Source organism: Lampetra planeri, chromosome 28 (genome assembly GCF_965212315.1).
Source record: "Lampetra planeri chromosome 28, kcLamPlan1.2.h2, whole genome shotgun sequence".
Taxonomy (NCBI): Eukaryota; Metazoa; Chordata; class Hyperoartia; order Petromyzontiformes; family Petromyzontidae; genus Lampetra; species Lampetra planeri.
The window spans coordinates 3,434,718-4,338,197 of record NC_136134.1 but is presented as its reverse complement, the minus strand read 5'-3'; the positions used below and the strand labels follow the sequence as shown (position 1 = coordinate 4,338,197).

General features: G+C 45.5%; 6 protein-coding genes and 1 long non-coding RNA gene across 14 annotated transcripts; 4 read left to right on the top strand and 3 right to left on the bottom strand.

Annotated features, from left to right (window-relative positions):
- Nucleotides 1–57,972: 57,972 nt before the first annotated feature.
- On the bottom strand, nucleotides 57,973–85,085 carry LOC144728332 (alpha-enolase). Its single transcript, XM_078607692.1, has 12 exons — nucleotides 84,964–85,085; nucleotides 78,317–78,408; nucleotides 74,893–74,988; nucleotides 71,878–71,936; nucleotides 71,441–71,510; nucleotides 70,342–70,475; nucleotides 69,615–69,837; nucleotides 62,395–62,592; nucleotides 61,470–61,671; nucleotides 59,793–59,901; nucleotides 58,938–58,996; nucleotides 57,973–58,399 (listed from the first exon to the last, which is right to left on the bottom strand). The coding sequence occupies exons 2-12, from the start codon at nucleotides 78,399–78,401 to the stop codon at nucleotides 58,330–58,332; spliced, it is 1,305 nt and encodes a 434-aa protein (XP_078463818.1). The 5' UTR covers nucleotides 78,402–78,408; nucleotides 84,964–85,085; the 3' UTR covers nucleotides 57,973–58,329.
- Nucleotides 85,086–113,764: 28,679 nt separating this feature from the next.
- LOC144728331 (NLR family CARD domain-containing protein 4-like) lies at nucleotides 113,765–148,486 on the bottom strand. Of its 2 annotated transcripts, none has more exons than XM_078607691.1 (7): nucleotides 148,072–148,486; nucleotides 126,777–126,877; nucleotides 125,366–126,093; nucleotides 120,310–122,832; nucleotides 117,554–117,601; nucleotides 115,462–115,527; nucleotides 113,765–114,499 (listed from the first exon to the last, which is right to left on the bottom strand). In XM_078607691.1, exons 4-7 carry the CDS (start codon nucleotides 122,753–122,755, stop codon nucleotides 114,447–114,449), a joined length of 2,613 nt encoding a protein of 870 aa, XP_078463817.1. In that variant the 5' UTR covers nucleotides 122,756–122,832; nucleotides 125,366–126,093; nucleotides 126,777–126,877; nucleotides 148,072–148,486; the 3' UTR covers nucleotides 113,765–114,446. The 2 variants fall into 2 exon arrangements, with proteins under 2 accessions (XP_078463817.1, XP_078463816.1); XM_078607690.1 differs by having other exon boundaries at nucleotides 125,758–126,093.
- A 3,679-nt stretch (nucleotides 148,487–152,165) lies between these two features.
- PEX10 (peroxisomal biogenesis factor 10) lies at nucleotides 152,166–161,841 on the bottom strand. 2 transcript variants are annotated; one of them, XM_078607688.1, is made up of 8 exons: nucleotides 161,700–161,841; nucleotides 160,103–160,364; nucleotides 158,891–158,971; nucleotides 158,210–158,379; nucleotides 157,380–157,748; nucleotides 156,059–156,252; nucleotides 154,531–154,657; nucleotides 152,166–152,477 (listed from the first exon to the last, which is right to left on the bottom strand). In XM_078607688.1, exons 2-8 carry the CDS (start codon nucleotides 160,212–160,214, stop codon nucleotides 152,409–152,411), a joined length of 1,122 nt encoding a protein of 373 aa, XP_078463814.1. In that variant the 5' UTR covers nucleotides 160,215–160,364; nucleotides 161,700–161,841; the 3' UTR covers nucleotides 152,166–152,408. The 2 variants fall into 2 exon arrangements, with proteins under 2 accessions (XP_078463814.1, XP_078463815.1); XM_078607689.1 differs by having other exon boundaries at nucleotides 161,696–161,838.
- A 2,339-nt stretch (nucleotides 161,842–164,180) lies between these two features.
- MRPL51 (mitochondrial ribosomal protein L51) lies at nucleotides 164,181–172,825 on the top strand. The gene is made up of 4 exons (XM_078607687.1): nucleotides 164,181–167,950; nucleotides 168,345–168,455; nucleotides 168,589–168,696; nucleotides 170,844–172,825. Exons 2-4 carry the CDS (start codon nucleotides 168,365–168,367, stop codon nucleotides 171,038–171,040), a joined length of 396 nt encoding a protein of 131 aa, XP_078463813.1. The 5' UTR covers nucleotides 164,181–167,950; nucleotides 168,345–168,364; the 3' UTR covers nucleotides 171,041–172,825.
- A 10,180-nt stretch (nucleotides 172,826–183,005) lies between these two features.
- On the top strand, nucleotides 183,006–813,433 carry LOC144728326 (calmodulin-binding transcription activator 1-like). 6 transcript variants are annotated; one of them, XM_078607681.1, is made up of 24 exons: nucleotides 183,006–183,074; nucleotides 280,815–280,921; nucleotides 401,896–401,963; nucleotides 491,366–491,501; nucleotides 551,739–551,810; nucleotides 647,639–647,792; nucleotides 650,476–650,607; nucleotides 654,371–656,178; nucleotides 659,828–660,029; nucleotides 663,705–664,057; nucleotides 665,900–666,026; nucleotides 672,674–672,808; nucleotides 744,232–744,359; nucleotides 755,394–755,587; nucleotides 758,571–758,649; nucleotides 762,474–762,655; nucleotides 767,239–767,372; nucleotides 768,572–769,110; nucleotides 770,033–770,220; nucleotides 771,942–772,188; nucleotides 777,198–777,269; nucleotides 792,462–792,655; nucleotides 808,847–808,921; nucleotides 812,641–813,433. In XM_078607681.1, the coding sequence occupies exons 1-24, from the start codon at nucleotides 183,050–183,052 to the stop codon at nucleotides 812,702–812,704; spliced, it is 5,415 nt and encodes a 1,804-aa protein (XP_078463807.1). In that variant the 5' UTR covers nucleotides 183,006–183,049; the 3' UTR covers nucleotides 812,705–813,433. The 6 variants fall into 6 exon arrangements, with proteins under 6 accessions (XP_078463807.1, XP_078463808.1, XP_078463806.1 ...); XM_078607682.1 differs by having other exon boundaries at nucleotides 654,362–656,178; nucleotides 777,213–777,269; XM_078607680.1 differs by having other exon boundaries at nucleotides 654,362–656,178.
- Nucleotides 183,723–204,527, top strand: LOC144728328 (uncharacterized). Its single transcript, XR_013587509.1, has 2 exons — nucleotides 183,723–192,481; nucleotides 194,488–204,527. It is a non-coding gene; the product is annotated as an uncharacterized LOC144728328 (long non-coding RNA).
- Nucleotides 813,434–889,590: 76,157 nt separating the features above from the next.
- Nucleotides 889,591–896,941, top strand: LOC144728259 (uncharacterized). Its single transcript, XM_078607567.1, has 2 exons — nucleotides 889,591–896,386; nucleotides 896,872–896,941. The coding sequence occupies exons 1-2, from the start codon at nucleotides 891,045–891,047 to the stop codon at nucleotides 896,939–896,941; spliced, it is 5,412 nt and encodes a 1,803-aa protein (XP_078463693.1). The 5' UTR covers nucleotides 889,591–891,044.
- Nucleotides 896,942–903,480: the final 6,539 nt, after the last annotated feature.

Genomic DNA, 903,480 nt, shown 5'->3' with positions numbered 1-903,480 from the left:
CAAGTAAGCAGTACTGTTGTATCACGTGTATTGCATTCAATCAGTGGCACCAATGTAAATGACACCGCTTGCAAATAATCCACTTTATCAATCATTACTAGATATGCACAGTCTAAGCATGTTAAGGATAGACGTCATTTGCTTTAATTTTCTTACTATAGATAATTAAAGGTTATATTTTCTAATTTCTCGATAACCGAAAGTTTTTCATTTTGAGATATCAAATCACGTGACACACTTGACGTGGAATGGGAAGGCTATTTGTCTGAAACTATACAGTGATGTAAGTACATCATAGTTTGCACGCAAACAGTGGTGTATCACACTATTCAGCAATGGCTAAACGAAACTAAAACAAAACTAAGCTTTTTTATTTTAGCAGGTAAAGCCCACTGAGCTCTATAGCTTTTTTTCAGAAGCGACCTGGCCACAAATGATGGCCCAACGAAGTGGCTTATCGCGTGGAAATGTATAGCTGCCAAATACTCTAAACGCGCGTTGATTTTAAATGTGGAGGGAACTACTGGAAGACCCGGAGAAAAGTCAACGTGACCACGGGTGGAGAGACATTCAAACTTCAAATATACATTTCAGAATAGATTTGACCTTTTCTGGCAATCAAACAGGTGTTAAGATATTCTTGGTTCTTTCAGTAAAGGCGCGTAGAAGGGAAATAATAAAATAATACAAATGAAACAATAAAATTATCACGACGTTTCGATTGCAACACAAGCAAGCATCATCAGGTGTGAAAACCACAGCAAGAAAAAAAAATGCTGTAATTTTTTTTATTTTGCTGTGGTTTAATTTTTATTATTTTATTATTTCCCTTCTACGTGACTTTACCGAAAGAACCAAGAATATGAATCCCTGCAGTCACGAAAGCTTTAAACAGTTGTGTTAAAATGTTAAAATACCAAACTGAAACCTTTTGCAAGGAATCATGTCTGCATTAACCACATATACTTGTGGTGGACATGCAAAGCAAAACAGCATGCTCTGGTCGTAGATGCATTGTCTTTTAAACTGATTGGTCCACACCAGAGACTGCTTTCTTAGATAAATACCTGATTCCTTGCAAAAGGTTTTAACATTTTAACACAACTGTGTTATTGCCAGAAAGGGTAAAACCTATTCTTATATTGTGATAATGGCAAGGGAGGTCCCACGATGTTTTTCCAAATATACAGCAGCAGACATCAGGGTCGAGTTTGAACCCACGGCCTCCTGTATACCAGGCAAGGTAGTTAACATCTCGCCACTGCAGCATCCCCAGAAATCGTCCAGCAATGGAAATTTGTTACGTATGTTTTCCCATGCCCATTTGAGGGCAACTTCATCTCCCTAACATTGATCATACTATTATCCTGGCAATATGCTTAAAGGGAGAAAAATACTGCCCTGTACGGGCAGTCCTCTACTTACATATTATGTTCCTGAGACCAGTTCGTAAGTCGATTTGTTTATATCTCGGAACTCAATATTGAATTGTACTTTATAGTACATACGGTCTGTGTTATAAAATGTGCTATCGTTCAGAAAAACAGGGAAGCATTGTTAAACTCTTTGGTTCTTTCGGTAAAGTTACGAAGATAGAAAAATAATAAAATAAAACTAAATAAACTTTCTTTTTTCTACCTACGTGACTTTACCGAACGAACCAAGGAGTATGGATTCCTGCAGTCACGAAAGCTTCAAATCAAGATTGTTAAACTCATAAATAAGAAACAAAATATTTTACACTTGCATGTAATACTGTAATAAATACTGTATAGTAAATAAAGCATTAAAGAAAATAACATGAAAATAAATCAAACAAATCTAGGTTATTTTCACTTACCTTGAGTATTGATGCTGGTTTGCTTGTCAGAAGCAGGCGTGCATCACGCGAGATTCTGGGACTCATTACATCTCGCTCCTCCGAACAAAATAGTTCCGCGGTTCCGTTCGTAAGCACGTCGGATGGTCAAAAATAATAGCGTCCTACGGCGGCGCTTCGTTCGTAAGTGCGGGTGTTCGTAAGTCGGACGTTCGTATCTCGGGGACTGAATTAATCCAAAACGGCTTGCTATTCGTAGCGAGGGTTTGATGGCCAGTGGCCAGTTGACGGCGGTCGGTGTGCTGCCCCACTGTGCATTGCTCAGAGCAAGAGAACACTTAACAGCAGCACCGCGTGAAGGTTGCCATCTCGCTCGCACCAACACTCCCACAGGAGGCAATTGAATGGGTTAAATACCTCGCTATGCGCAGTACACGCGCACATATAATGTTGCAAATATCACCTCGCCAATCCGACAGCAGTCGTTAAGCATAATTGTAGATTATTATGACCACGACTTTAAATCGCACGACGGTAATAGCTGATGTGGCCAGAAATATGCATTTGTTTTAGAACCGCAATCAAAACAATGCGCAAAGTGTTACTTTTTGAAAAGCCAGTTGGGCAAAAGTACACGTACTGCACCAACGGCTCCAACTCGTGCAGCAGACAGACGACAGGACACTGCTTGCAGCCACTCTCAATGAAAGCTGCCTTTGTGTAGGGAGACCAATAAAGCCCCACGAAGCCTTGTGCACACCCAAGGACAGACATGCACGCAGGCTTACACACACACACGCGCACGTGCGAGCTTCTAGATCAACAAAGACAAAGATCCCCCGTATAGCCTGAACAGATTTTGGGGGCAAGCGCTGTTGGTGAGCACCTATGAAGGCTGGAATGGTACACGAGGGGGGGGGGGGTTGGGTGGCCAGCGCAGTGCTGCCTTTGTCTCCCACGTGGCGATGTTTACACATCGCCCCAGGTACTCATTTGAAGCTGAGTCGACCTAGAGGAGCCCCAGGACCGGTTCAGATAATTGTCACCGGTGTTGGTGGCCGTGAGCGGGAATCAAACTCGGGTCGCCGGGTTCGTAGTGCAGCGTGCTAAGCACTGCGCCACCGCTCCAGATCAAGACACAGACGCAATTTTGCACAACAACTAAAAACACACATTAACACACACACACGCAACCTTCTCGCAACCCAAACAGGCAAACTTGATGTGAGAGGATGACAAAAAATAGAGAGTAATTAAATAATTAAATTGCAAAGTGAAGGGGGGGGGGAAGAACCTGGGTGGAGGGTTTGGAGAGTGAAAGGAAACATGGAGGCCTTTGTGGAAGGTCACTTTTGTTGGATTTGTCACGGCTTTTCATTGGCACAAGGATGGTGGATTAGGCCAGCCGTGCCCTATACAGGAGCACTTCGATGCTCCCCGCCTCCTTCCCACACCTCCCTCCCCTCCTCCATCCATCCTCTCCACTCTCCAAATCGTCCTCGTCCCCCCCCCCCTGCAGGTCCCCCCCCCACCACCATGTGCATTATTCACCAGCCATAATCCACTGGCCGAGCCGGGCAGAGTGGCAGGGTTACGGTCGGTGGGCAGTGCTGGAGTTATTTGAGAGCAATCCACACTGGATGGCCCAGACCCAGGAAAATTCCCATTATTATTCTGTTTGTCCGATTGGTTCGTTTAGGAGGGGGGGCGAGCTGGCACCTAGACAATTAAAGGCCTGGAACAGGGTGGCAAAATGCGGTTATTATTTGTTTTGTTTCTTTTTTCTTCCCATGAGTGCACAGACAGCGTGGGCCGTGGGAGGCTGTTTGCCGTCCAAAAGTCAACCGTCTTCCTCGCTTCTTCACCCCCACAGTCATCGTTACACTCCCGTATGGTAGCGTTGGAGCCAGAGCTCGCACATAGCACACTTATCACCGTGGACAAAGGGAGACTTTACAGACAAGAAACTGGCCACACTTTTCCTAGATGCGGACACCCGTCTGCCAGTTGGCACTCTGGAGTTTGTGCACTGCAGAGGCAGCGGTGAGAAAGTTGACGATGAGATTAATCAGTTGGAACCAATTAAAACCTACTACTTTAGCTGTGTGTATTAACTGGTAATGCAACGTTAACGATTATGAAGAGTAGTGCAAGAGGTTCTGCAATGGTGCAATTGTTAGCAAATTATAGTTGCAATCCAGAGGTTAGCAGTTTGATCGCTCAGTACAGTAACAGCAAATTACACAATGGGAAAGTGTCTTCAATTCCTCTGCCTGTCTACCCAGTTGTATTTTTATTTTATCTTACCAGGTAAGGTCCACGGAGCTAAATAGCTCTTTTTCAGAAGCGACCTGGCCACAAACGATTGTCCAACGAAATGGCTTATCTTGTGGACATAGCATCCATATACTCCAAGCGCATGTTTCTAAATGTCGAGGGAAACACAAAAATACCCGGACAAAAACCCACGCCACCACGGGGAGAGAAACATGCAATCTCCAAATATACAGCAGGTGTCAGGGTCGGGATCGAACCTACAACCTCCTGTATACCAGGCGATGCAGTTAAAATCTCACCATCGTGGTGCCACCATTTATAGTACATAGTATAAATGTCTATGGCACAGTGGATCAACAGGTCGCGTGTGGTGGAGTAAAGTGTGAGTACTCCAACCCTTTCCCGAACATTTGGAACAAATATCCTCGAGAGGGGACTCAAGAGAGAGAGAGCTTCCTGGAGTGGAGGCCCTTCCACCAGCAGTGGCGTAAGCAAGCGATAGGCAGGGCTGCGTCTTGACCTTTTACATAAGTTCGAGGCTTAAAATGAAGCGAAGCGTTTGGCCGGTGTAACATTTCGATGGAAGGAAATGACGAAATGTGCAGTGGACACCGACGGGCTATCTGCCCCTGGAATCGTGGTGATGATGATGATGGTGATAATTACGTTTTTAAGGGCTTATTCTCAAATCTTTTTTTTGCGACCACTTGTACAATTCGCCGGGTAGAATCAGCAATTAGGAACGGGGGGGGGGGGGGGGGAGAAAAAGCGCCAAGATTTTTAAATCGCCAATTATCAAACTCCAACCGACATTTAACTTTGCGTTGCATTGTGAGTGCTCTCTGCAACAAGTGTCCGTCATCACCTGATGAAATGTCCAGTGGACACTGACGGACGCAGCTTGTGTTGCGCCCGAAACGTCGTGATTTATTTTATTGTATACCTACGTGACTTTACCGAAAGAACCAAAAAGTATGCGACCCGTATTCGTTTTGGCTAATGCCGCACACATCACGGGTTTTGGTGCCCATACGCAATGACGATGTGGATGAGCAACGAAAGCGACGAGTTGCATGCGCTCAGACTGCTCTGTGCCATCGCACGAGGCCATTATAAGGCAGGAGCCTCGATTACAAAAGTCGTGCGTCCATGGCCAGACGTCGCGTCTGCATGCGATGGTTTACGCGTTCAGGGTATTGTTGGGCACTGGTGGGCATGGTACCGGCACAAGTTGATCGCGTGCCAAAATGCGGCATCGCAAGTGGCATGGTTAAGCAACTAAATACGCCGAGTGCAATTGCGTGCGCTTGCGTGGAATATTAAGCGCGGGGCTCAGTGCAAATGATGGCTTGCGATGTTGCTTTGAGAGCAAAAATTGTATCCGTCAAAATGTAAAGTGAAAATGCAATAATGCTGAATAAAGTACTGCACTCTAAATTATATATGCAGGCAGTGAGAGTTTATGTACACGCAGTGCGCTAACCACAGTGGCAACGCTCTACCCTAGGATGAGTCTATTCTATAGGAAATAATTACTGTAGTTATAATTCGAAGTAGTTTTTTTTCATCGTATCATGTTCCAAAAAGAAAAGACTAATACCGCAAGGGTGTGAGCAGTGTGTCATATTTACCAATATATAATTAATGTCTCTTCAACGTTTATGTATGCCCAAACAAGCATCGAGTACTGCTCACCTATTGATGGAAATTCCACATTCCTATGGTCAAGGCTAGTGTCAGTATGACCTCCACAGTTGGCACACGGGCTAATGAGTGTAAGCTGAAGATTGTGTCAAAACTACGCAGACAACGACACTTAACTGAAAAAAAGATCACGATAATTTGTACTTGAGATTTATTTTAGACGTAAACTTAATCACCATAATCCTGATTTGAAGCTTTCGTGACTGCAGGAATCCACACTCGTTGGTTCTTTCGGTAAAGTCACGTATGAGAAAGCTTTCCCATCTGAAAGCTTTCCCACCTGATGACGGACGCTTGTGTTGCGCCCGAAACGTCGTGATTTTATTTTATTTTATACCTACTACCGTCTAAGGGTATCAATCACCATAAGCTAAATACAAAAACCTTCAAAAATTCAGAATAGTATGATGTGAGTACATCCACTATGGATGAGGAGCGCGGTGAGGTCGTGTGGTGGTGTTAGATGGATTGTTACATCGCAGAATCATGAGAAAAGGCTGCTAAACTGTGACTACAATCTACATTTATTTTACCAGGCAGGGCTCACTGAGCTTTATGGCTCTTATTAGTATCGACCTGGCCACAAATGATAGCTCAACGAAGTTGCTTATCACGTGGAAATTTCTAGAAGCCAAACACTCGGCCCGCATGTTTCTAAATGTGGCGGGAAACACCGGAGGACCCTGAAAAGAATCCACGTGACCACGGGGAGAACATGCAACTTCAAATATACAGGAGTCATGGTCGGGATTGAACCCACGTCGTCCTGTATACAAGGCGAGGTACTCAACATCTCGCGACCGTGACGAAAGTCCATCCAGCAGGGATTGACCACGGCTGATGATGGTGATGATGTTGGCCAGTGTAACAACCAAAGGACACAGACATCAACTCCCACGTAAACGCAGACTCCTACCCTAAATGACCCCTGCCGTTGTTCAACAGCAAAAACATTATTTGTGCCCGGGTTATGCATTAACCCGCAGCCTTGCACCGCACTTGACTTGAGCGTATAAGGGTGGCAAAGTTAATGATCCGTCATGAAATATAAACGTCGGCAGGATGCGGTGCTTCCTTCTCAACCCAGAAAAAGTCGCGCTACCTTTGACCCCCATTGCGGAATAAGAAACTTAGACCTACGTTGGAATTCCAACAAGACTTAATTATCATTGCTTTGCTCTATGTGCAGACAACAACAAAAAACAACCAACTCGAATGATCATTCAGTTTTCAATGGAGTCGATGATCTCAGTTTGTTATCTATGGCGTGCAAAATTGTTACATTGCATCGTGTAACAATTATTATTACATGTATGTAGCGCTTTCCATCAAGCATCTGTACAGGACACAGCAGCAGCAGCAAACACCTCAGCATGAAAACAGTATTCACCGAGTTAATTTGTTCCATGCCCTTGGCTTAGTTGACAAACGCATATTTTTGTGCGTAGCTTTTGAACAGCAAACACCGCTGTTCCGTATCTACCGTTTCACACGATTGACCTTGGAGATATAATTTCCTTTGTTGCCTAATTAAGAGGAGGAGCAACGAAAGGGGGGGGGGGTAGATCTCTGTTTTGTTCTCTACAAGTGAAACGTCGTGTTTGTCTTTGTGCAGCATCACTGCGCGATGGGGTTACGTTAAGGTTGTGAACTAATGTAAGGCCACTGTCTAGGAATGTGGAATTTCCAGCAACTGATTTTGCAGCCCACTAACAAGAGAGAGGAGCATCCGTTGACTCGTCTCAGCAAAGAGACAGTTGACGTGGTTTATATTTTTGGGGGGGGGAGGGGGTTTTAGTTTTCATACACGGAGCTATTTAATCGAATAATCAATTGGTGATTTCTGCCCTCTGGAAAATGTAGCGCGCACATGTTCAATAGAGGTGACAGTCAAACGAACGGCAAAGCCTGTTTGGTTCAGCGTTAGAGACGCAACAGCGTGTCTCGTGGACGAAGCAAAGTGTCCTCTAAGATGACGCACATTAGGAGCATCCTCTTCTTGGTTCTTTCGGTAAAGTCACGTAGAAGGGAAGTAATAAAATAATAAAATAATAAAAATAAAATATAATAAAATAATTCTCACGACGTTTCGGCCACAACGCAAGCAGCCCTTCTCAGGTGAAGACCAGGTCCGTCGGGGAGACAGCATCTGAATGACGCATCTGAATGACGCTGTCTCCCCGACAGACCTGGTCTTCACATGAGGACGGCTGCTTGCGTTGTGGCCAAAACGTCGTGAGAATTATTTTATTATGTTTTATTTTTATTATTTTATTACTTCACTTCTACGTGACTTCACCGAAAGAACCAAGAAGATGAATCCCTGCAGTCACAAAAGCTTTAAATCGAAATTAGGAGCATCATTTCACGGTGCATCTCACTCACTACGATGTGACGTGTGATCACAAACAAATGGTCACTTTCTCATTTTTTTGCACTTTCTGCAATATTTTGCTGTCTTTTCTTGGATTTTCTATTTGCACGTAGTCACTTTAAGATGTTTTCTTGTTCATGTTTTTGTTTTTTGTTTGTTGCGGTTGCACCCGATTCAAGAGCCGAATGGCTCACAGGGCTATACCTAATAAATGAACTTAAACTTGTCATTACAATACTTCACATCCTGAGAATTAGGAACCAGGACGTACGCAAACAAATGTGAGCGTTAGCATACGGCTGTATCTAACATCCCCAGGCATGGAAGAGTATGCCAATGGCCCACTGAGAGTGTCTCTCTTGGGATAACGCTCGTGGAGGAGGCCCTTTCACCGGCGGTGTAGTGAGCGAGTAAGTTTAGGGCTGCACCTTTTTATGTTTACGTTTAACAGCCCCGAGCAAAAACACAGCAGTCGTGAAAAAAAAATCGCTCAGTCTTCCACCTTATGCAATGCCGAGCAAAGATCAAACACCTGTCTGTTGGCGTCAATCGAATTTCCCGTTCAAGGGCCTCTTGACGCCAGGACTGTCCTAAATGCCACTGCACAAGACCCAGCTTGCCTCCTCGTGCATACTGACAAAGCCACACGGTGCGCCTGTTCAACCACAGGGGGAATACTCGCAAGAATGTCACCGCAAACAATACAACGTGTCAAGGTGCACTGACGTGTTCGTGTCGGTACACTTCCAGATTTTGTCCGACTTGTCCAGACAATCGAGGATTGTTGGTCGCATCAGATTCATACCAAGTGCTGCCCCCCCATCTTGTCCCGTACATTTTTTGTTATCGCTTGTGTATCATTAAATATGTTAACCGCATTATTTTGGAACGGCAGCAATAAAAGGCAGGTAAATGCCATGCGCACGTCAAAAAGTGTGGCAGTAAAACTAAAATAAACAAATAAATACATTATAATTTCAGCAGGTAAGGCCAGGTGAGTTATGAAGGTCTTTTTCAGAAGCGACCAGGCCACAAATCATAGCTCAAAGAAGGGGTTCATCACGTGGAAATATATAGCAGCCAAATACTTTTAACGCTTGATGTTGATTGTAAATGTGGAGGGAAAAAACCGGAGGACCCAGAGGAAAATCCACGCGACCACGGGGAGAGAACCACGCAAACTCAAAATGTACAGCAGGCGTCAGGGTTGGTATCTGATCCGTGACCTCCTGCATACCAGGTGAGAGAGATAACATCGCACCACCGCCACCGCCACCACAGTATTTGGCGACTATGACCGCGGCAGCCCACGGCCAGAACGCAAACTCGAGCACCGCCACAGAGGAGATGGACCAATGAAATCAGCCCGTGTGCGGTAACCAGGTGGATTATTATACTGCAGGATCACAATAGCGGTGGCATGGGGAGACCTTCAATGCAGCGGTGGTTGACCATGGCTGATGATAATCATTGTAATAAACAGGACCCTGCGGGGTGGGCTGGTAGGAATAATACTTAGTACCGGTACAGGGATATCGACCGGGTATAGAGGAGTTAAAGAAAAAATTACTGTATTCTAGTGTAACGTTAATTAAAAGTGTTTGTTTTGACAAGAAACGCTGTGAGATTTAAAGACTCGTAGTCTTTCATTTCCAAACGATCACATCTGAGATTAATTGACCTTAGATGGGGAAACTCGAATGCATTTACTAGTATAAAGGTGAAATAAAATAGAGGGAATAAACGGCACCTTGGTGCATTTTATGTCGTCTACATAGAGTTGAATAAACGGGCGTTTGGCATATTCATATAACAGTACTACATTGAGCAGTGTTTGTTTGGCACTTCGAGTTTTTATTCGCGCGCACGACATGGATACCGAAAACAACCACGACTTTGAAGACCCCAATGGTTGTCTGGACGCCCACGTTGAAAAGATGCTTGCTGAAACAAAGACCGCATTTGCTGCTGGAACCCTTTACAAACTCGCAGTGAAAAGCGTCGTTTCCATGGACCCAGAACCAACCGCAGTTGGTGCTGCTATAACGGTAGCATCGCCACCAAACATGCAGCCAGCAGCTAAATAATCAAAGATTGCAGCACAAGTAGGAATACTTGCGTGTGAATACGATGTAGTGAACACGACAGAGATGTGGTGAACACGGCAGAGATGTGGTGAACACGGCAGAGATGTGGTGAACACGGCAGAGATGTGGTGAACACGGCAGAGATGTAGTGAACACGACAGAGATGTAGAGATGATAGTGAACACGACAGAGATATAGTGAACACGACAGAGATATAGTGAACACGACAGAGATGTAGTGAACACGACAGAGATGTAGAGATGATAGTGAACACGACAGAGATGTAGAGATGATAGTGAACACGGCAGAGATGTAGTGAACACAGCAGATGTAGTGAACACGACAGAGATGTAGTGAACACGGTAGAACTATAAGCGAGTGAATAGCAGCAGCGACGAGGCCTCTCGCTGCCTCTGCTCTGCCGCTGCCGGGCTGCAGATTCAGCCGAGTCAGGCACCACTGCCAATATGCACAACAACAACAATAAACGTGCTGCGTTTCATCTCTGTGTTAATAAGCCTCCCGCACTAGGCCCCGCGAAGCCTGCCGCACTAGGCCTCGCGCCGTGCTTTTCGTGCACAAATAAGGCGATTAAATGTATCTCGTCTCTGTGTTAATAAATGTTTCTTGTCTCTGTGTTAAAAAACGTGCTGCGTTTCAGTAAAGTAATTTTTTTTTAAATAAACGTGCTGCGTTTCATCTCTGTGTTAATAAGCCTGCCGCACTAGGCCTCGCGAAGCCTGCCGCACTAGGCCTCGCGCCGTGCTTTTCGTGCACAAATAAGGCGATTAAATGTATCTCGTCTCTGTGTTAATAAATGTTTCTTGTCTCTGTGTTAAAAAAAAAACGTGCTGCGTTTCAGTAAAGTATTTTTTTAAATAAACGTGCTGCGTTTCAGTAAAGTAATTTTGAAGCGAAGTTTTAAGTTTTGCCGTGATGCGCCGGAAGCGACGGCCATCTTGTTTAATTCACATCGCAGGGGGAGAGGGCGGCCATCTTGTCGGACAGGGTCATGCCAAGTGTTTGCAGTAGGGGGCGATGTTGATACACGGACGGACGGACAAACGCGGACGGACGGACAAATGCGGATGGACGGACAAACGCGGACGGACGGACGGACGGACAAACGCGGACGGACGGACGGACGATATAATCTATTGGTGGTCTGGTCCACTTCGTTCCTACCAGTATAATCCATCTCACGATGACAATGAACGAGAAACGGCCCACGTTATTTTCAAGACAACACTGTGTACTTCAGAGTTGTGTTTTTTGTTTGCATTATGACTGCAGGTATTGTGGTCTATGCAAACATGACTCTTTGTAAAAAAAGGTGTCAGTTTTGTTGCCAGATTAAAGGGTAAAAAAGAACAATTATCACTGTGTACTTTGTTTAATGGATGAAAATTACGATTATCAAAAAAGTAAGAAGGCAGTGTTGGTGAACCGTTTTGCACACAATCATTGTTCAAGCAATGCAAGTTAAACATTAAGAGCCCTTTCAAACATCACTGCTTCCATTTCCTTTCTGGGACCCCCGTGGATGACACTCGATGTATGTGTTGTCTCCACATTAACGACCCAAGCGCGATTAAAGTTTCAAAATGATCAGCTTGCGCTCTCTTCCGAGTGCATTACACTGCGTGAAACCAACCTCTGCATCCAGCTGATTATGCATTTTTCACAAGCATTGTATTTGCACGTATCTCCTTGCTTGTTGACTGCTTATTCTTTGGTGGCCAGTTTGCATGTTAACATAGCGCAAAACGGCACAAAATGATGAATACTTGTAACGAAAAAAAAGTCTTTACGGAAGTGGCTGAACATACCAACGCAGGACAAATACTAATACTAATAGGGTTTTTCTCCTTTTTTCTGGCAACAAAACTGACACCTTTTGCAAGGAATCATGGTTACATTAACCACAATACTTGCAGTCAAATGCAAACAAAAAACAATACTCTGGTAAGACAACGCAGGACAACTTCTGAAATAGTGTCCTCAGAGACGGAGCGAGGCTTTCCCGAATAATTGGCATTTTCACTGTGATCACAAGTACACAAGCTTCTTCCGGTTGTGAGAATTTTAACTTTTGGGTTTAATTGCTTTGCAATAAACACTCTTTGCAGGAAATATACAGTAAACGTGTGCACCACATTAATTGCCTAAGAGGCAATTGCAGGGAATTCAGTAGTTGCTAAGTTCTACCATATTTCCTGAGGGAAGGCTCCAGACACGGTTTCATACAATCACCACTGATGTTAGCCGTGAACGGGAATCATCTCGAGCCGTCGGCTTCGTGTCGCAGTGCGCTAACTCGCGAAACTACGACGCACCCCTGCCCAACGAACAAAATATTACGATCGGTCTCAGTAAATTGGCTGGAGCACATTGTGTTGGTGAGCAGCTAATAAAGTGTGGAAGGCACAAAGGAGCGTAGTCAAGTCAACAAGCCGCGTGACGTCTTCGTCTCTCCCGGCGCTCGTGTTGACACACTGCAGCACTGAAGGTATTCATGCCGGGATGTGTTGATGGGTTGACTCAGTGGAGGCTCGCTGAAGACACTTGCATGGAATGTCACTCAAAGTATGGCACGTGAGAGGACAAACACACAAGTGGGGCAATGATCGGCGCGAAGTCGGACAACAGGCCCGTATGCCGTTCGTTGTCCTTCCCCCCCGCACCTCCGATTAGCGCGGTTGGCTTACGGTACGGCGCGAAAGAAGTTCCACAAGCACACGCAAATGTCAATACCGAATTGGACGTTTTAAATCCATAAAACGTGAAGGGAGCGAAAGCTACTCGTCCTCGTCGTACCGGATATCGAGCGCAACCGGTGGATCTGTTTGGATTGCAATAAAAGGACCGGGCAGACAGAATAGGAACGAGGTTATGTATTTATACTGCAGCAATCCGATGAGCTATAAAGCTCGTTCTCACAGATGCCGAGTTTGGGGGCAGGCCACAACGTACCAACAACAAACAATACGAAAACTTTTTAGTGCAAAGTATAGCAAAGGTAAACAGAGCGATTAAAACATATGCTGATAAACATAAACTATGTTAATCTTACCAGGTGAAGCCCACTGAGCTATGAGTTTCTTCATCAGAATCGACGTGGCCACAAACGATAGCTCATCGAAGTGGCTTATTCTGTGGACATTTACAGCAGGAAAATAATCTAAATAATCTAAACGCGTGTTTGTAAATGTGGAGGGAAAAACCGGAGAGAACATGCAAACTCCAAATATACAGCAGGCGTCCGGGTCGGGATCGAACCCCCGACCTCCTGCATACCAGGCGAGGTAGTTAACATCTCACCACGGAGATAGAAAGGAACACACGCAAACTCCAAATATGCAGCAGGCGTCCGGGTTGGGATCGAACCCCCGACCTCCTGCATACCAGGCGAGGTAGTTAACGTCTCACCACGGAGATAGAAAGGAACACACGCAAACTCCAAATATGCAGCAGGCGTCTGGGATCGGGATCGAAGCCCCGACCTCCTGCATACCAGGCGAGGTAGTTAACGTCTTGCCACGTAGCCCTACGTGCCAGGAATAGAGAAGGCAGAGAGCACGTGGAAACAATTGGCGAGCACACACAGAGAGACTCGCACAGTACAGAGGCAGATTGCATTGGACCAGGAGCTGAAGCGACGGCCGTGGAGGAAGACGAACGCTGGGGCTGGTGGGAGCGCTCCTCCGATTAGCACAGGTGGCTCCATGCGGAGCGAAAAAGTTCAACAAACATACAGCGCTAGGCAGGGCATAACAGTTCCTGAGTGGTTCAGGGGCGACCAGGGGCAGAGGTGGCGTGGTGGAGTGGCAGTGCGGCGGTTAGCGCGCTGCGCTACGAGCCCGGCCTCCCCTAGGTCGGCTCAGCCTCAAATGAGTACCTGGTGTGGTGTGTAAACATCACTGCTGGGGAGACAAAGGCGGCAGGGCCTCGTGTTGTTGGCCATCCCACCCCGACGTGTACCGTGCCGGCCCTTCACAGGTGCCCGCTTAACAGCACTTGCTCCTACAGTCTGCTAAGGCTATACGGGGGATCTCTGTCTTTGTGGTGGAGTGCAGGGAGTTTGAGATGTTAGCCGGGGTGGCCAACATGCAACATACCGAGAGCCAAAAGCTACCCGTGAGTTCTGCAAAAGAGGCAAGTGCATATAAAAACAAAAAGTGTGTATGCATATTGACAGTTATCGGCACAGCAGGGGAGACGTGCATTACACTGGTCAACACACTTTTTCTGGCATAGGGTATTCCAACGGTTTGAAGGTAATTTTGGGGTGCTGATTCCAAATCTGGCATCAGTTTTTGTCCATCACATCAGGTTTTTGAGATATCAAATATTGCATTTTCAATAAAAACTGCAAGAAGGAAAATATTAAATAAATGTGGATATCTACATAAAATGATATTATAAACACACCATCCTAAAGATACAGCACCATATTTTAACACTAAAGCAGTCACTGACTCGCAACAACTTTCAATCATAAGTGACAGAGTTAATTTCGGGTAAAATCAATGAAAATAGGGTATGCCGATAGCATAAAAATGAGATGTGATAGAGCAAATCTGAGATCAGATTTGGAATCAGCACCCTGAAATTAGTCTAAAACAGCTGCAAAAGTCCAGGCCAGAAAAAAATGATTTTTTTTGTTGACCAGTGTTATTCTTTGCTACTGTGATGGCACGTGTACTATGCTATGCCCCTTCCATCGAGCCGCATGCGGTGGATTTGACGCCGCTTGACCACCTCTGAAATTGGGGGAAAACGGGAAAGTCGCCCGGACATCTGTGAAAGAGAAATTCATAGCTCCTCTGGTTCCTCCAGTGTAAGTAAATCGTCTGATTTAGAACTCGGATTATGCACACACACGGGATTGAGATTTGTTCACAACTTTTTTTTGTTAGTTTACGGGTTTGTTCGTTTCCTCGTTTGTTGTTGTTCGGACTCACTTGAAGTTGTTCATCGGTAACAATGAACACGTTGCTCTGTAAAGAGCATCTTTTTGTTTGCATGTTCATCACAAGGACGTGTGGTTAATGCAGACGTGATTCCTTGCAAAAGGTTTCTGTTTGGTGTTTCAACATCTTAACACAACTGTTTTATTGCCAGAACAGTTGAGGTATCTTACGTTGCAATTGGTAATTGGTTTGGCCTTATTTTGTCAGAAATCCACACGCAGAGACAGGGAATTATGCCGTCACATGTAATGATTGACGGAATATCTTTAAACTATTTTTCTTTACCGGGTAATGCCCCACTGAGCTAAATAGCTAATTTTCGGAAGTCATCTGGACACGAATGACAGCTCAACGAAGCGGCTTATCGTGTGGAAATGTAAAGCAGCCAAATACTCTAAACGCGTGATGTTGATTCTACAGGGAAAACCCGGAAGACCCAGAGAAAGAAATCCACGCGACCACGGGGAGAGAGAGACATGCAAACCCCAAATATACAGCAGGCGTCAGAGTCGGGATCGAGCCCACGACCTCCTGTGTACCAGGCGAGGTAGTTAACATCTCACCACGGAGAGAGAGAGACACGCAAACCCCAAATATACAGCAGGCGTCAGAGTCGGGATCGAGCCCACGACCTCCTGTGTACCAGGCGAGGTAGTTAACATCTCACCACGGAGAGAGAGAGACACGCAAACCCCAAATATACAGCAGGCGTCAGGGTCGGGATCGAGTCCACGACCTCCTGTGTACCAGGCGAGGTAGTTAACATCTCACCACGGAGAGAAAGAGACACGCAAACCCCAAATATACAGCAGGCGTCAGGGTCGGGATCGAGCCCACGACCTCCTGTCTACCAGGCGAGGTAGTTAACATCTCACTACGGAGAAAGAGAGACACGCAAACCCCAAATATACAGCAGCAGGCGTCAGGGTCGGCGTCGAGCCCACGACCTCCTGTCTACCAGGCGAGGTAGTTAACATCTCACCACGGAGAAAGAGAGACACGCAAACCCCAAATATACAGCAGCAGGCGTCAGGGTCGGCGTCGAGCCCACGACCTCCTGTGTACCAGGCGAGGTAGTTAACATCTCGCAAACGGTGGGGGGAGGAGAGGTTTGGAAGCTAACGATTATGATTGAGACGAACTTGCAAATAGGTGAAGAAAACCACGATGGAGACTGTCATTACACTGAAGACCAACTCTGACATGCAAAACTTTGCTCCCGCAAATTAATGAAATGCACGCGGTGAGTTTTATTACATTTGTGCGGCGATGCGTACAGATGACAGAGAAAATAATGTCAAAAGTTTGGATTTACTGTTGTACAGTATCTGATAATAATCCTACACAGTACCGTACAGACAGTGCTGGACATTTGTGAAAAGAGCCCCGGAGTTCATCGGATCCCTTCAATCTCAATGACATTCTCATTTTGATACATTGCAGTTCCACACGGCTCGGTGTTGTTTGACACTGCCACTCAATTGTGCTGAGGGACGCGTCTCAAACGTGGGGTATTCATGACTCTACCGGGGGCTTCTTCTGTTGCCACGAAGCAAGAGGTCACCGGTTCCATCTCGGTGCCGACGTTGACACTGGGCAGGTCTCTTAAATTCCGCCCCTCAATTGGAAAGCAACTTTCTTTAGAACTGCGTTTTGTGTTCAGTTTGTTGTCCAACACCCCCCCCTCCCGTAACCTTCCGACTAGCACGGTTGGCTACGTACGGTGCGAAAGAATATTCTTGGTTATTTCGGTAAAGTCACGTAGAAGGGAAATAATAAAATAATAAAAATAAAACATACTTTTTAATACTTTTTATTATTTCCCTTCTACGTGACTTTACCGAAAGAACCAAGAAGATGAATCCCTGCAGTCACGAAAGCTTTAGGTGCGAAAGAAGTTCAACATACGTACGTGCATCCAGCAACGTTATCATGAGCGGTGGAAACCTACAGTCGGTTGGCAGGCCACGTATGTATGTTGAACGTATTTCGCACCGTGTGTGTGTGTGCGGTGGGGTAAAGCGTGAGTAATCCCACCTCGTCCAAGACGTATAGCCAGGGTCGACGAGTAGGCGAGATGCCCTCTCTAGAGGATCTCTCTGTCCCACTCTTGAGGGAGCTTGATGGAGCTCTCAGAAGCTCCCTCTAGAAGCGGGAAGAGCCACTTTTGTCAGCAGTGGCTTGAGCGAGTAAATCACCCCACCCACCCCCCACCCCCTCTTTATTTTTGTTTTAAACACGATCGTAAAAAAATATGAAATAAAAATTCATAAAAAATAAAATAAAAATCACGACGTTTCGGAGGCAACACAAGTCTCCGTCATCAGGTGGGACCGTCACAGCCAGATTTGCTGCATCACTTGATTTTTATTTCATATTTTTTTTACCTACGTGACTTTACCGAAAGAACTAAGAGTATGAATCCTTGCAGTCACGAAAGCTTCAAATCTAGAATTAAACACGATCGTTCTTAACCTACAACATTCATACTGCGATTCGCGGCGGGCGAGGGATTGTGTGCACGATGCCGCGTGGGCTCCTATTAAATTATGGCGAGCCGGGTTTGGCAGGTTTGGACAGATCCATCCGCACAGCGGCGCAGAGAGCCCCCCCCCCCCTGCAAACAGCAAAGCAAAAAAACAACCGCGCCGGCCAGCCGATGTGCGTGCTGGTGACGGCGTGGTATGTGCGTTACAGACTCCTAAACAAGCCACGCCGTGGGTGTTTGCTGGGGTGGGGTGGTCTGGGTGGGTGACTTTGTTGGGGGGGGGGGGTTTCGGCTTCAGCGCTTCGGGCATTCGTTGAACTGGCCTGCTTCTTTGGCTGTAGACACGGCCGCTTTGTGACCGTGGCAGACAAACCCCGCAATAGCACCGCAAGCGGCGGTGAAAATGCACGCGCGGCGCTAAGTCTGTGACTTAAAGCTTTCGTGACTGCAGGAATTCATATTTCTTTGGGTCTTTCGGTAAAGTCACGTAGATAGGTTCAAAGAAAATAACAAAACAACTCGGGTAGTTTTTTTGTTATTTTCTATGAACCTATCTACGTGAAAATAACAAAAAGCTACAGTCGTTTTTGGTTTATTTTCTATGAACCTATCTACGTGAAAATAACAAAACAACTACGGTATAGTTTTTTGTTATTTTCTATGAACCTATCTACGTGAAAATAACAAAAAGCTACAGTCGTTTTTGGTTTATTTTCTTTGAACCTATCTACGTGAAAATAACAAAACAACTACGGTAAAGTTTTTTGTTATTTTTTATGAACCTATCTACGTGAAAATAACAAAAAAAACTACGGTAGTTTTTTGTTATTTTCTATGAACCTATCTACGATGGGGTGGGTGGCCAGCACCACGCCCGGCCGCCTTTGTCTCCCCGGTGGCGATGTTCGCACACAGCACCAGGTGCTCATGTTGAGGCCGAGTCGACCTATAGGGGACGCCCCGGACCGGTTCAGATAATCGTCACCGGGCGTTGGCCGTGATCGGGAATCAAACTCGAGTGACCGGGTTCGTGGTGCAGCGTAGCGCTAACCACTACACCGCCGCTCCCCCACCGCACCTGCCACTCAGGCACAGGGCACGCGGTTTCTGTCGAGGGGCTGCGCACGGAATGGATGCTGGACATTTGTGAGAAAGAGCTTCATGGCCCATCGGATTCCTGCTCCAGTCTCAATAAAGAGTCCGATTCAGGATGTCCGGCGTCGAGTGTCAGATGGTGATGGTTCAGGGAGACGACGACGATGTTGATGACAATGGAGGTGATCATCTACATCATCAGACCTCCTTTGCCAGCACCAATCAGTTTCAAGGACAATGCATATATTATCATAGTGTGTTTTTTTGTTCGCATTTTGACTGCAAGTATTGTGGTTAATGCAGACATGAATCCTTGTAAAAAGGTTTCCGTTTTGTTGCCAGAAAAAAGGGGAAAACCCCTATTATTATAATGGAGGTGATGTTGAGGAAGATGATGACAATGCAGGTGATGTTGATGAAGATGATGACAATGTTAGTGATGACAATGCAGGTGATGTTGATGAAGATGATGACAATGATGGTGATGACAATGCAGATGATGTTGATGAAGATGATGACAATGATGGTGATGACAATGCAGATGATGTTGATGAAGATGATGACAATGGTGGTGATGACAATGCAGGTGATGTTGATGAAGATGATGACAATGGTAGTGATGACAATGCAGGTGATGTTGATGAAGATAATGACAATGGTGGTGATGACAATGCAGATGATGTTGATGAAGATGATGACAATGGTGGTGATGACAATGCAGGTGATGTTGATGAAGATGATGACAATGGTGGTGATGACAATGCAGGTGATGTTGAGGAAGATGATAACAATGGTTGTGATGACAATGCAGGTGATGTTGATGAAGATGATGACAATGGTTGTGATGACAATGCAGGTGATGTTGATGAAGATGATGACAATGGTGGTGATGACAATGCAGGTGATGTTGATGAAGATGATGACAATGGTGGTGATGACAATGCAGGTGATGTTGATGAAGATGATGACAATGGTGGTGATGACAATGCAGGTAATGTTGAGGAAGATGATGACAATGGTCGTGATGACAATGCAGGTGATGGTGATGAAGATGATGACAATGGTGGTGATGACAATGCAGGTGATGTTGATGAAGATGATGACAATGGTTGTGATGACAATGCAGGTGATGTTGATGAAGATGATGACAATGGTCGTAATGACAATGCAGGTGATGTTGATGAAGATGATGACAATGGTCGTGATGACAATGCAGGTGATGTTGATGAAGATGATGACAATGGTTGTGATGACAATGCAGACGATGACAATGTTATCCATAATAGAGGTTTTTTTGGGGGGGGTTGGATCGCGTAAATATATAAATGTGTCGTTAAACCCGCCACCACCCGACACAGCCAACTAGTAAGGTTGGTCACGTAAACAGAGCGTGCCAATTCGTCACTAGTACAGCACACCGGTGTGTTGGAGAGCCAAGCCACAACATTTACAATCTGAGTACGACGTTTCGCCAGTAATTACAACTAGCTTCATCAAGCCAGATTTGTGGAGAAGTCCACCTGTTCCGTTCCTTATATAGAGGCGTCGATGTGGTGACCATACACCAGTAGATGATGTTGAGGAAGAGGATGGTGGCGATGTTGATGGCTGCATATGATGACGACGACGACGTTGATTTCGATGCAGATAGTGATGGTAAGGAAGACGGCGATGACGCGCGTGAGGTATGAGAAACAAAGGCCCCTATAGTGAAAAAGGATCTCATTCTTTCGTACGGCTGCTGATGTAGATGGCAGAGCAGCAACTGCAATTTCACATTCAGGTGGTCAAGCTACAGATAACCGCGTGAGGAGCAGCGGAGTGTATCACTATCATGATGTCTCATTCGTACAGTATGTTTGTGGATCGGGCCTTGCGTCGCTATATGTTGTCTGTTCTGGACGACCCACAGTCGCACACCGGAGCGTTCGTGATTTTCCATTTGTGCATCATCAGGTATCCGCATCTGCTGCCATGGTTTGTGCAGCGGATGCGGTTTAGGGTGGGCCGTTGAGCTCCGTGGAAGATGAAATCTTCTGCGCTTGGGTCTTTCACGAGGTGTTTGTGAGTTACGTTGGACTCCGTTCAGCGGAGGTAAGTTGTTGAGTTGCACATACGGATTTCGTGTGGACCCCCGGATTAGTAAGAAAGAGTATTTTTAGTGAAGTTACGTTTGCTCGTACACAGTATTCGCTCGTCGTTCGCGAACTTGCTATTCGCGATGTTGGCATGTCCGCGAATCGTATCTGGAACTCTACACGACTACTGCACCGAGTGAGAGAGAGAGAGAGAGAAGTCCTGGGATAAAGTGATGAGAGAGAATGCGATGCGAAAGAGTGAAGCGAGAAAGTGATGAGATGGAGTGATGAGAGAGAACCCCGTATTTGCGTATTCATTTCATTAAATATCATTAGCCGCGAAATTTGCTACGCTCGAGCATCTGCGAAACGTATCCCTCGCGGATAACGAGGAATACCGCATTGTATGCAACGTGCTCAGGTGACGTCTACGTCTATATGAACCCTTTTGGCCAGTACAGTGGCCACAGCGTTTAAAACAAAATTTTACCAAAAGCGCAACCCCTGAATTGTGACGTTCGACTCGTCAGATGGGGGCGAATTATTGCAGTGCTGGGTTTTCAATGGCACGGCTATCCTGAGAGAGAGAGAAACAAATTAAGTAATGTGGTCAATTATTAATTACACTGGTCAACACAAAAAAAACATTTTTTTCTGGCCTGGACTTGTGCAGCTGTTTTAGACTAATTTCAGGGTGCTGATTCCAAATCTGATCTCAGATTTGCTCGTTTTTATGCTATCGGCATACCCCATTTTCATTGATTTTACCCGAAATTAACTCTGTCACTTATGATTGCAAGTTGTTGCGAGTCAGTGACTGCTTTAGTATTAAAATATGGTGCTGTATTTTTAAGATAGTGTGTTTATAATATCATTTTATGTAGATATCCACATCTATTTAATATTTTTCTTCCACAGCTTTTATTGAAAATGCAATATTTGATATCTCTAAAACCTGATGTGATAGACAAAAACTGATGCCAGATTTGGAATCAGCACCCCAAAATTACATTAGAACCGTTGGAATACCTTGTGCCAGAAAAAGTGTGTTGACCAGTGTTATCTATGTTGGGACATGTGCACTTGTGGTTGGAGTCTAACATAGGCCTCGGCAAGGTGAGGTAATTGTACCCTTTTTACCGGGTAAAAGGGTAAAAAGGTAAAGGGTAAAGGTGTCGACATGCCAAGGGGTAAGGGTAAAGGGAAGGGTAAAAGGTAGGCTCGTTGCTTTTTACCTTTTACCTTACCTGCTAAAGGGTAAAAGGTATGGTAGAGTGATTGTATTGTGGTAAGGTAAAAGGTAGGGTAAAGGTAGGCTCGTTGTTTTTACACTTTTACCTTACCTTGCCGAGGCCTAGTCTAAAAGGAAGTCAACCCGGCACAGCGGATTCCACTTCCATCCAGGACGGCGCGGTGCCCTCAGTGCGCAAAGTTCTGCGGATCCAGAATTTGACTCCTCAGCCACCTCAAGTGCCACCACTAAACCTGACGGACGTCATCCTCGAAGCTCGAGGAACTGACGCCGAATCGGTTTCACGCACAGCAGTTTTTTTTTATTGGCGGGACATGTTTGTTTTGGAAACTCGTACAAAAGCCACCGCCTGCTGCTAACAATCGGCTTAGTTGTGTTTGGCAGCCTGAGAGTATGATTCGATGTTTCTTCTTTAAAGATAAATTGTGTTTACATATTTCTGTAACGGTTATTTCCCCCCCCCTCCCCACCAAATACTTTGCGAGGGATGGTACAGAAGGAAGCAAAAATTGACGCCGGTAAAAATGCGAGCAAGGCGAAACTTTGTCTGAAAAACACTGATAAGGATTGCTACAGTGACTTAATCTTAACCTTTTGCCGGGTAACGTGATCTTCAAACAATGGATACTCGAAGTTTGTTTAACATCAGCTCCTTTCATGCGGCTGGGGGTCCCAAGGGAATAAATACTTTGACGAGGCACAGAGCTGGCATCACTGAGATCCTGAGGTTGAATGCGGCCAGTCACCATTGAATAAACCGGATTCTCAATGGTAGGACGTTCACGGTCCCAGCCTTATCATCAATGACGGCATAAAACAGGCCTAACATTGAAATTGGTTTGCACTTAAGTCAGCTTATCCAAGATCTGAGGGATAGATTTTTATAAAATTGGACAAAACTGGTGACGGAATGGCAGCCGTCATCTTAATAACCCAGACGACAACCGCCATGGAGATGGAGCGATGGGTTCAGTTCGTGTGCAGGGAGGGGTGAGGTGGATTGTGGCACCACGTGAGACGGTGACGTCTTGGGGAAGCCTTCATTCAGCAGTGGATAGAGCATGTCCTGACAATGATCACAAGTGCTGTTAGTGAGCACCTATCAAGGCCGGTACAACACACGAGGGAGTGGGTGGCGAACACCACGCCCGACCGCCTTTGTCTCCCCAGTGGTGATGTTTACACACCACACCAGATACACGCACGCGCGTATGGAGAGCGGTAGTGTAGTGGTTAGCGCGCTGCGCTACAAACCCGGTGACCCGAGTACCTGGTGCGATGTGTAAACATCGCCACTAGGGAGACAAAGGCGGCCGGGCGTGGTGTTGGCCACCCACCGCCTTGTGTACCATGCCTGCCTTCATAGGTGCTCGCTAACAGCACCTGCTCCAACAGTCTGTTAAGGCTTTACATGAGATATTTGTCTTTGTGTGTGTATATCTATATATATGTGTGTGTATATATACACACACACACTTGCGCTATTTAGTTTTGACAAATAGGCAAGTGCAACACAAAGCCATATCCTCCGCATGGACTCAGCAGCACGTCAACTGTTGTCATGAATGTCTGCTTCTCAAAACTGCGGGCCTCACATTTCACCCAGCATCGGAACGTCATCGATAGCGGAGCACTTCTCATGCGTGTTGTTATGGTCACCTATTCTTGGGTTTTTTCGGTAAAGTCACGTAGGTAAAAAATTAAAATTAATAAAAGTAAAATAAAAAATAAAATAAAAATCACGACGTTTCGGAGGCAACACAAGCTTCCGTCTTCAGGTGGAACCGTCACAGCACGATTGCTGTATCAAGTAAAAAATTAAAATAAATAAAAATAAAATACAAATCACGACGTTTCGGAGGCAACACAAGCTTCCGTCTTCAGGTGGAACCGTCACAGCACGATAGCTGTATCAAGTAAAAAATTAAAATAAATAAAAATAAAATAAAAATCACGACGTTTCGGAGGCAACACAAGCTTCCGTCTTCAGGTGGAACCGTCACAGCACGATAGCTGTATCAAGTAAAAAATTAAAATAAATAAAAATAAAATAAAAATCACGACGTTTCGGAGGCAACACAAGCTTCCGTCTTCAGGTGGAACCGTCACAGCACGATAGCTGTATCAAGTAAACAATTAAAATAAATAAAAATAAAATAAAAATCACGACGTTTCGGAGGCAACACAAGCTTCCGTCTTCAGGTGGAACCGTCACAGCACGATAGCTGTATCAAGTAAACAATTAACATAAATAAAAATAAAATAAAAATCACGACGTTTCGGAGGCAACACAAGCTTCCGTCTTCAGGTGGAACCGTCACAGCACGATTGCTGTATCAAGTGAGAGAAATTCCAAGAAAACAGTGTTGCCTCCGAAACGTCGTGATTTTTATTTTTATATTATTTTACTTTTATTAATTTAAATTTTTTACCTACGTGACTTTACCGAAAAAACCCAAGAATATGAATCCTTGCAGTCACGAAAGCTTCAAATCTAGAATTATGGTCACCTCACAGCGACTTCAGCTCTGCGCCTGGATGTTGAGCAGGTCCGGCAATGCTCTCTATCGACAACCAAATAGAGTTCAAACTCAAAATCTGTATTTATACTCGAGGAGTCCGATGAGCTATGAAGTTCTTTTTCACAGACGTCCAAGTATGTAATCACAACAATGTCAACTTGTAACGCGTGCAGTTTCCCTCGCTCTCACAGACCGGCGGGAAAAGCAGCATCAAATGTCACCCTAAAGCTCTGCAGTCCTCTATATATGAAGGTGTTATTGGGCAATTAATGAAGGTTAAATAGTCTATGTTAACGAATTGGAATTCATCACACAGCTGCATAATTGGTTGTGTCTGTCGCAAAGCCCACATACGCAATGCTGTATGCAATGCACCTTCAACTATATGTCACTAAATAGTAACCGATGCACGTCTACAAGCACAAGAGGTCTCAGTATGCAGAAGAGACAATTTATGATAAGATCGATATACTGTGGAAAAGTAAAACTTTCTTCTTGTGCAATGTGGCAACAATACTGTAGCCAACTCTTACCCTATTCTTGTCACATACAAGTGTAAGTTCCCGTCATGTATTATACCATATTGATTCTCCCATTGCTTTGTATTTTAATTGGTGGCTTATTCTTGGCCAATAAAACTTGTTTCACACAATGGCCCTTCTTCATGGATGTACGTACGTACGTTGAACTTCTTTCGCACCGTGCGTAGCCAGCGGTGCTAATCGGAGATCAGAGATAGAGTTGATTAGGAGTTTGGGACTGCACCATACACCATGTAGATCTTGGGCCAGAACGTAATTTTGTACCACCTGAGATAGCAAAACGTATTTATTATAATAGGTTTTCCCCTTTTTTCTGGCAACAAAACAGGTGTTAAGATGTTAAAACACCAAACTGAAACTTTTTACAAGGAATCATGTCTGCATTAACCACAATACTTGTGGTCAGAATGCAAACAAACACGTACTCTGATAATATATGCATTGTCTTTGAAACTGAATGTATTTGCATCCTGACCACAAGTATTGTGGTTAATGCAGAAACGATTCCTTGTAAAAGGTTTCAGTTTGGTGTTTTAACATCTTAACACAGCTGTTTTGTTGCCAGAAAAAAGGGGAAAACCTACTCTCATATTTTGGTACTGGCAAAGGAGGCCCCATGATAATGACAATTAGTTATGTTGATAAACCGCCAACTCATATCAAGTGGACATCACATAATGCGCTGCTGTCATTGGTCTCATTTATCATTTGTAACCTCTAAAGCCACGCCACCTTAGGGTTGGTATACCGACGAGTGAAAAACATGTGCCGGGCTCGTGGACTAACGGCGCCTGATAAGAATTGGACTTAGAAGGAGTCAAAGGGTCAGTAAAGCGATGGGTACGGAAGTGGGAGGAGAAGTCACAGCCGTGACTTTGAAATCAATCGCATGGAGTTATCGTGAACTGCTTTTTGTGCGTGTTTAGTTTGTTGCCCTTCCAACGCACCTCACGGCTGGTTACGTGCGGCGCGAAAGAAGTTCTCGACATAGCACGTGCATAACATGCAGAGCAGGTGCGAACATCGCGTTCTCAATGTGTGCACTGTGTGTTGAACGTCTTTCGCGCCGTACGTAGACAACCATGCTGATCGGAGGGGCGGGGTGTGCCGGTGTGAGGTGGATTGTGACATCACGAGACCACGTGAGATGGTGACACCAATGGAGAAGCCTTCATTCAGCAGTGGATAGGCCATGGCTGACGATGATCGTTACGGTACCCAAAACAACACGAGGTACAGGCGTGTTGGTTGTTTGGATTTACATTACCCCGTTAACTTATATGTTGAACTTCGTTTGCACTATACATAGCCAACCGCACTAATCGGAGGTACGGGGGGGGGGGAATGACAACGAACTAAACACGCAAAGCAGTTCTGAAGAAATACGTTTTCAATCGAGATGATTTAAAATTGCAAAGCTCCAGTGGCTTTCCAGTATTGGCAGGAAGAGCGTTCCAGACGGCCGCAGAAGCGCATCTGGAAGCGCGTGATGCGGCGACCACCGCCTTTGTTCGGTGGTTCGCCAAAAGCCGCTGCGAGGGTGACCGGAGTTCGCGTCATGATGGTATAGGGGCCGTCCATAAATGGCGTCACACACCTAAGGGGGGGAGGGTCAGACATTTGTCTGACCCCCCCCCTCCCCTTGAGATGTGACGTCACATTTGTCAATGTGACGTCACATCAAAATGCGCAACTTTAAATAAATATAGACAGCCACATTAAATATGCACTACAATGACAATAGTTTAAAGCGATTTGACGCATGTTTTATTTTTGGGGGGCGGAGGCAAAGCTTTGTGACGTCATATTTGAGGGGGGGTCTGACTTTTTGTGACGCCGTGTGACGAGGGGGGGGGGTAAAAAATCGTCCAAAATCGCGTGACGTCATTTATGGACGGCCCCCTTATGCTCCTTGGCGAGATCAGCAAGGTATTGTGGCTCATTCGTGGCAAGCACGTTGTGTGCAATGAGTGCGACCTGTGTATAAACATACACGTAAGACTTGCAATCCAGAGGAACGCCAGTTCCATTCAATCTCCCGCCGTGGTACAGTGGAGCAAATCTCTTAAAATCGCACTGGCGTGAAAAGGCCTGATTGCCAGATTGGACCCAGGGCAAAGTACCCATGACAATAAATGAAGCAGCTGCCACCCACTTTTATAATCCCTCAGTTATGACCGAGCCTTTCTATTACCAACACACGTTTGAACAGAGATTTAGAACACGTGGTACAACGTGTTGTGTGTGTCAAGGCTTACACAACTGCCACACAGTGGCGCGTTTGGGGAATTGCACTGCTCACAGTTGAAAACATCCTCGCAGCAGCCGCTGTGGGCAAACCAATGCGACGAAAGGACGGCTCTCAGATGCCCCTCCTGGGGCCGTCTGGAACGTTTTTCCTTCCGATGCCGGGAAGCCACTGGGAGCAATGGTGCACGTTTATTCGTTTGTTTAGAACTGCTACTCGCAATGAGTAGGGTGCGAAAGAAGTTCAATGTACAGTGTCATTTCACTTATTTTCAGAGGGGGTTTAGGGCACTGTATTGCCAATAAGACGTCAGTGTGTGAGGGCTGTGGCCCACGCATTTGAATCCATTGGGGGAGTTTTCACCATTTGAACCTTATGACGTGCGGTGAGGTCAATGGTTGGGGAGGCACTGGCTAGTATCAGAGCCAGACTTACACACATATGAACCCGATAGAAGTAGCTTAAATTCACCATTCAATTGGAAGGTTGCACAATGACTATTGGTTCGGCGGCCGTATGTTTCATATTTCATATCAGCATTCTTTACAACACACGCACACAGGGAAGTCACGTATTTGATTCACGTTTTATAGGCGAATGCAGTTCCACTATTCGTACTCATTCAACACAAATGCAAATATATATTACTTGTAAATGAAGTCCATTCGCCTATCGTTCTGGACAAATATGTCAATGACTTTGTTGTAGAAGTCATCTTTATTCTCTTTTAGATTTAAAAGTCTCTCCATCTCAATAGAGACGATTGCCAGGGATGAAAGTCGTCCTTGGTCGGTCCGATTCCGAATGTATGTTTTGAGTCGTTTCAAAGCAGAGAGCGACCTTTCAACGGACACTTATAGCTGGTATAGTGAGCACCACCAGCTGGAGTAACTTTGTCGCCTCGCAAACCGTCTGCATCAAATCATTCTGGGCCAAAAAAACTGAGGAGCTGATTTGCATGCGTTCCTCACCATTTGTGAACTATACAATCCGATAAGGTCAGCCTTTAGTCTAACAAAGTCAAAGTACCTTGCATATCTTGATTTGAAGCTTTCGTGACTGCAGGAATCCATACTGTTGGTTCTTTCGGTTAAAGTTACGTAGGTAGAAAAATAATAGATCGCGACGTTTCGATAGCAACACAAGCAATCGTCATCAGGTGGGACAACCACAGCAGGAAAAAACTGCTGAAGTAAGCTTACTTCAGCAGTTTTTTCTTTTATTATTTTTCTACCTACGTGACTTGCATATGTTGATAGGCTCTGCAGTTTGGTGTCATCGAAATGTTGTTAGCTCACCGAAATGATCAAACCTAGCTTTCATTTGAACACTGATATTGTCCAGAATGTTATAAAACATTATTTTCCTCTCATCCCTGATCGGCTGTTTACTTCAGGCATTGTCTGTCAGGCCAAGTGTGACGCATTTCTGCTCGAATCGATCATAGAAACTGTCAAACTCTTGTCTCTGGCGTTCCGCAGCAGAATCCAATGTCCGTTACTTTATTCTGCAGCACACGAAAGAGTGCACCGGTTTCATTGAACATTCCCTCATATGCCATTATGAAGAAGCAGGTTGATGCTTTTGACAGCCAGAGATCATATCCGGCGGCCATCACCAGGGTGTCAGTGTCCCAACCATCGGGATTTTCGCTCATAATCCGGAACACAGCACGCAGATCAGATTGGTATATGCTGATCGTCTGAACTAGTCTAGAATTTGAGCTCCATCTCGTGGGCGCTGCTCTTGGTAAATGTCGCTTCACAACATTGTCCAGTAGGTGGGTGTGCTTGGTCGACTTATTGAAAAACGTCGCAAGTCCCTCAACTTCTTGGTTCTTTCGGTAAAGTCACGTAGAAGGAAAATAATAAAATAATAAAAATAAAACATAATAAAATAATTCTCACGACGTTTCGGCCACAACGCAAGCAGCCGTCTTCAGGTGGAGAACAGGTCTGTCGAGAAGGCATTCAAACTCTGCCTTCTCGACAGACCTGCTCTCCACCTGAGGACGGCTGCTTGCGTTGTGCCCGAAACGTCGTGAGAATTATTTCATTATGTTTTATTTTTATTATTTTAATATTTTCCTTCTACGTGACTTTACCGAAAGAACCAAGAAGATGAATCCCTGCAGTCACGAAAGCTTTAAAAAAAAAAGTCCCTCAACTGTTTAAAAAAAACGCTTCACACTCAGGCATACATTTTGCTGAATGCGAGAGCACCAGGTTAAATGTGCGTGCATAACAATGAGAAAAACGTGGCTTTAGGTACCTTTTCTTTAATCTTGGCCTGCACCCCACTAAGATCTGATGCCATCACAGAGGCTCCGTCATAAGTATGAGCTACCAGCTTTTCAACGCAATTGCCCAACACTCCCAAAATATAATCAGCAATGACCGGTGCTTGTCTGTCATCACTGACAATCATCTAATCCCAAGAACGCCTCCCTCACCTCACAAGTCACCTCACTTTTAGCCACATAACGCAAAATTACAGAGACCTGGGCTTTGTTTGTGACATCTTTTGTCTCGTCGACTTCGACTGCAACAAATGGGGCTGCATTAATCTCCTCTTTGATATCATTTCTAGTAACATCACCGACTGATTCGATTAAATCGTTCTGTATTCTGTTTGATAAGCCAGAAAACACAGTGGATGTCTCCAAATGTCTAGCTAACTTTTAATCTTTCTCAGCAAAAGCGTGTAATAGCTCCACATAGTTGCCACGATTAGCAGAGATTGCACTCTCGTCGTCACCACGAAATGCTAATTCCTGTTTGGCTAGAAAAGCAGGTCGCATTAATAAGGTCTTTTAAAACCTCACGGTTTTCCTTTACCTTAGCATTGTGAATGCTGATATTTAATCTCCGCTGTTCATTCAAAGCCAGATCTATCATTGAAGCTCCAAAAGTTTTAAAAGTAATTTGGCTTTGAATGTGAGTTGTCGATTTTTCATGTTTGTTGAGGCTCCTTGGTAGATTTTTTTCAAGTCACAAAATCCCGCGTTAGTCCAAACGTTGTCGGTAGTGGAGAACAGAAGGCAGGGGAAGCAGTAGAGGCGGTTTACTTCGTAGCACAGCCCACACAGCCAGTGCTTTCGTTGGTACCACTGCATTTTCAACGACCGTGTTATTTTCTGTCCCTTCGTTTAAAGTAGGTCCTTAAGCTCAGGCATTGGTCTTCCATTGTTTATCACTCCCTGTTTAAATTGAAAGTCCAATTTTGAGAAATGTTTAAGGTTAGATATAACGTTTTCGATTTTTGCAGCCGCTGGAATGTTTTTGCTAGAGCTGGCTAACGTGGAGGAAGAGCGAGCGTCAATTACGTGGGCTCAAGAGGCAGATGTGATAGCTGCCTCACTGAGGTGGGCGTGTCCTCACTGAGGGGAGCGTGTCTTCACTGAGGGGGCGTGTCCTCACTGAGGGGGGCGTGTCTTCACTGAGGGGGCGTGTCCTCACTGAGGGGGCGTCTTCACTAAGGGGGCGTGTCCTCACTGAGGGGACGTGTCTTCACTGAGGGAGGCGTGTCTAACACGCCCTCCTCGGTGAGGCAAATGTGATAGCTGCCTCCCCTGGTACTTTTTCATTACAGTTTTATGACGACACCAGCGAGCCTAAATATCTTTATAGTTTATACACATACGTGAAATAAGTTACCTGGCCTATGGAAGGCGAGGACATGAAATGATGGGGTCTACAAACATTACATTGGTGACATACTGAGATAGTAACAGGCACACGCTTATTGCCCGCGCTCCATCAAGTTTCTGAGGGGTTGCGCAATCAGAGGGGAGGCTGAGCACGTCGCTGCCTCACCTCTCGTCTCTTCCTGTATCTGCAACGAAGCTCCGCAAATTTGTCGATTTTGACTAGAAAAAAATGATTGGAATCGTACAGACATGACATTTATAACACAGATAAGTGGAAAAATCTTAATATTTATTTTATTTGATTATTCTTTTTTTTTACTTTTCGTGACCGCACGTCCCTGGGGGTACCATAGTACCCCGGTTCTCGCACAATGTCCGTGATGCAGTCACTGTTAGTCTGTTGATGGTCGGCGATGCGGCAATCGAATCATCTCGACGAGCTGTACACGATGCACCACTACGGTGCGTACCGCGAGCGTTCAGGGTTTCAGCGCAATCGTCCTCGCTGCGTTTCGACATCGCGGAGTTGGCACTGATTTCGTTAAGTAGACCCCTGGAAAAAATCGTGTCCCAGAAATAAAATATTTAATTGCCTCGGCCCATTTTGTGTTATTTGGTACTCCGGGGTACCGCCATAAGGATCACTTGTGTATTGTCGCGGGCCTTGCAATAAAGAACAAAGATCCCCCCTATATCGCGAACAGACTGTAGGGGCAAATGCTGTTAGCGAGTAGCACCTATGAAGGCCGGCACGACACACGAGGGGGGGGAGGGTGGCCAACACACCACGCCCGGCCGCCTTTGTCTCCCCAGTGGCGATGTTCACACACCGCACCAATGACTCATTCGAGGCTGAGTCGACCTAGGGGAGGAGGTTACCGGTTCAGATAATCGTCACCGGTGTTGTTGGCCGTGAGCAGGAATCGAACTCAGGACCTCGGGGTTCGTAGCGCTCCGCTACTGCTCCCCTGACACACACACAGACCGACAGTGACGGGCAACGCCAAATTTCGTGAAATGCAGTGCCCGATCCGCCACTGGGTGGCAATGTGTTACCGTCTGACTATTTTACACGCCCAGTGGACTCTTAGAACTCACTAGCTTTAACTACCCGGCTTCGCCCGGGACTTGGATTCACCACGCCCGGCCGCCTTTGTCTCCCCAGTGGCGATGTTCACACACCGCACCAGTTACTCGTTTGAGGCTGAGTCGACCTAGGGGAGGCCCAGGGCCGGTTCAAATAATCGTCACCGGTGGTGGCTAAGCTCTACACTACAATGCGTTGCGCTTCCACGTGCGCGGGTCACGTGACAGATGTGACGTCACAGCTCACTTGCCGTGCAAAAATATGCATTATTTGAGCCCCTCCGCCATAAAAATACTAAACTCTATTTTTATAATTTTTGCATGGTGTACAGTCTGGAAAGTACCCACATGGCAAATTTCAAGTTTGTTGCATGTCGGGAAGTATGCTAAACATTTTGAGCAGACACACTTAATCACAACTTTGCCTTTTATATATATGAAGATTGCTCCATCTGCATTTGTTTCCATGATCCGCGCTTTCCTCCCCATCGGTAAACTGCAATTTCCCCGGCACGCAACCTCCTCAACGCTTCCATATACACCATCCAGTCTTGCTGCATTGTCCATGCCTCTCTGATCCGTGTCGTGGCTGACAAGGACGCATTCATTAAATGAGGTCTTACTGAGCGAGGCACGTTCGATACGTCGCTTTAAAAGTCATTGTACCGGAATCACCAATCCTGCCTCCTCCAATCGTCTTCATCCAGATCCACGTTTGATACAATATCTACCCTACCGCCAGTATATTCTGCTTTGTTTTCATGCCGTGTCCTTCCAACAATGTTTTGTTTTGTTATCAAACTTGCCGAGCCGTAACTTTTGGTTTGCTCTTCAATTTTTCTGGAGTTCAGGTCTGCAGGTCATAGCAACGTTTAAATGCGTCTCCTTTACAGAAATTGTTGTCATAACACCAACATTCCCATTTTAAAGCGCATCATTACGTACGCGCAAACAGATACCAATTTCACCGTACGTTACGTGGTCTTTTAGTTATTAAATGCCGCGCGACACCTTTCGTGCCAAGCTCTTGCATGCTGTGTCGTTGTACGGTGCTCCAAAGGTTGTCTTCATCATCCAAAAAAACACGAGTGCACGCGATCCCGTACGTACCCACGTTGCGTAATCCGCGGACGTCAAATCCCTCAGTCGACCTCATAGAGCCACTTGTACCACATGCTGAGCAGCAGGTAGATGCTCACCTGCTATTCCGTGTATTGTCCCTATCCTTAGTTGGAGCTATGACATCCTGGCGCGGTAATGTGAGTCCACGAACTAGCATCGCATTGTACACCAGAACCGGTTCACATAGCGCACGCTATTGATGTCAGCTCTGGTTGAGAATTCAAACGCAGGTATCCCATAGCTGGAAGTATGCTGGTGGAATACTTTGTGCTTAGATAATGGTCTACAAATTCCACTTCGACAGCATATTTTAGAATCAGAATCTTCATTTATTACTGGAAAAATCCGATGAGCGATGACGCTCTTCTTCACAGATGTCCAGTACAGTGCCTCACTACAATGTGGTTAACATGCAGATCTTATCCCATCCCATTCGTACCACGTATCCACACGAACGTCTCCAATATTCAACAAATAAAACCATACATTAACGTACAATTTTACGCACGTAAAATGAAGGGCCTTTTGGTAGAACAATTTTCTGCCCCCATAAGTGCACCACAAAGCCACAAATGCAGACATTACGTTGTGCTCAAGCCATTAAACCTCACTAGCTGTGAAGACAGAATGGCAATTATTAAATCTGTAACCGTTTGTGAATTAAATCACGCACCCCGTGGCCTTGTTCAATAAACCCTGAATACGGGAGAACCACATCAAATATACGCATTGCTCCCTCGGTGGGAAATGCCACCCCCTCCAATCTGTCCACTTGTGGTGCTTGTTGTGTTTTTTATCACAGTCCAGTAATATATGGAAGTACTCCAAGAAAACAATCTACTGTGCATTGCATAGACAAGCGTGGAAATCCAGCAGTGCCGTCATTAATGCTGAATTAAGCGAGACAATGTGCGCCTTTTCCTTTCATTTGTATACTTTAAAAGTGCTTGGGATTTTATAAAAACCGAAGCTATAACTTTTGATTGAAATAAACAATACAGATTGCTTGTCTATTGTCTGTCCTGAGCAAGAGATGGAAATTCCACGTTCCCATGACAAGAGTCAGTCTCCCTATTGGAGAACCGCCGTTGACTTCCACACAAAGTTGTGGTCGTTGCATCGACTGGGGTCGAACGGTAGCAACGTCGTGACCCTCCGCCCGAATTTGAACTTCAATCGTCTGATTGAGTCAAACGCTCTAACGGGGTAGCGGCGTTACGCGGCCAGACTGATGTATCGACCGGTAAACACGTAAACAGGGGTCATGGCGTGTGAATGGGCGGTTATCACAATGCTCCTGCTTCGCCCTTGTCAGAGTAATTATTCAGTGGCGCGTTTATTTTTTACACAATAGTCAATTGCAGTCTTCTTCCTGCTCCGAGCCAAACACCAGGAACATGCCTGGATGCAATTGAGGACATGTCAAGGCCATACCCATGGATGTAATTTTATGTGTATTCTTTTACCACCTATAACATGATTCAAGATTATTTTCTTTTTGAATTGCCTCGTGAATGTATAATGTCGTTTTATTTACTTATAACCCGAAATAAGCTGATTATGAATCACACATGGATGTGTTGAGTATACCAATCAGTGGCCGTGTCATCTACAGCAGCGTTTCTGCAAACTCCAGTCCCCATGACTTTCCTCCACCTCCGCCTTTTCACCATTGCCAATCCAAATATGCACTTGCAAATCAAGCAAGGGCACACTACGTGCACCCCGATGATTGATAAACACAGCAAGCTGATCCGTGGCTCGTGGCGAGGACTGCAGTTGAGAAACTCTGATCTGCAGCAAACACTCTCCCTGATATTAGGATATTAGGAATTCACTGGAGCTGTGCACTTTTAAATCATCTAGATTTAAAAATAATTTCTTTAAAACTGCTTTTTTGCGTTTAGTTGGTTGTCCTTCCCCCGCACCTCCGATTGTCACGGTTGGCTACGTACGGTGCAAAAGAAGTGCAACATGTGTAATGACAATAGAGCCTGCATATGGTGTGAGGGGACTAGTGGCCACGGGAGGTAATGACAGGGGGTGTCAGCTGTGAGTGCGAAGGGACTGGTGGCTCAGGGAATGTTCGAGAAGGGAGCGTGGTCAGGCGACGGAAGAGGACGGTGGAGTCTGCCGGTGGAGCGAGCATCCAGAGTCAGCGAGAATGATCGAGAAGGGGGGCGTGGCCTCGTGTCGGTATATAAGGGGGAGATGCGCGGGAGACTCGGGGCTGTTGCAGTGGGGATCTCCGCCTGATGTTAAGTGTCAACGTGTCTTCAATAAAGTGCATCTCAAGAGATGTGTCAAGTCGTCATTACACGTGTATACGTAACGGGCCTGGACCAGTTCCAGTGTGTCCCCATCGTCATTACCCAATGTTTGGTGGCAAGTTGTTGCGCACAACACTGGGAACAGAGACCCACGCCGAGCGGTGAAAACTTCTTAATGGGGCCACTGGCAATGATGGCATCGCCAACAGGGAGCCCTTCACCCGTGACTGCACCCACTCAGTTTTGTTCAATCCTGATTTTTCGCGCCGAGCGGACCACAACACTGTTCGTGAAAGGCTCGCGCTTATGACATTGGCTAACCTCAGCGGTGTTTGTCTAACAGGCCTGCGACTGCCGATTGGACTGAGAGTGGAGACCGGTTCAGAGTTTGTCCACTTAAAAAAGAAGTGCTCCTGTAAAAAAAAATTGTTAAAAAGGCCACGGTTGGCCCGTTGAGCAAATTAGTTTTTAGCTTCTTGTTATGTTTAGCTGCATCGTCTGTTTATGACCCATAATCCACACCAACGGCACATAATGAGCATTTTTTTTGCTTCAACAAATTAATAAATAACAGGTAATTAATTGTATAATGAGCATCACATTATCATAATTATTACGTTATTCGGAAAGCAAAAGCAATGTGAGAAAACGACGCCAATAGTTGAGCGATAGTTGTTCGTCATTAACTCAGCCTTTTAACGGGAACCCCTGGAGTAGACTGACATTTCTAGAAGCTGCCCTTCCACTAACGTAGTTGGGTGGTGGTACTACTTTACACTGCGGGGCCCTGCAAAGCTAAGGCATATAAAGAAAGTTGACGAAAGGCGTTCATTTGACATTAGGACAGTAGTTGATTTTGAGTACCATCGAGTATTTAACTTTAAAAAAACTCTTAGTAAGTCAAATATGCACTGTATATGTGTAATTGATTCATATAAACATGTGATACAAAACTGTTTGTCTTTAAAATGCAATCTTCTCAGGGTCCCAGGGTGTAAAGTGCGATCTCCAACTATAAGTCAATCCCCGTGCCATTTCTCTCTGTCTCTGATCTGAAGAAGAGCCATTGCCTGACACGTCAGCCCACTTTATATGTGCTTACGATTAACCTGATGAGCGCAAAGGCGGGTTCTTCATGAATAAACAGCGGAGAGCGAATGACTTTGCAATAAAGCTAGTCAGCTCTTCAACCCTTGTAATGATAGCCCTTTTCAATGGGTGTATAGTCACTGCATGGCTGAACGACTAATCCACTGCTTGATGAAACGACCATTTCTGCAATTGTGAGCGGACATTGCTTCATTGTGACCGCACGGTGCTGGGTTCAAGCTGCTCAGCCACTCGGCAAGGCAGCAGACAGATGAAGGAACCCTCCCTCTATTTTTGTTGCCGAGATATGTCCACGCAGCACATTCAAAAGGTCACTGCCCAGAATAAAGAAGGCTGGCATTCCAACGTGTCCGACATTAGCCCAGCCGGACAGAAGAACACGGTATCTTCCTCGCATATTAACTTTCACATTTAAATCTAAGGCCACCGTTACAGCTAAATGATCATCCTAATACGCACAGATGGAACCCAGTGCGAACGCTGCTAATGTGACTTGTGGCTAATGTCACATTCCACCCATCACCGCATTCGAGAAAGCAGCATTGTTGATTCAACTCGTTTGATTAAGGCCAAATGACGGCGTGCATGCACGCGCCTGCGCCGAGCGCTGTCAAGCTTAGAGGGGTGGAGTGCTTAATCGATTTGCAGAGCAGGCTGGGTCTTAGGAATGCGCCATGCTGGCCGGGTAGGTGTATTTTCAGCAGGTGTTTTACGATGCTTGAAAAGGTGCATTTGCGGGGTGGATGCGCGCACGGGACTACGATGGCACTTTTCCAGTCTCTTCCAGATGAGATATCTTACTAGTGTGTAAATCATAACGCCACCCAGGGTCACTGCCAGAGGAATGCACGCAAAAGAAAAGTGGTTGCGGCCAGACTTTAATAAAAGCAAGTGTACGATATAGCTCGATTATCAGAACAAAGCCCCCTTTGTATTTAATATCTTGCAGGCCTGCATCAATACTTATGAATCCATCCTTGCAACAGCCACTTTAAACACATTCCTGCGGAGGGAGCTGGTAGGAACGTTGGATTGCTCGGTCAATGGCCAGGGTCAACGGCGGCGTGGTGTATTCCGCAAATATGCCCGACTGTGAGGGCGGGCACAAGCCGGCGTGAGTAGGTTAAACGTTGAGTTTTATAAGGGCACCACGGGTGACCAGCCCCTCCCCACCCAGCCCCACACCTCCCACCCCCCACCCAGCCCCACCCACCCACCCTCCCCACCCAGCCCCTCCCCACCCTCCCCTCTCCACCCAGCCCCACTCCTCCCATTTTTGGATACACGACGGACGGACGGACACAATAATCCCCTGTGGGCTGGTGGAACCAGGTGGTTCCTACCAGTATAAACGCAAGTTCTATGCGCATCTACTGGTCAGCACACATCGCGGCGCGGTGTTTTCCATTGTCCTGTATTTATTCGAAAGGACTGCAGATTATTGGAAGACACAAAACGTTGTTCAGGATGTTTGGATACTTTTCTCTGCATTCGTGTTCGGACACACAAAAGGAAACCGGTCTACCCAGAGAGACGCCACATACACACGAGAAGACATCTCAACGTCCGCTTGACTGCCCCCTACAAATATCTTGCTGCATCCCACTGTAACGGAGAGTTCATTGTAAAATATAACAATACAACTAAACTAAACTAAAACCAATTTTTTTTTATTTTAACAGGTAAGGCTCAATGAGTTCTATATAACTATTCTTTGGGTCTTTCGGTAAAGTCACGTAAATAGGTTCAAAGAAAAGAACAAAAAAACTACGACGTTTCGATCGCAACACAAGCGTTCGTCATCAGGAAGAAAAATTAACCCGTAAAAACAAAGTTTTTCACTCTAAATCCTTTATATGCGTGGCGGCTAGAGTCCTCTCGTCCGCTGGCTTGAGATGGCTGCCACCTATGGGTCAGATGATTGTCTGCCAGCATTAAGGTAATTAAATATTTTTAAAAAAATTCCCTAAACAGTGTACAATTTTGGAAAAAAATTTTCACGAAAATTAATTGTCACGCACAACGAGTCTGTGTGGAAAATGTCAGCTCGATTGGATCACGGGAAGTGTGTTAAAAAACGACTGAAAGATTTGCACGGTCGTAAGCAAGCAAGCAAGCACGCAAGCACACAAGCAAGCGAACTTAATATAAAGGATTTAAAAAAGAGGGGGAAAGCTGCTGAGGCCACAATCTTCATGTCTGTAATGCACATATGCTAGGATGTTTTTTTTTATTGCCAGTCATGTGAGGAGGGACTTGACACAATGCGCGGGTTTCCATAATACCTCCACCTCTCTGCACCCACAAGTAAGAAAGGAATGAACCACATCTTCTTGGTTCTTTCGGTGAAGTCACGTAGAAATAATAATAATAAAATAATAATAAAAAAAACATAATAAAATAATTCTGACGACGTTTCGGCCACAACGCAAGCAGCCGTCCTCAGGTGAAGAACATGTCTGTCGGGAAGACAGCGCGTCGTGAGAATTATTTTTTTATTTTTATTATTTCCCTTCTACGGGACTTTATCTAAAGAACAAAGAAGATGAATCCCTGCAGTCACGAAAGCTTTAAATCAAAAAGAATGAACCACAGTCGATCGGCAGGCTGTGTGTGTGGTGCGGCAAAGTGTGGGTTCTTCCACCTCTCCCATGATGTCTGGCAGGCATGGAAGAGTAGGCCAAACACCCTCCAGAGGGGCTCTCTGGAGTTCCCTCAAGAGCAGTGGTGGTTCCCGGTACCACCGGTGGGTCCGCGACGCTCCTCCAGGTGGTCAGCTGTGGCTGTGATGCAAACGCAGCTTGATCCAGACGTTTATTATACACTAGCGGGAAGTACCCGGCGTTGCCCGGGTGGGAAATTTTTTTTCAAAACTTTTATTAAAAACATAACATATACATACACAAATACTAAGCTATTGTGAAATCCCGGCGTGGCCTTTGACTGTCCATTTGTCCGTCAACAAAAGTATAAGAGACTTTCAGAAGTCCAAAAAGTTATGGAAAGTGGGGGGTAAATAGTTGATCTAAAAGGTTTCGGAAAATTGTCGACCCACCCCCCCTCAAAGAATCTTTTTACCCGTGCGTAGGCATATATACCTACACACCCTACATACAATAGCGTGAATAGTATCTAGTGACTCTATAGTAGAGTAATGGCCTCGAGGGTGTCACTATGGTGTAGCGACAGCACCGAATGAGGAGTGGTAGTCAGGGCGGAGCGCGGGTGTCACTGAGCGAGAGGTCGCGTGAGAACGTGACAGCCAGGTGAACTCGAGAGGACACGTGATCGGACGAGAGGGGCAGGGGGACCCCCAGTTGGGGGTGAGAGGATCACGTGACGGGGACCCAGAGTCCCCACGATGGTTCTGGAAGGGGGCGTGGCAAAGGGCGGGGCCCGGCCACACCGGAGCAGTTCTCAGCAGGGTCCCGAGAGGGATCTCGGGGGGTTCAACTCTGGGAATGAAGTCGCCATCCTCAATCCTCTATCCTCGGTCTCCGATCTTCACGCGTGGACCAGGCAGCCTGTTAGCTGTCCTGGTCCGACTGCAGTAAAACCTTGGATTGCGAGTAACTTCATCTGCGAGTGTTTTGCAAGACGAGCAATTTTTTAAAATAAATATTATATTTGATAAACGAGCGAGGTCTTGCAATACGAGTAGTACGTGTAGACGCTTTGTCTGCCGAGCGTCACGTGATCACAACTGATATACGAATGCTTTGATATACGAGTGCTTTGGATGAAAAACACGTTTCCGGAATGAATTATGCTCGCAATCCAAGGTTTTACTGTATATAGTTATCCCTCCGAGTGTTAGTTAAGATAGCCGTGGTGGTCACCACCCTATGTTGTTATCCTGTTAGAGTTACCTGTTGTGTTAAATAAACCTGTTGCATCCAAGTTCAAGAGTGCGCCTTAAATTAAACACACTACACTTACACAGTCAATAGATACGTCTATAGATTCAGTAGATACTACTATAGTCATTAGATACTACTGTCAAATGAGTATTTACTATTATAGAGTTGGTTGCTACTACTATAGAGTCGGCAGATACTAATATTGAGTCAGTAGATATTACTGCAGTCAGTAGATACCACCACGGTCAGTAAATACTGCTAGTCAGTAGATACTACTATACAGTCAGTAGATACTGACTATAGTAGTAACTAACTCTATAGTATTAACTTGTGACTTTAAGGTAGTAACTTCTGACTCTATAGTAGTATCTGCTGACTCTATAGTAGTATCAACCAACTCTATAACAGTGAATACTGACTTTAAAGTAGTATCTAATGACTTTAGTAGTATCTACTGATTCTATAGTCGTATCCATTGACTCTAAAGTAGTATCAACTGACTATTGTAGTAACCATTAACTTTATAGTAGTATCTGCTGACTATAGCAGTATCTGCTGACTCTATAGCAGTATCTACTGACTATAATCGTAACTACTGACTCTACATTAGTATCTACTGAATCTATAGTAGTATTTACTGAATCTATAGTCATATTTATTGACTCTATAGTAGTATCTCCCGACTTTACAGTAGTATATACCGACTCTATAGTCGTATAATAGTATCTATCGACTCTATAATAGGATCTAGTAACTATACAAATTGCCGTGGTGAGGCCTAGTCCTGTGGAGAGCTCCCGGCCTTGCCTAGATTTCCCAGCCAGCCGAGATGGCACCCTAGCAGGCTGGGGCTGGGCTGCTATACCCCCCTCCCCCCCAACGCCCGCTCTACAGTAGCAGTAACTACTAACTCTACAGTAGTATCTACATACTCTGCAGTCGTATTAACCGACTCTATAATAGTATATATCGACTCTATAATACTAACTTCACAGAGTGTAGTGGTGAGGCCTAGTCCCGTGCAGAGTCCCCGGCCTCACCTAGATTGCCCAGCCAGCCAAGGTGGCACCTTTGCAGGCTGGGGCTGGGCTGCTACTCCCCCCCCACCACCCCCCCCCCCCCGGCCGCTCTACAATAATATTATATAAGGATGATAATAGTTGTATCTACCGACCCTATAGTAGTAAGTGCACACATTGGGGGAGAAGAGGACACCACACTGTGAAGAATTTATCTCAGCGTTCTGTATTTTTTTTGACGTTTTTAACGCGAATGATAATTCCCACCCACCGATTGCGTGTGTGCGTTGCTATGGCGACCACCACCACGGAGCCGGCTTTCTTGTGCATGCACAGATACGAGCTCTGGCACCACCCTGTGCTTATGAAAGTGAAAAGTTGTTAATTTAACTACTTGAAAGTTGACAGATGTCAAATACGAATAGCGTTTTTTCGTCCTGGGGCATACGGCGTGGTATCCGTGTACTTTTTTGATATGTAAACCCCACAGTTTGTCAGTTAAAAACCTCTCAAGGTACCCGCACAGACAGACATGCAGACACACGGAAGGACAGACAAAAATGACTTAATTCATTGGTTCTTTCGGTAAAGTCATGTATGTAGAAACATTTTTTATAAAAAATAAAGTGAATAAAAATACCACGACGTTTCGATCACAACACAAGCAGTCGTCATCAGGAAAAGGGGTTAGCCTCTATAGGCAAACTGTTTATAAAGGTTTGGAGATGGGCGTAGCTCAAGTGTATCAGCAGCACCAGCAGCATGTGTGGGGCAGCAATGGCAATGCAGCAGCAATGCCAATGCAGCAGCAATGCCAATGCAGCAGCAATGCCAATGCAGCAGCAATGCCAATGCAGCAGCAATGCCAATGCAGCAGCAATGCCAATGCAGCAGCAATGCCAATGCAGCAAAGGGCCACCAGGAAATCACTGCACCCCGCTCCATACACCACACTGCTGACGGTGGAGGTTGATTGACAAGAAAACACAAGTCAAGTCATGACCCAAAGTGGTTGATAACATCTTTACAATGATTGCTGAGTCGATAACCATCCGCTTGGTTAAAATTGTGTCTGTGTCTGTATATATGGATGGCTTCGTGAACGAATCGTTGTTGATAGCCAGTAGGCTTGTAAAGTACCATCGGCAGAAGTATTGGACCTACCGTGTTTCAAATCTGCCTTGTGCTCACGAACACGGCCAGAGACATGTCGCTTAGTTTCCCCAATGTAACTGCTGCGCAGATACAGCTTAGTTAGTAGATGCCGGGATATTGCATCTACTAACTAAGCTGGGATATTGCAGATCACTAATTTTATACTGTGTTAAATCTGACCTGGATCTTGTGTTTGTTCATGATTTTGGAAATCTTTTTGGTCACCCCTGCTATGTATGGCAGGGTGATGGTTTTGACTGGACCCTCAGATGGCTCCTTCCTCACGGTTGGGGTGATGGCTTTGCGGATTGTGTAGTCAGAATATCCATTCGCCTTGAGAGCTTGGTGTACGTAATTCCTGCAGTCACAAAAGTTTTAAGTAAAAAAAATACTTTTATAGGTAAGATTTAGTATTCGACATGAATTCATCTTTTACGTATGATACTTAATGAAAACAAATTTCAGGGTAAACTACCCTGATTAAACTACCCTAAACTCTAAGATCTAAATCCCCCCCCCCCCCCCCCCCCACAAAAAAAAGCATGACAGTTGCGTAAAAATACATGTTTTGGTAATATTAATGATTTTGTATGAGTGGTATGTAGAGAGAGAGAAGCGATTGCAATTTGTCACCAAGTCTGGGCGTGGGGGGGGCTGGCTGAGTGGTGTCTGCGGAAATGTTTACATCGGCTGAGCGGTCCGCAAGTTTGAGAACCACCGCTCTCGTGGAGGCCCTTCCACCAGCAGTGGTGTTAGCAAGCAATTGCAGTGCTGCACCTTCACCTGAGTATGGACTTGAATATATATTTACTTGTTTCTTCTTGGTGGACAGAATCTAACATTCCGATGCTTGCTGGAAACACTGACTGGATTATTGCGTAATGCTACAAGCAACCTGTTTTATTTCTTTTCAGTTCTATATCATGCACTTTCATCTGTTTTTTTTTACATCAATTACAATAGAGACTTCAGTGAGTACAAATTGGTGCCGGGTGCACAACATTGATTTTGGGCAATGTTATTCAAGCCGCGAGTTTGCTTGGATTGGGAAGCGTCAAGTAGCTTTCCCGCATGTATGTATGTTGAAACTTCTTTCGCACCGTACGTAGCCAACCGGGGGAGGTCAACAAACTAAACACAAAAAGCAGTTATGATTAAATTCGTTTTCAATAAAGTTTTCAAAGTGCATAGCTCCTCACTTGTCACCCCCCCCCCTCTCCCTTACTTAAATGCGCCACCCGCTGTTGTGCCCTGCCTTGTATGGGACAGCGGGCCTGCTCCCAATCATTCTACTCCCCTGCTTTCCATAAACCGGTTTAGCTTAATATTAACGGTTCGTGCACGCGATACAACGTGATGTAACAGGGGTCCCGCGTATGGCCTCAATAAAAACACACATTTTTGCATGGCTCCCAGTGGCTTGCCAATGTGCAAGGCCAGTGCAAGAGTGACGCTGGGGTGAATCCTGCACCATCACGTGTGCCTTTGGCCCCCCCATCCATGTTCAATTCTCCTTAGCGGTGATTTATAGTGAACCCCCCACACGCAATTCTGTCATGCCTCTCTGTGGCTTGGTCCAGTTGAGGCACGTGGAACTACTTTACTTTGACATTGGAGATAATGGAGATGATCTGTCATCGTTGCGTGTCTGGAGTGTCTCGGTGGCAGTGTTCCATCCATCCTGGGCACTGCAAAGCTGTGCTGGTTACCTTCCTGTCAATCCAAGCACAATCCAGCTCATGGCAGTGCAAGTGTTACATAAGAAAACAACCAAAATAAAATACGCTCTCAGTGGCTGCACATATTCGTAATAGCAAAGTTGTATTACAAAGAGTTTTTTAACGTCTGGCCACCAAAGCTAACATATATTCTTGAGCGCAATTAACAACTGAAGCTAAACGCATTCGTCAGTAACACTGTGGCTTTAAATGGAAAACTTCTATGATGAGCGCCGATTCATGCAATGCTCTTTCATCATAACAAAAATATTTGAAATCCTTGAGAGGTTTAACCATGAAGATGTGGAATCTCCAGCACTGTGCTGCGCTACCCATTGAGAAGGATGCTGCCCGATAGGCTCTCTGTGCCGAGACAACACTTTGATTTCACTTGAAATTTGAGATTATCCATCACCGGCGGAAATGAAGAAACGGGCAAATTTTGGGGCTCTGACTATCCATGCCAACAGGCTCTTTTAAATCCTATTTGAAATTGAAAATATTGTAATTGTTGTCTCATGTGTTACTGTCACGAATCATAAGTAAATCCTCATCTGTGGTTTCCCTTCAAACACACGGAACAATATTGTTTTTGTTATAGAATTCAAATTTACGATGCTGCATTGCATAACATGTTTATGGAACATGTGAAGTATTGGAAAATGACGGCAGGAAACTCCTTGACGGGAACACACTTCTTTTATTAAATCTTGACTTGTAACGATACAACGCGTGGCCTCTCTTCTTCACAATGCGGTCACCATACAACGGTACAACTCGTGACCTCTTCTCTCCGCCCTACGCTTCTCTTGACTCTCTTAGATTCTGTGCTGCTGGCTCTCTGTGCCTCGTGTAGACTCCGCGCCTCAGCTACACTCTTCTCTCGTCTCGTGTAGACTCTGCGCCTCTGCTACACTCTCCACTCGCCTCGTGTAGACTTTGCATCTCTCTCTGGCTACACCGTATGCATACTCGGCTCGTGTAGACCTTTCTCTCTCTCTGGCTACACCGTATGCATACTCGGCTCGTGTAGACCTTCCTCTCTCTCTGGCTACACACTATACATCACTCAGCTCGTGTAGACCGTTCTCTCTCTCTGGCTACACACTATACATTACTCAGCTCGTGTAGACCGTTCTCTCTCTCTGGCTACACACTATACATTACTCAGCTCGTGTAGACCGTTCTCTCTCTCTGGCTACACACTATACATTACTCAGCCCGTGTAGACCGTTCTCTCTCTCTGGCTACACACTATACATTACTCAGCTCGTGTAGACCGTTCTCTCTCTCTGGCTACACACTATACATTACTCAGCTCGTGTAGACCGTTCTCTCTCTCTGGCTACACACTATACATTACTCAGCCCGTGTAGACCGTTCTCTCTCTCTGGCTACACACCTATACCTTACTCTCCTCTACTCTCCATTACTCTCCTCTCCGGGCTCTATCTCTGCACCTTCGTCTTCATTCTTAGATGGTTCCACTTCTGCCCCCCTACTCCTCTGTGCATCACCTTATATATCTCTTCTTCCCGGGAGACGGAGCGGATGCGGACCTCAACGTCGGCACCGCTCCTCAGTTACCCAATCACCACGCGCTATCTCTACGATCCGGTTCCGCCCAGCGCGTGTTTCCACTCCCCGACCAATCACACCGCGCTGCCACCCGATCACTCCCTCTCAGCGCGTCACCGGCACACAGCCAATCAGCAGCACTACCCCCACCCGCGCACTGACGCCTGCTCCTCCCCGTCAGCGCGCGTCACCACACACACACCCGTACATACGCGCTGGCACACGACGTATACACCCAGCGCGTATCACCACTACATCACCCCCTCCCACATAGCTCGCAGCCGGCCCGGCTGCTAACAACAACCAACCGCGACGATAAGACGACAACCAACAAAAAAAACCCGTAACCCCCCGAGTGTGCCCCGTAACATAACAACAACAACAACAAGAATAACTATGTACAGATTGACAATGAACACGAAAAGTCAACAATAACACGATACAAGCAAATTCCAAAAAACGAACGCGCCCCACGTCCCTGCGACTACACGCAGTGACGAGGCGCTCCAACTGCCCCGACTCCTCACGAGGCAGGTCATGCAAAGTAGCACGACCTGGCGCGAGTCCGTCTGGCTGGTCCGTCGTATGGGGCGGGACACTGACGACCGTCCGGCGGTTCCGGCTGCTCCAGACGGCGCGGAACGGGCCTGAAAGGGCCGGCCCCGCCGCGGAGATCCGGCCGCCGGTGATCGGCAGCCGTCAGTTCCGAGACACCTGGGAGCAGATCAGGCGAAAATACGTGTGGATCAGGCAGAGACATTTCCCCCTCTGGGTCGCCGGTCACGTCACACGCCCGGCCATCACGACACAAGGGGAGGCCATATGGAGGCGAGAACGGTTTCAGTCGGGAGGGGTGAACGTACCAACGGCGCTTTCCCCACTTTATCTGAACGCACTGGGGCCGTGCAACGCGCACGACCTCCACGGGTCCCCTCCACGGTCTCAACAATTTAGGCGACGTAGCCAAGGGTGCCTGAGGGCAATGCAGCCAGGCCCTGTCACCTGGTTTCCATTCGTGCATGGACACCTTCCGTGCCCGCAACCGTTCATTAGCAATTTGGCGAGCCCGCGAATTAAGCCGTGCGGCCTCCCTCGCCTCTGTCAGCTTGTGAATATTAAACTTAATATGTTCTGCCAAATTAGAATTAGTTCGTGGAGCGGACAGGCCAAGTTGCGTTTCCATTGGCGGGTCAGCTTCCCGACCGTACATCAAATAGAATGGGGAAAACCCCGTAGCCGCATGGGGGGCCATTCTATACGCGGCAAGGACTCCCGGGACCTGCAGGTCCCAATCTACATGTGCCTCGCACACCTGCTGGCACAGCATGGAAGTCAAAGTTTTGTGGAGTCTCTCCACCATCCCGTCTGTCTGGGGGTGGTACGGGGAGGTACGCACCTTCTTGGTACCCAAGAGATCGCACACCTCTTGCAACAATTTACTCAAAAATTTTTTACCTTGGTCGGTCAGCAGGCGTTCGGGAGCCCCCTTGTCCAGGACATAGCCCTAGACGAAGGCATCCGTCACAGCCGCTGCCGACTGGTTAGCGAGAGGCCACGCCATAGGCCATCGGGTAAAGTATTCGACCCCCACTAACAAATATTTATTCCCTCTCGGCGTGACTGGGAAGGGCCCCAAAATATCGAGTGCAACGAGCTCGTTGGTACGCGAGACCTGAATAGATTGCAGCGGTGGATTAGCTGCCACGGGCGGTGGTTTACGCCTGGCGCACTCAACGCACCCCTTCAGAATATGTACCACATCACTTCCCATTCCCGGCCAGTAATAGTCACGCTGAAGCAGGGCAAGCGTTTTGTTAACTCCCAAGTGCAAGAGGCGTTCGTGTGCCGCCAAGACAACCCTCCCCCTCACAGCGGAAGGCACCACGAGTGCGTTCCGCCGGGACAAACTGTCCCATCTCAATAACATGCCCTGCTCAAGTACATAGGAGCCGGTACGCTCCTGGTCCCCCTCGGGACCCCCAACCTTGCGGCGCAATGCTAGCAGCGAGCTGTCCGCCATCTGGAGGCGGCCCCATTCGCTGAGCGACAGCGAGAGCAGCGAGTCCCGACCCTGAGAGGCAGTGGAATCATCCACGATCGGTGCGCCCGCTGTCGCAGCCAGTGCCCCCATCTCCCCCGCAAGCGTCGGTTTACAGCGCGCCGATCCCGACAAACACGCGCATTCATCACAAGGCAACAACCGCGACAAGCAATCGGCATTTGTGTGTCGCAACCCCTTACGGTACGTAGTCGTAAACTGATAGTCCTGGAGGACTTCCAACCAACGCGACAACTGGCCCGAGGGCTGGGCGACCCTCAATGAATACTGTAGCGCCGCGTGGTCCGTTCGGACTGTAAAGTGACGACCATAGAGATATGGCCTAAACTGCTGCACAAAAAAGACAATGGCAAGCAGCTCGCGACGGGTGACGCAGTAGCGCTGCTCCGCCGGAGACAACACCCTACTACCGTAGGCGACAACTCTTTCGACACCCCCAACGACTTGGGATAGCACCCCCCCAATGCCCGTGTTGCTAGCATCCGTGTCCAGCAAAAAGGGACTGGCAAAATCGGGATAACACAAGGGTGGGGCACCCACCAAGGCGTCCCGGAGGGAGCGAAACGCGGCCTCCTCCTCCGGTCCCCATTTGAACTTCACTCCCTTCGCCGTTAGAGCGTGCAAGGGTTTTGCAATAGTGGCGAAGTGCTCAACGAACCGCCGATAATAAGAAGCAAACCCGATGAAACTACGCACGTCGGAAACGGACGTAGGTGTCGGCCACGAACCGACACAATCCGTCTTCGCGGGATCAGTGGAGATCCCCGAAGAATCGACAATGTGACCCAAGTATCTAACCGACCTACGAAGGAGGTGACATTTGGCCGGTTTAAATTTCAACTTAGCCGATCGCATTCGCAAGAACACCCCTCTCAATCGCTGGAGGTGTTCTTCAAACGTTTTACTGAAAACAATGACATCGTCCATATAAATCAAGCATGTATCCCACTGCAAGCCCGACAAAACCAGCTCCATAAGTCGCTGAAACGTCGCTGGAGAGGAGTGAAGTCCCATGGGTAACCGGTTAAACTGGAACAGCCCCCCTGGAGTCCGAAATGCTGTCTTAGGTTTCGACTCTTCGTCGAGCGGCAACTGCCAAAACCCCGATAACAAATCAAGAGTCGAAAAATATCGCGCACCAGACAATGCATCGAGGGACTCATCCATCCTGGGGAGCGGATACGCGTCAGCCACAGAGATCTTATTCAGGCGACGGAAATCAACGCAGAATCGCAGGGACCCGTCCTGCTTCTTAACCAGCACAATAGGCGCTCCCCACGGGCTAGAGGAGGGCAAAATAATATCGGCTTCTAGCATATCGTTAACAGCCGACTGAACATGTTCCTTCTCCACGGGACTCAGTCGGAAGGGATTTAGCCTGACCGGCGCCGCATCGCCCGTTTCAATGTGATGGTGCAACAAATCCGTGCACCCAATGTCATACTTATGTTTACTGAATACATCAGAGAATTCAATGAGCAACTCGCGCAGCGCACCCAACTGCGCCGCCGACAAATCGTCCGAGGCGGCACATAGCGAATGGACCCACTCAAGGTCTTCCCTTGGCTCAACGTTCCGCGCGGGGCTCGAGCCCACCTGCGCAACCAACCCATCATCCACAGGGACCTGCGCCGCGTGAGCCAGCACGGTGCCCTGCGGAATGACAGCTGGTCGCGACCCCGCGTTCAAAACCATCACAAACGGATCCCTGTCAGCCCGCACCAAAGTGTGAGCTACCGATAAATCAAGACCCCCGACAGCCTTGTTAGAAGGACCCAAAAGCATACTTTGTCCCGAAGCCTCCCTCACCCATGGTTTCCGCAACCGGAGGGGAATCAACATCTGTGAACCCGGGGGCACTTGCACTGTCTGCGTCGCCACCGCTTGTATCGTAGCGCACGCCGTCCGAATGTCAGTAGGGCCCGTCAAAAATGAAATCCGGCGACCCGATGGCAGTTCAATGCATCGTTGATCGATAAGAATTTTAATAGGCATTTTAGCCAAAAAATCAGTGCCCAAAAGACACGGAACTGCCAAAGAAGACGAAACGAAAACGGGTCCCGACAATTTGATATCTCCAATGCAAATGGACGCCCTAACCTGACCGATAATGCCCAACGATCCCCCATTAGCGGCGTAAAATGGCACATCCACTGGAAGCAGCGGACGACATTGGACTGGAAGAATATTATAAATGAGGTCCGATATAATAGTTGCCGATGCCCCCGTGTCCACTAACACCCTAATCTCAACCCCATCAATAGATCCCGTAACAACGGACGAACCCGCCGAAGCAGCCACAATTCTATGCCCCAATTCCGCCCATTCAATGTCTCCCTGGTCCCGGCCGAACCCCCCTCGCCGAACCGAATCCCCGAACCTTAACCGGCCCTCCTCCGCCGCAACGCGGCGTCCCATGTGTGCCGAATAAACAGGCCGAGCGTGTGAGGTGCCGCGACTTGCCGGGGATTGTAGAGATGACTTGGGCTCTCGGTCGTCGTCCAGCCGAGCTCCCATGGCGCGCTGCCGCGGAGCGCGGCACCCGGACGCCACGTGGCCCCGGAGGCCGCAGTTATAGCACGTGACGAGGGTCGGAGTAGATCTTGGTTGCTCCGACTTTCGGCCCGATCGCAGAGGCGACCGGGCCCCCGGCCTCCAGTCCCCTGGTCGTCCCGTGGCGACCGCCTCCTCTCGTGGGCTGACGACTTGGGGTTCGGCGACCACCAAACCCGGGGCTGCGACGACAGCAGCGTTGCAACCAACGCCTTGCTTCCGTTGTAGGGCCTCGTGCGCTTGAATACTCGTGGCGACTCTCAAAGAAGAAATATCAATCTCGTCAGCTGTGTTGATAGGGACCCCCAGGTCCTGCGCCAACTTAAGCAGCTGCTCCAAAACCATCGCGTCTTGGCCCTCCTCGTCCATCCGAGGGAACGCAGCATCAGCAAGAGCCAGCAACGCCGTGCGATAGGCCAGCGCGGTCTCCGTGGCCGCTTTCCGTCTTGCGTAGAAATGATGGCGGCACGCCGAGGGAGGTCCGTAGACCCTGGCCAACAAACCCAGCGCATCCTTCAGCGTGGAGCGGTCCGACTTCCGTGCAGCCCTGAAGGCCGCGAGCGCATCGTCGTCCAGCATGGCGGGCAACGCCCGCAGCGCCGTAGCATCGGACCACGCTGACATCTCTTGATGCGCCAAAAACCTTCGCTGAAATTGGCCCCAGTCTCCGCCTTCCGCCTTGAAGGCTGACAACGTGGGCAGGCACTGCTGAAAAATGAAGTCATCCGCCTCGTGGTTCCTCTCCGCCTCTCCGTCGGTGTGTAAGATGGCGGCTCCAGCAGCAGACGTAAAATGGCGGACCCCCTCGCGCGCTGATGACGTCGATGCGCGCGCTTGGGAACCCACCACCACGTGGCGCTCGCCGTTCCCGCCAAAAGTAGGCCCAGGCGCAATGGCGGGAATCCCCCATTCGTTTTGGCGGGAATCTGCGGGGCGACCTTGTAAAATGTCCCCCACCGTCCCCGCTCCTCCCGACGAGCTGATCTCCGCCAAGATGGACGCGGCGGCGAGCAGCAGCTCCGCCAGTCGGGAGTGCGCCTCACGAAGCCCGGCGTCGGTCCCCGGTCGCTCGGCCGGCGCCGTCGACGGATCCTGTAGCGTGGGCAAGTCCTCCTCCTCACCCCCCGCCACCAGCGGCCCCGAGTCGTCCAGGTTTTCCTCGCGGTCAATCCCGTGGGTCCTACGGGTCTTCCTTGTCTCCATGCTTGGAAGCCCGTTTCACTTCTGATGCCAGATGAAGTATTGGAAAATGACGGCAGGAAACTCCTTGACGGGAACACACTTCTTTTATTAAATCTTGACTTGTAACGATACAACGCGTGGCCTCTCTTCTTCACAATGCGGTCACCATACAACGGTACAACTCGTGACCTCTTCTCTCCGCCCTACGCTTCTCTTGACTCTCTTAGATTCTGTGCTGCTGGCTCTCTGTGCCTCGTGTAGACTCCGCGCCTCAGCTACACTCTTCTCTCGTCTCGTGTAGACTCTGCGCCTCTGCTACACTCTCCACTCGCCTCGTGTAGACTTTGCATCTCTCTCTGGCTACACCGTATGCATACTCGGCTCGTGTAGACCTTTCTCTCTCTCTGGCTACACCGTATGCATACTCGGCTCGTGTAGACCTTCCTCTCTCTCTGGCTACACACTATACATCACTCAGCTCGTGTAGACCGTTCTCTCTCTCTGGCTACACACTATACATTACTCAGCTCGTGTAGACCGTTCTTTCTCTCTGGCTACACACTATACATTACTCAGCTCGTGTAGACCGTTCTCTCTCTCTGGCTACACACTATACATTACTCAGCCCGTGTAGACCATTCTCTCTCTCTGGCTACACACTATACATTACTCAGCTCGTGTAGACCGTTCTCTCTCTCTGGCTACACACTATACATTACTCAGCTCGTGTAGACCGTTCTCTCTCTCTGGCTACACACTATACATTACTCAGCCCGTGTAGACCGTTCTCTCTCTCTGGCTACACACCTATACCTTACTCTCCTCTACTCTCCATTACTCTCCTCTCCGGGCTCTATCTCTGCACCTTCGTCTTCATTCTTAGATGGTTCCACTTCTGCCCCCCTACTCCTCTGTGCATCACCTTATATATCTCTTCTTCCCGGGAGACGGAGCGGATGCGGACCTCAACGTCGGCACCGCTCCTCAGTTACCCAATCACCACGCGCTATCTCTACGATCCGGTTCCGCCCAGCGCGTGTTTCCACTCCCCGACCAATCACACCGCGCTGCCACCCGATCACTCCCTCTCAGCGCGTCACCGGCACACAGCCAATCAGCAGCACTACCCCCACCCGCGCACTGACGCCTGCTCCTCCCCGTCAGCGCGCGTCACCACACACACACCCGTACATACGCGCTGGCACACGACGTATACACCCAGCGCGTATCACCACTACACATGTATTCATCGTGCAAAATTGTTACCAACGTTAACGCACAATTTAAGCGAAAACGCTATTATGTATCGCACCCGTATAATATTTTTTCACAAACTGCATCATGACCACGTTCATACCAGATATTTCTCCGCACACGACTTTACTTTGACGAGAAGGCGTACAACATTGTAACTTGCAGGCGACAGAGACAGAGGAAGCCAGAGTGGAAGAGATACGTGAAAGAGTTCAGAACACAACGAGAAAGAGAGAGTTCAGACCGAGGAAAGGAAGCGATGGAGGACGTTGGAGAGACATCTGCCCATCAGTGGGAAGTTAGTGTCTGACAACAACTGCAGTGGTACACTTGCATTTATCCCTTACGTAGCCAATTGAACAAACAAAATAAACACAAAAAGTAGTTCTAAAGAAATACATTTTAATTCTAGATTTCAAAGTGCATAGCTCCAGTGGCTTCCTAAGATGACTGACTGAGATGCACCCCCACCGTGCCGACTTTCTGCGTTTTATCCGCCCGGCGCTGTGCTCGTACACCACGGGAACGGAGGAAGGAGATGGAGTGAGGGCATCGTCACCCAAGCCAGCGAGTGGCTGAGCGGCCAGGCCAGTGCCGGATTATCCTCGCAGCAAAAGTAGCTACTACAGATGCAGTAGCGACGGGCACCGCACTTTCAAGGGCCCCGCGCCAAATGCTTTCAAGCTATCAATTCCGGTTCAGTGATGATGCACTTGCTCTATTACTATAGTACTATACCGCCTTTAACTTTTATGAACGACTGGGCATTTAAGGTGAGCGATTTGTCGTATTATCTGGCTGTATAGCAAATGAAAAAATGCATTTACTTTACTATGCAAGTAAAACATTTGTGGTTTGATATGTATGTTTTTTTATATTTAGGGCCCCTTCATAACATATGCTACAGGCCCCGCACTAGCTTAATCCGGCACTGGCTGTGATGTGCATTCAGTCGGCACGTGCTTGCACACTGTGTGTGTCAACGTGTGAGTGTGCGTGTGTGTACGATGTGGAATGTGGGGAGCGGTCGTAGCCGTTAACGCGCCGCTCTATGAACCCGACCACCCGAGTTCGATTCCCATCACTGACGATTATCTACATCGGCCCTGGGCCTCCACTCGGTGGGAGGTGCCATCGCACCTCCCACTGAGTGGAGGGAGCTGGTAGGAACGTTGGGTTGCTCGGTCAATGGCCAGGGTCAACGGCGGCGTGGTGTATTCCGCAAATATGCCCGACTGTGAGGGCGGGCACAAGCCGGCGTGAATAGGTTAAACGTTGAGTTTTATAAGGGCACCACGGGGTGACCAGGAGCTCCCCACCCAGCCCCACCCCTCCCACCCCCTACTCAGCCCCACCCTCCCCACCCAGCCCCTCCCCACCCAGGCCCACCCTCCCCCCCTCCCCACCCAGCTCCTCCCTCCCCACCCAGCCCCTCCCTGCACGACGGACGGACACAATAATCCCCTGTGGGCTGGTGTAACCAGGAAATTCCTACCAATATAATCTAGACTGTAGCCTGCTTCTCAACTTACCTGTACGCACTGCTGCTCTTTAATTTACACTTATTTCTTCAATGCATTTCTATTGTTTCGATTGCTCACGTCACGCTATTTACTCATACGTAGTACTGCGATACTGATAGCTGTGCCATCATCGGGGATTGCTGTGCACGTCGATGTGTGTGTGTGAGCCGATGTGTGTGTGTTTGAGTCCATATGTGTGTGCGTGTAGGTCCATGCGTGTGTTTAAGTCCATGTGTTTCTGTCTTTTTCGAACGACAACGCCCGATGTGTGTGTGTACGTCGAAGTGTGCGTGTCAGTCCATTTGTGTGCGTATCAGTCGCTGTGTGTGTTAGTCCATGTGTGTGTGTTAGTCTATGTGTGTGTGTTAGTCCATGGTGTGTGCATGGCTCCATCTGAGTGTGTAAGTCAATGTGCGTTTGTGTGTCTATGCGTGTCAGTCGATATGTGTGTGTACGTCGATGTGTATATGTGTGTCAGTCTATATGTGTGTGTTAGTCCACATGTGTGTGTAAATCCATACATGTGTGTGTTACTCGATGTGTGTGTAAGTCAATGCGTGTGTGTGAGTCGATATGTGTGTGTTAATCCATGTGTGTGTATCTAAAGTAGATGTCTGTGTGTGACAGTCCATATGTGTATGTGTGTGTAGGACAATGTGTGTCAGTCTATGTATGTGTGTGTAAGTCCATGTGTGTGTGTCTTAGTCGATGTGTGTATAAGTGCATATGTGTGTTTACATCAATGTGTGTGAGTCCACGTATGTCTGTGTGTGGATCGATGTGTGTGTGTCGCTGTATGTGTGTATGTCGATATATGTGTGTGTAACTCCATGTGTGTGTATCTAAAGTGGATGTCTATGCGTGTGTGAGTCCATATGTGTGTGTGTGTAAGTCCATGTGTTTGTGTGTGCGAGTCGATATGTCTGTGTGTGTCAGTCCATGGGCGTGTGTGTTAGTGACTTTGTGTGTGTGGCTCCATGTGAGTCAGTGTAAGTCCATTTCTTTGCGTGTCTGTTGGTCCATGTGTGCCTGTGAGTGAATGTGTGTGCTTTATTGACCTGGTCAAGGCCTAGGATACCATCAGTAGGCCTGGCCTCTGGGTTGTTCTTGATGCTTTCGGAGTCCCTCACCCTTTGCTCACGATCCTTGAGGACCTTCATGATGGTGAGCGGCCCCGCGTCAAACTACGTGGCCATCAGTCAGAGCCATTCCCTCTACACCTTGGGGTGTGACAGGGATGTCCTCTGGCTCCCACATTGTTTAACATATATTTTGACCACGTAGTTCGTGAAGCCTTCAATGGCTGTACCAGAGGAATTACCATAGGGTACAGATACAATGTGAGGCTGATCGATGCCCGGGTGCGGTCAAGGGATGACTCCCTGCTCAACCATGTTATGTATCCCGATGCTCTGGTGATTGCTGCTGGTGATTGCTGCTGAACCTGGAGCTTGCCACCAAGAGGTGGGGCCTTACCATCAGCCCCACCAAAACTGCCTGCGTATTTTGTACCATTGGGCAATCCACCCCCACTACTCACAATTGGTGATGCGCCAATTGTGCAGAGATTGGAGAGATTTCCATACCTCGCCAGTGTGCTCATGACCAGCTCCGGTTTAACAGCAGAAGTCTCACTCCAAATCAGTCATTGGCTGCGTTACGCTGTGTGGAAGCTACCTGGTCTCTCGCTCCGTATGAAGCTCCAGGTCTTCTCGGCCACGGTAATTCCCTCCCTTCTCTACGCTTGCTAGAAGTGCACCCCCCTAATGGAACATCTTCGCCGGTTAGAAACATTTAGGCTGGCCTGCTAACGATCCATCCTGGGTTTAACCATACGTGTGTGTGTGTGTGTGCGTGTAAGTCGATGTGTTTCTATGTGTGTGGGTCAATGTCTGTGTATAAGTCGATGTGTGTCTGTCTTTTTCGCCCAGGCAACGCCGGGTACTTCCCGCTAGTTACTTAATAATACGCTTCCAGGCTGCGCTGAGTCTATAGCTATCACAGCAATAGACCCAGAGAAAAATCCACGAGACCACGGGGAGAACATGCAAACTCCAAATTTACAGGCGTCAGGGTTGGGATCTAACCCACGACCTCCTGCATACCAGGCGAGGGATATAACATCCCGCCACCGCGGAGCTTCACGATCAACCAACTGTTGCTGTGTAATCCATTTATATTTCTGGGTGGACAGAACCGTGGGGGGGGGGGGGGGGAATTAAAGAAACTTTCCCCATTGTTTCAACTGTCGAGCTCAAAAATATGACTTGCATTGTTGTGGTTGGCTACGTGCTGTATTCGCACGGGTGGCTACAATCGGTGCGAAAGAAGTTCAATATAAACACGTACAGGTTTTTGAGCGTCTGGGTTTGTGTATATCTGCCGTTGTCTGAGCATCAATGGGTTTATGTGCCTGTCTGTGCGTCTCTGAACACCTGTGGCTTGTGTGTGTCTGTGGGTCTGAGCGTCTGCCTTTCTGTGCATGCCCGTGGGTCTGAGCGTCTGGGTTTGTGCACGAATCTCTTGATCGTCCATGGGCCTCCGCTTGCTTGTGGGTCTATAAGCGTGTGGGTTTCTCAGCATCTGCAGGTTTCTATGCGTATCTGTGAGTCTCCCCATTAGTCTCGTGGTCTATCAGTCAAATAAATAACAAAAAAATATTCATTCTAGACTCCTTCCGGATTGCATTCGGTGTAAAAACTTTCACTCCCACTACAACATTTTGGCCCATTCCCATCACTCAACTTAAATCGGAGTTCTTGGTCTCAACCTATACAATGGGGAATACTATACCCATAAGATTGGAAATTTGCTGTGAATATATTGCAACCATGTAAAAAAATGTCAGTGGCTATTGTGTATTCATATTCCATGGTCTATCCACCGATAGATGAAGGCCTTCCCACACCATTGTCATCTTTCTATGGTATTGTCAGAATCCATCTCAATGCTGCACAAGCCGATGTCCATTGCTCCATCTCCATGGCGATTTGACTCTGGGACATTTACCTTGCTTCGGCTAACATTGTGACCAGTTTCGTCCATTGGCCATCATTTGCATGTATTATTGTGAACAGAAATGGAGGTACCACCTTGCACATAAACAAGAATTTTCTGACAAATGGACAAAATTCCAGCCCTGAAAAATAAATGATATGTTGGTTCGATGGCCGAGCAACATACATCTCTGTAAGCTGGGAGTGTGGAAGAGTGCAGCTCCCCAGGTGAGAAGGGGCATCTCAGAATTTAGCGATGTGACCAGGTGGAGATGCGGAAGTGTACTCCGAGCGTTCCGAACGCGACAGCTCATCTCACAACACGATGGTGGAGAGCGCATTTGACAAAGCACAATAAGAAAGAATCTCACGAAAAAAATGTCATTTCAATGATTTTATTTTGCACAGCTGAATATGCAGCTACAAATCAGCTGGTGCGGTTGCAGACTTAGCGCACGCAGTAACAGCACACGGACAGGAACGGCAAAGGAGACCGCAACTAAAAGTACTTTCTCTGGAGCAAGTACACACTTTAGATAAATCACGATGACAATGACAACATAAACCATCACAACACCGACCGCACTGTTACTGAAGCAACCGTAGTGTGTCACGGCTTGTTTATAGGGTTTTTTCTTTTTGTATTTCTGCTAGCGTAGCTGCCATATTCAGCCTTAGGTTTCTTGAAGCAAACTGGCCGCCCGATCAAGCCTTGGTTACGATGGCCTTGCTTTCTTTACTTGATCTGGGGGTTGCGGAAGCTGCGGCCAGCAAACTTGGCCTTGTCCCCAAGCTCCTCCTCAATCCTGCGGAGTAAAAAAAAAAGGCAGCGTTAAAAATGTGCAGCCCTGTAAGTGCTTGCTCCACGCCACTGCTGGCGGAAGGGCCTCCCACTCGAGGCAGCTCTAAAGAGCCCCTCACGAGGGAATTTTTGCTCTACTCTTCCACGCTTGCAGATTTGGAGGTGGCAGTACCCACGCTTTACCCCGCCGCCGATCGACTGTGGTGAACCCATTTACACTGCTGGGTGGACAGAGGCAGGGGAGGGATTACTTTAGAATATTTTTTTAGACTGGAGGAATCCGATGAGCTATGAAGCGCTTTTTCACAGCTGGACCATTGTTTCAACTGGCAAGATCGGAGGAGATCGAACCAGCGACCTCTATTGCAAATCCATTGTTTTTGCTATTTACATTACAACATCCCACAGATGTAACAATGGTGAAAAAGCGCATGAATGCATGTACATCCAACAATGTCGGAGTGAACGTCACAGAGTTATTCATTATGAGACGGAGAATCTTTGCGAATGGACACCTGCTGTGCAACTTTGTTTGGGCTTACCTCATGATCTGGTTGTACTTGGACAGACGCTCGGATCTGCAGGGGGCACCAGTCTTGATCTGAAAAAAGAAAGACAAAATATTGATTCACCTTAAACCTTCTGCTTACCTTTACATTATATTGTCCAATAAAGATGCAACACGGCTACTTGCCAGTTCTACATAATACAATGGAATCATCAACTATTGACTTTGAACATAAAACAACTAATAATAATGCTAAAGTACAAATTTTACACCAATGATATTGTTCACGATATCAAAATCTAATAAATCAAGTAAAAACGCTAAACCAAAAATACAATGCAGTGACACTTGTTACACCCAAAGCTGAACACATGGCAAGCCGAGGTTTAACACCAAAGTCCACAATATACACATCCCCAGAAGAGCCAATCAAAGGGCAGGGTTTACAAAATTAATTTGCCTCCTAGTCCATTGACGCTCGTGCATTCACACACGCACGAGTCCCTCTTTACTATTGGCCACAAGCCTACCATTACCGTGCCAGCAATGGTACGCCAGTGGTCCCAACACTCATAGTAACCAATGCCAGTACTACTAATGATAACCCAACACTAACCACAAACCCCACCATTTCTATATATATAAATATGCATCTGCAGCACTTTGTCAATCCAATGGTGAATGAGGGCCATGCCATGTTGGTCGTGGAAGCTGTTTGACCACACTTCACTACGCTGGTCAGTGCGGGTTAACGAAGGCAGGGGAGCAGAGAGCAACAGTTGGACCCATGGAGTTTGCGGCATTGCCTTCCACGTAGCCTTGCGAACGCACGTGCGCTTGAGTTTTAACCGCGACAAGGTGACGATGCGCCGCTGCTCGGACAACGCACCTGGCCGGTGCACAGCCCAACGACGAGGTCAGCGATGAAGGTGTCCTCGGTCTCACCGGAGCGGTGGCTCACCATGACGCCCCAGCCGTTGTTCTGGGCCAGCTTGCAGCTGTTGGTCACGTGGAGAACACAATCCACGCAGGAGACGACAATAGGCGCCGTGTTAAAAAGGTGCGGCGGCCGGGAGAGGAGGGTGCAACGATGCATCGATTGCCATCCATTATTTCAGCTCATGATGATACACGCATTTAATAGTTAAGAAAAAAAATATGTTATCAAATTTAAATATGCGGTATTTAATGGAGTTCACATCATGCCATCTAATCATCGAATGCCCGAATCATTCTACCCTACCGTGTACTTTGCGTATATGGGGGCTACATTTGTGCGACTGCCTTCGTGTCTTTAAGGCCACTGCAACGGTGAGCTGCTGCACAAATCATATACTCCTGTCCGTGCTCATTGGACGGTTATGCTCAGATTCCTCTGCAGCTCCCCATCCTGAAATCCCCTCCTGCTTACAGCAAACACTTAGGACTACATTATTTTAACCCTATATGCCGCCACCTCTAGTTAGGACGCACTGCATGTATATAGAAATGCAATGCATATAGTCCTTGCCAGCGAGTGATTGATATTACTAATCTCACCATCATTACACAATATACCAGAGATAACATTCGGCAAAATGCAAAAAAATGGCGCCTTCCTTGAGGAAAATCTACTTTTTGGGGGGTTATTGCCATGTAAAGTGACCATTAAAAAGCCAAATGTTCCTTAAACAAAAAGGTTAAAAAAATTGTTTGTGCAATACTCTTTATTTGCACGCCCCCATCATAACGTGTTTAAAAGCAATGTTAATTTACTTCTGTGTCTTCAGATACGAGTGTTTCGGCACTGTTTATCCAACCCAACCCAAACAGCACTGCAAAAAACAGCTGGCTGAGTGTCAGCTGGCTTGTCGCCAACAGTCACACCACGAGCCTTCCCATGGGAGAAACCGATACGAGGGTGTTGCACAGACTCCAAATTTAGCAAGGTGACTCCACAAGCATTGAGCTCGATCATCGATATCCCCAGTCTGGTCCGCAGGAGGTCATGGCCTAATTTTACAGCACGGACAAAAGTGTCCTCCTGTAAAGTGCATTTCTAAATTATGCCCTGAAGTACAGCCCCTTTTAAAAAGTTATAACCATTCACTCAATAACACGGTGGCCTTTGTGAATCAATCAAAACAGGGACAACACTATGAACAGCTAAAGAGTGTACTACGGTGCGCATATTGTGGCAAGAGATAGGCCCTTTAAAATGATCAAGCAGAGATCACCAGTCAACCCAGAGTCATTCACAGACCACCTACATAACTCTGCAGTCTTAATTATTCTCCTAAACAATGTAACACAACACTGTGCTACGATGCAGATTGCACAAGTAGAAAAATATGGAAGTAAAGGGGCAGCCTTGTAATTACTAGCCCACGCCACTGCTGGCAGAAGAATCTCCACTACAGCGAGCTCTGTTGAGTTCTTTAAGAGAGAATATTGTCAACCATCCCATGCTGGCAAGATGGACAATAACTACGGCGATTTATGATTATTTTTGTCAATGATTAATGACAACGGACAATGATGTACACAAGAGGGCGCAGGAGGACAACGGAGAAGGAGGGACACTCACGCCTTGATGGACTCGGTGACAGAGCCGATCTGGTTCACTTTGAGCAGCAGGCAGTTGCAGGCCTTGACATCCACAGCCTTCTGGATGCGCTTGGGGTTGGTGACGGTCAAGTCGTCGCCAACGATCTGGATTTTGGTGTTGGCCGTGATCTTGGTCCAGGCTTCCCAGTCATCCTGGTCAAAGGGATCCTCAATGGACACCACTGCACACATACGGGAGACAAGAGTTATTTCTTTAGTCTCAGCAAGGCTCGGTTTAGCAAACACCCATTAGACTCGGCATGGTGAATGAATGGGTGGTGGGGGCAGTGGTACGCCTAACCACCTTTGATAATGAGAGAGACCACACCAACCCTCTGTATTAATTTGTATTACTTTTATTATGAAGGCAGGACTAATTTTGACAATGGTCAGGGTGGTTTCTGCCATCATATGTAACAGGATGGAGTGGTCACAAAGAGAAAACAAAGGCAGGAATACAGAATATATCCAAACACACGCTGGTAAACGACAAGTGCCACAAGTGGGAATCTAATAAAAATGGCAGGACAACACACTAGAGGGTGGTGTTGGACAGCCAGCAAGCACAAAGCCCAGCCATGACGTTACAACATCCCCCCAGGTACTCGTTTAAAAAACGGAATCAATTTTGCGTTGGGGCCCAGGACGAGTTCAGAGGTTTCTTGCCAACGATGTTCTGCACGGTCAGCCATCGATCCTAGGCGTCCAGGTATCTTGGTGCAGCGCGATATTCACACGGATAAGTACCTGCATCACTCCTCCACATTGCGTGCGTGCGCGCACGAGTACACACACACGCGTGTGGCACAGCGTGTATTACGGCCTTTATAGGTGCTCACTAACAGCACTTGCCCCTACAGTCTGTTAAGGCTATACGGGGAATCTTTATCTTTGTCTTTGCCTACCTGGGTAGTCCTTGGTGAAGCCATGGTACAGTTCGGCCAGCTTGTCAGGGGTGATGTAGCGCTTGGGGTCGTCGGGTGACTTGAAGTCCAGGTCGTACATGCCCTTGCGGTAGAACTCGGAGGCTGCCACGTCCATGCCGATGACGATCTTGTCTGAGTAGCCCGCCTTGTTGATGGCGGTCTTGAGCAGCTCCAAGGCTGGTTATGAAACGGGGAGGTGGGGGAACAAAAGAGGAAACGTGACGGTTACAACAGCCATGCTTAAGACTCCCCCATTAGAATGTACATCAGGTCTATCAATGGATGTATGCAGAACTTCTTTCATATCAATGTAGGTAACTGTGCTAACCAGAGGTGGGGGAAAGTCAACAAACTAAAAACACAAATGCGAGCTCAGACAGTGATAAATGATGGTTATTATAGTAGTAATGTGGAAATAACCACCTCGTGTATTTTTGATGACAGTAGGAATAATATAATAATCTATCCATTTGGACAGCCTCGAGTGTTAATTCACATATCCACACATTTATGTGAATTGCAAAGGATAGCAAAGTGGAGTATCAATCAGTGGCTCGGAAAAACCAATGGAGAATAACATTGCCCAGGATCCATTTGAGCTTGGATACAGCAAACGCAGACAATATACTGCCAATGTTATCTGTAGTATTGTCGGATTTTTTTTCCCCTCAAAAAGAATATTATTGTAGAAAGTCTGAGCAACTACTCTTCAGGATGTACAGCGTCTATTGGGAGTGTCACCACAATGGCCATCACCAGATACGTATTTACAATGTACTGTACTCTAGTATTTATTTATTTTAAATGGACAAAGTCGCCGGTTTTGTTCCAAGCACACAAACACAGCTATTTAATTATAAAGCAGCTTAAAAAGTGAAAAGGTTTAATGGAACACAATCTAGCAACGTGAACGCGACGTGACCTCGCACCTGTTAATTAACGCCGGATCACATTCTCGCGTTTCGAAAGGAGGGGCTTGGGAAGATTAGGCTGGGCCCAAGACATGTGCTCGACAACCCTCCTCCGTTGCTACCAATTTGACCGCAAACCTCCACTGCGCTACAAAAGCTCGAGGGCGTGTAGACAGACGTGCACAGACACGACCGTTTTCAGTTACCTTGACGCACCGGGGAAATCTTAGACCGAAGTGCAAAGTGCAGTATCGTACCTCTCTTGTCTATTTTTAAAAAAAGCCGAACTAATTTGGAAAAATTAGTGAAAGTGGCAAATCATAAAATTGGTTTAATGGCAGCAATGCACATCTGGACCAAAACATAAATGGTTACAGTCACTGGAAAAGGAGCTTGCAGTCTCCAACGATAACTCCACTTTTATGTACAAACCTTCATTTTCTACTTACAAAACCAGAATTGCAATCTAACTGAAATTGCTTGGATGCGTTTATAAAGCTGCATCCAATTTCATAATGCAACACTTGGCAAAAGCAACTTTGAATACAAATTCTCACGTTGCCTGCAGAATTTGGCAGTATGGCCAACATCGTAATGGCCACCACTGCATGTCATCATGATTACGGGACAATTGATGACTGATGTGATCATTATTACATTCATTACTGGGACCAGAGGACATTTTCCCCCATTGTGGTTCTGTTACGGTCAATGGAGGACCATGCACTCTGGGATGTGGAGCAAAATGGATGTGCAGTGCATTGTGGAGTATGGGCATGCCCTGCCAATGACTTGCACATTGTTTGGCCAAGACAGACACAAAAAAGGGACTTAAGTTCAGATAATTGCTTAAAAAGTTACTTATGAAAATGGTATTTAAGCCAATGGCAATTGCAGAAGAAAGTGTTATTCAAGTACAACTCAATAGTCTCCCAATGAGATTTTCTTCTCAGAAGGGAAAAACGGGTTTTTATAATTGATCCTCTCAATCTCTTGCAATGACTTAATCTTATCTGCCCTTAAGAGCCGTTTTTTTCTGGAAAGGCAAGCTTGGGCTTCTTTAAACCGACGCAAAGATTTTCTCGTACGCTCCAATTGATTCTCGTCCAAACCACAGTAATCACCAATGGAAACATCGGGTAATTTATGTATTTAACGTAGCTGTCAATGAAGACTGAGAACATAAAATCACTTAACTTGATAAACATATTTCTATTCTAATTTACAACCATGGCTTGACCACTTAAGATTCTGGCTCTACACACAAGATACATGCATTCACACTCAAGCCAACTGGCCAGTGAACTAAGCCACCCAGCCTATGCGCAAATTCCATTGGGTGCGCCGCTGCACCCAACAATTATTTCGGAATGTCGAGCCATCATAGGCTAGGTGAACTGAACGAATGCCGGTGCTTGTTTTGCCACTTCTGCCAGTGTCCATGCCATTTTATATGGTGCAGCACGCACGGTTGGAGGGCGGGTAAACAATTTGACATAAGCAGAGCAGCACTTTTTGCTCGGTGGAGAATTATTCATTATACAAACACAAGAGGAATTCCTCTAAAGCGAAAGAGAGCAGGTGGTCGCAAAATGCCCCTTGGCTGCCACCCAAACAAGAGAAGAAGCTTCGGGTGTTGCAGCCTGGCAAGGCTTTGCATATGGGTGAATGCCAAGCACAAAGGCAATGTTCTACAAGAAGGCAGACACGCCGCCGCATACACGCCCTATAAACTAAAGTGCTATGGGTAAATGAACACGCAACATCTAAAAGCAACATAATCTGTATCGTGCATTTACCGCCTGAATGGCCTACTAGAACACCTCCATGTGTACTATATAACCAATGTTGCATGAACCAAAATAATGTTAGTTCAGCATAGTATGCAGACTACATCTTAAGTCACGGTATCCCTGCAAAAGCAAAGAGACACGGCGACATTAAATTTATACTGCTCCCAGACAATCCATGAAGGGATTTTCCACATTATTGTGATGTGGCCAGTCTTTCAATGTTGAAACTTACTTTTAATGGCCGCTTGCAGTATATGTTCCATTTAAAGCGTCAACCCACTGTGTAGTGTGGTCTAACAACTCCAATGACTGACATGGGAATAGCTTCATCCATCATTTGATTGATAACAAATAAAATAATAACGTACAGCGCCTTTGTCAAAGTGTTTTAAACATAGGAGTGAAGATTTTTTATTTACTGGATGTTACATAAATTCAGTGAACAGTCATGCCATTATAAGCATTCGAAACAAGTAGCTTTGAAGATGAAGCTTCAGAGAAAAATTATATATTTGCCCTTGGAGGCACTAAAGACAATGTCTTATGTCACAAGCTCATGTCTGTTTAACAGCTGCAAGAGAAAAAAAACGCTTAATGTTTCCGGTTTACAAGGGTTCTAGTAACACCTTTCTATGTTATAAAACGTCTCTCTCTCCAGCTGTTCTAATACCTGACAATGAATATTTAAGTAACATTCTGAGCATCAATGCATTCATACGTAGCATGATAATTGTTTCTTTCATTACGCTACTGGCTAATACGATTGGCACAAATATGAAGATATTTCAAATGTGAATGGTGTGTCTGTATATTATACAGCAGTAGGCTTGGACATCTGTTCAAGCAGTGTAGATGAGCAACACTGCAGTGAAATATGCTTGCTAAGACATTTAACGTACAGCCATTTGTCAATCCACTGCTGAATGAAGGTCTCCCCCCAGGCAGTGTCAGTTGTGGGGGATGTTTGACCATACTTCACCACGTTACTCCGTACAGGTTAGTGAAGGGTAGGGGAGGGGCAAAAGAGTTTTAGATATAACTTGCCAAACCTGGGGAGGCCTTCATCCAGCAGTGGACCGACCATGGCTGGTGATGAAAAACTGGACTATACTGATGAATAATGCATTTAAATGTGCACTATTGGACACAAAAATGGCATCCACTCCCAAGGTGCCTTTGCTACACTTTTGCCCAAAAGCTAATCATTTCAATTGCACGCAACGGATCGTTACGAAAACAAGTGCTGCTGTGTAAATACAGCAAAAACACCAACCCCAATAATAAAATAGAGGGCCCGTTGGCGTTCGTCTAAGACCAGCTACTGCGATTTCAAATAACTTTTTCTGGTTATTTATTCTAGCATGTATTAGTGCGCCCATTCGAGTTCTGGGGCGGAGGCAGGCATGGGAATGATAATTAATACATTCATGATCAGCAATCGCCTGTTCGGCTCCACTCTGGCATCACTATATCAATGTCACCTGCTGTCTAGCCACAGGCTAGCACACATTAACATTTTTTTACGCAAATATATTTTACGGGTGGAATTTGTAAGAACGGAAGCCTCATTAGGCCAAAGATTGCTCATTTGCCACAAGACTGAGGCGTTTGATTCGGAGGGTTAGACGAAATGTTCATTGCAAAACGGACAAATTGGCCACAAACCGGCAGCCAAGGGCTCACCTCTTTTGTATGGAGCAAAACGAGGATTTGATAAAAAAAACCAGTTGCGTGCCGATTTCGATAGGTGAAATAATAATAAAAACATCTAATGAAAGTCTTAAGCCACAGCTTTCCACGGGATAAATAGAGCTCTCGCCCTAGGCTACTGGGCTACTTAGAAAATGTGCTCCCTAACATTTTATGAGCATTCATTGGCTTCCAGAGTGCGTTCCTGCTCACAAGGCTTGAGTGTGGGTGCAGGAACTGTAAACTGTGGAGACTGAAAATAGGCAATTAGTAATAAAACGGGCAATACCACGCTGGGTTGAAGGTTCTTTTTCAACCAACTCAGAAATGATTAACTTTCAATAATAAACAATTGAAAAATGTGAAAAAGTTTACCATGTCATAAAAAATTGTTAAAGTACAGCAATTATTTGACAACTTACAACTCCTAATAAGTGACTGCCCAACCTTTAATATGTTATACACACCAAAGTGTTGCAAAATTGTAATTGTCTATGCAAACTCATAAGTTGATATGCACGCATTAGAGAAAGTACTGGCGATACCAGAAGAATGGTAAGGGAATTAGAATAACACACATGTTATTTATTCCTATAGGAACCCATGACAAACTCTCCAGGTCTCCCTGCCATAACTAAAATTACTTAAGCAACTACACAGTCACCGATTTTTACAATATAAATCACTTACACTCACATGGGACAGAATGCTTAAATGCAAATACAGTACTAAATGTGTGCGAACTACACTGAACAAATGAACGTAACTGGCAGCAGAGGGTTTTGCATTCTAATTATGTGTGGTGTGCATGTAGTTAACGGGTCTGAGAACATTAACTCAAAAAAGGTGTGCACTTTGATCGACGATGTAAATCCTATTAAAATGTTAAACATTGAGAAGTGGCGAGACAGCCTGAGCAGATGGAAACAGCTATCCACTCAGGAGTAGTGCCAACTTAAATTTGTGTAAATTGGAATTAATGCATTATTTTTATGAAAACTGTGCAAATATGTCCGTCCTGCACTGTTATTTTTCCATTTTTAAATGTTCGTTTGCATAACACAAATCGCTTGTGTTCTGATTAGAGAAGCAGGCTCATTATTCGTATACTTTGCTTTAAATATTTTTTCACGTGCCATCCAACCATGTGGAGCTGCTGGTTGCCTCAATATTTAAAAACGAACTAGGGACAGCTGATAATTAATATATAGAAACAAAGTGTGACTTTGCCACAGAGGGAATCTTACAAAGTGCAGACATGGAAAAAATATATATTTACTTGCACAACTCTTGCAACTGGCAAAACTGGTCCTTTATCGACCACCTGTCTGCTTTAAGCTACCTTAGCATGTGGGTACTATTTCGTTCTTTTTGTAATGTTATTATTATGAAACAAAAAGCCGCTGGAATTTCTGGCAATGCCATTCACCCAGATGCCTTAATAATTATCATACTGTGGCAAGTGGACTTGTGGGCACAGTATCTGCAGTGTGGCACCACACCATGTGTTTTAAAGCAACAGAGAATAAACAAATGTATTTATTTTGTGCCAATATATTTTTTAGAGATATCTGTGGTTGGCCATCGCAGAACAAAAAAGGGCTGTCATTTTTTTTTTAAAGAAACATCTGTAGAACAGAAGGTAGTTGATCGGATGTCAGCAGAAATAAAACACTTAAGGTTCCCCCCCCCCCCCCCCCGAAAACAAGTGCAGAGCTAACGCCTTGTAAATTTTATTATAAAAAGGGTGTGCTGCTTAGGATAATTACCAAAAGCAGTTGCATAACTTGTCTGGCCGGAAGCAAAATATACTTGTGTAGTGACATAGAATCGGTCACTTAGCACCATAGCGCTTGTTGCTGGCAGGGAATGGGATCTGCAGTTACAGCAGCCCTGACTGACAGCAGGTTAGAGAAGGGGCATGTGGTGGGAAGCCCGGGAACCCGCTAGTAGGTTCTAGAGAGGGGGCGTGACCGGGGCGGAGCGAGGCCACGCTGGGAATATAAAAGGAGGCCCTGAGTGAGAGCTCGGGGCTGTCGTTTGGAGCGGGATCCCGTCGCGCTGCTGGAGTCTTTGTCGCCGTCTCCACCATCTCGGCGTCGTCAGTCAGGCAGTCTGCCAGCTGTCCTGACTGGGAGCCGTAGTTACTAAGTGTGAACTATTAAGGCTGTTAATAAACAGAGTGCCTCCTACTCTTAGTGTCTCCGAGTCAGTCACTCCACTTGCATATATCTACAACCTTCATTAGATATATCTGCGATGATGATAGTAATCATGGACTTAGAGTTCCGTAAACCTTTATTTTAATTACGCATTATGTGGAAACACAAGCGTAACAACTGATTTGAGGCAGAATATGAGACAGGGTTGTTAGGTTCATATAAAAAAAAACACATCTGGGAACTTGCTTAAAGTAAAAAATAATATTTGTGTACTGGGCAAAGTGGCACATGCCTTTTATCCACATTTTGTAAAATTATCATTGAGAATTCCAACCTGCAAGGCTGTACAGCAAGTGGGTTACTCAATGTTATTAACAGGTACTCCTGTTTCCCTCGACATGCAAAACACTCGTTTAGGAATTGGCCAAACATCCCGACGCAGAATTATCTTGCAATGGAATCCTGAGAACTTTCGAAAGCTCTCCTGCATAAATATAGCGAGCAGACACGTGGATTTATAATTGTGAAATCTGAAGATTCCAGCCCAGAATCTCAGCAGTGCCGTCTCGGTGCTCCGAGACAAACATATGCTCCCTCCTCCAAGTAACCACACCCAGCCACCGGCTCACCGACTGACCACTCACCTTCCTTGTTTTCCAGGATGTTGGGGGCAAAGCCACCCTCATCACCCACGTTGGTGGCATCCTTGCCGTACTTCTCCTTGATGACTCCCTTGAGGTTGTGGTAGACCTCGGCGCCAATGCGCAACGCCTCGTGGAAGCTGGAGGCCCCGACCGGCAGGATCATGAACTCCTGCATGGCCAGCTTGTTCCCGGCGTGGGAGCCGCCATTGATGACGTTGAAGGCCTGGGTGTTACCAGCACAGTGCATCAGGGAGGAATGTGGTAAGGGGTTGTGTATCCATACATCGGCGTTACTACATGGACACACAAAAATAGCTGAATAGTAGAACTGAAAGTAATCTTAACACCAGGCATGTGTAGACCTCAGCTAAGCGTATGCAGACCCAAAGTCTCCCACTGAGAAACCAAGACAGAGCACCAGCAGACACTACTGAACACAATCAATCAAACCTCCGAAGACAGAGATGATGAAAAACAGAGCCAGGCTCAATGCAGACCCAGATACACACCGCAAAAAATATCCAAACCTATGCAGACCCCAGCCAACCTAACACAAATGCACACAAACTGCCGAGCACAAAACAACATATGCAGATCAGCGTGTAGTCTGCCCCCCAAAGTGAGATCACAGCAAGACTTATCCAATGCATACCTCAGCCAAACCAGGGCCAGCTAGAGAAGACCACCCAATGGCCTAGCCAGAGGCACAGAGAGCTAGAGCTCTTACCGGCACGGGCAGGATGACTTCCTTGTGTCCAGCGAGGTCGGCGATGTGGCGGTAGAGGGGCACGCCCTTCTCAGCTGCCGCGGCCTTGCACACGGCCAGGGACACACCGAGGATGGCGTTGGCTCCAAACTTGGCTGCACACACCACAGATGCGCAGAGACAGATACCTCAATAGTAGTCGCATTCCTCCTGTTAGCCGGGCCCAAGCACACGGCTTCAATTAACATCAATCGGCTGGAGACGTTATAGGAATTTAATTTCGTGAGATTCCCCCCCCCCCCACCAACAGGTGAGGTGCCAGGGGGCAAGGCGCAAATCCAAGATTTTCTTAGAATTTGGCGAGACACTACATCGAGAAGTGGTTTACCAAGTGCAGCCACATGCATAATGAGACTTTGAGACGGTCTTGACAATTACTAAGTGGTAACAGTTCAACTGATATCAGTATGCGGGAAGGAAATTTTGGTGCCATCATTTATAATACACTGCGAAAAACAATGTCTTTACAAATTTTGGCCGTAAAAAAAATCCAACATTAAAACCAGCATGGCACAAGCAGGCCACTGAGGTGGTGACAAATAATTGGCAATCTCCTTCATCTCCCCAGTGTTGATGTTCACACCAGCAGCACTTTACTTGGCTGTGGCAATCATTTAAGGCCAAGTCAGAGACGAGTGACCCAATTGAAGTTCAGATACCAAGCATTTCAAAAACATGCCAACAATGATGATGAACCCTCTCAAGTGCAGTTTGTTATTGAAGTGTTTGTCTATCATTTCTTAATTTCGATAGCTCCGTTTCCTTCATTATGCTAAACGCAACATTAACATAACAATTTCATCAACACGTAAACACATGCACAATTCGACAGATTTATTACCAGCATGAGAATCCATTTTTAATCAATTAATGCATTTTTACATGCCTATCAGACACCACTTTTCAACCAATGTTATCTGGCAAACAATGAACTCCGATCACTGGGTTTGTATTGCAATGTGCTCCTCTATACATTCCAACCACACGCACACGTGCAGAGGCATAGTCCCAGAGCATGGTCAGAAAGCACAGCAGACACGTGCGACTTTGCAGTACGTACACTTGTTCTCAGTTCCGTCCAGTTCCAGCATGAAGTTGTCAATCTTCTCCTGATCGACCACACTGAAGTTCTGCACAAAGGTAAAAAATAAAAATCACTCTAAAAATCCCTTTTAATCACAGCACTGGGATCATGCATACAAAATACATTATGTAATGAATACACAAACACGGTAGTTTGAAACAAGAGTTATTATCAGCCACTTTGAGTGTCTAAATAAGCTGCCGACTACCACTGGCAGTTCGGTATATTTTATATTTATACTAGTCCATTTAAAAAGCAGTTTCCACCACACAGTAAGATGGCTAGTCTTGGAAAAAAGTAAGTTGAAGTAGAATTATCACTATTCATTACACCGACATTCACTTGTCTTAAGGCAAGTTCAGATGCTCAATTGTGCAAGAAGTGTGAAAATCCAGTTGTGATAAAGTGCCTACCTTAGCAATGAGGGCTGGGGCAATCTCCTTGTTGATGTGGTTCACGGCCTTGAGCACACCTAAGACAAGAGTACAGGAAATACAATAAATGTGTTTACTTCCAAATTTCCTGGAATAATATATCCAAGTCAACTTTCTCCATTCCCAAAAACAAACTTTTGCGGTAGAACCAATCCTCCTCCGATGGCCTCCAAATCAGCGATGAAAATTCCACATCCCTTTGACTGGGACCATTAATCGACCCAGTAGAGCCAATGGACAAAGTGAAATCCCCAATCAGGATCTGAAACTGCAGCCTTCCAATTGTGAGTCAAGCACTAGCAGAGTGTTTCCCAGCTGGATCATTGGCAAATGAAAAACACATTAATATTTCAGTCTGTACTCCCTGTGTGATGAGAGCAAATGTTAAAACCTGAAACTTTTTCCACCAATAGATAATGGACTAATAAACATTAAATATTTACTCAAGCTGCCAAGCTACGCAAGCATAGGCTACACACACGAGCTGTTTTATAATTCATTACAAATAGCAAAACCTAATTCCATCCAGCACTTTAAGGCGGCCACATTTTTACTTCACCAGAACCACAAACTGTGCGGCTAAAAAAAACACTGGCAACCTCAAATAGCGCTTTTGAAATTTTCAATTTACCATTCTTACTTATAAAACTAATTTTTTGTCTGTCCGTGTGTAGACGAACCTTGCGACGCTTTTACCTCGAAAAACTGTGGGGTTTACGTTTTTAAAAAGTACCCAGATATCACACGATAAGCCCGGGGGCGAGCCAGCGCTATTTAGATTTCCCATCCGTAAACTTTTGAGTAGTTAAATTAACCATTTATTACTATTATTATATTACTCCGCTGAGCACGCACCAAAGCACGCATCTGCGCATGCGAAACGCTGACCCGTGGTTGCCCTAGCAACGCACACACGTGATCGGTGGGGACGGAAAAATTAACATTCGCGTTAAAAACGCAACAAAAATACACAACACCGAGGTAAATTCTTCACAGTGTGATGTCTTCTTCTCCCCCTCCCCCCAAAATGTGCAGTTACTAATAATAGAGTCTGTAGATACTACTGTAGAGCGGGCGGGGGGGATGGTGGGGGGGGTAGCAGTCCAGTCCCAGCCTGCCAAGGTGCCACCTCGGCCGGCTGGGCAATCTAGGCGAGGCTAGGGTCTCTGCACGGGACTAGGCCTCACCATGGCACTCTGTTAAGTTAGTAGTTGCTATCGAGTCAGCATATACTACTATTGAGATAGTAGTTACGACTATAGTCAGTAGATACTCCTGTATAGTAAATAGATACTGCTCAAGAGTCAGTAATTACTACTATAGTCAGTATATACTGCTGCAGAGTCGGTAGATACTATTGTAGGGTCACTAGATACTACTATAGTCAGTCGTTACGACTGGGCTCAGTAGATACTACTATACAGTCAGTAACTACAACTACAGTCAGCAGATACTACGATAGTCAGTAGATACTACTATAGAATCAGTAGATACTTCTGTAGTCACTAGATATTACTCACTCTATTGTATGTAAGATGTGTAGGTATATATGCCTATACGGAGGTAAAAATGTTTTTTGAGGGGGGGGGGGTGGGTCGACAATTTTCGGAAACCTTTTAGATCAACTATTTACCCCCCACTTTCTATAACATTTTGGACTTCTTAAAGCCTCTTATAGTTGTTGACGGACAAATGGACAGACAAACGGAACGCCGGGCTTTCACAATAGCTTAGTACTTGTGTATGTTTATGTAATGTTTTAAAGAGAAGTTTTGAAATATATATTTTTCCCCTGGGCAATGCCGGGTACTTCCCGCTAGTAAAGAATAAAATAGCGTTTTCTGGAGATAAGAAGCACATTTTCCCCAGGATTTAAAGAGCAGGGGTGCAATTTATTAATCTACGAGGTGTGTGTTTCTAGATTTGTATATCTTTGACACTGGCCATGAGTTAAGCGCCATTTTACTTTCCAGAGTTTATGCTAACAATTCGTTTTTCATTAATAGCGATATTAGGCAATACAATTTAGCTCATTTAGGCCAGATACATAAAACTAAAATGACGCAAATAAAAATACCGTAGTAGTATATGCATAAAAAAATATATGTATGTTGTAATTTTTCCAGTGCTACTAATTATAATAATTTACTTTCAACACCAGTTTTTATTACAGTTGATGAACCTCAATATCTTTTTACCGAAAAGCTGAGCAACACAACCAGTGCTCTTTAAGCAAAGTTTTATAATCCACTAAAAAACGTTAAGCAAAAGAGAATTAAAAAATACCAGTTTTTTATTGCAGCTCATAATTGGTTTTCCAAAGTCACATGACCAAGACTGCATTGCTATTGGCAGGATTTCTGCAGGGTTTTTACTTATCGTATCAAGTTAGTCAATGAGGCTTATGTCCTTATTAAAGAATCCAGTAGCCATGTGCTACTTCATAAAAGATGCCCGTGCAGCTCTCAGAAGCACTGCCAATGTAAGCCAGTACATCTGGCAAGAGACCGCGTGTGGGGGGTAAGAGGACTGAACTATTTTCAGAGGTATGCATGCCGTTGATAAAAGGTAATATTCAATATTAAAAGAAGCATATAACAAACCGTTTAAATTGTGTGGCTGTTGTGTTATTGAGCCTGGGTCACTCTGATGACAACAACTGTATAACTCGCTACAATCACGCACACTCAAAGATCACCCCATATAGCCTTGAACAGACTGCTGGAGCAAATGCTGTTAGAGAGCACCCATTATGGCTGGCAGGCCAAGTCAAACTAGGGGAGGCCCAGCAACAATTTTGATATCACTCGCCACCATTACCCGAGGCCGGGAATTGAAGTTGGGTCGGCAGGTTCGTAGCACCGATTAGCACAGCTGTCTACGTGTGGTGTGAAAGAAGTTCAACATACATACATAGTAGAGCACACTAACCACCATTTCCCTCTTCATACTCACTCACACTCCATTGCAAGCACACACACACAAAGGACGCACCCTTTCCCAGGTAACGGGACTTGTCCCCATCGCGCAGCTCCAGGGCCTCATAGATGCCAGTGGAGGCACCGCTGGGCACGGCAGCACGGAAACGACCTGCAGGACAAGAGGAAAGCGTGGCAAGGTCACTCACCTCGCCTAGTCTCACAACCAGGGGCGCAGCCCACTGTGGGTGTCAGAACACCACCCAATATTATTACAGCCAGACATCGTGGTATTGTGTCATTTAAAAAAAAGTGGACTCAAAATCGTGGTATTTTTGAGTCCATGTTTTTCTCCCCTCGACAAAGTGCACCAATTCTGATTATGCTCCAACTATTCCTATAATTGTTCTTTTATATGAATTCTACTCAGTAACACCTAGTATAAGTGTTATTATTTGCATGATCATATAACTCTTATTTATAAACTACAAACGTTAAGCATTATTTGATTGGATTCATGCTAACAAAAAAATTACAATACACCATGCTCGATGTTAAGCGCACTTTCAAATAAGGATCCATCTCCCGAGCCGAGCTTTAGCCTCCCGTCTATCCTAGGCAAAGCCCAGTGACCCAGATACTGCAATTGGATTGGCAGCACTGCCGCTAATATTCATTCGCTTGGTGTTCACTCTGAAGCTCAAGACCACAGCATGCATTATTACATCACAAGGCTCAGGCTTTGCTTTTGCGTGGCGTAGCCCAGAAGCCATGTGCTTTCAATGGCATATATGAAATGTAAGCTGCATAAAGACAAACATAGCAAGCACAATAAACTTGCATCCATTCTTCAAAGCTGGGCTGCACGTGTTACAAATAAGCTTCCTTGGCAAACGCAAGAGACGTCTGCAAGTCATATGAAATTGGCCACCATCACTGCATTACATATTAATATGGAAACCACAGACAGATTTATGGAGGACTGTTTTGGTGATAGGAGGTCGAATGTAATACTGTTTTTGTAGGTGGGTATTCAAGATCCAGGTATGGGTGCACAAAGCTTTATGGAGAAAATTACACACTTTTTTAATAACAATTTTGTTTTTCTCATTTGAATTCCAATCTGATGCCAGAGGCAGTAATGCAGCGCAAGTGGATGGTACTAACACAGCTGAAATCTCTATTGAAAGTTATGCATTTGTTTTCCGTTTTACTATTTGATGGGTTTCATATCATGACAAGAATGATTAAAGGTAAAGGTTTTGACATTCTGAATCTCCAAGGCAGGGTCTCTCAACCCCAGTTCTTGCGACTCATCATCGTACAGCTTTCCATGACAAGGGGTTGGGGGGTTAGCTGCTTGCAGTGGCTTAAATTGTATAAGAATAGATAAGATTGGTAATCACCAAAAGGGTAATTTGCGGGGAGTTGCCAACCCTTCAGTTGCGAAAGACTCGTCGTCTGGAAGAAAGGTTATTTGATAGGAAAAGGAAGCCCCTGCTTGGCAATTTTAAGAATGGAGAAGGGAAGATGCAAGATCAGATAGCAGGGACTTAAACTCGAGCCAATAACTCTCTTTGGCAGATACAAAGAGAGCATAAAAAGTAGTTTTTAGACATTTTTGAAATTTTCTTTAAACCGGGTAAATGAATATACCAAATTAGACTAGGAACAATAGCAATATGTAATTTAATAAGTGTATGTCGTCCATGCTACATTTATAGTTGAAAGAGTGACACAGCCTACCAAGGATTATTCAATTTTATTTTTTCATAAATAACTCTTTGCTGAAATACATGAGGAATCTACTGGGTTTTCCACAGCACAGATGGAGGGGTGATTAATATGGTTTAACCGCAATGGCTGTTTTTCCTACGTGAAACATAAAATCCACTGACAAAGAGTGAGATGCCCCTTCCTTAAAGTTCCTAGGCATGACTCGCTGCGATTTAGATTACTGAATAGTTTAGGATTGAACCTTTCGTAACTGCTGAAATTATACTCATTGGTTTTTTCGGTAGAGTCACGTATGTAGAAATAAAATAAAATTCAAATAAATAAAATGAAATTAAAATAAACAGTTATAAAGATGAGAAAGTACACTCATAGTATGTTCTATAAAACACGTGTTTTTAAAACGCTAATTTGATATAACGCGATTAATATAATCGGGGAAAAACGTTTTCTATAACGTGGATGCGTGAAGAAAACTGCGTCACGCGCGTAAGAATAAGCGGTTGTACAACCGCCTCGGCATCGCATCGCACCGCACAAGGCTGGATACTGCTGGATGCTTCCCACATGCCTCAGTCTATTCAGCCTGTATAAGCATCACGTGTTTTGTCGCGGACTGTGCTTTACCCGATATATTACTTATTAGAACGCGATTTTTCCATAACGCGGTGTTCCTCAGGAACGCAACGACCGCGTTATATAGAACAAGACTGCAATTACAATAGAACTTTTCTTATCAGAGTCCTCTATTACACATGGGCCCCAAGCTGGTCTGCAAATATTTCTATTGTCTGCAGATTGATAATTTAAATAATCTACATTGGGCCAATGTGGAAGAGTTATTTTTCTGAATAACAGGATCTGTGAAAAGTGCCTCCCCGTGTCAATGCATACAAACATGTGTTCCAACGAAGAAACATACATTACAGTGCTGCAAATTAATGTATTATGTACAGTATGTGCACACTGGAAATGTCTTGTGTGCACGGACACTGTATACTGCATTACAGGGTTTATTCAAAAGTATAGGAGTCTTATTTATTTGTAATATTAACCATGGTATTAAAATCATAATTTTACACGCGTAAGATAACACACTCTTACTGTACATATGGTGCAGCATATAAATACAGGTAGACCATGTGCATTTTTTTTCCCCCTTTCAAATTTGGTCACGTCCGCATACAGTAACGCAGCGTAACTGCGGTCATGGATACCGTTAACATTACTGTGGTAACAAAACCGCAGCACGCACACATGCACACGATAGGTTGCCAGGACAGACAGATTGACGACAGAGGATAAAGGGGGGTGGGAGAGGGCGGAGCAGGAGACAAGAACTCCAAAGACAAAGATCTCCCGTATAGCCTTTAGAGAATGTTGTGGCAAGTGCTGTTTGCTAAGTAGCACCCATGAAGGCCGGCACAACACGAGGGGGTGGGTGGCCAGCATCACGCTCAGCCGCCTTTGTCTCCCCAGTAGCAATGTTCACACATCGCCCCAGCTACTAATTTGAAGCAGTCGACCAAGGCAAGGGCCAGAACCGATTCGGATAAAATCGTCACTGCTGTTGGGTGGTCCTGAGTGGGAATCTGAACTCGAGGCGCCGGGTTCGTAGCACAGCATGCTCACCCTTGTGCATTACCACTCCCGAATAGAACCCCACCCACAGGCTGACCCACCCCCACCTGCTTCTACCCCTTCTCCTCCCCACCCACCCACCCCAAGCTACGTCTGCGAGGGAGGCGCAGCAACATGGCGCTTACCCTTGCCGGTGTAGAGGTCAACTTCGACCGTGGGGTTCCCACGGGAGTCCAGGATTTCCCGAGCGTGGATCTTGCTGATCGACATGGTGGCTCTGCGAAGGACAAGATTTAACATCGTTAAAATCGGCAAGCGGTATTACCCTGCCGTAGAGTGCTCTCTAATGCACGGTGGTGCATTTGAAAGAAGCAGCAGCTGCAATGCCGACTACATGCCCTGCCAGGTTTATCCATTAAGGAGACTTTCAAAGGATAATTCAGGGACACAGTCCTTAACCGAAACCGTAGGTTATCCCCAACGTTGCAGCATTGTGGAATGACTTCCTCGTAGCTACAGAATTATTTAATGGACGAGTGCTATAGATTGGACCATCAAAGAAAATAATATCCGCTTTGTTCACCACCCCCCACATCACCTCTGATGCGGTGTAAAAAGTAATTTCGCTTTTATATGCCAGCTTGACCCAACAAAAACGTCTGTAAGCGTGATAAATGCTCCAGGGCAAATTACTATTAAACCTTGCTAAGAAACATTACTGCAATGTAGTTAATACGTAATGAATGCAAATACACGTACGTGTGAATTAACGGAATCAGTGTGCTCACGTGACAAAATAAGTTATAAAAGAACAGGTTGCTTTTCATGGCCGGTTCTCCTCTTACAGGGTGTGCCATCAAAGAATGCACGGGCTTTATTTCATTATTTGTTGCCAAAACTCCCCGTCTTCAACAAAACCTCAAAATCCCAGGTAATGGCCAACAACGAGAACATGAAATTGGCGCTTTGGAATGCACTTAAACATATGCACAATTGCTTTGCAGATCGATTGCTCAAAATGTACTCTGGGCACAGGTAAGGCAATAAGCCAGACAGAAAGGGACCGATCTGCTTCATCGCAGCAGAGGATTGGTTTTACAAGGTCACGGGACTTGACCAAGAACGAGTCTGCATTCGCATACATTCTTTGCAAGAGCGGAATATGGCTTTATTTGTTGTTCATTAGCAGAGGCACATAACTCTGAGGCCACTGTGCCAAATGAAACGTGAAACACTTTGCATGTAAAAAATTACCGTCACGTTTGTAACCTTGGAATCGACCCAGCATCCCCGGCAACCCCCACCTACCAGCCACCCCTTTTGCTGGATGCCCAACTAAAAATACACGGACCACCCCCCCCACCCCCTAACTTCAGACACATTCTACTGGGGTCAATCCAGGATCGAATTGCGTCTCCTTGCAATGGGACCACGAGCCAAATTTACCGACCAAAAAAGGTCATCGGAAGAGTGTGCCAACTGGCGTACAGTTTCTGTCTGAGAGAGTCAGTCGAACTTTTTTTTTTACACCAGGTAGCGTTCAGGCGACAGTAAATCCCAAGTGAAAAGGCCAAGTAAAAAATGCAACTTTGCACCCATTCCAAAAAGGGTATTTGCATGTCCAACTGTACACATTTGCATTTACACTGCAACTAACGACAATTTAACTAAATGCACAACACACAGAGAAGTTAATGAAATTTGCAATAAGGACGTAGATTGTTGAATTAAGTGACATTCAATACTAATACGTCTGACAAGTAGATTTTTTTTGTTTTAATACAAGATAAATATGTTAAGATTCATCACAAATTGTTGTTGGACACACATCGGCATTCATAGCTTCACCAGCCTGCAATGACGAGCACAGGGATTTATGGGGGGTGGCCCTCATTCAGCAGTAGATTGACCAAGGACTGTGTACATGTTCACAGGCATTTGTAAACTTAGAACCTTTGAATGTCAAAAGAACGTCATTATGTCTCACCCACGGACCATTACACAAGACCAATTAAATTAACCATCAACAAAACCTTCGAAACCTTTTAATTGCTGAAGCGCTGATGCTGTTTTGCCATAACCATAAAAATCAATGTGACCCAAATTCCAGGGTTATTTGAACCCATCTACAGATGTTTACACAAACAGGTCATTGTGTAGGGTGAAAACAACTGTGCAACGCTCATCGACAGAAGCCTTACACAACAGAGAAACAGCAAAACACATGTTCCACAGTTGATCGCTATGAAAACAATGCAGTTGAAATCATCGACTAGGAACGGGACATGAGAACTGAAATTGAGAGCTGAAATTGAGAGCTGAAATCTGATCGACAAACAAGCAAAGGGTTGTCCTTTGCAAGTGCATGGAGGACGAGCTTGTAAGGTAAGGTTAAATATATATTTTTATATGTAAAATAATCCTTGAGAATTGTAGTAATAAAATGGTTCCAAATGGTGTCCATGGTGCAATAAAAATCTAAAAACACTTTTTTTTGCTTCCAGTCTACACATTGTCATGCGGCGGTTTGAATGATACGACATTGCAAAAAAAGTATTATTCACACAAAACGTCCGTAGAAATCGATGTTGCTCAACCAGTTTCCAGCTCAGGGAGTATACCCTACCGGACACAAAGGACACATTTTTTTTCCAAATGCGGTTCTTTATTACAGTACATAAAAACGTCAGCGCGTGCACAGGTTTGGTGGAGTTTTGCATCGCAGGATCGTGAGGTGGTAGCAGAGGGTTGGGCAGGACTTCATCCAGCAGTAGCGTGACCATGGCTGATGATTACATCAAACTGCACGTAGACTGGTGCCAAAGAAATAAGATTTTTGGCTTTAAAAGTATACGACCTCAAAACGCCAATTTAAGGTACTCTTTTCTCAAACCATTCAAAATATGTGCTGCATATACAGTAGAAGCACCCAGCAAATATTATAAGTAGCAATTCATCTCTGGGATAATTATTAAATCCTTGAGCAGCGTATCAATACAAATAAAACTGTGCTCACTTTAAAGCAAACAGTAAAATTATATGGACATAACAGACCCTGTGATTATTACTCGCAAGAGTGGCCAATGTTATTTTGAATAGAAACTCAAACGATCACGGTTCATATAAATGTGTTATCATGTACTTGCATTTGAAACACTTAGCAGCACGAAAGGTGTGAATGATTGTGGGATTAGACTAATGCAACACAAGAATGGAAATGCCATACTATACAGTATGTAGTACTCTATTCCCATATATTCTCTACATCGTGTGGTTTGTGAGATTCTTCATTTGCTGAAAACCAAAGCCATTAGTCCAGGCAAATGGTTTATTCTGGTCAAGTGTAGCCTATATTTAAATCAGGCACTGCAGAAGCCACTGTACTGCAATTCACTGCCCATAAATTATTGCATCGTTGTCAGGTTCATATTTAGGGGAAGGATTTTTTTTTTATAATTCGCAATTTTTGTTATCTGCCGGTCACCATATGCATTAGCATTTCTAAACGAAGGGTAGATCTTGTTTTTTGGTCAAATGAGCCATTGCTTACTCATCTAGGCCCCCCCGTGAATGTTTAAATTAATCAATAAACCCACTCTATATTCCCTGCAGCTAGGCGACACAGCTCAGCGGGTTGACGTGGAAATTGCTCGCAAGGCATAATCAAGCAATTTCACAGTGCAGTAGTTAATAAGAGACCATGATTACAATGAGGTCACCTCAGGCAAGGCCGCAGAGGGACGACCGAGCCAGCCCTGGCCTTTTATAAAGGACCACATTACGGCTGTAAGTGTCGTGACAGGTCCACTCAAGTGACAGTCTCTCAAAGTTCATGCCCACCCACAAAATTCTGAGGCTAAGGGGCACTGAGGGGGCGGGGAGCACAAGGGAGCTGTCTTTAGCAGCAACAGCAGCCACCAAAAAAACCCAACCCCCTCGTGCTCAAAATCTCCACTGGGGAGCATGACTCACGCTGCCCACGTCACGAGTACGTGCCTTCCGGCTCGCACGTCCTCATGCACGGCTCGCAACACTCACCGCACGATGGCTCTTTCCAATGTGCCCCACACCCCCCCACAGTTTTAAAATAGAACGGCGAAACCTAATGCCACGTGATGAACGATATACAGTGTGAACGTGAACTGGGATGAATTGGGAACCACTTCATTTGTGAACTTGGAATACAGGTGATGACCTGTTTGAGCGAGCAGCAAGCTTCATGCAGTGGATAACATGTTGCACATTTGTATGCAGCACACAAAAACTGCAGTGCGCCATTAAACTTCCTATTTCTCGGCACTGCACGCCCATTTCCTAAAGAAAATTATTACAGTGCTGTAACACAGTATATTTATAGTGGTCAAATTATAAAAGCACACTTTTACAGGAGTACCTACTGTGGTCCAAATGCTTTTATTGGTACACAGACTCTGGTATTAATTACACGGGAACATTTTTTGTATCGTGTATGCCACGAAAAAGGTGTGAGTTATTAAAATTATGCCCTTTAGTCCGGAAAAGGTTACATGGGAGGTAACACTCCTCTCCAGGAGTCTAATTAGGATGCTGGAAAGAAAATCCCGGTTGTGTTTTTTTGCATTTGGGGTAAAACCCATAAACACGCTATCCTGTTTACCACGAAAATATTAAGAAACCGCATTGCAATTTTTGCATGGGGCTAAGCCATACATTACCCAAACGCAAACGGACACGTGTGTGTGTGCGTGAGCTCAGAGGATGAATGACAATGCAGTATTGAATTACACACCACCAGCCAGCCGTCCTTCCCTCGACTGTGTGTAATGGGCTCGGCTCGCCATGCGTTGTACCCACAAGGTCACTCCAATGACACCATTCACTGCACTGAAGGGACACTTCTCGTGCACTGTACACCATTATTACTACGTGCAGACCGGCACACACCACACAATCTTGGTAGGAAGCCAAAGGCAATGTTGTGCTTGTGAGTGCGGCAGTGCAGGCTTTTTCTTTTAGCCGTGAGTGTGCTCGGGTGAAGGTTTACTACGAGAGAGATAATATAATCGTATTGCTGTGCATGGTCTGTGGGTGTGTTTAGCATTCCAATCAGCCACCCGTTGCTACAAACTAGCTCACACAGTTCAAAGTTCAGTCTACATCCTGGACAGTGCAAAGTCTTGCTTGGTCTGTCATCATTGCTCTTTCATTAGTTATTATTAACTGACACAGTTAATAACGTGTTGGTTTTGCACTTGTTGGAATCAAGGTGTGTCACCCATTCATTTATTATTTCTTAACGGAAAAAAATTCTTGCTGCGTGCCATTGCGAGCTCCATATATACACAGCGGTGCAATTGACAAGAGCATCAACGTATCGATGTTGCGTCTTACTTTTTAAAAACACCAATACGTTCTGCAGCTTTCAAGCACATTACTCGTGCCTTAAAAGCCGTGCTCAAGTTAACATTGCCGCTGCTACTGCCAACAGCGTTGAAGATTAACACAAACTGGGTGGACATTTGCCTCAAACGCACCATTTGGAATTACGGGAAACACTTAACGCCCACACGAGTTGCTTCTTGCAGAGAAATTAGAACATTCTCGAAGCATGCACCACCGTGTCAAGTTACTTACGGACTTGATTTACTACCTCTGCAACCGAGTTGCTGGGGGCAGGTGCATCACGAGTTGGTATCAAACATTCCCTACCTCATTTTATATCCCCCCCCCCCAACAACAACTAATGAACCAAACTGAAGCAATGTTACGTCCCGTCTCCCCCTCCTCACCATTTATTTCACAGCGAATTATATATAAAGAGTAGATGAACCTACCATTGGAACCTCATTTGCCAGTAGAAAAATATGATAAGTTTTTTTACCCTTCTATCTGGCAACAAAACTGATTTTTTTTTTTACAAGGAGCCATGTTTGCATAGACCACAATACCTGTCAGAATGCAAAAAAAAACACAACTCTGAAAATGATATGCATTGTCCTTGAAGTTGATTGGTCCACACCTGAGACAGCTTTCCTTAGAGCCTAGTCTCACATGGTGTTGGACCAGATGACACCAAAAGGCGCACAACTCAGAGACAATGCACCATCAGAGTATGAGAGCTCGGGGTAAGCATTTACACCATTGGAATCTCCTTTGCCAGTAGCAAAATATGATAATTGTTTTACCCTTTAATCTGGCAACAAAACTGATACCTTTTTTAACAAGGAGTCATGGATGAACCTTAGTCAACGATGAGTTTTGCATTTTTACACACGACTCAGAGCTGTCAAGTGCCGAGTCCAAAGTGACGACACTCTCGTATAAATATGCATTTTCTTTTTTTAAGTGCACATGCATATATGTATGCATACATATGTACATGTATGCACACAAGCATGCATACATACATACATATCTGCATGTAACCATGTTAACATGTATGCATGTATACATACATGTATATAGACATATTTACATGTGTGTATGTGTGTATGCAAACATACATACATAAATGCAAAAAAATACACCTTTGATTCGCACGGTTGGCTACGTACGGTGCAAAAGAAGTTCACCATCTATTACACAACTTAAAAGTCGTAACAACGTCGATCTTTACAGGTGTAGCGACGCCGCTGATGCACCCATCTCCTGTGACTCTCCTTCCAACATCTCCCGCGGTATAACCCGTGCAATGGCAGTGTGCGTACGTGCATAGCGCGCACGTACATCGATTCAAACGCAGCGAGCGAACATGACATGCCACGTCTCCGTTGCAACCTGCGGTTATTATCACGGTAATATTATTATTCTAAGAGTCTCTATTTCTACAGACGGCGTATCATCATCCTCTCACCTGAGGCGTTGAGGGAGAGGCTTGTGAAGTTGCTGCGGCTGCTACTGCTGCGCTGTGGAAGAGCGAGGGGGCTGGCGGGACACTCAGAACGCTCCGCTTCCTTTTAAAGGCAAATTGGCGGGAAACGCCCCTCCCCACTAGCCCCGCCCACCTACCCCCCCCCCCCCCACAAACTTCCCCCCCCCCCCCCCTGGTCACAAGCCCCCCCCGCCGCCCACAAGCCCCACCCCACAACTCCCACCCCCCACTCACAAATTCCCCCCCATAGGCCCCCCCCGGCCACAAGCCCCCCCCCTCGCCCCACACAAGCCTTGCCCACGCCGCGCTGCGATTGGCCCGAGGTCGAGTGACGTCTCTCCGCGGGCCGCGTGCAACGATTGTTCAGCATGCCCCCCCCCCGTAAGGAGTGGAGGGGGGGATTATGTATGCGGTGTGTGTGTGTAAGTGCGTGCATGTGTGTGTGTGTAGGGTTGGGTTCAGGGGCTTTTTTCAATAAATGCATTGAGTTTTTGGTTGTATAACAGCGATGGTGATGATGCAAGCGACGGCTTCAGCTGGAGATGCAATGGATTTGACCTGGATAGCTGGCGCAATGAAGGAGACCCCTTAATATGTTGATGAAACTCAACGTGGTATTTGCACCAATAAGGCCTTGCTTTGTGAGACCACGGAAGGCTGATATAATTTTCCACTGACTCAAGCGTCCTTTCATATTCAACAAAAGCTTAGGCATAGTGGTGCGTAATACCAGCAGAAAGCACATGAACAAAGATATATTAAGTCAACTACACGTTTTGCTCTTCAAGTAGATGCCCATCGTTACGTCTCTCAAAGTATATCGTATCTACTCTCAGACATTTTTATAAAGCTCTACATAATTTATTTTAATCCGCAACCCTCTTACTCACAGCTGCTATTTTCCATGAGAGCTATAGGGTCCGCAAAACCTATTGTCCACACCCCTACTCCTATTAGCCACGATTATCCGCAAGTTTTTCCATCCTGCTTTGTATATTTTTCACAAATCAATGGAGCCGCATGGCAAATGTATCCGATTATCCACAATTATAACCCCGAAGACCAGTGGAGGAAATCGCGAATCGGCGATTTTGGCTCGCCGTCACCACGGATAAGAGGAGGTCGATATGTGTAATTTCAGTCATACGTTTCAAAATGTGTTTTTGGTAACACATTTTTGGCTCATATTAAACATAGCTCATCGCAAGGTTTATAGCTTGCTTGCCAATCACTTCAAAAAAATGAAGCATTTTAGACCCCCTGTAATTCCAATATCGTTGCTATATTACTTTCTGTGAAGAAAGCACACACATGCAAAAAAATGGTAATCGTCCGTAAGTTTTACATGTAGTGCACTTAATTGATGGCAGGTGACATGAAACCATGCACATGAGGGCAGTCCAAGCTATGGTCTTCAGAGCTATGAATCAGCTCCGTGTGCATGAACAAGATGGAGCGTTGCATCATGAAACTGTGACAGATAGTGACCGATTTGGGAGGCCTATATCTAGCAGCGGAGAGATCATGGCTTGTTGACGATTCCTACCATGTCACTGCCACAGAATGGCCCACCATTGCAACAAATTTGAGCCATGGCATGCACAGTGGATCAACACTGACTCAGCTATTCCATATCTACAATCCCTTCACAACATTGCTAAATTTGGATGTTAAATTCCCTGCAACACAGTTTTCAACAGTGTGCTACCGTGTAGTCTTGCAACAGCCAAAATCAAAACTTCAATGTATTTCAAAATAAATAGCAATATCTAGCCATGATGTAATCTTACTATGGTTCACTAACACCTTGGTACCCTGGACTAATGTATCCCAGCACTCCATTTGAAGGACAGCTTTGATGGCCACCAAGTTTATGGACAACTCGAATTTGGCAAAAGAGTCACATTGGCATACTTAAAATTAATTGAGCGCACGCATTTACATGATGAAATACGTGAATAGAATTTGCGTAACGAAAATGCGGTTTTAAAAACTAAATTTTATTGAGAGAAATTAAGTTGGTGGTTATCAGAATATTTGGAAAATATTAGAGTGAAGGTACATTTTTCATACGTTCTGGAACTGCAACTGCCAGTGTGAATGTAAACAATTTTAAATAACAAAAAATTGTGAAAGTTAGCCAAAATTTAAACAACCAAAAAATTTTATGTGAACTGAAACAACTACTTTTTGAAGATTCAAACTTCTATTGAAATTATATCCGATGAAATATAATTTGACATATAAAAAATACAGTACAGTAATGTATGAATGTGCTACAAATGGGAAAGATATCTCAACTCATTGCATGCATCACAAAAATAAGTGAATAACACTTCTGGGTGAAAATCCAAACTGTTTAAACTTCTCGCATTAGGTTCAAGTTAGATACTCGTAATAACTTTACACACGTAATTTGGGGGAAATACAATCTTGCAACGCATTGCGATTGCATGGGGCCGTCCATAAATGACGTCACAAAGCTCTGCCTCCCCCCCCAAAAAAAAAACATGCTTCAAATCGCTTTAAACTATTATCATTGTAGTGCGTATTTAATGTGGCGCTGCACTGATGTTATAGGAGAAAACATTTATTAAAAAGTCTATATAAATAAGTAGAACGTGTTTTCTATATTTATTTAAAGTTGCGCATTTTGATGTGACGTCACATTTCTCAAACCCCCCCTCGTCAAACATAGTCACAAATGTCTGACCCCCCCCTCCCTCCCCAGGTGCGTGACGTAATTTATGGACGGCCCCCATATTAAAATAATTATACAATTACATTCTTGTTAGTATCAATGGCATATTAATTGTTGTATACAGTACTGCTGTGACTTGAACTTAGAGGGATTTGAACTAGGTCACCCAACTGAGAGGCAGCCACTTCAGTTGGTATCGCCAGTGCTTGCTCCTGGACGTCTACGAGGAGTGGACTTCTCTCTCACTCGCTGACCCTTTGACTCCTCTGACTCTGTAGCTGACCTCATATGTTGTGCCGACGCGAGACTCCTCAGTGGCGAGTATAATAAACAAATAACAGCCCTGTGGAGGTTACTCCGCAGGGTTGCCGGGCTCACTCTCCGTGACCGGAGCTCAGTAATCCGGGAGAGCCTCAAAGTCGAATCGCTGCTCCTCCGGATCGACAGGAGCCAGTTTGAGGTGGTTCGGGCACCTGGTAAGGATGCCCCCCGGTAGACTCCCCCGAGAACTCAAGGACACGCTGGTGGGACTATGTCACTCGCCTGCGAATTCCCCATGAAGAGCTAGAGTCTTTCGCCAGGGAAAGGGAGGTCTGGACCGCCCTACTTAACATGCTGCCACCGCGACCCTCACCAGGAGAAGCGGATTGAGAAACAAACGAATGAACGAACTTAAACGTGCAAGTGCCTCTCTTATCAAGGAATCATGAAGCAGGAGCTGTCGCAGCAGCCCTGAGCAAATGGTGAAAAGTGCACAATTCTATGGTGGAAGACAGAAACTCCGCAGGACAACCGTTGACCTATCAGATTACTTTACATAAAATGAGAAGAACTTGCACAAGGGGTCTTAATCAATGTTTGAATATGGAGGTAACCAGCTGGCTCACAAAGGCCGATATCTGTCAAAACACAACCTGGGAATGCATTTGGGTAGCTGCTCATAATTTTGTAATAAGTGGCTCCGACACGGTAAGTAACTTCAAGGTATTATTTATTAAATCTTCAGACAGCCACGTCTCTTCCCGCGGATGTCGCCCCGCTCTCGTGGCCGCGCTGCCCCGTGCCACGTGCCGCTCACCCCGCTCGCTAACGCACCGCTGGCTGGTGGCACTAGGGAGCGGCTGAGCGGCTGGAGGTCGAGCCGCCACGTGGCAGATGAAGATGGCGGGGCAGCGACAGAGAGCTCCTCTTCGATCTTCAAACACTGACCCCTAACGTTCCTGTGCCCCCTGCTTATATTCGCTCACCGGAGTCTAAACCCTGCCTCTGGCCGCGCCCCTCCTGGAACCTTCGAGATCGTTCCAGAGACTTCTCAGCTGGATCCGCCCCTTCACCTTCCCCCCAGATAGAATCCCGACTATCGATAATACGTGGACTGTATGATATGTAACTTTAACCCCCACAATAATGCAGGAGATGGCGCTCTCTTATGACAATTTTATCAGATGTTAAGTTGCAGCTTATTGTCCAAAACTTGGTGATAATAAAAAAATAGTTCTAGATAAAAAAATTTGTTTAAAGACTTGTCGGCCGATGCGATGATGTCACACAACATGTGAGTGCCTCCCGATGACATCTGTACCTGTGACGTCACATCTAGCAACATCAAGTCGTGTGGCAAGTGACAACTTTTGCGGTTTGGACAATAAGGTTATATTCATCATCATCAACATCATCCGTGATCAATCAACTGCTGGATGAGGACCTCTGCAAGCTGCCACCATCCTCCACAGTACCGCAATATGACAATCCAACATTTTATTGCCGCGTTCCACTGTGGACGTTCTCTTGGATACATTCCCTCCCTTGACAGCCACTCCATCATTAGTCTTGACCACCGGCCATCATTCAATCCATAGCGACGTGTTCTGCCGAAGCCCGCTTACTTTTCTTAAAAGTCCATATGTTGTCTCTATCCTGCAAATGTTCACGAACCCATGTGTTCTTCTTTCTGTCTCTTCGTGTGATGCCAAGCATGCGCCTCCACATGCTTATTTTTGTGCAATTTTCCGTTTTTAATTCCATTTTATTAGATGAAGTCCACGTTTCTGATCTATGTCAGCAGGTAGTACGCATTGAAAAAATAAATATATATTCCTGAGAACAAACGAATGTTGGGAAGTGTCATATAACTCGTGCAAATGCATTGTCTTTATTCCTTGTGTAAACCTTACCTCCTGTAGACAACCGTGAAAAATCTCATTACGCTGCTGTCGCTTGTAGCAAAGCAGTAGACATGCCCTTTACACAAACGGCTTTTACTCATATTGAGCCAAGCGAGCACTTGCAATTCTATTGCACGGCCTTTTAATGAATTTGATTATTCAATGTCTTGCCTGCAGTTGATTTACCTTAACTGGCACCTTAGCCAACTTTACAGTTGCCAGAACACCTCATTTCTGTAATGGGCATCTGAGGTTATGCATTGGGTACAGGCAGCTGCTATCTAAAATTTCAGACATCTGTCGGGGTTTTTTTATAAATAGTCTGTCTGTGTCATCACTTGAGCCAGGCAATATGCCAAGCCATGGCAACGAAGGCTATTGAGAGTATGAATTGCAATTCACCTTTCAAAATCCGCGTGTGCAAGCAGTGTCTGGGAGGCATGTTTTAAGGCAAGCTAGGTAGAATTACACGACTCGACTTTAGTGTGAAGGAATGGCAGACACACCCTAGGCATACATGTGCAGTCTAGCGTGATGTTCTTTTTCTAAAAAGACCAGTGGCTTTTTTATTTAATCACTGCAACGCCCATGTGGAATAAGAAACAGACGCGTGAGTGCCACCTTGTGTGCAAGAGGCTTCGTACACAACAAGAAAGTAGTATTCTGTTTCTGTGTTGATACGTAACGCTATTGATAAAACAAACCAAGGCCGTAGCCATGGAGTCAGCATTGGGGGGGACCAAATCTTCCAGAGGGTCTGGGGGTGTCCCCCCCCCAGAAAAAAATATATCTGAATTTGAAAACAAATTTCCTGCCATTTCTTGCCTAAAATATTAAAAAATTCACGAACACATAAGATTGACTTTTTATTTATTTTTAACAATAATGTCTAATAGTGTATTGTATTCCTTTGATCTGTTTTTTTATTACCTTTGCTTGTTTCATTGTATGTATTGGCAGAGATTATGGATTTATAAAGTACAACCATAACCACAATCATATAAACAGAAATCTATTTTATAGCAATATATTGGGGGGGACATTTTGAGCATATTTGGATATTGGGGGGGATGTGTGGGGATGTGCCCCCCCCCAATATATATTATAATTACGGCCTTGAAACAAACACTAGGTAGGTTATAGAGCGTAGAATAACACACTTTTACAATGAGACTCCACATTCTGTTATCGCCTGGCAGATGATTGTCTCTCAAAGCCACGGGCCACGTTTCACAATTAAGAGCTAAAACAATCTACCAAACCATTTACGTTCGATTACATCACGACTTAGGTGATCGTGCATTCATGTATGTTTTATTCATTCGTTATGCGTGTGTTTTAGAACGGTTATGTTTCATAATAATACGATCTTAAACGTACAGTGAACAGCCATTGCCAATGCTAATGGATCATATTCACTACTGATCTGCATTCAGCATAAAATACTATCATTTGACAATTGATATATTAACATACACACCACACAATATTCAGCTTATTTCGCAGTTATCACATTAGGTCACAGTTTGTGACATCCGTAGGTTTGCATTTGTTACGGCAGCAAAACAAGTGTGCTCATTTTGTCGACGTCCATGATTTCAAAAGGGTTAGACTCAGACAGGTTTGTGCAATCTGTGCTCATAGCACTGCGACAGTGGAATGCATAACTGGAAGTGTGACAAGTGCACTGTTTAAAGGTCTCATTGTGCGTGCCACACGCTTGTCGTGTTAGCACAAAAACATGCATCTGAAAGAATGCATTGTTGGGTTAGGCCATTATTAAGCATTTAATGCACACCATCAGATTAATCCGATCGGACAAACATTTATCCAACAAAAGTTCGGATGAACACATAATTAACTGGACACAAATGCTCCCACAAATTTGGTGGCCACATTCTTTCAAAGCATCCAACATTATTTCGTTTCAGCCACCCCGGCAGATAATGGACAATACCAGAAGGACGTGCTGCGCTATTTTTGGAGGTATATTAAAAAATAGTTTTGCCCACATTATCAGCCTCTTGATATTCAATGTTGAAAAATGTCTTTGCCACGCCACTTGTTCTACTCCGATGCGTGGCTAGTACTATATACACTACCACGAGGTGGCGAGTCAACTAGCTAGGACGGATTGGGATATTTCTTCCGCTACCCTTGGGAAGCATCTTTCGCTTTAGTTTTGGCGCAGTGGAGCCACTGGCATTAACACTGAACGTTAATGATGCTAAACATGCTCTGGTGTGACTTACGCAACTTTTAGTCACCGACAGTTCATTAATTCACTCGTTATGCAGGTTCTGTACTTCGTTACTGGGCTTTATGGAAATGAATTCATATTGTTACGATCGTGAGTAGGCGAGTTAAACGAGGTAGAACAAACCTAACACCATTCAAATGGGTTTCTGTTCGATCTGTCACTCGTCACACTTACAGTTGTGCATGCTACTGATTGGGAGGCTGTGATGTGTGATGTTAGCTGTTCGTGTGAGTTTGGTAATGAGGAGGTTGTGATTGTTGGCTGTTAGTGTGAGTTTAGTGGTGTTGAAGATGTGATATGTGATGTTGGCTCTGTGAGTTTGGTGATGGGGGAGGTCGTGCTGAGTGATGTTGGCTCTGTGATGTTGGTGATGGGGGAGGTTGTGATGAGTGATGTTGGCTCTGTGAGTTTGGTGATGGGGGAGGTTGTGATGAGTGATGTTGGCTCTGTGAGTTTGGTGATGGGGGAGGTTGTGATGAGTGATGTTGGCTCTGTGATGTTGGTGATGGGGGAGGTTGTGATGAGTGATGTTGGCTCTGTGAGTTTGGTGATGGGGGAGGTTGTGATGAGTGATGTTGGCTCTGTGAGTTTGGTGATGGGGGAGGTTGTGATGAGTGATGTTGGCTCTGTGATGTTGGTGATGGAGACGCTGTGATGAGTGATGTTGGCTCTGTGAGTTTGGTGATGGGGGAGGTTGTGATGAGTGATGTTGGCTCTGTGAGTTTGGTGATGGGGGAGGTTGTGATGAGTGATGTTGGCTCTGTGAGTTTGGTGATGGGGGAGGTTGTGATGAGTGATGTTGGCTCTGTGATGTTGGTGATGGAGACGCTGTGATGAGTGATGTTGGCTCTGTGAGTTTGGTGATGAAGGAGGTTGTGATGAGTGATGTTGGCTCTGTGAGTTTGGTGATGGGGGAGGTTGTGATGAGTGATGTTGGCTCTGTGATGTTGGTGATGGAGACGCTGTGATGAGTGATGTTGGCTCTGTGAGTTTGGTGATGGGGGAGGTTGTGATGAGTGATGTTGGCTCTGTGAGTTTGGTGATGGGGGAGGTTGTGATGAGGGATGTTGGCTCTGTGAGTTTGGTGATGGGGGAGGTTGTGATGAGTGATGTTGGCTCTGTGAGTTTGGTGATGGGGGAGGTTGTGATGAGTGATGTTGGCTCTGTGAGTTTAGTGATGGGGGAGGTTGTGATGAGTGATGTTGGCTCTGTGAGTTTGGTGATGGGGGAGGTTGTGATGAGTGATGTTGGCTCTGTGAGTTTGGTGATGGGGGAGGTTGTGATGAGTGATGTTGGCTCTGTGAGTTTGGTGATGGGGGAGGTTGTGATGAGTGATGTTGGCTCTGTGAGTTTGGTGATGGGGGAAGTTGTGATGAGTGATGTTGGCTCTGTGAGTTTGGTGATGGGGGAGGTTGTGATGAGTGATGTTGGCTCTGTGAGTTTGGTGATGGGGGAAGTTGTGATGAGTGATGTTGGCTCTGTGAGTTTGGTGATGGGGGAGGTTGTGATGAGTGATGTTGGCTCTGTGAGTTTGGTGATGGGGGAGGTTGTGATGAGTGATGTTGGCTCTGTGAGTTTGGTGATGGAGACGCTGTGATAAGTGATGTTGGCTCTGTGAGTTTGGTGATAGGGGAGGTTGTGATGAGTGATGTTGGCTCTGTGAGTTTGGTGATGGGGGAGGTTGTGATGAGTGATGTTGGCTCTGTGAGTTTGGTGATGGGGGAGGTTGTGATGAGTGATGTTGGCTCTGTGAGTTTGGTGATGGGGGAGGTTGTGATGAGTGATGTTGGCTCTGTGAGTTTGGTGATGGGGGAGGTTGTGATGAGTGATGTTGGCTCTGTGAGTTTGGTGATGGGGGAAGTTGTGATGAGTGATGTTGGCTCTGTGAGTTTGGTGATGGGGGAGGTTGTGATGAGTGATGTTGGGTCTGTGAGTTTGGTGATGCGGGAGGTTGTGATGAGTGATGTTGGCTCTGTGAGTTTGGTGATGGGGGAGGTTGTGATGAGTGATGTTGGCTCTGTGATGTTGGTGATGGAGACGCTGTGATGAGTGATGTTGGCTCTGTGAGTTTGGTGATGGGGGAGGTTGTGATGAGTGATGTTGGCTCTGTGAGTTTGGTGATGGGGGAGGTCGTGCTGAGTGATGTTGGCTCTGTGATGTTGGTGATGGGGGAGGTTGTGATGAGTAATGTTGGCTCTGTGAGTTTGGTGATGGGGGAGGTTGTGATGAGTGATGTTGGCTCTGTGAGTTTGGTGATGGGGGAGGTTGTGATGAGTGATGTTGGCTCTGTGAGTTTGGTGATGGGGGAGGTTGTGATGAGTGATGTTGGCTCTGTGAGTTTGGTGATGGGGAGGTTGTGATGAGTGATGTTGGCTCTGTGATGTTGGTGATGGAGACGCTGTGATGAGTGATGTTGGCTCTGTGAGTTTGGTGATGGGGGAGGTTGTGATGAGTGATGTTGGCTCTGTGAGTTTAGTGATGGGGGAGGTTGTGATGAGTGATGTTGGCTCTGTGAGTTTGGTGATGGGGGAGGTTGTGATGAGTGATGTTGGCTCTGTGAGTTTGGTGATGGGGGAGGTTGTGATGAGTGATGTTGGCTCTGTGAGTTTGGTGATGGGGGAGGTTGTGATGAGTGATGTTGGCTCTGTGATGTTGGTGATGGAGACGCTGTGATGAGTGATGTTGGCTCTGTGAGTTTGGTGATGGGGGAGGTTGTGATGAGTGATGTTGGCTCTGTGAGTTTGGTGATGGGGGAGGTCGTGCTGAGTGATGTTGGCTCTGTGATGTTGGTGATGGGGGAGGTTGTGATGAGTAATATTGGCTCTGTGAGTTTGGTGATGGGGGAGGTTGTGATGAGTGATGTTGGCTCTGTGAGTTTGGTGATGGGGGAGGTTGTGATGAGTGATGTTGGCTCTGTGAGTTTGGTGATGGGGGAGGTTGTGATGAGTGATGTTGGCTCTGTAAGTTTGGTGATGGGGGAGGTTGTGATGAGTGATGTTGGCTCTGTGATGTTGGTGATGGAGACGCTGTGATGAGTGATGTTGGCTCTGTGAGTTTGGTGATGGGGGAGGTTGTGATGAGTGATGTTGGCTCTGTGAGTTTAGTGATGGGGGAGGTTGTGATGAGTGATGTTGGCTCTGTGAGTTTGGTGATAAGGGAGGTTGTGATGAGTGATGTTGGCTCTGTGAGTTTGGTGATGGGGGAGGTTGTGATGAGTGATGTTGGCTCTGTGAGTTTGGTGATGGGGAGGTTGTGATGAGTGATGTTGGCTCTGTGAGTTTGGTGATGGGGGAGGTCGTGATGAGTGATGTTGGCTCTGTGATGTTGGTGATGGGGGAGGTTGTGATGAGTGATGTTGGCTCTGTGAGTTTGGTGATGGGGGAGGTTGTGATGAGTGATGTTGGCTCTGTGAGTTTGGTGATGGGGGAGGTTGTGATGAGTGATGTTGGTTCTGTGAGTTTGGTGATGGGGGAGGTTGTGATGAGTGATGTTGGCTCTGTGAGTTTGGTGATGGGGGAGGTTGTGATGAGTGATGTTGGCTCTGTGAGTTTGGTGATGGGGGAGGCTTTTATGAGTGATGTTGGCTCTGTGAGTTTGGTGATGGGGGAGGCTGTGATGAGTGATGTTGGCTCTGTGAGTTTGGTGATGGGGGAAGTTGTGATGAGTGATGTTGGCTCTGTGAGTTTGGTGATGGGGGAGGTTGTGATGAGTGATGTTGGCTCAGTGAGTTTGGTGATGGGGGAGGTTGTGATGAATGATGTTGGCTCTGTGAGTTTGGTGATGGGGGAGGCTTTGATGAGTGATGTTGGCTCTGTGAGTCCGGTGATGGGGGAAGTTGTGATGAGTGATGTTGGCTCTGTGAGTTTGGTGATGGGGGAGGTTGTGATGAGTGATGTTGGCTCAGTGAGTTTGGTGATGGGGGAGGTTGTGATGAGTGATGTTGGCTCTGTGAGTTTGGTGATGGGGGAGGTTGTGATGAGTGATGTTGGCTCTGTGAGTTTGGTGATGGGGGAGGTTGTGATGAATGATGTTGGCTCAGTGAGTTTGGTGATGGGGGAGGCTGTGATGAGTGATGTTGGCTCTGTGAGTTTGGTGATGGGGGAGGTTGTGATGAGTGATGTTGGCTCTGTGAGTTTGGTGATGGGGGAGGTTGTGATGAGTGATGTTGGCTCAGTGAGTTTGGTGATGGGGGAGGTTGTGATGAGTAATGTTGGCTCTGTGAGTTTGGTGTTGGGGGAGGTTGTGATGAGTGATGTTGGCTCTGTGAGTTTGGTGATGGGGGAAGTTGTGATGAGTGATGTTGGCTCTGTGAGTTTGGTGATGGGGGAGGTTGTGATGAGTGATGTTGGCTCTGTGAGTTTGGTGATGGGGGAGGTTGTGATGAGTGATGTTGGCTCTGTGAGTTTGGTGATGGGGGAGGTTGTGATGAGTGATGTTGGCTCTGTGATGTTGGTGATGGAGACGCTGTGATGAGCGATGTTGGCTCTGTGAGTTTGGTGATGGGGGAGGTTGTGATGAGTGATGTTGGCTCTGTGAGTTTGGTAATGGGGGAGGTTGTGATGAGTGATGTTGGCTCTGTGAGTTTAGTGATGGGGGAGGTTGTGATGAGTGATGTTGGCTCTGTGAGTTTGGTGATGGGGGAGGTTGTGATGAGTGATGTTGGCTCTGTGAGTTTGGTGATGGGGGAGGTTGTGATGAGTGATGTTGGCTCTGTGATGTTGGTGATGGAGACGCTGTGATGAGTGATGTTGGCTCTGTGAGTTTGGTGATGGGGGAGGTTGTGATGAGTGATGTTGGCTCTGTGAGTTTGGTGATGGGGGAGGTTGTGATGAGTGATGTTGGCTCTGTGAGTTTAGTGATGGGGGAGGTTGTGATGAGTGATGTTGGCTCTGTGAGTTTGGTGATGGGGGAGGTTGTGATGAGTGATGTTGGCTCTGTGAGTTTGGTGATGGGGGAGGTTGTGATGAGTGATGTTGGCTCTGTGATGTTGGTGATGGAGACGCTGTGATGAGTGATGTTGGCTCTGTGAGTTTGGTGATGGGGGAGGTTGTGATGAGTGATGTTGGCTCTGTGATGTTGGTGATGGAGACGCTGTGATGAGTGATGTTGGCTCTGTGAGTTTGGTGATGGGGGAGGTTGTGATGAGTGATGCTGGCTCTGTGAGTTTGGTGATGGGGGAGGTTGTGATGAGTGATGTTGGCTCTGTGAGTTTGGTGATGGGGGAGGTTGTGATGAGTGATGTTGGCTCTGTGATGTTGGTGATGGAGACGCTGTGATGAGTGATGTTGGCTCTGTGAGTTTGGTGATGGGGGAGGTTGTGATGAGTGATGTTGGCTCTGTGATGTTGGTGATGGAGACGCTGTGATGAGTGATGTTGGCTCTGTGAGTTTGGTGATGGGGGAGGTTGTGATGAGTGATGTTGTCTCTGTGAGTTTGGTGATGGGGGAGGTTGTGATGAGTGATGTTGGCTCTGTGAGTTTGGTGACGGGGGAGGTTGTGATGAGTGATGTTCGCTCTGTGATGTTGGTGATGGAGACGCTGTGATGAGTGATGTTGGCTCTGTGAGTTTGGTGATGGGGGAGGTTGTGATGAGTGATGTTGGCTCTGTGAGTTTGGTGATGGGGGAGGTTGTGATGAGTGATGTTGGCTCTGTGATGTTGGTGATGGAGACGCTGTGATGAGCGATGTTGGCTCTGTGAGTTTGGTGATGGGGGAGGTTGTGATGAGTGATGTTGGCTCTGTGAGTTTGGTAATGGGGGAGGTTGTGATGAGTGATGTTGGCTCTGTGAGTTTAGTGATGGGGGAGGTTGTGATGAGTGATGTTGGCTCTGTGAGTTTGGTGATGGGGGAGGTTGTGATGAGTGATGTTGGCTCTGTGAGTTTGGTGATGCGGGAGGTTGTGATGAGTGATGTTGGCTCTGTGATGTTGGTGATGGAGACGCTGTGATGAGTGATGTTGGCTCTGTGAGTTTGGTGATGGGGGAGGTTGTGATGAGTGATGTTGGCTCTGTGAGTTTGGTGATGGGGGAGGTTGTGATGAGTGATGTTGGCTCTGTGAGTTTGGTGATGGGGGAGGTTGTGATGAGTGATGTTGGCTCTGTGATGTTGGTGATGGAGACGCTGTGATGAGTGATGTTGGCTCTGTGAGTTTGGTGATGGGGGAGGTTGTGATGAGTGATGTTGGCTCTGTGAGTTTGGTGATGGGGGAGGTTGTGATGAGTGATGTTGGCTCTGTGATGTTGGTGATGGAGACGCTGTGATGAGCGATGTTGGCTCTGTGAGTTTGGTGATGGGGGAGGTTGTGATGAGTGATGTTGGCTCTGTGAGTTTGGTAATGGGGGAGGTTGTGATGAGTGATGTTGGCTCTGTGAGTTTAGTGATGGGGGAGGTTGTGATGAGTGATGTTGGCTCTGTGAGTTTGGTGATGGGGGAGGTTGTGATGAGTGATGTTGGCTCTGTGAGTTTGGTGATGGGGGAGGTTGTGATGAGTGATGTTGGCTCTGTGATGTTGGTGATGGAGACGCTGTGATGAGTGATGTTGGCTCTGTGAGTTTGGTGATGGGGGAGGTTGTGAAGAGTGATGTTGGCTCTGTGAGTTTGGTGATGGGGGAGGTTGTGATGAGTGATGTTGGCTCTGTGAGTTTAGTGATGGGGGAGGTTGTGATGAGTGATGTTGGCTCTGTGAGTTTGGTGATGGGGGAGGTTGTGATGAGTGATGTTGGCTCTGTGAGTTTGGTGATGGGGGAGGTTGTGATGAGTGATGTTGGCTCTGTGAGTTTGGTGATGGGGGAGGTTGTGATGAGTGATGTTGGCTCTGTGATGTTGGTGATGGAGACGCTGTGATGAGTGATGTTGGCTCTGTGAGTTTGGTGATGGGGGAGGTTGTGATGAGTGATGTTGGCTCTGTGAGTTTGGTGATGGGGGAGGTTGTGATGAGTGATGTTGGCTCTGTGAGTTTGGTGATGGGGGAGGTTGTGATGAGTGATGTTGGGTCTGTGAGTTTGGTGATGGGGGAGGTTGTGATGAGTGATGTTGGCTCTGTGAGTTTGGTGATGGGGGAGGTTGTGATGAGTGATGTTGGGTCTGTGAGTTTGGTGATGGGGGAGGTTGTGATGAGTGATGTTGGCTCTGTGAGTTTGGTGATGGGGGAGGTTGTGATGAGTGATGTTGGCTCTGTGAGTTTGGTGATGGGGGAGGTTGTGATGAGTGATGTTGGCTCTGTGATGTTGGTGATGGAGACGCTGTGATGAGTGATGTTGGCTCTGTGAGTTTGGTGATGGGGGAGGTTGTGATGAGTGATGTTGGCTCTGTGAGTTTGGTGATGGGGGAGGTTGCGATGAGTGATGTTGGCTCTGTGAGTTTGGTGATGGGGGAGGTTGTGATGAGTGATGTTGGCTCTGTGATGTTGGTGATGGAGACGCTGTGATGAGTGATGTTGGCTCTGTGAGTTTGGTGATGGGGGAGGTTGTGATGAGTGATGTTGGCTCTGTGATGTTGGTGATGGAGACGCTGTGATGAGTGATGTTGGCTCTGTGAGTTTGGTGATGGGGGAGGTTGTGATGAGTGATGTTGGCTCTGTGAGTTTGGTGATGGGGGAGGTTGTGATGAGTGATGTTGGCTCTGTAAGTTTGGTGATGGGGGAGGTTGTGATGAGTGATGTTGGCTCTGTGAGTTTGGTGATGGGGGAGGTTGTGATGAGTGATGTTGGCTCTGTGATGTTGGTGATGGAGACGCTGTGATGAGTAATGTTGGCTCTGTGAGTTTGGTGATGGGGGAGGTTGTGATGAGTGATGTTGGCTCTGTGAGTTTGGTGATGGGGGAGGTTGTGATGAGTGATGTTGGCTCTGTGAGTTTGGTGATGGAGACGCTGTGATGAGTGATGTTGGCTCTGTGAGTTTAGTGATGGGGGAGGTTGTGATGAGTGATGTTGGCTCTGTGAGTTTGGTGAAGGGGGAGGTTGTGATGAGTGATGTTGGCTCTGTGAGTTTGGTGATGGGGGAGGTTGTGATGAGTGATGTTGGCTCTGTGATGTTGGTGATGGGGGGAGGTTGTGATGAGTGATGTTGGCTCTGTGAGTTTGGTGATGGGGGAGGTTGTGATGAGTGATGTTGGCTCTGTGAGTTTGGTGACGGGGGAGGTTGTGATGAGTGATGTTGGCTCTGTGATGTTGGTGATGGGGGAGGTCGTGATGAGTGATGTTAGCTCTGTGAGTTTAGTGATGGGGGAGGTTGTGATGAGTGATGTTGGCTCTGTGAGTTTGGTGATGGGGGAGGTTGTGATGAGTGATGTTGGCTCTGTGAGTTTGGTGATGGGGGAGGTTGTGATGAGTGATGTTGGCTCTGTGATGTTGGTGATGGAGACGCTGTGATGAGTGATGTTGGCTCTGTGAGTTTGGTGATGGGGGAGGTTGTGAAGAGTGATGTTGGCTCTGTGAGTTTGGTGATGGGGGAGGTTGTGATGAGTGATGTTGGCTCTGTGAGTTTAGTGATGGGGGAGGTTGTGATGAGTGATGTTGGCTCTGTGAGTTTGGTGATGGGGGAGGTTGTGATGAGTGATGTTGGCTCTGTGAGTTTGGTGATGGGGGAGGTTGTGATGAGTGATGTTGGCTCTGTGAGTTTGGTGATGGGGGAGGTTGTGATGAGTGATGTTGGCTCTGTGATGTTGGTGATGGAGACGCTGTGATGAGTGATGTTGGCTCTGTGAGTTTGGTGATGGGGGAGGTTGTGATGAGTGATGTTGGCTCTGTGAGTTTGGTGATGGGGGAGGTTGTGATGAGTGATGTTGGCTCTGTGAGTTTGGTGATGGGGGAGGTTGTGATGAGTGATGTTGGGTCTGTGAGTTTGGTGATGGGGGAGGTTGTGATGAGTGATGTTGGCTCTGTGAGTTTGGTGATGGGGGAGGTTGTGATGAGTGATGTTGGGTCTGTGAGTTTGGTGATGGGGGAGGTTGTGATGAGTGATGTTGGCTCTGTGAGTTTGGTGATGGGGGAGGTTGTGATGAGTGATGTTGGCTCTGTGAGTTTGGTGATGGGGGAGGTTGTGATGAGTGATGTTGGCTCTGTGATGTTGGTGATGGAGACGCTGTGATGAGTGATGTTGGCTCTGTGAGTTTGGTGATGGGGGAGGTTGTGATGAGTGATGTTGGCTCTGTGAGTTTGGTGATGGGGGAGGTTGCGATGAGTGATGTTGGCTCTGTGAGTTTGGTGATGGGGGAGGTTGTGATGAGTGATGTTGGCTCTGTGATGTTGGTGATGGAGACGCTGTGATGAGTGATGTTGGCTCTGTGAGTTTGGTGATGGGGGAGGTTGTGATGAGTGATGTTGGCTCTGTGATGTTGGTGATGGAGACGCTGTGATGAGTGATGTTGGCTCTGTGAGTTTGGTGATGGGGGAGGTTGTGATGAGTGATGTTGGCTCTGTGAGTTTGGTGATGGGGGAGGTTGTGATGAGTGATGTTGGCTCTGTGAGTTTGGTGATGGGGGAGGTTGTGATGAGTGATGTTGGGTCTGTGAGTTTGGTGATGGGGGAGGTTGTGATGAGTGATGTTGGCTCTGTGAGTTTGGTGATGGGGGAGGTTGTGATGAGTGATGTTGGGTCTGTGAGTTTGGTGATGGGGGAGGTTGTGATGAGTGATGTTGGCTCTGTGAGTTTGGTGATGGGGGAGGTTGTGATGAGTGATGTTGGCTCTGTGAGTTTGGTGATGGAGACGCTGTGATGAGTGATGTTGGCTCTGTGAGTTTAGTGATGGGGGAGGTTGTGATGAGTGATGTTGGCTCTGTGAGTTTGGTGAAGGGGGAGGTTGTGATGAGTGATGTTGGCTCTGTGAGTTTGGTGATGGGGGAGGTTGTGATGAGTGATGTTGGCTCTGTGATGTTGGTGATGGGGGGAGGTTGTGATGAGTGATGTTGGCTCTGTGAGTTTGGTGATGGGGGAGGTTGTGATGAGTGATGTTGGCTCTGTGAGTTTGGTGACGGGGGAGGTTGTGATGAGTGATGTTGGCTCTGTGATGTTGGTGATGGGGGAGGTCGTGATGAGTGATGTTGGCTCTGTGATGTTGTTGATGGGGGAGGTTGTGATGAGTGATGTTGGCTCTGTGAGTTTGGTGATGGGGGAGGTTGTGATGAGTGATGTTGGCTCTGTGAGTTTGGTGATGGGGGAGGTTGTGATGAGTGATGTTGGCTCTGTGAGTTTGGTGATGGGGGAGGCTTTGATGAGTGATGTTGGCTCTGTGAGTTTAGTGATGGGGGAGGCTTTGATGAGTGATGTTGGCTCTGTGAGTTTGGTGATGGGGGAAGTTGTGATGAGTGATGTTGGCTCTGTGAGTTTGGTGATGGGGGAGGTTGTGATGAGTGATGTTGGCTCTGTGAGTTTGGTGATGGGGGAAGTTGTGATGAGTGATGTTGGCTCTTTGAGTTTGGTGATGGTGGAGGTTGTGATGAGTGATGTTGGCTCTGTGATGTTGGTGATGGGGGAGGTTGTGATGAGTGACGTTGGCTCTGTGAGTTTGGTGATGGGGGAGGTTGTGATATGTGATGTTGGCTCTGTGAGTTTGGTGATGGGGGAGGTTGTGATGAGTGATGTTGGCTCTGTGAGTTTGGTGATGGGGGAGGTCGTGATGAGTGATGTTGGCTCTGTGAGTTTGGTGATGGGGGAGGTTGTGATGAGTGATGTTGGCTCTGTGATGTTGGTGATGGGGGAGGTTGTGATGAGTGATGTTGGCTCTGTTATGCTGGTGATGGGGGAGGTTGTGATGAGTGATGTTGTCTCTGTGAGTTTGGTGATGGGGGAGGTTGTGATGAGTGATGTTGGCTCTGTGAGTTTGGTGATGGGGGAGGTCGTGATGAGTGATGTTGGCTCTGTGAGTTTGGTGATGGGGGAGGTTGTGATGAGTGATGTTGGCTCTGTGAGTTTGGTGATGGGGGAGGTTGTGATGAGTGATGTTGGCTCTGTGAGTTTGGTGATGGAGACGCTGTGATGAGTGATGTTGGCTCTGTGAGTTTAGTGATGGGGGAGGTTGTGATGAGTGATGTTGGCTCTGTGAGTTTGGTGATGGGGGAGGTTGTGATGAGTGATGTTGGCTCTGTGAGTTTGGTGATGGGGGAGGTCGTGATGAGTGATGTTGGCTCTGTGATGTTGGTGATGGGGGGAGGTTGTGATGAGTGATGTTGGCTCTGTGAGTTTGGTGATGGGGGAGGTTGTGATGAGTGATGTTGGCTCTGTGAGTTTGGTGACGGGGGAGGTTGTGATGAGTGATGTTGGCTCTGTGATGTTGGTGATGGGGGAGGTCGTGATGAGTGATGTTGGCTTTGTGATGTTGTTGATGGGGGAGGTTGTGATGAGTGATGTTGGCTCTGTGAGTTTGGTGATGGGGGAGGTTGTGATGAGTGATGTTGGCTCTGTGAGTTTGGTGATGGGGGAGGTTGTGATGAGTGATGTTGGCTCTGTGAGTTTGGTGATGGGGGAGGCTTTGATGAGTGATGTTGGCTCTGTGAGTTTGGTGATGGGGGAGGCTTTGATGAGTGATGTTGGCTCTGTGAGTTTGGTGATGGGGGAAGTTGTGATGAGTGATGTTGGCTCTGTGAGTTTGGTGATGGGGGAGGTTGTGATGAGTGATGTTGGCTCAGTGAGTTTGGTGATGGGGGAGGTTGTGATGAGTGATGTTGGCTCTGTGAGTTTGGTGATCGGGTAGGTTGTGATGAGTGATGTTGGCTCAGTGAGTTTGGTGATGGGGGAGGCTGTGATTAGTGATGTTGGCTCTCTGAGTTTGGTGTTGGGGGAGGTTGTGATGAGTGATGTTGGCTCTGTGAGTTTGGTGATGGGGGAAGTTGTGATGAGTGATGTTGGCTCTGTGAGTTTGGTGATGGGGGAAGTTGTGATGAGTGATGTTGGCTCTGTGAGTTTGGTTATGGGGGAGGTTGTGATGAGTGATGTTGGCTCTGTGAGTTTGGTGATGGGGGAGGTTGTGATGAGTGATGTTGGCTCTGAGATGTTGGTGATGGGGGAGGTTGTGATGAGTGATGTTGGCTCTGTGAGTTTGGTGATGTGGGAGGTTGTGATGAGTGATGTTGGCTCTGTGAGTTTGGTGATGGGGGAAGTTGTGATGAGTGATGTTGGCTCTGTGATGTTGGTGATGGGGGAGGTTGTGATGAGTGACGTTGGCTCTGTGAGTTTGGTGATGGGGGAGGTTGTGATATGTGATGTAGGCTCTTTGAGTTTGGTGATGGGGGAGGTTGTGATGAGTGATGTTGGCTCTGTGAGTTTGGTGATGGGGGAGGTTGTGATGAGTGATGTTGGCTCTGTGATGTTGGTGATGGGGGAGGTTGTGATGAGTGATGTTGGCTCTGTTATGTTGGTGATGGGGGAGGTTGTGATGAGTGATGTTGGCTCTGTTATGTTGGTGATGGGGGAGGTTGTGATGAGTGATGTTGGCTCTGTCAGTTTGGTGATGGGGGAGGTCGTGATGAGTGATGTTGGCTCTGTGATGTTGGTGATGGGGGAGGTTGTGATGAGTGATGTTGGCTCTGTGAGTTTGGTGATGGGGGAGGTTGTGATGAGTGATGTTGGCTCTGTGAGTTTGGTGATGGGGGAGGTTGTGATGAGTGATGTTGGCTCTGTGAGTTTGGTGATGGGGGAGGCTTTGATGAGTGATGTTGGCTCTGTGAGTTTGGTGATGTGGGAGGCTTTGATGAGTGATGGTGGCTCTGTGAGTTTGGTGATGGGGGAGGTTGTGATGAGTGATGGTGGCTCTGTGAGGTTGGTGATGGGGGAGGTTTTGATGAGTGATGTTGGCTCTGTGAGTTTGGTGATGGGGGAAGTTGTGATGAGTGATGTTGGCTCTGTGAGTTTGGTGATGGGGGAGGTTGTGATGAGTGATGTTGGCTCAGTGAGTTTGGTGATGGGGGAGGTTGTGATGAGTGATGTTGGCTCTGTGAGTTTGGTGATGGGGGAAGTTGTGATGAGTGATGTTGGCTCTTTGAGTTTGGTGATGGTGGAGGTTGTGATGAGTGATGTTGGCTCTGTGATGTTGGTGATGGGGGAGGTTGTGATGAGTGACGTTGGCTCTGTGAGTTTGGTGATGGGGGAGGTTGTGATATGTGATGTTGGCTCTGTGAGTTTGGTGATGGGGGAGGTTGTGATGAGTGATGTTGGCTCTGTGAGTTTGGTGATGGGGGAGGTTGTGATGAGTGATGTTGGCTCTGTGATGTTGGTGATGGGGGAGGTTGTGATGAGTGATGTTGGCTCTGTTATGTTGGTGATGGGGGAGGTTGTGATGAGTGATGTTGTCTCTGTGAGTTTGGTGATGGGGGAGGTTGTGATGAGTGATGTTGGCTCTGTGAGTTTGGTGATGGGGGAGGTCGTGATGAGTGATGTTGGCTCTGTGATGTTGGTGATGGGGGAGGTTGTGATGAGTGATGTTGGCTCTGTGAGTTTGGTGATGGGGGAGGTTTTGATGAGTGATGTTGGCTCTGTGAGTTTGGTGATGGGGGAGGTTGTGATGAGTGATGTTGGCTCTGTGAGTTTGGTGATGGTGGAGGCTTTGATGAGTGATGCTGGCTCTGTGAGTTTGGTGATGGGGGAGGCTTTGATGAGTGATGGTGGCTCTGTGAGTTTGGTGATGGGGGAGGTTGTGATGAGTGATGGTGGCTCTGTGAGGTTGGTGATGGGGGAGGTTTTGATGAGTGATGTTGGCTCTGTGAGTTTGGTGATGGGGGAAGTTGTGATGAGTGATGTTGGCTCTGTGAGTTTGGTGATGGGGGAGGTTGTGATGAGTGATGTTGGCTCAGTGAGTTTGGTGATGGGGGAGGTTGTGATGAGTGATGTTGGCTCTGTGAGTTTGGTGATCGGGTAGGTTGTGATGAGTGATGTTGGCTCAGTGAGTTTGGTGATGGGGGAGGCTGTGATTAGTGATGTTGGCTCTCTGAGTTTGGTGATGGGGGAAGTTGTGATGAGTGATGTTGGCTCTGTGAGTTTGGTGATGGGGGAAGTTGTGATGAGTGATGTTGGCTCTGTGAGTTTGGTGATGTGGGAGGTTGTGATGAGTGATGTTGGCTCTGTGAGTTTGGTGATGGGGGAAGTTGTGATGAGTGATGTTGGCTCTTTGAGTTTGGTGATGGGGGGAGGATGTGATGAGTGATGTTGGCTCTGTGATGTTGGTGATGGGGGAGGTTGTGATGAGTGATGTTGGCTCTGTGATGTTGGTGATGGAGACGCTGTGATGAGTGATGTTGGCTCTGTGAGTTTGGTGATGGGGGAGGTTGTGATGAGTGATGTTGGCTCTGTGATGTTGGTGATGGGGGAGGCTGTGATGTGTGATGTTGGCTCTGTTATGTTGGTGATGGGGGAGGTTGTGATGAGTGATGTTGGCTCTGTGAGTTTGGTGATGGGGGAGGTTGTGATGAGTGATGTTGGCTCTGTGAGTTTGGTGATGGGGGAGGTTGTGATGAGTGATGTTGGCTCTGTGAGTTTGGTGATGGGGGAGGCTTTGATGAGTGATGTTGGCTCTGTGAGTTTGGTGATGGGGGAGGCTTTGATGAGTGATGGTGGCTCTGTGAGTTTGGTGATGGGGGAGGTTGTGATGAGTGATGGTGGCTCTGTGAGGTTGGTGATGGGGGAGGTTGTGATGAGTGATGGTGGCTCTGTGAGTTTGGTGATGGGGGAGGTTTTGATGAGTGATGTTGGCTCTGTGAGTTTGGTGATGGGGGAAGTTGTGATGAGTGATGTTGGCTCTGTGAGTTTGGTGATGGGGGAGGTTGTGATGAGTGATGTTGGCTCAGTGAGTTTGGTGATGGGGGAGGTTGTGATGAGTGATGTTGGCTCTGTGAGTTTGGTGATCGGGTAGGTTGTGATGAGTGATGTTGGCTCAGTGAGTTTGGTGATGGGGGAGGCTGTGATTAGTGATGTTGGCTCTCTGAGTTTGGTGATGGGGGAAGTTGTGATGAGTGATGTTGGCTCTGTGCGTTTGGTGATGGGGGAAGTTGTGATGAGTGATGTTGGCTCTGTGAGTTTGGTGATGTGGGAGGTTGTGATGAGTGATGTTGGCTCTGTGAGTTTGGTGATGGGGGAAGTTGTGATGAGTGATGTTGGCTCTTTGAGTTTGGTGATGGGGGGAGGATGTGATGAGTGATGTTGGCTCTGTGATGTTGGTGATGGGGGAGGTTGTGATGAGTGATGTTGGCTCTGTGAGTTTGGTGATGGGGGAGGTCGTGATGAGTGATGTTGGCTCTGTGAGTTTGGTGATGGGGGAGGTTGTGATGAGTGATGTTGGCTCTTTGAGTTTGGTGATGGTGGAGGTTGTGATGAGTGATGTTGTCTCTGTGATGATGGTGATGGGGGAGGCTGTGATGAGTGATGTTGGCTCTGTGAGTTTGGTGATGGGGGAGGTTGTGATGAGTGACGTTGGCTCTGTGAGTTTGGTGATGGGGGAGGTTGTGATGAGTGATGTTGGCTCTGTGAGTTTGGTGATGGGGGAGGTTGTGATGAGTGATGTTGGCTCTGTGAGTTTGGTGATGGGGGAGGTTGTGATGAGTGATGTTGGCTCTGTGATGTTGGTGATGGGGGAGGCTGTGATGTGTGATGTTGGCTCTGTTATGTTGGTGATGGGGGAGGTTGTGATGAGTGATGTTGTCTCTGTGATGATGGTGATGGGGGAGGCTGTGATGAGTGATGTTGGCTCTGTGAGTTTGGTGATGGGGGAGGTTGTGATGAGTGATGTTGGCTCTGTGATGATGGTGATGGGGGACGATGTGATGTGTGCCTGTGTCCACGTGGGGGCAGTGTGGTTCCCAGAAGAAGACATCTACTTTGGGTCCTCTTCATCCATCAACTCTTTGGCAAATCTGTGCTCTACTTAGCTAAGACATTATCCACACTGTCAAAACCAAGAAACCCAAGACGTTCATCTAATTGTATTTTAATTATCGCAAGAATTGGAATCGGTGACAAAGCCTTTGCCGTTGGAGCACCAACGTGTTGGAACCACTTTTGTTTCTCTCCCTTTAACATCCAAAATCTTCCTTCAGAAAATATTCTGAAGCAGGAGATTAGCGCTGGATAAAACCACATTTGCCAATGTGATTTGTAACTTTGATTCTTACCCATGCGTCCATAGCTACATTTTAATCTGCAATTTTATTTAGGGACTGTCTGCTGTCTTAGTGTAGTTTGTTTTGCGGCCTTGCCCCAGATAGCATTTGGTGTTGAAAACTCATCATAAATGTATGTACTTATACAATCTCTACTTATATACTTTCTTTATTTTCATTTATTGACTTGATCTTTCCGATACTTTTCACTCCTATCGGTTTTTGTATTGTTTGTAATTGTGACTCTCTGACCCATCCCTAATGGACATCTGTGAATAAGAGCTTCATAGCTCGTCAGATTCTTCCAGTCTAAATAAATATTCGGATTTTGATATCCCAGGACAGCTCATGTCCCTCAAAAAGATGATTCTGGGAAAAACCAGGAGAGGTGGCAACCCTACATGATACATCTGTTATCCTGTTTACTTCACAGTTATACTTTATCCCACAATAGAGTCCAGCTTGTTAGTGCTACTAAGGCCCCCAACATTGTCAAATCTAAATTGATTAATTTAAATTTCGATTTAAAGCCTTCGTGACTGCAGGGATTCATATTATTGGTTCTTTCGGTAAAGTCAGGTAGAAGGGAAATAATCAAATAATAAAATTAAAACATAATACAAATTCTCACGACGTTTCGATTGCAACACAAGCAATCATCATCAGGTGTGAAACTACAGCAAAAAAAATGTATTGCTGTAGTTTTCACACCTGACGATGATTGCTTGTGTTGCAATCGAAACGTCGTGAGAATTGTTATTATGTTTTAATTTTATTATTTGATTAATTTAGTTTAAATACTGGAACACATTGCTTAAAGTGACCGTGCTCATACCAAATGAGACAGAAATCGAAAGCTTTCACAATCACAGGCAATGACAGTGTCTTTATTGTTACTTTGTACACTGAACTTAAAAAGCAAACATTTAAGAACAACAACACGATTAACAGCAAAAAATAGTGCATCAATTTTACAACAAAATTTCAGATAATTTATCAAACTTTATCTCTTTATAGGTGCCTTTCTTAAAACGAAAGACACCTGTAGTTATTATCTTCTACTAAAACTTTTTTTAAAACATGCAATTGATAGAGTAACTAGGTTATTCCACAACCTCACCTTCTAGAACATTTTCATAGTTTCCATCCATAAATGCCGGGCTAAAAAGGTACATTCGATGGAAAGCCGTTCAGCAAAACAAAATGGGGAAACCCCACGTGATCAAATAAAAAATATGGCCGCGCGTAATAGGCAGTCTTTGCAGAATCTCACAGCGCACGCAGATAATAGGAGTCGCGGATAATAGGGTTGCAGATCAGAAGGGTTTATACTGAATGTGACATTTTGCTTGCTCATTTAGCACGCCCTGCGATTAAGAGCGCTGTATATGAATTCCAACATAAATCATGACTTGTGCTTTCATAGTGGACCGTCAATATGGGGGGTTCAACATCAGATTGCTGTTAAGTTGTACGAGGGAAACTTCTACTCACGTGGTCTGGGTATTAACCTTTGACAATTTTAGTGTTAAATGTAAACAGGTAAAATGCGTAATACTTACATAACGATAATTAATCGTATTTGGCAGTTAAAATGCAAACATTACTGATATATTCTTGTTTTGTACATTTTCTAAAGAATATATATTTTGAAACTCGGTGTGCAAAGTACAAACATGTATGGTATTTTGTTAAGGTTCATCTTTTGTGAGGGTGAAGAATAAGGCTTTACTCTCTTTAAGAACATCCAATCGCAGGAGTTGCTTTTGACACCAAGCTGCTAGTAAAGAGGCATGGCCACGTATCAGAATCAGAAAATTTATACTGAGAAATCCGATGACCTATAAAGTTATTTTTCACAGATGTACAATAGAGGCAGTTCAGAACGTTACAACAAATACAAAGAACACGATCGGAGTGCACGGTATAGGAAAAGTAAATAAATCACTTTAAAAATTATTCAAATAAATCTAAACTATTTTGATAATTGTTTTTTTTACCCTTTTATCTGGCAACAAAACTGACACCTTTTTTTACAAGGAGTCATGTTTGCAAACCAATGGTGTAAATGCTTACCCCGAGCTCTTATACTCTGAAGGTGCATTGTTTTTGAGTTGTGCGCCTTTTGGCGTCATCTGGTTCAACACCATGTGAGACTAGGCTCTAAGAAAAGCTGTCTCGAGTGTGGACCAATCAATTTCAAGGACAGTGCATACATTATCAGAGTTGTGTTTTTTTTTGCATTCTGACCGCAGGTATTATGGTCAATGCAAACATGACTCCTTGTAAAAAAGGTGTCGGTTTTATTGCCAGATAAAAGGGTAAAAAAAACTATTATCATATAAAATGTTAACACACATAAGTCTCACACTCATAAATACACAACATACTCTTTGACCTCTGCCATTGGAGGCTATGTTTGATTGAGCCATATTAATGGCTGCATTAACGACTCAATTAGGACCACCAAAGATGCTGATATTTAGTACAAATTACACGATAATTTGTGCTTAACTAAAAATATACATCTCCATGAAAATGAAGTTATTTTTACGTGTTTTTTTTTATCCAAGACAATGGGGACGTAATAATGTACAGCCCTTTGTCAATACACTACTCTGGTGGGTGAAGGCCTCCCACATCATTGAATTACGGGGAGTAGTTTCACCATACTTCACCATGCTGGTCAGCAAGCTCTGGTGCACAGAAAAGGAGCATTGTACAGTCCAGGACAACTTCCACATTGAACCACTGCGCCACCACTTCACCTTTGGGAACCGTATCTTCATCAGCCACGATATATTCACTGGTGAATTAGTCTTCCCAAGTCATTGCCATCTAACAATCCACGATCCATCGAGCTCCTGCAAAAATCTGATCCAATCCCGTCAGTGGAGATCGCCCCTTTGCCATTCCATCCCCATCACCCCTTCGATCGATGTATTTTGCCCGAGTCCACTAACTTTTCTCGAGTCAATGTGTCTAATTGGTGTCCTCCCAGTGTACTTCAGAGCATGCACCTCTCTAGAATTCTTACTTTTGAGATTTAGCATCATTTTTTGTATCATCCATATATTTCACATTTATCTTGAGCCCAACTTTGAGGCCTTCTTCAGTTGGTTCTTTTCACGTGTTCTCTAGTTCATGCTTTTGTTTCTCTTATCGAGATTTAACAAATGTCTTCGAACGTCACTGTGAATATACTTGATGAGGAGGTTCCAAATGTCACACGTCAAAATGTTAACACTGCCATTCGAATTATTAAAGAGAGAGGAGCACCTGGATCACATGGAATGATTGCGGGCATCATACAAGAAGTGGGACGAGCAGACCCATTCGCTAAATGTTAACATAGAAATGAAATACAGACGTGTCTCACTTAACGAGCGAGATACGTTCCGTGAAAATTGCTCGGTAAGCGAAAACTTATTCAACCATCGTATTCCCACACAAATGAAAAACCACAGTGCAAACCACAGCCTTCATAGACTGTTTGGGGGAAGTGCTGTTAGTGACCACCTATAAAGGCCGGTATGGCATGCGAGGGGGTGAGTGGCCATCACAACGCCCGGCCGCCTTCGTCTCACGAGCGGCGATGTTTACACACCAGACTAGACACTCATTTGAGGCTGAGTCGACCTAGTAGAGGCCCTGGACCGGTTCAGATGTAATCGTCACCTGGTGTTGGCCGTGAGCGGGAATCGAACTCGAGTGGCCGGGTTTGTAGCACCGCGCGCTCACCACTACCCAGTGCCGGGTTATTCTCGCAGCAAGAGTAGCTACATATGCTGCTTTCAAGCAATCAATTCCGGTTCAGTGATTCTGCACTTGCTCTATTACTATAGTACTATACCGCCTTCAACTTTTATGAACGACAGGGTGTTTAAGGTCAGCGATTTGTCGTATTATCTGGCTGTATAGCAAATGAAAAAATACAATTACTTTACTATGCAAGTAAAAAAATTGCGTTTTAATGTTTTTTTCAGTATTTAGGGCCCCTTGATAACATCATATGCTACAGGCCCCGCACTCGCTTAATCCGGCACTGCCGCTACACCGCCGCTACACACCCACCCATCACAGTGCCACCAGGAGGCCATCTCTCGCCACCCACTCGAAACACGCGGTGCACGCAACACCGCGCAGCTGGTAAACACACAGCAGGTAAACAAACAGCTGGTAAACAAACAGCTGGTAAACAAGCAACTGGGGGCCGCGGTGCGCGCGCGCCCCCTACCACCACGTGTCTCGTGTTTTATCCATCGTTCTCCGCTTGATCAACGAATCTTTTGCTCGTTTTTCCAACGAAATGGGTCTAAATTCGAATTGCTCGTTGTAGCGAATTATCGTAGAAAGAACGCTCGTAAGTTACGCGAGACACACCTGAGCCCTAGTTGACACGCGATCTGTTTTTTGTATTTAAAAAGGAGATTTTTGTCTTGAAGAGTTCGACCCATTAGTCTCCAATCACACGTGTATATTTTGTCAACAGAGATTACAGTGAACCTAATAAAGAACAATTTAGAATCCAACCAATGTCAAAAAGCTAGTTTTAGAAAATGGGTCTCTTCCTATGACATATGCATACTGTCAATTAGATTCTACGGAAATACATTCATCTCAATACGATGGATCTTCAAACTATGACGCTCTCTCTGAGGCTTGAGTAAAAATAGAAACGATCAACAACAATAATTATCGGTGAAAGGGAGTCCACACGCATCTTCTTCGTAAGGGAACTGTGCTGTCATTATTCCAGTAAGGCATACACACACACACTCTCTCGTAGGAAGCCTCCCTGGAAACCCCGAGCTCCCGACACACAGCCCCAGGGCCGGATTTAAATTGTGTAGGCCCCTAGGCGACAGGTACTGTGAGGCCCCCCAGTAATAATTTCAAAAGGAAAACAAAGTGAAAGAAAAAAATTACAACGAATACAATTCAGCATTCACAAATGAAATCACTTTTCACTTCATCTCTGGAGGCCATCCAGCTGGTGGAAGCCCCTGGGCTCCAGCCCCTGGGCTCCAGCCCCTAAAGCCCCCGTGCCTTAATCCGGCCCTGCACACCCCTTACATGATCACCTCCCTCACCACTTTCTGGAACCTTCCACAAGTTCCTCTAAGCCCCTCCCCGATCTCTTTGGTGTCCCGCCAAACCTCTCCTTTGGGTTTCCCTCCTGTCACCTTAACTCGCCCTTCGCTCCACAGCTACCACCATATCTGCATTTCCCATAAATATGCTAAATTCCTCTTGATATGCAAATGATTTTGTCAAGGCGCTCTTCCCCCTCCAACCCAGCTAAAATATACGCTCCAAGCCTGGTGGTGTTTCATTCAGACGCTGTCTTTCCGACAGACCTGTTCTTCACCTGAGGACGGCTGCTTGCGTTGTGGCCGAAACGTCGTGATAATTATTTTATGTTATATTTTTATTTTATTATTTCCCTTCTACGTGACTTTACCGAAAGAACCAAGAAGATTAGCTACCACCGTCTTGAATTATTTCCGCGTGACCCTTGCATCGCCTTGGGTGTGGTCCCGTGTCCCCCCCCCCCCCCACATCTAACCCCACGTGACCCCCCGCACAATGGGTCAAAGCAGCTAGGCCGACGTTGCATTAGAAACGCAACAAAATAAAAACCAGACGATGAGCCAGGGGCAGAGTGAACAACAACACGTGGACAAGCAGAAAAGAAATGTGAAATGATTCTCGTGGATGCAGTAAATACAGGAACGGGATCCATGTATCACCAGGAGTGATCACTCAGCACAGTGTGATAAATGGGGCCCCATTCTCATCCTTGGAGCAGCTTTTCGCTGTCCATCGAACAATGACCAGTCACCACAAACCCGCACCTTCAGAGGCGCCTTCGCGGCCGTCTGGAACGCTCTCCCTTCCGATATTAGGGAGCCACTGGAGCTGTGCACTTTTAAATAATCCAGATTAACAAACTAATTTCTTTTAGAACTGCTTTTTGTGTTTAGTTTGTTGTCCTTCCCCCTGCATCTGCGATGAGCACGGTCGGCTACCGTGCTAATCGTTGCGAAATAACTTCAACGTACCGTACATTGGAAAAGGTTCACCAACGGGAAATGCTTAACAGTTGTTGCTCTTCCTGTTGCGTCCGACGCCAACCCCCCCCCCTACTCCCCCATGTGCCCTCTGTGTATCTTCAGAGCTGAGTGGACATTTTCAATTTGTGAAGGACTGTTTTTGGTTTGCATCGCGTACTGACTGCAAAAGTTGCCCCTTTAAACTATTTTTGGAGCAGTGGCAACGATTCACCTTCTTCATCTTCATGCCTTTGCTCTGAAATATGCACATGAATGGCATTGGCAATGCAAAGAATACAACATTTCCCGTGACTTGGCATATGCAAATTCAATTTTTTGTTATCAAATCATTGTTGTGAATGACTCTGCACGGCTGGCTACGTACATGTGGTAATTAAGTTCAACATACATACATAGAAAGTATTTAGTCATTTCATTGTTAGTCCTTTTGCGATCCTGGGTGTGACCCGAACACCAAAATCCGTTCAGGACAGGTAATCGTGCAGTGCACGACTATGCTGTACTGTAACTCAACGTTATATGTTGCATGGATGGGGAGCAAAGCCATGGTTGCCAAAGTGTATGTGTGGTGCCACACTCTGAGGCTAGCACGCCAGACCTTCTCCCCACCTATCCTCTCCCTTGAGGATAAGGGGCCATCCATAAATGACGTCATGCGATTTTGGACGATTTTTGACCCCCCCCCCCCTCGTCACACGGCTTCACTAAAAGTCAGACCCCCCCTCAAATATGACGTCACAAAGCTCTGCCCCCCCCCCCCCCCACCAAAAAAAAACATGCTTCAAATCGCTTTAAACCATTGCCATTGTAGTGCGTATTTAATGTGGCGCTGCACTCTGATGTAGGAGAAACATTTATTAAAAAGTCTATTTAATTAACAAGAACGTGTTGTCAATATTTATTTCAAGTTGCGCATTTTGATGTGACGTCACATTTCTCACTCCCCCCCTCGTCACACATCGTCTGACCCCCCCCCCCCTCCAGGTGCGTGACGTCATTTATGGACGGCCCCTAACCCTCTACCCTCGAGCTAGCTGCTCGACCCACTAATTTTATGAATCCGGGTCACAGCCAATGCCCTCTGCTGGGGTGGATTTGAATCGATCCCAAGGTTCAATTGTGGATAGACCATGCGTCATTTAAATTATTTGGCCATAGATGTGCAATGTGCGTGAAGCTAAAACTAGGAAAACTTACCTCTCTGATAGGGAAATACCAAATACGTGATAAGTTTCCATAAATGAATCCATTGTCTCCAGGAGCCTAATGAAATAAACGAAGATGAAAACGAATTCACAATGTATTCAAGATACAGTTTAACACGTAGGCTTTCGTGACCAATGTTATTCATAATCAACGATTTTTGGGTTTAGATCGCGTTATTTATAAATGTGTCGTAACCCTCCACCACCCGACACGGCCAATCAGTAAAAACGTGTCACGTTGACAAAAGACAAATAGTTCACTGCTTCAACATACCGGTGGGCTAAAGCAGTGAACTATTTGTCTTTTGTCAACGTGACACATTTTTACTGATTGGCCGTGTCGGGTGGTGGAGGGTTACGACACATTTATAAATAACGCGATCAAAACCCAAAAATCGTTGATTATGAATATTCAAGATACGCTAAAGGCAAACGAAACTAGAAATTGCCAAATGACATTAGTGCTACAGGTGAGAGGTCTCTGAACAAATAAATATAAAAAGTAGAATAACATTATTTTTTTACATACCTCCTGTGTGTTTACCAGTTTCAACTTATAACGACAGCACTGCACATGCAGTACCAATATAACCGTGAAAATTTACGAAACGTGCTCTCAACAAGTGAGTATCTGATCATTATAGTGGCACCGTCCAGGTTTTGAACAGTGTTCGTGTCCCGGGGAATTAAGGAGTTGTCTGTGAAGTGCAATCGACCACTCACGTCACTTTATGTATTGCGTGGGTTTCTATGGGTCTACGAGTTGCTACGTGAGTCTACGAGTCGATTGAGAATCTCCTCTGCAAGTGGAGAATTTGTTGAGCCACCTCATAGGGACTGCGGGGAAGCGCAATCCATCCCTCACACTGTTGATTATTGCCCAAAGCATGCTGGGAGGTACACGGGAAACCGTCTGGTGACCCCAGACGCCATGGGATGGTATAAGAATAGGTTTAAACCTTTCTGGCAATAAAACAGGCGTTAAGATGTTAACACACCAAACAGAAACCTTTTTTTGCAAGGAATCATGTCTGCATTAACCACACGTACTTGTGGTGAACATGCAAAAAAAAGCATGCTCTGGTAGTATATGATGCATTGTCTTTGAAACTGATTGGTCCACACCAGAAACAGCTTTCGTAGAGCCTAGTCTCAGTGTTAGACCAGAGGACGCCAAAAGGCGAACAGCACAAAGACAATGCCACCATCAGGACATGGAGAGCTCGGGGTGAGCAGCTTTATTGCCAGAAAGGGTAAAATGTATTCTTATATTTTGATACTGGAGATGGAGGTCTCATGATGTAGCTGCTCACCATCGAATGGCTTTCCAAACTCAACACACGCCGATGAACTCGTGAATTGCTCTCAAGCCCCACGTGCCTTCGCATATATTACAAAAGTGAGGCATTTATCGCCAGTTCGCAAGTCCCCGCCATTCGTACCAAATTGCAAATTTGAGAAGTTTTGTCCCCTTGGAACTGTAGGAGTTTGTTTTTTTGGCAGACCACAGTGGCACCGCGGACTTTAGGGATTCACAGACTTTAGACGCGGCTCTGTGACTAAATGGGCTGACATCCACTCGCGTAACATTGACTACATATGTATTTAATTAATGAATATGTTTTCGTTGCGTATATAGTGCTCTAAACTGTGTGACAGTCACATGTAAAAGCATTAGCAAAAAAAAGCAGACTTTAGAGAAGTGCTGATTTTTAGATGCATGCAGGTCAGTCCACAGTTAAGATTGCGTAAATATAAATGTGTGGTTAAACCCGCCACCACCCGACACAGCCAATTAGTAAGGTTTGTCATGTTAACAAAACGTGCCAACTCGTTACTAGTACAGCAACATCGGTGTGTTGGAGAGTAAAACCCACAATATTTACAATTCTCTCCAACACATCGGTGTGCTGTACTAGTCAATAATTGGCATGTTATGTTTACGTGACAGACTTTACTGACCGGCCGTGTCGGGTGGTGTTGAGTTTAACGATACACATTTACCGCGATCTAACCCAACATTCACTATTATGGTTAATATTGGTTGTGAATGCCTACGTGTTAAACTCAGTCCACAGTCTTACCTGATCTTGTTTCGTCTGCCTCTGGTTCCAAAAAAGGACCTGTATCACCTTCAAAGCATAACATAGCATATTCTGATGAGTTTTGAGACGTTTTAACATGAATGCAATTTAATTTGTTTATGGCCAATGTCATGTTTAATTGGGCCAAAAGCGTAACATTAAACCGACTGCATATGTGGTCAATTCCACAGTGGTGGAATGACAATGTGGATCAGAGAATGTGGTAACATATGACATCAACATTATTTTGTCTTTATAGTCTACAATCGCCCAAGTACTTTTATATCAATGTAATGTATATGCAATATTATATAATATAATGATGTTCTTTTTTAATATTATATAATTCACTGCTGGATGAGGGCCTTCCCCACTGTCTCAGCCATGAGGGGTTGTTTGACCATACTTCACCTCGCTGGTCAGTGACGGGTTGGAGGAGGTAGGGAGTGTGGGCTGAGGCCTGGTTCAGATCTAACTCGTCAATCATGTCAGCCATGGCCAGGACTCAGGTTGCCGACTCCGTTTCCCAGTATGCTAACCACTGCGCCACCACTCAATAATTTCTCCAGAATGAGGCCAATTATTATTTTGTGTCCTGTATACACACTGCAGTATTGTACGTATATGCACATTATATACAGTTCATTTTCTTTTACCATTTTTGGTGACCCGGTTCACTCTTGCAAATGAGACTATCCCTGTCTCTTTGAGTTCTCACTTGGTTAAAATTAAATCAACTCGCTAAAGTAAAGAGAGTGTAACGATGCATCTATACATTCATTCATCGATTAATATTAATTCTTAAGCTCACCGTGCATGCATAGAATTGTGTGTAAGAATATATTTTTGATGTGTACGTTGCAGGTGCATGCGATCCCTACATCACTGTGACCACTGCGTTGGCTACATAGATGACAAAAATTAATCGTACAGTGTTTATGACAATGCACGTGTAATGACAGTAGAGTCTACACGTGGTGTAAGTCGACTAGTGGCCACGGGAGGTAATGACAAGGGAGTCAGCCTACAGTGCAAATGCACTAGTGGCCACGGGAGGTAATGACAGGAGAGTCAGCCTGCAGTGCGAATGCACTAGTGGCCACGGGAGGTAATGACAGGGGAGTCAGCCTACAGTGCAAATGCACTAGTGGCCACGGGAGGTAATGACAGGGGAGTCAGCCTGCAGTGCGAATGCACTAGTGGCCACGGGAGGTAATGACAGGGGAGTCAGTTGTGAGTGTGAAGGGACTGGTGGCTATGGGAATGATCGAGAAGGGAGCGTGGTCAGGTGACGGAAGAGGACGGTGGAGTCTGCTGGTGGAGCGAGCGTCCAGAGTCAGCGAGAAGGTTCGGGAAGGGGGGCGTGGCCTCGGTCGGTATAAAAGGGGGAGATGCGCGGGAGACTCGGGGCTGTTGCAGTGGGGGTCTCCGCCTGATGTCAAGTGAACGTGTCTTCAATGAAGTGCCATCTCAAGGGAAGTGTGTCAAGTCGTCATGTTGAACTTCTTTCGCACCGTATGTAGCCAACCGTGCTAATCGGAGGTGAAATTCATTGCATTTCCAGGTTGGGAGGGGGTAAGGTTTTCACCTTAACTGCAAAGTACAGCAGAACTCAGACAACCCACAATAATATGCGGGAATCTACTTGCGGATCCTATCATCTGTGCTGTACCGCAAAGGTTAATCCTGAAATATGCCATGAAAATGTCATACCAGGACATCGTCACTAATATTCACCGTGGCCCGGAACTAAACTCAGGTTGCCGGTGCAGTGTGCAGAGCAGGAATCGGCCATACGACTCCATTCATTCCCTCTGAAATCACGGACATCGGGGTTTAGTGCAAAACGTGACTTTTGCGAATTTATTAATCAGCCAAAATATATTAATTTTGCATCGTTTCCTGAGATTCAAATGTATAAATTTGCCATATGGGTCTATGTGAAATACAATTTTGCATTGTTGGGAGTTGATATGGGAGTCAAAAGGATGGAAACATATATTACGACTCAACAGATCATGTCAGTACAGTCTGACATTTAGCAAAATAAAATGTAAATGTGATTTCAAGTGTACCACGATTCGTCTCTATGCAGCTTCGCTTGTCCCTATAACAGCTCTGTTGGTTTTTTAGCAGCTACGTCTCTCTCAAAACACAGAGTCCGTGTTGCGTTTACAGAAAAAGCCTTGCAATGCTAAGAGAGATGAGTCTGAAAATCTCGTTCTCTGTCTCTGTGCATGGCTCTATGAAGAGAGTGATTTTCTTTTGATATTAAAGCCCCAGGGCCGGCTCGTGTGAAGCTTTGAAAGAGTCACCGCTGCACAAGGCGAAGAAGTGTACAGCGCTTCACAAAATGAAAATCCGCGGCGCATATTTATGGGAGGGATTAGCCACTCCCGAATGGTATCCAAAAAATATATACGTGGTAAAATTGCAGATTTCAGGATCTCTGCCCCCACGGATTACGGAAGTCGCTGCTAACCGATGCGGCGTCAAGTCGTTGGAGTGCGGAATATTGGTGTTCTACTGTCAATGTATACTGGGGTGGATTGGTAGCACTGTGGTTTGTGCACTGCCATATGGACCCAGGTACATGGCTTCACCACTGCCCAGCATGGTGTCGTATAGTTAAGCAGTCTTTAAGACTGCACAGAGTGGAGAGGCTTTCATCCTGCAGTGGATTGACAAGGGCTGTATACTACTATTGTTGTCAATATAAATTATTGTACGTGTATTACTGCATTCGTATACTCTACCTTTGTTTTTAAACTCCGTGTGAAAAATGTTCCCCATTTCGCTTCCTCTCTCTTCACGTGACGGAATAATAGTTATGCTTTTGCATTCGGCCAGACATCCAGTCACGGCTTGTGACAGCGCGGTGATGTCCTGATTATCCACGAGAACGACTCCTACATTGAGGTCCACTGTTACCTTCTGCAGGCACTCCATGCATTCTGGAACGTGATTCAGTACATAGTGTAGATCTTTCAAGATCGCATGATCAGTTAAGTGGCCACAGGTAAGCATTAGATTTTGTTGACGAAAAATGTCCTTGCATGTATTCTTCAGTTTGTCTTTTGACCGAGACTCATGGATGATCTTGCAGCAGAAGAGAATAATTTCGGACTTTTTCGGAACCTGTTTTTCCCCTTTTAAAGTAACGAGAAGGTACTTCAGGATGACATTTGAAACAGTGACTGAGGAGGAACTGGCAAAAAGTAGTAGCTTTTCATTTTGCTTCGAATTTCCCTGTGGGATAAGGGACTTAAGTTTTCTCCTTGCCCATCTTTTCCTAAAAAATCCTCCAGATGTCAGGACATGTTTAAGATACCCACCCATGAGACGTTCTGGATTGGTAGTCAAGTATATTTCAGTTCCACTACCTTGCTGGCTTTCATCTATTACATTCAGTTCTATTGCATGCTCAATTTTGACGTTTTTCAAGTCATCTTTCCAGAATGGGCCCGTGGTGCCATGTTCTATATAACGTTTCAATGTGAATTTTCCAACGTTATTGCAAAGTGTTTCGTATTCCTTCATGTTGAGAAGCAGGTTATTTGTCATAAAGCATTCCTGCCCCTTGCGAATCGTTGTTGAATCATAGTCTATCACCGTACCATTTTCAATAAACTTCTCGTGAAGAATGTTGAATTTTGTTTCCCCATCTTCAGTGACTCTGAGGATAGTTATGTGTTTGCAGTCGGACAGTTTCTCCGTTACTTCTTTAGATATTTTCACAATTTTCTGGTTGTCAGCAAGAGGGGCATCTTCGGTGAGGTCTAACGTTACTTCGTGCAGGCACCTCACACATTCTGGAATGTGGGTCAGCGTATACCAAATTGCCCGAATCAATTCGCTATTGAGGTGCCCATAAGTAAGCTGTAGCTTTTGCTTATTGAAAATTTTCTGGCACAGTGCCTTCATTTTCCCCTTTGACTGGGACTCGTAGATAACTTGGCAGCAGAAGAGCAGAATGTCGGTCTTCTTTGTCTCCTCGTGCTCATGTTTTAATACGCGAAGGAGCTTCTCCAAAATTACTTTCAAAGCTTTATCAGAGGCACTGGCGAAGAGCAGTAGTTTTTTATTTTCTGTCACATTTTCCTGAGAAATAAGAGATTGGATTTTCCTTTCTGTTGATTTAGCAACATTTTGGTCAGAAGACAAAACATGTTCAAGGTACCTGCCTGCAAGATACTCGGAGCTAATAATGGAGTATTTTTGCTCCTGTTTATTAAATGGATTCCCTTCTTCTCGTATTAGATCGAGTTTCAGTGAATGATCAATATTCACATCCTTAAAATCATCTCTGTTGAATTTTTGCCTTTTTTCCAACATACCTTCGAATGCAATTTTCCCAATATCATTGCAAAGCTCTCGTTGCTCCTTATTCGAAAGAGAGAGGTTATACTTTTGAATGTACTGTTGAATCTTGTGACTTATCATTAAGTCATAGGCATTGGTCTGTGGTTTCCTCTCTGAATGATCATGATCTTCATCTTTAAGGATTAGACCTAACAATGTTGCATTGAAAGGCCTTTTGATTAGCTCATCTAAGAGGTCTTGACACAGATAGTGGTTGATCTGTTTCTTGGCAGTGTCAATATCAAGAGAAGATGATGACATCACTTTTACAATCAGCAGCTGTGAATCGTCACGACTCAAACTATCCACGTGAATCTTCTTCTCTGCAAACAATTCAACGTCACGGACTCTCCATGGCCTCGAGTTGAGGATAATGCGGCTTTTAGGAAGGTATTTTTGCCTGATGAGATTAGAAATGTTGCCTTCTGCTGATTGCTTCTCCATGTGTGGGTACTCATCATACCCATCCAAAATAAACAGTGTCTCCTCTTCAACCGATTCTATAGCTTGAATGATCTCATCTTCCGTTAGCTCTTGTTTTATTGGAAGGAGCTGTTTCCTAATCGTGCAACCAAGAGTCTCGCCTTTAGAAATTTCACGGAGATTGAGGTGTATAACCAATTTATACTCTTCCAACTTTCCCTCTGCCCACGTGGCGGCAATTTGTTTGCAATTTGTAGTCTTGCCTGCGCCAGCTTCCCCGAGAATGATGGTCAGTCTACTCGTATTGTCACGTACAAACTCTTTCACGTTCGAGTAATTCGTCCCGTTGCATGAACCATCATGTGTTTTTTCACACAAAGTCAAATCCATATAGACGGTCTGTGTGTCCATTATCATCTCACTGTGGCATTCTCTTCGATAGTAGGTCTTATTGTACGCGCATTCCAAATTATGTTTTAGCCTTTGAGCATTCTCTGCAAATACAGCATTCATCATTTGAACATTATGAGCATCACGTCACAAGCACTTCGCAAATATAACATGCTAGGTTGAGTTATTTAAAATTTAAAGCGCTACATTCTCATTTCATTTTCTTAACCAGTCATTCGCGCTACTTGAAACATTCTCAGGACTCTCTTAACAGTGGGCGGGGCTACTCGAGTAATGGGCGTGGTTACCAGAGTCGGGGGGGGGGGGTTAGCCAGATAGTGGGCGGGGCTATCTGGTTAGTAGGCGGGGCTACCCAAGTAGTGGGCGGGGATATCTGGCTAGTAGGCGGGGCTACCCAAGTAGTGGGCGGGGCTACCCAAGTAGTGGGCAGGGCTACCAAAGTATTAGGCGGGGCTATCTGGTTAGTAGGCGGGGCTATCTGGTTAGTAGGCGGGGCTACCTGAGTAGTGGGCGGTGTTACCTGAGTAGCGGGTAGTTACTTGGGTAAGTCTTGACTTAAAGCTTTCGTGACTGCAGGAATTCATATTATTTTGGGTCTTTCGGTAAAGTCACGTTTTATTTTTATTATTTTATTTTTTCCATTCTACGTGACTTTACCGAAAGAACCAAGAAGATGAATCCCTGCAGTCACGAAAGCTTTAAATCTAAAAATTCACGTAGATAGGTTCAAAGAAAATAACAAAAAAACTACGATGTTTCGATCTTTCGGCTCTCCAATTTTACACTAACAGGTTTTATTTCTCACACTTACACAGCCACCTTCGTGCGCCGACCTAGAGGTTGCGGCTCTGCGATCTTCCATTAACATGCTAATCTTTCACATTAACATGCTAATCTCTCACATTAACATAGCCACCTCAGCGCGCTCGCCGTGGAGGCCGCTCACCGATCTTACATTAACATGCAAATTTTTACCTGGCAGTCCTTCAATTCTAGATTTGAAGCTTTCGTGACTGCAAGGATTCATATTCTTAGGTTTTTTTGGTAAATTCACGTAGGTAAAAATAAATAATAAAATAAACATAATAGAAATTAAAATAGAAATACAATTATTATTATTAGAATTTTATTTCTATTATTTTTATTTTATTTTTTATTTTTACCTACGTGACTTTACCGAAAAAACATAAGAGCATGAGCCCTTCAATTGGTGTAAAACCCACCACCAACGCGGTCGCTACCCACCACCTACATTAACATTAGCTGCCCCGCCCATGCTGCCGACACTTGGGCTACGCCCATTTTAAACCGATAAAAACAGTTTGCCCTTAGAAGCTAACCCCCTTTTCCTGATGACGACCGCTTGTGTTGCGATCGAAACGTCGTAGTTTTTTGTTATTTTCTTTGAACCTACCTACGTGACTTTACCGAAAGACCCAATAGAATATGAGTTGCCTGAGCAGTTTAACACGTAGTTATCGTCGTAGTAGAGCTTTCGCGACCAATATTATCCATAATAGAGGTGTTTTGGGTTAGATCGCGTAAATATAAAAGTGTCGTTAAGGCGCAAAGCCTGATGATGCTGGTTGTAATTACTCGCGAAAAGTCGTACTCGAATAGTTAATGTTGTGGGTTTACTCTCCAACACACCGGGTGTGCTGAACTAGTAACGAATTCATCTTCTTGGTTCTTTCGGTAAAGTCACGTAGAAGGGAAATAATAAAATAATGATAATAAAAACATAATACAAAAGATATATAGTCAATGCCAGTGAGTGGACTGCGGTCTGAAAGTCACCGTAAACGTGAGGTTAGTGTAAATGCGATTGGTATTACCTTAGAGTCGCGGCATCTCTTCAGAAAGGTGAGAGACTCGATTACATTAACCTCACGTTTACGGTGACTTTCAGACCGCAGTCCACTCACTGGCATTGACTAAATATCTTTTCATCTTTTTGGTTCTTTCGGTAAAGTCACGTAGAATGGAAACAATAAAAATAATAAAATAAAACATAATAAAATAATTCTCACGACGTTTCGGCCACAACGCAAGCAGCCGTCATCAGGTGAAGACCAGGTCTGTCGGGGAGACAGCGTTGTGGCCGAAACGTCGTGAGAATTATTTAATTTTATTATGTTTTATTTTATTATTTTTATTGTTTGCAATCTATGTGACTTTACCGAAATAACCAAGAAGATGAATCCCTGCAGTCACGAAAGCTTTAAATCGAAAAATAATAACGAATTGGCATTTTTTTTTGTTAACGTGACAAATCTTACGAATTGGCTGTGTCAGGTGGTGACGGGTTTAACGACGCATTTATATGTTGACAGTTCATCTTCTTGGTTCTTTCGGTAAAGTCACGTAGAAGGGAAGTAATAAAATAATAAAAATAAAACATAATACAATAAATTACGTAGAAGGGAAGTAATAAAATAATACAAATAAAACATAATAAAATAAAAAATAAACATTTTATTTTTATTTTTTTATTTTATTTTATTATGTTTTATTTTTATTATTTTATTACTTCACTTCTACGTGACTTTACGGAAAGAACCAAGAAGATGAATCCCTGCAGTCACGAAAGCTTTAAATCGAAATGTTGACAGTTACCTGGGTAGTGGGTGGGGCCCTATGACCAGTGGCCGGGGACCGATGCTCAGTGGGTGGGGCAAGAGGCATAGTAGGCGTGGCTCTTGAAAAGTAGGCGGGGCTTATGGAGGGGGGTCGGCCGTCAGCTTGCCACGTGTCCCAGTTTAGCTTCCCGGAAATTTGGTAGATTTGAATTTCAGTGGCAATTGGAACTAACCCTATATTGCAGGAATCATGACAAGTGATTTTTGTTCTCCCTTGATATCACCACAAGAGTCCGTTTCGTTGTACGCACCACTTTCGTTCGAAGTGGGTCATGAGTAACGAGTTAATAAACACATTGTTTGGACATTTGTAAAATTAAATATATGGCAGGTTTTCAAACTGTTGTTACGTCGTCGATGGTGACATACCGTAGGTGTGTCCAAGAACGATTTCGCCTTGTCTATACCGAGGAATTGCATGCTGAGGAAATCTCCTTTGTAAATTATTCAAAGCAACATTGACAAATTGCTTAATCTGATCGTTTGCTTTTCCGCTGATTTTGTCAATAAGTTGATTGATGCGCTGGCTCGGCTTCGTCACACTCTTCAGGTCTCTGTATTCGCGCTTTGTTATTATATTCAATGACTCTACTTCATTTAAAACCTCGTCTGGTATCTTCATGAGTTCTTCAATGAGATTACATTTATTTCTTTGCAAAAACTCATTTTCGTTATTTTCCACTGTGTCTGTGATTTTGTGGATTTCTTAAAGGACAAAACAAATGTTAAAACATTTCAGAGAGCTACGTTAACAGTGTGTGTCAATGTGATTGTAAACATGTCACACGACTTCTTTGCATACTCAAAAGTGTCGGAGTGCAACAATTAAAACATGCAGTGGGTGATGTATACAATGCTTTAATATACAATTTAAATGCATGGGCTGAGTTTGGTCGGAGAGGGGGGCAATGCCCCCCCCCCGAACTGGACACCTTTATAAATGTATTTTCAGTAGTTTACAATGAAGATGCAAAACATTAATTATTTAATTACTTGCACCCACGATTCCTCATCTGAGGGACAAAGTGAACCCCTGCTTCCCCCAGTAGAGGAGTCAAACTCCGCCTATGATTAAACGTATTATTTCAAAGGTCCAAGTGAGTTACTGCTGAAATGAGCATTAAGACAGTGCTCATGTCCTGTTAACAGCACTGAGCCAGTGGTGGAAACTCCACATTCCTATTGCTTGAGCAAATGTATCCAAAGGATAGCCACTATTGACTTCCCCACAAAGCGGTACCTACTTTATCGACCCCATGAGAATGATGGGCCGAGTCAATCCCCAACCAGGATTTTGAACTCGCAACCTTTTAAATGGTTCCAGGCAGCGAAGCGTGGCACCCACGTGGTCATGTCACCGCAGGTGAAAGTGCACACTGCGGCCTTACCTGGGAGGCTGGGTGTCGAGCTTGCTAGAGATCCGTAATCTCTTCGACCGGAATGCAGCTTTAAGGATGGCGCCTTTTTCAAGTGACAAGCCATCTTGGTTCTAAGTGGTTTTGAAAACATTCAATCAGATTCATGACACCCTCATTGTTCGTTCTGATTGACGAGCTCAGAGCACAGGAAAAACACGAGGAGACCTCCCAATACCGTATACTGTACATGCACTTGCTGACCCGCACACACTGGACATCTTCGAAAAAGAGCTTCATAGCTAATCGGATTCCTCCAGTCTAAATAAAGATGGTGATTGTGATTATGGATGATTGTGAATAATTCTTGTTCGTTTTAAACAAATCCCAAAGTGTAGCATTTAAAATTCTTCAGCCACGAACATATTCTTATCATGTAATGTGTATTCTGTCATACAAACCTCGTCTTGTCCTTTATAAATGTATACACATTTTAGACCCCCATTGTTTAGCGCATAATATTGTTGTTGTTTGATACTGCTAATCCTGCATAATGCATGGGCATAATGACTTTAAACCCCTCGCCAAACCTCCTACGCATTTCACAAATAATACTAATCGCATATCTGCATTTCCCATAAATGCTAAATTCCTCTTGATAAGCAAATTATTTTGTCAAAGCGCTTTTCGCCCCTCCATCTCAGCATAGTCGCTCCAAGCCTGGGGCGTGCCATTCAGACTGTCTATTTGACAGACCTGTTCTCCACCTGAGGACGGCTGCTTGCGTTGTGGCCGAAACGTCGTGAGAATTATTTTATAATGTTTTATTTTTATTATTCTATTATTTCCATTCTACGTGACTTTACCGAAAGAACCAAGAAGATACTCCAAGCTATTGACACAACATACTATCGGGTGGTGACCACCCAACTAACCACGCTACAGCGGAACTAGACATGGTTCCACTATCCCGGTCCGGACCACAAGCTGGGTCCCGGACCGCGTGGCTGGAGGCTTCTTCAAGCTTGACGTGGATCTCCGGCCTCTCCAACAGTAAGAACCCCGATCCCCTCTCAGGGCCCCCCCCCCCCCCCCTTATATCGGACCGGGCTGGGGCTGGCTCCGCCTCTCGCCCCGCCCACCTCGATCTCTCTCGCCCCCATGCCCGAAGGCTCTCGAGAGTTCTTCCCGGACCATGTGACCACCCATTGGCCCCCTCCACCGGTGGCCCCCTCCAGTATCATCCGGTCACATGTCCCCAGGTCAGCCAGAGTATCATGCACCCAACGTAACCCCAGGTGGCTGACACCCCCTCGCTCTCTCAACGGGAGCTGTGCGTGGTGCCACCGCGCTTAACCAACGCTCACCCAAGCCCCCACTAGGGCTGGTACTACACCCCGTGTCTGTGGTGTACACACAACGGTAGACATCCCGCCGTGGCCTCGCAAGCCCGGCACCACACAGTGACATTCCCAGTCAATACAGATATAAGAACAAATTTTATGTTGTACTGCCATCTCCTGGTCATGTGGCATCTCAGGAGGCTTTTCAGTTTCACAAAGCTGCGCATGATCCTTGATTACATGCTGCACACGGCCAATGTGCGTCATTGGCGTATGAATCATGCACTGGATGGACTTTTAAAGACTTTACATATATTAAGAAGTGCGTACCGATGAATGTCGTATACGCACGTTATCACCGGCAAATGTACGGAAAATAGATGCGTGGGGTGATAATTGAAAACATAAATACATCACGTTACTCTATTTAAGACTGGAAACATGAAGACTTCTTCACAAATCTGGCAAATCACCTGATGCAAGCTGGTTGTAATCACCAGTGAAACGTCCTACTCAATTGTAAATGTTATGTAATTACTCTCCAACACACCGGTGTGCTGAAGCAGCAACGAGTTTGCACGTTTTGTTTACGTGACAAACCTTATTAATTGGCTGTGTCAACTGGCGAAGCCAGTGGGGGGGGGGGGGGCAATGATCCGATCGAAATCCATAATTTCGATCGGATCATCGAGGTTTATTAGTAATAAACCGGCATTTTGCGACCCCCACTGCCACTGTGTAGCATATTATTACGTGCCAGGGACTCTAAGAGATGAGAGGACAATAGTCTGATTCCATAATTGGCAATAAGTAACGGCAAAGCAGTTGTACGTGACTCAGAATTGTGCGTAGTTGCGTTTACAATTCCAAAGAAAGACAAAAAATAAAAACAAGAGGAACGGAGACACACAGAGCAGAACCTAAATTTTCACACTTAAATTCTAACTTAGCAATCTTTGAAATACGTAATCGACCAGGCTATGCGTTAATTGTGTGTTGACCGACTCTCTGTGTCGTTTTACATAACATTTCGATACTTTGCTAGGTTATTTAATTTAGTGTGTTCTTTCTCCCTCTAAGCCTTCGTACTCAGTGACATGTACATTTTTTCTCTAACCCCCTCCCTCTCTCTGCCTCCGCCCCCCTCTGTCTATTTAAGGCCACCCCACAGAGACGATCACCCCTCTCTGTTACCTGTGTTGCTCCTGCTATGTATCTTGGTGATATCTGTCTGCTTATATGTCTGTCTATAGTTTTCTGGTTAGATTTTATGTCGCTATTTCACTATACCTGATGATGATTGCTTGTGTTGCAATCGAAACGTCGTATGCTATTATTTAATTTATTATTTTATCTTTATACGTGACTTTACCGAAAAAACCAAAGAATAATTCCTGCAGTCACGAAAGCTCCAAAATTAAGCCAAAATACTCTAAACGCACGCTTCTAAATGTGGAGGGGAAAACGAAAGACCCGGAGAAAAATCGACAACCACAAGGAGAAGTCGCAAACTTCAACGATACAGCAGCAGGCGTCAGGGTCGGGATCGAACTCACAAGCCTCCTGCACAGCAGGCGAGGTAGTTAGCATCTCGCCACATAAACATATGTTGCACACTCGAAATGAAGGACGTGGGCAGGTGCTCCAAATCGAGGGCAAGCACATTTATTTATTGTAGTTAATATTAATCTTGTGAAGAACCGCACCAACACTCTGTAAAATGCAACAGCGCGAGTTACACGCAGCAATTCTTCCGAGACGCCATTAACCATGTGGCTGGTTTACACGTGCGGTTATTCATTAACCCTGCCTCTTAAACCCAATTCTACTACTGATAAACCATCCTTGTCTTTGGCAATCACATTTGCACATCACTATTCGACTATTACTTTAATCCTAAGCTGTATGTCTATCTATACCATCCACTTATATCGGTATATTACAGTAATCCCTCGCCACTTCGCAGTTCAAGTTTCGCGGCCTCAGTGCATCGCGGATTTTTCGAACTGATTTAAAGGCCTCATTATACCTGTGCAGTAACACCATCATCATCATCATTCATCATCACATTCATCGAACTGCACAGGTCTGTCATCGTCGTCATTGTCATCGTCATTGTCATCGTCGTCGTCATTACTGGAGTCAAGTCTCAAGATACTACTGTCATTGGTGAGTGTAGAACACCATAATACGTATCATATGAGAGAGAGAGTGAATGTATAATATTAAGGTTTTATAATTAAATAGATTTAAGTAAAATATATATATATAAAGTATAAATATACATATTTTAAACATTCTGGTACCCACACACACATATACGGAAATTCCTAAGGGGCCAATCCTACTTCGCGGATTTTCACCTATCACGAGGGGTTCCGGTCCCCATTAACCGCGATAAACGAGGGATCACTGTACACCCATTATATGTACTGTATGTGTACAGTATACGTACTCTATCTCACCATTGTACAGCTTGCTACTTTACATGTGTTCTATTCTCAATAGCATTGCAAGTAGTCATACTCTGGGTACATGGGCATGGTTATAGACTAAACAGTATTAGAGTCAGAGAATTACAATGACAGTAACTAATTACAGTGTGTCATCCCTTTACAATGCACAGTGCTAAAACGCCTCCAATTGCATATATCACAAACGAACAATTCAAAGCCAAGCTTAAAGTCTAGAACAAGTCTAGAACAAGTCTAGAACATTTATATAACGATCAAAAACAACCTTTGGGTCCTTTACCTGTAAAATGCAACAACACGTGTGTTACAAACAGCCTTGCTCCCGAGCCGCCATTAACCATGTGACTGGTATATGCGCGTGGTCATTCAATAACCCTGCCAGCCACCTACAGGCCCGACTCAGTCATCACATGCTGCTGTACACACAAGCATTGATGCACTGCACAGCACATCAGGACTTTCACAGAACCACACTTTACTCCCTTGCTGCACAATGATATAATTAAAAGAGTGATCCATTCCTAATGTGCCACACTCATTCCTGCTGCGGAGGGAGCTGGTAGGAACGTTGGGTTGCTCGGTCAATGGCCAGGGTCAACGGCGGCGTGGTGTGTTCCGCAAATATGCCCGACTGTGAGGGCGGGCACAAGCCGGCGTGAGTAGGTTAAACGTTGAGTTTTATAAGGGCACCTGGGGGTGACCAGCCCCTCCCCACCCAGCCCCACCCCTCCCAGCCCCACCCCTCCCAGCCCCACCCCTCCCACCCCCCACCAAGCCCCTCCCCACCCAGCCCCTCCCTGCGCGACGGACACAATAATCCCCTGTGGGCTGGTGTAACCAGGAGGTTCCTACCAGTATAAACCCTGATACATTTATTTGGATGGATGCACATGAGTTTTCCTCTGGAGCATATACACAGTGCATATGCATCTTGGTTGTGTGTTTTTGACAGATTGTTTTCTTTCCTGTATGCCAATGCAGCATAAGCAATGCTTTGTTCCCTTTTTCTCACATCCGAAATGCTGTCAGACCGACCCGGTGCCTTGCCCTGTCATGCCCTTTGTTACATCCAGGGTCGACGACTGCACTGCAAAGCTTGTGGGGCTTTCAATGAACCTCGTATGTCGGGTCCCACCAGTTCAGATTGCTGCTCTTCCGTGCCATCATCACAATTGTCAGCCATGATCAATCCACTGCTGTATGTAGACCCCACCGAAGCCATCAATCACCGCCACGGTTCTGCGATGCAACCATCTATCTAGCACCTGTACCCGAGGCGACTTTTCCTCGCTCCATCTCTTTGGCAGGTGATATTCCCGACACGTTTACATTTATTCTTTATCGCGACATTTACTATTTTATTATTACACGCTTTTTATTAACTCACTCTGTTGTTGTTGTCGTTGTTGTATCCTCAAATCTTGTAACTCAATTTTAACCCACTTCCCTATGTGGTATCGACTGCAAACTTGGTATACTTACGTCATACTGATGACAATACTATATTCTATCATAAAAAATTAAACATTCTTTTTTATATGTTATGTTTTGGCTTTGGTCTAATTGTCCACGGTCAACTGACGTTGGCTGTAATTGGCCACGGTCCCTTACGTTACGGCAAGCTTCGGGGCCACTTCCTAGAGTCCTGCCATTACTAGTACATTTAATAAAAGCGTGTTTAAAAAAAGTTAAATATTACTTACTTATTTTATTTTACCAGGTAAGGCCCACTGAGCTGTATAGCTCATTTTCAGAAGGGACCTGACTAATACAAATTATATCTCAACTAAGTGGCTTATCGTGTGGCAATTTATAACAGTCAAATACGATAAACGCATGTTTCTGCTCAAACCCATTAAATTTTCTGAACAGTTTCAATTACGCCATTAACCTGCGTATGTTTGCTAATTCGTGCACTCATCTTGTGCAGTGTAATTCCAAGCACGCTCGATGCTTCTTTGCACACTTTTCATCTTGTTCCAATTTTGACGTCACGTATTATTGATGACAGTACTTATTGTTCCATATACATACAGTACTGCTGCGGTAGTAAACTCCGGTCACTATGGTGGCTCGCTGAAATATAGAGTCGATTGAAGGTTTTTTTCACTCTTTTATGTATCAATTTGCTTGGAACGTTGTTGTTTTGCATGCTTTCTACGCCAAGTGATAGTCACTCCTGGAAAAAGCCCACTACTGCTGTTCACTATTCCTCGACTGGTCAAAAGCATTCGATACGGTTGACCCCGATATTCTACTCACAAGACTTGGTCAACTAAAAATTTACACAGTACAATAAAAGTGTTCAAGAGCTACCTCTCAGACCGTTATCAACAAGTACATAGTGATCACATCTCGTCCATAAATATTGAAATAACAAAAGTTGTTCCACAGGGTTCCGTGCTGGGTCCAATTCTGTTCTCATTTAAACAATCTTGGACTAAACTTAAATCACTCAGAATGAAATCTCTTTGCTGATTACACTGTCATGCTAGTATTAGGTAAATCTCCTAACGAAGTCAAACAGAATCTCCAACACGATTTTGATGTAATTCAACATCAATTATCCGCTCCAAAATCCAAAAAAACGAAGGTCATGGTATGTTCCTCAAAGAAAAATCCAGTTTCATTCTCTTCACCTATGACTGATATCAGAAACAATATCATTGAACAAACGGAGTGCTTCAAACACTTGGGTTTACTAATTGATTCAAAACTTACATTCCGACCCCATGTTGATCACAGCTCGAAGAAAATCAAATCAAAAATAAGATTTTTTTTATATAGAAATAAACATTGTTTTTTCATTCGATTACGCCTCCGAATTGTTGAAGCTATCATTCTACCTCTGTCTATGGTGATGCTGCTTACAGATCCGCTCCTAACGAATCACTACACAGATTAAACCCAAACTTGATTTGAAGCTTTCATGACTGCAGGAATTACTCTTTGGTTCTTTTGGTAAAGTCACGTAGAAAGAAAATTAATTAAATAATCGAATACGACGTTTCGATTGCAACACAAGCAGTCGTCATCAGGTAGAACTAAATTTGAGAGAGAGACAAAATACAGACACCGAGACACATAGACAGACACACAAGCAGAGAGAAAGACTACACAGACACAGAGAGGGACACACAACATAGACACACAGACAGACACACAAGCAGAGAGAGACAACACAGAGACACATGTTGTGTGTATCTCTCTGTGTGTCTCTGTGTTGTCTCTCTCTGCTTGTGTGTCTGTCTGTGTGTCTCTCTCTCTGTGTCTCTCTCTGTGTGTCTGTGTGTTGTCTCTCTCTGCTTGTGTGTCTGTCTGTGTGTCTCCGTGTCTGTGTTTTGTCTTTCTCAAATTTAGTTCTACCTGATGACGACTGCTTGTGTTGCAATCGAAACGTCGTATTCTATTATTTAACTTATTTTCTTTCTACGTGACTTTACCGAAAGAACCAAAGAGATTAAACCCACTTTATCATTCTGCTGTTCTATTTGCACTGGATGTACCATACAGGACACATCATTACGGCCTCTAATTAAAATCCAATCTCTCATCACTTGATGCAAGAAGAAATTTGCATTGGGCCCTGTTCATCCATAACATTCTTATTGGAAAATCTGTGCAATACTTAGTTAATTCATTAACCCCATTGCAAAGTCCAAGAAACCTTAGGTGTCCCTCAAATTGCCTTTTAACTATACCAAGAACAAGAATTGTGATAGGTGACAAAGCCTTTGCCATTGCAGCACCAACGTTTACGAACAACCTTGTTTCCTCAATTAACATCATACATCTTCCTTCAAAACATGTTCTGAAGCAGAAGAATAGTATTGGATACAGCCACATTTTGCCAATGTGATTTGTAAATGTAATCCTTAACAATATATTGAGATTATTGGTTCTTTCGGTAAAGTCACGTTGAAGGGAAAATAATGAAATAATAAATATCTAAAACAATATACAATATAAGACAATATTTTTATTATTTTATAATGTTGCCTTCTACGTGACTTTACCGAAAGAACCAAGAATATGAATCCCTGCAGTCACGAAAGCTTTAAATAAAAAAATGTATTGAGAGTTCAATTTTAATGTACAATTATTAAGAGACTGTGTGTCTGGGACTGTTGCTGCTGTTGTTGTTTTACTGCCTTTCAAAAGCTTTGGAATCGATGATGCAAATTTAACCTAGATACGTTATTTATTTATTTAAGGTATTCCACGATGGGGAGATGTTATCGTCCTCGCCTGGTATGCAGGAGGCCGGGGGTTCGAGCCCGAACCTGACGTCTCTATATTTAGAGTTTGCATGTTCTTCCCGTGGTCGCATGGATTTTTTTTCTCCAGGTCCTCCGGTTTTTCCCTCCACATTCTGAAACATGCGTTTAGACTATTTAGATGATTTTGCCGCAATTAAAGTCCATCATTTGTGGCCAGGTCACTTTTGAAAAATATTGTATTACTTCAGTGGGCTTTGTCTGGTAGGATGGGAATGGTTTCGTTTCATTTGTATATGTTTGGGTGATTTGTTTACCTTTCTTGTACTCCTATCATCTTATTTAATATTTATAAAGCGCATTTATCCATTACAAAGGTTGTGAGTGGTACAATTAGGGTAGCTAAAGGTGGTGTGCTGAATAGGGATGGGGTATGGGGAGGGAGGTGAGTGGGATAGAGGAAAGGATGGGGCCAGGGAGAAGAGGTGAAGGTATTGAGGGAGGAAGGGACTGATGCTCCTGCTGTTGAGAAGTGACTCATGCAGTCAGCTATGGCTGCAGAGTTTGGTGGTACATGTTGTTTATGTCGTTTATTGTGAAAATTCGGTCACAGTTCCTATGATCACTGTTACATTGCTTACGGCTTTATTTTGTTGATTTCGAAACGTGTTTTGGTTTGGCCATGTTTGTTTGTTGTAGTACGGAGTTAGACTGATGGCCTTAATCTAAGTTGTCTTGGGGTTGTTGTTTGACTTGCATCCCACTGGATTTGTGCACACAGCGTTGGTGTACGGTGCTTTTTCTGCAATATTTTGTTGTCTTTTCTTGGATTTCCTGTTTGCACATAGTCACATAGTCACTTTAAGATGTTTTCTTGTTCATGTTTTTTGTTTGTTGCGGTTGCACCCGATTGAAGAGCCGAATGGCTCACAGGGCTATATCCATCGGACAATTCACCCCCACAACTCACAATTGCTGATGCGGCAGTTGTGGAGAGATTGGAGAGATTCCCATATCTGGCCAGTGTGCTCATAACCGGCTCCGGTTTAACAGCAGAGGTTTCACTCCAAATCAGTCGAGCGCCATATCTTTTCATCGGCTGCGTTACGCTGTGTGGAAGCTACCTGGTCTCTCGCTCCGCATGAAGCTGCAGGTCTTTTCGGCCACGGTAATTCCCTCCCTTCTTTAATTCTAGATTTGAAGCTTTCGTGACTGCAAGGATTCATACTCTTAGTTCTTTCGGTAAAGTCACGTAGGTAAAAAATGAAATTAAAATTAATAAAAATAAAACAATAAACGTCGTGATTTTTATTGTTTTATTTTTATTAATTTTAATTTCATTTTTTACCTACGTGACTTTACCGAAAGAACTAAGAGTGTCCCTCCCTTCTCTACGCTTGCAAAACATGCACCCCCCTAATGGAACATCTTAATTGGTTAGAAACATTTAGGCTGGCCTGCTAACGATCCATCCTGGGTTTCACCATATGTCTGTGTGTGCGTCTAAGTCGTTGTGTTTCTACGTGTGGGTCAATGTCTGTGTGTAAGTCCATGTGTGTGTCTGTATTTTTCGCCCGAGCAACGCCGGGTGCTTACCGCTAGTACCTAATAAATGAAACTGAAACGAGACAGGGACGGTGCTCGTTTCATGTGGATGGAGAAGTTTGTTCCAGAAGGGAAAAGGAGCGCAAACGGTGGATTGTGCACAAGGAGAGGGGTGGAACGGTTAGGAGGAGGAGTCGGAGAGATTGAGAAAGGAGAGGGCGGGGTAGTGGACATACGAGACGATAAAAGCGAGGTTACGGTGGGGCAAGGCAGTGAAAAGATGTATCGACTCGCGTAAGGAGCTTGTTTTTGTGTTGTTTGTTGTTGTAACGGTCTTACCCGCCCCGACTGGACATCTGTGAGAAAGAGCATCATAGCTCATCGGATTCATCCAGTATAAATATTATGATTCCGATTCTGCTAGTTTTACACAAAGCAACCTATTGCTCATTCAGCCCAAGGCGTATCACGACTGTGCAGTTTACTGTAAAACAATTCAGCACAACACCGGCACCACCAAATCAGTCCCTGCCACCCGAACTCAGAAACTGATCATTATTACTACCGGAGTATACCGTTCACACCCGGTCGAATTTGTACAGGTGGCCTGCCCTGCTCAATACGACATACGCCAGACCACGATTTCCTTGGGTTAATGGTTAATGCTGAGGTCAAAGGATTCTGTTTGTCTCGTCTCGTGGACTTCAGACATAAGCCACTAAGTCGTATGAGTCTGCATCTTCGCTGGTTTATTATTGCTACTCAACGACGCCTCTGTGTAACGGCACATCTTTTGAACTGTGCGTGTTGCGGTTTTGTTTTTTAAATCCTTTATATTAAGTTCACTTGCTTGCTTGCTCACGACCGTGCAAATCTTTCGGTCGTTTTTTAACCCACTTCCCGTGATCCAATCGCAATCGAGCTGACATTTTCCACACAGACTCGTTGTGCGTGACAATTAATGTTCGTGAAATTTTTTTTCCAAATTTTACACTTTTTAGGACAAACATTATATTTAATTAAAAATTGCTTAATGGTGCAATGCAATCATCTGACCCATAGGTGGCAGCCATCTCAAGCCAGAGGACGAGAGGACTCTAGCCGCCACGCATATGAAGGATTTATAGTGAAAAACTTTGTTTTTACGGGTTATACTTGTTTAAACATTCAAGCATGGATTCGCTCATCGGTGCAAGTCCACATCGTCGACTTCGCGGAGAGGGGGGGGGCACCATCTTCCCCCTCTTCCCTCTCCTCCACCTCGTCACCTCGCACGCTGCGAGGTGCACCGCCTCAAACAGACTCGGACTGCTCGAGATGAAACCAATTGCCGGATTATCCCAGTAGCAATATCAGCTACAAATGCTACGGGCCCCGCATTTTAAATGGCCCCGCGCTAAATGCTTTAAAGCTATCAATTCCGGTTCAGTGATTCTGCACTTGCTCTATTACTATAGGACTATACTGCCTTCAACTTTTACGAACGACTGGGTGTTTTAAGGTTAGCCATTTGTCGTATTATCTGGCTGTATAGCTAATGAAAATACACAATTACTTTACTATACAAGTAAAACATTTGTGTGTTTTAATATTTATGTTTCTTTTATTTATGGCCCCTTTATAACATATGCTCCAGGCTCCGCACTAGCCACTCGTGTACCCGCAGCAGCCGTGCCACCACCACCACCACGGGCTATCACAGCGCGCTCACCGCTGTGCCCTCCCCCCGCCCACACTCCTGACACGCAGCACGCCAAACACTGCACCAGCCACAGTGTGACGACTCCCGTCTTTCTAACAACAGGTTTTAATCTAGCAGTGCTCTCGAAGCATGCGGTGCGATGGTTGGCTGGGGCAGCCCGGGAGCGTGCAAGCTGGGGAAGAGCCCTTCCTGCCACTCTCTATTCACTCACTCGGCCCGACGTACTCACTCGTTCTCCGTACCGGACGTTCATGGCCAGCGGACAGACAGACAGATGGATGGACGGACAGATGGATGGATGGATGAACGGACAGATGGATGGATGGACGGACAGATGGATGGATGGACGGACAGACAGATGGATGGACGGACAGACAGACAGACGGACGGACAGACGGACAGACAAATGGATGGACGGACGGACGAATGTACAGATGTACAGATGGACATACGCATGGACGGATGGGCGTTACAGTCGACCACAACATCCTGCTTAGTAAACTAAGTTGCCTCGGTTTCTCCAAACATGCAGTAGAATGGTTAAAAAATTACCTCTTTTCTCGCACCCAAACTGTATTCACAGATGGTTGGAGGTCAAACTGTTTCATAACAAAAGGGGTTCCACAGGGTTCCATCCTCGGCCCCCTCTTGTTCTCTCTTTATGTAAATGACTTGGGCACTGACATGGTTCATTCCAGGGTAAATCTTTTTGCAGATGTCACTTAACTGATTACTGCTGGCCGCTCTCCGGATGACGTGATTGCTAAGCTCCAGTGTGATTTCAACAAACTACAACATCAGCTAGTTGCTCTTAAACTAGTCCTGAATACATCCAAAACCAAGGTGCTATGCTTCTCACTAGGACTAAAGCAGGAAGTTATTGTTCCCAAATTACATTCCTTAAATAATTATCAAATAGAGCAAGTCAAGATCTATAAGTATCTTGGGGTCATCCTGGATTCGAAACTGAATTTTGAAGATCACATTGATTATATTGGTAAAAAGACAAAAAAATGTTTTTCTGTATCGACACAAGCACGGCTTCCCCCCTATGTTACGTTTGGAATTAATAAAAGCTACCATACTACCTCTACTTGATTACTGTGACATCTAACCTATATAATACATTTTTTGTCTGTCTGTCTGTCTGTCCGTCCGTCTGCATACGCTCCCTACCGGGGGATTTAGCTCTCGGACCGTGGGGTTCGGCGAGATAAAATTGTGCAGGTGGGCACGCCCCCGGCCCCGCGGTAAACTTAGGCATTTCCGATTTTTCGTCTCTAAACTTTAAATCGGACCGATTATCGATTTAGTGCGATTTCTCTTTATTTATTTATTTAACGCTTTATTTATTTATTTACTATTGCCGACCGGCGCGGACCACGGCGGTTGCCCCTGGCAACGGGTAGCAACGCCTTCGCTGCGGGGTGGGCGCCATTTTTAATTCCCGTTAAAAATATGCACACGCATTAACACGCGACTCTGAGGTAAATTCATCAAAGTTTCACGTCCTCTTCAATTCCCCCCCGACCCCAATGTGCGCAATTACTATTATAGGGTCGGTAGATAATACAATTATAGCGATTAGACAGTATTATTGTAGCGCGGGGGGGGGGGTAACGGCCCCAGTACCCAGCCTCAGCCGGGTGGGCAATCTAGGCGAGGCCGGAGGCTCTGCACGGTACTAGGCCTCGACACCCCACACGTGTCAAGCGACGACTTTGTGGTATAAACTCGATATACCCAGCGTTGCCCGGGGGGAAAATACATTTAAAATCTTCTGAAAACTTTAAAACATTACATACCAATGAAAATACAACTGTGTAATTACTTTTAAACCCGACGCGCCAAGAATCGATTCTCTGAATCGCGAAAAGGAATCGAAGGTTGTAGATTCCTTTAGAATCGGACGATTCCCGTTTACTATAAGTTGGTTATAGTCGATATAAACTGCTACGAACGGGAAATATCCGGCGTTGACCGGGGCAAAAATGTAATTAAAAACTCCTGAAAACATTAAAACATAACATACCAATGAAAATAAAACTCTGTCATTCAAAATGTAAACCCCCAACATGCCAGGAATCGATTCTTTGAATCGCACAAAGGACTAATCGAAGGTTGTAGATTACTTTAGGATCGCGCTGTTCCCGTTTAATATAAGTTGGTTATAGAGTTGATATAAACTGCTACGAATGGGAAATATCCGGCGTTGACTGGGGCAAAAATATAATGGTGAGGGTGTGATTGGTGAGGATGAGTAGTGAGGGTGAGTGGTGAGCGGTGAGGGTGAGCAGTGAGGGTGAGTGGTAATTGGTGAGGGTGTGATTGGTGAGGATGAGTGGTGAGTGGTCAGGGTGAGTGTTGAGGGTGAGTGGTGAGTGGTGATTGGTGAGGGTGTGATTGGTGAGGATGAGTGGTGAGGGAGAGTGGTGAGGGAGAGTGGTGACGGTGAATGGTGAGGGTGAGTGGTGAGTGGTGAGGGTGAGTGGCAAGTGGTGAGTGGTGAGTGGTGATTGGTGAGGGTGTGATTGGTGAGGATGAGTGGTGAGTAGTGAGGGTGAGTGGGGAGGGTGAGTGGCGGTTGTGAGTGGTGATTAGTGAGGGGTGAGGTTGAGTGGTGAGGGTGAGTGGTGAGCGGTGAGGGTGAGCAGTGAGGGTGAGTGGTAATTGGTGAGGGTGTGATTGGTGAGGATGAGTGGTGAGTGGTGAGGTGAGTAGTGAGTGGTGAGCGGTGAGGGTGAGTGGTTGTTGTGAGGGTGAGTGGTGAGAGTGAGTGGTGAGGGTGAGTGGTGAGCGTGAGTGGTGAGGGTGAGTGGTGATTGTTGAGGGTGTGATTGGTGAGGATGAGTGGTGAGTAGTGAGGGTGAGTGGTGAGGGTGAGTGGTGAGGGTGAGTGTTGAGTGGTGAGGTTGAGTGGCGGTTATGAGTGGTGATTAGTGAGGGGTTAGTGGTGAGGGTGAGCGTGAGTGGTGAGTGGTGAGGGTGAGCAGTGCGGGTGAGTGGTGATTGGTGAGGGTGTGATTGGTGAGGATGAGTGGTGAGTGGTCAGGGTGAGTGGTGAGCGGTGAGGGTGAGTGGTTGTTGTGAGGGTGAGTGGTGAGGGTGAGTGGTGAGGGTGAGTGGCGGTTGTGAGTGGTGATGGGTGAGTGGTGAGGGGTGAGTGGTGAGCGTGAGTGGTGAGGGTGAGTGGTGAGGGTGAGTGCTGAGTGGTGAGGGTGAGTGGTGAGAGAGTGGTTAGTTTTGAGGGTGAGTGGTGAGATTGAGTGGTGAGGGTTAGTGGAGAGTGGTGAGTGGTGATTGGTCAGTGGTGATTGGTGAGGATGAATGGTGAATAGTGAGGGTGAGGTTGTGTGGTGAGGGTGAGTGGTGGTTGTGACGGTGAGTGGTGAGGGTGAGTGGTGAGGCTGAATGGTGAGGGTGAATGGTGAGAGTGAGTGGTGAGTGGTGAGGGAGAGTGGTGAGGGAGAGTGGTGAGGGTTAGTGGTGAGGGTTAGTGGTGAGGGTGAGTGGTGAGGGAGATTGGTGAGGGAGATTGGTGAGTGGTGAGTTGTGAGGGTGAATGGTGAATAGTGAGTGGGAGTGGTGAGTGGTGAGGATGAGTGGTAAGGGTGAGTTGTGAGTGGTGAATGGTGAGGGTGAATGATGAGTACAGTCAATATGCACTGCTGTAATCATAGCAGGTACCACCACAGTATGTACTGCTGTCGTCATAGCAGATACCACCACAGCAGTATGCACTGCTGTAATCATAGCAGGTTCCACCACAATATGCACTGCTATAATCATAGCAGGTACCAACACAGCAGTATGCACTGCTGTAGTGATAGCAGGTACGACCTCAGTCGGTATACACTGCTGTAGCGATAGTAGATACTGCTATCGAGTTGGTAGATACCGCTATAGTAAATACTAAAACAGTCAGTATATACCGCTACAGTCAGTCAATACTGCTACAGTCAGTATATACTACTATACAGTCAGTACATACTACCACGGTGAGTAGCTACTAGAGTCAGTAGATACTATTATAGAGTGAGTAGATACTGCTATAGATTTTGTAGTTACTACTATAGTCAGTGGATACAACTATAGAGTCAGCAGATACTATACAGTTAGTCGTTACGAGTATATAGTCGGTAGATACTACTGTAGGCCCAGTAAATACCAGAGGTGGGACAAAGTCATTGTTATGCAAGTCCAAGTCGAGTCGCAAGTCGTCAAATTCATGACTCGAGTCTGACTCGAGTCCAAGTCACATGACTCGAGTCCACATCTCATAGGTGGGACAAAGTCATTGTTATGCAAGTCCAAGTCGAGTCGCAAGTCATCAAATTCATGACTCGAGTCTGACTCGAGTCCAAGTCACATGACTCGAGTCCACACCTCTGGTAAATACTACTATGGTCAGTAGTTATTACAGTCACTAAATACTACTACACAGTCAGTAGCTACTACTGGCTCAGTAGATACTACGGTACAGTCAGTAGACACTACTACAGAGTCAATAGATACCACTTCCTCTGTTGTATGTGTAATAAACGACTGGACCACGATGTCTGGCTCAGTGTCCTTTATTCGGTTCGTGCTGTACACCCACACGGCTGTCTTTACTCTGTAGCTTCTCCACGGTGCTGACTCCAATGTCGGCCCGATCCACAACAGCAGCTCCGCTGCTGTTTCTCTCACACAGCCCCCCTTGGCTGTACTCGCTGCAACTCCTCTCCCTCCGCAGCTCTGACAGCCTCTTGCTGTCTCTCTCTCTCTCCGCAGCTCCTCCTGGCAGCCACACCGCTGCCTCTAACACGCAGCCCTCTCTCTCTCTCTCTCCGCAGCTCCTCCTGGCAGCCACACCGCTGCCTCTAACACGCAGCCCTTCTGGCTGTCTCCTCTGCAGCTGCACACCACTCCGCAGCTTCCTCTTATCTTCGGGGTTGGCTCCCGATGGCCGTCGGCGCCCCCCCCTCTCCACACTCGCCCGCGTGGCCTCACTCTTTTCCGCTCACACCCCGACTGCCTTCCCCTTCCGGTTTACCCGCTTAAGGACCCGAACCTTCCCCCCACGTCACATGACTCCACCCCCCATGACGTCACATCCGGAAGGTCGCTTACGCCCGCATTACACCACCCTCCCCCGTAGAAAAATCCCAGCCGACCTCGGCTGACCAATAGCAAATCGTAATGCGGCGAACCGAGCTTCCCCCCCTAAAGGACACTAAGCATACAATGTAACAGCAAGAACAACAACAACAACGCAATTAACATCAACGAACGTACAAAAAGCATGCAATAAATACAACTGTAAGAAAAAAAAATAACAAGACAACAACAATCAACGAAACGTAAGCGATTTGGAACGTGTGCGGGTCGCCGGCCCGTCCCGGACGGTCGGCGGCCCACTCGCAGAACGGGAACGCGATGAAAGTCGAGGAATGACAGGGGGTAATCCCCCTGTCGCAGCTGGAAGTCCACCGCCGTCCCGTGTCTCTAAAGAGTTAGTCTTGGGCTTGTCCTGTGACCGTGCCCGCAGCTGGGTCGGAAGGGCTGCAGGGCTCGAAGGTCCCGCAGACCTGGCAGGCGTCCTCCGAGCAGGGCCCCTCGTCCCCCGCAATGTCACGGCCGGCCTGTCTGGAACAGGCACGACAGGCGCTCTGGCAAGATCAATGGACGCAGGCAGGGGAGAGTCAGCAGCAACAGACCCCGGTACAGTGGACGAGCCCGTAGCGGCCGCGACGACTCTCCGTGCCAACTTGCGCCATTGCGTGACCGAGCGACAAGGCCCCGTCGAAGGGCATGCTTTAACCACAACGTTAGGATGGCGCAACGACGGTGATGGGTGAGGTGTAAAGCCTTGCCGAGTGTCTGGTGCGTGCCGACATGCCTGTTTCGGAGGATCTTTAGCCGACTTGACCGGTGCCGAGGCCTCCTGCTGCGGCGGAGCCGGGAAGCGGGCCCAGCAGTCTCTGGCGTAGTGGCCCCTACGCCCGCAGCGGAAACATTCGGCCTCGTTGCGCCGAAGCGCAGGCCTCGCCTCCTGACGGCCCCGTTCTGGTAGCGCCGCGCGCGGTCTCGGCCCGCCGCGTCCCGTCCATGGAGCGGAGGCGGCCGTCAGTTGTTGAGGGCCCCGGTCATCCGGAACATAGACAGCCTGCGCAGGGTTCCACCCCAGCGCATCCCCTTCTTTGACGGGCCCCCCCGTCCACGCCGTCACTTGTTTCCAGCGACGGAGGTTGAATTGCGCATCGAGACACTTAGCAGCCGTCCGGGAAGTTAGCTTCTCATGCCCACACACAGGCATGGGGATCCCTAGATCCCGAGACAGCTCCAACATTTTCCCTAATATGAGAGGCTCGAGCAGGTCCTGTGGCGTCTCAGGATAAGCTGCCATGGCCAGCTCCAGCACCGCACCCCTGAACGCCACGGGCGACTCCTCTGGTGCTCGTTGTCGTTGAGCGAATCGCCGATGCGCATCATCTGGTGGCTCATAAGCATCGGCCATTTCTTGAAAAACACCACATAAAGTTGCCTTCTTATCGGTCGTTATGGAACGGAAGAATCGGACAGATTCGTCGTCCAGGAGAGTCGGCAACACCTCCAAAGCCTCCGCATCGGTCCATCTTGCTGTGCGTACCGCCGCCAAGAAGCGGCAGGCGAACGCGCTCCAGTCCCCACCGACGGAAAATTCTTTAACCGTTGTAAGGTGGCGACTCCGACTCCTCTTCCCGCCGTCTTCCAATGGTGGTGGTTGTGATGGCAAATTCAAAATGGCGTCGGCCCGCGGCGTGGCCAAGATGGCGGTTTGGCGCCACGGAGCGCGCAAAATGGCGGCCTCTTGCCGCGTGGGCAATGGCGGCGGCAGGACAGGCAACGTGGCGGCCCGCGGAGCACCACTTGCATCATCCATCGTCCCTGGCGCGACGAGATGGCATAGATGCGCCAGGACGTCCTTAAGTGCCTCCAGTTGTACCGCCATCGCTTGCCATCGTTGATCCGCGTCTGATGATGTCGACGGACCCGCCACCGCGCCAACATCCTCCACTCCCGTTCCCGTGGTCGCCTCAGCCGGGCTCTCCTCCACCACCCCAACAGGATCCGTGGTTGGAGGGAGTTCGTCGTCGTCGGACGAAGAAGCCGATGCAGGCGCCGGATTAACTTTCTTCCTCACTTGTTTCGACATGCCGTTGCACTTCCGACACCAGTGTAATAAACGACTGGACCACGATGTCTGGCTCAGTGTCCTTTATTCGGTTCGTGCTGTACACCCACACGGCTGTCTTTACTCTGTAGCTTCTCCACGGTGCTGACTCCAATGTCGGCCCGATCCACAACAGCAGCTCCGCTGCTGTTTCTCTCACACAGCCCCCCTTGGCTGTACTCGCTGCAACTCCTCTCCCTCCGCAGCTCTGACAGCCTCTTGCTGTCTCTCTCTCTCTCCGCAGCTCCTCCTGGCAGCCACACCGCTGCCTCTAACATGCAGCCCTCTCTCTCTCTCTCTCCGCAGCTCCTCCTGGCAGCCACACCGCTGCCTCTAACACGCAGCCCTTCTGGCTGTCTCCTCTGCAGCTGCACACCACTCCGCAGCTTCCTCTTATCTTCGGGGTTGGCTCCCGATGGCCGTCGGCGCCCCCCCCTCTCCACACTCGCCCGCGTGGCCTCACTCTTTTCCGCTCACACCCCGACTGCCTTCCCCTTCCGGTTTACCCGCTTAAGGACCCGAACCTTCCCCCCACGTCACATGACTCCACCCCCCGTGACGTCACATCCGGAAGGTCGCTTACGCCCGCATTACATATGTAAGGTGTTGTTAGTATATATACCTACGAGGGGTAAATATATTTTTTGAGGGGGGGGAGACCACAATTTTCGGAAACCTTTTGACATCAACTATTTACCCCACACTTTCTACAACTTTTTGGACTTGTGAAAGCCTCTTATATATTTGTTGGTGGAGAAATGTACAAACAGCCCACCGGGCTTTGACAATACCTTAGTATCTGTGTATATATATGTAAGGTTTTTAAGAAATATATTTTTCACCCGGGCAAAGCCGGGTACTTCCGCTAGTAGTATATAAATCAGCCCCAAGTACTGTACTGAAGAAGCTTGACTCAATTTATCACTTGGCCTTAAGATTTGCATTGAACTGCCCATATAGGACTCACCACTGTGATCTCTACATTGGGTCAAACTTAAAATCTCTTAATGTTCGACGGCTTGTGCACCAGATCTTATTTATTCACGATGTACTTACAAAAAACTCCGCAGACTACCTGCTGGATCTCCTCTCTGTTTCGAAGAACAAATGTGACCTAAAGTCTTTGCTCATTTACCAGCTTAACATTCCTTATTGCCGTACAAATACTGGAGGAAGGGCCTTTGCTATTGATGTCCCCAGGGTCTGGAATGATATTGCCAATAAACTGCAACTTGAATCACTACCTATGAGATCTTCACTCAAAACTGCTCTAGAGGAGTTGTACACCCCCAGCTGCCACTGCTATTCAGGGGCCTACAATCAAATGTTTCGCTCCGGATGACTGCTGCAAAGTATGATCTTGTGTTTTGATTTAGTGTGCTGATCTTAAAGATGCATTGAAAAATGTTGATGCTCCTACTGTTGTGGAGTGACTCATGCAGTCAGCTATGGCTGCAGAGTTTGGTGGTACATGTTGTTTATGTCGTTTATTGTGAAAACTCGGTCAAAGTTCCTATGATCACTGTTACATTGCTTAGGGCTTTATTTTGGTGATTTCGAAACGTTTTTTAGTTTGGCCATCTTTCGTTTGTTGTAGTGCGGAGTTAGACTGATGGCTTTAATCTAAGTTGTCTTGTAGTTGTTGTTGTTGTTTGACTTGCATCCCACTGGGATTTTTGCACACAGCGTTGGTGTACGGTGCTTTTTCTGGAAGACTTTTTTCCTGGATGTTTCTGTTTGCGCATACTCACTTTAAGATGTTTTCTTGTTCATGTTTTTGTTTTGTTGCGGCAAGAGCCGAATGGCTCACAGGGCTATACCTAATACATTGAAACTGAAGTCGCGCAGTGGAATGGATGCTTAGCATGGTTGGTTACGGACGGTGTGAAAGAAGTTCAACATACACACGCACGCTCGCTCGCGCGAATTGTATTCCCACTGCGGAGGTTATGAAGCCCCCCCCCCTTCGTTGGGTCAACGGGAGTATTCATGAAGGCACAAGTTTAAGTTGAAATCCAAAAGCCGAGCTCGCACAAAGAGCCCGCGTACACCTCACGAAGCGCACGGACAGAGCAGCTACCTGCCGAGTAGCAACAACAACAACCGCCATTCGCCACTAAGTGGCGGTGACGTCCCCACGGTGCTTGTGCCAGGCTACGTGCACGTTGAGTAGCGCACTCGGTTACACACACAGTGCACAACTACATCATGTTGTCTGTCCCACGTCCGACCGCATAGTTGCATGTACATTGTGGTCCAAATGTCTTGTGACCCCCCCCCCTCCATCAATTAACCCGTAAACTATTTTCCCTTCGCATATTCATTTCTGTTTTAAATAAACCTTACGGGTTTTTTACTTTTTTTGAGAATGGGAGTCACAAGAAATCTGGACCACCTTGTAGAGTGAATTCAAACCGCGTGTAAGTGCATTTACGGTCCAAATAGGTGAGCCACATATACGCGGAATCGCACAAACTGAACCCGCATAAAGCGAGGGCAACCTGGTTGAATGACAACATTTAGTGACACTAAATCGATTCTTTTGATCTTACAGCAGGCCAAAAATAAGCATTTGATACATATTGCGAACCAATCCATGACCTAATCAATTACACATTCACATTGCACCACCCATACAGCAAACTCTTAAGGTATCATACTCATCCTTCTTTACGCATGTGTATGATAGAGCTTATCGTAGAGCACTGAAATGTAAAAGCACCGCAGCTGTATTGAGGCTGTTATTGCGCTTAGAAGATTCTCAATTACAGCCGCAATGAAACACTTGACACAGAGAGCCGTAGGGTTCAAAAAGAGAGCCCAGAAATACGAAGGTATCAAGCGCCACTTACCCGGTGTAAGATATCACACGGACGACATGAATTTGACTTGTCTTTAACTTGGCTACACGAAGAAAAAAAATACGTTCTCGTCACAATGTCAGCAGATTGAAGTGAAAAAAGTGGAAGTTGGGGTAAGCGAGATTTCATAAACGCCCACCTACAACTCTTGACGTTGGCGTGACCACAAATGAGCAACTTCTACACTGTAAAAAAATCCCAGCTTCAAGTGGAATCAGGGCAGTTGTTATCGTGCATTGATTCACCCCCGTCAACGAGTTGATGAATCATCGCCATTCTGTTCGAAGTACATTAGTGTGGTTGAGCTAGATTAAAACGTCACACTCGTTGCATGCAAAGTGCTAGCTACACGTGAACCGCAATCCCTCACTGACCTCGTCAAGGAAGGTAAAACCACCACCATCACGCCCAGAGCCGGCCCAGCCACTAAGCGACCCTTGCAATTGCAAAGGGCCCCGTGGCCAGCAGAGGGCCCCCTAGAGTCACTGCTAGCTAGTGGGTGAAAAAAAATCATACATCAAAGGGGCCTCCAACCAAATTTTGCTTAGGGCCCCCAAAGGTCTAGGGCCGGTTCTGGTCACGCCAACTCCGCTCATCCTCGCTGCAGCAGCGGCGGATTGTAGCTGCTAGCCGTTGAACAAAGTGCCGGATCAAGCTAGTGCGGGGCCTGTAGCATATGTTATAAAGAGGCCCTAAATAAAAAAAAAAACATAAATATTAAAACACAAATGTTTAACTTGCTGTTGCACACTCGAAATTAAGGACGTGGGAAGGTGCTCCAAATCGAGGGCAAACGCATTTATTGTGCATAATAAACGTTTTTGGGTTAGATCGCGTTATTTATAAATGTGTCGTAACCCTCCACCACCCGACACGGCCAATCAGTAAAAAAGTGTCACGTTGACAAAAGACAAATAGTTCACTACTTTAGCCCACCGGTGTGTTGAAGAGTGAATCCACAACATTTACAAAAAAAAAATGCGTACGTTTCGCTGGTAATTACATCCAGCATCATCGGGCAATTTGCCAGAATGTCGTACTAAAAAAATATGTAAATGTTGTGGATTCACTCTTCAACACACCGGTGGGCTAAAGTAGTGAAATATTTGTCTTTTGTCAACGTGACACTTTTTTACTGATTGGCCGTGTCGGGTGGTGGAGGGTTACGACACATAACGCGATCTAACCCAAAAACGTTTATCATGAATAATATTGGTCGCGAAAGCCTACGTGTTAAACTGACATTTATTGTGGTTAATCTGTAAGATGCAACCGCACGTGTGTCACACACAGCAATCTTTCCGAGCCGCCATTAACCATGTGACTGGTGTCCAAGTGCGGTTATTCAATAACCCTGCCAGCCACCTACAGGCCGAACTCAGTCATCACATGCTGCTGTACACATGCATTGATGCACTGCACAGCACATCAGGACTTTCACAGAACCACACTTTACTCCCTGGCTGCACAAGGAAATAATTAAAATCGAAACGTTGTAGTTTTTATTTATTTTATTTACTTTTATATTTTTTCTATCTACGTGACTTTACCGAAAGATCCAAAGAATATGAATTCGTGCAGTTACAAAAGTTTTCAGTCAAAATTTTAAGGACAATAATAGTTAAAGAAAACCTTTACAATCCGTGTACACGTGTTTGTCGTGACTGATGAAGATAAGGGGGTATAAGGGTTAACAGAAACAGGGAGGAGATTGCCTGGCAGTGAAATCCCTTCCAATGAGATTGGGATTTCAGTGAGGATTGTGCCTTGTTCTCACAAGAACAAATCTTCCCACAATGCAGTGTGCCAGCAACATTGTATAATGTTAATGAGTGTATTTAGTAATGTTTAACATTGAAGAGTTTGCAGAGTACACAATAACTACTGTTAGGCGACTATTCATGTCCCTTTTAAAAAAAGACTGGGCATCAGACATACTGTATCTATTTTAAATTCTCATCAGGCCCATTTGTGTTAAGTGCAAAGTCCAAACTTTGTCAACTCTCTGTGGCCTGTTTATCGCCTATGAAGGGCACGTCTTGTTGAATTACGAGTCAAGGCCTGAAGCTAACACTGCAATTGCGAGGGATGTGGGTGGTGGCGGGTTTAACCACAAATATATTTACACGATCTAACCCAAAACATAAACTGTTCCATGGTTGCTATTGTTGGCGAAAGCCTCCGTGTTAATAGTCGTTATGGACAGTTCCACATAAGCCACTTCGTTGAGCTATGTCGCTTCAGAAAAATAACTAAGGGGCCGTCCATAAATGACGTCACGCACCTGGGGGGGGAGGGGGGTCAGACATTTGTGACGAGGTGTGACGAGGGGGGGGGGGGTTGAGAAATGTAACGTCACATCAAAATGCGCAACTTTAAATAAATATTGACACGTTCTACTTAATTAAATAGACTTTTTAATAAATGTTTTCTCATACATCAGAGTGCAGCGCCACATTCAATACGCACTACAATGACAATAGTTTTAAGCGATTTGAAGCATGTTGAAAAATTATTTGGGGGGAGGGGGCAGAGCTTTGTGACGTCATATTTGAGGGGGGTCTGACTTTTTGTGACGCCGTGTTACGAGGGGGGGGGTCAAAAATCGTCCAAAATCGCGTGACGTCATTTATGGACGGCCCCTAATAGCTGTGGGCATTACCAAGTAAAATTAAAAGTTGATTTTTTTTACTAATTTCCTTACCTTTCCTATACTTTGCACTGCCATCATTATTGTGTGTTGTAACTTTCTGACCCGCCCCGACTGGACATGTGTGAAAAAGAGCTTCACAGCTTATCGGATTTCTCAAGGATAAATAAAGATTCTGATGAGGGTTCTGATTCTGCCTACATATTGTATTCGTTTGAACCGTAGATTACTGACAATTGCCCAAGTCACACTGGACCATGTTTATGACTCTTACAATTGAGTGCAAATGCCAAAGGCACCAACACCACAACTAAAGTGACTTACGATAAATTTCGATTTAAAGCTTTCGTGACTGCAGGGATTCATCTTCTTGGTTCTTTCGGTAAAGTCACGTAGAAGGGAAATAATAAAATAATAAACATTTTACATAATAAAATAATTATCACGTTTCGGCCACAACGCAAGCAGCCGTCCTCAGGTGAAGACCAGGTCTGTCGGGGAGACAGCGTCTTTACCTGAGGACGGCTGCTTGCGTTGTGGCCGAAAAGTCGTGAGAATAATTGTATTATGTTTTATTATTTTATTATTTATCTTCTACGTGACTTTACCGAAAGAACCAAGAAGATGACTTACGATAAGTTCCCGAGGGTCACATTAGAAACATCCAAAGCAGTCAAACTTGGCTGCCGTGTTATACAGGGTGACCATAGAGAACACATCGGTTAATTAATATATTTTAACACTGGCATTATTTTTGTTTACTATTATTCTTTTAAGTTATTTTTATTAAATCTGTGATCATTATTACTTTACAATTTTCTTTTTCATGTGGGGGTCACCTCAAACCCAACATTTTTACAAAACTCAACCAAGAACTCGGAATGAATTGAGACAAAACAATGAATGTTCAAAGATTGCAACTCTAATCCTTAAATAAAACGTCCTACATTCATGTCAAGAGAATTCATGCGTGAATTGATGGAAGTCAGTTTTGAACATTTGTTAGAATAAATTCACTAACCCTGTCATTTGTTCAAATAAATCTAATTACCCCTTGTGACCTGACTACAGAACCACCCTGTATCACATGGCATAGCAAACACAAGGCTGTGTGCTATTTAATACAATGAAAAACACCCAGCATTAATTCCATCATCAACCACAAATGAAACGCTACATACATACGAACATAAATGACAACTGAAAGCTGTTTGTCACAGAATAAAATCAACTTTATAATGCTGAACAATTTAGCCGCAACTGATATTCGCACAGAACAACGAATTGGTGCTCGCATTATTTTCAGTGGCAAAAATTGCTGAAATTGCACTGTAATAGGCATCGTGACATGATGGCAAATTTTACATTTTAACTGCACACTTGTTCCGAGTCCATACCAATAAGCTGGTTCCAAGAGACAACACACACATACGAGCGCATAAGCCGGAACATTTAATTAAATAATTACACAAATGTACATGCCAAACATATGAATTACATGCTTGTCAACGAATTAATAATCATTAACAAACTCCAATAGAATTGACACAATTTACAGTTCCATCCTCACATTTGAAGTACTGGCGACCAGGAACAAAGTCAGTGGCCGTTCATCATTCGGAAAGAACAATTTGACACGAGGAGTAGTGAGGGTGCGGGGCTTCTAAATGAGCAACTTTCATCTGTAGTTCCGCAAGTAAATGAGACGGTGGGGCTGAAACTTTTCTCGGCACAGTGGACACTCCGCCTGAAAAACAAAAAATACAGATGGCAAGGATTCATCGTCTTGGTTCTTTCGGTAAAGTCACGTAGAAGGGAAATAATAAAATAATAAAAATAAAACATAATAAAATACAATTCTCACGACGTTTCGGCCACAACGCAAGCAGCCGTCCTCAGGTGAAGACCAGGTCTGACGGGGAGACAGCGTATGTCTCCCCGACAGACCTGGTCTTTACCGAAAGAACCAAGATGAATCCCTGCAGTCACGAAAGCTTTAAATCGAAAGATGGCAAGGAGTTACGGTTTTTCATCGCACCAGTCTTACGAGCCCGAACCCAGGCGGGCGACTTGGCCAACTGTTTTGGCGAACATTACTTAGCGATAACACATTCCTGCGGAGGGAGCTGGTAGGAACGTTGGGTTGATTCTAGATTTGAAGCTTTCGTGACTGCAAGGATTCATATTCTTAGGTTTTATCGGTAAAGTCACGTAGGTAAAAAAACATTAAAAAGTAAAATAAAATAAAAATCACGACGTTTCGGAGGCAACACAAGCTTCCGTCTTCAGGTGGTACCGTCACAGCCACAACAGCTGTATCAAGTAAAAAAAAAAAACCTAACGTTGGGTTGCTCGGTCAATGGCCAGGGTCAACAGCGGCGTGGTGTATTCCGCAAATATGCCCGACTGTGAGGGCGGGCACAAGCCGGCGTGAGTAGGTTAAACGTTGAGTTTTATAAGGGCTCTGGTAGTAGATGCATTGTCCTTGAAACTGACTGGTCCACACCAGAGACAGCTTTTTTAACGATGTGCTACGAAGAAGGGCGATTCCCTGAAACGTTTCTCCGATTGTGTATATTTTTTATACTCTTAAGTTTTTTTTCGGTAAAGTCACGTAGGTAAAAAAATTAATAATAAAATAATAGAAATATAATAATTCACGACGTTTTGGAGGCAACACAAGTCTCTGTCATCAGGTGGGACCGTCACAGCTAAATTTACTGTATCAAGTGAGGCAAAATTCCAAGAGACAAGCTCTTAAATACAAGTTAAGGGGGAGGGAAGGGGGAGGGGCTTATCTGAATGTGGTAGCCAATGAATGGAACGTGTTGGGGGGGTGGGCGGAGCTAAAAGAGAACAATCAGTGCACCTCGACTTCGGGGCGGTTTGCAACCGGTGTTGGCTGACAATCCAAATACAAAAAAGGCAGTACTGTTAAACGCTGGGGATGTCAACACTCGGTAAAGTAGAATAGTACCTGTCAAATAAGATGGTACAAATATGTGTAGTTAAATCTTTTTTACATGGTTAATAACATCTTTCCAATGATTACTCAGTTTGTACCCATCATCACGGTTGAAGTTATGTCTGTGTTTGTATATCTGGATGGCTTCGTGTACAAACCTTTGATGGTAGCCAGAAGGTTTGTTTTTCCCTGTCACAGCCACAGTGTTATTGACGAAGGCATTGAGTGTTTGTGTTGTTTACAATGGTGTACAAAGGTCAGAGCTTACTCATAATGGGAGTGTGTAAAACACGCGGAGGGGAAAGTAGCGTCGGTCCTAATGCTACACCATACTCTGAATAAATCTCCAAATTCAACACAAGGCTTAATTTCACATGGCACACATGAAATGATTGGTCAACAATGTATGTATGTCGGACTTCTTTCGCACCGTATGTAGCCAACCGTGCTAACCGAAGGTGCTGGGGAAGGACAAAATCTAAACACAATAAACAGCTCTAAAGAAATGAGTTTTCAATCCAGATTTAAAAGTGCATAGCTCCCATTGGCTTCCTAATATCGAAGGAAGAGCGTTCCAGACGGCCGCAGAAGCACGTCTAAAAGCATGCGATGCAGTGACCGTCTTTGTTCAATGGTGAGCCAAATGCCGCTGCGAAAACATTGAAACCTAGACTGTGGTAGGTCTTCAGAACAGGATTTGACAAGCTGTGCTACGGTATTTAAATTCATCGTAAAAAAAAAAAACACATGAAAGTGAGTTCAAACATTTGCTTAATATATATAAAAAAAATAAGAAAGGAGGATATTTGTCATTGGCGGTGCCAAGAAGCCCTGCCTTGGTGCCGGCCCACTCGGTGATGCAGGCCCAGCAGAAGAGGTGTCCGCACGGCGTGGCGGTGGCGTGCCGGCGCGGCTCCAGGCACAGCGAGCACCTGCTGCTGCTGTTCCCCCACGCTCCCTCGCTGCCCAAGACACAAACGAGAGGACGCTCAAGCCGTGAGCCACCAGGCGGCGCCAGCGGCCAGCCAACGCGCGGGGAACGCGCAGCTTGTGGCACACGCTGGCATCGCTTGCATTGTCATCAGAGGTCACAAACGGGTTTTGATTCCTTACCCGTACCCGGCCGCACCAGGGTCGCAAACGGGTACCCGTACCCGGCCGTACCCGTACCCTACCCGTACCCGGCCGGGTACGGGTAGGGTACGGGTATCGGGTACCTGATTGCGACCTCTGGGATGAAGCCATGTTGCAGGCGCGGGTGGGTTGATTCTAGGAACTTGAATTGTGAGAAGAGACAAGACGTTGGGAAATGAGTGACAAATAGTTACTCACCAATGACTCACGGTCTACCCGTACCTTGCCGCACCAGGGTCGCAAACGGGTACCCGTACCCGGCCGCGTACGGGTAGCCGGGTATCGGGTAGGGTACGGGTATCGGGTACCCGGTTGCGACCTCTGATCGTCATCGTCATGAGCAAAGGAACAAAGAGATCAAGATCGAGATGTCATCGTGGCCAAAGCCACTGATGCTACCACACCTCTCGCCAATGGTTTCTGCCACCCGGCAGCTCCTGGATCTAGGAGTAACGCACAAGCCTGTGCCAGCAATTCTTTTTAATCATTTTTCATACTTGAAGGCGTTGTAAGGCTTTGCCCTCTACCGCCCAGTCACTTTTAATCGCATTCACCAAGGAATTCAAGCTAGTTGGCACCAGCTCGTCATTTAGAAGAAGTGATTATTTCCCCGCAACTACAATTCTTAAATAAATAGATCCTCAATAAAAGTGCTTTTATGTTTGCATGCAGAACTTCTTTCACACCGTACGTAGCCAACCATGCTAATCGGAGATGCGGGAAAAGGATAACAAACTAAATACAAAAGGCAGTTGTAAAGAATTCGTTTTCAATCTAGATTTAAAAACCAAAAATATGTTTTATTTTACCAGGTAAGGCCCACTGCAATACAGCCCTTTTTTCAGAAGTGGCCTGGCTACAAATGAGAGCTCAACGAAGTGGCTTATCATGTGGAAAAGTATAGCAGCCAAATACTCTAAACGTATGTTTCTAAAGACGGAGGGAAAAACCTGAGGACCCCGAGAAAAATCCACGCGACCACATGCAGAACATGCAAACTCCACATATACAGGTGTCAGGGTCAAGATCAAATCCACGACCTCCTGCATACCAGGCAAGGTAGTCAACATCTCGCCACCGTGGTGCCCCAAAAGTGTAACCTTAACCCTCACGGGGCTTCGTCCTCCACCAAATCGCTCGGCTCGTAGGGGCTCCACTGTTGAGCGAGCGTCCCCCATTGGGAACGCGCGCGCAGGAGGGGAGAGAGAGCTCAGTGCTCGGCGTCTCACCCGCGAGCGCCGCCGTATGGGGAGGACGGCGCCACACGCTGGATCTCCCCGTCGCGGCGCGGTCGGGCCCTCGTGACGGCGCGACGGGCGCACAGCGCCAGCGTGCAGGCGAGCTGCACGAGCGACAGGGCGCCCAGCACACGGTAGGCGGTGCGCATGCTCGCATCTTCCTGCGGGAAGCCTCTCACCAGCACCTGCCGTTCACATCGGGACAAAAAAATATATTTCGCTTGTTCATCCGAGCCATGCCACGGCTGGCTCCTCATGTGGGTGGTTTTCACCTGGCTATTGAACTTTTTTTTTATTATTAGCTAAGGCCCACTGAGCTATATCGCTCTTTTTCGGAAGTTTCCTGGCCACAAATGATAGCTCAACGAAGTGGCTTATCACGTGGACATTTATAACGGCCAAATACTCTTGAACGCACGTTTCTAAATGTGGGGGGAACATCCGGAGGACCCGGGTAAAAAAAATCCACGCGACCATGGGGGGAACATGCAAACTCCAAATATACAACCGTCAGGGTCGGGATCGAACCCACAAACTCTTACATACCAGGCGAGGCAGATAACATCTCGCCACCACGGCGCCCGTAAACCGCCACCCTTTTTCCACTTGTTCATTTGAGCCATGCCAGGACTGTGTCTACTCGTGATATGGGTTGTTTTCACCTGGCTATTTAACTGAGCTGAGCTAGGACCAAACCGTGAAACTGTGGCCTCAAGAAGACACCCCACGAGTTGGTTTCATCATTTACATCGTAACGCGCGACTCGACTCGTTCACTCTGGCAGGATCCAGGCCGCGTGGCGGTGACGCCCATTGGGTTCTGCAGTGGAAAGACAAACGTGGCCGTCTCCAGCGCTACGCCGGGCTGGGTCGGCACAGCCGCGGCGCAGGCATGCTCGGTCGTACAGTGGAAAAAGAGGGTGCAAGATGCAAGAGGGTGTGTTCTACACAGGCAATTGAAGGCAAGATCCTGTGAGATGCAGTTTGCATTTACCAATACGGGTGAGTGAGGTGGCCTACGAGCTCAGAGGTCAGAGCACAGAGGTCAGAGCACGCTCCGAGATCCTGGTCTGAATCCGACAGCCACCTTGGAACTTGAACTGATCAATGTTCCCAATGATCTAATATTGGTTTTGGATTAGAGAGCGTAAATCCCTTTGTTATCGATAATACTGGGAGTGAAAAAACCTACGTGTTAAACATCCCTCCTCTTTAAGAGGAGTCCTGATACTCGAGGAAGCTTGACCGTCACGAAGCACTCACATTTCGTAACGCAACTGTATCTCAAGCGACCGCACACCAGCAGCACTCACATATTGTATGCCCGCGACCCTCTTTGCCAGGTGGTAGAAGACACCGCGGATGTAGAACAGGGACATGTGCAGGCGGTGCAGGAACGCGAGTGCCTGTCTCGTCGTCTGGACGACATGCAGCAGCCTCTGTTTGTCCTGCACTTCCGCCAGCCTGCTCTGCATCCACAATGCAATTTCTCCCAGCGGTGCCTGCAGGCGATGCCCGGCGTTTCCCAGCGTGCGCCACAGCCAAAGCAGCGTGCGCCTGTGCGCTCCCGACGACGATTCGTTGTTGCCGGCAGCGAGGAGGTGGCTCTCGTCGTCGAGGGAGTAGGTTGAGGATCCATGAGAGAGTGGACGCTCGCCCCTCTGCTGTAGCTGTGCATTGTTCTGCAAAGGCAATAAGAGATGACATGTACTTGTCCGCCACTTATTATTCGTATGAATTACAAACGATGTTATTTATGCAGCTGTTTGTCAATGTGCTGCTAGATGAAGGCTTCCCCCCCCCCCCCATGTGATGTAGGTCGTGGAGGATATTTGACCATACTTCACCATGCTGGTCAATGCAGTCTGGTGAATGGGGGCAGGGCAAGAGAGGGGCACAGAATTGATTCGGATTTCATTAGTCACTCATGTAAGCCATGGCCAGGAATCGAACTTGGGTCTCTAGTCAAGTCAATGTATTTTTGACTTGCGGTGCCTTTCTGGTACAAATCTGCCAACCAAAGCGCCGTCACAATAATTACACACGTGAAGACAAAATAAACAATCTCGATGTAGAGCGCCCCAATCCCAATTTCGTTCCCCTCCTCTAGGCAAGGGGGTTACCGCGGTGCGGCCGCCTGTACCTCGGCTTGCTGGATGGCGTGCTCCAGCCGCACCAGCCCCCGCTCCAGCAGGTACGGCAGCGCGGTGTGCAGGAGCGCGTAAAGCACACGCCTCGACGTCGAGGGGACACGCCGGCCGCTCGAGTCCACCTGCACCGCGTTCACGTACTCCTCGCCCAGCGTCTGGAAGCCTGGGTGGGTTTTGCGTCGGTGGGGGGCGGAATGGGTGGGTAGAGGATGGCAGCAGAACCGGTTTCAGGCACCCTTCATCGCCCAGCCGAGGGCATTGCGGTCATTTGCCGCCTGCTCAATTTGTGATTCGGCGAGTTAAGTCGTGATTTGCGGTGGGGATTAAATTCAATGGACGTCGAATATCGGACACTGGACAGGATGGAAGCTACCTCGGTTGAAAGATGCAGCGACACACGAGAGGAAAGTGGAAATACTGCAGGGTAATATCGGTGACGCAAACAGCCGCGGCACAACAGCTGAGAAGGCCGACGGACTTGAAGGAAATTTCAATTCAAGAATGGTTATTTTTAACAGTGGTGAATATAGTGCCTCTCCAGGTTGCAGCTGTCACGTGAATTACAACATATGACTCACCAGCAACAATCAATTGTTTCATATAAATGGTCTGACGCAATGTTCTGATATGTAAATTTTTTACGTTCATCAGAAAGAGCATCTTGTCACTGGCACCTGAAAGCGTTGTCAGACTGAGGTATGTGACGTCAGCCAAAAGCTCCAGCTCTCGCCTCCACTGTAGCCATTTGCGTGCTCCTGTAATGCATCAAACAAACAGTATTTTCATACGGCCCGATGTACACTCAGAATTTCTAAACAGATTTATAGAATTACACTATTTCTTCTGTCGATGTCACTTACTGACCTGTCCCTATTAGACATCTGTGAAAAAGAGCTTCATAGCTCATCAGATTCCTCCACATTCTGTAATATGTATATATATAATTCACAAATATTAGAGGACCAAATAATGGACAATGTAGAAACCAACCAACCACATTGGTGACATGTGGTGAGGCCCTCACCTCACAGTGGCCATATCATGAAAACGACGATGATAAAGCTACTTGAATTTCGATTTATAGCTTTCGTGACTGCAGGGATTCATCTTCTTGGTTCTTTCGGTAAAGTCACGTAGAAGGGAAATAATAAAATAATAAAAATGAAACATAATAAAATACAATTCTCACGATGTTTCGGCCACAACGCAAGCAGCCGTCCTCAGGTGAAGAACAGGTCTGTCGGAAAGACAGCGTCTGAACTTTACCGAAAGAACCAAGAAGATGAAAGCTACTTGATTCACGAACATACATTAAAGCATGTGTTTTGGAATCTGCGAGCGTGCCAACCATACAACCCTGTAAGGTGACTCAACTATATGACCCTGTCAAAAGGGTTGCATACAAAAACTTAGCGGGTGCATGACACATTCAGTGTTAAGCAAACTTGACACAAATGTTAATAGACAACGATACAAATTTCGATGTAAAGCTTTCGTGACTGCAGGGATTCATATTCTTGGTTCTTTCGGTAAAGTCACGTAGAAGAGAAATAATAAAATAATATTATTTCCCTTCTACGTGACTTTACCGAAAGAACCAAGAATATAGATAACGATATGATCTGCTTTTGCCCATCATCAATTATCTTAACTTCAAAGAGAAGCCACTGGTGTTAAATAATGTGCCAAAATATTTTAACTTCATAAGTCGTCAGAAGACTGGCTGAGTCTTCACTAGGGGGTATGAGGGAGGGGGGGGGGGGGCTTAGGCCCCCATTCCCAGCTACCCCAACTCTGTAGGGCTGTAGCCATTATTCAAATTCTACAACTTCTGGCTGAACTTCTGGCTGGCGATGGAGGCAGCGAGTGAGTTTGCCAGGTCATACCCACGAGCAGCTGAAAGACATCCGCCAAGCCACCCTTGATCACGTTGCTGTAAAACTCGTCCTTTTGTGCCGCACGGATGATCTCGGGCTGCCGAGCCGGGTACACAGACATCTTGAGCAAGGGGCTCAGAGCCAGAGGTTCAAGAGAGGCTTGATGCTGCTGCTGCTGCAGAGGACTTGGTTCTCATGGCTCGGGGCTCATTCTCTGCTGGCAGGGAGATCTTGTCGCACCAAGGTTTCACTGTGTGCGTTGAGAGACAACCTAACACCAACGCAAGTGACAAACATTAATTATATTATTTGCTATTATTTTACCATTTTTATTTTTAACCAGGTAAGTCCCACTGAGCTATATGGCTATTTTTTCAGAAGAGACCCGGCCATGAATTATAACCCAACAATGTGGCTTCATGATGCGGAAATTTATAGCAGCCAAATACTCGAAAGGAATGTTTCTAAATGTGGTGGGAAAAACCGGAGGTCCAGGAAAAAAATACACGCGACCATGGGGAGAGAGAACATGCAAACTCCAAATATACAGCTGGCATCTGGGTCGGGATCAAACCCACGACCTCCTGTATACAAGGCGAGATAGTTAACATCTCGCCACCGTGGCACCCCTGTATGGACTGTGACAACACATTTCCTTTGCATATACTGTACACTTGTATGTGAGAGACTGTGTCATTTGAATCGTTAAGTTGATGCACACGACATAAACTATGTATTTCCAGAGCCGGCACGTTACACCGCATGTTTAAACTACAAGGTGTGCATTGCTAGGAGGCATGGCAATTACAAGAACCGCTGTAGATATGTCAGTGCCCCCAAACACATATACGTATTAGTTATCACGAAATTATTGAACACTGAATTAATAATTAAAGGGATTTAAATTGGCATTTAGAAAATGTTGTCTACTGGAAGCAACAACTTGGAAAAACGCAAGACACTTTGCAGGAAATTGTAGTAACCAAAGCAAACTGGAACAATTACCAATACAATCCGGCGCAATTACTTCAACAGTACCAACATGCAAACAGGAACACACGACACAGCAAAGCGAATGATCGCGTCCAAATATTCATTTAAATGTTTAACGTTGCTACACGTATACGTGCAAAAGCCAAGGCATATTTAGGCTCAAACTGCAGTGCAAGTCGTGAATACGGTGCCCATAACCGCTTTAAATGACTCTAGAGTTAAATCAGCGACTTTTTTGCATGAACACTGTGAATATCGCTTCGTAAACATCGAAGCGATATTCCATGGGCAGATAGCTCGTATGTCTCCACTGCACATTCCGTCGTTTGTTTCCACTTTCCTCCTCTGTCTTGTGCCACATCTTTTCTTGCACCAAAGCGAGTAGCACCTATGAAGGCCGGCACTGTGGCACACGAGAGGCTGGGTGGCCAGCACCACGCCCGGCCGCCTTTGTCTCCCTAGTAGCGATGTTTCCACGTCGCTCCAGGTACTAATTTGAGGCTGAGTCGACCTAGGGGAGGAGGCCCAGGACCGGTTCCCATAATCTCGGAACCCCGGGTTCGCCATGTTTCGTAGCGCGACGCGCGAACCGCAACGCCACCGGCTCACCCACGTGTAAGGGCGGCAACCCCCAACACCCGCCGTTCGCCTGTGTGCCAGGCTAGGTGCACTTTGATAACCACACTCGTACAGCGGCAGCAGCAGCTGATGATGATATAACACGTGCGTCGCTCTCGCGGTCACTTCCGGACACGTGTGTGGCGCGTGGAGGCGGTGACGCCGCGGTGTCGTAATCGGAGTTCTAGCAAGCGAGAGAGCGAGCGAACCCCGCCGAAGATTCAACGTTCACATTATTTTTGTCCAACTACATCATTGGGACCTCCTTTGCCAGTACCAAAACATGAGAATAGGTTTTCCCCTTTTTTATGGCAACAACACATTGGTAGGAACGTTGGGTTGCTCGGTCAATGGCCAGGGTCAACGGCGGCGTGGTGTATTCCGCAAATATGCCCGACTGTGAGGGCGGGCACAAGCCGGCGTGAGTAGGTTAAACGTTGAGTTTTATAAGGGCACCACGGGGTGACCAGCCCCTCCCCACCCAGCCCCACCCCTCCCACCCCCCACCCAGCCCCACCCAGCCCCACCCTCCCCACCCAGCCCTTCCCCACCCTCCCCTCCCCACCCAGCCCCTCCCTCCCCACCCAGCCCCTCCCTGCACGACGGACGGACACAATAATCCCCTGTGGGCTGATGTAACCAGGAGGTTCCTACCAGTAAAACAGGCGTTAAGATGTTAAAACACCAAACTGAAACTTCTTACAAGGAATCACGTCTGCATTAGGCACAATACTTTTGGTCAGAATGCAAACAAAAAGCGTTCTCTGATAATATATGCATTGTCTTTGAAACTGATTTTCTTTGCATTCTGACCACAAGTATGTGGTTAATGCAGACATGATTCCTTGTAAAAAGTTTCAGTTTGGTGTTTTAACATCTCAACACAGCTGTTTTGTTGCCAGAAAAAAGGGGAAATTAACCTACTCTCATATTTTGTTACTGGCAAAGGTCCCATGATGTAGTTGCTCACCCCGAGCCCTCATTACTCTGATTGTGGCATTGTCTTTGTGCTGTACGCCTTTTTGCGTCCTCTGGTCTAACACCGTTTGAGACGAGGCTCAAAAGAAAGCTGTCTCTGGTGTGGACCAATCAGTTTCAAAGACAATGCATATATTATCAGAGCATGTTATTTGTTTGCATTCTGACCACAAGTATTGTGGTTAATGCAGACACGATTCCTTGTAAAAAGTTTCAGTTTGGTGTTTTAACATCTCAACACCTCTTTTGTTGCCAGAAAAAAGGGGAAAACCTCTTCTCATTATTTTGTCCGCTGACCATATGGGTAAAAAAGGGGGGCATCTCTTTATCTCGAGATATGTTGGGGTTTTATTGGTTTTTTTTGGTGGCGCTGATGGCACAATTAAAGATCATCACTTTTTTTGTTATTGTGAATTTTTACCCAGGAAAGCCTCGCTGAGGATGAGGGTCACCCGGTTGTCCCAACGTCGATATTAGGACGCCACTGGGGAGCTATTCACTTTTAAACTTGAATTGCAAACTCATTTCTTAAGAACTGCTTTTTGTGTTTAGTTTGTTGCCCTTCCCCCGCACCTCCAATGAGCAAGGTTGGCTACGTACGGTGCGAAAGAAGTTCAACATCGCACGCACATTCAGTTTCTCATCAGGAGTAAAGCTAGATTAAACCAGCGATTGTGAACTGCCAGATAATTACATGCAAGGGCTGGTTTCAACATTCAATGTCTCATCAGTATTCAGGCTAGCTTCTACCATTGCTTGTGAACTGTCAGATGGATGCTGTGGTGACTAGGAGATGTTAACTCCTTTGCCTGGTATGCAGGAGATCGTGGGATCGATCAAGACCCTGATGTCTGCTGTAGATTTGGAGTTTGCGTGTCTCTCTCTCCCCGTGGTGGCGTGGATTTTTTTTCTTCGGTTTTCCCTCCACATTCAGAAGCAACATCACGCTTTTCGAGCATTTGCCCACTATACATTTCCACATGGACAGGTCGCTTCTTAAAATAAGAGCTATACAGCTCAGTGGGCCTTACCTGGTAAAAAAAAACAAAGTTGTATTTATAGTATAGATAAGTGCCACTTCGATCTTGATTTGAAGCTTTCGTGACTGCAGGAATCCCATACTCGTTGGTTCTATCGGTAGAGTCACGTTGGTAGAAAATACAAAAAATAAATCACGACGTTTCGGGCTCTACACAAGCCATCGTCTTCTTGGTTCTTTCGGTAAAGTAACGTAGAAGGGAAATAAAAACATAAAAAAAGATAAATTCTTACTATTTATCTTTATTTTATTATTTGCCTTCTACGTGACTTTACCGAAAGAACCAAGAATACGAATCCCGGCTGCAGTCACGAAAGCTTGAAATCGAAAAAACCAAGCCATCGTCTTCAGCGCTCAGCTCTTGCTTGAAGTTCCGATTACGACCCGCCCACCTGTGACGTCACCGGGGTCACCAGGGTCAACAGTGCGCGTGCGGCTCTTGAGAGGTACAGACACGGGCGGTGTTGTCTTACATCTCTTCGCCTCTTCTTCGCATTGTAAACTCGTCAATGGTGCTCTGCCGCCGCCGCTTGCTTGCTTTAGAGAGTTCCCTGGCAACGGAGAGAGCGTGTCCGTCTGAAAATATCGAGTGGTGTTGCGTGTGTGTGTTGTGTGTGTTCTAGGCGAGGCGGTTGCTTAGGCCCAAAGCAGCGTGCGGTTGCAAATGATTCAAGGTCGAATGTGTCCGCGCTGTTGTTTTTAAATGAGTGTTCTGATTAGATTTACACAAACAGAGTAACGAGGAAGCACCGCGGTAGACCACGTCCCCGTGTACTCGTCCGGCCAGGGAGTCCTTCGTAAAGCAGTGGAGTGAGCAAGGCCAACGATGATGCCGAACATTGTTTCATATTCTTGACGTTATTCCGCATTAACCCCGTGCTTGATAGAGTTTGTGCCATGTACATGTTTTGGTGGCGGTGTGTTGTTTTGGTCGTAGAGTAGTCATTTGACCATACCTCACCGCGGTGTGAGGAGGGCACGGGTGGGGAACGTCCGGCCCGCGGGCCGTGTGAGGCCCCGCGGAATCATTTGGTGTCTGGCCCTGCCAAAGCAACCGCAGGCGGGACTCGAAATTCAATAATTCTAGGAGCAAACCTGGAAAAGCAGTTGCGAGTAGCAACATCATCAATACCAGCTAACATTACACGCCTCACCCAAAGAGAAGCAGTTCCAGCCATCGCATTAAGGGCTAGTTGATTAAATGTTTGACCAAATTTAACGGGCTAATTTTTTGGTTGATGATTTTGTATGGCACGCGAATGCTGTTGTAAATATCCAAATGGGTCTGAGAGGTAGTGTAGAGTTTGTGGCTACTACTATACATGAGTGGAAAAGCAGTTGCGAGTAGCAACATCAATACCAGCTAACATCACACGCCTCGCCCAAAGAGAAGCAGTTCCAGCCACCGCATTAGGGGCGAGTTAATTAAATATTTGACCAAATTTAACTGGCTAATTTTTTGGTTGATCATTTTGTATGGCCCGCGAATGATGTTGTAAATATCCAAATGGCCCTTGGCAGGAAACAAGGCTCGGGGTATTCCGCAGGACCGGGTTCAGCCATCACTCGCCGCCGATGTTAGCCGTAGCCAGGAATCAAACTCGGGTTACCTGGTTCATAGTGCAGTCGGCTAATCCACTGCGCCACCGATCCACCTCGGAATGAGTCCATTACTCTTTATGCTTTAAACGTGAAAGAAAAACTGCATGTTCAGTGGTTTCAGGAGAAATCAATATGAATTCTAACCGAATAGTATTTAGCTTTGATACAAAAACAGGCAATAAAACAGGTGTTAAGATTTTGATTTAAAGCTTTCGTGACTGCAGGGATTCATATTCTTGGTTCTTTCGGTAAAGTCACGTAGAAGGGAAATAATAAAATAATATAAATATAAAACAATAAAAATTATCACAAATGAGAATATAGGTGTTAAGATGTTCAAACACCAAATAGATTATACCTATTGCAAGGAATCAAGTCTGCGTTAACCACACGTCCTTGTGAACATGCAAAACAAATATGCTCTGGTAATATATACATTGTTTTTTTAAACTGATTAGCAAACACCAGAGACAGCTTTGTTCTTTATGGCCTCGTCTCACCAGTGTCAGACCAGAGAACGACAAAAGACGAACAGTACAAAGACAATGCCACGCGTATCATAGTACAGATAGTCCCCGAGTTACGATGGTCCGACTTACGATATTTCGATCTTACGATGGCGATAGCGATACGACAAAATTGTAAAAATAATTAACATTTCGCGCGGCAGGCAAACAGTACAATATGATACGTTACGATACGTTTAATGCATGTATGATACGTAGCTTTAGCGATTTCATTTTAGGGTTACCACGATACGATACGTTCAATGCATGTTAAAAGTTTTTATAGCAGATAGGATTGTTTCCTGAAAATGTTTTCTATTAAATTGCAGTTCATATAGGTAGGCTAAGAATGTACCTTGTTTTTTTTACTTTACATTTTACTGTGCAATACAGTATTGTAATTAATAAATACATAGAGTATATAGTTTATACAGTACGGCACTGTAAATTGCTCTGTTTTACTAAATTATCACAATTCTTTAAGACTCCTGGGTAGGCTAGGCCATCTTCGACTTACGATATTTTTGACTTACGATGGGGTCGTCGTAACGCATCTCCATCGTAAGTAGAGGACTACCTGTATTTACAGCTCTGTGGTGAGCAGCTATATCATGGAATATATCATGCCAGAACGTTTCAAACCTATTCTTATTTTTCATACTTTGATACTGGTAAAAAAATATCCCATAGTATTTAGCCGATTGCCAACGTGTCTTTATCATGATATTTGGGGCTTAAATTCAGGCATGTCTGTAACACGTCGATGAGCTGGCAAATATTTCCCCCACCTGGCACACCACATGAAGTATACATATCGCTATATCTGTATGTACTAGACATGGGCAACCTATATTCTTGGTTCTTTCGGTAAAGTCACGTAGATAAAAATAAAAATAACATAATAAAATTAAATAAAAAATATAATAAAAGCAAAAAGCCCACGACGTTTCGATCCCAACACAGTGTGCAACCTCCTCCAGTCTTACGAGTGATCTGGGAAATACTGGTTGAGAATATAAGCCCTGATCATAATGATTTATAATATCAGCAGATGGGGGCCCATTGAGGAAAGGTCTTTTTTTGCAAAGGAGAAATTGGGATTGTAAGCCAAGATTGGTGAAACATCGCAATCGTGCAAATACAAACCATAAAAATCTAAAATATGTATCTATAAAATAAATATTATTTATACAAGAAGAAAGTTTAAAAAATTCTAAAGTTGACAGCTACTCAAGTAAACCAAGTTTCAGTGCACAAACACCAATCCTCCAAGAGAACTCACGACCAACAGCTGCCCATCTGAACACCCATTAAGAGTCCCAATTGCAAGAAGGCGCTGTTGTGGCTGTTAAATTCTATGTTAAATGATTAATATTTTAGCAATTTCCTTGAAGGTGATTTTACCTTTTTTCGTTTTGGCCATACCAGGCGTTGGCAACCTGCGGCTCCGAAGCCACATGTGGCTCTGTGAGGACTGCTTCGTGGCGTTTTGTTCGAGACAATCTCGTATTCACCGAATTTAAAAAAAATGCCTCCTGTTATTTTTCTTGCCGATCCCTGGGCTTTCCTATAAAATATAATGGCTTGCTTTTTTTGCAATGTGTATAATGTGGTGACACGTTTATTGACATTATAGGTGGATGAGAGGCCATTCCAGCATTAGATGTACAGTGGTTCAACGGAGAGTGATGACCCCTGGACTAGCAATCAATGCATGTGATTATTAGATTATATTATAATACCGCATATAATTTGCATAGTGTCTCACTGCTCAAATCAGTATGGGGGCAGTACACACCTCCATTGGTGGCCCAGAGTCATGTGAGAAATTCCACTTTCTTTTGGTTGTCAGAGTCTCCATACGACTGCATACTTGTACATGCACACTGTATTGGAGGTTGCATACCTGATACCTGGTTTTGTATATCATTCTGCTGACTCGCCCATACTGTGGACATCTGTGAAAAAGAGCTTCATAGCTCATCGGATTCCTTCTGCAGTCTAAATAAAGATTCTGATTATAAATTGACCGTATGCCAAACATGCTTTGTAGCACTTTGGCAAGAATTGTCCCTCTCTCTTTCAGAACCAAAACATTCAAGAAAAAGCAATCTCATTCTGGTACATTACACATGAAATAAAAATATAAGAGGCATATACAATTAATTATTCTTGAACACAAAGCCTCGGGGATGTTTTACGTTCACACAAATTACCTTAAGGGGCACACACATGATAGTGCATTGCTGGAGAAGTGGACATAGGTGGATTTGAACTGGAAATATTTCACCCAAAAGAAAGATCGCTAACCGGTCGGCCACTGCGCTGTGAGTTCACGAAATAATTCCTATAGGCTTTGAGTTTTTGCATTTTATGATGGCCTTGAGGTGCATTCAAGCCTCAGTGCATTGTGTAAAATGAGCACTGCACGGCTGACAGCTTGACATACAAAAAAATCAATACATGTCACTGTAACACACTGACATTTTTAATAATGGATGTTCCTTTCTTGCAGCCAAAGCCGGGTGCTGAAGAATGGCTTTGGTCAAGCAAACGTTTGGTAGACTCCTGCTTGGGATATGGAGACCATCTGCCTTCACTCAGCGCCTTAGGGACTTTTCTCTCGGTATTTTTCACTTTCCTTTGACGTTCATTAGGACATTAACTGATGGCTCGCTTTAGAGTGTGCCTTTGAAAGCGTTGAAGACCTATTTGATTTTGTCGCATAGTAAAGTCTGCTTGCGTGCTGTCTCCCGCAGGACCAACAAGCTTGGTTAAGTCGCATTCTTCACCGGTGCCACAGAAGGTCGATCGGTGGACTGAGAAGCGGGCGTTGTTCGGCATCTATGACAACGTTGGCATCCTCGGCAAGTGTGCTCATGAAGAGCCATGGCAAGCAGTTTTAGAAATTGGATGGCGGATGCCACTTGTGCAGAGCCAGATTTCATTTGGAACCAAAGTGTTGGTGTACGTAGCTCCTGGCAAACGGGCATATCCCTAGCGACACGGTCCGTTGCCAAAGTCAAAGTCGTGCTAAAACAAGCTTGGAGTGGAGCTCAGACCTATTGGCAGCTCTTGAGGCCGAGATAGAAATGCTGCATTCGAATTGTGGAGGACCAGCCTCTCGGGGGAAAAACAACAACGGTCAAATTCCGAGAAAATGGTAAGAGTTTGAATGACCCTACTGAGGTGATTTGCTGAGTCGAACGTGATTGGCGTTTGAAATCGTGATTTTGTTGCGTGTCGAGTATCCATCACGGGACCACTCCGCCAGATATCCATACCCTTGCGGTTATAACGTTATCTCTCAGGTAAAAAAAAACTCTTGCAAGAACAAACATCAATGAGCGATGTTTATTTTGTATCCAGCATCTTATAGCAATGGTGCTGGATGCATTTAGTGTGTACACTGATGTTCACCTATTTTATGTGGTGGTGTAATCGGTTGTTTGCACCAGTCACTTGTTACCCAAATACGGGCTGTGCGCTGTTACGCAGGTGACTCGGACGATGAGCCAACCAACCTTATATTGAGGCTAGAGGACAGAAACTAACTGCTCGCAGTGGCCATTACCGCAGGGCTTTTATCTGTCGTGTCATTATTGCTGATTTATAGCAGTGTTGTGCAGTATAGCCTTCGCTTGCAGGGTCGCTTCTAAAGAAAGAAATGTGTATAGGCTAGTGAGACAGGACTTTCGTGCCGTCATAGTGATTGTACTGATGCTGTGTATAGAAACATGAAACCTTGTCTTTTTTTAAATCCTTTATATTAAGTTCACTTGCTTGCTTGCTTGCGCGCTTACGACCGTGCAAATCTTTCGGTCGTTTTTTAACCCACTTCCTGTGATCCAATCAAGCTGACATTTTCCACACAGACTCGTTGTGCGTGACAATTTATTTTCGTGAAATTTTTTTTCCATAACTTTACACTTTTTAGGGGAAAAAAATATATTTAATTACCAATTGCTTAATGCTGCCATGCAATAATCTGACCCATAGGTGGCAGCCATCTCAAGCCAGAGGACGAGAGGACTCTAGCCGCCACGCATATAAAGGATTTATAGTGAAAAACTTTGTTTTTATGGGTTATACTTGTTTTAAACCTTACTGCCTGTGGCTGGTAGGCTTAAGTTCAGGGGATAATGCTTGTGAAGGAACATTAAGCCAGCAGCTGTGTTGGAGTCCTGGGTGCCCAGTGGATAGCAGGCAGGTCTCTCTGGTTTACCAGCCTGATGATGTGGGGCTCCTCACTGACAACTGCATTACAACACTCAATTAACTCCAGCTCAACTCTTGAAGGCTTAATTGGGTATAAACATACCCAGCCTTCCATCTGCAGAGGAGTAAAACATTGTTGTTGTTCCTTGTAAGATAGACACGTAGAATAGATACAGTATATGGTGAAGGGAAATTAAATTGTCTTGACGTATTACTCAACATGACGTGTGGCTCTGCTGAATTGGTGAATGCATCTCTATGCTGCACATTAATAAGTAATCGCGTAATTAGAGTGTGTAGTGGGAGAAGTGGCACGGTGTTTAGCGGACTGCACTCAGAACTGAGTTTGGCCAATTTAGGCAAATACAATTGCACCGGTGATATCTGATCCAGTCATGGGCCGCCACCCCCAACCTTCACCACCCACACTGACCAGCGTGGTGAAGTAAGGTCAAACCCCCCCCCACCCCCATGACCGAGACATCAAGGTGGAAGCCTTCGTCCAGCAGTGGATTGACAAAGGGTTTGTCGGGTATAGTTGTGTATAATTACCAAAAAAAAAAGACGCCCTTCAGCTTCTTCCTCATAGCCTGCTACCCTTTCGTCGTGCTCTCCTTTACTACCACGGACTTCCCACTCCTGGCGTTGGCCTTGCCCAACGCGATGCGTTTGACCTCACCGATATCCCTCGCTCGTGCCGTTCGAGGCTGGTGGCGCCACTCAAGCGCGCCCCGATCTGACGTCGCGGGGATTAACGCGGTGTGCGTGCGTGCCTGCACCGCGTGTTCGCACGCAGGAGACTTCAAGATGCACCCGAAGGAGCTGATCAGCGGACCCGCGTGGCTGCGCGGCTGGAAGGGCAACGAGCTGCAGCGCTGCATCCGCCGGATGAGATGGGTCGGCAGCCGCATGTTCGAGGAGGATAAGCACAACCTGAAGAAGCGCATTCGCTTCCTGTACAAGCGCTTCAACCGCTACGGCAAGCACCGCTGAGGACGACGCTGCTGGGTGTTGTGCTGTCGTCTGTTGGTTTGCCGCCTCGTTCGACAGTCACCTGACAGTGGGAGTGTGCGTTTTTGTGAGCGGCGATCTGAAGGGATTATTCAGCTACAGCGCGTTGGGATATTTTTTCTGTCTCTGTACATAGGTGCGTTAACGCGCCCTGCGTTGACATTATAACCAAGCTTTGTGAAATGAAACAATTTGCCTTACTGTCCTGCTCGCGTGGTTATACTGGACGCTTGGAGATGATTCATTTGTGGGTTTGATTTTAGATTATTTAATGCAAGGATTATACATTCGCAACTTTTCATGCCTTGATTGGCTTGAGTTGCGTTCGTTGTCCGTGGTAGGAATTGTACAGTGATCGAGTATCAGCATCGTATGTGCCATTCCCACTGAGTCAGGCACGATGTAAATGTTGAATGCAGTCCAATTCAATTTGGTATATATAATGAACATTCAAAACAGATGGTCACTTGAATTAAAATCTCAAATGAAAATGGCTCTTGTGGCTGCATACCTAGGCTTTGTGTGACAATGTCCAAAGCAAGTTTTGAAGTGTAATTAATTACATTTATTTTCTTGTTCTTGTCAGGAACACGTTGTTGATGTTGCTTCTGGACGTTCTTAGTACAATGTTGCTTCAGCGATATCTCTTGATTGCTCCTGATGTAACTTTGTTAATGGAGCTTTAAACTCATTGAACACAGCCTAGGTAATTGTTTGCAAAATGTAGCGCTTCTTACATTTGACGTTGCATTCATCTTTACTGCCCTCGCATTTGAATGTGGCATACGTGCAGTAATAAGGTTATGTTGGTCAAAGGCATGATTTAACCTCCCTCCCTGAGTGTTGGTAAAGTAACTGATGTCAAGGGTTAACATTGAATGCGAATTTCGAAAAAAAGGAGTTTATAAAGGAAACAATAAAATGATAAATCCCTCGACATTTAGTTGCCCGTGAAATACCGACGCAGCTCTTGTCAAGCAGGCCGTTATGTGGTAATGGACTCGCCCTGTTCCAACATGTCTTTGTCACCGTCTGATTATTTTCATACGAACAGAATACGTGTATATTTGCATTCTTTAACTTGCAACTTTCACTTTTTTTAAAGGTGAACTTGGGGTTTAAATTTGTCAGCCTGATTGTAAGCAAGACGTATAAACAACGATTATTTATTTTTGGCAGGGTTCATATTTGGGCGAAACTTCCTTTAGTACTCCCTCGTAATGCAACGTAGCCGAAAATGTTAATGCTCTCTGTTATAAACACTGTATGCAGTCCACGTACATTATGATATGACTGTAATGCATATATTTCATGCACATGAAAAATAAACTGACGATTGACATTTTTTTGACAGCACGGTTTAAACTGCATTTCCGTTAACATCAGCCCACATGCTTAACATTCCCGTAAAAAATAATTATCTCAAGAGTTGTTGGAACTTTAAACACGAATGCATTTTTTTTCATGGCATATGTGTAAATACTTGATAATGTGCAACACTGCCATTTCTTTATTATTAATTGGCTTATTTCGGGAATGTTTTGGGAAAAGGACTGCATCTGGCCACTGTTTGCCATCCGTGGCATGCAACAATTTCCAATCAACAGTTTATTTTTAGCGAGTGAGTTGGCCGCTTTTTCATGTTACCGGAATGTGAATCAGTCGTGGCATGACAACATGTGAGTAAACATCTTGTTTTGTTAAACAGTGTGACTCTTGAAGCACGTGCATCGTTCCAAATTTTGAATTAAAAAACAATGTATTATTGTTCCTTGCACGGTCCATATGTGCTCCTGCGCTGCAGCATTGATAACGCCCCAAATGTCTTTCGCACGCTCTCATTTACATTCCTCGCCAGCTTGCAGCCTCGCATCCGGCAAGATGGATCGCTGTCCTAAATGCAGCCGTATAATCGAGTGGTCAGCAATACTGACCACTCAGCCAGAGACCGCTCGGCCAGTTTACTTGAGTTTTACGGTTCAAACGGTGCCCCTGCTCGGACATGCATGGTTGTGTTAACAAAATCGCGCTGTCTGCTGCCACGTGAACGCCCACGTTCTTAACTGCAAGACTATAACGTTGTCTCCTGCTGTCTTGACAAATCCTAAAGTAAAATAACAACTACGAGTTCTGTAAATTAAAGAACAAATCAGTTTTCTGTGTGTATGCTCAAATCTCCCATTGAACTGAACACAACACGTATAACTGAGAGCTCTTGCTAAATCAACTGACGATTTCTCAGACTCGCAATTGCTTTTAAGTTGCCGATTGCTTTTTTTGGTTTTGGGTTCCCAAATTCTGACGACACATTTTGTGTCAACGGAAATAAATGAGTCCAACCCCACAGAAAGAAGTGTTAAGGGGAATGTAATGAAGCTGCTCCTAAACTGCTGTTGCTAGCACTCCCCGAGATGTATTTCCACCAGGGGTGTTAAGATTGATCTGGTTAAGGCCTGGTGACACATAAAGCATTTTGGCACAACGCGATGTCGGTAACGTACACCCAGCAACATGCTGTACATGGTTAGAGGGCCTTTTTATGGAGGCATTGAGAACCAGTCCAAAGTTTTCAAATTCCCTGTGTCGGATATGCATAGTACAGGTGATAAGCGAGTGCACGGCTTGTGTGTGATTTTATTAATTTTTTTAGACGTGGAAAATTTACACTCCAAAAACCAGGTCATTTTGCCCCTTCTAATCCACCCCACTCGTAATGCCTCGGGATTTCTCTACTCTGGGTATATTTTAGTCGGTGATCTAAAAAAAGGAATGTCCAATTTGCTCAGATAATTGGAATAGTACTGAAACAAGTTGAGTGTCAGTCCATTTCAACATGTCTAGCTTCTATGATCCAACTCAAGGTGGATGAGACCTTGCAAAAGTTTTCTCGTTCAACGTTGCTTTTGTCCCCACACAGCGGAGAGGTTGGAACTCGATAGCTGTTAACTCGATAGGTGAGTCGCTTATCGTTGGACGGGGTTATTCTAGGTGTGCCCCATTGCTTGCAGCCCAATTTAGCTCGCATAGCAAACGAAGCGTAAGACATCTTGTGAAAAGAGAAGGGCATTTGCCTGCAATAGCGTGAGAACTGCGTACAGGACGTTCATCTTTCTCGATTAACTTGTACTTTGGCAAAATTAGATGCATTACCAAAGCTCTGTACATCTCATGTTGGAATAAACTGTTCCATGGCATAAGAGGCTAATGGTTGATTTTTCCACGTTTGATTTACAATATTTAGTCTTGGGGTGGGTGAATTATAGATTTTTTTCCTTGTTTTTAATGTGCATATTAAAATGTCAATTTAGATGCTCTGCTCTACAGATGGCATTACACAAAGCTGTACATTATTAAGAAGTAGATGTGTTCATAAGCAACCAAGAAGATGTTTTATTTCCCCTCATTATATACAAGATGCCTTTATGCGTGCCACGATATACAACTGAAGTTTAAATCCATTGCGAAAACAAAGAGTTTCCGATAATTTAAAGATTGTTTCGGTTGGCCGTGTTTCAATTGTGAAAAAGTACCAGTCATGCTTGTGGGATGTGTGTGTTTTTTTTTAAATGAGTTGTCAATAACTGAAAGCTTCCCTGCTGAAAAAGAGCAAATCCAGTTTGACAGGAAAGCAACTCTGGCATCCAACATCACCACTTCACGAATGACTTTGTCCTTCCATAGCAGCTAGAGATGAGTCGTCATCATCAACAGCCATTGTCAATCCGCTGCTGGATGAAGACCTCCGCCAAATCGCGACCACCTCTCTCACACAAGTTTTGCCATGAAATAATCCACCCAGCACCCGCGCTTGACCTGTCTTCGTTACTCCATCTCCTCAACGGACGTGTCTCGAGGCTTGGCGACGACTCCGTTGTATCTGCTTGGTTCTTTCGGTAAAGTCACGTAGAAGGGAAGTAATAAAATAATAAAAATAAAACAATAATTCTCACGACGTTTCGGCCACAACACAAGCAGCCGTCAGGTGAAGACCAGGTCTGTCGAGGCGACATTATTTTATTATGTTTTATTTTATTATTTTATTACTTCCCTTCTACGTGACTTTACCGAAAGAACCAAGAAGATGAATCCCTGCAGTCACGAAAGCTTTAAATCGAAATTGTGTTAAGATGTTAAAACACCAAACTGAAACCTTTTACAAGGAATCATGTCTGCATTAACCACAATACTTGTGGTCAGAATGCAAACAAAAAACATACTCTGATAATATATTGGCATTGTCTATGAAACAGATTGGTCCACACCAATCCGTTGTAGTTCTTGTCGATCGGTGATCTTCCCTTCCAGCCATGATGTGTCCTGCTGAAGTCCAGTTTTGCTCACAGTTTGACGTTATTAACCTGCGTGCTCCATAGTATTTCAATGGTGCATCTGTCCATGCTTTGTGCACTTCCATTTGCGTTTCATATGTTTCTTTACTGACCTTGTTTCATAAAGCATATATAACAGGTAGTGTGCAAAGATTGAATCAGAGATAGATGCTTTGTCATATTTCCTTGCAAGTAATCATAGGCCAAGCAAGTCATGAAGTTGCTGCTTCAGTGAACATACACGTAAACTACCAGGTAAATCAAGAACACCCTTTTTAAATTCTAATTGTGTAGTGACATGGTGCGATCTGTTGACAATGAAGGATAACTCTGGGTATGGGTGCGCTCTATAACAGCCAACCATAAGGGGGGCGTAACTGGGCCAAGGGTCAGAGGCAGGGATCAGTCGAGAAGCTCCTGGAACCTGCATGAGAGTTCTAGAAGGGGGGCGTGGCTAGAGGCGGGGCTTGGCCACGCTGAGGAGGATATAAAAGGGAGGTAACCGGAGGTTCGGGGCTGTCGTGGCGGTTCGGGTCCTGGCTGCCGTCGCTGTCTTCGCCGTCATCTCTTCATCATCGTCCCCATCGTCGTCGTCGCTGTATTAGCCAGCTATATAGTTAGACGCCGGCGATGTGGCTGTATGAGCGGGTCAGCTATACGTAGCCCAGTGTAAATGTTGCTCAGTGACTCTGCCTGTAAAGTGTGAGAAATAAACAAGGAGCCCTCTACAAGTCGTGTCTCGGAAGTCACTCGCTACAATTGGATATTACCTTGCTATGACATTGATCAGAAACATTGACCAACAAAAATTTAGCAAAAGCTGAAAAGTGCACAAAGCACGGAGGAATGCATGCTCTGGATAACATTGAGAAACGGAAAGATGAACACATGGCTTACAGAAAGTATGCATGTTGAAGGCAATTCAAACTTTTCAAAGATAAGTGGGCTCCGGTAAGAGGCGTCGCTTGTAGGGCTGACGGCTGATGGTCAAGACTGATGGAGTGGCAGCCAAGGAATGGGATGCATCTGGGAGTACTATCCATCGAGCACATTGAGTAATTAAATGTGCCATGTTGGCGAGATGTTGACTACCTTGCCTGGTATGGAGGAGGTCGTGGGTTCGATCCTGACCCTTACGCCTGTATATTTGGAGTTTGCATGTCTCTCTTCCTGTGGCCGCGTGGATTTTTCTCCGGGTCCTCTGGTTTTTCCCTCCACATTTTTAATCAACATGCGTTTAGAGTATTTGGCTGTTATAAATTTCTGCACAATGAGCCACTTCGTTGAGCTATCATTTGTGACCAGGTCACTTCTGAAAAAGCTATATATACCTCAGTGGGCCTTACCTGGTAAAATTAAATATATTTTTTCATAGTTTTAATACATCTCGTTTTTCAAGTGCTATGTTGCTTATTACATCACAGGGGAGGCCGCCATAAAGCAGTGGATTGATCATGGTTGATGATGATGACAGGTTGGCCTTGAGCTCAGGACAAATCGGGTTCTTATATGTGTTTTAACAAATCGCATAGGGTTCAGTTCATTTATTTTAAAATATGTTCAAACGGTGTTCCATTGACATTGATACATGTGTAGTGAGCGACTTCCAATACACGTCGAGTAGAAGGCTTCTTATTTATTAAGAGCACACTGGGCGATACATTGTGTAACGCAGCTACACATAGGCAATCTCCGGCTTCGCTATGTAAGCTGTTCGATCTGCACAGCGACGGCTACGAAGAGAGTCTTCCAGAAGATCAGCCACGTGGTCGGAGATGAAGAGGTGATGACGAGCAGCGATGCAGCCAGAACCCAGGACCCGCAACTGTACCGAACCTCTGGTTCGATCCTCCTTATATCTGCCCCGACGTGGCCAAGCTCCACCTCTGGCCACGCCTTCTTTCCAGAACCTTCCAGCTGGTTCCGGGAGCTACTCGACTGACTCCGCCCTTCACCTTTACCCCAGATATGCCCCCCTTATAATAAGGCATTATGTAACGCAGCCATGACCATAATTACCACCCTCGGCCGACAGATGTCACCCTATCATTACACATGCATGAATGATTTTTTAAATGAATATATAACTTTTTTTATTGCAGGTCTAATCTTTGAACAATCATCAATCATTCAGGATTCTTGGTCGAGTTTTGTAAATTATGGGTTTCAGTTGCCGACACTGGAAGAAGAAATTATACATGTTAATAATGATAATAGATTGAATATTATACCTCCTATAATCACCCAGGAATGTCTGTCCTTAACGCTCGTCACGTCACTCCACATCGACCAGCCCCCCTCAATAATATTCATGAACAGGTGACGTCCTTCAAATGGACACCCCCCCTCCCATTATGATTAGCTACTATAATGAGCCAAGGATGTCTGTGTGCAACGCTCGTGACGTCACTCCACGTCGACGAGCCCCCCTCATTAATAATCATGAACATGTTACGTCCTCCACATAGACCCCCCCCCCTCATTAATAATCATGAGCGGGTGACGTCACTCCACATCGAACAGCCTCCCTCATTAATAATCGTTAACAGGTGACGTCCGCCAAATGGACACCGCCCCCCACACATTCATAATAATAAGCGGCTGACGTCACTCCACACGGGGTGGGGGTGGGGGCGAGGCGCCTCCTCCCCCCTCCCCGGCGTCAACTCACAACCCTCACTACAAAGGCAGAACCCTCACGTCACGCGATCTCCGTAACGCTGTTGAGACATCAAAGTAAAAAGGACGTCGTGATGAAATAGGTCTGTGTCACCGCGCCCCTACAAATTGCACACGCATTAATGCAATGAATATCACGTCCCGGTCTGCTTTTCGCTTGCAAGTTTCAGATTTACTGCAATACACCCGTCCTTGGACGGGCAAAAGGCTCGTCTTGAAGGCTAAACAATAACCATTTTTTATTCGAGTGTTAAATTAATTGAAATAACTCCATGTCCTGACTTTTGGGCCATCCTGCGGGCTGCTTACTGATAAGCAACCGGCTGTGAACCTTAGTATTTCCGAACGAACGCCGTTTGGTTAAACATGATTTTCCTCTCAGTGACAGTATATGTATTTAAAAAAACTGTTCATATGTTGAATGGGGCCGTCCATAAATGACGTCACGCACCTAGGGGGGGGGGGGGGGGGTCAGACATTTGTGACGATGTGTGACGAGGAGGGGGGGTTTGAGAAATGTGACGTCACATTAAGATGCGCAACTTTAAATAAATATAAACAACACGTTCTACTTAATTAAATAGACTTTTTAATAAATGTTTTCTCCTACAACATCAGAGTGCAGCGCCACATTAAATACGCACTACAATGACAATAGTTTAAAGCGATTTGAAGCATGTTTTTTTTTTGGGGGGGAGGCAGAGCTTTGTGACGTCATATTTGAGGAGGGGTCTGACTTTTGTGACGCCGCGTGACGAAGGGGGGGGGGTCAAAAATCGTTCAAAATCGCGTGACGTCATTTATGGACGGCCCCAATAACCTGTCACTTTATAAACCAATCCAGTTCATGAGTGGGGTAAACATTTCGTGCAATTTTTGATGATGACGTTGAAGAACGTCAAACTCACTGTTCAACATAATTCTTTTTTTCTCACCAGATGTCAAAGATTAAGTAATCGCCACGTGACGCTGAAATCACTGGTTCATGAAAAAAATATAACGGAAATGAATTTAACGAATCATTTAATCCAGTTTGAAAAATTTACAAATTTATAACCTGGAATGAAATTATAACTTTTTTTAAAACTTTAACTTAGTAATCACTGAAAGTGAGCTGAAATGAGTTATCGGAAATTGAAACTGAATATATAATTTACAAATTAGTACCCTGCCACGAGTATTTATAACCTTAACCACCTTGCCAACAGTAATTGGAGTTTTACTAATTGGGATATGATGTTGTGAATGTATTCGAGATTTTCAGTCATAAATGCTGAATTTGAACCTTATGGCGGGACCCCGGGGTACGTAATGAGTGAATTTATACTGGTAGGAACCTCCTGATTACACCAGCCCACAGGGGATTATTGTGTCCGTCCGTCGTGCAGGGAGGGGCTGGGTGGGGAGGGAGGGGCTGGGTGGGGAGGGGAGGGTGGGGAGGGGCTGGGTGGATGTGGGGAGGGGCTTGGTCGGAAGGAGGGTGGGGAGGGGCTGGGGGGCTGAGTGGGGGGTGGGGAATATTTGCGGAATACACCACGCCGCCGTTGACCCTGGCCATTGACCGAGCAACCCAACGTTCCTACCAGCTCCCTCCGCAGGAATGTATATTTGGTGACTCCGTCCCACCGCGCACATTAACGCGGCGACCCACCTGGCGTGGATCATTCTGTTGTCACGTCGTGTCCAAGCGCAGCAGCGAGGACGAATGCGCAGAAGAAAAACACAATTTTGAAACTTTAATGATCGCATTGCGAATTGCGAGAGGAATAGATTGCCGTGTCGTTCGCCTCCAACAGACATAAAATGACGTCGCAACGCAGTTTTTGCGAGAGCCGGAGGCTTTTGGGATCCCGGGGTCCCGCCATAAGGTTCGTTTATATAATGACATTAAAAACTACTGAAACGCCACTAGGTGTCTCCCTTGTAAGGGAATTGAACGTTCCGTAATTTTGTGTCATAGGCAAAACGAAAGAAGACAAACTGTGTAATACTTTATGAGTGATTCCAAAAGGTTCCACACCATTGTTCATCAGTTTTATTATGGAGAAACCATGAAGCAGTATCAGATTCATAGCGTGCGGATTGAATGTCATTTAGACATGAGTATGTCACAAAAGTAGCACACTTTAAAAAAAAATACATTAACCCTGCACAATAGATTTGCCACCTCTGAGATACAAAAAAACTGGACTATTCATCACATATCACAAAAAACAGAAAGAAGGGAGAAGCGTTGTCTTGAGTGGTATATTATTATTATGCAACTGACAAAGAAAATGAGCTTTTAATGTTTAATGTTCCAGGAAAGCTTAAAGAGATTTCCGAGAACAAATGCCCACAAAAAAGAGAACGGTCCTGAGGAAAACCAGGACAGGTGACAAGCCTACCTGGACATAAATTTGCAATGGCCACTTGAAGTGGCCTCATTATTTCACTCCGTCTTGATGGATTTCACTTGTCCTGTAATCGTTTGGTGGCTGATCGACGAACATCTTGATGTGTTGGACGAACTGATGAATCGTCTTTAATTATGTTTATTGGCCAGCCCACTTGGTAAGCCATGTCATTCTGTAAATGGAAAGAATATATTAGCGTGGTGTATGTTGGCTGTATAGTCAATCATATTGAAGAGTACATGGTCATTGCGGTGGTCAAGCATATACTTAGCACAAACCCATACGTTCAAACATATTTTACGAGTTTCTGCCTTACAGGCTTATCTCGAGACCATGTTTTTATTCATTTTTTCATTGCAAAACCTTGCCCTTGTATGGATATCCACACCTGATTCGTGAGACTGACCCAAGTCTATGGCCACTTTAATGAAATACAGTTCAACATTTCAATAAAATCCTCATTACATTATGGAGATAACGTTGTCTTTGAAATTGACACCTACAGTTAACTGCAATACTGTAATAACGACAATTACTATACAACAGTCAAATAAATAGCATTATTATTTTACAGTCAAATGTAACTTGTCCGAACAATATTTTAAATTACAGCACTCAATATGTTATATAGTCTGACAAACGCTTTTGCTATTGTAGCTGATATTCTTTAAGTAGGGGAAATATCACATGGCCAATTGATTTCCATATAATTTTTAAGCAAGGTGTGGCCACATAAATTAGTGCCAAATAACACCTCGGTTTCGTTAACCTGCCACGTCAAGCCGTATTGGATAAACGACCACGTTCACTTCACGGTGACCACGCCCACCGTGACTCTATTCCCTTACTCATACTCTTTGGTTCTTTCGGTAAAGTCACGTAGGTAGAAAAAAATAATAATATATCATGACGTTTCCCTTACCTCATTTGCATGGAAGAGTCCACCTATTTCCAAGTTTAATACATTATTTTGTAATATATGCAAGAGGCGACGTTTTAGGAAATGGCCTTCTTCATAACAAACTCGCAAGTTCGATTATCACGGAAGCCACGTGGCCAATAGTGGAAGTGACTCTGGGAATTTGTCCAATGTTATCATTATATTACCGTTATGCATTTATGGAAAGCGATTAATCGATTAAATATGCATCGATTTGTGCCTGTAATTTTTTTTTCTTCAGAATTTTCATCCATGTGCTGTTTCATGCGATTGTCTCCTTGAGACGTGTCGATTGCCTCCGTAATTTGTTTGCAGTAATTCTCACCATTCTACGCTGGCCTTGCGCACGGCGGCAATATGTTCAGGAGCTAAATGGCCAAATGTCGAGGGGTCTGCTGGTCCCGACGAGAGGGCTTCAGGAGAGGGAGGGAGAGTTCGTGCTGTTTTGCTCTTCCTCCTCCTCCGTTGAAGGAGTGCAGACAATAGTGGTTTACTATTCGGTCCATAGATTAGGTTGCATGTCCCACAATCGATTCTCACGATATGCCAATTGGCGTGGTTAGACGTGTGGAACATTGGGATAACTTTTGTCGAATAGTTCCAACCAGTTGCTAACGTTCGCCCAACGTTACATGATTACAGTACCGGGGTATACAATTAACTTAAGACGAGTCCATAATCTGGCAATAGTCAACCCTCTTAGGTTTTTTCGGTAAAGTCACGTAGGTAAAAAATACAATTAAAATTAATAAAAATAAAGTAATTTTAATTTTATTTTTTACCTACGTGACTTTACCGAAAAAACCTAAGAGTATGAATCCTTGCAGTCACGAAAGCTTCAAATCTGGCAATAGTCAACCCCTTGCTGCAGGCATCATCGTGTACCAGGATAGACACCTGGAGTTGTGTTTCACCTGAGCAGCGCAGAATCTGGGGTCAACATCCCACGCTTCTTGATAACAGTGGCAGGTTGAAGAATTCTGGGTGAAATTGTGCACGACGATTGCGATGTATACTTATTGCACATTAAGCACCGATGTTTTAAAAATGTAACTTATATATAAGAAAAATTAATGATGTTGTTGAAGCAACATATGGCTTTAAACTGAACATTTTAGAATGGACACTGCTTCTGTCAATTGCCAATTTATGTGGTATGAAGGAGGGGTCATTGCCTGCAACGTCGCTTTTTGTTACATTTTGCTTCTAAGGCAATGAATGTGTTTTGACGAATGTGACGAGTGGCTGCCCAGGGCCTCTTCGTGGGGGGTCGTAGGGGGGTGGGCGTGGTTAAACAAGAGCTGGGCGGGGCTTGTATCAGCCAGAGGGCGGGGCTTAGTTCCCATAGACGCGGGCGGGCTGTAGGCGAGGCTTTGATTTAAGTGGGCGTGGTCAGCCTAAGGAGGCGGGTTGGATTGGGGTGGGCGGGGCGAGTAGGAGGGGCGAGGGGCGAGTGGGCGTGGCTCGTGTCGGGGGACCCCCTCTGGACATTGTGTAGGGGCGTGGCCTGCCTGGGCAAGAGGCGTGGCCTCTAGTCGAGTGGGCGAGGCGATGGGCGAGTGGGCGGGGCGAGGGGCGAGGTGGTGGCACGAGGGGGCGGGGCTCCGTGTCACACGCGCGCGCCTCTCGACGGAACTCGGAAGTGAAAATGGCGGCTGTGAAGAAGCCGGAAGGTGAGGCCCTACCGCCGCGTCTCCCCCTCCTCGCCTCCCTCCTAGCCCTGGACCCCTGGGCTCACGCGGGCTTCCTCTCCCTTCCTCGGCGCCGCATCTCGCTTGCCTATCACCCTGATCCCGCCGGCACAGGGGTAGTCTAGGAGGTTGGTAGGGGGGGGGGTGTCGTGGCTGGGTTGTGCTGCCGGGTTGAGTGGCTCCTATCCGGGCATGGGAGGTCGGGCTCGATAGCCCACCTCGTATCCCCCTTCTACTCTCGTCGGTCTCCCATTCTTCGTCTCTTATTTCTCGTCTCCCTTCTGCCGTGTCTCGTCTCCTCTCCTCGCGGGTTAGCCAGCCTTCAGCGGGGCGAAGAGAGGCGAGGAGGCTGTGATAGAGACGCGTGCTACGCGCACGTGTTAGCCGCCGGCGTGCGGGGCATTTAAATGGACTTTAAACGTCGTGGCGGTGTGCGCTTGTTGCCCACTGATGTAGCAGTAGCAACTCTTATGAGTACGAGTGTTGACCTTAACAGCTGTATTGCTGTGCTGATTGCGCGTGCTGTTAATGCTATTGGTTTGTATGTTGTATGTGTGTATGCTGTTTGACAGCTTGTAATAACAGTGCTTTTAAATGGACTTAAAACACGGGGGGGGGGGGGGGGGGCTCCGTTGCGTGTGCCGATTGATGTAGCGGCAGCGCTGCTCTAGATTATTAGTATCAGTGTTGACCTTAATTGTCGCATACTCTTGAAACTATTGGTCTGTGTGTATAGTGTTCTGACAGCTCGTATAAACAGTGTTTTTTTTTATATTGTTAATAATATAGCGGAGCTGGGCACTCGCAGGAAGACGGAGCCGTCATTTCCATGCCTGTGTCAATGCAGCATCATTTCAGTCCTGTCCCCAAGAACTCTATTGCTATTTTTGTCAACCATCTGTGTTGTTGAGATGGCGTTTAAGAGGCTAGTTCCAGTGTAGCTCGTTGTGATGTTAGTGTGAGACTCTTGTCATTGAAATTGAAGAACAGGCTGGCATCACTACATCGTCAATGCTGTGTCAGTATTGATACAGTATTGTGGCAGGTTCGTCACTGAGACATGTAATTATTATTATAAATACTATTGTTGAGAGAGTCTGTCAGAGGCTAGTTTAATTTCAGAGAGTGGACTGCTCGTGTAAGCATTGTGTGTCGTAGCAAGTGAGGAGCGCATTGGTTTCCCTACAGTACTGTCAGAATTGTCCCGAATACCTGCCTTATCGTATAATTATTGATAGAATTGTTATTGATACATCTTTTTATGGGCTTTTCCCTTATTGCCAAGCGTGTAACGTTAGGGATACGAGCCTTGATTAATTGTGAAAATTACATTGGCGTCAATGAATTATTTGCATTGTCTCTATTATTGGTACATTCATATAACCTCTCCATTCGAGAGGTTCAATTAATGTAATATTGTCGTTAATTGCTCCCTTATTCTTCTTAGTACTCACCATAATGTTGTTGCTGTTAATCCTGCGCGTTACTGCCCTTAAGAGTGTTGTGTTATTAATGTTATTGTTGTAAACACTGGAGTTTAAGAGGACTCATGTATTCCTTGCTCGACATGTATTTATTAGTCGTGCATTTAATTGCTGTATTTCTCCGAGTGTTAATTCTCCGCTTGGGTTACTATTCTACTGATCCATTCCGTTGTTGTTAATACCAATCATGCGTTTTGTTGACGCAGTGTTTATTGAGGTCATCTTCCTCACATTGCACAAATTGTCATCCCACGTGTGTCAGCATTGCCCTTAATAGCCGCAATGGTTCGTTTTAAATGCTACCAAACCAACACGCGGCATGACTGTTGTTGACACAGCGTTTTAAGAGAGGCCCTGGCTATGCCCGTGTTGTGTCCCTGCTTGACAGCTGTCAGACGTGGCTTGTACATCTGCCCAGCCGTGCATACAGACAAAAAGCCCCCGTTTAGCCTTAACAGACTGTTGGGGCAAGTGTGGTTAGCGAGCCAGCTATGAAGGCAGGCACGTCACACGATGGGGTGGGTGGCCAGCACCACGCCCGGCCTCCTTTGTCTCCCCGGTGGCGATGTTTACATTTAAGGCTGAGTCGACCTGAGTGAGGCCCGGGAACGGTTCAGATCATCGTCACCAGTGTTGGCCGTGACCGGGAATCGAACCTGGGTCTCCAAGTTCGTAGCACAGCGTGCTAACCGCTCCGCCACATACATAACATGCATGCAGAAAGACAAAGATCCCCCGTATAGCCTCAACAGACTGTTGGGGCCAGTGCTGTTGGCGAGCACACACATGCAGCACACACAGCAGCGTCTTCAGAGCTTCGCAGTTGTTACTCAGTGTCGTCCGCTCTTCTGGGCTGCGTGCTCCTACGTGCAAGAGCATCCGTCGCTTCTTCTCTCGCCTGCACGTCTCTTTTTGTGGTTGCTGGAAATCCCGTGCGGGCGAAAACCGGGAGGGCTTTCCCCCCCTTTGGCACGATTAAATAAATAAATATACCCCACACCCCCAAAAGCTATGCCATAACTGAACATACATACATGCCTATGGATATAGGTTTACGCAAAAGACATTATGTGTGTGTACACGCGAATGCCGTTTACCATAATGATGTATACGCGTGCACGTGTCCATACCGTGTCAACCCATACGGTTTACCCCGTATTCTTGAACAGGAAAATTTAGTTTTCAGGTCCATACGGCGTACAGCCGTTTCAATACGGGGGGAAAAATCCTATTTTTGTCCATTTGTTAGTGTTTCTCGCTTGTGCTGGGATTTTGCGGGATGAACGTTGCGATTTATAAGGGCACGGGGTGACCAATAAGGTCTGAATTGGTCTGTAATAAGGTCGGGCAGTCTCTTAGACAATCCACTGCTGGATGAGGGGCCTTCCGACGCTATTCGGGGCATGGAGGGGGGGGTTGTTTGACCCGTTTGGTCACAGCGCAGATAGGTGAAGGTGGCCAGCCATAGACGCAGGAGCAGAGGAGTACCGTATAACAATGGCCCTTTAAAAGCAATGCCCCTCTGCTGTCCACCACACAACCCCACGATCTGTAGCCAATGTTGGTCCCGCAAGCCAAACGCTGTTCAGGCTCAAAACATCCTGCCGAGCTTCCGAAACCTTCCGATATCTGGTGGCTTTTGGTCATAATCTTTAAGCACATATAAATGACACCGATTATAACCTGCTCCACAGACTATTTTATATTTGCACTATAATGCAATACTTCGGTATACGTAGTTGTACAGCGTGTATTATTAATTCTACATGCAATCGGTGATTAAATTATCAACGTATTTTTCCTGGCTTGGAAGCTCCACGTTTCGTGTGTGTGTACATATCAATGAGTGTGCGCTGTGTTTGTAGTGTGTGTGGTCTAAACGATATTGCACACACCGTGTGTAGTGTTAACACACTCACACGTGCGGTACGGTAGCTATTTGTTTTTCATATACCTACCGCCACTGTAGTATGTTTCAAACATGTTTTAGTGCCGTGCCTTGTGTGTTGCCTGATTTACAACTGTAGGCTGCAACAAGCACACCGTTTGGCTGTAAATGTCGGCCTTTGAAAGCTGATTTCCTTGCTGGACAGAGTTTTCGGGGCATAATTTATAGGAGGCTGAGACACGTGCCTTTTTTTGGGGCTGTTGTGCACGCCGAGGGCATGCATAGAAATTATGTTCGTTAAGTGTGTTTATCAACGTTGACGTCTGTCCCTGTATTAGCGGCACTGTTTGGCATTATTGTGTTTATGTAACGCAGTCCTATTTAATTAGCAGCTTTCAAAATGCCGACGTACAATAAACTGTGATATGCCGTGATTGCAGTTGCATGAGAATGTATTTTAATGTTCAAATCGAGTGCATTTAAAAAAAATGTTGCGGTATACGATGAAATGTGTTAGTAGTAGTGGTAGTTGATTTTGAATCACCCTGTGAGTCAAGAAGTTTTAAATCGGGTTTTCATCAATTAAAAAAAACCATCACCACCGCTTCTCTGACATATATGCGCAAGTCACAATAAAGAAATAAACAATAACAAATAAGCGAAAAAAAATAGATAGCAAATCATAATCGCAATATAAAAATGGTCCTCTTTAAAAAAAGAAATAATACAGTAATTGCATCTTTGCAGATTCATTGACTGACTGAAACACAACACAGCTTGATGCAGTCTTCATTAGTTTAAATCATTGTCGTAATGGAGACATTGTCACTTCTGTAACATACATTACAATAAAAATAACTATAAAATAAACATGTACAATAACAAACGTGTAGCAGTGTAATATTGCTTGTCTGCCATTGTTTGACAGCTGCCCCCACAAGTCATTTTCATGCATAATGTAATTGCATTTGCGTTAACTATTTTCCAGGTAACCATATTGTTTTCTGTAATTACTTGCATTTAAATTGAGCGACAGTGGCACATTGCTAAGCCGATCAGAAACGCGGCAGAAGTCGTTTTGTGAGGTTTTTGTTGATGTTTTTTTTACACCAAAACCGATGAGGCAGGCGAGTCTGGTTTGGCAATACCATTTTAGCGGGCGTGCTTCTTTCGCGCCCCCCCTTTTGCCTGAATAAGAATCGCCTCCTTCCAGGGGGGCACCACCAGCCTGGCCTCAAACACTGCCTCCGGAGACCCCCCCCCCGCTCGCCGCTTGCGCTGCTTGCTGCTTCGTGCCCACGTGCGCAGTTCGCGCTGCCCGTGGCCCTTCTAGCGGCGGATTTGTTGCTGTTTTGCAAATGGTCACGCACTCGTAAGTTACGCTGGGGGTGTCCGATCAGCCTTAGCTGCCCACGCGCCTTGTGCGCGTGTGCGGAGCGCGCGTGTGCGGAGCTCCGCTCGCGAACGGAAGAGAATCCCTGCACCCCCTTCTCTCTCTCTCTCTCATATGTGGTGGTGTCCTCCTGCTGTTTAAGGTCACCGCATTTCTGCAGCTGGCAATAATTTTTATCTTAAAGCCTTCATCCAACGGTGTTTCGTACCCCACCCACCCACCCACCACCACCAACATTCCGCTTAATTGAGAGTAGTTGGCTAATTATATTCGCTCGGACAATTATGTTGCAATAATGCTGAAGGATCTGCATTGGATTTCTGCCCGCCGAGGTTACCCATGCGCGCATATCAATTAAGGTTTCTCGGTGCTGCGATTTTCGCTCGGTGTTTTGTTGACGCCGCTGTCGTTGTTGTTGCTGCTGCTACTGCATACCAATCGGCGGCGTTTGAGTGAGCCTTCGACTGGCAGGTAACGTCCAACCCGTATGTTAATTCGCCGCTGTCGAGAGGACTTGAAACTTCAGCTTTAAAATGCTGTTACTTTTCCCTGTTGACACTGAATTATTGATTTCGAGCACAAAAAGGAGCTGACCTCTTTATCCCTTTAACCTCTAGCTACTAGGCATATTGTCTCTTGTCTGCACGAATGCCCTTTCTCCTTAAGGACACTGTTGTACCTCGTGGGGGGATGTCTTTCTCACGTTTGAAAAAAAAGCCAATTCCCATATTTAATTTATAGATTACTAACGGAATATTACCGCCACCTTTGAAATGGCCTTCAGTATGTGGGCCACGGTTGTGCTCTGCATAATGACCATTTTTAAAATGAAATATTAGGCTTTGCTTTATTTACCTCATTAAAACAATGAAAAGTACTGCTTTTGGCCTAATTGGGTGATTAAAAATGTCTCAGGTGTTCACTGCAGCATGAAAAGAACGTCTGGTATTTGGTCCTAAGCCACGCGCAGGTGATAACACACTGCTCAACGCACGGGTTAATATTTCTGCAATTACAATACAGCTCAGCTGTATATAATTGAAGGTTGTGAATTCATAATGTGCACCTTTACTCATACTAACTGTACAAATATGTTAACGCCAATCATGAGAGTATGGTCGTCATTGTTCTCTTGATGAAGCCAATGGAGATCGCAGCCAAATTGATTTCTTTTGCACCTCGCAGATGGCGAGCAGCCGTTTCAATTGCGCACTTCTTGAGGCGTCCAAATCGGCCTGGAAAATAAACAGCGGCTCGCTTTCTTTTACCGATGCGCACCTCCCCAAATTCCTCAGCACCACCAATATATGAATGGTTCTTTACTTCTGTCATCATCATCAGCCATGGGCAATCCTCTGCTTTATGACAGCCTCCCCAAGATCTGCCCAGCGCCTGCACACGAGCTAATTTAATTGCTCCATCTCTTGGGTGGACGTCCTATAAGGCAAATTCCATTTTTTCCTACCGTGTACGATGTAAAATCTCGCAGCTGCAAGCCCTGTTGTTCCGTTTTTTTACGTAACGTACCTTACACAAGCTGATAAAAAAAAAGGTAATTCCTTTTTCTTTGCTTGACTCTACCATATTTTTGCTTTGTGAAGCGTGATCGTGGTGACATTTTTATTGCACTCTTGGTCTGTTGTATAAGAGCATTTCTGCACAAGCCTGTCTCATTTTCGGACAATGATTCTATTAAATGTGAACGTACACATTTTTACAAGTGAGCATTGCTTCCAGTTGTAGAATATTAAATATCACTATGCCTACTGGGCACAATCTGTAAGAATGAAAAGACGCGAGTGCGCACCTGTGGTTTTTATATAGCTAACCTATGAACAATATTCCTCGCACATATCCACGTTTCTGCTCAAAACGTCAACACTGTTTGTACAAACCGACGATTTTAATCACGTGTTCAAATATATACACGCTTTACGTTCCTCCAGTTTTATTACGATTGTGTTCTTGGCGTCACGTTATTGGATAAAACTCCGATCTGATCTCTCGCAGAGCACTGCAACCCTTGGTGTTTGAAAACGATCTGCCAAAGGAAATGTCACACAACTACAGTGCCATGAGATGTCTGCAAGTGCCCTCCAGTCCATGCAATAGGGGGCAGCACTTTTCCACTTGCTCTGCCACTCAGAGTAATCTTCATCACTTGGCCAGTGAAACCCATCTTGTTAAAATTCTCAGACCTGGAATTTGGGCAATTTAAATGCAAGAATTGTATTTCACGTCGTATCTTTTGTGTGTGTGTGCATAGATTCGTGACGATGCCGAGACTGTCAACACTGTAGATGAGAGAGCCAGGTTTTAATTGCAAGTTGCTTGCTTGGAATCGAACCCAGGATCTTCAGTGTGCCAGCTCAGCACTGTGACCTTTTGAGACACCCGACGACCCTAACTCAATTTTAGTCAATAAAAATCGTAGACATTAATGTGTTTTTTTTCATATTAAAATTATAGTACCAAAACTAAATAGTATAAAATAATATCACAGTGCGATTTTATCCACGATACAGCAGCAGTCTGTTAAAATTAACGTCCCAACAAATAAACTGAAGCATAGCACCATGTTGTAACGATGTAAACTTATTGGCATGTGATATTTACTGTGAAGAAACCGGTAATAAAAGGGAAGCACATGAAGCAGACGTTGCAATAACAACTGCGTTTCAATAGCCTAGGTTTTATTGGACCATTTCTTACGATGGAAATCCCCAAAAAGTTTGAAAAGCAGTAAAAAATTGGATGACGTGGTCCCATATTTGGCCACATTTGTTTTAAAAGTCAATAAATGGCACGTTGCTGAATTATATTTCTGCGGAAATGTGTCCGAGATTATCTGCAAAAGCTGAAAATACCAAATTCCTAGCATACAGTACCCTACGATGCAATTCGTCTTGGTTTTTCTGTAGCTTAAGAATGCTAAGGTATCTCAAGACGCCGCACAATCGTGACAGGGCAATACATCACAAGGGTGCGGTGAGGATAAAGCAGATATTAACACAAAAATATTCGGCTTTGATGCGCTCTGTGTATGGGTCATAGCAAGGCACAGTACTTATATAAAGCATCCAGAGAGAACACAGTTTAAAATCAATGTACAGAGGGCAAGTCAGATCCAAGGACGGAAAAGTAAACGGCTGTGCAAGACTGTAGGAACAGCAGAGGAGAATGAGTGACCTCCTTTTATGCAGATGCACTTGATTTGACGAAAATGAGTCTCCCCATCGCTAGCATTACGAAGCAGTGTTAACCTTTTAAACAGTCTTTATGGTGCATAAAACATTACAATTACCATTGTAATGACAAATGATCACAAAAATTGCATACTAAAAACAATATCTTTATTCAGCACAGTGCAGTAAATTTGAGGGTTGAAGCAGTGGTGCATTGGATAGCCCGCAGCGCTCCGAGCTCGACTCCCCGAGTTTGATTCCAGGCTACGGCACTGTGGCGAGATGTTAACTCCTTCGCCTGGCATGCAGGAGGTTATGAGTTCGTACCCAACCCTGACGTTTGGATAGTTGGAGTTTGCACATCTATCTCCCTGTGGTGGTGTGGAATTTTCTCCGGGTCGTCCGGTTTTTCCCCCCACATTAGAATGAACATGTGTTTAAGAGTATTTGGCTGTTATAAATTTCCACGTGATAAGCCACTTTGTTGAGTGATAATTTGTGGCCGGGTCACTTCTGAAAAAGACCCATATAGCTCAGTGGGCCTTACCTGGTAAAATATAACGTTTAGTTTCGTTGACCAACCCACACGAACCAGCCTAGTGTGGTGACGTACTCTACAGTTAAACAGCTCGCGTGGCTCACATGGCATGGGAAGGCCTTCATCCAGCAGTGGATCGACAAAGAGGTGAAATGTATTATTCCTGTATAATGAATCGGTCAACACAGTATCGAGTAGTTTGTATTCTTTTAATGTGTATTTAAATTCCCGCTATCTAGACGATACTTTAAAAATGCAATTAAGAGTGTTGTAATACAATTTGAAAGTGTTCAGTCAAATCGTACTTATGCTGCAGAGAACAATTCTAAAATTTTAAAATACTCCGAATGAAAACTGCGCGGTGGTGCTTACAGGTGCAGTGGGTTAGTTAACTGCTCCTGTGAACTCGGCATCCTGAATTCTATTGCCACTCACGGTTAACATCGGTGGCGAGTGATACCTGAACCGTTCCTGGACACCCCACACTTCTGCACCCCCCCACCCCCAAACCTTCCCCCCGCTTAACCAGCCTCCACCGACCAAAGTGGTGAAGTATTATCACACAAACAGACTCTGTAACCCACACGGGGTAGGGATACTTTAATACAGCAGTGCTTTGACTACAGCGGTCACACAATCCCATTTAAATACAACATACTCTAGACTGAATGGAAACGCCTAATACAGATTCTTACGCGTGCTTTTCGATCCAAGTATCATGAACTTAAGCATCGATATTAACCGATGAATTGATGCCATTGAATGCCAATCTGAATTTCCCCTGTTCACAGACGCTCATTTGGTGAACGAGGTTTACAGCCGAAGGACACGTTGCCATGCAGTGCAATAACTCAAGCTCTGCATTGTTACGGAGGGTCATCTTCATGGACAAATGATTACGGTGTGCCGGGCTGTCTCGGAGGGCTAATGCCTGTGTCTGGGTACCGAGCCAGCTCATGAAGCTGTTGCCCCAGTAGGGTGATGCACGTGCAAGTTTTTTTTTATTCCCCGTCAGCTTGTCTCGGTTCAGTTACTGACGATTGCACAAGGAACAAAAAATAAAATCCACGTCTTCAGTCAAAGCCCACATCTCTCAATTGAGCATCCGGAGAGACCCTCCAATGTTGGCGGGGGTCACATGTCAGTGGTGGAAATTCCACATTTCCATGCTGGGGGCAGTCTTCCCTCGTAGCATGACCATGAACTTTATTGAGCTGTAAACAGATTATTGCCCGAGATGGAGTGATGTGTTTTGTAGAGCTGAGAGTTGTGTGATACTAAAAAAAAAAATGACATGAGAATAAAAGGTGATACATTGCCATGACATCTCTATTAAAAAAACTCGACTAAGTTGAGCCAAAGCTGTACTGTTAATGTCAGGCTACACTATAACCATACCGTATTTCCAATTGTGAATCAATGCCCATGTTAACGAATTTGGAATTGATGTTCACGTAAAAATATTGAGCATCAAAGGCCGGATCTTTTTCGTGCTTTTTCATGTGACGATAGATATGTACGGTAATGTACTTTCATATCACAGTGCCTTCTGCAGGGCATGCAAGTCACTTTAATTTGGATGGGACACTGGGAGAAGTTGCGCATAAGCCTAGTGCAGAGCTCTCCTCTGCCTCGTCAGGCGTCAGTGATGACATCATGTAACATGATTTTTATTCTTGGTTCTCTTGGTAAAGTCACGTAGAATGGAAATAATAAAATAAGAAAAATAAAACATAAAATAATTCTCACGACGTTTCGGCCATAACGCAAGCAGCCGTCCTCAGGTGAAGAACAGGTCTGTCGAGAAGACAGTCTGAATGACACACCCCATGCTTGGAGCGTTTATTTATTTAAGCTGGGATGGAGGGGGGGGAAGAGCGCCTTGACAAAATAATTTGCAAATCAAGAGGAATTTATTCTTGGTTCTCTTGGTAAAGTCACGTAGAAGGGAAATAATAAAATAACAATATTACTTTATTATTTCCCTTCTACGTGACTTTACCGAAAGAACCAAGAATATGAATCCCTGCAGTCACGAAAGCTTTAAATCGAAACGTGATTTTGATTCCTGGGTAGTAAGTGTTATTTCTAATTGCTTATGCCTCAAAAGTATAGAAAATTACTATTATTCCCCACAAACTTTGCTTTTGTGACCAGGACTTTACGTGAAGGAATGACACAAATGAACACGTTTTCTCATTGAAAATAGCAATTAGAAATAACATTTTCTATCCAGGAACAAACATTTGTTTTGTTACACAGTGTATAATAATGCCATTTATTCATTGAAGCCTCACTGAGTCTTAATACTCCTTTTCAAGATGGTCCTGTTTTGAGATATTTCGTCAATTTTAGGAACCGGAGTACACAGAATATTTGCGTACATGGGGCAATGACACCGCTCCGCACGTATAGATTTAAGAATCCATTGCCCTTCTGCCATCTTCTGGACACCTCATAGCTCAAGCCCACACCACTTGGTATTCTTAGACAGCATCCTGCACAAATACTAACCAGGCTCAGACCTGCTTAGCTTCTGAGATCGAGTGAGATCAGGCACATTCAGGGTAAATTGTCTGCAGAGTGGTACGTGCGAAGAAGTGTGTCGTTTAAAAAAAAAAGTGCCGCGTTTGCAATAACACACTGGCAACGAAATTGACTCGATATAATGTAAAGAAAACAATATCCAGAAGAGGAAAAGTGAAAGTAAATAATTGCTCCATTCAAATAAGTATTTTGTGTTGTTACAGTGAGCTGCCACTTGAATTAGACGGTACATCAAGAGCGTTGCCACCCCAGATTAACAAGCCTTTTGGGCGATTGCGTTTTGGTGCTGACGCAAGCGTGTGTTTTCGGGGGACAGAGTCGTCATTATGATTTGTTGTTGTTGTTTTTGTTATGTTCCAGTTCGGCTCGTCATCCGCGAGGCATCCCACACGGCTGTGATTTTTTTCGTGCCGTCTGCGCCGGCGATGTTTTTAAGGATCGGAGCTTAGCTCCTCGCGGCGTCCACGGCCGCAGCTCTCTGGTCCCCTGAAAAGGGGGCTCTACCACGTGACGTCAGCCGCACGTGCGTCTTGCCCGCTACACTTTTAAGATGGACGATTTGAAGTTTTTGCGTGTTTGCATTTCCCGCGAGGCCCTTCCGTGTGTCTCGTCGTACATGTGGTGCCTACGTACGTGCAGGCGAGAGTGGGTACTGTGCGTTACTACTGTGAATTTCCCCCCCCTCCCACCGATTGCACTTTGTAGGTCTCCATTGTGTGTTTTCGGTTCGGACCGCGTGTTTGTCGGGCGATGATGTCGGATCTTTCGCTCCACGTGCTGGGAGCTTCGTCAGCTTTCTTCAGTTCCTGAAGCAGCATATGGAGCGAAACGCCGGGCATCATGCCGAACAACATCGTACAACGTAAAAACAGATCGCGGCTGTACCCATATCTTGTTTGCATATGCAAATTAAAATAAAACGAGCACGAGGGCAGTGATCTCATCTTGTTTTTTCCAATCCAGCTGCAGAAATTGCATAGGCGTACAACTCTTGAAGTCATACAAAGTAGTACTTGTTTTACTCACCCTCCTGAGAAATGAGGGTTTGAGTTGTTTACCGGTCGGGCATTGAACTCGCAAACGTCATATCATCATCCAAGTGCTCCAAGCAGAGTGCCGCCGATCTTAAATACATTTTTCTAATAAAAATTATTACGGTACATTTTTTGCAAAGTACGAACTATTTTATCGTGTGTGATCAAATCACTCGGAATGGGCCCGATCTGGTAAGCCAGGCAGTGTTGAGCCACCATGCATAAAAGACGTGTGTGCAGGTTTGTGTGCAGGTGGAGAGCGCAGAGGGCAGTGCAGCGAAACTCCACGTTTGTACTGTGCATCTACGTGCCTGACCAAATTGGTAAATTACGGTCGAATAATTCCCACAATCCCCATGCAGCATGGGGAGGCCCTCATCCAGCAGTGGTTTAAGAAAAGGGGCTGTAAAATGTTACGACAGTATTAGACTAACGTGTCGTTTGTCATCCCTTACCCCCTGCCATTTCTGCCCTGTATTCAAAGTTTGGCGTCAATACATTTGTTCTATGTCGAATATAAGACAAGTTGACACAATGCCACAGTGTCATTATGGCAAGGCGAGTACTGACACAATTTCCAATGATTTTATTTCTTCCAATTTTAAGGGGATATTGATTCATGTACACAATGCTTCATTTAAATTGTACAATTACGCTTTACTTATATTGTGATGTTTTTCCCCCTTGACCGGATTATTGGAAGGCGCTGTATGTTTTAACATTCACAAGAACGGCATTCACACTTTATATTCTTGGTTCTTTCGGTAAAGTCACGTAGAAGGGAAATAATGAAATAAAGAATATGAATCCCTGCAGTCACGAAAGCTTTAAATCGGTATTCACACTCATTATTTCCAAGTTTGTACAATGTAATATTGTACGATGTTTTATATACAGCATAGAATATGTATGATGAATGCTGTATGGAATGGTATTTTCATTTAGCTTGCACACATGTGGCTTTGGACCAAAAGGAGGCTGTCAGTAGCAATGACATACTCCTCCAGTCTTAACACAGAGCGGTTGAGGACTGGCTTGGCCATTAATCTGGCCAATATGAAATCTGGACCACGAGCAGCATGCATGCAGCATTGGAAGCGAAGGGCAGTGTGCGAGCCCATGGCACTCAAGGCATCTGGCAGAGCTGCGACTGTGCTGGCAGATTTGTGGTTGAGCCATGGAATATAGAGGTCAATTATTATTATCAATGTAAATGGGAGAGAAAATAAAATCATCTCCCTTGCTGGAGATATTTTTGGGCGAGTTTTTTGTAAAGTCTTGTTGTTGTTGTTGGTGGTAGTGGTTTGTTTTTAATACGTATATTTTATGTTAGTTTTTGTTAACGTGCGGTGTAGTTTATGCTGCAACGTGTGATTAAAAAACAGAAGTATTGACGAAATAAACGTATTTGAGATTCATCACGCTGGCTTCAACAGACGCGGGACTGGCTGTGCATATAAAAGCTTGGGTGGGGGGGGGCGAGTCTGTCCTTAGAACATTGGCAAATTCGATGGCGAATAACTCAATAATGTCTCAAGATAAAATTTCACAAAAAGTCCGTAATTAGTTAGGTCTGTAAGCTGTCCAGGCTGGTTAAATGACACAACAATTCCAAATTGGTCTTTTTTATCATCTCACTTGGCCCAAATTTTGTCCCATGATTTTTTATTCTTTAGATGTTATTAATTAAAACTCCTGTCGTTCCTATGTTCTCATGGGCATTTATCTTAAAAAAATTTTAATTTGTTAAGTTATAATCAACTGCTGCTTGGTACATTTACAATAAACGAATGTTGTGGTTCCATAATGTTTTGGTTGCATTTTTTTCTCTATTTGCATGATATGAGTGCATAAATAAAATGAGTCTCAGCATTCAGAGAGGATTATTTTGGGTAAACAAACACAATTATTACAGATAATACATTGTGCATATGTAAACAGTATAATGACTATGCACTCGACATGTTATTAATCCAGGATGATTCATGTTCTTTTTATATACACATTTACAAAATGTCATCACCAAAATCATTATTGCCTATGACCAAATGACCATACATTTACCTGACCTTATCGAACCTTAGAAGTGAAGCTGCTTTGAGTCTGGTAAAGTAGCGTAGTGGTTGGCACACTGCGCTGCCAACCTGGTGACCCAAGTTCGATTTTCCCACGCACGGGCAGCACCAGTGACGATTATCTGAACAAGTCCTGGACCGATAATTGTTTTTTTACCCTTCTATCTGGCAACAAAACTGACACCTTTTTTTACAAGGAGTCATGTTTACATAGACCACAATACCTGCAGTCATAATGCAAACAAAAAACATAACTCTGATAATGTACACTGTCCTTGAAGTTTATTGGTCCACACCCGAGACAGCTTTCCTTAGCGCCTAGTCTCACATGGGTTGGACCAGATGACGCCAAAAGGCGCAGGTTCCAATGGTGTATAAGTCCTGGACCCTACTACCCTCACTCAATTCAGTCTCTAATGAATACCTGGTGCGGTGTGCAAACATCGCCACCTGGGGACAAAGGCGGCCGGGCGTGGTGCTGGCCACCCACCCCCTCGTGTGCCGTGCCAGCCCTCATAGGTGCTCGTTAACAGCACTTTGCCCAAAAAGTATGTTCGGGCTATAACGGGGGACTTTTGTCTGTGGATGGGTGACCGCCAGGGCGTGTGGTTGTGAGGTGGCCAGGAAATGTTATTTTACCTGTCATACTTCCAGTGGTAAAGTACGTTTAAAGTACTCAATGTTGCATATGGCATAATACCGCATTATGTAATTGCGTAATGCACACACGTTATGCGATTTTGTTTGTCACATCACGATGAGCACAGCTGGATGCTTAGACTGAGATGATTTTTCACTTTCAGCACTTTGGATTGAGGTCATTTGTACTCTGATCATTTTGTTTAAATACCCACTTTATATATATATAGTTTTGTTTCAATTGCATCCGCCCTTGCGTATGTGTACGGTACCTATGGCATATGGTTGTATAATGGCAACATGTGCTTCATCGGCACACATCCCCGGATTTTATTTATGTTTTCTAGCTTCCTGCAGTGTCACTCCAAAAAGCAGATGGCTTTTCTTTGTACTTTTCATGACCATAAATAACGTACGGATTGCCATAAAAACATCACCGTCCTTAACGTAATGGATGAATAGAAATGTTAAATGAAAGAAATAAAATTGCCTCGCTGCCTGTTTGCACTTTGCAGTTAAATTATGTCATTGTCAGACTTTGAAAGGGAAAAACTAAATAAAATGTGACATTGGAAGTGCGTTATGATCCTTGACGTTCGATGCTGTGGCTAAAGTTCACTTATCCATACTAGCTCTACCAAATACTTGGCAATGTTGTCATACCCCCTAACATCAATGGATACGTGCTCTATTTTTTTTCTATACAGATGCCGCTTTGAAAGAAGCCCTATTTTACTGTAACTTTCTGTCATCTCATACCCAGAACTTGTAGATTCTGTCCTATTTTATCCTGCTGTCCATATAAATTTTGTACGTACAGTACATCCCAATTTTTTGTGGTGAGATGTTCATGATCTCGCCTGGTGTACAGGAGGTCATGGTGGGTTCGATCCTGACCCTGACGCCTGCTGCTGTATATTTGGAGTTTGTGTGTTCTCCCCATAGTGGCACGGATTGTTCTCCGGGTCCACCGGTCATTTCTGACAAAGAGCTGTATAGCTCAGTGGGCCTTACCTGGTTAAACAAGCGTAGTTTATCGTTTAGAAAAGTAAAGGTTCAGCCCCTCCAATTGCTCCTCTCACGGCGCTTACTGTCGGAAGGGGACCTTCGCTGGAGGGAGCTCAGCAGAGATCCTCCACGTAGGGAAAGGTGGAGAGGGTATTTGACCTGCTCTTCCACGTTGGCCAAACATCTTGGAACGTGCGGGGCATTACCCACACTTTACCCCACCGCGTGTGACCTGCCGATTCACTAACCGCATTGCACCCATGTACACTACAGGGTGGACAAAGGAAGTGGCAATTCAAGGGGACAATGCGCCATTGTTTTAGCTGCCGTGCCGGGAGATTTAATCGAACTGGCGACCTCTGGATTTCAAGTCCGGTGTGCTCGCCATCACACCACGGTAGCATGCCGTGCACACATATACTGTACAAGTAAAAATTATGTTTTATTTTTATTATTTTATTACTTCCCTTCTACGTGACTTTACCGAAAGAACCAAGAAGATGAATCCCTGCAGTCACGAAAGCTTTAAATCGAAAAGTAAAAAAACCATCATGTAGCTGATTCCCATCTCCATCTTTGATCATGAGCCTTTGGATGAAAATGCTCTGTTCTTACGGTAGGGACCAGTCTCTCCGTAGGACAGCTAATACAGCATCGACTTCCCATTGAGTGATCCAGGCTCATCAGATATTGCCCATGATGATAATGATAATCGTGATGATGATGATATGAATGAACCAAGAATGTTAACATTGGGAGCATGCTTGTAATCGCCTGATCTATATCCAAAACATGCGTACCATGTAACATATCTAAATTAGTATTCTGGAAGAAAAAAACGCCGTTACATTACCCACCACTATAGTACTTGTTAATGAACTCTGCGTGTTAATGAAATATATAGAGCAAATGCAATTGACCCATTTGTAACATTGGCTTTTGCATGTTTAAAGTTTTGTAATTGTCTTCATGTACTGTAAATATTTCTGGGTGACTGTATTGCATTTACATTACTGCAGTTGAACGATCATTGTTACGTTAAGATGTTCATTCCGGATTTATATAAATCTATATTTGAATTTTCCATAGCCTACTTGTACCGACGCGTTCCAAATAGAACGGTGTACAAAAATATATCCCGTGCGTGCGGCGCACAGATTTGTGTTTCGGGGCAGATTTATGCACGCATGCTTGGCTGCCAAGGCATTGTCCAAGTGGCCTGATGCTGATACATTTCCATGGGCTGACTGCAAGGGGTGAATTAAAGATAAGCTTCTCTGAGTAAGGAGGTGAGGTTTGATAAAGGACATACGATAACAAGGGCAAGATAAGGTCTTGATGCAGTTTGCTGAAAGCCAGGCACTAATACATTTTTAATTTGTATGCATTAATCATTTGCCCGTGCAGCGCTGGGCACGTCCGTTTGCAACCGATTCCGAGTGTGCGAGAGGTTCCACTGTACGCGGGCCACGGTGGTAATGAGCGAAGCGCCAACCGAAGCATCGCATGGAACCGTTTATGCGGATCGCGTTGGAAGTCTGCGCTAATTGAAATTTAGGTTCATTGCAAAACGGCGCCCCGAATAAAAAGAAAAATGACCACGTGGCCATTTCGCATACCGCCGCCATTCGCATTTCCTGTCAATTATTTCATGCAACAAACTCTCACGTGCACTCATTCAGTTGGGATGCATGTTTAGCACATGTTTAATGTGTGTGTGTGCCTTATTATGTATGCACGTTCCCCTAATCAACGGCGGTGCAATTAAAACCAATTACGCTGCTGTGATCGTGCATCACGTGGCTGCAATTTTTGCTTCTTATCGATGCACGAAATACAGCGGGCATGGGGAGACGCTGCCGTGATGCAACGGTTAACACACGTCACTTGTAAACGAAAAACTAAACAAAGCCTATGTGTTAAACTAAATTATTTAGTTTGAAACTATAAACTCAACTTTTGAAGGCCCACTGAGCTGTGTAGGCACTTTTCCTGAAGCAACCTTGTCACAAGTGATAGCCAGACGCAGTGGTTTATCACATGGAAAATTATCACAGCCAAATACTACTCTGAAGGCATGTTGATTCTAAATGCGGAGGGAAAAATCAGAGGTACCCGGAAAAAAAAAATCCACGCGACCACGGGGAGAGAGAACAAGTAAACTCCAAATATACAATCTTGATTTGAAGCTTTCGTGACTGCAGGAATCCATAATCTTTGGTTCTTTCGGTAAAGTCACGTAGGTATAAAATAAAATAAATCACGACGTTTTGGGCGCAACAAATATACAGCAGGAGGTCGGTTCACATCTCGTCACCGACGTGCCCTCAATCCAGAGGTCACCAGTTTGATCTCCTGGCAAGGCAGTTGAAGCAATGGAGGCAAGTTTTCTTCAATTTCCTGTCCATGCCCTCATCCCCCCACTGCCTCTTTCCAGCCAGCAGTCTTCACGGGCAATCCACAGTGAGTCGATCGCCAGGCCGCCTGTGGTGGGGAAAAAGTCCGGCTACTCCAAACTCCGTTTGGTCAGCATGGAAGAGTAGGCCCAAAATACTCTCTTAGAAAGGGGCTTTGAGAGTGGATGCCCTTCCGCCAGCAGTGGCGTGAGCAAGTCATTTTGCCGGGCAGTACCTCCCGCGACTTACAGTGGACGAATGTTGCATGTGTCCTTGTTCAAAATCGCGTTCGGGTCCGTATTGCTGGGCCACGTGCAGGCTGGTTCAGGGGCGAGCGTACGGACCATGGTTATGCCCGGCGTGTTCACCCACGTGCCCACGCCACACACTGTACGTGTACAAATGAATATTTTATGTTTGAGACGCCTGATGAAACGTGGAACTCGCAACGTTGGATGGAGGTTTCCTGCTTTTATGTCTGTGTCCATGAGTGCTTTGCGTGCGGAGAATTAGTCAGAAGCATCCCACGGGGGAATTGACTGATGCCGAGCCAAAGCATTGCCAGTCTAAAAATAAAGCCGAAATGTAAAATTCAAAAACCTGCAATTGGATTTTTTTCTTCTTCCTCCAAACGCAGCGCTGTTTAAAACATACTAGATGAAAATTGTATTTTTTATTCTCTGTTATTTATTTCAACATTATGCGCTGCCCATGGGATTATCTTTGCAAACCGGTATCATTTGTCTTATTTCTGTGTGTTTAATATATTTATATAAGCCTAGTGGATTGCGTCCTCTACATTGAAGTGGAACATTGGCTGCTCCTGGTGGCTCAAATCCCACCTCTACTGAACAGCATTGCAATGCTGCCAGTATTTTATCAGTAACCGGCCAGGTAGCATAATGGCGGAGCAAGCGGCTTGCAATCAGAAGGTCGCGAGTTCAAATCCTCGATGTGTTCTATTCTGCCCATCATCCCTGAAGGGTCGATAAAATACATATACCCCCCCCCCCCGCCATAGGATAGGGGAATTTTAACCATTGGCTCTCATTTGAGCAGGCAGTTGCATTGGCTTTTTTTCTTACTATTATTTTATTAGTGTGCCGTCTGCAGCGTAGACATTGAAGGCTGGTGTTTTTTTCACAAGTGTAGATCATCGTCAATTTCCATGTGTGATCCATGTCTTGGCGGGTAATATGCACTGATTAATAACTTTCTTCTTCAGGCACGTTGATAACGTTACTGGAACACAAGCTGAATGGGGAAAATCGCTGAAAAGTGTTCAAAAAAGCGTGGAGACATGCATGCTGGAATTACATTTTATTGAGAGGCAGAAAAATATAGCAAATGGATTAGGGAAAATCTAAAAGTTTTAGACGTCACGTTGGTTGCTAAGCAACGTGTCGGAAGGACGCGTTTGCGGGAAGGAGTGATGGCCGGTGGTCAAGGCTAATGTGAGAGTAGCAGCCAAGGGAGGGGACATGCCTGTCAGGAGATTGAGCGATGGCATCGGCTCGCGTACAGGAACGAGATTGATTGCATCGTTGCATTGCAGAACCTTGAGAGATGGCCTGGGAAGGCCTTCGTCCAGCAGTGGACTGATCATGGCTGATGATGATGAGGAACGTTGTCTACTGACCCGGTGGCACTGGTTAGAGTGCGTGACTCGCAATTGTCCAGTGGAGGGAAGAGTCGTATATAACAATGTTGAATTTACAACATTGGTTTAGCTTCCACCAATGGATTTGAGCAATGGCCCAACATTGTCTTGACTTGATCAAAATAATGACTGGATGAGGACACCTCTGCTGAGCTGGGAGGGTTCCCTGTCGAGCACAATGAGCTTTGAGATGAGGCTGTTAATTGTATCCAGTGCCATCTCATTCTTGTCCTCCCATCCAGATGAGAGCCCATTGAGACTACACGTTTATTTGGCAAGAGATACCCTGGATAACAAAAACAAAATTCAAGATACATTGGTGAAGGTGGGAAATATTTTCCAAAAGAAGATGTACAGTATGTTTATGTGTATACTAATGAAAATCATCTTTCACTTTGGACGTACGCATGTCTTATATTCTCGCTCGATATTTTCCAGAACGCCGACAGGCTGGCTCGGAGTTGGGATTATTGATGTAAGGCGCTGGAGTATAACATATGACTATCCTAAATAGACCTATATGCCAGTATTGTATCTGATAACATTATACCCTCTTCATTTAAGCCTACAATACTGCGGTATCATGAGGACTAAATGAGGTCCGATGGACGTGGTCTGACAAACAAAAAATCCCGGATATGCGTGCCACACTGTTCCGGCTGGATCGAAGCACTGCAACGTTCGTCACGAGCAAAGAACCTCCAACAGAGCCACCGTACGCGTAGCTCAACTTCAACGCTCGCCTAGCTTTTTTTGCCAAGAGCAACGTTCGATCAGTCGTGGCCGCCGAGAGTGACCGCGGTCAAAATCCACAGAGGGCTCCGCATGGAAACCTTGTGGCGTGGGTACGAAGATTGGCGCTCCGTCGCGGTGAACGATTCAAATTTGGAATTTGGCCGCCGCGTCTTCGGCGGGCGCGGTGATTTCAACGAAGCTCGTTAGCGCTGCATGCATGAAAGCAGACACCTCTGGCCCTCGTGGGTGGAGCAGCGTAAGTTCCAGTGACGCCTGTAAATGTGCATGTGGACCTCCAGGACCCCCGCGGGAGCACCTCGGGTGTTTTGTTGATTTGTTTTTCATTCGTACTAATTATATCCCGGTTGTGCGCGTTGGCCACCGAGGCGCAGAGAAATGCATTTTCCATTTCCTGTGTTACTTTTGGGGGGAACTACCCTGGGATGGTTATGAACAGCCTTCGTCTGATGTGTTCCGAAGGGCCGGCTTACCGACTGGTACAAAGCTGAGTCATTTCGGTTGTGCAAATGATGGTCGAAAGCCTTGCCATGGTGTTGTTTCAAGTGGTCTGAGCCCTGAGATGTTTGTTAAGTTGTGGGCACATTGGAAACTTAAGTCTGTTATAATTCTAAACGCTCAACGCTAGAATGTCCCCGCTCGCTTGAGCAATGGAGTGACAGTCATAGCTGTTGAGAACCGGCGGTGGAAATTTATCTTTTTTTTTATCATCTTCTGACTTGCGTCCCGATAGTGCTGTTGTTGTCATGCCATTAAACAACAACTCCATTCTGAACTCTCACAGCAGTGCATCACTCCGTCTTCGGGAGAGTTTGCAGAAAGAGATATCAAAGAACTAATTCTAAAATTCAAGTGACCTCTTAGCCACACTAAGGGGCAAAACTTTTCCCACCTGCCCCACACAGAGAGAAGTGTCCGTCACATGACGGGCCAACTGATGTTTATTTCCATTCTCGGAACTGGAATTTAACAAAATAAAGAGCAAAACCAAAATGTAATATCATTGTATTTTGTGCAGTGATGTGCGACCAGGCGGACACCATCAACTCCACTATCCCTGAGAACTCACTTTCATCAGGGGCAAGCTGCCTGCATTCAAACCCAGGATCTCATTGGTGCCAGCTCAGCACTTTGACCTCTGAAGCCACCCCTGCCACCACGTAATATCACATCTGTATGGCCAAGCCAGTATATCCACAACGCGACCGTTGTTAAACTTACCGAAAGAAGTGCAATCGTAAATTTGTCACGGCTTTTTTTTTTTACATCCAGTCATCAATGACTTGATTGAAAGTGAGACCGCAAAATGTGCTACGCATGAGAACCAGATTTGACCACCAGTGGCCACCAAAAAAAACGCCCACATCTACCATCGTAGTTGTGCTGCCACAACTGCTTTTGCATTGACATCCGTTCCTTCGAGCCACCTGGTCCGAGGGAGACTGGGAGATAACCCTGAAAATCCTTCAGCGCCGAAAGATCAAGTGTCCAGACCGCAGAACCGCAAAAGGTCAACACCATTAACAGTCAAAAGTGACCTCTGTGGTGTGAATGCAGGCCCTTAAGCAAGGGGCTAAATCTGTCTCAGCTTTTATTCCAAGCAACTTCAAAGTCATTTACATCTGTGCAGGAGATGTATAACTGAAGCTTCTGCGAGCTACTGCATTTTGTGCCACACCATGACGGGCCAATAGTTACACTTTAAGCCGTCGATTGAATGGCATTTTCCAGCAGATATCTGGACCCGTTTCCTGTGAGTAATAACTGCACAGTTGTTGACAGTGGAGATTAAAGGACCTTAAGACTTTGGCTAAGCTCAAACTGACAAGTTATCGTTTGTTTTGTAATTCAAAGAAACTGTCTGATCGGTTGCTTATCGCGTTTAAAACTTGTTATGCACTGTGTTAACATTGTGACAGCCACCTAACCGTGATAAAAACGCAGTGCAACGTTACACACACGTGTGTTTCTTGATTATTTCCCAAGAGTGAATGTTAACGTGTCAGAAAGCCAATTTGTGTCGTATTTATGTGATTTAAATTATTTTTGAATCAGATCTTGTTAAAATTCTCATCATTGCCATTGTTCGTCGTTGGTAATTCTGCGTTGAATCTGTTGCCGATGTTGGTTTCAGCAGTTCATCATGGACAAATAGCAGGGACCTAAATGCGACGTGCAATGTTATTTTGAGTACACTTGGGAGAGAAATGTCACGGTGTATTGGTTAGCGCAATGGACTTGAAATCCAAAGGCCGAGGTTAGATTTCCCTGCACGGCAGTTGAAACAATGGTGCCAGTTTCTTGAATGCCCCCCCCCCCCCGCCTTTGACCACCCAACAATGTAAATTGGTACACCATGGTAGGTCGATCGAAAGGTTGCATGTCATGCGGTGAAGTGTGGGGACTCCCACCTCTTCCAAGACGTCCGTCCAACGTAAAAAAAAATGGACTAAAACCCCCCTTTTTGAGGGCCACGTTGGTGAGATGTTAACTACCACGCCTGGCATACAGGAGCTAATATCGATCCTGACGCCTGCTGTATATTTGGTCACGTGGACTTTTCTCCGGGCCCTCCGGCTTTTCCCTCCACATTTAGAAACATGCGTTTTAGAGTATTTGGCTACGACAAATGTTCACGTGATAAGCCACTTGGCTGAGCTATCATTTGTGGCCAGGTCGCTTCTGAAAAAGAGCGATATAGCTCGGTAGGCCTTACCGGTAAAATAAAAAATAGTTTTTAGCCTGTCCAGAACGCCCTTTCGTTGATGCCATCCCACCAGCAGTGGTGTGAAAAAGCCATTGCATGGCTGCACCTTTACCTTAAGGAGAGAAATGACGTGAAAACAGCTACGTTGGGTCAGCGGGTGAGCTTGGATCGCTAAACAGAGGGGTATTTTCACGAGGGCACGTTACGTCCGGAAAACCAGAAGTGAGTCTAAACTACAGCGGGCAAACAGTGACCGAATGTCACCTGTTGTATGGGAGGCGAGTGAATGGATTTCAGACTGACCTTGAGCAGCAATCCTCAAGAAATAAATGGCAGAAGTTGGCACAGGATTTTGCTGAAAGGCCGGTGAAGGGCCTAACGAGCGAAATTAAGTGATAAAGGTTGCAAATTGTTTCGCTGGCTCCGCGCTTTTATGTGGTTACACAATTTTGCTTCTAACACAGACGTAGGCACGCACGCACGCACACAGAAAAATTCCATGATACAATGCAGCTGCCAAGTGTCAGGAGAAAGGGGTAAATCTCCCTCACATTGCTTGTCTTACAGCACGGTCGAGCCAAAAAAATAATAATACTACAGTCCGGATGTCATTAATTAGAGTGTCACAGAGACATGGCATCTTTTAATTCACGAGTCATTATATTAATTAATTAAATTATCACGAGCGTCAGCATTATTTAACTTGCAGCTCAAATGAATCTTCCTTCTTACTTAGGCAGCCACCGTTCTCATTGGAGCACGTGTTGTATTAGGCCACCGTGCAGCCTAACGAGTTGCCATTATCGCAAATTGAAGGTCCTTTTTATTATACAGTAATGTGCATCCGAAGCTCTCAATACCGTAAACAGTTTGCTGTACTCTCTACAAGATAATCATCTTCCAGAGCACGTTTAGTTTTTATTTCCTCATCTGGCTTGTTATTCATGTTAACGTTTCTTTGTAAAACATAATTTTGGCAAGAGATGTTTTGTGTTGTTGCTTCATAGCGGCCATTGCATTAAATTACTTTGTACGTTCGGCGACACATGCTTTTTCCAAAGGGTGCAGCATTTAAACACCAAAAAATAGAAATGTCACGGGAAAAAAATTCGTTTGTTTTGGTGAGTATCCGTGTGCCGTTTTTCAGCAATGGGTGAGAATCCTTGCTGGAGGTTCAGGGAGTATGAATTACAGTTTTTGAAGTCCCACTGGAGACGCATATTATGGCATGCTGCTCTTTTAAAGGGCATTTGTAACACGATCACATCCTTGGCTCCGTGGAAACCGGCGTGGCCAAATAGTGTGCAATACGCGCTCTCTCTCTCGCTCCGGCGATGTGAAATCACCGAAATGATTTAAGTTAATTCTGTACACTGTCCACAGTCACGGCCGGCTCGCTTTCAGTAATGAATTGTGACATTTTAGCATTTCGCTGCATTCAGTTTTGGCCTTTTCCGCTCAGATTATGTTTTTTTGTAAACCATATATTTGCATCATCAAATAAACGCAATATTAATGTATTTGAAAACGAAAGGCTGTCTGGTGTATGTAGAGTCGTGCGCAATGAATTAAGTGAATACTACTCTTTTTGGAAGGTGACGGTGGCTGGTTTAATCAATAATCTGGCCCCAGCCATGGGAATGTGGAATTTCCACCACTTTCTCTGGGCTCCTAATGGAGTGGAGTGCTGTCCCGTTGCTCTTATGCACAGAGACATGCTTGAATCTAGCAATATAGGTGTCACAAAACTCAGAGCCAAGATTAAATGTATCATTCTTACCGTCTCCGTTGTGTTGTTTTCATGTTTACTTGAAACGGAGATAAGCACCATCTAAGAGTGATTTAATTTAAACAAGGCTAGACTGATTTTATATACATGAGCTTGTGTATTGCTTTTATACAGGGTTGCCAAAAAGTCAGGGTGCATAGGATTATTATAATTATTTCAACAAACGGACTTCCTTTAACATTAATGCAGGCATGATTTTTCTTTAGAAATTAAGATAGGACTTTTCTTTTTTAAGATTACAGCTGACTTCTTTAGCATACATAAAAAGCAATTGAACTCATTCGTCGATCGTCAATTTTCGTTCCATTTTTAAATGCCATCTGAACAGGAAGAAGAAAAATAGATACCAATAATGATGTTTTAAATGCAAGCGTTAAAATAAAATAAATCACCTTATGTGTCCTGACTTTTGGGCCACCCTATATAGGGGTAGTTGCAGGGCGGGTGTCCCGTTCACCGTTGAATCTCGAAACATGCAAGCGGCTCGGCGTTAATTTTATTTAGCGAGGCGTAGTAGCGCCTATTCTTAGGTTTTTTCGGTAAAGTCACGTAGGTAAAAAATTTAAATTAATTAAAGTAAAATAAAAATAAAATAAAAATCACTACGTTTCGGAGGCAACACAAGCTTCCGTCTCCCACCTGAAGACGGAAGCTTGTGTTGGCTCCGAAACGTCGTGATTTTTAATTTCATTTTTATTTTACTTTAATTAATTTAAATTTTTTACCTACATGACTTTACCGAAAAAACCTAAGAATATGAATCCTTGCAGTCACGAAAGCTTCAAATCTCGTAGTAGCGCCGTTGTTTTTAAAGACGATGTCCTCACCGCAGAGAACCGTAGCGACACGACCGCCAAACTGTGGCACACGCCCTCCCGCGTGGCCTTGTGGGAGCCTCGGTTCGCCTTCCAACCTGAAGATCTTACCGGGAAAAGGTGTTTTAATTTTTCTTCCGATTCCGTTCTGAATGGGAAACGCTTAATTCGCTGCGCTTTGAATCTAGCGTCTTACATCAGTAGCCGGTGATCTCTGAACTCGTCCTGGGGCCCGCACCTCCAGCGAAGCCACACTGACCATCTACTTTGAAACAAACTCCATAGTGAACATCGTCGGGAATGTCCTTCATTCAGCAGTGAATTGACAAAAGCTGATTATTATCCTGTTTCAACTATGAATTACATTTTTAAATAATATTTTACCCAGGTAAGGCCCCACTGAGCTATTTTTCAGAAGCGACCTGGCCACAAATGATAGCGCAACGAGAAGCAGCAGAGGATGCTTTCCCCGAAAGGTGCGACGACGAATATCGAAAGGACTTAATAAAGCAAAGCAACTTCTTGGTTCTTTCGGTAAAGTCACGTAGAAGGGAAGTAATAAAATAATAAAAATAAAACATAATAAAATAATATAATATATTTTTATTATTTTATTACTTCCCTTCTACGTGACTTTACCGAAAGAACCAAGAAAATGAATCCCTGCAGTCACGAAAGCTTTAAATCGAAAAGCAAAGCAATTTTTTTTTCTCAATCACCAAAATACCGTACGTAAATAATATAGTGTACTCGACGGTCCGGTCTGTATTTCTGTACGCGCGGCGCAAAGTAGTTTGCGTACAGGGTAGGCGGAGACGTAGGCTGAGAGGCGACGGATGCGAGGAAGGACGGATGATGCTTTCGGTGACGTGTAAGTGTGGGCTTGAGGCAACGCAAATCAGGTGGCGGTGTTAATAAAGGGAGTACGTATTGGCGAAATGACGTAAATCGGGGTATTACCGTATTATAATACTGTCTGTATCTGGTGTCCATTAAACCGAGTACCCTCGGATTAGGATTTGCATTTATTTGGGACCTAAGTTTCACTGCCTCTCATGTCGCTGTATAAAATGTAGTCCTGCAATGTATTCGCGTTTTACTGAATATCTGCTGGCAAATTCATGAGAAACATTAAAATGGCCACATCGTTTTTTACTGCTTTAATTTTCCAGAATGTTGAACTTCATTGACATGTCTTGAGCACTTTAATAGAGCATGTAATGCATTTTTAAATCAGCATTTCTTAGATGTGTTTAAATGTATTCTCTCTTAATAGTTTCCATATACAGTATGTGTTTATTGAAAAAAATATATATAATGCTAACATTAGCACAACTTAAAATTCAAGGTTTTGCTAGATTTATTTTGTACGAACAGTATACAACAGAAGTTGATTGCTAGAGACGAGTACAACTGTCTCCACTCTCGATCAACGTTGCTGTGGTACCTGCATTGTATTGGCACCCCCCGAGGCCTGTGATGGAAATTCCACATTCCCATGCTGGAAAAGGTAGATTCCAAGAACAACTTTAATCGACTTCCAACAAAATGGTACATATTTTATCAACCCCAGATAGATGATGGGGATGTGAATGGTATAATAATTATGATTATCTACTTATTTATCCAGGAAAGACACACTGAGTCATAAGACTAATTTTCAGGAGGATCCTGCATTGTTTTTTTATTTTAAGATATTTTGTGATGATTATTGATCAGTGTCTATACATGTGGGAGAAAACCGGAGCGCCCGAAGAAAAACCTGCGCGTGCGAGGGGGCAACACTCTATCCCCGTACAGATAGAAACACATGGAGATTAGCCTTCTCGCTGTACTGCCTCCTCCTGGCGAGTCAGTTTATGGCACCTCGACGCCCACAGAAATGACGTTTCATTTGCGTGATGCATCAACCATCGCCTACACAGTGCTGGATTACAGGCCACGTGACTAGCCACCACCACAACAGAGTTGTGGCCGCCCGATACGTTTTTGGGTTGTGCCGTCTGTTGTAAGGCGTGATATCTGACGTTTCACCTTTCTTGTACGCTGTACTCCTATTGTGTTTTTGTATTGTTTGTTGTAACATTCTTACCCGCCCCTACTGGACATCTGTGAAAAAGAGCTTTATAGCTCATCAGATTCCTCCAGCATAAATATATATCCTGATTCATTGAAATATCCTGATTCACTCCCATGCGCTGGGAGCTTTTTCAGCAGATGGAATTTACAGCATTTTGGCTGCAGTAAATGTCCACGTGACGACAAGCCACTTGGTTGAGCTATCATTTGCAGCCAGGTTGCTTCTGAATAAGAGCTACGTAGCTCAGTGGGCCTTACCTGATAAAATAAAATAAACATTTAGTTTAGTAATAGTTGAATTCAGTTTCTGGGGAAGAAATCCCCAAAACAAATTTGAGAGCTATACATCACAAATGCAGCAACAACAAAAACGCTGCTTTTGTTTTGGTAAGCATTCATTTTGTTATGAGTTTAAGGCTTTAAGCAGTTGTTGAAAGTCTTGGCTAAATGCTGGCAGCATCAACTAAAAATGTCACTCAAAGAGAATGAAAAGAGGCGCTGTGGTTGTCAGTCCACACACGACTCCCACGTTGAATATCTCTCCCACCCCGCTCGCTCGGTGCGAGTAGTTTATTTTTGTGCAGGTGTCCGGGCGTAGTCACCCACCAGTCGTGATAAATAAGGCGCAAGAGCACAAACGACGCAGTTGAGTCCTTTGTAATCAGGCACACACGAAGAAGATTCCACGCACCGCTTAATGACCCTGCCCAGCACAGACGTACAGTGTTCGAAAAAAAAATTGTATGTAAATAAATAAAGAACCATCTATTTCAGTCCTTCCAATTAGAATTAATGAGGCTGTTCTTTGAGTTCATTTTTTTTCCTAAATGGGAAAGCACATTAGGAATAAAATTTGGAATGAGATGTAAGCAATTATTTTTTTTGGAAGACACACGTTTATTTATTACTACTTTAATTGGTGCCAAGTCTATTTAGGCTTTTTTTACGTAAAGGAAGAACGATGGTGCTCACTTTTATTTTGCTAAGCCTCCGACACAGCTTGGCTCCTGATATTTATTTATAGATACCGCCAATGCCAGCACCACCGTGCGTGTAGGTACAGAGCGAGTAGGTCATGGAACGCGCTGCAATGAAAATATTTGATTCAGTAAATTGGCAGTTTTTTTCATTACGTTACATGAGTGTACATCCAAAAATGTTGGGCCAATTTTGGAAAATGCCTCCGAGGTTCTGTCTGGGTATGTATCTCGTGACAGCATGATTGATGCAATATAAATTGTCGTGTATTTTCAATCATTCATTTGTAACAACAACAACAACGCAATATATTCGGAGGGCTGGGACGTTTGATCGTCGTGTGATTTGATACATTGTCATGATTCAAGGTTGCAATTTGATTGAGGAATCTATTATTGTTTTTTTTCACTTTTACATTGTGGCGAATGGTAACGCCTCTAGTGGCAGAAGGGGTGATGTGAACCCATTACGACACGCGAAATGAAAGCCATAAATTCTGACACACGCGATGTGACGCACGTGTCGTGATCGCAGCAACTGCCATTCATTGCTTAATCGATGGTGATGTATCCATACATCCATAATATATGTGCCATCAAGCAGAGAAAATTACACGTACATATTTGCAAAGATGTATATTCTCCTACAGAGAAGTCTAAATCAATGCATTACTTTACTGGCACTGCTCTGTGTCAAACCAACAGTGGTCATCCTGTGGGGTAGACTGGCCACCACCATAATAATGTGGAATTCCACTGGACATCAGGGGCGGTTTCTTCATTAGGGCGATTGGGCGACGCACCACCAATGTCATTCAACCACAGAGTCACGCTAGCCGTCACTGTCAGCCTCTGGATATAGTCCAATCAGCGTCATGTCACGTTCTGTGGAGTACCGCCTCTTTTTGGGCGATTTCACTCTGGCTGAGAATCGCCCCGAGTGGCCCCATAGACTTACATTCAAAGATGTTTTTTTTCGAACGGGGGCGCTGCAATGCATTCTCTATGGCTTTCGGGAGGGCATGCACTAACGTGCTTACGTCATTATACGTGCTAACGTCATCATACGTAAGCACGTTTCATCCAACAATATAATTTATCGCCACCTAGTGGAATCTTTAATAAAATAAACTTGAGTGGTTTGTTTTAATAGTGAGTATATAAACAAACAAGATGTATTGTAAGAGTCACTTTATTTTTCATTAATATTAAAGAAGTGAAGTTGCCTTTACATGCTTAAGCTGTTAATTTATCCATTGCATGGGTGGACCTTATCCTTATCAATCATCCAGACATTTGCCCCCCCTGAGAGATTTTGCAGGAGCCGCCACTGCTGGCCACCACCATAATAATGTGGAATTCCATTGGACATCATCCTCTCTAGTGACATGTGCTGCCCTAGCCCGATTTTCTTATTATTCGATTATTAACGATAGATCAATGTCCACTGGCTTAGCTTAAATAGGGAAATACCATATCGTTGGAAAGTAGCTGTTAAGTTTTGGAGGGAGGTATCCACCCTGTGTGCCAATTATTTCCTGGAGGCAGTTTTGGCGAAGAGCCAACCATCATGGGTTAACTTAAAATCGGTAGCAGCCGCTGTGGGCGTTATTCGAAAGTCTTGGAATGACATTGCAGCACCGTACCTACATACAACAACGACACTAGCCGCACACAGGACTACAAGTGTTGGGATGTCCCTCCAATAAACTCCATACGCACATGGCTCAATCTTTGATCGAGTGCACAATGTAGTGTAGTGACACACCATTAGCCTGCAGGAGGCTACTGAGCAACTTTATTTAGTAATTTTCCTAGGTGTTGAAACGTACTGTGCCTCTTCCATCAAACCTGTCAGCGCTGGGAGTGGAACACGCTCGCGACTTCTGTAATAGAGTGCCATGGGCATGGATTTTGTTGGTATTTAATAGAACCCTTTTTGCTTTCGCTTGTTCCCGTTTTGTTTCAATATATCCGAGAGGCAAAATTCTGCCAAATCCCGGGGACCTGGCACCGCGGCAGATTGCGTCAAAGTGTCACCGTGCGGATACATTTAAATCTCACAGTTTTGGTACGTACACGTGTATACGTGCACGTGTGTACGTACACACGTGTACATACTGCCCCGATTTACATCTATCCCCTTTTACGTCATTTCGCAAAATACGTCGTCACTTAATTATTGAAACCGCTACCCGATTTTGCTGTCGCCTCAACCGCACACACTTACGTCGATGACAGCAATTGTCCACCTTTTCTCGTTATTCGTTGCCTCTCAGCCTTCGCCTCCACCTACCTAACCCCGTAAATCGCTCCGATTGATGTCGTTTCGACCAATGATAGCTCAACAAAGTGGCTTATCGTATGGACATTTATAGCAGCCATGTGCTCTAAACATACGTTGATCATAAATGTGGAGTGAAAAACCAGAGGACCCGGAGAAAATTCAACGGGGAGGACATGCAAACTCCAAATATACAGCAGGCGTCAGGGTCGGGATCTAATCCATGACTTCCTGTATACCAGGCGAGGTAGTTAACATCTCACCACCGTGCCCGCCCCTCCCACTTCAGTTCAATGGTAAAGACAAAAACAATGTAGTGGTTGGCTAGAGGGCTGATGCAAGCACATTATGTACAACCAATCAAAAATACCACAGCCAGGGCCATTCTTACACACTTGATTCAATGCATTTACCGTCAATCTTATCAATGCTATTCCGTACAAATTATTTGCCTGTAACCAATGTTTTACATTCCGTTTTATCGGTTTGTCGTTATCACGCGAAGCCTTTATGCGCTATTGCATCGCATTCAGTTGAGGCTATCGCGGCGTTTTATTCCTTTTTCCTTAACTTAAACGCCATTAGGGAGAGCCGCGTCTTTTAGGGCCGTCTAAAATGAGCCAAAATGGGCGCAGCATCGACGGGGTCTTTGACGCTCGCCAATTACCGGCGGTTAGTGACCGGTGGCCGCGGGCGGCTCGTGGAACGGCGGCGACACGGTGGGTTTGGGGAAACGCCGAGAGTGGATGACGGTGGCTGTCGAAGCAAATGAGGGATGGAGATGGGGGGACGTTGTTCAAGGTAGCCTAAAGCCTCTGGAATGTTAACAGTTTAGACATTAGCCCTTAGTACCCCCCCCACCACCCCACTTCCCATCAGGCTTGATGGCTATTGATTCAGGAAAGGTGGTAAGTGTCTGTTGTGCATTACTGAATGCGCTTTTGGGCAAATGTAGTGCAGATGCCGTGCAAAGTTATGTGCACGCCATTGCTGTACACTCGTAAAAGGGGGTGTAAGATGTTGGTGAATCGTAGCGCCTCTAGTGGCAGCAGTGGTGATGTGTACGCATTCCATGTAACACACGTGAATCTAAACTCATCGATATTATTATACACGTGAGATTCAGTGGATCTGTCACAAGGTTAGGGACGTTATGAGTTGATCCACCCCTACTGCTATGTGTGTTGAACTTCTTTCGCACCGTACTGTGCTTGTTGGAGGTGCGGCAGAAGGACAACAAACTTTATATACTGGTGAGACTAGACCCTAAAGAAGGCAGTCTCTGGTGTAGGCCAATCACTTTCAAAGACAATGCATATATAATTATCAGAGCATATTTGTTTGCATGTTCACCAGTGACGTGCGGTGAGGTCAATGGCTGGGGAGGCACTGGCTCGTGTCAGAGCCAGATTCACACACTGAGGGGGGCGTGTCCTCACGGAGGGGGCGTGTCCTCACGGAGGGGGCGTGTCCTCACCGAGGGGGCGTGTCCTCACCGAGGGGGCGTGTCCTCACTGAGGGGGCGTGCCCTCACTGAGGGGGGCGTGTTAGACACGTCCCCCTCAGTGAGGCAGATGTGATAGCTGCCTCCCCTGGTGCTTTTTCATTGTAGTTTCATGATAAAACCAGCGAGCCTAAATATCTTTATACACATACGTGAAATAAGTTACCTGGAGTATGGAAGGCGAGGACATGAAATGAAGGGGTCTACAAACATTACATTGGTGACATACTGAGATAGTAACAGGCACACGCTTATTGCCCGCGCTCCATCCAATTGCTGAGGGGTTGCGCAATCAGAGGGGAGGCTGAGCGCGTCGCTGCCTCACCTCTCGTCTCTTCCTGTATTTGCTGCGGAGCTCCGCAAATTTGGCGATTTTGACAATGCGAACTTGATTCCTTGCAAAAGGTTTCCATTTGGTGTTTGATCATAGTAACACCTGTTTTATTACCGGAAAGGATAAAATCTATTCTTATTTTTTCAAACTTTAAACCACTTGCATGTCCGAATTATTTATGAAATATATATGTAACTAGGATGACTTGAAACATTAACGGGATGTACAGCGCTTTCATACGCGGTAAATCATCATGTTTCGTGACTTAGACAAAACACTTTGAGAACAACCCCATGCTAAGGCCTTCCTTGAATTACTTTTTGTTTAGCGAGGCATTGTAAATAGTTTCCGCCGTTATATTTTGCGTTCAATTTATTTGCAGTGGCTGTTGCCGTTTTCATTTGCTTCCCTGGTGCGGAACCATGGTGTACACGTACGTCCGTACGTGTGCTGAACGTCTTTAGCACCGTACATAGCCAATGGTGCTAATCGGAGGTGCAGTGTATGTACGTATGTTAAACTTCTTTTGCACCGTACGCAGCCATTTGCGCTAACCGGAGGTGCGGTGTATGTACTATGTTGAACGTCTTTCGCACCGTACATAGCCAATGGTGCTAATCGGAGGTGCAGTGTATGTGCGTATGGTGAACTTCTTTTGCACCGTACGTAGACAACCGCGCTAATCGGAGGTGCGAGGGCATTGGCTGCTTGCGCCATGTGCACGCGCGCGCGCACGTTGTGTTAATGCCTCCCGTTGAAATTGTGCTTTGCTGTCACTATTCTTCCCTCGTCCCAGAAGCTTTGGCTCGAGTGTTTTTAATTTTCCAGCTCCTCCACGGCACCGTATACAAGATCACTCGGTGGTAAAGTGATATCCGGAGCAAATTTTTGTGACACTGAACATAAGACCCCGAGGATTTCTTCTTTTGTTGGAAAGTTTTGGATGCTAGTGGAATACGAGTAAGTTATGAAGCCTTCGTACTTTTTGCGAGTTCCTAACTAAGATAGAGAACTCTTCGTTTTATAGAATGCAGTAAACGGAGAAATACAATGCACAGCCGGGTATAAATAAAACAACCTGATTGTAGTGACTGCCAGATATTTAACAACATGAAAACCATGCCGACAACAAACATCGTGCCTTCCTTCACGGGCAGTACATAAAACATTTCAAACATATAAAATGACACCATTATCCAGTGTACAAATGAAAAGCGAATATCATAACTCACCATATCTTAAACACAACAAACAACAATAAAGGCTTAAATGAAGATGCAAAAAAGATTAACTGCAATTACTTTGGTCACCAACGTCCCATTTACAACAGAGATGGGTCTCAAATAAAACTCTCACCTGGTTTGAGTCAGGACCCTGCCCTAAATATAGCCTCCTGCAAATGTCCCACATTAGCAGAGACAATTTATCTTGAAAACGAATAATGAAATAAGTAATATTTAAAAAGACTTTTTTTTTTTAAACACGCTTGAATGAAATGTACCGTACTCGTAATGGAAAAACTCCACGACTCTAGGAAGTGGCCCTGAAGCTTGCCATAACGTAAGGGACGTTGTGATATACAGCCAACGTCAGTTGAGTGTGGACAATTAGACCTAAGGCGAAATATGACATATAAGAAAGATGGTTTAAAAATTTTAGTTTTGTTTTAATTATAGAATATAGTATTGTCATCAGTATGACATAAGTATACCAAGTTTGCAGTCGATACCACATTGGGAAGTGGGTTAAAATAGAGTTACAAGATTTGAGGATACGACAACAACAGACAGTGAGTTAATAGAAAGAGTGTAAAAAAGAATGTTTAAAATATATATATTTATATGTTTTATGATAGAATATGGTATTGTCATCAGTAAGACATAACTATACGAAGTTTGCAGTCGATACCACATCGGGAAGTGGGTTAAAATAGAGTTACAAGATTTGAGGATACGACAACAACAACAACGACAACAGACAGAGTGAGTTAAATAAAAGCGTGTAAAAAAACATCCGTTGGCAATGTACGCAGGCTTTTGGCGTGGCTTTAAGCGGGAGCTGTGTCCTGCGTTTGTTGAACGCCTCGCGCCTCGACGCTGCGCGAAAGCGAGATCGCGCCGACCGCAAGTGGAGCCTGATGTGCAGTGACGCGCCGCGTGGCGATGATGATGCCCTCGTCGTCGATTATTCGCCGCGAGAAGATCACGCGAGCCGAGAGGGCTCTCCCTGCCGGATTTTCCCGACGCCTTAAACCGCTATCGGCAACCGGGTCACGAAACGTTCACCCAACGTTCCGAAGTTCGACCTGGCGAAATATAGCGCGGCACGCAGACGTCACATTCCCCCCATGACGTCACTCGAGTGAGGCCAAAGTGGGGATCAAAAACTAAACTAAACTATCGTTTTATTTTACCAGGTAAGGCCCACAGCTCTTTTTCAGAAGCGACCTGGCCACAAACGATCACCCAACGAAGCGGCTTATCACGTGGAAATTTATAGCAGCCAAATACTCTAAACGCACGTTTCTAAATGTGGAGGGAGAAAAATCCACGCGACCACAGGAAGAGAGACACGCAAACTCCAAATATACAGCAGGCGTCAGGGTCAGGATCGAACCCACGACCTCCTGTATACCTGGCGAGGTAGTTAGCATCTCGCCACGGTGGGGTCACTTACATTAAGTGACCAAGTATGCAAAACGATTTCAGTCAGTGTTCTAGCGTCATTTACTCGGTATGCAAAATACGTGACTGTACGGACAACATTAAAGCAGCATGCGAGTACAAACCCTCGTACAAGATTAGCTCATTAAGCTCTGTTACAAACACAAGTGACAACGTGATCTTTGGGGAGACCCACCTCGTTGCCCTGTGTCGTAGGTGTCGGAAGGTAAAATTTATTTTGGTACGACTGCTATTCGGTGGGAGTGCATGCAACCGCGCCGAAGGGTACACCGGGAATGAGACGGAGTACATCATAAAAGGGGTGTAACTTTGTTATGGAGTAGTAGGTGGTTTGTGTAGGTGGGGAATGGTTGTGGAATTTTTCTTCTTCATTTCCGAGTACAGTGCCATAAATACAATTTCGGTGCATTTCCTCGCACGGGAACTGTCGACGCCGTCACGAAAAGTAGCGAGGATGTATTATTTACAACGCTAAACTTCAGTTGTTTTTTTTTGTTATTTTCCGTCCGTTGTCGGCGTCCGCGCAAGTTGCGCGATTGCGAAGCACATTTTTTTTTATCGTCTTCATTTGCAGCCTCCACGAGAATGCGACACGATTTATGCAAAGGTGCGGGGTGGGGGGGTGAAACAAATAAAAACTGGAAACGATCATGGGCGAGTGAGTGACTGCCGCTTCAAATCGTGGCCAGCCAAGTCAGCAAAGTCACGCGACCTCGCCGCTCGTAACGAGCGTTTTGGCGTGGCTCCCGTCTCTGCCAGCAGCCACTGGGGCCAGTGGTGGAAATTCCACATTCTTATGGCAACGGCCCGTTTCTCGAATTGGATCAACGCCGTTGACCTTTCGGCACCGAGAGGAACGACTCCGGACAAGGATTCGAATCGGAATCTTTATTTATCCTGGAGAAACTCGATGAGCTATGAAGCTTTTTTTCCACAGATATCCAGGAGGGGCGGGTCCGGACATTACAACAACAAACAATACAACATCACGATGGGAGTAAACAAATCACTAAAAAAATATAATATACAAATGAAACTAAACTTTTTTTTTGTGTCTTACCAGGTAAAGCCCACTGAGCTATTAACTTCTTTTTCAGAAGCGACCTGGCCACTAGTGATAGCTCACCAAAGTGGCTTGTCATGTGGACATTTACAGCAGCTAAATATAATCAAACAATATTGGAGTGATAAGGAGACGACTGACCACCGCCGGTGAGCGTGCGACTCGCTGGGGGGGTGGTGATTCAGTGAGTGGCTGCTGTTCCCATGAACTTGCATTGTAGAGCTCACCTTCGGCAGGCACGTGCACAAAGGGGCCTTTTCTTCTCCGATGTTCATCCGGCAACGCTCATCATCGCGGCTGCTGGGACGACCGCAAGTTGTTCCGACGGCCCCCGCACAGATTCGGCAGCTGGTTGAAAACACTGCCTCCAAACCCCCCACCCACCAACCGTGCTCGACTCCGCGTCGAACCGTGCTCTGGCACGGGAAGTGGACTCGTCGCACTATCCTGTGCACGCGTGCCCTCGTGTGCGTGCCCTCGTGCGTGCGGTGGCGTGGCGGTTAGCGCGCTGCGCTACGAATCCGGTGACCCGAGTTCAATTCCCACTCACGGCCACACCACTGACAATGATCTGAATGGGTCAATGAGCCTCCCCTAGGTCGACTCAGCCTCAAGTGAGTGCCTGGTGCGATTGTGTAAACATCGCCACTTAGGGAGACAAAGGCGGCCGGGCGTGGTGTTGGCCACCCCCACCCCTAGTGTACCGTGGCGGCCTTCAGAGGTGCTTGCTAACAGCATTTGTCTCAACAGTTTGTTAAGGCTATACGGGGTGGGATCTTTGTCTTTGTAATGTCCCGGTGCCTTGTGATGCAGAACGTACAGCCGTGGCGGACGCGCCTGATTAGGAGGCTCTCAACGCATCCTCAGCTGCTCAGCCTGCGTTTGGAATATCAAGGGGGGGGGGGGGGGAGTTGCTTCCCGCAGCCGTCGTGCTTTTGTCGTGACCGTCACGGAAGGGCCCATCACAGAAACTTCAGTTGCTTTTAACACCCCACCAACTCACCCCACCAACTCCACTCACTCACCCCACCCCATCCCACCCCACCCACCCCACCTACTCACCCCACCCACTCACCCCACCCACCCCAACTCACCCCACCCACCCACACCAACTCACCCCACCCCACCTACTCACCCCACCCACTCACCCCACCCACCCCAACTCACCCCACCCACCCACACCAACTCACCCCACCCACTCACTCCACCCACCACACCTACTCACCCCATCCACTCACTCACCCCACCCATCCTACCTACTCACCCACCCACCCCACCCACTCACCCCACCCACCCCAACTCACCCCACCCACCCACACCAACTCACCCCACCCACTCACTCCACCCACCACACCTACTCACCCCACCCACTCACTCACCCCACCCATCCTACCTACTCACCCACCCCACCCACTCACCCCACCCACCCCAACTCACCCCACCCACCCACACCAACTCACCCCACCCACTCACTCCACCCACCACACCTACTCACCCCACCCACTCACTCACCCCACCCATCCTACCTACTCACCCACCCCACCCACTCACCCCACCCACTCACCCCACCCACTCACCCCACCCACTCACCCCACCCACCCCACCAACTCACCCCACCAACTCACCCACTCAACCTTCTGAGTCGCTCACAAGTAGTGTGGCAGCGGTTCTTTCAAAGTACAGGTTTTATTTTTGGGTAAGATCACGTAAATATATAAATGTGTCGTTAACCCCGCCACCACCCGACACAGCCAACTAGTAAGGTTTGTCACGTAAACAGAACGTGGCCAATTTGTCACTAGTACAGCACACCGGTGTGTTGGAGAGCCAAGCCACAACATTTACAATCTGAGTACGAAGTTTCACCAGTAATGACAACCGGCGTTTAAAAGAATGGCCTTCGCCCTGTACGTTTTCGTGTTTCTGTTCAAACACGTTAATTATGTACACTCCCTTTTCAATTTAACATAATACACGCAGTGCATATATTTTCTAGAGCTTATTGTCGCATGTGGTACAACGTGATCTCATTATGCAACATTTCGGTTTCATTGTAGTATTTATTGCTTTGTGTCCAGCCATTATCTTCAGTTCATGTTTAGTTTTATGTTTGCATTAAAGTAAATAATCGTTTTAATATATCAGTAACAGTGCAGTAATGTGTTTGCGACTACGTAGGTATATTATGTAATAAAATTAATAGCTTGAAATATAAACAAAGCCGTGTTTCTTGGTGAACCCCGGATTGTCACGGAGCTGACTTCTTTGAGCAAATGTCATTTCGTGCAAGGAAAAAACTTGGTAACGACCAAAACAAATAAATAGTGTAAAATAGTCATCCCTCTTTGTCTGTGCATCTCCATTATTAATTGCATCTCCCTTTGTCTTTGCCTCCCCATTGTCTTTTCATCTCCCATTGTCTTTGCCTCTCCCATTGTCTTTTCCTCTCCCATTGTCTTTGCCTCTCCCATTGTCTTTTCATCTCCCTTTGTCTTTGCCCCCCCCCCCCCCCATTGTCTTTTCATCTCCCTTTGTCTTTGCCTCTCCCTTTGTCTTTGCCTCTCCCATTGTCTTTTCCTCCCCCTTTGTCTTTGCCTCTCCCATTGTCTTTGCCTCTCCCTTTGCCTTTGCCTCTCCCATTGTGTTTGCATCTCGCTTCGTAATTGCATCTCCCCGTGTCTCTGAATCTTCGTTATTAATTTATTCTTTTGTCTTTAATCTCCCTTCGTAATTGCGTCTCCCGGTGTCTCTGCGTCTCCATTATTGATGGCCTCTCCCTTGTCATTGCATCCCCAACTCACCGTTTCTCGCCGCTGATCAACCTCGATCCGAACACGCGGGCTCCCTCCCGTGCAGCAACACACATTGGCTTATTTGCTTTAACAATGGCAACATTAGCGAAACAAAGATCTCTCCCGTGTCGCCGACATTGCATCCTGCAGTGCGAGCTGGGCAGGAGGCCTTCGCAAATTTACAGCAAATAGGCAAAAACCGGTTTAAACCAGTTTGCACCAACAATTACAGCACATTGAAAACCCACGTTGAACCGATTTGAAGCGTAACCGGTTCGAACGGTTTCCTGTGCGCCTGATCCGCATCCGAAAACGCAATCGGTTCGACTCCCTTTGCCCCGTTGCACACAACCAAAGTAGTTGGAACTGCACGAAATTGCCCACACACGCACAAAGACAAAGATCCCCCGTGTAGCCTTCACAGACTGTTGGGGCAAGTGCTGTTAGCGAACACCTATGAAGGCCGGCATGGCACACGAGGGGGTGGGTGGCCAGCACCACGCCCGACCGCCTTTGTCTCCCCTAGTGGCGATGTTTTTACATGCCGCACCAGGTACTCATTTGAGGCTGAGTCGACCTAGGGGAGGCCCAGGACCGCAGACAGAGGTCCCCCGTATAGGCTTAACAGACTGTTGGGGCAACGAAACCTCACACCTGCACTAGAACCTGTGGTTTATTTTCGCTTCTTCAGAATTTAATCTTGTTGAATGGATGTAAGCGTGCGTCATTAAGTTACTTTGCAAGCCAGATATGTTTCACTTTTAAACACTTATTTATAAAGAAATATAGCTTATTATTGTGCATACAGCGTAAGCATACATTACATTAATGCAATCGTGTTTGTGGTGAATACATGTTTTAATGAAGCACTGGCCTGATAAACGTTCTCATGTAAGAAGTCTACAGGCTTTCATATTTAATTATCAAACAATTTGAATGGCGTCTCGTGCCGTGTATATGTTTTGGTCCATGTTCAGTTACGTCACATCGGTAGCTTGTTGTTTGTTTTCTCAAGCAGACGTTTTCTGCGCAGCCCTTACACCACAGGTGTAAGGGCTGCGCAGAAAACGGCCCGCGGGCCGTATGAGGCCCGCGAAATCATTTGGTGTCTGGCCCTGCCAAGGCAACCGCAGGCGGGACTCGAAATTCAATAAATCTAGGAGCAAACCTGGAAAAGCAGTTGCGAGTAGCAGCAACATCATCAATACCTGCTAACATCACACGCCTCACCAAAGAGAAGCAGTTCCAGCCATCACATTAGGGGTGAGTTAATTAAATGTTTGACCAAATATAACAGGATCATTTTTAAGTTTGTACGGCCCGCGAATTATGTTATAAATATCCAAATGGCCCTTGGCAGGAAAAAAGGTTCTCCACCCCTGCCTCACATAGTACATACATGGGACAGAGGCCGTACCTGGTCAGAAACGCAAAGAGTTGCATCGTAATTAACAACGACTCATGAAGGTTTGATCGTCGGTTATCATCCGGCTGCTTTCAGTTTTTTCGACGATGTCGGACCGATCCGGCGAAACCGCTTCAAATGCTGTAAGCAAAAGTAGCTATTTAAGCATGCAGGCTTTCGCGAACAATATCATCCATAATACAGGTTTTTTTGGGGGGGTTAGAAGCTAGTTGTAATTACTGGCGAAACGTCGTACTCAGATTGTAAATGTTGTGGCTTTGCTCTCCAACACACCGGTGTGCTTTACTAGTAACGAATTGGCACGTTCTGTTTACGTGACAACCCTTACTCATTGGCTGTGGCGGGTTTTAACGACACATTTATTTACGGGATCTAACCCCCAAAAAAAACCTGTATTGTAAAAGTAGCTATGCTTGATTTCACTGTCAAATAGTGCATGCGGTACATTATATAAGACACACGTGCAACTTAAACAATGTAAACATTGCACGCATATAACATTTCTCATGACTGATATCTGCAGGAATAAAAAAAAGTTGAGTTGTGTTAGTAAGGGCTGCAGCAGTCCGGTGATGGTGAAACACAATCGTGTTGTTGAAACAAGAGCGTAACTAGTACGTACTACATCAACCCCATACCACAGTCTTTTCGAGATTGGAGTGGTAAGGATGGAACAGTAAATAGGGGAACTTTTTTACAGTCGGTTATTGATTTTTGTCTCATTGTACGTTTGCTTACACCATTGTCGCACGGTAAGCAAATTTCAAACGCCCAATAAATATACACGCAACACCTTAAAACATGTTAAGCAACAGCGTGTGCAAAAATAAGCTATTTTAAATAATGATGCAGTGATTATCCGGCGTTTTTGAAAATCCGGTGCCCTCTACCCCCCCTGTAGCAGCCGGATAATAATCGATGATCGACTATAATTGACATCGTTTTGTAAGTTCACTCCTAGAAGATGAGCTCCCCTGCACCATGATGGTTTACGAGACGTGTTTGACTATACTTCACCACGCTGGTCAGTGCGTATTGATGAAGGCGGGGGTTGGGAGGGGCGCAGTGCCTGTGATCAGTTCAGATCTCACTCACCGCTGGTGTTCGCCTTGGCTGGGGATCAGACGCAGGTCTCCAGATTCCAAGCACAGTGCACTTGCCACTGCATTACTGCTATCAGTTAGCAATTTCAGGGAACTGAATGTAATTTTAGAGTGCTAACATTGGTCGTCATACCAGGACTCTACCCCCACTATCCATAGTATGGCGAGATGTTAACTACCTCGCCTGTTATACAGGAGGTCGTGGGTTCGATCCCGAGCCTGACGCCTGCTGTAACTGTGGAGTTTGCATGCCTCGCTCCCTGTGGTTGCGTGGATTTTACTCCGGGTCCTCCGGTTTTTCTCTCCACATTTAGAATCAACATCGTGCATTTCGAGTAATTGGTTGCTGTATATGTCCTCGTGATGATAAGCCCACTTCGTTAAACTATCGTTTGTCAACAGGTCACTTCTAAAAAAGAGCAATAGAGCTGAGTGGGCCTTACCTGGTATAATAAAAAAATGTTTTAGTTTAGTTTAGTAGGGATGTGGAATTTCGAACAGAGATTAGCACTGCCCTTGCTTCAGCTCGCCCAATGTTCTTGATACAGTCATTCTCAATCTTCTCAATTGTGATGTCACTCGTCAACGGTGTGAGCCTTAGCTGGGACTCTGACTCGGCTCGCTGGCTTCATAGCACGGTGCGCTTCAACTGTGAACCACCACCGACGCCGCTTACCACTCCGACACTGACCGTGTACGTTGGACATGTCTCAGCGCGTCGCCGTCACTTGCGCATCTGAGAGCCGACAGAGTTGCACTTTGGAAGCGAAGTGCAACTCAAAGGCCTGCTCGTTAAGAGTGTGCTGCTGGCACGTGATTTAATGAAGCTTACAGGGGAGCTGACGCAAACGCAGGAACAAAGCGCCGCCCGCGAGCTGGCCAGGTGGCGGCTCTTCATCGCTTAGAGCAGTGAGCCGGCACCCTTGGTGACCTAGGTTCGAATCTGGGTTGCATCCGCACATAATTAAAACCGTAACTCTAATTTAATCATTTCCGCGTCATTTTGGGGAGTATATTCGGCAAACATGTCAAGCAGGCAAGCCCGACTTTGCTGATCGGACACTATAAGTTGAAACCGGTCCAGAGTTTGCTTTATCTTGTTTTCAATCAATGCTGCTGGAATTATTCACTCCCAGAAGGCGATGGGGCACGATGGATTGTGTAAAGTATGCTTTTATTGTTTCATACAGGAAAGACGGCTATAAAAAAAAACTAGATGGATTGTCTGCTTATCTATGATTAAACCGGGTTTCTCAAGTGTAGTGAATTGGCCATCTCAGCTTGGTCACCAATGACTGCGCATGAAAGAAACATAATTTAGAATTTGGTATTCTGCTTGATTTGGCAAGGAGCTTGCTCTTGAGATAATACAAATGTCAGTTCATATGTCATGCTATGTACGCTACTCTCAGTGGCGGAGTGGATCGGAAAGTGCCACATCCTGTAGTGTAGACCAGAGGTCGTTTGAGGGATCTCAGAAGTAGCTCTGTGACATCCGCTTCTGCAAGCCATTATCTAACGAGAAGGGGTGCACTGCCCTGTTGGATATCCAAATGGATTCTACATCTCGTGACATAGTGGCAGTGACAAAGTTGGAATATATTGGAGAATATGCTGAGAAAACATTGCGAGTGAAAAATGCATGTAAATGTATACATCTGTGCATATATGATATGTACACAGTTTGCAGTGTTACTCCCTCTTATGTGTAGAGGTGCTCCAGGACTAGTTTGTGATGTACGCGTGTTGAACTTCCTTCACACCGTACGTAGCCAACCTTGCTCATCGGAGTTTCTTAAACTCCAACACGCAAAAAAATCCGAGTGCCTAGCCAGGGGTTTGACGAAGCATCACATTCCATGGACCTGCTGAACTCATCATGGAAATCACTCAGCTTTTCTGCGTATATCGGATTACAGTACATACCACATTGCTCTATTCACACTCCGGTGTTCATCAAGGCACTCTCCCTCCATGCTGTGCCAATACCACTGAAGGCATAGGGCCACTTCCGAAGGTAATTCATCATAACTTCCCTTGCTCGCCAGACGGGTCTGTAAGCTGCGAGGCGATAACACGTAACCGGACTCCAGCTGATGAACTATCGGACTGTGGAAAGAATCTCTCAGAGTGTCTTCCAAATTTACCGCGAATTGGACCTAGTACCTCTACCAGGATCACGAGACTGGAATTCTAACCTCTGCGGCTTAGCAGCCTATTCATTCATTGATTAAGCAAAATCCGCTGGGGTTTCTATATATATTTTGTACCTGTATTTAAGATCGGCACCTATGCTCAAGGAATAATACGTCAGTATGTTGCCACTTAGAAAGATATCCTGGATAAGAAAGCCCAACAAATGTACAAAATCCCCCCAGAGAATAAGCAATCCTTTTTTCTCAGCGTTTTTGAATCTACCTAAGGACATGCAGTTCTCAGTGGCTCATTGGGATGCGGTGGCTCTAACCGCGAGAAGCTTTTTCAAGGTCTGATGCAGTGGAAGCTCACACATATGGAGCTCTTAGCTGTTATTGAAATAGGTCTACACTGCCAGGGGATTATCATGAGACCAGCACGTCTGGCTCCTGATGCACAGTGTAGCCAGCTTGGTTCTCTGAAAGGCCTTTTCTCATTACGTAACATTCCATATGCATTTTTTTTATATTTGCTGCCATGTTATGGTCAAACCTTTAGGCAGCTGACAAACGGATGTGGCTCGTATGCTGAGGTATGGAATAATGCTCAATATGCCTGACTTGTTTCACAGGTATTGCCCAGAATCTGGAATGAAAGTCGCATGCACGTTTGCATTTGTGCAGCACAGATACAAACTGCATTAATAGTTTTTGTTTTTATTCATGCCACTTTGTTTTATTAATGCCACATTTTAAGCACTTCATCTGTAATATTAAAACAGCATCCTGTTGTCCTTGAGTCTCCTGCTAATGCTTGCAAAACATCATCAATATAATTGTTATAGAACCCGTGCACAAGGATGCACGGGAACTCCAATACTGATTTTACACCGCACGTCGCATGGGGCTCTCCCATAAGTCATTTGTGCCCTCGGCAAAAATATCTGCAGGGTACCATCTGTATACAGAGCTGATCTATCATCCGACCCCCAAACAACAATCCGAGCGGCTTGCAGAAGCAGAGCTTCTTTGATATATGCGTACGTGAAGTGCCCGTATAATAGAGTGTACAAAGATATATGCTGCACACGAACGCATGCGCGCATTTATTGTGCATGCATACACTTTGCAGTATGCAATGTGAGTCTCCGAACAAATCACCTGGAATGCACCCAATCCTGTCGGTCCTCGGAAGCTAAGCAAATTTTGAGCCTGGATAGCGCTTGGATGGGGGTGGCCTCATGCACGCACACGTTGCCATGAGGCTTGCGGGTAGCTACATGGTGGGCACCACAGGGCAGTGCGACAAAAACATCTATTGTTGGACTGCACTTCTATGCCCCCCCACCCACCCGTCTGTGCTCCCTGCTTTCCCCAACACACACTGGCCAGCATGGTGAAGTATGTTCACACGACTCCCATGACCTGCACGCCATGGGGAAGGTCTTTATTCAGCAGCAGATGTATTTAGGGCTGTACGTGTATGTTTAATACTGTACATTGTAAACAAAATGTGCTTCAAAGCTCATGGAATGCGTTCACCAACTGATACACAAATCTCATGTTGCGGAGTCAAGTCAAAGTGCTGTCTTGCTCAAGTGAGCATTGGGCTTCACTCATCTTGTTGATGGCCTTGAGCCGGCGGTGGAAAGTCCACATTGCTATGTCAGGGTCAAGATGGGTTCAAAGCTGGTTATAAATCTTACTTTTTTAATATCGATAAAAAAGCATTAAATTAGTCAGTCGACTGGCGGATGAAGGCCTCTCCCCGCGCTGTCAGTTGTGGCCGTTGTTTGACCGTACTTCACCGCGCTAATCAGTGCAGGGGTTGGCGAAAGCGGTGGATGCGTGTGGGAGGGGTGCAGGTTTGGCTCGGATATTGCGCTCGCCCATGACCGATGTGAGCCAAGGGCGGGAATGGAACTCGGGTCTCCGGGCACGTAGCCCCGAGTACGAACCGCCGCACGCTTGCGTCTCGTTCGCCTTGACGACACGAGCATTGCGTCTCCTCCGGCGGTTGTGCCGCTGTCAATCTGCGCGTCTGCACTTGATGACCACGTGTAATCGCGTACATGTAAAGACGTAATGGCTTCTACTGTACTCCGTGTAATTTGCACAGTCGCGCATAATAGTCGCGTGAGCACGCTCTGGCGATTTTTCTCATCATCTCGCCCCCATTCTCTCTCGTACCATTTCCCTCCGGCCCCCCCCCCTCCCCATTTAAGGCCAGGTACCTTACTCCCCGGGTGGTGTTAATTAAAGTATTTATTGCAATGGCGCCCCCGGTCGAATTTATGCCGCCTTGCCTCGGTTTGGTACGTTCGCCAGTCGCGGCCACCATATTTGGCTCGGCTCAGTAAATGGGTACCGCGGGGAAAAAAAGCGGTCGCCGTGTAATGCCACCGAGACGAAACGCTGGCCTGCGCAGATTCTTCATATTGGGCGTGAGCTCTACATATCCCCGTGACGTGTAGTGGGTAGGGTACAGAACAGGGTCATCGTTGTGCATAGTCCATGTCGGGGTGGGGGACCTTTTGGGTGTGGTGTCCACTCCCCCTACTTTCAGTACACAGGGTAATAATGCATCTTGAGATACCCCAAGTAAAAGAATAGGAAGAAGTTCAGGAATTATTATAGTTTGTCATTGAGGGCTGTTTGGCCATGGCATCCTTTGCTGGCATCATACTCCATTTAGTTATTATTATTTTTGTTTACTTTTTTTAATCTAATCTTTTGCCACCGAATTTACGATACGATTTTGTAAATGGTTTTCCTCTTCGGCGGGCCCGCACCCTGATTTTCCCAGCCGCTTACATGTCGTGTAGATGTTGCACATACAGTTGCGTGTGTGAATCGTGTTGGGTGAAAATTGTATTTCTTGGAAACGAATCAACACCACGTACATTGCTGATCTCGTCAAGGAGCATCAACCATCGCACGAGCTCCGGTCATCCCCGCAGCAGCTTTTGGCCAGCCATCAAACAACGAGGGTCACCGCATCACCCGCTTTCAGATGCGCTTCTGCGGCCGTCTGGAACGCTCTTCCTTTCGATGTTAGGAAGCCACTGGAGCTGTGCACTTTTAAATCGTCTCGATTGAAAACTCATCTCTTTAGAACTGCTTTTCGTGTTTAGTTTTATGAGCACGGTTGGCTACGTACGGCACGAAATAAGTTCAACATACCTACGTACAAATTGTAGCTCAACGAAGTGGCGTATCATTATATGGGAAATTTACAGCAGCCAAATATTATGAAGTGCATGTTGGTTCTAAACGTGGAGGGAAACACCGGAGGATCCGGAGACAGATCTACGGGACCACGGAGAGAGCACGCAGACTCCAAACATACAACAGGCATCAGGGCCGGGATTGAACCCACGACCTCCCGTATACTAGGCGAGGGAGTTAACATCTCACAACCCTTGGCACCCACCGCGTGCCTCGAGCGCGTCCAGGCGATGCGTATCTCTGCTGTGGAAATGCCTTGCTCGTCAGCACCCATGCCTGGGGATCGGTGGCGCCGTGGTTATCTCGTGCGCGCTGCACTACGAACCCGACAAGCCGAGCTCGATTCCCTATCGCGGCCACCAACACTGGTGGACGAGTATCTGAGTGGGGTCCCGGGTCGACCCGAGGTCGACTCGCCCTCCTAAATGAGTACCTGGTTGAGGTGTGTTGGCACGAGGGAGGCAAAGGCGTGGTGCTGGTCACCCCCCCCCACCCCCCCTTGTGTGCCATCCCGGCAGAGGTCGCAAACGGGTTTTGGTTCCTTACCCGTACCCGTACCCTACCCGTACCCGGCCGGGTACGGGTAGGGTACGGGTATCGGGTACCTGATTGCGACCTCTGGGATGAAGCCATGTTGCAGGCGCGGGTGGGTTGATTCTAGGAACTTGAATTGTGAGAAGAGACAAGACGTTGGGAAATGAGTGACAAACAGTTACTCACCAGTGACTCACGGTCTACCCGTACCCGTACCCGGCCGCACCAGGGTCGCAAACGGGTACCCGTACCCGTACCCGGCCGGGTACGGGTAGCCAGGTATCGGGTAGGGTACGGGTATCGGGTACCCGGTTGCGACCTCTGCATCCCGGCCTTATAGATGAGAGCACTTGCCCAAAAAGTCTGGTAAGGGTATATGGGGGATCTTTGTCTTTGTCTTCTGCTCGTCATGGCTAAGGATGCTTTCTTGCTCCAGGATTATGGAATTAGATTTTGAAAAAAAAAATGTAACTGCATAATGCTCCGTTATAAAATAAGTCAATCCAAATAGCCATTTAAAAATAATATTTTTTACATGCTGAAGTGCGGTACTTTCCATGTATTATTAATTGGAAGATACATTAAATAAAAGAGATTAAAGTCGCATTCATGAAGCAAATCACTCTTCTTCTTTAATACATGTAAATTACTCAACGCAAACAAAAGAGATATTCGTGGTACTTCAAAGGATGGTTAAATTAAAGTGGAGCAATTAGAATCCTTCCAGCGCACATCGACGGTGTCCGCCTTCGCTATTGGAACTCTGGGTGGTGCATTCAGTCTTTTGAATGGGCAAGCCCCGTGGCTGCGCTGCGTGCTGTGGTCTGCGGAGGTCTTCCCCCAGATATCAATGCCTCGCTTCATCGACTCCCTTTCGACTAATCCCCCTTTGCCATCAAATGCTCGGAAGTGATTAAGTATACCTCGGAGGTCTGGAACCAAGCCTATTAGCCACCCACCTCGGTGCTTCTCATTGTTTCTCTGCCTCGGGAGAGGTCAACTTACATGATTGCCCACATGTATGTGTACGTGCCTTGTGTGTGTGTGTCTGTCTGTGGGTGTGCGTGCGTGCGTGGGGAGCGGTGGTGTAGCAGATTGCACGCTGCGCTACGAACCTGGCGACCCGAGTTCGATTCCCGCTTACAGCCGACACCAGTGACGATTATTTGAGCTGGTCCCGGGCCTCCCCTACGTCGACTGGGGGAGACAAAGGCGGTCGGGCGTGGGGCTGGCCACCCACCCCCTCGTGTGCCGTGCCGGCCTTCATAGGTGCTCGCTAACAGCACTTGCCCCTACAGTGTGTTAAGGCTATATGGGAGATCTTTGTCTTTGTGTGTGTGCGTGTGTGTTTGTGGGCGGTAGCAGGGAGCAGTGGTGTATCGGTTAGTGTAGCTCGCTATGAACCCAGCGACCCAAGTTTGATTCCCGCGAGCGGCCAACACCAAGTGACGATTATCTGAACCATTTCTGGGACTCTCCTAGGTTGACTCGGCCTTAAACGAGTAGCCTGGTGTGGTGTGTAAATACCAGGCCGGGTGTGGTGGGTGCTGGCCACCCACCCCCTTCTTTGACGTTTTGACCTTCAATTGGTGCTCACTAACAGCATTTACCCCAACAATCTGTTCAGGCTACACGGGTGATCTTTTTATTTGTGGGCAGCGATGGTGTGGTGGTTAGAGCACGACGCTACGATCCCGGCCACATTGTTCAATTCCCAGCCATGCACAATGGTGACAAGCACTTTCTAGACCGGTTTAGGGTGTCCCGTAGGTTAGCTAAATCTGAAAAGAGTACCTGGTGTGATGTAAACATCAGCATTGGGGAGACAAAGGCGGCCGGGAGTGGTGCTAGCCACGCCTCACCCCCTTGCGCGCTGTGTTGGCCTTAATAGGGGTGCTCCAGCAGCACTTTTCCCAAAAGCCTGTGCAGGCTATATGGGGGATCTTTATTTTTGTTGAGATTGTTGTGGGCAGCAATAGCCAAGTGGCACTGGGCTGCAATCCTCTGCATTGGTCTGTGCTTCACTTACGTCAACTCGGGCTTAAATGAGTCACTGGCAATGTTGTGTGCACGTGATCAACAATTGTGCGATAGGTTTAGCAGGTGCTTGCTAAGGGCACTTACCAGTACAGACTGTAAGGTTTAATGGGGGGGGGTTTGTTTTCAAGCCTCTGCATCATCAAAATCCTCCCGACCTCGGCTTTAGCATTAGCTCCTGAGCACATTGCTATCGCATGCAAGAAGATCATCGACGCGCATCCTCTAACCCTTCCCATTTTGCAACTGTTTCATCATCGTTGGCGGCTGAAACACATCAAAGGATGTTTCATTCAGTGGATTAAATATTGTTCCCTTTTCCCCGATTAAACAAATCGCTTTATTTACATGAATCTATTTCTTTACAGACATCATCTATAAATCACAGCGAGTGCAACCATTGGAACTAACCAAGTTGTGCACATGCCAGTTATCCCAATGTGTTAACCCATAGCGTCCAGGTCTTGACTTGCCAGAAAGTATCACATTTTATCAGCCTCAGAAGGATGATAGGTTAAGGGAACTGAACTGAACGCCTCCTAACCCTCTGTTTCGTGAGTCAAGGAATTCCAAGACGTTCCAATTGATTTCTTCTATTTAAAAAAAATAATTTGATTCCAGTCATGCGATTTGGCTTTATTCCTCGAGATGAATTGGATCTCTTTACCCCGTGTGCTATAGAATGTCCTGTGGAAGCAGATTTCACAGAACTACAGTACAGTACTTATGAGACCCTTTAAAAGTGACCTCTTTTATACACACTAGGGGCCGCCTACCTTCCCATGCTCCCTCTCACAGAGAAACGTGAGACGGATATTTTTAGAAGCAGATTTTTTGCCGAATTAAGTGAAAAAGCCACGTTTTAATTAGTTTTTTTTGGTTTCTGCAGTCATCAGTATCCTTGCTGAGACAATTAATGCACTCCACTTGCGAGCTCGTTTTAGTTTCAAGTTTATTTCTGTTTAACTAGGTGAGAACTCAAGAGAGACCGGGCACTTTCGTTCGTGACCGCCACCTAGGGCATTCGTCGGCAGGGGGGCCGATGATTCCTCCCGCATAAGTTGAGTCATTCGTGGGCAACATTCGAATTTGGAAAAATGTGGATGGGCCCTGACGCTGACACACAATGGCCCTCTCTTGCGAACTACGTCAGGGGATCTTTAACGTGCACTTTGAAGCAGCCGGCGCGTGATGGCGTAGCGCGGTTACCACGCACGCAGAAATAATCGGAGCAGCTGCCGGTTTTTAACCATGAACCTCTGCACCAAGTGGCATTTGCTGCGCTAGGGCTTGTCAACAGTTTAATCATGGGTGCCTCTACAGTTTAAAACCCATGAAATCAGCTGTGCCAGCTCAATTGTTCTGACCCCTGGGTCAGCCGACTACCTGACTCTCAGGACGTTTAAATACCATTGCGATAAGCCCTTCACACGGTACATATGTAAATCGTTGGAATGTGACTGTATGCGTGAAATAATTGTAGCCAGGAGAGTTAAAGCTTCCAGTGTGAATGATAATATGCTGCCTTGTGGGAACATACACTGTGCTATTGATTCAAAACCAATGCAGAGCATGCAGATATAACCTTCGAGTCTCTGGAGTCTATATGGATCGTTCTCAAATTCAGGGTCTTTGAGCAAGACGTCTTTTCTCAATGACGATAAACCCGCTATTTATGTTAAACAAGTCACTGCACATTGAGTTCATCAGCATCAGCAGCACCCATGAGCAACCCACTGCTGGATGAAGGCCTCCACCAACCCTCACCGTCCCCCATGGTTCAAGCGATTCGCCAAGCCACCCAGCACCTGGTACTAATCATTACGTATTTATCTATGAGAGCCACACTGAGCGTGAAGACTCCTGCCCAGGGGGTCCTGCATGGGGATGTTTAGCCAACACCCAATGAGAATGTGCAAACTCCACACAGAAGAGGCACCCAGGTCAATAATAATGATTGACCCGGGTGCCTCTTCTGTGTGAAGGTGGCGTAGTGGTAACAACAGTGCTCCACAGTAAGAAGCGCCTGCGTTCGATTATAATCGGACGCCATTTTTGGAAATTCCAGTTGGATTATCGAGGCCATTTTTGGAAATTCCATATTCCCATCGAACGCAGGCGATCCCTACTGTGGGGCACAGGTGTCACCACTGCGCCACCTTCACCCTAAATTACAGTGGGGTTTATTTATTTATTCAGTTATCAGTAAACACGGGATTGACAGCTAGCGAGCAACTGCTAATCTTTGCTCTTCAGCTGTGGAGACGAGTAATATCTTCTCACTCTTCCTACCTGCCAATGTAAGTCCCAACCGTGGCTGAGCCGAACCACGAACTCTAAGTGCCATTGCCAAGTCTTTCCTTATTGCTCTGTGCAATTATTAATGTCTGGGATGAGACCGCAAACACCGCCACAATAGGATAATGTTTTTTTTACCTCCGATGTTCAAGCTGAGTAACCCATTGTTGCCGGCCCAATGACCAAATCCATTGCGCAATTGACAGTGGCGTGCAATATCTGTGCTGGACAGCTGATGTATTCTTTTTCTTTCAAAGCATAAATTCCAAAATTTTCGTTTCACCGTCCTTGACTTGATTTTTTCTGCAGCGGCGATTCACATCAATTGCAAATTGCGCTCGCACTTGCCTAAGAACCCATTCATCGGAAATGTGCACTACTTCATCAGATCTTGGAAACTGAGCAGGGCTAAGCCAAGATCGTGCTTGTATGGGTGACCACAAAACAGGTTGTTCTCGGGTTTGCTGGGCTATATGGTGGGCAGCAGAGGGCAGTGCAGCAACATCCATTGTTGTACTGCACTTACAAGATCCCGCAATCTATGCTCATGTTCTCCGCCAACCCGCACTCCCAGCGTGGTGAAGTATGGCCAAATAACCCCCATCACCCGCACGGTGTCGGGAGACCCTTGCCTGAGCAGTGTTAGGTCCATTGCTCTTCTCAGTTTGTTGATCGGAGCCATTTTTTTAAATTCCATATTTCCATGGAGGAGCCGAGTCTCTCCATCACACGACTCTGGAGATGATGGGCTGAGATGACTCCGGCTCAGATTTGGACTTGCAGCCTTCAGATTGTGAGCACAGATCAAACCCGTATGCGCGTGATATGTGCCGCATTTGCTCCTCTTTGTGCTCACAGAATGGAATATCTGAATCACAGATGTTGTCGCGGGAGTGTGCGTGCACACGCTATGATTATGTCCTTGTCATTAACTGTATACCTGCCACTCGCCCATGTTACAGGCTGTCTGAAATACGGAATTAATGCACGCAAAAATGTGATTCACGACGTTACATTACCTGCCTTCACGACGTAGATTAGCACATCACTCTTTGTGGTGTCATCGTGGCGACTGAAGGCCTCTTTTGAACCCACCGCCGCCGCGACTGCCGTATTTTGCACACAATGCAGCGCGTTCGCGTACCAAATCGGCATCGCTGGCCTTTGTGCTCGCGCCGCGGAGTGAAGGGCTGAAACCGTCGCCTCTGCTCCCGCGCAGATGTGATCCGTCTTTTTCGCACGCGTGCCCTGCGTGTGTAAGGGTAAAGCAGAGGGAGGCGATCTTCCCCCTAGCGCCAGGTTCCCCCCCCCCCCCCCACTTTTAACTTGGGGCAGCGGGGGGAGGGGGGCCCCTTTCCCCCCCCCTCCCTTCTTTTCTCCACCTTTCGCGTTTATTTTTTCTGTTGCGCCGGAAATGGACGATGACCGCGGGATTTTTGTTGTGCCCTGTTGCCGGAAACTTTTCGGCCGTGATATGTCGGTGCTCGCGTTCATGTTGTAAAAACAACAACGGCAACAACAACAACAACAGAAGAAAGAGTCGAAGGTGAAACCCTCTGCCGATGGTGAAAGGGCCTCCATTAGACACCGTAATGTTCAGCACGTAGACTTTCGTGACCAATAATATCAATAATTGAGGGGTTTTTTGGGGGTTACATCGCGTAACAGGAGGATTTCTACACAATTCTGGATGTCGCCTGATGAGTCTGGTTGTATTTACCGGCGAAACGTCACGGGTACTCGAATTGTAAATGTCACGGGTTTACTCTCCCAACGCACACCGGTGCGCTGAACTAGTAACTAATTGGCACATTTTGTTTAGGTGACAAACCTTACTAATCGGCTGCGTCGGGTGGTGGCGGGTTTAACGACATATTTATATTTTCCCAATCTAACCCAAAAAAAAACCTCTTTTATGGAGAAACTGTAATGTTTGCGTTCAGAAGCAGAGTTTAATTTCTGGCCGCGGCTAACGTCGGTGACCACGCGCGCATCCAAAAGCGTTTCCAGTGCTGCGCACGCACAGCTGAAATAAATAAATAAATATTGCCAACAGAAACACACTCGCCACTTTCATCATTAACACTGCCTTAATACAGAAGAAATGTAGTTCGCGGCTGACGTTTCGTGCAACGCTCCTTCCTCACTGCTTCTTGGGGGGCAAGGGAAGTGGCGTTGATAATGACGGACGCGGTGAGTTGTGTTCGAGTTGTCACGCGTGCGTGTGTGCACAGTGCATTCGGCGCGTGTGAAACACGCACACACACAAGTGCACAGCGCGTATTCAATACCGATAAAACAAACCCACGTAATTTGTTTCGCACCATTTGTCAGAAAATCTAAGGGAATTCAGAATTACTCGTTTTACATTAGTAACATTAACATTTAATGGAAGGTCATGAGCCTTTGGCGAATGTCATGTGCAAATGCGTAAAATATTGTGTATACCTGCAAGCTTTAAATCACTTTTTTATAATCACACAAAGCTGGGGGGGGGGTTTCTTTTTCTTCCAACCTCAGAAAATTAGATGCCTTATAAATTAGACAGAATTTCTGCTGATGCATTTACCACACACGGTCCTGTAATTTATCCCAAAATCTTACACCGAAGACACTTTTGTTCATGCAGTAAGCGATTGTGCATCTCTAATTGGATCTGTTCTTTAAACCTGTGATTCTCAAACGCCGCTCTCTCAAATGCAAAGCAAAGACCATGTCTATGCTCCATTTCAAAGAGCTGCACACAAAAGAAATATATAAAGGGCCATTATTTACTTATTTCTGTCAATGCTTGTTCATATACTTTTTTCATTTATTTTAAGATCTTTATACTCAGCCACTCCACGGAGCCCACGCCGAGATTACTTTTATGCAGCACCCATTCCAACGCTGTCGCACCGTGCGATTTGGATATTTTTTTTAGGGCGCACTTTTGTCAGCAGATTTTGCCCTTCACGTGAGCGTGCGGCGGCCTATTTTTTTGTTATTGTGCCGTGTGGCGTTGCAAGATTCTTGTTTTTTTTTGCGTTTTGAGCAAGCGGGCAGATTAGGTTGCCCCCCCCCCCATCCTTTTTGACAAACCCTGACGTGGCAGCGGCGGTGGTAATGGTGGCAGTTGGTGTCAGTGGCATTGGTGGCAGCGGTGGTGGTGGCAGTTGGAGGCAGCGGTGGTGGTGGCAGTTGGAGGCAGCGGTGGTGGTGGCAGCGGCGGTGGTATCAGTTGGTGGTGGCGGCAGTTGGTGGTAGCGGCAGTGGTGGCAGCGGCGGTGGTGGTAGTTGGTGGCAGTGGCAGTGGTGGTGGCAGTTGGTGGCAGCGGCATTGGTGACAACGGCGGTGGTGGCAGCGGCGGTAGTGGCAGTTGGTGGCAGCGACGGTGGTGGTGGCAGTTGGTGGCAGCGGCGGTGGTGGCAGTTGGTGGCAGCGACAGTTGTGGCAGCCGCGGTGGTGGCAATTGCACACGGCAGGCCGGGGCACTTGGCGCATCCGGCTAAAGATGAAACATTTTCTGAGAGAGGGCATAAACGTTTTGGGGGAAAACGAAGATTTGTAGCATAGAAATTTAAGTTTTCGTTGTAGTATATTGAATGTGTATAACGGTTACTTATTTACCTACGATTTAGTTGACGTGCAATGCCCGCCTGAGTAAAAACATCGTAAATCTTCCTTTAAAAAATATCCAGAAGCAGAAGCTTAGTGCTGGGTACAGCCACATTTGCCAATGTCATTTGCTACTTTGATCCTTATCTGTGTATCAATTGTAAAATGTTAGTGTGCAATTTTATTGAGGGACTGTGTGTTGTCTAGGAGTGGTCTGGAATTGTTGTTCTGTTGATGTTCTGTTGATGTTGTTTTGTTGCCTTGTCCAAGATAGCATTTTTGTTGTTGTTTGTTGGTGTAACCTGCTGACTCGCTCCGGCTCTCGCATAAACTGCTGAAAGCGAACGATACGGCAATCTATTCATCTCGATGAGCTCTCCACGATGCGCTAATTAACGTTTCAAAGTTTTGTTTATGACGATGACAATTTTGGCAACGACGGGTGCTTGGTGAAGAACGAGAGGATTGATTTCTGGTGCGTCGCGGCGTTTATGTGCGCGGTGAGACGGAAAAATAAATTAATTTATTACGATTTTTACTTCCGTTTATTCGGAAGTCATAAGGTTCATTTGTGAAAAATTGCTCCATAGCAAATCTGATTCTTCCAGTCGAAATAAAGTTTCTGATCCTAGATATGACTTTACTATTTTTAGTTTACCAGGCAAGGCCCGCTGAGCTCTCTAGATATTTTTTTCACGTGGAATTTTTTTTCGCAGCCAATTACTATGGACGCACATTTCTCAATGTGGAGGAAAAAACCGGAGGAACCCGAGAAAAAAATCCACGTGGCCAAATGTCCAGGCGTCGAGGTCGGGATTGAACCCACAACCTCCTGCATACCAGGCGAGATAGTTAACATCTCGCCACCGTGGCGCCTGATTTGTGGAGGGAGCAACTCCCCTTATTGGCTGCCACCATCGGGTGCACACTTTGGCAGAGACTACTGAACACATGCAGGGAAGGCGGCAGTGAGCCGAGAAGCAGGACCCTGCTGAAAGAGTCTTGAGACTTGGTGAGGATTTCCCTTGTAAAGCGGCGTAAATTAGATGACGATAATAAATGTATGCAGGCGATATACCGCGGTGAGATGAGTAATATTTAACCAGGGTGCGACCATGGAGACTGCCAAGGAAAACCTGGGAATATCGCCAAGGGTAGAAAAAAATTTAGGAAACGGGAACACACTTTGCAGTGGAAAAACCAAGGGACTGTCCATGGCCGAGGCTCCATTCCAAGCAGTTGTTCAAGGCAGCAACATCGTTAATGTGGCCAGTGTTTAGAATGGGGTGTCTACGGTCTGCTGTAGAGCGTCATTTGCGTGTTTAGTTGTGTCTGTGATCACATGACCAAAGCCTCCACATCTTCACCCAACATAGTGGCATGTGTCTGCGTATTCGCAGGAACGGGGGGGCTCTCTTGTGCTTACGTTTATATTAAAGTGTCAGGCAACTTTTTTACGTGAGGATGTGAAAAATCACCGTGAATTTTTTTTATCTGAGAGAGATATGTTTCCAAAACAAAAGAGACACTTAAACAGTGACTGACTGTCGTGACTTGCCCCTTTTTTTCGCGTGTGTGGCCAAGATTATAGTAAAACAAGTTCTACTTGATCATTATGAGGGTGCTTTACTCAGCTATATGTTGCTTTGGGATCAGTGTGTGGCTATTTGAGGTGCAAAAAAGTATCTACTATAAAATATGCACTGCACACTTTTTACCCAGAAATATCTGTCCGTCCCGCGGATGACGTCACTCAACGAGGCCTACCACCCCCTCATTAATATTCATGAGTGTGTGCATTTTTACACTAACGCAGAGGAAGGTCTTGCCGAATTAAATAATGTATTACGCAAAGTCGCTTCAAATGACGTCTCTTTACAGAAAGTGACGGTAAAAAATTAATCTACGCACCACAGTACTACATCCGTGCGTGACGTCACCACAAAAGAGCTCCCCCCCCCCCTTCATTAATATTCATGCCCGCGTGTAAATTTACACTCACGCACAAGGTCACGTACTCCACATGCCGCACCCCTCCCCTCATTAATAATCATGAGCGGGTGACGTCACTCCACATACCGCACCCCTACCCAATAACCATTCGCGGGTGACATCACTCCACAGGCTGAACCCCTCCCCAATAATCATTCGCGGGTGACGTCACTCTACATGGGGCAACCCCCCCCCCCCCCTCATTAATAATCATGAGCTGAACAATGTTTTTTATTGAATATTTCAGATTTACTGCAATATACACCCGTTCTTGAATGGGCAAACAAGCTAGTGTTGAAATGTTTACGGAACTTATCTTATCTGGAGTGAGGTGGGGGGACTAATTGTACAGGTCCCATTACCCGCCGGGTTATCTGCGATATTACTCCACTTATCCAAAGTAAAAACATATTATAGATACTATAAAGAATAGGGCTGTGGATAATAAGAGTATTCATAGCCCGTACAGCTTATGTGGGTAATAGAACTCGTTGGGAAATAGGGTTGCGGATAAGAGAAATTCTGCTGAATTATAATAAGTGAACAATATTTCGAAATTCAATTTGTACGAATTGTATATATAAATTATTTATATCTCTCAATTATTTGCATATACAACAATTCACGTAAATGTGGAACTGACCACTGCCAGAATTGTGTTTTATTTTACGGGCAAACATTGTTTTAGACACGTCTTAACAGCGCGTTTGCGCACGGTCGTGTTGATAAAAACACAATTCTGATGCGCGTCTCTCTCTCTCTTGTTTTTTAATGGGAAAAAAGCTGGGCAAAATGACCTTCGTCAGCGGCTCGCTCTGGGGAGTTTTTATACTGTACACATCACAAAGTCATGACACATCCCCACCCGCCCCCCACGCTCAAATCCGTGTTTAGCAAGTGGTCATCTTTGTTGGCAGCAGTCTCAAGCTCTGCTTTAGAAATTGTGCATTCCTACAGTGGGAACCAGTCATTCAGACCCTTTAGGCCAGAAATAGCTGATTTCTGGCTTCAGAAAGTGTTTTTTTTAAAGCTTTGTCATTTACGTTGGTGACCCCAGGGGCAGAGTTCCCGGGGCTGGGATTTGAACTCGTGATTTTTTTTTGCAATTTGGAACGTGGCTTCTTCACCAACCTTGGCATACCATTGGAACCTCCTTTGCCAGTAGCAAAATATGATAATTGGTTTTTTTAATCCTTTTATCTGGCAACAAAACTGACACCTTTTTTACAAGGAGTCATGTTTGCATTGACCACAATACCTGCTGTCGGAATGCAAACAAAAAACACAACTCTGATAATGTATGCGCTGTCCTTGAAATGGATTGGTCCACACCCGAGACAGCTTTTCTTAGAGCCTAGTCTCACATGGTGTTGGACCAGATGACGCGAAAAGGCGCACTCTGACAAGTGCAGCATACTTTGTATCACAAATTCTTGACGTCACGAACGCGACGCAGCATTACAGCACGCCCAACGGAAACGCCCTTCAACCTATCCCTGAATTGTTTCCAGATAAATGGACTCGATTTGCAAATTCATCCAATTATCCGAGATAATCGCGGCGTTTCCACTCAATCACATACAAATATGATTTTGAGAACGTATCGATATAATGGTTTAAACAATACCCAATTCTGTAGTTGGTTGGTGAGCCTTTAAATCCTCTTGAGAGTGGTACAATTAGTAGCTAACCTTGCTATAGCTTTGCGTTAAGCCAATGTGTGCGCGTGCATATAATTTGAAGACTCCTGCATATGTTCCCTTGCCAGTGCGCAGCAGAGCAACGTGTCGCCGCTAAATTATATGCAATCTGTTGGCATCCGAGTCTTCTGACGTGTTTTTATTATTTGGAATTAACAACCCCTCGCTGTTTATTCGACTTTACCACCCACGCAAAGCGAAAATGTGCACCAGTCTGTATTGAACCATGTTGTGCAAATAGCAAATGTCTCGCTCTTTAGCTTTATTAGGACTTCTTTAATTCGTGATGGCGTAGGCATTTCGAGAACATTCTGAAAAGACGAAAAAACACACAGGAAAATCACAGCTGGAGGTTTTGAAAGTTTCATTATCTCAAGAGTGCATTAAAAGAAGTAGACATTTTTTAAATGAATAACTTGTATTTACGGAGTTTCCAAATTTATTTATTTACTTTCCAAATAAGACCGGCGGTGCGGTAAAGCGACACCCGAAGAAAGTTCCTTCGAAAAAGTGAAGTGAGAATGTATGTCGGCGCGGCCGCAGATGGCGGATTTGTCCTTGGCTGTGGCACACAACAATGGCTTGCTTCTGTGCGAACAGGGCCAGGGGGGATCTCGAACGTTCGCAAGCAGACGGGACGGGCGGCTTTTTATCGCCCGTTTGAAAGAGACGGTGCTCTCTTTGTGATGTCGCCGTCCCCATGGCCCCGCTTTCCACGTCGCCTTGATCTGCGAGCTTGCCAAAGAGCACTTGTCACCTTGCCCACCTTGCCACGAGCCCAAAAGCCCCGTCGCAGAGTCTAACTTTTGACACCACGACAATGCCACGCGTGGTTTCTTTACTCTCAAACGTATCTATATCTGTTCCAGTACAGCCGTGGCATTGTATAATACATTGATGCGTAATTGCATATATACGTGGCCACAGTTGGTGCATCTGCCGGTCATCTCAGTCAGTCAACCCATGGCACCTGGGTCTCTTCTGTGACCTGCCAGCAGGCCTTCGACACTTCACGTGGCCTCAAAGTGCACGTAGCGTGGCACAGGCGGCGCGGTACTGTCGCCGCCACTGAGTGGTGAACGGCAGTTGTGTCATTTGCTATGTTATGTAACGTTCGTAGCCGGTGATGGAGATGCATTGTGACCTGGTGGACGCAGAGAGCCGTCGGTGAATATAGCCGACCGGGCACAGAACTCCGGAGTGAGATGGGAATGGATCACCTTAAGTACGGTACAGAGTGTCTGCCGCCGAAAAGTTACGTATTTATTTAAAACACATTTTGTGCTGGATACGTCAACTGCGGTGACACACATCTTTTATGCAAGCGTGTGAAAGGAGACCCCCACCCCAACCCCCGACAAGGGTGGGCGATTTATTCTTCGAATTAGCCTGTGCGTTTTCAGCAGATGGCCAGGTGTTATTCGTGACGCCGGAGTGTTAGCAGCCTCGCTCCGAAATGCATTTTGGCAGCGGTTGAATCTAACCACAGTTTGACATTTATTCTCGCACAACAGTAACCTCGCGAACAACACAGTGGCCCGCACGTGTACAGCTTTGTTGGGGACACGGCTTCACCTGTAGCACGTAGGGGAGACTGCCCTCTACTGAGCATACAAATACACGCCGAGCAGCATTGGGGCGCACACCACGCATGCTCGTTGCGCTTGCAGAAACGTCCGCGATTTTGCATGCAGCAGCATCATCTGTAAAGTCTGGGTGCTTGGTATTGAATGTGGGCTGAGCAGATGTAGGTTGGATTTCAGGTGAGAATATCAACAATCCCATGTTTACAGGGCTACCTGCCGTCCTATGTTTGTGCAAGGTTTGTTTGGGGACAACAGTGGTTATCTGCTCTGTGCGTTTAGTCAACAGCCATGAGTCCAGGTGAAGACAGACACATTATGGAGTGTACAAAGATCCCCCGTGTAGCCTTCACAGACTGTTGGGGCAAGTGCTGTTAGCGAGCACCTATGAAGGCCGGCACATCACACGAGGGGGTGGGTGGCCAGCACCACGCCCGGACGCCTTTGTCTCCCTAGTGGCGATGTTTACACACCGCACCAGGTACTCATTTGAGGCTGAGTCGACCCAGGGGAGGCCCAGGACCGGGTCAGATAATTCATTACTGGTGGTGGCGGCCATGAGCAGGAATCGAATTCAGCTGACCAGGTTCGTCATGCAGCGCGCTACCGATCCAAAGACTGAGATCCCTCGTATAGCCTGTAACAGACTGTTGAGCACCTATAAAGGCCAGCAAGGCACACGAGGGGGTTGGTGGCCAGCACCACCACTCCCCACACACACACACGCCTATGCAACTGTACTTCATGCATCCATAAACCGTCATAAATAGGGCTTCATATTTTGTATATGTGCATTCCGTCTGTCACATCATATAACCCTGGTAAGGGGCCATCCATTTAGTACGTACGCATGGAGGGGGGAGGGGTTAATCCAAATGCACTTGCGTATGGGGGGTCTACTGACAATGTACGTACGCATAGGAAACGGGGGGGGGGGGGGGGGGTAAAGCCTCGATAATAATTTGTCTACATTGGCCTTCAAATGAGTTACATAGTCCGGCGGTGGACTGTTTGCTTCAACATGTGAATATTATTAATCCTTGATCGTCTCTGCGAGGATTAAATATCGGCCGTTCTGTTGGATTCGGGTTGGGGGGTGCGTCAAGTGAACGCACACAGGTTGGGGGGGGGGGGTAAAAAGTCCGCGTGCGTACAGGGAGGGGGGGGGGTCAAGTTTTGACAGATTTTTGCGTACCTACTAAATGGATGGCCCCTAATGGCACATTCACTTAACTTATTTAATTTAGGACATGATAAAAAATATATACATTGTTGCTAGTTTTGAATGAATTGTCAATGTTTCTTGTCGGGTTTCCTTGCCCAGCTATTAAATGTGACATTTTTTTTTACTTTACTTTGTCTATATAATACAACATATGTTACATTAATTACATGATTTAAAAAAATGAAGGCTTATATTTAACACAATTAATACATATGAACAAGTTATTGTTAGAGCTGTGGTGTATTTATGTACAATACGGTGGGGGTTTCCCCCCCCCCCCAACGTGTCAGCATTGCTTGATAAAATGCCAGCAAGCAAAGCGAGATAATCTGAACTTTTAAAATTGAATTGTGTTCGGCCTGGATGTTGTGACTAAAGCCCATGTGCCAGTACTGAGCCAGCACATTTCAGATCCTCGGCTCAAGTCTAGGGTTGCAACTCAGGCTGAACAAAATGACTCGTGGCTCTGCAGGTTTGTTGGTCACAGCCCAGCGCACAACAATCGTAAAAGATCACTTATAACCTAAAACAAGCGATTGTGTTAAATCGTGAATGGCGCGAGTGGAAATTCACCCACGTTTGCTGCTTGTTTTTCTCCCTCATGAGTATCACGTTTTCTGAGGACACGCCCAAAGGCCCAAATCGGGCCCAATGGCTCGAAATACGAAGCGGCCATCAGCAAACGGCGCCAACAACGCATAGAGATGTCGCGATTGATCACCACCTCTCATCTCCGGCAACTACGTGAATTGTCGCGATTCTGAGTCATGATTCGTATTCAAGAATCTATTCCTGTATGTATGTTGAATCTTTTTGCACCGTATGTAGCCAAACCGCGCTAATCGGAGGTGCGGGGGGAGCAACAAACAAAACAAAAAAAGCAGTTCAAAAGAAAAGTTTTCAGTTTATATTTGAAAGTCCAAAGCTGCGGTGGCTTCCTAATATCGGAAGGAAGAGCGTTCCAGACGGCCACAGAAGCGCATCGGAAAACGCACGATGCAGTGACCGTCTTTGTTTGATGGTTAGCCGAGCGCCGGTGCGAGGATGACTGGAGTTTGCGTGATGGTTTATTCTCCTTGACGTTGTGTAAATGTCGCTGGCACGAGGTGGCTGAATCGATGTTGCTGAACACTCTTTTGATTCGATGCGGGCCAGTGATCAATATTGATCGATCAATCAATGCATCGTTACACGCGCACCCCCTCCGCACTGTTAAAAGGTGCCCGTCGCTTGGTAAAATTGGCCAATAGTGAACGGTTATAGAGAGATGCCTGGCACCATCTTTTTCAGAGGCTCTTTTCTTTATCGAAGATGTTTTTACCGATTTTCTCGGGGGAATTCCACGTGGAGAAAAAACTTTTATGGTCTCGGCCCAGTCTAAACTAAATCTCAGGCCCACTGAGCTACATAGCTCTTTTTCAGAAGATACCTGGCCATAAATGATAGGTCAATGAAGTGGCTTACCATGTGGAAATATATCGCAGCCAAATACTTTAAGCGCACGTTGATTCTAAATGTACGGTGAAAAACCAGAGGACCTGGAGACAAATCCACGCGAGCACGGGGAAAACATGCAAACTCCAAATATAGAGCAGGTGTGAGCGTCGGGTTTGAACCCATGATCTCCTGTATACCAGGTGAGGTAGTTAACATCTCGCCACCGTGGTGCCCATGGTCGGACAAATACTGGCCGACATGAACACAATGTAGCATAAAAAGACGAGTGGAATTCTTCCTTAATTTGGCTGTGGGTGGCCACCCCGAGTCAATGCGGGTATGTCAAGCACTCTTTTGAGTTTTGGCTTGCGCCCCAGCACTGTCAATGTGGATGTGTTAACGCCATTGACAGGTGTTGGAGGTGCTAGTGTGCATTGAGAAGGGAAATGCCAGAGGATTTCTGTGCCATTTTCTCGCAAGTCTCCTTTTGTTGAACTACACTTCATCGCCTCTTGGAGCACCTCATCCTTTCCGTTGCCAGGCACGCAATTTAAACTCATAATAAGAGCGGAAGCTGAATGTATGCACACCCCCTTGAGAGCAAATTCATGTGTGTGCTTATAAGCAAAGTGGTGTGCTTACATTACCCAGGAAAGCCTCGCCGAGTCACAATACTCGTGTAGGAGGATCCTGCTCAGAATGTTTCTGCTTCTCTTGAGGAAAGGAACAAAAGTGCCACGCACGCGAGGGAGAAACACTCTGAAGTATCCACGCAGGGAGGTCAGCAACCTACTTGCTTTACTGCCCACCTAACAGCTGCGTCGTCACAAAGCGATTGTCTCTCACATGTAATCACAATAATAATAATACGGTAATTTCACTGTACTTAGTTTTTAAAGCCTCGTTGGGTCTCAACGCTTTCGGGAGGGCCCTGCTTTGGGACGTTCGGCCATTTTCCTTCAAAGAGCGTCTGGCTTGTCGGATGAAATTGGAGCACGCGGAGAAGGTGCACACATCGGAGGCGGTGTAACCATGAAAGAATGCGCACAGATGGATTCAGGAATAACAACAAAAGGTGTGGCCAGGTTGCTCAGAAGGTCAGACGGCCCTGAACCGGCACCGTTGACGTCCTGGGTTCGATTCTGGGCAATCAACCTCGACTGAGCCAGGTTATCAATTGCAGTGAGTTGATGGGATTAGATTCGTCAAACATGCCATGTTAAAACTCAGTTTTTTCAATCGACTTTGCAAAGTTCCCTGATCTGAGAATTAAAATATTAGTTTGATCGTCACGTGATATTCTCTTGGTGGAGTGTGTATTACAGTGACCCCCCATCCTCCATGCCCCCTACTGTGTAAAGGATAAAAATGGCACATTCGGGGGGGGGGGGGGGTTGGGGGGGCGCAGCACTTCGCCGTGAGATTTCGGATTCTTCATCCCGAGATACCGCGGCTGATGGCGCGATTGCCATACATTTGGGAGAACAAACGAATCATGACGACGACGACAACGACAACCAGATCTGCGTGACAAAATTCTGACATTTTCCTATCCATCAGCCGTGCCGGCGAAGCACTGGATTACAAAGCGTGCAGGGCGACGCTGCTGAGGCATTTCAGATTGTGACCTGAGCCGGGGGGGGGTTAAAGAAATAAAAAACAATCCCCGACCCTCGCCGCACCGGAATTATTTCCCACCTTCTGTAAATCTGATTTGAATGTGGAGAGTCGGAGGCTCTGTCTCGTGGGGGGTCGAGGACGCTGGGGTAAGCCCTGGCAGCCGCGGCAGCTGCGGCAGCCGTGACATTGGGCAACGTGACGGGAATTGAGTCGAGTCTGTGTGTGTGTGGAGTGAGTCGAGTCTGTCTGTGTGTGGCGTGTGGAGTGAGTCGAGTTTGTCTGCGTGTGGTGTGTGGAGTGAGTCGAGTCTGTCTGCGTGTGGAGTGAGTCGAGTCTGTCTGTGTGTGGCGTGTGGATTGAGTCGAGTCTGTCTGTGTGTGGCGTGTGGAGTGAGTCGAGTCTGTCTGTGTGTGGCGTGTGGAGTGCGTCGAGTCTGTCTGTGTGTGGCGTGTGGAGTGAGTCGAGTCTGTGTGTGTGTGGCGTGTGGAGTGCGTCGAGTCTGTCTGTGTGTGGCGTGTGGATTGAGTCGAGTCTGTCTGTGTGTGGCGTGTGGAGTGAGTCGAGTCTGTGTGTGTGTGGCGTGTGGAGTGAGTCGAGTCTGTCTGTGTGTGGCATGTGGAGTGAGTCGAGTCTGTCTGTGTGTGGCGTGTGGAGTGAGTCGAGTCTGTCTGTGTGTGGCATGTGGAGTGAGTCGAGTCTGTCTGTGTGTGGCGTGTGGAGTGAGTCGAGTCTGTCTGTGTGTGGCGTGTGGAGTGAGTCGAGTCTGTCTGTGTGTGGCATGTGGAGTGAGTCGAGTCTGTCTGTGTGTGGCGTGTGGAGTGAGTCGAGTCTGTCTGTGTGTGGCGTGTGGAGTGAGTCGAGTCTGTCTGTGTGTGGCGTGTGGATTGAGTCGAGTCTGTCTGTGTGTGGCGTGTGGAGTGAGTCGAGTCTGTCTGTGTGTGGCATGTGGATTGAGTCGAGTCTGTCTACGTGTGGCGTGAGTCGAGTCTGTCTGTGTGTGGCGTGTGGAGTGAGTCGAGTTTGTCCGCGTCGTGTGCGCTGGTGAAAGGCAAACCCAAGGGGGGCCCTCAGGATGGTTCTGTGAATTAGTTCCAGGTTCCCTTTTTATTCATGCACTTTGCGTGCGCCTTGCTCGCAAACCGCGTTTTCTTCATATCCCCCCTCCCAACCTCCCCCCTGTAGCTTTAATTGCAATAATGATAATAATCTTCATTTTATAAAGTGCCTTTCGTATCGAAATATCACCGTAACATGAGGAGAAAAATCTACCCCCTACAAGTACAGTTAAAATCCAATTGAAATACAGTAAAAGCTGATAATAATAATCCCGGTAAGGACAACTACACTCACAGATAAAATGAAGCACAAATTACCGCAAAGGCGAATAATAACAATAATCATTACACTCAACAGTGTCGGTAACATCGATTGATGTTTCCTCTGTGGAAGACTTGGAGGTGACTGGACTGAGAGGAGTGAAAAGAATCTCGAGTAGAGTGGTAGAGATGTCATTTGCTGGTGTCTTTTTTTTTACACTTCATACCACCGTTTCACATAGTTCGTGGCAAACACACACCTTCCATTTTTATTGGAAGTCGAATTGCCAAACTGCCGGATAAATGCCTCCCCGACTCATGTCGATCGTACTGCCGTACTCCACTCCGCTGGTTGGTGAAGGGAGGTGAGGCGGGTGAGCGGTGTGGACCACTGATGTTAGCCGTGCATGGGAATGTAACTTAGGTTGCTGGCTTCAGAGCGCAGTGTGTATGCATGTATGTTGAACTTCTTTTGCGCTGTACGTAGCCACCCGTGCTCATCGGAGGTGCGGGTGGAAGGATAACGCAAAAAAAGCAGATCTAAAGAAATGAATGTAAACACATTCCTGCGGAGGGAGCTGGTAGGAACGTTGGGTTGCTCGGTCAATGGCCAGGGTCAACGGCGGTGTGGTGTATTCCGCAAATATGCCCGACTGTGAGGGCGGGCACAAGCCGGCGTGAGTAGGTTAAACGTTGAGTTTTATAAGGGCACCACGGGGTGACCAGCCCCTCCCCACCCAGCCCCACCCCTCCCACCCCCCACCCAGCCTCACCCCCCACCAAGCCCCAGCCTCCCCACCCAGCCCCTCCCCACCCTTCCCACCCAGCCCCTCCCCTCCCCACCACCCCACCCAGCCCCTCCCCTCCCCACCCAGCCCCACCCTCCCCACCCAGCCCCTCCCCACCCAGCCCCTCCCTCCCCACCCAGCCCCTCCCTGCACGACGGACACAATAATCCCCTGTGGGCTGGTGTAACCAGGAGGTATAACCAGTATAACGTCATCGAGACACAAAGAGATGGAAGTGAAGAAGGAGGGTAGGCGAGAACGAACTCGATGTCACGTGATGTCGGTGTCTATTTCATGGCAATAAGCAGTGCTGCTGACAGTAAGCACCGGCAAAAAGCAAAAGGATTTAAATGTCTACGTTCACACTTTCCGTGACAAAATCTGAAGGTTATTTTTTTTAAAAGTGCGAATCAGTGCCCCCGGTGTGAAAATAGACTTCACCAAAATATAGGTCGAGTGAAAGGTATATTCTTGTCTTCTTTACGTTCGAAGAACAGACAAAAGGCATCTGCAAAAAGATAAAGCTGTGTTTGGCGGACAATTAAATAGCTATTTAAACATTGTTAGCATGTGAAATGGTGTACACTGAAGCTATCCCACGCTGCTGGGAAAAATGATTAAATCTGGGGTTGCTATTTTTTGCATTTACTTGTTAATGTAACAAACGTCTGTCTTGCAAGGGTATTCAACATTTATATAAAATATGCAGAAACAAATACTTCGCGTTACTCCATTGTCTGTTTGATCTGCCCACACTGGCTCGCTTCAGAGGCGAGCGGGCCCTGCACAGGCCTTGCATAACAGCTCCCGCCGGCATTAAGGGCCCTTGTGATGAGGGTCTTTACCAACTTGGCGTGATTGACGTACTGAATTCGTTATATCGGCACAGTTAATGGCCAACGAGCAGTACGTGTGTTTCCCATCGTGCAATTTCTCACAATATATATTGAACAAAAAGCTGCTTTTGCTTGAAAAGATCTACGTGTTGAGACATGCGAACTCCAAATGATGTAGGCGTTAGGGCCGCGATCGGACCCACTACCTCCTGTATACCAGGCGAGGGAGTTAACATCTAGCCACCGTGCTGCCACCTTCTTAGAGTCGTGTGGCCAGTGTGGTCGAGTAGGCTAAGGGATATCCTCAGTAGGGGGCCTCCAGAGCTCACTCTCGCGGAGGCCCATCCGCCAGAAGTGGCATAAGCTAGAAATTGCAGGGCTGTGCCTTTACCTTTGGACGTTGACATTGTCGTGGATTTTGACGGAAACCTGTGACGGGAGGTGGCTGGTTGTTGGCTCAGGGGATCGGAACACTCTAGAGTTGGCACCGCTGAGAGGCAGCTACCTGCAATCAAATAATCTTCTCAAGGGTCATGAGTTGATGGTCCCAGTCCGTGATGTGGTGACGATAACTCGGTTCGAATGTTTGGACATCTGTGGACATCTGTGAAACTACTGGACTTCTAGATTTGAAGCTTTCGTGACTGCAAGGATGCATACTCTTAGGTTTTTTCGGTAAAGTCACGTAGGTAAAAAATTGAATTAAAATTAATAAAAGTAATAATAGAAATTATTTTATTTTATTTCTATCATTACTTTTATTAATTTTAATTTAATTTTTTACCTACGTGACTTTATCGAAAAAACCTAAGAGTATGAAACTACTGGACATCTGTGAAAAAGAGCTTTCCAGCTCATCAGATTCCTCCAGTATAAATATTTTGATTCTGATTTAATTTGGGGTAAAAAGAGAAAATCCAGTTGCGTAAAAAAATTACATTGATTAACCAGCATCTTCGTATCTCATTCGGAGCAATACTGTCCATTATAAAACTTGCCTGTAATTTCCAGCTCATGAAATTAATCAATTCTCGTATTGGTGACATATGTGTTTGCTTACCAATTGACTGCCTCATATCGGTCTAACTGCCATCGGACATTCATGGCGTTCGGATGATTGGATGCCAGCAAGGGATTTGTGGTGATGTTGGAGATGAGGTTGGAGATGTAGTGGCGTAAAAAACATGGTCAATTGAGATCTTTTTTTTTCTTTTTCCCATCACTAGTTTGTGAATGTAATAGAACCCGCGGCGGTTTTTATTTTTTGCAAGACAAGGCCATTACCGGGCGCTGGGTGTCAGTTTGTTATGGCTACATGTTATCTTTACAAAAAACAACGTGTTCATTTACAGAGGTCGTTGGGTCCTCCTTGAGAGTTAACTTTGGTCCTATAAATCATTGAGAGTTGGAAGGGCTGGTGCACAACGCTATGTGTGGGCCACATTACGTTATGTGTGGACACATCATTACGTGTGGACACAACGTTACGTGTGGGCCACATCGTGAGTGATATCGGGTGACGTTTTCTCGGCACAGGGGCGACACGCAATTGTCATTAAGCATTTATTTTTGATGGTGGGGTTTGTGTCTCGCACAAAGATTCACTACGTTCATTATTTTTCGCCAATCAGTTGAGTCATGGAAACAATAATCACCCGAGTAATTGATTACTTAAATAAGCGGATATCCCAGTTCTGCACGAAATAATAACAACAGCTGCCATTCGCCACTAAGTGGCGGTGACGTTACCACGGCCCTTGTGCCAGGCTAGGTGCACTTTGAGGCCACGCGAAGTGTCGAAAGCTCGTTGGCGGGAGGTCACCGGACAGACCCATTCGCCATGGGTTGCCTGACTGCGGTGACTAGCTGATGCATCACCTGTGCCCCCTACTGTGCCAACTAGCTACATTTTAGCCACCCAGCGCTCCGCTCGTTGTTGTGAGCGTCGCTCCTCTGCCCTCCGCTGTTGTTGCTGACTCGACCATACTTGACATCTGTGAAAAAAAGCTTCATAGCTCATCGGATTTCTCCAGTCTAAATAAACATTCTGATTCTGTTGGAGGGCGACTGCCTCCAACTGCCCAGTAGCGTCCTTCGTGAGGTTCCTCCACAGAGGCCGATCTTGACACCGCTAGTACCAGCCATCTGCAAGTCCACTCAGCTCCACATCCTCCTGTACCACATCAGTCCATCTCTTCTCCAGCCTGTGCCACGCCCATTTAGCCCCCCATGCGGTGGCTCGGCATGGGACCTGTGTCCAGATATTTCAAAGTCTTATGAGCTCCTCACACAATGTGGAGCTCTCGTAGGTGTAATGTCAGTTTTTTAAGGATAACCCTCCACCACCCGACCAGAGACAGTCCCACATCGCGTCGCCGAGCGGGAAAATTATCCCAATCGGGATTCAGCTTATAAAGCAAACGGGGGGGAATGTTGAAAAAGCGAGCGACATTTTGACAATTTTACGCGTGACGATATTCGCTGGAGGTTACTGCAGGCATCATCGGGCACGTTGACAACAGCTCGGCAGCTCTTTGCTCGACCAGCGTGGTGAAGCGTGGTCAGGTAACCGCCACGACCAGCAAGCGGGTTGACAAAGGTCCGCCCGTCGTCTTTGTACGCGCGAATTTACCGGTAAATTAAACGTGGGCTACTGGCCTCGGTGAGACCGGACCGCCGGGTAGCGGAATAACTTCCACTACGAGACCCCCCCCCCCCCACTTCATTTTCATTCCGACGGAGTGACGTGGGCTCGAAGCGAGTCATCTCAGAGAGAGACGGAGAGAGCGAGAGGTGGGGGGGGGGCGGCAAGGATAAGATGAAGTTGCGTCACCCCGACGGCCGCCGTCTGAGCTACTCCAGAAGGCCCTTCCCCCCCACCCCGTCCTTGCTCCCGTATTTTGTCCTTCTCCCCTCCCTTTACGAACGCGCTGTGGTTTATTGGCCTAACATTTGCTCGCTTACCAGTTTGCATGTTAATGAAGAAGACGGATGATGCGCGCACGTGGGGCCCGGAACTGCACGAACCCCCCCCCCAGCAAGGCCATTTCTCATGGGCCCCAATGGCTTTTTAAACGAGCTTGCACTACTCCCTTTAAAAATATAAATAATCGGGCCCTCTCCTGATGGGCGTGCTGTACAAATGTCTTTCCCCGTGACCACCCGCAACACAAAGTACATTCCCTCCACCACCCTTCCACTCCTCCAGCTTGCCTGGAGATTGAATGCAAATTTACGCGTGGAAATCCCTCCGAGTCGTGGTGGTTTTTCTTTGTTGAGATGCAATGGCCTGACTCATAGCTGTGAAAACAAACAAACAAACAAAACGTGGGCAAAGTTTTAAGCCGTAAGAGTGAACAACAACAAATTACGCTGTGCGTCTGTGTTCTTGAGGCCTGTTTTAATATTCGTAATGTGTGTTGCAAATTGTAAATGCTCGCTTTTTTTTGTAACAGTTTAGAAAAGTCGTTAATTTTTTGGCAAGGAAAAAACATCTATGCATGTGTGCGCCTCGGATTGTAACGTGTATATACAAGCACGCGTTTTTGCGAATTACGGTGTTTTTCATGCACTGTAATACATCCTTAAAATCTGCGTCCGTGTAGCACTGTGTGCATAAACGTAGTGCATTATCGTAACGGAAAGTGGCCTGTGTCTTGTGCGTGGACTTTGCATGTTTTAACACAACGCCACGTTGTATTCCATTAATAAGGCACTTGTATGCTGATGGGTTTGCAGCTCACCTTTGCAGCAAGTAAACAAGCATCAATCTGTTCAACTCAGCACGGCGTCTGATGAGGCCGCACGTACGTGTATGTGCGCGCGACAAAACCTCTTGTCGAATAATGTAACTGCGGTCGTAAATGTTCACCGACAAGCAGTTGTCTATCTCTCCCTCCCCCCATCCCCCCTCATACTGTCACCATCCCTCACAATGCTGGACGTCTGTCAAAAAAAGAGCTTTATGGCTCATCGGATTTCTCTTGCAGTTTAAATCAAGATTCTGATTACGATTCTGTTGGAGGGTGACTGCCTCCAACTGCCCAGTAGCGTCCTTCACGAGCCTGCTCCATAGGGGCCGACCTTAACACCGCTAAGTAAAGATTCTGATTGTGATGTCGTCCTCCTGGGAACGGTTCCCTCCTCTGGCTGCCATTCCTTCACCAGTCTCGTCCGTTGGCCTCTAATTCCTTCCAGCAATGTGTCCCGCCCCTATCTCACGCGGGTCCATTAACAGTCAGTGCTGCCAATCTAATTCGCGTAGATTAACTTAACACGGAGGCAACAAATGTAACTGTTTGCGTATATTTCCCTCTGTCTCGGTGCAGTTCTCAGAATGCATCTCTCTTTGGGTGTCTTCACACAATTTTCAGATCGTTTTTGCCAGTATCCACGTTTGTGAGCCACATGCTGTATGAAAATATCTCAACACCTTTGCAATGTGATAGAACGGTTCAGTTGAGATATAAGTAACTTCGATATCTGATGGCAATCTCGCTGAGTTCAAGGTACTTTATAACACAGTATTCAAATCCACACCGCATTGTATGCTGATGGGTTATATTGCATGCATCTAGGCTTGCCTTGTCACAGCAATTCCCAGTGGTGTGAGCCTCATTTGATTTGGTCGCTTATGACCGTGCCGAAAACAGAACATCACATTAGGAAACATGGCCAACCTTTGCAATTTGACGAATAGAGTAATAGTACGTTGCACTATATTGCATTCCTTTCCCGAACGTATTCAAGGAGCCATCGCGAATAGCATAACGAATTCGAGGTACAATCACAAATGAGAATTGCACGCCGCTCTGTGTCTGATATATTTCATTGATCACGTGCGTTTTCTATCAGTTTGCCTGGGCAGACAATGCGATGCATTAATTTTCGCTCGTCTTCACCGGGCGATGTCTCTTCATTTTCACAGCAACAAAAAAAAATGCCTTCTCTGATTTGAATCAATTTCTACGTGCGCTTACGCACTCGCATTACCTGCCACCGATTTTCTTCTGCGCAGAATGCATTTGTCATAGAGCGGCGTGCATCCACACGTAGTTCACGGTTCCAAACGTTTCACCTTGCTCTTATGAGCATTGAGACGGTGGTGGAAATTCCACATTTCTATAACAGGGGTGAGTCTTTTTCATTGACTAGTCACTCTCGGCTCTATCTGTTGACCTCAGTGGGGTGATGGGGTTGTCGCGGCGCTTCCGATTAGCACGGTTGGCTACGTACGGTGTGAAAGAAGTTCAATATACATTCGTTACCCCAAAAACTAGGATTTGAACGTACAACCTTGTGAGTGTGAGCTGCTCGCTCTTCCACAGTGCGGCCCGTTCTGTGTAAATATGTTCCGTATGTACAAGTCGGTAAGGGGTGAATCTTTAAACCACAATCCTTAATTAAAATGTATTGGATCAGTGGTCTTGTTAGGCTGAGCCCTCCACCACCCAGCCACTTTTGACCTCTTCAGGTTTACGCAATTATTGAAAGCGACATTGTGTACGAGTGGCCTCGGCTTTGTACCCCGTCAACCGATCCCCACTTTCTTCCGATGGTGCCGGTGGTTTTACCCTCACAGCACAATTAATTATTTGGTAAGGTTGTCAACACTGTGCGGTAAGGGATTCATCCAGCAGTGGATTGACACAAGCCTGTACATCATTACTGTTTTCATTAGTTTTTTTTACCCCGAAGTCAGAGATCACGAGTTGTGCATTGGATCCCTGATTCCCCCCAGTTGTAAGTAGCTCGTATTTCACTTCGTTCGATGAAAACTACTGAACTAAGTGGCTCTGACTGGTAGAGAAATGTAGTTTCTTGTTTTTTAAATTAAATTTCCACTTAAGTATAATTCAGTTGTACTTTATTTGTTTTGTACGCTTGTGTAATAGAGATTTTAAATTTCATGCCACTTATATTTCGAATCTGCTTTGTGATGTCAGGTTCAAATCACAAAACTTTAGAACCTGATTAAGTTATAAGTAGCTGCCCCGATTTGAACCCAGGTTGTCAACGGTGCCAGCTCAATATTAGCCACCTGGTCACGTGGCCTCCTGCCTTGTTTGATTTAAATTTCTATATTTTTTTACCAGGTGATAAAATGGCACAATGGGCAGCACGATTCATACTTTGATTCATCGATGAACATTTATTCGCATGAGCACCATGCATTCATCTTATTGTGTTGGAAATTTTTTATTAAGATTTGCACAAATTATACGCCTTGGGGTGAAAACAAGTCTTAGAAGAGAGACACACAGCACATGAAACACTGCAAACGATATACAAGTCGTCAATATTCGACAAAAAAGGAATTGTGATCATAATCGTGGCAATCCATCAAATTATTGGTGGGAATCCTTGCCTAGTTAGATCATTCACCTCTGATCCAAGGATCTCAAGTTCAAATACAGCCTCAATCTCCCCCAATAATGCAGTACATAGCGTACATTAGCATGTAATGTTTATTAATGTATACGGGCATAAAACACATCTCTTGACATTGTTCGCAAGGTTGGCCTTTGTGTATCGGTTAATATATCCAAATTGGATGATTATACCCTAATACCGTACTCTATTACCACATTTACACTTAGTTTTTCCCCCACGTATGCTGGGGATGACTGCTCCGCCATCCAGCAGCCAAAGGGAGTGTATTAGAGTTGATAGTTTAATGCAATAAATTCGACTTTTTATTTATTAATGGGGATGGTGTTGGTATGGTCTGGGGGGCTGCTTTGCCAGATTCCCAGATCTAGTAAAAGGAAGCCAAAGGGGGAGGCAACGGGGAGAGAGCCGTCCCGTGACGAGTTCTCTCGTGAACGAGTTCATCTGGCAAATGTGGAAGGTGACGTAACAAAAAAATCGGGCGCTTTGTTTCGTCTGCTGCTGCCTGTGACCGCAATCACGCCGGTGAAAATCCTACGTCGGTTGCGTGCAAGTGTACGGTCTCGCCAAAATTAATAGCGAACCGCTTTTGGCGCACGCGGGGCAAAAGCTTTGGGGCCTCTGGCTGCCGTTTTAACTTTGTTTAACTGTCGTGTTCAATATTTGATTCCGCTTTATTGAGCCATTGCTGCCAACTTGCAAATGCCCCCAAATGTTCAGTAAGCTACTTTTTAAAAAGCACGCCCCCCCCCCCCACGCTTATTGGTTGTGTGATGTGTGGCGCCAGGTGTAGGGTTTACAGAAAATTCACTTCCCAAAGACTTTAACTCGCACATACTCTTTGGTTCTTTCGGTAAAGTCACGTAGATGAAAAATGAATATAATAAAATTTCACTACAGTAATTTTGCTGTGGCTGTTCCACCTGATGACAGAAGCTTGTGTTGCCTCCGAAAAGTCGTGATTTAATTTAGTTATTTTCATTTTGAATTTTTTTTTTTTACTTTTTTCATCTACATGACTTTACCGAAAGAACCAAAGAGTATGGATCCTTGCAGTCACGAAAACTTCAAATCTAGACGTGTTTCCCATCGCGTGCTACGACGCTAACTTTCTACTTTGCCAAGATAGGTTCTCGGAAATTGGTGGATGTCATTTCGTGGTGATGTGATGTATTTTTTGATACTTTACACCACCGCTTCACATCGTTCGTGGAGAAACACACCTTCCATTTTTATTGGAGGGGAAGTTGAATTGCCAAACTAAAACCGGTCACTCCACTGCCGGATGAATGCCTCCCCAAGTCATGTCGATCGTACTGCCGTACTCCACTCCGCTGGTCAGTGCCGGTTGGTGAAGGGGGGTGGGGCGGCTGAGCGGTGTGGACCACTGATGTTAGCCGTGCATGGGAATTTAACTTAGGTTGCTGGCTTCGGAGCGTAGTGTGTATGCATGTATGTTGAACTTCGTTCGCACCGTACGTAGCCATCCGTGCTCATCAGAGGTGTGGGGGAAGGACAACAAACTAAACAAACTAAACAAATAAAGCAATTATAAAGAAATGAGATTTCAATACAGATTTTAAAGTGGCTTCCTAATATCGGAACGAAGAGCGTTCCAGACGGCCGCGGAAGCTCATCTGAAAGTGCGCGATGCGGTGACCGTCTTTGTTCGTTGGCTAGCCAAAAGCCGCTGCTGCGAGGATGACCAGAGTTCGGGTGATGATGGTTTAAGTGTTTGTGTGCCCACCACTCAATATACCACCGCTGATTGCTTTAATTAGTTTTAATATGTTAATTAATTTAATTATGTGGCTGAAAGGTGAGTGTTTGGCACGCTTCCCGCAGAGAAAGCAGATTGCATTGTTTTGGCAAGTCAAACTACATCTTCGTGCATAAATCTTCGCGGCGTTATCAAAGTGCGCCGTCTACGTTTCTGTGGAGCGGACGTTTGACGTCCAGCACAAGCACGTGCGCTCACGTGCGCTCACGTTGTCTATACGTCAGTGCCGCCGTCCACGGGGGATACCTCTTGATGACGCTCGGCGTTAGCGATTCCTGGCGGGGGCCACGAACGTTGACGTGGCCACATCCTGGGACGGAAAAATATGCAACTGTCCATGGACGCGTGGCCACGTGCCGAAACGAACACCGCTGGTTAAACACTCGGAGAGACATACGATTGCTTCCCTCGTGATTCCAGGAGTGGATTTGCTCAAACAATTTCTCGTAAAACACACAAAAGGATATGAGAAGAGGTTTTCCCATTTTTTCTGTCAACAAAACAGGTGTTAAGATGTTAATACACCAAACTGAAACTTTTTACAAGGAATCATGTCTGCATTAACCACAATACTTGTGGTCAAGTATTACTTGTGGTTAAGTATTGTGGTTAATGCATCTTAACACCTGTTTTGTTGCCAGAAAAAAGGGGAAAACCTATTTTCATATTTTGGCACTGGCAAAGGAGGTCCCATGACACAAAAGGATGTTCTGCATCTCTTTGAGCAGTGAGGGACACCGCAACAGTTTAAATATGACATGCCGTCGCTGTCAATGTTACGAAAACCTAAAGGGCCAATTAGATTTTCCCAAGAATGTGTGAAACCAAACACCCCTCTTAAAGCATCCACCGTTGTCATGTTTATAGCCTGCAACCACCTAATGCAAGTCTTGAGACTCCCGTTCCATTTGGGCTAATGAGTCCGAGACGCTGAAGAGGCAAACACCGGTTGACAGTCTTTTCCTCTCCAGCGCAATGTCCTTCGCTAATTTTCAGAGGGGGGGGAGGGCCCACTTTTGCCGATAAGACATCATCGGTGTGAGGGGCCGCCACACATTTGAAGCCGTTGGAGGTTTGACAGCAGCACGATGACGATGGGAGGTGTTGTCACCATTTGTGTGTTCATCTTCTTGGTTCTTTCGGTAAAGTCACGTAGAATGGAAATAATACAATAATAAAAATAAAACACAATAAAATAATTATATAAAGTAATAAAAGAATTATATAAAATAATAAAAATACAACTTAATCAAATAATTATATTATCTCATTATTATTTTATTTTATTATTTCCATTCTACGTGACTTTACCGAAAGAACCAAGAAGATGAATCCCTGCAGTCACGAAAGCTTTAAATCGAAACATTTGTGTGTTATCGGGGGCCACACGTCAGGGGCCGCACTAAAGGCCACCAGGGACGGACCAGTGGCCCGCGGGCCTTGCGATGAAGGCCACTGCTCTGGCAGGCGTGCAACAATTCACTCTTCCACCTATTCAGTTAGCGATCACATTCCTTCATTCTCGTTTTTACCACCTCTTTGGCATTGTTTGCAGCGTTCTCCGTCCTGTTTGTGGGTTTGTTCGCACCGTTAACCTCAGAGTAATGTGATCGTATAATCTCCGCGCAACTTGCATAGATCGCGATGGAGTGATTCTCGCGCGCGTCATGCGTGTCACGTTAGGTTTTAATCGATGAACGGGTGCATCGTTAGGTCCTCGTTTTACGGTAGATCCAGCATTTGAGAACCCTTCTTCTCAGTGTAACAGTGTACAGCTCGCCGGCATGCTGGTGGAAGCCAATAAAAGCAGAGCCTGGGTTGTCTTACTTCGACAAAGGATTCTTTTTAGCCATGTAACAAGTCATTGATTCATCACTTAATAATACAACATTTGATATGCTTATATCATACTCGCTGCGGTTTTGGCTGGCCATCGAACAAAGATGGTCACTGCATCGCACGCTTACAGATGCACTTCTGTGGCCGTCTGGAACTATCTTCCTTCCGATATTAGGAAGCCACTGGAGCTCTTAACGTTTCAATTTAGATTGAAAACTCATTAATTTAGAACTGCTTTTTGTGTGTCGTTTGTTGTCCTTCCCCCGCACCTCCGATTAGCACGGTTGGCTACGTACGGAGGTGAAAGAAGTTCAACGTACATGCATAAAAATATAAATGTATGTATGGATGATTATGAGCGATGTATGCAAACTATGCTGTCCGTATGCCAAAATTTAAATAAGGCAGTGCAAGACAAGTCCACGATAGACATGAAATACTCAGGAGGCGGTACAAGCAAGGCAAAAAAAAGGAGTTGAATCGAACGTGGCAATTAATATGACTTAATGGAACCACCGGGGGCGTGAATCGTTACATGGTTAGTTATTTCACGCAGACGATCAAGTACACGAGGTTTTTGTAAATGACCTGCTAGTGGCATGGGCATTATCATCTACATCGACAGTGTTCCCTCGTTATTCACGAGAGATAGGTTCCCGGAGAAGCAGTGGCCTTTTTTTATGAATTACCTTGAATAAATAAGTCATTAAATACATAAATTATCTCATCACTTTATCTCATCACTTTTTTTCTCTCTCTCTCCATGCGGTCGTGTAGAATTTACGGATGCGATTCGCAGATAGCCAAAATCGCGGAGAGCCGAAAGTTGGCGAACAGCGAGCCAAACGCCGCACTGTCCTTTCCCCTCTCCATTGCCGAATGGTGAGGGGCATTCCCACACACCAAGTGGTGCCTTTAGGGGCTTTGCTTGCACGACGTTGGTACGTGGCCACACTGCCCAGTGTCGGGCTGTACCACACACACGTGGGGGTGGTGGCGGGGGGTTCTTGCAGTCCGGGGCTACTGCTACAATGGAATTTCTCCACTGCCCCGTGCTGCCCACAACATAGCCCCCCCCCCCCACACCTGCTGGGGGCGTTCTAAGACGAACGCTCCCAGTGAGAGACAGGCCCGCATAAATGTATACATGGGGGCGAAAATTGGTCGAGGCTTGCTTAGAGGCACGCCAATTCACTTTGTAAGTGATGGCCGTTTCACGCGAAAACCTTAAAGGAGGCATTTCGCGGCTGAAGGCTACGCGCGCTGTGTTTCTGCGGGAGTGATTCTGTTTACAAGCCTTCGTAACCTTGCATGACTTTAGGCCGATCAATTGGCGCCCAAGCAGGAGGGCGTAGACCGCTGATGGACTTAACACGCGCGTCGCACTTTGTCGTCGCTGAGAGAGGCGAGCTAGGCTGCAGCTATTACACCCGGCTGCTGGATTTAAGGAGGGGCGTTTGGGCCGTTATCTGTGCATTTGCCTCTCTGGTCAACTCCACCGAAAATCTTGCCGGCTGCGTGTCTTGTGAGTCGACGCCGGAACACCGGGGAAGACGGTGGCACCTGCGCTGCCGCCAAACTATCTGCACGAGTGCCCTCTGCAAACAGCTCGCGTGTTAACACCTCGTGCGGTGGTCGCACAGGGGATTTCTGTGTCCTGTGGGTGTGCATAGAGAGTAGGCTTTATTAGATACAGCGAGCAGCAACTCTTCTCGTACAGGTTATGTGAAAAAAATGGTTATGAGGGGGGGAAGTGGTGGCACACACCAGTTAGTGGACTGCACTCTGAACTTACACAGTCTAAATTTGTATTCTCGTGCCAAGGCTTAACATCAGTGGAGAGTGATTTGTCGTTGTATGTATGTGTGTTGAACTTCTTTCACACAGTACGTCGCCAACCGTGGTTCCGGGGAAGGATAACAAACGAATTATTTCTGATTCGATCCTGCCCCACATCACTAACCCGCGTTGACCAGCGTGGTGAAGTCTGGTAAAGTAACCCCAACGACCGCCACGGCATGGGAAGGCCTTCATACAGCAGTGGATTGACAAAGGGCTGTATCATTATTTCATTAATTGTAGAATGAACGGTTGCATAGTGGTTCGCAGCAGCAACATCCAGCCTTCACCCGCAGTCCACTTAATCAATTTACTTTTGTTAATCCACGTTCTCCACCACACCAACTTTAATTGGCGCTCAGTAAGAGCGCAAATCCCAAATATCAGTCGGGACTAAACGTACAATAGATCTCACGTATTAAACCGTTTTGGTTTGGCCGCAGTATACCTGTGCAAGGTCTGTGAAGCCTGGTATGTCAAGTCAAGCGCGAGTCCATTCTCGGGGGGTGCGCGTGCTCACACGCGTGCTCACACGCGTGTGGGTATGTGTGCATCTGGGCGGCGTGTGCGCTCGCCCGCCCGCCCTCTCGTGACTCCGTGTGCCTTACACGCGACGTTGCCAATTAAAATCGGACTTTGAGAAATGGTCCGACGCACGCGGGGACCGCTCACGCCATCGGTAGGCGCAGCCTAATTGCTGCCTAATAGAGGAGCAGAGGTTCCCAGCTCTAGCTGGTGACAAACTGGAGGGGCGCCACGGTGGCGAGACGTGTTAACTACCTCGCCTGGTGTGCAGGAGGTCGTGGGTTCGATCCTGGCCCTGACGCCTGCTGCTGCTGTATATTTGGAGTTTGCGTGTCTCTTCTCGTGGTCGCGTGGATTTTTCTCCGGCTCCTCCCGTTTTTTTGCCCACCCCCTCCACGTTTCGAATCAACAACACGCGTTCAGAGTATTTGGCCGCTATAAATTTCCACACGATGATAAGCCCAATTCTTCGTTGAGCTATCATTGTTGATAGCCAGGTCGCTTCTGAAAAAAAGCTACATTAGCCCAAGTGGGCCTTACCTAGTCAAATAAAATAAAAAATGTTTATAGTTTAGCTGAAACCAGCGCCACAGCGCCACCTCCTCCAGCCTGGCCTGCCGGGTGTAACAGGACACGCCAATTACGAAGCTACCGCTGTGGAGCGTGAAACATTATTCTGCTGTTGTTCATCAAGGAGAGCGTCACTGAGTCTAAAGATTATTTTCCAGGAGGGGTGGTGGGGGGGGATCCTGTCGAGTTTTCACAAATTAGGAGGGTGATGATGTTGTTAATTGTAATCCCGGTTGTGTAATTTAGCAATTCAATTTTCAGCACTGGGATGTTTGGTCAATACCAGTTTCATGGCTCGTTTTTGCTGTGCTCCCTACGGGAGGTGACCGGAGATCTTGGAGGAAACCTGCGCAGAACTTGGCGGAAGAACGTATAAACTCCAGCACAGACGGGAATCAAACACGGACGCTTCCTCTTGTGAGGCACAAGTGTTACCACTGGGCCACCCGACCGCCCAGTAATCGTTATGCAGTGATGATCTCAGAGCACGCCTAACAAGGAGATGGAATGACCAGTTGAGCTCGTTGGGCAGATGCTTGGTGGACTACTACATGGCGGGATTGTGGGAGATGGCGATGGCTTGGGGAGGCCTTCCACCAGCAGTGGATTGATTTTGGCTGCTGATGCTGGTCGAGGTTCACCAATCCTGCGTAGCCTCGCCATGTTTTGAAACGATTCTGCTCGTCAGCTAATTTAGGTGGTCAATTATGAAAGCCGATAACTTACACATTTCCAAGTGGAATTCTTGCACTTTAACAGCCACTACTGTAGCAGCCTAATTATAACTGTATTTGGGATGCAATCTATCACACGTAGTTTTTCGAGACTTCAAACATATTCACTGGATCTTTATTGCATCAATTCTATCAAATATGGGTGGGTTCTAAATTGTTATTTAGTCTCCCAGTAGGAAAAAAAAATGATTAGCATATACATTTGTATCCTGTCCCATCGACTTGGCACAGAACTTTAATTCATACAAGCTGCACTTATTGGAATGGCAAATCTGATTCAGAAACCCCTTGATACGTGCGGGAATGTGCACGGTTGGTGTGCACACTCGCGCTGTGGGGATCCGTACGCACATTCATGGTTATGCAATTGTTGGACGCGTTACCGGTGCTCATATTTCCTACCGGGAGCCCCCCCCCCGGTTTCTCTCGTAAAGATGCCACGTTCGTGCGTGCGAATTACGCTCGCTGGCTCTGCATTTTACCGATAATCAGACACGCGCGTAAATATAACGGCAAACAAAAATGCCGGTGCCGTGAACGGTACCGGCCTAAAGACTGCTGCTGCTTCTTCTTCAAAAGAGGTCTTTGCGTCACATCTGTGTATTGTGGGGGGTGTGTGGTTGGGGGGGGGGGCAGTGATTTCAAGGGTCCTAGAAAAAGGACATATTTTTTCTTTTAAGACAAGATGGAGTGGAGCAAACGGCTAAAGTAATTATGTGGAAAGACCCTGCTTGCTTGAGATAATTAGGAATTTGGGTTCGGGTTGATACATGGACTTAATTATAAGTTGCGTAAACAAATTAAGATTCAAAGTGCGTTGTTGGCTTTGTGAATTAAATCTGGAGTTGTAATTCAACCCGAGCCAAGCGTGTTTTTTTGGGGTTTCTCTCCCCTTTCTCTGTAAACTGCGTGACTTAAAAAAATAAAGTGAGAAAATAACAAGAATAAGATTCAAATACAGGGTTTTTAAATAAAATATGCATCTCGCACGTTTATCACGCGTTAAATACCGCTCGGTTAAAACGTTTCCATCAATGTATGTGAAGTTAACCAAATCTGATGACAAACATTTCTCCAAAATTAAATGTGGGCCTGAAATCATCAGTCACTATCCAAGTGCTCTGTGTGGTGCACTACTTTTATCAAACAACCTCCCCCCATTGATTCGGTTTAATTGACCACTTGGTAAAGCCTTAATGTGATTAACATCAAGGCACATCACGGTTTGCAACATGCTAGTTCCCTTTTGGCCAAGAGCTTCAGCGATTGGGATGAAAATAATCCTCGGTTGAAATGCGAGCTTTTTTAGGTGGGCACGGTTGAACTCATTTTGAAGGTTCACCGTCGCCTCTTAACCTGTGATTCACTGGCTTTTCCAGCCTGCCCTTTTTAATCTGCTTTTGCAATTTTTTTAAAATGTCATTGAGAGCTATTTCCCAAAAAGTTCGACTGCCTTTCGTTATGGAGGTCACATTACACTATGTAACACAATTTTTTGTTCCTGGGTAATAAGTGTTATTTCGTAATTGCTTATGCCTAAAAAGTATAGAAAATGGCTATTATTTTGCACAAACTTTGCTTTTGTGACCAGGACAGTGATGTTTGGAAATGTACCTATTTTCAATGAAAAACGGGCGAATTTATGTCTTTTCGTTCACAAAGTCAGAAAAAACCAACATATGAATCAAAATTAACATGTATTTATACTAAAGTAATCCAAAAATGACTACAAAAGATTTAGAAGTGAGTAGTTTTTCGAGATTTACGATTATACTGTAAATCACTTTCACGAATCCGCCCCCAAATGTAGTCTCCCATCATGTTCACATTATACTGTCTTTGGTAGCGGTGTTCAAAGTCCAGTATATCCTGGTGGAAGCGCTCGCCTTTTGCTCCTCCGAGTACGCTCCCATGTTCTCCTTGAATTGATCAAGATGAGCATCAAGGATATGGACATTGACGGACATCCTAAAGCCCATTGTGCCGTAGTTCTTCACCAGAGTCTCAATCGGCTCCACATGCTTTTCGACCTTGTGATTGCCCAGGAAGCTACGAACCACTGCAACAAAGCTATCCCAGGCTGCTTTCTCCTTACTAGTGAGCTTCTTGGGGAATTCATTGCACTCCAGGATCTTCTTTATCTGTGGTCCGACGAAGACACCGGCTTTGACCTTTGCCTCAGACAGCTTAGGGAAGAAGTCTTGAAGGTACTTGATTGAAGGCTGCCGACTCCTTATCTACAGCTCTGACAAATTGTTTCATAAGGCCCAATTTGATGTGCAGTGGTGGCATCAGCACCTTTCGGGGGTCCACCAGTGGCTCCCACTTGACGTTGTTTCTCCCCACAGAGAACTCGGTCCGCTGTGGCCAGTCCCGCCTGTGGTAGTGCGCCTTGGTGTCCCTGCTGTCCCAAAGGCAAAGATAGCAGGGAAACTTGGTAAAACCGCCTTGGAAACCCATTAGGAATGCCAATCATTTTGAAGTCTCAGATGACCTCCCAGCCGTACTCATCATACTTCAAGGCGTCCAGCAAGGTCTTGATGCTGTAGTAATCCTTTTTGAGGTGCACCGAGTGAGCCAGGGGAAGATAACGGGTACTTGTTACCAGAGGTGTGGACTCGAGTCATGTGACTTGGACTCGAGTCAGACTCGAGTCATGAATTTGATGACTTGCGACTCGACTTGGACTTGCATAACAATGACTTTGTCCCACCTATGAGATGTGGACTCGAGTCATGTGACTTGGACTCGAGTCAGACTCGAGTCATGAATTTGATGACTTGCGACTCGACTTGGACTTGCATAACAATGACTTTGTCCCACCTATGCTTGTTACCATTATGGAGCAGCACGGCTTTGAGGCTCCTGGATGAGCTGTCATTGAAGAGGCGCCACTCATTCTGGTTACAGGCGAATCCGATTGCCTCGAATAGACTGGTCACATTGTAAGAGAAGCAGAGCCCATCTTGACGGGTGAAGAAGCTGCAAAAAGTTGGTGACGCTTACTCAGATCTGCGACTTGCACACTTTTATCCAACAAGTTCCACTGCTTGAGCCTAGACGTTAAAAGCTCGGAATTGGACTTGGTGAGACCAAGATCTCTGATCAAGTCGTTGAGGTCTTTTTGGTTGGGATAGTATGGGTTTCTCTCCTCAGCTCCACCTCTGAAATTGTCATCTGGGTCTTCAACGTCTTCCTTGCTCTTTGACTTGCTGCTCTCTTCGAAAGACGGCTGCTCTCTCTCCGGAGGAGTGGGTATGGGGAGCTCATGGCATTGTGGCACCGGGGCGATGGATGAAGGAAGGTCCGGATACGTGATAGCAGGTGCATTTTTGCCAGTCCGACGTTTGGAAGGGTCCACCATGCAGAAGTAGCAGTTGCTTGAGTGGTCAGTGGGTCCCCGCCAAATTCTTTGGATAGCGAACTTTATGGCTCTCTCTTCCTCTCCGTACCATCCTACAAAAATACATTTATTTCACCCATGACTAATGTGTAAGAGATTCTCGCAACATTTTTCATATATGATATATATATTTTCCAATAGCATTGAAAATTGTAAAACATTTTAAAATATAAAACTTTTACAATTTCTTTTTTACAAATTTTATAACATAAAATCCAAGCAACAATTGTCCATCTTACCTTTCACAGTTTTTTGGCATTGCTCGCAAGCGAAATAAAGTTCCCAGGGTTTGTCTTAATCCCCGACAGGCATGCCGAAATATTCCTTGTAGGCCTCACACATCTTAGCAGATGCTTCCACAGAGTACTTTTTCGCTCTTGTCTTGATAAATTGGCCGCAGACATAGCAAAATGCGGCTGCCGGATGCTTGCAGCCTCTTGATGCCATCTCAGAAAAATGCAGATTTGTGTTCACTTAGGCAACTGGAACTGGACTGAACTGGTGGGCTTAAGGCCCCTGTATTTATACTACTATTTATATTACTGCAAAGTCTTAGAATGTTCTAGAAGTTATTCCAAGTTTACTCAGCACTGAATCTATCTGGAATGTTCTGGAAAATAAGTACATTTTAAAATACCACTGTCCTGGTCACAAAAGCAAAGTTTGTGTGGAATATTAGCAATTTCTGTACTTTTGAGGCATAAGCAATTCGGAAATAACACTTACTACCCAGGAACAAAAATAAAAATGTGTTACACAGTGTTATCCACCTCTTGGAACCAGCAATCCATCATCGGGTGTTGTTTTCAGGTTGTACTACGGCGTGCTGTTCCAGCCTTACGTCCAATGTTACGCGCCATGTGCTGGGGGCTTCTTCAGGAACTGAAACTTGGGACATCGTGTCGAACACCGTAGCCAACCGTGCTAATTGGTGGTGCGGGGAAAGGACAACAAACATAAACACAAGCAGTTCTAAGGAGATTTGTTTTTAATCGATATTTAAAAGTGCATGGCTCCAGTGGCTTCCTAATATTTGAAGGATGGCCGCAGAAGCGCCTCTGAAAGCGTTCAACGGTTATCCAAAATCCGCTGCTGCGAGGACGCCAGGTTGATTTTCCTTGACGAGACCAGCAAGGCATTGTGGTTCGTTAGCGGAAAGCACTTTCGTGTGTAACGAGTTCAACCTCATGACGTATTCGTTCGGCAACCGGGAAGTCAGCGCAGCTGGGCGAGCACTGGGGACAGACGCCGTCGGACCTTGCAGTTACCCGTCACGACAACGTGTCGAGTGAACGTCGCCTCGCAGTCGAGCCGCAGGACACGAGAGAGGCCCTGGAACGAGACACGCGTAGCGATTTGTTTGGGTGCAGGGGGGAGAGAACTATTTCTTCAGAAGCAGAATTAGAATATTTATTCATACTGGAGGAATCCGATGAGCTACAAAGCTCTTTTTCCGCAGGTGGCCAGTCGGGGTGGGTAAGAACGTTACAGCAGCAAACAGTACAAACACGTGATAGGAGTGCCAAGTACAAGGAATGTAAACAAATCTTGCTGTGCCCGCTGGGCCAGGCTGGCCACCTTCAGGTGCCGAGATGTGCCTTTGTTTCACTTCTTTGCTTCTTGGCACCAGTTTTAGTTTTTGTTACCCTCACATCTCAAGCCAAAATTGAGTGTCTTCCTACTTGAATAGGCACTCGGGGGGGGGGGGAGGGGGGTTCCTGGAAGTAAAGCAAGTGTTCGTACAAGCGTAGATAGGAGACCTGTGCTGGAATACCAAGTGTTATAGGCTTGAGCTGCAAGGCGCCACAGGAGATGGTACTACAGCAGTCGGTTCTTTTGAGTGCCGTACCACCGGGTTTATTCTCCCGAAGTCAATTTACACGTCACGCCATTGTTCAGTCTTAGATACGCGGGGATGAAGGCCGTTATTGTTGTTGCTTTCATTGGGGTCTTTACCCTCTGCTTTACAAGAGTTGGGTGGTGGTTCAGTGGTTAGTGCGCCGCTTTATGAACCTATCCACTTGAGTTGTATTCCCAGCCGAGGTCAACATCGGTGGCGCGTGATATCCGGGGGTCATTCCCGAGTCCACTTCTCACCAACCCGCACACTGAATCAACTCGTTGGTCAAGCAACCCCCATTATCAGCACGGTGTGGGGAGGCCGTGATCCAGGAGGGGGTAGTAAAATTACGTCAATTCATAATACTCTAGTAATAATAATGTTTACAAACATGTGTATATTTTATGGAGCCCATTTGGATGATTTGCTGAGTTGGACCCCTGATGGGGAATTACAACCTATCGACAGCGAGTCACACGCTGCCTGACCACGGCGCGACCCGATTAGCACGGTTGGCTACGTACGGTGCGAAAGAAGTTCAACTTTGTTGTACGTACGCTCACCCGGCTGAACAATCCCCACGTTCTATGCGCCTTTTGACGTCATCTGGTCCAACACCACGTGAGACTAGGCTCTAAGAAAAGCTGTCTCGGGTGTGGACCAATCAACTTCAAGGACAGTGCATACATTATCAGAGTTGTGTTGTTTGTTTGCATTCCGACCGCAGGTATTGTGGTCAATGCAAACATGACTCCTTGTATAAAAAGGTGTCAGTTTTGTTGCCAGATAAAAGGGTAAAAAAACTATTATCGCATTTTGCTACTGGCAAATGAGGTTCCAATGGTGAACCCCCACGTTCATTCACTACCCGAGTCGAACGCAAATACTGCTTTGTGGGACGAGAGCTTTCGGGCAACGAGCATCTACCGGGCTCAGCCCATCATCAAACCCACCGCTCGTTGGAATTTTTTTTTCGAACTCTGCCACACACGCATCCCGGAGCTTGAAATCGTGGCCTCGGGTGTTTTGGCTTCAGCACTCTCGACAAGTGAGAGCCGCTATCGTTGAGCGCCGTGTGGCGCGCTCGCGGCCATCGGAAGGTGTGCGCCCCGTCTCCTTGAGACGCCGGCGTTAAGCACGGCGTCCTGTCCGCACACGCTTGTGGGTAAGAAAGATTCCCATTACTTTTCACGAGAGATGGCCATCATGCGTGTGCCGGTGTCATGGACAATTTACCTTTCCACTCCTCCATCACTCAGCAACAAGGGGGAGGCTTATGGCAGAGTCCCGGCCCACTCGTGGGTTAGGTCTGAAGAGGATCCAGCCCACGATCGCTGGCCTCGTGGCAGGGCAGTTGCCTCTCAGCTGGACAAATGTGTTTTTTTTGTGTTTGATTTGCAAATTATATTCCATCTTTCGTAACTGCAGGAATTCATAATGTTTGGGTTTTTCGGTAAAGTCACGTAGATAAAAAAAAAATCGCGACTACAGCAGGAGAACTGAGGATTGCTTGTGTTGCGATCGAAATGTCGTGATTTTTAAAATTATTTTTGTATCTACGTGACTTTACCGAAAGACCCAAAGAGTAATTATACTCCAATTATGCGATGTGATCGGATGAAGATGTTTCCATTCAGGACTCTCAACAGTGTGTCAGCGAATGGCTCTCAGAAGATGAAATCGCAGCAGTACTTATGAAACAACTTAATTGGGTTTATCTCGCCCCAATATTAAGGCAGCTTACCGTCATGCCCTGTGAAGTATGTGTTAGCTACATGGTAAATAATAATGTCAGTGCTGTAATCAGCCAAATGAAGGGAAAATTTACGTTAAATCGTCATCAAGTTTTTTGGGTTTCATCGCGTAAATATGAATGTGTCATTAACCCACCACCACTCGACACAGCCAATTAGTAAGGTTTGTCACACAAACAAAACGTGCCAATTAGTTACTGCTTCGACACACCGGTGTGTTGGATAGCAATTGTCTGTGTCGAGTGGCGGTGGGTTAACGACACGTTTATATTTACGCGATCTAACCCCCCCCCCCCCCCGCAAAAATCTTTCTTATGAATTAATATCGGTCGTGAAAGCCTACGTGTTAAACCAGTGTTGAATCGCATGCTCGTTTGTGTGTGCTCATCGGTAACTGGGTTAAGAGAAATAATCCACGCTATTACTACCGGTGACTGCCCAGATTTGAACCCAGAATCTCAGTGGTGGCAACTCCACGTCTCCTGCACAGGACGTGGTTACACCCCAGGTCTGCAGGGCCACCGTTGAGATAGACATTGTAGCCGGATCATTTGATTCCAGGACGAAAGATATGCCTCGCAAATCAGAGTTTTGTTGGCCGGCTTTTCCATTGGTAGCTGAATCGCGTTATGATATACTCCGAATGTGTCTATAAAGGAATAAAACTTGAGTAGTTTTGGCATATTAAAATTATTAGAATTGTGCCATTGCAAATTAAATGTGCTTATAAAACGTTATAGGTGGAATTTTACTGTGATGTTTAATAATCACGTAATGTTTTTTAATGATTTGCATGTTCCATTGTATTTATTGCACGTGTATATCAGTTTTTACAGCAATGGGCATTCACCTGCTTTATCAGAGGACAATTATTTATTTCCATAGAATCTCCTTTAGCAACGAGGCTCCGCTAGCAAGAGTCAGAGGAGTTGGTCTGAAAACCCAGGGCATGCTTGGAGCTCTGATAGGCACCCAGTTATCATTTCATAATTTGCCTGCACTGCACTAAATATGAATAACTCGTAAAGTTAGGGTAATAACTCGGTCACTTCAATGAGCCATAAAACAAAATGATTAGGTTTCCAGGCTCTTCGTTATTTTTGTTCATTCCGAATTATATTGTGCAGAATAGATCTAGAATGTTTCTTCCCGGCGAATGCATTGCGACATTTACCTATTCGCATATTTATTTCCAATCATTTCAATTGAATTCAAACGTGTGGCTCTGTGCATGTGTGTGTGTGCGTTTGTGCGCGCGTAATCAAGGTGCCACTAAAATTTCGCGTTTTGTTATTTCCAAGGTTAGCGTATCCCGGTTTTATTAGTTTGCTTGTTTTTAAACAGAAGCCACATCGAGTTTTGGACCGATCCCTCGATATTTACCGGTCTCAACGGGGTTGAAAAATCGCTGTTGCACTCAAAACATAGAGCCATAGATGCAGAGAACAGTATGAGGAGAAAGAGGGGATCGTGAGTGAGTAGGTGAGTGAGTCGGTGAATTATTGGGGTCGGTGAGTAGATGAGGGAGTAGGTGAATTATTTGGTAGGCGAGTAAGTGAGTGAGTAGGTTTATCATTGGGTAGGTGAGTTGGTCAGTGAGTAGATGAATGAGTAGGTTCATTATTTGGGTAGGTAAGTATGTAGTGAGTAGCTAAGTGAGTAGGTGAGTATGTGAATTATTGGGTAGGTGAGTTGGTAAGCGAGTAGGTGAGTATGTGTATTATTGGGTAGGTGAGTTGGCAAGTGAGTAGGTGAGTGAGTAGGTGAATTATTGGGTAGGTAAGTGAGTAGGTGAATTATTGGGTAGGTAAGTGAGTAGGTGAATTATTGGGTAGGTGAGTGAGTAGATGAATTATTAGGTAGGCGAGTTGGTAAGTGAGTATGTGAGTAAGTAGGTGAATTATTGGCTAGGTATGTGAGTCGGTGAGTGTGTAGGTTAATCATTTGGTATATGAGTTGGTAAGTGAGTATGTGAATAATTGGGTAGGTGAGTTGGTAAGCGAGTAGGTGAGTATGTGAATTATTGGGTAGGTAAGTGAGTAGGTGAATTATTGGGTAGGTAAGTGAGTAGGTGAATTATTGGGTAGGTGAGTGAGTAGATTAATTATTGGGTAGGCGTGTTGGTAAGTGAGTCGGTGAGTGAGTAGGTTAAGTATTGGGTAGGTAAGTGAGTAGGTGAATTATTGGGTAGGTGAGTGAGTAGATTAATTATTGGGTAGGTGAGTGAGTAGGTGAATTATTTGGTAGGTGAGTGAGATGAATTATTGGGTAGGTGAGTGAGTAAATGAATTATTGGGTAGGTGAGTGAGTAGATGAATTATTGGGTAGGCGAGTGAGTAGATGAATTATTGGGTAGGTGAGTGAGTAGGCGAATTATTTGGTAGGTGAGTGAGTATATGAATTATTGGGTAGGTGAGTGAGTAGATGAATTATTAGGTAGGTGAGTGTGTAGGTGAATTATTGGGTAGGTGAGTGAGTAGATTAATTATTGGGTAGGTGAGTGAGTAGATGAATTATTGGGTAGGTGAGTATGTTAGCAGCATGGAGTCATGGTGCAGAGGCATAGATACAGACAATCAGAGGGGGGAAGGGGATCCTGAGTGAGTAGGTGAATGACAAGGTGAATGATCGTGTATGTGAGTCGGAAAGTGTTGAGTGAGTTGGTGAGAAATAGGGTGCCACTCAACACACGTAGAGTAATAGTATAGAGACATGGACGCAGATAATAAGAGGATGTTTATAGGATCATGAGCAACGTGCAACTACGAACAGAGGAGAAGGGCATTCTCAGCGATTGACATTTGACCAAAAGTAACACATTGAGAGGAAGGGGTGACCCAAGAAACTGAACTTCACTTTTCCACATGCGTATCGAGTGGCAGGCACCCCTGTGTGTGTGTATATCTTATCCGGCAATTCGTAACGAGCATCGGAGCGCAATACTTGAAACACCCCCAAACTTTAAATGTAGTTTTTTTGTTGTTGACATTTCAGAGACTAGTACAGTCGTGATAAAATTTAACCTCGTGAATTTCAAGTTGTGAACGTTACCTTTTAATTAGCAAACGATGCCCCGGCTCAAGTCTATTTATACAACAGCAGCAAACGATAAATTTTCCGTGAGAGCCAAAAAAAAAACAATCTTCCAAGGTTACGAGCTAAGTTTTGAATTAATTTTAATTGTACGAAGTTTGGAGTTTTTTTCTTTTTTCCCTGTGCACGGGCGTGTTTGTGTGTGCACGCTGCACCACATTTATCGTGTCACCGGGTTCCCCGAGTTGTAAATGGCCACGTAATCCGCGCCGTGCATTTGGCTTTGATAGTGAACGACGAGCAATAGACTGCAATCTATAAAAATTACTTTTCTTTTATTGATGTTGTGATTTATGTCAGCGACAAAACCTCGGGTGATTGAGTTTATACAAAAGGGGGGGGGGGCTGCTCTCTGTGTAAATCATCCACATCTCTACATCACCCGCAGGATAAGAAAAATAACCGATTCGTGCATTGAATTTGAACCCTCCAAAAATCAGGACGGTTCATGAAATCTTGAAGGGCCTGAATATTAAGCACAATATTTATAACATTCTTAAAGTGTTTGTTCAGTGATGTGACGATGATTATGTTTATTTATTTTTTTATACCCAGGAGAGCCTTATGTCCTCTTATTTCGGAGGATCCTGTATTGGGATATATGGCCAATTTCATGAATGGGTGTTTGATGTATGGGAAGAATACCATAAGAAATAATAGGGTTTTTCCCCTTTTTTCTAGCAACAAAACTGAAACCTTTTAACAAGGATTCATGTCTGCATTAACCACAATACTTGCAGTCAAAATGCAAACAAAAAACATACTCTGATTATATACGCATTGTCCTTGAAACTGTTTGGTCCACACCAAGGGATGGCTTTCTTTTGAGCCTCGACCCAATTGGTGCTCGACCAGAGGATGCCAAAAGGTGTACAGCACAAAGACAATGCACTATCAAAGTACTGGCAACCAGAAAAAAGGGGAAAACCCCTATTATTATATTTTGGTACTGGCAAAGGAGGTCTAATGATACTCTAAGAAATGTCGTGCATTATAGGGAGTATCGCTGAGATGAGAAACCCCACACAGATGCTTTCAAGAATCCGTTGCTGTACTGACCACTGCACAGCTGAAATCTCTAGCACCTGCTATTCCCATGAAGTCAAATCCTAACCAAGCTGAAATCTGCTTAGCTTCAGATATCTGATGCATTCAGGTGCATTCAGAGTGATTTGGCTGCGGGCAATTACGATGATTGTAAAATCTCGCTCATTGTTTTAAAGGGTTTTTATTTTAATATGCCTTTGTTTTTCTCCGTTAAATCAAGACACTTGCATGCAACCGTCCACACGTTGCATTCTTATCAAATGCGGCGTGGTGGCGAGACATTATCTGCCTCGCCTGGTATGCAGGAGGTCATAGGTTCGATCCCAAATCTGACGCCTGCCGTATATTTGGAGTTTGCATGTTTTCCCCGTGGTCGCGTGGATATTTTTCTCTTATGTCCTCGGGTTTTCCCCTCCACATTTAGAACACACGCGTTTAGAGTATTTGGCTGCTATAAATTTCCACGTGATAAGCCACTTCTTTGCGCTATCATTTGTGGCCAGGTCGCTTCTGAAAAATAGCAATATAGCTCAGTGGGCCTTACCTGGTAAACTACCATTTTTTTATAGTTTTAAATTGTTTAAAGAGATGACTCATGGCAATGCTATTGGGTTTCAAAATAATTCATAGATGAAAATGAATACTCAGGTGAGTCATGTGACTCGGGGGGGTGGGGGCAGATGATCCATTTTTATTGTGGTTAAATCACAATTCAAGATTTATCCCACAGACAAATTTCGCTCTGCTGCAAGAGATTAGGTCTATTGACTTAACACGGATAATCACACACTAATAATGTCATTTATTTGTTCTGGGGGATGCCTCACTGAGTGTTGAGACTCGTTTCATCCCCCCCCCCCCCCCTCGAAAATTAATTGTTTGGTCAATTTTTCTAAAGGGGTCATTTGTCTGCGGGAGCGAGGAAACGCGAGGAGGCCGCCGGGAAAATCCACTCAACGCAACGGGACGCAGCGGCAGTGAAATCCACACGGACGGGTTCGCAAACACGCCCTGCTGTGTTTCGCGCTCCTTTAACCGCCTTGAGCCTCGCAAGCTTTTGGCGCTTCCACAAATCTGCACGGTCCCGCCAACCTTTGCGCGCAAAGCGCCGCATTACCGAAGGCTCGCTGCCGGAGTAGCGGATTTTTTTTACCACTGCAACGATGTTCCTCTTGGCCATGCACCTGCTATCCGGACCTCCCAATTGTCCGTATCCCCAAATTGATCCGTGCAATATCCTGTTATCAGATAAATTCTCCTTAAAGTATAAGCCAGCTGGATTACAGCTGCGAGGAGCTGGATTACTGGCTGTGTGCGCCACTGCACCCAGCGAGGGATAAGAAGAGTGAATAGTGGCGAAATCTTCGTGTTGTCTGTGTGTAGCCGCCCTTTTTTTGGTCTTGTCTGTACGGCTTTGTATGCGGACTCATAAGCCCATGTCATGGTCTTGTATGTATGTATGTTGGACTTCTTTCACACCGCACGTAGCCAACTATGGTAAGCGGAGCCAAAGGGCACCTTTTACTCGCACAGATAAACACGATGAACATAAACTAAACCTACTACCGCCACACATCAAATCCAATGTGAGCACTCATTAATCGGCCTTTCTATGTTGAGAAACACAGAGCTTTGGCAATTGTTTGGCGTCGGCTCGCCACGTGCATGCCTTACTCGCTTGTCTCTGTGGTTCATCACGCCTCTGAGTCGCTCTCTCTCTTAAAGAGCGAGTCTATATTGTGCGTTTTACAAGTTGTCATCATTATTATTAAACAGTTTTGCTTTGTCCAAACTCAACTCAACTGAACATATCCACCGGCATCGTTTCATAGATATCTGTGCAGAATGTAACTGTTTTTATCACGTGGGGCGGGTAGACGAGACTCGCTTACTTGACTGGATTGTCAAAGTTGCGTTTGTTACCATATCCAGGCTGGGCTGGGAAAGAAAAAAAAATCTATCGTTTTTTTGCACGTGGAAAATTGCTTATGTTTTGTGCAGTTGTGAACACGAGCGTTTGATAAGCGATGCAATAACGATGTATAATTGAATCAGACGTAATTATAATGATTTTTTTCCCTCCATGGCTGCTGCTTCTGCTTGCTGCTGCAAAAAAGCATTGGTGGGGCTGCTGATGTACTTAAGAATGGAAGAGGCTCATTTTAATTGCCTAATAAGCAGCAGATGAAAAGCTGAGGGTGGTCACCACAACTTTTGGTCTCATTTCGCACGTAACAACATTATAAAAACATTGCAGAGCGACGTAATGAGATTACACAAATTAGATGTACCTAAGTTATCGTGTAATAATTAGCATTCATCAGATTGGGAATGTTACCGACTTTAGAAGATGCTCACAGTTTACGTGTTGTTATTGGTATTTAACAGTTTTCCCGGGGTATAACCGTTCCGTGGCAGCAAGCGTTGGGTGGCCGTCACGTGACCTGCATATTGCGTCCCATGAATTGGAAAACCAACTCGTAGACTTCGTCGTGAAGGAATACGGTGGCATGTTTAGAGGAATTAAAAAAAAACAATATAGGAGCCTGCGGGATCTGTAAAACTTGTTGGGTCATCACCGCTCACAGCCCCTGTGAACGCACATAGGCTTCACAAACCATTCCATCGCGCGTGTCACCGGCCGTATCTTGCTCGTAACGTGTCGCACAAAGTTGCCGCAGGTGGCGTGTACGGCACGTCGCCGGAGCGAAGAGAGAAGGGACCGTTACGCGATGTGTGTGTGCGCAGCGCGCGCTGTCGAACTCCATGGCAATTTGCTTGAGCCACTTCAGATCGAGCAAACTCTGGTCCTCCAGTTTGCTTGCGTTGAACCAATGCTGCTGAAATTGCGCACGCCCAGAAGGCGTTGTGGTTGACAGGAAGTGTAAAAAAAAGACCTTAATTTTTTATATCAGCCAAGAATGTGTGTGTGTGTCCCGCGCGTGACGTCACTCCGCGTGAGGCCCACCCCCCGTGACGTCACTCCACATGAGGCCCCCCCCGTGACGTCACTCCACATGAGGCCCACCCCCCACGTGACGTCACTCCACATGAGGCCTACCCCTCCCCTCATTAATAATCATGAGTGGGTGACGTCACTCCACATGCCGCACCCCTCCACAATAACCATTAGCGGGTGACGTCACTCCACATGGGGCAACCCCCCACCCCTCATTAATAATCATGAGCTGAACAATTTTTCTATTGAATATTTCAGATTTACTGCAATATACACTCATCCTTTGGACGAGCAAACAAGCTAGTATAAAATATTGTCTACTTCATGAGACCTCCCTTGCCAGTATCAAAATATGAGAATAGGTTTTACCCCTTTCTGGCAATAAAACAGTTGTGTTAAGATGTGTGTTCATCACAAGTATGTGTGGTTAATGCGAACGCGATTTTCTTTGCAAAAGGTTTCGGTTTGGTGTTTGAACATCTTGACACAACTGTTTTATTGCCAGAAAGGGTAAAAACCTGTTCTTACATTGTCTACTTATTTATTTTGTTCGTTCTATTCTCCGCGACGACGCGAATGGTTATTTTGTGCCTGTCAGCGATTGCAGACAAGAAACGGTCGTTTGAAATTCCTCGTATCATCAATCATAGAAAAAAGTAGTTCATTCAGTTCCCCTGTCAATTAATCAACTTTATTGACTAACAGCGCCAAGCGCGAATTGAACTGGTGGTGTGTTATGTGAGTGGCACGTTGACTGTTCCTTGGAATCTGAGAGTGCGTGGGATAATGACAGAATGAATTCAATCAAATCTCTGGTTTACATTTCATGTCTAAACTCATTCAATAATGGAACTACGTTTGTCATTTAGCACAATAGCCCTCAAATATATTGATGGTTTGCTAAATGTGGTTGGTTCAATTGATCGCGAAAGTGGCTTTTGGGATAGATGCTCACTTTTTAGCCAGGGAGACCGGGGCACAGTGCTTCTCTCATCTAGTTAAGTCAAAGCGTCTCCTTGCTCAAGCTATCTTGGGACGCTGCTCATCTCTATGCGCAGCCTTGAGCCGGTCGTGACAATTCCGTAGTTTTCTTTTGGCAGCCTTTCTGTACGACGTGAACCGCTGTCGTCTTCCGACAAAGTGGTACTCGTTTTTATCGGTCCTTAGAGCGATGATGGAAGACATTGACCCCCCCCCCCCCCCCATGGCAGGATTTAGACTCACAATCTTCTGACTACGAGTCAGGCATGCCGAGGCACTCGGTTCGAAATGTGGAAAGATTTTCTAAAAATGTAATTTAAAAGAAAACCACCTCCCCATAAATTCTCCAATTATAAATCACGCCCCGTTTAAAATGCATGCATTATTCACAACGAAGTCAACCAATAAAACAGCCGAAATTCAATTTAAATAACACTGACACTCAGCGCGCTCTCTCTCTCTTTTTTCTGCCCGTGTTTTGTAGACAACAACAATAACCATGTGACCGTCTTTCTGCCAAAGAAGCTGTTGGAGTGTTTGCCCAAGTGTTCGACCTTGCCCAAGGAGAGGCACCGGTGGAATACTAACGAGGTGAGCGCGCCCGCACGCACACGCACGCTCGCCTGCCCCGCTCACCCGCTCGCTCGCCCGCTCGCTCTTGTGTGTACGCGCAACACGGCGTGACCACCACGCTGCAGGGTGGATCATTGCCATTGGAAAAGCACTGACCTGCCTCCTGTCCCTGCGTTTTTTTTATTTTTTATTTTTTATTTTTTATTTTTTATTTTTTATTTTTTATTTTCTCTATGTTATTTTTCCCTCCTCTCCCTTCTTGTGGATTGGAACTCTCTAATACATACAGATGATTGCCATTTCGCTGAGTGAGTGAGTGGGTGAATGATGTCAATTGTAATGATGATCTAAAAGGCCCAGACCGGTGAAATTTGGCTAGGGGCTTTGCCGAGTCTGTGCTTTTTAATCATCGGTGTCGGCCTAAGAATTGGCACAAAAGCGTTGATGCTTATTGGCACAAAAGAGTCGCGTTTGTGCTTATGACTCGAAAAACAAACAGAAAAATACTTTCTTAGAAATTTGGGCCATTACCAAAAATTATGGTCCAGAGGTTGATTAGTTTCACGGACAATGCAGAGGTGAGCCTACAGTTGTAAAACGCTTAACGTGTTGTGCTAAACCTTTACAAGAATGTCACATCCCCATCAGTGAACCAAGTAATTTGCCCTTCATAAAGTGTGACACTAAAGCCAATAATGAGCAAAGCCTACTGCGGTTACTGGTGCAATAATATGTATTGGAAATCATTATCACGCTTACAAATTATGGCAATAGTACGTATCAGCAGCAAAGAGGGATTCTGGCTTCAGGTAAGAGATGATAATTGCTGCGCGACTCATTTTCGCCTTCGACGTGCGCGTTGTGGTGCGTCTATACCTCCTCTCTACCACGCAACGATCCCTCCCTCCCTCCCTCTCTCACTCCCTCCCTCCCTCCCTCCTTCCTTCAACTCCCTCACACCCTCAACTCTCTCCCTCCCTCAACTCCCTCACTTTCTCCCTCACTTTCTCCCTCCCTCACTTCCTCCCTCCCTCCCTCACTTCCTCCCTCCCTCAACTCCCCTTCCCCACCCCCATCAATACCAAGGCCTTTACAGAGGCGAGCGTCTTGGGGGGGGGGTCTTGTGTCAGGCCCGGGGCCATGCGATGAGAAGCCACAGAAAAGACAGGGGAAGGGAGCGATGGGGGAAGGCACCGCCACCACCTCCTCGTTCATTAATCCCACTCGCTTTTGGCGGGCAATAAGAAAAACGGCTCACATCATGCGAACTTTCGTTTTTTTCCTTTTCTCTCCTGCCGCTGCGTTAATGTTTTGTCCAATTCACAACTGCGGGCATCGTCATCGTCCGTGCGGCGTGCAGCGAGCCAGGTTTTACGTTATTGACTGGCGCCCGTGACACACGTTCGCGCGCACGCGCACGCACGCACAAGCACACGCACGCACAAGCACACGCATACGCACGTCCAAATGCCTTGGCAGTGACGCTGCTCGACGCTGCACGGTATCTTTCGGCGTTCTCTCTTACACAGCCCACGAGGCCGCGTTCGTTTGGCTTGTGCGGATGAGTGACAATTCGATTTTTCTCGGTGCCAAATTGAACATCAATTTCTCCGAGAGAGGGGGGCTTGATTCAATTCACGGAAGGGGTACATGCCGCGCATGGCTTTTCACGGTTGTGCTGTGCGTCTCTCCAATGTGTTTTCGGGGTTGTACCGCGCATTGCTCGGTACGGTGAAGAAGCTCCCAAACGTCGGAGAGCCTTGGCAAAATGCTTTTTCTGGAGGGAAATTTAAGCACACATCGGTGCATTTGCTACGCTCACCACTTAAATTGTCAAACTCACTACGCATGTGAGAACCTGTGTAGTGCGGAGCGGTCGTGTTGTGGTCAGCGTGCTGGGCTACGAACCCGGCAATATGGGTTCTATTCCCGCTCGCAGCCACCAACACCAGTGACGATTATTTGAACCGGTCCTGGGCCTCCCCAAGGTCGACTCAGCCTCAAATTAGTACCTGGTGCGGTTTGTTAAAACATCGCCACTAGGGAGACAAAGGCGGCCGGGCGTGGTGCTGGCCACCCAGCCTCTCGTGTGCCACCGTGCCGGCCTTTATAGGTGCTTGGTAACAGCACTTGCCCCAACAGTCTGTTCAGGCTATACGGGGGATCTTTGTCTTTGTGCGGTGGTGAGGCGGTAGTTGTAGCGGTTAGCGCTACGCTGCGCTCGGAATCCGGCCACCCGAGTTCGATTCCCGCTCATGGCCAAAGCCGGTGACGGTTATCTGAACCGACCCGGGGTGTCCGCTAGGTCGACTCAGCCTCAAAATGACTACATGGTGCGGTGTGTAAACATCGCCACCGGGGAGACAAAGGCGGTCGGGTGTGGTGCTGCCACTCACCCCCTCGTGTGCCATGCCGGCCTTCATAGGTGCTACCTGCAAACGGCGCTTGCCCCAACAGTCTGTTAAGGCTATACGGGGGATCTTTGTATTTTGTCTTTAATCTTAGGATGTCCAATTTTCAGGGGCTCGTGTTCTGGCCCAGTGGGGCGTGCCGTTAACCCACTGGGGTCTCACCACAGCCACGTCCAACAGGAGACTTGAATGCTGGTCATGCTCGTGTGCAAATAATAATTTGTCACCAGACGCTGCTGACGACTTGGCCCATTAAGCACGGTGGGTGAATTGTGAACAGATATTTTTGGAGTCTTGTATTTGCCGTTAAAAATAACTCGAATCGCTGAGGTCAATTCTGCCCCAAGCAGGTGACCGCAGTCATTCAGCAGTAATAATTATTTGTGGGCAAACAAGTTGTTAACATACAGAAAACCTGATCTCACAGTGGATAGAAGATTGCTGATTAATATTTATAGTTCTCATCGACTATTTGGACTTTGTCACAACGGGGCACTTGGGAAGATCTCATTGCTCGCACAAAAATACAAACATCCCACGTATAGCTGTTGGGCAAGTGCTGTTAGGGAGCACCTATTAAGGCTGGCACGGCACATGAGCGGGTGGGTGGCCAGCACCACGCCCGGCCGCCTTTGTCTCCCCAGTGGCGATAATTTTACGCAACGCACCATCTACTCATTTGAGGCTGAGTCGACCTCAGGGAGGCCCAGGACCGGTTGATATAATCGTTACTGGTGATAGCCGTGAGCGGGAATCGAACTCGGGTCATCGGGTTCGTATCGCAAAGCGTGAACCGCTGCATTAGCGCTCCCCATCGCTCGCACGCACACACATGTAAGTTGATATGAACACGCAAATAAATGACACACGCGCACGGCTCTAGATCAATGTTGGAAGTGCTTGGCAGGGCTAAGTACAAGGCTACCGAACATGTCGTGATGGAGTCACCTCACCACCTTTGTCCATTACAACTTAAACGCATGCTTAAACCACATGGCCCTATGCATACAGTGGAGCGTGTAGTATATTGAGAAATTGTCGTTGTGCAAGTGTGTCATGTGTGGATGCAGTACACGCGCTCATCCAGAAGGAGGTTATCAGATATGTGACGAGCAATGGATTTATCGATGAGAGTGGCAGGGCGGCACAGTGGCGGAATTTGTTCATGTTCGCTCGTAATGCAATTATTTGATGGATGGTTCATTATTATACTCTCAGGTTTTTTTTTTTTCGGTAAAGTCACGTAGGTAAAAAATTCAATTACTAAAAGTAATAATAGAAATAAAATAAAATATTGCAATTTTATTTCTGTTATTACTTTTAGTAAAAAATTTTTTACGTGACTTTACCGAAAAAAAAAAAACCTAAGAGTATGAATCCTTGCAGTCATGAAAGCTTCAAATCTAGGTTAATTATTAATCCACTTCGATACGAGTAACCCGAGTTGGATTCCAGGCCATGCGCACTCTTGCCTACTCGCATCGAACCGTCTATTGGAGAGCTTCTCTGGGCCGAAGCGCCGTGATGTTGTTACTAGGCCTGTCCTGTGGACATCAGCATGATTCTAGCCACACCAGCCCACGGTAGGCCAGGACTGATCGTCCTCGGCGCTCGCTGGCGGCACAATTCTCTATCATTTGTAAGTCTAAAAATGAGATGGGTTTTTTTTTCTTGGTTCTTTCAGTAAAGTCACGTAGAAGGGAAATAATAAAATAATAAAAATAAACCGTTATATCTTTTATTATTTCCCTTCTACGTGACTTTACCAAAAGAACCAAGAACATGAATCCCTGCAGTCACGAAAGAAGCTTTAAATCGAAATGTATGTTTTTTTTGTTTGTTTATGCCTTGTACAAGACAATGACAACGATCCTCCCATAGAGTCTTTAACAGACTGTAGGGGCAAGTGCTGTTAGCGAGCACCTATAAAGGCCGGGGCAGCACACGAGGGGGTGGGTGGCCAACACCACCGCCCGGCCGCCTTTGTCTCCCAAGTGGCGATGTTTACACGCCGCACCTGATAGGTACATTTGACTGGTTCAGATTATCGTCACTGGTGTTGGCCATGAGCAGGAATCGAACTCGGGTGGCTGGGTTCGTAACGCAGCGCTATGACCATTGCGCCACGTACACACGCACACATGTCATGGAGTGCTGTTATAATGAAAAGTACACGTTCACAGTGCAACATGCATTATTGGAGTATATATCTTTGGCACGTATTTAAAATTCAGTGCAGTGTTTGAACACAGAATAATTCCACCCAACACGGGCAATGCGAGCTATTTTAGGAGATAATTATTGCGGCACAGCAGGGATATGTCGTGCACAGTGCCGGATTGCCCAGGCCACACTCCCGGGGCAGATTCTCTCTCCAACCGACAAGAGCAATGTTCTAGGAGGAACGGATCTATCTTACGACAAACAACAACGTAGACCTGTGGATCTGGGCATCCGTGCGCTCCCGCTATCCCCCGTTGGCCCCTCGTTTCCTTCCAAGTCGTAATGTTTAATACGCTGATCTGACATGAATCACGCGTGTGTTTGTGAGAAGTCAAAAGTCCGAGGTGAGCTTCTTAAGTTGTCCAAGATGTGTACGTAGAGCAATCGAAATTTCTCTGCGTTGAGTGAATCGCCGCCCATCCCCGTGGAGTGTTGATGATTTGTCGAGATTCAGGGTCACGGTTCAATCCACGAAGTCACGATGTTTTTTTTCCAAACAATACGCTGCATTGTCGTGTCTCCAGTAGCTGCAAGGGGTGACCTGAACCCAAAAAAGAATCGAACAATATTAATTATTATTACGCATATGTATCGTGATCTTCGGATTGCAACGTTCAAATCGACGAATATCTGCTTCGATTTAACATAAAAAAAAATTCTAACTTTGCCAAACCCTCCGCGTCCGATATCCACACCGCGCACGTTGTCAGCACGTCACAGCCGCATGCTGTATCCAACCGTGAGTGTATGTGTGTTGAACTTCTTTTGCACCGTACGTAGCCAACCGTGAGTGTGTGTGTGTTGAACTTCTTTCGCACCGTACGTAGCCAACCGTGAGTGGGTGAGTGCATGTATGTTGAACTTCTTTCACACCGTACGTAGCCAACCCTGAGTGGGTGAGTGTGTGTGTGTTGAACTTATTTCGCACCATACGTAGCCAACCGTGAGTGTGTGTGTGTTGAACTTCTTTCGCACCGCACGTAGCCAACCGTGCCAATTGCGGGTGAGGCATTGCACTCCCCCGCTCACCCAATTCTCATCTCCGCATTGCGTTCTCGTCCTCGCGTTGTCCCGCACCGACTGCCGCACTCAACGGCCTGCCACGCCGTGCGCTGGGTCCGCTCGCAAGCCGCCCGCCTGCGGGGTTACCCCGCAGCATCAAAAGGTTGCCTTGCTCATAGGGAACACGCGACGACTCCGTTCAAGCCTCAGCTTCCTGCAGAGGAGTCGTGCGCGGGCACTGCAGAGTAAATGTACGCCTTTGTAATGGATAGGGGCGTTTTTATTTTACATTTTTTCGAGCTCATCTCAAAGCTGAGCAAGACGCGTGCGGCGTTCACGATGCGCACCCTCGAGCGTGGGACGAGGGGAAGTGTGGAAGTGGAGTTTGAAGGTTTGTGGCAGTGTTTCTCCTCTATTGTCTTCTCTGCTCCAGCCTGCAAGACCACGTGCGAGAATCATTGCAGAAGGTGGGAGGAAATTTGCCTCGTGTGGAAGGGCTTTAAAAAAAAAAACCCATCATCTCTGTTGATCACTAAATCCCATCTTGGCTCCCACCAAAGAATGTCAGCTCTAACTCCTCTTTCAGGCCCATCAATGCAGCTTTTCCAATCTGCTTTGTCCACCATCCATTTCGCCTCTGACTCATTATATTTAAGGACCGATGTTAGATCATTCCAATATGTGGATTTTCTTACAGCTCACTTCAAAACTTTGGCATTCTTCAACTTTAAGTCGAAATGCATTTTGGCATTTGGCATGCCTTTTCGTTTTCTGTCTCGCACCGTTAAATACACGGCGCAATAAAATAGCAAAAGAGAAAAAAATAATTTGCAGCCCCTCGTCAAATCGACTGTCGAAGGAAAGCCTTCCCTCGCCATGTCGTTTGTGGCCGTTGTTTGACCATATTTCACCACGCCGGCCAGTCAAGGGCTGCCCTGGGGCGAGTTTCAATGACACTCCATCACTCGCCGCTGATGCTAGCCGTGACCAGGAATCGAACTCGGCTTGCCCATGTTCGTGGCGCGGTACGCTGACCACTGCGCCACCGCTCTCCCAGTACATGTTGTGCATTCACAATACATAAATGTTATATTGTATAATGCGCAGTGTACTTATTATTTTCTTGGTTCTTTCGGTAAAGTCACGTATTATTTCCCTTCTACGTGACTTTACCGAAAGAACCAAGAAGATGAATCCCTGCAGTCACGAAAGCTTTAAATCGATACTTATTATTTGTTATGCAAATCGTAATCTTCACTTCAAAATATTTAATTCAGTAATGCAGCATTCGTGCAGTGATGCAGCATTCAAATCGGAAGGTTTATCAGCAGGTTTTGCAAATAATTCCTTGCTTCCTGGCCTTGCTCATATTTACCTCTGTAATCGCACCTAACCCCTAATCTGTCTTGCTCTCCCTGCCTCGGCAAACACTGCCTCCCCTCTTAACCTCCCATCAGTCTGCGTATGATGGGAAGCCACCGCTTCTATTATGGATGTTCCCTTTTTTTGGACATTCAGAGTATAGGTTTTTTTCGTTTGGGTTAGATGGCGTACATATAAATGTGTCGTTCACCCACCACCACCCGATGCAGCCAATTAGTAAAGTTTGTCACGTAAACGAAACGTGCCAATTAGTTACTAAGCACACCGGTATGTTGGAGAGTAAACCCACAACATTTAAAAATGTTGGACATTTGTTTGCCTTTTGGACATACTGAGCCCCACCATCACAACGTGGAATTTCCATCACTGCCCCAGAGGCTGCCGTTGGAGATGAGCCATGCCCAATTCACGGGAGTAAAAACCCCAGTAAGGCATCTGTTGCTGTTCTTGTTATGTTGATCTTGTTCATTAATTCCCTTGCTGCACGGTTACAATGTTTTGACAATACGAGTCAAAACAAGCCCTTGCCAAACGAAATGCTCGGCCGACTCTACGGCTCGGCTTTGGTTGACTAAATAGTTCCACGCACACCTTAATGAGAATATCTCCATTGAAACGAGCAGCGGTGAGCGTGGGGTCATGCTTGCCTTTAAAAGACAAGCCACTACCAGCCCATCCTACGGGCACGATGTGTTTCTCTTCTCTAAGCTCGCCGGGCGGTGGTGGCTACGCACATGGCCTGTAACCCAGCTCTGTGGAGGCAGCGAGGGTTGGTGGATCACCGCGCAGATATTGTGAATCTCCCTTCCCGTGGGCGTCGAGGAGATGCGGTACCCTGGTTCGCCAAGAAAAGGCGGTACAGCAAGTGGACTTGCCGCCATCTGTATTCATCTGTTGGGAGGATAGATTGGTGCCCCCTCATGCATGTGTGCGATTTCTCCGGGCGCTCCGGTTTCCTCCATTTACATGAAAGCTCACCATAAATCAGCTGAAAACTTATTCTTTGGTTCTTTCGGTTAAGTCACGTCTAAAGATAAAATAATAAATTAAAATAATAGCGACGTTTCGATTGCAACACAAGCAATCATCATCAGGCATAAGAGAAATTGCAACAAAAATCTAACTAGAAAACTATAGACAGACATACAAGCAGACAGACATCACAAGGACACACAGAGAGAGGACACATATCGGCACAGAGAGAGGGGTCGTTTCTGTGACGGTCCCTTAAATATAGGGAGGGGGGGCGGGGACGGAGAGAGGGAGGGGGCAGAGAAAATTAGCATATCAATGAGTGGTCGGCAACGTGTTGCTGCTGCGCAAGTAAGATGACGACGTGGCACTGCACGCAAGCTTGAAAATTAGGAGAAAGACACACTAAAATTAAATAACATCGCAAAATATCGAAATGTGATGTAATGCAACACAGAGAGTCGGTCAACACACAATTAACGCATAGCCTGGTTGATTACGTATTTCAAAGATTGCTAAGTTAGAATTTAAGTGTGAAAATTCCAAAGAGAGGACACAGGCAGAGAGAACAAATAGCCAGAGAGAGAAAAAAGATAAGCTTAAAACTTCCCCGTAGAAGTGGTTGAATCTTAATTTTTGGAGCTTTCGTGACTGCAGGAATTATTCTTTGGTTCTTTCGGTTAAGTCACGTCTAAAGATAAAATAATAAATTAAAATAATAGCGACGTTTCGATTGCAACACAAGCAATTTCTCTTATGCCTGATGATGATTGCTTGTGTTGCAATCGAAACGTCGCTATTATTTTAATTTATTATTTTATCTTTAGACGTGACTTAACCGAAAGAACCAAAGAATAATTCCTGCAGTCACGAAAGCTCCAAAAATTAAGCTGAAAACTTCTTTAAAAAAAAACCCCGATGCAGCGGCAGGACCCTCCTGAAAAAGAGTGCCCTACGACTCAGCGTGGCTGACAAACAAGTGCACGATACATTATCATCATATTGAAAGCCTCACGAGATTCACCATCATTGTCTCCCACCCGTGATCTATCCGCTGCCGAATGATGACCTCGCCGAGCCCGTCGCCATCACGGTCTTGCGACGCAGCAATCCTGCACGCGATGCGATTTCCTCGCTCCACCTCTGCGGTGAGCGCTCCGTTCCCAGGGGCTTGTTCTCCCCTTTTTGGCTCCCCACTTTTTCCATTCGTCTCGACCGCGGGCCGCCATCCCTTCTGACAACGGGTCCTGCCCAAAATTCACTTCAACTAAACTTTGTTTTTTAACCAGGTAAGGCCCCACTGAGTATATGTGGCTCTTTTTCAGAAGCGACCGGGCTATCGCAATTGATAGCTCAACGAAGTGGCTTATCGTCACGTGGAAATTTGGAGCAGCAGCCAAATGCTCTGAACGAGTGATTCTACATGTGGAGAGAAAAACCGGAGGACCCGGAGAATAATCCACGTGACCACGGGGAGAATATTCAAACGCCAAATATACAGCAGGGGGTCAGGGTCGGGATACAGCCCATCACCTCCTGTATACCAGGCGAGGTAGTTAACATTTCGCCACCGTGGCGCCCCCGTTATCAACATTGTTTGTATTTTTCGATTTAAAGCTTTCGTGATTGCAGGGATTCATCTTCTTGGTTCTTTCGGTAAAGTCACGTAGAAGGGAAATAATAAAATAATAAAAATAAAACATAATAAAATACAATTCTCACGACATTTCGGCCACAACGCAAGCAGCCGTCCTCAGGTGAAGAACAGGTCTGTCGGAAAGACAGCGTCTGAATGAACTCATTCAGAACAGGTCGTTTTCTGCTGAAGGTCATACTAATTGTCAACACCGTTGGGTTTCCGGTTCGTTGTGGTCATCGTGGCCGGCTATGACAGAAAATTGCTGTGACTGGGAGCCGGACTGACAGGAGGGCAAATAAAGTACCCCTCTACTGTTTATATATCTCAATATATAAAAACCTGCAGAACTTTGTGACTGCGCATTGTGGCACAGAGACGTGTTGACAACCTTGTCGGTGTTATGCCAACAAGTGTTGACAGCCTTTGCTGGCTATCACGCAGCCAGCGGAGGAGTTCCAGCGCCACTCTTGAGTGGCCCAGAGTTCACCCGGCAGCCACGACCTTTTGTGGATGCGCGCAAACGATGTAAACAAGGCGGGATTCCTGCGGACGCTTTCAGCAATACAATTTTCCCTTCCAGCATATGCTCGTTTTGACTTGATTACGCTTGGCAATGGAGAGCCATTTGCACATTTCAATAAACCGTTTAAATGCCTCAAATGCTGTATTTAATAGTCTAGTTTTAATACATTTGTTTGTAGTGAGTTTAAATGTGTTTGAAAGGCGCGTAACACAATGTGGTTTTGTTCAAATTGCCTAAAGCTTTTCATTTCACCATCGCCTATTTATACGAATTACCATATTTTACATCTTTTTGCGTGAACGGATTTTAAATCAATTCCCACCATTTCAATTGATCTCAACCAATTCCCCTTAAATATAATTGATGATTGTGCTCTGAGATATCTATATATTTCACCCCCACCACCCATGCGTTCACCGTTCACCAGGTTAAATTGTGTTTTTTTTTTACCCCTCCCCATACCAGTAAGACAGCCGTGGGAATTGTTTGGGATTAATTGGAACACGCAGCGAGGCATCGGCATTCGGTGGTGATTCCGATTCCACCCCCCCCCCCCGTCGTCGCCCCCCCCCTCCCCCCGGAAAAAGTGGCGTGCGTTAAAAGTTAGGCGCCAACCGATATATCTATTCCACCCCCCCCCCCCCCCTAATCCATCGCCTCTCACGAGCGCAATCATCACAGCTGGGCTTCAGGCAAGTCTTTCCGCAACGCCGCAAAAAGGTGCCCTTATCCCAGCTGGGTACAGCGGCGTACGCGAAACCGGTCTCGAAACGCGTGCGGGGTAATCGTTGTATTTTGATGTTGTGTCGCTCGCTCGTTCTCTCTCTCTCGAATGCGGTATTTGTCGATGCCCCCCTCCTCGTTTTCTGCTGAAGTGATGGGAAGGCAATAGTCACGTGGATGATTCGATGAAGCGGTGACGATGCCCCCCTTCTCATACACAACGTAGCGGATTATAGCAAATTCGAGCAGAACTATCTGTGGGACACCTTTTGCCAATATCAAGATTATGAGGGGTCGGGGGGGGGGGGGTGCTTTAGCGTTTGCATCGTTCTTGTAATGGTCGCCTTTTGGCGGCCATTGCTCTATAGCAGTGGTGAGACAAGGCCGTGAAAGAGGATGCCTCTGGTGTAGGCCGCTCAGAGTCAAGGGCAATGCATACACTTTCAAAGCGTATTTGTTTGCATTTTTTTACCACAAGTATATGTGGTTAATGCAGACTTGATGCCTTGCAATACGTGTATATTTGTTGTTTGAACATTTTAACACCTGTATTTATGTCAGAAGGGGTGAAGCCTTTTATATATACATAGAAAAGAATAACTGCTTTCTATGCCTCCGAATATAATTTGTTACTTAAACACATGTTTAGTCCCTCAGCCTGTCGGATTTCCAGACCAATGTTAGCGAGCAGAATTTGTTTAAACAAGCAAACTCTGAATCGGTTTTGGACCTTCTGGCACTCATCAGCAAAGTTAGGCCTCACACCAGATGTCGTTGGCAGGAGCCAATGATTTGGGGCCCTGTTGAGTGCATGAAGTACGTGTTGCAGATGAGCTTTTGGTCGATGGTTATGGTCAGAAGTTTATTTAAACGGTGTTAGTTTGCACACAAAAAGAAAGTTGGGCAAAAAATAGTTGAGCGAAAGAAACCTCTCAGTAAAAATGTATTTCTTCCCAAGTGACAGAATCAATGCCTCCATTCATGCAGAACACAACTTTAAATTATTTGTCCGTAATCGTGTTAACAAATTACAGTTGTGTGACAATGCAAATTAGTTTTTGAAATGGAAAACACTCGGTGGAAAAGGAGGTGGAGTTGGGGGAAGGGAACCAACTCTGGCATTGCGGAACAAAGTTTTCTCAACGTAATCAGGTGATCTGCATTGATGCGTCCTAACCTAGAAATATTCTGTTGAGTAATTAATTTGGGTTTGAGGGGAGTCAGCGATGCTTGCAATCCTGTGGAGTAGCACCGTACATAGCCAGCCATGCTCATCGGAGATGCGTGGAGATGGAGGTGTATATATGTTGAACTTCTTCTGCACCGTACCATGCTAACTATAGCCTTAACAGACTGTTGGGGCGAGTGCTCTTAGCGAGTAGCACCTATGAAGGCTGGCACGGTACACGAAGTGGGTGGGTGGCCAGCACCACGCCCGGCCGCCTTTGTCTCCCCGATTGGCGATGTTTACCACACACCGCAGTGCCGGGTACTCATTTGAGGCCGAGTCAGTTCACCGCGCAATTAAGTGACGCGGGCCAGTTCCACGCATGCCCTGGCCACCTTTGTCTCCATCGATGCCTGGTGTTGATTCTCAGCCACCACCACCACCACGTACACACGTTTTGTTATGCCGAGTTAACCTTGGGGAAGACGTGCACGGCGTGCAGATGCCCCCCGCTCGCGCGCGGAATGCTTTTTGCCGAAGAGGCCGAATTGGGATTTCTGGGCAAGGAGACCACACAGTTGCAGGAGCTGTCTTGGAATGAGCGCACGGAGCACAACGCTCGTGCACACGCGCTGGATTCTCGCGGCCGGTTTTGGTCCGTGACGATTCGCCGATCTATCGAGTGAAGAACCGCGGCGAACGCCACGCGTCCTTGCGACGTGCAGAAGTGAGACAAATTCCACGGTGAATGGGGAACGCATGAGTCACTCTTGAGAGCTTATTACAAAAGCTGTTACCTTCATTGTGTCTCTTAATTCGCCACGTTGACCTTCGGTAGGTCTTTTTAAATCAAAGGATGCGCTTTGCAAAGCAAGGCTAATTCACCGGGTTACCTTTTTGGCTACCTGCACGTCTCATACACTCGACTGAGGAGAGAAGGAATCGGTTTTCGATTCGTTTTTTTTCTCTCGCCTCTTTGACAACTGGGGCGTTTAAGCAAAGCCATTTGGTCGTTTTTCTCATGCGCAGCCGGAGCATCGGATGGGCAGGAGACAAATCTCCCCATCGCATCACCGCTTGCGTCGTTCCGCAGAGCCGAATGTATGATTATCGAACTCGGAAAGGTGATGGTCCAAGTTGATGTCAAACTTGGTTTGAATTTGCGATCGTAAGTTGGGTGCTTCTACCCATATTATTAAGGCATTATTTACATATTTATATTTAGTGACTTGCTTATCATGTTCTTTCTTTTGCACTCCTGTTGTTTTTTGTCGTATTGTTTGCTGTTGTAACTTGCTGACCCGCCCATACTGGACATCTTTCGCAAAGAGCTTCGCAGATCATCAGATTCCTCCTCCCAGCCTCAATAAAGATTCCCGATTCTGACGGCTCAGCTGAATGTCCCGCATGACGAGTGCGCGCAGTAAATCACCATGGTAAGGAGTTGGCGTAGGGAATATATTTCTCTCAATAAAACTGCCATGACCATGAGCCCATTTGACAAACCACAACATTTAAATATCCAGTGTGTATATCTAAATACATGTGCATAGGAATGGCGGGGTAAAGTGTGAGTGCTCTCGCCTTCTCCGAGATGTGCAGCTAGTGTCGAGGATTAAACAAAATGAATTCTCATCAGCAACACATTTTCAAGCTGCACCTTTACCTGTTTTTATGGAAAGCGAAAAAAATGCGAATAAAAAAATTTAGACGTGCGGAATTGAAATAAATTTCACGTGCCCTTGGTACTCTGCACTTATGTTTCATAAAACTCCATCATCCACAATGTTCCAAAACAAATCGAGCAAAAAAAGTTATTTTCCCTTTCTCTATCTCGTCCCGATCGGAAATGTTCCGGCTGCTCCCGGCACAGAAGGTGACTTATGTCGTCACGTTTCGTGGAAAATGCAAAGTGCAGCGCCGGGCAGACTACTAAAAACAAAGAACCACTGTGCTTTATAATATTTTGCGCGTGAAATGGCGGAGGTGAACGACTGAGCATTAAACATTAAATGCATCCCGCGTCTCCGTGAGTCGCGGCAGACGCCACCGAAGTAATGGTTCGTGCGTCACCTTGATTAGAAGCGGGCAAAATAAAGTAACTTTATTGCAAAAATGTGATTGTAAGAGCGGGCTGAAACAGACAGATAGATCATGTTTGCGAGGCTACTGTATTTACTGCCGGACCGTGTATTTTTTTTTTCCCCTGCTTAAAAATTTAACGATTCAAGGTTTTGCGAACGACGATGTCTTGAGTTGATGCTCTTATGTATTAATTGATGCGCTGGTGGAGATCTTGTTTGTTTTCAAGGAGCATTGATTTTCCTTGCATCAAACTATTTCTTTGTTTTATTATTTAACGCGATGGCCTTTATGCTCGTTTTAATTTTTTTGCTTCAGACGGTGGTATTTATCGCTTACATATATATCACGGTGCTTCATTGGCTGCTGCGTTTTAAAATGTAATATTCGTTTCGTGCGGATCTCCTGGTGCGATGGTTTGGCTTTGTGTCCTTTGGCTTAGTGTACGCGTGTGTGTGCGTGGCCAACGAGTTGATTTTTCGACCGCCCAGGTTCCCACTGCTGGATCGCAGACAAAGCTCCTCTCTTTTAATCTGCAAAAGAATGGCCATTTTTTTTGGCTGTTCCTAAGCCTGTATAAGAATCCCTAATTAAAGCCTTCCCTGTAGATGTGCGGTGGCCGTGTGACTCAGAGGTCGGGGTGCTGAGCCAGCACTGCCGAGATTTTGGATTGGAATCCAAGCAGCGGGCCTCTGATTAAACTGGATTTCCAAGTGCGTTGATTGGTTTCGGCTCAATCACCAATGACTGCACACAAACACATGAACAAAAACCCATCACTTTCAATTGGCACTGCAAAATGACAGCTCTCATAAAAAAAAACATCAGTAAAACTGTCACGTGATGAACTTTACTTTTTGCGGCAGGGTGGGTGAGAAAAGTGCTGCTCCCTTAATGAGGTCACTTGAAGAGATCTCGGAGGCAGCTCTGTGGGTTCCGCTTCTGTGGGCCGTTCTCTGATATTGAGGGGTGTGGCACTGCTCTGAGATATCTGAATGGATTTTCCGCCTCATGGCACGACGCCGATATTACAGTTGGGATAACAGTGGGGGATATGACACGCAAAAAACCCCATTAATTAGTAATTATTATGAACTCTACCGGATTAACATTGAGAGTCAATTCAACGGATGGACAGATATAACTCGTGAATACGTAACAGCGACACACCACGTTACGTACGTGCGCAAACACGTTGCCAATGAGGAGCCCTTCCATCTGCAACGTTTCGGGACGACCGTTATCGTCGTGCGGATGCATAAAAGAACATCGTGCACATGGTGGGTGCCTCTAAGTTAATCCAAACCACCCCCCCACCCCTCCCCGCTCATAATGTGGAGTCTCTGCCACCATTCAGTGGCTGCTTGCCCACAAACGTCGCTGTTCGCTCTGCCGGAGCTGAGACCGCCTCCAGCCCATCGAGCCGTGCCCAACTTCTAAAATTGGTCAAACAAGCCAAAAACACGCGTCAAACCCCTCCATAATTCACATGCTCACAGCTTACACCTTCCGTGATTATGGATTTTCCATGTGTGTATGCTCATTATGGATCGCACGGGCGGGCATCTTTTTTCGGCAAAAGCCGCGGGCTAGGCGAATGTGAAACCCGATCGCGCGTCGCAAAGGCACCGCTCTCGCCCCTCCGGGACCGGTTGGCGTTTCCATCATCCCCTCCCACTGGCTGTCCTGATGCCTCGGCGGTGTGGGGAGTGTGAAGGACCATGCCAACCTTGAATGCGCAATCGGAATGAGAATATTTATTTAGAAATGGAGGAATCCGTTGAGCTATAAAGCTCTTTTTTTACAAATATCCAGTTGGGGCGGGTAAGAACGTTACAACAACAAACAGTACACAAACACGGTAGGAGTGCAAAGTACGAGCAAGGTAATCAAATCGCCCAAACGCCTACAAATACAACACTCAAACCATCCCCATCCTACCAGACAAAGCCCACTGCGATATTTACTTTTCAAAACAGACCTGGCCACAAATGACAGCTCAACAATGTGGCCCATCATTTTTGCATTTTTAGCAGCAAAATAATCTAAATAGCCACAGTTCATGTTTCTAAATATGGAGGGAAAAACCGAACAACCTTGAAAAAAAAAACATGCAAACTCTAAATATCGAGGCCTCAAGGTCGGGATCGAACCCATGACCTGTATACAAGGCGAAGGAGTTAACATCTTACCATGGCAGTGCCCAAATATACTGTGGGATGAAGGCGTTGCGTTGTTTGACCGTAGTTCACCTTTCTGGTCAATGCGGGTTGGTGGAGGCGGAGAGACCAGCAGGAGCAGTTCATATCTCACTTGCTGACGTTAACCGTGGCTGGGAATCAGAATCACGGTTCTGTATTCAAACTGGAGGAATCTCATGAGTTCCGAAGCTCTTTTTCACAGGTGTCCAGTAGGAAATTGATCTCGGGTCACCCGGGTTCATAGCACAATGCGCGGAGAGCACTTTAGGGGACCGGTCTACACTGGGGCTGTGCCGAGGCTGTTTTGACGACGATGGTGGCTTACGGCGGCGGCGGCTGGCCTTTGCAACTCGTCAGAGAGTGACCGCCCCCACTCGGGAGCATTGCTGCGACTTGAAGTGTGCGTCGGGCTGGATGGCTATCCGGCAAAACTTGGATCGCAGCGTCTTTGCAGGGACTCTAGTTTTGTGAAGCCGTGGGTTTAAGTTAGTGTTTTTTCACTATGGGAACCTCATTTGCCAGTAAAAATATGATGATAGTTTTTTTACCCTTCTATCTGACAACAAAACTGACACCTTTCTACAAGGAGTCATGTTTGCATAGACCGCAATACCTGCAGTCATAATACAAACAAATGACATAACTCTGATAATGTGCACGGTCCTTGAAGTTGATTGGTCCACACCCGAGACAGCTTTCCTTAGAGCCTAGTCTCACATGGGTTGGACCAAATGACGCCAAAAGGCGCACAACTCAAAGACAGCGCACTATCAGAGTATGAGAGCTCGGGGCAAGCATCTACACTATGGGAACCTCATTTGCCAGTAAAAATATGATAATAGTTTTTTTACCCTTCTATCTGACAACAAAACTGACACCTTTCTACAAGGAGTCATGTTTGCATAGACCGCAATACCTGCAGTCATAATACAAACAAAAGACATAACTCTGATAATGTGCACTGTCCTTGAAGTTGATTGGTCCACACCCGAGACAGCTTTCCTTAGAGCCTAGTCTCACATGGGTTGGACCAAATGACGCCAAAAGGCGCACAACTCAAAGACAGCGCACTATCAGAGTATGAGAGCTCGGGGCAAGCATCTACACTATGGGAACCTCATTTGCCAGTAAAAATATGATAATAGTTTTTTTACCCTTCTATCTGACAACAAAACTGACACCTTTCTACAAGGAGTCATGTTTGCATAGACCGCAATACCTGCAGTCATAATACAAACAAAAGACATAACTCTGATAATGTGCACTGTCCTTGAAGTTGATTGGTCCACACCCGAGACAGCTTTCCTTAGAGCCTAGTCTCACATGGGTTGGACCAAATGACGCCAAAAGGCGCACAACTCAAAGACAGCGCACTATCAACTTCAAGGACAGTGCACATTATCAGAGTTATGTCTTTTGTTTGTATTATGACTGCAGGTATTGCGGTCTATGCAAACATGACTCCTTGTAGAAAGGTGTCAGTTTTGTTGTCAGATAGAAGGGTAAAAAAACTATTATCATATTTTTACTGGCAAATGAGGTTCCCATAGTGTAGATGCTTGCCCCGAGCTCTCATACTCTGATAGTGCGCTGTCTTTGAGTTGTGCGCCTTTTGGCGTCATTTGGTCCAACCCATGTGAGACTAGGCTCTAAGGAAAGCTGTCTCGGGTGTGGACCAATCAACTTCAAGGACAGTGCACATTATCAGAGTTATGTCTTTTGTTTGTAATATGACTGCAGGTATTGCGGTCTATGTAAACATGACTCCTTGTAGAAAGGTGTCAGTTTTGTTGTCAGATAGAAGGGTAAAAAAAACTATCATATTTTTACTGGCAAATGAGGTTCCCATAGTGTAGATGCTTGCCCCGAGCTCTCATACTCTGATAGTGCGCTGTCTTTGAGTTGTGCGCCTTTTGGCGTAATTTGGTCCAACCCATGTGAGACTAGGCTCTAAGGAAAGCTGTCTCGGGTGTGGACCAATCAACTTCAAGGACAGTGCACATTATCAGAGTTATGTCTTTTGTTTGTATTATGACTGCAGGTATTGCGGTCTATGCAAACATGACTCCTTGTAGAAAGGTGTCAGTTTTTTTAGTGTTTTTTGTTGTTGTATGTGTAGTGGGTTCAGCTGAGACGTACTCTTCAACTCGGAGGCAGCGTATTTTATTCTTGAACACAACAGGACAACTTAACACAATGACCTAGGGTGGTGACCACCCTGACTAACTAGGTAACAACTGCTAACGTGGGCCGGGGCTAACAGCATACTGCCCTGACCACGTGCTTGAAGACTCGCGGACCGTAGAACGTAGACGAAGGGTTTCTTCCCTGGGATGGACAGCCAAGAGCCCTCTCGGGGTTCGGCTTATATTCTCTCCGGCGTGGCCGGCTCCACCACTGGCCACACCTCCCTTCCAGAACCTTCCCGAAGAACCTCGGTTCCATCACGTGACTCTCACAGCCCCCTCCTCGAGGGCCCCTCAGTTGCCTTAACTGGTCACGTGTCCACCTGGGTCAACTCGATTGTCATGGCCTTACCCGACCCGCTAGGGCGGTACTGTCCTTTAATTCTGGTGACATCCCTTGATGTCATTACCCGCACGCCGTGCCCCCTACAAGGGCCGGTACTGCATATGTATTTAAATATAAGCGGGACAATGAAATCATTCTAAAGTAGTTATTTTATTGTTACTATTTAATACCAGAGATTGTATTTATTTTATATGCTGGGCTCTTGCCGACCCAGCAGGTTTTGTTAACGAGCCTAACTTTGCTGATGAGAACGAGAAGGTCAAAACCAGTCTGGAGCTTGCTTGAGTAAAGAGATTATGTTAGATAATATTGGTATGGAGAGCTAATCTAAACTAAGCTAAATTACTCAACTATTTTATTATACCTTACCAGGTAAGGCCTTACTGAGCTGTATAGATATTTTTCAGACGCGACTTGGCCACAAGTGATTGCTCATCGAAGTGACTTATCATGTGCAAATTTACAGTAGCCAAATATTTTTAACGCACGATGGGGGAAAAACGGGAGGACCCGGATAAAAATCCACATGACCACGGGGGAACATGCAAACTTGAAATAAACAGATGTCATGGTTGGGGTTGAATCCACGACCTCCTGTATACCAGGCGAAGTAGTTAATATCTTGCCACCGTGATGCCCAATCAGCCGATGATGAAGCAATATTTTATTTGTACGTGGAGACAGAAAATGGAGGTCCATTACCTTTATTTTTGCACAGGAAACGGGGTTCAGAATTGTATAGATCGACAGTGGTTTTATATACTCTGTACAGCATATAAGATTACTGTAGAATATTATTTGACCTGTTCTGTAGAAATCATAATCATGTAAAACTGTTGACGTGACGTTCATAAATAAAGATAATGGTTGTAATTTTCTACTTTTTTTCTTTCCAAGATGTGGGCAATTGTTAAGGTATTCATAGAGTTACTATCCAAGCATTTATCATTTAATATTTTACCACTCATGGGAGCATTTTTACCATTAAAAAGCGTTAATATAAGTGTGAAAATTATTTTGTTTAAAAGGATCCATTAATATTCTCTCTAAATAAATGAAAAACACATATATAATTTATCGTAGATTTTTGTAATTCCTCATTTAAGTAAAAGCCAATAAATGATGTTGGCTCTATAATAAGCTATTAATATATGATTGCATTCTTATTAATGTATGAGCACATTAATGCTTTGTTAATATATGTAATCAGAGCACAACCCTTAATTAACTTGCTTTCAAGAATACATTCCCACTTAAAATTATTTGTATCCATTCTTAAGCAAAAAAAAGTGTAATGCATTGATTTTCGAGTTATGCATTTTGACACACTCATTAATGGATAAAACAATTGCAACCAAATAAAGGGTCGATTATGAAAACTGTAGTGTGCAAAGTGAGGGTAACACATCTGAAACGAGTAGGGTGTTACAAACGTTGACGCTTGTATAATAACGGTGCCTTTTAATTATCCAGCAAAGTTTCGATTTAAAGCTTTCGTGACTGCAGGGATTCATCTTCTTGGTTCTTTCGGTAATGTCACGTAGAAGGGAAATAATAAAATAATACAAATAAAACATAATAAAATAATTCTCACGACGTTTCGGCCACAACGCAAGCAGCCGTCCTCAGGCGAAGAACAGGTCTGTTGGAAAGACAGCGTCTGGTGGTGTTTCATTCAGACGCTGTCTTTCCGACAGACCTGTTCTTCACCTGAGGATGGCTGCTTGTGTTGTGGCCGAAACGTCATGAGAATTATTTTATTATGTTTTATTTTATTATTTTATTATGTTTTATTGTTATGATTTTATTATGTTTTATTTTATTATATCCAGCAAAGCTTCACTGAGTCTCAATATCACTTTTCAGGAGGATCCTGCATTTCTTATTTTCAAATATCCATAGAAAACCCACATTATGAGAGGGGAAAAAGACGTTTAGTTCCACACAGATGGATGCAAGATTCTACTTTACGTACCGTCATCTGCTTGTCACCGTGCAGTCCCAGCGGGTTTACAAGTTTCACAAATCTCTGTTATCATTACATTTTCTATAGTCTCCAAACAAATAAATAGTATTTTACAGGGTTATCATCTTTTTTTACATGGAGCAAGTGTCATAGAGTCATCTCGTTTAAAGATGTGAGGTCTTCGAGCAATTGATCACATGTTTCTCCATCTTCTTTGATGCTGTGGATATTTTCATATAATTCTATTCACCTTGAAAAGTTGGACATAATAATATAACTTTGAGACAAGTTCTTGCAAAAGATGAACGAGGTTTAACATTCTCTTGAGAGTTTTTAACGAATGACAACTCAATGTCACTAACACGTGAATGCATACACCAGCAACAACCATGCTAAACAAAGCATTCATATAGCCCATTTCAGGGCCTAGAACTCACAAATAAGTAGTTACATATACAAGTGGTGATGGGTAGGAGATGGTCGAAAAGTAATGTGGTTTAACCTTATCAGATATCTATTTGAGAAAGATACGAATCCTCGGTAAATGTCTTTAGTGGCAGAGAGAGAGAGAGAGGAGATTACAAAATACAAATTGATACAAGATTTAGCGGAGCCAGTAAGTTCACATTGTGTTGCGTGTGATTTGTGGTTCGGAAGTGGAGCCGGTGTTTCCTGCAGTCGCTTTCATCATCGCAGGAATAGCAGGATAGACGAGATGCCCTGTCTTTTTTAAGACCATTTACTTGATACAGCGAGCGTGCTGTGACGGTTCCACCTGAAGACGGAGGCTTGTGTTGCCTCCGAAACGTCGTGATTTTTTATTTATTTTACTTTTATTAATTTTAATTTTTTACCTACGTGACTTTACCGAAAAAAACCAAGAATATGGATCATTGCAGTCACGAAAGCTTCAAATCTAGGACCATGAAGAGTTTTCGTGATTCTTGGTTCTTTCGGTAAAGTCACGTAGAAGGGGAAACAATAAAATAATAAAAATATAAAACAATATATTTTATTGTTTACCTTCTACGTGACTTTACCGAAAGAACCAAGAATATGAATCCCTGCAGTCACGAAAGCTTTAAATCAGAGTTTTCGGGAGTTAACGAATTGTAATTTCACATCTGTGAGAAGTAATATGTCAATCGTATCGTATTTGTGCGCGTGCGTGATTATGTGCAGTGCGCACGTGTTTAAAATGACACCCATCGCAAATGCTTCACTCGAGTACAAATTGTGCACGCCAACTCTTGGCAAAGCACGTACGAAGTAGTAACGCTGGCCAGGTTGATTGCCCTATTCCCTGGCGAACGATTTACTTATTGTGAACCTTTAACACTCTGTAAGCAATGAAATCCATATTTTCAATTGCTTTTTTGCTGCGCGAACCATTCGGTGCTCCTCACTTCAACGTCCTGAATTTGCCTTTTCGATCACCCACGCAGGTCCAACTAAGGATGTATTTTTCCTGCCTGGTAACTAAAAATAAAGGGCGCACCATCTGTTTGCACGCGGACATAAAAGATCCCGTGACACTCGGCGTTACCGGGAAGACCGTTGCTTTTGCCGGTATCATTGCTACATTAAGCGCACGCGAAGGGAAGTGGAACGTTTCACTCTGAAACAAAACGACTTTTATATTCATAGGTTTTTTTTCGGTAAAGTCACGTAGGTAAAAAATTAAAATTTATTAAAATTAAAATAAAATAAAAATCACGACGTTTCGGAGGCAACACAAGCTTCCGTCTTCAGGTGGAACCGTCACAGCACGATAGCTGTATCAAGTGACTTTACCGAAAAAACCTGAGAATATGAATCCTTGCAGTCACGAAAGCTTCAAATCTAGAACGACTTTTAGCGTTGTCAAGGGCCATGCTGCCCGCATATTTTGAGTTTGCGTGCTCTCCCCGTGGTGGAGTGGATTTCTCTCCGGGTCCTCCGCTTTTTCCCTCCGCGTTTGGAAACGTGCTTTTAAGAGTACTTTAACTGCTGTAAATTTGCACGTGACGATAAGCCACTTCGTTGAGCTATCATTTGTGGCCAGGTCGCCTCTGAATAGAGCGATATAGCTCAGTGGGCCTTACCTGGTAAAGTAAAAAAAAATGTTTAGTTTTTAGTTGACATGGAGCCATCGTTGCAGGCCTGCAAGTCACTTTGCTTGGACCACTGCTGGCACAACAAACTAAGGGCCTCCCCCGCACCTCAGATTAGCAAGGTTTACTACGTACGGTGCGAAAGAAGTTCAACTCACGTTCATAAATACACCGGAGGGAGCTCTACGGAGCCCCCCCTCGAAGCAATTTGTCCCCTTGCTCCCATGCTTGCCAGATGAAGAGTTGGGAGTTAGGGGCCGTCCATAAATGACGTCACGCACCTCGGGGGGGTGGGAGGGGGTCAGACATTTGTGACGATGTGTGACAAGGTGGGGGGGGGGGGGTTGAGAAATGTGACGTCACATTAAAATGCGCAACTTTAACTAAATATAGACAACACGTTCTACTTAATTAAATAGACTTTTTGATAAATGTTTGCTCCTACAATATCAGAGTGCAGCGCCACATTAAATACGCACTACAATGACAATAGTTTAAAGCGATTTGAAGCATGTTTAATTTCTTTTGGGGGGGGGAGGCAGAGCTTTGTGACGTCATATTTGAGGGGGGGTCTGACTTTTTGTGACGCCGTGTGACGAAGGGGTGGGGGGTCAAAAATCGCGTGACGTCATTTATGGACGGCCCCTTACCCACGCTTTACCCCACCACACGACGTCTGCTGTTCGGGGGATGAGGGAGGGGTGCGGGTGAGGAGAGGGGGGCGGCTTAAACTCGCAGCGCTGTTTGAACTGCCACGCCGGGAGATAGAACCGGCGACCTCTCTGGGTTCCAAGTCCAGTTGGCTACCCATTAGAGCACGGCAGCCATCCCTGCTGTCCTGCACCTAAGCATCAGAGCGGTAAAGTAGTTGCCGTGTCTTGTCACAGAATTGTCTCCGTCAAGTTGTGGTTTGAGAATGCCCCGAGTTGAATGTTTTTCCAGTTTGCATGCAAATCGCATTATCTCTGATCAGAAGAAAGCACCGTGAGAACACACATTCAAATTGAATCCTACACTGTGGAATGTGACGTTCAAGTACATCCCTTCCTGCATATCCGTGCCTTAATTTGTGCGCTTACCTCTGAGGAATGTCTGTGCGTGCTTGCGTGACGAGTACAAATTATTTTTTTTTGCGCGTTTGCTTTTCTGAACATGCATTTTTTTTTCTCAAGCTACGCATCTGTGCTTGTGTGCGTGTATGTGTTAGTGCAACGGTGAGCACGCTGCGCTACGAACTCAGCCACCCGCTCACGGCCGACACCAGTGATGATTATCTGAACCGGTCCTGGGCCTCCCCGCGATCGACTCAGCCTCAAATGGGTACCTGGTGTGATGTGTAAACATCGCCACTGGGGAGGCAAAGGCGGCCGGGCGTGGTGCTGGCCAACCACCCCCTCGTGTGCCATGCCGGCCTGAATAGGTGTTTGCTAACAGCACTTGCCCCAACAGTCTGTTAAGGCTATGCGGGCGACCTTTGTCTTTGTGTGTGCACGTGTTTGCTTTTACCTGCCTGTCAAGTTTTAAGTTTATTTTGTTTAACTATGTGAGAGTGACCTGGGTTCACCAACACGACAAAAGTAAAACAAATAAAATGTAGTACAGCCCTTGAAGCAATTATACATTGTAACAAAAACGACTGCATCACATTGGAAATCGAAGATGTTTGACTTGAGCGATGTCCAAGACAAGAATCCAAGTCTCGGGCGAAGCCGGGTAGCAAAACTAGTCTTAGTATATGCCACCACCGCCACCGTCGTTGCCATCATGCCCGTATTAAACTTTAAAGAATCGGTTTAGTGCAGGTGAACGGTTAAGTGGCTTCCGGCTGCTGTGTGAAGGTGGCGGGCATGCTGATGTGACGGGCGGAAGCGGGGGGGGGTCTTCTGATGGAACTGTTTCACGTATAACGCTGTCACGTGGTTAAGCTCTACCCAGAGGCCATCTCCACATTGGGCAAGTAGTCGGGCAGGTGGGCGCAGGGTAGAGGTTGGCAGGCAGGCGGGCAGGCAGGGTAGGCAGAGCAGGTAGACAGGTAAAGCGGGTAATGGAAAGTACATTGCCTTTACAGCGTGTGCCAGTGTAGGTAAACACGCTCCTATAACTCGCCTTTTCATTTTTCCCGTGAGCAGTACGGAGTGGGTCCGCTTTCTGATTTAGGGTCCGAATAAAACCGCCACGTGTTTTGGTTGTTATTTTATGGAGTGTGTCTTTCATCTATTCACTGCTTTATAAAAACAAAATTTTGCCCGTTCCACGCGGCGCCGTGACTCCTGCCAGTTGGAGGGAGTTGACGGCCGGGAATGATGGGCCCACTCTCCCCCTCCCCACCCTGCACTTGAGACCAATCGAGGGCTGTCAGCGTGGAATGGGCCTCTGATTGCGCCGCTGTCATGGCTGGAACAAATAGAAGGGACGCTCCTTAAGGGTCCAGGGCTCATCCGAGCACAGGCGTGCTTGTGCCGCGCGTCGAGGGCACACGTCTGTCCGTCCATCCATCCATCCATCCGTGGGGTCGTCACAACATCCCAAAAGAACGAGTTGTGTCTGCATTCTTGATGTCGAGCTATTTTGAGGCACTGCCCCCTTATAAAATATGAATTTGAATGCACGCCATTGCTTGCTATGTAGCCATGCGGTAGTCTCGGAGAGGGTTTCTCTTTTTTTTCATCGCCATCCTTCATTGTGTCAATGTGAGGAGGAGGAGTGCAGTCAAAGCATCTCGTCTCATCGTCTTTGGCAGCTCTGAGCTTGTGGGTAAAAAAAAAATTCACGGTGATGGCCCATCTCCATAATATTGCTGACTTCTCGCTCAGCGGTACTTATTTTAGCGCCCAGAGGTACGATATGCCAAGATCACCCTTGGCTGGAATATTAACTCGCGGCCATTGGGATTGAGGGACGAACGTTCTCGCTAGCCATGGAGCCACACAGCCTGGACTCACAGCGTCCACAACGTACGATGGCTTTTACCAAGTAAAATGCACCGTATTTCTTACGCTGTGGAAACGCGGTGGGATAAGTTGTGCGTGCTGCATGCACAAGTGAGAGCATAAAGAACCCACAGGCGGGGAAATGGTGTTGCTCCTTGTCATGATGGCAGCATTGTGCGTACGCACGTTGAACTTCTTTCTCACCCTACGTAGCCAACCGAGCTAATCGGGTAGGAGCCTCGTGGGGTAAGCATGGATCTTTCATGGTCTTCCGTGGAGTTCAGCGCAGATGGGGAGGGAATCTTTGTTTTCAGTGGAGCTTTCAAAAAGTCCCGTGTTTGATCCCCCGCTCCAGCCGTGCACGTTAGCCCTATCCAATGTAGCGTACGTGTGTGTGTACGTCATCGGAAACGGAAGAAAAAAAATCTAATAACTTTATCGGTACTGAGACGCTCCCCACAAGGCCGTGCGGGAGGACGCGTAGCACAGTTTGCCGCCAGCGGTTGTCGAGTTGCGGTCGTGTCGCTACGGTCCTCTGTGATGAGTACAATGTCTTTAAAGCTGAGCCGCTTGCACGGTCCACGATTCAGCGGTGAACGGGACACCCGCCCTGCAACTCGTAGACGTCTCGGAACGGGGAAGCGTTAATCTGCTGGCCAAAAATCTTTATTGGTTACTTTCGTCTGCGGTAGTTTTCCCCAACCTCACTCTGTAACTAAACGCAGAGCAGAGGAACCGGTACGAATGTGGGTCTCTGGTCTCTTCAGTGATGACCACGCCTTTGTGAGCTTACAACAAACCTTGGCAACCACCGTGGTGCTCATGCGGAAAATTTAAAGTGCGGTGCTTTGTAACTGCTGGAAGCATAATTATCAACATCGTCGTGTGTTGGCTTCGGCACTTGCAATTCTCTACCGCTGTAATCCATTGTGTTTCCGCATTTATCCCAGTTTTGTTGCTCCGGTTTCCATCGGCTTGTCCAGTTTCACGCGTGCCTCCTTAATCTCAGCTGCCGATGTGTTGCTTGCTTTGTGTTTACTTTTGTTTTCTTTTGTATGTTTTTGCTGGAGCGTTTTGTTGCATTGGCTGTGGCCCAAGTCCACTTGCTGCGGTGTATAAGTCAAATTGCTGTTGAGGGCGCTGCGGTGGCGAAATGTTAACTACCTCGCCTGGTATGCAGGAGGTCGTGGGTTCGATCCCGACCCTGACGCCTGCTGTATATTTGTAGTTTGCACGTTCTCCCCGTGATTGCGTGGATTTTTTTGCGGGTCCTCTAGTTTTTTCCTCCACATTTAGAATCAACATAACGTTTGGAGTATTTGGCTGCTAAAAAATTCCATGTGATGAGCTACTTCGTTGAGCTATAATTTGTGGCCAGGTCGCTTCAGAGAAATAGCTACATCGTTCAGTGGGCCTTACCGAGTAAAAGAAAAAATAGGAGTCAACCTTCACATTTTTTTTTTTACTTTACAACAGTCACAACGAAGGGTCACATCGCAACTATAGCATTGTGCCAAAATATATTCGTAAATTTTTCTATTTATTGTCGTCTATATACTTCACCCCACCAAGGCCAACCATTGTCCAAATGTATTTCTGCTGTGAAATGTCTTGCTCACACCACGGCCGGCGAGTGAGCCCACACTGACGTACATCTTGGAAAGGGGTGGGAGTTTGTTAGTTAGTTAATCTTCTTCATCCCTTTGGGTCTTTCGCTAAAGTCACGTAGAAAATAACAAAATAACAAAAACTACGACGTTTCGATCGCAACACAAGCGATAGAAACGTCGTAGTTTTTAGTTTTTTTCTTTGACCCTATCTACTTGACATCACGGAAAGACCCAAAGAATATTAATTCCTGCAGTCACGAAAGCTTTAAGTCAAGGTCTTCTTCATTCCCTTTGGGACACGAGGCCGCAATGAGTTCTCTCCACTTCTTCTTCTTCTTCCTGTCCTTGGCAACATGTTGAGCCTCGCCCCGAGAGAGGTTGATCGCTGCCGCCAGCTTGTCCTTCACGGCCCTCCGCCAGGTGCTCTTGGCTCTCCCAGGTTTCCTTTTGCCCGGTGGTGTCCATCTTATTTCCCCCGACTTTACCCCACCACATAAAACCTGCCGGATTCGGTAAGCGTGGGGTGCGCCCATCTGTTTCTACATCAATTCTCGCCATTCCGCGTGACTCTCCATATGTGCGCCCGCTGCCCCAAACCAAGTGGGGACCCCGCGTAGGGTGGCGGAGTGAAACGCCTTCCCAACTTTAAGATTCCAAATTCCCGGCACGGATCACGAGCAGAGAATTGTTTGCTTCGAGGGTGTCCCTGAGAAACGGCTCCCGCCAGCTGCCCTCTACCCCCTTGCCCTCTGCCCACGATCGCTCGCTTTCATTTGTACACCGAGGACGGGTGCAGCTTTGGCTTAGCCTCCTTAATCAAAAATGATACAGCAGAGTCAATTCGACCAAGAGGGAAAGGTAAACACGGGAGGAGGGCCACGCAAACCATATGTTCTTTTCCTCTTCTCTTGCTCTGCCTTCTATACTGTAGCTTTTCCTTCGGTTGGAGGATGTTGGAGGGGGAGGACAATGAAGAGAACTTGCTTGGGCAACACAGTGGTGAGATGTTAACTACCTCGCCTGGAATGCAGGAGGTCGTGGGTTAGATCCCGACCCGGACGTCTGTATGTTTGGAGTTTGCGTGTCTCTCTCTCTCCCCGTGGTCGCGTGGATTTTTCTCCGGGTCCTCCGTTTTTTTCCTCCGCATTTCGAATCAACGTCACGCGTTTCGAGTATTTGGCTGCTATACATTTCCACGTAACGATAAGCCGCTTCGTTGAGCGATCATTTGTGACCAGGTCACTTCTGTAAAAGAGCTGTATAGCTCAGTGGGCCTCACCTGGTAAAATCAAAATTGTTTCTAGTTCAAATAGTCTTCATTTTATAGTTTAAATTGTCACGCCGGGAGATCAAATTGAGCCGGCGACCTCTGGAGCACAGTTCAGTGCGTCGAACAACTCCGCACACAGCAGCGTCTCTGCTGTCACGAGGCAGTGGTCATCGAATTAAAACCGCGCTTTCGGAGCGGAGGAACTTTTTGCAAAGATTAAAACTGGGCATAATGGTACACACCGGTGCATCGCGTCGCCGCAGCACATGCGAGCGCAACTGCTTTTATTTGACAAGAAGGTGGAGTTCATTACGAAGCGTGCACTGCGTTTATCTCCTCAAACGGGGGAACGGTTTGCCATTTTGGCTCGAATGCCGTTCCCTAAGCGAGGCTTTAGTATGTGAGACCGGCACCCACGCCGTACAATAAAATAAACATCAAGGCGACTTGGGCATGGAGGCGTCGATTGTTCTTGACGACCAACTTCGTATTTATGAGATGCTCGTTTCATTTTATTTGTTTTTTTTTATTTTATGCAACGCTAGCTGCCTTGCGCCCCACAGCTACGATCCCCAACGCAATGTTGACCTGACTCCGAGTCTGGCTTAATTCCCACTGGACGTGTCCATAAAACTGCCCCTTCGTTCCTCAATATTCAAGCAGTGAGCGGAGAGTGAGGTCCGGCTGGCCGTTTGTACGTATGCATGTATATTTAACTTGTTTTGTGCTGTACGTAGCCAACCGTGCATTCATATTCACTTGGTAAGTACACAAAGTACTGTGGTGAAAAGTTCTTGCTGAATTTGTAAGGCAGGGCCGACGTGGAATTGCATTGTTTCCCCGATGATCTTCTTGGTTCTTTCGGTAAAGTCACGTAGAAGTAAAATAATAAAATAATAAAAATACAACATAGTACTTATTATATTATTTTACTATGTTTTATTTTTTTTATTTTATTATTTTCCTTCTACGTGACTTTACCGCAAGAACCAAGAAGATGAATCCCTGCAGTCACGAAAGCTTTAAATCGAAAAATTCCCCGATGATCTTTACAATCTTGTGGTGTGCTTCGATGCTGGTCATATTGAATTAACTTGGCGATGGTTTCCGGATTTAAAAGCATGCCTGCGTTAGTCCACAAATTGAACTCCTTTTATTGGTGGGCACCTGGAAATGAAAGTCATTTTCTCTGGATTATCTGGTCTCTATCATAGGAATGTGGAATTGGCACCTCTTGCGTTCGGACCACCAGTGGAGTTGATGCCTGCCCAATGCTTGTTTTGAGTATGGATATCCTTTGCCTGTTAGTCTTCTTGAAGCCCTTCTTTAACCCGCACTGACCATCTTCGTCAAGTCCAGCCAAACAACTGCCCACGACTGACACGGTGTGGACCGACAATGGACATACATTCCACATTATTAACACATTCTTGTGGAGGGAGCTGGTAGGAACGTTGGGTTGCTCGGTCAATGGCCAGGGTCAACGGCGGCGTGGTGTATTCCGCAAATATGGCCGACTGTGAGGGCGGGCATAAGCCGGCGTGAGTAAGTTAAACGTTGAGTTTTATAAGGGCACCACGGAGTGACCAGCCCCTCCCCACCCAGCCCCACTTCTCCCACCCCCTACCCAGCCCCACTCTCCCCACCCAGCCCCTTCCCACACTCCCCACCCAGCCCCTCCCCACCCTACCCTCTCCACCCAGCCCCACCCCTCCCATTTTTGGATGCTCGACGGACGGACGCAATAATCCCGTGGGCTGGTGTAACCTGGAGGTTCCTACCAGTATTACAAACCTACTTCAGGCTGCACAATGGGTAGTGTTCATTCAGCATCTTGGAGATGGGGTTGGTTGATCACGTGGTGATCGAGTCACTGCGTGTGAGACATCCAGCTGCCGGTAGAGTAGGATGTCTGCAGGAGACAGTACAGCAAGTTGGATTGTAGCTGGTCTATTTGTACGAGTACAAAAATAAACAAGTAGTTAATATGCCTCGTGTATTTCTTCCCATATCAGTCTCGCCATGTAAAATATATTTTAAAAATTTACATCACAACAGCAACACAGCCATCTTTGAATTATAATAATAATTTTTTCAGCAGCGACAAGAAAATCTGGATCAGTTTAAACATTCACTGTAACATTCAGAATCAGGTTCGCTTTCACCAGTGCTGGTGAACTGCCCGATGTTTAGAGGCAAGGACTGGTTGCAACATTCAAGGACTGGTTGCAACATTCAAGGACTGGTTGCAACATTCAGTGTTCATCAGCAGCGGAGTCAGGCTTTCGTAAACCAACGCCGTTGAACTGACATGTGTTTTTCGGCAAGGATCATTTTTGTTAGGTATGGGTCCTCATCCAAGGCAACACAATTTAATACATAACACAAAGCATAGTTAGATATGGGAAGGGAGATGCTATTGTCTGCTTATTTATTGTATTCGTTATATTCTCTACACGGACGCCCATGATTATTCTGTATTTGTATGATGTTTGTGCGTTTTTCCCTAATAACATGATCGTTGGTTTCCTCTGGCCACTTTGGTTTTCTCACCAATCTTAATCAGTGAAAAAGGAATTGGCCAAACATCCCAAAGCTGGGCCTTCCTGAAAAAGCATTGAAACTCAGTGAGACTGCCCTCTGCATATAACAAACTATTACAGACATTACTCTTCAGGCAAAATGAGTTTTGAGACGTACAAATATGGCCAGACCACAATTTTTAAATGAATCATTCCATCGTTTAAAAATGGAACATTTGAAAAAAATTAATATTCAGTTTCGTTGTCTTCATTTGTCTTAATTTGTATTTACCGCTCAATATACTCGGTCACCGTGTGACCTTGTGACCTTGTGCTTGTAATATTGCTGCCCATTGTTTCGGGGCCGTCCATAAATGACGTCACGCACCTAGAGGGGTTTGGGGGGGGGGGGGTCAGACATTTGTGACGATGTGTGACGAGGGGGGGGGGGGTTGAGAAACGTGACGTCACATCAAAATGCGCAACTTTAAATAAATATAGACAACACGTTCTACTTAATTGAATAGACTTTTTAATAAATGTTTTCTCCTACAACATCAGAGTGCAGCGCCACCTTAAATACGCACTACAATGACAATAGTTTAAAGCGATTTGAAGCATGTTTTATATTTTTTTTGGGGTGGGGGGGTCAGAGCTTTGTGACGTCATATTTGAGGGGGGGTCTGACTTTTTGTGACGCCGTGTGACGTGGGGGGGGGGTCAAAAGTCGTACAAAATCACGTGACGTCATTTATGGACGGTCTCTTAGAACTGTTTGTCAGAGCGCACGCTTTACCCACCCAACATGGCATGGACGATACAATCAATGTCTTCTGTACACAACCAATCAATCAGTCAATCAATCAATTAATGTTATTGCAGGCCAAGTGTACGCCCAGTGGCGTCCAGTATAACACTTTTTTTGATCCATCCAAAGGAACTTTACATGGAGTACGGTGATTAAAGAAAACGTGAAAAAATCCCCCTTTCCCTCATCTCCCCTAAAAAAAAAACACGTTCCCGAACGTAGCCCCGACTACATGAGTAGGGGGGGGGGGCATTGAGCCCAATCGCTCTTCCTTTCCCTTACCCCCTTGACACCGGCCCTTTGGCGTGTTGTCCATGGAAAGCCCCTCTCCCACTCTCTCCCCGTCGCTCGTGCTTTGTACAGGGGCTCTTGTTTAATACAAATATAAACAATAATAATAAAATAAAGCACATGCTATTTTATTTTTGTAGTTTATCATTAATTGTCAAAGTGGTGACCGGGGGAGGGGAGGGCCAGGTGGATTCATAGCAATTTTCTTAAATTATTTATCTTAATGCCATTACATGAAGGGACTCTTCCCGAATGTAAGAAATGCCCACGGATTGCGTTTGAAATTCCCAAGCCCGTTACAGTCAATTTAACTTGAGAGATATATTTTTTTTGTCTCTCTCCTTTATTTTTTTTCGTCGTGCAAAATGCATTAAAAATGAAAATGTCATTGTGTTTATTTTGCAACTGCTCTGTGGCTCAATTGATTTTGTTCAACTCAGGTGACGGGTAGTCGTGTTGTTTGCGCCGGGGCCAACTTTAAAGTTGATTTGTTGTAAATTTAATAAAATTACTTCTTGATGTGCATTGCCTCCTTAATGGGATTGAGGCACTTTAATCCGTTCGAAATAACGGAAACAGTTACGAGCATAAACACGCGCCCAGACTCATGCGCGCGCACACGTACACACGCACGAATGCAAATAAACATATGAAAATAACATTGCTTTGAACAAACAAGTGCCTTTTTCGACCTGTTTAACATAAGGGCGTCTCAAATATATTAAGAACACGTAAAGATGTCTCCCTACTGAAATGAGCCATTGGATATGACTTTTCATCACCTCCAATCCAGCAATGGCAAAGCCCACATTCCCACTCCAAGGGCCAGTATCTCAAGTTGACAGCCAGCTGGATACTGTTCACGCCGTTTTCTGCAACTCTGGATGGTTATATCCTCTAAAGAAATTTATCAGTAGGCATGGGCAGGACACATGCCCGGGAAGGGTTCTGGTCATCAGTTGGGAATCGAGATGTAGTGGCAGCCAAAAAATCCAAAGCGTCCAAAAGAACGTCAGCCACGGAGATTGACCAATGAAGTCAGCCTCGTGGGCAGGTGCTGGACTGTGTGGATTATCACAGGATCACAAGATCCTCATCCAGCAGCGGATTGACCATGGCTCTCGCTACTGATTGATGATGATGATGGTGTTGATGAATTCCTGTCCCCGATGGTGACGTGCTTGCTTCGTGCAAACGTTAAAAAAATCACAACATCCAGTGCCCTTTGCAAGCTATAGGCTGTTGGACAGCTGCTGGCGTGTCAGATAATTTTTGCATGGCCAGCAACTGTGCGTAAGAGGGGGGGGGGGGAGAGTGTAACGACTTGAAGGGGAAAGAGAAGGTGGCGCAGTGGGGCACTTAAGTGACAATTTATGACCGCACGGCAGCGTCGCGAGCTTTCTTCCTCGGCGTGTGAAGGAGGAACGGATTTGCATTTAGCTATTCATATTTCATGGGGAATTTCTACTTCTTCAAATTTGCAGGCATTACGTGTAGACACAGCGCGAGCATACCCAGGGCCAGTCTTTGACCCCTGTGGGTATGCATCGCTTGTATAATTGATGTGGATGTGTTCAGAACGCGGGCAAATTTTGACAATAAGCCGTGGCAACAAAACTTGTAGTGTGTTAGCTAATGATGTTTTCTTTCCCTTTGAATATGAGGCAGAGACTTCAATGCATTCTCAGAACCCACACGGTTACAATTAGGATACTCAGTAGTGTGCATCTCGCTTGAACGTTCCAGCTTACGCTTGGCCACAAAGGGAGCTTTGAAACACGGGCTATTCACGATCCAATGTAACTCGACTGCCAGAGAGATCTCGAAAGGTCTGAATCAATCTGCTTCTACTGCATTGGCATTGGGATAACACAGCAGCAAAACGGGGGTTGTTTCAAACATTTCTTTGCAATCATTTATTGAATGCACAGCTCATGGCTTTTTATAATACGGCGGATTTCCGCTTGCCGCTTTTGGGTTTTAGCGAGCGGTGATAATTCTAACCACGCGCGCAGGGCTCTTCAATATTTACCGTGTAACGCGAATTATGTAACGGGTCTGTTGGTGATGCTGCCGCCTCTCTTTTGGCAGTGGGGTGCACAAGGACAATTGGCAATAAAAACAAGAACGACCCAACCCACGCGTCAACAACGCCGCCTTTAAAGAACAGACGCATGTCAGCGATTACCTGCAAAGCAACATATTTATTTGAAGGCAGCGGTTTTGACGAGTGTGTTTTGGGTTTTTATATTATATAACATATTTGACGTATATATACACGTATTTTTGTGTTAGCGACTCGCTGCACATACTCGAACCTCTTATTATTATCTTGTGGGAGCGGTGACGCGCTGGTTAGCGCACTGCGCTTTGAACCAGGTCGACCCGAGTTAGATTCTCAGCTGCGGTGAAACATGGGTGGCGGGCGGTATCCAAACTCGGGCCTTGGAGCCTGCCGCTTGTCTTCGCCAACTTCCCATGACCAGCGTGGCGAAGTATGGTCGAACAAACCCCCACGACAGACGTCACGTGGGGGGAGGTCTCCATCCAGCAGGAGATTGACAAGCGAGCAATGGGGGGGTGGATTGGTGCTGATCTCCACAGCCAACTGCGTACATTCCACATTGCCATGGTAGGGGCTATTCTCTGCTGATGACAACCGTTGTTGACATGTGGACATCATACATTGGTCCTCACAAAACAGTCTACAAATCTACATTTGAATCACATGTGCGTATCCATCTTTAATTAACCCTGTCGCCAAGTTTGACGCGATTCTAAGGTGTATTTGTTCAACTGAGACTTGCTAAAAAAAAGGTCTATATTTCGATTTAAAGCTTTCGTGACTGCAGGGATTCATATTCTTGGTTCTTTCGGTAAAGTCATGTAGAAGGGAAATAATAAAATAATACAAATAAAACATAATAACAATGATCACGACGTTTCGGCCACAACGCAAGCAGCCGTCCTCAGGTGAAGAACAGGTCTGTTGGAAAGACAGCGTCTGAATGTCTTCATTCAAGAACCAAGACTAAGGTCTATATTTACCGTTGATTTGGGTCCCATTGAATCGAGGAACGGTCCTGACCAAGTCGAGAGCACGAGGAGTCAAATCTTGCCTTTGGAACACGGAGCCAGCCAATCGTCATGATGCTGGGTGCTGCTATATGGCAACAGACTGTGAAGCTTCGTATTCGGCCACTCGCGTAAACATTCGTCATCCGACTGCTTCGACATCGTGAGAACTGATTTTGACCGGGGTTGCAAATCGTGGGAAAATAATTAATGATTGCAACAAAAAAATAGCCGCCAATACGTTCATATAGGAATTGGTATTCATTTTATTTCACCTGGAGGGATGATCGGTCGAGTTAGACACAGCAAACATTATTAATGCTTTCATTCACTTTCTATTATTTACTGCACGTGTCACCTCCTTGAATCCAAGTCTCCTTTACAAAAGGACGCATTGAATCGGAAACCTTATCCCATCGGCCTAAAGGACATTGACTGTGATATTCTTGATTGTTTCCTTCGCTTGTCCTCTCAACATCGCAGACCGGAGTGGTGACATAAAATATGTTAGCCCTTGACACGGAGCGTACATTACACATACGCGAATGAATTAATGCTATGCTGATAATGGTAGATATGAGCGCGTGAACATCTTTCCGGGGATTGGGCGTGTGAAACGGGCTTTCTGGAGTAGCTATGACGTGTGAGTCCTGCTAAAGCATTCATTTGTGCACACAATCTTGCTCCAGCCATGAAGATATATAATGCAGTATCTTTTCTTTACATATTGCCCAATAGAGCTGAGTTTGTGCAATCCATTGAACCGTGTGTTTTTGGATTTGACAGTATTTTTAAATTGTATATTTATCAGTGGCGGGGGAATGTTGCATGCCTTTTTATTTCTGTTAGGGGGAAGTATGCAGCTTAATCTCAGCAGATATAAATCCGATGGTGTTTGGCGAGATGCATGCATAATGAGAGCGGCATTGAATGCTTTAACGCTGAGATGTTGGTTTTATTTTCTTAGCACATCATGAAATATGTAAATAATTTTCCTTGGTGTCTCATCCCGCACTCTTTCTGGCTTGCTAAATATTCATTGATTTACATGCGCGCGACACGAATTGCACATTGTTGTTGTGGTCCGTGCATTTCATTTTGAAGCGCATATTTTACGACACGTGGATGCGCCGACTCAAAAATATTCCACTTCCCTAGATTATGAATTTTATTTGTGTTTAATGATTTTTTTTCCAGGCTTGTGTAAAATATGCCCAGCCATGTGAAGCAGAGAATAAAGATGTTTAAATCCGTACGCTTTTCTTGCATAGAAATAGAAATGCATGCATAGCCCCCTTTGTTCATAATAAAGGTTCTTGGGTTAGATCGCGTAAGTATAAATGTGTCGAAACTCTCCACCACCCGACACAGCCAATTAGTAAAGGGATTTGTCACTTAAACAAAACGCCAATTAGTTACTACTTCAGCCCACTGGTGTGTTGGAGAGTAAATCCACAACATTTGCAATTTGAGTAGTACGACGTTTCGCTGGTAATTACATCCGTTTACGTGACAAATCCCTTTGGGGTCGTCCATAAATTACGTCACGCACCTGGGGGGGGGAGGGGTCCGACATTTGTGACGATGTGTGACGAGGTGGGGGGGGGGTTTGAGAAATGTGACGTCACATCAAAATGCGCAACTTTAAATAAATATAGACAACACGTTCTACTTAATTAAAGACTTTTTAATAAATGTTTTCTCCTACAACATCAGAGTGCAGCGCCACATTAAATATGCACTACAATGACAATAGTTGAAAGCGATTTGAAGCATGTTATATATATTTTTTGGGGGGTGGCAGAGCTTTGTGACATCATATTTGAGGGGGGGGGTCTGTATTTTTGTGACGAAGGGGGGGGGCGTCAAAAATCGTTCAAAATCGCGTGACGTCATTCATGGACTGCCCCTTTCTAATTGGCTGTGTCGGGTGGTGGAGGGTTTCGACATATGTATACTTACGCGATCTAACCCAACAACCTTTATTATGAATAATATTGGTCGCGAAAGCCTTTGTGTTAGCCCCCTTTGGCAATCCACTGGAATGTAGTTTGACCAAACTTTACCACGCTAGCCAGTGCAGGTTGGTCAATGGAGAGACCAGGAATGCTTCAGATGTCACATTTTATAGATTTATTAGTAAAATTGTACATTCTTAAACACGTGTAATAATTTGTTGTTCGTGATAACTAAATAAATATCTATAGTCTGTGCTCTTCCAAAAAACCTTGAGTGAACTGCGTGGGCTATGTTCTTGCCCAATGCTGGTCGTCTGGCTCAAAAACTCAACAAGATCATTTGGCCATGGCTGGGAATAATAACGCAGGCCGCCGGGCTCATAGCACAATCCCAAAACCACTCCACCCCTCACTCTCGTGCTACGCGAGGGTGAGGAACACACACACATGCATTTCACTTTGCAACTTTTCGCACGGCAATACTGGACCGGGTTGCTTGGAACGTAGGTTTAAAAACTGGACTTTGGAGCATAAAGGGCTACCCCGTGGGTCTTTAACATCAGTCTAATGGCACGGACATGCTGTGTATTATCAAAGTTTTCCCTGTGCTTTGAGGTCTAAGTATATGCAGTCTGCAGAGCCGAGATAGAATTCCATTTTTGTTTTTACCAGTAGTGTGCGTTTTTCATTGCCTCTTTTTTCTTATCACACTGCACATGGCATACGACAAACATAAACAAGCGGCTACAATGTGTGTCACACATCGAGACGGCGCGCGTGCCCGGGTGTCGTGTTTGTTTTGAGTAGGCGTGCATCCAATGACGTTTGAGAATGTGGTGATCACATGGGCCTTTCGAAAGCAAACCGCGTGCATTGTGAACACAACCACTGGCAGCAGATGTTACGGCGCTGTCCGTTACAGCGTGCTTGATTCGTTTAGAAGACTCCAGTGACTCATCTTATCTGCCTGCATTTGGCTGGAGTCCTGGCCCGTGCTGCCCTGTGGTACTCATCTTCAGGGCATTAACTACAAATGCAATCGGCCCGTATGTACTTAACTTGTATGCTCCGAGAGATATGTTCTTCACAGATTCGAATTAACATTGGCAAAGGGATTTTCCTGCGTAAATCTCCACTCGCCACCCCGTCTCTCGAGCGACAGGGAGGTTTAGGTTCCTGGCCTGGTAAATATCGATGGCGCGTTGCATTTCTTAGGAATGCAATGATTTCGAGTTCCGTTCCGTGTCAAAAATGGAAGAATTCCCCATGACAGTTCAAGTAAAAGTGACGACTTACAGATCCATGCTATCTCAAAAAAATGTCCATAGGTGTTTAAAAGTGTCAGGATCAATATAAGAGCCTGCAATTATAATCGCAGGCTCTCATATGACAGTGCTTGTGACTGATAATTATCAGTTACAAACACTGTCATACAAATACATTCAGAGCCTTAAGTCACGATTTGCTTGTCGTCATTAGCCTTGATCAATCCACTGCTGGAGGAAGAAGTCCTTTCTACCACAATCTAGCAAAGTAACAATCCACAACCCAGCACATGTGCATGCACTGATTCCATCGCTCCATCTCCACAGCGGACGTAACTTTTTTTTACAATATTTTTAATGATGGTGGCTTCATGGGTTAACAATCCGGACATTGAATAAGTCAATAACTTCAAAAAATATTTCAGGAGGGGGGGGGGTGGATTGGGTAGAATCTATTTTATTCCAATTATCCTTTTGGAATCAAGTCAGGAGATGACGTTTCCATTCAGACCCAGCTCTGCTACCTCCAGCCTTGCCGCTTCTTTTGAAGTGGACCTATAAGTGGATGGGTTTTTTTTTTTGCAGAGCTCACTTTAAAAGTAATATTTCGCATCGACGTGTTGAGGTTAATTGTTTTTGTTTATTTTGGCAAATATAAAACCTCGTTATTTTGGTATTTGAAAATTCGTAATTGGGGATAATTCGGCACGGCTGTGCGTTCAGCATATTGACGGTGTGTTATTACCATGAGCCGAATTGCCGTACCGAATGGTTCAATTTCGGCATACACGTGGAGCGACGCCGCGCGCCACGACCAGAACAACGACTTGGTCTGGTGGCGGCACGCGTGGTGAGCGTGGTGAGCGTGGTGAGAGTGGCGGGAGTGGTGAGCGTGGTGAGAGTGGTGAGCGTGGTGAGAGTGGTGGGAGTGGTGACAGTGGTGAGCGTGACGAGAGTGGTGAGAGTGGTGACAGTGGGGAGCGTGGTGAGCGTGGTGAGCGTGGTGACAGTGGCGGGAGTGGTGACAGTGGTGAGCGTGACGAGAGTGGCGGGAGTGGTGACAGTGGTGAGCGTGGTGAGCGTGGTGAGCGTGGTGACAGTGGCGGGAGTGGTGACAGTGGTGAGCGTGACGAAAGTGGCGGGAGTGGTGACAGTGGTGAGCGTGGTGAGCGTGGTGAGCGTGGTGACAGTGGCGGGAGTGGTGACAGTGGTGAGCGTGACGAGAGTGGTGAGAGTGGTGACAGTGGTGAGCGTGACGAGAGTGGTGAGAGTGGTGAGCGTGGTGAGCGTGACGAGAGTGGTGAGAGTGGTGACAGTGGCGGGAGTGGTGACAGTGGTGAGCGTGACGAGAGTGGTGAGAGTGGTGACAGTGGTGAGCGTGACGAGAGTGGTGAGAGTGGTGACAGTGGCGGGAGTGGTGACAGTGGTGAGCGTGACGAGAGTGGTGAAAGTGGTGACAGTGGTGAGCGTGGTGAGCGTGGTGAGCGTGACGAGAGTGGTGAGAGTGGTGACAGTGGTGAGCGTGACGAGAGTGGTGAGAGTGGTGACAGTGGTGAGCGTGACGAGAGTGGTGAGAGTGGTGACAGTGGTGAGCGTGGTGAGCGTGGTGAGCGTGGTGAGAGTGGCGGGAGTGGTGACAGTGGTGAGCGTGACGAGAGTGGTGAGAGTGGTGACAGTGGTGAGCGTGGCGAGAGTGGTGAGAGTGGTGAGCGTGGTGAGCGTTAGTGCAGACCTGTTGCTTTGGACTTTACCTTGTTTGTGCTCTCTGTGCAAACCAACCCTCTCAGAAATGTCGTCTACACCTACATCAAGAATAGAAAGGGATTGAAGTATAAATCCCTGAGTCTGCGAGACAAATCCAAAGTTTTGGATAGAATCCATGCAGGGGCAGGAGGCACTGGGCATTACCATGGTACATAATTCGGAATATTGGATAATTCGTCAAGGCCAGAGCCCCATATGTGTCGAATTAACAAGGGTTTACTGTACACATGTAAGAATGAAAATGTCAGACTCGTAACTCCCGCACCAAAGGTATCAAAACTCTTATTGCCGAATTAGCAGCCTCTATTAAAATCCCATCGCAGAAGTGCTTTGAAAGTCTCTTCAGTTGGCCCATAATCCCGAACGATGGCACAGGCGCGAATATTACCAACGACGGGTAATTCATTATTTTTGTTTCACGTTGTCAGCCTTTCCACCGCCCGGCCCACCGGAGTACGCGCGTGGTTGCATTGGGCAGTTATCGGTGATGGTTTGCATCTCGGTGCATCCGCAGCTTGGTGAGGTCCTTGATCGTTTCCTATATGGAAGACGTATCCACACCTACCACGTGTTGTTGTTGGGACGTGGTCGGCAGCGGTCCCCCGCTGTCTTCGGGGAAGAGAGAAACCAGAGCTGCCCCTTCACTAAGACTCTTGCTTGGGACATCACTGGTTTCCCCACGTCTCGCTCAGTCAAGCTGAAATTAAACATCTCAATTGTTAATGACGGATATCTGCGTGCATGCATGTGTGTGGTCATCGGCAATGGTGTAGCGGTTAGCGGGCGCTGCCTACGGACCCAGACGATCCGAGTTCGATTCCCGCTCAGGGCCACCAACACCAGTGCCGAATATCTGAACCGACTCGGCCTCAATGAAGCGAGTGCCAGGTGCGCCGTGTAGACGATCGCCGCGAGGGATACAAAGGCAGCCAGGGGCGTTGTGCTCGCCACACATCCTCTTCATCGGCGTACCCAAGCAGCACCTTCCCCAACAGACTGTGAAGGGTATACGAGGGATCTTTGCCTTTGGTCAATCGGCGAATAGGCTGAAGCTGTCCACCGTCCGCACACAGCGGGAGACTCGGTTTAATCGCCACGAGCGGTCCAGATCCGGGACTCAAGCCCTGGTTGTCGACGGTGCGGGCTCGGCATCCGCTGCTCGTGTAACGTCCCCTCTGAGGCAACCGACCACCGCTTGGATGGAAGAGAAAAAAATCCCCAATTTAACGCACACGTGAACACGACGCCTCCACGCAGGCTCAAACACGCGGTCAGCATGTTGCGAATAACCCCACTTCGTGTTGCATATGCGGCCATCTCTTCTCACCTGCCGGTGTTTTGCATGCCGAGAGACAACAAGCTCGCACGGAGTCTCGTAAATAACGGGTGTCGCACGACGAGAGCAAATGGCTTCGCTCTGAAATCAATTTCAGGTTTTGTTGTGCTCTCATTCCCCCCTCCCCTACCGCTCTCCCACCCCTCTGGGTCCCCCCCCGCCCCCAAACGAAATGGCCACATGCCACAGTGTGCACAGTACTGGTGGAGGGCAGTTACGTTGTGGCATTCATGAGGCGAATTGTGGTGTCGGGACCAGCTTTTAGGTTTCTCTTTAGCCATGGATATTTGAGGAACGTATTTCTCATGGCGCTCTCGTCACGAGACCCAGAGCTCGACGCACAGAGCCGGGAGATCTGCAAGAGAAGGTCAGGAGCAATAAATACAAATTGTCAAGCCAGCAAACTAACTTTGCACGCAAAAGAGAAAGAAGCCGTGCTAAAACAGGTCACGGTAAACAAAGGCAGAGATCACATTCTGCTTGCAATTACTGACATAACGCGTTCAAAATAACCCGGTGAAACAGGGCGATGACACAGGCAAAATATATTTTTAGCGGTTTGCTTGTGCGCCCGCTGCCAATGCAGTCACTCACGTATTGTTTCACGATAATAGTTCTCTTCATTGTGCACTTTCCTACTATTGGCTTGTTTGTGAGAGGCAGGATCAAAAATTCAAATAATAATAATACTATGATAACATTGCACGTATTAAAATTTCATTTTAAAAGGCAGTGCATTGACTGCTTATTTTGTCTTTTGAAAAAATGGCTTTAGATTTTTGCGTATAGAACTTCAGATATCTGCGACAATATTGTTTTATATTTTTATTATTTTATTGTTTCCCTTCTACGTGACTTGACAGAAAGAACCAATAATAAAATGTGTGGAAGGTGAACTACGTGGATCCTCTTATCCGCAATATTACTCTGAGAAATAAATTACAGATAAATGTCATGCATTTTCTCACTTCACCTATCAGCAATAAAGTCCAGATATTAGGGGAATGCTTTCTGCAATGAACAACCGGTAAAATCATGGATATTGGGAAACGCAGGGATGCAGATTCTTTTTGGCTGTGCAGAAAATAAGAGTTGTGGGTTATATGGCTGTAGAAAAGTGAACATCTGTAGTTAAGCGAAAGTTGAAATGGATTACATTTTTGGTGAAAGTTTTTTTTTAAGATGCCCGTAGCAGTGCGAACACATCCACTTATTTCGACACATTTTTTGGGGAGAAGCCTTTTCTGCAAAAATAATCCGAACGCAGACATCATCGTTCAGCTTTTTGCACCCCCCGCCCGCCCCCTCCGCATAGAGAGAAAGCGGCTTCCGATCATATTGGACTGGCGCAGTCGGGCAAATGTGGGGGGTGCCGCCCTTCTCCAATGCCAGTGCCGCTGGGGCCTCAACCGCGCACAGCCTCGACCGTGCAGAGATTTCCAACCTTGAGTGCATTTTCCTTCCCCCACCCCCCCTAATATAATAAGAGTAATAAAAACATATAGCACTGAAAGCTGCACTAATTTTCCGATGTACAGTACTGTATAATAGATCTTGCGTGTGCTTCGTGTGTGCGTGTGCAAGAGGTTGTTTCCACGACCGAGATGAACAAAGCCCCCCCCCCCCCCATTTGAAGGTGCAGCCGTGGGAGTAAACAGAAATCCCCAGGAGCAATTCTCCTCCTCGTCTTATCGGCTTTCCTCTGGACGCTTTTGCTGCGTTCCTCTTGCTGGTTATTCGTAGAGGAAATCTTTTTTTTTATCATCAAATTTTCTCCCGTGAAGCACAAGCTCCGGCAGAGTTGTCTTCTTCCCACGTGGCCCAACTGCCCGTATTTCATCACTCCCACGTGCCGTATTACATTCATCCATGCATACTGCCAAACTGCTCTCGCGCTCCGTCTCCACTCTGCTCGTGCCTTGTGACAATAGCCCTCTCTGGGCTCCCACTCCGTCCTGATTTTGCCCCGCTAAGTTTGTAGTGGCCGTTGTCCCGCGTAGGGTTGGTAGTTCACCCCCTCCCCTCCCATATGTAAACCTGTGGTACAACAAGTAGGTTGCAGACCTGTCGTACTAGGATTTTGGAGCACACGTGGGTGTTATCTGGCTTTGCTCTGAGCTTGCCACTTGCAGTTATACTCAACTAGGTATTCGTCGAATTGGGCCTGTTTGAAAATAAACTACTGTTAGGCATGTGACTGACGATCGATCGATCGACTGATTAAATGTGATTCTTCAGCTCGCGACGCATGCACGGGACTGTGCACGTGAGAATGCGTTGTGTGCAAATTGAACGCAAATCATGCGAAAATGCAACGCTAGTGTGAGACTTAAGACTATCGGAAAGAAGAAAACTGCACGACCGGACGTGAGAACAATGTGTGAGTAAAAACAAACATTAGTGAGTGGAAACGAGGAAAACAGGAATTTATTCTTGAGTAAAATTGCGAAAGCTCATCACACGCATAAGGGGCCGTCCATAAATGACGTCACGCACCTAGGTGGGTGGGGGGTCAGACATTTGTGACGATGTGTGACGAGGGGAGGGGGGTATTTGAGAAATGTGACGTCACATCAAAATGCGCAATTTTAAATAAATATAGACAACACGTTCTACTTAATTAAATAAACTTTTTAATAAATGTTTCCTCCTACAACATCAGAGTGCAGCGCCACATTAAATACGCGCTACAATGACAATAGTTTAAAGCGATTTGAAGCATGTTTTATATTTCTTTTGGTGGGGGGGGGGGGGGCAGAGCTTTGTGACGTCATATTTGAGGGGGGGGGGGTCTGAATTTTTGTGACGTCGTGTGACGTCGTGGGACGAAGGGGGGGGGGGAGTCAAAAATCGTCCAAAATCGCGTGACGTCATTTATGGACGGCCCCTAAGCGATGCAAGTAGCGGCCGCTCTCCCCCGCCTGGAGTTCTTGCAATCCTGCTGGGGCACGCTTTTTTTTCTAAATATTTTTTAAATTCGATTTTGTTGTTGTTGTTGTTTGCTGTACACAAAGAACAAAGGCCCGCCGCTGCAGAACGTTGGGCGACAACACAACAACAACAACAACCGCACGTGGCGAATATCCGCCACGTCCTGGTTGTTGAGAGGGTGAGAGTCGGGGGTGGGGGGCAGATAACCCGGAGAAATTTGGGGGGGGGGCGGGTGCGAGATAATCTATTGCCTCTCATTCACATGGAAAAATCGCACCGGCAGAATATTAGGTTTTTGTTCCTGTAACATCGGGGAAGGGGGGGGGCTGTATATGAGTAAGTAAAAGGGGGGGGGGGTGTTTCAAATACGGATGGGGGGTCCCCGGCTTGTACGAGGAGGGGGGGAAGTGGAGGGTAAGCCGGGTGGCGTGCACGCTTTTTTAAACTGCTGTGTGAAATGTCGGGGGGGGGGGGGGTTGTTTTCTTACTATCCGTCGTGCAGATTCTGCCACTTCTTGAGTTGTTTCGGGCTCGTTTCTTCGCGCGTGGTTTTTTTCCTCCCCCCCCCCCCCCCCGAGATTTGCACCGCTCAGAGACGCGGAGCATTTCGTTGTTCAAACCGTAGCTGGCAAGCGAGCATTGATCAAACAAAACCCTCCCTCTCGATCGGAGACATTGACATTTGGCTACTCTGGACAGAACTCAATTATAATTTTTTTGGTATTTTAAAGCGCTCTGCGCTGCTTGAGTTTTGACTTTTGTTTCATCAGTCTGGCCATATTCCGTCTTGAGCAGCTGTGCCACACGCACGGACTGTAACGCCGCATCTTGTCGAGGTTTTCACGTTGACTTTGTCCTTACACAACAGTCGCGGCCAGCTTCGTATGTGCGGTGTGGCGGTGGTGCAGCGGTTGGAGCACGCCGCTCTACGAACCCGGCGACCCGAATTCACCATTCCCCCTCTCACGGCCAACACCGGTGACGATTCTCTGAACCGGTCCTGGGGCTCCCCTAGGTCGACTCAGCCTCAAATGAGTACCTGGTGCGATGGTGTGGTTTTTAACAGGCAGCTTGGGCGTTGTGCTGTCCACCCACCCCCTCGTGTGCCGTGCCGACCTTCATAGGTCTGTTGAGGCTGTACGGGAGGGAGTCTTTGTTTTGTTTGCTGCTCGTAGGAATGTATTCACCTGTAATTACAAGCAAATGCAGCCTTTTCGTGGTTTTAATTTGACTCATCTGCGCTGAGTGATGTACTCCTCGCAGCTGAGAAATTATCATTTTTCATACCCGTGCAAGGGAATCCCTGGGAAACCGTATTGATCGCATATCGCATCATTTGATATTTGCTCGCAGCCCGCTATTGCACACGCCTATGTAATGATTTTAAGGCAATTGACGGTGGTATTTTATCAAATTTTGAAAATTCAATGAAGATGCTCTCCGCTCGAGCATAAATATACTGTAGTTCTGCACACGGGCCAAGAGAAGCAGCCACGAAAACACAGATTCAAAACACACAGATTCAACACACAGATTCAAAACACACAGATTCAACACACAGATTCAAAACACAGATTCAAAACACAGATTAAAAACAGATTCAAAACACACAGATTAAAAAAACAGATTCAAACCACAGATTCAAAACACAGATTCCCCGCTGGTCGCGTTTACACACCGCACCGGGTACTCGTTTTAGTCTTGGTCGACTTAGAGGTGGCCCAGAATTGGTTATTACTCACCACTGATGGCAGTGGCCGGGAATAGAACTCAAATCGCCTGGTTCATAGTGCGCTAACCACTGCGCCTCCACTCCAATAAACAAAGGACAAAGATCCCCCGTTATAGCCTTAACAGACTGTAGGGGCAAGTGCTGTTAGCGAGCACCTATGAAGGCCGGCACGGCACACGAGAGGGTGGGTGGCCAGCACCACACCCGTCCGCCTTTGTCTCCCCCAGTGGCGATGTTCTTACGCACCGCACCAGGTACTCATTTCAGGCCGAGTCGACCTCGAGGAGGCCCAGGACCGGTTGCAGATAATCGTCACCGGTGGTGTTGTGGCCCTGAGCGGGAATCTAACTCGGGGTCCAGCCGGGTTCTTCGGGCGGCGCGCTAACCGCTCCACCACCGCTCCCCGCAATGTCACCGCACGCAACCTGCACGGTTAGACGAACTTCGCGACTGCCCGCGCCTTTCTCCTCCGCAGCGGGCCGAGCTGGAGTGTGAGTGAGTGTGTGAGTGAGTGAGTGTGTGGGGGGGTGAGTGAGTGGAGGACGAGAGAGCACGTCCTCAACGCGCTGTTTGCCAGCAGTAACTTTACGTAATCACCGACGCCGGGCACATCGTGGCCTACTTTATCGCCGTGCGTTCTTGCGAGCGCACGTGTGTGTGCGTGCGCGCGTGCACGTGTGTGTGCGTGCGCGCGTGCACGTGTGTGTGTACGCGTGCACGTGTGTGTGTACGCGTGCACGTGTGTGTGTACGCGTGCACGTGTGTGTGTACGCGTGCACGTGTGTGTACGCGTGCACGTGTGTGTGCACGTACACGCACGTGCACGCGTGCGCTCTAATTGCAAATCCGAGAGCTGCGGTGTTGCACATTGTCAGCACCGAGGCTCACCGGAGTTCAATACAACAGATGGATGGAATGAGGTGGGGGAGAGAGAGGGGGGGAGGGATATCCCCTCCCTTAAAACTCTCCGCGTGGGCGGAGAAGGGAACGGCCGCCGCTCAGCATCGCAATCGCGGCGGAGCCTCGTGAAGAGGGAGAGGAAGGAGGAGGAGGGAGGAGGGGATGGAGAGACGCAGCCACGGGCTCGCGAGTGAACGGCCTAAGACGACGACGCCTCTTGTCACCTGCGTGGCCACGCCCCGTAACGTGGCCACGCCTCCCCCAACCGATGATCAGGAGACGCCGGTGGTTTGACTGCAGGCAGCATTCCCATCATCTTCTTGGTTCTTTCGGTAAAGTCACGTAGAAGGGAAGTAATAAAATAATAAAATGAAAAATCTTATTTTTTATTATATTATTTTATTACTTCGGTAAAGTCACGTAGAAGGGAAGTAATAAAATAATAAAACAAATTTTATTATTTTTTTATTATTTTATTACTTCCCTTCTACGTGACTTTACCGAAATAACCAAGAAGATGAATCCCTGCAGTCACGAAAGCTTTAAATCGAAATTTAACATTCCCATCGTTAGGTGCAAGGAATTCGTTTGAAAGATTCATAATACGGCCACCCGACACAGCCAAAATGAGTGAGGTTTGTCACGTGAACAGAACGTGCCAATTCGTCACTAGTACAGTGCACCGGTTGTGTGTTGGGAGAGCAAAGCCACAGCGTTTACAATCTGAGTACGAAGATTCGCCGGTTATTACATCAGGCAACAGCCAGATTTGCGGAGAAATCCTCCTGTTTCTTCCCTTAAACAGAGGGATAGATGTTGTTGACTTCACCTGTGAGCCCTTCACGTGCGAAGGGGAAGGGTAGTTAATGAATGCGTATAAATTGGTCGCGAAAGCCTACGCGTTCAACGATTTCAAAGATACTGCGCTGCCCCTTTTGTCAATCCGCTGCTGGATGAAGGCCTTCCGCCCACGCGAACACGTCAGTCGTGAAGCCGTGCTGGGTCTGTCCCGTGGATGGTTGTGAAGCGTGGTGGAGTCCAGGCACCGGTTCCAAATCTCTTGTTATCGCTCGACTGCTGACGATAGCCACGGCTGGGAATCGAACTCGGGTGGTGGTTACGTTGAAAAGCAAGCACACATTTGAGCAAGTTGTTCGCACGTACACAGCGGGCATTGTCAGACCTCACGTGGATATGCAGAGATCACTCCACTTTCTGATCCAGGTCTTTACAGGAACAATTGGCTAGTTAACAGTTTGATACTGGTAGAAACCTCCTGGTTACACCAGCCCACAGGGGATTATTGTGTCCGTCCGTCGTGCAGGAAGGGGCTGGGTGGGGAGGGGCTGGGTGGGGAGGGGAGGGTGGGGCTGGGTGGTGAGGGTGGGGGGTGAGAGGGGTGGGGCTGGGTGGGGAGGGGCTGGTCACCCCGTGGTGCCCTTATAAAACTCAACGTTTAACCTACTCACACCGGCTTGTGCCCGCCCTCACAGTCGGGCATATTTGCGGAATACACCACGCCGCCGTTGGCCCTGGCCATTGACCGAGCAACCCAACGTTCCTACCAGCTCCCTCCACAGGAATGTGTTTTTGTTTGGCTTCGTCGGCTGATGGAGGCTGATCACATGAGTAGAATTTACACTCTACACGATCTTAACCTCAAATTTGTTTTCATAATTGTAGGAAATACTCTACGTAAAAAGTGCCTTTTGGCGTCCTCTGGTCTGATACTGGTGAGACTAGGCCATAAAGACGGCTGTCTCTGGTGTAGACCAATCAGTTTCAAAGACAATGCCATATATTTTATCAGAGGATGTTTTTTTGCATGTTCACCACAGGTAGTGTGTGGTTAATGCGAACTTGATTCCTTGCCAAAGGTTTCTATTTGATGTTTGAACATCCTAACACCAGTTTTATTGCCAGAAAGGGTAAAACCAATTCTTACTTTGTCATAAATACGCTTCTGTTTTTTAATATATACTTTTATTCTTGCTTAGTTACCTTGATGACTCTAACTATTTTGATGATCACGGTGATTTAAATTTGCTCGTGCACGATGGCATTACATTGCTTGCATCCCGTGTACATTGCTGTATAACGCGTCAGGATACGCCATCGCAAAGTGAATCTGCTCAAGCAAGCTATTTGTGGCACTTCCACATTATCATGGTGGGTGGCAAGTCTGTCCACAGGATGATCACAGTGGATCAGTCCCACGAAGTGGCACTTTCACGATCCCGATGGTCCCTGCGTCGACTCCCAAACCAGGTCACGAACACAGAAAACCTTCCCCATCGTGAGTCGAGCAACCGTTCGTCATGGCACCACCTGACTCGATTGGCAACAAAGGAAAAAGATTAATTAAAATGAGCAGCAAACGCTCCTGGGATACGTTCGTTAATTTGATTTCATGCTCGTATTGAAGGAATTGTAGGTCACGTTTGTGAAGTCTTTTTTCTTTTTTCTTTCATTTTCCTATCCGTGGGATCGTGCCGTTGTCGACTGGCGTCCGATACGCAAGCCCAGTTCATTGGGGCTCGCGCGATGGATCAATGTTCACCGAGGTTAATCAATGAAGGTTAAGGCATTTGTAATGTACTCTATTAATGGTGCTCCTAAAATATTGTTTTTACCTCGTAAACAAAAATACCCCCGGCCTGCAGCAAAAGGAATTTGCACTGTACGACCATTAAAGATTTTGAAATTTAATTGGTTTCAGCTCAAATTTATTGGTGTCATAAGTCATTGTTTTACGTCACGCACGTATGTATGTTTGTACGAATGCCGAACCCCTTGTTCGCATCGTATGCAGCCAACCGTGCTCGTCGGCGGTGCAAAGGAATTGTAACACCAAAGTTAAGTCACTGAATCTCAAGGCCTCTTTTTTTTTGGTGTTTTAAGGAGGTTCACGTTTTCCCGTACGAGGTCCATTGGTTTTTTAGTTGTTGCGAGCGGCAGGGAAAACTTTAGTGACCAGAGAAAACCACGTGCTTGTCGCGGGCAGCGGCGGCGATGGAGATTGCTACTTACTCTGCGTATTTAAGTGATCTATGCATATTCATGAGCTATACTCAACGCTGTTAAGTAACGGTTACCAGATTGGGATTAATAAAACGCAGTTTGCACGTCAGTGAACTGTGCAATTACGCGGCACGCATTTAAATGAAGTCGCCTCCCCCCCCGATATATTATTTGTGGCCAGGATATGAAGGCAGCTGCACTTAAATCAACTGCACATTCTCACGACGTTAAATTACAAGTGTACCCAAAGCAGACCCGTGTCTCATACAAGCTTTCAGTTGATGAGGTCTTCTCTCATACACCACGATCCTCTCTGTTTGAGGCTCTTCCCCAAGCTTTGCCTTCCACGCGGCAAGCAGTCAGCCATAAGTGTCTCCTTTTTTGCCTGACATTTGCAGCTGTGATCAAGCTGCGAGTGCCTCTCTCCTTGAATTACTGCACTAATAAGAAGCGTCTGCTCTGACTTATTGCAAGGCCCTAACCTTTTGTCGTGTGTTGCGCACCCGTGACTTGAGGAATCAGGTGGAGATGTTTGTAAAGTGCGTAATTTACGTCCCATCTTCATCGCGACCGGCGCAGGTTTATGCTCCGTATCACAAACCGGTGACATAAGGTCACGAATTAAAGATTCTTCAGGTGGGTTTGGAAAACCGCTGGTAAAAGGTACGCATGTGTATGTACGTTGAACTTCTTTTGCACCGTACGTAGCCAACGCCGGATAACTATCGGAGGGACAACAAACTAAATGCAAAAAAAGCAGTTTAATGTAGAAATTAGTTTTCAATCTAGATAAAAAAAAATCGAGGCATTGGGCGTGAAGCAGTGCGTGTTTTCCAGTTGTCATTTTCGCTCCGTCTGTTCGGCAAATAAACAATATCTGTGGGCTCAACTGCAGATTGTAGTCTTGCTCCTAACATCCCCATTACCCCTTGCGCTGAAGGCGACGCTGCACACGGCTCGACGTCATTGAATTAACCGCTCATGAATATTATAATTTGATCACAGTTATAAATTTAGTTTAAATGGAATAATGACATAACTACGGCAACAATCTTGTCATACGTCGTGTGACGTCCGGAGTGCCATTCACAGACAATACAAGCCACAGATATTAGTAAAGAGTTGATCAACAAACTCACAGTTGCATTGCCAACACTATGAAGGTGTTTGACACCCATCACGTAGATGTTAAATTACCACCACAGGCTCATTACTAATGAGCAATGCCTCGTTATTTACTGGAATGAGAAGTCACTGATGCTACTTTGGTGACGACGTTAGTTATTCATGACACGTTGGGTTATTCGGTAATATTGTAACGAGATTAAAACATTATCTACATAAACTGCAGGTATTTGTGTTCGGAGACAGAACTTACATTTTAGCTGGGTCTTTCTGAGTCAGCGAAACAGAAAACATACAAACAAATTAAATACATTCATTCAATTATTCCGTGCGAAAGCACGTTTACCGTTCCGTTGTGAACATTTTCTTCATGCGCTTAACGTTGGTACAGTGTCCTGTTTTCATTTTTGTGCATACAAAGTGTTCCATGAATGCAATCATATACATTAATAATTTTTGGTCTTTGAATTTGATGCCTATGCAGGGTGGTGCAGGGTCTTAACGACACAAATTTGGTGCAATCATTACGTGGCCTAACCCACGAATCAATTGTTAATCGTGACATTTGGCTGCGAAGACCTGCGTGTTCGGAAAATATTTCCCGGATGCAGCTCACCACATCCAGTGTACCTCTCGCTAATGGATTGGGCTCTAAAACTATAATCACGTGGCTTCTCCAGCAGACCAGCCACCTGGAAAATATTCAGAGGGGAAAGTAATCCCTGGTCAGAGGTCACACATGAGGCTGGCAATGTTCTGTGAAAATAACAAATGCACCACAGTGCGTTTTGCTAATTCTCACATTGTACTTTGTTAATCTGGGATAATCTGGATTACGCCCAATCCCAGATAATGGCTCGCATTTACTCTCGCTTTCACCTGTTCCTTTTTTATATGGAGTGTGTTTTCACAAAATGTTTGTTTTGTATTGAATACAAAGGAGAACAAGATTTTCCCAAAACATTAATTTGCATTTTTTTTCATATATAATTTTCACAATTTACAAATCTTCTGTTCAGGCGACTGTATATTGCGTAGATGACTTAACAAACCAATTGTTTGTTAAACATTTTATTTCAACATTGAGTAGATTTAGCAGACTGGTCGAAAACTTTACCACCTACCACAATCCAGTGTGAATGATGTGTGTGGAGCAAGAGGAAAGATCGGTAAAAGAGGCCAAGATAAGACTTTAGAACCGAAGCACAGGCTTGGGCCTACTTATATTTCGAATTACCATAGAATATTAACATTACATTACTGTATATGCAAAGTGCGTCATGCTGATTTTTTTTTTGCGATGCGTTTGTTCAAATGTATCTCACGTCAATGCAAAGCAAGGGAACGTTTTGATCCCCGTAGTTTTATATGGCAAGGCTTTAGGGTATGTTAAAATATTGGGATTGCCTCTGCAGCCCACATAATTTTACGTTATCTTCCCCATATTTGGTGAAGTGATCTTTTCTTTTGCAGTGTAGTTATGTAATAAATAATGTAATTGCATTGTTATGCTGTTATTTAAGTCACAGGTACATTTTCAATAATAATCGTTGAGCTATTTCACTGGCACGGAATATTCTGCACAAAAAGTAGTTTAGTGCAGAAGTTTCAATTATGTTCGAGTAAGGAAATAATAAATGAGAAAATAAATGAGAAAATAAGGAGAGATCACGCACGGGGGGATGGAGGCCTTCATCCAGCAGTGAATAGATAATGGCTGATGATGATGATGATGATTTACTCTACACACAATGGTGGTGGGTTTTTTTGTTGAATGTGAAAATGATATGAAGTCTTTAAAAAAAATGCTCCCCTCTTTCTCCCTTGCGAAAGGGAAATGCCATTTCAAACGGCTTTTTACCCGGTCATTTTTTGTTCGAATGTATTATTCAAATAATGGTGACATAAAAAAAATAGAATTACAATTGAAAGGGAAACGTTAACGGGTAGCGTACGATTGCATGACCGATCACCTGGTTATAAAGACCCTGGGACGTTTCGTTCATTCAATCATTCCGTGCAAAAGCACATTCACCGTTCCGCTGTGAACATTTTCTTCATGCGCTTAACGTTGTTGGTACTGTGTCCTGTTGTTTGCATTTTTGTGCATACAAAGTGTGTTCCACTAGTGTTCCATGAATGCGATCATATATATTAATACTTTTGCGTCTTTGAATTTGATTTTACACGAACAGCGACGGCTAGTATTTTAAATTACAACTGCATTTATGCATATATTTTTTAAATATGAAACACGGATGCGTTTATTTGGAATGAAATTTCCTGGTATGGACGTAGTCGTGGATTGCGCTACATTTTATAGCGCCGTCCAAAAATTGAGATAAATTGTAACGACCTTTATTCAGAATTACAATGACACCAATTTAACAACACAAAATTATGATAGGGGTTTTAAAGCCTTAGCATTAATGTTTTTAAATGTCTGGAAATATGTCAGTCACACTAAAGAGGCAATAAATAATCTCCCAACACTGGCCTTTGCAAGCAACTATCTCCCAGCGGGGCACTCTGCAGAAAATTATAAAAATGTAGCCTCGTTTCACTCTAACTTCCTGCTGCTTTATTAAAGACCTTCCAATGTACACACTTGTTTTTGCTCCCCCCCCAAGTGTACTATTTGTGGGTTGTTAGGGAGGGAAGCACTTTAACTTTAATTCTTAACGGCGGGTCACGTGTTATAATTCAAGGAAGACAAATGCCCCTTGTCAGATAAAAGAGGTCGTGGTTTTTCGTTTTAAGTTCGTTTGTTCGTTTCTCAGTCCACTTGTCCCGGCGATGGTCGCGGCGGCAGCGTGTTGAGTAGTGGCGGTCCACGCCTCCCTTTCAAAAAGCATGTATAGCAATACAGTACCACTGTTATTCTCAGCCAAAATTTACTCCATTTATCCACAAGAATAATTGCAGATAATAGGAAGGATAGGGGTGCGGATAATAGGATTGATCGCGGACCAATTTTGGGTTCTGCAGATAATAGGAGGCGCAGGTTATAGGTCTGCGAGTAACGGGAGTTCTTCTGCAATTGTAATCAGTAGGTATGTAACAGTGCGTCCAGGTGTGCAACAAATCGTGGTTGTACGAAGCGACGATGAGAACGATATGGGTTTGATATGAGTGCTACGTTGATGCTAACAGTGTGAACAGAACTGTGCACGTTTTGTATACAAGGTAGAAGCATTACAAGCAAGAAGTCAAACATTCATGGTAGAATTGTTACATGGGTAGCAATAGGTTTTAATGCAATATTGGCCATGTCATAGATTTTCTGTTATCCTGAATATTTGTTCGGCCACGCACACGAGAACAAAGTTTGTACGTCTGTTATTCCCTATAGAAGCCCCGAGTCTTGCACTTGTGAAGTATAATTGAAGGTCCGTTTTTTGTTTTCCTTTTGTGCCACGAAGCAAATTGGGAGGCAAACAGTTCCTGCTTGTTTGCTTAATGCCTTTCATCCCAATCCCTCGACCTCCTGAACCCTTCGAGCAGCGTTCGATGGATACAAGCGCGAGAAAAGTCTACCCACGACACCACCTCAACCTCAATTTGCTCCCCCCCCCCCCCCCACGGGCAAAATCGTTAGAGGGCAAAGGACAATGTCACCACGGCCACAAGTGCTACCAAATGATATTAACAGCTGGGGCAGGCTTTAACACTCTTGCCTCTGGGTTAGTGGCTCGTGTATTTTTTTGTTGTTGTGGGAATGGCAATATCATAGCGCCCCTGCAAATGTTCTTCAGGGACGGTTGTGGAGATGACTGTGTGCTTCGCTGGATTTGTTTTGGGGAAAAAAACACGTCGGAGCAACTGTTCACGAGCTATATTGTCCGATGGTGTGTGCTTTTGTCAACAGCAGATGTGTAGGCGATTGCGTATCTCCATTGTTAAATTAACAAGTTGTAAGGTTTTCATTCTGCGTGTGTCCAGAATGAAATTTCTTTGGACTTCAGTCAATCAATGCTTAGCATGAAGATGATTATCGAAGTGTATTATTATTTTACAGTGCTGTCTTTAGCAGAGGTTATACACCGCACTTGTGGAATCACGCCTCAGTCTTTCTCATATTAAAAAGAGAAATACAACACTAACGTTCAGAATTTTTAATTCTTTGCGAAGGTTATAGGGAACCGAATCATATGCTGTTTCTTGCCAGACAAGCACGTGGGCAAGATGGATTTAGAAAATATATTAAATATATATACCATTGACCTCGTAAAATCAAACAGATCCTGTAAAAGACAAATTATTATAAAATACCATAATGTCTGGTTTGAAGGCTCCATTTTATTCCCTAGAAACTGATGCAGTCGTACAAGCTCTCACAAACCAAGGCCTTAAAATATGCATTGAGAGTGCACACGAAATTTCCAGATTATAAGGGGTATTTTATACAGCAACATGACAAGATAGAAGAAGATGTTCTCAGAACATTGGATTGAGACAATTGATGCAAAGACGCACACAAAGAAAGCACCACCCATCTCAGACGTTTCAGCGAGCAGGCTCGGGCAGGACACATCACTGGAGAGGGCGACGGCTGATGGACAAGACCTGGTGGTAGAATGGCAGCCAGGGTAGCGAATGTGTCGCAGGTGGCACGGCCATTGCGGAGACGGAACCATAAGATCAGCTCGTGTGCACGGCCGTGACGGATTGCATCCCGAGATCGCAAGGGAATGGCGATGGTTGTGGGATGATCGCCTTCACTCAGCATAGACCATGGCAGATGACGTCAACGATGATGATGATGATATTATTCTTGTTAAGGTGAATTGGAAAAGTTGATGTAAATGTAGGTTTGTGTTTTTAATGGAGGGTGTTAGCGATGGTTGTGATGGAAAAAAGGTTACTTTAAGGTAGAGCTAATTAAACTACAAAATAAAACACACACTTTGTCTTTGCCAAAATTACTTGAATGTAGAGTATTAGTATTGTTATTTGAATATCCATGGAGTAAAATATATTGTTTTAATCTTAGAAAATAATGAAAATTCTTTTAAGCGCTGTTCATGTTTTCAACATAACATTTGCATATTGGCGACAAGCACACGTTATGAGAAAAGATTAAGGAAATGTAAAATCCACCACATTGATTAAACGGAGTTTGTGATTAGATTTTCAATGTCTCACAAAGCCACTCGCGCCTTGTATTTGCGAACGAATATTGACACGTTAACGTTCGTAACGCAATTATGATGTCAAGCTAACGTGCTCAATAACCAATTGTGAATGCTGCAGATGAGCAATTGAAGCAAACATCTGAAGTCTTATTTATTCTAAGCAGCATGTACTCGCGGTCATATTTCCAACATCACATCTCTTTATTTTAGCAGGTCAGTCACAACATTTTGACAACGGCTTAATCGTCGTTAATACAAGACTGTCGTTTTACATATGCGGCACACCATGTGCGTCGATAACAGTAAGCGGGACTTCGTCCCCAATGATTACACTGGTCAACAAAAAATAAAAATTTCTGGCCTGGACTTTTGCAGCTGTTTTAGACTAATTTCAGGGTGCTGATTCCAAATCTTATCTCAGATTGGTTCTATCACATCATTTTTATGCTATCGGCATACCCCATTTTCATTGATTTTACCCGAAATTAACTCTGTCACTTATGATTCCAAGTTGTTGCGAGTCAGTGACTGCTTTAGTGTTAAAATATGGTGCTGTATTTTTAGGATAGTGTGTTTATAATATCATTGTATGTAGATATCCACATTTATTTAATATTTTTCTTCTGCAGTTTTTATTGAAAATGCAATATTTGATATCTCAAAAACCTGATGTGATAGACAAAAATGCCAGATTTGGAATCAGCACCCCAAAATTACCTTAAAACCGTTGAAATACCTTATGCCAGAAAAAGTGTGTTGACCAGTGTTATTGTCTTGCGGTCACTTGTGTTGGGAAGTCCTGATTCAGAAGCGGAAATTCCACATCCCCTATGGCAGGGGCAACTTCTGTGTCGATGCAGACACTCCACATTTACATCTGGATACATGGTGCAAGTGGCAATAACAGGTTGAGAGTGGGGTTGTCGACCCCTCATACTTTAAAATTGACAACCCATCATATAAAATGAGTACCACCTTGTGGGAAGATGCACTTGGGCCCCCATCCTCGGGAATGTTGACTTAACCTCCGCTGGGGCTCAGAGCCACCAAATGAAAGGAGCAGAGCACAACGCTGAATCGAACGGGAAGATGGTCTGACATTGCTGCACACATTTACAGCTTTGCCTAGCTTTACGTGGGTTCGGTTTTGTGCGATTTAGCGTTTACCTATTTCTACCTAAAATTTGCTCCACTCAAATGCGGTTGGGGCAACATTGTGTACCGTGTGCGCTACTCCGCAGGCAGTTGTCTGCTCATGCGGTTCCGCTTTGCGTGCCATTTTTTTGGAACGCATCTACTACTACTACTACGACTGCATAAAGTGATGGAAGCCTGTACACAGTATGCCTTGTCATTTTCAGGGCATATCCACAAACAGTATGTTTATCGCTATAATTTTAAATGCAAACAAGAACAAAATGCACTTCCCGTGTGTGTTAGACATTGTTGCCTTGGTGTAACGGCCAGCGCACCGGACTTCCAATGTCACAGGTCGCTGCTTCGATCTCCTGGCACGGCCGTTGAAACGGTGGTGCAAGTTGACGCATCACACCCTGCAGGAACACCGCAGGTGCGACAGGGCAATATGTGGGCACTCCCCCACCTTTTCCAAGACGTCTGAGGAGCGTGGAAGAGTGGACGAAGGGAGCTCTCTCGCAGAGGAGAGGCACCTTCCGCCGGCAGTGGCGTGAGCGAGCAATCGCGGGGCTGCACCCTTTAGAACGTTGACGGCCTCCGCGCTGCTTTGCGCCCGTCTCCGTGGGGCGGGCCTTCGCGCGTAACCCGACCCGCGGCGCGGCTGAACCCGCGGGGTCGCCAACTACGCTCGGGCGCCCGCAGCTGCAGGGCGGCGCGCCGGCTGTCTGCCGCCGTTAGCGCCGGGCGGAATGCGCTCGTGCAACTTTAACCACGCTCTAAAATATTGACGGCACCGGCGTCTCTCTGAGAGTCACGGGCACGCGTTCCAGGTTCGTCGTCGATCTGATCTTCAGCGGTTATTGAGTTCCGCGCGCCGACCGGAGCGCGGACGGCGCATGCGCATGGGGAGGCTGGACACGATCCCACGGGGGGCGGCTATCCTTGTTCTATGTGAATGCCGTCGCGCCCACGCGGCGTTGTGCATTGGGGCAGCCCCTACCTAATTGTTGTTTTGACGCACGATCGTTCGATCGTGCGCCCAGCCAAAACAGTCTCCAAGTGCAATCAGGTGGCAGCGTTCGTTTCACGTACATTTTTTCAATCGGATTCATTCATCGTGTTTGTTCTCATCTAAATATCCACGGTAACGTTCTGCTCTATATCATTCTCCTCAACCGCTGGCTTAGTTATGAAGTCCTCCCCAGCAGTCTGTGCTGTTGACTCCTGAACAAGTCCAGCCTCAAAATTTTGCTTTTTTCCCCACTGCCTATGACTCACTGACCGACTGCCTTGAGAGTAATTGGCTGCTAGAAATGTCCACGCGATAAGCCACTTCGTTGAGCTATCACTTGTGGCCAGGTCACTTCTGAAAAAGAGCGATACAGCCCAGTGGGCCTTACCTGGTGGGAAAAAAAAATCGCAAAAGAAATTAAACAAATACTTCCGCCGAGTCTGTACAGAATCTTAAGTCGTTGTGGTATTCGGACCCTTCACAAATCCCAACTGTCCAGCAATGTATTCATGGCCGCACCTACCCACTTGCGTGGCCATTGCACATGGTCAATATTCCGATAGTCGGTTGTTCAAAATACGTTCTGGTTAACGTGGCAAACGACTCGTGTGTTTGTGTGAATGTGAGCCTCGTCATTGCTTACAAGCGGCAAATGGTGCTGCAGATGTGAGCGCCACCTGGGTTAAATTTAATCCACGCAAGGCCAAGTGTCTGTCAATTTTAAATTGACTTCTATAAGGGACCTCCCCTGGGTCAACTATGATGAAAATAAGTGCCCTGGTGATATACTTGAGGGTGAAGCGAAAGGTATCAGCTCGGTGTGTAGTTTGACACTCACCAAGCCGTGCGCCAGATTAAAAAAACAACAACTTGCCGATATAGGATATCAATGCTTTACTCAGTTTCAATATTTGCTTCATTCTTTAGAATATGTTTCTAAAATATATATGAAGGAAAAAAAACGGTCGATAGTGGTCGTCCTACGAAGATGCCGCAGGCATAGGCGGACTTACGATTGTGGGTTATTGGAGATGTGCATGATCCAGTTATCTTTTTGGCCATGAGAGCACAATGGATTTTTGACACGTGTTTACTCTACGCGTATACTTGTGCGCACGTACACATACTCGGGCTAAGGGGTGGTGGCGCAGTGCTTTGCATGCAATGAACCCGGGTGACCTGAGTTCAATTCCCTACTGGACACCTGTGAAAAAGAGCTCCACAGCTCATGAGATTCCTCCAGTTCAAATACAGAACTCTGATTCTGATTCCCAGCCACGGTTAACGTCAGCGAGTGAGATATGAACTGCTCCTGCGGGTCTCTCCGCATTCGCTAATCCACATTGACCAGAAAGGTGAAGTATGGTCAAACAACCCAATGCCTTCATTCCACAGTAGAGTTGGGTGCCGTGATGGTGAGATGTTATCTCCTTCGCCAGGTATACAGAAGGTCATGGGTTTGATGTTGACCCTGACCCCTGTATATAGTTTGCATGTCTCTTTCCCCATGGTCGCGTTGATTTTTATCCGGATCCTCTGGTTTTTCCCTCCAAATTTAGAATAAACATGCGTTTAGAGTATTTGGCGGCTATAAATTACCACATGGTAAGCCACTCTGTTGAGCTATCATTTGTGATAGCCAGGCCGCTTCTGAAAAAGAGATATATAGCTCAGTGGACCTTACCTGGTAAAATAAAAAAAAATGTATATTGATGAAGGGCTGTAAATTAGTTGAACGTTACAGCGCAAAAAAGTATCTGCTGGCACTTCAGGAAATAAAGAAAGGGTCCATTTCATCAAATAGAGCCCATTGTGCTTGTTATATATATTTACTTTTTGTGAACATTTAGTTTGAACATGTATATGTAGTATGTTTATAAGTTTAAGTTGGCCGTGGCATCTTTATCAGGGTTGAGTGATTGCTCTCACCATTTGCCTCGATGGCATGAATCCCAGGATGGACAATTAGCCCCAAAAAATGTTTATGAAAAATTAATAACATTTGGGGGGCGGAGGTACGTGATTACGCATCAATTAATCTCACATGATGCATTCTTTCGCGCATCGGTGAGAATATGTAATGTTTTATTGCATATGTTGCGTGTAATTGGTTAGCATCATCCCTGCGACCACTAGAGGCCACTACGTTGTCGACGCGTGTGTTTTTTTTATTTTTACGAATTAAGACGAATCTCGACATTTCATTGACTCGTTTGGGAGGGGGTGAATTATTCAGAATCAGAATATTTACTGATACGCTGTAGAAATCCGATGAGCTATGAAGCCCTTTTTCACAGATGTCCAGTGTGCGTGGGTCAGAATGTTACAACACTAAACGGTACAAGAAAGCACAGGAAAGGTAAGCAAATCACTGAACAAAATATTTAAGTAATCGAATTTTTTATCTTACCAGATAAAATAAGTATCATCGTCAACCATGGTCAATCCACTGCTGGATGAATGACTCAGCAATCCGCTTCCATATCTCGTGGTCCTGCGATGTGAAACTTCACCTTCACCAACCTGCGCACCAGCTGATGCCATTTGCTCCGTCTCCCCGGGCGTCATGTTCTTCGACGCGTTCCATTCCTTGGCTGAAAATCCGTGATTATTCTTATTCTTAACCGTTATTATGCTTGACCTTAGCAGTGTGGATGATGTCATTAATCCACGTCATGTGAATCATTACAGTCCTTATTACAATACCTCCCTTTTTGCATAGTTACGCACGTTTCTCTTCCGTATGAGGATGATATTCAATCTCGTTTGGCTATAACAGGGCTCTTAATGCCATAATTTATTGATTGATGGAGTTGAATATGTGATAATGAATTATTTCATTATTATATTTTCAAACACCAAATTGACTATAGCCCTGCCTGAATTCAAATATGTAGCTGGCTATTTAAAGGGTTTTTATTCCTACGTTCTCTGTCGAAGCCCTCCCGTGGCTCGCAGACCTTGACATTGGTATTTAGCTCCTGAACATATTGCCATTCGCAAAAAATAGAATTCCTATACTCTCTGCCAACTGAATTAGCCACCCGGTATAAGTTGTATATCAATAATTGAAGTGTATTTTGTGCGCTGGAGAAACTTGGGGAAAATACATTGTGACTCTCTGTGCGATATAACTGTCACAACTAATGCTAAATATATGCACTCGCATAAACATTTGTTGATATTTTTTGGTGTAAGCTTTGTTGGGGTATTAGTTGGAGAATGAATACACACGCACACACATACCCAACGAAAAGACACCGGTTAGAGCACATGACGTAAAATCATCATCATAACGGCAGTTGGTGTCCACTGCGCATGTGGCCATTCGTTTCCACTTTCCGCTGCCTTGTGCCAATATTGCTCAGTTAGTACGCACATCTTTGAAGTACAATCAGAGGGTTGCAATTTCTAATCGCAGTCGGTGGCTAACCGAGCATATAATCCTTCCAGGGTTTATAAAACGACACCAGTTTTTTCGAGTGAATAGTGGAATTCCTGTGGAAAGACTGGCCCTCCCCACCATAGGGATATGGAATTTCCACTGGCAACACAGCATCACCCATAGAGATAAGTAGTGAGACAATACGTTCACGTGGTACATATGTTTTTGGGCATTGCCTATATAAATATTTGAAATTGAGCATGGGGCAGGTACGTGTCTGTGTGTTTATGTGCAGCGCGGCCATAATTACCATATTGCTTACCACCGACGTCGCAGTAATGCCAGGGCTTTTCAGTGAACTAAAAATCATCATCATCATTATTATCGCATAATAACTATGGTAAGCCTCATTTAACCTTGTCTGAGAATACTTCTTGGTAATGCAGTGCGCCTCATCCATGCCCGTGTGCGTTGTTAGTCGCAGATTTACGACCGTCTCTTAGGTTTTCGCGATTGCGCTCTGAAACTCACCGGTCTGCACTGCACAGGTTGCTTGGCCGTTTTTTACGGCACGATCAGCCCGACGTTTTGCACAATGTGCTCGGAGCGTCTTCCTGAACCCCATTTCATTTCTTCACAAAGTTCATCTCGTTCCTGAAGGACTGAGCTCGGTCCCTGGTCGTTGTGCGGGCCGGTGAAGAGGGTTCGGGGCCTGCCAGACAGGTTCACATATCGCTCGCCAATGATCGAACTCATAGCACCCGCCGCTCCCTCCTTGGCAAATATAATGCGTCAGTAGCACCGTGGTGGGCGGTCAACAATGGTTGTCGCATGGGGAGACTGCCCCCCCACCCACCATAGGGGGTGCCACGGTGGCGAGATGTTAACTACCTCGACTGGTATGGAGGAGGTCGTGGGGTTCGATCCTTACCCTGATGCTTCCTGTATATTTGGAGTTTGCGAGTTCTCCCCGTGGTCGCGTGGATGTTTCTCTGAGTCCTCCGTTTTTGTTCCCTCCACATGATGATAAGCCACTTCGTTGAGCTGTCATTTGTGATAGGTATGTCACTTCTGAAAAAGAGCTATAGAGCCCAGTGGACCTTACCTGGTAAAATAAAAAATAGTTTTGTTTCAACATTTTATTGTTTAGTTTATATGAATGTGGAATTTATGCCACTGACTCATGGTTGCTAAAGGAGAGGGTAACATTGCTCAAGTTGAGCATGGAGAAACATTCAACTTTGAATTGGGCAGTACCTACTGCATATATAACTCGTATATATATTGCTTACTCTAGTCAATGGAAGGATGGAGGATCTACACATGACCTCCAGAAACACCATCAATCCGCTTAATATAATGGACCTAAATATTAAAATTGCTTTTTGACTGTTACATCTAGCCATATGCGTGCAAACTACGATCTGTAGTTTCGACAGGTATCGTGGCACAGTCTCTTAGGGTGTGGGTAAGCGCTGTCATCTTTGAGGAGACCCGTTAACAATGGAGGTCGAGTGTGTTGTGTGGTCACAGCGGATGTCGTGACACTCCGAGGAAAAAGAGTGGGGGGACGTTGACCCCTGCATCCGAGCTTAAATCTCGCTTAAAGGTCAATACGATCTCTGGTCTCGCCACAGTCCCTGCGCATGCAGGCTAATTCACAAAAATCCATTCTTCGTCCGCGGGGACTGCAACATTCCCTGTAAATTAGACGAATGTCCAGCGTGAATGCGATTCAAATGAAGTAAGTAATCAAAACCTGTGACTTTGCAGAGACGGGTTCTCATTGAGCCACTCGGACATTGCAACAGCGCATCGTTGCAGGGAATTACCTTGTGGAAAGTGGCATTGGCCGGCAGGTTTGCAAACCACAATCTGCCCGTGCCCTGCTCTATGGGCTTCAGATTACCATAAAAAAAGATGCCAGTGTTCAACAAAGGCCTCTTATTCATATTCTTGATTATTTGGGTAAAGTCACGTAGATAGAAAATTAAAATAATAACATTTTATTACAAATAAAATATAAATAAAAGCAAAAAACCCACCGGTCTTTACATGAAAGGGACTGGGTGTAAGTACGTATGTTGAACTTCTTTGGCACCGTAAGCAGCCGACCGTGCTCGTCGGAGGAGTGGGAAATGAGACCAGCGCAAATGTTTTTATGCCAGGAAATAAAACAAAAATACACTTTGAATTAATAGGGCCCACTTGTTCTTCTGGAATGGTGTCCTCTTTGCTAATCGACAGTAAGCCACAGGACTGCTAGCTCCGCAAACAGTTGACATCGCATGCAAATAGTTAAAGTCAAGGTCACCAATCCATAATCTTGCGCCGAAACGCGGGCATTAATGTTTGGTCACCTTTTAAACTCGCCCGTGCTCGGCTTGTTTGCTTTAGCGCCAGAAGCACTTGCGCAGGTGACATTACAATCGTCTTGTAAACAGAGGGGGGCCCGATTGTTGCACAGGGGAGGGGCGGCGGAGCAGGCGATGAATGTATTAAGGGCTGCGCTCTGCTCTCTTGTTGATGAAATGTGCGTTTACCTGGTGGGTGGTATGATTTTTAAATAATGACTGCCACCTGGTAAGCGGAAAAAGTTCTCAAATTTCATATTCATGTCGCGTGAATTAATTATGCATTGCCTTGTCATCTGCATGAAAATGGTTTTGCCTTGCGGTAGTCTGGCAAATAAGCAGTTACTTCACTCGGTCGATATCCTTAGCCCTGAACAGAATGCAAGAGAAGGGGGGCTATTAATTGTACCATGTCTGTTGCTTTTGTAATTCTCAGTCTCGGATGAGATGAAAGTCACGTGGAAGATATTGCTCATTGCCACGTGTTTACAAAACATCAGCTAGTTTTGACCTCGCGCAATTTGTTTTTTTAATCAACGCCAGAGAAACTGTGATGTGTGTTGATCCGCGATGTTGAAATTTGAACTTACAATCATTTTATTCGGAGCACAGAACCTTTAATAAGGATCTACTTCATCATCGTAAGCCATGGTCAATCCGCTGCTGGATGAAGGCCAAGCCACCGCCACCCTTAATGATCCTGTGAGAGAATCGATTATGTTTGGCTTAAAGTAGTTTCAAGGACGATACATCCTTTTGTTCATAATAAACTAAACAGAGAGACGGATACATAAACAAGTACTACATATTATTGGGGATTGAAAACGTGAATATTTAAATTTAGCGTCTGGATATATATTCACAGCATACAACACCTCATTGTATTTTAGTTCATGCATGGATTTGTTTGTTTAACACGTAGGTTTTCGCGACCAATATTATTCATAATATAGGGGCTTTTTTTGGGTCAGATCGCGTTATTTATGAATGTGTCGTAACCCTCCACCACCCGATACGGCCAAACAGTAAAATGTGTCACGTTTTTTTTTAAATGATGTTGATTCTCTCTTCAACACACCGGTGGGCTAAAGAAGTGAATTATTTTGTCCTTTGAAAAACGTGACACTTTTTTTACTGTTTGGCCGTGTCGGGTGGTGGAGGGTTACGACACATTTATAAATAACGCGATCTGAACCAAAACAAAAACCTATTATGAATGGATTTGTTTGTTTATCGTTGGAACAACAGTGTTCGAATCTCATTTGTTTAATCCGTACATTTCTCTTTGAATTTTTTTTTTATTTTTTTATCGCACAGCCCTTTTGTGTATTGCAGTGGTAAAAGTGACTACAAACCGGACAAACCAATACGGCAAATGAGCCTCGGTTTACATTGTTAGTTGGACTTATAATTCTCGCTTCCCTCTCGCGATTATTGAAAACTGAGGGAGATTGTGTTGACATTAATGAGCTGGAGATGTACGCCATTTATCTTCAATGATAATAAAATGCCATGCTTTATTGACACTTGTAAAAATTCTACATGTACCATCCGTCGGTTGATATGAGTTAACTAAATACAAAATGACGTGAAATAATAAATGTAGCATTAAGCAACGGATGTTTTTCGCGATATAATTAGACTGTCTCTGTCAGTATAACGTATCACGAAAAAACGTCAACTTACATGACATTTAACGGTTTGTCATTTTGTTATGAAAAATTATGGGTTTGTAATGCCAATGGAATTCCTTGATGTTTGTCGTCTGCATACATATATATAACAATATCATGCATCACAATTGGCTTGTTTGTTTATATCAGCATCTTCCCAATTCAATGTGAAAAGATGATTGCGTCAGTGTCTGAGAGTGAATACAAGTTTAATCTCAAGTTTGTAGATATATTTATACAAACGTGCACATAACAACGATTTCGCATAAAGCCTCAAAAGACTTTTGGGGCAAGTGCTGTTAGCGAGCACCTATGAAGGTCGGCACTGCACACAAGGAGGTGGGTGGCCAGCACCACGCCCGGCCACCTTTGTCTCCCAAGTGGCGATGTTTACTCATTTGAGGCGGAGTCGATGTAGGGGAGGCCCTGGACTGGTTCAGATGATCGTAGCGCAGCGCGCTAACCGCTACGCTCCCGCTCCACACATTGACGCATGCACAGACACACACAATGCACATGGTCACATGCACTCACGCACTCACGCACTCATGCACACATGCACGGGGCAAGATTTCATAACAGTGGTCTCCCACGGAGTTTCACTTGAACACTACAAGGGAAAAAAATGAGGCTGGGAAAGAGTAAGAAATATGTTTATCAAATTTTTTGGCAAAGTTTTGCTGTATTTTTTGTTATATCCCAGTAGAATAGTAACCACTGGTGCTTCGGTAATTGTTATGAAATGCTGATGCAGCAATTAAAAGTAACTGCAGTCGTGTTCATTGACATGCAAGGGCAGCTTATGTGCTTCACAGATTTAATGTGGTTTGGCAAAGGCTGATTATTGATGAGATACACATTCATTGCAGTGGAATAGCTCAGTGTTTGGGACTGTCATTGGGAGCGTGTGTGTGGGTGTATGCGATCTGATACACGTGGCCTCCAAGTGCACCTGGCCTGGCACAGGCAACATGGTGACGCCACCGTCAATTAGTGGCGAATGGCGGCTGTTGTTGTTGTTGATCTCATACATCCACGCATACGACTCAAGTTTAATTACCGCTCACTGCTGCCAACGCCAGTGATGATTATTTGTACTTGTCCTGGGCCTCCTCTAGGTCAACTCGGCCTCAAATGAGTACCTGCCGTTACGTGTAAACATCGCCACTAGGAAGACAAATGCGGCTGGGCGTGGTGCTGGCCAACCCACCCCCTCTTTGTGCCGCCGCCCGCTTTCCTAGGTGCTCGCCAACAGCACTTGCCCCAACATTCTGCTGAGGCCACACCAAGGATCTCTCTGTCTTTGACCTCAAAGGTGACCCCGACGCGATGCCGGCGTCATCACCGTCACCTCTCATGGACTCCAGCCTCCTCGGGGTGCTCGCTTACGGCACTCGCCACCACCGGCGGTGTAGACAATACAGGGGGATCTTTTTAACACGTAGGCTTTCGCGACCAATATTATTCATAATCAACGTTTTTGGGTTTAGATCGCGTTATTTATAAATGTGTCGTAACCACAACATTTACAAAAAATTGTAAATGTTGTGGTTTGACGCTTCAACACGCCGGTTGGCTAAAGCAGTGAACTATTTGTCTTTTGTCAATGTGACACTTTTTTACTGATTGGCTGTGTTGGGTGGTGGAGGGTTACGACACATTTATAAATAACGCGATCTAACCCAAAAACGTTGATTATGAATAGGGGGATCTTTGTCGTCGCCCGATCTCTGTAGCCTGGGTTCAATCCCTGGCTATACCCAAACAGTGGCATGTCATTCACCTAATACCTGCACCTATCCTTGCTCCCCCCCCCCTTCCCCCTAGGTTGGTTCAGCCTTAAACGAGTTGCCTGCCCGGAGCGGTGTGTAAACGTTGGCATTGCGGTTTGGAAACGGCTCAGCGTGGTGTCAACCGTACCACTTTATTTAGCGCGGTGCCGGTCTAAATAGGTGTTTTGGGAAAAATGCAAATAACACTGTCGGCTGCTGCCATCTGAGCCTGTTATGGTCCTCTCCGTTAGTCGATTGGTCAACATTCAGCAACTTGCATTGAGTGGAGAGACAAAGACATCCGGGAGGGTGATTCCACGATCCATCATGTGCTTTGATGACCTGCATAATAGGTGTTTGATAACATTACCGCTGCAGAAAAAAGGACACACACGATATATGCACTTTGCATGAGGCGAAAACAGTCCTTAAAACAGTTACTCTTTGAGATAATGTAACACGTAAAATAACACTGTCACTCAAAGCACGTTGGCAAACAGCTTACAACGACTTTTAAGTGGCAATGTATCCCAATGGGCTTATCATACGACTGAATATGAAGGAAACAGCTGATGGTGATTTATGACTGAAACAGTTTGTGCTAAGGTTGCACTGTGCGCCATATTCGACACCAAATATATATGACTGTTGTGAGTGTAACGCGTCTTCAGTGAGGGTTTCTCAACAGGCCGGGACAACTGGCCCCCGCTCCGTGCATGGGGAGAGGGTAAAGCAGTCTTGTTAACGACGGTCCCTACCCTAAACACGCTACCACTAAAACTATCAACTCAGATCCTACGAATTTTTTTAAATTAAAGAAGTGGCATCCCTTCACATTGCATCGAATGAAGGAAGCAAGAATGGGGAGGGACGGACTAAGGAAGTTTGTTGTCCTTCACCCGGCACCGCCGATTGGCACGGTTGGCTACGTACGGTGTGAAAGAAGTCTAACGTGCATACATACACACGAATGGCTGTGAGAGAATGGAAATGTGGTTTTGTGATTGGATACACAGACACCGGGGATGGTAGGGCCAGAGACCCCGCTTTCTTTCCCCGTATCTACGTGAAGAGAACTCCCCCCACCACCATTCCACTTGATACGCCCTGAAAAGGATTTCACTTAAATTTCCACTCCATTCCTCGCAAGCGAGACGCACGTTTAATCGATGTATACTGCACGATGTATCGTGCACGTGCAGTACTTGAGCTGTGAAAGCGTTTACGTATGTGGGACGTGAATGATTCCAGGGAAATGTTGGAACGAGGTCTCATTTTTGAAAGTTCTTTACAAGAAAGCAGATCGAAATGCGTTCAAATGCCCTGCTTTTCACGTGGAGTTCGGCATGTTGTCCGACGTTTCACCGCACAATCCACTTTTGGAGAGCACCACATGCATTTCGTAGTGATCATTTCGCAGGCATGAGTTGAAGCGAATTTTGAATTTATCTTCTTGGTTCCCTGCAGTCACGAAAGCTTTCAATCGGAATTTTGAATTATTTGCTTGGAATTCATATTCACAGGAATAGCCCGAGTTCAAATTTCCTCATGCTCGTGCACAGTTTTAGAATTTATTTACACAGCAAAGCGGAATAGCGAGTGCAGAACGTGGTCCTGGGAGGCTCGATAAGTCCCCATGTGGCTCTCGATGTCCCAGTAATCGGTACATATTGCAGCTCGGAGGCTTGGGCATAAATGGATTTACATAAAAAAAACTACCCAAAAACCCTTGCAGGCAGATTCTGCTTCATTGTCTTTTCTCTGTCATATATATTTGGTTTTTGTAGCAAGTCTGCCGTCATGCAGTCATCTTTATATATGTCCGCGTTGGCAGGTGGCATGCTCGAATTTCACTTTTGGAACATCTCAAAAACCCTGGAAGACAGCGTTATTTTATTTACAAAGTACAGTGCGGTCTACGCTCGATAACATGTTGCTTTCGTCACCCTGAGTGGTGTGGGGGTGTTTGGCGCTCAAACAGATATACACAAGAGTAACGCTGAGTGGATGTGCGAGTGTGAAAGTGATGTGCGGTCACGTGTGCGTGCCTTGAGGTGGAGGGTTGTTGTGTGTGTGCGTGCGCTCATATCTGGCCGTATCACATTGCCTGCACTGCACGCAAAATGCAGCAGTGTATATTGGTAAAGACATTTGCCGAATGTGTTTAGTTGCTGCTTGATCTAAACAACAGTTGGATCCTGGCTGTCGATTTTGAATGTAAGTAGTCTTCGGGTCCATGCGTCAATATTTCCGCGTGGTTAGTATTATATGGACAGTTTTTTGGGGGGGTAATTGTTTTTACACGTGTGTATGTGGCTCTTTGAAAGCTGTATCAATCATTAGTTCAATCACTCAAGCAACCAATCGGATGACACTTTAAATAGCGGGGGGGGGGGGTAAGTCTGACCCCTCTTCCCGTGTGTGCCGCTGGACGGGAGGTGAAAGGGCGGGGCCTGGTGACATCACTGGCTTCATAAAATGTAGATTTTTTTAAAAGTACCAGGCAAATTATCTCAACTGAGATGGATACGTAGCAAACGTTGACCCCTTGTGGGAACCCTGCAGAACCCTGCAAAAAAAAATAATGATGAGACTCAGTGAGAGTTTTTCTGTGCACAAGCGAGCAAAATTAAGCCACGCCCAGCAGCCACGTAGGGGCGTGGCTTGCAGGGGGGGGTTCCTGCCTTCCCAGTAATCGACCACAAAAAAGGTAGATTACAGGTCATAATTAAATAAAATATATATATATTTTTTTATAAAGTTCCGTTTATAACGAAATATCTCGAAGCGCTGTACGTAACAAAAAAATCCTAACTACACTCACAAGTGCAGATAAAATCCAATCGCGGTACAGTAAAGGCCAATACTAACAATAATAACAACACTCCCGTTGTAGATTGAAGTTGTCCATTGAAATCATCGATTCGATCGACCAATTGCCCAGCTCGAATGGAGACGTGCGCCTCCTAATGCTCATTCAAGTTGGGAACACTTTCATCTCTTTGAGCGTTCATTCAACGCACATACGGAGATTGTTGGCGTTCTTGCTTTGTGGCAGTAAAACCCTGCAGGGAAGAGCCTGCAGGGCATTACCTCCGTATCACCAAGAAGGTCATTCGGTCCCTTCGAAGAAAATATTCAGCATCTGCAGGTGACCCTTCTCTGGGCCTTCAATATAACGTCGGTAAAATAGTGGCCTTTACCCTGCACTACAGCATGGTATATTCATGGAATACTTAATGTTTGCCACAGATGCGTGCACTTTTAATAATGCCCCCTTTAGTGTGTGTTACAATGGGTCTGACATTGTAATGAATATGCAAATCCCAATTCATTACAACGCTATCAAAACAAAACCCCGTAAAGTGCCCACAGAGTGTATACTCTGCAGACGTCTATGTGACGAGCAGTCAGGATGTTTTGCAAGCAAGATATTAAATGCAAATGTATTCTCTAATTATGCCTTTATTATTCACTCTGGTAATGACTAACACTAACAATTCCATTTTGTCATTGGAATGTAATATAGGCCTTACAATAATAATCATCATCATCACCAGCCCTTATCTATCCACTGCTGGATGAAGGCCTCTCCATATTGTTGTCATGGTCCCACACACAAGCCGATCCCTCCGCTCCTTATCCACCCTTTGTATGGATGTTGAACTTCTTTTGCACTCTACGTAGCCATCTGTGCTCATCGGAGGTGCGGGGGAATGACAATAAACTAAACACAAAAAGCAGTTCTAAAGAAATACGTTTTCAATGTCGATGATTTAAAAGTGCATAGCTCCAGCGGCTTCCTATTATCGGAAGGAAGAGCGTTCCAGACGGCCACGGAAGCGCATCTGAAAGCACGCGATGAGGTGACTGTCTTTGTTCGACGGCTCGCCAAAAGCCACTGCGAGCATGACCGGAGTTCGCCTGATGGTTTACCATCCTTGACGAGATCCGCAAGGTATTGTGGTTCATTTGTGGCAAACACTTTGTGTGTAACGAGTGCGACCTCGTGATGTATTCGTTCGGCAACCGAAAGCCAATGCAGCTCAGCGAGCACTGGACGGACACGGTCGGATCTTGAAGTACCCGTCACGGCACGTGCCAAAGAATGTTGTACACGCTCCAGCTTGGCGATGTTGGCTGCCAATCCATCACCATTCTTATCCGTCGGCCTTAATCCGAAAAAATACATGGACAGGTACGACTTAGTATTATCAGCACCATCTCGATTGCCACTTGCGCACTTAAAAGCAATGGGGAAATTCCACAATCCCCAAAGCGTGCCGCTATCATTACTAATGAGTTCTATACAAGCGCATTCTCAGAAATGGCTCTGGTAAATGAATGCGTGTGAATTCATTCACTGGTGGGAAATGTATGCGTGCGTGTGTACGTGCACGCGCGTGTGTCCGTTTATATTAAGGTGCTCGCTAACAGCACTTGCCACAACAGTCTGCTAAAGGTTATACGGGGGATCTTTGTCTTTGTTGATATGAAACACAAGATGTAAAGTAGAGTCTCAAGGTGATGACTCTTCACATGTAATCCAGGCATCGGCAAACTTTTTAATTGATGTTAAATCGTTCGACCGTGTAATTATGCAGTGGGTTTTTCTGCATTGTGATTGATCTAAATGAGAAATGGGCTGATCGGCGTGCGAGGGGGGCGCAGGGTTGCATCACGCTTCGACATCTCCTCGCCTCCACAAATCCAACTTTATCAAGGGATCCAGGTGTCTTGCACTGCTGACGTGTGCCTCCCCTGGCTCGACTCTTGAGCAAGAGGCGTGGAAAGCAAAGGGCATGTCTAGTGCACAGTTTGTGGGAGGCGGTGGTGGGGAGGGTGCTCATTAAAATTTAGTGTAATTAAGATAAAACGCTGAATAATTAACGAAGCGGGCCCTTCACGGAGATAAAACTCGGAACACGCATTACTCTAATCACGTATCTCAAATAACCTCTCCTTGATTGTCTCTTCAGACGGGCGAGGCTTTACCCGGGTATCTTCTTACAAAGCCGCGTTACGATGCTTAATGCTGAAAAGCTGCATCATAAGGCGGTTGGATCACATCATCGATTACCGTTCGCACAGCCCGATCACTCTTGTAACGGGTCGATGGGTTGATTCTCGTCGGAGGAGACCGGTGACGCTTATAACCGGTGTTTGTGTTTTAATTTTTAAAGTTACCAAAGTCTGCTGAAAATGAAAAGCCCACGTGAATAAAAAAAAAAAGCCAATGCGATAACGCTCAAAAGAATGTTTTAAATGCTTGCGATTAGAGACAATGTAATTCGTGATAATAGCGTGTTTTGGTTGCGCAGACTTTTGGTCACGAACATTCAATTTTACAAAATGAGTGCCTCATTATACTTTGAAGGCTTTTAAACAATTAGGAATTGCATTTAACCAAATTGCAAACAGTGGGTATGGATTCTTAATGGATAACTTTTTATTTAAAATAAATTTATCAGAATAGATTATGCACACACATTAAGAACAAATTGGCCCTGTGTACTCATATATATGAACAAGCCCCACATATTCCATTGATGTCTAAAGTGCTGGTAGTGTGCTGCAGGTGTGTGTGTGTGTGTGAAAACGTCTTTTTGGTTTTCAATTTCATTGTCTAGAGCTCGGTCGTTTACTCCACGAGTCCCATGTACGTTGTCGATGATGACCAAAATCCAGTTTGTACCAGGGTACAGAAACCTCCTGTTACACACTCTGCAAATATGCATGCACTTATACAAGGCAATGCACGAAAATATCCCTATTGAGGGAAAAAAAAGTGACCTTATGTAAGGCATGGAGACAAACTACAGTTAAAGTACGTGGCAATTTGCAAAAAAACTGTGTTCCTATTCCAATTTCTTATTACTGATCACATTAAGCTTTCAGAAGCCTTGATTTAAAACAGCCTTCTCACGCTCCATATATCACATTTTTAAAGCATTATCGGGCAGCCAAAAATTTTGACGGCCCAAGTATTTCACTCTTACAGGATTCCATTGATAAAATTAGATTTACGATTACCCTGGTAGTAATCTTAAATGTGGAAAGCCTTGGCCGATGCTGGACAAGAAATGCCAAGGTGTTTTCTGCAAAATTTACTACTTTGACATCGCGTGAAATACCAGCTGAGCTAGAAAAGGATAGACACACGCAAGCACACCATTGCATGCCATCTGGTCTTAGCGTATTTATATAGCAGACAGACGGTAAATCACTCGGCATTAAAATTATAAATGCATACGCATAATACAGGTATTTATTTGTTGACTTATTTATTTGGCGTGTTCAAAATGCGCTTCGTAATCCTAAATGTTTGGAATATACAATCTCGGGGAAAATTGCTTACGCATTGCTTAACCGCGATGTTTCTAAGCTGCGCACTTTTTAAAATAAACCATTAATGTCATTTGGGTGAGGCCTTTATTATTTAGATTTTATTGCGAATTTGCCATTTCACTCACTGCCATTAGTTTGTGAGCGCTTTCTTGTGCCCGAGCAGCGTGCCATATCATATTTATGAATGGACAACTGAATGTGGGGTTTTTAATTCCAGTCTCGCAGAACATTCTCCTACAAAAACAGCAATGAATGTACTCTGCCCAGCTGAATACCCGCCCGGTGGTTCGTGGGTAGGGTGAATTGCTCACAATCGGAAGCTTGCAAGTTCTTCACACACTGATTGTGTGGGTTTACTAGGCCGATCCATCCTTCCTGGGTAGATAAAATTGGTAACCACTTTGTAGGGGGGGTGTCAAGAGTGGTTGTCCTGTAGATATACTCGCCCCACGAGAGGAATATGGAATTTCCGCCACTGGCTCAGGGCTGTAAGCAGGTGATGAGCACCAGTGCCTCGATGCCCAATTTGTGCAGCAAATTACTTGAACTTGCCCTGAGCTTGTCAGGCTCATTTCAGATTTTCGAACAGTTATTTTGCTGGGGGTATTTTCCTCCAAAGCTCCACATCCACCGACACTCCTAAGGGGCCGTCCATAAATGATGTCACGCACCTAGGGGGGTGGGGGGTCAGACATTTGTGACGATGTGTGACGAGGGGGGGGGGGTGTTTGAGAGATGTGACGTCACATCAAAATGCGCAACTTTAAATAAATATAGAATTGTCATAACAACACTAATTGTTATAACAACACTCCTACAACATCAGAGTGCAGCGCCACATTAAATACGCACTACAATGACAATAGTTTAAAGCAATTTGAAGCATGTTTTATTTTCAAAATGGAAATATGGTTTTGGGGGGGGGGGGGGCAGAGCTTTGTGACGTCATATTTGAGGGGGGGGGGGTCTGACTTTTTGTGACGCCGTGTGACGAGGAGTGGGGGGGGGGGTCAAAAATCGTCCAAAATCGCGTGACGTCATTTATGGACGGCCCCTAAGCCTAGGTGACAGGATTATTTGATCTGTCCATAAGTTACCGACAGCACTAATGAGGTGTTTGACAATGCCAGGGATTCTGCCTCGTGACTTATGGGGCCCACTTTCTGTCCAATAATTTAGCCTAAGGCTCATAGTGGACCCAGCTTTAATTCACTGCCACGCGTTATATAACGGCTTATTGGAGAAGCCGTAATATTAACTTGCATGTTGTACATATTATATAGGGTCACATACCGAGGTGTATTTCTCTATCGTTCTGTGTAAATTGTCCGTGCCAACGTTAACTAATAGCAATCCCTATCACTGAGCAGCTGCGCTCTCTATACGCTATATATATGACTATACACACACACATTTTCATGTAATTATAATAATAATACTAGTAAGGCCCTTTAAAAAAATTATCCCGGAGAGCCACATTCAGTCTTGAGACTATTTTTCAGAAGAGGCCTGCATTGGGGTGTTTGGTCAATAGCACTAATGACGGTTTGGCATGTGGGGATGTATCCTGGAGTGCATGGAGCAAACTCACGCACGCAGATTTGATCACACGTGGAGATCTACACAGGTGGATTCAGAACATTTGCCCTCTTACCATCTCCTGGCCAACTTGCTTCTTGGCGTTTTTTGTGGTCTGGATCACAGGCGTATGTCAGGATACTCTGCTCATCTTCACATGCCTCTACACGTAAACACATGTAGAGGGACTCCTCTATTTACGAATGAGTTAGGTTCCAGAGGTCTGTTCGTAAGTCGATTTGTTCAACATTACTCCGATTCCAAACATGTTGTACGGCATGTGCACTAAGCACGGGGAATGGCTTTTGTATAATCTCCTGTAGCTGAAGACGCCACTGGTTCTTCGTATTCTGCAGATGTAGATGCCACCACCGCCATCTATTACGCGGCGGTTGAACTTACGACTCTCGGTCCGAACAGGCAACCGGACATACGGACAGGTTTGTTAGTGTCTCTGAAAGTTTCGTGATTTGAATGTTCATAAGTCGATGAGTATTTTTAATGGTTGTTAAAAAGAGCTGGAGGAAGATCCTGTTGTATTGAATCCTCTGGGGTTTCAGGATTAGTTGGTTGTAAGCCAAAGCATCCGTAAGACAATTGTGCTTCAAGTAATGCTTTTGTAATGTTTAATAGGCACACTTATATAAGACACATTAGCATTCCCACACCAATCGTGTTACATGGACATTTAATACTAATGCGAGTTTTACTTACCCAGGAAAGCTCCAGCAGAGTCTCAGGACTATTTTCATAAGGGTCCTGTTTGGAATGTGCTCGTATTAAAATGAAAAAAATGTAATAAAGAGGTTTTATATTATTATTGAGCATTCTTGCATTTGGAACGGAACATGACTACCCACAGAAAACCCACAAATCCAGGGTGATGAGACTCAAAATTTGCACATGCTGGTCACCGTCCTACTTTCTGCACTCACTTCCATCAGATTGGGTGATCCACCAGCTCTGCCTCACTCGGGGTTGGCGGTCGGTTGCCTGTACACTGATGTCTCAAGCGATGTCTTTGTTTGCAATGTAAATCAGTGTGAACTGAGGGGAAAATGCCCCTGAAGTAATGTTATGCAGCCGGCTATGGGATCACAGGCTTTGTAGTGACATTTTTCATGAGCGCAGGTCACACCGCGCACTGGTCTATTGGCAGATTTATGTAATCGCCTTGAGTGACTAATTTACAGTGCCTTCATGAATAATTGCAGCGCTGAGTTGAGATGCAGGACTCCTCCAGGCCAAACTGCTGCAAGGAAACATTTGGCATATTGCGTAGTGATTTTTAACGCATTGACTTTCCCATTAAGAAGCCCATCTGAAATGCCAGTGGGGCATTAAAACATGGCATTAAAAAAGTTCACCCAGTCTCTCCCCATCCAATGTTCTACATCAGTGCTAACTACATATGAGGCGATGAGAATCTGCAAGGATTCCTTTCATTAAGGTGTTCGCGTTGAGCCTACGTGATTTGCATGCAAGGCGTTTAAATCCTAGGCGCGCAGACACAGTTCATCACGGGAGTTTGATTTATTGCTGAACATAATTCGCAATGGCATATCTAGACTTGGCGCAGACAAATGTAGGGGTTGGAAAGCAGTAGGGTCCCCTTTAAAAAGGTAAACTGATGTGTAAATAACAAAAATACGCAAATCAATTGTAATCACCTAGAAAATAGATGAGTCTAAAATAGTTAAGCAGGAGAAGTGGGAGATCCTTTTTTGTTCTTGGTTCTTTCGGTAAAGTCACGTAGAATGGAAATAATAAAATAATAAAAATAAAACATAATAAAATAATTATCACGACGTTTCGGCCACAACGCAAGCAGCCGTCCTCAGGTGAAGACCAGGTCTGTCGGGGAGACAGCGTCTGAATCGAAATTTAGATCCTTTTTTGTTCACGTTTATTTTGTTTTAAGTGTCGGGCCAAAAAGTGGCATTCTTCAGTGGCATTCTTAGCTTAAGGTTGGAGTGTTCCTTTATTTAATCTTCCGGACGAATGAACTTCAGCAAAAGCTGTACGACTCTTTCCAGAGCTTGCATTAGTCAAACGGAATGAACGCTAAGGCTATAATAAATAGGCGTGCAAATAAATAAATTGTGAAGTACTGGACCATGACTAATTTACAACAATTTTAGGCGAGTCTAAAAAAAAATGAATCAAACAGTGGGAGCTCTACACATGCAACGATATCTGCACTGCCTCCCTTTGGGTATTGAACATATTTTTAAGCACAGTAAATTTAGCGTGCAATTTATCACGAAGCTCTTCAGCGTAAATACAACAAAGTAACTTGACATTTGCTCTAGAATTGCTGTTCTTTGTACTGTAATTGTACTGAGACGATGGCGCGGATTTTTTGTTGTTAAAATGTGAAAATAATTGAGTGCTATTTTCCCCATTTATTCGCAGGTTTTCTCTTAATGTGCTCAATTGCATAACATTTTAGGCTGAGAAATGTGATGTTCTTCTGCATTGACGAATTTATTATTTATTCACGTTCACATTGCATATGCTGCCAGCATGCTAAGCATCTCGTGTTGTTCTTCTAATCATTACAAGTCACTGCGCTCAGTAGATGTGGAAGGGAAGGTCCATCTCGATTGAAAACGTATTTATTTAGACTGCTTTTTCTGTTTAGTTTGTTGTCTTCCCCCTCCCGCACCTCCGATCAGGATGGTCGGCAATGTACGGTGTGGAATAAGTTCAACATACATCTGATGTGGAGTACAGGCAGCTTAATCTCATCTATCATCAGCATCATCTTAGAGACAAGCCACATGAATACGACTGTGGCCATGCAACTCAAACTCTGGGCCCAATCGTAAACCACTATAGTCTGCGCTCCTTCAACGGAGGAGGAACAGAAAAAAACTACGCAGAGTCTCTCTCCTAAAGCCCTCTCGTGGCTAGCAGACTGTGACATTGGCAATTAGCTCCTGAACATATTACCATTCGCAAGAATGGAATAGAATCACCATCATCATTATCATCATAAATTCTTGACCAATTTCTGGAATTCCAGTTTCCTCCCACACCCGTACGTACACTCAAAACATTATTTTGCAAACATCCTATACAGGACCCTTTTAGCTGAACGCATCTTGAGATTCATTGAGACTTTGTTGTGATTAAAACTATAAAACCCTAATAAGCTGCAATACTACCTGTTCGACATGATAAGTGAACAATAATTGTAATATTTTAGACAGGCCTCCATGATAGGAATGCAGAACTTTCACCACCCGATCAGAACGGACGCCAGTGACGAACATGGCCTAAAGCATGTCTGAGTTTGGAGGAACATCAACATTATAACTTGTATTTAACGAATACGTGTCTGTTTTCAAAATCAATAATAGCCAGGGACAATGCTGTTCAAGTCAATCTAATAACTCAAAGACATTAAACCGGTAATGTACTTTTGTCCAGAGTAGAATTCGCCGTATACCCTGGGTTTGCAGTAATTCATCAGCATATGCAGTTTTTAAAACTGCACAAGTCCCTCTGCAACCTCCTCCTCCCAAGCATATCTACACAATGGCTAATGACACCTCTCTGGGGCATGTGTGCCTGGACTTCCACTGTCTCCATTAGATTTTCTGCTCGTGCAGGAAAAAAAAGGCTAAACCTCCAGACATGCATAAGAAATTAAATTATTGTTTTCTTTGGGGGCACAGATATTTAGTGGGGGGGGTGGGGGAACATTTGCATATGTTCTTTACGCAGCCACGTATCGCATTGTAAATTAAGCGGCAAGAATTATCGATATGATTGGCGCTGCGGCGTCGTACGCTCCTGCATAGTAATCTCCCGCTGGCTGCAAAATTTGTGCGTGGATGTCAGAGTTAAATAATCAATCGTTGTAAGTGCAGAGAAAATATGTGGTATTTTAGTGTTGGTTTGCACTTCTTAATTTTTTGTGGGAAAATTACGCAAAAAATAAAATTCCCCTAACGATGTGGAAAATAAACACGCACTGTGCTGAGGGTAAGAAAAAAAATGTATGCACTATTAAATATGGCACTTTCACCAACGTGCCATTGATCACCTTTGTGAAGTATGGTCAACATCTCTTCCATGGCCGACAAGGCGTGGGGAGGCCTTCATCCAGCAGCAGATTGACAGAGGGCTGCACATTCATTCGTGTTATGCTGTGATATAAATACAACACGGGATTTGTGTATGGCCAATGGAATATGCTGTGATAAATCTAGGTTTGTTTTTTTAGCAGCGCGTGCACACAAAATGTGAAAGTAAATAAGTCAATAAATTGTGAGCATGAACGTTCTCCCCAGATTGTTAGATAGGCTCCCATAGACTAAAGTTTATTTAACCCATGTGTGGTCATTAAGTTCTTATAGAATTTAACCTGGCTTTTATTATGGGGCCGTTCATAAATGACGTCACGCGATTTTGGACGATTTTTGACCCCCCCCCCCCTCGTCACACGGCATCACAAAAAGAAAGACCCCCCCCTCAAATATGACGTCACAAAGCTCTGCCCCCCCCCCAAAATATATAAGACATGCTTCAAATCGCTTTAAACTATTGTCATTGTAGTGCGTATTTAATGTGGCACTGCACTCTGATGTTGTAGGAGAAAACATTTATTAAAAAGTCTATTTAATTAAGTAGAACGTGTTGTCTATATTTATTTAAAGTAGCGCATTTTGAGGTGACGTCACATTTCTCAAACCTCCCCCCCCTCGTCACACATCGTCACAAATGTCTGACCCCCCCCCCCCCAGGTGCGTGACGTCATTTATGACCTTTTTTTTACCTTTTAGTCAATATTGAATAGGAATGCATAATCAGGGTAGAACCCCCTCATGGGCAATGCTTACAAATGGCCTCTTGATATTTTAACAGGTCATGAATGTAAAGTTTGGGATCTTGGAACATTAATAGATAAAGGATACTGGAATAAGAATGGACAGTTCGTGCTTGTTCACTGTGGTGTCATGTCAAAGAATGGTTATCTAATTCCAGATATTTCCTTTATATGCAGCGGTCACTTGAAATATATTAGACTTGACTTTCAGAATTGTAAAAAGAATAGGCTTTTAAGGACCATTATTGATTTAAGTTGGGATTTTTAGATCTAAATTACTTTTGTAATAATTCAAGGTATCGCCGTGCTAACAACCGTGACCTAAATTGATGCCATGTGGCACCAGGGAGGGCGTGATGTCATACAAGTGATGTCACTTGCTGTGATGTCATTTTCTTTTTGCTGGGGAGAGAGCGGTAAATTGTTGATGGATATTGGGTCGCCAGGTTGATGCCAGTCGTGATTTCTCACCAAACAGAGTCGGACCGCGTGAAGGCTGTGCAGTCTCCAATGCAGAAGGAAACTTTTTGGGGGGGAAATTACCCAAAGGTTTGAATCTCGGTGTGCTATTTTGGATTTTTCATATTGATCTGGGAACACGTCCCTTAAAAAAGATAACATATAAATATATACATGTAAAGTATAGACATTCATATGTCATTTTGACACAAACTCACTCTTCTACAAATGTGGTTTTCAAGCATAACTGTCTGCACACATTCGGTACGGAAGTTAAAATCCGACGATCGTGCCCCGTAACAGGCCTACCGAGTACTGGAACATGAACACCACCTGCCCTGTGACGTAATGCGCACGTGGGCCAATGTGTCCTGGCTTTATGGGCCAATTAAAAAACATTACCTGCAATGACTAATTTGGTTATTAAAGCTTGTCCCCCTCTGGGCTTTTCGAAAGTCGTGAAACGAGATGTATTATCTCGGCAGATCTATCCGTCATAAATAATTTTCCAAAAGGAAGTGTGTGAATGTAGCTCTCCTTTTCTTAATTCGCAATTATGCAATGAGTGCTTTCATACGCCCGCAGCATTGCGGTTTGATTTTGAAAATTGTGATGATAATGATAACCACGGTGACCTCCCCGACTTTAGTCTAAGAGTTCCCTACATATATAATGATAATCTAATGACTGATTGGTGTTAAGCTCCTCCGCATGGAAACTGGGTAACCCAACAGATGTGGTACCATAAGCAATTAAGAAATGTAAACAGTATGCAAATACACTGTCGGGCTTGGCTCATTCATCTCTTGCCGCTAGTTCTACCGTTGTTCTCGTCATCACGTATTTTTTTTCATGGGCTGGTGATGTTTGCTGTTTTTCCGATGATAGCAGAATCTTGATTTATCCTGGAGAAATCCGATGAGCTATTAAGCTCTTTTTTCACATGTCCAGGATACGATAAGCCTGAGCCAACTCTGGACCAGTACTTAAACTTGGGAACTTCCAATTCTGGAGGAGCGATATTCTCTCTCGTCAGCATTTATTGACCCAAGAAAGCCTCATTGACTCCCAATACATGGTCTTCAAAAGGGTCCTGCTACCTTTGGGATGTTTGTCCAATTCCTTCTTTTTCTTCTTCATCATCGTCATCATCATTTTCATCTTGCGGCAATTCCTTTTTTAAAAAATCACATGAAACGCTTTATCCCGAGACTCTCATCCTCCCTTTTATTTGCGTCGCATTTTCCCGCTTGTGGGGGTGTCGTGCGCTTCTTCACGCCGTGTTCAGCACACGCCGGCGGTCATTTCCGCCGCGCGTTTGAGCTGCGATACGCGTACAACCGGGCGAATGCCTCCACTTGCTCAGGCATTAGGAACTAATGCTGATTAATGCCCTAAATGCACGGCAGGTTTTTTTTTTAGCAAAGGGAATCGGCTTGCGCCAACAATTTTTTTGGGGTTTTTTTTACATTCAGATGAATGCATTGGAACGGATTCATGCTGCAGAAGTGAAATGAAGGATAACTCAAAAATGTAGCATAGACATATCTGACAGAGCTGGCTTTTATTTCCTTCATTTTGTGTAAGTGTGCATTAGAAATGTTATGCTTCGCATCAGTTATGCTGGGCTTGGTATCTATGATTTATAAACATACAAAAGAAAAACCTCGAATATAAATATACGTATTATGTCAAATATAAAGTACCGTGCGATCAGTGGAATAGCCTAGCAGTGAAAAAAAAACTTACCACTGGGTATGTTTGTAGATCAAAGTGTGGCAATGTCTTTGGTTGAACCCTAAACAGAATGTCACCCACAAATCTGAAAAACACACCGTCTCTCTACATAAACATGGACATTGGCGACTCTGTTCCCCTCGAGGTGATTTATCCAGATGGTCCCTCACCTCGTGCGATGAAGGGCATCACAATCATCACTCATTCGCATCACGATCGGTCTTTTCGCACGAATAGACCATCGTGTTCTGGCGTCGCGGCTCATGTTCGATCATTGTGGAAAATTCTACCCAAATAAATGACGAGAGCATGAAGCTCTTGGCACCTGCGTGCATTGCAATAACAAAAATAATTTGGGTACAATTTTGTAAGAGGGGCGATCATTTTGGCCATTAACTGGTGGTAATGCGTTAAGTTGCATCTGATGTCACGTGCCGAGTTTGTAGATTTATTTGTGAGCGTAACAGCGCAACATAACGGCTTGTCCTCTACCATAGGAATATGGAATTTCCACCACTTTCGTGGCCATCATTTTGTGATGAGCATAGCCACATGCTTGTTTATAAGAATATATTTATTTACGTATTTGTTTGTTACGATAGCAGCATAGAGTTTGTTCTGTTTATCAAGAATGTAGAGTTATTCGCACTGCGTAGATTATTTAAATATGCATTAGTTTTGAACTGCAGTACTGGATTACCATTTCTCATATATGTCTTTGCTTGTTTTAATAATGAGGTAGTTTCAATTTTTTTTGTGATTATTGTTTTGCGTTGCCTTTGTGCTGAATTTCAGCAATTTATACTTCATCATGTATTCACCGCAGCTCTCATTGGAAATAAAGACAGAACGAGAGAGATACAGAAAGAGGAACACGTGCATTAGAGAACATACGTGTTTGGTTTGTTGTGTTTAGTTTGTTGTGTTGAGTTTGCTGTGTTTAGTTTGTTGTCCGATTAGCGCGGTTGGCTACGTACGGTGCGAAAGAAGTTCAACATACATACAAACACACATACATACACAGGTCAGAGACACAATTATAAAGTAAGCTTGGGGACAGCTCACGAGAAGGGATGGTGGCCATTGGCAGCCGAGGAATGGAAACACCTCAGAGGGGACGTCGACTGAGAAGATGGAGCAGTTGAATCGGCTGGTATTCAGGTGCGAGATGGATCGTTGAAATTGCAGAACCACGGCTTGGGGTGGCCTTTATCCAGCAGGGGGTCGATCATGGCTGATGAGCATGATGACAATAGAGGAAAGCCTGCTAGACTCAAAAAACGAAAAGGCCGCCTGATTCCCGGTTATGGCCGTTTGTAACGCCGATCACTTTATTTTCCATCGGACATTGCCAATGTCCACCTAGTGGGGGAATACGCGCACTGCAGTAAATGGAATGCTTTTCTTTGATGGAAGAAAGACTGTTTTCAAGTTTCAAGTTTCATTTATTAGGTATAGCCCTGTGAGCCATTCGGCTCTTGAATCGGGTGCAACCGCAACAAACAAACAAACAAAAACATGAACACGGAAACATCTTAAAGTGACTATGTGCAAACAGAAATCCAAGAAAAGACAGCAAATTATTGCAGAAAAAGCACCGTACACCAACGATTGAGTTTAGTTCCAGAAGGGTGACCCAAAGATTCCTCTCCGAAGAGAGAGGCACTTGCCCTCATACCGCATTGGTGTCAGCACAAATGTGCTGGTTTACGTGGGCAATGTGAGAGGGTCACACTCATTCTACACGAAGTGCTTTCCACAAGTGTGCTGGTTTACGTGGGCAATGTGAAAGGGTCGCACTCATTCTACACGAAGTGCTTTCCACAAATGAACCGCGATACCTTGCTGATCTCGTCAAGGAGGATGAAACATCACGAGTAGCACAGTTGGCAATGCACAGGTGTGAAATAAGTTCAACGTACTAATAGATATTCACAGAAAACAAGAGTCAAACAAAGTCAACTTGTCTCCAAATTCAAATGGGGATGGGGCAATTCTCAAGAAGTTCAACATACATTCATACAAATGATGGATGTGGAGCGTAGCGATCGGCTTGTGCATGGGAGCATGGCAACACCATCCAGCAGTGGATATATGACTATTGTAAAGCCTACATTGCATACTGCTGACATAATCGAATTGTTATGGTGTTAGGCATCATTACCAAAACAAGAATCGAACAAAGTTCAAATGGAGCTTGGGCAGTGCTCAACTCTCCTTTTTTAGACCCTGAGCCGCTGTTGGGAATTTCATTTTCCCGTACAGGAGTCAGTCTCCCCCCGCTCGTTGTTAACGTCCCACAAAGGTGGCACTGCCAATGTCTCACCGACGCCGTAAGACGATGGAATGAGCTGACCGATGACTGGGAATTCAACTTTCAGTCGTCGTTAATCTGTGAGACATCTTTCGTTGTTTTTGTTGTGCGCAGCAGACGGTGAATTTTTTAGTTCCCAAAACAAAAGTGGCTTAAGTCAATATGATTATGGAAAACTCGGTAATGCCAAGGATATTCTTGGTTCTTTCGGTAAAGTCACGTAGAAGGGAAATAAAAAATGTATTAAAAAATACAAATATATTATTTCCCTTCTACGTGACTTTACCGAAAGAACCAAGAATATGAATCCCTGCAATCACCGAAGCTTTAAATAAAAAAATTCCAAGGATGTTGAGTTCTGTGAGATTCGCTGTCTTCTATTCATAATGATAAAATTGTTTTTCCACTGTAAAAATTATGAAAAGCTGTAATAATTGTTTTTGTTTGTCTTCAGTGCCCGTGCATGCTTAGCACTTTTAATTAATGAATTGCGTGCCATATTTGAGGCTTTTAATGTTTAATCAGATCATTAAAAATTAAATTTCGGGCTTCCTGTATTGGCACAACTTAAGAACTTATCTCTTTCTTTAAGCGCGCGTGTGTGTTCAACGTGTTCGCGTTTAGTTTGTTTTATAATATTTGCCAGGAAGCCTACTCTCTACATTTACTGAGACTTTTACTTGCGGCGCTGGTGAAATCGTGTTCGTGGTGTAGCTACCAAAGTGTGCAGACGGGGGAAACTGTACCCATTGCCCGTGGGCCGGAAGAGGCCTTGCACCAGGGCCCATGCCAATTCACGCCATGCCACTCTGTTCATGAGATATCCACCTCCAGGACAGAAAGGGGTGGGTGGGTGGGGGGCATAGCAAGAGTTGCCGCGAGCAGCTTCCCGCTGGGCCCTATCTGTGCACCCTCGTGTCCTTCTTGAAACCAATATATAGTGGCCCAATTGTTGGACAAACATTCTAATAATAAAACCGCTGCTACAGATGACTTTTTTACACGGAGAGCCACCTTATCGGGGTAAACAAACGAGTTAAGGAACAAACAGGGGGGTGTGAGCGGTAGCTTGATAGCTCGGCAGGGAGTGCACGAGCTGCTGAGAGATTGGGTTGATGGGTCTATTTCCATGGCCACAGTGACACGGCGGGGCATTAACATGGAGAAAGATCCGCTGTAAAGTGGTCACGCGAAGGCTCGGCAGCGCAGCTTGTAAAAGTAGGCCACATTCCGCTGGTGTCATTTGCCCTAATCGCACAGTGTGTAGCAATGGGAGTATTTCAAAACGAAATTGCAATGAATATTTCTTCTTCAGTTGTCCACGGCTCTTTTTTTGTAAGTGGGGTTATATCTCAGTTGGGCTTCCATTTGGTTTTAAACGGAATGGAATTCAAATTGAAAATATCATGCGACGAATGGATCTGCATTTCCTGAGTATCTGGATCTCCTTGGGATATGCAAGTTAAAAGTCATTTGCATGACTAGTTTATTGGCATGCTGATATACCCAAAGCAATGGCAGGACTGCAGGAGTTGCATGTAATGAGCTGCACTGGACCTATCACCAAACTGATTTATTTTTCTTTAACTTAATAACATTTTCATTACCATGCAGATTAGGGGAGACAGTTGTACTAGGATGACAATGGAGATACAGGGAAGAAGCGGAGCGAGAATCTGGGAGCACTCGTGGGTGTGTAGGCCGGGGGAATGTGGATATTAATTTGGAGGGCACCTCTACTCGGGGAAGAATTGAGGAGCTTAATCAGTATTAAATAAATAATGTGACTCTTTAACGTAGGATCAAGGTCCCGGTGTAATTATATTGTAAAGAGATGCGGAGGACAAAGCGAAGTTCTGCATGTTGTTATTAGCATACTGCCAAATTGACAAGGTTTTGGGGTTAAAGGTAATGAATGGATTAATGATTGATTAATCATTCAAGTTCTCATTGATCCATATTGGTTAACCCTTCACTGCCTAATGCTGATGCTGCCACTTGTGTCCGTGTGCCCGATAGGCCATGTGGGGTCATTGGCGGCTTGCTTTCCTGTGAGATCCACACGCGCGCGTGCGCTCGTGCGTGTACATGGGGAGCGGTGGTGCAACGGTTAGCGCTACGCTGCACTACGCACCCGGCCACCCAAGTTCGATTCCCGCCCATGGCCAACACCAGTGACGATTATCTGTCCCAGTCCTGGGCCTCCCCTAGGTCGACTCAGCTTTAAATGAGTACCTGGCACGATGTGAAAACATCGCCACTGGGGAAACAAAGGCGGCCGGGCGTGGTGCTGGCCACTCACCCACCCCCTCGTGTGCCGTGCCGGCCTTTCATAAGTGCTCACTAACAGCACTTGCCCCAACAGTCTCTTAAGGCTACACGGGGGATCTTTGTCTTTGTTTGTGTTTATTCGTTACACTTAAACAGTTCTGTGATTACTGTAATTCAGCCACACGTACAGCAATAGCGGCAGCTCCTCGCTCGCATCATAATTGCAATGAGGGATATCGCTAATAACATTTTGACCCGATTACATGAAAATTTAATTGAAATCTAACTGTGTAACTATAATCCATTACAAAAATACGTCCTGTAGGATTTAAATAATGCCATGGGGACCCTGATGGGAAACGATCCTGGAGGATTGCTTCCATTCTGCTGTGATCTCTTTCAATTTGTGTTACATTGCTATGGGGTATTTTGTTTTTAATAATATTTTCCTTAGAGAATATATCTCCCAGCTTTCATTAAGATTGTGGTATTGAATGTATTACTTTTAAGTGATCGTTATTATTCTCCTTGTTTCGTTACTTGCTCTGTGGTAAGCAAAGGAAGGAAACACACTCTACTCTGAGGATGTGGGTTACGTGCCATCCCATGATAACATCTATTCGATGTTCTATATTACTTTATTCTGGTTGGTGGAATGGTGAAACGTTGGTTAGCGCACGACACTATGTGAACCCGGCAAACAAAAGTTCGACCTCCAGCCATGACTACCATCAGTGTCGAGTGATATCTAAACTTGCCCCAGGGAGCCCCTCATCATCGATCTGCAGTGACCTGCATGGTGAAGTATGGTCAAACAACCGCCTCGGTGCAGCGAGGCCTTCATCAGTGGATTGACAAAAGGGCCGTAAATTATCATTCCATTTACGATGGCAACTGGTCTAAATACAGTTACAGGGTATGCACCAATGACATCCCTTACCAGGTTATATTTGTCGATTTACCGAACCCTGAGGAATAACGACGATGAGATTCGTACGTCCAACCTCGGCTGTGATATCGAGCTCGTAAGTTTATCATCATGAGCGATATACGGGTTGTCCAAATATCCTGGGGTGGAGGCTCTGCCCGTCAGCAGTGATCTGAACAAGTAATTGATAAGCACTTAAATAAATCCATGTAGTTGGGCACATTCGATGTTAATATCAGACCTCTCTTTTCCCCCCATCCCCTGTATGAGGAATAGGCAGGTAGTTATTTTTCACTTTCTGACAGATAACGATTCTGACTATGATGCGCAGGTCACATCCTCCGCATGAAGAGAGGGAGCGTGATTCAGCATTCGCCAAAGGAGCGGAGAGCAAGAAGTGATGTCTTCTCCAGAGGACAGAGCGTAACCACCGCAGTGTCCAATGTTTGACAACTGAGGGTGAATCCCAGACAGAGCCGTGGGCAAGCCGCCTGTGCGCCTTCCTAGCGCCTCCTACGTTATGAATCATCACGATCCTTTGTCTACGACCTAAACAAGAACACATTTTTTTCCCATTATTAATTAGGGCCGCAGCTACCGTGGTGCAGTATGTACATGTGTTGAACTCGTTTCTCACCGTACGTAGCCAACTGTGCTCATCGGAGGACAACAAACTAAAGACAAAAAGCAGTTCTACAGATAAATTCGTTTTCAACATGAAAAAATTTAATTTCAATTTACATTTTCCTAAATAAATTCGTTTTCAATTTGGTGGCCGACACGCCCGGACTCACTTGTCCAGAGGTCGCCGGGTCGAGTCGATCTCTCGGCGTGGTGGTTGACACAGTGGTGGGCAAGTCGCCTACACCGAGCCACGCCTGCGTTTTGTCCACCCGGCAGTGCGAATGGGTTCGCCCGCAGCGAAGTCGATCATCGGTCGCGTCTTGGCGGGGTGAACTGTGGGAGGGAAAAAAACACCACGCAGAAGTGTTGGCACAGTGAGGAGGCAGCCACAGGCAGTTGGTGAACCCATGGCGCCTGGGTCTGTCCTGTGACCGCCTGCCAGCAGCGGGCCTACGACACTTTGCGCGGGCCTCAGAGTGCACCTAGCATGGCACAGGCGCCTTAGGACGTCACCGCCACTTAGTGGTGAACGGCGGTTGTTGCTTTTTTGGATACTTCCCATCTCTCGCAAGATGTCTGGCCATCATGGGAGAGGATGCCAAATACATTCTCGAGGCACTCTGGTGTAGAGGCCCTTCCGCCAGCAGCGGTGTGAGCAAGCAATTGCAGGGCTGCACCTTTCCCCATATGCCCTATACCAGGGGTTGGCAACCAAGATAAAAAAGAGAGGAGTTTTATTTCTTTCGAATTCGGTCAAAACAAAACCCCTCAATATTTGAAGAGCCGCGATGCGTGTGAACAACATCAGGAAGCAGTCCTTGAAGAGCCGCGTGGAGCTGCAGGTTGCCGGCCTCTGCTCTATATGGGCATATGAACGCATGCATTGAGACTCCAGAGACTGGTGTTTGATTGATACTTACCAGAGAAAGTACATTGACATTTTTTACTTGAAGTTTTCGTGACTGCAGGAATCCATACTCTTTGGTTCTTTCGGTAAAGTCAAGTAGGTAGAAAAATAAATAATAAATCGCATGTGATGTCAATACAAAGGGTATTGACATTTTTGTTTCATTAATTTAGGGCCCTATTTAAAATGCTTGCAATTTGGCGATGCCCCCCACCTCCACCTACGCCCCTCCCCCCTGGATTGCCGATGAGCCTGATGAGCTTGATGCACGTATTGTACTATGGACATTGAAACAAATTCACATTCACGATAGAGGTTTAATCGCTGTGATAATCTCATTCGTATGCATTCAATGCACAGACATTTTTTTTCTTCCCAACATTGTACTGATGTCCGAGCACAAATATATAAAATGCGTAAACATGCACGTGCGTGCGTGCGTGCACATTGGGAAAGATCCCTCCTCCGTTCAAGCCTCACAGGGGCAGCACCAGGGCGAGTGCTGTTAGTGAGCACTGGTTAAAGTCATCAAAAGCACACGCATTGCTTGAGTAGCCAACACCACACCCGGTCAGTTTGCCTTGACTCGTGTGGACGCGCCAAATCGGATACTCTATTTAGGCTAGCTTGACCGGGGGGGAGGCACGGACGAGGTTCAAATTACAATTGCCGCTGGAGGTGTGCGTGGTGAGGAAGTGACCGTGGATCGTTGGGGTCGTAGCGCAATGCGATAAGCGCCACAGGCCTGATTACTCCATCTAAATAAGCAAAACGTGTGCTTAGATTATTGAGATTATTTGGCTGCTGCAAATTTTCACGTGATAAGGCACTTCGTTGGGCTATCATTTGTGGACAGTTTGCTACTGAAAAATAAGATAATAGCTCGGTGGGATTTTCCTGGTAAAATAAAATAGTTGTATTTGTATATTTAGTGATTTGTTTACGTTTTCCTATTCTTTGCACGTCTGTCGTGTATTTTTGATTGGTTGTTGTTGTAACTTTCTGACCCGCTGCGACTGAAAATCTGTGAAAAATAACTTCATAGCTCATTGGATTCCTCCTGCAGTTGAAACAAATGTTCTGATTCTGATCATTCCTACGAGTTTCCTCCACCCATGTGATTCCGTTAGAATAGTTTTCCGTTTCCACCGGCGAGGCTCCATTGGAACACAATCTCACCTGTTGCACCGTGGCACGGCGATGAGATTTCGGCTCAGAATCTCGAGCCCAAACAAGCGCACATGCTGCCTGTCGAGCAATCAGTCATTCAGACTCTCTAGATGTCGTGCAAGCAGCCGTACTTTATATTCATTGTGACATTTTCCCTCTCGCGGCGAAGAGTATACAGTGAAGCGTAAAGAATAATAATTTGTCAATCCGGCAGCTTATCTCAGTGTGAAAGGGGAAGTTGCATCTGTCCAGTTTCTTGCTCGTGCCAACGCCAGCACAAGGGATTCCACTCGAGGGAGCTCTGGAGAGGCCCTCTAGATGGTATTTTGGCCTTCTCTGCTACGCTGAAAAGGCCGTCTTGAATGACCACACGCGACTTGTGGATCGACTGATGGTTGGTTGACCCCTTTACCCTCACCCCACTCGACCATGGCAGATGTCTCTGTGTAGCACAACTTGAATGCAAGTTGGCATAAGTCTGCTGGAAGGGGTTTATTTTGTTGTGTGATTTTAGCAAAATCAGTCATTTGCGAGCAAATATGTAAATGTTTGCACATTTCCATCAAAAGTGACGTTTTGACAGGTTAGTATCTAAGGCTAAACAATGCTGCCATGAGGCTAGGCCATATCACCAACCCACTGTCACGTATTCACTGCAGTTTTAGCAAGAACAATAATGATAATTTCAAGATATGTGGTGACTTTCGTGAGATATTTTTTCTCACATTTTTTCAGTAGAAGAATCGATATTTCTTGGCTTACTAGAGTCAAGGGCAGGTCAAAAACGTCAGGACATTCGCAATTTTATGTTCGTTTAAAGTTTAAAATATTTGTTTGAATGAAATTGGTCCACCGAAATAATTTACATAGTTTGACATGGATTAGAATTTAGGTAAAGTTTGGAGCTTCATGGCAATCATTTCAAAATAAGAAATTTTTCTTAAATTGAATTAATAAGTCGCACCTTCATGAACGTGTTGGCTAACGGGCATGAACAAAACAACTTTGTGAGAAACATTTTAATTTAATATTTAATGAGAGCACAGCAAGTTCATAACACTACACCTTGGTAAGTGTAAAATTTAATATAATTCTATAAATATCTGTTTCCTTAGGCTTGCCAGCCATATTGCCATTTCTTTCTCATGCACATGCAATGAATGAGTAAACATTTCAGACGCTCACCCGGGAACGTTCGTTAAGACCAGCACTGCTCAGAAATCATGAGAACATGTGGCACGTTGATTTTTTTTTTTATTACAGACCATATCACACTTGTATGTTTGCATGTATGTTGAACTTCTTTCCCACCGTACATAGCCAACCCAGATTTAAAAGTGCACAGCTCCAGTGGCTTCCTAATATCGGAAGGGAGAGCGTTCCAGACGGCCGCAGAAGCGCATCTGAAGGCGTGCGATGCAGTGTCCGTCTTTGTTCGATGGCCAGTCAAAAGCCGCTGCGAGGATGACCAGAGTTCGCGTGATAGTTTATACTCCTTGACGAGATCAGCACGGTGTTGTGGTTCACTTTTTGGAAAGCAAAAATGAGAAGCGCAGCATTGACAAGGTGTGGGAGTTGCCCGGCAGTTAACCGCCAGCAGACGCGACCTGCCAACCGACTGCCGGTCGTGAACCCATCCACACTGCGAGTTAATATCTCGATGTGAAAGGAACTTCTTATTTTTGTGTGCATCCTCCCCCCCACCCCCCCCCCCCCCCATGATGTGGAATTCACTTCCACTGGACATTCACTCCGGTTGACTCCCTTTATTCAAATCGCACCTAGAGATACACTTTTTTTAATAGTTTTGTTTTAATTGAACAAGAGTCCATTATAAAGCATGAGCGATGGGGAGAGAGGGCGGGGGGGTTAGAGGTATTCTATGGACGACAAGCCTAAGGCCAGGTGCCCAAGGGGCAGGTGAAAGGGAATGTGATTGGGATCACTGCCCTACTCACGTAGTAGGGGCAACGATGGGAACGTTGTATTTTCCGTGGAGGGGAAGAAAGGGAAACGGGAGGAGGCACACTTATTTTTTAATGGATTTTTTTTCTCTGTTTCTTTACTTTGTTTTGTGGTTGGAATTGATTGATGTAAGCCTGCACGTTTGCTTTTTGCCGGTACAGCACCTTGTGACTTCCATGTGAAAAGTGCTTTAGAAGTTCTAGATTTGAAGCTTTCGTGACTGCAAGGATTCATACTCTTAGGTTTTTTCGGTAAAGTCACGTAGGTAAAAATAAAAATAAATAATAAAAATAAGAGAAATAATAATAGCAATAAAATAATAAATCACGACGTTTCGGAGGCAACACAAGTCTCCGTCATCAGGTGGGACCGTCACAGCTACATTTACTGTATCAAGTGAGGAAAAATCCAAGAGACAAGCTCTTAAATACAAGTTAAGGGGGAGGGGGGGAGGGGCTTATCTGAATAAGCCCCTCCTTCTTAACTTGTATTTAAGTGCTTTAGAAGTGTAAATTATTATTATTATTGCCAGGTCGAAAATATTCCCTCTAGTATCTGGTTAGTGCAGCTAGTATGCTTGCAGTGATGGATTCAAATCGTTTACAACCTGCTGGCTATAACTTCTTTACCCCTGAGCTAACGGGAAGCTTTTCAGACTTAGATATACAAATATGTACGCGAAGACATGGACTTTATGCACACAGAGACATAAAAATAACCTTTGCTAAGTCATAGACTCAGGTATAACCTTTATAGACATTTAGACTTAGAGATGACCTTTAAATATCTCTATAAACTTAGGCTTAACCTTCATAGACGCAAGGACATAGAAATTAAATTTGTAGACCTATAGGCTTTGAGATCACCTACATTAATAACCAAGAAGACTTAATAGATGTAATTTAAAAAAATAAGGACACAAGGACTTATGACATTTCAAAATTTATAATTTGCTATTTTTTTTAATGATCATTCTCCAAAAGCAAACCGTACTAATGAAAGTGAAGCACTGTAATTCTTTTAGACAGTCAACTAAATATAGATGATTTCACATCTGTTTTTTTATATTCACAATACCAGCCTCACCACGGCAACCAAAATTTGCGAGCAGACAGCTTGTGGGGGCTGTTGGGGGCTGGTGGGGGCTGGTGTGGGGGGCTGGTGGGGGGGGAGCTTAGTTTCTTATAAACTTGCTGACCCGCCCAATACTGGACGCCTGGGAGAGAAGAGCTTCATAGCTCATCGGATTTCTCTCTCGACTCGATCAAGATGCTGATTCTGCTTAAACGAGACGACCCAGCTAGAATGGCTCTTCTCGGCATCGTCATTTGTAGATGCGGTTTCATCCTTTGCCCCCCCCCCCCCTTTATTTCCCTTTGTTCCAAACGTCCAGCAGCGCGGCAGTGATTTCCTATCTTTTGGTTCGCGAATGAATGCGAAGTGGAACGTCGAACGACGACTCGCCCCGTCAAACGGCAGGGCCCGCCGATGTGCGGCCGCCGCTGCCAGTCTGCTCAGCCCCTCGTGGAAGCGCCACTCTGCCACTCTCTCTCGCACGGCAAACCTCCCCGGGAGTTCGTGTCAAATGATAACACCGCAATATCTCGGCCCCGTGTTGTTTTTCGACGATGCTGCGTTGACATTGGGGCACGGTTTAACAATGGGGCACGGTTTAACAATGGGACACGGAGGAGAGGGGGCCATTGCCTGGAACGTCGCCGATTTTATATGTATATTTTTTCACGTAAAGGCGAGTGTGTTGAGTTTTTTGTTGTTGATCGCAAGTCACTTTTTTTACCCCCCCCCCTCCTACTATGTAGTACGAGTTAATATTTTTTTTGCCCAGTTAAACTTTTTAAGTCACTGTGATGTTCCTGTTCAAATGAGCGTTGAGCCCGTGTTCATCGCTTACATCACCCGAGCCAGCTCCATACGTGCGAGGGCGAGTCTGTCCATTAGGGACAGCCGCTGCTGTGTTGGAGTTGCCCACAGACTCGGTACTCATTTGATCGATGCCAGAAGGGTGATGTTGCTGAAACACTCCCTCCCTCTCCCCAAACCGGGATTGAACTTGCAGCTTTGCGATTGCGTTACAACGCGCTCTCTAGACCGCTCGGCCTACCTGAAATAAAGATATCGAATCCCTCAAGGAGTTGTGGGATTCTAGTCCCCTCATGCTTGAGTGTCTATTCTAGCCTGGTTTGAGTTGGGCAACGGGTTGATGACAGTGGGGGGTGGGGGGGGGGGGAACTGAAGATGCAAGGAGATTCAATCGCTTTGCCTCAACTAAAAAAAAGAAGACAACGGGTGCTTGTTCATTCTTTCATCACCTTGGTAATGATTAAATAATAATAACCTCCAGCCCATTTGTCACTTGACATTTAAATTGTCGGCAGTTAGGCCCTATTTATTTGATTGTGTCATCAGTGCAGGCGAGTGCCACCGTGTTTGTGGAAAGGTCATTTACAAGGGGTTATACTGCTTGTTTTATTGGCCAGCTTTACACAGGGTATGCTGATAATATACAGGCCCTATATTGTTCTGCAATAGAGTTCACACAGTGTCAAATACTCGACTCCATTAGAGTGGCTGCTGTTGCCTTGAACTTTACTTATTGATTCCTCCACCCGTGTTGAGGGAACCACACTGGCCGTTTCATCTCGCCGACGCTGTTTCAACCATTGCAGGCCCAAAGCCTTCTTCTTAAAAAACGTCTTGAACTGTGCCCGACTTCTTTGGAACTTTGGAATTCATTTCCCGTTGTCTATCTTCCCAAACCCTTACAATAATAACCTTGGGGTCGATTCAAACGACGTGTTTGCGATCGTATCTTTTACACAACTTTTTGATCGTGCTCTTTGCTGCTGGCCACTCGACATTGTGAGCCTTTCAGAGGCCTGTGCTCAGCGACTGTGCAAAAAAGAGAAAGGGTCCTTGGAAGCAGGCAGGCAACGTCAGCAGCGATGGTCGTAATAGCTTACGAGAGCAATAGCAAAGCTTTGAAATGAAAATCACTCAACAGACCAGTAACGCCCTTCATTAAGCAAACAGCATTCATGTTTGAGCTAAAACGAATTAAGAGCACACTGGCGTTCAGCATGAAGTGTCTTGGAAAAAAATAAATGAATAGCAAAAAAAAGGCCGTTTCTCATTGACAACCAAACAAAAACGGACACTCATTTCCCAGCAGCTGGAATAACGGAGAGAGAAGAACGGGAACGGAATAATCGTCACCGCAGCCTCGTCCACGAGCCGCGGCGCTAACGGTGTCTACCATCGTCTAACACCGTGTCCGTGGACCCAACAACAACAACCACGGCTGCAGTGCGTGCTAATGTTGTGCCATTGACCCTGGCCGCTTTGCTCTGCGAGCCTGAGGCCGACGGCCGCTAATGCCGGCCTCTCCGAGCACGGAATTGGCTCGATAAGTCTTACAGAATTACCGCGAGGGGAGAGAAGACGGGGGGGGGGGGGCTGAAGTGACACTGGGCACCGTTAATTATTTATCCAGCCGTGGCAGGTTGCAGAGGTGCGGGGGAGGTGGGCCAGGGAAGAAGAGAACGCGGCGGTGGTGGTGGTGGTTGTGGTGGTGGCGGCGGTTGTGGTGGCGGTTGTTGTGTTGGTGGCGGCGGTTGTGGTGGTGGTGGTTGTAGTGGCGGTGGTTGTGGTGGTGGCGGCGGTTGTGGTGGCGGTTGTTGTGTTGGTGGCGGCAGTTGTGGTGGCGGCGGTTGTGGTGGTAGCGGCGGTTGTGGTGGTGGCGGTGGTGGCGGCGGTTGTAGTGGCGGCGGTGGTTGTGGTGGTGGTTGCATTGGCGGCGGTGGTTGTGGCGGTGGTGGTTGTGGTGGCGGCGGTATAGGGGGCGGTGGTGTTAATGAAACGCTGTAAATTTTCGCCGCCTGTGAAAGCGCGGCGCAGGAGCCAAAACAACCGAGCGAGTTAAGGAATTTATTGTGATGAGTTTTTGGTGCATTGCTTCTGATTCAGGTCAAAATTATTGCGATAGTAATTAGCGCCATACTTCATTTGCCGCATTAAGTATGTTGCGCAAGCGGTTAAATAGCAGTGATGGTCCGTGTTCCCACTTTCTGGTGGAGATAATTTAACAGTGGATTTTAAAATGATTTGAAACAATGGGGCCAGATGCTTTCTCCTATTAACAATCAGAAGGCCTAATGAATTGAGCAAATGAAACAATCAGTGCAGGTTTATAGTCGAGAACTAATTTAATTTCAATTACGTGTAATTAAAAATCCCGACCGAGCACGCGCTGCGCTTTTTACGCACCGGTAAACGTAACATTAATCTGTTGTGTTTTTTCCTGGTGTTAAGTTGTACATTTAATTTTGAAATCCTTAATTCCTTTTTTATGCTAAATTAATTACGGGGCCGTCCGTTGAATACGAGGCTTGTTTGCTAATGCGGCCCCGCCACCCTCACCTTCATAATCGCAATAGAGCAGTAGCATTAACGTTGTTGCCTGCCACTGATCAACATGCCACTCGAGGTCTGCAAGTAGATTGCTTGGACGTGATCCAGGTGGAGTATTTGTAACCCCAACAATGCGGGCTAACCATCGTCCCCCCGTGTGGAGGTACTGAGAGGCCGGTCCGTTCAAAAGGACGGGAGAACGATGACTCCGCCGCGCAGCGATCGTAAGGCAAAGCAGAGGAACATTTTCTTTTACCCTGGGGCGGAGATGGGGATGAAGATGGCCCGAGCCGTCCGATCTCCGGACAAGGGATGCGTTTGGCACCTGCGTGTAGTTATACACACGAGAGGAGGCCGCTGGTGGTTGTGGTGGTGCACTCTGAAGCCCCATGGGTCTGTGACTTCGATTCCACGGCTAACGTCAGTGACGGGCGATGTCGATCACTCGTCGTCGATGTCTCCTGGGTTGCGCCCCTCTCCCACCCCTTTCGAGCCATCGAAGAAAGTCGGTCGCCCTGTCGCGCGCTTTCAGATGCGCTTCTGCGGCCGTCTGGAACGCTCTTCATTCCGATGTTAGAAAGCCACCGGAGCTGTGCACTTTTAAATACAGATTGAAAACTCATTTATTTATAGCGACTTTTTGCATTTAGTTTGTTGTCCTTCCCCCACACCTCCGGTTATCATGGTTGCCCTACGTACGGTGCGAAATAAGTTCGACATACATACGACCCTCACTGACCAGCATGGTGAAGTACGGCCAAACAACCCCCATGGTTGACAATGCGTGCGGCGGGAGGCCTTTATCCGGAAGTGAATTAAACAGAGGGCTGTAGATGAATTGGCATACAGTACCGTGATGCCTGAGAAGTCATGCACGCTCTAAATACTGATTGTAACAAATGTGAACAAGTTACTGTCGATTACATGAGTGGTTTTGATTCGGATAGACTAGTCTCCTTCATGGGAATGTGGAAATTCCAGCACTTGTTCAAGGCCATCAACAGAGAGGAGAACTGTCCAACGTGCCGGTGGCCACGGTGGCATCGTGACTGTGTGACTTTGCGGTAATACGACATTCTCCCATTTCTTCACAACAAGACGATGCCCCTATTTATACATTTTATTTCTGAGGTCAGAATGTCGCAGAGGTGGGACAAAGTCATTGTTATGCAAGTCACAAGTAAGTCTCAAGTCTTTGCTCTCGAGTCCCGAGTCAAGTCGAGTCAAAGATGAGGCAAGTCCAAGTCGAGTCTGAAGTCATCAAAATCATGACTCGAGTCTGACTCGAGTCCAAGTCGCATGACTCGAGTCCACACCTCTGAGGTGGGACAAAGTCATTGTTGTGCAAGTCACAAGTAAGTCTCAAGTCTTTGCTCTCGAGTCCCGAGTCAAGTCGAGTCAAAGATGAGGCAAGTCCAAGTCGAGTCTGAAGTCATCAAAATCATGACTCGAGTCTGACTCGAGTCCAAGTCGCATGACTCGAGTCCACACCTCTGGAATGTCGTGAAGTTAATTTCCATGCCTAAAACACATTCCTGCGGAGGGAGCTGGTAGGAACGTTGGGTTGCTCGGTCAATGGCCAGGGTCAACGGCGGCGTGGTGTATTCCGCAAATATGGCCGACTGTGAGGGTGGGCACAAGCCGGCTTGAATAGGTTAAACGTTGAGTTTTATAAGGGCACCACGGGGTGACCAGCCCCTCCCCACTTAGCCCCACCCTCTCCACCCAGCCCCTCCCCACCCTCCCCTCCCCACCCAGCCCCTCCCTCCCCACCCAGCCCCTCCCTGCACGACGGACGGACACAATAATCCCCTGTGGGCTGGTGTAACCAGGAGGTTCCTACCAGTATTAAGCAAACCGTTTTAGAGGGGGGAGCTCTGCGTTTGCAGGTGCAGTATTTAGACAAACATTGAAACCTGTCAACCCATATGGTTTACCCATATTCTTGTACAGGGAAATTAAGTTTTCAGGTCCAATTATTGTGATGGGAATTTGTAGGATTAACGTTGAGATTTATAAAGGCACGGGGTGACCAATAAGGTCTGAATTGGTCTGTAATAAGGTCGGCACTAATCAGGGGTTGACAGGTATGAACATTCAAATTTTTTCTTTTTTTAGTTTGCGTGCCTTCGTTTTAGTACGCACGCATTTATTATTCTACTTTGTTATTACTATTGTTAATATTATTGTTATTATTATCATCATTGTTGCAGTGATGACTGCATTTCCGAGCATGGGAGTCGCGGTAATGAAATAATAGAGTGTGTGTGAAATGAATGGTCACTGTGGTGGTAATCGCACCTCTGATTTTCACCCGGTGCGAAAACAAAAGAAATAACTCACGGAAAACATGCAATTATTTTTTTGAGAAATCAAATGAGAGCTTTAACCGTCGGTTATTCACACAATTTTAAGCAAGCAAATCTGTGCCGGCGTTCACAATATTTCCCCAGTGATATGCAACTTCTCAGAACCCAATAAAGATGGACTGGAAACAATTGCACGTGGAGTTTAGCTAAACACGGTCATGATTGAGGGCCACATGCACATAGGGTTGCAAGCTGATTCAGTAGCATTGCACTGGCACAGCAAATGGCACGTCACACACTGCATAGCACAGCTGCAAAATAGCAAACGGTTCTGTGCTGCATGCAAACTGCAGCTATAAGTGACCGTATTTACATCAGGTTTTCGGATATTGATGTTGGCAGCATCCGTGTGTGTGTGTTTTGGGCCCACGTGCCACATGCAATGCACTTGCATAACCCTTTGGTGTGTGCAGAATTTACGTCCGAATTTCAAGCTTCATATGCACAAGTGCCTATGTGTGGGTAGCCTCCAATGTGTAGGTCGACTCAGCCTCAAACGAGTACCTGGTGTGGTATGTAAACATCGCCACGGGGGAGACAATGGCGGCCGGGCATGGTGCTGGCAACCCACCCCCTCGTGTGTCGTGCCGGCCTTCATAGGTGCTCGCTAACAGGGCTTGCCACAGCAGTCTGTTAAAGGCTTTACGCGGGATCTTTGTGCGGGCAGCGGTGGCACAGCGGATAGCGCATTGCGTAACGAACCCAGCGACCCGAGTTCGATTCCGGCTCGTGACCAATAAACTGTGACAAATATCTGAAATAGTTCTGAGCCTCCCCTACGTCGACTCAGCCTTAAATAAGTACCCAGTGTTGACGTGTAGACATCATCACTGGGGAGAAAAATGTGGCCGGGAAAGGTGCTGCCCACGCCACTCCCTTGAATGCCATGCCGGCCTTCATCGATGCTCGTGGACGCCCTTGCCCCATAGTCGTTTAAAGGCTATACAGGGGATATTTGTCTTTGTGCGAGTCGTAATGTGTTTTCCACGAGTGCTTGCGTGCACCTGTGTGCGTGCGTGTGTGATTTTCTGCGTGTGTGTGTTTGCTCCACAACTACTGATTTAGGGGCGTTTTAACCTCCAAAGTGCTGTGTCTAACTGCCGCTTTTGCTGTCTTTTGCCTGACCGGCAAATAAATATTTCAGCGCATCGAGCCCATAATTAATCGGTGCTGCAACTGAACAACTCATGAGTATCATCATTATAACGCTGATGATTTATTTAGAGTGCAATTTGAGGCACGTAATCTTTACCGGCTGTAATTTAGTGCCACTTTAGTCAATCAAGGCAAACTTGTTTGAATCAGGCCTGCAAAATCCATTTGGCTACAGCTTGGAGCATCGCTGTGAAAACAAAACGGCCTCTTTCAGTGTTTTTAAATCTAATTTGTGGTTTCCACAACATCTACTGAACTGAACGATATAGTCAGACCTCCGTTTCACGTCTCAACATAGAAATAAAATGTGTTTTAACGCGTAATATTGGCCTACCAATATTACCCGGAAGTGCTTGTTTGAGCAATACATTTTTCAACTGGTTTTCACCTTGGTTTCATCAGCAGAGTGAAGCTTTTGAAGTACATGCTTCTTGGCTCTCCAGATGTTATTGGCAAGATCACTCCATCCGAAATGACAAGGCTATGCAATGCTCAGGTTTCAGTTTCATGATGACCCGGAGGTCGAAATTCAACATGCCTATGGCAGATACAAGTCTGTCCATAGAACCAGGCACACTTGTGATTTCTCACAAAAACGGTGCTTGTTCTATTGATCGAGGGAGGACGGCGGCTGAGCCAGCCCCTGGCTAGCATTTAAACTATCTACCTACCATACCAACTGTGAGTGAGGCAATCACCACTGGGCCACCCAGCTGGTGGCACAAATGTATTCAATCCCCCCCCCCCTGCCTGGCTCTGTCCACCCAGCAGTCTTAAAAGGGTTACACAACCACAGCGGGTCGATCGGCAGGTCGCTTGTGGTGAAGTATAAGTGCGCGTCGTCCCATCTCTTCCAAGACACCCCTACGCAGCGTCGGAGAGTAGGCCAGAATATCTTTAAAACACATTGTCCTGCGGAGGGAGCTGGTAGGAACGTTGGGTTGCTCGGTCAATGGCCAGGGTCAACGGCGGCGTGGTGTATTCCGCAAATATGGCCGACTGTGAGGGCGGGCACAAGCCAGCGTGAGTAGGTTAAACGTTGAGTTTTGTAAGGGCACCACGGGGTGACCAGCCCCTCCCCACCCAGCCCCACCCCTTCCCACCCCCCACTAAGCCCCACCCACCCACCCTCCCCACCCAGCCCCACCCACCCACCCTCCCCACCCAGCCCCACCCTCCCTACCCAGCCCCACCCTCCCCACCCAGCCCCTCCCCACCCAGCCCCACCCTCCCCACCCAGCCCCTCCCCACCCAGCCCCACCCTCCCCACCCAGCCCCTCCCCACCCAGCCCCACCCTCCCCACCCAGCCCCTCCCCAACCTCCCCTGCCCAACCAGGCCCTCCCTCCCCACCCAGCCCCTCCCTGCACGACGGACACAATAATCCCCTGTGAGCTGGTGTAACCAGGAGGTTCCTACCGGTATAAGCAAGGGGCTCTAGAGCTGAGGCTCTTCCGACAGCAGTGACTTGCGCGAGCATTGGGTGGGGGTTGCACCTTTTTTACGGTGGCATCGCGGTTTATATATTTCGAGCCTCGCTGTTTATATATTTCGAGCCTATGTGACTCGCATCGTAAGGAGACGCTCTCAATTCTCTCTTCCGAAGGAGACTTGTCTCAATGGGGCCCTTCCTTGGCGTAAGAAAGGCAGGGCCCGTCGTTGACTGATGTTCCACAGAAGGGGTCTGACAAGAGCCTGCTTTGTCAAGAGCCCCACTTTCAGAGTACCCTACCTATTTCGATTTAAAGCCTTCGTGACTGCAGGGATTCATCTTCTTGGTTCTTTCGGTAAAGTCACGTAGAATGGAAATAATAAAATAAAACATAATAAAATAATTCTCACGACGTTTCGGCCACAACGCAAGCAGCCGTCCTCAGGTGAAGAACAGGTCTGTCGAGAAGACAGAGTCTGAATGACACACCCCTGGCTGAATGACACACCCCATTCAGACTCTGTCTTCTCGACAGACCTGTTCTTCACCTGAGGACGGCTGCTTGCGTTGTGGCCGAAACGTCGTGAGAATTATTTTATTATGTTTTATTTTATTATTTCCATTCTACGTGACTTTACCGAAAGAACCAAGAAGATACCCTACCTATTATTATGGGTTTGTAAAGTAAAACTCAAGATGTGAAGCAATGTTCAACGTTGAAATTAAATTTCCTTCCGTGCAATAGATGTGAAGAAAAACACCTCATAGCATTTTTTTAGTCTGTTATTAAATATGAAATCAAAAGATTTTCATTACCGTACATCACATCTGTTATGGAATATATTTTATTACCTTTGGCTCCTATTCCATCCCCTCCTCAGTACAATATATGAAATGCACGATGGATTTATTTAACGTTATTATAGACATTTTTATTGCCCAAGCTTATATACTTTAATTAGTTTTCTAATGTGGGAAACTTTATTAATGTTTACACAGTGTACAGTTCAGCAAGATATTAATCGACATCTGCACCTGCCAAAGTTAAATCATTAATGCAGTTTTAGTGAAGATAGATAATGGTTTCATTTTTGTAACCATAGAACGTGGAACGAAATGTTTAATTGCCAGACAATGTTAACAGGCAAAAGTGGAATTATGTCTCGGTTTGCCGCTTTAAGATTGAGTATTTGCACCTTTCGTAATGTGAGCCGTGTTATTTTCCCAGGTCTTTGGTGCAAACTAGATTTATTCAGTGGGTTCCAATTAGGAATGGAAGCCATTACTTTACGTAGGTATGCCAGGTGGCAAGATGTTAATTACCTCACGGAGAATACAGGAGGTCGTGGGTTCGATCTCAACTCTGATGCCTGTTGTATATTTGGAGTTTGCATGTTCTCCCCGTGGTCGCGTGGATGTTTCTCTGGGTCCTCTGGTTTTTTCCTCCACATTTAGAATCAACACGTTTAGAGTATTTCGCTGCTATGAATTCCCACATGATAAGCCACTTTTTTTGAGCTATCATTTGTGGCCAGGTCGCTTCTGAAAACGAGCTATTTTAACCCAGTGGGCCTCACCTGGTAAAATAAAAAAAAGAGTTTAGTTTTAGTTTATATGTAAATAAAACATCATATGATGACTGAATTTTAAATAGATTAATTTGAGAAAAAAACAAAAAACAACGTTGTGAAAATATGTTCTGGTCTTGAGTGGGGACACGGGTTCCATTGGAGATATAATTTGTATCCATCCGATTGATTTTGCATAATGGATTCACTCATGAACACGACTTATTCTTCTTGCAAAAAATCTAAATGCGATTAAAAACCCCGACGATTGCCTACGCGATGCTGTAGTCCCTCATTCTCACTGACCTCAGTGCTCCACCCTTGCGATCTTTCGTCCTCTCCGCACGTTCCCTCCTTTGGCCGCCGTTCCACCACCACCACCACCACCCGTTTCGACCGTTGGCCTTTATCCCCGCGGCGAGACGGATAAATCCTCGGGAAACAATGGGAGACCTTGAAGACGTCAAAAAAGGATGTTGATGATTGGTAAAATCGCAAATCGTAGTATGTTGATGTATATGTACAGTACAGGACAATTTTATTGAAGTACATTTTTATTTTATTTTTGAGAGCGTGCCGTAAATTCAATTCAGACGTTCCGTTTCCTTGCTACACTTTCAGCCGAAGTCGTTGTGTATAATGCTTTGTTCCAGGTAAGACCTTCTGTTGTGTTCAAACTTTCTACAGTCGTAAGTTTATGTTTTACGTACAATGACAGCCACAAGCGGCGTGTGTCACTGCGTTTCATCTGCCAGTTAAAACAACCCTGGGTTTTTATTAAACTGCCAACCTGCTCTCCATGCTCGGAATTGATGTACATGCGGTGTGCGCTATATTAAATTACGGCAAAATGGGTTCAATATAATTTCAGTAGGAATAGATTCAATGCGAAAAATGACACTCAAGTTAAATACTTAATTCCACCCCCCTCCCCTTTCAATACCTGCCGCATTAGTTCGTGCGAATGTGCACGCGTATGCATTTCATGTTTTATGGATCGGGGCATGATCGGAGAGACATGATGTGAAGTAATACGGAGCAATCATGTCTCATCAGTCTTATCGGCGGCAAGATTTCGTTTAGTGCAAGTGTAGTGCCGCTCAATATTAACACGGAGGGAGATATAATGCATTCTGGTTGTAAGAGTACCGTATTTGTAAACTTGTATGCAAATGACAATTCCGATATTGAATTACAGAGCGTACAAACATAATTGTGTCTAAAAAAAATGCTGTACCAAATAGCACGGATATTCATCACAGGGGAAAAGGAGGCACAGATACTGCATACTTTATCCATTATTTAAAATAATATACATATTGTTAGTTATCAGATGTGACATACAGAGCTAGAAAACGTTAATAAAATGATAACCCAGTTACTATCACGTCACATTATGAAGATCACTGCATAAACACACTCCCAAAACACAAACAGGGGAGGCAAATTCAACGGAGAAGAAGCAATGTCCGCATTCGACGGCGTTTAGCATCCCGCAGACACAGTGACAACCTGTCCCATCGCCCGGGGAAATAGCGTGTTCAAGCAGGGATCGACACACAACTCCTGTCCAGGGACCAGTCCCAACATCACGGACAAGGGGCACATAAACCATTCGATTATATTAATCTGAGGGCGGTGGGTGGGGGGTAATTGGTATCGAGAGAAGTGCATCTGTAAATGCTCATTTTAGAAGCCACACACACGTTCAACTTTGGTCTGCTGTGTGCCTTTCATTTCGGGCGTGTACGAGTACGCTTTAGTTTGTATACAGTGTATTTTTGTTTCAGAAGAGACGGTCATGGGCAAAAGGAGATGTTGGGTCTGGAGTTGAACGGGGGCATTGGACATGGATTACCAAGGGAAGGGATTTCTAGACGATTGAGACGGCAAAGAAAGAGGAGTCAGAATCAGAATATTTGTTTTTATCATGGAGGAATCCGATGAGCTGCAAAGCTCTTCTTCACAGATGTCCAGTAGGAGTGACCTCTCTCGACTCTGGGTTTTGACTGAAGGCTGAAATGGGAGAGGGTGGTCAAAGGGAGCCTAGAGAGAGAGTGATGAGGGAAGAGAGGTAGGCAGAGGGGAGTCTGAGGAGCATCTTGATGAAGGTGATCTTAAAATTGATCCTTGACAGATTCGGCAGCCAGTTGAGAGATCTGTAAGCCGGGGTGACATGGTCCCATTTATGGGTGCGAGTGAGAAGGGCTGGTCGCACGGTGCGTACGGAGTAAATCTCATCAAGTCAACGTTAAATCTACTTTTCTTCCTCCCCGAGTGCTCATGGGCTTGGCAGCCCTGTGTCGATTTTTGTAAATTCCACATTTTCACGACAGCCCCAGAGTCTCCCGAGGATGACGACCACTGTCTACGGTCCGCAAAGAGCTACTCGTTTTATCGACCGCGGAGAGAGATGATGGGCTCACTTGACGAGATTTTAACTTTTGAACGCTTCCGATTGTAAGTCAGAAGCGTTCTCAGTCGCCCCCCCACCCCCCTCTCCCGGGTAATTGAGCAGTGTTATATACTGGGTACTGTTATGTAAGCCATAATGCCAGTGTATGCTCGTGTATGCTTATAAAACTTTGATAGCAGACCTTAATTAGGCCATAATGATATGCTAATGCTAAGCTTCACATTTCCAGGCGAAATTGATTACATGCCTGAGCCAAATTGATGTAACTATCACATATGTGCGTAAATATTGTGCAGGTGATATAATGTTAAGGAACCCAATTATAAACATCAATGAGAGTGATATTAAAGTGCTTTCTCTAAATCAATGGCTACACAGTACACTCTTCACTGCCACTATAGCAGTGATTCTTTATATATATAACAGAGCTTTATTTGCATGATGTAACTGGGAATAATTCAATTAATGACTTTTACGTATTAGTTACATACTATTGTTGTCGGATATTTATATTTTATTCCAGTTGTGGTAATGCTGATCAGTACAAGAGTGAGATAGATTGTGGCATCGCATACCCTCTGAGTGATGGAGACGCTCTAGGAAGGCCTTCATCAAGCAGTAGATAGAGAATGGCTGACGATGCCGATGACGGATGCCGCTGTTATTTTTCGCATGGCTTCTGTGTGCCCCCCCTCCCACTCTGAATCACTCCCCTTTGCCCGCCCACTGTGAAAACAGACGCCGCTCCGTACAGCGGCGCCAGGCCCGTTACGTAGCGTCTTCCTCCTCCTCATCTTTCTTGAACCTCTGCTCCCGTTTCCCCTTTCTTTCTCGTCTCTCCTCCCTTTCGCATTCCTTTTTATTCTGCTATCCATCCCTCTCCTCGACTCTACTCTCCTACCCAACCGTGGTGTGTACCATTCGTTCAAACGTTGCCAGTTAGCTTTAAATTTGTATGCTGCTGCTGCTGCTGTTTTTTTTATTTATACAGCAGGCATCAGGGTCGGGTTCGAACCCATGACCTCGGTCTGGCCAGCATGGAAGAGTAGGTCCAACACCTTCCGATATGGGCTCTCTAGCGCGCTCCCACTTAGTGGAGGCCCTTCTGGACAGCAGCGACGCGAGCATGTCATCAGAAAGTCTGCTCCTGTACCATAATTTGTTTCTGCTTCGTGGGAACAGCTCACCGTTGGTCGAGATCAGAGTCGGAGTTTGTAATTTCGGTCTCCAGTCCCTCCGGTTTTTCGCTCCACATTTACAAACATGCATTGAGATTACTTAGATCATGTTGCTGCTGTAAATGTCCAAATGATTAGCCACTTTGTTGAGCTATCGTTCTGAAAAATAAGTTAATACCTCGGTGGACTTTTCCTGGTTGGATGGGGATGATTTAGTTGTATTCGTGTTTGTGTGATTTGTTTACCTTTCTTGTACTTTGCACGACTATTGTGTTTTTGTACTGTTTGTTGTAATGTTCTTATCTGCCCCTACTGGGCATCTGTGAAGGAGAGCTTTATAGCTCACTGGATTCCTCCTCCAGTTTAAATTCATATTCTAATTCTGACGAATTGGACTTGCCACCAGAAGTGCACCCCCACACACACCTTGCTTTGGAGAACGGTGGATGTCGAATGGTCCACTTGTCCGCCTTAGCCTTCCGTGTGGCATCGCAGTACGAGCTGTTCTGAGAGAAAATTACGTATCTGGTTTACATAAAAAAAATTGGTAACGGGCACATATCTCGCAACTCTGAAATTTGAGTAACTTTTTTGTTTTCTTGGTTCTTTCGGTAAAGTCACGAATCCCTGCAGTCACGAAAGCTTTAAATCGAAATTTAACTTTTTTGTTGCTAACTGTAGTCGTCATCGTCGTCATCGTCGTAATCATCATTATCATCTTTTTGAGGCCACGAAGCCTTTCGTAAGGCTTTTGCAACATCAGACTTTACCTTTGAATGTTTGTATTTTTAGACCTCGAAACTAAATCTGATTAATGAATTTCATCACAGCTTTTAAACTCGTTCAATATCGTTTTAGTATTTTTTGAAAACAATTAAATGGAAAATTAAGTGTGCTATAGGTAGTACATACATGGTCGTCGCATTCAACGTCTGCGGTACTCATTGACAACACTGCATTGTTACATTTCAATTCATTACTTATTTGTGTTTCAATTCGCTTAATCAACGCGGCATCAATTTGCGCACACATCCTCAACACATCCTTGTTCAATAAATACCCCCCCCCAATACATACGCCACAGTGTTGCTTGCCACCTCGGAGAACACTTTCCACCCCAGGCCAGACTAAAGGAACTCATTAATGTTTGCAGTGCACTAATTCATATATCAAAGCTGGGATATTGACCAAACACGTGGTATTGATATTTTTATTTATTAATCTCACACCTTGTTCTTTTCCCCAAATGTGTCGCCCCATACGAGTGGTTCCACACGCGGTGCCCGGGATAATTGATGACGCGAGCATAACCACAGTGGGGTTCGTGTGATGGCATTTGCGTTGTTCCCCATCGAGGCTGCGATGTTGCGTTGGCCTTGTGGCAGGCGTAATAGCGTGACAGAGCAAACAACGCTCGGCGACTGCAAGTCGCTTATTATTCGCGCATGTCCAGGACATTTGAGATCAATTGTTAAGTTCTTTTGTAACTTTGCTTGAAAAAGAGGGAGAATGATTCTCCGTGGAACCTAACCCGATTAAACAAGAAGACAAGACATTGAATTATAAAGTGCTTGGGCCTGCGTGTTTTCAATATGCTATTCAATTTCATTTGCAGCACAGGATTTGGAGCAGGTGGGAGTCCACTGAGATGTAATAATGAATCTTTTTTCTTTCACGGGGAGGCCATGAGGGTACCCATTATTACATTTTCATAATCTATATATAGGCGCAAGTTTTTTCCTTTATTGGGATTTTGGTGAGCCATTTGTTTCTGTGTTCAGGGATGCTATTTCTAGAGTGAAGGCGTCATGTAGCACGCATGCTTACTTGTGGATGGCATTGGTGATTTTTGTGTTTTGGAGGTCAAGATATGCATGGGGGGAATTGGAGTCGGGTGTTATAAATAGGGACAGGTATGGGTAATACAATGATCCAGTATGGTCGGGCTGGATTCAATGCGGTCAGGTTTGAGATGTGATGAGACATGAGTAATAGTAGCAGGCCAGCAAGGACGTTGAGTTTAAGGGAGACTTAACCCAAGAACATTCCGCACACTTTGGTGGTGATGTTAATTCGTTAAGCCCCCACATGATAAGCCACTTCGTTGAGTTCTCATTTGTGATGGCTTCTGAGAAATAGCTGTATAGCTCAGTGGGCCTCACCTGGTAAAATAAAATATAAGTTTCGGAGTTTTATGATATTTGTTCACGAAGTTTTTCTTGTTTCATTTTCTTTAATGTTGTTTGTGGAATAACTGGAGATAGGGGACCTTAATACTACTCTCTCTCTCTGATACCAAGTCGTGTTCTTTGTGAATGATGTGAATCGCAATGTGGCTTTATTACATTATAAAACGTGGGTGCAACTTTTAATAGTCAGCTAGTAACAAGGGTGAATGTACGACTTAATATTTTTGAAATGTTTACGCATTGCAGTGTAGAATGTGGTGACGGGTAACTCATTGCAGTGCTTTTAAAGTTTTGTCACCATTATTTTGTAACGCGGTCTTATTGTGCGCGTCTTCTGAGTTCGCGATCAAAATACAAAAATGTGTCCCTTTCGCGAAATCTGTGCGCGTGAATAAAAATGTCATGTCGCGTTTTAAGTCGGTGTTCATTAATTACCTTTAATGAACACCGAAAAAAAGTATACAGTAGGCAGATAGGGTCACTGCGGAATTAAATCACGGATTCATTGTCACACATCAAAGGAGTGTCTCCTTATTAAAACTGAGCGTCTCGCTGTTCTCATCTCCTGTCCATTGTGGGCGGTCCTGTGGTGTTGTTGGAAATGTAAACACATTACTGTGGCATGGCCCAGTAATAATATTACTGGACAACCGCTGTTGAGTGCGTTGTTACCATTGAATATGAGTATAGGTGCGTGTGGTGTATTTGTCCATCTCTGCATTGATAATTATCACCATGTGTCTATGAATTAATGGCATATTTCGACAGTATAATCCGGTTAATATAAGCACAGGCTATTTGTAGACATGTGATGGTTTGTGGTATTATCTGCAGAGCTCACATTTCAAGAGTGTTGCCGTGAGAATTGTACGTAGTTCATTCGCCTGCCCACACGACACATTGTTTGTTCACCTTTTAAAACAAAGGGGCACACAATATGTAATATCTGTGGACAGGTAAAGCGGCAGGCTTAACGTGCTCGTGAGAAGGATGACGCTCGGTTATTCAAGTGCCAAGCCCTTGAATGAATCCAGAATAAATGGTCCTCGGTCCCACAAACTGAATTCTCTGCCACTCAGTCCATGCTGACAAAGCAAATGAAACGGCATGCGTCTGGCTAATGTGCACCGTGCCATCAGAATGACTGCTCACGTTGTTTTTTTTGTAAGTGTGCACTTCACACCATGTCTTCCATGTCGTCTCCTCTCGTGGTAATAGCATGCCTTCTGTCATTCTACGAGTGCATTGTTGTACGCAGTAATAGAACTATACGGTGCCATTTTACCTTTATTTTCGGCGTTTAACCCAGAGATCACTCGCCACGTAGTATCGCGGTCTGGCGCTATCGGAAAGCATTCACATTCAGTATTTACACTTTAAACAGTCGCGCTCCTCTGAATTGGGTAATATTCCAGGGAACGGGCTCAAAGCACAAAGCTTTGCTGGCCCGTGTGGCACTTCAGTGACTAATCATCCGAGTTCTGTAGCATCTCCAGATGGGTGGCGGGAGTGAGATGGGAAGGGATTTCAAGCCCAATGCCACCCATACACAAGGTATGTTTGAAACTTTTACAGCGTGCCAATAAATGTGATGGGTCTTCCGAATATAAACACAATGACCAGCCAACTCTACTGCCACAACAGACAAAGATCTCACGCATAGCCTTAACAAACGTCTGGGGAAAGTGCTGTTAGCAAACACTTATGAAGGCCGGCACGGCACACGCGGGGGTGGGTGGCCAGCACCATGCCTGGCCACCTTTGTCTCCCCAGTGGCTATGTTTACACACCACACCAGGTACTAATTTGAGGCTGAGTCGACCCAGGGGAGGCCCGGGACCGATTCAAATAATCAATCATCACTTGTGTTGTCGGCCGTGAGCGGGAATCGACCTGGGGTTGCTGGGTTCGGATGTGCCATGCGCTAACTACTGCGCCACCGTTCCCCACCACCACCGCATGCAGGACAACAACTGCTTTGGCTGCTGCCGGTCACTGGTATTGCCGAGTGTGGCCCTGACGTTTGAGCGCCTGGCCGTGTGCGCATCTGTCTTCCCCTGGAGGTCACATTAAACCGGTGACTCCATCACGTCTCTATGAGGACACGTGAGCCAGGCTGTGGAGTGCACGGCTGCTGAGATGCGGCAGGGATTATGAGCACGAGGGTTGTCATGGGGCCTTGGCCTGTCTAAGTGGGCCTCGGTGAGTGCGAGTTTGGGGCTCAATCTTGCAAACGTCGCGCGGGACAGGGGACATTTATGGTCACCAGATTGCATTGATTGCTCTCATCAGCCATGATCATTCAACTACTGGATGAATGCCTCCCGTAAAAAAGCCACAGTGCCACGATGTAACGATCTAATTTTTGCACGGAATCTGAATTCATCGCTCCATCTCCACAGTCGCCTCAATAGCCATGCTGTTCCCTCCTTTGGCTGCCAGTCTTTAGTTCTTTTGGACCCTTTTTTATCATCACTCTGTAGTTCGTTTCAACCACCAGCCATCGTCTAATCCAGTGACGTCTCCTCCCCAAAACCCACCTTGCTCTTCTTCTTCTTGGCAGTCAATACGGTGGCTGTCACTTGCGTCTGTCGACCTCCAACTCCCTGGCTTTGCAACAACTGAAATGCCACTTGGCCGGTGGCATTAGCAAGGACCCAAAAAAAATTGGCGTGCACATTTTCGTCTCTCTTTTTAATTGGTGTGCTGCTGCCCCTAGCTGTTGGCACAATCAATTGGCGGCCGTTCTCAGTATTATCAGTGCGCGTGCACCTTACTCCCCAGGAATGGGGTAATTTGCAACAAATTCACGATAACTGTTCCACATTTGTTGTAGAACAGGCTGTACCAGGTATGACACCGGCGGGTGAAAGGCCACAAAAGCCCCTCCGTCGTTCTGTGTCTGTGCAATTATCGGTGTTCATTTGCCTTCAGTAAACCGTGAGAGGGGAGGGTATGGATGGCATGGGGAGGAAATCAGAGACGAGACATGGTATGGTTTGCATTTTTATACACATGTATATCAACGAGAAAAGGGGATAAATTGCACTTGTATGAATCTTAAGCTGCTTCCAAACGCATAGCCATTCACCAACGATATGGACAAGGTACTGCATTGTGAAAATTGAACGGTGTTCCCCAGGATTAATGAAAACTTGAACGGATGGCTCGGTACACACTGGCTCAGTGGAGAACACACTGGCCACCAGGCAATTTGACAATCGACATCCAATTCAATGGTGGGCATGTGAGAATTTCAAAGAAATGATTGATATTGTCACCATAACCATCGGGCCTAAATCCAACCCAATCGTGTTGGCATGTACGATGAAATGTAGATACATCTATTGTTATTCCAAAAGCTGCCAAAAATATTCATTTTTTTACGTGGATAATTTCTGAATGATGTTTAGTATATATGCAAAGGGATAAAAATAGTATATACAGGTAGTCCCCGAGTTACGATGGTCCGACTTACGATATTTCGATCTTACGATGGCGATAGCGATACGACAAAATTGCCATCAACAACCCAACATCGTTCAAGTATGCAGACGACGGACAGAATCTTGGCGAGTACAGTACAATATGATACGTTACGATACGTTCAATGCATGTAATGATACGTAGCTTTAGCGATTTCATTTTAGGGTTACCACGATACGATACGTTCAATGCATGTTAAACGTTTTTATAGCAGATAGGATTGTTTCCTGAAAAAACTTTCGATTAAATTGCAGTTCACATAGGTAGGCTAAGAATTTACCTTGGTTTTTTTTACTTTACATTTTACTGTGCAATACAGTATTGTAATTAATAAATACATCCAGTATATAGTTTATACAGTATGCTGCTGTAAATTGCTCTGTTTTGCTAAATTATCACTATTCTTTAAGACTCCTGGGTAGGCTAGGCCATCTTCGACTTATGATATTTTCGACTTACGATGGGGTCGTCGTAACGCATCTCCATCGTAAGTGGAGGACTGCCTGTATACCATATATATGTAGGTCAGGGTTATTTTGTGTTTTTGACCAGACTTCACAATGCTCGTCGGTGTGGGTGGGTTGGTGAAGGGGGGATCCCAACACCGGCTCCTACGTTACACGTCACTGATGTGAGCTACGGACGGGAAATCGGACACGGTGTCATTGGGTTCACTAGGCGATACGCTAACCGTTGTGCCACCGCTCCTCCTGTTCGTGGACATTTTGGAAGTGAATGTTCCTCTGTGATTCTAGATTTGAAGCTTTCGTGACTGCAAGGATTCATACTCTTAGGTTTTTTCGGTAAAGTCACGTAGGTAAAAAAATAAATAATACAAATAATATAAATAATAATAGAAATAAAATAATATTATGTATTTTTTATTTTACATTTTTTTTTATTTTTTACCTACGTGGCTTACCGAAAAAAATATAAGAGTACGTTCCTCTGATTTAATGAACACTTTTTTCATCCCTCATTTATTGAGGATTTCCTCTTTGATGATCTGCTCAAACACATTTCTATTTATTTTGTATGTCATTTTTGTTCGCTTGCGATGCGCGGCTAACATTTGGCGCAAGCAGAAATACGGTAGTGGGCACTTGCACATAGCTGGGGTGTGATCGTGGGCTATCAGTGTGTAAATGATTTTTAAATTGTCTGTCATAAAATGTCATAAAGCATCCTCGTCATGGCAGGAGCTAAGAAAAGAAAGTGCAATAGTTGGTTTTGTCCGTTTCAATCTACATCCAAGTTTTTTTTACTCAACACTGCATCCACGGTGCCTTGGCCATAATTTTCACTTTTTTTTGCCAAGGAAGGGACATTGAGCTCTTTCTTTCACTTTGATGGCATTCTTTTTTTGTTGTTTGCATCGTGAACATTTTGGAAGTGATTTTATACCTACGTAACTTTACCAAAAAAACCAAAGAGTATGGATCTGTGCAGTCACGAAAACTTCAAATCTAGATTGTTTGCATCCTATTTAGAGAGTTTCGCCGATCTCGGCCCAATCATTTTGCCAAAAAACAAAGTCGACTCAACCTTTTTGTGATAATGATTTGAGCACAAGGGCAACATTTTGCGAGCTTTTCTGCAAAGGTGTTTTAATTCGGGGGACCCGATTCAGTTTTTGTGAAGCGTGGCGCGAAATTCCCTCGCGCGGAATCCGATGACTTTCGGACCCTTAGCTGGGCTCAGTTGGGCTGTGGTCACCTGAGCTGCAGGGAGTGCGTTCCCTACCTAGTTGCTGCTGCTGCTGCTTTCTCTGCACGCAGCCGTGCGCACGTACCTGAAGCTCTTCTCCTCCGAGGGAGCCAAGTGGTCAGTAATCTAATGTTGGGATAATTAAACAAATGTTTACCTCGGGTATGGCACAAACTTTACATGCAAAAAGCAATCACGGAGGATGTAACATTTCAGGGTACACCCTGATTTTATTATTTGTTACGTGGCCACATTTTGTGAAAATTAACGAGCAGTTGGAGGCAATTGTATTATTGTTCATAGCTCTGAAACAGTGGTGGGGATTCCACATTGCTATGGCAGTGGCAGGTCATTCTACAGGACAACATCTGTTGATTTCCAACGAGGGACTTTGTCTCTATCACCATTTAAAGTAAATAAACACCCCTGCTTTCCCCAGGATGCCCATGTCCCGGCTGTTTCCGTACGTACGTATGTTAAACTTCTTTCGCCCCTTACGTAGCCAACCATGCCAATCGGAGGTGCAGGGGAAGGACAACAAACTAAACACAGAAAATCAGTTCTAAAGAAATTTTCTAAAGAAGTGTTCCCAAGAGCTGATTTTTGAACTGTTCTAAAGAAATGTTCTAAAGAACTGTTCTAAAGAAAGGTTTGTTGTGTTTAGTTGTCCTTCCCCCATGCGGGGGTCTTGATAGGGCCGTATTTAATCACTCTATAAATATAAATTGTATTTGATGTAATGTATTCCCTCTCGGTAGCGATGGTGGGCTCAATCGACCCCCGGCTGGGATTTGAACTGACAACCTTTCAATTATCGAGTCAAGCGCCCCCCTCCCCCCAACCACAGCACACACGTGGCGAGATATTCTCGACCAATTTTTAAAATAAAATTTTACCCTGCTGATATCATCGCCTCTTGCTCCAACGAAAAAGACAATGGGGGGGGGGCGATATAGTTGAGCTTTGGCCAATTAGGACTTTACGAGGACTCTGTCAAAACACTCCCCCATCTGTGTGCATACATTCAAATGGATAATTTGGCTCACTGTGGCCAGGACAGAGATCACCTGGTGGATCAGTAGGGCTCCCAATTGTGAAGGTTGAGCCCTCACCTGCCAGCCTGGATCAACACGGCTCCATCATCCCGTTGGGACAGGTAAAATGAGCACCATCTGCTGAGCACCACAATCCTGTCAAGGCAGGGGCAATTCTGCCCGGGAAGGACCGGTCTCCGACACATGATCGCGACATTTCCACATCTAACTCGAGACTGCCAGTGGAAAATGAGGGCCGTCCAACGATAATTGGAGACTACGGATGCATCACACAGCCTGGCATCTTAGCCAGGCTGTGCGATGCAAAGTCTGCATTGACAACCATCAGCTGCTTATACTGCCCTTGTGTGGCAGATGTGGTGTCAATAAAAAAATGAATGTTTAGAATTCACCATTAGCTGGCAAGAGCGCCTTTTGGGCTTTCCCTGAAACATACTCGCATTGCATGCGATGTTCTTCCTTGTGATACAAAGAGCATTCTCCATATTCTCTTATTAGGGACGATGTCTGCTCTGGTGAATTGTCTTGCCAGCTGCTCTCGGCAGGGTTGATGGATCACGCTGAGATCATGTGCCCGAGCCACTTGCTAGTAAGGTTCCAAAAATGATTTGTATTCCTATCCAAATATGCCGCTAAAAATTATCATTCCTGAAAGAAAAAAAGAACATAAGTATGGGTATACTACAGCTTCGTGCCTATGTGTGTGCGTAATACATCAGTTAAATTCTATTACAGCAACATGATTATGTCACGAGATACGTGGAGTTTTCATAATGGTTTGATTAAAATACACTATCTCGTGTCTCGTTATATATATATACATTCCCCCTTTTGTAAACCACACAGACTTGTGAAATTTGCATAATGGTATATTTATTGGAGAGCAAAATCGTAATTATTTACGAAATAAATTGCCGTTTAATTCTGAAGCCATCAACAACAATGGACAAAATGTATCCGTTCCATCATCACAAAGGACAGCTAATGCTCCCTTTGTCCGTAAGCACTTGAGCTCTTGTGTTTGTGCGCGCGCGCGTACAGCATTTAGTTGCTAGCAGAGGTTGGCTGGTTGGCCCGGTTGATTATTTTTGTTGTGCCAATTGAAATAGAGGTGAGGCATTATGATTATGATTAGGGTTTGGACGACTTGATGAGTGTGTATGAGAACCTGCGCTAAACCACATTGCGACACCGTTTTAACAGGACTAATTAATCTGAAGTGGAAGAGCGGTGGTGCAATGGTTTAGGCATGTCGTGCTATGAAACTGACGACTCGAGTTCGATTCCAGACCAAACATAACAAAAGTGGAAAGTAATATTACTTACTCCCTCTCCTAGTCAAAAAACACCCCATTACCGACATGGCATGGGGATGCCTTCATCCATTGGGCGATTGAGAATGGCTGGAATTTATTGTATTGTTTGTATTACTCTGTTGATTCCATGATTCTCATCCGGTGTGCCTCTCCCTGTGTTTGCTTGCGGGGAGTGGTGGTGCAGTGGTTCGCACACAATGCACTGTAAGTCCGGTAACTTGCGAACAGTATTTGGCACCTTACAGCCTGAAATACAACTGGGCCCTTTTGTCTTGGTGATATGTGTGTGTGGTGCTACGTGTGTGCTCTAAGGCTTTCTGGCCGTTATCATATTGATGGCTGGATTAAACAGACCTGTGGTCCGTGGAGGTGTTCGCTGTGTTTTGAGATGCCCCGGTTAAACGTTCGTCTGACATGCCTCCTAATGCTTTTGTTGGCGACAGTGGGAGGAAGAAAGATGTATTGTGCACTTCTAAGCGCCGTGCCAGCTGTGACACTGGTGGCCGTAGATGCATTGCGGTTGTACAACCTTGTCAAGATGTGCTCCAGAATAATAATAACAACATCAACAACAAATCCGACTCCCACGCTAAAGTAAAAAAACAAGCGCTGCACTGTGTTGATAAATACGCGGTGCTGACTTTGTGTGGTAGGCACCCATCTCAGATCTAAAGGCCGTTGCAGAAATATAATTGCATGTGTCTAGTGATCATTTCTATTTTTTAAAGCGCTAATGAATAGCATCGCGATGCCAGAGCCGCTGTTTGATTGATGATTGATTTTTTTCGTCAGATCGCGCGAGTAAAAATGTGTGTCGTACACCCTCATCCAGCCGGCACAGCCAATGAATAAAGTTGTCACGTGCTCAACGAATATTACGTTCGTGTGGATCGCTCTCCTCAACACAGGCGGCGGTGGCTGCTGAAGCGGCAACAGATTGGCCACGACCTTTCGCGTCACAACTTTATCGATTGTCCATTTTTTGGGGGGCAGAAGAGGGTGTACGACAAGCGTTGTTACTTACGTGACCTGACCCTCCCCACACAAAAAAAATATATATTAATGTTGGTTGCGAGAGCCTGCGTGTTAACAGAAGGACCGTGCTTTTTTTAATTTAGTTTATTTTTGTGGCTAACTTCCGAGATCAGGTGGTGTGTGTAGCGTCGTCAGCGACGCCCCCAGTGTTGCTTTATAGCGCGGTGGGCGGCGTCCGTGTGACTCTGACGGCGGGCGTGTGCGACTGTGGTGGGCCGCACTTTGTCTCGGTTTTCTCGGTCCCGTTCATCTCATCAATACCAATGTAGAGCCCAGCCACGTGCGACCCAAACGCAATCCCGCGTGTTTGTACTACAGAGCCCTGTGAGCACACGCAACACACTGACAAACAATGCTGCCGCAGCAGCACCATCCGTCAACCTGTACGGGCACATTACCGCGGGAAAAGTGGTGCTCAAACCCCTTCTCCTAACTCTTCCGCACAGCCCACCTGGATAGCAATTTATTTATTTTGCCAGTAAATGGATGTTTTCATTGAGCGTGCATCGGGGAAGGACTCGATTTGAACCATGGGAATGTGGAATATCCACCGACAATCTGAGGGTCGCCATGGCAGATGAGCACTACCCCAATGTGAGTTTGACCTTGGGAGACACTTGAGACTTTGTGAATAAAAATCACTTGTTTCATTCAAAATGCATGGCACCAAAAACAAAAAAGAAACCCACGTAGAACTGTAAACATGTCTGAAAAGTTTCAGCAATTCATTTCTCAACCTTGAGCATAAAGACCATGTGAAGAGAGAGATATAGCCACTGTTTAAATCCAAGTAAAGGCCTTGATTTTGTCCATATATTACAATTAGTTGACTATATGCAAGCCAAAATGTTTGAATAGCACTTTATCGTTACGTGATATGTTTTCATTTTGTCCACAAACGAAAATGTCACATTTATCCTTGGGTTTAGAATATTTTAAGTCTCAATTCTAGTCTCCTGCTAATCGTATTAAACCAAACTGTTTCTTTGAAACACAATTCACACGTGTACGCTCTATGCAGTTACTACAGGTTAATGATATCCTCCAGTTATCAATTTGCCTGTAATAGTATTTTTCTATTTTTTCCATGTATGGCCACGATGCTGACACAACAATGGCCGTCTCTTACACACGTGTGCTCGCAAGGTTCTGACAACGCCGTTACTGTCCACGGTGCGGTCGATTTCACGCGTAGATAACTGTCCACGATATCACCAAGTGCGATCGGGATCCAATCTGCCAAACCATTGCCATCTCCTGCCGCACTGGAAAGTACTTACCCTTCGGCTGTCCGGAGCGTGTGTGCGTGTGTACGTGGCCTAGGTGGCATCTGTGCCCTTGTCAGTAGAGGAGGCCTGGCTGCAGCCTCTGCTATTGTAGTAGCTTAGTGGTTTTTAACGGAATTGTTTTTTTCTAACTCGGGTGCTTTGTCACGCCACTGTGCAATCCCATTAGCCTCCCGAGTGCCCAACGTGCATCCGTTCCCTGCCCTGCCGTTCGCGATGCCATTTCTCCCCTGGGGCCAAATGCACTCCAGGATTTCTGTTTCACGGGGCGTTCTGTTTTCACGAGAACTGTGACAACGACGGCCACTTTGCGTGCTTCTGGTGAACTATTCACTCCCAGCTGTCCACACCCTTCAAGCAGTTTCCTTCAGAGCATTGCCGCCCGGTGACCATTGCTCCCAGTATATGGGAAAGCAAGAACGCATTTTGCACTTTACTCTTTTATCGCGATGTCGTCAAATACCTGCATGTCCCTGTTAGTGATTTTCTTCTTCGAATGTTACATTACATTTTATATTACCTTATTTTTTATACATGTGCATCTGCGTATACTCTGCAGCACTTCACTCTCGCATTGCTCTGCCTTGGCTGTATACAAAAGCGCAATTTTGTTACGCGATATAAAACTGAAGTGTGTTCTATTAAATGTAAACAGTGTCGCTGTGTTACACTGCCTTTCTTGCATTGCGGTGGTGTTTAATGCCTGCTCCTCAAATGTAAGGGTCACCGGATTGTTTTTGGGATGGAAGTGCTGTGCCTGAGTGTCTCACTTTTACGACCTAAGCCATTTGCCAATAAGTGATGAAACGTCGTTGCCACTTTGATAATTACCTGGGAATGTGCATTGGCTGTGTGCTGACAACACTTTAGCAAGCCACCAGGGCATCCATAGAAGCCCCGTCCTTGTTGAAGAGTTAAAACGAGAGAAGCCACTGCAGAGAATATTACAGGCAGACACTGTTTTCTTGCGATGAATCTGTGAGGATGTATTAATTCTTATAAAAAACATTCCTGTATTAGGAGATTGAACACCTGTGATAAAGATAAGGTTACATTTTGTAGGGTTAATATTGGCCTTATAAAACTGATATGAAAAATTATCTCATTTGCCGTACACACTTTTTTTCCCCCCCCTGGCATTCAAACTCATTGCAAATTCAAGCGGCATTTCATTCCAAAATAATTTTACGCGGGACTCGATGAGATAGAATGGTGCTGCGTAAACTTAAAACCCCCGTCTGTGCAAGTTTCGCTGCGTTGACGTGTCCTTTACGAATTGCGCCGTTGTCTCTCTGTCCCGTTGGTTTGCAGGAAATAGCAGCATATTTGATTACGTTTGAAAAACATGAGGAATGGCTCACCACTTCCCCCAAGACCCGGTGAGTGATCTGTCTCTCCTGGATCTTCATTCCTCATTGCTCTCTGGGTGTGGAATAATCTACGTTTTCAGAATCGTGTAACGGTTTGAATTTCTCAGGCATGTCTCAATAGAATTTCTCTGGACGGTGGGTGGATGAAGGGAGCCGGGGGGGGGGGGGCGGCGGGCATAACCGAGCTTCCAATTTGCACATTAGTTTCCCTTTCCTCAGCAAAGGAGTCTGGAAATGTTCTTAACCCTTTCCCATTCCGATGATGTACGTGACATACGTGTACGTCATCAGTTTTACTTTCGATTCTGTTCCGATGACGCCGGCTATCGTAGAGGGCGGTCGTGTCACTCCAGTTCTCTGCGGGGTGAGTACAATGCCTTTATAAAGCGCTTTTGTCAAAGTACTTTACGAAGAATAAACAATGGTACAGTATATTCTTGGTTCTTTCGGTAAAGTCATGTAGAAGGGAAACAATAAAATAATAAAAATATAAAACAATAAAATTATCACGACGTTTCGATTGCAAGCAATCGTCATCAGGTGTGAAAACCACGGCAAGAAAATTTGAAAAAAGTGGCGTTTTTTTCTTAACGTCAGCACCACGAACAGCGACTTGGCAGTTGTTCAGATGGACGAGTCCATCTATGTTCGGAAAAGAGGAGGTGGGAGAGGAAGAGAAGGGAAAGCGGTCTGAAAGTCACAGTAAGCGTGAACACAATCAATTAAGACCCGAAATGGTTTATCAAATGCTTCCAATGATTGCTAAGCCAATAAACAAAATGGTAAATTAATTATTTGCTGATGGGGAAAAGGGATAGGATTTGAGTGTTGGTAAGGGGAAGGGATACAAAGGAAGGGTGATGATAGGGAAAGGGAGGGGCGAGGTTAGGAGAGGGAACGGGGAGGATGGTTAAGGGTTTAAGGATGAGGACAGCAAGTAGTAGAGGAAAACGCTCTTGAAAAAAGACAAGTCTTCAGGGAGGAACGAAAAATGGTGAATGAAGTTGCGATGCCTCCATAAATAAAATTCAGGCTCAACAGCTTTGTGCGTTCCAAGATTGAGCAGCGTAACGGGACACCCACCCTGCCACTTGCAGACATCTCGGAACGGAAAAGGGTTAAAGTTGCCAACATTAATGGTCCTTCTTCCGACACCTCCACACCCACCTCTCTCTCCCTGTGAAATGATGTGAAAAAAGTGTTTATTTTTTGGTGTATGTGCGTGAAAGATACATCACATGCTCTTCTTCCCCATCTCGATGGAAACATTTGTTGCTTGAAGGTTTTTTATTTGATTTACTTTGATCTGAGAACGGAACGATAGAATTGGACACGGCTTGGATGTATTGGCGGTACACCGGTGCAGCATAACACACTGTCACATCCTCATAAAACAGTCTAAAATCAAACTTTGCACTGACATATGTCTTCTGACTGCTTCGATATTGCGACAACTGATTTTTTTTTACTTACCGCGCACCACCGGTGCACCACCATTACATCCGTTTAACGTTTCCCCAAATTTCCAGGCAATATTTATTTCGGGTCTTCGTCGAGGTAAGTTCATGAAAGTTAGTAAAAGTTCCATAATGCCAGACCACCGACCCATGCAGCCCATGGGTTGCGGTTCAACATTGGCCTCACAGCCAATGAGAGGTCAAATTGACGAGCCAATATCGCTGGGAACAAATTCAACGCGTAAGAGCAAAACAACCAGTTGTGTAAAAAACAATAACAAAAAGACAAGCCCAAGTATTAAATATAAATTGTGGATGCTAACGTTATGAAAGTTAATCAACGTTCCAGCAATGTTGCCTTTAATACCAGGCTCGTTGGAAGACTGGTCGTGCCTTTGCCATGAAGTTGGGTCATTGCCCAAAACGTCACCTATTGCACATATGATTCAGTGTTGATTGCTTGTATTGGAATGGGCCCATTGAATTTCGTCAGTGGGTGCCCTCATCGTGTGCCTGCAAAATGATTATTGCTCCATTGCAGAAGCTTCTGTGCATTAGTGGAATGGCCGTGTCTACAATACAAAGCCCGTGTTGTGGGTCAAGCGAATGGAACCCTGAACATTACATCGCCTGATTGACCTATTGACTCCGCCGCAACTTAATTGACTACAATTGTTCGGGACCCCTATATGGTTCTATGAATCGATCTGATTGCCCCATTGCTCAAGCCTTATACGGCACATTGCAATTTACACTGAAATGAGAATAAACGGTGGCTGCGTAGTCCTTGCTCTTCTTTGCGCGGCCCTCCGACGAGCCGAACGTCACAGAAGTTGCAGCGAGCGCAGAGGCGCGTTTGGGATTTCTGTTCTGCGAACGGGAACGACGGTGCGGCGGGTAACGGCTTGCGCTGTGAACCCGTCGACCCGAGTTCGATTCCCGCTCACGGCCACCAACACCGGTGACGATTATCTGAATTGATCTTGGGCATCCACTAGGTCGACTCAGCCTGAAAATGAGGACCTGGTGTGGTGTGTTGTAAACATCGCGGTGAGACAAAGGCGGTCGGGCGTTGTCTTGGCAACCCAACCCCTCATGTGCCGTGCCGGCCTTCATAGGTACTACTCTCTAACAGCACTTACCCCGGCAGTCTATTAAAGGCCATATGGGTGATCCTAATCTTTGTACGAAGCTGTAGTATTTGTGTGTACAACTGTATAAGATTGGCTCACAAATACATCGTGTGCGCATTCAAATTTAAATAAAAATAGCACTTATTTCCGTAGTAACGGGACAATGGCATGCACTTGGTGTGGAAATTCCAATTCTGCAGAAATGCAATATAATTTTGGATTGCTGCCAACTCGTTCCTGACTAACATCAATTAGCAGACGAAGCACGTTTGCATAACAATGACCCCTCCAGACACCTACACTGCGAGGTGGAATTGTTTTGTTTGCAGCATCGCTTGCAAAGAAGCTTGTAAACATTCATCACGAAACAATGCACGTGGCAGTGCAACAATTTCTGGGAACACTCTCTCCGTGGATGTTCATTTACCCGCCTGCGGTAATCTTGCAAAGCATATATAAAGTGCGTAATTATAATTTGCTTTTCGCCACCGCTTTCCGGTCCAAACGATTGCACCACTAGCAGAGGTCGCAATCGGGTATCCGATACCCGTACGCTACCCGATACCCGGCTACCCGTACCCTACCCGATACCCGGCTACCCGTACCCGGCTGGGTACGGGTATCCATTTGCTACCCTGGTGCGGCCGGGTACGGGTAAGGAATCAAAACCCGTTTGCGACCTCTGACCACTAGTGACCAATTGCGTGTTTTTTTTTATTGCTGATTCTTGCAAAATTCGGTAATGCTGTATTATTTTTGTTTCATCATAGCTTAGATGTATGTAAATGTATCCTTAGGTAAATGCATAAATTCTGTTTGCAGTCTGCACTTTCATGTGAACTATCACCTTTTGGACTTCAATTGGCTGGAGTGGCAAGGGTTGGCTTGTGGCATATTGAATGAGTTTACCTTCGCGTGCCACTCCTAGCCAGGAGTACCATGACTGAAATATCGGGTGGCTTTATTCACATGAAACCTCTCGATTTGTATTGTTAATACGATGCCAATGCATCATTTTCCGGTGTGAAAAAAAACCCGAAGGTCCCGTTGCGGCCGAGGATATGACGCTGCCATTGTCGTCACGCAAGGTGTGTGCTTATTAAAGGTTCAAGATGGAAAATCCCACAATGGGAAATGGGGTCTGTGCTCGTTTGGATTCGTCGACTCGATCACACGTGTGCTTTGAATATTGAGCTGCACTTTCAACTTCGTCTTGATCGCAGCGCCTCGCTGCCTTTGTGTGGCCGGACCCTAGCGTCACGCCGATGAAGCCAACCCACGGGCTCTTGCCGTGTGCCCCACCCCCACCCCCCCCAGGACCTCCATGCCATAGATTATAATCTTCAAGCAAGGGCAATGGAATATGCTCCTTGCCTTAATCAATGACACTTGCATATGAGTGGCACATAATACTGGATTGCTACTCATGTACCCAGCAAAAGTTCTTGCATATCTGCATTGTGTGAAGCTAACTGGAAGTGCTTGTGCTTTTCTTTAGTCAACAAATCCAATCCACAATTGGAGACCCCCCCCCCCCCTTTCACAAGTCTCGTTATCTATTTGATATGACAGCCCGATTGGAAATTGTGCTAGTTTGCTTATCATTACATTCCACTCGATCCCAATGAAGGGAAGACATTGACTTTGTTTATTTTTGTCGTCCCTTATCTCCAGCTCCATTGCAGTTGTGCCATGCATGCGGGTGGTCGCCATTAAAAAAAAAACTCACTGGGGATCTCTCGCGTGGAATTGCGAACATTGCCTTTCGGTTTATTTGTGTTGTGTTTGCTTTTGTCATTTTTTGGTGAGCCAGGTCTCTGTTGCAGATGAGGCTCTCCTTGGTCTCTTGTTGAGTTCACATCACCCGGTTATGGGAAGATACCTGAACTATTAGAGATTAGAGAAATAACACGGAACTTATGTTCAGATCCAGATTCCTTCCCGTAACTTCTTAGACACATCAATCGGGGGGGTGGGGGTTCAGGGGTGTGGATAATTTTCCCCACACGGTTACAGAGAATAAAGTTCGCTCACGAAATACGTTGAATTCTCAAAGCTGGAATATATACAAATTGATTGAATTTGCAAATTTGATATGATGGGTTTATTCGTTGTTGCTCTCATCTTGGTGGTCTCGGTGAGACCATCATTGCCTCGATTAAAACCCAGGCCTCAGCCGTGACAGCGCAGCGCTCTGAATTCCGAGCAGCCCAATCATCTAAATTGTGTTCATTTTAAATAAATCATTCCGTCAGTGTCATTTCCGTACGCAATTAATGGTCGGAGCGTCCCGGTTGGTAGAGCAGCGGGCGTCTTCAGCACAAGGTCGTGAGTTTCAAATTGTAAATATCAGTTCAAACACAGTCCATCGCTATTTAAATGGCCCATTTAAATCTGTACTTCCTGGTGAAAGTCGACTCGTCTCTGTTGTCGGAATGTAGAATTCCGACCACTGAATTTGGACTTCAAACAGCGATAAGTTTGGGTTTGACCCTTTCTGGCAATAAAACAGGAGGTGTTAAGATGTTCAAACACCAAATAGACGAACCTTTTTCAAGGCATCAAATCTGCATCCAACCACACACGGCACTTGTGGCAAAAAGTGCAAGCAGACGTTCTCTGGCAATATACGCGTCGTCTTAGAAACGTATTGGCCTATACCAGAGACAGCCTTGGTTTTTATATCCTAGTCTCACCGGTGTTAGACCAGAGAACGGCAAAAGTGCGAACGGTACAAAGATTATGCACGTATCAGAACACTTATAGCAGTCATATCTAGGTCCCATGTAAGTACGTGTATAATATACGCTGGGTTTCCTTTAAGTCTCAAGGAGAAATGCATGGTGTGAAGACTGCTGACTCATCATCGTCAGCCATGGTCATTCCACTGCTGGATATGTTACTCATTGTTATCAATGTATTTGTTTTCTTCTCATTGCAATGCTCTTTAGTTGAACCAGCCACAGCCAGTGGTGCCTCTCTTATTCAGAATCTTTCAGTCCAGCTGGGGTACCCTCCTGCAATGAATGAAAAACAACAAAACGTTTACCCTTAAGCATGAGTGGAACTTTCTGTCTGGCTTTATCTGAATTATTGTCCTGTGGAGCTAATGCGATTTAAATCTGATGGACCAGATGGCAAGATTCTAAACATCAAGATGCATACTCTGATGCATTGTCGTTTTCCTGTCATTTCCCACGGCTAGAACTGGAAGGCACGCTTGTAGCAAAGGCACTTTGCTCAAGCTGAAACATGTGTTCAGCTGATGAGACTGCCGAATTGCGTAGAGTTGTCTGGCGACGGTTGTGAAAGTGAAACGCTGAGCGTTCGTTAACACGCTCTATGGTAGTTGTCAGATAGGCAGGCAGGCAGGCACGCAGGGTTGTCTGAGCTTGGAGTTTGGAAAGTCGACTGTCGCATGACATCGATGCAGTTCCTCCCACAAGGGGAAGCTCCTCTTTGATGTTTCCTCTCACCCCTGTACCACCCAACCACCTAGACATCCTATCTTCTTTGTTTTTGATAACTTTGTTTTTGTTGTTTGTGCTTTTTGTGTTGGTTCCATTTCTTAAACGTTGTATTAATTTTAGATTTTGCTTGGTAGTAGGGTTTTCATTTGCTTGGTATGCGTGTGTGTTGGGCTTCTTTCACGCCGTACGTAGCCAACCACGTATATGGGATTCCATCTTGATGTATCATTAATGTACAGCGTTGTGGGATGCTTTTGACATGAATGATGCTATATGAAATGAAAGTATTATTATTTATTATGGATCTTCTTTCGTATGGCTGATGTAGATGCAGAACAACAACTTAAATTTCACATTCAGGTGGTGAAGCCAGATAATCGCGTCGGAGTGTATCGCTGTGATGTCCCCTTCGTTATTTGTGAATCGGGCATTGCATCGTTGCATGCTGCGTGGTATGTTCTGGATGACCACATTGGGGAGTTGAATGAATTCACGATGGTTTGGGTAATAATAATGCAATTTATAACGCTGCCAAATTTGCGGACGTAATGGCCGCAACTCAGAGGCGCGGAGCCAAGCTCAGAGTCGCTCAAAAGCGTGGTTGTAGAGGTGAGTTTTTAAGTCTCTCTTGAAGGAGGCGATTGAGGTGATGCTGCGAATGTTCAGAGGGATGACGGCGTTCCAGACTGTTGGGGCTGCCACCGAGAAGCGGCGCATAGACATGACCATCCTGGATCTTGGTATCAAGAGGAGGTCGTGAGTCACGCAGTGTGGGTGCTGGGCAGATGGATACATTTTCAACAATGTAGTCGATTCCTTGTTCATTGCCTCACTGTTCCATTCTAATTCCTCATGTCTGTTTAAGGTCTATTAATACGATAATGAGTTTATGGTATTCGGGCCCCATTTTTCAAATGTTATTGCCATGAACTAATTCTGTCCTTATTTCATACCTCCAAACTTTTTCACATCATAATTATGCGGTGATGGGGAAAAAAGTCAACGTTAATAATAGCTACACTTCCACTGTCCGCTCATAGCAGGCGACGTTGCGTTCCCACAGAGCTGTCCTCGATCTTGCAGTTTTTAACCACCATGGAAACATATGGACCACAGTCTCTGAAATTATTGTGACGCTGCTGAAAGTGAGACTCACCACTAACTATTGCCCGGCGTCACTAAAGTTGTTGGTCACAAAGATGAAAATCCCCCATAACAGATTGTTGTAGGCTGGCATGGCACTCCGGAGGGGGGGGTGAGGGGGGGTCAGCACCACACCGAACCAACCTTTGTCTCCCCAGTGACGCACCAGGTACTCATTTGAAGCTGAGTCGACCTAGGGGAGGCCCACGACCGGTTCAGATAATCGTCACTGTTGTTGACGTGAGCAGGAATCGAACCCGGGTCGCCAGGTTCGTAGCGCAGCGTGCTAACCTCTACACTACCGCTCCAAAGACAAAGATATTGATCCCCCGAATAGCCTTAACAGACTGGAGGGGCAAGTGCTGTTAGCGAGCATCTATGAAGGCTGGAACGGTAGACGAGTGGGTTGGTGGCCGGCACCACACCACACAGCCTTTGTCTCCCCAGTGACAGTGTTTACACACAGGTACTCATTTGAGGCTGAGTCGACCTAGGGGAGACCCACGACTGGCTCAAATAATCGTCACTTGTGTTGGCCGTGGGCAGGAATCGAACCCGGGTTGCCAGGTTCGTAGCGCAGCTCGCTAAACGCTACACCACCACTCCCCACACACACACGCCTACAAAATGCACTCTCAAATGTGTATTTAAAATACAGGCGAGGAGGGGGGGGAGTGCTTCTTACATCCTCTGGAAGGCGGTCCGTGACTTTGTCACACAATTACTTTACTTGAGCGGTGGCAAACTCCCATCTCGGCATAGAATTTCTCCCGCTGACTGGCATACAAGGATTTCATGATTTAAAACAAGACACGATCAACTCTTGCAAGGAGCCTCAAGGTCTTAAACATTCACAGGAGAAGATGCTTTCCTAATGCCTCACGGAATTACTTGGCAAGGGCAGGTTTGGAATTAGAGACTCAGGCAAATGAGTGCTATTGCAAGTGTGCCAACAATATAACCCTCCATCTGGATATATATATTTTTTATGGACACACAAGTAGATCTTGAATACAAATATATGCGCCGTATTCAGTTGCATACAGACTGCGAAGATGATGGTGGGTATCAATGGCTTGCCAGGACACGTCGGTCAATGTTGTAATGTACCTTGCCCAGTCGCGTTTGGAGAAGCTCGCGAGCGAAGTTGTCCTGAAAGGGAATACCATTGTCCGATTCAATCTCGCAGGGCCAAGCACTCGCGCCACGTGGGTGTTTCATTCGCGCGGGCGTAACTACGCCTCCCCATGTTTGCTGGCACGGGCGTAGCGTTGGCCCTCTCTCGCCCTGTGGCATCGTGGCACTGAGAACAACCGCTGGCATTATCATATCAACTTTCAAATTGGCATGGGTATTGCCTCCATTATTCACAGGGTCCTCACGAGTAAGTTTACAGCGCGGTGGTGAATGTCCCACAAAAATACGGCATATGTTATAATAAAAAAAACTCAACGCAATCGTCAGTAGCACCGTGGCCGTAGAAAGCGTGTGTTCTCTGAAGGAGGGCCATTGCCCAAAACGTCGGCTGTTAGATTATTGCTTTCCTTTTAAGGCTGCAGTCTTGTTGATGGCTGTGTTGAGTTATTGTTCTCGTGTTAATTGCACTTGTGCACCGTTGCCAAAGCAGCAGTATCACCAAACAATGCAGCAATTTGTTAACATTGTTGAACTTTTCACATTTCTTTACACTCGGCGATGTGTCTTTGGTGTCTGTTAGACAATCACCAGCCAAACACACACTTGCATGTAAAAAAAAAACAGAACTTCCCTACTGCTTAGTCGCATTTGAATTTGAATCATATACACAGTAAATAACAAAATGCTAACTTATTATTTTACCAGGAAAGGCCCACTGATCTATGTATCTCTTTGTCAGAAACGACCTGGCCACAAATGATAGCTCAACGAAGTGGCTTATCATATGGACATTTACAGCAGCCAAAGACTCTATAAACGCATTATTCTAAATGTGGAGGGAAAATCCGGAGGACCCGTGGAACTATCCACGCGACTACAGGGAGAGAGACATGCCAACTCCAAATATACAGCAGGCGTCGGGGTCGGGATCGAACCCATGACCTCCTGCATAGCAGGCGAGGTAGTTCACATCTTGCCAATGTGGCACCCCTTGTACAAAGCATACAACGAAATATTTAAAAAACCTGAATCTCTTTTGGTAAAGCAGCCTTATAGACAGACCATTGTCGCTCAAGAAAGCATCACATATGCATACCATCAGCAGGTTTCTGTTGGGGGCTTTGCCAATTTGGGTCGCAGTAGAGAGGAGGGTTTTATTGCGGATGCTGAACCAGGCGTTTTGGGAAGCACGCAAGCATCGTTAAAAAAGAAAGTTCAGGCCCTGCTTTGTTTGTGATCAAACTTTACCGCCGTCCTTGATGGGGCTTAATGATAGTCAAGATGCAGAAGCAGCAGTGCTTTGATCATGTTGTGTGAATGGCTTATATAATTGCTCATGGTAGTTTCCAGGCCACATATATTTTAAATAATTACACAACACATATTGGTCTTGTACCAACAAAGTATTTTTCTATTTACTTGATTTAACAGGTAAAGCCCACTGAGCTATGAGCTCTTTTTCAGAGGAAAGCTGGTCACAAATGATCGCTGTTTGAAAGTGGTTTATATCATCACTTGGGAATTTATAGTAGCAGCGAAATAATATAAATGCATGTTTCTAAATATGGAGGGCAAAACCGGAGGATACGGAGAATATTTTTCATGTGACCACGGGGAGAGAGAGAGAGACACACGCCAACTCCAAATATTCAGCTGGCATTGTCAGGGTCCGGGATCGAACCTACGACTTCCTGCGTACCACGCGAGGGAATTTTGGGGGGGGGGGCAGGTGTAAGTCAAGGTTTGTGCACTGGATAGATTGCGTAACTGCTCTATGAATCCGTTGACCCGAGTTAAAGTCCCAGCCACATTCACCATCAGTGGCAAGCGCTGTCCCAACGGGTTCTGGACTCCCACCACGCCAACCTGCCCCGACCAGCCCGGGTGAACTATGGTCAAAGGGGTCCCCCATGATGACGGGAGAGCTTCGTCGAGCCGTGTCGCTTTCTCGACAGGAAAGTCTCCACTTGACCTGTTTGACCACGGGCAATCGTACCGTGGGGGTTGGTCACTTGCCTGTTCATTCGCGGTTCAGATATTGCTCGCCGCTTATGTTAGCAGAGGCCGGTGCAGAGAACCTCGGTCGCCCGGTTCATAATGCAGTGCACTAACCACCACTATGCCGTCACCTCCACAGAAAGCACATACGCCGCACGGTATATTAGAGTTGACGTCTAGTTATCCGCTCACTTTGGGCACAATGCATGCACTCTCTCTCCCTCTTATACCTTCCTGATATCTTGTTTCTTTGCTGCTTTAGTGTGGCATCTCTATCTTACAATCGTTGTGTCCTCAATAGAGTGCAGGGCATTTTGCCAACAATGGAATGCTCCACAGTGCTGAGAGAGGCCGGTCATTTATTAATGGTAAACTTGAAGCATCTTGCCTCGGCTTTCTGTTCGCAGAATCGGTGCGTTCACACGATGGTCACTGCAATATTTATACACCCTTCTGTGTTTTGTCTTCATCATCGCATCCGCGCCAACCATGCGAGATGCGGATGCTTGATGCACAATGGAAAATTTAAAAACTCTCTCCCGCTTGCGACCTGCGGTCACTCAGAACAGACGGTGGAGCGTATAGCGACTCACCGCCGGCATCGTCACAGCGATACAAATCGGCTAACCCTCACGCAACCATCTGGCTCGGCCACCTCGGTGTTTACCCTGCATCAATATCGGCCACGCGAACAAGAAGATCACCATCAGTGATGATCATTCCACTGCTGGATGAAGGCCTCCCCCAAGCTGTCATCATCTGTCATGATCCTTCTTCTTCTTTAGTGCTGCCTAACGGCGTGTGCGACTTCACGATGATATTGGTCCCGGTCTAGCACGGCGTGTAGAGTTTGTGCTGCTGTTGTTAATTGTAGCCATGTTTTGATGTTACTGAGCCATGTCGTTTTTGGCCGTTCTGGTCGTTTTTTCCCTTCGATTTTTCCTTCCAGGATTAGCTTTAATAGCTGGTATTTGTGGTCGTTTCGGGCAATGTGGCCTAGGTAGTAACACTTCCTGCTAATGGTGGTCTTCAGCAGTTGCCTGTCAGTGCCCGTATCTTGCAGAACTTGTGTATTGGTGGTTTTGGCTGTCCATGGGATTTTCAGCATTCTTCGATACAGCCACATTTCGAAAGCTTCGAGCCTTTTTGTTGCTGTTGTTGTCAGTGTCCACGTCTCTACTCCGTACAGCAAAATTGACCAGATGTAGCATTTCAGTGTGCGCAATTTCAGTGATGTACTCAAGTTGCGGTCTGCAAGGAGTGTTTTCCATTTAATAAATGCTTGCCTTGCTTGTTCAATTCTGCTCTTGATTTCGACTTCATGGTTCAACTGATCGTCAATGATTACACCAAGGTATTTAAATCGGTGTACTTGTTCCAATTTTTCGCTGCCCAGCTTGATTGTTATTTCGCTTGTAGTTCGGCTGACCTTCATAACCTTTGTTTTCTTTTTGTTAATTCGTAAGCCCCATATTTGACTCTCTGCGGCAACCTCGTCCAAGATTTGTTGTAGGTCTTGTTCCGAATCGGCCAGCAGTGCAGTGTCGTCGGCATACCTGATGTTGTTGATGTATTGTCCATTGACTTTAATACCAATGTTTTTATCTGCTAGTGTTCGATCAAAAATCTGCTCCGAGTAGATGTTGAAAAGACTCGGTGACAGTGGGCAGCCTTGTCGTACACCTTTTTGTATTGGTGTTAGGTCTGTCAATTCGTTGTCATATCGGAGTTGCGCTGTTTGCTTCCAATAAAGAGCAATGATGAAGTTGATGTCGTTTTTATTTAGTCCCAGTTGTTTTAATAGAGCTGCTAGTCGGTCGTGGTCTACTGAGTCAAAGGCTTTCTCGTAATCTATGAAGCAGATGTAAACTTCTTTATGATGTTCGTAGCATCGCTGTAGTAGTATCTGTAGACAGAAGATTGCTTCTCTTGTGCCTAATCCTTTGCAGAAGCCAAACTGTGTGTTCTTCAATGCATTTTCGCATGTGGAGCGTATGTCATTATCCTGAGAAGTGATTATCCACCTAGCGACTGGACACGAGCTGATTTAACGGCTCCATCTCCAATTTTGGCGTCCTCTCGGACACGTTTTATTCCTTGGCTGCCAATAAATAATTATTCTTGACCCAACGGCCATTGTCCCTTCGAGTGATGTTTTTTTACCCTGGCCTTCTTGCTTTGCTTAACAGTTGGAATGACATCATTAACCTACTTGTGTTCTCGAGTGTCAATTTTCTCACCTTATTCTTGTATTTGTTATGTAGGAAGACTTGATAGTAGGCCATTCATTCGTGCGCTTAAGTACTGTTCACATGTGCTCTTAAAAACGTGTACTGTGGTCTTCAATTAAAGTCACATTTGGGGAGCGTAACTTTCACAAGTGAGCAAATTCGTCTTGAGATTCGATGTGCTGCCCAAACAACACCTCGTATTTTTTAAAAAATGCTTCTTGACAGTTGTTCAACTTTGTGACTGCCAAAGCTTTCCGAGGTTCTGAATGAATGCCGTGAGTGAGCATCCGTCAGTCGCTAACCACATCACTCTATTTATTTATGAATGTGATACCCCAATAAGCATCGTCTGTTATTAAAATTAAAAAAATATATAGATTGCTGCACACGCTCCCCTGTGCTGGTCAAGTATTCAAATTTGAACCTTATGGCGGGACCCCGGGGTTCCATAAGCCCCCGGCTCTCGCAAAAACTGCGTTGCGACGTCATTTGATGTCTGTTAAAGGCGAACGACACGGCAATCTATTCCTCGCGACGAGCTCTACACGATGCGATAATCAAAGTTTCAAAGTTTTGTTAATGACTACGACATTCGTCTTCGCTGCTGCGCTTGGACGACACGACAACAGAATGGTCCGTGCCAGGTGGGACCAGGTGGGTCGCGGCGTTTATGTGCGCGGTGGGACGGAGTCAAAAATGTTTTATTTATTTATTATTTGCGCTTTTGACTTCCGTTTATCCGGGACCCAGGGTCCCGCCATAAGGTTCATTTGTAAAATCCTGCTTTGACGCCGCGCAGTGTTGCACACAGCTTGAGATTGCTGCCAAAACATTTTAAAGACTCTGTAAATTACAAAGCTATTTGAAGTCAAAGTTTCACTTCCTCTTATGGATTGCGGCTGTACCAGGGCAGTAAGTGTTGGCAAGGGAGGTCCTTCATTCACCGTTCATTTGTAAATAGTTGATGAAATACTGCGTTGTTATTTGCAGGCTGCATATGCGCTCATGGGCTGGCAGTCTTGATGGTCATGAGTTAGCACATTGTTTCGGGGATGTTTAAGCCGTATCTTCGGTTATGCAAACAGAACCACCAATCCTCAAGTGGTAATTGAATTTGAATGAGATAACAGTCGAGGTCGGTGTTTGTCATATTTGGGTCAAAAGTTTCAAAATGTTGAGAAGGACATGAAATTACTATTTTATAAGTTAAGTCTGCTCCGTGTGTGTGTGTGGATATGACATCCCCGTAATTGAGATTTATGTCACTGAATCTATCCAGCGGAATTTAGTTTCAAATGATTGTCAGATTAGGTATGCAGAGTCTACTCCTGGAGAGTTTGAGTCTTTTAAATGTTTTATTGCTGATTAGTTACATTTAAAGTGGCATGTGTCTTACCGACTGCTGTTCGGTCGATGCCTTTTTATTATCTTTTAATTTAGTGCAAATTGCAAAGTGATGAATAATACATGTCTAATCGAGGCTGTAAAAAAAATAGTTATCTTACCCAACTACATTATTTTGAAATTGCACTCATCATGAAGTGACACTTAATCCTCGACAAGTAATGTGAACATTCAGCACATGTGCTGTAGACCTTGACTCATTGTTCCCATCGATTTGTGGGGTTATTCTCCAGGTGCGTCCATAGTTTTCGCCCTCGTGCTAAAACACTCGTTAAAAATCGAAATTGAACACACCTCTAAAAAATGCGGGATATTTATTATAAAGTCCTGAGTGAGATCCAGTGAGGCTTTCGTCGATTAATAACGGACTTTTATTTCAGTCGCATTTTTCGTTTGGCAAATAACCCAAGGCTTTTACGTCATTACCTACGGTGTTGGTTATGATAATGATATGCAAATTCTTTTGTCAAGGTGCTTTTCCCCCTCCAACCCAGCTTAAATATACGCTCCAAGCCTGGGGTGTTTCATTCAGACGCTGTCTTCCCGACAGACCTGTTTTTCACCTGAGGACAGCTGCTTGCGTTGTGGCCGAAACGTCGTGAGAATTATTTTATTATGTTTTATTTTTATTATTTTATTATTTCCCTTCTACGTGACTTTACCGAAAGAACCAAGAAGATATGATAATGTTGTCAAATAAGTTGGACAGTTTTAAAGGCACTCGCATATTCAGATGTGGCAACGAGCAAACGTTACCTCCGGTGGCTGTCCCCGAAATGAGATCCTTTATAGCACTCGTTGAGAAAGTTCAAGCTTTTGTTGGAAATGCATATCTTCGCAGCATTTTTCCCACGATGTGAATCAAAAGGCGCACACTATGAAGAAGTCGGGTTCGTGTTTCAAAAGGACAAGGGCAATACTTTTTTTTGTCTAGATATCATCTTTTGGACAGAAGGACAATCAGTGAAGAGTTGGATAATTTGGCTTTAATTGCTAACCATCTCAGATGTGCCTAAGCTGAAAAAAGTGCCTACGCAGCACTGGTACATCCGGTTATTATTTAAAACTTTTCAGTTTAGCCTGCATTGCACATTTTTTTGAATTATGGACATTGAAAAAAATATTATTCACTGATTGGCAAAAAAAATATTGTCATTAATTTTGACAAAAGCTCTGGGCAGGCTGTCATTAAGAGAACAATCCATTTTCGGATTCGGTGCGATTTTCGTGCAATCATTGACGACCGGGTCAAAAACTTAAAACCATCAACTTGGCGACTGCTCTGACCCACCTTTAATCTCGCATGCCTGCCCAGCTTTCAATCCAGCATCTCTGCACTCGACTCGTACCTCTGGCTTGGCAGTACAGAAAATGTTGCCTACCACCTCTTCCATCTGTATGGGGATAGAGTGGCTGCGCCCTGGCATGCGTAGATTGTCTCTGGGTGCTCCGGTTTCCTCCCATAATTGAACAATCATACATTACCTGATCGCACCTTTATACGTAGAGGACCGCAGAGCTTTGGGGGACCGATTTTGGCGTCGGCTCACTGCGTGGCCACCTATATCCCACTTTGTCTGCGGTTCGTCCTCGCACATCCAAGTCGTTGTTTCTCGTCGAGAGCGAGCGAATACGGTGCGGCGCTTTACGCAGTGGACATAATTATTAAATATTTAGACTATTTATTTGCTTGTCATTATTGTTCTTTATATTGGGTTATTGTATTTTTTTCGTCGGCCCAATGCGCTTTAAAGGTTCACTTCTCGGTTGCTTGTTACCATCGTAGTAAAAAGCACAGAACAACGATATATTCAGAAAAAAACTATTCTTGAAGGACACCTTGGTAGCAATAGAATTGACTCAGCAATGCCCGCTGTTGCATCTCTGCTGCATTGGTAGCCGGTAGTATTGGCATTTTTCTCTTAAGAGATGTCAAACTCTGTACGGTTGACCGTGCGTGCCATACATGCGAACCTCCTGGTTCCCACTGAACTCCTCTCTCTGTCGGACGTGCCCAAACACAGCGCAAAAACAACGCAGTCACTTTTTTTTTTTACGATTAGTTTACGCAACTTTTTTTTGATCCAGATTAAAATTGCACGCTTTTTCTCAATCCACGCAATATGAAGAAGCATTCAAAATAATCATAATGAGTTCGTTATGTTTGCATTTGAACGTGCCCTGGTTTAAGATGTTTCTAGTCGGTATCAACATTAATATTCCAGCGGTGCCCTCTGAGAGGCCTTGACTTCATTTAACCTTCAGTTTCAGGGGTGTGTGTGTGGCATGAGATGGCATAATTAATATTTTAATAAGATATGTACGTTAAGCCCACTGAGAGGCTTTAGCCTTTGACACTCAAAATCCAGATTGCCACTTACTCTTGTTAATGTGTGCCTGTATTTGCTGTCCGTGGTAAGATAAACGCATTGACATGTGTTTTGGCTTATTCCCAACTTTTTTTCACGCTCTGGCCTGAACATACGGTGTGTGTATTTATCCACGTATCAAACTCTTGACGGCTCAAACGTTCATCTCTTTATTCCCCCAAAAGTGTGTGTTTTTAAAAAATATATATACACCAACTTAACACATTAAGGTTTTGCATACACACCGCTGTACTATAATATCCCCATATCTGTTTGTACCGGCACTTGTCCTGTAGAAATATTGGCCTTCACCATGATAATAACGACGTGGATTTTACACAACCTGCCCATGACCACCGACAGGGATGAACATCGCAAACATTTGTCTGGGCTCGGAAACACTTTGAACGCTGCGGTGCTCCAGACATCATTCGGGCCCCCACCCATCATAGGTCAGTGGAGGTGCACAGGAGTCAAAGTAAGTGCTTGGAGTTTCCCTGAAAGACGAGGAGCCGTCTGTGTTGGTGGGATCTTCTCAACCAGCACCCCACTCGTAACAAAGCTCTGAGAGCATTTTGGCCGTACAGGAACGACACTCTAGATCGTGGTGGGGATGCCCGCTGTACGTTTTGAACGCGCAAATAGGGGGGGGGGGGTTCGTGGTCTGAAAAACAACCGTTGGCAAGGCCTGCACGACAGAGTGGTGGTCTATTTTGGTACTATATAAATTTCAACATGATAAGCCACTTCTTTGAGCTATCGTTTGTGACCAGGTCACTTATGAAAAAGAAGCTAATAGCTCAGTGGGCTTAACGTGGTAAAATACAAAAATAGTTGAGTTTTATTTGTTAAATTATTTGAGCCATTCGCTTACCTTTCCTATACTTTACACTCCTGCTGTGTTTTTTTGGATTGTTGTTGTGACGTTCTGTGACCCACCTCTACTGGACATCTGTGAAAATAAAGCTTTATAGTTCCATCGGATTACTCCAGTAGAAATACATTTTCTGATTCTGGGATTCTGCGAGTAAATGGAATCGCTGTCCTATTCGTTCAATAGGGTCTACGCCACATCGAGTGCTCACTGCCTCGGTGTTGTTTTCTCGTCTGATAGGTTTCCTCTCTCTCTCCCTCTCTGTCCTCACCGAATACTATTGATTATTTGCTGTGGTGCCAAAGCAATGCTAGATTTGCTGGATATGGTCCAATCCTACATTTCAACTGCTTGGGGGGTTTAAAACCATTAACAGCATCAGTGGCACTTCAGCAAAAAGAAAAGGTTCTCGCCCTTCTGGATTTCGGAGAAATAATTTGCGCGGTCCGTCCTGGCTCCACTTTCCCAGCGTACGCCATCCCCACGTGCACGCGCGTCTACGGGCGCGCGCGTGCGTTCGTGCGTGCGTACGCCATCTCTCCATCAATCAATCAATCTGTCGGTGCCCTCCTGTTTGTCAGCTACATTTGTGTTTGAGTTCGTTCATCTATTTATAGGTCTCCCTTTCCTCCTCCCCACCTTCGCCCGCCTCTCCACGCAAGCTCTGGGCCCGTCCGCGCGCGCGTCTCTGTCGTTTTGTATTTATACGACATCACATTCACAATCGGGATATTTATTTAGACTGGAGGAGGAATCCGATGAGCTGTGAAGCTCTTCCTCATAGATGTCCAGTAATGGGCGGGTCAGCAAGATACACACATTGACACGTGTGTGTATCTCCCTTTCACGCAAACTCCGGTCATGCTTGCAGCGGATTTTGACTATCCATCGAACAAAGACGGTCATCACATCGCACGCTTTCAGATGCGCTTCCACGGCCGTCTCGAACACTCTTCCTTCCCATATTAGGAAGCCACTGGAGCTATGCACTTCTAAATCTTCTAGATTGCAAACTCATTTCTTTAGAATTGCTTTTTATGTTTAGTTTGTTGTCCTTCCCCTGCACCTCCTATTAGCATGGTTTGCTACGTACGGTGCAAAAGAAATTCAACATACGTACACGTCTGTACGTCCATCTCTCTCCCATTCTTGCTGCCCGTAATATATTTGCTGGGGTCACGGATGACATGCAGCATCTTCATCAAGAGTGCTGGTCATGGCAGAACAGGGCCACACGCACACACCTGTGATTTATGAATCCCCCAATAAACTTAATTTTTTTTCTACCACCCATGACCAGTGAGAAAGAAGCGCCATGCATAAACGACGCTCGCGTTGTTGTCGCTCGTTCCCGTCTTTGCGACTCGTGCCTGACATGAGTTTGGGCTGCGCTCGCTGTCACGTTCGCCACTGTTCGCGTTGGGTTTCGCGAGCCCGGTGAGGGATGCTCACTGATGCAGCTCTGCTACGATTCTCTACGGCTCCGGTTTGCCTCTCTGAACACCACGTGCCCCCCCTCACCCCATTCCGCTGGCTTTAAAATTCCGAAATGAAGCGACGGCAGTAAAATAAGAGCAGCGGTAATCATCCGGGCAAGCGGACTCTCATATTTATCATGATTTTCGCGGGCCTTTCGCTTGGAAGGCGTGTGCCATTGTGTGTTCGTTTCAATAAATCGTGATGAAATGATGCCATTAGACGTTTAATTACAACAATAATAATTATATATTTTTATGGCTGGACAAGGGGCAGGCTAATGTGTCCCGTATGCATTTGTAAATTAAAAATAAATGATTGCTGGACCTAGTCATCTTTTTTTCTTTACTCCCCCTGCTTCTCCAACCCTCAAAGAAGAACACGCTTATGAGTACTCAGAGTGTTGCATAGGTGGAATTAAAACTTTGAGGAGCAATGTAGCCACATGATAATACCACTTTGGCACAAATGAGCTCAAGCTAAAGCCATCCACTTTGCTTCCAGACATATGCTTAGCATCACTCTTGGGTTCGTCTTTATTTGCGGAGCAATGATTGGCGTTCATTATGCACATGCTCACATCTATGACTTAAAGCTTTCATGACTGCAGGGATTCATATTCTTGGTTCTTTCCGTAAAGTCACGTAGAAGGAAAATGATAAAATAAAAAAAGTAAAAACCTGATGATGATTGCTTGCAATCGAAACGTCGTGAGAATTTTCTTGTTTTATTTTTATTATTTCCCTTCTACGTGACTTTACCGAAAGAACCAAGAATATGCTCATATTTGTTTTATTTTGAAGGGTAGAGCACTCGGAGTCTCTGTGGATTGTCTACGTCTCATCATCGGGAGAGGTAGCAGCAGCTTGGCGGTGGCCTTCATACAGAAGTGGATCGACCATGACAGATGATGATGAAGCATTTCTGATTTGTGAAATGGGCGTTGTCTTGGCTTCCTGGATTCATGAATATTGCTTTGAGGGCCTTTATGAAATCATTGCGAAGCCATCATGCGGAAGAGAGTACACAGTGTATTTGAGAAATGCCTTCTGTGACAAAGTGTCTTAAGCCTGCTGCCTGAGTCTTGGGGACTCATCATTATGCTAGATTATAATTTGCTGGCATTTTGACTTTATTATTATTATTATAAAAAAAGTGTTTTCAGTCTCGCATGAGAGTTTTAAAATGCAGTTACGTCATTGTTTGTCCCCCTCCCCCCAGGTCTGCCTATTGTGTAGCCTATGGCGTTGTTAATGTTCACAATATGAAGGTAGGCAAAACAAAACGAACAGCTTTCCACTTTTACATGCGTCCTTCTGGCCCTCTGGTGAGAAAGGACTTGTTTTCATCATCGAATGCACAAGTCGTGTGCTTTGCAAAATTGGAACATGATGCCATAATAGAAAGAAAGTAAAAATGCTTTAAAAAATCTCAGCAGGGGAGAACCCCAGTGTTCCTTCAGCGGAGCACGGATTCCACGGTGCCGCTCTCAAGCTCAGCTTATACGGCCGTTGGGGTTTTTTTTTAGGCATTGCGCTGGCCTGTTACATCGCGTTGTGACGCACGAACGTACGCACCGTCATCGCAAACTAAACCGGTCATAAAAAGCAGGGGATAGAAAGTTGCTAAATGAACCCTCTGCCTCCAAACGGCCGTCGTTTTAGATTTTTTTTCCCTGCAAACCAACGAAACAATCGGCCATCATTTCTCTGGGTTTTTTTTTTTCCTGCGCAAAATGGCCCGGTCCGCGCACTGCGCATGGCGCACTCTCAAATAATCACGCCCGTTCTCCTCTCATCCCTGCAGTTGTTTTGCGCGAGAAACTGTGAACACGTCGGTAAAGTGAGCACGCTGGCAAAGCCTGCGCTGTTTTAATGCCAACTTATGCTGAATGTCAAACTTTTTTTTTTTGCACTTACAAAAACATCTCGGTATTAAAGTCGACAGTTTATTCGGTATAATATAAAACAAATTCCCCAGACTTTGGGATTTTACAAAAATGATGAAACATTGAAATGGATAATTGTATGTTTGTTTTCCCTGTAAAACTCACACTGATTTTCAAGACATTTTATTTGCCTAGAAGGTCCTTCCTGGAATGTCTGACCAATTCCTTGATTGCTATTTTTCTGTGTGGGAGATAACCATAACACGAGGGCAAAAAGTTTAACATTAGGAGTGAAAATATTCACGCCATGGTGGTTTGTAAAATTTCCATAATTCAAGGCCACAGTGTGATTAATTATTTCATCTGTATTTTGTTTTAATTCGTGCCCTGTTTTTCTAGTACAATGCATAAAACAATGTCATCATTAGATCCCTAACCCTACACTGGTTTGTAAGGGCCACCTTATAGCTCCCTATAAGGGCATCCAATACATACGGTATCTGCACAGTCGACTGATCTTGTTTTCAAAGCACATTCTAATGGGCACCTGCCACAAATGTGTGGAAATTCAAAAATGATGATGCTACGTTTGTGTATAATGCGTGTCAGCTGCACAGTTATTGGCATGGCATATGAGTTTAAAGGTGGTGTACAAAAGTTTTTTTTACTAAATAGTCCAATCATTTTGTAGCATGGCTGCCACAACAAAGGCTTCACTGGTCTACATTCATTGGTTGTGTACGAATGTACAGGACAACGTTCAGTGTGATCGTGTTGCCAAATAACACGTTTTTAAAAAAGGACTGACCGGCTGGGATAAAACGGACGCCATTCCACGTGCAGGTTTCACGTCATTTGTAGACGCAACATACGCATACTCTTTGGTTCTTTCGGTAAAGTCACGTAGGTATAAAATGAAATAAATCACGACGTTTCGGGCGCAACACAAGCGTCCGTCATCAGGTGGGAAAGCATGGCCTGCTGCTTATGACCATTGGGCTACACCCATTTCAAACCTTGTAAAACAGTCTGCCTCAGCAGCAGACCAATGCTTTCCCACCTGATGACGGACGCTTGTGTTGCGCCCGAAACGTCGTGATTTATTTCATTTTATACCTACGTGACTTTACCGAAAGAACCAAAGAGTATGGATTCCTGCAGTCACGAAAGCTTCAAATCAAGACACAGCGTATGTACGTGAACTTCTTTCGCGCCTTTCCTCGTCAACCGTGGTGCAGGACACAAACACCGGTTCTTCCAAAGCTCTATCGGATGCACCCCGATTCATTATTATGACCCACTCTCGCCCTCCCATCAACACATTTGCCAGGTTTGATGCTTGCTGGCATTTGGAGTGCATTGCATTATTTTTTAGTTCAAAGCTTTGCCTTGTTGTTCGTTTTAATTTGTATTTGTCCTTTTATCTAATAAATTAAACTATCCGGTAAATATGCAAACTGTCAACATTTAACATCACAAATCTGCTACCAAATGAATGTCAATGTTAAATAGCAAACAATCGATGAACGTTAGCAATACTTAAAGGACAACAACACGTTTGCAAGTGGACAAGAATAAAGTCGTATTTGTGTGCAGATGCACCATTGCATCGTTGCATCGCAGGATAGTGAGAGATGGTGGTGACTTGGGAGAGGCATCATCCAGCAGCGGATTGACCACGGCTGCTCATTACGACGATGGTGATGAAACAATAATGCATTGTACAATTTTAAAACTAAAAAACATATTAGCTTTAGGATATGGTAAAGCACCAGTTGCACCTGCAGGTGACTTGTGGCCTGAAAATCCACTTTGTTTGAACAGCTGCATTATCACGATAGATTGTTTGCCGGGGATAATATCTGCAGTCGTGACTTGTCCATCCACCACAACGATGCCAACATCTGGGTGCTTGTCTAATAATTGTATTGAATCAGGCAGGCTCCCATTTAAACATTTGCAACCAGGCGGATTAAATTATTACTCATTCCAACCTCTCCTGCCCCAAGCAAAGCCTTGTAGTATTGTTACACAGTCATTTGTAATCTTCTTGGCGGCTGCAAATTGTAAGTATGGGGTACACACGTACATACGTACTGTGAGTGTTAGGAAAAATCCTTGATTATTGAGGCCCCGAAGATAGACGTGATGAAGTCTTCTTCTCCTTCCACGCGTTTGTCCCACTCATGGTGGAGTCCGCTGTCCATGCTGCCCTGCCCTGCGCCATCTCTCTTTCCGCTCCTCGGGCCACCATGCCCGATCGCACCACATCGCTCCCCCCCCCCACCTCTACCTCTGCCTTCCTCTTGATTTCTTGCCTTCCACTTGCATCACTTGCACCTTCTGACCTACACAATAGACATGATAAAGTATGGACATTTAAACTAAACCATAAACTAGTTTTTATTTTAGCAGGTAAGGCCCACTGAGCTTAATAGCTCTTTTTCAGAAGCGACCTGACACACACAAACGAGAGCTCAACGAAGTGGCTTATCATGTGAAAATGTACAGCAAGCCAAATATTCTAAATACGTGTTGATTCTCAGTGTGGAGGAAAAAACCGGAGGACCCGAATACAAATCCACGCAACCACGGAGAGATAACATGAGACTCCAAGTTTACAGGCATTTGGGGTCATGATTAAACCCACAACCTCCTGCATACCAGGTGACGTAGTTAACATCTCCCAGCCACCGCGAACATTGAAAGTGAACACAACCTGAGGAATGTTAAACCAGTAACCTCGCGTAGCTCTGTGTGTGCGCGTATTATACATCATCTTCTTGGTTCTTTCGGTGAAGTCACGTAGAAGGGAAATAATAAAATAATAAAAATGAAACATAATAAAATACAATTCTCACGACGTTTCGGCCACAACGGCTGCTTGCGTTGTGGCCGAAACGTCGTGAGAATTGTATTTTATAATGTTTTATATTCATTACCGAAAGAACCAAGAAGATGAATCCCTGCAGTCACGAAAGCTTTAAATCGAAATTTGTACATCATCGTTAAACACTCCACCCTCCAAGTGATGCACCAAAAAAATACCCCTCCCCCCCCCCATAAATAAGTGCGTTATACTTGTGACGTATTCATTTCTGGGGAAAATCCATGCGTTATCGAGTTAAAGCTTCTCGCACGGAGTGTGCTCAGACCTTGTGTGTGTGCCGTAGCGGCTTGTAGGTATGTGTATGGGCTTTATTAGTTCCTGGGTTTTCTTTCTTTTCGTTTGCTTTGTAGCGGCGGCGTGGCCGGTGCCACCTCCCCAGCACCCTTTAACGACGGGCGTGGGGGCGATTCTGTCTCGCGATATTCCATACACATCACAGTAATCTCGCTTGATGTGTTTCTCCGAAAATTGATTCTGCCACCTATAACCTGTGTGCCCTCCGTGTAATACCCTCAAAAGTGATCCTCTCTTGACAGCTGCCTATTATTCATCTCACGTATCGGCCGGGGCCCGTTGAACCCTTTCAAAACCGGCGGTGCTGTTTATTTATTTATTACTTCCCAGCATTGGTCCGCACTTTATTTCCTCTGGGCAATTCTGAGCAGGTAATTACCGTAACTTGGTGTTTACAGCCACCACCTGCTCGTATGAAAAATGAAGGCGACTGTTGCGGTGTTTCACACACGTCTCTGCTGTTTACCGTAATACGATCGTAAAACCTCGCCTGCCGACGCTTGCGGGGGAGATCGTAAGTTCGAGCCCCGGTTCACGGTCAGGTTAGTCCAGGGGTCGGCAAACCTGCAGCCCTGAAGCCGCATGTGGCTCTTTAAGGACTGCTGCTTCGTGACGTTATTTGTTAAGGACCACTGTATCGTATTCACGTGCATCTGCAGCTCTTGAAATATTTTTGCTGTTAGCGAATTCGAGAAAAAAAATGTCTCTTCTTGTCATTTTGGTTGCCGACCCTTGGCTTAGCCCATTATCTCTCGCAGCCAGACAAAAATTTGCATCACTTTGTGGGGGGTGGGATGGGGGGGGGTCTCGTGGCTTAGCTCTCGTAGTGCTCAGGCGGTGCAACTGCACCGGGGCCCAAGGGCCTGGAGGAGCCCTCGCACCGGCCTACAGGGAGCCCCTCATCTCATTTCGTGCACCAAGGCCCAATGCCAACCATGCTCCACCACTGGTGGGGAGGCACGACAGCAGATATCCTATGGAGAGACTGACCCAAGGCATCGATGTGTCGATTTGCATTACTTGCTCATGGCTGCCATTGGAGATGGTTAGAGTCACATGCTCATTAGAGCATATATATATTTTTAGGCTTTTTTATATCAGAATTATCATCTTTATTAGGAATCCGATGAGCTGTGAAGCTCTTTGTCTTTTTTTACAGATGTCCAGTATGGGTGGGTCAGTAAGGTACTGTATGCACAATTCAATTAATTTTATTGCATTAGCCACATTCAGCCCTTCCTGATGTACGATGTATTTTAATGCGAAACCTGCGTGAATATATATTTTTGCAGGAAGTAAAAAAATGTTAAACTTATTTTATATTCACAGTTTTCTTAAGATGCATATTTAGTTTATTGCACTTTGACGCAATGCTAATCATAATAATAAGAATCAGAATTTACCCAGAAAGCCTCACTCAATGTTACTGCTCTCTTTCAGGAGGGTCATGCATTGGGATATTTGGCCAATGCAATTGTCGAGAGTTTGGAATAAGGGAGGGAAGCTGGAGTACCCAGAGAAAAAACACGTATACGGGGAGGTGACACTCAAAATTCTCCACAGATAGATTCAATCCAGAGGACCAATCTAGTCAGCGGACCAAATATATCTTTGGACTGCACCCATTGCTGTACCGCCATCTACTGGCACCTCACAGACCTCACTGTGATGCCCCTACAACTCTTGGTACGGCACTGCTGCTCACTCTTTCAGGCACTAACAAGCCTCGACCCTGTTAAGCTTCTGAGATGCAATGAGATCGGCCACATTCATGGGTGAATCCGCCATCGTTCAATGATAACTGCAATACAGATCGCCTCCTGGGGTTTATTCTGAACGTAGCGGTAAAGCCAACTGGCGACGACGTGCAAATTGGCCAAACGGCGAGCGCGGCAAACATCGGGTTACATGGCAGCCTGTCGCAGGTTGTGAAGACGACGTACGTGGCCCTGAGAGAAATGCCACGGGGTGCATCTCTTGCGAACACGCGAGGCCACTTGTGAGATGCGTGGACAGACAGAGGCAGAAATAAAATAAAAACAGTTTAATAAATCATTTTGTGGCAGAAGAGTTTGTCTGGAGGTCGATTGAACTCACCTTCAAATCCCCAGCTTCTCCAGTCTGTGACCTGGCCATAACCCTGCCCCCTCCCCCCCTCCCCGCCAGTCTCCCCTCTCCCATTGCACTTTCTGTGTATGATGTTTAATTTCTCAGCTTCTCTCTCCCGGTGGTATTGGGGAACTCGCGTCAACCATTGCATCGCCCTATTGTGCCGGTTTTTATGCTGGTTGCTCTGAAATTTAGTTTTTCCTGTACATTGTTGAAAATATAAATACAATTGCAACACTATAAATTTTTTTAAAAACTAAAAATGTTTTTCGATATATTTGTATATCTTTTTTTATTTACCAGTTATACAGGTCTTTTTCAGAAGTGACCTGCCCACAAATGATAGCTCATCAAAGTGGCTTACCATGTGGATATTTATAGCAGCCGAATAGTCTAAACGCATGCTTCTAAATGTGGAGGACCCGGAGATAATTCACACGACCACAGGGAGAGAGAACATGCAAATTCCAAGTAAACAGGCTTCAGGATCAGGATCGAACCCACAACCTCCTGTATACCAGGCAAAGTAGTTAACATCTTGCCACCAGAGCACCCCTACGGGTTACCACCTAGATTAAAACCCAGGATCTTAGCTCTGCTGGATCTTGTGCTTAGATGCAATATCTATTTGGCTAAGCCACCCAGCCACCTCAAAAGACTAGGCTGGCACAGTATCACGGGAACAAACACACCACTTTCTGTAATTTGGCGGGGATGTTTTGTCTACCGGCCCTTTACCGTGAAAGATTCCAAAGCCTTATTTTGCAAGCGCAGACAATTGTGTGCTGGTGCCAATGGTCGCATTTGTCTGAACAATTATCGTCAACAACTAATCGTCCACAGGGAGAGCACGGGACTCTCGCACAAATGAGAGGCACGAGCAAGTAACGATAAATGAATTTCACTCAGCGAGTAAATCGCCAGGCAGCGAACTTGCTCGGCAGCGATAAAAATAACGAGCCGTGATGGATATTTGTAATGAGTACGCAGTGTGAGGCTGCCAAGATCACTAACAAAACCAATGCCAACAAGAGAAACTGTGGAAGGCCACTTTTCTGCAATTCAATTTGCACCACATTTAGGGATTTGTGTGTCAACCCTCTTAATATGCCAGCTCCATTCTCTTTAGCAAATGTTCCATTGCCATACATCAAAGTTGCTCCAATCAATGAAGTGTTCAAAAGCCACTGCAGCCAGCACTGTTTAGTTACTTTTTCGGTAATTAACAAGTGGCTTTGAAAAGGCCTGCTACAGTGTAGGTCAGGTCTTAATTAAAAGAGCATTACTGGCGAAAACCGTTATTTTTGTTAAGCGTTCGCAGTACGTGTGCAATTATCAATGTTTGCACAATTTCTCTATACGGCTGACCCTGTTGAGGTTTCATGGCCTTTCCCAAGCTACGCGGCTCAACTTGGATATTGCGCTTTTGCCTAAAGTGTATTGAGTGTGTCCGTTTGCTTCCACGTGCCACAAATACTCCCACCTCACTAGTACAGTACTGGAAGCCAATTTCGTTCAGTCAATTGTGTCCACACTCACCAGCGCACAGGCGCTTTTGTGGGTCCCAATTTCGAGTCACAAATTAATTGATCAATCAACTAATCAATCAGTTGTTTTGCCCTTTTTTGTCTTTACTTACTTACTGATGTAATGTAGAACAATTAAGTCCCAAAAATATATTTTCATCACCATCAGACGTGATCAATCCACTGTTGGAAGAAGGCCTTCCCAAGCTATCACCATCTCCATGGTTCTGCAATGTAACAATCCACCCAGCACCTACACACCAGCTGATTTCACTGCTCCATCTCCTCAGCGGTTTCCATCTTCCGCTAAGCACGAGGTCTCACTCATTACACACAAAATCCTCGCCACAAATGAACCACAGTACCTTGCCGACCTCGTCAAAGAGCATGCACCATCACGCGAACTCCGGTCATCCTCGCAGCGGCTTTTGGCTGGCCATCGAACAAAGACGGTCACCTCATCGCGCGCTTTCAGATGGGCTTACGCGGCCGTCTGGAACGATCTTCCTTCCGATATTAGGAAGCCACTGGAGCTTTGCACATTTAAATCATCTAGATTGAAAACTCATTTCTTGAGAACTACTTTTGCGTTTAGTTTATTGTCCTTCCCCCCCCCACCTCCGATTAGTGTGGTTGGCTACGTACAGTGCGCAAGAAGTCCAACATACATATATACGTACAACCATTACACCACTGCAGCATCCCCATGGATAATTTACCATGCTTAAAAAATGCAATAGAAATATTATTATTATAACGAATCTGTTATTTATATTTTATTTTTTGAAGATAGGGCCCATTGTATGTATGGATGTTGAGCTTCTTTCGTACCCAAGATTATCGGAGGTGCTATGTAGCTCTTTTTCATAAGCGACCTGGCCACAAATGATAGCTCAACATGCAAACTCCAAGTATACAGCAGGCGTCAGGGTCAGGATCGAACCCACGATCTCCTGCATGCTAGCCACTCTGTTGCTCCATGGTGGTGTTTGAAAATGAAATACATTTACATATTCCTGTTTGTGCGCTTATTTTTTTAAAATAATGAATTCCCTGCGTAAGAAATAATTTTTATTCATGAATCAAAACATGAAGCTTGCTCTATCCAAAGCTTTGATGTTGCATGTGCATTAAGCCTTAGCCCAATACTCAAAGTAATTGTCTGTTATTAAAGAACTGCGCAACATAGTCACGTAATTAAGACATTAACGAGAGCATACTATTACCATTACACATTTTGAAACTGCACGTGACTTTTTAAACATTTCTTCACTTTGAAATATTGAAAAACCAACATCAAATATTTTTGGGGAGACAGTTTTAGCAATAAAGTGTAAAATTGGTCTTGTTCGATGTGGTGGTTGTTTCCTGCGGTATGCAGTGCCGTGAGACACATTATCTGACATTGGAAATAATCATGTGTCCATTCACGGTTACCGTTATTTTTTGCCAAAATAATTTGCAATTCCCTGTGCCTCTAAAACAGATACCTCTCCAGGCAAGGCGTGTGCTATAAAGTGTGTCCAGATAGAGGTTATTTTTAATTTAGAGTGAAATCTCATCGTATTAACTTTTGGTTGAAAGAATTAAATTAAAACAAGACTGACTGAACATTTGTTTGGCAATGTCCTTCAGTACTTTTGAGGCTTCACGATCGCTGTCACCCATATAACCGCGTAAAAATAATGCGGATACAGTAGCACTGATAACGGCAATATGGAAAACTGAAGATTGTTCCACTTTTTAAATAACTTACAAGTAAAGGTGACATCTGTTTGTCTGCGTGCGGATTTGAGCGATAAGCATTGCTTACCGCTGATAATGATCCAGTGACAGTGGTGGAAAGTTTGCCTAACTATGCTGTGGACCAGTCTGTCTGCACGACATACAATCTCAGAATAAAAGTTCACTTCACTACTACAATTTTAAACATTTTCTTCTTGGTTCTTTCGGTAAAGTCACGTAGAAGGGAAGTAATAAAATAATAAAAATAAAACATAATAAAACAATTCTCACGACGTTTCGGCCACAACGCAAGCAGCCGTCCTCAGGTGAAGGAGATGAATCCCTGCAGTCACGAAAGCTTTAAATCGAAATTTTAAACATTGTCGGTGGCGACTGCATATATTATTGATATATGCATGTTTCTTAAAGTTGGCATTTTTAAAAATCATACTGTACTGCAGTATTATTGTGGAATACTGTGCTATCGTTGCAGTTCATGAGGTTGTGATGATCTAAACTTGTCGAATTTTTTTTTGCAGTAGTTGGCACAGTAGGTGGTACAGCTGGTGCATCTACCAGTCATCTCAGTCAGCCAACCCATGGCACCTGGATCTGTCCTGAGACCTCCTGTCAGCGAGCCTTTGACACTTCACGTGACCTCAAAGTGCACCTGGCCTGGCACAGGTGCCGTGGTGATGTCACCATCACTTGGTGACATCACCACGGCAAATGGCGGATATTGGTATTGATGATTTAAAGCTATCAATGTAAATATATAATTTCACCCCATACTATGGGATCGGAATGTATAATCTACATTAGTTTTCACGCTGACTCTCATTCTCTTTATTTTGCAATCTATGCAAAGACTGGAATTCTTTCATCCAAGAATTTATCTTCCAAAAGGGATTCTAGTCTAGGGTAATAATGAACACATTAATACATAAAATTTCCCCGATGTCAATGAGTGATGTGGTGATGGCATGTTGAGAGAGGCGTTTAGGATGCTTCTAAAGAGACGTGTATTGAACCCAAAGTTTAGCAATTATGAAACTAATTATGCTTTAATTAATGTAAGCTGTTGCCCATTACTCAATTGATATATTCAGTGTAAACAATAAAGGACAACTGATTAATTACTTTTATTAGGGGAAAAGTAATTAAATGCTTTGCTAAAAAATGTGTCTAGAAAGTATTTTGTTTTTAGATAGCAGATGAAAAATGTATTGCTGATATGCAATTACATATAATGCTGAAATCATTTTCATTGATCACATACACACTCACACAAAGAGTGGCATTTTATCCGGACTTGGAATTCAACCGGTGCGCTCACCACATTGCCATCTGGACAAATAAAAAAAGAATAATCAGGCCTTCTTTGGTCAATTTTTTTATGACGTTTTATAAATATGTCGCATTTAGGAATAAACATGTCGGCACGATGGTAAGCGTTTATATTGTACCTGCATTGTACCTGCATTGTACCTGCATTGTACCTGCATTGTACCTGCATTGTACCTGCATAGTAAGAGAGTATTCATGTTGTGGAGCGGGCAGCACAGTGGATGGCACGATTTGCCATGGGCATAGCAACCCAAGTTCGATTCCCAGCCGCCGCTGCCACCAATAACGAACGAGAACGGGCAGTTCCCTGTAGCCCCAACTCAACAATGCACAGTGTGACCAAAGTGGTTAAGTATAGCATAAAAAACCCCACCCATCACCGGGGTTCCTTCCTTGATATACACACCAAGCCCAGACATGTTTCTCAGTGAGCCTGGGTCCATCAAAACTGTGCAGTTTACCGTATTGAAGTTGAACACCGGTACCAGATCTCGGAAAATAACTAATATCCTGCCAACCGAACACAGATACTAATTCCCAGATCGTCAAGGTCCATCTTGTCAATTCTGACCCATTGTCAATACTTTTAAGTGTCTCTGTTGCCGACTTATATTTGCACTATAGGCCTCTACTTATGCAATATAGGCCTCTGCTTTGCGACTTTGATTGCCAAAAAATTGAGGCTTCTGTGAAGTGCTTAGCCCAGCTTCTGACCAAAATATAACTGCAGTCAAATGAAATATACTACATTGGTTTTTGACAAATTATTCACTGTATTTGTTCCGGGATATAATACAGAATTTCCTGCGTGAGATCAGCATCGACACATGTCGAGTGGTCTGTAGAGTGTAGCGTGTTTGGATGCAAAGGAAATAGGAGAGTGAATGGAGGGGACCGTACAATTATATCACATTTCCAGGTGTTGGACATGGGGTGAAGATTTAAAAAGTGTAAAATCTCGAGTGCTAATTGCCCGCCCATGAGAACAAGAGCCTTCAGTTGGTGCTCACCCCCACTGGAAATGTGCTTTTTACAGATATTTATTTTCTTTAATTGCGTTTGTGTTTTGGGGCCATCCATAAATTACGTCACACACCTGGGGGGGGGGGGTCATGCATTTGTGACGATGTGTGACGAGGGGGGGGTAAAAAATCGTCCAAAATCGCGTGACGTCATTTATGGACGTCCCCTTTCCCCTTTTATTGTGGCAGCAAAAGTCCCGCGTTATCTTTCTCTCTCTTTGCAATGTACACATCGCAGCTTCATGCAAATGTCAGAGTGACATTGACTGAAGCTGTGAAAGGCATTTGGGGTTGACTGCATGGCTGAGAAAATGTGTGTTTTTGCATAATCAGGCGCAGTACCAAAGGCCATTCAGAGTGTTGCTCATAATCCGTATGAGCCCTTGGCAGGGTAATGTCCCGTGTCTCTTCTGACCATTACCACCGTTGAGTCTGCTTGTTGGCGTCGAAATACACCCTCCGATGAAAAGGTGCGCACGCGTGTGGCTTTAGCAGTAATCCAGAGTCAATTCATCAGCCCCCTGCACTCGCCGTAGATTGCTTCTACTGTAAATCATCTCGCTCATGTAGTGTTAGTCCGGCCGGTGACCTGGTCATATTTGTCAACCTGCTAATTTAATTGTTTTCACTGCAACGTTGAACTCCCCCCACCCCCCAACCTTGGTCCGTTTTATGACTTGATATAATGCGATAATGAGATAAAAATGAACATTCTGTCGAATGGATAAGTCAGATATTTGAGGAGGAAAAGGCTACGTTGACAAATTGCGGGTCGCGACGGTCAAGGTCTCGTAAATGTGCGCCGTGTTGCTGACAATGCCCTGAATAATGAATTTGTCAGGCGGTACAAATGGTATTTTTTTTCTCTCCCATTGTACGGAGCTAAAAGGCCTTACGCTCTATTAGAAGACTGAAGATGCGGCGAGCATAGGAACAGCATGCGCGTGACATCAATCAGAATGTTCTGCATGTTTGTGGTTACCAACAAAACGTGTGTGTGTGTATATACACATACACGTATAATCCCCTGGTGCACGTGCCACATTTTATGGAAATCTTGGCACGTATCGACGACTTTTAATTAAGGCTTACCTGGACAAAAATACGACCACCTATATCTAAGTTTGTAACAGCTCGTTGTAGATCATCTTGAAATAATTAAGGCTGCGAGCGTTAAATTACATCTTGCATTGTGCGATTTGCTGTGTTGCCTAACAGAGGCTGCGCAGCGTGACCTGGTTGACCTGCGTTGCCTTTGTTCGGCCTGTTTAAAACGCACAACACGTTTGTACGGAGATATCGATGATTTCAAAGTACAGCAATGTTTATTTTTTTGTTGCCAATTGTTACGTAATTTGCCCGAGGATGACTGATGGACACGCGTGAGAAAGATGGAAAAAGACATTACGTTGAAATAATATCTCGCTGCTATCTCACTCATAGTTCACAATAGCCCAGTCGTGAGTTGCATAAAAAATGCATGTCCTAGTGTACTTTCAAAGCTATGTACAGAGTACAGTATATTCATTGAGTCGTCCCATGTTTTAAGAGTTGGATATTGAATGTCCGCCCCAACCTAATGATGGGGTTGTTTGGCAGCTTGCATTTATGAACGAATCACTTGTATATTATGGAAACATTGTATGTTGCAGTATAGAGGACTGATGTGATAGTGTAATTAAAAATAACTACCCTACCATCCTCCGAATACATTGCACGCGTATACACATCTAAATTACAGTGTAAGGACGCCATCTGTGAGTTATTTATGTTTTCATTCACAGCACTTTCTCGAGTAATCCTCATTGCGCACAGTTGAACAAAATATATATTTTTGGGACGTTTAACCATGTGCACATGCAACGCCGTATTATTAACGATTGTAGTTTACAAAATAATGCACCCCATCCATAGCCTGGGCTGGCACTGCCGGTGTTACACGTGACAGATTATCCCCAATTTTTGCAATTCAGAATTAGCAAAGTGCTGTTCATCACCACACGACACGTTGTAATTGCCCATTCGCTGCTGGATGAAGGCCTCCCCTCGTAGTCGCAACCCCTCACGGTCCCGTGCTGCTGCTGCTGCTGCAGAGGTCGCAACCGGGTACCCGATACCCGTACCCTACCCGATAGCCGGCTACCCGTACCTGGCCGGGTACGGGTACGGGTAGCCGTTTGCGACCCTGGTGCGGCCGGGTACGGGTACGGGTAGGCCGTGAGTCACTGGTGAGTAGCCGTTTGTCACTCATTTCGGGTAGGGTGCGGGTACGGGTAGGGAACGGCTACCCGTACCCGGCTGGGTACGGGTACAAGTACCCATTTGCGACCTTGGTGCGGCCGGGTATGGGTACGGGTAAGGAATCAAAACCCGTTTGCGACCTCTGTGCTGCTGCCACCATCCATATCATCGCTCCATCTCTGCGTCAGTCACCCTCCCGGACGCAATTTTCTCCTTTGGTTCGCGCACCAGTGGCTGGGGGTCACCTTGGTGCACGAGGGTGCAGTGTCGACAAACGCTGCTCTCAGCCGTATTTGTTTATCCGCGGGTCAGTAGGGTGCTCGGCCTGGACAGAAAATGAACATAGGTGGCTGTGGTCGAAGCACAGTGTGCTCACCTCTATGCCACCACTCCCCATTGAATTACTACATCGTCAGGTACACACGTGGTATTTGCATACATGTTTATACTGTACGCATGTACGTAAGTAATGTTTGAGCAGGATGTGCAATTTTGAACGCCCTTTGCTTATGCTGAGCAGATGCATGGGAATAGTTCTTATCAAAGTGCCACCTCTAACTCTGGCCATTGTGCTTGCATAACAGGTCCACTGCATCCATTATATTAACTTCTCAGCCTCCTACCCTCGCTTGTGTCAGGACATCGCAGCTGAACTAAAATTATACTGTGAAGGGGCCCCGATTGCCATTCTTTTCATTCGCCAACCCGGCTGTGATCAATAAACCTCGTCACCCACTGCTGAGGGGACCCAATTCAATGCCAGCTTTTCAAGTATTCATAATAATTAAGGCTAAGGCCAGCAAATGGGCAGATGGTGGTTCCCACTGTGGATTTCCAGCCGTCCGCAATCGCCTCGCATCTCAAGTATGGCATTGGGGGAAGTGGGGGGGGGGAGGTGGGGGATGTGCTATACAAAAAAAAGTAATTGGGACTAGAGAAGCAATACATTCGGCCTGATCGTTAAAATTGCCCGGTGGCCTGGCAGTATTGCCGTTACTATTTTTTTTTTACAGTGCCAGCCTGGTGATTCACTGGTGCTCGATGGCCACGGGGCTGCGCATCTCTCTCTAGCGGTCTATTTTTTTTCGCTTTGCCCTTGTTCTTTCATTTTGAGCGCGGGGGTTGTGTTGCCTGTAGATAGGCCAGTGACCGACTCATCCGGAACGAGCCCCATCTACGGTGGCGGATCTCACTAAAGCCAAGCAAGGGTTGAGTCCTGGAGATTGCTCAGATGGGCGACCGCAATACCTAACAGGTGTTGTAGGCCTTTGTTTTGGGAAGCAGCGGATAGAGTAGCAATATCTGTCGTTGTACTGTACATCTGTGCTCCCACGTCTACGCTCCATAGCGTAAACAACTGGCACTGGCCAGCGTGAGGAAGGGTGCTCCCTTTACCGCCCCCCCCCTCCAATACTCACGCAGCACGAGGAGTCCCTCTGACAGCAGGGGATTAACAAAGAATAGGTTTCATACACAAGTCCGTCATATGAATAATAATAATGCGCTTAAATGCGAGCAGGCCAGGTGACCGCTGGTTCGAGCATGCGCCCTGCTAATACGGAAGGTTGCGAGTTCAATTCCCATTTGGTGTTGTCTCGGCTTTCCATCCTTCTGGTTTGGTACAATTAGAACTGCTTATACTTTGTGGTCATCCGAGGAAGAGACCAGCCCCGACCGGTATAATGTGTACATTTATATATCTGTGTGTGGTGGGGGGGAGTGTTGATGCTGTGAGTTAGTGCGCTGTCCTATACATGTATGTATGTTGAACTTCATTTGCACCGTACGTAGCCAGCCGTGCTAATCGGAGGTGTGGGGTAAGGACAAAAAAAACTAACGCACAAAAAGCAGTTTTCAAGATTTAAAAGTACAAAGCACCAGTGGAAGGAACGGCGTTCCAAGAGGCCACAGAAGCACATCTGAAAGCGCGCGATGCGGTGACTGTCTCTGTTCGATGACCAGCCAAAAGCCGCTGCTGCGAGGATGACCGGAGTTCACGTGATGGTTTCTGTTCTTTGACGAGATGGGCAACAAGGTATTGTGGTTCATTTGTAGCCAGCATTTTGTGTGTAATGAGCGCGACCAGAGTTCGATTCCAGGCCACGGCTAACCTCATCCAGCAGTGGATTGACGCAAGGCTGAACAACATTAATGTCGTATTCTCTAAACGGCTCGATTGGGGCCACGTCCGAAGAGCAACCCTGGGCCTGTTGGTCACGTGACCTGGCCACTTTGACTTTGAACGTGTGGCTGCCAGTATTGTGGCCACTGTATATGGGGGTGCCGTGATGGCGAGATGTTAACTCCCTCGACTGGTATGGAGGAGGTCGTGGGTTCGATCCCGACCCTGGTCCCTGATATTTGGAGTTGGCATGTTCTCCCCGTGGTCGCGTGGATTTTTATCCAGGTCCTCCGTTTTTTTCCACGTGATAAGGCACTTCATTGAGTTTATCATTTGCGGCCAGGTCGCTTGTGAAAAAGAGCTACATCGCTCGGTGGGCCTTAACCAGGTAAAATAAAAAAAAATGTTGAGTTTAGTTTTATGACTTTGTTCCTGTTCATTGAAGCCATCCTCCTCCTCTTGAAATGGCAAGAACACGCTGTGAAGTGCTTCTCTTAAATTGTGGCCATTAAGGACGGAAGACCAGTTGTTTTCAGGCTGCTATTGTATAGGCGGTACAGGAGGAGTGAAGATGGATCGTTCCCTTCACAAGGTGCCTGTATTGATGATAAGAACTTGGCTTTGGAGGTAAGCCCATCTGTTAACAGCAAGTCCGTCGGACAAGGTGAAGCCACCAGGCACAGTCGGGCGTGGGCACGCCATCGGCGGTGGTAAATCTTCGCTTATCTGCACCTCCTCTCTGCCACCGCCGTCTGCTAAACAAAGCCATATCCAGCAAGCATCGTGCGTTTTGACATTTGTAATTGCCTCACCTGCAAGCGTACAGACAGTGCCTACCGGCGCTGTCCTCTTAGAGGACAAGCTGAGCGCATCTCTCGTCCTGGCTCGAGGCAGTGAAGGAATGTTCAGAGACGAGGATTTCAATTAATACAGTTGCAGAGCCGAGCGGCTCGCAATCGGAAGGGTGCAAGTTTTAATCCTGCTTGCGTCACTCAGCCCATCATGTCTCTGGGTTTCGTAAAATTAGTGCCACTTAACCCTTTCCCGTTCCGAGACGTCTGCAAGTTGCAGGGCGGGTGTCCCTGTTCACCGCCAAGCGGTTCGGCGGTAATTTTATTTAGAGAGGCGCAGCGCCGTTGTTTTTAAAGGCATTGTACTCACCGCAGAGAACCGTAGCGACACGACCGCAACTCTACGATCGCTGGCACCAAACTGTGCCACACGCCCTCCCGCACGGCCTTGTGGGGAGCCTCGGTACCGATAAAGTTATTTTATTTTAGTTTTTCTTCCGGTTCCGTTCTCATGATGTACACATACGTACACAAATGTCATCAGAACAAGAAATGGTTCATGAGTGCCACTTTGTAGGCAAATCCGACGTCTTTGGTTCTCTGGATGGACTTACCCCCTCCCCCCACTTTAGGAATGTGGAATTTCCACCACCGGCTCTGGGCTATAAACAAGTGATGAGCACTGCCGAATGGTTATTTGAGCAGGAAATCACTTTGACTTTTTTTTATTTGACAGCTGTCAAATAGTGTGACACGGACTGGCTCGGCAGATGTGAAGGTGCAATGCTTGAGCATTTCATTGTAGTAATTCTAAGAATAATGTATTAGTTTATTGATGTATTGATTGATTGCATCCGTGCGTTGTGTCTGATACTGGGTATCAAAAGCGATCGTCTTCTTACGCAAACCGGCTTCGAGGAAGCACCCATCTCCATCCGTGGTCCTGAGCTGGTGGCGAAAATTCCACATTCATTTGGTGCGGGGGGGGGGAGCAGTCGCTCAATAGGATGGCCCCACAGTCGCTCTCTGCACCACTTGCGTCCGTGTTATCATCGGTCTCAGAATGCTGATAGGCTGAGTTAATTAAACGGGGATTATAACTCGTAACCTTCACCACAACAAAAATGGCCTTCTGAAAACTAAAAATTGGTTCTCCAGTGCCAGGGAGTATCCTTATGCTGTCGAGTATACGCTTGTATTCATGCCTGAATGGCACATAGCCATCCCTGGTTTTGGGCCAGGAATTATACATTTTGAGCACTTTTTTTTAAATACCTCCTATTTATACTGTATAACCCATCCAAGATTAACCCGTTAACACATAGCATTAACATTGCAAAAGGATACTCACCAATGACAGGATGCCAAAATCATATTAAATTTTGTTCTGTGCTTAATCCGGCGACACGCATCACCCTCGGACGCAGAGCAGGTGGTAAAGTGCTTCTTCTCCACCCTGTGGACCAGAGGATTTCAGAGGCAGCTCTGTAATCTCCGCTTCTGTGGGCCATTCTCTTTACGCGAATGATTGCACCGCTCGGTGAGAGATCCGAATGGCTACTTCATCTCGTGAGGCCATGGCAACGCCGCAACCGCGATAACGTTGGGGGCGGCCGCACAAAAAGGCAACGCGTGCATTGTTGCTTTGAAGCGAGATTCAGTTCGGTATTCGTGGGATCTTCAAGGCAAGTTCATTAAGTGGCTCTGCCACCATCTGGATTTTTCGCGTGGGAGGGCAGCTTTCGTCTTGCGAACTCTGCGCAAAACCCTTGGCTGAGCTGCCTCCTTATTGTGCGGCATTTGCACACTGAATTTGCCGCTCAGCATTCAGCAAAAGCGTTTCGTAACTTCGTAGCATGTCCCTGGGACACCTGTTGGGAGCAATCTGGACACTTTGAAACAAGGTGTGCCGCAAATGAGATATGCAGCCTTAATTGAGTGACTTATATTAATTGTGAATGACTTCAGAGCTTGAAAAAGGTGCCGTCCACTATGGGCTCCGAATAGCACAGCAGTGTTTCTGAAAATGTGTTTTTTTCGCCCCTCGTGGTTAATCTAGTTTGTCAGAACATGCAGCACACGTGATGACATGGTGTTAGCGAGCTTGGGGCAGCTTCTCCCAGTTCTTGCTTTGATTCATCATCAACCATGCTCTATCTAGGGATGCCACGGTGGCGAGATGTTAACTCCCTGGCCTGGTATGCAGGAAGGGTTCGATCCTGACCCTGACGTGACGCCTGTATATTTGGAGCTTGCATGACACTCTCCCTGTGGTCGCGTGCATTTTTTTTTTCACTGGGTCCTCCTGTTTTTCTCTGCACATTTGGAAACCTTTTGGCTGCTATCATTTGTGTGCCAGGTTGCTTCTGAAAACCAGCTACATAGCTCAGTGGGCCTTACCTGGTAAATACAAATTGTTTGTAATTTTATCCACTGCTGGATGATGACCTCCTCGAGCTATCGTGATCTCTCACCGTTGGTCTTGCGATGCAACAAAACAAATGAATGATTACACATCTCGCACCTGTTATTTGTCATCAACCATGGCCAATCCGCTGTTGGATGAAGGCCTCCCCAAGTCACCGCCATCACCCATGCCTGCGATTGACAGCAATTTGATTCCATTTTTAACGAGTATACGTTTTCAATTGTCAGGTTTTCTTAACGTGCATGCAAACCCTGATAATTTTTAGGTTATGTTTGGTTTCATTATACTGTAAACGCATTTTTCTATTTGTGTTTTGCACATTTGCGCTTTTCATTTTTCTTTCAATCTTTTCCCTCAGCTCCTTCGAGAGTGAGCTAAGTGACATCTTAATAAAGTATGAAATGCAGTGCACTACAGATTTAGGCTGCACCTAAATGCCGCTGCGTCTCGAGACACTTTTTTCCAAAAGAAATGTGTACTTGAAATGGGTCTTTCTTTATTGCCTAAATACAAACTCATATTGACCTTTAAATAAAAGTAAGTGGGCTTTGGGCAGGGCAAGTCTCCAGGAGGCACGATGGCCATGGTGTGAGAAGTAACGATGGAGGGAAAACAACCCAAGAGAAAGATGAGCTCTAGTCATGAGGTCAAGCTCGCTTGCAATAGCCACTGTGTATTAAAATTATTACGTCACGTGGCCATGATGGATGGTGAACGGCTCGAGGAGGCCTTCATCCAGCAGTGGATAGATGATGGCTAATGGTGTCGATAAATCAACTGCAAGTGGTTTACTGCTCGTACAAGTCATGGGCGGCACACATTTTTGCAATAGTCCTGAATCATTGTTATAAATAGCAGGATCAGAATTTATCCTGGAGCAGGGGCGGTTTCTTCATTAGGGCGATTGGGCGACGCACCACCAATGTCATTCAACCACAGAGTCACGCTAGCCGTCACTGTGCCTCTGGATATAGTCCAATCAGCGTCATGCTACGTTCTGTGGAGTACCGCCTCTTTTTGGGCGATTTCCCTCCAGCTGAGAATCGCCCCGAGTGGTCCCATAGACTTACATTCAAAGATGTTTTTTTTCGAACGGGGGCGCTGCAATGCATTCTCTATGGCTTCCGGGAGGGCTCGCCCTAACGTGCTTACGTCATCATACGTGCTTACGTCATCATACGTAAGCACGTTTCATCCAACAATATAATTTGTCGCGACCTAGTGGAATCTTTAATAAAATAAACTTGAGTGGTTTGTTTTAATAGTGAGTATAGAAACAAACAAGATGTATTGTAAGAGTCACTTTATTTTTCATTAATATTAAAGAAGTGAAGTTGCCTTTACATGCTTAAGCTGTTAATTTATCCATTGCATGGGTGGACCTTATCCTTATCAATCATCCAGACATTTGCCCCCCCTGAGAGATTTTGCAGGAGCCGCCACTGTCCTGGAGGAATCCGATGAGCTATGAAGCTCTTTTTTTTCCACAGATGTCCGGTAGGGACGGGTCAGCACGTGACAACAATGTGGCAACAACAAACAATGCAAACAACCGATAAGAGTGCAAAGTATAGCAGGTGTTTGTCCGACCATGAGACAACCACTATAAATACCCACAATAGGGAGATGCAGTGCTTCATCTAACCGCGGCCTGGGTTTAAATTTTTGCATCCTTTTGCTTGCGAGCTAAGGGCTCTTACCGACTGTGCCACTTGGCAACACGCATGCAATCTTTAGTCAATGGTACTCTACCACCTTATTAACATCTGAGAGGTGACTTCAAGAAGCACAGAGATGGTTGCTTCGGGAACCTCTTTCGCACCGTTTGTTGCCGAATGTGCTAATCGGAGGTGCGGTGGGAAGGACAACGAACTAACACGCAAAAAAAATAGCAGTTCTAAAGAAATTCGTTTTCAACCTTTAAGCCCCTTTGGGTGGAAAACAACGGGAGCCTGTTGCGACCAGGATGGCTTGAAAGCAGCGGGGCGTTTGCTTTGCGACGCCTTGGGTCCCGGCGGAGGGGCACCAGACGCTCCGCTCTCCTGCGGAATGCGGCCGCCGAGCGTCAATGACGACTCGCACTCCCAGCCTTGTCGAACGCTGCCGCGGCGGGCAACCAAGGCGGGCAACCAAGGCGGGCAACCAAGGCGGGCAGCCAAGGCCGCGGGTGGGATTTTGTTAGGCCCTCTCAGACGCATCCGCCTTTTAACAATTGGCATTTTTTTTTGCGGTGTTATTATTATTTAGAAAGTTACCCGATTTCCGTATTTTTTAAGCACATATATCAGTTAATGCTTCGGGGATGCGGGGAGCTCTCTTAAAATGGGATTTTTTTTTTATGCGGTTGTTTTATCGCGGTGTCACGGACCTCCCGTGAGTTGATGTAGATCAAAAGGGAAGGTCGCGGCCTTTGAGAGAGGTGTGCGAGCTGTTGCCCGCGTCCTTGCCGTCCTGCAGATGTACCCTGCGTGGCGCTTCGGAGGCAGCAAGTTGGTTAAACAGTTACTCCGGGAGGTCCGTTTCATCAGGCAAACAACACGCGTTGCACCGGGGTGTGTTTTTTGGCATGATGTCCCGACATTCTCTTGGAACGTGGAGGGCTAACCCTTCAGGCACGTGGAGCGAAACGTCAGACATCGTGGCAGATATCGTGGCAAACCGCACACGGAACAACCCGGAAACCCAACCGGAGAGCTGGGTCTGGCGCTGGTGGTTTTAAGAAAAGAAAACTGGCGCAAATGATTCTCAAGGTCTTCATGAACATTATTATTATTGGGGTTTGCAGTGATTCAGTGGGGGATATCCTGGATGATCATTGCACGGCCACGTGTGATATCGCACGAGTGGAGGCCGGTGGCGTGATTCTGTACGAAATGATCTGCCGCATGTGGGGAAAAAGTCTTTGGTGGGGGGCAGGTGCCCTAAGATGGGCATTAAAAGTCTGGTGTATGCTGTGAAATTGCATAAATTAGAGGTGATAATGGAATGGATAAGAGAAATGTCACCGGCAAAATGGGTGAAGTGTGTGAATCACAAAAAAAATTTAGATTTTATTTTACCAGGTTAAAGCCCACTGAGCTACATAGATTTTTTTTCCAGAAGTGTCCTGGCCACAAATGATAGCTCAACGAAGTGCCTTATCATGTGGAAATGTATAGCAGCCAAATACTCTAAACGCATGTTTCTAAATGTGGAGGGAAAACCCGGAGGACCTGGAACGAAAATCCAAATGACCATAGGGAGAGAGAGAGAGAGAACACATAAACTACAAATATACAGCAGACATTGTCAAGGTCGGGATCGAACCAACGATCTCCTGCATACCAGGCGAGGGAGATAACATCTCGCAAAGCGAGATGTACACTGTAACGTACGTAAATTCATCGATCGATTTTGTTGGAAATGTTTTGCTACAAATTCAGCAAATTTGTTTTTGTTGTTGTGGAAAACAAATTATCCGAGCTTATTTGGTTCTCCGAGCTCACAATTTACATACTTTTATAATGGCGTCAGTAAACTCTGTACACTGTTTAATCAATGTTTAATCAGACTCTTTGCGACTTACAAAATAATGGCATTGTGGGATAATTAGTGTTCAGTAGCTTAATTATAATATGTAATTTTCAAAACATAATTTTTTTATGAGCATTTTAATCTACAATTTCAATGGATGGATGATGCCGTTAATGCATTAACTTAAAATTATATCAGTGAAGAAGTCAACAGTCGGTGTGTTCCCACTCACGTGAGTAAGCAGCGACACTTATTTCAATTAATGGTCCTCAGCCAGTGGTGGAAATTCCACATTCCCATGACATGGGGCAGTTAATCTTGCATTTAGCGTCGAAAAATCGGACGTACATATTTAAAAAAAAATGTATTCATATTTAGTGAGTTCCTTACCTTTTTCTCTATTTCACACTCATCTCGTTTGTTGTAACTTGCTGACCCACCCCTACTGGACATCTGTGAAAAAGAGCTTCATAGCTCATCGGATTCCTCCGGAATAAATAGAGATTTTGATTCGGATGCAATGTAGAGGATCACCAGTGTGGACATCCGACAATGTGGTCACCTTTATTATGCATCGATTCATTGATTCGTACTGATCGTTGTTTGCACATGTTGTGTGAAATTATGCTCGCAACCTTTCAAATGTGTTGAACAGTGATCTACCAATTCGAGTGCCATTCTATTAGACAATCAACAAGCCGCATTTTGAAATGACAGACTATCTGTAAACATTACAATGGTTTCAACTGCACGGTTGAATCTTCAAAATGATTGGGAGATTTACACACACACGCCCAACAAAAACTGTAATGCTTGAGTGATTATCAACTGCGCACGGCGGAAACGTTCGAGCCATGAGCCGACGATGTTGGCAAGACACACCGGGACACTCCAACTTCAATGTGACGAGTTTTCTCAATTGCCGTGGCAGTCCGTGTGCACGTTTATATGGAAGAGGGGAGAAAAATCGTACAATAAAACTGTCATGCCACCAAGTACGCATGCGTGTAGTTCTCCTGCCTCAGCTTAAACTGCCGCGTAATTATAATGCCACGGTAATGGATGACACCTTTATGGACACCCTCTTCTTAATAGCCTCATGGCTTAGAACAGATTCGGACGTTATGAGACGTTGCGTGAATTACCGACGCATCGGCACGCTCTGGTGTGAACTCTGAGATGACATGAGCTTATTATACACTCCCTTTGGTGTGTGTGTGTGTGCGCATTAATGGACAAGAGGGCATCCCACTTGTGGCAGTCAGACACTCACAACACATCGCAGAAGTGCCACGATGGCTCTGGAGAGCTGTGATCCCAGTTGGTGAAGCCCTCCTGCCATGCCACGGGCCTTCTGTCTCTGCAAAGAAACAATAGGAATGGCTCCATGTGGTTGGGCATCTCCATTCATCCAGTGATTTGGGAGGCCGTGGGGGGTGTAGGGTGGCTTTGGTGGGTCATGCAGAGATGGAGCCTGCAGGGCAATGAGGTTTCTATGGGAGGAGCTATCCCTCCTCCTATGGGAACCTCATTGTCCCGCAGGCAAGAGGGCATCCCATTGGTATACGAGATAGGACAGCACAGAAATTTACGACACCATCTGTGTAGCATTTGGGCTGTCTCTCCTCCTTGTTGTATGGGTTATCTCATGAGCTATCTTTGGGCCCTCTGGTTTCTTCCCAAATGCGTAACCATTCGGCTATGGTTAAGTGTGCCTGTCGGGACACACTTGCAAATTAGTCTTGACTTGGTAAAACTTCTCTGGTTGCGCCCGTGATCATTACCGTGTTATTATTGCCTAATTTAGGACTGTGTTTGCAGTTGATTTCAACGTCAGGATTGTGTTCTTAGCACTGACACATGCTGGCTTCAGCATATGGATTTACAATCCAAAGCGCAGGTTGACTCAACGCATCATCTCTCTGGAGGCTTCAGAATAAGTACCACTTCGTGGGAAGTCAGAAGTGAAAGACGCGTCGTATGAATATTGAATTTACAACTCTGGCTGTAGACCAGCAGCGGAGATGACCATTGTCCCACGGCACATCTGACGCTCTAACTGTTGACTTTAATCAAAGCCCATAATGGAGTGGTTGATGTGCTTTGGTGATGCACTGAAACGTGATTGGATTGGGTGGTGTCAGGCTTAACAGCAGCCTTGCAAATGCCCTTAATGGGGTGCGTATCCAACTGTTTTGCTTTGTCTTCACGAGTTTCTTAATTTTTTGTTGTTGTCGTGAACCCAGAAGGGCTCCCTGAGTGCCTTGTTTTATTTGTGACAGCATGTGTGCTTGCCTTCAGAGACCGTCCGCCTTCGCCTTGGACACAGGGAAGGCAGATTGCCGAGCCGTCAGTATTTTCATTTCGAAAACTTGAAAAAAGGTCACGGAAACTATTTTCTTTGGCTGACGCACCATCGGGGAGATGTCTGGACAACTTTTTCTCCGCTGTTTGGTTCCGGAGCAGCGAGCTTTACAAACGCAATGAATTTCATTGGTAATGAATGCTCACGCGCATAAACACACACACACGCACGTATGCGTCGTGCTGAATTCGTGTAAGCATCGTGACAAACTATGGCTTTTCCACCTGCTGTACGAAAACACTTCAAAGTTTCACTGCTCCAAGCTGTGCTCCAATGTTGATGACTAAACGACCATTTATTTTATGACTTGTGTTTGTATATTCTTGGTTCAAACACGTGCACACAAACAACGTCTCTAGTCCATACTCCTAGGGTCGCATTGAGGTAAAGTCAACATTGTTTTATAATCATTCCTTACTCATTCCTTACTTGGATATTTTCTCTGGAGCCCATTCAGTGACACACATTGACACGAGCACAAAGACCCCCCGTGTCGCCTTAACAGACTGTTGTGGCAAGTGCTGTTAAGCGAGCACCGATGAAGGCCGCCATCACACACAAGGAGGTTGGTGGCCAGAATCGTGCCCAGCCGCTTTTGTCTCCCGAGTGGCGACGATTTCACTCCGCACCAGGCTGAGTCCACCTAGGGGAAGCCCAGGGACCTGTTCAGATAATCATCGCTGGTGTTGGCCGTGAGTGGGAATCGAATTCGGCCCGCCGAATTTGTTGCTAGCCACTGTGCCTCCACTCCCCATATTGACATGCGTGCCCACACACACACACAGATCCACTGATTTAGTGTTGCAGGCGGGTGCGTGTGTGTGCAGCTAGCGTCGCAGCTCCGCGTGTGTGTGTGTAGCTAATGCCGAGAAGCAGCGGCGTGGCCAGAGCCACACATGACAGTCTTTGTCCAACTAGTGTCGATTGTTGACACAGCACGAAAGGTACTCATTGCATGCCAAATTAACCTAGAGGAGTGGGCCCAAGTGGTGTTGCTGTTTAAGGCACAACGCCGCTGCTCACTTTTGTAAAGATACGAGTTCACATCCTGAAGAGGGGTTGACCCAGCCCTTTATCGCTCCGTAGTTGACGAATTGAGTGCCAGTTTCTGGCTGATCTCACCGCAATCCTCTGTGAGATCGGTAACTTTTCCCCCCACATTCGGCACGAGAGCTGTGATTTGACACCACACCAGTGGGGAAGGTCCAGGCCACACCGATTACAAACTGGCATTGTTGCTCGTGTCTGGGAACGGTAGCGCGCGTTTGTCAGGGTCATAGCCCACCCTCCGCTCGACATCGGCACGCGTGCGCGTGGCAAACGTCGCACGCGCGGGACAGAGTAAGTGCGCATTGGTTCGTGCGTGGCTCGGCCCCACCGCCGTTCCCCCACCGCACTTAGTGCTGCTGCTGCTTCTTCGCTAGGGTTGAACAGATGGGCAATGTGTTGGGCGGAGGGCAGGCCCCCCCCCCCCGCTGCCCCCTACCCATGAGCGAGGAGAGAAAGATGCTCGTGAAGCGTGGAATGGGACCAGGGGGACGCGAGAAGGGCGCAGGCACGCGCGGTGCGCACGCTCACGCACGCCCAGCCTGTTCCCGACTCTCCACGCCGACATAAACAAGCTGCACAAGATTGCCAATTCATTTGTGTGCGTGGGTTGTTTTATTTTTTCCTCCTCCTCCTCCCACCACCACCACCACCCTCCCACCCGTTCGAAAGAGCCACTTTTAAAATTTAAAGTTGTTGGTAAAGCTATGGGCGCATGCATTGCGTGCTTTTTTTGTTAAGTGACAGGTGTTGTGTTTTTGTTTTCGTTAAAGCAATGGTAAATTTGCAAAAATATATATATGTGTAATGTTTAATGAGCGAACCGTTTGTTCACATGGGATGTTTTTGTCCTCTTCGGAGAGCGGTCCCACGCCATGACAACGTTGTGCAATTTACACGGCTGAATGCTGCCCCGTTACTCATTGGAGCGGACAGACACCGACCTTTTTGACTTTTGTAATTATGCAATTTAATAATTGATTTCAGCAGCGGCTTGATGCAACTGGCATCTCAAACAGTGAGCCACGTTCATTTTCATCATGGGGAACAAGGGGACAGATGTACATACATACATGCATGTACGTATGTATGTACTATATATATGTATATGCAGGTGGTATCCGGTTTACGAGGATTCAATTTACCCACGAACCACATTTACGACGTTTATGTAACGCGAGCGTGAATCGATTTACGACGCAGAAACTTGATTTACGACGCATCTTTTGAGACACGACTCTGTTCTAACGCGCTTGAACGCGTTCGAACAGAGTCAGTCTGGTTGACGATGTGACTTGGCGTAGAGCGTGTGGATTGTTTACCTACTAAAAACCCTGTTAGAAAAAAATATATGGCTTGTGAAAAGAAGAAAAGAAACACATCGGCAAATGATGTTTCCGCCGTTTCTTTCGTCCGTCGGAAAATAGGGTCCGATTTTGCGACGATCATATTTACGACGACGGGGTTTCCAGGAACGCGTTGTGACGTCGCGAAAGCGGAGCCCGCCTGTGAATGTCGATGAAGAAATGAGACCGTAATGTGCAAGAGAGAAATGAGCAAAGGGCCACGAACCTCGGGTGTGAACAGGGTCAGTTTAGTCGACAGCACAGATGGCCGGAGAGGGAAAGTTACAAACGGCACTGGGGTCTGCTGCAGAGGAGAAGGAGCGACCTCCCGCTGAGCAAAGAGATTGACTGAAAGCATCGACAGAAGGCCTCAGTTGCTGGGGCGGAGAGAGCGCACGTGAGGACGAGCAAAGTTGAGAGACGAGAGGCAGCGGTGAAGTCCGCGGAGGGTTTCGAGGCAGTGAGGGGAATCTTGTAGTTAATCTTTGGCTTAATTGGGAGCCAGTGAAGAGAATAAAGTCGGGAACATTGACAACACTCTTTGCCAGGGTAATGTCAGCGTACAGCAGGTGCGTGTTCAGACTGGAGCCTTGACTGAGTGCGGAGTTAATGCCGGCGAGAAGTTTAATTTTACTTATTTATCCAGGAAAGCCACACTGCCTTGTAAGACTCAGAAGAGTTCTGCTGCAAGGGTTTTTTCTTTTCTTTTTAAAGATTTTTTTCCACAAATGAATCATGAGTGTTTATTCTACAAGTGGGAGGAAACGATATCACCCGTAGATCACCCAGAGAATACCCACGTGTGCGAGAGGGCGCAACACTATATCCCCGTACAGATGGAATACACAGATGGCGATTAGTCCACTTGCTGTACTGCCTTCTAGTCACGAGGCAGGGTATGGTACCTCCAGAATGCCCACGGGAAGGGAGCTTGGCAATATTTGTGCGGTGATCCACCAACTGTCTCTGCCCCCACAGTGCCGGATGACGGGCCACTCGCAGCAGCATAGCGGTGATGCTGCCGCTTTTGCCAACAGTAATCTGGTGAAAGTGTGAAGCCATCCGAGATGACACCGCGTCAGTGTAGAATGTGACAGTGGACGGAGAGGTTGGAGTTGTGGGGGTTAGTGGCCTTTGCCGGACTAAAATTGTTCTCGTGTCACAGAGACTGTGGAGAGGTGATTAGAGAGGTGACAGAAGATGGCTCTTTATTGGACCTTTCCAAGGAAAGTGTGTGCGAGTTAGGATGAACGTTTGCACCGATGTTGTTGGTTCAGTATAGGTTGTTTTGTTTCGGGATGAGAGTGACAGCAGCCTTTTATTCTGATGGCGATGCCAAGACAACCTGCGCTGCCAAGACAACCTGCGCTTACATAATCACGTGCTTCAGGGGAATTCACCCCTGCGTACAACGTCGTGCATTTGCGTTTACGCACGTGGGGAGCGGTAGTCCAGCGGTTAGCGCACTCCGCTGCGAAGCTGATGACCCCAGTTTGATTCCCGCTTGCGGCCAATATCGCTGACAAATATCTGAACCGGTCCTCTGCCTCTCCTGAGGTGAACTCGGATTTAAATGAGTACACGGTGCGGCGTGTAATACATTGGCACTGCAGAGACAAAGGCGGCCCTGCTGAGCCGTGCCGGCCTTCGTAGGCACTTGCTAACGCACTCGCCCCAACAGCCTGTTAAAGGCTATACAGGGCATCTTTATCTTCGTATGTATAAAAACCCACCATCCCCCCCCCCCCGAAAAAAATGGGTCCTTTTTGGAGCATAATAAAAGCAATAGTGTGTAAACATACTCAATAATAACAACAAAATACTTTATTGCAACACTCAACCCCGCCGCAGTGGCAGTGATGTATATGGTGACATAATATTGACAGATTTCATGGCCAGGCTTCACGGTCGACTGACGTTTTTCTGCCGCGCGCACTCGTGTGCGCGCACTCACGCGCACGCACGGCGCGTGAGGGCAATGCAGAAGAGGCGGCGGAACGGACGGACGGACGGACCGACCGACGTACGTCTTCCGTTGTCCGCTCGGCTGCGAGTGCTGCAAATATCACAGAGATTAACCCCGGGAGCAGGTAAACCAATTCTTAATTGGGGGAGGGAAATAATAAATAAATAACGCCAGCAAAATATCACGGTAATTAACCCGGAGTGGGTAAAGCGGACCTAATTGGGAAACGATGGGCAGGCATCAGGAGTTATATTCCCGCAGGAATTGTGATGCACTTTTGAGTGTTTTTTTTTATCCGGAATGCGGTAATAGCTGCTAATATTTATTTTCGGTGCCTCTTTAGCTTGATGGCAATGATGGTGCTTCGCCGACCTGAGGAAAGCCTCAGCTCAGTTTCAATACTGTCTTAGACATGCTCCGCCCTTGATGCCTGGTATCTTGTTGAATGGGGAAACTTACTATTTGGGGAAAACTTACTATTTGGGAGAAATCCCACGCTTGATAGACTGACACTGAAATGGCTGCAGGAGCACAGGGGAGCTGGCCGCTTGCTGTACTCTAATTCGTGTCGGCCAACATTATTGCAACCCCGCAAACGGTTTGTGGTCACGTACTTTAAATCTGGAGTGTTTTTTTTGGGCCACTGCAGGTAATTAAGGAATTGGTGACTTTTGGATAAACAAGCAGTGTGTATTGGCATTCTTGAGCTTAGTTGTGAAAATTCCATATCTCTATGGTGGGGGTACCACTTTGTCCAAAGGAAAAAGTCGAGCCGCCGATGACTTTTTACAAAGTGGTACTTATTTTATCGAGCACGGGGCGATTCGTTTGCCGAGTTGTACTTTCTGATTGCGCTAATCGCTCTTAACGACTCGGCGACACAGCACCTACCGGCAGTATTTGGTTAATAGGCCAAATATATCAAGCGCTTAATATAGCAAGCGTTTAGGCCCAAAATGTGTGCGTGTACAGCGGCATGTCGGATCGAGACCGTCAGATGCTGGCCAAACGTTGCCGCACTTACTCTCTAATGAGCCGCGGGGACGTTTAAGCGAAGACAAAATGATTCACTTCTGATTGGCTTCTACGGCGCCACAACTGTTCCCCGCTGTGGTTCCGTGCCAGCGCCAGGAATCCGGTGTCCTCGAGCTTACGCTTTTAAAGGCACCGTTTAATTGCCCTCGTTTTAATTTGTAAACCTGTGTCATGCTAAATTAAACTTGGCGTTCAAGGGCTGCTTAATTTGCTGAACACAACTAAACATACCGGCCAACAACTGCTTCCCCTCTACGGGTGGGACAAAGCCACGGGGTCGCAGGTTGTTGTAGTACGTGGACAGATTCACTCACTTGGCCATCCTTGCGTCGAACGTTTCGGCTCACGCGATGCTGGCAAGGTGTCATCCAACTCGAGACACACACGATTTATTGTCCTGGTTCTTGTTTTTTTACCGGATAACATTATCCCGAATGTTCCGAATCTTGGATGTTGGACGGCTTAATGCGAGTCCCGGGTGTGATGTGGTCGGCTCGGGCTGCAAGATGGCCCGAGAGATGACAACTCAGTAAACGTGGAACAGTTGGGCCAATGTTGGTGCAACAGTTCCAACGACATGCCAACGTTGACTAAACGTTAGAATGTTTACTGTGAGTACAGAGATGGATCCTAAAATGTGTCTTTGATGACCTTTGATTGTTACTCTCCTCTTATGCTGCACTGGTACTGGTAGGAACCTCCTGGTTACACCAGCCCACATGGGATTATTGCGTCCGTCCGTCGTGCATCCAAAAATGGGAGGGGTGGAGAGGGGAGGGTGGGGAGGGGCTGGGTGGGGAGGGTGGGGAGGAGCTGGGTGGGGTGGGGAGGGACTGGGTGGGGAGGGGTTGGGTGGGGCTGGGTGGGGGGTGGGAGGGGTTGGGCTGAGTGGGGGGTGGGAGGGGTGGGGTTGGGTGGGGAGGGGCTGGTCACCCCGTGGTGCCCTTATAAACTCAACGTTTAACCTACTCACGCCGGCTTGTGCCCGCCCTCACAGTCGGGCATATTTGCGCAATACACCACGCCGCCGTTGACCCTGGCCATTGACCGAGCAACCCAACGTTCCTACCAGCTCCCTCCGCAGGAATGTGTTTTTCTCTGGATTTTCAAGCTTCATTCCACGTGATGCAGCTGATTCATCGAATTGGCCAAACGTGCAAATGATGATGCTCCTGACAAAAAGGTTTCAAGACTCACTGAGTCCTTTCTGCATGAAGGACGATGATTACTCCTACTATGAAGACTAAGTTAAATGCGTGAAGAGAACAGTAGCTATGTATATAGTATGCTGAGACTTGTAACATGCTGAAATATTGAATGGTTATTATTATGGTACAATTGTTCTACATTGTAGGAGACGGAAAAGCATTTCTTGTTCTTAGTTATCTTTAACATTAATTCATTACATGAAAAAACATGTACTATTAAAGTATTTCCACACAATCATTCATGATTAAATACCTGCATTGGGAAGGAATGCATTTTCTTTAAAGCCCTTTCGCAAAATAATCTGCCCTCATTGATATCAGTGGTCTTAATGGCATTTTAATTATCTTTGCAGTGGATATGATTCGTTTTTGGAGACACTGTTTGTTCATTACCTCTTCGAATTAGGGTGATACGTGTGCGCACATGTCTGTTCCCATTTACAAGCAGGCACGTCTGCGCAATTGCCTGCCCTCACTTTGAATGCCTTCAGTCCCGTGCAGTCATTTATAATCAATCCTTAAGCCTGCCAAGTGTAATTGTGTCAATAAAGCAAGGCACCGTACAGTGGCAGAGATTTGGCTGCGTAGTACCGTGATGTAATTCAATTATATTTTTTTGATTCCACTATGTCATATTTCAATGTTTAAATCTTGAACTCTCTGAACTCTTTCCTTTCACAGCTGTAGCTAATAATAATAATGATGAATGTCAGCCTTTTGTCAACTGTTTTATCCGATAGAAGCCTACCCCACGTCCTGTCGCTCCAGAGTTTTGTTTGTCCATCCTTCACCACGCTGGTCAGTGCCGGTTGAGGGAAAAATAAAAAGGGATTTTATCCACAAAATGGAAATTCGGACATCGTACATACTACAATACGATCATCTTTTCGACCAATAATGTACAGTCATGATGAGGTTAAAAGGTCGTGGTGTAAAATATTGGCTTCGGCTTGGAGCATCCTGGTCGTGCGTGAGGGTGTCTACGTGACAGAAGAGCAAGCGATTTAAAAAGCATAATACAAACTGGACGAAGCGTCCAAGTTAAACACGTTCGGCTCGCAAATGAGAACTAATTTCCCGTCCGTTCTTCATGCTCTGCTAGCAGTCCCACTGTGGTCCCGCGGTACATGCAATATTGAATTCTAATGTAATTGCAATCCACTTCATTGTAGAACAATTCGTTAATGTAAAATAAATATTAGAATTTCATAAATGCGATCGGGAACCGATTTGCGGTGCGGGGGGAGGCGCCTTTCAGTTTAATTTCCTTCCATTTCTCTTCCCTCCTCCCCCCACGACCGTGATTAAACGTTTGAAGACTGAACAATTTGCATTCACCGATTACGGCTCATTAACATAGGGCTCATTATGCCTGTTTGTCAGCATGATACCTCAAACCAATTATTGCAGTGCCCGCAACTCTGGATTACAATCGTGGACGGGGCTTTACCCGGTCATTCAGACGCGGGCGAGTTCCAATGCATTCGCCGGGAGGGCAATTGAAGATGTGGAGTTACAAGGAGCAGGCCACAAACTTTACAGAGATTGGTGCCTAAAAAAATGAATCTTGTCAGACCAGTGGTTTGGCTTCGGCGTGAAGAACACCTTGATTTCTACTCGCCCATAATGGGATAAGAAGGTTGATGAGAAGTACCTTGACGTCGCAGTGTTGCTGTGATTGCAAGACAATGGAGCGAGCGCGTGTGTGTGTTTTCGTGATTTTTAATAACCCATTATTAGAACTTTGATTACCCCCCTTAAGTATCTCGCACTTTGTGCCACGCGATGAGACCACCGGTGATTGTACTGTGTGTACCGTGTGATCGTCTCTTTGCTGCGTTTGCATATCGACATTTTCTCAATCCATGCCACTCGACCGCTTGATCGGCCACTTCATCCAGTTTAAACCGGGCCACCTCGCTCCACCTTTTGTCCTTGGGGTGGGGGTGGACAGTCGTCGACAACGCGGGCAGCTGTTTGCTGGGCACCTGCGCGGTCACACGGGGTAGGGGTGGCGCACACACCGAGACGGCACCACAGCAGCTTCCCCAAGACGCCCATTGGCACACCACCAGTCTTTTGAGCCTGATCCAAGGCATATACACGTGCGTGTGTGTGTCCATGTACACACACGCGTGTGTACACACGTGTATGCACGCGTGTGTACACACGCGTATGTCCATGTACACCTGCGACTGATTGGTAGCAGAGGTGTAGGTCAACTGTCTGTGTGTGTGTATGATGCATGCCTCAATGTGACTACTTCCTGCTGTGTGGGAAAAAAAAATTTGGCAAATGACTCCTTCATATACAATATCTGTTTTTTCGACGTAATAAATGACAATTATACTGTACTAGCTTTACTACCCGGCTTCGCCTGGGACTTAATTCACCACGCCTGGCCGCCTTTGTCTCCCCAGTGGCGATGTTCACACACCACACCAGTTAATTGTTTGAGGCTGAGTCGACTTAGGGGAGGCCCAAGACCGGTTCAAATAATCGTCACCGGTGGTGGCCGTGAGCGGGAATCGAACTCGGGTCGCGGGTTCGTAGCGCAAGGCGCTAACCGCTACACTACAATGCGTGACGCTTCCACGTGCGCGGGTCACATGACAGATGTGACGTCACAGCTCACTTGCCGTGCAAAAAATGTATGCATTATTGAGCTCCCTCCCCCCCCAAAAAAGTGTATTTTTATAATGTTTGCATGGTGTACAGTCTGGAAAGTACCCACAAATTTCCAGTTTGTTGCATGTCGGGAAGTACGCTAAACATTTTTAACAGACACACATATTCACAACTTTGCCTTTATATATATGGAGATATAACCCATCGACCCCACTGCCTTTTGGGAGTGAATAATTTCAGCAGTGTTTACTCGGTATGAGACAACTCTACACCGGTGTTGAGATCAGCCGAGTCAGGCTTGCTTGAGTCAGTGCTAGTATATTGGCAAATAAATGAAACTAAACTATCTAACTTTTTTTTATTTTACCAGATAAGGCCCACTGAGCTACGTAGCTCTTTTTCAGAAGTGGCCTGGCCACAAATGATAGCTCAATAAAGTGGCTTATCACGTGGACAGTTATAGCAGCCAAATACTCTAAACGCGCGTTTCTAAACCTGGAGGGGAAAACCGGAGGACGCAGAGAAAAATCCACTTCACGGGGAGAGCATGCAAACTCCAATTATACAGGTACCAGCGTCTGGATCGAACCCATGACCTCCTGTATATCAGGCAGGCGAGGTAGTCAACATCTTAACATCGTGGCACCCAGATGTTTATGGATCCAAGATTGACGCAAAATTATATAAATACATGTGAAAATTTGTATCACAGCTAGTGGTGGATCGAGTCAGCTCATGAATGTCCATGTTTAATTGGAACATGTTGCAACGGTTGTTAAAACTTTATATGGCAGTTTTGTGTAAAAAAACACAGTCCTCTTGACTGATGTGTATCGCGTAGCATTAGATTGTATAATCTCAACGAGCTCCTCAAAGTCAATCTCGTAAGTAGCTCAAATTATTTATAAATCCGAAATGTGTAGATTTAATATGTGTAGGCAGCGGTGCATCATAATAAATAGCATTCATTGGTAACTAATATATTGTCATCAGAAGGATCATGGGCCGAATCAACTCATATGTATAGAATGCCGTGTGTAGCTATCACGCGTTGAATTTTGTGCGTGAAATATTGGGTCAAATGAAACAGCGTGGATTATTAAAAATTATTATGGAAAAGTTGCACCACTTAACTTCATCACTAGACTTGTGCTTTCACCTAAAAGATTGAAATTATTGCAATCCAACCAACGCATTTCACCAACATTAAATCCTCTTAGTTCTTTTAGTTTGTACTCAATGCAATTTTACCCAGATGTGGCCCAATAATCCTCACAACATTAATCCAGGGTCTACAAGAGGCATCTGGTGGGTGGCTAGGCATACAATTCATACAATTTTATGGGGCACACACTCCCCCCCCCCCGTGTGAAAATGTCATTAGCGGTGATCCCTTCCTGGCTGCGTGGTGCAATTGTAGAGCTTCTTCCCTAATGGAAGGGTCGGTCTCAGGCCCGACAGGGCTCACACAATGAATGGTTTTGTCATCACCGGTGGTCGCGCGAGCAACGCGAGGCTTGCGTTTGGCAAATTGGTTGCAATTGGGGAGGAGTGTAATTTATGTAAAGGCCCTTTAAGCCACAGTCGGGCAGGCCACGCCAGAAATTAAAGTCGTGAATCCGCGTTGCGCTACTGAGCGCTATTCGAGACCTTGAAAGGGTGTAATTTATTTATTTGCCATAAAAATATGTATAAGCAGATAAACAAATATGGCAAGGGTCCTTATTTGGCTCATTTCATTTTAAAGTCTGCCAGACCCTAAGTCCCCACATATTTAGTTTATTACCACTTTGTTTTACTGCGTTGCTTAGCACTAACCTAACCAAATACACATTCTTGACATTGCAAACCCCCTCTGGTCAGTGATCGTAAATCAATTGGTATAAATCAATGAACGCCACGAACTATTTTTGGGGTCTCCAGCTATATATGTGTTAAATTGTCATGTCACATTGTTTTAAGCCTGTTATGCTGTCGCTAGCACATGGGCTGGCCGGTACGAGTGCTGGCTTGCTGGCTCCGCAGAAAAGGGGTGACTGGCAAGCATTGCACAGGCTAAGCTTGCCGAATAGTTGGTTCAATTACTCATGCCACGACAGCAGTGTGCCGCCTACGGGTGATGGCAGAAGCCAGAGCAGGAAGGTTTGAATCCATTCGATGATAATTATCTTGAAAATCACCGTAGACGATCATGCTTAGCACTTTCCCTACCCCAAGAGTTCATGAAACAAACTCGTGGACATGCAACAGCGCCGGTTTTGCATGTAAGCATGGATTGCACGGTGATGCATTGTGTGATTACATGGGTTGTTAATACGCTTCGTTAGCCTGGTAAAAAAATAAAAAATTGTTGGGAGTTTTTTATGTCTACAATTTATAATTCCTATTTATTGCGTGCGCCTATAAAATCCAGTTTTCTTTTAACTTCTCGCCCCCTTTGTTGTGCTCCAATCGGCTTGCTTCGTTGTGTGTGTGTGCCCAATAAATATGTCCACATTTCTTTTGAATTACGCCATTATAACATTGTACAAACATTCACAATGTGCCGTCGTAGAGCGCTGTCAGCGTTAGCTTGAATAAACTGATCCCCATTCTGCATTTACACAAACAGTTGTTGTTTTTATTGCTCTGTTGGACTATTGGCCCTTGTGCAGTTTCGTTCACCAGGACCATTTGTGAAAGCAAACTAATTCTGGACCAGTTTTAGCCTTTTGGGTCTTATCCATGGAGTTAGATTAGCCGTTTATACCGTTTACAGCTGGTTTACCAAATGCGATTGGTAAGAGCAAGCCCTCTAAATGTCGAAGCCCTCTAGCCACAAACGAAAAACCCTCATCTCACATCCAAAATCTATTGTAGTTCACGGAGAGTGCAAGAAAATACCTTGGTTCAGTAACACTCATTCAAGCACACCTCCACGATTGCTTGCTGATACCAATTGTTCCGGTGTTGTTCGAGTGTGAGCATGTAACGTAAGTTCGCAGGACAATACTTCAATACTGTCTACATATTTGTTCAATAGTGAAACGATGATCGTCCCCTTGATCTAGAATGCCTTAAAAGCACAGGCCTATGTTGGTAACACACTCGACCCACGCAAACCGATGATATTAGCACCCTCCTGTTTGACGTAATCCGCCCTCGAGCAAAATGGCAACGCACTCGATGGGGCATTTGGACGAGTGACGCATTAAAACATCAGTGAGAGTGAACGTGTACGCGAGACGGTGAGCGATTGCGGGAGCTTGGCACGCATTCCGTGAATATCAGCAGCAGGTTAGTGTTGCCCATAAGAGGTTGGCATTATGTACGGTCACGCCCGACTACTGCAGACGTATTTTGCAGCTTTGCGTTACAATGGTATCACGGTGGTTGTACATTGGCTCGATCTTTCATTGGCCCCCTTTTTCCGCAGCTGTTACACGTTTCTATACGGCCTGGTGTCAGACCGCTGCCATATGAGGGGGGGGGGGGAGGGTCTTTTTTGCCTTGTCAGTCATAGGGGTGTTCTTTGACCATATTTCACCATGCTGGTTAGTGGAGATTGGTGAAGGTGGTGGTTGGGTGGTGGGAGGGCAAGGACCGGTTTGTATATCACTTGCCACTGATGTTAAACTATTTTAAACTGAACACATTTTTTTAAATTTACCAGGTAAGGCCCACTGAGCTATGTGGCTCTCTTTTCATAAGCAACCTTGCCACAAATGATAGCTCAACGAAGTGGGTTATCATGTGTATATTTATAGCAGCCAAATGTGGAGGGAAAAAACATTGGACCTGGAGGAAAATCCATTTGACCACGGAGAAAGAGAACATACAAACTCCAAATATACAGGCGTCAGGGTCGGGATCGAACCCATGACCTTTATATTTGGCGTCGTAGTTAACATCTTGCCACCGTGGTTCGACATATTTGCCATGGCTGGGAATCCAACTCTGGTCACAGGGCTCACAGTGCCGTGTGCTAAGCACAGTACCTCACTTCCGCTTCCTCCGTTACATATTTGCCAGTGCCACCATTCAGCCTTGTGTTTCTTTTTTTAAAGACATATCTCAAATGGCACAGCAGCAGCGGCAGCAACAATGACATTGAGGTCATGCAATATTAATGCTGCAATGGTAGGAAAGGCGGGAGCCACGGTGCCATGTTTATTCTACAGTAATGACGCTGACAGCAATAAACAATGCAGTGGTGCAGCAACTATTTAATCCATGAAGGCGGTTAGGAGTGTGCTGTTTTGTTAGCTTAATGCCCCCTGAGGAACCGTGATTTGACTCGGAAGTCACAGGGTGGAGGTTTGTAATCTCCCGGGGCGTCAGTGGACCAGTGAATACGATGCTTGCACAATGGGCCACATTCTTCAGCTCACTCCTATGTAAATTGCCAATGTAAATGGTCATTTATGCAAAGTGCTATGCACAGTGGCGCCTGCTAATTATTCACTCCTGCCAAAATGTTCTTCAGACAATGCTGGCACTACGGTGGTATTAGATGCGTTTGGGTTGGTCACGTCCTTTTATGGAATGCACGGAATCCTTCTCTATCCAGTCAATATCGTAGGGTGACTTTAAAAATATATATATAAATGGAGGGGGATGGGGTATCCGACGGTAACTGCTTGCTTTTTGAAAATAAAAATCCATACGAACTTTTTGCACGCGCCCCGAAATGTCTTTTGCGATCAAGTTATGCTTTGCATGTCAATAACTTCAATCGCAAAAGGATTTCAAATATATTCGTGGCCACTGGCGCACCCTGCAATTCATTTGTTGTTTGCAAACAGGCTTCACGTGCGTGGCCCCGCGTTGTTAGCCTAGGTCTACCAATTGGTTGCGATGGACGTTGGGTGAACGTGGAGAGTGTATGTACATGTCTTCACGTTAATGTATTAATGTACTGATCCTTAAAATACAAAACATTATTTCCATAGAATTGTGGGCTTCCATTTTGAATTCACCATTTGTTTCTTCCTGGTTTTATACAGTTGGCACTGGCTATTCAGTGTTGCATAATTATTTTGTCCAGATTACGAGACTCACTTTTCTGGATATAAAACAACAAAATGTCCAGCTTTTACTTGAAACATGATTTGTTTACTTAAAAATTTGTGTTAGTTTTTTTTTTACATTTTTCTAAATGTTTTATGAAATAAAGGCCAAACACAGAGATACCATATGCATCCGCAGTTGAGGCACCTCAAAGGTACTGTGGATAATTGGCCTAAACTAATTTGCAAGTTGTTCTGCATTTTAATAAATGGCGGCAATAAAGCATCCTGGCTGCACAACTATTTCAAGTGAGATTTATCTGCCTTTCTGCCAATTGTTTAAGCCAAACACATTTTACAAGGTCACCCTGAAAAAGCCAGACCGCTGAGCTGGTAACAGGGACATTCATTAGAAATTGTTTACTTTGTGGAAACATGGCCAATTATGTTAAACTGATGAACCGAACACGCAGGAAATTAGCTTAACCTTGCACATTTGCGAATACATGTGGCATCACGGTCACACCTAACTAAACCCACAGTCCCCGTTCACTGAAATCACTTTTGTTCACGTTGTTAATACTGGCGTAGGACGCTTGCCATGTGGGGGTCGTGCAGTTGTTCAAGCACTGTTGCTACGAGCCCGGGCCATCTGAGTTAAATTCCCAGCCTAGGCTAACATCAGTAGGCGAGTGATTTATGATTTGGTCCTGCTCACCCCCTCCCCTTCACCTACCCACACCGATGAGCGTGGTGAAATGTTCAAACAACCCCCCATGTCTCCATCCAGCAGTGCATTGACAAATGGCTGTAATTTAGCATTGTACACAGTGCAAGAAAACGCAAAGTATTTTCAGAAGAAACGATGCACCGGCGATTCATCCATTTTGTGGCGATTCTCATGCTCACGGTGCATTCCTGTAATCGTTTGTGTCTTAAGAATCGATGTGTTTTCTATTCGTGTGTTGTGTGCCATGGGTGTACATCACCTCTGTGGTAGAACATTTCACCGTTCCATCTCCTCTTTGTATAGCGCTCCATCGTTCAGATACTGCGACGACGAAATCCGTTTGTGTGCTGGCGATGTTGCCCAAATCTGACTGTTAAATCTGCTAATTGTGGAATGCTTTTATGTTGCCCGCCAACTGATTCGCCCTGGATAAAGAGCTTCTTAGCTCTACGGGCTTTACTCGGGGGAATACACTTGTGGTTCTGAAACGTATGATCGCAGGATGGATCTCGAGAGCTGGCAGCAGCTTCGGGAGGCCTTTGTCCAGCAGCGGATTGACCATGGCTGTTGATGATAATGCTGGCAGAAAAAGAATCGATTCTCAAATAGAATTGTGGTACATCACGCGAACTCCTGTCATCCTGCTCTTCGGACGTGGCCCCGAGCGAGCCGTGTAGAGAATACGACAGTAATATTGTTCAGCCTTGCGTCAATCCACTGCTGGATGAGGTTAGCCGTGGCCTGGAATCGAACTCGAGTTCCACTCATTACACACAGAGTGCTGGCTACAATCTTGATTTGAAGCTTTCGTGACTGCAGGAATCCATACTCTTTGGTTCTTTCGGTAAAGTCGCGTAGGTATAAAATAAAATAAATCACGATGTTTCGGGCGCAACACAAGCGTCCATCATCAGGTGGGAAAGAACCAAAGAGTATGCTTGCTACAAATGAACCACAATACCTTGTTGCCCATCTCGTCAAAGAACAGAAATCATCACGTGAACTCCGGTCAGCCTCGCAGCAGCGGCTTTTGGCTGGCCATCGAACAGAGACGGTCACTGCATTGCGCGTTTTCAGATGCGCTTCGATATTAGGAAGCCTCTGTAGCTATGCACTTTTAAATCGGGAGTGAAAACGAATTTCTTTAGAACTGATTTTTTGTGTTTAGTTTATTGTCATTCCCCCGCACCTCCAATTAGCACGGTTGGCTACGTACGGTGCTAAAGAAGTTCAACGTGCGTACATTTCATCAAATCTCCAACGAGGAGAGGACCAAAGGATGGAATGGGGGGGGTGGGGGGGGGAGGTGGGTGTGAAATATTCCACCAATAATTTAACTTCACACTTTTTATTGCCATACCATATCGTAGCGCATTTTAAGTCACATCCTAATTTAATGCGTTTTTTTTGCCTTCTAAAGAAATTCGATTCGGACCCCTTTTTGTGGAGGCGGCGGTAGGGAGAGTCTTTAACTTCGAGTTGTTTTGCCTTTCCCAAGTTAGTTTGCATTCACCTCTTGATTCACGGGAAGCTGTTAATGGCAGCAATACCGGGGAACAGCTGCGCCCACTGCAGAAAAGAAAGTTTGTTCTTTGGCAGTGACGGCATTTTATTTTTATAGATAGGCTTGCTAATTACATAAAGGAGCCTTCAGGTGCATAGCAAGCGGCAGTGAGCATGCGGAGATACTAACTTATAGGCGCGTTTTATCGAGAACGCATTATCCCGGGGGGACATTTTATCGTTTTATTTACGTAACGGCTCGTAGTGACACAGTCGAACACTCGCTGAGTTTCGTGCCTTTTGTCGAGAGCCAATCTCATAGGGGCCTTTCTGTTGACGCGCTATTTCAGAGCACACGATGGTGCACAGGAATGTGAAGGTTAACGATGAAAAATTTAAAGATTGGGGATTCATTATAAATCCTGTGCTTATCGGAAACATATGGAAATGTTTGTTGATTTTGGTGAAGTTTGTATGAACTGAAAACAACATCGACTTGCGCGGAAATCCAAATTGCCAACTAGATTTTTAGTGACTCTTTTTTAGGCTGTATATGACGATACAAAAAAAATTCACCATTCGATCAGTTATAAATGTATATATATAATCAATCACCTACGCAACATATGGTAGCAGAATATTTAAATAAACGCTTGAGTATCCCAATACAAACACCTTCTTCTGGGAATCGTTAAAGATGCCTGTTGTAGTATCACGCTTGACCTTAGGCTTAAGTGGGAAAGTGAGGTCAAATTAGAAGGAAATCAAAAACATGCTTTCCAATTCGTGGATTTAAAAGAATGTTAGTGATGTGACCCTAATTGTGAACCGAATTTGTTTCTTCATCATACGGTCATTTTCACAGAAGCAGGCCATACAACCGTAGCTGAGGGGAAATTTTAGTTTTAGTGAAAGGGTGAAATGGATTTTTATGGTGGCACCTTCATAACGTAGCTTTTATTTTTTTTATGGTATCCTGAAAAGAACACGATCATGAAAGTTTTAAACGGCAACAAAAAAAGCCCCCCCCCAAAGAAAACTGTCAAGTTAGAATGTCCACAAAATTGCAGTCATAAAATAACTATTTACTGTCATTCTGGCAGCCTTCCTGAAATCTCTTTCAAAATGGTGTTTGGTCTCCTGCCCTTAACACGCCTCTCTTTTTACACAATTTCTATTGCTTTCAGCCTGAATCTTAACGTGTCTGATGCGGGTTTTTTTTGGCAGGGGACATCGGAGAAATGCTTCCGTACCAATACCGGCATTAGTGCGGTGATTTAAAGATAAAGTTCCCTTTGCAGTGTAACTTTCTTTGCCGCGGTATTCCCTTTGCTCACACGCACACCCCGCGTGGTACCAATGCTGGTAGTGCCAACGTGTTTTTGCCGACGTGTAATACCCACAAGCTCACTCTGAGCCACACGTTACAAAAGTCAAAGTGAGCGCTGGATGGTGCTCATCTCTATTTACGGTTCGGCAATGAGCCGGTGATTGAAACTCCACGTTTCTATGGCAGAGACCAGTAACCCCGTAGGGGGAAAAAAAAGCCCGTCACTGTTTGTGAATAGAATGGCGACACAAAAGCAGGGTGCCTTCGGAAAGCTAAAATCTGATCATGAAACACAGAACACGCAGAAAGCATTTTGCTTGGTGTATAACATCTGCTGTGACACGCGAATGGGAAAACATGGACGCTAGAAAACAACATTAAACAAAGGCTGAAAAAGTTTGCTCAGAAACATGGAGAGACGCGCGCTCGGAATGACATTTCGGAGACAGGAGGAGGAAGGAGCGCAGGCATGATAGGTGTTTCACCCTTCCTTCGTACACCCAGCCATATGGGTAAAGGTACAGCCTGGGCCTGCTCGCTCGAAGAGTACCCTACAACCCCGTCTTGCCAAACCTCTTGTGGAATTTATTGTGGGCACAATCGGCTGAAATGTCATGAGAACGTCGGCAAGACTGCCTTCCGTTTTCATTCGCAGATATGTGTCTGTGTAACGTTTAACTTGTAGCTTTTTACTCCGTGATTTTTATTGTTAAAACACCGACTGATTTTTTTTTGTTTACGTGCAGTATGTTTACATGAGTCTTCATAAATATAAATCCCTTTGAAAAGTTTGATTGGCCTTTGAAATCCTGTACACATTAGCTACTTACTGAATTGTGGAAGCATGCAACAGATAAGTGCATGTTCAGTCAGTTATCCATAGACTCGACGCACATTGCTTGCACTGGATACATATTTTTTTCGATTGGCAGCTTTTGGCTGTCACACGACATAAATAAACAAGTGTAATGCGTATAAAAAAGAGAAAGTAATTTCATGCAACCATATTTGCTTTGTAATTCCCAGTGTCTATTGAAGAATAGAGCTACAAAGCCAATCATAAATTTGGCAATTCATCTGATTGAACTTTCAATTCTAGCTCAGACCCACAGAGAACGAAAACATGTGCGATTTAAATTAATCTTTCATTATGCAATGCAAATTTAACATCACTTTTTTATTTAAAAAAAACCCCAATCTACTTCTGCTGTACAATGGGCAGGCTACCATCTCTTTATATTTCAAGAGTAATGAATTGTGCGTGTTTGTACCACACTTCTTTCTTAGTGGGTTTAACAAAAATCATTTGCCTTAAATTTAGTGTATGAATGCAATGTTCATATCAAGACTGTTTCAAATATTTTGCTTAAATGAATAAATGTTTACTTTTTCAGTATTATACGGTGGAAATTCAAGTTAATTTGTTTGGTTTTGCAGGCAATCAACGTATTTATTTTTTACGATTAATCTTTGAGCAATGCAAACTAGTATTTGCATTTGAAAGTCCACGTACATAATTCAATTTTTTTAATGTTAAAACAAGTTTCTGCAAATGTTACACATTAATTGCTTTCACTGTTGAAGGATTTCTAAAAATATATTTTGCGGAAAGCATAGTTTCGTTTGTATTATTTACACGTTGGTTGTTGTCTTAATATTGAATTGATCTGCTTTGCAAATGGAGCAAGTCCATGATTGAAAGTTCCCTGACCGGATGGATCGTTCGTTCAGCTGCTGGATTGAAATTCCAGGAACTGTGAAGCATCATCGCATTTCTGCCAGCTGCCTTTGCTTTGTTTGAGGCACTCCGGAAATAACTTCGGGATAAAAAGTAGAACCACAGGTTGCCTCTTGGAACACAACAATTTAACGTGTGAAAGATTTTTTTTGTACGTTCTCATTCCTAGCATCAGTAATTGCACGCACAAAAGAGAGATGCATTAAACTGCGCTTCATTTTGGCTTGTGCCCAGCTGTGAGCGTACAAAGTGTCGATGAAATGTGCTCGACTTGAAAGCCAAAGGGGGTTCTGACATTCCTCACGATGACATGAAACCCTGTTGTCATATATGGACACCCGTTGCGTAATTGCGAAAAAAATATGTTGTTTTAACATTTTTTGTAAAAATGGTAAATGAGGCTGGCAGTTTTTACCCTGTGGTGGAAATCAAAACATTTGGAATGCTACTTCTATGCGAGCAAATATGCTCTTATTAGCCCGAATGTATTCTGATCATAGCATATGCAAGTCCCACAGTACCACGGATTGGTAGACTCATTATTGCTCTCATTATCTCAACCATTGCCGATGCTGATGCTAGTGCTAGTATCAGGGTATATATATTTGATGCTGATGTTCAGCTCTGGGAGGCCCTCACTGAGCGAGTGCAAGTCTTTCCATCGGTGTACATGGCCTTAAATCGAACCCAGGTTTCCAGGACCACAGTATAGTGTGGTAACCACTATGCCATCCCTATTCCTATACCCACATACTATCCCTGCTGTGTTATCATCATTATCATAATCATCATCCATGGTCAGTCCACTGCTGGATGAAGGCCTCAAGCTGCTGCTGCCTCTTTCACAATCCTGCGATGTAATGAACCAGATAGTGCTTGCATGTGAACCGATTCCATTCTTCTTGGCGAACGACCTCTCCGATGCATTCCTTATGACCTCTAGCTAAGTCACGTACAAGCGTACGTAAGTCTTTGTTGTCTTCGTAACGCATGTGCTCACCGTTAATGTGCCACAATTCAAGTGCAATGTTGTGCGTTCCGAGGCACAACAACAAAAGATACAAGCGAGGCAAGGTCGACGGAGCATGTGCCAAACACGATTAGGTCACAGGCATTTGTGAAAACACCATCGCGTCCACATTTTCTCTGCCCTGCAATTCCCCACAGGTTCTTCTAGGACATTGACTACGGGGACCCCCCACCCCCACGTCCTCAGATTTCCTGCAGGGTCCGCCCCCCGCAGGATGTCTGGATGCGAGAAATTAAATGCAATTGTCTCGGCATTGGCAGATGGTTCAATTGAGGTTAAGTCATTGGAGTGCAGGAGCAGAAGCGCGGCGGTGCATTAGCACACTGTGGCGTAGCGGTGATGCGCCAAGGAGTGGTGTTTTTGGTAGGATTTGGCTTATTTTATGAAATAATAATGGTCAGCCCCCCCCTACTACACAGGCAACTTTCCTCTATCGAGGACCGTCACCCTGCGGCAAGGTGTGGCCTGGGCAGTGCCGTTTGCGTCAATGCTACACGAAAAAATGTCGTCCCAAAAACTGAATTTACACATTTCCAGCCCCCATTGTGTTATCGGTTGGTAGACAGGCAAATGGTGGGTAAAGTAACTTGTGCCCGAGGGTGACTCGACTTGGGTGGCATTGATATTGACCCTGTGGCGTGAAACAATTCTTTAGACGAATGTAGAGTGGCCAGCTGCACCCATCCATTGTGTCGCAATGCAGCTCGCTCTGCATTGAACCTGATCGACGGCCTGACAAGCTGGCTAGCTTGTAAGAGGTTAACACTTCCACAAAGTTCGTCACTGTAAATCTCATCTCAGTCTGCTTAATGCTGTTGGCCACTGTCTACACTTCATCTCTGAAAAATTGTGGGGTGACACTGCTCCCAATGGGAGACCCCAATCATATGCTCATGTCTTGGCCAAAGTTAGCTAAATTTGAAAATGACCTCAGGATATTCTTGGGTCAAATTTCTCGAACTTTGAAGATCATGCTGATTCTTATAACTTAAAAGTTGTGGAACAGTATGGTGGACAATTGCATATGCGGAATGAGGCAAGAAATTGTAAATTGCCAAAGATGGTGCATGCCATACCCTGAGTGTGTGTGTGTCTCCGTGTCTCCGTGTCTCTCTGAGTATATGTTGTCACGTGATCATAGCAAGTGCTGCCTGTACACCTGCTTTGATCATGTTTATTTGATTAAAACCACAGGTATTAGGAGTAATTTGCTGCATGACTCCGATTATCTGCATGAAACTTGCGAGTATCAGGAAGCCACTTAACGATGCATTATGGGTAAAATTGCTGCTATCCATGGATAATAGGAGTTTTCGCAGAGCCTACAGTTTCCGAAAGTAATAGGCGTCACGGATAATAGGGTCGCGAGGATGAGTTCACTTGTACAGCACTTGCTATGGCCATGTGTTTCCATTGGGCTTTAGTTTGGCTGTGTTGACGTTTCACGTTGACGAGTCTGAAAGATCACACCCAGTGGAGTGCACGGAAGAACGGTGTGCTTAGTAGGTCTTGAACGCTGTGCACGTTTTACGCGTCTGTGTCCTTCTTGTGGATATTTAGGTCACGATCTGTTGATTCTCGTGACAAAATCACGCGTGAGCCAAATTGTTCTCATTTAATCAATGTGCCTGCAAAGTACTTAAAAATGCATATAACACTATTGAGCTGGGCTAATTCAGTTGACCAATATCACGCTGCCAATCGTTGGTTCATATAAGCGGATCCATATTACATTTGAAGACCAGCTTATACGTCCTTATAATGAAGGGTACCGTGAACATTTGTCCTGCTTTATTATTATGGTTATTGTTCAAGATTATTATTTTTTTACATTCCCTCAGGTGAACTGTCATTGAAAATGCACGCTTGCGATGTGTAAACGAGTGTGCGCTGGGGGCAAATTGTGAGTTGTATCTTCGTGAGTGGACACGCACAGTCCCCTTTTTGTCAATTCACTACGAGGTGACTTCCTCCCCACGCCTTGTTGTGGGGGGGGGGTATTTGACCATACTTCACCGTACTGGCCAATGCGGGTTGGTGAAGGTGGGGGTATGTAGAACAACAAATTTCCTACATAGTACATGAGACATCTCTGCTGCTGGCGAGGCCGGTGATTAGCATATTTTTTTTTTATCCTGTGAGGAAATACAGAAAACAATTGCTAATTTTGCTTTTATTTTAACTTAAGGCCGTGGTGGTCCCTTGTGGTGATGTGTGGCCCGTATGATTGTTCGTGGTTTTTGGTGAGTCATGCAGGACTTAAGGGAGCATTTCTGACTGGTGTACAAAAATATCAGATTGCCACGGTAATTGTGTCAGGGGTAAAGTGATTACGTTCCATCGATCTTACGTCCAAAAGGTAGTTTGTTCGGAGGGTACCGTTACGTTTCGGATTTGTATTGGCTTCATGTAGCACGTTCTCTTTTATATGTTTAAGTCTTACAACAGCGGGATGTTGTAACCAGCCTCCAGACTGCTTTTACAGATAAGTAATACGTGACCCTTTCGCTTTGAAATCAAACGTTTATCATAATTCAATTTTATCTGATGGCTGAGGGACACGGGGCCCAGTGGCAATAGGATGTCTTGGCGGGATGTAGCATATTATCAGTTAATGAAACCTCGTCGCCCTGTCAATGAACTGTGTTCTTTGTAATGGAATGGCAGTGAATAAAGGTATTCGATAAAGCAAGGCAAGGAAGGGATTTGTAAACACACTGCATGTAGCCCCACAGTCGTACTCAAATTTATTTTCGCAACGCTGCGCTAACTTTGAAACAGGTTTAATTAAAGCTGACGTGCTCATCGGTATCCAATGTGCATTTTCTTACAACTTAATTGGGATTTATTTTTGCGTTGTGTTCCGTGGATTTTTTTTAAAATTATCATTAGGCGGCAGGTACGACGATTGCCAAGCAATGCGTGCATGCGGCGTGAAGGTGGGCCAGTTAAATTTCCCGACTCTGCTCAAAGCACATGGAATGTGCCCCCCGATATCGTCAGATATTAGAAGGTCAAGCAGAAAACAATCTTGACTTAAAGCTTTCGTGACTGCAGGAATTAATATTTTTTTGGTCTTTGGGTAAAGTCACGTAGATACGTTCAAGAACATATCGACGTGACTTTACCGAAAGACCCAAAGAATATGAATAAGGTCAAGCTTGGTTTGAGCCAAGCGCTTGGGATGGACGCCCCCATCGGCTGCGAGACTTCACGGTGAGCGGTAACGGGGCGGCCCCGTTCCTCGATGCCTGCGCGCTTAACTTCCTCTTCCTTCACCGAGCCAACAATTCTGGCCAGCGTGGGCGAAGCGCGGTCAGATAGCCGCGAACGACCCTCGTGACGTGGAAAAGTCGTCCCGTCCAGCAGTAGATTGACAGGTGGGGGGGGGGGGGGGCTGCACGCCTGCACTTAAATCCATCGTTGCGAACGCAATACTTGGACGCGTGTTAACGTTGTCATTTAGCTACGCATCACATGAATCGCCAGTTGTAATCGTTGAGCTGTCACATTTGTCATGGCCTCTTTTCATTAACGATCGCCTTTGTGTTTTCCCATGAATCACTGCCATTTGGAAGTGATCTCACATCAACATTCTCATCCACAAACTAGAGCTCATCTCGAGCCACCTCAACTTTACATTTAAGGTCAGCCTAGCGTGCCACACCACAGGTGAAAAATCATTTCAATTGCCTTAACGGATGACCTTAATCAATTCATCAACTTGCGCCGCATTTGCCTGTCCTGGCAAAGGGAGAGGGCCAAGGCTCCCAGCTTGCGGTTTTGACTGCGTTGCCGACTTTTGCTTTGCACACGTTTGAGAGCTGTTGGGGAATTTTGAATAAGAGGGTTTTTTTATTTCTTTCCGCGAATGAGTACATAATCAGGTGGCGTCATGCGGAATGGGAAATTTAGGTTGTGAAATGCTATTACGGAAACAAGCGAACAGCGGTCCGAGTATTTAAAATAGTAATTTTCTCCAAGCCGATGCAAAAAAATTAAGCTCGGTGGTTGGTCTGTAATGGATTTAGTCTCCGGCCCAGCTGCAGGTGTGGGAATATGAAAATTGATTTAATTTCCATTTAGCTTCCATGCAATGAGGAATACAGAGTGCACTTCAGCTGCAATTAAGAACCCATAAATGAATGCTAATTTTCGCTCCATTTGCATTCAGTGTAATGCTACATTTCACAGGTCAACAATTACGAGCAGAAAGCGTGGCAACAAAAGCATCGTATAAATTATCAGGAGGCAGGTGCCATAATTTCTCATTTAAAAATATTTTGAAATTCCAAGAGCAAAGCTCAAAGGCCAGGTGTGGACTTAACAAGGATCATGGGATGTGGCAAAAGCGATTCGCAAAGCCACATTAACCTTGTTGTTGACCTCTTGACCTTGCCTTTGAATTTCTAGAATAGCTCTCACTCGACGTTCTGGTTCTCTGATGAGCGTGTCTGGAATCCAGTTGAAGTGCTCATACTACGCCATGCGGAAGTCGTTCTTTTTCTAGGCACACCCAGCTCGGTATTGTTGATCTTGACTGCTGGAAGTAAGTCCCAGGAAAGGGAACTCACTTCATATCACCACAAGGGACCTTCAGCAATTCTTTACCGAAGCATCTCCTTGACAGCCAACTTGGAAATGTAGCGAGAGTATTTCGTAGCACCACACAGAACTGAACAAGTTGTTAAATGAGCGGTTAAAAGCTTCCGAGACTTCCAAACACCGTTGTGTATGTCTGAGTTTCTTTTTACGGCACGAGTTTAAGCCACCATAACTTTACATGTACAAAGGAGACCACACAAACACTATGGGCCCAGAACTGTGTTACTGTAAAGTACGTGTATTTTAAAAAAAAAGTGTCTTCTGTTCAACACGTAGGCTTTCGCGACCAATATTATCCATGATAGAGGTTTTATGAGGTTAGATGGCATGAATATAAACGTGTCGTTAAACCCGCCACCACCCGACACAGCCAATTAGTAAGGTTTGTCATGTAAACAAAACATGCCAATTCGTTACTAATTCAGCACACCTGTGTGTTGGAAAGTAAACCTACAACATTTACAATTTTGGCATTTCCAAAAAAAATCTCTTGATTTTCCACTTCTGCCAGTCTTAAACATTTCTTCAGCATCTGGGATGATTAATATGTGTATTGGTAGATTGCCATGTTGGTGCATCGTAATTATCCTAGTGGCTTGATGGGACTCTTCATTGCCTCTGTTACGTGCTCTGTTTTTAATGATAATTAATTACTGAGGGCAAATGGTGAATGTAGAAACTTGATCATGGCTTTAACCCAGTGGCCATGATCACGAAAATAGTGATTAATGCCGAAAACAAAAATGCATCCATCCCTCCCAAGTCATTGCCATAATCTTCTTAAACACCCCTGCTGAGAAAAATGTTCACTTGTTAAACACTTTGTTTCTTACAGCTGGTATATGCATGGGTGCATAGATTTAGCATTGCCATTGGCTATTGTGATATATGTATTATATTCTACAGATGATAAGATGTACTCATTATCCCCCTCTTTTAAAACAAGTACTGGGGGTGCATCTGTGTCTGTGTGTATATCCAGATTTGTATAACTTTATTGACATAGGCCACATGATTGGAGCGAGTCTTATTTTCCCGGAGGGTCTTATAATCCAGAGAATACTTTTCATTTTTTCATCATCCCTGCCAGCGTCCACGGTCTGTTCCGTACATTCGCTGGCAACGACTTCCACAAAAACCCAAGGTACAAAGCCTCCTTTACATCGTGGTAGTTGTTGAACACAGCCTCAATAGCCCACACTGTGAAGTGAACAATGCAATCTGTACTGTATGACGTCTGTTCCGTCGGGAGGCACACCCGTGAAAATAATAGTCTGGCAGCTCATTGGGCCCTTCCTGCTGAAATAAATAAATCGGTATAATATAACGAACCAAATGAAACAGCTTTTTTCAACTCAACGCGAGCCCGGTACAGAGCACCGATCACAGAACAAAAAAAATCTCGAGATCAAGAGGAGTCGATTGGGCTCACTGCCCTAACCAGATGGAGGGATTCCCTTGCAGAGAAGTGAAAGTGGATATGTGGGTGGGAAAGGTAAGGGAGAAGATAACGAACAGAAAAGGGGAGAACAAAAACTGGGATTAACCGGTAAACTATTCAAGTGTGGCCTGCCTAGCGCGCTCACTCTCTAGCAACCTCGGCCAAGATATCCACACACAAGGGCACAACAGCCTCTCCCGCAGTGCGTCTATAGCACGCACGGGAGGTGGCAGTTGGCGGTGGTGCTTCTCCTGCCTGGGTTTGGTGGGGCGGGCGGGGGGTTAGAGCAGGGAACGCTGACTCTCCAGCAACCCCACACTTGCAGGCACGGGCAGCACCCCTTCACAATGACTGTAGGGGGGGGGGTGTAGCGGTTAGTGCCCTGCGCTCCAAACCCAGCGACCCGAGTTAAACTCCCGCTCACGGCCAACACCACCAGTGACGATTATCTGAAACGGTCCTGGGCCTCCCCTAGGTAGACTCGGCCTCAAATGAGTACCTGGTGCGGTGTGTAGTAAGCATCGCCACTAGGGAGACCAAGGCGGCCAGGCGTGGTGTTGGCGACCCTCCTCCCCAAACCTCTTCGTGTGCCTTGCCGGCCTTTAATATAGGCGCTCGCTAACAGCACTTGCTCCAATAGTCTGTTAAGTCTTTACGGGGGATCTTTGTGTTTGTATCAGCCATGCAAGGCCGCGCCGTCTGCTTGACAGCGGGGGTTAAAGACCCCCCTGGTGGGGGATCTTCCAACGAGTCGGCCCGCATGACGAAATATTACCTGCGTGCGACTAAGTCGGAATGTAAACGTGGCTACATCTCTCCCTGCTGGCAGACCACAGCATACTCGTCTGTGTCATTCGCCTCCTTTGCGCGATAAGCACAGCGCTAATACTAAATGTACTTAATCATCATGTATTTAATTAGCATTAAGTGACCTTCATGCCTCTGCCTATGGCTGTCTGCCTTGCTTTTTGTGTTTAGTTTGTTGTCTTACCCCCGCACCATCGATTTAGTAAGGTTGGCTACGTACGGTTGAGAATGAAGTTCAACATACGTACATACATGCCTCTACCTATAACAAAAATATATGTTACCACTGTTTCTGTACAGTGAGATGCGGTTGCATTTAGATGCTGTACAAGTGGAAAAGTGCGGTGAAGTATGGTTAAATATTTATTGTGAGTGAAAGGCATGGGGAGGCCTTCAGGCAGCAGTGGGTTGATATCGTTATTGGCCTTCACCATACCTATACAGTTCATCCAAATTTCATTGTAGATTGTATTGGGTTACGTGACCATTGACATCTCGTATGGATGCAGGAAATATGTTGCAGCATACGATATGGGATACGATTGAATATTGTATGTACATTTACCTTGAGTTTGTGAACATTGTGTAAATTCTCCAGACAGTTAACGGACAAACTACGTTGAACATATTAAGTAGATTTTAGTTTTCTTTCCTCTATACAGTAAAGGCACAGGCTTCTGTCAAACTTGCACATGTACACCCGCGTTCAATTGTAAATTGTTCATCGCCAACAGTGCCTGTTAATGTGGCATTGAAGATGCACGTTGTTTGGGTTTTGAGCGAACCAGGTGTTGTTTGAGTTAATTAATGTGTTTTAGATTGCGTGTCATCTCATTCTGATTAAGTTAATATACGTGGCTTTCCTCGCCTTAAATTGCCTCTATTCAACTTTGCAATACATATTAATCAACATTCGTATGCAAAGTGACGCGCTGTAGCAGCGTTGGCCTGGAGAGATATTTTCCAGGTCAGGTGAAGGGGCAGTTTAAACTCTTCCAGACTATGGTACAAATGGGAAATCCATTCAATGCAAATAATTCTCCAAATTTGGCCATGGCACCGGATGCACAATGGCCCACCCTTGCCTTGCTCTGAGACCTTTAGCATCCACAATCTTATACAATAATACGATTGTATTCCCTCGACACCTTTAAGGCAGAGAGAGGTTGGGTTCAAACAATTGTAATCCAAACAGCATTCATTATGATGCTGACCAGCAGTCATATCAGCCAAAATAGTCTGGAGCACTTTTCAGATAATTATTTTAGCACTCACATTATTTCGTCCTCCTGATCTAATTTTTAATATAGTACCTGTTAATAGGAGTATAGGAATAGAGGGCACATAACTATAGTATTGCAGATAGACGTATCATGTACTCTAGTACTGTAGCGGTGGTGCCTTATAACAGTAATCCCTACTCTAAGCCAGCTCAGCAGCATTCTGGAAAATATCGAGTGAGATATTAAGCTCCAATGATGATGATGTTTTTTATTTCTGAAAAATCAACAAAAGCCTCGGTTATAATGGTGAAACTTTTTTTTTTACATTGCCTGTTCTCACTTGGCCTCCGAGCTTGTCATTTTGATTCGCTTCCATTAAAAAGTGGGCAGATATTCTGGAATACATCAGCTAAAATTTATCAAAATTCAGACACCTGCAAGCAATGCGCAGATGCACAAATACTGCTATCTAAATGGGACACAGTCCACTAAACCTGAGGGCTTCTATAATCCACGTATAGTTAAAGACAAACAAATGAATTATTCTGGCTTACTCAACTGCATTTTAAAAAGTAAGACACCGCTCTATACTCTGTGTTCATTCGGCGTATACTTTTTTCACGTCGGTAAAGCAAAGATAGGTCTACCTAACAAGTGGTGCTGCCCTCTGTACAATCGCAGCCAGTGCCTGCTGATCTGATCTGATCTCTCCGCTAACAAAGAACACCACTTACCTTGAGCAAGGTCACATTGTTAAGATAACCGATGCACACGCTCACTCAGGACCTCAACGGTAGCGCCTGCACATTTATTGTTCTGTCATTGAAAAGCAAATGTACCCCGTGCGTCCCTTCGGACCTGCGGGTACTCTCAGTGCATGTGTTATCCCCGTTGTTCCGTCCCCTTTGCGCCTCGGGTGCAGTTTGACGCATTCACGAACTGTACCATGCTACGTACGTCAAGCCATAGGGGCCTCGCAGCCGTAGGGCCTCACAGCCGTAGGGCCTGACAGCAGTAGGGCCTCACAGCCATAGGGCCTCACAGCAGTAGGGCCTCGGCAGCGGTAGGGCCTCACAGCAGTAGGGCCTCACAGCAGTAGGGCCTCACAGCCATCGGGCCTCACAGCAGTAGGGCCTCGGCAGCAGTAGGGCCTCACAGCAGTAGGGCCTCACAGCAGTAGGGCCTCACAGCCATAGGGCCTGACAGCAGTAGGGCCTCACAGCGGTAGGGCCTCACAGCGGTAGGGCCTCACAGCAGTAGGGCCTCGCAGCCGTACGGCCTGACAGCAGTAGGGCCTCACAGCGGTAGGGCCTCACAGCAGTAGGCCCTCGGCAGAGGTAGGGCCTCACAGCAGTAGGGCCTCACAGCCATAGGGCCTCACAGCAGTAGGGCCTCACAGCCATAGGGCCTCACAGCAGTAGGGCCTCACAGCAGTAGGGCCTCGGCAGCGGTAGGGCCTCGCAGCAGTAGGGCCTCACAGCAGTAGGGCCTCACAGCAGTAGGGCCTCACAGCAGTAGGGCCTCACAGCAGTAGGGCCTCGGCAGCGGTAGGGCCTCGGCAGCAGTAGGGCCTCACAGCAGTAGGGCCTCACAGCGGTAGGGCCTCACAGCGGTAGGGCCTCACAGCGGTAGGGCCTCACAGCGGTAGGGCCTCACAGCCGTAGGGCCTCACAGCCGTAGGGCCTCACAGCAGTAGGGCCTCGGCAGCGGTAGGGCCTCGCAGCAGTAGGGCCTCACAGCAGTAGGGCCTCACAGATGTAGGGCCTCACAGCCGTAGGGCCTCACAGCAGTAGGGCCTCTCAGATGTAGGGCCTCACAGATGTAGGGCCTCACAGCAGTAGGGCCTCACAGCCGTAGGGCCTCTCAGATGTAGGGCCTCACAGCCATAGGGCCTCACAGCAAGGGCCTGGGTTTCTGATTCCCGACTAAAGCACCTTCTAAATGGGGTCCTCTCTGAGTTATCGGGCTTCCTACTACAGCTAAACTCCCCATACAAGGAAACCGGTATTGGCCAAACATCCCAATTGCCTAAAAATGTACCTGCAAATTGCTCAATTGAGATTGCACACAGCAGCAACATGGCCCTCTGCTACGAAAGCTTGGCAGGGACCCTCTTGAAACAAAAAGTCTTGAGGCTCAGTAAGGCTTTCCTGGCTAACAAGTGTACATTTTACAAAGAGATGCTCTGTGATTGAGCTCTGGGTCATTTTTGTATTATGTAAGTTGAACTTCTTTCGCAACATTTCACGTAACACGCAGTAAAGCTATTCTTGGTGAGGTTTCTTATCGACACACGTAGTAGGAAATGAACTGTCTGCTCGATCCACGCTGGCTCATCGGTAAGTGCGGTCACCACTTTGTTGCCCGGCCGCCTTGTTCAACCCTTGCCCCGTCATAGCAAATCTCCTTGGTCGCTCTCATTAAACGGATATTTAATGTTTGTTATCTGCATACTGGTCACACTTAGCCCAGGGCCAGTGATGTTTACTGTAAACCCGTTGCGTTCACCATTGGGCAATAGGTCACTTGGGTGCATGTGGGAGCCAAGAGGCACGTAAGTGCATTTCCATCCCTGATTAGGATTAATTCAATTCCAGCGGATATCAGAGTCATTGTGTATATATGTGGGGGGCGGCGGGGGAAGATCAGATATTCTCCGTGTTTTCTTTACTGATTTGAACGAACTTGATTTAGACGAGGCTTGTATTTAATTCGCACCACTCGCGTATATTGGTCAAGCTCGTTGCTCTTAGCTGGTGGCAAGTTGTCCTCTCTCGCAGTGCCACGGCATGAAGGTTAGTTTAAATGGAGCATAACAAGCTGAAATTGCTTGCCGTTGTAAAACAGCGCGTAAGAAACGTCCTACAAATTTCGCTCGCATCTAATCGGACATTAACAATCTTAATGTCTCGCGATGGAGGAAGTTCGTTTTTGGAGCCAACAGAACTCAATTTGCAAGCCGTCTCTGCCTTGAACACATGAATATGTATACGAGTTCATGCAGCTCATTCCCATTTTTTTAATATCCCAGTTAAACTCTTGGCCGGTGTTGTTAATTTGTAAACCGATTATATCTGGCGCAGCAAATGCGTGAGTGGCACCAAGAGATATCCTTGTCTTCCCATTGCTCATGTCAATGGGCTACATCGAGAACTCATGTTAGGTCCAGTAGGCATGCAAGAGGTGACCGACCGGGTGACTCAGAAGTTAGACACTGAGCCGGCACCACTGGAATTCTTGGCTCACATGTGGATTTCAGATGCCCGAGATTAAACTGGGCTTGCATGGATACTTCGTCGCTTGACGCTGAAACGCTCTTCCTTCCAATATTAGGAAGCGCCACTGGAGCTATGGCTATGTACGGGGCGAGAGAAGTTCAACATACATACAAAGTATGTAAATTTAACAAAACGATATATAGATGGCTTCTACGTAGTGCACATTTACACTTTTGTATGCGGACGGGGAACCTTTTGCTTTGGTATCCTAGCAAAGTCCACATGCGCTTACAGAAAGATGCTAAAATGCTAACATAATTGAACATTAGTCTTGTCTTCAAACCTCGCCGTAATGCACGACAATAATAATGTGCTGGTGTATGGGGTCAGACTCTGTCCTGCTTTTTTCCAGTTAACCCTCTTCTTCCTGAAATTTATTTAAAAATAAAAAAAAATTCTAATAAATACATAAATAGTGATGAATTTCACTTCATTCTCATCCTTATTCGTGTGGGGGTTTGGTCATACTCAAGCACGCGTCGATAATCTTGAAGGACCCCCTTAGGCCTAGCACATCCACATCCGATATGAAGGCTCTCGGCATACGGCCGGGCAGCGTTTGATGCACGAAGCACACGATGGGCAGAAAGCCGTGACAGAAAGCCGTGTTAGACCAGCGGTGGCAACCTTAGGAGCGTGTGCTGGCCGGTTTAAGGCCACGCCATGCAGATTTGCGATGCATTGGAACCTGCAATGTGTATGAGCAGTGTGTGGATCGACAAGCGTGGTTGAAACCTGAACTCTAATTGCACGGGATGTACTTTACGCAATGTTGTTATACATTTTTGGTTGTTTATTGTCCCTTGCTGTCCTTGTTATGCATCACAATGTATTTATACTGCTGGTATCTGTGCTTGTGTAATATAATGTAAGCATGGACATGCTTTTGAATGCAGAACACTACCCTATCCTATCTCTGAATGTAATAGCATGTGACCTCCACTGACCAGGACCTTGCTATGAGAAGCATCGCACTTAATCTAAACTATGCGTTGAAGCGAATGATTCCTTCCAAATATTTCCCCAGGAAATCTAAATCGGTGTGTCTGTCCATTATTGTGCATTCACGTCGTGTGTGTGTGTCTGTGGGCCTGTACATGTACTGTGGGCCTGTGGGGAGCGGTGGTGCAGCGGTTAGCACACTGCGCTACAAACATGGCTACCCGGCTTCGTTTCCCGCTCACGGTCATCACCAGTGACGATTATCTGAACCGGTCCTGGGTCTCCCTTAGGTTGTCTCAGCCTAAAATGAGTTCCTACTGTGTTGTTTAAACATTGCCACGATGGATACAAAGGTGACTGGGCATGGTGCTGGCCACCAACAATCCTTGTGTGCCTTGCCGGCCTTCACATAGGTGCTCGCACACAACCCTTGCCCCAACAGCCTGTTAAGGGCTCTAGGGGGGATCTTTGTTGTACATGTACATCGAAATAAAACCACAGTAAATGTGCAAATGCACACACTAACGATAGGAACATTAAACCATAATATTTAAATGTTTACTTTGGCAAATGTGTATTTTTTTATTGTTTAAACAATCTTTTGGAACAATGATGTATCAGCTAGTCAGAGAATGTATATCAGATCCTTTTGTGGACCGAGGTTTTTGTTATAGAACCGGCATCAAACTTTAAAATCTACTTTTACTATAAACCAACATCGTGAAAAAAAGGAAAGATAATACTGAATTGACATACAGTAAATCGATTTGTTGATATTGCTCAAGAGGGCGGGTTTGTTTTTTATAGCTTGAAAGCTAATAATAAATTGTCATGGTTTAAAATTTTAGAATACTTCAGTTCACTTGAGTTTTGAAATCATCTTTGTTTTCTGTGGATGTATACATATGCTGTATGAATCATCATCATAATGATAATCAGCCATTGTCTCTCCACTGCTGGATGAAGGCCTCCCCTTGCCACTGCCCTCTCCCACGATCTGGTGAAGCGACAATGATGAGGCGTTCTCATCGCTCCATCTCTAATAGAGAGTTTCTATTTCAGACACCCTCCTTCAGCTTCCACTCCATCTCCACACACATCCGACCACCATTGAGTCGTGATAAAGGCAACACGGTGGTGTGTAGCGTAGTATCGACAAGGCTCGATTGTTGCAACTCATTACTCTACGGGACGTCTGGCAAAAACATTTTCCGAGGTGCAGCGTCGACAAAACTCTTTGGCGCGTGCCGTGACGGGGTACTGCAAGATCCGACCGTGTCTGTCCCGTGCTCACCCAGCTGCATTCGCTTCCGGTTGCCAAATGAATACATTTTAAGGTCGCATTTATTACACAAAAAGTGCTCATCGCAAATGAACCACAATACTTTGCTGATCTCGTCAAGAAGCATAAACCATTACGCGAACTCCGGTCATCCTCGCAGCGGATTGTATTGAGCCATCGAACAAAGACGGTCACTGCATCGAGTGCTTTCAGATGCGCTTCTGCGGCCGTCTGGAACGTTCTTCCTTCCGATATTAGGAAGACACTGGAGCTATGCACTTTTAAATCTACCTGCTCTATTTACAACTGCTTTGTGTGTTTAGTTTCTTGTTCTTTACCCGTACCTCCGATTAGCACGGCTGGTTTTCTTATGGTGTGAAAGAAGCTCAACATACATACTTACACATACATTTTCAGCCATCGGTCACCTTAAAGCGACGCACCCTGCCTAGACCAACTTAACTGATTTCAACAGTCAACGTGATGTGTCTGATATGCCTATGTTCCCCTGAATCACGTGTTCCCATTTTTTCCGTCAGTGTAATTCCTAGCAAAAATGGAAAATTTGACCAGAATCAGAATTTGTATTTAGACTCGAGGAATCCAATGAGCTACAATGCTCTTTTTGACAGATGTCCAGTTTCGCGCCCATACTAGAGCATCCGAACGCAGACAACGGTACAGATGTCGACGCCTCGTCAAGCGGCGGGAGGACGATCGCGATGTTGCGTGACGCTTGAAACACCGTGGCTGTATGGCGCTGCGACTCTCATTGTCATTGCCGTTCAAAAAGTTAACGTTGCCTTCCCAACGCAGCAACATTTCACCTGGGTGACTCTCGTCGCAAGCGATGGGGTGGGGGGTTGTGACCAAATTGGGTCAGTGACATGAGGATGATGTGATAGGACGAGTGTTTACTCTGGAAGCAGGAGGAGGTCCCCGGTTCATATCCCTCCGGGTTGTGCGTACATCTCGCTTGCAAAATGGAATGTAATCTCGGTGGCCTTTTGGTACGCTTATACATGAATGTTAAGATGGATGGGTGGGGGGGGGTAGCGGCGGAGGGGGGGGAATAAATGTGGTCTATCCAGCAGTGACAAAGGGTTTGCTGCGCTCGGGCAGTCTATTGGTAGATCACTAGCGGTGGAAGAAAAAGTGGCCGGTGTGGTCGTACGAGCCGTATTCCAGAGGCGCGGCCCCTGAGCCGTTTGGGTGCCTTGTGTCGTAAATTCCAAGGCCGGCTTTTGCCTCTGTGCATTTACGTACGATTTCGGTGGCCGCCGCGAGTAACGATTGATCTTTTTCCGAGCGATGCGAGGCCGACCCGTCGCGGGCGAAGGGCACGGCCGAAAATAATGGCTGGAAATTAGCAATGGGAGAATCGACCGCGGGTCGAGCTTGTTTCTGCGCGTTCGCGACTTGGAACGCGTCCGGGGGGCGCCTTCGGTTCAGCGCCATACAAATATCCCGACTCAAAAATCCCCTCTCTCTGGGCCCTTTTCCATTCTGCTGCGTGATTGTCACTTTATGCCGCTTTGTCTTGGGCACTCCGCGTGCCCATGGAGGGGGCCCCAAGACAAATGGCGGCTTTCTCCGGCATGTCAGCAGCTTTATTAGCTGCAAAGACATCAGTCTCCTCGCCATTGTTTCTGCGCGGCATTCGGTCGCCAAAAATGCGGACGATTGACGCCCGCTGCTTTATTCAGTTGCCTCTTGGTTGCTCCACCGGCTTACGTTAGTGGCTTTTAAGGCCTGGGGATTGAGACTGCTTTCATGGAGGTGGAATTTAATGTGAAACCGATTCCAGTGGACCGAGAGACGAGGATTCGAGGCCAGTGTTACGCGAACAATCAATTCCCTTTTCTTACTTTTCGTGATGTCAATCCGCGAAGGAGAGATATTCAACCAGGTGATGTGACGAGACTTAATTATGCATCGCTCTCATCAGCCAAATGACATCAAAAGGGTTTCCAGTGTGATCCAGAGTATGGAAACTGGCAGGGATGTTTTTTTTATATTTACATATATTATAAAGTAGGTTAAGTAATAGCACATAATGAGGCATTTTATGTGTTTATGTCCAAGCAGATAAGTTGAGTGAAACGTGACAAAAGATCAAGGCTCGAGATATCCATCACAAAGGAATTGTCTGTATAAATTCCAGACACTGTTAAGTTAAAATGTTACGATCCGATGTGATGGTGCCACCAACCTCGCCCAGTGCGACTACGCCATGGCCTGAAACCCCACTCCCTTCAATGTTTCGAACCGGAGTTGTTTGAATTTGTATGATTTTTTTCTCAATCCTGATCAGTAGCAGTGTCACGCTATCAGTACGGCTGCTACGGCAATGTGATTTCCCAGTGACAAGATTAGAACAGTCTTGTGGACTGTGGTATTAGTTGCTACTGCTTTGAGCTTTAAGAAAGCATAATACTGGTAGGAATCTCCTGATTACATCAGCCCACATGGGGATTATTGTGTCCGTCCGTCGTGCATCCAAAAATGGGAGGGGTGGGGCTGGGTGGAGAGGGGAGGGTGGGGAGGGGCTGGGTGGGGAAGGTAGGGAGGGGCTGGGTGGGGAGGGTGGGGAGGAGCTGGGTGGGGCTGGGTGGGGGGTGGGAGGGGTGGGGCTGGGTGGGGAGGGGCTGGTCACCCCGTGGTGCCCTTATAAAACTCAACGTTTCACCTACTCACGCCGGCTTGTGCCCGCCCTCACAGTCGGCTATATTTGCGGAATACACCACGCCGCCGTTGACCCTGGCCATTGACCGAGCAACCCAACGTTCCTACCAGCTCCCTCCGCAGGAATGTGTTGTGTAAACTGTATCAGTGGCAGACGTAGGCCATTGGGTGGTGTAACAAGGCGAGTACAGATATCCCCATTGCTGCTTGGCATTCGTCCACCCTTTGTCGACTTTGCTCGTGTGTCGCACAAGTTTCCAGCCCGGAGGTGTGAATGCGCATCTCTGTTGCCATTTCCGTGCGGTGTGGGTACTTTTTGGCTCTTTGAAACACTGGAGAGTGATTAAAAGTCAAGTCAGCGTGTCGGCACGCTCAAATGAGCATTGGTGCTTATCTCTGTAGTCAGCCCAAAACTAAGTCCTGTTGCACGGCTATTTTATTACCATCCATTAGTGGCATTTAAACCTCAAACCCTAATAAAACCCATTGTGACGGGAGAATTGGGGATGGAGTTACTGGCGGAGCGGCAAATAAAAACTCCGGTCAAACTTCCACCTTTGCAACTTAAACCTTTTTACTCGAGTGTAGAACCCCTGCTAAGTGGACCATAGTGTGCGCACTACTTACAGCGGTGGAAAGGTTACGGCGAAATGCCCTTTATTGAAAGCGAGTGACGGACGAAGTGTTTGTGCAAAACCTTTGCAAGTAACTGTTCAGGCAGAAGTTTCCGCGAGACCGACCCATAATGCGTCCGCGAGACCGACCCATAATGCGTCGTCACCCCCCCCCCCTCCTCCGTGTTATTTCTCCCGCTCCCTCCCGCTCCATTCTAGACAGTCTGCCAAGCCGAAAAAGCCAAAATCCCCGGTCCAAGCGCACCGCGTGAACGAATGTCGACTCGGAGGGCGCGCGACGCCTTGCTTGCGAATTCCGGCAGCTCGTTCGCTCGCAGTCCTAATGATCCCGTGTTGGTGCGCGTTGCTTTTTTTTTGTCTTGTTTAAAAGGCCCACCGTGTGCCAGTCTCTTGGCCTAATCAGACAGCCGCCAACCACTATCGTCACTTTGTCTACAGATGGGGATTCTGGTTGTGATGCGAGATGATGGGCGACCCCGAATCGTCATCTGTGTGTCAAGTGAACAAAGGGGCGTGTCTCGTAGCGCCCGACACGTCGTTCGCGGCCGCTGTGGCGATTAGGCTGCTCTCGGCGCGCATCTCGTCGTAATTGTTGGGGGGGGGAAATATCCACGTATATATTGGGCTCTACATAGTTCCATCAGAAAATATGCCTGCTGTAGACGCCAGCGGATTGACTGGTTGCTGTGGTGCATGCCGGCAATCGGTGAACACTGAAGCAAGGTCGGTGGATTTCACGTACAAGGGAGCCTGAGAGCACGATGAACACCTTCTTTAGCATGATTACTTTGCTACTTTGTGGGGGTCAGTACAATTAATATGTATTTTTGGTGACGTTTCAGTGCACATCCTGGTCATCAGCATCAACATCATCAGCCAAACTAGCGATGAATAAAGGCCTCTCCATGCTTTGTAAATTGAAATGTGTTGTGAAACCCGGGACCACCTGCCACAGCCAATTGTAAATGTCAATGTTGTGGGTTTTACTCTTCAACACACCGATGTGCTGAATTAGTAACAAATTGGCATGTTCTGTTTACGTGACAAACCTTACTAATTGGCTGTGTCGGGTGGTGGCGGGTTTAACGACAAATTTGATATATTTACGCGATCTAAACCCAAAAAAACCTGTACTATGGGCACATTTATATATTTACGTAATCTAACCCAAAACATTTCTGTGATGGATAATATTGGTTGGGAAAGCCTCAGAGTACTACTGCGTGGTGTTAAAGTGGCACCATCCTACGCGGCCTCTGCGGTGTTGCCGCTTCTCACTCTTGCACACGAGCTGATCTCATCGCTCGGTATGCACAGAGTTGTCATCTTCCTTGGGCACAAGCCCTCCTCTGGCTGCCACTCTGCTCTTTAGTCTCGACCACCGGCCATGAACCTCCCATCATCGACGTGCCCCGGCCCAACCTCCCTTTTCTATTCATTAACAATCACTGTGATTCCCCTTAACTGGGTATGTCTCGCCTGCTACTCTCCATATCGCTTGCCACACTTTTCAGCTTTTTTTGTTAAAATTTTTTATCGAAGAAAAATGTATTCATAAAAACACGAACTTACAGCCGTTCGTTCACAATACACCAGTGAATGAAGGCCTCCCCACGGCATGTTGGTCACGATTTTTTTTATCCAACCATACTTCACCACATTGGTCAATGCGGGTTGGTGAAAGAATGGGGAGGGGTGGGCAGGACAAGTTCAGACTTCATTCACCACTGATGTTAGCCGTGGCCAGGAGTCGAACTCGAGCAGCCAGGTTGATAGAGCAGCACCCTAACCACTGTACCACCGCTCCTTCTAAACTGCTTACTGTATGAACATATTGCCAAGCATTTCATTACAGAATAAGTGAAGACCAAGTAGAATTGATTGACAAATTCGTCCAAAGAAGACTGATGCAAGGGATTCTCATTGCTTTTGTTAAAAAATAAATGTGCTTTTCATGCCTATGTCCATGATTGAATGGGAACGTGTACAGTGCTGCATTGGCAATCTGGCCATTTAAATTACAATAACGCATGCAAGACTCTACTTGCGTTTTTCTCATGTATTAGTTCGTACTGGCCTTTATAATATTTTATTTGTACTTAAGTGATTCGGCACCGCATTTGCGCAATGCTGTAATTAAGTGGCAGAACACATTCACGCGACAAAGGCTCGCAGTGTGTATGTCAATTTGGCTACATTTTAAAATCCATTTCCTTTGGACCATTGTAAAAATCACCGAGACTTTAATAAGTTGTGGTCTTCAACAGTGTCATCATGTGCTCATTGAGGATGTCTGTTTAAAGTACATCATTACGTTCAGCCGCATACTTTCATCGTACACATCCAGGCCAATAATTTACGTTGCAAAATGTGACGGAGAAGAGTTATCAGCCCCTATTTATCCCTTCCCATGACAATCCAAAACGTAACTTGCTGAATGCCCTATCATGACTTTGGACTTTTAAAATATATAATAAAAGATTTTAAATGAATATTTATAGTTGTTTAGGACATGTCACGGTGGGCAAATCAGTTAACAGGTGTGCAGATGTAGCTTGTGAGCGCGAGAGAAATAAAGCCTGTGTATAAAACTACTGTTATTGCGCTGGGCATTTGTGGAGGAAATTTTGGATTTGGCTCGGTGAGCTCCTGGCCAAGCTACGATAGCGTGGTCACCTCATTTAAGATTCTATTTTTAAGCCTCACAGCAACTGGATGGAAAATACACACTATCTTCCACCATTGAGGAAAACAAACATTCATGAACTTCAAAGTGTCAGATCACTAATGTTCCGTCGTCATGATCAGCGATGATTAGTCCATGATCAGCGATGATTAGTCCACTAGTGCTCTCTTTTAGCCCCCCCCTCCCGATACGTTCCATTCATTGGCTACCACATTCTGATAACCCCTCCCCCCCTCCCCCCTTAACTGCTACTTAAGAGCTTACACCTTGAATCCCTCCCTCACTTGATGCAGCAAATCTGGCTGTGACGGTCCCACCTGATGACGGAGACTTGTGTTGCCTCCGAAACGTCGTGATTTTTTATTATTTTATTTTTTATTAATTTTAATTTCATTTTTTACCTATGTGACTTTACCGAAAAAACTAAGAGTATGAATCCTTGCAGTCACGAAAGCTTCAAATCTAGGATTAGTCCACTGCTGGATAAAGGCCTTCCCAAGCCGTTCCAATCTCTCATGGTCTCACGATGCATCATTCCATATAGCACCTGCGCACGAGCTGGCCTCATCGCTCCATCGACGCAGTGGGCGCCCCTCTCTGGAGTTTTTCCCTCCTTTTCCTGCCACTCCAACGTCGGTCTCCACCACCGTTCGTCTACCCTGCTAAGGGGCGCATCCTGCCCACGCCCAACGTCCTTTTCTTAACAGTCTAGGTGTGATGTTTCGAAATTGCTGATGTTCTCAAACTGATACGTTGCCTATCTTATCCCTTTCTCAATCCGAGATGTCTGCAAGTTGCAGGGTGGGGGTCCCGTTCACCGCCAAATCTAGGAACGTGCAAGCGGTTAGCGTTAATTATATTTAGAGAGGCATAGCGCCGCTGTTTTTTAAAGACACTGCACTCACCGCAGAGAACCGTAGCGACACAACCGCACTCGACGATAGCTGGCGCCAAGCTGAGCCGCATGCCCTCCCTCATGGCCTTTTACTTCCGATTCCGTTCTGATGGCATATACATCAGACATGTGTACGATGACGTACGTCATTAGAATGGGGAAGGGTTTTGACCGTACCTCGCCACGCTGGGTTGCAGGTGCGAAACATGTAGTTGTGAGGGAGAGGAGAGTAACCCCTATGCTGTACTATCCATTGCATCAGACATGTATGTAGGTGCTCTTAATTGTATATGTTGCACTATCACAGAAGGTGAAGTTCGCATTCCTCGTAGCGTCTTCCCAGCCCCTCCCCTCTTGTTGAAGGCTGAGACCCCACCACCCCCGTCTGAATTCTCATTCAATTCAGATAATGTTGGTACGATGTTTAGTATTCGTCTTGACCTTTCCTCATTTACACATGGGGGTGAGAGCGAGAGCAGAATGCATATGGCAGACAAGAGCAGATCGCATCATTAGTCATTCTGTTTAGTGCTTAACATTTGCTTAACGTTTGCTCAACATCGACTGTGCTGTGGCCCCTCGGAGTTTTTTGTACAAACAAGGTCAAGCTCTACAGAGCTGGGAAGGTTGTGAATTCAGATTTCTGCTCCTGGGGTCGTCTTGACTCTTTGAACAACAACAACTCTGTAGAACCTCAACAGCAGTCGACTCTTCGCGCATGTGACTTGGTTCTGCCTCAGGAATGTGGAATTTCAATTCTGTCCCGGCACCTTAAACGGCGATAGGCACGTCCTCCTTTCTTGTGTGGACCAGAAGAAACTCTCTTGTTTGACTGCGTGTGTGTGCACGACGTAACCGTGTGCGGCTTTAAAATTCCGCGTAGAGCGCCGCTGTTGAATTGCGTTTTTGTTTTAAGGGCTAGCCGTAAGTTCAGAGCAAATAGGAGCGCGTGACGGATGTTGCATTTCTGACAAATTTCCAGAGATCAGAAAACCCAAGATGAATATAAATTCTCAAATTCCACTGGCTCAATGTGAGGCCAACTCCCGAAGCAGTTTATGTAGTTGTAGTTTTATTTATTTATGCACCTGAAAACTTCGTAATTTCTTTATATAGATGAGCGATTTCAACAGTCCATTTTTTTTAAGGGGATGAGGAAAAAGGTTCATCACAAACGGCTGGGTGGCGACATGCGTTGCGCGTTGAACTGTGGCAGTAAATGTGCTCAATTCTCACCGAGTCTGGTGGCTTCTCCATTCAATTCAGCCCATGGAGGATTGATTTGGACTCTCTCTCTCTCCGCACTTCACTCACTGACTGAAGAACCACACGTCCGAAGAAAATTCCACCAGGCCATTTGCCCGTAGCCTAACTGGTGAATTCGCGCTGCTTGTCGTCAACCCCAACATTTGCCCGGTGAAAAGTCTGAAGGAAGCCACAGACTCTACGGACACGCGAGTCGGCACCCTTGCCGAAGAAGCGTTCTGTGAGTGGTAGAGTCCTAGAGACAAGGGTAAAGGACATTGGACGCGTGTGGGTGACAATGACATTACTTGCAACCTGTGCTTTGGGAGTTGTACATCGGATTTAGCTTGGCATCTGTGGAAGCTGTCCCAAAGATCTACGAGCTGTTATATTCTGAGAAAACACCACTGGTTCGATGGGAAAGGTGCCCTCCCAACAGAGCAGTACCTCTTGCTTCAGCTCCATAATATGCTTCCTCCCATCACCCTCCATCCATGCGACCCTCTCTCTCTCTCTCTGCCATCCAGGCTCTGATGGGTGCAGTTATTTTGTTTTAAAGCCACCACGGTTTGATGACAGCCGTGTACAGAATGAACACGCCAATTTGGAAAAAGTCACGGAACATTCGTATCATCATCATCATCAGCCGTGATCTATCCACTGCTGTAGAAAAGCTTCTCTAAGCCACCGCCACCTATCACGATTTTGCTACGCAATGATCCACCCAAGCAGCTGCATATGAACTGTGAAATCGTCGCTCCGTTTCCATCAGTAAATATTTATATGGCAATCAGTTTATGTACATGATGCAATGTATTATTTATGTACACAGGTAAGGCTGTGGGATATCGAATACGTGATGTGAAGGCGATTGTTATTCATAATGTTGCTGAGGCATTGCTTATTTGTTTTAATAATTTTACCACATTTTGCAACCCGAGTGTTGGGCCCCCCAACTTGTTCGTGAATGGACTTTTGGCCCTAAACAGCAGGCTACCCAGCGGCATTGCTTTAACGGACCACATTCTGCTCATCAGACTTGGTTAAGCCAACGTTTCCCTAGTTATAACAGAATTTTCGCCAAACGTTATCAGGTTTAAATATGGAATCTTGTTATACTAAACAATATGTGTGTGATATTTTTTCCCCCGGTGTGTTTGTGCTTCTTATTTGCCACCCCCGTTAAAATTAATAACATTCTGGAGTTTTTTTTAATGACCTAACAGAAACTATTTTACCTCGTCTCAGAAGCTCCCTTTTTTGAACATTAGTTTCAAAGACATTGTGGCCTTTACGGACAGCATCAACAACTTCATGTAGCTAGCTTAGCGAGCTGTATTCAGGTGGGTTAGCTGTGTGGACACAGAGTCCCAGGCCATCATTGTAACATTGGAAAATTAAAATCTGAGGCCGGAAAAGGCGTTACACTTTCTCTATGAAAAAAAGTAGTCTGGGAATTGTCAACAAAATCATAATCTCTTGAGAGAAGGTCATCCAAATGCCGTACACCCTCGTACACTGAACATAGATGTTGTCATGTGGAGATAACTGGCCCTAAACCATAGCAGTTTGGAATTTCTAATAATGTTTCAGCAATGAAAATAGTAAGGGTACTGGTAATTTGAACCTTATCTTGTTTGCCTTTGTCCACGTGCAATCACTAAATATATATAAATTAAAGATGGGGGCGGTGGACTCATTTGCGTATTTGAACACGGAGGCATTGGTTTGAGTTGGATTTAAATGAGTGAAATCTGTTTGGGCCAAACCGCACGGCGTATATTGCCGTGTAACTCGGCGGGTTGTAGAAACTGTTGCAAATTGCAAAGAGCGTAAATTGCGTTTGTATTCTATTGTTATTGTTGTCGAAACTGATCTGAAGCGTAGATCATATATTTATGAAGCACGACTTGTGGTGGCAATTTGTCAACATTCCCACCAGCGGTGCAGATGAATTATTTTTTACGACAACAAAAAAAAGTGCTTTGCATAGCTTTCATTGAAGGGGCTTTGTCGACTGAATAATGAAACTCCCTTTTTGTTCCGCTTGCACGCCGCCCGTTTTATGGAAAAGAAAATTTAACGAATGAAAATGCGAGTGGATGTTTTAAAATGTTCACGTTGGTTTCGTTTTCTCCCTCTCCCCCTTTCCTTGTCTCCGTTTTGTTCTTCTTCTTTCTGCTAGGCCCCAAAATGGCTCCATGCTTTTGTACAACAGAAAGAAGGTGAAGTATCGGAAAGACGGCTACTGCTGGAAAAAACGGAAAGACGGCAAGACGACGCGGGAAGACCACATGAAGCTCAAGGTGCAGGGCATCGAGGTATGAGCCCTTCCGTTACCGATAGCGACTCCGTGGCAGCCAGCCACCCGTTGGCGGCACGTTGGCAGATCGGCAATGACGCTGCACGTTCGTTGCGTGTTTAATTGACGTGTGTGTGTGTGCTGTGTGATAGTACATCACGTAGGTTGTCTGCCGGTCGTCTCAAACGTTTGACACGGCACATGCGGTCTATGTCGTGGCCTCCTGCCAGCGAGCCTTCGACACTGATTTTAGTTTTTCTTACTGTACTTTGTTTTTATTAATTTTTGTCATTCTGGTGACCCAGGCCACTCTTAAAAATGAGACAATCTTTTTCTCTTAAGTTCTCACCTGGTTGAACAAAATTAATGAAGCTAAGCTTCACGTGACCTCACAGTTGTTCTAAGCCAAGCACTTCTAACGGTGGTGTGACAGGGGTATGAATTATTATTATTATTATTAAATATAGAGTTAATCGCGTTAAAGAGCCAAGTTATGATGTAAATATGTCTGGCCAGTGTGGAAGAAGGAAAGACCATCAGCCTTGCAGTTGTATGGCTCCTGCATGTTTTACTCATCGTTTTTTTTATGCACAAATGAAATTAGAGCAAGTCCCTTTGTGCACGCAGTGTTATTGCACGCGTACGGGAATGCACGCTTGTGGAATTGCGAGCACATTTAAACGTGCGCGCTCTCAGCGCTTGTGTAATCTAACAGCAAAAAGGAACAGTGTACACATTGTCCAGAGAAAATATATATATTTGAGACAATGCATTTTTAAAACAACCACGTAACTATTTATGGTCAAAGGCATATTGCTGGCCCTGCAAACTTTCTGATGCCTTTTTTTGGGTTATTCCTTTCATCTTTCCAGATCAGTCTTCTGCACACTACTGACAAAACTATTGAACTGTTTTGTCATGCGGCAGAGAACATTGACATTCCCCCCCCCCCTGCTCTTGCTCTTATATCCCGTACGATAATTTTCTATTGTAGGCAGGCGAGGGGGTAGAAAAATATAACTTTTATTTTTAAGAGCAAATCGAATACGATTGCCCTCGCTGGCTTGTTGGAATAAACATTCAGACAAAATCGTCTGTATAATGATGACTGTTGTTAAGGGCTAGAGTGGGCTTAGGGATGTAATTTTTTGGGGTATCTACAAAAGACAAAAATGGGGGGGGGGGGGGGGGATCCCCTGCCATTCCGTGTTAACGTACGGAAAGAGATATGAAGGCATCACACATTCCGTTTCATGTCGGCAGTGTGCACAGCAGCCCGTCTGCGGGGGAGGACGTTGAAGCTCTGCTTTGCGCTTCTGCAATTGTGCTCGGCGCCTCCCACAGGCATCGGTGTCCTTCTCTCGCCACGATCCCTGCAGGCTTCATCGTGCGAACAATTTCCCAGGCCCCCTCGTTTCCACGTGTGGACTTTTTGACTGCAACGCAATGCAATTGGGGATCGTAGGGGCCCCTCTGTCTGGGCCCGGAGTTTACGCCGCGGCGGCGGTGGTGGCAGCGGTTCGAGTTTGCAAGTGAGTCGCGGAGAGAGCAACAGCTCCTACGCGCAATCCAATTCTCTGGAGCTGCAAACTTGGGACCACTGGAAAAAAAGTTGTCTTTTTGTTGTTAATTACAGCAAGTCGTGTTTCGTTAGTTAGTTCGTTAATCCTCCTCATCCCCTTTGGTACACGAGGCCGAAATGAGTCCCCTTCGCTTCTTCCCGTCCTTGGCAAACATGTTGAGCCCCGCCCTGAGAGATGTTGATCGTTGCTGCCAGCTCATCCTTCACGGTCTTGCGCCAGGTGGTCTCAAGTCTCCCAGGGTACCTTTTGCCCGTTGGTGTCCATTTTAGAGAAATTTTTGGATATACGGTCCTGGTCCATTCTGAGTACATGTCCAAGCCATCCGAGCCGCCGCGTCTCGATGCCTTGCGTGTGATATTAGAACAACCGGTCTTCTTGAACGGTTTGGTGTTGTGGATTTTGTTTGGCCAGTAGATGCAGCAAAATCATGTTTTGTAATTGTTTATAATTGTTTTCATGTGTTTATCATCAGGGTGCGCGTGACCATTAATTGAACCCAGGTTTCAAGGATTGTAGTATAGTGTGCCAACCATTCCGCCATCCCTTTTCATATACCCACACACAATTATGGCATTATTATCATCATAATCCCTTGAAACTTTATCGTGCTAATTGGAGGAAAGACCACAAAATAAACTGCTTTTTGTATTAAATTTGTTGACTTTCCCCCGCACCTCCGATTAGCATGGTTGGCTACGTACGGTGCAAAATAAATTCAACATACATAGATATATCATCAGCTGTTGTCAATCCACTGCTGGATGAAGGACTCTGCAATCGGCCATGACCTCCCATGATCCTGTAATGTAACAATCCATCTAGGGCCTCCATACGAACTGATTTCATCCCTCCATATTGGTTTTAGTTAACGTCTATCTTTCTCCACCATTATCAGTTCCTGCACAACCATCCAACAATTGAAACAGATCTTCTCACTTGTAAGAAATTGGCGTCACGTTTCGTGAAAACACAGACACTTCCTCGACAAACCCTTCTAAACCATTAACATCTTGACAATGCGTCATCTTCGAGTAAAAATTGTTGCGCCGCTTTCAAGTTTCATTAACGTCGGCATTAATTTTCTATCAAGCCTGGTTGCCTTCGGTTCAGCACAATGTTATTGACCACCTCTCCGGTAGAGGGTCCATGTCACGTTGCTAGATTCATATTGGGGCACCGCGGTGGCAAGATGTTATCTCACTCGCCTGGCATGCAGGAGGTTGTGGGTTCGATTCCAACCCTGATGGTGGCTGCTGTATGTTCGGAGTTTGCATGTTTTCAACGAAAATAGCTTTATAGAGCTTCTCAAAAGAGCTATATAGCTCAGTGGGCCTTACCTATTTAATAAAAATAGTCTAATAGTTTAGTTTACTTATTAGCCCAGCATGTGGCTAGCCTGCATTGAGCACCAACCTGGTTTGAAGTAGTTGGTGTATAAATGTGCAGAGTCTTATTATGGATTCATGAGGTTGATGTCCTGGATTTCGGTATAATGGAGGCCCATGTGCACTTTCATTCTTCACCCAAGAAGGCCTCATTGAGCACAATGACATTTGTTTTAGGAGAGTCTTGCTTGTGACAATGGGCCAATGTACTTTGTCGGCACGCTTCGAGCGTGGGAGGAAATTACAGTTCCTATACAAAGACAAAGAAGCCCCACTTACGTATGGTGCGTACGTACAGTGTGAAAGAAGTTCAACACATGCTTAACAGATTATCAGGGCAAGGGCTATAAGCAGGCATCTATGAAGGCTGGTATCGCACACGAAGGGGGTGGGTGGCCAGCATCACGCCTTGCCGCCTTTGTCTCCCTAGTTGGGATGTTCATACATCGCACCAGGTACTCATTTGAGGCTGAGTCAACCTAGTGGAGGCCCAGGACCGGTTCTTATAATCGTCACTGGTGTTGCCCGAGAGCTGGAATCGAACTCGGGTCGGCGGGTTCGTAGTGCAGCGTGCTAACCGAAACACTACTGCTCTGCGCAGTGCTGAGAGAATAAACACACACACGTGCAGGGAAACAATATGCTTTATATGCTGTTCTTTTCATGCATCTACCATTCAAAAGTCATTTCCCATTGCAAAACAAAAAAAGCCAGATGTTTGTTTTAACTATAGGTTGATGCTCTTGTTACCAAATTATCGTGCAATCTCGACAGATCTCTGAAGCCAAGCAGTGTTGAGCCTAGATAGTGCTCGTGTGTGTGACAGTCGTGCATAGCAGACAGGCGAAGTAGGCACTGTGGGCAGTAGAGGGCGGTGCAGCAAAATCCACTGCTGTTCTGAGCACACCGCTCCAACTTCGCCAGCGTGCATTGACGACCCTGGTGAAATGTGGTCAAATATTCCCTGTGAGCCACACACGGCCTGTGGAATGGCTCCTAATCCAGCAGTAGATTGAGGTCGAAAAACAGACTGCACATGTAAAGGTTAATGCTCCAATAACTGGTCTAGCAAAGCATTCTCGACACATAATCTTCATGTGTTTTGTTTTGGATAAAATACAAATCAAAGTACCTTGGATGTTAAGGGTCTGGTGTGAGGTTGTCTTATGTCCACGAGAAATAATATAGTAATTTGGCCAAAATTTGGCGTCGAGTTCGCCAGATGCATGGTTCCCAATGCCCCTTTCACGCGCGCTGTAGGTGTGCTTACTGTCATCATAAAAAAAACAAAGTCATTCACTCGTAGTGTGTGTCTGCCCTTGAGTTTGCGATGGAAATTATGCAAGAAAACCATGAGAGAGAAAAGCAATCTACGTATTATCTTAAAGTTCCTTTCGCAATTCACGAATACGTCGGAAGTTGTCGCGATGCATTTTCATTGTTTCATACATTTTGGAATATTAATATTGGGAGGAAGTGAGAAATGTACGTGCTTTATCCAGATTGTATGCCAGATATGCAAAGTGAAGCTTGGCTCTAGATTAACTAACGGCGCACACGAATATGACCTTGAGTTATTTTTTTTTACTCGCAATTAAAATTAATTATATGCCAAAAATTGTCTTTGATTGACACGGGATCAATTTACGGAAAGGATATGCAGTTTTGTAAATGTCAGTGGTTTTTATGGTACATTATTAAGAAGAGGGAAAAAAAAGTACACTTTTGAGATATTGTGTTACTTTTGACAGTAATGCTCACTCATCAGTTAACGTGAGGACACGCGTATATAGGCTGGCATTCATTTGAGTGGCCGCTGAGGAAGAGAGCAGATTTCAGTGCGGAGAAATCCATTGTTGTCCTGCACTGCTATGCTGACACATCTGTGCTCCCCGCGTTCGTCAACTCGCAATGGGCAGCGTGGTGAAGTGTTGCCAAAGAACCCCCGCAGCCCGCACAGTGTGCGGAGGTCACGATGCAGCAGTGGACAAACAAAAATGTCCACACTGCAGCTGGATGGACTGCAGTTAAAGCGATTAACTCACAATCATCAGGCAGTGAATATAAATCCCAGATGGGACATCGCCAGGCATCCCAAGGGGGTTATTAAATGATTGCCACTTTAGTGTGAAGTCACCATCATCATCATCGCCTCCGATTAGCACGGCTGGCTTCGTACGGTGCGAAAAAAGTATCAGTGTACATCTTGGCTTAATATTCACACTGTGTCTGCCATTGTGGTACAACCTCCAGTTGCCCTCCAGCGGGGGACCTCCGAGAGGCAGCTGTCTCTGTGAGGCACAGGTCAGCAAGCGGGCACGAGCCCACTTACTGTGTGGATCCCCAATTAAGTAATTTGCAAATAATTAATCCGACTTAGCAAAAAATTTGACCATGACGGTGGCACGCATGGCCTACTCTTTTTTTTTTACACGTATAATATCACAGGATCTCTTAACGTCTACCGTGAAGAAGACGGCACATATTTTTGCGGTTAACACGCCCACAGAGTTTTCCGGGGCGTCCCCCGGGTTTGAGCCCCCGGAAAATGTCACCACCCAATGGCGGTGTTTGTCCATCATAAACAATGTCGCTTGTCGTGGAAACGTGCAATTTTCACCGCTGTCTCAGAACCACTGGGGATGGGAAGGGGGGACGAGGAGGGAGGCAGATGTGGTGTGGACGCGTCAGGGGAGGAGGGGGGGCCCCGTGTTAGGGGAGGGGGGACAACGCTATCCGTGGTTCTAGATTTGAAGCTTTCGTGACTGCAATGATTCATATTCTTAGGTTCTTTCGGTAAAGTCATGTAGGTATAAAACAATAAAAAGTAAAATAAAATAAAAATCACGACGTTTCGGAGGCAACACAAGCTTCCGTCTTCAGGTGGTACCGTCACAGCCACGACAGCTGTATCAAGTAAATGAGAGATTGCAGGAGCTACCACTCCGTTTATATAATGGTTGTATATTAGCTATCCGTGGTGCGTTGTTCCTATCCAGGCACCCACAGATGCCCCCTTTCAGGAGATTATGGACATGTGTGTCGTAGTTGAGCAGTGCTCGGCAGGTGTTTTTGATCTACTTGGCTAAAGAGATTTCGTTTCGTACTTTCTTGGCCCAGATAACTTATTGCTCAGGGCAACTTGCGGGGGATGAGCGATTGTTTTTTATTTGTGAGTACCCCAAAAAAATGCCTTCAATTTGTTTTACAATCCAATGACACACGTGTCAACTTTACACGAGAGAAGTTTTTTTTACGTTACTGCCCATTGCTTTATCAAATTATGATCATAATAACAAAATTAAGAAAGACTCAAGAAGAGTGTAATGGGAAAAAAACATCGGTTGTTCTCAAGTGCTATCATGGTTTGCACTGGAAACCTAAAGGAGTAACAATTTGCATGATTTAAATTGGAGATATTTATACCGATCGGTTATGTTTTTTGATTACAGAATGTCTCTGGTATGAGGCTCAGGATTGTGATATTTATTTTGAACTTCCCAGCATGTGCCTGGAACTCACTAACATAAGAGGCTTTTATTCTGCAATTTTTTGGTGTGCGTGTGATTAAATACCTCATGCTTTCAAGTTTATTTTTTTTATTTCGTGTTCTGTTTTTAACTCTATATGGCTTTTTGGCAGTCTGCATTCCTTTCCATGACAGAGTAACCATATGATTCCTGCTGGTAATGTTCACCGATGCTTTTTTTACATGAACATTTTACACCACTTTCCGAACACTGGCCCTGTCTTTTGTAAAATACAAGACCACTTCATCAGAAGCTGCAGTTGCAGAGGGATACATTAAACATGTTTAAAACATACAATAGATCCACATTCCTTTAGCCTTAAAGGACCTTGTGACATAATTGTTCAACAGTCAGCCATTGTATGGTTTATTATCATCATCAGCCATTTTCAATCCACTGCTGGATGAAGGTTTCCCCAAAGCTGCCGCTACCTCTTGCGAAAAACACTAAATGCAATGTCCTCGTGTGGTTTTACTGATATCCGTTACAATAAAGGTCAGGGGTTAGGCAGTGGAATCTCTTACGCTGTAGAGGGATCTGACCAAGTGCAAAGAAAGGAAATGGGATTGAAATACAATGGCCCAGGACAAAAGCGCAATTGTCCCCAGATAATGTTTTTCTATCAGTCTCTCAGTAATGGAATTATATTTAAAGAGGCTCTGGGTAGCTAAGGTGGTCTAGAGGTCTCGTGCGCTCGGTGGCAAGTGTCAATTGGAACGTTCCTCTCGGACCCCCTGGTACTATATTGTGGGGGAACTTTATCAGATGAGCTCACTGACCTTTGGATAAGATGTCCCGTTTGCTAAATGGTGTGAGTGGAAAAAAAAACTATTGAATCCTTAATACCGCCGCATGCTGCCGCGAGCCGAGGGCCCTTGCCCCGAAATGTCAAAGTTAACAGCAATTACGGAAAGTTTCATAAGTAGATCTTTGGCAAAAATGTGCTCCGTGCAGCACAGTTAAATCAGCTCTGAATTAATGGATTGGTGGCATGTGGATATAAGAAAGCATAAAAAAAACGAATGTCCAGTAAATGTAATTAAACTTTGCCTTATGTTCTTTTTTGGGAGCTATGAGAATTTTGCAGGCTTTATTTTGTTTCCCCTTCAAGTACCAGATGGTATGCAATAACCAAGCAGTATTATTAATGTGACATTCCATTTCCAAAGAGTGCATGCCGATGAAAAGTGCTCAGACAAATACATTTTTCTTTTATGGCTCTTGTCATTGCATGTCTGTACAATGCTCTCGAACAGAAAGCCATCAAACTCATTTCATATTCCCACTCCCAAAAACATCACAATCAGCTTCTGCCACCTGTGAGCAGGTTCATTTCTTTGTAGACATACATTTCTTGTGAGCTTTTTTTCTAGATCCAGTAAACATGTTGTGACATTGAGCGATCACTATAATGGTCTGGTTTTCGGTGTCTGTGTATGCAGGAGAACTCCTCTTAGCCGTGGCCCAGTTACGTGCAAAATCCTATTATCTGGGGCAGCCATGGCATCTGGAAGTTAGCCATTATGCAGAGTGAGTCTGCTCTCTAATACCCGCGATTTTTTTTGCCTATAAGAGGAGTTATGCTGTATTTATGTGCTGTATAATACAGCGTGGTGCAGTTAATTACACACTGCACGAATGAAAACATCGACCTGGGTTTGAACGCCGACAAAGGCCAACATCAGTGGCGAGTGATGTCTGAACTCAGAAGTGGGCACTCTCTTCACGAACCCAACACAGAGCAGCGTGGTGGAGTTTGGTCAAACAATCCCCACAATGCACACAACATGGAGAGGCCTTCATCCAACAGTGGATTGACAAAGGGTTGTAAATTAATAATTATTATTTTACTTGATTTAGCAAGGACGTTTTCATGATGCTGTTATTGTTGTTCAATGGATGCTGTGTGCAGGAACTAAAGCACAGTGCCCTATTTAGTGTTGGATAAATGCTAAGTATCCGAGTCACATGACCTGGTGCGCTACTTTCTATAAGGGTCCATACGACAGCTCCTTCATCTCTGGACGTGCCATGAATAGCACAAATACATTGCTCTATAAATAAGGACTCTTTGTTCATTAATTGCATATATGTAATATATATATACGTTAATTAGGGCTACCAAAAGGTTTTTGGAGGCCCGGGGCAAAATGCCAACTAATGTCCCCACTGAGGGCCCCTCTAAGGCTCCCTTGGACCTTCCTGAAGCCTGGGGCAAATTCCTACACCTGCCCTGGCCTCTCTACGGCCCTGAAGGTAATGGATAAATCATTGCAAATAAATAAATAAATAGCTACTTTATAAGTAAAGCAATTAAAAAATATCAATGCTTTGCTACTTAATGTGCATATACACAATAAATACATTTAATGTCTTGAAAAATGTTTATCTATAAATAATATATAGGCTAGATATATACAAATATTATTTTGAGCCTGGGGTTGATGTTGTCTTATTATTGTATTCTATATCTATATAAAACACCGTAATAGCCTGAAGAAACTGAAGTCCCGTAATAAGTTGTTATAAGTTGAATTTGTAAGTGGGATGGATGGGACATATCGCTAGAACGAATGACGGCCGATGGTCGATAATAATAATAACACACGTAGGCCTTCATCCATCAGTGGATTAACCATGGCTGATGATTACTCTAAGGTTATGCTGTTCTATGGAGAGACCGGCTCCTTCCACAGGCATGTTGGTTCATTGGGCAACCCCACACCTCAATCTAGATCTGAAGTTTTCGTGACTGCAACGATCCATACTCTTTGGTTCTTTCGGTAAAGTCAAATTGAGCAATCATTGGAAGGATGTTATTAACCAGGTAAAATATTAATGGCTTTTTTATTTTACTTTCATATCCGCATCTCCATTTTCTTCAGCCTTCTACCCACCAGGCCCGCTCATAGCCCAGCTCCGGCATTGTGTCGCTCTAGCAGCGTCAATTGCTCAGTCGGCAGATCGCCCCTCCCCCCACCCTCTCCATCTCTCCTCCCTGGCTCCTCCCCCCCTCTTACCTTATATAATCTCTTGTCACAAGCAGCTCTTTTGCCCACTACAGCAATTTGTTTCTTGTTGTGGCTTTCCCACCTGATGACGGACGCTTGTGTTGCTTCCGAAACGTCGTGATTTTTTTTTATATATACCTACGTGACTTTACCGAAAGAACCAAAGAGTAACCCCACATCTCTTTGAGCCAGGGAGACCGTGACTTTTTTTCAAAATACGTTGGGCATTCGTATTTGGACAACCTTGGAAGCCAATTCTCTAATCCAGGAGCTTAATTGTGATCAAAATTAACAGCACTATGCCAAACGATTTGCTGGCAAAATGTTGGGCTTTGGTACTGGTCCAATTCCCTACATGCCACAGGGCCAATAACAGTCGACTCCTGTGGCATTTATACCCCAGTGGTGCCCGTTGTTTTGATGAAAAAGAAATGACAATCGAAGGTGGCACGGAGAGTGCCTAAAGAGAGGTTCCCTTGGCCTATGGTAGTTAAATGTAGCATGGAGGAAATGAGCCTTGTTGTGTGGGTGTGAGGATTTAATTGTACAAAAGCTTTTCTTTCCAGTAATATCCTTCGAAGGGATTTAAGCGGGTATGCATTCAAAATCTGGCACTGCATTGCCCCATACGTGGTTGAATTATCTTGCTTTAGATGCGTACACTAAGCAATAGATAAACATGGCTTTTTCCTCAATGTAGCCCACAGCCCAATCAATATTTCTTCTCGTACTCTTTTTTTTGTATTGCTCTCCTATTCACATTTAGGAACTAGACATTTTCAGTGTCTTCAAAAAGAAAGCCTCACTGGCGAGTTACAGGAGGGTCTTGCATTGGAATATTTCGCCAGTTCCTCACCTGGAAATTATCATATATTAATGTACAAGGTATCATGTGTAAAAAAACCTTTACATTTAGGTATTGCCGTCGATAGGCCACCGTGTAGCCCTGGTTATGGGCGTTTCACACACACGCACGGTGATGGCTACACGATTCACCAATCCCACGTGAAAAGGTGTCGGATTGCGAGCGCCACCTCGAATAGCAGCAGTAACACGCCGTTGCATCATCACGTCAAGTTGAAAAGTTGAACGTCGCCCGTTTCGCTGCGCGCACAACCTCGTGTTTTGGCGGCGGTCATCTTGAGTCACCAACCGTTAAGCCATTGTTGAAAACGTCCACACATCCCGTGAAGATGGAGGGCAGCAGCCTATCCACAGGATATCCACCTGTGGATAACACCTGTTTTATTGACAGAGAGGGTCAATATTATTTGGGTCTTTCAGTAAAGTCACGTAGATAGGTTCAAAGAAAATAACAAAAAACTACGAAGTTTCGATCGCCACACAAGCGGCCTCTAAAGGCAAACTGTTTATAAAGAAAGGGTAAAACCTATTGTTATTTTTTCTTACTTTGATACTGGTGAAAAGGTCCCATTTTGTAGCTGCTCACCCCGAGCTATAATTGCTTCTCATAGTGCATTGTCCTTGTGCTGTTCGCCTTTTGGCGTTCTCTCGTCTGCCACTGGTCAGACGAGAGAACGTGCAGGCGAATCAGTTTCAAAGACAATGCTTATATTATCAGAGCATCCATAATATCAGAGCATCCAAAAATTATCAGAGCATGTTTGTTTTGCATGTTCACCACAAGTACGTGTGGTTAATGCAGACTTGATTCCTTGAACAAGCTTTATATTTGGTGTGTGAACATCTTAACACCTCCTGTTTTATTGCCAGGAAGGGTCAAACCTATTCTTATTGTTATTCATACCAGGATAGTCACCGTTGCCAACTCCTAAAATGATGCCTATTTCATCGAATCCCGCTCAGGATGGTTGGCTGAGTGGACCCCCAAATGAGATTTGAACTCTCATACTTCCTGTCGTGAGTTGAGCACTCTGAAATAACAGCACAGTACAGCACAACCTGGCCCGCCGCATTTCCTCAATCCCTGAGCGTAGCTTGCTACTGCTGCCGCACACTGGGGTGCCATTCTGCGCGATCCCAGCATTTATGTGTGCATGCTGAATTTATTTCACATGGTACATCGCCAACCGTGCTAATAATTTCTTTTAAACTGCTTTTTGTGTTCAGTTTGTTGTCCTTCCCCCGCAGCTCTGATTAGCACAGTTGGCTACGTACGGTGTGAAAGAAGTTCAACATACTTACATACAATCGGAGGTGCGGGGGAGAAGGACAAACAAATTAAACACAGAAAGCAGCTCTAAAGAAATTAGTTTTCGATCTAAATTATTTAAAAGTGCGTAGCTGCTAGTGGCTTCCTAACATCGGAAGGAAGAGCGTTCCAGACTGCCGCAGAAGCATCATACAAACCCATCACAGTTCCAACCGCGGCATCAACAGCAGACTTCACATCTGGTTCAGGGGGGTCATCGGTGCGTCGCTCTGCCGAAAGGTCACCCGAAATGAGACGCTGGGCGAGTGAAAGGCCCTGGCCGTGCAGAAAAAAACAACTGGCACGGGCACAGCGGGACAATAATGAGAGCCGCCCACTGCCACTTTTGTCAGGACCATCCTGGGCTGCGTTCGCCCCGAGTGGGGGGAGGGGTGGCCGGACGGCTTCATGCCTCGCGCTCACTCCGGTGACCTCGCACAGTCTGACTTCCAACTGTTCCCCATTCCAGAGATTGCCTTTGTAGATGTCCATTCTCCCGGACGCAATTAGGATGAACAAGCAGAGTCACGATCGTGGCATGAGTGTGTGAGCCCTTTCGTTTGACTCAAAGTGACTTATAGAGCTGGTTCGTGGGGTCAGTGAATTAACTAAATAAAAGCATACGTGCAAAGGGATTCACAATGTAGACATCTGTATTCAACTTATATAGTCCTCAATACAGACATACAGTATTTTGTCCCGTGATTGTCTGTTTTAAAATGGAGCCACAATTTTCTAATCTACCTGCAATGTACCCCAGTCTTTCATTATTTGTCTCAAAATATATATATTATAGAAAGTAAAATCTGAATACAACTTTTCGGTATCTTAATTCCTTCAAAAATATATATTATTGGTAGGAATTGCTCATCGGGGAAGATCAGATCAGTTGAAGAATGGCACATTAAAATATTCCCAACCTTGCACTGGTATCACTTACTACATTAACATGTAAACCCATTATAGTGATGTACACATGTAATCGCTGTTTGTGAAGAGGACCTCAACATGAAGCTGCAGTTGAAGTGTTACATGAGGTCAGACTAAACTCTTTTATAAATATTAGTTCAGTAATTTGTGTATGCAATGTGTGCACTGTGTACATATGCGTGTGTGTATGTGTAAAGACGAGTGAGTGATAGTGAAGCAGTTAACGCGCTGCGCTACGAACCTGGTAACCCGAGTTCAATTCCCGCTCACGGCCAACACCGGTGACGATTATCTGAATCGGTCCCAGGCCTCCCCTAGGTCGACTCAGCCTCAAATGAGTACCTGGTGCAGTGTGAAACTTCGCTGCTTTGAGACAAAGGCGGCCAGGCGTGGTGCTGGCCACCCACGCCTTTGTGTGCCGTTCCGGCCTTTGTAGATGCTCGCTAGCAGCGCTGGTCCCAACCGTCTGTTATGGCTATATGGGGGATCTTTTTCTTTGTGTATATGGAATGGTACCACCAGTGTGTCAGGCGGCTCTCATAGCTGGCTTTGTTGTGCCATCTTAAATCGCCCATCTGTTATGGTGCTAACTTGTTGTTTAGCGAACAAAAGACATTGATAAAGATCCCCAGCAGAGCCTTAACAGGCTGTTGGGGCAAATGCTGTGAGCGAGTAGCACCTATAACGGCCGCCACCGCACACGAGGAGGTGGTTTGGCCGAAACCACACCCAGCCGCACTTTGCCTCCCAGGTGGCGATGTTTACTACACACCTCACCAGGTACTCAATTGAGGTTGAGTCGTCGGAGGGTAGGCACAGGACCGGTTCAGATATTCTCTTGAACGGGAATCGAACTCGGATTGCCGGGTTCCTAATACAGTGCAGACACACACACACATACGCATGCACATTGACACACGTACACACACCACGCCATCAACAGAGGTGTCATCCCAGCAGAGCTCATTTAAAATCAGGAAGGAGACAGAAATGAATAGCACCGTGTTCACGTTTGGTTATTGCCTTCGCATGCTTCATGCATATTTCACGTGGATCGGCCGCTAAATACTTAACATTGCCTGCGAGTGAATTTCCAATCGGTCTCATGTGGAGCTGGGCGATGTCCAACTGAGTTTTCACACAGAGACTCCCAGCAGGGCCTCGCGATTTATGGATTGTGCGTCACAGGGACATCGCAAAGGCATTTTGTGCGTTACGTGCGTGCGTGTGTGTGTGTGCGGAGGGTGGTCGTGCTGCAAACCAAGCTGCCCGAGTTCAATTCCCGCTCACGGCCAACACCAGTGACGATTATCTGAACCGGTCCTATGCCTACCCTAGGTCGACTCAGCCTCAAATGAGCACTTGGTGGGTTGCCACGAGGGAGACAAAGGGTGTGGAGCTGAACACCTATGAAGGCCTGCCATGCATAGGTGTTAGCTAACAACACTTGCCCCAAAAGTCTGTTAGGGCCATACGGGTGATATTTGTCTTGCGGAGGGCGTAGAGGAAAACTAGCTGGCCTTGCATTGGGCTTTGTTTAAAGCCTTGGAGTTTAACTGAGCCTATCATAGGCACGGATCCTGAACATACCTGGTAATCATCGTCTTCTCCATTTGCCTTTGATATCATGTTTCTGTCCTGCTATATATCTCAGCGTGTTAATGCCTGTATACATGAAGTATTATCTGATCAGGGTGGCGCTGTGAGTTAAAATGGCAGTTGAGGTTTCCGCTTGACCTATTACTCCTGTGGGGTTGATAAATAATGGATTTGGGAAGGCAATATTGGTTATCGAATCAACTGACCCCATCACTGGAATGTGGAATTTCAACCATTGGCTTGGGGCAGCCACTGTTAAGGAGCACTGCTCTATCGTTCATATGAGCAAGGAGACACCTGGACTTGGAAAGCTTATTTTATTTTAACACTAAGCAATATGAGGTCGACTTAGCAAAGTTTACCTATAAACTGTGAATGAAATGAATTGATCTAACCAAATTCAAGGCATAGGGGTTAATGTGTGGTAAAAAAAATAATAATTTACATTAGAGATATTTATCTATTGAAAGTTAGTCTATTCACCATTAACCTATTCCGATACCCACAACCAAGTTTAAGGAATTGCTCAATTGAGATTATATAAAGCAATTGTCACCCCCTACTGTTTAAACTTCGCAGGACCCTCCTGAAGAAGTCTTGAGCCTCAGTGAGGTCTACCTGGGTAAGCAGCACCAATAATAGATTAACACCTCATACTCTTAGTTTTTTTTCGGTAATGTCACGTAGGGGTAAAAATAAATAAATAAATAGAAATACATTTAACTAAACTTCATTTATTATTATTTTATCATTATTTTTTACCTACGTGACTTTACCGAAAAAAACCTAAGAGTATGAATTCTTGCAGTCACGAAAGCTTCAAATCTAGAATTAGATTAACACTTTCCAAAGTCAAATATTTCAATGTCATCTAATTCAAACAACGTGTTTAGAAGCATTATTACACGCGCTAACATCACAAGCTACGATTAAGAGCACAAGCGGTACGGAGATGTTAGACTTTTCTGTTTGGCATCAATTTTCTGAGCAATATGTTTTCAAAAAGGGAATTACCTTCGTGCGAGCCTCGTTATGATAACGATAGGATTGCTGTACTTGTTGCCATTGACATTCAGCAAGAATTAACCTCAAATTAATCTCGTACCAAATGGGAATAATAATATTCCTACGGCGTGCCCTTGACGTAAAAGGCAAAGAAAACATGCCAGAGATATTATTTTGGTCTTTTTTATTTTACTATGTGCATAATGCATATTAAAGGCATGTAGTGTTCATAAAATTCCACCCGCTTTTGATTTATGGTGGCATAAAACAAATAAGACGTTTTATGTTGCCCAAAAGGGTATTTCAAATGGTTCGATGTGTGTAGTTGTAGGAAATAATTCCTCATGAATACTCAAAGGAATTAATCCCTTTAATAATGTGTGTTGAATGGTTTGTAAACACTGTCAAACCCTTTTTTCTGAACTATGGACATAAATAAATAATGGTGTCATCATTCTCATTAGTATCCCTTTTAAACGTATTGTAAATCGCAAAAAAATTACACATCATAAAAGGTTTCCATTGTTTGGTAACAATTTTTGTTGTTCTTTGGTTCTTTTCGGTTAAGTCACGTGTTGCAATCGAAACGTCGTAATATGTTATTTTAATTTATTATTTTATTTTTAGACGTGACTTAACCGAAAAGAACCAAAGAATAATTCCTGCAGTCACGAAAGCTCCTAAATTAAAATTTTTGTTGTTTTAGATTCAAATTCAAGATAATAATTTAATTTCGCCAGAATATTGTGCACCTTTAAGTAAGAGCCAACCTCTGTGTCGAGTGCAAAGGTAAAGGAGCAGGCCTCTATTTGCCCGCTCCCACCACTGCTGGTAGAAGGGCCTCCGACAGAGGTCACAACCGGGTACCCGATACCCGTACCCTACCCGATACCCGGCTACCCGTACCCGCCGGGTACGGGTACGGGTACCCGTTTGCGACCCTGGTGCGGCCGGGTACGGGTAGACCGTGAGTCACTGGTGAGTAACTGTTTGTCACTCATTTCCCAACGTCTTGTCTCTTCTCACAATTCAAGTTCCTAGAATCAACCCACGCCTGCAACATGGCTTCATCCCAGAGGTCGCAATCAGGTACCCGATACCCGTACCCGTACCCGGCTGGGTACAGGTAGGGTACGGGTACGGCCGGGTACGGGTACCCGTTTGTGACCCTGGTGCGGCCGGGTACGGGTAAGGAATCAAAACCCGTTTGCGACCTCTGGCCTCCGATAGAGCGAGCTCTGGAGAAGTCTTCTCAATTTCAAGGCCCATGGGCCACTGGGAGGCCCTGGTGGCCTTTAGTGCGGCCCCGGACGGTACACAAACAGTAACAACACCCCTCGCAGGCAGTATGGCGGCCCTCACACTGATGATGTCCTATCGGCAAAAGTGCCCCCCTCCACCCACCTCTGAAAATTAGCGAAGAACACTGCTCTAGACAACCCCGCTGTAAGGTGTTTGGCCCACTCTTGCACACTGGCCAGACATTGGAAGAGCTGGCCACTTACTCGCGCTTTACCCCTGCCACGTTCGACCAACTCTGGGTGCATCCGTTGGTCTGTCCATTTATACTGCTGGGTGGATGGGGGTGCGGGGTGGGGGGTGGTTTAAGAAACTTGACCATCGTTTCCAGTCTCGTGCTGGGAGATTGATTGAACTGGCAACCTCTGGATTGCAAGTCCAGTGTTGCTAGACATTGCCTCCGATTAGCACGGTTGGCTACGTACGGTGCGAAAGAAGTTCAACATGCATACATGCATTACACTGTGGCAGCTTCCCCAAGCTCAAACTGCTCTAAAGCGGTAGATATTCAAGAAGCGAAGGGGCTTTTAAAAGAGCCGCCTTAAGTGAAGTGTTAACAGGGTTTTTTTTGTTTCTTAATGGGAAGAAATCCACATCCGACAAATCATTTGTCACGTCCCTCCCTGTAGCGTGCGGCTCTGTATGGCTTGTTGCAGAGTGCACAAGCTAAAGGTCACCTTCCGCAGCTCTGACACTGTGCCTGTCACATCCTGTATACAAGCTCAACGGCAGAAAGAGTTATCATCCTCTGCCATGTGTGCATATCTCCGCCCGTGGAGTAATTGAATAAAAACATGTGCCAGCGAAGTGACTCGCTACGATATAATTATGATGGGCGATCACATTTTTTTTTGTTTCCCATCAACTTTTGGGCATTTGTAGAGCACGGTTGGTCGAGGGTTTGCACATGCACACCATTTCATCGAGTTATATTTTTGCACTGCATTGCAGGAGTCTCATTTTCAAGGAACAGTGTTTCTGTAATATGATTTTTTCTTTTCTTCGAGCTATAATTTTCCAGTCGTAAACAGACGAAGGGTTTGGCGATGAAATTGCTGCATGTCCATTTTTTCAAATCGTTTTTTTTATGAACACTATCTTGTTTACAAAGTGACAAAGGAAAATTTCATATGCGCGCCGTCGCGTACGTAAAAGTTTATTAAATTCACGACATCTCCATGAGCTGCGCGCACAGCACCTTCCTGCGATGGGGCTCTTGAATACTAAACTCAAATTGATCCATGACAGGCGGATGGTGGCCAGTTATGAGATCCTTTGTCTGTATAGAAGAGGATGGGACATTGTGGTGCATCGGTAATCTGGAATATGTCGTTAGTGAGGTCAGTGTGGCTGCTTGACCTCGGAAAACCTTGAGCACCGAAGTCATTGTCCTGCCTAGAAACCACACAGGCAGCATGGCTTTTGGCCTTGCTTTATGCCAGAAACGTCACAGAAATTGCAAGTAGCGATCATTCCTGATATATTAAATCCTGCATTAGGGGTTAAGGATTCGTTTTGGGTGGAGTAAGAATTCTACAGAGTGCATTTTTTTCTGCTTTTGAGTAATATGAATTCTGTATTTTTAAAAAATGAAGGTCAGTTTTCAAGGGTCAAATGTTATGGCTTAGAGGTTCAGTTAATTTCTAAGGGTGTTGCAGCATTGATTGCTAGTCCCAGCGGATGGACCATTAATCCTGCCTTGTCCCGAGTTCCTGGAAACATATAGGGTCCCATGTTCGTATTCACGTTGTGTGGTAGTTCTGTTGCAACAATTTTGGATTAAACTTGGCTGCACACGCTAAAATGTGCATGGACCCATTGCAAAGGTGTATTATTTATTATTCAGAAACTCAATTTAGTTTCGCGCTGCGATTAAAGCGCTCAATTTGGAGAGTTGCGCTTTAAAATCCCAGTCGGAGGTTGACTCAGCCCATCAACCTTCCACATTCGATAAAATACGAAGCATGTTGTATAACAGAAGTCGAGATGGTGCCACGGTGCCACGGTTATCACACTGGAACTGGAATCCAGAGGTCGCCAGTTCTATTCATTGTCCCCTGGCGCGGCAGCCAAAACAATGGAAAAGTTCCTTAAATCCCACCGCCTCTGTCCACCCAGCAGTACAAAATGGGTACACCACGCTTAGTCGATCCGCTAAAGAAACTACAAAAAAAAAACACATTTTATTTTACCAGTTAAGGCCCACTGAGCTACACAGCTCTTTTTCAGAAGTGACCTGGCCACAAATGATAGCTCAACAATGTGGCCTTTTTGCCATTGGTGCAATTGTGAACAATAGCCATATCAGACATTTGTACATCTAACACTGCAGCTCAAAGACTCAGTCCTACAAGGTGTGCGGTGCTTTGTTTCTCGTAGCAATTGAGGGTAGGGTTCAAGGGTTGCTGGCCCTTAACCCCAGGCACACTTGAGCAGTGTGGTGGAGGTTTACGCTAGACATGACCTGATCTGAGAGCATCCGAAGACTCATAACAGATCCTGCTCAGACAAGAGCCACTCGGTCAAGGGTGGGGTGACCAGCGTTTTTGTTATGCTCCCGCTACCCCCTTATTACTTGGAAATGTATAGCAACCAAATACTATAAACGCATGTTTTTTGAAATGTGTAGGGAAAATCGGAGGACCCATAGAAAAATCTACGCGACCACATGCAAACTCCAAATATACAGGTGTCAAGGTCGGGATCGAACCCACAGCCTCCTGCATACCAGGTGAGGAGGGAGTTAACATCTCACCACTGCGACCAGACGCATGGTGGCGAGGTTAATGTGTGACTACTCCCCACCTTTTCCACAACGTCTGGCCTGTGTGGAAGAGTAGGCCACGTGCCGTCTAGAGACAGATCTCTTGAGCTTCCTGCATTGGAGGACCTTTGACAGCAGTGGCTTGGGCAGGCGATTTTATGGCTGCACTTTTGCCTTTGGCTCTGTAGTTTACACCAGAGGTGGGACAAAGTCATTGTTATGCAAGTCCAAGTCGAGTCGCAAGTCATCAAATTCATGACTCGAGTCTGACTCGAGTCCAAGTCACATGACTCGAGTCCACATCTCATAGGTGGGACAAAGTCATTGTTATGCAAGTCCAAGTCGAGTCGCAAGTCATCAAATTCATGACTCGAGTCTGACTCGAGTCCAAGTCACATGACTCGAGTCCACACCTCTGGTTTACACCAACCGGTAGTGTTAATTTGTAAATATTTGGCTACGACATTGGGCGTACGGATTACTATTTTTTAACTCGGGGCCTTCGATGGAGATTTGCATTGCCGCCAGTGCTCGTTGGAGCACGGTGATACTGTGTAATTCGCAGCTGAATTGGATTCATGGTTAAATAAAAAAAATATGCGCTGCATTCAAATAAATAGGTAAATAAATAAGAATGCACAGATGAGTAGAAATGTTGGAAATATAATCACCAATTATCATTAGTTAGACTTGTATTTGTAATTGCAATTAATATTTAACTGTAAGCATTATTTTATATATATTGTTTCACAGTACAGCATGCACAGTGTGCTGAAAAGGAAGGCACGCAATTTGTGACTGGCTTGAGACTTAGCAAATGCATTGCTTTGTTGTTGTTTAATAATCAGATTGTAGGTGCAGATTTTTCTGCAGAGCAGTAGCGCGTTTGCAATAATTGACATTTTTAACATTGGAACAATGTGGCGCCTGCCTTATAACACCCCAGGGACGAACAGATGTGCTTGGTTATTCAGCTCAGTGGATTGAGTGTTTGCATTACAGAAAGCAAAAAGGTCACGAGCTCTTTGGAACTGTGCATCATGAAAGCGTTGCTGGAGTTAAGAGTCCGTTAATGCTGCAAACGATGATTGGCCAAATGAACGGCGAGTTTCCCAACTGCATTCCGTTGAATTTTGTTCTTGATGGCATTAATATGCACATCCATGGCGCTTGAGTTGTATCGTGCATTTGAATCTGATGTTGATATATATAAGCAAAAGTCACATTAGTCTCGTCTCGAAAATAAAGTTTGATTCCTCCTCATTTGGTAAAAAAAAAATTGAAGAAACAAATGTCTTCAATCAGTCCTCGATAATGTGCAATTAAAATCATAGTGGTGAGATGTATTTGAGAGAAAAAAAAGACGCTAAACGACTTCAGTTGTGTAAACATTTTAAGGGAGGTTTTTTTTTTAATAGGCTACTTTAGTGGTGATAATTGTCTTAATACAGTAATTATAATCAGCATTTTCAGCACTGCCAATCATTGTTGTGCTTATCATGTGAATTACCATAATTGTGCTTCCACTTCAATCAGTCGCTACCAATAGTCATATAAAGAGCCCCGTGTTTGCGATGTCATCATCGGCCATTGTCCATCCACTGCTGGACGAAGGCATCCGTGAGCTTCCACTTATCACGATCCCGTGATGCAATAATACATCTATCACCAGCACGTGGATTGATTCCAATGCGCAATGAACGCTTCTGTTTTCACAAGGGTGTCCGGGTAACTGGTCCACAGAGGGCTTTGTCCCCTTAAGAATTTCGGGAACAGCTGACTTGTCAAGCAAGGGTCATGCATCTTAGACATGACTGTTATTCCCTCTCGGATTTTCATATCATGAGACCATTTATATACAAATGCACGTGTAAAACTAAATTTCGTAATCGTTCAGCCCACGACGATTCGATTCAACAAAATACATGTATTCTTCCTAACGTAGCGGTGAATGCTGCAGCCTCGAGTGGCTACAGAGGTGGCATGATCTGATTTACATGCTACAGATATGAATTGAAAAACGTGTCATTCAACGCACGAATGGAGAGCTTAATAATTGGCATCAAACGATGAATTGATGCATTGTCAGCAGACCTTCACGAGGCAGCTTGACTCCAATGCATAATATTGTACCTGGATATGCCTGGCATCTCACAGGCATTATAACTGTGGGTCAGCCCTTGAATTTAACACAGAGCCATTGCTTGAATTGCTTTTTTTTTACTTAAAAAAAAATTGCTGACAGATTCACCCCGGCCTCACGTGGAGAATTGCAAGAGCAACAACTAAAAGAAAAATCGTACGTAGTTTTAGATACCTTCGTAAAAATCATTCCTTAATCATGGCAAAGTTTTACACATTTCTAAACAACAGGAAAGCATTAAATGGTGGCTCGGCATGCGGTTAATGAGAACTCACGGTAATGCTATTTGCGAGCAGTTATTGCTGTTGCTGCTCTCACTTGTGTGAAGCTTCACAGCAGGAACTTATTGAATTCAAGGTAATAGCAACAACATAGCTGTGTACAGCTGCAACGGTACAATAATCACTATCTTTGCCAAAAAATCCCCTTTGTCTCCAAAGATTCACACTCTTAGTTGTTTTGTTTTGTTTAAATCGTACAACTGCGCGTTATTATGTAAATCGGATGGCTCTTGCCAGCGGCTCGAGTACTCGACTTGCGAACAGAATGTTGCACAGTTCAAATCCTGGGAAGTCATCGTTGGCTGTGCCTTGGAGCGACTGGTCCACATTTAAGGAGTGTGGAATTTCTTTCACGTTGAATTTCGATTTAAAGCTTTCGTGACTGCAGGGATTCATATGCCTGGTTCTTTTGATAAAGTCACATAGAATGGAAATAATAAAATAATAAAAATAACACATAATATAATACAATTTTCACGACGTTTCGGCCACAACGCAAGCAGCCGTCCTCAGGTGAAGAAACAGAGCTGTCGGAAAGATAGCGTCTTAAGACAGCGTCTTACGGCTGCTTGCGTTGTGGCCGAAATGTCGTGAGAATTTTATTATATCATGTTTTATTTTTATTATTTTATTATTTCCCTTCTACGTGACTTTACCGAAAGAACCAAGAATATATTCTTTCACGTTATTGGAAATTAGCGCTGACCCACGTTAGTTTAAGTGGTGAAACGTTGTGACTCACTCTTGTTATTATCGAATTTTATAAGAATATTATTATGCATCACTGGTATTGTCTTTTTTTTTAATCAGCACTTTTTAAAAGTTCTGATAAAACATTTTTTTTGTCATTGCTGAATTATATTTGATTAATATAGTATACCTATCTGCATACACTTTAAACACATCGAGGGGTCTGTTTATCAACATCAATGGCCGATTCCTTGTGAATAACCAATAAGCCATCCCCTCTGTCCTGCAAGGTCCCGAGCTGGAATCTGTAATGTGTGATGGCGCAGCTAATAACCAGACATAGTTTTTTTTTAAAGTGAAGTTTGGGGTTTATTAATCTCACGCCACGAAGTTTGCTAATTCAGATTACCGTAACTTAAACAAACTCTACTTTTTTTGTAACAAAACATACATTGTTTGTTGCTGCTGCTGTGCCTGCTGCTATATTTGTGACAGCCACATCGAATTAGATATTCATTTATTCACTGTGAACCCTCTGCTGCGAGAGAGTATTAATGGTTCTGCTAGAGCATCCTTAAGCAGATGGGAATGCAAAACATCGCCTGCTGGAGGTAGTGAATTTGACGCGTGCTGAAGCCTGGACTTATTAGTGCCATGGGATCGCGTTTGCGAACGTCCACAAAGCAGATGGGATGGCAAAGATTTACCTCTCCTCCACGCTGTGGCCACACAGCATCCTCACCCAGAGTGGATTGTGCCTAGTGTTGAGTGGATTTTTTTTATATATATAAATAGTTGAGAACGGTACACGTAATACACTGGATTATTGAAGGGAAATCCTCATTGACGATAATGTAACAACTGTGCAATTAAACCAGCACAAATATCAAAACGAGGCAACGCATTGATGGGCCTTGGGGGTTGTCTGCCCATACGTGAGCATGTTAGCCAAGTATGCTCTACTTCAGCAACGTAGACTTTTATTCACAAGTTCATCTCATGGCTTTGGATTGAACGCAAGCAAATGGCTAAGCGTTTTAAGTAAATGAGTACAAAAATGGGAATATTGCAAATTCAGGTGCATTGAAAAATAAAAATATTCAAAGGAGGACAAAAATATATCGCCTCGCTTTTTTAACGTTTCAAAGAATGCACGTGGCATACTAAACGCTTATAAATATTTTGCATTTAGAATGCTTTGCCACACTGTCTCTTCACGTTGATGTCTTAATAAAAATACATATGCTGGCATGCACGCAGGGGATTCTATTAGGGCAGGCAAGAGGGTACGCTTATGTTGAAGACCTTTACGCCACTCCCAATGTCCCAACGAGACATCCCTGTGTACTGCACCCATCTGAAGTAAAGCGCAGATATGCCGCGCGGTTTCGAGAGTCGCTCTCATCCACGTCTGGTTTCACGCGGCAAATAAGCGCCAAGAGCACCGACAGGATTGAATGAAAGATGTCCGCCAATGAACAAGACTTGAACGTTACTTATCCTGCCAGATTCACGGCGAGCATTGCAATTGATTCTGTTCGTCTTAATTTCGTGGTTGGTGTCGATGCTGAAACCTATTTTCGAATGCCCCACATCCAGCAGGCACTGTGGTGACGGTGTTTGCATCGGGGTTGGTTGGTAACATCTACGTGCCAAGTTTATCTAAAGGTCTACTTTGTCAGTTGGAAAGATTCACTTTGACCTTACATATATGTTGTATTCCACAGCATTTAATAATTCTGGATACATAACATGGTGCAATTTCATTAATTATTGTGTAGTTAATGGGGAATGATGTTATACTAATGTACAATATCTTCTTGGTTCTTTCGGTAAAGTCACGTAGAATGGAAATAATAAAATAATACAAATAAAACATAATAAAATAATTCTCACGACGTTTCGGCCACAACGCAAGCAGCCGTCCTTGCGTTGTGGCCGAAACGTCGTGAGAATTACTTTATTATGGTTTATTTTTATTATTTTATTATTTCCATTCTACATGACTTTACCGAAAGAACCAAGAAGATGAATCCCTGCAGTCACGAAAGCTTTAAATCGAAATTTAATGTACAATATGTTTAAAAATTATTAATACTCGATGAGGTGTGTCATGTGACCAGTCATGGTGGCACTCTTCCAGCAGCTGCTATTAGAAGATCAGCAAGTGTTTCTATTTTTTCTCTCCCTCTAACGATGTAACAACAAGCGACATACATTGAAACGTAAAAATGAAGCTGCAATATGGCGTTATCCGTGAATTATTAAATTTGCAAATTACTTGAATGGCCGCATGGAGACAAAATGCGTTGCTTTCTTGTAAGAATCTCACTGAGATGGCCGCACAACTTAAAGTCCAGTTTATTTCATGGTCTTACATTGTTGGCACCCAATGGGCACACATTTTTGAGCATTTCAACTTGTGACAGATTATCGAATGAACACTAACTTTGTTGGTTGCCGTTAGTGCATCAGCTGGCTTACTGCTTGTGTTATCGTAAACATTCGCATTCCCCGATTGCACCCGATCCACCCATGTGTAAATGTTTCCTTGATAGTTTTGCAAAATGTTTTTTAAGTTTCCACGTTTTAAAATCTGATTCCTATATTTTTCACCGCAACCAATTCATAAGCTCACTTCCTTTACTACTTTCATGCAGTTGTGCAAGGGCACTCGCTATCTTTTGTCGAATGATAGGTCTGCCATCTAGTGGCAGAATCGGGAAGGGAAAAAAAACCTTGTACATTCGTATCAGCGTGATGCCCCCATCCAGGGATAAATCTTAACTTTATATATATGTACTGTATGCATATTATTTTAATTACTTTATTGGAATACACGGAACAGTCATCTTCCCCTACGGAAGAACAACTTGGCAGGACCCTCCTCAAGAGAGTCATTAGATGGCTTTCCTCGGTAAACAAGCTGAATAAATAATTATTAAACAATACATCTGTATCCTGTAATCGTCATGTTTACATTGTTTACAAATGGTTGGCAATGTTTATTTTATGTAGTTTCCACTATATATACTCCGCAAAGTCAAATAACTATAAAAACTATTTTAAAATGATAAACTATTTGTATTTTACCAGGTAAGGCCCACTGAGCTATATAGCTCTTTTTCAGAAGCGCCCTGGCCACAAATGCTAGCTCATCGAAGTGGCTTATCATGTGGACATTTACAGCAGCCAAATACTCGAAATGCGTGGTGATGTTGATTCTAATTGTGGAGGGAAAAAACGGAGAACCCGGAGAAAAATCCACGTGTTCACGGGGAAAGAGAGAGACATGCAAACTCTAAATATACGGCAGGCGTCAGTCGGGACCGAACCCGCGACCTCCTGTATACCAGGCGAGGTAGTTAACATCTTGCCACCTGCTCAACAAGCGTGGCTTCAACACGGTCGTTTCTTGCAGACGATGGCGGTTTAGAATCCTAGCAGCCGCCCCGATTATCACCGCAGGTGAAATAGCCACGATAATACTCCCCGCCATCTGCTTCACTGTGCACATTAAACATCCCGTGACATCATTCACTGCGAGTGCGCCATTGGGTGGTGGCGTCAGGGTCCACTTTTGCCAAATTCGAAAAATCGCGTTCAAAACAATTACTCAGTTGTGATTACTATCACATGGCAGCAATCATCGCCCCCTACCGGCCAGACTATTGCCCCAGGTCACTCGTGCGAATTACACTGCCCTGGTCTCTTGAGTTTCTCACCTTGTTCAACAAAATAAATGTACTTGCCTATATATAGGTCTCCTTCCTCGATCTGCAGGCTCCCGTTGGAACATTTCATCACACTTTTCAACTGAAGCTTAACACCTCATTTGCAGCATAGGCGTAAGTGACATTTCATTACGCAGCAGTGTGTCAACGATGCACCGCAGTGAATAACACATCGAGGCTCGAAATAAATGCCGTCACAGACGCGGCGAACGTCTGACATGTATCGAGGTATCAAGGTCTCCGGGTCACCTTGGATCAAGTTGCATTCCTGTAAATAGAGCAAATTATTTGGTGATACGGGAGTCGACAGTGAGGTGCACAAGCACAAGGAATAAAAGGACCCCAACATGTTCGTCCAACAATGCTGTGGCCTTAACAGGAACGAATATATAATAATAGGCGACGTTTCAGGCGATGGCCCATCTTCATAGCACAGCAGCAGCATTATTTTAGGTCACTGTCACAGCTTTGCAGTCATGTTCACTCGTCAAGGACATTATTTTGACTCTTAGTACTTAGCCCCAAAACAGATTCATGGATGTATATTGTTAAGTAACGCGCGACGTTTGGAACTGTTGTTTATTTCCCTCGATGAACGCACAACTGTCCCCACGTCCAGGAGAACTTTGCCCAACCGCAAATGTGAACAAGTTGATCGACGTAGCTCTTGTTTTAATAAAATAAAAAGTACCGCATGAGCAAATACAACAACTGCACAATTAGATAATATAGTTGGTCTTGCATTCGCGTTTAAAGACTGGCATTTGAAGTCCACTGCCAGACGGAGGCCTCGCCTTGCCGTGTTAGTCATGGGCAGGGGTTCGGGCAAACCTGCGCCTCCGGTTGCCAACCCTTGCATGCGGCTCTTTAAAAGGAATGCTGCTTCTTGACGTTATTTATTAAGGACCAACGTCTCGTGTTCGCATGCATTGTGCGGCTCTTGAAATATTTAGGGGTTTTTTTTTACCGAATGCGAAAAACATGGCTCTTCCTATTCTTTGGTTTTTTCGGTAAAGTCATGTAGATAGAAATAATAAGTCAATAAAAATAAAATAAAAACCACGACGTTTCGATCACAACACAAGCGATCGTCTTCAGGAGGAAAAGAGAGAGAAATGGCTCTTCCTGTCATTTTGGTTACTGACCCCTGGGTAATGGCGGGTTGTTTGGACCATACTTCACCACGCCAGTTGAACTCGGGTCACCCAATCCGTGTCACGGCGGCAGCGCTCTCCACGATGCTTATGCAGCGAATACTTCCCGGATTCGTCGAAAATATTTGGCAAGGACATTTACGGGTTCTGTGTCAATCATCTCAAAAGTTTCCAGGACACAGGGGTAACAGAAGCAGGGTTGTATAGTAAAGTGAGTAATGGAATCTATCTGTCTGCAAACTATGTAGGACCTTTGTCTTACCATCTCGTCTTTGGAATGAAATACTGTAATAGCGCTAGGCTAGGGAATTGGATGAGTCCTGGTTAACAGATGAAAGTTTATTATTTTTAGCAGAGAGGATCATTTCTCAAAGCAGCGCCACTTATTTATTTTTGGAAGCCCTTCACTGCGTAGCTTCTAAGGTCTATGGCTGGAGTACTTGTACTGTAGTGTGCTCATCGAGTTTGCAACATTTTGCAAGAATCCACGAATGCAACTTATTTCAATTGACACCACAGCGCATTTCCCATGTTCTGAGGCTTAAGTAAACTATGGATCACCTGCATAGCAAAAAAATACCCCATCAGTGTGGAAATCCTGCTGTGCAAGCGTATAACACATGCATTGATCTGTGTGTCACAAGATGGTTTAGCCTATGGGGAATTCTACAGGCCTGTGATTTTGCTTCTTGCCTTGGCAATTAAGGCATCTCCCTCCATTTTTTTTTGTTTGCGATGTGATTAACAGGGGATGGACCATAGTATTGGCCTTGCCTTTGATAACATTTCCATAAGATACCATTGGCGACCACTGCAAAGCTAATGCAACGCTTCGATAATGACCTGCAGTGTTATTGAGCTTTGCTGTGATTTGACCAGAGGAACATTTGCAATCTGCCACCTCCATGGAAAGTCTGAAAATTCTCGCAGGGGTTATGTACATACATACTAACACATATACAGAATATAGTACTCTGTGCAGGATATCGTGGTATAAAGGTTAACACACCGGACTTGCTATCCAAAGGTCACCGGTTCGATCTCCCACCACTGCAGTTGAAGCGATGGTGCAGGTTTCATAAATCCCCCCGCCTCTGTCCACCCAAGCAGTATGCGTGAGCACACTACCACAAGTTAGTCGATTGGCGACTCGCCTGTGGTGGGGCAAAGCGTGGGTCCTCCCGCTTCTTCCAAGGCATTTGCCTCGGCAAGGAAGATTAGGCCAAAATACCCTCTTTAGAGGTGGTTCTCAACAGCTCACTCTGGTGGAGGCCCTTACCACCTGTGGTAACGTAAGCAAGCAATTGCAGAGCTCTGCCTGTACCACCTATATATAGTATACGTGTGCGCATGTGTCCGTGCGCGCGTGCATGCGTGTATGTTTTTTCCCCCCATGCTTACAATGAGAACATTTGTCATTCAGCAATTACCTGATACCGGAGGCGGATGACCTGTCACCGTTTGAAATCTCGTGACCAATTGGAGGTGGCAGATTAAAACCTTGGTTATTCTATTACACACACACACACACGCGTCCGCATTCGGGGGTGGGGGGCCCTAGGCAGGGCATGTACCCATTTACCTCGTATCTACTATTGGCAGCCCGGCTCCGGATGAGCCAGCTTTAAAAAAAAATAACCCACAGCGACGCTGTTGTGAATAAATGAGGTGGCCTCGTTCGGGGGGCGGGGGGGGGGGGGTTACGCATCACGTGATTAAATGCCCCCCCGGTGCGGCTGCACCTTGTTCTGGCTTTCGCAGCGCCTCTCAAACGTGCTGAAGGGATGTCGCGTCGCGTTCACCGCTTGCCGCTCTGTGACTGCAGAGCTATCAGGTCAGAGGCCGCTTCTGTTCGCTCGTGCCGAAGGACGTTATTGTGACGTGCCCGTCTCCCTGTGAAGATGGCACACCGTGCCGTGCGAGGGAGCCTCTTGACGCGTTTTTGGGTTTTTTTTTGTGACCGCGCCAGTGTTTTGCGTTCGGCGACGATTGTCCCGACGCGTCGCTCCACGTGCTCGGAAGCTTCTTCAGAGACCGAGCCGATTCGTCGGACGTCGTGCCGAACAACGCGTGGTACAAATATAACGACGACACATCGGTTGGCTGCACGGCGCAAACCACGAACACCTACGCAGGAGTAACCACGCCGAGTGATCAGCTTCAGCAGTTGGCTTATATTTGATAATGTCAGGGCTTAAATTCCAACAACAACAAAAACACCCCTGAAAGTTCAGATTCAGAATCTTTATCGGAATCTTTATTTCGACTGGAGTAGGAATCCAACGAGCTATGAAGATCTTTTTCACACATGCCCAGTATGGGCGGGTCAGCAAGTTGCATTGTGGAACGGCCTGCTGAAGTTACCTCATGGCAGCCACAGCCACGGTTCCCCTCCTGCTACCATGAGCCCCGTCCCGTGCCTCGTGCCTCAGAACCCTGGTCGGACCACGGCAAAGACGACGCCTCTTGGATCGTGGGCTCTCGTCAGCATCGAGTTTGAACTGTGTCCAAGGGAACCTTAACTGTGATTGTATTGAAGAGCGTGCCTTGAAATAATACGGCGTGCGTTCAACTGGCTTGAGCATGCTTGGCAATGTAAATGTCCCCGTGACTATACTACGCTTAAGATGACATTTCGGGCAAATCGTCACGCTTTGGAGCAAAGAGAGGTGGAGCACATGTTGATTGTGTTGTCTTCTTCTTGGCATGTGGCGATTCAACAGCAATGGTTGATCGCATTTCCAGGGCGAGGTGAGATAGTCGATGGCTTTTATGGTAGCAAGGTGGATCGCTGCTGTTGATTCCCTGGGATGTGGCTCAGATGTTGGGCACTCATTCCGACGCTGCGGCTCGCCACATTAGCAGCTCAGCGAGTCTTTGAGGAGGTCGTGTGTTCGATCCCGACCCTGACGCCTGCTGTATATTTGGAGTTTGCATGTTCTCCCCCTGGTCGCATGGATCTTTCTGCAGGTCGTCCGGTTTTTTCCTCCACATTTAGAAACGTACTTTTAGAGTATTTGGCTGCTATAAATTTCCATGAGATGAGCCACTACTTGAGCGATAATTTGTGGCCAGGTTGCTGCTGGCCTCTGATTACCATAGTTGGCTATGTATGGTGTGAAAGAAGTTCAACATATATACATACAGCCATATAGCTCAGTGGGCCTTACCTGGTAAAATAAAAATAAAAATTTTAGTTTTGGTTTTCCACTGGAGATGGAATCCATGAAGTTATTTGGTGAGATCAGGATTTCTGCTTTCGGTTATATACAAATACCGCAAGTCACAATCGCTCAACCTTCCACTCTTTGGTCTGTGAAAGGTCCATTACTCTATGAGCATTGCAATGCAGTGTTAGCGACGATTATGGAGTATTGTATAGCCCTTCCTTATGGAGCCCTTCCTGAAGGGATGATAAAATGGGTGGTAATCACTTTACTTTTGCGACCGTTGTGATTGACGTTTGAGTAAATGACTTCTAATGTGCCGCCCATGTAGCGGGTTATATCATCGTGTGTAAATGTTTAAATCGGGCATTTAAATTGGAGAACTCGTTTGACGCGATACATTTTATACATTTATTCATACCGCCGTTTGCTCGGGTACATGCGGAACGTATGTAACCGCCACCACCCTTTGGCCGTGTGTGCTCTTCTGCCGGAACGGTCCACGACGTTCATTGCGCCTGTGGTGCCGTAAATAAGTGTAAATTCGCTGATGAATTGCACAACAGGAACGAGAAAAAAAGTCACCGTTGTACGCCGTCGCTGCCGCTTTGATTATTTGTGCAACGGTTTTCACGAATTTCACATACCGCACGTCGTCCGCGTGACGGTGCAGAGTGGCGAGCAGTTGTTGAAATCTCGGTGGAGGGCATGGCGCCACGTGAAGTTTCTCTTGGACGTGTTTTCGGGGGTAGTGCCTCGTGTTGTCCGCCATGGTGTCCGACGCTCCAAAAGAAGCTGCCAGCGTGCCAAGTAAAACGTCGGACGTTGCGCAGAGCGGCGAGCGGAACGGCCTAAAAACACACAAATCGGAGGGCTGGGGCACGCGAACGCAGAAGAAAATGTACCGCAGCAGTGGTATCGTCGTCATGTTGAGCAGATAACAAGCCTGGAAGAGACGACAAAAACGGTATGCAGTGCACATTCAGACAGTGCCTCTTGCTAAGAGCGAAAGTTGGCACTCCCCACAGCTGTATAAAGTGGTTTAACTGATTCAATCAGATGCCTTGGAATTACCTAATTGTGTTCAGGTCATTGAGAGCCACTAATCTGGTTGAGTTGTGTAAATTGACTCACCTGACTACAATGATATAAGGCTACGTACATTCTAGAGGGGTATATGGGTTATTTTGTCATGCTGGATAGACATTTACTCGTGAAATATTCCGTTATTTGGACAATATACAGAATTTTTTTTTTATTCCTTGCAGTTATTTCGTTTGTATTGCAAACTTTGCAGAAAATACATCTTTGGAGGGATGCGCGCCTGATATTTTGTCAAATGCTTTTTTTAATTTGCTCTTAAGTCATTCCATTTTTAAATAGGTTGGGCATATCTACAGTAAACAAAACCTGAGTGGTTAGTTGTTGTGCTGGCTGAACTTATCAGAACAAGGTCTTCCTTGCCTGCAGCGTGGGGGTCCTGGCTGCGATAAATCAATAGGCCTCAGCTCTCGTTCAAAATATTTTCATCAATCAAACCCATCTTGGAGGTCATTAGAAAGTTACGCAGGTATGGGTTCGAGCGAAGGTTACACGACTCACTTTCGCAACACCGTTAGCTGGACGCAGCCGACAGCCTGACGCGACTGCTTCTTGACACGCGGATGTAGCTATTGCGGTGAAACTCATTTGCCAGCTGCCCCATGGGTGGCAATGCCCCAACTCCATGCCCCCAGGGCTTCACCGGTGCAAACCGTAATCCCAACGTTTGCTGGCACATACTTGGCAGGTAATCACGGTGTGTTGCGCTGCCCTTCATAGGAACAGTAAGCTGGCTGCGCTGTTTGCTTTAAAAAAACACACACACACACAGCAGGGCTTTTTTTTATAAACCGTAGAGGAATTGTGCCATCGCCTTGAATTTAAGGTCCATTGGTTTGTAATATATTCCATGGCCCTGCCACTGTGAGAGGCACGGACACAGAGAGGTGTGCGGAGCTTACCATCGTGTCAGCCCGCCAGAGCTGACATCCCACAGCACTCTCCGTGACCTTAGAGTCGCGTGTACCAATGTCACAGCTGAAATTAACACCGGCTGCCAGTCAACCTTCGCACGCTTGTTGAGAGAGAGAGAGAGAGAAAAAAATATAAAATTGCGAGCAAGTGTGAGCCCGTCGAAGCGGTACCTTTTTTGTACGTACACTGGTATTTCTAGCCACTCAACGCCCATGCTTGAAACAGACTCATCTCTTTCGAGCGAAATTTAGACTCAAAACTCTCGTGACTGCAGGAATTCATATACTTGGTTCTTTCGGTAAAGTCACGTCGATAGAAAACAAAAATAAAAATTAAAAGCAAAAAACCCCCACGACGTTTTGATCGCAGCACAAGCGGTCTTCTTGACGTTTCGATCGCAACACAAGCGATCGAAATGTCGTGGGTTTTTTGCTTTTAATTTAGATTTTTGTTTTCTATCGACGTGACTTTAACGAAAGAACCAAGAATATGTTTTGAGCGAATCTTCAGAACAAAAGAATGCGTGGGGGGCAAGAGTTTAATTTGAATCGAAGTTTTGTTTAAGTAGGTGCGCTTCATTCAACGCGTCACTAAATGCTGCAATGGCTGACCGTACGTAGATATTTCACCAGCGAAGATAGCAGAGCGTTAGCTTAATGGTCGTGTTCATTTCGTTGAACGTATTGTTGTTGCTACGTTACAAACGTTTATGTGTTTTTAAAGCACCAATATAATACACTAATCCCGTGAAACAATTTTCAAGAACGAATCGCCCCCCACACCCCCCCCTGCTTAATCGGCGCTGAGAGCGTGGCACCGTTGTAAGTAGCAGCGAACGAATGCACACCCAAACATACAAATGTAGCAATCGCATACGGCACGTTCTCCATTCACTTCTAGATGAAGGCATCATTCAGCCCTGGGTGGGGGGGTGGGGGGTCGTTTGACCATACTTCACCATGCTGGTCATTGTGGGTTGGTGAAGAGGGGGGCAGGAAGCCCAGCGCTCGATTTAACTTTTGAGTACTTGAGCGCAACAGAAGTGAACATTTTAAGTGTCGCCATTGAACAAAAGTGAGTTTAGTCCCCGCTTGGTCGAGTGAGGTATTGGGGTCAAGTGCGTTTTAGTTCAGATTCCGTGTCACCGCCTAGCATTGTGCGGCCAAAGGGCTTGTGTCAGCGGTCCAAGCACGTAACTGTCTTCCCCTGAAAAAACGATACGCGTCCCCCCCCTCTCTCTGTCCATTGGCAGCGGCGTGTTAACACACGTCTCGTCCTTGATGGCCGGTGTTGAGTAAATATTGCGCTTTTCGAAAATCAGTTCGCGTAAGTATGAATGTGTCATATTCTTGGTTCTCTCGGCAAAGTCACGTAGAAGGGAAATAATAAAATAATAAAAGTAAAACAATTAAATTATCACGACGTTTTGATTGCAACACAAGCAATCATCATGAGGTGTGAAAACCACAGCAAGAAAATTTTTAAAAAGTGGCGTTTTTTTCTTAACGTTAGCACCACTTCTACGTAACTTTACCGAAAGAACCAAGAAAATGAATCCCTGCAGTCACGAAAGCTTTAAATTGAAATATAAATGTGTCGTTAACCCGCCGCCACCCGACACAGCCAATTGGTAAGATTTGTCACGTGAACAAAACGCCAATTAGTTACTACTTCAGCCCCCATCGGTGTGTTGGAGAGTAAATCCACAACATTTACAATTTGAGCGCCGTGACGTCTCGCTGGTAATTACATCCAGCATCATTCCCGTTGGTCATCGTACACCGGGTCGTTTCAAAGAGAGTGGATATCGCGAGACGCAAATGGGTCGGCCTCGTATCTGTGTCACGCTCGCCCACGGCCCCTCTCCATCCATACATCTTAAGCTCGGGCTGCACGCTTGCAATTTAGATCATATCATCCCTGAATATTTAATGCAGAACTCGAGAAGAATCAACCGAGCGTGGCTTGTTAAGCTGCAAGGGTGCCGCCGTCTATCAAAGGCGCTCGGAGAGATTGAGACATGCAGAATTACTAAACAAAAAACGGCCCTTCAGCTCATCAAGTATCTTCTTCCGTTGTGGATTAAATCATTCGATTCAATTGGCTTATCTCGCGAGCTATCGCAATCCCTTTACAATAAATTCATAAGCGGTCCAGTTATGGACGTTATTAGTAGCATATATAAATATATTTTTGAACCCTTTACTCTGCCACGTGAATGAATTATTTTAAGAATGTTGCATTGCTATCAAAGCACAAACATGTGCAGCATTCACATTAGAGTACCTGGCCAGCGAGATAAATGTCCTTTATTTGCCATTGGCGGTGTAGCTAGATAAAATTTGGCAATTTTTTGTAATTTATTTCACATTCTCATGGCTGAGGCGAGAAGGTAATTATATCTTGGTGCCACGGTGGCGAGATGTTCACTTCCTCACCTGTTATGTAGGCGGTTGTGGGTTAATTACTAACCATAACGCCTGTAAATTTGGAGTTTGCATTCTCTCTCCCCGTGGTCGTGTGGATTTTTCTCCGGGTTCTCCGGTTTTTCGTTCCACATTTAGAAAACGTGCGTTTAGAGTATTTGGCTGCAGTACATTTCCACATGATGAGCCTCTTCGTTGGGCTATCATTTGTGGCCAGGTTGCTTCTGAAAAGAGCGATATAGCTCAGTGGGCCTTACCTGCTAAAATAAAAAAATAGTTTACTTTAATAGTTTAGTTTGTTTTACTTGATCCAAAAGCAAACACACAAACGTCTCGGCGGCCCAGCCATCACAAATGCCAAACACGGAGAGAAAATAATTCAATTAAAATTCAAGGAACAGCAAAGAAGCGTATAAATACTGCAGCTGACAGTTGGAAATTAAACTTCACATTGCTTTTGATGCAAATATGTGACAATCTCACATTTCATTCCTTTAGGCTGTATATGGTAGCTATTAAAAAGAAAGCCCCCACAACAAACTTAAATGTGTCATTCAATATTCAATCTTATCATTTCAAAATTTCTCCACTGAGGATTTTCCCCTGATTCTGCAAATCGAAGTCTGCAGCATCATCATTTTGAGTGCCTCTCCAGTGTAAAAGGTTGCGTCTTCAAAGCAGCTTGCAATTCAAGCTTTTACTCGCTTTTGCATATGCGTGCATGTTGCTCTGCATGCTTTCCTGCAAGTGTGCGTGCGTGTGTATGCGCGTCGTGCGTGTGTGTGCGTGCGCGTGTCTTTGTGCGTGTGTGCGTGGGGAGCGGTAGGAAAGTAGTTAGCATGTTGTGCTAAGAACCTGGTGACTTGAGTTCGATTCCCGCTCACGGCCAACACCAGTGACGATTATCTGAACCGGTCCTGTGCCTCCCCTAGATCGACTCAGCCTCAAATGAGTACCAAGAGCGGGGTGTAGTAAGCATCACCACTAGGGAGGCAAAGGCGGTCATGTATGCTGCTGTGCCGGCCTTCATAGGTGCTCACTAACAGCACTTGCCCTGATAGTATATTAAGGCTATACGGGGGGGGGGGATCTTTTTTCTTGTGCTGTCCACAAGCCCCGCTAGTGTTCCATGCCGGCCTTCGTCGGTTCTGCTCGCTCACAGCACTTTCTCCAGGATACATGGGGGAATCCGTCCTTGTGAGCGCGTGTGTTTTTACATGTCGTGCGGGGGGCGGTGGCACGGTGGCTCAGTGTGCTGCTGTACGAATCCGGCAATCGAGTTCGACTTCCGCTCACGATCAATAACAGTGACGAATATTTGAGCTGGCCCTGGGCCTCCCCTAGGTTGACGCAGCCTTAAGTGAGTGCCTGGCGTGGTGTGTAAACACCAGCACTGGGGAGACAAAGGTTGCCAGGCGTGGTGTTGGACACCCAGCCCACTCGTGTGCCGTGTCGGCCTTCATTAGGTGCTCGCCAACAGGACTTGTCCGCAACAACAGTCTGCGAGAGGTTAAACGGACATCTCTTATCTTGTATGTTACAAGGAGGGTGGTGGCACGGTGGTTAACGTATTGCTGCAAATCTGGTGGACCTGTGTTTTATTTTATTTTCCCGGTCATTGTTAACATCAGTGTGGTATTTAGACCGACTCGTACCCTCGTTGTCCTTCCCCCGCACCTCCGATTAGCACGGTTGGTTACGTACGGTGCGAAATAAGTTCAACATTGACTTAAAGCAGTATCATCATGCGTACGTACGAGACCCGGCACGGTGTTCACACTTGAGCACACCGCGACCCCGCGTGCCGTTCACGCCGTGAGTATGCACCGGTCGCGAACGCCACTTGCCCCAGCAATTTGTGCAGAGGCCGTGCGGGAAATATTTTGTTAAACATTTAGCTTTGCTATAATACAATCTCATTTACCTCATTGAACATCAATTTAGCCGGGGGTTTTTTTCGTAACGAGTAATTAAAAACCAGTGACCGAAGGCGAAATGGGCATTATCGGTCACGGATCCTCTTATTTGATCCGAGTGGAAATGACCACCACGTGTTTTGCTTTGCTACAATTTCACCGGTCAATGTTACTTTTAATTAAATATTTGCATAATGCATTTCGGCTGGCCCCCTGTAGCACTTTGAATTATTAACATGAAGGATTTCCTTACAATAGCCACATGAAAATTAAACACGAACTGGTAATGTCGGTTTATTTTTAATTTTTTTGTACGCTGTATGTAATTGCTTCATGTTACCCATGTAGCCACCAGAGGCGCTTCCATTAACTGCAATATAGATCATAATCCTCGAATAGAATTACGACAATTGCTTTAATCACTGGTTGGGAGTGGGTGAGGGAGTCACTCATGGATAATCAATTTTAGTACATCCCTGTTACAACACTTCCCACCCTGTCTTCCTTACGTACAGCTGTGGTACAGGACAACCCTATAACACACCTGTCAACCCCTTATCAGTGCCCTACCTTATTACAGACAAATTCAGACCTTATTGGTCACCCCGTGCCTCTTATAAATAGCAACGTTCATCTTACAAAGTCCCATCACAAGGGAGACACACAAACAAATAGACACTTTTTTTTCTGCCCGCAGTGAAACGGCTGTGCGCCGTATGGACCTGAAAACTCAATTTCCCTGTACAACGGGTTTACAGGTGTATGCTATAAAGTAAAGAAGGCATTATTGAGTCTCGCTGAATGAGCTGGCAAGTGCTTCATCAGATGAAGCCGCTCCATAGTTGCGTGCACTCTCATTGAGGTGAGGAGAATGTAACCGAGCAAAAGATACGTGATTATGCTGTTCATTTAGCCAATGTGAAACCAATTGTTCCTTTTTCTCACGTACAATTCCTGGCAGAGTACAAACAAGAAAGAAAGAAAGTGCAGCGTTCAACAACATCCTTTAATGAGGTGCGGGGGTGGCACTCATCGCCTAAGTACAGCCCCGGGGCGAGCGTTGGGATCTCTTCCCGTGTTCTCTCGGCAGAGAAGAGAGTTACTTCCACACACACATAAAGGAGAAGCAACAACCACCACTGTTAACTGCCTACAAAGTTGTTCCTGACTTTATTGACCCTTGGGGGGTGGTGAAGCCTCGCCCCCACCCCTCCCCTTGTGTCCAGGGGATTTGAGTGCGCAACCTCGCAACTTGCGAGCAGCCAACTCCTCTAACTGCCGCGCCGCATTATCCATCCGGCGAGTGTGCGACAGACGGCGGCGGGAGGTGATGCTAAGTGGATGCAGCGGCGGGTGCGGACGGAGTGAGCCGGCTCGTGCGGCGGGGGCCCAGGGAAAAGGATCGGGGAGCAGTTTGGGTTACGCAGCAATAGTGGCGGCGTGTGTGAAAGAAAGTGGAAAAAAGCCGATGCTCATAATGCAACTGTTGCGACTAAATCAGCAAGGTCTCAGGATAATTGTATCCAAGTCAGTGCTGGGGGGGGGAGGGGGCGGTGGGGGGGAATGAGACGAATAAAAAATTGATCATGTAATTCTTTATTTATTTGGGCGCTTATTTATTTACTTACTTACTTACTTGTGAATTCGCTTACTGACTTATTAATGTGAGCAGCGGTGGGTGGGATGATTCCGGGACCCCGAGACTGCATTTGCCATTCCGGGAGTGACACCTGGTCCAGCCCATGTAATCACAAACCGCTGCCCTTGCCCATGGCCTGCATTAAAATGTACAGCTTTACCGAGATTGAGTTTTATACACTGAATAACAAAAAAAAACAGAATGTTACACGGATTCATGAATATATGCATGTTTCATCTTGCTGCCTTGTATATGTCAATTATTCAATTGTGGTCAAGGAAGACGCTTGCGAGCTCAGCATGGTGACTTGCCACACTTACGGGCATGCACCGTGTGAGGCCAATATACATCCGGTAACTATTTTGTTGTTTTTGTTGTTGTTGTGTTAATACTACATAGGGGGGAGGAGCAATGGTGCGGTGGTTAGCGCACTGGACTGTGACCATTCCCATCATATGTACGTATGTATGTTGAACTTCTTTCACCGTACGTAGCCAAACGTGGTAATTGGAGTTGCGGAGGAAGGACAACAAACTAAACAAAAAAAGCAGTTCTAAAGAAATGACTTCTTAATCTAGATGATTTAAAAGTGCATAGCTCCAGTGGCTTCCTCATATCGGAAGGAAGAGCGTTCCAGACGGCCGCAGAAGCACATCTGAAAGCGCGCGATGCGGTGGCCGTCTTTGTTCGATGGCTCGCCAAAAGCCGCTGCAAAGATGACCAGAGTTAGCGTGATGGTTTGTGCTCTTTGACGAGATCAGCAAGGTATTGTGGTTCATCTGTGGAAATCACTTTGTGTGTTTCAGTTTCCAGTTTCATTTATTAGGTATAACCCTGTGAGCCATGCGGCTCTTGACTCGGGTGCAACCGCGACAAGCAATGAGTGCGACCTTATACCGACTATAATCACCCAGGAATGTCTGTCCTTAACGCTCGTGACGTCACTCCACATCGACCAGCCCCCCTCATTAATATTCATGAGCAAGTGACGTCCTCCAAATGGACCCCCCCCCCTCATTAATAATCATCAGTATGTGACGTCATTCCACATGAAGCACCCTCCCCCCTCATTAATAATCATGAGCATGTGACGTCACTACACATGGACCCCCCCTCTCATTAATAATCATGAACAGGTGACGTCCTCCACATGGACACCCCCCCCCCCATTCATAATAATTTGCGGCTGACGTCACTCCACACGGGGGAGGGGGGCCGAAGCGCCTCCCCCCTCATCGGCGTCAACTCACAACCCTCACTACAAAGGCAGAACCCTCACGTCACGCGATCTCCACAACGCTGTTGAGACATCAAAGTAAAAAGGACGTCGTGATGAACAAGGGATTATAACTTTTAAATAAAATAGGTCTGCGTCACCGCGCCCTTACAAATTGCACACGCATTAATGCAATGAATATCACGTCCCGGTCTGCTTTTTGCTTGCAAGTTTCAGATTTACTGCAATACACCCGTCCTTGGACGGGCAAAATGCTCGTGATAATGTATTCATTCGGCAACCGGAAGCCAATACAGCTTGGCGAGCACTGGATGGACACGGTCGTCGCGATGGCTAACTTCAGCGGCGGGTGATATCTGAACCAGTTGTGGCAAGCCAGGGCGAATTCGGGGTAAATTGACTCCCATGATCGACGCAGCATAGGGAGGCCTTCGTTCAGCAGTGGATTGACAAAAGGCCTGTAAATTATTATTATTAATCATTTGAGGAGTCGTCTAATCTACCCAGTGGTAAATCAGGGCATTGCCGCTGGCGGTTGCTGGCCCGCTTTGGTAGATGATGCATGTGTTGTTTAATGTCCACTTTAAAGCCGGTGACGTGCTTTGATAATAACTCACAGCATTACCCGATGGGGCTTGTCTTTGAATTGCAAAACACGTGATGTCTGCCTTCTCAGTGGCACGTGCTGTCCACACTCGAGAAATCCGCAACGCCATTGAGAGTGTTTAAAAAGGCATAAGCAGATATACAATACAGCCACGGTTAGGTTTTCTTTTTAGTCATATGAGGATGGAGTGGTATCCCTATCTTCCTTAGTGCAGCCGTGGAAATTCCACATTGCCATGGCAGGTCATAATATATATATAAACAACAGGACTTTTTGACTTTGGACTTCAAGGAAATTGGTATGCATTGTGTTGACCGCGAAGGGATGGTGGGCAATAGGATACTTCATATTGGGTGGCTCAGGGCAGGCTTGTAATGCCCCTGTTAGAGCATGGAGGTGACATCCCTGAGATACTGTCCATTGTAGCTGTGCAGCCGCCTATGGTTAATGATAATAATAATAAAAAGGGCAACTTCTATAGCCCAATAACATGGCAAGCCATTACAGGGGTGCTAAACCTGGTGCACAACTGTAGTGAATTGATGGTATCACGGCAAAAAAATTAACTCCCAAAGCCTACTGATGCCCACTGTGGAGGCCTCATGTTAAGTTATCAGCTAAGCACGCTTTGTTGAGCTCGGAAAATGTCCCCTTGAGAAGAGAGACTTTGACGCCGGTTTCGCATTCGGGTTTTTATCTGAGAACGAGGTGGAGGTGTGTGGGTTTGCCGTTCATCATGTCTGCTTGTCGGGAGTGGAAAGCATGCGGCCGGCATACTTATTGATGGCTCTGTGCTAAAAGTTTGCTTTTGACATATCCTCAGCGGAACGTACTTCACAATGGGTTCTAATTCGCAGTAGCAGCTAGCAGCAGTACTGACGACTGAAGAAGTCTCACAGGAGCCTTGCACATTTTAACCGTCTCCGTTGCTTCGCATTCCCATGATAATCTCTGTTGCCTTGTACTTCCCTTCCAAATGTGCACTTGTGTGTGTGTGTGTTCATATCCAGTGTTAGTGTAGCGGTTGGCGCGCTGCGCTCAGAACCCGGTGACCCGAATTCGATTCCCACTCACGGGCAATACCAGTAAAGATTATCTTAATCGGTCCTGGTCCTCTTCTTTTTCGAATCAGCCTGAAATGAGTACCTGGTGAGGTGTGTAAACATCACCACTGGGGAGACAAAGGCGGCCGGGCGTGGTGTTGGCCACCCACCCCCTCGTGTGCTGTGCCGGCCATCATAGGTGCTCGTTAACAGAACTTGCCCCAATTGTCTCCTACAGGCTATACGAGGGATTTTTGTCTTTATCGTTGTTCATGTACATGTGATCTTTTATTACTTCAAACAATATAACTCGCTATGCATATCTGTGCCCCGTGAATATTACCATCAATGCTTAGCTACTCTTGGGGGGGAAAAAATAAGCTATCTGCCATTACTTTTTGTTAATATTGCTAAGTATTTTGGTGACGATGCAATGGCAGTGGTGCCATGCAGATGAGCCATTGCCCTAAGCGTCACCTATTTCTATATATTTTACTTCCAAGGCCAAGGTGTTACAAACGAATGTGTTGAGTTTTGTTTTTGTTTATGAAGTTCCAACATCAGGGTGCTGTCCATAGCCATTGACCAGTGCCACAGATGCCACCCACATCTCTCCTACTACAACTCGCTTGTGCTCCATCACAAATTCTCAATTCAACACCCGACCTCCCAGATAATAAACGTAACTTGAAAATATTGTTCTGTCGGCTTTCACATCTCAAAATCTGCTCGTTTTTTCCCCCGGTAACATAATTCGTGAGTGGGGACGTGGAGCTTTTATTAAATTAAACATTCTTTTTGACTGTCTTCGCAGCCTGACTATTTAAGCAAGTGGATGTGATTGATTGGCTCCTCTCTGATTTATAACCTGCACATTGTTTTCTCTGCCGTGGGATAAAAGGATTGTCCGATAAATTAGATGTTTTAATTTGCTCTTAGCCGGCCAATGGTGAAGAAAAAGAAAAACGGGATGATTTTTATTTGAATCGCCCTCACCGAGTGACATATCGTTAGAATAATTTTCCGAGATTCAGCCTTTCTTTAGTGAGGATGTATGTGACAAAATGTGGTATTTCCCAGAGGTGTGTTGTAAACTTTAATGGAGCATGATGTGCAGGCAGTGATGGGCCACATGGGAGCCACTGCTGAATTCACCGCCATCCATCACCGTATCTGTTTGACAGCTCCGGCAACACTTTCCTCCTGATCCCACTGACATATGTGCGGGCGAAATAAACTACGCTCCAGCATATTGCAAGAGACCCACCCTACTCATCCTTTAACGGGGCATTCGCTGCACCGTAACCCAATGCAAACCTCGCAAGCCCATCCACGCTATTGGCCTCAACGTATTTCCGACCTGTGACACTTTTAATCTGCGTGAACGTAGATTCAGCAGCAGATGGTGCAGATGCTGCTGCTATCATTTTGGATTGTGAGAGATGGCAAGTGGCTTGGGGAAGCCTGTATCCAGCAGTGGATTTACCGTGGCTGATGGTGGTGATGGTTTTACGTCAGGATTTGTTTTATCGTTCTCTGCACGCTTTGTTGAAGTCTCGTTGCTTTTTGTAACCTCAGATTTCAGTCGAGACATCGCGGCTCAGCTTGCCAAATTAAGTTCCAATTACACACCGGAATGCGTTGGCCGCTTTGCCGTGTGTTTCGTTTAAACCCCGGGGCGCCCTTGATAAAGAGACACGTGGACTCGACGGGCCCTTCACCTAGTTAAAAACAAAGGTCGTCTGTATATCCACGTCAGCCAGTAGAAATCTTGGGGCCGTGGGATGGGCTGGTCCTCTCCATGGTGCAGTTGCTGTGTGTGAGGTGGAGTCCAGTGGCATGGCGGCGATTTGCAATTGCAGCCAAATGTGGATTGAGTATTTTTTGGGGCGCACCTGTAATCCAGAGTTGGTGGATCATGCACAATTCCTTCAATGCAGGCAGTAAAACTCTGAAACCCACTGAGCTGTGAGGTGACCTCAAGAGATGGTTGTATGGCAAGTGAGACTTTTCTGTGCCGAGTTATTTCCTGTTATCCATAGCAAACTTGTTCTTGGGTTAGATCGCATAAATATAAATGTGTCGTTGTTATTAAAATATTTACGTGATCTAAACCAAAAAAAGCCTTTATTATGAATAACTAGCCTTTTGTCCGTCCAAGTATGGGTGTATTGCAGTAAATCTGAAACTTGCAAGCGAAAAGCAGACCGCGACGTGATATTCATCGCATTAATGCGTGTGCAATTTGTAAGGGCGCGGTGACACAGACTTATTTCATTTTAAGGTTATAATCCCTTGTTCATCATGACGTCCTTTTTACTTCGATGTCTCAATAGCGTTATGTAGATCGCGTGACGTGAGGGTTCTGCCTTTGTAGTGAGGGTTGTAAGTTGACGCCGAGGAGGGGGGAGGAGGTGCCTTGCCCCCCCATGTGGAGTGACGTCAGCTGCTAATTATTATGAATGGGGGGGTGTCTATTTGGAGGACATCACCTGTTCAATATTATTAATGAGGGGGGCTGGTCGACGTGGAGTGACGTCACGCGCGTTGCACACAGACATTCTTGGCTCATTATAGTAGCTAATAATAATGGGGGGGGGGGGGGTGTCCATTTGGAGGACGTCACCTGCTCATGAATATTAATGAGGGGGGCTGGTCGATGTGGAGTGACGTCACGAGCGTTAAGGACATATATTCCTGGGTGATTATAGTAGGTATATTGGTTCTGAAAGCCTGCTTTCCTCTGGGGTTTTTCCAGTTCATCCCTCTAATAGCCAAATCGTGCATTTAAAGGTGTCTTAAGTGATTAAATAATTATAATTAAACAGCAGTTTTGGGCTCTGTCAATAAAGATACACACTCATTTGACAGCATGACGAGTTCATCCCTGTAAACCTTCACATACCTGCCATGGCATTAGCAACAAAGACAAAAGCCAAAGATCCCCGTATAGTCTGAACAGACTGTTGGGGCAAGTGCTGTTAGTGAGCACCTATCAAGGCCAGCACAGCACACAAGGGGGTGGGTGGCCAACACCACGCCCAGCCGCCTTAATCTCCCCAGTGGCAATGTTTACGCATCGCACCAGGTACTCATTTGAGACTGAGTCGACCTAGGGGAGGCCCAGGACTGGTTCAGATAATCGTCACTGGAATTTACCGTGAGCGGGAATCGAATTCGGGTCACCAGATTCATAGCGGAGCGTGCTAACCGCTGCACTACCGCTGCACTACCGCTCCCGACAACACACACACACTTGTAATCCAGCACAGTGGAGGCAGTGAGCGTTGGTGGATCACACAAGTGTTGTGAAACTTCCTTCCCATTGGCGTCAAGGTAAAATACCTCGGCTTGCAAGCAGAAGGCCATACAGCAAATGTGGACTCCCCATCTGTTCCATCTCTGTGGGATACAGCATTGCTCCCTCGTACGTACGTGTGTTTTTTCCCCCGGGTGCTTCGTCTTCTTCCCACCTGCATAAACACTCAATTATTCACGGATGACACCTTAATATATAGACGACCGCAGAGCTTGGGCAATTGCTGGTGCCGCGTGGCTGCTGCCTTCCCGCTTGTTGTCCGTGGTTCCTCGCGCCTCTGAATCGTTGCCTCTTCGAGAGTGAGCGAATGCTGCGCGTGTAACATTTACATTTGCAGCAACAATTGAGAGGGCTCCCATTTGTTGACCAAAATCTCGGCTCTGATTGTGTTTGCGTTCTGTTGGAGATCACTCGAGTTTTTTATATATATATACACAGGGTGCTTCAAAATAATGTTAACACTTCTGAGAATGTGCAACAACACCACAAGAAAAGTGCCTCCGGGCTCTGGAGACCACCTGGAGTAGATTCCAGGCACGCGTTGACAATGATGGCGAACAAGTGGAGATTCTTTGACTTTTTGAAGCTATTAACATACATTTGTCATCATATAACAATTTATTAACCGTTATTTTTTTATTAAGAACGATAGTCCCATGTAAGTGTTAAAACAATGTTGAAGCACCCTGTACATATATAAACATAAATTATAACACACACTTTTAGTGTTTAGATGCTGCCAACATTTCGGTAATGCAATTCAGACTGCCGTATAATTGTATGATTCTATAATAATGGATGATACATTTATGGACACTGTTTTTATGATCGGAGGCACTAACCTTGCACTTGTTGCTTGTAAAACAAATCACTGTTGAACATTGGTGGTGAAAGTGTCTGGCATAATGTGGATGTGGGACACTAGCAGTTGCAATCTTGCGGATGTATTAGATTATAATGACACAGCTTCCTATCGCTGCATCCTCATTAATGACTCCCAGTAGTGATGTTTGTGTCACGCTCCACTAGGTCGAATCTTCAAAGTTATTTCTCGGTAAAACTACGAGCGCTGAAACAACCGCCGTCCTATATTTAGAGCAGGTATAGCCGCTACACTTTGGGGTGTCATCATTCTGAAACCTTCTTTGCAATGGTTTAGATCACGTGGCGATTCAATGTGTTGCCTTCTACCGGCCATTGGCTGGATACTAACGCGTCGCATGCTGCAGTTCCATGGCCATTAGAAATCGCACCCGGGCCGTGCTGGGCCTTTCTAACAAACCAAATCAATTGTCCATGACACGAAAATTTGGTTTGATTGGCTCTTGTCGGGTGGTTGGAGGTGTGTAGTTAAAAAAAACGATATTATACCTTCACAACCTCAAACAAAATAAACGAATTATGAATCATAATATCAGTTGTGAAAGCCTACATGTACAATTAATTAATTTATATCAAATTTCCCAGGTGTTTTAGACTGTGTTCTATTTGTCGTGAGTTTAGCCATGGTGTTGAGCTTCCACCCTACGTGTATAATCAAGAGTACCGCAAGAACATTTCTTCATAAATATGTTATGGGTGGCCAGAACCTTAGTACGACACAATGTTCTTTAGTGTCTGCAGTACAACAATTAATAAATTAAAATGTGGAAGCTCCAACTGCACGACAGCACGACGCATGCCCTCAAATGTTGAGGCATTGCCTGAGTTATCATTCAGCAAGAAACATGCCCTTTATTTGGCTGCTGATAAACACTTTTAAAATCATGGCTTTGGCTTGAGTTTGAATACCAATTAACCTGCACATTCGAATTGGGGTCCACCGTGGCTTTGCAGGAATCCACCCATGGCTTCTTCTTCCTTTACACCATCTATCAGTTATGTAATATTGATATCGAACTTGTTTCATATCTTTGAATTTGTAGACCCTAACAACAAATGGCAAAGGATCTTTGTTTGAAGATGTGAAATTTACAAGCCTGCCCGTGTCGTTTTCTCTGCCACATTGATCATTGTGATTCATAATTGGACTCTCTCTTCAGTGCTTTAATTAGCCTGTAATGGTGTGGGCATAAAGCCAGCAACATATAATAATATGTAGGTCACAAGTACAATTACATTATTTTGTAAATAGTTACGCTGTGAGTGTCTGGTTTGCATCCAATTAGGAATTTGCCGCACTATTGTGCACATAAAATGTACACTCGTGGCTTGTACATACACAGTGGCAGTAACGTAAGCATGTCGTACATAACAGTGATACACAATCCGATAGTAGTCATGCAGTACAGTACTGTATACGCATGCAAGGGCAAGCGGTGGTGAACGGAAACAAAATCGTTCAGGCTCTAAACTTTTGAACAGAACTGTTCGTGACAAAAAGCAGCTTTCAGTGTTACCGAGGGGAGCGGCTGTTTACGCAGTTGAACAAAGCGGCGCGTCGATTCCACGGGCACTCGTTTGGGCCTATGGACTCGGTTGTGACAGTCGCCATACGGACACGTGGGGTCGTTGTTGGAATGTGGCCATCCGCGAACCACATTTGTTCTCACACTCGTCGCCCTAAAACATGCGCCGCTACCACAGAGAAACTGTCACCAGATATCATTGCAGGGAAGGTCCGATGATCAGCTGGCCTTGCTTGAGTACCAGGGCCAAATTCGCAAGGATTTAAATTGGCGTAAGCTTTAAATGAAATTACCGGGACATTTCATCGATAAGTTTTGTCTTTTGGGTTTTTTACCATCTTAATTTCTTTCCTTCTGTGTGTTTTTTTTTGCCATCACCATCAACAGGAACATGCTTAAACGTGGCTTTGATTAAAAAGTAAAAAACATTCTAGTAAAAAATATATGTTGTGACAGAGACCTTAGCAGAAAATGTATTCACTCCGTGCGCATTTGAGTAGCATGTACGGACGCTAATGTGTGAGAAACACCTTTTTCAGGGTGTGTAGATGACTCAATGTTTGGGTCTTGTCTAGTCAACACTTGGGCTATTCTCGGTATAAAAATCCACGGTGGAGAGAGAATAAAAAAACTCCCTCGTTATCCCACAAACACTTTGTAAGTGGGTGTAGCAATCTCTTAATGATTCGTGTCCAGCCATAAAGTCAGTGTGTGATAATATAGAAATATTTATATCACATTAACAATTTGCACATACATGTACTGGCATTTGCACTCATCACCAGCTAGTCTCTTGGCAAAATGCAGTTCCTTGTATTGACTTTAAAGGTGCTTATAGCTCCGTGTACGTACATTTTGTCCTTTTACAAAGCTCTTCACTGGCTTAAGTATCAAGTCTTAAACAGATGTATTTATTTCAGTGACCTCTACTCCCACTTAGATGTGTGTACCGCTCCTGCAAGGGCAGCACATGGTTCTTTATTCACAAGAGCCCAATTGTGAGTATAATTTCCATGTGGGGGGTCGACTCAGCCTATCGTGCCTTTGCGTTCGATACAAGGAACCCCACTATCCGGGACATCAAAAGGAATTGCCATACGCAGCGACTAACCCCTGTCAGGGAAATTTGGAATTTCCATCACTGGCATGATGGCGAATACAAATGTTCATCCTATCACACATTCATTTGAGCGTGGAAACACGTGTAATGTTGTTGTTATACACCACTCTCGGAGCGTGCGATAATAATTAACGGGGGTTGTGGCAAAAAGCAAGCATTGCGACGGCATGCATGCGCATTTGTGTTCAGTGTCCACCCCCATAGCTTTACCTTTCCAGTACCATTGTGCAGTAGCCATGTCGGTGTGTTTGTATTTGCTGCGGTCACAGCTGTCGCTCTCTGAAGACACACACGTCCGCATAAATTGAACATACTCTCATCCAAAAATTAACACCCACCGTGAAGCCCTGCATAATTGGTGGCAGTAGTTAAGGTGCAGCCCTGCAATTGCTCGCTCACTCCACTGCTGGTTGAAGGGACTCCACTGGAGCGAACTCTGGAGAACTCTTCTCGAGGGTCCTGTATCCCGTTCTTCCATGCTGGCCACGCGTCTCTTGGGAGGAGGTGGCAGTTGCCATACTTTACCCCGCCATCTGCGACGTGCAGATCGACTTGCTGCGGTGCACCCATCCATACATTCATTCTGCCGGGAGGACAGCGGTTTGGGGTATGCACCATTGTGCCTCAATTACCACACCGGGAGAGAGCGTGCGCTCTGGATTGCAAGTCCAGTGCGCTAACCGGTACACAGCGTCTGTGTCCCTCGGGGCAGTTGGGGTAATCGTTCGAGTGAAAAAACAAAAGCAAGCTTACCAAAATACCCTTGGGTCGAAACAGGTTTGTTTTTTATTATTATTTTATTAAATGAGTTTATTCTTTTTTGGCCTCGACCGCTTCCGTTTCTACCAAGAAAACATTTGCTTCAAGGGTGTGTGGATGTGATGGCCGAGATACTGAATTATAAATCTGTCCCAGGTAGTGGCAGTACCCGGTAGATTGTGGTCTGTGCATTCCATTGACAAGGAGTAGGGGCGGAAAAGAGAGGGGCCTTCTCGCTGTGTCTTGACAATTGATTATTTTTGCGACCAGACTGGCTTGTAGGTCAATTGATGTTTGCAAAAAAATCCATGAAAAAAAATGAGAGCATTTATTTTCGTTTGCCTCGGGTAGTGAGTGTGTTGTGGGTAAAATATATTTGAATAGCCGTGGTTATTTCTTTTATTAATCACACAAATTCTGGGTCATTTGATTTATTTAATTGCTCTGTTTGGAATACTGACCGCCCGATAATTAAATATTGCATCTTAGTTGCGTCAGATAAGCATATCTATCATATATCCGTTTATATTTGTGAATATTTTTTTGTTCTCCCCCTTTTAAGGTCGTGTTATTGAGGAATCCGTGGCGGATTTTGCTCTCCGTGCTCATGCACCCACTGCCATCGCACTGTCGTAAAGCAACAACAACCATGTTGTCCTTCTTCTTGGTTTTTTCGGTAAAGTCACGTAGAAGGGAAATAATAAAATAATAAAAATAAAACATAATATAATAAAATTCTCACGACGTTTCGGCCACAACGCAAGCAGCCGTCCTCAGGTGAAGAACAGGTCTGTCGGAAAGACAGTGTCTGAATGATCTCATTCAGACGCTGTCTCATTCAGACGCTGTCTCATTCAGACGCTGTCTTTCCGACAGACCTGTTCTTCACCTGAGGACGGCTGCTTGCGTTGTGGCCGAAACGTCGTGAGAATTATTTTCTTATGTTTTATTTTTATTATTTTATTACTTCCCTTCTACGTGACTTTACCGAAAGAACCAAGAAGATGAATCCCTGCAGTCAGGAAAGCTTTAAATCGAAACCATTTTGTCCGTCAAACAAAGCGAGAGACCTTTGAGGACAACAACAAAAAGCAAACTTTCATTTGAATTATTAAGCTTAAATGGCAAAACGAACTACAACACTGAATACGGGTCGCACTTCGTTACATTTAATAGGGAAGAACGAAGGAATGCATCATACAAATTGGTCAGGCTAGAGCGGTGTTTCTCGAAATTTTTAGCCCCGTGAACCACTCGGCCGATGTCAACATTTCTGCGGACGGCCCAGCCCCCCACTCGTGGTGGCAAAACGCAATCGCTCATCTCTTTAAATACCACTCGTACAAAATCATTAATATTATCGGAGCATAAAATATTTCTTATTTTAAATGTAACTATTAGGTTTTTTTATTTTTTAGGGGAGGCATTTAGATTTTAGGTTTACGGGTCGTTTAATCAGGGTAGTTTACCTAACTTCATTTTTTATTTAAATATCAAAAGTAAAGTATTAATTAACGTCTGATAGAAAAGGTCGTTATTGTCCGGATCAACCTGTGTTCTGAATCACAGCCACCGCTGACCAGCTGAGGGAGCAATGGATACCCATAGTCATCCATATAGAGGTTTTGGGTTAGATCGCGTAAATATATAAATGTGTTGTTAACCCCGCCACCACCCGACAGCCCATTAGTAAGGTTTGTCACGTAAACAGAACATGCAAATTCGTCACTAGTACAGCACACCGGAGTGTTGGAGAGCCAAGCCACAACATTTACAATCTGAGTACGACGTTTCGCCAGTAATTACAACTAGCTTCAACATAAGCACCATAGAGAAAAGGCTACGAAGTCTAAATGGTGAGAGACACACCATCCCATGTGTCTAATGCACATCCATTGTGTCTAGTGCCCATCCCATTTGTCTATGCCTATCCCATGTGTCTAATACCTATCCCATATTTCTAATGCCTACCTTAATTAGGTGCTTTCTAAACTGAGATCTTCTTGCTTATTAGTAAACTCTTATGAATTTATTGCTGGGGCGTTTTGTCGTTAACATTTTTGTGGAGAACCAACAAGTAAGAATAGTAGGAGTGGTACACTGCACATTGGCATAAACGTCTGTTCTTCACATCGCGTTCACCAACATGCTCCGCATGAACAATTTACCTCTCCTGGAGTGTGTCGGTGACCGCCAATGAAAACCCCAGGATGTAACGTAAGAACTAAAATTGAGTTTTTAAGCTCTTGTGAACGCGATGGCTCCGCATCTTGGAGAGAAGAGGGTGTTCCAAAACAAGATCGAATGTCTCTTGAGATTGGTTGGGAGACTTTTGAGAGATAAACTAAATTTAGTGTTGCATCTCCTACACGTAAATTCTCCCAATTATTTGAATAGGATATCTGTAAATGGGTCACCGTGTATTTATATTGCATGGCACATAATAGTGAGCGTATACACTGCATACTAAGTTGTGTTTATAAGTAATGCACGGGGATAACAAATTCACAACTCATTTGTAAAGATGTGAGAAAATGTTTTAAATGCAAGTTACAATTATTTTGTACAAGTTGTGTTATTTCAATTTCACTTAATGAGCTACCATTCCTGGCAAGCTTACTGAGCTCAAACTTATGCATAAAATTAAATGTTCATAAAGGTCACACGTTAATTAAATAAGAAAAAGCTATAATTTACATACACTTTGCCAATATTTTAAAATGAATTTAAGCCACTCAAAAACTATATAATTATGTAATGATATTATGACACATTTTATGCACGTTAGGAATGGACATTTAGGGAAGGTGTCTGCATGGAATCACGTTATTTTTGGGCACAGACGTTTATCTTATGTTGCTTACAATAATAATCATACCTCGAAACATAAATGTTAAGCAAGGTTTTAAAGGTTATGCTGGTGTGGTGGATTACTTAACAGCAGCATAGCTGTGCAATACTTTAATACATTTCAAATGAAGATGCAGTAGCAGCAGCAACATTGCAAGCCGTTCAACTTTCATACGGGTTTCCGACGGTGATAATGAATGTGCACTCGCAAATACCGTCGACGCGTGGACAAGCGGACGCACATGGACGCACACACACGGTTCGACATGCTTGGGTCTGCTAGACACGCTCTTCTGCCTACTTCCACGCGTTGCAATGAGAGATCAAAGATCCCCCATATAGCCTTTAACACATCGTTGGGGCAAGTGCTGTTAGCGAGCGCCTATGAAGGCCAGCACGGCACACGAGGGGATGGGTGGCCAACACCACGCCCGGCCGCCTTCATCTCCCCAGTAGTGATGTTTGCACGCAATGCACCAGGTACTCATGTCAGGCTGAGTCGACCTAGGGGAGGCCCAGGAACGGTTCAGACAATTGGCACTGGTGTCATGGCAGGTTCTAATACTCACCATTATTCTTGGCCGTGAGTGGGAATTGAACTCGGGTTTCCAGGTTCATCGTGAAATGTGTTTGTGGGGTTGTACCGCGTGATGTCCCCGAGGTTTCTCTCCACGTACTGGAAGTTTCTTCAGAATGCAGTTCTTTAAAAGTCAAAAATATTAAAAACTCAAGTATACGAATCAACTTTCATCATCATAAATCACCAACGATATGTAGTTCTCCTGCATCGTATATATGTAGGGTTTTCATCATTTTAAGAAAACTTGAGGCATCAGTTACCTGCTTTTGTATGTATTGAGCACTGTGAATTTCAATTCGATATTTTAAATGCTGAAAATCAATGCGTGTTTGTCTCTGGTCAAATACATTTTCATAGCTTGGTATTAAAAACATTAAATGTTGCAGTTCATTAAATTTATGGCAATGCCATCACTGTAAGCCACTTAGACTGTTAAAGTTACGATCACAGCAGTAATTATTTTATTAATGCCAGTGCTCTGATATACTTAATAGACAGGGTTTAGTGTTCAGTAGATATATGCCAAATTAGTAATGTAGAACATTTCAAGGGCAAATACATTATCCCCCAAGTGGCTAAGTCTTAATATCAAAGCTTTCATCGCGCTCAAAACGGTGCTCAGCCTATCGTGCCTTGGAATTGGAGTGCTGCCACAGATGTCACGGCTACCAAAAACGTGCATTTCGCAACTTGCAGCCCACTCTGTTGTCAGCATATTAATAATCTCCGTGTAAAAGCTTACTTTAGGTCGCCCCGCTTAGTTAAATAAAAAGAGCGTGAATGTGCCCGTGCCCGCCGTCTGCGTTGCGCTGCTGTTTCTCAGTGTCCCGCTCTTGTCATTCAAATGCAGCGCTTGGGTTCCGTGAACGATGGGAAGAACCCCTCCGCCACAGCAGGGGATTGCGCGCGGGGCTGGTTTACGGTAGATTGGACAAACACGCAAAGATGTGCGGCGCGCAAAACGGCAAAGGGTGTGCCCTAGATAAGGCTGAGAGGTATTGTGCGTGCAATGTACGTGTGTACGTGCGTTGCGCTTCTTTCGCACCGTACGGAGGTGCGACCGTGGTGATCACGTGACACGCGAAGCCGAGCATGATGGGATCCGTGCCCCGTGAACGTCTGCGCGTTTTCGAGTTCCCGTGTCGCGGCGGCTCAAGCTTAGCTGCTACAGAGTTCGCTGTGGGAAGTGCTTCGTCGGCTGACGCCGGTGATTCCATTACGCGATGAAGGCCTCTATCGTCGTCCATCTCACCGCTGCACCGGAAGCGGTCTCATCGCTCCGTTTCCACGGTGGGCACCCTCTTGGACGCGTTTCCTCCTTCGGCTGCTGTTCCATCGCCAGTCTCGTCCATCGGCCATCATCCCTTGCGATTTCCCCTTGATATGCTCGATCACCGCACAGTTATTATCGGTCCAGGTGTCGCAGTCGTCTCAACGCGGTGGCGAGATGTTAACTCCCTCGCCTGGTATGCAGGAAGTTGCGGGTTCGATCCCGACCCGGACGTCTGTATATTTGGGGTGCGCACGTCTCTCTCCCCATGGTCGCTTGGATTTTTTTCCGGATTCCCCCTGTTTTTCCCTTCACATTTAGAAACAACATTCGTATTTGGCTGTCTTAAATTTTCACACCGCTTGGTTGAGTGACCATTTGTGGCCAGGTCGCTTCTGGAAAAGGGCTCTATAGCTCAGCTGGGCCTTCCCCGGCAAAACAAAAAAAGTAAAAGACAGTTCAATAATGAATGTTCATATGCAAGTACTGTAATGGGGGACCTCGTAGGCGAAATTTATTCCATTTTTTAATTGTGTTCACATCTGTGACCTTGTATCTTGCCATTGTGTTTATATTTAACAAATATATAGACTGTGTGGTTTTTTTTATTGCGAATTTGCATCGGGAGGAGGAGGAAAAACTTAGTTTGAGGTGGCTTTTAATTACGAATATTATTTTGTCTTCTAAAAGTTCGTTGAAAACCACCGTCTCAGCAACGGCATCACATTTCACATTCGGCGAATTAATTTGCCAACTGGCGTGATATTCCACTGTGGCATCAGCAATACGAGAAAGTCAAACGCGCTGTGAAACAACTCGGCCAAAATAAATAATAAACTGCCCTGATACGTTGTGATGTAACGCCAAGCACCGGTCACAGCAAAATATCCGTGACAATTTTTCAACGTGGTGGAGAATATAAAATAACAACCCCGTTCGGCACAAGAATAGGGAGGGAGAGATTGATTTGTCGATGAATGAATGGATTTTTTTTCCGTGATGGATGAATGATGAGCAATTCATTCCTTTGAGTGATTGATTTTATGGAAAGAATAGATGAATTGATGCACACGTGCGCGCGCGTACGTGCGTACACGAGAAGCGGCTCATGCAGTTCACATTAATATGTGCATCGGTCATTGTGTCGACAAGAGGAAGTGTGGCGTAGAAATGGATTAATTTGTATTTGTGGGATTCCTGTAGTCAAATCTATTGGTAAACGACGACTCCCCCCGCCACCCCCCCTCCCTCCCTCCCTCATCCCATGTCAATCGTGGTTGATTGTTTGCCGGTCAGTGCTAGTTTGGTTTCAGGGAAGACAAGGGTCAGATAATATAATCGCCCTCCACTGATCTTTGCCGTTGCCAGGAATAACACCCAGGTCGCCGGGTTTGTCACGCAAAATTCTCACGAACCACTGTTCCCATCGCGTCCCTTCACCGGCGTTACGCGCAGGCTTCAATACTGCAGTGCAGGGGACTTTTGCTGCGTTAACGTGGAGACGGTTGGAGATGAAAACATTCCGTTGACTTAAACCCGGAGGGTACCGGAGGTGAGCGTAACCCAGGAGCAATACAGGCACAGATACAGCAACAAAAACAATTCAATTTCCAACATTTTCATGGCCATTGATATAATGAAATGCAGGTGCAGTGTCACGTATCCGGTTCGCGTGGGAACAGAGGCATAGGCGGATACGTGTGAAGGTCAGATATGTGAACGTTTATAGAGAATGACGGCACGAAAGTGCAGCACAAACGCACTAACTGCTGCACTTGCGGTCCGCGTCTGTAGAACAGTCACACACCATGCACATACATACACACGCCCAGCAATGGGGACGGACAGATTAATTAGTCAGGGCAGACATGTGATGGCTGGATATGCGATATGCTGCAATATTTATTCTCGTAATATAAAATGCTGCCACGGTAGTATTTTGCTCTAAGAAACGTTTTCGGTGCCAGTGAAAAGAAACATTACCCTGATACACTTCAACTGCTGCACGGGAGTGACAGGTTCACTTTCCATTTCTGCTAAACAGCTTTTGACAGCACTTAACCCTTCCAAACATAAACCCCTGGCGATAGAGGGGGTTGTCTCCCCAGTGTTGTGAGTTAAATTTGCAGGTTTTTGCTCACTTCCAGAAGTGCGTGCTTTTGCAGACCAGTTGCAAAAGAATAACAAATAACCGCAGGGAAGCGGCAACGCAGCGTTGGAATGAAGAAGGCCGGCCCCATCCACCACCCAGCATGGAGCCAAGTACACCCTCAAATGCGATAGTAACATTAACAGGAAAACCACATTGTGAGCTCTCGATAAAGACCATACAAGAGACTAGTTTTGCACTTGTTTTTTTATACACAATAGACTTTGCTTTAATTATTCTTGTAGTTGTTGGCATTGTTTGTTATTATCGGATGCTGGATAATCCCGTGAAAAGTGCGCAAAGAAGCGTGGGGAGTCACGTGCTTTGAATGACAACGAATCCCCCGCCCGCCCGTCCCACGCCGCGCCTTGTCAGCGCAGCGGTGTCACGTGTGTGGTGGGGTTAAGTGTGGGTACTCCGAAGACGTCTGGCCAGTGTGGAAGGGTAGGCCAAAAAATACCATCTTGAAGGGGGCTTCCTGGAGGAGGCCCTTGTGCTGCAGTGGTCTTGAGCAGGAGACTTCAGGGCTGCGCCTCTATAACCGTTACCACGCACAGCAATGCATGTCGGGATGATTACAGCGACGTACCAATTGTTAACTTCATTGCTCAGTTGATCGGCGCAGTTGCACCCCAGCTTTTGTCAATTGGTATTCAGGTGCAGATTGCCAGCCCACTGTTTGTGCTCAAGGCTGTTACGTGAAAGTTTTTATCCTGATATATCTATATTTTTTAAACGTAACCTTCGGCAAAGTTGCGCCAAGCATTACAAAGAGGTGCAGCGCGGGTGCATATTTGAATATGTCTTCGTGACAGCCTCGGCAAGGGGAAGCTTCAACTGTTAGCGCGCTGAAAGGCTTGTTTTGTACGAATAGGCTTGTCAACACAATAGCCGTCGTGCGTACATCTCTTCTCTCTGACATGTTGGCTAATCGATATAATTCAGCTCTTCGCATCATCATCATCGACAGCTCTCTCTGCACAGCAGCAATCATAGCCCTCAAACTGCAAATGATGCGTGATGCAGTCCCCGATTACCCCCACCCCAGCTATTCGGGAGCCACAGTGGCGGCGAGATGTTAACTCCCTCGCCTGGTATACAGGAGGTCGTGGGTCGATTCCGACCCTGACGCCTGCTGTATATTGGGAGTTTGCCTGTCTCTCTGCCTGTGGTCGCATGGATTTTTCTTTGGGTCCTTCAGTTTTCCCCTCCAAATTTAGAATCAACATCATGCGTTTAGAGTATTTGGCTGCTATACATTTCCACTTGATAAGCCACTTGGTTGAGCTATCATTTGTGGCCAGGTCGCTTCTGAAAAAGAGCTACACAGCTTAGTGGGCCTTACCTGGTAAAATAAAAATTGCTTAGTTTATAGTTTTAGTTTCTACTCGAATGCGGATTGTTCCGCGTGCCGCTCGGCATTGTGGCCCGACTCTTCGCCGCTCGTGGGGGGGGGAACCGATAATCCTCACCGGCAGGGCGTGGAAACGAAACGTCGGACAGCGTGCCGATCGACGTGGCGGCGTGACCCGCGGAGCGCAACCGCGAGAACCAACGTGGACGGCGGGTCCTCTCCTTGTCCACTTGCCTGCCTCACGTGTTACCGCGTTGCGTTTCGCCGAACTCGTTCTGTTCACACGGTGGTTCCGAACCTTTACTGCAGCCTTGCGCCCCTTTGGTTCTCAATCGTTCAATGTTTTTTTCATAATGTTCATACATACATAGAGGGTTTGATGACACAAAGCAGTTGTACTCACGTGCCCGTGCTTAGTTTGTGTTTCGATGGTTTACCTTCTAAAATAATCTGGCCACGCCTCGCACCTACAGAAAGGGCATCTCGCACCCTCAAGGGGTGTGTGAACCCCAGCTTAAGGACCACGGTGTTAACCTCACGGTGCCACTGGCCGATTGTTTGCACGTATCATCAAAAGCTGATCCTTAGGGGCACACTTCGATGCATATGTACCGAGGGCATGAGGATTGACCCTAATCAAATCTGTCTGCTGTGCAGAAGGATCATTGCCCCAAAACGTCACCTATTATGTTCCCCCCCCACACGTCCTTTCATCGCAGTGTTATTGATGAATGTGTTGAGTTGTTTGTTAGTTGTGCTTGTGCACCACTGCCAACGCCGTATCGCCAAGTAAATTTGAATCGATTTACACAAACGCAGTTCGATTCAAGGTGAACCCAGAGACCTTCGATACCTCGCAATACATCAAATGTTCTCCGTGCCCGTGACCGGATTTATTTTGAGCCTCGATGTGTTATTCACTGTGGAGCCTCATTGATATACAGCTCTGTATTACGGGGGGGGGGGGGGTGGTTTGGCTGCGATGTGTACACGACCTTGCAGGACACTAATACCCCGGTATACGTTGGGATTCGTTCTTGAAAGGTGCGCCGACGAATATCGAAACGACGTCAATCAAAGCCATTCACAGGACAGTGGGTGGTGGAGGCGAAGGCTGAGAGGTGACGGATACGAGAGAGGATGGACGACGACGCTGTCAGCGACGTGAGCGCGTGTGTGGGGGTTGAGGCGATGCAAATCGGGAAGCGGTGTCGATAAAGTGACGACGTGTTTGTGAAACGATGTAAATTGGGGGGGGGGGGGGGAGTATCGCTGCACACGTGGTGTACCGAGGATGCGAGGTGTTTTCCGTCTCGCTTATTCGTGCCTCTGTGCTGCGGCGCGAGATTCGGTGCCGTCTTTCAAGAGATTTATCGGGCGTCTTTCAAAAATGGGGTGTTCGTTTTTGTGGGATTATTTAAAGTCGAATGGCACGGCCATGCATCATATGATGGGACCGTATAATGGATCAGGGAGGATACCACTTAGTGTAATAATTCAGTTGGGGGTGACTTCCCGAGGGCTCGTGTGTAGTGTCTCAATAAAACCGCACAGGGCAATCCCCAAGGTTACATAAGTCTCGGCCTGAAAGACTACGTGAAAAATAAGTTCACCGTGAAAAGCTACACAATAGATGTGGAGGTGGGGGGGGGTGGACTTCCAAAATAATATTCCGCTTTCTCTTGCAGTGACCTCCAACAATAATAATATGCAGCTGATTAAAACTCTGCATTGGTATGAGGTGTTGAATAGGCACTAATGCGACGATGATGATGATGGTTATCGTAGTGTTGCACATGTCAGCAAATGTGTCAAACAGTGCTGAATCATCTAAAAAAAATCATCTTGTAAAAAATTAGATGCTGTGTTTGTACCGCTCGCAATTTTAAATGTCTTGTCACGTCAAGTTATGTACGACAGTTTGAATCAGTTGATGCTCGTAACCTCTACCCGACCTCAAGGGTCCCCTTCCCATTATGTGCTCCCCCCCCGCCCCCCGTTTGACATGTGCAAACGTGGTTTCTAAAAGATTACGGTTATAATTTCAGATATAATTTAAGATTAGAACAAAAAGTGGATGAAACCTTCAGGAAAAGTTTAACTCGTCCGTCGCTGCCTTTGATGTGCCATTGTAAAGCTTTTTTTTGTTTGTGGGGGGAAAAGTGTGAGTAGCCCAATCTTTCCAACTGCTCCAGTCGATGTGATAAATATGACTGCAGGTGCCCACGTGAGAGAATCGAGACCTTTGGCCAGCTGTGTTGTGCTCATGCGGTGTACGGAACACCTGTTCTACCGTTGCCTTTATATAACCGCATGCCACGGTCAGTTGCAATTTAACGTTTAATGTCAAACCGAGCCCTTTGCGGCGGTGTTTCTCAGACTTTTTTTGGCCCGTGAACCGCTCAGCCGATGCAAACATTTCCACGGACTCCACACAGCTCCCCCCCACCACCCCGCTCCACCCCTGGTGACAAAACGCATTCACTTATCTCTATAAATATCAGTCATACAAAATTATTCATATTACCGGAACATCAATTCTTTTTTTTTGCAGCCATAAGTTTATTTTGAGGGTGGATCTTATAGTTAGGGTCGTTTAAATAGGGTAGTTTACCTAACTTTTAAAATTAAATATCGTAAGTAAAATGTTAATCTAATGTCCAAAACAAATTGCCATTATTTCTGGATCAACCTGCGTTTGAATCACAGCCCGGACCACCAGTGGTACCGGGCACCGCATTCCACTGAGAACCACTGCTCTAGAGGGGTTAAACGCTCTGATAATGCAGACAGAGACCGCTGCGTCATCAAGCACCTGTGTGCCTCGCAATTCTGGCATTCTTTTATCCAGACCCTGATCAAAACAAATTTCCAAGTCACAAAAAAATACAACGTTCAAAGGCATCGTTGTAAATGCATCTGGAAATGCAATCTTGCTGTCGAGATAATTTATTAAAGAAGCGCAATTTGCCACTTGTACGTGAAGTTTATTTATGTGTATGCGCGTGATGTTTTTTTTTCCCTTCGTCGTTTGCGATGTTCTGACTCAATGGGCTCATTTGTCTTTTTTTTGTCGCCCCACCCTCCCCCTGTGGATTCCTTCTCTCCTTCGCAGTGTCTCTACGGCTGCTACGTGCATTCTTCAATCATTCCGACGTTCCACAGAAGGTGCTACTGGTTATTACAGGTCAGTGCGGATTTAAACGAAGTCTCGATTTTTTTAACCCTGGAAAACTACATCTGCAACGACGATCCAGGACATAGGCCGTAGCCGGTCGCACAAACACGCACAAGGACAAGCATCTGCCACTAACATATGGCAGGTCAGGGTGTGAACACAACCACGTGAGGTTTTCCGCTTCCGTGCCGCGTAGCTCCCTGCGTCGTAAGCGCGTGTTGTTCGGCACCATTTCCGACGTTTCGCTCCACGTGCCGGGAACTGGATAGTCCCTTGAAGGAGATGAAAGGCTTCGGTTCAAAGAAGGAGCTCCCGCCACGCGGAGCGAAACGTCGAACGTCGAGCCGAACAACACGCGGTACAACCCGGAAACACAGAGGGAGAGATACAAACATGAAGATCCGGAGTTTAGACTCGAAGACCGCTCGGGGTGAGTGCAGTTAGCGAACACCCATGAAGGCGGCTCGCACGACTCGCAATCTTGTTTCTCGACTACACCGTTCCCGCTTGCCTTTGTCTCCCCAGCGCTGCCGTTGTTGTCTGCACTGAATGAGATGATTATTTTAGGAGACGCCCAAGACAACTTTCAACATTAATGGCCACTAATGATGTGTGTGTGTGGCCAGTAATTAATAGCGGCGCTGTGCGGTAACCCCGACGCCAGAAATTCTCGCACACACACTCACGGACATGTGCACGCATGCTCGAAATGTGTTTGGTGCGGATGATAAGTTATGGGCATGCATATTTCAACATTCTGTATTTCAGCTGCATTAGTGGCATGAAAATGGTTAGAAAATTGTTTGCGTATCTTAAAGGAATAGAGCTGTTGTATGTATGTTGAACTTCTTTCACACCAGTTTAACACATAGGCTTTCGCGACCAATATCATCCATAATAGAGTTTTTTTTGGGTTAGATCGCGTAAATATATAAATGTGTCGTTAAAACCCGTCACCACCCGACACAGCCAACTAGTAAGGGTTGTCACGTAAACAGAACATGCGAATTCGTCACTAATACAGCACACCGGTGTGTTGGAGAGCCAAGCCACAACATTTACAAACCGAGTACGATGGGAGTAATTACAACCAGCTTCATCAGGCGACAGCCAGATTTGTGGAGAAGTTTTACTGTTTCGTTCCTTATATACAGGCGTAGATGTGGTGACCATGCTTCTGCGCTCTTGCGCAAAGTAGGGGGGGGGGATTGCTGAGTCAACGTACATTATGCATGTGCATTATGCGAGCCCATACATAGCAAACCGTGATAATTGGAAGTGCGAGGGATGGACAGCAAACGAAACACAAAAGGCAGTTCTCAAGAAATGAGATTTCAATCTAGATTTAAAAGTGCATAGCTCCAGTGGCTTCCTAATATCGAAAGGGAGAGCGTTCCAGGCGACAGCAGAAGCGCATCTGAAAGTGCGCAATGCAGTGACCATCTTTGTTCGATGGCAAGCCATAGGCCTCTGTGAGGGTGGCCCTTAAAATACTACTCTCCCGCTTGTAATACTTAGTGCTTTTGATTTTCCAAATAGCATTCAATTCATATTTTTTTCTAAATAATGTATTTCTCTGTGCATTCAATGTCATGGGAATTCACATGACATCAAAGAAGATGAACAAATGTGTTCCCCTATTTTCCTCTGCCAAAACTTGTTGTAAAACGTTTTCGTCGCATAACATATATGTATATATGGAGTTGTATCTTCCCCATGTACATACTGCATACAAATGGAGACTGATGAATTCCGAGAAGCAAATTAATCTTTCGCTTTGACGTCGCAGCTCAATATTGTCCTTAAAGGGGATTTTTGTTGTTGTTGTTGATCACAGTGTCTGAGCACAGGGCCTATAAGGCCCCAACCCTGCCACCAAGTAGCCAGCAACAAACGGCACCGTCGAAATCGTAACATACGCGCGGTAATTCGTCTTTCTTGAATCCCGACAAGGTTCCAACAATGTGGGGAGAGAGAGAGACGATGGGCAGGGGAATTCATGAAGTCGAGCGGTGCGAGGCAAGTAGCGTGAAGAGAAGTTTACATCTAATGAGAGAAAGAGTAATGGGAAATGTGTGCTGCGAGGGTACAAGCATACACAAAAGGACGAATCTCGATCCAAAATAACAACAACAAAAACACCACAACATGATACATCCCAAGCGATACATCTAAACCCACGGGGCACGGAGGACATGGCCTGATGGAGGAGGGCAGGCTTCTGTTTTGGCTGGCCCAGGTGTGCCTAAAAGATTCATAACCGAACCGTTTGCGAATCTATAAATCATTCGCATAACTAAAGCGGTCGCATGCACCGTGAGTATGACATGCACTTTGTATAACCTGCTTCAACACATTCTGCTAATGGAGGTGAAGGAGGTTAATAAATGGAGTGGACATCAATGGATTAACTGGGTTGCTTGGCTGCACTGATGCATGTTTTCATTCTGCATGAGCACTTTTAAAATTATGATTGATCAACCAGCAAACATGCATTTTCAGTGCACGCCATGAATACATATTCTGGGGGGAGCCTGCGCGTGAAGGAGACTCTGCCAGGACCCGTGCCACCCTCTACGGAAGTTCTGTTTTGAAATCTGATTCATTCAAATCTGGATCATTCAAACACGAATTCGTCATGCGGCAGCCAGCCACAAGTTCTGTTCGTTATTACTTACCCCCCCTCCCCCCATTGCCATCGTGTTGATTCAAACTCCGTGATCAACGAGCCTCTGTCATGGTACACACCAGAGGTGTGGACTCGAGTCATGTGACTTGGACTCGAGTCAGACTCGAGTCATGAATTTGATGACTTGCGACTCGACTTGGACTTGCATAACAATGACTTTGTCCCACCTATGAGATGTGGACTCGAGTCATGTGACTTGGACTCGAGTCAGACTCGAGTCATGAATTTGATGACTTGCGACTCGACTTGGACTTGCATAACAATGACTTTGTCCCACCTCTGGTACACACTAGCAGCAGCTAGTGTGTACCATGCCAGGTAGGTGGTAGAGTTATCCCCGTACACCTACCCATGCACTGGCAGCCGTGCTAGTGTTGCCTACGGACGTAGAAAAGGATGTGTGTTGAACTTCTTTCGCACCATACGTGGCCGACCGTGCTAATCGGAGGTGCGTGGGAAGGACAACAAACTGAACACAAAAGCAGTTCTAAAGACATGAGATAACACGCACAGTAAAGAGAACTCCTCCAGTGGCGAGTGTTAGGGTAAGTCCTGCCGAAACGCTCTTGATTAAGCTTGGCGAGGTGCATGAGGCGGTTGTGCGGCAAGCACCATGCCAGGCTGACATTATCTCACGAGCTCCGATGTTTCCACATCACAGTTTAGGCCGAGTCATCCGAGGAGAAGCCAGGGATGACAGTTGAAGGGCCGTCGTAACAGATTTAAGCATAGTGCACCAGCTGCTATTAATGCTAAATAATTATTCATAATTTGCAGCCATTCGGCCATCCACTGCTGGATGAAGGCTTCCTCCATGCCGTGTTGGTCCGGGAGGTTGTTTGACCGTACTTCACCACACTGCTGAGTGTGGGTTGGTGATGGTGATGACCCAGAACTTGTTCACAAATCGCTTGCCACCAGTGTTAACCTTGACCGGGAATGGAACTCGGGTGACTTGAGGATACATAGCGTTGTGCACGCAACACTCTCAACACTGCTGGCCGCATCCGTACATGCAAACTACACCGCGCTGTTAACATAACTGTCAGAATCGCAATGAAATGTTACACGTTCGTTTGTATTGTGATTCTGCAAGAAATCTTTGCGGATAATTGTATATAATTGCGTTTGACATGCTCTAACCCATGGGGAACAGATGTGCCCAAGTAAAAATACACAGGGTTCATAAAAGGACACATTTCTGAGTGCCCGCTGTAACCTGTGAACATCCCTGACCAACACTTCTTGACGTCTCCAAATTGTTAACAACTGTGGAACATTGTGTGCCACAAGACAACATTTTACAGCACTCAATTTGGTAGCTTTTGGAGAGCACTGCATCCACACTCTGTTTACGCGCATACGTCTGCTTATTGTATATGGCTTTGTATTAGCAGCTCCCATTCCAGGTCTGATAACTACAGGGACAACCTTGGGGAGAGGCGGATAGACGTTTTCGGTGGCTCCGCTGACATTAACTGAGGTTCACCATAGCTCATAATGTGGACCACGGTCTGGTCAGGATGTCCGAAGTCGCATGCCACCGCATCTGAGATGGGTAGCACAGATTTAGATTCGGTTCGGTGTGGGCCATATGTCTATCCAATACTATCGTGGTGGCACCGCTCACTCAAACAATCTAGTCGAGTTGATATTCACGCGGTCGGAGCGTCTGGCGTAGCTCAATGCACTGTGCCGTGCCATAGAGTTCTCGACAATGTCGTCTTCGTGTGCTCAGAGCACGCGAGCATTTTAAAACACAGCAGACTTTAGGGAGATTATCACGAAACTCAAACTAATTTTTCAATACCAATATGGCCTAAAAATGTAAAAATATTGCTATAGTAGGTGGCTTTACAGGCAATGTCTCTTCTGCATAGCACATACAATGAAGAAGGCCCATTGCCCACCAGATCATTTGTTTAGATTAAGGATATGGTTGTCGCCACCACGATTATTGGTGATGGTTGCCTTTTGACTCCCTTAATAGGATACCTGGACCATGTCCAAGTAATGCGCACTGCCTGGCCAGTGGTGGCCAGCATGTGGCCTTAAAGAGTTTACTGTAGAGCTATGGGTAATGTTGATCCTCGGGGCCAGTTGTACTGGTGAATTATCCACCGGTTGTACTGGGTGAGCCTCTAAATTGCAAATGCCAGAGGCTTTGAGAGTCCATGTGAATGCTCGTAATGGGACAATGTGATAATTAAAAAGGATGCAGGAATGAGATGTTTTTTTTCTTTTACCCGCAGTGCAAATGGAAAGTGGCCATTGAGAAGAGTAAACCTGACAATACATTGGGCAATTACGTCTCATTTTAATACTTGGAGAGCAAGCAATTTGCTTAAAAATTGTCTGAAAAGAAAGTTACATTGGTTCAGGCTGCAATGAGAGGTTTTTGTTTTATAATAATATAGTTACTCAAACTAAAATTACTACAATATTCATTACAATTAACATCAGCAATAATGTGCTCTCTTCTTGGGATAATGATGCTGCATAAAATCTCCACACAATTATTAGTTCACACGTACTGCTTCTGTAATGTTTACGTTTTTACCAGTATTATGATTATTATTGTCCTTCCGAGTGATCAAACCCCCACCACCCCCCCCCCCCCCACGTGTTCGTAAACTGAAACGTCTTGCTGGCAAGAGTGTGCTGCACTCATTGTTCATCACAGTGGGACGCGCGTGGTTCAGTGTTGGAATTCATACGTCGCCTAAGCCACGATCGCCCCTCGCGCCACGCGCATCTCACGCCGCCAGTTTTTATTTACGTTTCACACAAAGTGTCTCCTGTGTGGCGGCACACTCGAGTGGGGGGGGGGGCGTAAGAGCTGCTGCGTTGGACAGATCTTGAAATTTGTTTTTACAAATGAGTTGTGTTTTGTTTATCATTAGTTTCAGATGATGTTTTTTTTCTTAATCCATCACCGAATGAGTAGTGGGCGTATAAAACCATTAATCACTCGCATCATATGCTTGAGCTGGAGGGAAGTATATTAATGGTCGCCGCTCTGATTACACGTACGCTGTGTGCATGTGCGTATAATTTGGAAAAGCTGAATGTGGCGAGCGGTGTTGCGTTTTCGTGTAGTGCAGTAATTTGCAGCAGATTCATTCATTTGAAATGTCTGTTTATGACCTGTAAACAATTTTTTTTATTTTATTTTACCAGGTATTGTCCACTAAGCTATTTAACTCTTTTTTCAGAAGCGACTTGACAACAAATTATAGCTCAACGAAGTGGCTTATCACGTGGAAATGTATCACAGCCAAATACTAGAATCGCATGTCAATTTATGTGGAGGGACAAACTGAAGGACCCGGAGAAAAAACCACGTGACCACGGGGAGAACATGCAAACTCCAAATATACAATCGTCAGGGTCGGAATCGAACCCACGACCTCCTGCATACCAGGCAAGGGAGATAACATCTCCCGTTGCATGCAAAACATTGCCTAATATGCTACTGTAATGGAACATTGAATATTAATTTCACGTGGGATTTGTGCGTGTAATGTTTTACAAACTAGCTAAAGTCAAATTGAATACTGGGGGAATGCACGTAGTGTATACCATTATGCTAAATAATAATATATTTGGCAATCAACGTATGTTTTAAATGCAAGGTTACCATGTGGCTTGTTAAAGAAAAGGGGCCGCATCATTTCCTCAATTGAGACGAGTGAAGAACCCTATTATTATAATTATTGCAATATTCATTGCATTGCCCGTACAAAGATGTTAATCTCAATGTGCCTTTATATGGTTGAAATAAACAAAATCTAATGAATTATGCAACAGTCCAGCTAAAGGGTTTCTCGCATTCCCACGTGTCGGAGTGTTTGTTCGCATTAACTCGTGCCTGCGTTGAAAATAGCCCAAGGGTATCCAATTAAAAGTGAGTCTAAGCTGGTCTGCTTTTCAGGCCATTGAGTAGAGAGTTTGTTGAGCTCCGGGTCCTCCTTATCCAGATCCATTTCCCCCTCTGTGTATCCTGCAGAGGCCCCCTGTGGCAGGTGTACTCAGACTAGAGGCAGTGATACAAATGAGGACCTCCTGAACTGTCGTCGCTGAGATGAGCTCATGGAGACGTGGCGTGACTCCCCGGTGTAGCTTCAAGTGCTGCCCCTGTGCTGTGTGAGCAGCAACAAAGGGGGAGCACTCGGCAGCGGCCAATTGCGCTATGCCTTCGCACGGTAACCCCGTGACCAAATGGGCCCTAACAACAACTCCAGAGTTGTCCCCACCATTTTTAGTCTGCTTGTTGTAAATCAAGTTGCCAATTTTTCACACCTATGTGTCATTTTTTTCTCCAAGGCCATGCATGCCAGTCTGTGAAATCTCTGCAAGGAGAGATTTTATGCTGAAGCATTTGTAGTATGAATTGTTCTTCATGCATTACAGCATGATGTTACGTGTCACGTGTAATTAATGTGTACAGTATTTGTTGTGTTGGGGTTGTTTGAGCATTGAACTATGAATCCCAGAATCACAAACACGGTTAATTTCAGTACTAAGTGATATCAGAACCAGACATTCCCCCCCACCGCCACCCCCACCTTCACCAACTGACACTAACTAGTGTGGTGAAGTATGGGCAAACAACCCCCATGGCCAACATGGTGTGGGAAAGCCTTGTATGTATGTAGGTTGCACTTCTTCCGCACCGTACATAGCTAAGTGTGCTAATCGATTGGCCTATGTAGCCTTCATCCAGCAGTGGATTGACAAAAGGCTGTAAGTGCATATTTATGATCTGTTTCATACCCGTGCCTCTTGTTTGGTCGTTATTACACGTAGGGCTTCAGAGAGTGCATGCGATTGGCCCCTCACTGTTTGTGAGCATGCACCCTCTGAGGCAGGTGCACCTGTGCAGTGTTGTTTCGTTTGCGACACCCATTGCTTTTGCTTTGTTGCAGTCCGTTTGAATTGTCATGCGTGCGACAGCAAATGCTCACAATTTGACGACCTGAAAAATTCCCATTGCAAACCGCCGGACAGATTTGGATTTCGAACCTCTTGTGTTGTACGACAATTAAGTTGATTTTGCAGAGTTGCAGATTCTCTTGTATTCCCATGAAGCCAATTATGGTTCGGGAGACGTCACTGTGCATGTTCCGTTATAACAAGGCTCATTGGTAGTTTTCGCTCAGTTGTGTTCAGTGTAGCCTGAAGGATCTGCCTGTGGAAATGGAAAATAACTCTTAAATGCATGAGTGTGCAGTTCCTCAAAATGTCAAGCAAATTCAGACGCATTTAAAAGATGCATTTTGGAGAAAATGAATGAATGCCTCAAAAAATGAATATAGCATACATTTACCGTGAGGCACAACACAGACTTTAAATAGTCCCATTTTGACGTTGCTTATCTTGAGCCAATGCTGCTGAAATTATGCACTCCCAGAAGACCGTGTGCCTGATGGGTTGTTTAAGAAATACTGGGGGGTTTTTATGCGGAGAGGCGTATATTTCCTTAACCTGGCCACGCACTTTCAGCGCGGAAAAAAAAGTATTTTCCGAAAATAAATAAAACTGTAAATCTGTATTTAGCACGGAAATAACGTATTATTATATTGGTTAAAATACATTTTGACTTAAAGCTTTCATGACTGCAGGAATTCATATTCTTGGGTCTTTCAGTCGTCTTCAGGAAAACGACCGCTTGTGTTGCGATCGAAACGTCGTAATTTTCTGTTATTTTTTATTATTTTCTTTGAACCCATCTACGTGACTTTACCGAAAGACCCAAGAATATAAAAACAATGAAATGCCTCATTCGTGTAATAATATCCCCCCCGAGTTATTTTAATGCAATTGAAAACCAAGTGTGAAGAATCCAATCACATTTATATTCATAATTTTTCAGACTTTTAAACGTATGTCCAAATTGTTAGTAGCAAATGCTTTTACCATATATAGTTTTTCATGGAATATTTCAAATATCCATGACAAAATGTTGCCGGGGATTGTCTGCTTTATTATTGTTATTTAGTGTAATTAGCATTCTATGCAGTTGCCTTACAACTTCACATTTTAAGCCATAATAATAGAATAATACTTTAATATCTCTGCAGGGGTGGTGTTAATTATATATATTTATATATATATATCGTAACGGCTACTTAAAAGGTCCTGCCTGTAGGCGTGACATTTTAAGGATGCAAAGGCTTTATCTTTAATTATGCTGATTATACCCGGGCGTTAATCGTGCACGATACAAAGTCACCTTGGTCAGGTACTGCCACAATTGGCAGGTTGTCTTCACTTGTGCCAGAGTTGCTGAGCGGTGGCTTCAGCCTGTATTGCCATTCATCCATGCCGGTGGGTGCTGTAGTTTCTACCAGAAGATAATGAAGCCCTTGCTTCTACCTGGACTGTGCTGTGTGGATAATCGCGAGAGTATTCACGTGTTTGCATGGCGGCAGTGGTACTGAAGGTGAATGGGCTTGCTATTTGAAAGTCTCGGAGTTAAATGTAATGGTGGTAAGGGTGCAGCCCAGCCATTGCTGATGTGTGTTCCACCAGCATTTATTGAAGCAGGCAAACTGCCCGTTCGTGCTCAGCACTGAGCCAATCTGCAGGGAGCCAACAACGATTCAATCCCCATAGAAGCTTAGCCAATGAAGCATGCCTTAATGTGCGTGCCTTAAGTTATAACAAGGTAAAGATGCAGCTCTGCGATTGCTTGTTCACGCCACTGCTATCAGAAGGGCTTCCGCTCAAGGGAACCTTCGAAAAACCCCTTCCGAGTGTATTTTCCCTACTCCTCCATGCCGGGCCGACAAACCTGGGAAGAGCAGATAAAGTAGAACCCCTCTTAACGACCACCCCTGTTAACGATGGATCGCTTAACGATGGGCCTCCATAGAGCCCAATGTGTAGTGTATAGATGTGTCGTGTATAGTAGTGTATTGTACAGTGCCTCCATAGAGTCAAATGTGTTTGCTTACTGACCATTCCCCAGTTAACAATGGGCTGTTGTAGATACAGTAAATATTAATTAATGCATTGATTAACCGTGGTTCTTTTAATACTTTGTGTTTATAATGTTGTTCGTATATTTATGTATTAATATCCATTGTTTATATATTATATAGTACGTTTTTTGGGTGTAAAGGGGTAACATTTGATGCTATCGGAACGAATTAAGCCGTTAACGTGTACATCCTATACTCGCTTAACGACCAAAACACTTAACGACCGGTTTCGTGGAACCAGTTACCGTCGTTAAGAGGAGGGGCTTCTACTGAATTGAATGTCGGTGTCGCCACCCACTGGTCTCCTCCGGTATTACCACTTCCAACAGCGTTTCCCGCACCGTCCGGTAGCGCGGGCACATCTTGGAAGTCTCGATGCAACGGTGACACAAAGGTGCTGCTCTCAAACCGCGGTAAACAACTCGCGCGAGCTCCCACATTGCGGCAGACGATCGCTCTTGGGCCTTTTCCAAACCACCCTCTCAAGAGCTGTCATTCGTGGCAGCGATCGTTGTTTAGACCCACGACTCAAAAGAGAGTTGGAAGAGGCAGGGAGTAAACCCACACTTTGCCCCACCACACAACACCTGCCGTTTGACTAACCGCGGCGCTGCAGGGAACACGGTCGGGCGGATTGTAAAGAAACTCGCGCCATCGTTTCGACCGTCGCGGAGGGAGATCGAACTGGTGACCTCTGGATTTGCAGTCCAGTGTGATAACGATTACATCATGCCAGCATCCCCTTTGAAAGTATCTTATATGTTTATATATACAGTGAGGGAAAAAAGTATTTGATCCCCTGCTGATTTTGTACGTTTGCCCTCTGATAAAGAAATGATCGGTCCATAATTTTAATGGTAGGTTTATTTGAACAGTGAGAGACAGAATAACAACAACAAAAAATCCAGAAAAACGCATATCAAAAATGTTATGAATTGATTTGCATTTTAATGAGGGAAATAAGTATTTGACCCCTCTGCAAAACATGACTTAGTACTTGGTGGCAAAACCCTTGTTGGCAATCACAGAGGTCAGACGTTTCTTGTAGTTGGCCACCAGGTTTGCACACATCTCAGGAGGGATTTTGTCCCACTCCTCTTTGCAGATCTTCTCCAAGTCATTAAGGTTTCGAGGCTGACGTTTGCCAATTCGAACCTTCAGCTCCCTCCACAGATTTTCTATGGGATTTAGGTCTGGAGACTGGATAGGCCACTCCAGGGCCTTAATGTGCTTCTTCTTGAGCCACTCCTTTGTTGCCTTGGCCGTGTGTTTTGGATCATTGTCATGCTGGAATACCCATCCACGACCCATTTTCAATGCCCTGGCTGAGAGAAGGAGGTTCTCACCCAAGATTTGACGGTACATAGCCCCGTCCATCGTCCCTTTGATGCGGTGAAGTTGTCCTGTCCCCTTAGCAGAAAAACACCCCCAAAGCATGTTTCCACCTCCATGTTTGACGGTGGGGATGGTGTTCTTGGGGTCATAGGCAGCATTCCTCCTCCTCCAAACACAGCGACTTGAGTTGATGCCAAAGAGTTCCATTTTGGTCTCATCTGACCACAACACTTTCACCCAGTTGTCCTCTGAATCATTCAGATGTTCATTGGCAAACTTCAGACGGGCATGTATATGTGCTTTCTTGAGCAGGGGGACCTTGCGGGCGCTGCAGGATTTCAGTCCTTCACGGCGTAGTGTGTTACCAACTGTTTTCTTAGTGACTATGGTCCCAGCTGCCTTGAGATCATTGACAAGATCCTCCCGTGTAGTTCTGGGTTGCTTGCTCACCGTTCTCATGATCATTGCAACTCCACGAGGTGAGATCTTGCATGGAGCCCCAGGCCGAGGGAGATTGACAGTTCTTTTGTGTTTCTTCCATTTGCGAATAATCGCACCAACTGTTGTCACCTTCTCACCAAGCTGCTTGGCGATGGTCTTGTAGCCCATTCCAGCCTTGTGTAGGTCTACAATCTTGTCCCTGACATCCTTGGAGAGCTCTTTGGTCTTGGCCATGGTGGAGAGTTTGGAATCTGATTGATTGATTGCTTCTGTGAACAGTTGTATTTTATACAGGTAACAATCTGAGATTAGGAGCGCTCCCTTTAAGAATGTGCTCCTAATCTCAGCTCGTTACCTGTATAAAAGACCCCTGGGAGCCAGAAATCTTTCTGATTGAGAGGGGGTCAAATACTTATTTCCCTCATTAAAATGCAAATCAATTTATGTGTTTTTCTGGATTTTTTTGTTATTATTCTGTCTCTCACTGTTCACATAAACCTGCCATTAAAATTATAGCACGATCATTTCTTTGTCAGTGGGCAAAGTACAAAATCAGCAGGGGGATCAAATACTTTTTTCCCTCACTGTACTTTACCAGGTTTCAGCGTATATATGTACACATACATATGTCGTGCCTTTGACCTGATTAGGTTCAAGACCAGACCCTCCTGTATGGTGCATGCTACCGTGATCAGAGAGCTCATTTTCAGCTTGGAGCACTAAGATAGATTTCGGAGAAATTTTTCTACGCATGTCGCAACCAATGAATGCTTCCATTTTCATGAATACGTTTTTCGTTTTAACCTACAATTGCCATTCGGTTGTAATTGCATACTAAATTCCACTCTGTTCCCACCACTCCTGTATCACTGTTTGCAATTAAAGAATAGCACTTTTACTGGTAAGCACAGGGATTAATCCGATGCTTTTATTTTATACATTTAGTATATTTTACTAACATTAAGGTTTGGGGGGTATTATATAGATCATATTGTTGAACTGTTGTTGTCATTGTTGTTATTAATATTAAATTCCAAATCTAATTAAAATAGTTTCATGCTGAGAGCCTAAAAAAAATAACAATTAACTAGAGATGTAATTTACTTTCAGTGAGCCCCACTGTTTTCAATGTTGAATTAGCAACATGATGTCTTTTAAGGTTGCACTGCTTAGCAGGGGTTTATAAATATCGATAAGAGTTGAAAGAGCACTTCAAAGTTATCTTACTTTGTGAAAATTAGTGTAAACAAAATGAATACTCCACCCTCCCTCTCCAAAAAAAAACAAGCTGGTAAACAAGTCCAATAACCGAGGCCCCTCTCTGAAAAATACCTTTGGCACCCATGCCTGCATATATGTGACTTCAGTTATATATAAGACAAAGATCCTCCATATAGCCTTAACAGACTGTTAGGGCAAGTGCTGTTAGTGAGCACCTATGAAGGCTGGAACGGTACACGAGCGGGTGAGTGGCCAACACCACACCTGACTGCCTTTGTCTCCCCAGTGGCGATGTTTACACACCAGGTACTCATTTGAGGCTGAGTCGACCTAGGGGAGGCCCAGGACGTGTTCAAATAATCGTCACTGGTGTTGGACGTGAGCGGGAATCGAACTCAGGTCGCCGGGTTCATAGCGCAGCATGCTAAGCACTACACTACCGCCCCCAAATGTATATGTGTAGAGGAGTGAAATACTCCGTGTGCACAGGGCACTTGAGGCCAACAGGTGCGCGTGTGCAACATGAGGTTTGTACGGATAAACCGCCAGTTGTTAAGGGGTGAAGCAGGTGCAAACGGGGTCGACGGTTGTGGACGTTGAGACCGGAGGTGTTGCCAAGGAGATGGGAGATAAGGGTTGATTGATGGGCCAACAGGCGCCGCCCTGGCGAGAGCTTAAAGAGATGCACTCGAGTGGACAATTAGCGTGCAGACATCTCGCCGTTGCCACTCCAACCGTCACCGGGACCTCAACCCTCACGCCGACGCCGGGAGGGTGTTGGCTGATCCCCCCGCCCGGGACAGACGGGTGAGCGGGTCTGAGGGAGCGTAGGTGAGGGCAGCGGTGGAGATGTGAAGTTACTGTGTGCGGAATCGCTGAGTGTGAAGACGCTGTGTGCGGAGTGGCTGAGTGCGAAGACGCTGTGTGTGGAGACGCTGTGTGCGGAGTCGCTTTGTGCGAAGTCGCTGTGTGCGGAGTCGCTGAGAGCAGAGCTGCTGAGAGCAGAGCTGCTGAGTGCAGGATAAGTGAGGTGCAGAATAGATAAGAGCGGGGAGAAGTTGAGTATATGTGACCGTACAGATAGTTTTCGGTGTGCCTATACTTGGCGTAAAGACAGGTGACTAAAGTGTAAGCAGGTGACTTGTTACAACGTGTCGGTGTGAGTAATTTTTTAAGATACTACATATGTACACACACACGTATGTATATAATAAATCAATAACACATCCAGTAACTGTAAAGAATGTGCAGTACATAATGTTTTGTATTGATCATTTTATCTGAAGTTTTTTTAATGGGTGAATGTCGCACCATACATGAGAGATTAATTCGAAAAAGACCATTGAAAGATCCCTGAGGATATTTTCTTTGATTTTGAATTCGTACCAGGTGCAGTAAAAACCCTTAGAGAGAACCCCTAAGTGGTTTCCCCCCACGAGAAGTGAGTGAAACATCTCAATACCGTATAGGGCCACAGAGCTTGGACAATTGTTGGTGCCGATTCTGGCTGCCTCCCGTGCTCGTACGTGAGTTGCCTGCACCCTCTGAATCGGGGCAAATCTGCACGCATTACAAATCCGTAAGTCTAGCTTTCAAAAAATGTACTATTTACGATATCGTTGTATGATTTAAATCATGCATATCACTTGTGACGCAATGCTGACATACTGACATAGGCCAATTCTCCAGATAATCTTTTACATATGCTAAATTGGCTGTAATATTGGGGAGCAATCTTAATTTTGGAGCTTTCGTGACTGCAGGAATTATTATTTGGTTCTTTCGGTAAAGTCACGTATAAAGATAAATTCTAACTTAGCAATCTTTGAAATACGTAATCAACCAGGCTATGCGTTAATTGTGTGTTGACCGACTCTCTGTGTTGCATTACATTACATTTCGATATTTTGCTAGGTTATTTAATTTTAGTGTGTCTTTCTCCTAATTTTCAAGCTTGCGTACCGTACCACGTCGTCGTCCACTCATTGACATGCTAATCTTTTCTCTGCCCCCTCCCTCTCTCCGCCCCCGCCCCCTCTCTATATTTAAGGCCTCGTTACAGACGATCCCTCTCTCTTTGTGCCGATACGTGTTCTCTCTCTGTGTATCTTTGTGATATGTCTGCTTATATGTCTGTCTATAGTTTTCTGATTAGATTTGTGTTGCTATTTATTTTATACCTGATGATGATTGCTTGTGTTGCAATCGAAACGTCGTAGTATGCTATTATTTAATTTATGATTTTATTTTTATACGTGACTTTACCGAAAGAACCAAAGAATAATTGGGGAGCAAATGTTGCAAATGAAACTTAGTTATAAAAATACGTTTTTTTTATTTTATTTCTATTTTGAAAAGCAAAATCGCTGAGTCTTTGGATTGCTAAATCTGAATTATTGTAAAGCGCTGTCTTGGCAACAAGCAGTGCTTAATTACTCATGGATATAATTATATTCTGTGGTAATTGTAATCGTGCACTGCAAGTGCCCACAGCGATCCACAGTGGCGCCGTGTCATTACAAAGTGCATGTGAAGATAGAGCTCATACCCAACATTGTACACCAGCCTTGGGACTGGGATAGCAATTACTGTGTAATATACCAGTTGGACGCATCATGCGGGACCTCGCCTCAGTGTAACGGTCTGCACCCTGGACTTGCAATCCCCAAGCGGCTGCCAGGTTCAATCTCCCGGCGTGGCAGTTGAAGCAGCGGTGCGAGTTTCTTAACGTCCGTCGCGCTTCTCCGGCCAGCAGGTCGTGCGTGGTGGGGTAAAAGTGGGCACAGTACTCTCGGCTCTTCTTCCAAAGCGTATTGTTAAGGCCCTTCTGCCAGCAATGGCGTGAGGAAGCAATTTCAGGTGTGTACCTTTATATATTTTTTTTAAATAAGGAAAGTCATACAAATTATAAAATGCACTTCGATCAGTATTTTAAATATGTACAAAAGTGGAGTTTTCATTGTCCACGTCTAGAGATACACTCGCAGCAGGGTGACGTGGTAAGGTGGTGACGACACCAAGGCAAATTCCTGTTTGGTGCGCCGATTGGCCTGAATACGAGCCGCTTGAAATGGAGTTTCAAGCCACTGATCCTCAAAAAAACAAGTGGCTTTGTATTCTATCCACCCTGCAGATGAGATGGACATTGTATATTCAGGGCATGTTGCAGTGATTTTGATGAAAGAATAAGAACTATGTAATGCAGTAAATAATTTAGAGAAGGGACAACAAATGTTCATGCAGGTCATTGTTTAATGTCGATCAGCTTTAAGCCAATTTCGCGAGTAACATTTAGAACTGACATTTTCTTATACAATGCTTTAAAGACCGTGATTGAAACTAGTATTTCATGGGTTCATAGTGCAGAAAAGTGGTATTTTCAAATTGCAGTTCAAGCAGATATACCGATTACTATATAGAAAAATGTTAGCCCTTCGGATGTAACTGTGATATTGCTTTTACAATTTATTATACTGTAGTTGAAAATACTGTATCTTTTAACATCTCTTCCATACTTATTACAAACCATTTTTTGTTCACGTAAAAACGTAATTATTTAGTTTTCTCCTGGGCACTCTCAAAATGATTTAAAACATTTGACTTCCCAATAATACAACTCTCTCGTGATTGGCATTCGATCTTGATGTAAAGAAGTGTTCCTGCAGTGTTTGGCTTGTGAACACTTTCATTGCGCTGGGGATCAAGCCTGCATTCGCTGTAGAACTGTTACAACAAAAAGTTAACCTGGCAATGGTGGATTCAGCTCGTCATCAGAAAAGTGGTGGCTTCAGATAAGAAACAGTTTGATTTTTTGAAGATTTTTTTTTACGTTGTCATACTTTCAGGTGAGTGATTTGATGCCTAAAAACAACTCGATTATCTTTTAAAAGAAATATAACACGAATACGTGCCCATAATGTAACGAAACATCTCAGTGCGCCTGTGCAATTGTTCAGAAATAAAATAGATTCGAGTTTTCTTTAACTTTTTATGTTGTTGTACAAATTATTAAAACAAAAATTATCCAGCCTCATTTAATGGCTGTATTCAGCACTGCTGTTTTTTTCTTGCATTTCTTTCTGCAAAGTGGTATCATGGAAATACTAAAAAATTACTCTTTTTATCTCTGTCTCAAAATCGTTACTTGATCTTGTTTCCAGATGGTCTTTAATGTTTCCTGTCAAAGCTTTTATGTACCAGACTGCCAGTAAGTGGCTTTTGTTTCCAACAGCCTGCTACGATTGTGCTGTCCAGTGCTCAAAATCACCCCCTTTAAAATATTGCGATATGAGACGGAGAGTCATTTCCACGTGTAATTAAACGAGGAGAATGATCACGAAGCTTAAATTTCCCTTTCGGGCCACTGTCATTTCTCTATATGGGCGCCACGGTGGCGAGATCTTAACTACCTCGCCTGGTACTCAGGAGGTTGTGGGTTCGATCCCGACACTGACACCTGCTGTGTATTTGGAGTTTGCATTTTGTCCCTGTGGTCGCGTGGATTTTTTTCCAGTTTCTTCGGTTTTCCTCTCCACATTTAGAATCAACATGTGTTGAAGAGTATTTGGCTGCTATACATGACCACATGATAAGCCACTTTGTTGAGCGATTATTTGTGACCAGGTCGCTTCTGAAAAAGAGCTATATAGCTCGGTAAAATACAGGGTGTTTAAAACAGATGAACCTAATTTCAAAGCCGTATTTTTCATGATGGCAACATGTTACAATTACAAGAAAAGTTACAAACGGTTTAATGAGTTATCACGTTTTACTAACCATTTTATAAATGCTCTTTGTGCCCTCCACCTGCTGTGCGGACAACATCGAGACGATAGTTGAATTCGTCCCAAACGCCTCTCAAAGTGTCTTCTTCCACTGAAGTCACCGTTGCCGTGATTCTGTTTTTGAGGTCATCCAGATTAGTCGCTAATGGTGGCACAAAAACACGGTCTTTTACGTATCCCCACAAGAAAAAGTCACAGGGTGTGATGTCTGGGGATCTTGGGGGCCAAGAGTGTAGCGCCAAGTCTTGGGGTCCCGTGCGACCTATCCAACGTTGAGGCAGCGCGTCTTGCGAATGACTGAGGCTAGGGGCTGTTTGTGCGCTGGGAGAGGCATCGAGCGGTAATCATTTGAAACTCTATGCCCCGCCCTCTTTATGCCCCGCCCTCTCTATGCCCCGCCCTCTCCATGCCCCGCCCTTTCAAGTGGTAAGAGTTTCATCCATGGGCGGTTCGTGGTTGCAGAGATAAGGCGATTTAAAATCGGGTCCATGCTTTTGAAACACCCTGTATTTGTTTTTATAGTTTAGTTTAAAATACTCTGTTGGGCTTTCTGCCAATGCCGGTGTAGAAAAGCTAAACTCACTATCATAAAGTCACAAGTTAAGGTCACGAGTTATGGTTACAAGTTCAATCTCGCTGGGTGGGGGCAGGGGGTCTACTCAGCACATCATCCATCCAGGATGAATTCAAAATGACTAGCCTATTATGAAAAGTAATGAGTTGGTAGCTTTATGAACAGACTGTCTGCAGCTGTGTAAATATAACATTCTGAACAATGGATTTTGCACTCACAGTCATTTGCTACTTTTTGCAAGGAGACATTATCTCAATTAGATAACACGCTTTCTGTTGAGATGGCAGATTGCATGTGTTCAATTGGTCAAATGCCACCCCCATCCAGTTTTAGTGTTGTCCATCTGCTGCAATTGTGATGTTGAAAACACAGCAATCTCATTCACACCAATATGCCATAGTCGTGCTGGTGCATTGGTCCAAATGCCTAACATTTACCAAATTATGAATTATTAATAATTACACCGCTGTCTTCCGCCTCGGTTCCTGCCAGGGTAAAAAAAAGACCCTGTGCTGATTTTAAGAGCGTCCTCCCATTGTGGCGAAACTTCTGCAAGGAATAAATTGGCACACAGATGATAAATGAGTGAGAGTTAAATATTAAATCAGCAAGCAGTCTGCCGCTTTCTATGTCAAATGACAATATCAGTTGGCAGGGCGTCGAGCCCGCCATGACTTCGGGCAGCACTTCTCATGAACGCCGTTCTTGGCTCGCAAGAGGAGTCCCTGGCATACAGGGGACATTGAGCCCTGTTGCGGCATCGCTCCCACAATACAGCGATGCCCCCCCAACCCCAAGCATCTCAATGTAGATTCTTACTCCTCAACGAGCCCCCTATATGTAACCAGAAGTTATTCTTGGATCACGAGGACTTCTTCGTGTGAATGCTTGCCAAGGCAACCCATGAAACATTGTCTGCTCGCATTTGAAAAGAAGCTTTGTTAATGACAGTTTGTCTTTGTCGCAAGTATACGTGTCCATCCATATTTCTGTAGCAAACAGGGAACATTATTGCAAATGAGAATAAAAAAACTATCATCATCCTTACTCTTTGGTTCTTTCGGTAAAGTCACGTAGGTAGAAATATAATCAAATAAAACAAATCACGACGTTTCGATCGCAACACGAAAGCTCCAAATTAAGATATCATCATCCTTATCAACCATGATCGATCTTATTGCTGGACGAAGGCCTTCCCAAGTCATTTCCACCCCTCGTGGTCTCGTGACGCAACAGTCTATGCATTCCATGACCCTTGACCTTGTTTCATTGCTCCGTCTCCATAGACTAAAGACTAAACTATAAAAAAATTAATACCAGATAAGGCCCACTGAGCTACACAGCTCTCTTTCAGAAACGACCTGGCGACAAATGATAGCTCAAGGAAGTGGCTTATGACCTGGAGATTTATAGCAGCCAAATACTCTAAAGGCATGTTTCTAAATGTGGAGGGAAAAACCGGAGGACCTGGAGAAAAATCCACACGACCACGGGGAGAACACGCAAACTCCAAATATACAGGCGTCAGGGTTGGGATCGAACCCACAACCTCCTGTATACCAGGCGAGGGAGTTAACATCTCGCCACCACGGAACCACTCGTCCTCTCTGCTGTGTTCCCTCCCCTATGGTTGCCGTCGGCCATCTGCCATCATCCTTACTAATGATAATAATTACGGCTCATAACATAGCACCTTTCATAAAATCTCAAGGCGTTTTACATCAATGACAATGGGGGGCGAGCAGACCGAGATTGGGTAATGTGTGTACGTATGTTCAACTTCTTTCGCATTATATGTAGCCCAACCATGTTAATTGTAGGTGCGGGGGGAGGACAGCAAACTAAACACAAAAATCAGTTCTGAAGAATTGAGTTTTCAGTCTAGATTTCAAAGTGCATATCTCCTGTGCTTTCGTAATATTGGAAGGAAGAGCGATGCAGACGGCCGCAGAAGCGCATGTGAAAGCACGTGATGCAGTGACTGTCTTTGTTCGATTGATAAAAGTGGATCTGAGTTAAAATATTGCCTTCCGAATGATAAATATTTTAGGTGGTTCTTGAAGGTCCCAACGGAACCAGACTCCCTTACACCACCTTGAGCAGAAAGTCCCCGATTCTAGGTGTCACAGAATGGCCAAGGTCCCGAGATCACTGCCTATGGAATTGAGGTTCGTTCAGGGGATGCGGAGATCTAACGCATCGTGCCTAAGCGCACTTTCTTTGCTGAATAGTTCATACTATGTTTCCAATGGGCGTGTTTGTTCCCCAATCCAGTAACTTTATGACCCTGTCCCTACTGGACATCTGTGAAAAAGAGCTTCATAGCTCATCGGATTTTTCTTTTTTGGATGTGTTCCCTGTTCTTTCAGTGTATTTACAAGCAGGCTACGAAGTGCACTTTTCACTTCTTTTCCTTCGAAAGTATGTCCATGTTTCTGATCCAGCGTGTCGCTTTGCGATCGTGATTTGGCATTCAGTGCTCTGTTAATTTGAGCATTATTGTAGCAACACTGCTGAAAGTAATCAGATTATTAAAGCAATTAAAATACCATATATCTCAAGAGTAACTGACAAATTAGCCCGTGTTTTGCAAAAGCAAAACATTAAAGTAAGATTTGGTACAATACACAAAATTCAAAAACTAGTGTCTTGTACTAAAGACGAATTACCTAAATTATCAACAGAAGGTGTATATCGGATTAATTGCTTATGTGGCAGATGCTATATTGGACAGACGGGACGTAACATCAGCGTAAGACTAAAAGAACACCAAATAAATATTAAATGATCTCAAACACAACTGTCGGCAGTGGCGGAACATGCTTGCCAACAAGGCCACTCAATTTATTTTTATAACGTTGAAGTGTTGTGTAAAACAAATTATTACTGGCCAAGACTAATTAGAGAATCCATTGAAATTGAGAGAAATACAAATAACTTTAATCGCTCTGACAGCTACAGGCCTAGTGCGGCCTAGAAGCGTGTTATTAAATTATACATATTTTCCTTATGGAGGATACACATACTAATTCACTGATTACTAACTAGTATATAATTACAATAACCGCCCCCCCTCTCCGCCTCTGATCTCTGCACCTGATTGGGTTAAATGATGACGTCACCCTGCTGCTCTGTTTAAGACCGGGAGCAGGTGGAGGGCTTCACTATTCTGGCATATTGCCCGATTATGCTGGATGTAATTACCAGCGAAACGTCGTACTCAAAAATTGTAAATGTTGTGGATTCACTCTTCAACACACCGGTGGGCTAAAGTAGTGAACTATTTGTCTTTTGTCAACGTGACACATTTTTTACTGATTGGCTGTGTCGAGTGGAGGCGGGTTTAACGACACATCTATATTTACGCGATCTAACCCAGAAACCTCTTTTGTGGATAATATTGGTCGCGAGAGCCTATGTGTTTAAATACCTTGCTTGTTTCACGGTACGTATTATCAACTACGAAACGCTGATGTTGTGCCGGTACATGGTGACACGCACCTTGCTAGGAGTATTTATCAAGGCCCTTTGTGTCCTCTTTGCAGCGTTGTGTTTTGTTCATGCCCTGCAGCATTGCAGGGGCAGGCATTTAAACTCTTACAGGCCGAACTCCACCAATGCCGCAGACACGTTTTGCGCCAAGCCCTGAAGTTGGTGTTTATTATGCGCCTGCAATCACACCGTATTCTTTTCGTGGATTTAGGGCACCATCGATTTGGAATGTGCAGTGCAGAGTTCTCACAATTGCTGTGACGTGCGAGATTAACATTTGTTTTCATGATAAGTCGTGATTCGTAAAAGGTGAACCGATACTTCTGTTTTAATCTAAAATTAGTTCCCTTCGACTCAGTTCCAGTCGCCATTAGTTACCCATTAATTAGAGCATAGCTTGACGAGGCGTTTTGGAAATATATTTCAGTGACACCCAAACTACTTTATGTCATGTTCGCTTAAGGCTCTTGGTGGAAGAAGATATAATTGGCCATAGAGCAAAAATAGAAGCGTGCTAATTTGCAATATGACAAGGGTGGTTTGAACTATTCTACTTCCCATGACAGTAGATTAAACCACCGTTCCTGCTGATTTTAATGCAATGCATGGCTTGTAATTCCATGCGACTTCAAATACTTTCTCAATATCGACTCTCTGAAGTCACGTAGAAGGGAAATGTTTCCCTTCTATGTGACTTTACCCAAAGAACCAAAGAAAATTATTGGTTCTTTCACGTAGAAGGGAAATAATAAAATAATATAAATCAAACATAATAAGATAAAATTCTCACGACGTTTCGGCCACAACGCAAGCAGCCGTCCTCAGGTGAAGAACAGGGCTGTCGGAAAGACAGCGTCCTAATGAACACTGGTAAGCTTGGCAGCGTATTTTTAAGCTGGTTCGGAGGGGGAGAGAGTCTTGACAAAGGAGTTTACATATCAACCAAGAATATGAATCCCTGCAGTCACGAACGCTTTAAATCAAAACATCAAACAAGTCTTCAAATGCACACACACGTACACATGTAAGTTATGGAGTGCAATGTACAATGGAATGTCAATAAGTAAAAATATTGGAAATATTTATGTCACCTGTGTTAGTAAAACTTCAGTATACAAACATGTGGTGAGTTGGGCATGAGCCTTGTGCTCGCATGCAATGTTGCTGCTCTAATATTGTAGATGTATCATGTGTGCAGAGATCTTGGCACCCTCGTACCAAGTGCAAATTAGGAGCGCAGAAATCTATTATTCAACTGTACTGCGTAGATCACGCATGGATTGGCTGCCAGTATTGCACTCGATGTTAACGTGCACAGCATAAACACGTTCAGTGTCTGAAGCATTTTGACCACGTGTGAACAGCTCAACAGTACATATATAGCCCTTCTCTCATACATCACAACGGTGGAGTTTCTTCCCATTGTGAAAACTGTGGCCATTGGGACTGTGAAGTCATCCTTCATTAAGCCACGTGTGGGTCCATTGAAAACTAACGCATTACACATTTGAGCTCGCCGCTGAAAGCTAAACCTATGGACGTGGGCAGCCTTTTGACTAATTACCAAAACTCTGCTGGCTGTGAGGGTTTAAGCGCCCATTCTGGTGCACACAAGCAGACGGATCAAAAGCTCCCGCAGCGCAGCGTGCGCAGCCGCAGCGTGAGCGCGTGCTCGCGACCGCGCGCTCGCAACCGCCCGGGCTGCCAATGTAGAGCGGGATCTTGCGCTGATTTGTTTCCTTCATTATCTCCGCAGAGTGGCGGTTTTGTGTGAGACCTAAGCCTAGAAATTCACTGGGATTTGGCCTTGTTGCAGTCACCTGTCCTAGTGCGTCACGCGCGCGTGGAAGCGAGCAAACGAGCGCGTGTGGAATGAATCGTGGATGTGGAGACTCCCTCGCGCTCGTGTGGCATGCCGCTCGAAGTTTGCGCTTGGAGTGTGGTAGCTCTTTCTACACCGAGAACTTCTGTTTAACAAAAATAACTGGCGGAATTTGAACGTCATCGTGTGCACAGTGCCGCTCATGCAGATGTTGCTATTCTAACAACAACAAACTGATTTTTATTTTACCAAGTAAGGCCCACTGAGCTGTACAGTTCTTTTTCAGAAGCGATGAAGTGGCTTATCACGTAGAAATGTACAGCAGCAAAATACTCTAAACGCGTGTTTATAAATGTGGAGGGAAAGACCGGACGACCCGGAGAAAAATCCACGCGACCACGGGGAGAACACGCAAACTCCAAATATACAGCAGGCATCAGGGTCTGGATCGAACCCACGACCTCCTGCATACCAGGGGAGATGGTTAACATCTCTCCACCTCGACGCCACTCATTGCTTCATTGCCTGTCGTGGATGAGGCCAGGTGAGCCGACTTACTGCATGCATCTAAGTCATTGGTTTTAATTTATGAATCTTCCGTTTCAATTTTTGCCCATAGAAAGATGATTATTACGACTGAAAATCCAAGGAGATGACGGCCGGTGCCTTTCAATGTTTGGGTGTAGAGCGACGAAATTATAGCCTTGGCAGGAATGAAGCCTGATTGAAGAGCAGTGATTTCTTTGTGGAATGACACTTATCACAATTACCACCCAGTGGATCCAGTGATCATTCACCCCTAATCGTCGCCAAAAGCGTCTTGGCGAGACTAAAGATGCACTGGGCGACAGCAGAGTGATGAGAGACAACTTCTTCTGATATAATGGCCTGCAGTGTAACTTGCTGATGGAATGAGCATGTGCAATGTGGTGGCCCATTAACCTCGAAATGACATGTTAATTATTGCTGATTGGCCCTTTGACAAGGCCATGGCAAGGCACAGTTTCATTCGGCCATAATCATCCGAAAGAGTTATGCTTAAAGCTACAAAGAGTGACAACACAGTAGGACCGGAGCGACGGCCTTTTGCTAAACTTGTCCAGCTGTTGTTCTGTAGAAATCGCTATTAGTGGAGTGCGATTGTAGAGAATACTGTAAGCTTACACACGAGTGCTTAGATTTTAGAGGCGGGAGGGGGGGGAATGGGGCATGTAGAAAATTTGGAATTAATATTCCATGCGGATGTATTTAATGGTGCATTTGTGCGCAGTAATAATTCACATTTGCTCAGGAAAGCCTCTGGTGAAAAGTAAAGATCCTGCTTGTTGAGTGGTGGTGGTGGTGGTTGAGTACCGTCGGGAGCCGTAGTGCAGCGGTTAGCACGCTGCGCTACGAACCCGGCGACCCGGGTTCGATTTCCGCTCACGGCCAACACCAGCAACGATTATCTGAACCGGTCCTGGGCCTCCCCTAGGTCGACTCAGCCTCAAAGGAGTACTTGGTTGCAGTGCGTCAAAACATCGCCACTGGGAAGACAAAGGCGGCCGAGTGTGGTGCTGGACACCCACCCCCTCGTGTGCCGTTTTGGCCTTCTAACAGCACTTGCCCCAGCAGTCTGATAAGGCTACATGAGGGACCTTTGTCTTTGTTGTTTGAGCAGCCCTGCGATTACTGCATCTCTCATAGAGGGAGCTCTAGAGAACCTCTTCGGAGGGTATTTGCCCTCCTCTTTCACGCTTGCCAGGCATCTTTAAAGAGGTGTGAGTACCCACACTTTTAACCCACCACACACGATCGACCTGCTGCGGTGCAGGCGTTTATGCCCCTGGGTGCACAGAGGCGGTGGGCAGCGAATCGAGAAGGAACTCGCCCTCATTGTCTCAACCGTCGTGCCGGAGATGGAGTCGAACCAGTGGCCTCTGCATTGCAAATCCAGGGCGCTAAAACCGCCACGCTCACGGCAGCATTCCCTCCTGCTTGGGACGTCTTGGCAAAGTTTTTTTTTCTCGTTACTTTGAGTGGTTACAAACATCGATGATAAAACGTTTTTTTTTTAAACATGTTATCCTGAAGCGATTTGTTTGAAAGGTTTAGCATTATGGGGACTAGTGGTGAGTGGGTAGGAGATGAAGAATACATCTTTTTACTTTCTGGATAACTTGCTCTTCGCCACAATTTTTTTAAACAGATTGCATTTTTTGAGCCAACACTACTCCAACTATTTGCATGAGAAGTGAAGATATTTCTTGCCATATATCAGGGAAAACTGACATGAACGTGTATCCTCATGGCATTTCTCTCCGATTAACTTTATTTGCAGCACAATTGCTCCATTTTAAAATAGCTTTCTTTTAAAAGGGTACAGTTGCCCACGCGCTGCTTGACACGGCTGGATCAAGAGTCACTCGCTGCGTTGAGGTCTTTTCCACTTTAAAAACTCTTTATTGCAATACACAGAGCACACATTTCATTAAGTCGCTTGGAAGTTTGTCGCACATCGAAACCCATTGCAGCAAAAACAGAGAAGAAAAGGTTTAAAGAGCACATGTCACCGAAAAGAGAGGATGCAATTTTAGAACTTCCACATGCGCGCCTTCTGATTGCTGAACCTCTGACCCCTTCGGATATTATTTGTGCTCAGTAACACAATCTGACCGCATCGCACAGCGACAATTTAATATTTCATGGGATTAATATGAGAAACAAAAAACACATGCCCCAGTGGCAATATCAACATTTCATCTTTTAAAAAATAATCTCTTGCCCCTGCCCCCCCATCCATCGCCCCTTCTGCATTTAACTTCTCCTTATACGTGGACCAATTTGAATTTCCGAATCGGAAACCATTAATCTCTCTGCTGTGAGACACAAACTTGTGGGCACTCTTCGAAGGTCACAGCCGTGTTTCCTAAGCGGGGGCATTTGTCGTACGTGGGTTCATCTGCCGCAGTCAAGTTCGGCAACCTTCCGCCTGTGATCCAGCCAAACTTGTCAATGCCATGCTGACGAATGCTGCTGAATGATGAGGTGGGGTGGTGCAGTGGTAATACTGATAACTCGTAGCAACAAGGGCCTGGGTTCGATTCCCGACTCGGGCGCCTTTCATAGTGGAGTTTGTGTGTTCTCCTCTTGTTCTGGGGGGCGGAGCCAGGCCACGCTGACAGTATAAAAGAGGCCCCGGTAGGGGACCTCGTGGCTGTCGTTTGGAGTGGGATCTCCGTTGTGCTGCTGCTGGAGTCTTCACCATCTCGGCGTCGCCAGTCAGGCAGTCTACCAGCTGCCCTGACTGGGAACCGTAGTTACTAAAGTGTTAACTGTTAGGCCGTGGTCATAAACAGAGGGCCTCCTACTCTTAGTGTCTCTGAGTCAGTCACTACACATATAATGGATTCACTTATTTACTATGTTAACGTTTACTGTTCCAATGTCGACCAATATGAAGTGCCAAAAACGGTTAAACACATGTGGTAGGCTGAGCATGGCTGCAGAGATTCAACAATGCAAAGTATCAGGGTTTTGTATATGTGTAGTGGTTCATACGAGGAAGGCAAAGACTTCTTTGAAGGCAACACGTTTATTTCACAATAAGCCCTAAAACACGAAGGGGTATAACTACCCCTTCACCAGCTACCCGAGGGAGGCATTTCCTCCGGGCTCGCTAACCCTAGCTCACACGGGGTGGCTATCCCGGACCGGACCCTCGCTCGGGTCCGGGTCCTGTAGTCGGGCAGGTCTTCTCCGGGTGACGGCTTCTGTCTTGCAACAGCCCCTCGACCCGTTGAGGGGTCCGGCTTATATTGCCAGTCCTGGGGCTTCCTTTTCCCCTTGCCACGCCTCCCTTCTCGAGCCTTCTAGAGGGACCTGGTCCTGGTCCCCCCAGCCCCCTCCTTGGGGCCTCTTGTCCGGTACCTCCGGTCACCAAGCCTCCGGGTTCACCTAGAGTGCCATGGCCTTCGGTGAACTCCTGCGCCGTCCCTGGCGCTCTCGGCCCCCTAACCGCCAGAGGCTGGCACTGCATGCGGCTGGTGTGAGCGGCGCGCATCGTGCCTCACACAGGCCGGCTTATGCCTCATGCAATGGCCTCATGCAGTGGCCTCCACCGATGCCACTACATATGTATAGTGGAATGTCGTGTAGGCCACTGCAGCTTTTGTGCCACCACTGTAAAAGCAATGTGAAACATTGTCTCAACATTTATCTCGTGCATAAACCAGTATTGGTGATGACCGTTCGTTTCAAACATTTTAGCATTTTGTAAGTATTTGCTTAGAAATATTTTATTGCATTGCCTGTGTGCTTTGTGCCTTAATCTGCAAATGGCTATGTGCCGTATTCAGAGTTTCTGTCTGTGTTTATATCGTGGCTTAAACACAAAAAAAAGTGGAACAAAAACTACGGATTGTCAGGTTTTGTCATTCAAATAGCAATGTCCTTTATGAAACATAACTGCTGCCACGTATGGTTAGATTGCAAATGCATCAATAATGTATGAGGGATGTTTTTAAACAAATTTCTCTTACGCTTTGTTTACATTTTTCCTGTCGGCTAATTCCATTGCCTCTGCCTGCACCGACGCATGCTATACGTGTGAAAATGTCAACGCACTCATACGAATGTGACTTTTAGAACTACCCGATTTGTTTTTGCCCAGATATTTTAATCTTTTACTCTGAGCCGAAGAGAAAATGCACACGATACAATGTGAGCACTTACCCAAAGTATTGGATAACACCGACCCACTGGAGATGCACAGTACACTTGCGGTATTATTTGCATCCATCAATCACTCGGTGTGCAATGCACTCTCCGTTGCATGTCCACGTGTAAGTGCCTCGGTGGCCGAGTTTTATCGCGTGATAATATTTTATGTTTTTGAAACTCTACAGGTTATTAGGGGTGGATTGGTTATATTGTCATGGTTCAGTCAAGTAATGAAATAAATTTCAGACGATTTTTTTATATGTTTTATGTTGTAATGCCTCCAATGGCTGATGGATCATATAGAACATTTAAATGTATTGATTATTTACATGAAATATAATGTATGTGTTATGTAAAAAAAATGCTTGTTTAACAGACTAATCAATGCTTTGTAATACCTCCAATTTTTTGTTACATGATTTCAATGACATCTTTATTTGGTATTCACAACCAAAACAATGTCATAAGCTGCATTGTTGTTGCCTAAACAATTATCAATTAAAATATTATTAGAGTCTATCCACATGAACGATGAAACCTAAGTATTATTTCCTAAATATTGACATTAATCATACAAATTACCACTCAACTGTTCTGCAGAGCAGTTGTCCTCTATTCAGTATTCCTTTCGAGTAAACAGTATCCAAAGATATAGTAATAGGTTTTTACCCTTTTATCTGGCACCAAAACTGACACCTTTATACAAGGGATCATGTTTTCAATAACCACAACACAAGCAGTCAAAATGCAAACAAAAATAGACAACTCTGATAATGATATGCACTGTCCTTGAAATTGATTGGTCCACACCCGAGACGGCTTTTCTTAGAGCCTAGTCTCACATGGTGTTGGACCAGATGACGCCAAAAGGCGTACAACTCAAAAACAGCGCACTATCAGAGTATTGAGAGCTCGGGGTAAGGAGGTCTCATAAAGTATCTAAAGAACAGACGATGTAATTTTGTTGAAGATAGATACACTAACAGTACATTACTTTTTTTGCTGAAAGAATGTTATATTTTTGGTTTAACGGGTAATGAGCGAAAGCGCACAGAATAGCACATGCTTAGTGAGATCACAAGTACGTCCCCATGTACACATAAGAGCTTTTCGTTCGTTTCTCTTATCCTGGTCAGGGTCACGGCTACATCAGAGTAATAATAGTGAAATGCCATTGCGCTAAATGTTTAAAAGTTTTAATTGTTCTGTTGCGTATCCAGCTTGCTGGTGGCTGAGGTATAGAGGGACATGTGAACAGATCGGATTCGTGAACCATTTGTAGAACATTCGTTTATATGCTCCATTGGGTGACACTTGGACATGTTACGCTAGGACATACCTGATTACATTTTAACGTTTTTGCAAGCGTGCACATAAATTCGTGCGCGCAACGATCACCGATTTTTTTCAATTGCCCAGGTGTCCTTAAAAATGTGTTTTCATCCTCATGAATTCCCACCTGACTTCGAATTAAACGTTTTATTGATTGATAAATCCTCTTGCACGCTTCCTTACGTACGTAATGGCAAACGCCACTTTGAAACCCATTGCGTGTTTTTCTGTTGCTCTCTATAGCTGAAGAATGCCGTTTATGTTTTGTCACTCAGCATGTGTAATCTTGCACCACTCAGAAGGCTGCTTCTTTGGTTATTTGACTCACTCCATTTACCAGGAAGTACTGCTATAATGAATCTGGTGATGCTTGCCCGCCCACAAAGGCTTAACCGCCTCTTTTTTTCTCTCCCAACTCTTTGGAGCGGGGTCCAAGTGATCTACAGAGGAATTGGAAAGGATGTCTGCTCATTAGAGGACAGGCGATACATTTTAGAGCCCCAGTCTCTGATAATAATAATCTGGGGCGAGCGGCCAGACGTGGCTCGCATCTGAGAAGTACCGTTCATAACGTGTCTCCGCCTACCGCATCGACGGTTGCTTCTTCATTTGCATTTAACTTAAAACGGTCGTTTGCTTTTCAGCCTCTTCGTCCATGTTGAACAGAGATCGTTTTTACAGATTAATCGGGGGAAGGATGTACACGCAAATGAGCATATTGATTAGGCAAATGGGGTTAAAGGCTTTTGTATTTTAATATATTTGCTGTCTTATGTCGTGATGCTTCTGTGGCGTCATGGTTTGCACCAGAGGTCACCGGTTCAAACTCCCGGCAGTTGAACCAACTGGAAAATCTCTTAAATCCACCTCCCGCCCTCCCGCCGCTGTCGACCCGGGCAGTATGAGTACATCACAGTCGATTGGCAGGTCGTGCGTGGTGGGGGAAATTGTGGATACTTTCACTTGTTTCCTAACAAAAAATCTGTCCGGCGTAGATAATGAGGCCAAATTTCCTCTTTGGAGGGGGGTTGGGGGGGGGGCATTTTAGAGATCCCTGTAGTGCAAACTTTTCTGCCAACAGTGGAGTGGACAAAGCAACTCCAGGGCTGCACATTTACCGTGTTTTGTCCATTGTATGGTGATATGTTATTTTAAAGTATTTTTTTTAATTCTTGTTACAAAGCGATCACGTTTCTTTTCAACCATCTTTCTGACAGGACAGCTTATCTGCTACATATAGTGTGCCGTAATTTTAAATATTTCATAGAACACACGTACTGTATTTAAATTCACCGGTCGCTGCTTAATTATTAATGCTCAGTGGAGACAAAGTAAATCAATTCATACTGGACACGCCGTAAAGATTAAGCTAAATAACGTTTTTTTGTTCCTTTGGGACTGACCTCTCCATCCTGATAAGAAATTCTCAGCGGAAAGGAATTATAGTTTTTTTTTTACGTGTTTGAAGAAAAACATTGCATAGTAATTTGTATCATCTTCATTATTCAGCATGTAGCCTGCATTTCCCAGGCAAAAAAAAATCTAATTTAGTGAATATATTACATGCAGTTTGCCATGATTATTCGTCTGCTACTATAAATTCCCACATATGATGGCATAAGCCGCTGCGAGGAGCTATCGTGTGGGGCCAGGTTTCCTCTAAACAAAAACAGCTCAGTGGGCTTTAGCTGGTGAATGAAATCGTTTTATTTTATGACGAAGAATTCATATTTTTGTGCCAATGTGCTTGCAAGGTGTATGCTCCCAAGGAAATTAAGCGACAAGGTCAGAATACTGAGGGGCAGTTGACGTATTCAAGCTTCCTGATAAAGACTCTTATCTCTGCTTTGTGTTTCGTGAATCAAGTTACAAAGACTTATCCCAAATGGACCGGGCTGCCCAGTTTGTTGGGAACGTACCAGGCCTTCAAGCATTAACTCCTTTCCCCCATAACTCCGATTATCACGGTTGGCTACGTACGGTGCGAAAGAAGTTCAGCATACATACAATGGCGATGCTCATTGCGGTGGCGCGGTTGTTTCCAGACACCAACATGCCACCAAAAACGCCATCGTCTTTCCATTGGAAGCTCTAGAGGAAAGGAAGATACATTAGTGTAATTGTTATCATCAATTACATGGGCAAACGCCTATAGCGTAGGAAATAATTCGCCATGATATCCCGTTGTCTTGGTTTCGCTGGACATCTTGAATGGTGCGACCAAGCAAAGGCTCTGCTTCACCTGTGCATGCATCTTGGTCAATGTTAATGGACTTATGAATGCATCTTTAAAATGTATTTTGCAATTAACTAATTAGGTTCATGTAAATTGCATCACCCCGTCGTTTGCGTGTGCACAATCAGCCTGTACATGTATTGCTGACGCATTGATGGAATAACCTAGACATAGTTTCCGTTGCGGATGAATGTGATCTATTTATGTTTTTTTAACGTCATACCCCAATGGGTATAAACTAAACTAATACTGAACTACTTTTATTTTCACAAGGTAAGGCCCCACTGAGCTATATAGCTCTTTTTCAGAAACGACCTGGCCACAAATGATAGCTCAACGAAGTGACTTGCCATCACATGGAAATATATAGCAGCCAAATACTCTAAAGGCATGTTCCTAAATGTGTAGGGAAAAACCAGAGGACTCGGAGAAAAATCCACACGACCGCGGGGAGAACATGCAAAATCCAAATATACAGCAGGCGTCAGGGTCGGACTTGAACTCACGGCCTCCTGTATACCAGGCGAGGTAGTTAACATCTCCTAGCCACCGCGGTGTACACATCGGTACACCACAGTTAGTTGATCGGGTATGGGCACATGCGGTGGGGTAAAGAGTGGGTACCCCCTCATTCTTCCACGACAACTGGCCAGCGTGGAGGAGTAGACCAAATATCCTCGAGGAGGGCTCCCTAGAGCTCCCTCTACCAGAGTCCCCTTCCGGCAGCGGTGGCGTGAGCCAGCAATTGCAGAGCTGCGACTTTACAAATTTTAAAATACCGTGCAGGTGTCCATGGGCATGCATGTAATAACCCTTTATAGATTTGAGGATAATGCCTACATTAGTGTCTGCTTTTGAAGATGATCTTTAAAGTTATAAACATACCGAGTCTTCTGGGTTACGTCCCTCTATTACCCCGAAGGCTTAGAAGGAAGCATTCCCAAGCGCCCATGTGATGTTGTCGCTGTAAAATCACATTTCAAGGGGAAGGTTACATTTCATTATGCTGCGTGTGACTGTGCTAATGCCTGTGCCGAGTTGCCAAGACACCACCTCTGTGATCACAGGCTCCGAAGCCCCGTGGGGTGATGGCAAGTGAAAAATGAGCATTGTCTCCTTAGTCAAGGGTTGTTCTCTTGTGCAGCGAGTTTTGACGGTCACAGACCCGGTCACTCACTGGCTGGTGGGTTGTGCAGAGAATGGATGGCGGAAATAAAAAAAAGTACAATTTCGAAATAAAAAATCGGTGTATTTTGGTTGCAATTTCACTTGTGCTCTCTGCACTGAGCATGCAAAGTCGTAAGAGTAACAGGTTGCGTCGAGCAGGCTTTTTTGCAAGAAGTCGTGCAGGGAGGAAACCGGAGTTGCCTGGAGAAAAAGGCACGTGTTGTACGTATGGACGTATTTATGTAGAACTTTTTTTCGCACCGTACGTAGCCAACCGTGCTAATCAGAGGCGTCGAGGGAGAACGCTCGGCACCGCCATCTCTTGGTCATCGCACAGCCCCACGAATACAATGCGGGACAGCAACGCCTGTGGTGGTCACAAGGACCGCTGTTGTGGTCACAAGGACCGCTGTTGTGGTCACAAGGACCGCTGTTGTGGTCACAAGGACCATTGTTGCGGTCACAAGGATCCCCATGGCAATCACAAGGGCCCTCGTTGTGGTCACAAGGCCCTCTGTTGTGGTCACCCATCCAAGTACTGCACTAACCAGGCCTCAACCACGTTCATCTCGCGGGATCTGACAAGATCGGTCCGCTACAGTGTTCTCGTGCTGAATACACTATAATTAATGCTCCAGGTTACGTGTTGCACGTGCCCATTTATAAACTTACGAAGGTGGTGCGTTGTTTGCTGTGAGCGCCGGTTGGTTGTGGCGGTCGGATGCTGCTGGAGCAGGAATTTGAGTGTAGCAAAAGTGGATTCTAATTTGTACATGGCTGATGTTTTAGGTTCGATTTGAAGAACCTAATAACGATGTTTTGCAAATTATTTCCTTTCGTCATGAAGTGATTTGAGATGGTTCTGACTTTACGTATTTATCTTTACTCTTTATTTCTCTTGTCCAATGTTGCTGAGAATAATTTCGGCGAGATATATACACACACCTACACACTTAAAATATTAAAACTAGCTCGGTAAACTGGTTATCAAAACTGACCAACTAAAAAATTACATGGGGAGTTTCACAAAAATAGTCAACAAATATGAAATACTCTGTAAGAGTAACATGAGCTGCTGGATAAACACATTCCATTTTTTTGCGACCACACATTGCAGTCTTTTGCTATTGCAATCCCAACTCGATGCGTTTATAATGCACGAGATCGATCTATTTGGTGTGTTGTGTGATGTTTTTGGAGGTGTTGTTTGTTGAACGGAAAAAAGACGCGTGCAGAAACTCCAAGGTATGTCTTCTATGCTCAAGCAGGCGAGGCCACGCATTTGATGAATGCGGTGAAAGTCAATGCTCTTGGCTGTCTCTGTGCTTGGCAATAGGCTTCACCACCTTGCGATGGGCTTCAGCGAGGAGCGAGTAAATATCTTTCTAACAACTGGCTTCAAAGGAGCATGCGCATTGGACTTAAACTAGGGTGCCGAGGTGGCGAGATGTTAACTACCTCACCAGGTATATTGGAGGGCGTGGGTTCGATCCCGACCCTGACACCTGTATATTTGGAGTTTGCGTATTCTCCCCGTGGTCGCGTGGATTTTTCTCTTGGTCCTCTGGCTTTTCCCTCCACGTTTAGAATCAACAAGCGTTTAAGGGGCCGTCCATAAATTACGTCACGCGATTTTGACGATTTTTGACCCCCCCCCCCCCCCCTAAAAAAAAGTGCTTCAAATCGCTTTAAACTATTGTCATTGTAGTGCGTATTTAATGTGGCGCTGCACTCTGATGTTGCAGGAGAAAACATTTATATAAAAGTCAATTTAATTAAGTAGAACGTGTTGTCTATATTTATTTAAAGTTGCGCATTTTGATGCGACGTCACATTTCTCAAACCTCCCCCCCCTTGTTACACATCGTCACAAATGTCTGACACCCCCCCCCCCAGGTGCGTGACGTAATTTATGGACGGCCCTAAGAGTATTTCGCTACTATACATTTCGTGACAAGCCACTTCATTAAGCTTTCATTAGTGGCCAGGTCGCTTCTGAAAAAAAGCTTCGTAGCTCAGTGGGCCTTTCCTGGTAAAATAAATAATAAATAAAAAGGAAACGGCGAAACTACAGTACTCCCTCCACAAACGCACCATTGTAGGCTTGTTAAGCGGGCACTCTTTAAAAAAATGGAGTTACTAATTATCTTTAATATCACCCAATAAAGCCCCGAATAGTGAACGTGCAGCAGGTAAAGGCAGAATGTATAGACATACAACCATCATTGCAGTAATTAATAAAAATGAATACGTTCCGAGTCCATTAACCCTTGCTTCAGGCCAGCCGGCCCAGCCATTAGGTTTGATTTATCTGTGCTCCCCCGACATCGTACTGCTGCGTGTGCTGCAGCAATTCCGGTGCGAGTTGAAATTGAGATGCCACAAATGATTCAGTTACCTGATTGCATTGTGTAAATGAGACCTGGCTTTGGCATCCACAATGACCCTGTTATTTTAAGATGTATCTTTTAATTTAATCTTTTGCTTTATTGCTTTGACCTGTACCCCCCCCCCACCACCCGCTCCTTGAGTTGTTTTGCAATGTTTAGCAAATTTGGCTTTTTTTTATTATAACAAGAAGTTTCCGGGGGGAAATAAAATAAAGCGCTCATATTTTGTTTTAACACGTAACCCAAAAACCTCTATTATGGAGATTCTGTTTTGTTGGGACCTCAAGCCGCATTGAATTAAATTACTGTTTTTTTTCATTCAATACTTGTATAAAACGTTGAGAAACTCTGGATTAGCATCAGAGATTTGTGGCAATTCTACTCACGGTTAACAATAAGGATTGATAGCGATGCCATTTCTGATTATTTGAATGGTGAATAAAAAATATATATTTTAAACATTAAAGGACATGCACTATAGAGATGATGATGATGGCATGTTGAAATTGCCTTATTGAAGTAATAGAACGAAAGACAATCAAACAACTTTAAACATTCAGAAAGGATCTCCCTTCGCTGTAAAATAATTCACGTACAATATATATACACACACGGCATTACTGTTTAATTATGGATGAAACCATTATGCAGTCGTTAAGCTTTGATATATATTTAAATATTACATTTTCATATTGGTATTAAAATATGGCTTGTTTGGCCAATGGGCAGGGAATATATATATAAATCTGTTGAAACCAAGAACCCCTGAATGTGTATATCACACAATGAGTACGGCATTCAGAGCTTCGTGAACAGTTGGAGTCTGTGGCAAGCTGAGCAGCTTCATCGCTTGCGCTGGACTATTTTATATCGTTATGAAGGCATTGATTTTTTTGTTATATATAATAATGGCAAAGTGGATTTATGCGCTTCCCTCCCATGGTCCGTCATGCACTGCTGGTTATTTACCATAATTATTGCTGGCTTTGCACGTCCACAGGTGAAGGCCGAACGCCCATAAAACTGCAATTAATGGCGCGTGTTATGGTTTGAATGTTAGCACAGCTCTCTATTAGAATGCCATCTGCTGATTTTTATCGGCAAGTGCCGGCAATTCCTTTTAAATATGAGGATATAACAATGTTTTTCATGTGCTATTTGCACGCTATGCACTGTGTATGAACAGATTATGGAAATATCTTCTTTAATAAAGCATATGGCGGTGCTAATAGAATTTGTGAGGCTGTGTGGCTTTTTTGTTGAGGCTATATGTTACTGTCTTGTACTGTCTTCCAGTTGCAAAGAAGCCAAATTCTGTAATGTCTATATAAAATCAATGAAATAATAAAGGCGCATTCATTCATGTTACGCACAGGCTGCACACCAAACAAATCAAGAGGATATGACGTATTTTTTTTTTATTAATGAATTGCAACAATCATATTTGTTATGAACAGTGTTACGTGGTAGAAGCAATGTTTTGCCTTCCAGATTCATACAGGCACATTCTATTTTTCCCACATTCTATGGCGGTATGCATCCTAGATACATTGAACAACACTGAATTAATACCCAGAAGAGTCTGTGCAAATCACAAGTGACAGTTTAAAAAAAAACAACAACACCAGCAATGAGAACAACAGCACAGCTGGCAATCGGAGTTTATATACTCAGATCTGAGTACTCAGATTGTAAATTGGCATGTTCTGTTTACGTGACAACCCTTACTACTTAAATATTTCGGGTGGTGGCGGGTTTAACGACACATTTATATATTTACGTGATCGAACCCAAACCCCCCTCCCCCCCTCTATTATGGAGTTTCAAGTTTGAAAGTGAATTCACTCCTCGTCCCCGTGTCGCTGATTGCCTTGTCGATGTTATGGCCAACGGGGATCCCTTCCATCGCAGCATGGTCACTTATTATCCCGACAAGCATTTGAGGATATGTTTTTCTATTCAGTATAATTGTAGCATTTGTAGCTAAATTCCACATTCAGGTCATTATTGTGCACAGTAGCCAAATACCACCGACATTGCAGGGGTTATTTGTTTACAACAGAGAGGAAAGTGGTGAATTTGTTTTTAAATACAACTTGGAAAATAGGAAATGAATGCAGCCTGTTATACATAGACTGTATATATGAAATTCGATGTATTTAGAGAGGAATGGAAAGGTGGCAGAGTGGCTCGCGCATTGCACTACGAACCCGGCCCCCCGAGTTCGATTCCTGGCGATGGCTAACGTCGGTAGCGAGTGATATCTCAGCCAGTCCTGACCAGCATAGTGAAGTATGGTCAAACGGCCCCCATGATTGACAGTGTGTGGGGAGGCCTCAATGTATCGGTGGATTGACAAACATCTTCGCATTATTACTGTTGTTATTATTGTCATCAAATTTAAGGAACACTAATGTGTTTAAAAGCAAAAAGAAATCGACAGAGAAGAGTCAAGTTCAAGGTTAGCTCGAGGATTCAGACCATCGCTCCCCATTTCTCTCCATTCATTTGGTTGATGGTGGGGGTGCTTAGTGCGTATGTATTTTTTATGCCCTGCTGAGATTCTGCTTACATCGGCAGAATGGATGCTGCCCATCCGCAGCCTATGAATAAAAACATTACGGGCTATTTCAGGTGTGAGGTACCAGCAGGCCTGAGCTTTGACTTGCATGCAAAGGGCGTGCATTCACACGCTTAAGATGGAGTTCCTGTTTAATGAAGCTAAACACAGAGCTAGAGACATCTGGTAGCATTTGCTTACGTGTTAGTGGCTGATGAACTAAACGTGTCTGTGTGTGCGTGTATAAACGTCAGCATCGGGGAGGCATGTTCCTGGCTACCCACCCTTCACTCTTCGGTGTGACATGCCAGCCTTTATGGGTGCTTGCTCACAGCACTTTCCCCATCCATAATACAGGTCTTTTTTTAATAATACGCGACACATTTATATTTACGCGATCTAACCCAAAAAACCTGTATTATGGATGATATAGGTCGCGAAAGCCTACGTGTTAAACTCACTTGCCCCAATAGTCTAAAGGCTATGTGGGGGGTCTTTGCCTTTGTATAACACATTTCTGCGGAGGGAGCTGGTAGGAACGTTGGGTTGCTCGGTCAATGGCCAGGGTCAACGGCGGCGTGGTGTATTCCGCAAATATGCCCGACTGTGAGGGCGGGCACAAGCCGGCGTGAGTAGGTTAAACGTTGAGTTTTATAAGGGCACCACGGGGTGACCAGCCAACCCCCCCCAGCCCCACCCCTCCCACCCTTCACCCAGTCCCACCCTCCCCACCCAGCCCCTCCCCACCCAGCCCCTCCCCACCCTCCCCTCTCCACCCAGCCCCACCCCTCCCATTTTTGGATGCACGACGGACGGACACAATAATCCCCTGTGGGCTGGTGTAACCAGGAGGTTCCTACCAGTATAAAGTGTAGACTGTATGATGCCAAAGAGTATGTCTGTAAGGATTCCCCCATCACAGTTCAATGCATTTTCACAATACTGAGTCACGATATAATTTAAGAGTTCATTCAATGTTTTTATATTGCGGTACCCCTAGTGACTGTAGGGGTCATTGGAAATAATGACTTACATCATACAAAAATTGAAATTCATCCTTCCTCGCATATGCCCAACAAGCACTGCGTGCATCGTGAGTGTAATCGTTGATTTTAAATAATGAATCGATGCACTATCACACCCTTACCAAGGAGTGCATGCTGTATGTGCAGGCATCGATGCATCTCTCTTGAAGAGATAGATGGGAGACATGTGGTCGGGTTAAAGACATAATTCGAACTGTTAACAAAAGTGGGATTGAGCAAGGACACGTGGCTAGGAGGGATGATGACCGATGGTCAGGAATAATGACAGTGATTCAGCCAAGGAATGGAACGTATCCGAGAGGATATCCACGAGGAGATGGAGCGATGAATCAGTTTAAGTACAGAGTGCTTGTCAGATTGTTGCATCGCAGGATCGGCGGGCGCCACGCTGGCGAGATGTTAGCTACCTTGCCTGGTATACAGGAGCTTGTGGGTTCGATCCCGACCCTGATTGATGCCTGCTGTATATTTGGAGTTTGCATGTTCTCCTCGAAGTTTCTCCGGGTCCTCCGGTTTTTCCCTCCACATTTAGAATCAGCGTGCGTTTAAGAGTATTTTGCTGCTATACATGACCACATGATAAGCCACTTTGTTGAGCTATCATGTGTCCAGGTCGCTTTTGAAAAAAAGCCACATAGCTCAATGGGCCTTATCTGACAAAATAAATATGAGTAGTTTGGGATGGTGAAGGCTTGGGAGAGACCCTTATCCTGAAGTGGATTGTTTACAGCCAATTAGGATGTTGATGGTGAATGTTAATCGCCTGAAAATTATTGGGTGTTGGTGGCCTTCACGGATAATGGGATTTCCAGGAAAGTTGTACTTTTTAGCACTTATGAGTGTAACGAAATGCCCATCAGCGTGTCAGCCATATATCATCGGGTCAGAATTGATTCCCAAATCTATCACCACCAACTATCAGCTAATGCAGTTTTTTTAGGAATGTGCGACACGGAATATTTACATTTGTTTATCTGCTGATATTAAAAAAAAGAAAGTCTATTATTCCAGAGGAGCATATTTATTTCGTTCATTGTGAAATATTAATCGTGTCAGCACAAGAGTCAAAGAGAGCAGTGAGAGAACAACGGCTTAATCATTAACGCACCCGGATATTAATGGCTTTTTAAATTAATTGTTGCTAACTACTCGAGTACTAATTGACATGTTAGATTTTCGGATGATTTTTGTCGATGTTTTTCTTTAAATGCTTGGCGCATTAAATGATTTACTGATTTCGATTTAAAGCTTTCGTGACTGCAGGGATTCATCTTCTTGGTTCTTTCGGTAAAGTCACGTAGAAGGGAAGTAATAAAATAATAAAAATAAAACATAATAAAATAAAATAATATTTTATTTTATAAAACATAATAAAATAAAATAATATTTTATTTTATTATGTTTTATTTTTATTATTTTATTACTTTCCTTCTACGTGACTTTACCGAAAGAACCAAGAAGATGATTTACTGATAATATAATTGACAGAACCTGAAAATGGAACGGTGTGCAAATTGGCGTCGCAGTGCTCTGCACTAGATTGCTATTTTAGTTGCGCCGTATAAATTAATCGGTGCATAAATAGCAGTGGGTGTCGGGCGGTGCGCGCAGGATGTTTTGAAAAATGCCCCAAGGATTTCGTCGACTGTCACGACGTTCTTCAGGGGGTATAGCACAGTTGAGTTTTATTTTTATTATTATTTTGCCACGGATTTTTTTTATTAGCGTCGAACCAGTCACGTTATTATAATAAGACTCCTCCGAGGGGGGGTGAACGGCCATGGAAAATCAACCTCAGGAAGGTTGTTTCAAAGTTGTCTCGGGAGCAGAGGGAGCAGTGCGGTTGTTATTATGTGCTGCGCGATGAACCTGGAAAACCTGAATTTAATTCCCGGCCATTGCTAACATAAGCTGTCAGTGATATCAATAGTCACAGTGTTGAGTAGGAAGTGATCGCTATAGGATCTCTTACATCAGCAGTCAGTGATATCTGAACTGCTTCCGAGTCTCCGCTTAATCAACCCGCACTAAACCAGCATGGTGAAGTAAGGTGAAAAAACCTTCACCATTGACATATCCTTTAACCAGCAGTGGATTGATAAAGGTCTGTTAATTATGTGTATATACAGAATGCTTCAACATTTTTTTTACCACTTATATGGGAATTGTTTTTAATGGAAAAAAAACGGAAAATACACTGTATCATGATAACAAATGTATGTTAATAGCTTAAAAATTTTCGATTTAAAGCTTTCGTGACTGCAGGGATTCATCTTCTTGGTTCTTTCGGTAAAGTCACGTAAAAGGGAAATAATAAAATAATAAAAATAAAACATAATAAAGAGTCTCCACTTGTTCGCCATCATTGTCAACGCGTGCCTGGAATCTTCTCCAGGTGGTCTCCAGAGCCCGGAGGCACATTTCTCGTGGTATTGTTGCAAATTTTCCGAAGTGTTAACATTGTTTTGCAGTACCCTGTGTGTGTGTGTGCGTATATACACACACATACACAGGCTCACCAGGAGAAGGCGATACAGCGAATGTTGATTCCACCTGCTCTGTCGGTACGGGATAGAGCATTGCCTCCCCGGCATGCCTGGCTTTTCTCCAAGTGCCGTGGTATTCTCCCACATGTAAACACGTGTCAATTGATAATTGTTTTTTTACCCTTTTATCTGGCAACAAAACTGACACCTTTTTGACAATGAGTCATGTTTGCATTGACCACAATATCTGCGGTCGGAATGCAAAAAAAAAACACAATTTCAATGACAGTGCATACATTATCAGAGTTGTGTTTTTTGTTTGCATTGCATTGACCACAATACCTGCGGTCGGAATGCAAACAAAAAACACAAATCTTATAATGTATGCAATGTCCTTGAAATTGTGTTTTTTTTTGCATTCTGACCGCAGGTATTGTGGTCAATGCAAACATGACTCCTTGTAAAAAAGGTGTCAGTTTTGTTGCCAGATAAAAGGGTAAAAAAACAATTATCATATTTTTCTACTGGCAAGGGAGGTTCCACGTGTCAATTGTCTGATAAAACCTTGATATGTAGAGGACCACGGAGCTTGGGGGGGGGGAACTAGGTACCAGCCTACCACCTAGCATTGCCTTCCCACTTACCTGTGGTTCCTCGCGCCTCTGAGTCAACCTCCCTTTTCAAGAGTGAGTGAATGCTGTGTGGCGCGTTACACGTTTTAATTATCCAGTCGTCCCTCGTTGTTCGCGAGAGATACGTTTCCAGAGACGCTCGTGAATCGCACGAGGTATTGGCCTACGAAAACCGATTTATTTTTTCATGAATTGCCTTAAATAAATACGTAGATATATAAGCTATTAAATACATGAACATTTTATTCACACAAAAAAATTGGTTATGATCAAATGTAATATTGAAGTATTAAATAATAGTTTATTGATGAGCTTACCTTCATCTCATCACCTTCTTGCATCACATTTTCTCTCATCACTTGATTTATTTTTCGATTTAAAGCTTTCGTGACTGCAGGGATTCATCTTCTTGGTTCTTTCGGTAAAGTCACGTAGAAGGGAAATAATAAAATAATAAAAAATAAAACATTATAAAATACAATTCTCACGACGTTTCGGCCACAACGCAAGCAGCCGTCCTCAGGTGAAGAACAGGTCTGTCGGAAAGACAGCGTCTGAATGAACAATTTATTTATCTCTCTCTCTCTTCGATTTAGTCGCGTAGAGTTCCAGATGCAATTCATGGATAGCCAAAATTCCTAATTAGCAAGTTCGTGAACAACGAGGAAATAATGTCATTTAAATGAAACCATTTAGTATGAGCATTACTAGTACTAATTGCTTGGTTATTTTGCATATGTCAAGGTTGTATGTGTAATTGTATATGTATGTGGGGAGCGGTAGTGTAGCGGTTAGCACGGTGCGCGACGAACCCGGCGAACCGGGTTCGACTCCCGCTCACGGCCAACACCAGTGACGATTATCTGAACTGGTTCTGGGCCTCCCCTAGGTCGACTCAGCCTCAAATGAGCAGCTAGTGTGGTGTGTAAACACCAGCAAGGCGGGCGGGTGTGGTGCTGGCCACCCACCCCCTCGTGTGCCTTGCCGGCCTTCATAGGTGCTCACTATCAGCACTTGCTCCTACAGTCTGTTCATGCTATCTTTGTATGTGAACTGGTAGCAATTGTTGGAATTATTATGTTCCGGGGGTGAGAATAAACGAGTGGATAACGAGTATCCGCCATCTCTATTTCACTGTATATTTGGCAGCCCCTAAAGTATAACGATAGGCCAGTTCACGGATGACCGTGTGTCATTCAGAACTATAGATTTTCCCTCCATCATGCAACATGACCAATGCCACTGAGTTACAGGGTTGTGATCAAGGCTGTGCTCAGTCGTAGACTGCAGCCAGTAGAGTCTAGCATGGCACCTTGCATATATACATTTTTGCTTCCCATACTCTGCCAACCAAATATTCATCATAAAAAACAACACATTTGATGAAACCTTCACGAATATCTCCCCACTCATGCTGCCAGTATATGTACCTGTACCAGATGGTGTGTGTTTAATTTTGGATCTGCTACCAATAGCCAGGCTGCAAGTCATTGGAAGGCCACATAGCGGTGATATCCACCTATTCCAGACATCCTTCTGGGGTCTGCCCTTCCACTCGGACTAGCCTTGGGCTTTGATTTGGAATGGTTTGCTTGGCCCGCGTCGACTGAATAATCCCGCAGATGTCTACAATGGCAACTGTTCAGTTCAAAATACACCATTAATGCTGCTGATATATGGTAACCGGTACATTTGATTCAACATTCGTTTCTATAGTGAATCCACGTCGGTTATATTTTTGTCAAAGCATAATCTCTTCTAAGTGGTGTGAGGGATAGCGATGAGGGAAGGATCCGTTTCCAAGTGGAGAGCCAAACGAGTGCACGTGGTGATAATAATTTAAAAAATAGTATTACTTTATGTATAGTGTCCTCGACGTTCATACAAATTGCATCTCACAGTCGCTGAGGAACCGCAGTAAAAGCTAGAAGGCGATGAGCTATCAATTAAAAAACTCTGCAGTCCTCTGTATATTAAGATGTTTTGAGCAAATTAATGATTGTTTATACATTAAAGGTGCCAATGAGTGCATTTAATACCTAAAATACTTTCAACCTATTATATCATCTATTACCCCTAGAATGCTTCATCACATTATCCAGTTATGCTGGTAATAGAATAAACAACGGAAATGCATTATCTAATAAACTATACTGCTTTCGATTAATATCACTTTGATGTTACTTTCAATTAACATCACTTTGGTGTCACAGACTGATGCTCCTTTATTTCACTTTAGTTGTCGTGCCGGATTAAAACGAAAAATAATCTGGCAGCTTTAACTTTTTACCAAATACGGTACTTTATTGCCAATTCGCGATCACAACTGTATCGACTGGCCAGTTACAGATGATCCATAATATAGATTTTTTTTGGATTAGATCGCGTAAATATAAATGTGTCGTTAAACCCACTACCACCCGACGTAGCCAATTAGTAAGGTTTGTCACGTTAAAAAGAACGTGCCAATTCGTTACTAGTACAGCACACCGGTTGTGTGTTTGAGAGCACATCCACAACATTTAAAATCTGAGTACGACGTTTCGCCCAGTAACTACAACCGGCATCATCAGGCGGACAGCCAGATTTGTGACAAATTAGACGGCGGCAGAGACACGATGGGGGAAAAGTAGTCTATTTTCAGTTAATGGATGACAATGGAGGGCAGTTAATGGATGACAAGAATATTTTTATGTTGCCCAAAACAGTTCTGAAACAAGAAAGTTGGACATCTTTGATTTACGTCGGCACGGACACAATCTGCCCAGCACGAAGTCAGGCCCAAGATTTGTGTACATATTCAAGTTTTGGTTGCAAAGTTTAAAACCGGCCGAGAAATTGTGCCCGGAATTTGTATGGCGCAACGCCTTGTCTTACGAAACTACCCGTACAGTCCAACGTAGCGAAAGGGATGTCAATATACGTGTAATGAGGTTTGTAGATTGGGAAATGCCCCGTTCAAGAAGCGTGAGATAGAAACGGGGATTATCACCGTGAAAAAAAAGTTGCTGGCTGGTAGCGTAAAGTGTGGGCACTCCCCTAAAGCTCGCTCTAAGCTGGCAGGGTAAAGTGTGGGTGCTGCCCTAAAGCTCGCACTAAGCTGGCAGGGTAAAGTGTGGGTGCTGCCCTAAAGCTCGCACTAAGCTGGCAGGGTAAAGTGTGGGTGCTGCCCTAAAGCTCGCACTAAGCTGGCAGGGTAAAGTGTGGGTGCTGCCCTAAAGCTCGCACTAAGCTGGCAGGGTAAAGTGTGGGTGCTGCCCTAAAGCTCGCACTAAGCTGGCAGGGTAAAGTGTGGGTGCTCCCCTAAAGCTCGCACTAAGCTGGCAGGGTAAAGTGTGGGTGCTGCCCTAAAGCTCGCACTAAGCTGGCAGGGTAAAGTGTGGGTGCTGCCCTAAAGCTCGCACTAAGCTGGCAGGGTAAAGTGTGGGTGCTCCCCTAAAGCTCGCACTAAGCTGGCAGGGTAAAGTGTGGGTGCTGCCCTAAAGCTCGCACTAAGCTGGCAGGGTAAAGTGTGGGTGCTGCCCTAGAGCTCCCTTCTTTTTACCTCCGCGGATTGTTTTTGTCTTGACCCCCGACACGGGGAAGCTGCCCGCACTGAAAGCAACAACGGCGGCCGCCCCCACCACCGTTGTCAACGCAACGGCAACGCTCGCTCGAAGCGTTGCCGTTGACAACTGTGGCCCCGTCTGGCCCCGTCACAGCGCGACGCCATCGCTCATCCACCACCATCACCACCACTGCCACCACCACCGCTCATCCACCACCATCACCACCACTGCCACCACCACTGCCACCACCATCACCACCACCACCACAATCACCACCATCGCCACCTCCATCACCACCACCATCACCACCACTGCCACCACCACTCATCCACCACCATCACCACCACTGCCACCACCACCATCACCACCACGACCACCGCTCATCCACCACCATCACCACCACCCATCCACCACCATCACCACCACCATCACCACCACTGCCACCACCACTGCCACCACCATCACCACCACTATCACCACCACTATCACCACCACTATCACCACCACCATCACCACCACCATTACCACCACCATTGCCACCACCACCATCACCACCACTGCCACCACCGCTCATCCACCACCATCACCACCACTGCCACCACCGCTCATCCACCACCATCACCACCACTGCCACCACCGCTCATCCACCACCATCACCACCACTGCCACCACCGCTCATCCACCACCATCACCACCACTGCCACCACCGCTCATCCACCACCATCACCACCACTGCCCACCACCGCTCATCCACCACCATCACCACTACTGCCACCACCACCCCCTCGCCCCCCTCTCCCCGTTGTTCTGGAGCTGTGACCGCACGTCCGCGTATCCTCTTTTTTTGGGGGGGCGGTGGTGGGGGGGGCCGAGATTATTTACGACGTCGTCGGCGGCATCGTTGGCACTGCCGTGCCCCCCTTTTGCTTTGCTTCCCCTTCACAGGACGGCTCTGGCGTGAGCGGCTCTTGGCGTCGCGTCGCGGTCGACCGTTGTTTGTCCGTTCGGTGCCATTAATTCGAAGGAGACCGGCAGGCTCTGACATAATCATCGGCGGCGCTTACGGTGGCGTGTTTTGTTGTTGTGTTTGTTTGTTGTGTGCGGTGTGGTGTGTGTCGGTCATCGTCCTTGTCGCGCTGAGGGGTTTGCGCGGTAATCCATCCCAAAGCCTGCTCACGGGGGTGGCACTCACCGGTTGACCGGGACGCTGCCGCGGAACGCAGAGGGTCGCCCGGGCTCGATTCGTCCTCCCGGCGTGGCGATTAAAATCATTTAGGGGGGGGGGGGTGAGGTTTCTTGAATCCAACCTCACCTCACCCCACCCCCCCACGCAGCCTCTGTCCACCCAGCAGTGTAGATGGGTTCAAGGTAAGTAAGAGCCCGATGATGGGCAGGTCTCGCATGTGCGGTGAGATCAAAGTGTGGGTATTCACACCTCTGAGAGGTAAATCCACAAAGAGATGCAAGGATGAAGCAGTTCAAGTGCCGATTGCTGGGTGGACTGTTGCGTTGCAAGATCGGTGGGCACCATTGTGGCGAGATGTTAACTACCTCGCCTGGTGTACAGGAAGTCGTGTGTTCGATCCCGACACTGGCACCTGCTGTATATTGGAGTTTGCGTGTTTGCTCCATGGTTGCATAGATGTTCCTCTGGGTCCCTCCGGATTTTTCCTCCACGTCTAGAATCAACGTGCATTTAGATAATTTGGCTGCTATACATATCCACATGACAAAGCCATTTTGTTGAGCTATCATTTGTGGACAGGTCACTTCTGAAAAAGAGTTCAATAGCTCAGTGGGCTTTACCTGGTAAAATAAAAAAAAAATGGTTGTATACTAACCAAGAAGATGTATACTAATAGTTTAATTTAGTTCTTCCAAAACGTCTGACCAGTGTGGAAGAGTAGGCCAAAAATACTCTTGCGGTGCCGTCTTGAGCTTCCACTCGTGGAGGCCCTTCAAAACAACAGTGGCATTGAGAGAGCAACTGCAGGGCTGCACCTTTATCCTTTTAACCCCTCAGAATGATTGTAATTCCCCCCCCCCTCCTATTCCCCTCTGTGATGGCTGATAATAATAGCAACCCCTTATTTTGCATCTTTAGACGCTTATACAGGGCATTATTCATGAAACCTGTGCCAGTGGAATGTCATAACCTTACATTGTTAATATTAAGGGTTTCTATGCTATGAACAGGGCAGAGATCCCTGGAACCAATAATTTAGTCTGGATGGATGAATACAGATTCATAATTTGTTTCTCAATATTCGCATTGGTATAATTTAGAAGTACCGTACGGACTTTTGACACGTTGACTCATAAAGCCCTGGAAGGGCCATTAATAGGTTTGCACAATTACGGTAAAGGGAAAATAAACAAGGGGATATGTCTGTATCCGTGTGCGTGCCGTGTTAGCGTTCGCTGGTTTTCGTTTTACCGACCGTGCAGTTTATTGTTGCTGAGAACGTTCCGGTCACCGGCATTGCCGTAAAGTACTCAGCATTTAAGGTTGAATGCGGATAGGACAGATCGCTAATGCATTGCGACGGGATATTACCCAGAGTACAGTGCACTCAAATGTCTGCATCAAAAGCAAAGTCAAATTTAGATTAAAACTCAGTTTTGCTCCAGTAGCTTAATAAAAACCGGTTGAAGTTCATTATATCCGGGTTAACTTCACACTACAGTACTTGATTGCCTTACTAATCACGGACACGGTGAGAGATTAAAATGTCAGGGAGGTGGGGGGTGACACGGATTTCATTGCAGCGCCCAGTGGCTTTTGAAGGATTGCATCGGTGTCACGCTACGGGGCTTATTGAAAGTTGCGTCTCGCGACCGTATAGCTCCGAGCTACACATTGGATAAGTGGGTCTCACTGTTTGCTTGTCTCCTATTGATTGGCAGCAGTTGGAAAGAAAAAAAAACCCAAAGGAGGAAAAACGGTGGCTTTAATAAAGGCTTGCTTGAAGCCAGGTGGCTTGAACATGTCCAGGGTTGAGATGGGAAGCCTCCCGTAACTCAATTCCAGAATGTTGCACCGGCACGTGCGATTTAAGGTGCTGATTGGCCGATTAGGTACCTGCGTTTAAAAACTTGAAGGTCGATGCAAAATCAAGCGAGGATTATCCAGAGCCCAGTCACCAACAGCTGCGCAAAATACCCAGTTTACCAGAAATTATGTTTTGCGCCTCGTTTGCCCGAACCTAGCCCTGGGAACGCAACGTTACTGCTGCTCGTGTAGGTGTTGGAATCCATTTGCATCGGCCTTCGCCGCTTGAAGATCCGTTGCTCCTGCAGGCATTTGAGGGTGAGATACGTTGACTCACCGAGATACTGAGGAGCCCCCGTGGTGTCTCATTAAACAACCGTCCTTCCGCGGCACGCTCCTCTGTTGTCAGCCGGTGTTTCCGACGCTCGGGAAATGCGCACAATTCAGCGTTGCCTCGTTACCAGGGCGGCGTAGCGCGATGGGTGAGAATAACATCAGGCAAATAAAAACAAACCACCGTTTCAAAACGCGCTTCCAGCGCACGTGAACGTTCGGCATAATATTTGCCGCGCGTTGCCTCCTTTATGCGGCTTTGATTGATGCCCATTGTGCGTTGTATCGCAATTGTAGTTGTGATTATCTTCTCAAGGATTGCGCAATTAGTGTCAACTGTGCGCTGATGAAAAGCGGCGACGGTTGGAGCTGCGGCTAATCAGCTCGCTGCAAAGGTCGGACTGGGTTAATGCCTCCCGCTGAAATTGAGATAATTTTAGTCGACATAAATAATAATTAAAAAAGGATGAGATGTATAGACGGACGGAGAGGTATAATTTTACACAAAGGCAGGCAAACGGGGAATTGTCAAATCCCGTTGCCATAAGTCACTTGCTAGGTTCATGCGAATAGACTATTTAAATGATTTTGCTGTTATAAATGTGTTGAGCTATGATTTGTGGCCAGGTCGCTTTTGAAAAATAAGTGAATACCTCAGTGGGCTTTGTCTGGTAGGATGGGGATGGTTTCGTTGTATTTGTATGCGTTTGGGTGATTTGGTTACCTTTCTTGTACTTTGCACTCCTATCGTGTTTTTGTATTGTTTGTTGTTGAAGCATTCTTACCCGCCCCGACTGGACATGTGTGAAAAAGAGCTGTGTAGTTCATCGGATTCCTCCAGTAGAAATACATATTCTGTTTCTAAGAGGTATATGAACGTTGTTGATGAACAACCACCACGCTGTTGTTAGTTACAATGTGAGGTTAGTAGAGATGTGGACTCGAGTCATGTGACTTGGACTCGAGTCATGAATTTGATGACTTGCGACTCGACTTGGACTTGCATAACAATGACTTTGTCCCACCTCTGGAGGTTAGTAACACTTAGTCTGTGGTGTTCTCCTGTTGCCTGGGTGAAACGTGGGCTAGGTTTTGCCCAATCCTGGCCCAGCTGGCTCATAGACATACTAAATTAAATTCAAATGAATATATGCTTGGTGATTTTGCATTAGTCAAAAAAAAACTCAACACATTTGTCAACGAGAATGTGACATTTAAAAGCAAGAGTATATGTTATGGGCAAGAGCCCTTCCTCACAGCACACACAGAGGCCAGAGGTGGAATGAAGCACACTCTCCGTTATCTCTACACACACGCAAATTCATATTTGGTTACAAATGTGGAATTCTTCCTCTTGATGGAAAATGCACAATTCCAACTCGGTGAAGACCCCGGGGCCGGCCCAGGACACGCTGGCGGGACTATGTCGCTCGGCTGTCCTGGGAACGCCTGGAAATTTCCCAGGATGAGCTAGAGTCTGTGTATAGCAGTGCAGTGTATAGCAGTGCAGTGTATAGTAGTGCAGTAGTGCTGGAGTCTGTCGCCAGGGAAATAGAGGTCTGGACTGCCCTCCTCAACATGCTGCAGCCACGACCCCTCACCAGGACAAGCGGATTGAGAAACTAACGAGTGAACGAACGAACAATTCCAACTGCAAAACCAATGTATGCATATTTCAAAATATTTTGTACACCAAATAATATATTTTTCATTCCAACTCTGTGCATGTATATATACACTCATTTCAATACTCTCATTTATGGAAGACTTGGAATTATCAAAAATAAAGAACATTGGGGTTTATTTTTACCTCATTGGATTTTGTTGTGGGTGTTGTCCTTACTAACTCTACACCCAGACAGTCGTTACCTCCAACTTATTAGCCGCAAGTAAATCTGATGGTCGGTCTGTACTGTGCTTTTGAATGTGTTGTGGCACAGACGTATAGACTGGATATCAATGCACCTTCTAAGACTGGCTGCACATTGTTTTAATGACTGATGAGTGCATTCGAGACGATCAGTGCTCGCTTGTTAAGTAGTTTGGGCAAGTAAATCTTAGGTTTTCATTTCATTGAAAGTAAATTGGTTTCATTCAAGGCACTGGCACGTGTGACCTCTCCAATTGCATCTCAGTTTTTGGCATGAATGAGCCCTGTGGAGAACACAGGACTTCTGTACTTTGAAACCATTTAATCAGATGTCTTGTTTTTCTCATTGTGTCGCTTGTCGTTTGGCACGACGTGCCGACGTTTTGCTCCCGCGTGTCTGGAAAGACGCTGCCAGTACGCGGAGTGAAATGAGTTTGGGTTGTGCCATGGACAACGAATTGGCAAAACCCGAAAACATGTTGGAGAGTTATACCGCACAACTGCAAAAACCTACGAAGTGGATGTCAGGATTATTTGTCAATTCGCATCTGGCATGAACTCTTAATATATACAGGTATTAGATATGCACGGTTATAACGTGATCCGTGACATGCAATACCCCGGCGTCTACAAACTAAGTTGTCTCTGCGGCAGTGGTTACATTGGGGAAACTAAGCGACATGTCTCGGACCGTGTTCGTGAACACAAGGCACATCTGAAAGATGGTAGGACCAATTCCTCAGCCATGGCTGATCATTGTTTTAATGTGGTGGGCTCAGACGATATTGATTTCTCTAAGACGAAGGTACTTTGCAAACCCACTGGCTATCAACAAAGATTCGTTCATGAAGCCATCCATATATACAGATACAGACACAATTGCAACCGAGAAGATGGGTACAAACTTAGCAATCATTGGAAGGACGTCAAACGGTTTAAGTCATAACTGGCTGTGATGTACAATCCTGCCAACTTCCGATGTTAGTTCTTATTTTCGACTCTCCGATTTTACATTAAGAGGTAAAATTTCTCACATTAACATAGCCACCTCAGCGCGCTCGCCGTGGAGGCCGCTCACCGATCTTACATTAACATGCTAATTTTTACCTGGCATCCCTTCAATTGGTGTAAAACCCACCACCATCGCGGTCGCTGCCCACCACCTACATTAATATTAGCTGCCCCGCCCATGCTGCTGACACTTGGGCTACGCCCATTTTAAACCGATAAAAACAGTTTGCCCTTAGAAGCTAACCCCCTTTTCCTGATGACGACCGCTTGTGTTGCTATCGAAACGTCGTAGTTTTTTGTTATTTTCTTTGAACCTATCTACGTGACTTTACCGAAAGACCCAAAGAATAATAATACTTGTGATGTGATACACCAGTAGTCGTTCACTGCCATAGGGAGAGAACAACTTGAGAGGCGCGAGGAGGAAGGACAGAACATTAGGAAAGCAGCCAGGCTGCCGCCAACAAGTGCCCAAGCTCTGCGGTCCTCTGCATATAATAGAGGTGTTATCGGACAATGAGTGTTTACATGTGGGAGGAAACCAAAGCGCCCTGGGATAACGCACGCGTGTGAGTGGGAAACGTTCTATCACATACATTCGTGACTCGTGAAGTCCATCTTATTGCTGTGCTGTCTTCTCCTGGCAAGCTAGGGTATAACACCTCGACGCCCATGGGAAAGAAGTTTCACAACGTTTGGGTGGTGATCCACCCACCCTTGCTGCCTCCACAGTGCGAGATTACAGACCATGTGCGTAGCCAAAACCACCACCTGACTGGATAGTTGTTGCCTTAATAATAATTAATCGGTGAATATCGAGACTTTTTTCAGAAGGGTCCTTGGTTTGCGACATTTTGGAAAATATGGTATTCGAGTAAATTTTGCATGGAGGAAGATGTAAGAGTGCCTGGAGAATTGCCCACTCATATGAGGAGAAAATACTGGACACAGTAGGTCATCTGCCAACTTGCTGTACTGCTGTATAGTGGCACTGAGTGTCTTACACATATTGTATCGTCTGCACAATTCTATTACAACTAAAAAATGTAAACTATTTTTTGTATTTGACCAGGTGAGCCCTGCGGAGCTATATAGCTCATTTTCAGGAGTGACCTGGCCACAAATGATGGTTCAACGAAGTGGCTTATGTGGAAATCTATAGCAACCAAATACTCTAAACGCATGTTTCCAAATGTGGAGGAAAAAACCAGAGGACCCGGAGAAAAATCCACACTACCACGGGGAGAGAGACATGTAAACTCTAAATATACAACAGGCGTCAGGGTCGGGTATTGAACCCGCAACCTCCTGTATACCAGGCGAGCCTGTTAACATCTTGCCACTGTGGTGTAGCGAGACGTTAATTCAGTAGGCTTGTCCCCAGAGTTCTGTATTAAGCACGTGGCAGCACGGATTAATCCAAAACAAAAACAATTTTTTACGACCAATTCGTCAGGCTGCAGAATTATTTTTGTTTTCCGCTGACGCTATTTCTTTTACTTTTATTCATTTTCTTACAGATTAACACAGTGATTGCCTGACCATCTGTGCGTGAATACCTCTCAATTTGTGATCATAGCATTACTTCATTATGGAAAAGCTGTTGTGTGGGGGGGGATCTATATTTTGTCTCTTGCTTGGAAAATATGGGTCTCTGAGCACTGGTGCTCCCAGAACAATTTTAAAGCTACCGGAATGCCGGTAGGGCCCTTTGTGGTGGTGCTGTGTCTTCTCCTAGAAGGGTTTGAACCAATGGGGGAGATGGTGGGAGGGGGTGGGGTGGGAGAGGGAGGTGGGGTGAGAAGGAGGCTGGGAGAGGGAGGGAGATCTGTGTTGCCATTCCGTCAGTATGAGATGAGGCAATTTATGTTTAATGTCGTAACGGATCGTGTTGAATTAAAAATAACATGCAAAAAGCACAACCACTGCACTATATTTGTGGACCCATTTCAATGCCGATCTTTCATTGCAACAATGAAGCTTGGAGAGCTGAATGGAGTTCAAAATAACTCACAAACACCTTGTGAAAGACCCAATGCAGAATATATCTGGGTTTGATCTTCCACGAAGCTCATGGTCCACCCTAAACAGCATCCACTGCACAACCCATGGCAGATACGGATACCTGATGCACAAAAGGAAAATGTAAAACTCTGCAGTAGTGTGCGACTGTGGTCATTCACAAAAGACCATACACACAATGCCCCGATCCAGAAATACAAAGGAGACATCACCACAGCGATGATGCACTCTGCTCCTCCTGACTCAGTTACCTGGCTTGAACACCTGAATGTTAAATTGTGGTTGTTACTCTGCATCTAAATCAGCCATACAAATGAAGAAGAATGCCAACGCTTTCATATTTGGATAAGGAAAGAAAAATTATCGCTGTAAAATGCAACTACGACTACTGCATCAGTTTGGACTGGGTAGCATTCCGATCTGTTTCCGGGTTTGTACCACGTGTTCATTGGCATGATGTCCGACGTTTCGTTCCATCCTGCTGGGAGACAAACTTTGGACATGCTGAACAATACTAGCCACGACCAGAGAACGCATCGACCGTTCATCCTTGTGATCTCACAAGCCTGGCCTGAAGCCACCGCTCTTGAACCCACCACGTTGGAGAAATATAAAAACAAGTGTGCGTCGTGTTTCCCTGGGTCTTCGTATTTCGAGACCTCCAGCTGGGCACAAGTTTAGACAAGATGTGACATCGTGATGCTCGATTTTGGCGAAGTGTTGGAAAGGGCAATGAATGTTTTAAGTCAAGCAGACACCGGCCTTTTGCATCACATAGCATGTCTCAGTGTGTTACATTTTAAGGCATAATGCATACATATTTATTTTGCTGGCTCATTATGCATGTCAATGTTGACCTCGTCCTGCTGGGCGAGATGTACAGCTTTCAAATGTAGTGCCTTGAACATGTATACCTGCTAATGGGGCACTGCTAATTCTGTCTAACCATCCTAAGGCTTAACAGATGAGCCTTCCAGTGGCTCAATGACGCAGCTATGAAGTTTGCCGCACAACTTAAGGGTACATCCACCCTACCGTGTTTTAATGACAATAGAAATCCAATAATCTGCGGTGATATGGCAGGGCCACATTGTGCTTCCTGTGGTGCGCGGTCCACTGCGATGAACCTCAGAAAATCCACGATGAGAACTCGCGGTGCAACATGCATTATGGGAGCTATTAGCCACGTGAATCCATTGATCCGTGATTTTTGGGGGATTTTCGGAAGATATTGAAGTGTTGATTTTAGAAGTTCTGTAGATTTTAGAACATTCCATCGACAGTGGCCGCATGGCCTGAAATAGGCTACGAGTAATCTCAGCCCATCATCCTTCGATAAAATTGAGTACCTATTTATACATAAATCAACAGTGGTTGTTCTCTGGATAGACTCGCCCTGCCATGGGAATGTGGAATTTCCACCACTGGTACAGGGCTGTAAACCAGAGATCGGCACCGCCTCAATGATAATTTCTGCAAGAAATGTCTTCGACCTTTGATTTAATCGCACTTACGCAACATGGAGTCTGCTTAAACCACTGCATGGAGTGGATTTATGTAACTGTTATGTGGCCAAGAGCAATGGGAAGTGAAGGGATTCGCCCCAAGGTTTCAGTCACCTTGAATATAGAGTGAGCCTGGTATAGCAGGACTATGAGTGCAGTGTCTGGCCATACACACAGTGCTGTATTGCCACGAAGCGAAGATACGCGACGCGAAACCATCTTCGCGTTCTCATAAACCAGAGCCAAATCAACTGCTTCGCAACGTAAGTGATCTTCTCTTGTCATGTAGTTCTTGGCCAATCTAGACGCTGTATGTTAATGTGGGCTCCATCCAGTTGTGGCACGCAAATACAAACAGGGTGACGGGAACGGGGTTTTAGTGCACGGTTTCGCTCGAATAAATTAAATGGAGAAAAAAAAATAAACCTCAATGATCCAGAAAACCGCATTTCGCTCTGGCTTATGGAATTGCCAGCAAGCCATTATAGCATGCATGTTACAGTCTGAGAGGTTTTATGTTTGTACTTGAAGCATGCAGATCATCAATGTTAGGACATTTAAAAAGAGAAAACTGAACCCTTAAAGGTACCCTATCGATTGCTGGTGAGCGGGGTGCTCACTGCTGGTTTGACCGAGATGAGAAATTGATTTCTGGGTGAAGTGCCTTCTATATTGGACTTAAAAAGGGAGATATTTGGGCAGATGTCGAGGCTTTTGAGAGGCTGTTTTGAAGATTCGAACAAAGATTTTTGTAGTTTCCTTTCTCTTAAAAGCACAACATTGCGCGTGCTTTGATATGAAAATTAATTGCCCTTGATAATACTTTGATCACCGCCAACTTTTATAACCAACAATGCCACCCGGGTCGTTATTATCGTACTTAACGGTTTATGATTATCATCAAAGGAACACCTTGAAAATATTGAGGGTGGATTCCCCCCCCCCGACCACCACCTCCCCTTCATGAAGCTTTTGAGTTTGTTTATTATAGCGCATGAATTAATTAATCTCAAGGATACCATGTCCATAGGTTAAGCACACTTGTCATCTGATAACACACCGTTGTTTTTTTGATATGACGTCATTGTAGGCTTATCTTGGAAAACCTGGGGTCCTAACGTTCAACATATATTGCTGTGTGTTGTGTCATTTCAATTCGGTCTTCCAAACTGATCGGACTGATTTATATTTTGTTTAAATTCTCTGTACACTCTATACATTTTCACACGGCAGTACACCAATGCTACATGAATCCAAATCTATATTTTCTTGTTTTCCCATATTATACTTGGGTTATGGTTTTTCCTTGAGTCACAGGTTATGAATCTGTTTGGGGTTTATCTTACGTAAACAGTGTTGTGCAACCCGCAGCATCTGTACACATTAAGACAAAGCAGTGTCGGTGTTTTTTTTTTGCTGGAGATTTCTGTGTTTGATTTATAAAACACGAGTGGACCCTCTACCCGCACGTAATCACAGGGGCGGCTGTCACTCACTCGGGCGACTTTTATTGTTGACAGTTTAATGTGCTCGCAGTCAGATCCTTTTTATCAACTGGGGCCACACAGCCTTCAAGCACAGAATACGAGCAGCTTGGATTCACTCTCATAGGTCCATTCACTCTTTCTCTCCCCTGGCCGCTTCGGGGTGGATTTCCACACGACTCTCTCTAAAAAAATTCCAGGCGTGCCGGGTCTTTCTCTCCCGCTGCCGCCGCATGGTCGATTTCCACACAGCTCTCTCATTGACATGCTAATTTTTCTGCTCCAGCAGACCCACCTCTCTCTCTGCCCCCCCTCTCTCTCTATTTAAGGCCACCACACAGAGGCATTGGGTCTCTGTGTGTCTATGTTGTGTGTCTCTCTCTGTGTGTCTGTCTGTCTCCATGTCTGTGTTTTGTTTCTCTCTCAAATTTAGTTCTACCTGGTGACGACTGCTTGTGTTGCAATCGAAACGTCGCATTCTATTTAATTTATTTTCTTTCTACGTGACTTTACCGAAAGAACCAAAGCGTTACAGCCAATTGTTAATCCACTGCTTGATGAAGGCCCTCCCACACCGTATTGGTCATGGGGGTCGTTTGGCCATACTTCACCTTGCTGGTCAGCGTGGGTAGGTGAAGACGGGGATCAGGACCCGTCCAGGCATCACTCGGGAATCGAACTCGTGTTGTCTAGTTCATAGCACAGTGAGCTAAACACAGTGCCACCTCTCCCCATCAGCTTTGCTGGAGAGCTTCTCATCAGTCCGAGAGCAGGAACGCAATATTGCTGACAGCAGTGTTTAGTTGAACACGTAGGCTTTCGGGACCAATATTATTCATAATATAGGTTTTTTGGGTCAGATCGCGTTATTTATAAATGTGTCGTAACCCTCCACCACCCGACACGGCCAAACAGTAAAAATGTGTCACGTTTTTCAAACGACAAAATAATTTACTTCTTTAGCCCACCGGTCTGTTGAAGAGAGAATCAACATAATTTAAAATTTGAGTACGACGTTTCGCTGGTAATTACATCGCGTGCATTTGCAGCCATATAGTAATTCCTGAATGAGCAATACGGACCCGTAAGCTTCAAAATTAACGTTGAAGAGTGTGTCACGTTACAATATGTGCAACAATATTGGGCCACTGTGTGCCAATGCCATCATTAACCCAACTTTTTAATTGTTTGCATTGATTTTTAAATACCAAACCCTTGGGAACTGACATGCCTTGCTAATAAGGGGCACTATCTTCGTGGATGTACTGGGCGTATATAAGAATGAACTTGACTATTTTTAGAAGTGTCCCCTTATGTGAGTGAGTTTTAATTACGTAATCAACATGAAACATTGAAAACCAATTGTATCCAATTACAACAGCAAGTGTGAATGAGGTGTGGGGCACATGAACATACGTGTGTTGGCGCATGCAACATTTAATTACGGTTCTTACAAACGATACTCCAGTGTGAGGCCACACTGTTGTTAATCAAATGATGTAATAATTAAGACCTATACGTTGAACAAAGTGCAACGAGTATGCCGGCACTGTGCAATCGGCATGCTAGATACAGTTGGATGTTTCCTAACAGTTTCAATAAAATGACAATCCTTTTTTTGGGCAATATAAAAATATATAATAGTCTTGTTGTGGAAGTATGACAGTCATGCTTTGACAATAAGTGTGCATTTGATGGAAAGTCATTAAACACATATTGTAATTAAATACCATTAGTTTCCCTCAGCGAACACCTCTATATGTCATTGGCATCTCACTGTAATTGGTTTTCCAATACATTGATAAATATGTCCTCATGAATCAATAGCAGTTCATGAAAAAGGCAACGGCTAAATGCAATTATACCAAATTCTACAGCTTAAGCTAATGAAATAGTTTCGAGTTTTGTTTAAACACGACACATGTAATTTTAGCGACATACTGGGCCCGGTTCTCAAATTATTGTCAGCTTCTTTTAGCCCTGATTTTTGGTTAAAACGCCATCTTCCCAACGCGACCAGCGCAGACAATCTCTGAGGCATAAGTGTCTCAATTGTCTTTGTCAACGTGCGAATCCGGCCCACACTACTACTTACATTTCCAGCGATTGTTTAATAGATTTGTTTCATTCATCGTTTTAATATCCTCACTGGCAGCATATATTTTCACCTCAAAGCATTGCCATGTAAGAATTATAACATTTAATTGATTAGATTCATGATGCGAACCACTGTGCCGATATGCCAACAAGCCTTATGAGAGTAAATCTAGTTTCGCCTTTATATTAACACTATAACTGTACTTATTGATGATTGCATCATTTTCACTGAAGTATGTGTAAACTAAGCTAATCGTGCTTGCTAATTTCAAGTCAAGTACATTTTATAATGTTTACATATGTGTGGCGTCTTTACGGCACGAAATTATGTCACTCCAAAGCACCATCGCGTGAACACATTTTTGCTCGTTCATTTCCCCGTGGCTTTGAAGTTTTTTTTTACATTAAAATCTCAGTTCATTAAAGTGATTGGATAAAGCTTCGTGCTGATGGACACTGCAGTTAATCCACACAACAGAGGCGACCGTGGTGGCTCAGAGGTCACGGCACTGAGCTGGCACCACTGAGATCCTTGTGGGGTTCAAATCCAAGTGTAGCGAGTTGATCGCCTCAGCCAAGTCACTAGCGAATGCTCCCAAAAAAAACCACGACATTTAAATCTGGTTCTGCACTCGATTTGGCTAAATTGCAGCTCTGAGAATTAAAATATCCGTTTGGCAGCGTCTATGAGACCTTTTTTGCCAGTATCAAAAAATGTCATACCGACGAGCATTGCTCTCGAGTGGCATAGCGCCTTGGAAAGTGCTGCCCCCTATCTTCTGCAGAGCAGAGGGAGGGATCTCGGCGATAGCTGTGATATAAAACTACCAGGTGAGGCCCACTGAGCTACATAGCTTTTTTTCAGAAGCGACCTGGCCACAAATGATGGCTCAACAAAGTGGCTTATCATGTGGAAATTTATAGCAGCCAAATACTCTAAACGCATGCTTCTTAAATGTAGAGGGAAAAACCGGAGGACCCGGGGAGAAAATCCACGCGACCACGGGGAGAGACATGCAAACTCCAAATATATAGTAGGCGTCATTGTCGGAATCGAACCCACGACCTCCTGTATACCAGGCGAAAAAGATAACATCTCGCCCAAGTGGTGCTTTGTACCATGAGCGATGCCAACAGCACAATTTGGAGAAAATAGAAGAAAAAAAACACCCCCCCCCCCTCTGTAAACATGCAAAACGAACCATAGCGGATTGGACGAGGGGTTGTGTGTGGGGGGGGGATCACACATGGTGTGCTGGGGGTCATCTAGGGATGGTTTCAACTCTTTGGTGGTGTCCCCGGACCAACAGCTAAATGAATTACACACCTCCTAAGTGCAATTGATTGTGTGTGCGATTATGCCGGCGGTGCACGTTAATGGAGAGCCCGGGCAGTGTTTGTGCTCGGCTTATCTCGTTTCTTTCCCCACTGCTTCTGATGTATTCTTCTCCCTACTTTCGGCTGCTCAGGAATTCGAAGGCGGACACCTGTGGCGACTGGCTATGTACCAACGGCACGTGCGAGCGCTCGCAGAGAGGGATTACAGCTGCTAGGGAGGCTTCTTCCTGCATTAATAATGTAATGGCAGTTCGAGGTCGAGCATTAATATTTAAGCGGTCACTTGTTGATGTATTAATGCGGGGCAGTGAGTCAGTGACTCGGTGATTCAGGTGTTTAAAGCCTTTTCAACCAGCTCAGCACTGCGCCCCGGTGTCAGTGCCCACGGTGTTTCCTCGACTCCACATAAACTTCTGTGCCTGCTTTCCGACACTCTTCTTAATTCCCATCGCATGACAGATCTGGACGTTCTTTCCGTTGCCCCAGAGATCCGGGGCAGTTTTTCTTCGCTCGTCCGATTCTCTCTCCCTGATTTATTTGTCCCCCACTGAATCTTCGCATTTCTATCTCTTTGACTAAAATATACATATATCAACACACTCGTCATTAACACTGGACTTACTCACATCCATGTATGTGCTATGAAGAAGGACCATTGCCCAAAATGTCACCTCTTATACATTTCTCCTGAAGAGCCACAGCGTCGCTGCTGACGAATGTGTTGAGTTCATTGTTAATTGCATTTGTGCACTGCTGCCAACGCAGCAGCATTGCCAAGTAATTTGCTTTTTTATATCTTTGAATCGGTTGATCTTACTTTACAGTAGTTTTGCTTTGCTTCTGTCTATAACCTTCCCCTGTCACGTTTCATTATTGCCCCGTTTTATTCAATTGCTTTGTTGGTTTTCAAGTTTAAAGCATTTTTGGGGATGTTTGGGAGGAGTGTAAGTGCACTGCTTAAGTGTGTCACTGACCTGCTTTTCACTTGTATTTTCAGACATTTCCATGAGTCATTTCAGCAACCGGAGTGAAATGGTGCTTTGTTACCACGTAAAATTTTGCTGTGCTGCGTCGTAATTTATATCGTTTTTGCATGCGCTCCATATGTCATCCCTATACGTTTTATTGCCGTATAGGAGTATATGGGACAGAGGCCAGGCAAGGTTCCAGGAGGCAGTGTTGGGACCAGGCCAGCAACAAAGGTAGAAAAAATAAATATTGTAATAAAATAAAAATTATATAAAAAAAAAAGATAATGGAGGATATCATTCTACTCCACTTTTGTTCCACATATAACTACGGATAGCCACCGCTCCATCAAGGTCAAGTTTCTATACGTAAAAAAATTGCCACCGATCGAAACAAAAATGTGAAGCCAATTCTGGGTTGAGCAGTGAGGGCAGGCCCTGGGTGCGAGCTTCTCCAAGTGAGCTACGGGCACAACGCCCATCCCATCCCTTTCCTTTGTTGGGTCTCTCCGTGTTATCGCTTCTCTTTTTGTCTCGCAGCTGAAGGCTGCCCCGGCAATAATTTCTGCCCCCGTGTGCTGGATTGCCCGTCGAGCTCTCGACAGTTTGCCTTTCCTCGCATGAGCACTTAGCGGTGGCTAACAAGTCCTCGACCTAATCTCCCCGTTTCAGACCGTATCCTGCCATCTGACTCCGCAATTTATCCTCCACCGTCACCACAGTGTGGCCTCCAGCTTTAGCGTTAGTATCCAATCATCTAATACAGATTTGCCGTTATTGCTGCCTTTCCTCTTGGATGTGTCCGATGTAGGACCAGGACAGGATTGAGTGCTTTTGGAAAGATGAATTTGGCCATGGAAATAAAAATAAAATATTGTGTCTTACAATGAATTGACCAGTTCACATACAATAATTGGATACCATTTGTTTTGTAGTTAACATGAAATTGGCTTAAGTAGACTACTCCACATGACAGGACAAAAACTACTTTCATAACTTGGCTTGTAATTTTGTTTTAATTATTAATTATTTTGCTGCCTTTGGCAATTCACTCATGGATGAAGGCCTCCCCTTGTTGTCATTGTGGTTTGCCATATTTCACCACACTACTCAGTCCGGTTTGATGAAGGGGGACCCATAACCAGGTTCTGATTATCACTTTTCACTGATGGCAGCCATGGCCGGGAATTAAACTTGTGTTTCTGGGTTCATAGCGCAGTACACCAACTACTGCGCCACCACTCCATCCTGTCGTGCGCACTTGCTGAGTAGCTTATGTGTGGTTGCAGTGATTGGTCAAGACTGCATTAAGGAACACAGTGTAACTACACTTATTGACAAGATCTGTATACTTTTATATATTCACCTGCATTACGCTTACTTAGGTATTCTAACAACGCGTACTGTACCATGTTTTAGTTTGCTTTTGGTAAGATATAAAATTGGGCATAGCATAAATAGGTATCTCTATCTCTTGCACAGTAACTGTAAATAACATATCCTATACAATGCGGAAAGTTTCTTACCCAGTGGGTTGTGTTATGCCAGTCCTGTTCATGTGAGCATTTGAAAAATTGACAAAGTTGATAAAAAAAATGCAAATGGGAAAAGTTTTACATGTTCTGATTTAGGTACATCAGATAGCGCGCGTTATCTCAATTGTCAACTGCGAAGCAGACTTTTTGCATTGTTTTAAGTTGTATTGCCTGCGACTGAAGTATTTTTTTTATTACTTTCCTTCAGAAGTTTATTTTGGTGGTAATGGTTAAACTCTAGTGGTCATTTCCGCCTCAAAAGTCACAATATTATTGTAATTCAACATTGTTTTCATTCATTTGCTTAACCAAAGTTGCTGTAATAGTGTCCCTTTAATCTTCGTGTCTACTGCACATGGCCCCCTTGCGAGGCGGACAATTATTCCAAGTCACCCCCATTGTATTTATACTGCAAATTGGTTTGCAGGAGAGCGGAGGGCTGTGATGAATGCATTATCGGCCTGGGGTCCCTGGATTTTATGGAAGGCGCGTTAACTGTCAGGCAGGGAGATGATTCCATTACAGACAGTGTGATGTGCTGCACGGGGTCTCCTAGAAACCAAAAGCCCTATAGTGTCTCCTAGATGTGTCGAATGTGTCCAATGTTTCCAATGTGTCCAGTGTGTTTAATGTGTCTCCTAGAAACCAAAGGCCCTAATGTGCCCATACCTCCGCTTGTAAGGCAGAGGCTACCGCATCGCGCTACGCTTTCAGATGTGCTTTTGAGGCCGTCTGGAACGCTCTCCCTTCCAATCCTAGAAAGCCACTGGAGCTATACACTTTTAAATATTTAATTTTATAAAACTAATTTCTCTAGATCTGCTAATTGTGTTTAGTTTGTTGTCCTTCCCCGCGCTGCACCTCCGATTAGCACGGTTGGCTACGTACGGTGCAAAAGAAGTTCAACATACAGAGGCGTTGTAGTAAACAACTTCTCAGCTCGCTCCTCTGTACCTAGGCCTAATGCTGTTGCTCGTCTCTACAATAGCTGCTCAACGGTAGAGCGAGCAGCTCACAATCAGAAGGTTGCGAGTCCTATTTCTGGTTGGGGGTTGACTCAGCCCAGTCATCCCTCCAAGGTCAATGCACTTTTCAAATTTTTGTAACCCAAGTGCAATCCGTAGACTGGTTGCTGAGACTTTGTTCTATTGCATTGCACTTTAGATGACTGTACCGTTACATTCAAACATTTTACGTAATGGATGGAACACATGAGCACGCGATTATGGGCGACGATTGGTGTGAATTACTGGTCATGTCAACCAAATCAGACGAAGCGGGTCACGTTGCTTCGGGAATTGCAGTTTTTGTTGGGTTGGCGCTGAGGTCTCGTCAAGAACGCATTTACACACCGAATTTGAATTTGGTTTTCATGAAGCTGACCGATGAAATTCATGAATGTGATGTAAATAATTTTTAATTGAAAACCAATTTTTTTTTTAGATTTTCCTTCAAATCAAAAACATTCATTCGAATTCTTTGTCTCTGGAAGCTTCTTTTAAGCAAAAGCCCCCCCAAAAAACACATTTTTGGCATACCTCATTTGCAAGTACTTAATGTCACTGAAATATTGTGAGCATCTCATCGTCTATCTGAGAGCAACTCGACTTGCTGTGGGGAATAGTTGGAGTAGAAAAATAATCTCACCTGGAGGTTTCTGCAACCCGTGGTGTGCACTGGTAGTGAGACCCATCCAAGCTCTAACTAGGCTCGACCTACCTTAACTTCTGACGTTGCACGATATCAGGCACATCCAGGGTTATTTTGTCATGGGCACAACAATAATAAATCTGATTGCTATGAAGGCAATGATTGCGTTTTTTGCAGACGTTTTCATCATTCTGCTGATGCTTTCTTGTTGCACAGTTAAACATAAAAATAAAAAAAATCCGTAGTAAATCTGGAGGAGCACTCAAAACCTCATGGCTTTATTTTAATCACTCTGCGAATTTCATTTTATGCCCTGTACACACTAAGCTGAATTAACAGCAATGTTTATCTTTGTCTGTGGTCATTAAAAGACGGCCGTAAGTAGTGGAACAGTATAATACGGAGGAGGGTATGAATATGCACTGCATCAATCTAGCAGTTTTATGTGCATGCGATATCGATGAATATTAACTGATGGCAAGTTGGGTTAAAAATCTGTCATTGTTGCTTTTACACTGAAGATGATAATTACATCCAGCAATCTGACATTTACTTTATGTTTCTGCGTGCCTCCATGCATTTTGCAACTGTTATTTTGGATCCCCGATGACGTTTAATGCCACAGTAGAGGAGTCCAGATAATTCACGAAAGAATAACAGTCTTAAAAAGGTTTAAGTTTGTTAAATATCTAGGGACAAAGGTGTACCTTCCACGTGAAGTCGATATTTAAAATAAATATCATATTTTTCACAATAGAGGTTTTTGGGTTATAATATTTCATAAATGTTTACGATAGTAAATTCTGCGTTGTAAAAGAGTTCTATTTTGGTAAACTGAAAGGTCCAAGTTGAATTGTTTTATCTCAATAAAATAAAGGTGGTTAAGTGCTGTCATTCTTTAAACCTTTCTCATACAGTCATCAGCCTCCTTGGTCCCTCTGCTGCTGCATGAATAAAGGCCTCCCCACGCCAATGCCACTTCTCAGAGTCTTGCGATGCCGCGATCCCTCTTGCACCCATGCACGAGCGGATCCCATTGCTCCATCTCCGTGGTGATCGTGACTCTGGGGCACGCTCCCTCCTTTGCCTGCCATTCCCACACCGTGTGGTTAATGCAGACTTGATGCCTTGCAAAAGGTTTCTATTTGGTGCTTGAACATCTTAGCACCTGTTTTATTTCCAGAAAGGGTCAAACATATTCTTTTTTTTCTCCATACTTTGATACTGGCAAAAAAGGACCCACGAAATAAAATGTATCTCATGTGCGGCGATACTCAGTGTGTGTTGGCATGCAACCGCTTGCCGTGGTGGAATGCTTATCGCACTGGACTTGCAATCCAGAAATTGCCAGTTCAATCTCCCGGCGTGGCACTTTAAACAATGGGGAAAGATTCTTAAATCCCCACACCTCTGTCCATCCCACAGGGTACACCACAGTCAATTAATCGGCCGGTCATGTGTGATGTGGGGCAAAGTGTTGGTACTTCGCAACTCTTCCAGGGAATCTGGCCAGCGTGGAGCCAAATAAATAACAAATACTCTGCAGAGGTTCTCCGGAGCTCCCTCGAGTGGAGGCCATTCCACCAGCAGTGGCTTGAGCCAGTAATTACAGAGCTGCACCCTTACCTGTTTTTGTCTGTGTGTATTAACTTATGGTTTTTTTTCCTAACACGCTTTTTCTTAAAATAATTAAAATCAAAAGTTTTCAACTCTTTAAATCGGAATTTTGTTTTCTAACAGCTGATCCTTGGATCCCCAACTATCGACTTTTCACATCCTCGGGGTAATTAATAACTCGCATGAATAGATATATTTTTTATTGTCATTACCTGAAGCATTAACTGTGTCCTCTCCGCTATTGTTGTGACTGGGGATTCATTGTTGCTGCGGTGGATTTGCATCTTAATGGTATGTTGTTTTGCCACCAGAGAGTTGATATGGTAAAAGTAGCTTAAAAACAATGTATTGTCACTCTCTCACCGTTTATAAACGATATTAAAATAAAATAAAATTGCATGCCATAAGATAAATAGCTCTCTTGTTAGTCTCGTTCTACTGTGTACGAAAATTATTTTCCCATCATTCCCCAGTAATATTTGTATTAGTACCTGTAATTTGAAAGCCTTGCGCCTGCTAAATTCTTGCACTTAAAGTAACGATGATAATCACATTACTCGCAATGTCAATAATTAATTTGCAGCCATTTGTCAATCCATGCCCTGTATATTTGTGCTGTCGCGTTCGACATTTAAATTAACTAAACGGCACCATTGCTGCAAAGGGAGCGGTTGTCGTCGGCTCATGGATGATATCCTGAATGCAAAAAACAAAAACATCTTCAGGGCTCTCTCATTAGCGGTTACAATGTCACCGAGTGTTTCCCATTCGGCACATGGGCATCTTAGCCCCAGCAAAACAGTCAGGAAGGGTGACATTCTGTTAATTTCCTTGCTGAAAAATGCAGGAGTTGATGCGGTGGATAATCGCACGCAAATATGGAATTCACCAGCTAAAGTTTTTTTTATCTCTCACTTTTGACCTTTAAAATAACGGGGAATTAATATATGGTATATTAATCAATCCAACCATTCACATTTTACCCTGGACCATATGTATAATTTAAAACACAAATATTGATTTAATCAACATGTAAATAATTGCATGATTTGGAAACCGTCTGAGAGGACCTGTACTGATGAGATGCAGCGATGAAATCAGCTCACGTGCAGGTACTCGATGGATTGTTACATCACTGAACCTTGAGATATGGTGACGGTTTGAGGGAGGGGTGTGGGCTTCATCCAGCAGTGGATAGATCATGGCTAATGATCGTGATGGCAATTTTTTTAAGCATTTACAGTGAAGGCGTTTTTTTCCCCCTCTCAAAGGGGCAAATACTTTGAAATTGTTGCGAAACATCAACTTCTGCCAGCTGCAGATGGGGTAGACTTTAATCATTTTGAAACCAGCGGCGTTCAGACCTGATGAAAAGTGTCATCTCGTCACACAGCACAGCGGAGGGGCTGGCGTTGCTGACAATTCTGGCATCTTGGATGAAACAATTTCTTGCTCGGCCGTTGACGTCGAAAGCCGACGTGCCAAAAATAAACCACGGCACACCTTCAAAATACATCAACGTATGAGTTGGGGGGGCGGGGCGTTTGCTTTTCTTCTTTGCATGAATTACGGTGTGGGGTATTTTATTTATGCTTGTGCGATCACACTTCTTGCGGTTGGCGACAAGTCAGTTCTATGGTTAAGTAATTACGTGACTTAAAAAAAAGCAGGCAATGCGGTGTCTTTCATATGTCTGCCCCGCCACATAAAAGATAAAAGTAGATTTTAGACGACCCCCTCAACCACGAGGATGATTTGTGTGGTGATGTGTTGTATTTTATTATTATTTGTGTGGTATTGTGTTGTATTGTATTATTATCTGGGTGGTATTGTGTTGTTATTGTATTATTAGCCGGAGTTGTATTGTTCCATGCAAGTTAAACAAACCACAGAGAAGCAGATCATCTTCCTCTCAGCTCTCTTTATGTGCTGTGAGGAAGGGCCATTACCTGAAACGTCACACATATATATATTTTAAGGCCATGCCGTTACTGACGAATATGTTGATTTTTTGTTTTGTTTGTGAACCGCTGTCAATGCACTATCACTAAATAATTTGTTCAAGTTTTTTTCTTTAAATAGGCAGTTTATGTAGTTGTCTTCCTTCCACTCATTAGCAATTCACAGCGTGTGATGTTAAGGCCTTGCCAGTCACTGAAGTGGCAGGGACAGGGGCGGAGGAAGACATATCCTATGATATAATCAATGCTCCCCCGAGATAATGGGCTGCATAGACTTAGAAACTGGAATTAGCTAAGCACCAATTTAATCATGCATGACTCCTAACAATGTTGTCACCCACTATCTACACACAGTCTGAAGTAATAATGATAATGATAAATAATAACGTGTCTTGAATTTAAATCCCTTAGGCACTTGCGTAAACGACCAAAGTAATGTTTGTTGTGCAAGGGAGAGAACGTGGCTTGACATTTACACGCAATATCCACACGCGCACAGTGTGTGCAATCACACTCCGGATGAACAACTCACATGAGTACTGTGATGTTTGGGGTGGAGCGGTGGCACAGTGGTAGCATGCTGCACTATACACCCGGTGACCTGAGTCGAATTCCCTGCCACGGCTCGCATCAGTGGCAATGTGCATGAACCAATGCTGCCCACTGACCAGTGTAGTGAAGTATGGTCAAACAACCCACGTGACTGATGATACGATGATGATTGGACGCGACGTGCAGAGGCCTTCATTCAGCAGTGGATTGACAAAGGGCTGTAAATAAATGAAAATAATGCTTACACATTCGTCGTGAATCAAATACGGTGGACGATTTCACTCACAATAACAGGCAGATACCACACTTATGGTGGCTGTTAGTTGGAGACCAAAGCCAGATGTTTAGGGAAGAGTTTTTAAATCAGTGACAGTGAGCTTCGTGATGATGCTCTGACAATTCCACTAACAACTCGAGGATAGTCTTCAGAATATTGGACAGTCTTGCAGAGGCAATATACATTACTGATGTCACCAGTACCACAGAGAGAAGGCGCTGATATCGGTTGTCTCATCCCGAGGACTTTTGGGATAGCATTCTTTAAATGTATGAAGTAATACATTTTAACCGCTTGCAATGATCCATTTCCAATTGCCTTGTTGTAGCCTGGCGTGGGCATCTTGAGTTTCATATTTGCCCTTTTACACAGGCCAAGTTTGTTGCATCGATTCCGATGCAGGTCGAGGTTCTATGCAGGCTACATCCGTGGAGCATGAATGTCCTTCCTCCCACGTTCTCGTTTGTGTGTGTAAAATGCCTGTCCTTTTCATCGTGCAGAGGGGCATGCCCTCGATCAACAGTGCCACGTCCGTTGCTCCCACTAAAATGAAACACGACAGTTGTGCCCTTTAGCCGTGTGGACGGCAGAGGTGACATAATGGGCCGGCTTATCGCAACGGTTCTTGATGGATGCAATGTGATAAGGTCCCATCACCTCCGTTGGAGGAGCAAAAAGTAGATCGGCTACAGGAGATTTCGATGTTATACTTTGGGCTTGAGATGGTCAGATCCGTAGTGGCGCAGTAGGAAGTTAAGCACCTGTTACTTAAAAGTGGGTTCAGGCTCAATGAGAGTCTGTTCTTTCAGATACACTTTGGATAAATACAAGCGGGTAAGTGTTGGGAATTAAAGGGTATTATGCGTGTACAAGAATGTAAAATGATAGACGTGGAAAATGTGAATGTATAACGAGGAAAAGCGCCGGCATTCTCTGTTCCCATGAGTTGGAGGCAACCATGAACGGTGTACGGTCTGCGGACCTTCTGCTGTTGTTATCTAGCAAGCGAATGTCGATGCTGGTGCACAGGGACATGACCATGTCCCTGATTTCATGAGGTGCTTACTTGTGTCTCCTCCGTCTCAACTGTGGCATGTTTCATTATGGGATAGAAGTAATTTTCTACCCATTGACCTGTGACAAGTCCACTATCCACTAGACCGTCCAATCATCATATATTGTGTATGCGTATATGTTGAACTTGTGTTTAATGAAAATATAACAAGGTATGTGTTTATATTAATAGTTCATGAAGCCTGTCGTCAGACACTAACTACTCAAAAAATTGTTTACGACTTGATTCAGCTTGTTATATTTAAAGACATACCCATCGGAAACCGCTTAATTTAAAGATTCCGTTATATTTTTTATTCGAAATAACAACAATGAATGAACGTAATACTTTGAGGGGCAGCTCCTATATTATACCATTTTGGAATTATTCAGATTTTAACATCATAAAATGTGTATTTTTTTCGTTAAAAACTGGTTGAATCCGAAATATTTCAAAAACAATAAAAGATAGAACAATGGTTCTCGCTTTAATTTTACTTGCTGTTTAACGCTCTATAAAACCCCACAATCTTATATTTTGAACGGTTTCTGAATGACATGCACAAACATGTTTAGGGGGAACTTAAAATCGAGATTTGGGGGCCTTAAAATGAAGAATCTCTGATTTTTTGCCGTTTGATTCCTAAAAGCCACCGATCTACTCAATTTGAGCTTTCTACCTTCTCGGGAAGTACCCTAGAGCAGGGGTCGGCAACCTGCGGCTCCGGAGCCGCATGCGGCTCTTTTGAACCTTGACCGCGGCTCCGGGGCGGATGCTAGCGAGGGGAGGAGGCGCACTGTGACACCTGCTCTGGCGTTGCCGCTGCTGACAGGTCGCCGCTCCGCTCCACACTGCCCGCCCGGTGACAGGCAATAACGTTGCCGTTGCTTTGTCACATGTTTGGAAGAAGTAAAAACCTTCCTGGGCAGCAAAGAGCTCACCTTTGCTGAGCTGGAACAGCCAGAGTGGCTGGAAAAATTACATTTTATGGTAGACATGACAGCACATCTAAACACGCTAAATACAACCCTTCAGGGGAAAGGAGGCACAGCCCTGCACATGCTGGAGGAGGTTTTGGCATTCGAGCGCAAGTTGACAGTGTTTGTCAAAGATTTACAGAGAGGTACACTGTCTCACTTTCCCTCTTTGAGAGAGTTCAAACAAAGTCATGATACGATAAATTTGGAATATTTCAAGTCTGCAATCACCACAATGCAAAGTTCGTTTGGGAAACGATTCTGTGAGTTCAGAGAGGAAAAAACGACATTATCCTTCCCTGTCACTCCCCTGGCGATCGATCCATCCCTATTGAATATGACTGCATTTGCAGGTGTAAGTCAACCTGATCTTGAGATGGAACTGGCCGATATAGCCGACAAAGATATATGGGTGTCCAAGTTCAAATGCTTGACCGCTACTCTTGAGGATGTTGCCCGTCAGAAGGCCATTCTGGCTCAGAATCATAAATGGAGTGATATTGAAAACCTTCCCAAACAGGACAAACTTGTATTCGAAACATGGAATGCCATCCCCAACACTTATATAAACATTAAAAAGTATGCATTTGGAGTCCTGTCGATCTTCGGCTCCACATATGTATGTGAGCAGGTCTTCTCCAACATGAACTATATTAAAAACAAACATCGATCACGCCTCACAGATGACAGCTTGCAAGCCTGTGTGAAAATGAAGGTGACGTCTTACAGCCCTGATGTGCAGACACTGTGCACTGAGGTTCAGGAGCAAAAATCCCATTAACCAGGTAATTTAGCTATTAATTTGCAAAAATATATTTTACATTGTTAAGTGAAAAAGTCCTTTTTTTATTCAGATTGACAGCTGACTGCACGATCCTGTATATAGCAATAAGGTAAGAACCAATATATGCAGTGTTATATTTGTTTTAAATGTTGCAATGGTTTTGCGGCTCCCAGTTTATTTTTTCCTTCGGAAACGGGTCCAAGTGGCTCTTTATGTCTTAAAGGTTGCAGACCCCTGCCCTAGAGGGTTTTGAGACATACAGATTAAGGTCTTTATTTATATATATATAGATTAATTTTTTAGTTGCTTTTCACTTTATAACTATACTTTTCTTTAAGCGCTCGGAGCAAGCTGACGTGTTGCCAATTCTCTCATTGATAAGATAAAGCTCTTGTTAAATTAAATTAATTATCAATGGTTATGCAATAGCTTCTCTCGGAGTTATGCAAGAAGCCATCCGTATGTTCTTATCCGTTTTTTTTTATTCGCCCAAATGTCAAGTACTTTTTTCATTCGAAGGGTTTTGTAAATTGAATGTTATTGTCACCTTTGGGATGTAAGCAATTGCCTGTCAAATTGGAACGGGTCACAGGAGGTTGTCACAAATGTTGGGCGTACATCGGCAAACGATACTCGTTTCAAGAGCCCCACTGGATTCAGAACCATTGGCTTGGCAACGTGACCATCAGACTGCCTTTACATAGGTGGTTTATACACCGTGATTTATTACTCAGTAGCGAGTAAAAAGGGAATACTTTAAAGTGTCCTCCAACATTTCAGTGCATAATTATTTTATAAAAACGCGTGTATATATCGTTCATAAATCGATGTTTCCATTTGAGTACAATGATGTGCGATAAAAGGTATTCCGTTCATTTTAAAAGGTCGTTAGTTTGTTCACGATGTCATCGTTTTCCACTCTCCCTTTTTTTCTTTCTTCATCTTGCTCCTTTGAGTGGTTTCCCTGTTTGCGTTTAAACTTCCAAGAAAAAAAGACAGTAAACTGTTATTTGGGGGATCAGAGGAGGGGACGTTGTGGATTCCTGGTATAAAGGCATGGGCCAGATACACGGTCAGCTCAGTTAACAGGATGGCGAGATGTTAACTACCTCGCCTGGTATATAGGAGGTCGTGGGTTCGATCCCGACCCTGATGCCTGTTATATTCGGAGTTTGCATGTTTCTTCCTGTGGTCACGTGGATTTTTCCCCAGGTCCTCTGGTTTTTCCCTCCACATTTAGAATCAACATGCTTTTCGAGTATTTTGCTGCTATACATTTACACATAAGCCACTTCGTTGAGTTATCACTCATGGCCAGGTTTCTGCTGGTAAAAAATACATAAATAAAATGACAAAAACGCGAGATCAGCCGAGAACGGACACAGCAGCGTTGCAAAGAGACATTCCTCGATCGACAAGAATCAAGCTTGCTGGACATCTGTGAACAAGAGCTTCGCTTCATAGCTTGTCGAATTCCTCCCCATCTAAATGAAGATTATTTCTGATTCTGAAGTGAAGTTGATTTAGTTTAACCAGTTGAGAACCCAAGAGGCCACGATGAGCCTCGTTTGCGAGAGTGAACTGAGGCACCAAAATCACAAAAGCAGGACAGAAACAACGTGCTGTAATAAAGCAAATCAACGATACTCTTGAGTGATAGAAGCCCATCAAGTCCAGGACATTGCAATTAAAGTAACCCCAAGAGACAGCACAATAGTAATGGTAATAGTTGTTACTTCGTCTTCACCGCCGCATTTTCATGTATGGCGTAACTATTTTTTTTTTACTTTTATAGGAACATTCAGACAGAGGCTGAGATGAATAGATTGTACTGTAAAGGTAACCAGAAGGACAGTGCAGTTGTTATAGCCAAGGCCAACATCAGTAAAAGTGGAGTCACTTTATAATCGAGGTCACTGATGCCCAATACTTGAATGAGAAGAACGACACATTTAGTTTATGACACCACAAGACAGCTATAGCTGGCCGGTGGTGGCGGTGTGGTGGCTATGCACGTGGCCTGTAATCCAGCATAATTGAAGGCGAGGATTAGCCGATTTCAACAAAATGTTCCTGCGAATGTCGAGGAGGAGCTATAATCCTGGCTCGCCAGGACATGATAGTACAAGCAAAAAATGTGGACACCTTGATTTGAAGCTTTCGTGACTGCAAGGATTCATACTCTTAGGTTTTTTTTCAGTAAAGTCACGTAGGTAATTTTGCTGTGACGGTGTCACCTGAAGACGGAAGCTTGTGTTGCCTCCGAAACGTCGTGATTAAATGTATTTATTTTAACCTACGTGACTTTACCGAAAAAACCAAAGAGAATGTGGACACCATCTGTTTCGTCTGTATCGGGGGTAGAGCATTTCCGCTCCCTCGCAAGTGTGGGGGTATTCTCCAATCGCTTTGGTTTCTTCCCGCATGTACAACACTTATTAGTTGGCTGACAACACCTTAACATATTGAGGACCGCAGAGCTTGGGGCAATTGTTAGCAACCAGCTCATTGTGCGGTTGCCCTTACCGCTTGTCCGTGGTTCCTTGCTCCTCTGAGTCATTCTCTCTCTCTCTCTTCGAGAGTGAATACCGTGCGGCACGTTACAAGTTGAAATGACATTGCTACTAACATGCAATCAAGAACATGATCAACTTTTAAGTTAACCTCAAAAGCTCACGTATTGAGCTGACTCAACAAGAAATTCTGGAGTATAATTTTTTATGTATATATAAAAAAATAGTTATCTATCTCATGCGCTAAAATGCTGTTTACTATATTCTCTTCGCATGATATTAACCTGACCTTCCTGCATGCTGACTCGGAATCAGTTGCTCGTATTAATTGTTTTTTGCCGTCGCACTGAATTTCATCCCGTTTCATCTCGCGCTTGTGTTTTATCCTAGCTCCCTGTAGAAAAAAAAGACTCGGATTGTCTCATGGGGGCTATTCTCTCCCAAGAAATTAAGTTCATTAATCGACTGTTCCCGTAACTTTGATATGAAGGCAGCTTGCCAAAGTAGTGTTCTTTGTTGGATGTTTGTCCATTGATAAGCGTGTAAGTTAGCTATCCTATTGTCCTTAGTTTCACTTACAGAAAAGACTTTGCCTTCTTTTGCCAAAGCTCCAAATCAATAAAAATGGGGTTGGCTTCCATGCTGCTTTCCCAATGAAAGCCACACACATTACTGTATTAGTTTTTTTGCTTGCCAAAGCACTCACTGCATGGGTCTATCGCCAAAGCAATTAAACTTTTATGGACTTATATGGGATACATGCCAGAGGAAAGCTTGCCTTTCAAAACCACAAAAAATTAAATAATTTCAGCTGTGCGGTCACTTTATTTTACAGTGTTTTCTTCCGTATAATGTTTGTATTGGATTCTTCCCCGCGCTAACATTTCATAATAAAATGTTTGGCGTATGGTTACTTCATTTGGAAGAGCAGCGAGCGTGAAGATAATTAGGGACGGTGGCGGCTTGGGATGAGGTAGGCAGGTGTCAGTGGGCAGAAGTTGTTGAGCCTGGGAAGAAAGATAATTTGGCACAAGTTCACAACAGAAAATTGCACCCATTCCCCCCCTCCCCCCACTTGAACAGTTTAAGCGATTGCTATTAGCGAGTAAACATTTTATTTATTATAGTTAACGAGCAGATGATGGGCCCAGAACTAAATTCAGTTGTCTTTATCCCCCCCCCCCAAAGCATACAAACATTACATAAATGTTTGAAAACAAAAAATAGAATGTGCAGATTTTGTGAATTAACATCAACGTTGGTCAATCCACTGCCATCATTTCTCACGATTCCTGCCAAGTAACGATCCACATGCACACGAGATAATTTAAAAGCTCCATCTTCTCAGTAAACGTCCTCCCAGACATGTTCCGCTCATTGGCAGATTAATTACATAAACATGAAGTCAAATATTGCGTGAATATTTTTACAAAAAATATACAAAAATGATATAGAGTAACACATATGGTATCACCAATTGTCTTTTTACTATTGTATTGTAATGCATTCATCATCGTATTGTGTTTACATGAGGTAGAATTCACACTTTGCAGGCACAGGCTCCACACATGACCAAAGACAAAGAGCCCCCGTACAGCCTTAACTGACTTGTGGGGCAAGTGCTGTTAGCGAGTAGCACCTATGAAGGCCGGCATGGCACACGAGGGAGTGGGCTAGTCTGGCATGTTCACTACACACCGCACCAGTTACCAAGGGGAGGCCGAAGACTGGTTCAGACTACATAGATAATCGTCACTGATGTTGACCGTGAGCGGGAATCGAACTTGGGTCACCGGGTTCGTCACGCAGTGTGCGAACCACTGTGCCACCGCTCCCCACACGTGACCACAACACACACTCGCACATGTGTGGCCACGTATCCGGAAAATTTTAATTATTTCCACAGCTGGTGACCTTTTTATTGCGAATCAAATATAATTAGAATGAATAAGTTGGATTTAACGCAAACAACGAAAGTCAGTCGAGTGTGAGAGGTGTAGAATGCGGCAGTTGTATTCAAATGCAGTGAAAATGTAAGCTTTGTTTAACTCGATATTCACCTCAGTGTATAAAATAAAATAGCACTCGCCTTTATTTTATCAGGTGACAGCCTGTTGAGACGTTAATTTTGCAAAGGAGATGCGATATGGATATATAAATATTCCTTAAAATAAATATGCATTTATGCATGAAAGCATCACTGAGTCTCGAGGCTTTTTCAGGCAAGTCTCTGCATTGGGGGTATTTGGACAATTTCTCAATCGGCGTTTTGCATGCCAGAACAAATCGGAGAACCTCGAGAAAACGCACAGTGAGGAAGGCGTGACGATTCAAATTCTCACCGATATGTGTGGAATCCATTTTGTGTACTGCCATGACCACCAAACTAAACTTTGTTTTGGTTAATTTTTAACATCTCATTTATATTAACACGTAGGAGGCTTTCGCGACCACTATGATCCATCTTCTTGGTTCTTTCGGTAAAGTCTCAACTGACCTGGTTTTCACCTGAGGACGGCTGCTTGCGTTGTGGCCGAGGTGTCGTGAGAATAATTTTGTTGTGTTTTGTTTTTATTATTTTATTACTTCCCTTCTACGTGAGAAGATGAATCCCTGCAGTCCCGAAAGCTTAAAATCGAAATATGATCCATAATAGAGTTTTTTTGGGTTAGATCGCGTAAATATATAAATGGGTCGTTAAAACCCGCCACGGCCAACTAAGTAAGGGTTGTCACGTAAACAGAACGTGGCCAATTCGTCAGTAGTACAGCACTAACCGGTGTGTTGGAGAGCCAAGCCACAACATTTACAATCTGAGTACTCAGTAAATTGAGTACTCAGATTGTAAATTGGCACGTTCTGTTTATGTGACAACCCGTACTAATTGGCTGTGTCGGGTGGTGGCGGGTTTTAACGACACATTTATATATTTACGCGATCTAACCCAAAAAACCTGTACTATGGCTCATTTGTATTGTTGCACATTTGTTTCTGCCATCTCGTACAGGGGTCGTGAGCTCCATTGGCCTACATTTAATAATAGCGTATCATATACATTTCGATTTAAAGCTTTCGTGACTGCAGGGATTCATCTTCTTGGTTCTTTCGGTAAAGTCACGTAGAAGGGAAATAATAAAAATAAAACATAATAAAATAATTATCAAGACGTTTCGGCCACAACGCATGCAGCCGTCCTGTTCTTCACCTGAGGACGGCTGCTTGCGTTGTGGCCGAAACGTCGTGAGAATTATTTTATTATGTTTTATTTTTATTATTTCCCTTCTACGTGACTTTACCGAAAGAACCAATAAGAAGGAGCGTATCATATACTTATAAAATAAAATTCCAGCCATTCTTAAACCCAACACCAATGCCTCATATGTGTGTATATGTATGTATGTTGGACTTATTTCATTTTATTATGTTTTATTTTTATTATTTTATTACTTCCCTTCTACCTGACTTTACCGAAAGAACCAAGAAGATATGTTGGACTTCTTTTGCACCGTATGTAGCCAACAGTGCCAATCGGAGGTGCGGTGCGGGGAAGGACAACAAACTAAACACAATTAGCAGTCATCGGGGTACTTTGAGAGCACGTCACCAAGCTGGGCAGTGTGGCTTGGTTGAGGGGGGGGGGGCTCAGGGCCAGTTCCAATATCACTCGCCACCGATATTAGCCGTGACTGGGAATCGAACTCGTGTGAGACGAGTTCATGGCATAACGCCCTCAACCGCCTTACCATCATCGTCCACCTCCCCATATTATTTAACTTGTAATTTGTGTAAATTGTAAGTGCTCGATCCTTGCACGCATGGGTCACTGCACGTACCGTCTGTTCTCCTATCACGCCGAGCGTTTTCACAACGCGAATTTGGATATAACGCTATGAATGTATTAGGAAACGCATTTTTTTATAACGCGGATGCGAATTGTATATAACGCGATTGAGTGCACGGAACTCCGTCTCAGCGCGAACCGAATGGCTCACAGGGTAAATCCTAATAAATGAAACTGAAATGAAATGAAACTGAGTAGGAATAAGCGGTCGAACGGCTCTCTTGGCGTAGCATCACACAAGGCATTGGGATGCTGCTGGATGCTTCTAGATGCTACCCACGCATCTCAGTCTTTGTTCAGCCTGCGTGTGCGTCTCACGTGTGCTTTGGCCCTGTATTATATATTATTTATTATGACGCGATTTTTCCAGAACGCGGTGTTCTTCGGGAACGCGACCCGCGTTATCGGAGAGCACACTGTAATGTCTGTTGCATTGCCCTCTGCTGGGGAGTGTATTAAACAATTAGCGTAAAGTGCTTGGGCTAAAATGTATTTTTAGCCACAGTTGTTATGTAACTTCAGCTTTCCTCTAATCTATATCACTGAGTGTATCCAAAGTAAATCCTTGTTCTACTTATGATATCAGGTGTAGGCAATAGATTGTGTTTAAAAAAAACTTAGAACGCTGAAACCCAATTATGTATGATAATATAAATTTATCAGTCACATCGCCAGGATGTCTTGCATATTATAACCTGGAAATAGTAAACAGCACGTAATATCTGACACGATCGTAGTAAGTTGTCAATGCTTTCAGAATTTCAAATAAAGCACACGAGAGATACAACTATAATGTACATGTACTATATAAATAATAGAATAATGCTCCCCTACCTATTAGGAAATGTGCTTAAATAATATGCAAAGCGTACGTTTTACATTAGACAGGAATTTGATTCAGTGTAGAAGTCTATTACCGGTGGGATATAGTTTTTTTTTACATTTCAATTCCTTCCCAATTTTTTTCTGACAGAAGCGTGTTTGTAAGGTCACTTGGAAATGAACGCAAGTCCTGCAAGTTATGCAATTAGGGTAAACAGAAATTAAATTCGTTCACCGACAAAAAGCAAACAGAGCTGAGCTGCTGTGCGCGACGATCCAAATTAAAAACCCGTCAAAGAAACCTGCCCTGCTTCCAAAAACCTGCTAAATTAAGTCACTCTTTCCGAGGATTTCTATTAAGTCCGGTTAATGGGCGTTTGTTGAAGGGCTGTTGATAAGCTGGCCATGTAAAAGCAATTTAGTTAAATGGCTGCACCCCGCCACAATAGGTGAAGGACGCGACTTTGTGCTACAGTCAGATGGGCTCCTTTTGTTAAGGCCTGCAGGCAAATCCCTCCAGAGGACGAGCAATCACGGCCAACAATGGCCTGGTCCACGTGGTCATCATGAGCGCAATGGAGGAGGCAATAAACCAAATGGCATGACCTTGGGTCACGGGGAGACACCCCTGGCAACAAAGAGGAGGGGACCCCTAAGAGTGCAGGAGAGTATTGAGAAACCGAGCTAAAAAAATATCAGTGCCTGCTCTGTTTATGTTACCAGCAGCCACGTGAAGGTTGTGCGATGATTCTTACCATATTTGGAAACTCTTTCCCCCCCCACATACACAGACGTCCTGCGTCAGGGTCTGTGTGTGTGTGTTGAGCGTGTGAGCATCTGATTACAAACTAGAGCCATAACATTTTTAAATGAATCTGCACAAAATAAGTCAAAATGTCACAGAGGCTTAATTATTATGCAATTAAACTCCGGAATTGTTTATTCGGCTGTGGTGAATCGTGATTAAAATCTGAAGGAAAGGTTGTCTCTAAGCTGCTGTATATATGACTCTGTCTGTGTTGTAGTGGGATATCTATGGTAAGGTCGCTAATTTGTAATTTAAAGTGTTTTGTTTCATGTTTTTTCGTAATTCTCTATCACAAACACCAGTTTCTTAACCCATTTGAAACTGAAATCAATCCTCTTCAGGCACATTGAAATGTTCCTTATCATCATTCGTTAATATTTTTTTTGCTAAATAATTCTATCTTTCTTTCATACAGCTTTTGAATTTTGATCATGCTCATTCTGATCCACTTGCAATTATTGCCCGAGGCATACATATTCTGGCAAGGCTATTTCTGGAGTTGCTTTTTTTAAGAGAGTTATTTCGACGATCCTCCAACACAATTTTTGCTCATTTTTCTTCTCGGCTATATTATAACGGTTGTGTTTCCTGTAGAGATGTGTACAGAAGTAATTCGTTAGTTTGATCATTCTGTCTCAATCATGCATTATCGTTCCATTGTGCCTTCTTAAGGGGGTTGCCATTTATGATTTACTAATCAGAAATACAAAAAAATCCAGAGTAGCTCTTGCTAATACCTGATGATGTTCGGTGAAACCTCATAAGACGTTGTCAAATGTTTACTTGCCTTTTAAACGTAATCGGCATTGCTGAAAAACGGAATAATTTGGCACATTCCCGAATCCCCCCCCCGCAATGACTTGATTTATTTCAGGCGTGTTGGGTTGTGTTGAGTGCACAGCTGAAATTGGCATCACCGTGTACACCTACACGGCGATCCAATCCAAAATAAAACAATTTACGATCAATCGTGGCATTGATCAGAAACATCTTCATGTGGAATTAAAGGAAATGCCTTATTTTCTTGCAGTATCATTTAGATATTTTAAACACATCTCTTTTATCAACTGCATTTTCAATGGGAATAAAATCATTGGCTTTGTGCTGTGTATGCATGAGTGCATGAATGCCTATTTATATACGCGTCACACTTTAATAGCTCTCAAATTGATAATAAAATCATTGGCTTTGTGCTGTGTATGTTTGTGGTATAAACTTATGTAATATAATCTTCGCATTTTCCATCGCAATTGTTCTGTATGTGTAATGTACAGACTGAGTGAGTAGTCCTTATGCACCTTTACTTGCATGCGTATCATAATATATTTTATAACAGGGTTAATGGAACTTCTGTCCCATACTCTAGATACCACATAAGCCTTCCGAAATTCATCGCTTGTTCTACTGCAGTGGTAATGCCCTCATACATTCTAATGCAGCTTGAATTTTATAGAGTGTGTAAATACATGTATACCTCGAGGTGCGTGACTTCAGCCAAAATGCAGCGTATACGCAGGATATGCCCATATATATACACACACAGGCCTGATAAATCAAGCATATGGCCCATTGGTGAAAATGGGATAAACCGCGCGTATTAGACTCCCAACCCACATTACAACAGTGTGATGATGCCAGGCACTCGAAAGCACCCAATTCAGCCGAAAGGACATCAATCATCGAGTTCCATCCACTTGCCAGATGTGGGAGTATTCCATCACCCCCCTTTTTTTTACAAAGAACAGGCTGTTCTGCCCAGGGTCTTAGCCAAATTAGCCATAACTTCCGTGAGATGGGTGCAACCCGCTTTTTGCCACCGCCATAACATTCAAGCCGTACACGAGAAATAGAGATCCAGACGTCTTACCTTGAATACACACACCATGTAAACTCTTGCCCCATGCCCTGCATTTACAGTTGACAGCGGCGCTCAATCTCAGGAAAGAAGGAAACGTACACAGTCACGTGTTTTTATATGTTTGCCGTAAGGTGAGCATTCGCTTCATGTTAACGCAGTAATAAATGTCAATGGTCGTTGAGACTTTCGTGGCATCGTTTTTTTGGAAGAAAGGAAGGATAGAGCTGTTGTGAAACATAAAAAAAAATAACTTGAGCATATCCTCGGTCATAGGCATGCATGGAAACCCACCATATCTATTTTTTTTGTTTAAACATAAAGCCAAACACCTAATATCTCCGGATTGTGGGCTGAGCTATGGAAACCATAACTTAAATTGATGTTGTGGCCAAGACTTGTTATCAATCCCCAGTGGTGAAAGAGATGCCACCGCTTTGTGAACACTTTCTGTCATAAAGGCAGCAAAATTGTTTTGTACTTTGTGGATGTCGAGGGGCCACGACAAAGCATTGACACAGAGCCATAAACTGTTTCGTTAGTTCATCCGTTATATGAACAAGGCTGAAAAATCACTACTCTTTTTTTTATAACTGACTGCACAGATATTACTGGCAAGTTTGCTCAAAAGTCACCGCTCTGGAGTTTCTTGTTTTAGTGCAGGCCTTGACGCTTCAAACTATATCTGTGCTTGTTTTTGGACCAGATGATGTCAGGACTCGGATACGTTTACTTTTGAAGGCATATTTTTTTTGGTGCTCCAAGACCCAATGCGAATCATGGTGGGCTTTTTATGTAAAGGGTTTTGCAGCTCTTTAGCGGTGTGTGGCTGATTTCCAACAACAAAATAAAGTATTTCTCAGACAAAACAACAATCGCGAGCCATGGTCTAACCACTGCTGAATGAAAGCCTTAGCAAGCTGTCGCTGTCTCTCACGGTTCTGCGATGTTAAATCCACTTTTCTCCTGCGCGTGGGCTGATTTCATCGCTCTAATAAATAATACATTAACAGTTTGAGCCCCTTGCCAAGAGATTGCCGGATGAAGGGGTTTGTTTTAAAAGGATGCTTTGCCACACTAGTCAATGAGAGTTAGCAAAGATGGGGCTCAGATGTGGCTCAGATCTGGCTCAGATGTGGCTCAGATGTGGCTCAGATCTGGCTCAGATCTGGCTCAGATCTGGCTCAGATTTCGTATGCTCTTGAGTTTAGCCACATCTGGAAATCTAACTCAGGAAGTTGGATTCATGGAGCGGTGAACAAAGCACTGTGCCACTGGAGTGAATCACCCTCACATGTCTCGATATTCTGATTAAAGCAACTGTTACAATGCAGACACTGATGGGCAATGCTACGCAAGAAAACAATGAAATAAAAAAATGCTGAATTAAATACATTGCAAATACCAATTACGAGCGAATTTTACCATATTTGGTCATTATTTAAATTCAATGTCAATTAAATGTCAATGTTACGTATCTTTTACATTCTACATAGTTACGTTTCGAATGAATGTTAACACATTGAATGCATTTTTTTAAATGTGTATATCATAGGTTTAATTTACTTGCAAGATATTGTTCCTGGAAGGAAGCAAACTAATGCGGTGATTTAATCAATGCTATTACAGTCGTGCACTTTGAAGACACCTACCCTAGGCATGCATGGCTTGACGCTTTCAAACTCCAGTGCACTTCCTTCAAAGGTCTACCCAATTTTCAAATAGCTGTTCGCCGTGTGTGTGCGATCGTGTGCAAATTCGCGATTGTATACACGTGAGCAATGTTTGTGCCTCATCTAGCTTGCGAAGTTTTAAATGATTGTGAGGCATTTTCTTCAACCCCCTGCTGCTATTACACCTGCTCTGGACTGTATTAGATGAATTGCTGTGCCTCAAGAGTGAAAAAAAAATGGGTTCCGCTTGCATTATGTATGTTTTTCCATGCCTCTGGTTCCTATTAGAGTCACATTGAAAGCTGTAGCACCGTGCCAGACACTAGTGTAACGTCTAAATCCTTAATGCAACAAGGCAGCAGTGCTGTTGGATGCCGGTACAGGTGGATAATATTCGTTTTTGTTTGCTGTATGTGTATTTCTCTCATGTGACAGACGTAAATATCGGTTTGGAAACATTAGTATATTCACGTTTTCTGTGTTTTGACAGTTCGCATATGTTTGTAATTAAAGTATCGTTCAGTGTGCACGGAGGAGAGATGGCACAGTGGTTAGCGCGATTTTCTATGATCCCGGCCATCTGAGTTTAATTTCTGGCCACGGCTAAAATCAGTGATGAGTGATAAATGAACTGGTCTTGGCGCCTCCCCTTCACCAACTTGTGCTGACCAGGTTGGTGAAGTATGGTCCAGCATTTAAATTACGTGAGTTTTGCATGCATTTTTTCTTCCGAAATGTTTTCATATTTGCTTTTTAATTGTACCTATAAATGGCTAAAATATTTTAAATTGATTTTAACAGTAATTTACAAGAGTTCGGCCACATATCTTGGTTTGAAGAACGATGTAACTCCCTAGATTTTAATATAGAAAATGCGGCCTATTAGACTGCATACTTTGTGAATGCTAACGAATAGCCAGGCGGTGGTGGCTATGCACATTGGCTGTAAATCGAGCACTGTGAAGGCAGCGAGGGTTGGTGGTTCACCACAGAGACATTGTGAAACTCCCTTCCCGTGGGTGTCGAGGAGGTGCAATACCCTGTTGGCCAGGAGAAGGCAATGCAGCGAGTGGACTAATCTCCACATGTATCCATCTGTACGGAAATAGAGAGTTGCCCCCCCACGCGTGTGTGGGTTTTCTCCGGGTGCTCCGGTTTCCTTCCACGCGTATAAACACAGGTACACTGGCTGAAAACATCTTATAATAAAAATACACACCAATGCAGGACCCTCCTGACAAATAGTCGTGTGTCTCGGTGTCGGTTTTCTGGACAAACAAGTAAATTCTTATAAATTACAGTCGCATTATTACATTGCACAATTTATTAGACATCTTTGAAATTCACTTAAAATATAAATTCCTCCATCACCGTATTCTCTTTCTAAACCAGCAAACACATTCCTGCGGAGGGAGCTGGTAGGAACGTTGGGTTGCTCGGTCAATGGCCAGGGTCAACGGCGGCGTGGTGTATTCCGCAAATATGGCCGACTGTGAGGGCGGGCACAAGCCAGCGTGAGTAGGTTAAACGTTGAGTTTTATAAGGGCACCACGGGGTGACCAGCCCCTCCCCACCCAGCCCCACCCCTCCCACCCCCCACCCAGCCCCACCCCTCCCCACCCAGCCCCTCCCCACCCTCTCCACCCAGCCCCTCCCCACCCTCTCCTCTCAACCCAGCCCCACCCCTCCCATTTTTGGATGCACGATGGACGGACGGACACAAGAATCCCCTATGGGCTGGTGGAACCAGGTAGTTCCTACCAGTATAATATTGACTGCAATATATGTTGTGTGTGCCTCTGTCAAAGAGGACCCTTTATCATACAATAAAGAATAGCATAGTTTTATTTTTTAAAAACTACATATATACCCATCCATAACCAGAGAGTACTTATGTAAATAAACGTGTCATTCTTCTTTATTACCATGTGAATGTATTCTTTATCTGTTATGCATTCACATAATGACATTGTACTGCCGATGACATTCATTGTCCTCTTCAATCACTGCACACGCTGGCAAATTGGGTATACTGTAATTATTGTACGCTATACAGGGTGGCCCAAATGTCAGGACACGTAAGGTTATTTTATTTATTTCAACACTGGCATTGAAACTTTCAATTGCGTGTTCGTAAGCTAATATTCCATCGATTGTCATTGTTAATATCTATTTTTCTTCTTCTTATTCCTGTGGGCTCACTTTAAATCTGTCGTTTTTACAAACTCGACCAAGAACCCTCAATGAATTGAGACTAAACATAATTGATGGATGTGCAAAGATTACACATGTAATCTTAAAACAAAAGTCCTCAATTTATTTCAAAAGAGAATTCGTGCATCATGTGTTAATGTTGAAGGAAGTCTATTTGAACGTTAGTTAAAATGAATGCAATAACCCTATGTGATCTGTTAAAGTAAATATAATAACCCTTTGTGTCCTGACTTTTGGGCCACGCTGTATAAAGCATGTAAGGGAACGGTACAGTGGGTTAATGTTAACAGATATTCATGGGTCAGACACACACATAGCTCTATGCAAAATTACGTGGTCTGACCATTAAACGCAGAAGGCTTTTTATTCGATTTTTTTTCCAACATTTCATTTGCATCTGTATTTCCCATTGCTCGTACACAGACAGAAACGTGCATTACTGTGTGTGTGTGTGTCTGTGTGTGTGTCTGTGTGTGTGTATGTGTGGGGAGCGGTAGTGTAGCGGTTAGCGCGCTGCGCTATGAACCTGGCGACCCGGGTTCGATTTCCGCCCACGGCCAATACCAGTGACGATTATCTGAACCGGTCCTGTGCCTCCCCTAGGTCGACTCAGCACCAAATGAGTGCCTGGTGCAGTGTGTAAACATTGCCACTCAGAGACAAAGGCGGCCGAGTGTGGTGGTCGCCACTCACCCCCTCGTGTGCCTTTTTGGCCTTTCTAGGTGCTCACTAGCAGCGCTTTCCCTAAAAGTCTGTTGAGGCCATGCGGGAGATCTTTGTATTTGTTTGATATACAGCGTATGTGTGAATGCACACCTATACTGTGCATTTACTGTGTTTAATATACTACAGACAGAATGTCTTAAAACACATTTTATGGTAAAGTCAAAGTCAGGAAAATATTATAAGATGAATTTTCTACGTACAGGTACTGCGGTACATTAATTTCACCCAAACATTATACCCCAGAGTGGGGGGGAGGGGGACTTACAGCAGTAAACAAAGTGTGAGTTACGATTCTGTCTTTTGTAAAAAAAAACAACACTCATTGATTTAGCTCCTCATTTATGTGTGGTCCATTATTCTGAATAGGGTTGCGAACTTATTTTGAAATGTTTTCCCAAAGTCCAGCACTGCTTGGGAAAAATTCGAGTTGAGGGCAGAAAAAAAAGAGGAGGAAGACATGCCTTGAATTTGTTTTCATTGATAATCAATACGTTTTTAACAGGTCTGTAAATATGTCATGTGGGTAATATAAAGGCGATGATCGATACATTTCATGCAACGTGGACTGAATTTAATTTATCGTGAAATGTTTACTTATTTTTCCAAAAAAAAAGCTTTTCTTGAAAATACGTTTAACACTGCCGTATATTTTGAGTTGCTTGAACCAGTTGTGTGGAAAACAGTCGTCTGGCATATTGGTTCCAATGCACTACCATCAGTTGCAAGATTGTGAGTTGACTAATGAACAATGTTCTTGGTCCGAAAGACAGCGTCCTAATGAGTCTTTGGGACAGCTCTGTTTCTTCACCTGAGGACGGCTGCTTGCATTGTGGTTGAAACGTCGTGAGAATTGTATTATTTTATTATGTTTTCTTTTGATTATTTGATTATTCCCTTCTACGTGACTTTATCGAAATAACCAATAATATGAATCCCTGCAGTCACGAAAGCTTTAAATCGAAATTTAATCAACAATGGTTATCTTTTAAGCTAGCATTTCTCCTGCCATAGGAATGTGGAATATCTACCATTGTCTCAGAGCAGTAAAAAGGCACGGGAACTGCCTTTTTCAGCAGTGCAGTTGGCTCATTCACATTTTGTTGGAATAATTGCCGTTTAACTTGAACAAAGATATTGGGTGAAATCGGTAAAATGGTTACAAATTAATGTCCTTCTAAAAAACATATTTTTTAAAAAGGACAAAAAGTATATTGTATACATCCATTTCGGTGAATGTGGGTAAATCTCAAGTTTAAATACACCTCATGCAATACATTCCTTGCAATTACTGACAATTATAAATGTGAGGCGACTGTAAACGCAGCGTCTAAATCACAGAACATGACGTTAATAGTGGCTGCTAAGTAGAAACAATTCCACTTTGAAAACATGCTTAGTAGCTCAACTTATTCAAATAAAAACAGGGAAATATTGACTCTGTCAAGTTGAACTACTCCGAGTCGTTAATAATAGAAACCCAATTTCACTAAGTTGTGCTCTGTTTATACACATGTTGCAATTATAAATGAAGAATTTATTGTATAATACGAATGTTGGGCTTATTCGTCCGGAATTGTATATGGAATGGCTTCTACATATCTACGCCGTTACCCATGGCATGCCCCCTGCTGCTGCAGCTGAAATATATCGTTGTCCCTCCATGTCTACTTGAGACGTGACTTTCCACTCGATGACATTAAATCACCAGTGTTTGTGCACTGGTCGTTATTCGTTACAGAAACATTGTATGACAACATTCTCTTTTTCGGGAGTGGATTGTGATATTTGGGATGTTGGTATTATATAATGCTGATCCAGCAGATATTATATATGCCCAGATTCACATATAAGAGAAATAGCCAAGATGCTTTGATTTCAAATTGTTATTCACATCATGGTCTGTATCACAATTTGACACTCGGTCCACATTATTTCGCCAGCCCAAAGAAAACCGTTCAGCGGTGATTTTCAACAACGCACAAATGACGTGTGAAATGCAGTTACATGCATTCAAATTTAAGTTTACAGAAGTGCAAATACTGTAACAGCCAGCCTACAATTCAATTTATATGTGCATATACAATATTCTGTATACATATTATGTTTACATTGCGTGTGGTATATATATGTGTGGCTGTGAACAAATGGAGCGATGCATATCTGTCTGGTTTCCATGTGGATGGAGACGATTTAAATATCTGAGAGAGAAAAAATGGGGCGTTTTAGTGGTTATATAGTATGTCTATAACAATTTTTTCAGAGCTGATTAAAGCCCCAAATCGGTGGCTGAGTGTGAGGGCATGCCAGTCCAATGTTGTTGGATCTGCAGTCTCGGAAAAGGCCCTGTGCTTGCCATTAAACAAGTTTCCAGACTCTCACGTTCTCTCCGCTGTGCCTCCACTCCTCCCCGCTTCCGGCCAGTCGTCCACCCCTAAACCAGACCCAGTCTTTGCACTTCCCCCGGGGTAATGACAGGAAGAATGGCTTTGTGCTGATTTTAGCATTGCTGAGAAATAGAGCTAACAGTGGCTCATGGCGGCATTAAAGATGTATGGTGATGTATTCGTAGCACGGGCCTCTTCCTGGTTTTGGAGTTGGAAGCAAACGGAGCAGGGTTAGCCCCACCGTACTTTATGACAAAGCGATGATTTAAAAGGAGAGGGGGGGGAAGCGGAACGTTAGTCGTTGCTGTTTTAGTTAATGAAACGCTGTTAAATAAGTTGTATTAGTCGTAATTTTCACTTGCAGCTTCGTTTAATGAGAGGACACAGGCTTTCGGTATGCTACGGGACGTGAATATGTTTGTTTTCTTTCTAAATAGATACAGGAACTTTGGGTGGAGCGGCGGCGCGATAGTTAGCACCGCTACACAATGAAACCAACAACCCGAGTTCGATTCCCAACCGCGTCTAACATCGGTGGCGAGTGTGAATTCTGAACCGCACCTGGGTCCCCCTCCCCCTCCCCCCTTCAACAAGTGTGACTTCTGGCTTCACTTAAATTTCCCATTTGTACCAATAATTTTTAAATATAAAAAAAATCACATTAAGTTGGTGCTCGAATGCTACACGTGTATAATCGCGTTTATGAGCAAAGTTAAGTTCAATAAAAGCACGTGGACCGTTCGCCGCTCATCAGGGCGCGTTATCGGTCGGGTAAAATGAGGGTACTCCCCCACCTCTTCCAAGACGTCTGGCCAGGCGTGGAAGAGTAGGCCAAATGCCCTCTTTGTGGGGCTTGTATGGACGAGCTCCATCTGGTGGAGGCTTTTGTTTCAGCAGTGGTGTGTGCAAGACTTTTCATGGCAGCGCCTCTTTCCAACAATTGCTGAAAAATCAAGAACATAGTGGGGTTTTTTGTTGTTGTTGTTCATGTATTCGTTCATGAACTACTCTGTAGCTCACTCAGTACAAATATGAACTTTGAGCTTTGATAGTCTAATGTTGTAAGGCGGCCTCATCTTGTTGCCCAGAAAACATGTCCTGCTGACGAATAACCTAGAGGGAGATTAATCTGGAACTTAATCTTTACAAATCAGAATTCTGCAAAACAGCTCACAGAAATGTGCACCCCTCTTAGCTGTAAGATATTTTCAAACAGTTAATTGCTAATTGGATATATTAGGCTCAGTAAATCCCAAATTAATTTATTACACGTGCATTTACAATTTCAGATGTACACGTGCTTATCGAATAATAGTTTTAATTGAGTGTATTAATAATGTATTTTATAAATTAAAAACATCGCTTCTGTGTAATCAGCCATTAGTGCTGTTTCAGCACACTGTTGTAGTGTGATCATTTGTTAAGACTACCACGCTGGATGTGAGCGCATCTCTCTCGAGTGCCGTAAGCACCATTGTGTTCGCTGATTTTTAATAATTGTGTCGAGGGTACGTACGTATCGTATTGGCATTCCCAGTAGGGCTCCCCTACAAAGAGTAATGTGCGCTCCATTGTAATAAATAAATGCGTAATGTTAGATTTATATGTTGTTTTATATTAATTGTGCTCACGCACGATTGCTTTCCACTCATCTTCTTATATTCACGTTTTTATTCTTATTTCTTCATCTTTGTGTTTTAGCCCGTCTCCCTTTCAGTATAAAACTACAGTCTCTATGGACTTGCATCTGCATCTGGGTATAGATTAAGTACTTTATTGCAGTTGTTTAGGTTATTGTGGACAAATAAGTGGCGATGTATCAATTGGTAAGTCAGCCACGCGTCCCCAACTGCTAACATATCTCCTGAAACTACTGGTGCTGTAGTGCTCTTAGGCAAAATAATGTGCCTATTTGTTTATTAAAATTACATAAATGCACGTCAATGTACCCTACATTTTAGCATGTAATGCATTGGGCATGTGATATTTTAACTCTATTTGGCTGGTTGTTTCATTTATTTATTTTAAATGAGAGATTTCAAAATTAATATTACACACACGTTAAGCTTACACAGAACATTACACACACGTAGAGTGTGATAGCAATGCGTTTTGTATCACAATAAGACTGAGCATGATGGCCAACAACGGCGTAGGGAGGCCTTCATCCAGCAGTGGAATTGACAACATTGCATTTGGAATGATAATATTGTGACCGAGGTAATCATGACCATTATTGTTGTTGCAATCTCATTTGTAAAAATTGGGAGTTTTGTAAAAAAATAATCAACCTCTTTTAAGTTTAAATGTCTGGGAATAAAAAAAAAATTTATGATAGTGAGACAGGCTTGCCACTGGGAATGCCTAATAACTGCGATGAGCAAAGCAGGCCAATCTATTGCACGGTGAGAAATAACACCCAGGTGCTTACTAATGGACCTGAAAAATATCCTTTGGAAAAGCACTTTTTTTTGTTTGCGTTTCTCCTTTTTGTTGATACAGTATAGCACTTTCCGGTGGTAGGGTTATTCAGATACAAACCCAATTTATTTTGAGCAGTGTGTGTAATTACCGATAACAAACCGCTGACAGTAGCCTTTCTGCGGGGCCTTTATATTCGTGCGTAGCTAAGGTCATGGAACTGTATGAACGGGTCAGTGAATATTTTACACTTGATATCGGTCCAATAAAAAAATGGTGTAATATTTTAAATTGGAAGCTATAAATGAAGTTGCAGCTGCAATGATGCTTTGATTTATGAGGTGATAAGTAAATCAAGCTTTTGGAAAGCTGAGGGTCCCGGTCACAAAAATCAGATAACATCTCATATTTTTTTCACGCATGATTTAAGGTGAGACATCTATTCCTTTATGGCTCAACATTTATCATGCAAGAGGCGAGGGAGGCGGTGGGCATGGACCAAATATATTAATAGAACAGGCCTGCTACATTCAATCAACAGAACATTCCATTAATTATTTTTTATTTACATATTTACTCTCTTGTATTACGAAATACGACCGTATCCATATGGGTAACTCAGTAGGCTGCGGTTAGTCATTGGGGCAGTTTGCATTGAGTCGTTGCTTTCGGTTTCACAAATGCATGAAAAGAAATCACTACCACAGGATCCTTACTCGAAGGAACTTACCAAAGCGTGGCTTGTTAAAGATAAGCATTTATTGGGCACATATATGCCTTCGCAACTCACCAACTCAAAACGACTTGGATCACTTCTCAGCCACCCATTTTCCCTGCCTGCTGCCATGGGCACCCCCAGTGGCAGCTCTCCCTGTGCTGCACAAATAAACTTGTATTGAACAGGTAAAGCCGACTGGTCTATTTTTGGCCACACATGATGATAGTTCACAAAGTGGTTTGTATCTTCACATGTGGGATTTTATAGTAGCAGCCAAATCATCTAAATGCGTGTTTCTCGATGAGAAAAATCCACATGACCAACGGGGTGTCCATGCAAACTCCAAATATACAGGCATTGTCAGGGTTGGGATCGTACCCATAACCCCTACCAGGCAAAGAAGAGAACATCTCGCCTCACGGCACTGGCTGGCAAGTGGCCATTAGTTTGCCAGGAAAGGGCTAAGTTATAATGTGGTCTTTCCCAAGAAAAATGTAACATACGTCATGTGGAAAGTAAAAATTCCGTGACATTTGCAAGAGTAGACGCTTTTTGTTCAGATAGGTGATCCATTAATCCAAAATTAGAAAATGTATACATAACGAAATTGCGTATAAAGTGGGAAAAACCCGTATATCCTTGTCTCTGAAGTAAAAGTAAGAATATTGATTGTTCCCATGAAACTCTGTGTACTGATTCGGCATATGTGTGTGTGTGTGCACGCGCACACGGTACACCCACCCAGGTGATCATTGTGGTTTATGTCTCTGGGAGGCCAGAGCAAAAGTACGGATAACGTGCAGCCAGCTGTCAATCTGCGTACCGCCCATTGTCATAAAGGAGGGAAAACATTACATTTGCCAGCTGCTCAGCGATGGCACATCTACCAGTAGCGTACAACGTGAAATCTCATTATTGCCATTCGCATTATTTTGGAGGTGGGTGACAGCTTTTCGTTTTATGGCGATTGCTACTGATGGCGACGGTGGATGGTTGAATGATAGGCGCGCTGCGGTTGTGAGATGTTAACTACCTGGCCTGGTATACAGGAGGTCGTGGGTTCGTACCCGACACTGATGATACCTGCTGTATATCTGGAATTTGCATGTTCTCTCCATGGTCGTTTGTATTTTTCTCCTGGTCCTCCGCTTTTTCCCTCCGCATTTAGAAACAAGCATTTAGAGTGTATGGCTGCTATAAATTTCCACATAAGCCACTTTGTTGGGATCTCATTTGTGGCCAGGTCGCTTCTGAAAAGAGCTATATAGCTCAGTGGGCCTTACCTGGTAAAATAAACAGAGTTTAGTTTTAGATAGTTCTTCATGACGAGCTAGGATTCCTTTTGATTTGCCCTTCTCAAAAGCTGTATACACTCCACCGCATGAATACTGAGCTGCATAGAACCGCATATGTTTAATCGCCTATGGTGTTCCTTGAAAATCACGAATGTGCATACCTCCTGGATGCCCCTTTGCAAATGATTCCATGTTAACTGTTTAAATTAATGTATCCAATACGTAGGCATGTGTTTACTGCCCATTGTGATGAAATTCACTGAATTATATGTGTAACTGTATTTTCAGCCCATTTCTTTGCCGCGTCTCTATCTCTTGTCTCGGTACATCTCTGTTGTCGAGATCTCTTCTGGCATAGTGGTTATGTCTCAATTCTCTACGTACTTTGTCTTCTTACTAGTAGCTCATAAAAAAAATTTGGCTTCGGGCATCCCAATTGGCTATCAGAAGGCACTGGTACCTATTCAGCCAAACCGTGTGCATTGCATTGTGTGCTTTTCATACAAACACGAATGAATTATTAACAAGGAAAGATGCATGAGTTACTCTCTGTCGACTGACTGAAATCACTGTTGTCAACCCATTATAAAATGGTGGCCACAGGGAAAGCACTTTTCTCATTCAGGATCCAATCAGTGGCCACGTCTTTTTTTTCCCCTTCAAAATGAGCACAACTTTAATTTGAACCTCGGAGCCAATTCCCGCCACCTCGGTAATGATTCATTACGAGTGATCATAATTGTTGATTAACGGGGTTTGTTGGTGCGGATCACAATTAATACATTTAAAAGTTGTTGGGTTTTTTGCGGAGTGTGAAGTTTCACTCTTTTACAGCTTCGCCGACTGTGTCAAAATATTCAGGGCTTCATCATTTTTCCCACGTGATGTTTCCATCTTCTTCTCCACTAATGTTATATTGCCCTCTGCAGGAGACGGAGTGACAGTGCACGAAGCCCACGTTTCGTGCGCACGTTTCCCATGACAATTTATAAATAAACAGCCTTGGAGAGTTTATCGATAATTGTAGTACTGTATGTATGCACATACACAATTCAGTACGACCTGACAAAATTGCGTGAAACCAATGCGTGCTTTTTTTAATCGTGAAAGGCGTAAATAATTGTGCAGAATCCTGACGTTTTTCTTTCACAAAGACCCTTGTTAGCAGTAGTGATAATAAGTGGCGTTCATAAAGCGCCGTTCTCTAAGATTATCAAGGCAAAGTACATCATGACAAAAATACATATTGTCAGGCCAAGTGGAGGAAAATTTAAGAAAAGACAAATAGAAGCTTAAATTTTGATTTAAAGCTTTCATGACTGCTGGGATTCATATTCTTGCTTCTTTCGGTAAAGTCACGTAGAAGGGAAATAATAAAAAAAATATGGTTTTATATTTTTAAATTATTATTATTTTCCCTTCTACGTGACTTTACCGAAAGAACCAATAATATAATTAGAAGCTTACTGAGAATGCCGAACGTGAGGGGAAGCTAAAGGCCGGCGCTGCGCTGCGTCACACCTCTCCGGCATGTGCTCTCGCTCGGGCTGTGCCGCGCACTCTCCAGGGCATAATGCCCGCAAACGCATTTCGCTAAATTTCGACGAATCGTTTGTTCGCTTTCCTGACCCAGCTCAAGGCACGCGGAGTGAAACGTCGGACGCCGTGCCGAGCGTGAACGTGGTACGACCCGAAGGCACGCCGGAGGGCCGCTTTAAATGATTAGAGCAGCTCGAATTATACAGTAATGCTTTTGTAATCAAATGTGACTTTATTAGACAACTGAATTTGCATTTTAATGTCTTGAGAAGACATTTTTTCCCCAATGAAGTTGTTGAATGGCATACTTGGTAGCTGGTGCCTGAAAGCAGTTCCCCATTACTGATGCTTGCTTTGACTTGAACAGTAATGGCATATTTATTGAGTGTCACACTCTGAAGGCAGTTTAATTGGGTTTAGAATATAAAAGGTTTATTGCCGTATATATTATTTAAATAGTCTCTAACCAACACAGCGCTCTGGCTGTATTTGCTATTATTCATTGAATCTAAAGAAAAGGTCGTATCTGCCAAACAATTGAAAGAAATACCCAGTACACATAGCACTCTTCTGTAAACTAACAGTATTTGAATAGTAATGTGAGGACATGCTTTTATTTTGGCAATTCCTCTATTATTTTGGTAATTGCTCTGTAAGTACCTCGCCTGGTATACGGGAGGTTGTGGGTTCGATCCCAACCCTTACGCCTATATATTTGGAGTTCTCCCCGTGGTCGCCTGGATTTTTCTCCTCCAGTTTTTCCCTTCACGTTTAGAAACAAACATGCGTTTAGAGTAGTTGGTTGCAATGAATTTCCACATGATGAGCCACTTCATTGAGCTATCATTTGTGGCAAGGTCGCTTCTGACAAAGAGCTATATAGCTCAGTGGGCCGTACCTGGTAAAATTAAAAATAGTTTTAGTTTAGTTTCCTCGTTTTCCCAGGATCATGGCTGTCCGGGGAAATATGTTCATCTTGCCAGAACATAAATCATTCAAAGTTCTGGTCTTTGTCAGTTTCATGTAGTTATTATCTCGTTTGATATTGTGAGATATTCTTATTCCTGTATGTATGTATCTATCCATAATACAGGGTTTTGGTTAGATCGCGTACATATGAATGTGTCATTAAACCTGCCACCACACGGGTGTGCTGAACTTGTAACGAATTGGCATGCTTTGTTTCCGTGACAAACCTTACTAATTGGCTGTGTCTGGTGGTGGTGGGTTTAATGACACATTTATATTCAGGCGATCTAACCCAAAACCCTCTCGTGGATAATATCGATCGCGAAAGCCTACGTGTTAAACTGTATGTATGTATGTTGAACGTCTTTCGCACCATACCGAGCCAACCGTGCTAATCGGAGCTGTGGGGAAGGACAACAAACTAAATACCACCGAGGTCACATCCCTCGTACCTTCAGGAAACATTTGCAACTCCCAGTGTTGATGGCCCATGCGTCTCTGCGACTGTGATGCGAGACATCGACAGATAATTCCGTGGCATTGCGACATTAACCATTCTGCTCCTTGTCTTCACCCCTTTGCTGGCGCAGAATCCAGACATAGTGCTGGTCCACTACCTGAATGTTCCAGCCATCGAGGACTGTGGGAAACCATGCGGACCAATCCTGTGCTCCATCAACACCGACCGGAAGGAATGGGCGAAGTGGTCACGCGAGGAGTTGGTGGGCCAGCTCAAGCCCATGTGTGAGTAATGTGTCAGTGCCCGTGCGTGCGGACAGGACAGGGGGGTGGGGGGGGGGGTGTCCCAGTCTTCCACAATTGGACTTGACAGAAGCCTCAGGTAGCAGCTTCGGCCAGCCGTCACTGATGAGAGAGAGAGAGAGCCCATGTTGCCATTCATTGCTTAGGTCACCTCTGTTTTATGCATTCGTTTAATTACAATTGTGTGTGCATATGCATGTGTGTATACATATACAGCGTGTAGATGCTGTCTCCGTGCATTCCTATATAAATGGCCACACATCATGAGCCATTGTGACAGAATGTAGTCAATGTTCGGTTGCCAAATTGCTCATTATTTACAATTGAAATCTCCTCATAAATAATGTCCTCAGTAATTACGTGCCGATTGCCCCAGTAATATAGGTCATCTATTTTGGGTCTAAGAGTTGCAGTTGTTTGTTCAACGATTTAGTTCTTTCGGACACTGCAAATGTGACCAAATGTTGTGTTCCTTGTTTAACATCTCCGTGTGAGCAGGTCTGTTTGACTGTGCCTGTCTGTTCGTCATCGTAATGGTGCTCGTCTACTCCAATGTGAAATGTTTCCACGTGCACAATATTCCTAACGCCACCTAGAAGCACATTTAGACTTCATTGGACACACACAGTCACGAACGGGGCCAATTCGCTTTAAGTTCGTTCACAAAGCGACAATGCATTGGCGCAGCTGTCCTACGTTGCAGTTGGGTTGCCATCTCATGGGTCAGTCACCGTCTTTGCTAATGTGTACCGGTGTCCAGGGACGGTCATTTTCCATTAAGAGTGCCATCCCTGCGCTTCCCTATGAACAACAATGAACATGGCATCCTTGTCAGCAATGCTCTATCCAACAGTGTCATGTGTTTCCAGAATACAATCATAATTGTCTCTAAGCGTCGGTGCTAGGATTACCTGTTAATCGACTCAATAATTAAATTGGGATAAGTTATTTGGTTAGGGATTCTGTATGAGGATAAGCAGTCAGGCAGTGCGTAAACACTACTCTTAATTCCCTTATATTCAGTATGCACTTTTCTCTCCCTTGTTCAACATTGCATGTTCAGCTGTCGTATTTTCCTCGTCTTCAAAGTTGATATTCTGCCATGTAACCACGAGGTGGTGGCAACGTGCAATGCATTTCCAACATTCCTGCAACTCGACAGCAATGTCATATCTTATTACACCCTTCAAAGTCGATCCTCTTAATGCGTCATGCTTATTAATTATAACACCGACTTCATAGTGATTGACCTCCAGTATTAACCGTGTTCTTTAGATTATGAGCGGCTCCGGAAAGTAAAACGCACCTCAAACTAGCGCCCGGTGTCAATGCAGTCACACACATCTGGTCACGCACACACACACACGCACGCACACGTGTACCGGGTCATAAGACGCGGGGGGGATAGTGCGTCGTATAAACCGGGAGAATACGGTAATTGTAGGGTAATCACACAAAAGCACACGCGCACAATACTTTTCATAGACAAAGTTGCAGTATCTGATTATTATTTTTGTTAAAATGTAAATAGTATTGAAATAAACAAATTACATTGATTTCCAAACATAAGCCAACACATTGAAATCTGCTCATGTTAGCCATGGACGATTCATTGAAGTGAATAATCATTATCCAGTGCAACATCTGAGGTAATTAAACATAGTATGCAGTAGTTTTGCACATTACTATTCATTATGCCGTATATCTATCAGAGGACTCGTTCGTGCGTTTAAAAGCGATATGCACACCCCCTGACATTTCATCACCAAATAAGTAAAGTTTTGCTATGAAAACACACTGCGGTTTGGTGTAGAGAACATTCCGCGTGTTCTTTCACGGTTGGTGCGAATGGATACGCTGCACATAGCGCGGCTAATAGAAGAGGTCACTCTTTTATGTTATTAAAAAAGGAATTTGTAAACCGTATAACAACAACCGAGATTCATCCCCACTGTAATGGCTACATTAGAGGTTCGCTTGCCTCTCCAGGCCAGATGTCGGCTGTGACCGGATGCCTGAAGAGTAACCGTACGATACGAATGTTTTAAATAAATAAATACCGCAATTAAAGCGATTGATCAAATTATGCAGTAAACGCACGCAGCCTGTTTTTCAATCCACATCTGGACGAAGGCCTCCCCGCGTCGTTCAGGCAGTGAGGGTTTGTTTAACCATACTTCACCTTTGCCGGTCAGTGCACGTTGGTGAATGTGGTGGTGGGGAGGGGGTGGTGGAGGCAGAACAGCAATGGACTTTGTTGCACTTCCCTCTACTGCCCACGACGCCCTCAACAGCTGTCTGTCCGTTGGGCACGGTGTCCGTCGCCCATCTGAGCACGGCCCACGCTCGATCCGGGATTTGGCTTTCTGAGATCCGGCGAAGATTGGGCGCATCCAGGGTGATTCGATCGTAAGACGATGCAGTTGATATTTTCTTTCCAAATTAAACACCGTACAAAATCCCTATATCTCACGAATGGCATCAAATAACATGATTTGATTTCGAATCGCAATTCGTCAATTTCTCTTTGCTCATATTAACCGATACGTAATCTTTTTCACGAACAAGACACAGTGCAAGCGAGCGAGCGAGAGAGATATATATGAATTACCATTCAATAACAGGAGATGCAACTTTGTGTCTGTGTATGTATATGGCCTTGCAGTCCATGGTATAAAATGGACGTGTGGAAATGGCAATGGAGCGAGTGAGTTTTCAGTGGAGCAGCTCGTTCAGCAGATCATGGACAGCCACCAAGCCAAGCCGCAGCCCAGGACACACACCTGCTTGTGCAATGGTAGGCAAACAAACACCCCGCCCAGGTATCACTGTCGCACCTGCATAGAAGGCAGCGTGTGGAGAGTGGTTCAGTATTGCCAGAGACCCAACGCTTTTACCCGGGGTTTCAATGCCTGCTTCGAATGGACTCGCCAACCCGCTGGAAGTTTTAGTGAAACGTTAGGACGATGCACAGTGCTTTTGTACGGCGTCAACGATAGCGAGTGTCATTTAGCCCCGCACTTTCCCCCCCCCCCCCCCAGTCGAGTGCTTAACTTGCCGTATTGCAAGACGCTCAGCAGATTTTCGATACGTTCAGCGCCTGAAAGATGAGACGCCCCCTGAGCTTTAAAGCGAGTAGTTAAATTAATACGCCGCAGGTATTGCTGATATTTTGCACACAGGGGAGGATCCTTCGTTCCGTCACCCCACGCGGTATCAAGCAACGGCCAACCATTTCCCCTACACGCAATGTGCAGGCTGCACACCGTCAGGGATCGCCGTTTGCACTGGAAATAAAAACAAAAATCCCATATTGGTTGATAATTGGGGGCCACGTTGCATGTTTCAATAATGAGCGAGTATGGTAACCTCCAGTGCTGTGGATAAAATGTCACTTTCTGACAAAGTAAAATTCCACACACCGGGATATAATTGTCAGTGGAGTTTATTCTCAAGCGTCCTGAACATTTTATAAACTATTAGTAGACAGTTGCATCAACAGTCTAACCATCGTCGCTAAATGTAGTGCAGTTACACAGCGAAGCAACTTCAAAATTTAGTGGTTAAATCCTGTATAGCCCCCTATGTGTGCTAGGAGGAATACAACCATAATGCTGCTTCAATGCAGCACTGGATAATAGTCTCTAGAGTAAGGGTTGCTTTCTGTGTTTTTTGACAATTCACTTAGATGTGCCATTGCAATAGGTCCCACAGCAGAAGCAGCAACGATAAGCATTGATTATAATGTGGAAGTTGCCAATTGATCCACGTGCGTTTTGAGTCATGGTCAGGCAGCCAATTGCATCGGGGGGGGGGGGGGGAAGGCACTCGAATTTTCCCTTGGAGTGTGTGGGCAGTCTTAAGCTAACTCACATTTAGTCCCTGGGCATACTGAACCACCCCTCGTGTATCTTGGAGCAGTGGTTTCCAACGATTGGCCTTGTGAGCAGGTTTCATTTTGTTTGGATGCATTTATTGCAATTTAGTTTGGCCTCCCGCAGTCTTACAAATGAAATAAATATTTCTGAACATAGACCGGGAAAAAATATACGTGTCCAAATTATTTATTGACAAGTGCTAAGCATTTTATGGCTGTATCGATTGGTAATTTGGGTTCGCAAAATTTATATGGACAGTTCAATTAAAGTGAGGTCGAATTAGAAAACATTAATAAAGTGAAGGAAATATTTGTGTTATTTATGATGAGTCGAGGCAAATTCCCAGGCATAATGAATAATAATAGAAATAGTTATTCAACTTCACAAACACAAAATGCCATACATTACTAGCACCAGAGTTAAAAAAGTTGTTTTATTTTATAAATAAAGCACCCCGAGTTGGTGTAGCCACTGAGAAATCTTGGGAACCACTGCCCAAGGATTTTATATAACAACCTACACATCCCTTCACTAACGGTGCATGGAAATGGCATGGTTATGTAAGAATATACCAGTATTATAATCACAATATGGAAATATGTTTACAGAAAAAGTGTTTTCAATGTGAGTGCGATACTTTGAAGGTGGCCTAAATTAAAAGCCTGCAGATTAACGTTTCAATAATACACACTTTGAACATATGGCATGTGATTGTAACCAATCTTAATGGATTAATGCATGCACATTACATTCATACCCAAGACTTACGCATGCCTCATATTCAATGTATACTCAATAAATAGTTATACATATATATGCACACACATATATTTGTTTTTACCAGATGTATATTACATATACCTAAGCAACATTAGAACAGAGGCTAGTGATATAGAGGGCATGGGTTAATGATCAGACGCGCTTCTGCAGCCGTCTGGAATGCTCTTCCTTCCGATATTAGGAAGCCACTGGAGCTATGCACTTTTAAATAATCCAGATTGAAAACTCATTTCTTTGGAACTGCTTTTTGCGTTTAGTTTGTTGTCCTTCCCCTGCGCCTCCGATTACCACGGTTGGCTAAGTACGGTGCAAAATAATTTCAACATACATAAATACGTTAACAGAATACATATTTGTGACGGATAGCTGAGCCTCACTAATGCCACAGTCGATGCATTCCACTGTTGGTTAATAGCTTGTGGTGGAGTTCAAGTTGTTTGGCAATTTTTGTTTGGCAATTGCATGACACAGTAATTCCACGTGAAAATGTAACGCGTGTTTTGGATTTCTCCAGTCTAAATAAATATTCTGATCCTGAATGTGTATCTACAAAGGATATGAGTCACTTATGAAGAGATGCGAGAGACAAAATAGCATTATTTTTACGAAGATACGCACACATTTTTGCAAATTGGCCACTATCTTTGGTACCTAATTGACAATATAAAAAAAAACAAATTAACAATATTCTTACATTTCCAAATCAGTAAACGTTTCTTTCACTTTTTAGGCATGCTCTTGTGAGTGGATGTTTGTTCAGAAATAAATAATTGTGTGACCGCAATGCGTGTAGGTAAACTTATAACAGACATGAGATGTATGTGACTTCTCGTATTTTTTGTATGTTATTGCAGTAGATCACGTGTTCACGATTTTAGAAAAAGATTAAGATCATCATACATTTGCCCAACACACAAAGAACACAATAATGTATTGCTCATTATTCACCAATATTTGTAGTTTTAACCATATTAGTTGTCAGACATTTGCTTTAGTTGTCAACAAGGATGCCCTGTCAAATTCACTCTCAACCCAATACACCGACTTGAGAGGTAACTTGAATATGACACCGGTACATGGTCACCAGGGGAGATAAGTGTGGATGTATAAAGCCCACGAGTAAACAGTGGCCAACATATATCCGAAAAAAATGTGTACGTGGCATTGAGAAGGAAGGGGTAAAAACAGTACATTGGGAGCACGCATGTGCTAGCCAACCAAATTCTCGCCCTAACTTGTGCTCCTGAACAAACTGGTAGGTCAATCGCTAGTAATGCTCTCCCACAGTAGCCGCACTTTTGCATACCTATCTCCGGCACTTCGCCAGGGCCCCCTTTACATTTTTACATTCACTGTACAGTTTTTACCGGGTGTACTGTTGTTCCAATGGATGTCGACAAAGCAGAGACTATTGAGAGAAGCAGGACAATGCTTTGACGACAAACCTCCATCGCAGACGTTCGCAACTTGCGTTCAGATTCTCCAACCAAGATGCTGTTGCAGGCCTCAGATGTGCGTTGTGTTGTGTGACATCACCCCGCCGCTCGACCGCTTAGCGGGAGCTGCTGCGCTACAGCCCTGGATGTTAGACGATGTGTCCCATCAATTGGACTGCCGCAATGACAGCACCATGCTGGGTATCGCGGTGATAATCGATAGCGATGAAAACAGAAACTAAATGACAGTTTTTTCAGAGGGACTTTTTTCCACGGAGACATTTTTATTCTGGCTTCCCGGAGAAAATGCACCCGGGTGGGCGCGAACATCTATAACCTCCAGTCCTGTCCATTGTGCGCTTCTCACTCGCGCCATTGTCTCTCGTTGAACGCTTTCACGCGCCGCCACTGTTCCCTCTCGCCCCGCCATTGTTATTGACTGCTTTCTTCTGGTTAGGGGCTGCAGGGAGCACACCGCACAAGTGCAACAGCACGAAGCACCGCATCATCTCGCCCAAGGTGGAGGCAAAGGGCGGCGGCGGCGCTGCCGCACAGGCCGCCCTCACCGAGGTACAGAACATCTCCTCCGCCTCCTCATCCACCTCCTCATCCACCTCCTCGTCCTGCGAGACCAAGTGCGAGACGGAGCCGAGCAGCTGCAGCCCCGGCCAGGAGAGGCCCATGGGGAAGGGCTCCAAGGCGAGCCCGTCGCCTTCCCCACCTTCTTCGTCCACCTCGGCGCTGCAGCAGCAACAGCTGCAGCAGTTGCAGCGGCAGCAACAGCAGCAGGGCGGCAGCAGCGAAGTGGTATCGTCGTCCACCTCCGAGAGCCAGGTGGAGATCCCGGACACAACGCAAAACTCCCCGCTCGGCTCCGCCAACAACTTCTTCGGCGAGGCGGATGGCCTCGCCATGGCGGCGGTGACGTGCAGTCTCCCGCAGAACGCCGTCATCTTCATGACGGGCATCGCGGGCGGAAAGCCCGTGCCCATATCCACCGCGCTGTCCGGCGGGCAGCAGTTCATGTCGCTCGCCGCGTCAGCCGGCGGCCAGGGCCTGGGCCTCACCGTCAACCAGGAGCTGTCGCTGGAGTCCGTTCGACCGAACCTGGCGCTCCCGCCGACGGCCAACCACGAGCTGTCGGGGCTGGCCGCGGGGTCGAGCTCCGAGCTGTCGGGCCTGACCCTGCTGCCGCACGGCGGCCTGGACTCCGCCCTGGCGCTGGCGGGGGCCGTGGCCGTCGACCACCACCAGAGCATGGACACCGGAGACGGTGGCGGCGGTGGCGGGGCCTCCATCATCAGCACCCCGTCCACGTTCGACCCCGACGCTTTCCTAAACAGTCCCAAGCAGGGCCAGACGTACGGAGGGGGCCTCAACAAGGACTCCATCAACCCGGGGTACGCGTCTCCGGGCGCCGCCGAGGCTGTCTTCAGCCCGGCAACGGGACTCATTCATTCGTTGAAGACGGAAGTCAAAGGAATGGATCACCAAGTGGACGAGGAGTACGGAGGGATGATTGTCTCGTCCGATCCCGTTGCCTCCACGCTTAAGCCAGACAACCAGTTGCTTATCAACTCTGAGTCGACCAACCAGATTATTAAGGGGACGTTGATCTCCTCTGGGTGCCTGAGTCCCTCTACGACTCTGGAGAATATGGACTTCAGTAGCCTTTACACACACAAGCCTTATTCAGCCATCACATACACGCACCTTCCTGCCAGCCCCCCTTCCTCCTTACAAATCCAGCACCAGCAGTCACAGCAGCAGCAGCAACAACAGCAACAGCAGCAGCCGTCTCCTGGGTTTTTCACATTGCAGGAGAACCCCACAAAAGAGGAGCATCAGCCGCAGCAGCAGCAACAACAGCAACAACAACAACAGCAGCAGCAGCACCTTGGCTGCAGCAAACCGGCGAGCCCGCTCACCCAGACCCAGGTCCTGAAGACGGAAAGTCCTACGCAGTTTTCAGCAGTGTGTGCTGGAGTCAATGGCAACGGGCCTAGTGTCAGCGGTGGAGTGAGTGTCCCTTCCCCCAGTGTGAAATCGGACCCAAGCTCCCCGGTGCGATTGTACCAGTACCAGCCGGAGCTGCAGGCAATGCCCCAGCAGGACGTGGAGACGGCCATGGACACCTCGGTGTCCGTGAGCGTACACTCGTCGACGGGCGACATCGCGATGGCGCCCAAGGTCCCGTCGGACGCCGGGCGGCAGTTCTCGGAGCCCAAAGTGAGCAGCAGCAGTAACGGTGGCACGGGGCTAGCGGCGCTGCAGGTGAGTCCAGATAAGGCGTGCGTGACGCGAGTGCAACGTCACGTGTCCGACTGTCACCTACCCCGCCAAGACCAATTAACCACCCACACCCATGACCCATGACAATATTATTAATATCGATACTATAATACAACAATCGGCTGATAATATATTTAATCTCACTAAAACTAAGCAAATTTAGGAATTCTCCAGACTACAAAACAAACAAGTCCCAAATAATAACGAACAATTTAAAAACAAAACTGTAATGAACTTAACTAACACTGATTTAACCAGTGACATGATTTCCGTCCTTTCTAAAGGCCTTAACTTTTCCATTGCCCCACGCACAATTCCAGTAGATGAGATAATTGCCAAGGTGGAATCAGCGATAAGGCATCTTCCACATAACGAGACAGAGAAGACTAGATACGAGGTTCCCAAAATAATTGAAAATAGCAAAATACAAAAAAAAGATATTAGCTTTGGTGAAGCATAAGACTTAAGAGAGCTTCGATTAAATAAATGAATTCAAATTCTGGCAGCTGATAAAGGCCGCACTACTGTAGTGATGTTGTAGTGATGTCCTGATCAGATTATGATAATACAATTAAAGATTTATTGGAGGAAGATATCTACATTAAAATGTAACGAGATCCAACCAATACTTTAGAATTCAAGACTTCTGCAACCATTGCAAATTCATTAATCCCCAAGAAGGAGCAATACCAAATTAAGCCACGGGCCTCAAAACCTCCAAGATTTTATGGGCTACCAAACATTCATAAAATCGGTATCCCATTACGACCCATAGTAAGTACAATAGGCTCTGCCACATATAAATGAGCAAAATATGTAACGAAACAAATATAACCCTACATTGGTAGGACATCTTAATTTATAAGAAATTCAGAACATCTTGTGAATGTGATTAAAGATATTAAACTTAACCCTAATGATATTCTGGTAAGTTTTGATGTAATTTCTCTGTTCACTAAGGTTCCAGTTAACGAGTCACTTAAATTACTTGATACACTAGTAAAGAAGACAGGTTTACCAGAACATATTCCAAAACTAGCCGGCCATTGTCTAAATAACACTTACTTCTTATGGAGAGGGGATTTCTTTAAACAAAAGGAAGGAGCAGCAATGGGCTCTCCTTCGTCTCCTGCTTTTAGCAAATCTGTACATGGAAAACTTTGAAACAAGAGCACTTGCTTCAAGTACATTCAAACCATCTTTTTGGTTTAGATATGTTCATGACACTTTGGTTGTCTGGCCACATGGTAAAGATAGACTTAATGAATTTTTTAATAATCTCAATACACAAAACCCAGCCATTCAGTTCACCATGGAAATGGGGGTGAACAACACACTCCCCTTCCTGGATATTTTGCTTGGACGTGGTCAAAATGGCTAAATAACACACAGCATCTACTGAATGCAGATTCGCATCATCACCCAGCACAGAAATACTCTCTCATCAAGACGCTCAAACATCGGGCAAAGACAGTGTCAGATGGTGAAAGTCTTAAGGAAAGACATTACACATGTTAAAGAAGCACAAATTAAGGGAGTATTGAATGCCAAACCAAGACCGAACAACAATACTGCTGAAAGTGATCAGATTATCAAAACAATTCAAATACCATATATCTCGGGAGTTACTGACAAATTAGCCCGTGTTCTGCAAAGCAAAACATTATAGTGAGTTTTGGTATGGTACACAAAATTCAAAAACTAGTGTCTTATACTAAGATTAATTAGCGAAGTAATCAACAGAAGGTGTATATCGGATCGATTGCTTATACGGTAAGTGTTATATTGGACAGACGGGATGTAACATTAGCGTAAGACTAAAAGAACACCAAAGGAACATTACATTTTCCCAAACACAGTTGTCAGGAGTGGCAGAGCATGCTTGCCAACAAGGACACTCAATTGATTTGGATAACGTTGAAGTGTTATGCAGAACTAATTATTACTGGCCAAGACTAGTTAGTGAATCAATCGAAATTGAGAAGAATTCAAATAATTTCAACCGCTGTGATAGCTACAGACTCAGCGCAGCCTAGAAGGGTATGTTTAAGTAATACACAACACATTGCAATTCCTTACAGGTGAGTCACATGCTAAGGTGGCTAATTACTGATCTATTACATAATTGCATACACCCCCACTTCCGCCTCTGATCTCGAAACCTGATTTCGTGACGTAACGTCGCCAACCATGCTAATCCGAGGTGCAAGATAATCTTGCAGATTATTGGCAGTGTTACACGTAAAAGACAAAGGTGGTGCAGTGGTGCAAAATATAGTCAAGTTCTGCAATTATCGGGGCTCTACGAAACATTTCACCATTATTGAGTCGTGACAAAGCCAACACGGTGGCGTGTAGCATAGTATCAACAAGACTCAGTTATTGCAACTCACTACTCTATGGCACGTCTGGCAAAACCATTACCATGCTGCAGCGTCTACAACATTCTCTGGCACTTGTCGTGACGGGGTACTGCAAGATCTGACCATGTCCGTCCGGTGTTCGCCGAGCTGCATTGGCTTCCTGTTGCCAAATGAATACATGATAAGGTCGAACTCATTACACACGAAGTGCTTGCCACAAATGAACCACAATACCTTTCTGATCTCATCAAGGAGCATAAACCATCACGCGAGCTCTGGTCATCCTCGCAGCAGCAGTGGCTTTTGGCTAGCCATCAAAAAAAGACGGTCAATGCATTGCGTGCTATCAGGTGTGTTTCTGCGGCCGTCTGGAATGCTACTGGAGCTATGCACTTTTAAATCTATATTGAAAATAATTTTTTTAACTGCTTTTTGTGTTTTGTTTGTTATCCTTTTCCCGCACCTCCTATTAGCACGGTTGGCAATGGTGTAATGTACGTTGATTATTTAACTATTGGCCTTAAAGGTTAAGCTTATTTTGGTATGTGATCATTCTTCCTTGGTGCTGCATTACCCGCGTGGTGTTCTAGGTGTCAATTTATTTTGACAAGTTAAGCACGCAAAACGATCTTGGTATGCCAGTAATAGGACGAGGCATTACAACACTTAAACCAGTAGTTCTTCTTAACCTGGGGTGCACGCACCCCCTGGGGGTGTGAAATGCCCTTTCTGGGGGTGCGGGGACATGCCAGATGTTTTTAGAAGGTAGATCATCGAAACACAAATTAAGCAGGGCACGTAAGTACAACTAATTTGCTTAATCAAACCTATGTATTTATTAATATTATACACATTTTTACGATTGAGAACCAAAGGGGTGCAAGGCTGCAGTAAATGTTAAGAACCGCTGACTTAAACTGTGGAAGAAAACGTACCACGACAACAGATGTTTTCAATGACATAGACGGTTGTTGTTTTTTTCCCTTCATTATATGCACAGTATACATTTCAGAGACTGTGTGGCTACATTCTCAGCAGCAGTGAGCAGCAATAATCCATAGTTGTACTGCACTTCTGCGCTTCCTCGTCTCTGCCTCCTGCCTTCACGTACCAGCGCTGGGCAGCGTGGTGAAGTACGGTCAGAATAGCCACATGCGCCATGCGCACGGTATGGGGGAGGCCGTCATCCAGCAGTGAATGAGTGAATGAATACATGAATTGCTAGTGCTGCTTTCGGATTGACGCTGATCAACGTTCTTTTTCTGCAGGCGGGCAATGCAGGAGACCTGTATAACATGGTGCAGAGCGACATGGCCAGTGCGTCAGCCAGCAGCGGGACGAGCTCTGGCGGTGGCGGTGGGGGAGGCGGTGGTGCATCGAACATGGAGATCAACCTGGAGCAGTTTGACCTGACCTTCGATAGCCAGTTCCCTGACCTCATGGCCGACTTCATGGCTACGGACTCTGGAGGTAACACACATGCGTGTCTACGTGCGTGCCTCCCGTAGATAACAAAGTGAAAGAGCTTATTTCAGGCAGCGGAGAATGAAGTCGCGTCCATTCTAATCGTGTAGAAATTTATTAAAGTTGACAAGACACTTATGTATGTCTGCCTAGTCTTATCTTGGTGTGAGTGGCAGTCAAAATGCTTTGAGAACAGGATATTAAAAGTACTTGCATGCCTCGATTAGCAAGCATTACTTTTTTTTATCAGTTATTCTGAACATCAAATTATATTTTGTAATACTTTTGTAGGTTACGATTTCAAATTTAATTCACCTAATATATCAGTGCCTGTGTGTCTGGTTTCAAATCCCAGACAGCTGCCAGACATGAGAATAGGTTTTTTCCCCATTTTTCTGGCAACAAAAAAACACCTTTTACAAGGATTAATTTCTGCATTAACCACAATACTCGTGGTCAGAATGCAAAAAAAAATACTCTGATAATGTATGCATTGTCTTTGAAACTGATTGGTCCACACCAGAGACGGCTTTATTTTTAGCCTCGTCTCAAATGGTGTTAGACCAGAGGACGCCAAAAGGCGTACAGCACAAAGACAATGCACAATCAGAGTAATGAGAGCTCGGGGTGAGCATCAACATCATGGGACCTCTTTTGCCAATACCAAAATATGAGAAAAAACTTATTCTCATATTTTGGTACTGGCAAAGGAGGTCCCATGATGTAGCTGCCAAGACATTGCACCCTCTTCTAATGTAGAGTGAGTTGATTCTATTACAACAGTTGCACATGAATGCAAATAATAAATAACTGATGTACTTTCCGGGTTGCAACGCGTGTTGTTCAACATAATGCCTGACGTTCCGTTCCATGTGCTGGGGACTTCATTCATAACTTAATTAAGTTAATGATTTCATTAAGTTCCTCAAAAAGCTCCAGGCTATATAGCACAATCTCAAAGCCTGCCCAATAGCTTTTCATCTGCATCGACTTAGCTTTGCTCTGAACGACTTCTTCTGTTAATGCAAATGTCAATATGTTGAGGACTGCTATCCACAATCAGTGAGGGCTTCAGGAGAGACAGTTTGTGTCGTTTTGCTACTCCTCCATTGGAGGAGCGCAGACTACAGTGGTTTACTATAAGGTAACCCATAGTTTGGGTTGCATGGCCACAATCGCACTGTGGCCTGCCTGAACATGCAATGACACTGATTTTGCAGGAAGCTATACTGTTAGGAACCACCTGGTTCCACCAGCGCACAGGGGATTATTGTGTCCGTCCGTCGTGCATCCAAAAATGGGAGGGGTGGGGCTGGGTGGAGAGGGGAGGGTGGGGAGGGGCTTGGTGGGGAGGGGAGGGTGGGGAGGGGCTGGGTGGGGAGGGTGAGGCTGGGTGGGGGGTGGGAGGGGTGGGGCTGGGTGGGGAGGGGCTGGTCACCCCGTGGTGCCCTTATAAAACTCAACGTTTAACCTACTCACGCCGGCTTGTGCCCGCCCTCACAGTCGGCCATATTTGCGGAATACACCACACCGCCATTGACCCTGGCCATTGACCGAGGAACCCAACGTTCCTACCAGCTCCCTCCGCAGGAATGTGTTATAAGGGTATAATCGCACCAGACATAGTTGTCCGGTGTCACCTGTGATTATTACAGGCTGCAGATGCATAAGAGCAATTTTATGACAATAATCACTGTCATTGTTCACTGGAAACAGGTTTGATGAGGAGAAAATGTAGTAACTTTGTGTGGCAATGACATAGTGACATAACAATGTAAACAATACACCCCCTTCACGTATTATCCCTCCACGTAAAAAAAAATACGAGTCTTTTTTTAGACATCCCATCAACCGCATGGCCTTCTGAGAGTGTATTACTTTCAGCAGCATTCGTTCAACGCAAGCAAACTCTCGACTGGTTTTGACATTGAGCGTCTCATCAGCAGAGTTCGGCTTGCACGAACCAATGCTGTTGAACTCTGACAGGTGTTTACATGTGGCAGCTTTCAGCGGACTCATCTTGTCAGTTCACTCTTTGTGTCTAGCGGCGCGGCAGGTGGTGTGGCAACCATTCCAAGTTACTATTTTTGCCGGCAACGACTTCCCTAAAATTGCCCCCGAGTGCTTCGTGACCTCAAGGGGTGACGGAATATAACCCTGTGTTGGTCACGTGAATTGTCACTTACCTAACGATTTTTAGTGTGTTTATATTGTGACAGGAGGGACATTGCGATTTATCTGGGTGTGCGTAGCAAAAATATGACTGCCTGTTGGTGGAATGGACTGACAAACATTGCAGACTATGACAATAACAGGAACAATACAGATGATTAATAGTCATTCTGATAGTCATACCAATGGATAAAATGACCATAATTCTACGACAGTTAGTTAGGCATAATGAAATATGCTTAGCCCAGGAAGAGCTATCAAAGGGTGGTTTGATGCAGATTACAGAGCGTTTTATTTAATCAATTATATGCTCGTAATGCAATTCACTTAAATGAGGGTTAAATCATTGGAAGACAATGTTTTTTTCTCAAGCTCTTCTTGGAAAAGATCTACCAATTGACGTTGACAACCAAATGTGTAGCACAGATAGCACAGAGGACTAGGCCATTTACTTGCACTTATAGTGGCAATCACGTAAAACTGAAATTAATTCGGCAGGCATGAGGATGCCCCATAAAGCGTTCTGTAGCATCGTAATGGAATTTCAAACTTCTTTGGAGTCCAAAAGGATGTGTTTGAAATCGGCTAGATTGTTTTTCTTTTGGAAGCACTATATTAGAGCAGAGACCCGGGCATGACTGGCCTGAGAGCCGAGTTTAATTTTGGATTCACGATGAGTGAAGATAAATTGGAATTCATTCCACACTGGTGATGGTTTAAAAGTATCAAGTGTACATTGAGTGTAGAAGTCTCTCTTACCACTCACGTGCCCTGTAGTGAGCCACTAAAAAAATAAATAAAAATCTTTCTCAAAACTAGCGCTATTAACTTATAATTCATGATACCGGATTGGAAATATGTTTTACATGTAGCTGCTCTCTTGCAATATGAAATTACGTGTTTTGTGGCATCTGATGCATGGGTCATGGACAGTATTATTTAAAAATTTGCAACAATGCATGCACGATCTTGTCAGTGTGAGTGGGGTACTCTTGAAGCGACTCGCTTGTTCTACTTTAAGCGGGAGGAAAGTTAGATCTGATTGTTGAATGTTGTCATTCAGAATACATGAAACTTTGTGTTTTAAAGTTGCAGTATCACAATATGAGGCCTACGTGATAGTAAAACACGTGTGTACATATGTTTCGACGTCTAATCCTGACTCTTGCACAGTAGACTTAAGATTGTACATAATATATGTATGAATATAATTAATATTGTGCTGGGTTTTTTTCTTCTAAGGTTTTGTTTTACATTCCCAGCTCTTTACGTTTTAATTAACTTGTCCACGTTGTACTTTCACAACATTGCGAATATATTACACATTTAAAAGTAAGACACGCGGCAACCTTTCTATCGGCGAGTAAAAATACAAAATAACTCATGACCTGTCATACATAATTTTTCTTCGCGTGAAAAATGACAACAGTTCATTGTTTCTGAAGCTATTGCAAAAAAATCAGTCTTACCCTGGGTCCCGCCTTTTGTCGTTCTGCACCATCCCTCCAGGTGGAGGCTCCCGCAGTCTTTACGGCCTGCAGGAGAGGCTCATCGAGGGCAGCAGCAACGGTGGTGGCGGAACTGTGAGCACTTTCACGTCACACGTCCCCATGAACTGCACGCAGCCACAGCAGCAGCAGCAGCCACAACAACAGCAACAGCAGCAACAACCACAGAGTCAACAGCAAGCCCAGAATGGGCTACCTGGCCTACAGCTGAGCACGGCTGGCAGCTCGGTTTCATTTGTGGGGATGGCTGGTGTGGAGTCGCCGCAGGGCATGGTGGGAAGTGATGGACATGGGGCCGGCACTGGGCAGCTGGTGACTGTGACAGATTTTTCCCCGGAATGGTCCTACCCTGAGGTGAGTGTCTTATATCACATGTATTTTTCATTTTGTCATTTTCTTTTATCACGGGTGCTGAGCACAGGCCCAAAGGCCCTGAAACACTGAGCGGCCAGCAATGAACAGCGGTGTTGAAGGTGTCGCAGAATAAATGTGCGATCGGTTTAATATGTTTCTTGAATTGAGCACGGTTGTAAGACTTTGGGAAAATAGTCAATGGACAGGGAATTCCAATCTCGAGCATTGCGGGGGAAGAGAAGTAGAAAGAGAAGCTATTTTGACTCGCGGTATGTTTTGGATGTTGCAATATGCCGAGGATTTCATTAATGGATTCCACTCCTCCACAAACGTTTGTTTCACGAAAATAATTTGGGTGCTTATTTTCCTGGTGTGTTTGGGTTCTGTCTCACTTGTCTCACGCCTCTGTTTTATTTGTTACAAATAGGGGTGTTGGGGCTACTCGTGCCATTGTAATTCGATGGCATGTGGAGTCGTTGGAGTTTGTAAACACTCAGTAATGCACTTAACTCAATGCCGAAACACAATACAGTCCTACGCTGTGACACTCACCACCCAGGAGAGTTAAGTTACGCGCAGCCATCTTGCCAGCAATGCGCTATGCTGATTTCGTTTGCGTCGACCTAAATATAAATATATTTGTCAGTGTAACTCCGTTTAGCGTTCAAAGTGGGGTAATCTACTCTCCGAGTTTTCCGCCCACTTTTATCTGTCTGTGCAGAGCTTTGAGTGTTACCAGCCCCTCTCCATGTCGGGGGTTTTTTCTCCGGGACACTTGATTTGATTCGTACATGGAGCCAAACACTCATGAATGGAGGAGGTGCGGGGGAAGGAAGACAACAAACTAAACTACTTTTTGTGTTGAGTTTGTAGTGTTCCCCTCACACCTCCGATTAGCACAGTTGGCTATGTACGGTATGAAAGAAGTTCAACATATGTACATACTATGGAATTGGCCAAACAGCCCATTTATTGTAGGAGACCCTCCAAGCAAAAGCAATCTTGACACCCAGCGAAGCTCTCCTGGGTGAATCGCAAGTATCGATTTGGCATTGAGACTTTGTCAGAAGCGGGGTCACGTTTCCGTTGCTCGCCGTGTTCGTGGATAACCGTGTGTCCCCGCCCCAGCCACGTATGGTGGGTCCATCGGCAGGAGCGATGCGAGCACAGCCGCGCATGATGATGACATGGGTGCAGTGAAACGTCCCAATTGCCTCATTAGACCTAAGGAGATGCGTGGGGTGGCAGGTGGGGGGGGAGTTGCTCTGCTTCTTCCACACATCCGCAGGTTGATGGTGAAAGTGTAGAAGTTTTTCGTGATATTATCTTTTAGGTCTCTGCTGGCCCGCTTGCGTTGCCATATTCCTAGACTGCGCGCACTCGGCGCGCAATGCGCGTGATTGCTTTGCACTGAAACACGCCTGAGCAAGCAGTGGACCGAGACCAAAGAAAGGGCGGCCCCCCACCGTGTTCATGCGCTTTTTATTTATCTGCTCTGAGCAAACACTGTATTGTGATATTATTTGTAAAAAAAAAAAAAGGTTCGTTATTAATACGTCACATGATATATTGTTTGAGTAGTAAGGTTGTTCAGTGAGTTAATCCGCATTTGACGTAGATGGATAGAATAGCACTTGATTCACTAATGTAATGACATTTGTCATCTTTAGCATATGTAATATTTACACTATTCGTTGAGGTTTATTTTAATTAAGTTGATCTCATATGAACAGTGTATATTGACGTGCACAGTAATGAAATCGCAATAACTTGTACTCGGTCAAAAAAAGTATAACAGAATACTAATAAATCCATCACTTTCTATTCACGTATTCTTCTCAGGGAGGAGTGAAAGTTCTTATTACGGGTCCGTGGAATGTGAGCAGCGACAGTTACAGCTGTCTTTTCGACCAGATCTCCGTCCCTGCGACGTTAATTCAGAGCGGGGTGCTTCGCTGCTACTGCCCAGGTGAGACCATCACACTCGTCTACATTTGTAGCGATGGATCGTGGGTAGAGGGCGGGGTAGGTCAGGGGGTGCTGGTGCTGTCCCTCATAGGGACCGTCTTAAAGCCTTCTGCGCACACGCTCCCAGCCCATGCCGGCTATTGCTAATGTTACATGTTATAAAGAAGAGTACCCTGTGGATGAATAGCGGCATTGAGTCGAGAAAAAATATTTTTACCACTGAACTTAATACAGGGAGCTCTAGAGAGCCCCTCTAGAGCAGTGGTTCTTAACCTGGGGTGCACGCACCTCCTGGGGGTGCGAGATGCCTTTTCTGAGGGCACGAGAACATGCCAGATTTTTTTTTTAAACACAAATTAAGCACGGGCACCTGAGTACAACTACTTTGTGTCATCAAACCTATGTTTTAACATTATACATGTTTTAATGATTGAGAACCAAGGCTGCAGTCAAGGTTAAGAACCACTGTTCTGGAGGATATCTTGGCCAAGTCTTCCATACTGGCCAAATGTCTTCAAAGAGGCTGGTGTACCCACACTTTACCCCCACCACACCGCGACCTGCCGACCGACTAACTTTTTGTAACCCATTTTACTGATGGCTGGACTTAGGTGGGGGGGGTGGGTTTAAGAAAATTTGCGCCATCGTTTCACCCATGTATGAAAAAAACAAATCATCCACCACACTTTTTTGAAAGCGTAAACTGACAACGAAAGGGTTCAATTTTAAGAACACGTGTCTTGAAAGTTCACGTTTCTCGAGCAGCCAAGCGGTGTTAAAAAATAAGTCTGCATCTTGCAGTTATTTTATTTGAACGTTAATTTGACCTCAAGAGAGAGAGAGCCACGTACAAACTGCTCACTAGCTGAGTGTACAGCGGTAGAGCATCTGCCGCTGCGCTGTCTTGTGAGATGCACATTACATTCTGCACTGCTCCTACGTTGACAAAAAAACCAATCCCAAACAATGTTTTAATGAATTTAAAGTCAAATGAAAACTCGTGAAAATCAACAGCTCTTATGTAAGTTACGTATTTCAGGTTCTTTTCATGGGTTCCCGGCTTGGTTACTCATGAAACAATAATATTTTTTAATAATTCAAGAGCATTCTATTAATATCACTACTGACACCACTGCGGAGTGATCTTGACTGATTGTTAAAGGTATTTATCCTACAGTCCTATTCAAATTTACCCATCGCCTTCGAGTCACGAAACAAAACAAGAGTTTCGAAAATCTAGGACGGCGGTCTGCGCCACGTCTCACAATGGCTTTGCAGAAGTGGTCTTTTACGACCCTTCTCCGTCAGCTCACTGCACTTGAGAACCCAGTTTAATCACAGGAGGCCTGTCTGGGTATGGACCCAGGGTCTCAGTGGCGCCAGCTCCAGTGCCCTGCCCTCTTGAGCTGCCTGGTCAACTCCTGACCGTGATTTCCTCGTCTTGCACCCTGGCATAAACAGCTCTGGCTCTGTCAACAAGATAATTACTCTTTTTCCTTGGGTTTGCATCTTCCTTGAAGAGGCCCTGTGGATTTCCATACAGGATTTCACAGCCGGTGCTTGAGGCTGCTCTGTGCTGCTTTTAAAAAATGCGTGGGAATCACATGCTTATGTTATGAATTACATTTGATTAAATGCCTACTGTAGAAATCACATAGATATTTTTCTTTTAGTTAATTCGGGGAATGAAAACGGCCATCAAAATATGATCTCACCAAGTTCCATATAACCTCAAAAAATAAGTGCAAAAATTATTATTGCAATGTACATTGTAACATGCCATATAATTAGTTTATATGTACTGTATGCACAGTACGTTGTCGCCCCTTGAGTAAAATTGTCACGCTTTTCTTTTGGATATAATCCCTGGAAGTAATCGTTGCAAATCTTATCTAGCAGAATATAATGACCGATAGAGCAAGCTGTTGGCATCAGGTAAACATTCCCCCAGCAAGTACCATAGTCCTGTTTGTTTTCTTGCTCAAGCAAGTAAAGTTTCAAAGAAGGCCGTTACATAATTAACCATGCTTTAAAATGTAACTTTCCCATTAGTTAATACTACTGGTTGCCACTTACTAATTAACTTGCGTAGCTTAAAGTGCTTCGCAAATTGTGCAAACATTTAATATTTCCAAAAAGTTTCAAATAAAAAACAAATACATGTTTTCCCTTTATTTAGTTTAATATTGTACATGCGTCCCTCTACTGATGAGCCCCAGCAAAGGGAAAAACTGGTCCAGAGTGGTGTGGCTTAACATAAGTCTGGAAAACCACTCATCCCGTTTCATTGAAGTACATGCTGCATTTTTTAAAGATACACAGCTGCGGTTTACTCCGTACATTTTAGAGCTTGTGCTATTTAACTCTGCGAGGTGTTTCGGGGATGCACGCTTCGCTGCATGTGTCCGCCCAGCCCTTCAGAAGCTTCCAGCATTGTGGAGCGAAACGTCGGACATCGTGCCGAATAACACGGTGTAACAGCCCGAAAACGCATCGGACCGCTAGAGGAACAACTCATTCGTTTTCATTTAAAACAATCAATTAACTTTATTCGCCTGAAAAATATAGACGGTAAATGTATCAGAGAAACAACCTTTCTAAAAAAAAAGTTAACCTCACGTTGCACAGAAACCCACGCAAAGAAAAAAAAACATTTGTCCAAGTGCACTGGCGGCCAGCTCAGTAGGAAGTGAAGCAATTATCACAGTGGCTCAAGTTTCGGCATCCAGCTTTATCGGCTATTACGAGGCGGTTATGCGGCCGGGGCATTGTGAGCGATGCGCTGTGAGCGTTGGCGCCCCGGGCTCCCCCCCCCGTTGAGTGATGTCCCACTGGGAGAGGGGGATGCGGCCCCTACCTCGGTGCCCCCCACGAGATTCAACAGCACGTCCTCGAGTAGGAGGCAAGATCGCCGTGGCGCAGCCCGCCGTTCAGAGTGAGCTTCGGCGCAGACGGCGACGGCGGCGGCGACGGGGGCGATAGATGATATCACTTTTGTCTGCGGCGGTAAAGCACTGACGACGGTTCTTCACTCGCACGGGGCCAGGGCAGCGGTGCAAATTGGGCTTGGGTTAAAGCCCTGCTGCAGTCGCCGGAGTCTTTGTGTTTTTTTTATTTGTAATATTTATCGAGCGAAGTGCTAAGCCTGGCGGTGCGTTATTGTAAGTAGTATCCGACGGGCGATTGAAATTGCGGTTTTAAAGGGGTTTCTTTTTTTTTTGGTCAAATGAGAAAGTAGAAAGTTTACGCTAATTGTTTTGTTAAGCTCGTGTGTATAAAAATAAAACGTTTTCGTATGTACTGCTGTGAGCAGAGTCATATGATGGTACGCATGAACGTGTGTGCTATTAATTATGTTCTTTGTTAAATGTTATTAAACTTCATTAAATTAACGCTTTCATGTGTAATATCCTTAAATGTATTGCACATTTTTGGCAAAGTCAAATTGTTTAAGTCAATAATGAGCCCATTAAATACACGCACAATGCCAAGCTAATGTACCCCATGTTTACTACATGTGTTACTGATGTATATAACTATACATGCATTATTTCAGCAATTTCATATTTGCACCTGTGTATAACATACTGCAGTGTTACAAAAATAGAGAAACCTTCTTCTGAGATTCACGATTTTGCTATATATTTTTCTCTTGCTTGCTACTTGTTGCTTTGAGGCAGACTGTGCATATTAGTCAACGCATTACTGTTTTTACTTGCACATTTTTTTGCCCACATGTCCGGGCTTGACCTAAGGGGTGCCTGGCGATTCCTTTTACGCTCATGCCAAATATGCAGCGTACAATAACGCTCGTACATTACTGTGCAATTTAAATATGCCTTGCAGTCAAAATGCTAAATTGGTGTTCAGTAATTTGGCTTTTTTTTCTCAATGCAATCTAGAGCACACGTCTATACAATGCAATGATGCGCAATATCAAGAGTTCGTTTTATAATGTGTTTCCAAGTTCAACGAACATTGGAGCAATGCTCCATTGGCAAACTGTTTCGGAAATTCCACATTTCCATACTGGGGGCAAAGTATCTTATTTGGACCACTGTTATTACAATGCAAGAATAAAATTACTTATTTTTGGGCAAGCGCATATTGTGTAGCATTATTCACAAGTGGCACGGACAGGTTGGGGTGCAATAATTTTTGTTTGTGAAATGATTAATACCTGTGCCATGTATAGTAATACATGGGTTACTCGCAATGTTTTAAGAGCTATGTGCAGACCAATATAGCTCATGGCACTCTGAGGGGGGAAAATAAATTGGACGTTAGTAAGGTATAGCCTTATTACATTTTGCCCTTTATTCTCTCACGGCTTGCTCTAGCAAATTAAGAATGGTAATTATAATTGAAGTACGGTATTTGGTAGGCCAATTTCTACATCTGAAGTCTGAAATTCATTACACGATTGCTCAATCGTACTACGTTAACTTGAGTACCTTTGGTCAAAGCACATGAAACAGGGATATTCAGTATATTAGTGTTCCTTCCCTTCTTTTTGCGACTGCTTGCCAATACAAAACGATTTGTGAGCTTGCTGCAAAATGTAATACTCTGGTTCATTCTATTTTCATATTAAAATTAAATTCAAAACTCTGTTCAAACAGGTGTGTTTTGCACAACATTACAGACATTTGAAAAAGTACGTATCGGACTAATTTGAGCACAGTTGAGAGCTGTGCGTGTGTGAGAGGAGAGAAAGATTTCGGATATAAAATATAATTTTAAAGCGAGCGGAAAGCCTGTAAAGATACATTTTGATGGACTTGAATCTATCTACAGAGATTGGTTGAATTTAATTGGATGCATTTGAGTCATCAAAATTACAATCAAATAATATACGTAGGCTTTCACTACCATATTGAGATTCACAATTGGTTTCTTTTGGGTTACATCATCGTGTACACTACGTATAAAAGTAATGATTAAAATCAACATTTAGCTTTTTCACATTCCAGTTTGCTGACAAACCAAATCCATTGGAATATTAGTCCATCTAACAACTTTATTTGATCCACTTTGTGAGGTGGTGGAGGGTTATAATGTTGAAGACAATCCCCGATAAGCACGGTTGGCTACGTACAGTGCGAAAGAAGTTCAACATACGTAAATTAACAAAATAAAATTAACATGTATTTATACTTACACGATCTTATCCAAACTGAAACGAATTATGGATCAAATAATAACACTTTATATTAACAATAATAAGAATAATAACCACGAGACAATATAATATCTATCACATCAACGTTAAGAGTACGTTTGTGAGGCAAATGCAATTTGTGCAAAAGAGGGACGCCAACAAATTGTATGATTTTAAAATGGTGCTCGCGTCACGCCGGGGTCATTGTAAACGGTAGAGCAGATGAGCAGGTGTGTGGCTGCAGAGCCGACTTAAAAAAATATATAAAATATATATTTGTTATATTGTTCACATAAACTGCATGTAATCTACATACGAGCTACATATCATTACATAATCAAAAGCAGCAGAGTTGTTTCCATGGGAGATATTTGCCACTTTGATGACTAGTAAATGAGATATATCGAATCAAGTTGTGCAATCAAGCTATAAATGTGAAATATTTAAGTATTATTGCTGTTTATTTTAGTTTATAGTATATATTGATTTTATGTATTTACTTACGAGATTCCTACGATTCCTTTGTACTCTTTTGAAGTAGAATACTGCTTAGCGATGTTTTCCAATTCCTATTTTAATATATTTTTATTTTTACTTGGGCAAAAAACCAGTGCACAGACCCGTGCATACAAATGCAGAATTTACAAACTTTGCACAGATGGGTCATACACCTTGCTGTACAGATCTATACAAGCGCCATACTATCCTGTAGAAAAAGCCACATCATTCATTCTCCATCTTTTTGTGATACATCAACCCCGCTTGCAGGTTACCGGATTGCAGGCATGTACCATCACATCTTGCTAAGTTGAAGTTAAACCTGTTCTGCTAATACCGTGCAATCACGGTTGAACTCTGGCTAAGGGCCTCTGCTTGAAACGCTAGTTGCAGCACCTCCAATGCGTTCGTACCGCGCATTGTTTGGCGTGATTTCCGACAGCTCCCCGGCATGTGTTGCGAAACGTCGGACATCGTGCCAAACAACACTCGGGGGACAACCAAAAAACGCATCGGAGAGCCATACTGCGCAAACTATGAAAGCCTCGTGCAAATACTATTGGATGTTACAGTATTATAGTTTAACAGCACAGCTTGGAGAAAAAGCCACGGTGGAGAGATCAGCTTGCCGCATTTTTGCCGCATGCCCACTCGTCAAACACGATTGTCACAATTTGGCACGGATCGGTGTTGATATCTTTTGAGTCCTGACTAAAAATAGAAAATAATAAAGCATTAGCTTTGTTATCCTCTGGCTTTTATTTTACCACCCCGGTTCTTTGTATATTATGTATGCCTCCCTTTTTCATGTGCGGATGCATTGAGACATTGTGAAAGGTTGCCTAAATACGTGTCAACTATTATGCTTCGTGATAATATATATAAAAAATTTGTCTGAGAAGAAAATGCTGGAAATGTGCTGACGTGTGACTGATGGTGAACGATGCCGCAGACGCTAAACCGGTGCGCGTGCGTGCGTGTGCTCCCAGCTCACGAGGCAGGGCTGGTCACGCTGCAGGTGGCGTGCGAAGGGCAGATCATTTCCACCGCCGTGGTGTTTGAGTACCGGGCGCGCAACTCTCTGTCGCTGCCAGCCACACAGCACGACTGGCTCTCGCTGGATGGTGAGTCACCGCCCCCGGGTGGGTGAGGGTAGGGGGGGGCCCCACTGCCACCCCGAACTTTAAAACAAGAAATCCTCTTACTTTGACAATTGCTGCACTTGGGCTTGCAGTGCGTAGTAGCACTGATTTTGTAAGTTATACAGGGACTCCTCTATTTACAAATGAATTAGGTTCCAGAGGTCGGTTCCTAAGTCGATTTGTGTATAAGTCCAGCTTTACTCCTGTCACACATATTGTACGGCATGCACACTAAACACGGGGAATGGCTATACAAGTTGTATAATCTGCTGTAGATGTCGATGCCACTGGTTCTTCATGTTCGGCAGATGTAGATGTCACCACCGCCATCTATTGCGCGGCGGTTGAACTTAAGACTCTCGGTACGAACAGGCAACTGGACATACGGAGAGGTTTGTTCGTATCTATGAAAGTTCGTAAGTTGAATGTTCGTAAGTAGATGAGTCCCTGTACGACTTGTTTTTTGTGGGCTTGGGAATTGTGTACATGCATAGTTGCGGGAATGATGGTTCCTGTTGATGTTTAACGCTGCAAAATGTTCTGCATATGATTGTACGTATGTAATTTACGATGCATTTATCTTCCAGAATGTTGTTGTGATATAAATTTGAGGTCATGGTCAAACAGCAGCAGCCCCCAGTCACATAATGGTGTGTTGGTGAAGGCTTGAACCAGCACTGCTTTGGGCTATCAGTTATTATTAGCATTATTTTATTCAAGTAATTACATTAGAAAAAAAGTATATTATTTCTTCAACAACAACAAAACCTTGTCAGAGTGTACTTATGATGAGAATATACCGTTGAAGGAATGGTGATTGCCCTCTGTTCGGAAGAGAATGGTTTCCCCCAACGTTTCAGTGCTTGGCATGGATAATGAGAGGGGGTCCATCGGCCTCATCCTCTCGTGCAGCTGTGCTGGCCTTGCCGTCGACTGCCTCGACACTGTTGCGGAGAAAACTAGATTTGTACTCGAAGTAGCCTTAACGTCCGTGGGATTTGTCTACCAGCTGGAAGAAGATAAGATTGAGTTTTGGCCCAAATGTGCCTTTTGGCTCTAACAATGAGGATGAGATGGCAAATATATCCTGTCACCACTGAACAGGGAAACAAATGTAAAGAAATATATCCTGTCACCACTGAATAGGAAAAATGTAAAGATAATAGGTTAACACCTATACCTGCTTTTCATACAAAGTAACCTCTAAAATAAGCTTGCATTGTTTACCGATGTTGTGTGAAAACAATTGCAAAATTAGCGGGACTACGTTGACAACGGTGGTGCAAAAGCTCATATAAAAACACGCGCGAAGATAATATGCTCAAAAAGCACACACACTAGGGTAATTAATTCAGATGCTACAACATTAAAACCCGTTCAGCATAAATTGACGAAGGCATATATTTACATTTCGAATTGTAATTTCCGTAGCATGAGTCTATTATTGTTGGGGATTTGATAGTATTTGTAAATAGTAAGTGTAACTTCGCATTATATTAACACCATATCTGTACAGAAAATAAAGGAGCGCTCAGCCCAGGAAATTAATTCACTCACGCTTTCTCACGTAAACACTATGGCTTGTTCAAACTTTCGTAATCTGTGAATGTTTCGCACAAATTATTCACTTGATTGTAGCTGCGTTTCTTATTATTGTGTTTTTTTTCTAATTCTAAATTATTTGACCTTTGTTTTGTAATTTTGCATTCTAATCGAATGCCACAAATGAACCACAATACCTTGCTCATCTCGTCAAGGAGCACAAACCATCACGCGAGCTCCCGTCATCCTCACAGCAACGGCGTTTGGCTAGCCATAAAACAAAGACGGTCACTGCATTGCGCACTTTCAGATGCGCTTCTGCAGCCGTCTGGAACGCTCTTCCTTCCGATATTAGGAAGTCACTGGAGCTTTGCACTTTAAAAAAATCTAGATTGAGAACTCATTTCTTTAGAACTGCTTTTTGCATTTAGTTTGTTGTCATTCTCCCACACCTCCAATTAGCCCGGATGGCTACGTGCGGTGCAAAAGAAGTTCAACATACATACGTACATACCTTTGCGGATGTGAAGGCCTGCCCAGTGTGCTGCACAACACACATACACATTGTTTACTTGACGCTTTGTGATATCTTCTCAGATGGTGCCTCGCCTCCCCTCCACCCCCAAATAATATTTCTTACAATGCATATAACTTTGTAATGATAAAACAAATAATTGTATGTTCCATGTACAAGGGACATTGCCCGAAACGTCACCTTTTGTATCGTTTTTCCTTTCAAGGTAGCATTATTGACGAATGTGTTGAGTTTTTTGTTGTATAAAGGTATTATATTGTTGATAGAATATATTATACCACAATTTGGAAGGGCCTTTAAAATCGCCCTTTATGAAATATGCAACCCTGATTTATATGTTGGTAGAAAGTGCTTTTCTGCTAATTGTAGGATTTTTATTCGTGTCTTCTATAAAAGCTCTTAGCAATATCACTGATATTTCTTCCAAACATTGATGTTAAAAACTCTCCTCTGTGCGCCAAAGTATTTGTAGCATTCCTTGTCGCTAAAACAGGTCGGGCTTCGTACCTCGTTGAGGATTGAGTCCGATTTAAGCAGACAATGCTACCACGGTGTTTTCCTCCACACTGTGAGTTTAGTTAAAACGTGACCGGAGACTAAAAAGTCCAAAGTCTACTATCACATTAAATCAATTGGGCGCCACGCTTGGTGCAGGTAATAAATGCGGCGTGGCAAGAATGCCGCGCCCGCTCTTGCAAACCATTTTTTTTTGCACTCAACTGTTGAGGGTTCTTGCACCGAGGTGTCATCGTGTCAGCGAAGAAGGCAAACTCTCTCAGCTCATGGAGGGAAAAGGCACGTTTAGAGCAATCCCGAACCCCTCCTTCCGTTAAGTGCACGCGCGACCCCGTGGATTACACAAACAGCGCCCGCAGTCACAAATTAAGTGGCCGTTGGTCACCTCCAAATATATCACACGGGTGCAAAACAAATACCCGCCAGTAAGCTTTTAAAGGATGCTTCGAGTTTTTCACCTTAAATCGAATTAAACATGTCCAAAGAAAATACCTTTGCACTCATGTAATCGAGAACGTTTTGCGATGTGGCCTTTAACAAGATCACTTTTGAGTGCACCCCATCTTTGTCAGACCTCAGAGGCTAAGCAAATGTTGAGCCTGGATAGTGCTTTGATGGGTGACCACAATGCCATAGTAGGTGTTGTCGGCTGTAGTGCTATGATGTGGGCAGAAGAGAGCAGTGTAGTACAATGCATTGTTGTTACTGGACTTAAATGCTTCCTCATTTCTGCTTCTTGCCTTTGCCATGAAGTGACTGTCCTGCATCATTGAAGTGTGCAATTGTTAACGCTGACCTACGAGGCCTTACCACACTGAACTTTAATTCTATGGGTAATGGGACAATTAGAATTGGAATAAATTCCATGATTACCACCTATGGTTTATTGTATTATTGTCAGACATTGTGGTAACCTCTTGTGCTGTATTATACAAACAATACTAATTAAGTAGTTTTATACGGCACCTTTCATTGAAAATTCACAAAGCACTTTACATCGCTAAATTCTCAGCCAAAGCGTGTGAGAGTGGTAATTCAGATGCCGGCCGGGTGGCTCAATCAGCAGGTTGCGAATTCAAATCCTGATTGGGGGTTTTCTCAACCCATCAACTTTCCTCGGTCAGTAAAATCCATACCACTTTGCGTGCAAGTCAACCGTGGGTGTCCTATGGGGAGACTCGCCTCTGCCATAGAAATGTGTAATTTCCACTCCAGGCTTAAAGGGAGCGTGGGAGATGAGCAATGCCTCAATGTTCATATCAGCAAGAAATCACTTTTGTATTTTGATGTACGAGCGATCAGCGTGGCTGTTGAGAACAGAGAGCTGTGTTCCGCTGAAGTTTTCTCAGGTATGTCCTCAGCCTATGTTCTTAGTCAGGCATGAAACTAAAACCGATCAGATAAAGAAGTGCATGCGCTACCTATATGTATTTTTAAAAATAATTTACAAGAAATATATCACGTACTCACGTTTACGTAAGAATGCTATCTTGTGTGCAACGCACCTTACACACACGTGTACACAGCAGTATGTGCAGCCAGGCGTGAATCCGATAAGTGAAGGGATCATTATCCGATAAGTGAAGGGTCACTATCCGATAAGTGAAGATATGTGAGTCTGATAAGGGAAGAGTGATGTGGTGTGAAAAATATTGTCAAACTTTCAGCATACATCAACCACATTAGAGCTTCCTCCTAGGCCTAGTATCAACCTGGGCGAAGATGCAGGTGATTGTCGTGTAAAATGATGAATGACACTGTTGAAAAGCATATTTCATTCCACTGAGTTCATACCTCTCAGTGCATTTTAAAAGGTTTGAAGGACTCCTTCTTAAGTGGAATTAACGTCGAAGTCCTTATCCAAGCCATCATTGTTATTCTAAATCGTCAGGGGCCACGGGTTCACCACGATGCCTTGTCACTCAACTCTCTCCACCTCTTGTGGTCATCTGCAATGCGCGCATATCGTCTGCCACCGATCTCCTTGTCCAAATCGCGACGTTCATCATATGACTGACTGTTCCTTGGCCGACATCTCGTCCGTTCGACTGGGTCCCGCAAGATGGCGTTGGAGAGTCTTCTTTCTCTCTGTCTCCCTTTGGTCTTTGAGCGATGTGAGCCACCAAACCATTGCACCTTCCTCCTGTTTCTTATCACCAGTCGTGGTTTGTGTCGATTTGACTCACTTGTACGATGGGTAGTCGGTGTGCCATGGAATTCCACGCTGTCAAAAGAAGGACTGTGTCTCAACAGCCTTAATTATTTCATTGGCGTCGCTCGTTCATGTTCAATATTCACAGCCATGTCACGTGAACGATATTTGCTGTTGTTTGAGTATTAAGGTTGGACTTGTATATTGCCCATGTCCTTTTAAATTTTGCGAACATTCTTATTTCAATTGCCCATCTGGTCTGAACCTGATTCTTCGACCTTCGATCTTCTGTGACATTTACTCCTAAATATTCAAAGCAAGGAGTTCATCCTATCAAGCTACTTTTTTTCTGTGACATAGATGTCTTGTACTACCATTTTACTTATCCAAGTCACTGACCATGGAGTAGAATCTAAATCAGGTAAGCAATAAGTCAGTATTGTATTCTCCCTGCAGGCACACGGACATTCGTCGTTTGTGAGGTTGTGCTTAAATGAAGAGCGCATCCATTTGACATTTGGCCAATAAAATTGTGGCTTTAATAAAGGGGAAACCGAGTTAGTAGTTGTGGTGATCAGTCACGGTTGCTCCAGAAGGTCAATCTTACAACTTAACACTGAAATGCCAAGAAAATTTGCATAGATCAAGATTTTAAAAAACGACGTTTGAGCGATGGTTATCAGGTTACAGGGCTGCCTTCAGGTGTTGTTGAGCGACCTTGAGCGTATTATTTTTAGTAGGTAGGGGCTACACGAGGGGAAATACCCAAAGCCCTTGCCTAAGTGCGCCCAGCACGTCACATGCATTGGTGCAGGCTGCGTGAAGAGAGACACGGAAGGGAGGAGGGGTATGGCCGGGTTATCGTCACACGAGATAACAACTCTGCAAGAAACCGGATTAGACTTGGAGGAGCCGGCAACGTTTTTTTTTTGGGGGGGGGGGTGTGGGGGGCGATAGAGGAGTGTGACCGCTCCGCCAGTGGCCAGACATGGCTCAATGAGACTGCCGCCTTTACCTGGCAACCTCTAACCCTCCTTGAAACGGGCCGCATAACGGCGTTCGCATGGGTTCTGTTTACGTGAAGTCGTTATTTATATCTGCGTTGGCAATTGTGGCACAAATGAACCCGGGCAGCTGGCTCTCATGCCGTTGCAGTATTTAGCATCGAACGAAGACGGTCACCGCGCTTTGCGTACTTTCAGATGCGCTTCTGCGGCCGTCTGGTAGCGCTCTTCCCTCCGATATTAGGGAGCTACCGGGAGCTATATGCACTTTGAAATAATCATTATTTAAAACGAATTTGTGTATTTTTAGTTTGTCGTCCTTCCCCCGCACCTCCGATTAGCAAGTTTGGCGACGTACGGTGGGGAAGAAGTTCAACATCCATTCGCATAGCTGCAATTAGAGATTTCAACTTGCAAGTCTCAATCTTAGAGCGGGGGCTGCACACATGACCACCAAAACCTTCAACACGTGTAGTACATAATAGCTCGTTCGTTTCTGTCTCAGTTGAGTCGGGCGGTCCAGACCTCCCTGTCCCTGGCGACAGACTTCAGCACTACTGCACTACTATATACTGCACTGCTATACACTGCACTGCTATACACTACACTACTATACACAGACTCTAGCTCATCCTGGAGGAATTCCCAGGCGTTCTGAGTCCCGCCAGCGTGTCCTGGGCTGGCCCCTGGGGTCTTCGCCCAGTGGCGAGTGCCTGGTAAAAGTATTTCCATATTCATATATAAAAAAATATCTATTCCTTTGTGTACGTTCAGACAATGCAAGCTATGCCAATTTCACTCGTCGATATTAATTTTTAAATCTCTGTGATACCCTGCCTTTTTTTACGCGTGTTTTTCTTCAGAATTTGTTCAACGTACTCCAGACATTGAGCGGAACATTAACCCCAATAAAGCAACAGAAGCACGGATGTTTCTTTTGCAAGTGCCCTTGTCAGATTAGGCTGTTGCGTTTGCGGTAAACTGCCTCGAACATCATCAGTCAAGCTGATTAATTGCATTGAATGCGCCCTGTTGTTTGCAATCTGTAAAACCCAGGCTCTCGCGTCAGGCTGATCACATATTCGGCAAATCCTTAATTTGAAAAAGTGTGTAGTACATTACTATAGTTATTTAATTGAGGAACGTTACCTGACCGATGATTAACTTTATGGTTTATTATACGTTTATAGGTGTTAGAGCTCAAATGTGCATTGTCCTCTTGAGATTGAGGCTTGCCAGTTGAAAAATCTCCATTGCAGCTATTCGAATGATACGCGTTGTGACTGTATTGTCGACTCCGTTAGTAATGCTCGGGGAGGAATCTATCGCTGCTTTGGTCTTGTACAGAATATTATTCCTGGAGGATCCCGCTGTTGTTTCGAAACTCTGTATGCCAAACAAACATTTTCAATGTTATAAAGGCGCCTGTGATATACAAATCCTCCGCTAGATGGCGGAACGGGACTTGGTTTTTTTTCTCACTCTATGAACGTAATACTGGTAGGAACCTCCAGGTTACACCAACCCATAGGGGATTATTGTGTCCGTCCGTCGTGCAGGGAGGGGCTGGGTGGGGAGGGAGGGGCTGGGTGGGGAGGGGAGGGTGGGGAGGGCCTGGGTGGGGAGGGTGGGGCTGGGTGGGGAGGGGAGGGTGGGGAGGGGCTGGGTGGGGAGGGGCTGGGTGGGGAGGGGCTGGTCACCCCGTGGTGCCCTTATAAAACTCAACGTTTAACCTACTCACGCCGGCTTGTGCCCGCCCTCACAGTCGGGTCTATTTTCGGAATACACCACGCCGCCGTTGACCCTGGCCATTGACCGAACATCTCAACGTTCCTACCAGCTCCCTCCGAAGGAATGTGTTATCTACGCAGCAACAGAGCCCCACCACATTCCATGTTGTTAATACATAAATATTGAATTCATTGGTCATGCTTTGTCGACAGTGATGCACAAGCACGATTAACACACAAAAACACCCAAAGCCATTTATCAGTAACACTGGGGCCTTTAAAGTATACAATATTTAATAAGCAATGAAAACATATTTACCAGGTAAGGCCCACTGAGCTATATAACTCTTTTTCAGAAGCGACCTGGCTATCACAAATAATAGCTCAACGAAGTGGCTTATCATGTGGAAATGTATAGCATGTTGGAGGGAAACCCCGGAGGACCCGGAGAAAAATCCACGCGACCATGGGGGAGAGATAAAAGCAAACTCCAAATATGCAGGCATCAGGGTTGTGATCGAACCAACGACCTCCTGTATACCAGGCGAGATTTTTTACATCTCGACGTTTCAAGCAATAGCCCTTGTTCATAGCACATACGTGGTTTACGTAAATATATTGATGTTCTATGAATAAGGGCAATTGCCCAAAACGTCGGCGATTATATATATATATATTTTTCCTTAAAGGCCACAGTGTTACAGACGAATTTGTTGAGATTTTGATGAATATTATACTTTTCCCACTTACAGTTGTAAGCTTTATTCGTGCAATCAAAATTCATCGTTATCCTCCTTGCTGATCAACTTGGGTTTAGAAAGGCCAAGGTACACTTAAACCCGGCTCCCATAATTGATCCACCAATGTATGCTCCTCAGCCTTAAAAGACTTTACCGCTGTGATGAATAATAATAATAAGCGCTGCAGTGCACTGCCATTACTAATCCATGAGAATGGACGACGATTGCGAAGTCACATTTCAAAAGCTCTCAGCCAGAAACCGAATGTTTATATATACTGCAGAAATCCGATGAGCTGCTAAGCTCTTTTTCACATGTCTCGTCGGGGCGGATCAGACAGTTACAGCAACAAACTATACAACAACAACAACACAGTGGGAGTGCGAGGTATAGGAAAGGTAAACAGATCACGAAAAAATATATATTTTAATCTTACCAGGGAAGGCCCACGAAGCTCTTAGCTTCTCTTTCAGAAGCGACCTGGTCACAAATGATAGCTCAACGAAGTGGCTTATCACGTGGAAATGTATAGCAGCCAAATAATCTAAATAATCATCAGCCATCTTGACGAGGAATGAAAATTATCGGCAGTTGGATTGGGAGTCTGGGTAATAACAGTCATAATTACGGCTTATAACAATAACGCCTTTCATGCAATCTCAAGGTGCTTTGCATCAATGGAAATGTGTGTGGGGGGAGTGGCTCTGAGTTAAAATAGAAATTTCCATCTTAAAGGGAAGCGGGGACTCCCTTCGGCAGGGAGTTCCACAGGGCCGAGTTCCACGGAAACGAAGGCCCAGACATCGCCCCCCCCAACCACCCATTGACTTGAGCTGCGTTCTGGGGATGCACAGGAGATCTAAGTCCGCCAACCTCAAGAGTTTTCATTGAAACGCAGGGGGCTTTTTGTGGCGTGACCATTGCCACCCATTGAAATTTTACATGGATGTGGTATTTTTCAACTTTGGAAAACATATCAGGTTTCGTTTGTGTATATACCCACGGCGCTCCCTTGCTTGTAAATGATTGTTTATGACTTCGATGAACCTGCAGAATTACAGGTTATGTAAGTAATGTTGCTTTTTTACGACTCTGTCTGGGCCTTACAGTACTTTTTATGATAAAAAAATCATACGTGCTTAGTGTTAGAGTTGTAATTAAATAGTGAAATAGTTATATTATACACGATGTAACACTTTAGTTCATGGGTACTAAGTGTTATTTTTTCATTGCTTACACCTAAAAAGTGTAGAAAATGGCAATTATTCCCCACAAACTTTGCTTTTGTGACCAGGACTTTATGTGAGCGAAAGACACAAATGCACACCGCGTTTTCTCATTGAAAGTAGGTAAATTTCAAAATATCACTGTCCTGGTCACAAAAGCAAAGTTTGTGGGGAATAATAGGCATTTTCTGTACTTTTGAGGCATAAGCAATTAGGAAATAACACTTACTACCCAGGAACAAAAAAAATGTTTTGGTTACACAGTGTTATGTACCTTATTTTATTTTCTTGTATACTTAGTGAGTGTAGACCAAAAAGGAGGAATTGCAGGTGTAGTAAGATCAGTTATTTTATCAACTACAACGGCAGTTTTTGAAGAGGACAAGTTGATAACACGTAAGCGTGGCATCATTAACAATTACTCGAATAAATTTGATGTAAAAACAAGGATAGCACATAGCTTAGGATGTACAATAATTAAACGCGTGCAATTGCGGGCATTTTTTCTATCGGGTATGTGCAGTTATATTTTTGGTATATGATTCCAAATTGATTTGTCCAAATTTGACCAGTCAGACAGATGTTTGAGACCAATCGTTTATTAAAATAGCCAGCGCAATGATCTACCTTTTGTCCTAAAATATGAATATAACTTTTTTTCACGTTTTGGATTTCCTTTCTTTAAACATCTGTTGTTTATGTGTGCTCATTTTCGTCTTTGCTCTTGTAATTCCAGTCTATCTTTAAAAGGAACTCATTCTGTCTCAATAGCTTCTCACCTGATTGAAATACATACTCAAAATTATCGCGTGGATATGCGAAGGAGACATGAATGTGTTTTATTATTTATATCGATTGAGACGTAAGTTTTGACTGCTTGTGAACGAGCGTGTGCGTGTCGCTGCATGCGCCTGTTCAACATTTGACCTTCACCGCTGAAATGTTTCTCGCATTTCCCCCCCCCACTTACGCGAAGTATTTTGGCTTTTTTCTTTGTCCTTGTAAACAAAACATGTCGAGCAATATTTCCGTCACGCATTGTGAAGCGGCGTAAGCGTTGGAAATGGCGTGTCTTTTCAACCCTGTTGTGTTGTAAAAATAAATGTGTGTCACTGAGCACACAAAAGCCCTGTTGTCACAAGTTTCATCGCAGCACTTGACGGCACGCTGAAGTGTCGCGTGTTGCTTCTAAACAGTAAACTATAGCGAGTGGAACATGGAATACGTTGTCTGTGAGGGCAATTTCGGTTTGCGTGTTTCGTGAATTTAATAATTTACGAATTATGTTTGCTCTATGCCTCTATTCCACCATGATATTTATCCGTGATTGTAGGCGGAATATCAAAACACAAAGGATTATTGTTTATAGTTTCTTGATAGTGTGATAATCATGTTGGCTTGAACTTGGCATGAACTTGTTATGAAACACTCACATTAACGTGCCCCAATTGTTGCAGAGATTTCATAGGTTTTGTATGAGATTAAGTAAAATTCACACCCCAGTGCAAATTCGAATTTATCGTTGAGCACCCTTAAAAACCTTATTAATTTCGAACATCATCGTTCTCATTCTTGTTGGAGCTTTTTGTTTACAAATCTGGTTGTGTGTGTGTGTGAATCAGGCTTAATTGTGATGTGCTTGGGTATCTGTCTACTTTGTAACGAGTGTCACAACTAAGTAAACAGCGTATTGTTCCAATTGCTCATGTTACAGATACTAATGCCATGCACATTTAATTGTATTGGATCTATGATTTATTCTTGATTTGAAGCTTTCGTGACTGCAGGAATCCATACTCTTTGGTTCTTTCGGTAAAGTCACGTAGTTATATATTATTTTATACCTACGTGGCCATCAACCTGCTCTCCTCTAACCTCACAACAGGCAGTTAAACGAAGATATTAAATATTAGATTGGGTTTTTTGTTGTCGTCCACTAACACACGTGATTTTGGGAGCAATGGTTTTTGTTACAATCGTCGTGCTAAATGATATTGCAGGAATGCTACGAGTCAAGGGTCAAAAATCACTCATTCATGGTTACAAGCATTTTACCGACTTATTAACTCAGTAAGTGTAATGTTATTGTAGTAATCACAATGTTGTGTTCGGTGTAAAAGCAGTGTCGAGAATGCTTTTTGCGTTTTGATAGATGATGAATGCAAAAGCCAGGTAGAAAAAGGTTAATTTTTTGGGACCTTAGTGTGAATAGATAAAAAGACGCTTATATAATCTGAAGCCAACTTTTGTATGAAACATGTCCTTGCATGACCAAGTATTACAAATGGTCACAAGCATCCTTCAACTTCATAAAAAAATTTACGTAAAAAGACATACAAGAAAAACAATCTATACTAACCGCTTGTAAAAGAAAACGTTTTATATTACATTAGAAGATTCATGATTAATTATTGCTATTGTGCATATCTTGATTTGAAGCTTTCGTGACTGCAGGAATCCATACTATTTGGTTATTTCGGTAAAGTCACGTAGGTAGAAATTATGTTATACCTACGTGACTTTAGCGAAAGAACCAAAGACTGTGATTTATTGGAAAGAGTATGCCAAGGGGCTTCACCGCTGCTCAATTCCTCTGTTTTAACTCTCTGTACATTTGGTTTGCCCTAGTTGGTAGTTGTAGTGTTTAACTGTGACAACGACGAAGAAGCAAGCCGTTACTCTGGGCAATGCACGGACTTAAGTGGTCATGACAGATATGGACATATCGGTGTACAGATCTATGCAGACACGAATTCAGGCGGGACTTCTATGGAGCTAACTCCACGCGATAGCTTTTGGAAGTTATGTCTGCACTTTAAGCCACCCAGCTGTGTGTAAAGTAAGCTTAATTTTAATTTCAAAATGTCCGTAACTCATTCCAGCTGTCCATTTGAACCTGGCAAGATTTATAAATGAATAAATAACATGCAATAGTGTATACATCTTTGTGCTAATGAATGTAATCATGATTGATAATCGAGTTTGTTTTACTTAAATGTAGACTTAAGTGTGCTCCAGACGTGGTGTTTAAATCATTTAAAATATCCATGGCTTTTGTAACATTTGTTACGTAATGCATACTGCTTTGTGTCGGAATTTCTTGTCGAGTGAACATCATGATGTTATAGTTTGATTGTGCTCACAATTAATTTTCTTAGTGCATTCCTTTTTTAGAAATACAGTCTATAATTTCCATTACATTCCAACTGTGGTTTTGTATGCACACATCAGTGTATTAAATAACTACATACGCATATCAGTTACAAAAGACCTTCAAAGTTACATGCGAATATTGTTTCTACAATACATTTACTATAGAACAAAAACAATAGTATGTCGTTATAGTCGCAGTATGTTTATTTGACGTTGCTAAATACTGTAGTGTGTATAGTTTATTTATTTATCCGGCAGGTAAAGAAGTGGAGAAACGAGGATGTTTGCTTCGCAGCAGAGGTTCGCAGTGTACATCTGGATAAACTCGAATTTAATGCATCAAAACATTTGAACTATTATATTTCAAATCAAAGACATCGAGCCATTTAAAATGTATACATGAAATGAAAGCAGAACATGTTAAATTGAAACATATATTTAAATAAATTACAATTTAGTTACATGGTCTCTATATGGTGTCCATATAGGCAGGATTGGCACTGATAGTATTTTTTCCGACTTGACTCAATGGACAATAAATATCCCTCGTATTTTCCCGCCCCCAGTTGCAGAAAAACACGATTGTTTAAATAATATTTACTTACTTCATACATGAATATCAGGAATGTCAAAATAATGGACTGTGGAAGCAAAATTGTCGTTTATACAGATGCATTTACAAATATTCTAAAGGTCTCTGCTGGATGAAAGCCTCTCCACACCATTTCGATGGTGAGGGTTCTGTTTTTGCCATACTTCACCACGCTGGCCAGTGCAAGTTTGTGAAAGGGAGTTTTGGGTGGACCCAGGACCAATTCAGACATCACTCGCCACTGATGACAGCCATGGCTGGGAATCTAACTCAGGTTACACAGCGGTCGTAGCACAGTGCGCTGAACCCACTGTCCACCCGCTCACCTCCCAACATTTATTACAGCCGTCGAATGAAAGAAAGCGGGGTTTTTTTCTTTTGTAGAAATATGATTATAAATTACAACTCTCTGTGGGCTTATTTTTGTATCACACAACAGATGGCCCTAAACTTAATAACATCCGATATGAGTCCATATAATTGTTGCCTGGAATTCTCAAAACACACATTGTATATGTAACCTTAGAGGGCTACGTGTATGAAAACGCATTACTTTGGTGGACGCAAGGTGGCGGTGCAGCAAAACACCAATGTTAAATGTGAACTTGCATGCTCCCCAGCTTTGCCACCCTCCACCTGACCCTGCAATGATCGACGTAGTCAAGTAGAGTCAAACAATCCCCACCACGGCTCGCACGGTGTTTAGGGATTGATTAAAAAAACTGGCTGTAAACGTACATCCAACGTAATTTTAATTCAAACTTAACGAGGCATTGTAACACATTTTTTAAAGACAAGCTGAGACAAGTTAACTAAGACAAACGAACTGAAATGACCATACAACTCGTGTTTGTTGCTAATTATACACGTGTGAAATAACATTTTATTACCTAAGTAATGAACCAAATAAATGTCGCCCGTCATTTCCCTGGCTTTCTTGTCCGTCATCGGAAGTGGCACTACCACGTATGATTGCAAACGGAGAAATGTGCACCTTTTAAAATGTATTTCTTTATCTCCTCGTTGATTTGGATACGCCCCTTGCCAACATGGTGCAAATCTGATGAGTGCCAGTCTGTTTATAATCGGCAGATCTGAAACCAGAAAGGTCTACATTATTTTTGACCTTGCGTAAATTGGCATCCATATATACCGTCGTTTTTACTTTTCTCCCTGTGGTCAGATCCATTTTATGGTTTGTAGTGTACATGTGATAACAGCACAGAGTTCCCACACTTATAGCATTCCTGGCCACCCGCATCGCCTACAGAGAAGTTGGCAAAGTCACATTCCCCCTAGGCCTTATGTTACGTGAATATTTACGTATTTACATAAGATGGAGCGGTCGACTGGAATCAAACTACGATCGGCTGGTTTCACGGCACAGTGCGCTAACCCACTGAGCCACCGCTCCACGTCGGCACGCGGACATCACTGGGGATACCGTGGTGTCAGGCAGGGCTGGATTGAGCCATTGGGGCAACTGGATAGTTGCCCGCTTAGCTGGACCTGAGCTGCATCCTCACTCAGCGTGAACCTAAAATCTCCCCTTCAATCTGCCAGCGGCTAATTTGAGTTGCGTACGGTATGAGGCCGCTCGATTGCAGAACCAAATTACCAAACAAATGCGCATTTGGCCGGTGACTGGAGCGAACGGCCAAATGGGCAGAGGCACAACAAAGACTGTCACCCCCCTTGCCCTCTCCCCACCCTCCCTTCTCCTTTTGTGTGCTGTGTTGGCCTTCATAACTGCCCGCTGACAGTACTTGCCCCAACAAGTTCGTTTATTTTTTCTAACTCCTTTTTATATAGAAATGTATACATAAAACTTGACACGAGCATTCAGAGTTTTTGTGAGTTCACAAATAGACGTGCACACACTGTAATCGAAGGTCCACTTAATGCCATGAGTGGTGACAAGCTCTTTTGACCCGGACACATGTTCTCGAGTAGTAAAGGACATTAACAAGCAAGGTCACACTGTTGCATACTTAATTCATTAAATAATACACGGCACATCTAAATGCTTGGCAGCTCCCTGGGAAAATCTGCATTACTCAACTGTGCCCTTTTGCTCCTATTATGTTTCAACATACTTATACGCATTCTAATTTCAGACTTTGCATTGTTAACATTGCATGCCATTGACATCGATGGCCTGGCACGAACTTTTTACGAGTTTTTTTTAATGTTTGTATGACTGCATGATGTTATGGAAATAAATCACGATGCATCGTCAGTGAGCCAGTGATAATGTTCCATTCTCAAAGCGTTTGGACTGCCTCTCATTTGTGCACACGCTGTGCGCGTGCAACCGAAGGCATGCAATTGGCAACTAGTTTTGTCGGTTGAACGTAGTATCACGTACGGTTTAACACGTAGACTTTCGCGACCATTATTATCCATGATAGATTTTTTTTGGGTTACGCGATCTAACCAAAAAAACCCCCTCTATTATGTATCACGTACATTCTCACTAAGTCCTGAATTTCACGATACTTTACCAGAAACACTTTTACATGTGTATATCTAATAATATGAAACCCCACACACACACAGCCAAAACTTAATATAAACTCTAGTATCCTCATGGGGTAAGCCAATGATTATCTAAGTTTAACACGTAGCAGGCTTTCGCGACCAATATTATTCATAATAAACGTTTTTTGGTTAGATCGCGTTATTTATAAATGTGTCGTAATCCTCCACCACCCGACACGGCCAATCAGCAAAAAAGTGTCACGTTGACAAAAGACAAATAGTTCACCAGTGTGTTGAAGCGCGAAACCACATTACAAAACCACAACATTTACAATTTTGTAAATGTTGTGGTTTTGTAAATGTTGTCGTTTTGTAAATGTTGTGGTTTCGCGCTTCAACACACCGGTGGGCTAAAGCAGTGAACTATTTGTCTTTTGTCAACGTGACACTTTTTTGCTGATTGGCCGTGTCGGGTGGTGGAGGGTTACGACACATTTATAAATAACGCGATCTAACCCAAAAACGTTGATTATGGATTATCTAAGTTTTGGCTAATTACGATAGTAACAATACTTCTGATAAACAAACAGTGAAAGGTGTGCATCGGTCGATTGCAACCCTGGCTGAGTGCTCAATGTAACTTAAAAAATGACTGCAACTCTTTAAGCACGTGGGTTCTTTAGTCATCCTTCGTTGAGCATGCCCCAATAAAGTGTTGGTATTATATATAAATACTCTTTGGTTCTTTCAGTAAAGTCCCGTAGCATGCTTTCCCACCTGATGACGGACGCTTGTGTTGCGCCCGAAACGTCGTGATCTATTTTATTATATTTTATACCTACGTGACTTTACCAAAAGAACCAAAGAATGTGGATCCCTGCAGTCACGAAAGCTTCAAATCAAGGTATGCACAGTAGTAATAATTAATCATGAATCTTCTAATGTAAAATAAAAGTTTTCTTTCATGAGAGGTTAGTGTAGATTGTTTTTCTTGTATGTCTTTTTACGCTTAGTTTTTCATTAAGTTGAAGGATGCTTGTGATAATTTGTAATGCTTGGTCATGCAAGGACATGTTTCATACAAACGTTGGCTTCAGATTATGATGCATTTTTTTAATCTATTCACACTAAGGTCCCAACAAATGAAACTTTTTCTACCTGGCTTATGCATTCAGCATCTATCAAAACGTAAAACGCATTCTCGACACTGCTTTTACACCGAACACAACATAGTGATTACTACATTAACATTACACTTACTGAGTTAATAAGTCGGTGAAATGCTTGTAACCATGAATGAGTGATCTTTGACCCTTGACTCGATGCATTCCTGCAATATCATTTAGCACGACGATTGTAACAAAAACCATTGCGTCCAAAATCACGTGTGTTAGTGGACGACAACAAAAAACCCAATCTAATATTTAATATCTTCGTTTAACTGACTGCTGTGAGGTTGGAGGAGAGCAGGTTGATGGCCACGTGCCATTTATTTTCTATGTTGCCCATCTTGCTTATGTTCACTCGGGCTATTGTCACCAAAGGCTGCTTGCGGACCAGAGGCCTTGTGAGTTCATACCACACCTGCTGTTCCTGCTGCTGCTGCCAGGAATGATTTGAAGCAGTGGTGTCTTTTAACAGAGAAACTTTCAGCCCCCCGTGGACAGGGGGGGCAGGGGGGAGGAGCATGCATTTGCCCGTGGATATTAAATGTCCGTATCGCCTAAAAATAACTTTGCTTGACTTAAACGCGTTGCGTTGATTTGCAACATTAATATCTAACGTGTGACTTTGGCTCGTGTTTTATCGTCACACACTTTGCGATTATCACGATGGCTTTACAAATAATTTGGCTTACTTCAGAGGTCTTCACCTACGTACACTTGCGTAAGGCATTCATTACAAGTGGGATAATCACTGTTATATGTAACACTGTGGACCTCTCCATGTGTTCGTTAACCTAAAGTTGAAAGTATCAACGTAACCGATCTTGCCTTAGTCTTTGTGTAGTTTATTGAACTGCATCGTCGAGCCGAGCGTGGTTGTACATACCAGCAATCGCTGCATCGGAGGCAAGAGTTGTGGTGGAGCACATATATTTGGCAAAAACTCACGAACTCTGGGGCCACACAGTGGCCCAAAGATGGCAGATACCGTTAATAGATTTGTGATCTCATCTCTGTGTATTATCCATTTATATACAGTATATGAATTATTTGGTGATGCTACTGCAAATATTTATAGGCGACATTGCGGGTAATGCCCCTTCTTAATAGCATGTACATATGGGGTTTCTCCTGGTAATGTGATTTCCTACAACATGCACAACACTCATTAAAAGAAGTGATTGGCGAAACATCCAAATCCAGGACCCCCCTGAAAAGAGTCTTGCCAAAATGTACCAACGTAGCGACTTGATTTGTTTGGCTTTGTCGGGTAGTGGAGGGTTGTTGCTCGAATAATAAACGCGATCTAATCCACAAACCTTAATTATGAAACATAATCATAATTTACACTTGCAAGGTGAATTTCATCGTAGTAAGTCTCAAGGCGTGTATGGAGAGCAGGAAATAAACAGAACAGGGGTAAACGGCCAGAATTTGGGAGTTATAAAGGCCAGTTTAATTGACATACTTTAAACGACGTTAACCCAACAATACAATTATAAATGAGCATAGGTGCATCACTTTTGATGTAACATTGCGGTATATTTCAATGTTTTCGCAGTCATATTGATTAAGCATATTCACTGGTGACCGATGGTAATTCTAGTGCTCTCAGGCCACTGGCGTTTTTTGCCAAGTGAGCTTGCAGAAAGACGTTCGCTCACGTGAGTTTGTATCCTTGGATGGAGAAGGCTCCAAAAATCAAAGTGTACCTACAAATTATTTGGTGATGCCACTTTGGCAGTGGAGCCCACGAGCACAAGTAAGGAAAGAAAATTCAAAACAAATTATCAATAACACTGTGGCATTAAAAGAAGAAAATATTTTATAATGGCCCTTCTTCAAAGCACAAAGAGGGCTATTGTGCAAAACGTCAGCTCTTATAAATATATATTTAAATTTTAAGGTAGTGTTATTCACGACAGTGCATATACGGATAACTCCTGAGCCTCACTTTAATGCTGCTTGTTTTTTGTGTACTTTTGCTCGCAATATAAAAGTGCCAATGCAGCTTTGCCGATACTGTTCAATTCATCACATTAATGGGCCACGATTCACGCTCGAGCAGACAATTTTGTTTGCAATTGCAGATATTTTGTAAAGTCGTGTCAGCAGTTTCTTTGTCCCTTTTTCAATACTCAAAAAACTGCTCAGCAATTGAATTGACATGAACATGATGAGGCAATGTAATTGGTCAAAACTTAAAGCTTAACCTCATGTTTATTTCCCTTTGCTATCACTTAATTTCCCTCGTCGTCTGTGGGTTCCGTCAACAGTGGCTTTGTCTGAGAGCGGGTGAGCGTTCTAGCGTACACCAAGCACACACACTGCATCTTTAACCTGGTCTCCAATGGCAACGGCTACACCTGTGATCATCGTTAGAGGCCATTGTATGTGTGTCAGTCAGAGGTGTTATGACTCGTTAACCTTGAGTGCAGAACACAAACCAATTTTTCCCCGTTGTCCCGTCTTTATTCTATGCACTAAGTGTACATCAAATAGATTTTTTTCTTCTTCTGCAAAATCTAGAGACTCAAGTAAACGTACATTGGACAGATAACATTCTGTTTACTTGTGTTGACCATTGTTCTTAAATTCTCAATGGATGCATTTTGCTCGTTTCAAGCATAGTGTTTCTGTGCAGTTATTGATAGAGACCAAGCCCGGTGTCTTGGCTGTTACATCAGTGTTGAACATTGGGGTTACTTGCCCAGTATTTTTCGCTCAACTCATTTGAAAGCAGTAAATGACGGCACGTAGCCCACCCGCATGCTATATGTACATGCACGTGTTGAGCAACGACAGTCGAGCCAGCTACCGCGTGTGACTAAATATAATAAACGCAAGCCACGGTGGGGCCAGTCAGGCATTGGTTTAGTTTGACCCCAAACTTTCCGTCATCACTTCACAAGGTCATGTCCTATGGAACAAACTGGGGGGGGGGGGGGCTAGGGGATGTGCTTTAAGATGTCGGGGTGAAGTTGAAAGGGGTAGTTTTTGCAATGGGAGTGGATAACTGCCAGCTGTTCCCAAGCATATGCTTTAATTGTTGCTTAATATGCTGCAAATTTTTCTGGCAGTTCACCAGTATTGATTTAAGCAAGTCTGACTCTGTTGATGAGACACTGGGTGTAAAAACCAGCCCAGAATTTTGCATGTACTGAATCAATGCTGCTGAGATTATGAACTCCCAGAAGGCAGTTTGCATTATATAAAGCTAAACTATATCAACACACTTTTTTACTTTACCAGGTAAGGCCCACTGAGCTACATAACTCTTTTTCAGAAGGAACCTGTCCACAAATGACAGCTCAACGAAGTGGCTTATCATGTGGAAATGTATAGCAGTCAAATATTCTAAACGCATGTTTCTGAATGTGGAGTGAAAAACCAGAGGACCCAGATGTACAGGTGTCAGGGTCGGGATCGAACCGACGGCCTCCTGTATACCAGGCAAGGTAGTTAACATCTCGCCACTGTGTATACCATGACGAGACATTGAGTTTTTTCTACAGTGGTGTATTTATATTGGGTTATCCATATATGCTGTTCTCTCTATATACAAATGCACGCTTTTGGGTATTTACCCAATTATTGATGTCTAGAGTTCCGGCATGCCCGCTCATAACAACCTTGTTCTCCAAAAGTGGCCTAGATTTTGTCATATTGGGTATCAATGTGCTCATCTATGTTACGTTTTAATGCTCTAGCTTGTCTCCAAAAAAATAAATACGTAGCATTATTTCTGGTCTGGCAATTCTCCTTTTCGCCAGTATATATGGTCGCACATTAATCTTGGGAAATCTCGCTGGTCCTTATTGTTGCAGTCGGGTCCTGCTGTAAGATACTTGGCGAGTTCACTTTTCGTTTTTTTTTCTACACGTGGAAGAAACCAGAGCTTCTGGAGAAACCCACACACATGGGGAGAGCTCGAGGCTTAAAACAACCAACTTTATTCACTGTTCCCAGCATTCACCTCATTGTCCTGCAGAAGGGTGTCTCACGTGCAGCTTCCACCCTTCCTCCCACGTCTGTGGACTCCAGGCATGAACCACGACCTGCTGGTCACTGCTTGGCTATCCTCAGCTTGCCCAGCCTACAAAGTGACACTACTTTGTGGTGTGAAGGTTAAGCTTAATATTATACTCCTAGGCTTCGCTTTTGTATCTTATACACCCCTATGTGTGTGCAATATATAGATACATACCTGTCAACCCCTTATCATGCTTACCAATTCATACCTTTTTGGTCACCCTTATAAATCACGAACAAATAGACAAAATTTGTTTGCCCTTATTGAAATGGCTGTGCGCCGTATGGACCTGAAAACTCAATTTCCCTGTACAAGAATATGGGTAAACCGTATGGGTTGACAGGTATGTATATATATTAATCACATGGTTCCAATGGAAGGCCAGTGCAGCTTAATATCCACGAGTCCTCGTGCTGCTGAAAATGCGGTCGTACTTAGTGTTCAATTGCCGCTCACGACCAAAAACAGTGGCGAATATTTGAACCGGTTCTGGGCATCCCCTAGTTTGACTCTACCTCAAATGAGTACCTGGTGTGGTGTGTAAACATCGCCACTGGGGAGACGAAGGCGGCCGGACGTGGTGCTGGCCACCCACCCCCTCGTGTGCCATGCCGGCCTTCATAGGTGCTCCTCACTAACAGCACTTGCCCCAACAGTCTGTTAAGGCTACACGGGGGTCTTTGTACTTAGTTGGCACGGATTGTGGTGATGACACCGAGATGGCATCTCTCTCTTTATGTAATGTTGCGCCATTGCATTCACAAGCGCGAACGTGTCCGCTGCCACCTGATCTGACTTCTGTTACCTCTGCGCACACATCTTTATAGGGGGCGCATGTCTACAAGCGATGTTGTTGAATATGAAAAAAAGATAGCTTAAGGAGCTGGGTGGGCTTGCGTTTGTGTCACAAGTTTTAAATGCTGCACTATCTCTTATTCACGTAACACGTTGCCACCGCTCCTCTCTGAAGGTCGACGGGGCGAAGTTGAGGTTTGATCGTGGATGCCGATTGCCACAAATATGTATATGCTTTCAAGTGTTGACTCGCAAGCTGAATAGATTAAAAAAAACCTGAATGAGTCAGTGTCCCATTGCTTAAATAAGTAATGCGCCCAGCGCTCATCCTCTGATGGCTGCGAGTTCTTGAGCTAGCGCCTCGAGATTTGCCGTGCAGGTGTGAGGCGCTGTATAAATAAAACGACGACGGCATTCACGACGATGACGAGAATTCCGTACTCTCATGGCGGGGAGCCAGCCTCTCCATAGCACGGCCACTGGTGACTTTTACAAAAAGCGTTTTTTTTATCGATCGCCGAGGAGAGCACTGATGGAGGCTCAATTGATCCTGACCAGAACTTGAACCCGCAACTTTCCTATCGTGAGAAATAAGCGTTCGAGCAGCCACGCTGCCACCCAGCCAGCTGGCTATTAAACACTTCAAGGTGACTCCAGGACAAGGGTTCTCTTTGATTTAAGGACGCCACTAAGCATTCATGACCCATCATCAATAGCATTGTTAGTGTCAACAGGCGCACGCCATGTTTCTACACAGGGCCGTCTGTGGACCACGAGTATGTGATGATACTACGTAGTCTGCTTTTGCACGGTGCGGGAGGAGGTGGCACTTGCAAGCATATGAGCTCTGGGGACACCAACCATCGCAAATTTTCACCCAGGCCAATGTGGTGGCAGTAGCGCAAGCATCACATTAATACGATATTATGCTTGGCTATTTATTGTCACAAAGCCCATAACAAAAGCTTCATAAAATCTGCGCCAATGTTATTTGTTCTTTATTTGCAACAATTTAAATAAAACAAAGATACGAATACCTTTCATGAACTCCCAAGACCAGAACAAAAACTGTTCTTTTGTACATCAAAAGCACATGTGGGCAATGTAGAATGAATGAATGGTGAAGATTTTACATAACATCGGTATGCAGTAAGTAGAGTGAGACGTGGAACATTGTGCCGAAGCAGCGCGCAGAAGAACCCTAAAACACGTCGGTCGAGCTGGATGGAACAGGGCCACGCCAAACAAAGACAAAATACCCCTCGTATAGCCTGTATACAGACTGTTGGGGCAAGTGCTGTTAGCGAGCACCTATGAAAGTCGGCATGGCACACGAGGGGGTGGGTGGCCAGCACCACACCCGGCCGCATTTGTCTCACCCAATGGCGATGTTTTACACAACGCACCAGGTACTCATTTGAGGCTGAGTTGACCTAGGGGAGGCCCAAGGACCGGTTCAGATAATCGTCACTGGTGTTGGTAGCCATGAGTGGGAATTGAAAATTCGGGTCACCGGGTTCGTAGTGCAGCACGTTAACCACGACACCACCGCTCTTGCTATGCAAAACATCCACGCGGTCTCACGCAGTCATCCTCAGTCCCGTCAAGTTATGCGCTCAAGGCTTCATCTGAATTATTTAAGGAAAGTATATTAATTGTGGTTATAATGGGGTGGGGGGGGGTATAGTTATTTTCCATAAACACACGTCTCCCCCTTATTGAAATGTAGCTGCAGAAAGCACAAACGTGTAAAATAGAATGCGTTTATAACTAGAGAAGCACACAGAAGTGTAGATTACACTGAAGGCAGTTGAGTTAGAATAAGCATTTCCTATGAAAGTCATGCGAATATCGTCTAATCCTAATTAAATTTCAGGATTAGATTTTCTTTTTACGGTCATATTTCACGGGGACATTTCACAATGAAAATAAGTCTTTTGAGAATAATTTAACGATTTTAACACGTTGAAAATTGGTTTTATATGATTGGGAATATAGTTCACAAACTAGGGAACTCTCAGCATGTAGTGTTCCATTTGAACAATTATCGTAATGGATGAGATGTAATAATCCATGGACGGTATTGTGTAGGTTTAATATGCATGCATGCATGCAAGTGTGTACCATGTAGGGTTGCCACCTTGGATGTGCAACAAGACCGGAACATTGTTGGAAGAAGCATATCTCACAAAAAGCGGCAGAGGGGAGAACGGCACGCAATTACATTTTCTTCGATGGGTTATCATTGCTCAATTGGCAATAATCCCAACTTTTAATATCCCGGGAAGACTTTACGGATTTCCCGTGACAGCTGCCAGCTCAACAGGAGGACGTCCCTGAGAAAAAAAAAACACGAAAGATGGCAACCCTAGTAACCCTGGCAACCCAGTAACCGTGGCAACCCAGTAACCACGCAAACCTAGTAACAACCGTGCAACCCGAGAAACCGTGGCAACCCAATAACTGTGGCAACCCAGTAACCACGCAACCCTAGTAACAACCGTGCAACCCGGGTAACCTTGGCAACCCAGTAACCGTGGCAACCCAGTAACCACGCAAACCTAGTAACAACCGTGCAACCCGAGTAACCGTGGCAACCCAGTAACCGTGGCAACCCAGTAACCACGCAACCCTAGCAACAACCGTGCAACCCTAGTAACCGTGGCAACCTAGTAACCATGCAAACCTAGTAACAACCGTGCAACCCGAGTAACCGTGGCAACCCAGTAACCGTGGCAACCCAGTAACCACGCAACCCTAGTAACAACCGTGCAACCCGAGTAACCGTGTCGGGCGGGCGGTACACTATGCTGTTGTGCTACTTGCGTTTGACTCCCGGTTGTGAATGGCGGTTGGGCAGTTGGTACGTGCACCAACCTAGAGCATCATGGACGTTTCCTTTGGGGAGGAAAAATAAAGATGTGAGCAACCAAGGTCACGTGGGGTGGTGTCGGCACCAACGCAGTCAGGCGACGCTGCCAACTTGGTCACCCGCCTTGTTGCGCAACGTTTGGCAGTGGCACGAAGTGACTACCCCACCAGGATGCGCCACGTCGCTGTACCCGCAGGTGCGCTGAGCAGTTTAATTTGTGCCACTGTGCTCCATTGGTAACACTAAAATAGTATCGTGTCATGCCATGTCACGGTCCACACCCACCTCATTCGTGCAATTCGCCAAGTGTAGCTTATCACCCGAGGCTGAAAAAGATTATCTGTAAGATAAAAAAAATTGTGTTTATATGTTGGATGGATTTTATTGCACAATGCACTGTTTGTGCTTTGAACAATGCTTGTTAAGTTACTGCGAAAACATTTTTTTTCTGAGTCGGCTGAAAGGTAACAATAAAACTCTCAAGATATGTTCCACTTGATCAGACCACTTTAAAATTATCTCTTCCACATCTCAATCGGTTTGGTAGTAGTGTGTTTTGTAGGGTTTTTGATGAAGAGTGAAGCTTGGCCAACAACACGAGTTTATGTTATCTGTGACCCCGTGAAGATATTTGATGCACAGAGAAAAAGATCCCCCGTGTAGCCTTTACAGACCTTTGGGGCAAGTGCTGTTATCGAGCACCCTATGAAGGCCATCACGGCACACAAGAGGGTGGGTGGCCAACACTATGCCCGGCCGCCTTTGTCTCCCCAGTGGTGATGTTTACACACCACCCCAGGTACTCATTTGAAGTTGAGTCGACCGCGTGTGACTCGTCAACCCCCCCCCCCCCCATGGTGCAAGCCGAGGCCGTGCTACGTGGGTGGTGCGCCATGTACCCATCCACATGGGGATAAACTAAACGCGGGCGTCACGGCGACCGGCTCACACGCGCGCGCACCGAGACACACAGACACGCGGTTGTCGCTGTCAGCAGCGATGGCCACCAGAGTTCTTGGCTTAAATTGGTCGCACAGTTTGTGTTTCGGCGTGTGTAAACTATTGATGAACTATTGTTTTATCAGGTAAGGCCCACTGAGCTATATAGCTCACTTTCAGAAGCGACCTTGCAACAAACGATAGCTCAACGAAGTGGCTTATCACGTGGAAATGTACAGCAGCCAAATACGCTAAACGCGTGTTTCTGAATGTGGAGGGAAACACCGGCGACCATGGGGAGAACATGCAAACTCCAAATATACAGGTGGCAGGGTCGGGATCGAACCAACGACCTCCTGTATACCAGGCGAGGTAGTTAACATCTCGCCACTGTGTGCATGTGCATTATTACAGTTTATTTACAAGTAAATAGCCTGCACATGATGAAATGTATAATTCTGCTCTGATGTATGTTGAACATGTTTCGCACCGTACGTAGCCAACCGTGCTAATCGGAGGTGCGGGGGGGACAACAAACTAAACACTAAAAGCAGTTCTAAAGTGTGCGTGTGGATGCCAGGTTACTATCTCTGCCTTGGCGCTGGTACCGCTGGCTTTATACCTGCTTCTTTACCCCAGCCGCAGGTCCAAATATGCGTTTTTATCTCGTCGAGCAAGTCACTTGCAGTTTATTTAATGGGGGGGGGGGAGGGTGTACATAGTTTACACGTCCAGCGGAAACTGGCTATGAGAACACCTTCTATAAGCACAGTCCTAATATAAGCAACACGTGCTGACATTGATTGCAGTGGTGGGAGGGGGTGTAAGTAGAGGGGAACTTTTTATACGAGAGCACACGGTGGATAGAAGCCGCACCTTGTCGTCACTTCCAGATGGTGTAGCTGTATCCAGATTCTACGAAAACAAAAACCGTTTTGACCTCGTTTTGCTTTTTAGAAAAGTCGGCCCCTCCATTGTTTGTAGCAACACCATTCGGTGGTGCCCATATCCCAGAGCAGGAACGTAGACACGTTCCTGTGATGGGGACCCCCAAAGTTCCATTGGACGGCCGCTGTTTGCTTCTTGCAAAGTTTTTGTTTTTAGCTGTCATTGAACCTGAATGGCTGATGCACAGTTTTAACCCCTTGACTGCCATTTGAATGTCATAACGTATCAATCGTGATATTGGTGCTGTAATGTATCACCACCACGAATGTGTTCCAATCATATACAAAGTTGCATTTGCTTTTCATTGGCATTGGTTAAAAAGCTCACCTTCAATATCGTGATATATGTAGTGCAGTACAATAATTATGCCATCCCCTAGCTCATTTGCAATGTAATTAAGAACAAAGCACCCGTGTATTGAGTTAACTTACATCCATTTATACTTTATTTTGTTCCTTTGGAAAGTGCACAACGTGTTATTGTCTAAGCTGAGGTATAAAAGATTGTAGATATTGTATAAAGCATTCCCACCGGCCGCGTGTAAAATAATCGAACTTGAGCTTTAATATTCTATATCTTGCAGACATTAAATGGAGATGGGTTAAAAAGTTCCCCGAACCGTGCATTTACAGTAAATGACAAGTTCAAGTAGATTTGAATAGTGTCAGTGAACATGGGAACGTGAGACAAATCAGGCGAGGGCATAAAGCATCTGTGCTAATCTGTATTAACGGCATAGTACAGAACAAGCGGTGACTTTTAGTAAATCTCTGTTCGCTGCAACGAATGCTTTACGTTTAATTGAGTCACTCCTCGTGAATTATTAGTCTCAAATGTCCACTCGACAATATGAACAGGAAAACAAAAGCGACATTTGCAAGTGAATGTTTTTTATTAAACGGATGCAACACTCCGCATTTCGTCAGCTCCTCCGACAAATCGTGTCACGCTAAAGAACAAACAAAGCCGCACAACCGGCAAAATAAATATACCACCCAAAAAATGAAACACGCGTAAATTCCCATCCTATGTTTATCAAACATGCATCAAGACATATATATATTCTGTCCAGGAAAATATTGGCGCAAAGCACGTACCTGTATTAACTTCGGGATTGCCTGTGGCTATAAATCACATTGCCGGCGTGGCTCGCGGTGGCATATTCGAGCGAGCGAGTGAGCGAGCGGATCGTGGTTGCTTGTGCGCTCACGGACGATGGCAGTGTGCACAGAAATGCTGCATTGCAGTTGCCCAGCATTCATTGTGCCGGCTGGAAGGGGAATCGCCGTTGCTGGGAAATGTATATGGTGCAGTGTTTACAAGGCGCGCTCGGCCTGAATAAATAAATAAACAAATACACGGGATTGAATAATAACAGCAACAAAACACGGAGCCGCAGCCCTGCCAGAGCTCCAAGTATATTTCGTCGCCCTTGTGATTTAATGTGAATAATGCACGGTGGATAATAATAATAATGAGAAGAACATCATCATCGTACAGCCAGATTTTCTTTTTCAATTATTCGTTTGGTTTCAGTCGGATTACTCGTTCTCATTTATTTATAAAAAACACAAGTACTGTACCATTTTCTCCTGCCAAGCGTCACCCATGACAATGGCCATTGATTTTAATGAGATCTGCCGCGTCTTTTTTGTTGACGGCTCCCCCATAATCCCAGCACAGTAAATCGGTCGTCGCTCCTCCGATTAGACACTGACGCAAGAGACTCGCCAAAGGCGCTTGGTTTTTTTCGGGGGTTTTTTCTTTCACCTTTCGAAGGCGTCCCTTTCGTTGTTGCATGCTTGGGGTGTTCAGCAGGGTGCATCTGGCACGTGCCACCCGCTCAAGTTACGCCGTTGTTGCTGTCGCTGAGATAATGATCTTACCGTTCTTAACGCAAAATTGGGCACCTGCTCGCCGAATCCGAGAGCCCGACAAAAGCTTTGGCTTTTCTCGACTTTGACGACGCCAACGTGGGCGATAGTAAACTGCGGGAAGGGCAGTGTTGGTTGTCAAGTAATGGACAGCACTTATGCATTCGGGCTCGAGAGCCGGACGATTTTTCATTTTTGGCCGGCGCTCAAACGATGTCCCCAGTATCTTGGTACTGTATTAGAAACTGTTCCATGGCAAGCGCTACCTTTCAAATGGGACATTAAGACCAATGTCCTATCTACTCTGTTGATATTAAAGATCCCATGGCACTCTTCAATAAAGAGTTGGTGAGTTAACTCTGGTGTCTTGGCCATAATCCCAACTGCAGGCCAGTAGAGTCCATTGCCTGCCCACTCCCCCCCCCCCACCTGATAAATTCCAATTGCCATTGGCTCACCACCCCACTGTGAAGAAGAATAAGAAAATAACCTCACATCTACCCCTGTGAGTGTTGGCAATCATTTCTAGGGCCAGTTCTTTCTGGAGTTTCTTCCATTATGAGTTTGAGTATCAGACTGGACAAAACTATTTGTACGTTTAATGAATATGTGTAATGATGTAAGTTAACTCAATTTTTCATCTGGATAGTGTCAAATATAAAAGGACTTGGTTTTTAAGTGGTTTATTATTGTAAGTGTAGCACTGTTCTGTGGTTTTATTTTACTTTTTAAATCCAGTGGCTTATTTATTTTTTCAACGGATATTACACCACATTGGTTTTTCATGGGAGAGAAGAGGGAGCAGGGGCGATAGGTAACAGGTTTTGTGAAGATTCTTTAAACAGTTGAAGCAACTGTTATTGGCCCTGTATCGAAAGGATGACTCAATATTTGTGCTCGCTTGAAATAATATGTGCATACTCTTTGGGTCTTTCGGTAAAGTCACATAGATAGAAAAATAATGAAAAATCACGACGTTTCGATCGCAACACAAGCAATCGTCTTCGGGTGAAAAAATACAGCAGGCGGACTGCTGAGGCAGGATCTCCGTGACTTTACCGAAAGACCCAAAGAGTATGAATTCCTGCAGTCACGAAAGCTTTAAGTCAAATAATAAGTGATTTAGTGAAGTAAGTGTGAGTACTGTATACATCGGTTTGATTACCCCCTCATGATTACAAGCACAGTACTGTATAGATGAGCATTCACATCCAAGTTCGGCTGTGTTGATTCATCAATTATTCTTGGGTCATATCACAGTGAGGTGAATCAAATGTGTGTCATACACCCTCCTCCACCCGACACAGGAAATTAATAAAGTTGTCACTTGAACGAACGTGCCAGTGGTATGTTTCACACGTAGGCGAGTGTATTCAGCACACCGGTGTGTACGAAACACATTTTACATCACGTGATCCGAAACCTCAAATAAATTATGAATCTTAATATTGTTTCGCGAAAGCCTCCATGTTAAATTCAGACTATGTTGAGTTGAGGTCACGACGTTTGACTAAATATAAGCTCTGTGCACTGCTGAGAAGATAAGCTTTGATTCCAATATTTGGGTTGTGGAAATGCTGCAATGATAATGGTATACGGTACATGGTAAGATTCTGATAACACCACTGTATTAACTGGACTGGTCTTTCCCATTCTCCTTCACCGCCTCACGCTGACCCAAGTGTGATGAAGTATGGATAACAAACCCACACGACTGAAAAGGAGTTTCAGAGAGCAATCGATTCTAAAAGGACTGTAAAAAATGTTTTTATTCTAGTACATGTTTAGAGTTGAATCTCCTTGCTTTTTGAAAGGTGAAGGATACAAACTGAAACAAAGAATATTTTTTCCGTGCCGATTAATATTTGGAGATTCGTGCCACTTAATTCTGTTCACCTGGGCAGGGACAACACTTTGCCTTGGCATGACTGAAGCTTAAACGTAGCTCATTATTCACGTACACAAACTGTCCGTTGTGCATTTTGTATTATACACACGATGTATCTTTTGTATTAGATATTTCACCGTGTTGTATGCCTGTAAGTAAGAGAACAGTTACATTTAAGGCTTGTTCTACTTCTTACACCCACCTATTCTCGAAATGTATTTTAATACAATTGCATCTAGCAAATCTGCGCATGTAAAAAACTAAACTTGTTATAGAACATACATTATGTGTATGCTTTAACCACACGTTTGATTGGGTCAAATTCTGCATTGCGTTTTGGTGTCTTTACAATCGGTTATTTGCCCCCACCACTTCAAGTTCCGTTGCTAGCTTTGTAGTGGAACATTGCAAAAATATATTGCATGGTTGTAGCTTTAAAAAAAGTTTCTTCCAGTACAAATACGTTAGATCAGATTGGTGTTGTTAGCGTGTGCGAGTTATGACGAATTTTAAATTGAGTCATTCTAAAACAGGTATTTATTTATTCTGCCACTTACATCCATTCAGGATCAGAGCACATACATTCTATGTTCCTCCACCAACAACAACTCTACAGACGGTGAGATTTGATCAAGTACCTACAGTACATATTCAATGTCTCTTAAGATACTCAGTCAATTGAGACTCAGCATCAGACGCATTTCTGTAAACCCCTTTTATAAGAAACAGAACATACACACCACACGTAGTTGTATTTCCAGAGCAAATATCAACACACAAGACTTACTGTACAAAAGAAGCTTAGAGTACTTATTATACGAAGTCCTGGAGTAGAATAGGAGTTAAATCCCAAATCTCAGAGGTGATTCTATTATATCCAGACGTTATCCTCCTTAGATTTTCTGGGCTACCAAGTCCGTGTTACACTGATCTAAATACGCAACGTTGCATTCAGAGAATCGGTCGATTACATCGCGTGCCATGATCATGAATAAGTGTCACAAACACTACTTGGTGCCATTCAAAAAGTGAAGTGGGGGCGACACTGCAGTGTTTTGATGAATTTGGAGTTAACTTAATTCTTATTTAATTTGCATATTAGTGGCACACAGTGTCGTGTTAATTTCGTTTGCAATTAATTAACAGTTTTGATGTTTAATCTGGTTTTATTTTGGATTGAATACCGTTTTTTTTACGTTCCTTATTTAGTTTCTAGATGACGGAAGGATTGTGAATTTCAATTGCTGTTGGCTAAACCTAGTGAAGCCATTATGCATATTTGTAAGAGTCTCAGCTACACTAAGGTCAGTTTGGGATGGTTGGCAAACACTACTCCTGTCACCTTATCGGTGTAATATTTGCCTTTAAATATTAACCGATGCCATTTGCAACACGGTCTGGCTGACGTATTGGTTAGTTATTTGCGTGGAATCTACACACCACCTAACACGAAAATACAATGTAAATAACGTGTAATTGAAATATTCAATTACAGTATTACATTACAGTGTGTTTAACACAAGCAGTTTTAAAACATTGCTAATATATTCCAAGTGACCGTTTGTTTGGTTTAATTTTTTAAGTTGTATTTATGGTGGCTTCAAAGTCTAATTTCTAATTCTCTCAACATGGACTGGCTGGTATTGCTAGTGGTGTAGTAAAGGCCTTTTCTTCATTGTTATTTATACTGTTATGGCTATATCCATACCGCCAGCAAGCTGGAAGGCTAGTGAGTGATCGAGGCTGCTGTGAACATCAGGGAGCGGATAATATGGAATGGATGTCCAAGCCATTGAGGTCAGTGCTGGTTTACATGGCCAGTTCATCTGAATCCATGTCCAGTTAACAAATCACCTTTACGTGCAATGAGATGCTTTTGAAAAGGAATAATTTTGTTCACGCTGTTATGGTGAGATAATTGTGAGACTGAAAAAGAAGTATAACAGATGTCAATTAATCACACAAAACTCTGTTTTAATTATTTAGGGTTATGTGGTGCAGATTTTCATTAGCTTATTTCCGAGTTTACGGAAGCGAGTGCGTTTTTTATATTGTTTTTTTAGTTAGTGGGGAGGGGGTTCCCCATCATATTTCTAATTTTTTTAACAAAAATCATGATAATATATAAATCGTGATTAATTTTTTTACCTCTAGCATGTCCCGTTATATCGGTGGGTATAATTCCTTCAGGTGCAACGCAATCCACAGTGCGCGCTGCTTTGTGCCTTCCTCCCTTGGCGCGGTGGGTGCATAATGAAGGGCACATTTTAGGATGTTGATGGCTCTAGCGTGTGGGGCCGAGTTTGGGTTGTGGTGGCACACTCAATGTGACAGGCATGGGGGGGGGGGTCTTTGATGTGGAGCTTAGCTCCTGCAGCTTGTCTATTTATAAATCTTGGGGGCTAGTTGTATCATTGCTCTCGAAGCCTTGATTTGTCATAATGCAGATCTCGGGCCTCTGCAATACTGCAGGGAATCCTAGGGGAGGGGGAATGGGAGAGGCAGGGAAGAAAAAGGGGGAGAGAGAGATGGGGGGGGGGTGGTAGTGGTGGTGAGGGAGAGGGAGAGAGCCACAGAGAGTGGGGGGGAAAGCATAACGTGCAGCCAGTACCCTCGGAAATGTCTGCTCGTCAGTGTGGACAGCCGTAGTCTTCCTCTTTGTTCTCCAGCTGACCTCTTGAAGCGCTCTCGATCGCGAGGAAGCGACGTCCGGCTGACAATTTTGCGATCCTGCCTGCGGATAAAGACGCTCAAGTTTTGCGCGCGGTAATCCACGTGCCCGTCCCAGCGTGCGGTGCGAAGCGCGCGTTAAGATTTTTTTTTCCCCAAAGCTTTGCCTCGTGCAAAATAGGACCTGGTTCTCCTGTGTACGGATTTCGAAGACTTTTTTCATCCTGAAGACAATTCAAGTTTTAGGCGGTCGATGCTTTGCATTGTGTGAAGTTTCCGGATGTTGTGGATCGTTTTTCGACGACCGCTATTTTTAAGTTAAAGGGGGGGAGGCAAACGCTTGTGCACGTGAAGACGCGACATTGTTTGGGGAGTGCGCTTTAACTTTTGCCAAGTGCACCCAACGCGTGACGATGCTCTGGGAGCACCGCTGAGTAGTGTGCGCAAATGTGAGACGGCGAACAGAGCGAAATCGAACACAATTGTACGTACCGACCTGCAGCTCAAGACTTGTGCTGTGAAGATTGCCGAACTAATAACTCTGGTGGAAAAAAAAAATATCCACTTGTACACTCAATCTTTTGACTTTTGCGCGAGTTGGATATACAAAAAAAAGGGTGCAGAGGACAAAAGTATAAAACGGACGAAAACAAAATAATTTCTTCAGCGATGATCAACTAAAATTGAAAAAAAAAATACATAAGCCGGTGATCGACATATGGAGCCAAGTGAGAAACAAGAAGGTATTGTGTTCTGCGTGGTGCAGTGGGATGGCGAGTGGCGTGCTCGCGTGCGCGCGCGCGCGTACGTGCGCACGCACACGCACACGTGCGCGCACGCACGCGCGTACGTGCGCGTGTGCGTGCGCACGAGCCGGTCCGCGTCGCGTGTGCCTGTGCGCGCGTGCGTTGGTGCAGGCTTGCCAGTGTGCATGTGGTTGTGCGTTTCCATGGCAACGTTCAGAGAACCCTGCACTGCACCACTTGTGAGTCAGGGGTTTGGGGAGAGTGACGACATGCGAATTCAGTTTCCTTTGTCTCACCGTTTGGGGGGGTGTGTCGCTGCAGTTTTCTCCTCCGTGCGGCTATTGGAGCCGATGTTGTGTATCGGGCAAACCGCGCGCTGCTGCTGCCCGACGGATCCCTTTGTCCGTCGCGATAGCCGTCGTCTTAATATGAACAGAACTGTTAATGTGCGTGTCCTCTGTGCCGCGTGGCGGAGCCTTTATCGAATGTGTTAGCAATTATATGCCTTTTGTGCGAAGGGTGCGAAATTGAGTCTGTGCGTGTGTGTGTTGGAGCATGCGAGAACTCGCCTTATGTTTTTACATCTGGAGTTGACTGCTCTTTTGCTCGCAAGGTACTGCATTTGTATGCACTCATCTGCGTCGTTTATTTTTTTATTGCCTATTATTTTGACGTTTCCTCTCTCGTGTGTCTCCATCGTTGTTGGTTAACGCACGCGCCGGCTCGGCTGATTCGTCCAACGTTCATCCAACTCGGCGTCGTTTACGTTCGTGCATGATATAGATCGGCATGTCGAAGGCAATTTTGGCCGCGGTAAAATAAATTGTCGACGGTACTTGATGCGATTCTGTTTGCGTGCTCGCGGCGTTTTGCTCGCTTGCTCGTCTTGGAATTGCATGCACCCGTCTCTTTGTCTCCATCACTGTTGCGCTACCGAATTCCCCGCTATTGCAACGTACCTGTTGCGTGGTTGTTTTTTTTTGTTTGGCACAGACACACGTGTGTCGAATTGTGTGAGCGCCGGTAGATGAAGTTTTTTTTTTTTGCGGAACAGGTGACTAACTGACTGCCAAAGTCACTTCAATTCAAAACACTGACTTGGGCGTTATTGGGCTTGTTCCTGTGGGATCCTTTTCTGCCAGTATACTAGGTGTCTATTTGGTATTGAATCATCTTAACACCTGTATTTGATTTTTTGTATCGTTATTAAGAATAACTGAAACCCACCTAAACGGGTTACCACTATTGTATCGAGTGGAGGGGGGGGGCATTTTTTATTCTACAATTTTAAAAAAATGTGTGCAATTGAGTTTCATTGACATGTTTTTAAATATTTGAATGACATGGAGTCCTGTGTCTCACACTTGCTCGTGGTTATTGACACATGTGGAAATGACCTCCTTGTTGAATTCCCAGAGGGACAGAGCTTGTTATGCAATCCGAGTTGATGGTGTGGCTAATCGAGGTGTCGTAACGCTGGCAGAATTAAAAACGATGTCAGGCTCGTTTAAATAACGGTATGTACCATTGGGCACTCTTGAAAAGCAAGTTGTACCGATTTAATGAGAGATTACATTTTCCATTGTATACTCTTAGCATAAATCTGACAGAAATGTCCTCTTTATTTCAATTACGCTGACTGCTATATTCAATATTTCATGGAATATGACCAGCTCTGTATAGCTGTGAAAGATGAAAAAAAGATGTAACATACAAAGCCCACGAATTCCATAATGGACCAAGAAATTGCTTCATTGAAAGGCAATGCCCTGCAAAGTTTCAAGCAAAATATTAAATATGGAAGACACGAGCTTATTTAGTTTTGTTAACTGGCTTAACATCCAGTGTTTTCAGGAAAGCCTGGACTGCATATTAATAGTTTAAATGTGCCATCTATTTTGGTCCCCAGGACAATGTGCTCGGGCTCGTGGTGTTGGTATATGAGCAGCGGGCGGGTAAATCAGTGGGTCAGGGTTCAATGCCTCTGCACCCGACACCAAACAGACAGACTCGCACGTCACGCCATTGGCCACCTAAGACACCATGTACAGTTCGTTTTGTGGATTATAACACATTTTTTAAATTAAATAAATATCCCTCTTTGGGCTAATCCAACAGGTGGGTTATCTCCATTTGTTATCCCGTGCCTTTGGGCACTCTCGTTGTTTGCAACTTTTTAACGGAGATTTTTTTTAAAAACACCGCTCCTAACTGAGGGGTCTGAATCCCACAATCGTAAAGAATCCCAGGTTTTATTTTAATAAAGCAATGGTGTGCCATTACATTCGGAATTGAGGCTATTATCTGCCGGATGTAACTCATAATCTCTGCAACAGAGCAGGGCTTAAGGAAGCTGATCTGATGTAAATATCAGTGATTACATAAGCAACATCTATAAATAACAGTAAAATACCATGTGAAGTGGGTGCACTGCAGAAACACGTTAATTAACCTTGGTTATTTTGAGCATATATTATCAAGGATAACTCCACAGTCGAGGTTATTCATTTATTAAAAGTCTTAATAATATTACATGTACATGTATTTCAGATGAGAACAAACTACCAGTAATACTGCCACAGAACACAAAACCACATTATCTATTTTATTGAGTAGCCTAAAAATCGTTCTTGTAAGGTCCAACAATTTACTTTTACACTGGTACAATTGTGATCCGAACTATGAAAGCTATTTGTGGACTTGACACAAGAGATGTTAACTACCTCGCCTGGTATACAGGAAGTCGTGGGTTTGACCCTCGACCCTGACGCCTGCTGTATATTTGGATTTTGCATGTTCTCCCCGTGGTCGCGTGGATTTTTCTCCGGGTCCTCCAGTTTTACCCTCCACGTTTAAACTCAACATCACCACGCATTTAGAGTGTTTGGCTGCTATGAAATTCCACGTGATGATAAGCCACTTCGTTGCGTGGTCATTTGTGGCCAGGTCGCTTCTTAAAAAAAGAGCTATTATAGCTCGGTGGGCATTACCTGGTCAAAAAACAACATCTTTATAGTTTCAGTTAAGTTTGAACACATCCTTTGTGAAGAATACCGGGCAAAAGAAACCAAAGTGAAGCATCCTTGGGGATGGTGGTCATCTTTGTGTATGCACTCTGATGTTAGATGTTTGATATGTCTCCGTAAACCTGTCACTTCTTTCCTCTTGAAGAGCAGCTTACAGTGGTAAAGAAATGGGCGTAAGGAATCATCTCAGCATATCATCTCCGAGAAGCAATTTTCGCATGACATCAGAAAATAACCATGGCTCTGTAGCATTGAGCCATGAATGCAAGACACAATAAGTCCTTCACCTCCACAGTATATACATGTACAATAATGCCTCAGAATGCACAATTTCGGAGGTTCTTCTTTATCGTCATGATTCGATGCCGTATAATTGAAGAATCTCTTAACGTTTAGAAAATGCCATACAAAGGAGTGGCCATGCAATTTTGCCTCCATTGTGCTCACATGATTGTGTAAATGTCACCGACACGTACTGACATTGCCGCGGTCTGTGCAGCTTGTAAAAGCATTCATTCAGTACTAATACCAGCCTATGCAATTAAACTTTAAAGGAACACTGTCCCCATGGACCAATACACTTTGAACAAAATATAAACACGTTCTGCCTGTAGGAACTAATTAACACGATCAATTGAGATAGCTTGTGCCATTATTTCTTCAACTTCCTTTACGACTTTTCTCCAAATAACCTGCTCGCCTTAAAAAAAAAGAATTTATTCTAAACCAGTCCTGGGGCTTCCCCACCCACCTTTCACCAACTTGCACTGACCAAGGTGGTGAAATATGGTCAAACAATCCCCATGATGACTACCACATGTTGGACGTATATACATCCAGCAGTAGATTTACAAACGACTATATACCTTAATTTCCTCCCCCATCTTTCTTAGGTGATGCAGAGGAGGTTTGATTAGTGCATACAAACCAGATACAGATGCTTTGTACTTTATTTCTGTTGACTTTTATAAATGTTGTAAAGCAACATGATTTAATTTCCCAGAATGTAATACATTATATATATAATTACCAGGCTGGTAATCTAAAACAGGACTTATTTCTAGGTTTCTCTCAGCATAATTTAATTCCATACCAATATTTAATTATCGTGCAATTTTTCAAGGTGTTTTCGTTTTTTGCCATCTTAACATTTTAAATTATTTCTGAGGATGCCACTAGGCGCAAGCTGAACTATTACCCCGTGCTTTTAGTGGTGGTCTCCTGACCCGTCATAATTGCACTTCCGCAAATATTAATCCTCACACTCCTGGCGATGCTTTTACGGAATAAATCACTTTACACACCAGTGAGTCAGACCTGAAATTGACACTGATGGCAGCAAGACTCTCAAGTACAGTGGAGCTCACATTGGCTGTATGTGCTTTTGGGATCACACGAGTGCATGACATTAACAGGGCTGGCAATAAACCAAAGCAAAACAGCATTTGAGGGTGCCACAGCATTCCTGCAACACAAATCAATTGAGCATATTTACACGATATAATTACACTTGCACACACATTGGCCAATTAATTTACACATGTGTATGTTTACACGCATGGTGCAATGATGATGCACATTCATGGATTGCAGGTAATTAACAATACTCGTCAATACACATTGTTCTCTATAAATGGTACAACACAAGTTTTTTTATTATCTGGTGGTAACATATATCATATATATCATCTGTTGCAAATTGCCAGAGTGGTTTTCATTCATCTGCAAGGATTTTGCCATTTGCTGTGACTTTACCAGATATTTTGGTTGGGCGTTTGATTGATAGTCTCATCTATCTCTCGTCTGTTGCCATTGAGTAAATTTCATGGAATTCCCTTGAGGAGGTTTGGCAAACATGTGCACAGGCACAGATGACTTGGTTTCAGGCTACCTTACCTTCACTTGTGAATGTCAATCACGACATTTAGATTATTCATGGATATTTATGTTGAACCTATTTGACTAGGTATATTGTGTTTATTATTTAATGTGTATTTATTTGTCCCCATGTGGCAGAACCCATTTTTTTTTATAGAATGGAGCCACTGCAAATTTTACACGTGTATATATTGTACTTAACACAAACCTTGATGTGCACTGATAAGACAATGATCATATATGTGGAAGGACTACACTCTTTGCGTGTTTTTTTTGCATGGTAAATTTATTTAGCATATCAAAGATTAAAAATGTATTGTATATGTCATCAGCAAGCACTTTAAGAGGGGCATTCCAGGTAACGCATTAAATAATCACCATCTGTATGCTGCTGAGGTGTTTATGGCACACTGGAGGTCACTGGTTCAGTCTTTCAGTGCGGCACTTGAAAGAATGGACAACTTTCTTCAATATCTCTCCACCTCTGTACAGCCAGCAGTAGAAATGGGTGCACCACCGTTAGTCAATCGGTAGGTCGCGTGTGGTGGGATAAAATGTGAGTACAGTATTCCCATCTCTTCTCAGACATCTGGACAGAGGAGGAGTAGGCCAAATACCATTGATAGGCCCTTTTGCAGCAGTGGCATGAGCAAGTCATTGCACGGTTTCTCCTTTACCTTGTGTATTTTTTTACATTGTCGTAAATTTGTTAATTGTTTATAATGTAGAAATAATATATTCCATCCCCTTTAAACATATCCACACATTGGAAAAACAATAAACCCCACATGGTCACGCATTCACACCAATGTTAATGGTGTGCATGTTTACACTGCACTGTAATGAGCATTTCTGCCCAACATATGCCTGACAAAGTAATATTGTATGGAAAATATGACGTGTAGCACGATAATATGAATTTGGCTGTGCCAATTTCCATGCAATGGCCTGCTTATGTCTATAATGGGAATTCATCCAAGGTTTTGGATTGAACGTGTCTCTGCAGCAGGTTTGCTGTTCCACATTTTATAATAGTTGTTAAACTTTAAGCAGGCTAACGTTTATTCAATTCCAGCAGTGGCCTTAATGTACTTGCTTTAGCCTAATTTATTTCTTGTTTAGCTAAAGGTCATGGTGGAAATTTACCAAATGTAAAAAAACGGCCATCGTAAGTTTCAAATACAATAAATTTTCCTTGTTTGTGGCCCAGATGCGCTGTAAAGAAGATTCATCGTGTGAGAATAGGTTTTCCCATTTTTTCTGGCAACAACACAGGTGTTAAGATGTTATAACACCAAACTGAAACCTTTGACAAGGAATCATGTTTGCGTTAACCACAATATTTGTGGTCAGAATGCAAACAAAAAACATACTCTGATAATATATGCATTGTCTTTGAAACTGATTGGTCCACACCATGATTCCTTGTGAAAGGGTTCAGTTTGGTGTTTTAACATCTTAACACACCTGTTTTGTTGCCAGAAAAAAGGGGAAAACCTATTCTCATCTTTTGGTACTGGCAAAGGAGGTCCCATGATGAGATTCATCGTCTATGTGTGTGGCCGTGTATATAGAGCCTTGTGGGGAGTGGTAGTGTTGCAGTTATCGCGCTGCACTGCAAACCCGGCGAACCGAGTTTGATTCCTGCTCATGGCCAAGACCAGTGACGGAATATCTGGGGTGGTGTAAACATCGCCACTGAGGAGACAAAGGCTACCCAATAGGTGCTCCAGTGATCTACATGGGCTGTACCTTGGACTGTGGTCTTGGTGTATAAAGTGTATGCTGTATGCACATATGTTGAGCTTCTTTCGAGCCGTAGGTAGCCAACCATACTAATGGCAGGTGCGGGGGAAGAACAACAAACTCATCACAAAAAAACTGAATGAGTTTTCAATCTAGATTTAAAAGTGCACAGCTGCAGGGGCTTCCTAATATCGGAAAGAAAAGCGTTCCAGACCGCCGCAGAAGCGCATATGAAAGCGTGCGATGCACTGACCGTCTTTGTTCAATGGCGAATCAAAGGCCGCTGTGAGGATGACATTGTCGTTGACATCGGCACATGATGCCAATGAGTAGATTCTGATGGTTCCCTCGTCACAATTTTATATTTTTTTACAATTCGGAGTGAATGGTGATACCTATAGTAGCTGCACAGGGGTTGCCTAAACTAATTACCATGCTGGCCTTCATAGGTGCTCGCTAACAGCACTTGCCCCAACAGTCTCTGTGAAGGCTATCCAGGAGAACTTTTTTTCATACAGAGCATTAACAAATACAATGAAGGTAAAGTCTTCATTCTATTTTATGAATTCATTGCAGATGTATTTTGTATCTCTCATTAGAGGGTTATTACATCGCTGCATTGAGCGAGCAGCTTGGGGAGGTCTTCATCCTGCAAGAGATTGACCATGGCTGATGATGATAATGAAATTCGAAAACTTAGATCTTTTTTTTTTCCCCACAGATTGCTTTCCTAATTTAGCTGGAAATATCAGTACGGTATAACATAAAAAGAATTTCAGTGCATTACATTTTGCAGGTACGTAAGTGGCGATGACATTGAAATATAGGTGAATTCCTGTGAAGAATGCTGCAGGGCATTTGACTTAATAAAGGAAAATATATTTTTTTCTGCTCTGAACAGTACATTTTTCCTTTTGAAGGGGCAATGTAAAGTTGAACTCAACGTCCACGCATCCATGCATGGCTCTACCGTTTGCAGACGTTCAGTGAATGGGATACAAGTGTGGTGCCGTTCGATACGCCTTTCTAATGTCTTGACGTTCCATACATCACGGGATTCATGGGTCCATGGAGACCGCACGTATGTGGCGCTCAGACCTCATGGCGCAACGCTGTACATCCTTTATACTCTGTCCAGCTGCATCTCTGTCCAGTTTATCGGTCCATCCGTCTGTCTCTTTGCCAGTCTATCTGTCCGTCTGCCTTTTTTGCCCGTTTGCCCTCTTCCACAGTTTCCCGCATGCTAAAACGAGTGTTGGACAATAGTCACTTGTGTTGGTGGTCCCGAGCAATAAAGGTGGGCATTTCATTCCCTGTGATCGTGTCCCATCTCTCTTTAAGACAACCCCAAACCCTCGCCCCCATGGTCTCCCCAGGCGGTGCGCATTTCACCGGTCGTGGAAGAATGATGGTTTCCGTTGACTCTGACCTGGAAACGAACTCACGTTCGTGTGCTTTGGAGCTTCGCTGTACTACCACTCCCTTATACAGCAGCCAGTGGGGCATCTGCGTATAATGGTCACTGCCATTCCGCCGCATTTGCTCTGAATGCCAACGGACGCGCCAGCTTTTTCCCTAGGTTAAATCGCGCAAATGACAATTCATAATTTGCTAAGGCTATCCAACGCGGGGAACAATGGGTTAAACACACATAACCCCTCCCAGCCCAGCTGCGCCATTGTGCGCCAGGTGCGGCGTATAACGCGGCGTGCCTGTCCATTCAGTGGGGAGGTGGGCGTCGGAGCCCGCGGTGCTAACGCGCTCGGATTTATACCCAGGTCGCGGCGTTCACAAGCGGACGAGTTGACGAGCGCTGCAAGACGTCACACGCCACGCGTTTTCCCCGCAAACGCGAAGCTGGTGACGACGACGTCGCTGCAGTGGCGGTCGGTAGCCCTATCGCCGTTGTGGCCGCTGTTCAGCGAATTCTTTTTTTGGGTGGGGGCGGGCAGAGAACGTGGCACCGCGTTTGTGCGTCGTTAGCTTCAACAACGACGAGAGAAAGTGAGAACGATGATCTTTGCACGCAAGCGAATGCGCAAACATTGCGCGCGCGTTGGTTTTGTCGTCGAGTTTATTAGCGGAGTCCAACGACGAGACCGGACCCGAAATTAACTCATCAAGAAATACGCGCACGGTGCAGATTAAAACTTACGTAATATTACTCAACGCAAGCTGTTCTAATGCTCGTCCGTATAAGAGTGCGCATGCCCGCCCGCCCGGCCTGCCCTTCCTTTATTGGATCACAGTAGATACGTGTTGCTCGCCTGCGGCTGATGGGCTCGTGCAAAATGTTCAACGTCCGTCCTGCATTATTCGTATTTAGAATCGGGGGGGGGGGGGTAGAGGTTGATAGCCAGGCGTTGTTTTGTCATGTTAATGACGCTGACAAGCGAAAGTCGATAACGCGTTCATTTAGCGCGCCGACACAACAAAGACAAAGACCTCTCCTCTCCACGGTTGTAGCCGATTGACAGAGTGTTGGGGGCAAGTGCTGTTAGCGAGTAGCAGCAACCCCTATGAAGGCCGGGCACGGGCACCACGACGCACACACGCACGCAAAGACAAAGATCCCCCGTGTAGCCTTAACATACTGTTGGGGCAAGTGCTGCTAGCGAGCAGTGCCTATGAATACCGGAACGGTACACGAGGGGGTGGGTGGCCAGCACCACGCTCGACCGCCTTTGTATCCCCCAGTGGCGATGTTTACACACTCATTTGAGGCTGAGTCGACCCAGGGGAGGGCCCATGACCCGTTCAGATAGTCGTCATCGGTGTTGGCCGTGAGCGCGCGCGCGCGCGCGTACGTTGACGCACCACGCACGCGCAGACGTAATGCCGTGGTGCACGCGCTCCGGATGAGGAGGAGGATTGACCCACTTGTCATGGACTCGCTGGATGTGCCCGCAACAGCTGCTTCGCCCCCTGCCTCCCGATTGGCTGCGGCGTGCCTGCATGCTCCAGCGGCATTGGTGGCACTGCGCTAGTATTAGTTACCACTGCAGTGAGACAAGGGGGGGGGGGGGGTGATTATTTTGAGGCTTTAATTGACCTGCAGTGGTGGGGTAAGGGATGTGGAGGGGAGGGGCTGGTGGAGGGTGGGTTTCTTTCGGGGGCGGGAGATGGAAAAGGGGGGGCTAGGGGAGGGGGGGGCTTGTGGATAGGACTGCAAGCGGCGGATGGCCGGACTGCCCCAGTATATGTGGCAACGGGTTGGAATGCTGCCGGGGTAGGGAGAGAGAGAAAAATAAATAAATTACTTGCAGCAGTGGAAATGTTTGCTAAGAATAAAACGGTGTGTGCAGGAATATACCCGGTATCATCAAATCCTAAAAGTAGATTTATATATTTTTTCACACTTTACAAGATTTATTACGTTGCGTTGTTTCTATTTTCCGGCCGCTTTTTCTGTTATCAAGACCACCGCATGAACGAGGCTTGTTGTTGCCCGTCACCGCGCGCGAGAGAGACGAGAGACGAGCCGATTAAACGCGCCGCTTCTCTTGCCCCACGTGTGAATATAGCCGGGATGTGGATTCTTTTTGTGTATTCCCCTTCCAGTTGAAATGTCCACTGGCGCGCGTTAGTTGCAAGCAGCCGCGCTGTCCGCCGCGTGTCTTTGTTGTGCTGCAGACCCCCCCCCCCGGTCCCCGCAGTGAGCGGAGGTTGTTTGGGCGGGGGGGGGGCGCCTCTGTCCGGCGTGAAATGCGCATTACGTCACGTTGCTCTGCAGCGTTCTCTGGGTGGACCGATTGTTTTGCAATAGCCGACAAACAGCGGCACGGGAGAGCGAGCGAGCGAACGTTTTTGTTAACAAAAGACCAAATGTGGACAAACGCAGAAAATAACATTAACAAATCGTGCCGTAATTTGTATCAGTTTAAACAGGACATGCAAGGCGAACAAGCTATATTTAGTCTCTCACCCCCATCCAGTTGGATGAAGCATCCTTATTGTTTCCCTCTGTTCTCGTGTCGTTGTATTCATTCTCGCTCCTTTTGTTGTGCCACTTTTTATCGCTCCATCTCACCCTTCGTCATACGCTCATGCACGCGATTTCTTGGCTTCCATTCTTGTCACCAGTTTTATTCTTGTCTCGTCATTCCCCACTCGCACTGTTGTTCGTCTTATGCTCGAGCGCGGTTGCAGAGATTGTGGCTTCCCCCCACCTCTCCGTCCGTGTTCGCGTGCTGCAGTCTGCCTGAGCGTGAATGCGTCTTTCCGCTCACACCTTTTGTGTGGTTGGCGTTCTGCTTTTGTTCTCATGGAGTAACCCCTTCTGTGACCCTGTCAGGATGTTTCTCAGCTGGCCATGCATGCATGCATTTCATTGTTAGAAAAAAAGTTGTATTTATTTTCCCGACAGTATTGTATTTATTTATTTTAAACCGCACACTCTTACACTCATAGATTAATAAACGGACGCCTTGTTGAAGATGTGCAGCAAACGATAGATGAATGAAACTGGTTTGCAGTATTGTTTTAACTTCCTTTTTTTTTACACACTATCAACACTCTTTCAGCAGATTAGTGACTAATAGCAAAAAAATGCACTGTCACATCCCATTGAAAACAAAGAATGTTAAGTCGTCGCTGGTCAAAATCATATGCACATGTGTAACTTGGAGAAGTCAAATGGGTTTAACAGGAATTTGAGCACTCTGCGTCAATGCGCTCGGCAAACATCGTCCGTTGTCAACTTGCATTGCTTAAAAGCTGCTTGTGGGAATTTTTTTCCTGAGCGTGTCACCGCTAAATTTAGCTCTTGGAAAAAGCAGGCGAGAGAGGTCAACAGTGATAAGAGATTCATACTCAGCAAAAATACATCTGCAGTTATGCATTCCAGGAAAGTGTTTGTTTTTTTGCGCGTGTTTAATTTGTTGTCCTTCCCCGCACCTCCGATTAGCACGGTTTGCTGCATAATAAGTTTAAACATGCATACAACACCGTGCGTTTTTTGGAGTGTGAGTCGTGCACCTACCAGTCAATTTAGTCATTAAATATCCATAACACCCGTGTCTTGTCCTTAACCATCTTTCTGCGAGCCTTCGCTACTACTTCAGGTGGGGTTTAAAAGTGAACTTAACCTGTTGCAAGTGCTATGGTATCATCATCACCACCACCATCGCCATCACTAAGAGATTGGTGTTGTTTGTGTACCTGTGTCGATTCTTGGTTAAAGCTCAATATCTGCATTTGGAATCTGAAGCTGCCTAAGGCTTAAAAATGGTTATCGAGTACATATTCCCCGGCATGATGTGATGGATAGGTAACATGGCCATTGACAGATAAAATTGACAAAAACCTGGAGAGTGTACATGTATGTATGTTGAACTTCTTCCGCACCGTACGTAGCCAACCGTGCTAATCGGAGGTGCGGGGGAAGGACAACAAACTAAAAACAAAAAACTGTTCTAAAGAAATTAGTTTTCAAACATGGAGGGAGTCATGCTTGGATTATATATAGAGACAGAAATAGGAATGCACATATCGGGGAACAAACAAGTTAGAGATATCATCTCGACTGCGAAGAACATCCAAGTGGGCTTGGGCGAGTCGCGCCTCACGAAGGGGCAATGGTCTCATGGGTGAGAATAACGATGGAGGGATGGCCAAAGGAGGAATCACCCCCGGTCGGACGACCCCCCGCAGGATGGAGCGATGGAATCTGCTCGAACGCCGGGTACGAGGCAGATTTGTTCCACCGTAGGATCGTGAGAGATGATGACGGCTTGGGGAGGCCTTCATTCAGCAAGTGGATTGATCACGGCTGATGACCAAGTGTGATGTGAATATTTGGCAGTGGGGAAACCGATGCCCGTGTTTCCACAAGCCACCTGGAAGTGTGCGGGCTTAGTTCTCAAGCAGGGCTTGCCAGCTAGTCCCAGTTTAACACGTAGGCTTTCGCGACCAATATTATTCATAACAGTAATGGATTTGTCACGTAAACAAAAGCCAATTTGTTACTACTTCAGCCCACCAGTGTTTTGGAGGGTAAATCCACAACATTTACAATTTGAGTACTCAAATTGAGTAGTAACTTATTGGCGTTTTGTTTACGTGATAAATCGCTTACTAATTGGCTGTGTCGGGTGGTGGAGGGTTACGACACATTTTATACTTACGCGATCGAACCCAGTAACCTTTAATATGAAGCACGTCCCACATTGCTCAGCAATCTCCACCTCTGGGAACAACACAACACCGAAGTGGGCTCGGGAAGAAAGGGGGATGCTCAGGAGCTCACCTTCGTAATGAAGCTGCACATTTGTACCCTGACTGACCTTTAAAAAAACAAACGACCACATCACGGGGTCAACAGGGAGGATGCTCGCCTCCTGGCCGCGGAGGGTATGGAGAGGTAAGGTACAGCAGTGGACAGAGGAGCAGACTCCTTGGGGCATTATGCACTCTCAGAGTGTTTGGGACACGGATGCAGGCTGTACTGATGAAGCTGAAACAATAATAGGCCATTCTTGGGTCACCGAGCAGAGTTACCAGTGGTCTTAGAAATGTAGCAGTAGGTCATTTCGGAACGGTTCTGATCCCACACCCACGCCTTTGTGTACTGTAGTAATCCAAATAGGTGCTCGCTAACAACACTTGGCCCCAACAATTTTTAAAGGATTTTTTAGACCTATTACAGAGTTTTTTTTCCGCCGGATAAAGAGCACTGCACTACTGTTATATATAATTTAAATTGCATTCTTTGTACACTACAAGGGGTGGATTTGCATTAAAGTATTTTGTTGTAGAGTAAAGTATATTGGTTCTAATCCCAGCCTCAAGCAGGGAAAGAATTTAAATATGATTTTAATAATATAACACTGCCATTCTGTTTATGTGGACAACAGAGCCTTTTATGAATTAATATTTAATTGGGTTAAGTTAAATCTCTCCTATGGTACGTATATTATGTTGGGAGTGAAAGTCTTTAAACATACTTAATGGGATCAAAGCAGCTTCTCATATTAACACTTAATGTCAAAAATAAAAATGTATCCTTTACAAAGGGGGTGGAATGTATTTGAAGTATTTTAGGATTTTGTTTTGAGGATTTTTCGTGGGAGGGGGTGGGGGGTTAATTTTAATTCCAATTGTGCAATGGCTAAAATGTCACGAAACGTATAATTCATTCAGATAATTCATTCACGAGACGTACAATCCATTAGGATCATTCATTTACGAGACATAATTAATTCAGAGCTCGCACGGAGCAGTTGGAGAACAGCTCATGGAAGCAGATACCACTGAACTACTTCTGAGGTTCCCCTTCAAGCGACCATTCTCGGGGTACACCGTCCAACATGCACTGGCACAGAGGAACGTGAATCGCATGGTTGTCAAATTGAGATGTATATTTGTTATTCCCTGAGGAGTCATTGGAGACTGGGCTGAGACCATACCCACTATACACTCTTTTATTTTACCAGGTAAGGTCCACTGAGTTTTATAGCTCGTTTTCAGAAGCGACCTTGCCACAAATGAGAGCTCAACGATGTGGCTTATCATGTGGAAATGTATAGCAGCAAATGCTCTAAACGCCTGTTTAGAAAATCCAGTTAAATCAGAGGTGGCTGCCGATATTCAAAACGAGGGTCTTTGCGGTGCCAACAGAGTGTCCTGATAGATTGTTTTTGTTTGATGTTCATTCTGCTTTCACAATAACGAGTAACTGCAATTTCTGACTTGCTTCATTTTGTCACTTCTAATTTTTCCAACAGCCTACAAATATAAGCACAAAACAACTACGTGTTGCTTAATCTTTTAGCTATGAATGTTTCCTATCACGAATCATTATGTATGTATTTATGCTGCATATACATGCTGCCGATAAAACAGCTACATTTAGTGAATTTGAATGAATTGCTTTGATTGTTGACTTTCATTAATATTTACCAAGTTTTTACACTTTCTGATAAAGCATGATTATTTATACAGTGGTCACTGACACCCTTTCTGAATCTAGACATTTGCATAGTTTAGGCTTCCTGATGAAGCGTGATTTAAAATGTTGGGGTTAAAAGTTGTTCTGAATCAGAGAAGCAGCTTTGCACTTATCTAAACAAAAAATATAGCCTAAGCGTTTCTGGAGTTCACTGTTTATGAAAAACAAAGGTAAACCTTTGTTTAAAGTTAAACCTTTGCAAAAAGGTCCAATGATGAAGGTAAACCTGCACTATGCAACACTAATATCTGTTAAGGCCTAATTGAATATGTTATGAAATGCCCTGTGAGATTGCCATTTGGATCGTAGTGTTTAGCTCTGAAATTCACATCGATATTGTTGATAACAAAAAATACATCCGTCCATCACAATACAATGGTCCTGGAAGTCCCGTAAATAACCAAACATTTTGGATCCACTCATGTGAAGTTACATGCACCTTAGATCACAATTAAATGTTTCATTTTTGGTCCTTATGAACTGAACGTTGCCCTTGTAGTTTTTTTTTAATGAAAAATCAATCATTGAAAAAAACATAGTCGTCTCAAGTCCGAAATACTGCTTGTAACTGAATATGCAACTGAATATGCATAATGAGGTGATTCAATCATTTAAAAATGACCATTTGATTCTATGTTGGATGAATAAGCCGGATGGGAAACATGTGTCCCTGTCAGAGATTTTATAGACCTGCACTGGGATGTCAGCCAGCACTTTGACAATAACAATGCTTTTCTCTGCCGGAGAGTACTGCAGGATCATTAATGTTGACTTAATGGACATAAACTTAGCTAAACATCTCAATGAATGGACCCCTACATAAGTGCTGTAGGATTAGTTGGGCTCCAGTTGAGATATTAAACTATTAAACAATCTATTAAACTATTGTTTTATTTTACCAGGTAAGGCCCCATGAGCTATACAGCTCTTTTTCAGAAAGTAACCTGGACACAAATTATAGTCCAACGAAGTGGCTTACCATATGGAAATGTATCGCAGCCAAATACTCTAAACGCATGTTTCTAAATGTGGAGGGAAAACCGGAGGACCCGGAGAAAAATCCACGTGACCGCGGGGAGAACATGCAAACTCCAAATATACAGGAGTCAGGGTCGGGATCGAATCCACAACCTCCTGTATACCAGGCGAGGAAGTTGACATCTTGCCACCTTGGTGCCCTCTTATTATATCACTGGCATTGATGCAATAATAATAACAATGTCGGTGATTTGTATAGTATAGGATAATATACTCTTGGTTTTTTCGGTAAAGTCACGTAGAAATAAAATAAATAAAATAATAGAATACGACGTTTCGATTTCAACACAAGCAATCGTCATCAGGTAGAAAACAAACCTAGTGAACTTAGAAATACAATGCAGTCCAACACAGAGAGTCGGCTAGCACAACAGTCAGCACCTTATCTGGTTGATTACGTTCTTCCAAAGATGGCTAAATTTGAGAGAGAGACAAAACACAGACACACACAGAGAATAATATATCCAATACAATCAGACTACAAAAAGTAAAACAGCAAGAATCACTGAAGTCATCAGTCTCATCAGAAGGTACTCTTTAGCCACACACAGGATAGTCTCAAACACCAAGAAAGGGTCTTACATTGGGATGTTTGGCCAATACCACGAATGAGTGTTGGGCATATGGGTGGAAAATTTGGAGTGCCCAGAGAATACCCAGCACGCATCACAAAGGAAAACGACACTCATACTCTTTAGTTCTTTCAGTAAAGTCACGCAGGTATAAAATAAAATAAATCACTTTATTTTATTTGATACCTACGTGACTTTACCGAAAGAACCAAAGAGTATGGATCCCTGCAGTCACGAAAACTTCAAATCTAGATTGAAAACGACACTCAATGCTGTCATCACCTGGCCACCACACAGTCCCACACCTATAACACCCTGCAAGCCCTGGTGATCATCCATCCCAAATTCTTAACGAGGCTCAACCTCGCTTAGATTTTGTCGGTTCGACTCGGTCGGGTACATCTGGCCTGTATTGGTCATAGATGCCAAAATAGCAACCAAATTATATTGCAATGTCAAGTATGTTTTTCGTTTCTTTCCGTGCTGATATTGTTTTTCAAGTATTGACCAACCCATCTTTGTTTTGCTTCTCGTGTCACGGGATCCAACTTCAGAGTTGTCGTATATGGTTACAGACATGACATGTCATGATGGTGCGCCTCGGTGAGCCAACGTCTATGAAATGTTTTACAAGAAAATCTACTTCATGGAATCTATTGTTAAAATGAAGAGAACAAACAACGAAAATGCATTCCTTCATTCCTCTATACCTATAAATAAATGCACACATCCATTGTGATATGGGTGCTTAATGTAGACCAGCAAGGTTCTACCAGGAATGACAGATATAAATGTGTCCTGATATATGCAGAGTACAGTGTAAAAAACATGCATTAGTTACCAGCGCCGTGCAGATTTAGATTCATTTACGAGTGTATACTTTGCTTAACTTGCACAATTACTCTAAATCTAGCACAATGTTGTTTAATGACAAGCTTTATACTTTTATTAAGCTGTTAAATCTTGTCATTACACACCTTCTATGAATAAGGGCAGTTAAAATTATGTTTACTATTATTCCTGGTGTTTTAAGGCTGACATTTCTCCCCCACCAAAGTTATATAGGAAGATATAAAATTTGTTTCGGGGAAAAAAATCCACTATATTTGATTAATTACAGAGGGTGCACATACCTACTGGGTTCACAGTCTTGCATCTGAATATCTTGATCGGCTCAAGCCTCCCATAAATCACTTGAATTCTGAAAAATAAAAAAAGGTTTTAACCGTTTCTGGCAATAAAACAGTTGTTACGATGTTGAAACATGAAATAGAAACCTTTTGCAAGGAATCATATCTGCATTAACCACACGGACTTGTGGTGAACATGCAAACATAAATGCTCTGATTATAATACTGTATATGCATTGTCTTTGAAACTGATTGGCCTACACCAGAAACAGCCTTCCTTACAATAGGTATCTATTTGATGTTTGAACATCTTAATACCCGTTTTATTGCCAGAAAGGGTAAAGCCTATTCTTATTTTTCATACTTTTGATACTGGGAAAAAAAGGTCCCATGCGTATGCCACTTGAATTCTGTGTGCCCCCACCCCCCACTCTAAATCCCTCCCTGCCCCCTGTGAAAACACGTGAAGATAATTTCTCCTCGCCCCCTTCCTTCTATCTCCTCTCTTCCCCTTTCATCATCCATCACCCTCCCATACACAACTTTCTTTGCCCAGCCATTCATCCGACTCCCCTTCCATGCCCGGCACTCCTCCTTTCTTGCTGCAGCTCACCTTGAGCAGCATGTGCCCTCTTTTGTCCGTCTGGGGGACTTCCTTCTGTGCCGGCATCCCTTCCCACTCCCGCTCATGTTTCCCTGTCTTCCCTTTTGCGCGACCAACTCCACTCCCCTCCCTGTGGTGTGCCACGGGTTAAACGTTTATTTGCATACACAGATGTAGTTCAGATTTGTAACGTATAAATGCACGTGATCCAAAATGGGTGCAGTTTTATAAAACTGGGAAGAAAACAAAGGGGAGCTATGTCTGCAATAAAATGTAGTATCAGACAATAATGTATCTGTTTTATACTTGTGACAAAGCAACCAGGACACAGCGTCACTACCAGCCAGGATACACAGAGTCACTACCAGCCAGGACACACAGAGTCACTACCAGCCAGGACACACAGAGTCACTACCAGGACACACAGAATCATTACCAGCCAGGACACACAGAGTCACTACCAGCCAGGACACACAGAGTCACCACCAGGCAGGACACACAGAGTCACTACCAGCCAGGACACACAGAGTCACTACCAGGACACACAGAGTCACTACCAGCCAGGACACACAGAGTCACTACCAGGACACAGAATCACTACCAGCCAGGACACACAGAGTCACTACCAGCCAGGACACACAGAGTCACTACCAGCCAGGACACGCAGAGTCACTACCAGCCAGGACACGCAGAGTCACTACCAGCCAGGACACGCAGTGTCACTACCAGCCAGGACACACAGAGTCACTACCAGCCAGGACACGCAGAGTCACTACCAGCCAGGACACACAGCGTCACTACCAGCCAGGACACACAGCGTCACTACCAGCCAAGACACACAGCGTCACTACCAGCCAGGACACACAGCGTCACTACCAGCCAGGACACACAGAGTCACTACCAGCCAGGACACACAGCGTCACTACCAGCCAGGACACACAGCGTCACTACCAGCCAGGACACACAGCGTCACTACCAGCCAGGACACACAGAGTCACTACCAGCCAGGACACACAGCGTCACTACCAGCCAGGACACACAGCGTCACTACCAGCCAGGACACACAGAGTCACTACCAGCCAGGACACACAGAGTCACTACCAGCCAGGACACACAGAGTCACTACCAGCCAGGACACGCAGAGTCATTACCAGCCAGGACACACAGAGTCACCACCAGCCAGAACACACAGCGTCACTACCAGCCAGGACACACAGAGTCACCACCAGCCAGGACACACAGCGTCACTACCAGCCAGGACACACAGAGTCACCACCAGCCAGGACACACAGAGTCACTACCAGCCAGGACACGCAGAGTCACCACCAGCCAGGACACACAGAGTCACTACCAGCCAGGACACACAGAGTCACCACCAGCCAGGACACACAGAGTCACTACCAGCCTGGACACACAGAGTCACTACCAGCCAGGACACACAGCGTCACTACCAGCCAAGACACACAGAGTCACCACCAGCCAGGACACACAGCGTCACTACCAGCCAGGACACACAGAGTCACCACCAGCCAGGACACACAGAGTCACTACCAGCCAGGACACGCAGAGTCACTACCAGCCAGGACACACAGAGTCACTACCAGGACACACAGAGTCACTACCAGCCAGGACACACAGAGTCACTACCAGCCAGGACACACAGAGCCACCACCAGCCAGGACACACAGAGCCACCACCAGCCAGGACACACATAGTCACCACCAGCCAGGACACACAGAGTCACTACCAGGACACACAGAGTCACTACCAGCCAGGACACACAGAGTCACTAACAGCCAGGACACACAGAGTCACTACCAGCCAGGACACACAGAGTCACTACCAGGACACACAGTGTCACTACCAGCCAGGACACACAGAGTCACCACCAGCCAGGACACACAGAGTCACTACCAGCCAGGACACACAGAGTCACCACCAGCAAGGACACACAGAGTCACTACCAGCCAGGACACGCAGAGTCACTATCAGGGCACACAGAGTCACTACCAGCCAGGGCACACAGAGTCACCACCAGCCAGGACACACAGAGTCACTACCAGCCAGGGCACACAGAGTCACCACCAGCCAGGACACACAGAGTCACTACCAGCCAGGACATGCAGAGTCACTACCAGGGCACACAGAGTCACTACCAGCCAGGGCACACCGAGTCACCACCAGCCAGGACACACAGAGTCACTATCAGCCAGGACACACAGAGTCACTACCAGCCAGGACATACAGAGTCACTACCAGCCAGGACACACAGAGTCACCACCAGGACACACAGAGTCACCACCAGCCAGGACACACAGCATCACCACCAGCCAGGACACACAGAGTCACCACCAGCCAGGACACACAGAGTCACTACCAGCCTGGACACACAGAGTCACTACCAGCCAGGACACACAGCGTCACTACCAGCCAGGACACACAGAGTCACCACCAGCCAGGACACACAGCGTCACTACCAGCCAGGACACACAGAGTCACCACCAGCCAGGACACACAGAGTCACTACCAGCCAGGACACGCAGAGTCACTACCAGCCAGGACACACAGAGTCACTACCAGGACACACAGAGTCACTACCAGCCAGGACACACAGAGCCACCACCAGCCAGGACACACAGAGCCACCACCAGCCAGGACACACATAGTCACCACCAGCCAGGACACACAGAGTCACTACCAGGACACACAGAGTCACTACCAGCCAGGACACACAGAGTCACTAACAGCCAGGACACACAGAGTCACTACCAGCCAGGACACACAGAGTCACTACCAGGACACACAGTGTCACTACCAGCCAGGACACACAGAGTCACCACCAGCCAGGACACACAGAGTCACTACCAGCCAGGACACACAGAGTCACCACCAGCAAGGACACACAGAGTCACTACCAGCCAGGACACGCAGAGTCACTATCAGGGCACACAGAGTCACTACCAGCCAGGGCACACAGAGTCACCACCAGCCAGGACACACAGAGTCACTACCAGCCAGGGCACACAGAGTCACCACCAGCCAGGACACAGAGTCACTACCAGCCAGGACATGCAGAGTCACTACCAGGGCACACAGAGTCACTACCAGCCAGGGCACACCGAGTCACCACCAGCCGGGACACACAGAGTCACTATCAGCCAGGACACACAGAGTCACTACCAGCCAGGACACACAGAGTCACCACCAGCCAAGACACACAGAGTCACTACCAGCCAGGACATACAGAGTCACTACCAGCCAGGACACACAGAGTCACCACCAGCCAGGACACACAGAGTCACTACCAGCCAGGACACACAGAGTCACTACCAGCCAGGACACACAGAGTCACTACCAGCCAGGACACACAGAGTCACCACCAGCCAGGACACACAGAGTCACTACCAGCCAGGACACACAGAGTCACTACCAGCCAGGACACACAGAGTCACTACCAGCCAGGACACACAGAGTCACCACCAGCCAGGACACACAGAGTCACTACCAGCCAGGACACACAGAGTCACTACCAGCCAGGACACACAGAGTCACTACCAGGACACACAGAGTCACTACCAGCCAGGACACACAGAGTCACTACCAGCCAGGACACACAGAGCCACCACCAGCCAGGACACACAGAGTCACCACCAGCCAGGACACACAGAGTCACTACCAGGACACACAGAGTCACTACCAGCCAGGACACACAGAGTCACTACCAGCCAGGACACACAGAACCACCAGCCAGGACACACAGAGCCACCACCAGCCAGGACACACATAGTCACCACCAGCCAGGACACACAGAGTCACTAACAGCCAGGACACACAGAGTCACTACCAGCCAGGACACACAGAGTCACTACCAGGACACACAGAGTCACTACCAGCCAGGACACACAGAGTCACTACCAGTCAGGACACACAGAGTCACCACCAGCCAGGACACGCAGAGTCACTACCAGCGAGGACACGCAGAGTCACTACCAGGACACACAGAGTCACTACCAGCCAGGACACACAGAGTCACTACCAGCCAGGACACGCAGAGTCACTACCAGCGAGAACACGCAGAGTCACTACCAGCCAGGACACACAGAGTCACTACCAGCCAGGAAACGCAGAGTCACTACCAGGACACGCAGAGTCACCACCAGCCAGGACACACAGAGTCACCACCAGCCAGGACACACAGCGTCACTACCAGCCAGGACACACAGAGTCACCACCAGCCAGGACACACAGAGTCACTACCAGCCAGGACACGCAGAGTCACCACCAGCCAGGACACACAGAGTCACTACCAGCCAGGACACACAGAGTCACCACCAGCCAGGACACACAGAGTCACTACCAGCCTGGACACACAGAGTCACTACCAGCCAGGACACACAGCGTCACTACCAGCTAGGACACACAGAGTCACCACCAGCCAGGACACACAGCGTCACTACCAGCCAGGACACACAGAGTCACCACCAGCCAGGACACACAGAGTCACTACCAGCCAGGACACACAGAGTCACTACCAGGACACACAGAGTCACTACCAGCCAGGACACACAGAGTCACTACCAGCCAGGACACACAGAGCCACCACCAGCCAGGACACACAGAGCCACCACCAGCCAGGACACACATAGTCACCACCAGCCAGGACACACAGAGTCACTACCAGGACACACAGAGTCACTACCAGCCAGGACACACAGAGTCACTAACAGCCAGGACACACAGAGTCACTACCAGCCAGGACACACAGAGTCACTACCAGGACACACAGTGTCACTACCAGCCAGGACACACAGAGTCACCACCAGCCAGGACACACAGAGTCACTACCAGCCAGGACACACAGAGTCACTACCAGCCAGGACACGCAGAGTCACTACCAGCCAGGACACACAGAGTCACCACCAGCCAGAACACACAGCGTCACTACCAGCCAGGACACACAGAGTCACCACCAGCCAGGACACACAGCGTCACTACCAGCCAGGACACACAGAGTCACCACCAGCCAGGACACACAGAGTCACTACCAGCCAGGACACGCAGAGTCACCACCAGCCAGGACACACAGAGTCACTACCAGCCAGGACACACAGAGTCACCACCATCCAGGACACACAGAGTCACTACCAGCCTGGACACACAGAGTCACTACCAGCCAGGACACACAGCGTCACTACCAGCCAAGACACACAGAGTCACCACCAGCCAGGACACACAGCGTCACTACCAGCCAGGACACACAGAGTCACCACCAGCCAGGACACACAGAGTCACTACCAGCCAGGACACGCAGAGTCACTACCAGCCAGGACACACAGAGTCACTACCAGGACACACAGAGTCACTACCAGCCAGGACACACAGAGTCACTACCAGCCAGGACACACAGAGCCACCACCAGCCAGGACACACAGAGCCACCACCAGCCAGGACACACATAGTCACCACCAGCCAGGACACACAGAGTCACTACCAGGACACACAGAGTCACTACCAGCCAGGACACACAGAGTCACTAACAGCCAGGACACACAGAGTCACTACCAGCCAGGACACACAGAGTCACTACCAGGACACACAGTGTCACTACCAGCCAGGACACACAGAGTCACCACCAGCCAGGACACACAGAGTCACTACCAGCCAGGACACACAGAGTCACCACCAGCAAGGACACACAGAGTCACTACCAGCCAGGACACGCAGAGTCACTATCAGGGCACACAGAGTCACTACCAGCCAGGGCACACAGAGTCACCACCAGCCAGGACACACAGAGTCACTACCAGCCAGGGCACACAGAGTCACCACCAGCCAGGACACACAGAGTCACTACCAGCCAGGACATGCAGAGTCACTACCAGGGCACACAGAGTCACTACCAGCCAGGGCACACCGAGTCACCACCAGCCAGGACACACAGAGTCACTATCAGCCAGGACACACAGAGTCACTACCAGCCAGGACATACAGAGTCACTACCAGCCAGGACACACAGAGTCACCACCAGGACACACAGAGTCACCACCAGCCAGGACACACAGCATCACCACCAGCCAGGACACACAGAGTCACCACCAGCCAGGACACACAGAGTCACTACCAGCCTGGACACACAGAGTCACTACCAGCCAGGACACACAGCGTCACTACCAGCCAGGACACACAGAGTCACCACCAGCCAGGACACACAGCGTCACTACCAGCCAGGACACACAGAGTCACCACCAGCCAGGACACACAGAGTCACTACCAGCCAGGACACGCAGAGTCACTACCAGCCAGGACACACAGAGTCACTACCAGGACACACAGAGTCACTACCAGCCAGGACACACAGAGCCACCACCAGCCAGGACACACAGAGCCACCACCAGCCAGGACACACATAGTCACCACCAGCCAGGACACACAGAGTCACTACCAGGACACACAGAGTCACTACCAGCCAGGACACACAGAGTCACTAACAGCCAGGACACACAGAGTCACTACCAGCCAGGACACACAGAGTCACTACCAGGACACACAGTGTCACTACCAGCCAGGACACACAGAGTCACCACCAGCCAGGACACACAGAGTCACTACCAGCCAGGACACACAGAGTCACCACCAGCAAGGACACACAGAGTCACTACCAGCCAGGACACGCAGAGTCACTATCAGGGCACACAGAGTCACTACCAGCCAGGGCACACAGAGTCACCACCAGCCAGGACACACAGAGTCACTACCAGCCAGGGCACACAGAGTCACCACCAGCCAGGACACAGAGTCACTACCAGCCAGGACATGCAGAGTCACTACCAGGGCACACAGAGTCACTACCAGCCAGGGCACACCGAGTCACCACCAGCCGGGACACACAGAGTCACTATCAGCCAGGACACACAGAGTCACTACCAGCCAGGACACACAGAGTCACCACCAGCCAAGACACACAGAGTCACTACCAGCCAGGACATACAGAGTCACTACCAGCCAGGACACACAGAGTCACCACCAGCCAGGACACACAGAGTCACTACCAGCCAGGACACACAGAGTCACTACCAGCCAGGACACACAGAGTCACTACCAGCCAGGACACACAGAGTCACCACCAGCCAGGACACACAGAGTCACTACCAGCCAGGACACACAGAGTCACTACCAGCCAGGACACACAGAGTCACTACCAGCCAGGACACACAGAGTCACCACCAGCCAGGACACACAGAGTCACTACCAGCCAGGACACACAGAGTCACTACCAGCCAGGACACACAGAGTCACTACCAGGACACACAGAGTCACTACCAGCCAGGACACACAGAGTCACTACCAGCCAGGACACACAGAGCCACCACCAGCCAGGACACACAGAGTCACCACCAGCCAGGACACACAGAGTCACTACCAGGACACACAGAGTCACTACCAGCCAGGACACACAGAGTCACTACCAGCCAGGACACACAGAACCACCAGCCAGGACACACAGAGCCACCACCAGCCAGGACACACATAGTCACCACCAGCCAGGACACACAGAGTCACTAACAGCCAGGACACACAGAGTCACTACCAGCCAGGACACACAGAGTCACTACCAGGACACACAGAGTCACTACCAGCCAGGACACACAGAGTCACTACCAGTCAGGACACACAGAGTCACCACCAGCCAGGACACGCAGAGTCACTACCAGCGAGGACACGCAGAGTCACTACCAGGACACACAGAGTCACTACCAGCCAGGACACACAGAGTCACTACCAGCCAGGACACGCAGAGTCACTACCAGCGAGAACACGCAGAGTCACTACCAGCCAGGACACACAGAGTCACTACCAGCCAGGAAACGCAGAGTCACTACCAGGACACGCAGAGTCACCACCAGCCAGGACACACAGAGTCACCACCAGCCAGGACACACAGCGTCACTACCAGCCAGGACACACAGAGTCACCACCAGCCAGGACACACAGAGTCACTACCAGCCAGGACACGCAGAGTCACCACCAGCCAGGACACACAGAGTCACTACCAGCCAGGACACACAGAGTCACCACCAGCCAGGACACACAGAGTCACTACCAGCCTGGACACACAGAGTCACTACCAGCCAGGACACACAGCGTCACTACCAGCTAGGACACACAGAGTCACCACCAGCCAGGACACACAGCGTCACTACCAGCCAGGACACACAGAGTCACCACCAGCCAGGACACACAGAGTCACTACCAGCCAGGACACACAGAGTCACTACCAGGACACACAGAGTCACTACCAGCCAGGACACACAGAGTCACTACCAGCCAGGACACACAGAGCCACCACCAGCCAGGACACACAGAGCCACCACCAGCCAGGACACACATAGTCACCACCAGCCAGGACACACAGAGTCACTACCAGGACACACAGAGTCACTACCAGCCAGGACACACAGAGTCACTAACAGCCAGGACACACAGAGTCACTACCAGCCAGGACACACAGAGTCACTACCAGGACACACAGTGTCACTACCAGCCAGGACACACAGAGTCACCACCAGCCAGGACACACAGAGTCACTACCAGCCAGGACACACAGAGTCACCACCAGCAAGGACACACAGAGTCACTACCAGCCAGGACACGCAGAGTCACTATCAGGGCACACAGAGTCACTACCAGCCAGGGCACACAGAGTCACCACCAGCCAGGACACACAGAGTCACTACCAGCCAGGGCACACAGAGTCACCACCAGCCAGGACACACAGAGTCACTACCAGCCAGGACATGCAGAGTCACTACCAGGGCACACAGAGTCACTACCAGCCAGGGCACACCGAGTCACCACCAGCCAGGACACACAGAGTCACTACCAGCCAGGACACACAGAGTCACCACCAGCCAGGACACACAGAGTCACTACCAGCCAGGACACACAGAGTCACTACCAGCCAGGACACACAGAGTCACTACCAGCCAGGACACACAGAGTCACTACCAGCCAGGACACACAGAGTCACCACCAGCCAGGACACACAGAGTCACTACCAGCCAGGACACACAGAGTCACTACCAGCCAGGACACACAGAGTCACCACCAGCCAGGACACACAGAGTCACTACCAGCCAGGACACACAGAGTCACTACCAGCCAGGACACACAGAGTCACTACCAGCCAGGACACACAGAGTCACCACCAGCCAGGACACACAGAGTCACTACCAGCCAGGACACACCGAGTCACTACCAGCCAGGACACACAGAGTCACTACCAGCCAGGACACACAGAGTCACTACCAGCCAGGACACACAGAGTCACCACCAGCCAGGACACACAGAGTCACTACCAGCAAGGACACACAGAGTCACTACCAGCCAGGACACACAGAGTCACTTCCAGGACACACAGAGTCACTACCAGCCAGGACACACAGAGTCACTACCAGCCAGGACACACAGAGCCACCACCAGCCAGGACACACAGAGTCACCACCAGCCAGGACACACAGAGTCACTACCAGGACACACAGAGTCACTACCAGCCAGGACACACAGAGTCACTACCAGCCAGGACACACAGAACCACCAGCCAGGACACACAGAGCCACCACCAGCCAGGACACACATAGTCACCACCAGCCAGGACACACAGAGTCACTAACAGCCAGGACACACAGAGTCACTACCAGCCAGGACACACAGAGTCACTACCAGGACACACAGAGTCACTACCAGCCAGGACACACAGAGTCACCACCAGCCAGGACACGCAGAGTCACTACCAGCGAGGACACGCAGAGTCACTACCAGGACACACAGAGTCACCACCAGCCTGGACACACAGAGTCACTACCAGCCAGGACACACAGAGTCACTACCAGCGAGGACACGCAGAGTCACTACCAGCCAGGACACACAGAGTCACTACCAGCCAGGACACGCAGAGTCACTACCAGCCAGGACACACAGAGTCACTACCAGCCAGGACACGCAGAGTCACTACCAGCGAGGACACGCAGAGTCACTACCAGCCAGGACACGCAGAGTCACTACCAGCCAGGACACACAGAGTCACCACCAGCCAGGACACACAGAGTCACCACCAGCCAGGACACACAGAGTCACTAACAGCCAGGACACACAGAGTCACTACCAGCCAGGACACACAGAGTCACTACCAGGACACACAGTGTCACTACCAGCCAGGACACACAGAGTCACTACCAGCCAGGACACACAGTCACTACCAGCCAGGACACACAGAGTCACTACCAGCCAGGACACACAGTCACTACCAGCCAGGACACACAGAGTCACTACCAGCCAGGACACACAGTCACTACCAGCCAGGACACACAGAGTCACTACCAGCCAGGACACACAGAGTCACTACCAGCCAGGACACACAGTCACTACCAGCCAGGACACACAGAGTCACTACCAGCCAGGACACACAGAGTCACCACCAGGACACACAGAGTCACCACCAGCCAGGACACACAGCATCACCACCAGCCAGGACACACAGAGTCACTACCAGTCAGGGCACACAGAGTCTAGAGAAGAACCTAGTTGTAACCTAAGGCAAGAAAAAGTCGGAGGAGAGAGAGAAAAGGATCATATGATACATAATAATTTTAGCAATACCGCACGTTTGAAATGTTTTATTAAATAGGCTAAAGTCTCGCCAAGTGACTCGTGTGCATTTCCATCACAGTTATCGACAGTGAATCTAATGAACGCTGGCAGTGCTAAACTTCCCAATTTCACTCGGGTCAAGCGCGTGAATTATTATATCGGCCTTATGTCCTCGTAATCTGCTCACATGCTGACGAGTTGGTTTATGTGCAGTCTTAAGGTTCAATTTCAAATGTTTGCACATAAAAGGTGCGTGGTGTTCTGTAAAGTGCCCTTGTAAAAACACAACGTACCGTACATATTAACAATAATAATAATAATTAGCACTTAAAATGTCCTTTGATATGCTTTGTCAAATATGGTACATTTAAAACCCTGTGCCATTGTTCTTCCCTAAGAAAAAGTGCAGTAGAGAGAAATTCCTCTTGACCACACTGATGTACAGAACCTATAGATTGATCCTATTATCCGTGTTTACCCATGACTCTACTTGTGCCTGCAAACAAGTTCAGATACACAAATCGGATGAAGTTAAAACATGTAGTGACCAGTTCTGGGTGACAACTCTATCCAAGCTTTTGTGTGGACGATAAGATAAATTAGCCACTGAACTCATTTTTTTTGTCTTTTAACATGGATAAACACGACAATAATCCACAAATGTAGTGTTTTATGTGTATGTGGGTGTGTCTGCACACATATGCACATGTAAAAAAGACAGAAGGAATAAGCTATTTTATATGTGGACAACAAACATTTCTCACAACAAACCTGTAATCATATAGAGTGTGTTTAGCCTCTGCTTGTACAATGCTGTCAAATGCAAAATGTAATTAAAAACGACGGCTTAGTGGCCAAAATTACACGTGCATTTGCTAAAACTTGTCATTCGTAGCCAGGTGTCTTGATCCTTTGTATCTCACATTTTTATTAATTTGACCACACAAGCAAGATTATCCTGCAATTCTTCCAGCTGATGTGGGGGATGGGAAGCCTGCGGGGAGAAGAGCAAAAGGGGAATTATCCAAGAGATGGAGAGCAGCGTTCTGAAACTCTTTATAGAAAAAAAATCTGCAGCCATCTTGCATCCCCATCTGCCATGTGTAAAGTCGTGCTTAAAGCAGCACTCCGCGCAGGTTTACCGAAGCCATCAAAACTCTACTTTTTTTGCGAGTGCCATTATCCGGGTGTGTAATGCTGCCAATTTTTAGTCTGTCTTTCGCTTTTATCATTGCTATATCATTTTAGCAATCTTGCTACGGCACTCGTAGGTAATTCCCTGCAGCTGTACAAGCTCGTTTTGTGATTCGAACCGCTGAACCCATTAAATCCAGCTCTGCGGAAAGTATGCCAGCTCCTGGCCAATTTGCGGCACATGATGTGGAGTATTTCATTCCACTTGAAGAAAGTAATGTGTGCACTTTCAGATGCAGATAATGTATCGCTCATCAAATTTATTTAGTACCAGGCTAGAGCCCCTCAGGAGTAAGACCAGAGGTAATGTCGAGGCCCATAATCGTACGGTCGAACAATTCAAAGTGTCGAATGTGCAGGAGCAATGCCTATACTGTGCAAAACTACATTTCGACACATTAAATGTATAATTAAAATGAATAAATAGCAATAATAAAAAAGAATGATGGCTATTGACTAAATTTGTCTGCACCTGCATTTGCACAGTTAGTGTCATCCATGTTTTCACCACTGCTGAATTAAACTATTCAACATTTTAAAACTTTTTTCCCCTAGGAAAGGCCTACTGAGCTATATAGTTATACTGGTAGGAACCTCCTGGTTCCACCAGCCCACAGGGGAATATTGTGTCCGTCCGTCCGTCGTACATCTAAAAATGGGAGGGGTGGGGCTGGGTAGAGAGGGGAGGGTGGGGAGGGGCTGGGTGGGGAGGGAGGGGCTGGGTGGGGAGGGGAGGGTGGGGAGGGGCTGGGTGGGGAGGGTGGGGCTGAGTGGGGAGGGGCTGGGTGGGGAGGGTGGGGAGGGGTGGGGCTGGGTGGGGAGGGGCCGGTCACCCCGTGGTGCCCTTATAAAACTCGACGTTTAACCTACTCACGGAATACACCACGCCGCCGTTGACCCTGGCCATTGACCGAGCAACCCAACGTTCCTACCAGCTCCCTCCGCAGTGTTTTTTTTAGAAGCGACCGGGCCACAAATGATAGCCCAACGAAGTGACTTGCCATGGTGATGCACGTTGATTCCAAATGCGGAGAGAATAACCCGGAGGACCCGGAGAAAAATCCACGTGACCACGGGGAGATAGACACGCAAATTCCAAATATGCAACGGACCTCAGTGTCTGAATCGAACCCACGACCTCCTGTATACCAGGCGAGGTAGTTAACATCTCGCCACCGCGGCGACGTCCCCATACTTCGTGGTCCCAGGACATCACATTCGGTCCCGCTCCCTGCACGTGAGCTGATCTCGTCGCTCCGTTTCCTCCATGGGCATCCTTGGGTTGCGAATTCCGTTGCCAGTCTCATCCATCAATGATCATCGCTGCAAGCGTTGTGCCCCTGCCCAAGCCCAATTGATTTTCTTCAGAGTCAATACGATACGATATATACTGTCATTGTATCATCATCATCATGATCATCATAATAATATTGACATTAGCAAAGTGAAAAATACAGGTGTTTTGTCACGTAAAATAAATTGTCGATCTTAATTATTCACATTTTTTATATATATGCCCATAATTATAAACCTTGATTTATAACCACACATTGTGATCACATCAATCTTATGAGTTTATTTTGAGGTTCCAAGACTGCCTGAGGCCAACAAAATCAGATACAAATGAACTTGAAATATTTCTGTCTTGAGATTATTCCCCGCAGGTCAATCTAAAGCAATATTCTCAAACTCCTTTGTGACACAACTGTCCTCCACATTACATGGCTTTTCCTTGCTCTACTTATTTCATGCTCGTGTTGTTTGTGAAGGCACGATTTAAGCGGTTTTCTGCGGTATAGATTCTTCATGCATTGGTCACCAACAGGCTTAGATTCAACATCCATTGAAATCCGTTCAGTGCCGGGCGTCAAAATGGAGTTCAATCATTACCCAATCTGGTTTTACGTAAGTACTAAAACGCAATATTTAACTTTGACTCGTTTATTTCTGGTTATAGCCTGATGAGTGCAGCTGCCATGAATTTTATAAATGTCATTGTAATAGTTTTATATTTATCATTTATTTATCTTCTATGTATTTTAATTACATATTTTTCCGTGTTATTATGAAAACTGTATTCTAAAACTAACAGCCTTTCAATGACTGCAATTATTGTCTTCTCGGGGGTCAACACCTTAATTATTGGTAGCGTTCATTTCGACAATAAGTTCCTATTTCGTCAGTTTAAAGTTACCATTCGTTTCAAGAAAGAACTTTGTAAAATAGTATGTGATTCAATTTGAGAATGGTTGTTCAGAAGCATAATTTCATGTACAGGTGGCTGAGATAACATGCACCGAAGAGATGGACATCAGCTTGTGTTCAGGTGCTCGGTGGATTTAAGACCGCTAGATCATACGAGATTTGAGATGCCTTCATCTAGCAGTGGATTATTCCTGGTTGATGCTGATGATGATATTTTGTGGATGGTAAGCTCATATTTTTACACAGACAGTGAAGCTAACAATTCTGATGCCACAGCTGAAACTGAAAAACTATAGCATGAATTTCAACTAAAATACTAGAATTTGTATATCCAAAGAATTACGAATTATTATCCATACAAATAAATTGTACTAAATGTTGTATACTGTAAAACAAATGGAGGAAAATATAAACGGCAAGTAAAACTTCATTCGTGTACAAATCATTATTATTTGAAACGTTTTTAAACGTGTACTCTGAATGTAATGAAAGATTGATTTAACAAGCCAGTTTGCCATCAGTTATATTCTGGTTATCAACAAAAAAACTTGTTATATGTGTTTAGCAAGTATTAATTAATTTATCATCGTGACTCTGAACTGCCACATAACACATTCCTGCGGAGGGATCTGGTAGGAACGTTGGGTTGCTCGGTCAATGGCCAGGGTCAACGGCGGCGTGGTGTATTCCGCAAATATGGCCGACTTTGAGGGCGGGCACAAGCCGGCGTGAGTAGGTTAAACGTTGAGTTTTATAAGGGCACCACGGGGTGACCAGCCCCTCCCCACCCAGCCCCTCCCCACCCAGCCCCACCCTACCCAGCCCCACCCTACCCAGCCCCACCCCTCTCACCCCCACCCAGCCCAACCCTCCCCACCCAGCCCCTCCCCATCCTCCACTCCCCACCCTCCCCTCTCCACCCAGCCCCACCCCTCCCATTTTTGGATGCACGACGGATGGACGGACACAATAATCCCCTGTGGGCTGGTGGAACCAGGTGGTTCCTACCAGTATTAAGAATTACATTTGAGCAGTCCAGCAAAACGGATTCGTTTGTAATTAGCATAGTAACCCTTCTGTAACACAAGCCCGATTGCAAAATCAATTGTGACGTCCGTTGCTGTGTAATGAGCCATTTGGCAACAACGGGTTCATTCATCCCTAAACGCTCCGTGTACTTATACTCACGTAATGTTAATGATGCAGAGTGTCGACAATTAACGAAAGTTATGCACACGGTAGGTTTATGTTGCGAGTTGCATTAGCGTAAAGTGTACCCTGTGTGCATGTGTGAAATTGGTTGGGTATAATCTGCAAAGAGATGTATTTTGTCACCCACTTAGCTACACTGCTTCGTGGTTATTCAACAGATCTTTTTTTTTTCCACGGGGTTTTTAAACACCTCTCTGTTAAGCAACAGTTTCATTCAAATCTAACCTTGGATAGAGGACACTTTTGTTTGGTATGCTGAATTTTAATGCGATTTGAAGTATGGTATGGCTTGCAAAAGCACATCGGAATTAAGCTGGATCTGGTGATTTCTGAGTGGATCTAGGGTAATACGCATTGTGTAAGTTTTAGGCCAATACCAGACAGGTTTCTCTGTATTTAAATCCCAAATATAGCAAGTCACTGGTTTTGAAGCTGTTCCCCATTCATTCTGACCACCATATTTTATGTTTATATATGCATCATCAGGAGCAGCCATGATCTATCCACTGCTGGATGAAAGCCTTCCCAAAGCTGTCACCATATCAGAACTGTAGCTCCTGCACGCAAGTTGATCTCATTTAGTCCATTTCTACAGATGTCGATTCTTTTTGCGGCCATTCCTTACATTTGGTTTTCTCTCCGCTGCTAGTTTCACCCATCAGTGCCCCCGTTCATTCTCGCGACGTGCCCTGCCCAAGCGAACTTAGTTTGGGGGGTCACCAAACTTGAATAAGGATTTACGTGACAAACTTTACTAATTGGCTGTGTCGGGTGATGGTGGGTTTAACGACACGTTTATATTTACGCGTTCTCACCCAAAAGGTGTATTACGAACTTACTTTGCGAACTGGGATAGACCCTCACCTACCTTTATTTCCTCAATCCAATGCCAACCTCGTGAGGCGTCGTCTCAGCTCAACACGTTTCACCGACGAACTCGGTGCAATGTCATGCGTGTTACCCTCACTCGTAAGAATGTTTTGCTTTTAAACTTATGTTACAGTGTGTATTGTAGACAAAGACAAAGCTCCTCATTCATTTACTCGGTAAGAGCATTGTTTAAAGGATTTGGATAGTTGCACACACGAGGGATGTCACGTTTTTGTTTTTTTACCCAATAACACATTTATATAGCTTTATATTGCTAGGTGTGTAAGCTTAAAGTATAACCTGTGTTTATGTGTGACATTGTTTGGGTGTAAACTGCAAATAGATGTATTTGTTGCCCACTTAGCTGCACCTCTTCATACTTTTTCAACAGATCATGTTATTTTTGTGTTTAACATGTGGCTTTTATATTCGAGGAATCTACTGTGGAGAATGTGTCTCTCATGCTTAGGGGGTCAGAAAATCAAATAGGATTTCATTTCAGAAAATTCGAAAAGCAGCTTTTATTTAACAATAGATTCCCCCCAACCCCCACCCCCAAAGTTCTATTCCAACAAATAGTTTATGATGAAAAATAAGAATAGGTTTTACCCTTTCTGTCAATGAAACTGTTTCTAGATTTGAAGTTTTCGTGACTGCAAGGATTCATATTCTTTGGTTTTTTCGGTAAAGTCACGTAGGTAAAAAATAAATAAATGAAAAAACAACTAAATTAAATCACGACGTTTCGGAGGCAACACAAGCTTCCGTCTTCAGGTGGAACCGTTAGAGCCAAATTCACTGTAATAAGTGAAGAGAGCTAATAGAGAAACGCGACTATATAGGGTAAGAGGGGGAGCCAAGGTAGGAGGGAGGGGGGGGTTGCTGTTGAGGGATCGAGAGGGGGCAAGTGCTACGCTGAGTTAAGCGGATTGATAACATCTATTCATTATGCGGGAGAGGGAGGGTATTGGAGAACAAAGGGGGGCGGTAGATGGGCTGATTAATAAAACTGGTGTTAAGATGTTCAAACAGAAACATTTTGCAAGCAATCAAGTTCCCATTAACCACATTCAGTACTTGTGGTGAACATGCAAACAAACATCCTCTGATAATTATATATGCATTGTCTTTGAAACTGATTGGTCCACACCAGAGACAGCCTTCTTTAGGGCCTCGTCTCAAACAGTATTAGACCAGAGAACGCCAAAAGGCGAACAGCACAAGGACAATGCACTATGAGAAGTATTTATAGCTCGGGGTGAGCAGCTACAAAATGGGACCTTTTGATACTGGCAAAAAAGGTCCCATTTTGTAAATAGTTTATTCTTCCTAGTGTTCTCACAGCACTCTAGGGCACCACCTTCACGACCTCCTCCTTTCCACGTGCCCTCTTACACATTTCTCGTCATCCTCCTACAGAGCTTGCCAGACGTTTTCAAGTCTCCTTCCCTCCAGGTTCTCCCTCCAACAATAATAACGTGCCCCTTCTGTGCTCGAAAATTCCCCATTACTACCCTTCCTGTCCATCCTTCCAAAGTTACGTCCTTCATTCCCCAATTCAGATACACTATTCTCAGACGTTTAATCGTCTATTTAAACTGACCGAGTGTCATCTCCTTGCTGGTCCTTCTAGTTTACCAGACTGCACAGAGGATGTTCCACACGATTCTAACGTTCAATTTGCATCGCTGGGTTAACAGCTGGTTTCCCATGTTTCCCCCCATTCCGATTGGCTGAAGTTTGCATTCAGCTTTGGTCACAAAAAAAGTGTGTTTACATCTCTAAAAAAATCCATGCAAGTGAATTCGTCTATTATGGTCAGTTTCTCTACAACTATAGCAATTGTTAGTGTTGCACTTGTGTATTGGATAATCGTTTTATGTACACCCAAAAAGAAAATGTAAGTGAATTATTGATCTGGAAGGAAACTCGGTGATGTGGAAACCATTTGTCACACTATCTTAAGGCTAATAATTTTATGGGTAAAACAAATCTGATAAAACTGAACTCTATCTTTGCAGACTGTCTTAGTTTGATGCTGATTTAGCACCTAAATATCTAATGGTTTAGCAAACCCACAATGAAAATCGACAATAAGCCTACATGAGGCCTCATTAGGGGCTATTGACCAAAGTATTGAGCTCTTGTTTTTTAATCAGCTGCTGTTTTTTTCTGTCTCACTACAGCAGCTTTGAGTACTATTCGTGTAATATAAATCATCCAAAATATGTATTATTTTGTTTCCAGTGATATATGTTAGGCTGTCTGCAGGTAGCTAATAAACTGTCGACCGTTGAATTTCCGAGTCATGAAATAGCACACCTGCTGATTTCTGTTACCGTTTTAATATTAATCACAGCTATCTCGTGTGCACAAAGGTTGATGTTTTGCTAACGCTCCTAAAAAGTTGTTGTATACACATTTGCACCTGTGCATAAATTTGAAAAGCCCGTCATCTTTGCCAATGTGATGACCACACGATGTTAATCTCTGCTGCTCCCATCCGCTCGCCTTCCTTATTCGACCCCTTTCATGAGTTGATGTGCGTCAAATGTGTCCCAATTGACTTCACAGTTCATCCCTGGATTAACATGTCTATAGCATCACACATCCTCGTCCACGACAAGGGCCAGTCACTGTGCAACACAATAACTTCTCATTTGATCATCATCAGCAGTAGCCATGATCAATTCACTGCTGGTCGAAAGCCTCTCCTAAGTCGCCACTGGTGCCACGGTGGCAAGATGTTAACTACCTCGCCTGGTATACAGGAAATTGTAGGTTCGACCCCGACCCTGACGCTTGTATATTTGGAGTTTGCATGTTCTCTCCGTGGTCACGTGGATTTTTCTCTGAGTCCTCTGGTTTTTCCTTCCACATTTAGAATCAACGTCCGTTTAGAGAATTTGGCTGCTATACATTTCCACGTGATAAGCCACTTCATTGAGCTATAATTTGTGATATCCAGGTCACTTTTAAAAAGGAGCTGGATATCTCAGTAGGCCTTATCTGGTCAAATAAATTAGTTTAACAGTTTAATTGCTGCCTATTACAGTTCTGTCATGTAACAGTCTGCCGAGCACCTGCACGAGGATGATTTTAATCGCTCCATCTCCTTGGTGGACGCATTCTATTAATTGGCATCCTTTCTAAATGAGAATACAAGGATGGCTATTTTACAAAATTGGAGCTAAGAACCTGTTCTCTAATATTAACCATTCACGTGTACATGTTGTGTTTATAATTACATCACAATGCCTTGAAAATACCTTTGATCCTGTTTATCTTGTGATAATTATTATTCGTGTTGTTTTTCCAAGCAACATTTTATTGTTCGTAACATATCAATATTATGACCATGGTGCTAGTCCAGGGGCTGGAATCTGTCATGAGAGAAAAGCGATTGACCATTCCATCTCACCCACTTGTCAGTTGCCCTCAGGGGACCTGTTATGTGCATGCAAATGTTTGTGCATTCCCAAATTCGATTGCATCTGTAAATGACCACCAACCCTCGTGCAAACTAAACCCTAGGAATGCATTAATAAACGCTAGCGTAGCACGGATAGCTGCGGGTGATCCACCTTGCTCACGAAAACAATAGTTTTGCGTTGCTTGGGAACATTCCCGGTTATATGTAGCGGAATCCAGCATTGCCCGTGAAATGCTAAACGCTGCTGACATTGCGCTGAACGCTGCATCCATTGCGCTGTGTGTGTTTGCGGTGCCGCAGACAATCAGTTCAGGATGTCCATCCTGGAGCGACTGGAGCAAATGGAGAGGCGGATGGCGGAGATGACAGCGGCCCAGCAGCAAAAGCCGATGGCGGGCAGCGGAGAGGGCAGCAGCACGCAGGTGCAGGTGAGTTGTCTTTGAACTCCTCGGCATGCTTCTCTCTTTCAACTGAGGCTTTTCTCACCGCGTGGGTTTGCACGGCTGTGCCGCGACGGCTCTCCGATACACTTTCGGGTCGAGCCGCGCGACGTTCGGCACAGGGTCCACTGTGCTGGGAGCTTCTTAACATTAATTCGGTTTCCTGGAGAAGATCGCAGTACGCGGAGTGAAAACGTCGGACAGCGCGCCCAACAAAAAAGGCGGTACAACCGGAAACCCCATCTGAGAGTTGTTCGCTATTGTGAACAGGGTAAATGAAGTGGAGTACGTGGGTAGTTTTTTATTGACTGTTGCTGTTGAAGTGTCGTCATCACGAGAACTCCGGTTATCCTGGCAGCAGCAGCAGTGGCTTTTGGCTGGCCATCGAACTAAGATGGTAACTGCATCCTCGGACTTTCAGATGTGCTTCTGCGGCCGTCTGGATCTCTCTTCCATCCGATATTAGGAAGCCACTGGCAGCTATAATGCACTTTTAAATCTAGATTAAAAACGAATTTCGGTAGAACTGCTTTTTGTGTTTAGTTGGCTACGTATAGTGCGAAAGAAGTTCAACATACATACATATAAAGATGAAGTACATTTAATACTTTACTCTGATGGAAATGGTGATGCAAAAGTAAGGGAAGGATATTTTCAGGTTCCTACACGTTGTGACCAAAACCAAGCCTCGTTTGGCTACATTAGAGGCAAGCAAACAAGAAAGTCCAGCTGACTGTTGTTCATGATCTAGTACATATAAAATTAAAACAATGCTAAGTAGGATTAATAACGTGTCTCCATCCCTTCTGTGGCAGTTGTAATTCTGTGGAATGCCCCAAGTCTGAGCAATTATTTTCCATCTTGGAGAACTATCACACAACATAAATTAAATGGGATAGGGGTAGTTAGGATGATAATTTTTCTGATCTCACGCTAATTGAATATGTTCCTTTATGGAATAAATGCACGTATACAGAATGCAATGAAAATACCCCTAGTTAAAAAAGTATATATTTAGAACACATTAAAAATACTTAGTGTGGTCTGGAAGCGTATTATAAGTAACGCACTTTACAATTGTATGCCATGTAAAGGCAACGCTTGCTTATCAACTGTAATTAACAATCTATTGTTATATAATTACAATAACCCCCCTCCCCCCTCTGATCTCCGCACCTGTTTGGGTGACAGTGACGACGCCATCTTGCTCTATTTAGGACCGGAAGCATTTGGATCTCTTCATAATTCTGGCAAATCGCCCTATGATGCTGGATGTATAATTACCCGCAAAACGTCGTACTCAAATTGTAAATGTTGTGGCATACTTTCCAACACAGCGGTGGGCTGAAGTAGTAACTAATTGGCACGTGTTGTTTACGTCACAAACCTTACTGGTTGGCTGTGATGAGTGGTGGCGGGTTACGACACATTTATACTTACGCTATCTTACCCAAAAAAACCTATATTATGAACAAAAACAACATTGCACAGACTAGGTGGGAAGGGTGGGGTGGTTGCTACGTTATTGTACGAAATCTTTAAAAGTCCAAGCATACGAATTTCCACTCATGTATTTCTGCAACAACACAATCTTGATGAATGAACCTTTGGAAACCCACGGTGGCCACAGCTGTTTGCGCAGATGGCCGCTTGCCCCCCCCCCCCCCCCCCCGTTCAGTCATGAATCCCAAACTTGGGATGGAAAAAAGAGAAAGTCTGCCTCCGCGCTGATGAAAGGGTGCAAATATAGCTGGCCTTGCTGATGCGAGTCCGCTGATCTGCCAGTGACGTCAGCGACACCCAAGACGTTACTTCAGAGGCTAGATCTTTTCCGCACACCCGGGCTTTTTTACTACTACTACACGGGACGATTTGCTTCTAATTTTAGTCGGGTCTTGATAAACAGACGACTGAGTGTGGAGTCCCAGTTGCGAAATAGGCTGCTATTTGCGTACAGGGTGGGGGGAAAATGTTTTTTTCATTCGTGGCTCGGGATAAAGAATGACTGGCAAGTGCTAAAGATCTCACGGGGCGGCATCCTCCCTCTTCGCGTGTCGGATGGTACTCGTGATAGCTAGCCCGCTTATATGCCAGACCTCATGGCACGATTGCCTTGGTTGACGTTTCAATCTCTTTTCTGTTGAATTATTTTTTATTATTGTAGTGGATTCAACTGAGACGTACTATATAGTGGTGGTCCACCAGGCTAACCGCACTAATTACACGGTAACTAGCTACAACGGACCGGACCACAGTTTTGGTCCAGGTCCACGTGTTGGAGACTCTGTAGGACGTAGAACGTAGATTCTTCAAGGATTAGCAACAGCAGCCGGTCCCTCTCGGGGACCCGGCTTATATCCTCTGTGGCGTGGCTGGTTCCGCCCTTGTCCACGCCCACCTTCGAGAATGCTCGAGCAGGATCTCGGACCTGACACGTGACCACCCCTAGCCCCTACCTGGGGGCCCTGTGTAGACTTTACCGATCACGTGTCCTTCGGGGTCAACCAGAGTGCCATGTCCCGGAGTAACCCCATTCCCATGGCCGGCACTCTCACACCCTATCCTGTAGGGGTCGGCACTGCACGCAGAGCGTGGTGCCATCCAGCGCTGTCAGTCAGTGCTCACCGAGCCCCTCCAGGGCCGGCATTACACAGTGACATCCGCGATGTCACTACATTATAATACGTCAACATTGTATTTATATTTCGACTTGTCGTCACTATATATGTGTAAACAATGTCGAGGTGACCAAATCGAGAGGTGTCTTTGGAGTTCTTTTCTCAGAGCTTATAGCCAGGCTCGAGATGTATGCCCCGGTCATGGATTACATGTGCATGAGTTTAGACACATCCCACATCCTTTGACACTATTCATAGAAGACATCCAGGGTGAAATTTTGACATCAAACCCCGTCAAGGTAATGCTAAGTCAATGTTAAAGTAGTCAATATATCGATTGTATATATATATTTAATGTCCATTGCTCGGTCACCACATGAGCCACACTTGATGTTTGGGAATTACTCGTAAGTAGACAATACTGTCACCCCAAACTGGACTCACATTACCCAACTAATTGCACATATCCCACGAATGCTCTGTGGCATACCTAAACCAATCAAAGCATAATAAATAGGGAATATTTGTGCTTGTTTACACAATTTCATTAACTATGTTTTTTACATTGACGTTATAAATATCAGCTGTAAACATCTTCCGTGGAGTGTTGAAAATAAAATTAGCTACACAATGTAGGTTCTGTTATATCATTAGCGCATTTACTTTTTAAAAAAATGTAGAATATAAAGATATGTCTCTCTTGCATCAAGACATATGTTTTATAATGCTTTTTTAATCAATTGCATGCGCAAATATGCACACAAATTGACTAATCGTAGAGCTTGTGGATAATTCATTGTTTTATATTGCCTTTTAGTGTTAATTAAACCCTAAAAAAATAATGACGCACGTTATTATTGATGAGGATTTTGCATATTTATAGGATTTTCTGCTGCGGATATGCATAAACAATGCCAAGCACTTATCAATATTTATGAATCATGAGGTCTACACCTCCCGCCTGATATTAAGAGATATTTGGTTATGAATACTTCACTAACACACGAATGTGCATTACTCATTTGCTAGGTCCCAGCTTGCCAACAAGTGTAAAGTACACAAGTCCATAATACAGGGTTTTGGGGTTAGATCGCATAAATATAAATGTGTCGTTAAACCCGCCACCACCCGACACAGCCAATTAGTAAGGTTTGTCACGTAAACAGAACGTGACAATTCGTTACTAGTACAGCACACCGGTGTGTTGGAGAGTAAAACCCACAACATACCGCCTGTATCGGGTGGTGCCGGGTTTAACGATACATTTATATTTACGTGATCTAACCCAAAAAAACTTCTGTTGTGGATAATATTGGTCGCGAAAACATACGCATTAAAGTACATAAGTGTTTTTAAAACAACAGCAAGAATCACCGTTGCAATTGCACATTACATAGCGATGTCTACAGTTGCTTGCTGCGTTGGTAATTACCAACGGGGAATCACCTCTCACCGTGTCAAAATGCCAACACCTGCCACACTATTTAAATTTTCATCAAGCGTCAGCGACTGGAAGTCTCATTGTGCCGCCATGCATCATGCCGTGTTGGCGATGCCTACTACAGATGGACATCGCGCTCATTCAACATGTAAATTAGTGGGGAAGAACGGTTGATATGCACACTTGGCCTTTGGCTTTGAAAGGGCACACAATGTTGAGTGGGTATATCTCGCCTGGCTTTACATTGTTTCTAAACAAGGCTGAATGAAAGGAGGAATGACACGGAAACCTCAGTAGCAGATGGTAGGTATACATGCATATTACAAACTAAAAATATTTAACCAGGTAAAGCCTCCTGAGCTATACAGCTCTTATTCAGAAGCAACCTGCCCACAAATTATAGCTCAATGAAGTGGCTTATCATGTGGACATTTATTGCAGCCAAATTCTCTCAATGCGTGTTTCTAAATGTGGAGGGAAAACCCGAAGGTGCCCGGATGAAAATCCACGCGACCACGGAGAGAACATACAAACTCCAAATATACATGAGTCAGGGTCGGGATCGAACCCACAACCTACTGTATACCAGGCAAGGTAGTTAACATCTCACCACCGTGGTGCCTTTTGTCGCATTGTACGTATGCGTGGTGTACGACGATCGCTAAAGGTAGTGGATGGCTGGCACAATTTCGTGGAGCCCCTTGGCGTCTGTAAATTTGCCTTGGAAGGGGAAGAGAGATAAATATGAATCTGTCAAGCAAAACTTAATTCAGTAGTGTCTATCATGTGTATTAGACCTCCCCTCCTCCTCTCTGCCCATTGTGTTGGCGGGTGCAGTGGCTGGCCGCTTGCGCACAATCGCTCCATTGTGTTGGCGTGTGCAGTAATTGGCCGCTTGCGCACAAGCGCTTCCACGTCCATCGCCCACCCTTTTGGCCTCGCCCCCCCTCCCTCCCGATACGTTCCTTTCATTGGCTACCATAGTCTGATGAGCTCCCCCCTCCCTCTCCCTCCCCCCTCAACTCGCTTTTAAGGGATTACATCTTGAATCATTGCCTCACTTGATACAGCTAATCTGGCTGTGACGGTCCCACCTGATGACGGAGACTTGTGTTGCCTCCGAAACGTCGTGATTTTTGTTTTTATTTTATTTTACTTTCTACGTGACTTTACCGAAAAAACCTAAGAAGATGATTCCTTGCAGTCACGAAAGCTTCAAATCTAGAATCGATTAATACAAATTCAGAGGAAGGCACTTTGAGTGGTGTAGAAACACCATGTAGTTTTAATACCATAGTCATGATTAACAAATACTGCCTACTTAGCATTCAAAATAAGGCCATGTTTTGTTAACACTTTTACAGTAAAATTGAGCCCTTTAACTCAAATATTTACATTCATACTCTTGGGTTATTTCTATTTACATTCGTTAATCACATCGAAAGTTGGGTTGAAGCTTGAACTCGGGTTGTATGCAGTTATTGCTGCCAAAGACTGCTGGGATTCAAGGTCACAAGGTCGTGGCCATCAATTCCGTTGATGCCACCGCACCTGGCTTCACATCCTGCTATCTCCTGTGTCGTGGAACCGTTGCAAAGTCAACAAAGTCAACAAAGGCCATCCACCAAGATCTGCTCTTTCAGTATCTCGCCATCTGGCATCAATGAATAAACCTTGTTACCGTTGTGAAAATAATACCATTGTTTTTTTCTATCACCAGGATATTTCAGAGGGGTCGTTTTTATCGAGCATTCATATTTTACCAAAACCCAGATGAACCCAAATGCCTCCTGATTTGAATGAGAATAAATCAATTGGAGAAGCCTTCTAATTTAAAACACAAGTGAATGGACATGCAAATCATTAGGTTCTTATCTGTTCGGGCACAATCATTGCATTAAGTCTTGAATATATTTCAAACTGCCAGAGCGTTAAAACAACCTGGAGACTTTTATCCGCCATCAGCCATACATTATGCCCCTCAATTAAGCAGAGGGACTTGATACACACGTGGCGTGTCCGAAGGAGACACACGATGGATAGATCAGCTCATGAGCTAGACATTTGTTTTTGTCAAATCTGCCAGCTATAGTTTACATAGTTCATGTTACAGAACAGGCCTCAAAAGCAGATATCGCAGAGCTTACTCTGAGATCCCTTAAAGTAACCTTTGGTCCGCACGGTCAAGGAAGTATTTTCCCATCCGCTCTGCCGCTGAGAGTAATGTAGGTCACATGTCAAACTTATATTTTTCATTCTCAGAGCTGAATTTGAGACGAATGAAATGCAGAACCAAATGTAATGTGATGGGAGGGGGGGGGAGGTGAGCAGCTATGGGTGACCAGGCTAAGACCATAATTTCCAAACACTTGAGAGCCCAGTTTAGTCACAGGCAGCTGGCTGGGATTGAACCCAGGTTCTGCAGTGCCAGCTTATCGCTCTGTTATCTGAGCCACCCGGCCACCGTAGAGTTATTTTTGTTTAGACCAATGATCAATTGCAAAACTTATATTCATATTCAAATTCTCAACCACAGTTTTCAGCAATCCATCTTTTGTGAAAACACAACTACACTATTATAATCACTTCATTCACAATTTCTCCTAATGTGTGATATGTGTGAAATTTAAAGGTAAATATTTGGCTATCTTACAAATGTTCCTGTGAATTTAGTGCAAGTTTGTTAAAATCATGGCAATATTTGTGCAGCGCATTAATACTTTTATCCCGACATTTAGTTTGCAAATGATGTACTGTGCACACAGCCTGAATCATCTTCAAATAAAAAAAAACTGGTGAAATTTGATCAATAATAATTTAAAATATTCTCCGACTGGAAATGAAATCGTATGCGTATTGCAATAGTATAGGGGATTCACATTGGTTTATATCACTGGCTCGTGAAAGGAACCTTGAATTACATCCAGTGGAATCTTTTTTTAATCACAATCTGGCTATGCTGCCGGAGCAATTTAAAGTTCAAATTACAACAACAGCAACAACAATAAGAAAAGAAACTCAGTATTTAAGCAGGGATTGTGTATCATGGTGGGTCTCCTGTGGTGATCAGAGCACCCCTTGCCTAAAGAATTTGCTGATGGGGAAGACTTTTTGGGGGTGGGGGCTGGTTAATACTGCTTCTGGATGCATTAATTGTTTGCTTATCGAGGCAAATTTATGCAACCTCAAAAAAGCCTGATATGAACAGGAAATGTCAGTAATTTTCAGATTTTGGCAACAATTCAACCACCTCCTACTATCTACCACCAACCTGTCGTTTTACAATCTTTTCATTATAGTGGTTTAGTGTGGCTTTCCAAAAGTTAGACATCCTCCTGTATACTTCTAATTAAAAAAAGTTCGTATTTATCATAATGGTATAATTTAAAGTTACTTTTCAATTAGTTTCATTGTATTTAAAATATATTAATGAAATACAAAACAATACAAAGGTCCCCCGTATAGCCTTTACATACTGTTGGGGCAAGTGCAGTTAGCGAGCACCTATGAAGGCACAATGCGTGACCACCTTTGTCTCCCGTGTGGCAATGCTTAAACACCACACTAGCTACTCATTTGAGGCTGAGTCGACCGAGGAGAAGCCCAGGACTGGTTCAGATAATCGTCACTGGTGTTGGCAATTAGCGGGAATTGAACTCGTATCGCCGGGTTCGTAGCGCAGTGCGCTAACCGCTTCACTACCGCTTCCCACAGTGTAATGCAATTCAATACACACGGACATAGACCGCTGCATAAAGGCCACTGTGATTTTCAGCACAATGAAAGGATAACTCCTCACACATCTCCGTGATGCAATGTTTGTGTGAATGCGCCGACCTCTTTAACGTGGCAATGTGCCCGTCGTGCATAGGTCCAGCTCTGAATTAGCGCTCTCTGGTTGCCAAGCGATGGCTCACAAGCACTCGCCGTGCACTTCCCCCGGGGTACGGTGGCTTCAGTGGGTGGTTGCATGCCTCTCGGGGGGGTGGCAGGCGGGCCTTGCGTTCCCAAGTTACACAGCCAGCCTCGTCACTCCCACGTCGTGGGAACGTAACCAAACAAGTCCATTGCAGCAAAGGAGCAGCAGCTCGTTTGCTCATTCTTGAGCGTAAATATGGAGCGTGGAAATATTCGCAAGGGTGTGTCGTTTTTCAGTTTTTGTCTCAACAGGAACGACGTGTTGCTTGTTTGTCACTGAGAAATATTTAGCTTAAATTATATTTAGTTTAACTGAGATATCCGTGATGAGGCTTGAATTGAAGCCATTAGGCGGAGCAACGAGAAATGTCCACACTTTTAACATCCCTCACGATTTGACAGCACTGTTGGATGAGCAGTTTCATTGGTAAATGCTGCAATTTTATTCACATATGATTTAGCTGATGCATTTAAAAGAAAACGCTCAAGAAGACTGATCAATATCAGATCCTGTGATTTTTCACTGTAGCTTTTAACATGCATACACAGGACAATGCTCAAGCTCATAATATTGGAACTGTTTACTTGGCCAACCTTGCTAGATATTGAAAAAACAAAAACGTCCTCAATGCTAATAAGTCTTAGATTTTTTTAATACGAGCAATGTACCCTTTGACAATAGTTAAACTACACGCGCACACCAGCACCGCACTATTGGACCTGAACTTACTCCTTTATGGGCCTTCATCCTCATGGATTTCATGGAAACTACTCCCCCTGCTGCCGTTTATTGACGTGGCGAATTTCGTTGCTGAACTTGGAGTGAACTTAAAAGCCTCTGGCCATCAGCTCATTCGCCAGATACAGGCGAGGATGTAAGTTGATGAACGCAGAGAGCACGCACGCAACTGGCCGCTAAGTCACTTGAATCCAGAGCCTGCGGTCGTCCATGGGAAAGTTTTCATTTTAGCGCGTAAATACCAGAAGGCAGTGGAACACATTCGGAGCGTGTCATTCTGAGCGGTCGTTGACGATATTATTATTGACGTTTATGAATAACCAGCGAGGTACTGTCATCATTTCGGGCAAATCTCTCTCCCCCCCCCGTTTCCGCATTAAACCCAACACGCACACTGGAGATGATCAAGGTCACATAGCAGCGAGCGCGCCTCCACTCATGCGGCTCCTGGAGTGACGAGAGTGCGCACTGCGTATAAACGGGTGCGGCCCTCTGTCGCTCCTTTTTCCAGTAATAGCCCCGTGCAGTTGTCCACCGCGCGGGAAATGTGAAGGCGCAAAGATGAAATTACCCCACTCACACCGCTGTTGATGGAAGGGGTTGCCGCCGCTTGAGGAAGCCCTCAGAGTGACCCACTTAAGATGGTATTTGGCCTACTCTTCCACGCTGCCTAGATGTTTTGGAAGAGGTCGGGAGTGTTCGCACTTTACCCCACCGCCACCACGTGGCCTTCCCGATCGACTAACTGCGGTGTTAATGCATTTGCACTCCTGGGTGGACGGAGGCAGGGGGGATTTAATAAACTCGCCCTCTGCGTATCCACAGTGTGCTGACCCCTACACCACAGCGTTTGACCTCAATCTCTTTTTAAGTGACTGCTACCAAGAGCGTCAAGAATATTAATTAAAACGTTTGCACATGTTTACCTTTTTCTTGTATTATACTGCTGTTGGCAGCTTTCGTCACTTGAACACTATCTGAAGTTAGCAACAGTTTGTAAAAGTATGTGTGCATTACTTATGAATTCGATATTTATCACGTTATTGTATATTGATTTTATTCACACTGTTTTTTTATGTACCTTGTAAAGTATTTTATTTTGCCTGCAGTTTACCTTAGATGTCCCTGCAAAAGAAACACTATCTCAGTGGGTTATTTCCTGGTTATAAATATACGAGCTGTCTATATTTTTTATTAAGACTGCATGTTCCCTTCTATATAACAGTGTTGATTAAACATTTCAGCCGGCGTTTTGCATTGCACCAAATGAGCGACAGGACCCCAGGGTGTGATTCCCTGAGTTATTTGTGAGACCACACCTTTCCTTTCAGAATTAACCCAACGTCGTCCTTCTTCTAAAGGCCTCGTGCATAAGGGCAGATCCATGGCAGGTCCAAGCTCCCTCCTTGTATGTTATGTTTGTTCAACGTCTTTCACACCATACGTAGTCAACCGCGCCAGTCAGAGGTCCTTCACGCTCAATCTCGCTTCTCTTTCGCCTCGCAGCACCACGCTGCCGTACTGTGTTGTTCACATGGGGGTCACAGACACGCTGCGACTGAGATACCAATGTGGAGTGTGTCGGTGACGACTCTATGAAAACCAGTTGTCCTTGAGCCATCACGGGGGAATGACGTTTGAGGTGCTTTCTCTTTGCCTTCCTGAACAGTGTTTTAGGTTGTCACCATCATCATCCTTGACTATTTAAAAAAAAAGAGTTAATAGCAATAAAAAGTGATGCCCTCTTTATTAGTGAATTGTGGAAAAGTTGTTCACTGGTGCAATGCCTGTAACGCGTTACATGGTTTGGATATTCGTGCATCTAGACACCATGAGTTTTCAATCTATATTTAAAAGTGCATAGCTCCAGTAGGTTCCTAATATCGGAAGGAAGAGCATTCCAGACGGCCACAGAAGCACATCTGGAAGCGCGTGATGCAGTGACAGTCTTTGTTCGATGGTGAGCCAAAAGCTGCTGCGAGCATGACTGGAGTTCGCGTGATTGTTTATGCTCCTTGATGAGATCAGAAAGTTAATGTAGTTCATTTGTGGCACGCACTTTGTGTGTAATGAGGGCGACCTTATAATGCATTCATTCGGCAACCAGAATCCAAGGCAGCTCGGCGAGCACTGGACAGACATGTATTTTGAGCTTCGTTTGCATCGCACATAGCCAACCGTACTAATGGGGGGTGTGGGACATGGTCAGATCTTACAGTAAAAGCATTGGATAGGTTGACAGCGTAGGATGGTGCATCACTGTTGCCTTTCTCTCTCTCTCTTCTCCTCTCTCTCGTTCCTGTCAGGGCTGCGCGGCGGGAGAGGCGGGCGGTTCGTTCGAGGAGCGCATCATCGCCGTGTGCGAGCACATGATGGCTAGCGCGTGCTGGGGCAAGGCGGAGCGGCTCGTGCACGCCAAGAGCTTCCGGGGCATGACCCTGCTGCACCTGGCTGCCGCGCAAGGTTACACGCGCCTCATCCAGACGCTCATCAAGTGGAGGTACATCCTACGACGCGGGCGAGGGGGCCCCCCTCTGTTGTCACACGTCGTTGGCTCCGATGGGACGACGTGGGATACCTGCCACGGGCGTAACGGTTGGCACGCCGGGATTTGCGATCCGAGTTGGTCGCCGGTTCGATCTGCCAGCACGGCAATATAAATGGGTGCACGGCAGGTAGTTGATAGTAGGTTTGCGTGTGGTGGGGTCAAGTCTGGGTATGCCCACCGCTTCCAAGTCGTCTGGCTGGTGTTTGGAGAACCGACTGAATACCCTCCAGAGGGGCTTTCTAGGACTTCCTCTCTTGGAGGCCCTTCTGCCAGCAGTGGTGGGTCTATGCAAACATGACTCCTTGTAAAAAGGTGTCAGTTTTGTTGCCAGATTGAAGGGTAAAAAACCAATTATCATATTTTTACTGGCAAATGAGGTTCCCATAGTGTAGATGCTTGCCCCGAGCTCTCATACTCTGATGGTGCATTGTCTTTGAGTTGTGCGCCTTTTGGCGTCATCTGGTCCAACCCATGTGCGACTAGGCTCTAAGGAAAGCTGTCTCGGGTGTGGACCAATCAACTTCAAGGACAGTGCACATTATCAGAGTTATGTTCTTTTGTTTGTATTATGACTGCAGGTATTGCGGTCTATGCAAACATGACTCCTTGTAAAAAGGTGTCAGTTTTGTTGCCAGATAGAAGGGTAAAAAAACAATTATGTCTTGTTGATCTTACACAAACTGTCCGAAGCATATTGAACGTACAAATCCCATACGAAGCCGACTGAACTTGCAAACCCCAAGCTAAGCCATTGGATTTAGATGCCCCATGCCAAAGCTTAAACTCTGCAATTGACTAAAGTAAATTTGAAGTTGCATTTCCTGCGCTCAGCCTGTGTATGTGTTGCACGAACTACATTATGCTAAATGCACATTTTGAATGTGCATACCTGTCATCCCCTTACCTTATTACAGACCAATTCAGACCTTATTGGTCACCTCGTGCCCTTATAAATCTCAATGTTCATCCTACAAAGTCCCATCACAAGAGAGAAATACAAAAAATAGGCTATTTTTTTGCCCGTATTAAAATGGCTGTACGCCGTATGGACCTGAAAACTAAATTTATCTGAACAGAAATACGGGTAAACCGTATGGATTGATAGGTATGAATGTTCTTTGGTTCTTTCGGTAAAGTCACATTCCAATTGAAACATCGTGGTTTTTATTATTTTTCCTATCTACGTGACTTTACCGAAAGATCCAAAGAATATGAATTCCTGCAGTCACAATAGTTTTAAGTCAAAGGTATGAACGTGTTTCTTTCCCCCCAATCGTTCACCACCGTAATATCGTCCTCGCTCTCCTTTCAGATAAATACCTAGGGATGGGCCACGCCTTTATCGTCGCCTGTGGTGCTAAGAACCCACAAAAATAACATGCAAAGCTCGCTTAACCAACAGCAAATTTCAAACACGGATATAGTTGCAGTGTCGGTAACACATGTAATCCTGAGATTGTCGTAAAAGCTGCAGAGTGATAGGTGTTGTGTTTCATGAATAGACCCCATAGCTGTCAAGAAGGGTTAAGGCTGTGTTCCTGAAAATGTAAAAAAGGCCAAATTCCCCTTTACGAACTAAATACAAAGCCCCAGTCAGAGTCGTGGGCAAGCACAGGAACTAATTGCCATTTATTTTAGTTGAGTGCCCCTTTACAAAGAAGGAATGGGAAGAGATTGCAATCTGTAAAGTGGCCTTTACATGAAATTTGGCCCTTGCATCTTAAATTAATTGTCGTACATTTTATTGAAAGTTCTATAAATGTTTCCTCAAATATAGATGATCATATTCTGAGAACTAAACTTTAACAGCAAATATTAAAATAATTTTCAGAATTTGTATTGGAAATGTCTAAACTTAGTGGCTAATTAAAACTAACAGGTTTTCTTTTAATACCGTCACTGGAGAGGAAAGATTCATCTTTCCGTTTCTGCCGCCTGGCCATCTTCAGTAAGAACAGATAGAGTAGACGAAGCCTGTCTTAGAGAAAGGCACTTAATTATCGGCTGTGCACAATTTCACAACATGCGTGTAAAGTTCAAAACACGAGCTCATAAATAAAATCCTGGTGTTGGAAAATGCCTTCGATGCGTTACAATTATTTTCAGTCCACGAACTTTGCGAAAAATCTGTCTTTGTAATACAAAAGGCAAACATTTTCAACCTCTGCACCCATTATAAACCCTGCAAATTCACTTGTGCTGGTACTCAAAATCAAACATCAGGGGTCATCTTTTACTTTAATGACTGTGATGAAGTGGGTACGGCGCTAGAGGTTTACAATACGAACACATTATTTTCACAAGTCATACAGCTGTAGTCCCTTTGCACCAACACACGGTGGGCTTCAGTGAAACACTTGTGACAAGCTGTGCCAACAAATTATACGCGTGTCCTGCAAACGGCGAAATGTGCCGGTTAAAGAGCATTGCCATGTAAGCAACTGTCTCTTCAAAATGATCACCGTTCCTTATTTGTGCCGGTGCTGTTTGTGGACTGAACGTGTCAGATTTATTGTATACGTGATGGCTAATGCGCACTTTGGCACTGGCGCGTCATTGCTCATCGCCATTAAAGCCAGTTGTAAAAAAAATACATCGTGCATTAAGAAGTTAAAAAGGAATCAATCTATAACGCACAACAAACATGATTTGAGTCCCTTTTAGATATGACTGACTCTCTTGTGAACCTAATTGTAAATGTACCGCCGTGAAATAACATCCCTCCGCTGAGTTACAGCGTTTGTTGCCGTAATAGTCCATGAAAAGTTATCCTCTGGGACGGGTGCATTGACCGAGAGCAGCATCGCTCTTTCTTGGCACACGCATTCTTTTGGGCAGAAGCTGCCCCACTTGTTTTGACAATGTAAAATGTGTCTACCGTTCACGCCAACGCAGTGGACTCTTCATCCGAGAACGTGCTGCTTCCTTTGTCCAGGTCCCACCACACGGAGAGCATCGACCTGGAATTCGAAGTGGATCCTCTCAACGTCGACCATTTCTCCTGCACTCCCCTGGTGTGTGAATTTTGTTGTTTCGTTGTTGCACTCAACCGTCACTCATGCCGTTGCAATCGATTAATGATCGAGGCTATTCAATTATTGTACGTAGCTGGGGTTGCCCGTATTCTGGCAGGGAACAAGCCCTAGAATGAGATGTATCAACCTAGCCAATTCTGTAGAGAGAGTGTTAACAGTGTATGAATAAAATGTTACGTTATCAAAGTTAACTTGTATGAATCACTCCTGAGTAAATACCCATATATTTATATTGTAGCACCGTGCATGCAGCATATACGCAGTAAAATGAAGACATTTATAGCAAATAGCACTAAACGCCCAAATAGCACTTGGTGCAATGCTACGAATACAATGCCATTTATAGGGTTTATTTTCTTGCCCTAAGGTTTGTGTGTACAAGCGAGCAGATTAAATGAGCATTGAGACATGGAAGTATTTTTTTTTATTCTTGGAGAAGACAATGTTTTGTCCTTGTTGAAGCAGAGCAGATTTGTGAGGCTGTGTGTTGTTGTTGGTTATATTGATCGACTAACGACATACAATCGACATTTAAAACCCCCATTGTGTCATGTTGTCTGTTGAACTCTGTATAACCTAAAGGCACGCCACCCCACTCATTCACTGTGCTGGCCTTCATAGGTGCCTCGCTAGCAGCACAAGCCCCCCAAACAGTCCGTTAAGACTATACGGGGATCTTTTCTCTTTGTGTGTCTATGTTGACGAGTGCAGTTTTTCATCATAGCAGGTGCAGCCCTATACTGATCAAAGTGCATTGCCATTTGAAAATAAATGTGGATAAAAAGATGTAAGTAGCCACGCGACTCCTTTTTTCCCTGGAAAAATTGGAGGGAATAGGAAGCTACTCCACTTTACGTTAAGTAAAATTAAAAAAAGCAAAATAGGCATACATAAAATAGGACAGTGCGTGGATCTGGTAGGTCCCATGGTTAATAGCCACACCACCGCCCTCATGCCCTGTGCCGGCCTTCATAGGTGCTCGCTAACAGCACTTGCCCCAACAGCCTCTGTGTCGGCTAAACAGGGAATGTTTGTCTTTGTCTAACTTAAAGTGATGCCACACTTTCACTACTCTTTGGTTCTTTCGGTAAATTCTAGATTTGAAGCTTTCGTGACTGCAAGGAATTCATATTCTTAGGTTTTTTCGGTAAAGTCACGTAGGTAAAACATTAAAATTAATAAAAGTAAAATAAAATAAAAATCACGACGTTTCGGAGGCAACACAAGCTGTGACGGTTCCATCTTTCGGTAAAGTCACGTAGGTAGAAATAATATACGCTCCAAGCCTGGTGGTGTTTCATTCAGACGCTGTCTTTCCGACAGACCTGTTCTTCACCTGAGGACGGCTGCTTGCGTTGTGGCCGAAACGTCGTGAGAATTATTTATTATGTTTTATTTTTATTATTTTATTATTTCCCTTCTACGTGACTTTACCGAAAAAAACCAAGAAGATGAATCCCTGCAGTCACGAAAGCTTTAAATCGAAATATAAAATAAATCACGACGTTTCGAACGCAACACAAGCGCCCGTCTTCAGGTAAAAATCGCGACAGCTGCGATGTCTGCTGCGAGCAGCACGATGTCAGACAATGCGTGCGTCACATCATACTTGTGAAAAATTATGGTTTGCTATTTGTGCCTGCTATGTGGAAACGAAATGATCATGTTTTAATTTGAGCTCATGGACCAAATAGAATTCTACAAACAGGACAGATAGACATATATAGAAGATGCAAACGAGACAGTAAAAATTATATTCTTGATTTGACTCTGCATCCTGGACCGTGAAAAATTCGACATTGCTCGTGTGTGGAGTGAGGGAGTTAGTGGATAAGTATTTGGCTCGTGGGCAAGCATGGGTTGTTTTTTGGAGGGTTGTTGGGGAGATAGGAGGTACTTATTTATTTTGTTTTTAGCTGTCATGTTTCCCAAGACGGTCACTGCATCGCCGCACTTTCAGATGTGCTTTTGCGGCCGTCTGGAATGCCTCTTCCTTCCGATGTTAGAAAAACACTGGAGCTATGCACTTTTAAATCGTCTAGATGGAAAACTCGTTTCTTGAGAACTGATTTTTGTATTTTAGTTTGTTGTCCTTACCCCGCACCTCTGATTAGCATGGTTGGCTACGTACGGTGCGTAAGAAGTTCAACATACATACATAAAATTGCCAGCATCTTGACAAACCAGTACGCCCAGTCCTTAACTCAAACGTTTCCTTTTTCATCGGATCATCGAGGTACTTGAAAAATACAATATAGTATTTCATGGAAAGTTCAATCATGTGTTTTGTTCATTAGCATGTGCCAATTGAAGTGGGTGCAATTCAAATATAACCTTAACCCAAGGCGTCCAATGTTCACACGCCATGGTCCCTTGAGTCGTAGGAACCCTAATAATCGAACGTGCGTTTTGCATCTGCACAGTATTACATTGTTGAGTTTGTGTAGCTATTGTAGTAATCTCTATCTAGCATTATTTAAATTTAGAATCATTCCTCTGAGTCAATCCAGGCTACTTCGAAAACTTTTTCTCACGTCATGGTGGCCAAAATCTGGCTCAGTGCGGATAGAGGTGTTTCTGTTAAGCTCTTGAAAAGGAACTTCCCAGCGGCACTGATTTTGTAAAATAATTCCGTCTTCACACGCGATGCGTGTGTATGTGTGCGCACACATGTGGGGAGCGGCAGTGTCGAAGTTAGCGTGCTGCGCTGCGAACCCGGGACCCCGAGTTTGATTCCCACTCGCAGCCACTGCCAGTGACGATTATCTGAACCGATCCTGGGCTTCCCCTCGGATGACTTAGCCTCCAATGAGTACGTGGTGCAATGTGTAAACATGGCTACTAGGGAGACAAAGGCGGCGAGGTGTGGTACTGGCCACCCACCCCACCGGGTACCGTGCTTGCCTTCATATGTGCTGTTCGCTAACAGCACTTGCTCCAACAGTGTGTTAAGGTTATGAGGCAGATCTTTGTCTTTTTTTTGTGCGGGCAAGTAAAGGAATTCTGCTTAGTGATGGCATGGCAGTCATACCAACGCAGCGTTCACTTCCTCTTTGTGATGAAATGGCATTTGATTGTTATCTGAACGTCATCAACAGGCTGTTGCAATATCAGCATGTCCACTTTATTGTCACATTCCAACATGAGCAATGGAATGACTCGTGTGTTGGTGTGGTTTTATGTTACAGGTTTATATTAATCATTGTTGTCAAAGACAACTAGTTGAATGGTGCTCCTGTCCTACAGGTGTTCATGCACACGTCTAACTATATTTTAGCACTTACATCAAACCTAGTTTCCATAGGTGCTCACCGGCACACTCCGGCTCAGGTATAATAGCGGAGCATGTTGGTGACCACCATGTGCTTTTGCGGCCGTCTGGAACGCTTTTCCTTCCGATGTTAGGAAGATTGACAAACTAATTTCTTTAGAACTGCTTTTTGTGTTAGTTTGTTGTCCTTTGCCCGCATCTCCAATTGGCACGGTTGACTGTATGGTGCGAAAGAAGTTCAACATTCATACATACATATAAGCAAACCCCCTTCACCATAATCAGCGTGGATTGGTGAAGGCGAGACGCATAGACGTGGGGGCATAGTACAGTACAACACGGATTTTTTTTCTGCGCTGCCCTCTGCTGACCACCGCGTAGACATTCTGCACGCGTGTACCCCACACAAAACGGGAGATTTTATTCCCGCATGCTTGCCAATGTCCACGATGCCCTTCACAAGACAAGCGTCTGTCGGAATGGGCACGATGTGAAAGTCGTTTGCGTGACGCCGCCGTGTCTTTCCGCGCAGATGTGGGCGTGCGCCTTGGGCCACGTCGACGCGGCGGTGGTGCTGTACCAATGGAACAGCCGGGCCCTCTCCATCCCGGACTCGCTGGGCCGCCTGCCCCTGAGCGTGGCTCACGCACGCGGACACGTCCGTCTGGCCGCGTGTCTCGACGAGCTGCAGAGGCAGCAGGGGGTGGACGCCAGGTAAGGGCCAAGCACGGGGGGCTTTAGCGTAACCCGTGCGCTACCGGAAAAGGCTAAGAGGCGGCCCTGCAAATACTCACTCGCTGCACTGCTGGCGGAAGGGCCTCCACTGGAGGCAAGACCCTTAGTGCCCCTCTGGAGGGGATTTGGCCTACTCTTCCATGCTAGTCAGAGGTTAGACTATCCCCCAATTAGCCCACCACACGTGACCTGCCGATCGACTGGCTGTGGTGTTACCTGCTTAAACTGCTGGGTGGGCATAGGTGGGGGGGGATAATTTATGAGAGTGATCCAAAAACATCTGGATTGCAAGTCCTGTGTGCTAACCATCACACCACAGCAGAAACGCATACACAACAGCAAAATGTGGTAGTGCACAGCTTAGATGTGTGTAGAGTACAATAGTCGATCATATGCTACTATTTGTAAATGTGCACTGCAGCCATATAACAATTTTTTTTTTATTTTACAAGGTAAGTCCCCACTGAACTATTTCGCTCTTTTTCCAGAAACGACCTGGCCACAAATGATAGCTCAACAAAGTGGCTTATCAAGTGGGAATTTATAGCAGCCAAATACTCTAAACGCGTGTTTCTAAATATGGAGGGAAAAGACCGGTGGACCCGGAGAAAAATCCATGCCACGATGGGGAGTAAGAACATGCAAACTCCAAATATATAGGCGAACCCACGACCTCGTGTCACCGTGGCACCCCTGCGAGAGCCAAGATTAATGACTTTTACCAGTACTACTGAGGAGACCCTCAAGATTTTATACCAGTGTGAACATTTCAATTGCTTTGAATGATGCCAATGAAGCTTGAATGCAAACTAGCACTCTTCATGTTCCCTAGGAGTCTGCTGGGATTCCGAGAAATTATAAAGGACTACCATCTGGCTTGGAGCCCAGTGTGTAAATAATGAGTGGGGAGAACAGGATATACCGGTCATAACTTGACGAACAAATTTGTTTCGTGGGCTGGGCTCTGGCACACAAGTTGGCACAGTCACCTCACCACAAGCCTTGTGGCTTTCATGCTAGCAAATAATAAATGTGAGATGGCTTTCCCTGTGGTGTACATTTTTCTCACGCATTTGTCCTTTCAAACCATGAACCACACGCAGCGTCGTTTGCCTGCTCTTTCGTGTGATGGCAATAGGTTCAGGAGGCCAAATGCCAATGTCGAGGTCTGCTCCATCCTAACGATAAGGCATCAGGAAAAAGAGTTTAACTTTTCCCTCGTCCTTTGACGGAGCGTAGACTACAGCAGTTTACTTATATAGTGCGTAGTTTAAGGTCACACTCATGTCACACGAAGTGCTTGCCACGAATCAACCGAAATACCTTGCTGATCTAATCAGGGAACATAAACCAGCATCCTTGCAGGGGTGACTTTTCGCTGGCCATCGAATAAAGATAGTCACTGCATTGCACGCTTTCAGATGTGCTTCTGCAGCCATCTGAAACGCTCTTTCTTCCGATATAGAAAGCCACTGGGGCTATGCACTTTTAAACGTAGATTGAAAAGAATTTCTCTAGAACTGCTTTTTGTGTACTCATACTCTTAGGTTTTCTTTTTGTGTGTTTAGTTTGTTCTTCTTCCCCCGCACCTCCGATTAGCATTGATGGCGACATACGTTGCGAAAGACGTTCAACGTACGTACATACATATGTAGTGAATCACTTTGGAGACACTAGTTAGGAGGCAACAACGTTTATTCTAGACTATATAACACCGTTACACACGGGGACTACAATATGCCTATCTCTTACACACCGTTACACACGGGATAACTATAAACGGGTCAGAGTAGCCAACGTGCTGTCTGACCCACGACGTTGGGAACGGAGACAGGAAGACGAAGGCATAGCACCTGCAGAGAACCCCGATCTTTGATCGGGGCTTCCCTTTTATCTCTCTCGGCGCGGCCTAGCTCTGCCCTCGGCGCGCCCCCTTCGGGAACATTCCCGAAGGTTCCAGGCCACCTTGCACGTGCCACCTGCCCGGCTCCACCCTTAACCACGTCCCCTTCAGGAACTCTCTCCAGAAGATTCCCGACTACACTTCCCGTGTCCCCTCGATCACCTTTGCCCCCACATTCCTCACCCCGGCCCATCGCGTGTTTCACTCGAGGCCGGGGTGACTCGTCCTCATGTGCCCCCTTCTGCCAGCAGCCCGCACCACGCTCCCTCGTGACCAATTACATGGCATTCACTCGCTGTGCTGGCGGAGTGCCTGCTATCCCCTACTCTGTCGGTAGGACTCATCAGCCTCTCTCGGCTAGCACCCAGTGCCACGCACGCTAGCGACCCACTGTGTGGTACTGCATGGTGTGCTCGCCTCTACGCCCATATTTCCTCATTCTACTGTAATTAGAGCTACGCGCTGTAGTGATCCATTCTATATCACTACACATACATAGTATGAGTTGCATGGCCACAATCGCACTGCATTTATTGGCTTATGTTTAATGTCTACATTGATGGAGGAGATTGAAACCATATGCGGTATTAATCGGGTGTACTTGTTCAGTTGTCACCGGTGCCACAACAAACGCCTAATCACAATTGTTTATCGCTTCACCTTTCTATTATAAAGTTATTCGTTTGCATCACTTATATTAAGAATTGCATACATTGTCAAAAATATTTCGTAAGTGTTTGCTGTCGGGTTTCATTTTCTGAAAACATGAAAATCCTTGACAGCTTTTAAAGCCATTGCTGGTTGTAGATAAATCATGTTTATAAAAAAAAAGACATCAGCAATTGATTGGATCTATACCGGTTTCATCACAGCCCTTTATGTGGGGTTGTAAATCGCACTGTGAACAATAGTGCTCTTTGAATGGGGAAAAGAAATCCGTTGCTATTTTGGTAAAATTTATGTTTAAAATAAAAAAAACTTTATCTTTCATTAATGGCTTGCCAAGATCCACCTTGTTGAGTCAACATCACCACTGCGGCTCAATAATCTTACTGAAAATCTGCGGTGAATTTTCTCGGACCAATCACAAAAGTAGAGCAGGGCGTCAAGGTATAAGAGCGTGAGATCGTAACAATGGTGGCATCGTCTTTAATTATCTGGGGGTGGGTGGCGGGGGGGCTATGCACCTGATTTCCTCATCAGATCTAGAGAAGCTCGGGCAGGTTATTGTTTGGATAGGTGCTGTGCATAATAGGCGTTATAGGCCACGGCTGTGGGGGCTCAGCTATTGCGCGGCAGACAGCAGTGAAGCAAAATCCACCGCTGTATTGTAATTCTGTGGTGCCACGTCTATAAACCCTGCCTTCACCAACCTGCACTTACCAACGTGGTGAAGTATGGTCAAGTGACCCCCCCCCCCCGCCGACCCGCATGACTTGGGGATGCCCATGTCAAGCAGAGGATTGACAATAGAGATACGTCTGTACAGCTCTACTTGAGAACCCATGTCATCTTGCTTGTCGGATTAGAAGCATATAGTTCCGATTATATGCTTCTAATTGAAGCTTGAATAACGACACACACACATATTACTCTTGACCTAAAATGCTTGACGAAACCAACCTAAGGTAGTGATTGATATCTTTCATTATTGGACGTGGCAATACTTTCAATGGACACATATTTAACAAGAGAACACTGCTTGTAGTTTCGTGTATTGTTTTATTTCACTGATGCTGAAAAAAATGCACCATGGATCTGGTCAATTATTTTTATATAACCGAGAGGACATTGTGCAAGAAAGTCTTATCAGGGGTTACCTTTGAGCTCCATAGAGAGAATTCAATGAACATGGAGAAGGATTTTATCACAGAGATGAACACATACCCTAATAATAATAATCGTAATGGGCAAATGGAAACAGGGGCGTTCCATAGCTCCGATGGGAAATCAGAAGGGATGCATCTAAACAGCAACAGCAGCAGATGGCAATCATTTTTCACATTAAGGTAAGTGTATGAGCTAAGGCAGTTTAAGTGCCGATGTTTTTTTGCCAACCAAACATACATTTGAGTTGCTCTTGACTCCATGCGATAAAATATTCACTGTCATATAAATATGTTTTCTTGATTGTATGCATAAGTAACATCTCTGCAAACTCCAAAAAGTACCGATTTCCAGAAACCTCATCGGTAGCTTGTATCCCCATGTCCTCGTGACAACAAAACTCAGGGAAACTCAGGTTTCGGGTTAACACACAACAGCAGGCAAGATAAGGGTGGCCAGTCTATTGGCTGGCAAACCTTCACATGCCACAGGGTGACCTTGGTGCCCACAGATGGTGTGTCACTCATAGGTGTGTGTGGGGCACTTGCAGGTGGGGAGCGGTGGCACAGCCAACACCAGTGACGATTATCTGAACCGGCCCTTGGCCTCCCCTAGGCTGACTCGGCCTCAAATGAGTACCTGGTGGCAATGTCTAAACATCGCCACTGGGGATATAAAGGCGGCCGGGCGTGGTGCTGGTCACCCATCCTCTCATGTGCCACAGTGTCAGCCTTCATAGGTGCTGCTCGCTAATGGTACTTTCCCCAACAGTCTGTTTAAGGCTACACGTGGGGACCTATTTATCTTCGCGTGGCGTGTGTTGTCTCTGCAGGCCACCGCACAGGGTGGAGGCCCCTGGGCGTGGGGACAGTGGCTCCACAGTCTGGAGCACGGGCACCAGCACTCAGGACTCCCTTGGGGTGCCGTCTCCCTCTTTCTCTCAGCTGTCGACGAGCCCAGACACGGGTAAGTCTGCTCGCTCGGAGCCCCTACCCATTCGCTTCTTTCTGCCCCCGTTTGCTTTCGAGCTGATTCGCGTGATGCCTCAGTGTCACGTTCATCATCGCATGGGTGGCTCAAAAAGTTTACGGTGTAAAAATACACGCAGTTTTTTTTATCGTTAATACTTTATATATGAGTTGTTGTTTTTTTACAAAAAGAAAATGCTAGATTATTCCTCATAGCTATGTCATCTTTTGTATTTACTAGCTCTTAGTTTATCCATTAACTTCCACTGTTGCGTCAGGCACGTGGGTGTTATTTTGCCACGCTCTCCCATATTAAATTATTTCAGCACTCTCCTCTCTTAAGATGTGCGGCCATCGCATTCACAATGTTCAATGACCTGGTGAGAACAGAGTCGAGTGGGAGGGCTATTAGCGATGAAGGAAATTGACTCACTCCTGCGTGTGATGTCACGTCTCACGTGACTAAGAGCGATGCACTTGTCGTGGACGAGAAGCCTTGAGTGTTGCCTGGGGGGCCGTACCTTGTGACCTTTGTAGTATTTCCTCAATTGTTTTGGACGTGGGCTTCAAGTCCTCTGAGCCACACCAATCAACCACCTTTGTATTTCATTGGCTTCACTTGGACGTCCGTTTGCAATAACGATGCCACACATGTTTTTAGCTTCATAGAATTACTATTGATATTTTCATTGATGTTTCTTGTTGTGTTACGTTTTTTGTGTGGTGAGTAAAATCATATATATTTGATATATATGAAGGCCATTCTACTCGGCTAGATTAGCTTTTTTTATTGTGTTTTTTTGCAGTGAAGTAAAAACAGCACGTTTTAATAATGGGTTTGCTTAGTTTAAATAATATATTAATTCCATGGGGGGGAATAATGAAAATGCATGAGGAAATATGCCAGTAGTTTGGTAAAGTTGGTCTTGAACATCACATTTAAAGTCCATCAGCCTATTAGTGCTTCAGACCAAAATTATCCAAGCAGGATTTTATTTCAGCAAAAGAAAACGCTCGATCGGTTTTGACATTCTCAGTCTCATCAGCAGACTCACGCTTGTTAAAACAACAAATGCTGCTGGGTTACCAAATGATATTGACAAGAGCACTCCATGAAAACTCTGGGGTGCACTTCGCAAGTATAGCACTGTGGCGCAAACTCACCGCCGGCCTTTCTCGCTCGTGACTCGCCCTCAGGCCTGAGCGTGCTCAGCAGCTCGGTGTCATCACCGACAATCTCGGACACGCGGAGCCCACTCTCTACACACTCGTCCCACGGTTCCCCCGAGCAGGACTCCCCGCTGCCCAGCCCCGACGTGGCCACCTCGCAGGCCTTCGTCTCCCCAATCCCCGCCTTCCCGTCGAGCCGCAGCGACCCCCTGCCCTTCGCCACCGACCGAAGCGGCCCTCCGACCGCGGGCGTCTTTGCGGTGAGCGCCACCCCGCTGCCCGCCAACGGCGCCACTGCCGCCGCCACCACCGGCGGCTTCGCGAGTCGGCCGTCCGGCGCCCCATCGCAGCGGGACGAGGAGATGGAGGTGTCGTCCGACACGAGCGCCCAGGCGCAGGCGCCCGTCTTCCTGTTCCCCATGGCACCCGCGAGCGCCGCGCGAGAGCTGGAGCGCGGTTCGGCCCAGCGGGAGGCGGCGGAGAGGGAGATGGCGGAGGCCGAGCTGCTGTCCTACAGCGAGAACCTAGAGAACGAGGCATACCTCCCGGCCATGGAGGTGCTCCAGGTACGACTCGGCTGCTGTGCGGTTGTGATGAGAGCCCAGCGCCGGCTTGCTTGGACGTGTGTTGTTTAAACTCGTTTGTTTAGAACATGTGTACACCGCGTACACCGGCGTTTGATTGCTTTGGTTACTTTTTAGCGATTCCACTGCTTTGTTGCTTTTCCAGTGGTACAAAAAACTAAAATTACCACCCCCCCCCCCCCCCCCCGTATAGCCTTAAGGTCAGCACGTCACACGAGGGCATGGGTGGCCGGCACCATGCCCAGCTGCCTTTATCTCCCAAGTAGCATTGTTTTATTGGTCATGAGCGGGAAACAAACTCAGGTTGTCGGGTTTGTGGCGCTTCGCGCTAACCGCTCTACCACCTCCCCCCCTCCCCCCCAAGTGGTACATTACAGTGCTGCACAAATAACAACAACATAGTCGTTATTAACACTGGCATAAATTGGAAGCATTATATACGACAGACGACATTCTGGACAGCGGTCCTTTTATAGCAGAGGGATAATTCATAATTTTCCAAAACATTGATGGTTATTATTGCCTCTCGAGGGCAGCGTCAATTACGAGTGTGTTAAGATTCGTTCTTTCAGCTACGGTTCAAACAGGAGATGCCCATCATCGGCTGAGTAACAACGCATCCCGCCATGAGATTGCCTTCCAAATGTGACGCTGCTTGGGGTTCGCTCAGTGTCTCATTGATTGATTTAATTACATTCAGTGGCATGACAATAGGAGCTTTGAAACATGTTAGGTCTGTGAATGCTCTTAAACTTAAGAAGTAATGGATACAATTTTGCTACACAACCAGCACCCTATGGAGCCTTCAGAGGAAGAATAGCAAGTTACACGTGCACTTCGATATAATTAATGCCGCCGTGTTAAAAATGTACTCTCAAGGCAATTGCACACTGTGCCCTCGCAGGTGGACATGATAACGCTGGCCGAGCAAATAATACAGGCCACTCCGGAGAGGATCAAGCAGGAGAACTTCACACCCATGGACTCCCCCCTCCGAGAAAGGCAGGGAAACCACGCCATCAACCAAACCATGGCCTGGCTCGCTGGCTACCTAGGGGACGTCGACCACCTGCCCAACCTATCCCAGCACAGGTGACAGCTGGCTTTAGTCTGCAGCACAGGCAGAGGCTAGGCTGGATTATGTAGCTTATTGAGCGAATATCTGCTCTCCTGTGGCATTGTTGCTCTTGTAAACTGTGCCTCCTCTTAAGCTTTAGACATTATCAAGGTATGCTTAGAATCCAGGGGCAGATTTAGTTTGTCTCTTGTGTGCCTCGGGCATTTCCATTGTACCCGAAGGATTCTCATAGTGCCTTGAGTTGAAAGTCTGAGCCTTGTGTATTAACACTAAATCCTTAGATTCCTCATGCCGCCTTAGACTGGATTTTGGTGCTTTGGCCATTTCTGATGACTTATAACAGAAAAATGCTAAGAATCTGAGTTTCTGAACCTTGGGCATTAACAATAAAGCCATACAATTCTAAAAGTTCCTAACTGTTGCTCTCTGTGCCTGAGCATTTTTACAATACATGTTTAAAATGCTAAGTCTGCCTGTCCCTGGTTCTCTTTGTGTCACAATTTATGATTGAACGTTATAATTTATATTATTATTTGTGAAGTAATATGGAAAAAAGTCCACTTCCTTCTGCGTTTTTCCATATTGCCTTTGATGACCGTGTTGATTAAGGTTGACTGCAACTCACACACTGTGAGCTGGCACTGAACACATTTGGCACACACACACAGCACACAGCCTGCATTGCATGTACTCTTAATTGCTCAGTGATGATTATTCAAACATTTCAATGTATGACTCCTATTTATATGCAAGTTTCCAATATTTGTTCTATTTTGAGTTATATTTTATATTTTAGAGCAACAGTGAACTGGCAGTAACTGCCGAGTGTTGTGCTTTGATTGCCAGAGAGCCGGCTTTTGGCGATGATAGCTCTGTTCCTGTCTTCACCTAGTCATTTATCTCAATTACCCAGGCATACCATTGGTCATGTGTCATCACTATGGGAAGTGGATCAACTTGTTCCTGGCAGTCCAAATCCAAAATTTGAATACAAAAAAAAATGATTTGATTAAATTCATTGATGAAGACTGTGAAATATTTCAGAGATTAAATGGAAAAGGAATTGTAGTCCCTCCGACATAATAGTTTTGGTGCCCTGATTTTTCAGGAACTAGCCAGGTGGCTCAGCACCTCGCAATCGGAAAGGTTGCGAGTTCAAATACGGGTTGGTGCATTGACTCAACCCATCAATCCCCCCGGAGTTCATAAAAGTCTTACCACTTTGTGGTGAAGTCAACAGTGGTTGTTCTCTGGAGATACTTGCACCCCACTGTGGAATTTATAATTTCTACTACCTGGTTCATGGGTTGTAAACGAGAGGTGAGCGCCACCGTAATGCTAATTTTTCTTGCCTAAGCAGTGTGCAGTACCAGCCTCAATGCACCCCAAACGATGCCATCTATGATACCCTGCCCATGGTGATCTGCTGCTATACCAGCGGAGCACAAGCCTTGTGCAGCAATACGGTCAGCACAGTTTCACCAGTGTCTCCGGCCCCAAGACCTGGACCCGGTTACCCAGCGGCAGATGTCCGGGATCCATGCTTGAGTTCTGAACCAGTTTTGCAACAGACTTACAATGGCGTTATTGCAAAGAGCTTTCCTGTGCTCTGATCAAAAGGGTTTCCGATAACAAATGTTCAGAATCGCTTACTTACAGTTGACAAATTTAATTTCCGATTTCATTGTATTTCTCCCCAAGTGTAAAACACGAGCACATTGTCATTTTTGTGCAGATCCCTGTACAATGAACCGCTGACGCCCGCCTCCAACACCAGCCAGAGCCCTGTGAGCTCCCCGCTCAACGAGATCGCCTTCGAGCGCGTGGAGACCCCCACCGCGGCCGACTGGTCGGCCTTCCTCAATGCCTCCACCAACGGCAAGATGGAGAACGAGTTCTCTCAGCTGACGCTCTCTGACCATGAGCAGCGGGAGCTCTACGAGGCGGCCAAGATCATCCAGACGGCCTTCCGCAAGTACAAGGTGTTTGAGCGGATTTTGCCATTGCCCTCCGTGGACACAGCTGCTGCCGCCGCTGTGCTACCACTGACGCTATTGCCGTTGTTGCCATGGTTAGAGAGCGCAAGAGCCAGACACGGTTCTGATTCTGACCGGAGGTCAACCCAGATAATTTATATCTTGTGCCTTTCTCTCTTTTGTTTACGACGAAATGTTTACGGACGTGAACGTTTTCCGCACGCAAATGAAAAGTGCATCGTACCGACGCGCGACTGGTATAGCTATCGCAAGGGATTTTTTAAATGTGTTTTGACACTCATAATGGACACAGTTGTAATAAGTGTGTATAAAACTATATATATAAAAAATACTATTTACAACGCTTTGTAAATCCACTGCTGGATAGCAGCCTTCCCGCACCATGTCAGTGGTGGGGGGTTATTATTACTAGTTACCTCACTGCAGTGCAGGTTATTGAAGGGGGCGAGCATCGAAGTGGGAGCATAGAAGTACGGAACAGCAATGGATTTTGCAGCACTGCTCTCTGCTGCCCAACAATTATCCCTGCAGTAGTCTATAGCGGTGATTGCCTATCATATCGAGGTTCAAACCTCTTCCTAGCTTCTGGTGAATTGGTTATTGGCTTTATCCTTTGGGAGTTGGCAATGTGTGTATCACATCCTGGTAAGACAACAGTAGTCATCCTATTTTGAGGCTGACGCCTAACCATGACAATGTAGAATTCCCACTGCTACCTTGGGCCTGCTAATGAGGACACTTAAGTTGTATTTTACATCGACTAATACCATAACTACCTAAATAACCACGATTATATTCACATATATATTCGTATTAATTGTGTTGTCTTTTATACCCGTGTAATTATAAGTAAGTCCCAATACTTAAACTGCTTTTGTGCCCTTACCTGTTTGGGTGATACTTTTGTGGGGCACCTCAATCAGAGTTGGAAGGTTGTACACGGTGGTTGTAAATGTTAGTGGTTGCACTATATTATATTGTACTATACAGCTGCTGTACTATGGGGCCGTCCATAAATGACGTCACGCACCTAGGGGGAGGGGGTCAGACATTTGTGACGATGTGTGATGAAGGGGGGGGGGGGGTGTTTGAGAAATGTGACGTCACATCAAAATGCGCAACTTTAAATAAATATAGATAAACACGGTCTACTTAATTAAATAGACTTTTTAATAAATGTTTTCTCCTACAACATCAGAGTGCAGCGCCACATTAAATACGCACTACAATGACAATAGTTTAAAGCGATTTGAAGCATGTTTTATTTTTTTTTGGGAGGGGGGTGGGCACAGCTTTGTGACATCATATTTGAGGGGGGGGGTCTGACTTTTTGTGACGTCGTGTGACGAAGGGGGGGGGGGGGTCAAAAATCGTCCAAAATAGCTACATGTAGAGTTCAAATCTGGCTTAGGACCAACAGTGGGCGTGCATGTGTCTCAATATCGGGAGCGCTAGTGTCGTGGTTAACGCACTGCGCTACCAATCCGGCAACACGAGTTCAATTCCCGCTCAAAGGGCAACACAAGTGACGATAATCCGAACCGGTCCTGGACCTCCTCTCGGTCGACTCGGCTTCAATTGAGTACTCGGTACAGTGTGTAAAACACTGCCACTGGAGAGACAAAGGCGGCTGGGACGTGGTGCTGGTCACCGTCTCCCTCGTGTACCGTGGCGACCTTCATAGGAGTTTGCAGTGGCGTCATGAGGGTTGGTTTCACCCAGTGCGGTAACTCATGGTGTCACCCCTCATATGACCTCTCTGCCCGTACCAGACCATACAGCATCCTTAGTAATGTGTTTTGTACTCATGTTACTCGTAATTCGTAATTACCGTATATCACTGAATGTAATGGCAATAGTAGTGACATGAACAACTAGCAAAATTAAAATTACACCTTTAAATGATATTTCCTTTACTTTATTCCTTTACTTTATTCTCAAAAATATTTCCTTTAATTACTACTTTTTTTCTCAAAAAAGATATTGATATAGATTCACAAATACGAATTACCACAATATTGTAGCTAAAACACCAGAAAATTTGACAAAATCAGCGACTATAAAAACATGAGCAGTGACGAACACAATAGCGCGTGCTGGTAGCGCGTGCAAACGAAACCACGTGACTCGAAGCGTCACTGTAGTTGGGTAACAATGACAGCTCTGACCGGAGCGCATTAGAAGGTTCAAAAAGTAAATTAGCACAGAGTTTTAGCCTTGTAGGTATATTGATAGTGTACATGTAAGCTGGACTTACGAATTTTTTGTTGTTATAACTAACTACAAGGATATTTTCGTAAAAAGAATACATTTCTGCTGAAACACTGCACAAAAATTGCATAGGCAATCATTTTGGTGTCACCCCCTCTGATGGTGTCACCCAGTGCGGTCCGCACCCCCCCGCACCCCTCTCGTGACACCACTGGGTGCTCGCGAACAGCACTTGCCATAATCGTCAGTTCAAGGCTATATCGGGGTAGGGGTATCTTTCTTTATCTAGATGCGTGCGTGTGTGCGTGATGTGCACATCACGCTAATTTGCATAAGTATGTCAGTGCGCACGTGCCCACATGCGTGCGTGAGAGGAGTCAGTGTGGCGTTCTGTAATTTTTGCTGTTTTACGACCCAATTGAAATGCAACTTTAAGGCCACTTGGCTGCCATTGGCTCTCTTGTTGTAAAAAAACAACAAATGCAAAGTCGATGGGCGAAGAGGTAGTGTCGCGTGGTTACGTTATCAATTACGTTCACGTTGAAATAGCCTCTTTCATACTTTTGTGTTTATTACATGCAAGAAACGTAGCAGTACAGCTCACGTAAAAGTATGTTAATTATCTCATTAAAATATAGACCATTTATCTCGGTGGGCTTCCACTAAAACATTTGAACTATCTTAACATATTTACTTGTGAAAACTTTCCATAAAACACCAATTCCAGTTGTTTTTATGTTACCTCCACTTACCTTATAAGCTGCTTTCTAGTTCGAACCTCTTTTCAACTGTGGTTATAGATAGGGTAATCTTTTTTTTCAATAAGTAGGAATTCATAACAATAAAAATACATGCCGATGTTATCAATAACCAGAAAACAACTCATATCGTTGGGTTTGGAGCGTACTGTGCTAACCATTGCGGCCTTAATTTTACTCTAAAGACCTCATTGAGACCAGGAGTCGTGTCAAGGGAGACCTTGGCGTTTACGTACGTGGAGAAGCACATTTGAACGTGTAAATAAAACAATGCAAGCAACACTATTATAAAAAAATGTTGCAACACGATTAAGGATGCTTGTTTCACAGGAAAATGTTAAGACAATTAAAACATTACTTATTAAACAACAAAAAACACAGTGTTGTGTAACTTAGTTTCAATTCCAGATTTAACGTCATTGTCGTTTATGAAAAACAACCGTGAATATGCTCGGAATGTGACCTTGAATCACCGTGAGACACGGGTTGATTGAGTGCAGATTTCTTTTGTTGCCTTGAGCCATTCTTAATCCGCTGCTTCACAGTGACTCATATTGGCAATTTGACACTTGCTACGTGGAAAGTACAACTTAGCTTGAAGTCCAATCTAATGGTTTACCAGTTGTCCACTTAAGCGGTTAATAATTTCACATGCAATTGAGTGGCAAGAGTTTGTATCGAAACTGAACTAAACAAAATTGTATTTTACCAGGTATGGCCTACTGCGCTCTAATGCTCTTTTTCAGAAGCTACCTAGCCACAATTGATAGCTCCACGAAGTGGCTTTTCACGTGGACATTTATAGCAGCCAAATAATCTAAACGCGTGATGTTGATTCGAAATGTGGAGGGAAAAACCAGAGGACCCGGAGAAAAATCCACATGACCACAGGGAGCACATGCAAACTCCAAATATACGGGCGTCGGGGCTGGGATCAAACCTCCTGTATACCAGGCGAGGTAGTTAATATATTGCCGCTGTGGTCTCTTTCAATCATTGCATCGTATAGCAAAGAGTCACCAAATGTATTTTCTTTTTTTATCTCTGGATTTTTTAAAAATTATTCAACATAGGAAGAAGTCGCAGAAACTGCGCGGACAAAAGTCCCAGGGTCATTACTCCTGGGTTTAGGGGAAGGTGAAAATTGGGGCTCACTGCCCCACCCAAGTTGGGGACCACGAGCGAGAGCACAGATTATTTATTTTATATAGGGAGGAAAGGATGAGGAGAGAAGAACAAAACTAAAGGGGGTAGAAGGGGAACAAAATTGCAAAGGAAGTTTATCTTCGACACACGAAGTGAACTTATTGCCAGATCAAGTCCCGCAGAGCAGTGATTAACTCCTGTCCATCCCCCCAGGGGTGGCCTAATCTCCTGGACATGGATTTTTTTTTTTACATTGACCAATTCAGTGTGAGATTTCAGGTCTTAGCACAATCTGTGGGAGTTCTGAGACCAGGTGTTTTTTTGAGAGACCTCGAGAATAATGAGTTGCACAGCAATGTTGTGTAACAAAACGTACGTTTAAATCATCGCTTTAGAGACGTAATTTACTTGAAGCCACATCTATATTAAATGTAAAATACCTTTTTAAATACGCTGATTATTTTCTTGTTGGAGTGCAATGGTCTTCCCTGGTTTTCCACCGCAGCATATTTCAAGTCCTCATTTGTATTTCAAATTACAGATTGGCCTAAGTTAAATGGAAGCACTTTTGCTGGCTCCTTGTCTGTGTGTTACCTCTTATATAACCAGTCTGTACATGAAGGCAAAAGATATCAACTTCAAGGAAAATATAAAGAGCATCTGGCAACAGGTTTTTTTTACTTCCCTTTCTCTGTATCTTTGTACGCAAATTCAAGTTTCGCAATGTATATTATCTTTCGAATAGCAAGAGCAACGTTGTGTAAAGATCCTCTCGATGGCTACAATAAGGGATTGAAATAAACATCCTTTGACACTATTCACATCAAAATACCACGTCAATCAGTGAAGGTTGAAGAATGACGTTGGTCCCTTTTGCAGGGACGGCGTCTAAAGGAGCAACAGGACATGGCTGCAGCTGTTATCCAGCGATGCTACAGGAAGTATAAACAGGTAAAACCCATTCTCTTCGGCCACTGTGCGACAACATCTTTGTGGGTATAATGCACACATTGAGAGCTTGTCTGTCCATTGAACAGAATTGCAGCTGTCATTCCCATCGGCTAGAGCGTGGGAGGTGTCGGTTAAAGTTTAAGTGTAAATATACAAAAAACTTTGGGTTGTTCAGCACAACCATTTATGGCCTTCGGCCAGGAAAGTCACGGAAAAAATTGCACACGAATGACACATTCACGCGAGCACCCGATGCTCCGTTTTGAAGTTTTAAAATGAAACATCTTTTAATTGTATTGTGTTTTGAATTAGATAATTTTATTTATTCATTAAAAGCTTATATCATTTTACATCTGGAAGACATCATTGAAAACTACATTTTGTGTGAATTTTCTCTCGTCGTTAAGTAGATGGCCTTGCTGGGGGTTCGGTTCGATCGAGATAAGGCGACATAGAGCTGGCTGTGCGAGAAGACCGCCGTCTGCAGATCGATTCCAACGTAATCGAACGTCTGTCCCTGCGCCTCCGTCGTTCATGCAGGGGGCGCGTAGGTTTGCAGCGCCCCCTGTATGAAAACGACGGAAAGTGCAGCATTCAGCACAGATAGATAAAGTTGTGCGCTTATATAAGAGTATTGTTTGGATATTTTAGCATTGTCCAAATGTGCCTTTTCTTTTACCGTAACATTCCATTGTGTGCTTTCACACGCTTTGCAGTCTTTAAAATGTTGACCCGTGTGTGCGTGTACTTTACATATTGCACTGTTCCTGTCTTTGAGTGAAAATATCCCTTAAATGGCACTGATTTAAAAATAAAAAACTAAGAGAATTTTGCACTTAGGTTGTTGGTATGGAATTGGCCAATCTATCTTAGAAATAAGCACCACTGAATTACGTGAGAGAAAATGTTAATTAGCTCGATAACAAAATGCAGGCGCTGTATAGAAAATGTATATATGCTTTTATATATTATAATTAACAATATTAAATGGCATTGCCTCTCTACATACGGCTTTCTCAAGATACTTTATACAAAGATCTTAGGCATGTACAGCTAGAAATTAAATTAAAATGTATTTTTTATTTGACACATGATACATGTAGAATTATACATTGCTATGAAATCTCACTTCACAAAAATGCATCGCCTTTTTGAATACGACTCACAATGTTAACATCGATTGTATGCATAGGATACATTTTTCGTGGTATTTTCACTCGCGACATTTGCATATGCAAAATATGACTGACAAGCATCTGTGTTCATATGGTTAGTTTCACTGTGACAGAATTACAGCACGGGAGACAGAACCTACAAAAAAACGAAACGTTGTAGCATAAGCATCTTCAATAATAGAGTTTTTTGGGTGAGATTGTGTAGATATAAATGTGTCGTTAAACCTGCCACCTCCCGACACAACCAATGAGTAAGGTTTGTCACGTAAACAGAACGTGCCAATTCGTTACAAGTACAGCACACCGGTGTGTTGGAGAGCAAATCCACAACATTTACCATCTGAGTACGACGTTTCGCCAATAATTACAACTAGCATCAACAGACGGATAAGCATCTGCTTGTGTTTTATGGCAAGCGAATTTACTGACACGGCATGTTCATCCAATACATGACAGAGCCCATTGTATTGCCAGGTCCAACGAGCCTGCACTTGTTCTTGTCATTTTATTTTAAACATCGAACAGTCGATCAGCTCATACATTTATTGCATTTAAGAGCATAACCGTCGCTAACCCTTCGAGCAATCCAAATTTAACGTACGTTTTTGCCCATAAGTGACAAACTGATGATTATTTACTAACCGCTATCATTTATTTGTTGTGACTGTACACTAATTCTGTGGAATATGCATTTCACGTACACATCAATGCTGACACGACAGCAGACATACGACCACATGTTATATTTACATGCGTTCGGATTTTGAGTTATATTTAGGGCTGTAACAAGAGGGCCAATCCGTACAACTTAAATGGAACCCCTGCCCATACAAGGGCGATTATTTGGCAAACACAGACATGGCACACGTCCACGTATAATAATAACAACCAGGATCTTGGTCGATGCCAGCTCTGCAAAGCTGATTTAATCCAAAGATGACATTTAAAAGCTTGAGAGATTAGAGGTTTTGTTTAAGTTGCCTGATCTACAAAGCGAGACGATAGCAACTTGTTTTCACGCTTTGATATCAAGTTTTACCTTGCGAGATAAATTTCCAGTAGTAAATCTAAAAAAACTTTAAAAAATTGTTTAACGAGATCATATCTGTAGAAAGAGCATTCGTTATCTTGCAAAACTGGTATGCTTCTGCATAGTTTCAGTTGCCTTTATGTACGACGTAGTATCTTTGACTTTTACATTCCGTCTGTATACTTCTCTTTTTTTTCACCGTAAACGTTAAAATACCATCAAGATATATCGTTCTTAAAGCTTTAATTTAACAACACGTCATAAAAGGACTGCAGTGGCAGTAGTGTGAAAGTAACACGTTAAAAGTAACTGATTACGTTGAGCACTGATACTGTGCCCTATAATGGAAATATATGAAATGTTGAAGTTCTCCTACACACTGTTAGATGACATATTGCTTAACTTAAATATAATAGACTGCTGTGGCAGTGTTGTGCAATAGCAGAACACTGAAGAATGGCCATTTTCCAATATATTTGCCCACTATGTAATTTCTGTTAAAAGGCATTATTAATAATGGTGGTAGGTTTTATTATTATTAATAAAAATTGTGATAAACTAGAATTTCGGCGGCCTACGACCGCCTTATTCTATCTCCTACGGAGGGCTTCTCAGCGCTCTGTGCCTCGCCAACCACCCCCACTGATGTCCTCTTCTTCCCCCCTCCCAAATGTGTGCAGATACAACTGATTCTATTGTATGTAGGGTGTGTAAGTATATATGTAGATACTACTAACTATTGTATGTAGGGTGTGTAGGCATATATGTAGATACTACTGACTATTTAATGTAGGGTGTGTAAGTATATATGTAGATACTACTAACTATTGTATGTAGGGTGTGTACGTATATATAGATATTACTGACTATTGTAAGTATATATGCCTGCACAATACATTTATTTTTTGGCGGGGGGGGGGGGGTGAATCCCTTTTTGGGGGAGTCAACAATTTTGGAAAACCTATTGGATCAACTTTTTACCACCGCACCTGGGGGGTGTCCACTTTATAACTTTTTTTTGTATTATTCATGCCTTCTGAAAGTCTTTTTTTTATAATTAAGTGGACGGACAAATGGGCATATGGAACGCCGGACTTTTTTTTATAAATCGTTGCTGCCTCGGCGATCTAGCCACTCAGAATAAACGAAAAGACAAACGCCAACTGAAACATTTATAAATGGTTACTCTCCAAACGAGGAAAAACAAATCGTGTAAAAAAAAAGTGTTTAAACGTTATTGATTGTGTACTTTTTTTTAGGTCAAGTTTTGTATGTACACAGACGGCACAATATTTGATAATAGTTTACAACACTTTTGTTCATCGACTGCTGAATGAAGGCTTCCTTATGGTGTTGTCGGAGGTTCAGTACATGTTTTAAAGTCGGGAGCCGAGGACGAATTCAGACATCACTGACTACCGATGTTTGCCATGGTCAAGATTCATACCCAGGTCACTGGATTCGGAGTGCAGTGCACTAACCACTGTGTCACTGCTCTCCACTCCAAACACATGATAGGTCATAGCATACATATGTATATTTAACTTACGTAGCATTTGAAACATCTGTTAATAAGAATACCATTTCAGTGCAAATTGTGTTTTAAGTACTTTCCTGGTTTCTCCAGTAATTAAAACTTGTATGGGTGTGTCATCTGCGACCGCTTTAGACACATTTGTTGGCAAATACTTAACATGAAATTAAGTTTTGAAAGCTTACTTATCACATCTTAAGTTAATACATGTGTAGTACCGTCGAATACAGGTCGACACCCGGGGTTGAGGCACACTGAGTTTTATTACAACAACCGTCGTGACATACACACTTGAGGGGGTATCGGCCCCCTCACCCGTCTTTCTGGGGACACCTCTCCCAGCTAACCCTAGCCTGCCTCAGAGTCCTCCTCTCGTGGACTAGGGGAGGCTATCTTGGCCCGACACTGGTCAGTCGGGCCCGGTACTCAGAGTCCAGACCAACCCTGGCTCTGGCTCTGGCACCACGCCACTGGCTCGAGCCTGCGCGGTCCTGACAAGGACGGCGTAGCAGGGGGAGACCAGGGCTCTATCTGGGACGTCTTCCGTCTTCTCTTCTTAGCTAACCCAACTCTCCCTAGCCCCCCGATACATTCCCCTTTTATACATCCCCCTCCCTGAGGGGTGGGGCCCCGGGGGATCGTAACGTCCGAAGCGCGGACGTCGTAGAGGGCACCTGCCCGTGCACTGACGTAGCCCCGCCCACTGTGCTAGTTTCCCGTTGGATCCCATACATATCAGCTCGACACATATTCCCTCCGTAAGACCCCTACATCACCCCCCCCTGTACAGCTCGCAGCCGTCCCGGCTGCAACATCGACAATAAAAGTTTATTCAGCCCTCGATACCCCAGCGTGTGCCTCATTTTTTTTCTCAACAATAACGCAACGAGCAGAACAACAGGAAGAAAGAAAAAAAAAATAATCCGACGAACCCCCCCCGCGAATAAATACGAAAACCGTAGGACGAGCGTATATACACGTGTATCTTTACCTGGAGTCCCCCTCCAGCCCCCCCCACAGACGACGCACAACACACACAACACACACAACACACACAACACACACAACACAATAATCGTACAACGCAGCGCGGCACGTGCCGGGAACACAGCACGGACGCCCCACACCGTGAGCACAACATGCGAATGTACACCGGAAAGAGAAACCACAAAAGACTCAAAAAAAAAAAAAAATTCTTCTCTCTTTTTTTTCACAAGAGTCTGCGCATTTTTGCGCGCGTCCTCGCCGCCGGCCCGTCACACGGGACAGGCGCGGCCGGCAGGTCGTCGGCCGGCAGGTCGTTGGCCGGCAGGTGTTCATCACAGAGCGAGTCTGTTGCCGACGTCGCAAGACCCTCAGCATCACCTGCGGGGGTCGTCGGGCGTGAGCCCGTCACTCCCGGTGCGCCTGGGGGTGGAACAGCCGGCAGCACGTTAGGCGGGAGCAACGGAGAAGACCCCTCTGAGTCGGACGCCCCCCCACATGCTTGGCCACGCGCGTGTGTAGTGGGATCTCGCACCGCAACGAAGGGTTTTAGCCTGGCAGGGTGTACAAACCACCGGCGCCTCCCCCATTGAATGCGCACGCACTGAGGTCTCAGGACCTCAACCACCTCGACGGGACCCCGCCACGGTCTCAGCAGTTTAGAGGAGGACGCGAGCGGTACCTGGGGACAGTGCAACCACGCCCTGTCCCCCGGCTTCCACTGTATTACATGCGCGCGACCCATTCTGAGGCGCTCATTAGCCCTCTGCCGCCTGGCAGAATTTTGCATGGCAGCATCCCGAGCCTCCGTTAATTTTTCCAGGTTGAATTTAACGTGTTCGGCCAATTGAGTTTTTCCTTGCGGCGCCGGGATCTGCAGTTGGGCCTGAACAGGTGGCTCCGGTTCGCGGCCATACATAAGGAAAAAGGGGGAAAATCCCGTGGCAGTATGGGGGGCCAACCGGTATGCTGACAGGACCCCCTGAATTTTCAAATCCCAATCCGTCTGTGAGTCAGAAACGTGCTGCGACAGCATCGACGTGATGGTACGATGCAACCGCTCGACCATCCCGTCGGTTTGTGGGTGATATGGAGAGGTGCGAATCTTTTTAGTGCCAAGGATGTCACAGACCTGTTTGAGCAATTTGCTTGAAAATTTTTTACCCTGGTCGGTCAGCAGCCTCTCGGGAGCACCTTTGTCAAGGACGTATCCCTGGACAAAGGCCTCCACGATGGCTGCCGCCGACTGGTTGGCCAGGGGCCAGGCCATAGGCCAGCGCGTGAAATATTCAACCCCGGTTAGCAAATACCTATTTCCCCTAGGGGTGGCGGGGAACGGTCCTAGAATGTCCAGCGCGACGAGTTCGTTCACCCGGGAAACCCTGATAGATTGCAGGGGCGGGTTCGACTCCTTCGCTGGTGGTTTGCGCTGCGCACATCTAGGGCACGATGCTAACAGATCCCCGACATCCCTTGTCATGCCCGGCCAAAAGAAATCAAGTTGGAGCAAGGCCAGGGTCTTTTGGGTACCCAGGTGGAGGAGGCGCTCGTGAGCGGCCCACACCACCCTACCCCGTAACCCCGAAGGGACCACTAGCCGGTGGCGATGGGATTTCCCGTCCCAATGCATTAACAACCCACCGAGCATTTCCCATGCGTCGGCATCACCCCTCCCCCGCCCCCGGTCCCTGACGCGGCGGCGCAACGCAAGGAGGGAAGTATCTTCCATTTGCAACCGGCCCCATTCCGTAGCAGGCAACCCCAACAGGGAATCAGAACCCTGTTGTGCGATAGAATTAGTCATTGGTGCTGCGTCATCAGCAGCCGCCAAGACCGGGACAGGCAATTCAGCAGGATGCCTGCACCGACCCGACCCCAGGAGGCATGCGCATTCGGGGGTGGTCGGCATGCGTGACAGGGCGTCCGTGTTGGTGTGGCGAACGCCCTTACGGTACGTGGTCTGAAAATCAAAATCCTGGAGAACCTCCAGCCATCGAGACAATTGTCCCGATGGTTGTTGGACTCGCAGGGCGTACTGTAGCGCTGCATGGTCTGTACGGACGGTGAAACACTGTCCGTACAGATACGGCCGGTACTGCTGGATGAAGTAGACAATTGCCAGCAGTTCCCGACGCGTGACACAATATTGTTGCTCCGCCGGAGACAACACTCGGCTACCGTACGCGACCACCCGTTCGACGCCCTCGACCACCTGGGACAGCACGCCCCCAATACCTGTGTTGCTCGCGTCAGTATCAAGCACAAAGGGTTTTGAGAAATCTGGATAAACCAGGGGAGGGGCATTAACCAGAGCGTCCCGAAGTGAGCGAAACGCAGCCTCCTCCTCCTGTCCCCAATGGAAACGGACCCCCTTCGACGTCAAAGCGTGCAGGGGTTTAGCAATGGTGGCAAAGTCCGCGACAAAACGTCGGTAGTATGACGCGAAACCCACAAAGCTCCTGACCTCTCCCACCGAGGTGGGAGTCGGCCAGGAGCTGACGCACTGCGTTTTGGCGGGATCGGTAGCAATACCCGAGCGCCCTACGATGTGCCCCAAATAACGTACCGATTCGCGCAACAAATGACACTTTTGGGGTTTAAATTTCAAATTAGCAGCCCGCATTTTGAGGAAAACGGCCCGCAACCTCTGGAGATGCTCGTCGAATGTTCTGCTAAAGACGATAACGTCCAAATAGATTAAACACGAATCCCACTGCAATCCAGCCAAAACCAATTCCATCAATCGCTGGAAAGTCGCCGGCGCCGAGTGTAATCCCATCGGCAACCGGTTAAATTGGAAGAGACCATGTGGCGTACGGAAAGCGGTTTTAGGCTTAGATTCATCATCCAGAGGAAGCTGCCAGAATCCCGAAAGCAAATCCAATGTGGAGAAGAATCACGCCCCCGCCAAGGCGTCGAGTGATTCATCAATACGGGGAAGCGGGTATGCGTCAGCAACGGAAATTTTGTTGAGGCGGCGAAAATCGACGCAAAACCGCAACGATCCATCCTGTTTCTTTACCAGAACGATCGGTGCTCCCCACGGGCTGGTAGAGGGAGAAATGATATCGGCGGCTAACATGTCATCAACAGCCGATTTGACATGGTCCTTCTCGGCGGGACTCAGCCGGAAGGGATTTTGGCGTATGGGCGCGCTGTCACCAGTATCAATATGGTGACGCAGCAATTGGGTGCAGCCCAGATCGAATTTGTTTTGACTAAACACATCGGCGAATTCGCGCAATAGTGTCCTAAGTTTTTGACGCTCTACATCCGACAGGTCCGTCGATCCCGCACAAAGCGCCTCAAGCCACCCTTCATCGGTGTCCGAATGTGGAGTCGGCAGAGTGGCAGCATGCACGTGATTTGCGACAGACTCCTCACAGGGCACCGGCGTTGCGTGAGCAAGCACAGTCCCCTGGGGAATTACCACGGCCTGCGACCCCACATTGAGGACCGCGATGAAGGGGTCCCCGTCCCCCCTTACAATGGTCTGAGCGGGAATCAAATGCGGCCCGCTAACCCCAGCCCTAGATGGGCCGAGCAGGACACCCTGGTCCCCAACACCCTTAGCGAAGGGCCTACGAAGCTTCAGGGGTACCAACATTTGTGCCCCTGGCGGCACGCGAACCGTCTGAACTACAAACGCGGGTACCGTCGCGAGCGCCGAACGATCCGTAGTAGGGGAAGGCAAAAAAGCCATCCGCCGTCCCGACGGGAGTTCAATGCAACCCTGATTAATCATGATCCGAATCGGCATTTTGCCCAAGAAATCCGTCCCCAGCAGGCACGGAACCGCCAGCGAGGAGGACACAAAAATAGGGCCGGACAATTTAATATCACCGATCGAAATTTGCGCGCGAATCTGCCCCATGATACCCAGTGAGCCCCCGTTAGCAGCGTAGAATGGCACATTAACCGGTAGCAAGGGACGACTTTGGACAGGGAGAATGTTGTATATTAGTTCCGAAATGATGGTTGCCGACGCACCTGTATCGACGAGGATACGCACTTCGACCCCGTCAATATACCCTACTACGGCCGACGAGCCCGACGGCGCAGCTAGAACGCGATGGGCCAACACGGACCACTGGGCTGGTTCGAATTTGGTCCCCATAGTGGTTCGTGTTGGCCCCATGGTGTGCAATGTTGGCCCCCCGTTCGTTGCGGTGTGTACATGTGTAACGGGTGTGTGCTTTGGCCAAACATGTGGGGTGCCGCGACTCGCCGGGTCATGTCGGTGGAGCTTGGGAGGAGGAGGAGGAGGGCCGGCGTCCCGGCGAGGCGTCGTCCCCCGCTGTCGAGGGGAACGGCACCCCAAGGCGACGTGGCCCCGGACGCCGCAGTTATAGCAGCGCGGGAGCGCAGGTGGTGAAGACGGGCGGTCGGGGCGGGTCGGGCCATCCCGGTCAGCCCGCGCTCCCATCCGTTGCTGCTGTCGGAAGTCGGCGGCGTAGACCTCCTCCGTCGGTGAGGTGACGGCAGCCACCGTACGGCCGGCAGCTGCCCTGCTGGCCTTCCTTCGCTGCGACAGGAGGTTGGCGTGGAGGAGGCGCGCCGCTTGGAGGGAACCCATCTCCACGTCCTCCTGCGCGACGATGGCGACGTCCAGGTCGTCCGCCAGCAGAAGGATCTTCTCGGTGACCATGGCGTCGACGCCTTGGTCATCCATACGAGGGAAGGCCGTCTTTGCGAGCGCCAGAAGGCTGGTACGGTAGGCGAGGGGCAACTCCTTCGCACCCCGCTGGCGGTCGTAGAATCGCTGCCTACACTCGGCCGATGGTCCGTAAACCCCAGCCAGCAATTGCAGCGCCATCTGAAGAGTAGAGCGCTTGTCCCTCGATGCGGACGTAAGAGCGGCGAGGGCGTCGCCGTCAAGGAGCGCCGGTAGTGCGCAGAGGGCTTCGTCGTCTGACCACCCCGCCATCTCTTGATGCGCGAGGAAGCGCCGCTGAAATCCCCCCCAGTCGCCCTCCTCAGCCACGAACTCCTTCAGCGGGGGTAGTCTTTGGTGTAGTGCCGCGACCGCCGTGGAGGGCCGCACTTTGATGTCCCCGCGACTCGGCCGAGCGTCAGCACGAACGGCAGCTGTAATCGCCTGTCGCGCAGATAGTGACGCTCCGTCCGAAGGCGGTGACGCGGCAGCTCCAGCGGAGTCGATGTCGGACCCCAAGTTGAGGTTGGCCACGCCCTCGGCAGCTGCTGCGGCGATGGCGGGACTTTCAAAAGTGCCGTCGTTAGAAATGGCGGGAAGGTGCAACGGCCGTCGGCTGTCCTCGCCTCGCGGTGGTCCAGCAGCCCCCAGCCGAGTGATGGTCTCGAGTGTGGCGGCAGCAGCGTATAGCAGCTCCGCCAACCTCGCGTGCGCCAGCCGCAGCCCGTCGGACAGCGACTCCCCTTCCTCCCGATGGCCCGGTAAGGACGCATTCGGTCCCGGCTGCTCGTTGGCCCCCTCAGCCGTCTCTGGTACCGCACTTCCCGCGGTGTCCTCCGCCTCCTGCACCCCGGCCCGAGCTGTTCGGCGCGTGTCCATGTTCGTTGTTTACTTCTGACGCCAGATGTAGTACCGTCGAATACAGGTCGACACCCGGGGTTGAGGCACACTGAGTTTTATTACAACAACCGTCGTGACATACACACTTGAGGGGGTATCGGCCCCCTCACCCGTCTTTCTGGGGACACCTCTCCCAGCTAACCCTAGCCTGCCTCAGAGTCCTCCTCTCGTGGACTAGGGGAGGCTATCTTGGCCCGACACTGGTCAGTCGGGCCCGGTACTCAGAGTCCAGACCAACCCTGGCTCTGGCTCTGGCACCACGCCACTGGCTCGGGCCTGCGCGGTCCTGACAAGGACGGCGTAGCAGGGGGAGACCAGGGCTCTATCTGGGACGTCTTCCGTCTTCTCTTCTTAGCTAACCCAACTCTCCCTAGCCCCCCGATACATTCCCCTTTTATACATCCCCCTCCCTGAGGGGTGGGGCCCCGGGGGATCGTAACGTCCGAAGCGCGGACGTCGTAGAGGGCACCTGCCCGTGCACTGACGTAGCCCCGCCCACTGTGCTAGTTTCCCGTTGGATCCCATACATATCAGCTCGACACATATTCCCTCCGTAAGACCCCTACACATGTTTGTGCCCCAACAGCCTGTAAAGGCGATACATGGGATTTTTCTCTTTGTATATAGTTGGGGAGTAGTTAGCAGGCTGCACTACTAACCCGGCAACCTGAGTTCGAATCCCGCTCATAGCAAACACCAGTGACGATTATCTGAACTGGTCCTGGGCCTCTCCTAGGACGACTCAGCCTGAAATGAGTACCCAATGTAGAATGTAAACATTACCACTGGGGAGACAAAGGCAGCTGGGTGTGATGATGACCACTTACCCCCTCATGTGCCATGCCCGCCTTCATAGGTGCTCACTAATGGCATTTTCCCCAACAGTCTGTTAAACGCTTTATGGGACTATCACTCTATATGCAGCTCTGAGTATTCTCAGCCACAGCCATTCCCTCTCTTCTCTATTCTTACGCAACATGGACCCCTTTAAAGAATCACAATGAGCTCCTCCGCAGGTATAGTTTGCGTTGACTGGGTCACGTAACCCGCATGCTTAGCCACTGCATGCCAAAGCAGCTTCTGTTTGGCCAGATAGAAGCGGATAAATGGCCACGTCACCGGTTAGAAAAGTAATGGGCTGATGTGGTACGGGAGGATGTGGAGCTGATTGGACTCGCCGATGACTGGTGCCAGTGGTGTCTTGATCTGCCTCTGTGGAGGTTTTTAAAGGACGCAATTGGGCAGTTTGAGGCAGTCGACGTCCAGCAATGTTGCAGAGGTTATTCTATTACAAAAATTTACAGAGCACCGGGCAGCTAAAATGCAGCAAGGAGGAGCACAGGTAGTGCATTTGCCAGTCAACTCATAACACCTGGGTCTGTCCCGTGACCTCCTGCCAACGTCATGGTGACGTCACACTTCAAGTGGCCTCAACATGCATCTAGCCTGGCACAAGCGTCATGGTGACGTCACTGCCACTTTGTGGCGAAAGGTGCCGGTTGTTTGTATATGGTCATTAAAATACATGATATACTCTATCTATTATATACATTTGTTTACATGGAAAAAACAAGAAGTTTACACATGGAATGTGAAATTCAGAAATATGTCGGACATGAAGGTATCTCATTGGAAATCAACTCTCATACTTTTTTTTCTGAACATAGGAATACATGACAAAAATTTGCATGCAACTGACTTCATATAAATCAACTTTTTAAACTCAAATGAATGTCCCACCGGTAGCAAATAAATGTCACAATTCGGGACAGTGGTTTATGCACTGTGCTCTGCACCTGACAACCTAAGTTAAATTCCATGTCGCAGCTGACATCAGGGGTAAGTGATAACTTAAATGAGACCTGTGTACTCCCTTCACCAACCCACACTGGCCAGTGCGGTGAAATGATATCAAACAATCCCCATGACTGACAGTTTGAGGATGCCTTGTGAATTATTACATAGATATGCATGTTGAACTTATTTTGCACCGTACATTGCCAACCATGCTAATCAGAGGTGCGGGAAAAGGACAACAAATGAAACACAAAAAGCAGTTCTAAATTTAAAAGTGCCTTGCGTTCCAGACAGCCACGGAAGCACATCTGAAAGCACAAAAATCAGTGACCGTTTTTGTTCAATGGCTAGCCAAACGCCGTTGCTAGGATGACCAGAGTTCGTGTGACGGTTTATATAATATTTACAGTTTTGTCAAATTATGTGTTTCAATACATCTGTTCATAAACCTTTGTAATAATTTACCGGTGATGCATTGGTATCCGGCCGGTAGAGCGAGCTGCTCGCAATTTCAATTCCTGGTTGGGCTTTGACTCAGCCCATTATACCTCTGGGGTCGATAAAATACTTACCACTTCATGGGGAGGTGAAAAGTAGATGTCCTATGGGGAAACTCACCCCTTCCATAGAAATGTGGAATTTCTACCGCTTGGAACAGGGCTGTAAACCAAGAGATGAGCACTGCCTAATGCTCGCTTGAGCAGGACTTTGACTTGAATGTGTGTTGGTAGAATGTGTTATGAGTGTGGAAATGTGAATTAATGTCGACATTTTGTGTTGTAACAAAGCTGACATGGATAGCGCTGAAGGTAACGCGCACGTTTTTGTCATATCATTGTCAAATGCTGCAATGTTATATCTTCATATTGTACTGCATTCTGGTTTCTAGAATGTATTCATAAATTCAAAGTGGTTCTAGTTCCCTAACCCGAATGATAGTGTAAAGATCAAGAATGTATGAAAATCAAGTCAATAATACATAAAATGTATTTTAACTAAAACGTATAAACATTGTCATATTTAAGGGCAGTTGAACTGTATATTTTCAATACACATCAGGCTGTAAGCTATAGGTCTCTGTTTTATTATCAAATTAGCTTCATCCTATTTATGTTCGTAATTATACGTACCTTTATTTTACACCAACCACTCACAATGGAATGTATTGAACTCACTTAAAAGTATCGGCTGACAATTGGAACAGCCGTGCGCTTTAGCAAAATTATGGGAACATGTTTCAAGGTGGAGGTGCAGCTTGTCCTTCGAAAATTCTATGCGGTCGTGAGTTGACATGAATTTAACCTGATTTTTCCAAATTATTCAACTCAGGAATGCATAAAAATGTGTAGACGAATAGTACTATCCTGCAGAATGATGAGTTTCAGATTCTCGGTACATTCCAAAGCTGTTCATGAGATGCTTTTTTGTGAAGGCAACTCCGGAGATAGTGTTCAGCATGGATTAATTTTATTGGTCAGCATAACATATCTTGAGCACAAATAATATACTTTAAATATACTCTTTGGTTATTATAAAATAAGATATTAAATAATTATTTAATTCATTATTTTATCTTTATACATGACTTTACCGAAAGAACCAAAGAGTAATTCCTGCAGTCACGAAAGCTTCAAATTAACTTTAAATATACTTTATACGTTCATTTGCACGTTTATCATACTTTTTTTTTTGCTGACATTTTTCACTGTCTCGGAGGTAGCACTTAGCTCATTGGAAACAAAATGCATATGGTTCTAATTTGTCAAAGAACTGCAAAGGTTATCATTAGCATCATCAGCGCTGATGTATCCACTGCTGAAAGAAGGCCTCCATAAGCCGTCACCATCGACAGTGAACGCGCGAAGCAACATTCCATCTAGCTTTCCACACACGAGCTGATCCAATAACTCCATCTGGATATTTTCTCAGGCACGTTCCATCTCCTTGGCTGCCACTCCATCATTTGTCCTGACCATTAGCGATTGTTTGTCTTGCCCAAACCCACTTACTTTTCTTAACGGTCAATAAATATGGTGTCTCTAACTTACGTTTGTTCCCTAAACTAAAACTAAACAATTGTAGAAAACTAAACTTTTTATATTACCAAGGCCTACCGAGCTATATAGCTCTTTTTCAGAAGTAACCTGGCCACAAATGAAAGCTCAACCAAGTGGCTTATGATATAGACGTTTATAGTTCCCTGTTCAATGTGTCATTGTGGAATTTCCAGCATGAACTTCACCATTGTTCTGTATGCACTTTTCAGATCTTTTGTTGTTGTCAATTTCCATGTTTCCTATCCATATGTTATGGCAGGTAGTGTCCACTAAATACACACGTTCTTCTTTAGGCACATTGATGTAATTTTTTCATTTTCAAGTTCAGTTTTCCAAAAGCACTCCATCCTTCTATCTCATCCTTTGGTCATTTTCCGCCTTCAATAATGCCCTAGGTGTACTCATCCTGATGTGCTTATGATGCATACCCTAACCAACTGATATCTTTATACGTTTTGCGACTCCTACCCCATGTTGTGTACATCACGCCGCAGTCATATTTTATTCACCAAATATGCAACAATAATCTTCATGTCATAAAGCACCTTTTTAAAAAAGTATTTCAAAGCACTGTGACTTAAACAAGAAAATCAATAGAAAATCTACACAATCTTCTACTAACGCCTCACAATTTGAGTAAACCTATCAATACATATATTTTCCTAATGGGACATTCATTTTGTCTGCAATCCGGTTAACACATTTGCCAATAGGGATTCACTCATCTGGTCTGCATCAAGTGCCACAATCAAACGCAACAATACAGTTCAATAACTCACTGAAATCAGAGTATTGGCTGCATGTGGTGTGTCTCATTGACTCTGCGCTTGCGCAATTATGAATCTCATGCAGGAATAATATAAAAACCCTAATTTAGGATTTGTTTCTGTCAGCCCCTAATTTCGCACTGCCAGTCAAAGGCCTCTCCCATTGTCTCGCAGTCCTTCCTTTCCTCCATTAATTTAGCATGTGGCACCCTGAACGTTTTCAAATGTGCCACCGGTTACCAGAGCGAGTCCCGTCTAACAAAACCCCATTCCCGCGTGTGTCCTCCCCCGCAGTACGCACTTTACAAGAAGATGACACAGGCGGCCATCCTCATCCAGAGCAAGTTCCGCTCCTACTACGAGCAGAAGCGCTTCCAGCAGAGCCGCCGGGCGGCCGTGCTCATACAACAGTACTACCGCAGCTACAAGGAGTACGAGAAACTCAAGCAGACCCGCCGGGGCACCATCAACCTCCAGCAAAAGATGAGGTGAGAGATCACGGTGGGAAAACATCATCAACATCATCAATCAGAAGCAGCAGCATACATTACCTGTCCATAGGTGGATGGAGGCCTTCTCCAAGCTGATAGTGTTGGGATCATCCCTGCGATGCCACAATCCGTCTCCTGCAAATGTCATCCGTTGCGTGGGGAAAACGAGGCAACATGAAATAGCATTTGGCAGAGCCGATGGTTCCTCAGCAATGCAGGCAGCCACGTCCATGATGGACTGGACTCATAAGGGTCCGCGATAACAAATGACTTACTCGATGGCTCAGAGATTTGCGAGTGTTTGTCTTCTCTTAGCTTGAAGGCTTGTAGATTTTGAGTCTTACTGACAGTTGTAGTGCTGCTGACTTGTGAACTGTACATCATTTGGAGGGTTTGTTCATTCTGTGCCAACACTACAGGAGACTATATAAAGTATATGCAATTATTTAATAATGAAAATAAGGCTGGCATAAAAGTACTTTTGGATTTAGTGGCAGTGGAGATTAGGATTACAAATGTAAGACGATTGGCCAGTACATTAAAGTATTAAATGCAGTTTTACGGATTGTGTATGGGGGTCTGTGATGAGCTCATAGTATATTATCTTTGGGCAAATGGACATTACTATATAAACATCCTTGAGTCTTGTTCTACAATATGCAGCTGTGCATCGTGTCTGCCTTGCACATCAACAAGGCACGACTGACTGCAGCTAACATGGCACACGTGTGGCAGTGCCGATTCCTCTGCATGCATGATTGAGCAGGACCCATTTACACTACAGTGGAGCCAGGGCCCTGGGGTCTCCCAGTGGAGTTCTGTGGGTGGTGGGGCCCATTACGTCTGAACGGGGGTGGGGTGGGGGGGGTTTACTCTGGCCTAATGGTCAGAGGACCCTTAGGCATTGTTCCTGATGGTCCCAATTCTCAGCAGTTGGAACGGGAGGACAAACAAAACATTAAGGGGCCTTTGGGGCAAAAAATTGATGTGCAAAGTAAATCAGATGGCCGGGGCCTATGGACAAGACATAAACACGGCTTCACGGAGCAGCCTCCCTCCTTTCAGTTAGTGCTCATGTTGACTCCTGGATATCTGTGAAAAACAGCTTGATAGCTCATCAGATTGCTCTAGTATAAATAGATATTCTGATTTTGAAATATTCTGAAAGCGAAATTCATGAGAAAAAGCTTTGGATTTGGTCCCATTGCCGAATGTTTACGAATTAAAACAGTGGCTTTTAAAACTTGAGTGGGTGGGATGGCGTTCTATGTGGGAATGGTCTTGTAGCAAATGGAAACGTAAGCGACATCCTTCAACATCTTTAAACTCGCGTAAATGTAATCAAGCGTTGAGAATATTGCTCACGAACCCAACATTGCTTTTAGAAGTTTTATTTGTAAAACTCAGATGCCCACAAGCCAATGCAGTTTGGTATTCAAATGCAAAGACAAATTGTCCGTGGGCGTCAAAAGGAACTGTTGGATTGGACTGAATGATGAAGCTCTAAGAAATGAAGGAGTCCCCTGTTACCATGTTCTATCGCTGACCTAGATCTTTGTGTGGAAAAGGAAAGTTTTTTTTATATTTGTGTAGTGGTGGTATTGACGTGCGCTGACTGTGACAGTGATGGATCACGGGGCGGCGCGGGGTGCGGGGTTGGGCACGCGTTGTGGGCGTGGTGTGGACGCGCGCGCCGGGAGTGACAGATGACGAGGCGGCGCGGAGTGAGTGGTGAGGCACGATGAGATGTGGGAAAAGAGGATCGTAGCCAGCGCCCGGCGATTGGTCGAATAAGTGGGTGCTCGCAGCGACGTCCGCAGGTGGGGTATAAAGGGGGACGCGCGAGAGCACTCGGGGAGAGTTACCCAGTTGAAGACCCGAAGACGGAGCTGAAGACCTAGTGAAGCCGAGTAGCTCAGTGGCGTTAGTCGCCGAGTAGCTAAGTGGATGTTGGTCATCCGAGTAGCTCAGTGGCGTTAGTCGCCGAGTAGCTAAGTGGATGTTGGTCATCCGAGTAGCTCAGTGGGCGTTAGTCGCCAAGTAGCTAAGTGGGTGTTTGTCACCCGAGTACTAAGTGGATGTTGGTCATCCGAGTAGCTCAGTGGCGTTAGTCGCCAAGTAGCTAAGAGGATGTTGGTCATCCGAGTAGCTCAGTGGGCGTTAGTCGCCAAGTAGCTAAGTGGGTGTTTGTCACCCGAGTACTAAGTGGATGTTGGTCATCCGAGTAACTCAGTGGGCGTTAGTCGCCAAGTAGCTAAGTGGGTGTTTGTCACCCGAGTACTAAGTGGATGTGGGTCATCCGAGTAGCTCAGTGGGCGTTAGTCGCCAAGTAGCTAAGTGGGTGTTTGTCACCCGAGATACAAAGTAGGTGTTAGTCACCTGTAACCAAGTTTGATAAAATAAAGAGTGTGTTACCCGTGAAGTCGTCTCCCGTGGAGTTACTACGTTACAACTGGCGTCAGAAGTAAACCTGTCTTCAAGAAGTATGGACACAAGGAAGACTACCCGTACCCACGAGCGAGGTCGGGATGACGACGGCGTACCGGGGACACCGACCTCGGGAGTAGAGGACGAGGAGTTGCCGCCGATGCAGCACTTCGCGGTGATGGCCGACGCTCCGCTTGCCTCCGACACCGGCCTCCAGGACGCGCACGCCCGCTTGGCGGAGTTGCTACTCGCCGCCGCCGCTGTCTTGGCCGACATCTCCGTTCCGGCGAGCGGAAAAACGGCTGCGGGGGTCGTGGAGGAAGCGACGGTGGAGGATTCCCGCCAAAGGGCGCTTCGCGCCAAAAGCCTGGAAGTTGCCGCCGTTTTTGGGGGGCCGCCACCGATTGGCGGGAAAGACGGACGCCACGTGGCCGGACACCTCCGCGCAGCGCAGCCCACGTCATCGGCGCGCGCCGGAGCCCTCCATTTTGCGCCTGACAACCGAGCCGACATTTTACACAACTCCAGCGGAGCGCGGGAAAATCTCTCCGACGTCGACGACGATCGGGTCCTCCAGCAAAGATTGCCCGCGCTGTCGGCGTTCAAGGCGGATGGGGGCGACTGGGGAGCCTTCCAACGAAGGTTCCTCGCTCATCAGGAGATGTCGGGGTGGTCCGACACCACTGCCCTGCGTGCGTTGCCAGCGATGCTTGACGACGACGCGCTTGCAGCCTTCACATCTGCTGCAAGGTCGTCCCGCTCTACGCTCCAGGCCGCACTACACCTGATGGCGAAGGTGTTCGGGCCGCCCTCCACGTGCCGCCACCAGTTCTACGATCGGCGGAAGGTGGCTGGGGAAACGACGCTAGCCTACCGCACGGCACTGCTCGCCTTGGCGGACGCGGCTTTTCCCCGCATGGATAAGGAGGGGAAGGACGCCATGGTGACGGAGCAGCTGCTGGTGTTGGCCCACGAGTTGGGGGTCCCCATCAACGTGGCAGACGAGATGGAGATCTGCTCCCTGGCGATCGCCACGAGCATTCACGCGTACGAGGTCCTCAAACGCAAGCCGGGGGTCGTCTGCAAATGGCCGGGGAATGCGGCACTGGCCGCCACGATCGCCGAACCTCAGCCAGCTGCGGTGCAGGAGCGGGGCTTCGCTGCATCGTGTCCGGGGGAGTGGAGAACGGGAGGTCGTTCGCCCACACGTTCGCCCCGCAAGCTGGAGCAACCGAAACCTACGACGTCCGTCGTCTGCTACAACTGCGGCCTTCGGGGTCACGTCGCAGCCGGGTGCCGGGCCCCGCGTCCGCGCGCCGCAGGACCACGTCGGGACGACGACCAGGGCCACAAGTCATCCCAACAAAACCCGGCAAGTCGCGGCACCTCACACGTTCGGTCCACAAACACGGCACATTCGGGTCGCCGCTTCGCGGTGGGGGGTTCGCGGCTGGGTGCCGGGGGTTCAATTCGGCGAGGGGGGTCCGTACGCGGCCCGCAAGCAGTCGAGTGGTCCGAATTGGCCCACAGGATCGTGGCTGCGTCAGCCGGGTCGTCCGTGGTAACGGGGTTCATTGACGGGGTTGAGGTCCGGGTGCTTGTTGACACGGGTGCGTCGGCCACCATCATCTCGGACCTTATTTATAACATTCTTCCCGTCCAAAGTAGACCCCTTCTGCCGGTAGACGTGCCATTTTATGCGGCGAATGGGGGATCCCTGGGGATCATCGGCCAGATTCGGGCGACTATTTGCATTGGGGACATTAAATTAGCGGGCCCTATTTTTGTATCATCATCGCTGGCCGTTCCCTGTTTGCTAGGTACGGACTTTTTGTCAAAAATGCCCATCAAAATTCTTATTGATCAGGCCTGCATAGAGCTTCCGTCAGGTCGGCGGGTTGCCTTCTTGTCGAGCCCTATCAAAGTGCGCACGGTTTGTGCGACGGTGCAGGCGCTGGCGACTCACACTGTACGGGTACCCCCGGGATCGCAAATGTTAGTACCCCTTCGGTTCAGGAAGCCACTCGAGGTGGGTGCGGAGGCACAGGGGGTGCTGTTGGGGCCGTCAAACAGAGCCAGTAAGGGCCTCGACTTAGCGGTTGCTCAAACCGTGGTGAGAGGGGACAGTGAGCCGTTCGTAATGGTCCTGAATACGGGGTCGCGGCCGGCCGTAATTGCGCAGGGAACGGTGCTGGCTCACGCCGCGCCGCTGCCCGTTGAGGAACGGCTCGTGGCTCAAGCAGATTTTACTGTCGAGTCGCATCCTCAAAGTGATGAGGGGACTGAGTGGTTGGACTCGCTGTGTGCGGGTTCTGCTAACTTGTCCGGGGTGCAATTGGGAGCATTGAGGGGTTTGCTCATCGAGTTTGCTGACGTGTTCAGCAAACATAAGTACGATATCGGCTGCACTGACCTGTTGCGCCACCACATAGCTACAGGGGACGCGGCCCCTATTCGTCAGAATCCCTTCCGGCTCAGCCCGGCCAGAAGGAACATGTGCAATCGGCGGTTAATGATATGTTGGCGGCCGATATCATTTCGCCCTCTTCTAGTCCGTGGGGTGCTCCTATTGTCCTAGTAAAGAAACAGGACGGGTCCTTGCGGTTTTGTGTCGATTTCCGCCGCTTAAACAAAATCTCGATGGCGGATGCGTATCCGCTCCCCAGGATGGATGAGTCGCTGGATGCCTTGGCGGGAGCGCAGTTTTTTTCCACACTCGATCTGCTTTCTGGATTTTGGCAATTGCCACTCGATAACGAGTCTAAACCTAAAACTGCTTTCCGGACACCTGGGGGCCTTTTTGAATTCAACCGTTTGCCCATGGGCTTACATTCCGCTCCCGCCACGTTCCAGAGACTCATGGAATTGGTTTTGTCGGGCCTCCAATGGGATACCTGTTTGATTTATCTTGACGATATTATCGTCTTTAGTCGGACTTTCGAGGAGCACCTCCAGCGACTGAGAGCGGTGTTCCTCAGGATGCGTTCCGCTAAGCTAAAATTTAAACCGGCTAAATGTTTTCTGCTTCGGGAATCGGTCAGGTATTTGGGCCATATCGTGAGTCGTTCAGGGATCTCGACGGACCCTGCTAAGACGCATTGCGTCAGCTCATGGCCAACGCCAACCTCGGTCACGGAGGTTCGTAGTTTCATTGGTTTTGCCTCCTATTACCGTCGTTTTGTCAAGCAATTTGCCACCATAGCCAAGCCCCTGCACGCTTTGACGGCTAAGGGTGTGAGGTTTCACTGGGGGGCAGAGGAGGAGGATGCGTTCTGCTCCCTCCGTGACGCTTTGGTGCAGGCTCCCCCCTTGTGTTACCCCGATTTCACACAACCGTTTTTGCTTGACACGGACGCCAGCAATACGGGTATCGGGGGGGTGCTCTCACAGTTGGTCGGGGGGGTTGAACGGGTGGTCGCCTACGGTAGTAGGGTTCTTTCCCCCGCAGAACAACGCTATTGCGTAACTCGTCGTGAATTGTTAGCCATTGTGTTTTTTACACAGCAATTCAGGCCGTATCTTTACGGCCGTCATTTTACGGTCCGGACGGACCATGCGGCTCTACAATACGCTATGCGCGTGGCGCAGCCATCGGGCCAATTGTCCCGATGGTTGGAGGTCCTTCAAGACTACCAATTCACGACGATTTACCGAAAAGGGTTGCGGCACTCAAACGCGGACGCCTTGTCGCGGTTGCCGCCGTACACGGACTGCACATGTTTGTTGGGATCAGCGCGGTGCAAACCCCCGGTCGCCGGCACCCCGGGAGTTGCGCTCGCCGCCACTGACACCCCGGGAGAGGACGCCCCCACGGGGAGGGATTCGCTGTTGTCGTTGCCCCTCATTGAGTGGGGCCGCCTCCAGATGTCCGACAGCTCCCTACTTACGCTGCGTCGGAAAGTTGGCGCTCCCGAACAAGGGGAGGCGCGGGTCGGTTCCTGGGTGTGCAGACAGGGCCTGTTGATGAGGTGGGACAACATGTCCCGGCGTCACGTGCTCGTGGTGCCTGTTGCTATGCGGGGTAGGGTTGTTCTGGCAGCTCATGAACGGCTCATGCATCTGGGTTTTCACAAAACGCTCGCCCTAATCCAGCGAGACTATTATTGGCCGGGGATGGGTAACGACGTGGCGAATATTCTTAAGGGATGCGTAGGGTGCGCCAAAAGGAAACCGCCACCATTGGCAGCTAATCCACCGCTGCAATCCATTCAGGTTTCGCGTATAAACGAATTGGTAGCGTTGGACATCTTGGGGCCCTTTCCGGTTACACCAAGGGGAAATAGGTTCCTGCTGGTTGGCGTGGAATACTTCACCCGATGGCCTATGGCATGGCCGCTCGCCAACCAGTCGGCTGCGGCGGTGGCGGACGCCTTTGTCCAGGGTTATGTGTTGGACAAGGGCGCCCCCGAACGCTTGCTGACGGATCAAGGGAAGAATTTTTCCAGCGTTTTGTTGCGCGAGGTGTGCGACCTGTTGGGTACAAAGAAAGTGCGTACTTCCCCCTACCACCCGCAGACTGACGGGATGGTTGAGCGTCTGAACAGAACGATTACGTCTATGTTGTGCCAACAGGTCTGCGACGATCAGGTTGATTGGGACTTACAGGTGCCGGGGGTACTCGCGGCCTATCGAATGGCCCCTCATGCGGCGACAGGGTTTTCCCCATTTTTTCTCATGTATGGGCGGGAGGCCGATCCGGCCATGGACGTCCAACTGGGGATTTCCCAGCCACGTGCAAAATCTAAATTGGCAGACCACATCAAATTTAATATCGCCAAATTGACTGAAGCGCGGGAGGGGGCAAGGTTGAATTCGCGGTCGCGGCAAATTGCAAACGAGAAATTGCATGAGCGGAGGGTGCATACGCATGATTGGAAACCAGGCGATAAGGCCTGGCTGCATTGTCCACATGCACCGTTGGCTACGTCCCCCAAGTTGTTGAGACCTTGGAGGGGACCGGTGGAAATTGTGCGGGTTGCACGGCCCCAGAGTATACAGATTAAATGGGGGAAACGCCGTTGGTATGTGCACCCCTCCCGACTGAAGCCCTATGCGGCACCGCGTGACCCCGTTCTGTGCCGTGACGACCGGGCGTGTGATGTGACCGTCGACTCGGGGAGGGAGGTGTCGCAGGCTGATCCTCACGTGTCTCCACCTGACCCACCCCCAGGTGCCTCGGGCTTGACGGCTGCTGACCGTCGAGAGCCTGAACCCCGGGGCACGCACGAGTCCTCGATGCCTGGCCGATGTCTTCCTGAACCGCCGGCACCACCGGACGTTCAACCGCGTCTGGTGCCGTACGACGGACCGGCAAGGCGGACTCGGGCTAGGTCTCAACAATTTTCATGAGGACGGTTTTTTTTGTGCTCTACACCGAGCTCGCCCGGTGTTCCCCTCTGCCGGGGTAATGTCCCGTTGTAGGGACGCTCGGAAGAAAAGGGGACACTGCACGAGTCGAAAGAAAAAAAAAAAAAATTCCATTTATTTTTTTTGTATACACATTGCTATTGTCACTCGCCGGTTTGTATATATTGTTCTATTGTCGCGGTGGCATTGGTTGAGGGTTGCGGATGGTGGTGTTCGCGTCGTGTTGTGTTGTTAGCTTAGTTGTTGTTCTTGTTGTTGTGTTGTGTTACGGGGCACACAGGGAGGGTTTGTATATTTTTGTAGCAGCCGGGGCGGCTGCGAGCTATGTGGTAGGGGGTGATGTAGTGGTGGTATTGACGTGCGCCGACTGTGACAGTGATGGATCACGGGGCGGCGCGGGGTGCGGGGTTGGGCACGCGTTGTGGGCGTGGTGTGGACGCGCGCGCCGGGAGTGACAGATGACGAGGCGGCGCGGAGTGAGTGGTGAGGCACGATGAGATGTGGGAAAAGAGGATCGTAGCCAGCGCCCGGCGATTGGTCGAATAAGTGGGTGCTCGCAGCGACGTCCGCAGGTGGGGTATAAAGGGGGACGCGCGAGAGCACTCGGGGAGAGTTACCCAGTTGAAGACCCGAAGACGGAGCTGAAGACCTAGTGAAGCCGAGTAGCTCAGTGGCGTTAGTCGCCGAGTAGCTAAGTGGATGTTGGTCATCCGAGTAGCTCAGTGGCGTTAGTCGCCGAGTAGCTAAGTGGATGTTGGTCATCCGAGTAGCTCAGTGGGCGTTAGTCGCCAAGTAGCTAAGTGGGTGTTTGTCACCCGAGTACTAAGTGGATGTTGGTCATCCGAGTAGCTCAGTGGCGTTAGTCGCCAAGTAGCTAAGAGGATGTTGGTCATCCGAGTAGCTCAGTGGGCGTTAGTCGCCAAGTAGCTAAGTGGGTGTTTGTCACCCGAGTACTAAGTGGATGTTGGTCATCCGAGTAACTCAGTGGGCGTTAGTCGCCAAGTAGCTAAGTGGGTGTTTGTCACCCGAGTACTAAGTGGATGTGGGTCATCCGAGTAGCTCAGTGGGCGTTAGTCGCCAAGTAGCTAAGTGGGTGTTTGTCACCCGAGATACAAAGTAGGTGTTAGTCACCTGTAACCAAGTTTGATAAAATAAAGAGTGTGTTACCCGTGAAGTCGTCTCCCGTGGAGTTACTACGTTACATTTGCACAGTAAAGCAAAATGTGTTAAACCAGGTCACTCGATGTAAGTGGGCCAGCTTCTGCACGGATAGCCTAGGATATGGATGCCCCTATTGGAGAAGACATTTCATATTCTAAGGCTAAGAAAACAATTGTGCCAATTTTTGTAAAGTGCTTATCATTAATCTTAGACTTCATGTTGCTGCTTGTAAAACGTGCAATGATGGTGATTATGTTGATCTACAGGAGTATTATATTTTTTTACGTACAACCCTACAGGTAAACATTTTTGACTGATATAATGCATCCCTATAATAGGTGCATAACCGTGTAATTCAGTTGCAAAATACAAAGACTGTAAAAAAAATGTGTATTGGCAAACGGTGAAACTTTGCAGTGGTGGATTAATGTTTTCATTAAGGGTCTGTAAGTAGTGTATTATGTTTACTGTTAAACCTTTAAGCCTTCGCTCCTGATTGTCTCACAAGTAACGACATCACTTTTATCCCTCTATTTAAGATCGAAACAGGAGGATTTCTCCACAACTTTGGCTGTCGCCTGATGATGCTGGTTGTAACTACTGGCCAAATGTCGTACTCAAATAGTAAATGTTGTTGGTTTACTCTCCAACACACCGGTGTGCTGTACTAGTGTAAGGAAAGTACGGCTCCCGGTGGCCGTGGTTACAAATTGACGCAAAGGGGAACAGACAGGGTCAAGTAAGGGTAATATGGGACCTAAGTGGTCGTTAATAATAATTGAGACAGACAGACAGGGCCAGATGCGATGAGAACGTTTTCGGGAAAAGGAGTGTGGCCAGGTCGTGAAGGGGATAAAAGCCGGCGTGGAACAGGGCTCTGGGCTGCTGTTGTGGTCGCCATCGTCATCTTGGAGCGGGTTGTCTTCATCATCCTGGATTGGGCACCTTGTAGTCTTGGAAGGCAATAGTTATATTGTCTCCGTGACTATTATGCATCCGCTCCTGTGTAGTCAGCCAACTACACAGAGGTGTATATAGTCACTCGCGGTTACTCGTTAAGTTATCAGTGAGTCGGTGGACTTTAATCACAATAAATATACATATAACTGAACAAGACGGTGTCTCTGAGAGCTACATTACACTAGTAACGAATTGGCACGTTTTGTTTACGTGACAAACCTTACTAATTTGCTGTGTCCGGTGGCAGCGGGTTTAACAACACATTTATATTTACACGATCTAAACCAAAAACCACTTATCGATACTGTTAAACCTCTTAACATTTTTGTACAGGGGACATTTGGAGCAGAACTTCTCCACTCAAGTACACACATGCACATACAGAGACACCATCCTATTTACTCATAACATACAAAAACTGTCATGCATAGTGTCATCGAAAGACTATTTGCAATTTTTATACTATTATTTAGTATAAACATCTGGTACGCAGGAGGCCGTGGTTTTATCCCGGACCCTGGCAATGCCTGTTGCATATTTGGAGTTTGCGTGTTCTCTCTCTCCCTGTGGTCGCGTGGGGTTTTCTCCGGTTCCTCTGGTTTTGTCCTCCGTATGTAGAAAACGCATTTAGATTATTTGGCTGCTTAACTATAAATTCCCACAGGTGATGATGAGCTGTCGTGTGTGGCCAGGTCGCCTCTGAAAAAGAGCTCATTGCTCAGTGAGCTTTACCTGGTAAAAAACATACATATAAAATCTTGACTTAAAGCTTTCGTGACTGCAAGAATTAATATTCTTTGGATCTTTCGGTAAAGCCACATAGATAGAAAAATAATTTTATAAAAAATATCACGACGTTTTGATCGCAACACAAGCAATCGTCATTAGGTGAAAAAATATAGCAGGAGAGCTGCTGAGGCAGGAAAAAATATAGCGGGAGAGCTGCTGAAGCAGGATGTGTAGCCCAAGGGTAAGTGGGCGGGGCTAGAGATGGAATTTGCATGTAAATGTAAGATCGGAGAGCTGGTATACCTCCACGACTACGAAGCTGTGTAGGTGGCCATTGTATTGAGAGATTAGCATGTCAATCTGTTAATGTAAGATTAGCATGTCAATGTAGGAAAACCGGGCACCACCGAAGCTGTGGAGATGGCCATTGTATTGTGAGAGATTAGCATGTCTGTAAGAAAACGACCTGATATCGTATTCTCTTGGAATCTCCCACACTGACATCTCTGTGCTCTCTTAAACAGACCCTGTCGAGATCACGAACATTCTAGTGTGGATGTTGTACATAATGGTGTTTAAGATAATATTGTAGTTCCATTTATTTAAGCATGTGTATTTGAAAATTTGTCATGCTTTACTGCCGATCGTGTCTTGACGGTGGGAGTCGCCCTTTACTTGGGAAATTTACTTTTGGCCTGACAGACGAGCCAGTTTGTCAAAAGTTCCACTCATCGCGGCCCCCGTGTTATATGAATACATTGCACTGTCCTTGTACTGTTTGATTTTGCCATTATTTGGTTAAGCACCTTTCAGACAAAGCCATAAAAGAGGTTGTCTCTCGTGTAGGCCAATCAGTTTCAAGAACAGTTGCATACATTATGAAGCATATTTGAAAGCATATTTGTTTGAAAATGTATACCACAAGTATGAGTGGTTAATGAAGACTTGATGCCTTGGTAATATAGGTGTGTATTTGATGTTTAAAGATCTTAACAGCTCTATTTATGCCAGAAAAGCCTTATCATTCCACATCTTGATACTGGCAAAAAAAGGGTAGGGTGCCACAGTGAGTATTCCCCCTCCACTGGTTGGCAGAGCAGAGCTTGGGCAATTGTTGGTGCCGGTGTCTGGCTGCCTTGCAGTTCTGTCCTGCTCCAACTAGCTAGATGCACCCAAATGGCCCCTCCTCCTTGGTAGTAATCTTTCTGATGATGTGCTGATCTGATGTTAAGGCGCTTGGAGATGCGGAGGCATTCAGCGTCACATTAGTGCAAATATATAATGTTGGACATTGTGTGCTAATTGGTGTAAAATATGACTGAACGTCTTTACTTAATTATGGTTACATTGATATTTCGAGTGGTAATGAATCTCAGCGTGTCACATTTCACATAACACATCTGTAGTGAGTCCAACTGAGTCGCAGACGTTGTCTTGGGAGCAACACGTTTTATTAAACTCTTAGCACAACATACACCAAGCTATTGACACAACATACTCTCGGGTGGTGACCACCCAACTAACCATGCTATGGTGGAACTAGACACAGTTCCACTATCCCGGTCCAGACCACAAGTTGGGTCCCGGACCGCGTGGCTGGAGGCTTCTTCAAGCTTGACGTGGATCTCCTGCCTCTCCAACAGTAAGAACCCCGAGCCCCTCTCAGGGCGCATCAACCGGCCCCTCAAGGTTTGCAGCAATTTAGGGGATGTGCCCCCCTAAATTGCTGCAACCCAATCGCACAGGGAAACACGAGCCCCCTTCAGCCGCTCGTTAGCCAACTGTCTGGCTCGGGAGTTGACTCTGGAAGCTTCCCGCGCTTCAGAGAGCTTTTCAAGAGTGAACCGAACGAAATCCAATTTTTTTTACACTTTCACGGCCGGCGCGGCCTGCAACTATACGTCGATGGGAGGATCATATTCCCGTCTATACATCAAAAAGAAGGGAGAGTAGCTGGTGGACGTGTGAGGGGCCATCCTGTAGGCGGCGAGAACTGCAGGGACATGCAAGTCCCAATCCAGCTGTGACTCGCTGACCAGGTGACTCAACATGGAGGTCAGCTTTCTATTCAGGCGTTTGACCATGCCATCGCTCTGTGGATGGTATGGTGACATGCGCACCTTCTTTGTCCCCAGCAAATCGCAAACCTCACACAGCAGTTTCGAATATTTTTTTTTACCTTGATCAGTCACAAGGCAATCGGGCACACCGTTATCCAGGACATAGCCATTAAGGAACGCCTCGGTCACAGCTACAGCCGATTGATTCGGGAGCGGCCAGGCCATAGGCCAGTGTGAGAAATACTCAACGCAAACGAGAAAGTATTTGTTGCCTCGCACGGAAGTTGGAAATGGACCGAGAATATCGAGGACAACCAGCTCGTTGATTCGCGACACCTGAATGGATTGCAGCGGAGGGAAACAAGATTTCGCCAGTGACTTCCACCGTGCACATTATATGCAACCTTTAAGCAAATTTTCAACGTCCGGGGCCATGGCCGGCCAATAAAAATCCAATTTGAGCGCGGCCAGCATTTTTTGCACACCCAGTTGTAACAGACGTTTATGTACGGCCCAAACAACCTCGCCACGCAGAGTGGTAGGGACAACAATAGCGTACCGGCTTAGTCCCCCGTCCCAGTGCATGAGCAAGCCCTCCTCGCAAGACAACCGACACGGTCGGAGTGGGCACGTGTCACGAACACGTCCCGACTCCCCCTAAACCCGTGCGCGACCCTGACCCAAACCGGACCCCCCCGATGGGTGAAGTGAACCCCGGGGCTGAGTGTGAGGTGCGCCACGACTCGCCTTATGAAGCAGGGAATTGTAGGAAGGCGGACTCCCCGGGGGCCACCGTCGAGAAACCCGATAGCCCGACTGGACATGCCCCAGCAGTTCATAGTTGTAGCAGACGACCCGGCCACTCCTAGACTGGGGCGATGAAGACCTCGCCCGTCGCCAGTCATCCCTCCGCCAATCGTCAGCACCCCGATGGACGCCACCCTGCTGGTGCAGCGAGCATGCGGTAGCAAGCTCGGTCTCCGCGCAGGCATCCGGTTCTGTGGAGGATGTGGCACACGCCACCAACACCCTGTTGCGATGCAGGGTCTGCTGCGCCTGGATGCACCTGGCGACCCGGAGTAAAGACACCGCATCGTCCTCGGCGGGAAGCACAGTGTGGAGGTGTTTCGCGACTCTCAGCATCTTCTCGAGGACCAAGGCGTCAAAACTGTCATGGTCCATTTTAGGGAACGCGGCCTTCACTAGCGCTAAAAGCGCGCTACGGTAGGCGAGAGCCGACTCACCCTTCCCTTTACGTTTTATAGCGAACTTTTGCCGGGTGTTCAGCGGAGGCTCAAAAACAGCCGCCATCTGGTCAAACACCTGCATGAGGGTGGATCTGTCAGATGGCGGGATGGCGAGGAACACCGCCAAGGCGTCGTCGTCGAGGGTGGCGGGCAGCGCTTTCAGCGCCTCCGCCTCCGTCCATCCCGCCAAGTCGGCATTGGTGAGAAATCGCCTCTTAAACGCTACCCAATCGTCGCTGGCAGCAACAAATTCTTTAATGAAGGGCAGTTGGCGGCGGAGCGACGGGATATCAATCGGCGAGGACAGCTCCGCTTCGAGCTTGGCGGGCTCCGTGCTCTGCGCCGGCAGTAAAATGGCGGCCGCGAGTGCGGGCTGCGCCGTCGACGTTGCCGCCCTTTGTGAAATGGCGGCCGAGTCGCTCCGTCTAGACGACTCTGCCGCTCCCTCCTTCGTCGCAGCAGATAGAGGACGCAGCTCGGCGAGGATCAAGGACGCCGTCTGAAGAAGCTCCGCAAGGCGACCATGCGCGTCTCTGACGAGCTCCTCCAACGATGGCGAGGCGCAGCGCGCTCCGACGGCGCTCTGCTCCGCTGGCAGCGCCTCCGCTCCTTCATCGACGGCCGTGGGCAGAATCAGCTCTTCATTGTCTTCATCGTCCAACGCCCATGTACGAACTCTGCGACGTGTAGACATGACTGTCTACCGCTAGCTGTTTCCTAGCAAGTTGGCCACTTCCGACACCAGTTGTAGTGAGTCCAACTGAGTTCCAGACGTCTTGGGAGCAACACGTTTTATTAAACTCTTAGCACAACATACTCCAAGCTATTGACACAACATACTCTCGGGTGGTGACCACCCAACTAATCATGCTACGGCGGAACTAGACACGGTTCTCCTGTCCCGGTCGAGACCACAAGCTGGGTCCCGGACCACGTGGCTGGAGGCTTCTTCAAGCTTGATGTGGATCTCCTGCCTCTCCAACAGTAAGAACCCCGAGCCCCTTTCAGGGCCCCCCTTATATCGGACCGGGCTGGGGCTGGCTCCGCCTCTCGCCCCGCCCACCTTCTCAATCTCTCTCGCCGTTGCCCGAAGGCTCTCGAGAGTTCTTCTCGGATCATGTGATCACCCATTAGCCCCCTCCACCGGTGGCCCCCCTCCAGTATCATCCGGTCACATGTCTCCAGGTCAGCCAGAGTATCATGCCCCCAACATAACCCGAGCTGCCTGACACTCCCTCGCTCTCTCAACGGGAGCTGTGCGTGGTGCCACCGCGCTTAACCAGCGCTCACCCAAGCCCCCACTAGGGCTGGTACTACACACCGTGTCTGGGGTATACACACAACAGTGTCCATCCCGCCGTGGCCTCGCAAGCCTGGCACCACACAGTGACATTCCCAGTCACTACACATCTTATAGGGTATGGAAAACTTTTCTACATAATAAAAAAAAAATGGTCAAACATTGCTCATGCAAATAAAAATACTGCATGTCAATATTACTGCAGTTGATGCCATTATATTTCAAATCATTCAAATTAGGAAATTATGCTGATGAGCGGTATATATAAACACACGTAGAGTATATAATGCTATTAACCAATGGTACTGACTTTAAAACGTACAACTGTTCAAGTGTTTACTAAATATTTGCACTTTTGACGCTGTCAACAAATTAACCTTATGGCGGAACCCCGGGGTACCATAGTACCCCGGCTCTCGCATAATGTCCGTGATGCAGTCCTTTTTAGTCTGTTGATGGTCAGCGATGCGGCAATCGACTCATCTCGACGAGCTGTACACGATGCACCACTACGGTGCATACACGAACGTTCAGGGTTTCGACGTAATCGCCCTCACTGTGTTTCGACATCGCGGAGTAGCACCGATTTCGAATTGAATGGTACCCCAGTCGCGGAGTTAAGTACACCCCTGGAAAAAATTGTGTCCCAGAAATAAAATATTTAATTGCCTTGGCCATTTTGTATTATTTGGTACCCCAGGGTACCGCCATAAGGATCAAATTAATGTTGAATAGCCATATTTGGTTTGCATAAGAATAATACAATGTTTGTTAGTAGAGAGGTGGGGTGTAAAGATACGTGCTGTAGTCGTAAAAACATGTTTAAGTGAACTTTTGTCGTTTTATAAATCCCACAGTCGTTTTTTAGACTTCATTACAACAAACAAAAAAGAGATGCGTTTAACGTTTTGTTTGACCTTTGTATTTTGTTACTTAGGGGAAGCTTCTTGAGCAAGAACCAGGACCAAGCTGCGCGAAAAATCATGAGGTTCCTTCGAAGAAGTAGACACAGGTAAAAGGACTGCAAACCAGACGGAAAAACTTCGGCTCCTTTTGGGGTTTTGCTTTTGACTAATTTACTAATAAGGGTGGCTTAAAAATTGGATTCCCATTGCTTTCTTTCTCGCATGAAGTACTGCACTTTGTTAATATATAACAGTACTCGCATTTTATATCAATCGCTACTTTTTTTTTCTTTCTGTCGACCCTCAAACGTACATTTGCAAAAGGGTTCAAGACTCTTCCAGTTTGAGTCTTTAAAGATTGAGTACTGTGCTGAGTAAAGTTTACATATAATTTATTAAAACACTATAACATTTGCAGCAGTGATATACATTTTCATCTTCAAATTTAAAACGTAAGTATTGTGCATATCTAAAAATGATCTAACAGAAGCTGGATGTAAGGGCAAGTTTTATAAGCACAGCCGTCTTATAAGTAAAATCGCTATAATGTGCTTGTGAGGCGATGCAACAAGCAACTTCTTATAGAAGCACTCTTCGGATATAAGCACATCTGGCCTTATAGCCAGCTTCTACTAGATTATAACATCATTATGCAATTTTTTTAATCTAAATATTTGTTATTGTATCTATCGGAAGCGAATGTGATGTTGTTTAGAGATTGCGTTTGTAGTTGTAGTTGGGTGGGGGTTTTAGAGGTCGTGTTAAATTAAATACCACGCAAAGATTTGGTGATGCAGAGATTTTCGACTTTAATTTTTTACTCGTGAATTTAATTAAGTAGTTTTTACAAAGTGTTGAGGTGCACATATATGGGGATAAAGCACACCGAAGTGTAATACTGTTGGTCAAAGGTTATATTAAGACTGTGTACATACCATCAACACATCAGACACACACATGCAGTTGAGTATTCAAGGGTGTACACGTGTAGTTCACAGCAACTAGTTCACTCTATAACATTTCTAAACTGTAAAGCTGATTATTATTTCGGCATACAGTAGGAATATATTTGTTTCTGTTGTGCTTCAAGTACATTTACATGATTTTAGGTTTTTTTTGTACCTTAAAGAGTAACTATCTCACAAATAGTATATTTTGGTCAAAACGTACGGCACGTAATTTGGTCAATATATATGCATGTAATCGTAATGGGAGGGGAGTGGCAGCGCAGTGATTTGCACATTGCTCTGAACCCTGTGACCTGAGTTTGCTTCCTGACCACGGCTAACGTCAGCGGTGAGTGATAATCTCTACCAGTCCTGGGCATCAACTCACACAGACCAGTATGCTGAAGTATGGGTTAAACAGTTCCCATGACCTACGGGTGTGGGGGAGACTTTCATCTAGCAGTGGAAGAGCCAAACAGCATTATTATTAAATACCTTCACTAGTGCTGCACAAATTGCATCTCACACGTACACACCTTCTGCACGTTATATCATGTCGGGAAATTCTTAAACTAAACAAAAAGCAGAATGCAAACATCTTGCGTTCTCTTCTCTTTAACACTGTCCAAAGAACGATTTTGGAGAGTAGACATTTTCGAAGGGTGAGTGACTGTTTTGTGGCCGCCTTCCGCAAGTGCACGCGTGCGAACACACACACCACCCACCCACACCACCCACCCACACCCCCTGTTTCTCTACCACTGCCCCCCCCACCTCCTCCTAAACCCAAAGCCTGCACACCCTCTCAACTGCTTGCATGGTGAATGGCCTGCTGGCACAATGGCTGCTAGCCTCATCCTTGCCATCACGATGAACTCGAGAGAGGTGCTTGACCTCTCTCAGGACCCTTGTTGATGCCTCTCCACCTTCCAGGTCCACCGAGACAAAAGTCGTTTCGAGTGTCAATACCAGCCGCATGAATCGGCCTCGAGTTTTGAACGCAGTTCTTTACTTACAGCGGTGCATTTCGCTCACTAAGCACACATTGCTCATGAGAGGAAAATAATGTATTTTTTGTTGTTCTTTTGTTGCTCCAAAAAGTTTTTTTCCCAACGTGCTTCTGTTTCTACCCCAGCCCCCAACCCAGCCATTCGTTATATATGCCGTTGAATTCACATCATTTCTGTTTCATATTTGCATTCTCATTCATCATAATTGGCAACTGGCTCTGTTGGTATTTACGCATCCAAGGTGAGTTTCGATAACAAAATAAGGCGGGAGACCTCAAGTGTCTGCCAACAATTTGTCACCCGTGTGCACTTCTTCGTGCGTTAAATAACCAAATACGACACGGAGACCTCAAGGTCTGCCAATAATTGTCAAGAGCCATTTTCTCACGTGGCAACGCCCCCTCATTTTAATTCCGTGAGAACGTTCCTTCGTTGTTAATTTTTTTTTTTATGTAACCATTGCCTTTTTTTATGTGTTGCACTTCTGAAGTTGTTGCTGTCTCTTTTGTTTTCATGCCTATGCTTTTTTTTGTCGGAGCCTGTTTTCTATGTTTCGCGTCCCATCAGTGTCAGGTTAATATTAATAGGTGATGATGTCACCCAGTAATTTTCAATTACAATGCTCAAGCTATTGCTGTCCATAAAACCACTAAAATGTGAGTTTGTTACTTGATACACAACTGTTGGTTATGGACATGCATATAGGTTTAATTTCATCTTAAAAGTATAACTCATGGGTTAATTCTTCAAAGTGTTACAAAACTTCCTTCATAAAGAAGATAACTTATACAAAACATTACTAATGTGCATGATTTACCTCTGCCAATTGTCAATCTCTCCGCATGTGTATTTCAAATCATGCCTTAACATTATTTACATCTGCAGATTTTTTTTCTTTTAGCAGCTTCTATACTTGGATGCATTTATTTATTTCTGTAAATATGTATCAATCAAGTTATATTGTGGCTTTTTTAAAATTTAAATCCCAAGTGCAAAGATTGTCGTCTTAAGACGCACTCGTGGAGGGTAGAAAATGAGGCATTACAAATTATGGAGCCATTACACGGGCATGACTTGTGCTTTTTACTCGAGAGAAGTTCCACGCAAAGTGTTGCTTGCCGATTGCATTTAAACACCCCCCCCGCCCTTGCCAAAGAAAAGGGGAAAAAAGTACATTAATCTATCAATGTGCTTTTTTTAAAAGAACCTACAATTAAAATTGCATGCTTGGAGACAATCGAGGCATCGTTGCACTTGTGCTACTGACAGCGCAGTGCTGATCAGACCTCTTACGGTGCAATCAGTAGAATGTGCATGTCCGCGCAAGGGTCCCACATGCCCAGGCATCTTCACCTTGCAAACTGTTGACTGGTTGTAGGCCGACACAGTGCATGTCTTCTCTGGTCTGTGCATGATAGTGTTTCCTGTACAGTGACTTTGTGCAACCTAAACGTTTCGTTTCGTCTGAACCCCCTCCGTTAATTGCATTTTGTTGCGCATACTAAGTCCCCTTGCTCACTTTCCCTTTTATACACGCGCCTTGGAGATGTTTGATTTTGTCGATTTGCTATCCTGTGCACGTGACGCATGGTTTTGTTCTCTTTCCGAGCTGCATTCGATTTACCCAGTTCATGCGTTGCTGAAGTAGCCTTCAAAATGTATTGGCATGTCGAGTGTTTTCGAGAAAAAAAAAACTCATGCATTTTGACAAACGTATGAGGCCTACAGGAAACACTATGTGCGGCCACTACATTTGCACCACGGTGGCAAATGGTGTGTTCCTAAAACGGCTCGTTAATTTGTCTTGCCAATGCTTTATTTCCCCCCCCCCAACCCCAACCCTGCCAACCTTCTCTCTCGGTTGCACAGAATGAAGGAATTAAAGCAAGCGCGAGAAGTGGAAAGTCCTCAGAAGCACAGCCTGACAACCTAACAGCCCCGCTGGGAGGACGCCACTCAACCATCTCGTGCTAGGCCAGGCCTGGGCTCTGCTCCCCCACCCATCCCATCCGTGTCAGATCCTAAAACCCTGTTGCCCCCTCGTCCAGGGTGGGCTGTTCACGCTGGATCTTTTGACTTGCGTTTAAGTGAACGTCACGTGCCTTACGTTACGCGAAATGTGCTCACACCACCGCGTGGAACGTAACTCACCCCCCTCGTGTGTTAGGTTGCCCCCCATGGTGTGGCACGTGGTGCGTGACGACTGCTTCAGAGCCCTTGAGCCCCACCAACCCACCCGCCCCCCCCCCCCCTTCTTTACTCTATCCCATAACCTCGATTGGCTGCCAGGCTCGTATCCTCGGCATTCTAAAACTTCAGCCCTAAGCGAACGGTTTTAGGGGGCACGTAAACTCTTCATCTGAACCCCCCCTCCTCACCGTGACATCCCTGAAGTGAGGCTTAAGTGGCCATTACGTTACATTGCGTGTGTTAAGCGATCCAGCGTGAACCCACCTCAACTCTTTATCCGCTGTCTTTTTAACTTTGTAATCCTTTCACTGGTGCCCCCCCCCCCCCCCATGCACCTATATCCCTGGATGTCTGAATTACACTCGTGCGTGTAGCCACTGGAATGTCGCACAGAGTAAACCGATGTCTGTTCTAATCTACTGGGTGAAATTATGTGTACCATACATATTAAAGAGCTTGATTACTGTGTAAATGTTTTCATAACACCTAAAGTCCTTCCATTTCAGTCTCCCTGCTCTTATTTTCTCTCTCAGTAAATGTTCCCTCAAATAATGTCCTTTGTCGATACACGAATGCCCCTTCCATTTTGTTAGTCTCAAACAACTGTGGCTTTTGCATGCAGAACTTGGGCCCCCTAAAACAAAAAAAGTGCATATATACACAACAAGCACACACATACGAACACGTCATAATTACTCTGGTGTGACAACAAATGGAAACTGCACTGCATGGCATAGGCCAATAATGTGGACATTTACCACGAAGTATTGTACGTGCAATACAAACAAGCTTGAGCAAAAAGTACATACGTGGGGTATAATGCATACCATTGATCAGTTGCTCCCAATCTTCGGTCCCATAAGGTGGATCAAAAGGTGACCCGAAGAGAAAAAAGACCGTGCTAAACGGTGGGCCCACCCTGACAAAAGATTGGGAGCTACTGCTCCTCCATGAAGTAACTGTGTCACCCTTCCCATGAAGCAGCCTTGGAATCGTGTAGCTAACGTGTGCCGTCCCTTCACTGCCGTCCCAACACTTCAATAGCTCAAAGTAGCATGCAGATAGGATTAGTAGTAGGTTACTGTCCATATTCTGTCCTCGGGTCACATCTCATGAGGTTATAGGCTCGCTCTATACACTTCCTGCACTTTTATAACTGAATAAGCTCTTTGTAGACAAACATGCTTAACATAATGCACACTGGAAATGTGACGAAGGATGGCACAGACGTTGGGAAAGCAGGAAGACCGAGCTTTGCTCCTTTACAAGTTCTCATAGTTGCGGGCATTTGTCAGATAAACAAAGAAGGTTGAATGTAATATGGTTATATGTATATATGGAGTGTATAGAAAGCTTTAAAACAAATTACATGTGCTCGCATGATAAATGCATCTTATAATAATGCATTGTATAAACTTATAGTGCGCATATTTTAAAACAAATTAATATAAGGAAGAGAATTAAGCAATATAATTTAGAAAGCATGGCTTGATTGAGAAGTTGCCTCTAAAATATAGGAATGCTTTTGGCTGGACACAAACGTAGCATACAATCGTCTTTATTTAATATATGATAGTTTGCCTTCTTGTAGTCAAGCCTGAGAGACGCACATTTATATAAAGTACAAAAAAAACCTGTCTATTTCGATGTATTGCTTGTTCACAAATGTAACTTATTAATGTCACCTTTCTTCTGCACTGAATTGTTTTTGTTTCTACTCTGTGTCATGGCTGCTATTTGCTTTTATGTACTAGACAGTGTCTTGCACGTGCGAATAACTGCGCGTGTGTCCATTACGTTGGTGTACATTATTAATGTGACTAGCCTGGATGTAAACCTTTCGTTTCATTTTCTCGTTTTTATTTCATTACTGGTATGGTTGTATGATTATTTATTAATTTTAAAAATAAGCTTTGTTGGTTCCAATGCTTGCCTCTTTTTTACATTTGCTCTCCAGTGCTTGGTCTCGTTTATATATTTTGTATTACTTACGTTAAAACATCTGATTATTAATGTAAATAAAATCTGCATAAAAAACCCTTCCCTAGTTCTGCAGCAGTCACTGGGTGCGCCGTTGAGAATAACAAAGATGAGCGTCAGTCCGTTGTGCTTACACGAGGAACCGTGAGCACTTGCAACCGCTCTTCGAAAGTATTGCGAAAGTAAATTAATAAGTTTAACACGTAGGCTTTCGCGACCAATATCATCCATAATACAGAAGTTTTTTTTGTTAGATCGCGTAAATATATAAATGTGTCGTTAAACCCGCCACCACCCGACAGCCAATGAGTAAGGTTTGTCACGTAAACAGAACGTGCCAATTCGTCACTAGTATAGCAAACCGGTGTGTTGGAGAGCCGAGCCACAACATTTTAAATCTGAGTACGACGTTTCGCCAGTATTTACAACTACAAGCTCTCGTAGTTGTGGGAATTTGTCAGATAAACACAGAAGCGATAGCCTCCTTCTCCAAACGTCGCTGTAATCACGTAATGTCAAAATTTACACTTGGCAAGGAGGGAATATTGTGCCAGTGAGTGGCAATGAAGCGTCATTGCAAAACATGATGGCGTGTCGACATCAAATCGAAGGCCATCGGGGTAACAGCATTTCCGAATACAATCATTTATTTAACCTGTCATTGGTGGCTGTGCCTTTTGTCCTCTAATTTGGTTGGTAAACAAATTTTACGACACTGGCTGTTTTTGTTCTGTTTAACCTCTTGCGATGGGTATGTTCGTGTAAAGGAGTCCACGATGAGTTGTCGCTAGCCTCATGGCGACGCACACTTGAAAAAAGCACTGTCGGAAAGGTGCTACTATCGAAGGAAGCACCATCTGAAAGGTGTTACAAGCACTATCTGAAAGGTGCCACAAGCACTCTGAAAAATGCCACAAGCACCATCTGAAAGGTGTCACAAGCACGATCTGAAAGGTGCCACTATCATAGGAAACACCATCTGAAAGAAGCCACAAGCTCACCATGCGCCCCCTTTTATCCTTTCCACCGCTCTTCTCGAGTGTTCCTAACTGCCCCCACCCCTCCCCACGCCAAATCAATCCCAAATAAGTTACCTACAACGGGGCTCTAACTGACCTGGGTATTTACTCGTTCAATTTTCCCGGGTTTTCACCCTTCAAAATTCGCCATCGAATACGAAACACAAACATCTCGCGCTCTGCCAATCAGGGGTTGCGTGGCGGGCAGCCGATCGCAGCGAGCCGGGTTCACGCAGCATGTCAAGGCCCCTTGCTCGTGACGGCTGGGCCAGTGGGAAGAGGAGAAATGATGCCGTGGATTCAAATAGCAAGTTGTCACTCCCCCACTTGTACTGCACCATGATTATAACCTAAAACTAAACTATGCTTTATTTTTGCCAGGTAAGGCCCACTGAGCTGTATAGCTCTTTTTCATAAGCGACGTGGCCACAAAACATAACTCAACGAAGTAGGCTTTTCACGTGGAAATCTTTCGCATCCAAATACTCTAAACACACGTTTGTAAATGTGGAGGGGAAAACAGTAGGACCCGGAGAAAAATCCACCCGACCACGGGGAGAACTTGCAAACTCCAAATATGCAGGGGTCGGTGTCTAGGATTGAACCCACGACCTCCTGTATACCAGGCAAGGGAAATAGCATCTTGCCATCATGGCGCCCCATTGAATAAGGTATGCCCTTGGCAACTTTTAGTATAAGTTCGTTGTGTAAATTTACACTGTCGGTCGAGAGCGTGGTGATGAGCCCTACGTCAGACTGGCCATTGAACTGTTCACTCCAGGCGCTTTGTTTCTGCAAATATGTAATCGAATCTAATCTCAGTGAGGATAAAAATCAATCTTGCCATCATGGATAAAAATCTATTTTCATGGAAAGGATAATAAACGCATTTTCCCAATTACATTTTCAACCTTTTTGATAAAAAAAAACGTGATTATGAAAATCATATAAGTAGGTTAATCGAATTAACTCTGCTCTGTCATCAGCCATGATCAATCCACTCCTGAATGAATTCCTTCCCAATTCACCTCCTTCGCGGTTCAACGACGCAACAATCTACCCAGCGGCTGCACAGGAGGCGACCTCATTGCTCAATCTCTGCAGTGATGTCCTCATGGGCCCTTGCTCCCCCCCATTTGGCTACCAATCAGTAGTCATTCTCACCCACCAGCTATCAATTCTTCGAGTGACGTGTTCTGCCCGAGCCAGTGGTTAATCGTTCATGTTTTTTTTTCCATTTATATTTGTACCCTTAGTTTCTCCAGTAGAATTTCCATTGCACATATCCCAATGTCACGGTGAATAACTTAATGGATAACTTTTTAACCGAGCTACCAGAGTTCAATTCCAGGCCACGACTAACAGTGGCGAGTGATATCTGAAACGATCCCGGCCCAAATCTTCCCCGGCCCCACCGACCACGGTTAAACAACCCCCATGAGTGATGCAGCTTGGATAGGACTTTATCCGGTCGTGGACCGACTTAAGGCTGAATAGTTCATGTTATGAACTGATGAGGCCAATAACATATACTACAATAATGATCACGATTAAAATACAAGTAAAATGTGACAACAGGTGGTGGCTTCTCTTTACAAGTGGCCATACTTTAAAAGGTACGTTGAACTTCTTTCGCACCGTACATAGCCAACCGTGATAATCGGAGACACGTGCGTAAATATTGGGTGCGCATGCGCTCCCACTAATATGCAAATGAGAATAGGCAATGTTTAGTAAATTAACCAATGGGTTCTAAAAACTGCCCTAATGTTTTCCTTATTGACGACTGGACAGTCACTTGCTTGTCAACTATTTCCAGTTGCATTACAATGAGGCATGTGAACTCGACCTTGTCAATTGAGAAACAATCTAAAAAAATCCAGTAATTAAGTAAAAAATTTAATTCACGTAAACCCATGACTCGTTTGTGGACACTTTTCATCCCACGCACATGAATACAATTAGACAATGGCACTTCACACTTTTCAAACCTAGCTTCAGAACAGTGTACATGATATTGTGATTTTGTAAAATTACAAGCATTTCTCTAATACATCCGGCAGTGAATCAAAGCATATACACGTCTCTCAGTACTGACGTTTTAAAAGACTGCAAAAAAAACATGTTTTTTGCAAAACAGACCCAACCAATGAATTATTCTTTGGTTCTTTTCGGTTAAGTCACGTCTAAAAATAAAATAATAAATCAAAATAAAACAACACATTACGACGTTTCGATTGCAACACAAGCAATCATCATCAGGCATAAAAGAAATAGCAACAAAAATCTAACTAGACAACTATAGACCGACATACAAGCAGACAGACATCACAACGGCACACATAGAGAGGAGTAGACAAGCACACGAAAATTAAATAACCTAGTAAAATATTGAAATGTGATGTAATACAACACAGAGAGTCGGTTAACACACAATTAACGCATATCCTGGTTGATTACGTGTTTCAAAATTTGCTAAATTAGAATTTTAAGTGTGAGCAACAAATATCTAACTAGAGAACTATAGACAGACATACAAGCAGACAGACATCACAACGGCACACAGAGAGAGGACACAAATCGGCTGTGTGAGCAACAAAAATCTAACTAGAAAACTATAGACAGACATACAAGCAGACAGACATCACAACGGCACACAGAGAGAGGACACAAATCGGCACAAAGAGAAGGTCGTTTCTGTGGCGGTCCCTTAAATATAGAGAGGAGGGGGAGGGGGCGGGGGGGAGGGAGAGGGCGGGGAGAATCAGCATATCAATGAGTGCACGCCAACGTACTCCCATTGTAAGTGAGATGATAGACGCGGCACGGGAGGCAAACCTGAAAATTAGGACAAACGCGGCACGGGAGGCAACACAGGCAGAGAGAACAAATAGCCAGAAAGAAAAAAGATAAGTTTAAAACTTCCCCGTAGAAGTGGTTCAATCTTAATTTGGGAGCTTTCGTGACTGCAGGAATTATTCTTTGGTTCTTTTCGGTTAAGTCACGTCTAAAAATAAAATAATAAATCAAAATAAAACAACACATTACGACGTTTCGATTGCAACACAAGCAATCATCATCAGGCATAAAAGAAATAGCAACAAAAATCTAAATAGAAAACTATAGACCGACATACAAGCAGACAGACATCACAACGGCACACATAGAGAGGAGTAGACAAGCACACGAAAATTAAATAACCTAGTAAAATATTGAAATGTGATGTAATACAACACAGAGAGTCGGTTAACACACAATTAACGCATATCCTGGTTGATTACGTGTTTCAAAATTTGCTAAATTAGAATTTTAAGTGTGAGCAACAAATATCTAACTAGAGAACTATAGACAGACATACAAGCAGACAGACATCACAACGGCACACAGAGAGAGGACACAAATCGGCTGTGTGAGCAACAAAAATCTAACTAGAAAACTATAGACAGACATACAAGCAGACAGACATCACAACGGCACACAGAGAGAGGACACAAATCGGCACAAAGAGAAGGTCGTTTCTGTGGCGGTCCCTTAAATAGGGACCGCCACAGAAACGACCTTCTCTTAAATAGGGACCGCCACAGAAACGACCTTCTCTTAAATAGGGACCGCCACAGAAACGACCTTCTCTTTGTGCCGATTTGTGTCCTCTCTCTGTGTGCCGTTGTGATGTCTGTCTGCTTGTATGTCTGTCTATAGTTTTCTAGTTAGATTTTTGTTGCTCACACAGCCGATTTGTGTCCTCTCTCTGTGTGCCGTTGTGATGTCTGTCTGCTTGTATGTCTGTCTATAGTTCTCTAGTTAGATATTTGTTGCTCACACTTAAAATTCTAATTTAGCAAATTTTGAAACACGTAATCAACCAGGATATGCGTTAATTGTGTGTTAACCGACTCTCTGTGTTGTATTACATCACATTTCAATATTTTACTAGGTTATTTAATTTTCGTGTGCTTGTCTACTCCTCTCTATGTGTGCCGTTGTGATGTCTGTCTGCTTGTATGTCGGTCTATAGTTTTCTATTTAGATTTTTGTTGCTATTTCTTTTATGCCTGATGATGATTGCTTGTGTTGCAATCGAAACGTCGTAATGTGTTGTTTTATTTTGATTTATTATTTTATTTTTAGACGTGACTTAACCGAAAAGAACCAAAGAATAATTCCTGCAGTCACGAAAGCTCCCAAATTAAGATTGAACCACTTCTACGGGGAAGTTTTAAACTTATCTTTTTTCTTTCTGGCTATTTGTTCTCTCTGCCTGTGTTGCCTCCGGTGCCGCGTTTGTCCTAATTTTCAGGTTTGCCTCCCGTGCCGCGTCTATCATCTCACTTACAATGGGAGTACGTTGGCGTGCACTCATTGATATGCTGATTCTCCCCGCCCTCTCCCTCCCCCCGCCCCCTCCTCTCTATATTTAAGGGACCGCCACAGAAACGACCTTCTCTTTGTGCCGATTTGTGTCCTCTCTCTGTGTGCCGTTGTGATGTCTGTCTGCTTGTATGTCTGTCTATAGTTTTCTAGTTAGATTTTTGTTGCTCACACAGCCGATTTGTGTCCTCTCTCTGTGTGCCGTTGTGATGTCTGTCTGCTTGTATGTCTGTCTATAGTTCTCTAGTTAGATATTTGTTGCTCACACTTAAAATTCTAATTTAGCAAATTTTGAAACACGTAATCAACCAGGATATGCGTTAATTGTGTGTTAACCGACTCTCTGTGTTGTATTACATCACATTTCAATATTTTACTAGGTTATTTAATTTTCGTGTGCTTGTCTACTCCTCTCTATGTGTGCCGTTGTGATGTCTGTCTGCTTGTATGTCGGTCTATAGTTTTCTAGTTAGATTTTTGTTGCTATTTCTTTTATGCCTGATGATGATTGCTTGTGTTGCAATCGAAACGTCGTAATGTGTTGTTTTATTTTGATTTATTATTTTATTTTTAGACGTGACTTAACCGAAAAGAACCAAAAAATAATTCCTGCAGTCACGAAAGCTCCCAAATTAAGATGCAACCAATGAAACTATATACTTGAAACATTAATGCTCCCTTACATGCTTGAAATTACATTTTGAGACGAAAAGATGACAGATGAGAGGGCGTGCGCAGCTCAACAGCACCTTGAGAAGTTCATAAAAGTAATTGGGGCTTGGGCAAGAGACATCTTTGGAAGGGTTGATGAACAATGATCAAGAATAATGGAAGAATTGGCAGCCAACGGATGGAACGTGTCGGAGAGTGCATCCAGACAAAGTAGCTCATGCACAAGATGTAGTTGAATTGATTATATCCCGGGATTGCGAGAGATGCTGCAAGTTTTGGAAGGCTTTTGACCCAGCAGTGGATTGACCATAGATGATGATAATTAATGTCCCATCCTATATTAAGTGCACATAGTATGTAGTGTAATCAAAAAGTCAGGAATGTACTGTGAGTCTTGTTGAATTTTCTCCAGATTTTTGATGTTTGATTTTGTTATGAGCCGTAGCCAAACGTTCGCTCACTGAATCCACAACTGTATAAAGTACTCATTGATTTGAAAAAAAACGGTGCCAAATTATATCAGTTTAATAAAAGTGCATATTGGTTTTCTTGTAATGTACATAACCCTACTTCGCTAACATCGCCTAATATCGCAACATTACCACAAAGTCCATCACTCTCTTTTGTGATATCTTGCTTGTTAGCATCCACATTTTGATTTCCTGATGATGTATGCCAGTTGCATGGCTCTGCACACTAGTGCAGAATGGATGCCAATCCGCCTCTCTTGTGCTCTTGCAGATGTTACATATCCTTCGACAGTTTTCCCCACAATGTGCTGTTATGACTTCTTGTCAAGGATTCATGAATGACCTCCATTAATGTAAAGCTAAGAACCGGATGTGTCACCCTTGAGGAATGTTTTAAAGCCAACAGTAATCTTGGCATGTAAATGAAAACATTTCACAGTGTCTCGTTTTTCAAAAGAGCATCGTATACATTTTCACCCAAATCTAGCACTTGTGTAAAATCTCCTCGTTGGCAAAAAAATGTAAAGCAAAATAAAGCCTCATATTTTTACCTTTCACCAAGTGACAATGTTGTAAATATGATACAGAAGCTGAAACTTAAAAAGCCCCATGATATTCTTAATTGTGCTATAAACTTACACTGCAGTGTTAAATGCTGTACACTGGTGACACAACAAGCATGTTCTGTATTAGTAATGAGTACCTTAGTTGGTTTCACGTTTTTTTGGGGTTTCATGTCACACTCCACGGGAAACAAATCACTCGGCTCACTGGTGATAGGGATAGTATATTAATAAGTGCATAGCATGAGGCTTAAACTAACTTAAAACTGTAGATTGACCGGACGCGACGAATGGAACCAAGAAACCTCTGCACCATCACTTTTTGGAGGACTAAATAATGAAATATTGATTTTTCGAACGTTTCTAAATGAGCATTTGAGACGCACAAACGTTGGTTGTGTAAACATGAGCAGGACAGTGTTAATAAAACACAACCTACACAGCCCCCCCCCCACCCAGTACTGCTTCAGTTTCACCTGACAATACAGCGAGCTGACGTTGAAATCAAACAGGCGCACTGCCAACACTTCAGATACAAAACCAACATGAGGCACTGCAGACATGAACGCGTGTGGCACGCCCTTTATGGTAAGTGTGCCAATGTAATCTACACATTACCTCAATAGTTCGGCAGCCTAAGCAACATGTTATCGAAGTTGAGGGTGACCAACCGGACAAAAGGCACCACATTTTATGTGGCGCTTACTTACGGTCTAGGATTGTAACGTCTGTCTCCCAGAACATGACGGGTCATTGTTTTTTTCTTAATGGAGGCCATAAAGTGTCACGAATATATTTTTTCTGTGTATACTGCTTGAAACCAGGACATGCAACAGATATTTAGCTCGGGGTTCACTCATACCTTAATTTGATATTACAATATTTCTCACCGAGCTAAAGCCGTTCCCGAGATAATGCAAAATGCAGCACAGTTAACATATCCCAACAGAATATATAGACACAGTTAAGTTAAATGTAATACAGATAATCTCTCGGTAACATAACATGCGAAATCCAGTCGCTTTCCTGATCTCCGCAGTTTCACAGTTGCAACTGCAAAGTTATGTACATTTACAGTGACCATCATTGCACGCACATACCAGGTCAGCTTATACTTTTACACCCACGCCTTCCGAGAACGCTGGGCGCGTTGTACATACAACGTTTAACTTCTTTCCCACCGTACGTAGCCAACCGCGCTAATGGGAGGTGCCAGGTATCCGTGAATGGCTCGAGAACCGGATGGGTGCACCCATACCTGCCAGGGACCCGAGCGAGACGCTTTGAAAGCCACGGTGATGCAAGGGTGGTCCTGACTGGAATACGAGCCTGGCTCTTCCTCATGCAAATTGAAAATTTTTACAAATCGGCCGCAAGTGGTTTTGCTGTGCCGACTCGCTGGTTGGGAGATGGCAGCAGCTTGGTAGGCTGCACACTTTAGGGAACCGTAACAAAACGTCCTGCAATGTTTTCCATGGGGTTTTTGGGGGGTTTTCAGGTTGCTGGACTCGTAATTGTTGGACGGACGACTGTGAAGCGTTCCAGAAATTGAAAAGTGTTGAGAGTGAATTCTGTGACATGTGGGTGAAAGCCGGAGTAACCTCAGAGTATGAATTACCACGCCTTCCCATGCCAACTTCTTACAATTCCCAAAGAATGTTGATGTGGTGTTGCAACCTGTGAAGCTGTGGCACACAGACAAGGCTAGGGATGTGTCTCTTCCCAACACGTTGCAGATTTCGTTGAAGTAAAAATTTGTCAAGTTCTTGCCTGGACCAAAGGTCGTCCACATGTCCGCAGTTGCGTGCAAGGTGAGCAGGTAGTGACACTTGCCACTGAGAATCACAAGGACATCAGTATCCACAGTGTGTATCAAACAGGTTCTACATCCATTTTGTATGTACGTATGTTGAACTTCTTTCGTACCGTACGTAGCTAACCATGCTAATCGGAGGTGCGGGGAAAGGGAAACAAACAAAAATTCTAAAATCAATCGTAAAGAAATGGGTTTTCAATTTAGATTTAAAAGTGCACAGTTCCAGTGGCCGTCCTAATATCGGAAGAGCGTTCCAGACGGGCGCAGAAGTGCATCTGAAAGCGCGCGATGCAGTGACCGTCTTTGTCCGATAGTTATCCCAAAGCCGCTGGCATCTGTATCAGCAGTCTAGCGTCTGCCTCCTTATAATCGCAAGGCAACATGATGTGGCTCGTCCCTCTGGCGACTCCTGTGATTCCCCTTCACAAATCCTCACTGACCAGCGTGGTAAAAGTCTTCATCTCATCATTGAATTGACAAATTACCCACCAAAAACACACAAATTGCATACTCATTGATTTGGTACGGTCAATATATTTACACATACAGTCATGAGATTTTTTTAAGGTGACTACTGAAAATGCATGGGCAACGCTCGTTACTAATTCTGAGCATTATCATTGCTTGTGAAGGCGGTTAATAATACATTTTTTTACTGAAAAAGCAGCATTGCGAAACATGAAATCTGGCTTAGATGAGTTAATAGATTAGTAGGGCCAATTACTCCCTATTCATGGTGGACAACTAGGCTATAACTAAATGTGCAATTGGAACAAAGAGAATGGCGCTGCATATTTGAATCACGTGTCCTCCATTGTGAACGTGCCACAGCCTGCGCACAAGAAGTAGCAGAGGCCATTTGAGGGCATAATTGCACAAGCTATGATAATATCAGACGTCAAAAGCTAAGCAGGATTAAAGGGTATTTTTTTTTTATAGGTGGCCACTATGCATACAATAGCATAATCCATTGTTGTACCGTCCAGTCGTTTGACTAGAAATTGTCCATTTACGCTGTTGGTTTTACGATTTCATTGGTTTTATTCTTTTGCAGTAACTTAATGCCAGTGTTTTATGTGGTTGGTAGTATTGTTGTATTTATTTATAAAATAGCATTAGCAGTTTGTTTTAGGTTTTCCACGCGTTTTTTTACTTATTTCAGTTTTAAGCAATGTTTTGTGAAGCATCTCCATTTGCCGTAGTATTTAGACGCTATACAAGTTGAAATGGAATTGTATTGTCGTGTACTTATATACTCCCACGTGCACTGTAAAGTAATATAATTAGTCCGTGAGATATGGAGCGTCAAATTGAGGCAGCGAGGGTTGGTGGATCACACTCAGATGTTGTGAAATTCCCTTCCCATGGGCATCGAGGAGGTGCCATAACCTTGGCCTGCCAGGACAAAGGCAGTACAACAATTATTTGGTTCTTTCGGTTAAGTCACGTCTAAAGATAAAATAATAAATTAAATTAAATAATAGAATACGACGTTTCGATTGCAACACAAGCAATCATCATCAGGTATAATGAAATAGCGACATAAAATCTAACCAGAAAACTATAGACAGACATATTAGCAGACAGATATCACCAAGATACATACATAGCGAGAGCAACACAGGTAACAGAGAGGGGTGATCGTCTCTGTGGGGTGGCCTTAAATAGACAGAGGGGGGCGGAGGCAGAGAGAGGGAGGGGGGTTAGAGAAAAAAAATTTGCATATCAATGAGTGGTCAACAAAACGTGGTGCTGCAAGTACGATGACACGGCAAGCAAGCCTGAAAATCAGGAGAAAGACGCACTAAAATTAAATAACCTAGTAAAATATCGAAATGTAATACAACACAGAGGGTCGGTCAACACACAATTAACGCATAGCCTGGTTGATTACGTATTTCAAAGATTGCTAAGTTAGAATTTAAGTGTGAACATTCTAAAGAGGACACAGGCAGAGAAAACAAGTCGCCAGAGAGAGAGAAAAAAGATAAGCTTAAAACTTCCCCGTAGAAGTGGTTCAATCTTAATTTTAGAACTTTCGTGACTGCAGGAATTATTATTTGGTTCTTTCGGTTAAGTCACGTCTAAAGATAAAATAAATTAAATTAAATAATAGAATACGACGTTTCGATTGCAACACAAGCAATCATCTCTGCCTGTGTCCTCTTTAGAATGTTCACACTTAAATTCTAACTTAGCAATCTTTGAAATACGTAATCAACCAGGCTATGCGTTAATTGTGTGTTGACCGACCCTCTGTGTTGTATTACATTACATTTCGATATTTTACTAGGTTATTTAATTTTAGTGCGTCTTTCTCCTGATTTTCAGGCTTGCTTGCCGTGTCATCGTACTTGCAGCACCACGTTCTGTTGACCACTCATTGATATGCAATTTTTTTTCTCTAACCCCCCTCCCTCTCTCTGCCTCCGCCCCCCCCTCTGTCTATTTAAGGCCACCCCACAGAGACGATCACCCCTCTCTGTTACCTGTGTTGCTCTCGCTATGTATGTATCTTGGTGATATCTGTCTGCTAATATGTCTGTCTATAGTTTTCTGGTTAGATTTTATGTCGCTATTTCATTATACCTGATGATGATTGCTTGTGTTGCAATCGAAACGTCGTATTCTATTATTTAATTTAATTTATTATTTTATCTTTAGACGTGACTTAACCGAAAGAACCAAATAATAATTCCTGCAGTCACGAAAGTTCTAAAATTAAGATTGAACCACTTCTACGGGGAAGTTTTAAGCTTATCTTTTTTCTCTCTCTCTGGCGACTTGTTTTCTCTGCCTGTGTCCTCTTTAGAATGTTCACACTTAAATTCTAACTTAGCAATCTTTGAAATACGTAATCAACCAGGCTATGCGTTAATTGTGTGTTGACCGACCCTCTGTGTTGTATTACATTACATTTCGATATTTTACTAGGTTATTTAATTTTAGTGCGTCTTTCTCCTGATTTTCAGGCTTGCTTGCCGTGTCATCGTACTTGCAGCACCACGTTTTGTTGACCACTCATTGATATGCAAATTTTTTTTCTCTAACCCCCCTCCCTCTCTCTGCCTCCGCCCCCCCTCTGTCTATTTAAGGCCACCCCACAGAGACGATCACCCCTCTCTGTTACCTGTGTTGCTCTCGCTATGTATGTATCTTGGTGATATCTGTCTGCTAATATGTCTGTCTATAGTTTTCTGGTTAGATTTTATGTCGCTATTTCATTATACCTGATGATGATTGCTTGTGTTGCAATCGAAACGTCGTATTCTATTATTTAATTTAATTTATTATTTTATCTTTAGACGTGACTTAACCGAAAGAACCAAATAATAATTCCTGCAGTCACGAAAGTTCTAAAATTAAGATTGCAGTACAACAAGTGGACGAATCGCCATCTGTTCCCATCTGTTCGGTAATGGAGTGTTGCCCCCTCACACATCGTTTTCCCGGGTGCCCCGGTTATCTCCCACACGTATAGACACTCGTTAATTGGTTGAAAACATCTTAAAATACTAAAACAAAATTTGTTGAACTTCTTTTGCAACCGTACTTAGCCAACCGTGCTAATCTGAGGTGCGGGGGAGGACAACAAGATGCTGGACGCTCACACTGAGTATCGTGTATCGATGTGTGTTCCGGCAGCATTTGTTGAAGCAGGCAAACTGCCCGGTCGTGCTCACCACTGAGCCAATCTGCAGGGAGCCAACGATTCAATTCCCATAGAAGAAGCTTAGCCAATGAAGCATGCATTAATGTGCGTGCCTTAAGTTAACACATTCCTGCGGAGGGAGCTGGTAGGAACGTTGGGTTGCTCGGTCAATGGCCAGGGTCAACGGCGGCGTGGTGTATTCCGCAAATATGGCCGACTGAGGGCAGGCACAAGCTGGCGTGAGTAGGTTAAACGTTGAGTTTTATAAGGGCACCACGGGGTGACCAGCCCCTCCCCACCCAGCCCGACCCCTCCCACCCCCCACCCAGCCCCACCCTCCCCACCCAGCCCCTCCCCACCCTCCCCACCCAGCCCCTCCCTACCCTCCTCACCCAGCCCCTCCCCACCCTCCCCTTTCCACCCAGCCCCACCCCTCCCATTTTTGAATGCACGACGGACGGACGAACACAATAATCCCCTGTGGGCTGGTGTAACCAGTAGGTTCCTACCAGTATAACGAGGTAAAGATGCAGCCCTGCGATTGCTTGCTCACGCCGCTGTTGGCAGTAGGGCCTCAACTACAAGCAGCTCTCGAGATGGTGCTCCAGAGCAGTGGTTCTCAACCGGGGGTACGTGGACCCTTGGTGGTATGTGGCAAAATGAGGGGGTATGTGAGGTGATTTATAAATGTGTGAAATTATTTCACATGTGAGTCGTTGGCGAATGATCATGCATTAATCTGCCAATATCAAATAACGATAACATTTTAATCCATGTGATAACCTAGAACGATATAAAAGACCGTTCTAAACTCATTGATCGTAAACAATCTGGTTTCGAAGAGTAGCCAGCGAGCGCGAACACATAACGCCATGAATGCAGACGTCCGTTTAATTTGTTTTTATTCGCTTGCAGTTACTAGCTAGTTAGGATGCCTCAGAAAATGCACAACTGGTTCAAATATTGATGTTCATTATTCATATATTCATTTCTCAGAACCGCGTTGGGTCAGGCAAGGGGATACACGGTTTATACACAATTCAACAAGGGGGTACAGTAGCCAAAAAAGGTCGAGTACTACTGCTCAATAGGGTATTATATAGCACTCTTTCCATGCTGTCTAAGCTGTGTTGGAAGAGCTGGGAGTCACCCACACTTTACCCCACCCCACGTCGCCTGCTGATTCATGGCCCTACTCGCCACCGGTGTTAGCTCTGGCCGGGAATCTCTAACCACTGCGCCACCGCTACCGCTCCACTATTGTCTTCAAGGTGTCATAACAAAACAGTTTCGTGACAGCTTCGTTCAAAGTACGCACTGACGGCTGCGATTACGGCGTTATGCAGACAAGAGGAATACAAAAAAATGTTGTAAATGTTGTGGTTTCACGCTTCAACACACTGGTGGGCTAAAGCAGTGAACTATTTGTCTTTTGTCAACGTGACACTTTTTTACTGATTGGCCGTGTCGGGTGGTGGAGGGTTACGACACATTTATAAATAACGCGATCTAAACCCAAAAACGTTGATTATTAAGAGGAATAATGGTCAACGCATTTCAAACTACCGGTGGTATTTTCAAAACACCGCGCAGACGCATCGATTAAATGAGCTGTGTATGCCGAACCGCGTGAATACTGCGCGCTTTCGGAACGCAGTCTGCGGGATCGGGGATCGGGCATTGCTGCCCCTTTCACCATGCCGTTCTCAAATTTCTTTGACAACTGGCGATTAGTTGCCACGGACGACGCCCGACTCACGAGCGCTCACATGCATATCATGTAGCATAAGCAGCCCCCGTTTTTTTATGTTTAATTAAATTATGCATTGTGCCATGGGTTTTTGTTGTAATTATTTAATCAACATGCATGTGTTCATTTGAAAATAATACAATTTGCTTTGTTGGTTTCGCTGTAACAAGAAAAAACGTGTTTTTTTTTCTTAAATTTGTATTTGTGTATGTGTGAAAAAGTCAGCAGCCTCTCGGCTGATAATGAAACTTACGGCCTATTTTGATTTTGAACAAATTACCGAGGATGTATCGCCAGAATCTCAGCAGGTTTGTGAGCCTTGACAGTGGTTTGGATGAGAAATCTTCACGCGCGTCAGGAGGGTGTTGTGGGCTGCTGCGGAGTTAGATATGGTGATCAACGCGGAGGGCAGTTCAGCAAAATGCATTGCCACACTCTGCTTATATGTTTTCATGTCGATGCTCCCCTCACCTTCAAATCTGTACTGACCAGCATGGTGAAGCCTGGTCAAAATACCCTCCCCCCCCCTTCCATCCAGCAGTAGATTGACAAAATGGCTCCTATACGTACATCATCCTCTGCGGTGGGAAACGATATTCGTGATTGAGTTGTTTGTGACTTTTGTAATCGGCAGAACTCTCAAGAATGACAGCACTGCTTTGCATAACCTCAGTGTACCGCCTAATGTGCACGCATGGTTGCGTATAGTCAACTGCATCGCCTCTCTGACGCTGACAAAAACTAATTTAAGCGGGTTACTTCATTCGGGTTTTTCCCATTGAAGGTTAAAATAAGCATAAGTGCGCAAATACAATGAACTCAAAAGTCTTCAAATTACAAGAGACATGGATTGCATTTCAGCAGTGTTGTGCCGTGCCAAGTGACTTGCATGTCACTATGGCTGGGCCACTGAGCACGCCACAAAGCACTTGAATGTTGAAATTCAAGTAACATAACATTAGATAATGAGGAAATTAAAAGCTATAAGTTTCATTGTTTTCGTCCTTGTACCAGATTTTGAGCCTCACGTGTTGAACTAAAGTCTGAGTCCAGAGTGATTTCAACAAACTACAACATCAGCTAGTTGCTCTTAAACTAGTCCTAAATCCTGCCAAAACCAAGGTGCTATGCTTCTCACCAGGACTAAAGCGGGAAGTTATTTTCCCCAAATTACATTCCTTAAATAATGATCAAATAGAGCAAGTTAAGATCTATAAGTATCTTGGGATCATCCTGGATTCAAAACTGAATTTTGAAGATCACATTGATTATATTGGGAAAAAGACAAAAATTAAAATTGGTTTTCTATATCGACACAAGCACTGCTTCCCCCCTATGTTCCGTTTGGAATTGATTAAAGCTACCATACTGCCTCTACTTGATTACTGTGACATTGTTTATAAATCAGCCCCAAGTACTGTACTGAAGAAGCTTGACTCAATGTATCACTCGGCCTTAAGATTTGCATTGAACTGCCCATATAGGACTCACCACTGTGACCTCTACATTGGGTCAAACTTAACATCTCTGAATGTTCGACGGCTTGTGCACCAGATCTTATTTATTCATGATGTACTTGCAAAAGAATCTGCAGATTACCTGCTGGATCTCATCTCTGTTTCAAAGAACAAATTTGACCTAAGGTCTACACTCATTTACCAGCTTAATATTCCCTATTGCCGTACATATACTGGAGGAAGGGCCTTTGCTATTGATGCCCCCAGGGTCTGGAATGCTGTTGCCAATAAATTGAAACTTGAGTCACTACCTATGAGATCTTCACTCAAAACTGCTCTAGAGGAGTTGTACACCCCTAGCTGCCAGTGCTATTCAGTGACCTAAAATAAAATGTTTCGCTCCGGATGATCGCTACAAAGTATGACCTGTGTTTTGATTTAGTGTGCTGATCTTAAAGGTGGAGTGACTCATGCAGCCAGCTATGGCTGCAGGGTTTTGGTAGTACATGTTGTTTATGCCATTTATTGTGAAAATTCTGTCACAGTTCCTATGATTGCTTTTTCATTGCTTTCATGGCTTTATTTTGGTGATTTCGAAAAGTGTATTGGTTTAGCCATGTTTGTTTGTTGTAGTACAGAGTTAGACTGATGGCCTTAATCTAAGCTGTCTTGTGGTTGTTGTTGTTGTTGTTTGACTTGCATCCCACTGGGATTTTTGCACACAGCGTTGGTGTACGGTGTTTTTTCTGCAATATTTTGCTGTCTATTCTTGGATTTTCTGTTTGCACTTAGTCACATATTCACTTTAAGATGTTTTTTGTTCATGTTTTTGTTTTTTGTTTGTTGCGGTTGCACCCGATTCAAGAGCTGAATGGCTCACAGGGCTATACCTAATAAATGAACTTGAACTTGAACTTGAACTAATAAGTGTGTGTTTGGTATTCGGGCTGTTCTTTTGGCACATAGGCTACCACGAATGCGCTATAATTATGCATGGTAAGCTTTACAAAACATTTCGATCTTGAGTTGATAATTGCACTTTAACGTTGATCACTGCATCATCATGTCAAATGTCTGAACGGTTTTTCAATTTCAACTTAGAAAATGCTGTGTGGTCCATTCTTATTTGACAAAACAAAACACTAAAACATCTGGCTGAAGGCCAGCATGCCATACAAGGAAGGGGATAGGTGGCCAACATCACACCAGGCTGCCTTTGTCTTCCCAGACCTAAGGGAGGGCCAGGAACGGTTGAATATTTGCCTTGAGTGGGAATTAAATGTGGATCTCCGGGCTTGTAGTGCAGTGCGCTAACTAATGCACTACCATTTCCCACAACTACAAAGATCCACCGTATAGCCTTAACAGACTATACCACTGTCCCGACAAACATGTTTTGTAACTGAAATTATAATAAACTACCTTATAAACCCGGCGTTGCCCGGGTCAAAAAATATTTTAAAACGACTCTTAAAAATCTAACGGCAGTGCGTACTGACTGTGGTGGTACCTGCTATGATTACAGCAGTGCATACCGACTGTGATGGTACCTGCTATCACTACAGTAGAACATGCTGACTCTAGAGCAGTATTTATCGACTCTATAGCACAGGGGTGAGGAACGTCTGACCCGCGAGCCGTAAAAGGCCCGCAAAATCATTTGGTCTGTTCCAGCCATCACATTAGGGGTGAGTTAATTAAATGTTTGACCAAATATAACAGGCACATTTTTAAGTTGATAATTTTGTATGGCCCGCGAATGATGTTATAAATATCCAAATGGCCCTTGGCAGAAAAAAAGGTTCCCCACCCCTGTAGTATAGCACAAAGTACTCACCTGACAGTTTTTTCAATTTCAGTTTCATTTATTTGGTATAGCCCTGTGAGCCATTAGGCTCTTGAATTGGGTGCAACCACAACAAACAAAAAACATGAACAATAAAATATCTTAAAGTGACTATGTGACTATGTGCAAACAGAAAATCCAAGAAAAAACAGCAAAATATAGCAGAAAAAGCACCAACGCTGTGTGCAAAAATCCCAGTGGGATGCAAGTCAAACAACAACAACCACAAGACAACTTAGATTAAGGCCATCAGTGTAACTCTGTACTACAACAAACAAACATGGCCAAACCAACAAACGTTTTCGAAATCACCAAAATAAAGTCATAAAAGCAATGTAACAGTGATCATAGGAACTGTGACCGAATTTTCACAATAAACGACATAAACAACATGTACCACCAAACCCTGCAGCCATAGCTGGCTGCATGAGTCACTCCACAACAGCAGGAGCATCAGTCGGAGTATCAAACATTTTCAATGCATCTTTCAGATCAGCACACTAAATCAAAACACAAGATCATAACTTTGCAGCAGTCATCCGGAGCGAAAACATTTGATTTTAGGCCACTGAATAGCAGTGGCAGCTAGGAGTGTACAACTCCTCTAGAGCAGTTTTGAGTGAAGATCTCATAGGTAGTGATTCAAGTTGCAGTTTATTGGCAATAGCATTCCAGACCCTGGGGGCATCAATAGCAAAGGCCCTTCCTCCAGTATTTGTACGGCAATAAGGAATGTGAAGCTGGTAAATGAACGAACACCTCAGGTCAAATTTGTTCCTTGAAACAGAGAGGAGATCCAGCAGGTAATCTGCGGATTTTTTTGTAAGTACATCGTGAATAAGATCTGGTGCACAAGCCGTCGAACATTAAGATATGTTAAGTTAGACCCAATGTAGAGATCAGAGTGGTGAGTCCTATATGGGCAGTTCAATGCAAATCTTAAGGCCGAGTAATACATTGAGTCAAGCTTCTTCAGTACAGTACTTGGGGCTGATTTATACACGATGTCACAGTAATCAAGTAGAGGCAGTATGGTAGCTTTTATCAATTCCAAACGGAACATAGGGGGGAAGCAGTGCTTGTGTCATTACAGAAAACCAATTTATATTTTTGTCTTTTTACCAATATAATCAATGTGATATTAAAAATTCAGTTTTCAATCCAGGATGACCCCAAGATACTTATAGATTTTGACTTACTCTATTTCATAATTATTTAAGGATTATAATTGGAGAAAAATAACTTCCTGCTTTAGTCCCGGTGAGAAGCATAGCACCTTGGTTTTGGAGGTATTCAGGACTAGTTTAAGAGCAACTAGCTGATGTTGTAGTTTGTTGAAATCACCCTGGAGCTTAGCAATCACGTCATCCAGAGAGCGGCCAGCAGTAATTAGTATCGTGTCATCTGCAACAAGATTTACCCTGGAATGATCCAAGTCAGTGCCCAAGTCATTGACATAAAGAGAGAACAGGAGGGGGCCGAGGATGGAACCCTGTGGAACCCCTTTTGTTATCTTAACACTGTTTGACCTCCAACCATCTGTGAATACAGTTTGGGTGCGTTAACATAGGTAATTCTTTTTAACCATTTTCCTACGTTTTCGGAAAAACCGAGGCAACTTAGTTTACTAAGCAGGGTGTTGTGGTCTACTGTATCAAAAGCTTTGGACAAGTCACGAAAAAGACAGGCGCAGTACTGCTTATTATCAAGGGTACTGTAAATGTGATTCAGAGAGTCTAATGCAGCAGATGTGGTGCTGTATTTTTTTCGGAACCGAGATTGTTTTAGATGTAATAGATTGTTGGCGGACAGGAAACTGCGAATTTGGTAGTTCAATAACTTTTTCAAAAAATTTCATCAATGGGGACAAAATTGAGATAGGTCGGTAGTTATTTGGATCATCTTTAGGGCCCCCTTTGTGAAGTGGACGGACATAGGAATGTTTCCATTCTAGAGGAACTGATGCTTCTATGATGGACAGGTTGAAAATATGGGCTAAAGGTTTGTATATTAGGTGATCAACAGTTAGTAGAACAAAGATGGGAATACTATCCGCTCCTTTGAGGTAGGACAGTTGTTTCAGAACATTACTTTCGTGGATTTGGCTGGAAACTAAATTCGTTTAATGTTTGGACAGGGGTGTAGGAATTTGCATGAGCAGGGGTGACTCCCAATATATTATCAAAAAGGTTACCAGCTTCAGAAAAATGAAGGTCAAAATTGTTAACTATTTTTTGGGATCTGAAAAATATTCTCCATTTCGGTTAAGCTCAACGGGCAGATTATCTGTTTTGGGTGCCTTTTCGATACATTTGATTGTTTTCCAGAAAATCCTGTAATTTCCATGTGATTCCAGGAGAGTGGAGGAAAAATAGGATTTTTTTGCATGTCGTATTTTTTGTATTTTAGCCAGTCATTGACCAAATGACTTTTCTGAGCACATGCCCAAGCCTTGTCTCTAGTTTTCATGAGCTAAGTAATCAAAGGATCAAACCATGGTGGGCGGTTGCCTTTAGTTTTAAATCTAATCAACGAGCATGTTTGTTAAGAATTTGGAGAAACGTGGACCTGAAAGTCTCCCAAGCCGTAGTCAGGTTGGGGATATCACAGACCTCGTCAATATCCGAGTGAAGCACATCATTAGTAAATGCCTGAGTGCTGAATTGTCTCATGGAGTGCTTCTCAACCAATTTAGGGGGGGCTTTGGGTCTGGCTGATAATCTCACCACAAAAATGAAGGAGTGATCACTAGGGTTATTACCCAGAACACCAGTCAGTGCGAAATTGTGAGGGGCATTTGTCAATAGGACGTCAAGCAGAGATGACTGTCCCGGATTTTTTAGGTTGGGTCTTGTGGGGACATTTATTAATTGAAATCGGTTAAATTCATATGCAAAATTTGTGGCCACGGCCGGCGGGTTTAGCCAATTCCAATTTAGATCACCCACAAACTATTTCACCTTTAGGGAGGCCCCCAAGAAGCTCTCTCAGTGCAGATGCAGCTTCAACATCCTTCCCACTAGGCGGTCTATAGCAGCACACTACCAAAATCTGTTAATTATTTTGGAGAGTTATTCTGAGAGCCAGACCTTCAAAGCAACATTTTTATAAACAAGGAGTGAGCTGGTGAACATGCAATAGTATTACGAACATAGATGGCAATTCCACCTCCTTTAGATCCTCGGTCAAGCCGAAAAAGGTTGTAGTTGTCAATCGTAATCTGCAAGTCATTGACGGCAAGAGTGAGAAACGTTTCTGTGGCAGAGTGGCATGGTGAGGTCTAGGCCCGTGCAGAGCCTCCGGCCTCGCCTAGATTGTCCATCCAGCCGAGGTGGCACCTTGGCAGGCTGGGGCTGGGATGCTACCCCTGACCCTCCCCCCCCCCCCCACCAGCCATGATCTCCCCAGCCGCTCTGCAATAATATCTACGGCCTATAGTGGTAGCATCTAGCGACCATATATATTAATAACTGCGTGCATCGGGGTGGGGGGGGGGCATCACACAGTGAAGATTTAAGCTCGGCGTTTAGTGTATTTTTAAAGCATTTTAATGCGAAAGAAAATGCCCCACTCACTCCCACCGAAGACATGCGACTTGGCATGGGCCGCCCCCCCCCCCCCCCCACCAAAGGCGCGTGAGTTGTATGATCGTGCACGCGTCATAAGTAAATAGATAGCGCTTAAAAATCTCACTAAATCGCTAATTAAACTTATTAAAAGTTTACAGATGTGAAAAAGGAATAACGATTACTCATGGCGTGGCTTACGGTGTAGTACCTGGCTATTTTTATTTAACGTAAATCCCACTGTTGGACAGCCAAATCCTTTGCAAGCGCGCGGACACACACAAAGCCACAAACTGACAGACAATTTTTGACTGGGTGAAAAAGACAGACACACACATCGACCTACACACACAGATATTGACTCACACACACAGAGACATTGACTTACACACACACACATATGTATTCACACACACAGACATCGACTTTAGATACACACACTTGGGAGTTACACACACAAATCGACATACATACAGCAACGCACACACACTTACGTATACTCTCACACACACATCGACCTAAGTACACATATGGACTTACATACACACACATCGACTTACACACATGGACTTACACATACATAGACTGACACACACATTGGCCTACACACACATACACATATGGACTCACACACAGACATGGACTTTAGATACACACACATGGAGTTACACACACATCGACACACACACAGTGACTTACACACTCACATGGAGGCATGCACAGACATCGACTAACACACACACTCATGGACTAACACACACACAGCGACTGACACAGACACATTGACTGACACGCACACTTGCACTTACACACACACAGACATCTGGCGTTGCCCGGGCAAAAAAGACAGACACACATCGAATTGCATACACACATGACCTAAACACACACACATATGGGCTAAAACACACACACATCGACTCACACACACTTCGACTTACAAAGCAATCCCCGATTATGCCACAGCTAGAGAAATTGTCTCTCTCTGGCGAGCCTTAGCAAGGAGCAGTTTGAAAACAAAGGTCTTCCCAGTAGTGGCAGTTGCATCAAGGAAAAAAAAAGACTCGATTTGTAGGCTCAATGTCTTCCAAGATTTTCCTGTAGGCTTCTATTTATGCATCCATCAGCTTTGGTTAATTTTCCTAAATAAATTAAAGAAGCTGTAAAGCATAATAGCATATTGAACGTAGGATTTAGTTTGGATAAAGATGAACCTGGATCTCCTTTCATTTGGGATTGCAAGTGAAGGTAATGAAGAGATGGGGCGTGGTATATTGGCTGATGTACGTCATGACATCCTGAGTCTTCTCATGCATGTATCTTGGTGGAGCTGTGAAGGATGAAGGCTAAATAACTAATCAGCCACATCGTGACCGTTTGCATCTCCTTCGGCATTGAAGGCGGTTTTGATTCAGTTCAATGTAAAGAAGGTGCTCACTTTCAATGTTGGCATACTCATCGACAACATACTGGTGAAAGAGGTTGGCGCACCATAATATGTGATTTCCTCCTCTGTCCATGATCACGAAGGAATATAAGTTTTTTTAGAGACAGTTTTGTGAGGGTGCCTTTGTCCTGCAGCTTTGTAATTGAATTAATCTTGACGTGGTACCCATCTTGGCCTTGCAACAGGAAAATGTGTTATTGTAGGGCATCGTATGCTCTGTTAGTGTCAGGAAATCGTGCGATGGTGTTTTCTTGGTATGCAAGAACAATGTATCTCCCACAATGTTTCTCAACCACCGTAAGAAAGCAAGGTCAACAATATTTGGGGCATTGAACCTCCCTGCGTGCTCCCCGCCTTGGTGGAAAGTAAAGGTGTGGTACGGCAAAATGTAAATGGGTGATGTTCCCACGAATGTAACAAAATGATAGACGAAATGCAATGGGCTGTAGCTAAGAAAGTCCAACGTATTTAGCAGTATAACATATTAATCAGCATCGCAGTACTACGTATCAGTAAATAGCGTGATGTGAGCAATCGAAACAATATAAATGCATTGAAGAAATAAGCTTAACTAAGTGTACAGTAAAGAGCAACAGTACGCACAGGTAAGTTGAGAAGCAAGCTACAGTCTAGATTATAGACTGCCAGTACGCCGACTCAATGACATAAGCATTGCTACAGTCCACATAAAAAAGCTGGCAATACGGGCAGCAGCAGAAAAAGCAGGATACAGTCGACATGAAAGGCTGGCAGTACACTGAGTGAGGTAAATAAGCAGGCAACAGATCATAGACTAGCATACACTGCTAATGGCCAAAAGCAAAATTAGCAGTGTAAACAATAGAGTGCCAGTGCACTGATGTTAATTAATCAGCAGGCAGCAGTCCACAGCACAGACTGGCAGTACACCGTCTCAGCGTCATAAAAACACAGCTTAAAAAGGTAATATTTAGCAACCTAATAATGAAAATGTAGTTTTGTGCACACAAACATTATTATTTTAATATCTGCAAACTTAATTGTTTCATAATAGTAAACAATGAACCTGAGTTCTTAGCGAAAGATTCAATAAGATTGTAGTTTACATTGCCGTGGTGAGGCCTAGTCCCGTGCAGAGCCCGTGGCCTCGCCTAGATTGCCCAGCCGGAGGAGGTGACACATTGCTAGGCTGGGGGCTGGGCCGCTACCCCCGTCCCCCTCCCACCATCCCCCCGCCCGAGCTACAATAATACTATCTAAGCGCTATAATAGTAGTATCTACCGACCTTATAGTAGTAAGTGCACACATTGGGGTGGGGGAAGAGAAGAGATCATGACACTTTGATGAATTTACCTCAGCGTAGCGTGTATTTTTTTGCATTTTAAACGCGAAAGAGAAATCCTTCCAACCCTCCACCGATGACGCGCGTGCGTTGCCAGGGGCAACCCCGGGCAGCTTGAGTGGGTCGGGGAAATAATTAAATAAATAAAAATAGCACTAAATTGTTATTTTTACTAATTTAAAGGTGACGGACTTGAAAAAGGAATCGCCTGTGCCAAGCACGGGTCTTACGGCATGGTACCTGGAATTTTTTTTTACGTAAACCCCACCATTCGAGAGCCAAATTCCTCGCAAGCGCGCGTACGCAGACAGACAGACGGACAAACAGACAGACAAAAAATGCCTTTTATTAGGTTAGATGTTCAAATGCTATGCTGTAAAAAAAAACATTACTGATGCTCCTCTTATACTTTCCTCCTATTACCCATGATATAGGGTGCTAATTAAAATTATATCCATTATCTACACTCTCTCTCTTTGGTAGCCATAACATTGATAATGTCAGGAAGAGGCCATAAGACATCACGTAAGATAAAATAATTTTGATAATCGGGCCCATATAAGCATTGGGGGCAGGGGACTATTATAGGTTTTGGGGGGGACCCTTGTTTATTAATTTACTAGCATGAAGTACCCGGCGTTGCCCGGAGGAAAAAGTTATTTCAAAACTTGTCTTCTATAAAAAAACATAAGATATACATATGTAATGTAGCTCTCAGAGACGCCGTCTTCTCTTCTGTATGTTTATTATCAAATAAATATCAACCAATAACTCAACGTGTAACTACGAGTGACTATATACACACGGGTGTTTTACACGACACTATTCTGGGATAACATAACTTCTTCTTGTAAGACAACTCGCGGACGATAAAGACGGCCCGGACCCAGATCACGACGACGCAGTTCCCCACACCAAGCAGTGCCCCGAACCTTCCCTCACACTGCTATTTATCCTCACCGGGCCCGACCACACCCTATGCCTCAATCCAACTGGTTCCCATTTAAAAAATGCTTATTAACTCGTCCTCCCCTACCATTGGCTCCCATCGCATGAATGCTCATTAACTCATTAGCAACCATGGTCCCGGTAACCCTGCCAATAGTAACCATGGTCCCAGGGAGCCCCACCGTCCGTTATCACCCCGCACTGTCATTACATCACCCCCCCCTCTTCAAAAAAGTAGCCGACCGTGGCTAACCTACTCCTTAACAACATCTGTGAAGACCAAATAAACCACATAGCACCACTATAACAATCGTTTTAGGGGGTAAAAGAACAATCAACACTCCCGAACGCAATACAAATCCCCACAACAACCCATAACACAATAATAGTCACTAAAATCCGAACAACACGTGCACGCAACCCCACACGGCCGCCCCATTCCGCCACAAACAGTTTGAACACACGGATATCCACAACCCGCCATACAAGCTAGGGCGACCCGTCACCGGAATCCCAAACCCCTCGACGAGTCCTTGATGCCGGGCCGACACCCCGAGTGGGAGCATGGCTATTGTCGGCCCCCGATGGCATGACTCTCGGAACAGACCGGCAGGTCCCTCGTCGGTGGTCCTCGGGATTCCCCCGACGTCAAGGGCTCGAAAACTGCGGGTGGAACAACACCATCTCCTCGGCGTCCGATTACTTTGGCCAACCGGTCCGGCCCGTCCGACACACCAGACCTCGACCGCACAACTCTAGGGATGAATTTTCTAATAGGGAGCGCACATACGGTTTCAAGCGTGGCGGCGTCCCACCTGGGGCTGTCTAACCTCTACGATTTCCACCAGCCCTTGCCACGGCCGGTGCAACTTAGGGGACGTATGAAGCGGCACCTGCGGGCAATGCAGCCATGCTCTATCCCCGACCACCCATGGCAACACATTCTCCCGATGGCGTACATTCCATTCGTTAGCAGCCTGCGCCCTGGTCGAGTTCTCTTTGGCTGCTTCGCGAGCGTTCGACATCCGGTCTAGCATGCCCCGCAAGGTTGCTGGCAGGGACTGTTTCTTCCCACCGGGGGTTAGACCCAATTGGACGTCAATGGCATGTTTAAACTCGCGACCATACATTAAAAAAATAGGGAAAATCCTCTGGAAGCATGCGAAACCACCCTATAAGCCGCCAGGACACCAGGGACATGCAGGTCCCAATCCGTCTGCGCCCCATTCGACAGCCTGGCAAAGCATCGACGTGAGGGTTTTGTGAAGGCGTTCCACCATGCCATCCGTCTGAGGGTGGTAGGGCGACGACCGGATCTTCTGCGTGCCCAGCATGTCTTACACCTAGCGCAACAATTTCGATGAAAAATTCTCACTCTGATCTGTAAGGAGCTGCTCGGGAGCCCCCTTATCCAACACGTACCCATGAAAAAAGGCGTTGGCTACGGACGCCGCCATCTGGTCGGGTGGGGGCCAAGCCAACGGCCACCGGGAGAAATACTCCACCCCAACCTGAAGGAATTTATTGCCCCTTTCTGTAGGGGGAAAGGGCCCCAAAATGTCAAGTGCGAACAGCTCGTTAATCCGCGACACCACGATAGATTGCAAGGGGGGTTGATACTTCCTGGCTGGTGGTTTCCGACGCGTGCAAGCAGTGCAACCCTTAACGAGATGGTACACATCATCCGACAGACCCGGCCAGAAAAAAATCCCTTTGCAACGTCAGTAATGTCTTCTGAACGCCGAGATGTAATAGTTTGGTTTCGTGTACCTCTCGAGTCAATGCACCCCGTAAAACCGTATGAACCACCAGGCCATAGCATTGAAACCCCTCATCCCATCTCATAAGCAACTTGTCCCTCAACACAATCTTTGAGGACTTCGCTGGGCTCCGCACGTCCCCAGAGTCACAACAAGGATACGTCATCCATTTGCAACTGACCCCATTCGGCAAGCGTGAGGCCCAGCTTTCCATCTACTGGCGCAACGTTACCAACGGGTGCTGCGCTCTCCACTGACGCCACTACCCCGGATGGCTTCGCGTCCCGTGGCTTACATCGTCCTGTGCCCGTTGAACAAGCACAGCCCTCCCCCGTCGGCAGGTCAGGATAATGCGTCAGCATTACTGTGCCGCAACCCCTTTCGGTAAATCACCCGAAATGAATATTCCTGTGATATCTCCAACCAACGTGACAGTTGGCCCGAAGGTTGATCCACACGCAAGGAGTATTGAAGGGCCGTGTGGTCCGTGCGGACTACGAATTCCCTACCGTACAGGTACGGCCTGTATTGTTGCACAAAGTGCACCATGGCCAAGAGATCCCTCCTGGTCACGCAGTAACTCCATTCGGCGGATGACAGGCCGCGGCTCCCGTATGCTACCACCCTTTCAACGCCGTTCTTAACTTGGGACAGGACAGCCCCAAGACTGGCATCCGTATCTAAGATAAACGGTAGGGAAAATCCGGATACTCCATGGGAGGCACGTCGGCAAGGCTTTTGCGCAGTGCAACAAAAGCGGCCTCCTCCTCCTCTCCCCACCTAAACATCTGGCCTTTAGCCGTTAAAGCATGGAGAGGCTTAGCGATCGACACAAACTGCAGAACGAACCTTCTGTAATAAGACGCAAAACCGACAAAACTGCACACCTCTTCCACTGACTGAGGAGTCGGTCAATCACGCACACACACCGTCTAGTTGGGATCCATCGCTATTCACGATGTGACCCAGATATTGCACAGATATTTGCAACAGGTGTCATTTCGCAGGTTTCAACTTAAGGTTTGCCGACCGTATCCTCGACAACATGGAACTTGAGTACTGAGTGGAATCTCCAAAGTTTCCTTAACCAGAGCCTGAACCGACAACCCCTGTATCGCACGTCGATGCGGGGAATCAAAAAACAACAACCGCTGCCCTGGTCGGTCAAAATCAGTAGAGGCATCCTACTAAAAAAATCCGTGCCCAAAAGGCAGGGAACCGCTAATGTTTTCGAAATTAATACTGGCCCTGATATCTCAATCTCCCCCAATGAAATGTGGGCATCTATTTGACCTACAATACCAATACTTCCCCCATTTGCCGCCACGCACGCGTCAACCACTGGTGCCACACGACGATTCGCAAAAGGCAACGTTTCGAAAACAACCTCCGATATGATAGTAGCCGAGGTGCCTGTGTCAACCAGAAACCGAACGTCCACCCCTTGTACGCGCCCGACGATAACCGACGCGCCTGCTGCCCCTGCAACCACTCTGCGTGACAGCTTTTTCCATAGGATGCGCGAGTTTGGCCACCCCTGCATTGACCATGCCAATCGATCGTCGCCCCCGACTAGAGAGGGAGAGACGGAATTCGTTCTCGGGAAGCCCCCTTGTCCCGACGCGTGAAATTTTCCTCGTGGTCGAGTGTCCGGCATGTTGTGACCTGCCTGGGAAGGCTGGAACAAAGAAGTTGACGAGGCAGTGGACGTGCGGGACCCCGTCGATGTCCGAGCGGCGTTTTGACAAAGTGGCCCAGTTGGCCGCAACAGAAGCAGGTGGCCCTGGCTGCTCGCGGTGATGGCGCTGCTCCGTCCTGGAATCGCCACTCCCGGTTCTGTCGCTGCATATCTCCTCGCAGCCGCTCCCATTCGCGAACCGCCGCCGACACCTCCCCTGTTGATTCGGCGCCATCATCGGCCCACGCGGCCACGCTTGTACGCTTCCATAGGACATCGTGTGCCTGCAGGCACCGGGCGGCCAACAAGGATGTCTGGGTGTCCTCGTCGATCACTGGCAGCACGACACCCATCTCTGAAGCCAACTCCAACATCTTCTCTATCACGAGGGAGTTGAGCGCCGCTTGGTCCAACCAAGGGTAGGCCGCCAGTCCCAACGCCATCAGTGCCCCGCGGTAAGCGAGGGGTGTCTTGGCGTCCCCTCGACACCGCTGGAGAAACTTTCCCTGTGTGGCCGACGGGGGGGTCGTATGCGGCCGCCATTTCTTTGCATACCTCCTGCAGCATCGCCCTTTTTTCTGGAGGAATGGCCCAAAATGCTGCCAGCCCATCATCGTCCAGAGCCGTAGGCAAAGCCCGCAACACCTCCTCCTCCATCCAGTCAACTGATAGGAACGCCGCCTCAAACCGGCGGGTGAAGTTGCTCCAATCACCCCCCGCTGCTGTGAACTCCTTCACCGGGGGTTTCCAACACGGGAACCCCGACCGCAGGCGGCCGCTCCGTGTTCCCTGGTCAAGTGAGCAACTTGTCCACAGCCACCTCCGTCCTTGATGTCGCCGCACCCACCGACACCCCCAAAAGAGCCACCATCGAGCTGAGCCGACCCACCTCCACCCACAGCTCCTGCCATTCCTCCATTGGACTGCGCTGGGGCGAAGCGGCTCCCGCCTCCTCCCTCGTCGGCGGCAACTCTCCCAGAGCCCGTGGCTGGAGCAGCGAGGCGATCGTCACCTCCGTCACCGACGTTGCGTTCCCCATGCTCGCAGGGCATGCCATCAGGACTCCATCTCCCGGGGCTGCTTGGGGGACCCCTTGGAAGTCATCCTCCTCCTCTGAAGCTACAGGCGGGTTCTTGCTATTCACCTTCCTCGGCATGTTACTATAACCACTTCTGATACCACTGTAATGTGGCTCTCTGAGACGACGTCGTCTCTTCTGTGTGTTTATTATCAAATAAATATCAACCAATAACTCAACGTGCAACTACGAGTGACTAAATACACACGGGTGTTTCACACGACACTATTGTGGGATAACATAACTTCTTCTTGTAAGACGATGAAGATGGCCGGGACCCAGATCACGACGACGCAGTTCCCCACACCATATTTATCCTCGCCAGGCCCGACCACACCCTATGCCTCAATCCAATTGGTTCCCGTCTAAGGAATGCTTATCAACTCGTCCATCCCTACCATTGGCTCCCGTCGCATGAAGGCTCATTAACTCATTAGCAACCATGGTCCCGGTAACCCTTCCATTAGTAACCATGGTCCCGGGGAGCCCCACCGTCCGCTATAGCCGTTTATCCATTTGTCCGTCAACAAAATTATAAGAGGCTTGCAGAAGTCCGGAGTCAAAAAGTAATAGAAAATGGGGGGGGGGGGGGGTAATTAGTTAATCTTAAAGGTTTCTGAAAATTGTTGACCCCCCCCTCAAAAATTATTTTACCCCCCAGCAGGGATATATACCTACACACCCTGCATACAATAGAGTGAGTAGTATCTAGTGACTCTATAGTAGTGTCTGGCTCTACCGTAGTATCTGGCTCTATAGTAGCATATATTGACTCTGTAGTAGTATCTATTGACTCTATAGAAGTATCTACTGACTGTATAATAGTATCTACTGACTACAGTAGTATCTACTGACTATAGTAGTAACTACCAATTCTATAGTTGTGTAGAGACACAGTTATATGTCTCTGTGAGTCACGCCAGCCACAGTGCTGGAGGGACACCGAGCAACATGCATTGCGCCTCAACCCGTTTTGTCTGCAAGAAGACGTTCATTCATCTCAAATCCCAGGGGGCTGTTTTGTCCAGTGTGCCCGAGGAGTGGGGGCACGCGTCCATGGGAACGATGCCTCAGAGATGCTCTGCCTCTTCCCCCTTAGGGTCCCAGCTACTTAGGTCTGGGGAGCCGCCGACCTCGTCGCCGGTTTCGGCCCAAGTCAGAGGCGGGCAACCATCGCCGGGTCCTTACTCTCTGGTCGGGTGGCCTTCTCCTTCGCCACCTGGAGAGGGACCGCGGGCCTTGGGCCAGCCTTGTCACGCGCCGGAACCACCCGCGGAGGCCTCCCCCAACCCGGCGGGGGGCCCGGCGACGAGGACGCACCTAAAAACTGTCCACTTCCATTAACTTTTGCCGGCACGTCGCCATTCATGCACACCATCGGTTGGCAGGCTCGCTTGCGAGCCGGGGGTGGGGGGCAGGGGCTTCACTCCCGCTGTGGCTTAAGAGCTCTCCGACACTCCACACACTTTGATCAATCAATAGATTATTAGAGTGTTTTGGTGTTGAAAATATAAGCACTTTTTTAATAATATAATTGATAACACATGTTATTAGTGTAGCGCTACTCATGAGGAAGGCACAAAATGGCTGACTTAGAGCTTTATTTTAACATTGAGGTTAAATTATATAAGAATAATTGTTTTATATGTTTGTCAGTAAAATATGATTTCCCTAATTTACAAATTAATATAATCTGATATTAAATATTGCTTTATGAATTATATAAATACATATTGTTTCGCTTATGTATGCCCAGGACATTTAGCAGCCACTACGGATGTTTTTTGGCAGATGTTTGATATTAAAATGTTTGTTGTTAAATGTTTGTTAAATAATATGTACATTAAATGTTTGTGGATATGATAAGCGGCTGTTATCATAATTGAGATTTGGGCGGATTTCATGCTGAGAAATTGAGCTGTGGTGTTATGACCTGGAGAGTGTTTCTGATCGCTATTGCAGATATGCAATTGCCCTTTTGAGGAAGACTTTGAAATCAAGTTTTGCCATTTCACAAACCCCTGGTGCTCAGCTGTTGTGGAGTTGCCCACTTCTCTGGCAGATAGAACACAACGCAGAGTACCTACTCATCTTCTCTGAACTTTATTATTTTTATTGTTGTTGTCGTTGTTTATTTAACCAACCTGTCCCCTCGTTAGGATTCGCGACAAGAAAAGTGGGACGAGGTGGACCGGCTACATAGGATTGCAGAAAATGAATGTTGTGCCTACCCATAGTTGTTTTATCTAGAGCAATACAAAGAAAGCTGAGGTTACAACTAGGGATTTATAAGTCACAAGGAGATATGTGCTTGGTAAGGTCCCCATGACAAGCTATGATTTATCAAAACTTGGTAAATAATGTATACAGGGAAATATAATATGGAGGCTCAGGTGTCATCGAGTTTGTTGAATAATACACTTCATTTCATTATCCATACTTGAATGAAGGTCTCCCCACAAATATCACATTCCTTATGATCCTGCAATGCCACAATGCATTTGACAGTCAATCCACAGGTACCAATTTAATTGCTCCATGTATGCATTGAGTTTCCTTTGGACACCTCTCACAAGGCAGTCCATTTGTTAATGTAGAATGTAAATTTTCAAAAAAAAAGACTTTGTTTAAAAACGAATCAAATGCTTTATCCATAGCAGCTTACATCTATGAATGGAGGTAGTTTGGCAAAAGGCCTCATCATGATTCGACTTATACAAACACGTAGTTTCATTAAAACTTATAGCAGATTGTAAACGTTTCCGAATTGAATATATTTTTATAAAGTCAGTCACGTGGGATGAGTCACTTGACTGCAACCATGCAATTTGTTGATCACACCACTGCTGACAGAAGGGTCTCCACTGCACTGACATCTGTAGGAGTTATGACATGGGTTGTTGAGTGCAGTGTTTGATAGCCAATGTATTCCTACAGAGCAGTGGTTCTTAACCTTTACTGCAGCCTTCTTAATCGTAAACAAATGTGAATACATAGGTTTGATTAAACAAAGTAGTTGTACGTGCCCGTGCTTAATTTGTGTTTTGATGTTTTACCTTCTAAAATAATCTGGCATGTCTCGCACCCCCAGAGAAGGCATCTCACACCCCCAGGGGGTGCGTGCACCCTAGGTTAAGAACCACTGCTATAAAGAAACTGTATATCTGCCATGTGCATCGCAGTTTTTTTCCTCCCTTTCCTCTTTCCTGATACTTTCAGCTCTAGATTGACCTCATAACCTTGGTCACGCTAACCTACACCAGAATATCATGCTTTGACTTACATCTTTAGTTTGAAGAAGCGTTTCCAATTTTAAATGTATAATATAACGTACATTTTTCATTTGATGCATGTGTGATAATTATGGCGTATGAGCCATGTTCATGTAATGTGAGGTTTTATCCGGGTCGTTGACGGATTACAACTCGTCACGACGATTGGCTCTGCCGGTTCTGGTTCATAGCCAATGGGGGGAAGCCTAGGGGCGTGGCCCTGACGTAATGGAAAGGTGACAGCTGGTTGTAGAGGATTGGTTCTGCTGGCTTTAGCCACAGCCAATGGGGAGACGAGTCAGGGGCGTGGTCCCGGGAGCCTCTGGAATATTCCATAGAGGCTAACCAGGATTGGTGGAAACGTACCACGTGACCCGGGTATTAAATAGGGGTGGAGACGTACGACAGGTGGTCAGAACGGGAACGAACAGAGGAAGGGGGCCACGCGGAAGCGGGGCTCTGGGTTGCCACGTGGCAGTGTGTCTCTCTCTCTCTATCTGTCCCTCTCACGCTGCTTGTCAGCAGCGTGAAGGAAAGCTGTAATGCAAAGTTGAATAAAAGACCGGATCCCAGAAGTCGCCTCAACGAGCTTTATTACATTCATATGTTTGAAAATGTCTCACGGCACACGGTTTTTGAATAGCCAGAAGTGCCCCAAAAAAGTAAAGGTGCTGCCCTGCAATTGCTTGCTTCACTCCACTTCTGGCAGAAGGGGCTCCCCCTAGAAGCTCTTGAGAGGGTATTTTGGCCTACTCTTCAAGGCTGACCAGAAATCTCGGAAGGGGTGGGAGTACCAACACTTTTCCCCACCATGCGACCTGCCAATTAACTGTGGTGTAACCCATATCTACAAAGGCAGGCAGGGGATTTATACAAAGGCAGCCAGGGGATTTCATAAATGTGTCATTGTTTCAGCTGCTTCTACTGAGGGACTGCACTGGTAATCTGTGGATTGCAAGTTCAGTGTGCTGACCACTGCACCATGGAAGCATTTACAGAGCACTATGCAAAGTTTACTCTCCATATTAACCATCTATTTTATTCTTATATTTTATTAAAATTGACACAGGGGCTAACCAACATTTGTGCTTTTCTACAATCCAATTGTCAAGGCAAAAGAGACAGGGAAAGAATGGCCTTTCAAAATGCCTGGCTATTACGACAATGTGACGTGTACAAAGAACCCACTAAATTTGTATATGTTGCAAAAAAATTAGTAGCTTTTGCTGCCACAATGTCACTCCTAAAATGGTAGCATCTGCAAGAATTGGACAAACATACCAGTGTTTTTGGTTTTCCTATAATTTAATGATTTCCATTGCTTAACGTCTGTAATTTGAACTATAGGTATTTTAAAAAAATCCTTTTGATATGAAAATTATAGCCTTTTAAACTTCAAGGACAAACGCCTCAGAGTTTGCCTTGAGTAAGTAATGTGGGACAAAGAGTGTAAACATCAAACACAATTTAGCTTCCACATATTTATTCCGCTCTCAAAACCACCCTAGGTACACATGTTATGTACGGTGCGAAAAAAGTTCAACATACATATTCTTCAATGTTTTCCAGTTGTCCCTCTGACAGACACCTTCAATTGTTTAGCAAACATGTCGTACACGATCTCAGTTTTGCTCACATTTGCAGGGTACTGTACATGGCAAATGTTATAGTGGGGTCAGTAGAGATGGGTGGAAACAGGTGCAGGGTATTGTACGAGAGATGGTTCAAGAAGGGAAGTAGAAGACGGTAGCGTCTGCTGTAAGAATCTACCGGGAAAAAGTGCTGGAAGTTACCAGGGCATGACCGAGCGGGTATATAAGAGGGAGCGAGGTCCGGGTCAGGGCGCTGGCTCGGGGACTGCAGGATGACTACAGGTGGACAACATTTGGGCCGACTGTTGGAGATCTACATGGTGGAAACCATAAAGAAGGGCTGATCGAGATTAATCTAGTGTAAACCACCGGGGCTGTAGATAGGCATAGCCTTGTGAAACATGTGGGTCACACTCTCGCCTTGTAAATACGTTATCGTGAAATAAATCATCTAGAAAATGGAACCTGCGAAGGAGCTTCTTTACACATTTATACTGAACTGGACCTAACTTTGCAGCCTTCTGTAATGTTATTATAACTTTTCCTGCAGTTTTTATTTCACGAATATTTCCACCGTGATTGTTTTTCTTTCATCGGCATTATGCCTACTCCACCACTTCGTCCAGTCAACATACTCGCATACAAACATTTGTTTGTGTTTGATAAGGAGTGGCACAGTGGTGAGAACACTGCACTCCAAACCTGGTGACCTGAGTTCGATTCATAAAAGTGGCTAACATAAGTTGCAAGGGGTATCTAAATATGACCGTGGTCTCCCCGAAGTTGAATCCACATTTTAATATAAATGAGTATCTGGTATGGTGTGTAATCATCGCAACTGAGAGGAGTAAAGTCGCCTGGGATTGATACTGGCCACACCATGCCCTAATGCAACCACGATGGCCTGAGCAGGTGCTTTTAACTGCATTTTTCCAGTTCCCCTTCCCCCCTCCTGACCTTTTCCATGCCCCTCTTTACCCCATCATCCTTCCCTCCCCATATAAGCTTTTATGTTCTCACTTGTGGTCCCCACTTGGCTGGGGCAGAGAGCCCATATTTTCACCCTCATTAAGCTCGGGCGCGCCAGTCTCCCTCACCCTCACCCCTGTACTGTGACCCGTGCTTTGTACTGGGCTCGTGTTGAGTCGCAATACAAAAAAAACAGCACTTTTCCCAGCAGTTGTGTAATACTATACGTGGGATCTTTTGCGTGCGTGTGTGATGGCGAGGCTAAGTGATGGGTGACCAAGGTTGGATTCCTGGCTTCACGGAACATTAGGCACTGGGTCTGAGTTACCCAACTGCATCTGGCCTGTTCTTATCTATGTCAACTAAACATGAGCAAGAAGAAGACGAATAGAGTTAATTGTGAGCCACATAACCCCCTCACATGCAGTGTCAGTGTTTAAAAGGTCCTTTCCCTATAAAACTGTATCTCCTCAGGATGGTCCCTTCACGGATCCCAAGGGCCTTTTTTTAAGTCACTGCACTCTCGAATCTCCTCCTTTATATGGAATCACAAACTCGTACGTATCAGTTACCTCTCCCTCATACTACCTCTAAATGAGGGTGGCCTGGGTCTCCCAGACTTTCAGAAAAACTATAGGGTCGTGGGCTTGTAAATTGTGAAGCGCTGGCTTGAACCAGGAATAGGTCAAACTGTGCTATCTGGAGGGGTTCGCCTTTGCAATAAAAGAAAAAAAACAGACTGCAAGGGATACAGCCACTATAGCCAGTTTGTGTGGCACTAATGAGTTGTGAAGACCACAAAACCCCCCTTTTGACCCCCTACACAGACGATCGATGTTATGGGGTAACCCTTCTTTGAAAGTGGGGGGCAAAGTCATACAATGGACCAGTTGCAGGAAGTCTGGCCTGAGAAATGTTGAGGATCTGTTGTCTTTGGGAGGGTGCTGCTTTTTGATAACGTGCCGACCGACTTAAACATTCCCCGTTCCCAATTATTTAGATATCTCCACATTAGAGACGCTATAACAAAAAACGTTATCTTCCTCCCTACACGATGTCCCCACTTGGTTGGAGCAGCGGGCCCCATTCCCCTTCTTTCCTCCCCCTTTCATGTGGTCCCGCTGCGCCATCATTGAGACCTTTCGGTGTGTTGTATTTTGTAGTAATAAAACCTTTTTTTAAATTGAGTTTGAGCATGACATATCGTGAGAAGAGATGATGGACGAGATGGTAAACAATAGTGTAAGAGCGGCGGCCGCCAAGGGATGGACCGTGTCTGACAGTACGTCCACCAGAGAGATGAAGTAATATAATCAGCACGTGTGCAGGTGCTTAGACAGATTGCTAAAATCCAGGGGTAATATCCACAGGGTAAAACATGACGTTGCTAAATATATTTTGATAATCACATATAATAAACTGAAGACGAATAATTACAAAAATTACAAACATTAATATTTTATCTGCAAATATGCACTTTTTTTTACAACTGTAGTAACGCTCACGACTCGTTCACACCGGAGTTGGAGGCACACTTGTTTATTTAACACCAACGTTGTGACATACACATTTGAGGGGGTATCGGCCCCCTCACCCGTCTATCTGAGGACACACCTCTCTAGCTAACCCTAGCCTGCCTCTGAGTCCTCCACTAATGGGCTAGGGGAGGCTATCTTGGCCCGACACTGGTCAGTCGGGCCCGGTACCCAGAGTCCAGACCAGCACTGGCTCTGGCTCTGGTACCACGCCACTGGCTCGAGCCTGCGCGGTCCTGATAAGGACGGCGTACCAGGGGGAGTCCAGGGCTCTATCTCAGACGTCTTCCGCCTCCTCTTCTTTAGCTAAACATCACTCCCGAGCCCTTCGATACAATCCCCTTTTATACCCAACCCCTCCCTGAGGGGTGGGGCCCCGGGGGATCATAACGACCGAATCGACCCCCCAGGGTGTCTGGCGCGGACGTCGCAGAGGGCACCTGCTTGTGCACACATGTAGCCCCGCCTACTGTGTTTGTTTACCATAGGCTGCCATGCATAACGGGCTCTCTCTCTAACACCCCTACATCACTCCCCCCCGCATAGCATGCAGCCGTCCCGGCTGCCAACATACAAAAATTTGACAATAAAGGTGCCTTCACCCCCTGACCGCGCGTGTGCCTCACTATTTTTGAACAATAACAGGAACCAGAACAAGAACGCAACAACAAGATGAGAAACAACCCGACGCACCCCCCCCGAATAAATACGAATTCCGTAAAAAAACAGCTTATATACAACCAGCAGGGAACCCACCCCGCACACACAACAAACGGTGAACCCAGCATATGTACATCCGAGGAGCGGGAAACACACCATCCACACAACACCCAATAAACACAACAGCTATGTACACATTTTCCGGCCTCACAACAGTTTGCGCATTTTAGCGCGCGTCCTTGCAGCGGGCCCCTCACACGGGGTAACCCCGCGTGGCGGACAATCAGGTTGCGACTGTCCGTCTTGAGGTGAGCATTCCTCTGACTCCGCGTGACCCTCGGCATCCGCAGGAGGGGTGATCGGGCGTGAGCCCGTCACTCCTGATGCTCCTGAAGGTGGCACAGCCGGCAAGGCATTAGGTGAGAGCGACGGAGACGGACCCAGCAAGTCGGCCGACCCCCCACATGTTTGGCCACGCGCGTGTGAAGTGGGGTTGTGAACCGCAGCGAAGGGTTTTAATCTGGAGGGGTGCACGAACCATCGCCGCTTCCCCCACTTGATGCGCACGCACTGCGGACGTAACACCTCCACCACTTCCACAGGGCCCCGCCACGGCCGCACAAGTTTAGAGGAGGTTGCCAGTGGCACCTGGGGGCAGTGCAACCATGCCTTGTCCCCCGGCTTCCACTGCAGCATGTGCGCTCGACTCAATCTGAGGCGCTCATTTGCCTTCTGACGGAGGTCAGAGTTTTGCATTGCAGCATCCCGTGCCTCGGTCAATTTGTCCAGATTAAATTTAACGTGGTCAGCCAGATTAGTTTTTCCCTGCGGCACGGGGATCCGCAACTGGGCACGAACAGGCGGGTCTGGTTCTCGGCCGTACATAAGGTAAAAGGGAGAAAACCCCGTAGCCGCATGGGGTGCCATCCGGTACGCCGCCAAGACCCCCTGAATTTGTAGGTCCCAATCCGTTTGCGAGTCCGAAACTTGTTGTGATAACATGGACGAGATGGTGCGATGCAAACGTTCGACCATCCCGTCAGTTTGTGGGTGATATGGGGAGGTCCGAATTTTCTTTGTGCCCAGGAGATCGCAGACTTGTCTGAGTAGTTTACCGGAAAAATTTCTGCCCTGGTCGGTCAGCAGCCTCTCCGGAGCACCTTTGTCCAGGACATAACCCTGAACAAAGGCCTCCACGATGGCTGCTGCCGACTGGTTGGCCAAAGGCCAGGCCATAGGCCAACGTGTAAAATACTCGACACCCGTCAACAAATATCTATTCCCTCTGGGGGTGGCGGGGAATGGTCCCAAAATGTCCAGAGCGACCAGCTCGTTTATCCTGGACACTTTGATCGATTGCAAGGGCGGGTTAGACTCCCGTGCCGGCGGTTTGCGTTGTGCACATTGAGGGCACGATCCCAACAAATCCCCCACATCCCTCGTCATGCCAGGCCAGTAAAAATCAAGTTGCAGCAAGGCGAGAGTCTTTTGGGTCCCCAGGTGTAGGAGGCGCTCATGAGCGGCCCATACCACCCTACCCCGCAACCCAGTAGGGACAACCAGCCGATGTCGACGTGACTTCCCGTCCCAATGCATTAGCAGACCTTGGCACATTTCCCATGCGTCGGAACCACCACTTTTTCCCCCCGCCGCACCGCCAACGCGACGTCGCCACCCGAGGAGGGAGACATCCTCCATCTGGAGGCGCCCCCATTCAATGACGGGCAACCCCAACAGGGAATCTTTGCCCTGCTGTTCGATCGAATTAGGAACCATTGCATCGTCGTCGTTGGCGGCCGCCAAGACAGGTACCGATGTGTCCCCTGGAGGCCTGCAACGTCCAGACCCCAGGAGGCATGCACACTCGGAGGTGGTTGGCAAGCATGACAGAGCGTCCGCGTTGGTGTGGCGAACGCCCTTACGGTATGTGGTTTGGAAATCGTAATCCTGGAGGACCTCCAACCATCGGGACAATTGTCCCGATGGCTGTTGAACCCTCAGGGCGTACTGCAGTGCCGCATGATCTGTGCGGACGGTGAAATGCCGACCGTACAGATATGGGCGATACTGTTGGACGAAATGGACAATTGCCAACAGTTCCCTACGGGTGACACAATACCGTTGCTCCGCTGGAGACAACACCCGACTGCCGTACGCAACCACATGTTCCACGCCGTCAACCACCTGGGAGAGCACGCCCCCAATACCCGTGTTGCTCGCATCGGTGTCGAGCAAGAACGGTTTTGAAAAATCAGGGTAAATCAGGGGAGGAGCGTTTACCAAAGCATCCCGAAGGGAGCAAAAAGCAGCCTCCTCCTCCTGACCCCAGCAAAACCGAACCCCTTTAGATGTTAAAGCATGTAGGGGTTTGGCGATAGTCGCAAAATTAGCGACGAAGCGTCTATAATACGACGCAAACCCAATAAAACTCCTAACCTCTCCCACTGAGGTGGGAGTCGGCCAGGAGCTTACACACTGCGTTTTGGCGGGATCGGTAGAAATACCTGAGCGCCCCACGATGTGCCCCAAATAACGCACCGACTCGCGTAACAAATGGAATTTTTGGGGCTTAAATTTCAAATTAGCAGCCCGCATCTTTAGGAAAACCGCCCGCAACCTCTGGAGATGTTCCTCAAAAGTTTTGCCAAAGACAATGACGTCATCCAAATAAATCAGGCACGACTCCCATTGCAATCCAGCCAAAACCAATTCCATCAACCGCTGGAAAGTTGCCGGCGCTGAGTGTAAGCCCATCGGCAACCGGTTGAATTGAAACAGGCCGTGCGGAGTACGGAAAGCAGTTTTAGGCTTTGAATCATCGTCCAGAGGAAGCTGCCAGAATCCCGAAAGTAAGTCCAATGTGGAGAAGAATCGCGCTCCCGCCAAGGCGTCAAGCGATTCGTCCATCCGTGGGAGCGGGTATGCGTCGGCAACCGTAATTTTATTAAGGCGCCGAAAGTCAACGCAAAACCGCAACGAACCGTCCTGCTTCTTAACCAGGACGATCGGCGCTCCCCAAGGGCTGTTGGAGGGAGAAATTATGTCGGCGGCTAGCATGTCATCAACAGCCGATTTGACATGGTCCTTTTCGGCGGGACTCAACCGAAAAGGATTTTGGCGTATTGGCGCGCTGTCACCCGTATCAATATGGTGACGCAGCAGATGAGTGCAGCCCAAATCGTATTTATCCCGACTGAAAACGTCGGAAAATTCCCTCAGTAGTGTCTTAAGACGTTGGCGCTCTAAATTTGACAGGTCCGTCGATCCCGCGCAAAGCGCCTCGAGCCACCCTTCATCGCTGTCTGAATGTGGTCGCGGTGCAGGGGCAGCGCCGACATGACTCGCGACGGGTTCCTCACAGGGCACCGGCGTTGCGTGAGCAAGCACGGTCCCCTGTGGGACCACCACCGTCTGCGAGCCCACATTGAGGACCGCGATGAAGGGTTCTCCATCCCCTCTCACTATGGTCTGGGCCGGGAGTAAATTAGGTCCACTGACCCCGGCCCTAGACGGTCCCAGCAAAACCCCTTGAGCCCCAATGCCCTTAGCGAAGGGCCGCCGAAGTCTCAAAGGAATTAACATTTGCGCCCCCGGAGGAACGCGCACCGTTCTATCTACGAACGCCGGCACCGTCGCGAACGCCGTCCGGCTCGTAGCGGGGGATGGCAAAAACGCCATGCGTCGGCCCGATGGGAGCTCAATGCATCCCTGGTCGATTAATATCCTAATCGGCATTTTGGCCAGGAAATCCGTCCCCAGCAGGCACGGAACCGCCAGCGAGGAGGAAACAAAAATCGGCCCAGATAATTTAATATCCCCGACACAAATTTGGGCTCGAATTTGTCCGATGATGCCAAGTGAACCCCCGTTAGCAGCAAAGAATGGCACATTAACAGGCATCAAAGGACGGCTCTGGGCAGGGAGAATGTTATAAATCAACTCCGAAATAATGGTCGCCGATGCTCCTGTATCGACCAGGATGCGCACCTCGACCCCATCGATGTGACCCACAACGGCCGACGACCCCGATGACGCGGCTACAACCCGATGGGCCAACACGGACCACTGGCTGGGTTCAATGTGAGTACCCAGAGCGGTGCGTGTTGGTGCCATGGTACGCGATATTTGCCCCCCCTTCGCTGCGGTGTTCGAGTGTGTGACGGGCGTGTGCGTGGGCCAAACATGAGGGGTGCCGCGACTCGCCGGATTATGATGGTGGAGCTTGTGACGAGGGCCGGCGTCCCGTTGAGGTGTCGTTCCGCGCTGCCGAGGAGAGCGGCACCCCGAGGCGACGTGGCCCCGGATGCCGCAGTTATAACAGCGTGGAAGCGCTGGTGGCGACGATGGACGTTGTAGACGGCTTGAACCGGCCCGGTCCTCCCGCGCTCCCGCTCCGTGCTGCCGTTGATGGTTGATGGCGCAAACCTCTTCCGCCGGGAGGGTGGCCGCAGCGACGGCGCGCCCTCTCGCCGCCTTGCTGGCCTTCCGTCGTTGAGAGGACAGGTTTGCGTGGAGGAGACGGGCCGCTTGGAGGGAGCACATCTCTGCATCGTCCTGTGCGACAATGACGATGTCTAAGCCGTCCGCCAGCAAAAGTATCTTCTCTGTCACCATGGCGTCGACACCCTCGTCATCCATTCGTGGAAAGGCCTCCTTCGCCAGTGCCAGGAGGCTTGTGCGGTACGCCAGGGGCGACTCCTTCGTCCCCCGCTGGCGATCGTAAAAGAGTTGGCGACAGTCCGATGGTGGACCATATACCGCCGACAGCACCTGCATCGCCTTCCGCAGCGTGGAGCGCCTCTCCTTTGAAGCCGATGTTAGAGTGGCGAGGGCGTCGCTGTCGAGAAGTGCTGGCAGCGCGCGGAGAGCCTCGGCGTCTGTCCACTGTGCCATCTCCTGGTGAGCGAGGAAGCGCCGCTGGAAGCCGCCCCAGTCGCCATCCTCGCCCACAAATTCCTTGAGTGGAGGTAGCCGCTGATGTAAGGCAGCGGCTGCAGAGGAAGAACGCACTCCCTCGTCCGCCTCACTCAACTCAGCGTCGGCACGAACCAGCGATGGCATCGCCGGTCGCACCCGTGGTGACGCGGCAGGCACTGTACTCCCGCCGTTGGACGCGATGCTTAGAGCGGCCACGCCCTCAACAGCAGCTGCGGCGATGGCGGGAGTTTCAAAATGTTGCTCCGTTGAAATGGCGGGAAGGCGCTGTGGTCGTTGGCTGCTGTCGCCTCGTGGCGGTCCCGCAGCCCCCAGCCGCGTGATGTTGTCGAGCATGGCGGCTGCGGCGTACAGCAGCTCGGCCAGCTTCGCGTGCGCCTGCCTCAGCCCCTCCGTCGACGGCTCCCCTTCCTCCAGCTGCTGTGGCGTGGATGCACCCAGCCCCGGCTGCTCGATGGCATCTTCAGCCATCTCGGGCCCTCCGACTGCAGCGGTGTCCTCCGCCCCTGGTACTCCGACTCGAGTCGTCCGGCGTGTATCCATGTTCGTACTTTGTTTCACTTCTGACGCCAGATGTAGTAACGCTCACGACTCGTTCACACCGGAGTTGGAGGCACACTTGTTTATTTAACACCAACGTTGTGACATACACATTTGAGGGGGTATCGGCCCCCTCACCCGTCTATCTGAGGACACACCTCTCTAGCTAACCCTAGCCTGCCTCTGAGTCCTCCACTAATGGGCTAGGGGAGGCTATCTTGGCCCGACACTGGTCAGTCGGGCCCGGTACCCAGAGTCCAGACCAGCACTGGCTCTGGCTCTGGTACCACGCCACTGGCTCGAGCCTGCGCGGTCCTGATAAGGACGGCGTACCAGGGGGAGTCCAGGGCTCTATCTCAGACGTCTTCCGCCTCCTCTTCTTTAGCTAAACATCACTCCCGAGCCCTTCGATACAATCCCCTTTTATACCCAACCCCTCCCTGAGGGGTGGGGCCCCGGGGGATCATAACGACCGAATCGACCCCCCAGGGTCTCTGGCGCGGACGTCGCAGAGGGCACCTGCTTGTGCACACATGTAGCCCCGCCTACTGTGTTTGTTTACCATAGGCTGCCATGCATAACGGGCTCTCTCTCTAACACCCCTACACAACTAACGAATATATATTCGTTAGGGAATTAAACAAGTTGTCATTCACATTTTTTGTTATCAGGTATAGTATTTCTGAAGATCTTCCTTTGCAACCTTGCAATGACCCTTTCATGACTAAACATACAAAAAAATATGCTTCCTGGTCTGCACCAACTAGTGTATGCTGAAACCAGTTTGGGAAAGTTGTCAACATGAATGGCTTATGTGTGAAGCAGATAAGTCGGGGCTGGGTGTTCCTGCTGTTCAAATATTACGCAGCATCAATGAGATAAGTTCTCCTCCTGAGAGAAGCAGTTTCACTAAAAATAGAGAAAGCATCTGTAAGTGGGGTAATATACCCCTTCTCTCATGATTAGTTTTAGATAAAGATTTCAAGATCGACAATGAAGCTGAAATGTTTTGCTTTAATAGTTTTGCTATCATTTGCAGGTAAGGATGATTTATTTTCCATTCGAGCCAATATAAACTGCAAATTATTTGTGTATGATGACCAAAATATATGAAACAAAAAATGTAATAAATGTGAATGTAATTAAAATAGATACCTCGCAATTTGTTTCAACTGTAAATCGTAACGCCATGTGATTTAACAACGCGAAATGTTAAACGCATGATTTAAATGTATCCTTAAATAAATAAAGACATTAATTATCATTGACAAGTGACACAATTACAAGTATATACTTAAGAGTAATTAAGTGATACTAAATGAAATATGTATTGTAATGTTTCATAAGCTATTCAAATTCTTATCTGTATTTACAATAATAACACACTCCATTTGCTCTTGTTAATTGTTGACTCTTTATCGGCCAATAATAATAAAATGTGGCATATTGTCAGCTGCATGCCTTTGATGAGCATTTACTAAAAATCTCCACACTTTCAATGCTCATTAGATATGCACAATAGCCATAAGTTCTACAAGTGTACACGTCAGCTAGTAGCATAGATATAAAAAATAATTTATTGGATTTTAAATCATTAATATTTTTTAAAGCTGGTCCTGTTGCAGACTTGTTTCTTGAAATATGTGTAAAGTAGAGGAGCATGCATATATTTTTTTCATCTTTTAGATTTTTTTTTATTAAAGTAAAAACTTTACGTGCAGTGAATAATTAAACATGTCCGTAATAAAAGGGCTTTTTGTTTTTGGTTAGATCGCGTACATGTAAATGTGTTGTTAAACCTGCGACCACCCGACACAGCCATTTATTAAGGTTTTTCACGTAAACAAAACATACCAATTCGTTACTAGTTCAGGACACTGGTTTGTTGGAGAGTAAACCCACAACGTTTAACCGGTAATTACAACCAACTTCATCAGGCGACAGCCAGAGTTAATTACCGACTAAACGTCGTACTCGAATTGTACTTGTGGGTTTACTCTCCAACACACCGATGTGCTGTACTAGTAACGAATTTATATGTTTTGTTTACGTGACAAACCTTACTAATTCGCTATGTCGAGTGGTGGCGGATTTAATGACACGTATATTTACGCTATCCCACCCAAAAAAAACCTTCCATTATAGATAATATTGGTCGCAAAAGCCTACGTTTTAAACTGAACACTACATGTATGAATCCACTGCTGGATGAGGGCATCCCCATCACATGCGGATTCATCCTGGTCAGTGTGGGTTGGTGAAAGCAGGACGCAGAGGCGTGGGAGTATTGAAGTGCGGTGCAACTAAAGATTTTTCTGCTTTACTCATTATTCCAAAGGCCAGACTTTGCTCCCTTCCTCAGTCCATTCGAGAATTTGAGTATGTTCCACTTTTAAAATCGCGACTTTAAGCTCAGCTTTTTTTACACAGGCTCTCTCTCCATAGGTTAATCTTCATGTATAGCACTTTGAGCCCTTGTGAAAAATGCGCAATAGAAAGCCTAGTTTAATATTAATACTACCTCTGAATTACGACAATATAGTACAGCCCCTCAGGCGCTTATGACAACCCAGTAGTTACCCATATTTCAAATACAACAGAAATACGAAATCCCAATAATCCACAGATTCCTACAATGACCAGCAGTTATAATTCCTGACTGCTCCCGTAATCCACGACACACTGCGGCGGGACTACAAAACACGATCTATAGAAATTAGCGGGAACTAACGCAGGGCTGCAGGGAAATGTGAAATTTATACACATTTTTTTACAGAGATATATTTTTTTGCAACACCATTAACTAGCTGTGCCAATGTAATTTGTTTAGTATAAGTATTTGTTGTATGTATGTTGAACTTTTTTCACACCCTACGTAGCCAACCATGCTAATCGGAGGTACAGGGGGCAGGACAACAAACTAAGCACAAAAAGCAGTTCTGAAGGAAGGAGTTTTCAATCTACATTTAAAAGTGCATAGCTTCAGTGGCTTCCTAATATTGTACGGAAAAGTGTTCCAGATTGCTGCCAAAGTGAGTTAAAAAGCGTGCGATCCAGTGACCGTCTTTGTTCAATCACTAGCCAAAATCCACTGCAAGGATCACTTGAGATGAACAAGATATTGGGGTTCATTTGTGGAAGGCACTTTGTGTGTAATGAGTGCGACCTTATCATGTATTCATTCGGCAATGTGAAGCTAATGAAGCTCGACCAGCACTGAACGTGAATAGTGGATATGTTGCATACCCATCACGACACATGCCAAAGTGTTCTGTACATGCTAAAGTTTGGTAATGTTATTGCCAGACGTCCCGTAGAGTAGCGAGCGGCAATAATCAAGCCTTGTCGATACTATGCTACGACTCAATAGTGGTCGAATGTGTCGTAGAGCCCTAATATGAAATCGCAGGACCTGACTATATTTTGCACGTGGTGATCAAACAACATATTCTGGTCGAGTATAGTGCCGAGGCACTTTAGATGAGTAGAAAACAGATTTCTTGAATATTAAATCAAAATTTGCACTATTTGCACCATTCGTGTCTTCTCAGAACTGTATAATATGCAAGTTCATCGTTGAGCAACATATCCACTATTCACGTGCCATGCTTTCCCTGTTATCCACAAATGAATCCGGCCGATGAATGGAATTGCACAGCTAATTACTCCCATAATCCGTGGCACACTGTATCGGCGCTAATCTTTATAGATTACAAGCGGGAAGTACCCGGTGTTGCCTGGGGAAAAAATATATTTCAAAACTTCTCTTAAAAACATAACATATACATATGTAGTGGTGCTGTTGACGTGCGCCGACAGTGATGGATCACGGGGCGGCGCGAGGGGCAGGGTTAGGCACGTGATGTGGGCGTGGTATGGACGCGCGCGCCGGGAGTGAGGGATGACGGGCGGCGCGGCGTGGGTGTTGAGGCGCGCTGACACGAGATGGGGAAAAGAGGATCGTAGCCAGCGCCCGGTGATTGGTCGAAGGGGAGGTGCTCTCAGCGACGTCCGCAGGAGGGGTATAAAGGGTTACGCGCAAGAGCACTCGGGGCAGTTAACCAGTCAGAGATTAAAGACGGAGTGGAAGGGGTAGGGCCTGTGTGGCTCGAAGGCGAGACCGTGGGACCCGAGGTCCGACGCCCATGTGGGTCGGGACTGTGGGACCCAGGGTCGAGACGGACACCCCAGCTGGGTGTGTTCCGAGTAGCTAAGTGGGCGTTAGTCGCCCGGGTAGCTAAGTGGGCGTTAGTCGCCCGAGTAGCTAAGTAGCGTTAGTCGCCCGAGTAGCTAAGTGGGCGTTAGTCGCCCGGGTAGCTAAGTGGCGTTAGTCGCCCGAGTAGATAGTCGAGTAGCTAAGTGGGCGTTAGTCGCCCGGGTAGCTAAGTGGCGTTAGTCGCCCGAGTAGCTAAGTGGGTGTTGGTCACCCGTGTAGCTAAGTGGGTGTTGGTCACCCGTGTAAATACAGTTGGTTCAATAAAAGAGTGTGCTACCCGTGAAGTCGTCTCCCGCCGAGTTACTACATTGCAACTGGCGTCAGAAGTAAACCTGTCTTCAAGAAGAATGGACACTAGGAAGACTACCCGTACCCACGAGCGAGGTCGGGAAGACGACGGCGTACCGGGGACACCAACCTCGGGAGGAGAGGACGAGGAGTTGCCGCCGATGCAGCCCTTCGCAGAGATGGCCGACGCTCCGCTCGCCTCCGACACCAGCCTGCAGGACGCACACTCCCGGTTGGCGGAGTTGCTGCTCGCCGCCGCTGCAATCTTGGCGGAGATCTCCGTTCCAGCGGGCGAGAAAACGGCTGCGGGGTTGGAGGAAGGAGCGAGGCTGGCGGGATCCCGCCAAAAGGCGCTTCGCGCCAAAAGTTTTGAAGTTGGCGCCGTTTTTGAGGGTCCGCCATCGTTTGGCGGGAAACATGGACACCACGTGGCCGGAGACCTCCACTCAGCGCAGCCCGCGTCATCAGCGCGCGCCGGAGCTCTCCATTTTGCGCCTGCAGACGGAGCCGACATTTTCTACAACCACAGCGGGGCGCGGGAAAATCTCTCCGACATCGACGACGATCGGGTCCTCCAGCAAAGATTGCCCGCGCTGTCGGCGTTCAAGGCGGATGGGGGCGACTGGGGAGCCTTCCAACGAAGATTCCTCGCACATCAGGAAATGTCGGGGTGGTCCGACACCACTGCCCTGCGTGCGCTGCCGGCGATGCTCGACGACGACGCGCTTGCAGCCTTCACATCTGCTGCGAGGTCGTCCCACTCAACGCTCCAGGCCGCACTACACCTAATGGCGAAGGTGTTCGGGCCGCCCTCCACCTGTCGCCACCAGTTCTACGATCGGCGAAAGGTGGTTGGAGAAGCGACGCTCGCCTATCGTACGGCGCTGCTCGCCTTGGCGGATGCAGATTTTCCCCGCATGGACAAGGAGGGGAAGGACGCCATGGTGACGGAGCAGCTGCTGGCGTTGGCTCACAATTTGGGAGTCCCCATTAATGTGGCGGACGAGATGGACATTTGTTCCCTGGGGATCGCCACGAGCATTCACGCCTACGAAGTCCTCAAGCGAAAGTCGACGGTCATCTGTGCATTGGCGGGGGAACGGGGCACCGGCCGCCACGGTCACCGAGCCTCAGCCTGCTGCGGCTCGGGAGGAGGCTTTCACCGTATCGAGACCGGGGGACTGGAGGACGGGGGGTCGTTCGCCCACACGCTCATCCCGCAAGCTGGAGCAACCGAAACCTACGACGTCCCTCATCGTCTGCTACAACTGCGGGCTTCGGGGTCACGTCGCGTCCGGGTGCCGGGCTCGGCGTCAGCGCGCCGCGGGACCACGTCCGGACGAGGACCAGGGCCACAAGCCGTCCCAGCTAAACCCGGTGAATCGGGCTTGACGGCTGCTGACCGTCGGGAGCCGGAACCCCGCTGCACGCGTGGATCCCCGATGCCTGGCCCGTGCCTTCCTGAACCGCCGGAACCATCGGGCGGTCAACCACGTCGGGTGCCATACGACGGACCGGCTAGGCGGACTCGGGCTAGGACACGACACTTTTTGTGAAAAAAAAAAAAAAATTTTTTGGTGTTCCCTCTTCTTCAAACCTGAGCTCGCCGCCGTGTTCCCCCTCTCCCGGGGTAATGTCCCGTTCAAGGGACGCTCGGAAGGAAGGGGACGCTACACGAGCCGAGGAAACACATTTTTTTTTCCCGCATACACATTTATTGTTGTCACTCGCCGGATTGTACATATTGTTCTTGTTGCTGTAGTGGCATTTGCAGATCCTTGCGGACTGCGGCGTTCGTGTTGTGTTATGTTGTGTGGTTATGGTTGTTGTTGTGTTACGGGGCACACATGGGGGATAAGGGAGTGTTGTTATTTTGTAGCAGCCGGGTCGGCTGCGAGCTATGTGGTAGGGGGTGATGTAGTGGTGCTGTTGACGTGCGCCGACAGTGATGGATCACGGGGCGGCGCGAGGGGCAGGGTTAGGCACGCGATGTGGGCGTGGTATGGACGCGCGCGCCGGGAGTGAGGGATGACGGGCGGCGCGGCGTGGGTGTTGAGGCGCGCTGACACGAAATGGGGAAAAGAGGATCGTAGCCAGCGCCCGGTGATTGGTCGAAGGGGAGGTGCTCTCAGCGACGTCCGCAGGGGGGGTATAAAGGGTTACGCGCAAGAGCACTCGGGGCAGTTAACCAGTCAGAGATTAAAGACGGAGTGGAAGGGGTAGGGCCTGTGTGGCTCGAAGGCGAGACCGTGGGACCCGAGGTCCGACGCCCATGTGGGTCGGGACTGTGGGACCCAGGGTCGAGACGGACACCCCAGCTGGGTGTGTTCCGAGTAGCTAAGTGGGCGTTAGTCGCCCGGGTAGCTAAGTGGGCGTTAGTCGCCCGAGTAGCTAAGTGGCGTTAGTCGCCCGAGTAGCTAAGTGGGCGTTAGTCGCCCGGGTAGCTAAGTGGCGTTAGTCGCCCGAGTAGATAGTCGAGTAGCTAAGTGGGCGTTAGTCGCCCGGGTAGCTAAGTGGCGTTAGTCGCCCGAGTAGCTAAGTGGGTGTTGGTCACCCGTGTAGCTAAGTGGGTGTTGGTCACCCGTGTAAATACAGTTGGTTCAATAAAAGAGTGTGCTACCCGTGAAGTCGTCTCCCGCCGAGTTACTACATTGCACATACACAAGTACTAAGCTATTGTGAAAGCCTGGTGTTCCGTTTGTCCATCAACAAAATTATAAGAGGCTCGAAGAAGTCCTGAATCAAAAAGTAGTAGAAAGTGGTGGGAAAATAGTTGATCTAAACGGTTTTCGAAAATTGTAGACCCCCCCCCCCTCAAAAAATATGTTTACCCCCCCCATAGGCATATATACCTACACACCCTACATACAATAGAGTGAGTAGTATCTAGTGACTCTATAGTAGTATCTGGCTCTACAGTAGTATCTACCGACTCTAAAAGTAGTATCTGCTCACTCTATAGTAGTATCTGCCGACTCTATAGTAATATCAACCAACTCTTTCATATTTAATACTGACTCTACAGTAGTATATAATGACTATAGTAGTATCTACTGAATCTAGTCATATCTATTCACTCTATAGTAGTGTAATAAAAGATTCCGTCAGGCACTGCTGGTCTCCGCTTGTCTTTTATTTAGGTTCTTCTCCGCACCCCCCACTGGCCTCCTCTCGCACCAGTGTCGTCTCGCGCGCGCCCCGCGCACGCTCCCTCTCGCGTGCCACGCCCGCTCTCTCTCTCGCGTGCTCCGCACGCTCTCTCGCTCGCGTGCTACGCCCGCTTTCTCTCTCTCGCGTGCTCCGCATGCTCCACCTTCGAAGCTCCTCGGCTATCCATGTGGCCCCCCAAGGTGCCCCCCGGGCCCCCGGCCCCCACCTTGATCCAGTCACGTGTCCAGCCGGGTTCACTGAGAGTGCCACGGCTTTACACAACCCCCGTGGCCTCACCCACGGTCTCCCGATCCCTGAACCGGCACTGACGTCATTCCCACCTCCAGATGGGATGACGTCATCTGTGTTTAAACCCGTGTGGTAGTGACGCTCCCCTGCATAGTGACGTCACACGTGTACGTGTGTGTGTGTACCCAGTAGTGACACTGCAAGTCACTACATCACCCCCCCCCCAACGTAAAATTACAGCCGACCCGACTGTGACAATACCAAAACAACCCCGTGTGCCCCCAACAACGTGAATAAATAACCGTAGGTAATAAATAACGCAAGAACATATGTACAACACAACAGAATACACAACACAGATGACGCACAATCGCAACAATAAAGGACCCAGAACATGACACACGCGTGGAAGTGTTATTTGAAGCGTGCGGTGCGGGAGCAAGTCCGCGTGGCCGGACCCCCATGCGAGGCGGGCCGAAGCACGCCGGAGGGCGATGGGGTAATGTCAACACAGGTGGGCGGCTGCGGCCCCTCCGGCAGGGACGGCGGGGCTAGGGGAGGTCCATGGGGCGACCCCCGCACTACCTGGAGCGGGACGTCCGGACGAGCAGGTGTGGAGGGGATCACGGGTTCCGGTTCTGCGGACAGGACCACAGAGCCACCCGGAGGGAGCACCTCAACAGGTGCGTCCCCCAGTTCATTCGGCGCACCAGACATGCAGCCCTCAGGGATTGGAGATGAATGAACACACCGGGGTGAAACGAACGGTTTCACCCCGGTGCCGCGACGGGTGAACAAACCAAGACCCGACGACCGAACCATATTTTCACACACTGAGGGCGGTCGGCTTCCACAACTTCGACCGGCCCACACCAAGGTTTGTATAACTTTGGGGACGTCCCGATCGGCACCTGCGGGCAGTGCAGCCAGGCCCTGTCCACAGGGACCCACTATTTGCCCGACACCCGACGGCCCCGCAAGTGCTCGTTGGCTCCCTGGCTTAGCGGCCGAATGTGCCCTGGAGGCCTCGCGCACCTCCGGGAGATGCTGAAAGGTGAATCACATTGGATCGGGAATGGCCACCTTGGCCTTAGAAGGGCTCACCTTGAGCTGAATGTCAATGGGTGGGCTAGGTTCCCAGCCATACATTAGAAAGGGCGAGTAGCCCGTGGAAACATGGGGGGCCATTCTGTAGGCCACAAGCACCCCCAGGACGCGTAGGTCCCAATAATTTTGTGACTCATCAACCTGGTGGCTCAACATTGAAACTAGGGTCCGATTAAGCCTTTCCACCATTCCATCCGTTTGGGGGTGGTAGGGCGAGGTGCGAACCTTCTCGGTGCCCAGAAGGTTGCATACTTCCTTCAGCAGGCTGGCTGAAAAATTGCTCCCTTGGTCAGTAAGGAGGCGCTCCGGGGCCCCCTTGTCCAGCACGTACCCGTGCAGGAATGCCTCAGCAATCCTGACAGCTGTCTGATTGGGGAGCGGCCAAGCAACAGGCCACCGCGAGAAATATTCGACCCCCACAAGCAAATATTTGTTTCCCCTGGCTGTAGTGGGGAAAAGACCCAATATATCAAGAGCCACAAGCTCATTAATGCGGGACACTGTAATAAATTGCAAGGGTGGGCAGCATTTAACAGGCAGCGGCTTCCGGCGTGCACACTGCACACAACCCTTGATGATATTCGCGACATCCGCCACCATGCCAGGCCAAAAATAATCAAATTTCAGGGCGGCAAGCGTCTTGTGCCATCCCAAATGCATCAGCCGTTCATGAACGGCGACGACCAACCTGCCTCTGAGGAATGTGGGCACCACAATGTTATGACACTGCAGCCTGCCGTCCCAACACAAATTATAGCAAGCCCCCTTTGAGGACAACAGGAGCAACCTCTCGACGGCCTGCGGCATCACGCAGCACATCAACACGGCGGTGCAATTTCAGGAGGGAAGCGTCCTCACTCTGGAGGTGCCCCCACTCAAAGTGGGACAACTCCAAAACAGTATCACAAGGGACAGGGGTCTCGGGGGAGGACGTCGACGCTGCCACAACAACGGGAGCAGACGACTGCGCCTCCGGAGACCGACAGCGGAGCGAACCCAACAAGCAGGCACAATGGCCGCCGGAGGGAAGCCACGACAACCCATCAGCGTTAGTGTGCCGGGTCCCTTTACGATGCGATATCCGGAAAGAATAATCCTGGAGGATTTCCAACCAGCGCGACAACTGTCCCGAAGGCTGGTCAACACGCAATGCATATTGTAGGGCGGCGTTATCGGTGGGCACCCCGAAAGTCCTGCCATATAAATAGGGCCGGTACTGCTGCACAAAAAACACAATGGCGAGCAGCTCCCTCCGCGTTACACAATAACGCTGCTTGGCCGGTGAGAACACCCTGCTCCCGTACGCCACTACCCTCTTGACACCGCCAATCACCTGCGACAATACCGCACCGATGCCCGTATTACTGGCATCAGTGTCCAGGATAAAGGGTAGGGAGAAATCAGAGTACCGCAGGGGAGGGGCGCGCACCAACCAATCCCGGAGTGCAACAAAAGCAGCCTCCTCCTCCACACCCCAGTGAAATTTCTGCCCCTTTGCCATGAAAGCGTGGAGGCGCTTGGCAATGGTGGCGAACCCAGGTAAAAAACGACGATAATACGAAGCGAAGCCGATAAAACTGTGGACCTCACCCACGGACGTGTGGGTGGGCCATGTGCGCACACACGCAGTTTTATCGGGGTCAGTCGCGATGCCCGATTCGCTCACAATATGTCCGAGGTACAGCACCGACATTTGCAACAAATGGGACTTTTGGGGCTTGAATTTTAGATTAACCTGTCTCATCTTGAGAAAAACAGCGCGCAACCTCCCAAGGTGCTCCTCAAACATGCGTCCGAACACAATTACATCATCTAGGTAAATTAGGCAGGAGTCCCACTGGAGTCCTGCCAAGACCAATTCCATTAACCTCTGGAAGGTAGCCAGGGTGGAGTGTAAGCCCATCGGAAGAATGTTGAATTCGAAAAGGCCTTGCGGCGTTCGAAAAACCTGGAGGAATCATCAAGAGGCAACTGCCAGAACCCCAAAAGGAGATCAAGCATAGAAAAGAATTTGGCCCATGCCACGCGTCCAAGGAGTCATCCATACGTAGCAGGGGATAGGCGTCTGCCACCGATACTTAACTGAGTTTGCGGAAGTCCACGCAAAAGCGCAGACTCCCGTCGTGCTTTTTCACAAGCACTATCGGGGCACCCCAGAGACTCGTGGACAGGGATATAACATCGGCCACCAACATTTTGTCAACAGCGACCCGTACGTGTTCCTTCTCAACCGGGCTCAGCCGGTAGGGCTTTGGTCGAATAGGGGGGGGGAGTCGCCTGTATCAATGTGGTGGCTCAAAAGGGTGGTACGACCCAGATAAAATTTCCCGTGACTGAACACGTCCCCGAATTCCAGCAGCAAAGCCCGTAACGTGGACCTCTGGCCATGGGAAAGGTCCCGATTCTCATTGCAAAGGGCGTAAGCCCACTTAGTATCGCAAGGCTGCATGTACATGCCACTGCGCGACCAATGAATAGCAGCAACATAGTCCGCCCATACCATCGCGGCCGACGTGTGAGCGAGTGACAGACGCGTCCGAGCCAACATTAAAAACTTGAATAATGGGCTGGCGGCCCCGAGACACCAACGTCTGCGCCCCCACAAGCGCCATCGCTCGGGCCGCTTTATTCACGGGTGTAAGTACGATACTCCCCTCGGTGGCATCGCGATCAAGCGGCTTGCGCAACCGGAGGGGGACGAGCATCTGTCCCCCTGGGGGAACCGTAACCATGTCCGTCACAAGTGCCTGCACGGACGCATAGCCCTTGGCCGTGTCACCGGGCGACGATAAAAACGCTATCCGCCGTCCCGAAGGCAACTCCAGACACCTGTGGTCTGTTAAGATTTTTAGGGGCATCTTCCCAAGGAAGTCTGTCCCCAACAAACACGGTACCGCCAGAGAATCATAAACCAAGACGGGCCCCTGCAGCGAAATGCTGATGATGGAAACCTCCGCGACAATTTGTCCAAAATCCCCAGCGAATCCGCGTTAGCCGCAAAATATGGAACGGGGATGGGACGTAACAGACGGCAATGAGCCGGCAATATATTAAAAATCAATTCCGAAATAATGGTGGCGGAGGCGCCGGTGTCAACGAAAATCCGCACATTAATGCCCTGAATAGTACCGACGACCGTGGACGACCCGACGGCCGCGGCCACGACTCGATGGGCCAACTTCGACCACTGAGTGCGCCCAAAGGCCCAATTCTCACCCGAAATGGCAGAACCCCCATGCAGCGCAACCCGATGTGAAGGAGCGACGACCGTGCGCGAATCGCCACGATCGAATCCAGTGGAGACGGCACAGGTGGCGGCTTGGGGGACATTAGACGCGCGGCACCTTCAAGTTTAGTGAAGTGGAGGATGGTCGGGCGGACAATGGCTCTGGTCTGGGGAGGCGTCATCGTGGCACACGGCAGCCCGATGAGACGTGTCCCGGTAGGCCACAGTTGGAGCACACGACGAGCCTGCTCCCAGGACGAGGAGATGTCTTCCGCCGTCATTGTTGTTCATCCCGTCGCACCATGCCATCCCCTCGCCAGGATGGGCTCCACGTCTCGGGTGTAACACACGCCTCACGAGGCACGGTACACACCGCCAACCCCCTATGCCGTTGCAAGAGCTGGTGCGCCTGGATGCATCTTGAAACCTTGATAGAAGATAAATCTTCATCGTCGACAGCCAGCAAGACGACATTGAGGTCCTTAGCCAAAGCCAGCAATCCCTGGAGGACCAGCGAGTCGACTCCGTCGTGGTCCATCTTCGGAAAGGCAGCCTTTGCTAGCGCCAAAAGTGCACTACGGAAGGCGAGGGGCGTCTCCGCCTCCCCCCTCCTCCGCACAGCAAACTAATGGCGCACATTTGACGGCGGTTCGTAGATCGCCGCCATTTGGTCAAAGGCTTGATGTAGGGTGGCCCTGACGGGGAGATGGTGAAAAACGCCGCAAAAGCGTCGTCGTCAAATGCGGCGGGCACTGCTTTCAGCGCCTCCCCCTCCGTCCACCCCGCCAAGTCGCTGTTCGTCTGGAACCGCCATTTGAAGGCCACCCAGTTGCCTCCGGCGGCTGTGAATTCTTTAACGAAGGGCAGTCGTCACCGGAGAAATGGAATGTCCACAGGCGAACTTGACACAGCCTCAGATGTGGCGGGCTCCTCGCTCCGCTCCTCCAAAATAGCGGCTGCATGTGTGGGCTGCGCCATGGAGGTTCCCTGTTGGCAGGAAATGGCGGTGGGTTGTTCAGTCCCGTGTGGCTCCATTGCTCTCTCCTCCACTGCTGGCTCTTCACAGTGGAGCTCCGTGACGATGGACGCTGCGGCTTGGAGGAGTTCTGTGAGGCGGGAGTGTGCTGTACGGTGCTCCCTCCCCGACGGCGGTGAGTTGTCGCATGGACGCTCGATGCGCTGCTCCACCGACGGCGCCTCACTTCCCTTCTCCGGGGTCGCCATCCCCGGGACTGTTTGAGGGATAAGTTCGTCATCCTCGTCGTCCGACGTCCTGGTACGTAGTTTGCTTTGCGTAAACATAACCTAACACGGCTAGCTTACTAAAAGAACGATTGGCCACTTCCGACACCAGTTGTAGTGAGTTCAACTGAGTCGCAGATGTACTCTTGGAGGCAACACATTTATTAACACCAACACACGGAGTAACTGCCCCTTAACCGAATAACAACCTATGGTGGTAACCACCAGGCTAACTTTGCTAATTACAACGTAACTAGCTACAACGGACCGGTCCACAGCTTGGGTCCAGGTCCACGTGTTGGAGACTCTGTAGAATGTAGAACGTAGATGAAGGTTTCTTCAGGATGAACAACAGCACCGGTCCCTGTGGGGGACCCGGCTTATATCCTCTGCGGCGTGGCTGGCTCCGCCCTTGGCCACGACCACCTTCCAGAATCCTCGAGCAAGATCTTGACCGTGACACGTGATCACCCCTAGCCCCCACTTGGGACCCCTGTGTAGACTTAACCGGTCACGTGTCCTCTGGGGTCAACCAGAGTGCCACGGCCCTTAGTAACCCCATTTCCTTGGCCGGCACTCCCACACCCTATCCTCTAGGGCCGGTACTGCATCTACATCCTAGTGGTGTAACTACAACACAAGCAGTTGTACGCCTTTTGGCGTCATCTGGTCCAACACCAATGGAGACTAGGCTCTAAGAAAAGTTGTCTAGGGTGTGGACCAATCAACTTCAAGGACAGTGCATATCATTATCATTATCAGAGTCGTTTATTTTTTTTTACATTTTGACTGCTTGTGTTGTGGTTATTGCAAACATGACCCCTTGTATAAAGGTGTCAGTTTTTGTACCAGATGAAAGGGTAAAAACCTATTACTATATTTTGCTACTGGTAAAGGAGGTCTCATAGTGTAAAAAACTATGACGTTTTGATCAGAACACAAGCGGTCGTCATCAGATGGAGAAGAAAGAGGGTTTAGCCTCTAAAGGCAAACTGTTTATAAAGGTTTATAATGGGCGTAGTCAGAACGGAGTGGGTGGGGCACAAGGGCCCTGGGGCAGCATGGGTGGAGGAGCTTATGTTAATGTTAGGGATTAAAAACGGTAGGCTGCCACATGTAGGGCAGAAAAGGTTATGTTAATGTGATGGGGGGGTAAAAAACTGGTGAGCAATGGACAGTGCTGAAATGGCAACATTACAGCCAGTTATGACTTAAACTGGTTGATAACATCCTTCCAGTGATTGCTCAGTTTGTACCCATCTTCTCGGTTGAAATTGTGTCTATGTCTGTATATATGGATGGCTTCATGAACGAATCTTTGTTGATAGCCAGTGGGTTTGCAAAGTACCTTCATCATACATTTCGTGTGAGCCAACCACATTAAAACAATGATCAGCCACGGCCGAGGTATTGGTCCTACCGTGTTTGAGATCTGCATTATGTTCACGAACACGGTCCGAGACATGTCGCTTAGTTTCCCCAATGTAACTACTGCCGCAGACACAGCTTAGTTTGTAGACACCGGGGTAATGCATGTCAGGGATCATATCCTTCACAGATGGGATCAGATCACGAATTTTATGTACTGCGCTAAATCGAACATGGATCTTGTGTTTGCTCATGATTTTGGAAATATTTTTGGTGACCCCTGCTATGTATGGCAAGGTGATGATTTTGATTGGGTCCTCAGATGGTTCTTTCCCAACGGTTGGCGTGATAGCATTACGGATTGTGTAGTCTGAATATCCATTCGTTTTGAGAGCTTGGTGTACGTGTTCCAGTTCACTGGCAGGTGATGATGGTCGGAAATACATCGAGCTCTATGGTGTAGAGTTTTGATGAGGGAATTCTTCTGGGATGGATGGTGGTGGGAGTCAGGTTTTAGGTAGGCATCCGTATGGGTGGCTTTTCTGTAGACAGAGTGGTCCATTGAGCCATCTGGTCTCTTTTCGAATAAAACATCCATGAATGGTAGCTTGCCATCCTTTTCCACTTTCATGGTGAATTTGATGGCTGGATGTATGGAATTGATGTGGTTGAGGAATTGGTTTAGAGCTGGTCGGCCATGTGGCCAGATGACGAATGTGTCATTTACGTACCTCTTCCACAAGGATGGATATAGAGTGGATGCTGGATGGCATCTGTCTCAAAATTTTCCATGAAAACATTGGCTACAACAAGATAAGAGAAAATCCATTGGGGTACCTTCAACTTGTTTGTAGAATGTTCCATTCCAGGTGAAGTAAATGTTGGTGAGGCAGTGTCTCAACAGGGCCGGTACATCAACATTCAGTCCTTGTTGGACCCAATCTTCAATGATTATAATGGTGTCAGGCACAAGAACTTTGGTAAACAAAGAGACTACATTGAAACTAATGAGCAAATCACCTGGAGATAGTGAGATGTCCTTAATTAGCGATACCAAGTGAGCTGAGTTAAGTACAGCTGAGGCGGTCTTACCAGTAAATGGTTGTAAGGTCTCAGAGAGAAATCGGGCTAGTTTGTAGGTGGGTGGGTCAATGGTGGAGATGATAGGATGAAGGGGTGTACCTTATTTACGGATTTTTGGTAAGCCATACAGTCTGAGTGGTCTCGCATCAGAGGGTTTCAAGGAAAACCGCTTGGTTGCTTCGATTAAAGATGTCGAATCAGTGATGATATTGTTGGTTTTCGTAAAGAGGCTGTTGGTGGGATCTCTTTAAATGTTTGTATAGCTACCATCATTCAAAAAGAGACCAAATGGCTCAATGGGCCACTCTGTCTACAGGAAAGCCACCCTTACAGATTCCTCTCTAAAGCCTGATTCCCACCACCATCCAGCCCAGAAGAATTCCCTCATCAAAACACTACACCATAGGGCCCATTGGATCTCCGACCAGCACCACCTATCCAGTGAACTGGAGCACGTACGCCAAGCCCTCAAGATGAATGGATATTCTGACCGCACAATCCGCAAAGCTGCATCCCCAACCATGGGTAGAGAACCATCTGAGGACCCAATCAAAACCATCACTTTGCCATACATAGCAGGGGTTACCAAAAATATTTCCAAAAACTTGGAAATATTCAAACACAAGATTCAGGTTCAATTCAACACAGTACACAAAATCCGTGACCTGATCCCATCTGTGAAAGATGTGATTACTGACATGCAATACCCTGGTGTATACAAACTAAGTTGTGTCTGCGGTGGCAGTTACCTTGGAGAAACGAAACGATATGTCTCAGACCGTGTTCGCGAACACAAAGCAGATTTGAAACATGGCAGAACCAATACCTCTGCCGTGGCTGATCACTGCTTGAACGCGGTGGGCTCACACGACATTGTTTTTTCCGAGACCAAGGTACTCTGCAAACCTTCGGGCTACCATCAAAGATTATTTCATGAAGCCATCCAGATATATAAACACAGACATAATTTCAACCGAGAAGATGAGTACAAACTGAGCAATCATTGGAAGGACGTTATTAACCAGTTTAGGTCATAACTGGCGGTGATGTTCCCTTCCTACCTGCCTATGTCAGCAGTTATTTGCGATTCTCTGAGTTACATGCACTAACACAGCCACAGTCGTTTGCTTGCTCTGATGTGGCTGTGGTTCTTTCCGAGCTTTTTCCGATCTTACATTTACATGCAGTCCTTGATGTGACGGCGCGCTGCGAGCTGATCTTACGTTTACATGCAGTCTTCGATGTGACGGCACGCTGCGAGCTTACATCGACATGCTAATCACATTTACACAGTACATTTGCATGCACATTTTTCCGATCTTACGTTTACATGCAGTTCTCGATGTGACGGCGCGCTGCGAGCTTACATTGACATGCTAATCACATTTACACAGTATATTTACATGCAAATTTCTCACTTTAACATCACTAGCCCCCCCACTTTGTCTAACCTTTAAAAGCAGCCTGCATCAGCATCTTCCCTCTTTCTTCTGCCTGATGACGATTGCTTGCGTTGCAATCGAAACGTCGTGATCTATTATATTTTCTACCTACGTGACTTTACCAAAAGAACCAAAGAGTATGGATTCCTGCAGTCACGAAAGCTTCAAATCAAGATGATCAAATAGGTATTTGCAGAACAAAATACTATTCGCTATTTTTTAGCGGTTGAAAGTAGTAAAGTGGCGAATACATCATATTATCCGCCATGAAAAAAAATTGTGCTGTGATCAAAGTGCACATGATCATACGCTGCGATCGACAACAAAGACAAAGATCTCCTGTGTAGCCTTTAACAAACTTTTGGGACAAGTGCTGTCACCGAGCACCGATGATGGCTGGCATGGCACAGGAGTAGCCAGCACCATGCCCGGCCGCTTTTGTCTCTGCAGTGACGATTTTTAAATACCGTACATTCATTTGAAAAAAAGACTTGTTGGAACAGTTTTTTGTGTTTATGCTGTGCCGGCCTTAATGGGTGATAGTAAACAGCAATTGCCCCAACAGTCTGTTCAGCCTATATGAGGAACTAGCAGGAAGTACCTGGCTTTGCCCAGGGGAAAAATATATTTCAAAACTTACCTTCTCTTAAAAACATAACATATACATAGACAAATCACAAGCTATTATGAAAGTCCGGCGTTCCGTTTGTCTGTCCATTTGTCCGTCAACAAAATTTTAAGAGGCTTGCAGAAGTGCCGAATCAAAAAGTTATAGGAAGTGAGTGCTAAATAGTTGATCCAAAAGGTTTCAAATAATTGTCAACCCCCCCCCCCTCCAAAAATCTTTTTACCCCCCCCCCCCAGCCATATTTTTTAGACATATATACCTACGCACCTTACATACAATAAAGTCAGTAGTATCTAGAAACTCTATAGTAGTGAAGTGACATCGGGGATGTCACTGTATGGTGCCGGCCTGAGAGGGCCACGGCACGCGATGCACTGTCATTGCGTACACCCCGTAAGCGGGTGTATTACCAACCCTAGCGGGGCTTGGTGTGCGCTGGGATAGCGCAGGCACCACGCATAGTGTGGAGTGCGGGCTCCCACAGGGGGGAGTAGGAGAGTGTCAGCCCAGGGGCAGGGTTGCCCCGGTCCTCGGCCCACGACAGCAGCTTTTCCAGAACCAGGGAATCTCTCCCCACCTGATCCATCCCGGGGAAGGCCGCCCTGGCGGACACCAAAGAGCGCAGTGATAAGCAAGGGGCATCTCTGCTTCCCCCCTTTTCCGCGTGGAAACCTTGTGGCGCTTGGCAGAGGCTGGAGCAAAAATTGCCCCCATTTTTGTCTTCTGTTCGTCGGGAATGGCGTCGAGGGCTGCCAACGCATCATCATCGAGCGCCGTCGGTAGCGCTCGCAGCGCCTCCTCTTCCGTCCATTCCGCGAGGCTGCAGGCGGCGACGAAGCAGCATTGGAATGCCACCTTGTCGCCGCCCGCTGCCGTGAATTCCCGGACGAAAGAAAGGCGCTTCTTTAGTCTGGAGGCAACGGCGTCAGCTGGAGGACAGCGTTGGCGGGAGCACATTCCCGCGTTTTAAAAATTTTGGCGGGCTCTGGCGCGCTCCTGCGGTTTCCCGCGCACGGGAAACAGCTCCCACCGAAGTCCGTGGGCACGGCGTCCCGTAGTCGTCCCCCGCTTGCAGGGCAATGGTGAAAGCAGCACAGACGTCGGGAGAGTTGGCGGGCTCCCACACGTCCCATGCCACAACCGCTTCCTGCGCACGGGAAACAGGCACGGAGGGCCGCGGTGTCGGCGTCTCGTCGTTGTCGTCCTCCTCCAGCAGGGCGGCTGCGAGAGCAGTGACGGTGGAGACGAGGTCGTTGAGACGCTTTTTCCTGCCGTGGCGTTTCTTCCTTGGCGGCGGCTGCCGCGCTGGCATCCACACTTCGCCGCCCTCCATCACTGGGGCTTCAGCACCCGGGGCCACTTGCGGGATCAACTCGCCCTCTTTGTCGTCATCCGAAAACACTTCTGACGCCAGTGTAGTGTATGTCGACTGAGGCGCACACACCATTGTAGGAGGCAACGCATTTATTAAACAATTCACTGTACACCGGGTTCTGTTGCTAAGTGTGGCTAACTTGTCCTAGGCTGCTCACTATGTGCATGTGTTGTTAGCTGGCTTGATCCCCGAAACAAGCCCCAAATCCCCCCGGCACTCCCCTTTTATCCCTTGGCCCCAGCCTCTTGCTTTATCAAGGCCGGCACCCCCGCTTCCGGCCACGTGTCCTTAACTCCTCCAATCGAGACACCGCTTCAGGTCACGTGCCCTTGACTCCTCAAATCGAGGCCCACTTCCGGTCACATGCCCTGAGCTCGTCCAATCGAGGCACCGCTTTCGGCCACGTGTCCTTAACTCATCCAAACGGGCACCGCTTCCGGTCACGTGCCCTTAGCTAGTCCAATCGATAGTCGTATCTACTGACTCTGTACCAGTATATACTGACTGTAGTTGCATCTACTGACTGTACAGTAGTATCTACTGAGTACAATAGTACCTACTGACTCCATATTAGTATCTGCTGAATGTATTGTAGTATCTACTAATTGTAGTAGTATATACTGACCGTAGTAGTATCTACTGACAGTAGTCGTATCTACTGACAGTTGTCGTATCTACTGACTCTACAGTAGTATCTACTGACTATATAGCAGAGGTGTGGACTCGAGTCATGTGACTTGGACTCGAGTCAGACTCGAGTCATGAATTTGATGACTTGCGACTCGACTTGGACTTGCATAACAATGACTTTGTCCCACCTATGAGATGTGGACTCGAGTCATGTGACTTGGACTCGAGTCAGACTCGAGTCATGAATTTGATGACTTGCGACTCGACTTGGACTTGCATAACAATGACTTTGTCCCACCTCTGCTATATAGTAGTATATACTGACTGTAGTAGTATCTACTGACAGTAGTAGTATCTACTGACTCTACAGTAGTATTTACTAACTCTATAGTAGTATCTACTGACTGTATAGTAGTATCCATTGACTATAGTAGTAACTACAAACTCTATAGTAGTATCTGCTGACTCTATAGAAGTATCTACTGACTCTGCAGTAGTATATACTGACTGTAGTGGTATCCACTGACTGTAGTAGTATCTGCTGACTTTATGCTAGTATCTACCGACTCCACGGAAGATATCTACCGACTCTATAGTAGTATCTACGGACTCTACAGTAGTAACTACCGACTCTACAGTAGCATCTACTGCCTATAGTAGATTCTACTAACTCTATGGTAGTATCTACAGACTCTACAGTAGTATCTACCAACTCTACATTAGTAACTACCGGCTCTACAGTAGTAACCAGACTCTACGGTAGTATCTAGTGACTCTACAGTCGTATCAAATGATTCTACAGTCGTAACTACGTACTCTACAGTAGCATCTACTAACTATAGTAGTTTCTAATAACTCTATCGTAGTATTTATGGATAGTTTGTACCGGCTCTACAGTAGAATCTACTGACTCTACAGTAATATCTACTAACTCTACAGTAGTATTTATGGAATGTATAGTCATATCTCCTGACTCTACAGTAGTATCTACCGACTTGACAGTAGTAACTACTCACTCTACAGTATTATCTAGTGACTCTTAAGTAGTAACTACTGAGTCTACAGTAGTGTCTACTGACTAAAGTAGTATATACTGACTCTATAGTAGTATCTACTCACTCTATAGTAGTATCTACCGACTCTAAAGTAGCATCTACTGACTATAGTAGTATTTACTGACTCTAATGTAGTGTAGTGACTAACTCGTAGATGATAAGAGTTGTAGGCACTTCTTTATTAAAAAGCACCATCGGAGTTAACACTATTATAATTAGTCCGTCTATTGTCAGCGACCTTACTCAGTCAGGACAGTTGGTAGGCTGCCTGACTGGTGACGCCCTGAGATGGTGAAGACGGGGACGACGACAAGAAGGATGGTGAAGACGACGAGAAGAATGGTGAAGAAGACTTCAGCAGCACGACAGGGATCCCACTCCATACAACAGCCCCGAGGTCCCCTACAGGGGACGTTCTTATACTGTCAGTGTGGCCTGACTCCGCCCCCAGCCACGCTCCCTTTCTAGAACCTACCAGCGGGTTCTTGGTGTGCCCCTTCTGTGACTTTTCCCCTAGACCCCCCTCTGGTGTATAACTTATCCTGCTGATGTCAGGGCTGCCATAAGCCACAGATCCTCTTCCCTGCCAGCAGCCAGTGCTATGCTACTACACTTCTATTATATGCCACTACATCAGTATCTACTGACTCTATAGTAGTATCTACTGACTCTACAGTAGTAACTGCACATATCGGGGTGGGGGATAGGGGGAGAAGAGGACATCACACTGTTCAGGATTTACCTCAGCATGTGCTTGTGCAGCACTAACAGTGCTTGATTGTTTAGCATTATTACATGAAGGAGAACCTCCCTACCGTTGCCGCTCAGCAAGCTCGTGTGCATTGCTAGGGGCAACCGCGAGTCAGCGTTTACGCGCATGCGCAGATGCGTACTTGGGCGCCGCAATCAGCGTAATAATAAATTGTTATAAAGTGTGATTTTATTCGTTTAGATTTGAACGAGGGCAACAACAAATAATACTTTTTTGTCCGGGGGCTAAGTGTGATGTATCTGTGTACTTTGCTGAAACGTAAACCCAACAGTTTGTCAGTAAAAAGCGTTGCAAGGATAGGCGTGCGCAGACAGAGAGACAGACAGAAAGACAGACAGACAAAAATTACTTTAATAGGTAAGATCATTGTTCTTTCTTTGTGTGTCCATGTTGTCTATTGCAGCATAGCAGGTGCAGTCCTACATTGCTCAAATTGCAATGCACTTTTAAAACATGTGAAAAAAATGTAATACGACATGACTCCTTTCTCTACTTTCGTCTCAACTCACGTAGTGTGTATATCTTTATTGAAGCACAACACCTGGAAACAAAGTGTGGGAATAGGAAGCTATTACGCTATATATTAAGTAAAATTGCACGATAAAATTAGCCTACAAATAATAGGAGTGTGTGTGGAACCGACAGCTCCCGTGGTTAACATGAATTGTCGATAATAGGGTAAGGGATGAGAGAAGCTATCTACTTATCACCAATTGAACTGGTACTTATTTTATCAGGAATAATTTTAAATGTAAAATGTGTAAGAGTTTATTTCAAATAACTGTTTGTGTGTGTGTACCACAGGACAGTCGTCAGAACAGTCCTCTACCACAGAAGTGCCATCAACTTCAACAACAAATACAACAACTGGGACGTCAGCAACAGAAACATCGACTGCAACACAGTCATCCTATACCACAGTAGTGCCATCAACTTCAACGACAAATCCAACAAATGAGACCTCAAAAACAGAAATATCTACTGCAACACAATCCTCCTCTACCCCAGTAGTGCCATCACCTTCAACGACAAATTCAACAACTGAGACCTCAACAACAGAAACATCTACTGCAACACAGTCCTCTACCCCAGTAGTGCCATCACCTTCAACGACAAATCCAACAACTGAGACCTCAACAACAGAAACATCTACTGCAACACAGTCCTCTACCCCAGTAGTTCCATCACCTTCCACGACAAATCCAACAACTGAGACCACAACAACAGAAACATCTACTGAAACACAGTCCCCTACACCAGTAGTGCCATCAACTTCAACGACAAATCCAACAACTGAAACCTCAACAACAGAAACATCAACTGCAACACAGTCCTCTACCCCAGTACTTCCATCACCTTCAACGACAAATCCAACAACTGAGACCACAACAACAGAAACATCTACTGCAACACAGTCCTCTACCCCAGTAGTGCCATCACCTTCAACGACAAATCCAACAACTGAGATCTCAACAACAGAAACATCAACTGCAACACAGTCCTCTACCCGAGTAGTGCCATTACCTTCAACGACAAATCCAACAACTGAGACTTCAACAACAGAAAGATCTACTGCAACACAATCCTCTACCCCAGTAGTGCCATCACCTTCAACGACAAATCCAACAACTGAGACCTCAACAACAGAAACATCTACTGCAACACAGTCCTCTACCCCAGTAGTGCCATCACCTTCAACGACAAATCCAACAAGCGAGACCTCAACAACAGAGACATCTACTGCAACACAGTCCTCTACCCCAGTAGTGCCATCACCTTCAACGACAAATCCAACAACTGAGACCTCAACAACAGAAACATCTACTGCAACACAGTCCTCTACCCCAGTAGTGCCATCACCTTCAACGACAAATCCAACAACTGAGACCTCAACAACAGAAACATCAACTGCAACACAGTCCTCTACCCCAGTAGTGCCATCATCTTCAATGACAAATCCAACAACTGAGACCACAACAACAGAAACATCTACTGCAACACAGTCCTCTACCCCAGTAGTTCCATCACCTTCAACGACAAATCCAACAACTGAGACCACAACAACAGAAACATCTACTGAAACACAGTCCCCTACACCAGTAGTGCCATCAACTTCAACGACAAATCCAACAACTGAGACCTCAACAACAGAAACATCTACTGCAACACAGTCCTCTACCCCAGTAGTGCCATCACGTTCAACGACAAATCCAACAACTGAGACTTCAACAACAGAAACATCTACTGCAACACAGTCCTCTACCCCAGTAGTGCCATCACCTTCAACGATAAATCCAACAACTGAGACCTCAACAACAGAAACATCTACTGCAACACGGTCCTCTACCCCAGTAGTGCCATCACCTTCAACGACAAATCCAACAACTGAGACCTCAACAACAGAAACATCTACTGCAACACAGTCCTCTACCCCAGTAGTGCCATCACCTTCAACGACAAATCCAACAACTGAGACCTCAACAACAGAAACATCTACTGCAACACGGTCCTCTACCCCAGTAGTGCCATCACCTTCAACGACAAATCCAACAACTGAGACCTCAACAACAGAAACATCAACTGCAACACAGTCCTCTACCCCAGTAGTGCCATCACCTTCAATGACAAATCCAACAACTGAGACCACAACAACAGAAACATCTACTGCAACACAGTCCTCTACCCCAGTAGTGCCATTACCTTCAACGACAAATCCAACAACTGAGACCTCAACAACAGAAACATCAACTGCAACACAGTCCCCTACACCAGTAGTGCCATCAACTTCAACGACAAATCCAACAACTGAGACCTCAACAACAGAAACATCTACTGCAACACAGTCCCCTACACCAGTAGTACCATCAACTTCAACGACAAATCCAACAACTGAGACCTCAACAACAGAAACATCAACTGCAACACAGTCCTCTACCCCAGTAGTGCCATCACCTTCAACGATAAATCCAACAACTGAGACCTCAACAACAGAAACATCTACTGCAACACGGTCCTCTACCCTAGTACTGCCATCACCTTCAACGACAAATCCAACAAGTGAGACCTCAACAACAGAAACATCTACTGCAACACAGTCCTCTACCCCAGTAGTGCCATCACCTTCAACGACAAATCCAACAACTGAGACCTCAACAACAGAAACATCAACTGCAACACAGTCCTCTACCCCAGTAGTGCCATCATCTTCAATGACAAATCCAACAACTGAGACCACAACAACAGAAACATCTACTGCAACACAGTCCTCTACCCCAGTAGTGCCATCACCTTCAATGACAAATCCAACAACTGAGACCACAACAACAGAAACATCTACTGCAACACAGTCCTCTACCCCAGTAGTGCCATTACCTTCAACGACAAATCCAACAACTGAGACCTCAACAACAGAAACATCAACTGCAACACAGTCCCCTACACCAGTAGTGCCATCAACTTCAACGACAAATCCAACAACTGAGACCTCAACAACAGAAACATCTACTGCAACACAGTCCCCTACACCAGTAGTACCATCAACTTCAACGACAAATCCAACAACTGAGACCTCAACAACAGAAACATCAACTGCAACACAGTCCCCTACACCAGTAGTGCCATCAACTTCAACGACAAATCCAACAACTGAGACCTCAACAACAGAAACATCTACTGCAACACAGTCCCCTACACCAGTAGTACCATCAACTTCAACGACAAATCCAACAACTGAGACCTCAACAACAGAAACATCAACTGCAACACAGTCCTCTACCCCAGTAGTGCCATCACCTTCAACGATAAATCCAACAACTGAGACCTCAACAACAGAAACATCTACTGCAACACGGTCCTCTACCCTAGTACTGCCATCACCTTCAACGACAAATCCAACAAGTGAGACCTCAACAACAGAAACATCTACTGCAACACAGTCCTCTACCCCAGTAGTGCCATCACCTTCAACGACAAATCCAACAACTGAGACCTCAACAACAGAAACATCTACTGCAACACAGTCCTCTACCCCAGTAGTGCCATCACCTTCAACGACAAATCCAACAACTGAGACCTCAACAACAGAAACATCAACTGCAACACAGTCCTCTACCCCAGTAGTGCCATCATCTTCAATGACAAATCCAACAACTGAGACCACAACAACAGAAACATCTACTGCAACACAGTCCTCTACCCCAGTAGTTCCATCACCTTCAACGACAAATCCAACAACTGAGACCACAACAACAGAAACATCTACTGAAACACAGTCCCCTACACCAGTAGTGCCATCAACTTCAACGACAAATCCAACAACTGAGACCTCAACAACAGAAACATCTACTGCAACACAGTCCTCTACCCCAGTAGTGCCATCACGTTCAACGACAAATCCAACAACTGAGACTTCAACAACAGAAACATCTACTGCAACACAGTCCTCTACCCCAGTAGTGCCATTACCTTCAACGATAAATCCAACAACTGAGACCTCAACAACAGAAACATCTACTGCAACACGGTCCTCTACCCCAGTAGTGCCATCACCTTCAACGACAAATCCAACAACTGAGACCTCAACAACAGAAACATCTACTGCAACACAGTCCTCTACCCCAGTAGTGCCATCACCTTCAACGACAAATCCAACAACTGAGACCTCAACAACAGAAACATCTACTGCAACACGGTCCTCTACCCCAGTAGTGCCATCACCTTCAACGACAAATCCAACAACTGAGACCTCAACAACAGAAACATCAACTGCAACACAGTCCTCTACCCCAGTAGTGCCATCACCTTCAACGATAAATCCAACAACTGAGACCTCAACAACAGAAACATCTACTGCAACACGGTCCTCTACCCTAGTACTGCCATCAACTTCAACGACAAATCCAACAACTGAGACCTCAACAACAGAAACATCTATTGCAACACAGTCCTCTACCCCAGTAGTGCCATCACCTTCAATGACACATCCAACAACTGAGACCTCAACAACAGAAACATCTACTGCAACACAGTCCTCTACCCCAGTAGTGCCATTACCTTCAACGACAAATCCAACAACTGAGACCTCAACAACAGAAACATCAACTGCAACACAGTCCCCTACACCAGTAGTGCCATCAACTTCAACGACAAATCCAACAACTGAGACCTCAACAACAGAAACATCTACTGCAACACAGTCCCCTACACCAGTAGTACCATCAACTTCAACGACAAATCCAACAACTGAGACCTCAACAACAGAAACATCAACTGCAACACAGTCCTCTACCCCAGTAGTGCCATCACCTTCAACGATAAATCCAACAACTGAGACCTCAACAACAGAAACATCTACTGCAACACGGTCCTCTACCCTAGTAGTGCCATCACCTTCAACGACAAATCCAACAACTGAGACCTCAACAACAGAAACATCTACTGCAACACAGTCCTCTACCCCAGTAGTGCCATCACCTTCAATGACAAATCCAACAACTGAGACCTCAACAACAGAAACATCTACTGCAACACAGTCCTCTACCCCAGTAGTGCCATCACCTTCAACGATAAATCCAACAACTGAGACCTCAACAACAGAAACATCAACTGCAATACAGTCCTCTACCCCAGTAGTGCCATCACGTTCAACGACAAATCCAACAACTGAGACCACAACAACAGAAACATCTACTGAAACACAGTCCCCTACACCAGTAGTGCCATCAACTTCAACGACAAATCCAACAACTGAGACCTCAACAACAGAAACATCTACTGCAACACAGTCCTCTACCCCAGTAGTGCCATCACGTTCAACGACAAATCCAACAACTGAGACTTCAACAACAGAAACATCTACTGCAACACAGTCCTCTACCCCAGTAGTGCCATCACCTTCAACGATAAATCCAACAACTGAGACCTCAACAACAGAAACATCTACTGCAACACGGTCCTCTACCCCAGTAGTGCCATCACCTTCAACGACAAATCCAACAACTGAGACCTCAACAACAGAAACATCTACTGCAACACAGTCCTCTACCCCAGTAGTGCCATCACCTTCAACGACAAATCCAACAACTGAGACCTCAACAACAGAAACATCTACTGCAACACAGTCCTCTACCCCAGTAGTGCCATCACCTTCAATGACAAATCCAACAACTGAGACCACAACAACAGAAACATCTACTGCAACACAGTCCTCTACCCCAGTAGTTCCATCACCTTCAACGACAAATCCAACAACTGAGACCACAACAACAGAAACATCTACTGAAACACAGTCCCCTACACCAGTAGTGCCATCAACTTCAACGACAAATCCAACAACTGAGACCTCAACAACAGAAACATCTACTGCAACACAGTCCTCTACCCCAGTAGTGCCATCACGTTCAACGACAAATCCAACAACTGAGACTTCAACAACAGAAACATCTACTGCAACACAGTCCTCTACCCCAGTAGTGCCATTACCTTCAACGATAAATCCAACAACTGAGACCTCAACAACAGAAACATCTACTGCAACACGGTCCTCTACCCCAGTAGTGCCATCACCTTCAACGACAAATCCAACAACTGAGACCTCAACAACAGAAACATCTACTGCAACACAGTCCTCTACCCCAGTAGTGCCATCACCTTCAACGACAAATCCAACAACTGAGACCTCAACAACAGAAACATCTACTGCAACACGGTCCTCTACCCCAGTAGTGCCATCACCTTCAACGACAAATCCAACAACTGAGACCTCAACAACAGAAACATCAACTGCAACACAGTCCTCTACCCCAGTAGTGCCATCACCTTCAACGATAAATCCAACAACTGAGACCTCAACAACAGAAACATCTACTGCAACACGGTCCTCTACCCTAGTACTGCCATCAACTTCAACGACAAATCCAACAACTGAGACCTCAACAACAGAAACATCTATTGCAACACAGTCCTCTACCCCAGTAGTGCCATCACCTTCAATGACACATCCAACAACTGAGACCTCAACAACAGAAACATCTACTGCAACACAGTCCTCTACCCCAGTAGTGCCATTACCTTCAACGACAAATCCAACAACTGAGACCTCAACAACAGAAACATCAACTGCAACACAGTCCCCTACACCAGTAGTGCCATCAACTTCAACGACAAATCCAACAACTGAGACCTCAACAACAGAAACATCTACTGCAACACAGTCCCCTACACCAGTAGTACCATCAACTTCAACGACAAATCCAACAACTGAGACCTCAACAACAGAAACATCAACTGCAACACAGTCCTCTACCCCAGTAGTGCCATCACCTTCAACGATAAATCCAACAACTGAGACCTCAACAACAGAAACATCTACTGCAACACGGTCCTCTACCCTAGTAGTGCCATCACCTTCAACGACAAATCCAACAACTGAGACCTCAACAACAGAAACATCTACTGCAACACAGTCCTCTACCCCAGTAGTGCCATCACCTTCAATGACAAATCCAACAACTGAGACCTCAACAACAGAAACATCTACTGCAACACAGTCCTCTACCCCAGTAGTGCCATCACCTTCAACGATAAATCCAACAACTGAGACCTCAACAACAGAAACATCAACTGCAATACAGTCCTCTACCCCAGTAGTGCCATCACGTTCAACGACAAATCCAACAACTGAGACCACAACAACAGAAACATCTACTGAAACACAGTCCCCTACACCAGTAGTGCCATCAACTTCAACGACAAATCCAACAACTGAGACCTCAACAACAGAAACATCTACTGCAACACAGTCCTCTACCCCAGTAGTGCCATCACGTTCAACGACAAATCCAACAACTGAGACTTCAACAACAGAAACATCTACTGCAACACAGTCCTCTACCCCAGTAGTGCCATCACCTTCAACGATAAATCCAACAACTGAGACCTCAACAACAGAAACATCTACTGCAACACGGTCCTCTACCCCAGTAGTGCCATCACCTTCAACGACAAATCCAACAACTGAGACCTCAACAACAGAAACATCTACTGCAACACAGTCCTCTACCCCAGTAGTGCCATCACCTTCAACGACAAATCCAACAACTGAGACCTCAACAACAGAAACATCTACTGCAACACGGTCCTCTACCCCAGTAGTGCCATCACCTTCAACGACAAATCCAACAACTGAGACCTCAACAACAGAAACATCAACTGCAACACAGTCCTCTACCCCAGTAGTGCCATCACCTTCAATGACAAATCCAACAACTGAGACCACAACAACAGAAACATCTACTGCAACACAGTCCTCTACCCCAGTAGTGCCATTACCTTCAACGACAAATCCAACAACTGAGACCTCAACAACAGAAACATCAACTGCAACACAGTCCCCTACACCAGTAGTGCCATCAACTTCAACGACAAATCCAACAACTGAGACCTCAACAACAGAAACATCAACTGCAACACAGTCCTCTACCCCAGTAGTGCCATCACCTTCAACGATAAATCCAACAACTGAGACCTCAACAACAGAAACATCTACTGCAACACGGTCCTCTACCCTAGTACTGCCATCACCTTCAACGACAAATCCAACAACTGAGACCTCAACAACAGAAACATCAACTGCAACACAGTCCCCTACACCAGTAGTGCCATCAACTTCAACGACAAATCCAACAACTGAGACCTCAACAACAGAAACATCTACTGCAACACAGTCCTCTACCCCAGTAGTGCCATCACCTTCAACGATAAATCCAACAACTGAGACCTCAACAACAGAAACATCTACTGCAACACAGTCCTCTACCCCAGTAGTGCCATTACCTTCAACGACAAATCCAACAACTGAGACCTCAACAACAGAAACATCAACTGCAACACAGTCCCCTACACCAGTAGTGCCATCAACTTCAACGACAAATCCAACAACTGAGACCTCAACAACAGAAACATCTACTGCAACACAGTCCCCTACACCAGTAGTACCATCAACTTCAACGACAAATCCAACAACTGAGACCTCAACAACAGAAACATCAACTGCAACACAGTCCTCTACCCCAGTAGTGCCATCACCTTCAACGATAAATCCAACAACTGAGACCTCAACAACAGAAACATCTACTGCAACACGGTCCTCTACCCTAGTAGTGCCATCACCTTCAACGACAAATCCAACAACTGAGACCTCAACAACAGAAACATCTACTGCAACACAGTCCTCTACCCCAGTAGTGCCATCACCTTCAATGACAAATCCAACAACTGAGACCTCAACAACAGAAACATCTACTGCAATACAGTCCTCTACCCCAGTAGTGCCATCACCTTCAACGATAAATCCAACAACTGAGACCTCAACAACAGAAACATCAACTGCAATACAGTCCTCTACCCCAGTAGTGCCATCACCTTCAACGACAAATCCAACAACTGAGACCTCAACAACAGAAACATCTACTGCAACACAGTCCTCTACCCCAGTAGTGCCATCACCTTCAACGACAAATCCAACAACTGAGACCTCAACAACAGAAACATCTTCTGCAACACAGTCCCCTACACCAGTAATACCATCAGCTTCAACGACAAATCCAACAACTGAGACCACAACAACAGAAACATCTACTGCAACACGGTCCTCTACCCCAGTAGTGCCATCACCTTCAACGACAAATCCAACAACTGAGACCTCAACAACAGAAACATCAACTGCAACACAGTCCTCTACCCCAGTAGTGACATCACCTTCAACGACAAATCCAACAACTGAGACCTCAACAACAGAAACATCTACTGCAACACAGTCCTCTACCCCAGTAGTGCCATCACCTTCAACGACAAATCCAACAACTGAGACCTCAACAACAGAAACATCAACTGTAACACCGTCCTCTACCCCAGTAGTGCCATCACCTTCAACGACAAATCCAACAACTGAGACCTCAACAACAGAAATATCAACTGCAACACAGTCCTCTACCCCAGTAGTGCCATCACCTTCAACGACAAATCCAACAACTGAGACCTCAACAACAGAAACATCTACTGCAACACAGTCCCCTACACCAGTAGTACCATCAACTTCAACGACAAATCCAACAACTGAGACCTCAACAACAGAAACATCAACTGCAACACAGTCCTCTACCCCACTAGTTCCATCACCTTCAACGACAAATCCAACAACTGAGACCACAACGACAGAAACATCTACTGCAACACAGTCCTCTACCCCAGTAGTGCCATCACCTTCAACGACAAATCCAACAACTGAGACCTCAACAACAGAAACATCAACTGCAACACAGTCCTCTACCCCAGTAGTGCCATCACCTTCAACGATAAATCCAACAACTGAGACCTCAACAACAGAAACATCAACTGCAATACAGTCCTCTACCCCAGTAGTGCCATCACCTTCAACGACAAATCCAACAACTGAGACCTCAACAACAGAAACATCAACTGCAACACAGTCCCCTACACCAGTAGTGCCATCAACTTCAACGACAAATCCAACAACTGAGACCTCAACAACAGAAACATCTACTGCAACACAGTCCTCTACCCCAGTAGTGCCATCACCTTCAACGACAAATCCAACAACTGAGACTTCAACAACAGAAACATCAACTGCAACACAGTCCTCTACCCCAGTAGTGCCATCACCTTCAACGATAAATCCAACAACTGAGACCTCAACAACAGAAACATCAACTGCAATACAGTCCTCTACCCCAGTAGTGCCATCACCTTCAACGACAAATCCAACAACTGAGACCTCAACAACAGAAACATCAACTGCAACACAGTCCCCTACACCAGTAGTGCCATCAACTTCAACGACAAATCCAACAACTGAGACCTCAACAACAGAAACATCTACTGCAACACAGTCCCCTACACCAGTAGTACCATCAACTTCAACGACAAATCCAACAACTGAGACCTCAACAACAGAAACATCAACTGCAACACAGTCCCCTACACCAGTAGTGCCATCAACTTCAACGACAAATCCAACAACTGAGACCTCAACAACAGAAACATCTACTGCAACACAGTCCCCTACACCAGTAGTACCATCAACTTCAACGACAAATCCAACAACTGAGACCTCAACAACAGAAACATCAACTGCAACACAGTCCTCTACCCCAGTAGTGCCATCACCTTCAACGATAAATCCAACAACTGAGACCTCAACAACAGAAACATCTACTGCAACACGGTCCTCTACCCTAGTACTGCCATCAACTTCAACGACAAATCCAACAACTGAGACCTCAACAACAGAAACATCTATTGCAACACAGTCCTCTACCCCAGTAGTGCCATCACCTTCAATGACAAATCCAACAACTGAGACCTCAACAACAGAAACATCTACTGCAACACAGTCCTCTACCCCAGTAGTGCCATTACCTTCAACGACAAATCCAACAACTGAGACCTCAACAACAGAAACATCAACTGCAACACAGTCCCCTACATCAGTAGTGCCATCAACTTCAACGACAAATCCAACAACTGAGACCTCAACAACAGAAACATCTACTGCAACACAGTCCCCTACACCAGTAGTACCATCAACTTCAACGACAAATCCAACAACTGAGACCTCAACAACAGAAACATCAACTGCAACACAGTCCTCTACCCCAGTAGTGCCATCACCTTCAACGATAAATCCAACAACTGAGACCTCAACAACAGAAACATCTACTGCAACACGGTCCTCTACCCTAGTAGTGCCATCACCTTCAACGACAAATCCAACAACTGAGACCTCAACAACAGAAACATCAACTGCAATACAGTCCTCTACCCCAGTAGTGCCATCACCTTCAACGACAAATCCAACAACTGAGACCACAACAACAGAAACATCTACTGAAACACAGTCTCCTACACCAGTAGTGCCATCAACTTCAACGACAAATCCAACAACTGAGACCTCAACAACAGAAACATCTACTGCAACACAGTCCTCTACCCCAGTAGTGCCATCACGTTCAACGACAAATCCAACAACTGAGACTTCAACAACAGAAACATCTACTGCAACACAGTCCTCTACCCCAGTAGTGACATCACCTTCAACGATAAATCCAACAACTGAGACCTCAACAACAGAAACATCTACTGCAACACGGTCCTCTACCCCAGTAGTGCCATCACCTTCAACGACAAATCCAACAACTGAGACCTCAACAACAGAAACATCTACTGCAACACGGTCCTCTACCCCAGTAGTGCCATCACCTTCAACGACAAATCCAACAACTGAGACCTCAACAACAGAAACATCAACTGCAACACAGTCCTCTACCCCAGTAGTGCCATCACCTTCAACGAAAAATCCAACAACTAAGACCTCAACAACAGAAACATCTACTGCAACACAGTCCTCTACCCCAGTAGTGCCATCACCTTCAACGACAAATCCAACAACTGAGACCTCAACAACAGAAACATCAACTGCAACACCGTCCTCTACCCCAGTAGTGCCATCACCTTCAACGACAAATCCAACAACTGAGACCTCAACAACAGAAACATCTACTGCAACACAGTCCCCTACACCAGTAGTACCATCAACTTCAACGACAAATCCAACAACTGAGACCTCAACAACAGAAACATCAACTGCAACACAGTCCTCTACCCCACTAGTTCCATCACCTTCAACGACAAATCCAACAACTGAGACCACAACGACAGAAACATCTACTGCAACACAGTCCTCTACCCCAGTAGTGCCATCACCTTCAACGACAAATCCAACAACTGAGACCTCAACAACAGAAACATCAACTGCAACACAGTCCTCTACCCCACTAGTTCCATCACCTTCAACGACAAATCCAACAACTGAGACCACAACGACAGAAACATCTACTGCAACACAGTCCTCTACCCCAGTAGTGCCATCACCTTCAACGACAAATCCAACAACTGAGACCTCAACAACAGAAATATCAACTGCAACACAGTCCTCTACCCCAGTAATGCCATCACCTTCAACTACAAATCCAACAACTGAGACCTCAACAACAGAAACATCAACTGCAACACAGTCCTCTACCCCAGTAGTGCCATCACCTTCAACGAAAAATCCAACAACTGAGACCTCAACAACAGAAACATCTACTGCAACAAAGTCCTCTACCCAAGTAGTGCCATCACCTTCAACGACAAATCCAACAACTGAGACCTCAACAACAGAAATATCTAGTGCAACACAGTCCTCTACCCCAGTAATGCCATCACCTTCAACGACAAATCCAACAACTGAGACCTCAACAACAGAAACATCTACTGCAACACAGTCCTCTACCCCAGCAGTTCCATCACCTTCAACGACAAATCCAACAACTGAGACCTCAACAACAGAAACATCTACTGCAACACAGTCCTCTACCCCAGTAGTTCCATCACCTTCAACGACAAATCCAACAACTGAGACCTCAACAACAGAAACATCAACTGCAACACAGTCCTCTACCCCAGTAGTTCCATCACCTTCAACGACAAATCCAACAACTGAGACCACAACAACAGAAACATCTACTGCAACACAGTCCTCTACCCCAGTAGTGCCATCACCTTCAACGACAAATCCAACAACTGAGACCACAACAACAGAAACATCTACTGCAACCCAGTCCTCTACCCCAGTAGTGCCATCACCTTCAACGACAAATCCAACAACTGAAACCTCAACAACAGAAATATCAACTGCAACACAGTCCTCTACCCCAGTAATGCCATCACCTTCAACTACAAATCCAACAACTGAGACCTCAACAACAGAAACATCAACTGCAACACAGTCCTCTACCCCAGTAGTGCCATCACCTTCAACGATAAATCCAACAACTGAGACCTCAACAACAGAAACAACAACTGCAATACAGTCCTCTACCCCAGTAGTGCCATCACCTTCAACGACAAATCCAACAACTGAGACCTCAACAACAGAAACATCAACTGCAACACAGTCCCCTACACCAGTAGTGCCATCAACTTCAACGACAAATCCAACAACTGAGACCTCAACAACAGAAACATCTACTGCAACACAGTCCTCTACCCCAGTAGTGCCATCACCTTCAACGACAAATCCAACAACTGAGACTTCAACAACAGAAACATCTACTGCAACACAGTCCTCTACCCCAGTAGTGCCATCACCTTCAACGATAAATCCAACAACTGAGACCTCAACAACAGAAACATCTACTGCAACACGGTCCTCTACCCCAGTAGTGTCATCACCTTCAACGACAAATCCAACAACTGAGACCTCAACAACAGAAACATCTACTGCAACACAGTCCTCTACCCCAGTAGTGCCATCACCTTCAACGACAAATCCTACAACTGAGACCTCAACAACAGAAACATCTTCTGCAACACAGTCCCCTACACCAGTAATACCATCAGCTTCAACGACAAATCCAACAACTGAGACCACAACAACAGAAACATCTACTGCAACACAGTCTTCTACCCCAGTAGTTCCATCACCTTCAACGACAAATTCAACAACTGAGACCACAACAACAGAAACATCTACTGCAACACAGTCCTCTACCCCAGTAGTTGCATCACCTTCAACGATAAATCCAACAACTGAGACCTCAACAACAGAAACATCTACTGCAACACGGTCCTCTACCCCAGTAGTGCCATCACCTTCAACGACAAATCCAACAACTGAGACCTCAACAACAGAAACATCAACTGCAACACAGTCCTCTACCCCAGTAGTGCCATCACCTTCAACGAAAAATCCAACAACTAAGACCTCAACAACAGAAACATCTACTGCAACACAGTCCTCTACCCCAGTAGTGCCATCACCTTCAACGACAAATCCAACAACTGAGACCTCAACAACAGAAACATCAACTGCAACACCGTCCTCTACCCCAGTAGTGCCATCACCTTCAACGACAAATCCAACAACTGAGACCTCAACAACAGAAATATCAACTGCAACACAGTCCTCTACCCCAGTAGTGCCATCACCTTCAACGACAAATCCAACAACTGAGACCTCAACAACAGAAACATCTACTGCAACACAGTCCCCTACACCAGTAGTACCATCAACTTCAACGACAAATCCAACAACTGAGACCTCAACAACAGAAACATCAACTGCAACACAGTCCTCTACCCCAGTAGTTCCATCACCTTCAACGACAAATCCAACAACTGAGACCACAACAACAGAAACATCTACTGCAACACAGTCCTCTACCCCAGTAGTGCCATCACCTTCAACGACAAATCCAACAACTGAGACCACAACAACAGAAACATCTACTGCAACCCAGTCCTCTACCCCAGTAGTGCCATCACCTTCAACGACAAATCCAACAACTGAGACCTCAACAACAGAAATATCAACTGCAACACAGTCCTCTACCCCAGTAATGCCATCACCTTCAACTACAAATCCAACAACTGAGACCTCAACAACAGAAACATCAACTGCAACACAGTCCTCTACCCCAGTAGTGCCATCACCTTCAACGAAAAATCCAACAACTGAGACCTCAACAACAGAAACATCTACTGCAACAAAGTCCTCTACCCCAGTAGTGCCATCACCTTCAACGACAAATCCAACAACTGAGACCTCAACAACAGAAATATCTAGTGCAACACTTTCCTCTACCCCAGTAATGCCATCACCTTCAACGACAAATCCAACAACTGAGACCTCAACAACAGAAACATCTACTGCAACACAGTCCTCTACCCCAGCAGTTCCATCACCTTCAACGACAAATCCAACAACTGAGACCTCAACAACAGAAACATCTACTGCAACACAGTCCCCTACACCAGTAGTACCATCAACTTTAACGACAAATCCAACAACTGAGACCTCAACAACAGAAACATCAACTGCAACACAGTCCTCTACCCCAGTAGTTCCATCACCTTCAACGACAAATCCAACAACTGAGACCTCAACAACAGAAACATCAACTGCAACACAGTCCTCTACCCCAATAGTTCCATCACCTTCAACGACAAATCCAACAACTGAGACCACAACAACAGAAACATCTACTGCAACACAGTCCTCTACCCCAGTAGTGCCATCACCTTCAACGACAAATCCAACAACTGAGACCACAACAACAGAAACATCTACTGCAACCCAGTCCTCTACCCCAGTAGTGCCATCACCTTCAACGACAAATCCAACAACTGAGACCTCAACAACAGAAATATCAACTGCAACACAGTCCTCTACCCCAGTAATGCCATCACCTTCAACTACAAATCCAACAACTGAGACCTCAACAACAGAAACATCAACTGCAACACAGTCCTCTACCCCAGTAGTGCCATCACCTTCAACGAAAAATCCAACAACTGAGACCTCAACAACAGAAACATCTACTGCAACAAAGTCCTCTACCCCAGTAGTGCCATCACCTTCAACGACAAATCCAACAACTGAGACCTCAACAACAGAAACATCAACTGCAACACCGTCCTCTACCCCAGTAGTGCCATCACCTTCAACGACAAATCCAACAACTGAGACCTCAACAACAGAAATATCAACTGCAACACAGTCCTCTACCCCAGTAGTGCCATCACCTTCAACGACAAATCCAACAACTGAGACCTCAACAGAAACATCTACTGCCACACAGTCCCCTACACCAGTAGTACCATCAACTTCAACGACAAATCCAACAACTGAGACCTCAACAACAGAAACATCAACTGCAACACAGTCCTCTACCCCAGTAGTTCCATCACCTTCAACGACAAATCCAACAACTGAGACCACAACAACAGAAACATCTACTGCAACACAGTCCTCTAACCCAGTAGTGCCATCACCTTCAACGACAAATCCAACAAGTGAGACCACAACAACAGAAACATCTACTGCAACCCAGTCCTCTACCCCAGTAGTGCCATCACCTTCAACGACAAATCCAACAACTGAGACCTCAACAACAGAAATATCTAGTGCAACACAGTCCTTTACCCCAGTAATGCCATCACCTTCAACGAGAAATCCAACAACTGAGACCTCAACAACAGAAACATCTACTGCAACACAGTCCTCTACCCCAGCAGTTCCATCACCTTCAACGACAAATCCAACAACTGAGACCTCAACAACAGAAACATCTACTGCAACACAGTCCCCTACACCAGTAGTACCATCAACTTCAACGACAAATCCAACAACTGAGACCTCAACAACAGAAGCATCAACTGCAACACAGTCCTCTACCCCAGTAGTGCCATCACCTTCAACGACAAATCCAACAACTGAGACTTCAACAACAGAAAGATCTACTGCAACACAGTCCTCTACCCCAGTAGTGCCATCACCTTCAACGACAAATCCAACAACTGAGACCTCAACAACAGAAACATCAACTGCAACACAGTCCTCTACACCAGTAGTTCCATCACCTTCAACGACAAATCCAACAACTGAGACCACAACAAGAGAAACATCTACTGCAACACAGTCCTCTACCCCAGTAGTTCCATCACCTTCAACGAAAAATCCAACAACTGAGACCTCAACAACAGAAACATCAACTGCAACACAGTCCTCTACCCCAGTAGTGCCATCACCTTCAACGACAAATCCAACAACTGAGACCTCAACAACAGAAAGATCTACTGCAACACAGTCCTCTAACCCAGTAGTGCCATCACCTTCAACGACAAATCCAACAACTGAGACCTCAACAACAGAACCATCAACTGCAACACAGTCCTCTACCCCAGTAGTTTCATCACCTTCAACGACAAATCCAACAACTGAGACCTCAACAACAGAAACATCAACTGCAACACAGTCCTCTACCCCAGTAGTGCCATCACCTTCAACGACAAATCCAACAACTGAGACTTCAACAACAGAAACAACTACTGCAACACAGTCCTCTACCCCAGTAGTGCCATCACCTTCAACGACAAATCCAACAACTGAGACCTCAACAACAGAAACATCTACTGCAACACAGTCCTCTACCCCAGTAGTGCCATCACCTTCAACGACAAATCCAAAAACTGAGACCTCAACAACAGAAACATCAACTGCAACACAGTCCTCTACCCCAGTAGTGCTATCACCTTCAACGACAAATCCAACAACTGAGACCTCAACAACAGAAACATCAACTGCAACACAGTCCTCTAACCCAGTAGTGCCATCACCTTCAACGACAAATTCAACAACTGAGACCTCAACAACAAAACCATCAACTGCAACACAGTCCTCTACCCCAGTAGTGCCATCACCTTCAACGACAAATCCAACAACTGAGACCTCAACAACAGAAACATCAACTGCAACAAAGTCCTCTACCCCAGTAGTGCCATCACCTTCAACGACAAATCCAACAACTGAGACCTCAACAACAGAAAGATCTACTGCAACACATTCCTCTAACCCAGTAGTGCCATCACCTTCAACGACAAATCCAACAACTGAGACCTCAACAAGAGAAACATCAACTGCAACACAGTCCTCTACCCCAGTAGTGCCATCACCTTCAACGACAAATCCAACAACTGAGACCTCAACAACAGAAACATCAACTGCAACACAGTCCTCTACCCCAGTAGTGCCATCACCTTCAACGACAAATCCAACAACTGAGACTTCAACAACAGAAGCATCTACTGCAACACAGTCCTCTACCCCAGTAGTGCCATCACCTTCAACGACAAATCCACCAACTGAGACCACAACAAGAGAAACATCTACTGCAACACAGTCCTCTACCCCAGTAGTTCCATCACCTTCAACGAAAAATCCAACAACTGAGACTTCAACAACAGAAACATCTACTGCAACACAGTCCTCTTCCCCAGTAGTGCCATCACCTTCAACGACAAATCCAACAACTGAGACTTCAACAATAGAAACATCAACTGCAATACAGTCCTCTTCCCCAGTAGTGCCATCACCTTCAACGACAAATCCAACAACTGAGACTTCAACAACAGAAACATCAACAGCAACACAGTCCTCTACCCAAGTAGTGCCATCACCTTCAACGACAAATCCAACAACTGAGACCTCAACAACAGGAACATCAACTGCAACACAGTCCTCTACCCCAGTAGTTCCATCACCTTCAACGACAAATCCAACAACTGAGACCACAACAAGAGAAACATCTACTGCAACACAGTCCTCTACCCCAGTAGTTCCATCACCTTCAACGAAAAATCCAACAACTGAGACTTCAACAACAGAAACATCTACTGCAACACAGTCCTCTACCCCAGTAGTGCCATCACCTTCAACGACAAATCCAACAACTGAGACCTCAACAACAGAAACATCAACTGCAACACAGTCCTCTAACCCAGTAGTGCCATCACCTTCAACGACAAATTCAACAACTGAGACCTCAACAACAAAACCATCAACTGCAACACAGTCCTCTACCCCAGTAGTGCCATCACCTTCAACGACAAATCCAACAACTGAGACCTCAACAACAGAAACATCAACTGCAACAAAGTCCTCTACCCCAGTAGTGCCATCACCTTCAACGACAAATCCAACAACTGAGACCTCAACAACAGAAAGATCTACTGCAACACATTCCTCTAACCCAGTAGTGCCATCACCTTCAACGACAAATCCAACAACTGAGACCTCAACAAGAGAAACATCAACTGCAACACAGTCCTCTACCCCAGTAGTGCCATCACCTTCAACGACAAATCCAACAACTGAGACCTCAACAACAGAAACATCAACTGCAACACAGTCCTCTACCCCAGTAGTGCCATCACCTTCAACGACAAATCCAACAACTGAGACTTCAACAACAGAAGCATCTACTGCAACACAGTCCTCTACCCCAGTAGTGCCATCACCTTCAACGACAAATCCACCAACTGAGACCACAACAAGAGAAACATCTACTGCAACACAGTCCTCTACCCCAGTAGTTCCATCACCTTCAACGAAAAATCCAACAACTGAGACTTCAACAACAGAAACATCTACTGCAACACAGTCCTCTTCCCCAGTAGTGCCATCACCTTCAACGACAAATCCAACAACTGAGACTTCAACAATAGAAACATCAACTGCAATACAGTCCTCTTCCCCAGTAGTGCCATCACCTTCAACGACAAATCCAACAACTGAGACTTCAACAACAGAAACATCAACAGCAACACAGTCCTCTACCCAAGTAGTGCCATCACCTTCAACGACAAATCCAACAACTGAGACCTCAACAACAGAAACATCAACTGCAACACAGTCCTCTACCCCAGTAGTTCCATCACCTTCAACGACAAATCCAACAACTGAGACCACAACAAGAGAAACATCTACTGCAACACAGTCCTCTACCCCAGTAGTTCCATCACCTTCAACGAAAAATCCAACAACTGAGACTTCAACAACAGAAACATCTACTGCAACACAGTCCTCTACCCCAGTAGTGCCATCACCTTCAACGACAAATCCAAAAACTGAGACCTCAACAACAGAAACATCTACTGCAACACAGTCCTCTACCCTAGTAGTGCCATCACCTTCAACGACAAATCCAACAACTGAGACTTCAACAACAGAAACATCTACTGCAACACAGTCCTCTACCCCAGTAGTGCCATCACCTTCAACGACAAATCCAACAACTGAGACGTCAACAACAGAAACATCTACTGCAACACAGTCCTCTACCCCAGTAGTGCCATCACCTTCAACGACAAATCCACCAACTGAGACCACAACAAGAGAAACATCTACTGCAACACAGTCCTCTACCCTAGTAGTGCCATCACCTTCAACGACAAATCCAACAACTGAGACTTCAACAACAGAAACATCTACTGCAACACAGTCCTCTACCCCAGTAGTGCCATCAACTTCAACGACAAATCCAACAACTGGGACCTCAGCAACAGAAACATCTACTACAACACAGTCCCCTACCACAGACATGTCATCAACTTCCACGACAAATCCAACAACTGGGACCTCGGCAACAGAAACATCTCCTACAACACAGTCATCTACCACTTTACTGTCCTCAACTGCTACAATAAACCAAACTTCTACTGCAGGTTAGTGCATTCATTTAAATATACACTATCCGAACTTGACAAAAAAATATAGTGGAATGATGAGGCTCAAAGATGATGGTATAGTGTTTGCTAGTCTTTCACTATTTTATCAATTATACGGTACATTTATTACAAATATCTGTCACTGGGCTATATGACTCATTTACATTTAATATGCATAGAGTACATATTCATCCAAATACTATATTTTCATTCAAGCTACATTTGGCATTAACATTATCAGAGAGTACGAGTACTGTAACACCTCTTGATATTAGTGTAAAGAGTTTAGAAACAAAATTGTTTCTACAAATGTGAAAAGAGATTCAGAACAAGCCAGTAGCGTTTTCGTGATGAACATTTTTGACGTGACCCATGTTCGGGAATATAATAGAAACACCAAGCTTTTTCATGCATCCTTTTCTCATATCGCCTTGCTTCCTTCTTCTGACTCTTCTTTCTGCCGTCGATCAATTATAAAATTCCTACCTATTCTCTTTAGAATCTTTCAGCCAATCACAAGGCCGTTTGCCAAATGGGCCTTTGAAACTGGGTAGCTGCTCCACTCTACCAATAAGAGCTAGCCCAGCTCGCCGCTGAGCCAATAGAAGGTTCCCCAGTTTAACATGTAGGCTTTTGCGACCAAAATTATTCATAATAAAGGTTTTTTGGGTTAGATCGCATAATTTATAAATGTGTCGTAACCCTCCACCACCAGACACGGCCAAACAGTAAAAAATGTGTCACGTTTACAAAGGACAAATAGTTCACTACTTTAGCCCACCGGTGTGGTTGAAGAGTGAATCAACATCATTTAAAATTTGAGTACGACGTTTCGCTGATAATTACATCCAGCTTCATCGGGCAATTTGCCAGAATGGTGAGGCTCTCCTGTTGCTCCGTCTTAAATAGAGCAGCAGCAGGGTGACGTCATAATTTAATTCATTCAGGTGCAGTGATTTGAGGCGTAGAGGAGGAGGGTATTGTAATTATATAATAGATTGGTAATCATTCAATTGTTATTTATTGTTATTTGTTTCCCTTATAAGGAATTGTAATTGTAGTATACATTTTATTTAATAATAAGCTTCCAGGCCACACTAAGCCTGTAGCTGTCAGAGCGATTAAAGTTATTTGTATTTCTCTCAATATCAATGAAATCTCTAATTAGTCTTGGCCAGTAATAATTAGTGTTACACAACACTTCAACGTTATCAAAATCAATCGAGTGTCTTTGTTGACAAGTATGCTCTGCCACTGCCGATAGTTGTGTTTGAAATAATTTAATATTATTTGGTGTTCTTTTAGTCTTATGCTGCTGTTACGTCCCGTCTGTCCAATATAACATCTGCCACATAAACAATTAATCCGATATACACCTTCTGTTGATAATTTAGGCAATTCGTCTTTAGTGCCAGATACCAGTTTTTGAATTTTGTGTACTGTACCAAATCTTATATATAACAAATACAGCCTTACATCGGTAGGACATCATCATTCATAAAAAAAATCAGAACATATTGTGAATGTGATTAAAGACATCAAACATAACCCTAATGATATTCTGGTGAGTTTTTATGTGATTTCTCTATTCACAAATGTTCCAGTGAACGAGTCGCTTAAATTATTTGATACACTAGTAAAGAATACAGGTTTACCGAAAGATATCCCGAAACTAGCTGATCATTGTTTAAATAACACTTACTTCTCATGGAGAGGTAATTTCTATAAACAAAAGGAAGGAGCCGCAATGGGCTCTCCTTTATCTCCCGCTATAGCAAATCTGTACATGGAAAACTTTGAAACAAGAGCACTTGCCTCGAGTACATTAAACCATCCTTTTGGTTTAGATATGTTGATGACACTTTGGTTGTCTGGCCACATGGTAAAGATTCACTTAATGATTTTCTAAATCATCTCAATGCATAAAACCCGGCTATGCAGTTTACCATGGAAATGGAGGTGAACAACAGATTCCCATTCCTATATATGTTGCTGGGACATGGTCTAAATGGCAAAATAACACACAGCGGTTACCGAAAGCAAAAGCACACTGATGCCTATCTGAATGCAGATTCACATCATCACCCAGCTCAGAAATCCTCTCTTATCAAAACACTCATACATCGGGTTAAAACAGAGTCAGATGGTGAAAGTCTAGTGAGAAAGATCAAACATGTTAAAGAAGCACTAAGACAGAATGGCTACAATAATGCTCAAATTAACAGAGCACTGAATGCCAAATCACGAACGCAAAGCAACACTGCTGATAGCGATAAGAGTGTTCAAACATTAAAATACCATATATCTCAGGAGTAACTGACAAATTAGCCCGTGTTTTGCAAAAGCAAACCATTAAAGTGAGATTTGGTACAGTAAACAAAATTCAAAAACTGGTATCTGGCACTAAAGACGAATTGCCTAAATTATCAACAGAAGTTGTATATCGGATTAATTGTTTATGTGGCAGATGCTATATTGGACAGACGGGACGTAACATCAGCGTAAGACTAAAAGAACACCAACGAAATATTTAATTATCTCAAACACAACTGTCGGCAGTGGCAGAACATGCTTGTCAACAAGGACACTCGATTTATTTTGATAACATTGAAGTGTTGTGTAAAACTAATTATTACTGGCCAAGACTAATTAAAGGATCCATTGAAA

Bases quoted from the DNA above. Each gene is read 5' to 3' on its own strand.
- LOC144728332 (XM_078607692.1), bottom strand. From the start codon at position 78,401: ATGTCGATCAGCAAGATCCACGCTCGGGAAATCCTGGACTCCCGTGGG. The intron at 71,937-74,892 runs GTGCGTCCTTTG...CTCTTGTCTTAG, and splicing joins GTCCCGTTACCTGGGAAAGG to GTGTGCTCAAGGCCGTGAAC. The intron at 58,400-58,937 runs GTAAGCCCAAAC...TTTACTCCGCAG, and splicing joins AAGTACAACCAGATCATGAG to GATTGAGGAGGAGCTTGGGG.
- LOC144728331 (XM_078607690.1), bottom strand. From the start codon at position 126,870: ATGGCTTGTCACTTGAAAAAGGCGCCATCCTTAAAGCTGCATTCCGGT. The intron at 122,833-125,757 runs GTATGTCACCAT...CTGTATTTGCAG, and splicing joins CGTTCTTGGACACACCTACG to AGAATGCTCAAAGGCTAAAA. The intron at 114,500-115,461 runs GTAAGTTTTCCT...TGCATATTTCAG, and splicing joins GGTATTTCCCTATCAGAGAG to AGCAAAGGCATGAAGATGAA.
- PEX10 (XM_078607688.1), bottom strand. From the start codon at position 160,214: ATGTCTGTGTACCCGGCTCGGCAGCCCGAGATCATCCGTGCGGCACAA. The intron at 158,380-158,890 runs GTGCCAGTGACA...AAACCCACCCAG, and splicing joins CAGTCTGACAACGCTTTCAG to GCTTCCAGACGCTGGGCGAG. The intron at 152,478-154,530 runs GCAGGGCTTCTT...TTTGTTTTTCAG, and splicing joins CCGAGTGGGCCGGCACCAAG to GCGGAGTGTCCACTGTGCCG.
- MRPL51 (XM_078607687.1), top strand. From the start codon at position 168,365: ATGGCTTTGGTCAAGCAAACGTTTGGTAGACTCCTGCTTGGGATATGG. The intron at 168,456-168,588 runs GTATTTTTCACT...TGTCTCCCGCAG, and splicing joins CCTTAGGGACTTTTCTCTCG to GACCAACAAGCTTGGTTAAG. The intron at 168,697-170,843 runs GCAAGTGTGCTC...GTTCGCACGCAG, and splicing joins TGACAACGTTGGCATCCTCG to GAGACTTCAAGATGCACCCG.
- LOC144728326 (XM_078607680.1), top strand. From the start codon at position 183,050: ATGGCGGCTGTGAAGAAGCCGGAAG. The intron at 762,656-767,238 runs GTAAGGGCCAAG...TTGTCTCTGCAG, and splicing joins CAGCAGGGGGTGGACGCCAG to GCCACCGCACAGGGTGGAGG. The intron at 792,656-808,846 runs GTGAGAGATCAC...TTTGTTACTTAG, and splicing joins AACCTCCAGCAAAAGATGAG to GGGAAGCTTCTTGAGCAAGA.
- LOC144728259 (XM_078607567.1), top strand. From the start codon at position 891,045: ATGACAAATCCAACAACTGAGACCTCAACAACAGAAACATCTACTGCA. The intron at 896,387-896,871 runs GTCCCCTACACC...CCTCAACAACAG, and splicing joins GAAACATCTACTGCCACACA to AAACATCTACTGCAACACAG.